Below are 1073009 nucleotides of genomic sequence, written 5' to 3' on the forward strand. Positions count from 1 at the left end.
TGAAGGTCTGAGTTGGCTGCCTGTCTAGATTTCTTTTTTTTTTAAAAAGAGGCATCTTGTTCACTTGTTCATCAATTAATGCTCTTGATGAATCATAATTTTTATTTCGATGTCTATTTCATAAGAAATCTATTCACTGAACATTAAAACAGAAGGCTGTATTAACAAAAAAGGCAACAGACTGAGTGAAAAAAATACCCTTCCAAACAGATTTCACGTGTCAATCTCCATCAGAGAAACATTTCCCATCTTAACGGCTCCCTTTAGAAGTAAATAATAATAATTTGAGATAAACTACACTTCTTCCACACCCAGATATACAGGTTTTTAATGCTCAAAAAAATTGTGTATTTTTCATGAGAATTTCTCTAACTCTGAATTTTGTAAATAAACCAGTTTAAACATCATTAGTTTATCGATCCTCTATATGTTACCTCATCTAGATATATACAAAAATTTGGAATGGATAAATGTTGGTTGATAAAAATATTACATAGCTGCTAATGGGATTTTTTAAGTACAGCAAATTAATACTTAAAAGTGTAGTTCTGCTTATGGCAAGTTTTGTGTTTAAAATAATTAAGTATATATACATCTTCACATCCAGGCCAAAGAGGTCAGAAGAATATTTACAAAATAAATATGTAGGGAATTTTAGAATTTCATTGATTCAGATGAAGTGATGATTCCTTAATTAGCATAAAGCTTTAAATTGTGTCAACTACTGTATACTGTGTAAATTACTCTGATCAGCATAATTTTTTACTGGTTTGAGTAAGAAATTTTAACCACTAAAAGACAGTTGGGGTTTTGATGAATTGCTATATACTACTTATTAAAATAAAGTTAGTTATGGGTATAGGCCTTAACTACAATTTATTCAACAATATATAAACTAAAAATGTCTTCTCCATTTCCTCAAAAAATTCTTTTATTCAAATTTTGAAACTTAAGTTATTACTACAGCAAACTTCTAATTAAAAGTCCTTGTCATTTTAGTTTTCCAATACTTTCAAAGAAACTTGGTATAATACTCCTCTTGGTTAAGTTTCTTACTCAACTTTGTGTTGCAAGAATACTATAAAATTTTAATTAACTACAGTAGAATAAAATACCAGTGCATATAACATCTGTTGCATTTATAATACTTCAATGTAATGTGCAGACAATGAAGTTAAGGTTTGCTAAAGATCCATTGTTCTGTGGGGCTTAATTCCTTTTCCAAAATTATAATCTATATATGTGGTTCAAGGTAAAGTAGTTGAAAACTTCACAATTATTAAATATTTCTGATTAAAAGTAGAATGTGACTGTGAATATCTGAAATCAATAAAAGAAATGTTAACTATTTTAGAATGCCAAAATTAATATTTAAAAACAAACTAAGAATAAAGGGAACACCGAGACTTGTCTTAAAGAAGCTGTTTGTCATTCTTTTTTTTTTTTAGATTACAACACACGTACAGTAAGTGAATTTTATCAAAATACAGCACATTTCTTATACTATATCCATAAAAATCAATTCCTATGTAAATAGTACTGAAAATCAACTAAAATGAGTTAAAATTTACAAAGAGTTGTTAAAGGGTTTCAATCAAAATTATTAAAACTATACAGTACAATAACCAATTGATAACATCTTGAAAGAAGTGCAATATTTGAGTTCACATATTTTTAAAAGTGCTGCCTACTTTGACTAGCAAGAATGGAAAGTGAGTGCAACCCACTTTTGCAAATATAATGTGGCTTGGTGTTTTAAGCTAGTCTTATAAAAGTCTTAATTAAAATCAAGGTTGATAAACAAAGCATAACAGATTAAAAATTCCCAAATTGCATTTCTTAGTAAATAAAAATGAAGTGCAATAACCAAATATTGCTCTAATGAAAAGTTCCAGACTAGCCTCAACTAAACAGTTATTGGTCTTCTATGGCACTTTTTTCTGGTCCAAATAACCATGCATTAATCCTTACCATTACTTGTTACTCAAATTTTATTTGATTACATACAACAAAAACAAATAAAATTAATAGTCTGGATAAACAAAATTAATAAATCTCTATCATCACATATTTGTTACAGTAACTAGGAACAAAGAAAGGCAGTTGGTGGTAAAACACTATTACATTGATACACATAGAAACCCTTTAAAGACTCTGAAGTGTTGAGTTCACATTTAATGTTAACCTGTAGAAACAGCCCTTTATTTGAACACCTTTACACAATGGCAGGCCTCAAGGACCCATCCCTTTGCTCTACAACTCTCCACAGCAATTCTCCATCACTGTGCCAGTTTCACAAACTTGCTTTGGTTTCCTAGCTCCATGCGTACTGTTTCCTTTTACTTTACCAAGGCAATGCAAGGCCAAACAAAAATCAAGAGGCTTTCCTAAACCTTCTTACATTTTGTGTTACAGGCAACACAATCTTAAAACTGGCCATTTTTGTTTCATTTGCTGCTTAAAATAAAAATTATAAATTAGATTTAAATGGAGCGCTAATTATAAAACAGATTGCAAGTACCACCATTTGCAAAAAAAAAAAAAAAAAAAAAAAAAAAATCGGGATTTCCATAACACAGAGAATGCATGGACATGCAACCACAGTAGAGTTAAAAATTTCCTGTGACTAAAAAATTAAAAACTGAATCACCAGTAGCAAATGTATAGTCAATGGCTATGACAAGAACAGATCCTGCCGAGCTCATAAAATGCAATTATTGTCTTTTTTGCTTTATAAAAAAGACATTACCTATTTTATTGCATTATTCTCTTAATAAAAACATACTACCACATAGTACCCCCCATCCCCATTCTTTGCTTCCAGATTTTTATAGAAAATAACTGTTTTAATCTGGCCTTGGAAAGTGAACCCACCAGCACCACCTTCACCTACTCACTCTTCAATTCAATATGCACATAGCAAAAGCCAACACTTCAAATCTCTTACCCACATCAAAAAAAAGTAGTTTCAGGAGAAAAACATTAATACCAGTTGAATAAAAATAAGGGCATAAAAGCTATGAGAGAGATAGCTCTGCCATCTGTCTCTGGGCTAAAATCAAGGCTAACTATTGCCTTGCACACAGTTCAGTCATGTATATGAAATCCAAAAATAAACCTACAATCTATACAAAAACAACACAGGTTTGTTTTTGTAGCCTTGATTGCTATGTTTAAAAACCTAACAAGTTTTATATGGTATGAATTCAACAGTCTCCTTTATATTCTGTACAGTGGTTCTTTCCCTCTAACCACAAGTTCCATTACTTCATTAATGTACAAATTTGAACATAATTTTTTGAGTTCTTCTTTATATATAAAAATAGTCAAAATATTAATTTCCCCTGCAAGTATCTTCCAATAAATCTTGCTGTCTTCCCCCCTTTTTTTGTCCACAGTGCTTATGAGGAAACTTCTCGTACAATGATGAGTTCAACTGTATTCTGGAAAGTTTTTAGCAAGGACACTGCTTGTCCATGTTCAATATTTATAAAACTGTAGCCATTAGCCTGGAAGAAAGAGGAAAAATGCTTTTAGGAAAAACATTTTATAGTAATTTATTTGCATTTCTGCCAAGTAGTTCACAAACCTGTAAGAAAATAACTATCACTTTGGCAACTTAGAATAACATATAGATTCACAGGCCCTACCCAAACCAAGGAATAAAGTCTCTGAAGATGGGGTCTAGAAATGTGTGTTTTGTCCAACTTTTCAGACAATTCTCATGTAGCAGTTCAATGTTAGGAATCACTAAGAAATAATGTCAGACATGGTGCTGTATAATGCTAACGTGCGTCTGAGGTGACCAAACTGTAGCACAGCAAGGGGCAAGGGCTAGCCTTCCGATTGTCTTGAAGCCATCACATCAAGACCACCATATTTCTTACAATTAAGGTTAATATTTACTGAGGTTCTACTGTGTACCAAATACACAATTCTAAGTGTGTAATATGAATTAGATCCTTTGAGTCTCATAATGCTCAAAAAAGATTCTTTCACCATCTTATTTTAGAGAAGAGAAAGCCCAGGCATGGAGAGGTAAAGTAACTTGCTCGGTCACAAATTGAAACTACAGATTCCCAAATGGTTCAGGAAAATAAACGCGTATAACTATATGAGTGTATGAGTAAGTGTGACTCTCTGTGTGTGTGTGTGTGTGTGTGTGTATAGACGGAGGGAGAAAAGCAGAAGAAAGAGGAGAATAAACGCTAAAGACAATGTAGCAAATTATGAACAACTGGTGACCAAATGATGTAATACTGGTGTTTATTGTACTATTTTTGTGGCTTTCCTCTAAGCTTGAAATTATTTAAATTTTTTTTTAATTAATTTTATTTTTAAAAAGTGTTGGAACCAGAATTTAAACTCAGGAAGTCTGGTTTTCAGAATCTGTACTTTCAGCTACTAGATATTAATGTCTCTCTCTTTTTTTTTTTCTTGGTTTGAGGGTTATTTTTTAGTTCTTTAGTTCTCAACTAAGAACAGTGATGGTAGGGGTAGAAAATGAGAGCTAGACTTGTGTCCTAGGCTTGTCTTCTTCTAAGACTGCAAGTGTTTACGTAAAATGAGTAGCTGAAAGAACAAAGAAAAGGAAGGGACAGGAAAAAATGAGTTTCTCAGATTTAAAAATTTTCTTCTCCATTTCTGAAAGGCCAATAGCCCACATTCAAGAAGTAGTACTCTAATCCCCCTCAAATTAGTAAAAATTAACATTCCTGAGCTTAAACAAAATCCTATGATGTATCAAACTTTTTTTTTTTGAGACTGAGTCTCGCTCTGTCGCCCAGGTTGGAGTGCAGTGGCGTGATCTCAGGTCACTGCAAGCTCCGCCTCCCGGGTTCATGCCATTCTCCTGCCTCAGCCTCCCACGATTTTCAAAGTTGAAGTGAAAACATTTTAAACTATGAAAACATTAGAGTGTTATAAAGTGAAAAACAAATAAAGATTTATTTTAATTACCTGAATAATTTTATCACCTGGCTGCAGTAATTTTGATGCTGGTCCTTCAGGCTGTACCCTTGTTACAAATATACCCTTTAATAACAAAAAAAAATTGTTTATTTAACTAAAAACAGTATGTATAAATAACAGAGTACCAAGGAGCAACTTCTCCTCCACACCATGCAAATATTTCAATCATGGTACAAGTTTTCTCTCTGACTTCTCTGAGTAATACTGTAACAAACTAGCTATTTTTACCTCTAGTAATTCTGACTTCAGTGATTTCTCTTGAGAGTAATAAAATTGCTTTTATAGATGTGTGAAAAAGCAATAAGAAAATTAAAGATCACTTGATAATATCACAAACATTCATAGTTTTTGGTTAAATTGTTTTAACTTGAACTGATCAAATTACAAAACAAAAAGGTAAGCAATAGAGTGGGGAATCAAGGTGATGTCTACCTAGGTTTACATAAACATCTACTAGATTTTCACTTACATATAAGTATTGAATCAGCAAATAAAACTTTATAGGTGTTTCAAGAATATACAAAGAAAACTTACATCATCATCAGGTCTGAATGGGTTTCCTCTACCCCCGACACCACCTGATATGCTAAATCCAAGTTCTGGATCCTTTTCAACCCTCACTCGAATCTGAGTTAATATGAAAATAAAGGAAACTTACTATTTCAGAAAAAGTTATAATGCCACAACATCTATATTTAAATACTGATGGGTTAAGTCCAAGCAAACATAAACATAAGAATTCATCAAAAATAAACATTTGGTCAGATGAAGTGAAATACAACATAGAATATTATGTTAATGAGTTAGTGAGTTAAAGGCAGAGCTGAGATTATATAAAGCATAGCTCCTAATTTTATTGCTTGCCTTATAAGGATAGGAATCAATTAAAATTGACCCTGTTTTACTTTTTAGACATCATAGATTTTAATGCCATAGTATATAAACACAAAACATGTATATTATTATCAGTTTCCACTTGTGGGACATCTAAATTACACAGTATCTCTGTTTAGTGGCTTGTTTCATAAGATATCTAAATGATCCACTGGTGGTTTTGTGATACTAACTCTTCATTTACTGAATCTGTTTAAAGGCTTCAAAAGAGGTAGGATTTTAAAATATGACCCATTGATAGTTTTTATAACCAAGCTATAGAAAAAGATGCAAGAATTAAAACTTGTGTTATAAAACACTCCCTTTCACCAGAGACACAACCAAAATGAATAAAGCATTTGTTCTCTACCTTTCTAATATTATTGATCATTTTATTAATAACTATCAAGACATAAGAAATGTGTAGCTTGCTGACTTTTTAAGTAATTTTTAAGATTAAATACTCAAAGTAGTTTGAAGTCTGTAGTCAAATTTCAAAATCTAAGGAGTTAAGATTTTAAGTGTCACAGAACAATTTCAGCTTAATGGTCTCCTATTTATATTCTTAAGGAATGTCTGACTACTGGAGTATCAACCAGTTGTGGAAAAGCAACTGTACTAGAATAAATAAATCATGCCCCAAATACTAAATCCTATGTTGTATGATCACAAAGTCAAATAAAAATCACCAAGTTTAATACCTTATAAACATAACATAAAAATAAAACTTTAAATGGTAACAACTATGTTAACATTCTATATGGATTTACTGCTAATAATTAAGTAACCTATAAAAATACATAAAAAGCTTATTCCCATATTTCAAATAGTCTTGATTATTCTTACCTCTTGTTTTGCCAGTTCATGGCCTTGTCTAGGAGAACAATGGGGCTGTGTATATGGAGGCTGGTGGGCCACTTTCAGCATCAAGTAATCAATTAGTTGTTCTCTAGAGGGATGCCTTGCCACAGATGCCTGAGGGGGGTGATGTATTTGACTATAATTTGCCTGAGGCCTGAGAGGCTGGCCCATCTGTCCATTACTCAAAGGCATCTAAGAAAAACATGAAGTATCTTAAAATGACCAATAATAATGTCTTATTTCAAATATTTGGATTTCTTCTTGGAGCATTACAAAAGCACTAGAGTTTCACATTCCAATTAAGTCAAACAATACCATGCCACTTACTATTTTTCTATTAATTTTAAACCTTAAAAGAAATAAGCTATTAATGTCTTAATTCTAAAGTTTCCCAAGTGCTTGTTACATTCACTTTTTTAAGCTTTCAAATGGAAGTACATCATATCTATATTTTAAATTACTTGCTTTTTTGGGAGCTATATTTGTATTTTCTTAGATGTATCTATATTATAGTAACCAAATGTTAAAATGGCACATAGTATACCAAAATTTTAAAATTTAAGCGTCTACGAGATGCGTATCTTTTCCCATACTAAATCAAACACACATACACAAAAGGTACATTTGCTGATGTTTTTCTTCAGAAAAAAACTAATTTTGTGGTAAAATTCTTTCCAAATTTAAATATATTTTTCTACTTTTATTCCTTCTTTCCCAGAATTAACAAGTCAATTCAGCTATCTATGTAGAAAACTGATTTATTCCTTGTGTGTATGTTAGCAACTTTTACAATCTCTTAATATTAATTTCAGACTGTTAGCCACAAAAATTAAATGTTGACATTCTACCCTATTCATAAAGCAAAAAGCAAAAAAAAAAAAAAAAAAAAAAAACAAAAAAATAGAAATTATTAGTTTGTTGTTGTTAGAGAACTATCTTTGTTTTAATGTCTCTCATTTTTAGAGAATAAACCTGACTTAAAATCACCTTTGTAGAAATGTGGCTAATAGCTTATTCTGTTAGCATGAGTAATCTATCTTAAAAGTAAGAGGCGGGGTGCAGTAGCTCATGCCTATAATCCCAGCACTTTGGGAGGCCTACACAGGAGGACTGCTTCAGGCCAGGAGTTCAAGATCAGCCTGGGAAAACAGCAAGACCCTATCTCTTAAAAAAAAAAAAAATTGGCTGGGCATGGTGGTGCACACCTGTAGTCCCAGCTTCTTGGGAGGCTCAAGTAGGAGGATCATTTGAGCCCAGTAGTTTAAGGCTGCAGTGAGCTATGATTATGCCCCTGCACCCCAGCCTGGGTGACAGAGCAAGACTCCATCTCTATACACAAAAAAAAGAGGTTACAGTCATATTACAAATATTTGCATATAAAAAGATTTTTGTGTAGAAAAATATGGTTAAGCTATTAACTTATAATTTTCTTGTTGGTTAGTAACACAAAGAAAATCTCATCGACAAGAAAATTACGGGAAAACTCTGAGGGAAATAGTTGAGGTCCAGTTCCCTAAATTATCCCAAAGTAGAAAAGTTTGGAGAAAGATATGGCAACAGTTTCAAAACTACATGCTTTTCTTGGTGAACCTTGCTGAAAGATATAAAGTAGTTTAGCTTTGGTAAAGATTTGTACTTTTTAAAAAAGGCATTCTATTTCACTGTTAAACTGCGTTGTACTTGAGAACTCAGTTAAATTCTGAAGTCTGGGAACACACATGGGTATTCTGTGACAGGACACAAGGATGTTACTGACAAATCTTATACTGGTTGGAGAGAAGGAAAATGAAGTGCTATATTAGCCCAACATTTTTAGGGAAAAAAACTTGATCACTATAGATTTAATGCAACTGATTTGCCCATGAGTAATTAACTGGTTCTGCTGTTGCTTTATTACTCACATACGATTCTGCAGATAGCCCATGATTTTCTATACGTTTATACCATTTATTCCTACATGTAAATTCAGTATCTTTCTCCTGGGTAAAATCCAGGTGGTAATTACTACTGACCTTAAGACTCCCTGACACCAGATATTTGGTCTTGCCTACATCAGTGTTAAACATACACATGGAATGTATTAAGCTACAATTAGCAGATGGCTCAGGAAATTAAAAAGTATTAAAACAAACTCAGTAACCCTAAACCACAAAATATATGTAATGAGAAAAAACTGGGTGACAAAGCTCAGTTAAAAGAAAAGAGGGTTAGAAACTTATGAACTTATATATTAGATGAACTTAAGTATTAGATGACTGGGTAGCTACTACTCTGAAGGGCAACATAAAAGTTTTATGTCACAAATAACTATGCTTCGTAATTATATCTGGTCATACTAGAGGGATGGAATCAGTTAAGAAAATATGGAAAAATAGCTGAGGGAGGATAGTAAAAAATTATCTGTCTGGCACTGGCCATACGTAGATAATTGCAACAAAAGTACTAAAAACTCAACCATCATCTATTCTATCATATACAAAAATCTTTCAAGATGATTTCTAATTACATTTGAGGTAATTACATTTGACTTTGGTAATAGTAAAAGATCCTAGAATGAAGAATTTAACACAAGTTCATCTTCAATTCTCCAAATAGTTTTACTATCAGGGATACCAAAAAGGCCCTGATTCAAATGATAAAACAAATAGGTGTTACTATATAAGAGAAATCTAAATGCAAAAATAAAACAATTTCTCCAGGGTGGAAAATTCATGGAATGAATTGAGAAATAGTAGACAGGGTCAAATTCTATTTTGTATTTCTGATTATTTTAAAAATCCTTACTAATAAAGGGGGGAAAGCCCTCAAAAAAGTATTTTCATCTAAAGCAAATATAATATCTAGTCCAAAAGCTGCAAAATATAGAAAGCTCACAGATACTACATTTTGTTTTCCCAAGCACCCACTTTCATCAAGCTGTCTGGAGGAACATCTTTGTGACTAAGTGTGGCTGATGAGTAGCTCTGCTGTCCTGAAATCAATATACCATCTTGACAAGAATCTCCTGAACTGGATGTTTGGGTATGCTTCAAATGAGAAGGAAATAAAAAGTAAACAAATAATGTTCTTTAAGATGTGAAACCAAGGGGATGACACTTGAGAGACGATTAGGAAAAAGTATTGCCAAATAGTGCACAGATGAAGACCCAAATCAAACACTGCCATCATTATTGCCATCAATTAGTATCTTTCACGTCTTCCAAAGATACACAGCAAGATGTTTTTGTATGTATGAAAAGCTTATATGAAAATATAATCTATTTATGTACAATACACACATGTAGAAGATGAATTCTCCATGTTATTTTCCTTTTAGTTTTACTTACAGCAATACCTAGCTTTTAAGACCTTTGAACAAATATAATTATTAAAGTTCAGAGTCTCAAATTTTAAGACCAACTAAAACACACTCATGTTGAGCACTATAAAAAGATTTTTGGTAAAAATAAATAAATAACTGCTGTTCTTCTAATAGAACAGTCCCCATGGGATTTTTTTTCCCCCTAAATTTTAATAAGCAGAACCAATACACTTATAGTCTTATAAAACTTACTTTATTGGGATAAGACTGGGGTGTGAAATGAATATAAAATTTGCTGTAGCTTAATTCTGCCACACTGAGTTCAACAGTTTCAAAAGTACTGATTTGGAGAAATGCTATTAAACCCAATTAACTGGTTAATATTATTCCTGTATTATAGTTTACCAAGCCGATAGCTTTAGGGGAAAAATAGACTCAATCTCATTATCCCTGAATATATATATACACACACGTATCTCTCTATATATATACATATATATATATACACACACACATCTCTCTATCTCTCTCTTTTTGGAGATAGAGTCTCACTTTGCCACCCAGGCTGTACTGTAGTAGTGTGATCATGGCTCACTACAGGGGGGTGGGGCAGGGCAGAGACAGGGTCTCCCTACATTGCCCTGGCTGGTGTCAAATTCCTGGGCTCAAGTGATCCTCTAGCCTCAGTATCCCAAAGTGCTGGGATTACAGGTGTGAGCCACTGCACAGAGCCCCTGAATATTTCTTATTATAAATATGCCAGGAAGCAAGACACATATGTTTTTCACTTCAATTTTAGTTCTAAGCACATCCCTATATATGTTTTAGAAAACAAAACAGATAGCGATAAATAGCACTATTGTTACGTTCAAAACAGCTTATGGCTAGCAACATAGAAATGCAGACTACATCATCATATTGAAAAATTAATCTAAAATCTACTTTGTTATGACATACTACAGCACACATGTAAAGTTAAGGATTTCGAATTTAATCTTAGAAATTATATCTGCAACAGATCTATCATGTGCAGTTAGTTCAAACCATGGCTTAGAATTTTTAGACATGATCTAATTTTGTGTATTTACGCAATGAATACTTTATTTTCCTTCTCCCTTTCTGAGATGTGCTTTTAGAATACATAATAATGAATTTAGCTCTCAGCTTGAAATTTTAACTGAGGTGTGAATGTATAACTATGTTTACCTTTTAAAAGAACAAGGATACCATGAATGTAAAAGTCAATGGATTCAAAGGCTCCAAATTGAAAAAAAAACAAGCACAAAATGTTACTATAAAAGAATCTGGAAAATACAATTGCTCCAGGTGACTATAAATGGCAAAGATTACCCCTGAGTTAATAAAAGCCACCGATCTTTACCCCCATGGACTCTTGGAATGAGAGACTGATAGTTATCACTCTTCTCTCTTATCATTTAAACTGAGAGGTTCCTGGCTGGGCACAGTGGATCACGGCTGTAATCCCAGCACTTTGTGAGGCCGAGGCAGGCAGCTCATCTGAGGTAAGGAGTTCAAGACCCCTGGCCAACATAGTGAAACCCCGTCTCTGATAAAAATGCAAAAATTAGCCAGGTGTGGTGGCGGGCACCTGTAATCCCAGCTACTTGGAAGGATGAGGCAGGAGACTCGCTTGAACTCAGGAGGCGGAGGTTGCAGTGAGCTGAGATCACGCCATTGCACTTCAGCCTGGGCGACAAGAACAAAACTCCGCCTCAAAATAAATAAATAAATATGTAGGTAAGTAAGTAAACAAACTTGGGAGGTTTCAACATGACTACTGCCACTCAACAGCATAGGAATCACATGGTGGCAGGTGACAGAGGACAGTGTTTAAGTCTAGGTCAGGTACAGCCAGAGCCAAGAGAATCCAGGAGATTGCTCCTAATCTGTAACACCAGAGGAGAGTCAGGGATATATTAAAATAGGGGATACCATCGCTCAGGTAGAAGTAAAGGACCCAGAAGTAAGCAAATACTTCACATGGAAACAATGGGGAGGGGATAAAATAGGGTTATTAGAGAGAAAACAGTCTTTTCAGGATTGAAGGAGAGGGGCAGAAGGAAATATTTTAGAGGCCAAGCTACTACTTCAAGTTGTTATGCGAAAAAAATCTTAAAACAGGGCCACCCAGAGTTCTTCCTTCTCTTTCTCTGTGTTTTTATCCCCCACACTTAATTTTGGTTAAAATGATAAACCTTTCTTCTTCACTACTAAGGAAATGTTTAGTAAAATGTGAGTAAGAAAGGATTTGTATTTTGTCTTTTCACTGATACTTATCACAATTTCTCCAGTCTCACAGCTAATCATGCTCAGTGAATTATGATTAACTTTAGTTCAGGGTAGTGCTTTCTCTCAGTCAATTCTCAATCACTGGAGTTAAAATTATTCTTCCCTGTAACAGGTCTATGGATTACATATAGCATAGCCTTAAAATCTTTAGTTAGGAACAGAAAAGTTTAATATTAAGAGAAAAAAATACTATAAAGAATAGTTTTTAAAAACTCTCAGTTATTCCTATTGTACACTGCTTTTTGCTTTTGCTGACTACATCATTAGTTTATGACCAAAGAAACTCAAGAGATAACGACTGTATCAGCTTTGAAGAGAGGTTTAGAACTAAGCCATGGAAGAACTCAGAGGAAATCAAGGCTTCTAGCCCAGAGTAAACATTTTTTTCCTGGAAACATTAAAACACTTAAAATTTGGGGTTTTCTCTTCTACAAGCTAAAAGTATTGGTCTAGTGTAGGTACTCACTCGAAAAATGTGCCCACCAGAACCTCTTCCATCTGCAACACTCAAGGCAAGACTGCCTTGGCTGCTACGCAAATCCCTAGAGCTGCCATAGTGAAAACTGCTTACAGCAGTAAAATTGGAATTAAAGGACCTTGACAGCATGCTCTGAATAAAGAGGGGATAGATTTAACAGAGATTAGTGTAGCATGCAAAATCCACGAGACATGTTATATATGCAGACTTATTTTCAAGTAACCCCAAAACCAGAGAAGTATCATGCAACACTAATTTTCAGAGTCACTGAAAGAAATTGGAACCATTTACCATGTATTTACATGACAACATATACATATACACAAATTACATGTAAATACAACCATTCGCATGTTTAAGCAAAGGAAGTACAGACATATAACTGCTTTTAGAATGCTATTTCCTTTACTCCTAACACATCTTTTATGTCAGAAAATAGGAACTGACGCCATATGCAGATGTATGTGTATCTAAAGTCATACACAGAACAGAAATTAATTTATCTATATAAATTTTACCAACACCCAATAATTCTAAGTCAAATGAATTTTTAGAGATCTACTTCATTTTATGCAAATTCTAATGTATTAAATAAACAGTGTTTAAATATACATAACACAAAATATATTTGCAAAAATACCATTTCAATTTTTTTTTTTTTTTTTAAGAGGTAGACTCCCAGTCTGGAGTACCATAGCATGCTCCTGGCTCATGGCAGCCTCAAACTCCTGGGCTCAAATGATATTGCCTCCTGAGCAGACAGAACTACAGGTCCTCAACACCACACCTGACTAGTTGTTGTTATTATTTTTTTTGTAGAGACAAGGTCTCACAACATTTGACCAGGGTGGTCTCAAACTCCTTCCTTCAAACAATCCTTTTGCCTCAGCCTCCTAAACCGCTGGGATTACAGGTGTGAGCCACTGTGCCCAACCACATTTCAATTTCTAAATGTTTAGATGTTTAGAAAAATATCTTGCATTACAGAACAGTTTTAACATACACAAACTTATGATATACCCTTTTTATTTTTTAAAGAGACAAGAGTCTTGCTATGTTACCCAGGCTGGCTTCAAATTCCTGGGCTCAAGCCATCCTCCTGCCTCAGGCTCCTGAGTAGCTGGGACCACAGGTGTGCACCACCGTGCCTGGCTAATTTTTTTTTATTTTTAATGGAGACAGGGTCTCACCATATTGCCCAGGCTGGCAAATATAACTTTTAAAATGCTCCTGCTGCTCTAAAATTACAACAAGAAGAAAACGAGAAAATGTGTGGCAAATTTTCCCCATTCAAATAAACTCGTATTGAAGATCACTGTATTTTAGGAGTTAGTGGTGGCCTTTGCTGCCTAAATTTAAAGAGCCATTGATGGAATCCTCTCACAAACTGAGTTCATACGAATACCTAATTGCTAATCCCAGAATTGCCTGAAGATGTACCCTCAATAAACACACTGCCTGATTCCCACTGTTCCACTTGTTTATGAACTGCCGTTCTTTCATGTGAGTACCTTTAGTCATGTCCCTGATGAGGGCTTAACAGTCTAACTGGGGAAACCACATTTTGAGCATGGCTTATTATTAATACAGAAATATCATAACAAGCATTTCTGTATTACTCTTAGCAAATATATTCCTTCTCAAAATTTGAAGTTGACATCTGATGCCAAGAAACAATACAAGATTCCAGAAAGAAAAGGATCCATAAAATTACCATGTACACTTCCAGTTATTCTGTGAATTCTAACATAAAAGCTAAACTTATAGCCCAGACCTGCATCTTCCCAAACCATTTCACCAAGGATAATATTTAGCAGAAGCAATTCGGAGGTTTCATAAACATTTGACTGGAATAAAAAAATAAATCATTCATACATACATAAATAACAGACACACACACATTGGCTGTGCAGAGAGCTTTAATGTGTTATTGACTCAAGTGGCCTGATTAACCCTTTACACAGATCTTGCAGCAAAGCCTTCTCTGTCATCTCTAAACACATGAGCTTACTGTAAATATTTTACTGACGAATAAAGCTGAAGCTCAAAACAGGTCTGGTTTTAAATTCAGGTTTGTGCAGACATCCACATAAAACCGCTTCCTGTCACAACACATTGTGCAGTGCTCAATTAAATGCTAGGCATAATGTCCCAGGCAATGTTGTTCATTACATACTGATAGTTGTATAATAACAAGTGAACTTAACACTTACCATGCTGTGTTAATCATATTATGGTTTGGAATGCTTAATATCTGAGTTCTCATAAGGAATGTTAGTAAATGCTGATAGTAACCATTCACCTTTGAAATATAAAGTTCTTATTCCTTTTCAAATTTTGCTTATTAGTTTAATTAAGTAAATTTTGAAATTTTTAAGGTGACATCTACTACTTTACATCTTTGGATTCGAGGTAGGTTTTTTTGTTTGTTTTGTTTTTGTTTTTGTTTTTGGCAGTGGGAGGTAAGAGGGGTGACTATTAAAAGGTTTAAAAACTAATTAAGTTTCAATAGATTATCTGTTATTACTAACTCTCAGCTGAGTAAAGTAGCAAATTTTAATTTGGGAACTGACCTCATGAGGTAGGCCAGACATTGTGAAAGCCACTAGGGAAACATTTTTACATGTCTACTTTGCCATTAGAATTAAGATGGTGGGTGTAGGGGAGTGAATGGAGATCCTCCATCATCTTCTACCACTTTGAATCAATGCTTTGATGTCTGGAGTCTAAATCCTGCTGCTATTAAAGTAGTTAATTAGTAATATATTTATGTAGCACTTTCAATCTGCTTCTAATGCCCATACATTCTGATTACACCATCTAATGAATAAGAGCATGAATGTAGCATAAAGTAGTTTCTATAAATAAAACAGGGATAAATTATAAATTTATCTTATAAATTTTCAAAATTATAAGATTTTAGAATGTTTTGAACATATGAAAAGAAAGCATCCCCACACTGAGACTTGCAGAGTATTGAGTAATTTGCCAGTGAAAATTAACTCTTTATTTCTGCAAGTCTCACAACTACTTTGTGATTTCAGTACTTTAGGTTATATAATGTTAGATATGGTTCTTTCGAGTTGTCTGAGAGTGGTTTAACGTGATTCTACCACCATTCTCCTAAAAATAATTTTATTCAGTAAAATAATCCTAAAGTACTATATCTGCTCAGGAAGTAACAGTGGCTTCACCTTATTTATTGTGTCAACTTGAAATGTTTCTGACCAGCTTTTAAAGTTGTTCCCCCTCCTTCACATAACATATATATCATCCTGGGAAAATTAATTAATCTGCACCTAAATTTCCTTACTGAAAAATGGGATAATGAATAAATGGATGCCGGTTCACATACAAAGCAAAACACACACACACACACACAGAGGTCAAAATTAATCTGAAAATCTCTGAAATCACTCAGAATGTACAGTTTTATTTATAGACCCTATATAGTTAAGTTGAAAACCACTTACCTAGGTTAAAGGAAGAACAAAGGTAAAATCTAGGTACAAACGTTTGGTTATTCAAATTCAGTATCTTCAAAACCAACTAAGTTATTTTTTTGCCAAACTTTTATATTATACCACAATGCTTTAAAGACTTCATTTCCCTAACTACCAGAACGTTAAAAAAAAAAAAAACTGATTTGGCAGGGCATGGTGGCTCACATCTGTAATCCCAGCACTTCGAGAGGCTGAAGTGAGAGGACTGCTTATCTGAGAGGCTGAAGCAAGAGGATTGCTTGAGGTCTGGAGTTTGAGACCAGCCTGGGCAACACAGCGAGACCCTGTCTCTATTTTTTAAAATTAATTAATTAATTAATTAAGGTTGATAACCAAATATCCCAAATCAGAAACCCTGGCCACCTCTTCAATCTTTTTTCTCAATTCCTAAAACTAAGTAATTTTGACCCAAGTGTTTTTCAGAGTCATCACCACGAGAGCCAAAATCCCAGATCAACTATCTCTCATTTGGCTGTTTAATTATTGAAACTGTTTCCTAAGCTACTTCTTATCAATTCTTCCTGAACACTTTTGCCTAAGATGTCCTAAAGTACTCTATCTACTCAGGAAATAACAGTGGCTCTCTCTTGTTTATTGTGTCAACTTGAAATTCTTCTGATGGGCTTTTAAAGTTGTTTCTCTCCACTACGTAACACATACCATCCTGGGAAAATTACCTAACTATTCTGTGCCTAAATTTCCTTATGGTAAAATGAGATAATAAAAATATCACAAAAGACTCATGTGAAAATTGAGAAACATTTGTACAGCAAGGTAACTGTACAGTGATAGTAGTTTCTGGCACTTTGTAAGTACTAAATAAACTTTATATATTATGACTTTCTAATATCCATACTTTATATCAAATGTTCTCAAAATAAATCCTTAATTCAACCAGGTTGAACTCCTTGTCTCTCTCTGCTTTCAGAATTCCTTCTTCATATATAATTTTTACCTTAATCTATTAAACTTAATCCTATTTATCAAAATTGTAAGTTTTTCAAAAAGCACTGTTTCTTGAATAATCCCATCTTCTGCGATTACTCTTGCATTTATCATTACCATTTTATCTTTCAAAATGAAAACATTTTAGAAATGTATCAAAAAGTCCCCAAATCTCACTGACAGATAATTACTAGCAGTACATTAACACATTTCATCTTTTGAACCAGTTATTTCCTAAACAATGAAATAATCTTCTGAACTATATTTTCTGAAGAAGAGATGACTAATAATGAAATCATGAAGGAAATACCAAATTTCTATTGAAATTTCTATTTTTGTTAGTTTTATGTATGTATGTACGTATGTAAGTGTGTGAATGAATACAAATGTCTCTACTGACATTTTATTGGTATTGTTTCTGACAGGTAAGTATATATAACAGAAATATTATTCAAGATCATCATCCTTGATAAATAGGTATTTAAAACAAATTTTTGCAAGCTAAACATACAGAGACTATCTTCACTTTCTAAAAAGGCCTTAATCTTTGATATAATAAATCTGTTTATATTTTAAAATTACGAACTACATTTAAATTTTTAAGAAAAATAATTTTACCATCATAAAATAACCTATTGCACAATATTTTGTTGTTTTAAAAAATAACTTTAATCAGCTGATAATTTCTTTATCTTTAAAAGATGGTGATGATGAGGATGAAGATAATAGCAATAAACACTTATTTAGCACTTAGTTATATATGCCAGGTACCATTCTAAGTGCTTTGCATGTATTCACCCATTTAATTTTTAAGCAATCCTAGTAGTTCCTTTTATTGCACCTAATATACACATCAACCAAGGTAAGGAAAGTCAAAGTGACTTGTCCAAGTAGCTAACTGAGCAGCAGAGCTAGGATTCTGAACTATTAAGACTAAAATGTCTCTCTAAATGCTTTAAAAAAATTTTTTAAAGTAATTCTTTAAAAATTTAAATTCTTTTAAAAATGTGGTTTATCAAACATGAATCCATTTAAGATAAAACTTTCACATATGTTAGATAAAAACAGTCTCACGTGTGAATACTTTTTAAGAACTGAAACAGGCAAACACAGCATACATTTAAGAAAGACATGGAGTCAGGCATGGTGGCTCATGCCTGTAATCCCAGCACTTTGGGAGGCCAAGGCGAGCGGATCAACTGAGGTCAGGAGTTCGAGACCAGCCTGACCAACATGGAGAAACCCTGTCTCTACTAAAAATACAAAATTAGCTGGGCGTGGTGGCACATGACTGTAATCCCAGCTACTAGGGAGGCTGAGGCAGGAGATTCACTTGAACCTTGCAGTGAGCCGAGATGGTGCCACTGCACTCCAGCCTGGGCAACAAGAGCAAAACTCCGTCAAGGAAAGGAAAGGAAAGGGAAAGGGAAAGGGAATGGGAAAGGGAAAGGGAGACATGGAGAATAAAATACCCTAAAAGAAATGCAGTACAGCTATGGTAATGGCAGGATATGTACTTTGGTATTTGCTAGAAATGCTTCCCAACTGATGAGCTAGAAGATACTACAGTGTAGTCAACCAGTGGTCCGAAAGGCAGGAGTCTGGGCAAGCATATGATGAGAGAAGCACCCCATGTAACTTCAAAGTATGATATCCTTGAAAATGGGAGTCATCAGCTGCAGATTTGTGTTCACAGTTTGCCCTGTTTCTTTTCTTACAAGGCTTCTCTTTAGTTTCAATCAACTAATTCACACCTCTAAATAACTAGTGGAAACAACTAGGAAACTAGTGTCATATACTCTTCAAGAACCTGTACCGTGAATTTCAAAATATGTAAATATTTTAGGCAATTAAAAAAAAGCAGAGTGGCACACTGAACAATGAGATAGTTACTACTTGCTTCTTATGTACTAAAATCCAGGTATATCTCTGTCAGACAGGAGTAGGAGAACAGCCATATAAGATGTAAACTACACAGAACAGAAAAACCAAACTCATCTCATCTTCCAAATCTCCCAATCCTCCTCTGTGTCCAGTAATAGCTAAAGACATTGCCAACAACCAGTTATTCAAGGCACAATCTCAAGCTTTATCCCTTTTCCTTTCTGATTGATTATAGGAATATTCAATCAGAAGTAAACTTGTTAAAAGTCTATTTCAGAACTCTCTCTTGAACTCGTTTGTCTTAACTGCACTGATAACACTTCACATTTCATTTCTTATCTAGATTACTAAATGGCATCACAACTCAATCTCTTTGACTACAGCCTCTTCCCCTAAAATCTAGTTTCACAACGTCACCAGAAATTTATTTATAAAACACACCTACGTTACTCTTCTGCTTAAGACATTTCCAAGTGCCTTAGAAAAAGCACAAAAGTTCAAATAGCCTCAACAGTGTGTACAGGGTTACTAGATGAAATAAAATGGATAGATGAGAATGAAGTAGCCTAATGCTTGTGGATGTTTACCTATTTAAAGTTTATATAAAGTTGAGGACTGCACTAAAAAGAACAATTATAGGCTGAGATTTCATGTAAACTGATAAGAGGTACTAATCATATATTTTAGGCATTTCTGAAAATTTTACTTAAGGAATTTTAAAAAATGGCTAATTGAAGTTGTATGTTCACCTGTTTTTAAGAACACATTTATATTTAATAAAGAAAGAAAGATAATGCTTGCGTAAAATCTAGTGAGTAAACATAAAGTCAAATCTTAAAGAAAGATCATGTCTTGTACACTTGGGCCACATGACTATGGTACTCATATTGGTTTTACAAGGATATATATTTACATTTTTAACTCCTTTCAAAAGACGAACATCTACACATAAAATTATAAATTGAACATGAGCATCAGTTATTTAAGCAACTACTGCTAAGCCACACTAGAGCCACAGAAACACTTAACTGAGTTTAAGTAGGTCAGAAATGCAGAAATTCAGAAAAGTTAAGAATAAACGCCATGCCAGAAGCCATCTGTGTCAGTGACAATGTTAGTTCATATACTGTGGACTGGGGAAAAAATATTAGATGAAATATTTACATATGCAATACATTTTTTGTTACTCTGTTAACTATATAGTAAACTTTTTTATATTTAGATAATCAACAATTATTAATAGCAAAGTTCAGAAAATGCTAAACAGAGATACATGTATTATTTTTAGTATATGTGCACAATCTCAAAGAGACAGACACATAAACATATAAAATTAATATTTTTGTTAGAAATAGTGGGGAGTAAAGGAGAGGATAGAAACACACATTATCATCCCAATTGTCCTGGCTGAGTTTAAATTTGGAACTCTATTCCCAGTACCAGAGAAAAACACCTAGAATATAAAGAGATAATCAGTAATTCAGAGACTCGTGTTTCATCTTGTTTAGAAAACAAAGAGTGCCAATTAAGGAAAATAATTAAGTTCATAAAGAAAAGAATGAAAAACTCACGTTCAATTACCTTTTCTAACTTTTTGGCTTCAATATGTCGAAGTACTTGTTCTCTCCAGTCATGAGGAACTTTACTTTTTCCTGGAGGATCTAATAAAGAATGCTCAGAACCAACCCTTGCATTTGGTCTTTTTGAAGGACTAGTCCGTGAATAATTGAAATCACTAACTGACATAGTTCTCTCTGGTATTTCATTAACAGAGGGTCGAGCACTCTGAGGTCTTGATGCATTTGGACCATCTATGCTGTATGTTCGTGCAGAAAGAGGTCTCTGTGATCCTGGCATCATTTGAGGAGTTCTTCCCACTGAGTGGAACTCTCTGTATGATAAATAATCTCCTTCAGGAATCTGGGCCCGCCTGGTAGAACCTGGATCACCAAGATTTACAGAGGCTGTGGAGGACACACTACTTTGTCGCTGAATTGTACTTCGAGTTACTGCAGGAATAAGTCGGTCGTTTGGTGAGATGGCCCACATTTCCCCATGTCTCGCTGGGCCAAGTCTCTGATGTAAATGGTATGCAGTATTAGCTCGAACATTGTTATGATTAGAGAAATTCAGATTGGCAGAATGTTTAGCATAACTTTGATTTTCTGTGCTCTCTGATCTAGGAAGGCGCTGAGGAGGAAAACTGGCATGATCTATTTGGGGATTTTGTTTGGAGTGCCACAAGGTGTCTTTGACTGCAGCATTGCTACTGTATTGGATATTATACTGTGGAGGACCATATATTTGAGGTGTAGATTGTGGGCCACTTGTGGGACCTCTTATTATATTTGGTTCTTCGGGATTATGATTTGAATCGAACTTGAAAATTGCCTTTGTTCCTGATATTAAATCAGAAGATGAAGAAGAACCAGTAAATACCTGCAATGGTTGATCATACAACAGTGTGGCAGACTTGCTCCTGACTATATTTTTTCCATCGACAGTAGATGTGATTTTAACGGTTGTACTTGGTTGCTGAGGTCCATTACCACTAAGAATATCATAGATTTTTAGCCCTCCAATCTCCATATTAGTTATGCTATGAGATTTCACAACAGATCCAACTGGACCACTTTTCTGAGGGGAGAGATCTTCAGTGCTTTTGGAAATACCTAAGTCAACAGAACAATCACTGTCATGTGGTTCAGTCCTATTAGGAGACTGTGAAGTTTCCTCAGAATGTCCATTTACCTTATTTACAGATTCCAAATTAGGATACTTGTTTCCATTTTCCAAGTGCTCAGTTTCCTCTTTAGAATTAATGCTTAAAAAGCTTGTTCCAAGCATGATATCCTGTGGTTTTGATCTTTCCATCTCTGGTTGAAACGTATCATTAGTTATAAGCTTATTAAGATTCATATTGATGTGATCTAATTTGTGAGTGTCATCAGCTGTGGCTGTTGAGTCAACACTTTTCTCAATTAGAACTAATCGCTCTTCGATATTCAAATCATATTCAGGTAAGTTAAAATCTTTTTTATCATGAGCTTTGAACTTTTCCTCCGTTGAATTGTTTAAAATATCTCCATTTTGTAAAAGGCTGTTAAAATTTTCATCTTCTTGCCTAAAATAAAGATAATTTTATGAAAAACATAATAAAGCCAAACTTTCTTAGTAACAGGGAACATTAATAAATAAATTGCGTAGGTAGACAAGTTAAAAAACTTAATAAATTAAGTCAAAGACAAAAGGCATTTATTATCAAGTATGTAATTTAAAAATATTATCTTAAAAGAGCTTTATATTCAGTTGCAGACAAGTAATACAATTAAGTTATAGATAAAACCAAGATTAATTTTCATCAATATGCTCAATCTAATTTGTCACAAAATTCAAAGGGCTGAACTATGAATAAAATTAGAATTTTTAATCTGCTGCATCTTTTCATGAATATGCTAAAAAAACAAAATGCTTGAAGGAGGGCAAATATATGGAAAGAAAACTAGTAACATGAATAGTGGAGTAAAGTGCACAGGACATTTTTACAGTTAATTTTGAAGCCTTACATTATTAACCAAATTAACCACAGTTAACGAAGTACACAGTTGTTATTACATTCAAATATACAGGTAAGAGAACTGTACAAAGCAAAGAACTGAATAATTGTCCAAAGTATTATATCAAATATGTAAAAGGCATAAAAAGATACATGAAGTCTAATCACTCTTCTAAGTAGCTAGCTGTATTTGGCAAATACTTTTAAAAGTGTCACTCCAAAATTATAGAAAATATTTTATTTTTACCTGGTGGTATAAAGTATTTGTGTCCTCTTGAATACATATTCAAGTTATGTTTCCACAAAAATTCCCTAATACTGGGTCTTCCCATTACAAAAAAGAAAACTTTCATTACTAGAAACACAGCACAAAAAGGTGTTGCTGTATTCCTTGCTTAGGCTTTATTCATTATATTAAAAGCAGGATTTAGAAAATATACCACTTTCCCAACAATAAAAAAAATTTTATTATTCAACAAATTAATACGATAATATCTAGGAGGTTATAAAAATTAGTATTTTAAACAGTAGCTCATAGCCTCAAATTCAAAGAATAGAAATAAATGATTGATTGTAATTACACAATACCTTAACTCATTTTCAGGCATAAAATTCACATCCCTTTTCCAACAATACACGTTAATATACAAATTTTACTTAAATACGCCTGAAATTTAAGAACAACTCTAAATGACTGTTAAAAATATCCATACATTAAGCTTTTGGTTTAGTAGTAACCCCAAGTAACCCCATTTTTTTTTTTTTTTTTGAGACAGGGTCTCAATTCTGTCACCCATGCTGGAGTGCAGTAGCCTGATCATGACTTGCTGCAGCCTAAACCTCCCAGGCTACAGAACCTCCCACCTTGGCCTCCTGAGTAGCTGGGACTACAGGCATGTGCCAACATACCTGGCTAATTTTTTTGTAGAGACATGGTTTCACCATGTTGCCCAAGCTGGTCTTGAACTCCTGGACTCAAGCAATCTATAGTCTTAGTCTCAAAAATTGCTGGGATTACAGGTATTCTACCACATCCAGCCAACCCCAATCTCTCTTTTTTTTTTGAGACACGGTCTAGCTCTGTCACCCAAGCTGGAGTGTGGTGGTGTGATCGCAGCTCACTGCAACTTCCGCCTCCTAGGCTCAAGTGATCCTCCCAACTCAGCCTCCCAGGTACCTGGGACTACAGGCACATGCCACCACACATGGCCAACTTTTGTACTTTTTTTGGTAGAGATGGGGTTTCACCATGTTGCCCAGGCTGGTCTTGAACTCCTGGACTCAAGCTATCCACCTGCTTCAGCCTCCCGAAGTGTACAGGTTTAAGCCACCACATCCAGCCCATCTTTCTAACAAACAGAGTTTAGCTGATAGAATAACACTATGGTAGAATGGCAGGGCCTTACTCTGATAACCAAATTTTTTTTTTCTTTTCAAACCCACTGCCAACATTATAGACAACCAATTTCTCAAGAGCCTAAATAATAAAATGTGTTTTAGACTTCAGCTAAATTCCAGGCTATACAAATTAACATTTATCTCTCTCAGTGAGTGTGTCCTACAAAATTAAGCCTAAGCCAAATATACACCACCAGTCAAGAGTATTTGAATGAATCCTTTAATGGCAGCCCCCAAAATGATTCTGCATTTCTAACTATAAAAATACTCCTTTCAATTTATATTACCTCAAATATGTTTATGTTGCCATATCTAAAAATATATAAATATTCAACTTTTTAACCAGGATATTGAGAATCTAGTCTATTCTTCCCCATTTGAAAATCTAATTTAAGATGGAAATGTATAAAAACTAAATAGAAAATCAGCAATAGAAATGGGGAAAGAAAACATATTGCTGGAACCACTTCTATAGTATTTATTAAACCCTATATGTTTATATATTCGTTATCTGCCTTACTACTTCTATTTATTGTATAAATGAAAAACTGTAAAAGATGTTCACACACCTGATTTTGGAATTAGTATCAATATGAGTTTGTTTCACTGGAGAGCAGAGTGAGGTGTCCTGACTACTATCAGTATTAAGAGAAACTGAATCAGACATCCGAGATGGAGAAGAACAATTGCTGTTATTCTGATTGCTATTGTGTGTAACTTCATCTGATAAAGAATCTGTTTCCTTTGTATCATCTGAAACAAAACAAATTTAATATCAATGATAAATTCCCCAAGAATTGTGTGAAATGTTTTTCAGTGATGACAAATGGCAATTATACCGTCCTGGTTCTTAAGAAAATCGGAAGCACCCCAAAAATTCAGTCCTAATACAAAGACTAAATTTTTAGATGGTGATATAATTTTTAAAAAAGTAACCAATGTTGGGGTTACTAAGAATTTGATTTAGTTACTGACAAGGTGATATTATTATGTACTGCTTTCTAAGGTCAGTTAATTTCAGTGAATATGCTTTTCACCCATTTACAATTGGAAAAACTGATGATGAAAATATAATTTACAACCTTTTTGAACTTATCTGGGCAAGAAATTATTTCATACATATATGGAATTTTTTCCCCGTCCACTCTAATAAAAATAAGCAATTCAGTCAATCTACAAACATATAATTACCAAACAAATCAAGGAATTTTCAAAGGTCAGCTCTTCCTTAATGTTTTTAAAATGTTTCATAGACTTGTTTATGAATGGTAAACTCTCAATATGTGAGGTGGTTGTGTGTGTAGCAATTATATGAACAGAAACAGACAAGTGTTCATATTCCATAATGGGTAGTATAAAAAGTAGTATTTTTTCAAAGTAGTCCTAAAAGGTTGTTTTTTTAACTAACTCAATTCTAGCCAAATCATGGAAATAGTGTATATAGACATATCCATAGAAGATTATATGAATTAAGGATATCTTTGATGTTCTGAGATCTTAGGAGCACAGCTCAAGTAGTCCGGATTGTATTTACAGTTAACAGTAGCAAATGGGACTCTAAGTTTGATCTCAGTGTATTTAGGTTTTGAGCTCTTAACCGTTAAAATAGATGGTTGTTAGGTTCTTTCTTAGATACATTCCACTTCCTCCTCATCATGGGGGCTATTGTGACAATTAGATAATAACACGTAAAATATTTAGCACAGTAACTAAGCAATTAGTGCTCAACAAATTTTAGGTATCACTACTACAAGTATTATGAACCCAAGCTATCCAAGGGCCACCTTGATAATAAGTATCATCGATGCCATAAAGACAAACGGCTAAACATTTGAGGAAGATGATGTAAAGATACTCAGGTGCTGGAGGGGAGGGGTGAGGGAAGGGATAGATACCCTTCAAGATCTCTAAGAGTCTAAGATTGTCTTATATGAAAGAATGGCTGGCAGAGGTTGGACAGCGTGTAAAAAATGTTTTGCGATAGAATGAATAAAAATAAGGTACTGTGCTGAAAGATATATTATCTAGCCTATTTGATGCAAAATTGTTCATTAGCCTCATTGTATGTCAAATCAGATATGTACACATGGATAAAATTAACTCAAGGCTCACACAGCAGATAAGTGGCAGATATGAAATTACAATCCAGGCTTATGTGTCGGTAAAGTCCATCCTTTATAAGTAAATTTGCATGAGGAGAAAGAAAAGACTATCAAGGCCTTTCACTAAAAATGAGAGAGAGAGAAAGAGAACCTTTCAGAAAGCCAAGCTTAAAAATTTGTTTCTAAAATGTTTCAAATAACATAATATTGAATGAAATTTATTCCAAAAAAATTTATAAATTTATTGAGGCAATTTCTACTCTTAGTACTTTCCTTCAACATCTAACCTTTTTTGTTATTACTAAGTGCTACAACTTTTGGCTGGTTAATAGAGGTTTCAATTAACGGTGGTCGCATCTCCGCCATTTTCATCTCTTCATCAGAAGAAAGTTCTTCAGATTCCTAGTAAAAAGTGGGGAGGGGGATAAAAATTAAATTTTTGTTTCTTCAAATAAATATTAAGTCATAAGACTTTAAAGGGAAAACAAATATTATAAACATATATTAAACCTTTTCAAGATATTGCAATAAAACACAACTAGTCCTTCCAAGCCTGTTTGTACAATTTGCACCTCTATCCTTTTCATGGCATCATTATCCTAATCAAACATTAGGATACTGCTCCCTCTATTCCCTTTTTTATACTGAGATATTCACGTGCTGCATCTGCTATAATATTCTCACAACTATAATAACTTTCAACCATATATAGCTCTATGAATTAGAGTAACACTCTATTAAAAGCCTTTAGTGGCTCCTCAAGACAACAGAACATTAAGTCCAGACTTCTTAGCTTGGCTTTTCAGAGCCCTGTAATCAGGGCCCTATCTACTCTACCGATCTTATTTCATAATATTGCCTCTGACTCATTCAGTAACGTAAAATGTTATTTTCCACGTGTTCCAAATGCCATTCTTTTGCTCTCATAATTCCTTCCCCTTTCATTCCATTCTCCTGTATCTGTGAATTAAAATCTTCCAAAACACAGGTGAAATGCCCCCTTCTCCTTAAGGCAGCCATAAATCTTCCTTCTAAATTTTTGCAACACTTAGTACTTTTTTAACACACTTAGCACAGTGTATCCTTAATTATATGTGCTTGCATTCATTTAAATCCCTATATCCACTTATCCATTCTGCCACCTTACCTCCAAACACAGTGCCTTACACATAAAAATTACACTAAATGAGTCATAAGTTCACTGTAACAAACCTAATAATTTTTTCACAGCCTATGTTACATTAGCTTCAGTACATACCATAGTGTATTGAGTGATATTAACCATCTTTTTAAAAAAAAAAAAATTATTCCTGTTGTAAATGACAGCTCACGGATAACCAGGAAAAGAGATGGTGTGCTTGAATGCACTTTGAAATTTTAGGGATGAAGATGTCTTAACTTAAATAGCCACTTGTAGCTAGTATACACTGCAGTGAACAATGCAGCTATAAATCAGAAACACTTCAGATATTCATATTAAAAAGTTACAGCTTCACTATTTTACATTACCATTAGCAGCGTATGAAGGGAATATAAAATGGTGCAATCATTTTTTATTCATGAAAATATATATCCACACAAAAACCTGTACACAAAAATTCACTGCAGACTTACTCATTACACAGCCAAGAAGTGGAAATAATTCAAATGTCCATTAATTGAAGAATGGATAAACAAAGGGTGGATATACACAATGTAATATTATTCAGTCATAAAAATGGATGCTGTGTTGATATATGCTATAACATAGATAAACAAACACATTATGCTAAGTGAAACAAACCAGGCACAAAAGACCACATATTGTGTGATTCCACTTAAATGAAATGTCAAGAATAGGCAAATTTATAGCAGCATATAAAGTAGATTTTTGGTTGCCTAGCGCTGAAGGGGATAAAGAGTGAGGAGTAACAGGTAAGGAGTAGGGGATTTCTTTCTGGGGTGAGAAACATGTTCTAAAAGTGATTGTAGTAATGGCTGCACAATTTGGTAAATATACTAAAAGCCACTGAATTGAATACTTTAAATGAGTGATTTGTATGGTATGTGAGTTGTATCTCACATAAAGCTGTTTAAAAAAAAAAAGTTCCAGGTCTTATTGATCCACTAGAAGAAACTCCACATCTAAAACTGTCTCAGACATTCAACCAAAAAACCTTTCACATTCAAGGATAAATGCATAAATAAGTTAAATAACTGGGTATGCTTATAGTAGTCTTTTCATTTTTAAGCTACAGAAATAAAAGCAATTATGTATTTTACAGTAGCCTCGACTACCTATAATCTAATTCACATAAACATCTGAATACAAAGGGCATAATAATTTGTAAGTTTAAAGTGACAAATGAGTGATATTTTTGCAGATATGAAATTTCTCAATGATGAATGCATTAATATACTTTCTACAATCAATATCAGGTCTTTAGCAACAATAAAATATTAAATTGAAAGTTCTTATGATTGCTCCAAAATAATCATAAAATCATACCTCAAAAACATCATCATGGTTAACAATATGCTTCAAGTCCTCAGAGGCTTTCATATTTGCAGTCACTGGTAAACTCCCAGGACTAATCTCAGCTTCAGGTTCATTGATCTTCTGTATAGAGTTTCCTATCATATATTTTTCTCTTTCATCAACTTTGCTTTTTACTGTAGTAGTACTTTCTGAGGTCTAAGTAAAAGAAAATATAAAGAGCTCATATTCTTTAAAGTTTTATATGTATTTTAAAGGTTCAGATAAAAATTTGTAAGCAATTTGCCAACTTCCAATTCTGGGACTAATCTCAAACACGAAAACTTTAAACATAGAAATCTGTGACACTCACAGATAAAATGCTCATTTTAGGATCACGTGGCCCCCAAAGATCCATGAGCCACATTAAAATTTAAAAGTGAGCCAAGGTTACTTTCCTCTTAGAAACTGCAAGGCTTGTAAGTGTGGACAACTGAGTCACTTAGCTCAGCATACTCAACTCCGGATGGTTAAAATTGTTTTCCGCTCATTGTGGACTGAATAGTAACTCTAATGACATGTAAAACTTTTGTTTCTGTGATACAATAATGTGTATGTGGCAAAGTCCTAAAGGAATATACCATTTAGGAATTTGTGAAAGTTTCTGAAACATCCCAAGGAAATGAATGCCAACTGTCTGTCATTGCAATTACATTTAAAATGAGAATGGGGCAAAATGGATCAATATTACTGGGGGAAAAAAATTTCCATCATAATAATTTTTCTGGCATTCATTATGTTCTCTGTTCAGACAATGATTTTTTTAAAGGTTACGCTGACGCTACACTGCCAATTGGACATTCTATAGCCAGAGAGTGGTAACGACAGTAATTATGGACTTCACTGATTATTACAGTTTCCCAGTTCAGGTAGCTAAGAACAAAACCTTAAACTGGCAAGTGCAGTCATGTGGCACTTTACAACAGTGATATGTTTGGAGAAATTTGTTAGGTGATTTTTTTTACTCTGTGAACATCATAGAGTGTACTTACACAAACCTAGATGGTATAGCTTACTACACAAATAGGTTATATGTTATATAGCCTATGGCCCCGAGGCTACAAACCTGTATAACATGTTACTGTACTGAACACTATAGGCAATTCTGACACAATAGAAAGTATGTGCGTATGCAAACATATCTGAATATAGAAAAGTTGTGTTATGATGTCATTAGGCAATAGGAGTGTTTCAGCTCCATTGTATGTTTTTTCTTTTTTTGAGACAGTGTCTCGCTCTGTCACCCATGCTGGAGTGCTGTGGCATGATCACAGCTCACTGCAGCCCTGAATTCCTAGGCTCAAGGGATCCTCTCACCTCAAGTCTCCCAAGTAGCTAGGACTACAGGAGCATGCCACCATGCCCAGTTAATTTTTAAATTTTTTGTAGAGACAGGTTGTCTTGCTATGTTGCCCACGCTGGTCTTGAACTCCTGGCCTCCAGTGATCCTCCTGCCTAAGCCTCCCAAATAGCTAGGACAACAGGCACACATCACCAAGCACAGCATTTTTTTTTTAACTTTCTGTAGAAACAGTCTCACCATGTTCATCAGGCTGGTCTCAAACTCCTGGGTGTAAGCAACCATCCCACCTCAAGTCTCCCAAAGTGCTGGGATTACAGGGGTGAGCCCCCATGGCCAGCCATCTCCCTTATATTCTTATTTTTTGTTTTTGAGACAGAGTGTTGCTCTGTTACTCAGACTGGAGCACAGTGGTGCGATCTCAGCTCACTGCAACCCCTGCCTCATGATTCAAGCGATTCTCCTGCCTCAGCCTCCTAAGTAGCTGGGATTACAGGTGCCCACCACCACGTCCAGCTAATTTTTGTACTTTTAGTTGAGATGGGGTTTTACCATGTTGGCCAGGCTGGTCTCAAACTCCTGACCTCAAGTGATCTGCCTGCCTTGGCGTCCCAAAGTGCTGGGATTACAGGCGTGAGCCACTGCGTCCGGCCCCTTATACTCTTACAGGACCACCATCGTACGTATGTGAGCATGTTGACTGAAATATCATTCTGTGGTGCCTAACTGAACATTTAGAGTACGTGAAAAGGGTCACTATATCAACTGCCATTTAAAAATAAGAACTTGAAATAGGCTTTGGTTAATCCTTTTGAATTTTCTAACCTTCACACCCACATCTTTATTTGTATCTTGTTGGTCTTCATGTGGTTTCAGATCTCTTCCAGAGTCTTCATTGGTCTCTTCATCTTTTAATCTATGTACAATGGTTTGAACGGTTTTGACCATATTCTTAAGCTCATCTGGATATGGTGTTGGATATCTTTTTAAATTTCCCTCCTAGAGAAATAAAATAAGTGAAATATGAAGTACAAATATTTCTAATGTCAATCTCAAACAAAATTTAACCTACAATCCATCTGAATTACATTAGATATTAAGCTCATAGAGATAACTGTGAAGACAGATGATAGACTTTGAAGGTATTTTAGGCTTAATAAAAATATGGTTTTATAACAAAATAGTAAGACTTCACAGTAAATTTCAATGTTTTAAAAATTTTATCAGACTCAAATATTTCCATTTAGAGACATACAGTATGAATATTGCCAAAAATTGTGCCACTTAGCTTTGAAACAGATACACATTTTTCAGCTAGATATTCATCTACGTATATATAAAATTCAGATATTCATATATTTATGTCTCACATACCAAGAGCCATATTTTTCCAAGGTCAGCCTGTCATTTTCTGAGATTCAGCTAAGTTTGTATAAGGGGCAAATAATTACATTCATAAGTAACTCAAAAATATGTATTTACTACTCCTATCACTGTGATATGTTTTCAATTCCATAAAGAAACAAAATGTTCATAACAAAGAGTTCTTTATCTCTAAGATGTATAAAAATAAATCATTAAAGAAAGGGAAAGCGGAGAAAATCATCATTACAAATATGGTGGGGGGAAGTCAGCTAAACTGAAGTTAAACATAAAGGGCACTAATTTGAAATAAAGTGTTAGTCCACTTCTCTAGCCTATAATAACGTTTTCCTCTTATAGTTATATATACTATGAAATTTAGTTTTAAATCACACAGTTTTATATTGTTCCCACATTCTTTCATGTCTGAATATTTGGAATCAATAACACTTCAAGTAACTTGAGGACAAGGAATAAATCAAATACTTTTTTATATCCCCAAACATCATAGTATATATAGTACCAACTTAAATATCAGCAGACTTGTTTCAAATTTTAAAGAATAAAGAACAGACTCACCCTGGGAGGTGCCTCCCTTTCATCTTTGTCTTCATCACATTCAAATGCAACTTGAGCCCGCTGTTTCCTCTGTTCCTCCCACAAGGAAGGGTTAAAACTTTCATTATCTGATATAAACATAACTAGAGAAAAGTAAGAAACAAATAAAAACCTACTATATTTTACTGTAATTATGGAAAACTATCACTTGCTCATAATTTCTGTACGAGTTATGTTCATTACAATAAGTCTAAAATAAGTTAAGAATGGTCAATGCAAGAAATTAGAAATCCTAATGCATAGGCTGATTCTGGATAATGTCAATGTAAGATTTCTTTATAATGTCAATCACATATCCTTTCTTCCCTGAAGCTGATTCGTCTTGTTTTTTTACCAGAAGGGTTCCTGAAGAGAATCTACCAATGAAAACACCACAGATATATGGTTTTGGGCAGTGCTCTAAAAGGTGCTATGGTAGAAATGCAATTTCAACACTGTATTAAACATTATACATAACATGGATTATATACTAAGTTCTTACAATATATTTTCTATATCAAAATGTAAAAAAATGGAAATTTTAAGGTAAACCCAACACTTATATATTCTATCAGATATATAGGGTGAACATCCCTAATCCAAAAAATCCAAGATGCAAAAAACTCTAATGAGCATTTCCTTTGAGCATTGTGTCAGCACTCCAAAACGTTTGGATTTTGGCACAGTTTGAATTTTGGGTTAGAGAGGTTCAACTGATATGAATTCTGCAAATATTCCAAAGTCAAAAAAAAATCAAAACCTGAAACACTTCTGGTCTCAAGCATTTTGGATAAGAGATACTCAACCTGTAACATCAAAAGCAAAGATTTAACAACTCTCAGTTTTTTGTTATTATTAGGCATCTAAAAAATACATAAGGCTTAAAAATTAATTCATTCAGCTATTATATATCATTCCATAGAAGTTGTGCAATACAAAATAAAATCGCAATTTTTTTGCCCATTAAAAGAAAATGATTATCCCCTACTCAAAACAGAGATTACGAGTATCCAAAATGAGCTTTAAAGAACCCCAGAAACTCCTGGAATACCCAAATATAGTCAATTAGAATATTTCCACAAAAATAACATAATACAAAAACTTCTAATTATCATTTTTATTAAGCCTTTATTTGGGGCTTGCTTAACCTTTTAAAATCTCATATCCAAACTAAGGATGTCATGAAACCAAGTCTTACCAATGGGAATGAAATTCTTTAATTTAGCCTCTTCTTTGTTTTCATTACTCCATTCAAGATTTTTTTTTTCCTTATAATTGCTTTTTTTAATTGCTTAACACATACTCAATGAAGTAATGTATTTGTTTTCGTTCAAAACAAATGTGGAATGTGATTCAAATTCCTATTGACATACTTTTGTGGTATCACTGGAAAGGCAAGGACAGCCCAGCAGTTTCCAACAAAGTCTATTTTTTAACTCATATAATTCCCTCTCCCTTGTAATTTCAATCACCAGCTTGGCCCAGAGATTCCAATTAGTGTGTCTAAAGCAATTTTACACCAGAACTTATTCAGAAGCCCAAGGTAAGTTAACTTTTACCATGCTTCTCATTCTTGTCAAATTCTGGTCACTCACACTTTCTACTCTTTTTTATAAATCTCACATCTTTGAAGATTCAGGACATCAGATAGTATCACTTTCTATCCATTCTAGAGGCTACTCAAACTGATCACCCAGGTATAGACTTACTGAGGACTCTAGTATTTTGGCTACAGATTTTTCTCTCCACCTAAGACCTGCTAATATCCTGAATGATGTCAATACGGGATGATAAGCCCACCACCTCAACACTACAACTTTATATTCCTTGATGTCCTCAATCCCAATGTCCCTATGCATATCAGCTAAATGATTCACAACCACAGTCATATTCAGGACTTTTCCACCTCTTTGACCACGACGCCTGTTCTTCCAAATCACTCAATTCCTTATTACTGCTGGTAAACTTTCAGTTCCTTAACTACCTTTCTTTTGCTCCTTGTAAAATCACTCTAGGTTTTACTTCCTTCTCTATTAAGCTTAGATTTTATGATACATTAATTACTACGACTTCCCTGAAATGCCCTTACCCCAACTTCCAGAGGCAACTTCCACTTCATTGTAAAAAGAAATGCGGCCGGGCGCGGTGGCTCAAGCCTGTAATCCCAGCACTTTGGGAGGCCGAGATGGGCGGATCACAAGGTCAGGAGATCGAGACCATCCTGGCTAACACGGTGAAACCCCGTCTCTACTCAAAAAAAATACAAAAAACTAGCCAGGCGATGTGGTGGGCGCCTGTAGTCCCAGCTACTTGGGAGGCTAAGGCAGGAGAATGGCGTAAACCCCGGAGGCGGAGCTTGCAGTGAGCTGAGATCCGGCCATTGCACTCCAGCCTGGGCAACAGAGCCAGACTCCGTCTCAAAAAAAAAAAAAAAAAACAAATGCAATAAAAACCCTCAGACTCATATTTCCACTAATATCCTGCTTTCTTAGCTACAAATGTATTGTTACAAGAAGGCATACTTCCTTTTCTCTCTGATTAAGACTGATTCCTCTACCTAGGCCCAAGATCTCACCCCTACTCTTGCACATTTATTCATCACTATCTACCTTTAGAATCTTTCTTTTTTCCTTCTTCTTTTTTTAAATCTTCCCACCTTCAGAATCTTGAAGGCAAGAATTTTTGCCTTTACTTAGCTCTAGCACAATACCTGTCACAAAGGTGGGATGAAAAACAGAATTAATTGTGAACAGTGTCTACTTCTCTCAAATTGGTATAAAACCCAAACACAAATACGTAATATTTTTTGACTCATCTATTTCTTGGAGGCACTAGGATAAAGACAAAAGCCTTTCTTATAGTTGAAAGGAAATTCATTCACCTTGTTTAGTACTCTGTGTATAATATCCATGAGACACTTTAGGTGACAAATGAACTCTAAGAGGACCCAGAATATCATAATTGATACTGTATTTCAAACTTTTCTATTAGAAACTCTTCAAACAAATCTCAAAATCAAAAATTAGTAGTGGCAAGATTTTGCTACTTCTATTCTTCCTATCAGAAATAAATGTTTTACCTGAATTGTGATCTCTTTTCAAATTAAACAGGAAGGGAATAAATTACAATGATAGAATAGAAAAAGAAGGCAAGGTAGATTTGAATCATTAAAGTAGAAATCAGTATGAGAAGAAATCAAGGCACGAATATACCTATGATTCTGACAGTTTAGAGCAGAATGAGTAAACTTTTTCTATAAAGGGTCAGATAAATATTTTAAGCTTTGGGAGAGGCAACTAATGATAACAGCATCTATTTTGGAAGATTGTAAAGATGAGAAGTTATGGATATATAAAGTGCTTAGCATCGTGTCTGACTCAAATTGGCTATTATTTTTACATTGCTATAGCAGCTTTAGCTTTGAATTACTGAAATGGAATAAAAACTTATTTAACTTATATTCCAGAACTAGTGCTAAACTATTAGAAAACTCTTTACTTTCTATAGGATAATTATTTCTTGCTCTCTGCCAGAAGCAATAAAAGACTTGCTTTGATAAGTTATTATTTCATGGGTATAATCTGATGACTTGTATTTATATGTAGCAAAACCTGTTCAGCTTTCTAATCCAATTAGAAGATTTGTGAGATAACTAACGTAAAGAGCTTCATTCACTGGAGGTTCTACAGTTAAAGCTTTGAGAATAGGTTTACAAAGAATCTCTCTTCCATGTATTTAAATTCACCCATAATCTCCAAATTTAGCAATACAATAAAATATGGAAGTATGTTTCCATAACAAAATATAGTATACTTAATATTAAGCTGTCAATAGTGATCACTGTTTTATGTGAACAATAATTTCATGAATTAGAAATTAAGTTAAAAATAGAAATGCAAACTCTGCTTATGCTGTAAGCAGTGCCATGTGGGGAATTACAATAAATACTCGAATGCATCAGTAGCTAAGTTTTTTTGTTTTATTCACTAAAACTTATGTCTCAATTTCCTACTTTTCTTTGTCTCTGAAGATGATTTCTGGAAAATAGGAAGTAAGGGTAAGCATCCTCTAAATAATGTTATAATCAGCTATGCAATATACTAGATAATTGTTCTTTTACATGAGAGGACAGAATACTAGCATAAGTATCCCTTATCTGAAATGCTTGGTTCCAGAGTGTTTTGTAGTGAACGAATGTGGATGTGCTCCAAAAGAACTATTATCATCATTTCAAGATAAGGAAACTGAAGTTCAATAATCTATTTAACTTGCCTGTGGTATAGTTTATAAATTAAGACTGATGATTGAAATGACTGATTTACATTTTTTCTTCAGTGTTTCTATGTATTAAGAATTAATTTATAAATAATTTCAAACGACAGGTATTTTCACTGGTGTCAGAAAGAAGATACATAAAAATTATAGTTACTTTAAGTGTAATATAATAAACACACACACACACACGCAGAGAGTAAAACATATACTAGAAACAATTTGCTCGTTAGTCTAAAAGGTTGTCGCACCATAATCTATAAAAAACATCTGTGCCCAGTAGTAAAAGGTATATTCCCCCTTGTCAGGCAAAATAAAAGAATTTAAGAGTAGCATTTATAGTCAGAGTTCAATAGATTATGCTGATCCAGTGTAGATCCAAGTGTAATATTAAGTTCACGAGTGAAGAAAATATTTCCTGGTTTAATAATTCTTATCACATAACACTTAACATTTATTCCTAGCATACAGCTAAATGTTTTTAAGTTACCAATTTTAACACTGTGGTTTAATTTAAAGGAATCATTTAAGGAAGCATATGCTACAATTATACCTCTAAATTCAACCCCTGAAATCGTGCCCTATTTTTCCATTATTTTGAAATGAACTTTTTTGGTCAATTCTCTAAAGTCCCATCAAACTAGTAAAAGTCTTCGAGACTTAAAGTTCACTTCCCACCTTTTAAATTAGTATGTGTTTTTAACAAGAAAATAGATTATGAAATTCCTACCATCCTCAGTCCTTGGCTGTTGAGGGAACATGTAGTTGGTAAGCACCATTTTCTGGGTCTCTGAATCAGTTTCTTTTTGAAGAGGTATCAGGGGTTTGGACTAGAGAAGGAAAATAAATGCTTAATTTTCAATAACCCTAATGCAAATACATATTCAGCAATTCCTCTGCATAAGTACATACCACTTTTTCTATAAAATATCAATGTGTAGGTTACAAACAAATCTAACTATATACAATAATACTTTAGGCATTGATTTGAAACCATATTAAAATCCAACAAATAAAATTTAGTTTTTAGTATAAAGTAAGTAAATCAAGTTAATGAAATATCAAGTTTTAAAAGATTTCATATACTAAGTTTACCCACAGTCCATTACTTATTAACACAGTGATATATTTAATAAAGTTATAAAATAAGCCTTTCCATTATATATTATTTTGCCCTCTCTAGTATTCCCCTTCACTAAAATGCTTTTGGAAAAAATTACTTGGAAGGGTTAGTCTGGTTATCTAAATGTTTATTCTAGTTAGCAGCTGAAAAGAGAAAGATGAAAACAATTCATCACTGAGGAAAAGAGAATGATGATTCTCTTCATGAAAACAATGATGAAAAGAGAATGATGAAAAAAAGCTTCTCTTTCTTCCTCTTGTGCACTCGTGTATCCCATCTACAGTAATGACACCAGTAAGTCACTCAGTGGTGGAGCCCCCCAGGAAATTTGGACCTTCTTTTTTCTTATGATTTTTTCCTTAACTAGTTAACAAATGTTATCCATCTATTTTTTAATATAATTAATTCTTTTTGCTATTCACCTAAAATCCTACCAATAAAAGCCTTGGCTGACTCCAGACGGACAGAGAACTACGCAATTCTCCCCTCACATGCGACCCTATTACTTAATTCTTTGCACCTACTCCTGTGAAAACCTTCCAGCTAGTTAATTCCATCCTGTAATCTTACTCCCATTCAAACATTCCCCTCTGTTCCTCAGCAAACAAAAACTGCCCTACATTTCAAATTCCTGAAAAATTTCCTTGACCCTCAGATAATGGAAATGGTAGCTCTACTCCCTTCTCAAAGACAGTGCTTCCCTCAGGCCTCAAATATAGGGGTTAATTTATTCTCTCCTACCTCATCCGCCCCAAGTCAGGAGGTGAGGGTAGTACTTACAATGCTGTGACATCATTCCTCCCCTATCCTCAGATTTAAATTCCTGTTCCTTTGAGGCATTTATAACCCGTACCTTCCATAGTCAATCTCCTGTCCTATTATGTACTGGCCTCTTGGTGGTACTCATCTATTCTTGGCTCTTTTACACCAAATTTTTCCAAAGTCATGGGTAATTCAACATATACAAAACACAGATGACATTTCCATACTTTTGGCTTCTCAGCAGATGAACAATGTGTGAGAAGAAAAAATAAGTGCCCTTAGATGAGCATTTAAAAATTATCTGGAAGGCTTTTAAAAACTTATCGCCCTGAAAATCTTCTAAAACTGTTATAATTGTTGCGTAACTCTGTGACTATACTAAAAATCACTGAATTGTATCCTTTAAAAGGGGTTCATTGTATGGTACATGAATTACATGTCAACAAAGATGTAATAAGAAACCTAGTCACCTGTTATTTATGAGGCACAGAGACAGAAAAAGGAATTGAGAACAGTGTATCTGGCCTCTCAGTTCCCTGAACACCCAACTTCAGAGATCTTTAATCCGATTTCATTTCAGATATTCTATTCCTATGCCACAATTCCTAAAATATCACCTGTAAATATTCTTCTCTGAAATATAAAAATGACTCATTCAATGAATATTTACTAAGAGCCTTTTATATTGCAAAGCACTATGACAGGCTCTGTGTACAGAGTGGTGAGCAAAGCATGTTATCTTTACTGACTTTGTAGAGTTTATGAGAGGAAGAATACAGGTAACAAAATAGGCAACTGCAATTGTAATTTCAAGTGTAATTACAGAGTAGACAGGGTACAGTATGCAGGGAGAACATATAGGAGGAGAAATTCACTTCCCATTATCTTGAATGATTAGCAAAGCATTCCTGAAAGAAAGTCTAAGGTGAGGATAAGACGGTAAGAAGCCAGGTAAGAAAGAGAAGGAAGAATGTTCCAAGAAAGCAGGACTGATTTGGAGAAATGAGAATGAATGTGTATGGGATAGAGACAAAGCCACAAGGCGAGCAGGCTCTTGAGGCATATAATATAAAGAAAAAAGAAACAATGAAAAGGTTTTTAAGTAGGTTAGTGCTGGGATCAGATTAAAGAATCACTCAAATTACAATGTGGTTCAGAATGGGTAATAAGGGATTGGAACTGGGAGCAACACTGGAGGCATAGACCTATTAGGAAGTTAGCTCAACACTGTCAGCACTGTTTGAAAAGAACTGTAAGATAAGACAAAAATGAGAACCACAGATTATTTATAATTTTCTTTTTCTTTTCCTTTTTTTTTTTTAAAGAGAATCTTGCTCTGTCACCCAGGCTGGAGTGCAGTGGCATGATCATAGCTCATTGTAACCTAGAACTTCTGGGCTGAAGCAATCTTCCTGCCTCAGCCTCCCAAGCAGCTGGTACTACAGGTATGTGCCACCATGACTGGCTATATATATATATCTTTTAAGAGATGGGGTCTTGTTACGTCACCCAGGCAGGTCTCAAACTCCTGGCCTCAAGTAAGCCTCCTGCCTTGACTTCTCAAAGTGCTAGGATTACAGGTGTGAGCCACCATACCCAGTCTGATCACTTTAGAATCCTTTAGTAGCCACACATTTTAAAATGGCAAAAAAAGATGAAATTTTGATAATGCATTTAACTTTACATATTCAAAATATCATTTTAACATATAATCAAAAAAATTATGAACATGACCATATATATTCTCTGTTAATACTAAGGCTACAGACACCAGTGTGTATCTTACACTCACACCAAATCTCAATTTGGACCAGTCCCTTGACACTAGTGGCTATGGTACTGGACAGTGCAAGTCTTAAGTGAAAGATGATGGTGAACAGTATTTAAGGGAGTGGCAGTAGGGATAAAGCAAAATACACAAACACTTGAAGATGTTTAAGATTCAATAGGGCTTGTCTATGAACTGGACTGAAGTACAGGGAAAAACAGTAGTTAAGGGTTGTATTTCTAGGCCTCTGCCTCCATCAAGTATTATTTACCAAGCTAAAGAAGCTGGGGGGTGTGGGAGAAATATATTTGGGGCAGAAGATGGGGCAGAAGATGGTATACTCAATTTTGGGCTTATTGAATTTGAGACATTTAGGTGGCAATGTTAAGCAGGAATTGAGCTATATGAATGTGAAGCTCTGGCACAAGAACTGGGCTGCAGATATTGTTAGGAATAATGAGGATACAGATAGCAATTTCAAGACAAAGTATGGAGAAATTAAAGCAGAGCCTAGGGTAACCATGAGGAGCACAAACATGTAAGGCACAGGCAGAACAAATATGTCTGAAAAGGAGACTGAGGAGCAGTCAGGCAAAAGGACAACCAGCAGAGTATGGTAACACAGACATCATGCAGCTCTCCCACTCCACTGCTCTCACAGTACTTGCTGATCACCCTCAGCAAGACTACTAATACCCTGACCTTTTAACATTCTTCCCACCCTTTACTCCCTCTTTGACTACCCTTTTGTACCACACTGTATCTTAAACCACTTTCTTGCCACAAACCAAGACCTCCTCACTGCATTATTCTTTTCTTGCACCTGTCTTGGCAAAACTACAGCCCAAAATCCTTCCAGTTGTGTGCTTTCTCTATATTACATTGCTGAGCAAATTAGTATCACCACAAACTTGTGGAGTGATTATTAATTTGTACTCATATTAGTGTACTGATACTAATAATACTTCAACCAGGCTCTACATGCTACCTGAAAATCCTTCTATGTTTCCTAAATTGTACTCTGAAAATATCTTCCCTAAAAAACAAACAAACAAACAAAAAACAAGGATTCAAGAACAGCTACGAGGTTGTGCGGGGTGGCTAACGCCTGTAATCTCAGCACTTTGGGAGGCCGAGGTGGGTGGATCACGTGAAATCAGGAGTTTGAGAACAGCCTGGCCAACATGGTGAAACCCCGTCTCTACTAAAAATACAAAAAGCTAGGTGTGGTGGCAGGCCTGTAGTCCCAACTACTCAAGAGGCTGAGGCAGGAGAATTGCCTGGACCCAGGAGGAGGAGGTTGCAGTGAGCCAAGATGGAGCCACTGCACCCCAGCCTGGGAGACAGAGTGAGATACTGTCTCAAAAAAAAAAAAAAAAAAAAAAAAAAAAAAAGGACAGCTCTGAGTATGGAAAATTCTATATTCTAAGAGTATTATAACGTACACTATTTCCTCTCCTCCCTTTCACAAACGTCACACCCAACTCCCTCCAACAGGCTGAGAATTCCTGTCATAGCTTTTCTATCATTTTCTACCCATTATCCAACTGCTTCTCTTTTTTTTTTTTTTTTTTTTTTTTGAGACAGAGTCTTGCTCTGTCACCCAGGCTGGAGTGTGGAGTGCAGTGGAGTGATCTCGGCTCACTGCAACGTCCACCTCCCGGGTTCAATCAATTCTCCTGTCTCAGCCTCCTGAGTAGTTGAGACTACAGGCACATGCCACCATGCCCAGCTAATTTTTGTATTTTTAGTAGAGACGGGGTTTCACCATATGGGTCAGGCTGGTCTTGAACTCCTGATCTCAGGTGATCCAACCGCCTAGGCCTCCCAAAGTATTGGGATTACAGGCATGAGCCACCGCACTTGGCCCTCATATTCTTAATCTTACTCGTCACACAGCTTCTTTCCAACAACCTGTAAACATGCTCTCCAATATTAAAGGATCCCTGCACTTTTCCTGCTGCTAGCTATCAATTTCTTTACGTTCCATTCCATTTTCTTCTCATCCAACCTTCTTAAAGAGTAATCGGAACTGGGTGGAGCTCACAGCAGCTCAAGGAGTCCTGCCTGTCTCTGTAGACTTCACCTCTGGGGACAGGGCACAGCTAAACAACAACAACAACAACAACAACAACAACAAAGCAGCTGAAACCTCTGCAGACGCAAACGACTCTGTCTAACAGCTTTGAAGAGAGCAGTGGATCTCCCAACACGGAGGCTGAGATCTGAGAACGAACAGACTGCCTGCTCAAGTGGGTCCCTGACCCCTGAGTAGCCTAACTGGGAGACATCCCCCACTAGGGGCAGACCGACACCCCACACCTCACATGGTGGAGTACACCCCTGAGAGGAAGCTTCCAAAGCAAGAATCAGACAGGTACACTCGCTGTTCAGAAATATTCTATCTTCTGCAGCCTCTGCTGCTGATACCCAGGCAGACAGGGTCTGGAGTGGACCTCAAGCAATCTCCAACAGACCTATAGCTGAGGGTCCTGACTGTTAGAAGGAAAACTAACAAACAGGAAGGACACCCACACCAAAACCCCATCAGTACGTCACCATCATCAAAGACCAGAGGCAGATAAAACCACAAAGATGGGGAAAAAGCAGGGCAGAAAGGCTGGAAATTCAAAAAATAAGAGCACATCGCCCCCTGCAAAGGAACGCAGCTCATCGCCAGCAATGGATCAAAGCTGGACGGAGAATGACTTTGACCAGATGAGAGAAGGCGGCTCCAATCCATCAAACTTCTCAAGAGCTAAAGGAGAAATTACGTACGCAGTGCAAAGAAACTAAAAATCTTGAAAAAAGAGTGGAAGAATTGATAACTAGAATAATTAATGCAGAGAAGGCCATAAACGAACTGACAGAGATGAAAGCCATGACACGAGAAATACGTGACAAATGCACAAGCTTCAGTAACCGACTCGATCAACTGGAAGAAAGAGTATCAGCGATTGAGGATCAAATGAATGAAATGAAGCGAGAAGAGAAATCTAAAGAAAAAAGAAGAAAAAGAAATTAACACAGCCTGCAAGAAGTATGGGATTATGTAAAAAGACCAAATCTACGTCTGATTGGGGTGCCTGAAAGTGAGGAAGAAAATGGAACCAAGTTGGAAAACACTCTTCAGGATATCATCCAGAACTTCCCCAACCTAGTAGGGCAGGCCAACATTCAAATTCAGGAAATACAGAGAACACCACAAAGATACTCCTCTAGAAGAGCAACTCCAAGACACATAATTGCCAGATTCACCAAAGTTGAAATGCAGGAAAAAATCTTAAGGGCAGCCAGAGAGAAAGGTTGGGTTACCCACAAAGGGAAGCCCATCAGACTAATAGCAGATCTCTCGGAAGAAACTCTACAAGCCAGAAGAGAGTGGGGGCCAATATTCAACATTCTGAAAGAAAAGAATTTTAAACCCAGAATTTCATATCCAGCCAAACTAAGTTTCATCAGTGAAGGAGAAATAAAATCCTTTACAGATAAGTAAATGCTTAGAGATTTTGTCACCACCAGGCCTGACTTACAAGAGACCCTAAAGGAAGCACTAAACATGGAAAGGAACAACCGGTACCAGCCATTGCAAAAACATGCCAAAATGTAAAGATCATTGAGGCGAGGAAGAAACTGCATCAACTAACGAGCAAAATAACCAGTTAATATCATAATGGCAGGATCAAGTTCACACATAACAATATTAACTTTAAATGTAAATGGACTAAATGCTCCAATTAAAAGACACAGACTGGCAAAATGGATAAAGAGTCAAGACCCATCAATTTCCTGTATTCAGGAGACCCAACTCACATGCAGAGACATACATAGGCTCAAAATAAAGGAATGGAGGAAGATCTACCAAGCAAATGGAGAACAAAAAAAAGCAGGGGTTGCACTACTAGTCTCTGATAAAACAGACTTTAAACCAGCAAAGATCAAAAGAGACAAAGAAGGCCATTACATAATGGTAAAGGGATCAATTCAACAGGAAGAGCTAACTATCCTAAATATATATGCACCCAATACAGGAGCACCCAGATTCATAAAGCAAGTCCTTAGAGACTTACAAAGAGACTTAGACTCCCATACAATAATAATGGGAGACTTCAACACCCCACTGTCAACATTAGACAGATCAACGAGACAGAAAGTTAACAAGGATATCCAGCAATTGAACTCCTCTCTGCAGCAAGCAGACCTAATAGACATCTACAGAACTCTCCACCCCAAATCAACAGAATATACATTCTTCTCAGCACCACATCACACTTATTCCAAAATTGACCATAATTGGAAGTAAAACACTCCTCAGCAAATGTACAAGAACAGAAATTATAACAAACTGTCTCTCAGACCACAGTGCAATCAAACTAGAACTCAGGACTAAGAAACTCAATCAAAACCGCTCAACTACATGGAAACTGAATAACCTGCTCCTGAATGACTACTGGGTACATAATGAAATGAAGGCAGAAATAAAGATGTTCTTTGAAACCAATGAGAACAGAGATACAACATACCAAAATCTCTGGGACACATTTAAAGCAGTGTGTAGCGGGAAATTTATAGCACTAAATGCACACAAGAGAAAGCAGGAAAGATCTAAAATTGACACTCTAACATCACAATTAAAAGAACTAGAGAAGCAAGAACAAACACATTCAAAAGCTAGCAGAAGGCAAGAAATAACTAAGATCAGAGCAGAACTGAAGGAGATAGAGACACAAAAAAACCCTCCAAAAAATCAATGAATCCAGGAGTTGGTTTTTTGAAAAGATCAACAAAATTGATAGACCGCTAGCAAGACTAATAAAGAAGAAAAGAGAGAAGAATCAAATAGACACAATAAAAAATGATAAAGGGGATATCACCACCGACCCCACAGAAATACAAACTACCATCAGAGAATACTATAAACACCTCTACGCAAATAAATTAGAAAATCTAGAAGAAATGGATAATTTCCTGGACACTTACACTCTCCCAAGACTAAACTAGGAAGAAGCTGAATTCCTGAATAGACCAATAACAGGCTCTGAAATTGAGGCAATAATAAATAGCCTACTACCCAAAAAAAGTCCAGGACCAGATGGATTCACAGCTGAATTCTACCAGAGGTACAAGGAGGAGCTGGTACCATTCCTTCTGAAACTATTCCAATCAATAGAAAAAGAGGGAATCCTCCCTAACTCATTTTATGAGGCCAACATCATCCTGATACCAAAGCCTGGTGGAGACACAACAAAAAAAGAGAATTTTAGACCAATATCCCTGATGAACATTGATGCAAAAATCCTGAATAAAATACTGGCAAACCGGATTCAACAGCACATCAAAAAGCTTATCCACCATGATCAAGTGGGCTTCATCCCTGGGATGCAAGCCTGGTTCAACATACGCAAATCAATAAACATAATCCAGCATATAAACAGAACCAAAGACAAGAACCACATGATTATCTCAATAGATGCAGAAAATGCTTTTGACAAAATTCAACAGCCCTTCATGCTAAAAACGCTCAATAAATTCGGTATTGATGGAACGTATCTCAAAATAATAAGAGCTATTTATAACAAACCCACAGCCAATATCATACTGAATGAGCAAAAACTGGAAAAATTCCCTTTGAAAACTGGCACAAGACAGGGATGCCCTCTCTCACCACTCCTATTCAACATAGTGTTGGAAGTTCTGGCTAGGGCAATCAGGCAAGAGAAAGAAATCAAGGGTATTCAGTTAGGAAAAGAAGAAGTCAAATTGTCCCTGTTTGCAGATGACATGATTGTATATTTAGAAAACCCCACTGTCTCAGCCCAAAATCTCCTTAAGCTGATAAGCAACTTCAGCAAAGTCTCAGGATACAAAATCAATGTGCAAAAATCACAAGCATTCTTATACACCAGTAACAGACAAACAGAGAGCCAAATCAGGAATAAACTTCCATTCACAATTGCTTCAAAGAGAATAACATACCTAGGAATCCAACTTACAAGGGATGAAAGGACCTCTTCAAGGAGAACTACAAACCACTGCTCAGTGAAATAAAAGAAGACACAAACAAATGGAAGAACATACCATGCTCATGGATAGGAAGAATCAATATCGTGAAAATGGCCATACTGCCCAAGGTAATTTATAGATTCAATGCCATCCCCATCAAGCTACCAATGAGTTTCTTCACAGAATTGGAAAAAACTGCTTTAAAGTTCATATGGAACCAAAAAAGAGCCCACATTGCCAAGACAATCCTAAGTCAAAGGAACACAGCTGGAGGCATCACGCTACATGACAAAAAAGAAAAAAAAAAAAAGGGGGGGGGGGGGAGGGGGGGGGGGGGAGGGGGGGGGGGGGGGGGGGGGGGGGGGGGGGGGGGGGGGGGGGGTTCAAACTATACTACAAGGCTACAGTAACCAAAACAGCATGGTACTGGTACCAAAACAGAGATATAGACCAACGGAACAGAACAGAGTCCTCAGAAATAATACCACACATCTACAGCCATCTGATCTTTGACAAACCTGACAAAAGTAAGAAATGGGGAAAGGATTCCCTATTTAATAAATGGTGCTGGTAAAATTGGCTAGCCATAAGTAGAAAGCTGAAACTGGATCCTTTCCTTACTCCTTATACAAAAATTAATTCAAGATGGATTAGAGACTTAAATGTTAGACCTAATACCATAAAAACCCTAGAAGAAAACCTAGGTAATACCATTCAGGACATAGGCATGGGCAAGGACTTCACGTCTAAAACACCAAAAGCAACGGCAGCAAAAGCCAAAATTGACAAATGCGATCTAATTAAACTAAAGAGCTTCTGCACAGCAAAAGAAACTACCATCAGAGTGAACAGGCCACCTATCGAATGGGAGAAAATTTTTGCAATCTACTCATCTGACAAAGGGCTAATATCCAGAACCTACAAAGAACTCAAACATTTACAAGAAAAAAACAAACAACCTCATCAAAAAGTGGGCAAAGGATATGAACAGACATTTCTCAAAAGAAGACATTCATACAGCCAACAGACACATGAAAAAATGCTCGTCATTACTGGCCATCAGAGAAATGCAAATTAAAACCACAATGAGATAGCATCTCACACCAGTTAGAATGGCAATCATTAAAAAGTCAGGAAACAACTGGTGCTGGAGAGGATGTGGAGAAATAGGAACACTTTTACACTGTTGGTGGGACTGTAAACTAGTTCAACCATTATGGAAAACAGTATGGCGATTCCTCAAGGATCTAGAACTAGATGTACCATATGACCCAGCCATCCCATTACTGGGTATATACCCAAAGGATTATAAATCATGCTGCTATAAAGACACATGCACACGTATGTTTACTGCGGCACTATTCACAATAGCAAAGACTTGGAATCAACCCAAATGTCCATCAGTGACAGACTGGATTAAGAAAATGTGGCACATATACACCATGGAATACTATGCAGCCATAAAAAAGGATGAGTTTGTGTCCTTTGTAGGGACATGGATGCAGCTGGAAACCATCATTCTCAGCAAACTATCACAAGAACAGAAAACCAAATAGGTGGGAACTGAGCAATGAGATCACTTGGACTCGGGAAGCGGAACATCACACACTGGGGCCTATCATGGGGAGGAGGGAGGGGTGAGGGACTGCACTGGATACCTGATGTAAATGACGAGTTGATGGGTGCTGATGAGTTGATGGGTGCAGCACACCAACATGGCACAAGTATACATATGTAACAAACCTGCTCGTTATGCACATGTACCCTAGAACTGAAAGTATAATAATAATAAAATCTAAAAAAAAAAAGAGTAATCAACATTATGTGATTCCATTTCATCATCTATATATTCCTTAAACTTCTTCAATCTGGGTTTTGACATATACCTCTATAATTACTTTAGCTAATTGCCACATATAATGGATATTTTTCAGATTTAATTTGAACTGACTTCTCAACAGCATTTATCTTATTAACAATAACTTATTAACTTCTTTCTTCAGGCCAGTTTCTTCACTCTTAATTGAGACCATCATCATTCAGTTCTCCTTCTACTTCTATGGCTACTCTCTTTAAGCCTCTTAGTCTACTGCCATTCAAATGTTGGTGTTCCTCAGGATTCATCCATCACTAACATTTTAAAAGTTTTTTTAATATAATTTTATATAATTCCTTTTGAGAAACAACAAAAGCTATGAAACCATTCCCTAGAAAAAGTTAATTAAGATCATAGGCTGAACACCAATGTGTATTTCTTCTTGTGCCACAAATCTTTTTAAATAAAGTGAATACATTTTTACAAATAAGCACAAAGAATAAACCTATAATAGTACTGAAAAAAGAAAATGAGGACTTCAGGAGCAATTTTGAGAAATTTCTGAACGTTAGAAATTTTTAAATAGAGAAACCAAGAGCACAGAAAGCATACAGAAGAAAATGAAGTTAGGTTCATGGTCACCAGCGTGTTCTATACATAGCTACTTGGATATACAAAAGGTACTTCTAAATCAACATGTTTAACTAGAACTTAACATCGTCCCATAAACGTATTTCTTCATTTGTGGTTAGTTTTCCTGGGTGTGGCAACATTATCCACCTAGTCACTGAAGCCAAATCTCTGACCCTCATCTTTGCTTTTACTCTCTTTTCACATACATGCATTCTTCATGCTCTATTGATGCAATCTTTTAAATTATTCCTCAAAAATACCTGCTCTTCCCTCAGCTCTGTTTCATTACTTTAGTTCAAGGCAACATATTCTGTTGCCCAGAGTATGACAATGTCCTCCAACTCAGTCTCCCCTGCCTTCATGCTTGGCACTAACCCCTGATGAATCCATCTTCCACCATGCAGCCAAAAAGGCCTTTCTAAAATATCAATGAGATCAGACTATTTGCCTGTTCAACATTACACTGGTTCCCGTATTATCCTATATGTGTCATAAAAATCACTTCTTTTATACTGATGGCAGATATGAATAATTGATCATGACTAGAACGATCGAATGTCCATTTGGCCTGAGACAGACACAATTTACACATGTTGTTCTCATGTATTTATCAATGGAGCCCCTTTCACTCCCCCAAAAGTGTCCTATTAGGGACAATAAATTACACAGCCACCCAAATCACAGCAATTTTCCACTAGCTTGAATTTAAGTCAGAATCTGCAACACAATTTTTCAGGAAGCCACTCATAATTGATAAGAGAACAAGATTTTTAAAAATCTTATTTGCCATCCTTGAGATATAATACAAGTTTCTCTGCATGGCATACAAGATCCTCCACCAACTGATCTCTATCTGCCTTTGTAGCCTCGTTTTCTACCTTTTCCTTCTCACTGTTATACTCTTGTCACAATGACCTGCTTGTAGAGTTATGGAATATACTACGCTGCTTTGCACCTAAATGCTTATGCTCATGATATTCTTCCAAACCAGAACACTGTTCTCTTTTTTTTCTTTAAATCCTACACCTAGTTGGTCATGGTGGTGCAGGTCTATAATCCCAGATACTCAGAAGGCTGGGGTGGGAAGATCACTTGAGCCTGGAAGTTTGAGATCAGACTCGGCAACACATGAAAACCCAATCTTAAGGGGGAAAAAATAGACAAAAAATCCTATTCCTCTTTTTTATTTGAAAAAACTTTATCTTACAGATAGAATCTTGCTCTGTTGCCCATGCTGGAGTACAGTGGCAGGCTCACAGCTCACTGTAACCTTGAACTCCTGGGCTCAAAGGATCCTCCAGCCTCAGCCTCCTGAGTAGCTTGGACTTGTACAGGCATGTGCTACTCCACCTGGCTAATGTTTTAATTTTTTTGCAGAGATGGGATGTTGCTATGTTGCCCAGGTTGGTCTCAAACTCCTGGCTTCAAAAGATTCTCCCACCTCAGCCTCCCAAAGCTCTGGGATTAGAGGTGTGAATCACCATACCCAGCCCCATTCCTCTTTTGAGAGATAATTCAGGCATTGCAGGCATTTCCTCCTCTTCAGAAATTCGCCTTTACATCCCTCGGTTATCTTCCCCATCTTTGATCCTAAAGCTTAGTCCTATTAAGTCTCTTAACCACATTTTATTAAAGTAACTTTCTAAATATTGTTCTTCCCACCTTAAACTGCCTGGCACAAAGCAGTTGTTCAATAAATGGTTCTTGAGAATCACAAAATGGATGAGGGAATTAATAAATAATTGTTCTGCTCACGCCTTCAGCAACTCATGAAAATTATATTACTGCATGTACTGTTCTACATGCCAGAGCAATTTATTTTCATAAACGTTAAATAGTAGAACAGTTTATTTTTATAATTCACAATCAAACCTCTGTATACCTTCTCCTCTACATGTCATTCTTTCAAAGCAAAATTATTGCTTCATATGGTAAGGGTAAGGGAAATTTTCTAGCCATACCTGATTTGTTTTACTCAATATTCTGTCAAACTTTGAAGAACAAAGACTCCTACATATAATTTTTGTTTTAAATCAATTGGAGAAGTGTAAATAGAATGAAAGAACACTGTAAATATGAAGAAACTGTAGCAGATACTTGGTTAATTTCATTAAAATGAATCATCTGGTATAATTTGCTGGCATTAATTTGTCCACAAAAGTGCTACTGCAGGCCAGGCACGGTGGTTAACACCTGCAGTCCCAGCACTGTGGGAGGCTGAGGCAGGGGGATGGCTTGAGTCCAGGAGTTCGAGACTAGTCTGGGCAATATCATGAGATCTTATCACTACTAAAAACGTTTAAAAAAAAAAATTTAGCTGGGCGTGGTGATACGCACTTGTGGTCCCCCAGCTACTTGGGATGCTGAGTCGGGAGGACTGCTTGACCCCAGGAGTTGAAGATTCCACTGAATCTTAATTATACCAGTGTACTCCAGCCTAGATGGCAGAGCAAGACCCCGCCTCAAAAAAAAAAAAAAAAGTGCTACTCTACTAATAGAATTAGTCTAAGAGTTCCTCAAGATCAGGAGGTACATCTCATTCATTGTGAAGTTAGTAAATGGCATAAGATGGGGTCCAGCAAATGTTTTCTGAATCTAGTCGCAAAATTTCAAAACAAGTTTAAACATATACTATTCAATTAAGAGAAATCAGTTCCACATATAACAGACACAGTAATTGCCTGTGTTAAAAAGCTCCAATAAGGCCGGGCATGGTGGCTCACACCTGTAATCCCAGCACTTTGGGAGGCTGAGGTGGGCGGATTACCTGAGGTCAGGAGTTTGAGACCAGCCTGGCCAACATGGTGAAACCCCGTCTCTACTAAAAAAATACAAAAATTAGCCAGGCATGGTGGCACACGCCTGTAATCCCAGCTACTCTGGAGGCTGAGGCAGGAGAATTGCTTGAGCCCGGGTGACAGAGGTTGCAGTGAGCCAACATCATGCCACTGCACTCCAGCCTGGGTGACAGAGCAAGACTGTCAAAAAACAAAAACAAACAAAAACCTCTAATAACGGCAATGTATCATCATTTTAATATTCTCTCTAAATTTGCAAAGCAGGTAAATAATACAGTCTTATTCATAACCATAGATTAACATAAATTTAAGGCTTTTGGGATAACAGTAAGGGCTAGGTAAGAAACGGGCCCCAAGGCACGGTGTGGTGGCTCACGCCTGTAATCCCAGCACTTTTGGGAGGCTGAGGCGGGCGGATCATGAGGTCAAGAGATTGAGACCATCCTGGCCAACATGGTGAAACCCCATCTCTACTAAAAATACAAAAATTAGCTGGGAGTGGTGGCGCATGCCTGTAGTCCCAGCTACTCAGGAGGCCGAGGCAGGAGAATTGCTTGAACCCGGGAGGTGGAGGGTGCAGTGAGCTGAGATCACGCCACTGCACTCCAGCCTGGCAGCAGAGAGAGACTCTGTCTCAAAAAAAAAAAAAAAAAGAAAAAGAAAGAAAAGTACAGCATGGAACAAGACAGAACAGAACAGAGAAGGATACCCAGTTAAAAAGTTATGAAGAATCCTTGTGGGTTTCTTTACTGCATTAACACCTCAGGGCTGTTAATATAATCCAGAATTAGAATACAATACAGTTTCCCAAGAAAATTTGGCTGCAGAGTTCATAAGTATCATATGAGACCAGTGTATCCAACACTGGGAAAATAGAGCTTTAAATAAATTATTATAAAGTATTGCTCAACATTAAATAACAAGCATTAATTTTTTAATTAAGAAGATCAGTAAATTGTATATTCTATTTTGTTATAACAACTTACAAGGAATCCTTACACACTGTTGGTGGGAATATATTATGGAGGTTCCTCAAAATATTAAAAATGGAACTATCATACAATCCAGCAATCTCATTACTGGATATATATTCAAAAGAAATAAAATCAGTATGTTGAAGAGATGTCTGCACTCCCATGTTCACTGCAGCAGAATTTACAATAGCAAATCAGCCTAAGTGCCCATGAATGGATGAATGAATAAAGAAAATGTAGTGTGTGTACACAAATACACATACAATCACAATGGAATACTATTCAGGAAATCCTGTCACTTGCAACAACATGGATGAACCTAGAGGACATTATGTTAAGTGAAATAAGCAGGAACAAGAAGATAAATGTCACACACTTTCACTTATATGAGGAATCTAAAAAAGATAAACTCAAAGAAACTAAGAGTAAAATGGTGGGTTTCGGAGCTGGCAGGGGTGGGCTGGAGCATGGATTGGGATATACTGGTCAAAGGGTACAAAAGTCAAGTTAGGAGGAATAAGTTCAAGAGCTCTACTGTACAACGTGGTGACTACAGTTAATAACACTGTTATAGTCTTGAAATTACCAAGTAGACTTTAAGTGTTCTCACTATAAAATATGACAAGTGTATGAGATAATGATATTAAAGTCAGAGTTTGAGTCTGACTTCCTAATCTCTCAATATTTTCACAGATTTAGGAGAAATCAGGCAAGTCCAACAGAATTCATTACTTATAAATCGATACCTATTTTATAAAAAGTTATGTCCTTCTAAATAGTTCGAGATTTTTCTTATATAAAAGATACATTTACACGTGTACCACTGTATAGCTGCTCTTAAATGACCCTATGTAAATCACAGTGCAAAATTATATAACACAAATAGGAACTCCATTAACTTATAAAATCAGAATGCCCACCTGATTATCTGAGAGCCACATAGCTGTCAATTGCTGTAGCTTTGTAAAGCTAAAGGGCAAATTCTTTAATCTGTAGGAAAAAATACAAACAAAAATTAAACTTTAAAATTTGAGAAGATTTAAAATGAATGAGGGCTCAAAGGTTTTCTGAAAAATGCTGTATAGTTGCACATGAAAATAGGAGAAAAAAATCTAGAAAAGTCCCATATAATTATTTGTACAGGATATAAGACAAAATATCTAGTTTTACAAGAATTCGTTTCAAAAATACTAATTCTTCAACTGAATCAATTCACCTGGCAAGAAAATGGACAACAGAATAACCTTTAAAAATAACAGTTAATTGTCCCTGCCTTAGAGAAAAGAACACATTAAGGAATGTCTCATAAAACTGCTTTGGTTTATTTGTACTCAGAACAAACTGTTATAGGAAGCACTCTTAGTGATAGTTTGATATAAAAACTGCACTGCTCTCTATTTGTGAGCCAGCAGTTATGTAATCTAGAAGACTATCCTAAGATGATAATGAGTAAAAACAAAGTGCAGTCATTCATCAGTATCTGTGGAAGACTGGTTCCAGGATCTCCCTCAGACACCAAAATCTGCAGATGCTCAATCCCTTATATAAAATTGTATAGTATTTGCATATAACCTATGTAAATCCCCCCCATATATTTTAAATCATTTCTAGAGTACTTATAATACCTATTAGAATACAAATGCTATGTAAACAGTTGGTATACCGTACTGTTTAGGGAATAACAATGGGAATGTTGGTACACGTTCAGTACTGACACAATTTTCTTCCAAATATTTTCGATCTGAAGTTGTTTGAATCCACACTTGCAGAACCCACAAATACAGAGGGTCAACTATAAATGCTCATTAGAATACTAAATGAAAATACCCTATTTAAGAGGGAATTATCCAATTCAGCCTTGCTATCTTATGCCTAACTAGTCTTCCATGGCTTTCTTTCAAGGTAATTTGCACAACCTACTGTGAGTTGTAGGAATTAAAGGGTCAAACACTGACTTAAGAAAGCAGTGGTTCTTTTAAATAAAACAGAAGTTAGAATAACATAATTAGTAAAAAAATTGAGTTTAAATTAAAGCTCTACCTTATAAGCTATGTGAGTCACCTTAAATCTGAGTCTTAAAACCCTCCTACATAAAATGGGAATACTATTATACTATTTCATAGAGCTGTTTTGAAGACTTCACAAGACACTATGAAAGCAAAAAGTGAAAACACTCTACAAATGCAGTTGAATCATCATTAGTATGTTTACCTCAGGAAAAAGTATGGACATTCTGTTTTTAACTTAAACGTTGTTCCAATTTACAACCCTAGTGATCAATTTGCTCTGCATCTTGGCTTTGCTGAAACCAGATTTCTGTCCAGAAAAATATTAGCAACAGACTAGATACATTCCAAAATTGTTTTGTTAAATAGCAATATTAAGGTGAAGATGTGACTTTAGGAATAAAAGGTAACTGTAAGGAGAGAATAAGGAATATATAGCTAAGTCAACCCACAATGAACAGTAACAACCACCGTATGATAAATTAACATCAGAAAAATTAGACCACTCCTTGTATTTAAAGAAAAAACAAAAATACACACTTAAGACCTCATTTAATGTTACTGATAAGTTCCTGGAAACCACAGCTTTTGCAAAACTGTGTATGGCAGGTCCTCAAATAATGTCATTTTCTTAAAACACTGATGAACGAAAGAAGTGATTTCATTATATGTTGTTTCACTGAAAGTCACACTTTCCAAGAGCCTATCAGTAACATTGAGGACTTACTATGTATATTTAAAGAGAAACAAGCACTAGTTATTCTATTATATATCATATGAAACTTAATTTCATCTAACCAACATCTCCTATAAACCAACTGATGAATATAATATCACAAACCTATTGTCACTTAAATTAATGACTTTTAATTTTTGCATATCACCCATTTCCTCTGGAAGTGTCTCAAGTTTATTGGAATGGAGAAACAGCACAGTTACATTTTTCCAGCTTCCAATCTGAAAGAGAAATATAAACTGAGGATCAAAAAATTTGGCCTACAGGTTGATCAACACATAAAAACATCATTTTTGAAAGTTATGAAATATACTCCATATTTATAAAAAAAATAATGATTAGACTGTCTAATTATTAACTTTTATGTACATAAAGCATTTAGGAACCTCTTCTAAATTAACATAGCTAATTATTATTCAAAAAATAAATAACTTGATAAACTATTTTAGAAAGAAAATAAATGAAGCCACACTAAATAGCTATAATGAAGATAATCAGAAAAAAATGAAAAGACAAAAATCTAGATAAATCTAAAATACATTACCTCTGGGGGCAACTGTTGTAAGTAATTATGATCAGCAGCAAAAGTTCTTATGTTAGTAAGCTGCCCAATAGATGAAGGCAAAGCTTCAACTTCATTGAAACTACAATCCAGTTCTTCTACTGATATTAACCTTTAATTTAAAAAAGGAAATATATATTATTTTTTAAAGGTTTCCTATATATAATCCAAAATTTCAGAACATATAAACATTTGAACTCAACTTTGAAAACCTAGTGAAACCATTTCACAAAGCTAAACTTCACCAATAATAAGCAGGTCTGACTATCAAACACACACTCAACCTGTATACTAATTACTTAAATGTTTACAAAATCTTTAGGTCATTTATGCAAATATCTGAAAATATGTATGGCATGCTGAACTGAAAGTAAAATCTTTGAGGGTGTATACATTCACAAAAAACTTACCCTCCTATAGAGTCTGGCAGATATATTAACTGGTTTTCATCTATTTTAAGAGTTGTTATATTCTTCAACGAACCTGAGGGAAGAAACAACATACAATTTTTCAGCTTAAAAAAGAAGCAAGTCCACCAACAGTCATTGTGAGACATATTACATCTGACAAGAATTAGAAACAACTTTCCTAATAAACTTATCTAAAAGAGATACCACTCCCAATCCGAACATTCTATTCCCTTATCCTGTACTTTCAATCTTCATCCACATCACTATTTAACACAGTGTACATCTGTTTATTAACTCCCACTAAAATATAAGCTTTACTGATAGTAGCAACTTTTTCTCTTCCTTGTTCACTGTTGTAGATATGCTTCTAAAAACAATGTCATGGCACAGAAAAAACAGACAATACAAACTTGTTGAATTAACAGACTAAAGAAATGGTAGTATGAAGGTAGTTCATAACAGGTGTATAACAAACTATTCCATATATCCTAATACTAAAACAGTAAAATATTTTTTAAGTTTAAGAAGTGTTGACTAAATAACAGTAGAATCGTAACGAACTTACAAAAATGTAGTTTTAGCTAAAACCACCATGTGATTTAACTGAGAAAGATACAAAAATATTTTTGGTTTTTATATTAAAACATCAAAAAGATGTCAAGATTGAAGTTTTGGGTCCTTTCATCAAAATAATTCAATTCCATTGACATATCATTGAACAAGCAACAACACAGACTCAATTATAGATCTCTCATAATCTGTTCAACTGATCTGTTTTCTTGTCTGAGTGTCTATAATGAAACAGGAATGAAAAAAGTTACCAAAATAAAAGCTATGACAATAAAAGCTAACAGTTAAGCCAAATTTGGATAAATTAACTTATTTCAAAGAATTTAAATATATTAGAAATAAAAATGAGGTTTCCTTAGAGTAAATAAAAAACAGTAATATCAACAAAGGAGCAAACTGTACGACTGATCATACCAGGAAAAATTCAAATAAAATCTGTTCCTGTGGTAATGCAGTATAATTACCTCATAACGAGTGAAACTGGAGATTATGTGGAAGCCTTGAATTTATTTTGATAAAAATTGCATGAATTTGAAAGCAATACAAACCTATAGTCTCAGGCAGCTGCTGAAGTGAATTGCTTGATAATAGGAGGTCTTGAAGGTTTTCACATGCTGAAATTCCTTCTTCAACCATTTCAATATTATTTTTAGAAACATCCAAATATGTGAGCTGTTTCAAACTACCAATAAACTGTAAGTAAAAAAAGAAAATCTAATGACTCTATTAAGATTAGTAATTTGTAAAAAGTTTTAAGCAATGAACTTGACAACAAGTTTTAATTCAAAATTAAATGTTAATACAAGAAAGAAGACTCTCAGGTAGTTTTTAAAATGCCATTAGAAATGTATTCAGTAATAAAGCTAAGACGTTCTACTAATCGTAGCATAGCAGAAGTGACAAAGGACATATTCTTTGGGAAGTCAGTTGTCGATTACCTCCTAAGGAGATAGCCTATATGGGGATTCTTGTGGTTTTTTCATGGGAGTAAACAATTTGTCAGTTGTTAAAACAGAAAGCTCAGGAAAATATCCGAGTTTACCAATTCCTTGGGTAAAGCAAATAGGGACATAAGTTCAAGTGATACCACTGGAAAGGACACACTCAACAGTATTAAAAGGAGACTTACAAATGTTTATTATGAGAATTCTTAGATTATAATCAAGAACGTGCTCATGGAAAAAAATGTAATTTGCTTCTGTTTAATAAAGAATAATCCAATTTCTTTTTATTAATTAAAAGTAATTATAAAAGATATAATTCACAAAACTGCAAAGGAGAGCCAGAAATAAGTGATGCCATTTAAATTTTCATATACATACCCCTGGAATAAAAGTCAGTCTATTAGCATCCATCCAAAACTCTTTCAATCCACTTAGTTGCTCAAGTACTTCAGGCTGTTGGGATTAGGGTAGGGGATAGCAGTAATTCAATTAATTTATATGAATGTCTTTATCTGGCAAAAGAAGCCCTGGGAATTTCTAATAACCTTTAGTTTCAAATCATTAAATAAAAGGAGCCAGGAGAAGGAAAAAAAAAAAAGAAGAGCCAGGATGTGAGCCTTTCTACTGCATTATACTGACTACAGTAAAATTATTAATGGAGAAATAGAAGAGACAGTCCATAGAAGTAGATTACAAAAAACGCATTTAAGCTTTGGATTACACAATAGGGTCAAGTTTTTATATAATTAGTAAAGAAATAAAAAATAGGACTCACTGCTTAGAAGTATAAAATAACAACATGCACTCATTCATTATCAGTAAGAAGATACAGCCTTTTAGAAAACAGAAAAATTACAAATGTTCCCTGGTGACATTCATTAAGAGGGAGATAAAAGACAACATGCATCCTAAATGTCCACAGTCAGGGAAAGGTACATAGACAAAGTCATAACCACATGATACAAATATACTGTAATTTAAACCTCTAGTAAAAACTTCTAATTACATGGTGGAAAATTCTTTATAATATGGTGTTGAGGACATCAAAATTAATCCAAGTGTTGTGGCAGACCTTCATATCCATGCAAAATTTGCTCCTAGGCATTGTCCCTTCAAAGCTGCCCTCTTCAAAGTTATTTCTATCACCTCACAAAGCCACGTGCAATCAACGATCATGTGATGGCACAGAGTACCATCATATCTAATAACCATAGTTAACAGTCATACATAAAAGCCATGTCAACCAGATTTACTGTTAACCTATAAATATACATAAGAATCCCAGATGTAACTTGGATTAAAAGAAATTTCCTTTTGTGCATTCTTGTAATAACTCTACTGTAAGTTTTAAAAAGTGTATAATGTTAGAAGACCAAAATGGTACAAAAACTAATGATGATTTTGAAAGCCTGTTGGATTCTTAAACTGAACAAATGAGAATTTTGAAATAGTCAATATACAAACAGATTAATTCATACAGAACAAATACTGAGAAAGGACATAATAGATAAATAATCTGGGAAGCACAGCATGTATTTTAGAGAATGAGGTACTCCAAACTACCATGTTCCTCCTCAAACCTCAGCTGAAATTTATAATATTAATACAATAGCCACAGGGCAATACTATAGCAAACAGTTTTAAGAAATTCCTATGCTTAAAACCATCATTTGTGAGCTACCACAATTTTAAACAACAAACTTGTAAACTAATTTAAAAGCAATAATGATACCCAGCTGGATATGTTCCTCTTCAAAAAAAAAAAATCTAGCTTATTTTCTGAGTTCTTTTGGAAAACTCACTAGAGACAAAAGCTACTTAAACACTACTCCTTTCCTTTTGGATTCAGCATCATAGTGCACTTGGCATACAAAGTACAAACAAAAAGGTTCTCATTACTACTTCAAAAATAACAGTTGTTTCACTCAATGATTTTCCCCTTAGCTATTAAGTAACATAGAGAAGTATCTTATTACTGAATAAATTCACAAGCCATACCCCATGGAGCTATCTCTGATTCAGAACTACTTTTACCTGCTGCATTCCAGACTGATGTTTCTCACTTATAATCACTCAAATTTTCTGCTTCCTATGCTAAAAATTGTTTAGGTATCTCTTCCATGGACTTCTCATTGCTTTTACATTTTATGCTCATCTGTCTGGTTAATTTTTCTATCTGTCTGGAAAGTTCTGGCTAAGAACTTCCGTATCTTATATAAAAAAAAAAAAAAAAAAAAAAAAAGGCAAACCTTTATCCAATTTTTAAAAGAAATACATTACTTTTCACATTTTGTTCTTCATCAAATATAAGAACTTAGGGAAAGTGAGACTGATGAGAACTTACCACTTCCGTGAATTCGTTACTTCCCAAATCCAGTCTTTCCAGCTGGGTCAGTCTGTTCATGGTTCTGTTCATAATGGAGTAATGAAAAATTAACTACAAAAATATCAATTACATGGAAGCTTTCAAAACATAGTCTAAAACATTCTTATGGAATATGTAATTATTTATGGGCTTTCCATGTTGACAAAAGAAAAATATTAATTTTCTAAAAAATTTTAGAAGTTAGATTTCTAGATAAAATAGATGATCAGTTATTATCTTACTTTGTCTTCTCATTGGTCTTTTCATTTCTATTTTTAAGAAGCAACTGCAACAAATTTAAACCCACAAGCCAGAATACGAATAATGAGTTTCTATTTTTTCACATAATAAATTTTCATATAGTACAAGTCAGCTAATAAATTTTGGCAGATGCCTGGTAATTACTACCATAAATACAAAAATTCTTTTTCAAAACTGCTCATATATTTGTAAGACTTTAAGATAACTGTAACTCTGAAAAGTAATATTCAAAATGCTAACAGTACATGTATTATTACTCCCCACATGTTCAAATTAAATCTAATACAATTCAAAATAAAGTTATATTATATGAATCACAAATTAGTAGTTGACATTTATTTTAAATAAAAGCAATAATATACCATTCTTAACTTCCAACTTAACATCAACACTTCACTGAAACTACAGGAACTTGAAAGATGTACAAACCAGTTTTGTAACGAAATAAACTATGTTGCACTTTTATCTTTTATCTCTCCTTTTACAAAGGTACCTTTTGAAACTAATTCAAACAAATATTTATGCTCTTAAGTTGCTATTTTTGTATAACCTCTATTATTTAATATAGAGATGCTACCAGTTACCCAGATAAGAAATTCTGTATTAAGGATTTTGTAGGATATGACAAAATGAGAGCAAAATATAGTTATAATCACAATATCAGTATATTACATTAATGTTAATACTTTAAAAATGAGTATCATTTAAAATCCACAGGCGCTTCAAATTATGGCACAAAAAACAAACTATTCCTATCTTTTCTGGAATTTTAACAAAAATAAGTGGTAAGTAAAATAAAACCCAGTTGCAACATTTCTCCATCTTTTTAGTTAAAAAATATAAGAGCAAACACCATCATTGTAATGAAACTGTCATTGGTCTACATTAGAAGCGAATTTTCCCTTTACATTTTAAATATGCCATTCTGTCATCAACCCCTCAATTCATCTCATAATGCCAATTTTTATAAAACTGCTTTCACTTAGATTTACTAAGTGCCTATTCTCAGGTACTATAATTCTACTTCCTTACTCGTATCTTTCCCCAGAAAACCTGTAAGTTCTAGCTTCCTTCATAACAAGCGAAAGGTTGTTTCCAGGATCTTTCTCCAGATGTATGAAGTCACATGCTATGATAGTAATTTCCTATATTCAAATAACTATACCAGGTGGAGATTTGCAAAAAGTAAAGAGGATTGTGAGGAGAAAGAGAAGACTGAAAGAACAAAACATAATCTTACATTTCTTGCTTCAGTATTGTTATGACAAGATAACAGAAAATTCACATGCAACTATTGAGCACATAATGTCAATGGCGTTAGAATAGGGTACAAAAATGAAAAGCAGTGCATTGGAAAAATTCAATTACAGATGATGGCCTGGAAAAGTTAAATTTTAAAACAATTTTAGGAAAATGTGAATGATACAGATATGTAATAGAAAAGAAAATATATTGTCATGTCAAAAAGTGTCTCAATCTCAACTCTCTGTAGTTAATAATGACAACTGTGGCTATACTCAAACACTTTAGAAATCTCAGAAGTACAACTGCATCCTAGATTAAGATCTAGCCGCCTATCTCAAGGAGAAAACATAAACAATATTCCTCAGATTTTCTCCCATCTGTTTCTAAAACTCATCTGTATTGAACTCATTTTACTTTCTCCTCTCCTCAAAGGAAAAGTAAAACATCTTTTGTGTTCTTGGTACTAGTTCTCTCCAATATTCTTTAGGTAGCATTAAATTTCACTTAACTATATATCTAAAACAACAGCTCTTTCCATTGCTCTCATCTTTGATATAGTCATATAACCTAAATGCACATTACTTTGTAATATTTACAACTATATCCTCTTGTTTGTGAGGTCTCAAAAGTTATAATCACGCAAAAACAATTAGGAAAGACAAAGAAAGAGCATCCAAATTGGAAAATAAGAAGTCAAAATTAGCCTTGTTCACAGACAACATGATCTTATACCTAGAAAAATCTAATGACTCCATCAAAAAACTGTTAGAACTGATAAAACAAATTAAGTAAAGTTGAAGGATACAAAATCAACATGTGAAAATCAGGAGGATTTACATATGCCAACAGCAAACAATCTGAAAAATCAAGAAAGCATTCCCATTTATAGTAGTTACAAAAAATATAAAATACCAGCCAGGTGCAGTGGCTCACGCCTGTAATCCCAGCACTTTGGGAGGCCTAGGCAGGCGCATCACGAGGTCAGGAGATAGAGACCATTCTGGCTAACATGGTGAAACCCTGTCTCTACTAAAAACACAAAAATTAGCCGGGTGTGGTGATGGGCGCCTGTAGCCCCAACTACTCAGGAGACTGAGGCAGGAGAATGGCGTGAATTCGGGAGATAGAGCTTGCACTGAGCCAAGATTATGCCACTGCACTCCAGCCTGGGCGACAGAGCAAGATTCCATCTCAAAAATATATTTATATATATGTGTGTGTGTGTGTGTGTGTATATATGTATGTGTATATAGTTATATATGTGTATGTGTATATATATATACACACCTAAGAATCAGTCTAAAGACATGAAAGATCTATACAAGAAAAACTATAAAACTCTGACGTAAGAAATTAAAGAGGACACAAAAAAATGGAAAGATACTCCATGCTCATGGATTAGGGTAGTTAAAACGACAATACTACCCAAAGCAATGTACAGATTCAATGTCATCCCCATCAAAACACTGACATTCTTAACAGAAATATTTTTAAAATCCTAAAATGTATACAGAACCACAACAAAAGACTCCAAATAACCACAGTGATGCTGAGCAAAAAGAACAAAGTTGAAGGTATCACACTACTAGACTTCAAAATGTACTACAAAGCCATAGTAATCAAAACAGCATAGTACATAGGCACATAGACCAACGGAAAGGAATTGAGAACCGAGATATAAATCCATGCATTTACAGCCAACTCATCCTAGGAAAAGGTGCCAAGAAGATAAAATGGGGAAAAGACAGTTTCTTCAATAATTGATGCTGGGAAACTGGGTAACTATATGCAGAAAAATAAAACTAGACCTCTATCTCTCACCATACACACAAAGTAACTCACAATGGGTCAAAGACTTAAATCTGAGACCTGTAACTATGAAACTACCAGAAGAAAACACTGGAGAATGTTAATTCCCAATATCAGTATCAAGGATACTGGTTTGGGCAACGATTTTTTTGTGTAAGACCTCAAAAGCACAGGCAATCAAAGCAACAAAAATAGACAAATGGGATTACAGCAAGCTAAAAAACCGCACAGCAAAGGAAACTATCAACAAAATGAACAAACTACAGAATGGGAGAAATATTTGCAAAGTATCCATCTGACAGGAATTAATAATTAGAATACATAAGAAGCTTCAACAAATCAATAGCAAAAAAAAAAAAAAAAAAAAAAAAATTATATTGTAAAATACACCAAAGATCTGAATAGACATTTCTCAAAAGAAGACATACAAATGACAAACAGGTATATGAAAAAATGATCATCACTAATCAGAGAAAACTACAATGAGATATCATCTTGCCCTACTTAAAATGGTTTACATTAAAAAGATAGGCAATAACAGACGCTAGCAGGGATGTGGACAAAGAGGAATCTCTGAACACTGTTGGTGGGAATATAAATTAACATAGCCACTATGGAGAACAGTACAGAAGTTCCTAAAAAAAAAATTAAAAATGGAACTATCCCACAATCCAGCAATTCCACTATTGGGTATATATACAAAAGAAACGAAATCAGTATACTGAAGGGTTATCTGAACTGCTATGTCTATGGCAGCACTATTTGCAATAGCCAAAATATGGAATCAATTTAAGTAACCATCAACAGATGAATGGATAAAGAAAATATGGTACATGTACAAGATGGAATATTATTCAGCCATAAAAGAGGCTGCCTACAGTAACATGGGTTGATCAGGAGGCCATTACATTAAGTGAAATAAGCCAAGCATGTACTCACTCATATGTGCGAGCTAAAAAAAGTAGATCCCAGGCCGGGTGTGGGGGCTCACGCCTGTAATCCCAGCACTGTGGGAAGCTGAAGAGGGCAGGTCATTTGAGGCCAGGAGTTCAAGACAAGTCTGACCAACATAGCAAAACCCCATCTCTACTAAAAATACAAAAAATTAGCCAGATGTGGTAGTACATGCTTGTAGTCCCAGCCACTCTGGAGGCTGAGGAACAAGAATCACTTTAACTCGGGAGGCGGAGGGTGCAGTGAACTGAGATCATACCACTGCACTCAAGCCTGGTCGACAGAGACTGACTCCATCTCAAAAAAAACAAAACAAAAAATGAAAAACAGATCTCATGAAGATAAGAGTAGAATGGTGATTACCAGAGGCTGAGGAGCGCAGTGGGGAGGAAGGAATGAAGGGGAAAGAATATAAATGTATTTATTACCACTGAATTGTACACATAAAAATGGTAAAGATAGTAAATTTTAAACATATTTTACCTCAGTAAAAATGTATTTATAAGGCTACAATCATATCTTAAAAGGAGAAAAGAATATCTGCAAATTCACTGAGAGTCTAATTTGAATCTCTAAAAGGTGTTAAAATCAGTTAATTACCTATGATATCACATAGTAATTGCAGGCTTAGCTATTACAGTAGACAATTTACATCTTGTTATTCAAATCTCTTAGAAACCAGTCACGTTTTTAGCTAAGGAATTATCAATGAGAGTATCAAATCTGCAATATATATATATTTTTTTGAATTTTAATATGGATTATAATTTGACTTTAACTTATACTCACAATCATCACTATAAACATTCATCCCTGCATAAAACAATTACTCAAAACATTGTCTTTTGGAATAAAAAATAAGACACAGTCTCTGTCCTCGCAGATAATCATGGGAAACCAAGGGGAAAGATATACATGCACATACATGCATGTTATATGCTGGTCAGGGAAGAAGAGAGTGACATACAATAAAAATAGATCAAGCAAATACTGTTAACAGATATAAATATGTTAACATTATCCAGCAAATACTGTAACAGATATAAATATGTCATAGAAGCTGAGTAAACAGAACATCTCCTGGGGTAACTGGAGATGTTTTCCTTCTCAAGAGGTGAGAAGTTTGTTTTGAGACAGGGTCTCACTCTGTTCTTATGCAGTGGTGCAATCGTTGCACACTACAAGTGCAAATTCCTAGACTCAAGAGATCCTCACTCCTCAGCCTCCAGAGTAGCTGGGACTATAGTTACATGCTACTGTGCCCAGCTAATTTTTTAATTTTCTGTAGAGATGGGGGTCTTGCTTTGTGGCCCAGGCTGGGTGGGCAAATCTTGATGATCCAATTTCAACAGGAGTTGACAGATTTTTTTCCGTAAAGGGCCAGAGAGTAAATATTTTAGGTCCTGTACACCTAAAAAAGTTTAGAGCCTACAGTGATAGAGCAGTGACAACCACTCTAACACCAACAACAGATGCATACAGTAGTGACAACTACTTTATCACTGTAAAGCAAAAGCAGTCACAGACAATACGTACATGAATGCATGTGGTTGTGTTCCAATGAAACTTTTGTTTACAAAACCTGACAGTGGACTAGATTTAATCACAGACTGTAGCTTGCCAACCCTTAAAATGTAACACTATAGCAATGCATTCATAGTGTTTTAAGATATTTGGTCAACGAATGGCCACAGACTACAGTGCATTTTGAGTTTGTAGACCTGTTTCTTTTATAATTAAATCTTTTTATTTGCTCCTGGATTGCCATTTCTTGTTGTTAGCTTACCATTAGGGAACCAATCATCCCATTTCTAATTTACAACACACTAGAAAGCCAGACAATCAAGTTCTACTGTTACCAGGCTTCACGTGAAGATCCTATGGATCTTTCTAATGAGCAATATGTGTATGAACTTTAGTAGACAAATCTGGGATTTCTACTCAGTATTGAGGTGGGCTTTACATACTTATTATTTTGACTTTTACGTCACACACAAGACTGCATTTCAGAGAGCTATAAATCATTACCAACACAGTACCACATTAAACACCAACAACAGACACATACATTTCAATATTTTAACACCACTAATTAAAATATGATGACCACACAGTCAAGATTTACAAATAATTTGCACCACATTTTAGGTAATAAAAATTTACATTTTTAAAGACTTAATCATTAAAAATTATAAATTAAGTTTTTTAAAGAACAGCACCTTTACTTACTTAGGCAACATTTTTAACTGGTTTTCTCTAAGCTCTAATATTTGGAGTTTAGTTAATCTGCAATACAAAAAACAAATCACGTATCTAGGACAAAGACAATGAATTTAATAAATTAATGTTATATTCTAATGTTTTAAAGGAAGCAATATAATTGTGTAATTACTATATGCAAAGTAATATATTAGAAATTACAGAATACAACATAAAATACAAAGGAAGAAAAGACTATTTTTGCTCCTCAAAATTATGGTCAGAGGAGAAGGGTTAGCACTTCTACACATTTTCAAAGTGACAAAGTGATTATCCCCAAGAATCAATCCTCCGGAATTTCATACCTTTTACCAAAAATGCTCACAAAAATTGTTAACTCTTGGTAGATTCAAAAACAATAATGCAACTTTAAAGTGCTGCCCTGAGAAGAAATAAAGAAACAAAACGAGGAGGAGAAATCCTCTGGCACTTCATTGATGTACATTCCACTAAAACTAGAGAGAAAATGAACAGACTAAGTGATGCAAATGCCAGATACAGAAGAGGAATCTGACAAGAACATCAATGATTTTTACATAAAAGATGGCTACAAAATTAACATTTAGTTGACTAGCATTTTCTCTAGTAGTTAAACTCAGTAATAACTTCATATCTATTATTCATTCATCTGTTTAAAAAATTACTCAGAGATTTGAGGGTGGCAGGGAGATGATGAGGTCACCCCCAGAAACAGATTCCCTTTTCTCAAGAATTTTGATTACAGCAGGGAAGACAGATAAATCAATTATTAGATCATTTTAGAATGCTAAGAATACAGCTTTCAGTATCTCAAGCATACAGAAATTACCCCCATTGAAACGTTGTTTTGGCCACCTAAAAAAACATTTTCTTTTTCCTTCAAACTCTCACTGATTATTGTTTACTAGGAAAAATTAATTCAAAGCCACCAAAGAGACTATAAAAGTCACAATGCTTGGGAATAATTTAAAAAGAGCCTATGAAACTGTAATTAGTAGTACTACCAAAGCAGCTTATAGTTTTGTAAACTTTATAAGAGCTAATAATAAAAGGTTTTAGAAGAAACCATAATTTACCTGCCAAAATTAGCTGGCAAGAACTCAAGAAAAGCATCATTCAAATACAACTGGGTTAGGTTTAACAGCTGAGAAAATCCATCAGGAAGCCTACATAAAATACCAGAATTTAAATTAAGTTCATGTAAGAAATTCAGTCTTTTACTAAAATCTAAGACTCTCATATTTTTCCAACAGACAGAAAACAGTCACTTCTTTACTTTTATAAGAGCCCCTTCAAAGATTTGCCTTTTATAATAACCTACTTGTTTCAATGTATCTTCATCACATTGTAAACAGAAAATGAGGCAATATTTGTTTTAATAATGTAAAATCTGAACAAAACACTCATCTATGAACGAGCCACAATACATAAAAATGTATTTAGGGTACAACTCTGAAATCAGCAGGCACTCTTGAAATCTGTCTTATCTACTCTCAATCAAAAGGACTATCAAAAGGACTAGATAAGAATTTCTAAACCTTGGCAGAGAAATTTTGGGCTGAATTTTGTTGTACCTAGGCTGTCCTGTGCACTGTAGAATGTTTAGCTACAACACTGATCTCTACAAACTAGATGCCAATAGTGTGCATGCACGCACACACATACCCCACTATGAAAACCAAAAATGTGTCCAGAAACTGCCAAAAGTCTCCTGGGGCACGATAGCCCCCAGCTGAGAACCACTGGTTGAGATTACTTTCAATTTCAATATTTGGCTCCTGAACAATTTTAAGACTATATGATTTTATAATAAGCAAACGAAAAGAAATAACATTTAAAGCTAAATGACGTTAGGGCCATGTAACAATCTACATGTGTTAGCTTTACTTCTATTTTTTGTTGATTATGAAACAAGTAAAGATCTAGAATTTGATGCTAGAGCAATATTTTCAAATGAAGAGACTATGCATAATCTTTACATGTTGGTTCTGGATTGCTATGCTTCTTTCATCTTTTGCTTCACCGTTCCATTTTTGCAAAATTTAACAGCCTTGGTGCCAGGAAAACTTTCTGTTTACAGTCATCACTGTCATAAGTGGACATTCACAATCTCTGATACACTGCAACCAATCATATATTGTCGTTGTTGTTGTTATTGTTTTATTTATGTTTCCTGTTGTTTTGCCTTCTATTAAAATTGTGAAGAAACTTTTGGTTTCCTTTACTGTTTTCAAAAGTTTGAAGGTACCACACACCTGATTTGAAGGCAAAGACACTCTTCTAGGGTGTAAATAACACAGAGTGAGGGAATGTGGATTCTACTCTCATTTCTGACATTATCTGTGAGACTTGGAGCAAAACACTCTCACTATCTCTTTGGGATCACGATTTTACATTAGTAGTATATGGGGTTAGAGAGATTATTTAAAAGATTCCTTTTAAACTCTAAAATTGAAATTTTTTGTATAGACTTAAGACTGATAAAAAATTTTTGTTAAAATATGTACAATAATATCTACTACTGTTTCATAATTGTTTTATTCACAAAAGTAATTTATAATTCACCTAAGAACTTACTTGGAAATAGGGTTTACACTGGCCTCCACAACTGTCAAAACTTTACAATTTTTTATATTTTCTGGAAACTCCTGTATGCCTAGAAAACAAACAAAGATCAAATTAAAAGATTACAAAGGCCAAAAATAACACTAACAATAATACATACCTTCCAGATTCTAAAGTAATATACCAATTAACAAGTAGATGAACTGACAACATCAATGTGAACTAAACAATGACCTCCACAACAATTTCTTTATCTTTCCTCCTCATTTTATTTGCCTCTTTATAACTGCTAATTACATACTGCTAAAAAACTGATTTTTACCTTTCTTTCTTTCTTCTGAAAATTAGTGCCTTCTCCATGTGATGTTAAGGACCTAAACTGTAGAACATTTAACATTCTTTCTGTTTCTCTCATTTTTTTTAAAAAAGGACTCTTTTTTATTATTTTTATTTGTTTTTAAGAGGGAGTCTTTATCTGCTGCCCAGGCTGGAGTGCAGTGGGGCGAACTAGGCTCAGTGCAACTTCTGCCTCCTGGGTTCAAGCAATTCTCCTGCCTCAGTCTCCTGAATAGCTGAGATTACAGGCACCCGCCACCATGCCCAGCTAATTTTTGTATTTTAGTAGAGACGGAGTTTCACCATGTTGGTCAGACCAGTCTCGAACTCTTGACCTCAGGTGACCCACAAACCTCGATCTCCCCAAGTGCTGGGATTACAGGCATGAGCCACCCCACAGGCCAAGAATTGTTTTTTAAATGCTGGGCTCTTGATTGAGCTGGTTCCTAACATACATAAGCAAAACTGAAAATAAAGCTGCAGATAGAAGAGGAAGACAATCTACATCAGATATGCCAGTGGATATATTGCCTGAAGGCAGCACTGTCCACCCTAAGATAATGAAACACTTTCTCTTTCCTGCACCTATCCTATTTTTCCTAACTATATTTATATTCCCCTTTTCTCAACCTTTTCCCTTCGCATAACCCAGTGTCATGCCAAAAATATTAACTGCTTTAAAATGCAGTGATTTCTTAATACTATGATAGATATATTCAATAGATCTATTAGACATTTCAGCTTTGGAGTATCCTAGACGAGTGCTTTTCAAGCCAAAAGAGGTAAAGGATCATGGTTTTTAAATTTTCCAATCTGTTGTGGACCAATACATTTACAAAACACTGTACAACTGGAATAATATCAAACTGCAGTGAAAGATTCTGAGCATTTCCTCATTCCCTGACATTATCACAGCCAAAATAAAGTAATAAATAATTTGTGGACTACCATTGGCCCACAGATCAACTTTAAAAGGCACTGTTCTAATCTAAATTAAAGGAATGCTAATTAATAACATTTAAGACATTCCAAAAATGAATTTTACATAGTCTGTGTTTGTAAGATCCATTGCTCCATTAACATATGATTAACAGGATTGTCATTAGAGAACCATTTCAGACCCTTTCAACTTCATCACTACATGATTTTAAGTAAACAAGTTTACCACAATATCATATATAGAATGTCAGGTGATGAAAAATGAATGATGCAAAACCACCAAATAGGAAATGACACAGTAGTAACTGTTTCAGTCAAAACTCATCAATGGATGCTAAAAATTGTGGGTAAAAGTATGATGAAAAACAGGGTATTAATAGAGACTCAAAAGATTATTTCCACACGACACTTAGCAATTAAAACGGAAAATTCACTTCACAGTAGAGAAATCTGACAAGCACCACCTTAAACTTCAAAATTGCTTGAAAGTTGGCATTATCAGTTAACATCATCATAATGTGGCAACTAATCTGAGATGTACTGAGAAACAGTATCATATCACTTTGGACATATACTTGCCAAAAACACACAACCTGAATTTAATCATAAGCAAGCACCAAACGAATCCAAATTAAGTAAATTCTGTCAAATAAATGGCCAATAACTTTCAAAACTATCAAGGTCAAAAAAAGACAAAGGAAGACTAAGGACCCATGAGACCTAACAAATAAATGTAATATATGAAAGTAGCAAGTGTTTGTGAGGATGTCAAGAAACTGGGAACTACACACATTGCTGGTAAGAATGCAAACTGATATACCCACTATGGAAAACAGTTTGGTAGTTGCTCGAAATGCTAAACACAGAATTTTTAACTGGCACTTTTTTTGACTACTAATTCAATTTAATGTTGCATTCCCTGGCCTTTTCAGTTTTCTACTTCTTACACTGATTTTGGTAATTTATTTTTCACTTAATCTAAGTTTTAAAATTTAGTAGCTTTGTATCATTCATTCTTCCCCTGTTGAGTAGAAAAAAAGTCATTTTTAATAAAAAGATGATAAAATAGGAATGTGGGAGATTTTTTTTTGGAGATGGGAGACAGGGAAATTTTCTTACTGGTAAAACAAACTTGGCAATCCTATTCCAAGCCTCCAAATTAATACTCATTTACAAGACATTCTTTTTACTTAGAATGCTCTTCCTCCCAGCAAAACCAGTAGGATCTTCTGAAAGCCTATCCTGATCTCTAAACTCAATGAAATTTAACTCTCCAAAAAGTTCAATTATGCATTTTATGGCATTTTTACAATTGTTTACTTTGTATTAGTTGTGTATTCTTTGTATTACTGCTAGGTTTTATTTCGATTGACTCAATTCTCCACTTTAAGTACATGTTACTATTTAGTACATTGTATCTTTGTACAACAAATGCTTGCTGAATTTCACTTACCTACCATCTTTTCTCTCATTCATTTACATACAAAATACTTAACATTATTGCGTTTTTCCTTAGGAGTGAAATCTTTATTAGTTCTTCGACGAACAATTGTCTTTAAGTGATCACTCCACTGAGGATGCATTAAAATGATGCTCCTAATATACTACGAGAGCATCCCTTTGCTGAACTGACTAAATATTTTTTAAATGAAAGGGCAGTGTCTGCTGCTGCAGAGCCTAAGGAGAGCATGTAGCGGTGCCTGGTGGCAGTGGGGCTAGAATTCTAGGGTACGTGTGGTGCTCAGGGGCCAATGTGGAGTTACAGAGGAAGCAGAGGCAGTTTTGAATTACTATGAAAAAGTTGCAGTGAAAATTTCTGTATTTTTTTAAAGTCATTCTGTGGAAATGTTTGCATTTCTCTTAGGTAAATATCTAAGACTGGAACTGCTGAGTTAATTATGTGTCTACTGATGTGGTGGATTACACTGATTTCCAAGTAATGATCCAACCTTGAATACATGGAATGGATTTGGTTGTGGTGCACAATTCTTAATATTTTTTAAAAGTAAAACATTCCATGTTTGGGTGGAGCAAGAAAACATTCTATAAAGTTCTCACTGGCATTCAAACTCATTTTAAAATTTAGCTAAATAACTCAACTTTATTGGTTGTTATTAAAATCTATAAAGTATTTTGAAATAACCAAGTAAAAGATATTATTTCTAGGAGTTATAGTATTTTTAGTACATGACAAAGTCTATCTAAAGAGAAAAAGACCTAAGACTATATAATACGTTCTACTGATCTAAAATATCATATGGAGAATAATTTCAAGTTTTAAATTATAAATATTGTGTTTAATTCCTATAAAAATGTATTTATTAGTTTAATATTATTTAGTGGAAATTAATACTTGGATCATCTCCCACAAATACAAATGAATACTTCATATTTATTTATTCATTTATTTGAGATGGAGTCTCACACTGTTGCCCAGGCTGGAGTGCAGTAGCACAATCTCAGCTCACTGCAAGCTCTGCCTCCTGTGTTCACACCTGCCTCCTGCCTTAGCCTCCCAAGAAGCTGGGACTACAGGCATCCGCCACCATGTCCAGCTAATTTTTTGTATTTTTTAGTAGAGACAGGGTTTTACCATGTTAGCCAGGATGTTCTCAATCTCCTGACCTTGTGATCCACCCGCCTTGGCCTCCCAAAGTGTTGGGATTACAGGCGTGAGCCACCATGACCAGCCCTGAATACTTCATACTTTTTATATTTTAAAGTACTTTATTCCATAGCATGTGGTTTATAAAAAGTACTCCACAAATGCCTGTGAAATTACAAATTCTAAATTATTATTGGCTTTCAGATACATAGTAGTAATTTTGCCCTAAGCAAATAGTTTTGAAACACCGGTTTTCTACTTTTGAAAATTGCTAGCAATGTGTTTAGTCTGACTTCAATTCCTACAATATACATTTGTAGGTTCTAAATCTGTATCTCCAGTTCCCACCTCCCTCCTTAGCCGCTGCTAAGAATTTTCAAATGCCCATTAGATTTTGTTCACAAGCCTCAAACTCAACCTATCCCAAGCTGAAATTACCTATCTTCAAAGTTATTCAGCAAATGTTAGTATCAGACACTATGCTATATACCAGACATTTAAGGCATAGTCCTTTTTCATGAGAAGCTAAAATGCAGTAAGGAAAAGAAACATTTTCACTTGACTAGCTTCTCCCCCCTACATTAGTAGTGCTCCTTCTCAGTAGCTTTTGTATCTTCTCTTCCGCCAGATCTGTTAAATGTTGGGGTCCAACCAGGGCTCATTCTTTAGCCGCCTTTTTATTGACAGTCATGCCCTTGGCAAATGCATCTAATCTCAGGCTTTAAATATCCATATGGTGACAACTCCCAAATATTTATCTCTAGCACAGTTTTTCTCTTGACTAAACTCCAGACCCCTATGAACAACTAGAACTCAAAAAAACTGAGCTCCTGATTTGTTCTATTAAAAATTACAACTCTCACATATTTCCACATCTCAGCTGATGGCAACTGTCCTTCCAAGGGCATGACCAAAATCACTGACGGCATCCTTGACTCTTCTCTCACATCCCACATCCCATCCATCATGAAGTGCTGTCAATTCCATCTTCAAGCATATCCAGGGGCTGTCCTCATCTCACTATGTCCATCACTATCACCTCAGATGACTGAAACAGCATTTGAACTGGTTGTTTGTCACCCATATGCTCACAGTCCCTGTCTATATATATAGCCAGATTAAACTTACACACAAGTCATATCATGCTCTGAATTATCTATTCAAAACTTTCTAAGCGACTCTATTTTACTGACAGTAAATGTCAAAGTGCGTACAAATGCCTCCGAGGCCCTTCATTAGCAGCTCCTCCAAATCGCCACCTCCCTGGTTTCTATTCCTATTGCACTCCCATCTTGCTCACACTGTTTTAGTTACCCAGGGAACAGTCCTCACACATGCTGTAGACACTCGCACCTTACAAAATAGCTTCTCATACATCCTTACCTTAGTTATTCACATGGCTTCTTCAAGTTCTTGCTCAAGGCCTACCCTCAACAACTGTGTTACCTACTCTCCAAAGATGGCTTATTTTATCCTTTCAGATAAAATATACAGGGACAGGGCACAGTGGCTCATGCATGTAATACCAGCACTTTGGAAGGCTGAGGTGGGCAGATCATTTGAGATCAGGATTTTGAGGCCAGCCTGGCCAACATGGAGAAAACCCGTGCAAATTAAAAATACCAAAACAAATTAAGCCAGATGTGGTGGCCTGCACCTGTAGTTTCAGCTACTCAGGAGGCTGAGGCACAAGAATCGCTTGAACCTGGGAAGTGGAGACTGCAGTGCGCTGAGATTGCACCACTGTACTCCAGCCTGGGCATTGGAGATTCTGTCTCAACTCACACATACATACATACACACGCACACACACACGACTGAATTTTATCACAATTTACTTCTTAATTCTCTAACAGCGCCAACTATCTGTTCTTTTCTAATTACCGTGACTTCAATAAATAATGCTGCTTCTTTGACGTACACTTTTTTAGTAAGAAAATTCTGCTGGCCAGGCATGGTGGCTCACACCTGCATTCCCACCACTTTGGGAGGCCAAGGTATTGGGAGTATTGTCTGAGGCCAAAGAGTTCAAGACCAGCCTGGGCAACATGGCAAAACCCCATCTCCACAACAACAACAACAAAAAAATTAAAAATAGCCAAGCATGGTGATGCACACCTGCGGTCCCTGCTACTCAAGACGATGAGGGGGAAGGCTCCCTTGAGCCCAGGAGTTCGGGATGCGGTGAGCTATGATCATGCCACTGTACTCCAGCCTGGGCAACAAACAGAGTAAGATGCTGCCTCTTAAAAAAAAAAAAAAAGACTGCTGCTCAAATGTAAAATGAAGCTCTAGATTAGATATCATAAAACACAACTGTCTTCTCCAAATCACTCTCACTTAGTTACAGAGGAACTCTCTCTCTTAACTTCCGAGAATGAGAAAATCCCTCCTGACGCCTAGGAGCTGGCCTGGTACTATCACTAGTCCTTGGTCTTAATACAAACAAGCCCTGGCATTCAGATGGAGGCCTCAGTGTTCTCCTGCTGAATAAAACTATTTCACAGAACATCAATATCACATCAAGTCATTCTGTAACCATGATATATCAAGACAAAAACAAATTTATAATCATGTCTGAAAAAAGACAAAACATGATATTGTCCAAGCCAAAATATACCATACAGCACCTTTTCCCAGATAGTGACTGATTACAGCTTTAGTTGTACTCTAATCAACTTCCCTATAGAAAACATTAAGACACCCAATTGAAGACTGCGAAGAAGGCATCAAGCCCAGGTGGTGGTGGAAAGGGTGGAGGACACACCTAAACATGTGGAATCCCAATGCCAGGCGGCCAGGGCCAAATCCATATACCCCCAACATCAGGTGCCCTGGAGGTTCCAATCCTGCCCACCCACCAACTATTAACCCACTCTTTCCCCCAGGCCCTGTCCTCCTCCCCCAGGAGCACCCCAGAGCAATCCAGCTTTCCCCCCAGGCGACAAGCATTCCTCCTCCTCTTCCAGCAGTGATTCTGACTGAATACAGGCCCTGGACCCTTCCCTTAAGTCTCACTAGTTCTGCTCTCCCATCAAACTTCAGATGCCATGTTGTACTGGGGAAAAGTAGCCCTTGTGCTCCCCACCCCCTACCTCCACCTGAGCCTCACCCTGCTGTTAGAGGAAATGGGAAGAGGATTGCCATGGCCTGGCCATCTTGTTTCTGCTTGGATAGATCACATAGCTAATGAATTAGGCAGGGGAGCTATTTTTTGAAGATGATGAACTAAATGATGAAGACAAGTTTGAGATCTGTAAAATGTAATTTTTTACTTCCTGTGATTGGGGAGGTTTGTGTAAATTTAATTATGATGAAAAACCTCTATCTTTTTTGTAATGTTGGCATAGTTGGGGAATTTAGTGGCAAATACATTCCCCAGCAGGCCTTTTGTTGGTTGCACTAACTGCAAGGTTGCTGGGAAGTAGAGTCTGCTTGGTCGATGAGCTTTGACTGCTGTTTTGGAACATTACCTCTCCTCCTTAGCCCAATATGCTGTCTCAGGTCCTATTCAAATAAAGTTATTTCTCCTAGTAAAAAATTAAAAAATAAATAAATAAAAAATACCCAATCATAGAATTACCCCACTTCTTGGCAGCATCCCATCCAGGGCAAACCATTATTTTCTGAAACCTTCCCAAGATCACCAAACAAAAGCCCAAATCTTGTATTTTTTTTTACACCTTCTGCAACCCTCATGAATCCCAATAATATGAGTTTTTGCTCACTATGAAGTAATAAACCCAAACTGTTCAACTGCAAGTGAGTCCCTGGTGGTCTGTGACACGCAGATGTCAACATCCCACTGTCCCAACTTTAAATTAAAGTTGTTTAATTTAAGTCAATAGGAGTCCCTTACTGTTCCTGCACTCTAAAGGCAATGATTACCATACTACAGAATAAAACACTCGAGTTCTGGTCAAAACTAACCGGAAATTGCAAACTCAAATGATAGTTTCCAGAGGATAACAGATGTATGATTTGGACCAGATATAACACAATGAATAATAATGCCTATGCTATGGTAGGCCACAAATGAGTGCACACTCTAGTTAACAGTCTCCATTTATCAAAAGTCTTGGCAGTGGCCAGAAATCACCAGTCTAAACATGGACAATGTAAAACATGATTTTCTTTCTTTCATTATCTTAAATAAAGTGATTTATTAAAACAGCTGAGCTCAAGCATCAACTACAAGGCAGAATGGCAATTTTGGAAATTTAAAACACAAGAGCAAAATACCGTAACTTCCCCATCAATCTGTAATATTCTCTTAATTTAACTTCTTTTAGCTTAATGTGAAAAGGCTTTTCCACTAATTTGTCCCCAATCATCGGATTTTCTCAAGTTAAAAGAACTGCTTTCTGCTTTGACCACAAACTTTCAATTCACTCTTCCTGGGCTTTTTAATTCAACTAAAGAGAAATTCCTTGGTTAACCTTGCTAGTATTGCCATATTAGACAGAAAGATCTGAGCTACTCTTTCTGGTTTCTCTGCCTTATAATCCCTGGCATTTTATTCAGCATGTTCATACAAGACAATTAATAGCTACACGTTTTTCTTTTATCTCCCCTCCCCACCAGCTTTCCCCATCCACCACTTTGACAGAATGTTTTAACCACATCATCCCAGTCTTCCCTACAAGAAAAGTCATTTGAATGCAACAGCAGATCATTTCTCTAATACTGGTTGCTATTTGCAACGGCTGGGATAGCACCTGAGAGAACTTTTTATAACTTTAAAAAGTGTACACGCACATGTATGTTTACTGCAGCACTATTTACAATAGCAAAAACTTAGAACCTACTCAAATGCCCATCAATGACAGACTGGATAAAGAAAATGTGGCACATAATACATCACAGAATACTATGCAGCCATAAAAAAGAAGGAGTTCATGTCCTTTGCCAGGACATGGATAAAGCTGGAAACCATCATCCTCACCAAACTAACACAGGAACAGAAAATCAAACACCGCATGTTCTTGCTCCTAAGTGGGAGGTGAACAATGAGAACACATGGACGCAGGGAGGTGAACGTCACACACTGGGGCCTGATGCGGAGTGAAGGGAAAGCAGAGGGATAGCATTAGGACAAATACCTAATGCATGTGAAGCTTAAAACCTAGATGACAGGTTGATAGGCGCAGCAAACCACCATCGCACGTGTATGTCTATGTAACCTGCACGTTCAGCACATGTATCCCAGAACTTAAAGTAAAATTAAATTAAATTAAAAGCATACAGTAAACACAACTCGAGAAAAGAAAGAGCAAATTAAGACTCAGAACAAATTAACATTCCAGTTTTATCACAGACTGTAAAAGAAAAAACTGAATTTGTTGATAAATACAAATATTAAATCCCTTAAAATTACGTATTTCCTAGACTGATCCATTTCATGTGTTTAACAAGCTTACAGATGAACTAACAAATTTAGATTAAGTCCCCAGTGTAACAACCAGATCAATAAACAGAGAAGCAAAGAACAGGGGCCATTTCTTTTTATTCCTAAACCACGCTAACTTAACAAATGAAAAACACTGATAAGAACTACATAAAAAATCAGAAACTGGTCGGGCGTGGTGGCTCACGCCTGTAATCCCAGCACTTTGGGAGGCTGAGGTGGGCGGATCACGAGGTCAGGAGATCGAGACCATTCTAACACAGTGAAACCTTGTCTCTAATAAAAATACAAAAAATTAGCCGCACATGGTGGTGGGCATCTGTAAGTCCCAGCTACTGGGGAGGCTGAAGCAGGAGAATGGCGTGAACCTGGGAGGCGGGGCTTGCAGTGAGCCAAGATTGCACCACTGCACTCCAGCCTGTGCGACAGAGCGAGATTCTGTCTCAAAAAAAAAAAAAAAAAAAAAAAAATCAGAAACTATGACAGCCTGAAAGTCAAAATCCTAAAAGCAAGTGCTTTTAAAGAAATACAGTTTGATGATAGGATGAATAACAAAGTATGCCACAAGTTTCCTGCCTCCTTCCAAACAGTGCACAACAGCTAATGAATCTGAAAACTGTACCTAGCATATTATGATAAACTTAAATATTAGACTGAAATGACATAAAAACCTTAAAGGGGAAAACACTAGAGCTTAAATATAAGTAAAACAGTAATAGCTTAAATTGTATTATTACATTTTAATAATTTCAAAATGTTACATTTGCTTAAATGTACTAACCTTTCTTTTAGGCAGTCTATTACCAAATCAAAAATGCAACAAAATTTGTATTTCTCACATCCAGCCACATCAACCTAATATTCATGCTAATATGCAACCTAATATTTGTGCTTTATTAATTTTCTTTTCAACACAATAGAGCTATACAAAAGCATACATATTAGGGTTGAATACTACAGGCTGATTAATATTAGCTCTCTAAAAGTAAAATGGGTTAAACATACCACTTACGACGAATATAAGATAAGGAATTAAAATAACTAGAATTTTTACTTGGCAAGGTAATTTCTGACACTATGATAGTCTCTTGTCTCCTTTCAGCTAGCCTTGTTATGAACAATGAAGTGAAGTTTCACTTAGACATCAAGACTAAAAGGAGAGAAAATACAAGTAACAAGTAAAATGTAAGGGCCGGGCACAGTGGCTCAAGCCTGTAATCCCAGCACTTTGGGAGGCTGAGACCGGCAGATCACAAGGTCAGGAGATCGAGACCATCCTGGCTAACATAGTGAAACACCATCTCTACTAAAAACACAAAAAAATTCACCAAGGGTGGTGGCACATGCCTGTAATACCAGCTACTTGGGAGGCTGAGGCAGGAGAATGGCGTGAACCCGGTAGACAGAGCTTGCAGTGAGCTGAGATCCGGCCACTGCACTCCAGCCTAGGCAACAGAGCGAGACTCTGTCTCAAAAAAAAAAAAAAAAAGTAAAATGCAAAAAACTGATTCTGCAAGTTAAATAATAGATGTGGCCCTTTCTATGTGAGGAATCATATAAAAATAACAGACCAATTTAATTTTTAGTCAAATAAACTAAGTCTTATTGGCAACAATAAGTAATAAGTAATGTCATTCCTCCTCGAGGTAGAACACTTAAGTACTTATCCTAAATCTTTTGATCACATAAAGATTATCTCCAATGCCTCAAAAACACTCACAGGTTGAAATAATTGTTTAAAAGTTTTCAGTATAGTAGAAGCAACAACAAAATGCTAAACTAGAAAGGTAAAAGAGCAGTTTAGCAGTCTAATAGGTTGCCATAACTCTACGACATGTAATTCTTTAAACAGTTATACAAAAGCCTAGGATATTAATTTAATGATGCTGTAGGGTTAGAACATAGCCATAATTCCACTATTCTCATTTTAGAGTAATAAACATGAGGTTAATCCATTTTCATGAAGCACATATGCAAGTATTTTCATTACTGAGCCAAGCAATATTTCTATACCATAAAGAATGTTAGCAAAGTTTACCCAATACATACAATTCCAAATGCGTAAGATTTTAAATCAATACCCAAATTATCGAGTCCCTTTCCTTATACCTTAACAACTCCCATTTAAAAAGACCAGAAAGATACTCCTTTATGATGAAAAGGTAGATGTGATGACTTCTAAAGTGACAATAATTCTAGAATTCTGTAATACTCTGGATTAATTTATCTGTCAACATATGTAGAGATACTCCTTTAGGATGAAAAGGTAGACATGATGACAACTAAAGTGACAATAATCCTAGAATTCTATAATACTCTGGATTATCTGTCAACATCCGTAGAGATCTGATGGTAATCCAGTTCATTTACTTTGGAATGTATCAGGCACCACCAGGCACTATACTAAGTACTAGGGATGGAAACACAAATTTCACACTGCCCTCAAGGAAAAGTCTGAAATGGCAGACATTTAGCCTGAATAAAATAATGAGGGGAAAAGTCACACAAATCAAAAGCCAACTGATCTAAACTCTTCAAAAATGGAAACTTTCATGAAAATCATCAGCAAACTGTTCCTGATTTAAAAGCACCAGAGACACAACAACTATAGGCTTTACATGATCTTTAACTTGAGAGGAGGGATATGGAGAAGGGGCCTAAAGAGTTTAAAAGAGCATTATTAGACAACAGGGGAAATATGATGTTAAATTTCTCGAGAGTGATAATGATGATGTGGTTATTCTGATTCCCCTGTTCTTAGGGGATGTATATTCAAACATTTAGGAGTGAAGACAAGATGCCTCCAACTTAAATTTAAATAAGCTTAGCAAAAAGACTTTTGCTGTTTTTATTTATTTATTTATTTATTTATTGAGACAGAGTCTCATTCTTGTCCCCCAGGCTGGAGTGCAATGGCAAGATCTCGGCTCATTGCCACCTTTGCCTCCCAAGCTCAAGCAATTCTCCTGCCTCAGACTCCCGAGTAGCTGGGATCATAGATGTCTGCCACCACGCCTGGCTAATTTTTTGCATTTTTAGTAGAGACGGGGTTTCACCACATTCACCAGGCTAGTCACAAACTTTTGACCTCAGGTGATCTGCTCACCTTGGCCTCCCAAAATGCCGAGATTACAGGGGTGAGCCACTGCGCACAGCCAAAAAGACATTTTTTTTTTTTTTTTTTTTTTGAGACGGAGTCTCGCTCTGTAGCCCAGGCTGGAGTGCAGTGGCCGGATCTCAGCTCACTGCAAGCTCCGCCTGCCGGGTTCACGCCATTCTCCGGCCTCAGCCTCCAGAGTAGCTGGGACTACAGGCGCCCGCCACCTCGCCCGGCTAGTTTTTTGTATTTCTTTAGTAGAGACGGGGTTTCACCGTGTTCGCCAGGATGGTCTCGATCTCCTGACCTCGTGATCCGCCCGTCTCGGCCTCCCAAAGTGCTGGGATTACAGGCTTGAGCCACCGCGCCCGGCGACATTTTTTATAAGCAATGATACGCATATATCTTTTTCCTGAACATATTTAAATTCATATACATGAAAAAGAGAAGTAAGACAAAAGTAACAAAATGCTAACAACTGGTGAAGCCATGCACGTTCTTTTAGCTTTTACATAGGTTTCTTATTTGAGCACAATTTTTTTTTTTTTTTTTTTTTTTTTTTTGAGACAGGGTCTTGCTCTATTTTCCAGGCTGGAGTGCCATGGCATGATTACGGCTTACCACAGTCTTGACTTCCCAGGCTCAAGCAATCCTCCCACAACAGCCTGAAGTAGTCGGAACCACAGACACATGCCACCATGCGCAGCTAAGTTGATGATTTTTGGTAGAAACAAGGTTTTGCTATGTTGCCCAGGCTGGTCTCAAACTCCTGAGCTCAAGAGATCCTTCCACCTTGACCTACCAAAGTGCTGGGATTACAGATGTGAGCCACTGGGCCTGGCCAAAAATTTTTAAGATAGCTAGATAAAAGGCAGGACACCACTATGAATGAATCCAATCTAAATAAAAATTAAACAATAAATTTATTAAAAATACAAATAGCCCTAAAGTTAAACAGCTCAATAACAAAAGGTAAAATAAAATACAGTACTATCTTTAAAGGTAAAGCTTATTAGTTATTGTGAACTGAAGGTCAGTACAGCACTAACCGCTATAACCTTCACTTTAACCTAGAATGAATATAATAAATAAATCCTTAAAACAGATTTTATTCCTTAAAACAGAAGTCCTGATTTTATCATAATCCTATAAAACATACATTTTGATGACCTGCAACTAAAATAAATAGAATTTAATAAGTGGAGACATATATATATATATATATATATATTTTTTTTTTTTTTTTTGAGAGTCTTGCTGTGTCGCCCAAGCTAGAGTACAGTAGCACAATCTTGGCTCACTGTAACCTCCGCCTCCTGGGGTTCAAGTGATTCTCATGCCTCAGTCTCCCAACTAGCTAGGACTACAGGCACACACCACCACAACTGGCTAATTTTTGCATTTTTGGTAGAGACAGGGTTTCACCATGTTGGCCAGGCTGGTCTTGAACTCCTGACCTCAAGTGATCTGCCCGCCTCAGCCTCCCAAAGCGCTGAGATTACAAGTGTGAGCCAACATAACTTTGTGTGTGTGTGTGTGTGTGTGTGTGTGTGTGTGTGCAGACAGACCCCTGGTTAATTAGCTTGCCAAAGTTAACTGTTAATTATGAAAACAGGATGACTTCTAATAAGCCCTAAATGCTTCATAGTAAGTCCTAAAATTTAGGAAAACTTATAGGAGAAGGATTACTTCTGGATACTCATATCATTAGGACAAAGCTAAAAGCTGTGGAATATGATTACTACAAAACTGCTGGCACTGTTGCACTAACTTGGTGGGACTTGTTTATAAACTTTATTTCCCCAATTCTTATTAAGAAGTATTATATGACAGTATTTAGTGTTTGTGAAAGTCCTGTATCTGGTCAGACCATTTAAAATTTATCCTCGTGTGATTCTTTTTTGTAATTATAAAAGAAACACACGCTCATTCTAAAAATTTCAAGGGCTGATTTTTCTCTCCTTCTGAGGTAATAAGGACTTAACATTTTAGAATATATCTTCCATACTTAGTATCAAACTAAACATAGTAAATAAGATACTTGGCCTTGTTAATAATTTCAACATATATATAAATGTGATATATCATATTAACAAAATGAAGGAAAAAAAGCTCTCAAAGGATGCAGAAAAAGCATTTGACAAAATTCAATGTCCTTTCATAATAAACTCTCAACAAATCAGGTATAGACGGAAAGCACCTCAACACAATAAAGGCCATATGTGACAAATCCACAGCTCACATCATACTTAACATCGAAAAGTTAAAAGCTTTTCCTCTAAGATCTGGGACAAGGTAAGGATGCCTATTCCTGCCACTTCTTTTCAACGTTGTACTTAAGTCCTAACCAGAGAAAGAAATAAAAGGATTCCAAATTAGAATAGGAGAAACTGAAATGTCCCTATCTGCAGACAACATAACCTTATATATAGAAAACCCTAAAGACTCCAACCAAAATACTGGTAGAATTCAGTAAACTTGCAGGATACAAAAATCAACATACAAAAATCAGCAGCATTTTTATATACTAACAAACTATATGAAAAGGTTATTAAGAAAACAATCCCATTTATAATAGCTACCAAAAAAATAAAATACTTAGGAATAAATTTAACAAAATAGGTAAATGACATACACACTGAAAACTACAGAACATTCGATGAAAAAAATTGAAGCAGCACAATAAATGGAAAGAAATCTTGTGTTCAATGGACTTGAAAATTAATATTGTTAAAATGTCCATACTACCCAAAGTGGTCTACAGATTCAACCCAATCCCTACCAAAATTCCAATGACATTTTTCATAGACAAAGAAAAAAACAATCCTGCGATTCATATGGAGCCACAAAAGACTGAATACCCAAAGCAACAGTGAACAAAAAAAACTAAACTGCAGGCATCACACCTGACTTCAAAATATGCTACAAAGCAACCATAATCAAAGCAGCATGGTAATGACATGAATACAGACAGACCAATGGAATGAAATAGACAGTCCAAAAATAAATCCATGTATTTTGTCAATTATTTTTTGACAAGGGTGCCAAGAACACATACATAATGGGTAAAGGACAGTCTCTTCAATAAATAAAGGACAGTGTTGGGACAACTGGACATCCACATGCAGAATGAAATTAAACTCTTATCTTACACCATATAAAAAATCAACTCAAAATGGATTAAAGACTTAACTGTAACACCTGAAAGTATTAAAAAAAAACCACTAGAAAAAAATATAGGAGAAAAGCTCCATGACATTCTAGAGCCTGGCAATGGGTTAAACAATGATTTTTTTTTAATATCACCCCAAAAGCACAGGCATAAAAAGCAAAAACAGACAAATGGGATCACACCACACAGAACAGCTCCTGTACAGCCAAAGAAACAACAGAGTGAAAAAACAGCCTATGGAGTGGGAGAAAATGTTTGCAAGCTATACATCTGAGAAGGGGTTAGTATTTAAAATATGTAAGAAACTGAAAAACCTCAATAACAAGAAAACAAGTAATCTGACTTAAAAATCAGCAAATGACCTGAATAGATGGTTTTCAACAAAAGACATACAAATGACCAACAGGTAAATGAAAAATGTTCAACATCATTAATCACCAGGGAAATGCAGATTAAATCTACAGTGAGATACGACCTCACACTTGTTAGAATGAGTAAAAAGACCAAAGATAAGTGCTGATGAGGAAGTTGAGAAAAGGGAATGCTTGCACACTGTTGGTGGGGATGTAAATTAGTATAGCCACTATGGAAAACAGTATGGAGGGTCCTCAAAATATTAGAACTACCACAAGATCCAGCAATCCCACTACTGGATATGTATCAAAGTGAATGAAATCAGTATGCTGAAGAAATATTTAAACTCCTATGTTCATTACAGCCCTATTCACAATAGCCAGGACAGGGAATCAACCTAAGTGTCCATCAATGGATGAATGAATAAAGAAAATATGATATACACAATGGAATACTATTCAGCCTTTAAAAAGAAGAAAATCCTGTTAATTTGCAGTAACATGGATAAACCTGGAGGACATTATGTTAAGTAAAACAAGCCAGGAACAGAAAAAAAAAAAAAAATACCACATAAGCTCACTTACATATGGCATCTTGCAGAGGCAGAGGCAGAGTAGCATGGTGGTTACCAGGGGCTGGGGATGGGGAAGCAGGGATGGAGGATTGGAATATGTTGTTCAAAGGATATAAAATTTCAGTTTGACAGGAGAAATAAGTACAAGAGATCTATCCTGCAACATGATGACCACAATTAAAAATGTAAAAACAAACCAAAAAAACCCCTTACATTTATTCTCCACGTGCTTTAAGCTATGACAGATTTTATGTACACATATTAAACAAATTCTAAGCCAAGGCTATAACATTTAATTTTACTGTATTTGATACAAAACAGGTGGCAAAACTTGTAAAGTGGGGCAACTATCTTTACATGAAATTTTCTTAGATGAAGTTCATATTAATATATTAGATTTAACTTATTTTTATATTCTTATTTTTGAAAACTCAATAGAAATCTTAGTAATGAAACATGTTCCCAAGTGCAAAAAATTATGGGCAAAAAAACCCCTTACCATTCTTGCTGACATCCAGTTCCCTGAGATTAATAAGGTTTGCAATGGATGCTGGTAACGTTGTTAAATCATTGTCTGGCAAACTCAGTTTGTGTAAAGACTGACAGTTAAAAAGTTGCTATTGAAAAAAGGGAGGAAAGAATGTCAATTATATATATCTCTATTTCATGAACTTTTATACATATAAATAATATCAGCCATATTAAAACTGAATGAGTTTTAACTTATACTAATACCAGGAAAGATGTCTCATTGTTCTCGTTACGCTATTATAGATATGAATACAACTGAACCATTCATATTAATTTATATCTTCATACTTCTACCTTAAGCAAAATGCACTTAGTGAGAGTAAGTATATAGCTGTATTCTCTGTTGAGTTAGTACAAAAAATAAGTGGCTATTAAATGTGATCAACTCTGGAGCTTGTCTTTCAAGCAATCTTATTCCAAAATGAAAGTCCTATTTAAGAAGAATATTCTTCTAAAAATGTAAAAGTGTTAGGTATGATAAGATATAAATGATTCAGTTATTTTCACTGTTGTAACAAGACTTTCCCTTTCCAACAAAACCCCTAAACCAAGACTCTACTGGTGGTGATCAGAGGAGGAGACAAATTTTGGTCTGCCATATTCTCTAGAACTGGCTACGGAAGATAAACTGCCTGCTGAAGAACAACATATAAAGAAGAACAGTGAATTACCCTACCACAACCTAGGTTTCTAGTTCATAAATATGTGACCAACAACCTTTAATTTTTATCCATAGCCATATAAAGATTTCTCTGTAAGATAACCCCTAGGATAGCAGTGGCTTTCAAAATGTTCTTACTGACCACCAGAAAAAAACCTGTTGTGTACCATCATCCAGTATGTATATACACACAAATCTAAAATATTTTCATGAAACAATGGCTATATACAACACACTCTATTTTCTATTTTTTATAATTAAGGCTGCAAGAGTAGATATGAGATGTTCATTAAATTTGAATTTCAGATAAACAAATAATTTTTTAGCACAAGTATATCCCACAATTACATGGAACACACTTACACTAACAAATTATTCCTTGTTTATTTGAAAATTCTAATTTAATTGTCCTATATTTCCTAATTCTCACAGTCCAAATTTATGGTTCTTTTTTCAAAATGCTACCCACACATACGAAATTGATTTTATGAGCTACCAATGGGTCTCTACACAGTTTTAAAAACACTGCTGTTTGGGTGGCAAAATTATAGCAATTTAATTGGTATAGGATAATAAGAGGAGAAATTGATATAGGATAATAAGAGACTGGGATTTAAGAAGAAAAAGTACACTGAAAAAAGTTTGGTGAAAAAAAAACAAGGTGATAACTTGAGAAGGTGTTTCATGACAACAAACTAACTTTCTCCTTTTAGTTGTTACTAGACTTCAGAAATTTAAGTCCTCCAAAACCTTTTCAAACAAATTATAAATGGAGGAAAACAATAACTGTATGAACTCAAAAAAAGCTATTTAACAATAAAATTATGATATGGTAAAAGGACAATTACCCTCAATTATAACAATGCACATTAACGTCTTATGAAAAGTCGAAAAAGACAGCATTAATTTCAATTATTGGTCTAGTCAAATCTACTGACTCCAGAAATTATTTAGTCTCATTATTTACCTTAATGGCTACAATGCAACTAAAATTAAATACAAAATTTTACGTTATCTGCACAAGTATAAAAGCAATTAACTTGAAGAAATACAAGTTTAAAAATCGACTTTTAAAAATGTGAATTGTGCGGCATACTCTAAGATACAATTAAACCAAAAAATTCAAACACCACACACACATATTGGCAACTTTATAGCAATATTAGGAATATCATATTTCTAGGTATAAAATAAGATACAATTAAACCAAAAAATTCAAACGCCACACAAACATATTGGCAACTTTATAGCAATATTAGGAATATCATATTTCTAGGTATAAAAATAACCAAACGTAATTCTTGAAAGAAAGTATTAGCATACCTTTGGAAGCTCTTCAATCTGATTAGCATCTAAATAGAGCTCCTCCAAGGTTTTTTCAAAAGTAAAAATCTCTTTCGGAACTTGTTCTAAGCTGCAGTGAGAATAATCAAGAGTAGTGACAGTCTCCTCTTCCCCTCGTAGACAGCGACATGGTACCAACCGCACAAACAAACTTCGTTTTGTAGTCATTTTTAGACACTGCAATATTCGAATAAAAAGAAATTAAAAACATACATATTACAATGGTTTTTCAGAACAAATCATTCCCATTTATCGCAATTCATATGTCACAGATAAACACTTCTCCCGCCACTATACAAGCACAATGGAACCCATTTAACATTGCTTTAATACCCACATTTATAGCTACTGGATTTCAAATTAAACTCAAGCTCTATAGTACTTCACAAAACAATCCATGAAGTAGCCATTTACATGCTTCTTCAAAAACTGTGCTTTGAGGCCGGGCGCAGTGGCTCACGCCTGTAATCCCAGCACCTGGGAAAGCTGAGGCAGGCAGAACACAGCTCAGAAGATCGAGACCATCCCGGCTAACATGGTGAAACCCCATCTCTACTAAAAATACAAAAAATTAGCTGGGCAAGGTGGTGGGCGCCTGTAGTCCCAGCTACTCGGGAGGCTGAGGCAGGAGAATGGCGTGAACCCAGGAGGCGGACCTTGTAGTAAGCTGAGATCATGCTACTGCACTCCAGCCTGGGCAACAGAGCAAGACTCCGTCTCAAAAAAACAAACAAAACTGTGCTTTGAGTCTGCTTCTTAGTTCTCAACAAAAAAAACTCTAATAAGACAAAGATTTTTTATTTAATTTTACTTAATTTCTGACTCTAAGAGTTCTACGTGTCTTCATTAAGGACTTGATTAAGTGCAGTTTTGAGTAGGGAGTGGGAATGCAAAGATATTTTCAGGTCTTCTTAAACAGCCATCAGGGATCAATCACCCTATAACCTTCCCATGAAAAGTCAAAGTTTCCACATGAAAATTCCCACCTACTCCAAGTATATTTTGTTTAAATTAAATATGGGCCCTATAGTTTTTCTAAAGAACTTACATGTCTGAAATGTGTTTAAGGTTACACACTGGTGCAAAACTTGCTTAAATAAATAACAGATTTCAAATTAATTGAGGGAAAAGGCCAATTCTGAATTAGTGAACATTCTCAGGGCCAACTTTATTAAGTACACAATGTATATACATAGGTTAATTCTAACTACGCTAAGATTATATTAGCAAAGTAAGATTATATTTGCACAAGTAATAAAGCAATTAACTTGAAGAAATAAAAGTTTAAAAATCAACTTTTAAAAATTTGAATTGTGCGGCATACTCTAAGATAAAATTAAACCAAAAAATTCAAACACCACACAAATACACTGGCAACTTTATAGCAATATTAGGAGTAAATAAAATAAATAAAAATGATAATTAGTGTTATCAATTCTTTCTATGTAAAACAATCTATTCTTGCTGTAGTCAGAAGATTCCATTAGAGTATTAGACTACCTCTAACCAGGACCAAGACTAGGTTAAGGCCAGTGAGGCCTCAGGCACAAAATATAAGGAGGTATCAAAAAATTCAGTATTCAAGATAAATACAATATCTTAATATAACGTTTTAAAAATACAGATTACTGAAAAAGAATCCATGTATAAACAAAATGTCCAATGTTAAAACAAAAACGGGATCTGGTATTAGCGATTTTTCCTTTTGCCTCAAGCTGTAACAGGGATCTGCAAGGCACTGCTTCTAATTCTTCTACTTCATATTATACGGTATTTTAAAAGTGACAAAGAGTAAGATATGTATTTCCCTTGCAATCTTTTTAAAAAATTGGCTATTCTAGGCCGGGCGCAGTGGCTCACACGTGTAATCCTAACACTTTGGGAGACCAAGGCAGGCGGATCACTTGAGGTCAGGAGCTTGAAACCAGCCTGGCCAACATGGCGAAACCCCATCTTTACACAAAAAAATTAGCCGGGCGTGGTGGCACATGCCTGTAATCCCAGCTAGGGAGGCTGCGGCAGGATAACTGCTTGAACCCGGGAGGCGGAGGCTGCAGTGAGCAGAGATGGTGCCACTGCACTCCAGCGCAAGCAACACAAGACTCCGCCGCAAAAAAAAAAAAAAAAAAAAAAAAAATTTTAACTATACTTAATCACTCTATACCAGGCACTGTGCTAAGTTCTTTAGATAAACTATATGCAGACTCTCATTTCATTGTCACTACAACTTTCTTTTTTTTTTTTTTTTTTTTTTTTTTTTGAGACGGAGTCTCGCTTTGTCGCCCAGGCTGGAGTGCAGTGGCCGGATCTCGGCTCACTACAAGCTCCGCCTCCCGAGTTCACGTCATTCTCCTGCCTCAGCCTCCTGAGTAGCTGGGATTACAGGAGCCTGCCACCACGCCCGGCTAATTTTTTTGTATTTTTAGTAGACGGGGTTTCACCGCGTTAGCCAGGATAGTCTCAATCTCCTGACCTCGTGATCCGCCCGTCTTGGCCTCCCAAAGTGCTGGGATTATAAGCGTGAGCCACCGCGCCCAGCCTACTTACTCAATCACTCCATACCAGGCACTGTGCTAAGTTCTTTAAATAAACTATATGCAGACTCTCATTTCATCGTCACTACAACTTTCTAAGATATGTACTGTTATCTGCATTTTTCCATGAAAAAATTGAGTCTGTGCTCTTCCATACCATAATAATACATACTTGAAAGAAGGTTCTTTTTTTTTTTTTTTTTGAGACGGAGTCTCACTCTGTCGCCCAGGCTGGAGTGCAGTAGCCGGATCTCAGCTCACTGCAAGCTCCCAAGTATCAGTAAATCTTCGCTACATACTCCTCCTTCAGAATTTAAAAAAAGAAACTAAGATGTCAAACATTAAATGTTTCCATCTAAAATCTTTGTCAACAAATAAATATCCATAAAAGTTTACTACTTAGTAACAATCTGTTTATATTAAGGCATATTTTATCAATAAGAATAAACAGTTCATCTAATAAGAAGATTTTAATTGCCAGAAGAGAATTTAGATTTTTACCTATGTACTTGAGATCATTTAAAAAATTCCAAAAATGAATACAAAATTTCTTGTTCTAAACATTTTAATACAACTGATACTGAGTTAGGAGGACACTTAAGAATGGGAAAGAATTCTATCTGCTAGGTCCAGTATGGTAGCCACTAGACACATGTGGCTATTTAAACTTATTATTAAAAGCTAAATCAAATAAAATTTAAAATTCAGTTTATTAGTCACACGTTTAAATGCTTAATGGCCACTGGACCATACTGGGTCCAAATATATAAAGATAACATATAAAGATGTAGGGCACTTGAGGTATAAGGCAATTTATAGGGTCAAGTAATTGTTAATGGAGATACAACAATTTCCAAGTTTTTTTCTGTAGAGCTAATCATGTTGCAGACAGACAAACAGAAATTGTAGAACTTCTCTGAAAGGAGAACTAACTCAGAAAAGGAGGATTAGATGTTGGGGTCTAGGAAGCTAAATAGAGCTTACGTCTCAAAGGAAAACTTTCTGTGAATAGAGACTACAAAGAGAGCAATTTAGACCTCAGATCAAATTCAGTGGGCCTGGTGCCAATATAAAAATGAGCGCCAAATCTAGATAGGCCTGCAAGTGCAAGTGGTATAGACTAAGAACTGCTGACTGATAAGAAAGGTTGAAAACCTTAATTCTTGAGGGCAGAGGAGGAAAGTAACCTATGAAAGAGAAGTAAATGAGTAACAGTACCCAGAGACTGATTCTCCTTTACAGAGTAACACAAGGAAGTAATCCAAAAGGAAGAAAGCCTAGCCTGATCGGAACTGAATTGATCAACATGGGAACTGCTAATTAGAATTTCAGGTATGTCATAAGGAAGAGCCACTTTATAAATCAGAAGTAATACTGTAGATATAAGAATCTTCTAATCACAATGGAGAAGAAAGTGTCGACCCAGAATAATAAGCTTTTTTTTCTTTTTGGCAACAGGGTCACACTCTGTCACCCAGACTGGAGTGCAGTGGTGTGATCTTGGCTCACTGCAGCCTCGATCTCCCAGGCTCAAGCGATCCTCCCACCTCAGCCTCCCAAGGGTACTACCATGCCACCAGCCACCACACCCAGCTAATTTTTGTAATTTCTACAGAGATGGGGGTTTCGCCATGTTGCCCAGGCTGGTCTCAAACTCCTGCACTGACCTCCCAAAAGTGCTGAGATTAGAGGCGTGTGTCACTGTAACTGGCTGCTGAAAACTTTCTACTAAAAGAAATTGAAGTTACTTACCACCGGGTTGAATTTATCTCCCTGATGTTTCTTAATTGAGCCAACATTCTATGGAAAGCAAAAAAAAAAAAAATTAACAATAAAAACGGATCCTTATGACTTTAAGGAACATCTCTTTTAATACCTCATTTATATAAAAGTTAAATTAAACTTCTCAAAAATTAACCTCTGTAAACTGAAAATAGTTAAGACCAAATAGTCACACCAAAATATTAGCCTCTTAAAAACACACACACAAGTGTATGCACACACATACACATATTTACTAGCTTCTAAATAAATGACTAGCTTTTTTTTTTAAGAGACTGGGTCTCACTCTGTCACCTAGGCTGGAGCCCAGTGACACAAACATGGCTCACTGCAGCTTCAAACTCCTGGGCTCAATCAATCCTCCCACCTCAGCCTCCTGAGTAGCTAGGACTACAGGTATACACCACCATACCCAGCTAATTTTAAAATTATTTTTAGAGACAGAGTCTCACTATGTTGACCATGCTGGTCTTGAACTCCTGGCCTTAAGCGATTCTTCCACCTCAGTCTCCCAAAGTGCTGGGATTACAAACGTGAGACACTGCACCCAGCCAAATGGCTATCTTTACAGTGGATAGTCTTCATACATTTATAAACTATTGAGAGGCCTCATTATATAAATAAATACTCTTTCACCTACCACTAAAATGCCATTAATTTGAACTTACTGGGAAATAATTTTCCAAGCAAATAAACTCGGCCAATTATATCTTAGTAATTTTTCATAGTTCTATGTGGCAGGCACTGTTAACTGTTCATGGATTTATTTCCCCTTCTAATACTTTTTTTTTTTTTTTTTTGAGACGTATCACTCTGTTGCCCCGGATGGAGTACAGTGGTGCAATCTCAGCTCACTGCAACATCTGCTTCCTGGGTTCAAGCAACTCTCCTGCCTCAGCCTGCCGAGTAGCTGGGATTACAGGTGTGCGCCACAGCTGGCTAACTCTTTTTTTAGTATAGACGGGGTTTTGCCACGTTGGCCAGGCTGGTCTCAAACTCCTGACCTCAAGTGATCCACCTGCCTTGGCCTCCCAAAGTGGTGGGGTTACAGGCGTGAGCCACCATGCCTGGACTTTCTTTTTTTTTTGAGACAGGATCTTGTTCTGTCACCCAGGCTAGAATGCAGTGGCACAATCATGGCTCACTTCAGTGTCAACCTCCTGGGCTCAAAGGATCCTCCTGCCTTAGCCTCTTGAGTGGGTGGGACTACAAGCACCCACCACCACAGCCAGGTACCCTTTTTTTCTTTTCTTTTTTTCTTTTGTGTGTGTGTGTGTGTAGAGACAGAGTCTAACTATGTTGCCCAGGCTGGTCTCAAACTCCTGGCTCAAGCAATCCTTCCACCCACCTCAGCCTCCCAAAGTGCTGGGTTTACAGGTGTGATCTGGCCTTCCTTTCAAGACTCTAGATTATTCAGGGCAGTAAGGGGCCCAGCTCAATTACCTCTTTTGAGCTTTCCATGCCTGGAGGGGTCACCAAGAAATGGGTAACACAGTGAAAATCAAAGGCTTATATTCTGAAGTCTGCTTTGGTGGTGAAATGTGGGTTCATTCTGGAAAAACATCTGCTTTCCTGATAAATCGGAGCAAATATGTCTGATACCACCACTCTCCCATTTTTCTAGCCTTGTATGTGTTCACAGTATCTAGTGCTGTAACAACCATCCTATTACCATAAGTCAACAAGCATGAGGATTAATAAATAACCAGCCAATAAATAAGACTGACAGAGGAAAAAAACAAAACAAGCTGGAGTTTCAAATAGCACTGCTGAGCAGCTGAATTAATGCTAACTATTCTCTATTTCTGGATTTCTTGGTATGTGGGAAAACTAATTCCCTTATTTGCTTAAATTATTGCTATGTTTTCTGTACTTGCAGCCAACACATTCCAAAGTGAGACAGCTTAATAAATAATAATCTTAATAAAAAGTGCATACATCATAAATCATCTTTTTCTTAAAAACTCAAGAGTGATATCCATTTATGTGTTTCAGAATTTCAGAATTGCCCTAAATACATCAAACTATTTGTCGCTATGCCAAATGGTATAGGACTAACGTGTTTAACGTGTGTGTTTAACGTTCTCTAAGAATTCTACATATACTGCATACCACAAAAAATAACAACAGCGACGAAGCTGTGTGTACAGCAAGCAAAGTTTGCCACCAAGTCTTCTGTCACTCATACATACTCCCACAGATATGACAGTCTGGTGGAATGGAGCTGCCAGTAAACTGAAATGGAATAAGACCATGGTAGGAGCAGGGCAGAGAGAAGAGAGATGCTTGTATTCAAAAACTTTAGTTTGAAATACTTGAAAGATATCTGAGTAGGACATTGAGTAAGCAGCTAGATACAGGCATTCAGAGATGTGGGAAGAGATCCAAGCTGTGGATATAAATTTGAAAGTCGTCTGCTTATAGATGATATTTAAAGCAATGAAATTAGATGAGATCATCAAGGGCATGAGGGCAGACAGAAAAGAGAATAGGTTCAATGGTTGAGCCCCAAAACATTATAGACCAGCAAAGGACACTGAAGAGAAGCAGTCAAGTGAAGCAAAAGAGACACTCTACTCCGACAGAAAAAGTGTGATATTCTAAAAGCCAGGTGGAAAAAAAAAATGTTTCAAGGAGGAAGATGTTATCACCTCTGTTAATAAGGACTTAGAATGGCCATTGTGTATTAATGTGAAAGTCATCGATTATCTTGACAAAATCACCTCTAGTTGGTGGGGCAAAACACTACTTGGAAGGGATTCAAGAAAGAGCAGAAGAACTAGAACAGACAACTCAGGTAGTTTTGCTATATAAAACATTAGAAAAATAAAGTAGTCACCAGACCCGAATATGAATGAAGAGCTACAACAGTAGATTTGTAGGCAGATAGATAGAAATAATCTAGTAGAGAAAAAGAGGAGCTCATTGATAATTTTCATAAGCAGGATTTGGGCAACCATTCATAGACTGCCCTAGTAAACTCTGCCACCAATTTAAAAAGCTGCTCATGAGGAAGAAAAACAAATCTTGGCTGTAACTGCAACTAGCTACTTAATATTCACTCATTGTTTTTGAAAAATACAGATACTATACCCTCTCCCTAGAGATTCTGATTTACTAAATTAGGTACAGTATAAAACTCAAAATTCTTTGTCTTAAACACAATGTCGGGCCGGGTGTGGTGGCTCATGCCTGTAATCCCAGCACTTCGGGAAGCTGAGGCAGGTGGATCACGAAGTCAGGAGATTGAAACCAGCCTGGCCAACATGGTGAAACCCCATCTCTACTAAAAATACAAAAATTAACTGGGCGTGGTGGTACACACCTGTAATCCCAGCTACTCAGGAAGCTGAGGCGAGAGAATTGCTTGAACCCGGGAGGCGGAGGCTGGAATGAGCCAAGGTCGCGCCACTGTACTACAGCCTGGGCGACAGAGACTCCATCTCAAAACAACAACAACAACAAAATGTCATGTGATTCCTTTTTCCAACACAGTTTCAACAATAATCAATGCATGGTCAATCTTATTTCATTTATACCATAGCCACTATCATTTAGCCTTCCCCATCCTCTGCTTGAGATTATTTTGACAAAAGTCTCAGTTTGAGAATTACTATAAAAATTGAAAAGTAAAATCACTATAAAGATTTTTTTTTTTAATACAGCACATTTTCTATTTACCTAAAGAGATCACAAGATATACCTGGCTATGTATTTTTTTTTTTTTCGGTGAGCAATAAAGTTTAATTAACCAGTACTGCGAGGTCACCTTCATGAATTAGCATCCTGCTCTGGGCTGAAGGACTGAACAAGCAGAAGCAGAGGCCAAACCCATCCCTCCATGCTCCCCATTGTGCAGATGGACTCACTGAGGCTCCAGCACACACTGCTTGCTCAGCACTTCATCTATTTCAGGCCAAAGTGTCAGCAGAACTGATACCCACAGGGCATCCAAGTCCACATCCAGACCCAGTTCCGTCTGTGGCCATCTCTTAAACCAAGCCACTGACTGCTGATGGTGAGTTTCCAATCATGGGCTGCACTGAGGGTGCCAGAGGCCTGGCTGGGTATGCAGCCTAGTGGGTATGGAGTGAAGGAGATTTGGGAGTGGCATCTAGAATATCAGCATGAGGGGCAGAGAGGAGAAAGAGAACCCATGGCTTGTAGCCAGCAGGGGAAACGGGCCCAGTGCACAGACGGGGCCCCTAGTGAAGCCCATCCAGGCCAAGCGCCCTCAGTACAGATCTGAGTGGAACAGGACAAGACTGATAAGTAAAGAAAATGAGAGAAGCTGAGCAGGCAGGGGCCCCACTGCCTCCTGCCTGCAAGGAGGCCATGCTGGATGTGCAAATGGAATAGCAGGTACACAAAGATCCTCACTGAGGCGGCCCGAAGAGACATGAGGCCAGAGGAGTCAGGGCAAGCAGGGCCAGCCACTCCCAATGTCAGTCATTCCTTGCTGGCCAATATGTTAGGACCAGCTGCTCCATGGAAACGATCTGGTCCACTATTTCCCAGAAACTGGAATTTGCTGCTTGGTACCTCCTCCTGGGGTAGAGCTGCCACACGGGGAGCAGCTGGGAGAAGAGCAGCTGGCTGGGGGACAGTGGCTCCGGGGTGTGCACTGGCATCAGCCGCATGTGCACCGTGATGCTGGGTTCATATGTGCTGCCCTGGGAGCTCAAGCCCCCGGGCCATTCTCTGTTCAGGGGACTGAGTCGCATAACCACGGTCACCCAGGTCCTCCCCTCGTCATCCTCATAGATGCCAGGCCTCCAGATCCACAGAGAGTTAGGGGGGCGCCCTGAGATGCGGAGAAGCTTCGGAGGCCATGGCAAGGCTGCACTCCGGGGTCGCCTCGAGGCGCACGTGTATACTCAACTGGATTTAAGAGCAATCTTATGTGGTGCAATATTTCGTTTAGTAAAAATGTAAAACAAAGCCTCCTCAGGCATTCCCACACCTATCAGATGATATTTAGTGGTTGTGTAAGATCATTTAGTTTAATCGTAGTTATCACAATGTTGCTAATCTGTATTTGGTATATTTGTGCTTAGTTCCAAGGCATTTTATGAACATTACTAACCCCTTACTGATAAGTACATAAATAATTAAAATAATAATATGAAAAAGAATAAAGATAGAAGGTAGAAGAGTAAAAAAAAGTTTTTAAACTACTTAAGTAATGAAAAAATTATAAACGCTGTGTAAGAGTAATTCTGAAGGACAACAGTCAAAAACTATATATAAAATGTGATACGCCTATAACATATACAAGAAACAAAGAAAAGATGCTGATGGCTAGATCATACTTATAACTAGAAGATCAACATCAGTGTCTGGTCCCATTAGCCTAATTCTAATCAAGAAGAAAGCTGGGTGTTTTTTCAATATGAACAGTGTTAAAATTTAACAGTGTTAAAATCAAACTATGGTTAACCTAAACATGTCTAAAAATGTATTACTGTGCAATTAAGTGGTAGACATACACACTGAATTACCAGGGAATCCTTACATTTGCAAAATTTTCCATTTTTATATTTTTAGACACAATTTACACAATGAACACATTCTAAGAGTATAGATGGTAGAGAGATACAATCATATAACCAGCAGGAATCAAGACATGTTAACATTTCCATCACTCTAAAAGGTTCACACTTGCCCCTTCCCAGTCAACACCTGACCAAGGCAGCCTGTCCTGAATAAAAGTACATTTGTGTACAAGTGTTAATAAGAACACAGGCTTCTGTTCTCATGGGTAAAGATATGCGAATGAAACTGCTGGGTCATAGTCTGTAAGCAATTTAATTCTATTCAAAACTATTGTCTTACAAAGTGGTTTTATTATTTAACACTCCCAGAAAAGAGAATTACAATTACATTCTCACCAACACTTGGTATTTTCAGTCTTCCTTAATTTTGCATTTTTCTAATTACAAATGGCATTGAGAAGCCTTATCTGTATCTAGATCTCATTTTGATGAGACAGATCAACAAGTCTCATACTTTAATGGAATAATGCTTTCGGAGAAGAGAGATCAAATTTTGTATATGAGAGGAAGGCACATTATTGTGATCGAGAGTACACTGTGTTGAAAGAAAATTCTCCATAAACATTTCACATTCCTGCATGTTCTCGGTCCTCTGAGTAATGTTATTTACATAAGGTGTTTGTATAGAGACATTCTAGGATAGTAACACTAAGCAAGATTCAGAGAGTCCACCTTCCCCTCTCCAGAAAAGACTTGCTTACACTCCAGAGGAGAGGATGGACAGGTTACCAGTGGTCCTAAATAAGATCAGGTTTTCTATTTTGGGGTTCTTCTCCTATAACGTACACTACTGCATGAGCAGGTACTATAGGACTCTCAGTATGTCACCCTGTGAAGAACTGACACAAGACATTGCTCTAGTTACTGCTTTTGTGGTAATAATCTCTCTGTCTCTAATCTGAAGGTATTCTGTTTTCTGGCAGGCTTAACTTTTTAGCTTATAAATAGGGTAAAATCTCAGACTTCACTATTTCTGACTTAACCACTGTAGACTGAAAAACACGGCCAGAATGTTTTACACCACCTAAAATAATGAGATAGAATCTATTTCCCCAACCCCATGAATTTGGGCAGGCCTTGTGACTTGTTTACATCAACTCAATGCAGCATAAGTTTTGTTAGGCAAGTGACAGTCCCTATGCCTCATGATTTGCAAAGTCCACCTTTACCTTCTTTGAATGTTGCCCTGAGAATACAATGCCACAAAGAAGCCTGGGATAAAAGACCACATGCTGATTCACATAATTCAGAGAAACAGTCAACTGCTGTTGTTTTAAGCCACCAAGTGGTGGAGAGATTCTTAACACAGAAACAGATACCTAAAACAATTGGTTTTTGTTGTTTAAAAATAACAAACAAAAGTTTTAAATAGTTATTTCCTTTTTATCCTAACAGCTATAGAATCTGTACCATAAGCACCCCTCCATTTTCTATATCAGTAATCTGCGGATTTTTTTATTCCCCTCAGTCAATCTTGCTACAGGTTTATCTACTGGATTATCTTTTCAAAGAGGAAATGTTATATTTTGTTCATTTTCTTAGAGTATGCTTTCTATTTCATTGATTTCTGCTTTCTTCTCTATATTTTCTGCCTTTCACTTATTCTGAATTTCTTTTTCTGTCCTTAGAATAAAACTTTCTAATCCTTATTTCTTCATTAAACTTTAAAGATACAAATTATCCGAGTACTACTTTAATAATTTAAGCACACATTTAATAATTCTGATGTTGTCTTTTGCTGAATATATTTAATGTCCTTGCTAATTTTCCATCTGATTTATTATTTTACTGATGGGTTATTCAAAACTGACTTCCTTAATTTCAAAATATTTGGTAATCTACCAAACCTCACTTTGTTACTGATTTCTATGTAATTCCAATGCAGTCAACAGAACAGTACTATCATTTCAAGTCTTTGAAATATGTTGAGACTTTCGACGGTCCCACATAATTCTTAGTGAGAGGTTCCATGTGTACATGAATGTCACATACTACATCTCTTGGGTATAATGTTCTAAAATATCAATTAGATAAAATTGGTTGACAGTTGTGTTCAAATCTTCTATAGCCTTACCAATTTATGGCTTTCTTTTTCTGTAAGTTATCGAAAAGTATAGGCATCTCTTAACTACAGTTGTAAATTTGTCTATTCTTTTATTTTTATTTCATGTATGTTGGAGGTCCACTATACCGTGAATAGATATTTAGGGCTCATACCTCCTTGGTGAATGGATCCTTCTAACATTATGAGGTTTTTTTCCCTGTTAGTAATCCTTGTCTTTTAATATTTTGCCTGATGTCACGACAGTCCTATAGGAGCTTTCTCTTGATTAGTGTTAATGTGGTATATATTTTCCATCCATTACTTTTAACTAAACGTCTTTACATTTCAAGTACCCATTTGTAGGAAGCATAATGTTGGGTCTTTTTAGAAATCAAATTTGACAATTTCTATGTTTTAATGGTGGGCTTAGATCTTTCATATTTTATGTAATTATTGCCACGAGAGAACTTAAAACTATCACATTATGATTTCTTTTTTTTTTTTTTTGAGATGGAGTCTTGCTCTGTCACCCAGGCTGGAGTGCAGTGGCACGATCTCAGCTCACTGTAACCTCCACCTCCCAGGTTCACGCGATTCTTCTGCCTCAGCCTCCCGAGTAGCTTGGACTACAGGCGCCTGACACCACGCCCGACACCAGGTAGTTTTTGTACTTTTAGTAGAGACAGGGTTTCCCCATGTTGGCCAGGCTGGTCTCAAACTCCTGACCTCAAGTGATCCCCACCGCCTCGGCCTCCCAAAGCACTGGGATTACAGGTGTGAGCCACCACACCCAGCCTCATATTTATTTTCTATTCATTCTTTGTTCATCTTTTCTTACCTTCTAATAAAGTTTTCCTTTTATTTCATTTTATCTCCTTTTATGGACTTTTAGCTATCCTACATTTTTGGTTGCTCTAGAAATTACAATATGCATTCTTCATTCAATATAGCCCATTTTCAAACGATATACCATTTCACATATAATCTAAGTACTATAAAAGAGTATGCATATATTTACTTCCATCTTTTGTGCTGTCTTATATTTTACTGACACATACTATAAATTCTACAATACATTGTTATTTTTGGCTTTGTGCTATCCACTGTCATTTATATAAATTTAAAAACTAGAAAATAAACTTTCGTATTTATTCACATTTACCATTTCCTTCCGTCTTTATTTCTTATCATAGATCTGCTATTAAGGCTATTTGATCAATTTTTTAAATTTAAGATATTCTATTTTTCAGTTCCAGAATATGCATTTGGTTTTTTGGCATTTCCATTACTCACCTGAAATACTCAATCCCCCATATATTATCCTGCCAATTGCCTTAATGTTCTTTTCTCCTAATTCCAATAACTGGGTCATCTATAAGCCTATACAATCACCCTTTTCCATGTCTTTGTATATTTCATATATTTTATAATATTCTAGACACTATAAGGTAATAGTCAGAAATTCAGTATAATTTTATTCATTTGGTTTTGGGGCTTTTTTTCAGACAGGGTCTCAGTCACCCAGGCTGGAGTGCACTGGCACAATCTCAGCTCACTGTAGCCTCAACCTCCCAGGTTCAAGTAATCCCCAATCTCAGTCTCCCAAATAGCTGGGACTATAGGCATGTACCACCACCACAGTCAGCAATTTTTTATTTTTTGTGGAGACAGGGTCCCACTATGTTGCCCAGGCTGGTATTGAACTCCTGGGCTAAAGCAATCCTCCTGCTTCCACCTCTCAAAGTGCTAGGGTTACAGGCATAAGCCACTACGCCCCACTATAATATTGTTTTAAGTGTTATTTCCCAGGGAGTGTAAGGTCCTTCTACTTCTCCCAGGATAAAGGTTGGAAATTCAGATTTCTAGTAGAGTCCATTTGAGCTGGGACTGGCAGCAGCTTTAATTAGACTGAATTCATCTGTAATAAGCCCAAATCCCAACCTCCCCATCACTGACCCAAAGTCACCTTTTTGATCTTGTCAAATCTGAGGTAGTAGAAGTTTGGGTTGCAGTTCCAAATATTTTTTCTTTCAGTTTACCTTTAGATTCAAGTCCAACAGGGCCCCAAATTCCAAGCACTCTTTGAATTTGCAGGACTACATGATTTCTCTATGCTTTCAATCCTCTCCTATCCTGCGACTTCTTGGCAAAATGTAACGGGAAGACAGAACCAAAGTATCATGCTTAATTATTTGATTTTTGTCTTTGAGGCTCTGTCAGAGTCCCACATCTTCCCTAAAGCCCCCACTGTCATTCAAGGATCCTAATTCTCGAATGCCTTTATCCTATAACTTCAATGTCTCTCCATATTATCCACCTATACTGATACCAGACACTTGCCCCCAGGCAGGCAAACCGCCACATTCACCTACACAGAACTCTTGTTAACTCTGAAATTCAGATCACTAAGGCTTCTTTGAGTCCACCAATTTTTGTTAGCCCTATTTTATAAGTGTAGGTCAAGGTAGAAGAATCTGTGGAATTCTCTTCCATCTCAGTGTAGCAGGACTGACATAACTTAGGAAACAAGAAAGCCTCAATTTTTTTCCAACAGAAAAACTTGCTCATTCCACAATTAGACATATGACTACAAATGCAAACATCTCAGACAGAATTAACTATGAAAAGCTGACATAAGACCATTCTATAATCTGAAGGAAGAGGTGGGAGAGAACAAGGAAAGAAAACAGCTCAATATGGCTCATAACAATACTTGGAAAAGGTGAAACTGCATAAAATAAAGACTGGAAGTCTGTGGGTAAATTTCACCTGTTCCTAGCATAGAGTTGACTTGGCTATTTTCAACAATAAGTCAACAAAAGGTGTGCAAAAAGACATTTGTGACAATACGGATTACAAATATGTATATTCACAAAGCTGTTGCTTAATATGACAGGGAAATTAAATCATGGCATTGTTTCAAACCTAGAAATAGCTTTCTTGTCTAATCTTTCTTTTTTTGTGTGAGACAGTCTCATTCTGTCACCCAGGCTGGAATACAGTGGCGCGATCTCAGCTCACTGCAACCTCTGCCTCCCGGGTTCAAGCAATTATCATGCTTCAGCCTCCACAGTAGCTGGGATTACAAGTGTACGCCACTACACATAGTTAATTTTTGTAATTTTAGTAGAGATGGGGTTTCACCATGTTGGCCAGGATGGTCTCAAACTCCTGGCCTCAAGTGATTCAAGCACCTCAGCTTCCCAAAGTGCTGGGATTATAGGTGTGAGCCACTGTGCCCAGCCTCTCATACAGTCTTGACTGGATTCTAAACTCTTCCCCATAAGATGCAATCCTGTAGCAGGATTAATTTCCCCACATGTATTCCATCACTTCTCTTCACTTCCTCATGTTTATGTCTATGCCAGAGTAATTCCCAATCACCTTTGTTTCTCCTAGTAATTTGTAATAACTTCTTTTCCTCCATGAATTCATTATGCATGACTTAGGGAGCCCTAAATGGAAACAGAAAAAGGCAGTCAAATTCACTAGAAAGAACCCTAATTATGATGGGGAATATTAAGTCTATCCTTACAAAGAGAAACAGTCTAAAATACTCTAAACTGATTGTGACCACACACAGCAATATGCTATACCAAGCAGGTGTAATTTTTCTCTCATCTTAAAAAGAATCTCTCCTGAAACCACATCTCTCTCTACAGCTACCAACCCATTACTCTGCTGTCTTTTACAGAAACATTCCTCAAACAAGTTGTCCACATGCAGTGACTTCAATTATTCTATCAAGTGTTCCTATATCCACTCCAATCACACTTTTGTCCCTATCGTTTCAAGAAAAACTGTTCTTAAAACATCTAAAGTCAATAGACAATCTGGCCAGGCACAGTGGCTCACACCTGTAATCCCAGCACTTTGGGAGGCGCCACAGCAGGCGGATCACTTGAAGCCAGGAGTTCGCGACCAGCCTGGCCAACATGGTGAAAGCCCATTTCTACTAAAAATGCAAAAATTAGCCAGGCGTGGTGCAGGGCACCTGTAATTCCAGCTATTCAGGAGGCTGAGGCAAGAGAACCGCTTGAATCTGGGAGGCAGAGGTTGCAGTGAGCTGAGATTGTGCCACTGCACTACAGCCTGGGTGACAGAGTGAGACTCCGTTGCGAAAAATAAAAAAATAAAAAAATACGGCTGGATGTGGTGGCTCACGCCTGTAATCCCAGCACTTTGGAAGGTCGAGGCAGGCAGATCACTTGAGGTCAGGAGTTCGAGACCAGCCTGGCCAACATAGTGAAATCCTGTCTCTACTACTAATAACACAAAAATCAGCTGGGCATCGTGGCACATGCCTGCAATCCCAGCTACTCGAGAGGCTGAGGCAGAAGAATCACTTGAACCCAGGAAGCAAAGGTTGCAGTGGGCCAAGATCCCGCCACTGCAATCCAGCCTGGGCGACAGAGCGAGACTCTGCCTCAAAAATAAACAAACAAATAAATAAATAAAATAAATTCAATAGACAATCTAAATTCATTTCTCCCCCTTGCTTTCTTAGCAGCATCGCTTCCCCTTACTTTCCAAGTTTTCTTCATTTAGCTTCCAACACACCACACATTCTCCTAGTTTTGTTTCTATACCACTGGTCAAACCTCAGTTTCCTTTGCTAGTTGCTCCTCTTTATGCCAACCTCCTAACTCATTCCTAACGATACAAAGAACACAGATCTTGGCCTTCTTTTCTATATATACTCACACATTTGGTGCTCATCCAGTCTCAATTCCTGAACTCTTATCTACCTTTTAAATACTAAGTACTCTAATGATTGCTATCTTAGTTTGGGTTCTCCCAAAGGCAATGACTGAGGTAAGAACCTGAGTAAAAGTAGTTTGTCTAGAGAATGACCTACGGGAACAGGAAGAGTAAGACAGGGATGGAAGAAAAGCCAATATAAGGAATAGTATACTATCAATGTCATCCCTAAAGATAACAGGGGATCAATCTACTTAAACCTCCCAAGAAGCATATAGATGGTCTCTCAAAATTCTCTCCAGATAGAATGAGACGTGACCTTTTATCCATCCAGTATGATACAGGAACAGCACTGCCTCTATAGGCATTACCTCTGCCTCACTACCAATCTATGCTTACTTTCTAATCTTTTTGGCCTCCCACAGAAAAGAAATCACTGGGGCCAAAAAATGAAGAGTGTGTTTGCAGCAGGAAGCTCAGCCTGAGGAGAGTCTAAGCTTTCATAGTATTATTTCCTGCAGGAGGGGTTAAAAATCAGAGGTGAGCCAAGAGAACTGTGATGCAGGACACCAGAAATGCCTGCTTTACTGAAGCCTGGACCACTCTCCTAAACCTCAGACTTGTATATCCAACTCCCCATCCAATGTCTCCATTCAGTGAAGGGATTTAAAGAAAAAAGCAGGAATTAATTATTTAGAAAAGAGAAACAGTAAAAATGACTAAATCCATCAGCTAGTTCTGTTTTTGGTAGAAGCAGAGAAACATAAAGAACAGACAATTTCCCAGCAGATCTAAAGAAATAAAACATACGAGTAGGAATCAGAATGGTAATTTAACAATACAGATAAGTATTTTTAGGCAAGGTGCAGGTGGGAGGATCATTTGGGGCCCATAGTTAAGAGACCCGCCTGCACAACATAGTGAGCCCTTGTCTCTACAAAAAAATTACAAAATTAGCTGGGCATGGTGACACATGCCTATAGCCCCAGCTGCTCAGGAGGATAGCGTGAGTCCAGGATTTTGAGGCTATCAGGCTACAGTAAGCTATGATTATGCCACTGCACTCCAGCCTGGGTGACAGGGCGAGGCCCTGCCTCAAAAACAAACAAACAAAAAAGTATTTTAAAAAATAAAAAATCACTAAGCTCAAATAGTGACGTGCTTTACAATACATGACTTTATATAAAAATATAAATTATAAGAATTTTCTCAAGAAATAGAAAATCACAGATGAAATCAAGGGTGAAATTTGTCAAAATTACTACTGTAAAGGACAACATGAACCCAGTGCTTGCTTGCAAACTTTCAGGAGGTGAAATTTGCAAGGTTCAGGGTTCACAACAAAGAAGGAAGATTCAATATAACTGTGATACCAACACCTCTCAAAGTCAGTATAAAGCAACCATTTAGTTGCTTCTGTATAATTTAGGATTTTCTGAAGTATTCTTGAATCTAACATTTAGATCTAACATTAGAATTTAACATTCAGATTCAAGAACAAAAATGTTATATTTAGATTAAAGAATACTTCAAAAAATCCTAAATTATACGAAAGCAACTCAAATGCAACAGTAATAGTAAAACATGACTAAGGAGAATTGATTCTAGGAATGCCAAGACGATTTTTCTCTACGTGAGAACAATCTACTGACAATACCTCATCATACAATGAGACAAAAGGGGGAATACCAAAAGGTAATAAATCTAAATAAAAGTCAACATCTATTCTTGACAAAATTCTTAGTATATTAGAAACAGTGTATTTCCTCAATAGGAAACTAACCATCAGTGTCCAGAATAAAACACTAGAGATATTCCTATTAAAATAAAAAATATGAGTATTACCAATAAAGTACAAAGACAAACCACAGAATGGGAGAAAATATCTGTAAATCATATATCTGATAATGAACTTTTAGCTAGAATAGATAAAGAACTCTTAAAACTAAACAAAAAGACAAAAAACAAAACTTTAAAAAGGGCAAAGGATTTGAACAGGCATTTCTCCTAAAGATAAAACAAATGCCACAAAAAGCCCATAAAGATGCTAATATTACTAGTCATTTGGGCAATACAAATCAAAACCACAATGATATTACCATTTTATACTCACTAGGATGGCTGTAATCGAGACAGGCAATAACATACTGGGAGGATGTGGAGAAACTGGAATTTCAAAGACAGCTGATGGGAATACAAAATGGTGTGGTCACTTTGAAAAATAGGCTGGCAGTCCCTCCGAAAAGTTAAACACAATTATCATATGATACAACAATTTCACTCCTAGGTATCCAAAAGAACTGAAAACACATGTTCTTGGAAAAATTTGTAACTAATGTTCATAACAGCGTTATTCAGTGACCAAAAAGTAAAAACAACTCAAATGTCCATCAGCCAATGAATAAACAAAATGTCATCTATCCCTACAGTGGAGTATTATTCAGCTATAAAAAGGATGAAGTACTGATACATGATATAACATGTATGAACTCTGGAAACATTATGCTATGTTAAACCAGACACAAAAGGCCACATGTTGTATGATTTGATTTTTATCAAATATCAGGAATACTCAAGTCGACAGAGGCAAAGCAGATTAGTGGTTGCCATGATCTGGGGACAGACAAGAATGAGGAGTGAGTGCCAAGGAGTATGGGTTTTGTTTTGGTTTGGTTTGAAGCCCCGATGAAATGTTTTGGAATTAGATAGTGATAATGGGTACACAACTTGTAAAAATACTAAAAACTATTGAACTGTATACTTTAAAAGGGTAAATTGTATGTGAATTATACCTCAATTTAAAAATATATTTAAAAGAAAAATATTAGGACATCAGTTAATGTCACTTTTATGCATTTTCTTTTCTTTGAGACACTGCCTCTCTCCTCTGTCACCTAAGCTGAGGGGCAATGGCACAATCAACCTCCTAGGCTCAAAGCAATCCTCCCACCTTGGCCTCTCAAGTAGCTGGGACTACATGTGTGCACCACCACATCTGGGTAATTTTTTTAGTTTTTATTTGGTAGAGACGGAGTGTCGCTATGTTGCCCAGGCTGTTCTCAAACTCCTTGGCCTCAAGCAATCCCCCAGCCTTACCCTCCCAAAATGCTGGAATTACAGGCATGAGTCACCATGCCTGGCCTCAGCCCACTTTTATGTATTAGCACCATAGATTCCAAACTGATTTCCTAATTCTATTTAGTCAGCACCTATTTTTTTTCCTTAAAATCATTTATTTTACTATATCCCTTTCCGCTTTAAAAACCTAAAATACATTACTTAATCCCCAAACCTCCTTAATCTACTCCCAATTTGCCTTTATACAACTTTACTACTGAATCAAATCCTTTGCTCAGGTGAGGCCTTTTGCCTTACTACTGACTCCTCATTCCACCTACCCAATTCAATATACTAATTACTTCTTTGGTTCTTCAAGTGGTATTTTAAGAGAAACTCCCTATAAATAAAATGTTTTTATGCAGTGTGTCTACTGCCCTAGAAACTAAACCAGACCTGTTGAAAAGCATGACCTGATTTGAGAATCTTAGATGTGAGTGCCACAGTGCATGAAATTCCACCATTAGTTATTTCTTCTGGTCCCTCCTCATACATCCTCTAGTAAAATGCAAACAAATCTGGAAGAGACAAGTTCCTAATATCTTAAGGTGAATTTCTTTGTAAGTTTATTCTTTCCCCTAAACTGAACAGAAATAAAAGAACCAAAAAGAAACAGAAAAAAAGGTAGGAATTGGCAAAACAATGAGAGGTCAGGTTGAAGTTCTCATTTTCCTTGGGGTTAATTTAGGCTGAGAATGATTAGGAACATCAAAAACCTTCCAAAGAAAGCTAGATCACTCTCAACACCTTATTACAGCAGGATTTTCAAAGGTTAATTATTACCACTTATAAGCAAAGCTTTAAAATACCACCACTTGATGAAAATCTTATCTTTAAAAAGTTTCACTTTCAGTAGCATTCAGATTTATTTTAGGAATAAAATCCATAATCCTGTAAAACTATCCCAAACATCCCTTAGGGCTGAAGATTTATTTTGTAAGTGAAATAGTACAACAGATATGGAGAGGAAAAGAAGAAAAACAAAAATTTAAGCTTCTACTTAACCAAACATAATTTTAAGTAACAAATATTCTTTAAATTTTTCTGTAGAAACTATGGGGTGCTTAGTGCCAAGTTCATTCACATACATGGCACTCCAAAACCCTCTAAAGTATTTTATGCATGTTGAAATATAATCAAAGGTCACAGGACAAATAAGAAGTCTTAGATGCGAAGTTCAATAGCATTTGCATAACATCAGTGGTTCTCAATGAGTGTAAGGACACCTCAGCAGGTCCACAAATGTCAAAGCCCCACATTATAGTAAGTCCACTGTCAATATTCCTATTGAGAAAACACATATACACACAGATTTTTGTTTTTGCTGCAATAAAACTCCATGGCCCAAGGGTGAGAGCCAATCTAATAATTCAGTGCTAAGAGTTTGGCAATACTAAGATGGACAATAAATACCCACAAAAAATGACATAGCAGACCCCCTTGGAATAGCCCCCCAATTCACAATGACTCCTCCTTTCTCTGAGAAAAGGTTACCACAAATCCATAAAGCACCTTTGTACAAATTTTAAAACTGCAGCCCTTATAGGTATACAGCTTGGCAAGCAGCATGTGGAATAAACAACCTGCACTATAATATAGAAGCCCTGGTGTGAGGGCTATTCTCCCATTTGAAAGGGGTGGCCCTCTAACATCTATTTTGGTACCAGGTAACACTGCCCTCCTAGATGGAGCAGACTGGAAAGGGGACGGGCACCTGACTCAAGCCAGTCAATCATTTCTCTCTCCCCAGGATATGTAAGTGGGACGGAAAGACAGCAAGTCTATCTCTGCATTTAACGGAACTGTAACATCTGAAGCCATAATCTATGGAGCTGCTGCCTTCTACCATATGGACACAGAAACAGAATGCTCATCTGAAGAGAGAAAAATATAAAAGAGTGATGGTTCTGGATTCCTGATGGCCTTCCAGTTACTTGTTCTAATTCCTTTCTGAGACTAACTGCATTCTAGCCCTTGAGTATCCATAAGAAACTATTACATCCTTATTATCTTATTTTTACTGGTTTCGGTTACTTTCATGCAATGGGTCTTATTAATATACTTTACTTATACCAAAGCTTTTGAGTTGAAATCTGAAAGTTCAAGTAAGTGAAAATTCAAATATAAATATGATCCTCAATTATTTTGCAAATCAGTCTGTCTCTGTCTTTCTACCCACACTCAAGGACTCAATACCCATTCTTCTAAAAACGAAACTTTGTGTTCCAAAGTTAGGAAATCTAAACCTGAAAACCTGATGTAACACAGGCTTTGAACACTGAAAAAAAAAAATAGCATGCACAAACAAGATAAATCTGCAACTGTCACAGCCACTTCTAGACAACTGACTGCCTTTTTCATTACACCTCAACCAATTTAGATTTATCATCAAAAAGACTAGACTTCATGGGCACAAAAAGGTGAAACCTAAACACTTTGGTAGCAATTCTGGACTAAAATAACAAATGGAATCAGTAAAATTAATGCTGAATGACCATATTTGGCTTTCTGATGCTAAATACAACAAATACAAATATGACAAATACGTCAGAAAGAAAACAAACATTTGCTGAGTTACTACTAGGCGCTGAACACTGAAGATACAAAGATAAATGGTCCCGGCCTCAAGGAGTTTCCAATTTTAGATAAAACATGATAGCCACCCAGCCCAGTGGCTCACACCTGTAATCCCAGCTGAGGCAGGAGTTGAGACCAGTAGTTCAAGACCAGCCTGGGCAACACAACACCACCCTGTCTCTAAAAATAAAAATAAAATTAGCCAGGCATGGTGGTGTATGTCTGTAGCCCCAGCTACTTAGGAAGCTGAGGCAGGAGAATTGCTTGACAAGCCCAGGAGTTGAAGGCCACGATGAGCTATGATTGCACGACTGTACTCAACTCTGAGCAAAAGAGCAAGAACACGTCTTAAAAAGAATATTAAAAAGTTACAAATGTGGGGGAAAGGAGACCAAATAGTCTGGTGGTAAGGGAAACAGACTAATAGGACAGAATAAAATAGAATATATAAACCAAAGTGTAGAATATCTGTACATACAGAAAAAAAGTAGTTAGTGTTGCCAGCGGACAAACTTAGGTAGGATAGACTTTGAAATATATAGGAATGACATTAGTCAGCAGGGGGCCAGAACTTAAAAGCTTTAAATACCATACTAAGTAATATAAACTTTGACAGGTAAGCAGCAGTTTTTAAGACTTAAGGCAAAGGAGGGACATAGTCTAATTTAAGATTTAGATAGATCACTCGGTTAGCAATGCAGAACTAAAAACAATCCTGATACTATTTAGCCAATAATATAACTTACAAAATATGAGGTGAATGTCCCTATCCCATCTCTTTCACTGTTTGGTTTAATAAATAAAAGTCATTAATACTTTAACAGTGTAGTCTTCATACTTCACCAGATTATGTAATTTGATGTAGACAATTAAAATGTCATATTCTTCTGTTGCTGATTCAATTACTTGGGGGCAAGGTAAGAAAAGTGAAACCACTCAATATATGAGAACCCGGTCTTTAAAAACAAGAACATTTGAAGTTTATCATGCTTAATATTTAAAAACAATTAATAGTAATTCCCTAAACAAAAATGGCAAAACAACTATATGTGATTATTGAAAAATAACAATATATGGCCACCTTGGAACAAACAGAACTGAAAAGCTAGGATATTTGAACAATTTAAGAGGCAGTATCTGAAACTACTGTTCCTAGAAAGCTATGTTTATATGTGGTTTTTGTTTTAGTGACACAAAATCAAGCTGTGTCAATGCAACTAGTTAAAACCTGCATATTTCAACACTTGACAATATAATTTTAATAGAAGGAATTCCCAGATAACAAAAAGCCTACCAATAAATCACTGAAAATTCAAGAAACAATATAGCTGAACATAAAAGTAGCTGGCTTTGGAAAAATACTGTTTTACATTTGAGTCCAGATTCCACCATTTACCATTCTGTAATCCTGAACACATTAACTCTTCAATCTCAGATTCTTTATGTCAAAAAACAAAGGGCATAAAAACTACATTTTCGTTAGCTGTTCTAAGAAATCCAAATGTCCAACACAAAGCCATATTGAGTGGCTTTTCTTGTGCTACGTTTCCCAAAAGTAACTGAATCAGCAACAGAAAACATAATTATACTTAAGTTGAATAAATAATAGTTTTTCCTTTCTATTGAGGATACATAAGAGTAATTTGTTTCTTTGAAAATATTTTATTTATACTATTCATCCTCACAGGTACTTTTTGTGTTTGCCTCTTTACCTATTTTATTGGGTGTGGGGTGACCATGGCTGGCTGGCATGCTTGTTCGCACATAAGCATTTTTTTCTTTTTGCTTTATCCTCCAAAAGTTGCCACATTAGCATTTTTTAATTGACATATATCACAGTAGCTTAAGGTCGATACTAACTCTCATTCACTTATATGCCCTTAAACACTGTACTGCATTATTTTTACTATAAGAAGGGAAGAGACCACTCAATCATATTTCCCTTCTCATTTGAAACAAATATTTAGGAAAAGAAAGTAGTTGCATCATTCATATATTTATTTATGAATTGAGCTATATAATTTCTCCAAACTAAATTTTAAAATAAAAGTAATAGGCCGGGCGCAGTGGCTCATGCCTGTAATCCCAACACTTTGGGAGGTCGAGGCAGGTGGATCACCTGAGGTCAGGATTTTTGAGACCAGCCTTACCAACACAGGGAACCCTGTCTCTACTAAAAATACAAAAATTAGTAGGGCATGATGGCAGGCGCCTGTAGTCCCAGCTACTCAGGAGGCTGAGACAGGAGAACTGCTTGAACCCGGGAGGCAGAGGTTGCAGTGAGCTGAGATTGGGCCACTGCACTCCAGCCTGGGCAATGAAGCGGGAGATCGTCTCAAATAAATAAATAAATAAAATTAAAATTAAATTAAATAAAAGTAATAATGCAAGTAATTCTGCCTATCTTCTTTACTCAATAAATGTAGGTCTTGTAACGAGTTTGACAGTGATGTCAATTTTCTTTTCCACAGAGCTTCTCAAAGTCTGATAACTGCACTTTGCTAAATGTTACTCTAGTACTTAATTATACTTTCCATACAAGAGAGGCACTGAACACAAGCCAAATATATCCTATTTGATATTCAGTGGAAGAAACAGTGACTTTTTCTTGAACCTATAGAAAATCCTCACCATGCCGGACAAAGATGTATAACGGTCTCCCCATCATGATACCTTCCATTTACACTGACTTTAGAACTTAATCCCTAACCAACAAGATGCCACTATTTTGCAGAATGAGGTCTGTGGTAGGTATAACATTTTCCACAAATTCTTTTACACTTCTCCCCTCAAGAGGTGAAATCTTCTTCCCCAACACTGGAATAAGAGCTGGTCTTAGTGACGTGCTTCTTAAAAACAAAATACAACAGAAGTGATGCTACACGACATCCAAGGCTAGGATAAAAAGGCTAATACAGTTGCCACTTAGGCTTTTGCCCTTTTCCTTTCATCCACTTGCCCTCTGAAACCAGCCACTTGCTGTAAGGAAACTCAAGTGTTACTGAGAAGCCACACGCAGGTGCTCTGGCTCATGGCCCCTGGCAACCATCTAACTGCAACCACATAAGAACTTGAGCAAGAACCAACTAGCTAAGCCAAGATAAGCCCTAGACCCATGATAGGTAATAATGATGACTCTTCTCGGTTTATAATATCACTAAGTTTCAGATGGTTTATTTCACAATAAATAATCGGCATAAGGTCTGATTAACCAAAAGCACCTTTGTTGGAAGAAACAATCATGCACTGCTTGACAGAATATGTTCTAAGAAATGCACTGTTTGGCAATTTCATCATTGTACAAACACCACAGAGTCTACTTACGGAAACCCAGATGGTATAACCTACTACACATCTAGGCTATATGGTGTAGCCTATTGCCACTAGACTAAGAACACGTACCACATGCTGATGTAGTGAATACAGCAGGCAACTATGACACAATGGTAAGTATTTGTGTATTTAAACGTACCTAAACATAGAAAAAGTACAGCAAAAATATGGTATAAAAGATTACAAAAAAAAAAAAACTAGTACACCTATCATAAATGGAGCTTGCAGGGCTGGAAACTGCTCTGGGTCAGTAGTGAGTGAATGTGAAAGTCTAGGACATTAATGTACACTACTGCAGACTTTATAAACACTTAAACTACGTAAATTTATTTAAAAATTTTTTTCTTTAATAATAAACCTTAGATTATAACTTTATAAACTTTTTCTTTTTAAAAAAATCTTAACTTTTGTAATAACACAGTGTAAAACACAAACACACTGTACAGCTAACCAGAATATTTTTTCTTTTTCTTAAGAGATGGGATCTCACTATGTTATCCAGGCTGGACTCAAACTCCTGGGCTCAAGCCTCCTAAGTAGTTGGGACTACCAGGCACACACTACCACACCCAGCTCCTATATCCTTATAAGTTTTTTTCTTTCTACTAAAAAAAAAAATTTTTTAACTTTTTAAACTTTCTTGTTAAAAACGAAAACACAAACACACACATTAGCCTAGGCCTACCCAGGGTCAGGATCATTACTATCCGTCTTCCACCTCCAAAGGTCTTCAGGGACAACAACACAACTGGAACTGTCATCTCCTATGATAACAATGCCTTCTTCTGGAATACTTCCTGAAGGACCTGTCATGGGATGATTTATAGTTACCTTTTTTTTTTTTTTTGACACAGAGTTTCACTCTTGCTGCCCAGGCTAGAGTGCAATGGTGCGATCTTGGCTCACCGCAGCCTCTGCTTCCCGGGTTCAAGCAATTCTCCTGCCTTAGTCTCCCGAATAGCTCGGATTACAGGCATGCGCCACCATGTCCAGTTAATTTAGTATTTTTAGTAGAGATGGTGTTTCTGCATGTTGGTCAGGCTGGTCTCGATCTCCCGACCTCAGGTGATCCGCCCGCCTCGGCCTCCCAAAGTGCTAGGATTATAGGCGTGAGCTACCATGGCTGGCCTACCTTTTTATATGGAGGAGCACACTCTAAGATAATAAAAGGTATCATACAGTAAATACATAAACCAGTAACAGCTGTTTACTGTCATTGTGAAGTACTGTGTACTGCACATAACTGTACTATACTTTTATACAACTGGCAGTGCAGAAAGTTTGTTTACACAAACATCAACACAAACCCATGAGTCATGTAATATACTATAAAATAAGTATATACCAGCTATATCACTAAGGAATATTTTTCAGCTCCACTATAATGTTATGAAACCAATATTGTTTATATAGTCTATTACTGACCAAAATGTCATTATGTGGCACATGACTATATATTAAACAATTTTACAGAAAATGTTCAACTCGAACGTAATTTCACATGAGAACATATACAGAAAAAGCCTAACATACCTTGTTATAGTAGAGGTTAACTGCATCGTCATTTTATTTGCATGTGATGATGCTTCAAGGGACACTATTTGATCCCATGGATTTATCAAGAGGATACAAGCATGAATATATACAAGATATATGGGCTTAATGAGCTTACATTCCAAGAAGGAAAAAACAATAGTAAATGATAAGAAAAATTCAGACTGTGTTAAGTGCCATGAACTAAAAACATATTAAGGGGAGAGGAATCAGAGGAAGAACAATTTCAGACAGAGTGAACAAGAGAAATCTCACTGAAGGTTAAATCTGATAAGAACTGGGCCAGGTGCAGTGGTTCACACCTGTAATCCCAGCACTTCATTCAGGAGGCTGAGATGGGCAAATCACTTGAACTTAGAAGTTCAAGACTAGCCTGGCCAACATGGTGAAACCCACCTCTACTAAAAGCACAAAACTTAGCCAGGCATGGTGGCACATGCCTGTAGTCCCAGCTACTTGAGAGGCTGAGGCAGAAGAATCGCTTGAACCCAGGAGGCAAAGGGTGCAGTGAGCCAAGATTGCCCACTGTACTCCAGCTTGGGCAAAAGAGTGAGACTCCATCTCAAAAAAAAACAAATCTGGTAAGAACAGCCTGTCACAGATCGGGAGAAAAGCAATCCAACCAAAGGAGAAGGTATAAATGCCTGGACGTGGGAACAAACACCAGCGTGACCACAGCATAATGAACACAGAAAGAATCATGTAAGATGACATCACAGAACCCAACCAGACCAAGTACCCACCTTATAAATCATAATAAGCAGTTTACATTTTATTGTAATCACAATGAGAATTCATTAGAGGGTTTTAAACAAGAAGAGTAATATCTAATTTAAGTTTTTAAAAGATTGTTCTGGCCAGGCACAGGGGCTCACGCCTGTAATCCCAGCATTTTGGGAGGCCAAGGCGGAAGGATCACTCAAGGTCAAGAGTTCAAAACCAGACTGGCCAACATAGTGAAACCCCATCTCTACTAAAAAAAAAAAAAAAAAAAAAAAAAAAAAACTATATACACACACACACACACACACACACACACACACACACACACAAAATTAGCTGGGCGTGGTGGCCTGCACCTGTAGTCCCAGCTACTTGGGAAGCTGAGGCAGAATTGCTTGAACCTGGAAGGCAGAGGTTGCAGTCAGTGGAGACTGTACCACTGCACTCTAGTCTGGGTGACAGGGTGAGACTCCATCTCAAAAAAAAAAAAAAGATTGCTCTGGCTGCTATATTGAGAAAGTGCTATAGAGAGGCAATATTAGTGCAAATGTCTACAGTACCTGAAAATCAATGCTTCTGCATAGGATAAGTGCCCTACAAACCTTGGCTATCATTATTATTGCTGTCATCATACACAACCCACGTTGTTGCACGTATATAGTTTTCCTTCCTCTGACAAAGTATATATTCCTTGAGGATAGAACTTCAGTAATCTTATATAAATGAGTATATCAGAATTAGAGATTTTACCAAACTACACTGTGTGTCCTCCAACCAGCAGGATTCTGCTCCAAAAGGCCTGGGACATAGTCAAGGCATGTACATGTTATGGGCTCCCCAGGGGATTCCAATATTGTGCCTTAAAACCACTAGTCAGCGCCATTCCTCTTCTACATCATCCTCTGATACAACGCAAAATCAATGTTTAACAGATTTCTAGAATTAATGACACACATGTTCAATTACGAAGTCGCTGCTTTGAAGCAAATGTAGTAAGAGGTTCACTACTGCTTAATTAGTTATATTGCAGGCCTCAAACAACCAGAGGTATTAACCTTCACCGAAATCCATCTAATATTAGAGTTTCATGGAACTCGACTTTCAACTTGAAAGAAAATACTCACACTGGCCAGGCGCAGTGGCTCACACCTGTAATCCCAACACTATGGGAGGCCGAGGCAGGCGGATCACAAGGTCAGGAGACTGAGACCATCCTGGCTAACACAGTGAAACCAAGTCTCTACTAAAAATACAAAAAATTAGACAGGCGTGGTGGCAGGCACCTGTAGTCCCAGCTACTTAGGAGGCTGAGGCAGGAGAATGGCTTTTATATTTAATACTCCGTGAGGCAGAGCTTGCAGTGAGCTGAGATCCCACCACTGCACTCCAGCCTGGGCCACAGAGCGAGACTCCATCTCAAAAAAAAAAAAAAGAGAAAATAGTCACACCAAAAATGCAAATCACTTATAAAAAAATAAAATTTGTCTATATTAAAATTTCACTACCAAATACAACTTAGCAGTGGTAAAGTAACATGGTAAAGTGGTAAAGTATACAACTTAGCATTGGTAAAGTAACGGCACATTCTCATTTATTTTCCGTAAGAATTTCATGTAAAGTAGTTTTTTTTGTTTGTTTTTGAGATCGAGTTTCCCTCTTGTCACCCAGGCTGGAGTGCAATGGCACCATCTCGGCTCACTGCAACCTCCACCTCCCGGGTTCAAGCGATTCTCCTGCCTCAGTCTCCCGAGTAGCTGGGATTACAGGTGCATGCCACCATGCCCAGCTAATTTTTTCGTATTTTTAGTAGAGACGGGGTTTCACCGTGTTGGCCGGGCTGTCATGTAAAGTTTTTAAAGCTCAAAAGCAAACTCTAGATATAGCTGAGAGTGATAACTTGAGAATTCCATTTGTTTGGTTGTATCCTACTCAAAGTTGCCAATTTAATATTATTCAGTTAATAGTTTCCAAATAATAACAACCAACGCATACAGGAAACTACTTTAGAAAGGAACAAAAGAATAAAAAACTAATTTATTCACCTTTATTTGGATGGATCTATGAGAATTATTGCTATGCAATAAAAAGCAATTCTAAAGTAGTTATCTTAACTAATTCCATCAAAAATTTATCTTTTAAAAAGTAATCAATCACATGATGAAACTTCTATGAATAATGGAATTATGACCTGATACTCAAATGAGACAAATGTATATTTTGTTGTTTTAAAAAATTAATCTCGGGACAGACAGATCATCTGGAAAACAAAAAAACCTTTAACTGGAAAAGATAATATCCTATGAACAACCACTGTAAGAATTACAAATCAGACGCATTAGACTAAATTAAACAATCCTAATTTCCAAAGTTTTAAATTTTAGAACCATTCTTAATTAGTATTACTAAACCAAACTGTTCATTGATTAACAATATCAGATTTAAAGGCTTTAATTAGAAGTGCATAGTTACACAGAGAATATTACAGTCATGGAAAAATAATTTTGCCAGTTCGAGTATTACTTGTTTACCTTTCTAACCTCACGATGAACCATATGTTTGAATAAAATTGTGGGCCCTGATGAAAATTACTAAAAAAGGGGGAAAATAATTTAAGATACTTAACTCCTCAGTATTAAATATAAAAGCAGGAATATGAAACACCTTCATTTATGAAATGTCTAAATATAAATATACCATCATTTAACACAATATATTACAGTAAAAAGCTATGGAGGTTTAGGCAGAACCATAGTGTACAAATTCATTGTTTCTTCTCTCACATTGCATAAGTCCTATTATTTGGTTTTAGTTATTCCACACCCAAATTACACACACACACACACACACACATATCTATAAACCTGTATTTTAAACTATGAAGCCTTACGGATAGATTCTGACATTTTTCTAGTAGCTCAATAGCCAATTTCTCCAATTTTCCAATAAAATTTCATAGTGGCAATTTAAGAAGAAAACAAGAAATGCTGAATCAAACACATTTTATATACATTTTGAGACACAAGTCAGGAAGGAAATCACTGACCTACAGAACTTTTGCATTCAAATGTAGAAACACTCTTGATTCTCTTTATTCAGATATCATCTTTAATATACATTATACATTTACAAACAATTGCTCTTCCATCCACATAGCTTTAAAAAATGTGACATACTCAAGCACTTTAGTAATTACTCTAACAGGCATTTCTTTCAGATATTAACTTAAAATATATACAACTTATAAGAAATCTTACTTGGTTTTACAACTCTCTGGTAAAACGTCAGACAACTAGCTTTCTGCAGCACCAAAAAGACACAGCACTATGTAAGGCACCTCATTAGTGACTCATCTGTATGCTCCCATGATACCAGCACAGGAATCATCTCAGTCAAATTGACCACTTACTCTCAAAACCAAAAAGTACCCTCCCCACCAAAGATACCTAAAATTCATCATCACACATTCTCTACCTCAAATGCAAAAGAAGTAGACTACAGAATAAGAGAACTGACCAAAAAAAGTTATCAATAGTCACACTTAATATTATAAAATAAAGCTGGAATGTCCTAATGGAAATAAGCCTGGATGGTCTTTATTAGACTCCCAAGCCCCTCAAAAACAGCATTTTCACTAACTTTAACTGCTAGCTAATGTTAACTTACAAGTCCATGGATCAACCCCAAATTAAAAACTCCTGCTCTTACTAATTATAATTAATATATTTACATTGGCAATAGAGATCTACAGTCCCTTATTCAAACTCTTCAGGCCAGTAGATGTGCTTCAGAACTGAGAATTTGGAAAATACTGCTGCAGAGAAGTATAATTTATAAATATTAGCTCTCATGGGAAAATGATATAAATAAACACCAATATTAGCCTCACATCGCAGTTCAGTGTAAGTCATATTTTATCAACCAAATGAATTAGGGAAAAAAGTTCATGCCCAGGGGTGAGGCTACAGTATCAGAACACTTGCTTGTGCATAACTAAGGCGACCTGCCCTCTTCAAGCAGCCCTTTTAATCGGGAGCAAAGCGAAGACAGCAAAAAAAGAGAAAAGTTCAATTTTCAGGAATTTCTGAATTTCAGAATTGCACAGAAGGAATTGTGGACCTAAAATTGGGATGTTTTAAGAAGGTTTTTATCAAATGTTTAAAATGTTTCCCTATTAATGGAAATTAAACACATATGGATGGGAAGGTTTAGGTAATTGAGACTGTCAGTAGTTGTCAAAAGAGTCGTTTTGAAAATACATGAGAACATTTTCATTGTCACAATGAATGGACTTGCCAAAGGCCAGTGATGGTTAATATCCTGTACCAACTTTTAAATGTCCTCCAGCCCTGAAGCTGAAAAAAATTTTACAATTATCTAAGCCTAGAACCTAACTGTACACATATAAAGACAAAGGGATGGAGTTTTTTTACACAGTAGTTTAATAGACTGTAAATTAAGGGAAGATTAAACTTGTTTGAAATTTTCCCAAGTGTTGTCTCTCCACTTGAAAAAATCTTGTCAAGGATAAGCAATATCTTTTTTTTTTTTTTCCACAAGGATGTAAATATTTTTCTGTTTTCTTCTCATCACAAAGATACACACTTTGGCCTATACATGAGTTGATCAGAAATTTTGTGGACTAGCCTGGAAATCTAAACACTACTTACAACATTGTTTCTATCAATTATTTAAAAAACTAAGTTGATGTCTTCTGAAATCAGGTTTATGGATAATGAACCACGGAAAATTGCTGACAATAATAGCTAGCACTACTTCAATATAAACTTAATTTACTCACATTTATAAACACTAATATTACAATTCTTAAAAATTAAAAATTGAAGACTACATGGAATCAATTTTTTTCACATAATATACTGTCTGTAAAATTCAACATTAATGTGTTCGTATTACTTTCATACCTAATCAATTGGGCATCAAGAGACTTTACCAATTATCTCTGTCAATTCTACCATTGCTAGTAATTCTTAATACTCAAGTTGGAATTTTGGGCCAATCTATTAAAACCTTGTTAGCATTTTTGTTTTCTCAAGCAAACATGTTTTTACCTACCCACACCTCTCAGTGCTAGAGAGCAACTTTTAGAAGCACTAGCAAACCACCACCAGTGGAATCGGATAAACGCCGGTGATTCAGATAACTCCAGGAAAGATTTACCCTCCTGTGATTTTCCTAAATATCAGGGAAAGAAAACACATATATCCTATACTACTAATGTTATTTGAATGCTTGGTTTACATAGCACACTAATTTCTCTTTTCCACTAGTTTCCATAAATACTAAAGTATCAAAAAGTACTACTTTTGGCTAAAAGTTTTCAAAATGACCATTATATTTTCACACTATTTAATTAAAAAAAGAAACCAAGCTACCAAACTTATATTCAGGCAAAAAAAAAAGAGTTTTTCTTTCCCCAATAAAATGTAGAAATATTTTAATTTACATATTACAATGAATCAATAAGGAGTCAAAATCCAGTTACACATTCATAAAAATTCCATATATCATCCTCAGAATAATCAGTTTCTGTACAAAGATTTACGGGTGTCCAAGTATGTAGTTTTTCCTCAGTGTGCTACAGAATTTAAAGGCTCTGCTCGAATATTCCCCAAATCAAGCACAGAATCTGTTTCTTCATCAATTTCTCCAATGACTGCAACGTTGTCACCTCTTACAATGTATAATCCCAGTACCACTTGCTTTACCCCCTGTGAAGAGCTGAATACTCGCTCATGGCTTTCATTCAAAATCAAATTAATGGTCTGGTCAAAACCTTTCAGTGTTCCCACAATCATTCTCCCATCAGATGTAATAACGGCAACAGTTCGGTTGACGTAGTTCTCCAAGGCGGGGGTCATGCTGCTCCGCCCGGCAGTTCGGGGTAACGCAGGGGGCAGGCGACAAGTAGAACTGAAAGGGCGCGCCAGAACCCGGCAGCGGTTCGCGCCTGCGGGCCGCAGCAAATATCGTGAGAGTTACTGCTTACAGCAATGCCTCTCTTAATTATAATTTGGTTGCCAATCTGCATGAGTAGCAGTTGCATTCATGATGAGCCTACATCCAAGGACAAAAGCATCATTCTCAACTCTGGCTGCACATGAGAACTATCTATGCCCAGGCCAACACCCTTAACCAATTAAATTAGAATCTCTAGAAGGCAGGACATAGGCATCAGTATTTTTGCTCTGTTTCATTGTTTGTTTTTGAGGTAAAGTTTATGTATAGTGAAATGCCGAGGTCTTAAGTCTACAACTCTATTGGAGTAACAAACACCCCAATCAAGATACAGGACATTTCCCCTACTCAGAAAGTACCCTCCTGCCCTACATCCAGTCAGTGCCCCCACTTTCCATAAGCAATCACTCCTCATATTTCTAATGCTATAGCCTCATTTCTGAACTTCATATAAACATAATCCATCACATAGTGTGTACTCTTCTGTACCTGACTTCTTTCACTAAACACAGTGTTTCAGAGATTCATTCATATTCATTTCATCAAGAAAAAAGTAGTTCATTCTTTTTGACTGCAGAGTAGTATTCCAGTGTATGAACACACTGCAATTTGTTTATCTGTTCTTTCTGTTGACCAACAGCGGAGTTGTTTTAATTTGTGGACTATTAAAGCTGTTATAAATCTCCCTATACATTTTGGGGACATGTTTTCACCTCTCTCGAGCAAATACCTAGGAGTGGAACTGGTACAGCTGTATGTTTAATTTTAAAAGAAACAGGCATCAACTTTTTTTTACGGTTCCAGGTAACTCCAATGCAAAAAGCCTTTATGTTTTCTAATGTGGTCATGGCAAAGTATTCTAACATTTTTGTCTGTCCCATGTTTTCTGTTCCAGTCAAGAAAAAATTATGTTGCATTTTCTTTTTAAATCCTTTGTATGGGTTGGAAGATTATACTACCTATGAATTTCACTTGAAACAGAAAAAAGGGGCATTTAAATATATACGCTGTATAAAAGGGGGCACAGAGTCATAAGAGTCATATGATTTGAGAACCAGATGAATTTGACTGAATCTGTCACCAGAAAAATAAAAATTTATGTATAATTCCAATGTCGTATTCCATTTGTATTTGAGAACTATGAAGTCCATCCTCAGAATACTTACAAGTCCACAGACCAACCCCAAATTAAAATCTCCTGCTCTTACATTAAATTCTATGAATCTTGACTTCACTGTGTGTAAGATGACCAAAGATAGAAATCATAAAATATATTAAACTACATAAAACATATGACAAAGGACACTATCAATTGTGTTATTAAAAGTTATGAAATTAAAGAATCTAAATATTAAGACTTCTTCTAAATCAATAAGAAAAAGATGGCCTCCACAGAAAAACGAAAAAAAGGGCAATAAACACATGACTCCTAAAATGAAATAAAACCAGCCAGAATATTTAAGATGCTCACCTCATTAGATGAATTTTTAAGTGATCAAATTACCATTATTTCCATCAGATTGACAATTTAAAAAAAAAAAAAAAAACTCGTAACACCACGTGTTAGCTAGCATTATATAGACACATCTATTATCACACTCTTAGTGGAGGCATACAATAGTATAAATGTCCTTGATGACAATTTGACAACATGTATACATAAAGTTAATGTATACATGTATACGCAATGTCTACTTTTAAAAATTTCTCCTTAGAAAGTACAGATGCTCCTTGACTTATGATGGGAGTTACATACCGATAAAATAATTTCAACTTATAATAGGTTTAAGTAAAAAATGCATTTAATACACGTAACCTACCAAACATCATAGCTTACTCTAGCCTACTTTAAGCACACTCAGAACACTTACATTAGCTGCAGTTGGGCAGAATCACTAAACACAAAGTCTATTTTATAAGAAAGTGTTGAACATATCATGTACTCTACTGAATACTGTATTGAAAATGAAAAACTGAATGGTTGTATTGGTACTCAAAGTAGGATTTCCATTGAACATGTATTGCTTCACACCACCATAAAGTCAAAAAATCCTAAATTGAACCATCCAAAATTGGGGACAATCTGTACTAAAAAATCAACTAGACATATGTACCAGAGTTTCACAAAAAGGGTTAAATTATAATAGCAAAAAATAATGGGAGAGGGTGCTAAATAAATATACCTTAGTAGTGGTTGGTTAAATATAGTCTGACTCATCCAAGCAACTACATTCTAAGCTGCTTGTAATATTATTACCATACACAAAGAGCAGCACGGTTATACTACCTTGAAGAAGGCCAGGCATGATGGCTCACACTTGTAATCCCAGCACTTTTCAAAATCCCCGTTTTAGGTGTATTGTGAAGATCACTGGTGATGTGACAATGTCATTTCCAAGTGGAATTATTAAAGTCTTCACCAGAAATTCAACTCCAGCTATGTTGTGCTTCAGGGTGAAAAAATATCAGCAGACTAGAGCAGATTCTTCCAAATGCACAACTTGTGTTCAGGTTTATACACCTTTTGTTTTGAAGGTTGAAATTTCTTTTTAAGAAATTTTTTCCTGCCAGGGGCAGTGGCTCACCCCTGTAATCTCAACAATTTGGGAGTCTGAGGCAGGTGGATCACTGGAGCCTAGGAATTCGAAACCAGCTAGGCAACATGGCAAAACACCACCTGTACCAAAAAAAAAAAAAAAAAAAAAAGTACAAAAATTAGCTGGGCGTGGTGGCGCGTGTCTGTAGCCCCAGGCTGAGGTGGGAGAATCGCTTGAGCCTGGGAGGCAAAGGTTGCAGTGAGCTGAGATTGCGCCACCACTGCACTCCAGCTTGGTGACAGAGCGAGACTCCATCTCAAAAAAAAAAAAAATCTTAAATGCTGTATGATTATTAATCACCCCAGTTCAGTGAAAAGATAAGTAAATGAATGCATGCATGCATGCTATATGGGCATTTAAAAAACATCACCACTACCACCACACACACACACACACACCCCCAAAGGACCTTCATTTCTGATCCCCAACTACCACAGGATTCAATAATGTAGTAGACACTCTACCACAGAGAGCACTCCTAATATCTAACAACAGCCACATTCTAACATAACATTAGACAAATGTGAACTCTTCTTGCTATACAGTGGTCTCCCCTTGTTAGGGGGTGACTACATTCCAGATCCCTCAGAATACACCTGAAACCACAGATAGTGTCGAACTCTATATATACCATGTATTGTTGCTCTAATAACTGAAACAGCTACTACTAAGTGACTAATGGGCGGGTATCATATATGGATATGCTAAACAAAGGGATAATTCACATCTTGCCCTGGATGGTGCAAGATGGCACAAGATTTCATCACTCTAGTCAGAACAGCATGCAATTTCAAACTTATGAATTATTTCTGGAATTTTCCATTTAATATTTTTGGACTGTAGTTGACTGCGGGTAACTGAAATTGCAGAAGGCAGAGCGTCATGTAAGGGAAAACCATTGTAGTTCCCTCCACACATCATTATTACCCAACTGTCAGTGAGCAAACTAAACCCAACTTGCAGCTACTGTGTTCTTTGGTCACCACAGTTTTAAAAGGAGTAGCTGGTAGGGAAGTAAAGAGTGTAGGGAAACCAACATTCTGAATTCTAACAACTTACTGACCTGAAGTTACCTCTTGTCCGATAGCCAAAATCACCTGGGATATGAGAAAATTTTCTCAAAGAAACACATATATCAATCTATATTCTGATGTTTTTTTTTTTTTTTTCTCGGTTTTGTTTTGTTTTTTTTGAGATGGAGTCTGTCGCCCAGGCTGGAGTGCAATGGCACAATCTTGGCTCACTACAACCTCTGCCTCCCAGATTCAAGTGATTCTCCTGCCTCGGCCTCCCAAGTGGCTGGGATTATAGGCATCCACCACTGCGCCCAGTTAATTTTTCTATTTTTAGTAAAAATGGGGTTTCACCATGTTGGCCAGGCTGATCTTGAACTCCTGACCTCAAGTGATCCACCCACCTCGGCCTCCCAAAGGGCTGGGATTACAGGTATGAGCCACCATCCCCGGTCCCCCAGAGTTGATTTTCTTTTCAAGAAGCAGATTACAACAATTGAGAAGCAATGCCAAAAGCTAAAAAAATTCAATGTTGCTAATTCAGCACATACTTTGTAGACACAAAAATTCCTAAATATTCTCAGTGGCCCCCATATTTGCTACACAATTGGTTGGCATTTTTTTTAAATCCGAACCATTTTAAAACATTTTTTAACATAAAAGTCCTAAGAATCTATGGTGCACTTTTTGTTTTGTTTTGTTTTTATAAGATGGAATCTCACTCTGTTACCCAAGCTATAGTGCAAGAGGGGCAATTTCAGCTCACTGCAACCTCTGCCTCCCGAGTTCAAGCGATTTTCCTGCCTCAGCCTCCTGAGTAGCTGGGATTACAGGCGCCCACCACCATGCCTGGCTAATTATTGTATTTTTAGTAGAGAAGGGGTTTCACCATGTTGCCCAGGCTGGTCTCAAACTCCTGACCTCAAGTGATCCCCCCACCTCAGCCTCCCAAAGTGCTGAGATTACAGGTGTTAGCCACTGCACCTGGCCCACAATGCGTATTTTTTTTTTTCAGTTCTGAAAAACCTCATTCTTTGAGCAAAGATATTCCTGCTAAAACTGTTTCACATTCAATTATTAAACTTTTTTGGGACATGCCAACCTCAATAAATAATCACATTTGTAGTATATTTATCAAGTGCTATATATTCATAAAAGCAAATTAACACAAAAAAGAAACAGTATGAAGTAGTATTTACAGGACTATGAAAAAAATCAAACTAAAATGTTACAATGTTTATCATTTTCATTAAATTGAATCCTCAAATGTGATGTACTCAGGTCCATATGTAACCAAAACTGGACTGGCAAGATTAAGTCTGACATGTAACAAAGGGCTCCCTCACTTTCTAATACAGTATAGTACTCTCATCTGTTACTCTCATCTCTTGTACAACATACTTTCCCAAGAGTCAATGCACAGACTAAAATGACTAATTTTCACCAATTCCTACATGTTTTTCAAGCACAGGACACAACCTCTGCAACAGGAGTTGCAGCTCAGCTTTTCTTCCTTCTCCTCTCCCCCACAGATTATTTTCAAAATTTATTGAAAATAATCGAGAACAATCTGAGGTGAGAGTAGAACAATCTGGGGGCGGGAGGGTAGATTACATGCACTTTTAATATATCATCTCAATCAAAGACAAGTTGATTCCCTCCACACATCATTATTACCCAACTGTCAGTGAGCAAACTAAACCCAACTTGCAGCTACTGTGTTCTTTGGTCACCACAGTTTTAAAAGGAGTAGCTGGTAGGGAAGTAAAGAGTGTAGGGAAACCAACATTCTGAAATCAGTAAGTTTTACATTTTAAAAAAGAATCCAGGTCTATAATGTCTGGAGGAGGGGGGGTCTAATTTCATGTACAGGCACAAAAGAATGTCGAATTAATGTTCTACAATCCCCCACAGCCTAAACATTCCTAGCTTATATGCAATATGAGACGTGTTGGCTTTTGAATGTGCCACCTCTGCTTTATAGCTAAGGACAGACAACCAAAAACTATTCCCAGATAATCCATGTCTTAATATCAGTAAGCTTCTAGTTTCAAAACAACTGGAAAGAAAAAGTTCACTTGGGTGGCTGAGTAAAGTTGAACTATCAAGAAAAGCTTAGGAAATAACTGAAATCAAATCTCCCCACAATGTTTGCATTATATATTTTTTAAAAGCATAATAAATCCCAGTTGAATTTTCCCAAGGTAGAGTATTGTGACTTAGATGACCATTGTAGTTTTCAAGAAACAGAAACGTAGCAACATGAATCCCTTAGACCTAAACAACAGTGGCTCCAGCCCTGGATTCCTTGAGTTACGGGGTACCACTCCAGCTATACAACCCTCCCCATGAAGCAAGGAGTCTACTGCGCCAAGAGGACTTGTCTAACTGGAGCACATGTTTCATCCCCTAACGCTACATCATTCTGTGGGTATGCAGGAACCTAAAATATCTGCCCAGACAGCCCTCAACAAGCTTCCAAAGCCTCTTTCACCAGATCAGTCCTCCAGAAAGAAAACTATACCAACTAGACTCTTGTATCCTTAGGCTTGAAGGCTACCAAGAGGCAACTGTATGCAGAGGGTGTGAACAGAGTTGAACATGTTGCTTGGGATGTCTATATAGGTCTGCCGAAATACTCAATTGTGGTAACAAGCAGTGAAGAAGGGAGAAGCAGAGAGGGCTGTGGACCAGAAGCCAGACAGTAACTTTCTACCACCACAGTTTGACACGAGAAACTCCAAAGAGTTTGAAAACACTAAATTCTAACCTGGCCTCCCAGGGTCTTATTATGGTATACTTATGAAGGAAGGAGGACGAAACTTTTTTTTTTTTTTTTTGGCAAGTTCTTTCTTAAGATTGATTTATAACTTTTAAATCAGACGTACAGTATATGAGACTTCATTTGTACTCTTGTTCCTAGACCCACAAAAGCTAAGGGCAAGCATGTCTGAAAGGCTTATTTCTCTGAATCACCTCAATCTAAATAAAGCACTTAGATAAGATCCTTTAAGCTAATAGTATTCACTAAACTGTAAACCACAAGTTCTATGAGTTTCAAATTAAGACAAATTAATATACAAGGTATCTGTAAAGTCAAGAAGCATAAAAAATTTTAAAGTATGCTAGCTACATATTCATATAACATGCTCATTATGTTTTTCTTCTATTTCCATATACCTTTTCAGGGAAAGTATCTCTAAGTTTAAATTGTTAATCCAACAATTTAAAGTAAGTCCAATTGTTAATCTAGGGAAAAAAAAAAGTAAAACAAATACACAAGCCAGGAGCAGTGGCACCAACCCATGGTCTCATTATAGTCCCAGCTACTTGGCAGGCTGAGGTGGTAAGATTACTTAGGGCCAGGAGTTTGAAGCTGCAATGCACCATGATCATGCCTATGAATAGCCACTGAACTTGTGCCTGGGAAACACAGTGAGAGCCCCTCTCTTTGAAAACTAAAAATAAAAAGTACAATACAGTATTTAACCTGTTATTCCAGGCTTTGTGGACTCTCTGTAGTGTATCTATTGTGCTTCCCCCCGCCCAGATTAATAGAATATACTGCTTCAAATTCAGCACCAGTGAAGGGGTCTGGAAGTGGGGGGGAAAAAAAAGCTAATGATTCTTTATGTGAAAATATAACAGATATAAAAACAAGAGTATCGTGTGTTTTCTGACTTTTCAGGTATATTGTACAACTACACTTAGGGCCATCTGTCTGGGAGTCATCCCACAGAACATGAGTCCTAACGTCTGAAATGTATTTACATCCTATTGGGAAAATCACACAAGTAGAAAATCTATAAATGCAGATTCAAACTTGCAAAGGTAAATCCATGATGACATGTAGTCCAAAACTTGCGACAGTTCCAAGAGAAAGACAGGAAAATTAACATCATAAGGCACTTAACAGCATACATGTGTCAAACACAAATGAATCAGTCTTGATACAACCTCCAATTAAATTTCAGCAAAACATCACTTTTTATATGAATTTGGTATTAATGAAAATTTAAATGTTATAGTTTATATATAATTAACTTGTGCTGTTATAATTGTACACAGTCTAAAAACAAGGATTTTATACATAGCTTTATGAATGGAGATATTTAAGTACCATTATTTTGAAAATTCAACATTGAGGTGGTATTCCTTGATTTTTTGTTTTTCATTTAATTAAGGTCAAAAGTTTACAAAAGTTATAAAAGTTTAGGGAAAATTAAAATAGTTATGGTGACTAAGCCTACTGAATTACCACTCATTGCAAGGGTCTCTGCAGAGGACCTAAAAATACACAATATTTCTAACTTCAAAATTACAGAAGTTATTTAACTGAACGTATCAAGGCCTCACGCCAGATTTATCATTCAACTGAAATTCTTTATCTTAATATTATTTTTTCATTCACATAACAAATACTTATTGAGCACTTATTATGTGCCAGATACTGCTCAAGGTTGTGAGGTAGAGAACAAAGCTAAAATTCCTACCCTCATGAAACTTATTTCTAATGCAAGAGAGAGATACGCAATAGTCTAACTAGTCTAAATAACTACATAAGGTAAACTGCCGGAGAGGGAAAAAGATGTGAAAAATACTTAAGAGGCCAGCAGTCTTTAGAATTAGCATATCCCTCATCATACCAATTTTATGTTCACTTGAAAAATTCACTAATGGGGTTAAACTGAGGGCTTCCACTGGCGTGTCACCAGCATTTAGTCTCTATATAAAATCCAGCTACAGTCAAGCACACACTTGATTGGTAATCAGTACCTTCACAAAATCTACCTTCTAATGTAACAGCACAGCAAGAATCGGGATCCAGAACCATCTTATAGATCAAATGAATTTCAAAAGTGTAAAGTGACTGTATTTCATTGCCCCTTTTTACTATTCTTTAATGGCTTAAGTTTTTACATGAACTAGATATAAGCCCTCTTACTATGCCATATTCTCTTTCATATGTCAATGACATACTCCTTAAAAGACAACTGATCCTACAGGAAAAAAAATTACATATGAATGCTAAAATTACTAGTCAAACCTTTAGGGAGAAATAGTATTAAAATATCTCCCCGAAAATATCTATGTGGTGGTTTAAACATGCCTGCAAATTATTTGGTACTTCTCTCTCAGGAAGGCAGAGTTTAGTTCCCCTCACCCTAAGGGTGAGCTGGGCTTCTAACAGATACATTACGGAAAGGTAAAAATAGTAGCAGTGGAGAAACCTGGCAGAAACCACCTTACCCAAGTGACCAAAGTTCAAATCACCAGTAATAAATAATGTTAATATCATATACTCTTCTTGATATGGTAAGAAGAGCACTTCCCTTGTGTGATATTCTTCCTAAAAATCCACAATCTAGTATAATCAAGAAAAAATCAGAAAAACCCAAACTTAGGAACATTCTACAAAATATCCAACCAGTACTCTTCAAAAATCAAAGTCATGAAAAACAAGGAAACACTAAGAAATTGTCAGATTGGAGGAAACTGAAGACCTGAGGCCGGGCGTGGCGGCTCACGCCTGTAATCCCAGCACTTTGGGAGGCCAAGGTGGGCGGATCACGAGGTCAGGAGATCAAGACCATCCTGGCTAACACAGTGAAACCCTGTCTCTACTAAACATACAAAAAATTAGCCGGGCGTGGTGGCAAACGCCTGTAGTCCCAGCTACTCGAGAGGTTGAGGCAGGAGAATAGCTTGAATCTGGAAGGTAGAGGGTGCAGTGAGCTGAGATCGCGCCACTGCACTCCAGCCTGGGTGACAGAACAAAACTCCATCTCAGGGGAGGGGGGAAACACCTGAAAACTGGGCTGGGCAGACATTTTAAGTTCCTGCATATTTTAGTGGCTCATGCCTGTAATCCCAACACCTTGGGAGACCTAGGCAGGAGGATCATTTGAGGCCAGGAGTTTGAGACCAGCCTGAGCAAGATGGCAAAACCCTGTCTCCACAAAAACGAAAATTAAAAAAATAAAAAACATAAAACTAAATACAACATGGTCTCTTACACTGGATCCCAAAATAGCAAGAGGACATTTGTGGAAAACTTGATGAAATTCAATAAAACTCTGTAGTTTAATTAATAGTATTTTATCAAGGTTAATTTCTTAGTTTTGATAAATGTACCATGTCTATATAAGATGTTGATACATAAGAATCCTCCGGACTATTTAGCAGTTCTTCTAGAAATATATAATCACTTCAAAATAAACTTTTTCTAAAGGACAACTAATCCAGGTATTTAACTTATTGTGAAAAAGGAATGGCTGAACATTAGCTAGAGGAATTATGTCTGACAGCAGCACTCATATCCCAACATTCAACCATTTGGTGTCAAACAACACTTCACCTCCTTCAATGACCAGAAAGTGGGGTTTTCTGCTTGTTTTTTAGCTAGTACAGTCAAACAAAGTGAGACACTACTCTGCTCGACATTAAATATTTCCTGGAACTAGGACTGAGACTCAGTATTTTTTTTACAGCACAGATGTGATTGGTAACTATTAGAAAGCCTGAAAATCTCCTCATATTCTTTGGTGTTTCAGGGGTCTTCAAAGCACTTGCATTAAGTGCCAGGAGTAGATCTATACCTGACTCCTGAATAAACTATAAACTTCATAATAATAGCAAGTAGCCCTTGTGGAGAAGAAAGGGACTTCTACATAAATATATATTATTTCTCAACTTTCTTAATATGATACTAAACATACCATTTCCTCAACTGATTTTGCATCAAGAAGCAAAACATGGCCAGGCACGGTGGCTCACACCTGTAATCCTAGAGCTCTGGGAGGTCAAGGCAGATGGATCACCTGAGGTCAGGAGTTCGAGACCAGCCTTGCCAACATGGTGAAACCCCGTCTCTACCAAAAATACAAAAATTAACCTGGCATGGTGGAAAATCCCTCTAATCACAGCTACTTGAGAGGCTGAGGCAGGAGAATTGCTTGAACCTGGGAGGTGGAGGTCGCAGTGAGCTGAAATGGGGCCAGTGAACTCCAGCCTAAGTGACAGAACAAGACTCCGTCTCAAAAAAAAAAAGCAAAAACAGAATTCCAGTATTGATCCTCTCAGTAGGAAGTAAAGTCCTGAAATTGTCTGTTACTCAGGTAGCAAAAATCAAAATTAGAATGATGATGTTTAGAGGGGTAAGCAATACTGTTTCCATAAATGGCTATGTCTATGTTATCTTTAGGTCAAGTTAGAAACAAAAAAATCTACCCTTGTAAACTTCATTAGCCTATCTTCACATATAATTTATCTTCTCTGAGTGTTTTGTATATTTTACCCTTCTCTTTTTATTTAAATAGAAAAAAAATCAGCTGGACGCAGTTGCTCACACCTTTAAAGTCCAGCACTTTGGGACGCTGAGGCAGGAGAATCATTTGAACTCAGGAGTTCGAGACCTGCCTGGGCAACATAGTGAGACCTTGTCTCCACTTAAAAAAAAAAATTAGCCAGTCATTGTAGCCCGCACTTGTAGTCCCAGCTACTCGGGAGGCTGAGGCAGGAAGATTGCTTGAGCCTGGGATACCCAGGCTGCAGTGATCAACCCACTGCATTCCAGCCTCGGACACAGAGCAACATCCTGTCTTAAAAAAAAAAAAAAAAAAAAAAAAAAAAAAAACTCACGAAAAAGACCTTGACAGCTATAGAATATGTGCTGTAAAATCGTTCTCAACAACACTGCCCATTCATTACTCAATAGCTCTTACATAAACAATGCGCACTTTAGAAATTATTTAAGTTTTTTTTTTTTTTGAGATGGAGTTTCGCTCTTGTTGCCCAGGCTGGAGTGGAATGGCGTGATCATGGTTCACTGCAACCTTCACCTCCGAGGTTCAAGTGATTCTTCTGCCTCAGCCTCCTGAGTAGCTGGGATTATAGGCGCCTGCCACCATGCCTGGCTAATTTTTGTATTTTTAGTAGAGACGAGGTTTTGCCATGTTGGCCAGGTTGGTTTCAAACTCCTGACCTCACATGATCCACCCGCCTCGGCCTCCCAAAATGCTGGAATTACAGGCGTGAGCCACCACACCCAGTTTATTTAAGATTTAATGCAAGAAAAATATTTGTCTTTTCTGGAGAATTTGTGACATATTTCTTCATTTAGGGTAATGAAAACTCTGGCTCCCAGGAAGCTTAGCTAAATTTGATGTTTTATCACAGCAACTTAATTACTTAAAAGTGATACATTTCTTCACTTCTTTCCTTGGATCTGATTTTCTACTTCTATTAACTATGTGTTTACATCCTATTAAGTGTCACCTCAAATCTCATCTGTAAGGAGAAATGTTAAAAATAATAATGAAATTGAACATACAGGGATCCTATTTTAAATGATTCTACTGAAAATACAAAAATTATCCAGGCATGTGGTGGCATGTGCCTGTAGTCCCAGCTACTCAGGAGTCGGAGGCAGGAGAATCGCTTGAACCAGGAAGGTGGAGGTTGCAGTGAGCCAAGATGGCGCCACTGCACTCCAGCCTGGATGACAGAGACTCCATCTCAAAAAATATGGATCACAGACGGAAATGCAAAACTATAAAACTTTCAGAAAAATGCACAAGGGAAACTTTTCAGGATACAAAAATAGCCAAAAAGTTCTGGACTTCACAACAGAAGCACAATCCATAAAAGAATAATAAATGGGATTTCATCAAAATTTAAAAACTTTTGTTCTGCAAAAGATGCTGTCAGAATTAAAAGACAAGGTATGGAATGGGAGAAAATACCTGCAAACTATATATCCAACAAAGGATCCATATAAAGAACTCTCAAAATTCAGCACTTACAAACAAAAAAAAAAAATCCAGTTAGAAAATGGGCAAAAGATACGAAGAGAATATACAGATGTTGAATAGCACAGGAAAAGATGTTCAACATATTAGCCATTAGGAAAAGGCTACCATGAAATACCATATATTTCTTCTCTATAAGAATAGTTTTTAAAACAGTCAAAACAGAACAAAAAAACAACCAATTGCTGGCTAGGATGTGGAAAAACTAGATCCCTCATACACTGCTGGTGGAAATGCAAAACAGTACAGCCACTGTGGAAAACACTCTGGCAGTTTGTATCCCATACAACGCAGCAATCATACTCATACTTTTATCCCAGTGAAAACTGGGATGTTCACAGAAAAACCTCTACATGAATATTCACAGCAGCTTTGTTTCTAATAGACAAAAATTGACAACAATCCAGATGACCTTCAACATGAAATTATTCAACAAATTGGTAGTACACGGATGCCATGGAGTACTACTCAATAAAAATGAACAAATTATAGCTATAAGCAACAACTCTGGAATCTTCCAAGTAAAAAGCCAGTCCCAAAAGTCACACACTATATGACTCCATTCACTCCTTCATTTATTCATTCATTTATGAAACTGAGTCTTGCTCTGTCACCCAGGCTGGAGTGCAGTGGTGTAATCTCAGCTCACTGCAGCCTCGACTTCCTGGGATCAAGCAATATCCCCATCTTAGCCTCCTGAGTAGCTGAGACTGCGGGCACACACCACCACACCCACCTGATTTTTGTATTTTTGTAGAGACAATGTTTCACCATGTTGCCCAGGCTGGTCTTGAACTCTTGAGCTCAAGTGATCTGCCCGTCTCAGCCTCCCAAAGTGCTGGGATTACAGGCATGAGCTACCATGCCCAGCCTGATTCAATTTATATGACATTTTTGAAAAGACAAAATGCAAGGGGTAAAGGGAATATAGGAGGGAGATGGGTGTAGTAGCAAAAACAAACAAACAAACAAAAAAAACAGGTGATCCTTGGGATGAGGGAACTATTCTGTGTCTGACTACCAAAATTCCAATATCCTGGTTGTGAAATTATACTATAATTCTGCAAGATATTACCACTTGGGGTAACTGGATAAAAGAGACACAAGACCTCACTGTAGTAGTTCTTAAAACTGTATGTGAATTTATAGTTATCTCAAAATAAAAACTTAATTTCAATGAGAAATCTGAAGTGAAACATATTTATAAACTGGTAGTAGAGAGATCTGAATTTTAACTTTATTTTTATTTTAAAACGAAAATTAGCTAAGGCAACTAAAATATCCAATAACAATTAGAAAACTACATAAAACAGTTTCTATATTTAAGTTTTAAACTGAATGGCTAAGCAGTTTTTAAATTATAAATCCAAAGACACTTTTTGAGAGAGGAGAAAAAGGGTGCAGTGTTTGAAATATGGCAGGCAACATGGACCCAAAACAAATTATCAGCACCATAAAGGACCTCCTAGATCTCCATCAGGCTCATCCTGGATGAAGAAATTTATGTGAAAATGAGAAATGACCAAGAACTTAAAAGCAGATTACAGGCATGTGATCAACATTTAAATGACGTTGGAAGAAACTGTGACTACTATAGAAACTGATGAAGAAACAGATAAAGAGATATATAAATCAATGAATATTCCAACATTCTTTGTCCATGGAGATGGTGTTATAGTAGTTGCCTTCCACTGACAGCCGGCTGAAACAAGGAATTTATCCTGTATAAAAAATACAAGACTTGGTACAATGGCCTATTTAAATGTGTAAGACATTCAAAAGAGAAACCTGCATACATTTTGAAATAAATGATTCCAGGATTCTTCCACTCCTGAACTGAGAAGATCTGCAGATAACTCACAACTTCCTAAGCTAAGAGGTATTTTTATTTTTCTCCAACTATTCCAATAAATGTGACCAAGATACCGAATTTTTTCAGTTCATTTGCTCCACTGTTCTTACAATTTCTTTTTTTCTTTAAATTTGATGTTTGCTTTTTGATTTAAAAAAAAAAAAAAACTATCAAGAGAGTAAAAATAAAACCCATAGAATGGGAGAAAATATTTGCAAATCATGTATCTAATAACAGACTAGTATTGAAAATATATAACTACTACAATTCAACAACTAAAAAACAACCCAATTCAAAAACAATGAAAGAATTTGAATAGTCATTTCTCCAAAGATATACAAATAGCCAACAAGGACATATGAAGATACTCAACATCTCTAATCATCAAGGAAATGCTAATCAAAACCATAATGAGGCCAGGTGCAGTGGATCACACCTGTAATCCCAAGACTCTGGGAGGCCAAGGTGGATCACATGAGCCCAAGAGTTCGAGACCAGCCTGGCAAACACGGTGAAACTCCATCTCTACTAAAAATACAAAAATTAGCATGGTGGCACATGCCTATAGTCCCAGCTACTTGGGAGGCTGAGGTGGGTGGATTGCTTGAGCGTGGGAGGAAGAGGAGATTGCAGTGAGCCGAGACTGCACCACTGCACTCCGGCCTGGGTGATAGAGCAAACTCTGCCTCAAAAAAAAAAAAGCAAAAACCAACAACCACCATGATGAGATACCACCTCACACCCATTAGGACTGTTATTATCCAGGAAACAAAATAGCAAATGTTGGTGAGGATGTAGAGAAACTGGAACTCTTGTATACTTCTGGTGGAAATATATAATAGTATAGCCACTGTGGAAAACAATATGGTGGTTCCTAAAAAAATACATATATATATATACACACACATACATATACACTAAACATAGAATTACCATATGAGCCAGCAATTCCGCTTCTGTGTATATATCCAAAAGAAGTGAAAGCTGGGTCTCAAGGAGATATTTATCGACCCATGTTCATACAGCATTATTCACAATGGCTAAAATGTGGCATCCACCCAAGTGTCTACCCACAGATGAATGGATAAGCAAAATGTGGTATATACATACAATGGAGTATTATTTGATCTTAGGAAGGAAATTCTGACATATGCTAAAACACAGATGAACCTTGAGGACATTATGCTAAGTGATTTACGAGGTACTTAGAGTAGTCAAAATAATAGACACAGAAAGTTAAATGGTAGCTGCCAGGGGCTAGGAGGCTTTGGGAGTTATTATTTAATGTGTATAGAGTTAAAGTTTTGCAAAATGAAAAGAGTTCTGGAGATGAATAGTGGTGAAGGGTATACAATATGAATGTACTTAATACCAGTGAAAAATTCACTTAAAAATGGTTAAGATACCTTATTTATATTGTATCGCAATAAAAAAGCTCAGAAGAAAAATATATAAATCCAAAAAAGGGAAATTTTAAACACTGCGGGGAAGCTTTAGTGGAAATAATGGTACTTAAGTTGGACTTGATGGATGAATAGGATGTATAGAAAGAGGCCAACTAAGAGCTGTAGAACAATGACTTTAAAAAAGTAATGATGGGAGACCTTCTACTTTCATTTAAATCATTTCTCAGAATAAAAACACACCTACATTCAAATTTCAGTTTTCCAGAAATTGTGAACATGGATTACCAAATGTTGATAAACATTTTTAAAGAAGTGGTAACTTTAAAAATCTGCTTCCAAAAATTCAATATGGGTAATTTCAACAACAGTAATACATTATTCCCACATATGTTGTCAGTAAAAAAGTAATCTGATCTCAGGTAATGCAAGTGCCTGATTAGAGTATTCCCAATTCCTCCTTCTCATCCCTTCTAACATTCCTGTCATTCATTTCACTCATCCATAAGCTATAATCACTGAACAGATTGTTGCCATTATCAGCAACAATCATGTATACATTTATCAAAACCCACAGAATGTACAACACAAAGAGTGAAGCCTAATATAAACAATGGACTTTAGCTAATAATAATGTATCACTACTGGCTCATCAATTCTAACAAATATACTGCATGAATGCAAGATGTTAGTAATAGGGGAAATGGAGAAGGAGGAGGGTATGGGAATTTTTTACACTTCTTAATTTTTCTGTAAACCTGAAACTACTCAAAAAACGTAAAGTCTATTTTTTTTTTTTTTTTTTTTTGAGACAGAGTCTCGCTCTGTCACCCAGGCTGGAGTGCAGTCGCGTGACCTCAGCTCGCTGAAGCCTCCGCCTCCTGAGTTCAAGCCTCCCGAGTAGGCAGGATTACAGGCATGCACAATCACACCCGGCTAGATTTTTGCATTTTTAGTAGACACAGGGTTTCACCACGTTGGCCAAGCTGGTCTCGAACTCCTGACCTCAAGTGATTCGCCTGCCTCAGCCTCCCAAAGTGCTGGCATTACAGGCATGAGCCACCACACCCAGCCTTAAGTCTATTTTTTAAAAACTTGAGATCAGGAAGAATTACACACTACTCTAAGGATAAATCTTTCTCTGCAACTTCTTGGCTCAAATATTGATGTAAACTTTTTTTGTAAATTAAGCTGTATCCAGTTATTTCTAAACTAAAAAATAATTATCTATAACAAACTGGTGTCCCCCAAAAAGAGGGTGGAAAAACAGGTCTATCAACCCAGAATTTCCTCACTTACATGAGCCCAAAATTCTTTTTCTCTAACACCTATTAAAAATCTTTGGGAAATAGTATTACTCTAAAGAAACTGTATTCTTCAGAACATACCTAGGAAAATGCTGGTATAACAAAAAAAAAAAAAAAAAAAAACCCAACAGAGTCAGGAAATTTGGATTTGTTTTTCTAATCTGAGTTATGTCATTAATAAGCTAAATTACCTCCATATTTCACTTCTCCAACTGGTCTAATAGCTTCCTATTGTACTAATTAAAAAGAAAAAAAAAAGAGAGGGTACTCCAGTCTAGTCATAATGCAGTGATACAGTGAGTATGAGGAAAACATCAGTATTCTGGGGAGGACACCTATCATTTACACAAAATTATCTGTTAAATATATTACAAGAAAGAGGGCCGGATGTGGTGGCTCACGCCTATAATCCCAGCACTTTGGGAGGCCCAGGCGGACGCATCACGAGGTCAGGAGATCAAGACCATCCTGGCTAACACAGTGAAACCCCATCTCTACTAAAAATACGAAAAATCAGCCGGACGTGGCAGCGGGCGCCTGCGCCCCAGCTACTCGGGAGGCTGAGGCAGGAGAATGGCTTGAACCCAGGAGGCGGAGCTTGCAGTGAGCAGAGATCGTGCCACTGCACTCCAGCCTGGGCAACAGAGAGACACTCTGTCTCAAAAAATATATCTTACAAGAAAGGGTAAGGTTAAGGTCAATGAAACACATGGGACAAAAATAAACCTTTGGGTATAAGTAGTGACAAAGATCCTTTTCCTTGTCACACATTTACATGTTTATCATACATGTAAATTATATAGAGGTTACTATAATAATCAAATAAAGGCCCAAAATAACTGTCATTTAATGATATACATAATTACAGTCATCCCTCAGTATCTATGGGGGATTAGTTTCAGAACCCTCACATATACCAAAATCTGAGGATGCTCCAAGTATCCCTCACATAAAATGGCGTTGTATTTGTATATAACCTATGCACATATATACCTTAAATCATTTCTCCCATATACCTTAAATCATCTCTAAATTACTTATAATGCCTGAAACAATATAAATGCTATATAAATAATTGCTATATTGTTGTTTATTTGTATTATTCTTTATTGGTTTTTGTTTGTTTGTTTTGGAGATGGAGTCTCACCTTGTTGCCCAGGGTGGAGTGCTGTGATGCAGTCTCAGTTCACTGCAACCTCTGCCCCCCAGGTTCAAGTGATTCTTCTGCCTCAGCCTCCCAAGTAGCTAGGGACTACTATTAGCCACCACACCCGGCTAATTTTTGTATTTTTAGTAGAGATGGGGATTCACCATATTGGCCAGGCCGGTCTGGAGCACCTGACCTCGTGATCTACCCGCCTCAGCCTCTCCAAATGCCAGGATTACAGGCGTGAGCCACCATGCCCAGCTATTGTATTTTTTTAATTGATTTTCTTCTCAAATTATTTTCAATTCATGATTGGTTGAATTCATGAGTACAAAATCCATACATATGTAACCTATGGATAAAGTGGGCCAGCTATATTACTGTACATCACACTAAATACTAAGCAGTTCAAAGAAAATGTTTATAATTAGTATTAATTTCTTAGAGATAAATAAACTAGTTCAGGAACAACAAGGTTCAAAAGGCCGTTCTCATATGACTGATGACACCTTCAAGGGGCAGAAGAAGAGTAAAAGGGAGCAATTTCCACTTAAAGAATCAGTTCTGGGCGGGCGCGGAGGCTCAGGCCTGTAATCCCAGCACTTTGGGAGGCCGAGGCGGGAGGATTACAAGGTCAGGAGTTCGACATCAGCCTGGCCAATATGGTGAAACTCCGTCTCTACTAAAAATACAAAAACTAGCCAGGCATGATGGTGTGCACCTATAGTACCAGCTACTTGGGAGGCTGAGGCAGAAGAATCGCTTGAACCCAGGAGGCGGAGGTTGCAATAAGCCCAGATCGCACCACTGCACTCTAGCCTGGGCAACAAAGCAAGACTCCGTCTCAAAAAAAAAAAAAAAAAAAAAAAACAGAATCAGTCCTAGCCAGGGCAACAGTGAGAACACATCCTGTGATCGCACCACTGACTCCAGCCTGAGTGACAGAGCAAGACCTGTCTCAAACAAACAAACAAACAACAAAAAAAAAAAATGTATTCCTGCTCATGAATCTATCACTATACACCCAGAAAATACAAGCATATCAACTAAAATACTAAAAGCAATTTTTCAAAAGTCATCACTAGAGTACAGTAGATAATAAATATGAAACTCAACTGCTTCCTTTAAATAACCAGATAATACAATTGATGAAATAGCCTCATAAAAACAGAAGCTCTTTCCCTCCCTCCAAAATGTTTTTAGAAATAAATATAACAAAAATATAAGTTTCTTAAAAATAACAAATATGCATATCAACAAGAAACACAGATATGACAAGATGAAAATCATAAATGCCACTAAAGGGCATCAAACATCAAATAAATGGGAAATCTATCTTCCTAGAAAGAGATATGCTATTGCAAAGTTATCAATTATCTTCTAAATTAGTCTACAAATGCACTCAACATACCACCAAGAATTATTTTTAGAAGTTGACAAAAATGATTCATGTCCACTTGGAAAATTCCTTTAGAAGTAGAGTAACAAAGCAGCACTTCCAGGTATTAAATATACAATGCAGGGGAGGGAGGTCAAAATAGCATAGTATCATAAAAAACACAACAAATAAAAAAAGAAAATCCTGACATAGTATAAATATATTTGGGGATTTACTACTGATAAAGGCAGTTTTTTAGAGGTAAAATGATTATATATGAAAACCACAGCTGGGCGCAGCGGCTCACACCTGTAATCCTAGTACTTTGGGAGATTCGAGGTGGAAGGATCACTCAAGCCCAGGAGCTGGAGACCAATCCTGGCAACATAGTAAGACCTCTATTTCTATAAAAAATAGAAAAATTAGCTGGGCGTGGTGGCATATGCCTGTACTCTTAGCTACTCAGGAGGCTGACGTGAAAGGATTGACTGAGGCCAGGAGCTCAAAGCTGCAGTGCAGTGATCATGCCACTGCACTGCATGGGCTGTGACAGAGCGAGACCCTTCTCCAAAAAAGAATAAAAAAGAAAAACACAACTGCGTCAAAATCACTGCACTCATACTGAAATTGAGCAATTATCTCCACAAATAACTTGTCCAATGTAAATAATAAAAATACTGGATTTCTTCCATCCCCCTTTCACAGTTGCCTCAAGAATTACTAAGGAATGAAACATTTCACCTAAATGTACTTTATCACGGAATTAAAACTTGCCCTTTTACAGTTTGGAATTTTATCCCTTTAGAAATACTTCAGAAATTAATTGAACTGCAGAGACTTCTGGCTCAAAATGTTTGAACAAATGTTTACCTTAACTTCCTCACATACATAACATATGGAAACAAAACTAGTTCTCACTGTTAGAGATAAGTTACAAGTATGGAAAGGAAGGGGAATAAAAAAACAACTTAAGAGTGAACCTTGTGGTGCTGGATTAGAATTGCATAATAGAAATATGCAGATGCTCCTCGATTTACAATGGATATACATTTGGACAAACCCATTATTTAAGTCAAAAGTATCATAGGCTGAAAATGCACTTAGTACCCCAATAAAACTCCTGGTAAAGTCAAAGTAGTATAAATCAGGGACCATTGTATATATTTATAGATATACAAATAAAAATAGATGTAAATATGTGTAAGTACATAAAAATATTTCCTAGCTTTACATATGAAGAGGGCCTGAGAGTAGCAATACCCGAAGAGCAACAATGAACACAAGCCCCCAGATCTTGGCTTCTAAGTACCATTTTCCACTAAAAACAATCAGGAAAAGTAGAAGATATGTTAGAACATCTAACTGTGCTAAAAGAAAAAAAAAAAAAAAAAGCAGTGCTCAAAAAAGGAAGAGATATCAAAAACAAAAAAGAAAATAAGCCAGGGGATTCTCATTGGCCAATCAAGAACAATTTGAGCACCAAAATAAATAATAATGGATTGTGTCCCTGTGAAGATAAACCTAGGTACATGCAAATAAGTGAATTCAAAATATGACAAAACAAAATATTTACATAGTTTCAAAGCACCTACCACAAAATATTAATTAATTACAAACAGGGAATGAATACCTTAAAAAGGGCAAGTCTGGCAGCCACAACTTTAATCACATAAAGTGAATACCATAACAGGACAAACTGAAATTGCCTGCCACCTGATAAGATGTAATAAGAAGAATGCAGCATCACTTTTATGATAGCCCTGCCGAAGATCTAATCATAAAAATCTAATCAAAGATCTAATCATGAAAAATATCGCACAAATGAAAATTGAGGGGTATTCTACAGAATAACTAGACCTGTTATCTTCAGATCTTCAAAAGTGCCAAGGCCTTGAAAGAAAAGAGAAAGAAATTATTCCAGATTGAAGGAGAATGAAGAGATGACAACAAAATGTAACACATGATTCTAAATTGGAATAGTTTGCTGTAAAAAACATTATTGGGATAATTAATGAGGTTCAGATGTTAGTAATATATTCATGTTAACTTTCTGATTTTGATGGTAATTATGTCATTATATGCAAGAGGATGTCCTTGTTTGTAAGAAATAAACATTAAAATATTTAGGGGTGACAGGCTGGGTGCGGTGGCTCACACCTGTGATCCCAGCACTTTGGGAGGCTGAGGCAGGGGGATCATGAGGTCAAGAGATCAAGACCATCCCAGCTAACACAGTGAAACCCCGTTTCTACTAAAAATACAAAAAATCAGCCAGGCATGGTGGCAGGCGCCTATAGTCCCAGCTACTCGGGAGGCTGAGGCAGAAGAATGGCGTGAACCTAGGAGGCGGAGCTTGCAGTGAGCCAAGATGGCACCACTGCACTCCAGTCTGGGTGAGAGAGTAAGACTCTGTGTCAAAAAAAAAAAAAAAAAAATGTAGGGGTGATGACAGGGCATCGTGTTAGCAACTTAGTCAAATGGTTCAGGGGGAAAAAAAGTTCAAACTTTTCCATATGTTGGTCATTGTTTCAGAAATTAAAATTTAATTTAAAAATATCTATAGCAGTGCTGAAAACGTGGGAAGGGTATACCTACAGATAAGAACAGAAAGGAATTTATAAAGAATACAAAGTAGATTGGGGTCGGGGAAATAACAAAATGCAATATACTTGAGGAACCAGATACCCAAAACAAGAAAGTGGCATCTCCAAAAAAGATGAGTTTTCTTAGCAAGAAGGATTAAGACAAGTATATACTAAGCAGTCAGCCAGAGAGTAAAACCATAGTAGAACACTGTGTAGCTAAAACCTCTAGTACAGCTCTATGTACGTAGGAGGTATGACACTTGGACAGCCTGAGTATGAAAAAAGAAGACTGCCTCCTGAGGAACAGTACGCACCTGTACCAAAAAGTCAAGCTATCCACATACCTTCAAAGAGAAACTCATTAAATATTTCTCCCTTTCCTCTTCTAAGCAATCACCAAAGCCAGAAGAAGGATTCATTGGGCTGGGAACATACATTTAAATAACCAATACAGTGGAGACTAGGTCATCAAATAAAACTTTGACTACCATGAAAATCTAGTATTGGAAGAAAACACAAAAAGCATGACAGATACACCAAAAGCACAGTAAGACCAAATTTTCTGTACTATTAGTAGAATAAACAAAAGACAATGTTAAAAGAACATCTCAGAGATTAAAGGTTACATGTAGACCAAAAATAAAGCTAAAAAAACAAAATTGGGCCAGGTGCAGTGGTTCATGCCTATAATCCCAGCACTTTGGGAGACCAAGGAGGGAGGACTGATTGAGACCAGGAGTTCAAGACCAGCCTGAGCAACAAAGCAAGAACTCATCTCCACAATAAAATAAAAACATTAGCTGGACATAGTGGTGCATGCCTGTAGTCTCGGCTGAAGGTGAGGTGACAGGACAGCTTGAGCCCAGGAGTTCAAGGCTGCAGTGAGTCGTGAGTATGCCACTGCACTCCACCCTGGGCAACACAGTGAGATCCTGTCTCAAAAAAATAAAAATAAAAATCAACTTCTATGAATAACAAGAATTCTTAGAAACTCTATTCCAAAAACAAGTAACAAAATAACTGAAAACAAATGAAAATCAAGTAAGTGGGCTAAAAGATCAAGCTTCAACACTCTCCCAGAATCCAATACGAACAGACAAGAAAAAAATTAATTAATGAAAGTTCCATAAATCCCAACTTCCACCTAAGTTCTTGAAGTGCAGTTAGTTCGTAGGCCCTGGAAGTCCACAGTCTCTAAAAGTCCCTGAGACACTTTCAAGGAATCTTCCAGGTCAAAACTGTGTTTATAATAATATTGAGATGACATTTTTCCCTTTTCCATTATATTTACATTTTACAGTGATGTTGCAAAACCAATGGTGGATAAAACAGCTAACACCTTTACAAGAATAAAGGCAATGCCTTCAAGCTGCACTAGCACCACTACATATTCCCAGGTTTATTTTTTATTTATTTATTTTTTTTTTTTTTGAGACACAGTCTTGGCTCTGCCGCCAGGCTGGAGTGCAGAGGCGCGATCTCAGCTCACTGCAACCTCTGCCTCCCGAGCTGAAGCAGTTCTCCTGCCCCCGCCTCCTGAGTAGCTGAGATTACAGGCGCCTGCCACCATGCCCGGCTAATTTTTTGTATTTTAGTAGAGACGGGGTTTCACCATGTTGTCCATGGTCTCGATCTCTTAACCTCATAATCTGCCCACCTCCCCCTCCCAATGTGCTGGGATTACAGGCGTAAGCTACCGTGCCCGGCCATTCCCAGGTTTATTTCTAAATGCCACTTATATCTTTAATAAAGATATTTTGTTTCTGTATGCTACTGTATAATGAAATATGTCAACATTTCTTAAATATGTTTAACTCAATGAACCCATATTTTCCAAATGATCAAATGCACGCTGTTACAAAATCATGAATGGGTAAAAGATTTATCCAAAGTACAAGATAAACTAATGGATTTTAAGGTAACAACAAGAAATAAATAATTCACCAACATGGTCTCAGATTCAACACTGCCACAAACCTTTAAAAAAGTTACTGGTTACCAAATTTTGACATAACTACTTGTCAAATTTTGGTCTCAAAGAGTATCTACAATTATCTAAAAAGAGTATGAAAATATTCCTCCCTTAGGCTGGGGAGGCCGAGGCGGGCAGATCACCTGAGGTCAGGAGTTCAAGACCAGTCTGACCAATACGGAGAAACCGCATCTCTACCAAAAACACAAAATTAGCCGGGTGTGGTGGACCATGCCTGTAATCCCAGCTACTCAGGAGGCGGAGGCAAGAGAATCGCTTGAACCCGGGAGGTGGAGGCTGCGGTGAGCGGAGATTGCACCACTGCACTCCAGCCTGGGTAACAACAGCAAACTCCATCTCAAAAAAAAAAAAAGAGAAAATCTTCCTCCCTTTTCCAACCAAATACCTGTATAAGACTGGATTTTGTTCATACACTTCAACCAAAAGAACATATTGTAACAGATGGAGTGAAGAAGCAGATTTGAGAATCGAGCTGTTTTCTATTAAGCCAAACATAAGAGACTTGCAAAAATATAAAACATTGCCACTCTTTTTGCTAAATATTTTAGGGAACAATTATATTTTTATTAAAACAATGTTACATTAACGTGCAATAGCTTAGTATTTTCAAATAAATTAATTTTTTTAAATTTCTGTTTTGAGTCAAACCAAAAAGTTTGAGAACAGCTGCCTTAGGGCTATTACTATTTCTTGTAATTATGCCATATTACAACAGAGTGAACCCTCCTACAGACAAATGAAATGTACAAGGCACTCAGCCTCAAAGTAAGTTGTCCCAGATTACTTTCTAAGTTATTCAGTCGTCTTTCCATTTTTCTATTGCTTCACTGTAACATCACAGGTCATAACTTCACAATGCTGTAAATGTACCTTTCTCACCCCTTCTGGGACACCAAAGAACCAAAAACAGCTCATTATGTACATAAGTAAATGGGCTCTGAATAATAATGGCCCTAAAAGTGAAGTCCCCAGACTCTGTTATACCTGTTTTGATTAAGGAGATAAGTTTTTACTTTCTAGTTTTTCTACTACATTCAATATGCTTTTAAAGCTATAATAACCTCCAGATAAGTAGAGTCTTATTAAGTGAATTTTTATATATTCTTCTTTTCTATTGTCTTCCACACTATCACTGAAAACCTGAGAAGGACTTCATTCGATGGTATCTGAAACAAAATTTGAAGTGACAAAAATAGAGTGATAGAGTACCACTGTGCTTATTTCATGAAATCAAAGAAAGATAATTTCAAATTTTTAGGGATTCTGCGACAGAAAAGACATCTAACTTGAAAGGTAGGACAGAGAGGAAAGTACAGAAAAGAAGGAACAGAGAAATAAATCTGTGTGTTTTAAGAGGACAAAAGTATAATAAAACAAGAAGATAGAGAGGATTACAAAGTCTTAATACATAAGAAGAAATAACAACCTGGTATTATCTTAACAGTTAATTTTGAGAACACTAAAGAGAAAATGGAAAACTGAGAAAACAAAGTATAAAACAAAGCAATGGCCAGGCGGGGTGGCTCATGCCTGTAATTCCAGCACTTTGGGAGGCCGAGACGGGCGGATCACCAGGTCAGGAGCTCGAGACCATCCTGGCTAACACGGTGAAACTCCGTCTCTACTAAAAATATAAAAAATTAGCTGGGCATGGTGGTGGGCGCCTGTAGTCACAGCTACTCGGGAGGCTGAGGCAGGAGAATGGCGTGAACACGGGGAAGGCGGAGCTTGCAGTGAGCCAAAAACTTGCCACTGCACTCCAGCCTGGGCAAAAGAGCAAGAGTATGTCTCAAAAAAACAAAACAAAACAAACGCACGCACGCAATATACTGATGAATATAAAGTTAAAATACTGGCATGTACACTTAGTTGAAATGCAAGGGGGATATTCAGAATTAAATGGGCTGTTAAAATAAGATCCCATAAATTTTTTCTACTGTATGTTTTGAACAGTTTTTTGAGGTGATAAACATAGACTAACACAGTTTGAAAAAGAGGGAAATGGCAAAATATAATTAAGAACGACCAGTTGAACACAGAAAAAATAGGCTAGGTAAATGAAGCTAACTATAAATATAGGAAGCTAAGGAATCAGAAGAGAAAGCTGAATAGTAGCTAGGTTTCTTTTTTACAATTAGGAAACCTAAGAAGAGGCAGCTAAAAGGTGAATCTGAAAAATGGGAGTTATCCATAAACCGGGCTCAGTGGCTCACGCCTCTAATCCCAGCACTTCAGGAGGCCGAGGTGGGCGGATCACCTGAGGTCGGGAGTTTGAGACCAGCCTGGCCAACATGACAAAACCTGTCTCTACTAAAAATACAAAAATCAGCTAGGCGCAATGGCGCACACCTGTAATACCAGCTACTCGAGAGGCAGAGGCAGGAGAATCCCTGGAACCTGGGAGGTGGAGGTTGTGGAGAGTCAAGATTGTGCCACTGCACTCCAGCCTGGGTGGCAGAGCGAGACTCTCGAAGAAAAAAAAAAAAAAAAAGGAAAGGAAAAGACAAAGACATCTTTAGAGGTTTACAATAGAGATGTATTCCCAGAAAAAGAAAACGCAAGCAAGCATGTAACAGATTCGAGAAATGAATGAGCAAGGCAAAGTGTCAAAATGCAGGCAGTCAAGTAGGGTTTATAAGGAGAATCTGGATAAGCAGCAATTACGAAAAAAAAAAAAAAAGAAATTGCTAGCCAGCATCACTAAAATTCTGCATAATCCCAAATACTCTGTAAGTACTGCCATAATCTATTTCCAAAACAAAAGCAGCTTAAAGTCTAAATCATATTATCCATAAGCAATTATTTCAAATAAGTAATTTTGAAATACCTATTTTCTGAAACTTTTAAGCGTATTTCTTAGAGGGTACTATTTACTACTAATAGTTCAATACCAACAATGTCTAAAATAATCAGTTTTAGAGATTTACCAACGATATATGTGAAATGTATCCATAGTTATCACTTCATTAAGAGCATACAACAAAAATTTGGTTTCCATGTTTGTACCTCTATAAGTTTTTTATACATAAAGTTTACAAGACTTTGATCTCAAATGGCAAGGAGACTTCACAACAGTACTACTTGAATCAGTCGAAGTCCTGAAAATTCATGATTACCTTCAATAAACACAGCCTTTAAGTGTGCATTTTGTGCAACATACACTTTGGAAGTACTCTCTATTTGCCAATTTAATCTTAGAAAATCCACACCATACTAAGAATAATATCCAAATTTTGAAGCCATTTAAAAATATTTTAACTGATGACTGTTCTTTTAACCTCTTTTCAAACTTTTGTCACAGTTTAAACAAGGCTTCGAAAATACTTACAGTTTGACAGTAGTATAAAACCTAAAATTTAAGTTAATTCAGTGATAAACTAACAGAATTCCAAGAAAACTACAAGTACATTATGCCTTGTTGAAGAGAAAAAAAGAAACACAAAGGTCAACACCTCACTTTATAAAATGTGTTGTCTGCAACGAAAAAAAAATCAAGGACTAAATCTAAAATTAGAGGTTTAAAGTCATTTTCAAGTGCTACAATACTGTTTTTATACAAAATTTACTAATAAATAACCATCTTCATAAAGCGATAATTCTCTATAAAGGACTTGCTCTATTAAGGTTTTGTTGCTTTTAAAGCCAAGTATAAGCCATATAAGGAAACTGAAGTTCAATGCCATTTATTTTGTTCAGTTCTTTCAGATGCCCAAGAATAAACTCTTTTGCAGCCTAATGATACGTTCCAAAATCATAAAGTATACGAGTTATGCACTTTAAATTCTTTGATAAAGCTAGTTTGACTTAACAGGAATTACTCGATGGTTCATAAATCTTAACAACAATGAAAAAAAAAAATCTCCTGAGACCATGCCCTGGGGAGGAAAAAAAAAATCAAAACTACTGTAATTAATAAAAGACTGCCTTTGGAGATGTACTTAATGAAGCTGAAGTAGCAAAGAACAAATTGTGAAATAATTTGATCCTGATCTTTAAAACCTATTTTTTCTCTTTGAACTAAAGAAAATCAACTCTCTCTTCGGGTTTCCGGTCATTACGTGAGACAGTACAGGCGATCTAAACATCAATATATATTCAGGATATACCTACCAACAGGTTACCAAATTTATTCAATATATATTCAGAACTACAGTATTGTATTTCACCTCCCTGCACCAAAAAGCTAAACAGAAAAAGACTAAAACACCACTGAAAAAAGCTTTGGGTTTGCTGCTATCAAAACTAGTCCCCATTGGTTCAGAAGTGTTCATAGCTCTGACTGGTGGAATGTCTGCCATGCTTCATGAATCCTGCCCCCACAGATGTAGGCAGAACCTACCACTATTTATGCAGAACCGACCAAAAACATTTGGGCCAACACAAAAATGTAAATACCATACTACTCAAAAAGCATAGCTTTTTATCACAATCACTGTGATTCCCTTGAAAATCGTTTCAAGCGTTTTACTTCCCTTCCCATATAGTCTGTTCTGAACTGCACAGAAGTCCTATCAAACGTCTTACAGGTTGTTGTTATTGTTGTTTAATTATGTCTCTCTCTTTATTATTAGTCCTTACTCCTTTTTTCTTCGTAATGGATCAGTTACAAGAAAAGTCTAGTCGATACTTGCTTTCAATTAAACAAGTTATACAGCGCTAAACGTCTGAAAAAAAACAATTACACACAACTAAAGAAATATATTACCCTGAAAAACAACTAAGAATGGCAAGATTTTTTGGTTTCTAAAATCTAACTAAATATACTGATCAGTGTTGGAAATAAAACAATAAAAACCTCTATATACGATTAACGCAAGCGCCAATATAATCGGTAGGAGTATAAACAAACGCGGCAGCCATCTCAATAACAGCAAATCACTCGCTGCAGCGACCAAACTTTCTTCTCAAACAGAAGGTACCAGGCTGAGCAACTTAATATACACTCTATACGTTCCAGAAAGCCAAAACTTCTGGCCCCTGTGAACAAAGGCACTCCTTCTTCGGATTGCTGAAAACTTTTTGTCCCACCGCATTCTTACAACCTCTTCCAAAAAATCCAAAGTCCAGATGGTGGGGCGGGGAGGGGGGAGAGGGGAGACAGGGGGGTTGCAGTTCGATTATTTAGCCTCAATTATTATCCGCTTCGATATGAAAAGAGGAAGATTTAGGGTAACTTGGAGAAAAGTGAAAAACACTAAAAGATCATCTCTTTTCCAAGTCACAAAGTACCATGAACTTTGTGACTCAGAGACACTTTTCGTGAAAATTACCTTTCGGCGCGACAGCGTCTCAGGGCAGCTTTTTCAAGGCTTCGCTTGACATGATTTCCTTGCCTTCATTAGTCACTTTGGATCCAGCTGAATTTCTCTCTCGGGTGAGAGCGGATGTGGACTCGCCTCCCGCAGAAGAGTAGGTGGCTTTGGTGGGGGTTGGGGTACGGGCTGGCTTCCTGGTCTCTAGTTTTGCAGGAGTTTCCCAGCCCCAACTAGGATCTCCGCCGAAAAAAAAAAAAAACTTTTCACTCGTGACACTGCCCGGAATTGCAGTGCGAAACTCACTTCCTGCCTTGGCGAGAAGCAGAATCCAGCTCCGTCCAGGGGAACCCGGAAAACCAGCTCAACGCGCACCGGGGAGGGGGAGGGGAAGGGACAGCCGCCGGGAGCCTCGGGCTCCGGGCAACCGGCGCGCCCCGCACACCGGACGGCAACGGCACCCGGCCGGCGGGGGCGAGGACGCTGCCCGGGCGCTCGGCGAGCCTCGGCTGCGCTAGGCCGCCACCGCTTCCTCTCTGCCGCCCCCAGAGCCGGGCGGCAGGGTTATTGTCTCGATAGAGCTTGCCGCGCCCTTCGTCCGCGACGCCGCTGCCGCCGCCACCCGAAGCCGGAGCCGAGGAGTCGGGCAGGCTCAATGGCGGCCCCCTGCCCGGGCCGTCCGTCGGGCCGTCCGTCCTTCCGTCCGTCCCTCCCCGCTTTCCCTACTCGCCCTCGAACCCTCTGCTCCCTCTCCCGTTTTCCCGCCGCCGTCCCTCCGCTGCCCTGCTCGTTCTCCTTCCCCAGCGGCGGTGGCTCCCCGAGACGCGCAGGGGGCGGGAGCAGGCGGCAGCTCTGTCTCCTCACGAGCTTGCGGGGCCGCGGCAGGGGCCGAGGCTGCGTCCCGCGCCGCCGCGCCACATTCACTCGGGCGAGAGACCGCGAGGGGAGGGAGGACGGAGGGAGCGGAGAGAAAGGAGGAGGAATGGGGCAGGGGCGGAGGGGAGTTACTGCCTCACAAGCTGCGGCGGCAACAGCGCCACCGCCCCGGCCGCGACGGGTGAAGAGGCTGCGCGCCGCGGCTCCGCGGCGGGGGCGGGGGCGGGGCGGTCTCCCGCCGGCTTCGCCCCAACCGCCAACAGCCGGGCAGGAGGCCGGCGCGGGCCAGTCAGCGCGCGGGGGCGGTGCGGGCCGACGTCGGCGGCGGGGGGCGGTGGGCCGGGGGCTGTGGGAGGGGCAGCCGGCGGCAGTGGGTTCCCGTGAAAGGCGAGCCGTGAGGCCCGCTCCGGCCCAGGCTACCCGAGGCCTGTCTCCCGCCCGCTCCCCGACCCCGCACTCCCCCACTTCTGAGCCCCCCAAGGTGGGGAACGCTGGCGACGCCGACCCTGCTGTCTGCTAGCGGCCCCGCGCCCAGCCAGGGAGATAGCCCACAGGCCTCCGCCGCCCCGGCCGATGGAGTTTCTTTGTACGACAGTAATCGGTGCACAGGGGTTGTTGGAGTCCAGCCCTGATTTGAAGGCAGCAGGTATCTCTTGCAGCTGCAACACTCCACCTTCCTCTAATGGCACGCTCAGGTCGCAGGAAACCACAGCGGCAGCGCGGCGCAGCTTCCCACGCCCGCCCTTCGAGCTTGTTCCCCAACGGCGCAGCTCAGCCTCCTCCAAGTCCCAGCCTGACACCGGCGGGGAGACAAAGCTGGCGCTGAGAGGGGAAAAAGGGCCCGCGAAATGGCCTCAAGATCGTGCCTTTGTTAGAGGAAACATGGGTACGCTCCGATGCGACGCAGGCTTCCAACCCCAGCGGTTCGGTGGTGGTGCAGTCGTTGAATTGCGCTGGCCCTAATAATTCAGCCTGGCAGGGTTTGCGTTTATTGCGGAGAGAGACTCTTAAGCATTCTGTCAACACATATGGCAAATAGAAAGCCTCAACCATAACATTGTACAGTTTTTGCAGTTCTTGCTTTAAATATGTTCACAGAAAAGACGGCCTTGTTTTACCCAGAGAAGGAGCGTATTGCGGAGCAAACCATTCGCCACCCCCATTCTCTGCTGTACTTAACTGTGTACAGTGATGATAATTAGCCTGTGGGTCCCTGAAGTCCCTGGTTCAGTTCTTCCGTCTGTATTCCAGAGATAATTATTTATTACCAAGTTTGAATAAAGAGCTATATCCCCTACAGACCTTTTTTTTTTTTTTTTTTTTTTTTTTTTTTTGGCTTGCCAATGGAAAGAGTTCGTAAATTCCACCAAGTAATTATTTATCAAAATGAGTTGACATTAGATACAAACACTTGAAATAACGCCGAAGATATTCAAGTTATTTTATTCAGATTGGGAGCATTTTTAACTACTTGAAGAACTGCTGGAATTAATACAGGTATTAGGTTATTTAGCATAGAGCAGAAGTTGAAGATTTACAGGTAGTACTGAAGTGTTCAGATATATTCAGTGCTGAATTAGAGGTAAGAGTATTCGCTGGAAGCTAGGAAATGACAGCAGCTATGCCAGTGTTACCAAGCTGGATATCTATTTTATGTGAAAATGAATCTTAACCATTGCATAAAAAGCTAAAGTTAACATATTGTACAAGCTATTTGTAATCATCGCTAGGAAGATTTCTTGCTCCATTTTGAAAAACCGCTTTGTGTCTGATCAGAACTCAGTGGCATAGCTCTGAACTGAAAGGGTCACTCTCCTAAGACATCCCAGGATGGAATATCTCCCATACTAGTGGAAAACCAGCTAGATTCTGGGATTCCAGTGTTGCCTCTAATTTCAGGTTGATTCAAGACCGCTTTAAATGTGATGCCATAGATTCCAGTAAACCTAACCCTCCTCTCAAAACTTAAACAACTGATCAGGCCACTGCTTTAGGCTAAGACTTACCCTGGTCCTAACGTTTTTAAAATTTAAACTCATACTCAGGACCAAGCTGGCAGACTACCATCCACGCTAGAAAAGTACCTATAACTAAAAACCTTCCAACTCACCTGAAATTCTGCCATTAGAGTTTTATCCCTTTAAGCAGTTTTTTTCTCTAGCACAAAACCATAATCCTGGGAAAAGTAATATTTTAAGCCTTGTTAGTCATTTACACCTAATTCATCAGATTTTTTCCCCAAAACAGCTTTTGCTGGAAGGGAAAAATAGAGATAACATGTGCTGAGGCTGAGTTGATAGGAGAGGGAAATGTGGTTTCATTCCTTGGAGCGATATATAGAGAATAGAGGATTACAGGCAATAAATGGACCCTTTTGATGGCTAAATAAGTCCTGCTTACTCATACTGTGAGAATGAGCCCCCTAATACACTGGCCTTAAGAAGATGGAATCTGGCTGGTTGCAGTGGCTCACACCTGTAATCCCAGCACTTTGGAGGCTGAGGCGGGAGGATTGCTTGAGCCGGGAGGTTCAAGATCAGCCTGGACAACATGGCGAGACCTTGTCTCTACAAAAAAAAAAAAAAAAAAAGGAAGGAATCCAGGATACACTTGTCGATATGGTTGACCTTTGAATAATATGGAATTTAGGGGCACCGGCCAACTATGTGAGCATATAACATTTGACTCTTCCAAAACTGAACAACTGCTAATAAGCCCACTACTGACCAGAAGCCTAACTGATAACATAAAACAGTTGATAAACACATTTCTTGTATCTTATATGTATTATTTACTGTCTTCTTACTGTAAGTAGAGAAATAAATGTTATTAAGAAAATCATAAGGAAGAGAAACTACATTCACAGTAATGTCAATACCATAAGTTTACATTGTCTCTTTACAAGATGAATTGTCTGAAATAGCAGACCTCAGTCTATGGTACATACTTTTTCTTATACTGTCATGACTTTGCTTCATGGGAACACTTCCAGCATCACCAGTGGCACTTCGTATGGAAGCCATAGTGTTATTAAAGTTTTGCAGTATTGCACTAAACATGATGGAAAATATGTGAGAACCATGAGAGATAACTTTTTACTGCAATATGCAATTTACTGGAGAGATGAACTGCTCACTCAGAGATGATTAGCATTACACAGCTTAAAGCAAATACTGGCAACACTTAAGTTTGCTACAATAGCACCAAGAGGTGGCTACGAAATTATTATAGCAGTACAGTTTGTATGACAGTTAATATTATGCAGTTATGATTTAATACTGTATCTTTACATTTGTTTACATTTCTCCCCGCTACAAATAGCACCATGTTTGGTCTGTAAGTGTGTGCCTACATTTTGATAAATTTTAACTTTTTATGATAGGTTTGTTTATATTTTATGGTAGTAAATGATAAAAATAGACTAGTGTCTACACATATTTATGCATTCGTGACATACATAACTTTAAAAAAATTCAGTGTTTCTAGGCTACACAGTTTGCAAGTTTTCCAAATTGTTGCAAATCTTCAAAAAAAAGTCCAATATATTTATTTTAAAAATTTGCGTTGAACCATGCAGTCAACCCTGTGAGGTCAAAGGTCAACTGTAGTAATTTATTTTGTCAAATATTTCTTTGATAATCTATACAGTATTTTCTCTGGAATTTTGCATCTGTGCGCATATGGAAGGGTGAAATGGCAGGTATATAATCAGAGTATTCAGCAATCACAAACAACAATTCATCTTTGTTATTAATCACTGAGTACTTTTGTTTCATATAAGCAGCACACACAGATAGAGTCAAATCTTCCATTTATTCTAGAAGGTACTCTCTAAGGCCGGGCGCGGTGGCTCAAGCCTGTAATCCCAGCACTTTGGGAGGCCGAGGCGGGCGGATCACAAGGTCAGGAGATCGAGACCACAGTGAAACCCCGTCTCTACTAAAAAAAAAATACAAAAAATTAGCCGGGCGCGGTGGCGGGCGCCTGTAGTCCCAGCTACTCAGGAGGCTGAGGCAGGAGAATGGCGGGAACCCGGGAGGCGGAGCTTGCAGTGAGCCGAGATCGCGCCACTGCACTCCAGCCTGGGCAACAGCATGAGACTCCGTCTCAAAAAAAAAAAAAAAAAGAAGGTACTCTCATTCCACGCTTTACATATTAGTTTTCTTTGAAAATCCTCCCGCAGGACGTTACACTAAGATGGACTTAACTTTTCAGTTATGATTAAAGAAAAAATAAAACCCCACCTTAAACAAGGCTGCCTGTGATTCTGCAACAATTAACTGAATTCCAAGACCACCTTAGAGAGTAAGTTAACTAATGTTTATTGATAGTATAGCTTCAAGTTCCCTGTTGTGATTCTCTGAATGATTCTCTGTGAAAGGCAGAAAATCTTTTCTTTGGGATTCCCCTTCCCAATGGCTGGGCTCAGAAAAGGAATTACTGTCTGCTAGAGATAAGCCATTTCAACTGAAGGAAAGCCTTAAGGCCTTAAGCATTCCAGGGAATGTACATAGCATTCATAGGGGGAAAAAGCTGCTTTAAGAGAGAGCCCATCCACTGTTTTAAAAAGGATACTCCATCACTTCCCCATACCAGCCAAGTACCTGCATAAGAGCATTGAGGAGACAAAAATAGAGGACAAGGACAAATTTGGGATGATAATTCTTCTTTTCTCCTTTACCAGACCCCTAGTAAAGAACTGGTTACCTTAAACAGTTTTTAGTAGAGTAGTGTTTGAGAAAAGTGAATCTTCAGGCTAGAATAGGGTTAGATTTTAATGAAGTCTAGAAGCATTGGATCAGTTACGTCAAAATGCACTATAACGTGTATTTTTAATAGGCATTTGACTTCTCCCTTTTTACTTCCACCTTAGTGTCTTGATAGAGAGGCCAGGAGGTTAGGGTGGCAAGTCTGCAGGAAAGAAGTTCTTTGGCTCAAAAGAGGCTGTACATGCAAGAACCAATATTATGGATTCTGTAATACTTTGAGAATGGAATCACCTCTCCCATAACGTGTTTCGACATTTCAAGCATATTTTTTAAAAATATTTTATGCATTGCATGGAAAATCTGCCTTTATTTGTGAAAAGCTTTTGGAAAACTTTTGATGTTTTTTTCCCTCTTGTATATGCTTAATAATCTTTTTTTCTATGCTATGTATTTTGTAAATTATCAAAGTTGAATTTCTTTCAGATGTATTATGAAGTTTTTTAATGTGGGGAGAGAAATAAATAATGCATTGTGATGATTTGGGTGGCTTCTGAAACAAGACTGCTTGAATTAGAAACTTGGCTACTTGAGTGACCTTGGGCAAGTTCCTGAATATCTATAAACATAAACTTGAGCTTCCTCTTCTCTAGAAAGGGGATTATAATGCTACCTTACAGATTATTAGGAAAACTAAATGGGACAATGCTCATAAAGTATTTAACGCAGTATCACAGTGCTTGGCAGATTCAAAAGTATTAGCTATCACTAGTACTACACTGTTTTTTTAGAGACAAAGGTTTCACTATGTTGCCCCAAGCTGAACTGCAGTGGCTCTTCACAGGCACAGTCATAGCACACTGTGGCCTAGAACCCCTGGGCTCCAGCGGTTGTCCCACCTCAGCTTCCTGAGTTACTGAGACTAGTAACTACTGGGCCAATCCTGGCCTAGTAATGTACTTTTAAAGGCACCAATAATATGTACTATGCTTCCATTATTTCTAAGGTGACCATATAGTCTGTCATCCAAACTAGGACACTTTGAGAGTGAACGAAGACATTATTAATAATTACACAGGGGTGGGGCTTAGTGACTCATGCCTATAATCCCAGCTCTTTTGGAGGCCAAGGTGAGCAGATCGCTTGAATCCAGGAGTTCGAGACCAGCCTGCGCAACATAGTGAAACCCCATATCTTCAGAAAATACAAAAATTAGCTGGATATAGGGTGGGTGCCTATAGTCCCAGCTACTTGGTAGGCTGAGGTGGGAGGATTTGAGCCCAGAAGTCAGAGGTTGCAATGAACTGAGATTGTGCCACTGTACTCCAGTCTGGGTGACAGAGTGAGATCCTGTCTCAAAATAATAATAACAATAAAAAATAATTACACAGGCACAACAAATGTAAAACCAAGACTGTCCTGGATCAACTGAGGCAAATGATCAAACTAATAATTTTCAACTTTGTGCCTTCTTCTGATTTACTTCTCCTCTCCAGTCCTCCCTAGTATGAATCATAATCTATTTCTATCATATTACAATATGCATACGTCTTTCCAAATCAGAGCAGTATTAAATCAACAAAAGAAGTTTATTTAGACTTCTACTTAAGCTTCTGTTAGACTGCTTATCACCCTTCAACACAGGTTTCCACTTAATATTATCTTTCTTTGGGTAATGAAATTGCTCTTTTCCTGACTTATTCCCACATTTAATAAATTTAAATTTTTCTATAGTATTTTATTTTAGAAAACTGTTTAGCATCAAAAATGCCATGAAAATAACCAGTAAATTGGTATTGAATATAATTCGAGGTGTAGTAAGATGCTTAACTGCCGTGTTCAAAAATGCCAACTATGTTACATAAAAACTGTATTTACTAGTTAAGCATCACATCATTCCTATTTTAAAGTCAGAGTAGGCCAGGCGCGGGTGGCTCACACCTGTAATCCCAACATTAGGGAGGCTGAGGCGGGTGGATCACGGGGTCAAGAGATCGAGGCCATCCTGTCCAATATGGTGAAACCCCGTCTCTACTAAAAATACATAAATTAGCTGGGTGTGGTGGCACGCGCCTGTAGTCCTAGTTACTCAGGAGACTGAGGCAGGAGAATCTCTTGAACCCGGGAGGCGGAGGCTGCAGTGAGCCGAGATCACGCCACTGCACTCCAGCCTGGTGACAGAGCGAGACTTTGTCTGAAATAAATAAATAAATAGTAAGAGTAAATTCCCTCTGTATTGTCGAAAACTACTGTATCATAAGCAGACTATTCGACAAATCTCACCTACATCTGATTTAATCAGTATTGGAAAATGGTATTTTTCCATTGAATTTTCTAAAATAATTCTGAATATACTTTGGCACACATACTTTATTCCCTTGGGATGAAATTTATTTTTCTTGGAAGTGACTATAAATGCTGTCAATTTCCTTCAAAAATGCTGATCTAAATTATAACATATTTTTAAATATTTCCTCTCCCTTCTGTTTTTCTCTAGCTTCAGATCTATTATTTTAGTTTTCTTAGCATTTTTCCCAGGCTAGAGTGTAGTGTCATGATCATAGCTCACTGTACTCTCACACTCCTGGACTCAAGTGATTCTCCCACCTTAGCCTCCCAAAGTGCTGGGATTACAGGTGTGAGCCACCATGCCTGGCTCTCATTTCCTTAGTTTTTAATTACTTTCAATCCTCTTGTTCTTTTAGTTTTACTCTAAGATGAATGGTTCTCTAAGATGGATGGTTTTTCCATTCTAATTTACTTTCAATTCTTTTGTTCTTCTAGTTTTTCTCTAAGATGGATGGTTCTTTCTACCTCTTGAAATTCCCTGAGGCTTTTTGTTTTCTTATACAAAACTGTATATAGTATATCTGTCATATTTCCTGGTATGTAGCATACCAAGCTATTAATAGAAATAGTTTTTATTCTTGATATTTTATTTCATTTACCTATATCTGACCACTCTACCTTGTAGATAACTGATATTTCTATTTTGTCTTCTGTAGTAATTAAACCTAACCAATACATTTTTTCTCATCAATATTATCATCTTTAAGAAAAGCATGGGTGGCTGGGCACGATGGCTCATGCCTGTAATCCTAGCACTTTGGAAGGCCAAAGGCGGGTGAATCACCTCGAGGTTGGGAGTTCAAGACCAGCCTGACCAACATGGAGAAACCCCATCTCTACTAAAAATACAAAATTAGCTGGGAGTGGTGGCGGGCACCTGTAATCCCAGCTACTCAGGAGGCTGAGGCAGGAGAATTGCTTGAACCCGGGAGACGGAGATTGTGGTGAGCCGAGATTGCACCATTGCACTCCAGTCTGAGCAACAAGATTGAAATTCTGTCTCAAAAAAAGGAAGGAATGAAGGAAGGAAAGAGGGAAGGAAGGAGGGAGGGAGGGAGGGGAGAAGGAAAGAAAGAGAGAAAAGTATGGGCACTGACATTAGCATTTACTGGCTGGTGACTTTGGATAAATCATTTAATCTCTTTGTGTAATGCTTCATGATTTATAAAATAGAATAAGTCCTCTAATCTTTATCATAGGATTATTGTGGGCACCAAACGAGATGATGAACATGAAAGCACACTATCAACACTACACAAATAAAAGCTATCCTTTTTTTCTTGTATCAAGAGGACTACAATTCATTATCATCAATAAAATATAATAAGCCATATTACATGTCCATTGACTTAGTTGCTCCATAATATACATGTTTTAGATTACATATTAAATGCAGTATCTATTCTCTATAAAGCCTATGCTATAACCTGTAAGAGAAAACAAGCATAAACTCACCAAATTTTATACAAAAATTTATTATTAATCCAGATGCCAAAAATTCAGAAATTTTGATAATTCTGACACTAGCTAGATTTTACACTATGAAAATGTCAGTAGCCAAATGAGAAATGTTCGTTTCAGGGAGAATGATTGAACTACTTAAAGAAAATAAGCTTTTAAAACTCTAGAATCTGAGAATGTTCAGTAGTGGATGAATAAGCAGGAAGAAACCTCAGAGGTCATCTTGTTTCTACTTCAAGTGCATTTTATAGCTGAGCGAACACAGGTTTGAAGACTTGCCCAAAGTCACTCTACTGGTTAGTGGCAAAACCATAATTAGAACTCCGTTCTCTCTCACCTCAGTATATGTTCAACCATGCCACATTGTTACCACATAGCAATCCAAACATAGAGCAACCCAGAAGCCACCAAAGAAAAAGTTTGACAGAACTATGTTTAAAACTTCTGTTGGCAAAAGACACCAAACAAAGTTAAAACATTAGAAACAATATAAGAAACAATTTAATATCCATATATACAAAGAGCTCTTGTAAGTCTGGAAGAAAATAACAATCCAGTTGAACTATTTACAAAATCCAATTAAACTATTTACAAAAGACATTTTGAAAGTTTACAAAAAACATACATAAAGAGCCAATCAATATTTGAAAACGTATAGGGGCTTTAAAAACCTAGGTGAGGAATAACCCCATTTGAAATGAAATGATAATGAAACTCTAGCCAGCTTCAGCTGTTATTATTGTATTTGGGGTGGTGATTGTTTTTCAGTTCTCTCAAGCAAAAAGAACTCCACTGGACTATAATTAAAGGGTGCTCCCATGACCTGAACAGAAAGGGAAGTGAACTAATCTGATGATCGTGGGCTGGAATTAAACCGGTTTAAACATGGTCCCTGAAACTAGACAAGAGTCTTTCTGGTGCCACTCTCCATGAAGGTCAGTAGGGAAGTTCATGGAACTTTTTGAGGAAGCACCATCTCAAAAGGGTCAGACCTGGGCATATCCTAGTGAACCCCTCCTTGAGCATATTCCTCTAGGCAGACCACCAGTCTTCTGGGTGTGTATCTGCCATAGTTTGCCCAAATTCCAATAATTATATACTTTCCCCAATTCCAATAATTGTATACTTTGGAAACCATGAATTTTTAAATAAGGACTGAACAGTGTGAGATGGCAGCAAATTGTTCTGGCAAATCAAAAGTGCTGTTTGTGTAATGGATTTAAGGCCGTGAAGGGAATTAACTCTCAAATTCTCCCAGGTTAAGTGGATTAAGGTTCTATTTGGACTAAAGAATACTGTGGAAGGATCTAAGGAGGCTAGTACAGGAATAGCTGCAGGAGTCAGGGAGAGAGAGAGGAAGAAAATCTTCTCTTTCTGCCTCCATTTATAATATGGACTTTATCCACTCTTCACACTTCCTTGAATTTCTTCCTGTCAGCTATTATAAAGACAAGTAATAGAGAAAAAATACGGGCTCAGGTAGAAGAAGGGAAAAAATTAGGCTCAACATAATCTTTTTTTTTTTTTTTTTTTTTTTTTTTTCTAGGTGGAGACCCACTCTGTCGCCCAGGCTGGACTGTAGTGGCCCAGTCGCAGCTTACTGCAACCTCCAACTCCCAGGTTACAGTGATTCTCTTGACTCAGCCTCCCAAGCAGCTGGGATTACAGGTGCCCGCCCCACCATGCCCAGCTAATTTTTTTGTATTTTTATTACAGACAGGGTTTCGCAATGTTGGCCAGGCTGGTCTCAAACTCCTGACCTCAGGTTATGTGCTCACCTCAGCTTCCCAAAGTGCTGGGATTACAGGCGTGAGCCACCACATCCAGCAACATAAATTTTTAAAAGACTAAAACAGGCTGGGCAAGGTGGCCCAGGCCTGTAATCCCAGCACTCTGGGAGGCCGAGATAGGTGGATCATTGAAGGTCAGGAGTTCAAGACCAGCATGATCAACATGGTGAAAGCCCGTCACTAGTTAAAATATAAAAATTAGCTGATGTGTTAGCCTAGCATGGTGGCAGGCACCTGTAATCTCAGCTACTTGGGAGGCTGAGGCAGGAGAATCACTTGAACCTGGGAGGCAGAGATTGCAGTGAGCAGAGATCATGCCACTGCACTCCAGCCTGGGCAACAGAACAAAACTCCATCTCAAAAAATAAATCAATAAAAATTTTTTAAAAAAAAGGATTAAAACAGACCTAAAACTAGGAATTGAAATAACATCTTTTTAAAAGATTGAAATGTTTGTAGAAAACAAGATGAGAGAGAGATGTGAGAGTTAAAATTGTGAAAAAGAGCAAGTAGAGGAAAAAAAGATTTAGGGTTAAATTTTCATAAAAGCCAGAACATAAAATGGATTTCAATATAATGTATACGTAAGAAAAATTTTAGATAAATATTTTTAAATGAATGGCATTAACATTAAAAGATGTATGGATTCAAAACTTTTAAATCTGTAACATAAAAAATAATAAAACGGTAACAAGTTCTGAATTAGTTAAAAAGAAAGAAAACTGCTAGAGGCCATTCAGTTCCTGAGTGAGTCTGATTTCCCCTGGAAAGAGGATCCTGCAGCACCAGGAGCCTCCTGGGTAGAGAATTAATGAAACAGAAGGCCATTCTGAAGCTGCCCTGGGACCCTGAAGCTCATGGTTCCCAAGTGTCCTTCTCAGCTACCTGTGCAAGCAAGCATCTGATGCCTGAGAGCCCAAGCCTCTACAGCTGATCCAACCAACACAGCTCAGCGTCTGTAAACTTCTCCCAAGCCTTCCATTCCCTCCTCCTCTTCAATACATTCCTATCAGAATAATAAATTAGGATGCTGGTTAATAGATAACCTGCCTGTACAAGACTATGTAGCTAGGAAGTTGCAGAGCTGGAATATGAACCCGGCAACCTGAAAGACCAGAGCATAAACACCAACCATAAACTATATGTAAACCTGTAACTATGTTTAATGCCTGAAACAGCAGATTTCTCACACCATGTATAAGCCAATATTTTCACTTTTAATCACTGGGGTTTGCTTTTTTTAAAAATCCACAATCTTCTGTCAAATAAAAACAAAAAGTTTTAATTTCAACTTGAAATACTTTCTGTTTTTTCATCTTCCTCTTCTTCTGCTCCTTTCAAACAAAAGCTGATACCTTTCTTTTATTATTTCCTCTCCATAAGGGCAATATGTATGTGCTATAGAAAAAAAAAAAGCATTTACAAAGTATACAAAGGAGGGCAAATAATTCCACTGAATACCAACAGCTAAAAATAAGACCCTGATTATGTTGTTATTGAAGTGCCTGAGTATAACTATATAGACTGGGTGATTTCAAGGCCTTTGCTCCAGAACATAATACTCATTTTTGGGTAGCAGCAATACGTGATTATGCTAAATCCATAACTAGAGTCACGTCTTTTTTTGTGAGATTGAGTGGAAAATGAGCCACTCTAGTTTGGTTCTGCAGTATCTTACCTTGTGGTAAAAACATGTGTTTTTTGTTAACTTTATTTATAATCATACCATCTTATTTTACCAAAAAACAATTGTATTGGGATCTTGCTGGTAACCATTCTTTATATGTGTGTAATGGAATATAACAAAAACAGAGTGAACATAGCTCACTCAGCGCTGATTTTCAATACTGATATACTAAGTGGTCTCTAAGATCTTGGTATTCTTCCCTTTTCCTTTAATGTAAATAGGACTTATTGATGCTTCTCAGGCACGAGTGGAGAAGATAGTATAAAAATCATTCCCAACAGAAGTTTCCATTCACAGATTCTACCTTTTACTTTCTCACACCACCTCATTTCAAGTCTTTTGTGTTTAAAAGTATGTAATAGCCCTAAAAGAAAGTATTATGTGTTTCATCTGTTGCCCCAGAAGAAGTGAAAAACCAGACTATTAACCTGCTGTGTAATCCCAGCACGGACCACAACGCCTTTCAGTGGGAAGTCAGGCTCTGCCAAGAGCAGGGAGGATTGCAGTTTAAACATTGCAGGGTCAAGTTCAACATTTGTTCGATTCGCAGAACTCCCACTGACATCAATGGGAGTTTTGTGCAGAGTAGAACTTCTTCCTCAGTTAAGTGATTTCTGTAATGCCTTCTATTTTTCCAGAACATATTCCACAAAGAATGTAATAAAGTATATGTAGCACTTCTCTTTTTTTCAGGCCTATTATTAATTTTCATAAAATTCCATTTAAAAAAGCAATTTTCTTATAGAACATGATTTAGAAGGTCATTTTGCAGAGAATGTGAAGAGACTTTCATATAGTTCTAGAGTCATCTGTTTGCAATTTTTGAGATTTTTTTGGTATGTGTGATATGAAAAGCACAGTTGAATTCAGTCAACAGCCTTTGAACCTCTGAAATTTTGTGCCCTATGATACATGATAATTGACTGATTGGGTACACAGAGTTCTTGAGCTTCTTAGATCAAGATACGTGGAGCTAGATATCAATTCCACAAATATTCTGAGGTAAATAAAAGTCACTAAATAGGAAAAGTAAAAGCACTGAAATTTATGTAATTGTTGGCAACGCGTATTAGTGAAGAGTTAGAACACTATGTTGTAATTTTATTAGGTAATGTAGTAGCATCAATTACAATTGATGAGTATTTTAATAAATAAACACACATAATTTATAATTACCCATTGTTTGTGTGACTTGTAATTTTAAGGGAACTTCTACTTTAGTATAATATTAGATTTTCTTTCTTTGAATAGCTATAGGTATTATCTAACATTTCTGTCAGTTTGGGAAATTACACACTAATTTACATTACAAAATGAATTACTGTGTCTAACACCATAACTTAAAGTCATTTTTGACATTTCAGACTTAACAGAAAATCTGAGGTTACTTATAAGCCAAAGGAATACCCTAGATTCAAAAATCTGGTGTACGTTTTGCTTAATCTTCAGAAATATTTTTAAACAGACTGGATTCTAACCATCATTAGTATTCTTTGAAAAGCTTTGGCATGACACATTGATACTTCACATAAGGGAGATGCTCCTTTTTTTCTGTTGCTCAGGAGAGTTTTTCAAAAGGCAATCTGTGGCAAAAGAAAGCTGATAGAAAGTAAAAATAGAGGCTGAGGAAGGAGGATCGCTTGAGGGCAGGAGTTCAACACCAGCATAGTCAACATAGCAAGATCCTATCTCTACAAAAAATTTTTTAAAAATTAGCCAGGTATGGCAGCATGCACCTGTAATCTCAGTTACTCTGGAGCCTGAGGTGGGAAGATTGCTTTAGCCCAGGAGTTCAAGGTTCAAGTAAGCCATGATTGCACCACTGCACTTCCATTTGAGTGACAGAGTAAGACCCTATCTCAGAAAAATTAAAAAAAAAAAAAACAGAGAAAAATGGCACTTTTCTAGTCTACCCACTCTCTGTTATCACTAAACATCAGCCAACTGCAACATTTTATACTGAATTTTAGTTTTCTAGAGGTCCATTCTTCTTTCAAACTGTAACTCCGTCAAGTCTTTCAGAAAATCATGAGATCACACAAACTACTATTTATTAATAGCGTGCTCAATCAGTAAAAACTTCTGAGGAATTTAAACAAGTGTCAGCTATCATCAATATTTACAGAGTGTCTATTATGGACCAAGTACTAGGCTGGGCGTTTCACATGTGATAAGTCATAAAGTAACTTAAAAGATATCAAGTTATGATGTTTTAGATAAATCCATGCGGTATATGCAATTCTAAGAGGAATTGTTTGTTCCATGGGCCTGGGAATCAGAAAAGTCCCTACTTGTAAGTAACCATGATATGTAGACTGTCCATTCTTTTGTGGCCTTTTGAGTTGGGTACTGTTGTGAGGTTTTTAAGGATGCTATGGCTGGCAGTTTAAAAATCTGTCCACAAATTCTTTGACATTACTTTCACCGAGAGGTGCAATCTGTGAACCCTCTCCTTGAAAATGGGCTGGTTTTTTATTCTGTTTCAACCAATAGAGTACAGAGGAAATAATATTGTGTGACTTCCCAGGTGAGGGCATAAAACGCAATACAGCCTCCACCTTGTTCACTGGAATACTTGCTCTCAAAGACATCAGCTGCTAAGTGAGCATTCTGACTGCCCTGAGGGTGCCATGTATGGGAAAGGCCAAACTAGCCTACATGGAAAGACCACTTGGAGAGGCCCTGTGATTACATACAGGAATTGAGAGACAAAGAGAGAGAGCTGCCTGGCCAGCCTCCAGCCGCCCCACCCTCCCTTCCCCCCAATTGTTCAGATCCAGCCATAAGATGTATATTATATAGTTTGGCCATATAAATCACATAAATGTTTTATATGTAAAATACAATTTTATTTATTTACTTATTTAGAAACAGGATTTCCCTCTGTTGCCGAGGCTGGAGTCCAGTGATGTGATCATGGCTTACTGCAGTCTCCACCATCTTATAATATATCTCTGACTACATAGATATATATGTAATATGATATATGTATGTAATTACATATATATGTAATATGTATATAATATATACAACTATATAATAACATAAATAATAATTAGATAATAAAATCTCATTTCATTCCTTCTTCCACTATCCTGTTCCCTCCCTTTAGGGAGTCATTTCTATTAGTTTTGTTTTGTGTTATATTTTTTAAAGATTTTCATTTGTTTATGTTCGAGACACCATGAAGGATGACAATTAGGCTTTAGGCCAAATTGCTACAGTAATTTTTAGGAACATGACAGTTGTAGATTGAGGAAGAATTAGTCTTCCGATGAAATGGTCTTCATGAAAACAGGTCATTTGGGTTTTTATCCCCTCACTGCTTCCTCATCAAAGTCTTTTTAAAATGGAGAAGTAGTTCTCTGCCTCTCTTCCTCATGGTTATTTACCTACCACATCTACTAAAATGTGCTTATCTAGTTAAAAGATTTTTTAAATGGTTAGAAAGTAGAATCATGATAGGATTTCATTTTACATATATAGATGTTTGCAAGAGGAAAACTAGTGACAGCTATATCACAAAAATTTTTTTCCAGGGCACTGGGATAGTTTATTCAAGTCAGTATTTCATATCAATGTAGGTTTGTGAGGTTGACAAGCTTTCCCTGAGTTGGTCAAGGCCTAATAAATTTGGTATGATATCTCTGGTTTCAGGTCCACACCTCCAATCTCATTCTTTTTTTTTTTTTTCCACAAGACTTTATTTATTTTTATTTCCATAGGTTTTGGGGAAACAGGTGGTGTTTGGTTACATGAATAAGTTTTTTAATAGTGATTTCTGAGATTTTCGTGCACCCATCACTGGAGCAGTATACACTGTCCCCTATTGTAGTCTTTTATCCTTCCCTCTCCTCTCACCCTTTCCCCCTAGTCCCCAATGTCTGTTGTATCATTCTTATGCCTTTGCATCTCATAGCTTAGCTCCCACATATCACAAAATATTGAAGCTACTTATTTGTGGAGAGTGAAATTTAAAGTGATTTCACTTTCATTTGTTTTTATCTCTATTTTCTCGTTTTCTATGTGATAATATACTCAAATAATGCTACAAAGGTAGTTTTCTTTCCTTTACATAAAAAGATAAAATATTATTTTAAAATGACCACTCAAATGTGGAATTGCTGTTTCATGGGTGTAGTTTCTGTTCGAGATGATGAAAAAGTTCTAGAAATGCATAGTGATTGTTTCACAACCTTGTCAATGTACTTAATGCCACTGAATTGTACAACTTATAATAGTTAAAATAATGTGTTTTATGCATATTATACCACAATTTAAAAACTACATAAAGGAGTTAAAAATATTACTACAGATGAGCTGGGCATGGTGGCTCACGCCTATAATCCCAGCACTTTGGGAGGCCAAGGCGGGTGGATCACTAGGTCAGGAGATCAAGACCATCCTAGCTAACACGGTGAAACCCCATCTCTACTAAAAATACAAAAAATTAGCCGGGCGGGCGTGGTGGTGGGCACCGGTAATCCCAGCTACTTGGGAGGCTGAGGCAGGAGAATGGCGTGAACCCGGGAGGCGGATCTTGCAGTGAGCCGAGATTGCGCCACTGAACTCCAGTCTGGGCGACAGAGCGAAACTTCATCTTAAAAAAAAAATATATATATATATATATATTTATATTTATATATATATTTATATTTATATTTTTATATATTTATATTTTTATATATATATATATTTATATATCTACAGATGATCCCTAGAATTAAATGAAACTTCTTGTGGACCATGATCTTGCCATACTTCACTTATGTTCTTTAGACTAGTATCCAAAACATTATTACTTGCTTGGTGTATAACAGTAAAAAATATAAATTAATATTTATTGAAAGGCTGAGTTTTTCTTTTTTCTTTTTTCTCCCACAAGCCTACGAAGTTGATGCTTTTCTTTTCTTTTTTCTTTTTATTTCTTTTTGTTTGAGACAGGTTCTCACTTTGTTTCCCAGGCTGCAGTGCAGTGGTATGATCTCTGCCCACTGCAACCTCCGCCTCCTGAGTTCAAGCAATTCTCCTGCCTCAGCCTCCCAAGTAGCTAAGACTACAAGCAGCCCCACCAGGCCCGGCTAATTTTTGTATTTTTTCTAGAGATGGAGTTTCGCCATGTTGCTCAGGCTGTTCTCATACTCTTGGGCTCAAGTGACCCTCCTGCCTTGGCCTCCCAAAGTGCTGGGATTATAAGCGTGTGCTACCATCCCTGGCCTCATTTTTTTAAATATATGTATTTTTTTCACATAGAGGGGCTGAGTTTTTAAACATAAAATGTGTATACATTTTACACACAATAAGTCATTTAATAGTCCCCAAAGTCTATGAGATAAATACCATTATTATCTCCATTTTGAATATGAAGAAACTGAGGCTAAGAAAGTTTAAGGCCCCTCAGCTGTGAAGTGTCAAAACCAGGGTCTGATTCAAGGTCTATTTGACATCAAATCACTGCTCTTCACCTCCTTGTCACAGCAATTTGACTACACCAGCTCTATACAGTGTTGTCATATAGAAACTTGTTACACAGCATCCCCATGGTTATAAAAAATTCTTTCCTAACTTTCCAGCTATGAGTTTACTTAAGAAGTCTGCCATGTTTACTTTTAAACTTTTGTGTTTCCACTGTATTTTAAAAACTGATTAGGCCAGGCACAGTGGCTTACACCTGTAATCCCTGCACTTTGGGAGCCCAAGGCGGGCAGATCACGAGGTCAAGAGATTGAGACCATCCTGGCCAACATACTGAAACCTCGTCTCTACTAAAAATATGTAAATTAGCTAGGTGTGGTGGTGCACGCCTGTAATCCCAGCTACTCAGGTGGCTGAGGTAGGAGAATCACTTGAACCCGGGAGGTGGAGGTTGCAGTGAGTCGAGATCGTGCCACTGCACTCCAACCTGGCAACAGAGTGAGACTCCATCAAAAACAAACAAACAAAAAAACCAAAAAAACCTGATTAACAGAGTTTTCACGGAAATCATTCACATGATTATTATTCTTATTAACTTTATCATCATGCTAAAAATGATCATTATGGTACATTTACTTTCGTTAGAGACAAAGTCAACAAGAAGATGCAATTTAACATGCGTTTTGAACACATTTTTCTGAAGCAAGGTTAGCAGCTTTTTGGAAATGATGTAGAAAAGAATCACCCAATTACCTTTCTAAATCCATCAATTCAGAGTCCATAGGGTCCAAGGAGAGGACCAAAGTTTGGTTCTGAGTTTAGAAAACAGAATCGGCTCACACATTCTTTTTCCAATTTGGAAGCTTAAATTTTATCCTTTGCTACCATACTGGAAGGGCAGCACATTAATAAGTTCTACAACCCACCCCTTACTTCTTCCTCATACTCCAAAGTTCTTAGGAGTGAGTGCTGGTTAAGGGTTGGTGGAATTTATACCCACTAGGATCTTCTGGCATGGCTCAGAGTTCCTGCAAGGAACCTAGAATGAGTTCACTCCCTTAGATGCTATTATGAGTTTCAATTTTGAACCAGACCTGTGACTCACTCTTAGATGAGCAATTAATAGGAACACGTTTCTTTGAGACCCTTGGACTGATCCTTTGGATACTGAAGGCTCAAGTTTGGGATGCAGTAAGCTATGTAGAGTTTGAAGTTCAGATGAGCAATGAAATGAAACAGTGTACAGGAAGCCTGCTGATAACTTTGCACTGCATTGACTTAATTTCCCCAAATAAAATATAATAATGAATTCATTTAAAATAAGGAAGCTATTTTGAGAGCTGTCAACACAAATGGAAATTTGGGAGCTTTGCAAACTCACTACTGAAAGAAATATGAAAAACAATTAAAATTATCAATATTAACCATACTTTTAGTGTGAGGATGAAAAAGTAAACTTCATGCCAAGAATTTGTTCAGCCATGCAGAACTGAAGTCTGAGCATGCAAGTGACTCAATCAGAATCAAAGGAGGATAATGAAATAGGCCTTTGAAACATATAAAGAACATACAAAAATTGGATAAACATGCAGAAATTTAAAAAAAAAAAAACCCACAGGCTTGACCCTCATAGAGTCCAAAATATTTGACACTGAGAATATCTTCCAGAATCCTTGTTAAGCCCCTATAAGAAGTTCTTTACATGAATTTCTACTGCCCATAAATGTGCCCCAGCCATTGAACAAATGATCAGCATTAAACTTTCTTATTTGGAGTCAGGCACGGTGGCTCATACCCATAATCTCATCACTTTGTGAGGCTGAGGCAGGAGGATTGCTGGAGTCCAAGGGTTCGAGTCTACAGTGAGCTATGATGGTGCCACTGCATTCCAGCCTGAATGAGACCCTGTCTCTTAAAAATAAATAAATAAATAAAAAATAAAAAAGTCTTTTGAAAAGAAGACATTTTTACACCCTAATTCAAAGGCTACAAAGTTAAATAACCATTGAAAGGCATGCACAAGAAATAACAAATATGTATTCAATGTCCATTACCCTTGTTCATGAGGGAAGCTGTGAAATAGAGAATCCAAAACAAAGGTTAACCTCCAAATCACTCGTACTTCAATTTGAAGTGTATTTGTTAATTGTAAATTGTTTCCCTATTTTATCTTTACTTAGGTGAAGGCTTCTCAACTTCAACACTATTGACATTTTAGACTGGATAAGTCTTTGCTGTAGGGGCTGTTTTGTGCATTGTAGGATGTTACTAGCATCCCTGGCTTCTACCAATAGATACCAAAAGCACCCCATATTTGTGGCAACCAAACATGTTTACAGACATTGCCAAGTGTCCTCTTTGGAGCCAAAATAACTCCCAGTTGGAAACCACTGATTTACACCGATATAAAGATTAGTTCACCTTTTCTGCTGGGCACACACCAGCTGGACAATAGGGAAAGTGATCTAGGAGAGAATAAGATGAAGCCGGCCCAGGACAAAGAAAATTTATTGAAGATAACCTGCAGTGTGGATAATCAACAAGTAATTCATGGGAATTAAATATATGGTTGGGAGCATCTTATTAGAGTCAATTGGTAGACAGTGAATGATTGAGGTTGATATAAATACCGGACATAGTTATAATCACCTTCCGGCTGCCCGACTCTGGCTGCTGAAGATCAAATCAAGTATTCCTTTTATAGAACTGCATGACTTGATACACATTGTGCAATTGAGAGCTTGCTTGTTTTTCAGTCATTGACAGCTGGTCTAGCAGAAAGGCTGCCAGACACTTGGGTCATGCAACCAATCTCAAAATGCATATTGGGCCTGAGAAGATATGGAGGTGATGACTAAGGATTTTAAGAAAGAAGAAGTAATCATTTCTAACTTAAATGTAAATTTGACGGTGTTTCTGCCATTTAGGGAAAATGTGTTTTAGCCCCCTTTATGCATTTGTGTATATTTTATGGACAAAAATTTTATTTTTATGAGAAAGTCTGAAGTTATGACAACAGGATGGTTCATGAATTGGTACTCCGAAGACCACTACTGCAAAATAAAGGCTAAATCTCATGCCCCCTTCCAGTCACTACCTCCCCCTTCCCCGCTAGACCAACTTCTAACAGTAAAAACTTTTGCCTGTTTTTGTACTTTATATAAGTGGAATACTATGTGTATTTTTATGTCTGTCTTCTTTCACTTGACATTGTTTTGTGAGATTCATCCAGATTGTTGTGATTTGCTGCTTTTCATTGCTAGCTGTTATTCCAATGAGTTCATATACCACAATTAATGTCTCTACTGTTGGGTTGTTTTCAGTTTTAGATAATAAAAATTGTTATTTTCTGAAAAAAATAGGCTAAAAAGTTACATTCATCAGGAAAACATGTATGTCGACTGTGTTTTTTTTGTGTGTGTGTGTGTTTCTATTAATCATACTGACTGGGTCCTGAGCTGTTTTGTTTTCCCAATGTGAGACATTTAATAAAAAAAGGTATACAGATGTGCCCATGGACTGGAAAATAGTTTACTCGGTTGTATTTATTTATTTATTTATTTTTATTTTGAGACAGAGTCTCACTCCCTCGCCCAGGCTGGAGTGAAGTGGAGTGATCTTGGCTCACCACAACCTCTGCCTCCCGGGTTCAAGCGATTCTCCTGCTTCAGCCTCCCTTATTCTCCTGAGTGCCTGGGATTACAGGCATGTGCCACCATGCCTGACTAATTTTTGTACTTTTAAGTAGAGACAGGATTCCATCACATTGGCCAGGCTGGTCTCAAACTCCTGACCTCAAGTGATCCACCCGCCTCGGCCTCCCAGAGTGCTGGGGTTACAGGCATGAGCCACCATGCCCGGCCTACTCAGTTGTATTTATATCAGGTTCAACAATCATACTCTCTGCATTTCGTGTGTGTGTGTGTGTGTGTGTGTGTGTGTGTGTGTGTGTAGGTGGAGTTTCATTCTTGTTGCCCAGGCTAGAGTGCAGTGGCGTGATCTTGGCTCACTGCAACCTCCATCTCCTAGGTTCAAGCGATTCTCATGGCTCAGCCTCCCAAGTAGCTGGGATTACAGGCACCTGCCACCACGCCCAGCTAATTTTTGTATTTTTAGTAGAGACAAGCTTTCACCATGTTGGCCAGACTGGTCTTGAACTTCTGACCTCAGGTGATCTGACCTCCTCAGCCTCCCAAAGTGCTGGGATTACAGGCATGAGCCACCATGCCCGGCCTCTGCATTTTCATTAATAGATTTCTATCTACTCACTCACTTAGAGAAAAAGCTACAGTTAAGAGATGTGTCCAGGGGCTGATCCTTGAATTCTGTTTGTAAAACAATTTTATTAGTGAACTTAAGACCCCAGAGAAGGCATTTACTGCATATCTAACACACTGCCTGGCACTTAGAAGGCATGTATTTGTTGAATGAATGAGTAAATAAGTTGATAGATGGAAAAATGACTATTGGGGCAAAATCAATACGATTAATTTTTTTTTAATGTTATTTAAGCAAATAATGTTAAAAGGAGTTTCCCAAATGCAGACAGCCAAAAGATGAATGAGCTGAGTTATAATCTCAGACTAACTCCAAAGCGTTTAACCTCTAAACTAGGTGGAATACTCAGAAAAGAAACGCTAATGGGTAAATGTAAATTCCTGCCCTAAAGAGGCAAAAATAAGTTTCACAAGTGCAGAATTGTGTATTGTTAATGGCCTCTGCTCATATAAAAGAGACCTCATGGCTTTGGTTGACCACAATGTCAGCTGAGCCCACAGTGTGATACACCATTAAAAAAATTATTCTGTCTGAAGCTACATTAATCAACATATTAAAGCAGTAAAAGTCTTGTTCAACCCAGCTCAGCACCTTTTACTTTTATCTCCTTGACCAATGTCTGGGACAGGATGTTGTAAAAATATTCAGTTCCTTGTCCTTGTGTCCTTGTGTTTTACTATCACCGGAAATATGCAGGTTTCACTTTGTACAGAAAAGTAACCAAGAACAGATGAAGATTTTCCCTTTTTTTTTTTTTGAGATAGAGTCTCACTCTGCTGCCCAGGCTGGAGTGCAGTGGCGCAATCTCAGCTCACTGCGACCTCCACCTTCTGGGTTCAAGAGATTGTCATGCCTCACACCTGAGTAACTGGGATTACAGATGTGCATCACCACACCTGGCTAATGTTTATATTTTTAGTGCAGACAGGGTCTTGCCATGTTGGCCAGGCTGGTCTTAAACTCCTGGCCTCATATGCTCTGCCTTGGCCTCCCAAATTTCTGGGATTACATGTGTCGGTCACCGCACCCGGCCAAGACTTTCCAATTGTAATCATTCTTGATTACCAATTCTTTGTTTCAGGTACGATTCCTGCCCTCTGTTCCCCTTATTTGGCATTTTGGATTGTCCCTTACTTCTGACCTATCCTTACTTGGTGTGTTAGTCAGGGTTCTCCAGAGAGACTGAAGAAATAGGATAGATAGATAGATAGATAGATAGATAGATAGATAGATAGATAGAAAGAAAGATAGATAGATAATAGATAGACAGATAAATAGACAGACAGATAGACAGATGATAGAGAATTTACTAGGGTAATGGTTCACACAATTATAGAGGCCAAGAAGTCCCACAAGCCATCTGCAAACTGGAGACCATGGGATGCTGCTAGAATGGCTCTGTCCTAGTCCGAAAGCCTCAGAATCAGGGAAGCCAAGCTCTAAGAACCTGGGGGGCTCAGGGGAAGTGGTGCTTGTGTAAGTTTTGAAGTCCAAAGGCTGGGAAGTCTGGAGTTCTGATGTCCAAGGGCAAGAGAGGAAGAGTGTATCCCAGCTCTCACAGATAGATCAATACATTCGCCTTTTCACTGTTTCTGTGCTCTCAGGGGCCCCCGCTAATTCAGTGGTACCCACCCACATTGAGGGCAGATGTTCCTCACTTCCTCCACTCAGACTCACATGCTGATCTTCTCTGGAAACACCCTCACAGACACACCCAAAAATGATGCTTTACCAAGTTTCCAGGTATTCCTGAATTCAGTCAAATTGACACCTAAAATTAACTATCACACTTGGGAAATGGCTACCGTCATTGCTTTGTGCTCAAGAGACCCAAGCCAGCAATGTCCACTCAATCTTAGTTTACTCTATGATAGAACATTTTATTTGGTTATGGGAATCTTATTGAGACAGACATTGTTAAGCTAAGGGCAGCCAAAACGAAGAAATACCTAGAAATTGTACCATATGTACACATTTGATCTTAGCTAAAAGACTGAGAAAGACTATGTTATACAAGGAAAAGCTGGTGAAACTACAGGAGTTTAACCTGGACAAGAAAAGGCAATGATGTGTAGTTGGTACAACTGTATTCTGTATGTGAACAGCTGTTCTGCAGAAGAGGTAATAGTCTTAATCTCATTTTATAAGTAGGAAATGTAAATGAGTGAAAGCTTTAGGGGGCCTTTTTGGGTCTGGTGGGAGGGAGAACCTAGGGATGCCGAGACGGGTGGGTCACGAGGTCAGGAGATCGAGACCATCCTGGCGAACACCGTGAAACCCCGTCTCTACTAAAAAATACAAAAAACTAGCCGGGCGAGGTGGCGGGCGCCTGTAGTCCCAGCTGCTCGGGAGGCTGAGGCAGGAGAATGGCGTAAACCTGGGAGGCGGAGCTTGCAGTGAGCTGAGATCCGGCCACTACACTCCAGCCCGGGCTACAGAGCGAGACTCCGTCTCAAAAAAAAAAAAAAAAAAAAGTATCTGTATTAGCAATGTTGCAACTCAATTCAAACCAGTTTACAGATTGAAGAGAATGTATTGTCTTTTGAAACTGAAAGATTCAAAGGGATGATTGGCTTCAGATTTGGAGGAAAAATGGGGTAATATACAGCAAGGATAAGGAATTCATAACATTCTCGAGTTATCCCAAATTATCTCCGAAGGTTGGAGAGTTTTAGGGTTAATCTCTTAGGAGAGGTTGGTTTTTAAAATATTTTGAGGAATAGAATGGACATGATTTTCAGGGAAACAATAAAAAATTGTTCTAGGCCATACAGCTGGGAGTGAGAAAAGAGAATAATGGGCATAGTAAGAGGTTATCTGTTTAACTAGACTAGAACAAGAAATATGCAGACGAATGAATCAGAAATTTGAGATAATGGCAGAACCATTGATGACTGAGTCTCATTCAGGCTCTTATGGTATTTACAAAACACGTTAGGTCATGTACTCCTATAAGTTCTTAAATGTTTACTTAAATTTAAAATGAGATCTGCTTATCTGGAAAAGAATTATTACATTATTTATAAAAATGAATTGACATGGTATTAGAATATCGCATATCTTTGGATAATTTACTGTCTATGACAATAGTTATAAACTTGACATTTGTAAAGAAAATATCAAAGTAGGATATGAAGTATAAAGATACAATACTTTAACATATGATTCTGTATTCACGATATATCTTTGGAAGAAGACACAAGAAATTGGTATTAATTGCCTCTAGGAAGGAGACCTAAATGGCAGGAGTTGGGATGTAACATGGTTTGGATCTATGTTCCCACCCAAATTTCATATTCAGTTGTAATTCTCAGTGTTGGAGGTGGGGCCTGGTAGGGGGTGATTTGATCATGGGGGCAGTTTTCTCATGAATAGTTTAGCACCATCCACTTGGTGCTGTTCCTGTGATAGTTCTCAAAAGATACTGGTTGTTTAAAAGTGTGTAGCACCTCCCCACTGTGTCTTCCTTCTGCTCTAGCCATGTGACGTGCTTTGCACCCCCTTTGCCTTCTGCCATGATTGGAAGCTTCCTGAGGCCTCCCCAGAAGCAGAAGCCACAATGCTTCCTGTACAGCCTGCAGAACTGTAAGCCAATTAAACCTCTTTTCTTTAAAAATTACCCAGGCTCAGGTATTTCTTTATAGCAGTGCAAGAACAGACTTATACTGGATATGAGGGAGAATTTTCATTTCAAACCTCTTGGTACTGTTTGGGATTTTATATCATATGTATTTTGTATTCAGCATTAGCTAAATAATTAATAAAAATATTAAGCTTGTATTCCTGTTTGAGTCAATATCAAAGTTTGAAAGACTCTGTGCCTTTTTCCATTGATCTGACTGTTGCTTTAATTCCTCTCATTTTCTACATAATTTGGATCTTTTTTTAACATCATTGACCAAAATAGCTAATTGATCTACTGTGTTGTTTGAAGACAAGATCTTAAGCCAGATATGTCTTCTTTTCCTTGCTATTGGTGATTGTGGCACCTTGATAGGAAAATTCCTGAGGCAGAAATGGTGAGAAGTAATTTAAATGATAACCTCTCCAATATGTTCGATTTTCTCCATTCCCGCTGCTACTAATTTGACCTGGGACATTAATATGCTGTCTCCTGGCTACCTTCACAGCCTCCTTAATGACCTCTCTCTTTAGTCCTATTTCCCTTTAATTCTTTCTCCACATTGTGGCCGGCAATCTAATCATGTCTCTCCCACTTAAAACCTTTGGATGGTTCTTCACTGGACTCAGGGAAAAGCCTAGACTCCTTTATACACTTGCAAGTCCTTTCAGGATGTGGCTCCTGCCTCCTCATCTTCTTTTGCCACCCTCTCCTTCTGTGCTCCAGTTTTTCCATTCTTGGAACTCACCAGGCCGTCTCTTGCTCCTGGAACAGTCTGCTACCCCAGTTTTGCCTGGCTAACACCTATTCATCCTTGAATTCACTTAGATATCATATTCCCTGGAAATCCCTGCAGTCTTCAAAATCTGAGTTTTAAAAACCCTCTTCTGTGCTTCCAAAGGACCCTGTGCTTCCTTTCATTGTCTGCTACTTCTCTGCACTATACTTTACTTCCCTGATTCCTACACAAGACTCTCAGCTCCATGAAGACAGGGACCTTATCTATGTGCTCAGTTGTATCACCAGAACTTAGCACTGGCTCTGGAATGGGTAACCACTTAAATCAATTAGAGATATACTCTGGAAAAAGAACTATGCTTTCTTTTGTGGTGAAAAATAGGATTGTCACATTGGGTAATGGCGGAACCATGGAAAACAAGAATCTTATCAGCTTAATTTATTAAATTGTGTTAATATAGTTTTGTTCGTGAATATTGTTCTTTACTGAATTCTTGGAAGGAAGGCATTAGAATGTTTCCTTTGGGTTGAGAGTATATTTATGTCCAGGACACACATTAAAAGGGCTTGCTCTGATGTTAGAATATTTCATAGCATATAAGTATACCTGGACATCTAATGTCATCGGATGAGGCCTTTAACTTTTCTTGAAAGTCATCTTTTACTCGCCACCGCTCTTTCTCTTTCTTATAGTTCCTACCTCTGCAGAAAATACTTCTAAATAACCTCTTTCCAGCTTGTAATATTTTATCCTAATATAAACACATTGCTTTACCTCTGAATAAAATGATAAGAACTTTAATTTTTAGAAAATTATACATTGTAGTTCCACAATTCTCAGATGCCATTTTTTTCCTTTTCAGGGAAAAAACAAATATGAAACTAAATGTGTCAGTGCAGTGGCTCACACCTGTCATCTCAGCACTTTGGGAGGCTGAGGCTGGTGGATCATATGAGGTCAGGAGTTCGAGACCAGCCTGGCCAGCATGGCGAAACCCTGTCTCTACTAAAAATACAAAAATTAGCCGGGCGTGGAGGTGCATGCCTGTAATCCCAGCTACTCAAGAGACTGAGGCAGGAGAATCAAGGGGGCAGAGGTTGCAGTGAGCTGAGATGGGACCACTGCACTCCAGCCTGGGCAACAGAGTGAAACTCTGTCTCAAAAAAAGAAAAAGAAATTAAATGTGTCAAGACCCCAAATTAGTTAACAACAGAAGAAGAAGAAGAGAAGAAGAAGAAGAAGAAGAAGAAGAAGAAGAAGAAGAAGAAGAAGAAGAAGAAGAAGAAGAAGAAGAAGAAGAAGGAGGAGGAGGAGGAAGAGGAGGAGGAGGAGGAGGAGGAGGAAGAAGAAGAAGGAGGAGGAGGAGGAGGAGGAAAAGAAAAGAAGCCAACAATTGTAAGGCTCAGTGCAATTTCCAATACATTATAATATGAAAGAATGTGTGTCTTAAATACACACATATGCACACACTTATATTTGGAGAACAAATGTCAAGAAATACAGCGAAATGTTAAGGTTTGTGTGATGTGGGATTATGATTAATTTTTCCTTTATTCTTCATATTTTCTATAATGTTTCTTCAAGGAGAGGATCTGTATTTTGGCATCATCAAGAAAAATTACTAAACTCTAAAAATAGGCATGACATATTTAATATGTATTTTGCTTCTCTTCCATATTCTTGAGGTCCCTGAGTTCTCAGTTTATGAAATGAGTTAACACACTCTTGGCTTAACTTGGGGCTACATGCCCTATTCATTTGATCCAAGTATTAATGGCTTCACTTCTTTTTTTTTTTTTTCCCCCACAGAAATGCTGTTCTTCCTTCTGGATGCAATTCCATAGAAAGCTTTTGCAGTCCTCAGCTCATTATTCCTTGTGTGGCTGCGAATTTCGGTCTTCATTGACACTTGCATGCTTTAGGATGTTCAGAAAATGAGTTAGGGCCTCTGACATCCCAATAAATACGGGACATTACAGAAATCAGTTTCCGAGAGTTGCAGACAATATTAGATTTTGTGACTATTGGATTAAGTTAGTTACTGATGGATAAAGTGCATACCAGGTGTTCCGTAAAGACTCCTTCTCGTCCTCATGATCCCTGAGAAAAGAACAAAGCAGTTCAAGAACTTTTTTAAAAAATTTTTTTCCTTTCTTCTGCTTGCAGCTTTTCTTTTTTCTTTTCTTTTCTTTTCTTCTCTTCTCTTCGCTTCTCTTTTCTTTTCTTCTCTTCTCTTCTTATTTCTTGACATGGAGTCTTGTTCTGTTGCCTAGGCCGGAACGCAGTCATGCAATCTCACTGCAACCTCCTCCTCCTAGGTTCAAGTGATCCTCCCACCTCAGCCTCCCATGTAGCTGGGACCACAAGTGCCCACCACCATGCCTGGCTAATTTTTGTATCTTTTTGTAGAAACAGGGTTTCACCACATTGCCCAGGCTGGTCTTGAACTCCTAGGCTTAAGCAATCCATATGACTTGGCCTCCCAAAGTGCTAGGATTACAGGCGTGAGCCACCACATCTGACTGCCTGTAGCATTTCTTTCTTTCTTTCTTTCTTTTTTTTTTTTTTTTTTTTGAGACAAGAGTTTCATTCTGTTGCCCAGGCTGGAGTGCAGTGGTGCCATCTCAGCTCACCACAACTTCTGCCCACCTGATTCTCCTGCCTCAGCCTCCTGAGTAGCTGGGATTACAGGCATGTGCTGCCACGCCTGGCTGATTTTTGTATTTTTAGTAGAGACGGGGTTTTACATGTTGGCCAGGGTGATCTCGACCTCCTGACCTCAGGTGATCCACCTACCTCAGCCTCCAAAAGTGCTGGGATTATAGGCGTGAACAACCACACCCAGCCTGCCTATAGCATTTCCTATCCAAACAAAAAGTTTTGGTCTTTTGTGAATCCTCTTCCTTTGTAAAAATTTAAAGGAGTGTAGCTTGGAAAATGGCACTTCCCATGCTATAAAGCTAATTTCATGTCTTGACAGTTAGCCTGAAAGCTGCTACACTGGTTCACAGGGACAGGACAGAGGCATTACCTTGGAGAAATAACCAGTACAATCAGCAATTATGCATCTCAAAGCACTTTTTAGAAAGCTCTTTAGGTAGAAGAATCATGGGAAAAAACATGAGCTCCCTCAAGTAGTGGTGTAGCCCCACACCACCCTGCCAAAAATGTTCTTAGCTACCCATACCTTGTTCATTCAAACTTTTGAGCCCTCTTGGGGACTCTGAATTCTGATAGCAATAATGATATATGGCTTCAGTGCTGTCCTTTGTCTCTTTGACAGCATATTTCTAGTCTACTTTTGCTATTCTTATTGAAGAAATCAATTCCTTTTTTAAAAAAAAAAAAATGAATTGATTGTTTTTTCCAACATGCTGCATGTCAGTTGTATCCACTCCCACAGCTCCAGTTATCATTTCTATGCCAGTGGCTCCCAGTTTTACATCTTTTGCCCAATCCCCTGTTCTGAACCTTAGATGAACAACTGTAAGCTAAATATCTCAATTTGGATGTACAGAAGCATCTCATGTGCTACATATTCAAAACTTACTTTCCCCCCATATTCTCCTCTCAATTTCCTAGCTAGAGGAAGGCCTCACTGTCTACCTACTTTCCCAAGCCAACAACCTGTCATCTTTGGACCTATCCCCGTTCATCATCCCCTCCATCCAAATGCCAAGTCTTATTGATTATACTTCCTAAACATATTTCAAATCCTCTCTCTCTATCACCACTGCTACTAACAGTCCAGGTCACTATCATTTCTTGCCTCAATTACTCCAAAAGGCTTCTTAATCACCTCCTTGACTTCAGTCTTTGTCCTTGGAGATCCAAGCTACAGATTGCAGTTGGAGTGATTATTCTAAATCACCAACTTAATCATGTCACTCTGCTACTACCAAATTTTCAGGATTAAGTCCAAATTTCTCAACATGGTTTTATAAGACTTTCATGATTTGGTCCCTACTTGTTTTAACTCCCTTTCTCTCCCCCTTCCCCAAACCTTGCTATAGCCACAGTGAGCTGCTTTCTGTGTGTTCTAGTGTTTCACAGTCTTTGCATATACTAGACACCACTTGGAACACTCTGGCTTCTCTGCATCACCTGATACTGCTTATCAACTACACTCAGTTTCAGATCTCAGTGTAAATGCCACATGCCCTGGAAAGCTTCTCAGCATGAGTCCTGCCCTTGGCTGAGTAAGGCACCCCCTCTACACTCCCATAGCACCCCCTACTTACTCTTGTCAGAGTATATTGCACACTGTTTTCTAATTTTTTATTTACCTGTATGTCCCCCCTTACTAGATTGTTAACTCCCTAAGGACATACAATGTCTCATTTACTTTTAACTCTCATGTAAAATGACCCTGTAAAGGTCTTGTAATGATCCTAGTAAAGTCTTGGAATCAGTAAGCTCTCAATGACCATTGGTTGAACTAATGAATGAAGTTGTAGAAGTGATAGGTTCCCTGGCTGCCAGAACACTTACAAATGAAGCTCAAGTTACTCTAATTGTTTGGATTAGCAAGTAAATCTTCAGGTCTAGGCCAGATTGGTGGAAATCAGGACTCCTACTTTTGATGGAGGGCCTGGCCTGGACAGTAGACTCCACAGCCAGCTATTTCCTTACGAGTGTGAGTCATGTAAATTGTAAAAAGCCCTTAATTCCTATTTTTTTTTTTTTTTTTTTTTGAGATGAAGTCTAGCTCTGTCACCCAGGCTGGAGTGCAGTGGCACAATCTTGGCTCACCGCAACCTCTGCCTCCTGGGTTCAGACGATTCTCATTCCTCAGGCTTCCCAAGTAGCTGGGACTACAGACATGTGCCACCGCACCTGGATAATTTTTGTACTTTTAGTAGAGATGAGATTTCACCATTTTGGCCAGGGTGGTCTCAAACTCCTGACCTTAGGTGATCCCCCTGCCTTGGCCTCCCAAAGTGCTAGGATTACAGGCGTGAGGCATTGCGCCCAACCCCTAATCCCTAATTCTAATAGAAGTAACTTCATCTTCCAAGTTGAGTTATATATTAGACAAAGTGAATTTTCTATCTTTTCTTCCTTTATGCATTCATCTAGGGATTAGATGATCTCAACCTTAGATCCCAGAAAAATAGATAGGCACAAGAAGATAGATCAGTGCTAGAGAGTAATACAGGGACAGAGCTTTCGAATGAATGGGTTGCATAGTTGGAATACTTTTATGGTAATATACAGAAACAAAGGTGAACATGAGACAATGCCTCTGCTGTGTAGAAGGGAAGCATCAGACAACAAGCAAGCAAATAAATCAACAAGATAAAATCAGAAGGTAATAAATACTATGATGTCAAAACAAGGTGATGTGATAGAGGGTGGGGGTGGGGAAGTAGCTGCTTATCATAGGGGGTCAGGGAAGGTCTCTTTGAAGATTTGAGCTGAGATCTGAATGGGGAAAAGGAGACAGGCATGTGAAGAAATGTTAAAAAAAAAAAAAAAAAAAGCCAGGAATGGTAGCTTACACATGTAATCTCAGCACTTTGGGAGGCCGAGGCAGGCGGATCACTTAAGACCAGCCTGGACAACATGATGAAACCCCATCTCTACAATCAATACAAAAAGATTAGCAAGGTATGGTGGGGCGTGCCTGTAGTCTCAGCCACCCGGGGGCCTGAGGCAGGAGAATCTCTTGAGCCCCAGAGGTCAAGGCTGTAGCCAGCCATGATCGCACCACTGCATTCCAGCCTGGCGACAGAGCAAGACCCTGTCTCCAAAAATAATTAAATAAATAAGAAAGAGAGAAAGAATAATCCCACTGGAAGGGAAGAATAGCAAGCGCAAAGAAAAAATTTACAAGTTTGAAGAACAGCAAAAAGAGTGGTGCGAACAAGGGGAGCGTAGTTGCATGTTATGGAGAAAGGGAGGGGTGCCTACATGTTTACACTCTGGGGAGTTGGGGCTTAACAATCAGTGCACTGGGAAGCCTTTGGAGGGTTCTGAGCAAGTAATTGACTTTATCTAAATATCCTTGAATTTATAGACTGAGCAGGTAGAGGGTAAAGTGGGGAAAAGAGAATTTTTTTAACCTTTCCTACTTAAACTAAAACTGCATATTTGTGCTTTCCAGCATTTTTGTACTCAGAATAAATTGCTGACCTGTTAAAACACATTGATTATACATTTTATTTCCTAATAAATTGTAGTTCTTCCTAAATTGAAGAACTTAGAAATATCACTGCCATTCGTGGTTCTAGGTAAAGAACGAACACTTCTTGCACATTGTAATTTTTTTAGTGTCCCTACCCAATAGGAGATTAGAAAGTAATTTTGTTTAAGATCTAAAATTAAAGCAGTCACTAATTTTAACCTATTCTGCTCCCATGTGGTTATCAATTAAAATCAGAACTTCTAACAGTCGCATCCAACCAGAAGTCAGTTTTAAACCTTTCATTCTAGACCTTTAAGTGAATAGCTGAAATCTTGCATGTCTTCTCTGTTTAATTGCAATTCACACAGCCTTTCTAGTGAAACTGTGAGGTTTAAAGGTGAATTGAATCTGAGTGTAATTAAAAAATTATTTGGACAGTGTTCCTTGCTGGAAATACTATCTATGTAGATATTACACTATGTAGTGTTTGTTAATTATTATAAAGCTGGGTTTATTATCTATAATTTAGAAACTTTATGTGGTTCTCTGTCAAAATAAAAATGTAATATACTGTAGTACTGAAAAAATATTGCTTTTCCTGAGGAGGTCAAAGCATTTCACTGATGTTTTCTCTTTAGTCCTCACCATTTCCCCAAGGTAAGTAGATGGAAAGTGTTATGCACATTTAATAGTTGGGGAACAAGGCCAAGAGAAATGAATGAACATGCCCAAGGACATATAATACGTCAGTGGCAGGGAAGGGATGAATCTCAGGTCTTCTCATTCTCAGAGATCTGGCATTTTATAATGTTGGGCAGGTACCAAACCAGTTCTTGTTTGGCTTGGTACCTTTGAGTCTTCATGTAAACAGTTACAATGAACTAATAAGACATCTGTTCAAGGTCATATCTCTGTTTGCTGTTTACATTGGCAATGATTCTTAACTATTATTTTTAAATGAAGGTGTTTGAGGGGTTTAAACAGTGCAGTGAGATTAAAACATTTCATCTCATGTATTGCATGTGGTTGCCTGTCTAGGAACTTCTACATCAATAGAAACTTTATTATTTTGCTAAAGATTAGATTTACTGCCTGCTGTTTAAGAAATTAGAACCATAGGCTTGGAACAGTGGCTTATGCCTGTAATCCCAGCACTTTGACATGCTGAAATGAGGAGGATCACTTGAGGCCAAGAGTTCAAGACCAGCATGGGCAACATGGTGAGACTGTTTCTACAAAAACAATTTTTTTAATTAGTCAGGTGTGGCGGCATGCACCTGTGGTCCAGCTACTTGTGAGGCTGAGGCAGGAGGATAGCTTGAGCCCAGGATGCCAACGCTGCAGTGAGCCATAGTCATCCCACTATACTCCACCGTGGGTGACAGAGCAAGAGCCTGTCTCAAAAAAGAAAACCCAGGAATTAGAAACAGGCTGGGCACAGTGGCTCACACCTGTAATCCCAGCACTTTGGCAGGCCAGATTTTACCAAACACATTTCATATGCAGGCAGGAGGATCACTTGAGGCCAGGAGTTTGAGACCAACCTGGGCAACATAGCAAGACTCCATCTCTACAAAAAATACAAAATTTAACCAGGCATGATGGCATTCACCTATAGACCCAGCTACTTGGGAGGCTGAGGTGAAAGGATCCCTTAAGCTAGGAGGTGGAGGTTGCAGTGAGCTGTGATTACACCACTGTACTCCAGCCTGAGTGACAGGGTGAGACTCTGTCTCAAAAAAAAAAAAAAAAAAAAGGAAAAAAATACACACAGACACACACACACACACACACACACACACACACACACACACACACACTTCATTGTATCATTTTCCTATTGAATGCTTTTTCTTCATAATAGGATATTTGAAACCTGTACGCTCCTGTAAAAAGTTATAGTTGTTTAAGCTTTGGTTCTTGGGTTGTAGAGTGCTTAATGTCCTACCATATTAGTATATGTTCTTGCTTTTTTGCCTTCTCTTCTCACTCTTATGCCTGAATCTTTATTGTAAACAATTCCAAACACACGCAGGCATACCAAGAATGTTCCAATAAACCTCTATATACCTATCACCCTGATGGTAATTACATGCAATTATAATTACATAATTATGAAGATTTTACAAAACATGTTTCATTTGTCCCTCTTTTTGCATTTGCCAAACTTTAAAAAAAAAAAAAATCCTGGACATCAGGTAATCTCATCTTGTATACTTGACCTATGTATGAGTCTATAAAAATAAGAACTTTTAACTCATAGTCATAATGCCATTATCCCCCGCCCCAAAATTTAACAATGTCTTTATATCATCTAAAATTCACGCCTGGCTGGGTACAGTGGCTCACGCTTGTAATCCCAGCACTTTGGGAGGCTGAGGCAGGAGAATTGCTTGAGGCCAGGATTTCAAGACCAGCCTGGGCAACATGACAAGACCCCATTTCTACAAAAAAAAAAAAAAAAATTCATTTTAATTTGCCAGGCATTGGCGTGCCTATAATCCTAGCTAGTGGGAGACTGAGGCAGGAGGGTTCCTTGAGCCCAGGTGTTGGAGATTATAGTGAACTATGATCCCATCACTGCAATCCAGCCTGGGTGGCAGAGTGAGACCCTTTCTCTAAAAAATAAAATGAAAACAAAATCCATTCCTTAATAAAATTCCTCAGATCGTTTTTAGAAAAACAGTATTTTCATAGTTGGGGTATTCAAATAGGAAACCAAAGGTGGCATTTGGTTACCATGTCACTCTGGCACTCTGGCACAGTTCTCTCCGTTTTTCATCTCATACCCTGCTGTTGACTAGTTGTAGAAACCAGGTAAGTTGCCCTGAAGAATGTCCCAGATTTTGAAATTATCTGTTTGCTTCTTTTTTTTTTTTTTTTTTTTTTTTTTTTTGAGACTGAGTCTGGCTCTGTCGCCCAGGCTGGAGTGCAGTGGCCGGATCTCAGCTCACTGCAAGCTCCGCCTCCCGGGTTTACGCCATTCTCCTGCCTCAGCCTCCGGAGTAGCTGGGACCACAGGCGCCCGCCACCTCACCCGGCTAGTTTTTTGTATTTTTTAGTAGAGACGGGGTTTCACCGTGTTAGCCAGGATGGTCTGGATCTCCTGACCTTGTGATCCGCCCGTCTCAGCCTCCCAAAGTGCTGGGATTACAGGCTTGAGCCACCGCGCCCGGCTTGTTTGCTTCTTTACGGTATCACTTGTTTCTTTAAGAGACTTGATTAGGTTCAAGTTAAACCATTTTTTAAATTGTTATTGCAAGAACACTTCACAGGAGGTGCTTGTGAGCTTCCTGTTACCTCATATGTAAAGGCCCAGAGTGTCTGGTTTTCCACTCTTAGTGATGCTAACATTGATCAGAGAGTTAGTGTAGTGACAGCTTGATCCCTCCATTGTAATGTTTCCCACCAGACTTTCAACTAAGGGTATCGGTCATTCATTATCTTTTCTTGAATCACTTATTTCAGAGGTCTCAAATCATTATTTTCTAATCTTTTTATTCCTTCTGCATTTATTAGCTGGAATGCTTCTGTGAAGAGAAACTTTCCTTATCAACTAAGCCTAGTTGGTTTAAGAGAGAATAAATGCCTAATTATTTCTTTTTATTTGACAAGGAATTGATATCCTAGTTACACCCGTGGTATCAAATGAAGAAGGTTTCAATCAATTGCATTCATGATTCTTCTTGAGACTCAAATTCCTGCTGACTTCTTTCTTCTATCAATGATATGTAATGCAAGAATCTAACACAGGTTGAGTACTTGCTACACATTGGTTTTTGAGGAAAGCACACGGTCTCTTCTCTCTTGTATCTCCTCATCTGAACTGAATCTTTTCTTCTGTTTCCTTTAGCTTTACTCCTTAGTGGATATGAACAAGATATAGAACCAAAGAGATGGAAAAAGAGAATAAAAGGCCATGTGGTTCATTGTCTGAAACCAAGCATTGTGGGAGAAAAAAAATTAAACACTTATTTCAAAGGAACCAAAAAATACTTCTACATTATCCCCAGCCTTGAAGACAAGGAACAAACCACAAAAAGTTCCTATGTCTTTGTTCACGGCATATAACACTGAGCTTTTTCAGACTTTTACCTTAATAATTCTATAATTAATTGGTGAGGGTAGCAAAAATGGGGATGAGTTAATGACCAGGACTTCTTGCCAAATCTTTCATGTTTCACATCAGAACAAGATCACTAAGGAGAAATATTCTTATAAACCCAAATGCCAAGGTGGCTTATGCTTTTGGAAACCCTATGAGCTCACAAGGTGTATAGGATCCTAACATTAACAGGGAGCATGGTCCTGCTAATGCAGCCACCACAGGCCTAATTGGTTGGATAACTTCTAATAACAACCCTTTATTTAACAACAATATATTTTTATTGTAGTTGTCAGAAATAATTTCATTCTTTACTCATGCACAAAATGAGTTTGGGATATCGGCTTTCAGCAATAAAATGTGTAGCAACATTTTAATATTTCTTAATGTTATAGAGAATACAAGCATCATTACTACAAAATGAGAGCGGTTTTCCAAAGTCTTGTTTCCTTTGTGGAAAGTAAAAAAGGTAAAGTTAATCTACAATTTTAAAAAAATTGGCATGTTGCCCAGGCTGGTCTCAAACTTCTGGGCTCAAGTGATCCTCCCACCTTGGCCTCCCAAAGTGCTGGGATTACAAGCATTAGCCACCATGCCTGACCTATAATATTTTTTGAATGGTCCAAAAATTCATGTGGAAAATAATAGCTCAGAATAAGAAGGTTTTGCCTCCCATTGACCTTCCTGTAATGGATACTGACCCCTCAAGGTGTAAATTTTTCTCTGCCCTGCCAAGTTACACATTCTAAAAATAAAGTTTTACAATACAGCCTGATATTCTTCGGAGACAAACAATAATAGGGATAGAGGTTTTAGAATATTTGAAGACAAAATGGAAGTAATAAATTACTAACATTTTATAGAGAACAGGTTTAAATGGTGTCTTTTTCTAAAAACAAATGAAAAGAATCTTAACACTCAATTCTGCTACCAAGTTAGTGGTGGTCTTTGTGAGGAAAAGTCACCCAAAAGTTACACTGGGAAACTCAGAATAATGAGTACCCAGAGACTAAGGTGGAATAATTGGTGTTGGGTGTCTTGACAGTATTTCTCATTGAGTAGCATATGTATTTGTGTATGGATATATGGAAGTGGGCATGAAGTATGAAGATCTTTGTATCACACAGTAATACCCACCAGAGACAATCGACCATGAAAGAGGTACTAAAAAGCCAAATAAACAAAAATGACTTGGCTGGCTGATGTCAATCAGACTATGTTATTGGCCACCCAGTGCTGGCATGATGGTCACATGAACAGAGCCTTGTGGAAAGATGGAGTCTGTGCATTAGCCTGGTTACATGGGCTACCACTTACCAAATCTGCCCTATCTAGTGCCGTTGCCAGATGTCCAACATGGCAGTAACAGAAACCAATGTTTCGCCACCACTGCAACACCATCCCCAAGAGACCAAACAGCTACTTGATAAGAAGTTGAATAGAGTGGGCCTCTTCCACTCAATTTTTTCGGACAGTAATAGATAAATATTTTGGTTATATGTTAGCTTTTCCTGCTTACAGAGCCTCTGCCAGCACTACCATCAAGAGCTTATGGAGCATTTGATCCTCAACTGAATTACACATAATATCCATCTGACGAGAAGACCCTTTTTTTTTTCTTGAGACGGAGTCTTGGTCTGTCGCCCATGCTGGAGTACAGTGGTGTGATCTCCGCTCACTGCAACCCCTACCTCCCAGATTCAAGCAATTCTCCTGCCTCAGCCTCCTGAGTAGCTGAGATTACAGGTGCTGCCACCACACCCAGCTAATTTTTTTGGATTTTTAGTAGAGGCGGGGTTTCACCATGTTGGTCAGGCTGGTCTTGAGCTCCTGACCTCGTGATCCACCCACCTCAGCCTCCCAAAGTGCTGGGATTACAGGCGTGAGCCACCGCGCCCGGCCCAGAACACATCCCCTTTTTACAGCAAAGGAGATGTGACAGTGGGCCCAAGACCTTGGAATTTCCCTGGTCTTTATCACATACCGAACCAACCCAAAGCTACTAGCCAGATAGATAATTGGAATGGTTTGCTGAAAACATGCTTAAGCACCAGTTCAAAGCCAATACTTTGTAAGGATGGGGCATTATCCTCCAGGGTGCAGTGTCCCAGTAGGAAGAATCATGAGACTGAGAACCAAGGGGCAGAAGCAGGAATGATCCTACTTACTATCACTCCCAATGAACCATCTGGGGACTTTGTGCTGCTCATCTGCATTGCATTAGGCTCTGCAGGGTTAGAGATTCTGATCCCCACAGGAAGAACACTGCCTTCAGGAAACACAGTAAGAGTCCTGTTGAACCATAAGCAGGTTGTCCTTGAGCACATCGAGCTCCTTGCTTTGAGGGACCAGCAGACGAGAGAGGAGTCACTCTCTAGGCAAAGATAATTGACTGATTATCAGAAAGGGGCTGGGCTGCTAGTACACAATAGGACATGGAGGACTATGTTGTGCAACTGAGGTAATCTACTTGGGCATCCTTGTTACATCCTTGCCAAAAGGTGATGGAAATAGACAAAGGAAGTGTCCCTTGCCTGAGAAGGACATGGAGACCATGGGCCCATTCCCTCTAGGAATGAGAATCTGGGTCATGCCACCAGGTAAGCCACCAAAACCAGTAGAGATGTTAGCTGAGGGCCCAAGGATTTTAGAATGGTTAAGAGAAGAGATAAAGTGAGTACCAGTTGCAGCCCCAAGACCAATCACAGCAGCATGTGTAGTTTGTTCCACCAACCTTCCCCTTCTAGGGAAGAGAGCCCCGTTCATACATGAAGCAATGAATCCAAGTGCCACATAGGGTAGTCTATGCTGAACATGGAGATGATCTGCCTAGAACCCCCTGTGAGGAAAGATTTGCTGTCTCAGCTGCTGGGAATGCAACTGACAGACGGTCTTCAACTGTCAGTTCTTGTAGAAATTGCCTCAGCTGCAGAAATCCCCCCTACCAAGGTTACATCCCTCTGGAAGTAGTCCTTATCCAATGACTGGAGTGAGAGTACAAAGGTCTGGCTATTTTGGCTCACTGTGGGATAACCCTGAGGAGGCATTTCAGCTCCAGAGCTCCCCTTAGAACTGGTTGAAGCTGCCAGGCTGGCATTACAGCTTGACTTCTCCCTCTGCCTGATTCTTCCTTCTCTTCTTTCCTAATAAATATCCCAAACACTAAGCTGTGTTTTGGAGTCTGCCTCCCAGGGCACCCAAAGCGCAAGTAGAGAATCCTGTTTCCCAGAGTTTCCCTCATCTGCCAATTTCTTTGGTTAATGACATCCATGTGAGGTCTATAGGTTCCGTTGTGCAGAGCTGGCGCCTCACCCGTCTGAGCCACCACAACCCTGCATTTATTCCTTTCATTACAGCACTCACCACATCACATTGAATTGTCATCTATGTTATTGTTAGTCTTTTCCTCTGAATAATTTGTCTCATTCAGGAAACCAGGGACCCTTTCCTCACCAACCTTTGTGTTCCCAGCACCTACTGCCTATTCAGTGCTTAAACAATATTGTTGAATAGTAATGAGTGATGGGAGAAGCCTTAGACTTAAACGAGGCTTTTTATTTGACTTATTGAAGTTCTAAGCCTTTGTATAAAAAAGTGAAGATCTTTATTAGATTATTTGCTAAATTTGGCTCTGCATCAAAAACAGTCATACTGATCACATCAGAATTTATTTTCCCTTTGTGTTTGGGTATGAATCAAGTGGTAAGTGGCTACCAGCAGCAAAGGATTTTCCAAGCAGGAGTGAAGGGTGAATATCCTGGAAGTCAGTGCCTTCCTGGTGACATAGCAGTTGTCATTTACTAAGAAGTTGCTGTGCTCCAGGCATAATGCTCAGCCCATGAGTCAGAGAGAGAGAGAGAGAGAGAGAGAAGACCATCCTACCCTAGGAAGGCTAATCTAATGAGGAAGACAGGTAAGTAATAACTTGCATGTAGATGAACCATGTTCTTCCTCAAACATCTGTGACGGCATCAGTACCCGGATGAGAGTGAAATGTGAAGCAGCAAGGATTCTTTGAAATGAGATAATAAAAGCCAACAATAACCTGACTTTCACTGGACACACACACACACACACACACACACACACACACACATATTATGTAGGCCAAGTGCATTGGCCAGTTTACCCCTGAGTTCCCCTTCCTCAGGCAGTGTAGGAAGGAGCAATCTTGCGTTTCCCCTAGTGGTAAGGGTGCCACGAATGTAGCGGCACAGAACATAGTCCCAGGCCAGAGTGCTGGGTACATGGGTGGAACTTTATTTCCTGAAATTTGGGAGTGGAGTGGGCAAGTCTGGAGCCCTAAAGGAAAGGAGGAATTACAGGGGTAAGATTAGGGACTGACAAGACTTGCCACGCCAAAGCGACACACCACATGGGAGGCCTGGGTTCCAGGCCTGTTAAAAAAAAAAAAAAAAAAAAAAAAAAAGGCCAGCAATGGTAGCTCATGCCTGTAATTTTAGCATTTTGGGAAGCTGAGGCCAGTGGATCACTTGAGGTCAGGAGTCCAAGACCAGCCTGGTCAACAGGGTAAAACCCTGTCTCTGCTAAAAATACAAAAATTTTTTAGCCAGGCATGGTCATGTGCACCTGTAATCCCAGCTACTCAGGAGGCTGAGACATGAGAATAGCTTGAACCCAAGAAGGCGGAAGTTGCAGTGAGCTGAGATTGTGCCACTGCACTCCAGTCTGGGTGACAAAGCAAGACTCCATCTCAAAAAAAAAAAAGAGAAAGAAAGAAAGACTTGGCCACAAAAGCAAAGCCAGAGTCCTTTCCTGCCTGGAAGGACCAGAAGCAGCAATGATTTTGCTGAACACCATGGAGCTAATAGCCCTGGATCTGTGACTCTTCTGGTCTAAGAATGAGCTCTGTGCTGGGATTCAACTACAGGTAAGGATTGTTGTGTGACCCTGTTTTATAAAAGGAGCCAGAGCAATCCATTAGAACTACCACCTGAGGCCATAGAAACCAAGGGAAACCAGCTGTCATCAAGGAAGTAGCCCGAAGCCTTAAACTAGTTTTCATTGTATTTTTTTTTTTTTAGTTTTTAAATTGAAACATAATAATTTTACATATTTGTGGGGTATACGTGGTATTTTGATACATACATATGATGTGTAATGATCAAATCAAGGTAGGTAGTATATTTATCACTTCAAACATTTGTCATTTCTTTGTGTTGGGAACATTTCAAATCTTCTCTTCTAGCTATTTTGGAATATACGATATACTGTTGTTAACTATAGTCACTCCACTGTGCTATCAAATACTTACTCCTTTTATCTAACTATATTTTTGCACCCATTAACTAACTTTTCTTCATCTCCTACCACCTGCCCCACCCTTTCCAGTCTCTAGTAACCATCATTCTACTCTCTACCACCATGAGATCAGCTTCTTACTTCCACATATAAGTGAGTACATATTTGTCTTCCTGCGCCTGGCTTACTTCACTTAACATAATGATCTCCAGTTCCATTCAGGTACATTTGCATCATATTTCAATCTAATGTTCCACAAAGAGGTAAGAGGCACTAAAAACAAATCTAATACTGAATCTTCTCAGGATATAAGACCTTGTCTATTACCTGCATGACTTCCAACTTTGGGATAAATATAACATGTCACTGGCATAGTGACACATAATGGAATGGCAGGATGGAGTCTCTCATGGCAATCAGTAGATTCATGAATATAAGCATGGCTTGTCTAAGATCAGACATAGATGCTATTGTAATCAGAAAGACAGAGTGGCTCTCCATGCAGTCATTTAAGGATAACATTAATCATTTTATCATGCAAAGACAACAATACAGTCATAAACAACAGCTGCATCTGAGAATACATTGTAGTCATCAGAGACCAGCATCAAACTGGGCAATCAAATGGAAGTCCAGTAATTAATTAAGTTTGGAGGATCTTTCCAAGCTAGCTACTGGTCCTATTCGCCAATGCCATTTATTAGAAGTATTTTGTTTTTCAGTCAGGACTAAAGCATATATTGATCAAGGTGAAAATGCTACTCCCAGGGACAGGAAGGACGCTGGATTCACCTTCCAGAAACACCTCTTCTAGTATGCTCCTCCTCTGCTTGAAACCATTCGTGGTTATTCTCTCTGATGTAGCAAATGTGCATCACTTTAATTGGCTTTCAAGGCAATCCATTATCTGGCCTCATTCTATGTAGTAAAAATTCTGTCTGACTACTTGCATGGATCCTACTCTGGCCACTCTAGAAAGCTTTTACTGTGCTGTTCCACTTACCTATATCGCCCTCTCAGATTCCTTCCCACCTCTTCAAACTCCAGAGCCCATTCTAGACTCCCTGTTCACAGATATGCAACTGTCCTTGATCCAATCAACCTTCGGTGAGCTCATGCTCAGTCCCTCACTACTTAGCTTCCCCAGACAATTTTCTCATTTTATAGGAATGCTCTTCTCTTTTTTTTGTTGCTGTTTGAAGTTTTTAGTCTTTTCTAGTACCTTCGAAGCCCCAATATCTCTCCATCCTGATGACATCCTCATCCCTCCACCCAAGAAGAACTGCCACTATGAATTTGGTGTGAGAGTTTCTCTAGATTGTATACCCAAGAGTGGAAATTTACATTGTAAGCTATATGCATCTTCAACTTTTTTTTTTTTTAAGAGATGGGGTCTCGCTACATTGCCCAAGCTGGACTCAACTCCTGGGTTCAGGTAGTCCTCCCACTTCAGCTCGTTGGTGCATGCCACCTTGCCTGGCTTATATTTTAAACTTTACCAGGCAATTCCAAACTATTTTATAATGTGCTTATATCAATTTATATTCCTACCAGCAGGAGATGTGTTGCAAGGAGCACTCCCCCGGGGAAGTAGACTCTGAGACAGAGATTAGCATACAGAAGGTTTATTAGGGAGTGCTCTTGGGGTCAACAGTTGTGAAGGGACAGGGAATGAAGCAGGACTGGGCTGTGAGACAAGTTGGACTGTGATGCAATCTCAAGGAAAGCCTCAGCTCACCCCACAAAGAGCTCTGAAGCTGAGATAGCCCTCTATAGTTGTCCCTATTTAGGATGAAGAGGAGGCTAGGTCCCATGTGACCAGTCATTGGATGCAGGCTGCTCCCAGGGAGGGTGCATACTTCGGGCAAGACAATTCTCTTCAGCTGATTCCATAATGTTTCTAGGCTTTTCAGTCTGTTCCACTGGTCTATTTGTTTATCCTTCTACCAATAACACACTATCATATACCTTTGCTGTAGCTACGGATCAATTTTTTGAGAATTGGTATTTATAAAATATTGAGTCTACCTATCTATGAAGATGGTTTATCTCTCTAGATATTGAAGTCTCCTTTAACGTCATTCAATAAAGTTTATAATAATCTCCATACACGTCTTGCACATGTTTTATTAGATTTATTCCCAGGTACTTTACACTTCATGTTGCTGTTATAACTGGTATTTTCCAACAGCTTGTTGCAAATTTTAGAAATACAATGAATCTTTATTTTTAATCCAACCATCTTACTAAATTCTTACATTAATTCTAATTTTTTTAATAAATTATTTTCAGTTTGCCAATGATCATAGTATCTATTTCATATTAACAAATGGACAACAACGTGCTTGTATAATGATTCACTACAATACAAAGATGTCTAAAAACAAAACTATTTTCTTCCTCCCCATCACATTCCAGATTCCATGTCTTCACATTTACTTCATGTTTGCTATTATTAACAGCCTTCCACACTTTTCTCCTTGTTCATTTAGTATATATATAAATATGCAAAGTGTTGGTTTGTTGCTTTACCAGAACAAGACTAGACTAAACACATGATTCTGCAACCTGCTTTTTTTACTTGCTTATTATCATGACGTTCCCTAACTCTATCTTTTCTCTAGTATCTTTATATGTTTTACATAAATGAACTGATATCATACATGCTGGTTAGTTTTTTTGGTTGGTCAGTTTGAGTGCCTCACTCTTAAAAAAGAGACAAACAAAACAAAAACCAAAAAGGCCAGGCATGGTGGCTCACACTTGTAATCCCAGCACTTTGGGAGGCTGAGGTGGGAGGATCACTTGAGGCTAAGAGTTCAAGACCAGCCTGATCAACATAGTGAGACCCTATCTCTACTTAAAAACAACAACAACTGGATAACCAGGAGACTAAAGATGAAGGCTTTGACCCTCCTTCAAAAGATTGCTGAGTTACTTACATTTATAAGTTTAAATAAAATAGGTAAGGTATCTATTATCTTTTCTTAATGATTCACACTTTGACATTTTTGACTAAAGAACAAGGTGTTGACCCTACTGAAGACAGTTAAAGTTAGACACACAGTGCTGAGGAACCAAGTCTGTTAACCTATAAAGTAGTATATGGACACACAAACCAAAAAAGAAGAAGCTATGCTCAGCAAAATATTTGTTAGGCCTCCAAAGATAAAATAACAATCTGACTTTCTTTATCCTAGAGTAATGTACTGTATCAGGTAACTCCAGTTGTTTCAATGGCACTGTGCCAGCACACACAGATCATGTCTGTCCGGTGGGATTAAGTGAGAACAGAAACTGTTTCAATCAGCCTGCCAATAACGTTACTGAGATTTTAAAACTGAAATCTAGTGGTGATTTTAAACTAGAAAAACGTGAGGAACTAAACATATCGAGACTTGGTCATTCTTGCTATGATTGTTGCAGTAGAGCACTCTATTTCTATGGCTGCATATAAAGTCCCATATGTCAAAACTCTAGAACACATGGAGTCTTCTACTGAAGTATGGTATGTTATCTGCCAAAAATATATTAAATAAACCAAACTCATCTGGTGTTTTCTGTAAATACTTCACTATACTTGTCCAGCATCTTGTAAGTGTCAACTGTGTTTATGAAAATAGAATTCTGAAAATGACTTATCCTATATTCTGTAATTTCACCAAAGAAAGAGCATATTGTTTTATTTGAATATTTTAGGGCAGCAATGTTTTAGTATTATAATTTCCTGTTGATACAGGCATACCTTGGAGATATTGCAGGTTCAGTTTCAGACCACTGCAATAAAGCAAATATCACAAAAAAAGTAAGTCACATGAATTTTTTTGCTTCTCAGCCCATATCAAAGTTGTGTTTACATTATAATCTTTATTTATTTATTTATTTATTTGGGATGAAGTCTCATTCTGTTGCTCAGGCTGGAGTACAGTGGTGCAGTCTCAGCCCACTGCAAACTCTGCCTCCTGGGCTCAAGTGATTCTCCTGCCTCAGCCTCCCGAGTAGCTGGGATTACAGGTGCCTGCCACCATGCCTGGCTAATTTTTGTGTTTTTAGTAGAGATGGGGTTTCACGAAGTTAGCCAGGCTGGTCTCGAACTCCTGACCTCAAATAATCTGTTCACCTCAGCCTTCCAAAGTATTGGGATTACAGGCATGAGCCACCACACCTAGCCTAGACTGTAATCTATTAAGTGTTCAATAGCATTATGTCTAAAATAACTGTACAGGCCGGGCACGGTGGCTCAAGCCTGTAATCCCAGCACTTTGGGAGGCCGAGATGGGCGGATCACGAGGTCAGGAGATCGAGACCATCCTGGCTAACACGGTGAAACCCCGTCTCTACTAAAAAATACAAAAAACTAGCCGGGCGCGGTGGCGGGTGCCTGTAGTCCCAACTACTCGGGAGGCTGAGGCAGGAGAATGGCGTGAACCCGGGAGGCGGAGCTTGCAGTGAGCTGAGATCCGGCCACTGCACTCCAGCCTGGGCGGCAGAGCAAGACTCCGTCTCAAAAAAAAAAATAAATAAATAAAATAAAATAAAATAAAATAAAATAACTGTACGTACCTTAACTAAATAATACCTTCTTGCTTAAAAATGACAGCAATCATCTGTGCCTTCAGTGAGTCATAATCTTTGTGCTGGTAGAGTGTCATGACTCACTGTTGATGGCTGCTAACTGATCAGAGTGATTGGTGGTTGCTAAATACTGGGATGGCTGTGAAAAATTCTTGAAATAAGACAACAATGAAGTCTGCTGCATTGATGGATTCTTTCTTTCACAAAAGATTTCTCTGTAGCATACAATATTGTTTGATAGCATTTTACCAACAGTAGACCTTTTTTTCAAAATTGGAGTCAATCTATTCAAAGCCTACCACTGCTTTATAACTAAGTTTATATAATATTCTAAATTTCTTTGTGGTCATTTCCACCATGTTCACAGCATCTTCACCAGGAGTGGATTTTATCTCAAGAAGCAACTTTCAGGCTGGGCGCCATGGCTCACGCCTGTAATCCTAGCACTTTGGGAAGCCGAGGCAGGTGGGAAGCCAAGGCAGGTGGATCACGAGGTCAGGAGATCAAGACCATCCTGGCTAATACCGTGAAACCCCATCTCTACTAAAAATACAAAAAAATAAAAAAATTAGAAGGGCGTGGTGGCACGCTCCTGTAGTCCCATCTACTTGGGAGGCTGAGGCAGGAGAATTGCTCGAACCTGGGAGGCAGAGGTTACAGTGAGCCGAGATTGCGCCACTGCATTCCAGCCTGGGTGACAGAGCGAGACTCTGTCTCAAAAAAAAGCCACTTTCTTTGCTTATCCATAAGAAGCAACTCCTCATCTCTTCAAATGTTATTAAGATTGCTGCAATTCAGTCACATCTTCAGGCTCCACTTCTAATTCTAGTTCTCACCATGAGAACTAGAATTACTGGACTTGGTGGCTCAATTCCAGCACTTTGGGAGGCCAAGGTGGGTGGATCACCTGAGGTTAGGAGTTCAAGACTAGCCTAGCCAACATGTAGTAGAGACAGTTAGGGGAAACACTGTCTCTACTAAAAATACAAAAAATTAGCCAGATCTGGTGGTGTGTGCCTGTAATCTCAGCTACTCGGGAGGCTGAGGCAAGAGAATTGCTTGAACCGGGGGTAGAGGTTACAGTGAGCCAAGATTGTGCCACTGCACTCTGGCCTGGGTGACAGAGTGAGACTCTGTCTCAAAAAAATAAAAATAAAAAAAATAATAATTCCAGTTATCTTGCTGTTTCTACCATATCTGCAATTATTTCTTCCACTGAAATCTTGAACCCCTCAAAATCATCCATGAGGGTTGGAATCAACTTTTTCCAAACTCCGGTTAATGTCGATATTTTGATCTTCTCCCATGAATCATGCATGTTCTTAGTGGCATTTGGAATGGTGAATCTTTTCCAGAAGATTTTCAATGTACTTTGCCCAGATGCATCAGAGAAATTACTATCTTTGGCAACTATATCCTTATAAAATGTATTTCTTATATAATAAGACTTGAAAGTTGAAATTACTCCTTGATCCACAGGCTGCAGAATGACTGTTGTGTTAGCAGGCACGAAAACAACATTAATCCCCTTGAACATCTCCATCAGAGCTCTTGGGTGTCCAGTGCATTGTGAAGGAGCAGTAATATTTGAAAAAAGTCTTTTTTTTTTTTTTTTTTGTAGCAGTAGGTCTCAACAATTCAGGCTTAAACAATTCAGTAAACCATGCTGAAAACAAATGGCTGTCATCCAGTCTTTGTTGTTCCATTTACACAGCATAGAGCAGATTTACCATAATTCTTAAGGGCCCTAGAATTTTCAGAATGGTAAATGAACATTGGCTTCAACTTCAAGTCACCAGCTGCATTAGGCCCTAACAGGGGAGTCAGCCTGTCATGTGAAACTTTGAATCCAGGCATTGACTTCTCTGTAGTTTTGAAAGTTTTGAATGGTATCTTCTTCCAATGGAAGGTTGTTTCATCTACATGGAAAACCTGTCATTTAGTGTGGCCACCTTCATAGATGAGTTTAGTTAGGTCTTCTGGATAACTTATTGTAGCTTCTATATTAGCATTTGCTGTTTCACCTTGTACTTTTATGTTATGGAGACAGTTCCTTTCCTTAAATCTCATGAACCAACCTCTGCTGGCTTCCAACTTTTCTTCTACAGCTTTCTCACCTCTCTCAGCCTTCATAGTAAGAGAGTTAGGGTCTTGCCCTGGATTAGGCTTTGGCTTCAGGGAATGTTGTGGCTGGTTTCATCTTCTTTCCAGGCCACTAAAACTTTCTCCGTATCAATAACAAGCCTACTTTGCTTTCTTATTATTTGTGTATTCACTGGAATAGTACTTTTAAAATCCTTTAACAGCTTTTCCTTTGCATTCACAACTTGGCTAACTGTATGCTACAAGAGGCCTAGCTTTAGGCCTAATGCAGCTTTTGGCATGCCTTCCTCATGAAGCTTAATCATTTTTAGCTTTTGATATAAAGTGAGACACACACAACTTTTCCTTTCACCTGAACACTTAGAGGCCATGGTAGGTGGTTATTAGTGACCTTATTTCCATACTGTTGTTTCTCAGTGAATAGGAGGCCTAAGGAAAGGTGAGAGATGGAGGAAAGCCAGTTGGTAAAGCAGTAAGAACACACAAAACATTTAGTGATTAAGTTCACCATCTTATACGGGTGCAGTTCATGGCACACAAAAACAATTACAATAGTAGCATTAAAGATAACTGATCACATAATCCTAGTGCTTTAGGAGGCCAAGGTGCGATGATTGCTTGAGGGCAGGAGTTCAACACCAGTGTGGCAACACAGCAAGGCCTCATCTCTACAAAAAAAGAACAGGAAGAAGAAGAAGGAGAAGGAGAAGAAAAGGAAGAAGGCGGTGGTGGCTGGGTGTGATGGTTGAACCTGTGGTCCATCCCAGCACTTTGCAAGGCTGAGGCAGGAAGATCATTTGAGCCCAGGAGTTCAAGACCAGCCTGACTCTATCTCTATAAAAAATTTAAAAATAGCCAGGCATGGTGGTGCACCTGTGATCCTAGCTACCTGGGATGGTCAAGTGGGAGGATCACTTGATCCCAGAATATCGAGGCTGCGGTGAGCTGTGCTTGTGCCACTGCATTCCAACCTGGGTGACAGAGTGAGACCCTACCTCTATTTAAAAAAAAAAAATCATTTATCACAGATCATCATTACAGATACAGCAATAATGAAAATGTTTGAAATGTTGTGAGAATTACAAAACTATGACAGAGACAGGAAGTGAGCACATGCCATTGGAAAAATGGTGCCAATAGTCTTGCTTGAAGTCGGGTTGCCACATTCAACTTGTAAAAAATGCAGTATCTGCACAAGTGTAATAAAGTGAAGCACAATAAAATGAGGTATGCCTGTATTTTATTCTTGGCACTGTGAAGTTATAATATTGTCCAAACTAAGTGATTTGTTATTTTTTAAAGTTAGTATTGGCTAGGTGCAGTGGCTCACGCCTGTAATCTCAGCACTTTGGGAGGCCAAGGTGGATCACTTGAGGTCAGGAGTTCGAGACCAGCCTGGTCAACATGGTGAAACCCGGTCTCTACTAAAAATACAAATTTAGCGGGTCGTGGTGGTGCACGCCTGTAGTCCCAGTTACTTGGGAGGGTGAGGCAGGAGAATCGCTTGAACCCAGGAGGTAGAGGCTGCAGTGAGCCTGCAGAGAACCGAGATAGGACCAGTTGTACTCCAATCTGGGCAACACAGGAAGACTCCATCTCAAAAAATTAAATTAAATTAAATTAAGTTACTAGTATATAGATTTAATAACCTTCGTTACCATCAGCAACAAATATTAGTGTGTATCACATAGAAGGTTCTACTGCACCGAGTTTGAAGAAGGATACTAGAGTACATGGCATGCAGTTTCTGGTATCCAGAGATTGAGTGTCTATGGAGATAAGATGTGAATGATTTAAAAAACATAATGGTAATACTAGTTTTTTTTGAACCATGAATTACCATATTCTGGTATTGTCCTAAGTGCTTTTCATAGTTATCTCATTAAATCCTCACAATAACCTAATGTGATAGGTAGTATGTCCCCATTTCCTAAATGAGAAAACTAAACAGGACCTTGAACTTCACTGTGAGGATTCATTCCTCTGTTTGATAATATTCATTTCTTGAGTATCAGATATTATGTAATACAGTAATTCAAGGGAGGGAGAGCTCTACTTGATAGCACTCATTCTGAGCCTTCCTAGCTTGGTTGGATTTTAGCGAATGGGGAGGAAGAGTGAGGGCATTTCAGGCAAAGGAAAGGATGCTCCCAAAGATCAAACATGAAGGCAAATTTGGTAGGAACAGTTGGGCTCAAGTGAGTATAAATAGGAGAGATGAAAGTGAAATTCAATTCTACCAACAAGCATGTCTAAATGACTGGCAAAAAGTAGTTAAGGGACAAATCGTTGAGCACTTTAAATATAAAGCTAAGAAATTTAGACTTTATTCTCTAGAAAGTGGTGGGTAAAAAATAATTTAACACGTTTGCATTGTGTAAATTATAACAGTAACACATGTACATTTAAAAAATTCAAATAATACGTAAGTGTAGAAAGAATGAGGCAAAGCTTTCCCCTCCTATCATGGTATAATTTTACTCCTCAGATGCAATCAGTTAATAGTTTGGGTACAATTTTCCAACCTTTTTTTTTTTTTTTGAGATGGGTGTCTCACTTTGTCACCCAAGCTGGAATGCAAGTGGCTCATTGCAGCCTCACTGCAGCCTCTGCCTCCAGGCTCCAGCAATCCTCCCACCTCAGCCTCCTGAGTAGCTGGGACCACAGGTGTGCACCCACACCAGGCTAATTTTTTGTATTTTTGGTAGAAATGGGGTTTCACCATGTTGGCCAGGCTGGTCTCAAACTGCTGAGCTCAAGCGATCCTCCTGCCTTGGTCTCCCAAAGTGCTGGAATTATAGGCATGAGCCACCATACCTAGCCCCAGACTTTCAAAATTTGTAAAAATATAGATCTTCTTTTTTAAAAAACATAAGTGGAATTATACTAAGCATGCTTTTTGGTAACCTGTATTTTTCTTTAATTCAGTAATGGGTTGTGAACACTTTTGCATGTCAATACATACTATTAAGACTTTTGAACAAGCCTCAAGCATTTCAAAAACTTGGATGCACTGAAATGAAAAAAAACCTAGAAAATATATATTACTAATAACATAACCAAAGTTGCTATCAATATCTTCGTATGAATACCTTTGCACACTTGCCAATTACTTCTTTAGACTAAATTCTTGAAGGTAGAATTGCTGGATATATATGTATTAAAATTTGAGATATGCTTTCAATTTGCTCTCTGGAAAATTGCATCAATTTATGCTCTTAAAGAAGGTATTCAAATGCTTTCTGCTCTGTATTTTCACCAATATCAGATCTGATTAACAAAGAAGTTTTTTGAGCAAGGATGTAACAAGATCATAGCTTTGGTACATCAGGTAGCTGGCCTATTCTAGATCATTGTTTTTAATGCATGATTCATTGTCTATTTAAAGTCTTAAAGCCAACAACTGGGCAATCAGACACTAAGGAAATGAAGATTTCTAATATATTAGGAAGAGTGACTAAACACAGAATAAATCTCACCTGGCAGGAAACCAAGTTTCTTGCTCTAAGTCAGTGGCTCTCAAACCTTGGCACACATTGAAAATAAATAAATAGCAAAGATAAAAAACAAACAAAAAAAACCTTGGTGCACATTGAAATTGTCTAGGGAGCTTTAAAAACTATCAATGCCTGGGTCTCACCCACAAAATTCTCATTTAGTTGGTCTGTGGTGTGTCCTAAGTATTGAGATTTTTTTAAGCCCCTTAGATGATTCTAATATGAACCACAATTGAGAATTTCTGCTTTAGATGTTAATTTTTAAATGTCCTGAACTTCATGCTCACCTGTCTCATAAAGATGCCTGATGTAGTTTCTTTTTCCTAAGGTCTTAAAAGAAGAATGAGAGTTGAAAGTGTGTATGGATTCCACATTTGTTGGGGGAGATTTCACTAGATTCAAATCAGGCACTGTATAGTTATACTCTGAAGGAATAGATATTTCTTTTTTTGGCAAAGACCCTGGATTGTTTTCCAGGATTTTAGTCCATTTCTATACCATGAGCCCAAAGACTAAGGAACACAAATATTCACAGGCTTGAGTTAGATGTTATGTTAGGCCTTAGGTGAATTAAATAAAGTCCTGGTAAATCCGCAGAAGACAAACAAAATAAACAAACATGGTTCTTGGTACATTCGCTGGAAGATGAAATGTACAAGTTAGAACAATTCTGGCCTGGCTGACATACAGAGAAGGCAAGATTTACACAGGGCAACATTGGTAGAATAATGAATTACCTAGTTGAATGGAGAACTGTTCTTCACGTATTTTGACTGCATGAGGTCTAGTTTCTCCCATCTTGTTAGTGTACAATCCTCAAACATATTCATTGTGATTAATGACATTGGAAGGAAAATCCCATCATGTTTTGAGGGATGAATTTCCCCTACTCTGCTGATTGGGAAAATGACCTTAGACCTCATTTCCCACAGTCCTTAGAATATTTTGGTACTCCCTGTCAACCTATCATTGCCAAACAACAGCTGACACTTCAAAGTGAACTTCTGACCTTCAGAGATGAAAATTACTCTCTTGCCATTGGTATTTGGAGTTTCACCTTTGCCTGGGTTGGTAACCAAGGCTGTGAGGGCTGCCATTTTCTAAGTATGATGAGGAGCAGGTTGCTGATCATTGGCAACAGAGCATCAGGTCTGGGGTTCATTCTCTGATACTTCATTGGAAACAGGACGGCTCTACTCAGTTGTGTACTGGTGAACAGGCTCTCAGGGCAGATTGGGTGGGTGGATGGGTGGGGGATACATGGAGGAAGGAAGGGGAAATGGAGGGCCTGATTTGCAACATTTGCCATTTTCTAAGGTATAAATACCCCCATCATGCCTGATTTCAAGTTACCAAGGTTTAACATTAGCACATATAATTCTCATAAAAATTCTCTCTCTTGATAGATAGATACATAGATACATAGATACATAGATCACAGTGATATATACATCACTATAACTTCAAATTCCTGGGCTCAAGGCATCCTCCCACCTCAGCCTCTAGAATAGCTAAGACTACAGACTACAGGCACATGCCATCAGACCAGACTAATTAAAAAATTTATACACACACACACACACACACACACACACACACACACACACACACACATAGAGAGAGAGAGAGAGAGAGAGAGAGGTGGGGTCTTACTATATTGCCCAGGCTGGTATTGTCTTCCTGGCCTCAAGCAATCCTCCTGCCTCAGCCTTCAAAAATGTTGGGATTAAAATTTTTTTAATGTTTAGTAATCAATTCTCCACAGCATGTAGGAGCTGGCTCCATCAAACTACTGGGTTTGTCTCATTAAGAATCAACAATCTTGGTTTTCTGGTGGGCAATTATAAATTGATAGCCAAGATATTCTATAATGATATAAAAGTTGAGGTCATTTTGTGTCTCAAAATTAAGCCTAAACAAGCAGCAGCGCTCTTCTTACCCCTAGACCACAAGTTTCTTAGTACCTACTTTCAAAGACTCTAAGGGTCTAATAATGGAAAAACTCAGCTTTTAGTGCTTCAAAGAGGTTTATTTATAAAAATCTACGGTTTAAAATTAAGCAAAATAATTATTTTGGACCAGGACTCACAACGTTTGGATGTGTCCCCACCCAAATCTCATCTTGAATTGTAGCTCTCATAATTCCCACATGTGAGAGGGGCCTGGTGGGAGATCATTGAATCATGGGGGCGATTTCCCCCATACTGTTCTCGTGGTAGTGAATAAGTCTCACAAGATCTGATGATTTTATAAGGAGATTTCCCCTTTTGCTTGGCTCTCATTCTCTCTTGTCCGCTGCCATGAAAGACGTGCCTTTCAGGCCAGGCGCGGTGGCTCACGCCTATAATCCCAGCACTTTGGGAGGCCAAGGTGGGTGGATCACGAGGTCAGGAGATTGAGACCATCCTGGCTAACACGGTGAAACCCTATCTCTTAAAAAAAAAAAATACAAAAATTGGCCTGTGCGACCGAGCAAGACTCCGTCTAAAAAAAAAAAAAAAAATGTGCCTTTCGCCTTCTGCCATGATTGTGAGGCCTCCCCAGCCACGTGGAATGGTGAGTCCTTTAAACCTCTTTTTCTTTACAAATTGCCCAGTCTTGGGTATGTCTTTATCAGCAGCATGAAAATGGACTAATACAAGGACCATGGAATACATTGAAATTTAAAAGATGTTTACTTAATCTGATAGCCAAATCAACTTATCCCCAGAAATGGTTGCCTACTTGATGGTGCTCCTCTTTTCTCATAAAGTTCAAATATTCTTTTAGGAGTGAGCAGCTATTTCAGGTCTTATTTTATTTGAAGCAAATGTGAGTTGTAATCTTTTTGAAAGAAAGGGCTTCTGCTTTCTCTGCAAGATTTTATGTCCATCAAGTGTACGGCTCCTAGAAGAGAAGGGAACACTGGCTAGCCTGGCTCCTACTTCAAAAAGGAACAAGATCCACCTCTCCCTAGAAAATTAAACACATATTTCGAGGAGTAGTCATTTTTATTTAGCACTGTTCCCTTAAAAATATCAGAAATGTGTGAGTAAAACACGTTAGTAAATTACTATTTGAGCTGGATGAGGTGGCTCCTGACTGTAATTGCAGCACTTTGGGAGGCAGAGGTGGGTGGATCACCTGAGGTCAGGAGTTCTAAACCAGCCTGATGGACATGGAAATCCTCATCTCTATTGAAAATATGAAAATTAGGCTGGGTGTAGTGGCTCATGCCTGTAACCCCAGCACTTTGGGAGGCTGAGGCGGGCAGATCATGAGGTCAGGAGATCAAGACCACCCTGGCCAACATGGTGAAAACTCTTCTCTATTAAAATACAAAAAAAAAAAAATTAGCCAGGTGTGGTGGCTCGTGCCCATAGTCCCAGCTACTCAGGAGGCTGAGGCAGGAGAATCGCTTGAACCCAGGAGGCGAAGGTTGCAGTAAGCCAGGATCGCACCACTGCACTCCAGTCTGGTGACAGAGTGAGACTCCCTCTCAAAACAAAAACAAAAACAAAAATTAGCTGGGCGTGGTGGTGCACACCTGCAGTCCCAGCTACTTGGGAGGCTGAAGCACAAGGATTGCTTGAACCCAGGAGGCAGAGGTTGCAGTGAGCCAAGATTGCACCACTGCACTCCAGCCTGGGTGACAGTGAGACTCTGTCTCATAAAAAAACAAAAAAAAATTACTATTTGAAATAATCACCTCTATGGGCTTCCCATACCAAAATGTCATTAAGAAAACTGCTTATTATAAAAAAAAATAATAACTTGCATTTTTATAGTAGAAAGGTTAAGAGTAATCTGGAGTTTGAATAGATGTTTATTTGCACATTTAATGTGCAATGTGACTTTAAGCAAGTTATGTAACATCTCTAAGACTTAGGATCTTCATTTGTAAAATGGACATAAAAATAGCAACTGCTTAATGGAGCTGTTGTGAGAATTAAATGAGGCAATATAAATATAGCACTTAGCATAGGCTTAGCATTTAGTTGGTACATGACAGGTAAATAAATTATTGTTAGATTGGTTTTTTTTTTTTAATTTTTTGAGATGGAGTTTCACTCTCGTTGCCCAGGCTGGAGTACAATGGTGCAACTTCGGCTCACCACAACCTCCACCTTCCAGGTTCAAGCGATTCCCCTGCCTCAGCCTCCCGAGTAGCTGGGACTACAGGCATGCACCACCACACCCAGCTAATTTTGTATTTTTAGTAGAGATGGGGTTTCTCCATGTTGGTCAGGCTGGTCTCGAACTCCCAACCTCAGGTGATCGGCCCGCCTTGGCATCCCAAAGTGCTGGGATCACAGGCGTGAGCCACTGTGCCCGGCCAGATTGTTATTCTTTTGACCCTTTACAAAGTTCTTTAATCAACTCAACCTCACATAATATTTTATTATTATGATGAGAAGTACACAAGATAAATATTATTATATATTATAGCCCTTTTAAAGATAAGGAAATTTTCAACCTCACATAATATTTTATTATTATGATGGGAAGTACACAAGATAAGTATTATAATAGCCCTTTTAAAGATAAGCCACCATGCCTGGCTAATTTTGTGTTTTTAGTAGAGATGGGGTTTCTCGATGTTGGTCAGGCTGGTCTTGAACTCCTGACCTCAGGTGATCCGCCCGCCTTGGCCTCCCAAAGTGCTGAGAGTACAGGCATGAGCCACTGTGCTGGCCTGTTAAACACTTTGTATCCCTTTCCATCCTCAGAATCACTCTCTGAGGTAGGCATTATATTCTGTTTATGGATAGTAATATAGTCATAGCTAATATTTATGGTCATTTTGTTTGCATCAAACATTGTGCCATGTATTTTACATGCATTATCTCATTTTAATCAGTTCAACAACCTTCTGAGATAGGGAGCCACTATTATTATCCCAGTTTGCTGATGGAGAGAATATATAGGCAAATTTGCCATTAGAATTGAAGAACAGGAAACTTTTTATTATACCTTGTTTTATTCTGCTTAATTATGTAATTTAAAGGTCCTGTGAGGATTATTTTGTCAGAGCCAGTCCTATTAAAAATAATCATTGAAGTCGAGATTGGGGAAAAAAGAGTCGTCAGGGCAAAACTATGCTTAAAGTATGTGTGCACATTCTTTTTTTTTTTTTTCCAGACAGGGTCTTACTCTGTCACCCAGGCTGGAGTGCAGTGGTGCAATCAAGGCTCACTGCAACCTCTGTCCTCCAGGCTCAAGCCATCCTCCCACCACAGGCATGTGCCACCATGCCTGGCTAATTTTTGTATTTTTTGTAAGGACCAGTGTGCTTGGTTAATACCGTCAACTTCATTGGACTGAAGGATATGAAATTGATTCTGGATTTGTCTGTGAGGGTATTGCCAGAAGAGATTAACGTTTGAGTCAGTGGGCTGGGGAAGGCAGACCCACCCTTAATCCGGGGGGCACAATCTAATCAGCTGCCAGCGAATATAAAGCAGGCAGAAAAACGTGAAAAAGAGAAATGGAGCTAGCCTCCGAGCCTGTATCTTTCCCCTGTGCTGGATGCTTCCTGCCCTTGAACATCAGACTCCAAGTTCTTCAGTTTTAGGACTTGTACTGGCTCTCCTTGCTCCTCAGCTTGCAGACAGCCTATTGTGGGACCTTGTGATCATGTAAGTTAATACTTAATAAACTCATATATATAATATATTAATTATATATTATATATAATTATAATAAATATGTAATAAACTCATATATATATATAATATTACATATATCCTATTAGTTCTGTCCCTCTAAGAGAACCCTGACTAATACAATCGGGTTTCTCCATGTTGCCCAGGCTGTTCTTGAACGCCTGAGCTCAACTGATCTGCTTGCCTTGGGCTTCCAAAGTGCTGGTATTACAGGCGTGAGCCATGGCACAGGCCTGTTTGCACATTCCTTTGATCTCACACACTCACTCAGCTTGTAGAATAAGAAGACATGCCGTGAAAAACTTGATTTTGGGGGAGTCATTGTATTAGCCAGGTACTGTCCAGTTTGACTAAAAATAAATTCGGTTTGGCAACTGCACAGTAAAGAATAAACTATTCTTAACACTTAGTGACACATCATAGGTTTTCCAAAGATAAAAACGGTGATAGGGTCAAAGAAGTATGTTGTTTCAGAACATATGTTGCTATTAATAAAACATTCTCTCTGCAGGAAGTATACACAGACAGCTCACAAAAACAGGAAAGTCACTCAGGAACCTGGTTTAAAACTCCTGGTCTGAACTCATGAAATTGCCCTGAAGTCATGGGGAGTAAATACCACAAATTAGAAGTCAAAGGAAGAGCATAGTTTTTTTCATACGTTAACTGGTGCAATTCTGTACTTTCAATCCTGTGAAGACAGATCTAGAGAGACTTATTAATAGAACTTTTTACACCAATCCCTTCATTTTGCGGATAAAGGAACCAAGAGCAAAGTTGGATAACATCTAGTGTTTTTGCCTGCTCAAATGCATTTCTCCTTCTGGTAACAACCCATCCCATGGAATTTTGGGGGGTGGACTCTTTCCTGACTCATCGTCTTTATAGTGTAGAGAGGGGTGATCTCACCTCCAGCTTCAGGGGTGGGCATGGATCAGGCATGGACAAACAGGGTCACGTTAACACACTCACTGACAGGTATGCAGGAGATCTGAATTGATTTAGTACAGAAGGAAAAGTAAATCCAAGACCACACAGTTAATGTCAAAGCTAGGACTATAGCCTGAGTCTCCCACCTCTAAGCCCAGTGATTTTTTCATGCTACCATGCCACAAAACATACATAAGTTAAAAAAAATGTTCTTAGTAATTTAAAAGGTAGCTGTATTTCAGTGCTACTAAACCATACTGTCTCAGGTCTGCAGGACTTCCTGTTTGTATGTTAGGTACCTGGAACATAAACCCACATTTCCTTCTATGTCCTTAAAGAGAGTAATGATTTCTAGCAGGGTAGAGAGCACAATGATCATTTACTTTATATTCAATGTTCCTCTAAGTCCAGTTACAAAAATTATCTTATGCCACCAGGATGCCACTATTCATTTTAGACAATTAATGATTACACTATGACTTGTAACCATTTCAAAAGGAGGCTGGGAAAAAGTGGGAAAGAGTATAGTATTCCATAATGCTCAGAGTGGTACTACTGGAGTGACTGGATTATAGGTAATTTCCTCTCATTCCTTTAGTTTCCTGGTTTTGGGATAATATAATACTTCAAAAGTAAATAAGCTGATACTTTTGTAGCAATCTGATTATTCAAAGACCAATTAACTATGCTTCAAATTATTCAACCCCTTTACTACTCCCTCATAACTCCCTCCTGTTTCTGTTTTGGCTGTTCATTGTCCCCTTAATTCTGTCTAGGAGAAAAAGTTGCGAGACTCAAACCAGACGATATTCTGTCTATTACAGGGCTTAATTTTCATAAGAGTACCTGTGAGAAGGTGTGGCTGGATCAGGGCCAGTGACCAGGGTGCCCAGGAAGACTGCGAACACCCAGGAAAGTAGTCAGCAATAAAGAGGGACAGTTTAAGAATTACCCATATCGATTTTTAATTAACTGTAGTAACATGCCCTTTTATGACTTCAGGAAGTGGGAGTTGGCAGTACTGTACTTAAAATTATATTTGGGTGTCACACCAGACCTCAAACACAAAATGTCTAAACTGAATCCTGTATCTTTCCCTTCCTGAAACAATTACACACTCCATCCCCATCTCTATGCATGACTTCCATCATCCACTCAGCCAGAAATGTGGAACCTGTCCCCAACTCTTCCTCACTGGCTATACTTAAAAATCTTCAAGTCCCTCTTCTGTCTTCTTCCCCATTCTCATGGTTGCTACCCCATCAATTGCTGTCTGGACTAATGTAATTAATAGTTTCTCAGTCACCAGCCCCCTCCTTCCTTCAGTCCTTCACAATGATCTTTCAGATAATTGGCAAATCCATTTTCAGAGTGAAGGAGAGAAGGGACTCAAGGATCACTCCAAGGTTTCTGAACAAAGCAGCTGAGTGACTAATGATGCCATTATCTGTGATATGGAACAATGGAAAAAGAGGTCCTAGAAGAAGACAACAAACTCAGTTTTGGACACGTTGAGTTTGAAGTGCATGTAGTGTACACATCTATCCTATAATAAAACTTACCAAATGATAAAGTAATGATCATTTGATTTGGGAGTCTCTTTCTGTTCTTAGATTGTAAGTGTTTTAAAGGTACAAATCAATCTCGATTATATATTCAGCACTTTTCACAGTGCCTGGCACAATAAATGTTTGTTAAGTTGCAATCCTTTCTAAATTAATACATGTGGGAGCTTAAATTGGTATGTATTATATGATTTTCAGGCTGGGGGTGGTGGCTTATGCCTGTAATCCCAGCACTTTGGGAGGCTGAGCTGGGAGGATTGCTTGAGCCCAGAAGTTCAAGACCAGACTGGGCAACATAGCAAGACTCCATCTCTAAAAAAAGAAAAAATTAACCCCGTGTGGTGGTGTGCACCTGTAGTCCTAGCAACACAGGAGGCTGAGGTGGGAGGATCTCTTGAACTCGGGAGGTCCAGGCTGCAATGAACCATGATTGTGCCACAGGACTCCAGCCTAGGCAACAGAGTGAGACTCTGTCTCAAAAATAAAATGAAATAATTTTCGTGAAAAAAATCGTAACTCATATCACAGACCAAGGGCTAATTCCCTTAATATATAAATAATTATTATAAAATAAGAAAAAATAATCAAAGAAAAATACACAAACAATATAAACAGTTTACAGGTCAGGAAATAAAAATAAATCTTTACATATGGAAAGACCTTCCTTATATTAAGGGAGATTTAAGATTTAAGGGTACAATGAGATACCATTTTCCACCTAAGACTAGCAAGAATTAAAATGTCTACAAACTCATTGTGTTGGTGAAAGTGGGGGAAAACAGGCATTCTTATATAATTAAGGCAAATTTTTAAATGCCCAAAGCTGTTTTCATCCTAGAGATATATTCTTAGATGTGCAAGTTATCATACTATGCAGTCATTTAATGCAGGGGTCCCCAACCTCTGGGCCATGACTGGTACAGGTCCATGGCCTGTTAGGAACCAGGCTCCACAGCAGGAGGTGAGTAGCAGGTGAGCCAGCATTACTGCCTGAACTCCAAATTCTGTCAGATGAGAGGCAGCAATAAATTCTCATAGGAGCATGGACCCCTTTGTGAACTGCACATGTGAGGAATTGAGGTTGTGTATTCCTTATGAGAATCTAATGCCTGATGATCTGAGGTAGAACAGTTTCATCCCAAAACCATCCCACCAGCCCCCAACCTCTGTGGAAAAACTGTCTTTCACAAAACCAGTGCCTTGTGCCAAAAAGTTTGGGGGCCACTGCTTTAATGGAATGAAGCAGTTCACTGTTACTAATATAGACTAATCTCAAAGATAAATTGTTGAGCAAGATGGCCAAATAGGAACAGCTCCAGCCTCCAGCTCCCAGCACGAGTGACACAGAAGATGGTTGATTTCTGCATTTTCAACTGAGGTACCGGATTCATCTCACTGGGGAGTGCCGGACAATCGGTGATGGTCAGCTGGTGCAGCCCGACCAACAAGAGCTGAAGCAGGGCAAGGCATCGCCTCACCTGGGAAGCACAAGGGGGAAGGGAATCCCTTTTCCTAGCCAAGGGAAACTGAGACACACAACACCTGGAAAATTGGGTAACTCCTACCCTAATACTGCACTTTACCAAGGGTCTTAGCAAATGGCACACCAGGAGATTATATCCCACACCTGGCCCGGAGGGTCCCATGCCCACAGAGCCTCCCTCATTGCTAGCACAGCAGTCTAAGATCTAACTACAAGGCGGCAGTGAGGCTGGGGGAGTGGCACCTGCCATTGCTGAGGCTTAAGTAGGTAAACAAAGCCACCTGGAAGCTCAAACTGGGTGGAGCCCACCTCAACTCAAAGAGGCCTGCCTGCCTCTGTAGACTCCACCTCTGGGGACAGGGTATAGCTAAACAAAAAACAGCAGAAACCTCTGCAGATGAAAATGACCCTGTCTGACAGCTTTGAAGAGACCAGTGGGTCTCCCAGCATGGAGGCTGAGATCTGAGAGTGGACAGACTGCATGCTCAAGTGGGTCCCTGACCCTTGAGTAACCTAACTGGGAGACATACCCCATAGGTGCAGACTGACATCTCACACCTCACATGGCTAGGCACACCTCTGAAACGAAGTTTCCAGAGCAAGAATCAGACAGCAACACTTGCTGTTCAGCAATATTCTATCTTCTGCAGCCTCTGCTGCTGATACCCAGGCAAACAGGGTCTGGAGTGGACCTCAAGCAAACTCCAACAGACCTGCAGCTGAGGGTCCTGACTGTTAGAAGGAAAACTAACAAACAGAAAGGACACCCACACCAAAACCCCATCAGTACATCACCATCATCAAAGACCAAAGGCAGATAAAACCACAAAGATGGGGAAAAAGCAGGGCAGAAAAGCCGGAAATTCAAAAAAATCAGAGCGCATCTCCCCCTCCAAAGGAATGCAGCTCATCGCCAGCAACGAATCAGAGCTGGATGGAGAATGACTTTGACGAGTTGAGAGAAGAAGGCTTCGGTCAATCAAACTTCTCAGATCTAAAGGAGGAACTACATACCCAGTGCAAAGAAACTAAAAATCTTGAAAAAAAATGGAAGAATGGACAACTAGAATAATCAATGCAGAGAAGGCCATAAATGAACTGGCAGAGATAAAAACCATAACACGAGAATTATGGGACAATTGCACAAGCTTCAGTAACCAACTCGATCAACTGGAAGAAAGAGTATCAATGATTGAAGAGCAAATTAATGAAATGAAACAAGAAGAGAAGTCTAGAGAAAAAAGAGGAAAAAGAAATGAACAAAGCCTCCAAAAAATATGGGATTATGTGAAAAGACCAAATCTACGTCTGATTGGTGTGTCTGAAAGTAAGGGGGAAAATGGAACCAAGTTAGAACACACTCTTCAAAATATCATCCAGGAGAACTTCCCCAACCTAGTAGGGCAGGCCAACATTCAAATTCAGGAAATACAGAGAACGCCACAAAGATACTCCTCGAGAAGAGCAACTCCAAGACACATAAATTGTCAGATTCACCAAAGTTGAAATGAAGGAAAAAATGTTAAGGGCAGCCAGAGAGAAAGGTCGGGTTGCCCACAAAGGGAAGCCCATCAGACTAACAGCAGATCTCTCGGCAGAAACTCTACAAGCCAGAAGAGAGCGGGGCCAATATTCAACATTCTTAAAGAAAAGAATTTTCAACCCAGAATTTCATATCCAGCCAAACTAAGTTTCATCAGTGAAGGAGAAATAAAATCCTTTACAGACAAGCAAATGCTGAGAGATTTTGTCACCATCAGGCCTGCCCTACAAGAGACCCTGAAGGAAGCACTAAACAAGGAAAGGAATAATCGGTACCAGCCATTACAAAAACATGCCAAAATGTAAAGACCATCAATGCTAGGAAGAAACTGCATCAACTAACGAGCAAAATAACCAGCTAATATCATAATGACAGGATCAAGTTCACACATAACAATATTAACCTTAAATGTAAATGGACTAAATGGTCCATTTAAAAGATACAGACTGGCAAATTGGATAAAGAGTCAAGACCCATCAGTTTGCTGTATTCAGGAGACCCATCTCACATGCAGAGTCACACATAGGCTCAAAATAAAGGGATGGAGGAAGATCTACCAAGCAAATGGAAAACAAAAAAAGCAGAGGTTGCAATACTAGTCTCTGATTAAACAGACTTTAAACCATCAAAGATCAGAAGAGACAAAGAAGGCCATTACATAATGGTAAAGAGATCAATTCAACAGGAAGCGCTAACTATCCTAAATATATATGTACCCAATATAGGAGCACCCAGATTCATAAAGCAAGTCCTTAGAGAATTACAAAGAGACTTAGACTCCCACTCCCATACAATAATAATGGGAGACTTCAACATCCCACTGTCAACATTAGACAGATCAACGAGACAGGAAGTTAACAAGGCTATCCAGGAATTGAACTCAACTCTGCACCAAGTGGACCTAATAGACATCCACAGAACTCTCCACCCCAAATCAACAGAATATACATTCTTCTCAGCACCACATCGCACTTATTCCAAAATTGACCACATAGTTGGAAGTAAAGCACTCCTCAGCAAATGTACAAGAACAGAAATTATAACAAACTGTCTCTCAGACCACAGTGCAATCAAACTAGAACTCAGGACTAAGAAACTCAATCAAAACCACTCAACTACATGGAAACTGAACAACCTGCTCCTGAATGACTACTGGGTACATAACGAAATGAAGGCAGAAATAAAGATGTTCTTTGAAACCAATGAGAACAGAGATACAACATACTAGAATCTTTGGGACACATTTAAAGCAGTGTGTAGAGGGAAATTTATAGCACTAAATGCCCACGAGAAAAAGCAGGAAAGACCTAAAATTGATACCCTAACATCACTATTAAAAGAACTAGAGAAGCAAGAGCAAGCACATTCAAAAGCCAGCAGAAGGCAAGAAATAACTAAGATCAGAGCAGAACTGAAGGACATAGACACAAAAAACCCTACAAAAAAATCAATGAATCCAGGAGCTGGTTTTTTGAAAAGATCAACAAAATTGATAGATTGCTAGCAAGACTAATAAAGAAGAAAAGAGAGAAGAATCAAATAGATGCAATAAAAAGTGATAAAGGGGATATCACCACCGACCCCACAAAAATACAAACTACCATCAGAGAATACTATAAACACTTCTACGCAAATAAACTAGAAAACCTAGAAGAAATGGATAATTTCCTGGAAACTTACACTCTCCCAAGACTAAACCAGGAAGAAGTTGAATCCCTGAATAGACTAATAGCAGGCTCTGAAATTGAGGCAATAATTAATAGCCTACCAACCAAAAAAAGCCTAGAACCAGATGGATTCACAGCTGAATTCTACCAGAGGTACAAGGAGGAGCTGGTACCATTCCTTCTGAAACTATTCCAATCAATAGAAAAAGAGGGAATCCTCCCTAACTCATTTTATGAGGCCAACATCATCCTGATACCAAAGCCTGGCAGAGACACAACAAAAAAAGAGAATTTTAGACCAGTATCCCTGATGAATATCGATGCAAAAATCCTCAATAAAATACTGGCAAACCGGATCCAGCAGCACATCAAAAAGCTTATCCACCATGATCTAGTGGGCTTCATCCCTGTGATGCAAGGCTGGTTCAACATATGCAAATCAATAAACGTAATCCAGCATATAAACAGAACCAAAGACAAAAACCACATGATTATCTCAATAGATGCAGAAAAGGCCTTTGACAAAATTCAACAGCCCTTCATGCTAAAAACTCTCAATAAATTCGGTATTGATGGAACGTACCTCAAAATAATAAGAGCTATTTATGACAAATCCACAGCCAATATCATACTGAATGGGCAAAAACTGGAAGCATTCCCTTTGAAAACTGGCACAAGACAGGGATGCCCTCTCTCACCACTTCTATTCAACATAGTGTTGGAAGTTCTGGCTAGGGCAATCAGGCAAGAGAAAGAAATCAAGGGTATTCAGTTAGGAAAAGAAGAAGTCAAATTGTCCCTGTTTGCAGATGACATGATTGTATATTTAGAAAACTCCACTGTCTCAGCCCAAAATCTCCTTAAACTGATAAGCAACTTCAGCAAAGTCTCAGGATACAAAATCAATGTGCAAAAATCACAAGCATTCTTATACACCAGTAACAGACAAACAGAGAGCCAAATCATGAATGAACTCCCATTCACAATAGCTTCAAAGAGAATAAAATACCTAGGAATCCAACTTACAAGGGATGTAAAGGACCTCTTCAAGGAGAACTACAAACCACTGCTCAGTGAAATAAAAGAAGACACAAACAAATGGAAGAAAATACCATGCTCATGGATGGGAAGAATCAATATTGTGAAAATGGCCATACTGCCCAAGGTAATTTATAGATTCAATGCCATCCCCATTAAGCTACCAATGACTTTCTTCACAGAATTGGAAAAAACTGCTTTAAAGTTCATATGGAACCAAAAAAGAGCCCGCATTGCCAAGACAATCCTAAGTCAAAAGAACAAAGCTGGAGGCATCACGCTACCTGACTTCAAACTATACTACAAGGCTACAGTAACCAAAACAGCATAGTACTGGTACCAAAACAGAGATATAGACCAATGGAACCGAACAGAGCCCTCAGAAATAATACCACACATCTACAGCCATCTGATCTTTGACAAACCTGAGAAAAACAAGAAATGGGGAAAGATTCCCTATTTAATAAATGGTGCTGGGAAAATTGCCTAGCCATAAGTAGAAAGCTGAAACTGGATCCTTTCTTTACTCCTTATACGAAAATTAATTCAAGATGGATTAGAGATTTAAATGTTAGACCTAATACCATAAAAACCCTAGAAGAAAATCTAGGTAATGCCATCCAGGACATAGGCATGGGCAAGGACTTCACGTCTAAAGCACCAAAAGCAACAGCAACAAAAGCCAAAATTGACAAATGCGATCTAATTAAACTAAAGAGCTTCTGCACAGCAAAAGAAACTACCATCAGAGTGAACAGGCAACCTACAGAATGGGAGAAAATGTTTGCAATCTACTCATCTGACAAAGGGCTAATATCCAGAACCTACAAAGAACTCAAGCAAATTTACAAGAAAAAAACAAACAACCCCATCAAAAAGTGGGCAAAGGATATGAACAGACATTTCTCAAAAGAAGACATGCATACAGCCAACAGACACATGAAAAAATGCTCATCATCACTCGCCATCAGATAAATGCAAATCAAAACCACAATGAGATACCATTTCACACCAGTTAGAATGGCAATCATTAAAAAGTCAGGAAACAACAGGTGCAGGAGAGGATGTGGAGAAATAGGAACACTTTTACACTGTTGGTGGGATTGTCAACTAGTTCAACCATTGTGGAAAACAGTATGGCAATTCCTCAAGGATCTAGAACTAGAAATACCATATGACCCAGCCATCCCATTACTGGGTATATACCCAAAGGATTATAAATCATGCTGCCATAAAGACACATGCACACGTGTGTTTATTGTGGCACTATTCACAATAGCAAAGACTTGGAATCAACCCAAATGTCCATCAGTGACAGACTGAATTAAGAAAATGTGGCACATATACACCATGGAATACTATGCAGCCATAAAAAAGGATGAGTTTGTGTCCTTTGTAGGGACATGGATGCAGTGGAAACCATCATTCTCAGCAAACTATTGCAAGAACAGAAAACCAAACACTGCATGTTCTCACTCATATGTGGGAATTGAACATTGAGATCACTTGGACACCGGAAGGGGAATATCACACACCGGGGCCTATTGTGGGGAGGGGGAACAGGGGAGAGATGGCATTGGGACTTATACCTGATGTAAATGACGAGTTGATGGGTGCTGACGAGTTGATGGGTGCAGCACACCAACATGGCACATGTATACATATGTAACAAACCTGCACGTTGTGCACATGTACCCTAGAACTTAAAGTATAATAAAAATAAATACATAAATAAATAAAGTAAAATAAAATTTAAAAAAAGATAAATTGTTTAGTGAAAGAAGTAAGGTGCAAAGGAGTTTGGATTGTGTAGTAGCTTTGGTGTAAAACACAAGACTATACATACATATACTTCTATATACAAAGTAGGTTTCTGTAAGAAACTGGTAATATGGTTTCCTCTGGAGAAGAGAACTGTAGAACTGGAATGTAGATAAGAGAGAGACTTTTCACTGTACACTCTTTTGTGCCTTCTGAATTTTGTGCCATGCAAATATGTTAAGAATTTTACCAAAAGTAAAAGTATGTCTATTCTATGACCCAGCAATTCCACCCCTTGGTATATACCCATGAGAAATGAGTGCATATGTCCACCAACGGACATGTACGAGAATGGCTGTAACAACTTTTCTGATCATACTAAAAAACTGAAAAGCCCCTAAATGTCCATCCACAGGAGAATAGATATATAAATTGAAGTATATTTATTTAATGGAATACCATACAGTAATAAAAAAGAAAAAAATGATGACACAACTGAACAGGAAAAGAATGTTGAGTTACAGAAGCCAAAACAAAAGAGTAAATACTGGGTGGTTCTATTTATTTCAAGTTTAAAAACAGGCAAAACTTAAAAATGGTGATAGAAGTCAGAATAGTGGTAACTATTCTGGCAAGAGTAGGCTAGAAGTGTGGGGCAGGAGGATATTGACTGGGAAGGGATAAGAGAAATTGTGGGATTGCTGGGAGTGTTCTGTGTCTTGAGCTGGTGGTGGTTGAATGGGGATATACCTATGTTAAAAAACTGAGCTGTACACTATAGCTCACTAAATACAGTAAATGTATTTTACTATATGTTATACTTCAATAAAGACATTTTTAAGGCATGAAAAGTACATCTTACCAATTTGAAAAAGTAGATAAAATACTATTAAAAAATTTACCTAAATATCAAGTGACTTCTCCCTTTACATTGATAAAAGTCAATGTGGCTGGGTGTGGTGACTCACACCTGTAATCCCAGCATTTTAGGAGGCTGAGGCAGGTGGATCACTTTAGGTTCAGAGTTTGAGACCAACGTGACCAACATGGTGAAATGCTGTCTCTACTAAAACTACAAAAAATTAGCCGGGCATGGTGGCAGGCACCTGTAATCCCAGCTACTTGGGAGGCTGAGGCAGGAGAATCGTTTGAACCCGGCAGGCCCAGGTTGCAGTGAGCCAAGATCACACCACTGCACTCAAGCAACAACAGCAAACCTCAAAAAAAAAAAAAAAAAAAAAAAAAAAGGTCAAGTCAACTTTCATACTAAGAACCAATAAGAAAAAACAATAGGGAAACTACTAGGGATTTCTTTAAAATAAAGAGAGAGAAAAGTAAAGCAACTATTGATTGTAACAATAAAATTCTGATTAAACCAATTATAAAAAACAAAAGAAAAGAATTATCTATCATAACCTTAAGTTCTCAAAGACTGTAACATAATGCTTCAGCGCACCAGGGGCTAAAAGCGTTCTTTCATAAATTCGTTAAACAGCTTTTAGAAATGTAAGCGTATAAGAGAAAGCTTTGACTGACATTTTTTCAGGGGATGCCATAGTAACCGAGAGAGAGTTCAGTTTGTTGAAAAGTGGCAGTTAGACTTGGATGGGACAAGGGCAATGTGGAGTAATAGGGTTTATCTGGTCCGCAGAGGAGAACAATCGTGATCTTTGTAGAGAAAAGGTCAGAAGAACCAGGTAGTCAGGAAGAAGAGAGAGACTCAAGAAAGAGACAAAGCTGTAGACACCCAGAATGTTTATAAGTGAACAAAAAAAGATATGTGAGACTATAAAATAAATTGCTTTAGGATACATCAGGAAAGCTCAAGAATGAGAGGAGGGAGGGGGACAGTTACCCAAAGTGAAAGCAACAGGTTCTGCTTTTTAGACTTTTCAGTTCAGGAAGATGCCAAAGGCAGGTATTGGGGTCAGCCCTCTAAACTGAAGGATTTCAACTTCTAGTTTATTAGGAGTTTTTTTTCCCCCTTAGTAAGTTACTTTTTCTGATTAAAAAGTAATTGAAGCTTATTGTAGAACATTTGGAAAATGAAGAAGAATTTTAAGGAGAAATAAAATCACTCAGAGATGAACACTGTAACATTTTGGAACAGTACAATTTATTGTTTCCTTCCTTCTTTCTTTTTTTTTTTTTGGCAGAGTCTTGCTTTGTCACCCAGGCTGGAGTGCAGTGGCATGATCTCAGCTCACTGCAATCTCAACCTCCTGGGCTCAAGTGATCCTCCCACCTCAGCCTCCCGAATAGCTGGGACCACAGGCATGCGCCACCACGCCTGGCTCATTTTTGTAGTTTTTGTAGAGTTGGGGTTTCGTCATGTTGCCCAGGCTGGTATAGGGCAATTTCCAATAAACAGAGAGCAGCAAAACGTCAAGTCAGTCAAAGGCTCCCTTGCCTTGGGAACCCAAATATTTATTCTTGGAGATTCGTCATTTTATTTTATCACTGCATTTTTCTACTAGAAGTTCCATGAAGGCAGAACATTTTGTCTGTGTTGTTCATTGCTCTATCCCCAGTGACTAGCACATAAGTGGCATTCCAGGAATGTTTGTTAAATTACCTTTTTTTTTCACATTTACTTAGGAAGATTAGCTGCTATTTTTTATTTTTTCCCTTCCATAATTAAAACATTTTAAATCATTTTCACCATCCATTTCATGACTTTTCTTACTTACCAGATCAATCTCATCATTAAGATAGATAGATAGTAGACCTATCTATTGAAGTTGGGAAAATGTCAAATGTAAACTAAAGCTTTGTGGTTTATATGTGTCCCCATTGTATTTCTTCTATGAGGCCTTTTCATGCATTATCCCTGAAAACTCACAAAAACAATTCCTTCCATTCTTTATGTTAATCTATTGCTCATATAATTTATCAAAAACAACTCAAGGCCTGATGTGGTGGCTCATGCCTGTAATCTCAGTGCTTTGGGAGGCTGAGGCAGGAGGATCATTTGAGACCAGGTGTTTCCAAACCAGCCTGGGCAACATAGTCAGATCCTTATCTCTGCCAGATAAAAAACAAAGCAAACAAACAAAAAGCTTAGCTGGGCATGGTGGCATGCACCTGTAGTCCTAGCTACTGAGGGAGGATCTCTTGAGCCCAAGAGTTTGAGGCTGCAGTGAGCTGTGATTATACTTCTGCAATCAATCTAGCCTGGGGACAGCATGAGATCCCATCTCTATTAAAAATAGTAATAACTTGAAAATCAATTTAACATCTAGGGCATTAAAACTCATTTTTTAAAGGAAAAATAGGATTTCTTTTTAAAATTTATGTTGGGATACTATATTTTTTCTCTCCAAATCAGGAGTGAGACCTCTGGGCTCACTGCAGCCTCCACCTCCTGGGATCAAGCAATCATCCCACCTCAGCCTCCTGAGTAGCTGGGACTACAGACACATGCCACCACACCCAGCTAATTTTTTTTTTTTTTTTTAGATGGAATCTCACTCTGTCACCCAAGATGGAATGCAGTGGCACAATCTCGGCTCATTGCAAGCTCTGCCTTCCAGGTTTACGCCATTCTCCTGCCTCAGCCCCCCCAGTAGCTGGGACTACAGGCGCGCACCACCACGCCCGACTAATTTTTTGTATTTTTAGTAGAGACGGGGTTTCACCGTGTTAGCCAGGATGGTCTCGATCTCCTGACCTCCTGATCCACCCATCTTGGTCTCCCAAAGTGCTGGGATTACAGGCATGAGTCACTGCGCCCGGCCAACACCCAGCTAATTTTTAAACTTTTTATAGAGACAGGCTCTCCCTGTGTTGCCTGGGCTGGTCTAAAACTCCTGGGCTCAAGGGATTCACCTGCCTTGGCCTCCCAAAGTTTTGGGATTACAGGTGTGAGCTACTGCATCCAGCCAGGACTTGCCTTTGAATAGTGAAACATGATCAAGGAGATTCCATGATGTTTAGAAGTCTATGAAGGAAGTTAAGAATATTAAATATCTTGCAGTAAAAATTTTCAAGGAGAGCAGATGAAATTACTCAAGCTTGAAATAGAGCCAGAACTCTGCAGTCAACAGTTTCACTGCTGGAACTAAAATAGGACCCTTGAAATCCTTCAGAATCAGAGGTAGCCAGGATCCTTCAAACACCCCAAGCCAACAAGGCCTCAGGACACATAGTTATTTGTGGTGTGGGGGGTAACAAAAGAATCACACAACTAAGCAAAGAGGGGTTTTATTTGTTCACATAACTGGGAAGTCTGGAGGTAGACCTAAGCTAGGCATGGCTGGGTTCATATCAGGGTTCTCTCCCAACATCTACACGATCAAATCTCAGGAGAGACTGATTGGTACTGCTTGGAGCATCTACCTATTTGCTGGAGCAATAATACTAATCAGAGAATAAGTGATTTGAATTGACAAGGCCTGGGCCACATGTCCATCCATATGAGTAGAAAGTGGGATCAGCCTCACTCAAAATAAGTGAGGTGGATTTTCCATGAGAAAGAGGGGTTCTGTCAGCCCCTGGAATGAGAAAGGGTATAGTGACAATGTCAAGCCCTGTGCCCCTGGAAAACAGCAAGGATCAGGACACCACCTCCCTCCAACTTTTTTGTTTTGTTTTGTTTTGAGACAGAGTCTTTCTCTGTTGCCCAGGCTGGAGTGCAGTGATGTGATCTCAGCTCACTGCAACCGCCATCTCCCAGGTTCAAGGGATTCTCCTCCCTCAGCCTCCCAAGTAGCTAGGACTACAGGTGCGCACCATCACACTGGCTAATTTCTGTATTTTTAGTAGAGATGGGGTTTCACCATGTTGTCCAGGCTGGTTTCAAACTTCTGACCTCAAGTGATCCTCCTGCCTCTCCCTCCCAGAGTGCTGGGATTACAGGCATGAGCCACCGCGCCCAGCCTCCCTCCAACCTTTGTGTTTCAGGAAATGACTTACAGCAAAGAATTGCCCTTCCCCGTATGACTTAGAGACTTGTGGTGACCCCCTTGTCTAACTGTGACAAAGCCATATAGAGATCCTCTAATTTCCCATTCTTTGCCTCATAAATATTAGCTGACCTGTTTGTTTCCACAGGCCAATCTGGACAAAATGCCTGCTAACTGGGCTAAACTTTAGTCAGGCCTCTATCATTCTTCCAAGTCCCTGAACTTGGCCCACCCTTAAACATTAGAGCTAGGAACAAGCCCTCCTTAATGGCCCCTACTGAGACTAGCATACCCGGCAGGGGGAACTGTTCCCTGACGCACTGCAGGAGAACCTGCTCATCCCGGTAGCCCTCACCTGCTTCCTTCCAGCCTGCTTTCCTCCTCCCTGTAAAAGAAAAGCCCTTTTCTGCCTGTCCTTGGAGATGCTTGCAGATTTTACAGTTGGCCATCAGAGCATTCTCTCTATTATAATAGTCCTCTTCCTCTTACTGCAATAACCTTTTTGAGAAAAGTCTCACTTTACCTCTGTCCAGATTTGCTATTTGACCCTGGCCAGAGAAAACGATAGATGTCTACCACAACACACTATTATCCAGTTGGATAGGGCTTGAGGGGATGAAAATTAATGACACCCTCCCTCTCGCTCTCAGTTTTGAGTCAGTTGAGACATAGAAGCAGGGAATCTGGGAGTTCAAAATATCAGCCTTAAAAAGGAAGGAAGTTCTGACACCATGCTACAACATGGATGAGCCTTGAAGACATCATGCTAAGTGAAATGAGCCAGTCACAAAAAGGGCAAACTCTGCATGGTTCCACTTCTAGGAGGTATCTAGAGTAGTGAAAATCATAGACACAGAAAATAGAATGGTGGTTGCCAAGGGCTGGATGGAGGAGAAAATGATGAATTGTTGATTAATGGATATGGAGTTTCAGTTTTGCAAGAGGAAAAAGTTTTGGAGATTGGTAGAGATTGGTTAATGCGACTATAATTAACACTACTGAATTGTACACTTAAAATGGTAAGATGATAAATTTTATGTCATCTATTTTTTTAAAACCACAATAAAAAAATTATTTATTTATTTATTTATTTATTTTATTTATTTATTTTTTTTTTTTTGAGACAGAGTCTCGCTCTACCGCCCAGGCTGGAGTGCAGTGGCGTGATCTTGGCTCACTGCAAGCTCCGCCTCCCGGGTTCACGCCATTCTCCTGCCTCAGCCTCCCGAGTAGCTGGGACTACAGGCGCCCGCCACCTCGCCCGGCTAGTTTTTTTGTATTTTTTAGTAGAGACGGGGTTTCACTGTGTCAGCCAGGATGGTCTCGATCTCCTGACCTCGTGATCCGCCCGTCTCGGCCTCCCAAAGTGCTGGGATTACAGGCTTAAGCCACCGCGCCCGGCCAATAAAAAATTATTTTAAAAGAAATTAGTTCACAGCTAATAAAGCTGGTTGGAGAATGTGGCATAGTCTGTGGCCAACTGGGCTTACTAATACTCACTTCCCTGAATTAAAATAAACCTTTTCAAACTTCAGTCCTTTTTGCAGGGCAGGGCTTACTCTAGGAAGCTTATCGCCTGGTAAGTCCTTAAGGTCCGGCCACTCAGAGAGAAAGAGGGGCTGAGTCACACATTTAGCAGTTCTTTCCCTCAATCTTGCCAAAGAAGGTGCTTTTTCCTGAGGAGAGAGTGAGACAAGGGAAGAAGCCCGAGCATCCCAAGCTGTCACTCGTGGGGAGCAGACAGAGAGCTGAAGGGATAAGCATTCACCTCTAACCAGTACGTAGAAAGAAAAGCAGGTGCCTGTAATCCCAGCACTTTGAGAGGTTCAGGCAGGTGGATTGCTCAAGCCTAGCAGTTTGAGACCAGCCTGGCCAACATGGGGAAACCCTGTCTCTACTGAAAATACAAAAATTAGCCAGGCATGGTGGTGAGTGCCTCTAATCCCAGCTACTCCGGAGGCTGAGGCACCAGAATTGCTTGAACCTGGGAAGTGGAAGTTGCAGTGAGCCAAGATTGCGCCACTGCAATGCAGCCTGGGCAACAGAGCAAGATTCTGTCTCAAAAGAAAGAAAAAGAAAAGAGGAAGGAAGGAAGGAAGGAAGGAAGGAAGGAAGGAAGGAAGGAAGGAAGGAAGGAAGGAAGGAAGGAAGGAAGGAAGGAAGGAAGGAAGGAAGGAAAGAAGGAAGGGAAGAAGGAAGGCAGGAAGGAAGGCAGGCAGGCAGGAAGGCAGGCAGGCAGGAAGGCAGGCAGGCAGGCAGGCAGGCAGGCAGGCACATTAGGGCTAGGTGCTCATGCCTGTGATCCCAGTGCTTTGGGAGGCCAAGGCAGGGGGACTTGAGGCCAGGAATCCCAGACCAGCCTGGACAACATAGTGAGAATTCATCTCTACCCAAACAAAACAAAACAAAATTAGCCAGGTGTGGTGGTGAGAGCCTGTAGTACTAGCTACTAGGGAGGCTGAGGCAGGAGGATGGCTTGAGCCCAGGAGGTCAAGGCTACAGTGAGCTACGATAGTGCCACTGCACTCTGGCCAGATGGGTGAAAGAGCAAGACCCTGTCTCTAAATAAATAAATAAAAAGAAAGAAGATATTAAAATATAAATTTGAAAGGAATTTTATTCACAGTATCACTAGGATAATAGGATGTAAAGTGATCTTTTTTCTAAATTAAACAAATATTGTTTTATTTCGTTTTTAAGCAAATTAAACAATTAAACAATTAAAATTGTTTAATTATTGTTATGCCTTTTAAACATATAATTTTGCTAACATTGGAAGTACCACATTTATAATAATTTGATACATATAATTTATTAAGTGGCTAAAAGGGAAAAATAAAGAGAATTATTAATGTACAGTTAATATTTTCTAATTATGCTAATTATTTTCTGGCTTTTTCTCATGTAAGGTTCATTAATATCATCAGTGAAGCTGAACAGTTTCAAAATGCTTTTAATTGATATTAATGCCAAAACAAAAGGATAATTTTCCATCATAAACATTTATCTGATCAACATGTTTTCATTTGAAAAAGAAATACATTCCCCTCAAGCACAAAAACTGTAAGATCAGATACAAGTAGATTAGCTATATTTGACTGGATGCACATTTTTTAAAAAATATATAATTTAACTCACTATAGTGCTAAGGACCTCCCTAGAGATGATGGATGTGCTTCCAACATCTCTATGGAGAAGGTAGTGTAGATTTCATTTTGCTAGTTTATCAGATGAGAATAAAAGAAGTGTATTTGCTAAATTATGTGCTTCAGACCATACAACTAAGGAGTGAAATAGCTGAATATAAAGCTCCAGTCTCTTTTCTCTGTGCTTTTCAAAGAGCGTGTGTTTAATTATATGCTTTTCTGCTGGGCACGAAGGCTCACACCTGTAATCCCAGCCCTTTGGGAGGCGGAGGCAGGCGCATCAGCTGAGGTCAGGGGTTTGAGATCAGCCTGGCCAACATGGTGAAACGCTGTCACTACTAAAAATACAAAAATTAGTTGAGCGTGGTGACATACCCCTGTAATCCCAGCTGCCTGGGAGGCTGAGACAGGAGGATGGCTTGAACCCAGGAGAGGGAGGTTGCAGTGAGCCGAGATCACACCATTGCACTCCAGCCTGGGCAACAGAGTGAGACTCTGTCTCGAGAAAAAAAAAGAAAACCTTTTCTCTCTCATTTAATGTAATGAAACGTTATCTTTGAAGGTTGCAGTTATTCACAAACAGATTTTAAAGAGAAAAATTTACTCATATTGTGTGTAGATTATACTTCAATTAAAATTTTTTTTTCAATATAAAACAAAGTTGGAGAAAATTTTCTCTGTGAGAACTTCAGGCAAATGAATGAGTACATTCAGAGCAGGCTGCAGTATGACACTTTGGACAGCACAGGGTAAGAAGATACTTTGCATCTTTAAAAAAGGGGTCACATGGATACTGCTATGTCAAAATTGTATATCCTCTAGCAGCCGAAAGCACATTTGGCTTGAATAATTTCTACATCCTCAGAGACATTCATTCTCTAAGGAATCAATCCATTTAGGAAATTATGTCCTAGAACTCGTACTAAAAAATGAAGAGGGCTTATCTATCACAGTTGTTCTGAGAGGAAAATGGTGTGCTTTAGATAAAACATTACAGTGACCAAAATACCTCCCATCTGTCAACTTTATATTCCTCTCATTCAGTTTCACATCATGCACTTGGGTAGGACTCATCGGAGAAAAGCAGACAAGAACCTATTTTTACTGTTGTTGAAAGCATGCCAATTTGGCAAGGGTGTGGAGCAGTGGGCACTCTCATGCACAGTAGGGGTATAAATTGGTTCAGTCTTTCTGGAAGGTAATTTGGCAATAGACAGGATGTCAAAATTTTAAATATGCATATCCTTTGGCCCAGAAATTAAATTTCTGGGAATTCATCCCAGTGAACAAATTGGACAAACATGCAAAGATATACATAAAAGGCTTTCATGAAGTATTGTTTCCAATAATGATAAATTCAAAATCACCTAAATCTCTATCACTAGGGACTGATTAAATACATGATGGTAGATCTGTTCAGTGGAGTATTTTGCAGTGCATTACAACTATCATGTGGCCGGGCGTGGTGGCTCAGGCCTGTAATCCCAGCACTTTGAGACGCTGAGGCAGGCAGATCACCTGAGGTCAGGAGTTCGAGACCAGTCTGGCCAACATGGAGAAACCCCGTCTCTACTAAAAATACAAAATTAGCCGGGCATGGTGGTGCATGCCTGTAATCCCAGCTACTCAGGAGGCTGAGGCAGGAGAATTGCTTGAACCCGGGAGGCGGAGGTTGTGGTGAGCCGAGGTCACGCCATTGCACTCCAGCCTGGGCAACAAGAGCAAAACTCTGTCTCAAAAAAACCAAACAAACCAAAACAAAACCATCATGTACACTTGTGTTTATTGCTAAGAAAAGGTTACAAAATAGCATCTGGATTGTGAAAAGTTTTCTACATGCATAGGAAGAAGCCTGGAAGGATACATAACACAACATGATCATCTCCGGGTTGCAGGGTTTCAAATGATTTTTACTTCCTTATTCCTTTCATGTTTGTTAAAACTGTCCCATCAGCATGTCTATGCTATCCCTAGTTTAATCATAAAATATATGTCATAGTAGTCAGCTTGGGCTACCATAACAAAATACCACAGATTGGGTGGCTTAAGCAACAGAAATGTATTTCTCCCATTCCTGGAGGCTGAAAAGTCCAAGCTCAAGTCCAATCAGCTGGTTTTGTTCGTGGTGAGGACCTTCTTCCTGGCTTGCAGATGGCCTCTTTTTCACTGTGTCCTTACATGTTAGAGACAGAGAGAGAGACACACACAGAGAGAGAGAGAGAGAGAGAGCGCCTTGTATCTCTGCCTGTTCTGCTTTTTTTTTTTTTTTAGACAGGGTCTCACTCTGTTGCCCAGGCTGGAGTACAGTGGTGCGATCGTAGCTCACCACAACCTCCATCTCCTGGGTTCAAGTGAGCCTCCAGTTTCAGCCTCCTGAGTAGCTGCCACTATAGGCACACACCACGACACCAGGCTAAATTTTATTTTTTATAGAGACAGGATCTCACTTTGTGGCCCAGGCTGGTCTTGAACTCCTGGCCTCAAGTGATCCTCTCACCTTGGCCTCTGAAAGTGTTGGGATTACATGTGTGAGCTGCTGTACCCAGGCTCTGCCTTTTCTTCTTCTTCTTTTTTTTTTTTTTTTTTTTAAGATAGTCTTGCTCTGTTGCCCAGGCTGGAGTGCAGTGGTGTGATCTTGGCTCACTGCAACCTTCACCTCCTGGTTCAAGCAATTCTCCTGCCTCAGGCTCCCGAGTAGCTGGGACTACAGATGCCCACCACCACACCTGGCTAGTTTTTGTATTTTTTAAATAGAGGCAGAGTTTCACCATGTTGGCCAGGCAGGTCTCAAACTCCTGACCTCAAGTGATGTGCCCACCTTGGCCTCCCAAAGTGCTGGGATTACAGGTGTGAGCCACTGTGCCCGGCCACTCTACCTCTTCTCTTTTTTTTTTTTTTTTTTTTTGAGATGGAGTCTTGCTCTGTCGCCCAGGCTGGGGTGCAGTGGCCGGATCTCAGCTCACTGCAAGCTCCACCTCCCGGGTTTACGCCATTCTCCTGCCTCAGCCTCCTGAGTAGCTGGGACTACAGGCGCCCGCCACCTCGCCCGGCTAGTTTTTTGTATTTTTTAGTAGAGATGGGGTTTCACCGTGTTAGCCAGGATGGTCTCGATCTCCTGACCTCGTGATCCACCCGTCTCGGCCTCCCAAAGTGCTGGGATTACAGGCTTGAGCCACCGCGCCCGGCCCACTCTACCTCTTCTTATAAGGGCATCAGTTCTATAGGATTAGGGCCTAACCCTTATGATGTCATTTAACCTTTATCACCTTCTCACAGGCTCTATGTCCAAATATAGTCACACTGGGCATTAAGTCTTGAACATATGAATTTTGTCGATGACATGTCTTCTGGCTTGAAAAACAACTAAGACGTGTGTTAGGCCCTTCTTCCATTGCTATAGGGAAATAGAGCATGGTGACTCTCTGCTGTAATCGCAGGACTTTACAGGGCCAGGATTGCTTGAGGCCAGGCATTTGAGAACAACCTGGGCAACATAGCAAAAACCCATCTCTACAAAAAGTTTAAAAATTATCTGGGCATGGTGGCTTACAACTGGTAGCTCACACCTACCCAGATAGTCCCAGCTACTTGGGAGGCCGAAGCAAGAAGATTGCTTGAGCCCAGGAAATCAAGTCTGCAGTGAGCTATGATCAAGCCATTACACTCCAGCCTGGGTAGCAGAGTGAAGAGCTTATCTCGAAAGAAAGAAAAGGAAATAAAAGAAAGAGAAAGAGAGAAAGAGAAAGAAGAAAGAAAAAGAGAAGGAAAGAAAGAGAGAGAGAAAGAAAGAGAGAGAAGGAGGGAAGGAAGGAAGGAAGGAAGGAAGGAAGGAAGGAAGGAAGGAAGGAAGGAAGGAAGGAAAGAAGGGAGGGAGGGAGGGAGGGAGGGAGGGAAAGAGAAAGACCTGAGACTGTACAATTTATAGAGAAAAGATATTTAATTGGCTCATAATTCTGCAGGCTGTACAGGAAGCATAGCAGCATCTGCTTCTTGAGAGGTCTCGGGAAGCTTCCAATCATGGTAGAAGACAAAGAGCAAGCAGGCACATGACATGGCGGGAATAGGAGTAAGCACAAGAGTAGGGGCCATGCCACACACTTTTAACCAACCAGATCTCAGAGCAAGAGATCATTTATCACCAAAGAGGATGGCCCAAGTCATTCATGAGATATCTGCCCCCATGATCCAAATACCTCCCACCAGGCCCCACCTCCAACATTGGGGGTTATCATTCAGCATGAGATTTGGTGGGAATATACATTCAAGCTATATCAACATGCCAACTTGAACAATTGTTTTTAGGAGAAAATATTTGCAAATCATATATCTGATAAGAGATTAGCATCTAGAATATAGAAAGAACTCCTATAACTCAACCACCAAAGAAACCAAACAATCCAATTTAAAAATTGGTGATTTAGGGTGGCTTCCAAGGTGGCCGAATAGGAATAACTCTGGTCTACAGCTCCCAGCGAGATGAATACAGAAGACAGATGATTTCTGCATTTCCAACTGAGGTACCTGGTTCGTTTCATTGGGACTGGTTGGATAGTGGGTGCAGCCCACGGAGGGTGAGCCAAAGCAGGGCGGGGCATCACCTCACCCAAGGAGTGCAAGGGGTCAGGGGATTTCCCTTTCCTAGCCAAGGGAAACTGTGAGTGACTGTGCCTGGAGGAATGGTATACTCCAGCCCAAATACTGTGCTTTTCCCATGGTCTTTGCAACTGGCAGTCCAGGAGATTCCCTCCTGTGCCTGGCTCGGCGGGTCCCATGCCCATGGAGCCTTGCTCACTGCTAGTGCAGCAGTCTGAGATCGACCTGGGACATTGGAGCTTGGTAGGGGGGTGGGGAGGTCTGCCACTGCTGAGGCTTGAGTAGGTGGTTCTATGCTCACAGTGTAAACAAAGTGGTGGGGAAGCTTGAACTGGGCAGAGCCACCACAGCTCAGCAAGGCCTACTGCCTGTCTAGATTCCACCTCTGGGGACAGGGCATATCTGAACAAAAGGCAGCAGACAGCTTCTGCAGACTTAAACAGCCCTGCCTGACAGCTCTGAAGAGGGCAGCGGTTCTCCCAGCACAACGTTTGAGCTCTGATAACAGACAGCCTCCTCAAGTGGGTCCCTGACCCCCATATAGCCTGACTGGGAGACACCTCCTAGTAGGGGCTGATAGACACCTGATAGAGGCAGGGGCCCCTCTGGGATGAAGCTTCCAGAGGAAGGATCAGGCAGCAATATTTGCTGTTCTGCAGCCTCTGCTGGTGATACCCAGACAAACAGGGTCTGTAGTGGACCTCCAGCAAACTCCAACAGACCTGCAGCTGGGGGGCCTGTCTGTTAGAAGGAAAACTAAGAAACAGAAAGGAATAGCATCAACATCAACAAAAAAGACATCCACACCAAAACTCTTAGGTCAACATAGATAAAACTACAAAGATGGGGAGAAACCAGACTAGAAAGGCTGAAAATTCCAAAAACCAGAATCCTCTTCTCCTCCAAAGGAACACAACTCCTTGCCAGCAAGGGAACAAAACTCGACAGAGAATAACTTTGATTAGTCGACAGAAGTAGGCTTCCGAAGGTCAGTAATAACAAACTTCTCTGAGCTGAAGGAATGTGTTCTAACCCATCGCAAGGAAGCTAAAAACCTTGAAAAAAGGTTAGATGAATGGCTAACTAGAATAACCAGTGTAGAGAAGAGGTTAAATGACCTGATGGAGCTAAAAATCACAGTACGAGAACTTCGTGAAGCATGCACAAGCTTCAGTAGCCGAACTGATCAAGCGGAAAAAAGGATATGAGTGACTGAAGAACAAATTAATGAAATAAAGCAGGAAGACAAGATCAGAGAAAAAAGAGTGAAAAGAAATGAACAAAGCCTCCAAAAAATATGGGACTATGTGAAAAGACCAAATCTACATTTGATTGGTGTACCTGAAAGTGACGGGGAGAATGGAACCAAGCTAGAAAACACTCTTCAGGATATTATCCAGGAGAACTTCCCCAACCTACCAAGGCAGGCCAACATTCAAATTCAGGAAATACAGAGAACACCACAGAGATACTCCTTGAGAAGAGCAACCCCAAGACACATAATTGCCAGATTCACCAAAGTTGAAATGAAGGAAAAAATGTTAAGGGCAGCCAGAGAGAAAGGTTGGGTTACCCACAAAGGGAAGCCCATCAGACTAACAGCAGATCTCTCGGCAGAAACTCTGCAAGCCAGAAGAGAGTGGGGGCCAATATTCAACATTCTGAAAGAAAAGAATTTTCAACCCAGAATTTCATATCTAGCCAAAAGAAGCTTCACAAGTGGTGAAGAAATAAAATCCTTTACAGACAAGCAAATGCTGAGAGATTTTGTCACCACCAGGCCTGCCTTACAAGAGGTCCTGAAGGAAGCACTAAACATGGGAAAGAACAACCAGTACCAGCCACTGCAAAAACATGCCAAATTGTAAAAATTATCGATGCTATGAAGAAACTGCATCAATTAACAGGCAAAATAACCAGCTAGCATCATAATGACAGGATTAAATTCACACATAACAATATTAATCTTAAATGTAAATGGGCTAAATGCCCCAATTAAGAGATACAGACTGGCAAATTGGATAAAGAGTCAAGACCCATCAGTTTGCTGTATTCAGGAGACCCATCTCACATGCAGAGACACACATAGGCTCAAAATAAAGAAAAGAGAGAAGAATCAAATAGATGCAATAAAAAATGATAAAGGGGATATCACCACTGACCCCACAGAAATACAAACTACCATCAGAGAATACTATAAACACCTCTATGCAAATAAACTAGAAAATCTAGAAGAAATGGATAAATGTCCACTGGTGGATGGATAAAGAAAATATGGTGACCAGGAGCAGTGGTTCACGCCTGTAATCCTAACACTTTGGGAGGCTGAGGTGGAAGGATCACCTGAGGTCAGGAGTTCGAGACCAGCCTGACCAACATGGAGAAACCCTGTCTCTACTAAAAATACAAAATTAGCCGGGTGTGGAGGCACATGCCTGTAATCCCAGCTACTCGGGAGGCTGAGGCAGAAGAATTGCTCGAACCCAGGAGCGGGAGGTTGTGGTGAGCAAAGATTGCGCCATTGCACTCTAGGCTGGGCAACAAGAGTGAAACTCTGCCTCAAAAACAAAAGAAAGAAAATGTGATGTGTGTGTGTGTGTGTGTGTGTGTGTGTGTGTGTGTGGAATATTACTCAGCCTTAAAAAGGAAGGGAATTCTTAACACATGCTATAACACAGATGAACCTTGAGGCTAAGTAAATTAAGCTAGACACAAAGCACACATGCTGTATGATTCCACGTACATAACATATCTAGGGTAGTCAAATTGATAGTTACAGAAAGTAGAATTGTGGTTGCCACAGGCTGGGTGGGAGGGCAAAATGAGTTGTTGTGTAATAGGTACAGAGTTTCAGTTTTGCAAGAAGAGTTCTGGAGATAGATAGTGGTGATGATTGCACAACAATGTGAATGTGTTTAATGCATGGAACTGTGTTTAAAAGTGCTTAAAGTGACAAATTTTATGTTATGTTATTATCTTATCTCAATTTACAAAAACAACTGTTAGGCTGGGCATGGTGGCTGTAATCCCAGCACTTTGGGAGGCCAAGGAAGGAGGATTACTTGAGTCCAGGAGTTCAAGACCAGCCTGGGCAACATGGCAAAACCCTGTCTCTAAAAAATACAAAAATTAGCCAGTTAGCTGGGTGTGGTGGCATGTGCCTGTAGTCCCAGCTACTCAGGAGGCAGGGAGGATCACTTGAGCCCAGGAGGCCGAGATTGCAGTGAGCTGAGATTGCGCCATCGCACGCAAGCCTGGGCGACAGAGTGAGACCCTGTTTCCATAAAAATAAAAATAAAATAAAAAACAATTGTTTTCTGTATAGAGGTATTTATTCATTTTGTTTTGTTTTGTTTTTAAGAGACAATCTGTCTCCCAGGCTGAAGTGCAGTGGCAGAATCATAGCTCACCATGTCCGGCTAATTTTTTTTTTTTTTTTTGAGAGACAGAGTCTTGCTGTCTTGCCCAGACTAGTCTCAAACTCCTGGGCTCAAGCAATCCTCTCACTTTAGCCTCCCAAAACACTGGGATTGTCAGAGGTGTTTGAACCAGAGCAACTCCATCTTGAAAAGGGGCTGGGTAAAATGAGGCTGAGACCCATTGGGCTGCATTTGCAGACAGTTAAGGCACTCTAAGCCACAGGATGAGATAGGAGGTTGGCACAAAATACAGGTCATAAAGACCTTGCTGATAAAACAAGTTGCAGTAAAGAATCTAGCCAAAACCCACCGAAACCAAGATGGTGATGGCAGTGGCCTCTGGTTGTTCTCACTGCTACACTCCTGCCAGCACCATAACAGTTTACAAATGCCATGGCAACATCAGGAAGATACCTATGTGGTCTAAAAGGGGAGGCATGAATAATCCACCCCTTGTTTAGCATATCATCAAAAAATAACCATAAAAATGGGCAACCAGCAGCCCTCAGGGCTGCTCTGTCTATGGAGTAGCCGTTCTTTATTCCTTTACTTTCCTAATAAACTTGCTTTCACTTTACTCTATGGACTGGCCCCAAATTCTTTCTTGTGTAAGACCCAAGAACCCTCTCTTGGGGTCTGGATCGGAACCCCTTTCAATAACAGGATTACAGGCATGAGCCACCATGCCTGGCCCTATTTCTATTATGACTAAGGAAGGTCTAACTTGTCAGAAAACTATCTAAAGCCTTTAAAAGACAGAAAACTTAGATTCATTTCAATTTGTATTCTCTTGCCCCTGGTCTGGCCTACATTGGGAGGTATTAGTGGCATCAATCCAAATTTATAGGAATTAATTTCTATCCTCTCAGTTCCCTTCAATCCAATTAGGTTTATTTACATATGACCCTTATTTCTCCAGATTGCACCAGATCCTTATAGACATGGAGAGATTTATCTTCATCAGGTACTGGGCTAGAGGAGGGTCACTATTCCTGTGACTCTAGTCTGCACCACTCTCTCAGGCATGCTCAATAACTTCAGCTCATGGTCACAAAAGGAACATGTCCCCTTCTCTTCAATCTGACGGTAAGTTTCTGTCCTTTTTGGGTACTCTCTCCTCAGAGTTGGAGCAGCTTTCATCTCTCCTAATGGGAGAACTTTATTCTCAGTCCCCAAATCCCTTTTGCTGTTTGCAGTGACAAGGCAAAACTAAGGTGGACAGATGGTGCTGGGGTGAGCATGAAGTGGTACTGACAAGAGTGCCAGGTCACAACAGACCTGGGCAGGATGGGCTTCTGCCTGGGCTCCGTTAGACCCAGGCATCTCAGCAGCTGCCTGATTCTCTGACTCTGACAGCATCCAGAACTTAGAAGTCTGCCCTATATCATCGTCCCTTCCACCACCATTAGAAAAATAAAACAACATGAAATGCTGTTCCAGTTCCTTTTCACTATTCAAAGCCTAATTCTGCTTAAACTTACTTTCAACTGGGCATGGTGGCTCACGCCTGTAATCCCAGCACTTCGAGAGGCCAAGATGGGAAGATTGCTGCAGCTCAGGAGTTCAGGATCAGTCTGGGAAACATGAGATGCTGTCTGTACAAAACTTGGAAGATTAAAAAAACCAGGTGTCATGGTGTTGTGGTCCATGCCTGTGGTCCCAACTACTTGGGGGGCTGAGGTGGGAGGATCACTTGGGACTGGGAGGTGGAGACTACAGTGAGCCAATTACACCACTGCACTCCAGCTTGTGCAACAGAGCAAGACCTGTTTCAAAAAAAAAAAAAAACATTTCTGGAAAGAGAAAATGAGTGAGCTCTTCCTGCCATTATATGCAGTGGGCCTTCATGTTGTACTGGCCATATTTTTACCGATTAGCCCACTGCCACTGCCTATGGAGCTTAGGAGAACCTCATGCAAACAGGACTTCTGATTGCCTGCCCTTATCTCCTCCTTCCTTGGGTGAATGGGCATCTCAACAGTACTTTGATTCTCAAGGCTCATGGGACTTCAGTGGCAAAAGGGACTTTGAAAAAACAGTCCAGTTCCTTCCAGTTTTGGATGAAGTTCAAGGATGTTAAGTGATCTGGCCAAGAATACAACCATTGCCTGTAGAAATCTCCACCATTAAGTCTAGGAATAATGAGGATTTCTCCCTTTTTGTAGTTGACTTTCAATCAGTGCCTTAGGTATTTTCATCAGGGGAGAAGTGAGGAGATAAAAGGAATCCCCGATTGGTCATTCTTGGTAATTGTTCACAACTTGGATCTAAGTTTTTGTGGTGAAGGAAGTTGAATTCATGACTAAAATAAATAATTTTTTAAAAACTCTATCTGCTCAACAGTCTCCTATTCTCATGGATATGTAAGAGTACACAGGGCCGGTTGCGGTGGCTCACACCTGTAATCCCAGCACTTTGGGAGGCCGAGGTGGGCGGATCACGAGATCAGGAGATGGAGACCATCCTGGCTAACACGGTGAAACCCCGTCTCTACTAAAAATACAAAAAATTAGCCGGGCAAGGTGGCGGGCGTCTGTAGTCCCAGCTACTCAGGAGGCTGAGGCAGGAGAACGGCGTAAACTCGGGAGGCGGAGCTTGCAGTGAGCCGAGATGGCGCCACTGCACTCCAGCCTGGGCGACAGAGCGAGACTCCGTCTAAGAAAAAAAAGAGTAGACAGAATTTAGCATATACTGCAATTGCCTGCAGAGACAGAATCATTAAGAACTATAGATAACATAGCAACACAGCTAGTTGAAAGTGAATTTGATTTCTGAAACTTCAGTCACAAAGTTAGGAATGTACAACAAAAAATGCGGAATATTTTTCACGCTCAGCTTTGGAAAACTGAGTTCTACTCGTTTTTGGAAAAGGCCATATGTTCCGTGGCTGGGTCACTCATGGTTAGTTGGAATAGATGGTTCTAGCAATCCTCCATGGCTTATGCAATGATTAGGAAGCAGGATGCTCTGTTGGTAGGTGCATGGAATTGGTGAGATGGGAATGGCTTAAGAGCTGCCCATCAAGGTTGGACAGTAAGATGGACCTGGCTGCCAAGGACGACTCCAGAAGCCTCATCAACTGGGACAGGCAGAGCCACCCTTGAAGTGTCTAAATGACACACATTTCAATTCCAGAAATGGTAACCACTGGGTTTCCAATAAATTAGGCTGGGCACAGTAGTAGGAAAGTCAGATGGTACTTATCACTCAGGACTCAGGCTAAAGGGTGAAATATGAGGCGAGTGTTGGAGAGATAGGGCTGGGCTTAAGTCTGGCATAAGTTGGGTGTAGAGATCAATACAAAGCCCACTCCATCAGAGGCAGGGAGAGGGAAGAGAAGGTAACATATCCAGGGCTCCAGGGTTTGTCCCTGCAGACACTCTACCCAGTTAACAATGTGAATACTTGGGGACTAATTAGCCCCAGGGGTTATCATCAAGACACTAATAGTTGGAAGAAGTCATGTTTGTTCAGCACTCCTGGGTGCTTTTCATATCACACACAGAAACATACACACGCACACGCACACACACACAGAGAGAGAGAGAGAGAGAAAGAGAGAGAGAAAGAGAGAGGAAAGAGCTTTATTGTGAGGAACTGGTTTCTGTGATTATGGTGGCAAGGTAGGCAAGTCTGATGTGTGCAGGGCAGGCCATCAGAACGGCAGGCTAGAAACTCTCAGGCAGAGGCAGACACTTCGGTCCACAGACATAATTTCTTTTTTCCTTAGGGAAACCTCAATTCTACTCTTACAGACTTTCAATGAACTGGATTTATCCTACCCAGATTATCCAGGATAATCTCCTTTCCTTAAAGTTAGCTGGCTGTAGATATTTATCACATCTGCAAAATACCTTCACAATAACATCTTTGGTTGTAACACAGTGTTTGGTTGAATGGCTAGGTACCATATAGCCTAGACAAGTTGACAAATAGAACTCTCAATCACATTATCATCGAGTATCAGTTAAGCATATGATTTCAGATTTGGAATCCAAGCCTCAGAGAGGTAATAACTCTTGTCCTAGGAAACACACAGGGTTTATTTGCCTTGTACTTTGAAAATGGGAGAAAGACATAGCCAAAAATGTATTGCCTGTCCCAGAGATGTATAAATCTGAGAATAATCTGAAAATAGTGAGACTGAGTCCTCTGGTGAAGAACTCAGTGGGGCCAGTTGTGGAAACGAGGGAGGGCAGAGGTTAGGGGAGGGAGCATAACCTCATACAAAGATGACAGGTTTAGGAATCAGACACACCTGGGTTTGAATTATAACTTTGCCACTTTGCAAATGCTGGGACCTCAGACAAATTGCTGAAGTGTTAAAAAAAAAATCTTTATTGAGCAATGACTTACATGCAATATAATGCATTCATTTAAGTGTATATGTCGGCCGGGCGCGGTGGCTCAAGCCTGTAATCCCAGCACTTTGGGAGGCCGAGACGGGCGGATCACTAGGTCAGGAGATCGAGACCATCCTGGCTAACACGGTGAAACCCCGTCTCTACTAAAAAATACAAAAAACTAGCCGGGCGAGGTGGCGGGCGCCTGTAGTCCCAGCTACTCAGGAGGCTGAGACAGGAGAATGGCCCGAACCCGGGAGGCGGAGCTTGCAGTGAGCTGAGATCCGGCCACTGCACTCCAGCCTGGGCGACAGAGCAAGACTCCGTCTCAAAAAAAAAAAAAAAAAAAAAAAAAAGTGTATATGTCAATGTATTTTAACAACTTCATATGCTTGTGTAATTATACACACAATAAAGATACAAACAAGTTCCTTGTAGCCCTTCCCAGTCAATTCTTCCCCCTTATTAGCCCAAGGCAATCACTGGCTGGCTTTCCATCACTATATATTAATTTATTCATTTTAAATTAATATTCTTTGGGCCCTTACCATGTGTCAGGCACAGTTCTGTATACTGGGATACAGCAGTGAATAAAACAGACAAAAATACCTGCCATTATGTACCAGGAAACAGAAAAGAAATGTATATAAGTGAAATATGTGGTAGGTCAAATGATGATAAGTTTGATAACAAAAATAGTGGGAAGTGATTGGGGAGAATCAGACAGGCGGTGGGGCACCTGTTGCTGTTTTGAATAGAATAGTTAGAGATCACCTCACTGGTGAGGTGCTATTTGAGCAAGGGCCTCATGGAAGTTGGGGGTGTGAGCAATGTAATATTAGTGAAACAATGTTCCAGATAGAGAAAACAGCAGGTACAATAAACCCATGATGGGTGCTGCTGGAATGCTGGAAACCCTGCAAATAATCCAGTGTGGCTGGAGTGAAGAAACAGAGATGGAAAGAAGAAAAAGATAAGAGAGGCAAAGGGTCCAGATAGGACTAAAGCCTTATAGTCCACTGGAAAACTCTGACTTTTAATCCAAGCATAATAGGGAGTCATTGAGGCAATTTGAGAAGAATAGCGATATCATTTGACATGTTTAAAAAGATCTCTCTGGCTGCTGTGTTGGGAATTGACTGTGGGGGCCAAGTGTAGAATTAACATAAAGTGCCTACTGCATAATAAATTTTTAATAAATTTCAGTTATTTGGAGGCTGATAGAGTTTGAATATATGTCCCTACCAAATCTCCTGTTAATTCAACATGAGATTGTAATTCATAATCTCCAATGTTGGAGGTAGTGCATGGTGGGAGGTGTTTGGGTCACGGGAGCAGATTCCTCATGGCTTGGTGCTGTCTTTGTAATATTAATTTCTCACAAGAATTGGTTAAGTCTGTGGCATCTCCCTGCACCCCACTCTCTCTCTTGCTCCTGCTCCTGCCATGTGAGATGCCCGCTCCCTATTCTCCTTCTACTATGATTGTAAGCTTCTTGAGGCCTCCCCCAAAGCAGATGCTGGTGCTATGCTTCCCGTACATTCTGCAAAACTGTGAGCCAATTAAATCTCCTTTCTTTATAAATTACCCGGCCTCAGATATATCTTTATAGCAATGCAAGAATGGCCTAATACAGAAAGTTGGTACAGAGGGGTGGATCATTACTATAAAGATACCTGAAAAATGAGGAAGCAGCTTTGGAACTCAGTCATGGGCACAGGTTGGAAGAGCTCAGGTGGAGAGCTCAGAAGAAGACAGGAAGATGAGGAAAAGTTTGGAACTTCTTTGAGACTGGCTAAATGGTTGTGACCAAAATGCTGATAGAGATATGGATAGTGAAGGCCAGGCTAACAAGGTCTCAGATGGAAATGAGGATCTTATTGGGAACTGGAGGAAAGGTCACCCTTGTTATGCCTTAGCAATGAACTTGGCTGTATTGTTCCATGCCCTTAAGATCTGTGGAAGTTTGAACTTGAAAGTGATGACCTAGCCTATATGGCAGAATAAATTTCTAAGCAGCAAAGCATTCAAGATATGGCCTGGTTGTTTCTAACAACCTATGCTCAGGTGCAGGAGCAAAGAAATGACTTAAACTTGGAATTTAAATAGGAAGCAGAGCATAAAAGCTTGGAAAATTTGCAGCCTAGCCATGTGGCAAAGAAAGAAAAAGCTTTTTTAGGAGAAGAATTCAAGTAGGCTGTGCAGCAACCACTTACTAGAGATAGTTGCATAACTGAAAAGAAGCCAAGTGCTGCTAGGCAAGAGAATGGGGAAAAGGCCTCAAAGGCATTTGAAAGATTTCTGAGGCAGCCCCTCCCATCACAGGCCCTGAAACCTAGAGGACTGAATGGTTTGTGAGTCAGGCCCAGGGCCCTGCTGCCCTGTGCAGCCTCAGAACATTACTCCCACATTGCAGCTGTTCTGGCTCCAGCCTTGGCTCAAAGGGCCTCCGATAAAGGGCCTCCGATACAGCTTGAGCCACTGCTTCAGAGGGTGCAAGTCATAAACTTTGGCAACTTCCACTTGGTGGTAAGACTGCAGGTGCACAGAGTGCAAGAGTGAAGGAGACTTGGCAGCCTCCACCTAGATTTCTGAGGATGTAGAAAAAGCCTGGGTGCCCAGGTGGAAGCCTGCTGCATGGGTGGGGACCTCACAGAGAACCTCTAGTAGAGCAGTGTGGGGGGGAAAATGTGGGGTTGGAGGCTCCACATAGAATTGCCACTGGGGCACTGCTAATGGAACTGTGGGCAGGGGGCCACCATCCTCCAGATCCCAGAATGGTAGATCCACAGGAAGCTTGTACCCTGAACCTGGAAAAGCTGCAGACATTCAACTCCAACCTGTGAGATCAGCCACAGCAGTTGAATTGGGCAAAGCCACAGGGGTGGATCTGCCCAAAGCCTTGGGAGACCACTCCTTGCACCAGTGTGTCCTGGAGAGACAGGTAGTCAAAGGAGATTATTTTGAAACTTTAAGATTTATTGACTGCCCTACTGGGTTTCAGATTTGCATGGGGCCTGTAGCCTCTTTCTTTTGGCCAATTTTTCCCTTTTGGAATGGAAACATTTACCCAATACCTATACTCCCATTGTATCCTGGAAGTAAATAACTTGTTTTTGATTTTACAGCTTCATAGGTGGAAGGGACTTGCCTTGTCTCAGATGAGACTTTTTAGACTTTGGATTTTTTGGTTAACACTGGAATGATTTAAGACCTTTGGAGACTGTTGGGAAGGCATGATTGTATTTTGCAATGTGAGAGGTAAATGAGATTTGAGGGGATAAGGATAGAATGATATAGTTGGAATATGTGTCCCTCTTAAATCTCATGTTGAATTGTAATCCCCAATGTTGGAGGAAAGACCTGTTGGGAGGTTATTAGATCATGGGAGTGGATTTCTCATGAATGGCTTAGCACCATCCCCATGGTGCAGTCTTTGTGATCGTGAGTAAGCTCTCCCAAGATCTGGTCATTTAAAAGTGTGTGGCACCTCCCCCTGACTCTCTTTCTTGCTCCTGCTTTTACCATGTGATGTCCCTGCTCCCTCTTCAACTTCCACCATGAGTAAAAGCTTCCTGAGCTTCCCCAGAAGCTGAGCAGATGCTGGCACCACGCTTGTAAGCCTGCAGAACCATAAGCCAATTAAACTCCTTTTCTTTATAAATTACTCAGCCTCAGGTGTTTCTTTATAGCAATGGCAAGAATGGCCTAAGACAGTGGGTATTGATTCCTTAGTACAAATGAGGCTGTGTGACTTTCCTCTTGTTTCATTTGTTTGTGTATAGCTCAAATACAGATTCATTCATCACTTAACAAGTATTTATGGAGCATGACTATACTAGGTGCTGGAGAATATAAGCTGACTTATAAAATATATGACTGCTGCAAATTCATAGAAACAGGAAGTAGAATGATGGTTACCAGGGCCTGGAGGGAGGAGGGAAAGGGGATTGTTTGGTCAGTATACAGTTTCAGTTTTGCAAGATGAAAAAGTTCTATTAATCTACTGAGTAACTATGTGAATATACTTAGCACTACTGAACTACACACTAAAAAATTATTAAGATGGTCAATTTTGTTATGAGTTTTTACCACGATCAGAAACTTTTAAAAAGAGGCTGGGTGTGTGGCTTATGTCTGTAATCCCAGCACTCTCAGAGGCCAAGGCAGGAGGATCTTTTGAGCCCAGGAGTTCGAGACCAGCCTAGGCAGAGACTCTCTCTCTCAATCTCTCTCTCTCTTCTTTTTACCCTTTTTTTTTTTTTTTTTTTTTTTGAGACGAAGTCTCACTCTGTCACCCAGACTGGAGTGCAATGGCATGATCTTGGCTTACTACAACCTCCATCTCCCAGGTTCAAGGGATTCTCCAGCCTCAGCCTCCTGAGTAGCTGGGATTAAAGGGGCCCACCACCACGTCCAGCTAATTTTTGTATTTTTTTTATTTTTAGTAGAGATGGGGTTTTACCATGTTGGCCAGGCTGGTCTCAAACTCCTGACCTCAGGTGATCCGCCAGCCTCAACCTCCCAAAGTGCTGGGATTACAGGCATGAGCCACCATGCCTGGCCCTTTTTTACTTTTATTTTAGGTTCAGGGGTATATGTGTAGGTTCGTTATATAGGTAAACTGAGTGTCATGGGGTTTGGTGTACAGACAATTTTGTCACCTGGGTAATAGGCATAGTACTGATAGGTATTTTTTCTGATCCTTTCCCTCCTCCCAGCCTCCATCCTCAAGTAGGCCCCAGTGTCTGTTGTTCCCCTCCTAGTAACCCTATGTTCTCATTGTTTAGCTCCCAGTTGTAAGTGAGAACATGCAGTATTTGGTTTTCTGTTCTTGTGTTGGTTTGCTTAGGATAATGTCCTCCAGCTCCATCTATGTTGCTGCAAAGGGCACAATTGTGTCCTTTTATATGGCTGCATAGTATTTCATGGTGTATATGTACCACATTTTCTTTATCCAGTTTACTGTTGATGGACATTTAGGTTGATTCCATGGGAGAACCTGTCTGTACAAAATAAGAAAAAATTAGCCAGGCATGGTGGTGCATGCATATAATCCCAGCTACTCAGGAGGCTGTGAGGATCACTTGAGCCCAGGAGTTTGAGATTGTAGTGAGCCATGATCACATCACTGCATTTTAGCCTGGGGATGGAGTGAGACCTTGTCTCAAAAAAAAATTTTTTTTTTTTTTAAAGAAAAAAGGCAGCTGTTAGGGAGAAAAATAAACAAGAGAAATTGGGTAGAGTAAGTAACTATGATATAAAAAATCATAGCAATGTGTTACGTGACTAAAGGGCTACTTTAAATTAAAAAAAATTAAGAGCATTTAAAAAGATACTATGATGTTATAAGTAAATATGTATTTAAGTATCTGCTGCCTAACTAGACCCTACCCACTTACAAGCAATATAACAAACAATAATGAAAAATCTGGCTTCTTTTATCCCCTAGGATGTGGAATCAACTATAATTTTAAAAATAATGCCAGTTTTTCCTTTAGTCCGACTAAAAATAGACATGTATATAGTACATATGGAAATAACTTATGTATGCATAAGTGTGTGTATATATATACACACACATATACACCATAAGTGCACATATATACTTGTGTGTATATGTGTGTGTACATATGTGTACCTGCCTTATTAAACAGAAAGGCCTGGTTGCTTCTCCAGCATACATATAATAAAGGGGTGACTTTCATTTCATCTTCATACTTTTCTGTGTTTGAACTTTTTAAATAATAAAAATGTGTTTACGGCCATAATACCTTGAGCATACCCAATCTTGTCTAAATAATAAAAATGTGACATTTTTCCTTAAGCAATAAAGCTATTTTAAAAATAAAAAATGCAATAGAACAAGAATACAGTTCTGCAGCACCAGTTGATAAGTGTGAAGTTCTTAGAACATCCCTGAAACATAGTCAGTGCTAGGTTGAACTGTTATTATTCTGCTGGTAACTATGTTGCAGGTCCTGCTGTGAGTACCTCACATGTACTGTCTCCCTTAATTTTTATGACAACCCTCTTTACAAATGTAGACACTGACACAGAGGATATTCTAAAGATCAGTTTTTAGGTAAGAAGACCCTTTTTTGTGGACATTTTTTAACCCCTTTAACATAATGGCTATTCAAAAGGCCTTAGGGCCCTTATATAAAAAATAATTGCTGAAAATAGCCTCAACAGATACTATAAATATATAACTGCTTTATATGATTTAAAATAATGATCTACAAGTGCTCATAAGGTCACTGGAAGTATCAATTTAAAATAAATGAGTTAAATACATTCTAAGACATACAATTTATATAGTAAATTAAAATTTGTATCTGGCAGGCACAATGGCTCATGCCTGTAATCCCAGCACTTTGTAAGGCCGAGGCAGGATTGCTTGAGCTTAGGAGTTCAAGGCTGTGGTCAACCTTTACTTTGTCACTGTACTCCAGCCTGGGCAACAGAGCAAGACCCTGTCTCAGCCAGGAGTGGTGGCTGATGCCTGTAATCCCAGCACTTTCAGAGGCCAAGGTGGGCGGATCACCTGAGGTCAGGAGTTCGAGACCAGCCTGGTCAACATGGTGAAACCCCATCTCCACTAAAAATACAAAAATTAGCCGTGCGTGGTGGCAGGCCCCTGTAATCCTAGCTACACAGAAAGCTGAGGCAGGAGAATCGCTTGAACCCAGGAGGTGGAGGTTGCAGTGAGCTGAGATCGTGCCATCGCATTCCAGCCTGCGAGACAAGAGCGAGACTTCGTCTCAAAACAAAACAAAGCAAAACAACAACAACAAAAAAAACAAACAAAAAAACCCAGAGCAAGACCCTGTCTCTAAAAAAATAAAAATGAAAAAGAAAGACATAAAATTGGTACCTAAGACTTAGTAGCAAAATTATTACTAATAGTAACAGCTTGTCCTTGAATAGCAATTTATAGTTTACAAAGCACATTCAAATGCATTGAATCATTTTGCTTTCCAAAACCACTGAGGGAACTAGCAAGGCAGAAATTAATATCCCTGCCGACAACTGCAGAAGCTGAATCATGTATGCGTGTATCAGTTAGAATGTCTTTGGCCACAGGCAACAAAAATCTATCTTAACTGGTTTAAACAATACAGAAAGATATTGGCTCACTTGTGTGAACCTTCAGAGGTGAGGTGGTCTTCAGGGTTGACATACCTAGCTGCGCTGACTGTTTCTCTGCAATTCTCTTGGCTCTACCCTTCATCAAGGGTTGGCTTAGTCTTCAGCCTTGTAGTTAAATGGCTGCTGCAATTCTGGGTCTCAAATCTGTACACAATAATGCCAGAGGAAGGGACTGTTTCTTTCTGTAGCTTTTTCGTGAAAACTAGGAAACTTTCCTCAAAAGTCCTTAGCAAACTTCTCCTCACCTATCACTGGCCTCGATTAATTCACATACCTATTCCTGAATCAATTATTGGCAAGAGGCATGAAATTATCCTTAGATGACTCAGGATGCTTAATGAAAATAAAGGCTCTTGACCAGGCGTGGTGGCTCATGTCTATAATCCCAGCATTTTGGGAGGCCAAGGCGAGTGGATCACTTGAGGTCAGTAGTTTGAGATCAGCCTGGCCAACATGGTGAAGCCACATCTCTATCAAAAAATACAAAAATTAGCCAGGCATGGTTCCAGCTGCTGCAGTTCCAGCTGCTCAGGAGACGAGGCAGGAGAATCGCTTGAACCTGGGAGGCGGAGGTTGTAGTGAGCGGAGATTGTGCCACTGCACTCCAGCCTGGGTAACAGAGCGAGATTCTGTCTCAAAAAAAAAAAAAAAAAAGAAAAGAAAAGAAAAGAAAAGAAAAAAAATTTTTAAAAAAAAAAGAAAGAAAATTAAGGCTCTGTTAGGAAGGAGGAAAAAGGGAATGATAATGAATGGTAATGAATGCTAATTGAGCACTACAACCTGGGAAGGAGCAGTCAGAGTCTAACCCAACTCTTGAGGCTAAGCCCAGGGATCTCCCTCTGCTCCAAGCACTGATGTCCAAAGCAAGGAAAGGTGGTTCAGAATAACCAAGATGGCAGGAGGCAGGCCACCTAACTTCTATGCTTCTTGTATAATGACTTCAATTATTTTAGATTTTCAGCAGATCAGGATGCTCATTTTTGGGTTTTATGGGGGGCATCCAAGGGGTGATCTTTAGAAACAACTCTATGTGGGAATCTCATATGCCTGGATTTTGCATGATAGAAGTTAGATGGATTTCTGGTTAAAAAAAAAATGTGCTTCGAAAGACACGTTCTGACAAATCACTCAGAAGCATTTTTAAAGAAATGATTAAAGAGATCAATAAAAAAAAACTTACAGAAATCTTTAACATACCGACTTTTTTGTTTTGTTTTGTTTTGTTTTGTTTTTGTTTTGTTTTTGGATGAAGTATTGCTGTGTTACCCAGGCTGGAGTGTGGTGGTGCAATTTAGACTCACTGCAACCTCTGCCTTCTAGGTTCCAGCTATTCTTGTGCTCAGCCTCGAATAGCTGGGATTACAGGCACCCACTACCACACGTGGCTAAGTTTTGGACTTTTAGTAGACATGGGGTTTCACCATGTTGGCCAGGCTGGTCTAGAACTCCTGACCTCAAGTGTTCTGCCTGCCTCGGCCTCCCAAAACTGCTGGGATTACAGGCCTGAGCCACTGCACCTGGCCTTGCATTGGGTTTTTAAATAAAAACATTTATTGTAGTTGTAGTTTCAGTTCCCTGTATATCTCTTCTGAATCCTATTCTCCTTTCTCCCTCATCAGAGGAAGCCTTGAATTTATTATCCATTTTCATGTGGATGTTTTTATACTAGCATGTATAGCTCCACCAAAGATACATCATTATTTTGAATATATATTACATATATATTTTTTAACTTATATATAGGGTAATCTGAATGAACCCTTCTGCAATGGCATTGTAACACTGCTCTTGAGTTGTATCTACATTGACACATGGAGCTCTAGTTCCCTCATCCTAATTACAATGCAGCCCATTGTTCAAATAAACATTATCCACTCTTCTGCTGATAGATGCTTTGGTGGTTTTCAATGCTTTGCCATTGTAAACAAAGCTACTGTGAACATTGTAGTAGATCCCTCATGGTGTCCATGTAGAAGTTTGTTTGGCGGTCCATATCTTGGAGTGGAACTACTGGGTGTACTCATCTTCAGCCTTAGTAGCTAGATTGCTGCCAGTCACATGGGTGTGAAGCAGAACCACATTGCTGGCTTCAGAAATATTATAATTTCTTTTATCTCTTTTTATTTCCTTTTCCTATGCATTTGAAACTCTCTAGTCTGTTGAGCTTATCCCATTTTAGTGTATTGAAATTTTTTTTTTCTTTCTTTTATCATTGAAAATCATAGTGGCTATAATGAATCTCTTCATCTTGGTATGTTAGCCTGTTTTTTAAAAAGTTTATTATGTTTTGGACATAAAGAAAAGACAAGATAAAAGGAAATAAATACATATATACAGATACTGGTCATTTTCTCTCCAATTTGTTATTTGAGACAAGGTAATTTTTTTCTTGGTAATTTCTTGCTGATTTGAGAGTATATAATAGAATTTATGCATTTCATATGGGGAAGGGAAGGCATCCCCTTTTCTTCTCATTGTAGAAACCCCAGGATCATAATATTTAAGAACAGCATTGATAACCAATTAGTGTAATTAGTATTTGGCAACCCTGTTTAGTAGAATCCTTGGGCTTGCACCTGGAGTGCAGAGATGGCACTACTGAATGATGCCACTTTTGCATCTTAAAGTGCTACTCTATTTTTATAGAATGTCTACCTGTGAGATTCAGCTGCACTTGGATATGCTTACAGCAAGCTCCCTGAAGAATTTCTCTGTGTTTGGGGATAGAAGCTACATCAGTAAATCAAAATTTGCCCCTATTGACCTAGGAAATACAAAGACAACACAATAAACAAACGTGATCATATTTCCATTTCGGTTGAGGACTAGAGGAACATTTAATCCCAAGCAGAGAGAGAGAGCGGCAGGAGGAAATAAAATGCATACTGACTGAGTTTGTACTGTTTTCTCTTGCGGTTTGCTTTGTAAAATCCAGATGGGAAAGGAATAAGCATTTCTTTCTTTTGCTTTCCCCGGTGTTATCTTTTAAGTGTCTTAGCATCAAAAGAAACGCTTAGTTTGAAAGTGTATTTTCTTTGCTTAAGAATGTGGTGTGAGAATGTGTATAAAAGGATGGAGGAAGAGAGTGAGAATTGTGAAAACAAATATTCAAGATAAAAATGATAAAAATAATGATAAAAATGATTATTTCCAAGATTTAAGCCAGAACCAATTCACTGGGGAGAGTTACTTATATTGTATGGTTTCTAGAGGGTTGAGCCAAACAATTTGTCCTTCTGTGGTTTTTGTTTTGTCCTTTTGTTTTTGAGACAGGATCTCACTCACTCGCTAAGCCTGGAGAGCAGTGGTGCCATCATTACTCCCTGCAGCCTCTACCTCCCAGGCTCAAGTGGCTGGGACTACAGGCATGCACCACCATGCCCAGCTAATTTGTGTATATTATGCAGAGACAGGGGTTTCACCATGTTGCCCAGGCTGGTCTCAAACTCCTGAGCTCAAGCGATTGGCCCACTTCAGCCTATGAAAGTGCTGGGATGACAGGCGTGAGTCGCCAAGCCCTGCCTGTCCTTTTGATTATTGATTGGGCTGTTTAGAAATGTTAGAAACTGTTGTCAAGTCTGTCAAACAGCTCCTATTACTTCTTCCTTTAGGAACTCAAGATAACAGCCAGATTTTTCTGACAGGCACAATAAAGGTCAACTTTGGTAATGTTGCATTAAAACATGACTACAAAAGTTTTTATACATACGAGGTAATAAGGTAGTTTTAAGGAGTTTTCTTTGAACTGATGCCTTTTATTTTATTTTATTTTTTTGAGACAGGGTCTCACTGTCATTGCTCAGGCTGGAGTGCAGTGGTACAATCTTGCCTTATTGCAGCCTTGACCTCCAAAGCCCAGGTGATCCTCCCAACTCAGCCTCCCAAGTAGCTGGGACTACAGGCACGTGGCGCCACACTTGGCTAATTCTCGTATTTTTAGTAGAGCCGAGGTTTCACCATATTGCCTAGGCTGGTCTTGAACTCCTGGGCAGAAGTGATCCACCTGCCTCAGCCTCCCAAAGAGCTAGGATTACAGGTGTGAGCTGCCACACCTGGCCATGAACTCATATCTTTTATTATTCATGGTTAACAAGTCCTGAAAATCCTTTGGAGGAGGTTAGACAGTCTCTTACAGTACTTTTGAAAAGTAAAACTCCTAGTCACCTTGAATTACAAAACAATTGTTTGCTAATCAAGCCCTGAAACTGGACACCTTCTTCTCTTGAATATTAGCACCCCTCTTAGATTCCAGCAATTGCCCTTGTTCAAGCCAGCACTTGCCAGCCATCAAGTTCTTGGCTCTCTGTCGTAACACTTCTTCCCTCTCAGTGTTCACCTTCTGATAGACACATCTGCACTTCAGCCACCACACCAACCTGTCATTGCCATCTCAAATATCATAAAACCTCAATGTTCCTTAAGTGGCTCTTCTGTCTCACCCTCTTCTGGCTACTAGCACTGCATCTGCCACCAGATCATTGACTTTAACCTGGGAAAGAGTCACTGGGTTCAGGATGAGAGAAAGTGTATCCTGGGCACATGATCCACTTTCTAATGTAATGACTTCATTTCTATTATCCCAGAGGAATGCAGCAGGCGTTCTGACATTTTGTCTACTGGCACCAGAGAAAACAGTGTGTTGCTGTACTAATGCTCCAGCTGAATTCTGATAGGGTATTAAGAAACTTACTAGGTAGAGAGAGGAATTAATCAGGTTTTTGTATGCACAAATACGCACCACCCTTATAAAACAAGTTCACTTTAACTGGCTTTTCCCCCACCTCCCCAATAACTTGAACTTCAGAAGATAAAAGTCAACTGGATAGCAGTTTGGCTTTCCTGGAACAAGTTCATAATTATACTTATAATTTAGTCAATGAGTTTTGAAAGATGCCAAATCTTCCGTAGAGCTCTTCTGGATTCTGCAGACATTCATTCATTCATTCATTCATTCATTCATTTTTTGAGACAAGGCTTCACTCTGTCACCCAGGCTGGAGCGCAGTGGTGCAATTACTCACAGCTCACTGCAGGCTTGACTTCCCAGGCTCAAAGTATCCTCCCACCTTAGCCTCCTGAGTAGCTGGAACCACAGGTGTATGCCACCACAGCAGGCTAATTTTAAAAATTTTTTTGCAGGGAAGGGGTCTCACTATGTTGCCCAGGCTGGTCTCAAACTCCTGGGCTCAAGCCATCCCCTCACCTCAGCCTCCCAATTTGCTGGGATTACAGACTTGAGCCACCATTCCTGGCCCCCACTTTTTTTTTTTTTTTTTTAAAGAGACAGTGTCTCACTCTGTCACCCAGGCTGGAGTGCAGTGGTACAATCATAGCTCATTACAGCCTCTGATTCCTGGGATCAAGCTATCCCCCTGCCGCAGCCTTCTGAAGAGCTAGGACTATAGGAATGTACCACCATGCCTAGCTTGCACAGCCATTTTAAAAAGGCATTTACTCTTCCTGCAATATTTATCTTAGAAAAAAATTAAAAGGCATTTACTTGTAGAAGTGGTTGTATATAGTCTACTCTTACCCTAATCCTTCCAAACCTCTCATTTAGCCTGCAGGCATTAGGACACTGACTGTAATTTAAAAGTAGGGTGTTTCACAGAAAAGCCTCCAATCCCTCATTCCCAAATTAAAAAGCACCTAGATTTGTTGTCCATGGCCTCACTAACTATGTTTTTTGCCTCAGACTTCTGTTGTGTTCCTGCTGGGATTTGGAGAGATTTGCCCAGAATCTTCAATGTATTTAATTGGACTTTGGGGAGAAAGGAAGGGTGGGCAGGAGAGGAAGAGATGCTTCACATGGCTGGGTAGACCATGGGATGTAGCTTATCTACTAAAAAATTAGTGACATGAAAATAACGAAACAGGAGGATGGAGCTCTGTGAATTTACAGTTTCTTAAGCTATTATTTCCTTGCCTTCTTCTAAGGTGGAATTAGGAAGGCAAATGCAATGTTAGGACACCTTCCCAAATGACTTCAGAAAAACTTCCCTATCAGGACCCCCCAATGGAGGAAATATACTGGGGTCTATAAGGGCTTGATAGATGAAGTGTGAGAAATTGTTCTCCTGCCACCTGATCTCAGTTGGAAATTCACTGGCTATCTCGCTGACTGAACAAAACAGAGGATAATAGCCTCTGGCTGAAGATTTTATAATTGAAGCTGAGACAGAGTGGGCCATGTGCATGTTTAGAACAGTGATTGCATTGTGAATTACAACAGAAGTCCCACTTGTCAGTCACACAAATGTTGAAGACCATAGAAAGGCATCTGATTTGGAACAGGGAGGACAAAATGGATCTTTCGGTTTTCCCCACTTTGCCCCAAATACAAAGGGACTGATGACTGCTTTGTTCCGGAATAAAGTCTTACATTCCTTTTAAGACCTATCCATCCAATCATTAAAAGAGAAAGAAAATTCCTGTCTGGAATCACTGCTACCACTTTCTCTCATCAAATGTATTATCTCATCAAAAATTTAGATAATTACATGAATAAGTAAAATACAAGAAAATAAAATATGTAGGTCTGATAGACAAAAACAGGGATTTCTGAGAAGCAGATGATTATTTAAAGAAACAGAAGGAAATGGAGTGTAAGTTTAAAGTCCAGCCCCAGTCTTTGTTTGAACCTTGGAGCCCTGGGGTTTCTTTAGTCTTTCATTGATATGTTTAATCAGTTTCTATCCCTACATAAAGAAGTCATAGATAATAGGCAGTAAGAGGTTGAAGTGCTAGGGTGCTTTTCTTCGGCTCTTACTGGTGGTAATGGAAATTATTAACACTGATGGGGCCGTGCACAGTGGCTCACACCAGTAATCCCAGCACTTTGGGAGGCTGAGGTGGGAGAATCCCTTGAGCCCGGGAATTCCAGATCAGCCTGGGCAACATGGGAAGATCTCATCTCAAAAAAAGTTGCTGGGAACAGAAAGTAAGAAATCTTGACTAATTCTGGACCATCTCTAAACAACTCAGTGATTATTTTAACAATCTGTTTTCTAGATTTATAGGATGTACCAATGCCTCTTGGCTATCTAATAAGTATCAGCTCAAAAGGGGTCCCATATCATTCTTCTAATGGCTATCAATTTACAACCACTTGCACAAAAATGGCAAAAGTGAACATTTTCATCTCTTGTTTATAAGCCCTTTAACCACCAGCTCTAAGAAACTCCTGGATGTACCAGATACAGAACACCATTTAGTCCCACTCCTGAAATGCTGAAAAGAGAAAAGCAATCATTTTGTTAAAAATAGAAGCCTGTGGGCCGGGCGCGGTGGCTCACGCCTGTAATCCCAGCAGTTTGGGAGGCCGAGGCGGGCGGATCACGAGGTCAGGAAAGCGAGACCATCCTGGCTAACACGATGAAACTCCGTCTCTACTAAAAATACAAAAAAATAGCTGGGCGGCTGTAGGCCCAGCTACTCGGGAGGCTGAGGCAGGAGAATGGCGTGAACCCGGGAGGCGGAGCTTGCAGTGAGCCGAGATCGCGCCACTGCACTCCAGCTTGGGTGACCGAGCGAGACTCTGTCTCAAAAGAAAACAAAAAACAAAAAACAAAAAACAAAAAAAACAAAGAACAAAGAACAAAAACCAAAAAAGATAGAAGCCTGTGGTGGCAGGTGGCGTGGTAACTATGTAAAATTTTGTGGCACAACAGTCAAATTGTATAGTGGAGTCAATCAGGGTTGAGGGGAAGACACAGAAAAGCTTTGGATACATGCTTTTCTATTATAGTTTATCCCAATAAATTATGAACTTCTTTGCCTTCTCTACTCCACTGTGAGCAGCTCCGGTTCTGGGGTGGCTTTTTGTATCCTCATTGCCAAGCACAGTGCTTGACACATAATGGGCAGGTTAGAGTCTTTGAAATGAATTCAAAAACAAACGTCTGAAAGCATATTTTTAGAGACAGTTCTTAATTTGTTCTGATTAAAGCTAAGGACTCTATCCGTAGAAAAATGCATGTATCCATGCACACGAACATATCTCATATAATTTCAGGGCAATCATGGGACATCTGCTTGCTCTGCCCTTTTCATAGACCCCCCAAGAAAACCAGAGATTCCAGATTAACAAATTCCTAGGTTTCAATACATAATCATAGGGAGAAGCTGAGAAAGCTTTAGAAACGTTCTCCATTGCCAATTTTTTTTTCCCAAAAAACATGTTTCTTTCATCTACCTCATGCAGAAACTCTCAGCACACTAAGGAAAAGGACTCTCATGTAGAAATCTGCCCCCCGCAGGTGTAGAAATAACTTATCCGTATAGTTTAGGTTTATTTACAAATTAGGCATTTTGCAGTTATCATAGAAAAAGGCATCTTTGTAACAAAAGATAATTTTAAAGAAGGTATATTTATTTAACACACATGTATGAACTATTCATTAGCAATCCAGGACTGTGGAGGAGAGGGGACAGAAACAAGCCTCGAAGAGATCACAATATGCTGGAGTGCATGCATGACACCCTGGGTATCTGAATCAGATGTTTGCCTCTGTGTGTGTGATGAAGACAGTAGTGAGTGGAATGGACAGAAAGTAAATGTAAATTCTGTAAGGGAAGAAAATGAACTTTTACTCATTCTATAACAGTCTTTTGCTTTATTATGGTCATATACAACTGTTAGTCTCCCATCCTCAGTTCCCAGATACCCACCAGAAAACTGGTAATTAACCTCTGGATAAACTTTCAGTGATTACAGATGAGGAGCGAGGCAACCTTAAGCCATAAACAATATTCCTGCAGTATGGGGGAGCCACAATCATCTGAATGCCAGTTTTCAGAGCCAGCCGGTGAACATTTCATCTGAGGGATGTTTTCCCGACGATCATCTTATCATTATCACATCTTAAAAGCTGGAGAAGCCCTCAAAGCCGATTTGGCACAAATGTCAACTCAAGGGAGGAATGCCCTCTGTAACACTCCTGGCAGCTACAGGCTTTTCACAGCAGCAGAATGTATTTTTAGCCAACAAAAATTATTAGAAACAGCTCCCTCATGCTGAACTAAATCCTCCTCCTATTTTCCAACCATTTCTCTAATGGAATTTAATTGTTTCCATTTGATTTCTGAAGCAGTACAGAATTAGCCTATTCTCTCTCCCATTTCCTTCAAGAATTTGAAAACAATTATCATCTGTATTTCTGAATTATCTCCAGACTGAACTTCCCTAATTCTTTTTTATATTTCTTTTGAGAAGTATTTTCAAATTTATCATCATCTTGTTCCTGCTCTGCAAACACTGTAATACTTGGCCGAAGTCTGCTTAAAATGTGATACCTAGAAAGGAACACAATATTCTAACAGTGATTGATCTTACACTGGAGTTCAGGGGGATTATTCTTTTGATCTGGGCACATACTTCTATCAACACACTCTTAAAAAGCCTTAGTTCTCACCTCCTGTCCCCCTCCCCAGGTGTGCTGTCCTATGAGCTGACATCGGAATTTGGCCAAATCAAACTGCCAACTCTTTTTTCCTGAATACTATCAAGTCAGTCTTCCCCTTCTTTTACCTGGGTAATGGAATGTGTCTAATTTCATTTTGAGCTTGTCTCTACATTGAAATAATTTTAAATATTATTTTTTTTTTACTTTTGAGACAGAGTTTCACTTTGTTGCCCAGGCTGGAGTGAAGTGGCACAATGTCAGCTCACTGCAACCTCCAACTCCTGGGTTCAAGCGATTCTTCTGCCTCAGCCTCCCGAGTAGCTGGGACTACAGACATGCACCACAACACCTGGCTAATTTTTGTATTTTTTAGTAGAGATGGGGTTTTGCCATGTTGGCCAAGCTGGTCTTGAACTCCTGACCTCAGGTGATCCACCCACCTTGGCCTCCCAAAGTGCTGGGATTACAGGCGTGAGCCACCTCGCCCGGCCAAAATAGTTTTAAATATTAATAACATCATCATACTTAATAATTCCAGCCCTATTATCTGTAAATTTGATAGTTTTATGGTTTTTTTCATTTTTAGCCAAATGACTTGAAATTACCCCCAGTTTAACATTAATCATTATGCACTATCTCAGACTGTTTCAATAGCTAGGAATCCATCTGGATAACTATTATCCGGTCACATTCTCCATCTTAGCCACAAAGATATCAACAGCAATGTGTGTCTTGCTGGACTCAATGAACAAACTATTTCTAGCCAGTTTCTCTCATAACAAATGCTAGAGACATTTTATCACGGGAGTACAATTGAGGCAAGCCTCTGGGGTCTATGAAGTATGCAGCTAGTACAGGTTCCAGCTCATGTGAGCCGAACAAGGGAGCCTATTTCCTGTTCACCCCTTCCCCTTGTATGTACATCATGGACTAGATGTGTTGAACCTGTATTTTCCCGGGAGAGGGAACTACAAGGTGAATTCAACCAAATAAAAACTCAAGAATCACTCATGGTGTGGTGTGGGGGTGTGTGCATGGTTGTGAACATTACCTCAATTTTTCAAATTTTGTTTTGTTACAGACTTATAGCATTATTGTTTGTTGAAAAAGGCTATTTTGGTCTAATATTTACATCTTGTAACCTTTACCTTTTGCCTTGATACAGTTGATACTAGATAATCACTTAGGTGGATCTGTTTCCAGTAGGAAATTTCTCTATTAAAGGTGACTCAAAAAATAAACTTTTTGGACGTTGACTGTTTTTCAAAGAACTGAAGGTGTATCTGTCTTTTCTTTTCTTGTATTTTACTTTTTTTTAAGACAGGGTCTCTGTCACCCAGGCTGGAGTGCAGTGACGTGATTATGGCTCATGGCTGCCTTGACCGTCTTGGGCTCAAGCAATCCTCCCACCTCAGCCTTCCAAGTAGCTGGGACTACAGGCATGTGCCACCATCCCTAGCTAATTTTTTTAGTTTTTGTAGAGACAGGGTCTATGTTGCTCAGCCTGGTCTCAAACTCTTGAGCGCAAAGGATCCTCCTGCCTCAACCTTCCAAAGTGTTAGGATTACAGGTGTGAGCCCCCACATTCGTTGCTTTCTTGCTTTTATTCTCACCACACATTTATAAGAGAAGGCATGTTCAATTTCAATGGGCTATCCAATTTCAGATGGGAGACATCTAACTGTAATGTGTTGATTTGAGGGAAGCAGCTTTGGTCACTGTATCTATTCAAATAAAATGGATTTTCTCTTTTAACATTCTTTGGGTGTTCAGTTAACTATGTTTAAACCCTATTTGAGGACTCGGTATTCGTTATGGACTGAATGTTTGTGCCCCATTCCCTACATTGAAGCCCTAACAGCCAATGTGATGGGGTTAGGGGGTGGGGCCTTTGTGGGGGGTGACTGGGTTTAGATAAAGTCATGAGGATGGAACTCTCATGATGGGATTCCTGCTCTTGTAAAACAAAGACACTCTAGGGCTTGCTCCCTGCCACTGCTGCCTGCAGAAGTTTCTGAACCTTTATGTTCCACATCCGCCTCCTCTCTTCCCATGGCTCTCTACAGAGCCATTTGTAACATGTCGACCTGACACTTTTGGGGATGTGGTCAGTAAAAGAGGAAGAGGGGCCTCACCGCGAACCAAATTTACCAGCATGTGGATTGTGGGACTTCCCAGCTTCCAGAACTGTAAGAAATGTCTGCTTTTGAAGCCACCCAATCTATATTTTGTTATAGCAACCTGAAGTAAGATGGTATTTTAATGTAAATTTTAATGCAATTTCCTTGGCGCATGGAAAGTTCCACCTGTGTATGATAGAAAATGAATAAATGGTAAATGCAAACAAACTGGCCTAGTAGGGAGGCAGGATCTCCACAGACCTATAATTCATACATAAAGGCTAAAGGTAAAATGGTAAAGTAGAAAAGTGAGTCACTGCCTGTTACTTAAGGCATTTACAAGTTAGTACAATGATCATATCAGTAATTTTTCTTTGAAGAGCTATTTCCTCAATTTTGGTGTCTTCCACAATGCAATTTTCATCCGAAGAGCTACAGATATCCACCTCTCACCTTATTAGCTTTAGAAAGGCAAGACCTTGGCATAAGTAGCTCAGGTGATAACTCTTCAAGGCAATTTTTAGTTGTTTAGGTAACATGCAACATTTATACTAGAGGGGGACAAAGTCTAGATCACGTGGCATAACGTCAAGACATTTTTCTTCTCTGCAGCATCGTAAAACTAAACCTTTAGGATCATGCCTACTATCCATTAGCATAAGATGTTTAAGATTTTATCCTTCACAACACAACAGTGCCTGTAAAAAAAAAAAAAAAAAAACCGAAAGAGGCCTAAATCTCCTGGATCAATTACCTGGAGAGACCTTATTATATGTGGCTCAGTCCATAAATCTAAAGTGTACATTTGTCCAATTACAATTTCCATAGTTATCCACCATTTCAAGTATGTCAGTGATATTCTCTGCTCTGAGCTGGAAAAAAAGAACAACTAGACGGATGGCCACATTAAAAAAAACAAAGTCCTTTCTTTTGAATCACACTAGAGAATTTTTTAGAAGTAAGTCCTTTCTTTTGAATTATGCTTGAGAATTTTTTGAGTATTAATTTTTCTGAGACTTAATCTGGCTCTGTTGTCCAGGCTGGAGTACAATGGCATGATCTCAGCTCGCTACAACCTCTGCCTCCCGGGTTCAAGCTATTTTCCTGCCTCAGCCTCGCGAGTAGCTGGGACTACAGGCACCAGACGTCATACCCAGCTTTTTGTATTTTTGTGGAGACAGGGTTTCACCATGTTGGCCAGGCTGGTCTTGAACTTCTGACCTCAGGTGATCCGCCTGCCTTGGCCTCCCAAGGTGCTGGGATTACAGGTGTGAGCCACCGCGCCCGGGCTGAGTTTTAATTTTGTGACTGTTCTTCAGTAGATTTTAAATATTAGAGGTAGGCCCTAAATAAAAAGAACACTATGGTGCTTTTGCTCTCATGTATTTCAGTTTTAATGTTAAAGTATGAAAGAAATATGAATTCATTCTCATGGATAATAATATAACTTTATTGTGTGCAGCCTTTCCACACCAATTTAGTTTTTCTGTGTGAAATAAGATTTCAAATGGTAAAGTTGCTGTTAAGGAGACACACTGGAAAAAGCGGAAGAGTTTTTTTTGTCTGAAACTGGAAAACAGAAAAGTCTTGGGGTGGGGGGAAAGATGTGAGAAAACTACTATAGGCTGCAAAGACCACAAAAACAGTTTTGGGGACTAGACGGGGGTGACACTGAGTGAGTGTGGGGAAGAGAAGGGCTGGTCAAATTATCTCAGAATAGAGGGTAGTAGGATTTCAGGTGGATGTTTAAGGTATTTGCTTGGCAGATATAATCTAGGAATCTCCTAGCTCTTGCATCTCCTGCTGTCTGTAATTTTGTTATGTAGTATAATAATTTTTTATTTAGCACAAAGTTCACTTGGACTAGAGAATCGAAAGGTGCTAATTTTGTCTCTGGCTAGCAAAGTCATACCGGAGGTATGCACTGGAAAACAAGTGGAAGACCTAGGCAGGGTACATTCAAAGTTTTTTTTTTTTTAATTTTATTATCCTGTCTTGGTTTCCTTTATTGAATAGATTCCTACAGGAAAAATACTGTGAGTTTACTGTCTGCTGCAGAATTGGAATTTAGACTCACAATAAAGAGAGTTAAAGATAGATCCAAAGGTTCACTTAAAATAAAAATCACCTGACGGAACAGGCTACTGAAGAGTCTCTTCCCTGTGGTTAAGTTTCATCATACACATAAGGCTTTGGAGCAGCTGTCCTAAAATGCTTCTGTCCAAAACCCATTCCTGTTCTGGAGGTTCTGAACCCTTTATGTTCCACATCCACCTCCTCTCTCTTCCCATGGCTCTCTACAGAGCCATTTGTGACATGTCTACCTGACACTTTTGGGGATGTAGTAAGCAAAAGAGGCAAAGTCCCTAACACTTATCAGAAACACGAAAAGAGAAAAATGTGCTTGGACTTGCTTTAGTATTCTAATTGGCACACATGCCAAAAGACTAATGATCTTGTATGCTGAAGTGGAAATGAGCCTCTCATACAAGCTACGAAATCCTCTAATACAAGATACAAAAACTTATACATTAGACCAGTCTAATTGAAACATAAGTTTTTGATACTCTTGACTGCACTTCGGACGGAAAAGACAAAACTCAAATGGAGGAACGTAATTTAAGTATGGCAGAAAGTTGGGAATCTCGCGGCCTGATATACAAAAAATGCATCACTGAGGCATATTCCCCTGGCCTTGAGGTATGCAGGCAAAGGAGAGGTCACACCTTCTTGGGAGACAAAGGATCAAAGTTGACACAGAGCTCCAAGAAAATATTTACCAGAAGAATGTGATGATTCATTTATCAGTCCAGAAATCCCAAGTACAAAACTTCAAGATACAAGAAAGATCAAATTATATCATGTATATGATTCAATTTTAAAATTCTTAGCCCTCTTATATCATATTATCTAGATTATAATAGTAAAAAATCAAGTTACATTCATATGAAACTTTCATAAAAAGAAATCAAATCCAGTTTTATGAAATTTTATAGTACAATTACTTTCTAGTGGGTCTTTTCTTAGGTCACAGTATTTATAATTCCATTTACATCTTTATAATTTTTAAAATTAGAAAACAAAAGGATGTCAATAGAAATCTAAATTTTCACTTGTAAAACTCCCTTCAGTTTCCAGGCCAGTAACACACGGTGATGTTGACTTGTTCTCCAGACATGGACGGCTACCAAGGATCCCCAGTTCATGAAGCATGCAGGCCTCGACTCATTAGGAACGCTTTTTGGTTTGGCTCACGTTTCAAGAAATTGTGGAGCATGTCCATGCCGTCCAGAGATCCCCCAGGTTTCAGGATTAGGTTTCTGTATTTCATTCCAACCTAATAAAACAAAACATCATACCTAATAATTCATGGTTATAGCAATTTTCCAAATCTCTAGATGTAAAAGAGGAAAGGGTAGGGGTGAAGGAAAAAGGACTTTAGCCTTACTGTCTAGATGTTTTCTCTTGCTCACAAACAGCTCTGTAGTATTTATTTATTTTGGTAGCTAAGAGATTTGGAGCTTAAAACTTCAGGTCTTCTACACTGTCCTTTATTATGGTCTTGTCTCCTTAGATTCTAGGCAGTGAGCTGACAACATGAACAAACAAACAAAATATAGCCAAATGGAATATACGGCAGGTTCCTATTTGCTGTGCTATCTCTTGTAAATTCAAAAGGGTTAGAAAGCAAGTGTTCAAGAAGGCTACAAACAACCTTCTGGGTACCCAGAAACAGGAGCATGGCTACTGTCACATGGTTTCTGCTGCTTTTATGATGGGCTCATTCAAAACAACAACAGAACCGTCCTCCTTATGGATGAGAGAAGGAGGGCCGCACATGTCCCGCAGGAGGGCCAGACGTTTTGGTGGGTGTGATGCTGGCAATGAGGACCTTTAGAAAGCTTTCTTTGGGGATGGAGGTCTGGAATTTTAAAACGTCACAGTTCCTCTACTTTTATTTACATAAACACAGGAGCAGATAGAGTGAAAGAAAATAGTTGTTATTCAGTATCAGCATTGTTCAGTATTTTCACTTCCCTTTCAGTGTCCTTTTAAGGAAGCAAGGCAAGACAATTCAATGAAGCATAATTCCAAATATACACATAACAAACAATTCACAGAGCAACACTTACATTTATATCCATTATATCACTTGATCAACAGGACTTAGTACAAGAAGAGCTAGAGAATTTCCAGCTCTGTCTTATAACAAGATTTTGATTGGTACAACCATCAGAGGTAAATTTAGTCAAACTGTTAAGGAATATAAAACATGGATGAAATCTACCAAGTTAGACACAAAACGATTTATGTCCTAGGGCCATAAGAATACAAACTTTTGGGGTTACATTTGGCTGTAAATAGATAATTAATAAGCTGTCATTTGCAGCTTATTAATCATCTACAGGCTAACATGTAACTTCACAGTCTGGGCTCTAATCAGGAGTAAATAACTAGTCAAAGTTACCTTCTCAGAAACTCTAGGGCTGCACTGTCCAACAGAAACATAATATGAAGCACATATGTAACTTTAAACTTTCTACTAACCACATTTTTTTAAGTTAAAGAAACAAATAGGTAAAATTAATGTTACTATTTTACTTAAACCACTATATCCACAATAGTATCATTTCAACATGTGTCAATATCCACATTATGGAGACCTGTTGCTGTTGTTGTAAGGGCTCAAAATCCAGGGTGTTTTCTACACTTATGGTGCGTCTCAATTCAGTTCTTCGGTTGTACTTAACCTCATTTCAAGTGCTCAACAGCCACACGTGGCTACCACACTGGACAGGTCTAGTGCCCAGAGCATAAAATAGTCTTTAGGGGGGCTTGTTACACAGTGTTCTAGTTTGATATTAAAAAGGTACACAGCAGTCTTGTTGCCTTATTTCCAAGTTTTAAAGCCATTTTCTTAGGAGAAGGCATTCAGTCACTGATATCGAACTTCCCAAAACTGATGACCAGGGCTTGAAGCTAGATTCAATTAGCTCCTTTCCCTTTCCGCCCCCGGGGCCCTGGCCCCTGCCACTGCCTCTGCCTCTGCCTCTGCCTCTGCCTTTTCTTTTCTTTTTTTTTTTGAGACAGAGTCTCATTCTGTTGTCCAGGCTGGAGTGCAGTGGCACAGTTTCGGGTTACTGCAACATCTGCCTCCCAGGGTCAAGCGATTCTTATGCTTCAGCCTCCCGAGTAACTGAGATTACAGGAGTGCACCACCATACCCGGCTAATTTTTTTGTATTTTTAGTAAATATGGGGTTTTGCGATGTTGGCCAGGCTGGTCTCTAACTTCTGGCCTCAAGTGACCTGCCTGCCTCGGCCTCCCGAAGTGCTGGGATTATAGGTGTGAGCCACTGCACCCAGCCTTCAATCAGCTTTCGGGAAAACAAACAAAAACACGTCATGTCTTGCCTGTTCTGCAGCAAGTCATTACTGCTACAGCAGCAATCTCGAATCTAAAATGTGAGTGATGGCTGTGCTTGTCATGGCCGTTAACTGAGCTAAGAAGGAGCATATCATGGCTCGTGAGCCCAACCACGATTTACCTCCCTTCCCTTCCTTTCTTTGCTCACCACGCCTAAATCTGACTAGTGTTAACTGAGTGGCTGGAGCTGGAAAGACTGTGCGCCCTGGGTAGAGCAGCACAGGAAGAACGCAGACAATGGGAGTTAAATTTTTCTGCAGAATTACAAAAATATTTTAAACATTTTATTATGAAAAACTTAAAATACATACTAATAGTAGAGACAACAGTATAATGAGCTCTCATGAACCTATCACCCAATCTCAATCATCAGTATTTCATCTGCAGAAATTCTTCAAGCTCAAGATCTATGTATCATGTGTCTTTCATTTCTTAAAAAGACATATGCATTTGACAAGTATAGAAACATTAAGGAAAATCGAAATGAAAGTTTTAAAAAATCACTCCAAATGTGAACATCTGACAAAGTATTTTCATTTTGTGCAGAGAACTGTAATTTTAGGTAGTAAAGGAGGCATTTGAGGAGTTCCATGGTGTTGTAAAGAGACAGCTCATGAATGGTAAAATCATTTCAGAGCAGGGCACTGTTTTGTCTCACAATATGTGGCTCAGTACAGCTCAAATCTTCCTCTGCCTATGGCTCCAAACAAGTTGATTCAATTTCCTGAATTACAGAGCAATGGTCTTTTAATAGTTTCATTTCCTTTGCAATGAAGTTTTGAGAAGAGTTTAAGAGTCATTTTGGTAACAGGATCTTCCTTTACTTAAGAAAAAAAACAGTTAAGTGAATTTGTGTGTTTTTGGGGGTACCAGGCTCTTTGTGTGAGAGAACATGGTCTGGGAGACATATGCCACAGGTGGAGGGAGTCTTTGCCCTGAGTTGTTCTGTTAATACTTTGTTTATAAAGAAACTGTGACTGTGAGGAAATCAAGAAGAGAAGCTCTAAGACAACTGCTAAAATTTTTCATGTTAGAAACATCCTTCAGGAAGATCTGCATACAGTAAAAACTAGAGTTTCCTATGAAGGAAAACCAGTGTCATCCACCTCTGTGGTTTTTTTAATCCTAGAAGATTAGCATGTATCTTTTGGCAACTATGCAAGTCTTCTCTAACAGTGATGATTTCTGAAGCAAGATCAGGAACTCCAGAGTCAGGCCCAGGTTTGAATCTTGGCTCAATCTTTAGCTATGTGACCTGGGGCCTTGATTTCCTCATCTGTCAAATGGGAATATGCCTATCTCACTCAGTTTCTGGGCAGTTAGAGGAGGTGATTTCAGTATTCTGTTTGCTCCCTGGCATAATATCTGGCATATAGCGGTAATCAATAAACCTCTCCTCCTCCCATCTCCTTTCCTCATTCCCTCTCCTCTCTTTCCTTTCCCACTGACCCAGCTCAGTGATGTATATACAGTTCAGGGAAACAAATGCATTCCTGGTGTGGCGTTTCCTCAAAATTAGTTCTGTCACCTAATAAAGCTAAAGAAAGGCATAAGGAACTTCATTTCCACTATTAATAAGAAATAGAATGCCTAATTCAGTAGAAATATTAAGTGGGAGAGATAAGGCACTCAGGCACTCATTTTATCCAATAACATGCACCCTTTCAGGTAATATCTTAATAGCAATAATAATTACCTAAATGAAGGATGTCCATCATTTATCAGCAATGAGAATATATAAATGGGAAACAGATGGGGTCACCTGCTATCTTGGGCATCTCTGCAGCAGCACATGCAGGCTCTCACTAACTTTCCACCCCTCCTCCATCCTTCCCAGCATGGATGACTCTGGGGAGTGCAGTCAGAGCTGTCTCCTTACTACACTGAGTGACAGTCATCAGGGCAGAGAGTGACCAGCCAAGGACGGGTGATGACGATCAGGCACCTGACAAGCTCACCAGCCTGCTTTAAAGCTGGACTTTGAACCTTCTCCTTTATAGCCCGTAACTCCCTCCCAAGAGCACACAGTTTGTTTTCTGTGAGGGTGGGGAGATCTTGAATGGACAAAAATTAAAAAAGGAACTGCTTTGACAACAACAAAGGAGGGAGAGAACAAAACTGGTGCTGATAGAGAGAGAGACAAGAATAGTAGTAGGAATTGCTGTCTGATTAGAAGAGGCCTTCTGGAAACCTTACTGATTGGTGAGGACAGAAAGGTAAACCTTTACAGGGAGGGAGCAGATCCAAAGGAAAAACACCCTGGGTAGGAGTATGTATGGGGGGTAGAGAAGTGGAAGCGGATGGGGAAAACCATCAGTCAGGTCCAAAGAGGCACAAATATGTAAAACAGTAATTAAATTAAAATAAATAGTTGTGAAGCAGAGAAGGGAACCCAATGCTGAATAAAATAGTTCCTTTTACAAGAGTCTTCTGATCTATCAGAGAAGATAAAGAAATAGACAATTAACCAGGCAGATTATTGGGATGCTAAGAGCAAACAAAGAAGGGCTGTAAGAGCACAAAGGAAGAAAAACTGCTTCCAGCTGCTTGGGATTCAAGATTTAGAAGGCCTGGCCTTGTAAATATTCAAGAAGTAGGTTGGAAATCAATTCGAATTCCTTCCTTTGTCCCTCAAGTCAGGCAAAACCTGAGGCTACTAGAAAAGGTTCAGTTATAAGAAAAATCAGCTGTTGGGTGGTACATCAGGAGAGCTGAGACAGAGAAAAGAATTAAAGCCATTTGTAAAAACCTTCTGGAGAGGACACTCTCTTTTCATATTCTCTTTTAGCAACATGTTACAGGAAGAATTGGGCCTAGGATTCTGTTTCAAGCACTGGGATCCTTAGCTTTGTATTATAGATTCTCTATCAAGTGATTCTTTGTCATGTTTAACCAAGACTCTTCATGTTTCTGTGGCTATTATTGTATGTAAGATGTAGCTCCTTCTTTATGGCATTACAGACTGAAATAGTTACACTTACTCTCTTGACTTTCTCAGTATTTCTTTCAGAAGTGATACTTGTTCGTATTTCTCCTCCTCTGATGGAAGAAACGAAGCTTAGCAATTTCTCCAAATGCAAAAGAGGAGGAAGATAATAGTAGCTTAACAATATAATTGCCTTTGAATTCACAATGTCTATTACCTCTTAGAAAATTTTCCCACAGTGAAGTTGCCTTATAAAAAGAAATGGCCTTAGTCAAAATGCCCCCATTCTTTCAACCTATGATTAGCTGCTGGATTCTGAATTCACATTTGGTGACCTTAAAGACCTTCGAGAGAGCTTCCTGGAAAAGCGTTAATCCCAAGCAGTTCCACTCCATAATTATTTAAGAGAACAGTCAGAAAAGTGAAAAGTATGTCTGACAATGAGACAACTTCATGTTCACTGAGAAAAAAGTACTTTAGGTAATATATAACAAAGCAATTAAACAGTTAAGATGTGATGTCTATTTACTATGAAGAATAACATTTTAAAAACTATAGATAAAACCAGAGGTAGCAAAGTTTTAGGCTATTATAGGTAAGCACTCAGTTATTATACTTTGATAGAGGCCCTCAAAACAGAATGAAAACTACACCCTAATATATTCTACTGCTACTTTCTATAGTTCTGCTTGCCAAGATCTGAAATGGCCCCCAGAGCAGACCCTGGAGTTTGCAGGATGGCAGCAGGTTACAGAGAGAAGGCCTGGACACAGTCCTCTCTATTGCATAACCAATAACGTCAACAACATGTGGTTTCTCAGCTCCCAGCCTCTCTAGTGCCTGGGGACTAACAATAGCAGGCACTGATGCTTTGAAGGGCCATCCTGCTATCTTCTCAAAGTGACCCACACACACATTAGGCAGGGTGAGACAACAAAGTCTGCAGGATATATTTTGATTGCTCTGATTCCCATGACTTCAGATCAATGAAGTATTCCTTTATACCATTAAAAATTCATATTTTTATCCTGTTTGTGTGTCTGAAGCAACCACTCACTGACATGTGAAACTAAAGCAAATGCACAGAGTCTGGAACGACTCCAGGTAATGCCATCTTTCTCAGTGTTGCCTAATAACACTCTGTGGTTATGGCACAAAATAAGTAATGTATGGTGTACTGGTCTGAAGAAGTATTTTTCTGTTTCTTTTTTTAACTTTTAAGTTCAGGGGTATGAGTGCAGGTTTGTTACACAGGTAAACTTGTGTCATGGGGGTTTGTTGTACAGGTTATTTCATTATCCAGGTATTAAAGCTACTACCAATTAGTTATTTTTCCTGATCTTCTCCTTCCTCCCATCCTTCACCCTCCAAAAGGCCACAGTGTGTGCTGTTCTCCTCTACATGTCTATGTGTTCACATCATTTAGCTCCCACTTGTAAGTGAGAACATGCGGTATGCGGTTTTTGATTCCTGTGTTAGTTTGCTAAGGGTAATGGCCTCCAGCTCCATCCATGTCCCTATAAAGGACATGATCTTGTTCTTTTTTTTTTTTTTTTTTTTAGATGGAGTTTCGCTGTTGTTGTGCAGGCTGGAGTGCAATGGTGCAATCTCGGCTCACTGCAACCTCTACCTTCTGGCTTCAGATCTTGTTCTTTTTCATGGCTGCAAGGTATTCCGTGATGTATATTGCTTTTGTGGGGGGAGTTCTTCTTCCTCTTTTCTTTTTAAAACAAATATTTGCTCTAAAATAACACTCGCCTTACAAAATACAAGTACTCAGTTACTAAAAATTAATGCTTTGGGATAACAAAAGAATTTCTTCTTGTCTTCATCACACATAGCTATAATAACGATCTGTTTTTTGTAGACTAGGATTGTTGTCCCAAAGCATTAATTTTTAATAATTGGGTAGCTGTGTTTTGTAAGGCAAGTGTTATTTTAGAGCAAATATTTGTGTCTTTTTTTTTTAAAGAACACCCCCCCCACCAACAAAAAACCCCAAATAGTACATTGTATGAGGGAATAAAATGGCTGCTTAAGAACCATCTTTCAGTATCTGCAAAGGGTGTGAAGGTGAGGGCCAAGGGATTCTTCTTGGTTTTTGGAGCCAGGTCCATTCTTGCTGTGACAGCAGAGGAGCAGGAAGTGCCATGATACTCAGAGCATTTGAAAGGAAAGGAAAAAGTGTAAAGGAAGGAATTAACACCAGCCTTATGGCTTAAGACATCTAATAACACACAGCACTGCTGAATCCAGAATTTTAGTAACACTGAAAATTGTTTTTCACATCACAAGTTTTAACTCCAAGTTGTTGGGATGATGCTTTCTCTAAGTTCAACCCAGCACCTTTGTCTAAATAAGAGTAGTATGGCTGTCTGCCAAACTGTGAAGCTTGAGAATAAGAGGAAGTACAGAGAAGCATAATGGCAGGAACTGCTTCTATTACACTTGCAAGTTCCTTGGAACCACAGGGATCAGTAATCTGGCTGCTACCTTGACAACCGGAAGAGAAAAGGTAATGATAGAGGGTTCTGGGTATGTGGTCACATGAGGGCAAGCACAGAGGAGGTGATGGCGAAGGCCTAGCTGGGAGAGGCAGTGTACACTTAACACCAGGAATCCTCACCAATGACTGCCAGTAAGATGTCATAACTGTACCTTTACCTAGTTAGAATTTTTCTCTTTGAAACATTGTTTCTGGCTTCTAAAACAATCTACATATATGTAAAAATAGTGAAAAGCTCCAGGAAAGTACAGAAAAAAATAATAATTACTCATAAACTATCCACAAAGATAATCATCAACATTTTGATGTGCTTTTTTTTTTTTTTAAACACACTTTAAAATCAACATTTGTATTCTATGGTATAAAATATTTTATAATATGATGTTTTTTCACTTGGTAATAGTCACATTAAATAATCCAGACATAATAAAAGCTTACTGAAGCCCTTCTTCCATGCCCAAGACCACTTTTTTTTTGTCTTTTGTTTTTCTTTAAAAACTAGTCTATTTTTCATTTTTTATTTTTATTTTTTGATTTTTAATTTTTATTTGTTTTAGGGGACAGTTCTCCAAAAAAGAGAAGAGAAAAGGTAATGGGAGAAGGGACTAGGTATGTGGTCACATAGTGGCAGCCCCGAGGAGGTGACGGGGAAGGCTTAGTCCACTCCTCCAAGTCCACTTGTATGTTCAAAGGATGGAAAGATCACTTTTGGTTTTTGGTAATCTCAAAGACTTCTTGAACATGTGGTCACATGAGTGAGACCTTTAAGAGTGCTGGAATTTTTGAGATGTACACATGAAGGAGGCATATATTTTAGGTTAACAAAAAAGAACCAATACATTTGTGAAGGTGGAGAGACCTAAGGGAACACATAAACTTGTCAACACACAGGGAGTACTGGGAAGTAACAAAGGGTTTGATTGTCGCGCTGAGGGCTGTGAAGAGAGAGAGGAATAACAAGAAGCAGGAAGTAAAGAAGAAGGACGAGGGCCTTTGGAGTTGGTAACTGGGTCATCAGTGGTAACTATGGAGGAAGGGTAACTTTCCAATTCTGTTGGTGGGGGCAAAAGCAAGGAAAGAGAGGTTTGCAAAGACTTCTTATACCAAGAAATTAGGCTATGAAAAGAACAGAGCAGTAGCACTGACTGGGGTTATCAGAGTCAGTAGCAAGTTTTTTTTCCAAGACAGCAAACCAGGAACTCTTGGAGCTAGACACATCTCCTCTGAGACAGGAGAAAATAAGACAAGTATTGAAGTACAGAGAAAGAAAGATGAAGGTACTCATTCTCAATGATTTTTTTCTTGAGACAGGGTCTCACTCTGTCATTCAGGCTGGAGTGCAGTGGCATGATCTCGGCTTACTGCAGCTTCCATCCCTCCTGGGCTCAAGCAATTCTCCCATCTTAGCCTCCAGAGTAACTGGGGCTATAGGCTTCTACCACCACACCTGGCTAATTTTGTTTATTTTTTTGTAGAGACGAGGTCTTGCTATATCGAATAAGTTGGTCTCAAATTCCTGGACTCGAGTGATCCTCCCACCTCAGCCTCCCAAAGTTCTGGGATTACAGGTGTGAGCCACTGCAGCCAGCTTCAATGATCTTAATTTTCTTAATAAAGAGGAGAGATCATCTGCTGACAGAGTAGAGAGGTGGTAGGGACTTGGAGGGAAATCAATAAGGGGAATGGACTTGGACCACAGAGAGCACTGGGGTCCAGTTCAGTCTAGAGAGCATGACTTTGCAGTTGGGCAGGTCAATGGAGTCATACAATCTTCCCCAGAACACTTTGAGTCCTAAGGGCACCATCTCTATGGTGGAGGCATTAAGGGATGGGTCCTGGTTGAAGGTCATGCAAGAGTAGGTATGTCTGTGAGAACAATAGTCAGTAGTTGACCTTTGTAAATGGGTTGGCCAGGTAATGGGAAAAGAATTGCAAGGACTTAACAGATTGGGTGGGGTGGGATGGGAGATGAAATGCTTCAAAATAATGAAGTATGGGTACCTTAGAGGTATTATTTCAGGAGGAAGATGGGGAGGGAATGGTGATCTAAATCACATCAATGTATTTCAATACATATGTGTAAGGTACTATGCAATCTAGAAAAAACATTTGGAGAACAAATCAACTGGTTGAAATAAGCACAGAGAGCCTGATTTTGATAATTTGTTCTTCTAATTTCTGAATCAAACAATTTAAAAACATACACTGGAAAATGCATCAGCCTTGGAAATAATCTGACGGATGAGACTTCAGTGAGAATGGAGATTGGGGGCTGTAAATCAGGAAGATTTGTCTGGCAGCTACCTGGCAGTCAATTCACTGCACACGGAAAGTAATGGCTCAGGTTAATCAAGCAACTTTGTGACAAAGGTCACAAACTATGTAGTGGGTGGGGCATGCCAGCCACAGAAAAAGGGCGTCTCCCACAGAGAGTGCACAAAGTGTGTAGAGGATATCAAAACACAGGGAAACCATTTACATCAGGAAGGAGTTTACCTTTCTGTCCCAACCTCCTATAAAACAAAAACATTGTACGGTACATGTCAAAACTAGCAGCTATAGATTCTCAGAACCATAAACAAAGCTTTGAATTTTTAATTATGTAATATATTGGAATGTTAACAAGCAAGAAAATATGCTACTTTTTCTTTTTAAGCTGTAGAATTAATCACTTATATACTGCAACTTAATGATGTACGATGATTTGAAAGATGCAAGGCCTCAGAGGTAAAAGCTGTTACCAAGCCTCTTACAGTAAAATCTAGGTATGATCAACATTTTACACTAGGAGTTAAAGGGGAAGGAGCAATCACAAAATTAATATAAGGAGAAAAATAATACTATACCTCTGGATTCATTATCCCTTCTTTTTTAAAACAGCTGTAAAACATGTCTATGGAAAATACTTCACTCCAAAGATATCCATAATATTGGCCATCGTATCCCCCTGCCAAATGTCCAAAAGTAGCTGGCATATTTGTGCCTTTAAAAAAAGATACATTTCACTCAATGTGATTGCAAACGTTAATGATCAGGTTAACAGCTAGCTAAGGTTTCCCTTTGGGGAGCCCAGCTGTGGGAGGAGAGAATGAATGATATCATCTCACCTCTAGTACTCCTTGGGCTTATGTGTCCTCTTGGCCAAGATGTTTATAAACATCTCTCAATGGCTCAGCCTCAGAGCTGGTTTCGGCTCCAAGCTCTGGAATGCCTAACGACAGTTTCAGCGGCTTTGTCCACACCCATCAGATAGCTCAGTGTTTTAGAACTGAAATCAGTCCTTTCTTATCCCTTAAACACGTATGTCTTGAAAAATAATATTAACCCTACTCTTTGCCACACCTCTTTATATCTAAAATGTCTCAGAGTTGCACTTATTTTAGGTTGATAATTACTGAAAAAGAACTTTTTTTTTTTTGAGACAGTCTCGCTCTGTCGCCCAAGCTGGAGTACAGTGGTGAGATCTTGGCTCAATGCAACCTCAGCATCCCAGGTTTAAGGGATTCTCCTGCCTCAGCCTCCCGAGTAGCTGGGGTTACAGGTACATGCCAGCACGCTGGCTAATTTTTGTATTTTTAGTGGAGACAGGGTTTCACCACTTTGGTCAGGCTGGTCTCGAAATTCTGACCTCAAGTGATCTGCCCACCCTGGCCTCCCAAAGTGTTGGGATTACAGGCTTGAGCCACCGTGCCTAGCCTGAAAAAGAACTCTTCACCAATTCGATCTACCTGTAGGGCTACTTTATATAGGATTTTATCAAAAATCCTGAGCTCAAGTGATCTTCCCGCCTCGGCCTCCCGAAGTGCTGGGATTACAGGCGTGAGCCACCATGCCAGGCCTAAAAATGCCCCTTCTTGAGAGCATAACAGGATGACTAATAGTCAATAATAGTTTAATTGTACATTTAAAAACGTACTTGCTACACAAAGGCTTGTGACACAAAGATGCGCTATGGTTTACTATGTGGGGAGCCTAGAATGACTCAACTGACCATTCTTATCTTTATTTTCTCTGTAAATGTGGCTGCCTCATTTTAATAACAATTTCCTTAGTGAAAAAAAATTCACCTTACCAACTACACATAAAAGCACAACTATATATTGGCTTAAAACATATACATACAAATATCAACACGCCCATGCATGAGTCCCATAAATCTCAGGTTACAAACTGCTAGTCAAATGCTTTAACTGACCTCAGTATCAGAAACAAGGTGAAGTTCATACTTCTCCTGCAAAATACCCTTTATTTTTTTTTGAGACAGGGTCTCACTGTGTCACCCAGGCTGGAGTGCAGTGGTGCGATCATGGCTCGCTGCAGGCTTAACCTCCCCAGGCTCAGGTGATCCTCTCAACTCGGCCTCCCGGGTAGCTAGGACTATAGGCATACACCACCACACCTGGCTAATTTTTGTATTTTTTGTAGAGACGGGTTTTGCCTTTATTGCCTAGGCTGGTCTCGAACTCCTGAGCTCAAGTGATCTTCCCGCCTCAGCCTCCCCAAGTGCGGGATTACAGGCATGAGCCACCATGCTAGGCCTAAAAATGTCCCTTCTTGATAGCGTAACAGGATGACTACAGTCAATAATTTAATTGTACATTTAAAAATAACTAAAAGAGTTTAAGTGGATTGTATGTAACACAAAGGATAAATGCTTGAGGGGATGGAAAAAATAAACAAAATACTATATGCAAAGAAAAAAAAATTAAAAAACTTCCCCTTCTGCCAATTTCTTCCTGAAAATCACAGGGAAGTCATGATGCATACAGGGAGGGAGGAGCTGACAGTGTGCTGCCAACATGAACGGCTCTCCCAGCTCTGGGGCGGAGGCCAACTGCTCACGCCTGATTACACTAAAATGCTCCAGATCTGGAGCCACCTTTCCTTCAAGCGCATTTGGATGGGATAACTCATAAGGACATAGTATGCTTATCTGAAAGTCATGGCCTGATTACAGAAATCAGAAACAATTAGGTAATCTGTCTGACAAACTCCATCTCCCCTGCCGTGTGAGGAGAATGCCCTGTGCTTCACAGGGAAATGAACTCAATTCGTAGTAGTTACATACCTGGAGTAGCTGCAACTCCTAATATTTCTGAGCAGTATTTGGCGTATTCACTTGCAGCATCCAGTGATGTGTTGGTATGAAGAGACTGATCAACTTTGCTCAAAACAATCTGGCGCAGGGTCAGAAGACCTAATAACATAAGAATGTTTGGGCATGTTTTGGAGAAGACAGAACTGTGTGTTCTATTATCACAAGACTGTAGATTCCAAAAACAGATTCCAGTAGTACTCACAAAATGGGAGCAGGACATCTCATTCTACTTAAGATTTAAAAGGAGATGTGGTTTTTTGCCTTAGACAAAATTCCAGGGTTTCCAACTCCAATATATTTAATGTTCGTCACTCCCTATACTAGCAGTTGGGATACCATTCAAAATGAAAATAAGTTCTACAGAAGGAGGTGACAGCAATTCTGCATTAAGAGATTCTAATTTATTTTCCTTTTTAAAATTATAAGTCATACCTGTGTTGACCAGTCTAGAAGCAACAAGTTTTTCAAGCAGATCATCTGAAATAGGGCTTCCGTCTTTATAATGTTTTGATAATCTTCGGAGGGAATCGATGTCCCACACCCAATTTTCAAGCATTTGCGATGGCACCTCTACAAAGTCAGTTTCTACATTTGTTCCGCTAAATCGTGCAAAATCAGTCTAGAAAGCAAACAGAGAATTTTTTAAAAGAACTGAATGAAAAGTACATATGCAATGAATAATTATTAAGAGTCATGAAAACTTAAGGCAGGATTAGACTCAACTGTCCCTTTGAATGAGGGGTTAGAATAACCTCATAGTCAAGTGAAAATAAAATACAGCAGCTGAGCAGTGTGAAAAATAACCCCCAAATACTCTATATTACAGTAATAATTTCATTCCTTTGAACTGTAGACAAAGTTGGAACAATCATCAGAAAATCATAACTGAAAAATACTATCAGTCTAAGCTAAAAACAAGCCTTAAGCTTTGAAAGCAAAAATATTTTTAAAGAATTTTCCATTAAAAATGAAGAGATCCGTTAAACAAGCAATTTCTCCCTAGCTCCTCCTTTCAATTGCTTACTTTTGTTTACTCAATCCATGCCTTTCTGGGCACTCATCACTCTGTTGCTTAACTACTTAGGTTTTAACCAAAATTAATTAAACAGTTAAATCACAGCACTATAGACTTTGAGTGTGCGATGCTTTGCATTTTAAACTTTAAACGAGTGGTTCTAAGATTACCATGTTGTAGAAACTCAGATTTCTACCTCTCAGATCAGGTAGACAATGTTACCTTAAAATAAGAAGCTGCTTTAGTAGGAGTTAGGTTTGTAAATTAATTGGCAAGTGGAGTGAGTTATATGCTATAGGAAAAGAGAAACAACGGATGTATTCAAAAGTTAGAGCACTCCTGGTAAAAATAAAGGACTTATTCTGAAGGCCTGAGCTAAGAGTTAAAAAAACAAGAGGTTTACAAAGAGTTTAATGAAACCAAGTTTAGTAAATTCTTGAGTCAGACGTCAGAAAAGCTCTCAAGCAGAAGAACGGAGATTCACTAAAACAGGCTAGTGTTTTTAACCTTCACACAGTCCTTCAAACACTCGTAAAACTGCCATTGGCAGAGAAGACTTAGCATTTATCCTACTGGGTCATCTGCAGAATGGGGCTCCTCATTCTGTTGTCTTTCCCTGAACCTCTGTCCTGTTTTTCTCCTCTGAAGCATTACATTCCAACCTTCTCTCCCTGACTTCATCATCCCTGGGGCTCCAAACAGAGGGGAAAGGGAAGAGGCATGTAACCACCAGAGAACGCAGCAGATGGGGTGCCAAATCAGCAGCAAATATCCACTCTGCTTTTTGGCCCAGGGCAGAGGCACAGATGTCAACGCCATCTCACATTCTGCCTTCCTCTCTTTATGCAAAAAAATGTTTTGCTTGATTTCTCATTATAATTGTGCCAATTCTAGATATGAAGAGATGCAAATATTAAAGGGGCAAGGATAAGTAAATTCACTGGTTGTGGAATTAGGCCACCTCTATTGAGGATATCCCAATAAAAAACTTCTTGCAGGGAAAGAGGTAAGGGTCCCCAGAAATGGAATATTTTGTCTCATTATGGTATATGATATTCTAAGATTACATCCTATATCATAAATAAAACAATCTTATGCAATAATAATAGCTAACATCTGTTGAGACTTTCCTATGTCAGGCATTACAGGCATACCTTAGAGATACTGTGGATTTAGTTCCAGACCACTGCAATGAAGTGAATATCACAATAAAGTGAGTCACACAAACTTTTTGATTTCCCATTGCAGATAAAAGTCTATAAATGTACATTATACTCTAGTCTATTAACTGTTCAAAAGAATTGTCTAAAAAACAGTGTACATGGCTGGGTGCAGTGACTCATGCCTGTAATCCCAGCACTCTGAGAGGCCAAGGTGGGTGGATCATCTGAGGTCAGAAGTTCAAGCCAGCCTGGCCAACATGATGAAACCCTGTCTCTACTAAAAATACAAAAATTAGCCAGCCATGGTGGCGGGCACCTGTAATCCCAGCTACTCAGGAGGCTGAGGCAGGAGAGTTGCTTGAACCTGGGAGGTGGAGGTTGCAGTGAGCCAAGATAGTACCACTGCATTCCAGCCTGGGCGACAGAGTGAGACTCTGTTTCAAAAAAAGAAAAACAAACAAAAACAAAAACAACCCAAAATCAAAACCAAAAACACCCACAAAAACCATGTATATACCTTACATGTTAAAAAATGCCAATGGCCATCTGAGCCTTCGGCAAGCTGTAATCTTTTTGCCGGTGGAGGGTCTTGCCTCCATCAATGTTGATGGCTGCTGACTGATCACGGTGGTAGTTACAATCAGGGTGCCAACTGATCAGGGTGGTAGTTATGGAAGGTTGGCATGGCTGTGGCAATTTCTTTTTTCTTTTTTTTTTTTTTTTTGAGACAGGGTCTTGCTCTGTTGCCCAGGCTGGAGTGCAGTGGCACGATCTTGGCTCAGTGTAACGTCCACCTCCTGGGTTCAAGCGATCCTCCTGCCTTAGCCTCCCTAGTAGCTGGGACTACAGGTGGGTGCCACCATGTCCAGCTACTTTTTGTACTTTTAGTAGAGATGGAGTTTCACCATGTTGGCCCGACTGGTCTTGAACTCCTGACCTGAGGTGATCCGCCCGCCTCGGCCTCCCAAAGTGCTGCGATTACAGGCGTGAGGCACCGCACCCAGCCGCCATTTCTTAAAATAAGACAAAGATGCAGTTTGCCATATCAATGGACTCTTCCTTTCATGAAAGATTTCTTGGTAGCATGAGATGCTGTTAGATAGCATTTCACCCACAATAGAATGTCTTTCAAAACGAGTCAAGTATCTTAATACCTGCCACTGCTTTACCAACTAAGTTTATGTAATATTCTAAATCCTTTGTGGTCATTTCATTGACATTCATAGCATCTTCACCAGGAGTAGATGGCATATCAAGAAGTCACTTTCGTTGCTCATCCTTAAGAAGCAACTCCTCATCTCTTTAAGTTTTATCATGAGATGGCAGCAATTCAGTCACATCTTCAGGTTCCACTTCTAATTTTAGTTGTCCTGCTGCTTCTACCATATCTGCAGTTCCTTCCTCCACTGAGGACTTGAATCCCTTCCTCAAAGTCATCTATGAGGGTTGAAATCAATTTCTTCCAAATTTCTGTTAATGTTGAAATTTTGATCTCTTCCCATGAATCATGCACGTTCTTAACGGCATTTGGAATGGTGAATCCTTTCCAGAAGGTTGTCAATGTACTTTGCCCAGATCCCTCAGATAAATTACTATCTATGGCAGCTGTAGTCTTACGAAATGCATTTCTTGTATAATAAGACTTGAAAGTTGAAATTACTCCTTGATCCATGGGCAGCAGAATGGCTGTTCTGTTAGCAGGCATGAAAACAACATCATCTCCTTGAACGTCTCCATCCAAGCTCTTATGTAACCAGGTACTTTGTCAAGGAGCAGTAATATTTTGAAAGGAATCTTTTGTTTTTGAGCAGTAGATCTCAACAGTGGCTTAAAATAGTCAGTAAGCCATCCTGTAAACAGATGTGTTGTCATCCAGGCTTTGTGGTTTCATTTACAGGGCACAGGTAAAGCGGATTCAGCATAATTCTTAAGGACTCTAGAATTTTCAGAATGGTAAATAAGCATTGGCTTCAACTTCAAGTCACCAGTTGCATTAGCCCCTAAGAGGAGAGTCAGCCTGTCCTTTGAAGCCTTCAAGCCAGGCATTGACATCTCCTCTCTAGCATTCCTGAAAGTCCTAGACGGCATCTTCTTCCAATAGAAGGCTATTTCATCTACATGGAAAATCTGTCATTTAGTATAGCCACCTTCATCAATGATCTTAACTAGATCTTCTGGTTAACTTGCCACAGCTTCTAAATCAACAATTGCTGCTTCACCTTGCACTTTAATGCTATGGAAACAGCTTCTTTCTTTGAACCTCAGGAACCAACCTCTGCTACCTTCCACCTTTTCTTCTACAGTTTCGTCACTTCTCTCAGCCTTCATAGAATGGGAGTTAGGGTCTTGCTCTGGATTAGACTTTGGCTTAAGGGAATGTTGTAGCGGGTTACATCTTCTATCCAGACCACTGAAACTTTCTCCAATCAGCAACAAGTCTATTTTGCTTTCTTATTATTTGTGTGTTCACTGGAGTAGCACTTTTAATAACGTTCAAGAACTTTTCCTTTGTTTCATAACTTGACTGACTGGCACAAGAGGCCTATCTCATCTTTTGACATGCCTCCCTCATGAAGCTTGATCATTTCTAGCTTTTGATTTAAAGCAAAAGATTTATGACTCTTCCTTTCACTTGAACACTTATAGGTCATTGTAGGGTTATTGACTAATCTAATTTCAACATTGTTGAGTCTCAGAGAATAGGAGGCCAAAGGAGGGGGTGAGAAATGGCTTGGTGGAGCAGTCAGTACCCATATAACATTCATCAATTGAGTTCGCTGTCTTATAAGAGCATGATTTGTGGCACCTCAAAACAATTGCAATAGTAATATCAAAGATTGCTGGTCACAATAACAGATATAATAATAATGGAAAAGTCTGAAATACTGTGAGAATTTTTACAAAAATGTGACATAGAGACATGAAGTTGAGCACATTCTGTTGGAAAAATAGCACTGACAGACTTGCCTGGGCAACATGGCAAGACCCTGTCTCTATGTAATAAAAAAGGAAATCACTGATCACAGATCACCGTAACAGATATAATAACAACGAAAAAGTTGTCCAGGTGTGGTAGCTCACACCTGTAATCCCAGCACTTTGGGAGGCCGAGGTAGGCAGGTTAGGCAGATCATTTGAGGACAGGAGTTCAAGATCAGCTTGGTCCGCATGGTGAAACCCATGTCTACTAAAAACACACACACACAAAAAAATTAGCTGGGAGTGGTGGTATGCACCTGTAATCCCAGCTACTTAGGAGGCTGAGACAGCAGATCACTTGAACCCGGGAGGCAGAGGTTGCAGTGAGCTGAAACTGTACCACTGGACTCCAACCTGGGAAACAGGGTGTGACTCCTTCAAAAACAAAGAAAAAAGTCTGAAATATTGTGAGAATCCCAAAATGTGAACAGAGACATGAAGTAAGCACATGCTGTTGGAAAAACAGCACTAACACACTTGCTTAAAGCATGGTTGACATAAATCTTCAGTTTGTAAAAAACATAGTATCTGAAGTACAATAAAGTGAAGGACAATAAAATGAGGTGTGCTTATATCATGGGCTCTTTACATGGATTATCTGATTTAAATCCCAAAATAATTGTATGAACTAACTATTATCTCCTTTTTCAAGATAAGGAAACTAAGGCATACAGAGATTAATGATGTAACTTCAATTTGAAACCAGGCAGTCTGACTTCATAACCCACAATCTTAACCACAAATGCTAACTGTCTCCGTATCTTACAGTAAAATGAAAAAAAAAAAGGCTAAATGATGATATTACAAAATGACTAAATCCTTTTGGATGGGATCTAAAATACAAAAGTCTTATATCAAACCCTCCTTTATGTGAAGAGTTAAAGTGAGTTTTCAGTGTGCTTCCTTAGAAATTTGACTACTTCTTTATACTGGAAGATTTTTCAAAGATCAAACATGAAGCTGAAGTGTAAAGACCAGCCTTTGTAACATATGTCCTGAACCTGGGATTCTCCAATACTACTGATGTCAGTGGTGGCCCATCTTGGCTGCAGTAGGGGAAGCGTGGCTAGGGCTGTGTGCTCCATGCGGCTGGCAGGAGCCAGGAACAGGCAGAAGTCCTTCCCCCTTCTGAGTTGGCAGGGCAAGAGCCTCCCCTCCTGGGCGTAGCTGCTGACCCAAGTATGCCTGTGCTCTTGGGGTACAGGAGCAGGCAGGAGCCCTGCCCTCCTGGGCACAGCTGAAGTTGCCTAAGCCATGGATGCAGACCTGAGCATCCCTGTATTCTTAGGGGCTTGGAGGAGGCAGGAGCCCCACCCTCCTGGGTGTAGCTATAGCTACCCAGCCATGGCTGTGGACCCAAGCATCTCTGTACTCTCAGGGTCCCAGGAAGCTCCCCCCACCCATTAGCAGGACCTGATCTGATCTTGGAGCAAAGCTGAGGTCAAGCCCACGCACTGTCACAACCTGGCCAAGTGTGTGTATGCTCAGGACAGCACTGACATGCTAGCCCCCTGCTGCTTCAGCCCCTACTGAGCTTTGGGCACTGACAAGCATGGGAGGGAAGTTGAGGGGGGAACTGAGCACAGCTTGGCACTGGCCTGCAGGCACCCCTCTGCATGAACAGCGTGGGTACCATAAACAGTGGTAGCAGGCAGACAGGTTCCTGGGCAGAAAGGGGTGGGTCCCTGGTGAAGCCCTACCTTCAAGCCGGGGAAGGCCTGAAGGCTGGGGGCCAGGATGCCAGTCCTGCGGACCAGAGTGGGAACTTAAGGTGCTTTTTTCGGGCCCACCCATAGGCCAATCAGCCTGCACATTCTCCCCTCTGAAGCCCATAAAAACACTGGACTCAGCCAGACTTGAGCTGATGTCAGGACAACCAGCTGCAGAGAGGAGCTACCCACTCCAGGGTCTCCTCTCTGCTGACAGCTGAGCAGACATCAGGATGATCAGCTGTGGAAAGGAGCTACACATCCCAGGGTCTCCTCTGCTGACAGCTGAAAAGACAGTGGGACAAGCAGCTGCGGAGAGGAGCTACCCACCCCAGGGTCTCCTCTCTGCTGAAAGCTGAACCCTCTACAGACGTCCTGCCTGTGGAGAGGAGCTACCCACTACAGGGTCTACTCTGCTGATAGCTGAACACTCACATTGGGACACCCTGGTTGTGGACAGGAACTACCCATTGTGCATGTTCTCTGAGCTGTTATTTTGCTCAATAAAGCTCCTCTTTGCCTTGCTCACTCTCCACTTGTTTGTGTACCTCCTTCTTCCTGGGCACGGGACAGGAACTCGGGACCTGCCGAATGGTGGGGCCTAAAGGGCTGTAACACAAACAGGACTGAAACATGCCCCTTGCTCGCCATGCTGTGGGCAACAAGGAGAGAAGAGTTGTGGCCCTTCAGAGAACTCAGACCCAGGAGCTCCCTGAGCCAGGGCTATGATATCTTCTTTTGGGCTCTGTGGTTCCCAGCGTCTCTAAGCTTCTGGGTGCCACTGTGTTCCCTAGTGCCAGCTGTGAAAGCTGCTTGTGGTACACCTGGTCCAGCTGCAGCCTTGTAGGCAGCCTTGCCTTTAGCGCCTGTGCCAGCACCTGGAGCTGTTTGCACTGCCATAGCCAGCATGCCTGGCTGTGTACAGTGGTTGGACCCCAAGCTTGCTCACTCATGCACCCCTCGTCACTCCACTTGCCCTTGGCAGGCATGGGATCCAGGCCAGTAGTGCAAGCTGAGCACAGCCTGCTAGGCTGAGTTGGCCCAGTGGGCCCAAGCAAAACTTGGGCAAAGGCACCACTAGTCACAGAGGTTTCTGGCTGGTGATGTGACACCCCAAGGATCCTGTGACACTACTGCACAGTTTTCTCAAGGTGATGGTTTTTAAATAGATACTTACAGCAAATAAAGGCCAAATCACACCATCAGCCACTACCATACGATGTACTGACAAAAATATAGACTTTGTATATCCTGCTTGTATGAAGATTTTTCAGTCATTAGTTGCATATGAGGGAGGAAGTCAACTCCAAATGACAACAAAAATGTGTGTGTGTGTGTTTGTGTGTGTAGGGGAGTATTCAGTATCCAGAAAAAAACATAAACAAATGAATAATTCATGAGTTAGAGAAAAATTGAATAAAATAAAAACAGTTATGTCATGCAGAGTACAGAAGAGAGGGCTTATTCTATTCAAAAGCCATTTTGTAGCTGGGGAGAGAGCACAGCAAATGAATGAAAGATCAACAATGTCTTCTAAAGAACAAAAGAAATGTTTGTAAGGAGAAAAAGCTAAAAATAACCCTACTGCTTACTAATTTCCCGAAAGTTGGTCATGCTGTTTCTCTGTGAGCCCTTTGGACAACATCATTTAAATATTTTTCAAAAAAGGAGGACAAAGAACCTACGAAATTTGAAAACTCAATTTCCAGCAACTGAATTCTCAAGAGAAAGGAATGCACAGTCAGCCACTGTGTATGTCCACACAGAAACCATGGGTAAGACTTACAGTCTAGCAGCCTAATGGATCTTATACAAAACAGCATGGGTGCTGAACCATTACTCACTGTTGACCAGCCAACAAATACCATTCCCCAGTTTTTAAACTATAATCCAAAGAATCCTAAAAAAGTACTTCATATAGTTATCAATGCGAACAATTTGAAGGTGTTGATAATAGTTGCTTATGGGCCATGATAACTATTGATGCTAATGTATTTCCCAGATAAAGTGGTAAAAAACATACAAAATAATCTAATTAAGAAATATTTTTTGTAGCTGACACTTCAAAGAATTTTAGGGCATTTTTTGCTGCAGGAAATATTTAGATAATAAAAGCCTAGAAAACAATGTAAACTTAGACTCCTGTTTGGTCAGAAGTTCTTGAGAGGAAGATAGTCTTCTAAATACACGATTTTGGCCGGGCACGATGGCTCATGCCTGTAATTCCAGCACTTTGAGAGGCAGAGGCAGGAGAATTGCTTGAGCTCAGGGGTTCAAGATCAGCCTGGGCAACGTGGTGAATCCCCGTCTCTACAAAAACTACAAAAAAATTATCTGGGCATGGTGGCGCATTCCTGTAGTCTCAGCTACTCAGGAGTCTGAGATGGGAGGATCGCTTGAGCCTGGAAGGCAGAGGCTGAGGCTGCAGTGAGCCATGATCACGCCACTGCACTCCAGCCTGGGCAACAGAGTGAGACCCTGCCTCAAAATAAATAAATAAATAAATAAGTAAGAGAGCTTTCTTTATTATCTTTTTTTTTTTTTTCCTGAGACAGAGTCTCGCTCTGCTGCCCAGGCTGGAGTGCAGTGGCAGAATCTTGGCTCACTGCAAGCTCCGCCTCCCGGGTTCATGCCATTCTCCTGCCTCAGCCTCCTGAGTAGCCGGGACTACAGGCGCCCACCACCATGCCTGGCTAATTTTTTGTATTTTTAGTAGAGACGGGGTTTCGCCGTGTTAGCCAGGACGGTCTTGATCTCCTGACCTCATGATCCGCCTGCCTCTGCCTCCCAAAGTGCTGAGATTACCGGTGTGAGCCACCGTGCCCGGCCTTCTTTACTATCTTTTAAACGAACAATAGGATGTCTAAAATGTACTCTGTTTCAGATTTTTACAACAGATAACTTGATGCTATAGAGATTAACTTTGCAATTCCTACAGTGCAGTAACAGCAGGAGCAGAATCATATAAATTGAAGCTTCAGAAGTCCTATGAGCTTTTGCTGTATTTAAAGGCCAAAATCTTACATGTGCTTGTTCGAATTAAGAGACCAATTGCTTTTAATGGCTACAACTAAGTGTTATTTTCATGATAGCAAATCCCAACTCAAAGAAAAGGCAGTTGCTGAAATCAATAAGTGTATTGTGCTCATGAAAAAGGACAGGCCTCAGGAGACCTGACATTGGCTGTCTGAGGTGATCCAGTATTGATTTCTTAGCAGTCATTCCACATCCTGGCCTGTCTAATCTATCCCTAAATCCAGGGATGATGGAGAAGTTTATATAACAAGGCAAGGTATTTTGTTTTAAAAAAGTGAGCACTATCTACTAGACTGTGCCATAAATAGATGATTAAAAGGCCATAGTTTTAACTTCACACATACTGAGTCAACACCGGAAATGATAGTAGTAATAAAGAGAATGTGACGACATCCTTCTTTATCTTCACAACTTCCCTATAGTTCAACAGTTCAGTATCACCATCAACCTTTAAAGGACCCAGGAAATAACATAATTTGGAGAAGTTTTGAATACTCTGCATATTAAGTTCAGAGGCTGGCTCCCAAACTAGCTATACCTTCCTGATCAGGTACATCTTATGTAAACTGCTTCTTTTCAAGATGAAAACAAATAAAGGTACTATTCAAACTCAAATGCTAGAGAGTATGCTTTATTCACCACTGTATTTCCCAAATCCAGCACCGAAAGTAGAGGATGTCCAAAAAATACCTGTGAAATGGATGAAGCCCTGGGGAGAATGTTTCTGTAAGAAGATTCAAACTTAAACAACTCAAAGATATTTTCTCTTGTTATCATTCTTGACTTGACCTCAACTTCTCACTTCTCTACCTTTTTTCAATACTTAAAATTCTACTTTTATTATTTTACTTATTATGCTTTTAATTTTTTATTTTTTGCATTTCATGTCCTCAAGCTAAATTCGAAACATTCAATACACTCTAACTTTTCTTTCTTTTGAACTGCATCCTACCATACATATGACATGTCAGACACAATAGATAATCAATAATTCTGTTTCTTAAAATAACTATATAAGCTGGGCATGGTGGGTCACGTCTGTAATTCCAGCATTTTGGGAGCCTGACATGGGCAGATTGCTTGAGCCCAGGAATTCAAGACCAGCCTGGGCAACATGGTGAAACCCTATCTCTACAAAAAATACAAAAATTACCCAGGTACAGTGGTACACGCCTGTGGTCCCACCTACTTAGTAAGCTGAGGTGGTAGGATCAACTGAGCCTGGAGAGGTGGAGGCTACATTGAGCCATGATTGTGCCACTGCACTCCAGCCTGAGTGACAGAGTGAGACCCTGTCTCCAAAAACAAACAAACAAACAAAAAACTAAACATCTCTCTCTTTAGAGATGTTTAAAAAAATATTTTAAAAATATTTTTGATTTTTAAAAAATAATACATGTAGAAAATGCACTAAGCAAATGAAAGAAATAAGCACATTCCCAAATGAACATTACGCGTTAATACATTCATATTTTGGTTTATGACTTCATTTATTTTATTTTCACATGTATGTACTGTTTGTATATGTAAAAGCAAACAAATAAAATAACAAAAAGATCCTGAAAGAAATTACATCTAAAGTAAAAGTCATAAACTGTAACAGTGTGCAGGAGTTGGGGCTAGGGAGACAGGGTGACAGCAGAGGCCACAAGGTTGACGATAGGAAGTTCACTGCATTTTAGGACAGAAACCTCAATGGTCAACTCGCACAGACGGAAACCTAGAAATAAATAAATGCATCCATTCCACATTTGCATTCATTCTACATTAGCAGAGTCTCATTTAATAAACTTAGGAGAAGGAAGTCCATCCAACGGGACCACACATTTGGAAGACCAAATTCAGACCATGAAATAGTGTTGTCTCCAGTGCATGGAATGGGAGCACAACTAGGTAATAAAGTACAGTAGTTAGGTCATGACTATCAGACCCTGGGCAGGTCCTTCTATGTCTCAGATTTTTCACTTGGAAAATGGGCACAATAACAGTACCCATCTACTTCAGAGCGTAATGTGAAGATAAAAATGAATGAATGAATGTAAAGCCTATCTTCTTCTCAGCCTGTATATTCTGCCTGACTAGGTATGGTCTTGACGGGTCTAACCTGGTTTGTCTTTCACTTCCTGAGGGTTAATACTGAAGATAAATATACCCACACAGGTCTTTAGCTGATCCTCCATCACTTCCAATACTCCAAGCTGCTCTTTCTGTTACTGTTTCAGGAATAAAACTTCTAAGTAGGCAGCAATCATGAAAACAAAATAGAACCAAATACAAACGTGATGGTTTCCAATCACCTTCCACAGATCTTCACTCAAAACCCACTGAAGGTAAGCATTTGTGAATTCTTTTGAACCTTAAGTGGCAGTAAATTGTCTTACGGCAAATGGTCTTTTTCCCCCCGCTTTCTAGTTTTGAGTTGTATATTGATCTCAAAAGAGCTGAATTACACAAGCATAGTTTTCAGAATACTTCACATATGCATGGCACCTTATGCTTTTCCAAGTGCCTTTTCACATACTGCTTGGTTTAATTCTCCCAACCATCCAGGGAAGTACATAGAATTGCTGCTGTCCCCATTTTCTGAATAAGAAGAATGAGATGGTTCAAAGAGTTTAAATAACTTTCCCCAAGTCACACAGCCAGGCCCACAGATACACAGATGATGTTTGATCCAGTGCTCTTGCCATAAGACCAGGGTGCCTTTCTGACGAATACAGGGTACATTTATCTACAGCAGTATCTAATCTAAATATTTAGAGCAGACGAGCTGCTTTGTTTAGTAGTTTTCAACCAAATTAATGATTTCAAGTCACATAATTTGAAGTTCCTCTGCCCATCCCTTTCACATTTAATTAAGAAGGCTTTAGTGTAATTCTGATGTGTTTCCATAGAATAATGACATCTTTACAATTCAAAATTCATCACCGCTCTTAACGTACAACATAACACAGACATCACAATGGAGGCTAAGAGGCATTACTACTTTACATAAGTTCAAAGGCCAGTGATTACTGACAGCTCAAAGCACAATAAAGCCATGCAACAGAAACAGATACTAGAGATATCACCTCTTGATTGCTATCTTCAAAATTACCTACCTACCCTGTAAACGTAATACGAGTGAAACTCATGTCCTGAATGATGAGATAGTAGACATATTGATCTAGCACATCTACATGTTTGAAAACTAGATGTTCTTGCCAACATGTTTAAATATTACGATGACAAGCTCAAACAAGCTCTTCTAGTCATGAAACCTGCCAACTGCCACAGTGGAGAGCTCAAACACTGAGCTGCCATTTCTTAAAACCAATCTACTGAATATATGTGGCAAATTTTTAATTCACTATATATTTCTCAGGTAAACTAGAAGTATTACTGAACATAGAAGTTGTCATTCTCCATATTCACTATCATCTATTTTAGGTCAGTACAAAAGGCTTTCAAATTATAAATTTGCAAATATATGGACTGGTGCCTACGAAAAACAAAAGTGGTGATCACTGGTGATGACCTTAAAAGTTCTTAAAATATTACAGGCTATCTGAAAGGATTAATAGACAAGAAGATATTTTTCAAAGATAATCTCATGAAGATATGACCAAGCAAAGAATTGTACCAACACACTATTCATCAGTATGACACATTTTGTGCTCATGGATGAGGTTAGGCAAAACTTAAGAACTGAATATGTCTACTGTTTCAAGAGAGACACACTAAGCTGGTGAATGCAAAATATATATTAATAGTTCAGTCACGAGTCAGACAGCTCTAAAATGTCAGAGTACCAAAAAAGATTTTCCAGTACTAAATTGACTATCTCAAAAGATCATGATTAATGTAAGAAATAATGGGAACAATGGAATGAGTTGTGGAGAACTGACCAAATACATGGCAAGCATATGATAATAAGTTTATAAGATGACTGTGCCTGAAAAAAGAACATGCATCAACAGCATTGAAAAACCTATTTGAAGATCACTATTATCTTAATAAATGTGATTAAAAGACCAAAATGCTTCCTTATGAAATAACCAAGTAAGAAGGAAACTGCTATAACTCAGGAGTTCTTAACTTGAGATTCATTACGGTGAGGGCTTTGAGGTGTCTGTGAGCCCTTTGGAATTTTACACATATTTGTAGGTGTATTTTTCTACAAGAGGTACCCACAGCATAAATCAGATTTTCATAGGGTCCTCAGATCCAAAAATGTGATCATCTACTATTTTAAAAGTAGGTCATTATTAATCTATGTACAAATATATAACTGGATTTTGGATAAGTAATACACCATAAATTTAAAATTAAGAAAATATTTTTGACTTTTCTAAATTATAAAAATGTTTTTTAAATACAAACTGGAGTTATCCTAATTAAAGGAAATGTCAACCACAGTGTGGATATTGATAGAAGGTCCACATGATAAATATTTCAGGGATCCTAGTGCTATGACAAGAGACTGTATTTATTTATTTTGAGACAGAGTGTCACTCTGTCACCCTGGCTGGAGTGCAGTGGCACAATCTTGGTTCACTGCAGTTTCTGCCTTCTGGGTTCAAGCGATTCTCCTGCCTCAGCCTCCTGAGTAGCTGGGATTAAAGGTATGTGCCAGCATGCCCGGCTAATTTTTGTATTCTTAGTTGAGACGGGGTTTTGCCATGTTGGCCAGGCTGGTCTTGAACTCCTGACCTCAGATGACCCACCTGCCTGGGCCTCCCAAAGTGCTTGGATGACAGGTATGAGCCACCAAGCCTGGCCTATTTTATTTATTTTTTGAACAGGCTCTGGTTCTACCGCCCAGGCTGGAGTGCAATGGCACAACCTTGGCTCACTGCAACTTCCACCTCCCAGGCTCAAACCATCCTCCCACTTCAGCCTCCCAAGTAGCTGGGACTACTACAGCCTCCCAAAGTGCTGGGGTTGTGGGTATGAGCTGCCATGCCTAGCCTTGCGAAGCCTAGCCACACTAGCACACCCAGCTAATTTTTTTGTATTTTTAGTAGAGATGAGTTTTTGCCATGTTGCCCAGCCTGGTCTTGAACTCCTGGGGTCAAGCAATCCTCCTGCCTTGGCCTCCCAAAGTGCTGGGATTACAGGCATGAACCACCATGTCCAGTCAGTGCTATGATAATAGATTTTAAAATCAACTAAGAAAGAAAGGTTAGATTATTCTGAAAGATTTATTTTCCTTGGATTAAAGAGAGATTAAAAATGGTTATATCAGGACATTTCTCTGGACATATTCATATATTATTCCCCTCTGTTTTTTAAAACAAAAGATGGAAGCACCAGGATAAAAGATAAAATGTTGAAAGAACCAAACAGTTTTTAAACAAAGGTGACAGAAGCATTTTGGAAATGAATGGGTACATTTTGGGTTATTACAATGATTAGGGCTACTCTGGGATATAAGGATGCTGGATGCACAGGACTGATTCTGCGCATGTTGGGACAACACAAAGACTGTTCCATGTCCTGCTTGTCATTCATACTCCCTGCTGGACTATTCACATAAATGAAAAAAACTATCAGTAACTGAGCCGAGAAACTAACCCCACTGTACATATTTTTGCAAAGCATTTTTTTTTTTTTTTTGAGACAGGGTCTCACTTTTTCACCCAGGCTGGAGTGCAGTGAGCACAGCTCACCACAGCCTCGACCTCCTGGGCTCAGGCAATCCTCCTGCCTCAGCCTTCTGAGTAGCTGGGACTACATGTGTGTGCCATCATGCCTGGCTAATTTTTGTATTTTTTGTAGAGACTGGGTTTCACAATGTTGCTGGTCTTGAACTCCTGAGTTCAGGCGATCTGCCAGCCTCGACCTCCCAACATGCTAGGGTTGCGGGTGTGAGCTGCTATGCCTAACCTTGTGAAGCATTTTTTTACACAATTTTAATTTCTAAGACTACAAGTACTAGGATCTACTGTGTAAATCGAAGTGAGATTACTTGTTTTTGAAGTTTCCCAGGAAGTGTTCATCATTTTGGAAAATCATGCCACCATTGTCAGCACTGTTCTAGGACTTGAGCTGACAACATAAACTACTTCAATCAGTTTGCACTTGCTGACGCTCCATTCAGGATTACTTCCACACAGTGCAAACCTCCGGCATACTTCATTATGTCTTACTGCATAGTCATATCCAAGTATTATCACTTGAAAAACACAAAAATTTCTTCCATTTATATTCAGTGAGGACACTGTACTGATTTAAAAAGATTCTCTGTATAAAGACCATTAAGGAAAATCCAAATAAATTGTGGTGTTCAGTCAGGAGTACTGTATGAATGCTGGCTTCTTAGCTATGACAAATGTGCTACTGGAATGGAAGATGTTAGAAGTAGGGGTGACAGGGTGAGGGACAATACAGGCAATCCTTGTATTGTCTTTGCAAGTTTTCTGCGAATCTAAAAGTATCCTAATAAAAAGGTTTTTGTTTTTGTCACTGTTGTTTTATAAGTCTACCTTTAGAGACATATAAAGATTTCAAATTAGGAAAACTGTACCTTCATTTCTGTTACTATCAGTTTTTTGGGTGGTTTTCTTTTTTTTTTTTTTTTTTAAGTCAAGGTCTTGCTCTGTCACCTAGGCTGGAGTGCAGTGGCACAATCATGGCTCACTGGAATCTCAACCTCCTGGACTCAAGTGATCCTCCCACATCAGCCTCACAAGTAGCTGGGACCACAGGCATATACCACCATGCCTGGATAATTTTTGTATTTTTGTTTGTTTTCCCATGTTGCCCAGCTGTTCTCAAACTCCTAGACCCAGGCACTCCTTCCACCTTGGCCTCCCAAAGTGCTGGGATTACAGGCATGAGCCACCATGCCTGGCCAATAATAGTATATTTCAACTATTAGGTTGAATTGCTGAACTAGACATTTTCCCATGTTAATAATGGTTAAATGTTAGCAGGTTCATATGGTTCATGCCAGAATAGTCTGAGCCTAATTAAATGGATTGTATTACAAAGTTGAGAATAAATGTACTTTTTATTTTCAGAAATAAAAAATCAGTTTTAATCTACTGCACACATACACCTCCACTCTGCCAAATTCTTTGTATAGTTATATTATCTATGATTTTAATTTGAAGTTAGTAAAGCGAAATGTTACAAAATTATTATTTAAAAATGAGTAAAGAGTCTAAGAGGATTGAAAAATCACTAAAGTAAACAAAGCATTGATAAGCAGAAGACAGAGATTACAGCGCAGTGTTTCTGAGAAATTTATACCAAATTCCTATGGAAAAGGATTACAAGGAAAGAGCAAAGTATCTGTAACCTTTCCTTATAGATAGTCTTATTCTTTTTCCATAGGCCGTTATTCAAGAAACTTCTTTCACTGGTAGATGAACCTCCAAGTAAAAATATGTTGTGAAAGAGGACAGGATAAGGAAAATTTTGGTTTTGCAGGAGGCCTATAAAATTCTTGAACACATTCAGCTTCTGAAAAAAACATGTTAGGAGCAGAAACCTGACAGCAGTCAAAAAGTTTTCTTAAAAAACCAACTGGCAGGTTTACTGGGGAAAAAAAACTCACCTGTGCACAAATCTGATGCATCACGTGACCAAACTCATGGAAGTAAGTCCTCACCTCGTCGTGTCTCAGGAGAGAGGGACGACCTGCCACTGGCTGTGAGAAGTTCACCACGAGGGCAGCCACTGCCATCATCCGGCTTCCATCAGGCAGAAGGCAGCCAGGCTGGAGACCAAAGCAGGCCGCATGATTGTATTTTCCTTCCCTAGGAGCCAGAAACACGCATTGACAAGATAGGAAAATTCTCCTCTAGCAACTACATTGGCATGGCCTCTTCCGGTCATTAAGCCCTATCTGTTACCAGAGATGCTTTTAAACATTAATTTACCTTTTAGAAAGTAGGTTATTTTGCCAAAATGGAAAACCTAACACTAAACAAACAATAACTCCACTATCATTCTGTGTGAACTCCAAAGTTTCTTTTGTTGAAAAATCTCAAGGTAAGAATGAAGAACGCATGTGACACCGACAGCTGAATGTCCAATTTATTTTAATGACGTTCTACTTTTCTTTTTCAAAGATGGGATTATTAAACACTAAACAATGCTGAAACACAAATTTGAAATAAAAGATACAGCTTGACTCACTAGGCAGCCTTTTCATTAAAATCGGAATAAAAAACTGAATTTCAGACAATAAGGTTTCTCCTTTTATTTGAGGAGGAAAGAATCAGTAATCACAATTAAATAAGCTTCTTTTATAAACCAGACAGGCCTTTTTGAAACAGAATGCTTTTAGTTAGCCTGGGAAAATGCATAAATTATACTATCAATTAGTCTATCCTTACATAGTGTGGCATCCGTGATGGTCTTTCCAAAAGCTATTAGACTTCATTCTCCAAAAGCTATCAGACTTTCATTCTCCAAAAGCTATCAGACTACATTCTGGGAGTAGGTGTCCTTTCCCCCTTTTCTTTTGCTCAGAAGACTAATAGTACCTGTTTTTTTTTTTTTTTTTTTGAGACAGAGTCTTGCTCTGTCACCCAGGCTGGAGTGCAGTGGCGTGATCTCAGCTCACTGCAACCTTCGCCTCCCGGGTTCAAGCAATTCTCCTGCCTTTGCCTCCTGAGTAGCTGGTATTACAGGTATGTACCGCCATGCTGGTTAATTTTATTCTTGTTGTTTTGAGATGGAGTGTCGCTCTGTTGCATAGGCTGGGATGTGGTGGCAAGATCCTAGCTCACTATAAACTTCACCTTCTGGGTTCAAATGATTCTCCTGCCTCAGCCTCTAGAGTAGCTAGGACTACAAGTGCCTGCCACCACGCCCAGCTAATTTTTGTTTTTTTAGTAGAGATGGGGTTTTGCCATGATGGCCAAGCTGGTCTCAAACTCCTGACCTCAGGTGATCCGCCCTCCTTGGCCTCCCAAAGTGCTGAGACTACAGGTGTGAGTCACTGTGCCCAGCCTGATTTTTGTACTTTTAGTAGAGACAGGGTTTCACCATGTTGGCCAAGCTGGTCTTGAATTCCTGGCCTCAGGTGATCCACCTGCCTTGGCCTTCCAAAGTGCTGGGATTACAGCCACTGCACCCAGCCAGTACCTGGTCTTTTTAAAACCTATTCTGAATACCCTTTTTAAAAGTCAGTTAGACAAATAAAACAAGTTAATCCCTTTTACCTTCATGAAGAGAACATCTAAGATGACAGGAAGTAAACATTAACTTTAGGTCACTGCTTTCACAAAGATTACTCTGCCACCCATACCAGGGTGCTGGTAGCAATGACCAGATCTCTGAGTACAAAAGAAATTAATTATATCCTGGCAGGGAGACAGCAGAATGAGGTAGCAGGAATTGTTCTTTGACCCTGGAAAGAAAATCTGAGGACAGTTATAGCAGACTCCAATGTTAAAGGATTACTCCTGAAAGAGTTCTTGGGTTAAAACTATATCCTGACACTTTTTAGTTAAAAGTAAGACTCATCTATATTTGGCAGGGTTTTACTTTTAGGTCATAATATAAGTGAAAGTAAGTCTGTAAAGCACCAGGTGATACGGTTTGGCTGTGTCTCCACCCAAAGCTCATCTTGAGCTGTGGTTATCATAATCCTCACGAATCGTGGGAGGGACCTGGTGGGAAGTAATTGATTCACAGGGGCAGTTACTCCCATGCCAGTCTCATGATAGTGAGTGAGTTCTCACAAGATCTGATGGTTTTATAAGGGGCTTTCCTCCCTTTGCTTGGCACTTCCCCTTCCTGCTGCCACGTGAAGAAGGATGTGTTTGCTTCCCCTTCTGCCATGATTGTAAGTTTCCTGAGGCCTCCCCAGCCCTGCAGAACTGTAAGTCAATTAAACTTCTTTCCTTTATAAATTACCCAGTCTCTGTCAGTTCTTTACAGCATTGTGAGAACGGACTAATACACCGGGATAATCACTTAAAGACACTTCTGCCCACCAACTGGATGACACAGTTACTCAACCTACTTTTCAGCACTCAAAGTCAGTGGATTACAAACCTGTATGTATTACTGAATGAGGGGGATACTATCCTCTACTTTGATCTATTTAGTAAAATGATTAGTAATTATAAGAGGTTGACTTTGCTTTAGAAAGTAGCCTGGGGAGAAAGAGATCCAAATCCTTTTGTGTCTGATGAAACACTATGGAATCTATAGTTATTACATGCTACAGACACAATTATAACATTTTTTTGTAATTGTTACCACTGATATCTGGGCAAGATGATTTGCATATATAGTCTTTAATGAATAAAATAATCCTGTAAAAGGATTTCCAGTCCCATATTACAGAGGAAGAAACAGAATCTCAAAGAGGTTACGTCACTCAAGCATTCAAACTCAAATCTGACTGACTGCAAAGGTTTTGCTACTTCTACTAAACTGTGCTGCCTCTCAGCCAGACTGAAGGGAGTGGCCATAGATGAATAGCAGACAGATTACCTAATAAACATTCTGGTGCTCAATTTTATTTTATTTATTTATGTTTTTTGAGTTAAGAGTCTTGCTCTGTTGCCCAGGCTAGAGTGTATTGGCGTGATCTTGGTTCCAGGGTTCAAGCTATTCTCATACCTTGGCCTCCCGAGTAGCTGAGACTACAGATGCCTGTTTAATTTTTGTATTTTTAGTAGAGATGGGGTTTCACCATATTGGCCAGGCTGATCTCGAACTCCTGACCTCAAGTGATCTGCCCACCTCAGCCTTCCAAAATGCTGGGATTACAGGTGTGGGCCACCATGCCTGGGTGGTGGTCAATATTAAATTAAGTAAATGTAGTGCACAAACTAGATGATGATGACAATGACAATAGTAGCAGCTAACTTTGATTAAGCCTTCGCTATGTGCTGAGCAGTCTTCTAAATGCTTTGCATGTATTTAACCAATTTAATCCTTACAATGACCATACAAAGCAGCTACTATTAATATTCCCATTTTATAGGACCTATAATATAGGTAAGAAAACTGGGGCATAGAAAAATTAAGTAACTTACCTAGTAAATGATGACGCCAGACATTCTGGCTTCAGACCCACATTTTAAATCTCTATACTAAGAAGCCCACGTGAGAAATATGAAAGAGTAGTGTCTGTTTTTTAATTAATTTTTTTAGAGATAGGGTCTAGCTCTGTCACCTAGGCTAGAATGCAGCAGTATGATAATAGTTCACTGTAACCTTAAACTCCTGGACTCAAGTGACCCTCCTGCTTCAGCACAGCTAGGACTACAGGTGTGCACTACCACACCTGGCTAATTTTTAATTATTATTATTTTTTTGAGACAGGGTCTCACTCTGTCACAGAGGCTGGAGTGCAGTGTTGCAATCTTGGCTCACTGCAGCCTCCACCTCTGAGGCTCAAGTGATCCTCTCACCTCAGCCTCTCGAGTACCTGGGACTATAGGCATGTACCACCACACCTGCTAATTTTTGTATTTTTTGTAACAACAGAGTTTTGCCATGTTGCCTAGGCTAGTCTTGAAGTCCTAGACTCAAGCAATCCACCTGCCTCGGCCTCCCAAAGTGCTGGGACTACAGGCATGAGCCACCGCACTTGACCTAATTTTTAAATTTTTTGTAGAGACAGGGCCTCACTGTATTGCCCAGGCTGGTCTCAAACTCCCAGCCTTAAGCAATCCTCCCACCTTGGCCTCCCAAAGTGTTGGGATTACAGGCATGAGCCACTGTGCCTGGCCAAGAGTAGAGTCTTAAAGTAGGTAGCAGCTGAATCCCTAAGGTCCCTTCCAACAACGTGATCCTCAGTACCTTGGATAGAGGTCCAAATAGAACTGTCCCAATACTTCTCCTGTAGCTTTATCCTTCACAGTATAAAGTGTAACACTCTTGTTCCAAACATGGGCATCTGTCACTTGCTCAAATGAGAGTCCCAACAACTCCTGGTAGGTGTTCAGCAAGCCTTCGGTGACCACCTCAATTGGGAAGTATTCCTTGAGGAACTCTTGGTCTATGGAGTACTTGAGTTCCTCTGTCTGAGTCATGTAGTAATATAGATCCCAGGCATTGATTTTCCCATCATATTCAAAACCCCTGTCTTCACATTCCTTTTTCTTCAAATTCAAAATAAACTCTCGTTCTGCTTCACCCAAGGGTTTTAATTTCTGGCTTAAATCATCTGTGAAGGAAAAGGGAAAAGTTAGTGATCTACTTGCTTTTGGGAGCAAACATACTCATAAATACCACTTGTGTTTTAGCACGGTGCTTCCTCCTTTGCAGTATTCAATACAGAAAAATCAGGGGGAAAGAGGGAAAGGAGGAAAAAAGTGAGGGAGGAAAGCAGGCTCTATTATGGAAGCACACTTTGCTCTTCGGGGTTATTGATTTTATGGTCCTAGCTCCTCTTTTATTTTTTATTTTTTTGAGACGGAGTCTCGCTCTGTCGCCCAGGCTGGAGTGCAGTGGCCCAATCTCAGCTCACTGCAAGCTCTACTCCCGGGTTCACACCATTTTCCTGCCTTGGCCTCCAGAGTAGCTGGGACTACAGGTGCTTGCCACCACACCTGGCTAGTTTTTTGTATTTTTTTTTTTAGTAGAGATGGGGTTTCACTGTGTTAACCAGGATGGTCTCCATCTCCTGACCTCATGATCCACCCGCCTTGGCCTCCCAAAATGCTGGGATTACAGGCATGAGCCACCGTGCCCGGCCACCCCTTTTTCTTTTAACACCACCAGAACTGGGCCATGAGTTCCTCAATTCATCACCAAAGCTCAAGTTTATCTCAGAGAACACTGACTGAAGAATGTTATTCAGGAAGTAAAGCAACAGTGAAGCCAAAGTCATGTACATGATTATTCTTCGATGCAGTTAGTCGGACTCCTAAGAAAGCTAGGAAAAACACATCAGACGTGACCTGTGGTCAATGTTATCTAGAAATTCCTATCAATGGGTTTAGTTTCTCATTACCCCATTTCTATGAAGGTCTATCTGGACACAGCAATTCCAGTTTTCAGCTGGAGAAAGTTCTGAGAACCACAAATTATATTGCTGTGGTCAATTTTTCACTTTACTGCATTTGGCTAAATGAGTATGGTCTTATGTATTTATTTTTTACATTTCTGTTACATATGTTAAGATATAAACGTGCCTGGCTCGGCAGAGGACATGGCAGTTCAGAAGGCAACCCCACAAAGTGAGAGATGGAGGAGCAGCCCGAGGAATACTGTGAAATGAGGAAACTCATGGAGGATACAAAGATACAGTTTTCCATATATGTATGTGTGTGTGTGTGCATGTATGTATACACACGCACACGCGTGCACGCGCACGCACACACACACACATATATACAGAGAGAGAGCTAGCGAGCAAGTGAGAGAGCGAGAGAGTTTTGCTATGTTGCCCAGGCTGGACTCCAACTCCCAGATTCAAGGGATCCTCAAACCTTAGCCTCCCAAGAGGACACTTTGCATAGGAATATGCCAATCTCAAATTAGAAGGAAAACTCCTTTAAATAAATTAAGTTAGTCAGGTGGTTACTAAGGAACATTTTAGTGTATGCAATCACCACTGAAGGAAACATTCTCTACAAACCTGTTAACTCTCTTAGCCATTCTCTTTTATATCATGCATCAAACTGTAGAGTAATTACCTGTTCACACTTCTGTTGTTTCCAGTAAGTGACAAATCCATTGAGAAAAGGACCTTGTCTCTTTTTAAAAAATTATCTTTATTTTCAGAGACAGGGTCTTGCTCTGTCACCCAGGCTGGAGCACAGTGGCGTGATCATGGCTAACTGTAGCCTTGAACTACTGGGCTCAAGGGATCCTCCCACCTCAGCCTCCCAAGTAGCTAGAATTACACGGGCACGTCTCACTGTGCCTGGCTAATTTTTAAATTTTTCTGTAGACACAGGGTTGGGGTCTCTTTGTTTCCCACGCTGGTCTTGGACTCTATGCCTCAAGTAGTCCTTCCACCTTGGCCTCCCAAAGTGCTGGGATTACAGGCATGAGCTGCCATGCCCAGCAAAAAGGACCTTGTTTTATTCCTTTCTGTAATCCTACTATTTAGCATACTGCCTAAGACTGAATAGTTATTTCATAAATGTCTCATGAATGAATGAGTGAATTATACAATAACAAATACGTACCATTTATGGTGTTAAACCTTAATATAGTCATTAGATAATAGTTTTTATGTATATTATTTTATATTACAGTTATTAGATAATAGTTTTTATGTATATTATTTTATATTAGTTCTGTATATTAACAAGTGGTTTCTGGAATATTAAATGTTTTTTGTTTATATATGTTCTATTTTTATGTACATCATATTTGTCAGCTTATTTTATACAAATTCATAAGCAGCCATGCTATGACTACTAAATCCCTAGTGACAACAGTGAATAATGCCAGTAACTTTAGTAACTCTCTGTTAGAACCTACATGTCATATTAGGAATTAGTATAAAGAGCCTAAACAAGATATAAGATACAGTGAAGCCAGGCCTATACAGCAATATAAACAATGAGCAGTCCCTAAAACCAAGCATACTTCTAACACATAATAGGTGATCAATATACTTCTCTCGAATGAATGAAAAGTAGGATGTCCTCAAAGGCATATTATGTTCTGAGGCCTTCTGTCCCGTTGACATGGTACAGCAAAACAGTCATAGGAAAAAAAAAAAAAACTAACCTAGAAAGGCTGTTACGCGGCTTGTGCTCTTTGCAGTGTTCATTTCAAGGACGAAGTCAGCATGTGTGCTATAACCGAGTAGTTTGGCTACCTTGGCCCGCAGTGGGAGTAGCTGCTGCAAAATTATGGTGTTTTCCTAGTAATAAACAACAGCAACAAAACAAAGGCTAATCAATAATTTGATCCAAAGCACTAAAAGGAAGAATTATTGTATGTATTTTTAGGTTTGTAAAATTGTCAAATATTTTTAGAGCATTTAAACTTCTGTCCCATTTGGTGTTATAGGCTTTTTTTTCTTTCTTTTTGGATTCATGAAATAATTTATGACTTTTTAAACCTCAGGAGATAACTATGAGGTCTTAACAAAATTGTAGGCGCTATAAACTTAGAATGAAAATATAGTTTTCATGAATATAGCGAATCCGTATTTATTTTTACTGACAGAACTGCACCTAATATTGGTACTTTAAGTTCTTTTGGACATTTTTATTGTGGTAAAAGACACAAAACATAACATTTTAAATTTCATACCCATTCGTATGGCTACTATTTTTAAAAACACAGAAAATGTGCTGGTGAGGAAATGGAGAAATTGGAACCCTTGCGCATTGCTGATGAGAATGTAAAGTAGTTCAGCTGCTGTAGAAAATGGTATGGTGATTCCTAAAAAAATCAAACCATATGATCCAGCAATTCCACATCTCGGTAAATAACACAGAGAATTGAAAGCAGAGACTCGAAGAGAGATCGACACACCCGTGTTCACAGCAGCATGATTTATAACAGCCAAAAGATGGAAGCAACCCAAGTGTCCATGGACAGATACACAGGTAAACAAAATGTGGCATACATATACAATGGAATATAACTCTGCCTTCACAAGGAAGGAAATTCTGACACGCTACAACGTGGATGATCCTTTAAGGTATGCTAAGTGAAATAAGCCAGATACAAAAAGACAAATATTTTATTATTCCACTTATATGAAGTTCCTAGAGTAGTGAAATTCACAGAGACACAGAATAGAATAGTAACTGCCAGGGTCTGGGGAAAGGGGGTAGTGGGGAGTTAATGCTTAATGGGTACAGTTTCAGTTAAGGAAGACGAAAAATCTCTGCAGGTGGATGGAGGTGATGGCTGCAGAAAAATATAAACATATTCTCAATGTGAATATACTTAATGCCACATGCTATGATCTGAATGTCCCCCAAAATTCACGTGTTGAAACATAATCTCTTTTGTGGTAGCGTTAAAAGGCAGGGCCTTTTGGGAAGTGACTAATGAATTAGTTCCTTATAAAAGGGCTACAGCTAAAGAACTTGGGCCTTTTCTGCCTTCCCCCTTCTGCCATGTGAGGACACAGAAAAAAGGCCCTTTCTAGACACTGAATGCTGGTACCCCTTGATCTTGAATTTCACATCCTTCAGAACTGTGAAAAATGTGTATAGTGCATAAATTACTTCATCTGTGGTATTTTGTTATAGCAGCACAAATGAACTAAGGCACCATAAAATTCTGCTTTTAAAAATGTTTCAGGGATTTTTCCCAAGTTAACATTACAAATATCTTTTATATTTTATTTGTATTACAAATACAAAAATTGATATTATTTTATTATTTTCTTAACAATGAAATAAAAAATAATTCTCCTAGAGGAAGTAAATAAATGTTAAAGTAAAAGAAAAAAACTAACCCCAATAATCAAATCAGCAAATTATTTACAGACTGATTTCTAAGGAAAATCACACACGGCGGTCACACTACCTGCATTCAAAATTTGGTTCCACCGTTTACTAGTTACCTGATCTTGGGCAAATTCTGGAGATTTCTGAGCCTCAGTTTTCTCATTTGTAAGATGTGGAAAATAAAAATACCTACACTGGAGAGTAATCATGAAGATTCAAATGAGAATATATGTAAAGTACTTAGACAAATGCCTGGCACATAACCAAACACTATATAATTATCTGTTATAATTATTATTATTTTAAAACTAAAATGGAAACACAGAATAGAGAAACACACATAACGCAATTCTCCAAGTTCTAAAATTAAATAGTTTAATTAGATTTTCTTTCATTTTTTGGAGTTTCTCCAGATCTTCTCTCTAGACTGCCAATTTTCTCTCAGTATCTGTTCTCTTATTTTTTCTTTTAGTAATAGAACTCTGAATTTTTTTGTTTTTTGTTTTTTTAAGTTTTCACAGAGGTGAGGTCTTGCCATATTGCTCAGGCTGGTCTTGAACTCCTGGCCTCAAGCAGTCCTCTTGCCTTGGCCTCCCAAAGTGTTGGGATTACAAGTGTGAGCCACTGTGCCTGACTGAACTCTGAATGTTTGCTGGACACATGGTTACCTAATTATATTTCCCAGCTTTCCTCAAAGCCAGCTGTGGCCATGTGATACTCAATGGGACAATGGGATGTGAATGAAGTGATAAGTGAAATTTCTGGGTCATGTCTGATAGATCTTTGCCGCAGGCTGTGAACTGAAAATGACAACAATGACCCTGAAAGCCACATACTGAGGATGGTAGAGCTGTCTTCCACCTCTGGACCACTCACCTCTTGACTTACAGTTACAAGACAAATCTCTTTTTTTTCCAAAATAGTGGTGAAATCTGCCATTTTAGCCATGTGAAATTCAACGGCAATAATACTCATTCCGTTGTGCAACCACTACCATGATCTGTTTCTAAAACTCTTCCATTACCCCAAACAGAAACTCTGTAACCATTAACTCCCCAGTCTTCCCTCTCCCCATTCCCTGGTAACCTCTAATCTACTTTCTGGAAAGATAAAACTTTTATCTTATTTGAGTTACTGTGCTTTTGACTTCTGTCAAGTCCCTTAGCCTGGACCCTGACATATGTAGAGATGAATACCAGAAATCAGTTGCTACTAACAATAAAAATGAAAAATGTACAGGAATGGAAGGTAAGGACCCAGACACTGCAGGTTGGGAAGCAGGTTCTCATTATACCATGGGCATTTGTGAAAACTGTTGCTTGCCATAATTCAGAAGGCAGGCCACGTACCTACGGAGTCTTAGTCTAGAGAAATTGTTTGGGAAAACTAATACTGTTGGGAGGTGTTTTTTTTGGCATTTGTTGCCTTTTTTTTTTTTTTTTTTTTTTTTTTTGAGACGGAGTCTCGCTCTGCCGCGCAGGCTGTAGTGCAGTGGCCGGATCTCAGCTCACTGCAAGCTCCGCCTCCCGGGTTCACGCCATTCTCCGGCCTCAGCCTCCCAAGTAGCTGGGACTACAGGCGCTGCCACCTCGCCCGGCTATTTTTTGTATTTCTTAGTAGAGACGGGGTTTCACCGTGTTAGCCAGGATGGTCTCGATCTCCTGACCTCGTGATCCGCCCATCTCGGCCTCCCAAAGTGCTGGGATTACAGGCTTGAGCCACCGCGCCCGGCCGGCATTTGTTGCTTTTTGAAAGATTACATGGGAGAGATGAACTTGGGTGAGAATTGGCCAGTTTCTAAAGATGGAAGGAAAAGAATTCTGCTCAGGGAGGTTCTGCCTATGGCCTACAATCTTCAGATGGTTGGAAAAGCCAATTGCTCTGTATTCCTAGTGTCAGGAGAAAAGGTTGTCACTCAGAGTTACTGAACTGTAGACATGACTTTGAGAATGCTGCCTTCCTCCACAAGCTCACTATGTTCAGAGGGCCTGAAAACAGACTTCACTAAATGGATAATGATGGATAAATGGATAAATTCAGAAGCCAGTATATAAGATTTGGCAAGTTTAAGAACGATGACCAAAAGTGATATTTGGGTATAGTTATTTTGACATGCATCTGATTAGAGGCAAACAGACAAGAAACCTACGTTTTTGAGGAGGCTGTATTACCAAAGATATCGTAAGTCTGGCTTACAAAAGTTTGTGATTATTTGATCCCTAAAGCAACCCTTGGGATTCTACCTGACATTAGCAGGACCAGCAGTCCACTGCCAAGATATGGTCATCAAGGATAATGGACAAAAACAATTCCCTGTGGGCAAAACTGGGGGCCATAGAGTACAATTGATAAAGGAATTCTTGTGAGAAAGTAGATCCAAGTTTAGCCCAACAAGCTAACCAAGAAACTTCAACACAGTACAGAATCTTCACAATTCCTAAGGAGTTTGAAAGTTTTAGAAAATTGCTAAGAGCTCGCTATGTTTCCCAGCCTTTCTTTTGCCAAATGGGACTTTTTAGTGTGGTTATTCTTTTCCTATGCCATCACTGGGGGTGTTGGGGAGGGTGTGGGGGTGAGGAGCTGATAACTTGTCTTTCCTTTTATAGTTTGCTGGATTACGAGAAGCTACAACCAGGCAGGATTGTATCCACCCAGAGATCCTGGTCTTTGAGCTTCAGGCAGTAACTGGGAATTAACAAATGGTGAATGGGTCCTATGTAAGGAAAAAAGGGTCCTCATGGTTACTTGGATAGCTAGAGAGGCAGATCATGGTAGAACTGGCTAGATGACTGAGAATCCCTGTCTACTTCTTCCTTTTTTCTTTTTCATATTAAACCAGGACTTATCAGTGCTGGATTGCTGATTTAGGAGAGAAGCAACTTCTAATTTGTTTAACCCATTCTATTTTTATTAGAACAGCTTATCCTGTGACCACACCAAGCAGGTTGTCAATGAGCAATGAAAAAGCTAAAAGTCTTGTAAGTCTGAGGAATTAGAGATACAGTGCACACACACAGGAATAGCAGTCTCTGAGCTGACTTTGACATTGGTGAACAAAGTAAACCCTTTTCTTAAAATATTCCATTAAAACAAAAGAAAGACAAACATTTATAATACCTCTTTGCACCTTGTATTAAAAGCCACTTCCATCCTTCTTCTGGTTTCAGGGATACAACATTTCTTCATGACAGGGAAATAGTGTGGATATTTTAAGGTAATTTTATACTTGTCATCATCTGTCTTTTCTAAACTATCAATGAAATCATCAGGAAGAGCACCTGCAAAAAATCATTTTCTCATATATCAAATTTTCCACTCATTGCTGGTTTATTTAGCATTGGCATGGTGCCTTTTAGTAGCTCTAGGAATTTTGAGGAGTAACTGAAATTCAAGTAAAATAATGACAATCCTTTAAATATCATTTTGATGTTGCTGGAATGGTGGTAGCTGTTAGAAGCAAGGTGCCTTGGGAGATGGTAATTCAAAATATGAATAGGTTTCAGTAAACTTGTGCAAATGATGTTTCAGTGGAGAACAGGCAAAATTAAGTGAAGAAAGACCCAGGATGGCTGGGCACGGTGGCTCACGCCAGCACTTTTGGAGGCCGAGGTGGGTGGATCACCAGGTCAAGAGATTGAGACCATCCTGGCCAATGTGGTGAAACTCTGTCTCTACCAAAATTACAAAAATTAGTTGGGCGTGGTGGCACGTGCCTGTAGTCCCAGTTACTCGGGAGGCTCAGGCAAGAGAATCGCTTGAACCAGGGAGGCAGAGGTTGCAGTGAGCTGAGACTGCGCCACTGTACTCCAGCCTGGCGACAGACAGAGACCCCGTCTCAGGAAAAAAAAAAAAAAGACCCAGGACTGAATAAGAAGAGACTAGTTTAAGATACAATGCAGGAAACATTGCAAGTCAAAAAAAAAAAAAAAAAAAAAAAAAAAATTTAAGGCACTGAAGGCTGTTAAACACAAGTATAAACTACCAAGAAAAATTATGAAAAAAAAAAAGATTATTAAGTCCCTTCTGGACTGTCTCTAGAAATTGTATATACTCTCATTAGCCTAAAATCTAATTTTGGTTAGTTTGATTGTCTCTTCTGTAGAAGGGGTGGTGGGCTTAGGTACTGGATCATGTTTAAAATAATTATTTGAACGATGATTTAGAAATTTTGTATCTGGAAAGTAAAACAAACTGTGAGGTAACATTATTTGCCTAAATTATATGATTTAATCTAGAAAAATAATAAAACTTACCAAGTTCAGCCTTGGAAAATACAAGGAAGGTATCATCCTCATTGAGGTTTTTGTTAAAATCAATACATAGCTCACTCATTCTTTTCTTCATTGATTTGATTTCCTGAAAGGAAGATAAAAATACAGGACATTAGCAATAAAAAGAAACTCATTTTGTGCAGGGCACGGTGGCCCATGCCTGTAATCCCAGCAATTTGGGAGGCCAAGGCGGGTGGATCATTTGAGGTCAGGAGTTCGAAACCAGCCTGGCCAACATGGTGAAAGCCCATCTCTACTAAAAATACAAAAATTAGCTGGGTGTGGTGCTGTGTGACTATAATCCCAGCTACTTCGGAGGCTGAGGCAGGAGAATTGTTTGAAAAAAACAACTCATTTTTATCACCATCAATCGAGTTTCACTTTTATATGAGTATTGACTTCTGTGCCCAAACTCCAGGAAGTACTTCTGTAGATATGTGCTTGATAAAATAGGTTTCTGCAGTCCACTATGTCATGTCCACGTGTATCTGTGTGTAGCATTTACAGAAAGGCAAGCCTGGTGATGTCTTGGAAATTAGTTGTGAATTTGAAGAATACATTTAGGAGGTACAGTAAATGGCAATATACTGCACATAGTACATACACAATAAATAGTTTCTGAGTGAATGAATAAATCTAGCAGCACATTACCAATTAGCAAATTTCTAATCGTTTCCAATTCAAAATTTTAATTCAGCAATCAGCATGTGGTTATGAAGTAAACCAAGAGATAAGAGCTGAGTAATTCATTCTATTGTTGCTTCGGGGAAAAGGTGATGCTTTAGTTTTATAGAGCTTTTGTAAACAAAGATGATTTATAGACCCTAAGATTCGCATAAAAAGTACTAGGAGGGAGATCAAACGAAGCAATAAGAAGGAAACTACCAGAAAAAAAAAACAAAAAAATCATGATACAATTTTATTAATCTGTCCCATTCTTCTAACAATGTTACACAATGAAATTTACTGCTTCTCAAAGTGTGGCCCTGGCTAGGAGCATCACCATCACCTAAGTTGTTAGAAACGCAAATTCTTGAGACCCCAACACTAAACCTACCAAAGTGCCAACTCTTAAGAGTCGAGTCCTATAATCAGAGTTTTAATAAGCCCTCCGTGTAATTCTGATGCACACTAAATTTGACGCTACTGACCTAACACATTGTTCAGTGGTGTTTTCTGATACTCTCCTCAACCCCCTTTCTACCTCTGCCCCACTTTGCAGTGCCCATGTAGTTCAGATAGGACCTGATCCTATCTGCAACTCTAGGGGTGTGACTTCTGCACCAGTTGGGCCGTCATTCTAACCCCATTGCCCTCGAGACTGTTCAGATAACCCAGGCCTGGCATTCCATTGACTAAAAGGGAATTCAGGATTAACCACAGGATCCACTCTGGGCCATTAAGACATGAGGAGAAGTTTACTAGTGGCTTCTCTATGTCCTTCTGGATGGTGGAGTTTTTAGATTTATAGCCACTTTAGTAATGAAAGGAAGCCAGTCTTTAGATAAAACTAACACTGAGGAAGACAGAGTAGAGAAATAGAAAAATCAGATGGCCAATGACTCCACTGTGCATCAGGATCAAACCAACCCATGCAGCTCACCCCTTGATCTTCCAGTTATGCAAGGAAATAAATCTCATTTAAATAGGGTTTTGTTAGCTGCAACCAAGCATATCTTAACTAACACAGTGTTCATGCTCCAAACAGAATTAAGAATTGACCGGGAAAGCAAAGGGTCAGGTAAGTGAGATCAATCACATTTCTCCTCTAACTAGGTGAAGGAAGAGGATACAAGGTGATGAAAGGGCTTTAGGTGGGAGAAAGGTACCCATATCTCAGTGGTGCCTGTGGTCATAGCTAACATGCTGACAACACTTGATTTGGATTTCTTCCAAACTTATTCCCAGTCCTGCGGGCTAGAAGAATGACCTGGAAATAAATCATGGACTGTATTTCCTTTCCAAGAAGAAATTTCTGGAGCCTAATTTATTTTTGAACCTGGAAGACTTGACTGGCATCAGAGAAAAGAAAAACTTTGAGAGGCATCTTTCAGCAGCTAATCTCTTTTCTCTTAAGGGGCATGTATTAAACATAGGATACTCCATTCCAAAGTTTAAAAACTCTCCATCGGTAAGGATTTTATAATCAGTGCCCCATCTCTGTATGACCAAGGGAGTGAAAAGACAAACCAACTACTAGGACCTGAAATCAGCTCTTAAAGAATGTAAAACAGGGTAGGGAAAATAAGCTCACCCAACACACATGAAACAAATAAAACTTGTACAAGGTTAAAGAACAATTTTAAGTTATCAGTTGTTTGTCCGTCACCAAACAGACTCCTGAGGTTAACTCCTGAGGTTAATAGGAGTTGTAGAATGTAAAACCACTAAATACATTGTAGATGAATTTGTATTATGGGTTATTTTATTATAAGCCATCTGTTTCCCTATTTTCTGTTTTTTGTTGCACAAGTTGAATATCCCTTATCCGAAATGCTTGGGGCTTGAAACATTTCAGATTTTGGAGTTTTCTGGAGTTTGGAATATTCCCATTATTACCAGTAGAGCATACCTACCCATAAAACCTGAAATGCTCCAATGAGCATTTCCTCTGAGCATCATGTTGGCACCCAAAAGTTTCAGCCTGAGGAGCATTTTGGATTTCTGGATTAGGGACGTTCAACCAGTATTTTGTTTTATTTATTCATTTCTTTTTCTGGTAAGAAAAGGAAACTCACATTCTGTACTTGTTCAGGAAGATGGAGCCCATTTCTTTTCCCCATTTTAATGGACTTTTCCAAGTATCGTCTGGCCTCAGGTTTTATCTTCCCCAGATCACAGGTTTCCTGAAATTAAAGAGCATGAAAACCATTGCTGTTGAAACACTGCAGATGTAAATTATAAACTATGAGGCCACAGCAAATTTATTCATCATCTCTGTTGGGTTATGAAGCACATAGGTGATTACGAGGCAGGCCCTATTGAAGACCTAATTTCTTTTATGCTTTAGTGAGGTCCTGCTCATTTAAAACAGAAACATTAAATAAATAAAAAGCTAAATAGAATTTCCTTGCCTTGAATCAAAATCAGGAGTGCCTGTACCACTTGACAGTGTGATAACAGAAGCATTTGCATAATCTAATTCTGAGCATTCTTTATGACTGAGTGGTCTTTTTCACAAAACATATTTCTTATCACAAATCATCTGGATTTAATTTTCTATCATTTGCTAACCTGGTTCCAACTTGAAAGGCAGGAATAGAAATAATGGGTAAATTCTACATAAATGCACAGTGGGACTCTTTTGCCAATAAACCAAACAGGGAGAGCTGGATAAAGCCCCAGCAAAAGCCTTCTAACACTTCAAAAATGCCTTACTGTCATTTTCCAAGAGAGACCAAGGGACTACAGCAAGCTGCACAGAAACAAATATCTGGGGAAAATGAGTCAGCACTGCACAAAGAGGAGGAAATCTGGACAGTAAATTTGAATCTATATGCAGTAGCACAAACAACACTCACTCAAAAGAACAGAAGGCCATGGAGGGGAATGGAAAATTCCCCCAGCCACAGCAAGGTAATAAAGACACCAGATGTTTCTCTAAAGCAGGTGGCAGAAAACACATGGCACATCTGGATGGCCGGGTAGTTAGTGGTTCCTAAGAAGAAATGGACTCTGGACAGATTCGGCAGGTGTAATGGATTCAGTTTGGTTGAAAGCCAATGAGGGACTTCTGTTTCTAAAGCCTTATAGGCCTTCTATTGGTTAAACATTCTCTCCATGACAGACCCAGGCTGTTCAACCCTGAGCATCCCTAATTTCCCAACTAATTAAATCTGTAAAAAGATTATGTTTAGCTTAGAGACTGCATTTCAGATTGTTGGTGCTAGATCTGCGCTGCAGTACTTTTGCAATTGTATATCTTTTGTTGCAGCAGGTAACAGAGTTGTATTTTAACTTAATACTACTTAATACAGCAACTGTATCTCACTTTGCCTACTAAAAAGTTATTTTAGTTTACTTTTTTGGGGACAGTCTTGTTCTGTCACGCAGGCTGGAGTGCAGTGGTGTGGTATCAGCTCACTGCAACCTCTGCCTCCCAAGTTCAAGCAGTTCTCATGCCTTGGCCTCCCAAGTAGCTAGGATTACAGGCATGTGCCACCACGTCCAGCTAATTTTTGCATTTGTAGTAGAGACGGGGTTTTGCCATGTTGGCCAGGATGGTCTCAAACTCCTGGCCTCAAGTGATCCACCTGCCTCGGCTTCCCAAAGTGCTGGGATTACAGGTTTGAGTGACCATGCCTGGCCAACAAATAATTTTATGTCACAGTACTAAAGCATTTGTTGTGCATATATTTACTCTGAGGATATCCTCAGTGGAGGCAGAAAATAAGCTCCTTTTTCCACAGAAACCACCCTTTGTGTCCCTGGAGAATTTGTGCATGCTGGCATGACTGGAGTTGGAACCCTCCCTAGCTAGTATTAGTGCACAAAGGGATGCTAGCAGCAGGTGCCTGCAAAGGGAAGAAACCCACAATGGCCAGGAAGCTAACTAGGCTATGGGCTGGTTCCCTCAGGGTGGCCAGCAGCTCCAATCACAGTGTTTGTAAGGATGTGATTAACTTGGGTTGATCTAGGCTGGCTTTAGTAGTGCCAGGAAGTCTGTCCTGTAGTGTGAGGCACAGCAACAGGAATCTCTAGACAGTGTAATACTGCAAGCTGTAGAGCTAGGGAGAATCCAGGCTGTAGTTATGTGCAGGGGAGTTGGGAGGAATCCTTGGTGAGAAGGGCCTGGCAAGAGTTGGGTAAGTTGTTAAGGACCCAGGCGAGCAGGCTAAGGTCCAGAGCAGAAGGCCATCCCAGCAAGGAAAGGAGCCGGTGAGAAGCTAAGGATACAGGGGGACAGCTGTGTGTGTACTTGGGTTCCTGGGCCACATTTGGCCATAAGCTCAGGACACAGACTCATGACAAAGCCTCAACAGCTGAAGAATGCAGAATTCCTACCCTATGGCTATGCTTGATGAGGATGGGCTCTCATACTAGGTAGGCTGCAACCTGCCATATCAGCATGTAGCAGGGCTGCTATTTTAGAAAGCCTAAAATATATTCAGGATATGAACTCAAAACTCATAGTCTATGTTAAAGTTAAAACTACTTATTCCCAAAATAAAAGATACAGGTGCAAACAGGTAGAAGGATAGTCTGAGAAAAATCAGCCCTGAATTAGGTCTAATTAAAATATGACTAATTAGGCTGGGAGTGGTGGCTCATGCCTGTAATCTCAGCACTTTGGGAGGCCGAACTGGGTGGATTACTTGAGGTGAGGGGCTTGAGACCAGCATGGCCAACACAGCAAAACCCCATCTCTACTAAAAATACAAAAATCAGCCCGGTGTGGTGGCGTGTGCATGTAATTCCAGCTACTTGGGAGGCTGAGGCAGGAGAATCACTTGAACCCAGGAGGTGGAGGTTGTAGTAGGCTGAGATCGCGCCACTGCATTCTGGCCCAGGTCTCAAAAAAAAAAAAAAAAAAAAAAAAAAAAAAATATATATATATATATATATAAATTTATACATTGTATGACTGATTAACTGTAATGAAATCTTTAACTTACCACAAAAATGACACAACAGAAATCTGACTAATTATAACCAGACACTCCTTGCAACGCAGACACAGGTCTTGGGAAATCCCCAGAGTTCTCTGGTAGGAGTAAGGCACTTCTAAAATGTGCTTCTTAAGCACATTCCTCTCCCAGAGTTGATCATAGTAATATTCTCTTACAATCCCCAGGCAAGGTCAGAATTACTGCCCAAGGATTTTCTAAGAGGGAATCAGCCAACACTTCCAGACTGTCTTGCTGTAATTGCACCTTCCTTCCTAACAAAAATTTCTCCCCTTGAATCTCAGCCAGGCCATAGACCTCTTTAGGTGAAGTTTTTCTGCTTAAAGAGTAGAGGGCTAAAGTTTCAGAAGTGATTTTAAAATTTATATGATCTGACAGTATGGAACCTTATTTCAGTCTCTGTGGTGAAAAGATTTAATTTTCCCCTAACTTCCTCCTGTAACAAAGAGTTTTAATATGAATGTGTATTCTCTCTCTCTCTCTCTCTCTCTCTGCATCTCTCTCACAAGTATGATTATATATTCACATTACAGACAAGAAAACTGAGATTAAATGATTTTCTCAAGATCATGTATCTATCTAATGGTTCAAAATAGCAAAACAAACAAACAAAAAAAACAACACTACAAATTCTAGTTTAATGTTTTTCCCAATGTACCATACTACTTACTATAATACCATCCTTAATCATTCTTTAAAATTTTATCACAAAAAATTGAGTTTATTATTATTTTTGAGACAGGGTCTCACTCTGTCACCTAGGCTGGAGTACAGTGGTGTGATCATGGCTCACTGCAGCCTTGAACTCCTAGGCTCAATAGATCTTCACACCTCAGCCTCCCAAGTAGCTGGGATTACAGGCATATGCCACCACATCTGGCTAACTTTGGTATATTTTGTAGAGAAGGGGTTTAATCACGTTGCCTAGGCTGTTCTAAAACTCCTGAGCTCAAGTGATCCACCTGCCTCGTCTTCCCAACCTGCTGGAATTACAGACATGAGCCACCATGCCTGGCCAAATACTGAGTTTCTTAATTTCCCCCAAACCCTCCCCATCTTGTGTCTCATGACTTTGTCTTTTTCTTCACAAGAACTTCGTATTTTCTGTTTCTAAAATATGAAATAAAAAATTATTTCAGTGGGATTTTCTGTACCATACAAAGGAGAAATTACAAGGCCGTTAAAAGAACTATGAAGATTAAGATAATATATTTCTCTGAATATCATTTTAAAAATGAATTCAGGGCTGGGCAAGGAGGCTCATGCCTATAATCCCAACACTGTGGGAAGCTGAGGTGGGAGGATCAATTGAGCTCAGTTCACCAGCCTGGGAAACATGGTGAAACCCTGTCTCTACAACAACAAAAAAATACAAAAATTAGCTGGGCATGATGCTATGTGCTTGTAGTCTTAGCTACTTGGGGGGCTGAGGTGGGAGGACTGCTTGGGCCAGGAGGCAGAGGTTGCAGTGAGCCAAGATTGAGCCAATGCCCTCCAGCCTGGGCAACAGAGTGAGAACCTGTCTCAAAAAAAAAAAAAAAAAAAAAAACAAATAGAATTCAGGACTGGGCGTGGTGGCTTATGCCTGTAATCCTAGCAGTTTGGGAGGCCAAGGCGGGAGGATCACTTGAGCCCAGGTGGTTCAGGCTGCAGTGAGCCATGACTGCGCCACTGCACTCTGGCCTAGGTGACAGAGTGAGAACCCACCTCATTTAAAAAAAAAAAAAAAAAGAATTAGGAACTCTGAATTTGCTAAGAAATTCTAACAGGATAAGAGAGCCGGGTGTGGTGGCATGTGCCTGTAGTCCCAGCTACTTGGGAGGCTGAGGTGGGAGAATCACTTGAGCCTGGGAGGCGGAGGTTGAAGTCAGCTGAGATCGTGTTACTACAGTTCGGCCTGGGTGACAGAGCAAGACTTTGTTTGTAAAAAAAAAAAAAACCACACAAAACAAAAAAAACAAAACAAAAAACCCAGAAACAAAAAACAAAAACCCAAACCAAGAAAATTAAACTAAAATAGAGAAATAACTAATTGTATTATATTTGTAATTTAGTTCTTCTGCTCCCCCTTACCCCCAGCCCCAGTCCATGACATTTACTGTAAGGTTGCTATCTTACTACACTGTGAAGAGGACATTCTTAGGTAGTTGTCTATACTCCTGGGCTAGGGGGATATAGCCAACACCCCTTGCTGACTACTAATTCAATATGCCATCGCAAGATTCACTGCTTCTGTGAGCCACAGTGTGAGGCTGCTTAAGTGAGGTATCACACTGCATGAAGATACATTTTCACTGAGGCTAGTTCAGTTCAACATACATTTACTGAGCTCCTATTTATTCCTGGCACTAAGGAAACAAAAAGGAATATTCTTAAAGAGCCTGAAGTCACATGAAGGAAAAGAAAGACATATTAATAGATAACATCAATATCACACAGCACGTTTAAAAAATAGGTAAGTACTTGGAAAAAAGGGGGGCACAAAAGAAGGGTGCCTGGCCAATGGGGAAACTAAGCCAAGGTAGTTGATGCTTTATATCTGGATCCCTAGGCTTTTAAGACCCAACAAAATTATAAGTTTAGTAGTATTGATTATGATCAATGACTAGACTTACATATTTCAAAAATCAGGAAGATATGGAAAATAAAAGGAATTAAATTGCAAACGAATTTGGAATATCATTCTTTTTTTTTGGTTTTTGGTCACTGTTTTACGATACTGGTTCTTTTTTTTTTTTAACTTAATTTTAAAATTTTTGTTTGTTTACTTATTTATTTAGAGACCGGGTTATGAGACTGGCTAATTTCTGTATTTTTGGTAGAGACGAGGTTTCGCCATCTTGCCCAGGCTGGTTTGGAACTCCTGGGCTCAGGCCATCTGCTCACCTTGGCCTCCCAAAGTGCTGGGATTTCAGACATGAGCCACCATACCCGGCTGGTTCTGGTTCTTGTATTTGGAGCTGGGTCTCCATGGCTGGTCAAGTAGGAGAGATTACATAATGCTTAAAATCATATACTCAATCTCATGACCTATTCATCTGCACTGTAACATTAAAGTTTTCCTATTTAAATCACTAATTGGCTCAGATGAATTGGCAAGACCAAAGCTTGCCACTCTAAAAAAAAAAAAAAAAAAAAAAAAATTACAATAGATCACTGTACTCCTCAAATTTAGCTTGCATAATTCAGCCTCTATTTCATGAAAGAATTCCTCTTGTGCATTTATTCCTTAGCAGGCCACTGGAATAGAATATGCCTGATTGTTTTGACATGAAGACACTGTACATTTTTCTCACCAAAATGGCTGGAAAGAGCAGGTACGAAATCGTCTTTGATGTTTGTTGGCTTTTTAAAAGCCAACGATTGTGAAGCCCTTGTAAGAACTGGGAAATACTAATACCTGCAGTCATAACTGCAGGTTTGTGACCCTTGGCCTTTCTTTTAGCTTAAAAGGATGAGGAAGTCCTTGTTTTCACTGCTTTTTGTCTTTTTTTTTTCTTGGTGGAATTAAGGATACATTTAATATATGTTAAATTTTTATGTGAAACCTGATATCTGCAAATGAATATAACTATATATATGTAGTGAGTACAAATTAAATCCCCCCTGAACTTATAAAATAGGACATTAATAATACCATTGCATTTACTTATGCAACAGGTAAGCTGTGCAAAAAATAACTACTCTTTTGAATTTTGTGATAAACAATTTTTTCCAGTTTTACCACTTATATATTGTACAGTTTTGCTTCTTTTTGAGCTTTATAAAGTATCACATTGCATGCAGTATTCTGCAATTTCTTTCCTTTACTTTTACTAAGATAAAACTATAGTGTTCCATGTTGTTGTACTTATTTATTTTAATGCTATAAAATATTCCATTGCATAAATGTACCACAATTTATAGATCCATTTTCTTGCTGACGGGAATCTGGGTTGTTCAATATTATCTTGCACAAATGCAAGGGTATCTCTAGGTAAATACTGAGGTAGGAGTGGGAGGATGTGCTAGGTTGTGGAGAATGTAAGCTCCAACTTTCTAATACTAAGTTTTTCTCCAACTTGGTGATGAATCAGTTACACTCTTAGAAGCAGTGCACAAACATTCTTGTTGATCCATATCCACAAAGATAACTTGGCATTGTTGGTTTTCTTAATCTTTGCCAATCTTGTGAGCGAAGAATGGTAACTTATTATGGTCTTCATTTGCATTTCTCTGATTACTAATAAAGTTGAACATCTTTTCATACATTTAATTGCTATGTGTGTTTCTGTTGAAATATTTCTTCATATCATTTGCCCATTTTTCTACTGGGATGTTTCTTTGTTATTGATTGTAGTAGTTCTTTATCCTGAATGCATCACTAGTTTAATGTTTTATAAATTTATTTTCTCAGTATTTGAACTCTTTTTACCTTTCCTTATGAATAGAAGTTATTTTAACATAGTCAAGTTTATTAGCCTTATATTTCGTAGTTAGCACTTTTTGCATCTTAATAAATATATCCCTGCCCAGATGTCATAAAGATATCTTCCTGTACGGGATCTAGAAGCTTTAAGCTCCAGCCTTTTATGACTTTAATCCGTTAGGAATTGCTTTTCAGTTGGTTGCAAGGAAGACATTCAATTTTATTTTATTTTTTCAAATGGGTAACTTATGTCCCAGCAAGTACTGAAGGCCTATTTTCTGGATCTGCCACTAACTGCTTTCTCACTTTAGTTTGACGAACATTTACTGAACGATTGCTTTTCATCAGGCACTCTGCCAGAGGTGCAAAATAGAATCAAACATGATACCTCCCTCCCTTGAAGGGTTTAACAAACAGTCTACATGGTTTTTGGCAAGCACTTACCCACCAGTGATGTGGCTCTTGGAAAGTTATTGTTTCTGAGCTTCAGTTTCTCCACTTACATTATAAAAAAGCCTACCTCATTAGATTGGAATCAAGGTTATATGAGTCATATTGCTATACAAATGTAAGGCAGTCTTAGTAGTCATATACTGGGAGAGAGAAAAGAGGACCACAACACACTGGTTAGTCTTACCCTCTACTGTAATTTCTTCCATCCATTTAGTCAACAAATTATTTGTTTTGAAGGTTTTAAAAACTTTTTTGTGGGTATACGGTAGGTGTATACATTTATGGGGCACATGAAACGTTTTGAGACAGGCAATCAATATGTAATAATCACATCACAGAGAATGGGGTAACCCTTCCCTCAAGCATTTATGTTTTGTGTTACAAATAATCCAGTTGTACCTTGTTATTTCCAAATGTACAATTAAGTCATTATTGACCATAGTCACCCTGTTGTGCTATCAAGTAGCAGGTCTTATTCATTCTATTTTTTTTTTCTTTCGGTTCTCATTAACCATCCCCACCTCCTCCCCTATTTTGAAGGTTTTGAAACATGACTGCTAATTAAATGATACTCCCCAGACTGAGATGTGGTGTCCCTTGAATCTGGGCAGAATGCAGTGACTTGTCAACCAATATGGTATGGCAGAAGTGATGTCATGTGACTTCTGTGACAGGTCATAAGTGCAAAGTAGCTTCTATGTGGCTTGCTGGAACACTCGTGTCAGAGCAAAGTCTCATGAAAGAAGTCCTACCATCCTGATACCACCACGCTGTAAGAAAACCCAAATTAACCCACACAAATGGACCACATGGAGATGCTCTGTGCTATGGACTGAACTGTGTCCTTTCAAGTTCTTTTGTAGAAGCCCTATCCCCAGTGTGGCTGTATTTGTAAATAGGCTTTTGGCAGGTAATTAAGGTTAAATGAGGTCAGAAGGGCAGTTCTTAATCTGACAGGATTGTGGCCTTTCAGGAAGAGAAGAAGAGTTCTCCCTGTCTCTCTCTCCCCTCGACCTTCCTGTCCCCCACCTCCCAACCTGTACCATGTGCACACACTGAGGAACGGCCAGCAGGGAAGGGAAGCAGCCATCCGCAAGCCAGGAAGAGGGCTATCACCAGAGCCCAACCATGCTGGCACACTGATCTTGGACTTGCAGCCTCTACAACTGTGAAAAAGTTAATTTCTGTCATTTAAAGGATTCAGTCTATGGTATTTTGTTATGGTAGCCCAATCTAACTAAGACACTGATATCATTTGTCTGTGGCCCAACCAAATCTCATCTTGAATTGTAATCTGAATTTTAATCCCCATGTATTGAGGGAGGGACATGGTAGGAGGTGATTGGATTATGTGATCAGTTTCCCCCATGCTGTCACGATAGTGAGTGAGTTCTCACAAGACCTAGTTGTTTTATAAGTGTCTGATGCTTCCCCTGAGCTCACTCTCTCTCCTGCCTGGTGGAGCTCCACTAGGGCACTGCCTAGTGGAGCTGTGAGAAGAGGGCTACTGCCCCCCAGACTCCAGAATGGTAGATCCATGACAGCTTGCACCCTGCACCTGGAAAAGCTGCAGGCACTCAACACCAGCCTGTGAAAGCAGCCGCAGGGGTTGTAACCTGAGAACCAAGAGGCAGAGCCACCCAAGGCCATGGGAGCCCACTTCTTGGATCAGCGTGCCCTGTATGTGAGAAATGGAGTCATAGGAGATTTTGGAGTTTTAAGATTTATGACTGCCTGGCCAGATTTTACACTTGCATAGGGCCTGTGGCCCCTTCGTTTTGGCCAATTTCTCCCATTTGGAATGTGAACATTTACCCAATGCCTGTACCTGCATTGCATCTTAGAAGTAACTAACTTGTCTTTGATTTTACAGACTCATAGGCAGAAGGGACTTGCCTTGTCTCAGAGGAAACTTTGGACTTAGACTTTTGAGTTGTGCGGAAAAGAAAGAAAGATCAGACTGTTACTGTGTCTATATAGAAAGAAGTAGACATAAGAGACTCCATTTTGTTCTATATTTGAGATGCCACTAATCTGTGACCCTACCCCCAACCTTGTCCTTGCAAGAGACATGTGCTGTGGTGACTCAAGGTTTAAAGGATTTTGGGCTGTGCAGGGTGTGCTTTGTTAAACAAGTGCCTGAAGGCAGTATGCTGGTTAAAAGTCATCAATATTCTCTTAATCTCAAGTACCCAGGGACACATACACTGCCAAAGGTCGCAGGGACCTCTGCCTAGGAAAGCTAGGTATTGTCCAAGGTTTCTCCCCATGTGATAGTCTGAAATATGGCCTCGTGGAAAGGGAAAGACCTGATCGTCCCCCAGCCTGACACCCGTGGAGGGTCTGTGCTGAGGAGGACTAGTACAAGAGGAAAGGCGGCCTCTTGGTGGTTGTTGGCGTTTGAGATAGAGAAAAGCATCTGTCTCCTGCCCGTCCCTGGGCAATGGAACATCTCAGGGTAAAACCGATTGTATGCTCTGTTTCCTGAGAAAGGAGAAAACTGCCTTAGGGCGAAAGGTGGGACTTGCTAGCGCAATGCTGCTCTTTATGCACTAAAAAGGTTTATGAAGGTGTTTGCATATGCATATCAAGGCATAGCACTTTCCTTAAACTTATTCATGTCACAGAGATCTTTATTCATATGTCTTACTGCTGACCTTCTCCCTATGATGATCCTATTATCCTGCTACTTCCCTTTTTTCTAAGATGGTAAAGGTAATTATCGATAAATACTAAGGGAACTCAGAGACCGGTGCCGGCGTGGGTCCTCTGTATGCTGAGCGCCGGTCTCCTGGGCCCACTTTTTCTTTCTCTATACTTTGTCTCTGTGTCTCATTTCTTTTCTCAAGTGTCTCGTTCCACCTAACGAGAAACGCCCACAGGTGTGGAGGGGCAGGCCACCCCTTCATGAGTTCATGCTGGAATGAATTAAGACTATCGGGGACTGTTGGGGAGGCATGATTGGTTTTGAAATGTGAAAAGAACATGAGATTTGGGAGGGGACGGGGGCGCAATGATAGTTTGGCTGTGTCCCCACCCAAATCTCATCTCAAATTGTAATCCAAATTGTAATTCCCACATGTCAAGGGAGGGAGCTGGTGGGAAGTGAATGGATCATGGGGTGGTTTCCCCTATGCTGTTCTCGTGATGGTGAGTGAGTCCTTATGAAATCTGATTGCTTGATAAGTGCCTGGTGCTTCCCCTGCGCTCTCTCTCCAGATACCATGTAAGACATGCCTTGCTTCCCCTTCGCCTTCTGCCATTACTATAAGTTCCTAAGGCCTCCCAGCCAAGTGGAACTGTGAGTCAATTAAGCCTCTTTCTTTATAAATTACCCAGTCTCAGGTACTCTTTATAGCCGTGTGAAAATGGACAAATACAGATACCCCTGAGACTACATGAATAACGACAGATGCCTGATTAGTTCCTACCTGCTTCGACCCTAGTCACCACTGCCTGAAACCACACGTCAGACCCCAAGTCAGAACTGTCCAACTAATTCGTTTCTGAATTCTTGATCCACAGAAAGTGTGAGAGAAAAGAAAATGATTGTTGCTATTTCAGGTCACTAAATTTTGAGGTAATATGTTATGCATCAATAGGTAACTGGAGCCCTTATTGCATGAAGAATTATGAAAAGTAATTTCACTTTGCTATGTATTAATTTTAAGTGGAAAATAGAACTAAAATAACATTTTATCCAATTGGGATAATATATTTGATTATTATATACATTATTGGTATCTTGGGAATATTATTCAGAACATCCTAATTTTAGTAGAGCAGGCCTGAAATTGCTGACATCACATAAATTTAAGATCCTCTTTATCCAGCTTAATGAGGCCTTTATGTGTGGATTTTTTTTTTCTTTCTGAGACATGGTCTCACTCTGTGACTCAGGCTGGAGTACAGTGGCACAACCACTGCTCAGTGCAGTCTCAACCTCCTGGGCACAAACAATCCTCCCACCTCAGCCTCCCGAGTAGCTGGGACTACAGGCACTCACCACCATTCCCAGCTAATTTTTCTATTTTTAATTAATTAATTAATTTGTATTTTTTTTAGATGAAGTTTTGCTCTTGTTGCCTAGGCCGGAGCCCAATGGCATGGTCTCGGCTCACTGCAACCTCTGCCTCCTGGGTTCAAGTAATTGTACTGCCTCAGCCTCCCGAGTAGCTGGGAATACAGGTGCTTGCCACCACGCCCGGCTGATTTTCGTGTTTTTAGTAGAGACAGAGTTTCACCATGTTGGCCAGGCTGGTCTCAAATATATGAAATTTAAAAGTACTCTATGACAAAGAATCTAAAGTGACAAACCTTTCATACCTTGGTAACATTCATAAGATCACAGAATGTGGAATAAAAAACATCATTTCAAATGAGAACTTAGAAATCATGATGAAAATAGGATGAATCAAAGGAAACTAGAAATTCTAGGAAAAAATCCAAATTACATCAAAAAATACAGAACAAGAAAGAAAAGTAATTTGGGGATGAAATAAAATGGGGATACTAAAAAGGCCATGATTCAAATCACATAGAATAACTGCGGTCAAAAGGAGCAAGAAGAACAATTTAGCTAATTAAGAATAATCATAAAGTTATTTTCATAAGTTACTTTCATCAGTTATTATGAATTATACGATTATCAATTACAGGATGAAAAATGCACGTTTGACATGAGAAAATAAACAGGATATACACCTTACATGTCTAAATCTTGATTACACATTGTATAATGAGTTACAAATTAAAATGCCATTTAATTTAAAATATTTCAACTCTTGTCATGGTCTGCTAAAAAGGAAAAAAAGAATTGGGATTCTGCAGAAAGAAACATGCAAAATTAAACACACACACAAAAAATGCCTGGAATTTTAAAACTCTTTTTTTTCCAAACAAATTGCTGAAGTGTCATGAAAATAAACATTGAAAGCAAGGCATGATGAAACTGCTAGGAGGCAAATCAACACTGGTGAAAAGATCAAATACACTTGGGCAGACCCACCTAGAACATTTATCCATAATTTCCGCAAGTCTTCAAAAATGTAAGGATGACAGACAGGAATGACTGGCATACAGCATCAACAGTATGTCATCAATATTATGGTTCCCAAACCACAAGAGATTTAAGATAAACAACTTGATTCCATTTGCTTCTAATTGATTTGGTCTAAGATAACCCTTACATGCAACCATTAAGTTCATAATGTCGTTAAAAAGCCTTAACTTTACAGATGTTCCCTCTTCTACATTCGGTCTTTAATTGAATGGAATTAGCAGCTCAACATAATCTCAACGATACAATTAACATTATGTAATACTATATAATGCCCATTATGGTATTATAATCATTGGAAACAAAATCTAAGAAAATCCAATCAGTATGTTTTATTGATGATTGAAGGTTCTTTTTTGTTGTAGTTTTCCCCTCTTTAAAGGGATTTATAATACCACTTACCTGCAAACGAACAATTCTCTCAAATATATCTCCTCTCATGCTCATCTCAATATCAAAACGAGAAAGTCTTTTGTCTGCTTCTGTACTTGCTGCTCGTACTTCTTTGTCAGAGGATACATGCTGGGGAAAGTCTAGCATGGTCCTTTCCACTGCGGATGGAGACCAAAATATTACCACACAACAGGACTTGCCAAATCAGTATTAAGCCAAATACCTCATACCCAGTGAATTCTCATGCCAATAAAAGTTTTTTTTTAATTTTATTTTATACTTTCTATAAAGGCTCCTAAGGCTACCAAGAAAAAGCATCTAGTGCAGGACTTGGCTGTTCCAGCTGGCATCATTATGAACGGTAAGGATGTGAGCTGAGCACTTATCGAAGTACACTGGGGTATAATTTTTTTTTTTTTTTTTTTTTTTTGTGAGACAGGGTCTTGCTTTGTCGCCCAGGCTTTGTCGCCCAGCCTGGAGTGCAGTGGTGCAATCACAACTCACTACAGCCTTAACTTGCCAGGCTCAAGCAACCCTCCTGCCTCAGCACCCTCCTTCCCCAACACCACTGAGTGTCTGGGACCACAGACATTCAGTTAATTTTTGTATTTTTTGTAGAGATGGGGTTTTGCCATATTTCCCAGGCTGGTCTCCAACTCCTGGGCTAAAGTGATCCTCCCACCTCAGCCTCCTAAAGTATTAGGATTATAGGCGTGAACCACTGCATCTGGCCTGAGGGTATAATTTATCAACTGGGAATGTAGGAAGAGAAAGACACAGTTCCTATACTGAGGCATCTTAGGATCTGGGATGGGGAAAGGGTACATAAAAAGATAAAGACTCCATAGAAAATCTAATCAAAGCAATGGACCCTACCCCAAATGCACACATACATAAAAACATTCAAAATTCCAGATAATTTCAAAGGATTCCCAGAAATCTAAGTGGACACATCCAGTAAGTAGCTAGACATTGGAGACATTCCTGTTAAATAACAATGATAATTTCGTTTGGTTTGATCTTCACATATTAAAGTTGGTTCTTGGGTTTTTCATCAATTTCTATTTTGACTTTAATTGGGTAAAAATCTCTGATGTCAGTGAAATAACCAATACTATACAACAAAAATAAGTATGGGTTTATAGTGATGGTTGTGCTATGCTGTGAAAATAAGTGAATTTTTATTTGATTAACTTCAGTATTGTGAAGGTATTATAAACAGTAAAATTTCCATATGATCTCTAGGAGACCGTAGAGCTATCCTTTATACAGCAAGAAATTATACAGTTAAACAAACTGCCTCACTCATATCAGTCCTCTTAAAACATTGTTACAAATAAAGCTATTAGAAATACTTGCCACAAATACCAGAATAAATCCATAAGGTATATTTTTGAAATATCAAATTATGAAATTATACTTTTAGGATTTAATATATAATTTTATGTCTGTTGGTTAAGGAAAGAATGGAATAGAAAATTTTGAAATTTAATACAGCACTTATTTAAGTGATAATGGTTAACTACATGGTTGCAATATGTTTACTTTTAAAAATTAGTTATAAAATGGTGGCTCATGCCTATAATCCCAGCACTTTGGGAGGCTGAGGTAGGTGGATCACCTGGAGTCAGGAGTTTGAGACCAGCCTGGCCAACATGGTGAAACCCTGTCTCTACTAAAAGTACAAAATGAGCAGAGCGTGGTGGTGCATGCCTGTAATCCCAGCTACTAGGGAGGCTGAGGCAGGAGAATTGATTGAACCTGGGAGGTGGAGGTTGCAGTGAGCCAAGATTGTGCGACTGCATTCCAGCCTGGGCAACAGGAGTGAAACTCCGTCTCAAAAAATAAATAAATAAAATAAATAAAATAAAATAAAATAAATTAGCTATAAAATGTATTAAGAAGGAATAAAAATTGCTCAAAAACTTATATAAGCAACATCAAATGCAGGAGCCTACAATTAGAAACATATTCTTAAACAAAGATGCTGAAAGCCATTTCCTTCCTTACTTTGCCACAAAGACCTGGAACCAGATTTATGCTCTCACTGCCAAACTATAGACAATGCTGATGCCCAGTGCCTGAGACTAGACAAACAAGATTTCAACAGCTACTGTGAGAGGCATAAAGGACTCAGAGAATATGCCCAGATAAGAGAAAGTTAGTTTTTAAAAAATCTATTCCCAAACTCACAATTTTCAATAATTAACCCATAAAAATAAATTTATAGAGGAGCAAGAACAAATATCACATACTTGAAAGTATGCTGAAAAGATCTATTATTGAGCGAAAAACAATTTAAAGTAATTATTTTTAAAAGATTTTGTTTGAGCCAGTCATAGTGGCTCACATCTGTAAGCCCAGGGCTTTGGGGGCCAAGGCAGAAGGATCACCGGAGACAAGGAGTGGGCAACATACATGAGACAAGCCTGGACAACATAGTGAAACCCCATCTCCACACAAAATGTAAAAATTAGCTGGACATGGTGGAACAGGCCTGCAGTGTCAGCTACTCAGGAAGCTGAGGCAGGAGGATCTCTTGAGCCCAAGAGTTCGAGGCTGCAGTGAGCTAGGATTGTGCCATAGCACTCCAGCCTGGGTGACAGAGTGAGACTTTGTCTCTAATGCCTAAGTTATGGGTTGCTATACCATCTTGGCCACAAGTGACTGAAGAAGTGAGCACCTGAACCAAGGACAAACCACATCCATGATGGTACACGCACATGAAGTCGCCAGCTGGAAAAGCTCTGCTGAATAGGGACTAACTCTATCCCTTTGACTGTGACTAATGAAGACAATCAGAGCCTTTTATTCAGGAGTTTAAATTCAAGACGTGTAATAAGATTGAGAAGCCATTAATGAAAGTGAAGCAGTTGCTGGTAGGAGCAGAAACTGAAACAAATGCTGAGATAAGAGAAAACAGCCAAGTCCTTTTTACAGTGAAACATAGAGAATGAAGGGATAGTGGGGAAGGAGATGACCACGTCACTAGTGCTATGCTGGATTCTGACAATCTTTCAAATTACAAAATGCACACGAATGTTTACAATCACCAGTTCTGCAGCTATCTTATATTCTCTTATGAAACCTGGATATACAGCCAAGATTGTCTGTCATAATCATTCTACAAAATATGTCCAACCCTTAGAGGTAACCAAAGGGAATCTTCATTCCTTATAACGTGAAGGGTCTAATATGTTATAAAAATAATGTATGTCAGGGCAGAAAATAGAGAAATACATAAAGAGGAAAGTAAAAATTAGCTATAAACCCATCACCTGATACATTAAACATTCTGATGATTAATCTTATGTGTTAACTTGGAGGGTGTTTTTGATGAGATTAACATTAGAGTGATGAGCCTGAGTAAAGTAGACTGCCCTCTATAATGTGGTGGCCAATATCCAATCAGTTTAGGGCCTAAAAGACTCCCTGAACAAGGGAGAATCCTCCTGCAGTCCCCAGACTTCGGCACTACTGGCTCTTCTGGGCCTCTAGGCTACTGGCCTTTGGACTGGAGCTGGAACATCAGCTCTCTTGGGTCTCAAGCCTACCAGCCCACACTGAGATTCTGGACTTTCCAGACGCCTTAATCATGTAAGCCAATTCCCTATAATCAATCTATCAATCGATCTCTCTCTTCCCACACATACACATATTTACATATATATACTTACACACACACGCGCACACACACACACCCTATAGGTTCAATTTCTCTGGAGAATCCTAACAAAACCGTTGATAAAATTTGTTTATTTTCTTCCAGTTCTTCTGTGTCCTTTTCCCCGTGTCATTAAACACTGCCTGTAAACCATGATTTTAATGATTATACAGCATTCCAGAGGATGGATGTTTTATAATTTATTTATCTAATCTATTGGATGACACTTGGGAATTGTTTCTAAGCCTATGATATGACAAGAATACCTACTTATACATAAATTGATACATGAATTTTCCATATATATGATTATTTTCCTAGAATAAATGTCTAGGTATGGAATTAATGGGAAAGGGTATGAATATCTTAAAAGTTCTGACACGTTGCCAAAATGCTTTCCAGAAAGCAGTGTAATCAGTGTACATTTTATAGCACCTTTGCCAACATAAACAATTTTAAAATTTTACATAATTAACTTTTAAGCAATTATGTAAAAATCAATGCTTGTAAAACTGAAAACCTGAAAGAGAGAAAGCATGAAATGATTTAAGATGTCCACAAAGTGGAACACTGATAAGCTTCTGCATCTGACCTACCTATATACTTTACTTCTATATCTGCCAGTGCCTGCAGACAGTTCTCGTAAGTTACTTCCTCAATACCGAGCATTCCAACAGCATCATACACCTGTTTGGTCTGCACAATGAGCTCCTCAGTTCTTGTTTTAATTTGCTCTGGTGAAAGATCCCATCTTAAAACATTTCTGCCAGCCACAGTATAGGAAGACATTGCCTGAAGAGAAGACATCACTTCTCTTCCTAATGTCATTCTGAGTAAATTCCTGGAACCACCAACTCTAAAAAGAATCAGAAAAAGAATAAGAATTAGGGATTTCAGTTGGTTCAAAGTCAACATATGAATGTGCATTATAAAATTAAATTTTAAATTAAAAATAACTTTTTTTTTAAAAAAACAAGCAAATATTTTCAAGTGAACACATATGCACAAAACTAAGTAACTTGTATTTTCTATTTTTCTTGCATAATTACATAGTTTTAATGAAATTTGTATAATTCAAACACTGAATTGTTTGTGTAATTAAATCATATAGAAAAATAAAGTCAGGTGTTGAAGCTATAATAATTTTCCTTCATAAATTAAATCAGTAATCTTCCATGTCTTTTTTTTAAGACAGGGTCTCATTCTGTTGTCCACGATGGAGGGCAGTGACGTGATCATAGTTCACTGCAGCCTTGACTTCATCGGCTCAAGTGTTCCTCCAACCCCAACCTCCCAAATAGCTGAAACTACAGGGACACACCACCATACCCAGCTAATTTTTAAAAATTATTTGTAGAGATGAGGTCTCCCCGTATTGCCCAGGCTGGTTTTGAACTCCTGAGCTCAAGCAATCCTCCTGCCCCGGCCTCACAAAGTACTGGGATTACAGGTGTGAGCCACTGCACCTGGCCAGTATCTTTTTTATTTTAATATTTTTCCAGTGCTAACTTCCACCTACTATGTACATAGACTCAAAAAAACCTTGCAAGTTTAGCAAGGAAACATTAAAAATGTCTCTTCCTATACTGAACATCAATTTTTTTAACCAAAATTTCATGTAAATTAAGAATGACAATTTGAATTTAAGACTTGAAAAATAAACTCTGGGATAGCTATGGCATTATCCTAAAAGAAAAAAAGAAAAAAGAAATTGTTAAGAATAATGATATCAGTCTTTACTCCCTTAAGACATTCAAACTAGTAATACTGATGCCATGTTTCTCTATCTCTATACACATGCACATATATACATAAATGTAAGTATATATAATTTTAGGGCTTATAAATAAAAATGTTATATTTAGTAGCTAACATTTATTGTCTGTTCAGGCACGGTTCAAAATACTTCCCATGCAATAACTCACTCAGTCATCTAACAACCCTCTAAGTTATATACTGTGGTTAGTCTTGTTTTACTGAAGAGAAAACTAAAACACAGAGAAGTTAAGTAGCTTCCCTAAAGCCATGCAGCTAGTTGTAGGGTCACAGGTAGGATTAAAAGCCAGGCAGTATGGATCCAGAACCCATATTCTTAACCACTATGCTAAGCTTCATTTCTATTATCTTACAGGACCCCAAAACAACCTTATAAGGTAGGTAGGGCATTATTGTATTCTCTTCTAATGAAGCAACTGAAGCCTCAGAGAGACTAAGTGACTTATTTAAAGTCATTCATCCAGCTAATACTTATGAGCATGTACTGTATCCAGTTCATGACAGACGATGGGGATAAATGGCAAATTGTCTTAGACCCTGACATTCTAACATAGTAGAAAGGACAAATGGATAAACATGCAATTATACTACACTGAGATGAGTGTTATGACAAGGGTAAGCAGAGAGAACTCCAAAAGAAGGGAACTCCATTCTGGTCTTGGGGCAGGGCGAATGTGTCAAGAAAGATTTTCTAGAAAGAGCAACTAGCAAACCAACATTTGAACAATGTGTAGGAATTATCAAAGGTAATGCCATAAGGGGAAAGAAGGCTGAAAAGGTAAGTAGAGACATTTAGCAAATGAAGAGCCTTGGGAATCATCAGAACCTCTAACCTTGGCCAGGCATCGTGGCTCATGCCTATAATTCCAACATTTTGAGAGGCTGAGGCAGGCAGATTGCTTAAGGTCCAGGGTTCAAGACCAGCCTGGGCAAAATAGTGAAACATTGTCTACACGAAACATTAAAACAACATTAAAACAACAATGACAACAACAAAAAACTCCCCCAAACATCTAATCTTATTCTGAAGGCAATTCGAGAGCCATAGAAGGGTTTTAATCAGGTGAGAGATACCAGATTTGTGTTTTAGAGAAATCGCTCAAATTATAATGAGTTGAAAGGTTGGTAAAAGAGATCATTCAAGAGAGAAGTTGTTCTTGGGGCTGTAATTGGGGCTCATGATTAAAGTATACAAAACTAGGAAATAGGGGGAATTGGAATGATTTAAAATATATTCAGGAGTTGGACTCAATAGGACTTGGTACTGAATGGATGGAGGTGGTGGAGGTGAGAGAGTCAAGAGAGTCAAGGGAAAGGAGGCTTTTTGGGGGAAAAAAGAGAAACTCAATTTTGGACATGCCAAGTTTGAAGTGGCTACAGAACATGTAAGAGGAATTCATTAATATTAAGTGGTAATCGTATTTATAGGAGTACCCAAGGGAGTTGCAGAGAAGAGAAAAGTATTGGGGCCCTAACTCTAAATATGATCACTGAGGTAGAAGGAACATTAGGCCAAGATGGGTTCTAGGAAGTTGTGACAAGTAAGCAGTGAAAACAGCACCAAACATACAGATGTTGAGAAAAACTGAAAAGTCTTTGTTGAATACAGCAGCAGAATGCCATTCACGACTCTGGCTAAAGCAGTGTCAGGGGAGCAGCAGGGGTATAGGTCTGACTACTATGATGGAGGAATAAGGAAGAGGTGAAGAACTGGAGACAGTGTGCATCTAGGCAATTCTCTGTGGATTTGGCCACGGAAAGAAGAAGAGCTAATGCAGTGTAGCTGAAAGAGGTTGAGACACAGAATAGATACATTTTTCACATAGGAGAGACCTAAATACTGACCTCCTCATCTTTACTCTCCACAAGAACTCATGTCCACATACTAGTTGATGCTTACAACTTGAGGCTGCCAGGCTATTTCTAATACATTTTCACATTTCTTCTTCCACCAGTTGAGTTACATACTAACTAACGGTTAAGCCTGTTGTTCCAAAACCTGTTTATGCCTGTTATGCTTATTTTCATGTAATTTAAATATTTGACTGATTAAATGTATACGAAATTTAAAAACTTATTTCTGGGATACGTAAAAGGTTTCAGAAATACTTTAAAAAAGAGAGTTACAAAAAAATTCAACTCCCACAAAAAACTTGTCCTTATGAAAGATTGGGAAAGGAACTGTGACAATTCAGAAGGCTTCTGAATTCATACTACTTATATGTTTCTTATACTCATGTTCCACTTTCGAGAAGCTGAAACTGGAAATCAAAGATGATGCATTATAGGTGTAGTTTATACAAGGACAGTAAGAAATGCCAATCAAATCATTTATAGTCAACAAAAGGCCTTGGTTTTAGATCAAAAGATTTGGGAATAAATATGTTTTAAATTTGCACAAAATATTTAAGAAATTTATCATAGTTATGATACTACTTGAAACCACCTTTTTTTCCAATTACATTATTAAGGTATTTAGAGAGACTGAGCTCCCTACAGAGATAGGAAGAAATGGAATATAAAACATGATCAATGTTTTAGACAGAAAAACTATAGTCTCAGTAAAATCAATAAAACAGTAAAATGGGAGTAGTCAGGTTATAGTAAAAATGTGAGATATCTGAATTTAAGACCTCAAGGATTAAGCAGTTTCTCTGCAAGAGTGTAAAGAAACAAGAGTCTAGTTTGGATAAATTGCCTATGTGAACACTGGAGTTAGCAGACTGATGGTGGATCCTGGGAGGAGAAAGGAAGACTGAACCAGGAACCCGAGTACCTGAAGAAGGAACTCCCAGCTGACTGGGGGAGACAACATGAGCAGGATATAAAATGGGAAAACCAGATCATGAGCTTCAAAGGTGTTTTTACACAATGAAGAAGTGCTGGACATCACAGTGGTTGCAGGGGGGCCTCTGGGGGAAAAGATACTGATCTTTCCTCCTTACTTTGTGGTATGGGGTGTGGGAGGAAGAGGGATGCATGCGAAATATTTTTGTCAGGATTCAGTGGATTTTAGAAAAGGTCAGGAAGAGAAGCGAAGATCCAGGGAAGAGTATGAAAAAGTGGAGGAGTTGATTTACCATAGGACAAGGGTTCCAGAAATAACAATGGAGAAGTCAGTGCAGTAGATGGTTAGATACAAATTGGTTATCTAGCCATTAACCTCTTCCCCTACCTAATTATATGCACATCTTCCTCTCAACACTCATACACCCCCAACACAGTTCATGTTCTTTGAAGGTAGCTGTCCCTGCCCTCAGTACTCTTGCTTGGAATGCTGTGAGAGAAGGGGGTCTCATTCCCACTAAGTGTCAGTACACTTGTGTCCTTGATTGCAGCTGGCAGCCATCCTATGAGAATGAGCAGAATCTGATTTATGATAAAACAGACACTTTGAATGGCAGAATAAAGGAAGGAAACCAAATATTTAAAGACACCATAGAGCCCATAGATCAACTAATTGTAAAGCCTGACCGTTCCAGTCACGAGTCAGTAAGTTCCCTCTATGGTGAAATCAGTTAGAATGGGGTTTTATATTATTTGCCTCATACAGGATTCTACTGATAAAGGAGTAAGTATAGGGAGAAACCAACAGTATGGAGGTCAGAGTACAAGAAATGGCAGATGAGTAGAGGGTCTTACATACTTGGTGTTGGTGCAAAATAATAAAGATGTGAAGTTCAGGATTTATACAGTTGGCTGAAAATTTCCAAAATAATTATTTCTGCCAACAGACGCCACTAAGAAAGAGTCAGTCATGGCCATGACAGGCTGTACTGTCAAGGAAGTCCCAGCATAGGTAAAAAAGCTGGCCCTGAGATGACTGAGTTACAGGAATATTAAAGAGAAGAACGACGACGAAAACATAGGACGTATCCATCTTAATACCCTGTTCTTTTTTCACCACTCCTCTTAGTATAAACCAGTGACTACAGATAAATTTCTATTAATACTCAGGTTTCTTTTTTTTGGAGAGAGAGTCTCACTCTATCGCCCAGGCTGGAGTACAATGGCGTAATCTCAGCTCATTGCAACCTCCACCTCCCAGGTTAAAGCGATTCTCGTGCCTCAGCCTTCTGAGTAGCTGGAATTACAAGCTTGTGTTACCATGCCTGGCTAGTTTTTTGTATTTTTATTAGAGACGGGGTTTCACCATGTTGGCCAGGCTGGTCCTGAACTCCTAACCTGAAGTGATCCGCCCTCCTTGGCCTTCCAATGTGTTGAGATTATAGGCATGAGCCACCGTGCCTAGCCTATTACACAGTTTTAAAATAAAATTACTTCAAGTATTTCACTGATAAGATGACCTTCATTGGTTTTCATCTATTTCCTAACATTTACTGGAAGGTTGAGTGGTCATAGCATATCTGATTGTTAAGTTTTATTTTGTTTTTAATTGACACATAATAATTGTACATCTTTATGGGTACAGTGCAATGTTTCAATACATGTGTACATTGTGTAATGATCAAACCAGGTTAATTAGCATAACTATCACCTCAAACACTTGTCATTTATTTGTAGTGGGAAAGTTAAACTGATAAAGATGTCAATACCTCCACCTTGGCTGGACACATATACGTTTTAAAGTTTCCAAGGCAGCTAGTGAAAAGCTATTTCTCCCTTAATGTAATACTATTCCCTGAACCTGGAAGGGCTAAAAAGACAGAAACAAACGTTAGAAATCATGATGTCACGAGTCAACTAAATATATTAAAATTTTTATCTTAATACTTTTTTTCCTCACCTTCTGGGATTTTACCTTAATTCTTTTCAGGATTCATAATTCTTGTTACCAAAGAAAAGGAATGGTGACAGGGGAATGCCTTATACTTCTAACTAAAACATTTTGATCTACTGAGTACTTCATCTCTGCTTTTCCTCTCCCATCTTCATTTTGCGGAGCATCCCTCTTCTTCCCCTTTGTTACATTTTCAAGCTCACCCAATGCTTTAGATGCTGGTACATTGATCTCGTCTTCCCCTTCCGTGCCTCTACAGTACTGGAAAGAACTGCACCCGGGTGGGAAAACCAGTGCACCTGTAGTCATCCAGCAGCTGCGCTTGTATTCTTGAGAATCTGGTGAAGATTTTTCTCTGACTTTTTGCAGCTGAGAGCTATATAAGTCAAAAGCAGACAACCGGCATGAGCCCGTCTTTTCCTACAGCAGTTATTATGTCTAGTAATTTGAAAATGAAAAAGTAGGTCAAATCTGAGATTCCAGTTGTCTAATTAAACACTATATATTTTTTTACTACTACAAAATTCCAGGCTCTTTATTATTTCTGTTTCAATCATCATACCTTCTTCATCATCTCCTCTGTTTTCAAAGCACTTTTCAAAACATGACCTTTGTGAATTTTTTTTTTTTTTGAAACAGGGTCTCACTCTCTCACCCAGGCGAGAGTCCAGGTGACGTGATCATGGCTCACTGTAGCCTCAACCTTCCAGGGTCAGGTGATCCTCTTACCTGAGCCTTCCAAGTAGCTGGGACTATAGGTATGCATGACACCTAGCTAATTTTTTGTACTTTTTGTAGAGATGTGGTTTTGCCATGTTGCCCAGGCTGGTCTTGAACTCCTAAGCTCAAGCGATCCTTCCACCTCAGCTTCCCAAAGTGTGGGGATGACAAGCATGAGTCACTGCAACAGGCTAACCCTGTGAAATTTCTAACCAAGAAATAATACAGAATACCATACTAGAATTGACAGGAAGGTGCATTTGCTAGCACTGTAATCTCCTGTGTCCAAAATAATATAATAATAATAATAGTGTTTAGGCAAAGGAAGAAAGCTGGATAAATTTTGACAGAGATCATCAGGTTACAGAATTTCATTTGGACAAATGAGTATGCCATAGTTATTCTGAGTTAATTATTGCCTTGAGACTTTTGTAAAATATTTTATGGAATGTACTTTCAGAAATGTTGATTTATGGGGTTCATTTTCTTTTGAAGCATAGTTTGAAGTCCTCTACTTCCTCTCATCAAGGCTTTCACCATTCCAGTTCACCCAGATCTGAGCTTGTACCACCTTTCATCTGTGCCATTCATTTTAGACATTTAAATTACTGTCATCACCTATTCAATTAGTTTGTTTTATATTCTAAATGAAACTAGGACTTTCTCAAGCACAATGGCCATTGTACATTTCTTTCATCACAAACTCCCACCCCAATGCACTGCACACTGATGAGCAGACAGATGTTCATTATACACTTGAAACAAGATGGGACAAATATGGCAAAAACATTAAAGCAACACCATCTTCCCTAATCATCACAAGTAAACATTCACACAGGGAAACACGTTTTATTAGAGCCAGGGCTATGGTGAAACTATATTATGTAACATTTTACAACTTCTGCCTCCTACCAATTTACATTTTTTCCATCCCTTTCCCTGTCACCATGTCACTGTGTTGTACTACATGGTTGGCAGGACATTTCCAGAAATTTGTGCCAATTCTTTGAAACACTTGGCAAATATTCCTAGTATTTGCTTTGCAACTAATGTTTCTCTACAAACTGCTCTTGAGGTCTGCATTAAATCAATCCCCCCTCAAGACTAGAATTCCTGTATAAGTTTAATTATTTCTCTTGTGTAGCTATTACATCAGAAACACTCTAACCCTGATTTCTACTATTCACAAAGTTGTCTTTCTAGCCACTGTTTTGACTAAATCACCCCTCTCCTCACAACTTCTCAGGCCATAGCTCAAGTCCAGGGTCCTTTCATCAGAGCATATAGGACTCCTTTATTTCTGATTTCTGCAATGCCAAAGCCCAGCTACATACCTCACTGAGGCTTACCTGTTTCTCTTTTTCTTTCTCCTTCCTTCTTTTCTTTCTTCTTTCCTTGTTTCTCTTTTTTTTCTGTATTTCTCTCTCTCTTTCGCTTTACTTTTTTAAAAGACAAGGTCTCACTCTGTTGCCCAGGCTGGAGAGTAGTGGTGCAGTCATAGCTCACTGTAAACTAGACCTCCTGGACTCAAGCAATCCTCCTGCTTCAGCCTTCCAAGTAACTGGTACTACAGGCGTGTGCCACCACACCCAGCTAATTTTTAAATTTTTAATAGAGATGGAGTCTTGCTATGTTGCCCATAGTGAGCAACTCCTGGGCTCAAGCAATCCACCCGCTTTGGCTCCCAAAGTGCTGAAATTACAGGCATGAGCCAATGCTCCTGGCCAACTTATCTATTTCTTCAGGTATTTAGTCCATTTCTTTCATGAAGCCTTCAGCCAAGCAGCACATTATCCACCAGACCTGTGCAGTCCAACACAGCAGGCACATGTAGTTATTTAAATGAATTATGAGTAAATAAAATAAAAAATTCAGTTTCTCAGTTGTACCAGGCACATTTTAAATATCCAATAGCCACTTGTAGTAAGTGGGTACCACACTGGACAGCACAGATAATGTTTTCACCACTGCAGAAAGTTCGAATGGACAGCACCGACTGGACGATCTCATTCCTGAGATTCCACGTGACAGCACGTGTATGCCAAGCAGCCCTGCCTGTGCCCTTCCTCGGGTACCCTTTCTCCTTTCCACTCGCAAACCAGGTTCTAGGTGTCTTCTCTGGAAGGAAGAAAGGACAGAGAAACAGAGGAAGGGAGAACTCATTTACTGAGTAGCTCATGTGTGCAGGGAGTGTTAAAACACTCATCTAATTCTCACAACGTGGAGAAATAAGGAGTAAGCGCTACTTTCAAGAGCATAGTCTGCCAGAAAAGACTTTCAGTTCTTTCCATAGGGAGCAGGGCCAAGGGTATTGATAATATGATCAGAATATAAAAATGGTTTTTCCACAAGACTGTTTAAATTTCATGTCCTTATTATTTGACAAGTGAGAATTAATCTTATTCACTGACTGAGCTTACTAAGATAGAAGTCATAAAAGTTTACCTAAAGGTTTCTGATACAAGACCTTCAACACAGCAAATATTTGTGAACTTACTGCTTTCTCTCTGCTCTGTGTCCTTTCACAGCATACATTCTGCCACTGTCCCAAAGGATCGGCATCACCAGTTGGTGAAGCTCTCCCATCATGCCAGTCTCTTTCTCCGACACTCACCCCTCGCCCTACATCCTCAACCTTGTCACAGGGCACTGGCTTTTCCCCTTTGTCTTCACTGTAACCTGGATTCCTGGTGAATGCACTGCCTCTCCCATGCAGCACACTCACATTCTCTCAAGTTCCTCACACTAGGAGGCCTTGACACAGGGTAAGCCTCTCCTTGATCCTCAAAAGGGTGTCCAAATCATTACTGCACTATAATTCTAATCCTCTGAGGCTACTGGCTTCCTGCTACATCCCTTATTAACTCTCTTTGTTGCTATCATCAACTAAACTCTTTGCCATTTTCTCACATTCACCAAAGAATTAGCTCTACAGTCCCTGTATTAGTCTATTTTTATACTGCTATGAAGAAATACCCAAGACTGGATAATGTATAAGGAAAAAGAGGTATAATGGACTCACAGTTTCACATGCCTGGGGAGGCCTCACAATCATAGCAGAAGGTGAAGGAGGAGCAAAGTCACATCTTACACGGTGGCAGGCAAGAGAGCGTGTGCAGGGAGCTGCCTTTTATGAAACCATCAGATCTCATGAGACTTATTCACTATCACAAGAACAGCACAGGAAAAATCCACCCCCAGATTCGATTACCTCCCATTGGGTTCCTCCCATGACACATGAGGATTATGGGAGCTATAATTCAAGATGAGAGATTTGGGTAGGGACACAGTCAAACCATTATCAGTCCCTGTCTAAAGTTTTATAATCATCCCAGAGAGACTCTAAGGGTGGGTGGACAAGGCTTACCACTCCCTTAACTTCAGTTTCTTTTCTTTTTCTCTCTCTTTTCTTTTTGGGACAGGGTCTCATTCTGTTGCTGAGGCTGGAGTGCAGTGGCGTGATTATAACTCACTGCGGCCTCAACTTCCTGGGCTTAAGCACTTGATCCTCCCATTTCCCTAATAGCTGGGACTACACGCATGCACCATCATGCCTGGCTAATTTAATTTTTGTAGAGATGGGGTTTCGCTATGTTGCCCAGGCTGGTCTCAAATTCCTGGGGTCAACAATTCTCCCACCTTGGTCTCCCAAAGTGCTGCAATTACAGGCATGAGCCACCGTGCCCATCCAACGTCACTTCCTTAATCTATTTCACTCCAAGAACCTTTGTGTTTATTCTTCTTACCACCATTTGAAGATGCTCCTTGGAAATCATAAAGTCAACTATTCCACTGCAATCACAACCTTCTATCTTTTCAGCTTCCATTTATCTACCCCCATGGTTCTTAGTTTTCCATCTCCCTTAGAACTCCAGTCCTTTAATCCCTCTATTTTCTCACTCTAACAGACCTCTCCCACAGCTCCACCCTCAGACCTGGATGACTGCTGTACTTTGTTTTTGTTTTTGAGACAGAGTCTTGCTCTGTTGCCCAGGCTGGAGTGCAGTGGCGGGATCTTGGCTCACTGCAACCTCCACCTCCTAGGTTCAAACAATTCTCCTGCCTCAGCCTCCCAAGTAGCTAGGATTACAGGCATGTGCCACCACCCTTCTTGGGCTTTTGTGATAATGATTCCTCTTTTCATTTGATGTCACTGGCTGTTCCCTCATGATTTTTATCATCAGCTGTCTTTTTTTAAGTTTTGTTTTTGTTTTTTAGCCCCTTCTCAGGATTCCTTAGAGCTCTTCAGGATTCAGTTCTATGGCCTCTTTTCTTTTCTTTACATCTTGCACACCATGCCTGTTCCATTTGTATGGCTACACATGTCACCTATAGCTAAAGAATTATAGATCTGTACCTCCAGCACAAATCTCCTGAATTCTAGACCCATATGACCAACTGCCTGCTAGGTAGCTCCACTTGGATGTCAATGGTCATCTTAAATACAGTATGTCTAAAATTAAATTGCTCATCTTCCTTGCCCCCAGAACCAAATCTGTCCTCCTCTTTTATTCCTTATCTCAGGGATGATCACCAGTATATACTCAGTTGTCCGAATCAGAAACCCAGGAGGTTCTTCCTGGATGCCTTCTAATCTATTCTGCAGATTGCCTGCAGAGTAATCATCCTAAAATGTCAATCTGATCATGACACTCCCTTTCAATGGCATGGTTCCCCAGTGACTTCAGGATCAAGTTCAAGCTACCTACTTCTGAATCTGCCCTAACTACCATGTTGGCTTTGTCAGTGCCATCCTTTTGCTCTTGTATCTAAGCTACAGACATAATGAACTACTTTCACATCTCCCTCTGTTAAGCTCTCCTCAGGCCTTTACCAAGAGTTTACATGCATGTTCTTATTTAATCCTCCCAATAAGCACAGAGGAAGATATTAGCAATCCAATTTACTGGGTACAGAGAAGTAAAGTAGCTTGTTCAAGGTCACATAGCATTTGTGCAGCTGGGATTCAAACCCAAGCCTGACTCCAGAGCCCATACTCCTTTGTAGTTTTATTTATAAACTGAAAAGTATCCGAGGGCCCTTATTCTTTATTATCCTATACTGATGTTGCAACTCCCATCCCAGAAAAGGAAATCATCAAATTTTTCACCAATTGCACTTCTCTGATTTTGTACTTTGCTTTTAATGGGGAGAGAATAAGTGCATTAAAGCATAAATATTTATCTCACATGTCTGACTTGTTGTCTATACCACGCCCTGAGAGACTACTGCAGGGGCTGTGGAGGAGTGCCCCACTTTAGCTTTTATCCAGCTCTGAAAAACAGGTCACACAGACTTGGGCAGCTTTTCAGTCACCTGTTCTCAAAGAGTAAAACCACTCAAACCTGGATGACCTCGATGGCTGCCCTCTGCACCCAGGTCTCATTTTTTTCCAGAGCCCTTTAATGAACTGTTCATAGGTAATCAATTAAACCATTTGGAAACAGTGTACTCCCAGGAAACGGCAAATTCTTCCTTAAAGTACTCAAACAATCTACATCTTTTATTGATAAGGTTCAAGGTTCAACTGAGGCATTCTTTTCTTTCTTTTTTTTTTTTTTTTGAGACGAAGTCTTGCTCTCTCACCCAGACAGGAGTGCAATGGCATGATTTTGGCTCACTGTAACCTCTGCCTCCCAGGTTCAACTGATTCTCCCGCCTTGGCCCCCTGAGTAGCTGGAATAAAAATTTTTGTATTTTTAGTAGAGACAAGGTTTCATCATGTTGGCCAGGCTGGTCTTGAACTCCTGACCTCAGGTGATCCACCTGCCTTGGCCTCCCAAAGTGCTGGGATTACAGGCATGAGCCAATGTGCCCAGCCTCAGCTGAGGTATCCTAAGAAAGCACTCCATGCAATAAATGCTGGTTCTTTATTCCCTATTGATAGGATTTACTGACTTGTTACTATCATCTATCATCTGGAATTATGAATATAATTCAGACATCACCAAAAAAAAGGCAGGGGGAGAGAGAGGCTTATTATAAAAGGACTTCCCAAGAAATAGTTGATTCAGTGATTCCTTCAGCAAATATTTACTGAGGTTACAAAGATGAATAAGACAAAGTTATTACCTTTCAGTAGCTTACAGACTTGTGAGGAAGAAATACAGAAAGAGACATTAGAATATCAGGTAGCAGGCTGGGTGTGGTGGCTCATGCCTGTAATCCCAGCACTTTGGGAAGCCAAAGAGAAAGAATCACTTGAGCCCAGAAGTTCAAGACCAGCCCGGGAAACATGGTGAGATCTCATCTATAGTCCCAGCTACTTGGGAGGCTCACTTGATCCCAGGAAGTCAAGGCTACAGTGAGCCACTTTTGTGCCACTACACTCCAGCCTGGGTAACAGAGTAAGACCCTGTCTCTAAAAATAATAATGAAATAAAAGAATATCAGGTAACAAATTCTATATAAATAAAGCAATGGAGAATGAAGAGGACAGTGCGTGCGACTCTGCCTTGGGGAATCTAGGAAAGACTTCAATAAGGATGTAACTTCTAAACTGGCTGAGTCTTTCAAGATAGCTCTATGAAGTAAGGTGGGTACATGGGTTTAATGGGGTGTGGAGGCATGGGAGGTAAGGCTAAAATAGGTTAGATCAGACTGTGTGTCTTTTTAGTGACTTTCATAAATAAACCAATGAAGGAAACAGAAATGCTTTAATTGGGTTGGAAATTTGTGATGCACAATGTATTAAGATGACGGACAGGTTGGGGCTTAAAGACAGTTCTGAATATTGGTGGCTGTTAAGTCTTGCAAGAAATTTTGGGGCCATTCTTTTCTGTTTTCCATAACTATGAGTTTCTTCTCCATCTCTCATTCTGCACATACAGACATAACCTTAGAATTCAGTTCTCCTCTTTCATACTGTTTGTATAAAGTATTTTTTTATCATTATTGGCTATTAATAAACAGCTAATGGAATTGATCTAGAGTATCATACTTTTATTTTATTTCAACCAGGATTTGTGGAAAGTTTTCTAAGTATATTCCAGAAAATGTTACGCACAGTTACTTCTAACTGAAAGTTCCTTAAGTTCAATGCATCAGGATCTATATGTCGGTTAGTTATTTGTTCTATATAGTCTGTATTAAAAAGTTTAAAAATAAATGATACTTCTTTTGAAGATTGTTTTGGCCTTTTTTATCTGTAAGACAAAAAGCCTATGTTTATAAATTAATCCCCTATGTAGTCCCTGGTGCTTAGTAAATATTTGTTGATGGAATTAAAATCCATGTGAATACAGAGCTTTGTCACTCCCCAGTGCTAGCCATAGCAATACCAGCAACGCTGACTGATCTGCTTCCCCAAGTCAGGAGAGGAATTGAAGACATTTTTCCTTGTAATTCTACTAGAATGTAAGCTCTCTGGAAATGTGGTCCATGTCTTAGTCATTTTTGTATTTCTTGGCAAATGTGGAAGAATGTGTTCAGCACATAACATGTATGTTTTAACTGTTCAATCAATGAGTATAGAAATGTGACGAAAATCTAAATTAGTCTGTCCTAAAATGACCACTAAGTTCAGTCCCAGACACCAAGTAAATAAAGCAAATGATAAAGCCATCAAAAGAAGATGCTCAAACAACAACAGAGTTGTTGAAGAAAAGTAATTATGTGAGAGACATGTCATAAAGAGGCTTTGAGTCATGGATAGATAATCTACAATACATGCCAGTACACTTGAAAAGCAAAGTGCTATGATTTGACTGCTCTTGCCTCCACCTGCTGGTATAGGAAGGCAATTTTTTAGATTGGGCAGAAATTGTTTAGCAGCAATAGAAAAATGCTAGGAAAACAGTGGGTTTTCAAAGTTATCTTGCCAAGATAATATATAAACTTCCTATAAACAACCATTCACGAAAAATGTACACCATGAACTCAGCTACAAGAATTTTGAGTAAGAGAAGAATTACCCTAAATACGGAGATATTCTGACCTTTATTCTGAGTAGCCTCTAGCAGCTGGTAAAGTCAAAAGCATTATGAGTTTTCCTTCATTGTACAGTCTCTTTTTTGTATTGACAAAAACTGCATTTAAATTTGAGGACTAGAATGACCAACACAACTTCAGTGGTCTAATCTTGGTCTTACTTAGTATAAATAAACAATTTATTTTGGAAACAGTGCCACATACATCCTTAATGTGTACAACTTCCTCTAGCAGTAAGACTTAAAAGTAGAAATGGTTACACAAAGGCTCCCATAGGAATGAACAATGATTTATTTTCAACTCTTTTTACAAAATGTTCATGATCCATTTTTTTTAAAAAGGTAATTTTATTCTAGATTTTGTAATGTAGTAAGTTCTTGTTTCCAAATTTCATTGTAAATAAATGAAAAGGAACTCTTCAAAATTTTCTTTTTTAAGAGATATGTATAAAAATTTTAAAATGTTAGAAACGACTTAAGGGCATATGAAAAACTGTACGATGCTAGAAATATTTGTAATATTTCTGCCACTGACAAATACAGCTTTTAGGAAAGGTTCGTATTACAAAGTTGAACAAAAATCTAGGGTTCTAAAAAATAAGTAACAAAAGATAATTAATTTTCTTCTAATTTTGTATATGACACAGCTAGCTTAATGATTACAGGTTCTAAATAAATTGATTATACATGAACTTGAAGAGATTTCTTTTATTAAATCCTATCCCTGGCTTACGAAAAGCCACCTGAGACCACAGAGCATATACAATCAAAAGCTGCTTCACAAATAAAATAAAGTGTTCCTTGATTCATTACTATAGGGACTATCCACATACATGGAAAACCACAATTCAGATATTCCCCTTTTATTTTTCTCTAGAAACATGAATAAATTGCTTTTGGCACACTTAATTGGTATTTAGGGCATACTTTTCACAATTGAAGTCCTCAGTAAATTACTCAGGAGAGAGACTCTCTTCTTTCAGTACATTATTTAATACTTACGCTTGCGTGTGTGTGTCATTTACACATACAAATTTTGTGGTGTGAATGATGATGCCTAGATCCTCATCCAAGGCCTGGCTAATAGTTGGTTTGCTTCTTTTTAAGACTGGTTCAGTCAAAAATAAGTGTTTATTATTTTTATGTGTGACAATGGTATTATGATTATGTTTTTGAAAAAAAATTTCACAAAGTGATCTACAGATTGAATGCAATCCCTATCAAAATACCAATGACATTCTTCACAGAAATAGAAAACCAATCTCAAAACTTGTATGAAACCACAAAAGGCTCCAAATAACCAAAGCAATTTTGAGCAAAAAGAATAGTGTTGGAGTTATCATACTACCTGACTTCAAAATATATTACAAAGGTCTGACATGGTGGCTCACACCTGCAATCCCAGCATTTTGGAAGGCCAAGGTGGGTGGATCACTTGAGGTCAGGAGTTTGAGACCACCCTGGCCAACTGGTGAAACCCTGTACTAAAAATACAAAATAAGCTGGGTGTGCTGGTGCACATCTGTAATCCCAGTTACTTACTCAGGTGCCTGAAGCAGGAGAATCGCTTGAACCAGGGAGGCAGAGGTTGCAGTGAGCTGAGATTGCGTCACTGCACACCAGCCTAGGCAACAGAGCAAGACTCCTTTTCAGAAAAAAAAAAAAAAAAAAAAATTACATATATATATAACAAAGAAGCTATAGTAACCAAACAGCATGGTACTGGTATAAAAACAGGCACATAGCTGATGGAACAGCCTAGAAAGCCCAGAAATAAATCCACGCATTTATGGCCAACCGATTTTTGACGAAGATGCCAGGAACACACAATGAAGAAAAGACAGTCTCTTCACTGAATGGTGTTGGGAAAACTGGAGATCCACATGCAGTCGAATGAAATTAAACCCTCATGTCATCCCATATATAAAAATCAACTGAAAATGGATTAAAGACATAAATGTAAGATCCTCAACTGTGAAACTACTAGCAGAAAACTGTTATGGTTTGAATGCTTGTCCCCTTTGAAACTCATGTTGAAACTGAATCCTCAGGGTAACAGTATTAAGAGGTGGAGCTGTTAAGAGATGACTGGGTTGTGAGGGCTTTGCCTTCATGAGTGGATTAATCCATTTATGAATTAGCAGGTGAATTAACAGGGATTAACAGGAGTGGGTTAGTTATCAGAAGAGTGGATCTGTCATAGGAGCCAGTTTGGTTTTCGGTGTGCCCCACTCACCATGTGATGTCCTCCACCATGCTATGACACACTGAGAAGGCCCTCACCAGATGCAGCCCCTCCACCTTGCACTTCCCAGCTTCCACAACTGTAAGTAATAAATTTCTTTTCTTTATAAATTACCTAGCCTCAGGCATTTAATTACAGCAACAGAAAATGAACTAAGAAAATATATGGGAAAAGCTCCATAACATCAGTGTGGGCAATGATTTTTTGGATATGACCCCAAAAGCACAGTCAACAAAAGCAAAAGTAGACAAATGGGATTACATCAAACTAATAAGCACAGCAAAGGAAACAATAAACAGAATGAAGAGACAACCTATAGAATGGGAGAAAATATTTGCAAACTATACATCTCATAAGGGGTTAAAATCCAAAATATAAGTAACTCAATAAACTCAATAGCAAGAAAACAGCCCCATTAAAAAATGGGCAAAGGATTCAAATTGACATTTCTCAAAAGATAACATATAAATGGCAAACAGGTATATGAAAAAAATGCTCAACATCAACATTAGGGAAATGTAAAAAAACCACAATGAGACATCATCTCACACCTGTTAAAATAGCTATTATGGAAAAGACCAAAGATAGCAAGTCTTTGGTGGAGAAAAGGGAACCTTCACACACTGTTGTTAGAAATATGAATTCACACAGCCATTATGGAAAACAGTATGGAGGTTTCTCAAAATACTAAACATAGAACTACTACATAATCCAACAATCCCACTACTGGGAATATACCTTTAAAAAATGAGATCAGTATGGAAGAGATATCTGCACTCTCGTGCTTGCTATATATTATTCACAATAGACAAGATATAGAATCAACTTAAGTGTCCATCAGCCGACAAACGGATATAGAAAATGTGGTATACGTACACAATGAAATATTATTCAGTCATAAAATAGGAAATTCTGTCATTTGTGACAACATGGATGGACCTGGTAGACAGTGTTAACTGAAATAAGCTGCAACAGAAAGACACATACTGCATGATCTCACTCATATGTGAAATGTAAAAAAGTTGATCTCATTACTATATCTCAAGTACTATAGAAAATAGAATTGGTCAGGTGTGGTGGCTCATGTCTGTAATCCCAGCACTTTAGGAGGCAGAGGTGGACAGATCATCTGAGGTCAGGAGTTCGACACCAACCTGGTCAGCAAGGTGAAACCCCATCTCTACTAAAAATACAAGAATTAGCCAGGCGTGTTGGCAGGCACCTGTGATCCCAGCTACTCGGGAGGCTGAGGCAGGAGAATCACTTGAACCCGGGAGGCAGAGGTTGCAGTGAGCTGAGATCACATCACTGCACTCCTGCCTGGGCAAGAGAGCAAGTCTCTGTTGTATGAAGTATGGTGGTAAAAATTATGGTGGTTACCAGCAGCTGGGGTGATTGCAGGTGAAAGGAGGGAGTTGGAGAGATGCTGGTCAAAGGATACAAAATTTCAATTAGGAATCAAGTTCAAAAGATCTATTGTACTACATGATGGTTATAGTTAACAATATATTGTATTCTTTTTTCTTTGTTTTATTTTATTTATTTTTTTGAAACAGGATCTTGCTCTGTTGCCTAGGCTGAAGTGCAGTGGCGCAATCATGGCTCACTGGAACCTTTGCCTCCTGGGCTCAAGCGATCCTCTCACCTCAGCCTCCTGAGTAGTTTGGACCACTGAAGTGTGCCACTACATCTGGCTTTTTACATTTTTTGTAGAAACAGGGTCTCTGGTCTTGAACTCCTGGGCTCATGGAATCCTCCTGCATCAGCCTCCTAGAGTGCTGGGATTATGGCATGAGCCACCACGCCTGGCCTTTCCCCCTCCTTTTTATCCCGGAAATAATCTCTTTTCCCTGATCTTCCATAACAATCTCTCCATTCTGTGGTACTTATCACCTTCTGCCTTGTATTCTAATTATTTATTAATATGTGCCTTATCACTCTTACTACGTTGTATTGCCTTGTTTTTTTTGTTTTTTTTTTTTTCTTTTGTGAGACAAGGTCTAGTTCTGTCACCCAGGCTGGAGTGCCGTGGTGCGATCTTGGCTCACTGCAACCTCTGCCTCCCGAGGTTCAAGCGATCCTCCTACCTCAGTCTGTCGAGTAGCTGGGACTATAGGCACACACCACCACGCCCAGCTAATTTTTGCATTTTTGGTAGAGATGGGGATTCGCAGTGTGGCCCAGGCTGGTCTCGAACTCATAAGCTCAAGCCATCTATCCACCTCGGTCTCCCAAAGTGCTGGGAGCCACCATGCCGGCCTTTTAACAAATAATCAAAATAAGAAATAGCTCTATGAAGTCTACTTCTGCATTTACTACATAAGTAGTGTTCTTGAGGCTATGATTCATTGCATTACTCAATTTCCCCTATGCAGTGGATCCACATGATAAATTCATCTCACAAACAGTACCAGGAAAATCTTTCTTCATGACAATTCTTAATGATGTTTTTCCTTTGCCCTTACTGCCAAAAATCTCATAGTGAAGTTCCAGATCCAGTTAAAGCAACTAGACTGATCCTAAGGTTTCTTTGAATTTTTTGCCTGACATTCTTTGCTCTTTACATTATTTCATATATATGTGTATACATATATATGTACACACACACACACATATATATACACACACATATATATATTGTTTATGTAAGCAGTCACAAATTAATTTGGGTAAAAAAGGGAGTATAAATGTGAGCAAATAATACCAACCTAAGTGTCTTGCAAATAGAATCTAAGTTTTCTTTATATATCTATCCTCATAATATTTAGCACCGTTTCTTATATATAGTATTCAGTTATTATTTATGCCATGAGTGAATGATGATTTGAAGCTTATATATAAGCTGCTTACATGGTTTCAATCAGCTATATTCCACTACACACCATTTCTATAACTTTACAATTTTTCAGTTCACTAAAACCATTTTTGACGAGCAGTTATACACCTTACTGAGTATCTTTGGGCCCCTTCTGCCATTCTGAGAAAGTTTTTCATGTTTTTACTTCCCTTCAGTTACTTCTGTGCAGTTAGGAAAGCATAGAACTTATGGCACAGAGTGCTAGATTTACTATGGCAGGTATGAGATGCATTCCAGGATATGAATTTGCCGTCGTGGCTTCTTTGGGTTCTATGGGGTACTTTATCCAACAGGTAGGGCAAGCTGCATATCATTACTTTCTTGGTCTGACCAAGTATGTCTACTCCTCTAAGGATTATGTCCCTCCCAGTGACACTGTACTCCCCAGTCCCAAGTAACTCCCACGTCATCCATGTCCAGAGTCTTACTTTTGTGCCTGAGCTGATACCAGGTCCACCCATGGGAAGCTTGCCTTCTGTTCTTCCAGCTTGGCTGCTTCTGACCCAGTGTTTTGGAGATTAGCACCTCCTTCAATTTTTTCATATCCAGGCCAACATATTCAGAAGAGCTTTGCTCCCACGGTATTCATTAATAGGGGATTAATCTATAGACCTAACAAGTGATTGTCTGAATGCTCCCAGTCATGACAAGGAATCAAAGTCATGCCTTGTTTTTTTTTTTTCTTTTCTTTTTTAAAGACACGGTCTCACTGTGTTGCCCAGGCTGACCACAGGTGCATGCCAGCATGCCTGGCTAATTTTTTTGTTTGTTTTTTGGTAGAGATGGGGGTCTCACTTTGTTGCCCAGGCTGGTCTTGAACCCCTGGGCTCAAGGAATCCTCCTGTCTCAGCCTCCCAAAGTGTTGGGATTACAGGTGTGAGCCACCATGCTTGGCTTTTAATATATGCCTTTTAATACATGGCTTCTCCTCTGTCTCATATCGTAATACATACTCAACATTCTTGTGTATTTGCTGGTTAAGTATAGCCCCGACAGTTAGTTTGTATCGCATATTACACAACTCCATAACTCTGTTTTTTTTTTTTTTTTTTCTGAGACAGGGTCTTGCTCTGACAAACAGGCTGGAGTGCAGTGGTATGAACATGGCTCAGTGCAGGCTTGACCTCCCGGGCTCAAGCAATTTTCCCACCTCAGCTTTACAACTAGCTAGGACTACAGGTGCATGCTACCACGCCCTGCTAATTTTTGTAATTTTTGTAGAGATGGGGCTTTGCCATGTTGCCCAAGCTGGACTTGGGCTCCTGAGCTAAAGTGATCCGCCCACCTTAGCCTCCCAAAGTGCTGGGATTACAGGAGTGAACCACTGTGCACAGCCAGCTCTGTAATTTTTTGATAATACAACTAGGTCTACTTTTTTCTGTAAATAACTTTGGTATAAAACATCTAAATCTAAACTGGCTTACCAGCATAGGGTAGGCATAGGGTTTTTGCATGAAGAAATCTGCAACCAGCTACTTCATATAGGGCTTGAAATATCTACTTTTGGCCAGGCGCGGTGGCTCACACCTGTAATCCCAGCACTTTGGGAGGCTGAGGCGGGCAGATCACGAGGTCAAGAGATCGAGACCATCCTGGCCAACATGGTGAAACCCCGTCTGTACTAAAAATACAAAAAACTAGCCAGGCATGGTGGCAGGCGCCCGTAGTCCCAGCTACTCGGGAGGCTGAGGCAGGACAATGGCGTGAATCTGGGAGGCAGAGCTTGCAGTGAGCCGAGATCACGCCACTGCACTCCAGCCTGGGCGACAGAGCGAGCCTCCGTCTCAAAAAAAAAAAAGAAATATCTACTTTCTACTGAAAGTTATACCTGTAATTGTATCAAAATGCCAAACCTAGGCCTATACTCCCTAGATATCAATAGTGAATACTGAATTTTCAGTTATTATCACTAATGACATATTTTCATTCATCCATTCAATGAATATATTTATTTAGCATCCCTTATGTAATGACCATGTTAAGTAGTGGAGGTACAGAAATGAAAAACAAAAAAATAGGCTGCTGATTTCAGAAAACTTGTCAACGAGTGGTGAAGACAAACACCATTAATAATAACGTTTATACTATGGAAGTATTAATACAGGATTCAGAGGGAAAGGATTTAGTAGGGGTCTGGTAACTTCACCCTCAGAAAGTACAAAGCTAAGATGATGTTACTATTTAGAGATTTATAAGTTTAGAGATTTATTAGTTTACTTTTTAACCCCCTTTGAGTGAGGGGATAAACCCATGAGAGTGGGAGTAGTTTCTGTCTTATCCATAGCTGTGTTTCCAGAGTTTAGCTCAGTGGCTTGTACAGATTAAACACAGATTAAATACACATTTTTTTTGGAGACAGTCTCCCTCTGTCGCATAGGCTGGACAGAGTCTCCCTCCGTCGCATAGGCTGCAGTGCAGCAGCATGATCATGGCTCGCTGAAGCGTCGACCTCCCAGCCTCAAGCAATCCTCCAACTTCAGCCTTCCGAGTAGCTGGGACCACAGGTGAATGCCACTATGTCCAGCTATTTTTTTTTTTTTTTAATGTTTTATAGATACAGGGTGTTCCTGTATTGCCCAGGTTAGTGTCAAACTTCTGGGCTCAAGTAATGCTCTTGCCTCAGCCTCCCAAAGTGTTAAGATTACAGGTGTGAGACACCATGACTAGTCATATTTTTTGAATATTGGAAAACAAGTGAACAATATCTAGAATATATAAATATTGTAGAACGTAAATTCAGTATGAAAAGATAACTCAATAGGAAAATGGGCAAAAGACATTAACAGGCATAAAATACAAATGGCAAAGAAACATGAAAACATGTTCAAACTCATTAGTAACACAGCAATACGTATAAAAGCCAAGTAATGCCATTTTACAATCATGGGGTTGGCAAAAGGCCTGACAACACCAAGAGTTGCTAAGGACAGTGGATCAATGGCTATTCATGAATACTATATGGAGAGAAGGAAGTAAACTAGTATAACCACTTTGGAAAAAGAATTGGGCATTATTTGGTAAAAATGAGAATGTACATCCTACAACCTAGTAATTTTTCTCTTAAATTCATACTCACACATATGTATCAGGGACATTATAAGAATATTCATAGCAATATTGTTTATAATATCAAGAAAATGGAAGCCCAAATATTCATTGACAAAATAAACAGTAAATTTTTGGAATAGTCATACAATGAAATATCTTACAAGAGTAAAAATGAACCACATCCATGTGAAACCGGTTTCGTTATGCAAAATTAAATCATATGTTGTTTAGGGAAATACACATTTGTGGTAACATCTATAAAGAAAAGCAAGAGGACAGTGATTACAAAATTCAAGACTGTGGTTATCTCTGGTATGAGGAAAGGGATATGGTGGAGGGGGCACTCGAGGAACTTCAAAGGTACTAGAAATGTCATTTTATATATAGATACATTTTTCATACTAGAAACATTTTATATATGGACACATTTTTCATCCTTTTAATCACATTTATATACGTATATGTATTACATTTTTGTGTATATTTCATAACTCAAGATAAATGAATAAGTATTAGTCAGGTTCTGGAAATGGGAGGGAAAGAAAAGAATGTGCCAAATAAGGGATCAGCTTATGTCAATTTAAGGCCAGGAGATAAGGACTTAAACTCTCTGGCTGAAGCGTTGAGTTCACTAAGTGAGAGGGGAAGCTGGGAGAGCTACACAGGGGTCAGATTGTACAGGGATTTCTAAACCATATGAGAGTTTTGATTGTTTTATGAGTTAAAAAAAATTGTAAACTGAAGTATGACATGTCACATTTGTAGTTCTTAAAGATCTCTATTTTCATCAGGAAAATATATTAGTGGGAAGCAAAAATTGATGCTGGGACTCATGATGAGGATTTGGATTATGGTGGTGATACTGGGAACAAAGAAAGGAGAAAGAATGTGAAGACTATCCAGGACTTGGTGTTGGTGGAAAAAGTAAAGGAAATAGAGAAAAAAGCAAGGAATGGCTCCCCGGCTTTGGACTTGGATAAATGGTGACATTGAGCCAAAGAACCAGGGCAAAAAAGCAAGACAGGGGAATGCTGTCAATTTAGGAAAAGGTGATATTGAGATTCGACAACATAATAGGTGTTCAATAAGTATTTATTATATTAGTCTGTTCTCACGCTGCTATGAAGAAATGCCCAAGATTAGGTAACTTAAAAGGAAAGATATTTAATAGATTCACAGTTCAGCATAGCTGGGGTGGCCTCATGAAATTTCGAATCATGGCAGAAGGGGAAGCAAACACCTCCTTATTCACATGGCAGCAGGAAGGAGAAGTTCTGAGCAAAGAGGAAAAAGCCCCTTATAAAACCATCAGATTTTGTGAGAACTCACTGTATCATGAGAACAGCATGGGGATAACTGCCCCATGATTCAATTACCTCCCACCAGGTCCCTCCCATGACACGCGGGGAATATGGGAACTACAATTCAAGGTAAGATTTTGGTGGGGACACAGCCAAACCCTATCACTTATAAGATAAAAAAGTGGCTGACTGTGAGACCTCAGGAGCTGTCCAACTGGTAGTTGGAATCTAATATCATTCACCTACTTCTTTTTTAAATATATAATTTGTGGTTCCCTATTTTGTATCTTGGCAGAGAAGCTATGACACCTTAAAAAGAATTTCTATGAGAATAAAAATAATGTACAGATATATAAATCTCAGTGTTAGAGTGGTCAGATCTATGTAGCCCTGAGAGTATGGACATTATACATTGTAGCAAGCAGGCTTCATCAAGCTGTGATTATTTCAGTCACTACAACTCCACCTGAGATGTGAGGCAGAAGTAGAATTTTTCTTTTGGTGTTGACCACAAATGGGATTAAATATTAAAGATACCAGCAAAGTATGGCTGGGAAATATGAGGACTTCCTCCTGAATGCCAAACAGGAAGCACAGACAATCTCAGAGTCGGTAGAATGGGGCAGAGTCTTTCTAATGTAAGCTATGGTGAATGGGAAATCCAAATTTCATAAGCTGGACTTCCTTTTATACTTGCAGTTTCGGTGTTGATATCCTTTTTGTTTCACTCAATAATTTGAATAAGTCTTTTTAAAAAAGTCAGCCCTCATGATAGATAAAGGATTTAAGTGTGGAAAATGGAACATAAAAGTACTAGAAGAAAATGTAGATGCTGGGTGTGGTGGCTCATGCCTGTAATCCTAGCACTTTGGGAGGCTGAGGGGTAAGGATTGCTTGAGCCCAGGAGTTTGAGACCAGCCTGGGCAACATGGCAAAACCCTTTCTCTACAAAAAATACAAAAATTAGCCAGGTGTGACTCATACCCGTAGTCCCAGCTACTTGGAAGGCTGAGGTGGGAGGACTGCTTGAGACTGGGAGGCAGAGGTTACAGAGATGAGATTGTTCCACTGTACTCCAGCCTAGGTGACAGAGCTAGACTCTGTCTTAAAAAAAAAAAAAAAAAGAAAATGTAGGTGATTTTTTAAATGTATAATATTAGGGTAGAGAAGGACTTTCTAGGAATGAGACCAAAGGCAGAGGTCATAAAGGAAAAGACTGACATTTCTGATTATATAAAAATTTAAACTTCTGTAGAAAAAAAGCAAAAAAGCAAAAAGCAACAATAATCCACCCCAAAAGTTCAAAGAGCAAAAATAACTGAAACATCTATGAGGGGCTCTTACAAATTAATAATCCTAATTTTAAAACTCCCAAAATAAAACTAGGCAATTCAAAAAAGTAAAAACAGTAACTAATATTTCTCGAGATCTTATTATGTGCCAATACGGTAGACTGATGACTAAAATGGCCTCAATTTTCCACCTGCTATGTGTCTATGTCTCTTAACAATGTGAGTTTGCTTTTCTACCCATCAAGACATACAGTCTGTTTCCCTACTTCTCGAATCTGGGCTAGCCTTGTGACTTGCTTTGACCAGTAGAATGTGGCAGAGCTGATGAGGTTCCAGTTCCAACTGCCTTCCACTCTTTCATGGAACCCTGCCACTGCCATGAGAACGAGCCAGAGGTAGCTTCCTGGAGGACGAGAGGTCACAGGAAAGAGGGCCAAATAGCCCCAGCAGTGGTCATCCTACATCACCAAACATGTGGCAGAGGACAGCAAAGAGCTGCCTACACAACCCATGGCTGACCGAAGGAGCATGAATGAGTTAAGACCAGAAAAACCGCCCAGCCAAAATCTAGATTTCCCAGCAAAAATAAACATTGATCACTGTACTCCACTGAAATTCAGTTTGTTATACAGCATTTTTGTGGTAATAGGAACAGATATAACCAGGCAATGTTCAAAGTGTTCTATATTTATGTTTCAATCTTAAAAGGTGAGTACAGGCCAGGCACGGTGGCTCACACCTGTAATCCCAGCACTTTGGGAGGCAGAGGCAGGTGGGTCACTTGAGGTCAGGAGTTCAAGTCCAGCCTGGCCAACATGGTGAACCCGTTTCTACAAAAATACAAAAATTAGCTGGGCATGATGGTGGGTGCCTGTAATCCCAGCTACTCGGGAGGCTGAGGTGAGAGAATCGCTTGAACCCAGGAGGAGGACGTTGCAGTGAGCTGAGATTGCGTCATTGCACTCTAGCCCAAGCAACAGAGCGAGACTCTGTCTAAAAACAAAAACAAAAAAAAAAAAACAAAAAAAAAAAGAAAGAAAAGAAAAAAAGGGTGAGTACAATTTTTCCCTTTCATCTCATCTCATCTCCTACTTACTTGCCTGACATTTATTCCATGCTAGTCACAATGGTCTCTGCACTTTCTCAAAAACACCAGGCAGAGCCCTGCTTTCAGAGCCTTGGTATGTGCTGTTTCTCCTGCTTAGAACGACCTGCCTCAGGTATTCACATAGCACAACTACTCACTTCTCTTAGATCATTACTCAAGTATTAATATCACTTTCTTAGCCTTTCCTGTTGACTCTACAATTGCCTTCCTATTGGTATTGAGCATTCCCCTTTTGCTCTGAAACACATTTTCCCATCTAACTTACTATATATTTTCCTTAGTTGTATCTCCCACTGGAATGTAAGTTACATTAATGCAAAGATTTTTGTCTGCTTTGTTCATTGCTGTATCCCCAGACCTAGAATACTGTTTCGCATATAATAGACAATAAATATTTGGTGAATGAAGAAATCATCCAATCAATTCCCAATTTACTGAGAAGGAAACAGATACAGAGAACTTAAGCATTCTTGCCTAAGATCACAGTGCTAGTCAGTGGCAGAACCAGCATTCAAACTCAGGCAAGCTGTTTCTACATTTATATAGTTGACTCTATCATGCTACAAGCACTTTGTAATGCGCAGCTTGGCATTTACATATGCACTCAATACACATCAATTTCCTTGGTTCTTTATCTTTAATTTAGGTGGTTCTCCCCAAGGAAGTCCTGTGCTTTGTCTTAACCAAAGAGGTGATAATGTTTAACTTTGAGAAAGAACCAGGTTGTTTCTGACCAAAAAACCAGTTAAAGGACAACCAAAAAGGAAAGAAGTCAATCCTCGGCCGAGCGTGGTGGCTCACCCCTTTAATCCCAGCACTTGGGGAGGCTGAGGTGGGCAAATCATGAGATCAGGAGTTCGAGACTAGCCTGGCCAACATGGTAAAACCCCGTCTCTACTAAAAATACAAAAAATTAGCTGGGCGTGGTGGCAGGCACCTGTAATCCCAGCTACTTGGGAGGCTGAGGCAGAAGAATTGCTTGAACCTGGGAGGCGGAGGTTGCAGTGACCCGAGATCATGCCACTGCACTCCAGCCAGGGCGACAGTGTGAGACTCCGTCTCAAAAAAAAAAAAAAAAGAAAAAAGAAATCCTCTTTTATAACCAAATCCATTTGTACACATAATCTCAATCTATCTCTTGATACTTTAACTTAAAACCCTTTTTTTATCAGATTTTTTTTCTCAGTACTATTCTCTTAACATTTTGGAGATTATGCCTACTGGTTTTAGAGGAATAATCTCAATTTTATTTAATTACACTCAGACACGTAAATATTGTTAATTTTATTAATTTGTAATTTAGGCCGGGCCCAGTAGCTCATGCCTATAATCCCAGCACTCTGGAAGGTTGAGGCAGGCAGATCACTTGAGCCCAGGAATCAGAGACCAACTTGGGCAATATGGTGAAGCCCTGTCTCTACAAGAAATACAAAAATTAGCCGGGTGTGGTGGCACACACCTGTAGTCCCAGCTACTTGGGAGGCTGAAGTGGGAGGACTGCTTGAGCCCGGGAGGTTGAGGCTGCAGTGAGCCATGATCAAGCGACTGCACTCCAGCCTGGGCAACCAAGTGAGATCCTGTCTCAAACAAACAAAAACACCAAGAAAACTGTAATTGAATTTGTCTGACTTTCTAAGATTTTCCACATAAATAAATTTTCACATCAGAAAACAAATAACGATTTGGTTTCCAGATCACAAGTCCTGAATTTTTGTTTAGGAATTATACTCACTGAATAAACCTTCCAAAAATGTATGAAAATACAAATTATAATAAGAGAAATTTCCACTTATGAAACTGGTAAGGATAAAAAAACATTAAAATGCTCAGTGTTGTTAACAGTATAGGAAACTATCATTTACTTACTCACCTGGTAAGATTATAGTTTGGGAGAAAGTTTTTAAAACAGAATAAGATGATAAGTAGACCTGAAAGGTATGCATGCCCTTTGATCTACGAGTTCAATTCGTAAGAATTTATACTAAGAAAATAATTAAGGATTTGGAAAAGGACAGTAGGAATGTTTATCCAAGCACTATTACTCATTGCAAGAAGTTGGGAATAGTTGACATGCCTAAAGGTATGTATTAATCAAATTGCATATATCCCCAAAGGGAATATATTATAGCTATTTATATTTTAGAGGATGTTTGTATAATATTAAAAATTATAAAAGAATAACGACATCCTATTTGTAAAAAGAAAGTCTGTTCATAGAAGAAATGTTGAAGGCTGTTAAGAATTGGCTGTTCTAGATGGGTGGATTATGTACGTATTTAATGTTTTCTTTTGCTTGTCATTACTTGCTAAGTTTTCAATAATGAACATGCATTGCTGTCATCATTTATTTATTTATTTATTTTTGAGACAGAGTTTCACTGTTGTTGCCCAGGCTGGAGTGCAATGGCACGATCTCTGCTCACTGCAACCTCTGCCTCCTGGGTTCAAGCGATTCTCATGCCTCATCCCTCATATTCTATAATATACATTAGGTTTTGCTTGGGTAACATGCTGTGTAATCTGACTGAGGTAGGAGGAGGAATTCTCCTGGTTTGCTATGGCAATATAGAGTTTTTTTTTTTTTAAGCCTTAGATATTATTTAGTCAAGCCCTCTTCATTTTACAATATGAGGAACCTGGGTCAGGCATGATGGCACACACCTGTAATCCCAGCACTTTTAGAGGTTGAGATGGGAGGATCATTTGTGGCCAGGAATTCTAGACCAGCTTTGGCAACATAGTAAGATCCTATCTCTACAATTTTTTTAAATTAGCTGGGCATGGTGGTGAGCACCTGTAGTCCCAGCTACTCAGGAGGCTTGAGGCAGGGAGGATTGTTTGAAACTAGAGTTTGAGACTGCAGTGAGCCATGACCATGCCTCACTGCACTTCAGCCTGGATAGCAGTGAGACCTTGTCTCTAAAATACATACTATGTAACATACATACATACATCCATAATGTAACTTGAAAGAGGTCCAAGGGAGTGAGTGATTTCTTTAAGGCCGCAAAGTGAATTGAACAGCAACTATAATCCAAACTCCAGATTCTCAGCCCACTTATTCCCAAGAAATTGGCTGAACACCCCCATCAATGATCCTGGCTGCCCAGCTGGCCTTGGGAAGCGGGTATAGCAGCTCTGACAACAAGAAAACCCAAAGGAAACTATAAGTCAGTTAGGCAAAAGCCTAGTCACTCCATAACACTAAAATGAACTCCCAAGTGTCAGAGGAAACAGGAAAAACAGGAAAACACAGGGATCCTCCGTGTTGTCCAATATGAACTCTTTTGGAAGATACTGATTTTGAAACAGCCGATTCTGTGATAAAGCACAGAAGCCCTGGGTTAAGGACTACTGTATATAATGATTAACTGTGAGATATGCCCTTATATAACAAAATAGTTAATGTATTTATGGTAGCTTCTAACAAGGTAATAATTTTTTGGCTATTAGTTTATTTATTTTCTTCCATGCATAAACAAAGAATCTAATACGACATAGCAACAGCTCTCAAAATGTAGTCCACAAACCTTAAAGGTAGAGGTGTGGGGAGGGGTTCCTGACACCCTTTCAAGGAGTCTGTGAGGTTAAAAATCTTTTGTAACAATACTAAGACATTATTTCTCTTTTTTACTTTGTGAACATTTGCACTGATGGTGAAAAGCAATGGTGGATAACATTGTTGGTACTTCAGGACAAATTGAGTCCACAGCACTAAACTGTACAAGTAGCTGTATTTTTCATTGCTATGCACTCAGGCTAAAAATAATGTCAATTTCATTTTAGAATATCCTTAATGAAATGGTAAAAAGCATGAATTTGTATTAAATCTCTACCCTTGAGTTACATGTGACCAAGTACACACAAAGCATTTCTGCTGTGTACCTGAGTATAAGGGTTGTCCTGCGGATTTGGTTGCCCAAATCAAAAGCACTTTTGCAATTGGTTGAACTGTGAGCTGAAATAGCTTTTTTTCATGGAACACCATTTTTACCAGAAAAAAAAACTACTGACAGACAAACCAGGGTTATTCAGACTTAAGCATGTGGCAGAAATTCTGTCAAAAATGTAACAAAGTGAGACTGTCACTTCAAGTAAAACAACTGACAGTTTGTGTTGCCAATGATACAATTCTAGCTTTCAAGTGAAAACTAGCATTTTGGAAAATCCTATCTGCCACTGTGAGCTTGACAGCTTCCCAATACTTGAAGACTTTTCTGATGAAATGGGAAGACATTAAGGAAAGTGATTGTTTGATACTGTATAATGAAATATGTCAACATTAGGAAGAACTGTATAACACAGTGAACCACTAAAATTTCCGAAGGACTTATGCTTAATGTTTAAAATATCAGGCATCGATCCAACATCCATTCAAAGTGTAAGGTACACCAATGGATATTAATGTAACAGTGTAAAAAGAGGACATTGATATAGTTTCAGATTCCACTTTGTAACTAACCTTTAAAAAGCTACCATTTGTCAAACTTTGATGTGATATCAAAGAATATCCATGATTATCTTTAAAAAGCTATTAAAATATTCTTCTTTCCAACTTCATATGACTGTGAGGTGGGATTTTCTTCATCTTAAACCAAAATGAAACAGTGCAGCAGCTTAAATGCAGAGGCAGACATAAGAATCCAGTTACCTTCTATTATGTCACACATTGGTTTTGCAAAAATGCAAAACAATGCCACTCCTAGGATAACTGTTACCAAACCAGGAAATAAGTGCTGATGATGATGTGGAGAAATTGGAATCCTTGTGTACTGCCAATGGGAATGTAAAAATGGCACAGCCACTGAAGAAAAACAGTATGGTTTCAAAAACTAAACATAGTACTATCCTATGACTCAGCAATTTTCACTTCTAGGTACATACGGTATCCCAAAGAATTAAAAGCAGGGATTCAAACAGACATGTGCACATTAACGATCATAGTAGTAGTATTCACAGTAGCCAAAAGGTGGAAGCAACCCAAATGTCCAGACAAATGGATAAACAAAATGTGATATATACATACAATATTATTCAGTTTTAAAAAGGAAATCCTGACACATGCTTCAATATGAATAAACCTAAAAAACACTATACTAAATAAACCAGACTCAAAAGGACAAGTATTGTATAATTCCACTTATATAAGGGACCTGAAATAGTCAAATTCATAAAGAAAAAATAATGGTTAACCAGGGCTTTGGGGAGGAAGTAATGGGCAGTTATTATGTAATAGGTACAGGATTTCAGTTTGGGATGATGACAAAGTTCTGGAGATGGACAGTGGTGTTGGCTGTACCTCTCAATTGCACACTTTAAATTGTACCCTTAAAAATTATTAAAATGGTAAATTTTGTTATACCTTACCACAATTTTAAAAACAAAACCCCACAATGTTACTCTTCTCACTGATGGGGGGGGTGGTTTGGAAAATAGTTATTTTTCATTAAAATCATTATTTAGGCACGTAGCCTATTTATTACTGTTTTGTAAATTTACAAATACTTAAAATTTTTCCAGCTTTAATGTCTAATATGGTAAATATAAACATATATACCATACAAACAGAAGCTCTTAGGTCCACGGTAATTTTTGAAAGGTAAAGGGGCCCTGAGAATAAAAAGTTTGAGAATTGCTCTTATATGAAGATTTATTTCCTCTTCTCACACCTGCATTATGTGAAGATCTTCATTTCTTGGTATAACTTCATTTGACAGTTATATCGATTGCAGCCTGGAGACCAGCAAAAAACGACAGGCTGAAATATCACAGATCATCACATTAACTCTTTGTAATTACCACTGTCGCCTGCCTGCTCCCTAACTCTACGGACTGAGCAACAAAAAGCTCCATCCATTCAGAGGAGTGGCAATGTGCAAAAGGGAACTGTAGAAAGCTTAAATGCTGACATGTTACAAAGTAGTTTTGTTGATAGCTAGCAAGAAGCACACATTTTCTTTTTTCTGTTGAATCTTCATTTGGATTTACAGTCCTGGGCAGATTTGGAAACGGGGATGGTGGCGGCATTGTTTCCGAAAACCAGCGCATTCGTGCAAAGAATCTAATTCCCTCACCATCTTGCTACTGGTCTGTTGCAGTGGGGTGTGGTTAGAGGGCTAGGAAGCAATCCAAAACAGCAGCTCAGGCTGCCCAAGGCCGTGTACAAGCGATCATTTTCTCCATTTTGGGCCAGGTCAATTTGCACCAGCAAGAGGCAGAATGTTTGTTTCATGGGGAGGAGGAAAATAAAAAAGGAAGTTAGAGAGCATGGACGGAAATAAGCAACACCACCAAAGAGGTTTCATCTCAGGTGGATGTTAAACGATTGGAACGCTAATAATGGGCGCAAGGAGCAAACAAAATTGTTCTGAGTCCACAGCTGCGGCACTTTTAATGACAGGTGTGCAGTTCTGCATTGGGGTTGAAAGTGAAATGATTTTCTTATCCAAACTATTTGCATTCATTTTGGGCCGCGTCTGTGACCAGCCTCGCTGACTGCGGCTGAGGCAGTCCCAAACAAAGGGGAATGGACGTCCTCCCGAGGGAGCGGAGGCGGGAAAGGTGGCCCCAGGTGGCCGCGCCAGGTGTGCCCAGGGGTCCACTTTGCAAGCCGCGGGGAGGGTGCGTCCCAGGAGCGTAGGAGAGGCGCGGTCGGGAAGGGTTGGGTCCGGGCTCCAGGCACCACACGGCGAAAGACCCCGCCCTGCCCACGGCCAAGGTTAACCCGCGCGCTGGAGGTACCTGCGGAGGCTTCGCACAGCCAAAAGGCACCGGGCGATCATGGGAGCGCTGAGAGGCTGGCGGCGGTGGGCGCGTGGTCCTTCAGCGTGGCGCGACAAGGCGTGCGGCAGCGCCTGGGCGCCCGGGAGTCGCGAGCCGGCCTAGCCGCAGAGGCCACAGTGGCTGCCGGGCCAGCGCCCTCCCACGTGCGGCAGCTCCACGCCGGCGCCTACCAGCCCCGCCCCGCGCCGTGCCCCGCCCCAGCCCGCGCGTCCGGCCCCGCCCCAGGGGCGGTGCTGGCCAGACCCAGCCGCTGGAGCTAGAGCACAGCCGGGTGGGCTCTGGGGTTGGCGCCCTGGGGGCCGGGGAGGTTTGCGCCGCCGCGCCCAGTGCTGCGATCCCGAGCCAGGCTTCAGCCCCGAGGACTAGGGGTCGGGCGGGCCGGCCTACGGAACCCCGCGGGCCAGCAGCCGTCGTCTCGCGTCCTCCTGCTTGGTAAGGGGGCTTCTGTCTGGCGAGGGTGCGCCTCCCTCCGCCCCGGACCGAGGCCCGCACTGGCACTCGCTGCACACCGGGCAGGGCCGAGGCAAGGCCGGGTGCCGGAGGGAGGACGGGAGGGAGGGGGAGCTCGATGCGCTCTGGGGAGAGGAAGGGGGAGAAGCCTGGACGAGGCTGGGCATCTCTTTCCCTCTTTGCACCCCCTTTTCCCCCCTGTTTTTACCTTCTGCCCTGGGGCCTTATTTATTGCTTGTGACCCCGTGGCCTAGAGGCTGACATCGCCTTTAAAATAACTACACAAATAATAAACATTATAGCGGCGGGTACCACACCCTGGCTTTGAATTAGGGAACCTGGGGAACAGATGGATGATGCGATTTAGTGGAAATCAGCCATGAATGCCGGCTGGCCCTGCGCCACTGTTTGGATGCGATAGTATTCCATGTGAATGAACATGACCGGGAGCTTCCAGCTTGTCCACGAGAGCACAGCCTCTGCAGGGAGCGCCGGTCGACTTGTAGTATCCATCGACTTGGGCAGCGATTTCCTGACATGTCTGCTGATTAAATAGAAATGCCATTTTTATTAAGAACGACACTCACCAGTTGAACAACCTTTCGCGAATGTGTTTCCTCATCAAATAACTCTCAACCTACAAAAAGTAGGTAGTGTACATTATTAATACTTTTTTTAGGTCCCATGAAATAGAGGAAGATGCTTGGTTATAGATCAGCTTTTAGTCAGCAGTATGAAAGCCTCTCAACTTAGTACTGAGGCCTTTAGGGGATTTCGGTATGGTGAGATACTCAGTGACAGTCTAAGCTTATGCTGTACTTGTTTTGAAGACATTTTTACTTGTTCCAAGATTTAACATACTCTTATACCACTGGGTATTAATGAAAATATGTAATAAATTACCTTCACAATACTTTGTGCTCTCCTGACTCTTAAAAAAAAAAAAAAAAGATGAAAGGTCATACAGTTTTGTGTTTTGTTTTTACCTTTAATACAGTTTATAACCCGTATCATCTTTGTAATTTATGACTTTTCTGATTGATTCTTCAGAATAACTTAGTTCAGTGTTTTCATTTTTCTTATCAAGGAAAAGTGTTTAAGCTTCTAAAATGTCATCTATCAAGCACCTGGTTTATGCGGTTATTCGTTTCTTACGGGAACAAAGTCAGATGGACACTTACACCTCCGACGAACAAGAAAGTTTGGAAGGTATGCATCTGCTCTTTGTGTTCATTTATATCATAATTATAAACAAGGACTAAAATAGCTGTAAGCCCAGCTTGATGATCTATTGTAACAAAAATCAGAATTTTCTTTGATCTTTCAAGGAGAGGCCTGATTATAAGGTTATCGTATTTCCATTTTCTGAAGCTTGTTTTGTTTAACAACAAATTAAGAGGACTATTGTTTATTTATTGAACAAATACTATATGTAGAAAGTATGCTGTTCATATTATAGGCAATGTTTTCTTCACAGCAACTGTTATGTTAGTATTATCCCCATTTAACAAGTGAGAAAATGAAACCAGGGCCAGACTTGGTAGCTCATGCCTGTAATCCCAGCACTTTGGGAGGCTGAGGCTGGTGGATCATTTGAGGTCAGGAGTTCGAGACCAGGCTGGGCAACATGGCAAAACCCTGTCTCTACTAAAAATACAAAAAGTAGCCAGGTGTGGTGGCACTTGCCTGTAGTCCCAGCTACTCGGGAGACTGAGACAGGAGAATGGCTTGAACCCAGAAGGCGGAGGCTGCAGTAAGCTGAGATCCCATCACTGCACTCCAGCCTGGGCCATGAGGGAGATCCTGTCTCAAAAAAAAAAAAAAAAAAAAAGAAAATGAAACCAAATAGCATAACCAGATAACACAGCTGATATGTGATAAAGCCTGGTTAATACTCTGAAGATCTTGTCTGCATTTCCTAATAGGAAAGCATCCAGTTTAGAAATAATATATAAAAATACCTGAGTCATTTTAATAGCACTATGTAAAAGTCTAATAATTATACCACTCGTAAGATCTGACCAGTGCCTAATTTCGAACTTGAAATGAAAGCATTTCACCTGTGTTTTACATTAACTTTAATATTGGCTTCAGTAATCTGTAAAGTTGAACAGGACGTAGGTGATGGCATCGTGTGTTTCCTCGACACCATCTTTGTTCTTCATGTTTATGTGTTACAAAATTTAAATTCAGTACAACCATAACAAGGTAGAATTTGGAAGATGGGCTTGTGGAGGTTCAGTGAATCTGGTGTCCCTGTGGCCTAAAGTCTTTTATTTATTTATTTTTTTTTTGAGACAGGGTCTGTCTGGCTCTGTCACCCAGGCTGGAGTGTAGTGGCACGATCTCAGCTCACTGCAACCTCCACCTCCTGGGCTCAAATGATCCTCCCACCTCAGTCTCCCAAGTAGCTGGGACTTCAGGAGTACACTACCATGCCTGCCTAAGTTTTTTATTTTTTTTTGTAGTGACAGGGTTTCGCCATGTTGCCCAGGCTGGTCTCAACCTCCTGGGCTCAAGTGATCCACTCGCCTTGGCCTCCCAAAGTACTGGGATTACAGGCATGAGCCAGCCCTCCCAGCCCTAAAGTCTTAATTATTGCAGTAAGAGTGCATTTGGAAGAACTTAATAAATAACAGTATAGTTTAAATTTCCCATCTTAAAACTGCTTCTGTAATTTCAACAAGCACTTCCCTGTGAATATGCTTTTAGGAGGTGGAGATGAAAATTGGGCATTTGCTCTAAATCTGCTTGCAGTCTGGTTAGATGATGTCTTTCCAGGTGGCAGTGAGAGGAGCAGGTGATGCACAGTTGGAGAACATTGCCATCAGTCCATTTAATATTAAGGTCTTTTTGTTCTTGATGATTAGACTATGTGAAGATAAAGTTGATTGGTTATCTAAGGAGAATGTTAGTTATGATTGCTCTGTAGCAAACAGATAAATGCAGTCATTTAAGAAAAGATGTTTCTTTTCTAATCAAAGGCAGCATAAAAGTTTTAAGGGCCAGAAAGAAAATTGAGGGTTTTTTTTTTTTTTTTTAAACCAAGATGTTACGTCCTATTTTTAGGATGGTATTCAGCCAAAAATATGTGCCTTCAGCTGTTTGTTATATATGGCAGTCAGAAAGGGTGCCAATTGTTTTTGACTGACCCCTATTTTTGACTCTGTGAGTCTAATTTAATTGAACATGAAATCATGTGGAGGTGTCTGCCCACCTTCTAGACATTTTTAAAAGCCCTGGGAAAGAAGCCTCAGTTCTGATACCAGCTTTACCACTACTGTGAAGCTGATGTATCATCAGCTTTGTCTTGCCATCAGATTATGTCACCCACTCCTCAATTATTGTCATCTACTGACATTTGCTTCGTTCCTTGACTAATTGTGGTTCCTGTTCACTGTCACTCTCTCTAGCACTACTCCTATTTAGTTCTTGGCAATTGCAATATACTGATAGATCATTATTTTAGTTCCCTGGCTCTCAGTTCTTGACCTCGTCCAGTGATCTCAAATACTTGATCATATTCTAGATCAGTGGTTCTCAACTTGGGGGTGATTTTGCAGTATCTGGATACATTCTGATTGTCACAACTGGGTGAGGGGGGTGGCTGGTATCACTGGCATCTAGTGAGTAGGTAGAGGCCATGGATGCTGCTAATGCACAGGACAGCCCTTCACAAGAAGAAATTACGTGATCCAAAAGGTCAGTATGTAGAGATTGAGAAAGCCTTCCCTAGACTTAATCATTACCAGAATTGCATTCCTCCCCTAATCTCTGTCCCAAACATTTCACTTCCTGACCACTATTGCCTGTCCTTCCAAGCTTACTCCCTCTAGAATCCCTACTCCAGCTATTCTTTGACCCAACCAATACCTCCAGTCTGTTCATCCCTCACCTTTTCCCATACCTCGTTACTCATCTTAAATTCCATAGTTGATAATTACAATTATTCCCTCGTAACTCTTTCCCTTTCTTGCAAAGCCCAACTTTGTTTAAATCCAGCTCTCCACCTACTCTGTGCCCACCTACTCACACCCACTCATGTATATAGATGGAGCAAAACACACAACTTTGCTGACTAGTCCCACTTGAAATTCATGGCTCTGAACTTCAAGCAGCCTTTAATGCTTTAATGCTGTCAGGCAATCACGCCCTCTGTTCCAAGTTCATTTGTACATTTATTTTCCTAGATGACCATTTTAACACTTTCTCATATCTTCTGAAACCCTCAAACCTCTTTCACTGTCCTCACTTTTAGTTGGTTACTTTGCTTTCTACTCCACCAAGAAAACTGAAATAATAAGAAAATAGCTGGGTACGACAGCACTCACATACTCGGCCTGCCTGCCTGTTTGCCTAGCTATTACCATAGGTGGACTATTCGCGCCTAAATGGAACCCCTCTACTGGTATACTAGATCCCATCCTCTCTCACCTACTCCAGGATATCACTCTAGTTATTTTTTTTTATCTTATAAAATTTTCATACTCTACTGGATCATTTCCATCATAATATAAACTTACCATTATTCTCCCTTCTTCAAAAAAGCAAAAATAAACAGCAAATAATTATTTTACCATACTACCCCTAACCCATTACTGCTTAATTGTATGTCTCCCTTTGCAGCAAAACCATTTGAAAGAATTGTCTATGCTTGCTTTCTCCAAACCCTCTCCTTCTATTCTTCTTAAACCCATTCTGATTAAGCCTTTGCCTCTCTCTCTCAATCTATACCACTCTCATCAAGGTCATTAGTGATTTCTGTGTTGTTTAATTTAATGGTCAGTTCTCAGCTTTCATCTGAGTTATTAGCTGTCATTGATAATGTTGATGGTCATTTCCTCACTGCCCCCACCCCCACCCCCAGTATATTTTATTTAGTTTCCAGGATACCTCATGCTTTCTTGGCTTTCTTATCTCATTGTTTGCTTCTTTTCTGTCCCCTTTGCTGGTTCCTCTTCTTTTCCCTGACCTGGCGTACCCAGAGTCCGCTGCTTGATCCTCTTGTCTTCATTATCTATACCCATTTCTTTGGTGATATCATTCAGCTTCTTAGCCTTAAATACCCCGTATCTATATGCTATTTCCCAAATTTATGCCCTCAGCTCAGACCTTTCTCCTGAAGGTCTTCTTATATATCCAAGTACCAACTAGATATCTCCACTTGCATGTCTAATAGGCATCCCAAATTTAAATTGCCAAAACCGAACTTCTGATTCCCCCACCCAAAATCTGTTCTATGTGCAATTTCCCTATCTCTGTTTATGGCAGCTTCATCTTTTCTGTTGCTCAGGCCAGAAACTTGGGTATCATTCTGGACTCTTCTCTTTCTCAAATACTCTGTAACTAATCATTCAATAAATCCTGTCAGCTACACTTTCAAAATATGTCTAGAGTTTGGACATTTCTTATCATCTCCACTGATATCACCTCTGGATAGAACTAACTATTTCTTGGCTGTTTTAGTGTGGCAGCCTCTAACTGGTGTCTCTGCTTCTCTTCTTGCCCCTCCATTGGCTGTTGCAAACACAGGCATCAGGGATCTTTACGAACAGAGTATGTCAGTTTCTATGATTTATCTACTCAAAACGTGACTTAAGTAACATGACTTCTCATGTTACTTAGTCATTGTTTAAAGGATCTTTATAATTTGACTTCTGTGACATATTTTTCACCTCCTCCTCCCGTTTCTCATTTGGCTTCAGCCGTATTAGCTTTCTCTTTATAAATGTACCATATCCTCTTGCCTATGGGCTTTTGATCTGGCTGGTTCCTCTGCCTGGAATGGTCTTCACAGATAATGGTAACACTCCCATCTCCTTCAAGTCTTTTTCAAATCTCTTTTCTCAGTAAGGCCTACTCTGAACTCTCTGTTAAGCCTTCAGCTGTGGGCCAGGTGTGGTGGCTCACACCTGTAACCCCAGCACTTTGAGAGGCCAAGGTGGGCAGATCACCTGAGGTCGGGAGTTTGAGACCAGCCTGGCTAACATGGTGAAACTCCATCTCTACTGAAAATACAAAAGTTAGCCAGGCGTGGTGGCACACGTCTGTAATCCCAGCTACTCAGGAGGCTGAGGCAGGAGAATAGCTTGAACCCGGGAGGCACAAGTTACAGTGAGGCAAGATTGCGCCACTGCACTCCAGCCTGGGCAACAGAGCGAGACTCTGTCTCAAAAAAACAAACAACAGCAACAAAACCCTGCAGCTGCTTTTCTGCTCAACTGCCCACACTTTCCATCTTCCTTACCCTTTACTACCTGTTTATTGTTTATGGTCCACCTCTCCATCTCTTACTAGGAAGTAAACCCCAAGAGGTTAGAGGTCTTTTCTGTTTTATTCACTGATATGTTGAAAGTGTCTAGAAAAATGCTTGACACATGATAGGTGCTTAATAAATATTTGTTGAATTGAATCCAATGGTCTTGGGCATTTGCTTGGTTGGTTTGGATCTTAGTTTCTAAGTCTATTTGGTAGACATACTTGCCTCCTCGCAGCCAATATATTTGTGAAGAGAATCTGAATCAGTGAATGGCAGGTACATAGCATGTGAAAACTTTTGAATTAAGTGTTATACAGATGGGCTGTGGTATTACTGAATAGAATTCTTCACTCACCTTTCTCTATCAGTACCAGACTATTTTTGTTTGGTGTTACAGTGGAACAATAAGTATATATAGTATTTCTTTAGATTTTGTGACTTATTCCTGAATGTCTATTATTTTAAATAGGAATAAATTCTTCTAAAAGGAAGATCAAATGTCATAATCTCTGTTTGATAAATGAGAATCTTGAGGTAAATGTAAGTTAAATTGTTGTACCCAGGTTATTTAATTTTTTTTGGCCTGGATCAATAAGGATAATGAGACAGTCCTGGGTTCCAAGGCTGTGGTTAGCTTTGTTTACTAAATCATATGCCTTTCTAAATATGTGTTATTGTTGAACACTATACATTTTGGCAACTAGGTTTACTTATCAAAATAGAATTGCATTTAGAAAAAAAAAAAGGCCACCTCCTTTAGGGATACTTAATTGTATCTAGTATGTGCCAGATCTGTGATGTGAGGTTAGTGGCAGCAGAGATAAAGAAGGTGGACTGGACTGCCTTAAGAACATAGGGCATAAAATCCCTCAGAGTTATCACATGGACTTTTCACCTGTCAGTGTTTAGCTCTGAAGTTCCATAATTTAGTGTTTTGCTAAGGGCTTGGTTGGGTACTGTCCATCTTTTACAAGGCTGTAAATTAATTTTTTTTGGTGGGGAGGCAGATAAACGCTCTCTTCCACAGATTTGATTGTTTATTTCCTCCAAATTCAAATGTCACTTTCACTGCAAAAAAGGCAGTAGATTAAGTTGATTGAGCGTCTACCTTTGCCAGACCCTGTTAAAGTCAAAGACGAATAAGATGTAGGCCCCGCTAGGGATAAAAGACTTTAAGGAAAACAAGATGTAGACTGTTTAATATGGGAAGACAAACATTTAAGTGCATATAATACAGTGTGATAAGTACAATAATGGAAACGTGTACAAGCCACATGGCAAAGTATAGGAAATGACCAATCTGATCAAGAAGACAAGATGTTTATCAAGAATAAATATATACATATACATACTTTTTTTTTTTTTTGAGACGGAGTCTTGCTCTGTTGCCCAGGCTGGAGTGCAACGGCACGATCTCAGCTCACCACAACCTCTGCCGTCCAGGTTCAAGTGATTCTCCTGCCTCAGCCTCCAGAGTAGCTGGGATTACAGGCACCCGCCACCATGCCTGGCTAATTTTTTTTTGTATTTTTAGTAGAGACGGGGTTTCACCATGTTGGTCAGTCTGGTCTTGAGCTCCTGACCTCAGGTAATCCACCCTCCTTGGCCTCCCAAAGTGCTGGGATTAGAGACATGAGTCACTGTGCCTGGCCACATACATTATTATTATTATTACTACTGTTATTATTTTAAATAGCAGTCTTCGTGGCAATGAGAGCCTATTTTCTTGTGGCCCAGTGTTTTACGTGCAAGTACAACTGCTTGATAGGAATAGAAAGGGAGAGAATAGGGATGGGTAAATAGTAGTAGGGCTTGGTAGGAATAGAAAGGGAGGAGAATAGGGATGGGTGAACAGTAGATTATTTTGTATCTAAAAGACCCTTTGACTTTTTATCATTGGTAATTTAGTTTCTTATTAAATCCCTCTTTAAGGAGAATTGTTCTGTGATTACTGAAAGTAATAGTGTTTCTTTTATGACAGAGGTAATTTCCCCAGGACTGCAATTCATACATAATGTATCTTTTAAAAGTTACATACAAGTATAAGGGAATCTACTTCACACTGTCTGGAAATACACTGGGCGTTTTGGGTACATTCTCATCTCATTGAGCCAGGAGTGAATTCCTTTCCAAAGGTGAGCACTATCAGGATGAGAATCTGCTTCCCTTCCCCTCAAAGGGTAATTGTAGAGAGGACAGGATATATGCTATCCGCCATTAACTACCTGCTCCCATTTTCTCGAATCCCAAGTTTTCTCTCTAATTCATTCTCAATGTTCCTGCCAGACTTTTAGTTCTAAACATAATTTAGTTATGTTACTCTCCTTTACTAATTTATTTAATGGCTCTCCATTTGCTCATTTCTTGAAGTCTAAATCTTTTTAAAAATGCCATTTCAGGTGGCTTGTCATCTACACAGACTTCTTTTGTTTTTTGAAGACAGAGTCTCACTCTGTCGCCCAGGCTAGAGTGCAGTGGGGTGATCTCGGCTCACTGCAACCACTGCCTCCTGGGTTCAAGCAATTCCCATGCCTCAGCCTCCCGAGTAGCTGGGATTACAGGGGCATGCAACCACGTCCGACTAATTTTTATGTTTTTCGTGGAGATGGGGTTTCACCATGTTGGCCAGGCTGGTCATGAATTCCTGACCTCGGGTGATCTGCCTTCCTCAGCCTCCCAAAGTGCTGGGATTACAGACGTGAGCCACCGAACCTGGCCTCTAATGACACACTTCAAACATAATCCCTCACCATGTCTTTCCATCCACTGTATACCCTAGCCATACCAACCATTTATTTTGCATACAATAAAAATAGACAAGGCCCCATCACCATTTAACATGCTTTATATTTTGCTTATATATGTTGTCTTCCTTTATTAAAATATAAGCTTTATCATGTAGACAGTGATTTTTTTCTGTTAGGTTTATTACTGTTTCTCTACCACCTTAGACTAGTGCCTTACCCATAGTAGGCACTTGGCAAATTTGCATGGATGAATGAATTTTTAAAATCTATCTTCACATGAGTACACCAGGATTAATATTAAGTGCTTCTTCCTATGTGCTGGGGGCTATGTTCTGTTACTATTAGTGTTTTTAATTAATGGAGAATTTGGTTTCTCACATTTTTTTAAAAAAAGATAATATTTTAGGTTTGTAGCGAGAGTACTTTTTTTGATTTGTTTTTGTTTTTGTTTTTTTGAGATGGGGGTCTCAACCCAGGCTGGAGTGTAGTAGTGAGATCTTGGCTCACTGTAACCTCCTCTTCCCAGGCTCAAGCAATCCTCCTACCTCAGCCTCTCAAGTAGCTGGGACCATAGGTGCGCGCCACCATGCCTGGCCAATGTTTTGTATTTTTGGTAAAGATTTCTCCATGTTGCCCAGGCTGGCCTTGAATTCCTGAGTTCAGGCAATCAACTCTCATTGGCCTCCCAAAGTGCTGGGATTACAGGCGTAACCCACCACACTTGGCTAAGTTGTTGGTATTAATGACTTGCTCTTTCTTTCTGGTAGCCTTCAACAAGAATATGATGTAATACGTATATTGAGAAATTATATTCTAGACAACATTTTTCCTTAAGTGAGGAATAAGAAATCAAGTTGTTGCCAGGTGTGGTGGCTCATGCCTATAATCCCAGCACTTTGGGAGGCCGAGGTAGGATGATCACTTGAGCCCAGGAGTTTGAGACCAGCCTGGACAATGTGGCAAGACCCCGCCTCTGCAAAAAGATTTAAACAGTTAGCATGTGGCTCATGCCTATAGTCTCAATTACTAAGGGAGCTGAGGCGGGGGGATCCCTTGAGCCCAGGAAGTCAAGGTAACAGTGAGCTATAATTGTGCCACTGCATTCCAGCCTGGCCACAAAGCGAAAACTTGTCTCTAAAAAAAATTAGGGGCCGGGCGCGGTGGCTCAAGCCTGTAATCCCAGCACTTTGGGAGGCCGAGACGGGCGGATCACGAGGTCAGGAGATCGAGACCATCCTGGCTGACACAGTGAAACCCCGTCTCTACTAAAAAATACAAAAAAACTAGCCGGGCGTGGTGGCGGGCGCCTGTAGTCCCAGCTACTCGGGAGGCTGAGGCAGGAGAATGGCGTGAACCCGGGAGGCGGAGCTTGCAGTGAGCCAAGATCACGCCACTGCACTCCAGCCTGGGCGGCAGAGCGAGACTCTGTCTCAAAAAAAAAAAAAAAAATTAGGAAGAAAGAAAGAAAGGAAGGGAAGGTGAAGGGAGAGTGGGAGGGTGAGGAAGGAAGAAGGAAAATCAGTGTGTTTTCCTTCGATAGCTAGTCTATAAACAGAAATTTCTTTACAGCTGAACCAATGTTTTCCTTATGTTCTGTGATCAAAATACTGAATTTCCATACATTGTAGTTCTATCAGAAAAAAAAAAAAACTTGTTTTTTTTTTTAATTGCTGATTGTTTTTTACTATTAAAATTTATTTTAAGTTGCAATTCAGTGCTTGGAGACAGTTTTTAAGATCAGCCCAGAAGATACACACCTAGCAGTTTCACAGCCTTTGACGGAAATGTTTACCAATTCCTTCTGTAAGGTATGTTGTCATTATTTTTCTCATTATTAACTGATATAAATATGACTACAATTTTATGTTAATAGGTTGTTAATAGTTGAGGGGCCAGGTATATTAACTTCATCCTGTATATAAGGTAAATAGTCTGTCTATATGGATATAATTGGGTGTCTAAAATGTAACTCATTTAATGTGCTTTAGATTTTCATATTGATAACTATTTTCATCTTCTCACCTTTTGTATTTAATGATATGTATTAGTGGACTTTTAAGTTCTTTACAGTATCTGAGTATTTTTTTTTCTTGAATGTCATTTCAATGAATCTGAGTATTTTTCGATTTCCAGCATCTGAATTGATGTTTCCCTAAAACGTGGAATACAGCTTTAAAAAGTTTTAATGTCTAGGAAGCAGCCATGTGGAAATAGATTCATCTGGAATTGAATCATCATTTCTGAAGAGAAGTCATCAAATTTGCCCATTGATGGGGCTCTTTAAAACAGGAAAAGGTTAAGGGTCACTGGGCAAAACTAAGACTGAAATCCAAGTTTGCTGATCCCTGTTCCTGGGGACTATTTATACATGGTCTTGGGTTTCTGGCCTTTTCAGGAAACAGACCATGAGACTGAAAAATGCTAAGGTTAGTGAGTTTAGGGCTCCCACATGTGGGTTGAACTCTCACTTGTTTCTTTGTTTTTCTTTTTTTCTGAGGCAGGTCTCTCTCTGTCACCCAGCCTGGAGTCTAGTGGTGTGATCATGGCTCATTGCAGCCTCAACCACCTGGCCTCAAGCAGTCCTCAATTCTCACACCTTAGACTCGCGAGCAGCTGGGACTACAAGCACACACCACTACACCCAGTTAATTTTTGTTTGTTTGTTTTTGTTTTTTAGTAGCAACGGGGTCTTGCTTTGTTTGTTTTGTTGCCTAGGCTGGTCCTGAACTCCTGAGCTCAAGCCGTCATCCTGCCTTGGCCTCCAAAAAGTGCTCAGATTATAGCCGTGAGCCACCACACATGGCCCCACATATTTCTTTATGACATTTTGGTGCCTCATGGGCTCCTTTTGTTTTTCTAACTCCATACTTGAGCTTTAGTATATAATGAAGAATTCTGGAGTGAAGCTGAAACATATCTTGCACACTTCAGTGTGGAGTGGACATTGCTGACAATACCATACTTGACTGGATCCTCCAGGCTCTGTTTCTCGAACTCCTTGGAAAGAGGTTGTTAGAGTTGCAATGAAGATGGCAACTTGGCAGTAAATCATTCCCTTTTATTACACTTGGGAGAAAAATAATGCACTTATACATTAATTCATCAAACAGATGAATTCTTATTGTGTGACAAGATATAAGGAGATAGTAACGTTTATCTCTGTTCCTCATCAGGGAACTCCCTTTTTCTTCCCTTTGGTGATGGTGGGCTGTGGTTCTTTCCTTGATTGGGCCTGTGGCCCCCTCAGGGAACCCTGTTTCAGTGGCTAGATATGGTTATGGATAAAGCAGACCTTCTTTGCTGTCAGATATGTGAGGCCTGTGCTTGAGACAGTTTTAGATTTGCTCACTCTTTAGCTACTGTCACCATTGACTTAATACTGAAGATATTAGAACTTCTTTTTTTTTTTTTTCTTCTCAGGAAGCTCTAATTGACTTTTACCCTCTGTTTGAATAAAACTTTTTCTTTATTTTGCTGTATCTCCCTGATTGCATTTAATTATAAGAAGTTTGTTGGTCACTATTGTTAAAATACAGTTTACTGAAACTGGCTGCCGAAAATATCTACAGTTGTGTTATATGTGGTATCGTATTTCTTTTTTTTTCTTTTTTTTTTTTTTTTGAGATGGAGTCTTGCTCTGTCGCCCAGGCTGGAGTGCAGTGGCGCAATCTCAGCTCACTGCAACCTCTGCCTCCCAGGTTCAAGCGATTCTCCTGCCCCAGCCTCCTGAGTAGCTGGGACTGCAGGCGTGCGCCACCATGCCTGGCTAATTTTTTTTTTTTTTTTTTGAGAAGGAGACTTGCCCTGTTGCCCAGGCTAGAATGCAGTGGCATGATGTCAGCTGACTGCAACCTCCGCCTGCCGGGTTCAAGTGATTCTTCTGCCTCAGCCTCCTGAGTAGCTGGGATTACAGGCACCCGCCACTGTGCCCGGCCCTGGCTAATTTTCGTATTTTTAGTAGTGACGGAGTTTCACCATCTTGGCCAGGCTGGTGTCGAACTCCTGACCCAATGATCCGCCTGCCTCGGCCTCCCAAAGTGCTGGGATTATAGGCATTAGCCACCACGCCTGGTCTCATAATTCTTTAGTAGTCTTATTTTACAGCTATGGCTTCATTCCATATATGTTTGTTGACAGAGTATGGCAGAGAAAGTGTAAAATTCACCTGAAATAGCATCAAGATTGTTGTAATTAAAGAAATTATTTGTCTCACCAAGTGTACTTGATTGTTATATTGGTCATTTTATCTTTAGGATACTGCTTTTCTATTTTTTTCCCCCAGTTATGTTTATATACCAAGTGGATTCATTCCCTTCATTTAAAGTAGGTAGCTCTTGCTCCCCCATGGTGAACTGCTCAAATTTATGCAATGAATATGATAATTAGTTTTCAAACTATAAAACAGTGGCAATTTTGGCAAATAATTTAGAAGGTTTGGGAAGACAGAAGAGATTATAATCTATTTTTTAATATGCTATTTTTCTGACCCCCAAATCACTTTTTCCCATGTATAAAGTGCCTAGGTTTATTGGAAAATTTAAAATACAAGGAACCCTAAAGCCAAGTACTGTAGGATGGTAATGTGTCTTTGAATTCTGTTTAGATCCTGAGTAACTACAGTCAGTTTTAAGTAGTGACCTCTACTTAGGAAGGTTCTCATTTTGATTCTGTATTTTTATTCCAGTATTTTATGCTTAGGAAAACTGATTAGTAGATAATGATTTTTAAAAAAATAAGGACAAGACCCATATATTTGTCCGTGATTTTTTACTTGTGAATATTTATGTCTAATTTGCAAAATATATTTCTGATGTTAGAGCTATCAGTTTTGTGGAAACTCTAATCAAGACAAAGGTAATGATGAATATAGACTACAGTACATAGGGCTGGGCATGGTGGCTCATGCCTATAATCCCAACACTTTGGGAGGCCAACATGGGAGAACTGCTTAAGCTAGGAGTTTGAGACCAGCCTGAGCAACATAGGGAGACCCTATCTCTATAAAAAATTTAAAAGTTACTCAAGTGTAGTGTCACACACCTGTAGTCCTAGCTACTCTGGAGGCCGCGGTGGGAGGATCACTTGAGCCCGGGAGGTTGAGGTTGCAGTTAGCCATGGTCACACCACCATACTCCAGCCTGGGTGACAGAGTGAGACCCTGTCTCAAAAACAAACAAACAACAACAACAACTATATGTATGTATGTATATTACATAGGTCAATGGCTACAAATTATGCTTCTTTAAAAAAATGATAGACTGATTTATGAACTTCAGAGTCAAGTTTAAAAGCAATACAATTTTAAAAAGATCTTTCAAAAATGAAAAAACATACTGTGTTCCCCATGCCACTCAAGATTTTTCTAAATCTTAACATTTGGTTTTCATAAGCACCTGTAGTTTGAACCTTATTAATGGAAAGTTGGTGTTGGAATGATAGTAGGTACTAAAGACAGGGATTTTATAGTGTTTTCTTTTCTTTCTTTTTTTTTCTTTTTGAGAAGGAGTCTTGCTCTGTTGCCCAGGCTGGAGTGCAGTGGTGCCATCTCAGCTCACTGCAAGCTCCGCCTCCTGGGTTCACGCCATTCTCCTGCCTCAGCCTCCCAAGTAGCTGGGACTACAGGTGTCCGCCACCTTGCCTGGCTAATTTTTTTTTGTGTGTGTGTTTTTAGTAAAGACAGGGTTTCATTGTGTTAGTCAGGATGGTCTCGATCTCCTGACCTCATGATCCGCCTGCCTTGGCCTCCCAAAGTGCTGGGATTACAGGCGTGAGCCACTGCGCCTGGCAGTGTTTTCTTATCTTGTAGTAAAATTAATATATGTTCATTGTTTTTAAAAAGTTGGGGCCAGGTGTGGTGGCTCATGCCTGTAATCCCAGCACTTTGGGAGGCTGGGGCAGGCGGATCACGAGGTCATGAGATCTAGACCATCCTGGCCGATGTGGTGAAACCCTGTCTTTACTAAAAATACAAAAATTAGCAGGGCAAGGTGACACGCACCTGTAGTCCCAGCTACTTGGGAGGCAGAGGCAGGAGAATTGCTTGGACCTGGGAGGTGGAGGTTGCAGTGAGCCGAGATCATGCCACTGTACTCCAGCCTGGCAACACAGCAAGACTCCATCTCAAAAAGAAAAGAAAAAAAAAATTGGACAATATGGAAACATGGAAGTTAAAATTTTAATTCTGATACACATCTTTCCAGGCTGTTTTTAATGTTTGTGCTAACATATTTATATAACATATTATAAATGATTTTTTGTAGACTGATTTTGACTTTGTAAGGTATATCTTAGATAGGATATTAGACATTTTGTTCCAAAATTTTCACTAATATAAACAATCCCTTGATCATATTTCTATTCCTGTTCTTTACATACTAATTCCATTGTTTTGTTTATGAAGTAGGATTGCCGGGTATGGGAAATGCACATTTTTTAAAAGTTTGATTCACACATTCTTCATATTCTTTTCCTTTTTTTTTTTGAGACAAGATCTGGCTCTGTTGCCCAGGCTGGAGTACAGTGCCATGATCTCAGCTCACTGCAACCTCTGCCTCCTGGGCTCAAGCCATTCTCCTACCTTAGCCTCCCAAGTAGCTGGGACTACAGGCACATGCTACCACACCTGGTTAATTTTTGTGTTTTCTGTAGAGATGGGGTTTCACCATATTGCCCAGGCTGGTCTCGAACTCCTGAGCTCAAGCTGTCCATCCACCTCGACCTCCCAAAGTGCTGGGATTAAGGCATGAGCCACCGGGTCCAGTCACACATATTCATATTTCTAATAAAAAATATATGAGAGGACTTTTCCCCTATTTTTTGTTAATGCTATTATTTAGGAATTTGATTTCATGATGTGGAGTTACAGATGATTTAAAATGTGAGTAATTTATTATTATTTTATAGTATGCTAGAATGATTCTTTATGTAGCTAAAGGGAAGTGCATTGATTTTTATTTAATTTCAGAATGATGTTCTGCCCCTTTCAAACTCAGTGCCTGAAGATGTGGGAAAAGCTGACCAATTAAAAGATGAAGGTGAATATTTCATACAAAAATGACTTACTTAGTAAAGCTTTCTGAACCTGTGGAGGAAATTACTGTCAATTGATATAGTTCTGATTTACACCACCAAGACTAGATTGTCATGAGTGCACATGGCATTTACAAAACAGAAGTGAATGTGATGGGTGAGAAGCCTGCAAGTACAGAATGGCTTGTGGGCAATGCAGTTATAGCTTGCTTCAAGAGAAACAGATCTGTTGTGAGTAAAAGTTGCAGAACAAATAACTTGAGGGCGAATTGCTTCTGACTGTTTTTGCTACTTTTACTGTAGGATCTCAAATTCTTCTTTATACTTAAAAAGAGGAAAATAGTTTTCAGCATTATTTTAACTTTCGTATCTTTAGTGTTTTTGAGTTCTTTGAAATTTGTTAAGGTAGGCACGTGGTACTTGTTTATTAGCTAGCACTTTTGATTACTACATGATTAAATTTTATACTAGTTGGCTATTGAAGCATTCTTGGTTTTGATAAATAAGTCACTGTTGAGGATTTGTGTTCAATTTTTCCATTATGTCAACTATGTTAAGCTATAGACGAGAGTCGTGTCAGGCCTGCAAGATTTGTATTACAAAGCTGTAGGGTACAGTCCTTATCTTTAGCAGTGAGTGAGAGCCAATAAATTCTCTGTTCTGTATATAGACAGGGAGTTATTAGGGAATATGCTATGTTCAGAAACATTTTCTAGCCTTTTCTTTATTTCATAGCTTGAAGAAGGCAGTTGAGTTAAAAAAAATATATATCGTGGCCAGACATGGTGGCTCACAGTAATCCCAGCACTTTGGGAGGCTGAGGCAGGTGGATCATGAGGTCAGGAGATCAAGACCATCTGGCCAACACGGTGAAACCCCGTCTCTACTAAAAATACAAAAATTAGCTGGGCGTGGTGACGTGTGCCTATAATCCCAGCTACTCGGGAGGATGAGGCGGGAGAATTGCTTGAACCCGGCAGGCGGAGGTTGTAGTGAGCTGAGATCATGCCACTGCACTCCAGCCTGGCAACAGAGAGACTCCACCTCAAAAAAAAAAAAAGTGTATATATATTTATATATATTTATACACACACACACACACACACACACACACACTCACCTGGTATCTAAAAAGGTGGATATGAAACAATTATACTGTTCCTCTTCCTTGGGCATGGTCATTTCTCTAGGTCTGTAAATATATACCTGTATCACTGTGGTTTTTGTTTTTGTTTTTTTTTTTTTTGAGATAGAGTCTCTCTCTGCCACCTAGGCTGGAGTGCAGTGGCAGGATCTCGGCTCACTGCAACCTCTGCCTCCTGGGTTCATGCAATTCTCCTGCCTCAGCCTCCCAAGTAGCTGGTATTACAGGCACGTGCCACCACCCTTGGTGAATTTTTTTGTATTTTTAGTAGAGATGGTGTTTCACTATGTTGGACAGGCTGGTCTTGAAATCCTGACCTGATGTGATCCACCTGCCTTGGCCTCCCAAAGTGCTGGGATTACAGGCTTCAGTCACCATGCCTGGCCTATATCACTGTTTTTAATGGCTGTGTAGTGTTACATGACACTGAGCATGTCTTACTTACCTAGACAGATAATTTTGTAATCCTAAATAACACTGTCTTTGATATTTTTGTCAGTATTTCTTTTTGCTACTTAGTTTTTTTTTTTTTTTTTTGAGATGGAGTTTTGCTCTGTTGCTCAGGCTGGAGTGCAGTGGCGCGATCTTGGCTCTCTGCAACCTCTGCCTCCCAGGTTCCAGTGATTCTCCTACCTCAGCCTCCCGAGTAGCTGGGACTACAGGCATGTGGCACCACGCCCAGCTAATTTTTGTATTTTTCGTAAATACAAAAATTTCACTATGTTGAAATTTGAGTTTCACTATGTTGGCCAGGCTGGTCTCAAACTCCTGACCTCAGGTGATCCACCCACCTCGGCCTTCCAAAGTGACGGGATTACAGATGTGAGCCACTGCACCCAACCCTGAATTTTTATATGTTAAGTATTTTATATGTTAAATATTTTATATGTTAAATGTGTTAGGCCTTTTATCATTAACTTATAGTATACATGTGCATAATATTTGTGGTATGTATATATACATTACGGTATCTACAACTTTGAGGTGACACAGGAAAAGACATACAATACAGCTTTAATAATGTAATCATAAAATGCCATCAAGACAAACAGCTCAACAGCAACATCAAAGTCTCAATAACCCAGAAAATTAAAACATTTGACATGGAAATCAAACTGTCTTTGCTAATGCAAACTTTTTGTTTCTTCATAAAAAATGATGTTTTCCTCTCAGTTTTCTTAGAGGCTTTCTATTGATTTCTGTTTTGGGGAAGATCCAAATTAATTTTTTTAACTCTAAAAGATATTTGTTGCGATATAATTCATATATCATACAGTTTATTTCTTTAAAGGGTACAATGTGTTAGTTTCTAGTATATTCTTGGAGTTGTGTAGCCATTACCATAATCAATTATAGAAATTTTTTTTTTTTTCTTGAGACGGAGTCTCCCTCTTTCCACCAGGGTAGATGGAGTGCAGTGGTCTGACCACAGACCACTGCAGCCTCAACCTCCTGGGCTCAAGCAATCCTCCCACTTAAGCCTCCTGAGTAGCTGGGACTACAGGCACACACCACCACCCTGGCTAGTTTTTTTTTTTTTTGTAGAGATGGGGTTTCACCATGTTGCCCAGGCTAGTTTCTAATTCCTGGGCTCAAGCCATACGCCCGCCCTGCCCTTCCAAAGTGCTGCGATTACAAGGATGAGCCATCATACCCAGCCTACAGAACATTTTTATAACCCCCCCAAACAAAAACCATGTGCTCATTAGTAGTCACTCTTTATATTCATTTTTGACTCCTAATTTACTGTAACTTGAATATTCTGTTTGTGTTCCTTGCAAATTTATGCCCCACTCTTCCTGTTAAGCAGCTAATGATCTATTAAGAACAAGGCTAATGTGAGAGTTTCTGGTTTAAGAAAACTGGAAAGAATCACAGATGCCTTTGAGATGTAAATCCTTCCTCCTAATCTCCATTGTTTCTAATATTTTCTTTTTCTTTCTTTCTTTCTTTCTTTTTTTTTTTTTTTTGAGACGGAGTTTCACTCTGTTGCCTAGGCTGGAATGCAGTGGCGCGATCTCGGCTCACTGCAAGCTCCGCCTCCCGGGTTCACGCCATTCTCCTGCCTCAGTCTCCCGAGTAGCTGGGACTACAGGCGCCCGCCACCACGCCCGGCTAGTTTTTTGTATTTTTTTTAGTAGAGACGGGGTTTCACCGTGTTAGCCAGGATGGTCTCGATCTCCTGACCTCGTGATCCGCCCGTCTCAGCCTCCCAAAGTGCTGGGATTACAGGCTTGAGCCACCGCGCCCGGCCTCTTTTTCTTTTTTTTAAGACAGGGTTTCACTCTGTCACCTAGACTGGAATGCAGTGGCACAATCACGGCTCACTGCAGCTTCAGCCTCCTAAGTTCATGTGATATTCCTGCCTCAGCCTCCAAGTAGCTAGGACTACAGGCATGCACCACTGTGCCTGGCTAATTTTTTTAAATTATTCTTTTTGTTAAGATGGGGGTCCCACTATATTGCCCAGGCTGGTCTCGAATTCCTGGCATCAAGTGATCCTTCCACCTTCACTTCCCAAAGTGTTGGGATTACAGGCATGAGCCACCACGCCCAGACATATTTTGAACATTGATTCTTTTAAGTGCAGTGGACACTACTTTTTCATTTAATGGTATACAAAAAATAGCCATGGGAAATCTCTTATTTTGCGAAACAGTTATTAACTTAGCTAAATTACTGCCAGATGTATCTGCAGATGCCCTTCCTGAAAATCAGTACTTTGCAGGCTAACCATGGTATCTGAAATTCTCTTTCTAGAAATTAATCTCCTCAAATCCCCTTTTAAAAATAATCTAACTCTGGAGGGGATAGCACATAAAAATATTATCTGCCACTATCATGATAGCGTGATTAGTTTTATCAGCTTATCCTCAGCAGGGTTCTGAGAACTTGATTATCAGCAGATGTGTGTTTTAACAGGGAAAGAGTGGAAGACCAGGTCCAGATTGAGATGGTGATTAGGGAGGGTGTTGCATCTGGAACGGGCTGGGGCAGCTCTAAAAGGGAGGAGAGAGATGAAGATAAGGAAGGTGAGAAGAGATTCACTTTTGCCATGAGATAGTCATAATTGTTGCATTTACTCTTTTAAGTCTGGATTTTTAAGGTATATAAACATTAAGTTTTTAAAAGACTTTGCATTGTTAAAATGATTCAAACACACTGAAAGCTAAATAATATCAACTCTGTAGTACAATATAAAACTTACCTCCAGTGTGAATGAAAAATCATGAGGCGGACTTTCATATAATTATAGTTTCCATGATTAAAATGTATCTATCAGAGTTTATGTTTTTAATGTATATTATACTTACTGTACATACTGGTTACTTTATTTTAGGCAATAACCACATGAAAGAAGAAAATTATGCTGCTGCAGTGGATTGTTACACACAGGCAATAGAATTGGATTCCAATAATGCGGTTTACTATTGCAACAGGTAAACTAGCACTATTGTGGCAGGTTTACAATTCTTGAACATTTACATTAATAGCTTTGAAGGACAATGCAAATCTTATTTATTTAGAAAATTTTGGAAGTTCAGCAAAATATAAAGAAGGAAGAAAAATTAAACTTATAAACTTACCATTCAGAGGCAACCACTGTTATTAATCTGTTAGCATATTTTGTCTTACATAAATTTATTCATTTTTATTTTTAATTTTTATTTTTTTTGGGGACGTGGTCTCACTCAGTCACCCAGGCTGGAGTGCAATGGCATGATCTCGGCTCACTGCAACCTCTGCCTCCTGAGTTCAAGTGATTCTCCCACCTCAGTCTCTGCTGGGACACCAGGTGGACAGGTGCACACCACCTTTTTTTTTTTTTTTTTTTTTTTTTGGTAGAGATGGGGTTTCACTGTTCATGTTGGCCAGGCTGGTCCTGAACTCCTGACTTCAAGTGATCCACCTGCCTTGGCCTCCGAAAGTGCTGGAATTACAGGCATGAGCCACCACACTCGGCCAGTTTATTCATTTTTAGATTCACCTTTGTTCACTGGGCTTATCAAAAATATGTCCTTATTTTATTGCAATCTTTCATAAGCATTATTTAAATGGTTACAAATTAGTCTCTATTACTACTGCTTATTATTTTTTATATTTCCAGCACCTATTGTTGTGGCTAGCAAAGAAGTACTCAGCAAGGGTTATTTCTGAATAAGGAGATAGACATACCTTAGTTTACTTACCTATTGACCTACTGGTGGACATTGAAGTTGCTTCCATTTTTTTTCAATATTAACATATAAAGCTGCAATGAACATCTGTTGTTTCTAAAATATTTTTCATGCTTTAGATTTTCTGGACTTTGGATTTATCCCTGGAAATGCACTTAGTAGGTCTAGAAGTGCAAATTATTTTTAAAATTGTTGATGCAAATTACAAAATTGTCCCACCTTCTTTGAAAATATTTTGAAAAGTCTCCCTAGGAATGTATCTGTTTTGGCTACGCCCTTGATCAGCACTAAGTATGCAAATGATTAATTATTGCTAATTTAATCTTGTTTTCATATTAATTGTTCTAATTTATATTTAAGTACTGGTGAGGTTGGATCTTTTTCAAATGTTGGCCATTTTTGTTTGTTTTTTCCTAAATTTTCTATTTATATCTTCTATAGACTGAATGTTTCTATCCCCTCAAAATTCATATGCTAATGTGAATTTTAAGCCCAATCTCCAATGTCATGGTATTTGGAGGTGGGACCTTTGGAAGGTGATTTAGGTCATGAAAGGAGGATTAATACCTTTATGAAAGAGACTCTGGAGAGCTCCCCTGTCCCTCTTGCCATGTGAGGACACAGCAGGAGGAGTACCCATACCAGTTCTTAGCTTGTTTGACCCCAGACTTCTTTCTTCCTCTTTCTTGGCTCTGTCCTTTTTAACATGGGTCTGACCCCTATAGGCTGCATTTCCCAGGCTCCTTTACCATCTGGCTTTTGTATGGGTTCAGCCATGGAGGTTACTGGGCAGGAGACTGGAGGGCAGAAAGAAGAGAGAAGTCTAGGTATTTCTTTCTGCTTTTTTGTTTTATTTTATTTTTTAACATCATGGTGTATATTCAGCAGGGGCTACTTCTCATCCTTGTCTTCCTACTTCTACCCGACACACATACTGCGCTCCTGGTCTTTGCCAGGTGACCTTTGGTATTGGACTTTGTACTTCGTCCTTCAGTCTTATTTTTCATTTCATTTAAATTTTATCATCTCAAGTCTGTTTTGGTTACTGGCATTACTATTTTAACCCATTTGAAACTTGTTATGACGGCCTTATCACCTTTTATTTTATAGTAGGTTCTTAGGTTTGAAAGAGATCTTTAAGTTAACTCAGTCCAATGTTTCATAAACTCATTATTATCATATTTAGGGTAGTCACACCCTTCTGAGACAGCACTCTTCCCCTGCCTTTTGTGGTTATATTTGTTAGAAAGGTCTTCCTTATATTGACACTGAATTTGTTTTCCTGTAGCTCCTGTAGCTTCTGTCAGTTGGTTTTACTTAAGGTTAGTTCCAGAATAATTACGATTTTTTTTTTTTGAGACGGAGTCTTGCTCTAACGCCCAGGCTGGAGTGCAGTGGCAGGATCTTGGCTCACTGCAACCTCTGCCTCCCAGGTTCAAGTGATTCTCCGGTCTCAGCTTCCCGGGTAGCTGGGACTACAGACATGGGCCACCAGGCCCAGCTAATTTTTAATAGAGACAGGGTTTCACCATGTTGGGCAGGCTGGTGTTGAACTCCTGACCTCAAGTGATCTACCTGCCTCAGCCTCCCGAAGTGCTCGGATTACAAGTCTGAGCAACCACGCCTAGCCATAATTCTTCTTTTCCTTTTCTTTTTCTTTTTTTTTTTTTGTGAGACGGAGTCTCACTCTGTCGCCCAGGTTGGAGTGCAATGGCGCAATCTTGGCTCACTGCAAGCTCCGCCTCCCAGGTTCACGCCATTCTTCTGCCTCAGCCTCCCGAGTAACTGGGACTACAGGCGCCCGCCACCACGCCCGGCTAGTTTTTTGTATTTTTGTAGTAGAGACGGGGTTTCACCATGTTAGCCAGGATGGTCTCAATCTCCTGACCTCGTGATCCGCCCGCCTTGGCCTCCCAAAGTGCTGAGATTTCAGGCGTGAGCCACCGCCCCCCATCGCCGATTCTTCTTTTTCATGATAGTACCTTACATTTTAAAATGTGCTACCGTGTTCACTTTTGTTTTCTCCACATTCAATGTTTGAAGTTTCTTCTGTTATATTTCAGGTAGTACAGCTTTTAAGTCCTGTACCTTCTCTTGAAACTTGTTCCAGTTTACCTGTGTGTGTTAGATATAGTTCCCAGAAGATAACACAGTATACCTGGCATTAGCCTAACTAGACCAACAGTCTTGTAAGGCTCTAATTTAACCCACTTTCTAGATAACATGGCTGTATATCAGCTTATTCTAGCATTATTTGTTAAGTTCATATTTTGCTTTTGGTATATTACGGCCGTCTTTTTTCATAGATTCTATCGTATAACTCAATCGTATATATATTTGACAGGTTTTTACCAAATAGCTGCTATGCACTAATACTGCCACTGGAGAAACAATTGCTTGCTTATACTTAAATGCAGGCTCTTACGTTTTGCCCCTATCAAATTCTATCTTGTTATAAGCTCCTATTCATTTGTCTTTTAAAGCTTTTTTGATAAGTAATCTGTAAAGTAATTAATGAATTTGCTCTTACTTCTGTTTTCATGTCATCCACAAACTTGAGAAGAGTACCATATCTTGAGAGTACCATATCAATAACAAGTTGACTGGGTGCAGTGGCTCATGCCTGTAATCCAAGCACTTTGGAAGGCTGAGGCGGACGGATCACTTGAGGTCTGGAGTTCCTGGCCATTGTGGTGAAATCCTGTCTCTACTAAAAAGTAAACAAAAACCAAACAAACAAGTCAACTAGTGGAACTATAATAGAGAAGTGGTTAAGAGCAGGGATTCTGAACCCAGACTCTTTTAAAAATATATATATATATTTCAGTAGCTTTGGGGGTATATGTGGTTTTTGGTTATATGGTTGAATTGTATAGTGGTGAAGTCTGAGATTTTAGTGAAACCATCACCTGAGTAGTGTACATTGTACCCAACATGTAGTTTTTTTTATCTCATCTCCCTCCTATCCTTCCACTTCTGAGTCTTCAGAGTACATTATACCACTCTGTATGCCTTTGTGTACCAATAGCTTAGCTCCTACTTATAAGTGAGAACACACAGCATTTGGTTTTCCATTCCTGAGTTACTTCACTTACAGTTATGATCTCCAGCTCCATCCAAGTTGCTGCAAAAGATATCATCTTGTTCTTTTTCTGTGGCTGAGTAGTATTCCATAGTATATACATATATACCACATTTTCTTTATCCACTCATTGGCCAATGAGCCCTTAGTTGGTTCTACATCTTTGCAATTATGAATTGTCCTGCAATAAACATATGCGTGCAGGTGTCTTTTGGATATAATGACTTTTTTTCCTTTGAGTGGGATTCCTGGATCGAATGGTAGATCTACTTTTAATTCTTTAAGAAATCTCCACACTGTTTTCCATATAGGTTGTACTAATTTACATTTCCACTAGCAGTGTATAAGTATTCCCTCTTCACCACATCCATGCCAACATCTGTTGTTTTTTGACTTTCTAATAATGGCTATTCTTGCAAGAGTAAGGTGGTATCTCATTGTGGTTTCAATTTGCATTTCCCTGATAATTAGTGATTGAGCATTTTTTCATACGTTTGGCCATTTGTTTAACTTTGAGAAATGTCTATTCATGTTATTTGCCCACTTTTTGATGGGTTAATTTGTTTGTTTGTTTGTTTGTTTTTCTGATTTGTTTGAGTTTTTGTAGATTCTACTTATTAGTTCTTTGTTGGATGCACAGTTTGCAAATATTTTCTCCCATTCTGTGGGCTGTCAGTTTACTCTGATGATTATTTCTTTTGCTGTACAGAAGCCTTTCAGTTTAATTAGGTCTCACTTATTTATTTTTGATGGGTCCAGACTCTTTGGATTCTAATTTCTGGCTCTGTCACTTACTACCTGTGTGACCTTGAGCAAAGTTCCTAGTGCATCTATGCCTTGGTTTCCCTATCTGTAAAATGTGGGTAATAATAGTATTTACCTCATAAGGTTGTTATGGAGATCAAGCAGTATAGTACATTTGATGCATTTCAAGTCAACTTGCAGCCATCAATATACATCCTCCTTAAGTACTTAGCATGCATATCATTTTTTGGGGGTAAAGTTTACATACAAAAAACGCATAAATCTTAACTGTACTTTCACGGAGTTTTGACAAATACATACACCCGTGTAACCTAAAATTCTATCAAGATATTGAAAATTACCATCACTAGCAAGGCATGGTGGTGGGTGCCTGTAATCCCAGCTACCATCAGATGTCCAGGAAGTTCCTTAAACCCCTTCATAGTCTGTTGCCTACAATACTCACCAGAGGTAACCACTGTTTTGATAGATTAGATTCATTTCCTCTAGAGTTTCATATGAAAGAAGTCATACATATTTTTTGTGCAAAACTTTATTTGCTCAGCATAATGGTTTTGAGATTCAGCCATGTCGTGGCATGTATTAGTTCATTCTTTTTTATTGATCAATAATATTCTATGGTTTGAATATATCAGTTTGCTTAGCTATTTTCCTATCTATGGCCACTTGGGCTGCTTCTAGTTAAAACAATTTTTAAAAAATGTTGTCCAGATTTTATAGTTATTATTTGTGGGAGGTCGTATCCTTAAGAAGTTTAGTTGGCCTCACTAGAGAACTTCATTTTCTTCTTCACACACATAAAAATTCCTTTATTAATCATCAGTGTAGCTCTCCAAAATAGAAAATCCAAATAATTTGTAGAGAATGAATCCTCTTAGCTGTGGTTTGATGGTTAAGTTTTATTATGTATAATCAGATTAATTTATATAATGTTTTAATGTTTTAGCATATGCAGTCTTGAAATAAATACTTAAGAGTGTCATGAAATGTTGTAACCAGATACAAATATGATCACAAAATTTCTTATTTGTAGAGCACAATAAGCCATATACTTTTAGGTGTAAATATGGAAAATGTGAGCCTACAAAGTTTATTTTTGATGAGAATAGTCTTATATCCACCAGTGCTGTATTAGAAGAAATTCTTGGCAATACCTGTGCTTGCTTTTTATTTAATTTTTGTAAAACTGAAATCAATAATTATGCTTCTCCTTTGAACTTAAATCATGTCTTTTTCCCTGAAAAGTGCAGTAAAAGAGCATGCTATTTAATATTAAATAATCAGAAAAGTTTCTATATTTAATGTAAGTACTAAACAAAGCTTTAGGATCACTTTGGTTTTATTGAGACTCTAGTAACTATAAATATCCTGTAATCTTGCCAACTATCTCTGCCATTTTTCTTTGCCAACTGGCTGCAAATTGGAAGCTCAGAATAGCCAATCTAAATCTTCATTTTAAATTCATTTTCACAATTTTATTACCAATCAAAATATTTTTTACATACTCAACTCACTAGGATGAACTAATGTTTACTTTTTATAGAACTGACTTTTTAATATGTTAGAAAATGATCATCGGGCACATTTCTTAAGCATAACTCTTTCTTTTCTAGTACTTGTCTTCTATTTTGGCCTTTTAGGATCCTATGATGCTTTAGGCTCCACTGTGATAAAAGGAAAACCTGAATCCTTCCTTGTAAACATATCATGTAGTTTTGCTTTTTGAGTATACTTCTAGCACTTGACACAATGTGTAACATTTATGTAGGTTTGTCATATGTTTTATCATATGCTTATCATATTTTCTGCCTTATATGCATATTTGTTTTATTTCTTCAGGTGAACGGCGGAGATTGGCACTTGTATCTATTTGTATCCCCTATAGCACCTTATACTGTGCTTTGTAGGAGTTCAGCCAATTTTTGTACTATGAAGTGTATAAAAGATACTGAAGCAAGCAGCCATTCACATTAACCCTTGTATACATAAAACAACAAATGATTGAGTATAGGTCTAAAACACCACCAAACTCTCCATAATATGAAATGAACAACAGTTTTGGATGTCTTCTGTCTCTACACAAACACGACGTTCTCATTTCTTTTGTACTTCAGTGCTGAGTACTTTACCCATAGTAAGCTCATGCTTCAGGGGTGGATAGATGGTTGAATGGCTTAAGGCAATAAAAGACAGGAGAGAGAGAGAGAGCATGATGGAGGGAATTTGGAAGGCCTCTCAGGTGATGGAGAACTGGAGTCAGATTTGAAGGAGTGATAGAACTTGGATAGGCAGAGGAGAGGGGAAGGCATTTCAGATTGAAGAGCTTAGTATAAAAGGCACAATCAAGAAGCATCAGGCCATTGTAATAAGAAATGCTAGTGACAGCACGTAGCCATGTGAACCCTGAGAAAGATGGGAACAGAAGCCTCATTATTTCACATTTTGTTTCCTCCTCCTCTGTGAGCAGCATGTGGTCAGTCAATTCACTGGGATTTGAGCTTGTCGTTGAATCTCAGTTCTGCACTTACTAGCTACATGACCTTGGGCAGTCACTGTATCCTTTTAAGCCTCAGTTTCCTCACTTGTAAAATAAGGATATTATCCACTTCAAAGGGTAGTTGTGAGGAGTGATAATAGGTACAAAGTTCCCAGCATAGTCCTAGATTTGCAACATTTGTTTCTTTCAAAAACAAGATAAGGCTTCTTTAGTTGTAGGAATAGATTTTTTGCCATGATTTATTTATGCATGATGTGAGAAATGTGAAGTAGCTTGATTTTTTTCTGCCTTTCTATAAAAATAGAACATAAATCATATTCATGCTTTTGTTTCTAATAAGGCAAAGAAAGCAAGGGTGCCTGAAAACATGTGACTCTGACTGTACTATTCCACTGAAATTTCATTAGTTATGCCCTGATAACCAGACAACAGAGGCAGAGAGCACAGACCACATTGTTATTCAGTTCAGACATTGGCATGTTTCACTTCATCTTCCAGAAGATTCAAATATAGCCTGTCTTCTCTTTCTTTTCCTGGCCTCTGAGGCTCAGACGCCTCTCCTGTTCCTTTTGTGAGCTGCACAAATCTGCTTTCACCCTAACTTGCAGTTTGTGATCCAAAGCTGTTAAGATTGAAACACAGTCCCCCTCCTTCCTCACACCCACTCTTCTCTCTGAGTCTGATCCTCCCTGCTTATTTCTTATCTTATTGTCAGAATCTGAAGCCAGATTTCAGGGTGTCTTTCTGTTTCCATTTTCCATACACCTCCCAAATAGCTAATTTATTTCCTGCTCCCTTAGTCCAGGTTCTTAACTTTGGTTGAACTAGTGCAATAGGGACGTGAAAATGGCATTCCATTTCTACTTGCATTCCCCACTCCTGTCTTCTGCCAAAAGGTTTTTTTCTAAGATGTGAAATTGATCATCTAATGCTTGCTTTCTGTTCAGTAGTTCCAAAATACCTACAGGATCCAATTTAAGCTCCTCAACGTGACGCATAAGATCTTTTCTAATCTAGGCTCTTTCTTTTCTCTTAACTTTATTATCTTCACTTTTCCTCCTACCCTTTTCCTCTTCTCTCTACTACCTGTGCACATGTAATACGAAACTTACTGATTTCTTAAAAATACCATGTTGGGACATCTCTCCATGCTTTGTATGTGCTTCCCCCTGTGCCTAGAATATTTCCTACCTTATCTAATTGGTCAACTGCTAGTCATCCTTCAAAACCCATTAGGCTTTGGGAGGCTGAGGTGGGTGAATCACCTGAGGTCAGGAGTTCGAGGCCAGCCTGGCCAGCATGGTGAAACCCCCGTCTCCACTAAAAATACAAAAAATTAGCTGGGTGTGGTGGTGCCTGTTTGTAATCCCAGCTACTCTAGAGGCTGAGGTAGGAGAATTGCTTGAATCTGGGAGGTGGAGGTTGCAGTGAGCCAGTGGCGCCACTGCACTCCTGCCTGAGCCACAAGAGCGAAACTCCATCTCAGAAAACAAAAGACAAAAAAACCCTGTTAGGTGTTGCTTCTTTTGGGAAGACTTTCTTAATATCTTTTTTTTCCCTCTGTCACCCAGGCTGGAGTGCAGTAGCATGATCTCAACTCACTGCACCCTCTGCCTCCCAGGTTCAAGCAGTTTTCCTGCCTTAGCCTCCTGAGTAGCTGGGACTACAGGCGCCCACCACCACGCTCGACTAATTTTTTTGTATTTTTAGTAGAGACGGGGTTTCACTATGTTGGCCAGGCTGGTCTCAGACTCCTGACCTCAGGTGATCCACCCGCCTCGGTCTCCCAAAGTGCTGGGATTACAGGTGGGAGCCACTGCATCCGGGCTTCTTAGTATCTTTTCCTCCCAACCTCCTGACCATGCCCCTATGCCCTTCCCCTCCACGTCCAGTGGAGTGGTGCTGTCCAATATGGTAGCTCCCAACCACATGTGGTGATTTCAGTATAAATTAATTAAAATGTAATACAATTAAAAATTGTATTAGCAGTTCCTCAGTTGCATTAGCATATTTCAAATGCTCATTACTCACATGTGGCTAGGTGCTACTGTATTGGATAGTACAGAAACAGAACTTTTCTATTGCAGAAAGTTCTGTTAGACAGCTTGGCATAGGGTTAGCCACACCTTTCTCTGTGTTGCCTCTTCCTTTTATACTTCCAGTTTTGCATTTATTATAGTATTTGTTTATTTGCATATCTGTTTCCCTATTAGACTAGGAAAGGTTGAAGGGCAGGGAGATATTCTCTTCATCTCTGTATAGTGGTTTCGAGTTCAGTGTCTAGCATATTATAGGTATTCCACAAACATCAGCTGAGTTGGTTCAGTGAATTTTAGAAGGGAAAGTTGTCTCTACCTGATGACTTCTAATGATGAAACAGTGATATGGCAGTGTGTATGTGTGTCTATTTTCTCAAAAAAACAAATTTAAACCTATTAGTTATTGAGAGAGAATAGTATGATGAACATATCTCTCTATATGTATGTTCATCATAGAATCAATGGTAGTTAACATTTTGCCATGTTTACTTCCTCACTCTTTCCCTCCCTCCCTCCCTCCCTCCCTCCCTCCCTTCTTTCCATCCTTCCTTCCTTCCTTCCCTTTCTCCTTCCTTCCTTTCCTTCCTTCCTTTCTTCCTTCCTTCCTTCCCTCCCTCTCTCCTTCCTTCCTTCCTTTCTTCCTTCCTTCCTTCCCTCCCTCTCTCCTTCCTTCCTTCTTTCCTTCCTTCCTTCCTTCCTTCCTTCCTTCCTTCCTTCCTTCCTTCCTTCCTTCCTTCCTCCCTTCCTTCCCTTCCTTCCTTCCCTCCCTCCTTCCCTCCCTTTCTTTTTCTCCTTTCTTCCTTCCCTCCCTCCCTCCTTCCCTCCTCCTCCTTCCTCCCTCCCTCCCCTTCCTTCCTTCCTTCCTTCCTTCCTTCCTTCCTTCCTTCCTTCCTTCCTTCTCCCTCTCTCCTTCCTTCCTTCCTTCCTTCCTTTCCTTCCCTCTCTCCTTCCTTCCTTCCTTCCTTCCCTCCCTCTCTCCTTCCTTCCTTCCTTCCTTCCTTCCCTTCCTTCCTTCCCTCCCTCCTTCCCTCCCTTTCTTTTTCTCCTTTCTTCCTTCCCTCCCTCCCTCCTTCCCTCCTTCCTTCCTCCCTTCCTTCCTTCCTTCCTTCTTCCACCCTTCCCTTCCCTCCCCTCCCCTGCCTTCCCTTCTCTTTCTCTCCTTCCTTCCTTCCTTCCTTCCTTCCTTCCTTCCTTCCTTCCTTCCTTCCTTCCTTCCTTCCTTTCTTTCTTTTTTCTTTCTTTCTTTCTTTCTTTCTTTCTTTCTTTCTTTCTTTCTTTCTTTCTTTCTTTCTTTCTTTCTTTCTTTCTTTTCTTTCTCTCTTTCTGTCTTATCTTTCTCCTTCCTTCCTTCCTTTCTTCCTTCTCTCTCTCTCTTTCTCTCTCTCTTTTCCTTCCTTCCTTCCTTCCTTCCTTCCTTCCTTCCTTCCTTCCTTCCTTCCTTCCTTCATCCCTCCCTCCTTCCCTTCCTGTCCCATCCCATCCTTCTCTCACTCTCTCACCCAGCCTGTAGTGCAATGGCAGCTCACTGCAACCTCTGCCTCCCAGGTTCAAGCAAGTCTTTTTTTTTTTTTTTTTTTTTTTGAGACGGAGTCTCACGCTGTTGCCCAGGCTGGAGTGCAGTGGCGCGATCTCGGCTCACTGCAAGCTCCGCCTCCCGGGTTCCCGCCATTCTCCTGCCTCAGCCTCCTGAGTAGCTGGGACTACAGGCGCCCGCCACCGCGCCCGGCTAATTTTTTTGTATTTTTTTAGTAGAGACGGGGTTTCACTGTGGTCTCGATCTCCTGACCTTGTGATCCGCCCGCCTCGGCCTCCCAAAGTGCTGGGATTACAGGCTTGAGCCACCGCGCCCGGCCTCAAGCAAGTCTTGTGCGTCAGTCTCCTGAGTAGCGGGGACCACAGGACACCCAGCTAATTTTTGTATTTTTAGAGTTGACAGGATTTCACTATGTTGGCCAGGCTTTCTGAAACTCCTGGCCTCAAGTGATTCACCCACCTCGGCCTCCCAAAGTGTTGGGATTACAGGCATGAGCCACTGCACCTGGCCTCTCTTTGTCTTTCTTTTGGGGTATATGGAGGGGTGTGTATATGCCTATATACAAATATATAAAATTTTCTTTCTCATCCCAAATACTTCAACTATATCTCCCAAGAACAGGGATGTACTTCATATAATTATCATACCATTTACATGTAAGAAAATTAGTATTAATACTGAAATCTTTCCATTTGTCCCCAAAATATCTTTTATAGCTATGTTTTTAATCCAGAATCCAACCCAGTTTCTTGCATTGTATTTTGTTATGCCACTTTAGTCTCTTTTAATCTAAAAAGTATCCCTGACTTTTTTGATTGATTGTTTTTCATGACATAAACATTTTTGAAGAGTTCAGGCCAATTGTCTTATAGAATGAGCCATATTCTGGATTTATGTAGTGCTTCCTCATGATTTAAATTTAAGTTAAATTTTGTTATAAAGCCTACAAAAATAATTATGTGTACCACTTATTGCATTATGTTAGGAGGCACATATTTTCAGACTGTCCCATTACTGGTGACTCTTAAGTTTGATATCTTAAGGTGATGACCATCAGATCTATTATTCCTTTTGTAATTTATAAGTAATCTGTAGGGTTTGGTGATATGAATAAAAAATTATTTCCTAACAAACTTTTATTAAATGTTTTATCATCTATTCATGATCTTTCTCCTTATCATTAATACCATATCATTAATACGTTGATAGTTGCAAAATGATGATTTTCCTAATTTTATCATTTCCTTTACATATATTTCCTCACATATTTCTATAAAGAAGAGCTTTCCTCTCTTCCTTTTTCAGCTTTCTCCCTCTTCCTCACTGCAGCTTTTTTGACTGTCATTTGAATATTCATTTGGACTCATTAATTTTTTAAAAAGTCACTATTCAATATGTTATAATGAGTTATTTTTGATTCTTAAATTATCCCACGTTTGGCTAATGAGAGCACCTTTAAACTGGTCGATGTATCCTTTTATGTAACTTCATTTTTAAAAAACACTTTCTTAGCCAGGCACAGTGGCTCATCGCCTGTAATCCCAGCACTTTGAGAGGCTGAGGCCAGCGGATCACATGAGGTCAGGAGTTTGAGACCAGCCTGATCAACATGGTGAAACAACCGTCTCTACTAAAAATACAAAAAATAGCTGGGCGTGGCACTGCACTCCAGCCTGGGAGACAGAGCAAGACTATCTCAAAAACAAACAAACAAACAAACAAACAAAAACCAAAAACCAAAAAACCAACCACTTTCTTGCTTTCTGAGACAATAAGACATTCCAGATTTGCTTTGTACTTTCCCTGTTGTATCCCTGAGCTCAACTATTTCTCCAAGGAAGCTCTGACCTTTTCAGTGGAGGATGGTATTTAGAAACCAAGATGGAGTTGCAGGACATGATCATTGCTACTAAGGTCTTATTGCTTCTAGGTCTTTTCAGTGGACGGAGCTAGGAAACTGATTTTTTGAAAAGTTATCAGTTTATACAGATGCCTTCCATTCACATTCTAGCATCACAGAATTCTCCCTCATATTCCTCCATTTTATATTTTTATCTTCCTTCTCCCAGGGTGAAAACCCTTCTTCCACCACCACCAGTAGCTTTACTCATTTGCTGTATCTTTCAGTATCCTTCAGTTGGTCTTATAAGCTAATATTACACCACTAGCAGGCCTGGTATGTAAACTTCAGGATTTCTTTGCAGTTTTTCTTTTGTCTTTGAATGCATCTCAGTAATCATATATACTCAGAATACTGTGCTCAAAAATGATTTGAATTGTTTTTGATATGCAATTAGGATCAATTGTTTCTGTTTTATTTAGTTTGAAGGTTTGCTTTTTCATCTTTTTGAAGTCTTACTCCCATTTCTATCCCATCTACCCCATTCTCACCCATCCCCAATAGGATGAGAGGGAGACTTCTAATGTAGGTTTAACTTCTGAACCTTGTAAGTTTTTTACATAAAATTAAATTTGAAAGGGTGATTAGTAAAAATAATGCCTCTCTCTATCCTTAATGATCTGATTTGCCTTGTGTTTAATATTTAATATTAAATTAATATTGATATTTAATATTAATGTTCTACATCAGCTTTCTTTTTTGTTGTTTCAGTTCTCCTGTTTGTCTTTTTCTGTCCTTTTAACTTCAACCTGTGTATGATTATGTTTTAAGTGATATATTTTGTATCCAAGTTGAGAATCTGAGTTTTGTCTGATAAATTTGAATTGTTTTCTGCTACCTTTTTTTTTGTGGGGTGGGGAGGACAGACTCTTGCTTTGTCACTCAGGCTAAAGTACAATGGCATAAACATGGCTCACTGCAGCCTCAACCTCCTGGGCTCAAGTGATCCTCCTGTCTCAGTCTCCCGAGTAGCTGAGACTACAGGTGTACACTACTACAACTGGGTAATTTTTAAATTTTTCGTAGACACAGGGTCTGACTGTGTTGTCCAAGGTGGTCTCAAACTCCTGGACTCAGGTTATCCTCTTGGCCTTGGCCTCCCACAGTGTTGGGATGACAGGCATGAGCCACTGCACCCGGCTCTTTTTAAGCATTCTCTTTCTTGGCTGCTTCTTTCCTCCCCTACTTCCCTCCCTTCTATTGTTTTGATTTTTTTTCTTTCTTTCTAATTATTTGAAAGTTACACATCCTATAGCTCTTCTTCTAATGGTTATTCTTGTCCTGCTGTTACTTTGTAGTGAGTATTAAGTCGGAGAAACTCATACACTTTTTCACATGAACTACCAAAACTGGTTTGTTGAACTCTATACTTTCACGTCTTAATTTTTTAAAACTGAAGCAAAGGACTATGTGTTTATTTTTAAATAAATATTAACATTTTTATAATTAGTCTGAGAAGTAAGGGCCTCAGTCATGCTATATGAAGAAAGATTGACAGAAAACTAGACCTAGAAAACGAGCCCTAAAACCACATTTTCTCTGTAGTCTGCCAGACTTCTCCTCACCCTCCATGGCCCCACTAGAATCTAAGTGCTATTAAGGACAGGAATATTATTTTGCTTATTGCTGTATCCATTATTCTTAGAAAAGTGTGCATTCTCTGGCCTTCAATAGATATATTAGTTGAATGAATTAAGTAGAAATATTTAGAGAAGAACAAATGGAGTAGTGTAGCTTTACTCCCTCGCTGTATCTTTCAGTATCCTTCAGGGCAGGAGACATTATGGAAACTTTGAGTTGAAAGATTTGCATATCAAACAATAATCATACTTGTGTTATTGTTCCTGGTCATTTTAGAAGAGTTTTTTTGGTAGATATGATATAGCAAGTGTTAACAGATCACATAAATGGTCCTTGATTGCTCTGAGATTCTGTGCAAAGTAGATGGAATAGTTGTCATCCTTAATTTACAGTCAGATTTAGGTACACAGATAAGTGTTTTTACTTTAGATTTGCTAGATAATCTTAATATATGGTAATATGTGTACCTGTAGAATGACTAGTATTTTGGGAAGGCATGAATATGCATTTATTAAAGATAAATTTTAACTAAACAAAGAAATACAATTAAAAGGCTGGGCATGGTGGCTCACGCCTGTAATCCCAGCACTTTGGGAGGCCGAGGCAGGCGGATCACAAGGTCAGGAGATCGAAACCATCCTGGCTAACATGTTGGAACCCCACCTCTACTAAAAATACAAAAAACTAGCTGGGCATGGTGGTGGGCACCTGTAATCCTAGCTACTCGGGAGGCTGAGGCAGGAGAATGGTGTGAACCTGAGAGGCGGAGCTTGCAGTGAGCCGAGATTTCGCCACTGCACTCCAGCCTGGGCAACAGAGCAAGACTCCGCCTCAAAAAAAAAAAAGAAAAGAAAAGAAATACAATTAAAAATAGTTAACATTAAATCCTGAATCTAGCCATATATTAACCACTTAAAATACAATCCATATGGTATTATTGTTCTCTTTAAAAACTTTTGCTATGTAACATTACAGATGCTCAGAATATGCTAAGTCCTATGTATTATGTATAGAGGAGTCGTTTTCTGATTATATTTTAAAAATTGCTAATCAGATATCTAAAGGCAAGTATTGCCTTTCACTTTCCTGAAGGTGTTTAGCAAGTGTTTAGGAACAGATTTGTTGTTTTTTCAAAACCACGTAGTTCTTTCTCTGAATTCCCTTTTCAAAACTTTCTCTTTCCATCCTCCCATGAGCCCTTTTACCCTTCTTGCATGTTTCTGTGCATATGTGCAGACACATACACTGATTAGAAAGTGCGACTCTTGACAGAAAAGGATGAGATTGAGGCATTCTATAAAACCACCGTTCGCAGATGTCCAGAATCAGATATCAGTGATAGATCAAACACTAGGCCTGTGAATTTGCAGATAGTATTGCCTTGCCTATGGAGTTAGATATAAGACCTGGACTTAGTATGTATCTCATGCTCCGTTTCTGGACAAGTTTTCTTTCTTCCGGTGGCTCTGCTTATTATATATAATAAAATTATTTTTAAAATCTGTCTCAAAGCTTAGTCCGTTAACTCCTTTTCTCTCAATAAATGTTAATTCTTAGATGAAATTTGGTTTAGCCATTTTGTAATCCCAGATTCAACTTCCTGGCCTGGCACGGTGGCTCACGCCTGTAATCGCAGCATTTGGGGAGGCCGAGGTGCGCGGATCACTTGAGGTCAGGAGTTCAAGATCAGCCTGGCCAACAGGGCGAAACCCTGTCTCTACTAAAAATACAAAAATTAGCAGGGCATGGTGGCACACACCTGTAATCTCAGCTACTTGGGGGTTTGAGGTAGGAGAATCGCTTGAACCTGAGAGATAGAGGTTGCAGCGAGCCGAGATTGCGCCACTGCCCTCCAGCCTGGGCGACAAAGCAAGACTCTGTCTCAAAAAAACAAACACAACAACAATAATAAAAAACCTCCTGAGTTGGTAGGATTCCATTGTCATTCAGTTAATTGTTTGCATTACTTCACTCTCTGAAATGTTCTCCTTCAAGCAACCGGGCAGAATAGACAAGAACATTTGAGGCCTCTGAGGGACCTTCCTGGCTTTATGGATTAAAATCACGTGTGGACAAGAGCTTTCTATAGTGGTAGAGAAAGGAGCTTGCTCTGAGGCAATGTCTCATTCCTATTGTTACTGTGACACAAAGTTTTGTCTTGAAAGTACTGTGGCTTAGAAGGCCAAACTGGGCATAAATACGAGTTTTCTTGAAATCTCCTTTTTGGGAGTATGTATCTATGTGTCACCCATGGAAGTATATAAACTTTGCAAGGTTGGTCTCTTAACATTTTCTCTGAGTTAAGCTACTCTAAAAGAAAGATCTGTACTAGTCTGGAAGGTTGTGCTCCGTACACAGTGTAACTTTAATGAATGCGTATTGACCTGGAATCCTTACATTGGATGGGAAAAAGTCAGTGATCCATACTCACATGTTGTTAATCTGCTTTGTGGAAGCTAGGCTATGATGGGAATTTCTCAGCATTTCCTGTTAATCAGAACTAAACTCCTATTTTTTCTCCTTTTCTTCCCACTAAATGTGCTTAATTAGAACTAAACTTCTATTTCTTCTCCTTTTCTTCTCACTAAACGTGCTTAATTTTAGTGAAATTTTAGTAGGTTTATATTCCCAGGTTCAACTTCCAGAATTGGCAGTATTTTTTTTTAGCTTCTTCTATCCAGGGTTGGTTTTACATAACACATTCTGTTCGTCGATACCTAGCAAATAATTGATTTATTACTATGTACAGCTAGTATTTGTAGAGTATAATAATAAGCTAGATGTGATATAAAAGTAGTATTAGATAACCCTAATCTACAGTTTGATTGATAGGAGGAGATTAGAACATACTTAAGAATATTGAGGATCAGCAAGGATCCTCACTGATACTTGGAGATAGGTGGTGTTCTAATCAGCTTTATTGTTTTCATGTGTGCTTATTCGATTCCAGCTAGGTCCTTGAAAGATGTGACCTTTGACTAATTTCAAGGAAGAGAGATGGTTTACTGGGTGGTTAAACAAAAAGATTGTTTTTAAGGACAATTAAAACAACTAACATGGGCCCGGGTGCGGTGACTAACACCTGTAATCCTAGCTCTTAGGGAGGCAGAGGCGGGAGGATAGCTTGAGCCCAGGGGTTCAAGACCTGCCTGGGCAGGATAACAAGACTCTGTTCTCCACAAAAAGGAAAAAAACAAAACAAAACAAAAGAAAAAAACAAATATGGGTAAAGAAAGAAGAATAGAGGCAGCAAAAACAAGAGTAGTGCTTCTGACATTGCAATGGGAGAGGAACATGAGGTCAGAGACCTTGGGTTAGCATGAGACTTTTGTCTGTAGACTGAAGAACATGAAGGAGCCTCAGTTCATTTCTGGACTTGCAAGCAAAATTTTCAGAAAGTGCCTCTTTACCTTAATTAATAGAAAGGGTACCAGGTCTTGGAGTTACAGTGGTAGAGGCAGAGGTGCTGTGCAGCATAGCATTCTCCTTTGTAGTTGTGAGAAATTGAAGAAGTGGTCACCACACCTTGGCCCTCCTTGGTGCAAGAAACTTCTATTTCTTGGTTTCTGGCACCCCACTTTGACTTCTGAGCATCCATCTTAGTGCTTCTCTTCTCCTTTCCTGTTTCTCCTCTGAGCTGTTTCTTCCTATTTGGAAACGTTATTGAGGAGAGGTCACAATTGTAGGGATTTTGATCTAGGCAAGTGTTCTTTTTCCAAAGTTGGCTCTTCAACCTTTTGATGAGGGACAAGATCATGAGAACTTCTAGGAGACTGAAAGAAATAAAATCTAGTTGGCCTTAGAAATGAATGAATGAGAGAAAGTGCCAGGGGACTGGGATATCTCTTTTACTTGTACTTTAACCCTACTGTTAAAGTCATAATAGCACAACCCTCTGTGTAGCCATTCACAGCAATCACTCACTCTTTGTGCCTCCATAGTAGCCCAGATGTCCTAGCTTTTTCACTTTTCTGTTTGGACAAACTAGAAAGGGTATAAATGGGTAGACCAGTTGTATGACTTGCATATTTGTCCTTTCTATAGCAAAGCAAACAGTGAAAGGCAGCCTGCATACTTTTTTCTGCACAGAAGTTCCTGAGCTTTTTGTTTTGTTTTGTTTTCATTTTATTAAATAATTATCTTAGACAGTTTGACTTAGAAATTTAGTGGGAATGATCTACAAATTGGAGCAAGAAAAAGGTAGTGTTATTAGTACCTGAAAAATCTAAAATAGTGCCTTGGAAACTGCCTTTAATAAAATTCTCTTTTCTTTCTCTTAGGGCTGCTGCTCAGAGCAAATTAGGTCACTATACAGATGCGATAAAGGATTGTGAAAAAGCAATAGCAATTGATTCAAAGTACAGTAAGGCCTATGGGAGAATGGGGTAAGTTCTGGGAGAATGTTCCAAGTAGTACCATGTAGCATCAGTTATGCTGTCCTTAATGGCTTGGTTTTGAATTTCCTGCTTAATATTGTACCCTCTGAACTAAGAAGAAGATAAATAAAACATAAGGGAGGAAATGACTACAATTTCTGTGACTTGGAAGTGAGATGATTGATGACTGATTTGATTGTTGGAGAAAAATTATATAATCGTATTTAGTCGACTAATTTCATGTCCATGACCACAAATCTCAGATGAGCACTCAATATTGCAGACAATTCTATTCTATTTCCTTCTATAGTCACCTTTCCACTCTCTGATGTGACTCTTTCATACCTCTTCCTCTCCCTTCAAATTTCCACTACTCCCTCTATGATGACTCTCAACTGACACAATTGCCTTACACTTAATTGAGAAGAAAATGATTTGAAGAAAAACAACTCATTTTCCTCCTTGCAAATCCATCAGTCTACCTACATTTATATCTACACAGAATGCCTTTTTTTCATGTTAAAATGGAAGCATTCTGGCTGAGCATGGTGACTCATGCCTATAATCCCAGCACTTTGGAAGGCCAAGGCAGGCAGATCACCTGAGGTCAGGAGTTCAAGACCAGCCTGGCCAACATGGTGAAACCCCGTCTCTACTAAAAATGCAAAAATTAGCCAGGCATGGTGGTGAGCACCTGCAGTCCCAGCTATTGGGGAGGCTGAGGCAGGAGAATCGCTTGAACCTGGGAGGCAGAGGTTGCAGTGAGCTGAGATAGAGCCACTGCATTCCAGTCTGGGTGACAGATTGAGACTCTGTCTCAAAAAAAAAAAAAAAAAAAAAAGGCGCATTCTTACTTAAGACCATTGCCTCCACTCTTGCTTTAAGATCTCATCCCCTTGTACCTTCTCCACAACTTTGCAACTATTACAACCCCCTTCATTTTCTACAACATTAGTTCTTCCATCTCTAATAGATGATAATGCCTGGCATGTGATAAGTTCGTAAAAAATCATTCACTGAGCCAGGTGCGGTGGCTCACACCTGTAATCCCAGCACTTTGGGAGGCCAAGGTGGGAGAAATGCTTGAACCCCATCTCTATAAAATACAAAAATTATCCAGGAGTGGTGGTGTACACCTGTAGTCCCAGCTACTTGGGAGGCTGAGGTGGGAGGATTACTTGAGTCTGGGAAGTCGGGGCTGCAGTGAGCTGTGATCATGTCACTGCATTCCAGCCTGGGTGACAGAGTGAGACCCTGTCTCAAAAAAAAAAGAAAAAAAATCATTAGTTGGACCCATCCCTTTGCCCAGTGTTCCCCTCCAGCCACCATCCCACTTCTCAATTCCTCGTTCTATGACCCTGATGGTTATCTGTACTTGCTGTTTTATCTTTGTCATCTCTTATTCCCTCTCCAGCTCACTCCAGTAGGGCTTCTGTTCTCTGTCACTATGGTGCTTAATTTTATTTGTCAACTTGATTGGGCAAAGATGCCCAGATAGCTGGTAAAATATTATTTCTGGGTGTGTTTGTGAATGTGTTTCCAGAAGAGATTAGCATTTTTTTCTTTTTTTTTTTTGAAATGGAGTCTCACTCTGTCACCCAGGCTGGAGTACAGTGGTGCAGTCCTGGCTCACTGCAACCTCCACCTCCCGGGTTCAAGCGATTCTCCTACCTTCCGAGTAGCTGGGACTACAGGTGTGAGCCACCATGCCCCGCTAATTTTTGTATGAGATTAGCATTTGAATCGGTAGACTGAGTAAAGAAGATCACCTACACCAACATGGGTAAGCATCAGCCATTCCTTTGAGTGCCCAAATAGAACAAAAAAAATAGAGGAAGGGCAAATTTGCTGTCTCTGCTTGAGCTGGAGCATCCATCTTCTCCTGCTCTTGGACCTCAGCATTCCTCATTCTTAAGCCGTTGGACTTGGACCCGACTTACACTATCAGTTGTCCTGGTTCTGAAGTCTTTGGGTTTGGACTGGAATTATATCACTAATTTTACTGGGTCTCCAGCTTGCAGACAGCAGATGGTAGGACTTCCCAACCTCCATAATTGTGTGAGCCAGTCCATCACAAGAAATCTCTTCATATTTCTATGTGTGTGTATATATATATATATACACACACACACTATTGGTTCCCTTTCTCTTGAGAACCCTGAGTAATACAATCAGTCTACTGAGATAACTCTATTCAAGGTTGCCAGTTGTCTTTATTTTGCCTAGGCCAGTGTTCAGCTCTGTATCCTCACCATACACCGTCTTTTAGTATTTGGTGCAGTTAACTTATTCATTTATTTTTTCATAAGCCAACTTATTCATTTATTTATTGATTTATTTATTTAGAGATGGAGTTTCGCTCTTGTTGTCCAGGGTGGAGTGCAGTGGTGCAATCTTGGCTCACTGCAACCTCCTCCTCTTGGGTTCAAGTGATTCTTCTGCCTCAGCCTCCTGAATATCTGGGATTATAGGCGCCCACCACCACACCTGGCTAGTTTTTGTATTTTTAGTAGAGATGGGGTTTCACCATGTTGGCCAGGATGGTCACGAACTCCTGACCTCAGGTGATCCACCCACCTCTGCCTCCCAAAGTGCTGGGATTACAGGCGTGAGCCACCATGCCCGGCCGCTATTAACTTATTGTCAAAATACATTACTCTCTAGGATCCTGATGGCACACTTGCCCTGTTTCCCCTTCCACATTACTGGATGCTCTTTTCCAGCCTCCCTTGCTTGTTCTTCCTCTCTACCATCTCTAAACAATGCTGTATTTTAGGGTTGCATCCTCTGCTGCTGCTGTTTCTCTGTCTATTCTCTCTGCTCAGCTTATCCTGCTCCATGCTTTTAAAATTCATATACAGTTGATACTCATTATTTGCAGATTCTGTATTTATGAATTTGCCTACTTGCTAATTGATTTGTAATCTCCAAATCAATATTTACACTGCTTCTGTGGTCATTCATGGCATGCACAATTAGTGAAAATGTGTCTTCTGATGTTCCCGATCTCAGCTGAGGGTGAATAAGGTGCTGCTCTACCTTTTTGTTTCAACTCTCATGCTGAAATAGTCTATTTAGTGCTACGTTTTTGGTTTTTTTTTTGTGCCTTTTATTTGTGATTTAGCTGTTTACAGTGGCCCCCAAGTATAGCCTGAAGTGTTATCTAGTGTTCCTAAGTGCAAGAGGATTGTAATGTGCCTTATGGAGAAAATACGTTTATGAGACAAGCTTCATTCAGGCATGAGTTAGTGCCATTGGCTATGAGTTCAATGCTAATGAATAAAAAATATACATTAAATAAAGTTTCTTTAATCAGAAACACACATAAAAACAAGATTATATATTGATCAGTTGATGAAAATATGACTATTTACATATTTGCAGGAACCTAACTCTGTATTTTCCCTAGGAACAATTGTTCAGTTATTTGCTAATTCATTGTTCGTGGTGACTTTATAGAACAGGACTACTGTGAATAAGAATCAACTATATATATTATTGAATCTAAGTTATATTGTTTGAACTCCATACTCATATGTTCAACTACTTTTCAACTCTCTGATTGGATGCTTAATAGGTATTTTAAACTTAACATGTCCCAGACAGAACTCATGTTCCCTTCCAAAATCTTTCCAATCGCAATACATTGTACAATTATTTATCTCTCCCATGCACAAGTCAAAAGCCTGAGTCATCCTTCATTGTTATCACACCTGACATAAGTACTGATACTCTATCAGCAAGTCCTGTCAATTTTAGTTTCCATATATATCTTGAATCCAAGTGTTGATCACTATCTTGCATATAGCCCTAGTCCAAAGTACATCTCTTACCTAAGCTACTGCAATAGCTTCCTAACTGATCTCTCTGCCTCCTTTCTACACTTCTGCCCATGTAGATCCTCTACGTAGAAGCCAGAGTGAGCTTTCAAAAGCACAAATTATATCACGTGACTCCATTGCAACCAGAATAAAGTTCAAACTCCAAGCAATGGACCTGTATCATCTGGCACCCAACTGTTCTCTGACATCATCTCTCTGTGCTTTGTTTTCTGTGTTCCCTCCTCATCAGCCCTTGTCCTGTACCTTAAGAATACCAAGCTTGCATCTTTCTCAGGACCTTTCTGTTTACTGCTGTTTCCACTATAATGCTCCTCCCATATTTTCATGACTACTTTCTTTACATCCCTGAGATCTTTCCAATGTGGCTACTTTTTGAGCAGCTCTCCTATTCATTCTCTTCAATATTGCCCTTTTTATTTTCTTGCTTGTTGCCTGGTTGCCTGTCTTCCCCAGGTAGAATGAAATTTTCTTAAAGTCAGGAAACTTTATCTTTTTTTTTTTTTTTGAGATAGAGTTTCACTCTTGTTTTCCAGGCTGGAGTGCAATGGTGCAATCTTGGCTCAGAGCAACATCTACCTCCTGGGTTCAAGCAATTCTGCTGCCTCAGTCTCTCAAGAAGCTGGGATTACAGGCATGTGCCACCATGCCTGGCTAATTTTTTGTATTTAGTAGAGACAGGGTTTCACCATGTTTGTCAGGCCTGTCTCAAACTCCTGACCTTAAGTGATCCACCTGCCTCAGCTTCCCAAAGTGCTGGGATTATAGGCATGAGCCGCTATGCCTGGGCTAGGAATTTTATCTTTTTCATTGTGGAATCCTTGGTATCTTTAGACACTTTTTTTTTTTTTTTGAGACAGAGTCTCAGTCTGTCACCCAGGTTGGAGTGCAATGGCTCTAAATTGGCCCACTGCAACCTCCACCTCCTGGGTTCAAGCAATTCTCTTGCCTCAGCCTCCCTAGTAGCTGGGATTACAGGCATCTGCCACCATGCCTGGCTAATTTTTGTAGTTTTAGTAGAGACAGGGTTTCACCATATTGGCCAGGCTGGTCTCAAACTCCTGACCTCAAGTGATCCACCCACCTTGGCTTCCCAAAGTGCTGCTGGGATTAGAGACATGGGCCACTGCGCATAGCCAGGATCCTCTGTATCTTTAGATATTATTTTAATAATATTCTTATATATCATAGAGTTTCAATAAATAGTTACTGACTTTTGATTAACTGGGGACTCTGATAAAGTATCATACATGGTTGACTGGTAGAAAATGAATTAGGTTCCGATAAAGAGAAAAAGAGAAAAGAAAATAGTAATTTGTTTAAAACAAACCTAAAACAAACAGAAACCCCTAATACCATCTCACCATATATACAGTTATTGTTTAGTTCTGTAATAATTTTTCAATAAGTGAATTATAACTAGGTAAATATGAACATTAAAATTTAATAACTCTTTGACTTGTGCCTGGTATAATTTGTCATTTGAGTTGTAAAGGATGCTAATTTTACCTACCTCTTTTGATCAGGAATAGTTATCTGATAACTACAGCCCGTTTTCCTAATGGCAAATTGATATGTATTGTTGCTCTGTTAGGAAGAAGAAAGCATGTGGGCTATTTTGAAGCACAAATACAGTTTAGAGTCCTTAAAAATGGTGTTAGCATCATGGATTTTTGTGACCACAGGATTGTCAGCTCACATCTTTTGGAACTTACTCTAGGCATTTATAAAGCAAATTATTTTACATATTAGGCTTAAAAAATGGTAGAATAAGTAAGATAATCTCTAGCATTAAATTCATGATCTATAGGACAACCAGGTTGTCAGCAAGCAGAATGGCGAGAGTTCAAATGTATAGAATCTTAAGTTGGAGGGAATTTTACTCCTGTGAGCCATAGTACAGTGAATAAATTAAGTGTAATCTGGATTAGAATTGAATACCAAGAAAGACAGACGTTTGACGATGTTTGTGATATCCTGATGTTCTTTAATCATGTATCTCATATTCTTGTACTCTGTATTCCCTTCAGGCTGGCCCTCACTGCCATGAATAAATTTGAAGAAGCAGTTACAAGTTATCAAAAGGCATTAGATCTTGACCCTGAAAATGATTCCTATAAGTCAAATCTGAAAATAGCAGAACAGAAGTTAAGAGAGGTATCCAGTCCTGTAAGTTGTTAATGCCAAATGAGTGAAGTATTTTCTGTCACTCACAAGTTATTGTAATTGTAGTTGTTGGACTGATTCTCAGATATAATTGTTTTACAGACAGGAACTGGACTGAGCTTTGACATGGCTAGCTTGATAAACAATCCAGCCTTCATTAGTATGGTAAGTATACTTTCTTTTCTGCCTCTACTGGCCATGTTTTCCTTAGAGCTATGTAGCTATGCAATTTTTTTTTTAGAAACAAGTAAGTGAGATTTTGTGGTTGTAGTTGTAGTGGAGTGTTGATATAAGGCTATAGCAGGGTTTTTTTTTAAAATTTCCAACTTTTATTTCAAAGTGCAGGGGTACTTGTGTGGGATGTGCAAGTTTGTTACATAGGTAAAATGTGTGCCGTGGTAGTTTGCTGCACAGATCCTTCCATTACCCAGGTAGTAAGCCCAGCATCCATTAGCTATTCTTCCTGGTCCTTTCTCTCCTCCCATCCCCTGCCCTCCAACAGGCCCAGTGTGTGTTGTTCCCTTACGTGTGTCATTGTGTTCTCATCATTTGGCTCCCACTTGTAAGTGAGAACATGTGTTATTTGGTTTTCTTTTCCTGTGTTACTTTGTTAAGTAAAATGGTAAAATGGCCTCCAGCTCCATCCATGTCCCTGCGAGAGACGTGATCTTGTTTCTTGTTATGGCTGCATAGTATTCCATGGTGTGTATGTACCGCATTGCCTTTATCCAGTCTATCATTGATGGGCATTTGGGTTGATTCCATGTCTTTGCTATTGTGAATAGTGCTGCAGTGAACATACGTATGCATGTGTATTTGTTCTGTTAGAATGATTTCTGTTCCTTCGGGTGTATACCCAGTAATGCGATTGCTGGGTCGAATGGTATTTCTGCTTCTAGGTCTTTGAGGAATCACCACACTGTCTTCCACAATGGTTGAACTAATTTACATTTCCACCAACAGTATTAAAGCATTCCTTTTTCTCCACAACTTCACCAGCATCTGTTTTTGTTGTTGTTGTTGTTGTTGTTTGTTTTTTTTTGAGACGGAGTTTCACTCTCATCACCCAGTCTGGAGTACAATGGTGGGATCTTGGCTCACTGCAGCCTCCACCTCCTACGTTCAAGCAAATCTCCTGCCTCAGCCTCCTGAGTAGCTGGGATTATAGGTACCCACAACCACACCTGGCTAATTCTTGTATTTTCAGTAGAGATGGAGTTTCACCATGTTGACCAGGCTGGTCAAACTCCTGACCTCTGGTGATCCGCCCACCTCAGCCTCCCGAAGTGCTGGGATTACAGGCAGGAGCCACCACACCTGGCCTATTTTTGAGTTTTTAATAATAGTTGTTCTGACTTGTGTGGGATGGTATCTCATTGTGGTTTTGATTTGCATTTCTCTAATGATCAATGATGTTGAGCTGTTTTTTCATGTTTATTGGCCACATATATGTCTTATTTTGAGAAGTGTCTGTTCATTTCCTTTGCCCACTTTATAATGGGGTTGTTTGTTTTTTTCTTGTAAATTTGTTTGTTTATAGATACAGTATATTAGACCTTTGTCAGATAGATAGATTGCAAAAGTGTTCTCCCATTCTGTAGATTGTCTGTTTACTCTGTTGATTGTTTCTTTTGGTGTGGAAAAGAAACTCTTTAGTTTAATTAGATCCCATTTGTCAATTTTTTCTTTTGTTGCAATTGCTTTTGGCATCTTCATCATGAAATCTTTGCCTGTGCCTATGTCCTGAATGATATTGCCTAGGTTTATAGAGTTTTTATAATTTTTGGGTTGTACATTTAAGTCTTGAATCCATCTTGAGTTGATTTTTGTATATATATAGTATAGCAAAGGGGTCCAGTTTCAATTTTCTCCATTTGGCTAGCCAGTTCTCTCGGCACCACTTATTTAATAGGGAATCCTTTCCCCATTGCTTTTGCCAGGTTTGTCAAAGATCAGATGGTTGTGGGTGTGCAGTCTTATTTTTGGGTTCTCTGTTCTGTTCCACTGGTCTGTGTGTCTGTTCTTGTACCAGTACCACACTGTTTTGGTTATTGTAGCCCTGTAATATAGTTTGAAATTGGGTAGCGTGATGCCTCAGCTTTGTTCTTTTCGCTTAGGATTGCCTTGGCTCTTTGGGCTCTTTTTTGCTTCCATATGAATTTTAAAATAGTTTTTTCTAATTCTGTGAAGAATGTTAAGGGTAGTTTTATGGGAATAGCATTGAGTCTGTAAATTGCTTTGGGCAATATGGCCATTTTCATGATATTGATTCTTCTTATCCATGAGCATGGAATGTTTTTCCAGTTGTTTCTGTCCTCTCTTATTTCCTTGAGCAGCAGTTTGTAGTTCTCCTTGAAGAGTTCCTTCACTTCGCCTGTTAGCTGTATTCCTAGGTATTTTATTCTTTTTGTGGCAATTGTGAATGGGAGTTCATTTGTGATTTGACTTTTGACTTGCCTGTTGGTATGTAGGAATGCTAGCGATTTTTGCACATTAATTTTGTATCCTAAGACTGTGCTGAAGTTGCTTATCAGCTTAAGAAACTTCTCCACTGAGACAATAGGGTTTTCTAGATAAAGGATCATGTCATCTGCATATAGGGATAGTTTGCCTTCCTCTCTTCCTATTTGAATACCCTTTATTTCTTTATCATGCTTGATTTCCCTGCCCAAAACTTCCAATACTATTAATATGTTGAATAGGAATGGTGAGAGAGGATATTCTCGTCTTGTGCTGGTTTCCAAGGGGAATACTTTCAGCTTTTGCTCATTCAGTATGATATTGTCATATATGGCTTTTATTATTTTGAGGTGTGTTCCTTTGATATCTAGTTTATTGAGAATTTTTTACATGAAAGGATGTTGAATTTTATTGAAGGCCTTTTCTGCGTCTATTGAGATAATCATGGGGTTTTTGTCTTTAGTTCTGTTTATGAGATGAATCACATTTATTGATTTGCATATGTAGAAACAGCCTTGCATCTTGGGGATGAAGCCTCCTTGATTGTGGTGGATAAGCTTTTTGATATGCTGCTTGGATTTGTTTTGCCAGTATTTTGCTGAGGATTTTTGTATCAATGTTCATCAAGGATACTGGCCTGAAGTTTTCTTTTTTGTTGTTATATCTCTGCCAGGTTTTGGTATCAGGTTGATGTTGGCCTCATAGAATGAGTTAGGGAGGAGATCCTCCTTTTCAATTTTTTAGAATAGTTTCTGTAGGAATGGTACCAGCTCTTAAATTCTACCTCTGGTAGAATTTAGCTGTGAATTCATCTGGTCGTGGACTTTTTTTTTTTTTTTTTGGGTTGGTAGGCTATTTATTAGTGCCTTAATTTCAGAACTCATTATTGGTTTGTTCAGGGATTCAGTTTCTTCCTGGTTCAGTCTTGGGAGGGTGTATGTGTCCAGGAATTTATGAAGTTCTTCTAGAAATTGATTAGTAAAATTTCTAGTTTATGTGCATAGAACTGTTTATAGTATTCTTTGATGGTTGTTTGTGTTTCTGTGGGGTCAGTGGTAATATCCACCTTACCATTTTTTATTGTGTTTGTTTGAATCTTCTCTCTTTTCTTTTCATTTGTATAGCTAGCTATAGTTTATTAATTTTTTCAAAAAACTAGCTTCTGGATTCATTGATTTTTTTTTTTTGAAGGGTTTTTTGTGTTTCTCTCTCCTTCAGTTCAGCTCTGATCTTGGTTATTTCTTGTCTTCTGCTAGCTTTGGGGTTTGTTTGTTCTTGTTTCTCTAGTTCTTTTAGTTGTGATGTTAAGTTGTCAACTGGAGATCTTTCTAGCTTTTTGATTTGGGCATTTAGTGCTATAAATTTCTTTCTTAACACTGTTTTAGCTGTGTCTGAGATTCTGGTATATTGTTTCTTTGTTCTCATTAGTTTCAAAGAACTTCTTGATTTCTGCCTTAATTTCATTATTTACCCAAAGTCATTCAGGAGCAGGTTGTTCAATTTCCATGTAGTTGTGTGGTTTTGAGTGAATTGAGTGCTGTGTTGTGATAAGAAGAATGTGTATTCTGTTGTTTTTGGGTGGGTGGAGAGTTCTGTAGATATCAGGTCCACTTGATCCAGAGCTGAGTTCAGGTTTGAATATCTTTGTTAGTTTTCTGTCTTGATGATCTGTCTAATATTGTCAGCAGAGTGTTAAAGTCTCCCAGTATTATTGTGTGGGCGTCTAGTCTCTTTGAGGCTCTCGAAGTACTTGCTTTGTGAATCTGGGTGCTCCCATATTGGAGCATATATATTTAAGATAGTTAGCCCTTCTTGTTGAATTGAACCCTTTACCATTATGTAATGCCCTTCTTTGTCTTTTTTTTTTTTTCTTGAGACAGAGTTTTGCTCTGTCACCCAGGCTGGAGTACAGTGGCACGATCTCAGCTCACTACAACCTCTGCTTCCTTCTTTGTCTTTTTTGATCTTCTTTGGTTTAAAGTCTGTTTTGTCGGAAACTAGGATTGTAACCACTGCTTTTTTCTGTTTTCCATTTGCTTGGTAAATTTTCCTTCATCCCTGTATTTTGAGCTTATGTGTGTCTTTGTATGTATAGTGGGTCTCTTGAATACAGCTCACTGATGGATATTGTTTTTTTATCTGGCTTGCCATTCTATGTCTTTTGATTGGGGCATTTAGCCCATTTACATTTAAGGTTAGTATTGTTATGTGTAAATTTGATCCTATCATCATGATGCTAGCTGGTTATTTTGCAAACTTACATGGTTGCTTCACAGTGTCCCTAGTCTGTGTACTTCAGTGTGCTTTTGTAGTGGCTGGTAACAGTTTTTGCTTTCCATATTTAGTGCTTTCTTTAGGAACTCGTGTAAGGCAGGTCTGTTAGTAACGAGTTCCCTCAGCATTTGCTTGTCTGAAAAGGATCTTATTTCTCCTTTGCTTATGAAGCTTAGTGTGACCAGATATGAAATTCTGGGTTGGAAATTCTTTTAAGAACGTTGAATATTGGCCCCCAATCTCTTCTGGCTTATAGGGTTTCTGCTCAGAGACCCGCTGTTAGTCTGATGGGCTTCCTTTGTCGGTGGTCTGGCCTTTCTCTCTGGCTGAATGGCAGCGTTCTTAACTTGTCCATGTACCTCCTGTGGGAAAGCCATGGATGGACTTCAGGAAGCTCATGGATTTTCCCAAATTTGTACATAAAAATCTGTGTACATGTGTATAAGTGCGTTTTTCCAGGAGAGCATCTTATTTTTCGTGAGATTGGTACAGGAATCTCCCAATATATGAAAGGTTAAAAACTACTCTCTTACATAAAAGTGGTCCTAGGAAGATATCTAACATCTACAGTTTGAGTATTTGGCCATTGCGGTTCCCTAGGCTTGCCCCTCAGCATTGTCTGCCTTGTTTTTTATCTTTAGAGTTTGATATCTCATATGTATGTCCTCTATTCTTACAAACCAACAAAATAATGTCTGGGCCTTTTTGAGAACATACATGCTCTGGTTCAGTATGTGGTAACTTTCATTTAGTGGGTTTAGGATGTTCCCAGGGCATATCAAGTTCCTGGGGTGACTGTATACTTTGGATGAGAATTATTCTATCATATGATATGCCCTTGGAAGGCAGGAATCCGTTTTTATTCATCTTCTGTTTCCTTCAAAAAAATGTGTCTTGCATCCATTAAATCTTCTGTTGAACTGAAATGCACAGATGACTCATTCCCAGTGGGATAAGTCTTTTTAGCAATTGGTAGTTTTTATTTTTCCCTCATCAAATTTCAGCCTTCTTACCATGCTAGCAAATACATATTTTGTAGATCTTGTGACTTCATTTTTTTTTTTTTGAAGCATAGTTACCCATTCCAGGACTCAGGTTATAGTATTGTAACAGGATGTGAAAAATGGAATTCTTTTAGTTTCAGGTTTGGCTTAGGCTCCAAGCTGCTATGTACCAAAATAAGGTGTGAGACCACCATGTAGGAGTTGCAAAAGATGGGGATAAAAAACATGTTTTGTGACTCGTAAAAAAGGCAAAGTTGATGGAAATTAAACAAGATTTTTGGAGAGAGCTATTAGAGTTCTAGGGCTCCCTAGATGAAGGAATTAGGGAGGCTTGCTCTCATCTCAAGCCCTCGCTGAGAAAGGGCGTTTCTGGTACGGAGACTTTCTACCTGATGGTTCAGCTGGATAGCCAGTGGCAGAATTAGCTGTGTGGTTTGGGCAGTTACTATACTGATGAGAGTGGAGCAGAGGTGAGCACACACAGTTGTGAGAGAGGGTGTTTGAATATGTCCAAGAGGCTTTCCTGGAAGTGTGATAGGTTCCCAAGACAGAGAATCTCTGGAGGACTGCCAAGAACCTGAGACTGAAGGGAAAGTCATAGCATTCATCCAGAGGGTAAATTACCCTTTTCAAAGAATAGATAAAAAATCTCCAGGGGCCTAGGGAAAGCAGAAGTGTCTGAAGAACACCAGAAAGTACCCCATAAGAGAACCACATAGTTTTTGAATACCTTGCAAACTCAAAGAGCACCAATGCAAAACTAGTAAGATAATACCAGTCATCAAATAAGAACTTTGCTGCTCCTTTCACCTTTCCCTCCATTTAACCCTCACCCTGGAGGGCCACAACTCTTAATCAGCAAGCTGGGGGAAGAGGACTGGAAGCACTACAGGATAAAGAAGGACTATAGGCCTTGGTGTGGTGGCTCACACCTGTAATCCCAGCACTTTGGGAGGCTGAGATGGGCGGATCACTTGAGGTCAGGAGTTCCAGACCAGCCTGGCCAACCTGGTGAAACCCCGTCTCTACTGAAAATAGAAAAATTAGCTGGGCATGGTGGTGCACGCCTGTAATCCCAGCTACTTGGGAGGCTGAGGCAGGAGAATCACTTGACTCCGGGAAGGCAGAGGCTGCAGTGAGCTGAGGTCATGCCATTGCACTCCAGCCTGGGTGACAGAGTGAAACTCCATCTCCAAAAAAAAAGCACTGTAGGACAGCAGTCCCCAACCTTTTTGTAACAGGGACTGGTTTCATGGAAGACAATTTTTCCATGGACCATACCGGGGGTAGGGGGTAGAGGCAGGACAGGGAGAATTGTTAGATTCTCTTGAGGAGCACTCAACCTAGATCCCTCACGTGCGCAGTTCACAATAGGGTTCTTGCTCCTATGAGAATCTGATGCTGCAGCTGATCTGACAGGAGGTGGAGCTCAGGCAGTAGTGCTTGCTCGCCCACCGCTAACTTGCTGCTGTGCAGCCTGGTTCCCAACAGTCCGTGGCCCAGGGGTTGGGGACCCCTACTATAGGAAACAGAGCAGTCAATGGTCCCTCTTTTCTACTACAACTGGTCAATCTGTAGCAGGCCCATGCTAGGAAGGGAGAAGTTTTACCTATAAATGAAGCTTTATGTATTTCGTTGTTACACTGAGACATTAATTGCTGAACTGGAGGTCATTTTATAGAACTTAAAGTGACAGGAGGACTGCTTATTGAAAAGTGACCGGAAAAGCCATAGATCTGTTCTAAATTTCTTCTAGGTCCTAGATTCTGGGAGAAGGGGAAGAACTATTGTTGCAGAACTAGTTTAAAGGGATTGCAAAACCAGCGTTTCATGTTTATAGCTCATCCATCCCGCTTTTCCTGTGTAATGCCTTTAGCACTTATGGGTTGGCTCAGAGGCACCCATCCTGACTGGGACTTGAGGAAAGTTTTGAATTACTTACGAATCAGTCAGTGATCTTTCTGGTAATAGAAGCAAGTGGTGGCTTTTCCCAACACCTCATAGAGAGTCTGTGAATAAAATCTATTGTCTACAAAGATTTAGACTACATTCAAATTTTACATGAATATTGTTGACATTACCAATTTGAGGGGAAAAAAAAATTTGAAAGCATTACCATGCTTTCAAAATAGAATGTTTTAAAAGTGTGTGTGCACATAAATATAATCCCCTGTGCCACTGTAAGCATGGGAAGCATTGAAACTGCTGGGCCCCATGGAGCAAAGTCACATCTCTTAAGAGCTCGTTTGGAATGGACCTTCTCAAGTGTAGGAGACCCCTTAACTATAAGTTCCTATTTTTCCTTTTGGCTTAATTGGTCTGATCAGTAGTAGGAGGTAAACTGCTGTCAACATCCTCAGTTTACAGTGTTGTTTGTAATCTCTTTATCCTCACTGTGTCTTCTTAATGCCATTTTTTCTCATACCTTCTCTCTTTTTACATTCCCATTTACTTTGCATAGCACACTGAAACTCTACAAAATGTTAGTGCATACATGGTTTACCTTTCGTTCTTCTAAAAAAAAAATCTTTGTTAAAGATCCCTACATATTAACTGCCTTTAATGGGAGGTGCTATTTTTCAATTTCAGGCAGCAAGTTTAATGCAGAACCCTCAAGTTCAACAGCTGTAAGTATATAGAAAGAGCTTATTACACTTCCCCCACCTTCTACTTGCCAGGCTCCTAATTTGAGCACATTAGCTCAAAAATGATGAAACTGTTCTGAATGACAGTCAGTTGGAGCTTAAAGCCACATACATTTGGCTTAGCTACTGGTATAACATGGGTATATTTTATTAAGTTTTCCTCGTCCAGTTGTCCTATTTGTTAAGAATATATACCAATCCCAGTGATGTATTTCTTGTATACTCTAGAATGTCAGGAATGATGACAAATGCCATTGGGGGACCTGCTGCTGGAGTTGGGGGCCTAACTGACCTGTCAAGCCTCATCCAAGCGTAAGTATTATTTAAAACAGAAATAATGAAGATGTATTTTATGTTTTACAGCTTATCTCTATGGTGAGGGGTCAGGGCTTTCTTTTTATCTTTTACCGTTAGTAACTTTGGCCTCCTTACTGTTACTAAATCTGAAAGAAGTTCATGAATTAGAACCACTTTTTAGACTGCAGGGCAGGAATCCATACCTAGATAGTTTGGCCAGTCCTGTCTGTTGAGAAAAAGAATCATGTTTATTATGCCTTTTTTTCCCCCCCCCCATTCATTATGCTTTATTTTTTGGGACTTTCAGGTACCAGCAGAATCTCTTGCTTCTTTTTCTTTTTTGGTACCATCTCAATAAGGCAGGTGAGGGACAGATATTACAAAAGTAGATAATTTATATCCCTACCCAATGGCTAGAGAAACTGAGGTACAGGTTACTGACTTGCTAAGGAACCGATAGCACAGTCAATCTTTTTCATTTGCAGCCTAATTTTAATTTTACTTGATTGTATTGTCAGTGTGAAATTAGGGTCATTGGTTTTTAAGTGGGGGTATCAATACTATATCTTTGCTTACAGAAGGTCCCAAGGATTGGTGCCCCGGTACTTTGAGGGTATGGAGACAAACGGTAAAAATCGTATGTCCAAATAAATTGTGATCTCATATATATATAAAGCTACTAATCCCCCATTTTTTCCCAATGAAGGTCCAAGTTTTTCAGCAGACTTCAAACTACTCAGGGATGCAGATGAGGGTCAAATATCCCGTTAAAATATATATCAATTTAGGTACACATACATAGTTTAAAATCACATGTTACATACTTTAATGTTCAGGCAATTCAGGAAACTTCTATTCAAACTTTTTCAGTGCCTGTCAGCACTTAGAGGAACTACTTGCATCTTCTCGTTACTTGAGCATATTGCCTCCACTTGTATCAGATTGGTGAAGATAACTTTGCTTTTTGAATCTGTGTCTGATGCTCTCGCTGGACACTTTATATGAAGCCACAGTACCATTTGTTGTTTGTCAGCACAACCATGTATCCACTTAGAATATTGCGTTTTTAGAATGACCTTGAAATGGCGTATAATAATATCTAACACTGGCAATAGAGGGTCACACATTACAATTTGTGTTAAACTTCTTAGTGTTTTTAAAATTGTTAGGTGACCTCCAAAAGCATCCCAAACTGGGTGTTATATGAGACTATTGACTTGCGTATAAAAGCATTATATTTTAGCACATGCAATAAAAACATACACTTCTTAGCCCTTTGCTTCTTTGTCATTAGCACTAGAGAAGCAGATTTCACCCAATTGAGGTACTTATTTTTTTTAGCATGGGTGTTTTGTTTCTTATAAAGAACACTGCATTGTAATAATGCGATATGGAGGCATTGGTAAACTTGTAGATACTAAAGACGTGGCTCTAAAATTTTGTAGAAAAAAGCCCCCTTTAGGTAGCTCCCACATTTTCTGCAGTTCTTTTTGCATGGGTAAATGTGACTGGCAATTCCCTATTCAAACCACATTGCCTCTTTACTACAGGGGACAGCAGTTTGCTCAGCAGATACAGCAACAAAATCCTGAACTTATAGAGCAACTGAGAAATCACATCCGGAGCAGATCATTCAGCAGCAGCGCTGAAGAGCATTCCTGATTTGACCCGGGGCTCAAGCCCAAGATACAAATGGGTTATGGCTATGAATGAAGTATTTGTTGTAGATAGTCCCCTCCCTCGTTCAAAAAACCAAACAACGTATCTGATGTGTGAAAATAATGGAGGAAAACCTCTTATGTATATTCTTAAAGAATAAATCCGTTTAGACAATAGGTTTATCACAGACAAACTCAAAACATAACATGACTCCTTTGGAAGTGATCACTAGCCTTGTTGAGTGCCAATATAGCACTGGGATAAGGTTCCATTTTCAAACTTCTATCATATTTGTATATTAGACTTAATAGCAAAGTATATTTATTGAACTCTAGTAGGACTATTTGTTGGTAAGCTCTTTAGCTCCAATTTCCTTTAAGCAGTTTTTTGAGAGGGGAAATGACCCAAAGGAAAGGTTTCCTATGCTGGTTGAGAAGTGTACTTGCCACTGAGCAGTATGTCAGGAAAGAAGGAATATTATCTACATTTAGCTTTGATAAGTGCTATCAGTAATGAATATCTAACATGGGAACCAATATGATCTTTAATGTTGTTTGTTCTGGTGAACAGAGAATCTTAAGAGCTGTTAGAAAGTAGCACTTGATGCAAGGGATGTTTTGAAAAGAAAAAATTGGTAATGTGAATGTACAGAAAGTAAAGGTAGGATGCTCAGGTTTTCTGCATAGTTCTTAACTAATCTTGTCTGCAGTTTGGTATTGATAACATTAGCATGGCCACTTACGCTAAACACACAATAAGATACATTTAGAAATCCTTAATGTACTGGTTAGGTCAGTGATATAACTGTATGACTTAATTATCACAATTTCCCCAGTGGTAACCTTACCTTGGAAACTATCAAATATAAACATATTTTAACTAAGCCAGTGACCTGGTCCTAAGTTAAGGATGTTCTAAATGGTATTTAATTGTGTGCCCATAAACACTGATTTTTTTAAAAAAGAAAACTTAGTAATTATTTGATGGATAACAAAAAGCATCTATCACTAACATTGCTTGTTCATGTAAGCTTCTGTGATAATTTGGCTTGGCATGCCAGTCTTATAGTTAACATAATTTAAATTTGATGCAATTTAAATATAACAGGAGACTTAAAATATTTTATTATAAATGAGATGCCATATTAGTTAGTGGAGAAAAGGGGCATTAGGCATAAATAGCATGGGTCTAACTACATTGATGATGAGAGTTTAATTCCAACTAGAGTATATTTTTTATTAATCATGAAATTGGTGCTGACATGTAATGACTTCACAAGTTTTACAAGGGAAAACTGAAAAAGGAAGTAATATAAATTTTGTGAGGTTTTTTTTGAGATGGAGTCTTACTCTTTTGCCAGGCTTGAGTGCAGTGTTGCAATCTCAGCTCACTGCAACTTCCATCTCCTGGATTCAAGCGATTCTCGAGCCTCAACCTCCCAAGTAGCTGGGATTATAGGTGCCCACCGCCATGCCCAGCTAATTTTTCTTTCTTTTTTTTTTGAGATGGAGTCTCACTCTGTCGCCAGGCTGGAGTGCAGTGGCACAATCTTGACTCACTGCAACCTCTGCCTCCCGGGTTCAAGTGATTCTCCTGCCTCAACCTCCCAAGTAGCTGGGATTACAGGGACACGCCACCACGCCCAGCTAATTTTTGTATTTTTAGTAGAGACGGAGTTTCACTATGTTGGCCAGGATGGTCTCTATCTCTAGACCTTGTGATCCGCCTGCCTTGGCTTCCCCAATGTTGGGATTACGGGCGTGAGCCACTGTGCCTGGCCGCTAATTTTTGTTTTTAATGGAGACAGGGTTTCACTATATTGGCCAGGCTGGTCTCAAACTCCTGACCTCAAGTGATCTGCCCATTTTGGCCCCTCAAAGTGCTGGGATTAGAGGTGTGAGCCATTGTGCCTGGCCAGGAAGCAATATAAAATTAAATTAGTAATAATGCAGATGATTAGGCCTTATAGAACCGTTATCAAAAGACTAATCGGCTGGGCGCGGTAGCTTATGCATGTAATGGCAGCACTTTGGGAGGCTGAGGCGGGGGGGATCACCTGAGGTCAGGAGTTTGAGACCAGCCTGGCCAACATGGTGAAACCTCACCTCTACTGAAAATATAAAAGTTAGCCTGGCTTGGTGGCAGGTGCCTATAGTCCCAGCTACGTGGGAGGCGGAAACATGACAATCACTTGAACCCGAGAGGTGGAGGTTGCAGTGAGCCGAGATTGCGCCACTGCACTCCAGCCTAGGTGACAGAGTAAGACTCCATCTCAAAAAAAAAAAAAAAAAAAAAAGAGAGAGAGAGACTATTTTGTATCTTGAGGTTTAAAAACCAACTTTTCTCTTTCTACTTTGTGACGTCAGAATAGTAGTTCTATAACTTCATTGTAAGACTCACCTGGAGAATTCATTAAAGATGCAGATTCAGGGCCATGTTCAATTCTGTTATAGTAGGTCCTATAATAAGGCCTAGGAATGGCCATTTTAAACAGTACACTAGGTGGTTTTGATACAGATCCAGGGACTCTAACTTAGAGGAACACTAGGTTAGAGGTTCTCAATTAGACCTGCAAACACCTAAGCACCTGGCTAAAGCTACAGTGAAGATCTGTATGAAGATATATAGTTCTGCAGAATGTAAAAAAAAGCAGAATTCAAGTCTTCGGCCCTCAGAAGTTAAATTCGTATTCCATCTAAGCCAACTTTGTTTTTCACTAAGTTAGAATAATCTCCTAGTATTCCAGTATTACACAGAACGAAGTAGTACTACTAACACATAGAAGTCATTACTGTGATATAAAAAGCAAAATAGATTCTTAATTAAAAATTAGTCACCCATATTCAGTGTTGAATAAGAAGTCAAAGTTTCTAGCGTAACTATCTTGAGTGCATTTAAAATGCTTTTAGAGCAATAAGATAAGCTTCTAGCTCACTGCCTAGAAAAACAGAAGATACAAATTCACAGTGTCAGAAATGAAAGAGGGGATACACTACAGACACTATAGGTATTAAAAGGCTAACTAGAAAACACCATGACCAACTCAAGGATTGTATATTTAACAACTTAGATGAAACAGATTCCCTATAGGATACAAACTAGAAATCTCACTGAAGAAATAGAAAACCTAAACAGACCTGTATTTATTAAGGAAATTGAGTTTGTGGTTAAGTTAAAAACCTTCCAGGAAAAAAACTACAGGCCCTGATAACTTCAATGATGAATTTTACCAAACACTTAAGGGAGAAATAATAGCAATTCTTAACAATCTCTTCCAGGAAACAGAAGAGGAGAAAATACTTCCCAACTCATTTTATTTGACTAGTATTACCCAAAGATTCTATAAGAAAAAAAACTTTAGAACAATGTCTTCATGTGCTAACATCTGTAAATTAGCCATTCTTTTTATATGAAATAATGGGAAATTGGTATATTTCTTCCATTTCACTTTTCTATTTGTTTCTTTGCTAATATACCACCTGTAACAAATTCAATCCAGATGCTATCTGTCCACTTACCTACATTTCCATTCTATTCAAGCCATTTTTGCTCTTCAAGTACCTTGATCACTTTGGAATCACAGCATTGCAAGCTATTTCAAAAAAATTTTGCGTGGTTGGATTGTGCTAGCTACTTTTCAATTTATAAAAACTGCCCCATATATTTTCTTGCTTGTCTGGGAAATATAGTTGCTATCTAACTAGAAAAGTAAGAAGACATTATTAAACTAACTCTTTAAGCATCCTACTAAATGTTTGACTTCCATTTCTTGTAGTAGCTGTAGCTATTATGATACTATGTAAAACAGAATAGGTTCTATATATGCAAATGACATTTTCATTTAATGTACCAAATTGTGTATCTAACTTTTATAATATAGGTTAAACAGATCCTTTCTAAGATGGCATTATCTAATCTTTACTTAAAACTATGAAAAATATGTGTCCACGTTATTGTTTATAACAGAAGAGACTATAATTAAAGTACAGAGCAGATTCCAAGTGACCATGATATTACTTTTAAGATTTAAAACAGAATGAAACAGAAGATTCAGTCATAAGAAGATGCTTGAAAAACAATCCAAGTATCCAGTGCAGTGGCCATAAAGTATTATTTCATCATTTAATCAATCTTAATCATTTTGAAACAAAGACAGACTTCAATTTTACACTGCTTGCACTTTATTTTGTACGGACATTTCATTAATTATTACTCAATTTTGAGGTGCAAACCTTCTGAATATAGCTTTCATTTTGGACCAAACAATTTGTTATGGCAATAAATAATGATGCATTGAAAAACCAATTTTTGTATTTGATTTAATGCACTCTTACATTAAGAAATTATATATACATTCTTGAATTTCAACTTACCAAAATAGAATAGCTTTTATTTAACAGCCTAAGCTTTTGTTTTCCTGACAAAATACTTACTTTTTGTTACATTAATGCTGCAAAGTTGTTTATCACCTCAACTTTCTCACTGCTTTGCTCATAACTAAGTGTGATGACATGTAGAAAGTTTTATAACAGTAACACATGATTTAGAGTTTAAAATCATATCAGAAGATAGAAATTATTTAAATATACCATATAAAAATAAGTGGCTTAATCAATGAGAAAAAAACCCAGCAATTTTTGGCTTATAATAAGTATTATTCTTAGTTAATAGTTAATGAAAAAAATCAACAACCTAAAAAGTAAAACCAATTCTGATCTGTTCAGTAGCTGAAAGACATGTATGTTTGTAGGTATAATATACAAATACAGACACAAACCATTACAGTAATTTTGAAAACAATTAGAAAGCTTATACTGTGTTAACAAATACCAGGTTATAAGAGGACTACCCCCTTTGTTTTAAGCAAACTTTTTCTGCTGACTGAATAGCTAGGAAGAAAACTGGAGTTAACTGAAATATTTCTAAACAAAATGTTACAAAGTTCTAAGAAACAACTCTTTCTTCTAGATTGAGGTCAGCCAACTATACCCTGCAGGCCAAATCTGTCCAGCTGCCTCTTTTTTTTTTTTTTTTTTTTTTTTTTTTTTTTTTGAGACAGTCTTGCTCTGTTGCTTAGGCTAGAGTACAGTGGCATGATCTCAGCTTACTGCCACCTGCGCCTCCTGGGTTCAAGTGATTCTCCTGCCTCAGCTTCCTGAGTCCAGCTGCTGCTTTTTATGTACACCACTGTACTTTTTTTGCCTACTGGCTGCTCTTGCAGTACAATGGCAGAGTTCAGTATTTGTGACAGAAACCTTATGGCCTGCAAAGCCTAAAATATTTAGTGTCTTGTACCTTACATAAAAAGTTTGCTGACTTGTGTTCTAGATACTGGCTAGGGACAAATGGTCTCAGATACACAGCTTTTGGAGAACAAAGTCCAGTGGTCATCTAAAATGAAATGAAATTAAATAGGTGTAGAAAATCTACACATGTTCATTTCGAACATAACTTACAAGATAAAATCAGATCTCTTCAAAACAAATATTTAATATTTTAACTATTTTACAGGAAAGAAGTAACATATTTACTTCGCTGTTGACGTCATCATTTTACAAAGGTGACAAAAAGCAGTTCTGTGAAACTAAATGAAAAGCATAACGTTGGAAATTTCCTTCAGCTTTCCACTTTAATGGCAGAAGATACCACACAGACTTGTGCGATGTCATCATATTCATATGTTCTCTTTAAGAATGTGTCTGTTAGTCTTAAGCCAGAGATGCTCTATTGAGAGAGAGAGAGAGAAAGATGAGTCTAAGTTTTCATCCATTCAGAGGAAATATGAATATCACAAATGACTTTTGAAACAAAGACTTCAATTTTACACTGCTTGCACTTTATTTTGTACAGACATTTCATTAATTATTACTCAATTTTGAGGTGCAAACCTTCTGAATATAGCTTTCATTTTGGACCAAACAATTTGTTATGGCAATAAATAATGATGCATTGAAAAACCAATTTTTGTAAGTTAACAGCCCCCAAATATTGGAATTTTTGAAAAGACAGCATACTTGCAGTCCCTGTACTGAAGACAGCAGAGTAAGGGCAAGAGAGAGCGAAGAACTTGGATGCAGCTTTCCCAGCTGTCTTCCTGAAATTCCACACCAGTGGATGGAATTGGTATTGCACATTTCCAAAACCAGATCCATAGTCCTTTCACTGCTGGAGGAATCAGAATAATAGGAATAAATCTTGTTCATTTCACAAAGAGGTACTGCAATATTTCTACTATTGACAGTAAACTTGTTTTCTCCGTATCGAGGAGAATAAAAACCAGAAAGAGAAAAGCTATTACAACATTTATATGTCACCTAAGATAGAATCAGGAAGATGAAGTCACATCTTCTAGCACTTAAAACGGCCTCAGACTAGTCTGCCTGTCTGATGTTGGCCTTCTGGTTCTATTACTCAACACTGGCCTCCAGGTGCTGATCTGGTGCTGCCATTTTTCTGGGAGACTTCCACACATTTGTGACTAATCTTGTTGCCATATATTCTATTTCTGTTAGGTACTCTACAGGAAAAGAAGAAAACAACTGATTCTGGTCTTGTCCTTTTGATATTTAATCTATGTTACTTTACCATAACTTGGGAAACAACTGGCAGGATTCATAAGACGTAAATACTATTCAGGTTTGCTAACTGGATTATTTACCAAGAAAAGACTACTTCTGCTTATAACAGATATCACCGGTTCAGCTTAAATAAGTTAAAACAACTTTTAATGAAAGTATGCATATTGTTCTTTTTTAAATAACCAAAAGACTTATAACGAAAAATAGTCTCCTACCACCATTCATGGCTACTTATGGCTCTTTCAGCTATTTATTCTTATACTTGGCTCCAAATTTTAAATTGCTTATTTAAATTTTATTTTTTTTAGACATATTGACTTTATAATATTAACTTGTATATGTCTGTATCTCCCTAACAAATATTTGAGATGGCTACTATGTGCCAGAGACCAGGGTAGATGTACTACGTGAATATTGTTAATTTCACAAAAATTCAGTAAGACTTATATATGTTGTGTGCATGTGTCTGTGCATCTCTCTGGTGTGTAGGGGCAGGGAATGACATTTATATAGAGAGGAAATTAAAGATATAAGAGACATGTGCTTTTTAGAAAACTTATTTCAATCACCAAAAGTTAAAGTGAACACCAAAAGAAGTTAACTTTTGAAAAAAATAACACTTGTGAGCTGGTCAATAAACTGATTTGCTGAAAAAACTTAAAAAAAAAAAAAGAAAAATTTCCCAACACCCTGTAACACCCTACAAGCACAGGGTCTTTGCCCTGTATTGTTGTTTACTGAGCTCACGATGTGGCAGACACTAAGGGCCATGTCCTTTCTCTTGAATAATTCACAATCGAGCGAGAAAGAGACTAATACTTATAGCAATATATGAGTGTCACTAAATACACAATATATGAGTGTCACTAAAAAAACTAAGTAAATATTTTCTATGATAGAGAAGGCATGAATACCTGTGCTTTGGAAAGTCTGGGTAGCTTCATAGAGGAAGTGGGTATTTCTGTAATTTTGAAGGATAAATATTTCCTATCTTTCTAATACAAAAAAGTCAGAATAAATATGGAATTAAAAGGATTATGCATTCACACTAAGAGGGCTGAGATTCATCACTGCAATAATATCAAAATACCCCAAATAATAATACAAACCAAGTGGTAATACAAGTAGGAGCAGAGGGCATAGGACTGGAACTTAATTCTATTTTTTTTCTGGTTTCAAAGCCCTGTGCTCTTTGCTTCCTGACAGTTCAGATTATGCTCTCTCTTCACTGTCAAAACCCTGTTTTCGAATCAATGATTTCCCCTTACATTAAATCCATAAGCAATGTTTAGTTTCTTAATACTCAAGATATAGCTCAAGGACAAGTATGCCTCAAAAAATCTTACTACTTCAATTCATAATATATTAATACATAAGAACCTATTAGTTCATGTTTTGGTGAAGGAAGTATAAACAATGAATACCTACCTCATAGCGTGTGACACATGAACGAAACAAAATACAGAAGATGCATAATACAATAGGCCCTTAAAAATATGTAATTATACTGCTACCAGATGAAGAATTTTACAGTACTCAATATCAACATCAGAGAAGGCTATATGTTGAGGAAAACTTAAAAGGAGACAGTAACAAAAAGATTTTAAAATTCTATTCTAGGTAGGTGAGGTAGAAAGGACATTCATCCACAAACAGTGGCATTACCTGCAGTTTGTTATTTTACAGGTAATATGAAAAGGTTCTTCAAGGTTTACAGTATCTGGTATTGCCTCCAAAGACAACCTAACGTCTCCATAACCTGGAGCCTAAGAAAACAAGCAACACAGTTAATGTATTATCTATCACAAAACCTTTCCATTTTAATGAAGGCACCACAGCAGCACATTTACTCAACAGCTGTTGGGTTTCCAAGCTGATGTTCTAAGAAAATACTTCTGATTCACTTTATTCATCCCTCATTTTAAGTTCTTTGGCAGCTACTGCCTGTGGAATAGCACGGCAGACCTGGACTGTTTTTGTTATATAAATAATTATTCCATGTTCAGTAAAGATGAATCTCACAGGTAAGCAGTCAGTAAAGAAATTTCAGGGACTTGAAGGGACACTTTCCAGATGCTGTAGCTTCTATGTCTGTAACTCTAAATAGGCAGTTATTGTCTAAAGAAAGAGCGGGATGATGTTGAAAGGAGCCAGGAAGAAAATCATGACTTTTTACAAGATGCACAGAGGAGGATGGACTATAACAACAGGAAGGCTTGGAACAGGCCGTGGTAGAAAAATAACTAATGGCTATATTTAAGTGGGCCCAGGGATCATCATCATCATCATCATTTTTTAAAATTACTGCCTCAGTGAAAAGAAAAGTAAAATTTGGAATATATCAAAACAGGTAATATTCAGCATAAAGGGAGGAGAATCCTGTTATATATTCTTATAAGCATAAGAAAAAGAAGCCTGATAGCTATCCCTACTCTCAGAGAAGAAATTAGGTAAAATATGCAACCAATGCTTATAAGATAACTTTAGTAGAACTCACCTTTTTTAACATCTTAAAAATGGTATGAACCGAGTAGGTAAATGAAGTAAGTCCAAGAGTTTCAGGACATTGCAAAATAGAAAACCTTAATGTGTTTGGAAGTCAGAAGAAGAGTGGGCCTGTGTTACCAAAGGAGGGACACTTGATAAACAGTTATTTTAATTTCTGTTTGATAAAGAACACATGTATGAAGGATAAATTTAACATTTGACCATTTTTCATTCACGGCAACACCAGTTTTCTACCTATCTATCAGTGAAACTATTAATCTTTTCTTCTATAGTAGTATTAATGCCTTTTATAGTGCTCCAATTTTTTTACTGCTAGACGTAGAAAAAATTAAGTTGTTTTAACTGCCTGTCTCTCACACACCAAAACCCCAGTGAAGTTTTTTCCAAACTCACCATTCTTTGAAGTTGGCTGGTTTGTAACCTTCCCCTTTCACCTAGATTTGTTTTCCATACTATATCCAATTTTCCAATCACTGTTACTCCCTTAATGATGCCTGCTTTTTCTGCGAATTCCTTCTTTGGCTTTAGGCAGTATAAGTACTGGCGTGTATCCATTGGTTGCAAATATGCTCTTGACCCAAATGTAGACACACTGAGAGGGGTGGAGACAGAGATGGAGAAAATTCTCTAGCATCTTTTAAAAGAAAAACCATGGCTGTGATTGTTCCTTAGGATAGGAACTGGATGATGTACCCTCCAAAGATCAACAACAGAACATGTTAATGATTTCAACACAAATAAAAAGAATGTATACTGAAATGATTTATTTTTCCTTCATTTTTTTCAGTTGATATCGAAAATCTTGAGGTTCTTTATAGTAAATGGACCCTGAAAGGGGAGGTCCTTTTTTTTTTTTTTTTTTTTTTTTTTAAATAATTTTAAGAGACAGGGTCTTGCTCTGTCACCCAGGCTGGAGTACAGTGGTTACGATCATAGCTCACTGTAACTTCTAACTTCTGGGCTCAAGGAGGTTCTTTATAATAGAATGTAATATATTACTTATAAAATTGAACATGTATCAATTAACTGAAAAGTGCAACAGAAACCAGAACCTTAAGTATCCTGTCTCTTTTCTCTAAAATTATCAAAGATAATAGTTTAGAATAGTAAGAGACATGCCATTCTAAAGTAATTTTCAAAATGAACTAAAAGATCTAGAAAAGAATGGAAAATTGGTTTCCTCAGTGAGGATAAAGGAGGCTATGAACTTTTCTGTGTGTAACCAACCTAATAATATAAAAGCAAACTTTTCATTCCTAATTAAGAAATTCAGATGCTTTCCGAAGCTATTACCTTCTTCTTCTTCTAATTTTTTTTTTTGTTTAAAATACAGGGTCTCTCTCTGTCACCAGGCTGGAGTACAGTGGTGCAATCATGGCTCACTGCAGCCTTGAACTTGTGGACTCAAGCGATTTTCCTGCCTCACTCTCCTAAGGAGCTAGGAATGCAGGAGTGTACCACCATGCCCAGCTAAATAAAAAAAATGCTAAGTTGCCCAGGCTGGTCTAGAACTCCTGGCTTCAAGCAATTCTCTGGCCTCAGCCTCCCAAAGAGTTAGGATTACAGGCATGAGCCACCACACGCAGCCTATTACTTTCTTATCTGTATTATTGTCAACCCTACATTTATTCTTCCTCTTTTAAATTAGCTATGGAAAGGCATACGTATTTCCTTTTCACAAAATATTAAATCATCTATTGCTATGTTCTTTTGATGTTGAGAGAGTATTTCTTTTTTAAACCCACATTTACCCTTACTCTTTTTAACTTCTCCACCATTCCTTCACATTCCTTCGTTTTATCATTTGCAGGACAGCAATGATATCTATTACCTCACTGGATTTTTATGAGACTTAAAAGACCAAGTGCTTTGAATAGTAAAACATGAAATGCAAAGGGCTAGGATCTTTATTTTTATGTAATGGAGGGATGAAGATGGAGCACAGGAGATTTTTTGGAAAGTGAAACTATTTTGCATAATATAGTAATGGTGGATACATGTTATATATTTGTCAAAACCTACAGTGCTTGCCTATAGTCCCAGATACTTGGATCATTTGAGTCCAGAAATTTGACTTCAGCCTGGGCAACATTAATGAGACCTGTCTCTTAAAACAAACCAAAAACCAAAAACAATAAAACATACAACAAAACGTGTGAACTCTAATGTAAATTATAGACATTAGTAATAACTGTCAGTATCGGTTCATCAATTGTAGTAAATGTACCACATTAAAACAAGATGTAGGCCCGGCACAGTGGCTCACGCCTGTAAGGCCAGCACTTTGGGAGGACAAGGCGGGCAGATCGCTTGAGGTCAGGAGCTCAAGACCAGTCTGGCCAATATGGCGAAACCCCACCTCTACTAAAAATACAAAAATTAACCAAGGGTGGTGGCATGCACCTGTAATCCCAGCTGCTTAGGAGGCTAAGGCACCAGAATTGCTTGAACCCAGTGGTGGAGGTTACAGTGAGCCTAGGTCAAGCACTGCACTCCAGCCTGGGCCACAGAGCTGGACTCTGTCTCAAAATAAATAAATAAATAAATAAAAATAAAAATAAAATAAAAAACAAGATGTAAATAACAAGAGAAACTGTGAGGGGTGGAAGAGGGTATGTGGAAACTCTTCTTTCTGATGAAGTTTTCTATGAACCTCAAATTCTTTTAAAAAAAAGTCGATTAAAAAAAAAACCCACTCAAGAGGAACGGATGTTTAGAAAAGCATGTATCTTTCAAAACAAGGATAAAGACTTCTTAATTAATATTTACCATTCTCCAGCTTGGGTGACTGAATTTAATTCTGTTACATTGTACATAATAGATGGCTCCAATGAAACTTTCTCCATAAACATAGGTGAGGTTGTCATATTCTGAATCTGGGCTTCCAGAAATACTTCATCAGTCTGAGGATATGAAAAAAATATCCACCAAAGTGTGATGGCATTTAAAATATTTATCTCAACAAAAATATCTATCTATATGAAGAAAAAATATTAACCACAAATGTGATTAGTTCATGCCTGCAAATCAAAGTTACCACAATTAATGCAAGAAAAGAAATCTTCACCCTATCATAATTAACAGGGGCAAAGTCGAGTGTTAGTCAACTGATACCTTGTCAAACAATGGATGGAGGATAACTATGTTTTGTCTTAACATCCAAAAATACTTAACTAGAATTTCATTTACAAATACCCTAATTATTTTCATTAGGCATTAAAGTATTACAATGTGCTTTAGTATGATGAATATACCTATGCTCCTATAATTTCAGTATTACGTTAAGATGATTAAGTCTTCATTATAATACAGCAATACAACTTTGTCATATTGATGTCAATTTAGATAGTGTAATGACCACTAGTACTATGAATAATCTATTTTGTAATCTTGAAGGATTTAATTTTTTAAATTAAAGCAATTTGCGAGTGGTCATTAGTGATTGCTTAGTTCATTTTAAGTGTATATTGAGGGCTAAAAAAAGGATATGTGAATTATACTTCACCATCGTAGAGCTTTTAAATCAGGCAAGAGGTATTTTGTAGCTTCAGTGACAGATTTTAAAGCTGATGCTATTCAGCAACATTTGCCAGTAGGTAATTTAAATACTTAACTTTAGATAAATTAATTCCCCTAATTATGCTAAACATTATTTTATGCTATTTGGTTATTTTCCTTCATGTAATTGAAGGATAACAGACTAACTTGATTTATCTTTGAAACAAACCTACATAAAAAATGATACACTAAGGATATTCAAGAATTTTTTTCAAAATTTTCATAGTAATATGTGTACTACACATAAGTAACATAAAATCAACTATGACCAGAAAAATTTGCCACTTTAAGAGCTTTTTATTTTTTTGACATAGAGTCTCATTCTGTCACCCAGGCTGGAGCGTGGTGGCATGATCTTGGTACACTGCAACCTCCGCCTCCCAGGTTCAAGGGATTCTCCTGCCTCAGCCTCCCGAGTAGCTGGGATTATAGGTGCACAATATCATACTGAGCTAATTTTTGTATTTTTAGTAGAGACAGGGTTTCACCATGCTGGCCAGGCTGGTCTAGAACTCCTGACCTCAAGTGATCCACCCACCTCGGCCTCCCAAAGTGCTGGGATTACAGGCATGAGCCACCATGCCTGGCCTATGAGCTTTTATTTTATTTTCGAGACGGAGTCTTGCTCTGTTGCCCAGAGTGGAGTGCAGTGGCAAGATCTCAGCTCACTGCAACCTCTGCCTCCCAGGTTCAAGCGATTCTCCTGCTTCAGCCTCCCCAGTAGCTGGGACTACAGGCAGTGCCACCATGCCCTGCTAATTTTGTATTTTTATTTATTTATTTTGAGACAAAGTCTCACTCTGTCACCTAGGCTGGAGTGCAGTGGTGTGATCTCAGCTCATTGCAGCCTCTGCCTCCCGAGTTGAAGTGATTCTTCTGCCTCAGCCTCTCAAGTAACTAGGATTACAGGCAAGTGCCACCACGCCTGGCTAATTTTTGTATTTTTTATAGAGATGGTGTTTCACCATGTTGGCCAGGCTGGTCGTGGACTCCTGACCTCGTGATCTGCCCGCCTCGGCCTCCCAAAGTGCTGAGATTACAGGCATGAACCACCGTGCCTGGCTGAGCTTTTTAAACACTAACACCAAGAAAATGAAAATCATTTGCAAAAATATAATGATTAAGTTATAATACAATGTACTATTATCTAAAATAAAACAGATGCTTTAGTCTTTGGGACATGTGTTGAAATGAAAATAGAAATAAAATGTTTATCAGTTTAAAAAATGTATCATTTAGTGGCATTTTTTGGTTACTTGTTCTAAAAAAGTACATATATCCCATCAATCCATTGCTTTTAAAAAAAATAACCACAGACCCATATTTCAATTTAAAAACTGCAATTTTCTGCGTAAATTTAGGAAGAGCTTAGATAAAATGAAAGAAAAACAAGCAGCATAATGGAAAATCAAGTTAGTTTGAATAGTGTTAAGCAATTTGATATTTTAAAAATTAAGAATTCAGTGCTAAGGCAGTTGATGTTATTACATATGTAATGTGATATAAGCAAATGCTGCTTATTATAAATATAAGTTTGAAAATAAAATTTTAGCCAAGTTGGGAAAATTTGCTTTTCTTCTGTTTCATTTTGTCAAGCGGCCATCATTACCTGACCCACACTTAAAACTAAAACCACTGTGCATCTGAAAATGAATTTCGATTATACAGTCTACTCAAAGAACTGAAGGCTAGGATAATTGGGTATTTTATAGTAAGATGATGAAAATCACAAGGCCATTTTACACAAGGTAACATACTTCTTTAAAAAAAAAATCTAAAGAAGAAACACTGAAAATGAAAATTGTTTCAATATGACAATTTAACTTTTGAGCTAATTTTCCCCCACAGAGTAAGAAATTGATATAATAAAAAATACATAAAATTATATATAATCTTTCTGAAGTCACATAGGTGGTATTCACAACTAACTGTTTTTCCACTATGTTTTGTAAAGAGAGATTAATTAGGCAGAGTCAAAAAGTGGTGAGTAAGAAAAGTATAAAAATTTATAATAAAAAATCAAATTACCACAGAACTGAGGTCACTCTAATGGAAAAATAAAAAAGAATAATTAGAAAAATCAGAGTTAAATGTTAAAGAAAAAAGAATTACTTTAAAATAAAATGCATTTCTGCATTTTTTAAATTTACTAAACAAGACAGCATTAGTGAATAAGAAAGTAAACAGGAAGCAACATAAATATGACAAACCATTTTTCTAAAAAGGTGAAACTGCTAAGGTTAAATGACAATGGAATAGAGAAGAACACTATGGCTGAATACTCAAACAGTAGCAAACTGTTAAGGGCACATTTTGGAGCAAAGAGGTATATCCCATGACTTTCTAATTCTATAATTCTTTACCAACATTTTAATTCTTCATAGATAATTTAGGATGAATATATACTATCCTCCACATTCAGAATAGATATACACCGTATACTTTCTCTTAAATTTTATGTAATAATGGAATCCTTTTTTTAAGGAATATCTTGGGCAATTAGAGTTCCATTGATCACCTCAGGGAATGTGGGCTGAACCACTTCAAAAAATTAAGAATTTATTTTCTTCTTCTTAGCAGATTTCATAGTTAGCCTTTTTTTCCTTACATTATTTCTTCAACTGTTAATTAAGAGCAATCTCAAATGTCGCCTCCATCAAATGCATAGCTGGAAATCATTTTTCACCTCTCTAGGTACCCAGAATACATTACTTCACGATTTGGCTTATATGTGTGGGAGGGGCTTACATTATAGTTACGTCATATCAGTCTCCTCTACTGGAGGCAGGTCCCTTGAGGACTGGGAAGATGTTGTTTATAGTTCTCTTCAATACCTGGCAGGTGACCAAATGTTTGAATCCTGGCTTCTAGTCTCACCAATCTTCCTGCAAGGCTTTTCTATCTTAGAAAACTATGACAGTTTTTCATGAACTTGTTTTCCTTTAGGTGATTCACATATTACAGCATTATTAGAAACAGAATCAAAAATATATGTTTGAGACAGATGTGGGGCCAATAATATTAACTGTAAAAGGACTACAGCACAGAGCAATATGCATCACCTACTGATATTGCTGTGGTTTATTAACCCCTACAATCTACCTGAAATTCCTGGTTGGGGTCAACATAATCTGCCTCATGCTAGTGGCTGAACAGTATTTGTTTGTCTAATAGGTAATATTAAGTATCTTAGAGAGACCCAAAATGTTATTTGTTCACTCCTGATTTTTAAAGTGAGACCTATTTTCAAAAGTTCAGAATATTACTGAAATTATTTTGATTGAAGTTTGTTAGCAAGATTTAAAGATTATGTCAACATATAATGTTAACCGACAAAGGAAGTAAACAAAATTGTTGTGATTATAAAAATAGAATATTATATATAAGTGAATAAAGACTGCAAAAGAGTATGTATTAATGAAAAATCAATTGGTGTGGCGGAATTGTGAATTTTTATTTCTTTATGGACAGCGTGTCACTTCTATAATGTTTATAGAAAAACTAGCAATTTTAAAAATTATTCACAAATCACTCTAAATATTAGCGTTATAAAACTATTTGACAGGTATCTTAGTGTACTATCAAATTTTTAATGAAGAAAACCTAAAATAGCTGAATATGTGACTCCTAGGAGACAGTTACAGAAAAAAAACCCACCTATTGCCCTATTTTAAATGAATTTTCTAATAGAATAGTTAACATTTTCCCCTCATACTATAAATGAAATCTTTTCCAGCAAAATGGTAAATTAGACTATTTAAATCTCACCATGCTGACTAGCTATACTGTAATTAATCAACAGTATGCCATTAATAACAAAAAAGAGGGAATAAATACGTATTACTCCAACTCACCTATCCCCCACAAAAGAAACATCAACTTTGTAAACATCTAGTAATCTTTTTGATGATGCTTTTCCCTCTCGTCAAATATGTATACTCTTTCCTATGTACTTGATATTCCATGTCTATTTGTAACCCTGCTTGAATGCCTTTACTGCTTTGACACTTGTCTGTTTCCAACATGCATTCCTTTCAGACTCCAATCCAGCCTTTCTTCTCTTTCATAAAGCTTCTTTAAACTATTCCAAGATCACATTCCCGAGAGCTCTTGTAACACATTTTTTCATATCATTCTCACTATATTCCATTCTAGGTAGTTTTGTTATTATATGCATTTTTTCTTTTCTTCTAATAGGTCTTTGCTGCAGGTTAGGTTCCTTACTTTGACATCTTAGAAATCCTAGAGTATAAATTTTACTGAGTAAAAATTCAGATTGTGGATGGTAAAAATAAATGTCAAATTTGCCATGTGATTGAAAATGTCTGATTATTATCTGGTTTTAGAGTAGCAGAGATATAATCTTCATTTCAAAATACTGTATTTGGATATATTTGAGTTTATCACTGGTATGAAACACATGATTTTGGGGGATAAGAGGGCTATCAAGAGATCTGATTTTTCTGCAGCTCTAGAAGCCAAGATAAAACAAAATCTTAAAAAAGAAATCCAAGCAATAAATCCTTTCTCCTATGGCAAGTTCTATTTTATATCTTTTTTTTAGGGTAAAAGATAAAGTATCTTCTATTATAAAAGTTACTTCTATTTTTGCCAAACTTGTTTTTCCCAAGGAGCTTTTAAAGCCATTACACCAAACCCAGCAACCTAATTCTGGCTGGCAAACTGACTACCCTGGAAATAATTTAATGTGCTAAGCTTCACTTGTCAATATTTTTCCATGTGAATATTAAATCTTATTTTGCAGGGTTAGATCTACTAATTCAATTTTTGTAATATCCAGAACCACATGTAAATATTCAACAGATTGGTAGTGTAACAACCACCATTAAATGGAATGAGGGGGCAATCATTTAACAAAAGGAGATGAAAGCCTTATAAAATTAACAGTGAGAATAAAAATCAAGACACATTGATTCCATGTAAGTTGAAAAAGATTATAAGACCTACAATAAAATTATTCAATTTTAACTGAAATTTATGATTTTTTCAAATAATTTACAGTCACGTTGGCAATTTGCTTCAGTATTAGAAATGTATATAAGAGATTTTTAGTCAAATAAGATCTTAATGTTTAATATGAAATCCCATTAAGCACTCAACACTCACCTCTGCATTGTAAAATTTGGTTTTCACATCCAATGGTTTGAGAACCTGGTTAAATAAAGCATATCAATCAGGAAATTGTTATCATGTGACCATTTATTTTTATTTTTTTAAAATCACATAGCGTAAATTTGTCATTTTCCAATTTTAATCGTTAAAAGACTTATCTAATAGGTATGCAATATTCTTCCAAAAGAAAAAAAGGAAAAAAAAAAAAAAAGAATCCTAAATGCATGTTTTGAAAGGCTACCGTTATTTCTTTACTGGGTGATAGTTACATTACACGGGTTTTTGCTCCATAATATTTTGTTAAACAAAACACATATATTTTATGTATTTTTCTATAGGTATATTCATAAAAACTGTTTGCAAAAAAAGCAACTGAGCTGGGCGCAGTGGCTACTCTTGTAATCCCAGCACTTTCGGAGGCCAAAGCAGGCGATCACCTGAAGTCAGGAGTTCGAAACAAGCCTGGCCAACATGGCAAAACCCCGTCTCTACTAAAAATCCAAAAGTTAACTGGGCATGGTGGCGGGTGCCTGTAATCCCAGCTACTCAGGAGGCTGTGGCAGGAGAACCACTTGCACCAGGGAGGCGGAGGTTGCAGTGAGCTGAGATCGCATCATTTGCACTCCAGCCTGGGCAACGAGAGCAAAATTCCATCTCAAAAAAAAAAAAAAAATTGAATCACTTTCTATTTTCTTTCAAAAAGCATGCAAATGAATGATTCTGGAAAAGAATGGCAGATTTTTTTTTCCCTGTGAACAGTATTTTTTCTTCCACTTACAGAGGAATGAAAAAAAATCATATACAGCATCATATTAAGATCTATATTTATAATAGACATATGTGGTATTCACATTTCCTCACCCTCCTACATCAATGTGTTAAGCCAGTGGTTTTTAACTATTTTTGATGGACGCTGAAAACTGTGTATTAATACAAAACTCAAAAGTTCCCATGATTCCTGGAGTCCTTGAAGGAAGCTCAGTCTACTCACTCCAAGTCAATTGTCTCTCCTTTAAATTTCTTTAGAAATTTGATATTATTTATCCTCATTTTATCTGGACTTTACACTCATTTTATCCCTTGTCTACATTGTGTGTTTTGTCAGGCCATAAAAACAAGTTATTTACTTTTTAGAGACAGAGTCTTGCTCTGTTGACCAAGCTGGAGTGCAATGGCATGATCACAACTCACTGAAGACTTGAAACCTGGGTCAAGCGATCATTCCACCTCAGTCTCCCAAGTAGCTAGGATTACAGGCTTGTGTTACCTGTAGTCCTAGGTCATGCTGTCTGGGCTATCTTGAACTGGCCTCAAGTGATCTTCCCCACTTTGCTTCCCAAAGCACTGGGATTATAGGTGTGAGCCACTGTGCCAGACTCAGCTATTTTTTTCTTTTATTTTGAATAAACATCTTCAAGTTTCATTACAAAAACATATTGGCAATGATAATTCCTCTGCTTTTATTTACGTTAATTTAGTCTCAGTTTAGACTGCTAGTCATATGACAAATTCAAAAATATTGAGCTATTTGCTTTATTTGGATCTTGTTTTCCCTGCAGATAATCAGGAATAACTGTACACTACCAGGAAGAAAAAGGCATATAAAAACTATTTACCATTGTCATATTCAATACCTGAAATTTGAAGAATTTTCTAAAATACATTTTTTCTCCAGCCTGAGTTGTGTAACTCACAGCACACACCAAGCTGAAACAGAAAGATGTCTTAATGATTCTGAATCATTTTTAATTTTAATAGTAAATCAAACACACCTGAATTCTACTAAGAAATTAGGGAAACACATCTATGGTGTGGATGTGTGAGATTAGAGCAGGGGAAAATGTCAGAATAGATACAGACATAATTACACGAACAAGAAAGCTCTGATTAGTAAAATGAGATATAACATTTTTGGAGCACAAAATCAGAAACTTCTTGACTTTACCTGAAAGGTGAAATATATTCCAAAATAATTCTCAGAACAATCAAATATTTGAGTATATAAAACAAGTTCATGTAAACTAGAAAAAAAATATGGATTAAAAAATTTCCAGCTGGGCATGGTGGTTCATGCCTGTAATCCTAGCAGTTTGGGAGGCCAAGGCAGGCGAGTCACTTGAGGTCAGGAGTTCGAGACCAGCCTGGCAAACATGGTGAAACCCCATCTCCACTAAAATTACAAAAATTAGCCAGGCATGGTGGCGGGCGCCTGTAATCCCAGCTACTCGGGAGACTGACGCAGGAGAATCGCTTGAACCCGGGAGGTGGAGGTTGTGGCAAGCTCAGATTGCACCACTGCACTCCAGCCTGGGCAACAAGAGCAAAACTCCATCTCAAAAAAAAAAAAAAAAAAAAAAAAAAAAAAGGCGGGGTGCAGTGGCTCATGACTGTAATTCCAGCACTTTGGGAGGCTGAGGCAGGTGGATCACGAGGTCAGGAGACCAAGACCATCCTGGCTAACACGGTCAAACCCCGTCTCTACTAAAAAAATACAAAACATTAGCCGGGCATGGTTGGCGGGCGCCTGTAGTCCCAGCTACTCGGGAGGCTGAGGCAGGAGAATGGCGTGAACCCGGGAGGCAGAGCTTGCAGTGAGCTGAGATCACACCACTACACTCCAGCCTGGGCGACAGAGAGAGATTCCATCTCAAAAAAAAAAAAAAAAAAAAATTCCAGATAGATTTCTTAACATAAATGCAATGGGAAATACTGTTATGTAAAAAAAAAATTTTTTTTTTTTTTTTGAGACGGAGTCTCGCTCTGTCGCCCAGGCTGGAGTGCAGTGGTCCAATCTCAGCTCACTGCAAGCTCCGCCTCCCGGATTTACACCATTCTCCTGCCTCAGCCTCCCGAGTAGCTGGGACTACAGGCACCCGCCACCTCGCCCGGCTAGTTTTTTTGTATTTTTTAGTAGAGACGGGGTTTCACCGTGTTAGCCAGGATGGTCTCGATCTCCTGACCTCGTGATCCGCCCATCTCGGCCTCCCAAAGTGCTGTGATTACAGGCTTGAGCCACCGCCCCGGCCATAAAAAATTTTAAGTTGAATCAAAAACACTAAAACAATTACAAAGCAGAAACAAACTAGCATAAAATACTTGTAACAATACAAGAAAGTGGTTACGTTTTAATACTTAATATGACAAAGGGTTCTCATAAGTTAATAAGCAAAACACCAATATATCACTCAAAACTTGAGAAAAGGAAAGCACAGTTAAATCACAGTACCATAACTGGCTAACAAAAATGTGAAAATGTTCAGCCTTACAAGTATTCAGAGAAACACATTAAAATAATGAGGTAATATTTTTCTGTTTATCAAGATTTGGCAAAAATTCTTTATAAGTGATCTCAGAATTGGTGAGGGTTTAGAGAAACTGTCTTTCTACACTGCTAGTGGTTGGAAGAAATTTGGAAAACAATCTTTTAGTAAAAGAATCTTAAAAATGCTTATATGTTCTCATAGTAAAACCACTTCAAATATTCCACGAGGACACATTAAGGTGTTCATCTCTGTGTTACTTTTAACAGTGAAAAACTGAAAATAAATATCCAACATTACAGTAAACAGAAAACACTGTACAATTGTGTTAGATGGAGTCATGTAAAAAAAAAATTTTTTTTTTTTTTTTTTTTTTTTTTTTTTGAGGCAGGGTCCCACCATCACCCAGGCTGGAGAGCAGTAGCGTGATCATGGATCACTGCAGCCTTGATCTTCTGGGCTCAAGCGATCCTCCCACCTCAGTCTCCCAACTACCTGAGACTACAGGCATGCTCCACCACGTCCGGCTAATTTTTGTATTTTTTGTAAAGATGGGATTTCACCATGTTTTCCAGGCTGGTCTTGAGCTTCTGAGCTCAAGCGATTATAGGAGATTATAGGAGATTATAGGAGATTATTGGAGATTATAGGCGTGAGCCACCACATCCGGCCCAAAAACTGTGTTTTCAAAAAATACTGTCTGATACGTGTGAAAATGTTAATAGTGTATTTTAAAAAATAAAACTATGAACAATATGGCCAAAATTTTATAAAATATTAAATTATTTATACATAGTTATTTTACATACGTATGCAAAAAGACTAGAAAGAAATATAATAATATTTTAATAGCGGTTGGTTATATGGGGTGGTAACATTAGCAGGTAATTTAATTTCTTCTTTATACGTGTGCTGCCTGGTACTGACTAAGTAAGGCAGGGGCTAGGAAGAGGACCGATCGAAGCACAATACCTGCCTTCAAAGTGCTCACAGTAAGAATAGCATAGCAAGGTAGAGGATCTAAAACTAGGTTTGGATTTGAGTTTTATGTCTTCTAAACTAGCTGCTTAATTGTACAAGTCTCATTTTCTGTAAAATGGAGATTTTACACATTTATTATCATTTCAATAAATACTGACTTCTGTTCTCTGCTAGATCCTTGGACTATAGCAGATATCATGGATCTCATACTTTAATGGGAAAGGCAGGCACTCAATAAGTAATTATAAGTATGAAACATTTTTTAAAATGATAAATGGTGGATGCTATAGAAGATACAAAAAGTGGTATTTAATCCAGTCTAGGAGGTTAGGAAAACTTCTTGAGGAAGTAGTGCTGAATCTGAGATATGAAAGAGAAGTAGAAATAAACTACATAAAATGCCATAGTATTCCTTTGTAAGGGAAGAATGCATTTCAATCTGGAGTCTGGAGATAAAAGAAGTCCAATATGACTGCAGGGTGGAGAGGGAGGGATGGGTGGTGATGGTAAGAACTACTGTGGCTGGTAAGAATTAGGTTGCAGAGAGCTTTGTAAAACATTTGCAAAGTCAGAATTTCCTAAGGACAATGGGAGATCATAGAAGAATTAAGTGACTTATACAAGATCACATAACAAATGATGAAGTTGAAATTTGAATTCTAGGAAGTCTGACTCCAAAGCCCAAAGAATATACATGAAAAAGTCCCAACAACAGAGCTTGTCACCAAAATTAACTGATTAAATAATAGCTAATATTATATACTTTCATGGGCACAAAGAGAAGAGCAAAAGTGGTAAAGCAGAGATGAAGAAGAGACAAATGAGAGATATTCAGGAGAATTAATAGGATTTTGTGAACTGATTGGATGTAGGGTTTCTAAAGGAGATGAAGAAGTCTAAAATTACTTCAGATGGCTAAAATTTTCATATTGCCCCTCAGACTGAAAGAAAAGTAGAGCATTTACATTTAAATACATATACACGACAGGAATACAGAATTTGATTTTTTTTTCACAGTGTGCCTTATTTTGGTCCTATATTTCTGAGTTGTCAGGGTAGAGTGTATATACCTGGTTAAATACAAAACTGAAAAACTGAATTTAAAAATAAACACTATAACATCAGTTACTAGCATTTCAAAACACAATAAATATACTTTTAGAGTGCTATCTGGGTTTTAAACATTTTGCACAGCTTTTCATTTTTTAGAGATTGTAAATGTAAAAAAAATAAAACGAGATAAATGATGATAAATTGGATTTTTTCCCTACAAAACAAACATTTGGTTTAAACTTTATTTCTGGTAAACATGTAAACATAGAACATAAAATTCCTTTTGAAGTAGGTTCCTATGCTTCATGGTGAATGAAAAGAAAGCAAAAATTTCAAATAAAGGCATATATAAGTAAAAACCTTTGAGACCTAATAAAACTAATCCTTACATGTGTGTTCCAATTTCCTTGACTTCATGATGTATGACATCATCAATACAACAATCCGGTTTAAGTTCAGCCACTGCAGCATTGGAGGCTGAAAGATTTAAACGCTGAGAACTTGTCTGAAGATCAGCCTTGAAAGAAAGTTAAAAAAAAAAAAAGAATCCAAATGAGACTGGTTACCTACAGGGTGTGCATGGCTATGAGTGGAAAGAATAGGGGAATAAGAATAAGGAAAGAAGGATGAAAAGGGGAGCAACACTTTTCTGTGTAAACCTTTCTGTATAGCTCTGATGCTTAGAACCATGGCAATGGCACACTCCCGCACCAATAAATAAATAAATAAATAAATAAAATCAGGCAGGAATTAGGGAGAATCCAAAATGGAATACAAACAGCAACAAATGAACCTAACTGTATTACAAATGAAGAACACAATTGCGCTATGGCAGAGGGAAGGGTGGAACTAACCTAAGTAAGTTTGGAAAACAAAATCTTAACTGTAATATATGGCTAAAGACAAAAAGAATGGTACATAAATGTACTCTAGCTACAACACATGTGTTTTTTCACTATTTTATATGTATACTAGGACAAAACAAAATACTACATTGTGGATTACAAGAGACAGGTTTCTCAGCTTCAGAGAAAAAAAAACGGTACAAATAAGGAAAGCGGGGGAAGCTACAGTGAGTCTTTGGTGGTGGACTGGAATCTGAGGCACCAGTATGAACACATGGCTTTTAAATATATATTCAGATGGACTTCACTAAAACAAATACATATGCATGTATGTGCTAGTATATAACACTAAAAGATAAGTAATTGTCCAAAACAAAATCATATGTCAGAAACCAATTAGTTTATAAGATAACTAGAAAATGACATAAAAAGTCACCAACTAAGAAAGCACTACCTCGTCTAAAGCAGCACTTTCTATCCACCCGATGATGCTCCATTATATTTCTTTTTTCTCCTTTTGAACATTTATCACTCTGTCTTAAAACTACCCTCCCTCCCTTATCTCAACTACTTTCTATCACATTCAACTTTTGCTTCCTTTGTAACATTTATCACAATCTATAATTACCTTATTTATGACTTTGTTTACCTGTTTCTTTCTGTCTCCCCTACCAGAAAAGTCTATGGAGGCAGGAACCTCGTCTTCTCTTGCTCACCACTATAGCACGGTGCCTGGCACATAGTAGGCAATTAATCAATATTTGTTGAATAATGAATGGATGAATTTATGATAAAACTTCCAAGGCAAAAAAAATTGAGGGAAAGCAAAGATCACATTAGGTCATGGGAATTAGTGGAGGTTTTTACATGAGAGCTAGGATTCTTTTAAGTTTTTGTTTCTTTTAAAAAACAGTTTTGCAGTTAATTCTAACCCAACAATCTTATGTTAGTCACTTTGAAATGTGCTATTTATTAGTGCTGTGTATTTTGTTATACTCAGTTATAAAACAATAGTAGCTCACATTTATTTGGTACCTATTATGTGCAAGGCCCTGTTCTAAGCATATTACTCATTTAATCCCCATATCCTGGAGGAGATATTAGTATTATCCCCATTTCACAGGCAATGAAACCAAGGCACAGAAAAGTAACAACTTTCCCAAGGTTTTACAAATCATAAGTAACAAAGCTAAGATTCAAAATTCTTTTTTTTAAAAAAGAGTTTCACTCTTCTTGCCCAGGCTGGAGTGCAATGGCATGATCTCAGCTGACTGCAACCTCAGCCTCCCAGGTTCAAGCGATTCTCCTGCCTCAGCCTCCCAAGTAGCTGGGATTACAGGCACCCATCATCATGTCTAGCTAATTTTTTGTATTTTTAACAGAGACGGAGTTTCACCATGTTGGCCAGGCTGGTCTTGAACTCCTGGCCTTAGGTGATCTGCCTGCCTCAGCCTCCCAAAGTGCTGAGATTACAGGCATAAGCCACCGCTCCCAGACCTAAAAATTCTTAAACACTTTTTTTTTTTGAGACGGAGTCTCGCTCTGTCACCCAGGTTGGAGTGCAGTGGCACTGTCTTGGTTCACTGCAACCTCCACCTCCCAGGTTCAAGTGATTCTCCTGCCTCAGCCTCCCCAGTAGCTGGGATTACAGGCAAGTGTCACTAAGGCTGGCTAAATTTTGTATTTTTAGCAGAGACGGGGTTTCACCATCTTGGCTAGGCTGGTCTCAAACTTCTGGTCTCAAGTGATCTGCTGCCTCGGGCTCCCAAAGTGCTGGGAATACAGGCGTGAGCCACTGCACCCAGATATAAATTCTTAAACATTTTTGAAATTAGAAAAAAAAAGACATAATTGAATCCATTGGCTTTCTGTTAAATATGTTTTCCTATGTGTCTTATGTGTCATTTTAATCATAACTGCGGCTTTTGATAAGTAGGATTTGAAAAGGCAGAGGAAAGGGGTTAGGGGGAACTCTAAGTAAGTTGAACAGAGCTAGCAAAATACCACCAGTGTGAAAGCTCCAGATGTCTTCAGAGGACACCAAGAGTTTGGTATAATTGGCCAGACATGGTGGCATGTTCCTGTAATCCCAGCTACTTGTGAGGCTGAGGCAGGAGAATCACTTGAACACAGGAGGTGGAGGTTGCAGACCCACATTGAAAGGGTCTGCTTGGAATCAGGGAAATCACACCCAAAGACCAATTTTGAAACATACAGAAAAAAAATCACCAGGACCTCCAGGAAAAATCATGAAATAACTTACAAGGCAAGAAAATTAGACTGGCTTCAATCCTCTCAAAAACAACATACACAGCTGAGCAATAAAGTAGTAGCATTTTCAAAAAACGTAAGGAAATAAAAATGTAAAGAAAAGATTTTAAATCTAGCCAAACTGAACTTCAAATATTGAAAAACACCTTTGAACAAGGGCTCAGAGAATATTGTACCCACAAAATCTTCCTGAGCAATCTACTTGAATATTTTTAATATTAAAAGCCACAATTCACAATGACTAACAATAATTATAAATATGCATGAAACAGCATAGTCTTTTTTGTTTTGTTTTGTTTTGTTTTTTGAGATGGAATCTTGCTTTGTCACCCAGGCTGGAGTGCAGTAGGGTGATGTCAGCTCACTGCAAGCTCTGCCTCCCAGGTTCACATCTTTCTCCTGCCTCAGCCTCCCGAGTAGCTGGGACTACAGGTGCCCGCTACCATGCCCAGCTAATTTTTGTATTTTTAGTAAAGGTGGGGTTTCACCGTGTTAGCCAGGATGGTCTAGATCCCCTGACCTTGTGATCCGCCCACCTCAGCCTCCAAAAGTGCTGGGATTACAGGCGTGAGCCACCGCGCCCGGCCGAAACAGCATAGCCTTTATAAAGCAAAATATATGAGATTTTAGAAGATGTAAATAGAAATACACTAGTAATAAGAGACAAACATGCACTCTTAGTATAAGACAGATGAAGTTGACAATAAATAAAGATATAGAATCTAGCCCTAAATAACACAAATGATGAAACAGCTCTTATGAATATCTAAAGCATACACATTCTTCTCAAGTACACATAGAAAATTCATAAAAAATCAATATGGGGTCATAAGACATCATCAGTTAAGTTCCATAAGCTGAAATATTACAAGAACAACACTGATTGGAATGTAATAAAACTATAAATTACGAACAACAATTAAAATAGAAAAAAAAATAAACCTTTCCCCCTAAAAACCTTTTGCATTAAACAACCCTTGGGTAGAAGGTGAAATACAAATGAAATTACAGAATTCTTTAAAAAGTAATGACAAAAATATAAAAAAGGTTTTTAATTTGGGCAATTCTGCAAAGTATTTTCACACTTATTATCTCGTCTTAATGTAAGAATGGTGTTTGGGATGTTCAACACTGTTACTACCTCTTTTATCATTGTACAGTAGGCATCAGCTCTTCCTTCCACCATCAATTTTTAATTTTTAATTTATTTTTTAATTTGGTCTCACTACGTTGGGCAACAGAGTGAGATGCTGTCTCTAAAAAATAAAAAATAATTAGCCAGGTGTGGTGGTATGCAACTGCAGTTACAGCAACTCAGGAGGCTAAGATGGGAGGGTTGCTTGAGCCTTGGACGTGAAGGCTACAGTGAACTATGATTGCACCAGCCTGGGCAATAGAGTGAAACCTCACCTCTTAAAATCAAAAGTATTGAGAATAAAAATGCTATGCATTTGAATCTTCAGGATATAAAAAGCAGTGAATCACAGGAAAATTAACTTTTATCAATATAAATCAAAGAATCAAAATAAAATAATAAAATTCCTAGCTCAAAAATGGTAGAAAAATAAAGTAAATAAACAGAAGCATAATAAAAGAAATAAAAGCACAAATTAATAGTGAATTGGATACAATAATTTTTTAAGTCTTGGATTTTTTTTTTTTTGAAGTTAAAATACACAAACCAAGAGCTAGCTAACTTAATCAAGAAAAAATCAAACCTAAGAAATGACCAGGGGAAAATATTGCAACAGAAGAAATTTTTTTTTTGTTTTTTTTTAGATGGAGTCTCACTCTGTCGCCCAGGCTGGAGTACAGTGGTGTGATCTCGGCTCACCGCAATCTCCACCTCCTGAGTTCAAGCGATTCTAAGCTAGGATTACAGGCGCCTGTGACCACGCCCCGCTAATTTTTGTATTTTTAGTAGAGATGAGGTTTCACCATTTTGGCCAGGCTGGTCTCAAACTCCTGACCTCAGATGATCCACCTGCCTCGGCCTCCCAAAGTGCTGGGATTACAGGCATGAGCCACTGCACCCAGCCAACAGAAGACAATTTTAAGAGCCTACTTTACAGACTTCTATGCAGATAAATGTGAAAATCTATATGAAATGAAATGGATTATTTCCTAGAAAAAAACAGCTTAACAAAACTGACACCCTTAGAGGTGAACTGCTTAAACATACTAGTATCCATAGGGAAAAAAAAAAGAAAAAATGTTATCAGGGAGTTTCCCCATTTTAAAAAAGAAAAGAACTAGCTCATATGATTTTGCAGGGAATTCTATAAATCCTTCAAAGAATAGATAATCTAAATGATCCACAGTTCTCTGTATTTGTTTTGTTTTGTTTTGTTTTCTCAGACAGGGTATTGCCCTGTCATCCAGGCTAGAATGCAGTGGCATAATCATAGCTTACTGCAGCCTCAAATTCATGAGTTCAAGTGATCCTCCTGCCTCAGCCTCCCAAGTAGCTAGGAATACAAGTATGTGCCACGATGGCCAGAGAATTTTTAAATTTTTTTTTTTGTAGAGACTTTGATCATTATATTCCCCAGGTGAGTCCTGGGGAGCCTCCTGGATTCAAGGGCTCCTCCTGCCTTGGTCTCCCAAAGTGCTGGATTACAGCCATGAGCCACTAAGTTTAGCCTGATGCACATATTGTTGCAAAGCACCGAAAATATTGGAAAAATGTTCGAAATCTTTTATTAAGCAACCATAATTAAGCAACCATAATACTGACACCTAAAACCTGATCAAAAGACAACACTCACACAAATACAGGTCAATATCATTCTGTGCTTCACGACCTATATCCTCTTAAGTGATTCTGATGTCACAATTAGCTTATCTGGCCAGGTGCGGTAACTCACATGTGTAATCCCAGCACTTTGGGAGGCTGAGGCGGGAGGATTGCTTGAGTTCAGGAGTTCAAGACCTGCTTGAGCAACATAGCGAGACCTTGTCTCTAAAAACTATTAAAAAATTAGACAGGGATAGTGTCACAACCCTGCAGTCCCAGTTACTCAGAAGGCTAAGGCAGTAGGATCCCTTGAGCCCGTGAGTTTGAGGCTACAGTGAGCTATGATCATGCTACTGCACTCCAGCTTGGGTGACAGAACTAGATGAACTAGAGACTGTCTCAAAAAAAAGTAAAAAGAAAAATAGCGTTTTATATATCATGAGTCTGAATGTCTAGTTGAGCCTAAGAAGACCCCTGGTGAGTACTGCACAGTACTACTAATTATTATTATAAAAGTGAATAAAGGCATGAAATATAAAATCATGTTTTAGAACATGCATACTACTGTATTCTTTGATCTTTATAATAGTACTGACATCTTAAAGTATATGCCTTTGCTATTTTATTAATCTATCTTATAAAAATAAATTCAACATTTACTGAATTTACTGAATTGCCAGTATTTACTGAATTGCCAAGAAATTCAGTATTTACAACGTGGAAAGACAAAAGTTATGTTCTCAAACTTTTGAAAATCAGATCTTTTAACAATCGAATGCAGAGGTTGGCAAACTTTTTCTCTGAAGTCATTAGCAAATATTTTAGATTTCGGAGGCCATACAATCTATGTTTCAACTATACAACTGCTGTGGTAGCTGGAAATCAGCCACAGATAATACATAAACAAATGAGTATGGCTGTGTGTCAATAAAACTTTATTTATGAACACTAACATTTGAATTTCTTTTTTGTTGGTTTGTTTGCAGAGGCGGTGCCTTGCAATGCTGTGTAGGTTGGGCTCCAACTCTTAGCCTGAAGCAATCTTCCTGCCTTGGATCCCAAAGCACTGGGATTATAGGCATGAGCCACCACACCTGGCCTGAAATTTGAATTTCATGTAATTTTCACATGTCACAAAATATTATTTTCAATAATTTGAAAACGTGAAAACCATTCTTAGTTCAAAAGCCTTATAAAAACAGACAATGGATGAAATTCGGTCTTTAGGCTATAGTTTGTCAACCCCTAATTTAATGAAAGGCAGAGACTCCATCTATATATGATAAACATATGTACGTGTATGCACAAATTTGCATCCAGTTTCTGGAAGTTGAGTCTGTTCTCTAACATCCTTGTTAACTTTAAAACTCTATGATCATTTTCAAACTCATTCTAATTAGAGGTCCTTTCTGGCAATACTCCAATTACCTGAACTCATCACTCTAAGACAGGTTTTACAACTTCTTCCCCACATACTGTGAATTTTCACCTTCTTTTCGCACTTATTCTTTTGAAGAAATTTCAAGTTGTTAGCTGAGTTAGCATATTCTATCTTTTAATATCTACACTATTTCAAGGGTCTTCTAACTGTTCCATTTTCTACAAAGCATCCCATACAATGTGCTCATATCAGTCTTTCCAACACAAAGAGTGCTCAAAAGCTAACTGCCTGCTGTTTTTTATTTAATTTTTTTCAGAGACAGGGTCTTGTTCTGTAGTGCATGCTGGAGTGCCCAGGCAAAACTCACTGCAGCCTCAAACTCCTGGGTTTAAACAATCCTCCCGCTTCAGCTTCATAAGTAGCTGGGACCAATGATGTGTGCCAGCATGCTCAACTACTTTTTAAATTGTTTGTAGAGATGGGGGGTCTTGTTATGTTTCCCAGGCTGGTCTTGAACTCCTGGCCTCAAGCAATCCTTCTGCCAGAGCCTCCCAAATTGTTGGGATTCCAGGTATAAGCCACTGTGCTGGGCCTGGTTTTTTTACTTTAATTAATTAATTTTTTGTCTGTTTTAAAAAATAATTTTTCAAGAAAGGTTAAATAAAACCTTAGCCTGCTTTCAAGATGCTCTACTGTATGGCTACTGATATGGTTTGGCTCTGTGACCCCACCCAAATCTCATCTTGTAGCTCCTGTAATTCCCATGTATTGTGGGAGGGGCCTAGTGGGAGATAACTGAATCATGGGGGTGGGTCTTTCCTGTGCTATTCTCATGACAGTCAATAAGTCTCATGAGATCTGATGGTTTTATTTATTTTTATTTTTGGGGGGATGGAGTATTGCTCTGTCACCCAGTCAGCCAGGAGTGCAGTGGCACAGTCTTGGCTGACTGCAACCTCAGTCTCCCAGGTTCAAGTGATCCTACTGCCTCAGCTTCCCAGGTAGCTGGGATTACAGGCACACGCCAACCGTCCTGGCTAATTTTTGTATTTTTAGTAGAAATGGTGTTTCACCACATTGGGCAGGATGGTCTTGAACTCCTGACCTCAAGTGATCCGCCCACCTCAGCCTCCCAAAGTGCTGGGATTACAGGCATGAGTCACTACGACAGGCTGAGATCTGATGGTTTGAAAAATGGGAGTTTCCCCGCACAAGCTCTCTCTCTTTGCCCGCTGCCATCCACGTGAGACATGACTTGCTCCTCCTTGCCTTCCGCCATGATTGTCCCCAGTCACATGGAACTGTAAGTCCATTAAACCTCTTTCTTTGGTAAATTGCCCAGTCTTGGGTATGACTTTATCAGCAGCATGAAAATAGACTAATACAGCTACTATTCCTCTGTACCACCTTACCTCCTCTTACCAAGTGAAATATGGTCGCTGTTAAAAGAACACATGTGTATCGCTATGTCTCTGCCTCTGATTACCATGTCTCCCTTGCCTTGTTATCTGTATTCTTCCATTCTTTCAAGATCCTCTTCGCTTTCCCTCTCCCCTAAAAAACCTTCCTGATTGATATAATCTCCAGTGATCTTTCCTCCTCTATGTTTATGACATACATTAACAAATGCTAAACTGCTGTTTACCTTTGACTAGTACATTTTCTCACCCAAGCAATCACAAACCTTGTTGAATAGGAAAAATGGTTTCATGCCTAGCATAATACTTTATAACTTTAGGCATTCATTAGTGCTTGTTAATGACAATTAAAAATTATTGTATCAAACATGCATTTAATGAAGTGCCAACAACATAATAGATATAAAAAAACCTTTTTTCTTTTTCTTTCTTTTTTTTTTATTTGAGATGGAGTCTAACTCTGTCACCCAGGCTGGAGTGCAGTGGCATGATCTTGGCTCACTGCAACCTTCACCTCCTGGGTTCAAGCCTTAGCCTCTCCTGCCTTAGCCTGCCAAGTAGCTGGGACTGCAGGTGTGCACCACCACACCCAGCTCATTTTTGTATTTTTAGTAGAGATGGGGTTTCACCACGTTGGCCAGGCTGGTCTTGAACTTCTGACCTCAGGTGATCCACTTGCCTCAGCCTCCTAAACTGCTGGGATTACAGGTATGAGCCACCATGCCCGGCCTAAAAAAAACCTTTGTTAAACAGTAAAATACATCCCAAGTAAGAATGTTACTTACTTTTACCAATATGTCTTTTACAACTTGATTGCTATCATTATGAACGCTGATATAACTGGAAAAGGTCTCTCCCAAAAATATATTCCTGTAAAATAAAACAAGTATTTATTTAGGCAGAAATCCATTCACGTTTCTTTTTTTTTTTTTTTTGAGACTGAGTCTCGCTCTGTTGTCCAGGCTGGAGTGCAGTGGCGCGATCTTGGCTCACTGCAAGCTCCATCTCCCAGGTTCATCCCATTCTCCTGCCTCAGCCTCCCGAGTAGCTGAGACTACAGGTGCCTGCCACCATGCCCAGCTAATTTTTTGTATGTTTGGTAGAGATGGGGTTTCACCGTGTTAGTCATGATGGTCTCGATCTCCTGACTTTATGATCCGCTCGCCTCGGCCTCTCAGAGTGCTGGGATTACAGGCATGAGCCACCGCATCTGGCCCCATTCAGGTTTTACATTAGATATTCTGTGTGAGAATCACTAAGGACTTCAAATGGAGAAACATTTACTAAAGGATAGAAATCTGGTGAAATATTGTTTCAACATTCCTTTGTTCACACTAGGCCACTCATTCATTACCTAGTGCAAATCAAAATATGGATGTAATCTATAAAACATGATATATTTGGCCTTTACTGTACAAAATGCCAGCCTCACTAGAGATAATACTCACTGAAATTAGATCTATGCTAAAGTCAGGATTTGTATTTGAATAGGTTAGAGAAAGCCAAGTTTCTATTCTTGCAATAACTTATTCCCTGAATCTAGAAGAGCTCTAAGTTATTGATATTGGGGTATTTTTACCAATTTATTTTATTTCCTAAGTTATCTGAATAAAAATCACCAGTGGTTTTATCTTACATAGTTTTATATTTTTTACAGTTTTTCAAGATGCTAGTCAATGACCACATTCTGTAAAACTATAAAAACAATCTGTAAAATTTCCTTCTGTCTCAAATTCTGTCTGTTACAGAGTGGAACCAGAGGCTTCTACCTTATTATTAATCTAGAATAATAATACAGCTAAGAATAACAGAAGAAATAAATTTAGAGTTCCTAATTAGCTGACAAGTCTGATAACTCATTTTGGGAGAGGACTATGAGGCAAAAAACAGAGTGGCTTCTGAAAAAGACATTTACATTAGTAGTTAAAAGAGTATATGGCCATTAAAAATATAGTAAGATCTAAAGAAGAAAGTAAAAATTCTATTATCCTAGGAACCACTATTAACATTTTATTTTGGTATATATCTTTTTTTTAAAAAAACAGAAAGCCATAATCACATAGTATGATTTTTTAATAATCTTTTTGCCCCTCAAATGTATCATGTGCTAGGCGTGGTGGCTCACGCCTGTAATCCCAGCACTTTGGGAGGCTGAGGTGGGTGGATCACCTGAGATCAGGAGTTCAAGGTCAGCCTGGCTAACATAGCGAAACACGGTCTCTACTAAAAACACAAAAATTAGCCAGGGCAGTGTGTGCACCTGTAGTCCTAGCTACTGGGGAGGCTGAGGCAGGAGAATGGCTTGAACCCAGTGGGTGGAGGCTACACTAAGCAGAGATGGCACCACTGCACTCCAGCCTGGGCAACAGTGCGAGACTCCATCTCAGAAAAAAAAAAAAAAAAAAAAAAAAAAAAAGGAAATGTATCATGAGCGTTTCCCCATCCCATAGTTCTTTTTTGAAAACATAATTTGTAGGCTTTACAAGGTTTCTTATGTGAATATGTCATTCTTACCCAAAATTTTGTGGTAAAGTCAGCATTTCTCCCAACATTAAAACTTCTGCACCATTAACAGTTGACGGATCATCTCTCATCAGTTGGTTAAAGAGATCTCCTGAATGAAGAGAAAAACATAAAATTCTAACATCTACCTTTTAAATAACTTTTTCTTACATAAAGAACTAGGAGAGATATTTTAAAAAACAACCTCTTGACAAAAATGATATTTAAAAAGTCTAACTTCTAGATTTTAATACAACAAATCATGTCAAAAAAATTCTGATCTCACAGGGAATGGACACTTTAGAAACAAAGAAAAATGTACGTCATGAGATAGAAAATATACTAGAGAAAGCCCCAACAATTCTAAACAAAGGGAATGCTAATATATACATTGACGCAACACTTGAGGATGAAGGCAATTTTAATAGTATTATGAATATGAATGTATCTTAAACTGTAAGTCTCATATTGCCATATGATATCAACATAATTTGGACTTGCAGAGTATAAGTAAGACCTGTTACTCAGATGGCCACCTTTCACATGATACAAAAATAGGCAACAAAGAATCCAGCAAATGGTTAGCATAAAATTCACAGGGCTAGGCTTAGTCCAAGTTAATGTAGGCAATTCAGGTTTCAACTTTTCCCTAGGTGCAAATAGAGGAAAGCATGTGCCATACCAGGTAAGTCTTTCTCTTCACATGTTACTGGGATATTGGTGAATAAAGTAGGCTTAGTCAGCCGCATCACTGTGAAGTAAAAAAGTAAAAGAAAACAAAACATTAATACTGCTTAGGGTTAATATTCTCAAGTCTAGTGTATGATATTCATCCATTTTATACTAACATAAAATATAACCTAAATACTTCTTAAACATAATACTACATACTTCCTAAGGTTATCACGTATCAGTGATTTATTAAGAATTTTAATGTTACAAAAGAATCTTATATAAGAACCATTTACAACTTATGAATTATAAAAAGTAAATATAAATACAATATACATTCATTATAGAAAAACTGGAAAATAAAATTTTTAAAGCTTAAAGAATATTAGGAGCATAAGGCTTTAAAAAGTCTAAGTGACTTCGCTGTAAACAATATCAACAAAATATTAACATTGGAAGCTAAGTGTTTTTTTGTTTGTTGGTTTGTTTTGAGACAGAGCCTTACTCTGTCACCCAGGCTGGAGTGTAGTGGCACAATCTTGGCTCACTGCAACCTCTGCCTCCCAGGTTCAAGCAATTCTCCTGCCTCAGCCTCCCAAGTAGTTGGGATTACAGGAATGCACCACCATGCCTGGTTATTACTATTATTTTTTGTAGTTTTAATAGAGACGGGGTATCCCCATGTTGGCCAGGCTGGTCTCGAACTCCTGACCTCGAGTGATCTGCCTACCTTGGCCTCCCAAAGTGCTGGGATTACAGGCATGAGCCACCACGCCCACCCAAGTGTTTCTTTAAGTAATATTAATTCTGTGTAGAAATTATAAAAATGTCAGTTAACATATAGGTTTATATAATTCTAACCAAAACTAAGATTTATTTTTGCAACATGATAGAATGTGTCTAAAGTTTATCTAAAGAAACAAATAGATGAAAATAAGCTAAGGAAATTAACGGAGGAAAAAAAGAGGAAGAACTGAATTTACTATATATTATAACATATTTAAATCCATAATCAACTAATCGGCTTATTAAGACCATACCGATATATTAGTTTTTCGAAAAAAAGATAGGATATACTTATATAAAGAAACAGCTGGGAGTGGCTGGGCACGGTGGCTCACACCTGTAATCCCAGCACTTTTGGAGGCCGAGGTGGGCAGATCACGAGGTCAGGGAATCGAGACCATCCTGGCTAACACGGTGAAACCCCGTCTCTACTAAAAATACAAAAAATTAGATGGGTGTGGTGGCGGGCACTTGTAGTCCCAGCTACTCAGGAGGCTGAGGCAGGAGAATGGCGTGAACCCGGGAGGCAGAGGCTGCAGTGAGCTGAGATCGTGGCACTGCACTCCAGCCCAGGCGACAGAGCAAGACTCCATCTCAAAAAAAAAAAAAAAAAAAAAAAAAAAAAAAAGAAAAAGAAATAGTTGGGAGAGAGATTTTAAAAAAACAACGTCTTGACCAAAAAAAAAAAAAAAAAAAAAAAAATCAATTAAGGGATTAAAAGTTAAAAAATCAATTAGTAAAAGGATTTTTCATTATAAGGCACACAGACAAATGGTTATTAGCTATCTGGAAAAATAAAATTTAACTAAAAAATTCATTTTAAATATAAATTAAACAAACAAAAATTAAGCCACAGAAAAGTAAAAAAAATTGAAATAGAATATTAAATATAATCTAATGAGAGTAAACACTCTATAATTTTTTTAAAAATCTTTTTCAGTTTCTTCTAGAGTGTCATTTGACCACATCAAAATAAAAACAAAAACATAAAATTTAAAAATAATAAAAACTTGTAAAAATTTTCAGAAAATGAATCACAGAGGGCTAGTTCATTATCAAGTCTGGCCGGGCGCGGTGGCTCATGCCTATAATCCCAGCACTTTGGGAGTGCCAAGGCGGGTGGATCACGAGGTCAGGAGATCGAGATCATCCTGGCTAACATGGTGAAACTCTGTCTCTACTAAACAAAAATTAGCCGGGCGTGGTGGCGGGCGCCAGTAGTCCCAGCTACTCGGGAGGCTGAGGCAGGAGAATGGGGTGAATCCAGGAGGTAGAGCTTGCAGTGAGCCAAGATGGCACCAACTGCACTCTAGCCTGGGCAACAGAGCAAGACTCCATCTCAAAAAAAAATATATACATATATTCCTTCAAATCAAAGCCAAAATACTATAAAGACTATAGACCTACATGGTCAATTCAGAATATAAGTAGCGTTCTAGCATATGTAAAAATGCACCGCCCAACTATTAATTAACCAACTATGGTATTCATATCAAATTTAGTGGCTTTCTCATTCTGGTTTCAGCTTAAATGTCATCTTTTTGAGAAAAAAAGTTAACAGGTCATTCTGTTTCTCTCATGGTACCCTGACTCCTTTCCAAACTCCATGAAGTGTAGGCTCTTATGTACTACGTTCAGTTTTGTAGCATCCGTATTTGGTGTAGGTTCTGCTATTCAGATCTTCCCTGAATAAAATAATGAGCACTTCATGAAAGTCCCTAAATAACTGACATTATTTTGAAAGTGTAAGTTTCAGAAACTGAGGCCAATAATAACCTGCTATATTAAGCAGCTGGCTTTTGAAATACTCAACAAATGCTGCCCTTAAAATTTCTGAAGTTACTTTGTATAGCTAGCATTTACTGAGCATTTACTAGCGCCAGGCATTATGCTAAATATTTTACAAGCTGAACACATTTAATTCTCATGAGTACTCTCTAAGTTGGTATTACATTAATCCCAATATACAGATAGGGCATTGACAATGCCTGTAGAGGGTAATTTGCATACAAAGGACTATATTAGTAGATAAGTGGTAGAATCTAGATTTGAACCCTGGTGATTTCACTCTGTTAAAAAATAATTCTCTATAATAATTATTCATTATAAGCCTAGAGCCATAAACCTGGAATGTCATGCCTTACCAGAAATATCCCATGGTATTTCAAAGTAGGAATCTATTCCAAAAAGAGTATCAATCAGCTACAGATGAATATGGGGAGGTGTTTCCAACCTTCACTCTTATTTTTAACTAAGAAAACAGATTAAAAAGTGCCCTGAAAACAGATAAAAAGGTGCCCTTGAAAGTGATACAGAGGAGGCAGTTTCTCCCACAGCTAAAATCACTTATTTTTTTTGAGACAGGGTCTCACTTTGTTACCCAGGTTGGACTACAGTGGTATGATCATGGATGACTGCAGTCTTGACCTCCTGAGCTCAAGTGATCCTCCTGCCTCAGACGCACCCCTTCCCCCTGCCCACCAAGAGGCTGGGACTACTGTCACATGCTACCATGCCTGGTTAACTTCTGTATTTTTTGTAGAGATGGGGTTTTACTATGTTGCCCAGGCTGGTAAGTTCACTTTTAGTACTAGTTGGTGTTTTCTATTTCTTCCCCATTATTATTTTCATTTCATTAGAAAAGAAATCTGAATAAAGAGAAAATACAGTCTCAAGGGAATCCTAAAACGTATTATTATTTTTTTTTTTAGTGCCCTGGAGTTCACCCAAACGTGTAGCTAACATATTTGCTTATTATAGGTTCAAATTTCTATTATAAACAAAAGTCCTATAAAGCTTAGTTTTTCATGATTCCTGTAGTTTGCAGGTGATGAGATGGTGGGTAAAAAATGATCCTCCATTAAAAATAAAGCGATTCCAAACTGGTATTAAAAGCAACTTTTTTCTTCATATTTTCAGATTATGGCCTTTGCAGCAACACAGATGCAACTGCAGGCCATTATCCTAAGCCAATTTACGCAGGAACAGAAAACCAAATACCACGTATTCTCATAAGTGAGAGATAAACAATGAGTATACATGGACACAAAGAAGAGAACAATAGACACTGAGGCCTATTTGAGGGTGGAAGGTGACAGGGGGATGAGGACTAAAAAAATACCTATTGGGTATGATGCTGATTACCTGGGTGACAAAACTATTTGTACACCAAACCCCTGTGGCACACAATTTACCCATATCACAAATCTGCACATGTACCCCTTGAACCTAAAATAAAAGTTAGAAAGAAAAACAAAATCAGTGGACTTTCATTTTAAGCAACCTCAGCCATCTCAGGCTATGAAGAATCCCTCTGAAGGGAACATTTACCATGCATTACCAAGCTCCTACCATGACAGGCACTGTGCTTCAAGGTAAACATGTCTATATTCCTAGTAAGTGCACCCTTATTTTTCTTAGGGAGCTGGTGTGTTTAATAGTAGTAACGACATGTAAGCTGCATGAGGGCAAGGTCCATGTCTGTCTCCTTCCCTAATATATCCTAGCACCTAGTGCAAAGTAGGCATTTAAATATGTTAAACAAATATACGTGCTTGTACAAAACTTTTATTGTTTTAATCTCTTTGAGCATTTTTATGAGGTGATGTGTAAAACCAATTACAAGATTATGCTTATGGGGAACCTACAATGACTCTAATCATCAGCCAAGTAATAATTAGCACTAACTATCATATACTGAATTATCTGTATTAGAAGAAATAGACAATAGTTTGATCCCTTATTCAACATTTGATACTTTCCTTCAAAACAGTTTATAGTCTTAAAGATACATTATAGTTTTAGGCAAAGTATACATTTTGTATCTTTGTTTGAAAACAGCCTATCAATTATTATTACATATATTTGGAAACATCATAATGAATCTAGACTAGTCTCCCACTTTGAACTACATTCATGCCACATAAAGAGCATTCCAAAGAGAATTGTTTTGAGTTTTATTTCTTAAAAAATTACACTTGAGGTGAGTAAAGAAAAAACTACAGTAAAATTAGATTTTAGAGATTAACCAAAATCCAAACTATACAACTTAATTCATAAGACTAATTCAATCACAGTTTGTAACAAAACGAAAGGCACAGAACATTTTTACCTTCATATTCAGTGTAAACAATAATTTATCACATTTAAAAGAAGGCTGCTAATAAGTAGAACTCAGAAAGTTCTTGACTTAATTGACAAGCCTAGGAATTCTAAAAAGCCACTAAAAATTTAAAAATCTGTAAAAATTATTTCATCTATTTCAATCCATATTCATTTCATTCAGAATATTCTTTTTGACAATCAGTGGAATTTATTACATACTAAAAATAACACCATATTTATGCACAAATAAATTAATTTTTCCAGAAAGAGCTAATCTTCCTTTAAGAAGACTTCCCACATATTCACAATACATAATATCACAGAACACCCATATTTGGCCTAAATGCCTCTGAATTGTAGCATTACAAGATGGAAGTTCATTGTGCCTAATAATTTGATTGAGTTTTGTCCAAATGTCTTCCAGAGATTGGCTGTTACAAATAGTGTGTTCTATTGTCCACCTTGCTCTATAAAGTGAGTGTAAATTTAGTGCCTTTAAACTATCTTGCAATTTTTTAGACAAAGGAGAAACTTTTTCAGTACAATTATTGCTGGGAAGGGAAATACTCCAAGATCTCCTGTTGTGCTGTTTTCCCTTCTCTGATTGTTTACCCAGATTTCCAGAATTAGTCTGTTCCTTCAATGCGTGTGACGAGGTTAAATGCTGCTTTTTCAAACAAGGTTGAAACTCCAATAGATCTACTGTGCAATCATAATTGTGTGACTTAGCATCATGTTCTGAAATGGTTAAGTACTGTTTCACATCTTCAGCTGCCTCTCGAGAAATCACAGGTGGTGATCTTTTAGGTCTGAGTGGAAGCTTGGACCCATCATATGGAAACCAAGGTATAAATCTTGATAGCGGACGAGTAGGAAAGTCTTGAATTGCTTTTTCCACAATTTTTGGCAGTTGTGTGGGATCACTCTCATATGGTCGATAATGTAATATTACTTCTGTAGTCATTCTGCAGTAATCCAGTTACTCTTAGTGATGAGAAAAATTTCTTAGCTGAACTCCTCAGAGCTAGAATGTAAATTTATCATTGCAAGATTGTCTCTCTTGCCAAATCAGAGGGAAACAGGACCTAAAGTAGAAGTATTGCAAAGCATAAGATATAGTAGGGATATTCTGCCTACAAAAGTCCTTTTGGTAAATGTGAATGTAATCTACAAACCTGAAAATTCTTTCTCTTACCAAAATAAGGAATCTAAATTAGATGCCCTATAAAATCACTTCCAGCCTAAAAATGCTAGTAGTCAACATGTTTAACTCAACAGATATAAAGGACTTGGAAGTATCAATATTACTATATTAAGTAATAAGTCTTAAAACTTTAGCAGAAACAAAGAGTAAATGAATCTTAAAATATTGTTTTCATATGAAGAAAATTAACAAAAAATGTAATATTTAAAAATTTGAGGCAACTAAATTGAGGACCATAAAATCACTGTAAATTCTAATCCAACATGGTAAAAACCTGTCTCTACTCAAAATACAAAAAAAAAATTAGCGGAGTGTGGTGGTGCATGCCTGTAGTCCCAGCTACTAGAGAAGCTGAGGCAGGAGAATACCCTGAACCTGAGAGCCAGAGGTTGCAGTGAGCTGAGATCGTGCCACTCAGCCTGGGCGACAGAGCAAGACTTCATCTCATTAAAAAGAAAAAAAAGAAAAAAAAAAATTCTAATCTGTCTGGAAGAAAAGTAATCATTTTATACTTAAAATTATATAGATCTGCCAGGTGTGGTGGCTCACCTGTAATCCCAGCACTTTATGGGGGCCAAGGTGGGCAGATCACGAGGTCAGGAGTTTGAGACCAGCCTGGCCAACATGGTGAAACCCCATCTCTACTAAAAATACAAAAAACAGCCGGCCGCGGTGGCCTGTGCCTGTAATCCCAGCTACTCGGGAGGCTAAGGCAGGAGAATCACTTGAACCCGGGAGGTGGAGGTTTGCAGTGAACTGAGATCGCACCACTGCACTCCCATTGCACTCCAGCCTGGGTGACAGGGTAAGACTCTGTCTAAAAAAAAAAATTATATGGATTCCACCAAACAAATATATAGATAGAATATTTGATGATTTCATGTCATTCTCTACAGTAAAAACTAAAACCATGCATATGGTTTAACTTTGCTAATATGGTTTAACCAGGCTAAGAACCAGTTTTGTGACACTGTCTTCTCCTCATAACCCAGGCAATTAAACAGCATGGGGACCCTAATACCATGGCTTTTGAATTCCAATTTGGAGGAGAACAAGAAGTCTAGACTCCTATTTTTTTCTCTTAGAGCACAGAAGTCCTCAAGTTGCCCCAAATTAAGTCACTGATAATAAATTCCGATATATGGTACATAGGCTTAAGAATAGAGCCTTCCAATATCTGCAAGTTAGGCTTCCTAATCAGACCCAAAGCTGTAGGAGCCATAAAACAGGCTTTTTCACATCTTAACTGCAGAAAAAAATAAGTTGAATCACTTCTCCCCCAAAATCATTAGATAATTACTTGATGAGGGTTCTCCCACTGCTAGGATAACCATGAGTATGGACTCTTGTCATGATGTCACAATAGAATCACTGTCCGATTCTAGAGTCAGAAGAATAATTTCATGATTCTTTTTACCTACTGATACTGCCCACTAACAGATCTGACAACTCTCAAATTCATAAATAATTGTGATCTTTAACATCCATAATTTTAAATACGGATCTAAATGTTATCACATATTCTTTCAAGAATAATGCACTCATGTTTTTCTTCCCTGTTCCTTACACTTTCACATTGTAAAATATGGCATCGAGTAATTCTCTTGTCTAAAGTCAATCAGTGTTATACTCAAGAGACAATTTTTTTTTTTTTTGAGACAGATTCTCACTCTGTCACCCAGGCTGGAGTGCAGAGGTACGATCTTGGCTTACAGCAACCTTCGCCTCCAGAGTTCAAGTGATTCTTGTGCCTCAGCCTCCTGAGTAGCTGGGACCACTGGTGCACACCATCACGCCTGGCATTTTTGTATTTTCAGCAGAGATGGGGTTTCATAATATTGGCTAGGCTGGTCTCGAACTCTTGAACTCAAGTGATCAGCCACCTCACCCAACCAAGAATAACAAAATATTATCTTTAACATTTTACATATTAAAAGATAAAGTGAACCTAAATGACCACTTAAATTGATACATTTGGCATCCAGCATCAGTAAATTGAAATGCTGTGAAAACTGTTGATCAACTAGAACAATGGGTTAACTAGAAGATGGTACCAAAGAGGTTTAATAAAGTTGAAACTATCAATTTTAAAGCACTTACCAGTTTAGGCTGTTTATTCTTTTTTTTTTTTTTTTGAGACAGGGTCTCACTCTGTCACCCAGGCTGGAGTGCAATGGCACAATCTCAGCTTACTGCAGCTTCTGCCTCCTAGGTTAAAGCGATTCTCCTGCCTCAGTCTCCCGAGTAGCTGGAATTACAGATGTCCACCACCATACCTGGCTAATTTTTGTATTTTTAGTATAGACGGGTTTTCACCATGTTGGCCAGGCTGGTCTCAAACTACTGACCTCAAGTGATCTGCCAGCCTCGGCCTCCCAAAGTGCTATTACAGGCGTGAGCCACCACGCCTGGCTTAGGCTGCTGAAATATTCTTTCTTAGGTATCCTTTATTTTGGAAAACAAAGAATAACAGAAAACTAAAAATTCTCAGTGGCAGTCTCTGTATCACTGGAATTTAACTTTTTGTTTGTTTTATGAGACGGAGTCTCTGGCTCTGTCACCTAGGCTAGGGTGCAGTGGCGCGATCTCGGGTCACTGTAAGCTCCACCTCCCGGGTTCACCCCATTCTCCTGCCTCAGCCTCCCTAGTAGCTGGGACTACAGGCGCCTGTCACCAAGCCAGGCTAATTTTTTGTATTTTTAGTAGAGACGTGGTTTCACAGTGTTAGCCAGGATGGTCTCGATCTCCTGACCTCGTGATCACCCGCCTCAGCCTCCCAAAGTGCTGGGGTTACAGGCATGAGCCACCGCGCCCAGCTGGAATTCAACTGTTTTTAATAGCTTCTAATTTGTATAAATCACACGTAGCAGCTAATAGAACTGTTCCAAATTCCCATCAGAGTAGTTGGTAGAGGAATTATTTCTGAGAATGCCGTTTCATTCATTAGGAGGCAACATGAACTCTTGGAAAGAGAGAGGTAGGCCTTGCGTTGAAACACTGCCTCAATCACTTACTAGCTATGTGATCTTGGAAAAGTTGCTTAAACTCTGAGAATTAATATTTACTCCACATACTTGAAGTGAGATCGCGAGATAAAGAACATGACAATTAGTTGCTTTTCTTCTTTTCCCTCTTCTCCACGAGTAACAATCCATTTTAGTCTCCATTTTAGCCTAGATCATTTGCTCAGGTTAAGCTTAGAGGTCCCATCACTGTATAACTTAACATTACAAAGTTCCACAGTAAGAGACAATCTCGCTAACACAGGCATCATTATATGAGACTGATGAGCTTCTAGAATGTCTGATGACTACATCATAATGGGAAGGATGTGTTTCTCAAAATGGATGCCACAAGTAAAATAAGTGCAATTCAATTGAACCCAAATGTTTATTGAGCATTTCCTCAGCTCATTCAATAAGTCATTGTTAACCCCGTGTTAGAGCATCCAAGAAACAAAAAGTGCATTTGTTGTAGTAAAAAATAAAATAAAGCTGAAAATATTTCAAATAAAAAGATTTCCAGAAAATAGGCATTAAAAATAAAAAAAATAAAAATTGTCCTAAAAAAAAAAAGCCTGCTGTTTTTTCCTAAATAAAGATCTAATTAAATCACCAAACTTACTCAAAATGGCTGTGTACAAAAAATGAGAGTTGACATTAGATCTCGGACATATTTCCCACATACACAGTGCTTTGAAGTAAACTGCAGTTTGCTTTTAATAAATCTAAGTTATATGTTGTATTACTATATATTGCTAAATTCTTTGCACTACTGTTATGCAATACTAATTTTACAGGGGAAACTGAAGCCTGATAACTTCGTCAGTGCCACAGGAAGAAACGAGAGACAGAAGGAAAAAGCACTTTACATGCCCGCTGTAATTCATCTTAGTTCACAGAGATCTCCACGGTAGGAGCGGGACGTCAGCTTCTGCCGCTAAAATCTCGTGACTGAAGCAGCATAGATCAGAAAGAGTGATTTACCAGGTATCTATTTCATTCTAGAAAGGAGCCCGTAAACCTAAAAAGCATCCAGGCGAAATCGCTTCCTCCCGCCTGGCGCCAAAGGACAGAGCAGGAGGGCGAGCACTGACGGTGTTTAAGAAGGCTGAGGCCTACATGGCAAAGGCTTCGATAAATAGGGAAGGGAAGAAAACAGAAAACGGGTACTCAGGTTCGCAAAAGTTTACCTTTCAGCGCCAGCAGGTGCTCCTGTTTAGGGGGATTCACTTCCATTTTGACCAGCACTTTTGACCCACGGCCTACGGGGGCTGGACAGGTTCAACTTGGCCCGGAAGGAAACGGAAAACCTCGCGTTTGGCAAGACCAGAAGTCAAACGCACTTTCAACTTCTCTCCGGTGGTGGTACCTTAAATTTTCTTACTGTGTTCTTTACAGACTGGCTTCTTCTCACCAAGTCCATTTCTTTTATATTAGAAACGTATGCATAAAACACTTTGTTTTCCATCTGCTATCGCACATCGCGACTTCAGGAAAAGAAACCACCCCTCGGTTACAATACGCCGCCTCCCAAAGGCCAACTTTGCCGGAGTTTAAAAAAAATAAATAAATAAAAGAGAGAGTGGCATGCTGGGATTTGTAGTTTATACGAAAATCGCGTTGCATGCAGGGAGATGCCCGTATCCCTTCACCGCCCTCAGTTTACACCCTGGTTGGTTTGCGATTCGAGAGGAAAAATCATTAAAGGAGCTGGAGTTTCACCCCAAAACTTTAATTCTGTTTTATCCCTTCTTTTTTTTTTTTCCCTTGTCTTTCCTCCAGCAGTTGCAGACTACGTAATGAAAAATAACAAAAGTGCCCATGCGCGAGGCTGTGCAACGAAGTACCCCACGACTGCAGGGAGGAGGAGTAAGAGTCGGCTAAGCGGCGCCCTGTGTCCTACTGCGCCTGTGCGCCGGTGGCGTGCGCAGAGGCCTCTGGGTAGGTGGCTTAACCCCGCCTCTCAGTTGAGGACTCTGAAGGCTGCATCTGTGGCGCTACTCCTACGAGGATGGCTACTCTGGTTGTAAACAAGCTTGGAGCGGGAGTAGACAGTGGCCGGCAGGGCAGCCGGGGGACAGCTGTAGTGAAGGTGAGGGACCTTGCGTGCTCTGTTCTCCACCATTGGCCTCCCTTCGGTTCATCCTGGAGACCTGGCTGCATCGCCACGGCCCAGGCTTCGATGGGTGGGATGCGCGGCCTCTGGGCCCCTTTTGGCTTTACAAGTCTTGTCCTCTCCTCTGCATCCTTTCTCTCCTATGGCCTGAAGTTGCCTGGTCTTCTGCTCATGACATGTCATAATCGGAACATTTATGAAAAGGAGCTTGCGGTCCAGTGACCTAGACCGGTCTTTTCTCCAGGTCCTCTGCTTTTAATTAAACTCAACAGGCATTAGTTAGCTTAGTATTATAAATTGGCCCATCGTCATCGTAACTACGTACTACGTTAGGTGTTTTAGCTCGTTAATATCTACTTATGAAGTAGATGTTAATTCCCATTTTACAGGGAGGAAATCCAGGTTTAGGTAAACACAGTGTGTGGCAGAGCCCCGGGTTAACCGGCTTTAAAGCCTATGCTTTTCCCTATTGTACTGCGTCTGTAATGAGACATCTGTTACTGGCTGAGCTGCCCTCTCTCCTGTTAGTAGTACAGTCTATTAACACTTTTCAGAAGTCTGCAACATCGTCATAGCTGGGCGTTAACGATAGAGTTAATGAATTTCCTTATGCTTGAAGTTTGAGATTCTACCATGTATAAATGCTCCAGAATGAATTTGCTAAAAAATCATTTGAAATATGTGGCAGTCATTTTTCCCTTCCACACTTGTGCACGGAGAGATCTGGAGGGGATAACTGATCTCATTGGTTTTATAGAGTAACCTTCGGGAGCATCTCTAATCTAAGAGATTGAAAATTCTCATTCCTGGCTACATATTAGGATCACTGAAGATTTTTAGTACACTACTGATGCACTCCTCCTCCAGTTCTGATGAGGTTGACAACATCAGTAGATTTTAGGAATGCCCATAAGTTATTTTAATATGTAACCAGGGTTAAGAATTACCGAACAGGATAATATATGAAGTTCTTTTAACGTCTTGAAAAATAGACACCTACGATTATTCAGTTAATGTTGGTTTTGTATGACAGCAAGTGAGACATTTCTTCCCACAATTTAGTATCAGTCAGTATTGGTGGTCGTTGATTCAGATGACCTTTAGGTAGTAATGAAGTTATTCTACAGGTGCACAGCATATCTGATACGCAAAAGAGCCCTCGTTATTAGGCATGTTGTGTGATTGAGATTTTATTTATTGAATTGTGCTTTTGCTAAGTAGAGAATACTTGCAGAGTACTTTGTGAATTAACTTGAAGTTTAAGTTTTATTTCATAATTGGAAGGGGTATCATTGCAGTATCTATTTTGTTGTTACGCTGTTTGCCTTATAGTCTCAAAAGTGTACCAAAGCCTGATGTAACTCCAGTTTGTTACAGCACAGAATTTGATACATCAGAGGCTCACCTTGTTCATTTTCATCTTAACATGTAAAATGTTCCTGAACTGTGCAATAAAATAGTCCTTTCTGACAAAATCTTCATGCCATAATTTGTAGTAGCTATAGGGGTATAAACTGAAAAAAACCTTACTGTCATTTGTATAGATGAAAGCAATAAGTATTTATTGGAAGGTAAAAATTGAAGTATATAATGCTAATACTGTGTAAAATGGCCTTGTGCTTGTGAACAAGTTGATAATTACATGGTTTTTATCATTAGAGAAACCAGTAACATAAAAATCTGATATGGCTAGGCGCGGTGGCACACGTCTGTAAAGCACAAAGTGCCTGGGAAGCACTTTGGGAGGCCGAAGTGGGCTGATCACTTGAGGTCAGGAGTTCGAGACTAGCCTGGCCAGCATGGCCAAACCCTGTCTCTACTAATAATACAAAAAGTAGCCAGGCATTGTGGTGTGGGCCTGTTAATCCCAGTTACTCAGGAGGCTGATCAGGAGAATCACTTGAACCCAGGAGGGGGAGGTTGCAGTGAGCCGAGATTGTGCTACTGCATTCCAGCCTGGGTGACAGAGTGAGACTCCATCTGAAAAATAAAAAATAAAAAATCTGATATTTTGAAATAACTGACATGTAAAAATGTATCACAGTTTCTTTTGCTTAGTGAGTCTTCTTAGGCCTTTTAAAATTTAGTCTGAGGCTGGGCACAGTGGCTCACACCTTTAATCTCAGCACTTTGAGAGGCTAAGGTGGGAGGATTGCTTGAGCCCTGGAGTTTCTGACCAGCCTTGGCAACATAGTGAGACCCAACCTCTACAAATAATAATTAAAAAAATTAGCCAGGCATGGTGGCACATGCCTGTGGTACCAGCTACTTGGGAGTTTGAGGCAGGAGGATTGCTTGAGCTCGGGAGGTCGAGGCTGCAGTGAACCATGCTCAGGCCACTACATTCCAGCCTGGCTGACCCTTTTTTTTGAGAAAGAGTGAGACCCTTTCTCAAAAAAAAAAAAAAAATATATATATATATATATAATCTGATTGATTACAGTTTGATTTACATGTAATAAGTTTGAAGCTGTTTTGGCATTTTGTGAAATGTAAAATTAAGAGCTTTTTCCTATCTAGGGCTTTTTGCTGTTAACCACAATTCCTATTCATAGATACTGAGGAAATATTTTCTTGCTGTATTATTTACCAAGTTGATGCAAAATAGTCTAGTAACTTTATTTTCGGACCTGTGTTTGGTTTGCTAATCAATGGAATTTTATTAGTGCTTTTTGAAAAATACGGTAACAGCATAAGGAAATTCTTTTAAATCTTGTACAGTGGTGGGATCAGAGATACAGGATTGAAATGAACTAAACAAAATTTTAATATGGTTCTTTGGAGTTTATAAACAAATTTAATTTATTAGAGTTTTAATACAGCATTTATAAAATGTTGCATTTATTTTCTATCAAATTCTATTGTGATTTTTTTTTTTTTTGAGTCGGAGTCTTGCTCTGTCGCCTAGGCTGGAGTGCAGTGGCACAATCTCGGCTCACTGCAAGCTCCACCTCCCAGGTTCATGCCATTCTCCTGCCTCAGCCTCCCAAGTAGCTGGGACTATAGGCGCCCACCACCGTGCACGGCTAATTTTTTGTATTTTTAGTAGAGATGGGGTTTCACTGTGTTAGCCAGGATGGTCTCGATATCCTGACCTCGTGATCCACCCACCTCGGCCTCCCAAAGTGCTGGGATTACAGGCATAAGCCACCGCGCCTGGCCTGTGAATATTTTTTCTATATTTAATTGAAATTTTTTTTTTTGAGGCAGGTTCTCATTCTGTCACCCAGGTGGGAGTGCAATGGCACAATCATGGCTCATAGCAACCTCAACCTCCTGGGCTCAAGTGATCCTCCCACCTCAGTTTTTTATTTTTTTGTAGAGACAGGGTCTCACTGTGTTGCCCAGGCTGGTCTTGAACTCCTGACCTCTAGCAGTCCTCTTGCCTTGGTGTCCCAAAGTGCTGTGATTACAAGTGTGAGCCACGGTGCCTGACCTAAATGGATTTGATAACGTGAAACTTTCCCCTTTTTAAAAAATGTAGGATGAATTGAAGTATGTGTATATATGAATAATAGATAGAATTATACATGGGTAGCTGTTCCCTAGCTGTTTCTCTTTCTCATGGGGAACCGATGTTCCAGTGTTACTGGTGTCCTATGTATCCTTCCAGGAAGACAGTACGTTTATACAACAATATAAAAATTTGCTCTTTCCCCACCTTTATGCAAAAATGAGTATATTCTATTTATCATTTTTGTTTTAATCATATGAAATCATTCTGTGTGTACATGAAAAACGTCATCTTTCTCACTATCCTATATAGTTTTATAGTATTATGAATGTGCCATAATTTATTTTCCAAGCTGATATTGATGTGTATTTACTTTGTTTCCAATTTTTTGCTAATGCAAATGATGCTTTAAGGACTAACATACAGATTTTGTCACACATGTCTAATATGCTTGTAGGATAAATTCCTGCAACTAGAATTACTGAGTTACTTAAACTTGGTAAGTATTGACAGGTTGCCCTTCATAAAAGCTGTATTGCTCAATAAACATTTCATAGCAATTAGTAATGTATGACAGTGTCTGCTTTCCCACACCTTCACTAACAAAGTGTTACCAACATTTTTGATCTAATCTGAAAAAAAAAGTATTTTGATGTAGCTTTGATTTGCATTTTTTTGTTTCTTTATTTTTTTGAGACCGAGTCTCACTCTGTGATCTTGGCTCAGTGCAGCCTCCGCCTCCCAGGCTCAATCGATTATCCTGCCTCAGCCTCCTGAGTAAACTGGGATTACAGGCGCCCACCACCATGCCTGGCTAATTTTTTTGTATTTTTACTACAGAAGGAATTTCACCGTGTTGTCCAGGCTGGTCTCGAACTCCTGACCTCAGATGATCCACTTGCCTCGGCCTCCCAAAGTGTTGGAATTACAGGCATGAGCCACCGTGCCTAGCCTTAATTTGCATTTTTCTAGTTATGAGTTAGATTGAACATCTTTTCATGTAAAGAATTTTCATCGTCTTTTCTGTGAACAATTTTTTTTGTTTCTTATTTTTATTTATTTTTCTCTTCCCAAACCCTTATTTACATTGAAAGACTAAATTTAAATTTCTTTTGAACCATAATAATATACAAAGCAATTATGAATTATCACTTCATGGTGAAAGATATTTGTATCTCAAGCCCAAAGTCCAAGTTAATTACAGAGTTAGGTTTAAAATCGTAGTAGATTTAGTCTGATTTCTGCCTTGGGTTTTCTGTTTTTTACCTTGTGTTGTGTGTTTTATGATGTTGAGCTTAATTGTTTTTAAATTATTTTACTAGACTTTATGTAAGCACTAGGAACTTGGTATTTAAAATACCCTGTTCCTGAGGGTTTTTTGGTCCAACAGGGAAAGACAGACTAGAAAACCAAGGTATTAAAGCATTTTGGGTGTTATGGTAGACGCTTATACAGAGTACTTGGGGGCCCAAAGGACAAGTATAGTCCTTTCCTCAGTATTAGCATGAAGAAACATGAAACAGTTTCTCATGTTCTGAGAACTATAAGCTGTTGGATATAGTTGGAGCACAGGGTCAGAAGAGTGTGGCAGTGAAGCAGTAGAACAGGGACCAGATTGTAGTGGGTCTTGAATGACAGGAGTTTGAGGTATGATTGAATAGTACAGTGTGGGTATTTTAAAAAAATTAATGAAACACTACAAATATACTTAGAAATAAGTGCTGAAAATGCTTTATTGCTATAAATACAATTTGTTGACTATTTATAAAACATAAACATATGGACTTGAGAATCAGAATATGCTGATAAATAGCCTTTCTTTTGACTGACTGTGTAGCCTTGTGCAAGTCATGTGTCTGTAACTAGAATTAGATAGACAAACTAATTTCTGATTCAGAGCTATATTTATTGATAGAGCACAGGAATTGAAATTTAAGGTGATTGCTTTTTTAACTTTGTATTATTTAATGTACATTAGATACTAGAAACATGAAAGTTAGTTGTAGTCTTTTCTTAACAAGTTCTTTATCATTAAAGATAGGGGTAATTGTTAGCACATATTTTAGATTATTTTTGTTGAAATTAATGATAGTTTATTTGTGTTGAAATTAATGATGGGTTAGGTAGTTGCAGAGAAATTGCTTAACAACCCGCCTTCAGTAGAATTACATATTGTTTGTACAGATTCAGATGTAATGAGTGAAATCATAATTTTCAAAAGATAATGAAGATGTTAGTTTACAGCATCTTTGCCCCTAACACTACTATTAGTATTTCAAAGATATTTCGTTACGATATAATTTTGGCAGGGTCTGTCAGATGGAATGACTTAAAAGTGATTTAAGATTTTACAACTTACATAGTTCTTTTTCATGGAGGAATAAAGTAACAATGTTGATTCAATATATTAGGTGAATTTTCTTATATACCTAAAATATGTATGCTTTTAAAATGGTTTAAAGAGTACATCCTTCGTTTTCAAATATTAGGTGCTAGAGTGTGGAGTTTGTGAAGACGTCTTTTCTTTGCAAGGAGACAAAGTTCCTCGCCTTTTGCTTTGTGGCCATACAGTCTGTCATGACTGTCTCACTCGCCTACCTCTTCATGGAAGAGCAATCCGTTGCCCATTTGATCGACAAGTAACAGACCTAGGTAGGAAAAGTATTTGTATGGATTTAAGATTGAAAATTGTTCATGTAATGCAAATGTCATAGAAAACAATTTCCTTCCACTTGATTTTTAGAATGATAAAATTCCCAGAAAGTTTCAGAAAGCCTGAGTTTCTATTAAGGTGAATAATCTTCAAGCTATAAACTATCTCACTCTTAGTTACTAATTTTATTTTGTCTTCTGAGATGTTTATATTCAATACTTACCTGTAAAGAGCTTTAAGACACCTGAGAAAAACATGTTACCCTGATTCAAATAAATAAGAATATGCATCACAGAATGAATCATTTGCCTGAAGCCATTAACCCAATAAAACAATGTTTTCTTTACAAATAAATAAGCCAATAATGAAAATACAGATAAGTCATTGAGTCTCAGCATGTTTTTATTTACTAATATCAAGGACAGAAGTGTTTGTAGCTTGTGATAATTACTCTGTATTTTCTGTTAAAATGAGTTTGAAGGGTTTGTGGATTTTTTTTGGTTTTCTGTATACTTTTAACACTTGCTTTATATATTTCAAACTAAGTTATTTTCAGGTACCAGATTTGGAAATAATAGCATTTACTAACATTTGAACAATGATTTTACAAACATAAGTTTTGTAAGTTTACTCTTTTTGATAAGGGAGTTTTCTCCAAAAGAGTTTAAGGTTGCCATTTTTTTTTTTTCAGGTCAGTTGCACTATGTAAGACAATTTTAATATATTCATACTATTTTTCAAGTGGAACACATTAAAAATAATTTATCCACCAAAAAAGGAAGCAAGAGTACCTATAATTTTAGGCTGGAAGACTTTAAAATGCTAAGAAACATGGTTTTAAAATATTTTCTGGAGAAAGAAGGGTTTTTAAGGTTTTGGTGATCTTTGATGTATATAAATAGTCTATTTGCCTGACAACTAATATAGGACAATAACAACATTATAGATAGTGTTAACTTACTAGTAGCCAAGAAATAGTAGGGATTGGGAAAGTTTCTGTACTTTTATTTGGTCTTTTATTCTTTGAGATATGCATATATCATACTATTTCTTTATATAAAACTATACTTAGGCCAGGCAAGGTGGCTCACACCTGTAATCCAGAACTTTGCAAGGCCGAGGTGGGTGGATCACCTGAAATCAGGAGTTCAAGGCCAGCCTGGACAACATGGTGAGACCCCTTCTCTTCTAAAAATGTAAAAATTAGCTGGGCGTGATGGTGGACGCCTGTAATCCCAGCTACTCGGGAGGCTGAGGCAGGAGAATCACTTGAACCTGGGAGATGGAGGCTGCAGTGAGCCTAGATCGCGCCATTGCCCTCCAGCCTGGGCGACAAGAGCAAAACTCGTCTCAGACAAACAAACAAAAAAAAGTAAAAGAAATAGTAATGTTTTTCAAATAGAGGATAGAACCTTTCTTCTACTTTTTTTTTTTTTTTTTTTTTTTTTTAAAGCAGAGTGTTACTCCGTCACCCAGGCTGGAGTGCTGTGGTGCAATCTCAGCTCACTGCAGCCTCTACCTCCAGAGTTCAAGTGATTCTTCCGCCTCAGCCTCCTGAATAGCGGGGCTACAGGCACCTGCCACCACGCCTGACTAATCTGTGTATTTTTAGTAGAGATGGGGTTTCACTATGTTGGCCTGGCTGGTCTTGAACTCCTGACCTCAAGTGATCCACCCACCTCGGCCTCCCAAATTGCTGGGATTATAGGTGTGAGCCACCACGCCTGATTCTTCTACCTTTTTGAAGAGCACTTTACCTTCTCTACATTAATACCACAGTGTGAAGAGTTACTACCTCAATGTTTAACAAAACTAGAAATTTACGACACGGAACTAGACTGAATACATCCATCCTCCTCTCTGACTTCTCTGAATTCTGAATCAGAATTCCTCTCTAGTACAAGAAGAATATGAGTAGTTATTGATACTGTTCAGCAATATTGCTGATTTTCTTCTGCTCATATGGTGAAATTACACTTCCTTGCCCTCTTACACATCACTGTGTGATGTCCATTGATCAGTGAATTGTTTGCAGAAGTGAAGTGTTAGCATCCAGGTAGAAGTTGATAAGAGAAGGTTTATGATTTTCAAAGTAAATTCTTCTCCCTGCTACAGTGAGGTGGTCCAAATGATTGGAGGCTGGGTAGCCTGTGTTCCTGTTTGTGGTCAGTGGAGAACAGTCTCTCTTGTCTTCCCTAACCCCTGAGATGTTGCATGAGCAAAAAGTAAATCTCTGTTGTGTTAAGCCATTGAGATTATGGAGTTGTTTTGACACTTAGAGAATTCAGTGATAAATATTAGGCACTACCTAGTAATGCTAGAAGTTTTTTTGTATGCATTCATTATATAATGATTGGATATTTAGAAAATTGTCACAACTGTATTTTTAAATGATCACTTAGTGTACTTCTTAACCTTTATGTAAATAGAGAGAACTCAACTTGTTGTAGAATATGTGTTAAAAATTAAGGAGAAAGCCTTCTTGGGGCAAGGCTGAGGATAAATATGTTCAGTCTAGTTTTTTTGGGAGAACCACAACATGGAATGGCTTTTTTTTTTTTTTTTTTTTTTTTTTTTTTTTTTAAGAGCCAAGAGGAAGGGGAGCCCTGCAGTCAATGACTCCATCAACCTTTTATATATTTATTCATTTAATGAATATGTGTTAGGTGGGAGCTATATCAGATGGTATGTGGTATTTGTTGCATAGGAGTTTACCATAACAAATATTCCTTCTGCTAACAGATCTGAGTTTTATTCATAGGTTTAGGAAGAGTTTGTATGTTGTCCTGGGTTACAAAGTTATATGTATTTCTTAAGTTAGGTTGCTGCAAAAAGTATTTGAAAATGCTTGTTTTAGCATATATAGTAAAAGTCAGTGACAAAATAGGACTTGTAAAATTAACTGATAGAGAAATAGGCTGGGCACGGAGGCTAAGGCAGGCAGATCACTTTAGGCCAGGAGTTTGAGACCAGCCCGGCCAGCATGGCGAAACCCCGTCTCTACCAAAATATACAAAAAATCAGCTGAGCGTGGTGGCATGCACCTGTAGTCCCAGCCACTTGGGAGGCTGAGGCACGAGAATCGCTTGAACCCAGAAGGTGGAGATTGCAATGAGCTGAGATCGTGCTACTGCACACCAGCCTGGGTGACATAGCAAGACTCTGTCTCAAAAAAAAAAAGTAAAAGAGATTTAAATAACTTTTTTAAGCTGTGGCAAAATATATATATAGCATAAAATTTGCCATTTTAACTACTTCTAAGTTTAGTGGCATTAAGTTCATTCATATTGTTGTGCAGCCTTTACCACCTTAATTTTTTAAATGTGTATTTAGATTTTTTTTTTTTTATTTCTTTTTTGAGATAGAGTCTTGCTGTGTCACCCAGGTTGGAGTGTAGTGCTATGATCTTGGCTCACTGCAACCTCCACCTCCCGGGTTCAAGTGATTCTCGTCCCTCGGCCTCCTGAGTGGCTGGGTTTACAGGCGCCTGACGCCACACCTGGTTAATTTTCATATTTGTAGTAGAGACAGGATTTCACCATGTTGACCGGGCTGGTCTTGAACTCCTGGCCTTAAGTGATCTGTCCGTCTCAGCCTCCCAAACTGCTGGGATTACAGTCGTGAGCCAATGTGCCTGGCCAAAAAATAATAAATTTTAAAGTGTGTTTCTACTTGGAAGCCTGAGGGATTCTTCTGTTTTTTAAAAGAGAGTATTAACAAAGCAATTATTTTGGTATCAAATAATGGGGAAAATTTGAATTTTTCAAATTTAGACATTAACGACTGAACTATATGGATTAGAAATTACTTTTGAGGTATGGGTAAAACGATTAATAGTCCATTTTGTTAGATTTAGTTTTTGTTTTTATATTCTAGGAGATTCAGGTGTCTGGGGCTTGAAAAAAAATTTTGCTTTATTGGAGCTTTTGGAACGACTGCAGAATGGGCCTATTGGTCAATATGGAGCTGCAGAAGAATCCATTGGGATATCTGGAGAGGTATTGATCATACTTGGTGAAATATTTGTTACGAGCATGAATTTTTCTTTTAATATATGCCATTATTAGCACAATATTACCTCATTTAATTCAGCAGGTAAATTTCTAGAAACACAACTTTTCATTACATTACAGTTCTAAAGGCCAGCACTATTCCCAAGAGAAAAAAGTAGAACTAGAATTATTTGAAAATACTATGCCTAAACTATGCCTTATGTGTGAACTTTTTTTCCCTTATCATAATTGAGTTCTACCAAGGATAAAGTGAAAAGAGGAAGAAGATTATAGAATAGTAAGAAAGATAAGTAAGCAACAGTGGAGCAGAGGATGCAAAAGTAAATTAGTCAACAGAAAAACTCAATGAGAGAAAGCAAAACTCCATGTAAGAGGCCATTTAATATACAGGGAAAATTGCCTTAAAGATAGCAGTAGCTTCTGAGGGAATTGTTACTATTCTATCTTCAAGAAAAAGTTAAACTTTGTATAGATGTACTGTCTTTATCCATACAGGTAGATATCTGGTAAATATTAGAATCCATGAACACTGGATTTTTTAATAATGTAAAAGTATATTTTTAGCACTTACGTATTATTTGCATAGCTGCACATATGTACTATAGGACATGGCTTTCATAGGCTATTATGGATAGAAATATATTTGGAGTAAATATCAGTTAATGATTTTGGTGATCAACTTGCAAACCACATATTTGTATCAAGAAAAAAAATGTCGGATTGCTTTCTGCTTCTCTTTTATTAGATGATTTCTTTATACTGAAGTGAATCAGTGAAATTAATTTCAAACTGCAACACTCTGTTTTCTAAAATTTCTGCAGTTCTTTCATGTGCTAAATCTTTAATCTTTACTTCAAAAGACATTACTGTTAGCTAATGTTGACTTTATAATTTATAATTTATTTATTTGTCAGGTCTGGAAAACAGAAGACCTGAATTTTTATGGTACATATATACACTTCTTATAATTGCAAACAAAACTCTTCCACTTTGGATTCATTTTTTATTTAATGTGATAATGAATGACACCACTGATGTATTTAAACATTTTTATTTTTGAAAAAATTTATACTAAATTTCTCCCCTTCCACTTATGGCCTTTTAACGTTTAGTAAAAGTGTTCAAAGCATTCTTGATTATCTGACATGTAATATTTTATCTACTTGAAATAAAAATAATTATTTAGTAATTAATTATTTTTTGTAATTCCTGAAAACTAGAAATAATATTTAGATGCTTACATATAGGTTTTATTTGTTTATTAATTGTTATTTTTTAAGACAGAGTCTTGCTCTGTCACCCTTGCTGGAGTGCAGTGGCGTGATCTCAGTTACCTGCAGTCTCTGCCTCCTGGCTTCAAGTGATTCTTGTGCCTCAGCTACCTGAGTAGCTGGAATTACAGGTGTGCACCACCACACCTGACTAATTTTTGGATGTTTAGTAGAGATAGAGTTTCTCCATGTTGGCCAGACTGGTCTCTTACTCCTGGCCTCAAGTGATTACCTGCCTCAGCCTTCTTAAAGTGCTGGGATTACAGGTGTGAGCCACTGAGCCTGGCCTATTTTTTTTTTTTAAATTATTTGCTTAAATCAGTGGTTTTCTGCCATGATTGTGCAATAGACTCACCTGTGGAGCTATTAAAATATGTGGTGTATAATTAGAAAAATATATACAAGTCTAGGGTTCATCCACAACCTGTTGAAATAAGAATTTCTCAGATTAGCGTCCAGACAACTATGTTTTTAAAAGCTTACAGCTAATTCTGATGCATACTCCTACATTTTCTAAATAGTATTTGTGCTTCTGTCCTTCCTGTACATCATCATGACAACTAATACTTAAAGCTATGGGGTTATGTTTAGTATCAGATTTTTGTAGTTTTAAAAAAAGACTTTTGACTTCTCTATGGTTTAGTTTCTTTTGTGTAAAGTGAGGGGATTTGGTGGAAGAGATCTTTGCACCGAATATGAATCTACGAGAATAGTTTTATTTTTGGCTTCAAATTCATAACATATATTGGTCAGTTAATCTTGGAAATAGCTTCTTACCTGTAGAAATGAATGCTTCTCGGATGAGTATTGAATGACCTTTGTGCTTAATGACCAATATATTTTCATATGTAAATATTGGTCAGTAAAGCAAAAAAGATTATGGGATTCTATATTTAAAAATTTGTCATGTTATACTGATTGGGTTCAATTTTAAGGCATTAATTTTTTGTTTATCAGAGCATCATTCGTTGTGATGAAGATGAAGCTCACCTTGCATCTGTATATTGCACTGTGTGTGCAACTCATTTGTGCTCTGAGTGTTCTCAAGTTACTCATTCTACAAAGACATTAGCAAAGCACAGGCGAGTTCCTCTAGCTGATAAACCTCATGAGAAAACCATGTGCTCTCAGCACCAGGTGCATGCCATTGAGTTTGTTTGCTTAGAAGAAGGTTGTCAAACTAGCCCACTCATGTGCTGTGTCTGCAAAGAATATGGAAAACACCAAGGTCACAAGGTATGAATTTAATTATTAATCAATTGGATCACTGTAGCTACTTTACCAGCTCAGTATTCGTTTTCACTGACCTGGTTCTTTATTCTGAAAGTAGGCATTGAAGAAGAGTTAAGTGATGAATGATTGTGTTTGGTAGCATGAAAATAAATGAGAGATTTAATTTCTAAATGTTATTAAAAAAAGAAAAACTTCAAAGAGCGTCATTCTTCACAAAAAAATAGCCTTTGAGCAGGAAACAAACATTCTCTTTGTTTGCATGTTTTCATAATGCACCAGATTGTTTGACAATATTTATGTCTGTTAGCTCTTACTTAGGATATAATTTTAGAGATAGTCTCTTGGTTTCTTGTTTAGCAATAAATGGACTTCCAAATTTTAAATTACTTCTTTGCAGTACAGTTTTCTTATAAAGGAGTGAAAGTAAATTATAGTATTTTTCTGTGTTATAAAAGTCACTTGTGGCTGATGCTTTTTTGTATTAACAGGGATTTAAATATTTTTCTGTATTATTAGTCAATACTATGAGTTCTTTTCTCATGTTACATTTTATAGCATTCAGTATTGGAACCAGAAGCTAATCAGATCCGAGCATCAATTTTAGATATGGCTCACTGCATACGGACCTTCACAGAGGAAATCTCAGATTATTCCAGAAAATTAGTTGGAATTGTACAGCACATTGAAGGAGGAGAACAAATCGTGGAAGATGGAATTGGAATGGCTCACACAGAACATGTATGGTTTTTTTTTCTTCTTCCCCTTTCTCCTTGTTTTTTATTTTTCATATTTTCACCTTCTACTAAGTATTTAATGAGCAATTACAATTTGCTAGTATTGCACCAGTCATTGGAAAGTTTTTTAAAAGTCCCTGTGTTTAAGGAAGTCATTCATCACGGAACAGAGAGAGTTTTAAATGTGGTGACTATTTTATGGAGGAGAAGTACAGGGTGCTTTGGCATCACAAAATGGGCAATGATTTATGGAGGTCAGAGAAATCCTTAGAGAAGAAACAATGTTTAAACTGAGATTTGAAGAAATTCAGTCAAGGAAAAGAGCAGAATGGGGAATGAATTGTCCCAAGAAGGGAGCAATATGTTAAAATGTTTGAAAGTGAGAATTGGACATATTGTAGAGACTTAAAGAAGCTCACTAGTTAGAGCTTTGAATATTGAATGGGACATGACAAGAAAAGAGGATATGGAGAGTTCAAAGCCAAATCATGCAGGATCTCGTCAGCCATGTTAATAAAGAGTTCAGAACTTAGTTTAAGGACAGTGACGAGCCATTGAAGAATTGACATAGGAATGACATGATCAGATTTTCCTTAAGAAAGGCTGTTTTAAATGTAGAAAATGAATTGGAGGAGCAACAAAATTTGAAGTAGGTAGACCTATTAGGATGTTGTTAAAGTTTTCTAGTTAAAATTCTAGAGATGCTTATGGCCTATAATACACTAGGGTAGAGAGAGTGGATACAAGTTGATGGATTTAAGATTTTAAAGAAGTAGAATAGATAGGTCTTAGTGATTAATTGTTAATATTGATTGGATAGGTAACTTGGAGGTGATGAGGCATGATCAGATTCTGGATGTATTTTGGAATTTGCTGAGGGACTAATGGGCTATGAAAGAGAGGTGATCATCATGACTCCAATTTTGTTTGCTTTCATCCTGATGGATGGAGTTGCCATTTACCAAGACAGAGACAATTAGGTTTGGGAATAGGGGAGACTGGAGATTAGGCATTCCATTTTGCTTGAGATGTCATTTATAAACAGTTGAATTTCCAATGTCTGTGCATTAGGGGAAAGATCTAGCATGGAGATTTATATTTTGGAATTTAATATAGATGGTATTTAAACAACGTCTTGCTCGGTCACCCAGGCTGGCATGCAGTGATGTGATTACGACTCACTGCAGCCTTGACTTCTGGGGCTCAATCAGTCCTCCCACCTCAGCCTCCTGAGTAGCCGGGACTACAGGCACATGCCACCACGCCTGGCTAATGTTTTCTATTTTTCGTAGAGACAGGGTTTTGCCATGTTGCCTAGGCTGAAATTTTAAATATTTCACAGGTAAAATCTTTATTAACATTACAGTTGCTTAAAATTTATTTTCATTTTCTTAGGTACCAGGGACTGCAGAGAATGCCCGGTCATGTATTCGAGCATATTTTTATGATCTACATGAAACTCTGTGTCGTCAAGAAGAAATGGCTCTAAGTGTTGTTGATGCTCATGTTCGTGAAAAATTGATTTGGCTTAGGCAGCAACAAGAAGATATGACTATTTTGTTGTCAGAGGTTTCAGCAGCCTGCCTCCATTGTGAAAAGACTTTGCAGCAGGTAGGTAGTTTAAATGTGGTTAGGGTCTTAGTTGTAAGTTTAAGTAGATAATTACCAGAGGTATACATTAGTGTATTTTATTATTATTTTGTGTCTGCTGTATGCAGTAACTTTGTGCTGAGGACATAGTCTGCAACCTTGAATTATTTCACTAGTGTGGAATTATCAGTGCCCTCTCGTTCATGTGCCCTCCCCATCTTGAGCCATGGGTTCTTGAAGCCTTCTAACTTCTTGCCATTCTTCAGTTAATGCCAAATCCTTTTACTCTTCTTTGCCAAGCATATATGTACTGTTTTTTTTTTTCCTGCTTGGAGTGCATATATCTCTCTTTTCTTATAGTGGAAATCTTCCTTCTCCTTCAAGGTCCAGCTTAAATGTTTGCCTTTCTTTGAAGCTTTCTCTTTGTTGGTCTTTTTTTGAGTGCCCCTCTAGCATGTACTGCCTACCTCTGCTGTAATTCGATGGTTCTTCACTGTTAGAACAAACGTATGTTTTGTGCTGGTTGAGATACCATAAGCAATTTGTTACCCAGTTTGCAGATGACTTACTTTTTAAATAAGTGAGGCTCAAAGTTATTCTGACACAAATGTCAGCCTTACCCATTTGTGTTTTGGATCTGTTTTCCTAAGTGTGAGGTATAAGGATAACTATTGCCCTAGGAATTTCAGAAAAGCTGCAGTCTGTGTTATCTTCACTGATATATTGCTGATAATTGTGTTGATTTCAAATCATTGTAGGCTAAGCCTTTTACCATTGTAGAGCTTTTTCTCTTAAGTATCTGATTACACTTACATGAAAGTGGCCAGTCTATAGCCTCATCAGTCTTGGATTATCATTGAGTCCTTACTACACTGAATTGTAACAGTTGTTATGTATGCTATTTATTAAGTTGATTTTCAGCTCCAAACCTACTCTTCTATCCTCTGCTTTGTGATACTAGGGCTAGAACTCTATAGACCTCGTAATTGTGTTGCCAGCTGGACCCATGTTAGGTACTGTCAAGAGGGGGCATAGTTACTCATGTTAGGAGACCACCCTTCCTGGAGGTTTGAGTTTCAACTCCGTGAGCCCCTCCTGCAAGTTTCTAAGTTTTAATAATTCTAACCTCTTCCTTTTATTCCCTCAGCACTGGAAGTGGTAGCTATATTATTTCATACAATTGCTACCTCCATAATACCTCAGAGTTCCTTTTATCCTTTTAGCTACCTCGTTAATAACCACACCTAGTTAACAGTTTTTATTTTAAGTTCTTTCTATTCAAATAGTGGTGTGATTTGTGTCTTCTGATTTGACCTCGAATGACAATATGCCTGTGTGTTTTAGATGCTGACCTTGTTCATCTTTGATGCATCTTGATGCATCTTGTTCATCTTTGTGTCACTGAATTCTTTGCATCTAGATAGAAGAACTTAATAAATACATGTTTAACTCATGGCGGATAATGAAGCTACACAGCAAAATCAGAGTGGAATCGTGTCCTAAATCATACTAACTTGAATACTTAAAAGTATATTCATATTTATTTTATGAAAAAGTATGTTCATAGTTACTGAAATATTTAAGTGTTTTAGAGTTTCTGAAGTGTTGTGCCAAAATGACTGGTATATTAGTCCATTTTCACACCGCTCTACAGATACTACCCGAGACTGGGTAATTTATAAAGGAAAGGGGCTTAATTTACTCACAGGTTTGCATGGCTGGGGAGGCTTCAGGAAAGTTACATTCATGGTGGAAGGCAAAGGGGAAGCAAGCACCTTCTTCATAAGACAGCAGGAGAGAGAGAGAGAGAGAGTGAGCAAAGGGGAGATGTCACACTTTAAAACCATCAGATGTCATGAGAACTCACTATCATGAGAACAGCATGGGGGAAACTGTCCCCGTGATCCAATCACGTCCCTCCCCAGACATGGGGATTACAATTCAAGATGAGATTTGGGTGAGGACACGGAGCCAAGCCATATGAACTGGTAATTTTTAATAATACAATATTATCTATGTTAATGCAAAAAAATCAAGGTCTTGGATTCATTTTTCCTATGGACGTATTAGTTTTGTTCTATTTTATGACTACAGAATACTAACCAATGTTCTTTAAAGTTCCCACTACAGAGAAAATTGAACAGAGGAATAGATGGAACATCACAAATTGATCTTCACTTCTGAGAACATAATTTAATCATCCATCCACTCTAAACAAATTATGCATCATCTAAAGTTCTTGGCATGATACTGGATGCTGAATATTCATTTAACAAATATGTATTGAGCACCTAACATATGCCGTGTATTTAAAATATATCAGTGGACAAAATAAGTGAAAAGCCATAATCTTGTAGAATTAGCATTCTAGCAAGAAGACAGGCAATAAACCATAACCATATCTAAGTAAGTTAATTATACTATATGTTAGAAAGTGGTAAGAGCTAATCAAAAAAGAATTCTGCAACTGCATGTTTGTGTTTGTACAGCAGATTGCATTATTAAGTAGAGTAGTCAGAGTAAGCATTATTGAGGGAAGGTGAGATTTGAGCAAAGATTTAAGTAAAAAGTTGAAGGAATTCATTCAGGCCCTAACTGGGAGAAGAACATTCTAGTTGAGGAAATGTTTATAGCAAAAACCCTAGGGCAGCATGCCTGGTATGTTTGAGGAACAGGAAAATTGACCTCTTGATTGGAGTAGAATAAGCGAAGGACAGAGTAATAGGAGCTGAAATCAGAGATTAATAGAGAATTATATGTAAGGAAAACCCTGTGAGGCATTATAAGGACTTCAATTGTTTTTTTCTTTGGCCGGGGGCTGGGGAGAGTGGGGAAGTGGGACAGGGTCTTGCTCCAGGCTAGAGTGCAGTGATACAATCTGGTCTCACTATAGCTTCTGCCTTCTGGGCTCAAGTGATCCTCCTGCTTCGGCCTCCTGAGTAGCTGGGACTACAGGAGCAAGCCACCACATCCAGCTAATTTTTTTGTATTTTTCATAGAGACGGAGTTTCGCCATGTTGCCCAGACTTGTCTAAAACTCGTGGGCTCCCAAAGTGCTAGCGCTACAGGTGTGAGCCACCATGCCTGGGTGTACTTCAGCTTTTACTGATTGGGATAGGAGGACCATTGTAGAGTTTTGAGTAGAAATGTGACTTAATCTTATGTGTTAAAATGATTGTTCTGGCCTATGTGTCTAAAATAGATTGGAAGAAGGCAAAAATGGAAGGAAGGAATTCAACAGTTAAGCAACTGTTGTAGAATTCCAGGTGAGAGGTAATAGTAGCTTGGATAATGGGGATTAGAAGTGCCCAGATTCTGGATATTCAAAAGGATTTATTAACAGATTGTATGTAGGACATGTGGGAAAGAGAAAGCAATAATGGCTTCAGCGTTTGTCCTGAACAGCTGAAACAGTGGAATTGCTGTCAACTAACCTGAGTATCTAACAGTGAGCAAAAACAGATAACACTGTCATTCTCATGGAGCTTGCATATTATTGGGAGATCTCTTTCATATAAAGACTATATTGGTATATGTAGAGATAGTCTGTAATAATATTCAAGAAACTGGAAAGTTCTTGACTTTGAGGAGTGGATCTGGGGATCTAGAGGGAGGTTGACCTGTATTCTTTATTTTTTTAATGAATACATGTATATCTGAAATTATTTTTTAAACTTTTTATAGAAGTAGAACATAGATATAGAAATGTATGCATAAGTATTCAGTTGGCTGAATTTTCAGACTGATCATTAATGTCTACCTAGCACCTAGATCAAGTAACAGAACATTGTCAGTTCCCCAGTAGTCCCCTCATACTCACTTCTGTCCACTACCTGCCTTTCCCACCATGATAAATCACTATCTTGACTTCTAATGTATATCTTAATTTTAGTTGTTTTGGTAATTAAATGAAATCATACAGTATGAATTCTCCATGCCATGTCTTCTTACACTCCACATTGTGTTTGTGAAATTTCTATCATCGTGTGTAGCTGTGATTTATTCTCACTGTGATGTAGTGTTCCATTTATCAATATTCTACAATTTATCCATTCTTGTGTTGCTAGGTCCTCAAATTATATATTAATGCCCAATTATTATTCTTGTCAAATTTACATTTAACTTTGACTACTATAATGTTAAAACTGCTTTTATTGTGAGTTGGTAATATAAGTATCTTTTCCTTATTTCTTATAAAAAGTTTATAAGAAATATTGTTTTGCCTCTTATAGGATGATTGTAGAGTTGTCTTGGCAAAACAGGAAATTACAAGGTTACTGGAAACATTGCAGAAACAGCAGCAGCAGTTTACAGAAGTTGCAGATCACATTCAGTTGGATGCCAGCATCCCTGTCACTTTTACAAAGGTAATGTACTGTACTTTATTTTTAGGTATTTTTTTCTGACAAATCATAATTGATTTACATTTCATGATAATCACCTTAGAGAGACAACCATGAAATTCATGAATTAGGGGCTTTTTAAGAAAACTTTTATCAGTGGAAAATAGAAATGGTGTGCTCACTTCGGCAGCACATATACTAAAATTGGAATAAGAAGATTAGCATGGCCCCTGTGCAAGAATGGCACGCAAATTTGTGAAGTGCACCATATTTTTAAATTTAAAAAAGTAAAAATAAGAAAATATAAATAGTATATATATGGTATATATAATGAATCTTTCTATATCCATCACCCACTTGAGCAATTATAAACTTATTTCATCTTGCCTTTTACCTACTCCTTTTTCTACTTGCAATCTCCCAGTGTATTTTGAAGCAAATCCTAATATCATATAATTTCATCCCAACATCTTATTTCATCTATGAAATATTTTAGGGTGTATCTTCAAAAGATAAGGACTCTTTTTAAAAACATAATTGGGGCCAGGTGCAGTGGCTTACACCTGTAATCCCAGCACTTTGGGAGGCCGAGGCAGGTGGATCACCTGAGGTCAGGAGTTTGAGACCAGCCCGACCAACATGGAGAAACCCTGTCTCTACTAAAAATACAAAATTTTTTGCTTAGTGGTGCATGCCTGTAATCTCAGCTACTTGGGAGGCTGAGGCAGGAGAATCATTTGAAACCAGGGGGCAGAGGTTACAGTGAGGTGACATCACGCCACTGCACTCCAGCCTGGGTAACAAGAGCAATACTCCGCCTCAAAAACAAAAGAAAACAAACATAATTGGGCATGGTGGCATACCTTATAGTCCCAGTTACTCAGGAGGCTGAGGCAAGAGGATGGTTTGAGCCCAAGACTTCAAGACCAGCCTGGGCAATATAGTGAAATTCCCATCACTTAAAAAAAAAAGCCAAAATATCATTATTACACAAAAAAAGTTTAATAATGAATCTCTAATATTTTCACTAATATTATCAACTATGGTTAGTATTCCAATTTCCCAGATTGTTTTCAAAACAATTTTTTTAATGGTTGCTTTATTTTAGATACAATCCAAGCAAGTTTCATACTTGGGATTTGGTTGATATATTTAAGCTTCTTTTAAAGTGGGTTCTCCCTGATTGAAAAATGTTCATGTGTACCATTTTGCTTTCTATTTTTAGGGGCTGTTTTTAAAAAAAATTAATTATGTTTTCACAATTATGTGAAATGTTTATGTGATCCAGAGTCAAATGTCCAAAGCAAGGTTTATTCAGAGAAATCTAGCTTTTATTCCTGTTCCTTCTACCCTTTTTACTTCGTTCCCCATAGAAAATCATTTAGAATTTTTTCTTACTTTTAGTCATCATTTTAAAAAGTATAGAGAAATGTGTTTATATATTTGTATGTACACTACTTGGATTTAAAAGGTGGAATACCTTACACACTTTTTTTGTCCCTGCTCTTTTCACTTAACTGTACATCCTAAACGTTACTCTGTAGCAGTATAAAGTGACATTTTTTGTTCCTTTCTCCAGCTGCAAGGTAATTCATTGTGAGGATATACCACATTTATTTATTGTGGTAAAAAACACATAATAAAAAATTTGCTATCTATCTCAACCATTTAGAAGTGTACAGTTCAGTACTGTTAAGTATACATTGTTAAACACATCCAGAAACTTTTCATTTTGTAAAACTGAAACTATACCCTTTAAACAATTCCCCTCTGCCCCCTCTCATTGGTCCCTGGTAACCACTATTGTATTTTCCCTTATGAATTTGACTAGATACCTCATATAAGTGTAATCATACAGTATTTGCCTTTTTGTGGCTGGCTTATTCCACTTGGCCTATCATCAAAATTCATCCATATTGTAACATGTGAAAGGATTTTCTTCCATTTTAAGGCCGAGTAGTATTCCATTGCATGTGTGATATGGTTTGGCTGTGTCCCCACCCAAATCTCAACTTGAATTGTATCTCCTAGGATTCCCACATGTTGTGGGAAGGATCGAGGGGGAGGTAATTGAATAATGGAGGCCGGTCTTTCCCGTGCTATTCTTGTGATATTGAATAAATCTCATGAGATCTGATGTGCTTATTAGGGGGTTTCCGCTTTTGCTTCTTCCTCATTTTTCTCTTGTCACCACCATGTAAGAAGTGCCTTTTGCCCCCCTCATGATTCTGAGGCCTCCCCAGCCATGTGGAACTGTAAGTCCAATTAAACCTCTTTTTGTTCCCAGTTTCGGGTATGTCTTTATCGGCAGCATGAAAATGGACTAATATAGTAAATTGGTACCAGTAGAGTGGCGCATTGCTGAAAGGATACTCAAAAATGTGCAAATAACTTTGGGTAACAGGTAGAGGTTGGAACAGTTTGGAGGGCTAAGAAGAAGACAGGAAAATGTGGGAAAGTTTGGAACTTCCTAGAGACTCGTTGAATGACTTTGACAAAAGTACTGATAATGATGTGGACAATGAAATCCAGGCTGAGGTATTCTAAGAGGGAGACGAGGAATTTGTTGGGAACTGGAACAAAGGTGACTCTTGTTATGTTTTAGCAAAGAGACTGGTGGCATTTGCCTAGAGATTTGTGGAACTTTGAACTTGAGAGAGATGATTTAGGGTATCCGGTGGAAGAAGTTTCTAGGCAGCAAAAGCATTCAAGAGGTGACTTGGGTTCTGTTAAAGGTCTTCAGTTTTATAAGGGAAGTAGAGCGTAAGAGTTTGGAAAATTTGCAGCCTGATTGTGTGATAGAAAAGAAAAACCCATTTTCTGGGGAAAAATTCAAGCTGGCTGCAGAAGTTTATGTAAGTAGCAAGGAACCTAATGTTAATACCTAAGACCAAAGGGAAAATGTCTCCAGGCCATGTCAGAGATCTTCATGGCAGCACCTCCCATCACAGGCCTGGAGGCCCAGGAGGAAAAAGTAGTTTCGTGGGCTGGGCCCGGGGTTCCCATGCTGTGTGCAGCCTAGGGACTTGGTGCCCTGTGTCCCAGCCACTCTAGCTGTGGCTGAAAGGGGCCAACATAGAGCTCAGGCTGTGGCTTCAGAGGGTGGAATCCCCCAGCCTTGGCAGCTTCTGTGTGGTGTTGAGCCTGTGGGTGCACAGAAGTCAAGAATTGAGGTTTGGGAACCTCTGCTTAGATTTCAGAAGATGCGTTGAAACACCTAGATGCCTAGGCAGAAGTTTGCTGTAGGGGCAGGGTTTGGAGGGGCCAGGGGCAGAATGATATGCTTCAGCTGTGCCCCCACCCAAATCTCAACTTGAATTGTATCTCCCAGAATCCCCATGTTTTGTAGGAGGGACCCAGGGTGAGGTAATTGAATCATGGGAGCTGGTCTTTCCTCTGCTATTCTCGTGATAGTGATTAAGTCTCACGAGATCTCATGGGTTTATCAGGGGTTTCTGCTTTTGCTTCTTCCTCATTTTTCTCTTGCCCTTGCCATGTAAGAAGTGCTTTTTGCCTCCTGTCATGATTCTGAGGCCTCCCCAGCCATGTGGAACTATAAGTCTAATTAAACCTCTTTTTCTTCCCAGTCTCGGGTATGTCTTTATCAGCAGCATGAAAATGGACTAATACAATGTGTGTACCACATTTTGTTTGTTCATTCATCTGTTGATGGAAACTTGAGTTGCTTCTACCTCTTGGTTTACTGGGAATAGTGCTGCTGTGCACGTGAGTGTAAAAATATCTCCTCAAGACCCTGCTTTCATGGTCTTTTGGATATATATCCAGAAGTGAAGTTGGTAGATCATATAGTAGTTCTGTTTTTAATTTTTTGAGGAAACACCATACTGTTTTCCATAATGGTTGCACCATATTACAATTCCACCAGTGGTGCACAGGATGCAATTTCTCCACATTTTCACCAACATTTGTTATTTTCTGTTTTTGGATAGTAGCCATCCTGATTGGTTTGAAATGATACTTTATTTGTTTTGATATCCATATCTCTGATGACTAATGCCGTTGACCATCCTTTCATATAATTGTTGGCCATCTGTATATTGCCTTGAATATGTCTATTTTAATCCTTCACTCACTTTTTGATTGGGTTGACTGTTTTTGTTGTTTAATTGTAGGAGTTCTTTATATATTCAGGATATTAATTCCCTATCAGATCTGTGACTTTCAAATACTTTCTCCCATTTCATAGGTTGATTTTTCACTCTGTTAACTGCGTCATTTTATGCACAAAAATTTTAAATTCGATGTTGTCTCATTTGTTTTTGCTTTTTTTTTTTTAAACTGTGCTTTTGGTATATCCATGAAGTCATTCTCAAATGCAATGTCATGAGGCTTTTCCTCTGTTTTTTCTTCTAGGAGTTTTATGGTTTGGGGTCTTAAGTTTATGGCTTTAATCCATTTTGAGTTAATTTTTGTAGGTGACGTAAGATACACAGCATCCTTTTACATGTAGCTATCCAGTTTCCCCGCATCATTTATTGAAGAGACTGTCTTTTCATTGAGTGGTCCTGGTACCCTTGTTGAAGATCATGTGACGCTATTCCTGAGGGTTTATTTCTGGGCTCTCTCTTCTATTCTGTTGGTTTGTATGTCTCATCTTTATGCCAGTACCACATAGTTTTCATTATTGTAGCTGATATGGCTTAGATCTATGTTCCTGTCCAAATCTTATGTCCAGTTGTAATCCCCAATGTTGAAGTGGGGCCTGGTTGGAGGTGATTGGATCATGGGGGCAGTTTGTCACGAATGGTTTAGTATCATCCCCCTTGGTACTGTTTTTGCCATAATAGGTGAGTTCTCATGAGATCTGATCTTTTAAAACTGTGTGGCACCTCCCCCACCCTCTCTCTTGCTCCTGCTCCTGCCATGTGAAATGCGTCACTCCCTCTTTGCTTTCCACGATGATTGTGAGTTTCCTGAGGCTTCCCCTGAAGCCAGACTGATGCCAGCATCATGCTTCCTGTACAACCTATGGAACTGTGAGCCAATTAAACTTTTCCTTATAAATTACCCAGTCTTAAGTATTTCTTCAGAGCAGTGCAAAAACAGAACAAGCTTTGTGATATATTTCGAAGTAAGGAAGTATGAGTCCTCCAACTGTTTTCTTTTTCAAAATTGTTTTGGCTATTCAGGGTCACTTGAGCTTCCATATAAATTTTAGCTTAATTTTTTCTATCTCTGCAAAAAACATGATTGGGATTTTGATAGGGATTGCATTGAATCTGTATAAATTACCTGGGGTAGTATTCACTTCTTAATATTATGTCTTTCAATCCATGGACATGGAATGTCTATTTATGTCTTTATTTTAGTAATGTTTTGTAGTTTTTAGTGTACAAGTCTTTCACCCTCTTGGTTAGGTGTATGCCTACATATTACATTGGTGCAAAAGTAATTGTGGTTTTTGCCATTAAAAGTACTGGCAAAAGCCACAGTTACTTTTGCACCAACATAATATCCAAGTCTTTCACCATCTTGGTTGAGTTTATTCCTAAGTATCTTAAACTTTTTTTTCTCTACATGTTCAGAGAAACTTCTTTAGTCATGAACTATAAAAAGTATCCCCGAAAGTATAATTTTGATGCGATTGTAAGTAGAATTGTTTTATTAATTTCCTTTTGGGATTTTTATCATTAATGTATAGAAATGCAACTGATTTTCATGTTGATTTTATATCCTGAAACTTTGTTGACTTTATTTATTCTTTCTAATAGGTCTTTTTGTGTGGACTGTTCAGGGTTTTCTACATAAAAGATCATATCATCTGTGAAGAGATATAATTTTACATCTTCCTTTACAATTTGGATGACTTTTGTTATTTTTCTTGCCTAATTGCTCTGTGGGCATCTTCTTGTTCTTTATCTTAGAGAAAAAGCTTTCAGTTTTTTGAGTATGATGTTAACTGTGGGCATTTCATATATAATGTATGTTACACGGAGGCAGTTTCCTTCTATTCCTAGTTTGTCAAATGTTTTTATTGTGAAAGGGTATTGAATTTTGTCAAATGCTTTTTCTGCAACTATTGAGATGATTACGGGTTTTTTTTTACCTCTCATTCTGTATATTACGCTGATTGATGAGGAATAATTCTTGCCTTCCAGGTATAAAGCCCATTTAGTCATGGTGTACAATCCCTTTAATGTGTGTTTTTTTTGTTTTTTGGTTTTTTTTTGAGGCGGAGTTTTGCTCTTGTTGCCCAGGCTAGAGTGCAGTGGCACGATCTTGGCTCATTGCAACCTCTGCCTTCCGGGTTCAAGTGATTCTCCTGCCTCAGCCTCCCGAGTACCTGGGATTACAGACACGCGCCACCATGCCTGGGTAATTTTGTATTTTTAGTAGAGACAGGGTTTCTCCATGTTGGTCAGGCTGGTCTCGAACTCTCGACCTCAGGTGATCCACCCCCCCCCCTTGGCCTCCCAAAGTGCTGGGATTACAGGCGTGAGCCACCACACCTGGCCTAATGTGTTGTTGAATTCAGTTTGCTAGTATTTTGTAGTTTCCCCCTGGTTGCACCTCATCCTCATTATGTCAGATATGGGGAAGGGCAGGGATGAGTGCACAGAATGCCCCAAATTTTATTACCCCCTTCACTGGAATGCCTTCTTGGTTTTATGGCTTGGGTGCTGTAGCTTCTTAACTATTCTCTAGAGTTCTCACGGAAGTTCCATGTATTGTTTTATTTCTGAGGTGTATAACTGGACTTAAGTATAGATTTGGAGCCATCATATAGATGGTAATTAAAGCTCGTGAAGAGAGTGAAAATATGTAGAATGAGAAGGGGCCTCATACAGACCTTCAAGAATACCAACATTTAAGAGCTAGATAAAAGAAAAATTAGAAGGAGCATCCAAAAATGGGATAAAACCAAACCAGGAAAAGTTTGTATCATAAATGCCAAGCAAAGAGTGCTCAAAGGAGTAGGCAAAAATAACACATATATTTTGGGAACTGTTGTAAGAACTTTTGTATGTATTTAAAAAAATTAATCCTTTTAATAATCCTATGTAAATTTTGTACTATTTTAGTCCTTTTAAGAGATGAAAGAAGTGAAGCAGAGAAATCATGTAGCTAGTAATATATAAAAATGTTCAATATAGCATTATTTGTAATATCATAAAACCAGAAATTACCTAAAATCTATCAGTTGGGGGTTTAAATTATGGTTTATGAAATGTAAAGAAGCCATTAAAAGAAAAAGTTTGGTCCATATGTATTGAAAGGATTCCATAATATACTGTTGAGTGAAACACATTAGTTTCAATGTGTGGGTGATGCTTTTTTAAAAAAAAAAATTGTTTTGTTTGTGTATGTTGGCCAGTATGTGCATGGGAAAGTGTCTGTAGGGATATACATCAGATTCATAGTAGAGATTTCTGGGAATTGAGCAGCACTTTTCATTTTAATTAATTTAGCCCTATTGTGAGTTTTTTAGTATAGCATAAAAACATGTTTAAATAAGATTTAAAGAGGATTCATTTGAGTTAGAAAATCTGAGAAAATTAAGTGGGTGTGTTATATTCTGTTATACAAAGACAAAGTGGTCAGTTTTACTAAGGAAAGATTTAGCCATGGGGAAGGAGTTCATCTTCTTGAGATCATGGGATTTTGAGGAATACAATTCAGATTGCAATGGTTGAGGAATGAATAGGAGATGTAGAAATAATAAAGGTGCTAAATGCTATTACTTCCTAACTGCATGTCAAACATATTTAAAAATATTTAAATCATAGGATAATCGAGTTCACATTGGGCCAAAAATGGAAATTCGGGTCGTTACATTAGGATTGGATGGTGCTGGAAAAACTACTATCTTGTTTAAGTTAAAACAGGATGAATTCATGCAGCCCATTCCAACAATTGGTAAGTATGAATATTGGTTTTTACCTTAAAGAACAGTTAATAGACAAACCCTAGCTTACAGCCGAGTTCTTGGGGTCTTATTTGATACTGATCTGTCATGGTGGTGGGCTCTTTTCTGGCTTTAAGATATCAGCATCTCAGAGAAAAAAATGTAAGATTGTATGGCTATGGGATTGAAATGTGGATGGGGATAAAAAGAATCAGAGTATTGGTGGGACAGTTGGAAGGAATAGAGGATTGGTGATCCTGGCTGAGGGTGTGGGGTGGGGGGTGGTAGTGGAACAGAGCTTGAAGGTACATGGATCCCAAGGTCCTAAGGACCTTGGTGGAGGTTTAGAGGGCTAGGAGCTGTTACAGGTATACATTCTCCATGTAGGAGTAGGAATGGGGTTGATTAGGCTTCAGTAGATATTGCTGCATATAGATAATTGATAAGTCACAGTTATAAACTGGGGGGTTGTCTGTGTTTGATGTGTCATTCATTGTAAATATAAATATAAAAGTAACTTTTTTTAAAAACAGGTTTTAATGTGGAAACTGTAGAATATAAAAATCTGAAATTCACTATTTGGGATGTAGGTGGAAAACACAAATTAAGACCATTGTGGAAACATTATTACCTCAATACTCAAGGTGAGAGTTAAAAATGACATTTAATTTTTCACATTTTTAGGATGACAGTTTTCAGTGTACTGATTTAACTAGCAAAGCTGATACGTATAAGTCCTTGACTGTATACTTAAGTACCGGTGGCCAGTTTCTTATCTTGTAAAAAATGAAAATAGAAAGATTACGATATGTACTTTTAGTTTATTCCTGATAAACCATTATTACAGAATAAAAGCCATACGTACCTTAGATACATAGTTAAGAGTACTCTTGCTTCTCTTAACAGAGAATGTATATTATCAGTATTATATGGGTGTGATTGCTGGTAGTGTCGTGGTATAGAGTTGAATTTATATTGTATGATTCTGGTGAATTCAGTTAAACTCAACATTTATCCCATTATAATCTCACTATAGCCCCACTCCCACATTTCTTTCACAAATAGTTGTTACCTGCAGAAGAATTTACAGTGGCTTGCTTTTGACCAAACTGTATTATATCATATGTATACTCTACATAGGTTTTAGTCACATTTGGGTCTTATTCTACACTTTTGCCTCATAGACCACAACATAGAGCTTACGCTCATGCCACTTATTCTGTATGTTATCCTGCTTTCCACTAAGATGAGAGACTGAACAATTATTTTTACTTTGGGATTTTTGGTATTTAGTATGACCCATAATTAATAGAAAACATGTATTTTGTTTTTGAGACAGAATCTTGCTTTGTTGCCCAGGCAGGAGTACAGTGGCATGACTGCAGTTCACTGCCACATCTGTCTCCTGGGCTCAAGCAGTCTTCCCACCTTAGCCTCCCAAGTAGCTAGGACTACAGGGGTATGCCACCACATTCAGCTAATTTTTAAATTGTTTTTTTTGTAGAGACAAGGTCTCACTATATTGCCCAGGGGTCTCAAACTCCTGGGCTCAAGTGATCCTCTCACCTCAGCCTCCCAAAGTGCTGGGATTATAGTTGTGAGCCACTGTGCCCTACAAAAATGAAATTTTGAATATGAGGAATGGTTGAAAGTCTGGGGATAGTTAACTTAGACATAATACTTTAGAGAGATAAAAATGGTGATGGTTTTTGTCTTTTAGTCTTTTATTCAAAGACTAAATGTTATAAAAGTAGTATTCGAAGAACAAGTAGCATCAGTAGGTAGAGGATCATGAGGCCTATTTTGCAATTTGTTATGTAAAAAATGTTATTTGATATACAGACCAATTTGCATTTGATAGAGCAAGTGTTGTAAATCCTTTCATAGATGGGGAAACTAAACCTGAGAAGTTATGTAAACTACTTGAAATCATATCGTTAATTTTTTGTAGGTGCCCCTGCCATACTAGGCAGACTGTGTGTGAAAATAATGATGGTAGACAAACTCTAACCATAATAATGATGTCATTAAATATTTGGTTCATTTACTGAACTTTAGCAAGTGACTAATTAGTATTTTGGGTTTTTTATTTGTTTGTTTTTTGGGTAGCTGTTGTGTTTGTTGTAGATAGCAGTCATAGAGACAGAATTAGTGAAGCACACAGTGAACTTGCAAAGTTGTTAACAGAAAAAGAACTCCGAGATGCTCTGCTCCTGATTTTTGCTAACAAACAGGTAATGCATTTTTATATTGGAATATTTATTTTAGTAGTTTTGTGCATGTCATAAAGTAACTGGAAATATTTCAGAAGACAGTCAGTTCCATAGATATTTATAAAGTTTCTTCTGTGTATTTTGAGTACAATCTATGTGAAAATGCTGTGCTGGGTACCTGGGAGTATACAAAATAGAAATAAGGTAGTTAATGCTCACCAGAAACTCTTGTGTATGCATATGAACCCATAAATGAGATACGAATACAAAGAAAACTGATAAATAACTTCAGTAACACAGTGTTATGGGAATTAGGAGAGTAGTTCTAAATGTGGCATGTTGTAAGATTGTAAAATGTAGGATTTGAGTTGAAATTATGGATGAGGCTGAGTCAGTACGTGAAAGGAAGAACATCATAGAGAAGATAATAGCATGAATGTTTTTAGTTTAGGGAACATCAAGCAGATCATCATGTCAGGTCCAGGTAGAGGATGAAGAGAATTTAGAATAACAGACAAGGCCATGCTGTAAAGGTCTGACAGGGCTAGACTGAGAAATTTAGGTTTTATTCTGTGAGCAAAGAGGAGTCATCAAAATGTTGGATTAGTGGGTAATAAGATCATATCAGTGTTTTAATACTGTAATTCTGGGGGTAGAATGAATCAGGGCAAAGGACTGGAGACAGGGAGATGCAGTAAGTTGCTTAAATAATTCAAGTGAGCATTAACAAGAGTCTGAATTTGATGAATAGAAAGGCGGAGGCAGATGGAAAAGACTTTGAGGTAGAACTGGTGACCGAATGGGGAGGATGAAGGACTGGGAGTAGCTGAAGATTCCTAGGCCTTGAGCCTTTCTAGGAGGATGAGATGCTTTTAAGTAGAGATAGGAGAGTAGAAGTGGAGCAGAGGAGATGTCATGGGAGGGGAAGAGTAGGATGAAGAATAAAGAATTTTCCCCTTAATAAAAAAAAGCAAACTATTAAGAACTGGTATATTTAAGACATGCAAATAAGTCAGTGAAATACCATTTTGTGCTCATCAGATAAAGATGAAAGTGTTTTGTAATTCTCAGGCTTATATACACTATTACTATCATTATTATTATTATTATTGAGACTGAGTCTTGCTCTGTCACCAGGCTGGAGTGCGGTGGCACAACCTCTGCTCACTGCAGCCTCCCCTTCCTTGGTTCAAGTGATTCTCCTGCCTCAGCCTCCCAAGTAGTTGGGATTACAAGTGCTTGCTACCACGCCCGGCTAATTTTTGTATTTTTAGTAGATTCGGGGTTTCATCGTGGTGGTCAGGCTGGTCTCAAACTCCTGACCTCAAGTGATCTGCCCGCCTCATCCTCCCACTGTTGGTAGGTTATTAAACTGAGACATTTTCTTGGAGGACAATTTGGCAATACTCATCAAAGTCCTTTACTTTGCAATTCTACCTTTATGTATCTGGTAGACAAATATCCGGAGGTTATCCTACAGATAACTTTGCAAATATACATAAATGTATGTCAACTTATTTTTGTGTATGTATGCTTATGTATGTACGTGTGTGTATATATATATGGATTTATAATAGCACATAAGCACAAAACTTCAATCTGAACATTCAGTATAGGACTGATTAAATCATGTTGCAGCCACACAATGGAAGGGAATTCTGAGCAGACCATCTGTGCTGATAATGGAAAGATACTCATCTTCAACATGTTTACGTAAAAAACAACCCTGCAAGTTATAGAAAGTCTAAACTATGTTCCTGTTTGTGTCTATTTGCATGAGTGTGCATGGAAATTTTCTGGAAAAATATGTTGTTACTGGTGGTTGCTCCTGGGAAGTCGGGGCAGTGGGTGTTCAGAGTGGGAATGTAGTGAACTCTTCAATATATAACCCTATATATAAACCATTTATTAAGGTTTCCATGTGTTAATTTTTTTTTTTTTAAGTTGATGCCTTACATTTAGGCAGGCCAGGCGTGGTGGCTCATGCCTGTAATCCTTGCATTTTGGGAGGCTGAGGTTGGTGGATCACTTGAGGTCAGGAGTTCGAGACCAGCCTGGCTAACATGGTGAAACCCTGTCTCTACTAAAAATACAAAAAAATTAGCCAGGCTTGGTGGCACGTGCCTGTAATCCCAGCTACTTGGGATGCCAAAGCAGGAGAATCGCTTGAACCAGGAGGCAGAGGTTGCAGTGAGCCAAGATCATGTCACTGCACTCCAGCCTGGGTGACAGAGACTCCGTCTCATAAGGTAAAAAAATTACTTAGGCAGTATGTTTCCATTTAGGTTGCAAGGCCTTTATTGATTTCATTGTTAAGCTAGCCTTACAAAATATATACATACACACACATATAAATTAGTTAAACCAAACTATTTTTTTCTATTCTTATTAATCTCAGAATAATTACTGAAAGATGAGTCTAGGTTTTTTGTTTAAGCTTCTGTTAGAACAAATAATTTGGATGGACTGATAAAAAATATGTGTATATCTTTCAGGATGTTGCTGGAGCACTGTCAGTAGAAGAAATCACTGAACTACTCAGTCTCCATAAATTATGCTGTGGCCGTAGCTGGTATATTCAGGGCTGTGATGCTCGAAGTGGTATGGGACTGTATGAAGGGTTGGACTGGCTCTCACGGCAACTTGTGGCTGCTGGAGTACTGGATGTTGCTTGATTTTAAATGCAGCAGTTGTTTGAAGTTTTATGGTTAAGAGTAACTTTGCAACTAATATGTTTTAGGAAATTATACATCTCAAAAGATGGTAATTTAGGATATATATATATAAATATAAAGGAATCTTGGATTGGATTGGGAATTCAGCACACTGCTTTAAAAAAATTTTGTGGCAAAATTAAATTTCTAATTGAGCAGATTAGATTGAATTAAATAGAAATTTATTGAATATACATTCTTTTAAAAAGTATATTTGTTATTTAAGTTTTTCAGATAATGTGACCAATGTACTGGGAAAGAGGTAGTCACAGAGAAAGGGTAAGTGAAGGTTTATTCTTTCAGTGAAAAAAAAATAGCCAATTGAGTGCCTAATGAGACCTCTGTGTGAAGCAAGTGAAGTAGAGCTTCTTCTTTTAACCTGCCTTTTCACTGAATGTTGGCAGTATTTAGTAGTAGAAATGACAGTTGCTTAATGAAATAGAATCCAAACTACATCTTTGGATAATAGGATTACTTTATGTTTAAGTTCAGAGTTAACAGAACACCTTTAATGCTAAGAACTATAAGGTATAGAAAATTAATATTTTATATAGTGTTTTATTAACTTTCTCCTACAGCATTTTGTATAAAACACAGTGAGACAGAGTGAAGTGTTACCTAATTAGGCTTGTCAGATTAGTAATAAACTGAACAGTAATAAAACTGTGAAAGTAATTGGATCTTCATTTATGAAAGACCCATTTTCAGGACCGAACCTAGGTCAGAGTTCTAAATTGGTCCTTCTATTTTCAACATATTTAAAGTAATATTTCTTTCTAATATAATACTGCATTCTTTGTGGGAATGACTATAGGTAAAATGTAATAAGTTACACAGAACCAGGGTTGGCTTTATGTAAAAGCTAGTGACCTAAATTGAAAACGAACTTTAAGAGAAGTTGTTAGTACAGTGGGGAATGCTTATTACTTACTTCAAACTGTTTCCCAAAATAAGTGCATTTATTTTGACAATAAAACTTAAGGCTCTTCATGAAAAGGCCTTGAAAAGTTACTCTAGAGGAAGAATGTCTAAAGGAAAAAATTCAAAAAGTTTACATTAATTATTCAGTGTTGTGAGTAAATAAAAATGTGTGCTCTTTACTGTTTTTCATTTTTAAAGGATACTCTCTTATTATGGAAGCACGATTTATTTAAATAGGTACATTGAGATTTTGTGTGTGTTTTTTTTTAAATGTTCTGATACATTAGGATGAAGTTAAATCTTAAATCTCATTAGTTGAATTGTTATAAGGACAGTGATGTCTGGTAACAAGATGTGACTTTTTGGTAGCACTGTTTTGGTTCAGTCTTTTCAAATCTATTTTTGTTTGTTTAAAAACAATACAACTTTTAAAAAACAAAGCATTAAAAAAAAGCCTATCAGTGTTATGGGCAATATGTAAATAAGTAAATATAATATTTCATCCTTTATTTTTCAGGTAAAAGGTCATGCTGTTACAAGTGTAGTTTGTGTGCATAAATAATACTTCTGAATTAAATTATTTAATATTTGACTGATTTCAATAACTGTGAAAAATAAAAAAGGTGTTGTATTGCTTGTGAGAACTTGAACTGTACTAGTTAATTGAAGAAAAAAAAAGTGTAACACTAAGGTGAACTTGCTTCCCTTTTCACCAATTTTGCTGAACTTTGTAATGCATTGTTAGCATATAACTGAACACAATTTAAAAATTGTGCCTATACCTGATTATAATGTATGTATAACGGTAGGTGTTTGTGTGTGATTCCTTTTTAAAGAAATATTTTCCTCAAGCTCCTATTACTATTTGTGGTTGTGGTTGTATTATTTCACTAATCATTAGTTAAGACTGTGCTAGTCTCCCCTGGGAAACTAAGACAGCTGTTTTAAATACAGTATATTAGAAATTTTCCTAATAGCTCTGAATTTCTGTATTAGGTCTAAATATTACTGTATGGTTATATAAAGCAGATATGTCAAGTGTATAGCCCTAGTCTATAATTCAGGAATGCTTTATAACCATCAGAAGCCATTATTTGCACTACATATATGATAAGTATAGACAGCAATAAAATGTTAAGATCATTTTTAAGAAGTCCTATCATTCTTGAAAGTCTCTTGAACCATCTATCTAGTATTAGTAGTAGTAACCAATTTAAGAAGTCATTATTTGTGCTGTGGTTGAGAGAAAATAAAACAAAATGGGTATGGGTTGACATGCCTGTCAACTTTGAGATACAGTTTATTTGATACAGCAAAATTTTAGAAATAACGTTTGGAATTTGCAACATAGGCCACATTTACTTATGAGAACAGATACTACACTTGATCTTAGCCAAAAGGCCGAGAAGTGATGTGCAGGCCATATTTAAATAAGTAATATAACCATAGTGTTTTGAAGGCGGAGCTAAAGTTTTACATTAACAAAGTGAAACTTTGTTACTGCCTTTTAAATTTTAAATGTAAACTTGTTTCATAAGAAAACACAGCATTTTAAATGATCATTTTAGAAAATGGCTTGCAAAACTTAGCCATAGCTCATGAACTAATACTGCTAAGAGAAAGGCTTTTTATGTAACATTAGGATACTTCTCAACTGGCAAAGTTGGTAGCAGGGAAGAAGACAGCTGTATTCTTCCCTAAAAGAATAAAGGATGAAAAGGACTAATGAGTAAGAATGAAATTATATCCTGATAACTTAAAACATGCTTTTAAAAAGACATGGACAATGTATGTTTTTAGGTCTGCCACTTAAGTTTTTAGCATTAATGGAAAAATTCATTAGTCAAATATGGTTTTCACTCAAAGCAAAATAAATGTATTTGTTGGGGAATGAGGCATCATCACCACTTGGTGGCAATATTACCAAAAATTTAGATTAAATTTTTAGGAATGAATAGCTAGGTAGGTAAGTCTAAACAACTAAAATTAGAAAGAAACAGTAAATGTCACATTGAAAAGTCACTTTCATGTCCAACTTTAAGTTCTGCTTTTAAAAAGGAGCATACATTACAGGAGCACAATCTGGCATAATCTCCTATTTCACAAGTTTGTAGCACAAAATAAATAAAGGAAAGAATCCTGCTGATCAATAGAAGGAAAAGTTTAAGCAGATTTAAAACTTCAGAATATAAATTCCCTACACAGGTCTGTTGAGCATGTTCTTCCTGTAAGTTTCTGAAAGAGTCTTTCTGGAATCGAAGCAGTGGGTCTTAATAGTTACGAACTAAGTTATAAGCGTAAGTGAAGAAATCAATATAAGAATTTGTGCTTATATTATTTTACTGCTCCAATTTCTACTAATCTCTCCATTGTTAGATAGCAAAATTTTTATGTATACTTCTTAATGGTATATTTTCTAAAGATATAACTTGAGGACAGAAAAAACTGTTTACCTATGTTAGAAAAATAATCTGAAAGAATAATCAACCTGCATACAATAAACCAAGGACTCGGGTATTCACTTATTCTGAATCTTTCATTTGAAAGAATATTTCATAATTATTAAGGAATATAACACTTTAACCAAAGTAACTTCTTGTTTATTGAGGCTTTACCACTACTTACTAAACAATTATCAAAAGACTAAAATATTTGGCATTAAAACCTTGCAAAACAAAGGAAATGACATATAATATCAGATCCTAGTATTTTTTCTTGGAGGAGGGATCTGCACTCCTCTAAACATAAGGGCAGAGTATCTGGCATGTATTCAAAAAGTAAAGCACAGGTGTGTACCACTGTCGTCATTTAATAGGGTTGTCATTGCACAGGATACCTTCTAAGACCTCCAGTGGATGCTTGAAACTTCAGATGATACTAAACCCCATATATATTGTTTTTTCCTATATATATATCTATGATAAGGTTTAATTTATAAATTAGGCACAGTAAGAGATTAACAACAATAAAATAGAATAATTATAGCAGTATACTATAATAAAAGTTATGTGAATGTGGTCTTGATGTCTGAAAAGATCTCACTGTATTGTGCTCACCTATTTTTGGATTGTGGTTGACAGTGAAAAGAAAACCATGTGGAAAGGGGGTGGGGGAGAGTGTCATAATTATTTAATATTTAATTTGAGGCTCATTAGCAATTACCTATAATGAGTGCTGTTTGCCTGAGTTTAGTCCATTTCAATTTATCACCTCCCAGGATTAGAAATATTGCAAGAAAAGTCAAAGGTAATTTTTAAAAAATAGCCTTTAATAAAAAATACAAAAATATAATATTGTATCTTTGAAACATGATCTGTATATTCAGCAAGTCCTAAGCTCCCTAATGTAAAATAATCTGTTTAATATTGCATTTTTATTTGCAAGTACATTAAAACAAATCTTATTTTACTTGACAGTAATATTTATGATGCTGACATCCTCATAGGGCTTATCTGTTTTGGGATTGACTTTGACGTTGGAGATCCTCTGTACAACTTCCATTCCTTTAGTCACTCGTCCAAATACTGTGTGCTTATTATCAAGCCAAGGCTGTGTTGGAGGACAAATGGAAAATCTTGGTAAACCCCAAATTCTTTAAATTATATCCTCCAGTTGAGCAAATTAAAGAGAATTTAAGTGTGGGCTCCCCTTTAGCATATATTTAAAAAGAAGTACAATAATTTCTTAGCAATAAAAATGTAGCAGCTTTTAAAAGTTACTTCCAGTGTATTAAAAAAAAATAGAAGCATAGTATAATATTTAATTAAATATCTGCATCTTTCAGACCAAAGGGAAATGGAAGATCTTCCCTAAAAGTAAGTTACTTCACATGGCTTACAGAATTGTGGCTAAGAATTTAAAAGGTCTCTGGAGCACTCTTACCTGAACAGTTTATTCAGAAGCAGTTTGAAATAGTTTAAGCAGCACATACTTTGGCATTAGACAGATGGGAGTTCAAATGCTAGCTTGGCTACTTGACCTTTTGGCAAGTTAATCATGTCTGTTTCTTCATCTATTATTGAAAACTGGGGATACCGATACTAGAAGTACTGTGAATACTACATGAAACTATGTGCCTGGCAGATGGTAGTTATAAATATTTTTCCTTTCTTCATCACTTAGTGCTTCATTCTAAAACAAAAAGTAGGTAATTTTTATAATTTTGTGTTACTGCATAGCAATAGAGCGAGGTTACCTTAAACTGTATTTCATCAAATCTAAAATGTAATTGATTATGAGTTGTATTCTGATTTCAGAGATACTAAAATGTGGGGGAAATTGTCTCAAAATTGTGAATTCATATACTCTAATCCTTGTATTCTGAAGATGAGGAAATAGGCCCACAGAGGTGAAATAATTTATTTTAGGTTACATCATCAAGTAGAGGCAAAGTTGACATTGAAACTCAAGTATCTTGAATTGTAGTCCATTGTATTTCTTACTACAGTGGAAGTTTTGTTTTACCAAGTCTAAACTGATTAGTCACATAATTTTATATTTTCTTCTCAATCATTTTCATATTTGTATTCTGTAGATGATATAAATAATGCAGAAAATACAGAATAATGCAGCTCTTCTACTGAGTTCACTCTCTTACATCATAACCTATCAATCTCTAGTTTATAAACAATGATATTGTACTTACTGTTGGTACTACTGTTATGAAAAACTGGGATCCATTAGTATTTGATCCCGCGTTAGCCATGCTGAGTGTGTATGGTCTGTCATGTCGTAATGTTGAATGAAATTCATCTTCAAATTCTCCTCCCCATATGCTTTCTCCTCCCATACCAGTACCTGTTGGATCTCCTGTCTGAATCATGAAGCCCTTAACAGAAAGTACACAAAAACATTACACTGTCCTTTTCTATATACGTATACTTTGAAGTTTTATTTCTGCCAAGAGTGCTATGTATTCAGTGTAATATTAACTGTCACTATAAAGTGATTTGATTAAACCCTTACACTTAAATTTGGATGATGTACTTCCATTGCTCAACCACCACCTTGATTGAAAGGTCCTCTTCTCATTTATAGACATGTTCTCTCTTTCCCAATAACCTAAATAAAGCCAGTTAATACTATAAATTTTAGGATCTGTATGTTATTTTATGGTTTATATAATTGCCCTCCTCTTCTCCCTCTCCCTTTCCTGAAATACTCTGGATTTCCTGGAAAGTCTTTTCACTAATTCCTTTAGGACCCTGAGATCTGACTTTCCATCCTGCCATTTCTGACCTGCCAGAAACCAAGCACTGTATCACTGTCCCATCCACTTTATGGAAAGCTGCTCAACAAAATCCAGGGGCTGAGTTCTCTCTCCTCCTCTGGTATATTACAGGTTCTCACAGATCAGATGGCACTGTGGCTCCTCTATGATTGAAAAATCGTATCTTCTAGATCTAGACCCTATCTAGCCACTACAGACATGTTACCTAGGTTACTGATGTTATCTCAGCATGACCCTTTATTCATTATCTTACCCTTTACTTTAGCTGCTGACAAAATATTGCTTCAGTGTTTCTAAACAGGTAATCATGCCACTATTCCTGTTGATTCTAGATGTTGATATTTATGACCATCCACTCCTCCTTTGGCTTCCATAGTATATTTTTCCTGTTCCTTTCCACTAAACTGGTAAGCATGAGAGAAGAAGATTCCTTGCACTTAAATCTCTTGCTATGTAATAATATAGTATTTCTTAAATCACATGAAATTTGTGTAACTTACCTTAATTATACGGTGAAATGTATGCCCATTATAATAACCATTTCTGCTGTGAACACAGAAGTTTTCCACTGTCTTAGGGCACCTATTAAGACATATATTACCAATATGAAACCTATTCAGAGCATCTTAAAACAGTTTTCTTTGCAGTTCTGCTTCCTAATGATGTTCTATGTCTTCTGAATGTTTCAGAAGGACAGTTTTTTTTTTTTTTTTAAACCTCTAATCTTAGGACAAGCATGGAGGGGCATGTAAGTAGTATATTCTTATTGTTTAACTTAGTTATCTTTAGAACATGACTGCTTAACTAATATTTGAGTTTGACAGTACTAAGATTTCAAGGTCATTTAGCAGTTAAAAAAAAATACAGCTGGCCAGGTGCGGTGGCTTACGCCTGTAATCCCAGCACTTTGGGAGGCCGAGATGGGCGGATCATGAAGTCAGGAGATCCAGATCATCCTGACTAACACAGTGAAAACCCCATCTCTATTAAAAATACAAAAAATTAGCTGGGCATGGTGGTGGGCGCCTGTAGTCCCAGCTACTTGGGAGGCTGAGGCAGGAGAATGGCGTGAACCCAGGAAGCGGAGCTTGCAGTGAGCCGAGATCGCGCCACTGTACTCCAGCCTGGGCGACAAAGCGAGACTCCATCTCAAAAAAAAAAAAAAAAGAAAAGAAAAGAAAAAAAACAATACGGCCACAACACCTTAAAAAATATGTTTTTTTCTTAAGAGATAGGGTCTCACTATATTGCCTAGGCTGATCTTGACCTTCTGGGCTCAAGAGATCCTCCTGCCTCAGCCTCCTAAAGTGCTGGGATTACAGGCCTGAGTCACTGCACCTGGCCCAACATCTTAAGTTAGTTTACTCCATATAGTATTATAAGTCTGCATGTATAGTACAGGTTAAGTTCCTGGGAAAGGTCATTTTCTTACAACGACATATTCTTGGCCAAAACCTTAATCATAGAAATGACATCTAAATTTATTCAACTTTAAATGACAGTCTCACTCAGAGTATGAAGCTTTCTCAATAATATTAACTGATATTATGCAATTATTTCATATGGTCCATTACCATGTAATACTTCTAAGAGCTAGAAATGGATGAACCAAGAGAATCTTGTACCCAAGTACATCAGCAAACAAGGCCGAAGAGCACATGGGTTTTGAGCACTTAAACTGAGTGTCCAAGATTTGAGAACTGCCTAGTTATTTGTTGAGTACCAAGATATGGTACAAAACATTCATATTCAAAATATTAATAACTTTTAAGTAAAAGTGTTGTAAAAGATGTCATTTTTTGGGTCAAGAATGGCCCGAAATACTCTACTGTATTTGACATTGTATGTTAATTTTAAAATCTTTTAAACTGTCCAGAGAACCGTTCACCTTTTTTTCAATTGAAGTCCTTACGGTTTTGTTGTAATTTGTTTTTGTAGAAACAGAGTCTCACTCTGTTGCCCAGGTTGGAGTGCAGTGGTGTGACCATAGCTAATTGCAGCCTCAAACTCCTGGGCTCAAGACATCTTTTGACCTCAGCCTCTAGCAGAGTCAGGAATATAGGTGCGTGCCACCATGCCCAGCTAATAAAAAAAAATTTTTTTTAGGAGACAGGATCTTGCCATATTGCTTGGGCTAGTCTCAAACTGCTGGCCTCCACTGATCTTCCTGTCTCAACCTCCTGAATAGCTGGGATTACAAGTGCGTGCCACTGCACCCAGCTTATAGTTCACTTTTAAAACACAGAGCTATTGAAACTATAAAGAGATAGGTATCTAGCAACTGTTCGTAAGGAAACATAATTATCTTTCTCTTAAGGATTTGCTTTGAGAGGAAAGCAAAGCAATCCATAAAACCTAGAGTTTGTGCTGTTAGAGATGTGCTGTTAACACATTTGTATATCACTTTACAGTTTACACTCAGCACTTTCATAGCCAATATATTTTGTCTTCGTAATGAACCTATGAAGTATATATGTATAAAAATTTTTCATTTTCTACCATAACACTTATCAGAAAGCTCAGGAATAGATGTTTTTTATCAAACATTTCTTCAAAATTCCTTAAGTCAAAGTAACGAGAATTTTAAGTTGCATGGTTTCTCCAGATATACACATTTACATTCTTAATTACGTAAGCCAATACAAACAGTTATACATACTCAACAGGAAAGAGTTTGGTGTGAATGTCTCCCATGCTGGTGTGGATAATGGCACTATCCGAAACTCGTTTAGGTCCTTCAGCTTGAGTAGCTGCCATGACTTCTTCTTTAGAAGGTTTCTCATTAAAAACATCTCGATCAGAATCTGCACTTTTAGTATCTTCTGGTTCTCGTTTAGTAAACTTGAGGAGGAAAGTAAAAAGTGAGTGAACAAATTAAAGTTTTCATCTGGTAAAAATTTTATGAACAATAGAATTTCTAATTAAGTACTTAAGAAATGTAAGAATTCACATCAGAATCCTTATTTCAGGAATCATTTCCCATCACAGGATGTGTCAGGCAATTAAATTATTTTTACATTGTCTAATATGAAAATGATCCACATAACATACTGAACACATTGATTTCAAATGGAATTTAATTTCTTTTGGGTAGAAATTTTGTTGGGCAAACATTTAACAAGAGTAATTGTTTCATTTGTGGTAGCTCTCAACTTATGCCTTCTAGTAAGGCCTAACGTGCCACCTGTTTATTGCTCACTTCATTATTTAGATTGTTTGGATTTGAATTCCAATTCTGCAACTTTGGGGATGTGAATTCATTTCTTCCGTCATTCATATATGATGATAACAGTACCTACCTTGCAATGAAGGTAGTTGTGACAAATAGATATTAAGTCCTTGGAGAACAGTACCTAATACATAGAGGGTACTATATACATATTAACAGTTGTTATTACTACTATGAGCAGGACCTCATGCTAGGTAGAAAAAGGATTCACAAAAATGAATCAGTAATGGATCCTTAATTTTTTTTTTCCGCAGTCCCACCTGACCTATCTAAACCCTGAAGCATAGGAGAAAGAATGAAAATTTTCAGTGAAGTTGTAGACATCTCAGATCCTCGGGGTCTAGGAAGAATTGAGAAAAACCTTCCAGTTCAAACTCTGGACTTCTCAAGGCCTGTTTATTTTACTTTAAGTAGAAATGCTCTCTCCTGAGTAACCTCTATCTGATGTCAACTTAATTATGGGAACGTAAAGCTAGTGCCTCCATCTTTCCTAATGTCATTCCTTGATCCTTGGATAGATTCCAAATAAACAACCAAGTTAGGATGCTATCACCTTAACATCCTATTCTCTAGTTTTCAAAGGAATGGCAGGTCTGTTGTACTATTTGTTTATATGAATTTTTTTTAAGTTATGATTTAGCTCATATATGGATTTGTAAAATTATACTTTTATTTCATGATGTTGGATCTGAAAAATGGGACACAAAATTCATATATATGCATACCATTTCAGTTTTGCTTAAGAATATGTACTAGTAAGACTCAAAGAAAATTCATAACAATATTAGCTGTATAAAGCTACAGTGAATGACCATTTTGTTTCTCTATTTTTTCAAACTTTATAATGAATATATACACTTTAATCAACATACAAGTAAACTTGGAAAAGAAAAAATACAACAAAGTTTTTTGAATAAAGTGGATGGAAAATTAGTATATATGTTTTTCGTGTATATCAAGAAGTATCTTTTTTTGCCTCTTTTTGTTTAGCAATAGGGTCTTGCTCTGTCACCCAGGCTGAAGTGTAGTGGTGTGATCATAGCTCCCTGCAACCTCGAATTCCTCGGCTCAAGAGATCCTACCACCTCAGCTTCCAGCATAGCTGAGACCACATGTGCACACCACCGTGCCTGGTTAGCTTCTTAAATTTTTTGTAGAGATGAGATCTTGCTGTGTAGCCCAGGCAGCTTTTGGTCCTGGGCTCAAGTGATTTGCCTGCTTTGGCCTCCCAAAGTGCTGGATTTACAGGGTAAGTCACCATTCCTGGCCAAGAATTATCTTTTATGGGTAATTTTTACTTCATAACAAAGTTAAATTACAGGTAAAAATGATTAATTTTTTTCTTTCATATACTAATAAATTTTTAGTAACGATTTTGAAAGTTGTAAATGAAATTCTCATCTTAAAAGAATTTACCCATTTAGTTGGAAGGTTTGTTGAGGTAGAGAAACTGCTACTTCATACATTTATCAAATGCTGTTAACCTTAATAGCATTACAACAGTTTACAATATTTTGGAGGAATGAATGAATATATTATAATGTGTTAGTCATTTTCTTAACTTTCTGGATTTAACAGTGAAGAAGACATAGTGCCTGTATTTATGGATTTTATCTTCAGAAGAAGAGCACAGCGTCAGAGACAAAAGAAATAATCGATGTTCACACAAAAAGTGTGACACATCATATGACGGGGAAGCAAAGGAGAAACATAAGCAGGCACACCTAACTCAGACTTAATGTTAAAAAGGGCTTCTAGGCTGGGTACGGTGGCTCACGCCCGTAATTCCAGCACTTATGGAGGCTGAGTCAGGTGGATCACCAGAGGTCAAGAGTTCAAGAACAGCCTGGCCAACATGGTGAAACCCTGTCACTACTGAAAATACAAAAATTAGCTGGGTGTGGTGGCATGCACCTGTAATCCCAGCTACCCAGGAGGCTGAGGCAGGCGAATCGCTGGAACCCAGGAGGCAGAGGCTGCAGTGAGCCGAAGTCACGTCACTGCACTCCAGCCTGGGCAACAGAACAAGATACCATCTCCAAAACAAAAAAAAAAACAAAAAAAACGGGGGCTTCCAAACTGAGACTTGAAGAATGAGTTAGGAATTGGAGAGAAGTGTATGGCTGGCAGAATGAATAGCCTGTGCAAAGGCCCAGAGTTTAAAAAGCACACTCAACTACTGTGAATAAGTTCAGTATGGTTGCTGTAGCAAATGAATGAAAAATGAAGAAAGATAAAGCTACAGAAGTGAGGAGGGCCAGCCAGCATAGATAGCTGGGGCACCACTGAAGGGCATTAGGCAGAAAATAAGAGTCACGTTTGGGTTTTAAAAAGTTCTCTGATTGCAATGTGAAGGATAGAATGCAAGGGCAGAGATCTCTATACTTCTGACTTTCCTGCTTGGATGAACAAATAAAATTGTGCTATATGGCATAGTAGTTTGATTTTAACTATCTCAGTCTTAGTTAACATGCAAAGTATTTTTAGTTCTTCAGAGAAAAAAAAAATTCCACAGGAATATATAATTCCAAGGCAGCACCATTAAAATAAAAGTCAAAAGGTAAAAAAGGAAATACATTTGAAGGAAGCTGTGCTAATTTGGGGGAGATAAATTATATTCAAGAGTAAAGGCTAAAAAATAAAACTAAAAAGAAATTTTAAAATCCCACAGTAAAACTATTTTGGATGTAATTATGACTATAACCACTAACTTCCTACCATCTTAAACAACACAAACAGTTGTGGAAGCGAGGTTGAAAAATGTTCAAAACATGATGGAAAACAGTACAGAAATACTTAAAATCAACTCCTAGTTTAAAATTCTACAATATTAATATAAGATTGTATTCTAGTTGTTTAGGAAGTCTGCTGTTAGTGCCAACATTCTCTTCAGTTGAAGGTACAAACAAACAAAAGTCAAACCAAACTAGAAGGAACATTATGGTCTAATCTCCTAGTACTTATACATACCATATAAAATCTATTCTTTTTGAATGATGTACAGACTATTGTTGGGTCAGCTTGAATATTCTGAAGAACAGGATTTTCAGAAGCTTTCATCTCTATAGTAGTTGCAGCACGATGCTTTTTGGCTATCCCCTGGAACAAAGCCAATTGCATCACTCTAATATTTTCTTGTTTGCCTAAAATCCGCACACACCTAAAAATATAACAATGTTTTTTATACAACAAAATAACCGAAGTTAATTCCAATTATGACAACTTTACAGATAAAAGCTGGGAATCAACTATCTTATCTAAGTACAACATAACTTGTGGAAGTTTTTTAAAAGTGTTTCTCTACCCCCCAAAAGCTATCAATTTAAACTGGTAGGCAGCTATAATTTTCAGGTTAAAAAATAGAAATGAGGCCAGGCATGATGGCTCACACCTGTAATCCCAGCACTTTGGGAGGCCAAGGCAAGCAGATCACTTGAGGTCAGGAGTTTGAGACTAGCCTGGCCAACGTGGTGAAACCCCGTTTCCATTAAAAATACAAGAAATTGGCCAGACATGGTGTTAGGCACCTGTAATCCCAACTACTAGGGAGGCTGAGACACGAGAATCGCTTGAACTCAGGAGGCAGAGGTTGTAGTAAGCCGAGATCGTGCCACTGCACTCCAGCCTGGGTGACAGAACAAGACTCTGTCTCAATAAAAAACAACAACAACAAAACCAATCAAGGGAATGAAAAGTCACAGACTAGGAGAACAGCTCATAAAGGACTGTTATCCAAAATATATAAAGAACTCTTAAAAAAAAAATCTATACATACAAAGAACTCTTAAAACACATTAAGAACACAACCCAATTACAAAATGTCCCAAGGACCTTCACATATACTTCATCAAAGAGATATACAGATGGTAAATAAGCATATGAAAAGATATTCCACCTCATATGTTGCCAGGGAAATCCATACTAAAACAAGATACCACTACACATCTATTAAAATGGCCCAAATCTGGAACACTGACTACCAAATGGTGGCACAGATGTGGAGTGACAGGAACACTCATTCATTGCTGGTGGGAATGCAAAAGAGTACAGCCACTTCTAAAGGCAGTTTGGCTGTTTCTTACAAAACTAAACATTCCGTTATCATATGATCCAACAATTGTGCTCCTTGATATTTACCAAAAGGAGCTGAAATGACTACACAAACACTTGTATGCAGATGTTTATAGCAGCTTTTACACATATCTGCCAAAACTCGGAAGCAACCAAGATGTCTATAAGTAGGTGAATGGATAAACTGGGTACATCCAGACAGTGGAGTATTATTCAGTGCTAAAAAGAAATGAGCTATCAAGCTGTGGAAAGGCATGGAAGAACCTTAAATGCATATTACTGAAAGAAGCCAATCTGGACAGCCTACATACTATATGATTCTAGCTATGTCACATTCTGGAAGAGGCAAAACTATGGAGATGGTGAAAAGATCAGTGGTTGAACAGTCAGAGCAGAGGATTTTGAAGGCAGTAAAACTACTCTGTATGATAGTATAATGGTGGATACTTTTATATACATTTCTCCAAACCTATAGCATATACAACACCAAGGGTGAACCCTAATGTAAACTATGGACTCTGGGTGATAATGATGTGTCAACGTAGGTTCATCAATGGTAACAAATGTACCACTCTGGTGGGGGATGTTGATAACGGGGAGGCTATGTATGTGTTCGGGCAGAGGTACATGGGAAATCTCTGTATCTTCCTCTTAATTTTGCTGTGAACCTAAAACTGTTCAAAAAAGTAAGGTCTATTAAAAATAATCAGTCATTTGTTTATACAGTTTTAACCTATTCTTATTAAAATTCCATGTCTGTTAACTGTTCTGCAAAACTTCAAAGATTTTGTATTGCCAAGAACTACAATGTAAATATGTTTATACATGGAAATGTACAGCACATTTTTTTCTCCTTAAAATATTAAGTTCTGTTCATTTACATTCAGTGAGAGTATCTGATTGTAGCTATTCTGTACTAAGACCAAATGGACTGTTTTCACAAAAAAGGCTTACTGTGGTTTCATGCATTTTTAACTTTTGATTTTATGTCTAGCAGGATGTAGTGCTGAATTCTGTGGTTAAAATCTTTGGCAACATTTAACATGAACCAGGCTAATTTAAATCAATAAGCAAAAGACAGACAAACTTGTTAAAAAAAACACACAACAACTTGAAACTATGCATATCTTCTTTCCATTTCTTTTACAAACATGAGTGGAAACTTCTACATAAGAATATAAACAACCAACAGACCACAGAAAAATCCAGTCAAAACATTTGGTTAAGTTTAGATATTTGGGGCCATTCCACTTGTCTTGGAACAAACAATACTCCCACTGTTCCCATGATGGAGGAAATGGTCCCCCACAAACACATTTTTTAAAAAAATACCTCATATTAAAGCTTACCGGTTTGTCTCTACATTTATAACTTTAATGCCCAGCATTGTTCCATACAGCACGAAGTGTCCAGTTTCATCAAAAACTATATTAATTAATCTTACAGCATCAACCTTCTCCAACTCACGTTCTACAGCCATTCGTCGGCCAAATTCCATGTCTGGTAACTGCTGCCTCATCTGTTGCAGTTCAGTAAACATCTAAGAAATAAACCATTTAGTAACAAAATCTCTATATACCTATATCTGTATCAACCCATCTATCTATATATGCAATGAGAATTTAAATAGAAGCAGAATACATATTAAGAGCCACTAACCGTTTGTACTTCTTAAGAGGGATTCTAAACAGTATGAAATAGACATTAGTAAGTGCAATCACTAAAAAATAGTATTTCAGGCCGTGGTGGCTTATGCCTCTAATCCCAGCACTTTGGGAGGCCAAGGCAGGTGGATCACCTGAGGTCATTTCAAGAACAGCCTGGCCAACATGGTGAAACCCCATCTCTACTAAAAATGTAAAAACTTAAGCCAGGCATGGTGATGTGTGCCTGTAATCCCAGCTACTCGGGAGGCTGGAGCAAGAGAATCGCTTGAACCTAGGAGACGGACGCTGCAGTGATCCGAAATCACGCCACTGCACTCCGGCCTGGGTGACAGAGTGAAACTCCGTCTCAAAAAAAAAAAAAAAATCGTATTTCAAAATGGTAACTGGTTCTTCTAATTTAAAACAAAACCCAGTTGGTTAATATAACTACTGGTTTCTCTACAGAATACATCTGCTGCCTTTTAAAAGTCACAGAGTAGCACTTTCCAATGAAATATAATGCAAGCCATATATGTAATTTTAAAGTGTCTAGTAGTTACATTAAATAAAAGAAACCGATGAATTTCATTTTAATGTTTGATTAAACTTAAAATATCCAGAATATCATCTCAACATTAACAATATAAAAAATTGGGATAGATTACATTCTTTTAAAAAAATATTAAGTCTTTGAAATCTTGTATTTACACTTTCAGCATATCTCAGTTTGGACTAGCCATCTCTCAAGAGCTCAGTAGACACATGGCTAGTAACTATTTATACTGGATAATGCAGCTATAGACTATGAGGTCCTTGTGCAAGGTTATGTGCCTGACATATAACAAGCTCTCAATTTTTGCTGAATGAATTCATCTCACTAATTTATAACAAATTCATGATATTTCAGAAAATGTTTCAAGTTATTTTGACACAGGGCAGTGAGATTACCATTAGGTACATGTGGTTTAGTAGACATGACTATTTCTATGAGTGTCCTTTATAGTTTGGAAAATTGGTTTACTTTTGATATTACACAAATTTCAAGATAGGCATCACATCTCTAACTGTATGAACATATGAACCTTCCAAAAGAAGATAATGATCTTTATATTGTTTTCTATACAATCTGGGCATCAAACAGCAGCATTCAAAAATAGCTCTCCATTGTAGATGAAAATAAGCCAGACTTCTGTCCCATCTAATCCTATCCTTATTTCCTGCTTACATCAACCAAAATCTTGTGTTTTCTAGATAAGGTTAGAACAATATACAAAACTCAAAGAATCAAAAAGAGGTACGTGTGTTAGGGTATAAGCACAAGGTCAAGGTCTTACAGAACAGTTAGAAAGCCTAGTTGTTAGGTTTTTTTGTCTCTAGTCTCAAAGACAGAGAGACTGATACATATTACGCTGCTTATTTATGTGCCAAGAATAGCCTAGGATGCTGGACTACACATTTTGTAGGGAAGGGCCAATGATCATTTCTGCTGGAGAGAAGACTCAGTTTTTAAGGCATAAGGTCTGTAAGTGGTCATCTGTCCATATATAAGTATTCCATAAATGTTATCCAATCTGGTAAGTATCTGATCAGAATCTTTTTAGAGTGTTCTAGACTTCACAGCAGGGCTTATGTGATACGCCAACTGAACAGCCATATACAGTGACCCTGGTTAATAAATACTAAGAGATAACTCACACCATCCCATTCAATTGCTTTTCTGTTAAAGTAGGATTCTGATTGGTTAGAAACTACCCTCCTCCACTACCACCTCCTTGAGACTCCAGTCATTTACTAGTCACTAGCACTGTAAGTAATTTAACTGATGGTTGGCTTTTTTGGCAAGCTCTCATTCTGAATCTCCACTTCTGTCTTAAGTTCTACTACTGACTTCTTGTCACCTCAGGCCAATCATTTAAACAAATGTTGAAGACAACAATGAGCAAATAGAGTGAACTGAGCAGCTCAGAGTATGTGTGTTAAGAAACTTGTGTCCAGAGACTAGATTCTGAATATTCCTTTGCCTAAGGGATCTTGGACGAGCTGCAAGTTAATAGAGTTTTAAAATTTTATTTAAATTGCAAGTTATATTTAGTTATCTGCCACCATTAAAGAAAGTATACCAATAAATGTTTCTCCTTAAAAGCAGAGTGGAAAGCTCTCTTCTTCCAACAAGAAAATGTGTCATGAGGATAATTTGGCTGGCAAACAGATCTTCACATTTGTCTGGAATTATATTACTTCAGACAGACAGACAGACAACCAACTCATTTATTACCACGTGCTACCAACTCAAAAGGGCCACTAGGAAGAGTTGACAATTTATGAAGAACTTACAGCAGGGAATCCAATGCAAATTGGTCACTGCCAAGGACAAAAGAATTGACAATGTCATATAGTAAACATTGCAACAAAGGTTCAATCCGGATAGCCTCGGATTCAGAGAACCACTTGATAGCAATAGTTGCAATCACAGAAACCACTGAATTGCATGGATTAAAAACTCTTATTCCACAACTACATGCTGTAACAAATTCTTGTTAGCAGTCTAACAAGTGATGGCTAGAGTCACTCTTTCAAGATATTTGAATAACTCTGTGTGAGGTAATGTTTTTACTGTTGGAGTTAGAATCATGAGCTAAAACAGATCACACAGGGCTTAGTCTACTGGAGGTGATACACATTAATCAAATAATATGACCATATCAAATGCTCTAAAAGAAAGAGTGGTCTATAGTCACATTAAAAAAAAACTCTGCTGGCTTGGCACAGTGGCTCACGTCTGTAATCCCAGCACTTTGGGAAGCCAAGGCAGGCAGATCACTTGAGGCCAGGAGTTCAAGACCAGCCTGGCTAACATGGTGAAACCCATCTCTACTGAAAAAAAAAAAAAAAAATTAGCTGGGCGTGGTGGCATGTGCCTCTAGTCCCAGCTACTTGGGAAGCTAAGACAGAAGAATCGCTTGAACAGAGGGCGGAGGCTGCAATGAGCTGGATCATGCCACTGCACTTGAGTGCGACTCTTATCTCGGAAAATAATTAAGAAAAAGAAAACAAACCAAAAAACCCCAAACTATGCAAGACAGGATGAACAGTCAAAGCCTCCCAGGGGAAGTGAGTCTTCATTTGAAATTTGAAGTACCAGTTCAATAGGTAATGGAGGAATATGAGGAGGGAGGGAGGGCCTCACTCCATGTGGAGGAAACAAGTTATAAAAAGGTCCTGTGGTGGGAGGCATGTTCAAGAAATAAAAAGAAGGCCCAAATGGCAGAATAAGAGGCAGGGAGAACAGTGACTTATGGTTTCACAATATGGTAAGCCATGACTCTGGTCTTGATCCCAAGAACTGAAGGAATTAACTGAAAAGTCTAGGCAAAGGAATGACATAACCAGATATATGCTTTTAAAAGATGGCCCTGGGTGCAGAGTGGATATTAGGAAGAAGCCAGAATAAATACAGGTAGTAGGCCATGCAATAGATCAGGCAAAAGAGCATGAACTATGGTGACAGCTGTGCTGAAAAGAAATTGGTGTATTTATATTTAGAAAGCAAAATTGGCATAGAAGGGTAAAAGTGTTAAGGATAACTCTTAGATTTCTGGTTTGAGCAACTAGATGGATACTGGCACCATTTACGAAGACAGGAAAAGAAAGAAAGAGCACCAGGTTTGCTTGTAATAGAAGGCTAGAGAAGTAAATTTAGAAGTAGTCATATGGACAGGAGTGAATAGTGAGAAGGGGTCCTAGAATGAGTTTTGAGGATCTTAAGAGAATAGCTTGCAAACAAAATAAAATTGTAAAAAACAAAATAACCACAAAAATAAGACAATAACTGACTTGGAAAACGCATATCATAAACCCCTAGAGAAGAGAGTTTTAAAGAGCAACACTACAAGACAGAAACAGTTGAGTATCTTTAATGTGCTAAGAAAAAAAATAACTGTCTACCTAAATGTCCATGTGTAGAAAAAAGATCTTTCAAGAAAAGGCATAAAATAAAGCATTTTTAGAAAAGTATGGTTAAATTTAAATTACACTTACGCTTAGTGATTCATCAAAGACTCTCATGAGTTTTCCAGTTAAAAACCTGAAAATTCTAACTTTTCTATCAGAACCAATAGTAGCTATTTTCTTCCCATCCGGTGAAAAACATATGCTGGTTGGATAAGCCTTACACTTGGCAAATTCATATAAATCAGTGTCAGTTTTATATTCCCAGTTCACATTTTTGGGGAATTTATATTCATGAGGAGGCCCAGTCCAGTATTCAATCATCCCAGATTTGTCAGAAGACACTACTGCTTTGAAAACTGGGTTTAGCCGTATCTGAGTAAGAGGTGATGTATGGAGTTTGTCAAAAATATGAAGTGGCTGGTTATCTCCTCGGCCATCATAAATGAAAATTTTTCCCGTACTCTTTTCAGAAGCAGCAACTGAAGAAATTGCATCCCCTGGGCAATAGATCCACTCACACTGTCCAGGAAAATAGCTAAAATCGTAAAGAATTGAGAGGGGGGAAAAAAAAAGGTCAGCACAACAAGCAAGAATCCCTCCCTATCCCACTACCAAAATGTCTTGGCCAGTGATTTAGACAGTTTTGGATTCCCTGCTCAAAAGTAGCAGAGACACAGAATGGGGAGGAACAGCTAAGAATAGTTACTTTTTTTTGTCTTTCTGACCTCATCAATATAATGATAATTCTGAGAATCTGTCAAAACACAAGAAGAGAACTGCATATAGCAGCACATTTATTTCTCTTGGGCAGATAAGGAAACTTAATCACATCTGGACCCTAAGACCTTCTGGGACATTGCTTTTTGGATCTCTCTACAACAGTCTATGTATACTTACTTTAAAATAGGTTAGCATGTAATAGTATACTTTATAAATCCTTTCTTGAAATATTTAAAATCAAATATTTTATTATGGCAATACTTCAAATAAAAATACTGTCCTAAAACACTCTCATTACTAACTAAATCTTGATATCAAAACTCTAAGCTTTAAACATTCTACCTGATGAATAAGGCACAAAATAATTCAGACTGATTTAATCAATTGTACTAAAACACTCAAAAATGAATGTTGTTTCCTTCAAGGTAGTGATTCTGGGAAGCGAAACTATTATTCTTTTTTTTTTTTTTAAACCTTCCAGTATTTCTTTATTATACTTAAAAAATAAAATCTAATTTCTTTATCTTGGGTACAAAGTCCTGCAAGATCTGACTCCTGTCAACCTCACATATTCTTCTCCTCTTGCTTACTCTGCTCGACCCATATTGGCCTTCTTTCTGGTGTTTTTTTTTTTTTTTTTTTTTTTTTTAGTTTTGATAAGTATACTTTTTTTTTTTTAAATTTTTTTTAAAATTTAAGTTGTAGGGTACATGTGTACAACATGCAGGTTTGTTACATATGTATACATGGCAATGACACTATTATTCTAACCATGGTGCTGATGCTCAAAACCTTCTGGACCTCTTCTTTAAGAATTTCTATCAAAGTCTGAAATACACTCTTCCAAGTATTCTCAAAGGGCAAACGTTCAATATTTGTGAATGAAAAGCTTTGAGGAAACAAACCTGGGGAGTAAGACAGATGATCAAGACAGGTAACTATGTTTGTGCCATTCTAACCATAAATAATGAGACTGATTTCCTTCAGTGGCTCATAAAGTCATAAACTGATTTTGAAGGAAATTCTAAGATTTGAAATTATTTGAATTGTGGACATAATTCAGCCCACAGTTGGAATTCCATCAGTTGGAATTTCTAGAGACAGGGTCTTCAGGAGGTAATTAAGGTTAATGAGCTCATCTGATGGGCTTGTGGCCTTACAAGAAGAAAAAAAGATCTCCCTTTCCCTCTTTCCTCTTCCTTCCTTCTTCCTCCAGCCATGTGAGAACATAGGGAGAAGCAAGAAAGACAGCCCTCATCAGAAATCAAACCCTGATGGAACCTTGATCTTGGACTTTCGAGCCTCCAGAACTGTGAGAAAACAGATTTCTGTATTTAAGTCACCTAGTCTATGGTTTTTTTTTTTTGTTATGGCATCCAAGCAGACTAAGGCAAGTCCCAAAACTTTCTGACACTGTTATGACTTTCAAGCTGACATTTATTTAGATGTGTATAAATTCAATATGTTATCTTAAAAAAGACATGCTTAAAACAAAGTATCAGTCTTAATACTGTACAATCTAACCATAGTTTTAGTATCAATATATTCCAAAGTTTAACATCACCAATAAATAGCTTTAATTCCAAAAATGTAAATAAACCTTATAGGAACTCAATTCTATATTACTGAGATAAGTAAAGCAAGGAAGTTAACCGTAAGTACCAGTAATTAGATATGACGGAGCTCCAGTAATATTACTAAGTAATGTCAATTTGGATATAAGGAATCCTTGTTATGATGCTGTTTAGAAATTTCTGTGATTGATAACAAACCAGAGCAGATGCTTCCAAACATTATAAGGGTTCACTGCATCTAACTTTCCCAAGAAAAACCCAAAGGCACATTTTTTTTTTAAAGATCTGGTAATATACTATTTAGAAATAACCTATTAAATGATAAAGTCTGATTTACAAATTACTTCAATAAATTAAAATATATATACTTTTTAAAAGACTCACCCAAGTTTCAGCATGTTGATCATGTCAAAGTTCACTACATCAAACACCTTCATTGCTTTATCATCACCCACAGAACAGAACAATGCTCCCTCAGAGCTAACTGCAATACTCTCAATAACTCCTATTTCAATAAATGAAATTAAAACATTCTAGTAAATACCAATAAAATAAATGTGCATGATTCAAAGAAAAAATTTTAAAAAATTTAAACTTTAATTAGTACAGTTTAGAAAAGAGCTACAAGAAAATGAGGTGAAATTCTTACCCAGGTGACTACGAAAATGTTTAACAAATTCAATTCCCTCTTCTATTTTTTTCCAGAACTTGACATGTCCATCATGACTGGCAGTAATAATAAAATCTGTTCTGCATATATGAAATGTTAAAAGTTAATTTCTAAAACAGATCTATGAATCACTCAGTATTCCCAAAGCAATCATTCACTAAGAATCTGACTTTTGCATAATGGGTTTTTTAAAAAAAACCTTTCTTTAAGCAGACCACTATATTACAGAACACTGTAAATTTTGAAGCTCCTTTCTGGATATCAAAACAGTTACAGGTGCACTTAGTTTAATCTCAAGAGCTAGGATCAGAATTGAAATAAAATTTGAAATTAAAATAAAAATCTCACGAAGAATCACTATACTTTGGATTCCTTATTGCTAAAATTACCCTATAGACAGTCTTTTCACAAGAAAATAAACTATTTGTCAGTAGCTGATAAGTAAATCTAAACATACTACTTTCACATAAACAAAATTCAACAAAAGTTTGTTTTATATCCTATACAAAGTATTTTGGTTACTTAAGTATCAAAAAGATTTTGTACAGAAGGATCTCTCCTATTAGGTATGTAAAAATAGAAATCATTTATGGAAACCCAGTATATGTCAGGTACTTTGTACATATTACCTTAGTAATTTTACAGCAACTCTATATAATTTTTATCATCATTTTATAAGTAAGAAATAGTTTTAAAATGTTAAATGTACTTGCCTCAGGTCCATATAGCTAGAGTGGCTTTCAATCTACCTAACCAAAAAACATATATTCTCTGTATTACCTTCCATTGCCGTGGGTTAAAAAAACAAAACAAAAATATTTGAGAAGAGAGCGACAGCAATGCTAGTATCTATATGTTGTTCAACACACTGAGAACTTGAGACTAGAAAAGGTGCTAATATTTGGTCAGAATTACCCTATTTTTCTTTTTTTTTTTTTTTTTTTTTTTGAGACGGAGTCTTGCTCTTTTTTTTTTTTGAGACGGAGTCCACCCAGGCTGGAGTGCAGTGGCCGGATCTCAGCTCACTGCAAGCTCCTCCTCCCGGGTTCACGCCATTCTCCTGCCTCAGCCTCCCGAGTAGCTGGGACTACAGGCACCCGCCACTTCGCCTGGCTAGTTTTTTGTATTTTTTAGTAGAGACGGGGTTTCACCGTGTTAGCCAGGATGGTCTCAATCTCCTGACCTCATGATCCGCCCGTCTCGGCCTCCCAAAGTGCTGGGATTACAGGCTTGAGCCACCACGCCCGGCCGAATTATCCTATTTTTCATGAAATATATTTTATTTAGATTTATATATGAAATTAAATTTGTCTTCAAGCCATCAAGAATAGACTGATCTACAAAAGCATAAAGTAATCCACCTACTTCCCATAGTCACTGCTAGTATCATCCAAGCCACCATATCTCATCCAGATTTCTATACCAGCTTCCTAACTTCTCTCCCTGTATCCATTCTTGACCTGTTTGAATCCATTCATCTCACCACAGCCAGGGTGGTCCTTTAATAAAAATAAATCTGATGTTACTCTCCTGCTCACAGGTTCAAAACCCGTACAAGAAATAAAAAGTCTTCTAGGATTTAACCCTTGCCTTTTAAATAGCAGCCTAATATGCTATTTAACCTCTCTAAACTTCAGTTTCCTCATCTCTAAAATGAAGAGCATGTACTAACTCACAAGATTATTCTTATGATAAATAAAAAAATTTATGAAAAAGCCTTAACTTGACAGATAAAAAAAGAAAAAGCCTTAGCACAGTACCTGGGACATATTATGAGCTCAACAAATGGTATAATATTACTACAGTTTGAGTATCCCTTATCCAAAATGCATCAGACCAGAATTGTTTTGGAGTTTCAATTTTTCAGATTTTAGAATATTTACATTATACTTGCTGGTTGAACATCCCTAATCAGAAAACGCTCCAAAGAGCATTTCCTTTGAGCATCATGTCAGCACTCAAAAAGTATTGGATTTTGGAGCATTTTAGATTTTGGGTGCTCAACCTGTACTATTATTATCCTTTTCCAAGATCCTACTCATCTGTTTTGCAGGTCCTTTGCTATTCTTAGGGTATCTTAGCCCACATTTTCTCCACTAGTACCAAAGAGGCCAGGTACCAATTATTCGTATCTTAACTAATGTACCCTCTTCTTCAGGGAAGCTCAGACACTACCTGGTTCATTCCCCTCTTGGCATTTATCTCCAAAGACATACATATAAACTAAGGAGTTCTGTCTTAGAGAATTCATTATTTGTATGATATAGGAAAGAACATGTAGGACTTTATTTCAGAACTAATGAAATTAAACAAAAATCTATAAAATTTTAAAATTACCTCTATAAATCTACCTCAAAATTGAAGCTTTTTTTTTTCTTTTTTTTTTTTTAAATAAACTTCTCAGAACAAAGTAAAAAAATGTGATAGACTTACTTGGTGCATACCACATGGGTGATAACATCTCTATGCATGTAACTGCGCTCATACATGGATGCACTGGGGAGATTATCAAGATAGACTCTTTCAAACTCTAAGACTGAAGAAAAAAAAGTAAAGTATAAAATATATTTTTAACAAATAAACCAAATACTATCTTGTATTTTATTTAAAATTGTCTACACTCTACTTAGTATTTTCTCCTAGATTTTAATTTTTCTCAAATCACAATTAAAAAATCCAGTATTTTATGTCAGTTTTAACGTCTATTATTTCAGAGCACTGAATAGCACCATGATTTAGTGAGTTACAACAGGTTCCCAGGTATTATATACATGCTAACTGTCCCCAGGACTTAAGAAATGAGTGGTTCTGGCTTAATGCGAATGTTCTATTAAAAAGAAAAGGCCGGGCGCAGTGGCTGACGCCTGTAATCCCAGCACTTTGGGAGGCCGAGACGGGCAGATCATGAGGTCAGGAGATCGAGACCATCCTGGCCAACGCGGTGAAACCCCGTCGCTACTAAAAATACAAAAAAAAAAAAAAAAATTAGCCAGGCATGGTGGCGGGCGCCTATAGTCCCAGCTACATGGGAGGCTGAGGCAGGAGAATGGTGTGAACCCAGGGGGCGGAGCTTGCAGTGAGCTGAGATCCTGCCCCTGCACTCCAGCCTGGGCGACAGAGCGAGACTCCATCTCAGAAAAAAAAAAAGAAAGAAAAGAGAAAAAAAACTTAAAAAGTTTCATGAAAATATCACAACCATCTTCCTGACATTGTAGATATAATTTAGTGCTAACTTAAAAGAGTCCAGTGGCCATCTGTAATTTGTCTCAGTTAATATTTAAAGCACTGATTCTCTTTGAAGTTACTGACACCGTGTTTGAAACATTTAAACATGGTACAATTCTTAGATATTTACGCCTGAGAACATCCTAGGGGGTATCCAGTTGAATGTATCTCAAATTTTTTCCAAGGGCAAAACCTGGAAAAAATCCACCTGAAAGAGTAGTAATCTGAGGAATGTCAGGAAATACTGATTTACTATATGAGGTATGAACAATTTTACTAGCAAAAAAAAAAAAAGAAAAGAAAGGAAGGGACGGAGGGAATGAGGGAGGGAAGGAAGGAAGGAAAGAAGAAGGGAGGGAAAGAAAGAGGAAGGGAGGGAGGGAGAGAGGGAGGAAGAAAAGGAAGGGAAGGAAGCAGAGAAGGAGGGGAGGGGAGGGGAGAATTATATGTATCCCAAATAAAATAACCCAACGATGGCCAAACGTGCCTAAAAGCTGCTAAATTAAACATGATGAGCTGTTTCAGGCTTGTGTCTGATAAACTACTTTTCCCTTCATTTTTGGGAACAGAACCCCCATTTATATATGGGCATATTGATGTCCAGCTATAACATGACCTTTCTCACTTTCTCCTGGAGTGAGGTTTAACCATATGCTAATGAGTAAAAGTGGAAATGTTTTGTCACAGGAAGTCTTGAAAAAATGTGCCCTTCTTGCTTTCCTCAATCCTATACCTTGGAACTGCGATATGACTGCTGTAATCTTAATCATTCAGAGAAATAAAGATGAGGGCTGTACCTTCGTTATGTTAGGGCAGAAAGCTGGGGAGAGCCTAGGAACTTCTGGAGCCTCCACACCAATCCTGGACTGCCTGTCTTGGTACTTCTACACATAAAAGAAGTAAAGCACTATCTCTTCAACATCATTGTTATTTTGGGTTTTTCTGTAATATGTAGATAAAGTTAATCCTATCTGATTCAGATTCCTTTTTCTGCGTGATAGTTCATTTGTGGACAAATACTTATTAAGAACAAAATGTGTTCTAAGTCACATGGGCATAAAGAAGAGTAAAACACAGTTCCTGTCCTGAAGAGGCAGTTTAAAGTTCAGTGTCATATAATCATGTCTTTCTGAAAATATATACAACAGTCCAATGTCCAAAGAACATGTTAAAGGGGGTGACTCCATTTCTAGAAAGCTGAAATTGTTAAACACTTGTCCATTTAGACAAAATTTTAAATATTTTTGTCACATTCCATGTATGTTTTTTAGTTTCAATTTTTTTCTTCAAACTGAATACACTATTGGCAGTCTTTTTTTTTTTTGAGACGGAGTCTTGCTCTCCTGCCCATGCTGAAGTACAGTGGAGCAATCTCGGCTCACTGCAACCTCTGCCTCCCGGGTTCAAGCGATTCTCCTGCCTCAGCCTCCTGAATAGCTGGGATTATAGGCGTGTGCCACCACGCCCAGCTAATTTTTTTGTATTTTTAGAAGAGACGGGGTTTCACCATGTTGGTCAGGCTGGTCTCGAACTCCTGACCTGATGATCTGCCCGCCTTAGCCTCCCAAAGTGCTAGGACTACAGGCGTCAGCCACCGCACCCGGCCAACTATCGGCTGTCTTAAAACAATAAACAACTGATTAAAGATTTTCACACCTACTAATTTATATGTCTCAGTTATATTAAGTTTATAAGTCACTTGTCTGGTAACACTAATATCAGCATTTCGATATTTCTGGATTTTTACACTTCTCCTTACTCGTTTAATTAAAGGAGAACTTGCAAAAATATTCATATGCAACAAAATAGTTAAAAACCAGCATAAACGCTTTAATATTCATTCATTAAATAAATACTTAGGCAAAACACTGTACACCAAGCAATGAACAAAAAAGGCGGGATCCTGGTTACTTGCTTACAGTCCTAGCAGTGGAGAGAAACATTCATCAATCACATGAATAAATATGTAAGTAGAAAATGCGGCAAGTGCCATAAATGAAATGGTTAGCATGGAAACATTTAATAAGAGAACCAGGAAGTAAAAATGATAATTCACTGTAAGGGTGTTGATATACAAGGTTCAAAAAAACAGCTTCTTCAAAATTTGGATACATAAAATTTGAAGGCTACCTATAAATTCAGTGTTGATAGATAACTACCTCAGAATTATGATCAAAGTACTTTAGAAATCCAGTCCAGATTGGAGAAGTCACAGGCTTCCCAGAGAAGATGATAGCTAAGTGCTAAAGGTTGACCAAAAGTCAGTTCAGTGGAAGGGGTGAGGGAAATTATTCCCGGTAGAGACACCATATCTGGGTAGGAATCCAGAGGAAAAAGAGTACATGACCCATTCTCGAGTGATTTTAGAATGGCTGGAGTACAAAGTAAGGGGTTGGAAGAGGAGGATAATGGAAGATGCACTAAGAAGGTAAGGAGAGATCACATCATAAAGAGCTTTATATACCATGTGAGGGAGTTTGGGCTTTAATGAAAATAATGAGCCGGGCGCCGGTGGCCCACGCCTGTAATTCCAGCACTTCGAGAGGCCGAGGAGGGCAGATCAAGAGGTCAAGAGATCAAGACCGTCCTGGCCAGCATGGTGAAAACCCGTCTCTACTAAAAATACAAAAATTAGCTGGGGCGTAGGGGCGTGCGACTGTCGTCCCAGCTACTCGGGAGGCTGAGGCAGGAGAATCGCTTGAACCCGGGAGGCGGAGGTTGCGGTGAGCCGAGATAGCGTCACTGCACTCCAGCCTGGGCGACACAAAGACTCCATCTCAAAAAAAAAAAAAGGAGAAAATAATGAGAAATCATTGAAGAGTTTAAAGGGGAAGTGCTAAAGTACGATTTGAGCGTAGACCACATTTAAAATGTCCTAAATACTTAAGGAAAACATTTCACAGAAAAACAAGACAAGAAAACAAAGAAAACTTAATCTACTCCTTTTCCTACCCCTTTTATTTGATAATAATTTGTGATTATTCCTCGTTAGTGACAAAATGCTTCAGCCCATCGTACCAAGAGTATGATTTCAAAACCACAGACTTCGGGTTTTGGATGAAAACAAATCTGTGATCTAGGAAGCTTACGTGACTTTCCCCAGATACGAAAATTTATTAGTGGAAGTGTCAGAGTTGAAATTATCTTTACCTACCATGATTCGAAACAAGCACCGCCTTCCTCTCGCGCCCCAACATTAACGCATTAACACCACGCCTGAACTAAAGCCTTAAAGAGAACTAGTACCCTTTTCCATATCTAAATAAGAGTTCAAAATTCCAACTTCACGTGGCTGCTGTGGGGAGTAAATGAGAGAAGCCAAACACGTAAATATAGGAAAATGTTAGTTTTAGCATCTATCATAACAAATCAACACGTTGTACTACGCTTAAATCACTATTTCGTTAAGACATGCAAGTATGGAGTGGCTAGAAGTGAGAGGACGGCCCTCTGTTCTGAGGGCACAAAACTCCACACACCATCCCTCTTCGGATCTGGCTTGAACTCAACCCTCCCACTCGGCGAATGCAGCACTCCAATTCGTCCGGTACTATGTCTGCAGCTACCTTTCCTCTTCTTGGCCAGTGTTGCCTCCACAGGTAAAGGCCCAACCCAGCGCTCTTCGTTCTCCTCATCGTTCTCCTGGGACACCGCCACTGCTACTGCCAGCTCTCTTTCGCTGAGTTCTGTTTTTTCCGATTCCTCCGGGTCCCGACGCCTTCTCCGTCTCTGCTGAAAATCGCTACCACTTTCCGCCGCCATGTTGTTCGCGTCGCCAGAAAAAGCGCGACACACAACACGGCAACCAATCCCAAAGCAGCGGCGCAGTCTTCTGTTAGCGTCCGAGCGAGCTTCGGGATTGGCTGGGGTGGGAAAGAACAGCTCCAATGGGCATGCAGCGCGCGCAGACGTGCGGGGCTGGCAAGCGCTGCCTACGCAGCGCGGAGGCGACCTGGAGTTTGTGGCGCTGTGATGGTAAGAGCTGAGCTGGGTAGGGCGATATAACCGTTGAAGCTTGTGGAGCTCCAGTCGGAGGGTGCAACCCTTACCGCCGGCGAACTGCATACCTGACTTCCAAACCCGGCTTTGAGCCTCGTTTTTCTCGGCTTCCCGCCCGCCAGCGCCAGTTCCAGAACCTCGCCAGTATCTAGAGAAAGATGGAGGGGTGGGGACAGAAGGAAGTGGTTAACTCGCGGGTTTCCTTTCAAATGCACTAGACCTGTTTTGTCTCCTGACCTTTATTCTCTCACACACTCTCTGAAGAAGGTGGTGAGTGCTTGTTACCGTTTCTGGGGGTGGAGTGGAGAAGCAGCTACTTCAAGTAACCAAATGACCTAGGGCAGAACGGGTCACCCTTCTGTCTTCTCCCTGGTATAGGATTTCATCACCTGGCAGTCATCTGAACTCTTTCTCCTCCTTCTCATCTGTCTTCTTCATTTTTAAAAAATTAGGTAAAAAGCACATAACATAAAATTTATGATCTAAATCTCTTTTTAAAAAAATCAAATACAACTTGTCAAAAATGACCTCGGTAAAACACTTTTTTTCTCCGCAGTTACTTTTGCACCAACCCAATAAAATCCTCGTGGTAAATCTCTTCCCTACTTTTGCCTTGAGATAGGCACCACGTACAGGGAGGAACTGCCCCCCATAGTAGGCTCTTTATTTCAAAGGTTCCCATTGTTTGACCATTCTACCTAGCAAGTCTCATTTCTTCTCTGCCCTCTGCTCTCATCAGACTACTTTCTTTTGTGTCTCACAAATTTCCCTTGTTCGTTCATGCCTCCCAGTCTTATGTGTTTATGCTTGAAAGCATCTCCACAGCAATCTAGCCTTCATGTTTACAACTCATTTTTCAGAGACCATGGCAATAATGAGGATGAAGATGATAATGATAATAATAATAATGTAGCTAGTTAACATTTATGAAGCATTATTATGGACTGATTCCTTTATTCTGGGTTGGTTTCTCTAACCTTCACTATCTTGAATTCTGATAGTACTTGCAGGCAGTGGTATATACTTTACCATTTCATAGCACTTCTGACTACCTGAAAGCATATCATGTGTTTAGTTATCCATTCATTTATATTGTCTGCATGAGAATGGAAGCTCTATGAGTACAAAGACTTTTTCACCTACACAGTTAGTGTCTTACCAATGGCATATATTAACATATTTGTTGAATAAATGAATATATTTTAGAATTATGTGGGGTTTTTTTTGCTTATTTCATGTATATTAATCTTTTCCCAATTAATAGTGCAAGTTTCTTTAAGTATAGTATTATCCCTAAATAAAGAGATACTGTTTTTCTTCAATAAATGATTAAGTATTGTAGTCTTAACTGGGGACCTCAAAAGGTTGACTTGTTCCCTTTCCAGGAAGATAGGTTTAAGGATACGAAATATGGGAAGGGGAAAAGTTAAACTCTTAAGTGTGTGTGTTTTAATTAAACAACTGAAATTTATTTCTCACAGGTCTAGAGGCTGGAGATTCAAGATCTCGGCACCATCATTTTCTGGTTCTTTTGATGATCCTCTTCAAGGTTACATACAGCTCACATCTTGCATCCTCAAGTGGTAGAGAGCAAACTATTAAATGTTTCTATATGTTTTTATTCTAATGCCACATTAAATCGCCACGCCAGATAATTTGTTGACTATCCCTCACCCTCCACCCCCACCACATGTGCAGAGTTTTGCATTACTTTTGCATATTGATAATATATTTTAGTGGTCAGTAAAGAAATATTTATGTTTGACTTTTTCACTTAAAAATATTCTAAAATTGATGATGACTGATTTTGGCTTTGTAGACTTTAACTATGTCTTATGGGTATAGCAGATGAGATATTCAGCCTTTTACTAGTTGACATTCAAATTGTTAATAGCAAACACTGATAAAGCTCTTTATATGCTAGCTACATTGCTTTTATATATATATATATATACACACACACACACACACAATTGTCATAACCCTAGGGAATATTTAATGTTATCTTCATTTTATAGGAAAGGAAACTGATGCACAGGAAGTTTAAGTGACTTGCCCAAGTCTCATAGCTTTTAAGTTATCAAAACTGGGATTTAAACCTATATAGTCTGGTTGCAAAGTTCATACCTTTAAAGTTTTTTTTTTTCTTTAAGTAATGCGCCATAATTGTTTAGATTTACGCAGACATATCTATCTTTAGGATTATTCCTAGGAATAGAACGTCTGGGTCAAAAGAAATGCATGTGAAATTTTGATGGATATTATCATACAAAGTGGTTGTTCCACCAACAGTGCAAGCCTCTTATTTCACATGCTTACCAGTGTTATCTCTTACCAATTTTACATTATTGCCATTCTGAATGAAAATTAATGCTTGTTTAATTTGCATTTTCATAAATTATGTATGAGCTTATGAATGTACTTTTTCTGTATTTAAAAGGTATTTGTTTTTTCTTTGAGTTCCTCATTCGTGTCCTTTGCGGGTTTCTGTTGAACTGTTGTGTTGTTTACGTTTTTATTGTAAAAATGCAGACACAAACCCACACAAAATAAATGTAAAGTTTACTAATTATTATGCGGTGAACACCTTACCATCATGCTAGTCAAGAAATAAAACTTTGATAATTACCTCAGAAATCTCTCCATTTGGCCCATCCCAGCTACAACCCTTCTCTCCCTTCCACTCTTCCTCCAAAGTAATTGATATCCTGACTTTTTTGGTAATCTTTTTTTTTTAATTTTTTTTAATAGTGAGTTGTTTGGTTTCTTCTTATGAATTTGTAGGCACTTGTTATACATTCAGGAAATTAGGTCTTGGGTTGCCACATATATTACAAGTATTTCTCCTAAGTTTGGGGGTTTTAAATTTTAACTTTGTTGATGAGATGTTTGTCCATGCAGAATTAAAAAAAAAAAATTTATGTAAAGATTTTAGTTTTGCTTAGAAAGGTGTTTCCTAGTCTAAGATTTAAAACGTTTCTGTGTTTTCTTCCTATTTTTTATGATTTCTATTTTGGGTTTTTTGAGGGAGTGAGGAGTGACGTAAAGATTGAGGTATGAATTTAGACTTATTTTTTTCTCTGCAAGTACTAATCAGTTTGTTAAAAAAAAAAATAAAAGGGAAAGATTTATATGGACTAAAATATACAATTAAAAAACAGTATTATATATAAAATATATATCTATTTGGATTGTTTTTTTCTCCTTGATTTGCATTGTCATCTCTGTCATATGTCATGTGTCCATATGTATGTGAATCTAGAAAGTCAAGAAGGGCTTTGTATTGTGTTCGTTGCTTGATTTGCCTATTTTTGTGCCAATTCTACATTGCCATAATAGTGTAGGGTATGTCCTCCCATCTTATTTTTCATGAGGAGCTTAGGCTAGTTTTAACCCTTTGTACTTCCATGTAAGTTTTAGAATTTGCTTGTCAAGTCCCATAAAGAGAAACAAAAACTCAGGATTTTGGTTAAGATTCAGTAGCTCAACTTGGGGGAGAATTAATGTCTTTACAATGTGGATCTTTCAGTCCATGAATATGATGTATCTTTCCATTTATTTAGGTTTGCCTTAGAACTTCTTGTTAATAAGTTATTGATTAAGCAGTATAAAATGCCGAAGTTCCATATAAATAAAGATATTGAGGAGGCATATTCTGGTTTGCATTCGATGTGGGGTAGACATCCCCATTCTTTATTGCACTGTCTACCTTCTTAAAATTGCCCGGTTTTGAATCTTATGCCACCAGATTTGGTAACCCCCTTCTATTCTTTGCAGGAATCATCTAGCAAGATTGTTTTACTTGCCCTCATTCTTTGAAGATTTTTAGCTCCTGGCTCACTGTTGTCCTTTGCAGTACTACTATCATCATTCTTAGTGATTTTAATATCCTTATAGATGATCCAATAATTTGGCCTCTCTTTTTCTTGACCTTCTCTTCCCTAGTGATTATGTTCTCTCTCTTGTATTAGCTGCTTATTCCTATGACCATTCTTTCACTTTGTCCCTGTCTGTGCCTGTGGTGCTACACCATAGAAGAAAACATAACAACCATGCTCTGGTTTTACTTTAAACTCATGATACTAATCTCAGGTGAGCCTGTAATGCTACTGCTGAATAATCCTGTAACTTTATCCTCTCCCATCTTTTTATATATCTGTTTTATACATCTCTTTTTCCTGTGCCCTTAAACTTGCAATACTTTCTTCCCATCCTTACATAGTTGATGACTGTAGTTACCATTTACTGAGAAAAGAGAAACAATCCACATGGAATTTCTACAAGTTCCTAGCAGCACGTCTACTTACCTACCTACATCTACACTCTTGATATTCTGATGACCCTCCCATTAAAATGCATGAACTGCATGTCCATTTATCTTAAGCCAACCCCTCTACTTATGTACTAGATCCCATTCTTTCTTTTCCCCTTTCTCTCTTGTATTAGTAATATTTCTTTCTTGTATTGTGCCATATAAAGATACTATATTTTCTCCCATCTTTAAAAAAGAAAAAGTCTGTTTTAACCCTATATCTCCCTCCAGTTAGTAACCGTATTTCTCTCTTTTGCTTTAAAGAAAAAAAATTTGTGTGTGTGGTTTTTTGTTTTGTTTTGTTTTTGTTTTTGGTATGGTCTTACGGTCTTGCTTTGTCACCCAGGGTGGAGTGCAGTGGTGTGATCATGGCTCACTGCAGCCTCAGTCTCCTGGGTTCACTGGGCTCAAGGGATCTTCCCACTTCACCTCCTGAGTAGCTGGGATTACAGGCATGTGCTGCCATGCCTGGCTAGAGAAAAAACTCTTGAAAACATTTCATATACTTAATATTTTTAATTCCTTGCCTTCTATTCTTTCTTGAATCCACTCCAATCAGACTTTTATTCTTGCCATTCTTCTAAAACTACTCCTATAAAGGTTATCTGTGGCCTTCATTTTTGTATGTTTACTCCAATAAAATTGTTGTAATAAATTACCCCAGAATGTAGAGGTATAAAACAACTATTTATTATGCTCATGAGTTTTGTGCATTAGAAATGCAGACAGGACACAGCAGGGGCAGCTTCTCTGCTCTACAGTATCTGGAGCCTTGGCTAGAAGATCAAAGCCTAGGGGCTTAATTGTCAGAAATGATCATGTGTATGTCTGGCAGTTGATACTAGCTTTTGTCTGGGAACCTCAGTTCCTTTCCACATGGACTTCATGTGATCTCTTCCTTTTGTGCTACTTTGGGCTTTCTCATAACGTGGTGCCTGGGTTGCAAGGGTGAATGTTCCAAGAAAGAGAAAGCGAGAAGTTAGCTATATTGCCTTTTGTGACTTAGTCTTGAAAGTCATGTGGTGTCATTTTCATTGTATTCTGTTTATAAAGACAGCCACAAAGTCACACTCAGTTTCAAGGGGAGGGGAAAAAGACTCTGCCTCTTGATGGGGGAATACAACCTGAAATATTGCTGTGACTATTTTTAGAAAAAACATTTTGTTCCTCTTTATTACTAAATACATTGTCAGTTCTCTGTAACTTGACCCGTCTCCAGTGTTTGACAGTTATCATTCCTTCCTTGAATACATTCTTGGATTTCAGGGCATCATGTTCTTGATTTTCCTCTTAACTTACTGAGTGCTGCTTCTCAGACTATTCAGTTGGTTCTTACCTCAATAACTCCTGGCCTGAAGATCTCATTTCTAGCTGCACGCTCTTCCTTTTCTTATTTCACCCACCCTCACAACTGTAAGTACAGTCATGTATCACTTAACGGGGATATGTGCTGAGAAATGCATTGTTAGATGATTTCATCATGTGAGCACAAACCTAGATGGTATAACCTACTACACACCTAGGATGAATACTGTAGGTAATTGTAACAGAATGGTATTTTTGTATTTAAACCTTTCTAAACATGTAAAAGGTACAGTAAAAAATATGGTATGAAAGATAAAAAGTGGAACACCTGTCTAGGGCTTTTACCATGAGTGTAGCTTATAGGATTAGAAGTTGCTCTAGATGAGTCAGTGAGTAGTGAGAAGATGTGAAAGCCTAGGACATTACTGTACCTTACTGTAGACTGTAAATACTGTACACTTAGGCTATACTAAATTTATTTTTTAATTATTCAATAATAAATTAACCTTAGTTTGCTGTAAGTTTTTTGCTTTATCTTTTTAATTTTTTAACATTTCAACTCTTTCGTAATAACAGCTTAAAACATAAACATGTTGCATAACTGTGCAACAATATTTCCTTTCTTTTTTTATTTTCTAATTTAGAGACAGAGTTTGTCTCTGTCACCCAGGCTGAAATGCAGTGGTGTGATCATAGCTTACTATAACCTTGAACTCCTTGGCTCAAGTGATCTTCCTGCCCCTGTCTCCTGAGCAGCTAGGACTACAGGACTGTGCCACCTCACCCAGCTAATTTTTAAATTTTCTTTTAGAGAAGGGGGTCTCACTTTGTTGCCAGGCTGTTCTGTAACTCCTGGACTCAAGTGATCCTACCACCTCCTACCACCTTGGCCTCCCAAAGTGGTGTGATTACAGGTGTAAGTCACTGCACCTGGCATATTTTCTTTATGTCTTTTTTTTCTAGCCAATTTATATATTTTTATTTTTTACTTTTTAAGTTTCTTTGCCTAGGCCTAAGGCAGGGTGAGGATCGTCAAGACCTCAGTAGGCAATAGGAATTTTTCAGCTCCGTTGGAACCACTGTTGTATGTGCGGTCTGTGATTGACCAAAATGTCATTATGTAGTGTGTAACTCTTATCTGTGTTATGATGGCTGTCAAATTCATATTTATAGCTCAAAACTTTCCTTTCAACTGCAGACATGTATCTCTAATTGCTTAATCAGCAGCTCCAATAATTGACACCTCAAATGTAGCATATCCTAAACTGAGTTTTTAATCAGCACTCCTCCCATGTTTGCCGAATCTGTCTTTTACCATCTTTCTCACCTCAGTAACTGGCAACGTAATAATTTACTTCTCTCTTTGACAGTCCATATACGTGCTGTTAAGATATTCTGTTGGCTCCGTCTTGAAAATATATCCAGAATTGGACATTCAGTGCTGCTTCTATCAGTATTATCCTGGCCTACATCTTGCTTGGGTCATTGCAGTAACTTTCTAATTGGTTTTCTTGTTTCTGTCCTTACTGCCTATAGTTAACCAGAGTTGTACTGTTAAAATGTAATTCAAATGATTAATTCCTCTATTTGAAACTAATTGCTTATCATCTCAAAGTCCTTAAAATAGCCTACCAAGCCCACATGATCTCATCCCTATTGTCTCTCTGACCTCATATTCAACTCTGTCTTACTTAATCTGCTGTAATCACACCAGCTTCTTCATTACTGTGGAAACATGACAGTCATATTCCTGCCTCAAGGCCTTTGTACTTGCAGTTCCCTCTGCCTGGACCCTCTGCCCCTGTTCATCCCTGTACTTCGTTTCTTTATCTTCTTCATGTCTTCTTACTCAGTTGTCAATTTCTCAGTAACCTTATATCACCACCTTATTTAAAATTATATTGTCCTTGCCCTAGCATTCCCTGTGTTTCTTCCCTGTCTTTTCTCCATGGCACTTATAAATCATTTTATATACTACAGTATATATATGTTCTATTTTTTATTTTGTTGTCTGTTTTCCTTATTTAGAATAAGGTTCACGGTAGGAGGAATTTTTGTCTCTTTTGTTCGTTGCTGTATTCTTATCCCCTAGATGAGTGTCTGGCAGGTAATAAGTGTTCAACCAATACTGCTGAATGAATAAATATTTTTTGCTTTAGTTTTTCTTCTACAGCTAAAAAATCGCAAAGCACATATCAATGAATCAGCAAGATCTAGATCCAGATAGTACTACAGATGTGGGAGATGTTACAAATACTGAAGAAGAACTTATTAGAGAATGTGAAGAAATGTGGAAAGATATGGAAGAAGTAAGTATTAAGAAATAGAAGTGATAATTAATATAAGATGTAAATCAACTTCAATATTAGACTCAGGAAAGAAATGATTGTTGTGCTAGTTTCCAAAAGCCATTATGTATGATAAATATTTATATAGCTCTTAGACCTATAAGCATTCATTCAAGAAACTTTACACTAGATGAGCTATAGAAAGAAAAATTTTGGCAATCCATGCTCCCAAGGAGATTACCATCTTATGGAAACAACAGCCATTATATTATGTTGTAGTACAATATTAGATGTATTATAGAAGTACAAAGACTATGCTTAGGAGAAGTCCTAAACCCAGATGAAGGGGTCAAGGATAGCTTTTTAAAAGAGGTAATTACTGGGATAGGTGCGGTGGCTCACACCCGTAATCCCAGCACTTTGGGAGGCCAAGGCTGGGGGATCATGAGGTAAAGAGATCGAGACCATCCTGGCCAACATGGTGAAACCCTGTCTCTGCTAAAAATACACAAATTAGCTGGGCGTGGTGGTGCATGCCTGTAGTCTCAGCTACTCGGGTGGCTGAGATAGGAGAATTGCTTGAACCCGGGAGGCGGATGTTACAGTGAGCCAAGGTAATGCCACTGCACTCTAGCCTGGTGACAGTGGAGTGAGACTCTGTCCCAAAAAAAAAAAAAGAAAAAGTAATTACTGATTTCATTTCTAAAGAATAATTAGTAGTTAGCCTGTAAAAGTAGAAGTAGTATACAAAGCATGAAGAAGAAAATGTGTAAAAGCTGAGAGAGTTGACAGAACACTAAATAGAATATTATGTATAATGTACATTAGGAGAAGGACTTCTAGGGTAAGAATGGAGAAGTAATCAGGGGCAAGAACATAAAGGATTTTGTTGAGTGTGTACTAATGGGGAGCTACTAAAGGATTTTAAGTATGGAAGTGACATGATCAGATACGCAGTTTGGGAAAATTACTCTGGTGTTTTTGAAGAAAATCGAATGCAGAAGAGTAAGACTACAGATAGAAAGCATTTAGGAAGCTCAAGTAATAGTCCTGGTAAAAAGTAAGGAAGCCCTAAGTATTGTCATTGCAAATAGAAGAGTGGATTCGAGAGATAAGTAGGTAGGATTAGAAGTTAATTGATGTGCAATGGAAGGGATATATGGTTAGTTTTAGGTTCCTGGTTTGGGTCATTGGGTGGTTGATGGGATTATTTCCCCAAATAGAGAATATAGAAGTGGGAAGAACACGTAATTATGAGTGAAAACATAAATTAATTTAGAAAATGTTGTTTGAAATGTATGTACCTTTTCGAAGTTGGTGAGATAGAACTGCCTTTGGTACACTAGAATATGTTGGTGAAAATTTGTTCTACTTAAAGCAAGCTTGTCCAACGCGCGGCCCAGGATGGCTGCGAATGCAGCCCGACACAAACTTTCTGAAAGCATTATGGATTCCTTTTTTTTTTTTTTCGCTCATCAGCTATTGTAATGTATTTTGTGTGTGGCCCAAGACAATTCTTTTTCCAGTGTAGCCCAGGGAAGCCAAAAGATAGGGCACAGATATTTTCAGCATCTTATTCTTCCCAGTAAAGTTTCAGAATTGGGCAAATTAGTGAGGTTTTTCTCTTTTCTTACAATTATTTTTAATATAAATACTTGGTATTTTGTATTATTAATATATTTTCAGGATAATTTTTATAATCCTCCCACCTTTTATGTTTTGCTTCAGGTATTTTTTCAGTATAAAAATTTGGATTTTAAAATTACTTAAAATTTGTATAGAGAAATGCTGCACTACAAATGAGCAGAAATAGAATTTACTCATATTTTATCTCATATAATTATCATGAACAGTTTTGTACTTTTTTAACGGCACAGAAACAATGTCTCCTGAAGGCTTTATTTTCTTAGGATTTCTTAGGATCTTTACTATTTTCTTACTTGTTATTTTTCTATAGTGCTATCCCTCATATTTTTTAATCTCCCACTTCCAGTTATCTGACTTATAATTCATTCTAGCTATTAGTTTTTGTTTGTGTTTTTGTTTTTGTTTTTCTCTTCATTCTAGTGTCTCTTTTTACTTGTGATGTATTCACCTTGGGACTTGTTTGGCTGCCTTAATCGTCCTACTTACAAAGTGAAGAATTTCAACAAACTCTTCTCCATCAGATGTTTGTGGTTTAGAAGAGTGTTATATTGGCCTGGTACAAAAGAGGAGGGGAAGGGAATTTTCTGTGAGTTATCGTGTGTGACTTGCTTTTTTTTACTTTTTAAATCAAGTGTCAGAATAAATTATCACTTACTGGAACCGAAACACTCACTGATTCAAATGCTCAGGTATGAATCTCCTATTTCTTCCTAAAAAATACAAGGTAAGTGGAATTCATTGTATTTTGGAAAAGAAATATATCTGTCTATATTTTTCTCAAGTTTAATAGCTTTGTTAATACCTGTATGCTTAATCATTTGGAAAACTTCTCACTCTTCTTGCTTTAAGAGTTGGGAGAATATTCTAAAAACTTACTAGAACAAGCTATTATAAATAAGAGGTTTTTTTTTTATTATTTGTCTTTTAGCAGCTATACATATATTTAACAACTGAGTAAATTGCTTGTTGGTTGCTATTTTGCTACCTTATTAAAATTAGAAGAAAGACCAGTCCGGCCTACATGGCAAAACCCCGTCATTACCAAAATGCAAAAAAATTAGCTGGTCTTGGTGGTGTGGTCATATGATCCCAGCTACTCAGGAGGCTGAGGCACGAGAATCAGTTGAACCCAGGAGACTGAGGTTGCAGTGAGTTGAGATTGCGCCATTATACTCCAGCCTGGGTGAAAGAGCAAGACTGTCTCAAAAAACAAACAAAAAAATTAGAACAAAGACTGCTAACTTTGTGTTAGGTATAATAGTCACAGATATATTACTATATGTGTCGAATCTGAATTGATTTTACTCTTGGCCTACAAAAAGGACTAAGATATTCATTATAATAATCAGAATTATGGAATTGCTTTAGGAATAGATCAGTGGATCAGTGAAACAGATTAAAAATTAAAATTGCCTCGAGCAGCATGAGAGTTGGGAATGCCAACCCCTTGCAGAGTATTAAAGTATTAAGAATGTTTATATTTTCATCTATGTATAGCTATGAATAGTCCACAGAATATGACTTTGTTTTCTTCTTTTGTAGCTATCATTATTAATTATGCAGGTAAAATGTTTAACCGCTGAACTCAGTCAATGGCAGAAAAAAACACCTGAAAGTAAGATTCTTATTTTAAATTTGAATTTTTTGTAAGCCTATTAATGACAAATTAATTTAATAATTGTAAGAAAAATTACAAGATCCATTTGGCCTTTCCGACATCGCCCAAATTTCAGTGATACTGAGAAGCCACTTATTTTTTTTCTTTCTATAAATTATTTTGTGCTGCTTTTGTTGTTATTGATAAACATATCTTACATTAGATTATAATAAGCTTGATTATGGAGACGTTATTATATCCATTATGTTATCCTCATACACACTTAGACTGCCTTATGCTCACTAGAAATGGTAAATTTTTTTTTTCCCAGTAATCTGAGAGTATTGTTCTTTTTTTTTTTTTTTTTTTTAATTATACTTTAAGTTCTAGAGTACATGTGCACAACGTGCAGGTTTGTAACATATGTATACATGTGCCATGTTGGTGTGCTGCACCCGTTAACTCATCATTTACATTAGGTATATCTCCTAATACTATCCCTCCCTCCTCCCCCATCCCCACAATAGGTCCTGGTGTGTGATGTTCCCCTTCCTGTGTCCAAGTGATCTCACTGTTCAGTTCTCACCTATGAGAGAGAACATGCGATGTTTGGTTTTCTGTTCTTGCGATAGTTTGCTGAGAATGATGGTTTCCAGCTGCATCCATGTACTTACAAAGGACTCGAGCTCATCCTTTTTTATGGCTGCATAATATTCCATGATATATGTATGCCACATTTTCTTAATCCAGTCTGTCACTGATAGACATTTGGGCTGATTCCAAGTCTTTGCTATTGTGAATAGTGCTGCAATAAACATACGTGTGCATGTGTCTTTATAGCAGCATGATTTATAATCCTTTGGGTATATCCCCAGTAATGGGATAACTGGGTCAAATGGTATTTCTAGTTCTAAATCCTTGAGGAATCGCCACACTGTTTTCCACTGTGGTTGAACTAGTTTACAGTCCCACCAACAGTGTAAAAGTGTTCCTGTTTCTCCACATCCTTTCCAGCACCTGTTGGTTCCTGATTTTTTAAATGATTACCATTCTAACTGCTGTGAGATGTTATCTCATTGTGATTTCGACTTGCATTTCTCTGAGAGCGAGTGATAATGAGCATTCTTTCATGTGTCTGTTGGCTGTATGAATGTCTTCTTTTGAGAAGTGTCTGTTCATATCCTTTGCCCACTGTTTGATGGGGTTGTTTTTTTCTTTTAAATTTGTTTGAGTTCATTGTAGGTTCTGTCTATTAGCCCTTTGTCAGATGAGTAGATTGCAAAAATTTTCTCCCATTCTGTAGGTTGCCTGTTCACTCTGATGGTAGTTTCTTTTGCTGTGCAGAAGCTCTTTAGTTTAATGAGATCCCATTTGTCAATTTTGGCTTTTGTTGCCGTTGCTTTTGGTGTTTCAGACATGAAGTCCTTGCCCATGCCTATGTCCTGAATGGTACTACCTAGGTTTTCCTCTAGGATTTTTATGGTATTAGGTCTAACATTTAAGTCTGTAATTCATCTTGAATGAAATTTTGTATAAGGAGTAAGGAAAGGATCCAGTTTCAGCTTTCTACTTATGGCTAGCCAATTTTCCCAGCACCGTTTATTAAATAGGGAATGCTTTCCCCGTTTCTTGTTTTTGTCAGGTTTGTCAAAGATCAGATGGCTGTAGATGTGTGGTATTATTTCTGAGGGCTCTGTTCTGTTCCATTGGTCTATATCTCTGTTTTGGTACCAGTACCATGCTGTTTTGGTTACTGTAGCTTTGTAGTATAGTTTGAAGTCAGGTAGCGTGATGCCTCCAGCTTTGTTCTTTTGGCTTAGGATTGTCCTGGCCATGTGGGGTCTTTTTTGGTTCCATATGAACTTTAAAGCAGTTTTTTCCAATTCTGTGAAGAAAGTCATTGGTAGCTTAATGGGGATGGCATTGAATCTATAAATTACCTTGGGCAATATGGCCATTTTCACAATATTGATTCTTCCTATCCATGAGCATGGTATATTCTTCCATTTGTTTGTGTCCTCTTTTATTTCACTGAGCAGTGGTTTGTAGTTCTTGAAGAGGTCCTTTACATCCCTTGTAAGTTGGATTCCTAGGTATTTTATTCTCTTTGAAGCTATTGTGAATGGGAGTTCATTCATGATTTGGCTCTCTGTTTGTCTGTTACTGGTGTTTAAGAATGCTTGTGATTTTTGCACATTGATTTTGTATCCTGAGACTGCTGAAGTTGCTTAGCAGTTTAAGGAGATTTTGGGCTGAGACGATGGGGTTTTCTAAATATACAATCATGTCGTCTGCAAACAGGGACAATTTGACGACTTCTTTCCCTAACTGAATACCCTTGATTTCTTTCTCTTGCCTGATTGCCCTAGCCAGAACGTCCAACACTATGTTGAATAGGAGTGGTGAGAGAGGGCATCCCTGTCTTGTGCCAGTTTTCAAAGGGAATGCTTCCAGTTTTTCTCCATTCAGTATGATATTGGCTGTGGGTTTTCATAAATAGCTCTTATTATTTTGAGATACGTTCCATCAATACCGAATTTATTGAGAGTTTTTAGCATGAAGAGCTGTTGAATTTTGTCAAAGGCCTTTTCTGCATTTGTTGAGATAATCATGTGGTTTTTGTCTTTGGTTCTGTTTCTGTGCTGGATTATGTTTATTGATTTGCGTATGTTGAACCAGCCTTGCATCCCAGGGATGAAGCCCACTTGATCATAGTGGATAAGCTTTTTGATGTGCTGCTGGATTTGGTTTGCCAGTATTTTATTGAGGATTTTTGCATCAATGTTCATCAGGGATATTGGTCTAAAATTCTCTTTTTTTGTTGTGTCTCTGCCAGGCTTTGGTATCAGGATGATGTTGGCCTCATAAAATGAGTTAGGGAGGATTCCCTCTTTTTCTATTGATTGGAATAGTTTCAGAAGGAATGGTACCAGCTCCTCCTTTTCCCTCTGGTAGAATTCGGCTGTGAATCGGTGTGGTCCTGGACATTTTTTGGTTGGTAGACTATTAATTATTGCCTCAATTTCAGAGCCTGCTATTGGTCTATTCAGGGATTCAACTTCTTCCTGGTTTAGTCTTGGGAGAATGTGAGTGTCCAGGAAATTATCCATTTCTTCTAGATTTTCTAGTTTATTTGCGTAGAGGTGTTTATAGTATTCTCTGATGGTAGTTTGTATTTCTGTGGGGTCGGTGGTGATATCCCCTTTATGATTTTTTATTGCATCTATTTGATTCTTCTCTCTTTTCTTCTTTATTAGTCTTGCTAGCGGTCTATCAATTTATTGATCTTTTCCAAAAACCAGCTCCTGGATTCATTGCTTTTTTTGGAGGGTTTTTTATGTCTCTATCTCCTTCAGTTCTGCTCTGATCTTAGTTATTTCTTGTCTTCTGCTAACTTTTGAATGTGTTTGCTCTTGCTTCTCTAGTTCTTTTAATTGTGATGTTAGGGTGTCAATTTTAGATCTTTCCAGCTTTCTCTTGTGGGCATTTAGTGCTATAAATTTCCCTCTACACACTGTTTTAAATGTGTCCCAGAGATTCTGGTATGTTGTATCTTTGTTCTCATTGGTTTCAAAGAACATCTTTATTTCTGCCTTCATTTCGTTATGTACCCAGTAGTCATTCAGGAGCAGGTTGTTCAGTTTCCATGTAGTTGAGTGGTTTTGATTGAGTTTCTTAGTCCTGAGTTCTAGTTTGATTGCACTGTGGTCTGAGAGACAGTTTGTTATAATTTCTTTTCTTTCACATTTGCTAAGGAGTGCTTTACTTCCAACTATGTGGTCAATTTTAGAATAAGTGCCACGTGGTGCTGAGAAGAATGTATATTCTGTTGATTTTGGGTGGAGAGTTCTGTAGATGTCTATTAGGTCCTCTTGGTGCAGAGTTGAGTTCAATTCCTGGGTATCCTTGTTAACTTTCTGTCTCGTTGATCTGTCTAATGTTGACAGTGGGAAGTTAAAGTCTCCCATTATTATTGTATGGGAGTCTAAGTCTCTTTGTAATTCTCTAAGGACTTGCTTTATGAATCTGGGTGCTCCTGTATTGGGTGCATATATATTTAGGATAGTTAGCTCTTCCCGATGAATTGATCCCTTTACCATTATGTAATGGCCTTCTTTGTCTCTTTTGATCTTTGCTGGTTTAAAGTCTGTTTTATCAGGGACTAGGATTGCAACCCCTACTTTTGTTTGTTTTCCATTTGCTTGGTAGATTTTCCTCCATCCCTTTATTTTGAGTCTACGTGTGTCTCTGCATGTAAGATGGGTCTCCTGAATACAGGAAACTGATGGGTCTTGACTCTTTATCCAATTTGCCAGTCTGTATCTTTTAATTGGATCATTTAGTCCCTTTATATTTAAGGTTAATATTGTTATGTGTGAACTTGATCCTGTCATTATGATGTTAGCTGGTTATTTTGCTCATTAGTTGATGCAGTTGCTTCCTAGCATTGATGGTCTTTACATTTTGGCATGTTTTTGCAATGACTGGTACCTGTTGTTCCTTTCCATGTTTAGTGCTTCTTTCAGAGTCTCTTGTAGGGCAGGCCTGGTGGAGACAAAATCTCTAAGCATTTGCTTGTCTGTAAAGGATTTTTTTTCTCCTTCACTTATGAAGTTTAGTTTGGCTGGATATGAAATTCTGGGTTTAAAATTCTTTTCTTTAAGAATGTTGAATATTGGCCCCCACTCTCTTCTGGCTTGGAGAGTTTCTGCTGAGAGATCTGCTGTTAGTCTGATGGGCTTCCCTTTGTGTGTAACCCAACCTTTCTCTCTGGCTGCCCTTAACATTTTTTCCCTCATTTCAACTTTGGTGAATCTGACAATTATGTGTCTTGGAGTTGCTCTTCTCGAGGAGTATTTTTGTGGCATTCTCTGTATTTCCTGAATTTGAATGTTGGCCTGCCTTACTAGGTTGGGGAAGTTCTCCTGGATGATATCCTACAGAGTGTTTTCCAACTTGGTTCCGTTTTCCCCGTCACTTTCACACACACCAATCAGATGTAGATTTGGTCTTTTCACATTATCCCATGCGTCTTGGAGGCTTTGTTAATTTCTGGTACTTTTTTACTCTTTTTTTCTCTACACTTCTCTTCTCGCTTCATTTCATTCATTTGATGTTCAATCGCTGATACTCTTTCTTCCAGTTGATCGAGTCAGTTACTGAAGCTTGTGCATTTGTCACGTAGTTCTCGTGTCATGGTTTTTATCTCTATCAGTTCTTTAAGGTGTTCTCTGCATTGATTATTCTAGTTATCCATTCATCCATTCTTTTTTCAAGGCGTTTAGTTTCTTTGCGCTGGTTACGTAGTTCCTCCTTTAGCTCTGAGAAGGTTGATCAACCGAAGCCTTCTTCTCTCAACTCGTCAAAGTCATTCTCCGTCCAGCTTTGTTCCGTGGCTGGCAATGAGCTGCGTTCCTTTGGAGGGGGAGATGCGCTCTGATTTTTTGAATTTCCAGCTTTTCTGCCCTGCTTTTTCCCCATCTTTGTGGTTTTGTCTGCCTTTGGTCTTTGATGTTGGTGACGTACTGGTGGGGTTTTGATGTGGGTGTCCTTTCTGTTCGTTAGTTTTCCTTCTAACAGTCAGGACCCGCAGCTGCACATCTGTTGGAGTTTGCTTGAGGTCCACTCCAGACCCTGTTTGCCTGGGTATCAGCAGCAGAGGCTGCAGAAGATAAAATATTGCTAAACAGCAAGTGTTGCTGTCTGATTCTTGCTCTGGAAGCTTTGTCTCAGGGGTGTACTCAGCCGTGTGAGGTGTGAGGTGTCGGTCTGCACCTAGTGGGTGGTGTCTCCCAGTTAGGCTACTCAGGGGTTAGTGACCCACTTGAGCAGGCAGTCTGTCCGTTCTCAGATCTCAACCTCTGTGCTGGGAGAACCACTGTTCTCTTCAAAGCTGTCACACAGGGTCGTTTACATCTGCAGAGGTTTCTGCTGCCTTTTGTTTAGCTATGCCGTGTCCCCAGAGGTGGAGTCTACGGAGACAGGCAGGCTTCCTTGAGCTGGGGTGGGCTCCACCCAATTCGAGCTTCCCGGCAGCTTTGTTTACCTACTTAAGCCTCAGCCATGGCGGGCACCCCTCCCCCAGCCTCGCTGCCACCTTGCAGTTAGATCTCAGACTGCTGTGCTGGCAATGAGGGAGGCTCCGTGGGTGTGGGACCCTCTGGGCCAGGTGTGGGATCTAATCTCCTAGTGTGCTGTTTGCTAAGACCCTTGGTAAAGCACAGTATTAAGGTGGGAGTTACCCGATTTTCCAGGTGTTGTGTGTCTCAGTTTCCCTTGGCTAGGAAAAGGAATTCCCTTCCCCCTTGCACTTCCCAGGTGAGGGCATGCCTCGCCCTGCTTCAACTATCTCTGGTCGGGCTGCACCCGCTGACCAGCACCGACTGTCTGACATGCCCCACTGAGATGAACCCGGTACCTCAGTTGAAAATGCAGAAATCACCTGTCTTCTCTGTCGCTGACGGTGGGAGCTGGAGGCTGGAGCTGTTCCTATTCTGCCATCTTGTCTGCCCCCCTAGAAGAGGTTTTTTTTTTTTTTTTTTTTTTTAAAGACAGGGTCTCATCGTGTTGCTCAGGCTGGAGTGCAGTGGCACAAGCATGGCTCACTGTAGCCCCGATCTCCTGGGTTCAAGTGATCCTCCCACCTCAGCCTCCTGAGTAGCTAGGACTGCAAGTGTGCACCACCATGCCTGGTTAGTGGTTAATTTTCTTATTTTTTTGTAAAGATGGGGCTTTATCCTGTTACCCAGGCTGGTCTTGCACTCCTGGATTCAAGGGATCCTCCTTCCTTGGCTTACAGGCTTTGCCAGTAAATTGTTTCTGAATGAATGAGATTTACCTAGTGGAAGAGAAAAGCTATAAAGTTAGTTTATTTTAGATACTTACACAAAAGGGCCACATGGTTTATATGGTTTCTTGTGTCTTGTCCAACTGGTGCCAACTATATTTTTGTCTTCAGTTAGGGAATAGAAGACAGCATAAAAATTTATAATTGTGATACTCAACTAGTACATCTTTTTTTTTTTTATTACGAAAGCTTAAGTTTCTCTATGCAACATATTTCTATACAGGCACACCTCATTTTATTGCACCTCACTATTGCACTTTGGAGATACCGTATGTTTAAGAAATTCAGTTTGTGGTGAACTTGTGTCACGTTTTGGTAATCTCTCAATATTTCAGACTTTTAAGTTATTATTACATCTGTTAGAGGGAATCTGTGATCAGTGGTTTTTGATCTTACTATTTTAATGGTTTTGAGGAACCACAAGCTGCACCTGTATAAGACAGTAAATTTAATCAGTAAATGTTGTATGTATTCTGACTGCTCCACTAACCAGTTGTTCCCCCATCTCTCTCCTTCTCCTTGGCCCGCCCTTTTCCTTAAAACACCATAATATTGAAATTAGGCCAATTAATAACCCTCCAATTGTTTCTAAGTTTTTAAGTGAAAAGAAGAATTGCACATCGATAACTTTAAATTAAAAGCTAGAAATGATTAAGTTTCATGAGGAAGGCATGTCGGAAGCCAAGATAGGCCAGCAGCTAGGCTCTGGCGCCAGTTAGCCAAGTTGTGAATGGAAAGGAAAATTTTTTTTTTTTTTGAGATGGAGTCTCGCTCTGTTGCCAGGCCAGAGTGCATTGGTGTGATCTCAGCTCAGTGCAGTCTCTGCCTCCTGGGTTCAAGCGATTCTCCTGCATCAGCGTCCCAAGTAGCTGGGATTATATGCGCATGCTACCACACCCACCTAATTTTTGTACTTTTTTATTAGAGACAGGGTTTCACCATGTTGGCCAGGATGGTCTTGATCTCCCGTCCTCGTGGTCCACCTGCCTCGGCCTCCCGAAGTGCAGGAAAAAATTTTAAAGGAAATTGTAAGTGTTGCTCTAGTGAACACACAAATTATGAGAAAGCAGAACAGCCTTATTGCTGTTACAGAGAAAGTTTTAGTGGTCTACTTAAATGATATAACCAGCCATATCATTCCTTAAGCCAAAGCCTAATCCACAACAAAGCCCTCGCTCTTTTCAATTCTACAAAGGCTGAGAGAGATGAGGAAGCTGCACAAGAAAAGTGTGAAGTTAGCAGAGGTTGGTTCATGAGGTTTAAGGAAAGAAGCCATCTCCATAACATAAAAGTGCAAGGAGAAGCAGCAAGTACTGAGGCAGAAGCCCCAACAAGTTATCCAGAAGATCTGGCTAAGATACTTGAAGGCAGCTATGCTAAACAGCAAATTTTCAATGTAGACAGAACAGCCTTCTATTGGAAGAAAATGCCTTCTAGGACTCTCATAGGTAGAGAGGAGAAGTCGATGCCTGACTCCAAAGCTTCAAAAGGATAGGTTGACTCTCTTGATAAGGACTAGTGCAGCTGGTGACCCTGAGTTAAAACCAACACTCATTTATCATTCCAGTAATCCTAGGGCCCTTGAGAATTATACCAAATCTACTCTGCCTGTGCATTGTAAATGGAACAGTAAAGCCTGGATGACACTATACCTGTTTATAGCATGGTTTACTGAATAGTTTAAGCCCACTGTTGAGACCTACTGCTCAGGAAAAAAAAAAAGATTCCTTTCAAAATATTACTGCTCACCATCTCTTCACTCAAGAGCTGTGATAGTGATGTACAGGGAATTTAATGTTTTCATGTCTGTTGATGCAACATCTGTTCTGCAGCTCCGGGACCAAGAAGCCATCTCAACTGAAGACTTATTATTTAAGAAATACACTTTGTAAGGCTATAGCGGTCATAAGTCCTCTGATGGATCTGGGCCAAAGTACATTGAAACCTTCTGGAAAGTATTCACCATTCTAGATGCCATTAAGAACATGCGTGATTTATGGAAGGAGGTCAAAATAACAACATTAACAGGAGTGTGCAAGAGGTTGGTTCTAACCCTTATGGATGACTCTGAGGGGTTCAAGTAACTACAAATGTGGTAGAAGTATCCAACTAGAATTAGAAGTGGAGTCTGAAGATGTGACTGAATCACTGCAATCTCATGATAAAACTTGAACAGATGAGGAGTTGCTTCCCATGGATGAGCAAAAAAAGTGGTTTCTTGAGACGGAATCTGCTCCCATTGAAGATGCTTTGAACACGGTTGAAATAACAACAAAAGATTTATAATATTACATAAACTTTGTTGGTAAGGCAGTGTCAGGGTTTGAGAGGAGTGACTAATTTTGAAAGAAGTTCTGCTGTCCGTAAAATGCTATCAAACAGCATCTCATGCCACTGAGAAATCTTTTTGTGAAAGGAAGAGTCAATCAGTATGGCAAACTTCATTGTTATCCTATTTTAAGAAATGGCCACAGCCACCCCAACCTTCAGCAGCCACTAACCCGATCAGTCATCAGCCATGAACACTGAGATAAGACCTTCCACCAGCAAAAAATTACAACTCACCAAAGGCTCATATTAGGCATCTCAGTTAGCATTTTTTAGCAATAAGATGTTTTTAAAATAAGGTATGTACATTTTTAGAAATAATGCTAATGCATAATTTAATAGGCTACAGTATAATGTAAACAAAACTTTTGTATGTGCTGGGAAAACAAAAGATTTGTGTGACTCGTTTTGTTGTGATATTTGCTTTAGTGTTGGTGGTCTAGAACCAAACTTGTACTATCTCCAAAGTATCCCTGCATTTGGTATTCTATTCGGATTGTACCCTCTTTTTCTATATGTCTCCCTGCTTCTTTCTTCTCCCACTCTGTTTTCTTTCCTTTAACTGTCCTGCACCCCATGCTTCCCTTCTTAGTCTTCTTTGTAGGCTTATCATTCTCTTTCCCAATTAATTGAAATTCCGCTAGGAGCAGTCTTCAGCTGTTTTCTCCTCATTCTCTTCCTATACAATTTTATCCATATTCTTGCTTTAATGACTGTCTTCATGCCAATGTCAACCATTTTTCCACATCGGTACTACTACCTGTTAGTCATTAATTTGAGCATTTCTGATAGGTGTGTAGTATTAAACAATTGTGATTTTAATTTGCCTTCAACCGTATGTCTTACTGCCTTTTCAGTAGTAAGCATCTCAAAAACTGCTCATACTGAAATTTTTTTTTTTGTTTTTTTGGTTTTTTTTGTTTTTTTTTTTTTGAGACAGTCTTACTCTGTCACCCAGGCTGGAGTGCAGTGGTGCAACCTCAGCTCACTGCAACCTCTGCCTTCCAGGTTCAAGCAGTTCTTGTGCCTCAGCCTCCCAAGTAGCTGGGATTACAGGTGCCTGCCACCATGCCTGGCTAATTTTTACATTTGTAGTAGAGACGGGATTTTGCCATGTTGACCAGGCTGATCTCGAACTCCTGACCTCAGGTGATCCTCTTGCGTCAGCCTCCCAAAGTGTTGGGATTACAGGTGTGTGAGCCACCATGCCCAGCCTCAAATAGTAAAATGTTCAAGTTCTCCAGAGGACTCTATAAGCTATACCAGCATTATATCTTCTGCTCCTATTTTTATGTGTTATATCTATAATAATAACTGCTGAATGTTCATATTCTCCAGAGGACCCTATATGCTATACCAGCATTATATCTTCATCTCCTGCTTTTATGTGTTATATCTATAATAATAACTTCCATATTAGTATACTAGAGCTATCATAACAAACTATGGATTAGGTGGCTTAAACAACAGAAATTAATTTTCTCACAATTCTGGAAAATACAAGTTAAAGATCAAGGTGTCAATAGGTTGATTTCTTCTGAGGCCTCTCCCTTGGCTTGCAGATGTCCATCTTCCTGTGTCTTCACATGGTCTTCCTTCTGTGTCTTAATCTCCTCGTTTTATAAGGACCACCAGTCTTATTGGATTAGGGCCAACCCTAATAACCTAATTTTAACTTAATTACCTCTTGAAATACCCAATTTCAAATGCCATCATATTCAAAGCTATTGAGAATTAGGATGTCAACATAGGAATTTGGGGGTGGAAGCACATCAACCAATCACAACTTACAAATCTATATGTTTAAACCAGACTTCTCTGCAATATCAGACTCAAGTATCTTTGTACTCCTAGGCGTCTTTTCCAAAATATTTCATAGACACCTCAGATTCATAAACTGACCTTTTCTGTTTCCTCATTCATTGAATGGAGCATATTTGATCAGTTACCAATTTAAGAGTCCTCCTAGATTCTTCCTTTTTCATTTTGCACATATAGCACATTTGTTAAAATTAGAATAATTGGGCGTGGTGGCTCACGTCTGCAATCCCAGCACTTTGGGAGGCCAGGGCTGATGGATCACCCGAGGGGGAGAAAAAAAATTGAACAAAAACATCAGAACTGGAACATATAGCTAGTTACTAAGTATCAAGTCCTACTGTCACAGATTTTCTTTGGGTTTTCATCACCAGTCCATTAGATTATTATAACAGACTTTTTTATCTCTTGACCACAATGGGTTTCCCTCACCCTGGCAATGATAGAAGTTTTCAAACTTAAAGAAAAGTTAAAAAAAAAATATATAGTTAGCTGCAGTAAACTCAGAGACCAGATTCTACAGTTACCAACATTTCTCAATCTTGTTTTAGGCTTTTTTGGAGTGGCTTTATATAACATACATTTATTATCTCATAATTTCTGTAGGTCAGGGGTCTGAGGACATTTACTGTTTCACGGTTTCTGCCGGTAGGAGTCTGGACATAGCTTAACTGGATCCTCTGCTTAGGGATTTCATGGCTGCAATGATAGATTGTCCTCAAAGGCTTAAGGAGGGATCCATTTCCAAGCTTACTGAAGTTGTTGGCAGAATTTATTTCCTTGTGACTAGGATTTATGGTAGCTTTAGTCTATGTTTTTGTTCTTTCTATTGTTTGTTCTTTCTTCCTGATCTTCTGACATTCCTTTTATTATTTGTTTCAAGAACTTTCTTGAGCCGTTCTTTTAGAGTTGATCTGCTGACAACAAATATTCTTAGTTTTTCTTTATCGGAGAATTTCTTGATTTCTCCTTCATTCCTGAAGGATATTTTCACTGGATATACAATTCAGGGTTGTTTTCTTTAGGAACTTAAAAATGTTGTGCCACTTACCTCTGCCTCCCTTGGTACTGATGAGAAATGTGCTGTCATTTTGATGGGCTTTGCTTTATAGAGAAGGCTGTGTGTGTGTGTGTGTGTGTGTGTGTGTGTGTGTGTGTGTGTGTGTGTGTGTGGCTGCTTTGGGGACTTTTTCTTTGTCTTCAGCTTTTAGAAGAATAGTTATGTATCTTGGCCTGGCTTTCTTTGGCTTTATCTTACTTAGGAGTCACTCAGATTCTTGAATATGTAGATTTATGTCTTGCAGAATTTGAGAACTTTTTAGCTCTCATTTGGTGTATTTTTTTTAGCAACTCCTGCCACCTTCTTTCTCCTTTCCTGGAATTTCAGTAATATGAATGTTAGACCTTTTGTTACAGTTACCCAAGTCCCCAAGGTTTTCTTTAGTTTAAAGAAAATTTTTTAGTTGTGGTAAAATATAAACTTTACAGTTTTAACCATTTTTAAGTGTATAGTTCACAGTAGTGTTAAGTACATTCACATTTTTGTGCGGTGTATCTTCAGAACTTTTTCATCTTGCAAATTTGAAACTCTAAACACATTAAGCAGCAACTCTCCTTTTCCATCTTCCCCCAGCCCTGGCAACCTCAATTCTACTTTCTATTAATTTAATTAGTTTAGATACCTTATATAATGGAATCATATAGTATTTGTGTTTTTGTGGGTGGCTTATTTTACTTAGTGTAATGTCCTCAAAGGTCTTCCATGTTGTAGCACGTTAGAATTTCCTTCCTTTTTAAAGGCTGAGTAGTATTCCATTGCATGTATATACCACAGTTTGTTTATCTATTCATCTGTCAGCGGAAGCTTGGATTGCTTTCATCATTTCATTACTGTGAATGAACATGGTGCTGCTATGAACATGGATGTGCAGTTATCTCTTTGAGGCCCTGCTTTCAATTATTTTGGATGTCTACCAGAAATAAAATTAGTAGGTCATATGATAATTCTATTTTAAGTTTTTTGAGGAACCACCATACTATTTTCCATAATGGTTGCACCATATTACAATCTCACCAACAGTGCACATGGTTTCAATTTCTCAACATCCTTGTCAACACTTGTTACTTTCTGTTTTTTTGATAATAGCTGTCTGCTATGGCCTAAATATGTCCAGCGAAATTCATGTTAAAACTTAATCACCAGTATGATAGTGTTAAAAGGTGGGGTCTTTAGGATGTGATTAGTGAGCTTCTTATGGAGGTTGAAGGGGGTATCTAGTCTTTTTTTCCCCCTTTTGCCTTCCACTATGTGAGGACTCAGCAAGAAGACACCATCTTGGAAGCAGAGAGCAAGCCCTTCCCAGACACTGTAAATATTCTAATACAAACCTATCTATGAAGCACATGTAGAAAGTTCTTTCCTGTTAGAAGGCTTTCTAGAATAGCAGATATCTTTGAAAGTTTTCAGTAGCCTATCATTTGAGAAGTTTCAAATAGCACTTCATTAGGAAAGGAAAATTTCTAGTGTAAGGATTGAACACATTAAAATTTGCTATACAAAATTACACAATTTGTTTCTACTCATCAGGCTGGCAAAAATTTTAGAAGAGTTTTAATGTTTCTTGCTGTTTTTTCTTCATAGCTCATGGGAATGTCTTTAGAAAGGAAGCTGACATTCTCGACTCAGATTCAAAATACATATTTCATTCTCCGAAATTTCATTTCTGAGAATCTGTTCTTTAGAAATGAGAGCACCAGTACATAAAAACATATATAAAAGTCTGCTTACTGCATCCTTGTTTGTTATGGTTAGAGACTAGACACAAAGTTAGTCTAAAATCAAAGTGTTCAATCAATAGGGAAATCACTCAGTATATTATGGTATATTCATTTTGGAATATCATGCAGCCATTAAAAGTTATGAATTAGACCTATATAAGTCTAGGTTTTCCTGGGGGCTTTATTGAGTGAAAGTAAGATGAATATAATATGTATGATATGATCCCATTCTTATAAAACCAATGATGATAAAAATAACCCTTTTAAGTGTATGTATATGTATGTTACATATGTGTACATAGGATACTTGACTGCAGGGAAGGTATTTGAGGAACACAGTATAGATTATTAGCTTTGCTTTTGAGGGTTTGAAGAACAAAAGAAGAAAAAAGCACTAAATGGTACATAAATAGGATCAAATTTATCTAAAATTGTATGTAGTTGGCTATATGTGCAAAGATGTTAGACATAAATAAAATGAAAACTACACACATTTCATAAAAAGTTGTGTATTATCAAGGCAGGTGGATCACTCGAGGTCAGGAGTTCAAGACTGGCTTGGCCAACATGGTGAAACCTCATCTCTACTAAAAATGCAAAAATGAGCTGGGCATGTTAGTGGATGCCTATAATCCCAGCTACTCAAGAGGCTGAGGCACGAGAATTGCTTGAACCAGGAAAGTGGAGGTTGCAGTGAGCCAAATCGCGCCATTGCACTGCAGCCTGGGTGACAAGAGGGAAACTCTGTCTTGGGGGGAAAAGAGTTGTATATTATGTAAATGGAGATGGAAAGAATTATCTTAGAAAACTGCAAAATTAAATTCTTGATTTTTGAGAGTTAACGATGTGTGACTTTGTTTTGTTTTTGTAGTAATTCCTTTGACTGAAGATGTTCTCATAACATTAGGAAAAGAGGAGGTAAGCCGCTCAATGAATTTGTAGTGACCCCAAATAATTTCTAACTAGATCTATTTTAGATAAGTTCATAACATAAGAAATAGGATGAAACTACTCTAAAACCATATTAAATTTTCCGCTTTTATTTATGTTTTATTGAACATAATATTTGAATTTTGTTTTGTTATGTTATGTTATGTTATATTATGTTATGTTATGTTATGTTATTTTTGGGACGGAGTCTTGCTCTGTTGCCCAGGCTGGAATGCACTAGCACAATCCTGGCTCACTATAACCTGTACCTCCCAGGGTGAAGCGATTCTCCTACCTCTGCCTCCCAAGTAGCTAGGATTACAGGCACGTGCCACCATGCCTGGCTAATTTTTGTATTTTTAGTAGAGACGGGGTTTCACCATGTTGGCCAAGCTGATCTTGAACTCCTGACTTTGTGATCCGCCCGCCTCGGCCTCCCAAATGCTGGGATTACAGGCGTGAGCCACCACACCTGGCCTAAGGATTTGAATTTTGAACTCGATTTTTGCATCAGAACTATTACTGAAGTTAATGGTTATGTGTAAACGTTAATCTCATACCTAGTTTTTAGTTGATTAAACTTCATACTAAAAGCAAAATATTAAACATAGCTTAATGACCCCATACATGCATCTCTCCTTCTGCTGTGGACTAAATATTTATGTCTCCCCAAATCCATACGTTGAAATCTGTTCCCCAGTTGATGATATCAGGAGGTGAGACCTTTGGGAGGTGATTAGGTCCTGGGTGTAGGACCTTCGTAAATGAAATTAATGCCCTTATAAATGTCTGAAGAGACCAATGTCCTCCCCTTCCATCATGTGAGGACGCAACTAGAATGTACTGTCTATGAAGACGTGGGCCCTCAGTAGACATTGAATCTTGGACTTCCTAGCTGACAGAATTGTGAAAAATAAATTTCTAGTTTTTATAAGCTGCCCAGTCTGTGGTATTTTGTTATAGGAGACTGAATGGACTATGACAGAAAGTTGGTACTGAGAAGTAGAAGTGATACTATAACAAATACCAAAAAATATGGAAACATCTTTGAAACTGGGTAATCAGTAGTAGCTGGAAGAATTTCGGAATGTGTGCAAAGGCCTACATTGCTGTGAGCTGACCTTTAAAGGTGATTCTGGTGGGAACCGAGGTTATAAGAGAGCTGTAGAGAGAGCCTCAGTTTTCTTAGAGAATACTTGAATAGTCCTGAAAAGAATATTGGTAGAAATATGCACAGTAATGGCCATTTTGATAGGTCTCACCTGGAAAGAAAGAACATGTTTCCAAGGATAGAGAGGAAAAAAATCAAAATATTTTTCCTAGTCTCCCTTACCACTCAGTATAACATAGCACTTCTGTTACCAAAATGAGTGAGGAATTCTCCTCACCAGCAACCAATTTTTTGGCAGATTCTGCAGAAGATGATTCTCTCCTAAACACTAGTTGGGTGTCCTCTTAATTCACTTCAGTTCTGACACAATCTACTTGGAGGTAGCATCAGATCCCACAGGTTGGGCACTCAGTCCCACATGCTTAACCCTAGTTTCAGATACCAGTTGCCAGTAATAGATTGTAGCCTGTATTCTGACTGACTGTAAATCAGGGGTTTCCATGATCCCCTCCTCCTCAGGTTTGATTAATTTGCCAGAGCAGCTCACAGAACTCAGAGATAAACTTACTTTCATTTACTCATGTGTTGTAAGAGGTACTACAGAGGATACATGGCTGGGCATGGTGGCTCACAACTGTAATCCCAGCACTTTGGGAATCTGAAGAGGATGGGTCACTTGAGCCTAGGTGTTCAAGACCAGCCTGGGCAATATGGCAAAAGCCTGTCCCTACAAAAAAAAAAAAAACAACAGAAATCTTTTGTGTGTGGTGGTGTGTGCCTGTAGTCCCAGACACTTGGGAGTCTGAGGTGGGAGGATTGCTTGAGCCTGGGAGGTTGAGGCTGCAGTGAGCCATGGTTGCATCACTGCCTTCCAGCCTGGGCAACAGAGTGAGACCCTGTCTCAAAAAAAGAAAAAAAAAAAAAAGAAAAAAGAAAAAAGATACAGATGAACAACCAGATGGAAAAGATGTGTAGGGCAAGTCATGGTGGAAGGGACATGGAGCTTCCATGCCATCTCTGGACATGGTACTCTCCAGAAACTTGCCTGTGTTCAGCTATCTAGAAGCTCCCCATACCCAGTTCTTTTGGGGTTTTATGGAAGCTTCATTATGTAGGTACGATTGATTAAATCATTTGCCGTTGATGACCAGCTTAACTCTCAGTTCTTCTCCCCTCACCAGAGTTTTGCGGGGCGGTGCTGGAAGTCCTAACTCTCTAGTCAGGTTTTGGTCTTTTTTTATGACCCGCCCCCATCCTGATGTTACTGAGGGGCTACCAGCCATCACTCAACTCATGCATAAAAAGATACCACAATAGGGGTAAAGACCAAATATATGTTTTACAGTATCACAATGTTATTGCATAGTGGAGTAAATATCATTCTTGTTATAAAGAGGCAAAGAGCTTGGCTGAATTGCATTCCTGCCCTAGTGTTTTGTGAAAGATAGAACTTACAGGAATGAAGTTGAATCTTTGAGGAGATAGTTAAGAAAAGTGTTGAAGGTATGGCTTGACTTCTCTTACCTGTGTATAGTAAAATGTGGGAAGAGAAAAATGACTTAAATTGATAATAAAAAATGAAGCTGAATTTAAATGTTTGAAAAATTGTCAGCCTATCCATATTGTAAAGAATGAGAAAGGCTGTTTGGGAAAGAACTTAAAGGGTGTGGCCAAATGACCATCTGATAAGGAGATTAGTCAGCTATCTCAACTGAAGCCAGGAGCTGTTGTTCAAAACAATGGAAGAATGCAATGTAAGGGCTACTGGAGTCTGTGGGACCTTGAGCTGTACTGCCTAGCATGAACTCATGCTGTGGGCTCTGCTCCCTATACTTAAACTGTGTTCATCAGTTGCCCCAGGTGCAGCTTCCGTGTGTCTAGATGTGGCAGAGGCTGCAGAGGTCACCCTTCTGGAGGGTCATATCTCCTCCCTCCAGAGGGAGGAGAATGCAGAAGCCAGGGGTAATGGCTGGTTCCACCTGGGTTTTAAAGGAAGGAGCCTCCTGGCAGAGCCTTCAGCTTATGACATCAGCCCAGGAGAGCCATGGTGCCCAGGCACAGCGATACTGTGAGTGAAGCACAGACAGAGCTGCTGGAGGTCCATTTTGCCAAGCTGTGGGAACGAGGATGCTCAGAGCTGTGGAGCCCCAAATCCCTGCTCAGCAAAGCTGCAGGGGCAGAACCACCTTCACTAGTGGGCCTGGAAAACAGCATCGAACCAAAGATTATTCTTGGGCCTTAAGATTTAATGTTGTTTACCCTGTTGTGCTGGGAGTTAATTGGGACATGTTACCCCTTCTTTCCTATTTTGGAATAGAAATGTCTGTCCTATGTCCCTCCCACCATTGTATTTTTGAAGCACAAAACCTGTTTGATTTCACAAGTTCACAGCTGGAGATCAGTTTGCTTCAAAATCTATTGTACTGTGAATTTTACTCATTTAATTTAAATCATATTTAGATGAGATGTTAGACTTCAAACCTTTGAGTCGATGGTAGAATAAGTTAAGACTTTTGTGGCCATTGGGATGGAATGAATGTACTTTTGCATGTGAAGAAGACATGAATTTCTGAGTTTTAAATATGAATGTCCAGACAAGGGTCATAGAACTTTCTCAAACCTTAAATGTCAATAATGTCATGTTTTTAAAGTGTCAGTTCATAAGGTTAAAATATAGAAGAGAAGGTAGAAGCAAACAAAAATTTTTACAAGTTATAGAGCATGGAAAGAGGTAAGTATGTGCCTAGAGACAGAAATCGTGATGAAAAGAGTTTGTCTGCCCCCACAGAATTGAAGAAAGTCTTGGGATTTGAAGGAACCTGTTACTGCAAAACTCAGAGTTCAAGTGTGGAGCTAAAATCAAGGCTATTTCTTTAAAATAGGAATATAGATGGTTAAATTTTCTTAGCTTACTGTTGCTAACTTCTTACCCATATATTTGAAAACTGGAAGTATATGATAGGGAGACAGTAAACTAGTGAGGCTCTTGACTCAGGGATACCAGGTTGGGTGGTTAGTAGGGGTGGTGTGCAGGTCAAAAGTCAGAAAGATCAAGTTAACATTTTTATTTTGCATGGTATACTGCTAGTTCCCTCCATTGCTCTCTCTGTCTGCAGAGGTCCCTAGTGTTTTATGAAAGATAAAACTTACGAGGAATGAAGCTGAATCTTTTGCTGAGGAAATACTTAAATGAAATGTTGAAGGTATGGCTTGGCTTCTCTTGGACTGTATAGTAAAAGTGAGAAGAGAAAAATGACAAAGAAATTGCTAATCAGAAAGGAACATAGCCTTAGACGGGAGATAAAATATTTTCAAGAGAAAATATTTCTAAGTAATAATATATGGAGTCCCCAGTGAAAAAGCAGGGTGGGCACACATCATAAAGCCTTATTCATAAACATAGCATTCTTAATAAGTTTTTGAATTTTAAATATGAATGTCCAGACAAGGATCATAGACATCTGTGAAATGTCTCCAAGTTGAAAGACAGAAGTTCAAAACAACTGAACAAAGATGAGCCTCAAGGAGAGACAATTCAGGGAACCAACGAGAATTTAAAGAAATAATACCATCCACAGGATAAGAAAAAATTTTGATTCCACAAAATAACAATGCCAGTTTTTTAAAAAGGACCACTTTACACCATCTGGGATGGCTATAATCAAAGAACAGACAATAATCTGGGTTGGTGAAGAAGTACAAAAATTGGAATAGCAATACATTGCTAGCGGCAGTATAAAATGGTATACTATTTTAGAAAACAGTGTGGAAATTTCTCAAAAGGCAAAAGAGTTAGTATATGACGCAGCAGTTTCATTCCTAGATATATACCCAGGAAGAATGAAAACGTGTGTATCCACACAAAAAGTTACACATGAATGTTCATAGCATCATTTTTCTTACAGGCAAAAAGGGAAAACAACCTCAAATATCCATCAATTGATGAATGAATAAAATGCAATATATCCTAACAGTGGCACATTATTGGACAATAAAAAGAAATGAAGTACAGGTACATGCTAAAATATGGATGTACCTTGAAAACATGCTAAGTGAAACAAGCCAGTCACAAAGAACTGCTGTCTTAGTCTGTTTCCTTCTGCTATTACAGAGCATCACAGACTGGGTAATTTATTTTTAAAAAGTTTATTCACCAGTTGGGCATGGTGGCTCACACCTGTAATCCCAGCACTTTGGGAGGCCAAGGTGGGTGGATCACGAGGTCAGGAGATCGAGACCATCCTGGCTAGCATGATGAAACCCTGTCTCTACTAAAAATACAAAAAAATTAGCCGGGCATGGTGGTGGGCGCCTGTAGTCCCAGCTACCTGGGAGGCTGAGGCAGGAGAATGGAATGAACCCAGAAGGCGGAGCTTGCAGTGAGCTGAGATCGCTCCACTGGACTCTAGCCTGGGCAACAGAGCAAGACTCCATCTCAAAAAAAAAAAAAACAAAAAGTTTATTCTCCTATAGCTGAAAAAGTTTATTAAAAAGTTTGTTCATACACAGTTGCAGGGAGAATTAAGCACATCTATGCAACTCTACTGGGAAAGAACTCCTGTAAGCTTATCCCGTGTGCCTTTTTCTTTGTCTATATTAATGTTTCCTCTCACTTTAACTCCAACAAAACAAAGTTTCACTTTTTTTAACTGCAGAACTTTAAAAAGGTTGAGAATCTAAGAGCATGGTGTTGTTTCTGGTGAGGGAGGGCCATCTTACTGTATTAGAGCACAGCAAAAGGATAGAAGGTGGAAATGAATACAAGAGACAGGAAAAGGGGGGTTGAACTGCTATGATAACTAACCTCCTCTGGCAATTATGGCATTAGTCATTTCATGAGGGTGGAGCCCCCAATTGCTTCCCAAAGACCCTACCTCTTAAAACCACCACAGTGGCAACCAAGTTGCTGTAGTCATGGAAATGTAAAGAATGGGTCAGGAATGGGAAAAAAGGACAATTGGAATAATAGAAGAAATAAAGCTAAACTCGAATTACGAAATTTTACTATTAGAGGTTGGAGAATATTAAAAAATGGAAGGTAAGAAATAAATAATACATGGACATTTTCTCAGAATAAAAGGTAATTATTCTCCTAACCCCCACCCCTATATACATATATTTTTTTCTTTGAAACAGGTTATTACTCTGTTGCCCCGGTTGGAGTGTAGTAAGATTATAGTTGTCTCATCTCAAACTCCTGGGGTCAAATGATCTTCCTGCCTTAGCTTCCCAAGCAGCTAGGAGTACAGGTGTGTGCCACCGTGCCTGGCTAATTTTTATATTTTTTATGTTTGTTTTTTCATAGAGGTGGGGTCTTACTGTGTTGTTCAGGCTGGTGTCAAATTCCTGGTCTCAAGCAGTCCTCCCACCTTGGCCTCCCAAAGTGCTGAGATTACACGCGTGAGCCGCTGTGCTTGGCTTAGATAATGATTCTTTATATTGAAAAAGATCCACCAAATTTCCAACACAATTTAGAATGACCCATGGTAGATGATCCAGCAAAATTTTTCCCTTTCGAGCAACTCTTAGCAACCCCAAACTAGCAACTATAGCTTAGAGTGGCCAAAATCCAAACTTGATGCAGTGCCAGCATCCTTCCCAAAAACTTTCATTTTAGCTATTTTTCATTACAGTTAAAAATAACAAGGGGATTGTATATTTAGCTTGCTTCTCATTTTACATTTTGTTGTATATTCAGTGAGCCAGCTCTACAGGAACTGGTTCTATGATTGTATATTTTACTAGTAACTTCTACCTACAGTAACTTACCACAGTGCAGCTGTTGTTTTATACCATCGGTGACTTAGTAACCACCTGGCATCAGAGTTTACCCACCCTGTAATCCTTCCTTTTCTTAAACAGTGCTTTCCTCATGTTTCAGCTAGCAGGAGTTATTATAGCAAATCTCATTTGTAATGCTAGTTGGGTCAGAGTTTTCTCTAAGACTACCCTCAGGTGCAATGATTTGTGGGATAGACTCACTGGACTCGGAAGAACTGCTGTTCTCTTGGTTGCAGCTTATTAAAGTGAGAGAGAACATTACAATGAACAAAGGAAAAGGCACATGGGATAAGCTTACAGGAATTCTTTCCCAGTAGAATTGCATGGATGCACTTAATTCTCCCCGCAACTATGTGTGACATCTCATGTGGTGAGTTGGCAACCAGGGAATCTCACTTGAGCCTTGTTTAGGGTTTTTATTGGGGGTCAGTCGGGTATGCATGCAGTGCTTGTGTGACTGACCTTAACTATGTATACTCCATCCACCTAGAGTAAAAATGCATTCAACACAAATCACATAGTTATCATAAACTCTCTAATCAAACTGGTGCCATGTGACCCAAGGCTCTAGACATAGAAAAATGCTCATCAAGCAGAATATTCCAAGGGCTCAGAGCTTATTTTCAGGGAACTGACCAAGGGCAGTTCTGAAGACAGGCTTTAGTAATGTCAAGGTTTTTGCAATCTAGGCCTGCTGAGTTAACTCTTTACTGCACAATTGTCTTTTCACCTCCCTCCCTCCCTCTCTTCCTCTCTTCCTCTCTTCCTTCCGTCCTTGGCAGGGTTTTGCTCTGTCACTCAGGCTGCATTGCAGTGGCATCATCTCAGCTCATTGTAGCCTTGACCTCAGGCTCAAGGGATTCTCCTACCTCAGCCTCCTGAGTACCTGGGACTATGGGTGTGCACCACCACATCTGGCTAAGTTTTGTATTTTTTTGTAGAGATGGGATTTGCCATGTTTCCCAGGCTTGTGTGCACTCCTGGGCTCAAGTAATCTGCCTGCTTCAGCCTCCCAAAGCGCTGGAACTACAGGCATGAGCCACGGTGCCCGACTCCTTTTCACTTTCTCTGTGGTGTTTTGGAGAACTTAAGTTCCTAATTTGATTAACTCCAAACTCAAGTTTTCTCTTAAGGTCTGAGCTCAAAATCTAAGAACTGTTTGCCCCATTCAGGGTCACAAAGATTTTCTCCTATGTTTTCTGTTTAAAAGTTTTTAAGTTTTAGGTTTCAGTATTTAGGTTTATGATCCATTTTGAGTTAATGTTTATGTATATATAGTATGAGTTAGTGATATAGGGTCTTTTTTTTTTCATTTGGATACTGACTGTTTCAGCGGTATTTGTTGAAGAAACTCTTTTCTTTTTTGAATTTCCTTTACGGTTTTGTTGAAAATTAGTGACTATGTATGTGTGTATCTATTTCTGAACTCTATTTTTCTCTATTCTGTGCTTTGGATATTTCTGTTTTTTTGTTCTGTGTTTCTGTCTTTAAGCCAATACCACATTATCTTTTTTACTGAAGCTTCAAAATAAGTCTTGAAATTAAGTATTATGAATTATCTAACTTTGTTGTTCTTTTCAAAATTGTTTCATACTTCCATTAACTTTTAGAATTGGTTTGTCATTTTGCCCCATAAAAAGCTGGAACTTTTCATTGAAATTTCCCTGAATCTATAGGTTAATTTGTGGAAGATTGCTGTCTTTAACATACTTAGTCTGAATGCAGATCCATTAGCACTGTATCATCTTTGTGTTTATTTAGGTCCCCATTTATTTGGTATTTAAAAATTTTGTCTCACTGGTATTTTGCAGTTTTCAGCATACAAGTCTAGCACATCTTTCGTCAAATTCATCCTTTTAGTATTTCATAATTTTGACTATTAAAATGGTATTCTTTTAAATTTCAATTTTTGTTGTTGTTGAGACGGAGTCTCACTTTGTCACCCAGGCTGGAGTGCAGTGGTGCAATCTCGGCTCACTGCAAGCTCCACCTTCTGGGTTCACGCCATTCTCCTGCCTCAGCCTCCCGAGCAGCTGGGACTACAGGTGCCCGCCACCACGCCCAGCTAATTTTCTTTTGTATTTTTAGTAGAGACGGGGTTTCACCACGTTGGCCAGGATGGTCTTGATCTCCTGACCTTGTGATCTGCCCGCCTCGGCCTACCAAAGTGCTGGGATTACAGATGTGAGCCACCGTGCCTGGCCTTAAATTTCAATTTTTATTTATTACTAATAAATACAAATATAATTAATATTTATATATTTATTTTATATCCTTGAGAAACTTTTATTCTATATATTTATTATCTGAGATCAAACACAATTTTACATATTTTTTCCCTTCTGTATGATTTTTATGTCTTTTTGGGGGGTTATTTTGCTGTCCTAGAACTTGTACTTCAGTAAAATATTGAATAGAAATAGTAAGAATGGACATCTTTTCCTTATTCCTGAGGTTATCAGAAAACATTTGCCCTTTCACCATTAAGTGTGATGTTAGCAGTAGGTTTTTCATAGATACTTTTAATCAGATTGCAGAAATTTTCTTCTGTTACAGTTTATGAAGTTTTATTTTATCCTCCTACCCTCCCTCCCTCCCTTCCTCCCTCCCTTCCTCCCTCCCTTCCTCCCTTCCTCCCTTCCTCCCTTCCTTCCTCCCTTCCTGCTGTCCTTCTGTCCTTCCGTCCTTCTGTCCCTCCGTCCTTCTGTCTTTCCTTCCGTCGTTCCCACTCTGTCGCCCAGGCTGGAGTGCAGTGGCACGATCTCAGTTCACTGCAATCTCTGCCTCCTGGGTTCAAGCAATTCTCCTGCCTCAGCCTCCCGAGTAGCTTGGATTACAGGCACCTGTCACCACTTTGGGCTAATTTATGTATTTTTAGTAGAGATGGGGTTTCATGTTGTTGGCCAGGCTGGTCTTGAACTCCTAACCTCGGTCCTCGGGCTCCCAAAGTGCTGGGATTATAGGCATGAGCCACCGCCCCTGGCCTAAGTCTTTTATTTTAAAATCACAAATTAATATTGAATTTGGTTACTTACTCTTCTTGAATTTATTGAGGTTATTAAATGTTTTTCTCCTTTTTAAAATCTGTTGATATGGTGAATTACATTGATTGATTTTTAAAATTGATTTTTTTTTTTTTTTTTTTGGAGATGGAGTTTCGCTCTTGTTGTCCAGGCTGGAGTGCAATGGCATGATCTTGTCTCACTGCAATCTCCACCTCCCGATTCAACCAATTCTCCTGCCTCAGCCTCCCAAGTAGCTGGGATTACAGGCATGCTCCACCACACCTGGCTAATTTTATATTTTTAGTAGAGACGGGGTTTCTCCATGGTGGTCAGGCTGATCTCAAACTCCCAACTTCAGGTGATCTGCCTGCCTCAGCCTCCGAAAGTTGTGGGATTACAGGCATGACCCACCGCCCCCGGCCTTAAAATTGATTTTATCTGCTTGCTTAACTGCATATTCCTGTGATAAACCCCACTTTGCCATAGTATATTAATCTTTCTTACTTATTGCTGAATGTAATTTGCTGAAATTTTATGAGATTTTTGCTTCTGTGTTCGTTCATGAGGTCTATTGGTCTGTGGTTTTCTTTTTTGTGATGTCTTTGTTAGGCTTTAATACCAGCCTCATGGAACAAATTAGGAAGTATTCTCTTCTCTTCTAAAGAGTTTGTATAGAATAGAAATTTTTTATTCCTGATGTGTTTGTTTGAATTCTCAGATAAAACCATCTGGGCCTAAAATTTTCTCATAAACTGAATAAAAATTTAGAGATGAATAAAAATTTTCATCTGTGAAAATTTTTAATTAGAAATTTTGTAATTTTTAATTACAAATTCTGTTTCTCTGGAGCCAGATTTCTTATTTGTCTAAATGAACTTTGGTAGCTTATGTCTCTCAAATAATTTATTTACCTGATTAGTGACAAGATTGTCCATAACGTTTCTCCATTATCATTTTAATGTTTGTAGCGATGTCACCTGTCTCATTTCTGATATTGGTGATTTATGTCCTCCTTCTCCCCACCCAGTAATTAATCTAATTTTATTGACCTCAAAAACCAATTTTCATTGCTTTTTCCTTATTTTTTATGTTGTACTGATTTAACTTCTTTGTTGTTATTATTTCCTCAACTTACTGTGGGTTTCATTTGCTCTTTTTTCATATTTCTTATGATAGAAGCTGAGGTTATTAATTTGTGAACTTTCTTTTCTTTTAAAATAGGCTTTTAGGCCAGGTGCAGTGGCTCACACCTGTAATCCCAGCACTTTGGGAGGCTGAGGTGGGCATATCACGAGGTCAGGAGATGGAGACCATCCTGGCCAATACAGGGAAACCATATCTCTACTAAAAATACAAAAATTAGCTGGGTGTGGTGGCACGCACCTGTAGTCCCAGCTACTTGGGAGGCTGAAGCCAGATAATCTCTTGAACCCGGGAGGCGGAGGTTGCAGTGAGCCAAGATAGTGCTGCTGCACTCCAGCCTGGCAACAGAGCGAGATTCTGTCTCAAAAAAATATAGATTTTTAGTGGTCTGAATTCTCATCTGAGTACTGCTTTTGCTTCATCCCAGAAATCTTGATGTTGCATGTCATTTGTTTGGGGGATGAAAAAATAAAAGACAAAATTTTGATGTTAATGTTTTTATTTCTACTCAGTTATAATAATTTCCTATTTTCCTATTGGTTGCTTCTTTGACCCATGGATTATTTAGAAGTATGTTTTTGGTATCCAAATGGTTGCAAAGTTTTCTAGATACCTTTCTATTATTTTTCAATTTAATGCCATTGTTAGACCATATTTAATATAATCAATATGGTTGCATTGAAAGATGTGTTATTGATTTATATTTTTGGGTGGGGAGGGAGGGTTGGGAGCAGAGGATCTTGCTCGATTGCCCAGGCTGGGTGCAGTGTTGATATCATAAATCACTGCAGCCTTGAACTCCTGGCCTCAAACAACCTTTTCACCTTAGCCTCCTAAAGTGATAGAATTACAGGAATGAGTTACCAGGCTTGGCCTTGATTTATCTTTCTTTTCATCCTACTGTTTTTCTGTTCCTGTTTTTTCCTTTTCCCACTTTCTTGGATTGTGTGTGGTGTTGTTGTTGATTGTGTGTGGTGGTGGTGGTGTTGTCGTCGTCGTCATCGTCGTCGTCGCCTTTGTTGAGGCAGGGTCTTGCTCTGTTAACCAGGCTGGCATGCAGTGGTATGATCTCAGCTCATTTCAGCCTGCACCTCCTGGCCTCATGTGATCCTCCCGCCTCAGCCTTCCAAGTAGCTGGGACTACAGGCTTGTGGCATCATGCCTGGCTAATTTTTGTATTTATTTATAGAGACAGGGTTTTGCCATGTTGCCCAGGCTGGTGTCTAATTATAAGTATTGGCTTATTAGTTATTTCTTTTCTTTTTTTTTTTCATAGTTACTTTAGGGTTTGTAATATACACGTTGAACTTACCTGATTTATGTTTAAAAAGAGCTAATGGAAACCCTTGTGATCAGGAGACTGGAACACTAGTGCTTATTGTAATTCTCTTTAGTCTTCTTTGTTGTTCCTGAAATCCCTCAAGCATACTTTTGCCTCCTGGCCTCAGTACTTAACTATTCCCTTTCCCTGGAACATTCTTTTGCTAGAGAATAACACGATGTTTTCCTTTGTCTTCTTTCTCTGTTTTTTTTTTTTTTTGAGTCAGAGTCTCACTCTGTCACCCAGGCTGGAGTATAGTGGTTCGATCTCGGCTCACTACAACCTCCGCCTCCCGGGTTGAAGCGATTTTCCTGCCTCAGCCTCACGAGTAGCTGGGACTACAGGCGCCCACCACCACTCCCGGCTGATTTTTGTATTTTTAGTAGAGACAGGGTTTCACCATCTTGGCCAGGCCAGTCTCGATTTCCTGACCTTGTGATCCACCCGCCTCGGCCTCTCAAAGTGCTGGGATTACAGGCTTGAGCCACTGCACCTGGCCTTTCTCTGTTACTTAAATGTTACCTGATCAGAGAAGTCTTCTCATATCATACTACCTAAAACGTCCATCTCTTGCTCTTCATGCCTTTACTTTTATTTTGATTTTTTTTTTCTTTATGACACTTGACCATTGCTGGAGTAAATGTCTGAATTCCTCTTTGTTCTGTTCACCTTTGCATCTCTCCCTCCTTCAGCAATGCCTAATAGTCAATGATTGATCACAAATCTGATTGAATGATTGATTGAATAAATATTGAATGAGTGAGTCATTTGTATCTGTTTTGTACAGTCTCCTTAGAAAAGGTACCTGGGGCTGGGCACGGTGGCTCACACCTGTAATCCCAGCACTTTGGGAGGCTAAGGCAGGTGGATCACAAGCTCAGGAGTTTGAGTCCAGCCTGGCCAATATGGTGAAACCTAGTCTGTACTAAAAATACAAAAATTAGCTGGGCGTGGTGTGGCGCGCCTGTAATCCCAGCTACTCGGGAGGTTGAGGCAGGAGAATCATTTGAACCCGGGAGGCAGAGGTTGGTTGCAGTGAGCCAAGTTCACACCACTGCACTCCAGCCTGGGCGACAAAGCAAGACTCCGTCTCAAAAAATAAAAATGAAAAAGAAAAGAAAAGGTACCTGGGCCAGGCGCGGTCGCTCACGTCTGTAATTCCAGCGCTTTGGGAGGCTGAGGCGGGCGGATCATGAGGTCAGGAGATAGAGACTATCCTGGCTAACATGGTGAAACCCCGTCTCTACTAAAAACACAAAAAATTAGCCTGGCATGGTGGCGGGCGCCTGTAGTCCCAGCTACTGGAGGAGGCTGAGGCAGGAGAATGGCGTGAACCTGGGAGGGGGAGCTTGCAGTGAGCTGAGATGGCACTACTGCACTCCAGCCTGGGTGACAGAGCGAGACTCCGTCTCAAAAACAACAAAAAAAGAGAAAGTACCTAATCTCTGATTACTGAAAACACACCATTATCTTGCCTTTCAATGTGAAATTAAAATTTACTGCTCAAAACCCCTTCTGATATTTTTGAATTTAACCATAGAATATTACCACAAATTTAGCACCTACTGTATATTTACCTTTTCAAATGCTTTCTGCTAGGCTTTTTTACTACTGATGTCTGACTGGAAGTATCCTGGACCACTATGTAAATTTGACTGTTGTTCAGAAATAAAACTGTAAGATTAAAGACTAAGCAATTAATTTGAATTATTTTATTCTAGTTCCAAAAGCTGAGACAAGATCTTGAAATGGTACTGTCCACTATGGAGTCAAAGAATGAAAAGTTAAAGGAAGACTTAGAAAGGTATGTTTATGTTATAATTACTATTAATCATTCATATGTATTAAGTGGCCTTTAAAGTTTTATTTAAATATTGCTTGTTTTGTTTTTCCATGTCAAAAGAGAACAACGGTGGTTGGATGAACAGCAACAGATAATGGAATCTCTTAATGTACTACACAGTGAATTGAAAAATAAGGTCGAAACATTTTCTGAATCAAGGTATTAATTTTACGTTCTAGGTTTTTAAAATAGGAAAAGTATTTTATTTTTTGCGTTACATGAAACATAGATGAAGTTAATTTTACCAGGAATCAGGAGTCTTGGCCTAACTTTTGTTAACTATTAGCTATTATATGATATTTTATGAGTGACTTGACTGTACCTTTGGTTTCTCTACTTGTTATATACACAATATTATTTTCAAAAAGGTAGTTATTTGGTTTGAGCAAATGAAGTTTTAACAAAGTTTTCGATCAACTTCATGAATAACTAGTTACATGTGCATATGTGTTTTATCAGTTAAATGTTTCTCTTAATTTTTTGAATCTATTAGAATCTTTAATGAGCTGAAAACTAAAATGCTTAATGTAAAAGAATATAAGGAGAAACTCTTGAGTACCTTGGGCAAGTTTCTAGAAGACCATTTTCCTCTGCCTGATAGAAGTGTTAAAAAGAAAAAGGTAAGTTTTAGAGAAGACATTTATATAAATTATCATATTTGAAATTATTTTTAGGTGGGTTTAGAAGCATATTTTCTTATTTAGTTCAAAGGTATGCACATGTATGGAAATATGCCATTATCACATTATATTTATTGAAACACTAGAAGCAACCTAATTATTCAATAAAATGGGATTAAGTATATGTGTAGTTTTTTGGAGGGGGCGGGGGGACAGAGTCTCTGTCACTCAGGCTGGAGTTCAGTGGTGTGATCTCAGCTCACTGCAACCTCTGCCTCCTGGGTTCAAGTGATTCTCGTGCCTTAGCTTTCAGAGTAGCTGGGACTACAGGTGTGCGCCACCACGCCCAGCTAATTTTTTGTATTTGTAGTAGAGAGGGGATTTCACCAAGTTGCCCAGGCTGGTCTTGAACTCCTGAGCTCAGGCAATCTGCCCACCTCGGCCTCCCAAGTGGGACAATTAGATGTTAGGATTACAGGTGTGAGCCACTGCACCCAGCCAGAGTATATTTTTTATATTATATCCGTATGATGGGAGTAAGTCAGCTTGTCATATAATGTATTGAACACCTTCAGAGAAGTTAATGAAATACAACTAATTGTTGAACAAATAAAACCCTGATGATTAAATTGTTTGAATCTAATTTATGTTTTAAAAATTGATAGTGCTTATGTCTGAGAGCTAGGATTGTAGGTGGTTTTTTTGCTTTTCACAATTTTTTCAATTTTCTGTGATGAGTATGTACAACTTTTTAAATCAAAAGAATGATGTTTAAAATTTGTTACAGATTATTATAAGTTATTGACTATTTTAATAGTAGCTATAATGAAATAAACCTTTTCTGAAAAAGCGAATAAATATTTGAGTGGCAGAAGATTGTGAACAGTTCTTATATATATATACATATGGTGTTAAGACTTTTTTGAAATTGGAGTAATCATTGAATAATAATATGTTTAGTTTAATCATTTTCAGTATAAAATCTTTCATGTCTTCTTAGGGAATGAAGTCTGTAAACTTCTTAGAAATCTCTTCATTAGGATTTATACTATGGACTTCTGTCTCCTCAGCCTCATTTCCCAACATTCATCCATCTCTTACGTGAATCCATTCAGCTGTGTCACCAGTTGACCTCTCACTTTTTTGTGGCTTACACATTGTTTTTTCTGCCTAGGTTAAAACCCTTCCAATCTGTTGAGGGTGGCAAATTCCTACTTAAGACAGTTCAAACATCTTTTGAGTGAAACATATGAAATTTAGGTGTTCTTTTATTTATTTTTAATTTTTATTTATTTTTATTTTTGGGGACCGAGTCTTGCTCTGTCACCCAGGCTGGAGTGCAATGGCATGATCTCTGCTCACTGCAACCTCTGTCTCCCAGGTTCAGGCGATCAATTCTCCTATCCTAGCCTCCCGAGTAGCTGGGACTACAATTACATGCCACCACACCCAGCTAATTTTTTTTGTATTTTTAGTAGAGACAGGGTTTCACCGTGTTGTCAAGGCTGGTCTCAAACTCCTGACCTCAGTTGATCCTCCCGCCTCAGCCTCCCAAAGTGCTAGGATTACAGGCATGAGCCACCACACCTGACCTATTGATTGATTTTTTTAGAGACGAGGTCTTGCTATGTTGCCCAGGTTAGACTTGAACTCCTGGGTTGAAACTATCCTCCCGCCTCAGCCTCCACACAACAGGTACTGCAGATGTGAGCTACTGAACCTGGCTCTAGGTGTCCTATCCCGGCCCGCGGGATAGTCAGAGCAGGCCCTGGAGGAGGGGGTGGGAATTTGGGGAACAAGAGACACGAGAAATGGAGACAAGACAGTGCTCTGATCAAGTCTCGTTTAATGGCGGTAATGCACTGCCTTATATACACTTGGAAGGGAAGGGGTTGGGCTAAGGCGGAAATGATCTCATTGCCGAGGGCGTGGCCAGGTTAGTTTCGGTTTCTCCGGTGGGACGTCATGTTGCGCTTGCGCTATTAAGTAACAATTTTCCCGGGCGCGGGAAAAGTGAGTGAAGAGGAAGCAGGAAGAGCGCCATCTTTAATGAGGTATTAGTACAGGGGAAAAAAGGCAAAGATAGGGAGAAGGTGTGGGGTGGAAATGAATATAGCTCAGGCGTTTAATCTTCAATTATTATTCGCTATGGCCGGGGCGTGCAGCTCCGGACAGTGTCCTTTTATTAACACTTTTCAAATGATTTTGTTAGTGTTATTTATGTTTATCTCTCCCTTCACCCCCATGCCCTGTGAGCTACTTGATGTGTTCAGTTCATCTTTGTATCTCTTCTATCTTGCATATCTTTTATATAGAGCCTTCTCAGTTCATATTTATTGAATGGATGTGACTATAATAAGAAAAGGAGAAAAAGTTCTGTTTGTTTTTGTTTTTACTATCTGGGTTCTTTTTACTCTTCCCTTTCTTATAATTGTCTATAGGCTTTACATTTGTTATGGACTGTGTCTTCCATTCTATTATTGTTTTTTACCTCTTATTTATTTGTAAAAGTATGACAGCCTTCTTTTGACCATTTCATTAAAGTCATGATTCCTTGCCTCTTTATGACCTTAATCTTGCAACAACTCACTGATGTATTTTCTGGTCCCAGTCTCCTCCATTTTTTTCAACTTTTTTTGGTTGCTTTTGCTCCACTAATAGAACCGGAGGTTTGAGGCATCCTTAAAAGGAAGCTTGATTACCATGAGCCATTTTGGGGTCATTACGTCAGATTTGATAACCTCACTTCTTTTTTCCAAGATAATACTAATCCTAATCAGAAAGTTTTGAATTAGGATTAGTATTATCTTGGAACTTTCTAGCAGCTTCCTTTAGAGTCTGTCCTGTTGAACATTTTTAACAATAACTTAGGTAAAGAGATAGAATATATGGCTATCAAAGTTTACAAATGACGTGAAAGTAAGAGGGCTAGATAGTAAATATGTTGGATGACGGAATAAAGACTTTATTTCTTAGCTAGTTAGGAACTAAGGCAAATAAAATAGGATGATGTTTAAGTAGAAATACAGAGGATATCTATGTTTAAAACATTATAGAATAAGGAAGACATTTTTAGCTAGATATATGAAAAATACTTTGGCATTTTAGATGATAGTATTCTCAGAAGTCCACAAGGAAAAAAAATAGACGTCTAAAAGCTAATACCATCTTAAATTTAATGTATAGAATTCTGGTCTCCGTAATTATGAAAGTGGGTGTTCTTTTTTTGTCTTCGGTAGTCAAATCACACCTAGATCATTGTGGGAGACTAGATGAAGGAAAACAAAAGACAAATTAGAGCCCATTCAGAGAATAATCATGGTATTGAGAAGCCTCAAATTTGTGCCATACGAAAAATATTGAGGTGGGGTGTGGTGGCTCACACCTGTATTCCCAGCACTTTAGGAAACTAAGGTGGGAGGATTACTTGAAGCCAAAAATTTGAGACCAGTTTGGACAACGTAGCAAGACCCTGCCTCTACAAAACAAATTTAAACGAAAACATTACTGTGTCATGTGCTTGTAGTTCCAGCTACTCGGAAGGCTGAGGTGGGAAGATAGCTTGAGCCCAGGAAGTCAAGGCTGCAGTGAGCTATGATGGCACCACTACACTCCAGCCTGGGTGACAGAGTGAGACCCCATCTCCAAAAAAAAGAAAAAAATAATTGAAGAAACAAATGGTGATTAATGTGAAAAAGAGAAGACTTGGGCCTTATAATAGCAGTCTTCAAATATTTGAGGAACTCTTGGATAGAATTGGAGTGAGATTTGTTCTCTGTCATTCCAAGGAAGAAACAACTAATGAGTTAACATGACAAACTGTCAAGAGCTATAGAAAGATGATTAAGTCTCTCATAAGAGCAAGTTTCCTGTACTGAAACTGCATAAATGTACTCTAGAATGTCATTTGGGGAGGTTTTATTGGGGGATTTAAATACTAAATTTTTTATATGATTATATATAATGTGTATATCTATTATATGTTTATGGATAGTTTTAATTGTATCTTCCAGTTACTGTAAAAGTTTTCACTGTCTTAGAAGATATTTCCACTGCATTTTTATGAATCTGACTTAAATACAATAACATTTACTTTCAGAATTTTTTGTCACTTAATTATGAATATTTGATTTTAGTTACTTTATACCATTACAACTAAAAAATACTAATTTTAAAACTCTTGGCCAAGCATGGTGGCTCATGCCTGTAATCACAGCATTTTGGGAGGCCAATGTGGGCAGATCACCTGAGGTCAGGAGCTCCAGACCAGCCTGGCCAAGATGGTGAAACCTCGTATCTACTAAAAATACAAAAATTAGCCAGGCGTGGTGGTGGGAGCGCCTGTAATCCTACCTACTCGGGAGGCTGAGGCAAGAGAATCACTGGAACCCGGGAGGCGGAGGTTGCAGTGAACCGAGATTGGCCATTGCACTCCAGCCTGGGCGCCAAGAGTGAAACTCTCTCAAAAATAAAATAAAAGTCTTGTAAAAACAGTCCAATATTTCACCATTGGCAGAACTGAAGTGGTAATTGTTTGTTATTCACATTTCTCTTGAAGAAAAACATTCAAGAATCAACTGTACAGCTGATAACACTGCATGAAATGTTAGAGGTAAGTGTTTTGTGTACTTTGTCTTGTCTTGAAGCTGTCTCTTAATTAGTTATTTGTGAACAATTATACTCAGACTTGAAAAACAAGAAATAATTCTTAAAGTATTCATCATTCTTTATTAAATATATTTGTAATAATATATCTTTGGTATAAAATTAGTTTCTGTTCCCTGTATAGTACTGAGAGGAATATTGTTATTTTTAAAATAATGTTAATTTAAGGTCTATCTCTTAATCATATTCCCAAGATTTATTACAGGTAAAGTTTTTATCTAGGTATGAGCTGACAGGGTGAAAAAAAATTTTTAATGATGTCATCTAATACTTACATAGTAAAATTCTATGCTGTTACATTGACTCTTTAATTGGTAGCTCTGTACTCTGTATAAAATACATAATGAACTTAAAGATTCCTTCCACAAAGTTGTAGGAATTGTACAATTTAAAAAAAAATAACATCAGTCTCTTTTCTTTTAATGTAAGTACTGAGTTTTCCAACTTTCTCTGACTTGACATATACCTTGTTTTATAAATATCTTCGACCTTTTCAAAAATGTTTTTGAACCTCAACCATATTATCAATTATTTTAAATACTTTGGAAGATCTTGATATGACAATTCATGACAAATTGGGCAGAAAGGAAAATGAAATAGTGTATGAAGAACAGGGTATTTACCAATTAGTGTACCCCCTTTTAAAATCATTGGTAAATTTTGAAGAAAGAGTGATTTCAGAAAATGTGTTTCATTTAACTTAATGAACTAGGTGTTAAAGTCTCTTTTTGCCCAGCTGACAAGTTTTGGTTCCTCAGGATTTAATACAGAATATTATTGCTTTGAAAAGCAAAATACAAATATATATTAGATTTGTAATTAGAATATTTTAACATATTTCTAGCTACTCTAGTTTATGCTGAAACTAAATTGTCTATAGTTTCTCATGGATGACTTAACTTTTTTTTTTTTTAATGAAAATTGTCAGTCATGGAAATACTGAAAGGTGTTACATGTATAATTTTTTAGTAGTGTACATAGTATGTACCATATGTGTTAGGCCATTCTTGTATTGCTGTGAAGAAATACCTGAGACTGTGTAATTTATAAAGAAAAGGAGTTTAATTGGCTCATGGTTTGCAGGCTGTACAAACATGACACTGGCATCTGCTCAGCTTCTAGGGAGGCCTAAGGGAGCTTTTACTCATAGCAGAAGGTGAAGCAGGAGCAGACAGTTTACATGGCCAGAGTGGGAGCAAGAGGGAGGGGGAAAGGTACCACACACACTTTTAAGGAACCAGATCTTGCAAGAACTCACTGTCATGAGGACAGCACCAAGGGGATATGCTAAAGCATTCACGAGAAATTCACCCTGATGATCCAATCACCTCCCACCAGGCCCCACCTCCAACACTGGGGATTACATTTCAATATGAGATTTGGCAGGGGATACACCTAAACTATATCAGCATATAAAACTTAGCATTAGAATCCTAAGTTTGTCTCCAAGGCTCATATTGTCAGTGATAAAGGAACTAATATTAAAACTGCAGTTAGGTTAAAAATAATATTATTAAAATTAGAAATGCAAAATAGGAAAGATTTGTACTAAAATAAGCCATTTGTACTAAAATAAGCCATTGCTCTAAAATACAATTAATATTTAGTTCTATATCATGGTACTCAAAAGAAATGAGGCCAAAGCTTTTTTCCTCCCATGGGATGTGGGACATGAAATAATTAATGATAGTTGAAAATTTTATTTCAAGAAATAAGGTATTACAAAATTTTATTGAGATTAGAGCTTGATGGATTAATTTGATTTATTTCTATGGCACTTTGTAATTGTATAAATTATGCCTTTTCTTTTCCATGTTCCTTAAAATAATAGCATCTTTCAGTTAAAAATTTGGCCTGACAAATTTTTGAGATGTGGAGGTAATTTTGAGATATGGAGTCTAATCCAAGATCCACCACTGATTATGTGCCCTGAGGAATCCCTTAACTCTTCTGAGTTCTAGTTTTGTAATTTGTGAAGGCACTGGAAGATAGCTGAGGAGGCAACATAATAATTGATCTACATTTAGCGTTTTTCACTGTATTTCATAACATTAGTATTCAAACAATTGTAAATACTTCTTTCTTCAGAAGACTTTTATAATAGCAGTGGATTTGGGAAAGACAGCTGATTCTCACTTCACATTAGCAAGCTTTCCCAAGCTTGTTTGATCACAGAACTCTGTTTTTCAGGAACTAAGAACATCTTCAGGGAGACTAATTCTATGGAATGCAGTTTGGAAAATGCTAGCCTATATAATTTAATACAAATAATAAAAATTCAATTTGTGGTTGTAATTCCACAATATCCTTAATGAAAATCAGGGATACTCAGGATGAAGCTGAAGGAAGCGATGATGATAACATTGAATCTTGTAAATATTTATCGGAAGAATAGGTGTTTTGTGGAGGACAGGACCAGTGATTTTTCCCTCAAATATTAAGACACACTTGCTCACTTTCTTTTTAACTTTTTTGTGTTTTTTGTGAAATATTAATTTTTTAAGATTTTTGTCTTTATCCTAAAGAAGATATTAATCCCAAGAGAAGTGGGAGAATTGTAAATTCTTTCTTACCAATTTTTAGGAAATGTTTTTCTAAATTAAAGATGCAAAACTTCACTTTAAAGTTTTTTTCATTAGCTAATACCCGTAGTCCTTTCAAAAAGGAAATTCAAATTTGTAGATTAAAAGTATTAAACAGTTGTTGAAAAAGAAAAGAGGTCAGTATTCTTTGACAAAACCTTTATTATAGCTGTATTGACTTTTTCCCAAGTAAAGTATATTTTGAATGATATTTTCTCCTAGATTCTTATAAATAGATTATTTGATGTTCCACATGATCCATATGTCAAAATTAGTGATTCCTTTTGGCCACCTTATGTTGAGCTGCTGCTGCGTAATGGAATTGCCTTGAGACATCCAGAAGATCCAACTCGAATAAGATTAGAAGCTTTCCATCAGTAAAAGGATGTTTTCTTTTTTCACACAGTAAAAAAATCTTATCATTCAAGGATATTGGAACCACAGGACTATTTGGATAAAAAACATTATTTGCAAATTAATGCACATAGTCCATCTTCCTTTTATCGCTAAATGGCATGTGCTGCCATCTATTATTCATTTTTAAATGATCCTTTCTTCAGTCAGTGCTTTGGTGTTTTAAACTATATGGAGAAGAATGCAGGTAGATAATATTCTAGGCATAAAACATTTAATATACCTTACCTCATGCAATATTCTTTGGAAAATTCTTTGTTGATTTATTATATTGCTAATATAATGTTTTCTTAAAATGTGTAACAATATCTTTCATGCATTTTGACTTCCAATTGGTGCTTCTTTATATTTAGAAATTATAATGGGAAGGTCATTTAATTTGCGGATGGTTTTAAAATTGAGGTAATATCTGATGTAGAAGCTGGCATAATTTAAAAGTATTTAGCAAATTGTTTCATATGTACTGCCTTATTTCTAGCTTTGTTTAAAATTGGAATATGAAAAACTGATGGATAAAGCTAGCATAAAATTGATATTTTAGTTTGTATTATTCATATACCATGTAACCTTATATATTAATCTACTCTTGATTCTGCTAATTATTACCAACAAAATTGTATTCATGACATTTTATTAATCCTCTATGAATTTTCTTTAAATAAAATTATTTCTAAAAATCTCTAGCAATTGGTGATGTGGGATATTTTTATAAGTAGCAAATACTTTTTAAAGCTGGATAAATTAAGATATAGAACTCATATAGTATTGCATACAAGCTAAACTAGAGAATCCTAAATCCATTTAATATCATTAGTTTTCTAATTTGTTACTTTTTTTGTTACTAAATTTGTTACTTTTTTACTTGAAAGTGCTTCCTACTGTATATTATCCAAGTTCCTTGCTTACCTTAATTGCTTCATATTTTCTAAAGTAAACAAATAATATTTGAAGTATACCAATCCCTCTGTAGAAAATACAAATACTATTATATTTTAGGGAATGTAACTCTTTTAGGGGAAGATGATACATAAAGTACCTGGTAGAATACTCGAGTTGGATATTGAAGGGGTGAGCAACTTTTTACTCTTTGAAGTAACTGGAGAGGGAAGAAATGGCAGTGTAGGTCTGACAAGAATTCTTCAGAGCAGGTGGTACTGTTGTCCATGAATTACTAGCAAAACACTTTTGGTGTTTGCTAATGAAAACATTAAAAATATGTAAATCGAGCCAGACATGGTGGCTCACGCCTGTAATGCTAGCACTTTCGGAGGCCGAGGTGGGTGGATCACTTGAGGTCAGGAGTTCGAAACCAGCCAGGCCAACATGGTGAAACCCTGTCTTTACTAAAAATACCAAAAATTAGCTGGGTGTGGTGGTGGTGCACACCTGTAATTCCAGCTACTTGAAGGCTGAGGCAGGAGAATCGCTTGAACCTGGGAGGCAGAGGTTGCAGTGAGCCAAGATTGCGCCACTGCACTCCAGCCTAGGTGACAAGAGCAAAACTCCGTCTCAAAAGAAAAAAAAAAAAAGTAATCCTTATGCTTGCAGTGTCCACCAATAGACCGCATTTTTCTAAAAGTTTATACGAGGTATGTCAATAGCCTACCAACTGCTAAATGTAGTGGTATCAAATACTTTATTGCATTTTATGACATGCTGACTCAAAAATTAGTAAGTGAAAAGTTGCTAATGGCTTATTTTTAATATTCTTAATACTTTTCCTAGATTATTGTTTATCCAACTTTGTTTTGATGGAATCTTGCCTTTTTTTTTTTTAGCTTGTAGAGATGTAAAATTTTTAATTTATTTTTTATTATACAAGAAATAAATGCAGATATTACAGATAAAAGTGAAATGTCCTTTGGTATTTCCTATCTAGGTCGTCCTCTCTGCCTTGGGGTAACCACTATTTGATACATGCTGTTATTTTTCATGTTACATAATTATTCTCTTCTATCATTTGACTGTGTCCAGAAGTTCATCCATTTTAATCTTATTTTGCAACAGTCAGAGAGCCAGTTCACATGATGGTAGATTGTTACATATCTGTTTAATCCTGGTAAGAGAGCAGAGACAATGGAATTGTACAGGATGCTAGATTAAACTTAGAGAAGACAGAAAAGTGGAAGATTAGAACAAAAGAAGAGCAATTAATAGAAAACATTAACAGATATAGTAATTTATATCAATCAGTTTAAATGTGAGTTGTCTAAATACACAAATACACAGATACTGTCACAGAAGATTAAAAAACAAGACTAAACAAGAAATCCACTTTAAATACAAAGATGGAGAAAGATACATCCCGTGTTAATGGACTGAATGTTCGTGTTCCCCCTGTTCCCCAAATTTGTATGTTGAAGCCCTAACCCCCAGTGTGATAGTATTTGCAGATAGGGATCTTGGAAGATAATTAAGGTTAGGTGGCACCATGACTAACATAAGGTTAGTGTCCTTATAAGAAGGGACACAGAGAGCTTGCTCTCTTTGCCATGTGAAGATACGACTAGAAGGTAGCTGTCTACAAATGAGAAAGCCTTCCCCAGAAATTGTGATGACACCCTGATCCCAGACTTCCAGTCTTCAGAAATTTGAGAAAAAGAAAATTTATGTTGTTTAAGTCACCTAGTGTATGGTATTTTGTTAGGGTAGCCTAGATAGACTAACATATCAAACTACACTCATGAAAAGAAAGCTGGAGTAGCTATATTAATTTCATACAAAGCTGACTTCAGAACAAGGAAAATGATCAAGCAACATATGGTGATAAAGGGGTAATTAACTTTTAATAAAAGACACCATAGAATGTATGTCTTTAACTACAAAGGAATTAAATTAGAAAATACCTGGAAAATCCCAAAATACTTGTAGATTAAGGAGCACACTTTTAAACACATAGGTCAAAGAAGTCTCAAGAGAAAATATATTTTGAAATAAATGAAAATACAAATTATCAAAATTTCTGAGATGCGACTGGGCGCGGTGGATCATGCCTGTAATCCCAGCACTTTGGGAGGCCGAGGCGGGTGGATCATGAGGTCAGGAGATTGAGACCATCCTGGCTAACACGATGAAACTTCATGTCTACTAAAAATACAAAAAATTAGCTGGGCATGGTGGCGGGCACCTGTAGTCCCAGCTACTTGGGAGGCAGAGGCAGGAGAATGGCATGAACCTGGGATGCGGAGCATCCAGTGAGCGGAGATGGCACCACTGCACTCCAGCTTGGGGAACAGAGTGAGACTTTGTCTCAAAAAAAAAAAAAAAAAATTGTGAGATGCAGCAAAAGCAGTAGCTAGAGGGAAATTTATAGTATTGAATGCATATATTGGAAAACGTTAAAGATCTAAAATCAATTACTACTTTAGGAAATTAGAAAAAGAGCAAATTAAATGCAAAGTAAGCAGAAGAAATAGAGTAGAAATCAATAAAATTGAAACAAAAACAATAGAGATATTCAGTGAAACAAATGAAATTCAATGAAAAGTTAAAATTTATAAAACTTCCTGCCATAACAAAAGAAAAAACAAAAATTACTAAAATCTGAAATGAAAAGAGGTGCCATTATTATTACTCTTCTTCTGAACATTAGGACATTAGAAGGATAATAAAGGAATGTTATGAGCAATTCTGAGTGCACAAATTTGATAACAGATGAAATGGACCAATTTTGTGAAAGACACAACCTACCAAAACTCACACAAGGAGAAATAACTGCCTTGCATAAACTTATAAAATAAATTGAATCAATTATGAGCTTCCAAAACAAAGCACTGGTCTCAGATGGCTTCACTCATGAATTCTACCATTCAAGGAGAAAGTGATGCCAGTTTTATACAGTCTATTCTAGAAAATAGAAGCAGAGGAAATGTTTTAACACATTCTGTGAGACCACGTGTGGTGACTCATGCCTGTAATCCCAGCATTTTGGGAGGCTGAGGCGGGTGGATCACGATGCCAGGAGTTTGAGACCAGCCTGACCAATACGGTGAAACCCCATCTCTACTAAAAATACAAAAAAAAAAAAATCAGCCAGGCATTGTGGCGCGTGCCTGTAATCCCAGCTACTCGAGAGACTTAGGCAAAAGAATCACTTGAACCTGGGAGGGGGAGGATGCAGTGAGCTGAGATTGCGCCACTGCACTTCAATTCAGCCTGCGTGACAAAGTAAAACTTCGTCTCAAAACAACAACAACAACAAAAGCATGTGAGGCCAGAATTACCCTGATAACAAAATTAGGTAAAGTTGTTACAAAAAAGGACTACAGACCAGTATCTCTCATGAACATAGCTGTAAAAATTCTCAACAGAATATTAGCAGATCTGCCGGGCATGGTGGCTCATGCCTGTAATCCCAGCACTTTGGGAGGCCAAGGTGGGTAGATCACCTGAGGTCAGGAGTTTGAGACCAGCCTGACCAACGTGGAGAAACCTTGTCTCTACTAAAAACACAAAATCTGCTGGGCATGGTGGAACATGCTGAGGCTGGAGGCTGAGGCAGGAGAATCGCTTGAACGTGGGAGGAGGATGTTGCATTGAGCCGAGATCACACCATTGCACTTCAGCCTGGGCAACAAGAGCGACAAACAAAGAATATTAGCAAATCTAACACAACAATATATAACAAAAAACTATACACCACAGTCAAGTGGCATTTATTTCAGGTATGCAAGGCTGATTCAACAAATCAGTTTATACAATCCATTACATTATCACACTAAAGGAGAAAAGTCATGATCATATCAACAGAGGCAGAAAAGCCATTTGACAAAAAAGCCAACACCTATCTGTGATAAAAAGAAAGCTCTCAGCCAACTAGGAATATAAGAAAACCCTTAACTTCATAAAGAATATCTACAAAAAACCTACAGCTAGCATACTTAATGGTGGGACATCAGATGCTTTCCCTTGAAGAACGGAAACAAGGCAAGTAGATTACATCATTCCTATTTAATGTTGCTCTGGAAGTTCTTGCTAATGCAATAAGACAAAATTCCTATGTCTCAACGAAAAATAATTTGGAACTAAAACCTGAATATAGCAAGTTTACAGAGAATGTATGGTTCATACACATTCAGTTACTTTCTTGTATATACCAGGGATGAACATTTGGAATTAGAAATTTAAAACATTTACATTAGCACCAAAAGAGAGTAGAGAGAGAAGAAAGGAAGGAAGGAAACGAAATTAACTTTGTACAAGATCTATATGGAAAACTACAAAAGTCTCATGAAACAAATTGAAGATAGAAATAAATAGAAGAATATTCCATGTTCATGTGTAGGAAGACTAAATATTGTTAAGGTGTTATGCCTTCCTGACTTTACAGATTCAATGAAATCTCAATAAAAATCCTAGCAAGGTACTTGTGGATGTTGACAAAATTTTAAAGTTAATGAGGGAAAGACACAGAGTAGCTGCCAAGATACTTAAAAAGAACAAAGTTGGAGGACTGACACTGACTTTGGCGATGACTTTTTAGCTACAACACCAAAAGCATGATTCATGAAAGAAAAAAATTAGTTGGACTTTATTAAAATTAAAAACTGCTCTGTGAAGGACACTGTTAAAATGAAAAGATATGCCACAACCTGGGATAAAAATTTTGCAAAATATATATGATAAAGGATTTGTATCCAAAATATACAATGAACTCTTTAAAAATCAACAATGAGGAAAACCAATTAAAAAGTAGGTAAAAGACCATTTGGCGAGGAGTGCCCAAGATGGCTGAATAGGAACAGGTCCAGCCTCCAGCTCCCAGCATAAGTGACACAGAAGACGAGTGATTTCTGCATTTTCAACTGAGGTATTGGATTCATCTCACTATGGCATGTCAGACAGTCCATGCTGGTCTGTGGGTGCAGCCCAGCCAGTGAGAGCTGAAGCAGGATGAGGCATTGCTTTACCTGGGAAGCGCAAGGGGGAAGGGAATTCCTTTTCCTAGCCAGGGAAACTGAGACACTCAACACCTGGAAAATCGGGTAACTCCCACCTTAATACTGTGCTTTACCAAGGGTCTTAGCAAACAGCACACCAGGAGATTAGATCCCACACCTGGCCCAGAGGGTCCCACACCCACAGAGCCTCCCTCATTGCCAGCACAGCAGTCTGAGATCTAACTGCAAGGTGGCAGCAAGGCTGGGGGAGGGGCGCCCGCCATTGCTAAGGCTTAAGTAGATAAACAAAGCTGCCGGGAAGCTCGAATTGGTTGGAGCCTACCCCAGCTCAAGGAGGCCTGCCTGCCTGCCTCTGTAGACTCCACCTCTGGGGACAGGGCATAGCTAAACAAAAAGCAGCAGAAACCTCTGCAGATGTAAAAGTCTCTGTCTGACAACTTTGAAGAGAGCAGTGGTTCTCCCAGCACGGAGGTTGAGATCTGAGAACGGACAGACTACCTGCTCAGGTGGGTGCCTGACCCCTGAGTAGCCTAACTGGGAGACACCACCCACTAGGTGCTGATCGACACCTCACACCTCACACAGCTGAGTACACCCCTGAGATGAAGCTTCCAGAGCAAGGATCAGACAGCAACACTCGCTGTTCAGCAATATTCTATCTTCTGCAGCCTCCGCTGCTGATACCCAGGCAAACAGGGTCTGGAGTGGACCTCAGGCAAACTCCAACAGATGTGCAGCTGCGGGTCCTGACTGTTAGAAGGAAAACTAACAAACAGAAAGGACACCCACACCAAAACCCCGTCAGTACGTCACCATTATCAAAGACCAAAGGCAGATAAAACCACAAAGATGGGGAAAAAGCAGTGCAGAAAAGCTGGAAATTCAAAAATCAGAGCGCATCTCCCCCTCCAAAGGAATGCTGCTCATTGCCAGCCATGGAACAAACCTGGACAGAGAATGACGTTGACGAGAGAAGAAGGCTTCAGTCGATCAAACTTCTCAGAGCTAAAGGAGGAACTATGTAACCAGCGCAAAGAAACTAAACGCCTTGAAAAAAGAATGAATGAATGGATAACTAGAATAATCAATGCAGAGAAGACCTTAAAAGAACTGATAGAGATGAAAACCATGACACGAGAACTACATGACAAATACACAAACTTCGGTAACCGACTCGATCAATTGAAAGAAAGAGTATCAGCGATGGAAGATCAAATGAATGAAATGAAGCGAGAAGAGAAGTGTAGAGAAAAAAGAGTAAAAAGAAATGAACAAAGCCTCCAAGAAATATGGGATAATGTGAAAAGACCGAATCTACATCTGATTGTTGTGTGTGAAAGTGACGGGGAAAATGGAACCAAGTTGGAAAACACTCTGCAGGATATCATCCAGGAGAACTTCCCCAACCTAGTAAGGCAGGCCAACATTCAAATTCAGGAAATACAGAGAATGCCACAAAGATACTTCTCGAGAAGAGCAACTCCAAGACACATAATTGTCAGATTCACCAAAGTTGAAATGAGGGAAAAAATGTTAAGGGCAGCCAGAGAGAAAGGTCGGGTTACCCACAAAGGGAAGCCCATCAAACTAACAGCAGATCTCTCAGCAGAAACTCTCCAAGCCAGAAGAGAGTGGGGGCAAATATTCAACATTCTTAAAAGAATTTTAAACCCAGAATTTCATATCCAGCCAAACTAAGCTTCTTTAGTGAAGGAGAAATAAAATCCTTTACAGACAAACAAATGCTTAGAGATTTTGTCACCATCAGGCCTGCCCTACGAGAGATCCTGAAGGAAGCACTAAATATGGAAAGGAACAACATGTACCAGTCATTGCAAAAACATGCCAAAATGTAAAGACCATCAATGCTAGGAAGCAACTGCATCAACTAATGAGCAAAATAACCAGCTAACATCATAATGACAGGATCAAGTTCACACATAACAATATTAACCTTAAATGTAAAGGGACTCAATGGTCCAATTAAAAGACACAGACTGGCAAATTGGATAAAGAGTCAAGACCCATCTGTTTGCTGTATTCAGGAGACCCATCCTACATGCAGAGACACACATAGACTCAAAATAAAGGGATGGAGGAAGATCTACCAAGCAAATGGAAAACAAACAAAAGTAGGGGTTGCAATCCTAGTCTCTGATAAAACAGACTTTAAACCAGCAAAGATCAAAAGAGACAAAGAAGGCCATTACATAATGGTAAAAGGATCAATTCATCAGAAAGAGCTGACTATCCTAAATATATATGCACCCAATACAGGAGCACCCAGATTCATAAAGCAAGTCCTTAGAGACTTACAAAGAGACTTAGACTCCCATACAATAATAATGGGAGACTTTAACATCCCACTGTCAACATAGACAGATCAACGAGACAGAAAGTTAACAAGGATATCCAGGAATTGAACTCAACTCCACCAAGAGGACCTAATAGACATCTACAGAACTCTCCACCCAAAATCAACAGAATGTACATTCTTCTCAGCACCACGTCGCACTTATTCTAAAATTGACCACATAGTTGGAAGTAAAGCACTCCTTAGCAAATGTGAAAGAAAAGAAATTAAAACAAACTGTCTCTCTGACCACAGTGCAATCAAACTAGAACTCAGGACTAAGAAACTCAATCAAAACCACTCAACTACATGGAAACTGAACAACCTGCTCCTGAATGACTACTGGGTACATAACGAAATGAAGGCAGAAATAAAGATGTTCTTTGAAACCAATGAGAACAAAGACACAACATAGCAGAATCTCTGGGACACATTTAAAGCAGTGTGTAGAGGGAAATTTATAGCACTGAATGCCCACAAGAGAAAGCAGGAAAGATCTAAAATTGACACCCTAACATCACAATTAAAAGAACTAGAGAAGCAAGAGCAAACACATTCGAAAGCTAGCAGAAGGCAAGAAATAACTAAGATCAGAGCAAAACTGAAGGAGATTGAGACACAAAAAACCCTCCAAAAAATCAATGAATCCAGGAGCTGGTTTTTGGAAAAGTTCAACGAAATTGATAGACCACTAGCAAGACTAATATTAAAGAAGAAAAGAGAGAAGAATCAAATCGATGCAATAAAAAATGATAAAGGGGATATCACCACCGACCCCACAGAAATACAAACTACCGTCAGAGAATACTATAAACACCTCTACGCAAATAAACTAGAAAACCTAGAAGAAATGGATAATTTCCTGAATGCTTACATTCTCCCAAGACTAAACCAGGAAGAAATTGAATCTTTCAGTAGACCAATAACAGGCTCTGAAATTGAGGCAATATTTAATAGCCTACCAACCAGAAAAAGTCCAGGACCAGACCGATTCACAGTCAAATTCTACCAGAGGGAAAAGGAGGAGCTGGTACCATTCCTTCTGAAACTATTCCAATCAATAGAAAAAGAGGGAATCCTCCCTAACTCATTTTATGAGGCCAACATCATCCTGATACCAAAGCCTGGCAGAGACACAACAAAAAAAGAATTTTAGACCAATATCCCTGATGAACATCGATGCAAAAATCCTCAATAAAATACTGGCAAACCAAATCCAGCAGCACATCAAAAAGCCTATCCACCATGATCAAGTGGGCTTCATCCCTGGGATGAAAGGCTGCTTCAACATACGCAAATCAATAAACGTAATCCAGCATATAAACAGAACCGAAGACAAAAACCAGATGATTATCTCAACAGATGCAGAAAAGGCCTTTGACAAAATTCAGCAGCCCTTCATGCTAAAAACTCTCAATAAATTCGGTATTGATGGAATGTATCTCAAAATAGTAAGAGCTATTTATGACAAACCCACAGCCAATATCATAGTGAATGGGCCAAAACTGGAAGCATTCCCTTTGAAAACTGGCACAAGACAGGGATGCCCTCTGTCACCACTCCTATTCAACATAGTGTTGGAAGTTCTGGCTAGGGCAATCAGGCAAGAGAAAGAAATCAACGGTATTCAGTTAGGAAAAGAAGAAGTCAAATTGTCCCTGTTTGCAGATGACATGATTGTATATTTAGAAAACCCCATTGTCTCAGCCCAAAATCTCCTTAAGCTGATAAGCAACTTCAGCACTGTCTCAGGATGCAAAATCAATGTGCAAAAATCACAAGCATTCTTAAACACCAGTAACAGACAGAGATCCAAATCATGAATGAACTCCCATTCACAATAGCTTCAAAGAGAATAAAATACCTAGGAATCAAACTGACAAGTGATGTAAAGAACCTCTTCAAGGAGAACTACAAACCACTGCTCAGTGAAATAAAAGAGGACACAAACAAATGGAAGAACATACCATGCTCATGGATAGGAAGAAGAAATATTGTGAAATGGCCATACTGCCCAAGGTAATTTATAGATTCAGTGCCATCCCCATTAAGCTACCAATGACTTTCTTCACAGAATTGGAAAAAACTGCTTTAAAGTTCATATGGAACCAAAAAAGACCCCGCATTGCCAAGAGAATCCTAAGCCAAAAGAACAAAGCTGGAGGCATCACGCTACCTGACTTCAAAATATACCGCAAGGCTACAGTAACCAAAACAGCATGGTACTGGTACCAAAACAGAGATATAGACCAATGGAACAGAACAGAGCCCTCAGAAATAATACCACACATCTACAGCCATCTGATCTTTGACAAACCTGACAAAAACAAGAAACGGGGAAAGCATTCCCTATTTAATAAATGGTGCTGGGAAAATTGGCTAGCCATAAGTAGAAAGCTGAAACTGGATCCTTTCCTTACTCCTTATACAAAAGTTTATTCACGATGAATTACAGACTTAAATGTTAGACCTAAAACCATAAAAACCCTAGAAGAAAACCTAGGTAATACCATTCAGGACATAGGCATGGGCAAGGGCTTAATGTCTAAAACACCAAAAGCAACGGCAACAAAAGCCAAAATTGACAAATGCGATCTAATTAAACTAAAGAGCTTCTGCACAGTAAAAGAAACTACCATCAGAGTGAACAGGCAACCTACAGAATGGGAGAAAATTTTTGCAATCTACTCATCTGACAAAGGGCTATTAGAAGCTACAAAGAACTGAAACAAATTTAAAAGAAAAAAACAAACAACCCCATCAAAAAGTGGGCAAAGGATATGAACAGACACTTCTCAAAAGAAGACATTCATACAGCCAACAGACCCATGAAAAAATGCTTATCATCACTGGCCATCAGAAAAATGCAAATTAAAACCATGATGAGATACCATCTCACAGCAGTTAGAATGGCAATCATTAAAAAATCAGGAAACAACAGGTGCTGGAGAGGATGTGGCAAAATAGGAACACTTTTACAGTGTTGGTGGGACTGTAAACTTGTTCAGCCATTGTGGAAAACAGTGTGGCGATTCCTCAAGGATCTAGAACTAGAAATACCATTTGACCCAGCCATCCCATTACTAGGGATATACCCAAAGGATTATAAATCATGCTGCTATAAAGACACATGCACACGTATGTTTACTGCAGCACTATTGACAATAGCAAAGACTTGGAATCAGCCCAAATGTCCATCAGTGACAGACTGGATTAAGAAAATGTGGCACACATACACCGTGGAATACTATGCAGCCATAAAAAAGGATGAGTTTGTGTCCTTTGTAGGGACATGGATGCAGCTGGAAACCATCATTCTCAGCAAACTATCACCAGAGCAGGAAACCAAACACCACTCTTCTCACTCATAGGTGGGAATTGAATAATGAGATCACTTGGACACAGTAAGGGGATCATCACACACCGGGTCCTATTGTGGGGAAGGGGGGGGTAGGGATAGCATTAGGAGATATACCTAATGTAAATGACGAGTTAATGGGTGCAGCACACCAACATGGCACATGTATACACATGTCACAAACCTGCACATTGTGTACATGTACCCTAGAGCTTAACGTATTATAATAATAATAAAAAAGTTAGGTACAAGATCTGAGCAGGCATCTCACAAAAGAAGATATATAGATAGCAAATAAGCATGAAAAAGTTCATTATCATTTGTCATTAGATTATTTCAAGTTTAAATGAAGAGATATCACTATGTGTCTACCACAATGGCTGAAATTAAAATATAATACCAAAAGCTGATGAGGACGTGGAGCAACAGGAACATATAGCCGCTTTGTGTTACAGTTTGACAGCTTTTTGCAAAGCTAAATATAGCCCTACTACAGGCATACCTTGAGGATACTGTGGGTTTGGTTCCAGACAACTGCAATAAAACAAATATCCCAAGTGAGTCACAGAAATTTTTTGATTTCCCAGTACATGTAAAAGTTTTGTTTACACTATAGTAACTATATAGCATTAATTCTAAAAATGTACATACCTTATTTAAAACAAACCTTATTACTAAAAAATGCTGAGATGCCTAATCTGAGCCGTCAGCAATTTGTAATTTTTTGCTGGTGGAAGGTCTTGTCAGTGTTAATGACTGCTGACTGATCGGGGTAGTGATTGTTCGAGGTTCTTGCGGCTGTGGCCATTTCTTAAAATAAGACAGTGAAGTTTGCCACATCGATTGACTCTTACTTTCACCAGTCGATTTCTCAGTAGCATGGTAAGATGCTGTTTGATAGCTTTCTACCCACAGTAGAACTTCTTTCAAAATAGGAGTTACTGCTCTCAAACCCTGCCACTGCTATGTCAAAAATGTTTATGTAATATTCTCAATCTTTTCATTTCAACCATGTTCACTGCATCTTCACTGGAAGAAGATTCCATCTCAAGAAACCATTTTTTTCTCATCCATGGGAAGTAACTCCTCATCTGTTCAAGTTGTATCATGAGATTGTATCGATTCAGTCACATGTTCAGGCTTCACCCCTAGTTCTCTTGATATTTCTACCACCTGTGTGGTTACTTGAACCCCCCCTCAGAGTCATCCAAGAGGTTTAGAACCAAATCCTTGCACACTCCTGTTAATGTTGATATTTTGACCTCCTCCCATGAATCACACATGTTCTTAATGGCATCTAGAGTGGTGAATAATTTCCAGAAGGTTTTCAATGTACTTGAAATCCCAAATCCGTCAGAGCAGCCATCTCTGATCTTTTTGTCACCAGGGACCAGTTTTGTGGAAGATAATTTTTCCATCGACCCACGCCATGGCTAGGGGGATGGTTTTGGGATGAAACTGTCCTACCTCAGATCATCAGGCATTAGCTTCTCATAAGGAGCATGAAACCTAGATCCCTCCCATGTGCAGTTCACAAAAATGTTTGTGCTCCTGTGAGAATCTAATGCTGCTGATCTGACAGGAGGCAGAGCTCGGGCCGTAATGCTCACTGGCCTGCTGTTCACCTCCTGTGGTGTGACCCACTTCCTAACAGGCCATGGACTGGTACCAGAGCACAGGCAGAGCAGATTTTAGTATGATAAGGACCCTAGGATTGCTGGAATGGTAAATGAGCACGGGTTTTAACTTAAGGTCACCAGCTGCATTAGCCCTTAACAAGACAGTCTTTCTGTCCTTTGAAGCATTGAAGCCAGGCATTGACTTCTCTAGCTATGAAAGTCCCTAGATGGCCTTTCTTCCAATAGAAGGCTGTTTTGTCTACATTGAAAATTTGCTGTTTAGCATTGTCACCTTTATCAATATCTTAGCTAGATCTGGATAACTTGTTGCAGCTTCTGCCTCAGCACTTATTGCTTCCCCTTGCACTTTTATGTTATGGAGATAACTTCTTTCCTTAAACCTCATGAACCAACCTCTGCTAGCTTCACACTTTTCTTTTGCAGCTTCCTCACCTCTGTCAGCGTTCATAGAATTGAAAAGAGTTAAAGCCTTGGGGATTAGCCTTTGGCTTAGAGGAATGTTGTGGTTGTGTCTTAGTCCATTTTCCGTTCTTATAACAGAATAACTAAAACTCTGTAATTTATAAAGAAGACGAATATCTTTCTACAGTTATTGAGCCAGGTATTCCAAGATTGAGAAGCTGCATCTTGTGAGGGCCCTCTTGCTGCTGGTGACTCTGAAGAATTCCAAAGTGTCACAGGCCATCACATGGTGAAGGGTCTGAGAGGAAGATCTCTCTTCCTCTTATAAATTCACCAGTCCCATTCCAATGATAACCCAATACTCCATTAATTAATGAATGGAGTAAGCCATTTTTCTTTCCTTTTTTTTTTTTTTTTTTTTTTTTTAAGATGGAGTTTCACTCTTGTTGTCCAAGCTGGAGTGCAGTGGCACAATCTTGGCTCACTGCAACCTCCACCTCCTGGGTTCAAGCGATTCTCCCACCTCAGCCTCCCGAGTAGCTGGGATTACAGGTGTGCGCCACCATGCCTGCCTAATTGTTTGTATTTTTAGTAGACACGGGGTTTCACCATGTTAGCCCAGCTGGTCTTTAACTCCTGACCTCATGTGATCTCCCCATCTCGGCCTCCCAAAGTGCTAGGATTACAGGCGTGAGCCACCACGCCCAGACGCCATTTTTCATTCATTAGAGCACAGTCCTCGTGACCCAATCATCTCTTAAAATCCTTGCCTCTCAATACTGCCATGTTTTGTGGATTGAGTTTCAACATGGATTTTGGAGGACACTCATTCAAACCATAGCAGGCTGGTTTGATCTTCTCACCAGAAAACTAAAACTTTCTCCATTGATCAGCAATAAGGCTGTTTCCCTTTCTTACCATTTATATGTTTGCTAGAGCAGCATTTTCAATTTTTTTCAAGATTTTTCTTTGTATTCATTATTTGGGTAACTATTGGTGCCAGACTCCCAACTTTTGTCCTATTTTGACTTTTGACATGACTTTTTTCACGAAATTTAATTCTTTCTCAGCTTTTGATTTAAAGTGAGAAATATGTGATTCTTCTTTCATCTGAACACTTAGAGGTCATCGTAGGGTTAGTAGTTGGCCTATTTCAATATTGTTGTGTGTCGGACTAGGGAGGCTTAAGAAGAGGGAGACAAGGGAATAGCTGGTTGGTGGAGCAGTCAGAATACACAAAACATGTATTACTTAAGTTTGCTGTTTTATATGGATGTAGTTCTTGATTCCTCTAAACAATTAGACTGATCGCTGATTACACATCAACATAACAGACATAATAATGAAAAGTTTTGAAATGTGAAAATTATCAAAATGTGATTTAGGGACACAAAGTGAGCATGAGCTGTTGGAGAAATTGTAGTGGTAGACTTGCTCAACACAAAGTTACCAAAAACCTTCCATTTGTACAACAGACAATATCTATAAAACACGATAAAGGGAAACTCATTAAAATAAAGCATGCTTTTATATGATCTAGCATTACACTCCTAGGTATTGGCCCAAATGTGTTGAAAATATGTCTATACAAAATCCTGCATATGAATGCTTATAGCAGCATTATGTATAATTGCCCAAAATTGGAAGCAACACAGATATTCTTCAGTAAATAAATGGATAAACAAAATGAGGTACATTCGTACAATGGAATAATATTTTGCAAAAATATTTGGAGCGATGAAGCTATGAAAAGACATGGAAGAACCATAATGCCAGTTACTCAGTTGGAGAAGCCAGTCTGAAAATGCTATATGCTATATGATTCTAACTATATGAATTCGGGAAAAGGCAAAACTACGGAGGTGGTAAAAATATCAGTGGTTGCCAGAGGTTGAGACTGAGAAGGGAGAATGGAAGCAATGCATAGGTTGCCCAATGAGGACTGACTTTCTTAACATAGAGGTGAGACCAAGCATATTGTTTATAACTGAGAATCTGCCCAACTCACAAAGCAAAACCCAAATGCACTATACAGGAGATACACCAATACAAGATGATTCAGAAAGGGTAAACATAAAGGGATGGGAAAAAGTGTATTAAATGGAATTCTTTTGCCCATGTTTAGAGTGGGTGGTCTTATTAAGTTTTAAGAGTTTTTGTATGTTCTGAATACAAGTCCTTTCTTAAACGTATGTTTACAAATAGTTTCAGTCTATGGCTTGTCTGTTTTTATTTTCTTAATGGCATCTTAAAGCACAAAAATTTGAAATTTTAATGGCATTCTATTTATTAACGATTTCTTTCATGGATTGTGTTTTTGATGCCATATCTAAAAACTCTTTGCCAAACCAAAGCACAAAAAATTTTCTTCTAGAAGTTTCACAGTTTTAACTTTTTTTTTTGTTGTTGTTGTTTTGAGATGGAGCCTCGCTCTGTCACACCCAGGCTGGAGTGCAGTGGTGTGATCTCCGCTCACTGCAACCTCTGCCTGTTGGGTTCAAGCGATTCTCCCACCTCAGTCTCCCAAGTAGCTGGGATTACAGGCGCCTGCCACCATGCCTGGCTAATTTTTTTGTATTTTTAGTAGAGATGAGGTTTCGCTATATTGGCCAGGCTGGTCTCGAACTCCCGACCTCAGGTGATCCACCCGCCTTGTCCTCCCAAAGTGCTGGGATTACAGGCGTGGACCACCACACCTGGCTCATAGTTTTAGCTTTTATGTTTATGTATGTGAACTATTTTGAGTTAAATTTTGTGTAGAATATGATATAAGGAGATAGTTTTGATTTTAATATGCAGAATAAAATAAATATCCAAATCCATAGTGATATAAAATTACAATCAACTAAATGTGAGAGAATGGATAATTCTTCCTTATGGAAGTATTACAACTAATAAATGTAGAAGACAAGTTGTCTTTAGGCAAATACCCTAGTAATAATTTTGTAGACACACAGTAATAATTTAGCATCTTCTGAAGGATGCTAAAATTAGTGGGTGAAAATTCAGAATGAAATAGGATCTTTGCATCATCTAAAATTATATTTTGTATTTATTACTTACACAGGGAAATACAGTAACTTTATAGTGGAGAAACCCAGCAGACACCACCTTATTCATGTGGTCAAGGTTAATATCACAGGTAATCAGATAAAAGGTCTCAATAATGAAAATCTCTTTATATGATATAATTAGAAAGACACAACATTGTTTCTGTAGTAGTATTGCCAAAAATGCATAACCTCATTCTAATCATGAGAAAATGTAAATGAAGTTTATCCGATGAAATAACTTGTCAGTACTTTTCAAATGTGTCAAGGTTATGAAATACAAGGAAAGTCCGAGAAACTCAAATTGGAGGAAACTAAAAAGAAATAATAACTACTTGTAAGGTGGGATCCTACATAAGTTCCTTTAACTGAAAAAGAACAATACTGGAAAAATTGGTGAAATTTGAATAGGGTATACAGTTTAGTTAATGCCATTATATCAATGTTAGTTTACTGGTTTCAATAATTTTAATATGATTATTATAAAATGTTACACATAATGGTATCATGATAACTGACTCGGAGCTTGTAGATGAGGCAGACTGAAACAATTTAAAACCTTTAGGTGGGGAGGGGCGAAAACAGAGTGGGAGTAAGAGAATAAAAATGACAAACCGTAAACATAACACTTTTCTAGTAATATGACTGTGCAAATCAAAATGAAGGAATCTAATGCAAAGATAGCCAAGGCAAGCAGATTTTGTTTTTTGGCTCTCCCCTTCTTGCTTTCTAACAGAATTGATTTTTGTTTTGGTAATCCACTCTTGGCTACACAGCCATGCATTTAGCTAAACCAAACATGCTTATCTGAATCCTCTTTAGTGATTTATTAAATAATATATTTGATGCCGTATTTACTTATTATGTATCTTCTGAGGAACTTTGGGGAAATGTTTTTTTCACTGATTAAAAAAATGCCAGGAAGAAGTGGCTTCTCTTGTTCTGGTGGATATTACTTGGTCTGCATGGGACATCTGGAACTGCTTAGCCATTTTGTAACCATAAGGAGAGCTTGCCACGGACAAATCTGGGATGTTTAATATGGCAGAAACACAAAAGAAAAAGAGCAAATTCTGATAATGTTATTGAGCAAGTGAATTAATTTATTCTAGAGCTTTCCTACTTGGGAACATAATATGTAAGATAGTAAATTTTCCTTCTGGTTTAAGCTGATTGAGACAGGTTTTATGTTGCTTGAAACTGAAAGCATCCTAGCTGGTTAGCAACACCTAACAAAATCATGAAGTGGAACATTTATTTAGTCTTGATCAAATTAGTTTTATAGAATAGTGTGACAGAGGCTTTTGTAGGGACATGGATGCAGCTGGAAACCATCATTCTCAGCAAACTATCACAAGAACAGAAAACCAAATACCACATGTTCTCACTCATAGGTGGGAATTGAACAATGAGATCACTTGGACACAATAAGGGGATCATCACACACCGGGTCCTATTGTGGGGAATGGGGGTAGGGATAGCGTTAGGAGATATACCTAATGTAAATGACGAGTTAATGGGTGCAGCACACCAACATGGCACATGTATACATATGTAACAAACCTGCACGTTGTGCACATGTACCCTAGAACTTAAAGTATAATAAAAAAATAAAATAAAATAAAATAAAATGGGTATTTTGAAGATGTTTGAAAAAACAAATTTCTTTTAAAAGACTTTTTATTTGTTTGTGTTTTGAAACCAAGTGTCGCTCTGTTGCCCAGGTTGGAGTACGGTGGCGTGATCTTGGCTCACTGCAATCTGCTCTTCCCGGATTCAAGAGATTCTGTTGCCTTAGCCTCCTGAGCAGCTGGGATTACAGACACCCACCAACACACCTGGCTACTTTTTGTATTTTTAGTAGAGACGGGTTTTTGCCATGTTGGCCAGTCTGGTCTTGAACTCCTGACCTCAAGTGATCCACCTGCTTTGGCCTCCCAAAGTGCTGGGATTACAGGTGTGAGCCACCATGCCTTACCAATTTTTGTGTTTTTAGTAGAGACCATGTTTCACCATGTTGTCCAGCCTGGCCCTGAACTCCTGGGCTCAAGCAATCCATAAGCCTCAGCCTCCCAAAGTGCTGGGATTACAGGAGACAACCACCTCACCCAGCCTTTTTTTTTTTTTTTTTTTTTGAGATAAGGTCTCACTTTTGCAAAGGCTGGAGTTCAATGGCTTTGAACTCCTGGGCTTAAGCCATCTTTCTGTCTCACGAATAGCTAGGACTACAGGTGCCTGCCACCATGCCGACTAATTTTTTTTTTTTTTTTTTTTTAAGAAATGGAATTTTGCTATGTTGTCCAGGCTGGTCTTGAAGTCTTGGTCTCAAGACATTCTCCTGCCTGGGCCTCCCAAAGCACTGGGATTACAGGTGTGGGCCACCATGCCTGGTTAAAAAGAGCAAGGACCTTTAAAACAAAAATAGGAACAAATGAACCAACATTTGGTTATGAAATTGAATTAATTACAGATTCCATATAGGATTAAATATAATAATTTCAACACAATTTCTACAAGTAGGATAAGTTTTGACTGGCAACAGTCAGAGAGAATGAACTGAAAGACAGTTGAAAAATTTACCCAGAAAGATTAAGAGGTAAAAATAATGAAGCATGGATAAGAAATGTAGAGGAGAGATTGAAGGACCCTACCATATGTCACATAGAAGTTTGTGATAAAAAGAATGAAGGAATGTAAAGTAATATCTGAATAGATTATAGCTGAAAAATCTCCAGAATGGAGAAAAACAGAAGTCTTTGGAAAAGCATGTACACTAAATGCTGTGCAGGATAAAAAAGCTAAATGTGCTAAATCCACAACATGACATAAGTTTTTGATTTGTTTTGTTTTTGAGATGAGCTCTCATTCTGTCACCCAGGCTGGAGTGCAGTGGCAGAGTCATGGCTCACTGTAGCCTCAACTTCTTGAGCTCAAGTAATCTTTCCACCTCAGCCTCCCAAGTAGCTTGGACTACAGGTGTGCACCACCATGCCCAGCTAATGTATTTTTTATTTTTATTTTTGTAGAAACAAGGTATTACCATGTTGTCCAGGCTGCTCTCAGACTCCTGGCCTCAAGCAATCCTCTTGCCTTGGCCTCCAAAAATCCTAGGATTACAGGCATAAGCCACTATGCTCAGCATATATAGTTTAGTGAAACTACAACACATTAAAGAGAAAATATTCAAAGATACCAAGAGAAAGGATAGTAACCTAAGGACAGTAATTATATATATCATCAGAAACAGTAGACATTGGTGCTGAGGGGTAAAAGGGATCATCAATCTTGAATGACATAACCAGCTAAAGTATTACTCAAGAATGAGGACAAAATAAATGTTGTAGCCTGGGCAGCAAAGTGAGAACCCATCTCTACAAAAATAAAAATTAAAAAAAAAACTAGCTGAGTATGGTGGGACATGCCTGTAGTACCAGCGACTTGAGAGGCTAAGGCAGAGGATTGCTTATACCTGGAGTTCAAGGTTGCAGCTAACTATTCACTATATTCAATCAAGCCTGGGTGACAGTGAGTGACCATCTTTAAATAAATAAACTTTCTGACATATAAAAACTAAAAATCTTTCCCACTTACACACTTTCCCTAAAATAAGAGTTAACAGATATAACTTCAACCAGAAGAAAAGTTAATCCAGGGGAGGATGGGGTTAAGGAATCAGCCATGAGCACATAAATTTATTTAAAATCAGTTGTGGAAAGAAGAATGTAAAGACATTTAGAAAGAAAAAGTGTTTCTTGAAGAGATGTCACAGGGGTGTCATACTTCAGAACAACTGGCTATTCAATTAAAAAATGCAATATATGTTTAAAGGAAAATTACCTGCAAGGTTACAAAGTTTGTATTAGCCTATTGATAGTGGGGACAAAAAAGCAATTTTTTCACATTGATATCATGCACAAAAGTGCATATGTTCAGACAGTTGTATTACATAAGTAAGTAATAGACATTTTGTAGAAAGTTAACTTTTGAGAAATACTCTTTTTTTTGTTGTTTGTTTTTTGAGACAGAAATTTGCTCTTCTTTCCCAGGCTTAAGTGCAATGGCACGATCTTGGCTCACTATAATCTCCGCATCCCAGTTTCAAGTGATTCTCCCACCTAGGCCTTCTGTGTATCTGGGATTACAGGCATGTGCCACCACATCCTGTCTCAGGTAGATTACCTCAGGTAATCTACCCACCTTGGCCTCCCAAAGTGCTGAGATTACAGGCATGATCCACTGCACTGGGCCAGGTTTTTTTTTTTTTTTTTTTTTTTTTAATTTTTTAAATATAAGACAAGATTTCCCTTATTTTTAGCTTATATCTGGGTCAAAGTGTTTTCTGGTTGGTTTGTTCTTTGACTGTGGAACATGATATTCATACTTAGTATAATGATAGCAAAGGGTTGTGTTTGCTTCAGGACAGTTGCATATTACAAAGAAGCCAATGTTTTTTGCTTTTCCAAAAAAAAAAAAAGTTTAGCAGGCCAGGCATGGTGGCTCACGCCTGTAATCCCAGCACTTTGGGAGGCCAAGGCAGTCAGATCACAAGGTCAGGAGTTCTAGACCAGCCTGGCCAATATGGTGAAACCCCATCTCTACTAAAAAATACAAAAATTAGCCGGGTGTGGTGGCACGTGCCTGTAGTCCCACCTACTCTGGAGGGTGAGGTAGAGAATTGCTTGAACCCAGGAGGCGAAGGTTGCAGTGAGCTGAGATCAAGCTACTGCACTCCAGCCTGGGTGACAGAGTGAGACTCCATCTCAAAAAAAAAAAAAAAAAAAGAGGTTTAGCAAGTAGACAAAAACAAAAAGTATCTTAAAGATAATAGAAAGAGTTCTAAATATTTTTTAATTTTAAATGTGCCAATTTAAATTATAAATTTCTGTCTATAGAAAAAGAAGACATCTTTAGACAGAGTCTATTAGAAGGCAACCCATAGAGTGGGAGAAACTATTTATGGTAACTATCCAACAAAGAATTCACATCTCAAATGCATAAAGAGCTCTCCTTAAATCAACAATTAGAAGACATTCATCCTAATTTAAAATTATAGACCGGGCGCAGTGGCTCATGCCTGTAATACCAGCACTCTGGGAGGCTGAGGCAGGCAGATCACCTGAGGTCAGGATTTCGAGACTAGCCTGGCCAACATGGCGAAATCCCGCCTCTACTGAAAATACAAAAATTAGCTGGGCATGGCGGTGTGTGCCTCTAATCCCAGCTACTCGGGCAGCTGAGGCAGAATCGCTTAAACCCAGGAGGCAGACTTTGCAGTGAGCCGAGATCGAGCCATTGCATACACCCTGGGAGACAGAGTGAGACTCCATCTCAAAAAAAAAAGAAAAAAAAAAAATTACATTGGTGGGCAGGCGCTGTGGCTCGCACCTGTAATCCCAGCACTTTGGGAGGCTGAGACGGGTGGATCAGTTGAGGTCAGGAGTTTAAGACCAACCTGGCCAATATGGTGAAACCCTGTCTGTCCTAAAAATACAAAAATTAGCCAGGCGTGGTGCCTGTAGCTCCAGCTACTTGGGAGGCTGAAGCAGGAGAATCACTTGAACCTGGGAGGTGAAGGTTGCTGTGAGCCGAGCTTGCACCACTGCACTCCAGCCTGGGTGACAGAGCAAGACTCTGTCTCAAAAAATAATATATAAATAAATAAATAAATAAATATTTAAAAATTATATTGGTTAGAAGACTTCAGAACCCAGGCGCAGTGGGTGATGCCTGTAATCCCAGTGATGTGGGAGGATTGTTAGAGCCCAATAATTTGAGGCTGCAGTGATCCCACCACTGCACTCTAGCCTGGGTGACAGAGTGAGACCCTATTTCTTAAAAAATCAAACCAAACAAACAAAAAAAAGAAGGCTCTTCATGTTAGAGAATAAATATCTTGAAAATGTTTTAAATATCTCTTCATATTAGAGAATAAATATCTTGAAAATGTTTTAAAGGAAGGAGAGAACTTCTAGTTGCAGACTAAGAATAGACATACTTCTCTCTATTCCTTCTGTTAATTGTAGCTCAAAACTTTGCACATTATATGTGATACACGTGTTAGGAAATGTCTGAAAAGTGGAGCGAAGGCAGCAGACTGCCTAGGGACTTTGGGACGCAAAGAGGGACACAGCAGTTTTCTTTTTGCCTTGTATATACCAGACTGGATGCTAGAGAAGCTTGTAACCTTGAAAACACCAATGGAAGGCAAGTCTCCCAAAACTTGGCTCTATCAAAAGGATGAGGAAAGAGGCAACACTGTAAGACAGAAAACTTTTCAACTATAACCACCCTACTGCACCTTAACACAATGGAAAAAGTACCACCCTACCACTACTGCTGTCCAAAAAGGCCAAAAGTGGTAGACCTCAGGTTCTACCCTTGTTGAGCTATAACATGGTGTCCTGCCCCTGGGGTGATCAGAGAAGACTGAGTTGGGAGTCAGGACTTTCTTCCCTGCCAGCAGTAAGAAGGCCATGTGGTGGCTCTGAACTTACATACCCACCCAGTGGTAAAGAGGCAACCCTGTTCATTAGAGGAAGCCACGTCAGAACTTTCACCACCATCCAGGGGTAAGGAGGCCTCCTACTCTTGACTGTAGAATCAGTGGAGGCCACCTGGCAATCAGTAACAAGGTGCTCCTTCCTTTCTTAGCCAGACTGATGTCAGTGGAGGCCTTTGAAGAGGCTGAAATTCCCCAGCTGCCCAGATGTCACAAAGCACTTCTGGTTCCCTACCCCTGGGTGTCAAAAAGGCTGAGCAGGAAATGTGGACTTTCACCACTACCTGTGGTAGTAATGAGACTGTGCCCCATTTTCCTTCCATCAGAATGGTGTCCAAGGTGGCCTGCTAAAACAGAAGATTTGAGTAAGATCTAGAGTGTTATAATAACCAAAATGTCTGGGGTACAATACATGCCCCACCAAGAACTAGAAAAATCTGAACTTTAATGAAAAAAGACAACACACAGCAACATCAAGATAAAACAGGGCCAGGAGCAGTGGCTCATGCCTATAATCCCAGCATCTTAGGAGGCCAAAGCAGGTGGATCATATGAGGTCAAGAGTTCGAGACCAGCCTGGCTAACATGGTGAAACCCCATCTCTACTAAAAATACAAAAATTAGCTGGGGGTGGTGGCAGGTGCCTGTAATCCCAGCTACTAGGGAGGCAGAGGTAGGAGAATCGCTGGAACAAGAGCGCCAAATGTGGCAGTGAGCAAGATTGTGCCATTGCACTCCGCCTGGGTGACAAGCAAGACAATGTTTAACTCAGCAATTGCAAACATGCCTAAAACAAATGAAAATAGTCTCAGCAAAGAAATAGAAAATATAAAGAAGAATCATATTGAAAAGTTTAAAATAAGAAGCACAATAACCAGATTCAAGATTCAGTGATGGGCTCAATAGCAAAATGAAGAGGGCAGAGGAAAGAATCAGCGAACTTGCAGATAGAACAATAGATACGGCCAGGCACAGTGGTTCACGCCTGTAATCCCAGCACTTTGGGAGGCTGAGGTGGATGGATCATGAGGTCAAGAGATCGAGAACATCCTGGCCAACATGGTGAAACCCTGTCTCTACTAAAAATACAAAAAATACAAAAATTAGCTGGGCATGGTGGTGTGCACCTGTAGTCTCAGCTACTCGGGAAGCTGAGGCAGGAGAATCGCTTGAACACAGGAGGCGGAAGTTGCAGTGAGCCAAGATTGTGCCATTGCACTCTAGCCTGGAGACAGAGTGAGACTCAGTCTCAAAAAAAAAAAAAAAAAAAAAAAAGACCAAACAAAAACCAGAAAAACAAAGAACAATAGATATTCCCTAATCTGATTAACAGAGACAAAATATGATGAAATCAAATGAACAGAGCCTCAAAGACCTATGGTTCTGTAATAAAAGATCTATATTTGTGTCATCAAAGTCCCAGAAAGAGAGGAGAAAGAGGGTGGGTTTTAAAATAGTGGCTGAACATTTCCCAAATTTGGTAAAAAGCATAAACCTACAGGTTCGAGAAGCTGAGAGAACCCCAGCTCGGGAAAGGATACACTTAAATAAGCCTACACCAAGACACACTGTAAGTAAACTGAAAACAGAAGGCAAAGAAAAAGTCTTAAAAGCATTGTGAGAGAAAGGATACCTTACCTACGGGAAAAAACAGTTGGGAGGACAGTAGATTTTTATGAAGTATCAAGGAGGCCGGAAGGAAGTAGCTCAACATTTTTCAGTTGCTCAACGAACTGTCAGCCCTGTCAGATACCATTTATCTGGTAAAATTACCCCTTAGGAACGAGGGGGAAATAAATACATACTAGATGAAGGAAAACTAAGAGAGTTTGTTGCTAGCAGACCTACCCTAAAAGAAGGCTAAAGAAAGTTCCTGGCTGGGTGCAGTCTCACTCCTGTAATCCCAACACTTTGGGAGACTGAGGCCTGCCAAGCTGAGGCCAGGAGGACAGCTTGAAACCTGGAGTTCAAGATAAGCCTGGGCAATAAAGTGAGGCCACATTCTCTATTTAAAAAAAGAAAGTCCTGAAACGTAAAGGGAATCATAAAAGAAGGAATCTTGGAACATTACGAAAGAAGGACAACAGGAAAGAGCAAAAATGTGACCAAATACAAGACTGGGTATGTTGACTCACACCCGTAATCCCAACACTTAAGGAGGTTGAGGTGAGAGGACTGCTTGAAGCCAGGAGTTTGAGACCAGTCTGGGCAACATGGCGAGACCCTGTCTCTACAAAAAATAAATTAGCCAGGCGTGGTGTCATGCGCCTGTAGTCCTAGTTACTAAGGAGCCTAAGGCAGGAAGACTGCTTGACCCAGGAATTTGAGGTTATGGTGAGCCATGATCAATGCCACTGCACTCCACCCGGGGTGGAGTGAGACCCTGTCTCAAAAAAGAGACAGAATCAGACCCTGTCTTTAAAAAAAAAAGAAAAGAAAAGAAAGAAAAGGAAGATATGTGACCAAATACAATAGTTTCCTTCTTGAATTTTCTAAGTTATGTGTCCATGATTGAAGCAAAACGTATAACGATGTATGATTTGATTCTCAGTGATGCAGAGGAAATATTTAAGACAATTATAAATGGGAAAAGGTAAAGATATTTAAAGGAAGGTAGGGTTTTACTTCATTCAAACTGATAAAATGTTAATACCAGTAGACTGGTAAGTTATGTAAGTGTTATGTAAATGTAATAAAGCAATCACATACAAAAAACGTATATAAAGAGATATGCCGTCAATCCCTAGATGTATTCCTTGAAGGTTGGGAATATATCTATATTTGTATATTGATAAACATTTACGTAACATTAGAGATATATAATATATAAAAATGTTTCAGAAAACATTAAAGATATTTTAAAAGTAAATTCTTTCTAGGCTAGGGTAGCAAATGATAATGTAAGGAAATTGTAGCCTAGTCTTATGAACATAGATGCAAAATCCAACAGAAAATACTAGAAAAACAATTCATACCACTTATACATATAGTATAAGAAATTTACAATACTGAAATTCAATTTCTTCCCTCTTGGCATTTGTGTTATTGTCAGGTCTTTTATTTTGACAAATGTTACAAACTCCACACTATATTGTTTTTATTCTAACTTAAATAGACTTTTGAATATATATATGTGTATATTTTATTTATTTGTTTGTTTGTTTGTTTGAAATAGGGTCTTGCTCTGTTGCCCAGGCTGCAGTGCAACGGCACAGTCATAGCTCATTGCAGCCTTGAACTCCTGGTCTCAAGTGATCCTCCCACCTCACCCTCAAAAAGTGCTGGAATTACAGGCATGAGCCACCGGCCTGCCTTTTTATTGGAACATTTAGTTCATTTGTGTTTACAGTAGACAGACTTCTAAAACCCTGTTCAATAATTTTCACCTCCTGGTATCCCTGGCTTTGTGTTATCCCCTTCCCATTAGGTGTGGACCAGGGAACTTATGACTTGTTTGTAATGAATCAGTAGAACAAAGGGACATGACTTCTGAGACTAGGTTACAAAAGACTGTGACTCCTATCTTGCTGTCATTCTGTTGCTCTTTCTCCTTTGCTTACTTTGACGAGGTCAACTGCTATGTTGTGATTGTCCATATTGTAGTTTCTTATCACTAAGGGTGACTGCTTCTAACAGCCCGTGAGGAACTAAATTATTATTATTGTTTTTTGAGATGGAGTCCCAGTCTGTCACCCAGAGTGGAGTGCAGTGGGCCAGTCTTGGCTCACTGCAACCTCCACCTCCCGGGTTCAAGCGATTCTCCTGTCTTAGCCTCCCGAGTAGCTTGGATTACAAGCATGTGCCACCATGCCTGGCTAATTTTTGTATTTTTAGTAGACATGGGGTTTCACCATGTTTGCCAGGCTGGTCTTGAACTCCTGACCTCAGGTAGTCCGCCTGCCTTGGCCTCCCAAAGTGCTGGGATTACAGGCTTGAGCCACCGCACTTGGCCACTTTTTAAATTTTATTTTTATTTTTTGGAGACAGAGTCTCGCTGTGGTCGCCCAGGCTGGAGTGCAGTGGCACGATCTCAGCTCACCGCAACCTCCGCCTCCTGGGATCAGTCAGTTCTCTACCTCAGCCTCCCGAGTACCCGGGATTACAGGCGCCTGCCACCGTGCCCGGCTATTTTTTTTTTTTTTTGTAGAGATGGGGTTTCACTATCTTGGCCAGGCTGGTCTTGAACTCCTGACCTTGTGATCTACCTGCCTCAGCCTCCCAAAGTGCTGGGATTACAGGCGTGAGCCATCGCACCCGGCCTTTTTATTTTTATAGTAAAAATATAAGTACTTAGAAAAAAAAAAAGGAAAGTATTAAAATGAAAATTTAAAACCCCACCACCCAGAGATAACCACTTGTAACCTTTTTTGTATTACTTAACCTTGATCCTAACTCTATGACATGTGCTAGAAAATATGAAATTATGATCCTAATTTTATGAAGTGTTTATACATTTTACATATATGCTTATAATGTTCTTTATGATTATACTATATAATGAGCTCTGCTTGTTTTACTCTTCGTTGTATTTTTCTCATAACTAGGTAATATTAGAAAAAACATTTTCAAGGCTACTGGACTATTAACAAAGTAGGAGTACCATCATTTATTTAACAATTTTTCTGTTATTGGCTATTGAGGTTGTTTCCAGTCTTTCACTCTTAAAAACAGCACCATGATCAATGTCTTTATATAAATTCCTAGAAATAGAGACACTAGGTCAAAGAGTGTAAGTGTTTTGTTTTGTTTTGTTTTGTTTTGTTTGAGATTTTAGCCCAGGCTGAAATGCAGTGGTGAAATTATGGCTCACTGCAGCCTCAACCTCCCTGGCTCAAGTGATCCTCCCACCTTAACCTCCTAAGTAGCTGAGACTACAGGTGTGCCCTACCACGCCTGGTTAAGTTTTTGTATTTTTTTGTAGAGACGGGGTTTTGTCCTGTTGCCCAGACTGGTCTAAAACTTCTGGGCTCAAGCAAATCCACTCACCTTGACCTCCCAGAGTGCTGGAATTACAGATGTGAGCCACCTTGCCTGGCCACTAAGGCTCTTGATTCATATTGCCAAATGCCTTTCCAGAAAGGTTGAAGCAATTTCTACCCCCACCAGCAGTGTATGAGAGTGCCCATTTTATGGAACCCTTGCCAACAATGAGCATTTTTAAAAATTTTGTCTATTTGATAAAAAATTCTTGTTTTAATTTATATTTCTAGGATTATAAGTGAAATGGAACTTTTTTTTATAGATTACTGGCTGTTTGTATTTCTTATTTTGTGATTTTTCTCTTTGTTTCCTTGATCATTATTCTAGAACAATACTGAATAGGCACCTAATGCGAACTATGTATGTAATTTTATAATAAATTTTCTTATGGCCTCGTTAAACAAGTAAAAAGAAACAGGTGAAATAAATTTTAATGATAAAATTATTTTAGTAATAGCAATCTTAATAATAAAATTTATTTAACTAAATACACCCCAACTATTATCATTTCAACATTGGCACTGGCTACATTTCAAGTGCTCTTGTGAGCAGTGGCTACCATATTAGACAGTGCAGATTCAGAACATTTCTGAATGTTCTGGAAAGTTCAACTGGACAGCACTAGCATGGAGCTACAGCTTTTGATTTTTTTTTTTATAAGGAAACTTTATATATTTAGTTTTTTGTCTATCTTATTTGTTGTAGTTTTTTCCAGTATGCCATTAACCTTTTAATTTTGTTTATTCTTTTTATTTACTTATATTCAAACAATATAGGTGGATCTGTCATTCCCTTTGTTGTCTCTTCCATTGTTTTAGGTTTACCTATTCCCAGATAGTTAATTCTTCACCTATATTTTCTCCCCTCGCCTCCCTTGTTTTTACAGACAGGGCCTCACTATGTTGCTCAGGCTGGAGTGCAGTAGCTATTCGCAGGCATGATCATAGCACACTACAGCCTCAAACTCCTGGCCACAAGTGATCCTTCTGCCTTGACCTCCCAAGAAGCTAGGACTACAGGGACACCCTACTGAACCAGGCTACCCTAGATTTTTTAATGGCTTCATTTGTAATGCAATTATTTAATCCTGAAATTTATCACATTATTTTAAAAGTGTACCTGGTTTATCAAGAAGCTTACTATGGTTGCATGTCTATCAATTTCTCCGTGGAGTTTCTAAGAGTTTCTATCTCAAGTATTTTGATGCTGTGTTATTTAGTACATAACAGTTTGGGATTGTTGATCATTGTAAACGACTATGATTCTCCTGGTCCTTTGTAGCAGTTTTTGTTTTTACTCTACTTTATTTGAAATTCATTGTCACCCCTGGTTTGGGTGGCAGCATTTTCCTAAGAAATCATTGCCCAAGCTTTAATTTTTAATCTTCCAATTTTATTTTGCATATACTTTTGGAATTATTATTATTATTATTATTATTTTGAGACAGAGTCTCACTCTCTCTCCCAGGCTGGAGTGCCAGTGGCGTTATCTTGGCTCATTGTAACCTCCACCTCCCAAGTTCAAGTGATTCTCCTGTCTCATCCTCCCGAGGTAGCTGGGATTACAGACATCTACTACCATGCCAAGCTAAGTTTTACAATTTTAGTAGAGATGGAGTTTTACCATGTTGGCCAGGCTGGTGTTGAATTCCTGGCCTCAAGTGATTCACCCACCTCAGCCTCCCAAAGTGCTGGGATTACAGGTGTAAGCCACTGCACCCATCCTTTTGTAATTATTTTTGTAACTGTGATTTAATCTTAACTCTGTTAAATTGATTTTTTTCTTATTGCTGGTCCTTTTATATGTCAGTTTCTCCCATTTTTGAGTTGTTATTTTTTATATCACTTAGACTACTGATATATGCCTTCGGTAATTATTTTCAAAAACATAACTTATAGTCAGTACTCAATAAATATTTCCTGAATAAAATAATAAATGAAGGAAGGAAGGAAAGAAGGAAGGATGTTAAGCCTTTACACATCATAGAATGTCTTTGTTCTGTGGTAAAAAGCATATGTCTTTTTTATGATAAATCTACTTTTTACTCTTGAATGATGGTCTCATGTCTCTCTCTTTTTTTTCAACAAACTTAATTTTTTAGCTTTTATTTTCTTTTAAACATTTAAACATTTTGCCAGAATATGTCTAGGTTTTGGTTTCTTTACATTGATTTTACCTGGAAAAGAATGAGACTTTTAATCTTCCAATTTAAGTCATTCTTAAATTCAGGAAAGTTTTCTTCTGATATGTATTTGTCTGTTTTTGTACAGTTGTTCTGAATCCATTTTCAGGAATATGACTAATTTTGAGATTGGATCCCCAGGTTCTAGCCCTCATATCAATAATTAATTTTCATCTGTTTGCTCATTTTATGTATATTTAGAAGGATTTTTGGCAAATGACATAAGGTGAGGAATTAAGTCTTTTTTTTCTAACTAGCTTGCCTCCTCAAAACTGAAAAAAAAAATGTTTATTTTCTATATCTTTCATTCTGTTTTTATTTTTTAATTAATTTTTTATTTTTTATTTTTATGGGCACATAGTAGGTGTATATATTTATAGGGCACATGAGACATTCTGATACTGGCATGCAATGTGTAATAATCACATCAGGGTAAATGTGATATCCATCACTTCCAGCATTTCTCTTTTGTTTCACAAACAATCTAATTATACTTTTTTAGTTATTTTAAAATGTACCATTAAATTGTATTTGACTGTAGTCACCCTGTTGAACTAGCAAATACTAGGTCTTATGCATTCTTTTTAAAAATTTTTATTTTAAATTATTTTTTGTAGACACAGGGTCCCCATATGTTGCCCAGGCTGGTCTTGAACTCCTGGGCTTAAGCAGTCCTCTACCTTGGGCTCCCAAAGTGCTGGGATTATAGCCACTATGCCCAGCCATGCATTTCTTTATTATTTTGTACCCATTAACCATCCCCACTTCTCTTCAACGCCCTGCCCCCCACTATCCTTCCCAGCCTCTGATAACCATATTTCTACTCTCTGTCTCCATGAGTTCAATTGTTTTAATTTTTACCTTCCACAAATAAGTGAGAATGTTTGAAGTTTGTCTTTCTGTGCCTGGCTTATTTCACTTGACATAATGACCTCCTGTTCCATTTATGTTGGTGCCAGTGATAGGATCTCATTCTTTTTTATGGCTGAAGAGTAACTTCATTGTAGAGTATTCCATTGCATACCACATAGTTATGATTGCTAGTGAGGTTGAACACTTCGTTATTTATTTATTGGTCTTAGCTTGTTTTCTCCCTTGACTTGCCTATTTAAGGCATTTTCCAGTTTTTTTGGTCTGCCTCTCATAGATTTGTGAGAGTTATTTAATGAGAGATATTTATTCTGTTTCAATTATATGTATTGCAAATCCTCCCAATCTCTGGTTTATATTTTTCACTTTTTAATGATCTTTTAATTTTCATTTAATAAAGTAAAACTCATCAGTCTTTTCCTTTATGCTTTGAGTCTTTGCACTTAAGAAATTCTACAATAATTAGAAAATATTTATTTTTACTATATGAGATTCAAATCCCATCGTATTGAAGGAGTAAAATGTATCATATTGAAAGTATATGCAATTTGGCCAGGTGTGGTGGCTCACGCCTGTAATCCTAGCACTTTGGGAGGCAGAGGGAGGTGGATCACCTGAGGTCAGGAGTATGAGACCAAACTGGCCAACATGGTAAAACCCCATCTCTACTAGAAATACAAAAATTAGCCGGGCATGGTGGCATGAGCCTGTAATCCCAGTTACTTGGGAGGCTGAGGCCCAAGAATTGCTTGAACCTGGGAGGCAGAGATTGCAGTGAGCTGAGATCACACCCTGGGCGACAGAGTGCGACTCTGTCTCAAAAAAAAAGAAAGTATATGGAATTTGGTTTTAACATTTTTTTTTTTTTTAGAAACAAGTTCTTGCTCTGTCACCTAGGCTAGAGTATAGTGGCAGCATCATAACTCATTGTAACCTCAAACTCCTGGGCTCAGGCAATCCTCCTATCTCAACCTCTCAAGTAGCTAGGACTACAGGTGTGCACCACTATACCCAGCTAATTTTTAAAAAAAATTTTTGTAGAGTCAGTGTCTTGCTATGTTGCCCACTCTCGTCTCAAATTCCTGGCCTCAAGCCAGGAATTCCCATTTCAGCTTCCCAAAGCAAGAGATTTCAGGTATGAGTCACCATGAGAGTTTGGTTTTAATGTGTTACATCTAGTTTTAATATCTCAGAAGTTGAATTAATAATTCATCATCTTTAGAGAGAGTCACCTGCTTCAATGCAGCAATTAATTCCCAGCAAGTATACAATCAGAATTCTTCATGTCATTTTTCTGAAAACACAAGCAGTCTAATTTTAAGAAATGACGTGGTTTTCAACTTAAACATTTAAGTTTAATTTATAGGTTAATGTATTAAAATTTTTAAGGGTTTGTTCTTACCTCTATAAATTCCTCAATCCCTGTTCTTTGGCTGTCAAATTCTTCTGCCTTTGCTTCTAGTTTTCAGTTTCTGAAATATATAACTATATATAAACAAATTTCTTCCTCTCCCCAATTTCCATTTATTCCATCTTTGGTTTCCTGAACAGGGTTCACTTAAATTTATTAGTTTTCTAAAGACTCCTCTAACTTTTTTGGGAGGGTGTGACTAGGGAGTTTGCTGTCAACTCTGTTCTGCCCATAATCTTCATTTCTTAATTAAATGAAGAAAGAAAAGCTGGAGGGAATGAATGATGGGAAACCTGGGTCCCCTGAGGAAGGACCCCACTATACTACCGACAATTTATGCTGTTAATCTTTCTCCCATCTTTCCCCAAGGAGACCTCTGGCCTTTTACCAGAGTAACTGCACTGGGGAAAGGGGAATGATCAGACTTTTCAGGGACTTACTGGATACTGGCTCTGAGCTGACATTGATTCCAGGGGACCCAAAACATCATTGTGGTCCTCCAGTTAAAGTAGGGGCTTATGGAGGTCAGGTACTTAATGGAGTTTTAGCTCAAGTCCCCAGGAGTCCAGTGGGTCCCTGTACTCATCCTATGGTCATTTCCCCAGTGTCAGAATGCATAATTGGCATAGACATACTTAGCAGCTGGCAGAATCCCCACATTGGCTCCCTGACCAGTAGGATGAAGGCTATTATGGTGGGAAAGGCCAAATGGAAGCCATTAGAGCTGCCTCTACCTAGAAAAATAGTACATCAAAAACAATATTGTAAAAACAAACAAAAACAACAACAAAAACGAGTATCACATCCCTGAAGGGAGTGCAGAGATTAGTGCCACCATCAAGGACTTGAAAGATGCAGGGGTGGTGATTCCCACCACATCTCCATTCAGCTCTCCTATTTGACCTGTACAGAAGAGAGATGAATCTTGGAGAATGACAGTGTATTATCATAAGCTTAACCAAGTCGTGACTACAATTGCAGCTGCTGTGCCAGAGGTGGTTTCATTGCTTCAACAAATTAATACATCTCCTGGTACCTAGTGTGCAGCCATTGATTTGGCAAGTGGCTTTTCCTCCATTCCTGTTTGTAAGACCCATCAGAAGCAATTTGCCTTCAGCTGGCAAGACCAGCAATATACCTTCACTGTCGTACCTCAGGGGTATATCAGCTCTCCGGCTTTGTGTCATAATCTTGTTTGCAGAGATCTTGATCACTTTTCCCTTCCGCAGGACATCACACCGGTTCATTACATTGATGACAGTATGTGACTGGATCTAGTGAGCAAGAAGTAGCCAACACACTGGACTTATTGGAGATACATTTGCATGCCAGGGGATGGGAAATAAATCTAACTAAAATTCAGGGATCTTCTACCTCAGTAAAATTTCTAGTGGTCCAGTGGTGTGGGGCCTCTCGAGATATTCCTTCTAAGGTGAAGGATAAGTTGCTGCATTTCCCCCATCCTACAACCAAGAAAGAGGGACAACACCTAGTGGGTCTATTTGGATTTTGGAGGCAACACATTCCTCATTTTGGTGTATTACTCCAGCCCATTTATCGAGTGACCCAAAAGGCTGCCAGTTTTGAGTAGGGTCCAGAACAGGAGAAGGCTCTGCAACAGGTCTAGGCTGTTGTGAAAGCTGCTCTGCCACTTGGGCCATATGACCTAGCAGATCCAATGGTGCTTGAGATGTCAGTGGCAGATAGGGATGCTATTTGGAGCCTTTACCAGGCCCCCATAGGTGAATCACAGCAGAGGCCTCTAGGATTTTGGAGCAAGGACCTGTCATCCTCTGCAGATAAGTACTCTCCTTTTGAGAGACAGTTCTTGGCTGGTAGAAACTAAATGTTTGACTGTGGGTCATCAAGTCACCACGCAACCTAAACTGTCATAAACTCGTGCTTTCTGATCCATCTAACCATAAAGTGGGGGCATGCACAGCAGCATTCCATCATCAAATGGAAGTGTATATATGTGATCAGGCTTGAGCAGGTCCTGAGGGCACAAGTAAGTTATGTGAGAAAGTGGCTCAAATGCCAATGGTCCCTGCTCTTGCCACCTAGCTCTCTTTCCCCCAGCCTGCACCAATGGCCTCATGGGGAGCTCTCTTTGAACAGTTGAAAGAGGAAGAGAAGACAACGGTCTGGTTTACAGATGGTTCTGCACGATATGCAAGCACCACCCAAAAGTGGACAGCTGCAGCACTACAGCTGCTTTCTAGAACATCACTGACAGTGGTGAAGGGAAATTTTCCCAGTGGGCAGAACTTTGAGCAGTGCACCTGCTTGTGCAGTTTGCATGGAATGAGAAATGGCCAGATGTGTGATTATATACTGATTCATGGGCTGTAGCAAATGGTTTGGCTGGATGGTCAGGGACTTGGAAGAAGCATGATTGGAAAATTAGTGATGAAGAAATTTGGGGAAGACGTATGTGGATGGACCTCTCTGAGTGGTCAAAAACTATATTTGTATCTCTTGTGAGTGCTCATCAAAGGTGACCTCAGCAAAGGAGGATTTTAATAAGTGGATAGGATGACTTATTCTCTGGGCATCACTCAGCCCCTTTCCCCAGCCACCCCTGTCATCACCCAATGGGCCCATGAACAAAGTGCCCATGGTGGCAGGGATGGAGGTTACGCATGGGCTTGGGAACATGGACTTCCACTCACCAAGGCTGACCTGGCTATGACCACTGCTGAGTGCCTGATTTGCCAGCAGCAGAGACCAACACTGAGCCCTTGATATGGCACCATTCCTTGGGGTGATCAGCCAGCTACTTGGTGGCAGGTTGATTATATTAGACCTCTTCCATCATGGAAAGGGCAGCAGTTTGTCCTTAGCAGAATAGACACTTACTCCAAATATGGGTTTGCCTATCCTGCATGGAATGCCTTGTCCACCATCATGGTATTCTGTATAGCATTGCCTCTGACCAAGGCACATACTTTACGGCTAAAGTGCGGCAGTATGTTCATGCTCTTGGAATTCACTGGTCTTCTCCTTATCATTTTGAAGCAGCTGAATTGATAGAACAGTGGAATGGCCTTTTGAAGTCACAATTACACCACCAACTAGGTGACAGTACTTCGCAGGGCTGGTGCAGAGTTCTCCAGAAGGCTGTGTATGCTCTGAATCAGTGTCCAATATAAGGTACAGTTTCTCCCATAGCCAGGATTCACGGGTGCAGGAATCAAGGAAGTGGGAGCGGCACCACTCACCATCACCCCTAGGGGCCCATTAGAAAAATTTTTGCTTCCTATTCCCGCGACATTACATTTTGCTGGCCTAAAGGTCTTAGGTCCAGAGTGGAGGGTGCTGCCACCAGGAGACACAACAATGATTCCATTAAACTGGAAGTTAATATTACCAACCAGACACTTTGGGCTCCTCCTACCTTTAAGTCAACAGGCTAAGAAGGGAGTTACAGTGTTGCCTGGGGTGATTGACCCAGACTATCAAGATGAAATCAGTCTACTACTCATCTTGAAATCAGTCTACTCTTCCTTACCTAATGGAGGTAAGGAAGAGTATGTGTGGAATACAGGAGATCCCTTAGGACCTCTCTTAGTATTACCATGCCCTGTGATTAAGGTCAATGGGAAACTACAACAACCCAATCTAAGCAGGACTAAAAATGACCCAGACCCTTCCAGAATGAAGGTGTGGGTTACTCTACCAGGAAGAAAACCACAACCTACTGAGGTGCTTGCTGAAGGCACACGGAATACAGAATGAGTAGTAGAAGAAGGTTGTCATCAGTACCAGCTATGACCACCGTTACCAGTTGCAGAAACAAGGACTATAGTTCTCATGAGTATTTCCTCCTTATTTTATTAAGAACATGTTTATACATGTATACAGTTGTACTAAGAAAATATCTTCATTTTCCTTTTTCCTTTATCGTGTGGCATAAAATTTATTGACTTCATATCAGCATTTAAGTGGCAACTTTATGTAATAGCAGTTAAAGGATTAGTGTGCTTCCGGTTTTACAAAGGATAGAGATAGCTGTATTATGTTAGGCATAATTATGACCTTATTATTATTGTCTTTATTTGAAGATTATGTATGATTTCAGGAGATGTGTATGAGTTCAAGTTGGCAAAAGGTAGACTTCTGATGGTTAATGTTGAGTGTCAACTTGATTGGATTGAAGGATGCAAAGTATTGTTCCTGGATGTGTCTGTGAGGGTGTTGCCAAAGGAGATTAACATTTGAGTCAGCGGACTGGGAGAGGAGGACCCACCCTCAAGCTGGGTGGGCACAATCTAATCAGCTGCCAGCATGGCTAGAATAAAAGCAGGCAAAAGAACGTGGAAGTACTAGACTGACTGAGTCTTCCAGCCTCATCTTTCTCCCGTGCTGGATGCTTCCTGCCCTCAAACATCGGACTCCAAGTTCTTCAGCTTTTGGACTCTTGGACCTATACCAGTAGTTTGCCAGGGGCCCTTGGGCCTTTGGTCATAGACTGAAGACTACACTGTCAGCTTCTCTATTTTTGAGGTTTTGGGACTTGGACTGGTGTCCTTGCTTCTCAGCTCGCAGATGGCCTATTGTGGAACTTCACCTTATGATCGTGTGAGTCAATACTCCTTAATAAACTCCCCTTCATATATACATCTATCCTATTAGTTCTGTCCCTCTAGAGAAACCTGACTAATACAGCTTCTGTTTTTTGGTTTTTGAAATATATACATATAAACAAATTTCTTCCCTCCCCAGTTTCCATTTATTTCATCTCTGGTTTCCTGAATGGGGTTCACTTAAGTATATTAGTTTTCTAAAGACTGCTAGCTTTTTTTTTTTTTTAAGATGTGACTAAGGAGTTTCCTGTCAACTCTATTCTGCCCATAATCTTCATTTCTTTCTTCTTCTTTTTTTTTTTTTGAGAGGGAGTCTCGCTGTGTCACCCAGACTGGAGTGCAGTGGCGCAATCTTGGCTCACTGCAAGCTCCACCTCCCAGGTTCACGCCATTCTCCTGCCTCAGCCTCCCGAGTAGCTGGGACTTCAGGCGCCTGCCACCACGCCCGGCTAAGTTTTTGTATTTTTAGTAGAGATGGGGTTTCACCGTGGTCTCGATCTCCTGACCTCATGATCCGCCCGCCTCGGCCTCCCAAAGTGCTGGGATTACAGGCGTGAGCCACCGCACCCGGCCCAATCTTCATTTCTTAATTAAACGAAGAAGGAAAAGAAAAGCTGGAGGGAAAAGTTTTGAAAGAGAAAAAAATTGGTCTCTATAATAATTTTCAAGAATTTTTATTGCAACTAAAATTCTTTCAGTGTTTAGTTTATGAAGAAAAAAATGGATGGGTATAGTACATACATTTCCATGGTAACAGAAGTGTTAAATACAAGACATTTGTATTTAAATATCTTGTATTTAAATATCTTATTAATTTAAATATCTTGTATTAAAATGGTAAGATATACCTGTAATCCCAGCACTTTGGGAGGCCCAGACAGGCGGATCACGAGGTCAGGAGATTGAGACCATCCCGGCTAACACAGTGAAACCCTGTCTCTACTAAAAATACAAAAAATTAGCCGGGCGTGGTGGCAGGCGCCTGTAGTCCCAGCTACTCTGGAGGCTGAGGCGGGAGAACGGGGTCAACCCGGGAGGCAGAGCTTGTAGTGAGCCGAGATCATGCCACTGCACTCCAGCCTGGGCGACAGAGCGAGACTCCGTCTCAAAACAACAACAACAACAAAAAAAACTTAGCTGGGGATGGTGGTTCATGCCTGTAGTCTCAGCTAATATATATATATATTTATTAGTCAATTTAAGTAAGTAAATAGATAATAAAAATTTAAAAGAGACTTAAGAGAATGGCGGTTACACGGGACAGTTCACTTGTGAAAATTCATTAGACTGAACACTTGTCATCAAACTATATAATTATTTATGCATTTTTCTGCATGAATATTTTACTTCAATTAAAAGTTTATTTAAAAAGAGATCAAGCCATTGCAATGTATGGATCTTGATTTTAATAAAAGAGGCATTTTTTAAAGCCCTTTTTGCAATTGGGACAGCTGAGTACAATATTTGATGACATGAAAGAGTAACTGATGTTTTAAGAAAAGAGTTACTGATGTTTTAAGAATAATAGTGGTGTGTATTTATTTTTTAGTCCTTTTATTTTAGAAATACAGGGAAATACTTAATGGATGCAATGAAATGATATCCGAGGTTGACTTCATACAGTAGGGTTGATGGAACAACTAATGGGAATACATAATAGATGAAACAAAGTTGGTCACACTTGAACACTTGAAACTGGATGATGGCTGCATGAGTGTTCATTATACTGTTGTTGTTTTTTTTTGGTATATGTTTGAAATTTTCTGCAATGCAGTTAAAATATTTACACAAACACATATATATATATACACATATATAAAGTTAAACTGACAATTCGCCATTTCCCACCCTAATCGATTTTCACCAGTTTTTCACAGTATTCTTGACCCAATCACTTGGAGACAGAATCTGCTGGAAAAGTTTCATTACTCTGTTTAGACACAGGATGGCACTCTTTGAATAAGTAATTAGCCAAAGTCCACTCCCACTAAGTAAGCTCCTCTACAAGCTGCTACTTTGTAGGGCAGTTTATCTTAGTTGAGGGTAAAATCTTTTCAGAGAGCATATATAGATGTTTACTGCTCATACCTTTATTTTTTGTGTGTGTACTGGCTGTCCCTATTTACTGCCAGTACTGGAAAAATTAAGGAAGGTTAAGGTTCAAAACTATTTAAATAGTCATTTGATGCCTACTTTTCTTATTTTTGGTGTTTACAATTCTTGCTATATTTTGCTACCTCATGTATTTCACATATATGTACACACATATGTACACATACAAATACACACACATACATACATACATATGAATCATCTTTATTTAAAACTCAAGGCCAACTATTGAACAGATTTCTGCATTTTAAATGGCATTTAGCCAAATACTACTGATTAACGTCAGGATGAGGACTATTGACTGTGGACAGATGCTTTCCGGACACTTTCAACCCTTGAAGAAGAATTGAAATAACTGTATTCTTGGACGTTCTCGGTCTGATTCATGCCTCCTTTTAGCCAACTATTCATAGATTCACCAGAAGAATTACACCTACTACCTCCGGCGTAGGAAGAAAAAAAAAAAAAATCAAATGGGCAATAATGTTAGCAGAAGCTTGAAATTTAAGAGCCGGTGTTCGGAAAGATCATCCTACTCCCTTCCCCCTGGTCCAATTCTCCTTTCTGGTTCTGGCCATCGGAAATCGACTTGGCATTAACTAAGGACTGGAATTTCAAGGCGTCAATTTTCCCCTGCCCCCAACCTCGGAAACTCTTAAACAGCTCCCTATTCTACACTCAATGGTAGAGACAGATAAATGATGCAGCAGATTACACCGTTGAAAGGCAACATTTGTCCTGAGCTATTTTCACATTTTTTCCTGTTTCCGATGTATGTGCCAGACTTTGTTTGCTTGCTTAGGACATGGAAAACATTGGGCATTTTCTCCCCAGTGGCAGGTTTCTCTCAGCAAATGAAAGTGAAAGTGCTACATTGTAGCGGTATTTTATCCTTAAAAGTCTGGACTGGCAGCTGGTGTGTAGCGGGGAGGGAGGGTGGGCTTGGGAAGCTTGAAGAACCAGTTTTGAGGTTTTGTTTGTTTATCTTGAGATCGCAGCAGGGTTCCTGTTCCCCCCTCCCTTTTTTTTTTGGTGGGGGGGGTGGTGGGAGGGAGGTCCTATTTCGGATTTATTTTCATTTGGGCATCATTGAAGTTTCATTCAATGGACTGACTTTAAAAAAATACACTCCACTTGTGGTTTTTCCCGGTTGCACTTTAAAACACCATCCAGTCTCACCCTCATCTGGAAATAATGCAAGCTTCTCTCTTCCCCCGCTCCCTCCTCCCCTACTTTTTTTTTTTTTTTTTTTTTAAAGCTCCACATAACCTGAAGTCGATAATCAGATGGAAAATGTGCTGGTATTAGTTTACTTTAGTTTACTTTTCCTTTTGGTGCTAACCTTACTTGCTGAAGTATGTATAAAACACAGGCATTTTGTACACTTGTAGCTACTGAGGCTTGATGCCTGCCTGCTCCACGAATCTAAGCTTTAAGTTTCCTCACAGGCACTGTTTACGTGCAAGTTTTAACATTTTGATTGTGTGGAGTTCAAAAATAAAATTACACAGAGAATGACACCAGAGATCTTAACAGTGACATTAGTCCATCTAAAGTCATTCATCCTTCTCCCTCCCCCTTCCTTTTTCCAAGAAACAACTAATAGCAAACCAGGCTAGAATTTCTAAGAGTTTAGAGGAGGAGGAGGAAAAGAGGCGGAGTGAGATAGGAGAGAGGTTAGAGAGGCCAGAATTTCTCTCATTCACAGTGTGGAAAAGTTGACATTGTCTAAGCCCTTCTGAATGGCTGGTAGTTGGTTACCCCGATTGTACCTCTACCTCCCCTCCCCCTCCACGTGACGACCCAGGACACATGCGCACCCGACGCAGCCCAGGCACATCTGCAGACTGACGTCAGTGTGCTCTGCCTCCGAGGAAAAGCTGCCAAAATTTTCTCCTGCTGCAATTCAAGTTGGCTGGGGGCCGGTAGTGAGATCTAGGGCTACTTCAACAAAACTTTGCTGCCCTTCCTGCTCCTCTTGTCTTCTTTTCTCCTGATACCTTTTGATGCTCTGCACATGTTATTTGCATAGCAAAGGCACTAAGCTTTCCAGGAAGAGAGGGCACCACTTCCACCCCCAATAAGTCTTTTTTCCCGTCTTTTCTTTCTTTTCCTTTCCTTTTTTGGGGGGTGGGGAGGGAGAGAAAGGGGGTTTGCAAAGGCAGCATCTCAGAGTGATAGCCTAGATGTATTGAAGGCATCTCTTATTCTGCCAAATCGGAAAGTCAGTTCTCTAAAGCCCGGGTTAGCCAGACCATAGGGTTTTATTCTGGCTGCAGAATAACTGGCTGGTGTGGCTTTGCAAAGGGGGGCAAAAAATTAAAAAAAAAAAAAATTAAAAAAAGTTAGAGAAGAGAGGGAGTACGTGAGTCGTCCAGTGCAATCTCTATTGTCTGAAACTTACTTTTTATCAGAATTTGAAGATGAAAACGGTAAGGAAGACTTAACAATATTCAATGAAGCTTTTTTTTTTTTTTTTTTTTTTTTTTTTTCCTTTTTAAACCAACAACTTGTGCTTTGCTTGTCTTCCGAATAACGCTTAGAAAACTTTTTTTCTGTGTGTGTGTTTTGGGTTTTTTTTTTTTTCTTTTTCTTTTTTTTTTTAAATGGCAATGAGTGAGCTTGACTGAACTCATTTTACAAATAGATATCTTTTTAACTCCAGACTTGTCGGGGGTTGTAGAATTCTGGGACTTGCAATTATTTTATGATGCAAAAAATACGTTTATTTTATGAATATACAATACATGTTTTGTGAAGTGGACTTGATTATGATTATTGTAATCTTTTAACTGATCACCAAATAGTAATCCGGAAGGTAATAATGATGTGTGTGTTTTAAATTGATTTCCAGTTTTCTTAAAGAAAAGTCTTCTGCATTTTGTAGTTTCATGTCAGTGTCGTAAGTCTTCAGACAAGTGCATATTTTATGCTTGGACTCAGAGGGTAGCATTAATGTGCTAGCTGTATCCCCGATGCTCTAGGACATGTTAAGCTCTTAATAGGCTAATCAAAGAGATGGAAGCGTGTGTTTTTGATTTACTTTTGGCCACTTGGGACGTGCTAGACTCATAACCCTCCGGAGCCTTGTTTATCGGGGTATGTCTGTATATATGGTGTATGGGACCAAAGTTCAGGGATTGAGGAGGGAGAGCGAGAGTGCGAGAATGGGGTATTGGAAAGCCTCTTTCTGATAATATGTGCTGCAATTCCTGTCTTTGATGCTTTCTTTCCTTGTACTAGAGGAAAAGTGAGCGAGAGATTGAGAAAGCGCACTGAGAGGGAACAAGAGAGTGAGTTTCTTACTCTTGTTTTTATTTGAGCTGCCGGTGCAACGCGTTTGGGCCAGATGCCAACTGTCTGGGTCACACGCGTTTTATCCAAATAGATTTAGCGCTGCTGTCTGGAAATGGGCTGCTGAATGTTAACTTTAGGATCAACTCAACCAGGGCAGCTCAGACTGTTACCCTCTGTCTGGGCGAAGTGGAATGGTGGAGACGGGGGGAGGTGAGGGTGTGCAGAGCAGAGAGAAAAAGGGAAACTGAACCATTGCTTGCAACTTTAAAAAAGACACTTGAGTGTGATTTTCAACATATTCTTTTTATGTTCAGATGTCGTGGACTAATTTTCTGTTCTTTTTTCTTTCTTTTTTAGTTTTTGTTAATTAGACTGTTTAGATGTGGGAATGACAGTTTTCAGAATTCATGACAGGAAAAGAAATGTAACACAAACTTGGTGTAGTTGAAAGAAATTAAGAAAATTAATTTTGGAGATAATTGTTTTCCTGTGTTGCAGCAAAGTGGTAGCTGCAGTCTAGTTTATGTTAATTTTGTGCTTAAATGTGATCATTAGTGTTTTGAATTTTTGAAGAATAGCATTTAGAGGCAAATACGTTGATTTCAAACAAGTCAAATTCATTCATTTGCCACAACATTTGCCACAAATGGCTGCAAATGAAATCTGTGTAGTGGTCTTAATATTTTTGTGATTCCCAAGAAGAAAATCTTCTAGCCTCAAGACTTAAAATACTGTAATATTCCTCATGTCTGATTCCAATACCTGTAAGATTAATTCCTACTCTGGTCTACTCTTAGCACTTCCTTTTTCTTTCCTTAGTAACCACTAGTAGTTACTAGGATGGGTCTTTATGCCAAATCTTATCAAGTTTGTGACTTTAGTGATTGAATGAAGGGAGTTACCATATTGAGAGTTAGTTAACAACATATTTGGAATATGTGTTGGGGGTAGTGGGGAGAAAAAGAGGACAAGAGGTGGATAGCTCTCTTGCTTCTGCCAAAAAACATGGTTGATTATCAAGCTAACCTCAAGAGAAAAAACTTCTAATACAGATAATGTGTATTTACTTGCTATCTGGAAAAAAGTGTGAGACTACATGTAATTTAGGGCTTGAGTTTTATAAATCATGGATTGTGTTTTTGCTTTTAGCTCGTTTGCTTTTCTTGATAGATATGTTTTGGGTAATTTATGTGTTTAGTTTCATCTTTCCTTGGAAACCAATCTCACAAATTTTATAAATGACCTAGAAACCTTTATACTTAGAGCCTAATTGTGTCCTTAGCATACAGTAGGTGATAATAAATATTTGTTGAGAGAATAAATGGAAAATGAAAGAAGTTAATTTTCATATATAAAAATTAAATACCTGAAATGAGCATGGTATTGTTGTTTCTTCCATGGAGATCAAATCAGCCTTAAATAAATAACCAGAGTTAAGATGGATGAAAGAAGTTGAGAAGAACGTTATACATGTTCTTTAGCTTCATAATAATAGTTCACAAGAGGAAATTATTACCTTGGCTACTCCCAGATCACTTGAGTGGGAAGTAAAGATGATAGAGGAAAAAAGACAAGTAATACCCTCCAACCAGGGCAGACTACTGAGGAAATCACTATAGTGCAAGTTGTGTGATCTTTTTTCTTCTTAGGTAGTGTAGCTTTGATCCATGGAAGCAGGTAAATGATCACTTTACTGCCTGGTGCATTTGTGTTAGGGAAAAAAGCATACGTGAAATCAAAGTGAAATGGATGTTTTGGTTCTGTTTTCAAATTTAAAGTAGTTATAAGTATCATTATCAAGACCGAAGTTCTTTATTCCTTGCTGTAAAAGACGATGTAACTAGTTGATTGACTCCATCATCATATCTAACTTATTTCACATTTATGAGGGAAAGAGGAACATGAAACTGTTTTTGAAGGAAGGCCTTTGAAAAGTGATGTTAGATAATGAAGGAGGGCTAATATTATTTAGCTTAAAGTGAAGTACAGAGACACTTTATATCATATGTAATCTAATCTCTTAACAAGTCTTTGTGAGATAGACATCAGTATCATGGTTTTATAGATGAGAAAGCAGATACAGAGAGGTTAAGTAACTAGGGGTCAGGCCAGGACTCAAAGCCTTTGTGCTTTCCACAACATAATGATGTTTCTGCTATACAATTTAAAAGGTCAATGCATTGTAATTTTTGGACAACTCTTTAGTATTTTAATGTTAGTTTGAACTTTGTAAACTATATCTGGAAAAGTCACAGGCTCTACATATTTATGGTGTCCAGATTAACCTCCCCACCAGGTGTCAGAAAGTGGGTTAACTCATTCACTTTTATTTTGTAGGGGACTAAGAGTCATTAGATTTGTTAGTTGTGTTGATTTTAGTTAAATTCTTTTTTTTTTGTTTTTTGTTTTTGAGACCGAGCCTCACTCTGTCACCCAGGCTGGAGTGCAGTGGTGCAATCTTGGCTCACTGCAGCCTCCACCTCCCATGATCAGGTGATTCTCTTGCCTCAGCCCCCTGAGTAGCTGGGATTACAGGTACGCACCACCACGCCTGGCTAATTTTGTATTTTTAGTATATTCAAGGTTTTGAAATGTGGGCCAGGCTGGTCTCAAACTCCTGACCATGGGTGATCTGCCTGTCTCAGCCTCCCAAAGTGCTGGGATTATAGGTATGAGCCACCATGCCTGGCCAATTCTAGTTGAATTCTATCTAGACTAATTTACTTAATGTTAAGTTTCTTCACTGAGCACTGGAGGCCAAAAAAAAAAAAAAAAAAAAAAAAAAAGAGGGAGCAAGGGAGCGATAAAGGAAAAAGAAACTCACATGCCAGCTATTGTAACTAGTGTTGGAACCAAGACTATAACTGGTTTGTTTAACTTCAAAGCTCCTGCTTTTTCAACTATGCACCAATGCCTTTTTTACTGCAAATCTTTAAATCATACAGTAGTCTACTTCTGGCCAAATAGGTATTACTTTTTTTTCTCAATGCTACTGGCTTAGTTAACTTGGGCATTTACAGGAGAATAAGTAAGAGTGAAGGTTATGAAACTGTAACAATTTACAAAAAGAGCAGGACATTTCTCAAGAGGGAAAAATAGTTACTCCCTAAATCCAGTCAACTGTATTGTAAGTTTCTCAGTAGTTTCAAAACCCGGAAAAATAGGGATGAATGATTCAATCAAATCTATCTCCATTGCTAGAAAATTAACTCAAATGTGTTAAGTATATGTTCTTTAAAGGAAGATTATAACCTAAACTATATGAGGGACTCATTTAATGTCAGATTTTATTACTCAGAACACTCCAGTGATTTAAAAAAATTAAAACAATGAGAATGAATGTTGTTCATGAGGCAACAATTATAATTTTAAAATTACATGGGAAGGTTTAGAGTATGGAAACTGTATTTAAGTAGGTTGGAAACCAAGATAATGGAATTCTTTTTATTGCTGTTATTGAATAATGGTGTAACTTAATCTCTCTAAAAATTTTTACCTGAGAAAGGATATATAGTACCTGGTATCTTGCCTAAATTAGTGTAGAAGTGATTTCGAGAAGAAACAATGACTGTATGTGAAGTTGTTAAAAACTATTCACATTAACTAAACAATACCATTTATAAATATCTTGGCCGGGCGCAATGGCTCATGCCTGTAATCCCAGCACTTTGGGAGGCCAAGGCGGGCGGATCAGGAGGTCAGGAGATCAAGACCATCCTGGCTAACACGGTGAATCCCCGCCTCTACTAAAAAAAAAAAATACAAAAAATCAGCTGGGCATGGTGGCACGCACCTATAATCCTAGCTACTCAGGAGGCTGAGGCAGGAGAATCACTTGAACCTGGGAGGCGGAGGTTGCAGTGAGCCAAGATCGTGCCACTACACTCTAGCCTGGGCAACAAGAGTGAGACTCCATCTCGAATAATAAAAAAAAATCTTATTTGACATTGGTTGTTATTAACTGCTATTGACTGTTTAAATTTGAGTGCCTTAAACTGAAAGTGTGATGTAATACAAAGAATTTAGACTTTAGAATCAGACAGCCTTGTGTGAATCTGGGCTCTACTGTTTTATACCTATCTGACCAGTGAGCTTCAGTTTATTTGTGAATTGGTGGCTGTATTAGTAATCAATTGCTGTGTAACAAATTACCACAAACTTAGTGAGTTAAAACAATACACATTTATTATCACACAGTTTCTCTGGGTCAGGAATCTAGGGGTTGTGTCCTCAGCTTTAGTGTATCTCACGAGGCTACAAAGTGTTGCCAAGGACTAGGGTCTTTACAGAAGGCTTGACTGGGGAAGAACCTGTTTCTAAGCTCACTTATTACTGAATAGGATTTAGTTTCTTGCATACTGTTGGACTGAGGGCCTTAGTTCCTTGTTAGTGATATCAGAGGCTGCTCTCAGTTTCTTCAATGTAGGCCTCACCAAATGACAGCTTGCTTCATCTAAACCAATTAGGGAAAGATGTGGCTGGCAGGATGGAAGTCAGAATCTTTTGTATGTAATAATGAAGTGATATCCCCTCAAAGTTGAGATATTCTATTGGTTAGAATCAAATTAAGAGGAGGGGAACAAGGGAATGGATATGAGGAAGCCAGATTATTATTATGGGCTCATCAGAGTCTACTCTACCACAGGGGCAGAGTATATTTACTTCACAAGATTGTTTTGGAGATTAAAAGAAGCAATATATATTTAAAGTTTTTTATTTTTGGTCTGATCTTAAACTACCTTTCTGGTTATTACCTGTTATTTTTTTTTTCCACAGGAACAAAATTTGCTATTGCTATTATTACTAATATTGTTTACTATTTCCCATTTTTTTTTTCTGGTTATCTAGACTTTGTGGAATGCATTTCTTCTATTTGTAATGATTACCTTCAGCAATTTGATTTGTAAAATTATATTCGTCTTCCAGGATCTGTCTGAAATGCTGCTTTTTCCATAAACATTCCTTGATCAATTCTTCTCTGACCCAGAAGTCATCTCCCTCATCTGATCTCCCACAACAACTTTGCACAACCTTGTCATGGCATTTGTCAGTCTGCCTTACACTTTTCCTTGTTGTTTAGATTATGAGCTCCCCAAGGGCAAGGATTGAATCTTAATCTTTTCTGTTTCCCTTAATCCTTTTCTGTATTCTGATGTTGTTATAACATCATCTTTTTAACATAGTAGGACAATATTTATTGATTAATGAATTAGCTTTTCCAAGGCTTAGCAGTTTAATAACTTGTAGAGACAGATGTAAGGAATTTTAAATGGCTGTTGTTGTTTTATATGTTGTATGTACCAATATTTCTAGCACCGCAGGGAATGAAGTGTTTCACATAAGTTAATTTTACAGGTAACTACAAATACTTTTTATATGCCTAAAGTGATTTTATTTTAACCACTATTCATTTATTCATTCTTTTACTCATCCATTTTTTTCAACCAACAAATAATTAAGTATTTAGTATGTGAAAATTTTATATATTAGGGATTTGGAATGAAAATCTTTCTAATATCTTTTGTGTACTTTCCTAACTTATTAACAGTAACGTATCTTATTAAAAGCATTTATCTTCTTATTTTGGACTCAGGCATAGTATTATGAATGTCAGATATTGAACTATATAACACAGTTATACATACAATAGGAACTGTTAAACTATATAAGACCCATTTGCCTCTACCCCAAACTATATTACTTTGGGGTTCTTAAACTACATTTTAGTTTTTTATCCTTTTTTTGGGTCACAGTTTTGCTGTTTATGGCTAGTTTTTAGTCTCTTAGTTATTTTCTTCTTCTGATCTGCTGTATCTTGGGAAATCAGGCAGCCAAATATGCTATTCTGTATCAAGTGTGAATGAAGACTCTGAGTGAGGTTGTTAGTTGAAAGTAAAGTACATGAGATAGGACTTGAAATCTGTTGTAATACTTGAAATGAAGTTTTTAAAATTTCTATTACGTTACATTCCAGAGAGTTGAAATTGACTCATGAGTTGCCTTGTAAGTCACATAAGACTTCCAAGTAAAGTCAAGGGTTATGGTACATATAGTTCAACTTTTTAGAAGTTTAGTTTCTGATACTGTCTTAGTGTTCACAGATGGCTGCTAAATGTCACTGTATTTGTAGATCTACTTTGTCAGAAAAAAAATGATAGGTGCCTTATAAAGCAACACAATATCTGGATATGAGTGTGTTTAAAAGGCATGTTATGGAATGGGATCACATATTGTTTGTCACTTACATATAATGAACTGAGGTAGTGAAGTCAGCTGACTTTATTTTATCAAAAGGAAGTTAACTCACTGCCCATCATTGTTATCTTTAAAGTTTTTAAAAAAGAATTATGATTTCTCTTTAGATTCCTTATTTGATTATTAAGTAGCTCTGGCATTATGCTGATAACCATTGAGGTCTCTAATTCTGTGTCTAATCTTGTGAATGTTTATTTAGACTACAAAGAGTAACAATGGTCTAATTTAACTATATTATTTTGTAGTTACGTCTTTTGGCAAGGATTCAGTACTATATAGGACTTGGATTTTTCCATTCTGGATATTTTTCAGTTAACTTAAATTTTTTTTTTTCTAGGTTAAAAAATGGCCATACTTTAGTAACTAATCAGCCTAATGCTTTGCTTATGAAAACTTTTACCATCATTATTTTTTCATTTTGGATTGAGAAAATGAATCCAGATATAGAAGAAAGTGCAGGATGTTGGATAAAAGTGCCTCTTAAACAGTGGAACATCCAATAACTAATTTACAAGAAGTTTTAAAGAAATAAAATTGTTATGCTTCGATTTTGGTATGGTATTGACTCTTTAGCACATAGGTAGCCCTCAAAAAAATCATCCAGTTTTCTAAATTATGGAAATTTTGTGGAAGACGTTGACCTGGATTTTGAGCCTCATCATGGCTTCATCGGAATTTCATAGTGACCACAGGCTTTCATACAGTTCTCAAGGTAGGATTCTTGCTTTTGAAACTGACACAAAATATTGCTATTAATTGGACAAGAAAAGATTCTGCATATTTAGTTTGGGTGGATAGTTTTTTTTGGGATATGTAGTGATAGGAATAGATTCCCACTGTGTCAATTCGGTGCTCGTTTCATAAATGTTAAGGGCTATGCGTCGTTTAACTTGTCCTACTAGTATTTAACATCCAGTAGATTTTAGAGTTGACTGGTCTTTCTTGGAAAATGATAGACCCCAGGCCTTGTTCTTCTGAGACTTAAACTTTAATAAGCTTGTTCATGACTAGAGTTTTTGGGCAAGGACATGTTCAAAAAAATCCAAACATTTATACTGTGGAAGAAGAAACCAGATAAATTATGATACAGGACCCTTTTAATATGGACCCTTTGTGAAAAAATACTTTTCCAAACCTAAGAATTCTGATCTAAAGACTAGAATCTGAGTATAAGAGTGAGAACTGTAAGAAGTGCAGCTCTTCATGTTCTAATCTTTATAATTTTAATCTATAGAATTGAGCCTTATATCATAGAAATGATCTTAATAAAGCAGGCCCAGGAGTAAATGTCATTTTGCTTTCCATGGACCAGTCCAGTCTGTATAGAATTATTGAAAGGCATACCTTTTGGATTTCCCTCCCATGAATACATAGTAACAGATAATTTTTTGGTGCCGATGAGCCAGATTTTCAAGACTATTACAGATTGATGTATGTGTCTAGAAGTCCGTGTTAAAAAGTGTGGCTTTCAGAGTAAATCAATGAAGCCGTGACATTTAGTATGAACTCTATTTATAAGAAGTGAAATAAACACTGTCTTTTAATTTATTTACCATTTGGTTATGGTTTTATGGGAGTTTATATTAGTGGGTAAACTCCATGTGTAGATACTGAGGCAAATAAGCAGACATTTGGTTTCCCTTAGTGGTAAATCTAGCTGAAAGAAGGTATGGCTAAGAAGGTAGGTGGATAATATTTAGTACATCTAAATGAGGAAAATATGTCTAAAAGTTATCTGAAATTTTAGTCAAGCTGTTTTTAAAATAGCTTTATTGAGATATTACTACACGTACCATGTAATTCACCCATTTAAGGTATATAAATTCAGTGGTTTTTAGTATTTTCAGCATTGTACAGCCATCACAATAACCTATTTTATTTTATTTTATTTTATCTTATTTTATTTTTTGGCACTAGTGTCATCGCCAACATAATCAATTTTAGAACATTTTCATCACTCCAAAAAGAAGCCTATACTTCTTAGTGGTCACTCCCAAATTCTCTCCAAACCAGCTTTCACCCCCAGCTGTAGGCAACCTCTAAGCCTTCTGTCTGTAGAGATTTTCCTATTCTGGATATTTCATATAAATGTAATGATATGTGGCATTTTGTGACTTGCTGTTTTACTTAGCATAATGTTTTAAATGTTAGATAATGAAGACATAAAATGTTTGATTATGAAGACAGTTGTTATGAAGGTTCATTCATGTCATAGCATGTACCAGTACTGCATTCCCTTTTATTGTAAAATAATATTCCATTGTGTGTATATACTACATTTTGTTTATTCATCAGTTGATGGAAATTTGGTTTAATTCCCCTTTTTGAGTATGATGAATAATGCTGGTAAGAGCATTCACATCTAAATTTTTATATGAATATGCATTTTCATTTCTATTGTGTACATACCTGATAGGAGAATTGCTGGATCATATGATTACCTCCATGTTTAAAATTTTGAGGAATTGTCAGGCTGTTTTTCAAAGTGGCTACAGCATTTTACATTCCTATTGACGATTTTTTTTTTTTTTTTTGAGACGGAGTCTCGCTCTGTCGTCCAGGCTGGAGTGCAGTGGCGCAATCTCGGCTCACTGCAACCTCTGCCTCTCAGGTTCAGGCGATTCTCCTGCCTCAGCCTCCAGAGTAGCTGGGACTACAGGCGTGTGCCATAACGCCCAGATAATTTTTTGTATTTTTAGTAGAGACGGGGTTTCACCGTGTGATGATTTCTTAAAAAATAATAATTTCTACAAGGCTATAGAGATTCTTTTTTGGATAACTTTCAAAAACAGATTCTATCTGAGCTAAACTCTTTTCTTTTACATATGTGTGCTTTTCATTATTTTTTATTTCAATGTAAAATTTTCATATTTCTTACAGAATTTAGCTCTTAGGATCCATGTTTTAAAAATTAAAAAAGTAAAATAGTCTTTCACAAGTAATACTAAAATAATTGCAACTTAACCTTCAGATTTTAAATTTTTCTTTCATTTTTGTTTAATATAACTTTTTTTGTACATACCTCACATATAACGATTCATAGTTTTAACTGACATGGTTGTTGTTTGTATTGCTGCTTCTTTGTTCTGTTAAATTTTCTTTTCTTCCATGTGTTTTTTTTCTGGATTCTCTGGCTTGTGATTACAAAGAGGAATTCCTGACTTACCTTGAACACTACCAGCTAACTATTCCAATAAGGGTTGATCAAAATGGAGCATTTCTCAGCTTTACTGTGAAAAATGATAAACACTCAAGGAGAAGACGGAGTATGGACCCTATTGATCCACAGCAGGCAGTATCTAAGTTATTTTTTAAACTTTCAGCCTATGGCAAGCACTTTCATCTAAACTTGACTCTCAATACAGATTTTGTGTCCAAACATTTTACAGTAGAATATTGGGGGAAAGATGGACCCCAGTGGAAACATGATTTTTTAGACAACTGTCATTACACAGGATATTTGCAAGATCAACGTAGTACAACTAAAGTGGCTTTAAGCAACTGTGTTGGGTTGGTAAGTAGATGCTATAATTTTAAACTTCTGATGGGAAAATAAGTTCGCAATATAAATGTCTTTCCTCAGATTAAAAATATATATATTATATATATGTGTAGTTTAAGTAGGAAGGTAATAGTTTACATTTTTTTTGCTATTTCTGCTGCCTTTGATTTTGATTTTCTTTTTAATAATGTATTGACTTTTCAAATGGCAGCTTTTAAAACTCTATTATTAGAAGAGGAATGAACAAAACTTCAAGTTTCCCTTTGACTTAAGTTTTTCTGTTCAGATAAGGTATCTTTTATGCATAAACAAAACTCAATCATTTTTGAAGAATTTTAGGGTATGTTTGTATGTATGTGTGTATTATGGCAGGAAGCCATGACGCTGACATTCTTTTTATAATCTTTTTCTTTGGTAGGTAACATATCTTAAAATTACTTATGACCTACTTATAGTTACGAGTTCTCGAAGTAGAATCTTTTATACCAGTGTCTATGAGATAATTTTTTATGTATTTATATGAAGATTGATGTAAATCTTACTTTACTTAGAAACTGGGTTCTAGGCTGCGTGAGGTGGCTCATGTCTGTAATTCCAGTGTTTTAGGAGGCCGTGATGGGCGGATTACTTGAGGCTGGGAGATCAAGACCAGCCTGGGCAACATGGCGAGACCCCCATTTCTAAAAATATATTTTAAAGAAAGAATAGAAAAAAGAAAAGAAAATGGGTTCAAGACTACAGAGTTTATCCTGGGCATTTGAATCCATTCTAGTCTAATGGTAAATACACAGTTCAAAGTTGCACATAGTAATAATTGCAAAACAAAGCAAATTTCCATACTTTCTCTTCTGTGTTTACCCTGTTCAGGCTAATGTAGATGTTCCATTAAAGCTGTGTCTGTGAAAAGGGTACAAACATTTTGATGCTCAAGGAATATTTTCAGAAACTGTTTTTCTTTTTTATTGTAACATACCCATATTCTTTGTTTCAATATAAAATAACTATAATTCGAGTTGGGTTTAAATAAGTTTTAAATTTGAAAGAACTATCAAGAACTACATAATGGAGAAAACATTTCACTGTAGATGTATATAGGAATGTGCTCCAATTGTCTGCTTTCTGTCACTGTTAAGTAAAAATGAGCCAAAATGTTTACTTAGCTTATAAGATTTAGGTTTAATTTCTATAGACAAATTGAGTACACTCATTACTAGTTTCTGTATAAGCAGTGTTAGGACCTTATCTATAAAACAGACTTATCTTTTTGAATAAGATTATCCAAAATGTATTCTAAAACTTCTCATATGTTAAAATGACACACTATTAATTATCATAGAAAAATGCTATTTCTAGTCATTGACTAAGTTATTTACATTTGGCATTAACATTAATTATGCCATTGCTAGTTTTAACAGGGTGATGAAATGAGCAAATTCAAGATTTAGAAAAAAGCAAAACAAAACTAATTCCATTGTGGGATTTGAGAGAAGAGTGATTGTAGATATGAAGATAATTTAGAACATGTAGGAGACAATAAGGGCCTATTCAAAGACTATGGCATTGAGAATAAAGAAGATAGAATGAATTTGAACCACATTTTAGGACAAAATTTAAAATATTTGCATCCTATTTTTTCTTTCCTGACATATAATAAGACAGAGAATAGTAGGTAGTTAATAATATTTTTAAAATTGAAATAGAATTGAACTTGTTGTGAGAAACAGGAGAGAAAGCAATTGAAGATGGCTGAAATATCTCTTTTGGATGAAAGTATATATGAATGTTATGAGTTGAGAACGAATGTCAGAGGAGAGCTGGATTGGAGAGTAATTTGAAGAGAATGCCTTTGATATAGCAAATATGAGGAATCTGAATAAATAAAGGTTAAAGATGTCTAATGGTATTTGAGAAATATAGCTCTGAAGTTTAGAAAAGAATTCAATTCTGGAAACAAGTAACTTCAGAGCAAGTAACTTCATATAGGTGACTTTATGAAATTGTGAAACATGCTCTTTGATGACTCAAAAGTGAGAATAAAGTTGAAAATGGAACCTTTTCTACAATGAAGGAGATGACAAAATGTCACCTATTCATCCTTATTGAGACTTTGTCTCTTGTTCTTTCCCTCTGTTAACACCTTTCTATTTTACTTCATCCCTTATTGACACTGTATGGTCCATGTTAACTAAGTTTGCTTATTTGATTAAGGGGTGATCTGCCAGGTTTGTCCTCTGAAGTTACTATTTTTTCCCTTGATAGTTCCTAAGGAATTTGTGAGCAGATATTTCACACTTTTACACACCAGTTTTAGTAAACTTTACCTTCATTCTTATTCTGTATAATGTTACTTTTTTTTTTTTTTTTTTTTTTTTTTTTGAGACAGGGTCTTACTAACTCTTGCCCAGGCTGGAGTGCAGTAGCGTGATCTTGGCTCGCTGCAACCTCCACCTCCTATGGATGTTACATTTTTAATCAAATGGAATATGTAAACAAGTGTTTTTTTTTTTTAATTCTACTTTTCAAAGGCCACCACTTTTAATAAATTCTGTGTTTTTAATCATTCTATATAAAATAGTTGTTAATGTAGAGATCATTAGTGTTTTCTACTCCTATCTCCTCACCCATAGTTTTAGTGCTGGGACTCTTGCACCATTCAAAGGACAAAATTCCTAACATTATAGTCTGTCAGTTTCATATCATGTCATATTTTAATTTGCTTTGTATTTGGACCATGGTTTCTTACTCAGGTTTTATTTTTTTCTGGAGTTTCTATTTACTTTTACTTTTTCTTATTGAGAAAAAAGCATAGTTTCTTTATCAAGTGATATAATATTTTCCAGTTCCTTAGTCCTTGTATCTATTGCTTGAAATACATTCCATTCTTCTTTGGAGGCATTTTTCATGGAGCCATTTAATTAATTTCTTGGGCTAATTTCTTGATGTTAGTTTCTGTAACATCTCTCATTTTGGGGCTTCTTCTTTCCTAAATTAGTTCCACATCTTTCTCTTTCTGAGTTTACATCCTGGTTTTGTTGGAGAATATCTTCAAATAATTACCTCAGAACAGGCAACTGGGAAGTAAAGTTTCTGAGTCTGTGTCTGTTTGAAAGGGACCTTGTGGAGCCCTCATGTTTGATTGATAATTTAGCTGAATGTGAAATTCTGGGTTCAAATAATCATCTTCCTTAATGATGATGGATGGTAGTACTGGGAAAGGGAATATATAGGGCATAAAATTTATTTATATGGTTTTATAGCTTTAAAAAAGGAAAAATACTTAAAGGTCTTAAGAGTTAGCATTGATTCACAGGTAGATGTCTGCTGCTAGTCAGATTCTTGTCCTTTTTTCTTTAAAAAATTTTTTTAGTTAAAAAAAAATTTCCCTCAGTGAAAGCATGTTCCTTTTATCCTTCCTGTTTCAGGAATTTATAACACATCTAACTATGGGTTTTCTTTCCTAATTTCTGCTTAGTATTTGATGGGTGCTTTTAATAAAAACCCTCCTTCAGCTTAGAGAAATTAAAAAAATTATTTTCTTAATAATTTTATCTTCTTATTTTTTTCTTCCTCCATGTTCTCTCTTTCTGAAATTGGTTCTCTGCTTCTCTTATCGTTTTCTCTTTTTCCATTGTTTTCTTTTTTGTTCTAAGTTCTATGAGATTTCCCTGATTTCATCTTCTTTTCCTTCGGTTGATTAAAAAATTATAGCAGTCATATTTCTAATTTTCAAAAGTTCTTTCTCTTTTTTCTTGGATTTTCTTACATTCTGTTATTTCATGAAAACTGATTATCTTCAGTCCCTCTGAAGATTATAAAGACTATATAGCTAGTTAGAAAAGCTCAATGACCCCATTAGACTTTCTGTTCATTTAGTCATGTCCACAGTTGTCATTCTCCCCTTTTCATTATTCATTCATTTCACTAATACTTATAAGTACCTTCCATATAATGAGCACTGTTCTAGGTGCTGGGATTACAATAGTCAAAAATAAAAATCTCTATTATCATATAGCTTGCATTCTAGTAGGGCATACACACAATAAGATAAATAAATAAAAACTGTAATATATTGGGTAGTGATAAATGCTCAGGAGGAAAAAGTATTGAGCAGAGACCCTAAGGGAAAGGAGGAAGGAAGTGCTGGCATCTGAGGGATAAGATTTTCAGGTAGAAATTTTCAAGTACAAAGATATGATCTGAGAGTGTTTGAGGAACAGCATGGAGGCCACATGGCTGTAGCCAAGAGAAAGTGAGGGAGAGTAATGGAAGTTGAGGTCAGAAAGGAAAGTGGGAGCCAGACGTAAAGACTTTAGGGGATGCAGAATAAAATCAATGATAACTACAAGTTCGAGGCCTGAGCAAGTAACATAATCTAACAGCCATCAATTAAGGTGAGAAAGACTCAGGAATCAACTGAGATGAAAAAGCTGTTTGAAGAGTAGGTAGGGGGATGTATATCATGAATTCAGTTGGAGGTATTAAACGTGAGATGTTGTATAGGATATTGGATATGTCAGTCTGGAGTTCAGAGGAGAGATATGAATTAGAAAGTTATAAATTTGGGAGTCATCAATGTATAGATGCCATTTAAAGCCAAGAGATTATATGAAATTGCTTTGAAGGGAGCATAGGTTGAATAGAGAAGAGGTCTAAGGACTGAGCCCTTGGGCATTCCGAGAGGTCAGGGAGGTCAGAGAGACATAGAAGAAACAACAGAGAACAGAGTAATAAAGTTGAAGGAATATCAGGAAAATGTTCTGGCAGCCAGAAGGAAATATTTCAAGAGGAAAATGCTGCTGATGAGTCCAAATAAGAGTAGCACTGCAAATTGCATTGAATTTATCATTGAGGAAGTTATTGGTGACCTTGACAAAAGCAGTTTCAGTGAAGAAGAGTTTGGAGAAGAGGCAATGACATGATTAGAGTAGGTTTAAAATGGAGTGGGAGGAGAGAAAAAGAGTATATAGACTGTTATTTCAGGACTTCTGGAAAACCAAAAAAATTTTTAGTAGCAGGCAGAAGTATGGTCACAGGAGGTTTTGTTTTGTTTGAAGATGGGAATGATTAGGTAGAGTGAGAGGTGCTGGAATGAAGTTCTTGATAGGTGAGAAATGATAGAATTTTTCACACAAATAGAATAATTATCTTTAGCTAGGGGAATAGATAGTTCATCCATTATAATAGGGAAAAATAGATTTTATGGACATAAGATGCAGGTAGGTGAGTATTTGTGATTGTAGGAATTTGTAGGAGGTTTTGCGATGTCTATTGGAGGGGAATATGAAGGTTTTAGAGGATTAAGTAGAGATGAGAAAACATGAAAGAGTTATCCAGGAGAATGGATTACTGAATGAACTTGATAAATATACAATTTCTGTGAAGCATTACAGTTACAGTTAAAATTATTAATGAATTTAAAGTGAGACCAGTCAGCATTCTGGTATATTTTCCTCTGGCCAAATGCAGCTGCAAAGGTGCAAGCTCAGCAAAGTTGAATCTTATCAAGGTTGTGGTTTAGCCAGCTGGATTCCATGAAGTGAGAAAGAGGTGAGGGAATTGAAGGTGGAATTGAAGCTGGGTTATGAGGGAAGTGAGGACATGAGGTGGGTAAAGGACAGTGAAAATGTGGTAGGATCAATGGATTATGGGACCTCATGGGGATAAAAGGACTATCCCTTGGAGTTGGTATATTAGAGGGACAGTTTTAGAAAGATAGAAGAATGGGATACTTGAAATCAAGATTATAGAAGGCTCCAAATATTGATAATGCTCAAAGTCTAGGGTTTGACCATGGGCATAGTGTAAAAGGTAAGGTGAAGGACAAGATATTTGAGGGAGAGGAGGTCAAGAAATTGAGAGGACAGGGAATGAAGAGACCATCTATGTCATTAGTTTTTAAACTAGGTCCATGGATGGGATTATATGGTAACCATATGGGATGATAGCAGTACATGTGACTTTGCCTCCAATAGAAACCACAGATATTTTCATATCGTTACAGTTTTTGCATTCTTTTCAAAATATTTTTATTCATCACTGTTGTGAAATTGTGGAAGTTATTTGAGCCACTGAAGATCTTATTTAAAGTGTTATGCAAGTTATATGTATTCTTTTTAAAAAATATTTTGATAACTGTATTTTACTAAATTGGTTTTATTTAGTAAATATATATATTTCCTATATATTTTTTCTGCATTTAAAATATTCTGAGGAGGAGTCCTTAGGTTTCACCCTTAGACTTCCAAAGGGATTCAGAGTATATGCATATGCACATACATGTTTTTTAAGAATCTGTGATATAAGAAGATATTGAAATCAACTATTTCAGGAATGATGTTGCAGAGAATGACAGTAATCCAGAATCTGTTATTTTTAAGGAATGAGGGGACTGACTTGGGATCAATAGATAAATGCAACTGGGAAAGGAGAGAGAAGATCGTGGCACGAGGTTCAATGCTGGTGTTTGTTTGTTGAGGAGGGAGAAAGAATTGTTTGGAAATGGCAGTGAGTTGCAAGAACATCTGACGCTACCTTCAGGTCCAATAGGAGGCATGTAGAAGAGAAAGCAGCCACTGTTCCAGAGGACTACAGGAAAAGAGTATCATTTAGGGAGCTTCAGGTTTTTGTTAGAGCAAGATGAAGTGAATATTCACAGATGAAGCTGGGGATAGAGGAGATTTTTTTGATGATTGACCTTGAGTTTGCGAGAACACAGTGGAAGTGTTTCAAATAATAGGGAGGGGTAGGAGATGGGATCAGAAAACATGATGTACGTAATCATATGAGAATTAGAATCCAGGGGGTGAGGTTTGGGCTTCTCATAGGAATTTATACTGCCAGGAAAGAGGACGCATGGTGAGATTAACCCTGATGGTCCTGAGGCAGATAGTGTAAAGGTGAATGGGGATACTGAGGTAAGTGAGAGCAGGGCTCTTGCCAGGCATGCATAGGTTTCTGGTACTCCCACTAACTTCAGGCCCTCCATCATCTGGTTTTCAGACCCTTTTTAATCTCATAATCACTGTTCCCTTCCCTCCCTTCAGTCACTGTAGCTCCTGATTGTTTCTGAAATACTGTAAGCATGCTCCTACCTCATTGCCTTTGCATTTGCTGTTGCCAGTATCTGGTCTGCCCTTTCCCAAGATAAATGTTTAGCTTGCTCCCTCATTTTATTCAGGTTTCTGCTTAAATACCACCTTATTAGGGAGGATGGTTGCAACTATCCAATATAGTTTCTATAATTCTCTCACCTCTAATTATTCTCTGTCCTTTTTGATTGCTTTTATCTCTCCTCTTAATGTTTATCACTACCTGCTTCATCATTTATTTGTTTAATCAATTAGCTTTTTAAAAAATTTTTATTTTATTTTATTTTTTTAGACAGAGTCTTGCTCTGTTGCCCAGGCTCTGGAGTGCAGTGGCGTGATCTCAGCTTACTGCAACCTCTGCCTCCTGGGTTCAAGCGATTCTCCTTCCTCAGCCTCCCGAGTAGCTGGGATTACAGGCATGCGCCACCACGCCCGGCTAATTTTTGTATTTTTAGTAGAGGCAGGGTTTCACCACGTTGGTCAGGCTAGTCTCAAACTCCTGACCTCGTGATTGACCTGCCTCAGCCTCCCAAAGTGCTGGGATTACAGGTATGAGCCACCGCACCAGCATAATTAGCTTTTTCTAGCTCCTCCCACCAAAATGTAAGTACCATGATAGAGCTGGAACTTTGGTTCACTGTTGTATCCCCACCACGTAGCATAGTATCTGCCTTGTGATAGGCACTTGTGAAAGCATATTTTGTGAAAAAATAAATAAATACAGAAACAGCCCTTAGAGGATAAGAGAATTATAGTATAGTGGTTAAGAGTTCTGGCTCCAAAGTCAGTCACAGGAGTTCATTGTTTAACTTTGCTGCATCTCAGTTTCTCATCTACAAAGTGGAACAGATAGTGGTACGTCGAAGAGTTATTAAGAGGAGATAATGTTATAAACATTTTACAAAGTACCTAACATATAAAATCTCTGGATTGTCCTTCCAGAGTCTTTTCATTCTTGAAATTAGAGATTATGTTTACTTACCAGGCTTCTGACTTCATTTTTCCCCAGCAAATCAAATTTCTTGTCTGGTAACTTTCAATTTTCTTGTGCCCACAGACCAGCATGATTTTAGTCTCTAGCCTTTCTGGACTGTAGCCTAGACCCTGCTTCCTACATATCCCTCTTATCAAAACTTATACTTGCCTGCTATTCTGCAGGAACTGTGTTCATTTTTTAGCACATTGTTGATCTACCTGGTAAAGTACTTCATACTGAGGTATTAGAATATGTTAATGGCATATTATGTTATTTTTGCTAGTATTTGCATTTAATATAGGGACTATTTTCCTTAAATTAAAGCAAACAATGGTGAAAATTATATGAAGTGACTCAGGGCTGCTTTTTTTGTTTGCATTTCTCAGCTCATTTCATGTAGGTGACTGCCAACTTAATCTATAAATTAGAGCAACTCTGATTATGTCTTATCATTCCTTCCAAGCATGAGGTACTTAACATGAATTTCCCTAAACAGAATCATAGAGGTTTAGAATTCAAAGGGACCTTAGAGATTATCTGGACTAGAGGTTTTCAACTTTCTTTTTAAAGCAGCAAAACTCCTTTTTCAAATGAAATGTTATGTGGAAACTTAATATATAGATTAATAAAAGCACAACTGATTCCTAAACCGAGGAATCCAAGCCATGTAGGTCTCCCTTTGTTGTCTGGGGCAATCCCCTGAGGGCACTTCCATGGAACCCTTAGGGCTCCCCAGAGTGCTGTTTTAAAACCACTAATTTAGACCAACTCTTTCATTTTTCCAGCTGAGGAAATACACCCAGAGAGTTTTTATTTTATCTGGTGTTACAGGGTAAATTAGTTGGATTAAGAGCAGTCCTCACATGTGCCATACTTAGGAAAACATTATTAGACAAGGGTGGAAATTCTTATTTCAGATAACTTTTACCATCTCATTCTTTTTCATCAACAAAGTTTTATTTATACCTATTACATGTGGGACACTTTCTATGGTTGTAACTGATACAAAGAAATATGAGACATAACCCTTTGCCTTAAAAAGCAAATAATCTAATTGGGAAGCTAAAATATGAAGTTGAAAACTTATACCAACTCTAAATAAGACTTCAAGACTTGAGATGTAACAAAGCAGTGTGGAATTAATTGAAAATAAGTGATACTGAGAATTAGCTCTATTGAAGCTCAGTGGAGGGTGAAGCTACTCCATTTGGACTAGGGACTAGAGAAAGTTTTTTTTTTTTTTTTTTGAGACGGAGTCTTGCTCTGTCGCCCAGGCTGGAGTGCTGTGGCCGGATCTCAGCTCACTGCAAGCTCCGCCTCCCGGGTTCACGCCATTCTCCTGCCTCAGCCTCCCGAGTAGCTGGGACGACAGGCGCCCACCACCTCGCCCGGCTAGTTTTTTTTTTTTTTTGTATTTTTTAGTAGAGACGGGGTTTCACCGTGTTAGCCAGGATGATCTCAATCTCCTGACCTCGTGATCCGCCCGTCTTGGCCTCCCAAAGTGCTGGGATTACAGGCTTGAGCCACGGCGCCCGGCCGAGAAGGTTTTTAAAGAGGAGAGATAACTAAACTGAGTAGCATTTGGCTAAGTAGATAGGGATAAGGTGATAAAATACTGTAAGTAAGGGCAGAACTTTGAATTCCAGTACCTTCACTTACCTCTGTATAATATTGGGCAAGTCTTCTGAGCCTGTTACTTCATCTGCAGAATGGGGATGTATGGGATGTGTGTTAATTAACAACTTATTAATTGATGCAACATAAACCTCAAAATGTCAGTGATTTATCACAGTAGAAGTTTATTTCTTGTGTGTGTCTGTGTCTACATCAGACAGCTTTCTAAGAGGTCACGCAGGGACCCAGGTTCCTTCTTTTTTGGTTTCTACCTACCCTAGGTATTTGGAGTTGTCTTCATTCAGTGAGGAAAGAGAGTAGAAGATTCCACTGCAGAGGTATTCAGAGGTCGGGCTGAAAGTGTTATATAACCCTCTGCCCATATTTTTATTGTCCAAAACTCAATCACAAAGCTATATCTAAACACAGAGGATATAGTTACATGCATAATGTGGAACTGAAATAAGTTTTAGTGTTCACATAAAACCTCTGTTACCTCACAGAGTCATTGTGAAATTGGAGGAAATCATGTATGTGACATGCTGAGTACAGTGCATAGCATATGGAGGTATTTAAATATTCTTTTTAAAGAATAGGAACATTTATATAATGTTTTACTGAGTACAAATAATTCGCTAATTTTTTTTTTATTAACGTGTTTTAACCCTGTCTTTAGAGAAGTGTCTATTTATTTTTAGCTCTTGTTAATAATGATAACTAATATTTAAAATTATTCTCCTTGGTAAGTTCTTTGTTTATTTTTCTTTTAGCATGGTGTTATTGCTACAGAAGATGAAGAATATTTTATTGAACCTTTAAAGAATACCACAGAGGATTCCAAGCATTTTAGTTATGAAAATGGCCACCCTCATGTTATTTACAAAAAGTCTGCCCTTCAACAACGACATCTGTATGATCACTCTCATTGTGGGGTTTCGGGTGAGTGAGTGTGCAGCTTTTAGAAAGCATATTGTATTGGATTGCTGCTTTTTCTTTCTTATGGCAAGTGTAGTAAGGTTAGCAATAAAAGTAAGTAGGAATTTGACTAGGATTATAATGTCCAGAGCCCTTTTAATGGATGTCACCTACCAGTAGTTTTTTTTTTTTTAAAACATTTTTTCTCTCGGCTTCTTAGGTTGGGTTTCTTTTTTTTTTTTTTTTTAATTTTTTTTTTTTTTTATTATACTTTAAGTTCTAGGGTACATGTGCACAACGTGAAGGTTTGTTACATATGTATACATGTGCCATGTTGGTGTGCTGCACCCATCAACTAGTCAGCACCCATCAACTTGTCATTTACATCAGGTGTAATTCCCAATGCCACCTACCAGTAGTATTAAATCCATCTGGGAGCTCTTTGAGAAGTCTTTAAATTTGTATAAAATTCATTTTCTTTTTTTTGGTTGAAGGGAAAAAAATAACCATCTTATTTTAGGTAATAGCTATAGCTTTTTTGCACAGGTACTGTAGTACTCTATTTGTGCAAATAGAGTATTTGTTTAGCCTGATATTTTTATGCTAGTGGCAGGAATCTAGACACTTTAAGACTTGAAGAATCTTAAGGTAGTATTCAAAAGTAGTGTTAGCACTGAGTGAGGATACTATAAAAATATGTAGTACAGACAACAAACCTAGACTTCAGTGGTCAAGGAGAGCTTCATGGAAGAAGTGACTTCTAAGCTGAGGCCTGGGGGAAAAGTAAAAGTAGCTGTGTAGAAGTGGAGAAAGCAGTGGCTATAGTGTTTCACATAGAGAAAACAGCGTTTATGAAGCTCCTAAACCAAAAGGGAGAATGTCATGTTATATAAATTGACAGACAGTTCATGTAACTGGATATTAGAATGTGGGCTGGAGGGATAAAGGTGAGGTTCATAGTGGTTGGGGGAAGTGGCTGTGAGAGATGAAACTGGAAAGATTAGCAGAGGCCACATCATGAAGAGCTTATAAACCATGTTAAGGGGTTTGTTTATCCTAAGTACACTAGAAACCCACGGACAGGATTTAAACAGGAAGAATAACATAATCAGATTTGTGTTTTACAAAGACTACTCTGGTAGCAATATGGAGATGGAATTAGAGAAGAGCAAGACTAGAGCTAAGGAGTTAGGAGGATGTTAGTCTAAAGGTGAGAAAATGTAGAGAAACAGTGGATATAACATAGCATAGCAAAAAGAACATGCGCTTTGGTATAGCATAGGACCAATTAATTACCCAACCTCTCTGAGTGCTCATCTCAGCACATACTAGTTACCCAATCAAACTGTAGCTATCATTAAAATGACTGTTTCTAGTACACTAAAGTGTTATTATATTAAATTTTTTTTTAAAGATTTGTTCTATATAGTTCCAGTAGCTAGAACCAGGGGCAGAATGTTTCAGAGAGAGATTTCAGCTTAATGCAAAGGTAAAGTCACCAACGAATGCATTTAGTAAAAAATAGAAAGGGTTAGCCAGACGTGGTGGCTCATGCCTGTAATCCCAGCACTTTGGGAGGCCGAGGCAGGCAGATCATAAGGTCAGGATTTCGAGACCAGCCTGGCCAATATGGTGAAACCCCGTCTCTATTAAATAAGCCAGGCGTGGTGGCGCTTGCCTGTAGTCCCAGCCACTTGGGAGGCTGAGGCAGAAGAATCGCTTAAACCCGGGAGGCGGAGGTTGCAGTGAGCCCAGATCATGCCACTGCACTCCAGCCAGGGTAACAGAGCGAGACTCCATCTCAAAAAAAAAAAAAAAAAAGAAAGAAAGGATTGCCTTGTGAGTTAGTGTATGATATGCATCATCCTTTTGTTTCTTCTCCATATTCTTCATGGGCTTGTTTTCTTCTTAAGTATTGAGTCTTCTTTTCTTAACCTACTGTTCTCATTCTGCACACTTTCTTGTTGAGTAATCTCTGAGGCTGTTAATTAGGTCCTTGTTGGTACCAGAAAAAGACAACTTACAGTGAATCTACTTAAAACTTGAAATAAAATTCCATAGTTAATAATGAAAACAGAAGATTTGTTGGGTCTTTGTATTGAGTAATGAAATGAAACATTATGGAAATAAGTTTATCTTATATTTAACAACATTTAGACTGTAAGTATAACTATATGTAAATTCTTTAAAAACTAGAATTCAGTCTGGGCACAGTGGCTCACGCCTATAATCCCAGCACTTTGGGAAGCCAAGGCAGGCGGATCACGAGGTCAGGAGATCGAGACCATCCTGGCCAACGTGGTGAAACCCCGTCTCTACTAAAGATACAAAAATGAGCCGGGCATTGTGGCACGCTCCTGTAGTCCCAGCTACTCAGGCTGAGGCAGGAGAATTGCTTGAACCTTGGAGGCAGCGGTTGCAGTGAGCCAAGATCACTCCGAGTGCGAAACTCCTTCTCAAAAAAAAAGAAAGAAAAAAACCTAGGATTTAAATATTCAGTTGTTTATTATAATGTAATTATTCTATCATTTTTCCATAATATGCCAACCTTCACTGTATGATGGTAAAGAAGATCACCTTTTGTAAAAATCTTTAAAGATTTTATCATATTCTGAAAAGCCTATCTCTTAATCCTTTCATATTTAAATTATCCTTTTTTGAAGTACGTATCACATTATTTTAAGAAAGGCAGATCCTTATTTTTTAATGGTTTACGCATTAGTGAAACACTTCTCCAAATCCATTCTTATGGCTGTCATAAAATTCTGTCCTTTTGGGGAAAGATTCTTCTACCATCTCTCATTTGGATTACTGTGAGAATTTCCTAAACAGTGTTCCATTTCAATGTTTTCAATTCACTTGCCATTTCTACTACCCCGAACTCTAGTCTGTTTGTTTTAGACCCTCATTATCTCTTGACGAGACCACTATACTGACTTTCTAATTATGCTTTCTGCCTCCAGGTTTGTGTTTTTGTTTTCAGTAAAATCTGTCCCCTAAATCTGGCTGTATCACACACCTTGAAAAACTTCACTGGCTTCCTATTACTGGGAATATAAAATAGTATTTCCCTATGTTCTGGGCAAGTGTTACTAGACTTAATTGGAAAAAAAAAATGTTTTGTGTTTAGTAGTAAATTTGGGAAATGTCTGGCTAACATCTTAATGGTAATACTGTTTCAACAGCATAGGTCAAGTGAGAGATGTGAATTTATAGGCATACACTGCCAGTTAGCCTATTACCTGGAATTCAAGTTTATGTCAAAATATAAGATATGAAAACCCCCTTGACACTGGATATATTTATCTTACATTCAGATACTAATTTTTTCCATTCTAATTAGATTCAAACTCTGAATTTTTAAAAATTTTATAGAAGTAATAAATGTTCTTTTTAGAAAATACAGGACAAAAAGGAAAAAAAGAAACTGAAAATTACTTATTCCAACACCCAGAGATAACTAAGTATTCTTCTAGTCCATTGAAATAGATGTTATTACGTCTCTATATCTTCATTATCTACTTATATATTCACTAAGTAAATATTCATTTAGTTCCTGTATGCAAGGCTATTCTAGGTGCTGGGGATGCAGCGATAAATAAAGCAGAAAAAGTCCCTGCTCTCATGGAGTTTATATTCTAGTGAGGAAAGACAGTTAACTAAATAAGCAAACAACCAAACAAACAAATATATGGCCAACTGTCCAGAAGTAGTAAGTACTATGTAAATACTAAAATAAAGCAGGTTAATGAAATAATAGTGAATGGCTGTATATATTCAAACACTTTGATATTGATCAAAAAGTTAAAATCTTATTTCAAATGGCAATGAAATCCATATATTGATTTTGGGAAAAAGTTACCGTGTTGTATGTGTTTATGAGCAATATTTTCCTAACATGCTATAATCTAATCAAAATTAAATTAAGCAAAGCATCTGTAACAGGTATCATTTGAAGAACTACTATCTTTATTTTGAAACAAAGCAAGTTAATCTCGTTTTCTATTTTAGACTAAGAAAGATAGTACTTACAGATCACTAAGCTTAACATTAAGAAGTCAATTGGCAATTATAGAATGCATAGTTTTATAATGAGCTAATTATGCTGGATTAATTTAATTTTTAAAGTGAAACTAAAGATGTTCTCTCTTGATTTTATTCATTCAGTATATGTGTATATGTATAAAATATTGAATATATAATTATATATGCTATATATAAAATACCTTTGATGGACATTCATAAATAAAAATATATAGTTTTAATGTTCAAATAATTTGTAGTTTGTTAGAGTGATAGCCAAGCCAACTAAAAATTTTAAAAACTAAAATGTTGAAAATTAGGACAATAACAAAGATGATGATAACACCAATTACCTTACACTGAATACATTTTTAGTTTTATTATCATTATTTTTGAGATGGAGTTTTGCTCTTGTTGCCCAGACTGGAGTGCAGAGGTGCCATCTCAGCTCACTGCAACCTCCGCCTCCCAGGTTCAAGCAATTGTCCTGCCTCAGCCTTCTGAGTAGCTGGGATTACAGGCGCCCTCCCCACATCTGGCTAATATCTGTATTTTTAGTACAGATGGGGTTTCACCATGTTGGCCAGGCTGGCCTCAAGGTCTGACCTCAGGTGATCCACCCACCTCAGCCTCCCAAAGTGTTGGGATTATAGGCGTGAGCCATCACACCCGACCTGAATACATTTTAAGTGAGAACTACCATTGCTTTGTGTTTATTGCACAATAATGTCTAATTGTTTTCACAATATTTTAAATAAAAATAAGGAGAAATTGAATGGGTCAGAGAAGGGGAAATGATCAAAAGAATGAAAATAAAATCCTATATTTGGACATTTAAGCTGTTTAGCCAGAGTAAGAGACTAGTCATGACTTGAATACATGAGTGGTTTTATGATCACAGAGGACTGAGCAGGAGAAATTGGAGTTATATTGATGTGGAAAAGCTTTCAGCTGTTTTGTAATAATATTAGCCAATAAAACCTAGTGGCTTACTCAGTATACTTTTAGTATTTCACAGTTTCTGTTGGTCAGGAGTCTGTGCATGGATGGGTCATCTGCTTAGCCTCAGCTAGGGCTGAATTCTCATCTGGAATCTTGACTGGGGAAGAATCCACTTCTCTACTCCCATAGTTGTTGGCAGCATTCAGTTCTTTGTGGTTACAGATAGCTTTAGTTTTTGGATGATTGTCTTCAGATGCCAGCGTCAGTTCACCAATGTGATTGCTTGCTTTCTCTAAGTCAGCAAGGGAGAGACTCTAGGTAAATGCTACAATATTATGTAACATAATCATGTACTAATATACTCAAAATCACATGCATCTCATCATCTTTGCTGTATTCTGTTAGTTAGAAGCAAGTCACAGGTCCTACCCATATTCAAAAGGAGGAAATCACAAAAGGATGTGAACATCAGGAGACAGAGGTCATGGAGACCATCTGGAGAGTCTGTCTGCCACAAATGGATATAGAGAAACACTTACTATCTGGAGGATATACTATTGAAATAAGAAGTGGTGTTTATGTCTTTGCTTCTCTTGACTTTAGGAGTTTCAGGAGTATTTAACTGATGGGTCTTATGATCATTTCCGCCTTATTTCCTAAAATTTATTCATCCTACTGTCTTAGCACGTTTCCTGCTGCTGTAACAGAATACCTGAGACTGGATAATTTAAGAACAGTAAAAGTTTACTAAGCATATGGTTCTGGATGCTGGGAAGTCCAAGAGCATGGCTCCAGCATCTGGTGAGGGTCATCTAATGGAGGAAGGCAAGAGGAGGAAGTGAGTGCACACAACAGAGAGAGGAAATTGGGCTGAACTCATTATTTTTTATCAGGAACCCACTCCCACAATAACCAACCCACTCCTACAATAACGCTTTTAATTCCTTCATGAGGGTGGAGCCCTCAAGTTCTAATCATCTCTTAGAGGCCCCAGCTGTTAATACTGTTTCAATGGCAATTAAGTTTCAACATGAGTTTTGGAGGAGATATTCAAACCATAGCACCTACCAATGCAATTTTTTAAAGAGAAAGGCTAAAGAAGTTGGAGAAATGAGAATAGTTACACTTTCTGTCAAGTGTATCATATATATTAATCTAATTATTCCTCACTAAATTTTTCAATAGTGGGGATGAGAAAGATTTCCTATTCAATATAAGGATGTGGAAGATATACAGAGGCCCTCTACATGCTCAAGTTTATTTAATGAAGATGATAATCAGTGAGGCAGGTGTTTACAAATGCCGTAGCACTAAAAGGCTGCTTCTATACTGAAGAACCAAATGTGTAGAAAACAAAGGATACATTGCAATCCGTGCTAAATGTGGTTCAAAGCAAATTATGCTGGAATCGTGATCTTTCAACTCTAATTGAATGTCTTACTTCTAGGCTTTGGAAAAGAAGTATTTTGAGTACTCTGTCAGAATAAATAGTTGTAGACTGCCGACCTAAGTGAAAAAAGTAATTCATTGCCTTTTAGAATTGAGATTTCTAGAGCAGTAGAATTGATTCTAATTAAAATAGCTTAATGGAAGCATCTCGTTTTAAAATGAATGCTCAAAGTATCTTTGAAATAGATTTTTGCAAAATCAGGGTTCTCTATCAGAGCTGTCTTAGACTGATTCAAAAGTTCGTACTCTAGATGCTTTTTAAATAACTTTAAATGATTCTTTAAAGTATATATCCTAAATTTAAATGTATCAAGATATAATTACTGGAATAATATGAAATGATTATTTGAAAATTATTTTTTATTAATTCATTTATTAGTTTTTTTTGTTTTCATGAGCAGTTGAATGTTTTTTTTCAGATAACATTATTTTCAAAAATTTACAGACTTATTTCTCACTACTGCATTTTCTCATTCTCTTCCCTTTGAAAAATCTTAATATATTAGATAATTTATAAGAAGCATGTCTACATGAAAGATTTATAAATAAATATGTTTAATTAGTGAACTTACCTGAATTGGTTGCTTTTATTGTAGATTTCACAAGAAGTGGCAAACCTTGGTGGCTGAATGATACATCCACTTTTTCTTATTCACTACCAATTAACAACACACATAACCACCACAGACAGAAGAGATCAGTGAGCATTGAACGGTTTGTGGAGACATTGGTAGTGGCAGATAAAATGATGGTGGGCTACCATGGCCGCAAAGACATTGAACATTACATTTTGAGTGTGATGAATATTGTAAGTTTGATCCCTCTATATAATATTTTATTTCATATTTGTTGTGTTTTTGACTAAGATCACAAATTTTTGCCGTGAAGTTAATAATGATAAGAATTTACCTGTCTAAAATGGTAAAAGATTGGTCTAGTATTGTTTCAGTTCCATAGAAATACATTTAAAGATGACCTTATCATTCATTTTTAGATAATACGACAGTTTTAGTGGATCGTTAAATCTTGTTTGAGGGTTTTGTTTTTCTTTTTTAACTTGAAACATCAGCTCACCCTCTAATTTCCATGCTGTAGTTCATGTCTAGGAGAAAATATTTATTGAGGTAGACTGGTATAAAAACCTTTTACCAAGGCACCTTGAGGGTAGAGTTCTAAGTGATACAGAGTAATGTATACAGTGGTTAAATTTATAAAAACTTGTTTTAGCACTTAAAAAAATCAAATCAAACTATCACCCTATGATTTTTGTCTGACTTTGTGTCTTTTCTTATTTTCTGGAGGTCAGGTTGCCAAACTTTACCGTGATTCCAGCCTAGGAAACGTTGTGAATATTATAGTGGCCCGCTTAATTGTTCTCACAGAAGATCAGGTAAGAATGTGTTAGTTTATAAGTCTAAGATTCTTAACAGACAGGCTATAGAGCTATAGAATTACTTATTATTAAATAATATGTTTTATTATTGCTCCTATTAGGAAGTTCTAGTTGGATATGAGTTTTAGCTCTACACATTTAATATCTTAAGCAAATTTTAAATACATTACAAGAATATGCCTTTTATGTTAAAGCTATATAGATTAGCTATGTTTCAGTATAAGGGTGAGCATTTGCATGGCATATCTTATAATAATGGTTTTCTTTAGTTTTTATGTTGATAATCTCACATATGTTCACGTTATCATTACAGCTGGAACTGGAAAAAAATATCTGTTCAATAATATACCAAATGAGCTCTAGGTCAGATATTACAGAAATAAAAATTGGCAAGAGATTATTCCTAGAAACCACTGCTTCTAATTATACTCCCACTTTAGTCTTCAAAAGTTTTAACAACTGACCTTAGTAATTTGTTTGGAACATTTCTGGTATGCATGTTGTATTGCAGCCAAACTTGGAGATAAACCACCATGCAGACAAGTCCCTCGATAGCTTCTGTAAATGGCAGAAGTCCATTCTCTCCCACCAAAGTGATGGAAACACCATTCCAGAAAATGGGATTGCCCACCACGATAATGCAGTTCTTATTACTAGGTATGGTTTGTTGCAAGTATTTTTCCATTGATTATTGTGTTTATTCACTATTGTAATAAATTTGGTTCTATCTAAAGCCTCATTCAGATAATGAGTATAGAGAAAGCAAAATGGTAATTTATTTTTCACTACTGGGAAAGAATGTATTACACTATTATTGTGTTTGCATCAAATGAACCAAATAAGAAAAAAGAAAATATTAAAATTTGACTTAGAAATTTAATAAATGACTTTCCTTCTACTGATAAGTTCTATTCATAATGTTTAATAGAAAGCATGTAGATGATTTGTTAACTGAACAAAATACACACTAAAACAAGATTAAAACATATGAGAAAATATATATCATAAAAATAAAGTGACCATTATTGGTTATAAAATATATTAACTATTTTTACCTTCCAGTTGTGTTAAAGTTTATTGAAAGAGAGGAGGACACTGGCAGTTATACAACTTACTTGAATGTCTATCTAATTTAAAATACTTTAATTAAGATATATAAACATAAAGAAGCAGATTGATTACACTATGTGTTGAACAGCTTGTCTCTCAAGCAAAATTATTTTTTGATGATAACCCATTGAATTTTTATATTGCTTTCCAATTTTACAAAACTGTTTTCAGATCCATTTTATTCTTTACTCTCCAGCAACAATTCTGTAGAGAGTGTTATTATGTTAGGAATGAGGGAACTGGTAGGTAAGTTTCTCAAGATTACTCAGCTAATAAGTGAAAGAATACGGCTCAGATCCTGGTGATTCTGTCTTTGATTATATGATGCTATCTGTTTTAGTTTTTAATACTCTTAATTATAATTGGTTAGAAATATTATACTTAAATTATTTTAAGATAAGTGTGCCTTTTGACTTCTTATCAATATTTTAAAATAAAAAGTAACAATAAACAATAAGCAAAATAGAAGCATTATAGTCTTTGGTATGATGATTATTTCAATTTGCAAGACAGTATTTAACATACGCTTCATCTGTGGTATGTTCATTGACCCTACATTAGGTTCTAGGGAGGGAATACAAAGTATATGAGTTAGAATCTTGAGATCCTGTAAGATAATGTAAACTTTAGAAAAATTTCTTGAGTAACTGAGTCGTACAGTGAAATTTCTGAATTTTTTTTATAGTTATAGTCACTTTAATTGACTTTATCTACCTGGCATCATAAGTGAGAAAATTTGGTTTATGACATGCCTGCTGAATAAAAACATCATATAGTTCTATATAAATACACGTTGACATTTTAGTCTGATAAAATTTGCAACCCCTTAGAGTCTTGTGGTCTGGAATATTCTTAAATATACTTAAGGAATTAAAAATATACTGGGAATTGTGCAAATGTAGAAACCTTTCTGTTAAAAAATATGGACGTTGATTAGTGTCAATGAAATTACTAGAAGAAAATGTTGTTGTATATAGCTTACAAAATGATCATAAATATTTACATGACTTTTGTATTTATATTTGTAAAGCTCTTTCACTCTTCCCAAATGTGACACACAGTGGGCTCCCAATACTTCACATTTGCATTATTCTATCTCCATTGGATTTTTACCTTTTGCCTCAAATGACAGAAGTTACACCAAGCACGTATATAGGTATTCAAGTAGTAGAGTACATCTGGGCAGTTAGCCCACCTTTCTTTGCACTGGCTACAACATTCAGCTGTCCAACTTTTTACTCTGAATTCGCTTGGATATTTTCCTGATTCTCTGCAGGGCTCTTGTTTGCTTTTGTAAGCTACTTCAAGTACCTTTTTGAAGTTTGAGATTTAAACGTAAAATTTTATTTTTTATTTTATTTTATTTATTTTATTTTATTTTATTTTTTTGAGATGAGTCCCGCTCTGTCGTCCAGGCTGGAGTGCAGTGGTGCGATCTCGGCACTGCAACCTCTACATCCTAGGTTCAAGTGATTCTCCTGCCTCAGCCTCCTGAGTAGCTGGGATTACAGGTGCGTGCCACCATGCACAGCTAATTTTTTGTGTTTTTAGTAGAGACGAGGTTTCACCGTGTTAGCCAGGATGGTCTCAATCTCCTGACCTCGTGATCCTCCCACCTTGGCCTCCCAAAGTACTGGGGATTACAGGCATGAGCCACCGTGCCTGGCCGAAAATTTTCTTTTTAAACTTGTCTCCTAATGATCAGACTAGTACTAGAAATGATCTCAGGATTTAATAGAGTAGTAGTTCAAAGAGTTCATATCATATTATTTTAGATTGGCTAATGTAACAGAGGTTAGAAAAATGCTTTTTGGAGCAGTGTATAATTCTTTTTTGAATTCTTATTAAAGTTTCAAAGTAACTTCTAGCCTATTAAAAAGTCTATAATTATTTTTGGATTGCTAGGGCCACAGAGTGACTTATCAAAATGAGAGGAGTATCATCTTTAATATTTAAAAATGGTTAGTTTTTGAGGATCAGAAGAGAGGTACCAGTGTTGGACTCTCTTGTATATTTTTTATTTTGAAATCCAACATGTGTTTAAATCATACTGCTAATTTTTGTAAAAATATTTTTTAAAATGGTTAGTTTTTGAGGATCAGAAGAGAGGTACCAGTGTTGGACTCTCTTATATATTTCTTATTTTGAAATCCAACATGTGTTTAAATCATACTACTAATTTTTGTAAAAATATTTTTGAGAATTCCACAGATGATTTTATATTACTGTTGAAAATTGGTTGATATAACTCACTTATTAACATGTTCAGGGGTTTGACCCGACTGTTTATGAGTGAGATCATGTTGTATGTTTGCTTGAAATGTCAACTCACTAGGGAGAATGTATAATGTGTGTATCAAGAATGCCAGGGCTGGGCACGGTGGCTAATGCCTGTAATCCCAGCACTTTGGGAGGCTGAGGAAGGCAGATCACAAGGTCAGGAGATCAAGAACATCTGGCTAACATGGTGAAACCCTGTTTCTACTAAAATACAAAAAAATTAGCCAGACGTGGTGGTGGGCACCTGTAGTCCCAGCTACTTGAGAGGCTGAGGCAGGAGAATGGCGTGAACCTGCAAGGTGGAGCTTGCAGTGAGCCAAGATTGCGCCACTGTACTCTAGCCTGGGTGACAGAGTGAGCAAAAAAAAAAAAAAAAAAAAAAAAAGAATGCCAGAGGAAAAATGATTGATACGTTTATTTCCACTGGGCCAAATTTTGTCCCAGGGACTCAAAGGTTTTATTCAAAAGCCATTTGAGATTGCAATCACTTAAGTAACAGTAGTTACTTTTAAAAACTCAAAATGTTATCCCTTTCTTTAAAAATTGTATCTTATTGTTTTATTTTGTTGATTTACATTTAAAATGTACTGTGCTGTGCAAAGCTATCAGATCACTCTGACTAGAGAGAAAGAAAATAAAGGACTTTTGCATGTTGTTTTTTCTGATATCAATAATATTGAATGAACACCAAAGAACATATTAAAATTATTTATATGTATTATATATGTGTATTTTATATGTACATATGTGTGCATATACTATGTTCTATATAATTGTGCATAATAAATAATATATAATATAATGAATACCTGTTATCACTACCTAGATTTATCAAATCTTAACTTTATGCTATACCAAAGAGCAGCTTTAAGCCACTTCCTAAAATGATGATTACCTCTCTATGTTGTATTAAGTACCTGACATCTTAGCTCTGAATACCAAAGTTAGGGCTAAAATGTATACATTTGTAGAAATATGGCAATATTTCTATAGTTTATTATATTTCATATATTATAAATATGCATTAATAGCATAATAAAACTGATCTTTCATTTTTGTGATCTATATTTTTAGTTAAAATATCAGTATTAGTAACTGGTATTGATTGCTTTCATAGACTAAGATCTATTAGAATTATTTGATGATGATTAATATTCACCTAAATTAGTGAATGAAATTCACAATACATCAGTGGTGAAATATAACATTATAAACCTAGGTCAAGAAATGATTAATATTCCTTGCTTGAAACTCTAGAAGCAGAATTTTTGAAGGCAAAATAAGACTGTACACACATAGTTAAAAAGCTAACTTGCTATAAAACTTGCAAATTATCTTTATTAAGCTTTGTATTTTGTTGTTTTAAAATTATTAAATTGACAAAAATTGTGTGTCTTTATGGTATTCAAATGATATTTAGATATATCTAAACATTGTAAAATGGCTAAATCTAGCAGTGGCTTGATATGTGTTGCCTCCCATACTTTATTAAGGTTTTTATTGATAACCCAAATTAATAGCTACTTAGGAATAAAAACCTGCAAGTTGACAGGTTATTTAATTTAATTAAATTTTCAAATGAAGTCAGGAAATATCCACCACAAGTTTAAAGTCAAGCCAATATCTAAATCTATTTTGTGGTAAAATACTCAAGAAATCTATTTGTTGTCTGAAATTCAGTAGGAATTCAAAGACGTGGAGTATATTTGCATCAATGTTTAGCAATTAGCATGAACAGACTAATGCATACATTTCTTGGCTTTCTCTGGTATAAAGTATTGGAATCAGGTTTTTCCATTTTTAAGATAATAATACATAACAGTTTATATTTAGGGTAGGAATTATAGCCTAAATTCTTTTTATGGTAACAGCTTTATTGAGATATAATTCACAGACCATACAATTTATCCATTTAAAGTATACAGTTCATTGGTTTTTAGTATATTCACAGAGTTGTGCAATCGTCATTATCATCAATTTTAGAACATTCCATCACTCCCAAAGGAAGTCATCCTCCATTCCCCCATTCCCCTCAGTCCCCACTCCTACCCTAGTCATAGGCAACTGCTAATGTACTTTTTGTCTGTATAGATTTACCTCTAGACCATACATATAAATGAAATAATACAATATGTGGTCTTTTGTAACTTGCCTCTTTTACTTAGCACAGTGTTTTCAAGGTTCATCTATAATGTGGCATGTATCAATACTTCATTCCTCTTATTAGCCTAAATTCTTGAGAATTCAAGACACCTTTTAAGACTGCCTCTGTAGGCTATTTGTCAATTATTATACTTTTACAGTTTTTCATTAATGAAAAGCACAGGATTTATAAATACGTCTCAAAATACAGATGCAAAAATTGCACACCAAGTCAAATAATTTAGTCTTTAATTAAAATGGGCATATTTATCCTCTTAAGGGGTCATGACTGTTTGCTTTGGTGCTGCTGGATTATAAAGGAATTAGAATTTCCAAAGTCACCTAATGTTTTCAGTTGGGAGTACAAAAATAGCTATAAAAGTGGTTTATTGTTAAAATTTGGCCTGCAGTCTATGCATTTAAACAAGTTTTCTTATTTTTTAAATAATGTGTTTATCAGGATTATATATTGGTTTCATGGTAATGTATTAGAACAGATAGAGGAAAGGGAAGTTAAATGTGATACATTAACATTTATTTGGTATTCATTTATGGATTTTTAAAAATCTTTAAAGAAATGCCAGTTACCTGTTTTATAAACAGTTAAATATTTTATTTCATTAAGCTTTTAAAGAATATATTAGGTTTATAGGAAGTGTGAATTCAGATTGTGGGTGAATTAATTTTGTTATGTGGGCATTTTGAAGCATTTATTTTTCTCTTACCATGCTGCTTTTTCTGAATTGTTTGAGACGATCATATAGTTCATCTTTCTAAAAGTGTATTAACACAGTGAATTGCAATGATTGATTTAGAATATTAAACCAACCTTTTGTTCTTTTTTTTCTTGAGACAGGGTCTCACTCTATTGCCCACTATATCTACCCACCCCCATTGCCCATATTCCTCCTCTTCAGTTTCCCTTCCTTTTGTCCATGCCTTGTTGGTTTCTTACTCAAAAGTCTTTATCTAGATTCAGTTTCCATTTCAGTCTAGGACTGTGACAAACTGGAGTGACTCTAATTTCTTGTGTACACTGGGACACTTTTAAGAGTGAAAGAGGGGGGCTGTATGCAATGGGTCATGCCTGTAATGCCAGCACTTTTGGAGGCTGAGGTGGGAGGAATACTTGAGGTCAGGAGTTCAAGACCAGCCTGGCCAACATGGTGAAACTTGTCTCTACTAAAAATACACAAAAACATTAGTCAGGCATGGTGACATGCACCTGTAATCCCAGATACTCAGGAGACTGAGGTAGGAGAATCTCTTGAACCCGAGAGGCAGAGATTACAGTGAACTGAGATTGCACCACTGCACTCTAGCCTGGGCAATAGAGTGAGACTCCATCTTAAAAAACAAAAAACAAACCACAAAAAAAACTGAAAGAGCGTACCATTGACAGTTATGTCTGGAAAATAGGTACAAATTAGGACCTGGTGAAACAGGATTATGGTTATCTCAGGCATTACCTGTGTGTGTTTGTTGAAGTTCAAATAAAAATGAAAACAAGAAGATACTTTTTCCTCAGTACCCAAATTTAATCAGTTATCTTTATGCACACCTTGAATAAATACTGTACCTTATTTGTAGTAGGCACCATTAAATAGTTAAAGAAGGATGTATTGTTCTAAGCTCTAAGGAATAGTAACTTAAGTATTTATATTGGTTTTATGGATGTATTGATGTATGTATATAACCAAGTACCAGATACTTAAGTGCTTTACAGACACTTAATCATTTAAACCTTAAATAACTGCATGAGATAGGTACTGCTGTTTTCTCCATATTGCAGAAGAGAGAGCTGAAGCACAGGAAAGTTAACTGATTGGCAAGGTCACACAGCATCTTAGAAGTCTGTGGTAGGCAGGCTTCTAAGATGGCCCTCAGTGATCTCTGTCTCCTGGTATTCATGACTTTATGTAATCTCCTCTGGAGTGTGGTCTAGCAAATTGCCATCTTAACAATATGGAGTCTTCCAACTCATGAACAAAGTCTGTCTCTCCATTTATTTAGGTTTTCATTACTTTGTCTCAGCAGTGTTTTGTGGTTTTCAGTGTTTTTATACATTTGGTCATATGTTTTGATATTATTGTCCATGATACTCTTTTTAAAATTTCATTTTCCATATTAATAGTTTTTCACTGGTATGTAAAAATGCAATAGATATGTATGTGGATTTTGTATCCTGTAATCTTGCTAAGTTCATTTATTGGTTTTAATAGCTTTTCTTGTGTGTGTCAGAGTCTCTCTTATCTCCCAGTCTGGAGAGCAATGGCACGATCTCGGCTTTGTGATTCTCCTACCTCTGCCTCCCAGATAGCTGGGAATACAGGTGCCCGCCACCATGCCCAACTAATTTTTGTATTTTTAGTAGAGATGGGGTTTCATCATGTTAGCCAGGCTGGTCTCAAACTCCTGACCTCAGGTGTTCCGCCTGCCTCGGCCTCCCAAAGTGCTGGGATTAGAGGCATGAGCCACTGAGCCTGGCCTGGTTTTAATAGCTTTTTAAAAGATTCCATATATAAAGATGATCGCATTGTCTGAGATGAAAGACATTATGCTTCTTCCTTTTAATAATGAATGACTTTTATTTATTTATTTATTGCCTTATTGGAATGTCTAGAACTTCTAATACAGTGCGTAATAAAGGTGGTAAGAGCAGAGATCCTTGTTTTGTTCCTGACCTCAGTGAGGAAAGAATTCCATCTTTCACCATTAAATATGGTGTTAGCTATAGGTTTCTTTGTTGATTCCCTTTGTCTGGTTGAGAAAGTTTCCTTCTGTTCATAGTTTGCTGAGAGTTTTTTTTTTTTTTTAATCAGTAATGGGTGTTGGAATATTACCAAATGCCTTTTCTGAATTGTTTGAGATAATTATATAGTTTATCTTTTTAAAAGTGGATTAATACAGTGAATTGCAATGATTGATTTACAACGTTAAACCAACTTTTTTTTTTTTTGAGACAGGGTCTCACTCTGTTGCCTAGGCTGGAGTGCAGTGTTGTGATCTTAGCTCACTGCAACCTCTGCCTCCCAGGCTCAAGCAGTCCTCCCACCTCAGCCTCCTGAGTAGCTGGTACTACAGGCGTGCACCACGATGCCCAGCTAATTTTTTGTATATTTTATAGAGATGGGGTTTCACTGTGTTGCTTAAGCTGGTCTTAAACTCTTGGGCTCAAGTGATCCTCCCACCTTGGTCTCCCAAAGTGCTGGGATTACAGGCATGAGCCACACTGTGCCCGGCCAAACCAGCTTTTCATTCTTAAGATGAACTCAATTTGGTCATCAATGTATTATTCTTTTAATATAGTTAGATATCTAATTTACATTCCCACCAACAGTGTAAAAGTGTTTCTATTTCAACCATTGTGGAAGACGGCGTGGCCTAGTTATCCCAAAGGAATATAAACCATTCTATTCTAAAGATACGTGTACATGTATGTTCAATGCAGCACTATTCACAATAGCAAAGACATAGAATCAACCCAAATGTTCATCAATGATAGACTGGATAAAGAAAATGTGGTACTTATATACCATGGAATACTATGCAGCCATAAAAAGGAATGAGATCATGTCTTTTGCAGGGACATGGATGAAGCTGGAAGCCATCATCCTTAGCAGACTAACACAGGAACAGAAAACCAGACACTGCATGTTCTCACTCAAAAGTGGGAGTTGAAAAATGAGAACACATGGACACACAGAGGGGAACAACACACACTGGGGCCTGTTGAGGGTAGAGGAAGAGGAAGGAGAGCATTTGGGGAAAGAGCTGATGCATGCCGGGCTTATTACCTAGCTGATGGATTGATAGGTGCAACAAACCACCAAGGCAAATATCTACCTGTGGAACAAATCTGCACATCCTGCACATGTACCCTGGAACTTATTTAAAAAAAAAAATACATATATATAGTTAGATATCATTTTCTATATAATTAGATATTATTTTCTAAAATTATGGTTTTTTTTTTAGATTTATATTTATGAGGGATGTTGTTCTGTAGTTTTTTCTTAGACTGTCTTTGCCTGATTTTGGTATTAGGGTAATGTTGCCCTCACAGAATGCGTTACGAGATAGTTCCTCCTTTTCAATTTTCTGGAACAGTTTGTCTAGAATTGGTATTATTTTCTCCTCAGATGTTTTGTAGAATTCACAAGAAGCCATCTGCACTGGGAGTTTTCTTTGTGGAGTGATTTTTTTAGAATTCACAAGAAGCCATCTGCCCTGGGAGTTTTCTTTGTGGAGTGATTTTTTTAAAACTACCAGTTAGAATTGTTTAATAATATAGGGCTAATTAGGTTATCTTATTCAGTGAGCTTTGGTAGTTTGAGTATTTCAAGGAGTATGTTTATTTTTTCCAAGTGGTGAAATGTATTGGCATAATTGTTCATAATATCTTGTTATCCTTTTAATATCTATAGAATATATAGTAAAATCACCTCTCTTTATGGTATTGGTAGTTTTTGTCTTTTGTCTTTTATGTCTTTTTCTTGTCTTTTGTCTTTTTCTAATCACTCTGGCCAGACATTTTAATCATCTTCTCAAATTTGGTTTCAGTTATTTTTTTTCATTTTTCTGTTTTCTGTTTCATTGATTTCTTTCCATTCGTCTACTTGCTTCAGGTTTATTCTTCTGTTTGTGGTTCCTTATGGCAGAAGTTGTGGTCATTAATTTGAGACCTTTCTGCTTTTCTAATATATGTGTTTAATGTTAGAAAACCCCCCCTCTGTATAGCTTTATCGCATCTCACAAATTTGGATATGCTGAGTTTCAGTTCCATTCAGTTCAAAATACTAATGTTCCTTTAGAGTATTTCTTTCTTTCTTTCTTTCTTTTTTTTTTTTTTTTTTTGACCCATGGCTTATTTAGAATTGTGTTATTTAGTTCCAAATCCCCCCCCCACCACTGCAGAAATTCTTCTGTTATTAATTCGTAATTTATTTCCACTATGGTCAGATAATATAGTTTGCATGACTTGAATGCATTTCAATTTATTGAGACTTGCTTTATGGCCCAGAATATTGTCTTTCTTGGTAAATGTTCCAGGTGGTTGCACTTGAAAAGAATGGGCATTCTGCTATTGTTGGATGGAAACGTCTATATATTATCAATTAGGTTAATTTGGGTGGTCATGGTGTTTAATTATTCTTTACCCTTACTGAGTTGAACAATTTGATTACGAAATGTTTTGGAGTAGTTTTCATGTTTGGGGTCATTGAGCTTCTTAGATCTAATTTAATCAAATTTTGATGATTTTGGCCAATATTTTCTCAATATTTTTTTTGGTTTTGCCCTTCTTGCCTTGCTTTGGTGACTTTAATTCCAGATATATTTGGTTACTTGAAGACAACTCACATATGGTCTGTTTATTATTTTAAATTCTCTCTTCTCTGTGTATTCAATTTTGGGTAGTTTCTATTGCTGTGTCTTCAAGTTGACTTTTTTCTACAATTACTAATCCCACAGTCTGATCTACTATGTATTTTCATCTTATGTAGTATAATTTTTTTCATTTCTAGTGGTTTAATTTGTTTTTTTTAACTACTGTACTTTAAGTTCTAGGGTACATGTGCACATCATGCAGGTTTGTTACATATGTATACATGTGCCATGTTGTTGTGCTGCATCCATTAACTTGCCATTTACATTAGGTATATCATGTAATGCTATCCCTCCACCTTCCCCCCAACCCGACGACAGGCCCTGGTGTGTAATGTTCCCCTTCCTGTGTCCAAGTGTTCTCATTGTTCAGTTCCCATCTGTGAGTGAAAACATGCAGTGTTTGGTATTCTTTTCTTGCGATAGTTTGCTCAGAATGATGGTTTCCAGCTTCATCCATGTCCCTACAAAGGACATGAACTCATCCTTTTTTATGGCTGCATAGTATTCTATGGTGGATATGTGCCATGTTTTCTTAAATCCAGTCTGTCATTGATGGACATTTGGGTTGGTTCCAAGTCTTTGCTATTGTGAATAGTGCTGCAATAAACATATATGTGCATGTGTCTTTATAGCAGCATGATTTATAATCCTTTGAGTATATACCCAGTAATGGGATCAGTGGGTCAAATGGAATTTCTAGTTCCACATCCTTGAGGAATTGCCACACTGTCTTCTATAATGGTTGAACTACTTTACAGTCCCACCAACAGTGTAAAAGTGTTCCTATTTCTCTACATCATCTCCAGCACCTGTTGTTTCCTGACTTTTTAATGATCGTCATTCTAACTGGTGTGAGATGGTATCTCATTGTGGTTTCGATTTGCATTTTCTGATGGCCAGTGATGTGCATTTTTCATGTGTCTGTTGGCTGCATAAATATCTTCTTTTGAGAAGTGTCTGTTCATATCTTTTACCCACTTTTTGATGGGGTTGTTTGATTTTTTCTTGTAAATTTGTTTGAGTTCTTTGTAAATTCTGGATATTAGCCCTTTGTCAGATGAGCAGATTGTAAAAATTTTCTCCCATTCTGTAGGTTGCCTGTTCACTCTGATGGTAGTTTCTTTTGCTGTGCAGAAGCTCTTTAGTTTAATTAGATCCCATTTGTCAATTTTGGCTTTTGTTGCCATTGCTTTTGGTGTTTTAGGCATGAAGTCCTTGCCCATGCCTATGTCCTGAATGGTATTACCTAGGTTTTCTTCTAGGGTTTTTATGGTTTTAGGTCTAACATTTAAGTCTTTAATCCATCGTGAATTAATTTTTGTATAAGGTGTAAGGAAGGGATCCAGTTTCAGCTTTCTACATATGGCTAGCCAGTTTTCCCAGCAACATTTATTAAATAGGGAACCTTCTCCCAATTGCATGTTTTTGTCAGGTTTGTCAAAGACCAGATGGTCGTAGATATGTGGTATTATTTCTAAGGGCTCTGTTCTGTTCCATTGGTCTATATCTCTGTTTTGTTACCAGTACCATGCTGTTTTGGTTACTATAGCCTTGTAGAATAGTTTGAAGTCAGGTAGCGTGATGCCTCCAGCGTTGTTCTTTTGGCTTAGGATTGACTTGGCAATGTGGGCTCTTTTTTGGTTCCATATGAACTTTAAAGTAGTTTTTTTCCAATTCTGTGAAGAAAGTCATTGGTAGCTCGATGGGGATGGCATTGAATCTATAAATTATCTTGGGCAGTATGACCATTTTCACGATATTGATTCTTCCTATCCATGAGCATGGAATGTTCTTCCATTTGTTTGTGTCCTCTTTTATTTTGCTGAGGAGTGGTTTGTAGTTCTCCTTGAAGAGGTCCTTCACATCCCTTGTAAGTTGGATTCCTAGGTATTTTATTCTCTTTGAAGCAATTGTGAATGGGAGTTCACTCATGATTTGGCTCTCTGTTTGTCTGCTATTGGTGTATAAAAATGTCTGTGATTTTGGTGCATTGATTTTGTATCCTGAGACTTTGCTGAAGTTGCTTATCCAGTTAAGGAGATTTTGGGCTGAGACGACGGGGTTTTCTAAATATACAATCATGTCATCTGCAAACAGGTACGATTTGACTCCCTCTTTTTCTAATTGAATACCCTTTATTTCTTTCTCCCACCTGATTGCCCTGGCCAGAACTTCCAACGCTATATTGAATAGGAGTGGTGAGAGAGGGCATCGCTGTCTTGTGCCAGTTTTCAAAGGGAATGCTTCCAGGTTTTACCCATTCAGTATGATATTGGCTGTGGGTTTGTTATAAATAGCTCTTCTTATTTTGAGATACGATCCATTTAATACCTAGTTTATTGAGAGTTTTTAGTATGAACGGCTGTTGTATTTTGTCAAAGGCCTTTTCTGCATCTGTTGAGATAATCATATGGTTTTTGTCTTTTGTTCTTTTTATATGCTGGATTATGTTTATTGATTTGCGTATGTTGAACCAGCCTTGCATCCCAGGGATGAAGCCCACTTGATCATGGTGGATAAGCTTTTTGATGTGCTGCTGGATTCGGGTTGCCAGTATTTTATTGAGGACTTCTGCATCGCTGTTCATCAGGGATATTGGTCTAACATTCTCTTTTTTTGTTGTGTCTCTGCCAGGCTTTGGTATCAGGATGATGTTGGCCTCATAAAATGAGTTAGGGAGGATTCCCTCTTTTTCTATTGATTAGAATAGTTTCAGAAGGAATGGTACCAGCTCCTCCTTGTGCCTCTGGTAGAATTCAGCTGTGAATCTGTATGGTCGTGGAGTTTTTTTGGTTTGTAGGCTATTAATTATTGCCTCAATTTCAGAGCCTGCTATTGGTCTACTCAGGGATTCAACTTCTTCCTGGTTTAGTCTTGGTAGGGTATATGTGTCCAGGAATTTGTCCATTTCTTCTAGATTTTGTAGTTTATTTTCATAGAAGTGTTTATAGTATTCTCTGATGGTAGTTTGTATTTCTGTGGGATCAATGGTGATATCCCCTTTATCATTTTTTATTGCATCTATTTGATTCTTCTCTCTTTTCTTCTTTATTAGTCTTGTTAGTGGTCTATCAATTTTGTTGATCTTTTCAAAAGAGCAGCTCCTGAATTCATTGATTTTTTGAAGGGTTTTATGTGTCTCTATCTCCTTCAGTTCTGCTCTGATCTTAGCTATTTCTTGCCTTCTGCTAGCTTTTGAATGTGTTTGCTCTTGCTTCTCTAGTTCTTTTAATTGTGATGTTAGAGTGTCAATTTTAGATCTTTCCTGCTTTCTCTTGTGGGCATTCAGTGCTATAAATTTCCCTGTACACACTGCTTTAAATGTGTCCCAGAGATTCTGGTATGTTGTGTCTGTTCTCATTGGTTTCAAAGAACATCTTTATTTCTGCCTTCATTTCTATATGTACCCAGTAGTCATTCAGGAGCAGGTTGTTCAGTTTCCATGTAGTTGAGTGGTTTTGAGTGAGTCTCTTAATCCTGAGTTCTAGTTTGATTGCAGTGTGGTCCGAGAGACAGTTTGTTATAATCTGTGATCTTTTACGTTTGCTAAGAATTGCTTTACTTCGAACTGTGTGGTCAATTTTGGGATAAGTGTGATGTGGTGCTGAGAAGAATGTATATTCTGTTGATTTGGGGTGGAGAGTTCTGTAGATATCTATTACGTCCGCTTGATGCAGAGCTGAGTTCATATTCCTGGATATCCTTGTTAACTTTCTGACTTGTTGATCTGTCTAATCAACAGATTAGTGGGGTGTTGAAGTCTCCCATTATTATTGTGTGGGACTCTAAGTCTCTTTGTAGGTCTCTAAGGACTTGCTTTATGAATCTGGGTGCCCCTGTATTGGGTGCGTATATATTTAGGATAGTTAACTCTTCTTGTTGAATTGATCCCTTTAGCATTATGTGATGGCCTTCTTTGTCTCTTTTGATCTTCGTTGATTTAAAGTCTTTTTTATCAGAGATTAGGATTGCAACCCCTGCTTTTTTTTTGTTTTCCATTTGCTTGGTAGATCTTCCTTCATCCCTTTATTTTGAGCCTGTGTGTGTCTCTGCACGTGAATTGGGTCTCCTGAATATAGCACACTGATGGGTCTTGATTCTTTATCCAATTTGGCAGTCTGTGTCTTTTAATTGGAGCATTTAGCCCATTTACATTTAAGGTTAATATTGTTATGTGTGAAATTTGATCCTGTCATTATGATGTTAGCTGGTTATTTTGCTTGTTAGTTGATGCAGTTTCTTCCTAGCATCAATGATCTTTACTATTTGTCATGTTTTTGCAGTGACTGGCACTGGTTGCTCCTTTCCATGTTTAGTGCTTCCTTCAGCAGCTCTTGTAAGGCAGGCCTGGTGGTTAGAAAATCTCTCAGCATTTGCTTGTCTGTAAAGGATTTTATTTCTCCTTCACTTATGAAGCTTAGTTTGGCTGGATATGAGATTCTGGGTTGAAAATTATTTTCTTTTAGAATGTTGAATATTGGACCCCACTCTCTTCTTGCTTGTAGAGTTTCTGCTGAGAGATCTGCTGTTAGTCTCATGGGCTTCCTTTTGTGGGTAACCTGACCTTTCTCTCTGACTGCCCTTAGCATTTTTTCCTTCATTTCAACTTTGGTGAATCTGACAATTATGTGTCTTGGAGTTGCTCCTCTCAAGGAGTATCTTTGTGGTGTTCTTTGTATTTCCTGAATTTGAATGTTGGCCTGCCTTGCTAGGTTGGGGAGGTTCTCCTGGTTAATATCCTGAAGAGTGTTTTCCAACTTGGTTCCATTCTCCCTGTCACTTTCAGGTACACCAATCAGATGTAGATTTGGTCTTTTCATAAGTCCCATATTTCTTGGAGGGTTTGTTCATTTCTTTTTACTCTTTTTTCTCTAAACTTCTCTTCTCGCTTCATTTCATTCATTTGAACTTCAATCACTGACACCCTTTCTTCCAGTTGATTGAATTGGCTATTGAAGTTTGTGCATTTGTCACATAGTTCTCGTGTCATGGTTTTCAGCTCCATCAGGTCATTTTAAGGACTTCTCTACACTGGTTATTCTAGTTAGCCATTTGTGTAATGTTTTTTCAAGGTTTTTAGCTTCTTTGCGATGGGTTCGAACTTCATCCTTTAGCTCGGAGATGTTTGTTATTAGCGATCGTCTGAAGCCTTCTTTTCTCAACTCATTAAAGTCATTCTCCATCCAGCTTTGTTCTGTTGCTGGCGAGGAGCTGTGTTCCTGTGGAGGGGGAGAGGCGCTCTGATTTTTAGAATCAGCTTTTCTGCTCTGTTTTTTCACCATCTTTGTGGTTTTATTTACCTTTGGTCTTTGATCATGATGATATATAGATGGGATTTTGGTGTGGATGTCCTTTCTGTTTGTTAGTTTTCCTTCTAACAGTCAGGACCCTCAGCTCCAGGTTTGCTGGAGTTTGCTGGAGTTCCACTCCAGACACTGTTTGCCTGGGTATCAGCTGCGGAGGCTGCAGAACAGCGAATATTGCTGAACAGCAAATGTTGCTGCCCAATCGTTCCTCTGGACGCTTCGTCTCAGAGGGGTACCTGGCAGTGTGAGGTATCAGTCTACCCCTACTGGGGGGTGCCTCCCAGTTAGGCTACTTGGGGATCAGGGACCCACTTGAGGAGGCAGTCTGTCCGTTCTCAGATCTCAAACTCTGTGCTGGGAGAACCATTACTCTCTTCAAAGCTGTCAGACTGGGACATTTAAGTGTGCAGAGGTTTCTGCTGCCTTTTGTTTGGCTATGCCCTGCCCCCAGAGGTGGAGTCAACAGAGGCAGGCAGGCCTCCTTGAACTGTGGTGGGCTCCACCCAGTTTGGGCTTCCTGGTCTCTTTGTTTACCCAATCAAGCCTCAGCAATGGCAGACGCCCCTCCCCCAGCCTCACTGCCACCTTGCAGTTCGATCTCAGACTGCCGTCCTAGCAATGACTGAGGCTCCATGTGCTTGGGACCCTCCAAGCCAGGTGTGGGATATAATCTCCTGGTGTGCTGTTTGCTAAGACCATTGGAAAAGTGCAGTATTAGGGTGGGAGTGACCCAATTTTCCAGGTGCCATCTGTCACAGCTTCCCTTGGCTAGGAAAGGGAATTCCCTGACCCCTTGCTCTTCCCAGGTGAGGTGATACCTCGCCCTGCTTCGGCTCTCACTCGGTGGGCTGCACCCACTGTCCTGCACCCAGTGTCTGACAAGCCCCAGTTAGATGAGCCAGCTACCTCAATTGGAAAAGCAGAAATCACCCATCTTCTGCGTTGCCCACGCTGCGAGCTGTAGAATGGAGCTGTTCCTATTCAGCCATCTTGGAATCGCCCCCTAATTTGGGTCTTTTAAAAAAATTTTCAGATCTCTATGCTTTAGAAAACACAAAAACTGTTTTAAAGATTTTCTCTACTAATTTTATTATATGTGTCAGTTTTGGATTGGTTTCAATTGACTATTTCTTTATTATGTACTGTATTTTATTGCTTTTTTGCATATTTGGTGATCTTTGATTGGGTGCCTGACATTGTGTTATTTACCTTGTTGGGTGCCAGATATTTTTGTATTTCTGTAATTACTCTTGAACTTTTCCTTGGGGTGCAGTTAAGTTCCTTGGAAACTGATTCTTGCTTTTAAAATTTGTTTTGTTGAACCAATTCAGTGTTCAGTCTAGCGCTAATTATTCCCCAGTACTGAGGCAAGTCCCTTCTGGGTACTCTACCCAATTGCCCTGTGAATCTTGTGGTTTTCCAGTTTGTCTTGGTGGATAGATGCCCTATATTTAATGTTGTGGTAAGTGCTAGGCATTATTACCTCTAATCCTTTTGGGTGATTCTTTGCCTGGCCTTAAGTGCTTCTCTTATGTCATATGAGCCAGATTCACACTCAGTTGAATAGTTAAGGGGAATCCTTTGCAAATCTCCACAATTATCTCTTTGTGTAGCTGCCTCTGCTGCTGTACTTAGTCCTGTAAATTTTAGCTGTCTTCATCTCCTGTATTTTCTATTCTGTCTCTTCAACTCAGAGAGTCCATTGGGCTCTGCTTTGTTTTCCCTACTCTGTTTCATGGCATCCAATTTCTCAAGGTAGTAAGCTGGGGGCAATCTTAAGACTCACTTTGTTTACTTTCCCATTTCTCAGGGATCACTGTCCTTTTCTTCCTGATGTCTAGTGTATTGCAAATTGATATTCCATATAATTTGTTCATTTTAAAAATTGTATGAGAAATCAGGATAAATTTGATCTCTATTAATTCATTTTGTCTGGAAGCAGAAGTCCCAGGCAAACATTTTAATATTTCTGTACTACTTTCGAGAGTAATTGTAGACATCATTCTTCTTTACCCCTAAATACTTCAGTTTGTGCTTTCTAAGAACAAAAACATTCTCAGCTGGGCATGGTGGCTCACGCCTGTGATCCCAGCACTTTGGGATGCCGAGGCGGGTGGATCACTTGAGGTCAGGAGTTCAATACCACCCTGGGCAACATGGCAAAACCCTATCTCTACTACTAAAAATACAAAAATTAGCTGAGTATGGTGGCGCATGCCTGTAGTTCCAGCTACTTGTAGGCTGAGGCACAAGAATTGCTTGAACACGGGAGGTGGAGGTTGCAGTGAGCTGAGATCATGCCCACTACACTGCTGCCTGAGTGACAAAGCGAGACATTGTTTCAAAAAAATGAACGTAGACATTCTCTTATATAATCCCAGTATAGTTGTCAAAATCAAGATATTTAGTGTTGATACAGTACTATTATTTAATCTTCAGTTCATATTCAAATTTTATCAGTTGTCTTAATAATATTCTTTATAGCTATTTCCCCCTCATGCCACTAGCTAACCTAGGATCACATGTTTTATTTACTTGTCTTGTTCAAGAGTCTCTTTTGATTTGGAACAGTTCCTCAGCCTTTTTTTAGCTTGACTTTGACATTTTAAAAGAGTACATAGCAATTTTTTATTTTAAGCATGTCTTCATTTGGGTTTTCTGATGTTTCCTCAGGATTAAATTTGGATTATTCATTATGTCCTTTTAAATGCTTTGTATCATAAGACATTTGATACTGGTTTTTCCAAATATTGGAAAAGTTGATTTTGATCACTTGGGTCATCTAATGTCCACCATGTTTCTCTTTTGTAATTTTTCCCATTTTAATTAATAAGTATTTTTGGCAAGTTACCTCAAGACTGTAAATATCTACTTTTTATGAAAATTTTACCCTCCAATTTTGGCATCCAGTGATGATAGTCTAACTCTCGTTATTGCTTCGATATTAGGTAGTTGGCATTCTCCATAAATCAAATATTTTTTTCTTTCTTTCTTTAAATATGGACTCACACTTTTAAAAAAATACAGATTTGGAGGTTTCCTTTCTAGGGCTCCCTAGTTTTTGGGATTTCCCCCCACTTTCCAGCAACCCTCCCATTTCTGTAGCTTTCTGTCCTTTGACTCCTCATATCAGAAGACTGCCATCTTCTGCTTTATATTTTACCACCCTGCCAGTAAATAGCTTCAATAAACTGAGGATAGGGAAGAGAGGAGGGAGCTAAATGAAACAGATTGTCTTCTCTTAAACTTTCTTGTACAGAAATTCTAGAGTTCGCACCTTGTGTTTTTGTTTGTTTGATAGTTTATTTCTGCCAAATCTTTGTGACCTTTGGTCTAATAAATAGTTATAAAATCTTTTCAAATATATTTTTATGTTCTGAATAAAAAATGTATTAAATGAAGGGAAGTAGTAACGTGAAGGCAAATTAAGTGAACCCCAAAGTACATACTATATCTGCAGCACTGTCCAAGGGAGAAGATGGCCAATAGCAAAGACAAGTATTCCAAGATATAATGGCAAATATTTTCTTGTGTCAGAGATGGATTCAACTATAGTTTTCTGACACTGCCTGTTAAAATATATAGGTATGATGTGGGAATCTGTTTTTTATTTTATTTTATTTTATTTTATTTATTTATTTATTTATTTATTTATTTATTTATTTATTTATTTGACAGAGTCTCACTCTGTTACCCAGGTGGAGTGCGGTGGTGTGATCTTGGCTCACTGCACACTCCGCCTCCTGGTTCAAGCAATTCTCATGCTTCAGCCTCCCAAGTAGCTGGGATTACAGGCACCTGACACCATGCCTGGCTAATTTTTTGTGTTTTTAGTAGAGATGGGTTTTGCCATGTTGGCCAGGCTGGTCTCAAACTCCTGACCTCAAATGATCCACCTGCCTTGGCCTCCCAAAGTGCTGGGATTATAGGCATGAGCCACTGTGCCCGGCTGGAATCCTTTTTTTTATACTGGGCATTGGTGAAGCCTCTAGTAAAATATTATATTCCATTTTGAAAGTCAGTTTGAGGTGAACAGCAAAATGAATAAAACTTTGGAAATAGGTTTTGTGTTGAGAGGCTAATCCATCTAGGCTTACTTACCTTTGGAGGTGACAAAACCAATTTAGTTCTGAATAGTCTTCAAATTGTCAAGGAACTATTTTTGAAAATTCAGTAAATATTCTTGCCCTTTAATAACATCACTCTCTCAAAGGGGTAACATTTAAATTATAGTAAGAAAGCACTCACTTGAATATTAAAAATACTTTTTTGACTGAGAGGTTTGAAATACAGTTGGCCCTTTAGATTTGCAGGTTCCATATTTGCAGATTCAACCAATCATGGATTGAAAATATTCCATGGAAAAACCCCCAATAAAAAATAACAATACAACAATAAAAATATAACAACTATTTTCGTAACATTTACACTATACTAGGTATTATAGGTAATTTAGAGATGATTTAGTGTATACAAGAAGATGTGCAAATACTATACTATTTGGTCATATGCAAATACTACTCTATTTTGTATCAGACTGGAACATCTTTGGATTTTAGTATGTGCAGGAGTCCTGGAACCAATCTTGAGAGGATACCAAAGGATGACTATACCTTGTGATATGGTTTGGCTGTGTCCCCACCCAAACGTCATCTTGAATTGTAACTCCAAAATTCCCACCTTTTGTGGGAGGGGGCTGGTGGGAGGTAATTGAATCATGGGGGTGGGTCTTTCCCTTGCAATTCTTGTGATAGTGAACACATCTCATGATATCTGATGGTTTTAAAATGGGAGTTTCCCTGCACAAGCTTTCTCTTCTCTTGTCTGCCGCCATGTGAGACGTGCCTCTCACCTTTTGCTATGGATTGTGAGGCCTCCCCGGCCATGTGGAACTGTAAGTTGATTAAACTTCTTTCTTTTGTAAATTGCCCAGTCTCAAGCATGTCTATATCAGCAGCGTGAAAATTGACTAATACATCTTGTTAATAAAGATAGTGGTATTTACATTTTGAAAGTTTTTTTTTTTTTTTGAGACGGAGTCTTACACTGTCGCCAAGGCTGGAGTGCAGTGTCACTGTGTTGGCTCACTGCAATCTCCATCTCCTGGGTTCAAGCAATTCTCCTGCCTCAGCCTCCTGAGTAGCTGGGATTACAGGCGCCCACCACCAAACACGGCTAGTTTTTTTCTTTTCTTTTTCTTTTTTTTTTTTTAAGTAATATTTTTAGTAGAGACAGGTTTCACCATGTTGGCCAGGCTGGTCTCGAACTCCTGACCTCAGGTGATCCACCCATCTTGGCCTCCCAAAGTGTTGGGATTACAGGCATGAGCCACTGTGCCCGGCCAAGATTTTTTTTTTTAAATAAAGGGATGCAGCTTGTAGCTGTTTTTCTTAAATGATTTGAATGAAGCCTGGCCTTGAGGTGGGCGCAATGACTAATTTTCAAGGTTCTTTTAATCTTATGATTCCATTCTAAGATAAAGTATGTCTTAAAATAATGCCACAATTTGTTGAAGAAGAAGCAAATTTGATAAGAAATAAATCGGTGGCCTTCAATCCTTTAATTGGGCTTTTTGTTGTTTTGAGACAAGGTCTCACTCTGTCACCCAGGCGGGAGTGCAGTCATGCCACTATGCTGGCTTTGTGAGTGTGTGCATACGTGTGTGTGTGTAGAGAGATGGAGGTGTTTGTTGTTTAGGTTATGTTGCTTAGGTTGGTCTCGAGCTCTTCAGCTCAAGCAATTCTTCGGCCTCTCCCCAAGTGCTGGGATTATAGGTGTGAGCTGCAGTGCCCGGTCCCCTAATTAAGCTTTAGAAAAAGTTTGTCAAAGTGTTTTAAATTATAATGGTTTTTAGGAATACTAGACAATAAGGATTACCACCACCATTTATTTGACCTCTAAAGTGCATTTTATTTTTTTAAATATTTATTATTTTTATTTAAAAAAATTTAAGGCCGGGTGCATTGGCTCACACCTGTAATCCCAGCACTTTGGGAGGCTGAGGTGGGTGGATCACTTGAGGTTAGGAGTTCAAGACCAGCTTGGCCAATACAGTGAAACCCAGTCTCTACTAAAAATACAAAAATTAGTGTATGGTGATGACACGTGCCTGTAATCCCAGCTACTTGCGAGGCTGAGGCAGGAGAATCACCTGAACCCAGAAGGCGGAGGTTGCAGTGAGCTGGTTTGACACCAGTGTACTCCAGCCTGAGTAATGGAGCAAGACTCTGTCTCAAAAAAAAAAAAAAAAAAAAAAAAAAAAAATTAAAATATAATTTTTAACTTATTTTAGAATTACAAAAAAAAGTGCAGAGTTCTCTTATGATCCTCACCTTGCCTCTCCTAATGTTAACATCTTGTGTAACAGTAATGCAGTTATCAGGAACAGGAAATTAACATTCATATAGTATTATTAACTAACTTAAAACGTTCCAAACTGAAAGAAAATACAGAGAAAATATAAGAAACCCATGTAGTTTAGCAGAAGTAAACATTTTTCTATTTGCTTTGAATTATTTGAAAAAATAAAAAATTACTCATATAGTTGAAAGCTTTCCTGCACTCAACTTTTTTCCCCTAATTCCTTGCTCTGAGATAATCTCTATCCTGAATTTGTATGTATCCTCTATATCCACGTTTGTATTCTTTTGCTCTATCAGCATATATACCCAAAGCTTAAAGAATAACAATACATAGAATATGTTTTTATTTTGTATTTTATTTTTAAAATTAACTTTGTGTTTAATTTTGTCTTTTACACTATCTAAAAAACTGCAGTTATGCTTTCTAATTTGATTTTTTAAATTCATCTTTATTTTCAAGATTTATCTATCTGATGGACATAGGTCTATTTAACTAGTTGCTGTGTAATATGGATATATATTCAGACTTTTACTGATGAACATTTAGATTATCATTTTTCCATTATTATAAACAATTTTAAATGATGCTGCAATCTGCATCTTTGTATCTGTCTCCTTAGGAGTTCTCTAGGGCAAATACCTAGAAGTAGAGCTGATGGGTCATAAGGGATAATCATTTTATCTCTACTAAGCACTGACTAAATGCTCTACAATGTGATATTACCAATTCACATACCCCAAAGCAGTGTAGGAGAGTTCCAGTTTGTCCCAGCTTGTTTTGTAGTGCTTAATACCTTGTAAATAGTCAATAAGTAGTAATTAGTTGTTTTATTATTATGGGACCCAAGTTGATGTTATTTTACTATCTGAAAAATTTTACTAGTAAACAATAAGGGAAGACTTAGAGAAGTAATTTGTGTATTTATCTGTTATGAACTTAGTTTGTCATTGTCTTCTAGCTTTACTGTCTTACTGTAATGTACTTTTCCCTCCTTATGTCGTAGATGAATAAAATCAAGGGTAGTTCCAGTTATATTTATTTCTTTCTTCTATAACAGCTTTACACACCATACAATTTACACACCATACAATTCACCCATACAATTCATACCCTACAATTTACACACCATACAATTCACTCATGTAGCCTGAGTGAATTGTGTAACTCACAAATTTTCATTTATTCAATGGTTTTTAGTTGAATATAATTAAACTGTTTTTAGTTTATTCGCAGACTTGGGCAACCATCACCACAATTAATTTTAGAACATTTTCCTCACCCCAAAATGAAACTTTATACTCATTAGTTGTCATTCTCCATTTCCCCAGTTCTAGGAAACCACAAACCTATTTTCTGTCTGTATAGATTTGCCTATTCTGGACATTTCATATAAATGGAATCATAAAATATGAGATCTTTTGTAACTGGCTTCTCTTGTTTTCAAAGTTCATCCATGTTATAGCATATATCAGTATTTCGTTACTTTTTATGGCCAAATAATATTCTATTATGTGGATATACATTTTATTTGTTCTTTCATCAGTTGATGGACTGGGCTGTTTCTCCTTTTCAACTATTGTGAAAAATGCTATGGTGGACATTCATGTGTGAGTTTTTGTGTGGATGCGTGTTTTCATTTCTCTTGGGTATATACCTAGGGGTAGAATTGCTGGCCCATATGGTAACCCTGTGTTAACCTTTGAGAAACTGCCAGGCTGTTTTCCAAAGTGGCTTCACTAGTTTACATTACCACCAGCAATTTCTCCACATCATGGCCACCAGCAATTTCTCTGTGTCATGGCCAACAATTTTTATTGTCTGTCTTGTTAGTTATCGTCTTTCTAGTGGGTGTAATGTGATATCTAACTGTGGTTTTGACTTGCAGCTCATTGATAGCTAGTTATATTGAGCATTTTAAAATTTACTCATTGTCTATTTGTGTATCATTTTTGGAGAAATATGTAAGTTACTTTTACTTGATTAGATTGTATTTCTTGTATTACATTTATATAAAAAGTTATATAAAATGAACACAACTTTATGAAAAATCAAATAGTCACTTGGACTATATTAATTATTCAAAGATTTATTCAATAGATATGCTGCATAATGGAAAAGAAGTGGATTTGGTAGTCACGCAAACCTTGAATCCTGCTCTTGCCATCTGTTTGTTGGTATTTGAAGCTGAACACCAAAACTCTTTGAGTTTGTTGAATGGTTATAATGTTACGACATCATGTGTGAGGTTTTTGGTACAGTGCTTAGCACCTAGTAAGGAGGCATATTAATAATTTGGAGCTATTATTAACTGTATGTTAGTCACATACCAGGTTTTGAGAAGAAAAAATATGGTGGAATCATAGAAGCAGCACCCAATTTTGCATGGAGAAGCATCCAAGCATAACTTCATTAGGGTGTGATGTTTTATCAAGGATCTGAAAGTTGAATAGGGATTTGGATAAATGACAGATGCCTGCTCAAGAAGAAGGCAGTGCATGTATAATGATATGGAAAAGGTGAGAAAAAAAATGGCCTCATTTGGGGAACTAAATGGTTAGTATTTTTAGAGGGGAAAGAGTGGGTAAGGAATTATAGGATATATGATTGGACAGTAGAAATTGATTCATTCATTCAGCCCATATTTATTGTACTGATAATATGTCATGGTGCTGTTATCTTCTAGGTACCAGTATGAAGTAAGTTAAAGAATGAGCTTAGTGGGTTTGAGGAAAACAAGTGACATGTAGTGAACAAAGAGGAGGATGATATGCAATAATGTTAGAGAGGTTGCAGAGGCCAGTACGTGACATAATATAAAGTAAAACAAGCAAACAAAGTTATAGAATAAATCATACAACATTTCTTTTATGTTAAAACAAACTCAACAAAACTAATAAGAAAAGAAATTTAGCTTCTAATTAGTTTACATAATGGATGGCATTGGATAAATTTAAGCAGAAAAGTGACATGATCAGATTCGAAAAATGTTCCTGGCAGGGGTGTGGAGAATAGATTTTGTGTGTGTGTGATTAAGTGCTAATGTATGCAAAGCAGTGAAAAATGGGTGGAAAAAATTGAATGGCTCTTTTCTTTCTAGTTCAGAAAGGCTTTTAAGAGCCATTTGAATTAACATTTCACTTTCTTTTTTCTTTTATCCCAAAGAATTGGATGCCAGGCAAAAATTGTTGAGTTCTGATGTTGGGAGATGGGGAGTTTTTGATGAGTGAAGTAGAACGGTAAAGGAGAGAGAGAGGAGATTTGGGGAATAAAGAGAGTAAAAACTCCATTTAGAAACTTATTTATTAGAAGTTCTTCCTCTTTTTTGGTTAAAATTTCATGCTGGATTATTTTGAGATGATATCTACTAAATCAGCTATCTTTCCTACCCTACCCCACTACAAATTTATCAAAAACTAGCATCTTTACAAATTTTATTCTTATTTCATAAGTTCTCTACACCTTAATAATAGGCCAATGTTAAAGCAATGCTGACAGAAGTAATTCTAAAAAGTCTTTCTAGACTAAGAAAAAACAATGTTTGAGTATTTTACCCGCCTCTCTCAAAATCTCTTCTCAACTTTCATTCCGTTTTAGTGATCTCATTCATTTTCATGGTTTTAAGTACCATCTATAGTTAAGTATATGCAGCTTTAAGAATTATCTAAGGCCGGGCGCGGTGGCTCAAGCCTGTAATCCCAGCACTTTGGGAGGCCGAGACGGGCGGATCACAAGGTCAGGAGATCGAGACCATCCTGGCTAACATGGTGAAACCCCGTCTCTACTAAAAATACAAAAAAACTAGCTGGGCGAGGTGGCGGGCGCCTGTAGTCCTAGCTACTCGGGAGGCTGAGGCAGGAGAATGGCGTAAACCCGGGAGGCGGAGCTTGCAGTGAGCTGAGATCCGGCCACTGCACTCCAGCCTGGGCGACAGAGCGAGACTCCGTCTCAAAAAAAAAAAAAAAAAAAAAATTATCTATATCCAAATATACATCTCTTGCCCTGACACCTCCCCTAAATTCTCTATTTGTATATCCATTTGCTTAATTGACATCTCCATGCATCTCAACCTTAATATGTCCAAAACGAAATTCCCAATTTTTCCCTCTAACCTGCTCTTTCTGCAGTTTTTCTCATTTCAGGTTTTCTCTATGTGGCAATTATGTTTGCCTGTTATAGAAAATGCAAAAATGGTTTCAATTTAAAAACTAATATCAGGAAGTTGACACTGGGAAATTAATGTATATAAGGTTGAGCTCTCACAGAATATTTAATCATTTCCTCTGTTACCTTGTTTTACATTGGTATTTTTTGTTTGCTTTTGTCTCGTATCTTTGGTCCTGTCTTATGGTTAGTTTACACATATCATGGGCTAAATTAGCAAAACACACATACTTAAAAGTACAATTAAAATGGAAGAAGACGAATTATAGTTTTTGAAAAGGCATATGAAATGAAGTATTAGGGGATTCTGTCTACCAGCGTATTTCTCTGGAGTTATCAATTTAAGTCTCCATATAGGTTTGGAGAGCCTTAAAGACATACTTAAAATGACACAATATGGTGTCAAAAGTTCCCTTGAAAAACTAACATGTATTCCTTCATTTTACCAATTATAAAGGCTATTGAGAAACCAAAGGCTATGAGACATACAATGTTTATATGGCTGCAGTGGAAAGACTGGAAAAAGTAATAGGGAAATTATTAAAAAATAATTTTGAGGCCATAGAAATAGTTATCGCCTCCAAGAAATACCTTAAAACTTCATTTATTGATTCACTGAGACACTCAACGAACATTTACTGAGTGCTTTCTACTTGTAAGTTGTTGGGATTATACAACCGTGAATAAGACTGATAAAAATCTCACCTCTTAACTTTCACTGAAGAGAAACTTGATTATGAATAAGTAAACAACAAATAAGTACACAATTTTAATGTGTGATATGTATCTAGGAGTAGAGAGAAACAGTAATTACATCAAGTAGTAGAAAAGTCTGTTGAGATAACTTTTTAAAACATTCTGAAGAATGAGGAGTCAACAAAGAATAACAATGGCATGTGTTCTAAGCAAAGAAAAAAGCATGTGTAAATGAGATGGGACAGAGCTTGGCTTATTTGAGAATAGTTGCTACAAGAGTCTGAGAACATGCTCTTTTTTGCCCCTGTTTATTTTGGCTGTCTTATTCTTTGAATCCCCTTGCCTGTCTGTTCATTTTGGAAAAACTGCTAACTGGGAGCTTTATTTACTTGGGTAAGATTGGTTATGGAGGACTTCCATTAGAGTGATTGGATATTGGTTTACTTTTTTCCTGAGGGAGCAAAAAAGTTTATAGGTCTTGTCTGTGAGACCATTCAGTTTCTCCAAGGAATAATCCAGTAGTGTCCTGCTTGGTTTTAAGTGTTCTGAAAGTAAGATGGGAAAGGAGTGTGCGAGTGTTCCAAGTAGGCACATTGTCGTTGTTTTCAGCCTTGGGCTTCACCTTTGCCTTATACTGGGTTAGGTGTCCTTGAAACTCAGCCTCTCTAATTCTGTTTTTCCAGAGAATAAAACTGGGGTCAGGGCTGGGAGAGAGAACAGTTGTCTAGGTTTGTAGGGGTACCAAGTCTTTTGTATATAGTCCTTGAACCAATCTCTGTTTTCAGTCTTATATCTCAGTCCCTTCAAAGGTGGTTAGTTCTTGAATTTCTGTCTTTTTTTAAATAACAAAGATAATTTTATTAAGTTATTTAAATTAACTTTACCTTCATTCAGAAATAGAAAACTAATGTTGATAATAATAGTTGCAATTATCAGCTATTATAATAACTGAAGTTATCTGCTGAAATGATAATAGTTATTATTTTATAATTTTATTAAATTTTATTTTATTAGACAAAATTTTATTAAATTTAAGACAGATTAGTAAATATAATTTTAACAACTTCATGGAATATACCCTGGTAACACCTTAATTGTTAAGTGACAGTTGTTAGAATGCCTACTTTCTTAAAATACTACCTATAAAACAGAAAAGATAGAGGTACATAGTATGTAATAGTTTCTAATTTTGTTTATGAACTCTTGATTATTCAAATATAACTATTATGCATATTTTCTATGTCAGGTATGTTACTAGCTCTGTATTTTATTGACTTTCTTTTAAAACTTCTCCAATTTAAGTATTTAATTTTAATGCTGTACTGTTATTTAGTACTGGCTGCTTCTGATTAAATTGTTCAGTAGTATGATGGTAAACAATATCGTATACAAAGCATAGGGGAGAAAGGATTTGTTTTCTCACCCGTCTAAGGGTTCATGGCTGACACCCCTAATAACAAAAGACTGATTAACAAAAGAAAGCATACAAATTTAATATATTTTTAAAAATTTTATTTATTTTTTATTTTCATAGGTACACAGTAGGTATATATATTTATGGGGTACATGAGATGTTTTGATACAGCCAGGCAATGCATATTAATCACATCATTAATGTAAGTTTTATGCAACACTGGACCCATTAGAAATGATGACCCAAAGCAACAGGAAAACTGTACATTTTATGTTAAGCTTGATGAAGAAGTGGATAGTTGTGGAGAAACATGATTGGACAAAAGGGGAGTGATCCAATGGTAATAAACTGGGGGGAACTCAGCAAGGCCTGTTTATCCGGATTCTTCTTTGTGTCTGTCTTCATAGATAAGGACATTCCTTTACTCTGAGTATAAGGAGAACCCTCTGGAAGGAGGATCTGATAGCTGATTTTCAGGGGAAGGTCAGTCAGGTTTTATGACCCTTGCTTTGGTAGAGAAGGGGCAAGGGAAATTCTTTCTAGTTTCTATGGACTGGTTTAGGAGAGAGGAGGTCAGAGAGATCTTCCTGTTTCTGCAGTTTTCTCAGTTTCTTTCAAGTATAAATACTCAGTGTGCCTAGGTACTGTATTTTGGGATAGCATGTCCGGAACCCCATCAATGTAAATTTATTTTCAGTTTCATGTTTGATTATTTTTTCCTGTTGATCCTTTTTCTCCCAATGGCAGTTCCTCATTTCCTCAACTTTTTTCTGTAGTTTTTTTGTGTGGTCCTTAATTAAGTCTAGTCAGAAAGCAAGCCTTGATTTCCATACAAGGGTTGAGTTAATACAGACTGAACATGCCCTTTGGTCTTCTCCCAGATAAATGCTCCAGAAAGTCATTATCATTGCCAGACAGCAAGGTACTTTGTTGTGTATCAGGGTCTCCAGGAAAATTCAAATATGTAAAATAAGTTCTTAAATGGTTTGCAGAGAAAAGTAAGCAACTTGAGTGTAGCATGTAAATTGAGGAGCCATTTTGGTGATTGGCAGTTAAGTACTTCTTGAAGTTCCCCCTGTTTTTTCCTTGAAGTCTTTTAAATCCGATCCTTTGGCATGTAAGTACTTTTACTTTTCAATAGAGTTGTAGAAGAATAATGATTATATTCATGAGTTTGAATGTTTATTAAATAAAAAAAAAAAAAGACTAAAAATGGCAACACTTTCTTAGTGAACCTTTTTTGTTGGAAACAGGCAACAATTGAATCCATGCTGAAATAATGGTTTTTGAGCTTTTAAATTGAACCTGTTGTATTACTTCTCCTGTTTCACAAATGATTTCTTAAAACAAGGAAAATGTAATAAAACTTTCTTTAACTTTTTTTTTTTAGAGGGAGTCTCACTTTGTCACCCAGGCTGGAGTGCAATGGTACGATCTTGGCTCACTGCAACTGCTGCCCCCCAAGTTCGAGTGATTCTCCTGCCTCAGCCTCTTGAGTAGCTGAGACTATAGGCACACACCACCACATCTGGCTAATTTTTGTATTTTTAGTAGAGACAGGCTTTCACCATGTTGGCCAGGTTGGTCTCAAACTGTTGACCTCAGGTGATCCACCTGTCTTGGCCTCCGAAAGTGCTGGGATTACAGGCGTGAGCCATGCCTGGCCTTCTTTATTGAGTTAATCATGATTAGACTTCTGATTATGTTTTTTTATTTTCCAAACTTACCTTTTTTTCGTACAAGTTTGGCTTTAAATTAAATAATTTTTTTTTTTTTTTCAAATACTGTTTTGAGTCACCCTGGCATTTTGACTCATACTTGCATTTAGCTGAATTTGTTTATCTACCTTTATTCTAAATTTGAGTTTATATGTATACCAAATAATATATTTGTAATCCTAGCCATTTGGGGGGCTGAGGTGGGAGGATCCCTTGAGGCCAGGAGTTTGAGGGTGCAATGAGTAATGATCATGCCTTGGCACTCCAGCCTGGGTGACAGAGTGAGACCCAGTCTCTAAAAAATAAAATAAAATAAAATAATTGATTCAACTTCCTAATTTGATGTGAAATGATAGAATAAAAATATAGAAAAATAGAAAATTTATTAAATTATGTTGCTATTCAGTACATTTATATAACCACAAGAAGTTGCTAATATTTTGAAGTGGCATTTTTATACTTCAAGTTTCTTTTAGGTAGTGTTGGTATTTTTTCTATCGTTTTACTTCTAACCCTTTTCTATTATTTATTGCAGGTGTGCCTCTATTAAATAGCCATCACTAGGAGGCTTATTTCTTCATCCTTTTTGACAGCCTCAGTCTTTTAGCTGCAAAGTTTGTTCTGTTTCCATTTAGTGTGATTTTTGATGTATTTGAGTAGGCTTCTGTAATCGTGTGTAGAGCTGTTTATCCTGTTTAATATATAATGTGCCTTCTTTATCTGTGGGCTCATATGTTTCATCAATACTGATTGTTTTGCAGCATTAGATTTACAAATATAGCTTCTTAGTTGTTTGTGTTTTCTCCTGGATCTCTTTTGACATATGTTTGACCTTCTCATTTATCCTCCAGGTCTCTTAAATTTTTGTTTTGTTTTTAATAAACTTCACTTACTTGTCACTCTATGCAGCAGTCTGGGTAATTTTTTCATATCTACAAGTTCTTAAGTATCTCTTTAGCTGTGATTAATCTGCCACTTAACTCCACTAAATTTTTGTTTTAAAATTATACATTTTTTGAAAGTATTGTTTTTATCTTCCTATCCATTTTTAACAATCTTTTTTTGTTTTGTTTTTAAAATATTTCATGTATTTATACATTTTTTATATTTTGCCTTTTTTCGTTTTTTTCCCAAGTGTCCAGTTCCCCTATGTAAAATAAAAAGAAGATAAATCTAAACTTGATTTTAGCCAAAAGGCTGAGAAGTGATTAAAGTAGGTTAATTTAGACGCACTACTTAGGCCAGACACAATGGCTCACACCTGTAATCCCAGCACTTTGGGAGGCCAAGGTGGGTGGGTCACCTGAGGTCAGGAGTTTGAGACCAGCCTGGCCAACATGGTGAAACCCAGTCTCTACTAAAAATTAAAGAAAAAAAAAATTAACCAGGCATGTTGGCAGGTGCCTGTAATCCTAGCTACTAGGGAGGCTGAGGCCAGAGAATCCCTTGAACTTGGGAGGCGGAGGTTGCAGTGAGCCAAGATTGCGCAATTGCTCTCTAGCCTGGGAGACAAGAGCAAAACTCAGTCTCAAAAAAAAAAAAGAAGCACTACTTGAACTCATGCAATACATTTGTCTTTCTTCTTTTATGTTTAGTTTATTTGTTCTTAATAATAAGATAATAATGTCCTAGGAAGGTATAACTAATAATGGGTAAATTGCACTAAGGACAGAAAGATCAGTTAGGAAGTATCTATATGACATAAATACCATACTTCTGAGAGTGGGAAATTTACCTTAAGCAGGAACATCACAAAGACAAGTCTGGACTATTCTATGTGAAAGCCAAGAGGGAGCAGTCAAAAATAACACTGAGCTTCAACTTGTTGGATGAGAATGATCTTTTGCATTTACAGGTATGGAAAAGATGAGGTTATTGGCTTCAGAATATGAGAGTGATGGTAGGATGTTAGGATAGAAAAATCCATTAGGTAGGAAAAAATGCAGGTCTATCATTCAAAAAGTAAAACTTTATATATTGGCTGGGCGCGGTGGCTCACGCCTGTAATCCGAGCAGTTTGGGAGGCTGAGATGGGCGGATCACCTGAAGTCAGGAGTTCAAGACCAGCCTTGCCAACGTAGCAAAACCCCATCTCTAAATACACTAAAATACAAAATTTTTAAATACACTGAAAATACAAAAATTATCTGTGCGTTGTGCCGTGTGCCTGTATTCCCAGCTGCTTGGAAGGTTGAAGCAGGAGAATCACTTGAACTTGGGAGGTAGAGGTTGGAGCGAGCTGAGATTGCACCATTGCACTCCAGCCTGGGCGACAAGAGTGAAAATCCATCTCAGAAAAAAAAAAAAAATCTGTGTGTATCACTAGGAGAAGGAGAGTTGAAACCAAGGGAGTAAAAAATTATTTAGAGGAATTAAATTCAAAAAGGAAAAGACAATCTGAGGCTGTAAGACTGAGATATAATCAAAATTAGGTCCTAGAAATTGATGTAGAGTCCACTGATGAAGGCAAACAGTATAATTAAAAAGGCAGGATAAATAAGATCAGTGAAACAATGGCTAAATTTATTGAAATGGTAAGTTTTATTATTTTTAAAATAGAATTAACGAGGTTTTTGTCTGTGTGTGCTTTTTTTTTCTAAGCAGACCATTTTTGCCTTATAGATGCAACTTTAATGCTTCTTTGATCCATTACTATGTTTCAGAATATACTGTCATAGGATCATTAGTGAGATGTTCTCAGAGCTTTAATCTGAAATGCAGCAGTAATGGAAATGACCCCCCTGCCGCCCCACAACTGTGCTCATTTAGCCTTTAAAGGTACAATCCATTTACTTCCAAGAGTCTTGATGTAGTAAGATCAAGAGACTTTGTTAACTTTGTGCACTCGTTTTCCAATGTCCATTGACAATACAATAAAACCGTTTTTTAAAGTCCCAATTTACCAACAGTACATTTGGTTCATAGGTGGATGAGGTTGAGCACACTTAATCTTTATGTATAAATTTGATTTTCTAACTAAAACTGCCCATTTAATTGCCTACTTCATGAGTTCTGTAGTAGAACTCTTTTGGGGAACAGAGGGTTTCAGAAAAGCTTTGATTTATTCTCTTTTCATGATCTGTACTTCAAAGTGGAATTTTTCTTGCTTGATTACACTTAGAGGAAGAGGGGTGGTGAGGAAGGGGTAAAATCAAAGTAAGCTATGCTTTAAGAAAAAAAGAAAAGAAAAAGTAGTCGCAGCCTAGAGAATAAATTTGACCTCTTTAGTTTTATATTGTTTCAGCTAAAACCTGTGATGAGGTCATTCCTAGTGAACTACTTATAACTACTTATTTCTTCTAAATGCTGCCAATATTTTTTTTTAATCGTGGTATTTAGGAAAGAAAAAAATCAAGATAACTAGTGAATACATGTTGATGAGTTATATGAATTTGTTTATTCTTGGTATTGCTTCTTAATTGTAAAATGTGAAATGGTTCCAAAGAATGGGCTTTTAGCTCTGTTTTTTGAAGTAGCAGCTATTTGTGCAAAATGTGCAAAATGCATAGTAGGCAAAATGGTGTTGATAGTTTACATCCTGTATTTTGTGATTAAAATTAGACAGCAATCCAAAAAGATATATAACTTCAAGTACATTCATGTCATACTTTTGCTTATTCTTTAATGTTTTTCATCCTAGTATGAATTTGAGATTAGTTTTACTGGCATTAAAAAAAAGAAGAAGAAAATATTTTATCTTACACAATAGCTTTTACACAGGCTTTTGCTTTTAATTGCTATTGATTATCAGCTGATGGTATTGAAGATTTAGATCTAAAATGCTAAATTATAGGTATTAAAGGGGAATAGAATAATTTTGTTAACATTAAGTAAGTTACCATCCACTACATTAGTTGGGTTTTATCCAAATTATGTTACATTATTACTATAAATGAAAATTGGGGAACTAAGCTGAACTTTATTCTTAGTCCAGTAAGTCACTCAATTTATTTTATACTTAAAGGAATTTTTAAAGTGTATATATACCTTTTATTTCAATAGCTTTTGAAGTACAAGTGGTTTTTGGTTACATGGATGAATTGTATAGTGATGATGTCTGAGATTTTAGTGCACCCACCACCTGAAGAGTATATATTCTACCCAATACGTCCTTCTTTATTCTTCACCCTCCTCCTATCCTTCCCCCTTCTGAATCTCCAGTGTCCATTATACCTCTTTGTATGCCTTTGCATATCCATTGCTTAGCTCCCATTTATAAGTGAGAATATACAGTATTTGGTTTTCCATTCCTGAGTTACTTAACGTAGAACAGTGGCCTCCAGCTCCAACCAGGTTGATGCAAAAGACATTATTTTGTTCTTTGTTATGGCTGAATAGTATTCCAACGTGTATGTATATATACATATATATATATCACATTTTCTTAATCCATTCATCAGTTGATGGAAACTTAGGCTTGTTCCATATCTTTGCAATTCTGAATTGTGCTGTAATAAGCATATGAATGCAGGTGTATTTTCGATATCATGACTTATTTTCCTTTGGGTAGATACCCAGTAGTATGATTGCTGGATCAAATAATAGATCTATTTTTAGTTATTTGAGAAATCTCCATACTGCTTTCCATAGGGTTTGTAGTAATTTACATTCTCACCAGCAGTGTATAAGTGTTCCCTTTTCTTGTTCTTTTTTTTTTTTTTTTTCCTGGAGACATAGTCTCACTCTGTTGCCAGGCTGGAGTGCAGTGGCACAATCTCAGCTCACTGCAGCCTCTGCCTCCTGGATTCAAGCGATTCTCCTGCCTTAGCCTCCTGAGTAGCTGGGATTATGGGCATGTGCCACAACACCCAACTAATTTTTGTATTTTTAGTAGCGACAGGGTTTCACCATGTTGGCCAGTATGGTCTCCATCTCCTGACCTCGTGATCCACCCACTTTGGCCTCCCAAAGTGCTGGGATTACAGGCGTGAGCCACCGAGCCTGGCGAAGTGTTCCCTTTTTATCATGCCCACACCAACATCTATTGTTTCTTGACTCTTTAATAATGACCATTCTGGCTGGGGTAAGGTGTTATCTCATTGTTATTTTAATTGGCTGATCTTTAATTTCCTGATGATTAGTGATGTTGAGCACTTTTTAATATATTTATGTTGGCCATTTGTTTATCTTTTTTTGAGAACTACCTGTTCATGTCATTTGCCCACTTTTTATGGGATTACTTTTTTCTTGCTTTTTTGTTTGAGTTCCTTGTAGATTCTGGATATTAGTTCTTTATGGAATGCGTAGTTTGCAAATACTTTCTCCCATTTTGTGGGTTGTCTGTTTGCTCTAATAATTGCTTCTTTTGCTGTGCAGAAGCTTTTTAACAAGGCCCCATTTATTTAGTTTTGTTTTTGTTGCATTAGCTTTTGTGGTCTTCTTCATAAATTATTTGCCTACACCAATTTTCAGAAGAGTTTTTCCTAAGTTTTTTTCTAGAAATTTTACAGTTTCAAGTCTTAGATTTAAGTCTTTTATCTCTTGATTTGATCTTTTTATGTAGTGAGCAATATGGATCCAGTTTCATTCTTCTACATGTGGCTATCCAGTTTTCTAAGCACCAGTTATTGAACAGGATGTTCTTTCCTCAATTTGTGTTATCATATGCTTTGTTGAAGAGCAGTTGGTTTTAAGTATTTGGCTTTATTTCTGGGTTCTCTATTCTGTTCCGTTGGTCTACATATCTACTTTTATATCAATACCATCCTGTTTTTCTTACAGTAGCCTTGTAGTATAATTTGAAGCTGGGTAATATGATGCTTCCAGATTTGTTTATTGAAGAGCCTTTATTCAGGCTATCTTAAGTAAATGTGAAGGAAAAAATTCTAAGAGCAGTGAGACCAAAGCATCAAGGTAAACTATAAAGGAAAACCTATCAGATTAACAGCAGACTTTTCAGCAGAAACCTTACAACCCAGAAGGGATTACGGTCCTATCTTTAGCCTCATTAAATAGAATAACTGTCAGCCACGCATTTTGTATCCAGCAAAACTAAGTTTCATAAATGAAGGAGAAATAAACTCTCAGACAAGCAAATGCTGAGGGAATTTGTCACTATCAGATCAGACCTATAAGAAATACTAAAAGGAGTTCTAAATCTTGAAGCAAAAGGTTGATATGCAAGAGAATGGAACCTCTTGAAAGCATAAAACTCACAGAGACTATAAAACAATAACACAATAAATAAAAAAATACCAGAGTATCTTGATAACAGTCAACGTGATGACTAATACAGTACCTCATATCTCAATATTAACATTGAATGTAAATGGTCTAAAGGCTCCACTTAAAAGATACACAGATTGGCAGAATGAATTAAAAATCACAAAGCAAACATCTGCTTTTTTCACAGACTCATCTAAGACATAAGAATTCTTACAGACTCAAGGTAAAGGGGTAGAAAAAGTTTTTTTTTCTTTAAATGGCCTATTGATTGTTTTCTTCCTATAATTATCCATCTTCCTTACTATTATTGTCAGTATGCTCTTTTGTCCTTTAAATAATGTTCAAACTTTAGACTAGAATTCAAAAAAACTTTACCATTTGACCCTAAGTCTACCTTTCTAGCTTTTTTTCCAGCTACATCTAATACTTTATATTGTCTTCAAAAGGCATTCCTTTTTCTTTATTTTCCGTTTTAAGAAATTCAGAAGCTGGGTGCAGTGGCTCACGCCTGCAATCCCTGCACTTTGGGAGGCCAAGGTGGGTGGATCACCTGAGGTTGGGAGTTTGAGACCAGCCTGACCAACATGGAGAAACCCTGTCTCTACTAAAAATACAAAATCAGCCTAGTGTGGTGATGCATGCCTGTAACCCAGGCTACTCAAGAGGCTGAGGCAGGAGAATCACTTGAACCCAGGAGATGGAGGTTGTGGTGATCTGAGATCGTGCTATTGTACTCCAGCCTGGGCAACAAGAGCAAAACTCCACATTGAAAAAAAAATTCAGATCTAATTTATATACCATAAAATTCACCTTTCAAAAGTGTACAGCTCAGTGGTTTTAGTATTGATATGGTTAGGCTCTGTGTCCCCACCCAAGTGTCATCTTAAATTGTAATCCCTATAATCCCCATGTGTCAAGGGAGAGACTAGATGGAGGTAATTGAATCATGGGAATGGTTTCCCCCATACTGTTCTCATGATAGTGAGTTCTCACAAGATCTGCTGGTTTTATTACATATAAGGGACTTTTCACCCTATGCTTGTCACTTCTTCCTGCTGCCTTGAGAAAAAGGTACCTTGCTTCCCCTTCACCTTCTGTCATAATTGTAAGTTTCCTGAGGCCTCCCCAACCATTCTGAACTCTGAGTCAATTAAACCTCTTTCTGTTATAAATTACCCAGTATTGGGTATTTCCTTATATCAATGTGAGACTGGACTAGTATAAGTATATTCACAAAGATGTACAACCATCACCACTATCTAAATTTCGGAACATTTCCATTACCCCAAAAAGAAACCTTGTGCCCATTTGTTGTCATTCCCCATTCTCTCCAGCCCTAGGTAACCACTAATTTACATTACTTCTCTATCGATTTGCATATTGTAGACATTTCCTTTAAATGGAACCACACAATATGTGACCTTTTGTGTTTGACATCTTGTAGCATAATGTTTTCAAGGTTCATCCATATGGTAGTATAAATCAGTACTTCATCCCTTTTTATAGCTGAATAATATCCCATTGTATGGATATACCACATTTTATTTTATTTTATTCATTGATTTATTCATTCATTCAAAAATATTTTTCTTTTTAAAAATTTTTTCTACGTTTATTTTAGATTCAGGAGTTACGTGTGCAGATTTGTTGCCCAAGTATATTGTGTGATGCTGAGGTTTGGGGTACAAATGATTCTGTCACCCAAGTAGTGAGCATAGTATCCAATAGTTAAGTTTTTCTACCCTTTTCCCCCTCCTTCCTTCTGCCCTGTAGTGGTTCTCAGTTTCTATTGTTGCCATCTTTATGTCTATAAATACCCAATATTTAGCTCCCACCTATGAGTGAGAACATGTGGTATTTAGTTTTGTGTTCCTGCATTAATTTGCTTAGGATACTGACCTCTAGTTGCATTCATGTTGCTGCAAAGGACATGATTTTATTCTTTTGTTATGGCGGTGTAGTATCCTGTAGTGTATATTTATCACATTTTCTTTATCCAGTCCCCCATTGATGGGCACCTAGTTGATAACATGTCTTTGCTATTGTGAATAGCACGGTGATGAACAGGAGATTGCGTGTGTCTTTTTGGAAAAAAGGTTTGTTTTCTTTTGGATATATACCTATAAGTGGGATTGCTGGGTCAAATGGTAGTTTGGTTTCAAGTTCTTTGAGAAATCTCCAAACTGCTTTCCACACTGGCTGAACAAATTCACATTCTCACCATCAGAGTAGAAGTATTCTCATTTCTCCACAGTGTGCCAGCATTTGTTGTTTTGGTTTTTTAAAATAATAGCCATTCTGACTAGTGTGAGATGGTATTTCATTGTGGTTTTGATTTGCATTTTTCTGATGATTAGTGACATTTAGCATTTTTTCGTATTGTTTGTTGGCCACTTATATGCCCTCTTTTGAGAAGTGTCTGTTCGTGGTTTTGCCCATATTTAAATGCTGTTACTTGTTTTTTTTTCTTGTTGAATTGTTTAAGTTCTTGATAGATTGTGGATGTTAGACCTGTCTTGGATGCATAGTTTGCAAATATTTTCTCCCATTCTCTCATTTTTTGAAGTTATTAAATTGTTTATTGTACTGCATTTACAAAAAAACCTAGACAATTATTGAGCTCAGTAAATGTATATGGGGTAATTGGAAGATCAAGTTCTACAGCTGCCTATTTCCACATCTTTTAATTCATGTGACTCTGTAAACAATAGGGGAAAAGCCCCTATTTGGCAGAGGAGTGTTTTAAATCTGTTGATAGTTTCTTTTGCTGTGTGAAAGCTCTTTAGTTTAACTAGGTCCTAACTGACAATTTTTGTTTTTGTTGCAATTGCTTCTGAGGACTTAATCATAAGTTATTTCCCAAGGCCAATGTCCAGAATGATGTTTCCCAGGTTTTCTACTAGGATTCTTATAATTTGAGGTCTTTCATTTAAAATTTTAATCCATCTTGAGTTAATTTTTATTTATGGTAAAAGCTAGGTGTCCAGTTTCATTTTTATATAGCTAGCCAGCTGTCCTAGCACCATTTATGGAATAGAGAGTCCTTTTCCCGTTGCTTATTTTCATTGATTTTGTTGATGATCCGGTGGTTGTAGGTGTGCAGCTTTATTTCTAGGTTCTCTATTCTATTCCGTTGGTCTAGGTGTTTCTGTACCAGTACCATACTGTTTGGTTACTGTAGCCTTATAGTATAGTTTGAAGTTAGGTAATGTGATGACTCTGGCTTTGTTCTTTTTGCTTAGGATTGCTTTGGCTATTTGGGCCCTTTTTTGGATCCATATGAATTTTAGAATAGTTTTTTCTGGTTCTGTGAAAAATGGCATTGGTAGTTTGATAGGAATAGCATTGAATCCGTAGATTGCTTTGGGCAGTATGGCCATTTTAACAATATTGATTCTTCCAATTTATGATTATAGAATATTTCCCATTTGTGTCATCTATGATTTATTTAATGGTGTTTTATAGTTGTCCTTGTAAAGGTCTTTTACCTCCTTGTTTAGATGTATTCCTAGGTATTTTATTTTTGTGCGTGTGGCTGTTGTAAGTGGGAACGCATTCTTGATTTGGCTCTCAGCTTGATTGTTACTGTTGTCTAAAAATGCTATGGGTTTTTGTATATTGATTTTGTATCCTGAAACTTTACTGAAGTTGTTTATAGGTTCCAGAAACCTTTTGGCAGTCTTCAGAGTTTTCTAGGTATAGGATTATATCATCCTCTGCACAGAGATAGTTTGCCTGATTCTTTTGCTATTTGGATGCCTTTTATTTATTTTTCTTGCCTGATTGCTCTGGCTAGCTCTTCCAATACTATGTTGAATAGGAATGGTGAGAGTGGCCATCCTTGTCTTATTCCAGTTCTCAAGGGGAATGCTTCCAGTTTTTGCCCATTCAGTATGATATTGGCTGTGGGTTTGTCATAGATGGCTCTTACTATTTTGAGATTTGTTCCTTCAGTGCCTGGTTTTTTGAAGGTTTTTGTCATAAAGGGTTGTTGGATTTTATAGAAAGCTTTTTCTGTGTCTATTGATATAATCATATGGTTTTTGTTTTTAATTCTGTTTATGTGGTGAATCATGTTTATTGATTTGTGTATGTTGAGCCAACCTTGCATCCTAAGAACAAAACCTCCTTTATCATGGTGAATTAACTTTTTGTTACACTGTTGAGTTCAGTTTTCTAGTATTTTGTTGAGGATTTTTGCTCCTGTGTTAATCAGGGATATTGATCTGTAGTTTTCTTTTTTGTTGTATCTTTACCAGGTTTTGGTATTACAGTGATGCTGGCTTTGTACAGTTAGGGAGGGGTTCCTCCTTCTTGAGTTTTTGGAATAATTTCAGTAGAAATGGGATATACTACATTTTATTTTATTTTATTTATTTGGTTTTGTTGTTGTTTTGTTTTGTTTTTTGAAATTGAGTCTTGCTCTGTTGCCCAGTGCAGTGGTGTGATCTTGGCTCACTGCAACCTCTTCCTGGGCTCAAGTGATTCTCCTGCCACAGCCTCCCAACAGGCTGAGATTACAGGTGTCCGCCACCATGCCTGGCTAATTTTGGGGGATATAGCACATGTTAGTTATTCCTTCATCTCTTGACAGATTTTTGGATCAATGCCTCCTTTGGGCCATTATGAATAATGCTGCTATTAATAGTCATACAAGTTTTTGTGTGAACGTATATTTTCAATTTTCATGAATATATACTTAGGAATGGAATTGCTGAGTCATATCATAATTCTATGTTTAATTTTTTTTTTTTTTTTTTTTTTGAGACAGAGTTTCGCTGTCTTGCCCAGGCTGGAGTGCAGTGGCGCGATCTCGGCTCACTGTAAGCTCTGTCTCCTGGGTTCACGCCATTCTCCTGCCTCGGCCTCCCAAGTGGCTGGGACCACAGGCGCGTGCCACCACACCTGGCTAATTTTTTGTATTTTTAGTAGAGAGGGGGTTTCACCGTGTTAGTGAGGATGGTCTCAATCTCCTGACATTGTGATCTGCCCACCTCAGCCCCCAAAAGTGCTGGTATTATAGGCATGAGCCACTGCGCCTGGCCTATGTTTAATCTTTTGAAGAACTTAAAAGTTATTTTCCAAAGTGATTGCATTATTTTACATTTCCATCTTCAGTGTTTAAGTGTTCCAGTTTTTTCACATTATCACCAACATTTGTTATTGTGTCTTAAAAACAAAAAAAAAACAGGCTTGATTCTCTTTATTTTTCTTGTATAAAACCCTATCTTGTACCCACAGCTGGAGACTGGGTCTTCTGCGTGGAGACTCTGGTGTGGGTCTTGATGGGGTGGTCAGTGAATTCCTGATAGGGAGACTTGGTGAGTACAATCTCCTTCCAGAGGTCAGGGGTCAGGTAGCTATAGGTCTTAGAGATGGCATTGAAGGTGGCCTTGGTGAAATTGCCCAGGGCGTCCATGCAGCCCCTGGCTGAAATGTAGCAGTCATTGATACCAGCCGTCATCAGCAGCTTCTTGGGCATGGGGGCTGAGATGATCCCAGTGCCCCTGGGCACAGGGATGAGGTCACCAGCACAGAGCTGCAGTGGCCTGTCACCTTGCAAGGGACCATGTGGGGCTTGCCGATCTTGTTCTCCCAGTAGCCTGTGCACACGGGGACAAGGGAGAGCTTGGCCAGGATGATGGCCTCGTGGATGGCAGTGTCCACCTTCTTGAAGTGCTTATTACACAGACCTACCTGGCCATTGTAGTCCCTGATGGCAACAAATGCCTTAAACTTGGTGTGCTGGCCAGCATAGGTCTGCTTCTGCACTGACATAATCTTCAAAACCTCATCCTTGAGAGAGCCCCCAGAAAAAAGTCAATGATCTCAGACTCCTTGATGGGCAGGAAGAAGAGATGGATCTCCTCTAGGGACTTCATCTTCATGTCCTTGACCGGGTGGCCCAGCTTGGTGATGGGCATCCACTCCTAGTCCAAGGCCTTGCCTCTGTGAGCTTCGCGACTTGGGCTGTGGCCCCGACCATGGCCACAACCCTGGCACCAGATGCCACTGCCGAAGCCTCCATGGAAGCCACTGTGGTTTCCCATCCTTGGACCCCTGGGATACACCCTTGCACCGGCATCATCCGCCATTTGGTGTTTTCTCAGAGAAGGTTATTGTACCTTTTTTATTGTAGGCATCCTAGTGGGTTTGAAGTGGTATTTTACTGTGGATTTTATTTGATTTTCCCAAATGACTAATGATGTTGACCATCTTTTTATGTGTTTATTGGCCATGTATATATCTTCTTTGGAGAAATGTCTATTAAGAGCCATTACTCATTTCTTGATTGAGTTATTTGCCTTTTTATTGTTCATTTGTAATAGTTTTTAAAATAAATTTGAATATTAGACTTATCACATATATGATTTGCACATATTTTTCCTCATACTCTATATTGACTTTTTACTCTGTTGATAATGTGTTTTGAAGCATGAAAGGTTTTATTTTCAACGAATTCCAATTTACCTATTTTTTTCTTTCGTTACTTGTGCCTTTGGTGTCATATCTAAGAAATCATTGCTTAATACAAGGTCATAAAGATTTACTCCTATGTTTTCTTCTAAGATTTTTGTAGTTTTAGCTCTTGCATTTAGGTCTTTGTGTTCATTTTGAATTAATGTTTGCATATGATGTGAGATAGAGACAAAGAGTACTTCTTGTCCTTTCTGTACACAAAACATGTTTTCACAATTTGTCCTGTTACTTAAAAGTTTCCTGCACTTCAGCTAGTCTTCCCCTATTCTAAATCATCACCAAATTCTATTTTTTTATATTGTAGCTCAAATACCCAGAAATTCTTTTAAAACTTCTTTCCTTTACTGCCAAGAAACCAAGAATAATCTTACCTCTCATATGGCTTTATCTATATCCTTCTTACAACACTTTTGTCACTTTCCGTCTAATATTATAGTTGTTTATGTCAATATATTAGCATTTTTTCCTAAGGTAAAGTTAATAGTTTTATTTGTTTTCATCATTTAGTGTAGGGGAGGAAAATCTTTCCCTTGACCTTCTTAGAGTCCCCAGCTGAGTCTGAAAATTAAATGGAATAATAAGACATGTTAACAAGTGAAAAGCACACAAATTTTATAAGGTTTTTTTTTTTTTTTTCCCGAGACAGAGTCTCGCTCTGTCACCCAGACTAAAGTGCAGTGGCCCGATCTCGGCTCACTGCAAGCTCTACCTCCCAGATTCATGCCATTCTCCTGCCTCAACCTCCTGAGTAGCTGGGACTACAGGCGCCCGCCACTGCACCCGGCTAATGTTTTGTATTTTTAGTAGAGACAGGGTTTCACCGTGTTAGCCAGGATGGTCTTGATCTCCTGACCTCGTGATCCACCTGCCTCAGCCTCCCAAAGTGCTGTGATTACAGGTGTGAGCCACCGCGCCCAGCCAAATTTTATAAGTTTTATGTGACACAGGAGTCTTCATAAGGAAATGAAGACACAAAGAAATAACAAAAGTAAATAAAAAATAGACGAATGAAAATAATAAAAAATAATTTAAAAAGCCTGAGTGTTTTTATACTAGGTTTGATGAAGAATGGAAAGTTGTAGAAAAATGTGATAGACAAAGGGATATGAGCTAAGAGTAGTAAACTGGGGAAAACTTAGCAAGGCCTATTCATTCAGACTCCTCGTGGATTCCCTCCCTCTTTCTTCAGAGATAAGGAGGCTTTTTCCCTCTGGATATAGGGAGGGCACTTTGTACATGAGAGTTTTATGACTTCCTTCCTAGGAAAAGGGAGTGGTCAGAGAGTACTTCATGCACCTGCTGTTTCTCAGATTCCTTCAGTTTAACATATTCAGTATGCCAAAGGATCATATTTTGGAGCAATGTGTCCTGAACCCCATCATTAGCAGTTAGTATATGTCTGTTGATTTAATTATGTTAATAGATTTCTGGTGTAGTGAAGGCAAAAGGAAATTATAATTGTTTAGAGACAGAGTAAGTTTAGTCTAAAACACCAGTAGAATAGCAATCTTCAGTGACCACTGTGAATATATAACATGTATATTTTATTTTATTAATGTACATTATATTTTATTAATTTAATTGCTCTAAACCTGTAAGAACAGGATATATATTTTTATTGTAAAATGATGTTAACATTATGGCATCAGGTTACAAATGCAATTTTTGATGGGATTTGAAGTGGCAGACATTAGATAAAAGCATTCTTTAGGGATAGAGAGGAATTCTGCGTTATATAATTTAATTGGCCAATTGGGAGTAATTAATAATATTTCTTACATTTTAAGTCATATTTTAAATATTGAATCTTTTTTTTTTTTTTTTTGAGACGGAGTCTTGCTCAGTCGCCCAGGCTGGAGTGTAGTGGAGTGATCTCGGCTCACTGCAAGCTCTGCCTTCTGGGTTCACGCCATTCTCCTGCCTCAGCCTCCCAAGTAGCTGGGACTACAGGCGCCCGCCACCATGCCCAGCTAATTTTTTGCATTTTTAGTAGAGACGGGGTTTCACCGTGTTAGCCAGGAGGGTCTCGATCTGCTGACCTCGTGATCCACCCGCCTCGGCCTCCCAAAGTGCTGGGATTACAGGCGTGAGCCACCGCGCCTGGCCTAAATATTGAATCTTTTTACAATTAGATGTTTATAATATTATTAAAAGAATTTTACTTAAAAAAATCCCTGCCATGTTTGTTATGAGAAATGTTTTTTGAAAATGTGAGTATTACATTGTCCTACTGAAGAAAATTGCCTGGGAAAACTGTTATTGACAGCTTATGGTAAGGTTTGCAATCTTGCATAGGTATCATGCCAAGTTTTCATTTATTCACTTTCTTGAAAGTGGAAAGAAATTTAGAAAAACATAGGCTTACCACAGAGTTCCTTTACAGAAACTATTTTCATGTGAGAAGACGCCCCGCTGAGCCTGTTTTAGTCTGTGATTCTTTAAGATATGGAGGCCTATTGCTAGGTCTTATAAGGCCATTCTGAGAGGCTAGACATTGATCAAAAAGACAAGTTCTTCCTTTGGTGTTACAGATAAGTAAATGCAGTTTCATGAACTTTGATTTTTAATATGTAGGTTAGAGCTGTTTGTTAGCAAACTATTAAGCAAGCTATAGAGGGTTGCTAAATCTTGATATTCATAAGATTAAATAGTATCACAAAGAGTAATGAAGTGCATATAATTAGAGAATTGTAAACTAATATTAACATTTTCAACTACAAATAGTTGGATTAAAAAACTCTTTGTATCAGTATTATTTGAATTATGGTTTTCAATTATTTCAACTGCTAATTTTCAATTATATTATTACTTTTAATTTAGCTTCATCATTTATTTTGGTTTTAGTGGTTATTTGATCAAATATATATTTTGCATAAGCATTTTTTTTGTTTTTGACCAAAATTTTCTAATAACCAGATTGTCATATATTATATTTCCTATATGGATCATTTTATTGCTAATGCAGATGTATACAAAATGCCCTCTTCTCCAAATTTATTTATGTAATGACATATTATCGGTGATGTGTGCCTATGAATGTGAAAATAGCTTATAATACACTGTCAAGGTAAGAGTAATAAGATTACGGATTTAGAAATACTTAAAGGGCATTGTTTTGATATCAAATCGTGTGTTTTTGGTTATCAGTATTGTGTGTGCATGTATGTGTGTGTGTGTGCGCCTGTGTGCATGTGTGTATGTGTGTATGTGTTTTCACTAAAAAATTACTTCTATATAACTCTGTAATCCTAATCTCTTCTGAGGACTAACTATCAACAGGTGAGACTTTGCATTAGTGTGTCATTCCACTATTACAATTTAATTTCTTGGTTTTTAAAGGCTTTTAGTATTTAGCATTCCCATTTTCATTTTAAAAATGTATATTCTTCCAGAATACATCACATATTAAGCATTTATAGCATTAAAGATCTTTTCTTGCATTTTGCGACTTTACTGTGTGATCTTGAGGCAAGTTACTTTACTTTGTGCTTAAATTTCTTTACCCATAAAATGGACAGTATAATAATAACCTACCTTATAGGATGGTTGTGAAGATGAAATGATTCATGTAAATGTCTTAGAATGGTGCCTGGTTTAAATTAGCACTCAATAAATGATAGCTATTATTAACATTAGTACCGTAGTGGGACTAATTGACTTGGTAGAAGACTTAATGGGATACATAGTATGGCATTTCTAATTCCCTACTTCTTTATACTTAAGGATATAGTAAAGGGAACTAAAGAGCACTCTAGAAGTTTAGTTTGTGCCAGCATAATTTTTCAAAGACTTATATTTAAATGTTACTACATAATATTATTTAATATAAATGTTTTCGGTGACTAAATTGTTTTTCTCTCTTCCTCCTTCCCTTTATACACTTATCTTTGAATAAAGTTTTATCAGCAAGAAGATGCAGCATGTTTTAACTTATGTTTTTCCCTACCTGTGACAACCTCTCAAACTCCCTAGGTCACTCATACTCCGGTTTGAGACATACAGGTACCAGATAGACTATGGGGAAGGACTGACACAAAAGATGGAAGACAGCTGGAGTAGGAAGAAAATGCTGATGAAGGAGATAATAGGATTCCATTAGATTACAGTCATTTATAGAAATTTGGCTCTTAAACTTTTCCATTTCTAAATAAAGACTTTTTATTCAAAAATTATTAAGAGAAACAAAGCTGTATAGGCACTATGGAAAACAGTGTGAAGGTTCCTCAAATAATAAAAAATAGAACTGTCATAGGCTTCAGCAATCCCACTGCTAAGTATATATTCAAAGGATATGAAATCAGTATGTTGAAGAGAGATCTGCACTCCCATCCCATGTTCTTTGCAGCATAGCGAATCAAACTCACTGTTCACTGATGGATAAATAGATTTTTAAAATATGATATATACACGTAATAGAACACTATTTACCCTTAAAAAAGAAGCAGGCCACGCTCAGTGGCTCACACCTGTAATTTCAGCACTTTGGGAAGCTGAGGTGGGAGGATCATTTGAGCCCATGAGTTCAAGACCAGCTTGGGATAGATGGAAAGACCCCCTTTCTACAAAAAATGCAAAAAATTAGCTGGGCATAGTGGTGTGTGGCTATGGTCCCAGCTACTCAGGAGCCTGAAGCAGGAGGATTGCTTGACTTCAAGAGCTCAAGACTGCAGTGCGCTATGATTGCACCACTGCCCTCTAGCCTGGGTGACAGAATGAGATCCTAAAAGAAAAGGAAATCCTGTCATTTGTGATGGCATGAATGAACCTGGAGGATATTATAGTAAGTCAGCCAGGCAGAGAAAGACAAATACTGTATGATCTCACTTCTATGTGGAGTATATAAAAAAAGTCAGAGTCATAGAAACAGAGTTCAATGGTGGTTGCCAGAAGTTGTGGGGGTTAGGAGATGTTGATCATAGGGCACAAAATTTCAATTAGGAGGAATAAGTTCATGAGATCTATTGTATATCATGGTGACTATAGTTAATGATAATATTAATATGCTGCATTCTTGAAAACTGCAATGGTATAGGAAAGAGTAGATATTAAATGTTCTCTCCATAGGAAAATAAATATTTGAGGTAATGCATATATTATTTTGATTTAGCTGTTCCATAATGTATACATATATCAAAACATCAAACTGTATGTTATAAATATATACAATTTTTACTTGCCAATTAAAGAAAGAATGTTAACTCTTGTTGGCTGTAACTTTTACCCATAATTTATTCAACTGATTGAGTTATGAGTAGCTCAATGTAAACTGTTAAGTATAACATGATTTAATTTATATCTAACAATAATTTATATATGAAGAAATGTTATTTTTCATAATATATTCACTTTTGTTGTATAGTTGGTTATCTGCAAGTTCTGGGACTTGAGCATTTATGACATGAGTTAAGTTTGTCATTGGAAGTCCCAACTTCTCCTTTTGATGCCTTTTCCCACTTTTTCTCTGCTCTCAGTATTGCCCGTCTTCTTTTCTCTCAAGCACAAGTGTTTTTAGGAAACAATATGATGAATTCAATGAAATGAAGTTGGAAATAATTTTATGAAGTTACAAATACTGTGTTTTTTCTTTCTAGAGTAGGTGACTTTAATAGCGGTCAAACCTTTTAAGTAACTTATATTGCATATGATAAAAAACTAAGTCTGCATCTATTGAGATAATCATGTGGTTTTTGTCTTTGGTTCTGTTTATATGATGGATTACGTTTATTGATTTGCATAGCTGAACCAGCCTTGCATGCCACGGATGAAGCCAACTTGATTGTGGTGGATAAGTTTTTTGATGTGCTGCTGGATTCGGTTTCCCAGTATTTCATTGAGGATTTCTGCATCGATGTTCATCAGGGATATTTGTCTAACATTCTCTTTTTTTGTTGTGTCTCTACCAGGCTTTGGTATCAGGATGATGCTGGCATCATAAAATGAGTTAGGGAGGATTCACTATTTTTCTACTGATTGGAATAGTTTTAGAAGGAATGGTACCAGCTCCTCTTTGTGCCTCTGGTAGAATTCAGCTGTGAATCTGTCTGGTGCTGGACTTGTTTTCCTTGGTAGACTATTAATTATTGCCTCAATATCAGAGCCTGTTATTGGTCTATTCAGGGATTCAACTTCTTCCTGATTTAGTCTTGGGAGGGTGTATGTGTCCAGGAATTTATCAATTTATTCTAGATTTTCTAGTTTATTTGCATAGAGGTGTTTATAGTATTCTCTGATGGCAGTTTGTATTTCTGTAGGATCGGTGCTGATATTCCCTTTATGATTTTTTATTGCGTCTATTTGATGCTTCTGTCTTTTCTGCTTTATTAGTCTTGCCAGCGGTCTATCAATTTTGTTGATGTTTTCAAAAAAGCAGCTCCTGAGTTCACTGATTTTTTTGAAAGGTTTTTTGTGTCTCCATATCCTTCAGTTCTGCTCTGATCTTAGTTATTTCTTGCCTTCTGCTAGCTTTTGAATGTTTTTGCTCTTGCTTCTCTAGTTCTTTTAATTGTGATGTTAGGGTGTCAATTTTAGATCTTTCCTGCTTTCTCTTGTGGGCATTTAGTGCTATAAATTTCCCTCTACACACTGCTTTAAATGTGTCCCAGAGATTCTGGTATGTTGTGTCTTTGTTCTCATTGGTTTCAAAGAACATCTTTATTTCCACCTTCATTTCGTTATGTACCCAGTAGTCATTCAGGAGCAGGTTGTTCAGTTTCCATGTAGTTGAGTGGTTTTGAGTGAGTTTCTTAATCCTGAGTTCTAGTTTGATTGCACTGTGGTATGTGAGACAGTTTGTTATAATGTGTGTTCTTTTCTATTTGCTGAGGAGTGCTTTACTTCCACCTATGTGGTCAATTTTGGAGTAAGTGTGATGTGGTGCTGAGAAGAATGTATATTCTGTTGGTTTGGGGTAGAGAGTTCTGTTAATATCTGTTAGGTCTGCTTGGTCCAGAGCTGAGTTCAAATCCTTGATATCCTTGTTAAAACTTTCTGTCTCGTTGATCTGTCTAATGATGACAATGGGGTGTTAAAGTCTCCCACTATTATTGTGTGGGAGTTTAAGTCTCTTTGTAGGTCTCTAAGGACTTGCTTTATGCATCTGGGTGCCCCTGTATTAGGTGCATATATATTTAGGATAGTTAGCTCTTCTTGTTGAATTGATCCGTTTACCATTATGTAATGGCCTTCTTTGTCTCTTTTGATCTTTGCTGGTTTAAAGTCTGTTTATTCAGAGACTAAGATTTTGCAACCCCTGCCTTTTTTTGTTTTCCATTTGCTTCGTAGATCTTCCTCCATCCCTTCATTTTGAGCCTGTGTGTGTCTCTGCACGTGAGATGGGTCTCCTGAATACAGCACACTGATGGATTTTGACTCTTTATCCAATTTGGCAGTATGTGTCTTTTAATTAGAACATTTAGCCCACTTACATTTAAGGTTAATATTGTTATGTGTGAATTTGATCCTGTCATTAGGATGTTAGCTGGTTATTTTGCTCGTTAGTTGATGCAGTTTCTTCCTAGCTTCGATGGTCTTTACAATTTGTCATGTTTTTGCAGTGACTGGTACCGGTTGTTCCTTTCCATGTTTAGTGCTTCCTTCAGGAGCTCTTGTAAGGCAGGCCTGGTGGTGACAAAATCTCTCAGCATTTGCTTGTCTGTAAAGGATTTTATTTCTCCTTCACTTATGAAGCTTAGTTTGGTTGGATATGGAATTCTGGGTTGAAAATTATTTTCTTTTAGAATGTTGAATATTGGCCCCTACTCTCTTCTGGCTTCTGGAGTTTCTGCAGAGAAATCCACTGTTAGTCTGATGGGCTTCCCTTTGTGGGTAACCCGACCATTATCTCTGGCTGCCCTTAACATTTTTTCCTTCATTTCAACTTTGGTGAGTCTGACAATTATGTGTCTTGGAGTTCCTCTTCTTGAGAAGTATCTTTGTGGCATTCTCTGTATTTCCCGAATTTGAATATTGGCCTGCCTTGCTAGGTTGGGGAAGTTCTCCTGGATAATATCCTGAAGAGTGTTTTCCAACTTGGTTCCACTCTCCCCGTCACTTTCAGGTCCATCAATCAGATGTAGATTTGGTCTTTTCACATAATCCCATATTTCTTGGAGGCTTTGTTTGTTTCTTTTTACTCTTTTTTCTCTAAACTTCTCACTTCATTTCATTCATTTGATCTTCAATAGATGCAGAAAAGGCCTTTGACAAAATTCAACAACACTTCATGCTAAAAACTCTCAATAAACTAGTTATTGATGGGATATATCTCAAAATAATAAGAGCTATTTATGACAGACCCACAGCCAATATCATACTGAATGGGCAAAAACTGGAAGCATTCCCTTTGAAAACTGGCACAAGACAGCGATGACCTCTCTCACCACTCCTATTCAACATAGTGTTTGAAGTTCTGGCCAGGGCAATCAGGCAGGAGAAAGAAAGAAAGGGTATTCAATTAGGAAAAGAGGAAATCAAATTGTCCCTGTTTGCAGATGACATGATTGTATATTTAGAAAACCCCATTGTATCAGCCCAACATCTCCTTAAGCTGATAAGCATCTTCAGCAAAGTCTCAGGATACAAAATCAATGTGCAAAAATCACAAGCATTCCTATACAGCAATGACAGAGAAACAGAGAGCCAAATCATGGGTGATCTCCCTTTCACCATTGCTTCAAAGAGAATAAAATACTTAGGAATCCAACTTACAAGGGATGTAAAGGACCTCTTCAAGGGGAACTACAAACCACTGCTCAACAAAATAAAAGAGGACACAAACAAATGGAAGAACATTCCATGCTCATGGATAGGAAGAATCAATATCGTGAAAATGGCGATACTACCCCAGGTAATTTATAGATTCAATGCCATCCCCATTAAGCTACCAATGACTTTCTTCACAGAATTGGAAAAAACTACTTTAAAGTTCATACGGACCAAAAAAGACCCCGCATTGTGAAGACAATCCTAAGCAAGATGAACAAAGCTGGAGGCATCACGCTACTTGACTTCAAACTATACTACAAGGCTACAATGACAAACAGCATAGTACTGATATCAAAATAGAGATATAGACCAATGGAACAGAAAAGAGCCCTCAGAAATAATACCACATATCTACACCCATCTGATCTTTGACAAACCTGACAAAAAAAAGAAATGGGGAAAGGATTCCCTATTTGATAAATGGTGCTGGGAAAACTGGCTAGCCGTATGTAGAAAGCTGAATCTGGATCCCTTCCTTACACCTTATACAAAAATTAAATCAAGATGGATTAAAGACTTAAATGTTAGACCTAAAGCCATAAAAACCCTAGAAGAAAACCTAGGCAATACCATTCAGGCCATGGGCATGGGCAAGGACTTCATGACTTAAACACCAAAAACAATGGCAACAAATGCCGAAATTGACAAATGGGATCTACTTAAACTAAAGAGCTTCTGCACAGCAAAATAAACTACCATCAGAGTGAACAGGCAACCTACAGAATGGGAGAAAATTTTTACAATCTACCCATCTGACAATGGGCTAATATCCAGAATCTATGAAAAACTTAAACAAATTTACAAGAAAAAATCAAACAACCCCATCAAAAAGTGGGCAAAGGATATGAACAGACACTTCTCAAATGAAGACATTTATGCAGCCAACAGACACATGAAAAAATGCTCATCATCACTAGCCATCAGAGAAATAAAAATCAAAACCACAATGAGGTACCATCTTACACCAGTTAGAATGGCAATCATTAAAAAGTCAGGAAACAGCAGGTGCTGGAGATGATGTAGAGAAATAGGAACGCTTTTACACTATTGGTGGGACTGTAAACTAGTTCAGCCATTGTGGCAGACAGTGTGGCGATTCCTCAAGGATCTAGAACTAGAAATACCATTTCACCCAGCCATCCCATTACTGGGGATATACCCAAAGGATCATAAATCATGCTGCTATAAAGACACATGCACATGTATGTTTATTGCGGCACTATTCACAATATCAAAGACTTGGAACCAACCCAAATGTCCATCAGTGACAGACTGGATTAAGAAAATGTGGCATGGCTGGGCGCGGTGGCTCAAGCCTGTAATCCCAGCACTTTGGGAGGCCGAGACGGGCGAATCACGAGGTCAGGAGATCGAGACCATCCTGGCTAACACGGTGAAACCCCATCTCTACTAAAAAATACAAAAAACTAGCCGGGCGAGGTGGCGGGCGCCTGTAGTCCCAGCTACTCGGGAGGCTGAGGCAGGAGAATGGCGTAAACCCGGGAGGCGGAGCTTGCAGTGAGCTGAGATCCCGCCACTGCACTCCAGCCTGGACGACAGAGCCAGACTCCGTCTCAAAAAAAAAAAAAAAAAAAAAAAAGAAAATGTGGCACATATACACCATGGAATACTATGTAGCCATAAAAAAGTATGAGTTCATGTCCTTTGTAGGGACATGGATGCAGCTGGAAACCATCATTCTCAGCAAACTATTGCAAGGACAGAAAACCAAACATCGCATGTTCTCACTCATATGTGGGAATTGAACAATGAGAATACTTGGACACATGATGGGGAACATCACACACTGGGGCCTGTCGTGGGGTGGGGAGAGTGAGGAGGGATAACATTAGCAGAAATATCTAATGTAAATGACAAGTTAATGGGTGCAGCACACCAACATGGCACATGTGTACATATGTACCAAACCTACATGTTGTGCACATGTACGCTAGAACTTAAAGTACAAAAAAAAGCAACAAAAAACTGTCAATTATGTGTTCTTAATTCATTAATGAATTAGTGATATACAATACTAAAATTTTATAAGGTTTATTGGAATTTTTTCAGGATTTGGTATATAATCTCTGGATTTAGTTGACAACTTGGGCAAAGATTCTTAAGCAGCGATTTTATATTGGGAGAAAGTATAATGTTCATGAAGTTACTCATTTTTATCAGGCACTTATTTTTTTTTCTGTGCATTCTGTGCACTGAAATACAGGAGTGAACATATAAGTTTCTTGTTCTCTTTTGAAGAGCTTACATTTTACTAGGGACACAGGTGAAGAGCTTACATTTTACTAGGGGATGCTGGTGAAAAGAAATATAAAGAAATATGGAATAAGTAGTGATAAATCCATGAAGATAATGGAGTCTAGAGAGTTATATTATGTGTGTGGGAATTGCTATTTTACATGTAACTTTTTTACATGGTAACTTGTCTCATTCTAAATATACACTTGGAAGAGAGTTCCAACAGATTTTTGAAAATTTATTGAATAGAAGTATGAGAGAAAGAGGAATAAATGAAAATGTGAAAATTTTAGACTCGCAAATTATTTGATTGGAATTGCTTCTTACAAGATAGCGGTAAACATGCTGGAGGAACAGGTTGATACAGAAAGATCAAGAATTCTTGATCATGATCTTGCTAATTTTAAGATGTTTGTTGGCCGGGCGTGGTGGCTCGGGCCTGTAATTCCAGCACTTTGGGAGGCCGAGATGGGTGGATCACGAGGTCAGGAGATGGAGACCATCCTGGCTAACACGGTGAAACCCCGTCTCTACTAAAATACAAAAAAAAATTAGCCGGGCGTGCTGGCGGGCGCCTGTAGTTCCAGCTACTCGGGAGGCTGAGGCAGGAGAATAGCATGAACCTGGGAGGCGGAGCTTGTAGTGAGCCGAGATCGCGCCACTGCACTCCAGCCTGGGCGACAGAGCGAGATTCCGTCTCAAGAAAAAAAAAAAAAAAAAAAAAAAAAAAAAAAAAGATGCTTGTTGATAAGCCTGGATTTCAGAAGGGAAGATGGAAACGGAGTTAAAATTTTGGAAGACATAAATATATAGATAGTATTAAAAGCCATTAGACTAGATGAAATCATACAGGAAGTGTATGTTCAGAAAAGAAGTGTTTCAAAGATGGATTACTTCTGTGTGTAAAGTCTGGATTACTTCAGTGTGTAAAGATTAGAGAGAAGAGGGAAAATCAAGAAAGGAGACAGAAAAAGCAGCTAGTTAGATAGAAAGAGAACCACGAGAAAGTGTTGTTCTGAAAGACAAGAGAAAAAAGTGTTTCAAGGAGGAAAGCATCATCATCTGTATCAGATGAGTGTGATAGTTTGAGTAAAATGAGGCCTTAAAATTCATTATTGTAAAAGGGTTGGAGCTATTGATGAGTTTGAAAAGTTATTTTAATGGAGGGGTAAGTGGAAAGATAGATTGGAATGGATTTATGAAAAAAAAGGAAGAAAAGGAAGTAGAGACACTGCGTATACACAACTTATTCAATGAGTTTTGTTATAAAGCAGACCATAGAAATCTGACTGAAGAGTCCTTGGAGTTCATGGAGGTTTTTCATTTCATCTTATTTTGCTTTTTAGGATCATATATTGTATGATAGTGAGAATAATTAAAGATAGGCCAAAAGTGATGATGTAGGGAAGATGGGGGAAAGCAGTAGTAACAGTGTGCTTGAGAAGACTTAAAGGGAAGAGATCCAGTGCCAAATATGGGAGGGGTGTCCTTAGATAGGAGCCTGGACATTTATTCATTGTGATACCATGGAGGGCAGAGTATGTACATCAAAATGTAATTGGTAAGATTTGGTGTGTGAGCATCTGGAAGTTTCCTTCTGGTTCTTTCTGTTTTCTCAGTGAAATAGAAAGCAGTCATTAGCTGAGAATAAATAATAAGAAGGTGATGTTAGAGATTTGAGGAGAGAGAAGTATGAAGTAATCATTGATGAAAGTAGGAGAAAGTCCCTAGTGAAAGGTAGTAGCATTGTTGGGTATTGCTAAGGTCTTATTTGAGGTCACTTGTTGAATTTAAAGTGAAATCAGTCAGCATGGTTGTATTTTGTCTTCAGTCACATTCATCTTGTTGGGTAGAAGTGAAGGATAGGTAGAGATTTGGATTTCTCTAAGATATGTGTTTTTGCAAGTGAATTCATTGGAGAGAGAGAAGGGAAAGAGACATAAGAGTAGATGCAAGAAGGTGGTGAGAATGACTAACCATGGAGTGTAAGCCAGGTAAAGAGAGAAAAAAATTATGTGAAGACAGTGAGGAACAGTGAAAAGTGGTAAGCTGGGAAGATCAGCAATGGTAGAGAGTGCAAAGCTTGAAATTAGTAATGACAAAGTCTTGGATATGATGACAGAAGTAGATAGCTGAGGCAGAAGGAGGAAACAACCACTGGAAATAACAATGTTAAATAAATGAGAGGCCAGTGTATTAGGATGATTTAAGTTGGAATTGAAATCATTGAGAGTTATGACATGTGATAGTGGAGACAGAGAAAGGGAGGGAAAGAAAGGGAGAGACTGAAGAAGGAGAAAGTGAAAAACTCAAAGAATTTCAGTTTCTACCAGTAAGGAGCTTTGAAGCTGCCACTCTATCCTAACAGTACACGAAAATCTGAACAACTGAAAAATCAATAACTCTTCTTAGATCTGTAAGAGAAGTGAGGTCACAGGGCAAACAGCGTCTCCCAAAATTGGAGTGACAGACAAATACAGAGAATCACAGCATATCAGAGCAGAAACCTCCATGGAAATCAGTGCTGGGATAGGAAAACCTGACCTGTAATTGACAAATTGCTGGAGGCTCTATGTGGACAAGTCTAAGAGTTAAAAACTCTAGGAGGACCTAGTTTTAGATGGACCCCCACACTTGAGAATTGTACCTGTAGGAGCTCGACTAGGTTCTCACAGTAAATATTGGAGAAAAACTCCCTTGTGTTCCAGCAGCAGAAGGGGAAAGGAATCTATCTGGGAATTTGCTAGAGCACTCTGTTCTTTTTAATAAGATCTGATCTCAGGAGAAACTAGCTAACAAGAGCCTAATCTGTGGGGTTTGATCAGAGCTAACTGTTCTGGGGGAATGGAAATACTCAACTCTAGTCATCCTGTCCCACGTAAAAGGGGAGAAAAAAGGCTACAAAATACTTTTTCAAGAGTTCAGAGGCATAGGCGCACTGAAAGGCTGAGACCTAATTGTAGGACTATAGAATGTTTCCCCTTTCCCCACACCTTATCACCACATTATTAAAGGCCTATTTACAGTAATTGCTTTTACCCAGTATATCATGTCTGGCTGTCAAGAAAAAATACAAGGCATACTGAGAGGCAAAAAACACAGTTTGAAGACAGAGCAAGCATCAGAAGCAGACATGGCTGAGATGGTGGAATTATCAGATGGAATTTACTACTATGATTAATATGCTAAAAGCATTAATGGAGAATGTAAACAGCATGCAAGCACAGATGAGAACTGTAAGCAGAAAGATGGAAATTCTAAGACAGCCAAAAAGAAAGTGCTAGAGATCAAAAACACTGTAATGGAAATGAAGAATGCCTTGATGGGCTTCTTAGTAGACTGGACATGACTGAGGACAGAATTTCTGAACCAGAAGATATATTAATAGAAGACTCTAAATTTCAAAAACTAAAAGAACAAAGACTGAAAAAAAAAAAAGAACATCCAAGAGCTGTGGGAAAACTATAAAAGATGTAATAAATGTGCAATGAGAGTACCAGAAAGTAAAAAGAGAAAGGAATAGAAATATTTGAAACAATAATGACCGATAATTTATCTAAATTAATGTCAGACACCAAACCACAGAATGCCTATTCCTAGGCATATCACTTTTAAATTACAGAAAAGCACAGAATAAGAAAAAACCTAGCTGGCTGCAGTGGATCATGCCTATAATTCCAACAGTTTTGAGAGGCCAATGCAAGAGGCTTGCTTGAAACAAGGAGTTAGAGAACAGCCTGGGCAACAAAGCAACACCCTGGTTTCTACAACAACAACACAAAAAACGAAAAAGCCATATGCAGTGGTGTGTACCTATAATCCCAGCTACTCGGGAGGCAAAGGTGGGAGGATTGCTTGAGCTCATGAGCTCAGGAATTTGAGGCTACAGTGAGTTGTGATCACGACACTGCACTCCAGCCGGAACCACAGAGTGAGACCCTATCTCTAATAAAATAAAATGTACATTTAAAAATTAAAAAGAAGAAAAAATCCTGAAAGAGGACAGAGAAAATAAACATCTTACCTATAGAGAAACAAGGGTAGGAATTACATCTGACTACTCATCAGAAACTATGCAAGCAAGAAGTGAGAGGAGTGAAATATTTAAAGCGTTGAGGAAAAGAACACCAACTTAGAATTCTGTACACTGTGAAATTATCCTTCAAAAGTGAAGGGGAAATGAAGACTTTCTCAGATGAACAAAAACTGAGGAATTTTATTGGCAATAGATCTGCCTTGCAAGAAATGTTAAAAGATAGAGAGAAGAAAAATAATATAGATGAGAAACTTGGATCTATGTAAACAATGGAAAGCATCATTGAAGGAATTAGTGATTGATCTATCAGATAACAGTTTGTTAAAAATGATATTAGCTGGCCGGGCGCGGTGGCTCAAGCCTGTAATCCCAGCACTTTGGGAGGCCGAGACGGGCGGATCACGAGGTCAGGAGATCGAAACCATCCTGGCTAACACGGTGAAACCCCGTCTCTATTAAGAAATACAAAAAACTAGCCGGGCGAGGTGGCGGGCGCCTGTAGTCCCAGCTACTCGGGAGGCTGAGGCCGGAGAATGGCGTGAACCCGGGAGGCGGAGCTTGCAGTGAGCTGAGATCCGGCCACTGCACTCCAGCCTGGGCGGCAGAGCGAGACTCCGTCTCAAAAAAAAAAAATAAATAAATAAAAAATAAAAATGATATTAGCAACAATTTGATTATGTGTGCTTATGTATCTATCATATGTATATCTGTATCTGTATATGCTCATATAGAAATGAAATAAATGACAGTAATATCACAAGGGAAAGGAGGAAGGAATTAGGATTATTTCATTTTTATAAGTTACACTACCTATGAAACAGTATGGTTTTATTTGAAAATGAACGTGCATTAGTTGTAACTGTATATTGCAAACTCTAGGGTAATCACTTAAAAAGGTAAAAAAAAAAGAAGCATAATTGATACACTAAAATAGGAGAGAAAGTGGAGTCATACACAATGCTCTATTAAAAACCACAAAAGGCAGACAGAGTGGAAAACAAAAATAAGAACAAAGAACAAGGGCAACAAATACGGTAGATATTAATCCAGCTATATTAATAAACATTGTGAATATCAGTGCTCCAAATGCACCAGTTGGAAGACAGAGATTGTTAAAATGGATAAGAAAAATAAGACCCAATGAAACTATATGTTGTCTACAAGAAATCCACTGTTTTTTGAGACAGAGTCTCTGTGGCTCAGACTGGAGTGCAGTGGTGCGATCTCGGCTCACTGCAACCTCTGCCTCCCAAGTTCAGGCGATTCTCCTGCCTCAGCCTCCCAAGTAGATGGGTTTACAGGGGCCCACCACCACGCCCAGCTAATTTTTGTATTTTTATTGGAGACGGGGTTTCACCATGTTGGCCAGGCTGGTCTTGAACTCCTGACCTCAGGCGATCCATCCGCCTCGGTCTCCCAAAGTGCTGGTATTACAGGCATGAGCCACTGCACCTGGCCAAGAAATCCACTTTAAGTATAAAGACACATATAGATTAAAAGTAATTGGATGGAGAAAGATTTACCATGCCAATCCTAAGCAAAAGAAAGCAGAATTAGCTTTCTTGCTTGCTTGCTTGCTTGCTTGCTTTCTCTCTCTCTCTCTCTCTCTCTCTTTCTTTCTTAGACAGAATCTCACTCTGTCATTCAGACTGGAGGGCAGTGGTGCAATCTCAGCTCACTGCAACCTCTGCCTCCCGGGTTCAGGAGATTCTCCTGCCTTAGCCTCCTGAGTAGCTGGGACTACAGGCACATGCTGCCATGCCTAACTAGTTTTTGTATTTTTAGTAGAGATGAGGTTTTGCCATGTTGGCCAGGCTGGTCTCAAACTCCTGACCTCAAGTGATCTGCCTGCTGTGGCCTCCCAAAGTATTGGGGTTACACGCGTGAGCCACCGCACCCAGCCAGCTATATTAATTTCTGTTAGAGCAGAATGTAGAGCAAGGAAAGTTGTTAGGGATAAAGAAGAGTATTACGTAATGATAAAGGAGTCAGTTCTGCAAGAGACATAACAATCCTTAATGTGTATTTGCCTAACAACAGATCAATAAAATACATGAGACAGAAACTGAAAGAACTGTTGGGAGAAATAAATTAATCTACTATTATAGTTGAAGACTTCAGCACCGTTCTATCAGAAATGGATAAATTCAGCAACTGGAAAGTCAGTAAGGACACAGTTTAACTCAACAACACCATCAATCAGCTGGATATGATTGATATCTATAGACTACTTTATCCAATAACAGCAGAATATAAGGGAATTCTTCTCAAGCTCACATGGAACAGTCACCAAGACAGACCACATTCTGGGCCATTAAACCCATCTTAACAAATTTAAAAGAATAGATACCATACAATATCTATTCTCAGACCACATGGAATTAATCTAGAAATTAGTCACAGCAAGGTAACTGGAAAGCCCCAAACAATATATGGAGATTAAACAACATACTTTTTTTTTTTTTTTAAGACAGGGTCTCACTCTGTCACCGAGGCTGGAGTGTAGTGGCAAAATCATAGCTCATTGCATCTTCTGCTTCCTGGGCTCAAGCAATCCTCCCACCTCAGCCTCCTAAGTAGCTGGGACTACAAGCATGTGCCACCACACTTGGCTGATTTTTCTATTTTTTGTAGAATCAGGGTTTCTCCATGTTGCCCAGGCTGGCTTTGAACTCCTGAGCTCAAGCAATTTGGTCTCCTGGGCCTCCCAAAATCTTGGGATTACAGGTGTGAGCCACCACGCCTGGCCGTAAACAACATACTTCTAAATAACACGTGGTTCAAAAGAGAAATTAAAAATGCTTTGAACTAAATGAAATGAAAACATAACTTACCAAATTTGTGAAAGGCAGCAAAAGCAGTGCATAGAGGGAAATTTATAGCATTGGGTGCATATATTAGAAAGGGAAATAGACTTATAAAACCTAAGCGCCATTTTAGGTAACTAGATAAAGGAGGGCAAATTAAACTCAAAGTAAGCAGAAGAAATTGAATAATATAAACTAGAGCAAAAATCAATACATTCGAAAACAGGAAATCAGTAAAGAAAATCAACAAAACCAAAATTTGATAAGATAAATAAAATTGATAAGCCTTTACCCAACCTAAGAAAAAAAACAGAGGACACAGATTACTAATACTAGAAATGAAAGAGGGAACATCCACAGATCCTGTGGACATTAAAAATGTTAAAATGGAATGCTATGAACAACTGTATGCTCTCACATTTGATAACAGAGAAGAAATGTACTAATTCCTTGAAAGACACAATCTGCTAAAACTCGCACAAGAAGAGATGGACAATCTGAATAGGCCTTTTAGCTATTAACGAAATGGAACCAACAGTTAATAATCTTCCCAAACAGAAAGCACTAGGCCCAGATAGAGTCACTGGTGAATTCTACAAAATATTTACAAAAGATATTATACTGATTCTCTACAGTCTCTCAGAAGATAGAAGCAGACAGAATGCTTTTGAACCCATCTTATGATGCCAGCATCTGCCTCATACCTAAACTGACAGAGACATTATAAGAAAACCACAGACCAGTATCTCTTATGAGCATAGATGCAAAAATTCTTTTTTTTTTTTTTTTTTTTTTTTTTGACAGAGTCTCGCTCTGTCGCCCAGGCTGGAGTGCTGTGGCCGGATCTCAGCTCACTGCAAGCTCCGCCTCCCGGGTTCCCGCCATTCTCCTGCCTCAGCCTCCCGAGTAGCTGGGACTACAGGCGCCCACCACCTCGCCCGGCTAGTTTTTTGTATTTTTTAGTAGAGACGGGGTTTCACCGTGTTAGCCAGGATGGTCTCGATCTCCTGACCTCCTGATCCGCCCGTCTCAGCCTCCCAAAGTGCTGGGATTACAGGCTTGAGCCACCGCGCCCGGCCAGATGCAAAAATTCTTAACAAAATATTAGCAAATAGAATCCAGCAGCGTATAAAAAGAATGACATATCATGACCATGTGGGAAAAATCCTGAATACTCCACCGTTTTAGCCTTCTGTTCTAACTGTAACAGCATCCTAGCCATTAGGAGACGTATTTAGTGTTTTCTAAAGGCAGAATCAGTGAAGACTGAATTTTCTGAGTACTTATCCGATGGGCAATAAGATGCTTTCTGCTTTTAAATCTCTAGTGGCTGGAGAGGTTGCCGGAGGGTTGGAGTGGGAAAGAGGTGACGGTTTGGCAGCACAGATGAGATGGGTTAGATTAAGAGTAACCAGGAGAGAAACTGGGTGGCCACTGACAGAAAATGTCTGTGTGTTTCAATCAGATAGTAGTGTTGTTTTCTTTCTTATCGCATAATCAAGACATTTTAAATCCTATAAACTTTATTTTTAAAGTTTCTTTCTGAATTTAGATGAAGACTGTTACAGCATTCTAATTCTTTGGCAAGAATTATTAAAAGGGTTGTATGCATGCATAAAAACAGGAGTAGAAATTAGAAATGATATCCTTTGGACTATTTATTCACTTTCTACCCAAAAGGAAGGTTGTACAAAATGTATGTAGAGTTCTAGTTTGCTTTTTTTTGAGGTAATTAACTAGTTTATTTCATTTTTTAAATTTCTGTAAATTTCCTATGATGAAATAAATAATCAGGTTAAACTCTATTGTTATATTACCTTAATTTTATTTATTTATTTTTTAAGAACTGAAGTGCCATGTTAGTGATTAAGCAAGTGTATTGTGACTTATGCTGGGCTAATGTGACAAGTATGTGGCTTGAAGCCAGTTAAATGTTGGTATGTTCCCAACCCTACTTAGTGTTCTCAGATATATAGCTGTCATAGTTACTGCGCCTGTTATACTGTTAGGATTGAGTCTATTGTTAATGGTACAAGTTATTGTTGAATGTCAGAATTTAAGTTATATGGTTTCTTTGTATCATTGGCCAGGAAGATTTTTTGGTATATCTTTTCAATGTTGCAAATGGGACTGGGGATTTACAGTAGAACTACAGAAGCTTTAAAATATTAACAGCCCATTAAGTACAGGATATGGTTCATGAGGTTTAATGGGAAGTTGTTAAAAGGAGATGGAACTATTCCAATGGTTGGGGAGGCATGGTTAGTGGCAAAGAACAGGGCAGAGAATTTTTAAAAGCTTGTTTTTTGTATAAATAATATTCAATGTTTGGGCACACTGAACAACAGCAACAACAAGAAACCTCCTCTGTCTGACAAGCAGTATCTTGGAACTCAATGAGAATTCCATTTGGTGCATGTGTTAACTTTCCTTTTCAGAAGATACCCAACAGTGTTTTGTTAAAAAAAAAATGTCCTGTGGATTTGAGATGCTTGGCGTTCATTAAATCAAACCTTAAAGGACTTTGAAATAGCACCTACTTTGTTTAACATTAAAAAAATTACAAGGCTCCTGAGACTAGTCCTTGGAATAGTCTTTAGTGATTATCCAGAGTATAATAAAAATGCAAGATTTTCAGAAGAGGGTATTTAAAAAGCAAAATAGTGTAACACTTAGGAGCATAATGTTTAATATACACCTGAATCTTGGTTCCTTAGAGAGTGGCACACACAGACTCTGGGTCACATGGTCAGTGATTAGAGTATAATGTATCATGTACATTCCATACACATACTTAGATCTTGGCTCCCAGATCAGGGTAGCAGGTCTAGTCTTCTACTTGCTTGAATTAAATACTTTTTCCCTTCGTTCCTTAATCCTGAGCAATTTTTGTAACTTTTCTGAGACTCAGTTTTTTTCTCTATCAGGCTCTGCTATTTCATAGGATTATTTATAAGATCACATGAAATCAGGTACATGAAAGCACTTTGGAAATTATCAAGTGTTAAACTTACTATATATAATATTATTATTAGATTATAATAAATAAGACAGAAGCTAAGACTCTGTAACTTTGGAGGCCCAAATATTGGAAACATAGCTCTACTTAATGCTGCTGCTAACTCTTTTTAGTAGACCTAAGTTAACTTTACCACATATGCATCATGAATTTGTTGCTTTGGATTTTATATTGGATCCATATCACTGAATAGAATTTGAAGAAAACTGAGAGTCCTGTGGAAACTTGAATGAAAATTAAGGGAACATTCAGCATGACTTCCATACCTTAATTCCCTACTTGAGCAATCCTCCTCAACCTAATCCATGTTATTATTCAGTATTCACTGTCTGGAATGCTGACATGTCCAGTTTTCTATTGCTGCATGATAAGTTGCCCCAAAACTTGGTGGCTTAAAACAACAGCAATCATTTTTATTATTGCTCTTGGTTTCTCTGGGTCAGGAGTTTGGGAAGTGCTCAGCTGGTCAGTTCTGGCTAGGTCTCTAATGCAGTTGCAGTTAGACTGTGGCTGGAGGTGAGACAGCAGGGGACTGAAGCACCTGGGGGATGGCCGGGCATCTTTATCTTTTAATGTGGTTTTTCCATGTGGACTAGTTTGGGCTTTTGTCCAGCATGCTGGCTTCAGGGCAACCAACCTGCTTACTTGGAGGCTCCAAAGGCCAGTGTTGCAAGAGAAACAAGAGAACTGAACTGTGATGTAAGACTTAGCCTCTGACACTACAAGCCTGCCAAGAATCAAGGGAAAGAAACATAGATCCTGCCTCTTGTGGAGAATGTCAAAGTCACATTATATGTGGATGGGAGATGCTATTGTGACCATCTTTGAAAAAACAATTTGCCACATGAATGATTAACTTTGTCACTTCATATATAGCTTTTGCTCCCTATTAACCTGACCTCTGTAGGGCCACTGTATGGAATAATTTATTCTTCCTTTTATTTTGCAGCTACACAGTTTTCCTGTCACAAATGAACAAGAAAGAAATAAAAGCTAACTAAAAGTAACAGAACTACTCTTTTTATGTCCTCTTAAACCTAAAATCAACGTTATTTTGGAAAGATTTTTGACACATATAATGAAAAAGAAAAAGTCTCAATCTTTCTTGACATCTTACTTTCTTAAGAAAAGATATGCTCCTAAATATTGTTTTGGAAAGCTCATATTAAATAGAAAAAAAGCATTGCTACTGACTGGCATTAAAACTCCAGAAATTCATGCTCAGAGAATCATTTGTGCTCTGACAGGCATTGAGGATGTTTAATTTTATCTCCCAAGGCACTGATTTTTTATAGGCTGAGTCTTTGTGTAAGAAAAAATTCAAAAATTGTAGAGATCTGCTTACATATGAAATATCCTAATACACCTCAAGGAATTACAAGTTTTCAGATGATAATTCAGTCATTTGGAGAAACGATGAGAGCTAGGTCATAGTGTTATAATTATGGATATAAAAATTACCTTTTGCATAATAAGTATGGATACAAACCTGCATTAATATAATTAAATTGGTATATGTTCATGGAAGGATTATGTTAAAGTAATATGATTGGAATAAAACAGTTTTAGGGATACACATTTTTAAAAGGAGTTTGAAATGACATTTTTCCTACACACTTTTTTTAGCAATTGTTCAACTGGCCAACTTTCCATATGTTCTATACATGTAATATTTTAAGCCTAGAGAGTAATAAAGAAGACATTCTTTTTAGCTTCCTACCTTTGTGTTCTATGGAGAAAGGATAGTTTTGGTAAATAATGTTTTTGGCTTTAATATTTGAACTAATTGTCAAGGTTGGCTTGCAATGAATGACTATAAATGAGATCTACTGAGCATATTTTGAAAATCTGTTTTTAACGGAAAAATAAAAGCATTGCTAACTTCAAATGTTGAGAAAATTTGGTAGAGTTGACAAGGAGTACTTAGAGTATACTACTCATATCCTGAGATTCTAGGTAAGCTAGAAAGACATATAAAATATAATATTTTAATATTTTATGATTATCATGTCTTAGATGGCTGTAAGATTGCCAGATAATTAAGACTTTTAAACTCTTAAACAATCGAAGAGATTTTTTATTTTAAACACCAGGCAGTTTTATAATGTTGGTTTTTCCAAAGTGTTAGAACCTTCTGAAAGTGACTTTTAAATTCTAATATTTAAAGATAATTTAACTTTGCAAAGAAAAGGAGGCTTCTCAGAGAAATGGCTGATTTCAGGAGTATAGGTTAGGGTCAGTGCTAAATAAAACAATGGGGTCACATAACAAGGACACAGGGATCCTATTGGAGGCATTCTCACTGGCCAATTTGGGACCAATAGAGCACAAAAATATAAAGTATGGTAATAGTTTATAAATCACTGAAAAACTAGGAATTGATAGGTCTATAAATAGATGAGAAAGAGAGGTTCCTCTTTATAGTAAAATACTGAGGGCTGACTAGTATTAATATATATAGAGACCTGGAGTTGAAAAATCATCATGATATTTAGGCAAGGATCATGTATGGATGCTAAATCTAGGGGAGGATTTTGATGAGAAACAGGGTATTTGATTAACTTCAAGTGTTAGACTGCTTATTAAATTGCTATAAAGAAAAAAAGTCTACTATTTATGTAGTGGAGAAATAGGTAACATCTTGACCAGATGATAAAAGTTTATGCAATGAATGAAGGATAGATAGATCTGGTATTTCTCCAGATGTGATTTTCTGCTCAAGAATGTATAACTTCAAATTAATCACATCAGACAAATACAAAATGAGGAATGTTTTTATTAAAAGAAAGGAAGGAAGATGGTGTCCTTTAAAAAATGTTAATGTCAGCTTGGGCGCCGTGGTTCATGCCTATAATCTCAGCACTTTGGGAGGCCGAGACGGGTGGATCACTTGAGGTCAGGAGTTTGAGACCAGCCTGGCCAACGTGGCAAAATCCTATCTCTGCTAAAAATACAAAAATTAGCTGGGTGTGGTGGTGGGCACCTGTAATCTCAGCTGCTTGGGAGGCTGAGGCACGAGAATTGCTTGAACCCGGGAGGCAGACATTGCAGTGAGCCAAGATCATGCCACTGCACTCCAGCTGGGTGACACAGTAAGACTCTGTCTCAAAAAAAAAAAAAAAGTTAATGTCGCAAAGACAAAGAGGCTGTTGAAATATTCCATGTTAAAAGAGACTAAAGAGATATGACAACTAAATATAATTCCTGACCCTAAACTGGGTCCTGTACTAGAGGAGAAAACATAAATACTATAAAAGACTGATAAAATTGGAATATGGATGGTAGAATAGGTAAAAGTGTTGTAATGTAAATTTATGCATTAAGGTATGCATTAAGTGGATTTCTTAGGATTTACATACTGAAATACTTAGGGGTAAAGGGCCATGATTTCAAATGGTTGAGGAAAAAAATGTGTGTGTGTGTGTGTGTGTGTGTGTGTGTGTAGAGAGAGACAGAGAACATGGCTGCAAATAATAAAGTAAATGTTAGCAGTATCGCTAGATAAGTCTGGGTAAAAGGAACATGGGTATTCCTTGTGCTATTTTCATTTTTGCAATTTTATTTTAATTTGAATTATTTTCAATAAGAAGTTTTTTTAAGGAACCTGAAAACACCTACCTCATTTTGAAATTAAACAAACAAGGCCAGGCTCCGTGACTCACGCCTGTAATCCTGGCACAAGTTGGGCAGATTGCTTGAGCCCAGGAGTTCGAGACGAGACTGGCCTACATGACGAGACCCTTTCTCTACAAAAAATGCAAAACTTAGCTGGCTGTGTGCCTATAGTCCCAACTAGTTGGGGGGCTGAGGTCAGCGAACAGAGATCATGCTACTGCACTCTAGTCTGGGTGGCAAAGCGAGAACTTTTAAAAAATAAAAAAAACCCTCAAAAACAAACAAAACCAACTTCCCAAGGCACAATTTCATAATTTAATAAACTGTAGAAGATCCATTACTTGGAGACATTTGAAAGTATATCATGTGAAGACATGTAGGAGATTCTTTATGAGCACCAAAGTGAACAATATGATGTAATTAGCTCTGGTGTCTATAATTATTTCTCTCTGTGACTGTTTCAACTGATGTAACCAAAGATGTGAGAAAAGAAAGGTAAAGATGAAACAAAATAGTAGTGAGTTTATTGATAATATCTTAATTTATTGTGTCTGTTATTTTGGACTATTCATGTGTACAGTAAGAAAAAAGGACCTAAACTATTGTCTTTCCTTTTAGAACATATGCAGAATTAGAGAAGAAATAACATACATTACTTTCAATGGCCTGAATGACTGAATTTATACTGTTACTCATGAAAATAGTTGCCTGACCTCTGCTGATATATTAACCATTCTGTTGTATCTTGCTTTGAAAGCTCTCTTCTGTCCTGAAGCTTTGTAATTAGATTCATTAGTCCTCTAATCTACTCTAATTTTACCAGCTCACAGAAATCTCTGGCAGCCTACTCTATCAATGCCTTTTTTACTTATTTTTTTCTCTCATCTTTGATTGGATGATAAAGTTCCTCTTATGAACTGTTTAGTCAGGAGGAATCTTGACACATTCAGACAATTTAAAATGCTCGACTAAGCAAGTCACAACACCAGGTGAAATCTCTTACTATAGTGGACCTGGTCTATACTAAAATTTGTCATATTTTATGACTTTATTAATATTAATATGCTTGTATCAAATTGTGAAAAGCGACAGGCCATGTATAAATGAATAAAACTAAATAGTTTTTTTTCAATGACTTGTTTATACTTTCAGAATTGTTCCAGAGTGTTAGAATTACTATATAATCTTTTAAGCCCTAATTACTTATGCTTCTAAGACACCATGATTTCGGGCTTTGAGAGTTCTCTTGAACACTCTACAACTTGTTCTCTTCATTAAATCAAAGAAAAACATTACTAATGGCAAAATTCCAAAAATGGCCATTAAAGGTTTCTCTTTATTGTCACTCAAATGACACTGCATAAGCAGTGATTGCTAAATTGGTCTATCTTTATGCCCATTGATTAATTTTGTCATATAAAGCCTGAAAACTGAAATCAAATTATGCCCATTAGACCTCCCAATTATTACCAGGAACTGGAAAAAAAAAACAAATAAGCCCAGCCAAATGCCAGATAGCTATGTGATAATAAATGTATATGGGGAAAAAAGGATGGGTACTAAATTTTACTAAAAGCTGTCTTGGGCTAGGCACTATGTAACTAGTATCACGGTTTCAAAAGAGAAATGTACAGATTCCTTTGTAAAGAAAAAAATATACTCTCATATCTTTGTTTTGTTTATATATGTACAAATATAAAATAAAATGTTTTTATACTTACAGCTCTTACAGAATTATAAACTCATAATAAGTTATAATTTTAATAATGAGAAAAGTATAAAACCAAAAGGAGTTACACCTTACTAGGAAGTTCTTCCTTACTAGGAAGGCAGAAATCATTACTGAAACTAAATTGCTTTCTCAAAGTGAGTATGACACAGGTTTCTTTGAGGCTTAGTATCCCTGTAAACCACTGTGTGATAATTATTCTACCATCATTTTTCCTTATTCCAACTATTGGAAACCTTCATTTCTATAGCATTGTGACTTTGTTGAGCCTTCACTTGACACAAAAACATTCTTTATGTAAGTATTTCCCTGTTTCTCATTTGGCTATGACAATTAAAGTAGTAATATTTGGGGACAGGGTCACTCAGAACACAAATGCCAAAGCAGACACTGACACTACATAGCAGTATTTTGTTGTAACATGTTCACATTATATGTTTGTTTTTATCAGAATATATTCATGTTCATTTTTTGAAAGATTGTCATCAAGATTTAAATCTATATGAAATAAGAAATTATCAAAAGGAGGATTTGATAGACTTCTAGGATGAATGACACTGTATTATCAGATCTAATCTTGCAGATGAGGGGATTGAGGTCTAGAAAATTTAGTAACTTGCATCAGGTCACGCAGTGAGAAAGCACCTTTAATCCCATGCTTTTCTGGCTCCAAACATCATGCTCTTTCTGTTAAAACAACTTGCCTAAGCTAAAAGTTTAGGAGCTCAACTGAGTGTAGGCTGAGGGTTTCAGTGTTATAACTTCATCCCCTGCACCTCATCAGAACCTTCAGAGGCAGTGGACTACAGAAGGATAGTAGTTGTAGGAATGGTAACAGTCAGGTTGCATGATATATTTAGTGTGACAATCTGAAAACATTTATTGTACAAATTATTTATTTATTTATTTATTTATTTATTTATTTATTTATTTATTTATTTTGAGATGGAGTCTCACTCTGTAGCCCAGGCTGGAATGCAATGGCGCGATCTTGGCTCACCGCAACCTCCGCCTCCCGGGTTCAAGCGATTCTTCTGTCTCATCCTCCCAAGTAGCTGGGATTACAGGCGCCTGCCACAACGCCCGGCTAATTTTTGTGTTTGTAGTAGAGACAGGGTGTTGCCACGTTGGCCAGGCTGGTCTCGATCTCCTGACCTCAGGTGATCTGCCCGCCTTGGCCTCCCAAAGTGCTGGGATTACAGGTGTGAGCCACCGTGCTCGGTCTATTGTACAAATTATATTATTTGTTTATTTATTTACTTTAATCTCCTATGTTATATAGGTATTCTAAGGCATAATAATGCTATGGTATTTAAGTTCACTGTTGTTTCAATTCATTGAGTAGTCTTTCATTTGTGGTAGTATATAGTAATCTCCCCCCACTTGCTTTTTCTTTTTTTTGGCCAGAAGATTAACCAACACATGCCACTCTGAAAATTTTCAGAGTGACCCATGAAAATCCACATGAGGTGCACATCAAAGGAGTTATTGATGCTCTCCTTCTTTACCACCCTCTGAGACCAAAAATGTCACCGGTATAAAACTGCTGATTATTACCTACTCGGAGAGTAAGAAACTCATTCATGCAATCGGTGTCTTGTTGTATCCTTTAGACATCAGGCTCATTTGACCCAACCATGAATCTGAAGTTAACAACGACCTTACTGTCAACCTGTCAGACATTTTAAACTTGTAATTTAAAAGGCACATTGTAAGTATATATAAGATGTGAAGTCCTAGTCCTGTGCTAGATATGGAATTATAAAATTTTTAAAATGTGACATTAATCACTTAGCTACAATAGTTTGATGCTTGAAGAATAAAGGAATAATTAGTCTATGAAGTACATTTTATTTCTTATTTTGAATATGTTTTAAATGAAGTGAATATTTGCACTCATGGGTAATTGTATATATAATGTTAGTTTTCTAGCTTTCAAATTAAACTTCAGACAAATAGTGTAGGTTTTGTTTCTTAGCACTTACGCTGATATCAGTAAATGTTGATTATTATAATTCTGCCTTATATTTTGAACCAAAGAATGACTCTCTACTCATGGAATTTCAGGTACCACAGAAGACCAACATGAGATAATTTTAAAATTGTGTAATTTCCAAATGACTAAAATATAAATTGGCTTGCATTATTGTTCTTCTTTCCATAGCAAATACAGTGAAGTCATCTTTGTTTTCCAATAATCATTTTGTGCTTATCTTTGGCAAAAAATAAACAGTCAATGCTTGTTAAGATGTTGATTAAAGAAGTTAATACTCGACTGGGTGCGGTGGCTCATGCCTGTATTCCCAGGATTTTGGGAGGCCAAGGCGAGTGGATCACTTGAGATCAGGAGTTTGAGACCAACCTGGCCAATATGGTGAAACCCCATCTCTACTAAAAATACAAAAATTAGTTGGATGTGGTGGCAGGCACCTATAATTCCAGCTACTCGGGAGGCTGAGGCAGGAGAATTGCTTGGACCTGGGAGGCAGAGGTTACAGTGAGTCAAGGTCAGGCCACTGCACTCTGGCCTGGGTGTCAGAGTGAGACTCCATCTCAAAAACAACCAACCAACCAAAAAAGAAGTTAATAGTTAAGGTATTGTATCATAGGTCCTCATATCTCCTGTGCTTGGTAGTATAAATTAGCATAATATTTCTGCATTTGTTGTTAATGTAAATCAACAGTGTTAAACATTTTTCATACTTACCTTTGATCTGTCAGGTACACTTCTAGAAATTCCTTATAAGGGCACAAACAAATGTATCATCAAAGATTTGTGTACAAGGATATTGCCATACTATTTATTATAGATAAAAATCAGGTGCCACTTAAATACCTGATAATACCTGATAAAGGGGAATGTTTCAATATACATTTTGAAATATATGAAAAATAAGACAGATGTACTCATCACCCAACTTTAAAAGGAACATTTTTTAAAAAAAGAAAAATGTGAGATATTATCAATGTTAGACATGACATAATAATATATAGCCTGGAATTCAATTAGAAGAAAAACATATTTAAGATGTTGTTGAGAAATCATTGGTATTCTTTGTAGAGGACTCATAATTCTGGTAGAATTATAGCTTATTTAGTAAATTACATAGTCCATATTGTTAAAATGTTCAATAATAGGCTGGAGGGATTCTGATAAAATTTAGTTGCCATAAACAGCTTATCTTTTCTCTAACCATAGAAGACATCACTGCTTCTTAATTCTTAGTCCCTTCTCCAGTGCTCAGCCAAAATAAGCAGTGGTAAATTGTAATGACCACATTGAACCTTACATTTGGTCAGTGCTTTTACTTTATGAGATACTTCACATAATGTATTTCTCATGTTAATTTAAAATTCCTACAATTGCTTCATCTCATGTATTATAAAATTGGCTGTATTTGCCCCTTTATTTGTAAAATACTCTATAATCTAAGATAAGATCATGCCACAGCAAAGGAATTACAAGCATCTTTCTATCCTCATGCTTTAAAAATTTATTGGGAATCAGAATTAATTGATCTTCATATAGAGAGACTCAAAATGTAAATAATTTAAAAAATTAAAATAGAAATAATAAATAAAATTAAAAATGATAATAATTTTTACTAAGTGGTACTATGAATCGGTCCTCTGCTAAGCCCTTTACACATAACAATTGATTTCATACTAATATAATCTCACTTCACAGTGGAGAGAACTGAAGTTCAAAGGAGATTACCCAAGATCACAATCACCCAGTTAAAATATTGCAAAGCTGAAGTCCAAACTTGGGTCTCTCTGAGTTTAGTTTGCAGTCATTGTTGTCCAAGTATTTGTTAGTGTTTATTTTATGCTACTGTGCAATGAAGTGATTCTACATTTGTGAATAAAAATTTCATACAGTCTGTACTACTGGAATTTCTATTCTAAAGGGGAAAGATAGGCAATAAACAAGTAAACAAATACATATTTGCTAATTGTGATAAATTCTGTACAGGAGAAATCAAGATACAATGTGCTATGATCTGAATGTATGTCCCTTCCTGCCTCTGAAATTCATATCTTGAAACCCAGTCTCCAAGGTGATGGTATTAAGAGGTGGGGACTTGAGGAAGTGAATAGTGAGGGCAGAGCCTTCATGAATGGGATGAGTGACCTTATAAAATACGCCTGAGGGAGGTTGTTAGCCCCTTTTGCCCTTCTACCATGTGAAGATGCAGCAAGAAGGTATCATCTATGATGCAGAAAACCGTTATCAGACACCACATCTGGTGCTCCCTTGATCTTCTTCCCTGCCTCTAGAACGGTGAGCAATAAATTCCTGATGCTTATAAATTACCCAGGCTAAGGTATTTTGTTGTAGCAAGCTTAATGGACTGAAACAGACAATGGTATCAAGAAGTGGGGTGTTGCCATATAACAAATACTTAAAAATGTGGAAGCAACTTTGGAACTTAGTTATGGGTAGAGGTTGGAAGTTTTGTAGTACACAGCTGTGAAAGGAGGCTTAAGGACAATTCTGTCAAGTGCTCAGGAGAAGAGGAGAGATGTAGAAAAAGCCTAAGTCTTCTTAGAGATTACTTAAGTGGTTATGAGCAGAATATTGGTACAAATATGGATAAAGTAGGTCATCTTAATGAGGTCTCCCATAGAAATGAGGAATATGTTATTGGAAACTAGAGGAAAGATGATCTTTGTTATAAATTGACAAAGAACTTGGCTGAATTGTGTTTGTGTTCTACTGCTTTGTGGAAGATGGAACTTCTGAGTGATGAAATAGGATATTGGGCAGAATGGAAGATGGAACTTCTGAGTGATGAAATAGGATATTGGGCAGAAGAAATATCCAAGAAAAGTGTTGAGGATGTGGCATGGTTTCTCTTGTGGCATGGTTTCTCTTGACTGCGTATAGTAAAATGTGTGAGAGAGAAATGAATTAATGGTGGAATTTATAATTAAAAAGGAAGCAGAATTTGAAGACTTGGAAAATGCTCAGCCTGGCTATATGGTAAAGAATGGAAAATGTTTGGGGAGAACACTAAGGGTGTGGCCAATCAAACGTTTGATAAGGAGATTAGTATGGATAGAAGGAAGTCAGATGCTATTCATCAAGACAATGAAAGAATGACCCTAAAGGCATTTCAGTAATCTTTGGGGTTGCCCCACCCATCACAGGGTCAGAATGCCAGAGCCTTGGAGGTGGAACGTTTCAAGGCTCTACTCCCTGAGTTCTGATGCAGTGCTCCTTCACAGATTTAGTTGTGGCTCAGGCTGCCTCTCCAAAATGCATGGGTGGTAGATCATGCTGGTGTTCATGCAGTACCATCTTCATGACTGTAGAGAGCATAAACTGTGGTGGCATGGGTACCTCCAACTAGATTTCTAAGGATGCCCCAGAGAGTCTTGGATCTCAGGCAGAGAATTGTTATGAGGGCCCCCACTACAACAATGCCTAGTGGAGCTTTGGAGAGAGTCTCCACTAGGGCAATGACCAGTGGAGCTGTGAGGGTGGGAATGCCCCCAACACCCCAGAGCAGTAGAGGAACCAAAGTGCAGTTCCAGCATGGGAGAGCCACAGGCACATGACTACATTTGGTGAGAGCTGCAGTGTGGACTTCACCAAGCAAAACCATGAGCGTAGGATTGCCTGGAGCCGTGGGGGCCCAATCCCTATCACAGTATGTCTGGAAGGTGAGTCATGGAGTAAAAGATGGTTCTCCAGTCTTAAGATTCAATGTTGTTTGCCCTGTTGGATTTTGAACTTGGGACCAGCTACACCTTTCTTCCTTCTCATTTCTCTCTTTTGATTTGGGAACACCTATCCTGTGCCTGTCCCACCATTGTGTTTTGGAAGTTTATAACTTGTTTTATTTCACAACTGGAGAGCAGTTTGCCTCAGGATGAGTCAAACCTTGAGACTCACCAATATTTGATGACTTTAGACTTTCGAGTTGATATTGGGGTGAGTTAAGACTTTTGGGACTATTGGGATGGAATGTATGTATTTTGTATGTGAGAAGGATGTGAATTTTGTGGGGTCAGAGCCAAAAGTGTATGTTCTGGATATATGTGTCCTCCCAAAATTTATATGTTAAAACCTAACCCTCAAGGTGATGATATTAAGATGTTGAGCCTTTGGGAGGTGACTAGGTCCTGAGGGCTTAGTCTTCATGAATGGAAGTAGTGTCCTTATAAAACAGATCCAAAAGAGCTTATTTTCTTCTTTCAACCATATGAGAACACAGCAAACAAGTGCCATTTAGGAAGTGGACTCTCACCAGACATAGAATCTGCTAGTGCCTTGACCATGGACTTCCCAGCCTCCAGAACTGTGAGAAATAAATTTCTGTTATTTATAAATTACCCTGTCTAAGGTATTTTGTTATAGCAGACTGAATGGACTAAGATACATGAAAGAGAACATACTTAGATATGGTGGTCAGGAATAGAGGGAATACTTAGATATGGTGGTCAGGAAAGACCTCTTTTAGGAGTGACACTTAAGCAAATATCTGAAAGACGAGGTATCACCTGTGAAGGGCAATGAGAAGACTACTCCAGGCCTGGAAATAGCATATGCCCTGTGGCAGGAGGAGGGAATCCCTTTTGGGGAGGCAAAAATGAAGTATGGAGTGGGGTTGAAGATCAAGAAAGTACCAGGTCCCCATTCTTAGAAACACTCTGTGTTTTGTGCAATGCTGTCTTGTCATCATCTTGAAATTCTTAATTTTTGTACAAAGGGACCCAGAATTTTCATTTTACCTAGTGGTCCTTGCAAATTGTATAGGGAGTCTCTTTGTGAGTCATGGGAAACTGGATTTTATTATAAGTATAATGGAATGTCTCCAAAGTGTTTTATGCAGGGATACAACCTGATGGCTCAACATCAATACGTAGAAATTAAAATTGAGTTTGACAATCATGACCCAAAATATAAGTATCCAATTTCAAATGAGTACATTTGGAGTTCAACTGGTTCAATTACTTGTATTTCAGGACAGTCTGGGGCTCAAATCAGATATTTCACAGGAGTAATATTGAGACTTCTTATATGGCCAAGTCAGGTAATGATTAATACCTTATCTAAACATTTGTTAGAAATCTTTATCAGTGAATCCAAAGTTGATCTTTGAGGAAAATCTTAGCTTTGCCTGCAGATATGCCTTACTTTCTGTTGAGGTGACAATACTGTTTTGGCTTTTTATTATATTGGAAAATCCAAGAGTTATGGAGTTTCCTTCATTTAGAACTCCTGTGCTCCCGACTTTTTCTAAACACTTCAACCTCAAATTGTGTGTTCCAAAAAGCAAAAGTCTAGCTGAAATAATTTTTAAGAAAAACAGTCCGAGGGAGCTGCTAGCTATCTCCTCTTCTAGATATACAGAAGTCTGTTTTTAGCATTATGATATACTACCATGCTTGAATTATATTAATGTGATTCATTTTCCACATTCCATAAATGCTAATTTGAAAATAACATTAATTCCTCACAGAATGGCATTTATCAAGTGAGCTTTTACTCTGTATCTATAAAACTATTGTTAAAGATATCATGTGTTACCTGAATTTTCTATAACTTTTCTTTAGTTTCTTTTTTTTAAACTTCATGAAGAATTTCTATACGAAAAGTCTGTGTCTTTCAAAGGATTGCTATGTTTTCTTTTATCAGCAACAAAAATGGTATAATCTGGAGGCCAGGCATAGTCGCTCACACTTGTAATCCCAGCACTTTGGGAGGCCACAGTGGGTGGATCACCTGAGGTCAGAGTTCAAGACCAGTCTGACCAACATGGTGAAACCCTGTCTCTACCAAAATTACAAAAAAAAAAAAAAAAAAAAAAAAAAAAAAAAAAAAATTAGTCAGGCACAGTGATGCATGCCTGTAATCCCAGCACTCGGGAGGCTGAGACAGGAGAATCGCTTCAACCTGGGAGGTGGAGGTTGCATTGAGCCAAGATGGTGCCATTGCACTCCAGCCTAGGCAACAGAGCGAAACTCCATCTCAAAAAAAAAAAAAAAAAAAAAGATATAATCCTTCATAGTTTCCATTTTGCTTTGGTTACCTAGAAGCTTATAGCCAAATTTAATGTTTAATACAATGTTTGCCTTTTTAACTCTCACAATAAAGCTAGCACATTTGCTTTTTTCTGTACTTGACCATTTAAAAATTTTCATTTTGCTGACCTTTTTGTGAGGAAGAGAAAACAAAAAAGAGAGAGAAACAGAGAGAATCATTTAGTATATGCCTCATTAGATTGTTTTTGAAAAGAAAGAAAATTAATATTTGTAAAGTACATGAGTTATCTCAAGTGCAATTACTGTATTTATAAAGTTACAATTATGTTTATCATTTAGATAATAATTTTCTAAGAATTCTGTATTTTTGCTTAGTTTACGTTGAGCTTTCCTCAATCAGTAGCCAGCATTTCCACAATTTCAAATCAGAATACTTACAGAACTGTTACTGCATATAGAATTTTATATGTCATAAATCATTATTAGAAAAATTATAAGACAAATGGCCAAAATGTAAAAATGTTTATATCATATGTATTGGACAAGTGTTTAATATCTTTAATAGTAAAAAACTCTTACAAACCAAGAAAAAGCTATACATTCCAGAAGCAAAATGGAAGACATGAGTAGATAATTTAACACACAAAAAAATCTGTGGCCAATACAGTTATGAAAAAAATGTTATATCTCACCATCAAACAAAGAAATGCCTAAATAAATTTTAAAAATTTTATCCATCAATTTAGGGGCATTTCAGAAGTGATGAGTCATATTCCCAATATGTTTTTGTTTTTTGAGACAGAGTCTCACTTTTATACCCAGGTTGGAGTGCAGTGGCGTGATCTTGGCTCACTGCAACCTCCGCCTTTCAAGTTCAAGCAATTCTCCTGCCTCAGCCTCCCAAGTAGCTGGGATTATGGGTGCCTGCCACCACACCCTGCTAATTTTTGTATTTTTTTTAGTAGAGATGGTATTTTGCCATGTTATCTAGGCTGGCCTCAAAATACTGACCTTGAGTCATCTGCCTGCCTTGGCCTCCCAAAGTGCTGGGATTACAGGCATGAGCCACTACTCCCAGCCTCCAGTATATTTTTAAAGGTAGTGTAGTATAAAGTGCTAGTTGTTAATTCCGTATGTACTGATATGCATAATCTGTAAGATATATAACTAAATTTAAAAAGCAAGGTGCAGAACCTATACAGCATTGTCAGTGGTATGCTGGTGAAATGGCTGTCTGGAGAAAAAAAAGTTCTGATTTATAGTATTTTCGTATTTTCTTGGTGTAACTAATTCTACCATGGCCTATTTTATTACTGACATGCTGTCACTGAAAGTGGAGATGGAAAGAGACATATAAGCAATCGTCATGAGTAAGAACTGACTCCAGCACACTGTTAAATAGTATAATGTATATATATTAGGAATTCAAGAAACAAATATAAAAGTTACTCTTGATTTAACCTTAAAAGGCAAATGTATGTATCAAATATTTTGTGTATATATATAATATTTATATAATTATATAAACACGCATGCATACGTGTGATCCCAATTTTGTTTCAAAGTTATGTACATGTGTGTGCATGTGTTTAGGAGGGGCGGGAGGAGAAAGCAGGGGCATTGTTTGCCAGGTATTGAAGACATGAAAGTTATGTACGTGTGTGCGCATGTGTTTAGGAGGGGCGGGAGGAGAAAGCAGGAACACTGTTTGCCAGGTATTGAGGACATGAAAGTTATATACATGTGTGTGCGTGTGTTTAGCAGGGGCGGGAGGAGAAACCGGAGGCATTGTTTGCCAGGTATTGAGTACATGAAAGTTATGTACGTGTTTGTGCATGTGAGTAGGAGGTGTGGGAGGAGAAAGCAGGGGCATTGTTTGCCAGGTATTGACATGCAAGCTGTGTACATGTGCGTGTGTGTGTTTAGGAGGAGTGGGAGGAGAAAGCAGGGGCATTGTTTGCCAGGTGTTGAGGACATAAAAGTTATGTACATGTGTGTGCATGTGAGTAGGAGGGGCGGGAGGAGAAAGGGGGGGCATTGTTTGCCAGGTATTGAGGACATGAAAGTTATGTACATGTGTGTGCGTGTGTTTAGGAGGGGCAGGAGGAGAAAGCGGAGGCATTGTTTGCCAGGTGTTGAGGAAATGAAAGTGCTACCAACAGAGTCTTCTCCGTGACAATGTAGAAAAGAAAGAAAACCAGTTTATTGTTAAGTAAGTATAACAGAATATGCACACATACAGCCTGCTAGAGACTACAAAGTTAGGATGAAATATCACACAATTTATATGGCAAAGCAGAGAAAAGAACAATAATTTTTATCACCTTGTGACAGTCTGTACATCTCATGAGAGCCCTGGGCTAATTCTGGATGTGTTTACATATGTAGAAGTTATTTGGTCTTACAAACTTTCATGTATCTCTTTACTATAAAAATGGAGCAAAGATGGGGTTCAGTCCTTACAGACATTTATCAATATTCCAAAGGTTAAAGACTTGGATTCACTGTAAGGGAAAATAATTTGTCTTTACTCTTGCACAGCTGTAAATGAGGACTAAAACAAAGGATTAAATGAGGATTAAAACAATTTTTTAAAGTGGTTGTTTGATGACTGGTTTTATTTTTAAATGATTACCTGTGTTTTCCAGATATTTCTAATGAACACATATATCTTATAATTAGGAAAAAATGTTATTAAAAACAGATTTTGAAGACTTGATTTTACAGTAAGATCATGACTTTTTTTTATTCTCTTGAGATTCCTTTTTAAAATCTCCAATTGTTTTATTGTTAATGTATGCAGAAGTTTGTTACTATGTTCTCTTTTCTGTTCTGGAGAATACAGAAAGAAGCACAGAGAATGACCTTGACTTCAAGAGTTTATAATATATTCAGCATTAGAAGCTTAATTTGTATGGAATAGCAGTGAATGATACAAGCAAATGATATATATCCAGGGATTACAGTGTGTAGTATGGTGCTGTAGTAGTTAAACAGAGGAAGAAATCAGGGTATTCTTAAGTTCAAGAAAGGTTAGTTAGAAGAAGTAGTTTGGGGTTAGCTTTGGATGTTGCTTCTTTAAGTGGGTGAAAATCCCTTTAGATGAGTGTAACATCATAAGACAAGACAGGGAGGCAAAAGTGAAACTGGAGGAGTTTTTAAGGGAATTATATAATTTCACGCATATTGAGAGGAGTGAAGAAAGCAGTGTATATAGAATGGATTCCTTTGATGGGGAGAGCCTGGAAGTAGAGAGGCCAATTCAGAGACTTTTGAGAACAAATGAAACTCAAAGGACTAAACTGAATTAGTACCATGAGAATAAAGAGAAATATTGATAGGCATTGATGGTTGAGTGGATATTGGGAGAAGATAGAGAAGGATAAGTTAAGATTATTCCAAGAGGTATGGGAGAAGAATGAAAGGAAAGAAAAATCTGTAGGATAAAATAATGCTTTTTATATTTGAAGCAACAGTTCTGCATCTGATTTGAAATGTCCATTTGTCAGATGCTGTATGGGTTGGATTGTATCCGCCCCAAAAGATATGGTGAAGTCCTAACTCCCAGTCCCTCAGAATGTGACCTTATGTGGAAATAGGGTCCTTGCAGATGTAAGTAGTTAAGATTACTGCAGTATGGTAGACCTTTACTCTGATGTGGCTGGTGTCCTTATAAGAAGAAAAGAGATACAGAGACAGAGACATACATGGAAAATATGGCCACATGATGGTAGAATCAGATATTGGAATGATGCATGTCAAGGAATACCAATGATTGCCCGCAAAAAACAGTAGCCAGAAAAGGCAAGGAAGGATTCTCCCCTTCAGGTTTCAGAGAGAATATGGCCTTGCTGATACCTTCGTTTCAAACTTCTACCCTCCAGAAATTGTGACATGATAAATTTGTGTTATTTTAAGCTAGCCAATTTTTGGTACTTTGTTAATGGCTGCCATGAGAAGCTACAGATGCTGGTACTATTCTTTCATTCTTCTTTCTTGCCATCCCTCCCACCCACTGAAACTTTCTCCCTGGAAAAAATTTATAAACACAAAATAAAGCAAAAAACTATACAAAACACAAATGAGGTACACAGAATCAAAATTAGAGTGAACAATGTGTTAACATTTTTTAATATTTTGTATCTACTGGTATTTTATTCTCTTTATCATTCTTAAATGGGATTTTAAAAGGGGCTAAATCATCTCTCTGGATTGTGCAGGGATAGCTCACTGGAGTGTGTGCTCTGCATCTCCTTTTAGGGGGTATTTAAAGATAGTAATGTCTCTCCAGCTTGTTTGGCAATCTAGAATTCCATTGCTTAACTTTTTATTCAAGAATATCAGATGTCAGAATGAAGCGACAACTTAGCCATGTGGAAATGGGAAGAATATGGGGATCACAAAGTAAGCAAGGCAATATGGTCATAGAGCATGTGGGCAAAGGCATATGCTCGAATGCCTTGAGGACCCACTGTAGTAAGAGGAAATGTAAAAAAGGAGAGAGAAGGAAGTGCTTGTCTCTGTCACTCCCACCAAAAATTTCTCACCTGAGCATTTGTATTAATGTTGTCTTTACTGATTTTTTAAAATTTTTAATGATTGAAATGAGATCAGAGTCATATTCCATTCCAGACACTGTTCCCTTTTGTCTTAATCTGCTTTTCTTATTGGGTATATTTATATTTATATATGTCTTCCATGAAGTAGGGGGGATGCTCTCACCCCTTTTTCGACTGTTAAATCAACAACTTTTAGAGATTGGTCAATTAGGTTACCAAATATTTTACATGACTTGGAAACCAAATATTTTACATAATTTGGAAAGTAAAGCTGTTTTGTTAAATTTTTTTTTAGCTTTTTAATTTTTTTGAGACAGGCTCCCACTCTGTATTCTGGGCTTGAGTGCAGTGCTGTGGTGGTTTAGGGCTCACTGCAGCCTCTACCTCCCAGGCTCAAGTAATCCTCCCACATCAGCCTCCTGAGTAGCTGAGGCCACATACACATGTCACCATGCCTGGCTAATTTTTGTATTTTTTGTGGATACAGGGTTTTGTCACATTGCTCAGAATGGTCTTGAATTCCTGAGGCCAATTGATCCACCTGCCTTGGCCTCCCAAATTTTGGGGATTACAGGTGTGAGCCACCTCAGGCTTCTGCCTGAGAGTATTTCCATTAACTATTTTAGCTTTATGTCTCTTTAGTAGAGGAAGGCACAGAAAAAAGCATTGAAAAGCAAAGTGAGGGACACTTTGAAGCAACAAATGGTAAGCCATTCAATACCAATAAATTGTCAGGCCAATTGAGTTGGTTTTGCATTTTAAAGGCAAGTATGCTTTGAATAGCATCAGGATCCAAAAGAAATGCTGTTGCTGGTGAAATAATTTAAATAAGCAAAAGGAGTTTCTGTTCTTAAATGTAGAGAGACAGATTGATTTCTGATAACCATCTTGCTACAGGGAAATGTGAAATTAGAATAAGAGGGCAAAACAGACATACTAGGACCAACTCATAAAAGTTAAGTAACCTTTAGTCTTATCTTTATTAAATCTTTCCTTTCAAAATATAGCCCTGTAAATCTTCTGAGTTTTGTGACCTCAGTGACAGTAGACTTTTAGCCTTCGATTACTTTGTGAAATAAAATAATTAATTAAAAAAGATAATTTTTTTGTAGTAAGATATGACATGGTACAATCACAAATAGAATTTTATACGATTGGTCATATATATGTGTGTGTGTGTGTGTGTATGTAGTACTGTTTGGTTTATGTCCAACAGTTGCCGGTTTGTTCCCCAGGAAACAAGATTAATATGCGGTAACTTTGTAAGTGGGAACTCTTGAGATTTGCACCTGTAGAGGAAGGGATGGAAGCAAGATTGGACAAAAGGAGAAGTTGGATGCAGTCAGAAGAAAGGCCTCAACCAACTGCATTGGAAGGCTGTTTGGAGTTGTTCCAGGTTGGAGTAAGGAGGCTGAGCCTTTGTACCCCAGTATTGACCAGTCATTTGATGCAAATTGCCCCTAGGAGATAGTGTGATCCTGGGCAAGGTAATCTGTACAGTTGAGGGTAATTCCCAGAGAGGACTAGATAGCTGAGGGCTGACAGCAGTTGAGAAATAAATTCTCCAAACTTAATTGTATCTTGGGAAAATCAGATTTAACTTACAAATTTTAGTTTTGCATCTTACTTTTTAGGAATATTACCCATGGTAAGTGCAATATTGTACCCATATGTGTTCTCAAGGCTCTGGGGTTGGAGTATTAAAGATGATTTATTCAAGCTCAGGATAAAGAATGCTCTTTTAAGATTAATATGGAAGCTCCACTTGAGACTCCTCCCACGTCCAAAAATATTAAGTTAATTCTGTTTAAGTCACTTATTTGTAACGGCATCCTGTGTATGCCGAATACTAAAGAGGAATAGTGTGTTGTTATTCTGTTTTTTAGTTTTTAATTCAATTTGATCATGGGAATATTCATTTCAATACAGCTCCATGATTATCTCTGTAATATTTTGAAGGATTCTGATGTAATGCATAATTCTTGATTCCCTTGTCCTGTCTCATAAAATAACTGGCTTTTATTTAAAAAGTCTCCCGGCTCCCCCAACCATTCTTTTTCTTGGAATGAGAGCTCAGAAAGCACAGAGTCTGTCTTGGTTGTTATCCATGCATCCTTGCCTCTTGGATAGACTGTTAAAATTTATTTTCTTTTGGCCTTTCCCTGAAAGTCATCCAGAAGCAACAGTATTTATAGAACAGGGCAGCTCTGCTACTGAACATGGCAGGGGATGGGGGTGGGAGGGTATCCTCTGGAGCGTGTATTTACTGCAAGAACAGCAGTCAGATGGATTGAATTTAGATTTTACTGATTTAATACTTAGAATAATCTGAACTTTAAATCTATGAACAGTTAGTAAGAATCTGGGGTCAGCAAGATCTATCATCTTTAGGAACATTGATTTCTATGAAACTAGATTATAATGAACACACTAATTATGTGATGGTCCCACACATCTTGTGTAGCAGAATTAGAATTTTTGGAGTGAAAATCTACTAGGCTGAGAAAATCAGTAATAGTTTAAGCACCATTTTACTCAGCTACCAGGGGCATTGTGACTAACTTCTTGGTTCAAGTGTTTCTGGTCTTGATTGGATTCAAATATCATTGGTAGATTTTGGTAGAATTCTGTATTAAATATTTTCTTCTCCTTCCCATTGTCCTTTTTCTTTGACTATTTTAAGACACAATCAGAATGAAAGTGTTATAGATAGTACTTTTATAAGACCTGCCAACATTTTTTTACCATCACCATTAGTACATAACTTAAAATATTTGATATAGGATTCTCTGAGCCATAATTTTTACTTCTACCTTTATCTAAAACTAAAGTTATTGCATTCCTTTGTCCCTTAGGAGGTTGCATTTATCAGGTTAGGCGTGTTTTCTTCAGGTTAGTTTTAGAAACAAGTTTCTGTGAGATCTGATGCAATGATTGGTTTTAAACCCAGAACAAATGGATTTTTGTTTTCGGAGTTTTATTCAATGACTTTGTGCCTATGGTACCAAAAGAGATGTGTTTTGTTTTATTTAATGATTATAAAGTTCAAAAACAGAACAAGAAACTTATCTCTTAGCATTTGATTATATAGAATTGCTCATTTCCTGGAACTATAGATGTATTAAATCTGTAAAGTGCTAAAAAGCATGTACTCAAGTGAAACAATTAGCAGGCAAAGACACATTTTACTTTGTAAAATAAGAGCTTATATAGGATGTTTTATAGTTTGTATTCGAGCTAATTTTACATAAAAATATGACCATCTATAATAAAAGCTATCCTAAATAGGGTCCTTATAACAGGGTTCTTAGTCCCTTAAAAATTCTGTTCCAAATAATTTATTTAATATTGCTTTATTCAGTTAATTTTTTTTTTTTTTTTTTTGAGACCGAGTCTCGCTCTGTTGCCCAGGCTGGAGTGCAATGGTGTGATCTCGGCTCACTGCAACCTCTGCCTCCCAGGTTCAAGTGATTCTCTTGCCTCAGCCTCCCGAGTAGCTGAGATTACAGGCATGTGCCACCAGGCCTGGCTAATTTTTTGTATTTTTAGTAGAGATGGGGTTTCACCATGTTGGACAAGCTGATCTCAAACTCCTTACCTCAGGTGATCTGCCTGCCTTGGCCTCCCAAAGTGCTTGGATTACAGGTGTGAGCCATTGCGCCCAGTCTGTTCAGTTAATATTGAGAAGAATTTTCTAAGTTTGCCCACTTGCAAAATCATATGTGAATACTATGCTTCAGCTTATGAACACTTTGGTTTTTTTGTTACTTGATTAGCATAATTCTATGGAATTATTAAGACATATTATTGTCCCTAATCTTGGTATTGTCCCTATATTCCAGATAAGTGATCTGGAGTATATAATTAACAAATGGTAGATCTCCTGATTCCAGTGGTCTTTCTGCCACATCATACTATTTACTGTGGATGATCAGTTGTTTTGGTTTCAGTACAAGTTAAGTAGTTCCTCTCTGCCTCAGCCTTGAGCAAGCAAAATCTCTTTTAAAAGGATAGAAATAGGTGGTGTTAGGTTATGAATGATGCAGATCTTCATCAGGCTGGCAAGATCTATAACCTCGTAAGTTTATTTGATTTGAGCATCATATCTACGATAAGTAGCCTGTAAGAAATTAAATCAGGCAGGCCTGGCGTGGTGACTCACGCCTGTAATCCCAGCACTTTGAGGGGCCGAGGTCGGATCATGAGGTCAGGATATTGAGACCAGCCTGGCTAACACGGTGAAACCCCGTCTCTACTAAAAATACAAAAAAATTAGCCGGGTGCCATGGTGGGCGCCTGTAATCCCAGCTACTTGGGAGGCTGAGGCAGGAGAATGGTGTGAACCTGGGAGGCGGAGCTTGCAGTGAGCCGAGATCGCGGCACTGCACTCCAGCCTGGACGACAGAGCAAGACTCCGTCTCAAAAAAAAAAAAAAGAAATTCAATCAGGATTCCATAGTCAATAACTTAACAAAAGGCAGCAGGAAAGCTTTAGTGATGATGATGTTACCAGCGCTGTCTGAGTTTCAAAACTCCAGGGGGCATACTCATATTTTATTCTCTATGTTATCCTCTGGAGTTGTGCAACATGATGATACTCCATGATATTTTAAGAATATTGAAAGAGAGTAGTTGTTTAATGAAGAGCTCTGAAGATTGAGATATTTTATTCTGGCTAACTCTGATAATCAGTAAGTCATTTTCCCAGACAGAATCTTTTCGTCTTAGAAGGCTGAGGTCAACTGTCACAGCTGCAGTTTCTCCAGGGAAAAATAGTCCTTGTACTTAGCCAAAAGCCTTTCAATCAATATTGGAAGAGAGAGCCATATCCTGCAGTCAAATTGAGGGTAGTTATGCCCCCTTCAAACATAGAGTGATTGACTTTTTAGATGGATGTTTGGCCAGGTGACAGGAGTTCAGGACACTAGAGTCCTTATCAAATCTTCATGTGATTTTTGTGCTTCAGTTTTTCTAAATTCAAAATAGATTGTGAAGATCGTTCTCAGTTGGCTCTGAGAATTTTAAGTTATGGCTTAGATCAAGTTAAATATCCTGGGATTATCTTTAAATGATTTATAGTTAGGCACAAGCTTTTCACAACATTAACAACATTTCTATTTGATACAGAAAATCATTCTTTTTGAATAGTTGGTGATTTATTTTTATTTGAAATTCTAAATCCCAAAGATAATTTTCTTACCGTGAACATTGTGTTGTTTGGCTGGTAGTTTTCCCTAAAGATTATTTAAAAGTCTCTTATTCTTAATTGAATATGTTACACAGCATAGAAGTCCACTAAGTGATGCTTCCAAAAATTATTTGCATTTAGTGGATTATGCATAACCCCATTTTAGAGCTGATGAAAGGAGTAAGCTTAAATGCATTTTCAAGATGTTGAAACACTCATTGCCAAAGAGAAGATTAAATATTGGTCTGAAATGAATTAAAAGTAAACGTTTTATTTGATACCAGAAAGTACCATTTTGGGATGAAAAGGTAAAGATTTTTCAAATTTATGTTAATGATAAAATTTTCTTTTACTTTTCTAATGCTAATTTTAAAATTTGTCAAGATAGCATTATTTTCAGTCTATGCATAAGGGATGTGTAATTTTTGTAGCACAAAAGGAGTGTGAAGCTATTGTTACAACCTTGCTGGTCGTAGATTAAACCATTTTAGTATGTTGTCATATGAACCTAAAAATAGAAAAATAGAAATAACCATATTTGAAGCAGCTTACATTGAAATTGTATCGGTAACATACTATGGTATTTTCAGAGTATTCCCCCCAAAAGGTTGAGTATTAACTATTTTATTTACATGAGAATTATATCTTATCCATGGATTAGTATGATTTCCAGAACTATAGTACAATAATATTTAATACAAACACTACTTAGAATATAATTTAATATACAATGAATGTGAAACCCTGACAAGCTTCTGCTGTATCTTGGGGTACATCTTTATGAATTTTAGATATTATGTGGCACCTTGGAAAAATGCTGATTTTTCTCATTTTACCTTTTGGATTTTGGATAAACTGGGGTTTGTTATATATTCCTGCTATATTTTTTGATGCAGAAATTTAAGAAGCAAATTATTTTTATTCAGTGATATTCAAGTTTGCTTTTTAAAAAAATTTCTTGACAGAAATAGGATAACTCCATTTGATTGCATTTATGAATGATTCCTCTACTGGAGTGAAAATTGTAGACTAAGCTCTATTTGTCTCTCACACCACTGAAGGCAGAAATCTCTTCTGAAGTCAATAAAAGGTTAACAAGGGAGAAGAAAAATATGTGATGGAAAGAATTGAGCCCAGAAATTCTTGCCATTATGGTACTACATCTGAAACATGTAGAGTACTCTTCAAGCTCTACTTCCCATTGTTAAATTAATATAGAAATATTTATAGAATATGATTATGAGCAGTGTTTACTTTTCTAGATTTATAATTTGATTTTTAAGGAAACAGTCTCAGAGAAGTACTTAACCTTGGATAATTTTTTGGAGGAAAAATGACAACAATGAAATGAAATGATGTTTGATTAGTTTGTTTAATAAGTTTAAGTACTTTTCTGTCATGTAGAAGATTTCACCTGCCTTCCTAGCAATGCTGTGAAGTTGAGAGAGCCGATATGGGAAAATTACAGCACAATGAGATGCTTGCCAGATGGTATATATAGCTAGTTACCACTGACTGGGTATCACCAGGACTAGTATTCACATCGCCTGACAGGCTAACTTCATGTTCCCTTCAGCCAACCACAGCCTCATTTTATAATCTGTTGATCACTATGAGGGAAAATTTTTAATGTTATAGAGATTAGCCCTTTCAAAAATCTACAAGAATGATTCCTTCAGGCACACTACCACTACTTAATACCAAGCAGTTTTCTTGAGTGATAAATTAAAAATTACCATGGTAGGCCGTGTGCAGTGGCTCACGCCTGTAATCCCAGCACTTTGGGAGGCCAAGGTGGGCAGATTGCTTGAGCCGAGGAGTTTGAGACCAGCCTGGGCAGCGTGGCTGGTTTTCTCTACAAAAAATACAAAAATTAGCCTGGCATGATGGCCCATGCCTGTTGTCCCAGCTACTAATGGAGGCTGAAGTGGAAGGATGGCCTGAGCCTGTGAGGTCAAGGCTGCAGTGAGCTGTGATCATGCAACTGCACTCCAGCCTGGGTGACAGAGTGAGACCCTGTTTCAAAAAAAAAGAAAAAAAAATTACCATGGTAAAAATAACTTTCACTCAAAAAGGTAGAGACTAAATAAGGTGATGCATTGAGTTACTATTTCCTCACCCAGCTAAGGTACCATTTGTAACCCAACTGATTTAGATCTTTATCCTGGCTTGAATTTGGTGGCACCTCCTAGTCTCTCATGGACTTTTTTTCCACATCAGACGAAACCACTGAATGGTTTTGTGTAGTCTGGCAGGATTGTTAGTTGCAGTGGTGTAGAAGCGGAAACAATTTGGGAGTTGTAGGTTGAAACTGAGGTGCCTGCTTCTATGAAGTGGTATTGGTACTGAACTTTGAGTACCAGATTTATGTATATATTTAAAACATTTTTTTAAAGGTGGATAGTAGTGGTGGCTATTTGAGTGTCTTTGGAATACTGAGACATTCAGCATAATTGTACATCTTATAAAGTGGAATTTTGGAGCAGGATGGGTTGTAAATTCACTGTAAATTTAGAATCCAAACAAAACTCATTTCATGTTTGTCTAAACTATTTTAAACCATTTTGATCTTACTAAAATTTCTTTCTGTAGTCTGTATTTTTGTGTTTAAGGCTAGCTTTTTCTTTTTCACTATGGGATTCATATTCAGTTGGCCTGCTAAATCACTTCCATACTGGTCCTAAGAGAGGTTCATGCTACTCTGTTACATTAAATCCATTACAATCCTTATTTACAAATAATATTGAGGATCCACAGGATTCACCAAGTTCTTAGGAGACCTGACATGACAAAGAGAAGGTATGATCAATGCCTGCCAAAAGCCCATGTTATAGGGCATTAGACCAGCATGGTAAACTATTTTTAAAAATCAGTAAAAAGTTTTATCAGATACACAGCAGTAAGCAACTTACATGAGGTAGATAAGTTTGGAGTTGTTTTAAGAACATATTTGGGTTCTTTTGAACTCTTATAATATTCACTCTTTTTCTTAGGTGTCTGATTAAAGAATCAGATCACATTGCTTTGTAGTGGTCAGTTCCCAATGTGTGAATGAAGTAAGAAAAATGATCTTGAATTTTGGATTACAAATACAATTTGCCTTCAATCTACAATTTCATTAATTTTTTACACAGTTACATGCATTTTCTACTTTTTTTTTTTAACAAGGAATTATAACACGTTGACTTGTTTCTTGTTTTTTACTCAGCTCTATTAAGGTATAATCAACAAATAAAAATAGTATATATGTACTGTGTACAATACAATGTATTGCTATATATGTACATTGTGACATGATCACATCAAGCTATTTAACATATGCTTTACCTCACATACTGATATGGTTTGGATCTGTATTCCCGCCCAAATCTCATGTTCAGTTGTTGGAGGAAGGGGCAGCTGGTGGGTGATTGGATCTTGGGGGTGATTTCTTATGGTTTAACACAAATCTCCTAGTGCTGTTCTCTTGATAGAGTTCTCAGGAGATCTAGTTGTTTAAAAGTGTGTAGCACCTCCTACTTCCCTCTCTTCCTCCTGCTCTGGCCATCTGAAGTGACTCACTCTCCCTTTGCCTTCTGCGATGATTGTATGTTGCCTGAGGCCTCCTCAGAAGCCGAACAGATGGCCAGCATCATGTTCCTGTACAGCCTGTGGAACATAAGCCAATTCAACCTCTTTTCTTTATAAATTACCCAGTCTCAGGTATTTCTTTATAGTAGTGCAAGAGCAGACTGATATACATGCATACAGTTATTGGTGGTAGAGAACACTGAAAATATACTCTCTCAGCAATTTTTAAGTATACATTATTATCAACTATAGTCACCATGCTGTAAAATAGATCTCGAAAATGTATTTATCCTAACTGAAACTTTACATCCTTTAATCAACAACTTCCCCCTTCACCTCTCCCTACCCTGTGATAACCAGTATTCAACTCTACTATGAGTTTCACTTTTTTTTTTTAGATTCTACATGAATCAGTATTTGTCTCTCTGTGCCTGGCTTATTTCACTCAATATAATGTCCTCCAGGTTCATCTGTGTTGTCTTAAATCACAGGATTTCCTTCTGTTTTGAGGCTGAATAGTATTTCATTATGTCTATGTAGAATGTTTTCATTATCCATTAATCATAGATAGACAATTAGGCTGATTTCATATTTTCACTACTGTGAATAATGCCACAGTGAATTGACTTTGGATATATACCTATAAGTGGGATTGCTGGATCCTATGGTAGTTACAATTTTAAAATTTGGAGGGCCCTCCACATTGTTTTCCATAATACTAATTTATATTCTCACTAACTGTGTAGCAGGGCTCCCTTTCTCTGCATCCTCTGTACCACTTATTATCTTTTGCCTATTTGATGATAGCCATTCTAACAAGTATGATATGATTTCTCATTGTGGTTTTAATTTGCGTGTCCCTAATGATTAGTGATGTTGAATATTCCTTCATATGTTTGTTGGCCATTGTGTGCTTTGTTTTGAGAAATGTCATTCATATCATTTGCCCACTTTTTGTTCTATGGATCAGGAGATTCTTTGTACATTTTTAATTGGCTGATTGGTTTTCTTGCTATTGAATTGTTGGAGTTGCTTATATATTTTGGCCATTAACCCCAATGAAATGTATGGTTTACAAATATTTTCTCATATTCTGTAAGTTGTCTATTCACTCTGCTAATTGTTTCCTTTGCTATGCAGAAGCTTTTCCTTTCTTTCTTTCTTTATTTTTTTTTTTTTTGAGATAGAGTTTTGCTTTTGTTGCCCAGGCTGGAGTGCAATGGCTTGATCTCGGCTCACCACAACCTCTGCCTCCTGGGTTCAAGCGATTCTCCTGCCTCCGAGTGATTCTCCTGCCTCAGCCTCCCGAGTAGCTAGGATTACAAGCATGAGCCACCATGCTCGGGTAATTCTTTTTGTATTTTTAGTAGGGACGGGGTTTCTCTATGTTGGTCAGGCTGGTCTCGAACTCCCGTCCTGAGGTGATCCGCCCGCCTTGGCCTCCCAAGGTTCTGGGATTACAGGTGTGAGCCACCGCGCCCAGCTGCAGAAACTTTTTCATTTAATACTGTCCCATGGCCTGTTTTTGCTTTTTAAATCTGTGCTTTTGAAGTCATATCCAGAAAATCATTGCTCAGACCAATGTTGTGGAGTTTTTCTCCTATGTATTTTTCTAGTAGTCTTACGGTTGCAGGTCTTATGTTTAAGCCTTTAATCCATTTTGAGTTGATTTTTGTATATGGTGTGAGTTAAGGGTCCAATTTCATTCTTCTGCATGTGGCTGTCCATTTTTCCCAGTACCATTTATTGAAGAAACTGTGTTTTCTCCATTACTTGTCTTTGGCAACTTTGTCAAAGATGAATTGAGTGCAAAAGCATGAATTTATTTTTGAGCTGTCTGCTCTGTTCCATTGGGCTATGTATCTGTTTTTGTGTCAGTACCATGGTGTTTTGATTATTATAGCTTTATAGTATATTTTGAATGAGGTAGTGTGATGCCTTCAGCTTTTTTCTTTTTGTTCAAGGTTGCTGTGGCTATTTGAGGTCTTTTGTGGTTCCATATGAATTTTAGGAATTGTTTTTTATATATCTGTGAAAAATGTCATGGGAAGTTTGGTAAGGATTCTGTAGAATCTGTATATTGCTTTGAGGAGCACAGAAATTTTGACAATATGGATTGGACATTTTGGTCTTGTTCCTCATCTTAGAGGAAAAACCTTCACCTTTTCCCCACTCAATATGATGTTACCTGTGGGCTTGCCATATAGGATCTTTATTGTGTTTAGGTACATTTCTTCTGTACCTAATTTGTTGAGAATTTTTACCCAGAAAGGTTGTTGATTTTGTCAAATGCTTTTTATGCACTCATTCAGATGATCATTTGATTTTAGTTCCTTATGCTGTTAATATGATGTATCACATTTATTGTTGAACCATCCTGCATCCCCAGGATGAATCCCATTTGCTGATGGTGAATGATCCTTTTAATATGCTGTTGAATTTGCTTTGGTAGTATTTTATTGAGAAATTTTACGTTAGCATTTATCAGTGATATTTGTCTACAATTTTCTTTTCTTGTGGTGTCCTTCCTTGGCTTTGGTGCCATAATACTGACCTTGTTAATTTAGTTTGGAAGTATTTCCTCTTTTTCAGTCTTTTGGAAACTTTGAGAAGGATTGATGTAAAGCCTTTAGATATTTAGTATAATTCACTAGTGAAGCCATTAGTCTGGAGTTTTTATTGCTGGCAGTTTTTTTGATTACTGATTTGATCTCCATATACATTATGTGTCTATTAGAGTTTATATTTCATTATGATTCAGTCATGATAGGTCGTGTATCTCTAAGAATTTATCTATTTTTTTACCTTATTCAATTTGCTGGCATATAATTTTTCATAGTAATCTTTTAGGATTTTTTATAGTTCTGCGGTATCAATTGTAATGTCGTCTCTTTCATTTATGATTTTTTTTGAACCTTTCTTATTTTTTAGTCTAGCTAAGGATTTATTCATTTTGTTTTTCTTTTCAAAAGACCAACTCCTAATTTCATTCATCTTTTTTATTGTTTTTTTTAGTCTCTATTTCATGTATTTTGCTTTGATCTTCTTCCTTCTCCCGACTCTGGGCTTAATTTGTTCTTTTTTTTCTAGTTCCTTGGGGTGCAAAATTGGGTATTTTATTGACATTTTTCTTTATTCTTAATGAAAGTACCTATTGCTATATACTTTCCTCTTACAAATGCTTTTTGTGCATCCCATAAATTTTGGTGTGTTGTGTTTTCATTTTCATTTGTCTCAGGATATTTTTTGATTTTTCTTTCTATTTCTTTTTTGACCCATTGGTTGTTCAGGGGTGTGTTGTTTAATTTCCACATATTTGTGAATTTTCCAATTTTTTTCTATTATTTATTTCTAGTTTCATACCATTGATACACATGAAGTAGTTTTATACAGTTTTTGAGTCCAGTAAATTCTATTATTTATGCTTTTATTATTTGTTTGACACTCCTCTCCTCCTTTGTCTTCACCCCATTATACCTCACAGCAAACTCTTTACCAAACCCAGTTAGTATTTCCCTGTCTGCACTAGAGGATATTTTGTTAATAATATTATTGCCCCTGAAACATACATATCTTCATTTACAATAAGAAGCTAAATAAAACAGAATTGAGGTATAGAAGGAAAGTAGAGGTAGAAAGCTAAACACCTTCAATGCTTATTCTTTGAAACACACAATTTTAAGACATCCTAAAACTTCAGAGAGCAGCTGCATCAATATTTAATTGGAACTGAAAATCCCCACTAGAGTCCACCTTCCCAGCGAGATAGAGGTTGAACAAAGTGATAAATGTTAGTATGGTATTATTGGCTTGAATTAATTTGAAGAGACATACACAGAGGGGATCCTTGGCAGTAATGATAATTCATATAAACAAAAGATGCTAAACAAGAAAAACTGCAAAATATTTTCCAAGAAAATAACTGAAAAGCATGGCTCTTTGGAGCTGGACAGCTGCTCTCTGGTCCTGTTGTTTGGCTGTTCCTGTTATATTACATGCCTTCCATTCTTATGAAATATGCTTTTGAATAAACAAGAGGGAAAGAATGGCAGTTGTCATTTGACGTAATTGTGGAGAGGTTCAATGATACACCACAACCAGAACCAGAATGGAGTTCTCCTGTTTGCCAAGATTAGGGATCTTTCTATTGATGACAGGTAGTTTTCAAGAGACCTACAAAAATGTTTTATTTTTAAGATAATGAATTTGCACCTGAGATTATTTTAGTGGATTATTACATCTGTCTGTCTTCATCTAACATTTTTTATGATTGTTTACATTTTTCTGGCTCTCAAGCTTGCAAACTAAATACCATATTGATGAATTAAATGTATGAAATACATTGAAAAAATTCGAAATGGAGAACTATTTTTAATCATTTAAATGTAGTCTAACAATATGTCTACTAAATGCAGGAGCCCTGATACTAAAAAAGGAAAAAAAAAGTCTGAACATGAATTGTTTCTTAGCATTACTTTACTGTATAAATGTGTGTGCTTGTATTGGAACTAGGAGTGCAGGAATGAAACAATAAAATTAGGGGATAACAGGAAACAATTTTAAAAATAAAGAAACAATTAGAGTAGATAAACCAATCTTATGACAGTGATTATAATTCCAGAACATATTTTCTGAAATAATATTATGCCTGAAAAGTGTGTATTATTAGTTTTATAAAAATTCCTAGTCCAATTATAATATACAAACTCTAATAAATTAATTAAAATGAAGCTGTTAATATTAATATAATTAAAATAGTTTTGGCTGTAGATTAGACTTCTTGGTCATGCTTTAGATAAGATGCTTTAGTTCCCTTGTTTATTATTTCCCATAGATAGAGTAAATTCTATTTATCCAAATTGGCTTTGTGTTTTATCTCTCAAGCAGTCATTGTTTTGAAATCTAAGCGGCTAAGTGCCATGACAGGCTAAAGATGGATTTAGAGAAGGCATGTGATTTGAGTGAGAGAAAGGTTATCTTTACTTTGGTCAAATGTTTCTCTCTTGTTTCAGTAATGCCAGATGTGGGTGTCACAGTTCAATTTCCCTTTTGCCATAATGATTCTTTGGTGAGAGAGTCATGTCCTATATAGCATAGGAATTGAGTAAGTTGATGATGGAAGTTGAAACCTCAGGTGAAGATAAATTTTTCAACTAATTTGTTTTTTGGAGGATCATTCTGAACTCTTGAATCTTGCCTTTCTTGTCTAAAAAAGTCACCACCTTGGAAAACTCCTTATGGTACAGTTTTAACATACCATTATCCACATCTTTTAACTATTTTATCAGAAAAATGTTTAGGATTGGAAGCAGCATCAGTGTTAAGGAACTAGAGGAAGAAATTAGAAGATATACTAGATTTGGCCAACAAACAACAACAGTGCTTCAGGGATTTCAAATTTGATTTGTAACTTCTTTAAAAATGAAAGTTAACTATTTTTACAGGACTCACGAGGCTAAAAGAATACTAACTTTTTGAAAGAAAGGTTGAGGAATATTTGAATTGGCAAATAAAGAAAACTTACAAACCAACTATGCCTTCATAGTTGCCACAATACCTTTCCCGACACTTGATTTATCTTAACTATATTAGGGCTAATAAGTTTTTAGGTTGGCAACCTCCAAGGAAAACCTTGTTGAAGATTCAGAATAAAATACAAGGCTTGATATTAGTTACATTATAATACCACAAATACCATCTTTCAGTGTCTATTTTTTTAATTCAATTAAGTGAGAATCTATAGAAATTAGAATATTGTTAGCTGCTTCGTAATATTTAGTAAAAGAGGTATTATTCCTAAATTAAAAGCAGTTTACTGAGTGAAATTTGAAATTTGTAATTAGGTTTTAGTAAAGAAACAGAAGAATAAAGTTAGTAGTAGTATCAAATATCAAATCAAAATAACAATTTTATTAATGACTGAATTAGGCTAATCTAATAAATTGGCTTACAAACATTTACTCATATTAACAAAAGCAACAATAATTAAAATGTCAAAAATATTTGTTAAGCCTTATTACATGAATGCACAGTTTATATACATTATCTAAGGAAGACTTAGATAATGTATATATACATTATTTGCATTATTTGTAGAAATCATAAGGAGCCATAGTAACCATTATTTTCCCCATTTTATAGATAAGAAAACTGAAGTTACATAAGTAGGTGAGGGATGAGATAATTCTGAAACTAGAATCCATTTTAGAACCCTATTATGGAGGACACGGAAGCAGTAGAAATAATTGCCTCTGCTCTTGTTGTGGTTGCAAATTAGTTGGAGAGAGAAAATTAAATGAAAAATGCAAAGCAATAAAGAATTAATTGCATAATTTAAGAGCAGCTGGAGCTCAAAGGAGAGATCAACAGAAGAGTAGGCATAAAATGCTTCATGGATGAGGTGAATCTTGGATATCTCATATTTACATAGAAAGATGGTAGACGAGGAAGGGGGAAAGAAAATAACACGTATGGAAGAAGCCATGAACATTACACTTGATACCAGTCCAAAAAGAACAATGAACTAATATGTCAGTCATTACTACTGCAATAATTTAATAATCTATTTGAAGAAAAGGCTTAAATAGTCTTCCAGAGAGAAGCTTTGGGTTTTTTGCATATATTTTTGTTATAGTGTCAATATTCACTGACGTTTCCATTGCCTAAACATGTTGGAAGAGACTAACTCCCTTTAGATGAGCCAAAGAAAGAAAGCTTGTGTGTCTTGTTAACTGCTGTATTCACAAAATCTAGAACAGTGCCTCCCCACACATGTTATGTTCACATTAATTATCTGTTGAATAAATGAATTAATATATAAATATATACAATTTGTGAGTAACATCACAGTTTTTAAATCTGAGAACATTTAAGCTTTTTCCAAATGTTAGTCATTGATAAATATCACAGTAATTTTATTTAACTAGAAACTAAAGAATAGTGAGAGTTAATGTTTACCCAGCATTCCGTAATGATTCAATATTAGGGACAAGAATCTTCACATTTCCTCTCTTCCAAAAGTAAAAGTTTTCATTATGTTACCTTCAACAAATGATAAGAACACTAGACTGTTTTCAAACTTACTGAGTTTGAATCCCACCAAGTTTCACTATTTCCTAGCCCTATGCTGTTGGGTAAGTTACTTAACTTCTGTAAATCTCAGTTTGCTCATCATGGATTGAAATTGAAATTGAAATGAAGATAGCCTTTTTGCTTCCTATACCACAGAGGTTATTGTGAGATCCAAATGAGATAGTTTCTATGGGAACCATTAATATACTGTAGAAATGTTACATGTTTTGAATCATTTCTTTAATATTAACAGTGTTTCTGGCCAAGACGCACCTCATAGATAACAGCATAATGTTAAGTCTGTTATTATTATAGCATTAATTATGGTATGTACATATATACCTAAAGGGTAAGATTCATTCATTCATATAAAGATCTAAGGAGGAATCCTCAGGTAGAAAGAAGTTATTCATATTTAGGGAAGAATGTAAGCCATTGTGGTCAATAGTGAATGAGAAGGAACATAGTGCTGGAGGGTCTTATATGTCGTTTAGGGTCTTAGATCATTTATGTATCATTTAGGGTCTTATAGGCCATGATAAGTAGTGTGGATTTATTGGTAAATATATATATATCATATTTATTTGAAATATAGTACTTTTCAACTGAGGATGGCAGTGTTATCTTACTTTTTAATTGGAAGAGAAATCAAGATAAGAGAACTTATATGTATATACACAACTGGATTATGAGAGATGAGCAGTTATATATATGCTGTATGGTATCATGCACATTTATAAGGTTAACTAAAAACAGTAATGGTTATGATATTACTCTGTCTTACCTTAAATGTATTTTAGAGTTATCTGATCTATTCTAAATTTCGTTTGACCATGAATTATATTTTGATTAGTCTTGTGTAGGACAGAATTTTTCTTCGTTAAAAATTTTTTTTTTACCAAAATATTATAGTATATAATTGTGATAAGCAACCGTTTCTTGCCCCATTCTTTCCCACTCATAGTTGAACAGCTTAGCCAAAAACCACTATTAATTTTTTAAACCATTACTTCTGGAAATTGGTGCCATACTTCTAAATAATACGATTTTTACCACAAGTTTTTGATTTGTCAATTTGAGATATTCTTTTTATTTGTTTCTCTATGGGTAAGAATTTCACTGATTTAAAGAAAGGACTCTATGCCTATCTTCCTGATATATTTAATCATTTTAAATTCCTCTTTTGGTTATCATTTTAACTTTAAGCAACAAATTCACCTTTTTTCTTATTTTATCACTTACAAAACATCTTTGCATCTAAGCTTTGTAGAGGGCAGTATCAGTACCTACTAGATATTTTGACAAGTTGGCTAGAACAGCTTTGTTCAGATGGAGCATAGAACATCAAGATTACTTTGCTTCACCATGGCAATTGAGTACTGATCTTTGTCTTCCATCTCTTAAGTACAATTACTTCTGAACTCTGTATGCTATATAATTCAGATCTGTGATAGTAGCGGGTGACTTGATAGATTTTGTCTGGCTATGTGTACTTCCATGTTAGCAAGCCATTTATATGTCAAAGTTTCTACCCAGTGGGAATTAGGTCAGTTTAATTTTGTTGTTGTTGATGTTTTTTCCTTCTTTCTTTTTTTTTTTTTTAAGAAGATGGGTTCTGTCTGTGTTGCCCGGGCTGGAGTGCAGTGGCTATTCAAAGGTGTGATTATAGCACACAGGAACTTCAAATTCCTGGCCTCAAGCCATCCTTCCACCTCAGCTTCCTGAGTTGCTAGGACTACAGGCTCACACCACTGTGCCTGGCTAATTTTCTTAGTATTTTATCTGGCATAGCTCCACATATAATAAGGTCATTATAAAAATTCTTTTTTGGATATTTATCCATAAACATTCAGATTTATTCAATTAATGACAGAATCAAATGCCTAGTAGACCAAGGTAACCCAAAGAGTTATAACATATTGTGATTCTCCAAGATTTTCATTGTTTTCTGCAAAAGAAATGTCAGTATTTTGGGAAATTTTAAACTTAATTCGTTGAGACTTTGTGAAGTTTTAAAAACATTTTGGTTTTTTGTACTTTATGCTCTATAGCCCTTGAGACAGTCAATGTCACTTGAGACAGTCACTTGAAAGAGATGGAGCAAATTTAATAAGTCTTTCATAATTATATATTTTCCAGAGGACTGTGAATTCTGGCACTCAGTCTTGTAGAACACTTAAACACCTCTTACAGATATGTGATGGTTAGATTTCTAATATTAAATTACTGGCAACTGGAGTTGGAAAGAAATATGGTGCCATCAAAGCTTTATATCATAAAAGAGATTAGTGTTAGACTAAAATAATTTTGCAAATTGGAGTATTGATTTGAAATTAGAATTATGAAATATAGTAGGAGAGGAACATAAAGCATTATGGTTAGAGAGGGAAAATAGCATAAAGTCCAGAGGATGAGTAACTATATATAAAGTTAGAGGCCGGGTGCAGTGGCTCATGCTTGTAATCCCAGCACTTTGGGAAGCCAAGGCGGGTGGATCATTTGAGGTCAGGAGTTTGAGACCAGCTTGGCCAACATGGTGAGACCCTGTCTCTCCTAAAAATACAAAAACTAGCTGGGCCTGGTGGTGTACACCTATAATCGCACCTACTCAGGAGGCTGAGGTAGGAGAATTGCTTGAACCCGGAAGGTGGAGGTTGCAGTAAGCTGAGATCGCACCACTGCACTCCAGCCCGGGTGACAGAGTGAGACACCCTCCCCAACCCCCAACCGCCCCTAAAAAGTTAGGAACTCCCTGAGTAGTAGAGTATTAGCATTAGCTCACAATATAATGTTGTGATTAAAGCAAACACAATGCATTGTGACATAAATATGAATAAAAAATGTAGGAAACTTGGGATTATTTTCCCATTGTTCTTGTCACTTGGTCAGACGCCTGCATGAGCTTTGTTTCTAGTTCTCTGTGCTACCGCTAAGGAAGGACTTGGAAAAGTTGGAGAAAGTTCAGAGGAAGACCACAAAGATAATTAAAGGGTTGGAAAAGAAACCTAAAAGAAAAAAAGTTAAAGTAGCAGGGATTATTATTCCAGAGAAAAGAAGACTTAGAGGTATTTAACTTATGCCTAAAGGATGGAGGCCAGATGTTCTCAATCTTCACTGAAGGTCAGACAAAAAAGAAATCCACTTCACCTTCAGCATGAAGGATTTAAGTTAAATATGAGGAAAATTTTACACTGATAATGTTAGAATAGGCCGCTATGGAACACATGACATCCTTTACAACACTATAGATACTTACTGACAACATCAAAGAGCTCAGAGGGCATTCATTTGATGCACTTATCATTCTGGTAGCTCATTAGTAAACATGTATTTTAGCATTTTTGAATTCTGAGTAAGGAAAAGTAACAGCTGATCTGGAAATTCTGACTTATGATCAGTTCCATGGAAAATGTGGTTGATTTCATAGAAGTAATGTAATTAAAGTTACAATCAATTCTGTTTATAAGACACTGTAGTGTGCTGCTCCATTAAATCAGGATAGACAATCTGACCTCTGAAAGTCTTTTTTTTTTTTTTTTTGGAGACAGAGCCTCACTCTGTTGCATAGCTGGAGTGCATTGGCACGATCTCGGCTCACTGCAACCTCCGCCTTCTGGGTTCAAGCGATACGCTTGCCTCAGCCTCCCAAGTAGCTGGGATTACAGATGCCCACCATCATTTCTAGCTAATGTTGGTATTTTTAGTGGAGATGCGATTTCACCATGTTGGCCAGGCTGGTCTCGAACTCCTGACCTCAGCTGATCCACCTGACTCAGCCTCCCAAAGTACTGGGATTACAGGTGTGAGCCACTGTGCCTGGCCTCAAAGTCCTTTTTAAGCCCATTTTAACTACACAATGCTTTAAAAGGCAAAGGACAGCTGTTACTTATCAGTTGGTTTGATGATAAATACCAGTAAAAATGAGAAATGATTATGTTGAAATTTAAATATATTTTAATTCTAGATTTTAATTTTTATATACATATTTAAAAATTTTAAAGTGCTATGGTGATTTTTTTTAAAGGGTGCTCTATTTTTTTATGAAGTCCAGTTTTCAAAATCAGTGTTGTTGAATAATTTGCCAGACTGTAAATAAAAATTCTTTATCTTTGCAAACCAACTTCCAAGGTATGCCTAACAGAGTTAGACTATTGGCTGCTTGAAACTAGATTTAAAAGACCCTACTAATAATAGAAAAATTTTTCTTTTTATTGAGCAATGTGTAACATGTATATTATGCTTTTTCTTCCTTGACTTAAATAGCTTCTTCGGTTTTGAGGTTTTTGAGGAAGAAGACAAAATAAGCTGTGTACTTTATTTTAAGGCAAAGAGCTGTTGTGGTCTACCATGTTCTGTAAAACTAAAATGATGCTGTAGTAAAAATTTGGAAAGAAAAAATTTTAGATGTAGTACAGTGTATAAACTGTCTTTATGTTACAAGTAACATTAAATGGACTGACCAATTTTTTTATTGTTCATAAAGCATTTTCATTATATGTTGGTATCAAGTATAGTTTTTAATTCCTTTTTAAATTTTTTTTGTATTTTAAAAATTTATTGTTTTGTTGTATATTGACAAGTTACAAAATTTTTTTAATGGGCAGTAATTGTGTATATTTATGGGGTACAATGTTATGTTCTGATATATGTATATATTCATTTGGAATGATTAAATTAAGCTAATTAATATAATTATCACCTCACATACTTTTTTTGTGGTACAAACATTTAAAAATCTACTTTCTTAGTAATTTTTACGTATACATTACATTCTTAACTATAGTCTCTTTGCTGTGCAATAGATCTCAAAAACTTATTCCTCGTAAGTGAAACCTTGTATCCTGTAACCAATATCTCCCCATTCCCTTCTCTCCCATCCCTAGCCTGTGGTAACTACCGTTCAACTCTCTACTTCTATGAATAGAGATTTTTTGGATCCCCTATGTAAGTGAGATCATACAGTATTTGTCCCTCTGTGCCTGGCTTATTTCACTTAACATAATGTCCTCCAGGTTCATCTATGTTGTCTTAAATGACAGGATTTCCTTCTGCTTTAAGGCTGAATAGTATTTCATTGTATATATATAACACATTTTCATTGTCCATTCATTTGTAGATAGACAGAGGTTGATTTCATGTCTTAGCTACTGTGAATTATACTACAATGAACATGGGAGTGCAGATAGCTCCTTGACATACTGACTTTGGGTATATACTCATAAATGGGATTGCTGGATCCTATGGTAGTTATAATTTTAAAACTTGGAGGGCCCTCCACACTGTTTTCCATAATACTAATTTATATTCTCACTAACGGTGTAGCAGGGCTCCCTTTCTCTACATCCTCTGTAACACTTGTTATCTTTTGTCTTTTTGATGATAGTCATTCTAACAAGTATGCGATGATTTCTCATTGTGGTTTTAATTTGCATTTCCCTGTTGATTAGTGATGTTGAACATTCTTTCATATGTTTCTTGGCCATTTGTATGCCTTCTTTTGAGAAATGTCTGTTCATGTCATTTGCCCACTTTTTGTTCTACAGATCAGAAGATTCTTTACGTTTTTAATAGGGTGATTGATTTTCTTGCCATTGAGTTGTTTACATATTTTGGACATTAACCCCGATGAGATGTATGGTTTAAAATATTTTCTCCTACTCTATAGGTTGTCTTATCACTGTGTTAATTGTTCCTTTGCTGTGCAGAAGCTTTTTCATTTGATATGATCCCATTTGTCTTTTTTTGCTTTTTTAATCTGTGCTTTTGAAGTCATATCCAGAAAATCATTGCCCAGACCAATGTTGTGGAGCTTTTCTCCTATGTTTTTTTCTAGTAGTCTTATGGTTGCAGGTCTTATGTTTAAGCTTTTAACCCGTTTTGAGTTGATTTTTGTATGTGGTGTGAGTTAAGGGTCCAATCTCATTCTTCTGCACGTGGCTGTCCACTTTTCCCAGCACTGTTTCCTGAAGAAACTGTGTTTTCTCCATTACTTCTTCTTGGCACCTTTATCAAAGATCAATTGAGCATAAAGCATGGATTTATTTCTGGGCTCTCTGTTCTGTTCCATTGGGCTATGTATCCGTTTTTTGAAATGAGATAGTGTGATGCCTCCAGCTTTGTTTTTTTTTTTGTTCAAGGTTGTTGTGCTTTTGTGAGGTCTTTTGTGGTTTCATATGACTTTTAGAAATTGTTTTTTCTATTTCTGTGAAAAACGTCATTGGAAATTTGATAGGGATTATATAGAATCTGTAGATTACTTTGGAAAGAGTGGACACTGCCAATATTGATATTTCTGATCCATGAACATGGGCTATCTTTCCATGTTCATGGGCTGTCTTCTTTAATTTTTTTAATCAATGTCGTATAGTTTTCAGTGTACAGATCTTTCACATTTTTGGCTAAATATATTCCTAAGGTTTTTTTTTTTTTTTTTTTTTTTTTTTGCTATTGTAAATGGGATTATTTTCTTGATTTCTCTTTTGGGTAGTTCATTGTTAGTGTGTAGAAATGCTACTAGTCTTTTTTTTTTTTTTTTTTTTTTTTTTGAGACAGTCTCGCTCTGTCACCCAGGCTGGAGTGCAGTGGCGTGATCTTGGCTCACTGCAAGCTCTTCCTCCCAGGTTCACGCCATTCTCCTGCCTCAGCCTCCTGAGTAGCTGGGACTACAGGTGCCCGCCACCATGCCCATCTAATTTTTTTGTATTTTTTAGTGGAGACGGGGTTTCACTGTGTTAACCAGAGTGGTCTCGATCTCCTGACCTCGTGATCTGCCCACCTCGGTCTCCCAAAGACCTCTCCCAAAAAAATCTTGCTGAGATTACAGGCATGAGCCACCGTGCCCGGCCGCTATTAGTCTTTTTACGTTGATTTGGTATTCTGTATTTACTGAATTTATGTTATTAGTTCTAACAGTTTTTTAGTACAGTCTATTTCTGTATTTACTGAATTTATGTATTAGTTCTAACAGTTTTTCAGAGTTTTCTATATGTTAGATCATATTATCAGAAAGCAGAGACAATTTTGTCTTTCTTTCAAATTTTTGTGTCTTTTATTTTTTTCTTCTTCTTTCTTTCTTTCTTTCCTTCCTTCCTTCCTTCCCTCCCTCCCTCCCTCCTTCCCTCCTTCCTTCCCTCCCTCCCTCCCTCCTTCCTTCCTTCCTTCTTTCTTTCTTTCTTTCTTTCTTTCTTTCTTCTTTCTTTTTTGCCTAATTGCTCTGCCTAGGACTTCCAGTACTATGTTGACTAGAAGTGGTAAGAGTGGGCATCATTGTCTTGTTCTAAGAGACAAAAACTTTCACCTTTTTTGTATTCAGTATGTTGTTAGCTGTGGGTTTGTCATATAGGATCTTTACTATGTTGAGATACATTTTTTCTATATCTAATTTATTGAGAATTTTTACATGAAAGATTATTAAATTTTATCAAATGTTTTATCTTTACCCATTGAGATGATCACAGGGTTTTTGTCCTTCATTTTGTTAATGTGATGTCTCACATTTATTGATACATATGTTGAACCATCCTACATCTCCAGAATGAATCCCATTTGATCATGAAGAATGATTCTTTTAATGTGCTGTTGAATTTGGTTTTCTGTTGAGGAATTTTACATCTATAGCAATGAGTGTTATTTGCCTGCAATTTTCTTTCCTTGTAATGTTCTTGTCTGGCTTTATTACCATGATAATGCTAGCTTCATAAAAAGAATTTGGAAGTAGTCCCTCTTCTTCAGTCTTTTGGAAAACTTTGAGAAGGATTGGTATAAATTCTTTTTTAGATAAGTCAAAATTGCGTGCAGCAGAAGATATGTTTAGGAAGAAATAAAAGACAATTTTGTAAAGGTAAATTTAAGCTAGATTATTAGGGGTTTTGAACTTCAGGCTAACGTGTTTAGATTTGGGGGACAATTGAGTTTTTGAGTGCCAGAATGGCATGAGCACAACTGTGCTTTCTTTAGGAATAATAAGCTATGTACTGTATAAGATAGATTTTAATAAAAGATGTTTGCATTGATTGTAACACAATTAAAGGTATAAATTAGGGATTTTTAAATAGGGTCAGAACTGAAAGGACAAATACTGCTACGTTGCGGGAAGATTTTTCATTCGTGTGAAAGAAGAAAGGAAAGGGAAGACTAAAAAGCGACTTCAAAGTGACCAAAGTTCAGGCTAATAAATTGTACTCCAGTGGTGTAAAAAAAATGAAAACCCTTTCTTTTTCTGGTAATGTATAATCAAACCTTTCCTGATTATAGAAAAGTTTCTAAATTTTCTAAGTTGAGAGATTATGTCAGTCTTGTGTGTTTTTTCCTTTCCCTGATACGTGGTAAGCTCTAGTATTTATTGAAAAAGTGGTTCAATTTTTTTTTGATTCACTAATACGAAAGAATGTCTTATTAGGTGAATTTTTATGTGAATCAAATGTATTTCATTATCTATTTACCAAGGCAATACTATATTAAATATACCTTTTAAAATTGTTTTGATTCCCTTACAAATGTACAGCAACTTCATGATCTGTATTTTGATACTTCAAAAATAATTTTTTTTTTTATGAATTGGGAAATAGAAATAGAGAGTGGAAATTGGAAGATTATTAAATTACTGGAAATTAAGGATATTGAGAATGGATTTGTGGAATCATAAGCTGATGTAACCTTTGTAGAGGGCTTTAACTCTATAAATATTATAAACACTTACTATGCTCCAGGAATTTTTTTTAGATGCTGGGATACAATAGACAGCAACAGAGACCACTCCCTAATTTCAGAGAATTTGAGTCTAGTGTGAAAGACACATACATAAAAATTACCAGTTTGATGAGAGATATGTAAGAAAAATTTAAGGAGCTACATTTTATTAGGGGAATCTCAATTAGTTAGAAAACATTTCCTTCAGGAAATCCGTTGAAAAGAATCTGAAGGATTAGTAGGAATAAACTAGCAGAAGAAAGTGTAGTCAGTAGAAAAGTGAGCCAGATAGCATGAATAGCATAGTCAGAGGACATAAAATAGAAGAAAGCATTTTTGTTTAGGAAACGAAAATACAACAAATATGTCTTGAGACTGAAAAGAGAGGACAGAGTGGACATAAGGCAACAGAATTGGATAGGAGCCAGATCATGACAATATAAATGATAATCCTTAAATATGTTTCACTCCTTGGAATTTATCATGGAAGAATCAGACAAATATATAAAAATATAGTGATGTTCATTATGATTAATTTTGTATCAGTGAAAACTTGGAAACAAAATTTTCAACAATAGGGAATTCTTCAATTACACTTTCCTACATCCAGAGGGTAAAATATGATAAAGTCATTAAAATGATATCCGTATGTTTTTCCTGACATAGAAAGATTTTCAAAATATGTTGGTAACTAAAAATCAGGATGCAAATGATGTAATATCCCATTTTTGTGGATGTATAGAAGTATAGTAATAATTTATTACTATATTAATATTTATTGCAAATAAATATATAACATAATTTAGTAACAAAACAATCAAAGAGAAAGTTATTTTGTTATCCAGGAGAAGGAAAAGGGTTGGAATAGTAGTGAAGAAAGGCCCAGAGGACAGATGTTATAATCTGTTGAATTGTGGTTACTGATGATGGCAAAGAAGTGAAAGCCCTCTATTTGTAGGCTTTTGTAACTGAGCTCTTGTTAAACAAATCAATATTTTAAAACACTGTGGGGACAGTTTTGCCAGGGAAAAAGACGTTTCTGGCTGTCTCTATGCTTTCCAATAAAAAATACCCTGCATTAGAATGAATGTAAAACTCAAATTATGATGTGACTAGCCAGGAAAATATTTTACAAATAGCAAATCTTTAATTGAGGCTATCAGCAAAAGCATGATGATTAGTGATGTTGAGCATTTTAAAAATATAAGTGTTGGCCATTCGAATGTCTTTTTTTTTTTTTGAGACGGAGTCGCGCTGTGTCGCCCAGGCTGGAGTGCAGTGGTGTGATCTCGGCTCACTGCAAGCTCCGCCTCCCGGGTTCATGCCATTCTCCTGCCTCAGCCTCCGAGTAGCTGGGACTACAGGCGCCCGCCACCACGCCTGGCTAGTTTTTTTTGTATTTTTAGTAGAGACGGGGTTTCACCATGTTAGCCAGGATGGTCTCGATCTCCTAACCTCGTGATCCACCCGCCTCGGCCTCCCAAAGTGCTGGGATTACAGGCTTGAGCCACCGCGCCCTGCCTCGAATGTCTTTTTTTGAGAAATGTCTGTTCAGATTATTTGCCCATTCCTTAATTGGATTGTTTGTACTTTTGCTGTTGAGATATTTGAATTTCTTATATATTGTAGGTATGGTATTAATCTCCTGTCAGATGAGTAGTCTCCAAATATTTTCTCCCATTGTGTAGGTGGGTGTTTTATTCTATTGATTGCTTCTTTTGCTCTGCAGAAGCTTTTTAGTTTGGTATAATTTCATTTGTTTATTTTTGCTTTTGTGGCCTGTGCTTTTCGGGTTTTATTTATAAAAATTCTTTTCTCAGACCAGTGTCCTGAAGCATTTCCCTTATGTTTTCTTCTAGAAGTTTTAATGTTTCAGATATTACATTTAGGTCTTTGATCAATTTTGAGTTGATTTTTATGTAGAGTGAAATCAACTCTATATAAAAGGGGGGTCTGGTTTCATTCTTTTGCATATGGTTATCTGGTTTTCCCAGCACCATTTATTTATTTATCTTATTTTATTTTATTTATTTATTTTTTAAATTATACTTTAAGTTCTAGGGTACATGTGCACAACGTGCAGGTTTGTTACATATGTATACACGTGCCATATTGGTGTGCTGCACCCATTAACTTGTCATTTACATTAGGTATATCTCCTAATGCTATCCACCCCCCCCCCCTCCCCACAATAGGACCCAGTGTGTGATGTTCCCCTTCCTGTGTCCAAGTGATCTCATTGTTCGATTCCCACCTATGAGTGAGAACACGCAGTATTTGGTTTTCTGTTCTTGTGATAGTTTGCTCAGAATGATGGTTTCCAGCTGCATCCATGTCCCTACAAAGGACACGAACTCATCCCTTTTTATGGCTGCGTAGTATTCCATGGTGTATATGTGCCACATTTTCTTAATCCAGTCTGTCACTGATGGACATGTGGGTTGATTCCAAGTCTTTGCTATTGTGAGTAGTACCGCAATAAACGTACGCCCAGCACCATTTATTGAAGATACTGTCCTTTGCCCAGTGAATGTTCTTGGCACCTTTGTCAAAAATCAATTGGCTGTATACATGTGGATTAATTTTTGTGTTCTCCGTTCTGTTCCATTGGTCTATACGTCTGTTTTTAATGTCAGTACCATGTTGTTTTGGTTATTGCAACTTTGTAATGTATTTTGAGGTCTGGTAGTATGATGCCTCCATCTTTGTTCTTTTTGCTTATGATTGTTGTGTCTGTTCAGGGTCTTTTGTGGTTTCTTACATATTTTAGGGTTTTTGTTTTCTGTGAAGAATGTTGGTGTTTTCAAAGGAATTACATTGAATCTGTAGATTGATTTGGGTAGTGTGGTCATTTTAGCAGTATTAATTCTTCTGATTCATGACCACAGAGTATCTTTCCATTGGTTTGTATCCTCTTCAGTTTCTTTCATCAGTGTTTTGTAGTTGTCCTTGTAGAGGTTTTTTGCCTCCTTGGTTACATTTATTCCTAAGTATTTTACTTTATTTGTAGCTATTGTAAATGGGATTGTCTTCTGGATTTTTTTTCAACTAGTTCATTTATGTATAGAAATGCTACTGATTTTTGTATATTAATTTTGTATTCTGTAACTTTACTGAATTTGTATATCAGATCTAAGAGGTTTTTTTGGTAGCGTCTTTAAGTTTTCTATATATAATATTATTTTGGAGGGTGGCACCAAGATGGCCAAATAGGAACAGCTCCAGTCTGCAGCTCCCAGCATGAACGACGCAGAAGAAGGGTGATTTCTGCATTTCCAACTGAGGTACTGGGTTCATCTCACTGGGGCTTGCCTAACAAGTGGGTGCAGCCCACAGAGCAGGGCGGGGCATTACCTCACCAGTGAAGCGCAAGGGATCCGGGAATTCCCTTTCCTAGCAAAGGGAAGCCATGACAGACTGCACCTGGAAAATCAGGACACTCCCACCCTAATACTGCACTTTTCCAACAGCCTTAGCAAACGGCACACCAGGAGATTATCTCCCACGCCTGGCTTGGAAGGTCACAAGCCCAAAGAGCCTTGCTCACTTGCTAGCACAGCAGTCTGAGATCCAACTGCAACGCAGCAGCCAGGCTAGGGGAGGGGCGTCTGCCATTGCTGAGGCTTGAGTAGGTAAACAAAACAGCCCAGAAGCTCAAACTGGGTGGAGCCCACCACAGCTCAAGGAGCCCTGCCTGCCTCAGTAGACTCCACCTTTAGGGGCAGAGCGTAGCTGGAAAAAAGGCAGCAGAAACTTCTGCAGACTTAAATATTGCTGTCTGACAGCTTTGAAGAGAGTAGTGGTTCTCCCAGCATGGAGTTTGAGATCTGAGAACGGACAGACTGCTTCCTCAAGTGGGTCTCTGACCCCCAATTAGCCTAACTGGGAGACACCTCCCAGTAGTGGGGGCAAATGACACCTCATAAGACCAGGTGCCCCTCTGAGATGAAGCTTCCAGAGTAAGGATTAGACAGCAACATTTGCTGTTCTGCAGCCTCTACTGGGGGTACCTAGGCAAACAGAGTCTGGAGTGGACCTCCAGCAAACTCCAACAGACCTGCAGCTGAAAGTCCTGACTGTTAGAAGGAAAACTAACAAACAGAAAGGACATCCACACCAAAACCCTATCTGTACGTCACCGTCATCAAAGACCAAAGGTAGATAAAACCACAAAGATGGGGAGAAAACAGAGCAGAAAAGCTGAAAATTCTAAAAATCCCAGTCCCTCTTCTCCTCCAAAGGAATGCAGCTCCTCGCCAGCAATGGAACAAAGCTGGACAGAGAATGACTTTGACAAGTTGAGAGAAGAAGGCTTCAGACGATCGGTAATAACAAACTTCTCCGAGGTAAAGGAGGATGTTTGAAACCATTGCAAAGAAGCTAAAAACCTTGAAAAAAGATTGGACGAATGGCTAACTAGAATAAACAGTGTAGAGAAGTCCTTAAATAACCTGATGAAGCTGAAAACCAATGCATAGGAACTACATGATACATGCACAAGCTTCAGTAGCCGCTTTGATCAAATGGAAGAAAGGGTATCAGTGATTGAAGATCAAGTGAATGAAATGAAACAAGAAGAGAAGTTTAGAGAAAAAAGAGTAAAAAGACATGAACAAAGCCTCTAAGAAATATGGGACTATGTGAAAAGACCAAATCTACATCTGATTGATGTACCTGAAAGTGACGGGGTGAATGGAACCAAGTTGGAAAATACTCTTCAGGATATCATCCAGGAGAACTTCCCCAACCTAGTGAGGCAGGCCAACATTCAAATTCAAGAAATACAGAGAATGCCACAAAGATACTCCTTGAGAAGAGCAACTGCAGACACATATTGTCTGACACATAATTGTCAGATTCATCAAAGTTGAAGTGAAGGCAATAATGTTAAGGGCAGCCAGAGAGAAAGGTCGGGTTACCCACAAAGGGAAGCCCATCAGACTAACAGCAGATCTCTTGGTAGAAACTCTACAAGCCAGAAGAGAGGGGGGGCCAATATTCAACATCCTTAAAGAAAAGAATTTTCAACCCAGAATTTCATATCCAGCAAAACTAAGCTTCATAAGTGATGGAGAAATAAAATCCTTTACAGACAGGTAAATGCTGAGAGATTTTGTCACCACCAGGCCTGTCTTATAAGAGCTCCATAAGGAGGCACTAAGCATGGAAAGGAACAACTGGTACCAGCCACTGCAAAAACATGCGAACTTGTAAAGACCATTGATACTAGAAAGAAACTGCATCAAATAATGAGCAAAATAAGCAGCTAACATCCTAATGACAGGATCAAATTCACACCTAACAATATTAACCTTAAATGTAAATGGGCTAAATGCTCCAATTAAAAGACACAGACTGCCAAATTGGATAAAGAGTCAAGACCCATCAGTGTGCTGTATTCAGGAGACCCATCTCACATGCAGAGATACACATAGGCTCAAAATAAAGGGATGGAGGAAAATCTACCAAGCAAATGGAAAACAAAAAAAGGCAGGGGTTGCAATCCTAGTCTCTGATAAAACAGACTTTAAACCATCAAAGATCAAAAGAGACAAAGAAGGCCATTACATAATCCTAAAGGGATCAATTCAACAGGAAGAGCTAACTATCCTAAATATATATGCATCCAATACAGGAGCACCCAGATTCATAGAACAAGTCCTTAGAGACCTAAAAAGAGACTTACTCCCACACAATAATAACAGGAGACTTCAATACCCCGCTATCAATATTAGACAGATGAATGAGATAGAAAATTAACAAGGATATCCAGGAACTGAACTCAGCTCTGCACCAAGTGGACTTAATAGACAGCTACAGAACTCTCCAACCCAAATCAACAGAACATACATTCTTCTCAGCACCACATTGTACTTATTCCAAAATCGGCCACATAGTTGGAAGTAAGCACTCCTCAGCAAATGTAAAAGAAGAGAAGGATTTAAGAAACTCAGTCAAACACTAAACTCCGTGGAAACTGAACAACCTGCAAAAGAAACTACCATCAGAGTGAACAGGCAACCTACAGAATGGCAGAAAATTTTTACAATCTACCAATCTGACAAAGGGCTAATATCCAGAATCAAAAAGAACTTAAACAAATTTACAAGAAAAAATCAAACAACCCCATCAAAAAGTGGGTGAAGGATATGAACAGACACTTCTCAAAAGAAGACATTTATGCAGCCAACAGACACATGACAAAATGCTCATCATCGCTAGCCATCAGATTACTGCAAATCAAAACCACAAGGAGATACCCTCTCACACCAGTTAGAATGGCAATCATTAAAAAGTCAGGAAACAACAGGTGCTGGAGAGGATGTGGAGAAATAGGAATGGTTTTACACTGTTGGTAGGACCGTAAACTAGTTCAACCATTGTGGAAGACAGTGTGGCGATTCCTCAGGGATGTTTAACTAGAAATTCCATTTGACCCAGCCATCCCATTACTGGGCATATACCCAAAGGATTATAAATCATGCTGCTATAAAGACACATGCACACGTGTATTTAGTGCAGCACTATTCACAATAGCAAAGACTTGGAACGAACTCAAATGTCCATCAATGATAGACTGGATTAAGAAAATGTGGCACATATCCACCATGGAATACTATGCAGCCATAAAAAAGGATGAGTTCATGTCCTTTGTAGGGACATGGATGCAGCTGGAAACCATCATTCTGAGCAAACTATCACAAGAAAAGAAAACCAAACACTGCATGATCTCACTTATAGGTGGGAATTGAACAATGAGGACACATGGACACTGGCTGGGGAACATCACACACTGGGGCCTGCTGGGGCATCAGGGGCAGGGGGAGGGATAGTATTAGGAGATATACCTAATGTAAATGATGAGTTAACAGGTGTAGCACACCAACATGGCACATGTATACATATGTAACAAACCTGCACGTTGTGCACATGTACCCTAGAACTTAAAGTAAAATAATTTAAAGGGGAAAAAAGATTATGTCATCCACAAACAGGGGCAATTTGACATCCTCTTTCCAATTTGGATGCTCTTCATTTCCCTTTCTTGCTTTATTGTTCTGGCTAGGACTTCTAGTACTATGTTGAGCAAGAGTGGTGAGAATAGGCATGCTTGTCTTGTTTCAGATTTTAGAGGAAAAGCCTTCTTCTTTTCTCTGTTAAATATGATTTTGGCTGTGGGTTTGTCACATATGGCCTTTATTATGTTGAGGTACTTTCCTTCTCATATGATTTAGCTGTGTCCCCACCCAAATCTCATCTTGAATTTTAGCCCCCACAATTCCCACATGTTATGGGAGGGACCCGGTGGGAGGTAAGTGAATCATGGGGGCAAGTCTTTCCCATGCTATTCTCGTGATAGTGAGTAAGTCTCATGAAATCTAATGGTTTCATAAAGGGGAGTTTCTGCACACAAGCCCTCTTCTCTTGTCTGCCACCATGTGAGACACGCCTTTCACCTTCCACCATGATTGTGAGGCCTTCCCAGCCATATGGAACTATGAGTCCATTATACCTCTTTCTTTGGTAAATTGCCCAGTCTTGGGTATGTCTGTGTCAGTAGTGTGAAAATGAACTAATACACCTTCTATATCTAATTTATTATGAGGTTTTATCATTAGGCAATGTTGAATTTTATCAAATGCTTTTTCTGCATCTATTGAGATGATGATATGGGTTTTTTCCTTCATTCTATTCATGTTATATATGACATTTATTGATTTGCATATGTTGAACCATCCTTGCATTCCTGTGATATTTCTCACTCGATCGTGATGTATTATCTTTTTGATGTGCTGTTGTATTTGGTTTACCAGTATTTTATTGAGGATTTTTCTGTCTATATTTATCAGGGATATTGGCCTGGAGTTTCCTTTTCTTGTTGTCTCCTTGTCTGGTAGTATCAGAGTTATGGTGGCCTCTTAGAATGAGTTAGAAAAGATTTCCCTCTGCTTCAATTTTTTGGAGTAGTTTGAGAAGAATTGGTACTTATCTTTCTTAGAAGATTTGTTAGAAATCAGTGGTGAAGTCGTCTCGTCTAGGAGTTTTCTTTCTTGGAAGACTTTTTATTATTGATTCAATCTCTTTGCTTATAATTGGTCTGTTCAGGTTTTCTGTTTCTTTTTGGTCAACCTTGGAAAGTTGCATGTGTCCAGGAGTTTATCCATTTCTTCTAGGTTTTCACACTTATTGGAATATAGTTGTTCACAGTAGTCTCTAATGACCCTTTATTTTTCTGTGGTATCTGTTGTGACATCACTTTTTAAAATTTCTGAGATATTATTTATTTGGGTCTTCTCTCTTTTCTTCTTAGTCTAGCAAATGGTTTGTCAGTTTTCGTTATCTTTTCAAAAAACCACCTTTTTGTTTTATCGATCTCATATTTTTTAGTTTCATTTTCATTTATTGTTGCTCTGATTACATTATTTCTTCTACTAATTTGGGGTTTGGGTTTTTCTTATTTTTCTAGTTTCTTGAGATTAATTGTTAAGTTGTTTATTTGAAATCATTCTAGTTTTTTGATTTATGCATTTATTGCTATAAGCTTTCCTCTTATATTGCTTTTGCTATGTCCTATAGGTTTTGGTATGTTGTGTTTCTATTTTTATTTGTTTCAAGGAATTTTTAAATTTTATTCTTAATTTCTTCCTTCACCCATTGGTCATTCAGGAGCATGTTGTTTAATTTCATACATTTGTATAGTTTTGGATGTTCTTCTTGAACATCTGATGTTTCCTTGTTGATTTTCTGTCTAGATGATCTGTCCAATGCTGAGAGTGACATATTATTGCAGCCTATCTCTCTCTTTAGATCTGATAATATTTGCTTTATATATCTGGGTGTTCCTGTGTAGGGTGCATATATATTTATGATTGTTATATTCCCTTGCTGAATTGATCCCTTTATTATTTATTAAATATTATTTTGTCTATTTTTACAGCTTTTAATTTCAAGTTTGTTTTATCTGATATAAATAAAGGTATACCTGCTCTCTTTTGGTTTCTGTTTGCATGGAATGCCTGTTTTTATCCCTTTACTTTCAGTCTCTATGCATCTTTACAGGTGAGATGCATTTCTTGCAGATAAATTATATTGGGTCCTTTTTAAAAAAAAAAAAAGAAAAAATCTTATTTAGTCAATTTATATCTTTTCAATGGGGAATTTAATCCATTTACATTCTAGGTTACTATTAAGAGATAAGAATTTATTCCTGTCATTTTATTGATCTTTTTCCAGTTATTTTGTTTATCATTTCCTCCTTCCTTCCTCTCTTATTGTTTACTTTTGCCATTGGGTGGTTTTCTGTAGTGCTGAGGTTTGATTCCTTTCTCTTTATTCTTTGTGTATTTACTTGACCAGTGAGTTTTATAATTCTACATGTTTTCATGATGGTGGTTATTATTTTTTGATTTCCAGATGTGAGACTTCCCTGAGCATGTCTTGTAAGGCCAGGCTAGTGTTACAAAAGTTCCTTAGTTTTTGCTTGTCTGTGAAATAATTTTTTTTTTTTTTTATTTCTGAAGAATAGCTTTGCTGGGTATAATATTCTTTGGTGGAATAGTTTTTTTTTTCTTTCAGTATTTTAAATACACCTTCTTATTCTCTCCTGGTCTATAAGGTTTCTGCAGAGAAATTAGCTGTTAGTCTAATGGTGATTTGTTTATATATGACTTGACACTTTTCTCTTGTTGCTTTTAAAATTCTTTGCTTTGACTTTTGACAATTTGACTATATGTGCCTTGGAAAGGATTTGTTTGGAGTAAATCCATTTAGAGTTATTCGAGCTTTCTGCACTCTCTCCTAAGACTTTGGAAGTCCATCTCTTTCCCAAGTCTTTGGGAGTTTTCTGTTATTCTTTCATAAAATATGGTTTCCTCACTTTTTTCCTTCTTTTCTCCTTCTGAAAGCTCATAATACAACTTTTGTTAACTCATTGGTGTTTCATAAATTCTATAGGCTTTCTTCATTCTTTTTTATTCTTTTTTCTTTCTTTACTTTTTCTGCCTGTGTTATTTCAAAATACCTGTCTTTTTGTTTGGAAGATCTTTCTTCTGCTTGATCTAGTCTGTTGCTGAACTCTTGATTGTATTTATTTCCTTCATTTAATTCTTCTGTTCTAGTATTTCTCTTTTCTTCTATTTTTTATTTGATATTTATCTCTATTGAACTTCTCATTCAAATCATTAATTGTTCTGATTTCATTAAATTGTCTATATTGTATCTCACTTTCCTTAAGATTATTTTTTTGAATTCTTTTTCTGGCATGTCATATATTTCCTTATGATTTGGTTTCTGTTACTGAAGAATTATTGTTTTTCTTTGTGGGTTACCTTTTTTTTCCCTTTTTTTATGATTGACATGTTCCCATATTTCTTTCTGTGCAACTGGTAGAAAAGCTACCTCTTCTAATTTTATGGAGTAGGTTTCATAGGGAAAGATTAATCCATATAAGTAGATCTTGGGGTGTCAGTTTGGTAGGGTCTGTTGGCCTTGGTTCTAGATAGACACAGTAGTATTGTCTGTGTGTAGTTTCTTCAGCTGTAATTCACATTAGTGGTATTTGTGAATTTCTCAGTGACCTAGGCTGAGAGAATTTGCTTTGATGGTGGCATAGCTTTGCCAGGGGTGGGCTTGCTGGGCTATTTCTTAGGTCAGAAATGTGTTCACATGGTGGGTTGGCTAGCTTGCGGTCTGACTCACTAGGTTTAGGGCCATCGTGCTATTACTCTGATTGGAAACACAGGCATGCAGTTACTTAGACAGCCTGGGGGCGTGCCTGCCAAGAGTCGCTTGGAGGGCTATTTCTCAGGTCCAGGACATGAGTGCACAGCTGCTTGGCTGGCATGGGGATGTGTCTGCCAGGGTTGGCCCACAGGGCTATTTCTCAGGCCTGTGACGCAGGCATAAGGATGTTCAGCTGGCCTGGTAGCATGTCTGCTGGGAGCAGACTACAGGCTGTTTATCTTGAGTAGGACACAGCTGCATAGCTCCTTGGTTAGCTTAGGGGCATGTTTCCCAGGGGTGGCCCACATGGCTGTTTCTTAGGCCTGGGATGTGGTCACATGACTTCTTGGCTGGCCTGGGTGGGTGTCTGCTGCAGGTGGCCCATGGGGCTGTAGTCCTGGCTCTGGGCCCAGGCACACAGCTGCTTGGCTGGCTGGGAGGGCGTGTCTTTCAGGGGCAGTCCATGGGGCTGCTTTTTAGGCTTAGGATTCAGGCAAAGGGCTGCTTGGCTGCCCTGGAAGCATGTCTGCTGGTGGTGGAAGGTAATGCTATATTTTGGAGATCTTAAAATGCAACTTAATCATGTGTTTTGGTCAGTTTCTCTGATAGTCATGCCTAGGCAAAAGTTACCAGAAAATTAAAGAGTTGAAAGTATCCATACCCGAAAAGTATCCTATGTTATAGTCTCAACCAAATTCTCTAGTTTTGATCTTGCTCAATTGTCCAACCTCATTATGAATTTAGGATAAAAGAATGGCAACATATGCATTCATCTGCTTACTCAAAAGTGGAACCCTAATTTCCCTAAAGTACTGGGCTTTATGTAGATTCCCTATGACCATCTTTCTTAATTCTTTTTCATCTGACCTGAAGCTTTTATTACACTTTCACGAAAAGAAAACCAAAAAAGTACCATAGGGATAAGGTGCTATTTTTCTATCCTAATTCAGAATAATGGACATTTTCCAATTTTATTTCAGCTTTTCTTTTACTTCTTAGCATTCCAGTGTACTTCTTAGCCTAGTCTGAAGACAGGATCACAGGCCCAAGTTTGGGGGCTCCTGCCACCTGTGGGTTGGTAAGGATTTAGTAGTGACTGATTTTTGTAAAGGGTGTTGAGAGTAAGCAATCAGAATTCCTTTTCCTCAATCTTCTCTTTTTCAATTTGTACTGCTGCAGTAAAAGTCCTAAAAGTATACCAATTATATATTTGGGATAAAGCCAGACTCCTTGCATTATTTTTCTTTGTAATTTTTCTGAAGTGGTTCAGATCTGGAGGAAAATAAGGCAAACCTACAGTATGGCAGAGAGTTGATGGGATGTAGAGTGAATGTGATGCAAAGTAAACATGAGAAAGGTAAAAGAAAGAAAGAGGGTGTGAAGTTAGTGAAGATTATTATTATGGCATAAAATTTAAAAATGCTATTTAAAGATAAGATGGGAGACAACTGAGAGTTATATCGAGGAACTGAAATAAGCTGGCTCATATTTGGCCTACTTTAAGAGACAATGACTTAAGTGTAGTACAGCTTGAATTAAGTGATTTCTCAAGATTTTTTACATTTGTAAGCAATATGGGGCTGACAGCACAGAAAATAGTTTCTGGGAAAGGAATCAGGAATTTATACATGAAGAAGGAAAATAGGGATAAGAGAATGAATAGAATAAGAAATATCCCACAAAAAAGAAATTGAAAAAGGTAAAATATGAGATAATAGTAAGTTTATAAAATATGTAAATAATAGACTAAAAGTAATTTTGAGTTTTAAAAAATGTCTCAAATGATTACCTTACACTTCTGCTGAACATTTTGTTATGTGTAGGTAACATGATATTGAGCAAGTATACACAAAGTGTGAAAAAATATTTGTATTCATCAATTCTGTATTTGAATAGAAATTCAATATAGTTGAATAAGATTACCTTCAGTAGAAACTTTAATGTTTCAGATTTATTATTCCCAATTTATAATATAAATACAACTTGATTCTATGTAATTCATGGATAAGATGGTGTAATTTTAAAATCCATGACTGAAGTCTTTTTCTGCCCACAGTCTGTTTCTACTATTCCATGGTACACATTAAGGAAAGGCAATTATAGGAATGGCCTAAAGAAGATAAATCTATTAGAAGTAGGTATCATGGTAGATAAAGCCACATATAAATTTTTTTTTTATTACCTTGTCATGTCTTCCATTTATCAATCTGGAATTTTTATTGTTGCAAACTGTCCTAAGCTATGTTCAGGCAAAACCTTAGGATTTGGTGGATAAAGGTTATCAGTTATAATGAAGGGAAGTTTTAGATCAAATTCCATTATAAATATAAATATTCATAAAATAAGCAAGAAGGCACAAATATTTCATATTCCTTATTTTATAAGCTTGACAACATTCCAACTCTGTTATTTAGGTGCTCTGACAATACTTTGCATGAAGAGTGCACTCAATATGTATATGAAAGTATTTGGCGGACAGAATTTATTACCCTTATATTTGTCATCAGGTACCCTAATACTCCAAACCATTGAGTGAACATACAGGACAAATCTCAGATGTGTTACCTAAGTGTACATCCTGCAATGCTTGCTGGGTTTTTGTATGGGTTCATGCAAAGTGGGGCAATGTTTCTGAAATATTTTGGCCAATCTACAGATCTGGAACACCATTAATTTTTTCCTTCAGTGCAATGAAAAACACATTTTTAACATTCATTAGACATTCATTGGCTAATTATCAAGTTTCTCTTTTGTTTATCATCAGAGACAGGCCTAGCTGAAAGACTTACTGATTAAAGTTGGTTGTACAGAAATTTATATATGTATGTATATTCTCCATACTCTCTCACCTCTCCCTTAGATACCCACTGTTATCCTTCCAGATTTATATGTATATATAAGCAATCTGTATAATAGTCATACTTTGAAAAAATTCTTTTCTACTATACAAACTATTTTCTAAGTTGCTTTTGTCTATAAGAAAAACAAATCTGGTTTAACATTCAATATTTCAGCCTCTCTGAAATTCTCATAGTTCTTCAGTATGCAATACTCTTTCTAGACTTTGTTCCTTTGAATACTCTATTCTCTACTTGGAATGCTTTTACTTTTCTTTATTTTAATCTGGCTTAAACTTTAAGATAATTTCAGATGCATGTCCTATATGAAGCTGTTTCCTAGTTTTCTATGTGTATTCACTGTTTTGTCTGTATTTCTATATTTTGTATTTAAGTAGGTTATGGCAGTAATCATCATGATAGTCGTTAACAAATACTGGTTGCATAGTGTAAATCTAACTATTTTTACATTTATTTTATTTAATCTTTTTTCCAGATTTCTCTGTAATTTATCACTTGTCTTTTGTTTTCCAAAATAGACCAAAAGTAACTTATTTATCTTTCTATTCCCAGTATATGGCACTATACCTGGGCATATGATAAGTGTTCAGCAAACTGGTAGACCAGTTTTAGGAAGGGCACTGTGGAACTTGGAGATTTAGAAATAGATTCTATTGAAACATCTGTATCTGCATTACCATGAAAAGTCTTCCTTTACGTTTTCTTGAAGACAGCTAGAAAGGGTTGTGGCTATTTAACAATAGGCATAACACACTATGATCGCAAGATAAATTGACTGTGACACCACGAATATACTTTATGGTGCTTTGGTGAGTACATTAGTACCCTCTCTATATCTTACATTCAAGGGTGTTCCAAGCATTGCAGTCCCATGGCTTGCCAATTGCAAAAGAAGAAACAGAGAGGATGAATGTGTGAATGGTCAGAAGAGAAGTTTATGCAAGAGGAAAAGAAAATCCCTTTGCTCAAATGTAAAATGAGCAGGATGAAGAGTTTGAAATTCTAAAGATAGACACAGGGTATCTCCAGAATTTTTAATGAGTTCAACAACCCAGTGATATGGCTGGTTATAATATTTGTTCCATGAAAATACATTTTGGTCTGGTGATTGATAAGTAAAAATGGGATTATTTACTAACCCTCTACCCTACTAATATTGACTAATCGTTATATACAATAAAAGAGAACTTTTACAACTTGGATTTCACTGTAGTTTGTGAAACTTTACTTTTTAACTGAAAAGCTTTCCGCTTCCAGCATAAAACAGAAGCAAATAAAAATTTTTAGCCTTTTACATTTATTTTTTACTCTCACTTTAGAAACTTTAAATACTTTTGGTTTTAAAAATGTTTACAAGGATATACCAAAAGTGCTTAAAATAAATGTTTATATCAATATTGACAGGATTCTAAATGTAATATTTTTAAAATATGCAACATTATGGACTCAATCTTTTGTATTGAGTTATAATGCAGCATGGTATAGAATAAATCTGACCAACATTAGGAAAGCTTTCTATTGAGAGATTCATTTAGCCTTTTGTAAAATCATCTAAAAATATTTGTATTTTAGCCATGCTAATTTGCTGGTATACAATTTGGAGAAATATGTAATATCAATTTTATTCCCACTGTTGTATTACATGATCTTTTCTTCTTTAACAAGAACCTGTGTTAAAGCAACTCCAAATAGTGCCTATAGCTCAGAAGTATAAAATACAGTCTGTGTCTGTAACAAAACCCTATTCCCACAGGTTCAAAGGAGATTGGAAATAAGAAGCTACCTATTTGCACTTTGCAGAAGTAGCAGCAATCTGCAGACAACCCACTCTAGCTTCAAAACAGTATGGTAGATGGTTTTATGGAACTTGCAATTACAAAAATCCGCTTTAACCTTTCTTTCTTACTGGCAGGTGTTCTATTGGCTTGCAGCCAGAGGCTGTGAGTGTAGTGCTGCCTGTGGTGTTCCTCAGCACTGTAGAGTGCTGAAAATGCCGACACTCCAGTTGATTGCTCATAATTGCATTAATTGTGATCTGACAACTTCAGGAGAGAAGTATGATGACTATAGAAAAATATTTTACAAATTTGATCAGAGTACAAATTTCATCTCTTTTTTCTCCATAGATATGATATCTGCACTTATAAAAATAAGCCTTGTGGAACACTGGGTAAGTTTTTTTTTTTTTTAATTTTAATAAAGATAGAATGGTTCAGATTGTCTTTCTGGACCAACGACTTTAATCTTTATTATTAATTTGCTCATTTTCCTTTCTGTACATCTGAAATCCCTAAAATCTGTTACACCCAGCCTTTGCAGATATGTCATTTACTAGGAAACAAATATTTATTACTATCATAAATATTATATAAATTTCACTGGCTTTTTTGACAACTGGAATGATTATTAAAATTAACTTAGAATATGATTCAAAATCATTAAAGAATTATAAATTGAGGTTATCACTCATGTTCATATAATCCATCTCTGTAATGTATTTTCTAAAAATACCAAGATTGTGAGAGCAAATGAAAGCAGTCAACATCTTGAAATTTCAGGCTAGAAAAGGAATGGGAAAAAAAAAAAAAAGAACTAAGGATACTTAATGAGGAGGCACCAAGAACAATACTTCTTTTGGTACAATTTTGTGGAAAGAGTATAGCCCCATAAGTTAAGATAGTATTGGAAATTTTATACTACCCAAAAAACAACAACAAAAAATAATCTTATAAAATATTATAGCCACAGGTGAAGAAGGGGGACAGGATTATCTTTCTTGTGCTCCCAAAGGGTCATTTGTCTTTTTAAAAGCATTTCTGTAGTATTCTAGAATTTTAAAAATTACACATTGTTACAGAGCATAATTTCATAGTTAACTGCAAATACAAATGGGCAAAAAAGGTAGCTCTCCAGTAGTCTAACATATTAAGCAACTAGAGTTATTTTAAAGGACAGAGGCTCTTTTTCTCTGATAAATTTTTTAAGGTCATAGAGACTTTTTACAGACTCAGAAGGTAAACAACTGAAGATGAATTCTCTAGTTTCTCTATGACAAGTCTCAGTTTTCTTAATTGTAAAAGAATAGTTATGAAATTGATTCCTATGCACCTCATAAGCATTTTGGGAAGATCAAATTAAAGTAGATGTAGGAGGAAAAGTGTAACCCAACTTCCTGGGAAGTTCAGTGAAATATCTCTTCAGAAACTAAAATTTCTCTTGATAATTTTACCCGACTTCCCAGGCTTCTCCTACCCATTTCCCTCAGGATTTATGGCTGAAGAAGAAATCCCAAATAGCCAGTGCTGAGTATTAACTATGGAGAAGCTTGCTAGTTAAAAAGCATAATGGAGACAGAGCTCTCTTTGCTGAGCGAGCTCACATCAAAAAGATTTACTTTGTAGTGTTTTAAGCTAACAAGACCAACATAATCCAACAGAGGGGACTCTGAACTGGGAACTAACAACTGGCTTTGACAGTTTCAGTACATTAACTTTTACAGTGTATTTAAGCTCTTTGTTCCCCAATTTTCTTATCTATGATGTAGGAGTAATATCTGCCCTTATGCTACATGGACATTGTTAAAGTCATTTAAGGAAAAAAAATGTAGATATATTTAGTAAAGAGGTAGTATAAAAATGAACTGGTATTATTTAATGTAGAAATTGCCTATAGTTTTAAACTTTAGATATAATAGACAGTAGACCTCAAATCAGGTGCACATATCAGCCAGAGCTAGTATTTTTCTAGTATATCTATATTTGAAGAAATGTGTATATATACACATAAACACATTTATACATATACACACATATTCTCTCTCTCTATATATATATACCCTCACTCTCCCTATGTATATATCTCTCTCTATATATAGATATATCTATATATATACCCTCACTGTATGTATATCTATATATACACCTCACTATATATATATCTATATATATAACCTCACTCTCCCTATATATATATATACCCTCACTCTCCCTATATATATATATATATTCTGCTTTTTGAAGGTAGATTATTTACATCGAGATATGCTCTTCGTTGTATTAGATTGGTGCAATTTACTTCGCACCAACCTAATCACATTAGTAAGACACACACACAGTGATTTTTACTTTTGAGATATAAAGTATTTTGGTACTGCCTAGTACTTTGTCATTATTGGCAAAGATTTGAGGTGTTTTCCTATTCTACTTCTTATTTTATTTTTCTGAAAATAATGTGTTCTAACTTTGATAGTTTATTAATTTATAGAATCAGTACATTAATAGGTATGTATCAATGCACTTTTCAAGCTCAATATAAGTTATTTTTCAAATTATAAACTTGTATATTGTTTTTATACTACTTCTTGTGAAAATGGAATGAGCTGTATATATATTTATATATATTACACACACACGTTTTAACTTCATCTATGGAAAATGTATTATCAGTAGAGAATTGAGCAGATTACTTTTTGACTTGTATTCTAGTCACTTTCATATTGGCTTTTATACTGATTTTTCAATAGTATCTTGCTTAATAATTCTGATGACCAATTGTAACATGGCTAAGTAGGCTTAAGGGTGCAAACTGTGGCCATCAAGCTGAGGAAACCTAAATGACCCAAATAGTAATCAAATCGCCATTAATACAATCACACATAAGAATTTTGACAGTCTGAATTTTATAGGTATACAGAACATTGTGGGGGGTTGTGAAAATACATTTGCATTTAAAATACTTCCATTTTAGTTAAGATTTAGCTTTATATTTCAATGAGTAGGAATTTTCCAAGTATATTCTTTCTGAAGTTGTTGTTTTAGCGGAGATAACAATTTTATATAAGATGGCAGAAGTAAACCTGTGCTTGTAAATACACCTTGAGGAGTCACTGAAAATTCTCAATTGAAAATACAGCCACATGGCACGTACCAAAAAACGACGCAACAACAACAAAACCCAAAAGCTAACCCATGGAATAATAGATTTTGGGAAATGTAAGAAACTTTAATTTAACAATAATTATTCTTAATAATTCTGCTTTTCTTTTGAAAAAACATACATTTCATAAAGCTCAAAACAGAAACAGTATTCAGAGTGGCTTTGTTCTTTCCATATAATAGGCCATATTGAACCAAATAACTTAAAGCCAGATAATATAATGCAATTTTTAAAAAGATTTCGGGTACTTTCCTATTCTACTTCTCATTTTATTTTTCTCAAAATAAAAGTAAAATTCACTATGTGTGTCTCTCTCTTTCTCTCAGTGGAGATTGGAAATGACATTCATTAAAATATTTTAAATATTTAAACAAATATTAAATATTAACCAAAAATTAAATGAAAAAAAATAAGTTATCCTGCTCCACTTTTTACATTCTCTGTTTTAGGTCCCAATACCTCTAATGAATGGAAGGGCAGCCCAGGGGTATCACCAGTATTTATAACTCTGTGAGGCAGAAATCACCTCCCTCCCCAACTCCTGCCTCTCTCACATAAAACAGTAGGAAAGGCAAACAATCTATTAGCAAATCCAGCATTAATCTCATCTCTGTTCCAATGTAGCTGTTGATACATATATTAGAAAATACAGAGAAACACAACTTCTAGAGCTTTCTTGTCAGTAAAATTATGGATTATATATCATTTATTGTTTCTAATTAGTACAGCTGGGAAATTATACCTAGCACAGAACATTGCTTATTGCATTCAATAAATATTCATTGAATTGAATTGAAATCACTTTTGGTGGGAAAGTAATTATTAATGTTTGGGTGACGATAGTAGACTACTGACCATAAAAAATGTTTTTCCTACTTCTCCTTCAACTTCTTTGAAATAACTTTTTGTTTCTATGTGCATGAAGTATGATTTGGCATCTGTTTCCTTATAAGAGATGACATTTCTGCTTTTGCACAAAAATTCTTTTTTTGAGCACTGTGTTAAAGTTCTGTAGTATTTCACACAGCATGATATTCATTTGAAAGTAAATATTAAAACTTTTACATACTAAAATCCCCAAGGGGAGAATACCTTGAGTAACATAACATTTCACTGGAATCAGCGAATTAACACCATAGTATTTGCTTTATTAGTAAAACTCTAATGCACTGAAGTAGGGAATAGGAGAGAGGAAAAGTGACACTGAATGTGTGAATGACTTTCCTCCCATTAATATACTAAAAGAAATTGTTGCATCACTGTCAGGATTAATTTAAGATGATTAAAAAAATATGCAAAAACCTCCCATCTTTAATGGCTCTCCTTTCCATCTTTTGAGTCATTCATTTTATTTTTAATAAAAATATCGCTTAAAAAATCATTTGGGATTCCCCCTTTTTTTGGTAACTAGAAAGTTACTTGTATATTTTTATGAACCCACTAAACTTAAACAGATCTCTTTAGAAAAATAATGTGGATATATTTTGCTTTCTACAGCCTGAAGAATGTTAAAATAGAAATGCTTTCTTGAATTCCCTCTTCTGGCTCAAGTTACTAGGTGGTCCCAAGTTACCAGAAGTAAAATTTATAAATCTAACCCCTAGTCTAGACATTTTCCAGCACTGACTGCAGTTCAAAAAATATTAATGTCTAGCCGGCAAAGTGAAATTCCCCCCAGTGATTTTGCAAATGACTAGAAAGTTAACCTTTTGCCAACGGCTCCTTCTGTGCATGGAGGTTATTAAAAAGAATCCAGGCATTTATAAGTATGGGCTTTTAAAGACTGAAACACCTTGGCTTGACCCTTTGTGTCTCTTTCTGTTTATTCAGGCTTGGCCTCTGTGGCTGGAATGTGTGAGCCTGAAAGGAGCTGCAGCATTAATGAAGACATTGGCCTGGGTTCAGCTTTTACCATTGCACATGAGATTGGTCACAAGTGAGTGAGTTTAAGAAAATCAAAATAAATTTTAGAACTCCGCTCTTGAGCAACTTGTAACTACTGTGTGGAAAGGCTGTGCTGAACCTTATTTTACTGCCTTTTTGTCTGATTCCAATAGAGGATGTTATTATTTTGGGTATTGGGATAAATCATCTTAAGAACTGGAGACTTGTTAGATCATCTTTGTTATTCAATGAGTAGTGTCCTCAGTGGTGAATGCACCACGTTTAAGTTTTTGTTCAGTCTCCTCGATACCTGTTTCCTTATAAAGTCCAGTTGTTTAAATGATCTTTCTTTTCCTCAAGTGACAATGCATATATATTTTAAAATCATTGACACCACTACCATAAAATGTAGTTTTAGTTTTCACTCTTCATAGAGCTGTCAGCATCCCTTTTCCATGCATAAAGTTTGTGCAGACATTGCTATGTAACTTGTATTTTCAGGTGCGTTTGTATGTCATTGAAAAAAATAACTGCAAGAAGTACACGATACCATCCTCCTTTCTTCCTAGGAGAACCTGAAGGTTTTAATGTTTGTTTTAAGTGAACCTGTGCCAAAGGAAAAACTATCTTATGCACCCTGCCCCCGACCCATGGCAAAAAATACCATTTAAAATTTTAAACAACAGGCAGTAGTAATATGAAAGCCTGTTCATGTGGAAGGAGAGAAGCTTGATAATACTTTTTTAAAAAATTTCAACATTTGTGTTGAAATTTGACTGAAAGATGACTTGCCTCAATTAGTCAATTTCTAAGCTGATTCTGATGCTCTTATAAAGGTAAAAACTAAACAAAGGAGCTTCCAATTTACTAACAGGATTTTTTTTTAAGCAGGGAAGCTCTTCTAAAACAGAAACAGTTAACATTTAGCAAATGACTAATTATATCTGCTTTAAAAAATGAGAGAAAACTTTAAAATGTTAGTCCAGCATTTTTAGCTAAAACAAGCAACTTACTTGCAAGAACTCCTGACATATTTATAATTTAAGTTTTATAATCTACTTTTTTGGTGGCGACGTAGCTAGGGGAAAAAGAACAAATAAAAATCAATGTTTTTAACCAACATTCAAGACCCATCTAAAATGCCAATTCTTCCATTAAACTTTTAAAAATTCTTAAAAAAAAAATCAATCTTTATTATATAATTGCCTCACAGGTAATTCCTGAGGTAAATCTGTAGTTCAGCTTTTTTTTGTTGTTGTTGGAGAGTAAAATTGGGTCAGTTGGCTGCATTATTTCAAAATTGCAATCAAATTTTATCAAATTGATATTGATTTAGTGTAAATTTAAATAAACAGCAAGTTTCAAACCTGGCTTGATTCAGACCAGGAAAAGTCAATATTATACTCTTAATGAAGACTGAAAAATATTGATGTTCTACTTTCCATTGTAATAAACATCAGGTGAATAAAAGGAAAAAGCCCTCTTAACCAAGCAGTTTATCTTTAATTCACTTAAAAATCTGGCTAATTAATGACTGTCATACTCCTATGCAATCAAACTGAATTTAATAGGTTCTGTTAGATTCAGTTAAATTGGAAGGTTAGGAAAAGTAACATACAGTGGGTGAACACTTGTGTATGTGAAAACACTATTATCTTATGTAGTCACAAGTTAGTCAATGTCAACACACACATTTCACATTCCTTTCTTGTATGTACATACTTAAATAGTTGAGGTGAGGGTTTATCTTTCTTTGTATCTTTTATAAAGATTCTAATTGGGCAACTTCCCAGGCTTCCTAGATTTTGTTGTTGTTGTTGTTGACCTTATAGATAAATCTTTTCAATTCTTCCTACAATGAATGGCTTGTACCTTATGTAGAAAAACTGTGAAACAGAAATAGAATATACCTCTGAAGTTTTATGTATCTTGGAGTAACTTTGTTTCATAGTTAACTCTTGTTTGAAAGTATGAGTGTTAAAAATGGCAAAAAAAATCCACAAAATCCTTGGATTGAGAGCCAGAAAAATGCTTCCATTTAAAAATCTTGTTTGACAGACAAAAAAAAAAATAGCTTTTTCCCTATGTCCAGTTTATCACCATGTTACTGTCCCCCTTCCCCAGACAACTGGGCAGATGTGTTTAGCATATATTGTCTGTTTTGTGTTGCTCTAAAGGAATACCTAAGCCTGAATAACTCATTTAAAAAAGCAGTTTATTTGACTCACAGTTCTGCAGGCTGTATGAGAAGCATAATGCCAGCATCTACTTCTAGTGAGGGACTCAGGAAGCTTCCACTCATGGTGGAAGGCAAAGCAAGAGCCAGTGCACCACATGGCAAGAGAGGCAGCAAGGGAGATGCTGTGCTCTTTTAAACAACCAGCTGTCATGTGAACTCATAGAGCAAGAATTCATTCATTCCCCCCAGGAAGGCACCAAGCCAATTATGAGGGATCTGCCCCCATGACCCAAATACATCCCACCAGGCCCCACCTCCAGTATTTGGGATCACATTTCAATATGATATTTAGAGGGAACAAACATCCAAACTATATCAACATACTATTTTTTTCAATTAATATGTCAAATTATTATTTGGTCAGTTAGGGAAAATCTGTTTCATATGTGAAGATCCCTTTACTTGCTTTTAAGATCTTAGGGTTTAGCCTTCAGGAACTTAGCAGGTCAACTCTGGCACAATTCATGTTATCATTAAAATACAGTGATCTCTATTTTTCCTGAACCAAAGCAGTAGCCATAGTAAATATATCAAATATATTTTCAGATGAAGTATACTGATTTTTTGTGACTCGTATCCTTTACGAGAATGGATGTTAAGTGATGTGATGATATCGGCAGATTCATTACAGTGAAGAATATTTGACCATAAATTACTGAGAAGAGCCCCCTACTGAGTAACTAGACTGTGTGACTATTTTCTCCCTTTCTTTAAATTGTGTAGAATATGGTTTTGCACACAGTGTATACTTGTGCAGGGATATAATATCTATTTAAAATAGCTGTGAGATAACATTTTCTTTGGCTAAGCCTTAGTGACCACTTTTATTTCTCTCCATCCTCTCCATCCTTTTGTGAAAACAAGAAATTAGTTTCGTTGTCAAATGAAAAATTGTGGTTTTTTTACTATATTTAAATGACATGTCTAGGTTTAATATAGGCTATAAGCCAAAGGCACTTAATGAAATCTTATAGGAAAGAATGTTCTTTGAAAGATTTAAAAATTAATTATGTAGTTGCCATGAATTTTATAAGTTGAAAAGATTATGATGTCAAAGAGGGGTGGCAAAAATGCAGCCAGACATCTGGTATATTGAGAAAGCTATCTAGTGTATCTAAACTGTACAAAAACAAATAATCTTAATAAGGGATCTTAAAAATACCCATTTTTTGGTTATGAATGCATACTGAAGTATGTGAGACTGAAGTGACATGATGTACAGGATTTTCTTTTAAAAGAAAGGAAAAAAAGAGAAAACAAGAATAGCAATATCTTGAATTTTATTATCTTGATGATGTGTTTATGGAAGTTCATTATGCCACAGTTTCTACTATTGTATATGTCTGATTTTTTCCACAAAATGAGTTCTAAGATCATACATTGTTCAGGTGTGGCTTAACTCATTTCTTAATCATGACTGAGTGAACTTTAATATTGAGAGAATTTTTAAAGTATTACAATTTGTAGTCAGACACCGTGGCTCATGCCTGTAATCCCAGCACTTTGAGAGGCCAAGGTGGAGGATTGCTTGAACCCAGGCATTGGAGACCAGCCTGGGCAACATGGCCAAACCCTGTCCCTACAAAAAATACAAAAATCAGCCAGGTGTGGTGGCATGCACCTGTAGTCCCAGCTACTCGAGAGGCTGAGGTGGGAGGATAGATAAGCCCAGAAGATCAAGGCTGAAGTGAACCGTGATCATGATCATGCCACCACACTCCATTCTGGGTGACAGGCCAAGACCCTGTTAAAAAAAAAAAAAAAGAAAGAATGAAAAAAGAAAAAGAAACCTGTATTGAAAGCTGTAGGGATATATTGGTCTTGCTTTAGGAAGTAAATATCAGTATTTTGTCTTAACCATAGGAATTCTCCCTGTAGATTAGTTAGGAGATGGGTTTTAATGTTAGTTTTATAAAATGAATTAGGAAATATTTTCTAGAATAGTTTGCTTTCCCATAAGTACATTTTAAAACATTATTTAGGTATAATTTACATACATTAAAAATGCACCCATTCTGTTTATGATTCATTGAGCTTTGGCAAAGTTGTATAACCATGTCCCACCACCACAGTCAAGATATGAACATTTCTATTATCTGAAAAAGTCCCCTTTACAGTTAATTTCTACCCTCTTCCCCACTCCTTCATCCCCAGACAACCGTGGATCTCCTTTTTATCACTATAGATTAGGCTCACTTTTCTATAGTTTCATATAAGTGGAATTACTCAATGGGTACTCTTTTGTGTCTAGGTTTTTCCCCTGAGCATAAGGTTTTAGGAGAGCCATCCATGTTGTTGTGTATATCAGTAGTTCACTTTTTTTCTGAATAGTAATCCATATCACATCACTTTTCTGGTTGTTTTTAGTTTTGTGCTATTATGTATAGAATTATAATGCAGATCTGTTCATAACTATTTGTACTGATGTAAGCTTTCATTTCTCTTGGGTGATACTGTTGGTAGCATGGTGTTAGTTTAATGATGTTAGTGATGGTGAGCAATTTTCATGTGCTTCATATACATCACTCATATATCTTTGAAGTGTCTGTTCAAATCCTTTTCCCACTTTAAAAAAATGGGTCGTTTTCTTCTTATTGAGCTGTATTATGGATAAAAGTCTTCATCCTATTTATGTGTGTATTATGTGTATACATATACACACATAAATAGGATGAAGACTTTTATCTAAAATATATAATATATATAACATATAACATAGATTCATCCATAATATATAACATAAAACATGTATAGTTTATATTTGTGTGTATATCATCATTTTCTCCTCATCTGTTGCTTCCTGTTTACTTTTTAAATTGTGTCACCTTATGAAAAGCAGAAATTTAAAATTTTGATGAAGTCTAACTTAAAATTTTTCTTCTGTGGTTTGTGCTTTTTGTGTCCCAAGAAAGCTTTGTGTATTTCAAGATTGTGAGGATATTTTCCTGTAGAAGATTTATACTTCTAGCTTTTATATTTAGATCTATAATCCATTTTGAGTTAATTTTTATGTATAGTAGGAGGTACAGGTTGAGGTTCATCTTTTTTCCATATGAATATCCAGTAACTTCAGCACAATTTGCTTTAAAAAGTTGGTTGGTTTGTAGTTTTATTTTAATGCCTTTGTCTAGTTTTGGTATCAGAATAAAGTTTGTCTTATAAAATGGGTTAAGTCACAGCCAACGTTATACTGAATGGGCTAAAGCTAGAAGCATTCCCCGTGAAAACTGGCATAACACATAGGTGCCCTCTCTCACCACTCGGGCTCAGCATAGTATTGGAAGTTCTGGCCAGGGCAATCAGGCAAGAGAAAGAAAGAAAGGGCATTCGAATAGGAAGAGAGGAAGTCAAACTATTCCCTGTTTGCAGATGACATGATGCTATATCTAGAAAACCCCATCATCTCAGCCCAAACGTTTCTTAAGCTGATAAACAACTTCAGCAAACTCAGGATACAAAATCAGTGTGTAAAAATCACTAGCATTCCTATAGACCAACAATAGTTAAGCCAAGAGCCAAATCAGGAATGAACTTTCATTCACAATTGCCCCAAAATGAATAAAATACCTAGGAATACAGCTAACTAGGGAGGTGAAAGATCTCTACAAAAAAAAAAAAAAAAAAAAAAAAAAAAAAAAAAAAAAAGCTAATGGGACTAATGGGATTTAATTAAACTAAAGAACTTCTGTACAGCAAAAGAAACTACCAACAGAGCAAACAGACTGTGTACAGAATGGAAGAAAATTTTTTCAGACTATGCATCTGACAAAGCTCTAATATACAGCATATATAAGGAACTTAAACAAATTTACAAGAAAAAAACCATTAAAAAGTGGGCAAAGGACATGAACACACACTTCAAACAAGGCATACATACATACATATATGAAAAAAAGCGCTCAAGATCACTGATAATTAGAGAAATCCAAATCAAAGCCACAATGAGATACCATCTCAAACCAGTCAGAATGGCTGTTGTTAAAAAGTCAAAATTAACAGATGCTGGTGAAGTTGTGGAGAAAAAGGAATGCTTATGTACTGTTGGTGAGAGTGTAAATTAGTTCGACCATTGTGTAAGACAGTGTGGCGATTCCTCAAAGATCTAAAGACAGAAATACCATTCAACCCAGCGTTCCCATTACTAGGTATATACCCAAAGGAATATAAATCACTCCATTTCAAAGACAAATGCACATGTATGTTCATTGCAACCCTATGCACAATAGCAAAGACGTGAAGTCAACCTAAGTGGCCATCAATAACAGACTGGATAAAGAAAATGTGGTACATGTACACCATGGAATACTATGCAGCCATAAAAAAAGAATGAGATCATGTCCTTTGTAGGGACTTGGATGGACCTGGAGGCCATTATTCTCAGCAAATTAACATAGGAACAGAAAACCAAATACCGCATGTTCTCATTTATAAGTGGGAGCTAAATTATGAGAACACATGGACACATAAAGGGGGACAACAGACACTGGGGCCTTTTGGAGGGTAGAGGGTGGGAAGACAACTAATGTGTACTAGGCTTAATACCTGGATGTATTAGTCAGGGAAATAACCTATACAGTAGACCCCCATGACACAAATTTACCTATGTAACAAACCTGCCCTTGCACCCCAGAACTTAAAATAAAAGTAAAAAAAGAGAGAGAGAGAATAAAATAAAATGGTTTAAGTTTTCTATTTTTTGGAATAGTTTGTATATTTAATGTTATTTTTTCTTTAAATGCTTTTAGAATTCATCAATGATGTCATCAGAGCTTAGAATTTTTATTGTGGGAAGATTTTTAATTAAAAATTTCATTTCCTTGTTAGATATAGGATAACATTTTCTAGATCTTCTGAGTCCTTATTTTGTAATTATGTCTTTCCAGTATTACTCAATTTCAGCTGAATTGCCAAATTAACATTTGTGATATGCTTTTACTGTTTTTTAATGCCTGTAAGTATATTCCCTCATTTATTCCTGATATGTACAATTTGTGTTTTTTCCCCTTTTTCTTGATCAGTCTACCTATAGGTTTATTGATTTTATTGTTCTCTTTTTAAAAAACATCTTTTGGTGGCCAGGCACAATGGCTTACACCTGTAATCCCTGCACTTTTGGAGACTGAGGTGGGTGGATCACCTGAGGTCGGGAGTTCGAGACCAGCCTGACCAACATGGAGAAACCCCATCTCTACTGAAAGTACAAAATAAGCCAGGTGTGGTGGCACATGCCTGTAATCCCAGCTACTCGGGAGGCTGAGGCAGAAGAATCACTTGAACCGGGAGACAGAGGTTGCAGTGAGCCGAGATTGTAACATTGCACTCCATCCTGGGCAACGAGAGTGAAACTCCTTCTCAAAAAACAAATAAACAAAAAAACCTTTTGGTTTCATTGATATTCTCTATCGTTTGCTCCCTTCCTTCCTTCCTTCCTTCCTTCCTTCCTTCCTTCCTTCCTTCCTTCCTTCCTTCCCTCTCTTCCTTCCCTCCTTCCTTCCTTCCTTGCTTCCTTCCTTCCTTCCTTTTTTTTTCATTTTTGAGACAGAGTCTTGTTCTGTCACCCAGACTGGAGTGCAGTGGCACAATCTTGGCTCACTGCAGCCTCATGCCACCAAACCCACCTAAGTTTTGTTTCCTTGTATTCTTGCATATATATATATATATATATATATATATATATATAAATTATTATTATTATTATTAGGTAGATGTGAGGTTTCACCATGGTGCCCAGGCTGGTCTCCAACCCCGAGCTTAAGCAGTCCTTCCACGTCAGCCTCCCAAAGTGCTGGGATTACAGGCCCGAGCCACCACACCTGGCCTGTTTGCTAATTTTCTGTTTCATTGTCTACTCCTTATTATTTTCTTCCTAGTTCTTACTTTGGGTTTAATTTGTCCTTTATTTAAAAACATTTTTAAGATAGAAGTTTGAATAATTGATTTTGGACCTCTCTTCTTTCATAAAATTAGCACTTAACAGCTATAAATTTCTTTATAGGCTCTCCTTTACCAGCATTTCACAAATTTTATTATACTGTATTTTTATTTTCATTCAGTTAAAAATTGTGTGTTATTTCTTCTTGGATTGTGATTAGATAATATACTCTTATTTTAATCTTTCTAATATTGAAAGATTAAATGGTGTTAAAAGATTTACAAGCCTGGTGGCTTGTAGATTAAAAGCCTCATGGTCAGGCCGGGCGCGGTGGCTCAAGCCTGTAATTCTAGCATTTTGGGAGGCCGAGGCGGGCGGATCACGAGGTCAGGAGATCGAGACCATCCTGGCTAACCCGGTGAAACCCCGTCTCTACTAAAAAATACAAAAAGCTAGCCTGGCGAGGTGGCGGACGCCTGTAGTCCCAGCTACTCGGGAGGCTGAGGCAGGAGAATGGCGTAAACCCGGGAGGCGGAGCTTGCAGTGAGCTGAGATCCGGCCACTGCACTCCAGCCTGGGCGACAGAGCGAGACTCCATCTCAAAAAAAAAAAAAACAATCCTCATGGTCTATCATATGTTCTATCTTGGTGAATGTGTCTCACATTCCTTTTTTTTTTTTTTTTTTTTTTTTTTTTTGAGATGGAGTCTCGCTCTGTCACCCAGGCTGGAGTGCAGTGGCCGGATCTCAGCTCACTGCAAGCTCCGCCTCCCGTGTTTACGCCATTCTCCTGCTTCAGCCTCCGGAGTAGCTGGGACTACAGGCGCCCGCCACCTCGCCCGGCTAGTTTTTTGTATTTTTTTAGTAGAGACGGGGTTTCACCATGTTAGCCAGGATGGTCTCGATCTCCTGACCTTGTGATCCGCCCGCCTCGGCCTCCCAAAGTGCTGGGATTACAGGCTTGAGCCACCGCGCCCGGCCTCACATTCTTATTTTTAATTTTTAATTTTTGTGTTTACATAGTTGATACATATATTTATGCGATATATGAGATGTTTTGATGCAGGTGTGCAATGCATAATAATCACATCATAGAGAATTTTGGCATCCAACTCCTCAAGCATTTATCCTTTGTGTTACAAATAATCCAATTATTTTAGTTATTTTTAAATGTACAATTAAATTATTATTCATTATAGCCACCCTGCCGTGCTATCAGGTAGTATGTTTTGTTCATTCTATTTTTTTGGTATCCATTAACCAGCCTACCCCCATTCCCCACCCTCCCCAACTACCTTACCAGCCTCTGGCAGCCATCCTACTCTCTATGTCCATAAGTTCAGTTATGTTGAGTTTTAGCTCCCGCAAATAATTGAAAACATGCAAAGTTTGTCTCTCTGTGCCTGACTTATTTCACTTAACATAATGATCTCGAGTTCCATCCACGTTGTTGCAAATGGCAGGATCTCATTCTTCTTATGGCTGAATAGTACTCCATTATGTGTATGTACCAGATTTTCTTTATTTATTCTTCTGTTGATGGACACTTAGGTTGCTTCCAAACTGGCTACTGTGGATAGTACTGCAATAAACATGGGAGTGCAGCTATTTCTTCCATAACATGATTTCTTTTATTTTGGGTATATACCTAGCAGAGGGATTGCTGGATCATATGGTAGTTCTATTTTTAGGTTTTTGAGGAACTTCTAAACTGTTCTTCATAGTAGCTGTACTAATTTACATTCCCACCAACAGTGTATAAGGATTCCCTTTTCTACACATCCTTGCCAGCGTTTGTTACTGTCGTAATAATAAACGCCATTTTAACTGGGGTGAGATGATATCTCATTGTAGTTTCGATTTGCATTTCTCTGATGATCAGGGATATTGAACACCTTTTTATATGCCTGTTTGCCATTTGTATATCTTCTTTTTTTTTTTTTTTTTTTTTTTTTTGAGACAGAGTCTTGCTCTGTTGCCCAAGCTGGAGTCCAGTGGCACGATCTTGGCTCACTGCAAGCTCCGCCTCCCAGGTTCATGCCATTCTCCTGCCTCAGCCTCCTGAGTAGCTGGGACTACAGGCACCCTCCACCACGCCTGGCTAATTTTTTGTATTTTTAGTGGAGACGGGGTTTCACCACGTTGGCCAGGCTGGTCTCGAACTCCTGACCTCAAGTGATCTACCCGCCTTGGCCTCCCAAAGTCCTGATATTACAGGTGTGAGCCACTGCACCTGGCTGACATAAAAATCTTAAATGTGAATGCACTTAATTTAAAAACTTAAAATACATGAAGCAAAAATTGACAGAGTGAAAAGGAGAAGTAGACAAATCTACATACGCATTTGGAGTTGTCAACACTCCTCCCTTAGTAATTGATTGATCAACTATAAAGAAAAGATATAACACCAAACACTTGAACAACATTATCAACAAAAGGGAACTAATTGACAATGCTAGAACACCAGGCCCAACAAGGGCAGATATACTTTTCAAGGATGCAAGATACACCCTATCTCTCACCATATACAAAAATCAAATTAAAATGGATTTAACACTTAATTAAACCTAAGACCTCAAACTATGAAATTATTACAAGAAAACATTAGGGAAAATCTCATGGTCTGGGCAAAAATTTATTGAGCAATAAATTTTTATGTTCAGACATTCTTCATTTCAGATATGTAGCATTAAAAAGATTTTTTCTTAGAGTTTTCATCACTCTGCATACATTAAAATCAGGAGGCTGAGGCAGGAGAATTGCTTGAACCCGAGAGCTGGAGGTCGCAGTGTGAGCTGAGATCACGCTACTGCACTCCAGCCTGAGCGACAAACAAGTCTCCATCTCCAAAAAGAAAAAAAAAGTTTCTAACTATCATAGTGGATTTGTGTATTTCACTTTGCAGTTCTATAAGTTTTTGACTCACTTTTTTTTTACACTTGGTTGTTAGGTGCATACACACTAAGACTTTTTTTTCTTCTTAGAGAATTGATGCTTTTATTGTTATGTAATGTCATTCTTATCCATGAGAATTTTCCTTTATCTGAAGCATGCTGTGTCTCACATTAATATAGCTACCCCAGTTTTCTTTAGATTAGTGTTAGGATGGTATATCTTTTTCCATCCCTTACTTTAACCCAGCTGAGTCTTTATATTTATAGCAGGTCTCTATGGTATTCAACATGTAGTTGGGTCTTATATTTTTCGCCTCTCTGACAATCTTGGGCTTTTAATTGGTATATTTAAAACTTTCATATTTAAAGTGATCATCAAGATAATTGAATTAATATCTGTCATGTGTGTAACTTTTCTATTTATTGTATTTTGTTTCTTTTTATCTTTTTTCTGCCTTGTTTTAACGGAGCACTTTATGATTCTATTTTATCTCTTCTCTTAGCATATCAATTATACTTCTTTTAAAACATTTTAGTTGCTGCTCTTGAGTTTGCAATATAACAATTTTATATATAAATTATATTTAATGTGTACATATATATCAATTTGTAGCTAATCTAAGTCTGCCTTTAAATAACACTAAATTGCCTCATGTGTAATGCAGGCTCATTTAAAGAATGTATGTCCAATTCTTCATTCCTGTTCCTTATGACATTGCTGTCCTTCATTTTATTTATCCATTTACTGTAATAACTAATACATTGTTACTATTATTACTTTAAATAGTTATCTTTTATATCAATTAAGGATAAGAAAAATATATTTTATTTTAGCATTAGTCTTTTTTAATTTTTAGTTTTTATAGATACATAATAGTTGTATGCATTTATGGGGTATGTGTGATATTTTGATCCAAGGATACAAGGTGTATGATCAAATCTGGGTGATTGGGATATTCTTTTTTTGATGTCCTTCCTTTCTTTATATAGACCTAAGTTCCTGACCTATGTCATTTCCTTTTTCCTGAAGAGCTTTAAAAAATATATTTCTTGGAGTGCGGGTCCGCCAATAAACTGAATTCTCTTAGTTTAGGTTTGTCTTAGAAACTCTGTTTCTCTTTAATCTTTGAAAGATAATTTCATTGGATACAGAATTTACATGGTTTCTGATAGAAATAGCTGAAATTTCTATCCTTGTTTCTCCACGAGTAAGGTGTATTTTTTTCACTGTATTCTTTCAAGATTTTCTCTCTGTCTTTTATTTTCTGCCATTTGAATATGATATGCATACATCCAGATTTTTTGGTATCTACCTATTTAGTATTTCTGAACTTCCTGGATCTGTAGTTGGGTATCTGTCATTGATGTTGAAAAGTTCTTAGCCATTATTACTTCAAATACTTTTCTGCTCCCTTCTCTTTTTCTTCGCCTTCTAGTATGTCAATTACATGGAAGTCACACTTTCAGATATTGTCTCAGAATTCTTAGATGGTCTATTCTGGGGTGTGCGTGTGCATGTGTGCATGTGTGCATGTATGTGTGTATGTGTGTGATTCTTTTTTCTCTCTGTATTTCAGTTTGGGAAGTTTCTATTGACCCTATTATCAAGTTCACTGGTTCTTTCCTTAGCAAGTTCAATCCTTAGCATGTTCAGACATTCTTCATTTCAGATATGTAGCATTAAAAAGATTTTTTCTTAGAGTTTTCATCACTCTGCATACATTAATTATCTATCTCTTCTTGCATGTTGTCTACTTTTTCCTTTAAAGCTGTTAACATATTAATTATAGTTATTTTAAATTCTCTGTTTATTCCAAAATCTGTGTCATATTTAATCTAGTTCTGATGGTTGATTTATCTTCTTTGCCCATGTTTCAGTATATCTTATATATTTTTTTTTACTGAAAGCCAGACATGATGTATTGGGTAATGGGAACTGAGGTAAACAGTCTTTTAATGTGTAGTAGTAGGTATTCTGTCAATAATTGCTAAAGAATGATGCATGTTTGCATTGTAAAGTGTAACTCTAAAATGAAACTTGTGGCTCCTTTAAGTCTTTATACTCTTTGGAAGAACCAAATGGACTCAGTTTTTTCTGGTATGGAAACATTTTCAGTTAATGGAGCATGACTGAAGCATTTTACTCTGTCAGTTGATTAAGTTTCAAAGCTATATAGTGTCATCGTTTTTTTATCCAAACTTGTAAAATCATGCTTAATAATATTATTTTCTTATGTCTCTGCATTTACATTATATGTTTTAATCACTATAAAATTTTTATATTTTTCAAATTGGAATATACTGCTATTATTATTAAAGTAGCACTCCATATTGTCTTTTAATAAATATTAAATTTTGGTCAGGGCCAGTAAGATGCCAAAATTATGCTATCTATGTATCCACACACATAAATAAATGCACATACATATACACACGTATATATTATATATACAATATATATAAACGTTCATCTGTAGACACTCACATATGTAGACATATTCACGTAGTAGCTAAAACAATAATGTAAAGACATTCTTTAGAAAAGTTATTAAAATAAAGTCTAACAATTAAATTATTTCAATAATTAGGCTTTTGCCATAGTGTGGACTAATGCCAAAAAATAGGTAAGTCAGTCTGCTGATTACTGCATTAAGTATCTGGAATTTCAGAATAAACTCTGTGTGTGTGTGTGTGTGTGTGTGTGTGTGTGTGTGTGTATGCTGCAAAAATAATAAAACTACTGAAATAGATTTTGTCACTATCAAATTTTGGAACTTTGATGGGAGATTTTCTTCATTTTGCTGGAAAAATAAAGTTAATTTGTAGGCAGACACCATTGTCCGAATTGACTGGTAAGAATTTTAGCTATCATTAACTAATTCAGCAACATTTTTCTCATAGTACTAAGGAAGACTACAATGGCCAAAGTTTCCTTGTTCCAGCTACCTTCCCTATCTTTGCAATGACTATTATATACCCACACATACACATACATATACCCCAACATGTTAGTATAGCTCTAATAGCTAGCTTCCTCTGGTAACTGGCATCTTTACAGTGACATGAAAAGAAAAATGTGTAAAATACTAGAAAAATGTATTTCTAGTAGTAGAAAATATATAAATATGTTATGATACTTTCTTTGACTGTTGGAAATTTAACCTTCAACTCAGAAATGCTTATACCAAATGTGATCATTATTATGTATGATGTGGGGACAGTCTAGGTCCTGGATTCTGCTAGGCACCACCCTTATTAAATATTTTCTTACCTAAGTTCAGTATCTTGAATTCACTTTTTAAAGTAGATTGTATATAAAGTTCAAAAGTAGAATTAACGTTCAAGCTCTGTTTTAGAAAACACATGAGCAAATTGTAATAATTATCCTATTGGGTAAATACTAAATCTAAAAATGTTTGCCAGATGTGGGTATAGAAGGTTCTGACCGAGTACATCACTTAAATTCTGTCTTTTCTTTACTGTAACAAGTGATTCGTAGCCAAGCTCAGTTATGTATTAGAACAGTTCTCTAATGGAAAATCATTCTAAATTTAGAATGTCATTTTATTCCCCTTTTTTTTTTTTTTGCAATGGGAAAGCTTAACTTTGAGATTTTTACAGTTGGCACAATTTAGACTATCATTATCTCATCATTTAAAAAAGTTGCTTCTTAAAGAAAAAATCAATCATGTTAAAAAGCATTAGGAAACTGTTCTTTAATCTGGTAATCGTATGTGTGTTATCTCTTTGAAGAACTGACTGATCATCTATTTATTTTTTCCTTTGGAGGCAGACTTTAGAAGTACATGTTCTATATACTAGTGATTGTTTAACAAAATGCTTGACAGAGTTTAAAGTACCATGATTATCTAACAAAAACAATGATGTTGATATATTAGCAACATGATTATCTTCAGTTTAAAAATTAAGATTGCTTAGATAGAAAAATTTAACGAGGCATTTTAAGATTTTCCTTCGCTATATAGATCTTCTGTTTGGTTTGAAAACATCTGTTATGATTTTTAAAAGAATCTCCAGACTAAATGCAAATTAAATTTATACTCAGTACGCTATGTTTGCTCTCTCCATTCTTACAAGTCTCCCAACAGAACCAATAAGAATTATGTACCTAAATCAAGAGTAAGCTATTATTTTTGTGGTACAAAATGCATTATATTATTTTCACACTGTTAAGGGGAGGTCATATAATGTAGGAGGAAATGACACAAAATATAATCACAAATGGGCTGCCTCATATATCTTAAAAAATGAAAAGACATGATAAATTCTGTCATTTATAATAGTATGCTTTTACCCTATATAAGGAAATTTTGTTTTGTTAAATGACATTTCAAAGAAAAATATCATTTGCATGGAAAATGATCTGCTTTAATATTTAAAATATTTCAGAAAAGCATGTATGTCAAAGGACTGATAGATGCTGAGTTACAGAAGCTTAATTTAATGAATAACCTTTATGGCACAATTTCTGTCAGTCTCTGTATAGTAACCACTTTGTCTCTGACTGAGATGCCACTTGTTTTGACCAAAAACTCACCCCTTTTACCCTTTTATTACTTATTATATAGTATTATATATTTTATTACATTATCCACCATTAAGGGAGGTATGTACACATATGATGCTTCCAACATTCTGCCTCTCATGGTTTACAGTTAGTCAGCAGATAGTCTCTAATCGATGCACAATTTATTTGGATTTAGAGAGTTACTGAGCACCTAATTCCAGAGATTTACTGAGATGGTTACAATGGATACTGTGCATTGTGGGTATAGTGATGATGAAAACAAAAGTCTTATCCTGGAAGGATATCTTTTTTTTTCACTTTTCTCTTTTTCTTTCTCCAACTCTTGATCAGTTACTTCGAGAGCATCTTCCTCTAACCCACTTGCATTCATGAGCCAAAGCGTAAAATTACTAGGCTAGGGATGTGTAGTGTTATGAAGAAAAATAACAATACACAATTTTAAATTTGAACCTAAAATAGAATCAGAGTCATTTACCTGTAGAACTTTTTGGAATACTTTAAAGTCCCCTTTAGAACTTCTTCAGTTATTTTCATGTACCTTTTCCTTGTTAAATCTGTTTTTCTTTAAATACCACTAGTTCTATAGAAAACTTTAAATATATTTCATTCTGCTAAATTGCTAATGCCAACAGTATTGTAATGTACTATTCCTCATTTCACAGACACTGATTTAGTCTGCAAAATATGTTAAATAGGCTTATTTGAGCCATTCTCAGACATATAATAACAATTTATACCATTATTTTAATTCAGTTTAATTTAATTTTTTTTGAGACAGGGTTCATTCTATCACTCAGGCTAGAGTGCAGTGGCATGAACACAGCTCACTGCAGCCTCAACCTCCTTGGCTCAGGTGATCCTTCTGCCTCAACCTCCCATGTAGGTGGGACCATAGGCATGTGCTACCACACCTGGCTGACTTTTTTATTTTTTGTAGAGACAGGGTCTCACTTTGTTGCTGTGTTCATCCACTCTTGCATTGCTGTAAAGAAATACTTAAGACTGGGTAATTTCTAAATGAAAGAAACTTAATTGGCTCACGGTTCTTCAGGCTGTGCAGAAAGCATGATGCTGGCATCTGCTTGGCTTCTGGGGAGGCCTCCGGGAACTTACAATCATGGAGGAAGGCAAAGGGGGAGTGAGGTATCTCACATGGCTGAGCAGGAGCAAGAGAGAGAGGGAGGAGGTGCCACACACTTTTAAAAGACCAGACCTCACAAGAATTCACTCACTGTTGCAAAGACAGTACCAAGGGGGTTGGTGCCAAACCACCTCCATGATCCAATCACCTCCCACCATGTCCCACCTCCAACACTGGGGATTACAATTTGATATGAAATCTGGGCAGGGACACAGATCCAAACCATACCAGTTGCCCAGGCTGGTCTGGAATTCCTGGGCTCAAGTGATCCTCTCACTCAGCCTCCCAGAGTGCTGGGATTACAGGCATGAGTCACAGCGCCCAGCTATACCATTATATTTAGAGTAAATTTTTTCAGGTTTCCAAGAATGAGCTTCAAAACTTGAGAACAAAATCAATTTACAAAGCCGAGTCTGCTGTCTTGTGTAGTTAATCTGAGAGAAGAAATCAATTGCCAAATTGTAGAACAAAGTATTCTGTGTATATTCAGGTATGTATATTTAACTATATAGAAACTTTATTTTAAAATATTCTCTGTGTGTGTGTGTGTGTGTGTGTGTATTATAACAGGGGTCCCCAACTGTGGCCTGTTAGGAACCGGGCCACACAGCAGGAAGTCAGCTGTGGGTAAGCAAGGGAAGCTTCATTTGTATTTACAGCCGCCCCCCGCCCCCCCTGCCACCCCACATTGCCCACATTACTGCCTGAGCTCCACCTCCTGTCAGATCAACAAGGATTACATTCTTACAGGAGCGAGAACCCTTTTGTGAACTTCTTATGTGAGGGTTCTTGATTGCCAGCTCTTTTGGAGAATCTAATGCCTGATGATCTGTCACTGTCTCCCATCACCCCCAGATGGGACTGTCTAAATGCAGGAAGACAAGCTCAGAGCTCCTACTGATTCTACATTGTGGTGAGTTGTGTAATTATTTAGTTATATATTACAAAGTAATAACAATAGAAATAAAGTGCACAATAAATGCAATGAATCACCCTGAAACCACCACCACCCCCAACCCCACCCTGGTCTGTGGAAAAGTTGTCTTCCCATGAAACTGGTCCCTGGTGCCAAATATGATGGGGACAACTGTTTTATCACACATTCATGTGTCCACCATTCACATTTAACAAATATTAATATTGTCTCATTGCTGTTTTAGGGCTTTTATTGCTGTTCCTTTAAAAGGCTGCCAATATCATATTGCTTTAATTACCATAGTTTTATAATAGGTATTGAAGCTCTCCCCTCCTTCTTCAAAATTAGTTTGGCCTTTTCTGACTCTTTACTTTCCTATATTAATTTTAGAATCTTAGTGTCAGTTTCTATTTTAAAAACTAATAGAATTTTAGTTAAGCTGCTTATTCATTCAGCCTTGATGATGGGTTTGCAGGAAATTTACATGATTCCTAAGTGTTTTCTCATGCACTGAATGAAGACCCGTTCTTATGGGAGGTAATGTAAGAACCTAAGTAGGGCCATCCAGGGAGAGTTATGCTCCAGAGAAGAGAGAAACATTTGGATAGGACAGGTGATGAGATAAGGCCTAATGAATAGAATGTCTTTTTTTTCCCCTATAGTGCAATAACTGCAATTCTTAAGATCCTATGTTATTTAAAATTATGTTTAAAAGTATTACTTGCATATGAAAAAAATTGATTACCACCCAGAGTTTCCAGTTCACAATTTTATAGTTAGTTTTCCTGCAGAAATTAAACAATTAAAGGCTTCGATCAAACCTAACAAAACACATATAATTGCATCAGTTTTTCCTTTTAAGCCACGCTCCACTAACACTGTCTTCTCTATTCCTTTCGCCTTGACCTGGCGTTTTTACATGGAGCACAATGCATAGGCACCAGCAGTTCTTAACAGAAGCACACATAACTAAATAACACTCCAATGAAGTACCTAGACTGAAGCAACCATGTGTTCCTATGCTACAGACACAGGCTTTTTATTTTTTTCTTCGAAGTTGGTCTAGTTCCCAATACCCCCTGCTGTATAATCAACATGGGTCTAGTTAAAGCAAATTATGTTAACTAATGAATTAAGCACATTATATCCAATTCACATTATGAGAACTTTACTAGTTTAGTCTGGCATCAGAGCTTAGATACAGATTCAGTCAGGAAATTGTCAACATCATGGAAGTCCTGTGGATTGCTGTTAGTGTATGTCCCAGAGGTTGGAGAACAAGGGAGACTGTGACTTTAATACCCCAAAGCCAGATGGGATCCTTGCTTAAAGAGAAATGAAGTACTGGCCAGGATCTCAGAGTCTCAGGAGCAGGGGAACTAGACAAGTGATTTAGTTTCTCAGACTGGGGTATAAAATAGTGTCTTGTTCACAAGAAACAGGACCAGAGCCTAACTACTAGAATTCACTGGAAAACTAGAATAGAACTGGACCAACAATATGCCATATTTTAATGCTGCTCTACAAAGCTAATGGCCTCCATCTCTTTAAATTCTCTCTAACAATGAATGCAATTGGTCCCTGATCCCATGAGCAGAGTGGAGCCTTGCTGTATATGTGAATTGCATAACTCCAGTGTGGTAATTGCAGGAACAAATGGGCAGAAAAAAGGGCAAAATTCATCATAGTGAAAATGGAACTCATGGCAGATCCTCTGGATCCCACGTTTTACAAGAGACTGTTTATTAGGTCTGCATTTTAACCTCATGAGTCTCCTCAGTTTATCCAAATGAAATATCGACCTCCACTGAGATTCAGTTCACTTCACTAAACCTCTAAGCCTTTATCACCAATTGTTAGACTGTTTATATGCTAGGTACAGTGAATAAAATGAAATATAAACCATACTTTTTGCTCAGTGGGATAACTAGTAAAAATGGAATTCAGTGTCAAGCTATACACATAGGCTTAAAAATTTATTATTAACAGCCACTTTGGAAGACACTTTGGCAGTTTCTTACAAAACTAAGCATACTTTTAACATAGGATCCAGCAATACTTAAATGTGGAAATCAAACTATTAATGATTTCAGAAGATAATATGGAAGTAAATCCCTGTGACCTTAGGGTAAAGAAGGATTTTTTTAAACAAGATTTAAGAACATGAAACGTGTGATTAACCAGTTCAACCACATTAAAATTAAGAGTTTAATCAAAAGATACCATAAAACAAACGGTACAGTGGAGGAAAAGGTGTTTGCTACTGTGTTACAGTTAAACACATTTAACTGATACAGTCCAGTTTCAAGAATATATGAAGAACTACAAATTAATAAAATCAAATACCCCAATAGAAAATATGCAAAGTACCTGAACACTTTACAAAAGAAGGCATCCAAGGAGTCAATAAGCATATAAAAAAGATGTTCAACCTAATTAATATTCAGAGAAAGGCAAATTATACCTACCATGTTTGGCACAAATTAAGAAATCTGAAAATACTAAATATTGGTGAAGATATGGTGCAACTAGGATTATTACACACTGCAGGTGAGAATGTAAATTGGTGCAATCACTTTGAAAAGCTGTTTGGCATTGTCTAGTAAATTTGAAATTTTATGCAATTTATGACCCAACAGTTTATTTTGCACATCTATACTAGAGCAGTGATCCCTGGGATCTCTGAGGCATTTTCAGATCAAAACTAGTTTAACAATATTAAGACTTCATTTGCCTAAAAAAAAAACAACAAAAACCATATTGATATTTGCACTGATTGTGTAAAAGCAATTGTGGGAATAAATGCTGACACCTTAGCCTGAATCAAGACAGCCATACTAGTATTCAGTGTGTTTGTAACTCCTATGCACTCACAATAAAACCCACGCCATTTTCACTTGAGTGTCCTTGATGAAGCAGCAAAAGTATTAGTTTTATTAAGTCACAATCCTTGAGTTCATGTCTTCTTAATATTCTATGTTACCCATTACTGCTACATGAATGCTGGCTACATGATATTTCTGGGTCAGAGGCAAAAGATGTTATTACAGTACAGCAAGCATCATAGGCATCAATATATTTACATTGGTTCCCCTTGGCCCCAAATTCCACAAGGGTGACACCATATGGCCCATATAAATGCTGCACACGCAGTGAGTTTGCATTGCAACTGAGAAACATGGAGCTTAAGGAATCTACCACTTTTATAGCAAGTATTAAGTTAACCTGTTCTTTGTCCAAGAGGAGAGATGTTACCTCATCTCTCAAAATTACCCTGACAAATGGCCTGAGTAAAAGAACAAGTGATCAGGCACATGCAGCAAGATGTGGAGGATCACAGAAGGCCCAAGGATGACTGTCTCTCCCAACATGTATCTGTCTCTGTGTGTGCATATGTGTGCGTGTGTGTGTGTCCCTGTGACTCTTTTTCTCTATCTGTGTGTGTGTGTTCCTAAAACCCTCCACAAATGAGAATCATTAACTCAATGTAATCTGAAATGTTTACTAAACACATAAAACTGGCAATGGAGATATTCCCTTGTTACCACTATTCATCCATTGGGGTGGGCCCAAGGTTTGCCAAACACTTCTTTGTTCTTGTTTTTGTTCTTCTTTTTTTAAATTATTATTTTTGAAACTCAACAGCAGAGAGTTGAGTTAGTTTTTCTTCTATCTATTATTTATCTATACTTAGTTCAAGGCATAGCATCATTATCTGTATCAGTATAAGCAGGGACCCTTCTTGTTTAATGCCTGTATTAGTTTTTATATTTCTATAGTCCCACTTATCTCCTCTCGTAGACAGTTACTCAGATAAATTTGATATGTATATTTGAATCCCTATGTATCCTCATAAAATATTGCAGATTGTTTTGTTGTGTGTTTACTTTTTACTTTTTAAGTCTGAAATGATTTCATATTTACAGAAATATTACTATAGTAGAAAGATTTACCATGTGTTTGTCACCCAGATTCAAAAATAGTAAAGATTTTACAACACTTGTTTTATCTTTCTCTATTTATATGTCCATAAATATTTTTCTGATCTCTTTGAGAGTAAGCTGTAGACATTATATCCTTTTTTCCTAAACATTTTAGCATGTATTTCCTAAGAACAAAGGATAGTCTCTATATAGCTGTCATACAATGGTCAAATTAGAAAGTTTGATATTGATACACTACTATTATCTAGTATACAGTTCATACTCCAATTTCATTTATTGTCACCAGCAATGTTTGTTTTCTGTAGCATTTTTTTTTCTCCCTAATCCAGTTTCCACTGCATTTACTTGTTATCTTTTGAGTATTTAATCTGGAATAATTCTTCAGACTTTTTTGTTATTCAAGATTGTATATGTAACTTTTGTTTACTTATATGGTGTAGTGCCACAGATCTTGCTCCCTTTCTTAACTATATATTTTTTACTCTTTTTAAGATCCACTCATATAGGCCAGATGTGAGGGCTCATGCCTACAATTCCAGCACTTTGGGAGGCCAAGATGGGAGGATCACTTGAGCCCAGAGTTTGAGATCAGCCTTGGTAACATAGTGAGACCCCTTTTTTTTTTTTTTTTTTTTTTTTTTTTTTTTTTTTTTTTGAGACAGAGTCTCGCTTAGTCGCCCAGGCTGGAGTGCAATGGTGCGATCTCGGCTCACTACAAGCTCCGCCTCCCGGATTTACGCCATTCTCCTGCCTCAGCCTCCCGAGTAGCTGGGACTAAGGCGCCCGCCGCCTCGCCCGGCTAATTTTTTGCATTTTTAGTAGAGACGGGGTTTCACCGTGTTAGCCAGGATGGTCTCGATCTCCTGACCTCGTGATCCGCCCGCCTCGGCCTCCCAAAGTGCTGGGATTACAGGCGTGAGCCACCGCGCCCGGCCGAGACCCCATTTTTATGAAAAATTTAAAAATTTGCCAGGTTTGGTGTTGCACACCTGTGGTCCCAGCGACTTGGGAGAATGAAGTGGGAGGATTGCTTGAGCACAGGAGGTCAAGGCTGCAGTGAGCCGTGATTGTGCCACTGCACTCCAGCCCGGGTGACAGAGCCAGACCCGGCCCCATTGCCCCAAAAAAGATCCACTCATATTAATGTGTAGACATCTATCTTGTTTGTTACTTCTAACTTCTGCTTAGTATTCCACAATATACATCTGCCAAAAAAGAAATATATTTTATACTACAGCCTGAACATCCTATTAAAGGGATCTTTTGAAGCTGATGTCATGAATGTCAGTTGTAAACTTACATTGTACTTTGTGTCACTGTAAGTGAACTATTTGACATTGCCAGATCATTTCTGGGATTTCTTATGTTTGAAATATAGGTTACAGAAGTATATATTCTCTTAAATGACTAAAACCTAAATCCTTGAGACAACTATCCACAGCTGACAGCTAAACTATAAAGATTATTAGTAGAAATAAAACTCAGGATTTTCTCCTTCAGTACTTGAGTTCATTGGTTTTAAAATCTGTTGGCTTACATACATCTGAAAGGATTTTTTAAAATCATGTACCTTATTGTGTATTTTTCAGTTGATGTCTAAAATTTTTCCTTTTATGTCTAAGTAATTGCAAAGGATAGAATTTCCAGTGTTGCAAATATTGTTATTTAAAAATAGAATTGATATATCCCTCTCTTAATTATATGCAGTTTAATCTAAATGCCATAGCAATTAGGTAACTATCATTATGCATTTAAAAAATACATCAACAGGTTCTGTAGTCAAAATTTACATCATTTTCCCCTCTTTTAATTCAATGTGCTCATTCCCCTTTAGAACTTTATCTTAATGTATATTTTAATATATCCTAATATATTTTAAAATATATTTTATGCTTGAGTATTTTAAAATTATACACTGTATTATATATCTCTACAGCAAAAACATGTATATTAACATTTATTAATTTGTTTCTATGATCAGAAAGAAAATAAAAATTTTCTTCCAGATTTGATGTTCATTACATTACAATAATTATTAGTTTCAGTGATTGTTTGGAAGAACATATACATATTACAAATTTTGATAAATAATTAAATATAAGTAAAGTTTTTATTAGAAGATGTTGTTAATTAGATGTATTTTTTCAATTATTGCATTTATGTATGTAGTGCTATAACGAGGCAGGATTTCAGCATCAATTCAATTTCTATAGATGTGAATGCTGAGAAAATTTGCCCACATAAGAAGTAGACAGGGATAAAAGGAGTTTATTATAGAAATATCACTCAACTCTTTGAACTCCTTTTGAATTATTTGTCAAAATATAACCATGGGAATCTATCATCAAAGAATAGTTTTAACCATTGATCAGCTGGTTATTTGATTATGTGCTCCTGCAAACCTGATAAAAGTGAGGAATTGGAAACTCCCTGATATGGTTTAATTAAAATCAATCATCAAAAGTTATTCTCTTAACATTGACACAAATGTTCAGTTGCCTCTTTTCTTGGCATCATGTTTTTATACTCCAAGGCAATGCACTATTATAAAATTATAGATAGGTGAAAGATATGCCTTTCTTTGTAAGACAGGAGATAGAATTTTGAAAGTAGGAGCTTGATTTGTTTTTAGAAAAGAGTGCATAAGGAGTCAAGAATCTCGAAATTGATGCTCTTAAAGCCATCTGAGCCTGTCTACAGACCTATGTTAACATGAAACAGGGATACGTATAAAATTGCCGCTAAAAGGAAATAGTATTTTTAAAGCTATCATTACTTGAAAAGAATCATAGTGTTATTAACACAGTAGCGTCAACGTTTCAGAGAAATAAGGAATATTACCCATTTACACTACTGAGGTCTTTATGTAAATCCATAGTTGATTATTTTGACAGAATGTACGTCTGATTCAACACACTTGACACTTCACCTGCATATTCCTTGAAGACCATTCACAGAGACTTACTCCACTGTGTTGAGGTCGGCCTAGAATACTAAATATTGGTGTTCTTGGAAGGTTATTTGATGTTTTAATTTAGGGCTCTGGATACTGTCATACACTTCTCTTTCTTTGCTTATTTTTGTTCTTCCACCTGAATTACTAGCTCTTCCTAATATGTGTGTATGCACATATATGGGGCTGGGAGGAAAAAATATATATAATACTATATATATATATATATATATATATATTTCTTTTTTTTTTTTTTTTTTTGAGACAGAGCCTTGCTCTGTCACCCTGGCTATGGTATAGTGGTACGATCTCAGCTCACTGCAACCTCTGCCTTCTGGGTTCAAGTGATTCTCAGGTCTCAGCCTCCTGGGTAGCTGGAACTACAGGTGTGCACCACCACCTCCGGCTAATTTTTTCTGTATCTTTAGTAGAGGGTTTCACCATGTTGGCTAGCCTGGTCTCGAGCTCCTGACCTCAGATGATCCTCCCGCCTCAGCCCCACAAAGTGCTGGGATTACAGGTGTGAGCCACTGGGCCCGGCCTATGCGGACATATTATATGTCTTTATTATAACTCTTTTAATGTTGTACTTATGAAAGTCAATTAATTCTGCTTCCTAAGCATGTCTCAAACCTAATTCTACCTGTTTATCCAGCACCCTTGTTCAGATCAACATCAGTTCTCAGTTGGTAATGATCTTCTGACTACTCCCCTGGCTCCATTCTCTTCCTACTTCAGTATCTCCACCATGGAGTTACTATAATTACTTGTCTAATAGACAGATCAATTCCATATTCCCTGACTCAGAAATCTTCAGTTGCTCTTACTTACAAATCTTCCCTGTTTCTATGCTGCCAAGAGGACTGATATTAATATTTACTTTTATTAATTATCTTGTACTTAACTATTCCCAACTACCTTTCCAGATTTTTTCTCCAGCAACTATCCTCATCTATTTTATACTCTAGTGACATTTTCTTGGACACATATCATGGTGCACTTACTAGAATATATGTCATAACAGACACATAAATTTATTTTCTTAGTAATATTCAACCTAAACTTCTGGTTACTTGTGAAGAAAGGTTAAAACATATATGTAATCTGTATTACACATACATTGTATAAACACACACACACATATAGGGTATGTAGTGGGTATATCCTTTTCAGGAAAACATTTTTATTGTAAAAATGTGTTTTTAGATCACATTGTTAGCACTAAGCGTGGCTATATAACACAGGAAAAAAATGACAAAATATTTTTTAAATGAAGGAGGCCACAATAAAGAAAAACCATAATCCTTAACTATATCTATGGTTTTCAAAAAGGCGTTTTGAAACACACATACGACTACAAATTACATGTGTGTTAAATTATCTTTTATTAATATTAATAAGGAAAAGGACTTCTGTATTTGGCCTATAACCTAAAACTCAACTGATCATAGCTATCTTCTTATAATTCTCTTTTGGATTCAGCATAGTGAGGTAGGAACACTAACATATTAAAAGGTAGGTTCTGCTAACAGTTCCAACACTGACAAACTGTGTGATCTTTAGCAGGTTGTTTATCTTTGCTAAATCTGTTTTATAATTTATAAAGTAAGAATTGATATGTAATATATTCGGCTCAAGGAGAAATTGAAACGTGTGATAACAGGTGAAAGTATGTGACTACATTTAAAGAGATTTAGACATGTGTTGTATCACTGAAGTATTCTTTATTCCTTAGTCTCTTTAATTTTAATCCTAAATTTCTTTAGAGGATATGGCCTATCCTGATGGAAGGCATATGTTGATAAGGCTAATAAATGGCCAAACAAGGAAATAAGGGATGTGTTGGGTTTTTTTTTTTTAATTTATTTTTTCTATGTTTCTTCCTCATTAAAACAGTTTTGGTATGAACCATGATGGAATTGGAAATTCTTGTGGGACGAAAGGTCATGAAGCAGCAAAACTTATGGCAGCTCACATTACTGCGAATACCAATCCTTTTTCCTGGTCTGCGTGCAGTCGAGACTACATCACCAGCTTTCTAGAGTAAGTAATCTCTGGAGAGTGATGATAAATTGCTCCAGAAGTAAGCCACTGGTAGAAGCCTAATATGTAGTGCTTTCAACTTTGCATAATGAGTAACTTTTATAGGGCCTACTGATATATCAACTGTTTCTTAAATACTTTAATATATCATTGTGGCAATTTTTTTTCTTCATATAGAATTTATAGAATAGAGGAAGTGGAGCAAGGATATAAGTGGGACTGATGGTGTGAGTGTTACAATTGTTTAATAAATGGGACACAATTTCAGAAAGCATTCAGATTTGTATGATTTAATAGTACATAGGCCAAACTTATGTTCAGTGATTACATATTTTATTTTGTCGGTGAAAAAACTGAGTTCTATAGGAGAGCCAAAGTATCTAATAGTAACAAACAACAACAAAAAATAACCAAACACCAAGGAAATGAACACTTTGAGAAAAATATTTGTTTTTGAAAATGTATTAAGCGATCCATTTTTCTGCAGTTTGAGAACTTTTTGGTCCTTTAATGTATATTCCAAGAGTCTGGTTATTTAAATGTGAAGAATACAAATTAGCTCAGGTATAAGCATGTTAAGGAAATCAGATGTTCTTCTACATCTCACTTGCATAGGGCTTGAGGATTGTACTTTGGAAACTGATAGACTTGGGTCTCACTTCTAAGTGTGTGTTCCTTAACTTTTCTAATCTTCAGGGTCCTAAGTTGTTAAATGAAGTTAAGTCATACTGTTTATGTCATCAGGTGTTATATATGTAATTATGTGTCATGCTATAATGTGTATAAAATATATAACAGACATTCTTTAAATGGTAAATATTATTTTAAATAATATCAAGATTTCAGTGCTTTATTGCTTTACCATGATTTTTAACTGTTTTGTGCCATTTTTTTTTCCTTGTGGAAGAGAAATTAAATACTCTGTGAAAAAGTAAGGTATACATAAAGTACAGACCAGCAATGGAAATTCTTCTTAAAAATTGGCTCTGTTCAAAGTTTATATTAAAACAATTATATTGTAAAATTTTAAAAATTCAAACAGGTTACATACGGTAACATTATTTATTAAAATTTCCTTCATATCTACTAATAGCCAGAGCATATATTTTGAAAACTATGATTAGATATTTTTAAAAGGTCACAAACAAGAGACTTTAAATTACCTAGCACAATGCTTTATTAAAAAACAAATCAAAAGATAAATGTTTAAAATGAGCTCTTTTAAATTAATGTAATAATAAAGTTGAAGGAATTTGAAATTTATTTGAGAAGGTGGTTCTTCTGATAACCATATTATAACCTAATAACTTTTAATCTTAGTAACAGAAGAGTATAAGATTATACTTGCCTATAGTGAAAACTGATTGAAGTGCTATAAAGGTAGACCACAGAGCATTTGTAAGATATCTTTTGGTTGTTCTTAATACAAAGCACTAGCAATATCACATTCTAAGATGTTTTTAATGAGATCGTTTACCTAAAACATTTTTGAAGATCTGCTCTCCTTAGACATCAAGTCAGATCTGGAATTTCTCCCTTGACTTGGCTTATGTTTTTATAATGGAGTATTAATGTCCATCACCAGAAAGACAAACTGTGTAACATGCTCAGGATTCTTGTGCATTTCTGATGGTTGCTCTTATCTTGTTGTTTTCGTTGTTGTTGCTGTTGTTGTTATTGCTTTTGTACCGTTTTCTTTTCTCCTTTATCTTGTTTCTGTCCCATTGGCTATATTGCACAGCTCATTTGCTAGTACCATCTCTGTATACTAAATACAAGGACCAGTTGTGATCTCCTGTCAGATCTTGTCTACTTGAAACCATATTGAGGCTAAGACACTCCAAAAGGGAATCCTTAAATTGCTGGTAAAATACAGTTTAAAAATCACCACTGGTTTGGTGAGGGACATAAAAGTATTACTAGTTTCAATAAAGTGTTCCATTGAATTAATTAAAAGAATTGATCCAAAAAGCATTATTTAAGCCTTATTGCCTCTTTGCATTTTGTATGTGTAAGCATGATTAGTGTTGACAGGGTTCTAATGGGCTTATTTATCCTGTATTTTATAAAAATATTTCCATGTACATTCTCATGGGAATGCTCACAAAGTTAAAACTATTAATGAAAGATAGATGTGAAGCACAATGGGTAGAGACTTGGGGAAAACTTGGCTTTCCCTCCTCTTTAATAATAAAACTAAACAAATCTGATTATAATCTGACCAAGCAATAAAGGGTTTTTAAACACAAGGCTCTTTAAAAAGGTCAGTTCACCAGAGCACAAAGACATAACAGTAACTTTCTTGAATTTCTTTGTTCCTTTTTATTAATGCAGTGAACTTAATTGCTTTAACAGCTATGCGTGATATTTTTTAAAATCCAGTGCTATTTTGATCAGGGATTGAGGTTACATTTATGTTTTATAGTTGGCTCAAAAAGGCTCATAACATTTTATTTTAGCTTCTCTTCTCAAGAAAAAGAATCTTGAAAGATGAATTGTTTAGGAACTGCAGCCCAGCCAACAAAACGCATACCTTTCTCTACTTAGTAGCTGTATAGGCCAAAGATGATGGTGGATTTTAACAATGAGCTTTCTATGATTTATAGAGATTCACTATTCACTATGTTCAACTGAAAACGATTCCATGGCCAATAGAATACAAAGTCTCTCGTGTCATTCTAAAACACTAGGTGCTACTGATCAATCAGGAGTTTACCAACTCCCAATATTTTTTTTCAGATTTCTTAAACTCGGTGATTCAATAAGTGGTTCATGAATCGCCCAGAAGCCGTCCTGATTAAATAATAAAGAACCCATTTCCGTTAAAATGGACGTGTTATGCCAGCTTCTGATGTTTTCCGGCGACGGCTTTGCAGGTAGTGTCTTTCCTATCTGCCTGCGGGACTGATTTATTTATTTATTTAGAATATAGAGAAAGGTGAACCTGGTATTATGGCTCACACTCATTGATGACTATGGGCTAATTTACCAGGCAGTGGTAGACAGCCAGAAGTAATTTAAGCCAGTTTTTCGTACATTTTCCACCACTTAGCAATAGTACAGAATAATTTCATATAGTTTTCAAAAATTATGGGGGCTCTGTGAATCAACTCTTGCTCTATTAAAATTAAAGCCTGTTAACTTGTTTGAACTGTCAAAGATCCATAGCAAAATTTCCTACAGTTCCAAATTAAATACAGAGTAGACATTTTCACAGAAAGGATGGAAGCTGAACGTATTAAAAGAAGCAATGTTACGGTCAGAGTTGACCTAGGAGGAAAGGTGACTGTGGAGCTACAAGAGAAGTGATATAAGATGAGCAAGATGACCAAAGCACTCACATTTCCTCTCTAGCAATGACCTTCGAAAGTCAACATCAGGCTGTTATATAAAAAACAATCTTTATAGATGAAACCTTTTTAAATAAATGTAGAATCTAAGAGCTTGGCAAAACAGGTTTCTCCTCCTTCTGTTTATCTGATACATTTGGGGAACCTTGCTCTAATCATAATAACTTTGATAAGTCGTAATTATATATAGGGGGAAAAGGGTAAACCACTCTCAATACAGTATTTGTGTCTTGAAAGCTTCAAGCTCAGTTATATTAAGGGTGAGAGAGAAAGATTTGCCTTAGAAGGCAGTACGTTGTTAGCTTCAGTGAGAAGACTGACAAAGCAGTTTATGAGAATATAGTATGTAAGATGGTTGACTTACTATAGATGATATCAACCCAATTCTGTTTTGCTTAATTTATGAATCAGCACAACTTAGTGGAATAAAAATAGGAGGTGGCATTAAGTGTTAACTTTTTGTTGTTGTTGTTGTTAAGAGACTGTTAAGATATGTGCAGGGTTATAGAGAAAGATTTATTTTTTAGATTGACCCACTGTATTATGGACTAAAAGTTTCTATTTTATGGTATAACTGTTTTAGTGAAAATACATCTAAAATCACAATTAGGAGTATATCCTAATGTGTTCTGGAAACAAAGCCATGAATGCATATTTTACATAGGAATCTAAATTTTTGCTGAAGACCGAACTCTAACTCATATTCCTATATTCAAGGCTAATTTTTGGACTATGCAAATAAGACCTCTCTAAATTAGAAGTAGAATTCATAAAATATGACTTTCTCATCATGCTGCAAACATTTTGGGAAATGTAAATATACTTTGATTTACTATGAATTTCATAATCAAGGGAGAAGTATATTCTGAAACTAATGCATTTTTTTGCTTGGTCTTAGAAGCATAAACAAAAATAGAGGCTAGGAATTCAATAATTATCTGTGTTGCTGTAGATATTAACTAGGGTTTGGCTTTTTAGTTGTGATTATATGCTGCTGGGAAAATAATCACAGGTCTACTCTTTATATGTACAATTTTGCTCTGACAAGTACATGTTTAATTATGTTGTAACTACATATCATAGATGGAGACTATTCTACATTTGATAATGAGTGAGGTTCATGTTTTATGACTGGAAACATTTGCATATTACACCTACATACAAACCATCTATGTTTAAAACTATTATTTCATGAGAAGATTTGTATATAGTATCACTACAGTACTATTATAATTTTGATAGTAGCATAAATAACACTGGACATTGTAAGAATTGTATAGTTATATCTCCATTAGCTAGAACCCTAGATTAAATAAAAATTTCCCATAAATTTCAATTTTTTAAAAAAACGAGATAATTACAAAATATAAGACAACAACTTATATCTAATATTTTATGAAAGGAGATATTAGGTTGGCACAAAAGTAATTGTGGTTTTTGCCATTAAAGTAATTGCAAAGCCACAATTACTTTTGCACCAACCTAATAGATTTACACATTTATACCAGGAAACATACAAAAAGTGTTCATATCAGCATAATTTGCAATTCTTAGAAATTGGAAATAATCCAGATATTTATTAGTAGAGGAATTATAAATAATTGTGACATACTTATAAATGGAATATTAAAGAACAATAAAAATGAACTGGCTACAATTACATTTACACACATCAACATAAAAGTATCTCATATTCACGATATTGAGCAAAAGAATTAAGTCACAAAAGACTACCTACAGTATGACTACTTTTATATAGAGTCTCAAAACAGGCAGATGAATAATAATTAGACAGTAAAATTATTAAGCAAAGCAAGGAAATTATTATTATAAAAAGTCAGAATAGTAGTTACCTTTGGGGGTGGGGGGAAATGAGGGCTATTACTGGAATAAAGCACTTGAGAATTTTCTTTTTTTTTTTTTTTGAGACGGAGTCTCGCTCTGTCGCCCAGGCTGGAGTGCAGTGGCCGGATCTCAGCTCACTGCAAGCTCCGCCTTCCAGGTTCACACCATTCTCCTGCCTCAGCCTCCCGAGTAGCTGGGACTACAGGCGCCCGCCACCGCGCCCGGCTAGTTTTTTGTATTTTTTAGTAGAGACGGGGTTTCACCGTGTTAGCTAGGCTGGTCTCAAACTCCTGACCTGGTGATCCGCCCGTCTCGGCCTCCCAAAGTGCTGGGATTACAGGCTTGAGCCACCGCGCCCGGCGAGAATTTTCATAGGAAAAAAAAATAAGGAAAAGCACTCCCAGGGTTAAATATACATTGCTCGCATCTATGTCTTCCACCTCTGTACCTGTATCTGTAATATTTCATAATGGTAATTGATGACTCAGAGGCATGAAAATATCCAGAATTATTTTAAGAATTAATTAGTAACTAATAATTATTGTCTATAGACTTTAGTTACTTGAACATAGCAGGAAAGTAGCAGACAAATTTTGGTTAACATAGTGCAAAAAGCATTTTTCTTGCTTAACCCTTAGTTAAGAATTCAAATATAGGCCGGATGCAGTGGTTCATGCCTATAATCCCGGCACTTTGGGAGGCTAAGGCAGGAGGATCTCTTGAGACCAGGAGTTCTAGACCAGCCTGGGCAAGATGGTGAGACTCACTATCTACAAAAGATACAAAAATTAGCCAGGCATGGTGGCACGTGCCTCTGGTCCTAGCTCCTCGGGAGGCTGAGGTGGGAGGATCACTTGAGCCCAGTAGTTCAAGGCTGAAGTTAGGTGTGATCATGTCACTTCACTCCAGCCTGGGTGACACAGCGAGACCCCATCTTAAAACAAAATAAAAGAATTAAAACAGGAAAACGATCCCATCCCTCAAATATTTAAATCAAGGTTTTACTGTATATACCAGATATGGTTACTAGAAGGAAAATGTACTACACATGTAGTAAACATGCATTGAAATGTACAGACAATTTAAATCCACCTTGCAGATATATCCCCACATTTGCTTTACTGGCAGACACTTGACTTGTAAGCCTTGCTAATTTGTACAAATATAACCAAATCCATTTCAAAAGTCCTTTGTTTATTCCGTTTTTCTAAATACTGGTTCATTTTTAAAGATCCATATGGTTTTCCTTTATGTTTTATTTCATATGGTGTTTTATTCTTCTGTAAAAATATACTGGAAAAGGAGAACAAGACTTGTCTAGACTACATTAATACAAAGCAATAGGTGCTTCCAAAGAACTAAAACAAAAACACACGTTTGGGATAAACTTTCTTAGAAGAGTTTTGACCACAGGTGTGTGCAGTTCATGGCATTCTTGGTGGTGTGAAGGCCATTGCAGTTGTCCTCTGGTTTGGTAGTTTTTAAAGAACATGAACCATGATTAGAAGCCCACTAATATTAATATATTGAAACAATAATTTTAGATGAAGCAATTATTCTTGCTTCCTGCTGGGTTAAGTGAGTTTCCAATTTGCCATCAGAAAAGAATTTTTTCCTCAGGATATCTATTCTTAAACTCTTCTTTGGAGTCCACACAGTTCTTTCTCTGATTCTGGGTTAATTTTATGTATTACTAAAAGTAATTATTTTAAAATTTAAATAAGTTGGTGTCACCAAAAGCTGGTGTCACTTAGGTGAATATATCCTACACCTTTTTGATTATGTCATTGTAAATATTTTTTGCCTCTTGGATACCTACTCCAGTACACAATTTAAAATAAATATTTTCTATAAAAAATATTTATAGTAGTGCTTGTTATTTTATTTTTATTACATATTTAATTCCTTTCATAAAGATGTTTATAATTTTACTGTCAATAGAAATGAAACAGATATTTTAGAAGAAAGTTGGGGAATTAAACTACTAATTCAGTTATCTCACCAATATCCATATTATCAAAATGGTTCTTTTCCCATTATACTATTCAAATATGACCTCTTTGTCATTAACCTTAATATATAATTTAAAATTTACTAGTAGCATTACATTTGCCTAAAGTTTGCATATCCATATAGATTAAAGATATATTACTTAATAAAACCAAAAAAGCATTCTATTTAAAAAATTCATCTAGAGGTAATTTTTCTTGCTGAGGTACATGTTAATTTCTAAAAGTATAATAAAAAGGAAATAAAAAAGTGTTCTGTTATGAAAACTGGATAGCTGGGTGAAAAAAGATTGTTCTTTTTTAGTTAGATACCTTGAGCAGTGACAAACGAAATGATTGTAGTAGCCAATGGTAAAATCCATCTGTATTAGTACCATACTTAATATTCCATCTAAATATTTCTTATTGATTAAAAAATTAGGAGGGCATGAAAGAAAGGAGAAGGATATAAAGAAGACAGTAGTCTGTCTCTTTCATCTTTAACTCTATATCACCTTAGGAATAGTATGGTTCAGTTTTTAAAAGGTATTAATTTGCTGCTGTGTGTGAACATACCTTTTTATATAACAAATTGACTTTGACATGTTAAGAATATAAGAAACTTTTAAGTGAATAGGAAAGTGATTGTTATGCATAGTTCTTTCTTAGTTATCTATAAATGAAAAATTGTACTGTCCTAAATAACAGTTGAGGAACTTCTACTTGTGAAATTATTTTCCTTTGGCAAAGTGGATGGAAAAGATTTGGGAAAAAAAAAAAAAACACACAAGTGCTGGCACAATGGACAGGAATGTTGGAAAAAATTTTTAAATGTTGGCATAGGAATTCTTTAAAAATTCTAACTTACTCACATGTGAAATGAAAGTAAAAAAGCATCTGTCCTATTTTATGCACACTGACTAAATAAAAATGAGCAATTATATTTAGCAAAGTTTAAAGCTTTTTAAACTAAGGTATTCTGTCTGGGTTTTGGCGACCTTTATGTTATTTGTTCCACTGAATTAAAATATTATGTTTGAGTGCAGGCGTAGCTTGAAACGTAGAAATTATACAAAGAAGAGAACATTCTCTTTTCCAATTTTGATGATCCTAGATGAAATATGAAATTTTTGAGAGACTAAACACTTCTAATATATTTGAGAGGAAAACTTTGGTCCTTGGCCTCATCTGTCATTCAACCCATTTATTAGTGAAATATTTCAAGAACCTATGGACATGCCTTAACACAACATCTATTGTTCTGCTCAAGGTGGAACTATATAAATTAGGTCTTTAAGGATTATAACCATAATTATTTTTTAAAAATTTTCTGCATTTCATGTTTTTAATTCTACTACCAGATGTGGTTATATTTTGAATGAAAACAAACAAGAAGCTTAGAGCAATATGAAATTCTGTTTTGATTCCTTGAGAAATTAGTTTAAATCAAGGCCAACATGACATTTTCAGATTGTTGTCTGAAATGATTTTATTGTGTCTTGGTGCTGAAATGAATTATTTGGAGCTCTTATTCAGGTTTCAGTAAAGCTATTCTGTTCTGTCATGTGATTATTTATTGGGAGAATGTATTGTTTTTCATGCATCAAGTTATTAAAACAAAGCTCAACACATGGTTTCATAATTGTGCCTGAAATAGTCCATAGAGTACCTAATTTCCTTTGATCCTTTATGTTGAACAGTTCAGGCCGTGGTACTTGCCTTGATAATGAGCCTCCCAAGCGTGACTTTCTTTATCCAGCTGTGGCCCCAGGTCAGGTGTATGATGCTGATGAGCAATGTCGTTTCCAGTATGGAGCAACCTCCCGCCAATGTAAATATGGGGTAAGAAGTCTTCATCCTTATGTTTCGTCATTTATATGTGTTCTTCCATGACACAGATGTTAAGATAGAATTATGATGAATGTCATTTCCCTCTACCAATATCTTTCATTTAAATATAGCTTTTGACACTGCAGTTTTTCTGATATCATATTTATAATATTTTTTCTAAATGTTTCAATAATCCTAAGTTAAGCACATTACAGATTTCTTGTGAGGGATGCAGGTAGAATTTAGTAATTCTTAATGTGTTTTTTCTTTAAATCTTAAATTTATGATGCCGACTTTATTTCGTCTTTTGAAATATTATGGCTTTAAAATCCCTCTACATGCCACTTTTCTGATACTCTTATAATTGAGCAAAAGGAAATTTTTACATTAGCTAGACGGCTTTGCTTTTATTCATACTTGATAGTACTAAGTCACTTCATGTTGCTTCATCCACTGCCCACATTCCAACACCACAACCAAGCAGGAACAAGATGACATTAGCTCAAGTAGTGAAACAAGGAAAATTGCTATGGAAGAAAAAAATGTAGGCATCATAATTTACTCTGCATGTCTGCCTTAAAAAGAAGTCACAGTGTCTACATCAGAAAATGAATACAAATTCTTTTTAAGTTTCACAGAGCAAGATTTTAGTGGACATGTTCATATTAAGAACATAATATAAGCATAGTGAATGAAAAAATTGGTTGTTAATATGTCAAATTGCTTACCAAAAAAATTCAGATTTAAAAAATAAGTTGAAAGCTTGATTTCTTTTTCTTTTTCTTTTTCCTTTTTTTTTTTTTTTTTTTTTTTGAGACAGAGTCTTGCTCTGTCACCCAGGCTGAAATTCAGGGGTGCAGTCTTGGCTCACTGCAACCTCTGTCTCCTGGGTTCAAGCAATTCTCCTGCCTCAGCCTCCTGAGTAGCTGGGAATACAGGTGTGCACCATCATGCCTAGCTAATTTTTGTATTTTTAGTGGAGACGGGATTTTGCCATTTTGGCCAGGCTGATCTCAAAATCCTGGCCTCAAGTGATCCACCCACCTTGGCCTCCAAAAGAGCTAGGATTATAGGCGTGAGCCACCATGCCCCACCTGATTTCTATTTTTATGCAAATAGTCTTTTAAATCCTGTTTTAGAAATAATAATAATTAAGTATTAGGGTGGTATCGTACTGTATCATTGTACTGTATGTATCCTCTTTGGGTACAGAATAAAGGGAAGTGTTTTAAATATCTCTTGGGTGACAAGTGTATTATTATTCTTGTTAGGCTTTAGCAGCATATTTCTGCACTAGATTTAAAGATTGTGTGTGATTATATGGATATGTAGAACCTTGTGTAAAACTTTGGCTTATCCTTAATCTTATTTTGTATGGTTCTAGTTTCTTTTGTTCTTAGGTTGTTTGTTTCAATAAAAGTCAGTCAAACTTTAACCATAGTCTTTCTATATATACTTACGGATTAATACATTGAAATTCATGATCAAATGAACTTAGAAAATTTCTGTTAGATTATTCATATCCATGTCTCTCATTTCTTTGTTAGCAAGTGAAATAATCTATATTTTTGTTTTCTATTGGAAACTGGATTTTAACTCCACCTGCAAATTTCTACATTAGATAATTTATATTATCAGTTTTGTAGAATCTATGGCTACAGGATACAGTCTTTTTCTCTCTCAAATAAATTAATAAAAATTTGACTTAATTCTTCTTGCTATATCTATATATCTAATTCAGTTCAGACTAATTGATTTGAAATGAGATGAACAATACAAAATTACATATTTTTACTTTATGTTCCTGATATTCTGCTTTTACATTCTTTTTATTTGAGATGGAGTTTTGCTCTGTCACCCAAGCTGGAGTGCAGTGGCACAATTTTGGCTCACTACAACCTCCACCTCTTGGGTTCAAGAGAGTCTCTCACCTCAGCCTCTGAGTAGCTGGGATTACAGGCATGTGCCACCACACCTGGCTGTTTTGTATTTTTAGTAGAGATGGGGTTTCACCATGTTGGCCAGGCTGATCTTGAACTCCTGACCTCAAGTGATCAGCCTGCTTCGGCCTCCCAAAGTGTTGGGATTACTGGCGTGAGCTACTGTGTCTTAATATGTTTTGTTTATAAATACTTCTGTAATAGGTACAAAATAAAATTGGAAAACTGAGAAAGACATTAGCATCTTACAAACCTATACAGTTTTAAGTATTTTATCATGAATCCTTTTCACTTTGATTTGTAGCAAAATAATGGTTTCCCTAGATTCATATGAAAATGCTTGTGTTATTTTTTTAAGTGCTATATGTTACTAACAAAGTATATTGAGTCATAACTGATTCTTTACAATCACTCCCACCTCTGAACTTGTGTCAGTTTACACAAACCTACATTGGTTTATATCTGGTGAATCCCTAAAGTTTTAAACAATTCTAAATACTACTTTGGAAAACAATAGTGGTTTCAAAGTTCAGAGTCCAGTGGGTAAGCAAATCATATTTCAGATGGTAGCTGAAGGGAAAAACAAACCAGCCCTGATTTAGGTAGCTGTCTGAGTATAGCATGCTGAAATGAACACTAAATACAGTTGCTGTAGACTTAGGAGAACACTTTAGAATTTTTGAGAGGGGATACATCTGGTATTGAAAAATCATGAAATGATTCCTCTTTCAACTAGCAGATCTCTCATGATGTCAGGAAAGATTTTAAAGAACTACAGAATGGGCTGGGCGTGGTGGCTCACCCTGTAATCCCAGCACTTTGGGAGGCCGAGGTGGGTGGATCACGAGGTCAGGAAATCAAGACCGTCCTGGCTAACATGGTGAAACCTCATCTCTACTAAAAGTACAAAAATTAGCCGGTGTGTTGACGCGCGCCTTCCAGCTACTCAGGAGGCTGAGGCAGGGGAATCACTTGAACCTGGGAAGCGGAGGTTGCAGTGAGCCGAGATTGTGCCACTGCACTCCAATCCAGCCAGGGCTACAGCGGGACACTTCGTCTAAAAGGAAAAAAAAAAAAAAAAAAAGAAGAACTACCGAAGGATCTATACTGCAGAAGTGATCAGCTTTCCATCTCTTCCACTTGGCCATGAAGTAGTCATTGCTGGGTTACCAGTGATTACATCTGTAGTTAAGAAAAATCTTGCCTGAATTCTTAGTGAGTAGGTTCATTAATATACATGTTAGTTATGTTTGGAAATTTACATGAAAATTTTTCTGTTTTATTTTACTCATGGCAACATTTTTCATATTATTCTTGCATATCATCTATTCTTACTTTTCAGGTGTTATTAAAATTCCAATAGAAGTTGTGAGGAGGTTGTAATGGCTATGAATACAAAGAGCAAAACTGTACATACAGTACAATATACAGAGTAATATAGTTGTATAATGCAGTAATCTATAAATGATGTATAGTTTCTGGTATTTATGTAGTGACTTTTTTCTGAACTACTTCAGACTGAGTTGATAAAAATCGTAATTATTGGCCAGGCACGTTGGCTCATACCTGTAATCCCAGTACTTTGGGAGCCCGAAGCAGGTGGATCACCTGAGGTTGGGAGTTTGAGACCAGCCTGACCAATGTGGAGAACCCTGTCTCTACTAAAAATACAAAATTAGCCAGGCGTGGTGGCACATGCCTATAATCCCAGTTATTCGGGAGGCTGAGGCTGGAGAATTGCTTGAACCCGAGAGGCGAGGGTTGCAATGAGCTGAGATCGTGCCACTGCACTCCAGCCTGGGCAACAAGAGTGAAACTCCATCTCAAAAAACAAACAAACAAATCATAATTATTATATAATATTTTATAGGTGAGGAAACTAAAAATACAGAATGTGATATACCTACTCCAAAGTAAAATAAATAAAGTCCTAATTGATGTCAGTTCTCTTTTCTATTAGGAGTAGTAATTATGTTAATGAAGCAAAGGTAGCAGATGTATTTTGTTTCACAAGACACTTGTTATTAAATTTTTATCAGGTAATGTCTGTTACTAAAAATCTTCTCGAAAGTCCCTATCTTGTCCCAGTCTTTTTTGGGAGAGAGCTGGTCAGGAGATCTTCTCTAAAGTCATTTTTTAGGGTCATAAGTTATCAGATGTCTGAAACTCTGAGTCCTGGATTTGAGTGAATTTCTTTTCTTTCACCTTATATAAAAAAATAGGATGTCTTCAAGGTAAAATACAAGTACAGACAAGTAGCCTGAAAAGCTAGATTCTTACTAGATCATCTAAAAATATCTGCTAGCTCTGTTGTAGGTTTCTAAGGGGACTTGGATAATTCCTGGATGAAAATACATTGCAAATAAAACAGCAGTATCAGTATGTCCAAGAAATGTTTCTTTCCCTTTTTAGAGTAACAAGCTCTTTCCTGTAAAACTCTGGAGAATCTGTTGTCTCACTTTTCTTCCATTTTCCATTAATCTCCTCTTTTATTAGAAAAGAATACAAAAACTGAATTAACAAAAAGCATATTGCAGTAATAACAATAAGTTTAAACTTAGGAGGAAGTCACTAATGAACCTATATAATGTAGGGGCCGTAGGTGATCTTTTGACTGCTTCCCAGAAGGCATAGATTAATTTAAGGCTCAGCCTCAGCTTTAGCTCTTTATTTCTTTATTCTGTCACTGAAATCATATCTCAAATATTGTTTTCCAGTACACTTAATGGTTCAGTATAGGTTAATAATATCCAGTACATAATTTACTATTGATTATTAAGAGCTGATTGTTCATCTACAGGTAGATTTAAGGCCACAAAATCAAAGAAATTTTATAGACATCATAGATTGGTTTATTTATGGGAAATTTTTATTGTCTATGAAGTTTGTCACTGTTTACATAGACTTAAGAGTTAGCACATAAATGCATAATAGTGTGTTGTACATGTTACTGCTTATTTTAAATGTAGAACTGAAGAATCAGTAGATCATATATCCTGAACCATAAATGGGATGATCTAGTACATGGTGTCATGATGGATGGAACAGCATATTTTTATCAGAATATTTTAAATAAAAAAAATCTGTTCACCATAAACTATTACCTATGACCTAGAATTGACCATTAATAGATTTTACTCAGTCTTGGGCACTTTTTTTCAGTGAACAGCAGCCAGGTTGTTCTTGTAAACTTCAGATAGCAAGAGGGTATGACAAGCATGCAAATTGTCTTTTATTTACCTGGCACATGACATTCAATAAATGTTTTCATTTCCTCTATGAACCTCTGTAATCTATGATAACATTTCTGTATAGATGATAATGCTGGTACTGCTTTAGGAGAATCTGAACCTTTTGTATTTTGGGGAGCATGTTAAGATACTCCAAGGCACACATACTGACTCAATTTCACTCTTCAGTCTCAGCTCAAATGCCAGTTTTTCTTCAGACAGGCCTTCTGTCTGATCATTCCCTATTAAAAAGGCTTTCCCCAGTTACTCTGTTTCACATTATACTGTTTATTTCTTTCATAGCACTTTTAAAATCCATAATCATGTTGCTTATTTGGTTACTTATTAAATGTGATCATGTAAATGAGGCCTTTTCTAACAACATTACTTAATATTGTACATCCACATGCACACACACACAGACTTTCTATCATTTTCCTTGCCTTATATTTCTCCTTAATATTTATAAATTTCTGACACACTATCTATTTTACATGTTTATCTTGCTTATTACTGTTTTTCCCACTGGAAAGTATTTTTCTTGGGGGTAGATATTTTGTCTGTTTCATTCACAGCTATATCCCCAGTGACTAGAACAGTGCCTGGCCCATGGTAGGTGCTCAGTTAATACTTGTTGAATGAATAAGCTGATAATTATCATGGGAGTGTAATTGCCATGAGGGGAAGGATTCCACCTGACTTGTTTATGGCTATTTGTATAGTGACTAGCTCAATGCCTGGCTCATATGGGAACTCAATAAATATTTGATAAATAAATGAGTGAGAAGAGTTATCTGGTGAAGAGAGTGGGGAGAGGACCGTTGTGAAGACCCTGAGCCTGTGTATTTGAAGAGCTGAGAGAAAGCCACTGTGCCCAGTGCTCTCAAATAAACACTACACAGAAGAAACAGGAGAAAAAGGTAGAAGCCAAGTGTAACTGCACCTTATAGGCTACGTTAAGTTTTTATCTTAAAAGCAGCAAGAAACTATTGAAGTATTTTTAATGGATGAAACCAAGAGATGCACAGAAAATAACAGAATTTCTAAGGCATATTATGTCTTAAGAAACAAATTTAATTCTGTAATCTGGAAAACCCAAGTTAGAAAATTAAAGGCTTTTGTAAAGTGATCTATGATGTCCTCTTTTCCCTTTTCTCTTGCCCTCCAAACACACCCTACGCAGAGTACTAAAACAGCTCTGCCACTAATGATTCTCCAGTGTAGCAATGTCCGTACTTTTCTAGGTAAATATAAATTTATTCTTTTTATACTAGAGGGTGCTCATAACTCTGAAATTAGATGAATGGAGGTGTTTATGTGTAAAGGTGTGTGGGCTCCATAATTTTGATTTAAGATTGAAGAATCCCAGTGTGTTGTAGTGGAAACATAAAAGAACTTGTAAAAAGAGATTATGACATAACTTTAAGACTTCTCATTAATTTTGACTGTATTTGTGGCCATTGTTATATTTTACTTACAGATCACCAAACTTGAAAGTTTTCTCTTCTACTTACCTCAATTAGATGATTAATGATAGAATAATCTACAAGTGGTTGAGTACCGTATTTGTCCCAAATTTTAAGTGATAAGAGACTTTTAGGATTTATTATTAGAAATGAAGATCAAAAGAGTAAATATAGATATAAATTCGGATTAATTTATAGTAAGAAATCTAGCCACATAGTTTATAGTCATTCAATTCTATGGAAATCTGCATACTTTCTCACCGAAACAAACCTACCTGGTAGGCCAATTTATTACTGAAAACTTATTCGGTAAGCATTGAATAAAAATATGGGGTACTACATAGATTATTTCCTTAACATATTAATTAACAACTATAATAATAATGCCATCAAGCTATGCCTACCTGAATGTAGCTCTTTGACGTCAGGGTAACTGCTAGAGACAAGATAGTTGAGTTCTCTGATCAGGGTATCCTTCCCCTGGAGAGTATTTAATAAAAAACAACATACTTTGTCTCTCAGACTCATGCTTACTCCCTTTTGTTTATTATTTTATCACCACCAATTAAATAAGATTCAGTCATTGCATTATTATTGAGAATAATTCTTTCATATAATTGTATGTTAGTTGTATGAGTCTTGGGGGTATCATTGGCCACCTATGCAACTTTTTTAAGGGATACAGACAACTTGGGAGAGGATAGCAAGGAAATACTGAGAAGTACGTATAAGGGAACGAGAAAATGAGTTTGAGTAGCCTGTAAAAAAGAAAGCTAAATGTTGGCCTCGAAACCATTTTCTGGTTTTGGAACGCTTATTACAGTTTGATTGCTAGTAACAAATTGTTCTGCTTCCCTACCAAGAGCATAAAATATCCCACAGTTGTCTTAATTTTTACAGCTGGAAGGTTGTAGATTAGGTATTAGGAAGAATTTCAAGTTATTAAATATTGGAATGTTAAACTGAGAAAGATTATAGAATCACACTTTCTTTGAAGATTTTAAGGTGGTATAAATATTCTACAGTGTCGTTTGATACGGGCTTAGGGAATAAAAGGTATGTAATTATTTTAGCACCTCAATATTCTTTTGAAATCCAAACATATATTTATCAGGCATACACTTGACAAGAAGTTTATTTGATTTTTTTCTTAAATTCTAAGCTAAAATCATAAGTCCATGATCACTTGTATCTTTAAAGATTACTAGTTTTTACCCAGCATTTGCTTCTTAGAGGTTTTTTCTTTCTTTTCTTTTCTTTCCTTTTTTTTTTTTTTTTTTTTGACCATTTAGTCAGTTTTGAATACTTTTAAGTTGGTGATTAGTTATATAAACAGGATTTGTGAATTAAGGGGTTTTTTTTAGTTTAATTTTTGTTTTTTTGCCTTTCTAAGATCTGTTGCACTTAAATTTCTTATTACCCGTAACATAGCAGGATTAAACTATTTAAGGCAAAAATAAGGGTACATTATCCTCTTTCTTCAGTTCGCTACTAAACACCTGGAACTAGGCCATAAGGTCACCATATGTTGGTTTTCAATTTTCCTTTGTGTGATCAAATGATAAGTAACCTTTCTAAGCACTGATGCTCCTTCCTGACCTTTAGGGCTTTGCTTTCCCTCTTTACCTTCAGGATCCTTTATTACAAGCAGCTGTTGAGAGGTGTTACTGATAGGCTAATGTGGACAAAGAGGATGTTTCATATTTAGAATCAAGGACCCAACATGCGTAGAATTTAGAGTTCTCCAAGGGCCGAAAGTGTGCGCATGTCTCTTTTTTATTCTTTAAAGTTTATTTTTAAAAAAATTTTAAAGCCAGCCAGCAACTGTAAACCAACAATAAAATCCTAAGCTCCTCAACCAGCTGATATACCCCTGCCTTCCTTCTTGGCCAAGGTTATTCCAAAGTAAACCTGAAAATCTAGTTGAGGCCACGATGGGAAGGTGGGGTCAGACATACCTCATTATACCGTCCTCTCTTTGGAAGGCACAACTGACCAACATTATCATTAAAACAGAGATCTTAAGATTGATGAAACAGACTCTCTGTAGCAATAAGATACCAAATTCCAACCTGACTCTCGTATAGCATCACATGACGGATAGCAGGCCCTGAAAAAAATGGAAGAATTTTACCCTAAAATCTATTTATTTGGCATATGTTGAAGTGGCCCTGTAGAGCTGTCTCGTGTGGGGAGAATCCACATTCTGCAGAGAATCCCCTTCCCTTTCCAGGTATCTTCCCTGATCCAGCAGAGAATTAACCTTTTTAAGTCTAATAAGAAACATTTACAAACTATTCTTTCTTGGAAGCCTGCTTACCTGGAGGCTTCATCTGCATAATACGAACCTTGGTTTTCACAATTCCTTATCCTAACCCAGACATTCTCTTCTATTGATTCCAGGTCTTTAGATAATAACTCTTTGAACCAATTGCCAATCAGAAAATCTTTTGCTCCACCTATGACCTGGAATTCCCCACCCCTTTAAACATATAAAACCAAGCTGTAGCCTGACCACCTTGGGCATATGTTCTTAGGATTTCCTGGGGCCCTGTCATGGGCCGTTGATGACTCATATTTGACCTAGAATAAATCTTGTCAAATATTTTACGGAGTTTGACTCTTTTTTGCAGACACAATAAAGACACCATTTTCTCTTCACATACTGCTTTCCTTAATGACATAATAATTATAAAATGATTTTGTACTTTTATGATGTCACCTCCTCCCCTTGTGTAAGCTGCTAATTTTAATTTTCCTCGGTAAATAGAAGACCTTCTCTTCCCATTTTTTAGTCTGCTTTAACATATATAGTTTCTTAAAAATAATGAAAACATTAGAAAAGATAATTCTAACTTTTTTAGAAATTATAGTCTTTGTGAAATAATCATTGTATTATCAAAAAAGCCCTGGTTTAGTTCTTTACAAGGTTATTTTCTGCATATCAGGTAAGTTATTTTACATTAGATGATTACTATAAAACTCTGTTTTCTAAATATACTTTTATTATCCACTTATATTTGTTAATATTTTAAATTATTATTAATACTTGCAAATAGTGTTGTTCATTTCAAAACTCAAGTAAACCGAAAATCTGTATGAATTGATACTAAAATATTAAATAAGTAGGAATATTTTTAAATGTCTTGTTTCTTGGAAGACCATGAAACACTTTTGTGAAATATGTTAACAGTATCTTTTTAAAATCCACACAGAAGTGTTGATATTACATTTAGAAGTCCCAGTAGTAATGCATAAGTTGACTCCTAAACTCATATACTGAGTGAATATGTTATAAATTAGTACATAATAGTTATAATTTGGAGATATTGGACGTTAAAATCAAAGTAAAAAATAGGAGGGTATTAAGTTTAGTGAGGTTTTATATTTTATTGGAATACAAAAGCAAACCATTACTAATCAGCCTTAATTGGCCAGTGCCATTATTCAGTTCTATTACATTTAAGAGAAATGGGAAAGCAGCTTAGGTGTGTGGTGATTATCTTGGACACTGATTATCGAGCAGAGCTGATTCAAATCTATAACTAGTTAGAATTGAAACAAATTGCTAAATTTTTCTGAACCTAAAGTTTCTCACATTTTCTAAAGAGATTACCATGATGAATAAATGAGACACAAATATGAATATGCCTGGCATACTAGTTGATAGTATACCCTGAAAAAAAACATTAGTTCCTTTCTTTTTTTTTTTTTTTTTTTTTGAGATGGAGTCTCGCTGTGTCGCCCGGGCTGGAGTGCAGTGGCCGGATCTCAGCTCACTGCAAGCTCCGCCTCCGGGGTTTACGCCATTCTCCTGCCTCATCCTCCCGAGTAGCTGGGACTACAGGCGCCCGCCATCTCACCCGGCTAGTTTTTTGTATTTTTTAGTAGAGACGGGGTTTCACCGTGTTAGCCAGGATGGTCTCGATCTCCTGACCTCGTGATCCACCCGTCTCGGCCTCCCAAAGTGCTGGGATTACAGGCTTGAGCCACCGCGCCCGGCCAGTTCCTTTCTTTTATTCCTGCCTACAACATCCCTGCTAAGTGATCATGAAATATGTGCTGAAGTAGCTACAGTGATAGGGATTCAGTTTTGTAGTTCGTCATGGTTCACTCTGACTTTTGGAAGATTATTCTATATATAGAACTGAAATCTGCTGCCTCTAGCTTTTACGCATTGATTGAACTGACTTCTTTTCTAGGTTGACCTGCACATTTTTTTCCCCAGTCATTTATAAAATTGACTTTCTAAACTGCAGGAAAATAGTTCCAGTTTCAACAACAGGACAAACAGTAAACACAATCATTCCTTCAGGTATGAAAACAAAAATGCTAGATAAAATAAAACTAATAAACTCTACTAAATTTAGTTCATTTAGCTACAACATGTGATAAGAAGGGACATAGGAACAACTGAGGAATGATGCCAGTATAATGCATGAGCCTTGTTTTTTTCATGTGTGATTGTTTCCTAGAATATTAATGATTTGAAGTTATCAGGCAAGCTTTCTCATATTTAAAGAAATAGTCGATAGCATTAAAGACTCTTAGGCCTACAGAAAGGTCTTTTTTTAATTGGACATGTTGGTTTACTTACTGGCTTTATTTCCAAAACACTAAGCTTTCTATTGCAGCCGTGAGGGCAGATGAAGAAACTGTGAAGATACACATCGTTTGTATCATTTGTGTTATAGTTTAAAAGATGATTGATAAAGCTAAAGTCTGGATCCAATTCTTAATTTTTATGAAAGTGGTCTCTATTGGAGGCAAAGGTCCTCCAAAGCCAATGTCTCTAAGAAGGAAGCATTAAAAACCACAGAGGTTAAGGCTGCAAAGGATTGGGATGCTGGGAACAAATGCCAGCAGAGATTTAACTGTGCAAATGCTTTAATGAGGCAAAAAATGGCACCCATAAGAAACTGAAGCCCCAGGGTTGTGCCTCACATAAGAAGAAAGTAAAACCGTATAAAGCCTACATGGTGCTGATCAAATAAATCAACATGACAAATTGATTCAGTGAAAACCTTGGGATGTGTGATAGAAATAAATGAAGATGCACTTCTGCAATTCAAGAGGCACAGAATACACAAAGAAAAAGTAATGTTCACGGAAGATAAGCTTGAATACAAAAATACAACACAAGGAAACAATCCACCATGAAGTTGACAGGTTAGGAAAATTAATGACCCAAGACAAAAAGATACGGAAATATCGAAGACAGGTTAAGAAATAGGTGATTGAAGTGAGAAGGTCTAATGCAAGTTGAATAGGAGCTTTAGAAGAAAAAATAGGAAAGATACACATTAAAAGAGATAACTAATAGTTTTTTAGAATCAAAGAAAGACATAGAAATTAGAGCATGAATCTCAAGTAGATAAATAAAAAGAACACTTAGATACAGTAATGAAGCCCAGGCAGAGTGACTCACGCCTGTAATCCTAGTACTTTGGGAGGCCAAGGCAGGTGGATCACTTGAGGTCAGGAGCTCAAGACCAGCTTGGTCAACATGGTGAAACCCCGTCTCTACTAAAAATACAAAAATTAGCCAGGCGTGGTGGCAGGTGCCTATAATCCCAGCTACTCAGGAGGCTGAGGCAGGAGAATCACTTGAACCCAGGAGGCAGGGGTTGCAGTGAGACAAGATGGCACCACTGCACTCCAGCCTGTGCAACAGAACGAGACTTTGTCTCAAAAAAAAAAAAAAAAAAATACGGTGATGAAATTGTCCTAAAGCAGACAGAAAAAATATTGAAAGCAACAAGAGAGACTATAAAGATCCGGTGTGGTGGCTCATGCCTGTTATCCCAGTGTTTTGAGAGACTGAGGCAGGAGGATTCCTTGAGCACAAGAGTTCAAGACCAGCTTGAGCAACATAGCAAAGCTCTGTGTCTACCAAAAAATACAAAAATTAGCTGAGCGTGTTGGCATGTGCTTGTAGTCGCAGCTACTTTGGGGGAATGAGGTGGAAGAATCACTTGAGCCTGGGAAGTCAAGGCTGCAGTGAGCGGTGTTCACACTACTACACTTCAGCCTGGGCTACAGAGTGAGACCCTGCCTCAAAAAAAAAAAAGACTATAAAGAAGAAACAGCAGTTAGACCGACAAGTGACTTTTCATCAGCCTCCACAGAAGTCAAATGGCAATGAATTTTAACACCTTCAAATGCTAAGGTAAGATAAATGTCAGCCTACTATATTCAATTTAAATATCATTAAAAATGAGGATACAATTAAGATGTTCAGAAAAATAAGAAACAGTGTCACTTACTAAATTAACTGCTAATGGATGTATGTCAAAAAGAAAGAAATTGGATTCAGAAGATAGTGGCAAGATATAAGAAGAAATTGGCATTAAAAGCATTGATAAACAAAACACACAGATACAACTAAACGAACATTGATTATCAAGTGTTGGGCAATGGAAAAAATGCTCAACATCACTAATCATCAGGGAAATGCAAATTAAAACCACAGTGAGACACCACCTTACTCCTGCAAGAATTGCCATTATTAAAAAGTCAAAAAACAACAGATGTTGGCATGGATGTGAGGTGAAGGGAACACTTACACATTGCTGATGGAAATGTAAATTAGTACCTCAATGGAAAACATAAAGGAGATTCCTTAAAGAGTTAAAAGTAGGTCTGCCATTCGATCTAGCAATCCCACTACTGGGTATCTACCCAAAGGAAAATACGTCATTATATGGAAAAGACTCTTGGACACGTATATTTATAGCAGCATAATTCACAATTGCAAAGATGTGGAACCAACCTAAGTGCCCATTGACTAATGAGTAGATAAAGAAACTGTGGTATATACATCTTGTGGAATACTACTTAGCCATTAAAAGATCAAAGTATATCTTTTGCGGCACCTTGGATGGAGCTGGAGGCCATTATTCTAAGTGAAGTAACACAGGAGTGGAAAACCAAACATTGTATGTTCTCACTTATAAGTGGGAGCTAAGCTATGAATATACAGAGGCATACAGAGTGATATAATGGACTTTAGAGACTCAAGGGGGAGGGTGGGAGGGGTCTAGAGATAAACTACACATTAGGTACAGTGTACACTGCTCAGGTGAGAGGTGCACTAAAATCTCAAAATTTACCACAATATAATTCATCCATGTAACAAAAAACCACTTGTACCCCAAGCGTTACTGAAATAAAAAAATTTTTAAAAAGTCTTGGGCAGCGGGTCATTCAGAAACTTTTAGACTTTTGTAGGCAAGGAAAATTTCCCTCTAAAAACTAGCAGACAAGGATAGAGATGCCAATTCTTAATTTTGCCAGGAAGGAACATTTTGCAAAGCCTGCCATAAGCATACAGACCCTGCCCTTGGGAATTTTACAGTCTACTGTAACACCAATAAAATAAAAAGATTACAACTTAACAAATAAGGACAGTCCATTAAAATAAAAAAAAAAAGTTTTGTGGAAAAAAAAAAACTGTCCAGGCTTGGTATGGTGGCTAACACCTGTAATCCCAACACTTTGGAAAGCCAAAGCAGGAGGATCTCTTGAGCCCAGGAGTTCGAGGTTGCAGTGAGACCTCAAAACTAAAAAAGCACCTGTTCACATTGACATCATCCTTCTACTTTTGTCAAAGAATATTAAAAACTTTATCATAGAGCAATACCAATCCGTGCCATTTGGGCTACATGTCTGACTATAACCTACCTTTTCCTCTGAAGTGCCTGTGAATTCTAAGTGATTATTATTTTTTTATAAAACCAATATAACACCTGGTGCATAGCAGATTCTTGATAAATATTCTTGAATGCGTTGGGAAAATGCTATTACTTTTGTATTGCCAGGCATTCCTTCTAACTGATTAGAAGTTGACCCCATAACGTTAGAGATTCCAATTCAGATTTCCAGTGTCATATAACGGAAATGTCCTTTAGTGGTGACTGTGGGTAACTTCTCTCTCCTTCCTTAAACTCAAGAGCAAGCACAAAGACCCGAATTTCCCCTACAGAGTCTTCCCAAAACAAAATTTAGGATTATCAAGGGGATTCTAACACGCAGGTGCTGATTTGTTAATTCACAGAGGTTATGAAACTAATCTTAATAAATCTTAACTTCTATCAGGATTCATGAGTATGTGAAAAGAACTAGAGCTAAGCTGGTGGATAGTAAAAAAAAAAAAAGAGAGAGAAAATCATTCTTTCTCACTATACTTCAACACCTCCTATATTTTATTTAGGGAAATCTGCCTGCTATGATGGTTGCCATGCAAATTCCCCAAGAGGCAAACAATTTCAGCATGCATTTAACTTCATTAGAGCCTGGAACCTATGTTAGGCTGCTTATTCAGCAACTAATGTGCATGTGCAAATGAAACTGACATACCTATGCAAATATATCATCCATGTTCTAGGATTTAGCAGTATAGAGAAAGAAGTGTATTTCTGAAAGTGTGAAATTGATCTCAAGTTCATTCAGGAACTGTACTTCTTGTTTACTTTGTATGAAATGAAATTTTCTTTTTATCTTTCAAGAGAGTATCCTTTAAAAAAAAAAAAAAGTAAAAAATCTTGGGAAACATTCCTAAATTGGCCATCAGTATCTTTCTTATTCAAGTTGAGATTCCAATTTCTAGAGCTATCTGAAAACTCTTCAGAGCCTTCTTCATGACTAGTTCTACATTTTGGGAGTATTCCTCAACATAGAATTCCACTCCCATAATTAAAACAGTGATTTCTGAGAAGTTAATGCGTTAATGAAATTTGAATCCCCAGGAGTCCACCAAGGTAACAAAATGCATTAGAAGTGGGGATCTAGTTTTCAAAATGCATCATTCTCTAAAAGTTAAGAGGGCTCTATTGTGAATCTTGAGATTAAGGTTTTGAAAAAAGTATCTTAAGCACCTGCTACTTTGGGTAGAGATTTTCAAGGCACTTTTGGAAAATAAAGTTTCTGTAACCTGACTAAATAGTGTGTTTTCCTGATAGATACGATAAGTATTGTCCTTTTCAATACTGGAACTTTCATTGCTAAGTTTTGTCTGAAGTAAACTTCAGGCTTCTTTTACCTTTGTCTAAAGTAAGAATGCAACCTAATAAAGATCACAAAAGATCAGGAGTATCATCCAGGACTATGGATGAAATTTTGTTGTTGTTGAGGCGGAGTCTCGCTCTGTCGTCCAGGCTGGAGTGCAGTGGCGATCTCGGCTCACTGCAAGTTCCGCCTCCCGGGTTCACGCCATTCTCCGGCCTCAGCCTCCCAAGTAGCTGGGGCTACAGGCGCCTGCCACTACGCCTGGCTAATTTTTTGCATTTTTAGTAGAGACGGGGTTTCACTGTTAGCCAGGATGGTCTCGATCTCCTGACCTCGTGATCCGCCCACCTCCGCCTCCCAAAGTGCTGGGATTACAGGCGTGAGCCACGGCGCCCGGCCTGAAATTTTTTCATAATCTATATTAATCTCTATTAATGCTTCTCTATTTTTACGGACACATTTTTCCTTGAATTTGGATAGATTTTTGATACATGGAGCAATATTTCAAAGCCCTTAAATGTTACTCCTACTGCTTTATAAATATTAAACTACAAGAAAATATTAATAAATATAAACTAAAAAACCATATTCTTCTTATTGTTTATTTTATTTTTATTCTTTTTCCTTTTCTTTTTCTTTTTTCTTTTTTTTTTTTTTTTTTGACACAGAGCCTCATTCTGTCATCCAGGCTGGAGTGCAATGGTGCAATCACAGTTCACTGCAACCTCTAACTCCCACCTCGACCTCCTAAATTCTGGGAATACAGACATGAGCCACTGCGCCTGGCCCATGATCTTCTTTTCTAATGTTTTCTCTCTCTCTAGGCCACTAGTTCTCCAAATGGAGTTTAAACATTTTTAGGTATTAAAAAGCCTAATAGGACCAGGCTCGGTGGCTCACGCCTGTAATCCCAGCACTTTGGGAGGCCAAGGGGGGGCAGATCACGAGGTCAGGAGTTCAAGACCAGCCTGGCCAACATAGTGAAACCCCGTCTGTACTAAAAATACACAAATTAGCTGGGCATGGTGGCGGGCACCTGTAGTCCCAGCTACTTGGGAGGCCAAGGCAAGAGAATTGCTTGAACCCAGGAGACAGAGGTTGCAGTGACACTGCACTCTAGCCTGGGTGACGCAGCGAGTCTGTCTCAAAAAACAAAAACAAAAAAAACCCTTAATAGATGCTATATGTCTCCTCTCTGCCTGGTAGGAGGCACCCTAAAGAGGAACCCAAAGAGATCCCCTCAATTCGTTATACTCTGTGGGGCACTTCCATTTGTAGGACCAGTTAACTAGTGACATTGATATTTCATTGCCTTAATTCTGATTGGGTTTGTAACATGAGTTCTTGTTTTGAGAGTTAAAAGATCAGTTGAGGAATAAAAGCAAAAGGATTAAATGTCATGTTAGTTTACTTTTGCATTTCAGATAATCATATTTTTATTATAAATAAATATTATACTAGGTTGTTTTAGCTTAAATTAAAAACTTGTAACATTGGTAATGATGCTAGTTGGTGATTACATATTTAAAAAACTGAAAATTTGAGTACTTTCTTCAAAAGTAAGCTTTTTAGGGGCTGTTGAAATGCTTTATATAGGAATAATATTGGACAGCTTGTTTTAAAATCTGATACGTTAATACGGTATTAACAAAAAAGTATTTTATATTGTCAATATTAGAACAAGTGTTGTAATTTTCCTATGCTGAGGTAGCATAATGGAAAATCATAAGAAAGGAAACAAGACAACTCCACACAGCATACCCAAAACATTCTATAAATAGCAGCGTTTGTTCAAAACCAAGTTTCTTTTTCATGGAGGTAGGCTATATTGATGTACTGAAAATAATGTTGCTAGATTGTACTTAAGCATATATGAATGTTAAAAATTACTCCAAAATATACTTCAAAATTTAAAAAATTCCTACGTTAAATTCCTATCCATTCCATGGCCTATTTTCCTGTTTTAAAATTGTCTTCATTTGAATATTATGGTAGATCTAAAAAGTCATTTTCCTGGAATCTCTTTATTAGTAATTGGTAAGTTTGTATTATTATATATTTTTGAGTGTAATAAACACATATTTCCTTTCTACATAGTCATTGTTTTCTCCCTACTCATCTATATTAATGAAATTTCTATACACTATTGTAGAAAGATCCTAACTAATATTAAAAGCTAAGATATACTTTATCTGCTAAAATAAGAATTATAAAGACAAATATTTAAATGATACTGCAAGATGTTTCATAAAAACCTCCTCCAAAATCCTCATCTCTGATGCTTCAGCAGCAAAAGGTACCTAGGGTCTCTTTTGAAAGTAATGCAGAGTGACTTTAAGTGTATTTTATGGAAGAACTGGACATGACTCTATTTCTGATCAACTTGCTTTTGCCTTCTTTCCTAGGAAGTGTGTAGAGAGCTCTGGTGCCTCAGCAAAAGCAACCGCTGTGTCACCAACAGTATTCCAGCAGCTGAGGGGACACTGTGTCAAACTGGGAATATTGAAAAAGGGGTAAGCTCAATGATTTACTACCTGTTTGACATGTATACAAAAGTGATAAATTGCTGGTGCTGATATTCAACCACTAGGAAGTCTTATATGTTCATTTAAAATCTACTTAAAAATAATTAATTCCTAGAACAATAGGTTAATTGTCATACCTTGGTAGCTGAAATATGCATTATTTAGGAAATTACAGTTGGTAACTATCTTTTACGTCAGTTTCATGTTTCTGTTGGTATATGTATGTTACATTTGTACCAAAAGTAATGCAACAGCAATCTTTTTGTTATGTAATATAGTCTGTTTACTTATATGACATAGTCTAGTTTTTCTGGTAAATAATTCCCCGGAAAATTATGCGACCCAGAAGTAGACTTTATAACTATAGTATTACTAAAGTCACTTTTTTTTTTTTTTTTTTTGAGACAGAGTCTCATTTGGTTGCTCAGGCTGTTGTGCAGTGGTGTGATCTCAGCTCATTGCAACTTCCACCTCTGGGGCTCAAGCGATCCTCCCACCTCAGCCTCCTAAGTAGCTGGGACTACAGGTACACACCACCATGCCCAGCTAACTTTTGTATTTTTGGGTAGAGACGGAGTTTTGCCATGTTGCCCAGGCTGTTCTCAAACTCCTGGGCTCAAGCGATCTGCCCACCTCAGCCTCCCAAAGTGCTGGTACTATAGGCATGAGCCACCACACCCCGTTTAAAGTCACTTTTAGATTGCAGTATGAGAGAAGGGACTAGTAGAAAAATAATAATTAATTAATTAATTGACCATAGAAATTAGAGCAAATAATTTGTTTCATCAATCTAGTTTTCAAAAATATAATTATTAAGACTTGTTTAAACATGCTTGGCACAGTGGCCCACCCCTGCAGTCCCCGCTAAGTGGGAAGCTCGGGTGGGAGGATCACCCAAGCCTAGAAGTTCGAGTCCATCCTATGCAACAAAGTGAGAGACCCTGTCTCTAAAAAAGAAACAACAACAACAATTGTTGAAACAGATAGTAGCAGTTTGTGTACTACTCTTAAAATTTTCTAGGAATTGCTCTCTATGTAAATTTAAATTCTAGAGTTTATTTCTATAGACTGAATTTGTAATAACTATCACTGTCATCTGTTCTCAGTTCTGACTTCTTCCATGTTAGCTGGGTTAGTTTCAACAAGGATTACACTGAGTTTCAGCTTGCAATCTGATGTTTAAATAAAAAAGAATGAAAGCTTTTGGGCAGCTGTCACAGTTTATTAATCCTTGCTGACGGCTTCATTCAGGACCCATCACCTAGTGCCATGTTGATGGCTTTTCCATGCTAAGTTTGGAAATGTTGGTAAATTATGCTAAATATATAAATTGATAGGGTAATTTAAAAAGGATTTAAAATCTTTTTTTAGATATTGTAAGTAGCCAATAAAAATATGAAGAAATTCATGCACTACCAAAAATTCCTTCTACTTTTTTTCACTGAAGTAATAGAAAATATTAGGAATTGCATTCTTGAAACAACAATCTATATTTATTTTGGAACCAATAATTCTTGTCAATTTACCTCAATCTCTGCTTAGAAGAAATACACAACCATAAAGAGGGAGAGTCATAGGGAGAATCTATTTCTTTATTTACCATGTTATTATTATTCTCGTGATCAAGTTCATGGTCCACAGTAAACCACTAGTAGTGGCTATCTGAGAACAAATAGCTCAGCTCCACCAATAAATTATACTGTAAATACATATTTAATACCGATCCTTTGTGCTTAATAGCAGGGCCCTCAAATGTCATATCTTATAGCATATATGTGCATATATATGGTAGAGATGATATATTTCTTGGAAATTACAATTTGAAGGATAACTAGAAATACTCTCAGACAATTTTAAAGCTAACAGTATTGAATTTAAATTGAATTTAAATTTCAATAAGCAAATAGAGGGGAAATGTAATACTTCTTTTTTTTTTTAAAACAGAGTCTAGCTCTGTCACCAGGCTGGAGAGCAATGGCACAATTTTGGCTCACTGCAACCTTCACCTCCCGGGTTTAAGCAATTCTCCTGTCTGAGTAGCTGGGATTACAGGCACACACCACCATGCCCAGCTAATTTTTGTATTTTTAGTAGAGATGAGGTTTCACCACGTTGGCCAGGCTGGTCTCGATCTCCTGACCTCATAATCTGCCCACCTCGGCCTCCCAAAGTGCAGGGATTACAGGTGTGAGCCACTGCGCCTGGCCAAATATAATTACTTCTAAGCACAAATAAGAATGATCACAAACAAGAGAAAGTGAATAAAATGGGGCAAAATATATTTGATTTCTAAAGATTCAAATTCTTAATCTAGGTTAGTCATCAACTTTTTGATCCATAAAGAAGTCTATAGAATTCTAATATATATACATTTGAAAAAATGGAAATGCTGTGGTTTAAAAGCCCCTTGCCTGCCCTTTACCCTGTCTTTGGACCTTTGTCAGCTTCTGACATACCTCCAAAGAACCCATGGCCTCCATGAAAAACTATTTAAAAACCTTATAAGTATGGCAAAATTTATATGTCAAGGGGTCATTTATATTCATAATGTAAGAGTGTACTATCACAAGGCCAATATAGTGGATATCACTATCTAAAACTAATCTACAAAACAAATCTTTGTTGTTTTTCCAGAGACCTGGAAGATAGGTAAAGTTTTAGGAATAACACTAATAAGTCTTAAAAAGAATGAATAAATGAATGAAAAAATACAAATGCAGACTCCCAGAAAGGAAAAGGATAGAGTAGTAGATGGCCCTCAGAATAACCTTATCATTAACTTTGAACTTATGAAGAAGCTTTCAGAAAACTAAATCAGCCTGCATTTTTAAGAAAAAACAAACAAAAAACAACTAGACATGTGATCCGAACACTTCTTTATTTTTTATCTTTTACTAACTGTATTGACCATGTTATCTCTTGTATGAATTTTTGTTGTTAATTTTTGTTATTTTTTTCTCCTTAAGAAGGAAGCATATTTACTGTTGCCAAATGGAGATTTTGCCCTTAGGGCTATAATATTTGGAAAGTAAACCAGACTTCAGAATTTTGACCCAAAGCAAAACAGCCCTGCAAAGAGCTAGTGACAAAATTAGAGTGGAATTTTCAATTAATCTGGTCAACTTTCTGTGGTTAGTTTGTATACGTGCCATCTAAAAATAATTGACATCCCAGTAACAATAATGACAAAGATGATGAATATTTAAGAAGTACTTACGGCCGGGCGTGGTGGCTTACGCCTACAATCCCAGCACTTTGGGAGGTTTAGGCGGACGGATCACTTCAGTCAGGAGTTTGAGACTAGCCTGGCCAACATGGTGAAACCCTGTCTCTACTGAAAATACAAAAATTAGCCGGGCGTGGTGGCAGGCACCTGTAGTCTCAGCTACTCAGGACACTGAGACAGGAGAATCACTTGAACCCAGGAGGCAGAAGTTGCAGTGAGCCAAGATTGCACTCCATTGTACTCTAGCCTGGGCAACAGAGCAAGATTCCGTCTCAAAAAAAAAAAAATGTACTTACACTATGCCTGGCACATATTGCTAAGTGCTTTACAATCATTCTTCTGTTTAATATTAAGAAAAAACCTATGAGGTAGGTACAGTTTTAACTCCATTTTACAGAAGAGAAAAATAAGACTTACTAGCTCCAAATTTCACAGTAATTTAATGGCATAGCTGACGCTTCAGCCCAGGTCTTTCTAATTTCAGAGTTGAAATCTTTGCCTCTCTATACTGACTCTAATTTTACTTTATCTTCACATGAGAAACTTTGCAAAGTGAAAAAGCAGTTTTTCATTGTCACAGGAATCAAGTGGGTCACTAAGCCTAATCTAGGTGGTGACAATGTATTTCACCCTTTAATACTAAATAGATTTTTCATTTTCTACCTGTAAATGGTATCTTGTTTTAGGAATCACAATAAGAAAACAATGTCAGTAGAACATTGAGCTAAGCATATATGATTGTGTGACAATTGGTAAAATAATGAATCTCTAAAATGAGAGACAACCAATTTCTATGTATTTCATAGAGATATTATGAGGATAGAATTAGATAATATTTCAGTGAGCTTTTTGCGGGCCTCCTCAGAGGGAAGGTGCTAACATATTACTAATGAGTATCATCAATACTTTTCGTTATTATTTGCCAACCTTAGATGATGGTGAGCAGAAAATTCTTTGGCAGACTGCCTTAGCTGGCAGTAGAGAGTGTAAGCATGAGTTTGTGTGTCTCTGAGAAATGGATGAAATATTCACAACCTCTGATCTTAACTCTGAGTTTCAAAACTACTCTCACCAGAAGGAATAAGAAAGAACCTATACACAGTCTAGCCAGGAGAATAAAACCAAAGCTGCTCCTAGTTTTCTGAATAAATCTATTTTAAAAAGGGAAGGGGTAGAAATACTGCTCAAGTGATAGCATAGACATATCCAAAGGATTGAATCCATGATGATCTCGTCAAACTCTGGCTGCAAAAGATATGGGATCCCTGCCCAGGGGCGCAGTTCCACAAATGTTCCATGTAAGTATGGGAACTGTTCCATGCACATTTAACAGATGGAGTAAGAAATATGGCCAAAAAATTAAAAACTGATCTTTGCGTGAGTCCTGGGGGGTCTGACATCGCTATTACAGCCATTGGATGTTCGCCTGAATAAGCCATTCAAGGATTGAATAAGAACCATATGGTCTGAATGGATGTGCTCAGGGACAGTAGCATTAACCAAAGGAGGAAATTTGATGAGCCCAGACGGTGTGCTGGTACTGCGTGTCCATGGGTCAGTCTCCTACAAATCAATTAATACAACTTTTAGCCAGAGAACTTTCCTTGGATACAGCATCAGCAATAGCCCTTTGGACAGGAATCAGACTGATGCCATAATTGGTGAAATAGTAAATAAGGATTTAGATTGTAAAAACTTTGATAGTAGTGTTGGCATTGTTACTGAACAGAATATTAAGGATAATCAAAACCCAATCCTTGTAATCCCTGTTGGTGACCACAAAGAAGGCTTCAAATACTGGCTTATGGCCAATAGATTGATTTAATGATTCTGCAAGCCCCAGTTAGAGATATAGCCCAGCATTTGGGTTTACATGTAAGTGACATTGATTCCTAGTATCTTTGCATAGGAAACATACGGCTGGATTAGAATAGGATTATTAAATGCCCTTCTAAAGCACTGGATATATAATAGGACATTTGCAGCCTTAGATCTTAATTTACTTAGGGTAGAATACAGTATGTTTTGACTGGGTCCCATACTATAAACACAGGAAGTGAAGAAAGAATAGTTCTTCCAATTGCTGTAGAAATTTAAATAGTATGGGATGGCAAATTCTGATTTAGAATTTGGGCTGAAATGTAGCTTTAGCATTCCTGCACCTGCACAGTAGAAAGATAAGGCTTTTAATAATGCTGTGCTCCAACACTCAGCTCTTCTGACTTGGGAAGAATGTTCTATACTGAATCACTAATATTACTTCCTGCAAAATCTTAGAATTTCCTTAGAGGTCTCTTATTTCAGATGCTGCCTGGACCCAGTACTGGCTATTACAAGATATACCATAATCACATCTAAAAAAAAAAAAAATTTAAATACTGCATATACTTATCTTGAAGTTTTCCTTTGTGGAAATGTGACAAATTTTCAAAGTTAAATTGTTTGATTTAAAATGTATCTTTCTTAAATGAAGTCCCCTGATGTAGATCATAGTATTTAGTAGTATAATAGCAAGATATGTTGTTTAATAATAAGTAGTATTTCTAAAGAAGGCTCCTACAGCCTGACTAGAATATGCCATCTTTCGAGATTGTGTTGAAAACATTTATTTAATTTAGAAGGAATGGGAAAAGCAATAATGAACAATATAAGATTTTATTCTTGGAAAAAAAATATGATGGCTTAACTTTTCATCTTTATGAATGTGGTTAAACATACCCCGATTAGCAAGAAGAAGGCCAAATTTATCCAATTTATGTGGATAATTTAGGCTAAAGTAACACGACTGTTATTTGGAATAATCCAACATCACTAGATTGGATCACCTTTGAAAATAAAGATTAGAAACTTGTTTGCATCTACATATTTAACTTTTCTAGTTTAAAATGTAAAATAAAATTCTGTGTCTCTGTAAATAGAGCTTTTACATGTTTGGTAACTTCAGGTAAAAGAAAGAATAAAAACAGATGGCACAACACTCAGAATCTTATTATTATGTGCTTATAAGATTTATATACTCCAAGTTGCTTTATTTGGTATAATCCAATTATTTTACTCATGATTTACACACATTAAACTCTTAATTTATATTGATTAATGCAATCAGCTAGAAGAGTCGTTCAAATCACTTGATCCACATGAAGTTTCCATGGGCTTCTTAAAGCCATTTTGTTAAGTTAAATAAATTTCCTCTCTTAAAATCATATACTGCATTGATGTTTACTACTACCAAAGGAGAAAAGTAGCCGTAATTATAAAGAGATCCTTTTTTATAAATAACAAAGGAGGAAAACAAAACACAAACGAACACTTCTGCAGAGATAAAAATCAAACAAGTTGTTAGGTAGGTCTTTAACTTTTTTGAAGGTATGTATGCATTGAACTAATTTTAAAAGTTTTCCTAATCTAAACCATAGTGGAATCTAAAGAACTAAAATTAGTTTCCATTTTATAGTTAAGGAAACAAAAGAGAAGAAAGAAAAGTGACTTGCTTTGGACCAAAGATATTGCTAGAGCTGAAGTTTGTAACATGAAGTCCTACACAGACCAAAGTTGTTAACTTGTTAGCTAGTTAACTAAGTTGTTAACTAGTTTTAAATTAGAGACTAAACTTGTCAACCGCTAGGTGACTGATACTTATATTATATTATATATTATGATTTATTTACCCATTAATCTTTGTTACTTAACTTTCTGATAAAATTTCCTATTATGATATAACTCCATGGAATAGATATAACCAAAGCATGAATTTGTGCAATATAAGGCCTTTTAGCAAACGATTTATGAAATACTACTGCTGTGTAGACTGTAGTGATGAACACTGAGCAACATTTTACAAAGTGAATATTGTATTTATCTTTTACCTGAAGAATGACTTTAGTTCATGTGACTTTTCTTCCTGCCCTACATTTTGTGAGCATTCTAGAAATGTGTAATAATATTAATATACTTTGGAAACTACATCTTTAAGTATTCTTGTAGCTCTCACAATTCTACAATGCTTTTATCACCTGACAAATGAAAAAACCTGAATATTTTTTCTCTACAAATCATAGGTATATACAAAGAGGTCTGAAATAACATGCGTATCTACAGCTGTGTTTAAAAAAAAAAAATCTCTAGTATTATTTTGTATTTTATGTAGTTATAAAAATCCAGCATATTATTCTTTAGTGTCTTCAAATACATAATCATAGACCTCCAATGGATTTTTTTTTTAACCACTAATTTTTTGTGTGTATTTTAGACAGATAATCCCTTTTCTACTAGTATGCGATCTTGGGCAATTCAACTCCTTTAGGTTCTGGTTTCCTCATCTGAAAAAATGAAGTGCTTAGGCCTTATGAATTCTAAAGTTCCTTTGAGCTTTAGATTCAACTCTGTGATTGTATAAAATAAATGTAAAATCGAACTTTAATCTTATTTGAAATCAATAATGCTAAGTTTCCAATTTGAAAAAATAGGCATATTTTCAGATTTGAAGTTTCTGAAAGTGTCAGTTCTCATTAATTGCAGACAGGGGGAAAAAGAGCAGTTAATTGCTGGCCAGGACTATACTGCTCAGTTGTTTGCATAGGAAAACTGGGTGCAGACATAAATATTTTCACACACAGTTACTTGTAGTAACAGAACCATAAAACTGGAGATTATTTGGCCAGATGCTGTGACTTTTGTATAGGTACAGATCTGATACAATTAACATATCACTATAAAAATTATTGTTCTTCAAGACCAACTAGGTAAGTCATAAGTTTTCAAGTGGAACATTTTCTCCTTCTCAAGTATACATTATCAGTAACCCTGATCACAGGGTTGATACTATATTATTGGTTTAGCCAACTGCCTCTTCTTCATCATTTTGGACAGATGATCTTTTTTTCTTCATGATAATTTTTACTGCTCAAAACTCAATAATCTTTCTTAATATCCTGTTTTAATATTTATCAGACTTAGGGTCAGATATTCTTCCCTACAGCCAAGGAAATGTTAACTTCCTCTTGCCTAATTTTTTTATAGACACATAATTGCTCAGCACACCTCTAAAAAGTCCATTATGATTGTCAATTGAGTACCACCTACTAGGAAACAAATATGAATTTGGTTTCTTTACCTTCCATATCTCCAGTTCCTTCCTGACATGTGATAACCAAAATAGGACACAATTCCTTAATTTATTTGCTAATTAATCTAATAAATTTTTGTTGCATATATACTATGTGCCAATTAATTAATTTAATAAATTTTTGTTGCATACACAATACATGCCAAGTACTATTCTAGGCATTCATTGTTTACAATAAAATATTTTGTGGTGATGCAGATATTCTGCATCTGCTCTGTCCAACACAGTAGCCACTAGCTACCTGTGGCTAGTGGGTATGAGGAACTGAATTCTTTAATTAATTTAAATTCAAATAGCCACAAGTGACTCTTGAGGCTTTTACATTCAAAGGAGGAGAGACAAACAAAGAAATAATCTAATAAGTAAACAGGGCAATTTAAAGTAGCGTTAAGTGGTAAGAGGGAACTAAAGCAGTGGGACAGAATCACTATTACATGGGGCGAGGGATGCCGGGGCGCGATCTGGGAGCAGGAAAGGGTATTGAGGTATCATTTTAGAATAAGGATGGTCAAGGAAAGATCTCTCTGTTGAAATGACACTTGACCTGAGACTGAAAGATGAGAAGACAGCAGTAGAAGGAATTGGGAACAAAGCATTACTAGAAGGACCAGTAAATTTAGATGCTCTAAGGAGGAACAAGCTTAGTGTATGAAGGTGGAAATCCAATGTGTCTGAAGTAATCTGTGTAAGAGAGAGAATGGGGCTGAGGAAGGAGGCAGGGGCTAGATCACTAAATCTACTGTTTATCGGTGTTATGGAAGTAGGAAACCACTGAGGTTTTTTAAGCAAAAAAGTGACATAATGTGATAACATGTTTTTAAAAGATCTTTCTAAATGCTCTCTGGAAAATAGATTCTAGGAGAAAAAAGTAAAAGCACAATCATCAGGTAAGAAGCCACTCCATTTGCCAGTTTGATCTAGAGTATAGCGATGAAGGTGAAAAGTGAAAGAATTCCAGGGATATTCTGGAGATAAAACCAACAAAGCTTGGTGATAGAATTAGTATAATAAACTGATCACTTTCTAAGTACCATGTCATGATCCCTTTTCATTTTAATATAAGGTTGAATTTTTATTAAACAACCTAACATGGATGACATTTGTTCAACTTTGCTTATAACCATGTTCCTTACTGTTATTCATATAAACAAATGACTTTCATAGTATCATTATTTTGATTTGTCAAAGTTTGATAATTTGAAAAATGCATCAATAAAATTCTACAAATGCTTAGTTTAAAAAAGACTTTCATTTTGCCATATTCTGCAAATAAGATTTATCATGCTAGAGTTATGAGTTGATTTTGTGATATCTGTGTCTCGTTAAATTATTCCTGACTTTCTACTTAGGTGCAGTATGTGTGGTTTATTGCAGAGAGTAGAGCTGAGCAGAATTCCAATACATATGTTCATGTGGGGGCCATACACATTGCTAGTCGGTGTATAAAGGGTTTTTTGTACCCAGTCCCTAATGTCTTGGCATTACTTTTATTATGTCTGCAGTGCTCATGTAGATGAAATGCCACAACACATTCTTTTACTATTGTAGCCTCAACCAATCTTTTTTTTTTTTTTAAGAAAGAGCAATTGCCATCATAAAAATTCCTTACTGGGGAACTTTCCATATTGCGTTATCATTCCATGCGTCCAATAATAGTGGAATATAAAGAAAAATTTTAAAGAAAATACTAAAATATCTAAAAAAGACTTTGAGGTCTATAGCTAGCTCTATAATGAGAAACACTAAAAGTCTAGAGGAATAGAAACAAGGGAAAAGAAGCAATGTGACTTTTTTTTAAGAACTCTCAATACATGTTAGAGGCTTATAAATCATGGCCTAGCTAAGATCATTTGCAAGTCACATGAACCTTCACCAATGTCTGAACACAGTTAGAGAACAATCTGTCTGTTATCTATTGGGAGAATGCTAATGCCTATAATTGGTCAGTACCTGACCCTTATGTATTTCTGTCCTGATAGCTCTATCTGCCTAACAGCTAATTCTGTGTTTTCTGTGAAATCTTGCAGTGGTGTTATCAGGGAGATTGTGTTCCTTTTGGCACTTGGCCCCAGAGCATAGATGGGGGCTGGGGTCCCTGGTCACTATGGGGAGAGTGCAGCAGGACCTGCGGGGGAGGCGTCTCCTCATCCCTAAGACACTGTGACAGTCCAGCGTAAGTAGCTAAAGTAAGCCGGAGCCAACAAAAAGACACAGTTGGAAATGATTCAAAGCTGTGGTTTCACATGTTATCTGTAAAAACGTTTCACTAGTGAGCCAAGTACTTGTCTTCAGAACAAGCCATAGGCACAGGAAGGTGGAGGAGCTTTGTTAAACAGACTTTCTTTTTCTTCCTTTCCCCTTATTGTGTAACTAAAAATAAAATGTAAAAAATAGAAAGTATTGTATATCTGTCCCAGATAAGCCAGACTTTTAATCTAATAATAATCAGATAGATTTCCTCCTCCAAAAACTACTGAATTATGGATGAATCCAAATCTGGTCTTAGCTACATTACTATTATTCCCAGGAAACCTAAGGTCTTTTCACATGTCACATAAAATTATTACTGCTACATTAGTATTAAAAGGACCAATGAGAGCACTTCAAGGGTTGAAATGCCTTGATTCGCATCACAAATCACAATGAAAAGAATACTGCCCATGTGTTAAAATAGTTTCCATTCATATGCCCCCATTAATCATCTTCCGGAGCTGCCACCACTTTTCTCCCCATGACTGTTTTATGCAGGTCAGACTGCTCCTCTCCCACCACTCTTTTCTCCAGCCCGAGTCCCCCTGGCGCAAGACCAGCACCATCAGTATTCTTTGCTAGCTCTGTTGCTTCTCCCTCCTACCAGTGCTTCATGCCCATTACAGGTGGATGGTTCCTCTAGTTGTATTTTCTTGTCCTCCCTAAGACTAAACCGTTCTTTGGCTGCCACATGTCAAGTGCCCATTTTTGTCTAGAACACTGGTTGAGGACCTTCTTTCCCAGCTAGTATTCGAAGGAGAATAATGTTATGATAATGCTTTTCCTTTTTTTTCTCCTTCTGAGATAAAAGATGGTCTATTTTTATTTTTTGTTTTTCTCCATTTTTAACTCAGGATCCCTCTCTTTGGTTCCTATCTCCAACTGTCTTTTCTTTTACTCTTTTAACTTGTTTTGCTTTATATTAGTTCTGTGTTTCCATTCTGCCACTTCCTATCAGTTATTCCCCTCTTGCTAAACAGAGCTTCCTGTTACCCATTCATAAACAAGTCATGCTACCACCATCCCCACTATCTTGTTTTTATCTGACCAACCCATTTCTCCAAAGCTGGTTCAAGCTGAGCCATTTCCCTTCCTTACTTAGAGTCAGCATTCACTGGCATTCAAAATATATTCAAAAGGTAGCTTTAATGATCCCATTGATACCAGTGAGCCAAAATTATGATTTAGACTTGATCATTTTTTTAAAATTACAGAATAACTAACCTAAGTTCAACTGAAAGCTGCTATAAATTAATAAAAGTATAAAAAACCCTGTGATAAATAATATACGCAGATACTTAAGGAAAAAAACTGGACCTCTTTTAAAAGAAGAAATTAGTTGTTTTTATCACTCAATGGTAGTATGCCCAAATAATAGCAATGGCTTTCCCTAATGTTAAATCCTTTAAAGATAACTTATATGGTCAAATATGTGATGTCTTACTGTTTCATTAATTTTGGTGAAATATAAAATATTTAGTATTTATATAATGCAATGCCATCTGATTTTTAGATTTAAATTTTTAAACTTCATGGACTATTTTGAAATGAGATGGAAATTTGTTTTTGCATTATTCACTTTGAATGAAAGCTATTTCCAGGGAGTTATTTCATGTTTCCTTGCTTCCTGTCTGGAGTAAAAACAAACTTTCCATTTCCTAGTTGGTAAACATGTAGCATCAGATTATGGATTTTGTTGAATATGATTTAAATATCTTTTCATTATAAATAAGTTATTTTTACTATGATAATTAGAAAGTATATTGACTGAATTGATTTTCTTGAGAATATAAATCATGACAATTAAAAACCTTATAAATTACTAGTAAATTAATACAAAATTAATAGTACTATTAATACAAATTAATAATAAATTGCCTTAATTTTTATGTTCAACAACCATAATTATTGCTAACAATCACCAGCATGATTAATAATTAAAACATGTCAAATGATACAGTTTTTGAAAGTAAACTTTAGTATGTTTTCATCAAGTAATATATATACTCTGTATGGATAGATGTATTATATTCACATTTTAAACAAAATGTTTTTTCAGACCTTCAGGAGGTGGAAAATATTGCCTTGGGGAAAGGAAACGGTATCGCTCCTGTAACACAGATGTAAGTAAACCAAACTCTTCTATGAAAAATTAGCTTACTCTTTCCCTAGAGTAGGGAAATTTTTTAAATTTTAAACTATTTGATAAGAAATTCATGTGTGTGAAGGTCACATTAATTTTCTAAATTGTTAATAATGAATGGAGCTGGCCTCAGCTCCATCAATTCCATTAATAAGGGTCAAGGGGGAGCTCCAGCACTGGGAACAAGTATATTCTTCCCCCAAGAGATATCAAGAGAGGCCCACACACTCTGAACTGCCCTGTCCCACACACTCACAACTTCAACACCACTATCTTTCTTGACTCCACAGAATTAATCTTATTATGCCCTTTATTCAATTTTATGTTTGCCACTGCAAGAAGTCCCAGACTCCTACATCATCCCTCATCCAATAGACAAGATGCTGTATATTTCCTCTTCTGTTCTGTTTTCTATCCCTGCCCAATTACTGAAACTTCTCCTGTACCTTCAGGAATTCAAAACCCCTAATAATCACTTCTCTGAATTTTCCTTCCTTTTACCTTCTTACTTTAATGGAAACTAGCTCTTCCTCTGAAGATAATGCTTCTCCTATAGTCTTCAAACTGGTAGGCTTTTGTTTTCTCTCTTAGCCATTGAATGACGGAGCCTGAAAGTGGATTGACAGTGTTTATATCTCATTACTCCTCCAGATCACTCTTCCTTCCCCTATCTAAAAACCATACCTTTTAATTAATGTCATTAGACTGTTAACATTTTCATGCTCTCCACCTCTACTTCTGTCTTAATTCTTGGTGATTTTATAAATATGCAGATGATTGTCCTAACATCTTCTCTTCTGAATTTTTTCATAAACACACAAACATGCTCCTATCTGTAAACAAACAAACCAAAAAACCATGCTAGTTATTTTCCTATTGCTTTGTTTCCCATTGAAACAAAATTTCTCAAAAGATTTGTCTATACTTACTGAATCCATTTCCTCTCTTCACATTTTTTTTTTTTCTAAAATGGCTCCTATCAGGTTTTTGCCTTGATCATTCTATGGAAATGCTCTTGTTAAGTCACAGATGATTTCTATGCTGTTAAATCTAATAGTCAATTCTGAGTCTTCAGCTTACTACTTCACTTTCAATAGGCTTCCAGGAAACTACATTGCAGTTGTTATTTTACATTAATGCTTACTCCTTTTCCTCCTTCACTGGTTCCTACTCTTTATTTTATTTTTATTTTTTTGAGACAAGAGTCTTACTCTGTCGGCCAGGCTGGAGTGCGGTGGCACCATCTTGGCTCACTGTAACCTCTGTCTCCCGGACTCAAGCAATTCTCCTGCCTCAGCCTCCCGAGTAGCTGGGATTACAGGCATGTGCCACCACGCCTGGCATATAGTTGACAGCATATATATATACTTTTTAGTAGAGACTGGGTTTTTCACCATGTTGGCCAGGCGGGTCTCGAACTCCTGACCTCAGGTGATCCACCCGCTTCGGCCTCCCAAAGTGCTGAGATTACAGGCATGAGCCATCGCGCCGGGCCGGTTCCTACTCTTTACTCTGACCTCAATGTTAGAGTACCCAGGAGTTAGTCGGTGGCCTGTGACTCTGCTCTCACCAGTACTCCTTTCTTTGGTGACCTTATCTGGTTCCATTGCTTTTGTACCATTTATTTGCCATTTGACCCAAAAATTTATATCTTCAGCCTGTACTTCTTTAATGAATTTCAGGTTCATATCTTACTATTTGAGTAGACTTTTAATGGACATTTAATGTTTCACACGTCCAACTGTTATCCCCAAAACATTTTCTCCACTCGTTCTTCCAGCAGGTTTTCCCATCTCAGATGTCAACTCCATTTGGCTTACACCAAAAATCCTGGAGTCTTTCTTGACACTTTTTTCTGTCTCATAGCTTATATCCAATTCCTCAGGAAATCCCATTAGTTTTGCCTTCAAAGTATATGGTAGGTGCTTCTTAACTTCACTACTGCTGCTGTGGTCTAAGTTACTGTTATCTTTCACAGGATTACTCTAATAGCCTTTTATGAGGATTCCCCTTTACTATCCAGTCCTCAATATAGGAGGCAGAGTGAGTCAGATTATCTTTTACTCAAAACCTCACAATGGCTCCCCATTTTACTTAAATCCAAAGTCGTTACAACAACCTGCAAGGTCTACACAATCTGGCTTTCATTACTTCTCTGAACTCATCTCTTACTATTTTCTTTATCATTGTCTCTACTCCAGCAACATAGGCCTCCTTCCTTGAACGTGCCTGACATGCTTCTACCTTCGGGCTTTTGCAGTAACTGTTCCCTTTGCCTTGTGTACTCTTCTCCCAAAATATCTATGTGGTTAACTCTCTCACCTCATCACCTTTACTCAACTGTCACATTTTCAATGAGACCATTCTGAATACTGAATTTCAAATTGCAGCCCTCTCCACTCCATACAACTCCAGGACTCCTAATCTTCCTTACCCTACTCTATTTTCTGCCCTTCTATCACCTATATAATTGATTTGTCATATTTAATTCTATTAAAATTGTATTTTGGAGTATTTTGGAATAATTACATGTAACTTCAATTATGATGCTCTTTTAGAGTTACCAGTGTTATTTATTCATTTGTTTAAAAAATAATTGAATGCCTGTTGTATATTAGACCCTGCTTGGGTGGAAAAGACAATCTCTGCCCCCAAAGAGCTTATAAATTTATTGGGAAATCACTTAGGTACAGAAAATTATAATACAGAGTGATAAGTGATATGATGGGATTAGTATGGGATGCTATAAAAGTGCATAGAATGGCACCTAACCTAATTAGGGACTTAAGGACTTTGTCCCACAGGAAGCTAGAGACATGAAGGGCAAATCTAAGGTGACCAGAAAAAAGTGACAATGAGAGCATCTTAGACAGAAGGAAAATTAAGTGTAAGGCCTGAGGGTTAAGAAGTGTGATCTTTATCTTGGGACATTAAGAAACCATTGAAAGAGCCTCAGATTGATGCTTTAGATGAGAATGGATTTGTGAAAGACAAGATTACAACAGAACAATAAATCAAGAAAAATGTAGGGATATTGGTAAGAATGATTGAAGTGCTGAGCCATGGGCTCCGTGCCAGGAGTAACAGTGGAGTCCAAAGAGGGCTAACGGAATAAATTAAGGACCTAACTTAAAAAGCCATAAAATCAAAGAACCAGAGTAGTAGGAAATACAGGGTGAGAGAGATAGAAGGTAAGGAGATCAGAGAATGACATGTATTTCAATTAAAGATATGACAAGTGAGAATATTCTCAATGATGACAAACTGACAAATCTGGAGTGTGGCCATGGGAGTGTGTGCCTAACCTGACTGGAGGTAAAGGAGTTCAAAAACCTTAAGTCTTGAGGAGGAGGACCTTTAACATAGGGATGCGAAAGTCACTTAGGATGCTACTGAAACTTAGAATTTAGTTCGTACTATGAACAGGCTATCAGACTCCTTAATAAATGAGAGAGAGAGGCACAGTGGCTCAGGCCTATAATTCCAGCACTTTGGGAGGCTGAGGCAGGCAGATCTCTTGAGTCCAGGAGTTCAAGACCAGCCTGGGCAACATGGTGAAAACTTGTCTTAAGCAAAAAAAGAGAGAGAGAGAGAGAGAGAGCGAAAGTGACCCTTATTAATTAAGCCAGATAGGAGTGAAGCCAGATAGTGATTTGGATGATATGAATCTCGGAAGAATGGAAGTTTTATATAAGGTTAGAAGAACTGAATATCTATCTACAGTATGTCACACTTTTAGGTAGGAGTGAGAAAATCAAACCTCCTCTCAATTCCCAACTCATTCCATTATTGTATAATCGCAGGGTTGGGGCATACAGGCCCCAATAATGTATGTATTATATACTGTAATGTGAATAATGGTAACAGGAAAAAAGTGCCAAACATCTCAGCTTGTTGCATTTTATTCATGAGTTACGTGTTAGATGTTCAGATTGTAGAACTTACTATTGGTGGGTTGAGATTTCTATTACTATCTTTGTCTTCTGTTTCATCTTTCAGCAAATTATAAGGAGATACAGTAAACATAACTATATTATGGATACATAAATATTTATGTTTTCTTCATTAATATTGACTCTACTAGCTCAGAACTTGAGGCAATTCTGCTGTCATACTAAAATATATTTTCGTGCTATCCAAGTTAATAAAGTTGTCTGAATGCAATTTTGTTTAAGCTGGGGCTTGCTTTAATGTAATCTAATATATAAAAATTTCCCAAATACCTCATCTACACTAGCACTGTCCGATAGAACTTTCTTCAATGATGAAAATATTCTTTGTGTGCACTGTCCAGACCAATAGCCACTAGCCAAATTAGCTATTAAGGACTTGAAATGTTGCTAGTGCAGCTGAAGAACAGAAATTCTGAGTTTAATTAATCTTAATTTGAACAGCCCCATGTGGCTGGTGGCAACCATATAGGACAGTACAGAGCTCGACAGTCTAGCTATGCAACAGAAAAATTCTTGTTACAAAGAAGATTGTACGTTTTATGCGTAAAATTCTCCAAACAAATCACTCTTAGCTCATAAAGAGTTCACGCCTATAATACCAACTACTCAGGAGGTTGAGGTCAGAGTATCACTTGAGCCCAGGAGTTTGAGGCTGCAGTGAGCTATGATCATACCACCACACTACAGCCTGGGTGACAGTGAGACCCTGACTCAAAATAAATAAATTTTAAAAATTAAATTAAAAATAAATAAAAACATAAATAAATGTAGAGAGACTTCCATTTTTGGTCGTGACAGACTAGGTTATTCTGACAAAATTTTTTTTTTAATTAGTAAGATTTTTTTATCATTTAAAAATTAGCAAGGCACTGACAAGATAGCAAAGGGGATGTCAGGAGGTCAAATTCTGTGAGAAAGGGGAACATAAAAAGATAAGTAGAGCATCCAAGCACCTAAAGTACTTCTGCCCTGACGATATTGAGAGGAAGAGAAAAGATAAACTGCTCCACTGTCGTTTTCTTAAGTATTACGAAAGTTGTTCCCAGATCTCCTTCCCTGCTCCTCAGCAAATTTTTTTCAGGTTTTCAAACATCATATGCTCTCAGTCATAAGTGGGAGCTAAGCTATGAGGATGAAAAGGCATAAGAATGATGCAATGGACTTTGGGGGCTCAGGGGAAAGGATAGGAAGGGAATGAGGGATAAAATACTACACATTGGGTGCAGCGTCCACTGTAGAATCTCAGAAATCATCACTAAAGAACTTACGCATGTAACCAAACACCACCTGTTCCCCAAACATCGATAGAAATAAAAAAATTAAAATTAAAAAAAAATTTCCTCAGGTTTTATTTGCCAGGAGGTCATTGTGGACACCCTTAAAGCAGCCATTGACAAAAGGAATGAGATTACCAGAATTGGTTTAGATTAATAGTGATTTGCCCCTAAAATGGGGTTAGGGTCACCTTTCCTGAAAGACAGATTCCTAAGCAAAATATTGAACTTCTATTAGCAAGAAAGCAGAGAGTAACGGATATTGGGTAAGCCACAGGTGTCTATCTTAGAGCTATTTTAATTTCTATCTTTACTAGTAAAAGTAGTAGCCACAGAAGTAGTGATAGTAGTAGGAGCAACTGCTGCTGACATTTACTGAGCACTACTATGTACCAAACATATTATTGTAATCATATTCTCTTCCCATACTGAGAGAAGTTCTCCTTCTTGTCAGTAGTGAGTTGGTTTGGTGGAGTATTTTACATTTCCATTCTTTCAACATAAATCTAGAAAAACTATAATATAAAGTTTTGGTATAGTTTGCTCTGTTACAAGCTTGCTTCTGCAATACAAATTATCTTATATTTGATTGTTATTTTGTGATATTAAATAATATAGCAGCGAGAGTCAAACAACATCAGCATAGCTGAGGGACAAAGGAAAATTGTACTGCACATGATGACTATTCACCCCACATTCTTCTTTTTGCTCAAAACGTTTGGCCACATGCAGCATCATAGGAGCCTTATTGTGTGTTTCTGCCTGTTCTTCCTACACTGGCCTCCTGTTTCTCTAACTCAGCAGTCTCAACTGATAAGCCTTCCTTACTTTTTCAAGTTTTTAAAAAGATAATATCTTACATTTACTCCAGTATTTCTTTGCTAGGAATTTGCCATGTGTTTAAAATATTGTGCTAGTATTTTATTAGAATTTTTTCTTTTTGTTTTAATGCCCTGTCTTTGAATCGTCTGCTTCTAACCCAATTTTTCCCATATGCCTGCTATTTTTAGTGTGCAATTTTACAGAAAGAGATTTTTCATGAAGGCGTGTGTCATATTAGAGCAGAAGTGTCTACATTTTAAAAATCTAAGAGCTTCTATTATATAACCTATAGAATTTAATAATAAAGTATAAAAGGTGAGGTGATCGGAGTTAAGACTGAATAATGTGGTTGGGTGTGGTGGCTGGCTCCTGTAATCCCAGCACTTTGGGAGGGAAGGTGAGCGGATCACTTGAGGTCAGGAGTTTGAGACCAGCCTGGGCAACATGGCGAAATCCCTTTTCTACAAAAAATACAAAAATTAGCTGGGCATGTTGCTGTATGTTTTCTAAAGTATGCTCAAAGCTACTTGGGAGACTGACATAGGAGGATCGCTTGAGCCCAGGAGGTGGAGGTTACAGTGAGCCGAGATTGCATCACTGCACCCCGGGCTGGAAATAGAGCGAGATCCGGTCTCAAAAAAAAAAAAAAAAGATTGAGTAATGTAAGCAAAAGTTTAGTGTTTTCCAGTTAACAAAGAATAGGTGTTACTCTTGAAGCAGTATGGTATTATGTCTGTGTTCTTTAAGTTAACTTTGATGCTTTTTCTAAATGTATAATAGTTTAAATGTTCTTTTTTCCAATGATGCCCAGGTGTCTGTTATGTGTGAGCCACCCCAATTTAAAGGATTTAAAAGAATATACCTTTCTTTTGTCAAACCAGCTTCCTGCCTTAGTACCTATTTTACATAATTTAATACTACACATATCACGTTGAATGGTCTTATAAATAAGATTTGAAAGTAAACTTTCCAATTAGTTAAAATTAATTTGACAGTCAAGGACTAGATAACAATACATAAGCGTTTTTGGCTTGGTCATTTGCAATTCCAAAACTTTTCTTGAAACTTAATTAGAAGTAATACAAAGAGTAAGTTAAAATGATCCTGGAAGAATTTTCTAATCAGTGCTCAAAAAAATAAGATAACGTCAGATAGTCAAACAACTGGAGAACCAGAGTTTTTTATTTATTGCCATGAATCTTTGAGACTTGCTGTATGTTTTCTAAAGTATGCTCAAAGTGTAAGTTAAAAGAGAAAATAGAAAATTGGCTGGGTGCCATGGCTCACGCCTGTAATCAATTCCAGCACTTTGGGAGGCAGGGGCAGGTGGATTGCTTGAGCCCAGGAATTTGAGACCAGCCTGGGCAACATGGCAAGAGCCCATCTCTACAAAAAATACAGAAATTAGCTGGGCATGATGGTGCATGCCTGTAGTCCCAGCTACTTGAGAGGCTGAAGTGAGAGGATCACCTGAGCCCGGGAGGTTGAGGCTACAGTAAGCTGAGATGCTCACTACCCTCCAGCCTGGGTGACAGAGACCCTGTCTCAACAAATAAAAAAATAGAAAAAAAGAAACAGAAAAGAAAATAGAAAATCCAGACTATTAGGCTGGTTCAACTGTGTTTGATAGATTTTACCTGAATTCCTTTTAGGACCTTGCAACCCATTCTACATAGCCCATGTAATATAGTAGTCTTGATCCTCTCGTTTCTGTGGTTGAGTAGTTGGTACTATGGTTTACTGCATGGTTCTCATGGTTTTACATATAATAATAATAATTGTTATTAGTTGTAACTCTCTGATTAGAGTTGTTAGCTTATAGCACTGCATTAAAATCAAAACTAAAAAATATAATACATTAGAAGATCAGAGGAAAAGGAAAATAATATAAATATGTATAATTTAAAATACGTATAAAATTGGCCGGGCACAATGGCTCATGCTTGTAATCCCAGCATTTGGGAAGCCAAGGAGGGTGGATCACGAGGTCAGGAGTTCAAGTCTAGCCTGGCCAAGATGGTGAGACCCCGTCTCTACTAAAAATACAAAAAATTAGCCGGGCGTGGTGGCAGGCGCCTGTAATCCCAGCTACTCGGGAGACTGAGGCAGGAGAATGGCGTGAACCCAAGAGGCGGAGGTTGCAGTGACCCGAGATCGCGCCACTGCACTCCAGCCTGGGCGACAACGAAACTCCATCTCAAAAAAAAAAAAAAAAGATGGGTCACAAATTTTGCTCCGAGCTTCCTAGTAACCCAAGTAAAGAGACAAACATTATCAGTTCTAAGATTCATAATGTCTTGTGGTCATGACAAAAGGACATACATCCACAACCAAAAAGGAATACTTTATTATTTTGAAGCTTTGATATTCCTCCTGTGTGGAGCCCTACACTGGTGAATCAGATTGAAACATACAAGGTTCATAGGACTCTCTTTGCTTAGGTTAGAGGAGAAATTAGAACCTAGAGTCAACGTAGGGCAAGTAGTCTAAAAAAGTAGCAAGCTCAAAAACAGTATATCTGCAGTTTCTTTTTTTTCTTTTTTTTTTTTTTTTTTTGGAGTCCCGCTCTGTCGCCCAGGCTGGAGTGCAATGGCGCGATCTCGGCTCACTACAAGCTCCGCCTCCCGGGTTCACGCCATTCTCCTGCCTCAGTCTCCCGAGCAGCTGGGATTACAGGCGCCCACCACCACGCCCGGCTAATTTTTTGTGTTTTTAGTAGAGATGGGGTTTCACCGTGTTAGCCAGGATGGTCTCGATCTCCTGACCTCCTGATCCACCCGCCTCGGCCTCCCAAAGTGCTGGGATTACAGGCGTGATCCACCGCGCCCGGCCTCTGCAGTTTCTTTCTAATGCTGATTTAATTTCTACCCCAAACATTTAAAAGGTATACAAATGGTAAGAAGAGAAGAGAGCTCTTTGGTGGAAAGGGAACTGTGTTCTTATTAACTCCTATCCCTCTTAACCTGATTTCAAAGAAAAGATCCACAGAGATAGAAGAAGCAAACTTATGAAGACAAAACTTTCATTCTAAGAATTTAAGAATAGAACAGAAAAGGATGTCAAGCTGTAAAATTGGCCTGCCCACTCTCAACAACGACATAACCAGCCTAGATGCCAAAGGTATTCAGTTTACTAGACTCTGAGGCTGATTAGTTGCATCAGGATGTGTTGGATGGGCAGTTTGTTTCCTGTATCACCGTTTGTCGCCCTAGAAAGTCTTCAAAAGCAGCTACACAAGGACCCTTTCTTTGATATACAAATAATGGTCTCCAGGCTGGAATAACAGGTAAAGACAATAGCTGCAGCAGGAACAAATTAATATACTTTTCATCTTGAAGCTGCTGAGAAACCAGGAACATTTATTAAAGACATATAGGAGAAATGGATAAAATTTGATCTTTCTGTTAAGCCAGGAACTACAATAGAGTTTTTGGCATCATGAGCTAATCTAATAGACATGGCCTTGTGGAACCTGGGTTTGGAGGGCAGAATTTTATAGAAGTCATAATGCTTGAGAGTTCATTGGTTGAGGACACAGTTCTCGTTTTTGCACATAGAGATAAATGGTTGATTAGGTCCTGACAGATTTTATAAATATGCAAAGGTAGAAACTAACATGATTTTCTGGCAGAGCCGTTATGAAAAGTGAAGACCCAAGGTCTGTGCTCAATCTTCTGAAAAATGTTTGCTTAGGAGCTGCTCAAAAGTAGACTTTTGATTATTATGTATATGGAATCTTATTTTTACTGGCATAAAGAACACTGACTACTAATCAGGCATTTCTGTTTTTCTGAACAATTTTTCATTCAAATGACTTGAAACTATCATGCAGAATGTTCTAAGAGGATAAAAATTGATGTACATATTATAACTATTTTAAGTAGCAGAATTTAAAGGTTAGTGTTGTGAATACTAGAAAACTTAATTTTAGTAAAGAGCAAAAATATGACTATATAAAGGTTATAAACCAAATTTTATATCAAAGCCTAAAGAAGAAATATTAGCTACTATGAAAAGGATTTTCCCAAATTTCTGAAAAGAGTTTTCTGGTGCTTAGTTGTTTTCCAAAACCAAAATTATCTTTGTATTTTTCTTACTCCATATTATTTGTGATTTGGTGTTTACTTGATAATACGATTATGATAGAACTTCTTGTGAACCACATAAGCTCCGCTTTGGCTGGGATGGAAAGGCACGTTATTCTTGCATCTTAAACATTTGGTTTCCCTTCTTTATGTGTAAAAGCTGTAAAAAATGTATGGAGGAAAAGGGTTTTCCAGGTCATCTGTGGTCTGTTCTAAGATTTAAGTATAGGTTATGTAGTACTTGGGTGTGTTCTCAGTCAGCTCTGCTAGAGGAGTATATTATTCAGCAATTTTTTTCCTTTTCAATGCATTGCTGAAGATCATTAAATAGTGTTTTTGCTTTGGTTGTGGCAGACAGGAAAATTATATATTTGGAAGTAGGATTGTGGTGAAAATAAAAGCATGCAGTTGGAAGTTAAATTGATTGACTTGAGTGTGAATGTCACACATGTTGCTATTTGACCTTGGCAAATCACCTAACCTCTCTAAATTTCAGTTGACTCCTATATAAATAGGCTCTATGAAACTTACAGAGTTGTTTGACAATTAAAAGAAGTAACATACATAAAACATCTGGTGCTATTTCTAGTACCTAATTGGTATTCAGTACCTCATCAAATCTTCAAATCTTTAGTCTTTGGAAAGACCAGTATTTTTAAAAAGAGGAAACTAAAGCTTAGCAACTGGCTAGCGCTGTGAAAGAGATCCAGTAAAGTGTGGAATTTCTAATTTAGTGCTCTTAAAAGAGATGAAGCCCTTGGGAGGTGGGTGTGGCAAGGTAAGCTTCTCTGAAAGAACTGGGTCACCTTAGACATTGTCTTCCAGTCTAACCTCACTAGATAGCTGAGAACCAGATAGCTGAGAACATTCTGAAACTACACATCTTGCCCTCAGGGAGAGTTGCAGGGTAAGTGAAGACAGGGTACAGAGTTGATCCATTGACAAACAGTGTTATAATCATGTCTTAAACTATAATTAGAAAACAAGTATGTGTCAACCATTTTATTCTTATAAACATACTTTATATATTTTACTGGTAGAAGGTAGCCGAGTTACCAGTGGCAAATCACTACAGGTCTGCAGCAACCTCAATTCTTGCCTGTTCAGAAGAAAGAATACAACTGAGGGGCGTAAGGCAGAAAAAGAAAACGAGGCAAGTTTCAGAGCTGGAGTAGAAGTTTATTTAAAAGGTTTTAGAACAGGAAAGAAAGGAAAGGAAAGGATGCTTGGAAGAGACTCAAGTGGGCACCGAAGTCAAGTGCAGTGTTTAACTTTCATCCTAGAACTTAATAGCCTGGCCCTTTCTCATGATTCTTCCCTTAGGGTGGGCTGCCCACATATGCGGTACCCTCCTGCCCTTGGGAGGTGAGCATTCCCAGTGTGTTTAGGAAGTTGTACGCATGCCCATCTGAAGCTTTTCTTCCCTTTTCTGGCGGAGTGACCCTGGAAGGTCATACTCCACCATTTTGTCTCTTAATGTGCATGCCCAGGAAGTTGCTTCTCCCTGGCACTTGCATTCAATTAACACTTTAGTGCAACAGGTGTGGACTATCAGGAAATGGCCTCTCCCTGGCGCCAGCTGCCAATTTATCACTTTTAGAGAGGCAATATGATAATTGCCAAACTGTCACCTGACATTCCTAGTGGGTCGGGGAGAGCCCTTTCCTGCCCTGTTCTTGCCTATCTAACTACCTGTAACATACACACACACACACACACACACACAAAAAAAAAAAAAACACACACACACAGCAAAAAATAACAGGAACAATATCTTGGTAATCTTTCTTAAGTTAATATGAATTTTATAGTGTGTATTATGTTTTGAGAAATAAGGACTAAGTTTTAAGCACAAAGTAGAGCTTGTTTGTTTATTTTGTGCTTTAAAATACTTTTAAAAATTACAAAGTAAAAGTTTGTTTCTTAACCTTTTTTTGGAGACAGGGTCAGGCTCTGTTGCCCAGGCTGGAGTGCAACGGTATGATCTGGACTCACTGCAAGCTCTGCTACCCAGGCTCAAGCAATCCTCCCACCTCAGCCTCCCAAGTAGCTGGGACTACAGGCATGCACCACCACACCCAACTAATTTTTGTATTTTTTGTAGAGATGAGTTTTGCCATGTTGCCCAGTCTGTTCTCAAACTCCTGAACTTGAGTGATCCACCCTGCCTCGGCTTCTCAAAGTGCTGGGATTACAGGAATGAGCCATTATGCCTGACCTGTTATTTAATGTGTTTATAAGCTCAGGGAAAGAGTTTTGCCATAGGTAGATGGCGTTTTAATTAAATTCAGACTATTGAAGGCATACACAAGTAACTTTAATTTTTAAAACCTGCAATAAAAGATTATGGTATCAAGCATGACACTGGATTCAAGTTTGTCTGGACAATGTGGGTTATCTGCCTTTTGTTTTCTTTTGCTTTAAAAGTAAATGTATAGTGAAAAAAAATCAGAAACTATTTGGGAGAAAAAAGAGAAGAAAGTTGAATAAAAACTGAGGTTGAGATGCTTCACTACAGGCATTGACCACTAAATTCAACTTTATTTGAATGCCCTAGAATGAATTACTTTATCAGTGGTATATGATAACTAGGGAATCAGGAAATTTGTTTGCAACATTTAAAAGAGGGTATAGAAGCAAGGCTTTTGTTAGCGTGTATGGTACCTTTGTGTAATTTCCAAAAAGATGCCCATCTGGGTGAACACATAAAAATGTATCCCTTCACAGGCCCTTGTCAAGTACATGACTTGCTAAGTAGGGCAGGGGTTGGATTTTAAACTCCCTCAATAAACAGGGTGCAATCTGCTAAGACCTTAATATGTTGTTTTCCTGTAGAGGAAAAAGAAAATGAAATTTTGGAAGTGTTGAAGGTTGATGTAGTGTAATAGGGATGATGTAAGAGTGAATTTGATATGAAAGCAAAAAGGAAGAAGCAGAAGGTGGGAAAGGAGTAGAGAAAGGAAGCAGAAGAACAGAAGGTCAGTTTTGCTTAGTTTGCAATTTTCCCTGAGGCCATAGGAGTCATTTTATCTTTCCAACCTGCATATCTTCCTTTAGAAGAGGAGAGGAAAGGAAAGGGAAAGGGACAAAGGCATTTTCATTCTTGGCTCTTTTTTCATGTTACCAGTAAGAAATTATACATCGTTTTTAGAATTTTCCTCATTTGCAAGATATTTTGATGTGTATTTCTCTTGAAGGTAAGAGTTTTGGGAGTATATTTTGCAAATGAAAAAAAGGAGGCTCAAAAAGGATTGGGGACTTGCCAATGTCACCCTATTCTTTGGGACAAAACCAGGATTAGAACCCCAGTAATAGAAATGCCACTGAAAAGTTTGTAAGCAGAAGCTAGATTTCTTTCTGTAGCAACTTTTAGGCCTCAATGAATTATTCTTTTTTTTTAAGATTTATCTACCAATACAAAGTATTAAGTTTACTCAGAAGGAGAAACTTCTAAACAAAATAGTTGGAAGACTGTTGTTAACTTATACAGATCTCTGGAGAAGAGAGTAGTGATAAAGATGCTAATATTAATTTATTTCTTTGAAAATACTAAGATCTAAAGATGCTGAGACCTGCGGCTTTGCTATCCAGATTTATGTAGGGCCCTACTAGTTTGTTTTTTAAAGGAGAAGATGCTTGATGAGTGTTAGCACTAGAAGGCTGAAAATCTGTCAGGCTTTTACTTTAATTATCTGTTGCTTATGCTTTTTTAATTACTGCTTTCTGTTATGGTTTCTGCATAGTGTCAGCATTTATTATCCTTAAGTAATTTCAATACCATTATTCTTTAAACTCTCTACTATTCCTAAACAAAACAAAAATGTATTTTACGTAATTTTTCCTTAAGGAAATCCTCTTTCGCTCTCATTTTTTCAAACCAGCATATATAATTGCAACTGAGCCTATTTTTAATCAACGCAAATTCAGAGCATTCCCTGATGGAATGAAATCAGGAAAGCAGAATGCTGGCTGATGTATTCTAGAAACAATGGCATGGAATCAAGTCCCCAAGTCTACTTCAATTCCCTGAAACCTTTCCATTCTCTATACTATTCTGTGAACACCCTGAATACACTCCTGCCTCAGGGCCTTTGGATTTACTGTGTTCTGGAAGATTCTTTTCACGGATATGTACATAAATCATTCCTTCAGTTTCTTTTCACTCTCCCTTGAACGCCACCTTATCAGAGAGGATTTCTCTGATCATAGTATTTAAAACAACTTCCCTCCCACCTCACTGTCAATTTCCTTATCTTGCTTTATTTTTCTTCTTTCTCGTCTCCAACTAGAGTAAACTCTATGAAACCAGAACTCTAATCTGTTTGGGTTTTGTTTTTCTGTAACCCTGCAGCCTAGATTGTATCTGCCACATATTAAGCATTTTATAAATACTTGCTAAAATGTACAGAAAGATACTTAAGGCCCAGTCTTGCTGCCTTGTTTTAAGAGGACTAACGATAAGCTATGATGTGCCCCTAGGAAAGCCATCAAGGTCCAGATACCTTTCACTTGAGGGTAAGATTTGTTCAGTGTGGATCCAGAAGAAAGGAGAAAGATAATTGGGTTATAGGAAGGCAGGTTTTGACTGAAAGTAAGGAAGAACCTGCTAATAATTGCAGCTGTTTGAAAAGTGTTTGATCTTTTTTTCTGTAGATGTTTATATAGATTGTATGACCACTTTGGGGATAATTATAGAGGAAATCCAAGCATCTTATGCAAATTAGATTATATCACTTCTAACATTAGTTCTTACAAGGTATGGTTCTATATTGACTGAGAAATTAATAGTTGAGTTGAGTTATTCCGTGAAATGCTGGCAAACAGATATATCTATGTTATGTTAACACCCTACACCAGGAGTTGACAAATTGTACCTCTCAGGCCAAATTGTATTGGTTAACTCTTTTTTAAGTATTTTTATTGGAACATAGCCATGGCCATTTGTTTACATATTGTCTATGGCTTCTCTCACACTATAATGCACAGTTGAGTAGTTGCAACAGAGACACATGGCCTGCAAAGCCTAAAATATTCGCTGTGTGGACCTTTACAGTAAAAGTTTGACAACTTCTGCCCTAAAGTGAAAAAATATTGTGTGGAAACTTATCTTATTCAGTTTTCCAAGTCGTTCATCATGATGATGATGATGATGATGATGATGATGATGATAACTGTTTTATCAATTAAGATTTAACTATAACATAATAGACCAGTCTGAATATTAAAATAGAGGGAATTTAATGCAGGAAATTGATTACATGGATGATGAGAGTCTGACTAGTTTCTTCCAGAAAGATACGTAGGAGGTAGTTTTGTCAGAGCCCAGAGGTTAGAATCACACAGCAGAAGCTGGAATCATAGGATAGAAGGGTAGGGAGGATGGAACTGTTACCTGAAGGTGGAGCTACAAAAAAGATTCTCCTTATGCTGAGATGCTGCCCAAGGCACAGAGGAAAGGAGAAAAATACTCTAGCTTCTCCAACTAGTGCCTCCCATTACCTGAACCCAACCATAAGTCAGCTGACAAAAAAGCCTAGGAAATGGAGCTTTCAGGGTTTGTTCCCCTAAAATACAGAGCAGAGCAGAAGGGTAAGGAATGAGTGTAAGGACCCCTTCATAGCTGCTAATGATTATTAAGTGCTACCTTAGGCCAGGTACAGAGCTAAACAGTTTGCGTGAATATGTTGACTAGGAGGTAAATACTAGTATACCCCCAGATTGTAGATGAGGCTTAAACAAGTAAATTGCTCAAGGCCATGAATTAAATAAATGACTAAGTTAGAAATAATCCAGTTCTGCCTTACTCCAAAACTCTTGCTTTTATCCCTCTTATTTTACAAATGAGAAAAAAAAGTAATATGGAAAGATAAGAAACTTGCATCTGGTTAATGACAGGGCCAAGTCTAGAACCCAAATTGTTCCTATTAGGTTTTTGTACATTTTAAGGAAGCTATAACCTGTAATGCTATTATTGTAGCATTTGGAGAGTGTCCAGAGGAGATTCCCACACTTATGGTGAAAGTATCCTTATACGCTGAAACTATTACTGAGCAACCTTTCTGTACCCCAGTTTACTTCGTTGTAAAATGGGATTATTAATTATAACTACCTCAAAAGAGTGTTGAGAAGGAGTATATAGATAATATATCTAAAGATCCCGGAACAGTGTGCCACATAATAAGTACTTAGTAAATACTAGCTTGCTCTTGTTATTGTTAATCTTTTTATTATGCTCACCCTGAGAGTGGTTATCACAGGAAAAAAGTAGATCAAAAATGTCATGAAACATTATCAAGTGCTTCATTAAATAGTAATATCCTCATATTGGACATTTTACTTTTCTTCTATTTAGGAGAATTGTTAGAAGATACGAAAATATTGCATTTTTGTTTTGTTTGCCTTTAAGCGAACGGCCCTCATGATGTCTTAGTTTCTTAATTCAAGGTCTTTTTAATGTACCAGTGCTTATACATGTGAAACATCATTTCCTCTTATGCTTCTATATAGTTCATCTCTTTCATCTAGGTTGGCCTTTTTCCAACCATTCCCAATATGTGACCTTTTCCTTCCTATTCCCATGGCTTTTCTTGGCTTCATTCTTAATAGTCTCCTGCTCCCTGACAAGTCCTTTTTCTTTCTTAACTAGAACAATTTCTGTAATACTTCGGTACATGCTCAAGATTTTTTTCTTAACTGATATATCCCTAGCTAATCATAGGACACATTTATATTTCACTTGTATCCAGCACATATAGACAATCTGTAACATGCTGTCATATACTATATGTATTGCTCAAGATGGTTCTTTTTCCATGGTCGTTTTTCCATTTGTGTCTTGTTTCTCCAACAAAGTTGAAAGTCATGCTTGGATGAACTTTAGGTGATTGGTGCTTTACAAATACTTAAGTGCTGCATGAAAACTTATAGCTAGAGTTCAAATTGTTTGTTTTTGAAATCGTTATTTGCTTTTAAAAGTAGTCTTGCTGCATGACAAAACCCACTAACAACTTTAGTCCTTGTGTGGGATTCACTAAAAATCGCTTGAAAAGTAAAGGATTCCTTTAACCGTGAGCACTCTGAAGATGCAAAGATTAGCTGACCAGGAAACAAAAGACCCTGAAACCATATCCTTCCAGCCTGATACACCTTTTAGCCTATGGTAAATATTTTTCTTTTTTTTTTTTTTTTAAAGGCAAGCAAGAAGGTAATTTGACAATATTAATCACTAGATTTGGCATTGGAACGTCATATTTTAATGTGCTGAAAACACTCTGCTGCCACTATTTTCAGAATCAGAGGCTTTGGACTTGATGTGGTGAAAATTGAACTGTAGTATATAGGAAGCAATGATGACCATGCAAATATTTGCACATTGTGGTCTGTTATTACTGCATATGCTTCAGAGTGACCATTTGCAATGTACTGTCCTCAGAAAACTATATAAAGCAAACACAGAGATCTAAGGGAGGATAGTAAAAAGTCCTCAAAACAATCTCTGAGTGTGACTGTAACACACTTGTCATTTATTCCCAATTCAGAATTTTCTCTAGTGACATATTCTTTTCTTCCGTATTTAAGGAGAATGTTTTCTCAGTCTTTCAAAATCAATATTTTTTAGTTTTTAAGTACTACAGCTGTTGAACTTTAAAAGATAAGTCAAATTAAGTCATATCACTCAAACACGATGAGCTTTATAATTCTTTGTGAACTTAAAGGTTGAGTTTAGGATGACCCTGTGGTATATAGAATCTAGAGCTAGTTGGATTGGCAAGATTTTTCTCTTTAAAAAACTTCAGAAGCGTTTCTGAATAGAAGGAACATTTCCAGCTTTTAAAACAGATAATCCTTTTTTCACCCTCTTAACATCCTTCTCCATACCTCATACAAATGTACATGTTTTGGGCCATTTTGTATTTTATTTTCTGGGATGTTAATAAATTAAATGTAAATCTTAATAAGTCCAAATCCCTTGAATTTCAAGATGTTTATAGTTGAGGTCTAGTATTTTGCCTACTTTATTCCTCATTTAAAATATGGTTTTTGTCAAGGCTAAACAGTAAATTGCTATAGTAGTAGGAGTCCAAACCACAATTAATAGGGCTGAATGTCATGTTACAAGCCTGCTTCTTGATTTTTTAAAATAAAGATCAGGGAGTAGCTATGGCAACTGGACCTCAAATACTGTTACCCCAAAGGATTTTGTGTTTTAATTTCTTCATCTAGGTTTTCTGTGTGTTTATAAGGAGACACCTGATGGACTACAAAGAGGATTATGACATGTATCCAACCGTAAATTTATAGGGAAACAGCATACCACTTTGTTTAAATTACCTAAGTTATATCTTCTATAGCTAAGATTTCAGCTCACACATTTCACTCTGAATACTGATTGTAATACAGAAAAGCAAATGCCAGAGTTATAGCCACAGAATAAGGTAGTGAGTTAATTTGATGGAGTTCATTTTAGGGACATTGTCCCTTGCTTTTGGTATTTTCCAACAATGGTACCATTTATGATTTTATTTTATTTTAGCCATGCCCTTTGGGTTCCCGAGATTTTCGAGAGAAACAGTGTGCAGACTTTGACAATATGCCTTTCCGAGGAAAGTATTATAACTGGAAACCCTATACTGGAGGTAATGTATAACCTGACAGAGCATTCATGCTTGAGCACTTTGCAAATATCAAAGAATATACAAATACATAAAAACAAAAACATGCATACATTCATGTACATACTAGTTAAAATTAGTGTCTGCCAATAAAAGCAGGGAAATGCTTATAGTACTATAAAGGTCTCATGGTTTATTTGCCCTGTAATAAGGTTTATATATTAGTACAAATGATCAGAAATCATTTTTTAAAACCTAATTATGTTTAACAGGTATAAAATTCCTAGAAAGGATATCTGGATATCAAAACCATGTAGTATTTTTTGAGTTCTGCTTGAGGCTTCCTTGGGGTATATGTAAGTTACGTTATAATCTTTAAATGTTTGCAATTATCACCCTAAAACAAGTTATAAGAATATAAATCAGGAAACTGTGTCCTTGCTTAGTCAAAGGCCAAGATTATTGTTATTCTTTTTCAGAGTTAGGAAACATTTTTGCTCTTTAATTTGGGCATGTATCAAGCACTGATTGTTCAATAAGCAGATGTATTTTACACTCCCAAAATATAAATTACATTTTGTTGAAAATTTCTCTTGGAGGCCAGGCATATGGCTCATGCCTGTAATCCCAGCACTTTGGGAGGCCGAGGCAGGTGGATCACCTGAGGTCAGGAGTTCAAGACTAGCCTGGGCAACATGGCAAAACACCATCTCTACTAAAAATACAAAAAGTAGCTAGGTGTGGTGGCGTGCACCTGTAGACCCAGCTATTTGGGAAGCTAAGGCAGGAGAATCACTTGAACCCAGGAGGCGGAGGTTGCAGAGAGCCAAGATCACGCCACTGTACTCCAACCTAGGCGACAGAGTGAGACTCCATCTCAAAATTTAAAAAACAGGAAATATACTCTTAAGATAAGTTTACTGTTTGCTTGCTTTTCCAGTATCTTACATTAAAAGAATTTTACAGTGACAACTTTATATTTACCACCAAGATTCTACCATTAACATTTTACTATACTTTCTTCATACATGTCTATTCTTCTATCCATTTATTAATCCATCTTATTTTTTGATGTATTTCAATTTAAATAGCAGTCATTAATGTACTTTCCTCTAAGTACTTCAGCATGGTAACATTATCGACAGTTCAGTTATTTGTTTACTTTTTTCTCTTAAGGCAAGATTATATACAGTGACATGCAAAATTTTAACTATGCTTTCTCTGGTTTTTGACCAATACACACACTTTAAAAATCCTATTGCAATATGGAACATTGACTTTACCTCCAAAATTCTTCTAGTCTTTGCCTTAGTCAATTTGGACTGTGATTACAAGTTGCTATAGACTGGAGATCTTAAAATATAAAATTATTTCTCAGTACTGGAGGCTGGAAATCTGAGATCGAGGTGTCAGCAAGGTTAGAGTCTGGTGAGGGCCCTCTTCTGGGTTGTGAACTGTTGTTTTCTCATTGTATCCTCACATGGCAGAAAAAGTGGGGAAAAGAGCTGTCTGGGATCCTTCTTATAAGGCTACTACTGCCATTCAGAGGGCTCCACTGTCATGACCTAGTTACCTTCCAAAGGCCTCATCTTCAAATTGGGGATTAGGATTTCAACATATGGGTTTTGGGGGGACACAAACATTCGGTCCGTAAAAGTCCTTATAGTCCTTTGCAGTCAATAGTTGCCTCTCTCTACTTCTCCTAAGAGACAAGCATCATTCTGATTTTTTTTCTCACCGTAGATTAGTTTTGCCTGTTCCAGAACCTATTGTATAGAATACTGTGTTGTAAATCTTCTTTAAACCTAATGTTTTTGAGATCTATCTACATTGTTGTACATAGAAGTGGCTCACTCTAGCCAAGCGCAGTGGCGGATACCTGTAAGCCCAGCTACTTGCGAGGCTGAGGCAGGAGAATCACTTGGGTCTAGGAGTTCTCTTAAAAAAAAAAAAAGGAGTTTATTCTTTTTTACTGCTGAGCAGTATTCCATAATAATAACCAGTTTTTCCATTCTGCTGTGATGGACATCTGGGTTGTTTCTAGTTTTTAGCTATTATGAGTAAACTGCTATGAACATTTGTGTACTGTCATTTTGTGGGCATATGTTTTCATTTTACTTGGGTAAATACTTAGGAGTAGAATTGCTGGGCAATACATTAGATGTGAATTTAGTTTAGTTTTTAAAGAAACTGCCAGATGTTTTTCCAAAGTGATTGTAGCATATTTAACTCCCACTGACAATGTCTGAGGGTTCTATTTGCTGCACATCTCTGTCAATATTTGGTCTTTTCAGTCTTCTTCTGGAGGGAGTAGAGTGGTATTTCAGTGAAATTTCCATTTCCATTTTCTAATGATAATGTTAAGCATGTTTTCATATATTTATTGGCCATTATATATCTCCTTTTGTACTGTCTATTCAAATCTTTTGCCTATTTTTAATTGAGTTGTTTACCTTTTCAAGTGGTAGTCATTTATAAGTTTTACAAATGTTTTGTCACATTCTGTGGCTTTCCCATTGCTTTTTAAATGGTGGTTTTATGCATATAAGCTTTTAATTTTTCTGTTTTTAATTCCAATTTTTAAAAAATTTTTCTTTCTGGTCATTGTGTTCTGTGTCCTAAGAACTCTTTGCGCCTACCTCAATTTAAGAAAATATTTTTTTATGTTTTCTTCCAAAAGCCTTATTGTTTAGTCCTTACATTTACATCTATGATCTATCTCAAAATAATTTTTGGTATGATTTGTATCTGTAGTGTATTTATGGATTTTCTGTTTTGTTTTGTTGATCTGTCAATCCTGTGCCAGTACCATACTGACTTGATTACTGTAACTGTATAGTCATGAACACATTTGATGTTTTTTATAAGAGTTCTTCCAATATGCTAACTTACTTACTTTTTCATGTAAATTTTTGCCTCAATTGTTAATCTCCACAGAGAAACCTGCTGGACTTACGAATGGTGTTATGTTGAATCTATAGATCAATTGAGGGATAACTGAATATTAAACCATATTGAATTTTACAATTTTTGAACATGGTATATCCCTCAATTTATTTATGTCTTTAATTTCTCCCAGCTATGTCTTGTACTTTTAAGTTTAAGGTCCTGCATGTACTTTACTAAATTGATTCCTGAGTAATTTATGGTTTTGACACTATTGTTAATTAAACTTTTGAAAATTCCATTGATATTTGTATATTAACTTTGTATTCTGTGACCTTTCTAAATACTCATATTTTTTTCTTTCTTTTTTTTTTTTTTTTGAGACAGAGTCTGGTTCTGTCGTCCAGGCTGGAGAGCAGTGGCTCAATGTTGGCTCACTGAAACCTCCACCTCCTGGGCTCAAGCGATCCTTCCACCTCAGCACCCTGAATAGCTGAGACTACAGGTGCACACTCTCATGTCTAGCTAGTTGTATTTTTTGTAGACACAGAGTTTTGCCATGTTGCCCAGGTTGGTCTCCAACTCCTGGGCTCAAGTGATCCACATGCCACAACCTCCCAAAGTGCTGGAATTACACACCCAGCCTAAATTCCCATATTCTAATTGTTTTACAGATGCTCAGGATTTTTTTGATAAACAGTCATGTTGTCCTGAAATAGAGACAATCTATTCGAATCTTTATGCCTTTTATTTCATTTTCTTGCCTTAATGCACTGGATTGGGCCTAGAGTATAATTTTTACATGTACTGATTATATTTTTTATTCTTTATCCTATTAATATGCTGAGTGACCTGATAGATTTGACAATCTCAAACCAAGATTTTTTTTTTTTTTTTTTTTTTTTTTTTTTGAGACAGGGTCTTGCTCTGTTGCCAAGGCTGGAGTGCAGTGGTGTGATCACGGCACACTGCAGCCTCAACCTCCTGGGCTCAAGCATCCTCCCACCTCAGCCTCCTGAGTAGCTGGGACTGCAGGTGTGTGCCACCATGCCTGGATAATTTTTGTATTTTTTGTACAGATGGGGTTTTGTCATGTTGCCCAGGCTGGTCTCCAATGCCTGGGCTCAAGCAATCCACCCATCTCAGCCTCCCAAAGTGCTGGGATTACAGGCATGAGCCAATGGGCCCAGCCTCAAACCAAGCTTATATTCCTAGGATAAACTGCATGTAATCATGATGTATTATTTTTTATTTATTATTGTATTTAACTTAATTGATAATGTTTTATTATGGATATTTGCATCTGTGTTTACATTTGTAAATATTTTTCTTGTAATTTGTAAATATTTTTCTTGTGACGTCTTTGATAAGTTTTGGTATCAGATGCATTCTGGTTTCCTGAAATAGAATATTTATTTTCAAAAGAATTTTAGGATTGGTATTATTTATTCCTTAGAATAGATTTCACTAGTAAAACCAGCCAGGCTTGATATTTTCTTTGTGAAAACCTGTTATTAAAAATTTAACTCCCTTAAGAGAAAAGGGCTATTTAGGTTTGTTGTGTGCTTTTTAAAAAAATTTCTTGTGGGGTTTTTTTGCTTGCTTTTTTTTTTTCTTTTTTGAAACAAGGTCTCCCTCTGTCACCCAGGTTGCAGTGCAGTGGCCCAATCATATCTCACTGCAGGCTCGATCTCCCGAGCTCAAGAGATCCTTCTTCCTCAGCCTCCTGAGTAGCTGGCCACCACACCGGACTAATTAATACTTAATTTTTATTTTTAGTAGAGACTACATCTTGCTATATTGTCTAGGCTGGTCTCAAACTCCTAAGCTCAAGGGATTCTTCAATCTCAGCCTGCCAAAGTACTGGGATTATAGTGTGAGCCACCATGCCTGGCCTTCTTTCAGTTTTTGATTTTGTGTCTTTAAGAAATTTATGTTATACCCATGTGGTCCAGTTTATTGATATAAAATTGATCATAACATTCTCTTGTTATGCCATTTAATATTAATATTTATAAAATCTGTAGTGATGTATGCTTTCACTTCTGATATTGATAATTTGTGTTTTCACTGTTTTTCTTGGTCAGTCTTGTTTGGGATTTAACAATTTTATTTCTCTTTTCAAAGAACCACATTTTTGCTTTGGTACTCTTTCCTGTAATTTGTCTTTTTTTCTAACTTATTTATTTTTGTTCTTACAGTTATTATTTTCTTATTTATTTTCAGTTTCTTTTGCTCTTTTACATTTCCAAAATTTGATGTTATATTTTTATAGCTTTTAGTTCAAACTATTTTATTTACATTGTGAGTTCTTTGACCTCTGGGCTACTTAGAACCATTTTGTTTTAATTTCCAAATATTTGAAATTTTCTAGAATTTTTTGTTGTTCATATATAATTTAATTTCATTAAGATTAGAGAATAGGCCAGGTGTGGTGGATCATGCCTGTAATCTCAGCACTTTGGGAGGCCAAGGTGGGAGGATTTCCTTAGCCCAGGAGTTGGAGACCATCCTGGGCAACATAGTGAGACCTTGTCCATACAAAAAGTAAAAAATTAGTTGGGTGTAGTGGTACATGCCTGTAGTCTCAGCTACTCAGGAGGTTGAGGTGGGAGAATCACTTGAGCTCAAGAGGTGGAGGCTACAGTGAGCTATGATCACACCACTGTAGAGTGAGAACCTGTCTTAGAAAAAAGAAAGAAAAAAGATTAGAGAATACTCTTTTCTTGGTGAATGTTCTATGTATACTTGGAAAGTAATGTTTTCTTCTGTTATTGGCTATATAGTGTTCTATAGATATCTATGAGATCAACTTGGTTGAGAATGTTGTTCAATCTTTTATATTCTTTCTGATTTTTTTCTACCCTTATTGTATCAATTATTGAGAGTGGTGTGTTAAAATCTCCAACTATGATATGGCTTTGCTTTCATTTTTAAGAAGATTTTGCTTCATGTATTTGAATCTTTTTTATTAGGTGCATATACCTTTGAGATTGTTTTGCCATAGTATAGGAGAAGTGTCTGAAATAATTTACAGACTTAATAATTACCATCTACATAATTTCATGCATATTGAATTAATCCTAAATTCATACTAAGCATTAAGGTAATTGGTTAATATGACCTTTCATTTAGAAAATCATTTTAATTCCTTTCTGGAATTAACAACTCTATTAGTCAGGGTTCTCTTTTTTTTTTTTTTTTTTTTTTTTTTTGACATGGAGCCTCACTCTGTGGCCCAGGCTGGAGTGCAGTGGCCGGATCTCAGCTCACTGCAAGCTCCGCCTCCCAGGTTTAGGCCATTCTCCTGCCTGAGCCTCCTGAGTAGCTGGGACTACAGGCGCCCGCCACCTCGCCCGGCTAGTTTGTTTTTGTTTTTTTGTTTTTTGTTTTTTTTAGTAGAGACGGGGTTTCATTGGGTTAGCCAGGATGATCTCGATCTCCTGACCTTGTGATCCGCCCGTCTCGGCCTCCCAAAGTGCTGGGATTACAGGCTTGAGCCACCGCGCCCGGCCTTAGGGTTCTCTAGAGGGACAGAACTGATGGAATATATATAAAGGGGAGTTCATTAAGTATTAGCTCACACAATCACAGGGTCCCACAATAGGCCATCTATAGGCTGAGGAGCAAAGAGAGCCAGTCTGAGTTTCAAAATTGAAGAGCTTGGAGTCAAATGTTCGAGGGCAGGAAGCATCCAGCATGGGAGAAAGATGTAGTCTGGGATGCTAGGCCAGTCTCTCTTTTCACATTTTTCTGCCTGCTTATATTCTAGCCTAGCTAGCAGCTGAGTAGATTGTGCCCACCCAGATTAAGGGTAGGTCTGCCTTTCCCAGCCCACTGACTCAGATGTTAATCTCCTCTGGCAATACCCTCACAGACACACCCAGGATCTGTACTTTGTATCCTTCAATCCAATCAAGTTGACACTCAGTATTAACCATCACAACAGCCTTACTTTTTTTCCCTAGTTTCCCTGACATATAATTGACAAATAAAAATTGTATACAGTTAAGGTGTATAATGTAATGTTTTGATATACATATATACTGTGAAATGATTACCATAATCAAGCTAATGTATCCATCACCTCACGTAGTTACCTTTTTTCTGTGTATGATGAGAATACCTAAGATCTACTCTCAACAAATTTAAAATATACTATACATTATTCTTAACTATACTATATTAGATCTCTAGAACTGATCCCTCTTATAACTGAAAGCTTGTACCCTGTGAACAACATCTATTTCCACCTAATCCCTGATAAGCACCCTTCTCTCTATGAGTTTGACTTTTTTAGATTCCACATATAAGTGAGATCATACAGTATTTGTATCTGACTTATTTCTCTCAGCATGATGTGCCCCAGCATTTCTGTATTTCTTTCTCATTTAAGATGGAATGATATTTCATTCTATATATCTGTATAAAACAATTTTCTTATCCATTCATCTGTTGACAGACACTTGGGTTGTTTCCATATCTTGACTAATGTGAATAATGCTTCAGTGAACATGGGAGTGTAGGTATCTCTTCAAGATAGTGATTTCATTTCCTTTGGATATATACCCAGAAGTGGGATTGCTGGATCATATGGTTATTCTATTTTTAATTTTTGGAGAAGCCTGCATACTATTTTCCATAATGGCACTGCTAGTTTACATTCCCACCAATAATGTATATAAGAGTTTTCTTTTCTCCACATCCTTACCTATACTTATTATCTTGTGACTTTTTTGTACTAGCCATCCTAACATGTGTGAGGTAATATCTCATGGTGGTTTTTATTTGCATTTCCCTTATGATTAGTGATTTTGTACACCTTTTCATATACCTGTTGGCCATTTGTATCTCTTCTTTGGGGAAAAAAAGGTCTGTTCACATTCTTTGCCTATTTTTTAATTAGTTGTTTTTTTTAAACTAGTGAGTTGTATGAGTTCCTTATATGTTTTGGGTATTTTCTCCTATTCTGTGGATTGCCTTTTCATTATATTGATCGGTTCCTTTGCTGTGCAGAAACTTTTTAGTTTGACATAGCCCTGCTTGTTTATTTTGGCATTTGTTGTTTGTGCTTTTGGTGTCATATCCAAGAAATCATTGCCAAGACCATCGTGCTGGAGCTTTGCCCTTACGTTTTCTTCTAGTAGTCTTATGTTTAATTCTTTAATCCCATTTCAGTTGATTTTTGTGTATGGTATAAACATCCAATTTCTTTTTCTTTCTTTCTTTTTTTTTTTTTTCCTTTTTTGCATGTGAACATCTATTTTCCCCAACAGCACTTATTGAAGAGACTATCCTCTCCTCACTCTATTTTCTTGGCACCTTTGTCAAAGATTAGTTGACTATATATGCATGGGCTTATTTTCAGGCTTAATATTTGTTCCATTGCTCTACTTATCTGTTTTAATAAAATACTATACTGTTCTGATTGCTACAGGTTAGTAATATAGTTCAAAATCAGGAATTGTGATGCCTCTAGCTTTGTTGTTCTTGCTTAAGATTGCTGTGGCTATCTGGAGTCTTTTTAGTTTCATATGAATTTTAGGATTTTTTTTTCTATTTTTATGAAAAATATCATTGGAATTTTGATAGAGATTGCATTGAATCCATAGATCACTTTGGGAAGTATGGACATTTTGACAATATTGATCTTTCCAATCCGTGAACACATGACATCTTTCCATTATTTGTGTGTTCTTCAATTTTTTTCATCAGTGTTATACCTATTTTTGATGCTATTATAAATAAGATTGTTTTCTTAATTTCTGTCTTATGTAATTCATTGTTGGCCTATAGAAATGGACTGATTTTTGTTTGTTGATTTTAGTGTCTGTATTTACTGAATTTTGGTATTAGTTCTAACAGCTTTTGGTGGAGCCTTTAGGGTTTTCTATGTATAAGAATACATTGTCAGCAAACAGAGACAATTTTTCTTCTTCCATTCCGTCTTGCATGCCTTTTGTTTCTTTTTCTTGCTTACTTGCTCAGACTAGGACTTCAGTACTATATTGAATGGAAATAGTGAGAATGGGCATCGTTACCTTGTTCCTGATCTTAGAGGAAAAAATGTCAGCCTTTCATCACTGAGTACGATGTTAGCTGTGGGCTTGTCATATAGGACATTTATTGTGTTGAGGTATATTCTTTCTATCCTTAATTTTTATAATGAAAAAATATTGAATTTTGTCAGATGCTATTTTTGCATCTATTGTAACGATCATTTGGATTTTCTCCTTCATTTTGTTAACATGGTGTATTACAGTGCCTGATTTGTGTATGTTGAATCATCCTTGCATCATCATGATAAACCCTACTTGATCATGTTGAATGATCCTTTTAATTTGCTATTTAATTTAATTTGCTAGTATTTTGTCGAAAACTTTTACATCCATGTTCATCAGGGATATTGGCCTATAATTTTCTTTTCTGTTAGTATCATTGTCCGGCTTGTTATCAGGGTAATGCTGCCCTCATAAAATGCATTTGGAGTATTTCCTTCTCTGCAATGTTTTTGAAAGAGTGTAAGAAAAATTGGTCTTAATTCTTCTTTGAATGTTTGGTATAATTCACTGGTGAAGTATAATATTGCACTTTTATTTGATGAGAGGTTTTTTGTTTTTTTTTTTTTAGTGTTTCAGCCTCTCTTCTTATTATTGTTCTGTTCAGATTTTCTATTCAGACTTCATGATTCAGTCTTTGTTGTATGTCTCTAGAACTTTATTCATTTCTTCTAGTTTAAATTGTTGACATATAAGTGTCCATAGTAGTCTCATGGTCCTTTGCATTTCTGTGGTGTCCGTTGTAATGTCTCCTCTTTCATTTCTGATTTTTATTTGAGGCTTTTCTCTTTCTCTCCTAGTGTAGCTAAAGATATGTCAATTTTGTTTATCTTCAAAAAAACCAACTCAGTTTTGTTTATCTTTTCAATTCGTTTTCTTTTCTCTATTTATTTCTGCCCTGAGCTTTGTTATTTTGTTCCTTCTTCTAACTTTGGGGTTAGTTTATTCTTCCTTTTCTAGTTCCTTGAGATGTAAAGTTAAGTTGTTCGTTTGAAATCTTTCTCCTTTTTTCATGTTAGACATTTATTGCTATAAGCTTTTCTCCTTGTAGTGCGTTTGCAGCATCTCATAAGTTTTGGAATGTTGTGTTTCTGTTTTTACTTGTCATAATGTTTTTTGTTTGTTTGTTTTGGTTTTGTTTTTTTGTTGTTTGTTTGTTTTTGAGACAGAATCTCATTTAGTCATCCAGGCTGGAGGGCAGTGGTGCAATCTTGGCTGACTGCAACCTCTGCTTCCCAGGGTCACGTGATTCTCCTGCCTCAGCCTCCCGAGTACCTGGGATTACAGATGTGTAGCACCATAACTGGCTAACTTTTTGTAGTTTTAGTAGAGACTAGGTTTCAACGTGTTGACCTGGCTGATCTCAAACTTCTGACCTCAAGTGATCCGCCTACCTTGGCCTCCCAAAGTGCTGGGATTACAGGTGTGAGCCACCACACCTAGCTGCTTGTCATAAGATACTTTTAAATTTACTTTTTTATTTCTTCTTTGGCCCATTGATTGTTCAGGAGCACATTCTTTAATTTCCACATATTTGTGAATTTTCCCATTTTCTTTTTGTAACTGATTTCTAGTTTTATACCATTGTGGTCAGAAAAATGCTTGATATGATTTCAATCTTAAATTTGTTAAGACTTGTTTTGTGGCCTAACATATATGTATCCTGGAAAATTTTCTGTGTGGGCTTGAAAAGATAGTATATTTTGATGCTTCTGGGTGGAATTTTTTGTATGTCTGTTCATTCTGTTTGCTCTAAAGTATAATTCAAGTGCATCTTTTTCTTATTGGGATCCTGTCTGGATGATCTATCCATTGTTGAAAGTAGACTACTGAAGTATCTTCCTATTGAATTGTTGTCTATTTCTCTCATTGTATTTTAATATTGCATTATATATTTAGGTACTCCAATGTTGGGTGCATATTTACAATGGTAAATTGTACTGAATTCATGAATTGACTCCTTTATCATTATATACTGACTTTGTCTCTTGTTACAGTTTTTGACTAATAGCCTACTTTGCCTGAGAGAAGTATAGCTCTCCCAGCTATGTTTTGGTTTCTGTTTCCATGGAATATATTTTCCCATCACTTCACTTTTAGTCTATGTGTGTTATTAATCTGAAGTGAGTGACTTGTAGACAATATAGAGTTGTCTTGTTTTTTTAAAAAAAATTCATTTTGTTTTTCATTGTAGAATTTAATCCATTTACATTTATAGTAATTATGTTTCAATAATTACTACTTATATCTTGTCAATTGTTTCTGGCAGTTTTATAGACTTTTCGTTTCTTTATTTTTCTCTGGCTGTCTTCCTTTGTAATTTGATGATTTTCTGTAGTAGTATGCTTTGATTTCATATATATATATATAGCAGATATATATATATATCTGCTATAGGTATTTTCCTTTGTGATTACCATGAAGCTAATATAAAAATCTATAGTTATAATAGTCTGTTTTAAGCTGTTAACAACTTACCTTCAATCATATACAAAAATTTGACACTTTTACTCTTCTATTTTATATTTTTGATGTTATAGTCTTATCTTTTTATATTGTAGTCCATTCACAAATTAGTGTAGCTATCAGCCTCTTCTGGCCTGCAGGGATTCTGCTGAGAAATCTGCTGATAGACCTATGGAGTTCCCTTGTATGTTATGAATCTTTTTTCTCTTGCCTTCAAAATTCTTTGTCCTTGATTTTTGACAGTTTAATTATAATGTGTGTGAAGTCTTCATTGGGTTGAGCCTTATTAGAGATCTTTGAGCTTCATGTATTTGAATGTCCATATTGCTCTCTAGATTTGGGAAGTTTTCAGCCATTATTTCTTTAAATAAGCCTATTCCACTTTCTTTTCCATGTAATATTCCTATAATGTGAAAATGTAGTTATCTTGGTGATGTCCCATAAATCCTTTTTATTCTTTTTCCTCTGACTGCAGATTTTTAAATGACCCCTCTTCAAGTTCATAGATTCTTTCCTCTGCTAGATCAAGTCTACTGTTGATGCTCTCTATTGCATTTTTTCATTTTATTCATTGTTTTCTTCACCTCCAGAATCTGTTTTGATTAATGATTTCTGTCTCTTTATTGAACTTCTCACTTTGTTCATGTATTGTTTTTCTGATTTCATTAAGTTGTCTGTGTTCTCTTATAGTTCCCTCCCCTTCCTTGAAACAATTATTTTGAATTGTTTTTCATGCCATTCATTGATCTCCATGTCTTTGGGGTTGGTTATTGGAATATTACTATGTTTCTTCAGTGGTATCATGTTTTCTTGATTTTTATTCTGGTTCCTTGAAGTATTGTGTTGCTGTCTTTGCATTTGGAGAATGCAGTCTTTACTGATTTGCTTCCAGAGAAAAATATCTTCACCATACAGCCCAGTTAAAGATTCTGAGGCTCTCTCAGACCTTTTCTATGGATGTGCCTACTCCACACCTCTTATTCTGTCTTGGGGAGGAATTCTTAAGAATGTACCCCTCTCTGGATTCCACAAAGCTGAACCAGGTGCTAAGAGCCTCCTGTTTGTTTTTTCTAGGGTGGTTTCCTAAATGCTCAAGTCGTGACTTCTCCCAATCCTACAAAGTTGTGGTGGCTGTCTGCATAAAATGCTTACACTTTCATCTATGGGAGCATGCTTGGGCAGCTGGCATATAGCAGTTTGGGGAGGATGGGGCATGCAGAGTTTTTGACGCAACTGTTGGCTAGTTGTGAGGTGGCCCATAGGCAAAACATCTTAAATGGCTCATGAGTTGGCTTCCCAACAGAGTCCGTGGAGTGGTTACTTGGGCCTATGGCCTCTCGCCTCTACTCCCAGGCTCTTCCAACCACTTAGCCATGCTGATCACCTCAGTATTCTGGATGAAGCAAGGAAACAGTAGGACTCTTAGGCAGTGTCCCACACAGCTAGGGGAGCTTGGTGCTTACTCTTTGTACTCTCACTTTCCCCTGTGGGAGAATCACAGGCTGGGGAGGGTGGCAGGGAGTCTCTCTTTTCACTGAGCTGTGCTTCCTTGAGGGAGGTGTGATACAGGTGAAGTGAAACTGGTCTTAAACCTCTTCAATTTATCTGTTTGGGGATTTTTTTTTTCTCCAATGGCATGCTGGAACTTTTCTGCTGGAGTCCCATGAAAGTACACTTGTCTATAAGTAGCTGTCAGAATTGATCTTTCTGCAGGAAGATGACAATAGAAAGCTCCTCTTCCACCATCTTGCTGATGTCACTCTAGTACCTTTTCTGAAAGCTCATTATATCAGAAGAAGCTGAACACATCTTCAGCAGTAAACAAGAAACTTATTCCCATTTTCATCACATAATATAGTGGGCTAAGGATTATAACCGTAGTATTTATATGTCCTGCCTATCAAATATTACCTTACATAATTAATGTTAAAATGGAATAAACAGAAGACTCAGCTTCTCTTTTAAAAGCCTAATGCATAAAATGCTATATTAAATTCCAAAGCATTACGATAAAAAATAAGAGAAGAACTGTATTAGGTAATAATGAAGAAATTTCTGTTAAGATTCATGGACAATTAGGGTAATTTAGTTCATGAGAATCATATAAAAATAAATATAAGTAGTTTTGTTATCAGTTTGGGAAGAAATTATTTTATTTATTACTTGTTATTTCTATGCTCAGTATGGCAAAATTAATCATTAATCATTAACCTAAGGCTAAAAATCACATTATAAGTTAGATAGAAGCTCTATAGCCTAGAAACATTGAAAATGGAAGAAAATATAGACTCAGGCCAGAGGTTGTAAGTTGGCAATTTAGCGACCAGTTTTTATCTGCATACATATTTTAGCCTCCTACAGTATATATATATATTTTTTTTTTTACAAAACTTTGGATCAGTTGTTACATTTAAAAACAAGAAGAGTTTAGATGGGAAAAAAAACTTGTTTTCATCTCTTCTTGAAAAAACAGACTGACAATATTGGACTATCTTCTTGCATAACAACATTCAACTGTACAGTTGAACAACATTCAACTGTACAGTTGAACAACATTCAACTGTACAGTTGAACAACATTCAACTGTAGCAGTGATCTCCTTTATTGGAATATGCTCTCTCTAATTTATCATTGACTTACCACCCAGTCTATTTTTTTTTTCTTTACTTACCGTCAACCTGCAGAAACATGATTTCTAAAAACTTCACTGAGATGCAGGCACGTCATTTCATCTTTCTGCTTTATTTCCTTTATTAAAAGTAGTCTTTATTTCAAAGAGAAATTTTAGCAGCATAATTAGATATGGTCAAAGTGATGAAATAGAGGTACAAAAGAAAATATTTTAAGTCATGATTTAGTCAATAATTACATTTTTATAAATAGTAGCTTTATCATGTGCTGCTTTTAATACAGTAACTCCACATTTATTGCTATTTTTCCAATATCCTGTAGTTATGATATGTACTCTGTTTTTTTAAAATTTCTATTAGTTAAGCCTATTTTTAACTTCAGCCTTAACACAAATTTCAATGACAAAATGAAAATGTTCAAATTACTATATGTATTTATTCACAAAGAAAATTAGTGTTTTAATTATTCAAATGTAATACTATATTTTATATTTATCTTTGATTAATTTGATGAGAATTATTCAAATTTAAAGTTATAGTTAATTTTAGTTTTGATTTGCTAATCATAAAAATTTATATCCTTGCTAAATCCAGGTTCATAGACTATGATATGTTTAAGGCAGGTACAAATTTAGTTTTATTTTATTTTATAACTACCACATCCTTGCTTGATGTAGCAGAGTTTTTGTATCAGCTTCAGTAACATATGTAGCAGAAACTTCTATTTGTTAGACAAGGTTCTTTTTGCAAGCATCCTTAAAGTTTATTTTCTTAGGTTTTTTAAAAAAATTGTTTTTCTTGGCCGGTGCAGTGGCTCACACCTGTATAATTCCAGCACTTTGGGAGGCTGAAGCAGGTGGATCACCTGAGGTTAGGAGTTCAAGGCCAGCCTGACTAACATGGTGAAACCCTGTCTCTACTAAAAATACAAAAATTAGATGGGCATAGTGGCAGGCGCCTGTAATCCCAGCTACTCAGGAAGCTGAGGCAGGGGAATCTCTTGAATTCAGGAGGCAGAGGTTGCAGTGAGCCGAGATGGCGCCATTGCACTCCAGGCTGGGCGACAGAGTGAGACTCCATCTCAAAAAAAAATTGTTTTTCTTTCATTTTTTTTTTTTTAAAACATTCAATTACCTTCACTATGATCCTGTTTTACCTAAATTATAAATATATAATGGAACAAGAAATATAAAATACATTCTAAATATATATTACAAATATATAATGGAAATACCTGAAACTTTTAAACCTGAAAACTGCTGATTAAGTCCCCCTTTAAGTTGCACAACCAATTAAAATAAAGGTGAAATTTTAGAAAAGGAGGAAAGAAACCTACACAATCAGGCATGTAAGCAGGGAATTATGTCTACGTGAATTATAAATTTGCTATGGATAATACTGAATCACTCTTCATTAGGACAACCACTCCACTTATTTATCTTCTACTGTATTTGTCCAGGTGGGGTAAAACCTTGTGCATTAAACTGCTTGGCTGAAGGTTATAATTTCTACACTGAACGTGCTCCTGCGGTGATCGATGGGACCCAGTGCAATGCGGATTCACTGGATATCTGCATCAATGGAGAATGCAAGGTTGCTCAGATTTTACTCCTTTCTGTTGGGGTTTTTGAGACTTTTGTCTTTTTCTCATTAACTCCTATTTAACACTATGTTTAATTTTGTTAAAAAAAGAGGGCCATATTTTAGAGAAATTCAATTCCCATTAAGAATAATAAAATATATAAAGGTAAAATGACCCATTCATATTCAAGCACCATACAAATGTGCTTTATTCTGGTATTCTAGTTATTTTTACAGTAATTGCCAGAAATATGAAAATATTTTGGATTTTAATTTCCGTTATTCTTCTGTTCTGTTTACAAACAAACTGATAGAAAAAGAGAGAGAATGAGGATTCAGCTCTTATTCATATGCCTACCATATGTTCTTTTGGAAGATTATTTGATAAATTTCATAGCATAAATTTTCCTCAAAGTGTGAAACAGTAATGCTCCTCCTACTTTATCTCCTTTTGAAGCATTTACAATGGTTTTCATTGTGGAGTTAGTCTTTATCTTATTAAAGCATTTGCTTTAGGGAATTAGTCAGACTAGTTGGGAATTGTAGGAGCAAATCCATGCTATTTTCCTAGATCTGTGTATGATTGTGTCATAATAAGAAAAGCCACAAAAACCACTATTTTCATAAATTTTTTTACTTGTCTGGTTTTGTTTTGCTTTAAAGAGAAGCACAAATTAAGTGCTTCAAACTGAGAAAGATGAGATAAAAAGCACCATTTTACTTAGTCTCATAATTTCTTGGAAAACTTTCTATCCTTCTGGCTACTTGTCTACAAATATATCTGATAATGATTCAGTTTGTGTATGATATTTGTGTGTGTTTATGTATCTGTGGGCAAGGGGTACTTTATTTTCTTGAAGAAAAAGTCATTTTTATGGCAGTATCCAAGTTTTTCAAATAACAAAGACCCAAGTATGGTTTTTATTCATGGATTACCTTATTTTTATTTTCTTTACTGGAAAAACAAGCAAATAAATAAGTTATATGTATTTGATTGGTTATGATTCCAATAATTTCTCTCTTGACACACTGAATATTCCTCTGTGTTTTCAGCACGTAGGTTGTGATAATATTTTGGGATCTGACGCTAGGGAAGATAGATGTCGAGTCTGTGGAGGGGACGGAAGCACATGTGATGCCATTGAAGGGTTCTTCAATGATTCACTGCCCAGGGGAGGTGAGTATGTAGAGACAACTCTTCCTCACACCTCTGGTGTACTGGGAGGAGCCAAAACCCTTGGTTTCCTCTACCCCCTTTTTTCAGATTTCTTTATTTAGGGAGACAATATTTTCTTCCCCAAATTGCTTTCAGTCATTTTAGTGTCAAACGTGGCTTCATGTAAGATATTTTAAGGAAATATTCTCCCTGCTTAACTTCATTTAGCCATGTTTCTTTAAGGTGTACATTCTCACAGAGCATTGATATGAGGGGCATGTGCTGAGGAAGAAAAGGAACCATTATTATACGTGTTGAGGCTTTTAAAATATCTTGAGATGATTTTAGAGAAAAAGACTGTTAAATACTGTTTCTCTAAAATGTGTTCATGAACCCAAAGGGTAATTTGCCCATATTTCATAACTCATAAAATGCAAAGTCAAAGAAAGAATGGAATAATAAGGAAACTATTAGTATTGAATGGTTACCAAATTCTCATTTCCTGACCAAGGCTGCTTAATACTGGCTGTCTTCTGTGTTCCAGGCTACATGGAAGTGGTGCAGATACCAAGAGGCTCTGTTCACATTGAAGTCAGAGAAGTTGCCATGTCAAAGAACTATATTGGTATGTTAGACTGGTATGTTAGTTTGCTAGGTTTTAGTTGATGAGGAAAAATAGCACCATACCATGAAGGAAAATGCATGCTGCTTTGAGGTAGATCACTTTCATGCTAAAAATGAAGTAAGCTCCAAGTTTTATAGGACCACATGTACAATGCTGAAGAGAAAAATTATAATTTATAGCTTATTCTTCACTGGGTTATTTTATATGTAAAAAAAAAAATCGGGCCAGGCGTGGTGGCTCATGCCTGTAATCCCAGCACTTTGGGAGGCCAAGGTGGGCGGATCACGAGGTCAGGAGATCGAGACCATCCTGGCTAACACAGTGAAACCCCATCTCTACTAAAAATACAAAAAAATTAGCTGGGCGTGGTGGCGGGCATCTGCAGTCCCAGCTACTCGGGGGGCTGAGGTAGGAGAATGGCGTGAACGCGGAGACACAGCTTGCAGTGAGCCGAGATCGCGCCACTGCACTCCAGCCTGGGCGACTGACCGAGACTCCGTCTCAAAAAAATAAGTAAAATAAAATAAACCACTATCTCAAAGAGATATCCACACTCACATGATCATTACAGTATTATTCGCAATAGCTAAGATATGGAAGCAACATAAATATCTGTCAACAGATGAATGGATACGAAAACTTGTTTTATCCGTATGCAATAGAATATTATTCAGCCTTAAAAAAACAAGGAAACTTTTCATTTGCAACAATATGGATGAACCTGGAGGACATCATGCTAAGCTAAATAAGTCAGACACAGAAAGGCAAATACTGCATGATCTCACTTACATGTGGATTCTAAAAAAGTCAAACAGAGAGTGTAAGGGTATTTACGAGGGGGCAGGGAGAAGGTGGAATGGGAAGATATTGGTCAAAGAGTACAAACTTTCAGTTATAAGAGGAATAAGTTCTGCATATCTAATATACTTAATATACTTAAAAGTTAATAAAACGTATTGTATACTTGAAATTTGTTAAGAGAATAGAGCTTATTGTCACCACATACAAAAAAGGCAACTGTAGGAAGTTATGGATATGTAAATTAGCTTGATTGTGGTATTCATTTCACAATGTTTATGTATATCAAATCATCACATTGCACACCTTAAACTTACAATATTTTATTTGTGAGTTATACCTCAATAAAGCTGGAAAAAAGAAAGTATGAAAATGTTTCCCAAAATGGATGTATTATTTTATATTTCTTCAGTAATACAGAAGAGTTCCACTGCTCTACATCCTTGTCAGTACTTGGTATTGTCAGTCTTTTTAATTTTACCCATATGGATTTTTTTAGTGAAGTGTCTACACAAATATTTTACCCATTTAAACATTTTTTCCTTTTTTTGAGTTATGAGTTCTTTATATATTCTGGATAGAAGTCTTTGTCAGATATATTTTATGGATATTTTCTCCTGGTTTCTGCTTGCTTCTTCATTTTTTGAAGTGTCTTTTAATTTTGATGAAATTCAATTTATTAATTTTTTAATAGTTTGTGCTTTCATGTCCTATCTTAGAAATTTTGCCTGCTCCAAGATTGAAAAGATAGTTTTCAATATTTAAGAAGCTATAGTTTTTATTTTTATGTTTAAATATATGGTCTACAAAATATAAAATATATTCATTAAATGTAAAATAAAATTCAAAATACAGTCATTAAAGACGTGTATTGTGCATACTACGACTGATACCTACGAGGGGGAGAGACAACCAGGCAAATCTATTTGGGGAAGAACAATTATTTATTTACTTGAGTAACACCCTGTCCTTTGATTTAACACTTACAGTAATGAACTTAAGACTTGAAACTATGATAAGAAATGTAAGATGCATGAAATTCAAAAATAAAATTGAAAAACAAACACATGTAGTCATTTTAAGTTAATTTTTATATAAGGTATAAAGTAAGGGTTGATGTTCCATTTTTTCATATGAATATTCAATTGCTGTAACACTGTTTGTTGAAAAGACTATCACTTCTTCCATTGAATTACCCTGACACATTTGTGAGAGATCAATTAAGCATACATGGATGGATGTAAGCATACATACATACATTCTCTTCTCACCCATTGATCTAGGTTTCTGTTCTTAAACCAACACCACACTGTATTGAGTAATCAAACTTCCCAGTGGGTCTCAAAATCCAGAAGCGTTAGTCCTTGAATGTGCTCTTTCTCAAAATTATTTTTGCTTTTCTAGGTCTTTGTATTTCTATATACATATTAGCATGAACTTGTCAATTGAGACAAGTCTTTTTATACAAAAAGAGAGTATATGGAATCTATAGATTAAATTGTGGAGAATTAACATCTTAAAAATATTGAGTTTTCTAATACGTGAAAAGATTTACCTCTACATTTATTTAGGTCTTTTTAAAATTTTTTCACCAATGTTTCATTTTTAGTATATAGGTCTTGCACACATGTTCTGTTAAATCTAATCATGCTTTTTGATGCTATTGTAAATACTACTGTATTTTAATTTAATTTCCAGTTTTTTGTTGTTATGTAATAATATAGTTGATTTCTTTTTATATTGCCCTCATGTCCTGAAACCTGGTTCACTCACATATTACTTCTAACAGTTATTTTGTAAATTCATTTGGATTTTCTCTATATATTATCATGTCATCCTCGAACAAAGGCACTTTTACATCTATCTTTCCAATCTTTATGCCCTTTGTTTTTTCTTACCTTATAGTAGTGTTCATGACCTTTAGTACAATGTTGAATAAATAAGGAGACTAGGTAGCCTTTTGTTTTCAACCAATCTTAAAGGCAAATCATTCCTTGTTGTTTTTAACCATTAAATATAACATTAGCTAGAAGATTTATGTAATGACTCTTTGTCAGTTTGAGGATGTTCCCTTTTATTTCTAGTTTTCTAAGGATTTTAGTCATGAATAGGTATTGAAGATGTCTGAATCTATTGACATGATTAGGTTGGGTTTTACCCTCCCTTTTTCTGTTAATACAGTAAATGCATTGATTGATTTTCAAATATAAAATCCATCTAATATTCTTGGGCTATAAACCACTTTTTCATGATCTATTATTACTCTTATATATTGCTGGAATTAATTTTGCTAATATTTTATTAAGAATATTTGGACCTATGTTCATGAGAGATATTTTTCTAGAGTCTTTTTCTTGTGATTTCTTTGCTGGTTTTTGTATTAGGTTAAGCCTGGCTTCATGAAATGGCTTGAGAAGTGTTCCTTTCTCCTCTATTTTCTGGAAGAGTCTGGAGAGAATTGTTATTATTTTTTAATGCTTGATAGAATTCAACTGTGAAGCCATCTAGAATGGAGTTGTCTTTGTGGGAAGTTTTTAATGTGGGAATTTTTATAGCAAAGTTTTCAAATTTATTGGCATAAAATTATGCATAATATTTTCTTATTATCCTTTTAATATCTGTAGGATCTGTAACAATGGCTCTTCTTTTCATTTTCCATATTGAAAATTTGTGTCTTCTTTCTTTACCTTGGTAATCCTAACAAGGGCTTTATTAATTGTATTGATCTTTTTAAAGAACAAGCTTATGGTTTAAATGATTTTCTCTATTGTTTGTCTATTTTGCATTACATTGATTCACACTCTTCTGTTTGTTTCTTTTTTCTATTCACTTTAATTTGTTCTTATTTGTTCTAGCTTCTCAAGATACAAACTTAAATTACTGATTAAAAATCTTTTTTCTACTATAAAACAAGCATTTTTTTACTATAAATTTCATCAGACATTTGATACATTGTATTTTCCTTATGAAGTTTTAAATATTTCCTTATTTATCTTGTGACTCATGGCTTAGAAAGTATTATTTAATTTCCAGATATTTTGGTGTCTCACAAATACTTTTCTGATACTGATTTCTAGTTTAATTCTATTATGGACAGAAAACACACCTTATATGATTTTAGTTTTTTTGTTAAGGTTTTTTTATAGTCTAGCACATGTGCACTTGAGAAGAATGCATATTCTGCTATTTTTGGGTTAGTATACCATTATTTGCTGCCTTCTTGTTGAAGAATTACGGAAAGAATTATGTTGATATCTCCCATTAGAATTGTGGATTTGTTTACTCTTCTTATTAATGGCAAAAGCTGCGATTACTTTTGCACCAACCCAATAGTTTGTAAGATTTTTGCTTCATTTATTTTGAAACTATGTTTTAGGTGTGTAGACATTTGTGATTGTTACATCTTCTTGATATATTGAGCATTTTATCATTTTCAAATGTTTCTGTATATTCCTGATAATATTCTATGACCAGTCTGGCATGGTGGCACATGCCTGTAATTCCAACCACTCGGGAGGCAGAGGCAAGAGAATCATTGAGCTCAGGAGTTTGAGATCAGCCTGGGCAACATAGTGAGATACCCATCTCTTAAAAGTATTCTTTGACCCAAAGTCTGTTTTATCTGATACCAATCTAGCTGCCGCAGTTGTCTTCTGATCAGTGTTTGCATGGTAAATCTTTTTCTGTCTATTCACTTTTCATATGTAGGTACGTCTGTCTTTAAAATCTGTTTCTTTTAGGACACATGTAGTTTGATCTTTGTTTTTTATTATGTCTAACAATCATTGCATTTTTAAATTATAGTCTTTAGTTTGGTGGGGGGTTGGGGTCGGCAACTATTTCTGTTAAGGGTCAGACAGTAAATCTTATCGTCTCTGTTACAACTATTCACTTCTACCATTGCCCTGTGTAGGCAGACATAGGTAATAAATAAATGGGTGTGACTGTGTTCCAATAGAACTTTATCTACAAAAACAGGAGGTGGGTCGTAAGTTTGGTGACTTCTTGTTTAGATCATTTATATTTAATGTAATTATCAATATCGTTGGGTTTAAGCCTACTATCTTGCTGTTTTTCTGTTTGTCCTGGGTGTTTTTTTCCCTTTTATTCTCCCTTCATGTCTTCTTTTAGATTAACCATGGGTTTTATTGTATTCCATTTAATCTCTACTAAATAGCTTATTAGCTATACTTCTTTGCTCTGTTTAATTAGTGGTTGCTTTAGGATTTACAAAATGCATTTTTAATTTATCATAATACATTTCCAAATAATATTGCACCATTTTGTAAGGTCATAGAATATTATCAGGAATATAGAGAAACGTTTGAAAATGATAAAATGCTCAATATATCAAGAAGATGTAACAATCATAAATGCCTACACACCTAAAACATAGTTTCAAAATAAATGAAGCAAAAATCTTACAAACTATTGGGTTGGTGCAAAAGTAATCGCGGCTTTTGCCATTAATAAGAACAGTAAACAAATCCACAATTCTAATGGGAGATATCAACATAATTCTTTCCGTAATTCTTCAACAAGAAGGCAGCAAGTAAGAATATAAAAAACATGAAAAAACTATCCAACCAAAGGATAGTTACATCCTTTAATTTAATGAACATTAATGGTATACTAACCCAAAAATAGCAGAATATGCATTCTTCTCAAGTGCACATTTCCAAATAATATTGCACCATATAGTGTAAGGCCCTTGCAACAATTTACTTCCATTGTCCCATTCCATTCTCTGTGCTGTTTTTTTTTAATACTTTTTACTTCTTTATATGTTATAAATCCCACAATATATGGTTATTATTTTTGTTTCAAAGAGCCAATTATCTTTAAAAACAATTTTTAAACAAGCAAAATTATTTTGCATTTACCCACATATTTACCATTATTCCTTTCTTTGTATAGATCTCAGTTGCCATCTGTTACAAATATGTGTGTATATACATGTGATGTCATCATGTTTCTTCTCATTATATTTATGTTTTCATTTAAAGTTCTTGAATATAATAGCTACTTGAAAATTATTTTCTGCTAATTCCATAATTTTTGTTATTTCTGGGTCTGTTTCTTTGGCTTTGCCTTCTTCCTGTTTGAATCACATTCTCCTCCTTTTCCACATTGGTAGTAATTTCTCATTGGATGTTGTACATTGTGAATGTTTCTTTGTTCAGAGCCTGGATTTTGATTTATTTCTTTAAAGGGTATTAAGTAACTTGTAGATAGGCTTGATCCTTTTGATGCTTGCTTTTGAGCTTTGTTTGGGTAAATCCAGAATATTCTTTATTCTAGACCTTGCTCAGCTCTGCTACAAAAGTATGATTCTTCTTGGGTGTCTATTGAATGGCCTGGTGATTGAAATGCAGTAGTTCTGCTTACTGCTCCACAGTAGTTTTTTTGCCTGACTTTATGTAATTTTATCCTATGCATATGCAGATCAATATTCAGCCACAGATTTTCTCCCTCCGCTCTTGTTCTCTGGTCCTGCATATTCCAGCTATGTCAGCCTTCCCAGTTTCTGACCTCTCTTCACGTGGTGAGATCACCATGTTCTGCTTGGGTTCTCCACCTAAAGAAAGTGTCTCCAAGCAGAAAGTTGTGGAGATCATGGTCTCTGCACAGTCCTGTTCAATGCGTGAGAACAGCTGATTCACATATTTTGTGAGTTTTCTGATTATTTACAATGGGAGGGCAAGTCTAATACCAGTTATTTCAACATGAAAGTGAGTAGAAGTTCTATTTATTTGATGTTTAATCCTTTGAGATGGTTTTAGTCTCTCCAGAAACCCTTAGTGAGACCTAAATGAGTTTTTATTTTAGTTAAAATACCATTCCCTTTCTCTGAAAGCTTTTAAAAATAAGGGTACATCCAGAGTGTGTCTTGAGACAGAACACCAGTATCATCAGCCTCTTCTTTTATTTAAGAAGACTCCTTTATTTTTACACCATAATTCTGAATTATTTTCTGCATCAATAATACTCAAAAGAAAAAGATTTCTAGCCTCAGCTTTTGCCCTCTCTGGTAATTCTCTTTTCATAATGCCACATCATCTTCCTTTAGTCATTCTTACTTAATGCCTCTTAAATGGTTGGCATTTTTCTGAGCTACATTATGGCACCATTAGTTATATATTCCTAACAGCCAAGAGGTGTTAGAATTCCTTCATTTAGTAGTTGTATTAAAAAAACAAAAAAAAACAAAAAACAAAAAACCAAAAAAAACCAAGGAAGTGAGAGCTCAACCTGAAGGAGAATTCAAACGTGCTTAGTTGTTTTTATCTTTATTTTTACTATTTCATATATGACAGTCTCAGATGTCCTTATAAAACCAAATGTTTTAAACTAGACAGAAAACCACTGCAAGTGAGAGTTGAAAATAAAAATTTTTAAGTTCGGGAAAAGTTCAAGGCCAGGTAGTTCTTCTATTTGCTTGTTCCTGTCTCAAAAGGTTAATTAGATTTATTTTTTGGCAGTTAAATGAATCTTGAAAACATATCTGAAGTTAAGAAACTACAAATATTTTTGCCAGGCAAATGGGGGTTGGGAGATGACAATGGTCTGTAGTATGAAGGACAAGAGCTGGAGGTCTAGAGAGTCAGAGACTCTGCACCATGACCCTTTAGTCCTTTTGGCCTACTTGTTTATCTGGACTGATGAATCACAGTTTTTGCAATCAGCTAGCATACTAACAAAATATTAAACTGACATGTTTATTTATTTCTTGTTTGTTTATAGGAGTTTTTGTATGTTAGTACTAAAAATACTTTTTCAGCCACATGTACTTTTAAACTGTGTGTGTGTGTGTGTGTGTGTGTGTATTGTTCTTTTAAGAGATTTTTTTTTAAAGTATGCATGTTTATCTATTAACATTTTTTCTGAGTTTTTTGTCATGCTTAGAAAAACTTTTCATACCCTAATATTATGAGAAAAAAAAGTTCTATATTTTCTCCTGACATTTTAAGATTTAAGTATTTTTATATTTAAATATTTACCCATCTGGCATTTATCCTTTCTCTCTTTTTTTAACTTTGTTTTTATTGAGGTGAAATTAACATTACATAAAATTAACCATTTGAAGTGAACAATTAAGTGGCGTTTAGAACATTCCAAAACATTTACATCACCCCAGAAAAAAAACCATATCCATTAAGCAGATTACTCCCCATCCTCCCCATTCTCCCCATTCCCCATCCCCTGGCAACTGCCCATCTGCATTCTGTCTCTGTGGCTTTTTACCTACTCTGGATATTTTATATAAATGAAAGCATACTATATGTGATCTTTTCTGTCTGGTCTCTTCCACTTAATGTTTTTGAGGTTCATCACATTACAGCTTGTTATCAATACTTCATTACTTGTTATGGCTGAATAACATTCTATTACATTATAATACCACTGTTTGTTTGTTTATTCATCCATTGATGAACATTTGGGTTGTTTTGATTTGGGGCTATTGGAAATAGTACTACTACGAATATGTGTGTCCAAGTATTTGAGTACCTGTTTTCAATTCTTCTGGATGTGTGCCTAGGAGTTGAATTGTGGCATTTATTCTTATATAAAGAATGAAATATAAATTCAGCATTTTTTTTTTGCCAAAAGAATAGTCTTTTGCCTTACCGCCATTTCTTGTTATCTTTCCTTTACTAATTTAAGATACGTCCTTTATCATAAACAAAATTCCAAATGTACTTGGGTATATTTCTTAAATCTGTTTGATTTGTGTTCTGTTGATCAGTCTGTGTCCAGGTGCAACAGGTCATCCCCACCCCATATCCATTTAATTACTATTTCAATATTTGGAAAGGAAAGCCTGCTCCCCACCCTCATGTTAACTCTCATCTCTAGTTATTCCTTTTCTCATAATTTTCCTTGCTAATTCCACATGTTTATTCCTCCAGGTTAACCTTTCATTGCTTTCTATTAATGACATTATAAATACTTAAGTAATATCTTCTTACCATTCACATGAAAAATCACCATTTTAATTTGTACTTAAGAATATGGTCAAGAGTCATATCTCTAAGTGGAAATCGACATTCATTGTATACTTTATTGCAGTAATTAATCAGTGACACTTTGGTAAATGAAGTTTCACATTTTTAGGTGAATTGTGGTTTGTTTTCTAGCTTTAAAATCTGAAGGAGATGATTACTATATTAATGGTGCCTGGACTATTGACTGGCCTAGGAAATTTGATGTCGCTGGAACAGCTTTTCACTACAAGAGACCAACTGATGAACCAGAATCCTTGGAAGCTCTAGGTCCTACCTCAGAAAATCTCATCATCATGGTAAATGCGTCTTTGCCATTGTATTTCTTCTGTTTGTAATTCCTCCTTGTGAGGTAGGAAGGGGCAGGTTTTACTATCTCTGTTTTACAGGTGATGAAATTAAGGTAAATAAAGGTAAAATGATTTACCGAAGGGTGTTAGAACTGTACAAAGTTAAGGCCATCGTGCTCTTGCTTGAATAGAATTTTTATAACCAAACAAGACAGATGAAAGCAATGGCTCCAAAATACCCATGAAAATGGGAAGCGAAAATTTGATATAAATGCATGTGTTTTATATTATCTTAAATTTCCTATAAGACTTGTTTTGAAATTTTCTTCTTCAAAAGGAATAATAAATATCTGAATGAAGGCTCATTGTATTTTAATTGTCTTCACCAGTTGTTTTCAATGGCAGGTTCTGCTTCAAGAACAGAATTTGGGAATTAGGTATAAGTTCAATGTTCCCATCACTCGAACTGGCAGTGGAGATAATGAAGTTGGCTTTACATGGAATCATCAGCCTTGGTCAGAATGCTCAGCTACTTGTGCTGGAGGTAAGATGCCCACTAGGCAGCCCACCCAGAGGGCAAGATGGAGAACAAAACACATTCGGAGCTATGCTTTGTGTTTGTTAAAAAAGCTAATTGGAAACATTTCTTGCAGGTTTGCTTCAAGCTGTAATTTAGCAAAAGAAACTTTGCTTTAATTATATTATATTATATTTGTTTTCAACCTCATGTAATTTGTGCAGATTTGTTGGTAAAATACATCTTGGCACAATGAGTGTCTCTGCTGGTGCTTCTCCCAAGACTGTCTTGAAGGTGGGCTGTTTGCCTTTCGTGAACACATTCTTGGTAAAGAACATCAAAAGTTTTAAAAAAGAAAATGAGCAAGAATCAGACATCACAGATGCAACTTCTTGTAATGGGAGATGAGAATGTACGGCTATGTGCTTGTTGTGTGTGTTTGCGTGCCTGTGTGTTTGCCACAATCCTATTCAAACTCCCTTCTCCTGCCATCAAAGTTAAGGGACTGTATACTGGGATACTACAATAATTACTGGTATCTGGGTTCTGGGTTAATGGTGTATACTGACCCCATTACAGTCCCTCAGAGGTAGCTGCTAGGCGGTGGTTGGTGATGTGTTGGTTGTCCCATGTGCGTTTTTCATGGGTGCCTTTTCCCTACAATTTACTCTATTCCTAATCCTCCTCCCTCTAGTGGCCACCAATGCAATTCTTTACCTCTGGCTGGGAGAGCAGGACAGTTGGCTTCCTTCAAAGCCAACACCCTTGGTGCTGCATGGACTGGTGAGTAGAAGTGCTGTGCAAGCAGCATCTTCCTTCTCTCTGGAGACTAAATGCATCGCCTCCACCGTACACCTTGATCCTGATAGGCAAGGAAACAAACCTGTCCTTCAGGCCTAGGCTGGACTATATCACCTCACCATTCCAGAAGCAAATATTAAATTTTAAATAGTGATATTTAGAATGGGCAAAATTAAAATAAAGTAAATCACTCAATATATTACCTATACTCCTTTTTTAAACTATGCAGAAATATATGCTTTTTATGTAGACTTCATCCTGTCTTATATTTGCATCTTCTGATTTTCAAGTCTTAAATTGGAGAGGTTATTTTTAGAGAAATAATTATCATACAATCTAGTCAGTATTTTTATTTTATTACTTATTACTATTTTTTTTTTTTTTTTTGAGATAGATTTTTGCTCTGTTGCCCAAGCTGGAGTGCAGTGGCACAATCATGGTTCACTGCAACCTCAACCTCCGGGGCTCAAGTGATCCTCCCACCTCAGCCTTCTGAGTAGCTAGGACCACCGGAGCACGCCACCACGACCTGGCTAATTTTTAAAATTTTTGTAAAGATAGGATCTCACTGTGTTGCCTAGGCTTCTCTTGAACTTCTGGCCTCAAGCATTCCTCCTGCCTCAGTGTCCCAAAATGCTGGGATTACAGGCATGGGCCATCACTCCCAGCCTAATTCAGTATTTTTAATCTCATACAGAATTAAAGCAATGATTAACTACAACTCCAATTTCAATATAAAGTCTATACAACATGAAAAAAACAAAAAAGATGAATAATATATTGATGTTCTCTACTGTGTAAAGTATCATGAAACATGGTTATGTATAATTTGTGACATATTTTAAAAGATCTCTAGTTCCCATCCATTTTATGTGTAAAATGGCTGGTGATTTGTAATGTAAAGTTTTTAAAGCCATAGGGCATTACCACTTTTAAATAAATAAATATGTGCAACTAATTGATCAAGTATATGCCATTGCATTATTTTTTAGTGGCATTTATACGTGTATCTTTCTTTTATCCAGTTCAATTCTTTTTATTCTATAAATTAACTTTTCCCTTTGCATATTCCAACAAAAAGTCTTCTAGAACAGTACGTACATAATTCAGGCCCTGAGGCAAGGTGGAATGAACTTATTAAAGAAGAATTAAAATAATTTAAAGTTTAGGAAATCTAATAAGGATAGTCTAAAGTTGAGGTGGATTAGCTTGTAGAAAAGAAAGCTAAGGGGATGCGTATTAGTATGCGACAGAAGGTTGAATGGAAATTCTTAGAGCCGGTTCGTCTTTGTACTGAAATTGCTATATTTGGGGATGGTTTAGACACAGTCTTGTCTGAGACCAAGAAGGGATTAAATGAATTCTCAATGTTCCTTCAATCCTACGATTTTATTTGTTCAGAAAGGAGATAGTCCAACAAAAAAACAAAGAAGGAGAAGAGGAAAAAGGCCATGAGAACTGAATTTGGAAGAAAAAAATATAATTTTGTTGAAGTAGGAAAGTAAAAAGTCTAGATGAGTGTCATTTTTTCCCATAACACTTGTATTGAGAAATAGAAGTGATTTCTTGTGGTAGGGGGTTAAAAAAAAAAAAGACAGGGAGAGAGAAAAGCCTCTGGAAGGGAGAGCTTTCTCTTCCTTGTTATTTATCCTTCTTTCCGTGATCTGGAACTACTGGTCTTAGATACTGGAGGTGGTTCTGGGAACTCACATTAGGCTTGGTTGTGGGTGATTATGAGCATTCTTGAGGCTCTTGCCTTCTTCAGATGAAGGGCATGGTGTGAAGAGCTGCCATTTGTTTTGGTAAGTGGTTCTTAAAGTCTGCCCCCCATCCCCAGCAGCATCAATATCATTTAGAAACTTGTTAGAAATGCTAATTTGAGTGCCCCATTTCAGACCTACTGAACAGAAACTCTTCAAGTGGAGCCGATTAATCTGTGTTTTAACAAGCCCTGCAGGTGATTTGGATGCTCGCTCAAATTTGTGTACCACTGGTCTTGGCTGACAGAGAAACCAAATCCAGTGTTCTAGACACATGGAATCCATGTCCTCATCACTGAAGTCTGTGCATCTTTGTAGACTCATTTTGCCCCTAGAACAATATCCAAAACATAGTAGGTACCCAATAAATGCACTTTATTGAGCACCTTACTGAGGCCAACGGTGGCCTCCCAAAGTGCTAGATGAGTGAATGAGTAAAAGGAATTAATTTTGGCAATTATATATTTGTGTTTGTCCTTTCTAATGTGGGAGATGAAAGTTTAGAGTTGCTACTTTTCTTATAGAGTGGGGCAAAGCTTTGCCAAGGAGAAAACAGTATGATTTTAATTAGCATAGGTAAGTAAAACCCAGCTCCTCTCTTTTTTACTTTGTTTTTTGTTTTGTTTTGAGTTTTTTTGTTTTTTGAGACAGTCTCACTCTGTCGCCCAGGCTGGAGCGCAGTGGTGCGATCTTGGCTCACTGCAACCTCTGCCTCCCGGGTTTAAGCGACTATCCCACCTCAGCCTCCCAAGTAGCTCGGACTACAGGTGCACACCACCACGCCTGGCTAATTTTTGTATTTTTGGTAGAGACGGAGTTTCACCATGTTGGCCAGGTGGTCTTGAACTCCTGACCTCAAGTGATCCACCTGCGTCAGCCTCCCAAAGTGCTAGGATTACAGGCGTGAGTCACCACACCTAGCCATCTTGCTTACTTTGAATAGGTGGAAAATATTTCCTAGGATATAGAGTGCAGGAATCAATTATTGAAGTTGCTCTTCTTACACATACCCTCACTTTTAACCCCAGGTTCTTTAAATATAGGAAGCTTATGATTGAGGGAAGTGAAGTCCCTTTAGGGTTTAGGAACTTTGACCCAAGAAAAAGCCAGAGTCATCTTCTCCTTAATGAAATTTCATTTTATAGTTAAGAAACCTTTCAAGAAGAAGTCATTTCTACCTAGCTTTCACTCAGAAACTAAGGATTAATTCTAAAGTCAGTTTTTTTGTTTTTTATTTTTTGTTTGTTTGTTTGTTTGTTTGTTGCTGTCAATAAGTCTATTGTCTATATAAGGGACATTTTGGGATGGTTCCACCTCATCCTTTTAACTTCTTTCTTGGGCTTCTTCTCATAGACTGGATTCTCTCCTATGGCAGCATGAGCTTTCTTACACATCTTCCCCATCATGTCTGGAGTTATGCTGTTCTTTATGTATTGAGAGAACTGTTTCTTGTAAGCATCTTCATCTTCCTCCATTAAGTAGCACATGTAATCTGAAATAGTCTGGCCCATGATGTGCTTCTGGTGTATTTCTACATTAAATTATTTGCTTCCAGAATCATAACCAGGGAATTGTTTGGTACTGTGAGGGATAGAGAAGCCTCCGTCCACAGCTCCCTTCAGGGTACCAAAAACTTTATTGCCAGTGGTAGTTCTGGCAAGGCCTGCATCCAAATAGCAGATAAAGGCACCCTTTTGAACATCAGTGCTTTCCACATTATACATTCATCTTCAATCACCTCAGCTTAGCCTTCATAGATCTTATCCATGCCAAACCTATTGAAAAGCCTGAGCCCGCAGCAGGCCAATATAATACACTGCAGCATCATTTGTCAGGCCAATCTTCACACCATATTTTGGCAGTTCATGTGCATATGCTGTGCAAACTATCACATCCCCTTCTATATGGGGATAAGCAATCTGACAAATGGTATCTCTGTTTGTTACATGAACTATCAACCTATATTTGGGTGTGTGTGTGTTTTATTTATTTATTGTCCACCGTTTAACAGAGACCTGCAGGCGCAGCAGTGCTAGATGGGGAAAAGGGATAAAGTCAGTTCTTAACTGGGATACTCCATGTTCATCTCTCCAAGGAGGTGCTGCGTGTCTTGAGGCTGTCAAAATTCTTTTAAGTGGCAAAGAGAAAACAAGAAATATCTCAAGGAACTTTTGGTGGCAGTCTCACAAGATCTTTCAGTGTTCTCACTTGTTATTGTCCTGCATGTGTTTTATTAATATCCAGACCTTTGGGCTTTAATTGAGTTTGAGAGCAATAATGATAGCTTGATCTTATGAGATCTTTTTTTTTTTTTTTTTTTGAGACGGAGTCTTGCTCTGTCGCCGAGACTGGAGTGCAGTGGCCGGATCTCGGCTCACTGCAAGCTCCGCCTCCCGGGTTTACGCCATTCTCCTGCCTCAGCCTCCCGAGTAGCTGGGACTACAGGCACCCGCCACCTCGCCCGGCTATTTTTTTGTATTTTTTACTAGAGACGGGGTTTCACCGGGTTAGCCAGGATGGTCTCGATCTCCTGACCTCGTGATCCGCCCGTCTCGGCCTCCCAAAGTGCTGGGATTACAGGCTTGAGCCACCGCGCCCGGCCGATCTTATGAGATCTTTTAAGATAAGGAGCTTGAAACTTTCTGTTGCTTAGCAGATCCAGTGACAAATCTAATGCTACAGGAAACATTGGTGATTCAGTCCAAGTAATGGTCTTTTCTCTGAGTCAGTGATGAAACACTTCCTTTGCCTCAAAAGGAACATTGAGATGCTATGGGGTGTTGTCTTCAGGATACGTGTGATTTTTGAGATACAGCTGCAACTCTTCCTCAGAGAGAAATCCAAGCCCAAAATCATGACTATTTCCAGAACCATTGCTACTAGAATTTGTTTCTGTATTCCTTACCCAAACTTATTTTGTACTTTGTAATGTACTGACTCCCAAATTTATATGCTACCATTGGATTAGTGATTATAATCAGGTGCTAATTAAAAAATCTTGGCTGTGTAAGGAAAGTTGTATTGTTTTGAAATACAAAGCTGTAGCAGATTTTTAAAAGTAGTAATTTATGCCAGTATACTTATGCACTGTGACTTCTAAAGTTTCAAATAACAAATATTGTATATTCATCCTTTGATTTTATTCATACGTATTCTGTTTTTACTGATGTTTGGCTAGATGTGTGGTTCTCAAATTTAAGCACACATCAGAGTTACCTGAAGGACTTGTTAGGACACAGATTGCTATGTTCTACCAACAATTTCTGATTCAGTAGTCTAGGGGAAGCTTTAAGAATTTACATTTCTAAGTTTCCACGTGTTGCTGGTGCCACTGGCTCAGGAACTATACTTTGAGGCTCCAGGGTAGACACTTAGATTTCCTAAAGTAAATGCCCACTAAACAGACTGACAAGTCTTTTAGGTAATAATCCATATTTTAGTTGTAACCACAGTATCACTAATCTTTTTTGGTGACAGGTGGTTCTACTGCTCAGCTATGTAATAATAAAATTGTAAAGTTTAAAACATTTTCTGGTACTGTATTTCATTTGATCATCCTCAGTAGCTACATAAGATAGGCATTGAAATTATTAGTCATAATTTATAGATAGAATTCAAGTAATTTGCTGAAATCAAGACCTAGCAATTTAGTCTCTAGTGACCTTTTTAATTTAGTAATGCAGTATTCTCTTGTAATAAAAAGAGCTTTTTCACCAGTTGGCCACCTCAGTAGGGAAACATGATATATCCCCACCCATAAAGATCTCCTTCACTAGCTTGAAATTTCATTTTTTTCAAATGCTTTCCCTAGAGCAATGATTCTTAACTTTGGCTGCACAGTGGAATACCCAAGGAGAACTTTAAAGAATGATGATAGTTTGTCCCCACCCCCAGAGAGTCTTCTTTAATTGGCTGGGGGTATGGCCTGGGCATCACATTTTGAAAAGTTCCATAGGTAATTCTAATGTACAGCCAAGGTTGAGAAATACTGCTTTTGAAACTGATTAAAAGTTTTACTGCTTTTGAAACTGATTAAAAGTTTTAGTCTTCAAAAAATTAACATTCAGATGCAAATACCTCTGGGAGCATTACTAACACATATCTCTGTTTTTAAGTGGCTACTAGTTGAATTCTAAGGTTATGAGACTTAGGAATGGGTATCTGGGATGGGAAAGTAGAGAGGAGCATCAGAGAAGGGAATGAAAGAAGGGATAGCAGCATGCTACTTAATTTCATAATTTTGTTTAATATGGCCATTGGCCTTGGGCATGCCTATATATTTACAGTCTTCCTTCACTTGATGGATCATATAAACATCCAATTAATGTAATAAATGCTTTTAAAACTGACTGAAATTGTGCTAAACAAATTTCTGTTTATTAGAATAAACAGAAATTTATTCTAATTTCAAGTTTATCTGATACTTAACAGAGCTAAAATGAGTAGATGGTTGGGTATTCAACCAACTTTAATTTAGATGCACAAGTCAGAATAGAAGAGGCATATGGCCCCTGTTTGAACTCAGTTATTATGAACACTGATACAATTTGTTTTCTTTTAAATTACAGTTCTAATCAGAGAAGGCCTTCTATTTTTTAGGAAATTACTTTCTTTAAGGGAATGAATCTTTGCGGAATGCAGCAATATTCATGATAATTTTCTACCCTACTTTTCTGGGTGTGTTCTCATTTCCTTCTGTTCATACCATTCTCATTTCACTCCCATCCCCTCTTCTTACTTAATATTATACAATGCTTAGGCTTTAAAGTGAAATCTTCCAAAGCCCATTAACCGATAATTGATGCTGTAGTGTTGTATTTAACTTTGTACCTGTTCTGTTAGAAAATAAACCTTAAGAATACTTTATTTTCAGTACAAATAAATATCAGAAATACATATGATATTTTATATTTATTACAATTTTATATTTATGCTCTAAATATACAGTCTTTGTCCTGCATTGGCTCTATTGACACTCCTGATTACTTTCTCCAAATATTTTTCTAGATTTTTCTTTCTTCTTCTTTGTATAGAAGTATGAAAATTGCATACCAAAGAACTTAATTTGGTCAAGTTTCTGCTAATACACAAAAGCATCTCTCTGCTAAACATTGCTTTGCAGCTCTTTGGAGGAAGAGATAACGCTATGCTTAGATTAATGAGGAGTTAGGAAGGAGACAGGTTTACTGTTAGAGATATTTTTTATTTTGTTTGAAGATCAAAGAGCACAGATTTTATTTTACATATACTATATGGTTATACAGGAATGTTTCTGATCAGTCATCATTGACTATTTAAAATGCTATTATTACTTTTTCTTTTACATTTACATAGTCTAATTTTATTTGTGTGTTTGATGCGTCTTTTATTATACTTTTTCTTCCCTGAATGTCATTTTGAGCCTAATTTATGAGTCTGTGTGTGTGTATATTTGTATGTGCGTGTGTGTGTGTGTGAGAGAGAGAGAGAGAGAGAGAGAGAACAGCATATAAACATAGAAGATATTTACGTCTTTCTTTTTTTGAGCTAGGACAAATTCTTTTTATTTTACTTTTTGAATCTGTGCCTGATTCTTTTTTTTTTTTTTTTTTTTTTTTTTTTTTGAGACGAAGTCTGGCTCTGTTGCCCAGGCTGGAGTGCAGTGGCACGATCATGGCTCACTGCAACCTCCACCTTCCTGGTTCAAGCAATTCCCCTGCCTCAGCCTCCCGAGTAGCTGGAATTACAGGCACATGCCACCATGCCTGGCTGATTTTTTTGTATTTTTAGTAGAGACGGGGTTTCACATGTTGGCCAGACTGGTCTCAAACTCCTGACCTCAGGCAATCCACCCGCCTCAGCCTCCCCAAGTCATCTGGATTCTTATACATGTTGTGGCTGGTTTCGACTCTTTGAGATTTTTAAGATGATTTATATGATTTCCAACTACTATTTTGAATTTTCCTGATGTGGGACCGTGTTTTTCAAAGTGTACGAAGGTGCCCAAGGGCACTGCAGAACATTGTACATTTTCAGGGGAAACATAGCTATATTGATCTTACAGCATACAAATCATTATAAATAAGTTATTTGGAACTAACTACTAAGTAAGACTCTTAGTCATTTTTTTCTGTCTTGGGGATGTTATTTTAAAAATTGGAGATACTAAGGATACTGTGAACTGAAAAAGTTTGAGAACCCCTAATTTAGGGTAAAATGAGTATTATTAAATTTGGATTAAAAATGTCACCTAACTTCCTTTCATTAGATGTTGAATTTCATTTCAGAAGAGAAAATAAATGCATATAAGCTGCTCATTATTCAGGACCCTGGTGATGTTTGGAATTTAAAACTGGAGACTCTTCTGTACTTCTAGCTAAGAGACTAGAGGTTTTGCATAATATGTAAATTTCTCTCTCATATCTATATTCCTTCTGATGTGTCCTCCTGAATATGTTTCCTTTCTCCATCTCTGTTAGTTTGGGGTAAGAATGGTGGGTGATTAAAGCAAAGGAAAAAAAAGAAAGGAAGGAAAGAAGGAACTATATATTTAAAGGAGAAATTGTTAGCAACTTCTTTCCTGACAGCTAACAATTTTATGTGATAACCTATACTATTGCATTTATTAATAACACAATTTTGAGATTACTTTTAACAAATCTATCATGCCTTGGCCCCTTTAAAAAGTTGGATATTTCTACATTGTTTCTTGGAAACGTTTGTTCCTATTATATATTTTATTGTTTTCAGGAATGATACAACACAAGCATAATGTAGACTTAAAAGTATAGTAAGTCCATTCTAAAATGACAGTTTTTAAATTATTTTAAAAAATAATTATTAGAAAATATGTAGTACAGTCTTTAGGACAGTACTAATAGCTGACTAAAAGAGAACAGCTCTCAAAATACCAGATAAAACAGAGACAAATGCTTTACATTTTCACAGATGTCCTTTTAATTTTTTGTCAATTCTAAGATGTCTAACACATTTAATATCACTAAGAGGTTAATTCACATTATTATTGAACTAACAGAATGTGCTTCAAACAAACAAGGGTTTTGAGACTTACGTTTTACAGACATAATAACAAAAATAATGACTAACACTTGTATTGCAGCTTATAAAGGACACATTCACTGTACCTTTCACAGAAACTCAAAGCAGAGGAGCCCCAAATGGAGCATAGGAAAACAAAGTCCAGTTGTTTTTTTTCAAGATTCAAAATAGACTTGGTTGAAATTAAGTGTGAAAGACATAAAAAGGTTGAATCCTATAACAAATGTGCTTATCTTTGACTTAGGAGTTACCAATCCAGAAGTTATTTTCAGAGTTAAATAAAAGATTACAGAGGGAAACTTTAGTATGAATAGTTAAAAGCACTTTATTCAATGCCATTCATTTCCCTCTGAAGAAACATAGTTGTACAGTTAGTTTTAAAGAAAAATTCCCTGTGAAAGATAGTTTCTGTGTGGGGTTGTACAATGTACTATTATTTTTTGAAATCATGAAGGTCTTTTTACATTTGAGTCCTGTATATATCAAACTGAGATATATAAACCTATCACTGAGATTTTTAAAATAATACAAATCCCCTAAAAAAAAATGACTTGAGTTTAGAAAGAATAAAGGTTTGCATTCAGCTTTGTTCATCATTATTCCCTAGTTTTCACTTTCGTCTTTGAAAAATAATACATTTATCGGACTAGACAATGGTCTGTCACTGCATTAACTATGACATCCCCCTATTCAATCTCTCCCACAATTCCCTCCTCTCAGTTCACTTTCAATGTTGTGAAGGAAGAGTGTCCTTTAATCTGGAATTAACTATACCTGACATCATAACAGGGCACCTGTGAACATCACAGCCCCCAAGATCCTAGACTCTGTCATCATTAACCTTGTTGAGTTAGTTCTAGTATAACTTGACTCTTGAGATTGCAGAGTAACTCTTCTCTACAAACTCATGTTTGTGGTTGGTTCACACTTCTGGAAGCTAATATGTGTATTCATTTATTTATCTATAATAATTTTCATTTATCTTTTTTCCTTAAGCATATGATTTCCCCTATATAACTACTTTTACAAAAGTTCCTTGAATTCTCCTGTATATTTTCAATATAACTTAAGCTTAAAGTCTTACATATGAAGGATTATTTTGATAGTCTTGACATGTTTTACTGTTTACCTCTGCATGTTGTTGGTTGCATTTTCTCTAATGTGATGATTTGTAACTGAAAGCAAGAAATCTCTAAGCCAAAATATTCTCCAAGTGCTGTTTCATCATTTCATCAGTCCTCTTTCATCATTTCTATTGCTTTAGTAATTATATTCTTCCCTAACATGAGCAGGGTTTGGATACATATTCACTCACTGAAAAACTTGGGTGAGTGTGAAACCAAAGTTTGAGTGCATTCCTGTTGTATTAATGATGTATATATCACAGGTCATGTTTCACTTCACAAAAATTCTTTCCAAAATAGTATTTTTAACAGTCATAACATTATTCATCTTTACAAGGTTGAATGTATAAAATACTTTTGGAAAAAATAAAGCCTTTTAAAAATAAAGCATTTTATTATGGTAAGCATGATCATCCTGATTTTGTGGGAACTTATGATATTACTATTTCCATTTTTACTTGAAGAAAATGACGATTTTAGTTTAAAAGCTATACAGTTAGTATATGATTATATCCTTATTTTAACTCAAATTTGAAATATTTCAAGATTTGGTGCCAAGAAAGGGATTTTATATATGTTTAAAAGAAAAGCCTGTCTATTGATGATAAATACATCACACTGTGTGGAAGAAGCTCAAGGCCTTTGTACTCTCAACAATATTCCTCTAAAATTTAAATAAAATACCAATAACAAGCTCTTACTTAAGGTCATGGAGATTACTTTCTAGTATAATATAACTAATCCTTTTTTTTCCTAGAGACAGGGTCTTGCTATGTTGCCCAGGCTGGAGTGCAGTTGCACAGTAATAGCTCACTGCAGCCTAGAGCTCCTGGCCTCAAGTGATCCTCCTGCTTCAGCCTCCCGAGTTGCTGAGATTACAGGCGTGAGCATGGACACCCATGCTGGGTATACCAGCATGATTTAATTCTTCATATTAGGAAACTTACCTTTCACAATTTCCTATTTCTAGTTACTATTCTGCCTCTTGACATGTGTAACCCTTTTCACATGTACCTTACACTGGTACAAACTTAGGCACTGAAACAAGACTACAAAACCAAATGAAAAGAAACATGCCTGTGTTCTAGACTTACTCTGTAGAATACAGAAGAAAAGCAGACACATAAGAGAGAGAGAATTGGTGGAAAAAAATGTTGAACAATTGAAATGTGGAGGGAGAGAAGAGAAGGCAACTTTTATAGAATTTTGGATCTGGAAGAAACATTCTAAATTATCTCTATGTATTTGATTATCTGATTTTACAAAGAAGAATGAAAACTTGCCTTAGGTCATTTATCTAAACCACTTAGAAGTCAAAAAGAGGTAACCAAACATGGCAGAATTTGGGATGAGGAAAAACAAAGGAACAAGATAAAGTGAAAAGTAATGATATAGTAATTTGGCTATGAAAAGAGTCCTTCAGATCAGTGAGGATCAGGAAAAGAGAAATGAGACAGTAATAAGACAACATAGGGAAACTATAAACTAAAAATATTAGACCTGAAAATGTACTATTTTATTAGATATCTTTCATCATGTAATATAATTATAATGGTACTTGCCCTATTCCACCCCATCCCCATTTTAATGTAATCCCATTGAGGTCAAGACTGTCTTACTCAGTAACTTTCTCCCTTATAGTACTAAAAAAGTATACATTAGACATAGTAGAAACTAAATTAGTTAAAAAGTTAGATACTTTATATGGAAAAGATTACTCTTAATAGCTAAGGAGTAATAGGAATTCTCTCCAGGGATAAGCTCAGTATATGTATGTTCCACCCTACCTTACCATTACTAAGCACAGTTGTTCTAGAAAAATACAATATTTTAGAGCTACATTTTGCTTTTGATCATCCTGTTTCCTGAGGACATCCAGTTTTGCTTAGGACAGAAGGAAAGACACTGAAAAGGACAGAAGGTAAGGCACTGAAAAGAGAAGGGAAGCCTTTGAAAGATAAAAACTAGCAGGAGGCTCTTCGGAAGAAGGAACCATATGGGTGGAGTTGATTGGTACCCTGGGTTCCAGCTGTTAGATCCAAGGCAGATGGGCTTTGCTCTGCCCTGCAAATGCTTGTGTCTGGCCAACAATCACACGGCACAACAGCCAGATTCCAGCAGTGAAAGGCAGAGCAGAGAGACATTTTTTTCCTGGCACTTGTCACTCTTTGGATGCTATCTGCATTAAAGATTTAAATTAAATTAATATTGCTGGCCATATGCTCTGTATACTGTAGTTATATAGTGTTGTCTTGGTTGCTAGCTACTATGGATGCTGTGGTTAAGCAAATTGTTGCCTTAGCCAGCAGACACATTTTTAGTACAAACTCTGACTTTTTAATGTTCCCCCCTTCTCTTCAGAAAACTGTTTCTTGGGTAGATATGATGTGCTATGCCACTAAGTTAAATTGTTTAGATGTTGGTTAGCCCATCAGTTCCAAGAATACATTTATACTTCTTTCTTTTTATTATTGACTCACAGGTAGTTATAGAATGCCCATTTATCCATTACATGGTCTATCACTGAAATGATGGGACTGATGAGTAGAGTTGAGAAGACTTAGAAGGTCTTTCTCCTGCCCTTCACCACCCCCGACCCATCCTTCTCGGTTTAACACATATCATCCTTGCAAGTTAAATTCAAGTTGTAATTTCTGTGCATTGAGTGCCTTCTTTCTACTTTTAAGATGGTAAATTGCCCTGAGAAAAGCAATATATTGCCAAATACTGTGTTACAAATGAGTTTACAAAATTATTTCATTCTCTGAAAGAAGAGAGAGATAGGAACACATTGGGCAGCTGATAAGAGGAGTAGAGGCATTGGAATGGAGGCAAGAAATGAAGAGGAGCGATGGTCTCTGAAATCTTTGCTCAGACTGGGACTCACTTGAACCATCACCACCCCCTAGAGTAAGAACAGCAGATGGTTTCCATCCAGGACTCACTTGCCCTTTGGTGGGCTTCTTGCACATTTTCCTTTGGTATATACTGTATAAAAATACTATTAAAGCCATTTCTTGATGTGTAGCTAGAGCAGTGATTCAAGTGGAGTATGCCTTCTTCCCATTGTATAAAAGAACCTTTGATGGGAAAACAGATCTTTAACTTTTAACTATTGGCAGAAAATTAAATATAGGATCTGATATTTAAACTTATGGACAAAAAGTGAGGGTTACATTTCCATGTTAAGGACCATCATATATGAATCTTTAGTATCAAAGAATGAAAAGATAAGCAAATTAAAAGTCTTTAAACAGAATATACCTTTTGTAGAGGGTTTTAAGTAAATGTATATTGGCAATATCATCTTTTATAATTAACTTTTGTAATATGAATCCATTACTTTTTTTAAGCATGGAAGAAGGATTGCATTAAAAAACATATACATACAGTTTGCATGCCAGTAACTTTAGGTGTTTAAGAATAAAATATAATTAGTGCATTTTTATTAAATTCTGCGGAACATCTGCTTATCTCCAGGAGATCTGGACACTAAGCCACTAGAATTTTGTTTTTGATTAGGTACACACTGACTGGTCATGTGGACATTTTATGTTTTTGTTATAAACTATAAGTCTTTAGATTTGAAAGCATCGTGGTTTCGTGTAACTGGATGTAATTATTCCCAACCGGGTTTAAAATCAACATCTTAGCAATGTTTTACAGACTACTTTAAAAGAAGTTATGTACAAGATGCTTGATCATATAAAAAGAATCTAAACTCAATCATTTCTCTTGTGGACTTAGTTTAGATTATTTCCAGTTGATCTGTATTTTCTACTTTCTAAAGTTAAAAGCTGCATTTTCTGTAATTCAAAAGTATGTGTTTAAGAATCCATTCATTTAGATGCATTGGTTTATAGAGTTATCCTGTTGCTACTGACTTAAAAAGAAAAAAAAGTCTATAAATCTGCCAAGTGTGGGAGTAATAGTTGGAAGGAGCTCTGTATGCTGTTGGAGGAAGATAGTACAGTGTTGTAGGAAGATTTGGAATAGATTACTGGTATAGTCAACCCTTGAGTGTGAAATACCACACTGTCTAATATAACATTCTAGAAGAAAATTAATAAAAGACGAACGCAAGGAAAAAAATGCATCTTCATAAAATATAGAGCTGTTTCAGCTGTCTATTCAAGGACTTTAATTTTTACTTCATAAAAAAATAGCATTCTGAAATTATGAAGCTAAAACGAACCCCCAAGTACTCTTGATTCCCAGTTTTTAAGAAGTATGGAAGGAAGGCCTAATCAAAATTAAGTCAATTCATAATTCTTAGCACTTAGCCCAGTATCTCATACAACATACTGTGTTTATATCTCATAAACACAACGCTTTGGTTTAGTAACTATCTCTGTTGAATGAATGAATGAGTAAATGAATGAATGACCTGCCAACTGCATTTAGCTGACAGTTTTAGTTTGGGTATATATGTAATTTTTAAACTAATTATTGGATCCCACTAAAGAGCAAAATAGCCCTGAAAGTTAAGGGTCTGAAACAAAATATTGGACTATGGGTCAGTTTTATTTTCTTCCTTGTGGTTTTGTGTAATTTTCCAAATTTTTGATAACAAGTATTATGTACCAAATTTTTTTCAAGATACATACATTGTTAGAATTTACCTTAAAATGAAATATAAATCTCAGTTCTACTAACTCATATCTCATCTATGATTCAAATTGTAGAGTCCCTGATTTTGCAATAAAGGCTACTTTTGAAAACAAATGTAATTATAGCCAAACAACATTTCTAGGGTTAAGTTAAAGAAAGAAGAATTTTATCTTGACTTAATTCAGTTTCTACAAGTCAAGATAAATTTCTCCTTTCTTTAACTTAACCCTAGGAACCTGAATTAATGTTTCTGCCACTGAAACAAAACCAGATCAGTTGTATTTTGTAGTGTTGAGAATGTTTATTCTTTCCTGAGAAATAACCAAGATATATTATTGAGTGCCAATGTTCTTGCTTCAAGTACAGTCAGGTTTGAATGACTTAAAAAAAAAAAAAATCACACAAACTGATAAAAAAAAGTCCCCTGCTCACCCTGATAGAGGCAAAATATTGAATCAGGGTGGATGGATAATCTGAGCCACAGTTGCAGTTGGTAGTTGACTCCTATGACTAATGGTAGAGGTATCTGTCTAGGTGGACCACATGGACCTAGTTATCTGCCCACTGGAATGACACAATGGGGAGATATCCGATGAATATCATGGAACATCTGTGAATGGATCACAACTATGCCTGATGTGAATCATTCTTCCCTCAAAAAATCTAAAGTTTAATAGTTAAAAAATTCCAAACTGTTGTCGTCACATAAACTTAGTCGTTTGGCTTATTTTAGGGGTTGGGAGGGAAGGAATACAATACATACTCTAGGACATTTTGCCAGTAAGTTGTTTGACTATGTTTAAGACCCCTAAGTTTAGGAAAACATAAAAAATGACTGCAGAAGGTGATCAGCAAGAGCCCGGGGTCACTGCAAGCAATAAAAAAAGACTTTCTATAACTGCTCACCACTGTCATGGAGCTACAGGATTTAAGTCTCATGAGCTTGGTGGATTTAATAGTTTGCCCTGTGAGTCTTTAAATTAAAGGGCTTAGTTAAAGGTGTGCATAACATGATAACGGAGGCACTCCCACCTGCAGAATTGCCATGATTTAGGGGAACTTGGGGGAAGCATTTGGTGTGTAGCTCTTTAGGTGACAGTTTCTTTCACTGAATGATCCTGTTTCACATATATTTCCCTAATTTGTGATCACACTGTTTTTTTAGGGCATTATTACTTAAAACAACTGGGGGGGAGGGAAGAAAAACAACTGAAGGATTGTGTGGGATTAGCTAGGTGTGAAGCTGTGGTTTCCTGGATACTGCTAATGCTGCTTTTACAACTCTTTCTGGGTAATTTAGCCTACCTGTTTATAGAGATGGGGTGGGTGAGTGGGGGAATAGTTTAGTTTGTGCTCTTATTTCTGTTGCCAGGAATAACCTGTTACCGCTATATGATCTGAAACAGTTAGCATTGTCTTGTAGTTTGACTTGTTTCTCTTTGATATCTTGATATACCTATCTGCTTCTTTTGATTCCTTGACTAAAGAGAAAATGAGTATACATAAAATCTGTTCACCAGGAACATTTACAAATACGAGTGTGTGTTTGTGTGTGTCTTTGTATTTTGTGAAATGTGAGCAAGTTATGGTGAATATCTTTGCCAATAATTGATTGACATATATTTAATATTTTATAAACTGTATGAGAATATTTTTAGCTGTGGTAAACAGATCACATAGACTAATTTTTAAAAATGAGATAAGTTAATATTTGAATGAACTATGTATTTATTTGACAATGGTATAATCAACAGGGGGTCAACTCTGTTGGAATAAACAGACTAGTTGGCTATAGTCCAAAAGAGGCCCACTGCAATCTCTAATTTCTGAACAATGAATGGGCTTTTAGAGAGATAAATACATAAATGGAAGAAAAAATGAAATGTGTGGATGTGATGTATTCCTAACAAAAACTAAATAGATGGGATTTGTTCTACAAAATATCAAAAAGTAAATTTGTCCCTATTGTTCTATTTTTAAATAAATATACAATCATTGTTTTGCATTGAAATGTATATTTGTACATTTTATCTGATAATATTATATTGGGAAATTGTAATCTGTTGTTTTGTTTTTTAAGGGAAGCACGAAGAAGAATTTACAATTGTGAATAAAATTGTTTAAGATTACCAATAGTTTCTTTTCTGAAATAGTTATATTTCTAAATATGAGAAAAATAACTTTGCCTAAAATTTCAGTATAATGACCAGGTCTTCTCTCCATTTTAGAGAAGCAGTCCAATGTGGAACAGATAAGACGGCAGCAATCCACTGAGGTCAATTCCCCACAGAGGAAAGCTATGCATACCTAACTTAATGGAAGGTAAACTTCTCTTCAATTAATGATGTCCTCCTTTTCTCAAGGTGTCCAAAGACAAGAGGTGGTCTGTAAAAGGTTGGATGACAACTCCATTGTCCAGAACAATTACTGTGACCCTGACAGTAAGCCACCTGAAAATCAAAGAGCCTGCAACACTGAGCCCTGCCCACCTGAGTAAGTAAGGGAAAGAAGTGAGAATTATTTTCTTCAGGTGCAAAGAGGAAACCATTATGTATTCATGTCTGGAAATATATTTATATGATGAGAATAAATTAGACTGAAAAAAGGTAGAAAACATCCTGAGATGGAGGAATTTTGATGTCTCTTTTACTGAGCAAGGTTCCTATTTATCCACAGATTTCAGTTATTAACTTCTTTAAAGCAGGAACTTCAGTGAATTTTGTTCTGATACAATGCTGGAAATGATCATATTTCATCAATTCTAAAGCACACATCTTTTCACATTTTAACATCTCTGAAATTAGGATTCAACGTGCAGCGAATGGTGTCTCATGATAATAATTGACATTTTCCCCCTTTCTTAATGGTACATAAAAGAACATGTCTTAGATGTGATAAAATATAGTGATTTATTTACACTCCTGTCTTTTCTAGATATTTGTCCTAAAGCCCTAAGGATTTTTAAAATGGTTTAGAAATACTCTGGAATAGAGTATCATGGCTTTAATTTGCTAACCCAGTTTTAAGTTCTGTTGTTGTAAGGCATCCTATCTTCTGAGTGTTGGGTACAGGCATAGAGGTATACTTCAGTCTCTTTCTGTTGATTAATGCAGCAATTACAACTCACTGTAAAGGGATTAACAAGGAGAGAGCCCATTCATTTTAATGATGGTTTGAAATGAGACCTGCTCTCAATGAGCCACACATTATAATCTGTAAGAACAGAAGGGTTTCTTGATTGAGCAAAAGGCAATGATTATGTGAAAAAAGATAATGGATGTTGAGTTGATCATGATGAAAGTAATCTTTGTAGAGATTTTGCCTGACTGACAACTGCAGGAGAAAACGTGTGAATGGCATTTCATTCTTGTTTGAGAAATTGGATGAACTGTTACCTGCCTGGTTAGTTAATTATCCCAACATGAAACTGATAAGGCAAAAGAGAATAAGCAAATTAATTTGTATGTACCAAACTCTCTACAACTGGAGAGAAAAACTTTATAATGAAGCTTTTATAAAAATGACTAGAGTGGAGCTACAAAAACATGGAACTTACAATACATGAATAATCCATGTACCAAATAACGTTTAAACCAAGGTGCATTTCTTGTTCAAGGTGCGTTTCTTGTTCCAAAGCAATCATGCCTTATGAACTTCCATTATCTAAAGTCAGTGTCTGCCTGGACATTTGAATCTTGAAGGTGATACTCACTACTAGTCCCTTGAAGAGGTGTAGGGTATTGGCAACCAAATAGGAAGCACAAGGAATCTAGAGTGATAGTTTTTGTTCTAAGACTTTTGTAATTTTACTTTGAGTTCTTTTCAAAATGTTATCACCATATAACTAATCTCTTAAAACCCAGACATGGGAAAGTATGGAAATGTGACCTGTCATATGTATTACAAAGACAAGTTATTAAATTTTTTTCACATTCCTTTTTTCTGCCAATTATTTTTATAAATTTATCTCAAGAGAAACTGAAAAACTGTAAAGCAACGGGATGCTCAAAATCCATGGGTCAGTTTTGTCCCTTTCCATGTTTCCAGTAACTTCAGCATATTTTCATGTCATTGTGAGTCTCAGCCTGTTACGTTAATTCTCTGACACTCAGGATCTTAAGTAGTACGTTTGGCATTTGATCAGCCTTTGAAGGCATCTGAGTGAGCCTGGTCACACCCTATTCCATTTTGGCCTAAGCTTTTTCATTTGTTTAAGCTTAAAAGCTTAAATGTCCAATGTCCTTAGAGATTTCAGTTGTTGGTCATTTCATACCATATGTTGTGTGTTTGAGTATTACACTGGAGGTTTGTTTTTTATAACAGTTTAAGGATAATTGACATATTGATGTACAATATTAAAATTAAGCTTTCTGTCTCCTTTCCTTATGTAGTTCTGAAGTGAAGTTACTTATTTAAGTTTGGAGATGGATAATGGAATTCGAAAGAAAAGATGCCGAGAATATGGGGAGAATAGAAAGTTTAGTCTGCTGGGTTTTTTTTTTTTTTTTTTTTGAAAGACCTAAATGTAGATATTTAAAATATTACTCATTATTAGCTTACTTCTCTTAGTTGCTTTTTAATTTCTTCTTTAGTCTTTTGAATTCAGACTATGAAAAAGGAAATTTTAATTCTTCAAAATGGTTATCGTATATTCTTGACTTGCAGTGGGATTGCATCCTGATAAACATTGTAAGTTGAAATGCATTTACTTCACCTAACCTGCTGAACGTGATAGCATAGCCCAGTGCACCGTAAATGTGCTCAGAACACTACCATTGGGCAAAATCATCTGGCAACACAGTACGCTGTAGAGTATTGGACGTTTACCCTCGTGATAGCGTAGCTGACTGGGAGCTGCAGATTGCTGCTGCTGCCCAACATCTAGAGAGACTATTGTACTGCATATTGCTAGGGTAGGAAAAGGTTAAAATTCAAAAATTCAAGTAGTTTCTACTAAATGTGTATTGCTTTCATACTATTGTAAAGTTGAAAAATCATTGGGTCAAAGCATCAAATATCAGGGATCATCTGAGATTCCCAGATGACATTGGTATTATAGAGATAGAAATCATAGAAAGGCCACTGAATTCAATAAAACTTTACATGAGTGTGAAGAAAGCAGATAGATTTTTTTTAGATGATCATGTGATAGGCAGATAAGCAAAAAGAAGAAAACAAAAAAACCTATAAACCACTGTTAATACTTTGATGTATATATTTCCAGTATTTTTTCTATGTATACAGAGGCATGTATATATAATAAAATTGTACTATACTATTTATGACACTTTATAGTCAGTTCTCAACATTTTGAACATTTGAAGTCTTTGACAACATTTAGGAGATATGTGATTGTTTATTTAAATTGGTATTCCACTGTTGAACAATTTTGGCTGTATTTTTTATTTTGATCCCCTGGCAATAATGCAGCATTAACCATTTATGCTTCTGAAACTGTTCTTTATAATTATATATGCTAAATAAAGAAGAAAATAATTTATAGTTCAAATGGAAGCACATGTTAGTCTTTGAGATCACATTGTCCAGTGACTTTCCAGAAAGATTGTATGAATCTATTTTCCCATTAACAGTCTATGAGAATGCCATTTCGTGGAAGTGAACAACAATGGGTATTATTATTTTAAAAATAATCTTTCATTATTTTATAGGGGGAAAAGCCCTGATATCTAATTGCTGTTTTATTTTGCATATATTGGACTGCTGATGGGGCTGAACATTTAAAAATTATATTTAGTGGCCATTTGTACTACTTCTCTTTTGCCTTTTATCATCATGGCCTGTCCTATTGAACTACTTTATCAATACTTCTATTGAAGTATTTATTATTTTGTTACACATGGCCTGTCCTATTGAACTACTTTATCAATACTTCTATTGAAGTATTTATTATTTTGTTATTGATTTGCATGAACTCTTAATGTATTAAGGATATGAACTCTTTTATCTGTGTTCTGAATACTTTTTCCTAGTTTGTCCTCTATTTTCCATGTCATTTATAGTGTTTTGATGTATTTTTACTTATAAAATTTAGAAAATCTTATTTAAGAAAGCTGTCAGACCTTTATTTCTTCATTGGTATACTGTTTAGAAAGGTCTTCCCCACTCTTATACTTTCAAAGTTTCTTTTTTTATTTTTAATGTAGACATTGATCTATCTGAAATGTTTTGCCTGATTTGAGGAAGGGATCTATACTTATTTTCAATGACAATTGTTTTCCCTATACCATTAGTTTAAAGTTCTAAATGGTATTTTTTATCAGAAAGTATTTTTTCAAATAATGAAATATTTCAAATGTCTTTAATTATATTGAGATAATTTATAAGTACAGTGTACAAAAAGGGAGAACAGTAAGATTTGTCCTTATAGAGAAAATGACGGAGGACTAGGAAGAATAGACAAAAGACGAATTGATAGAGAAATAATAATATGTTTATTTGGAAGACTTTGAAGACCCAGAGGAGGCCTTGCTGAGGAAAGTTAGCGTGGTCATAGCAGCAACTCTTTTATGAGAAAGAGTATAGTAGTCAAGGTAGTAAAGTGACTATGAATGAAAGTAGTGGGATCTATGATATAGCCTTAAATAACTGGAACGGGAAAGGAAAGGAATTAAAGGATATGATGGGTAAGAAGCTAGTCCCCAACCATAAGAAAAAAAAAAATAAGTTGGAGTTCAAAGAGAAAGGCTGAGTTCAGTTTTTACCATGCCGTGTTTTAATAGCAAGAGTGTTTCTGCATATGACTTCATGTGAAGAATCTTTGAGTGATAAATATTATTCCTGTATGATATCGTGTTTTTAAAACTGTGAAAATCAGAGAGGTGAAAACAAGAGAACTATTCATTTTAATAACATTGTGACAAAGAATTTAAAAACATTCATTAATTAACTGCAAGTTGGAAGACACTGTACTTTGGGGAGAAATGGTTCCCTTTCCTGAGGGTAATCTAATTGGGCAAATATATATAAAAATAACTATAGTACAAGACAAAATCTATTAAGTATGATAAGAGAGTTATAAGCCAAAGTGCTGAAGGAAACTTAGGGTGGGAAGAGATTAATTTTTATCCAGTGGCTAGGTTTTATTTAACTGGTATATTTTAAAGTATAATGTTTAATAACCATTATTTTGAGTCATTGGACCTCACCCATGGACAACTATCATCTCTTATTTTAAGTTTAGAAAAAGATTCATCAGAGTCATCTATAAAACTCCAAAATTTAAGACCTAGGAGGAATCATGGAAATTATTTAGGTCAACTCCCATCATTTCACAGACTGAGGTATACTAATATCCATGATGTTTTTCCCATTATATCAGACATCTCCAGCTTTGTAAGGTACAAATCAAATGTCTGGTGGCACTTTAATACATCTAATTTTGCTTGCTTCATTGACGCATTCTCAGTTGCTACAACTTCAGAGATGTTTATCACGTTGATTTTTAAAAATTTACAAAAACCTTGACTGTATAATGTTTAGGGCATAGAGCATTCTGCTTAATATTAGTTTCACTTTCCAATTAGCTGAGAAATGAAAAAAAATTTTTTATATTTTTACCAACTTTTTGTTGTGAAATTTTTTTTAAGTTCTTTTAAAACATAGGAAAGTTATTTATCTTTGTAAGTAGACAGTAGGTTATATAACTGAATCTCTCTTTGAGTAAAGATATTATTGTCAAGTTCTGAAGATTTTTACAATTTTCCTATGTTGTGTTTATAAAAACGTTGATGATTAGACCCCTGACTCCGGGACAAAGCCTAGGAACTCTCTCTCTTAATCCAAATATTTAATATCACTTTATTTTCATATGCTCTGCCATTTTCCTTTAAATTAAAAAGCAAATATAATATTCTGGTTTATGATGATTATTTCTTCAAAAATATTCTGGTTTACCCTGGTTGGGGCAATTTTTTTATACTATCTCTCTTATTCCCTTCTCCAAATTATACTATTGTTTGTAATAATAAAAGATTGGGACTGTAGGTCAGATTACACAGGCTGCAGCAAGCCACTCTTATTTCAGACACTCGAACATGAATCCCACTAATTGGTAAAGTCTAATGGCTATGATGGACTTGTGAAGATGAAGACAATTTGATCACTGAGTATTGGGAAAAGCTCAGAAAGAAATAGCCCCAGAATTGTTCCACCTATAATGATTCAGCAATTTATATTCCCAGAGATAATTTCTGTATTCATGTTTTTACCACCAAATCTAGAGGAGGGAAAGAAGACAGAGAAAGAAAATGCCATCAAAGGGTCATGCAGAAGGAAGACAAGGGAAGCAGTATGTCTTAAACTATGTGGCAGAGTGGAGAAACTGAGACAAGCAGATGCAGTGGTAGAATTGCAAAACTATTTAAATAACTCGAGTGTGATTTAATCCTTCAGAGAGACATGGGACGGGATGGTATGATGAGCAATAAAGATGCAACAGGGACTGAGTGTGAAGCCTGAAATCAGAGTTAAAGTCAGAAAGGAAATTGGGAGGGTGATTAATACTTTTAATTTCATATATTCCAAGTTAAAGGCTAGAGTGATACATCTAGGTTAAGTTTCTGAGGAGAGATGGAATGGAAGAGGGGACAAAGAATAAAAAGACAGAGGTGTCCCTGACCCTTTGCAACACTTCTGAATCATTGTGGTTACTCGGGGCACCTGTGTTTAATTTGAAGGCCTCCATCCCTCTTACATTATGAGAACTAATGAGATCATGGCTGGAGGTGGTGTGACTGAACTGTTTGTGACTGTAATACACATTTCTGTTTTATCCCCTAATCTTGGTGATGAAATCACTGTTGCAAAGTTGAATCAGAGTTTCACTACGGTTGGCATGCACGTTATTATTTTCAGTACACATTTTCTTCCTTACCAAAAATGGTGCTAACAACTGGGGATCATGTTCATCTGTGGAAAACAGAAAGGAAAGAATACGAAAATTACTTTAAATCTCCCTTGGAAAATGACTTAGAAAAAATGTTTGTGTCAGATTTTTAAAATTCAAAATTAAATCATCATTCTTTAAATGAATTTTAGGCTGAAAATTTGTAGATGTTGATAAAATGCAATTTAAATTTGAAAAACTGGCTAACTATATTTCTAAATGCTGGTTTTCTTTATAAGTAAAGACAATATGAATAATAATGGACAAAGGCCAGTGTTGCTTCATTGGCTTAATGCAGGCTCAAATTTAGGATACTAGTACTCTGACTTCACTAAAGTATTATCTTCCATATACAAAACTGGCACAATGGTGCTATGCTCACAGAAATAGTGAGAAATTTGTTGTTAAGCTTTCCATATTCTTCTCTCTCAGGAGTCTGCCACCCAAAAGCATGAGCATGTCCATTGAGAATAACTGCATGATTTATAATTATGGATTGAAGAAAGTGCCTTGTGACCCCATGCTTGTAACCTATATTTTACTATTCAGTAATGTTAAAATGAATTTTGATTGAAATAGCAGTCGATGGGGAATCTAGTCCTGGTTCCATCATTGCTCTTTTCATGATTTTGGAGAACTGTTTTCCTAACATTGGATCTTACTTTCTTCTATAAAACAAAGCACAATGCCTTGAACAGAGTAGACATTCAGCAAATATTTAATAAATGAAATACAATATGTCAGTCAAGACCCTTGTTACAGATAACAAAACTTCAACTTGAGCTGGCTTCAGCACATAAGATTTATGTAACAAAGCTGAGGGAAGTGTAAGGGGGACCTAGCTTGAGAAATGGCTGGAATCAAGGACTCACACACCATCCAGACATTCTAGCTCCTCTGCATTCTTTGAAATCAGCTAATTCCACTTGACAGGGAACCCAGCCACTGCAGCTCTGGACTCATCTTCTTATGCACCTTTGTGACCAGAAAGGAAAGGGTCCCTTTTGCTCTAGTTGAGATATAAAAATTCTAAACCAGAATTCTCATTGATCTGATTTAGATCATGAGTTACATCCCTTAGACTAATTAATGTGTCCAGAAGAGTGAGTCCTACAGAAGTGTTGCAAAAAAACAAAACAAACCACAAACCCCCTGAAATTATATATGTGAAAGTTTATGACTTTAGGGTAAAGGTGTAGTGTACCTACAAATGTGAGACATGTTATTTTTTCTAAGACATTTGCATTTCTTTCCACATTAGCTGTGTAGAAGCTGTTTTTAGGAGTCAAAAGGTTGAAACAAGAGATCTGCATGTTTTCATAGAGCTAGCTCAGAGCTCTGATCTTGCTGAAGGTGTTTTAAGACTCCCATGTCCTCAGGATGGATACCGGCCTTCTCTGTCCCTGTAAGGACATTCAAGTCGTATCTTCATAGAGGTTTATTTCTGGAAATTGAAAAACAAATCCCCAATTTCCTTACAGTGGTTTTAGCATAAAATTTTTAATTATGGGGGAACCTGCCTCAATGTCATAATAATAAAAATAGCTACTATTTCTTGTTTGTTACATGACAGACACTATGTTAGAAGCATTCAGTGGTGTGCTGGAGCTAGCTAGTATTGATTCATAGGACCCTATTATTAGCATATCTTCTCCTGTTCACCTTTAGTATATCAAGCTGGTAGCTTGAAATTGGCCATAGTGAGGTTTTTACGCTACAAAAATTGGCAAATGCCACAAATCAGAACTCCCCCACCCCGCTGCCATGGGGAGCCAGTGGTTAAACATTTACTAGCACACCACTGGGAGCTTTATATATATGACCTTATTTAACCCTCATGACAATTTTATGAGATTGATCATTGTTATCCTCATTTTAGAATGTAATTAAAAAGGAGAAAAATAAAAGAGGTTTAAAGACATAGTGCACTTGTTTGAATCTGGGTTCTGCCTGCTCCAAAGCCCACACACTACACTTTAGAAAGCAAATGACAGTAAAGGTTTTTCCTTAGCAGCTTTTTCATTTGCTATTTGTCATATCAACCAACATTGAAATGTCAGCTCATAGTCCATCAGTGAACGTGCCTTCACTTAGCTAAAAATCTCTGGATGCACTGAGGAAGTGCTTTTCTGTGTTTCTTCCACATATTGCTGCAGGTGGTTCATTGGAGATTGGTTGGAGTGCAGCAAGACTTGTGATGGTGGCATGCGCACAAGGGCAGTGCTCTGCATCAGGAAGATTGGCCCTTCTGAGGAGGAGACACTGGACTACAGTGGTTGTTTAACACACCGGCCTGTTGAAAAAGAGCCCTGCAACAACCAGTCATGTCCACCACAGTGGGTGGCTTTGGACTGGTCTGAGGTAAGGAAATCTGAGGCCACATGTATATGTTTTGAAGTCTTAACTATCTATCTCAAATCAGTTAATATTAAGGACACCTGAGCATCTTAGAACTCAACAAGTAAGGGCTGCGTAATAGTGAATTTGACCATGTTATATTTTATTGCTGCTTGTCAGGAAGTAAAGGGTTTTTTTGGGTAGGTAAGGGAAATCAGCGAGAAACTTGTCATCAGTTTGGTTAAAAATAAGTCTAAAGTAAATTTGAAATAACATTATAGTGGGTACTCTTTATACATGGTTTTTCTCCTTCTTACTATTGAGCACATCACAAGTTTAGAATTTGTGATATGTGATTAAAAATTGAAGTTCAAAAGGAGAGTCAAGAACCTTTCTTACCCTAAAACTTATTGAAGATCTAGAATGACCTTTTCTAGGATCTCATTTGGAAAGCACAATTTTTAAAATATCTTTTTTCAAGTAATGTAGCAGCATAATTACATAACTCTTAGGTATGAATTGTTATCAATTCATTATCACTTATGACATATCTATATCTATATATTTTATGTCTTCTATTTCAACTGTGGAAGAAATATGGAGCTGAAGGTTATAACATAGGAAAACGTCAAATTTGAAATTGATCATTCCCTTCACTTACATGAGGAAGACCTGACCAAGATAATGTTTTCTTGGCATAGATGTATACAAAATAGCCTAATAAAATCCAGAGCAACTCATAAAAATTACCTTATGAAAAATGAGGTAAGAGGTAGTTAATTTTTGACTCCTCAGTATCCATAAGATATATACATTTGCATACTATATCATTTTCCACATCTCCCGAAGAAGAGCTGAAACCTTCTATAGTGTGTGTTAAGTGTTAAGAATGAGTACCTTGCTATATAACCAGAGACATTTCTTTCAAGTTAGCAAAACAGGATGCATCTCAGACTCTATTCTAATATATCCTGCCAGAAACATTGTGGTACTTGCTTTGGGTATTTCCTGTAGACCTCATACATTTGTCAAAATACAAACAAAAAGATTAAACATTGTTCTTTAGGAACCTTTGGATGTAACTATTCCCCTGTGAATCTTACTGCTTGAGTGGCCTTATTTTGCTGGAGCAGACGACCAAAAGAAGCACTGTGTTTAAGATGGTACATGGAAGTAGAGATTCTGTCCAGTTGTGGTTATCCATGGAATCTTTGACAGGAATTGGGAGTGTTCTTCCAAGTTTCCTGGCCATAGTCCAGCTTCAATAATTACATTCTGCCTACCTAAGTTAGATTTTTTAGTTATATATTTCAGTCATATGTAGAGATATCCTTGGTATTATTCTGTCAGTGTTTATGGAAAACAGTATGGACTCTTCTATTCCCTAATGGGATGCATTAACTCCTAAACTGATTTGAAAGATAAAATCCATTGATAAAGAATAGACATTCTGGAGAGTTGTATACATGTTAGTGCCCAGGATCCTTATAGAAATCCATAAATATTCATTGGTATGAGAAATTTATGGGAAAATCATAGTAGGAGACCTGATGATTGGCTGCCACAGTTTGAGGGCTTCAGGTCAAGTCAGTAAGTTTGAGTGATTACTAAACATACTGGGATAGGCACCATGGGTAATATGAAAGAATCTTGTAAGCATGGGCAAATGAAAAATACCCATGAAACAACTAGAGAATACTACATATAAGGTAGTGTGTAATAAAACAGTGGATTGTGAGGTATAAATGTATAAATTCATATAGAAATTCAGAGCTGAGAAGGGCAGAATAGCCTGGAGTACGATCAGAAGGCTTTTTAGTTGATGGGAGTTAAGCTGAATATTCAGGGGTATAGAGTTGGGAGTAGGGAAGAGAACAGGGAAGTTAGAGAAAGGATGCCTGAAAAGAGAAATGACTGCACAGAAACACAGAGTGGGTGATGAAAGCAGTGTGAGAGAAAAGGGTTTGTTTTTAAGAGTAAATGAAAGACTGATAGTGATAGGTACTAGGAAGGTTGGAATACAGAACTCTATACTATATCATCCTTCATAAGCAGAAAGAATGCCTTCTGAGAAATTTCTAGAAGAAATTGCTGCCAACCACTAAAATATCAAAACTTCATGTAAGCCTCATTTCAACTGATCTTCTGACCTACACTCTTCTGTATCATTATATGTTTTTAAATAAAACAACCAGATATAATCACCTTGAGGGATAGCTTGTATATATTAACTGATATGCTTCCATTCCAAATGCTATTTTAAAGTTTCCTTCAGAATTCAACTTCATATAGGTTGCTCTTATCCCTCTCTTAGAATTTTGATTCTTATCTATCCACTCTTTGAAGTGACTCACTCAAATGGCTCTAAGAGGCTCTTAGGCATTTTTGGAGGCTGCCTGAAGATGTACATCTAAGCTGAGGACACTTTTAATCACATTTCTGCAATACTCTTTAACATGGCTGAGTCAAAGCTTAGGGGCAAGAAATGGTGCTGAGGGACTGGAGTACACATGTGGGGACTACCACCTCAGATAAAGCATTCTCCAAGGAAGCTGCTGTTGTCTTTCCCCAGACAGGAAACAATTCTGGGGTAAGCACAGGTTGAAAACTGCTGCTGTCACTGTCTCAAAAATTCTAATTGTGCACCATCTTTGTCACTGTCGTCATCCTTTATTCAAGAGGAAAGATGATTTTTGCCCCATACTGTTTCTCCTATTTATTTCCCCAAGCGGAGTATGTGGGGTGTCTTTACTCTCACACTTGTATTCCCTTAGTTTGCCAGACAGCCCACCTCTTCCCTTCCCTAGATGGGTTAACAATAAGTAAGAATAAATAACGTTAAATGAAATAGATGTCTGAGTAGCTATTGTGAACAAAATGAGAACAAGGAGCCTGTTCTTCCCAAAGGAATGGAACACCTCCCACTAATGAAAAGAGAACGTCCCAGCAGAAGAGCAGGCGGTATTCAGTCTCTTTCAGTTAACCTTTGGCAAATATTTCACACAATTTTTTTTGACACACCCATGAAAACCTCCCCTTTCTGCCCCCTCCCCACTTCCAGCGCTCAGCTGTCTGAACTCTGCTAATCACAAGGGTGAGGTTCAACTGGTGAAAACATATTGCAGCAAGAGGAATTTACCCTTTGACCCTTTCCTTTTCTAGTATAAAATTTCCATTGTTGTAAAGCCAGCGTCAGTGAAACCCACCCAGTACTTATGGCAAAAGGAAGAAAAAAAAGTTATATTACCTTGGTGGAAAATGGCTCATCAGCAGCCTTTTCCAGAACTAATGAAGCCACAGCTTTCACATGTCCTATAATCTATGCTTGGGATCACCTGGGCTATTTGGACTTTAAATAGTTTTCTGTTTTTGCCCTCACTTGGTAAGTAGCTCTTGAAAGCACTGCTGCATACCGTGGATGGGGTCCAGCAGCCCTAACCCATCCTTTTGATGTATCAAAATGGTTGATTTGACTCCTACAGAATAATGCCTATTGAAAAAGATACATTTCTTATACTTACTCTTGGACAAGTGGGTAACTGGCATCTTTCTCAACTGACTTTATAGTACTTATGTTTAGATAGCATTACTTAAGAAAGATGGGGAAAATCTACATACAAGGGACTGTGTTTCGTTTGATGAGACAATTGTGTCAGTACCTCGTATACTCCTAGGTTCTACTCTAGTCCTTTGACTAAGTAATTTAAACCCATCTCTCCAGGGAGAACTCAGTGTAACCCCGAAATGTTAATGTTTCTGTCCTTTACAGGTGAGGGCCAAATTTTTTTCCCTGGTTAGTTTCAAATACTTTTTCTGCAAAATATATTTTTGCTTCTTAAGCTGAAGCAAATGCATCTCTCATAAAAGTCACCTCTTATAGTCCACTGAGATGAAAACAAAAAACAGAAGGTCTGGTCGGATTTTAAATGATCATGAGATTCTAATTATATGAATAAAGAGGAAAAAATAGGCATTTACCCACATAAGGAGAAATAATGAGAAACAATTTTACTAAAGAATAGACCACTAGTCTTCTAAATTTTATAATATCTTCTACCCTGCTACCTAAAGGTTTATTATGAGAAAGAATGAATTTTGATGTTTATAACTATTCTTTGATCTGAAAAATATAGTATTGAACTAAGTATCCCAATTTCTAATTATTACTAATAGATTTTACTGCACACTCAAAAGTTATGCAAAAACATACTCTTTGTGTGGGTATAGGCCAATGATTATCTCTGGAGAATGCTCCGAAGCATTCATAATTAAGTTAATGTCTATATATTACATAACACACATGTCTATACATGCATAACCATGGCTCATCTTGCTTTTCTAGAAATTTTTATTTTTTTATTTTATTTTTTAATTATTTTATTTTTATTTTTTACATAGCTAAATAAAACAGAGGACTTCAAATGGACAAACACATTGATAGTAGTCCCCCCTTATCCACAGGGGACATGTTCCAAGACCCCCAGTGGATACCTGAAACTGCAGATAGTACTGAACCTTATATATATTATATACTTTTTTCCTATCTATACAAACCTATAATAAAGTTTAATTTATAAATTTATAAATTAGGCACAGTAAGAGATTAACAATAATAATAAAATTACAATACTATAACAGCATACTGTAATAAGAGTTCTGTGAATGTAACATCTCTTTCTAAACATCTTACTGTACTGTACTCATCTATTTTCAGACTTCAGTTGATCACTGGCAACTGAAACTGTGGAAAATGAAACTGCGGATTAGGAAGGGATACTGTATTTATCAGTAGGGTAAAGAGGGAAAAATGAGGCCTTTTAGGCCTCAAGAAAGCAGAAGGAATAAGTAAATATAAAAACAAACTGAGGACTTCTCTGCTTGAACATCTCTGACATAAGGTCAGAAGGACTTGCTAGGTTCTACTTAAATGAACCAGGTTTAAGTGGCATTCCTGTGCCTTTACTATTTTTACAAGCAATTTTTCAACATTTAATTTTATAATCACCTGTAAGAAGTACAATATTTGCAGAGACCAGAATTGAGACTCTGGCTGTAGACATGTAATATTTGTGGCTGGATCTGTAGGGTTCAGGCCTGGTGTATTCACTGAGTAACAAATTTGACAGCAATGTAGTTTTCAGTCATTCACTGTCTTGAAAATCTGGTTAATTTTCAGTCATTCACTCTCTTGAAAATATTGTATAAAATCTCTGTACCTCTGTTACTATAAGATAAAATATCCTTGGCTAAAATAGTGAATTTTGAGGTGTAATTTTTCTAAAATGATTTCTTGCCTAAGTAAATGTCATTATGTGTTTACCTTTACACATAACTGCACATTGTTCTACAGAAGGTTAGTCTTTTTGCATGTATCTTTCAGAGCTTTCTTTTTAGTAGGAAACTGCCATCAGGATTTGTGTGTACCTCTTAGCACTTAAGTTTCCTCACCTATAAAATGGATTTGTAACAGTACTCAATTCATGGAGTTTCTATGAGGATTAGGTAATTACATGCCAAGGATTTAGAACACTACTTGACACAATAAATATTAGTGCTGCTTTGTCTTCTTATCCTCCTTTTTTTCCCTTTTTTTTGGAAATGGAGTCTCGCTCTGTCACCCAGGCTGGAGTGTAGTGGCACAGTCTCAGCTCACTGCAGCCTCTGCCTCCTGGGTTCAAGCAGTTCTCTTCCTCCCAAATAGCTAGGACTACACGCACGTGCCACCACACCTGGCTAATTTTTTTTTTTTTTTTTTTTTTTTTTTTTTTTTGGTATTTTTAGTACAGACAGGGTTTCACTATGTTGGCCAGGCTGGTCTCAAACTCCTGACCTCATGATCCGCCCACCTTGGCCTCCCAAAGTGCTGGGATTCACAGGCGTAAGGCACTGCGCCCAGCCTTATCCTTCTTATTATCAATCATATCTGGTTTGGTTTTGGTTTGAGTTTCCTTGGGACTTCTCAGACGGAGGTGAATGAATTGTGTGTCTTCGCATTCTTTGTCTCCCCTAATTGTAAGTACGACCTGGCATATGATTTTAGGAAAGGCAGCTAGATTTTACTACATTCTTAATAACAGAAGCTTCTTGCCACTGGAAAAAGTTATTAGAATAAACAAGAGATGTATGTCCCAGAATTTAATATACATACACATGATTTTAAAATGTGAAGGAGTCAGAGGAGTGGCACAAGTGCATTTTTCAATGAATGCTCCCATTAGAAAACTAATCATAGCCTCGAAATACAAAAACTGAGTTCCCTATACATCCTGTATGTTTTTGCATAACATATGGATGAAGTGGCCTTGTATCCTCTTATACCTCACCTCAACTTATTCTTATAATAATTTGTATTTACTATGTATTGTCATGAGTTTGTTTCTGCCAACACTAAGAGCAGCCTGTGAATACAATAATAACAGAGAAATGGATAACAAGTAGGCCCTAAAGTACAGGTCACAAGGCCTACGATTTCGTTCCAGCTTTACCATTTGCTGTTTACCCTTAATGAAGTTCTTCATCTATAATAATTCCTAAACATTTGTTTAATAATGTTTAATATTATATTGAAAGCAGTATAGTAGTGTTACTGTTACCAGTGATAATATTAAGCTTTAAGAGAGTGGCAGAAATCCTCTAAGTCTTCAGTTTGAACAGTGGAGGAGACTTGGCATGAAGTGAAGAGGATTAAAACAAGTGGAACAAGTTCAAGAGATAGAAATGGACTCGACACAAGTGAGGCAAACTCAAAGACTTGGATTAGGGCTTTATTTATTCTACAGAAATTATTGCATGCCTTGGTTTCTTGAAATATAAGTGATTGTTGTATTAAATTAGACAATACATACAAAGTACATAGTACAGTGTCTGACATCCAGAAAACACTTAGTAAGAATTAGTATTAGAATGGCTCCACCATTTAATATATGTATGACTTTTTACCAGTCACTCTAAGTTTGCTTTCTCATTTTAAAAACAAAATAATAGGGCCGGGCGCGGTGGCTCAAGTCTGTAATCCCAGCACTTTGGGAGGCCGAGGCGGGCGGATCACGAGGTCAAGAGATCGAGACCATCCTGGCTAACGCGGTGAAACCCTGTCTCTACTAAAAAATACAAAAAACTAGCCGGGCGAGGTGGCAGGCGCCTGTAGTCCCAGCTACTCGGGAGGCTAAGGCAGGAGAATGGCGTGAACCCGGGAGGCGGAGCTTGCAGTGAGCTGAGATCCGGCCACTGCACTCCAGCCTGGGCGACAGAGCGAGACTCCACCTTAAAAAAAAAAAAAAAAAAAAGAATAATAATTGCCACCTCATAGGAGACTTGTAAGCACTATATAAATTATAGCATTTAGCACACTTGGTATATACAGTATTTATTAAATGATAGATGCTATTAGCAGCAGTAGTAGTAGTAGTTACTGTAGCTGCAAAAGCAACACTATTCGCTTTGTGCCTGACACTGGGCTAGTACTGGAGAATATTGGAAATTATTTTATATGACTGACATATAGAGAGATGAACTTCAAGAGGTAAGTAGAGCCTTACTACTGTGGTGTACTAAGCATATATAGAGTTTGAATTTTTATCTTGAAGGCAATAGTAAGCCATTAAGGGATTTTTTTTCAATCAAAATGCAGTATAACTGGATTTGTGTTTTAGAAAGATCCCTCTGACTAAAGTTTAGGGAGTGGATTTGAGTGAAGCAAGAGGTAGAAACAGGAGACCTACTAGAAAGCCATTACAAAATTTTATATGGGAAATGATGTTTGTCTGAAGTAAGATTAGTGGCAGTAGAGATGGAGAGAAATCAACAGGTGTGAGAGAGATTTCGGAATTGGATTAATAAGACCTAGTGATGGATTGTAAGGGTAGAGTGAGGCAGCACCAGGTTATGAGGATATTGATTAGGCTGTGAAGAGGAATAAAAGGGATCAGCAATTTCTCTCTTGATCTTCCCTCCCTAACTAAAGCCTCTTCTCGAGCTACACTGGAAAAAATTGTGTTATCCTCCTTCAAAATGCATCTTAATGAAACCTTTTCTAAGTTGGAGGAAATGCATTCTGTGATTATATTCATTGTAATAAAGTTTGCATTGAATCATTGATTTTCATCTGAAAAAATTATTAATATTTTTCTCTCTTTCTATGACATATTCCAGGCTCAAAGATTGCCCCTAACAAAATCCATGTGTGTACATGTGTACGGTGTTCACCTAGATCTCCCCATCCACAACTAGTACATCTTGATTTACCTAATGATAAATCAGAACTGTCACCTTTCCAGATAAAGAAGAGCATATATTTATCAAGCGTTTACTTAGAGCCCTCAGCTGGCTCCTGGGGTGTGTGTGTATGTGTGTGTGCACACGCATGTGTGTGTTTTCATGCACACAAGCATGCAAAGATGAAACAAATGGAGTAATTTTAAGGAGCTTATAGTCTAGTAGAGATGAAAAGACATGTAAATACATAATTATAAAGCAGGCTGATGGTGTTAGGGGCACGATAATTTATGTGTTCTACATCCACTTATATGATGCTTTTAACATTAACTTGTGTTTCCATGTCTGTCTCCTAAATAAGACTCTGAGCTCCTTTAGGGTAGAGACTATTTAATTCATTTTTTTTCTGAAGATGGAGAGGATTCGTTTTCTTTTTTATGCAAGTAGCCTAAATGACACAAGACCAGTATCCACATTCATTTCCACACAGTCCTAATTCATGACAAATGTACTTGTTTTCTGCCGTATAGCCTCTTTCCTAATTAAGAGAACCACATCCTATTCCTAACTTATTACTATTAATGACAGCACAGGCATCAAACTTCAAGGTGACTTGTTTGGGCACCCCTTTTTCGTTTGTTTTGGCTGACATTTTACTCGTATCGTTTATGAGCCCCCACTAGTCCTCAGTCCTTAATCTTATTTCAAAAACTGTGGTCATGGGAGGCTCAGATGGGTCATAACACACATCAGGTTGGTCATTTCCTGGGCTACATACCTTGTATAGAATAGCATTATACAAATAAGTTCTTTTTAGAATCCCAGTACACTTATAATAACCATAAAATAATAGGACTATAGCAACTTTTTGTCCTACCTCAGTGACTTGATGTATACACTGGGAACAGCCGTCAGTCTGAGAAAGGTCAGTTGTAGTCCTTACCCTACAAGTCCAAATTTTAAGGAACATGAGTTCCACGATGAGTTTCCTCATGCTTCGGCCGTGCGTGGACCAGTCAGCTTCCGGGTGTGACTGTAGCAGGGCTTGTCATCTTTTTCAGAGTCACTTTGCAGGGGTTGGCAAAGTGCTCCCGTCCACGTACAGCTCACAGTCTGTGATGTTCAAGGATGGTCTCAGAGGTTGGGCCTGCTAGAATAAACTGAGTTCAACACCTCTACACAGTTATGTTCAACTGGGCTTTCTGATACTGGGAGCAAGGTGGTGGGGTTTAGGGTGTTGCAAACTTCAGTGGTTATGTGGAGATTTTCACATAGCAAGCTTTGGTACTTGGTTAATCTAGCATTTGTTAACCAATGATGTCCTTTGGTAGTCATTAAAGTTACCACAGTATGGGGGGCCTTTGTTTTCAGGTTTTGCTCAAAGGTTCGTTTATCTGCTTCTTACTTGTGCTAACAGGGACCTTGCTGCCAGGGCCCTTAGACATGGGGGCCAGCCTTTGGAAACCCCGTCTAGTTGTTCTGAGAGATAGGCCGCTGGCCTTCGCCAGGGCCCCACAGTCTGGGTTAAAACTCCAACTGCCATTTTTTTCTCTTTCCGACACATAGGGTGTAAAGGGTTTTGTCAGGTCAGGTAGCCCCAGGGCTGGGGCCAACATGAGTTTTTCTTTTAACTCATGAAAAGCTTGTTGCTGTTGGTTGTAATAGATGTAGTTTATCCAATCTACATTTTTATTAACTGTCACCCACCAAAATATTGACTCAAATCCTGCCTCTATTTGATTTCAAGCTTTAAATTAATCTGATGTTCCCCATGGGACTCCATAGACGTGAGAGTTGAAAGACCCATAAGAGGCTTCTCTCGCTTTACAATGTCTTATTTTTCCTCCCTCTGGTTGATGAAATGCCAGGGTGAAAGGGATAGCCAACTGGACTAAAGTACAAGTGCCACTCCAGTTATTCAGCAGAGCACCCAGTAAAGGTCCACCACAATACCACCACACATCTGCTCGAGGATGAACAAGGGCTGACTGATTGATAAGCTCTTGAAAATTCTTAAGCTCACTGCATTCCTTCAGGTCTCCAAGGAACACTAAGTTTCCTCCCTGTCGTGAGAGACATGAAGTGAACTTAGTGTTGGGAGATGGAGGCTGGATGACCCTCGAGGGCTGACCCGCAGGGTGCCGGACTTTGGGATATAGCAGAGAGAGCTTGGCACGACTTATTACTCCAGGCTGTAGAATCCTGGAAGAGAGCTACCATGCAGCCCACGCCTGGTCTACTGAAGGACCACCTTAGTGGAAAGGGGACAATCTGGGCCTCTGGCCTGCTATGTGCACAAGCATAACAATTGCTTTTGTTTAACATGCAGATGGAATATTTGATCCATTCCAACCAGGCATTTGCATCTTGGTATCCTGTTTTCATTGCCAAAATTTGTTTTAAGTCTTTAACTTTTATGATCCTCTAGTAAAACGAATGTATGATTTTAGGAAATTACAAAAACTGGTTGGGGTAGTCCATCCTTGCTCTTTAGTGGTCCACAGAACGTTGGACCAACTATGGCATGAAAGCTCTACATTGGGGGGCAAGACTCCTGGTTGACACTGGAGTCTTTATCGAAATTTACCCAGATTAAATGGTCCTAATTTACTAATGCCCAGTCTGAGGAGAGGCAGGAGGGACAGAGGTACTTTTCTGAAGTCGAGCGCTGTCTTTGACTTGGCAAGTCCCCACAGGGTATAACAAGGCAAGTGTTAAATGCAATAGTTTGAGGCAAAATTGACTTGGTTATGTTAATAACTAAATGGTTAGCAATAGAGCGAGGGTAGAAGAAAGAGTAATAGAATAGATGAAAGCGTTAAATTTTTCTTAGCTTTAATTTGGTAGGATTTTCCCCTGGGACTGTGGCCCATGACTCTGTAGGGGGTGGCACTTTGTCTCAGGTGTGATGAGTCCATCCCTTTTCTGCTCTATGAATGGCAGTCTCGGTGGTTAGCAGCACAAGGTAGCGTCCTTCCTAGGCTGGCTTGAGTTTTTCTTCTTTCCACCCTTTGATGAGAAGGTGATCTTCAGGCTGGTGCTGGTTTACTGGAAATTCTAGGGGTGGTACCTATTCTAAAAGACTTTTAGTTTTGAGGGAAAGGAAAGTGGAAGATAAACCAAGTATATAATTTCTAAGAAACTGACCTTTGTTTTACATGTGGGGACATCAGCAGTGGACTTTATAGTCCTTGGTGCCTTTCTACTGAGAAATTTCCTTTAGCATCTATTTTTATTAGTTTTTACACAAAAGAAGCCAAACACCATTTTATATTTGACAATGCTTCCTGTATGATTTTTATACCAGATAATCTAAATTTTACCTTTATATTAGTGTGCTATTAATGTTAAACTTAGTTTTAATAAAACTTTGTAGACATTTATTCAATTTTTAATGTTGGGCCATAAGGTAAGATTTTTATAGACTCTTTTTAACCTTTTATAACTTTTATTAAAGAGCAGGTTAGTGCTTTAAGAAAAACTCATGTTTTTACTTTAATGTCCAATTCACAGAAAAACTGGTTGATACCCGTTTAACTTTAGCCAGTATGTTTACACACAGATTTTTATTTACAATTAATGTTTTAAAAATTGATTAAACCTTCAAAACAATATATATTTTTAACCTTTTAATGTAGGTAAAAATTTACATTCTTATGCCTCCTTATAATCCTTTTGCCAAAGGTATATTTTACTTTCCTTATACACCTTGCACATAAACTGTCTTTTTTCAATAGTTTTACATTCAGGAGGCCTAGTTACTTTTAAATTATATGACATTTCTTGCATAAATTCTATTTTTTAATAACTTTTTTTCTTTCACGACTTTCGCAGACAATTGTTTGATATGCCTCAACTTTCTGACTTATTACAAACATTTCTTTCTTTAAACAACCAGTTAATTTATTTCAGGACAAGAATTTACCATATAACACTCTTTTTACATAAATTCTGCCCCCCTTTTTTTTTCAAAGATGATAACCATTCTTTTCCAAAGTGAACTTCTTTTATGTCTGTGGACTAGATTGTCTAAGGCCACAAGATTAGAAGCTACTATAATACATGTTACACTGTTAACTTTTGGCAAACTTTACTTTTGTTGAAAACCTTATAAGTTTGGGATTTTGATTATCCTTTGCTATTAATAAGACCTTGTTTAATCCAAATTAACTTAGAATTGGGATAGATGGCTTTTTTTTTCTCCTTCAATTACCTGGGAGGAACCATCCATCCTCCTGTCCTGAAGGGAGTTCCTCCTAGGTCTGGTCGGACCTTTGTATGGTAATTAAGATTTAGATCCCCTCTTAGGAAACCTGCTGAGTTAAGGGAATTTTCAGTGGTTAATATTAAATCATCCTTTTTTTTTTTCCTTAGGATACTTCTGAACTGGTGAGGTGTGCTCACAATGAGGTTTCCTCTAAAAGTTTTTTTTTTTTTTACTTTCTTCTGTTAGCAAAGTAGTTGCTGCCAGAGATTGAATGCATCTGGGCTATCCACAGGTTACTGGGTTAAGGATTTTTTATAGGAAGGCCTCAGTGCTTTCGGGATAAGCCCTTGTTTACACTGAAAACAAAGTGGTATTAGAGTGTTACAGGGTTACAGAGAATACCTTTAATTATCAATTGTAGGTTTTAAATTTACCTTGGCTTTTAAAGGAATAGGGTACACTGGGTTTTTTTTTCTTAACTACTTGTATATTTCTCTCTTTCTCTCTTTGACTTTCTGTCTTTCTCTCTTTGACTTTGCATTTGCCTTTGTCTCTTCCTCTCTCTCTGCCTGTCTCTCTCTCTCTCTCTCTTCTTGAATCCCTGTTTGTCTCTCCATCTCTTCCTCTCTGTCTTTTCCTCTCTCTCTCTTTGCCCCTTTTTCTCTCTCTTTCCTCTCTGTCTCTCTGCTGGTCTTTCCTTGCCTCTGCCAGCCGCTTATGCTGCTGTTCTCTCAACCACTGGTTGGGGGGCAGGGGGTGGGATCTAAAACCAGCTGTAACCAAGGGTTTATGTACGGGAACTGGTCTGGGTGCCCTGGCTTACAGGTTACCTTGTGCCATACCTTGAAACAAGGGACCTGTCCAGGCTTCCTTCTGATGGCCAACCCACCTCTAATGCTGGCCAGTGTATTTCACACAAAGTTCTAAGTTTTCCTGGTGTCATAGTAACACCATAATCTCCCTTAAATCCTTTCTTGAAATTTTTCAACATAGTTCCTAGTGGGGTGGGCTTACTTTGTGCGTGACCCATGCTTCTTCGAGACAAAACACCACGCTAACACCACACGCACACCATGAAACAAAGAACAGATAAAAAGGGCACACACATACTTTTATAGTTCACACAAAACCAGAATCAAAACCAAAATCAGAGTATCCAGAAATCCAAGCCAGGTCAAAACCAAAGTATCAAGCAATCAAAGTCAACTCAAAAACAAAAACCAAAGTGCCAGTACAGGCACACTGTGGGTGATCAGGCCACGCTTCCCCTCAAATGGAGTGGCCAAGTTCCAAAGACTAGTCTTACCAAGTTTCAGATGTCCAGACTCCAAGTGCCAGTTCCTTCCTGGTGTTCAGCCACTGCGTTGATCCTCCATGGGGGCCTGCCACACACTGCTCTGGTGAGGCGTTCCACTCGGGCAATTGCCTACCCAGGAGCATGCTCAGGATCCGCATCACTCAAGCTGGCCAGAGTCCCCCATAGGGATGCTCCACATGGCAGGCCTAAGCTGCTTAAGGGGCTGCCTCAACCGTCTGACCATCTGTTAATCACCTCACTTCCTGGTCAGGGAACCAAGACATGTAGCAGAACAAGCTGCAGACAAAACCCCTCAGACACGGAGTTAAAGAAGGAAGGACTTTATTCGGGTGGGACCTTTGGCAAGACTCACGTCTCCAACCAAGCGCCTGTTTCATTCATTTTTGTATCTCCCCAGTCTAGTGTAGTTCCTGTAGGAGATCTGGAAATGTTTTTTGCATGAAAGGTATATATACAGTGCTTCCAAATGTTGTGGGGAAGGTCCTCCCTTGATTGAGGGGAAGTATAGATTTTTTTTTTTTTTTTTTTTTTTGAGACAGAGTCTTGCTCTGTTTGCAGGCTAGAGTGCAGTGACGCAATCTTGGCTCACTGCAACCTCCACCTCCTGGTTCAAGTGCTTCTCCTGCCTCAGCCCCCCAAGTAGCTGGGGCTACAGACACGCACCACCACACCCAGCTAATTTTTGTATTTTTAGTAGAGACAGGGTTTCACCATGTTGGCCAGGATGGTCTTGATCTCTTGACCTCGTGATCTGCCCACCTCAGCCTCCCAAAGTGCTGGGATTACAGGCTTGAGCCACCATGCCTGGCCTGAAGTACAGATTTTTAAGGAAGGGTCCAGATATACAGGGGAGAAAGCTGGAAGAGTCAAGTCAGCTACTATGTTAAATAGGTGACTTCTAGAAACACCTGGAGATGAGGTACATAAGATTTGTGACATAGGGAAAAACATCCTTCCCTCAGTATGAAGAACAAACAGAACCAATTCTAAAGAACAACTTACTTAGATTTGTAACTGATGTATGGGGAAAAGTTAAGAGATTTTCTGTGCAAGAAACCTTCACCTGTGACCAAGTATTCTTAGCGACTCGGCATAAGAATAGTTCATCGAAATCAACCCTGAACTTGCTTTACAGAGACAAGTTCTTGTGGTCTACTAATAACATACACATTCCTTTTAGAAGACCACACCCACCAAGTAGGAAACCAAGGATTCCACATTCCAAAAATTAGCAGAATCTTATCACAGCTGATGAGGCCAAGGATAGAGAGGAATAGAGGAATCAACCTATCCCCAACAGAGCAAGAAAATGAGTTAGCCAAGAAAAGCAAATGTTGGATTTAGCTCTTCAAACCCTTAAGACAAAGATAAAAGTACCTCTGCTTAAAAACCTTTAAGGAACTTTGTATCTGAGAGACTGCCTAGAACTTAGTATATGTGTATATTCTATACTAAAACACACATTTACTTGAAGAAAGACTTTCCTCAAATTTTCCTCTGTCTTTAAACTGTCGTGATTCAATACTATTTTATTTCCAGTGTACTCCAAAATGTGGTCCAGGATTCAAGCATCGGATTGTTCTGTGCAAGAGCAGTGACCTGTCTAAGACATTCCCAGCTGCACAATGTCCAGAGGAAAGCAAACCTCCTGTCCGCATCCGCTGCAGTTTGGGCCGCTGCCCTCCTCCTCGCTGGGTCACAGGAGACTGGGGCCAGGTAAGGCGTTTGTACTGTGGACTCCTGCTGAAATAGCACCTTGAGACACAAACCTGAGGTTCCTTGTGTGATCATTGTAAGGGCTTGAGAGATGAGTAAGAATTAACACGTAGAAGTCTAGGTATGAGGCATGAGTGTGAAACTGCACAAACCACAGCCGCCACATGTGGACACATACAGTGTGCCAGTGATTCTCCCACACCCACACACTTCAACTTCAGATTCTATTCTTCAGATCCATTGTAGATTAAAATTAAAAGAGAAATAGAATAACCAGTAGAGATTTGAACAAGCTACCGAAACTTTGGATTCTAGTCCCGGCTCTCTCAGCTGTTAAAGGAATAAATCAGTTAACACCAGTGTCTTCATTTTCCCACTTGCAAAATAGAGATAATTACTCTTAAACTCACAAAAAAGTTGTGGAGTTTTTAATTAGTTTGATACTGTGATTGACAATCCTTGAAATATTATTAATACTTATTCATTAATTGATTTGTTTTTATCTGATGGATGCTATGAATTGGGAAAAAAGTATATAGGAATTTTGGTATGTATTTTTATATTAGACTCATTTCCACCTTAAGTTCCAATTCTTATTTTTTTCTGTCTTATCTGCTTTTAAATTGTGTTATCTTTCTGTACGCCACCTTAAATTCTATAAAAACAAGTCGGTTCTCAGCACAATATTAAAATTTTGTGAAGTAATATGTTAATTAGCTAGATTTAGTCACTCCACAGTGGTTATATACTTCAAAATATCATGTCATACATGATAAACAGACATAATTTTTTTTGCCAAATAAAAAAATTCTTAATAAAAAAGACCAAGTTGGTATATTTAGATAGAAGGAAAATTAAGTATTGTTCTTCTAAATGTCAAAGAGGAAATCTATTAGGTTACATTTTTAAAAATGCCCCAGAAAGTACATATCTAACCAATCAATGCCCTTACCCTGTAGTTTCATAACTGACCTTGTAGCAAGTCATTTTCTAATATTTGAGACTCAAATAAATCATAATGACATATTGTGATTTATGCCAATATGATTTTGTTTGTGCTCTGGGTCTGCCTTTACTTATTAAAAATGGCATTTCATATAAGTAGCTGCCAAAACTCTGGCCAAAATTCAATATTGCCAGAGTACAGTAACATCTAGACACCTCTTTCGTTTCATTTGGGAGAGGGCAAAGATTTTCAGTACCCATGAAGGTAATTAAGTATACTTGCTCTATGCTCAGCACTTTGAGGAGACAAAAGAAATATAATCATAAAATTAGTAATGCTTGGCATCTCTATAGCAGTATTTAGTTTAATTTACAAAATGCTCAAGTAGAATACACATGACAGTGTTAAGCACTGTATGCAGTTAAGTGTCAAATTATGTTTCACTATAGAAGTGTGACAGCTTCACAACACATCATTGATATGATGCTATTAAAGAATCAGAGCAGACCTGCTACATGATTTTTATTTTAAATCAGGCAGGCATTTCCTTCTCTATATATTCTTTGTTGCAATCTACTGTATAAAAGTCAGTTGGAAGTTTTTGTGTTTTAGTAATTTTGCCAAATTTACCACTGTCAATTTGAGATTATTCTTTTAAATGTTGTCAAGTCCTTTTCTTCCCATTTACAATTTCAATTCAGTTTCCTAAAATTCAAAATAACCAGTGAAAATACATTTTCAAAGATGCTTTAATATATTAGAGTACATTTATTTCTCATTCTGTATGAAAACTGTTTTTTTTTTTTTTGAGATGGAGTCTCACTCTGTCGCCCAGGCTGGAGTGCAGTGGCACGATCTCAGCTCACTGCAAGCTCCACCTCCCAGGTTCACGCCATTCTCCTGCCTCAGCCTCCCAAGAAGCTGGGACTGCAGGCGCCCGCCACCTCGCCCGGCTAATTTTTTGTATTTTTAGTAGAGACGGGTTTTCACTGTGTTAGCCAGGATGGTCTCGATATCCTGACCTCGTGATCCGCCCGCCTCAGCCTCCCAAAGTGCTGGGATTACAGGTGTGAGCATCCACACCTGTCCGAAAACATTTTTTTAAGGCTCTTCATGAATATCCTTACAAGTCCTGTGGGTACTTTCAGAGTTTTTGCAAACAAATCCAACAGGGCTTCAATTTTTTGACCCTGTAAACATCACCATCCCCTGTGTTGGCACCAGTTACTTCCTCATGCCTTTGATCCCACATTTCATAGGCTTTCTGGTATTCTCGATGGCAGGCCCATAGACTAACCCAGCTTCATTCTTCAGCCTCAGCAGCTGATCAGTCCCAAATGAAACTAAGCCCCTCGGACAGTAACTTCAGTCCTGAAGAGACTGAATCCCAGAGTAGATGCAAAAGGAGAGGGAGACACGCTCATTTGAGAACACAAGACTGCTTCTCAGGTTTGTGTGGCTTGCAATCCCTTAGAAAACCTGAGGGACTTATTTAAGCTGTTTTTTTTGTTTTTTTGTTTTTGTTTTTTTTTTTTAATGACCCCCATCACCAGGCTCCACAGCTGTCACTGCTATTACATTGAACTAATAGTTTGATCACATACAGGACACTCCAATAAGCCACCAGGTTATTTACCTGCACACCTATAATAAATAGGGAGCAATAGTGATTTCCTAGCCCTACAATCTCTCATTATTCTACTTCATTATAAGGATTTTCTCATGACACTCCTGCTAGAGGTCACCAGCCTTGCTGGGAATTGTTGCAGTGATAGCAAGAAATCTCTATGTATTATCTTCTGGGAAGTATATTGAGTCTATTTGCTAGGGTAATAACATGATGTTTGACTTTCCAAACCAGTTTGATAGTAGAATGACCTAATCATACACCTCTCAAAAATGAACCACATGTGGGCTTTAAAAGTTAGTATTGTGGCTGGGTGTGGTAGCTCAAGCCTGTACTCCCAGCACTTTGGGAGGCTGAGGCAGGAGGATTGCTTCAGCCAGGAGGCCAGGAGTTTGAGACCAGCCTGGCCAATATAGCAAGACCCTGTGTCTCAAAAAAAAAAGTTCATATTGTGTTGTATTTGAAATGACATAGTATATTTTTTACCTCCTGAAAATTGTTGAGATTAATATTTTGTTTCTTTGTGTCTTTGGATTTAGTGTTCTGCTCAGTGTGGCCTTGGACAGCAGATGAGAACTGTGCAGTGTCTCTCCTACACTGGACAGGCATCTAGTGACTGTCCAGAAACTGTTCGGCCTCCATCAATGCAGCAGTGTGAAAGCAAATGTGACAGTACCCCCATTTCTAATACTGAAGGTGAGTTTTTCCATGGAGGAGGGGCCTGTGGTTGCTAATGACCCACCTTTACTGTACTGTTCCCAGGGTTTGAAGAGCACAATAAACCCACTACTGTAGTGTAGTTTGAGTAGAGCATTTGTGAAAGCTGCTTATGCAGACAGCAATCAGGAAACCAAAGTTTTTTCCTGACTTTTTAACTAACTTTATGACCTTGTTAAGTCACTGAACCTCTCTGGAGCTGAGTTTATCTATGAAATAAGAAATTGGAGTAGATAATCTCTAAGATCACATCCAGCCTCATATTCTATGTTTGATTTATATTAAGACTTTAGAGATGTTTCCTAATGAACTACTCTTGAAGTGCAAACTTCTGTTTCTTTTTGGATATGACAGTGGATCTCTATCATGCTGAAGATTTAAATTCATTATTGTTGTACATATAATGAAAGCATATGTTTGAAACTACTTGCATTTTAAATGCTAATTTTCTTATCGTAGAAAAGTAGAAAAATAATTATGTAGCTGTTTATAAAGGAGAACAAAGGTCTTTGTGCTCTGGAATTTCTCTTTCTGTTTTTTATACATTGGGAAATCCCTTTATTAACAGCAGATGCCCCACCCCCCCACCACAATTCTGACTTTTAAAAATCTGTTGTTTAAATGAAAGTAATTTCTTTATTCATTTAGGCATTCATTAGGAATTTCTCGAATACTACTATGTGCGAGTCACTGTGACAGAAATTATTAAGAATGTGAAGACAAACATGGCATAGTCCAGAAGTTTAGACTGCCTTCTCACATGAAAATACAGGCAGGATCAAATATATGCACATGAACAACATCTAAAGCCACAAATTTAAATTATAAGGCCCTGAAAAAAACCTATCATGAATATATAGTCAAATAATTTGTTAATATTTTTCAAGTGAAAACTGTATGTTTATAAACATCTTCAAGAGAGATCGCTTTATTTTGATCAACTCTGTCTAATTCAAAGGATTCTTAAAAATTATATTCACAATTTAAAAGTGTTTTCTTGGGAATTTTGTTTTAAGAAAGTGATCTTGTATGGCAAGATCCAGACACCTTGCATCTTTGCAGATGGTCTGTTTTGTATACTTAAGCCTCAACACAGTGCACTTATTATACACATAATTACTCTTTCAAAATGTATAACCCTATGCTACATCAATTCAAAATCACAACTTTTAATTTTGCAAAATCTCTGGCTTTACTGCTACTTCTTTTTTGTCCCTTTGGATTCTGGAAATCTACCTTTCCCTCTCTTGAGAAGGGCTCAAAATCTATAACAAATGAAGTGTTTTTCTTGGAAAAAAGTTATCTTTTAAATTATCTTCAAAAAAAAAATCTCTTAGCCGGCTGCAGTGGCTCACATCTGTAATCTCAGCACTTTGGGAGGGTTGAGGTGGGAGGATCACTTGAGCCCAGGAGTTCAAGACCATGCTGGGAAACATAGTGAGAACCTGTCTCTACAAAAAAATTAAAAAGTTAGCTAGGCATGGTGGTGGGTACCTGTAGTCGTAGTTCCTTGGGAGGCTGAGGCAGGAGGATCACCTGAGCCCAGGAAGTTGAGGCTGCAGTGAGCCCTGATCATGCCACTGCACTCCAGCCAGGGCAACAGACTGAGACTCTGTCTCAGAAAAACCTCCCCAAACCAAAACAGAACAAAATCTCTCTTCTGTAAGACTCCAGCAATAATTTCTTTTATCCATTGTAAGTTAGCAAAAGATCACATGAATTCGGGGTTCTCTTTTTCTTTCAGAATTGGAAGATACAAGGTTAAGGTAGGAGAGAGGATATAACTGTCATATTAAATTAGTCTATGTTGGGTATTATGTTAGGCCCTTTATATAGTCTGTCTTATATATCTCATATACACAAATAGATCTCTCTCTGCAAGTCTGTGTGTGTGTGTGTGCATGCGTGTGTGTGTGTATATAATCTTATATAATCCTGACAACAAGCTTCTAAGAGTTGGTATTACTAATGAGGAAAGTGAGGCACATGGGAAGATAGTGATTTGCCCAATTTAAAGACTAGGAAGTAGTAGAGTCAGGATCTGAACCCACATTTGGTAGGGTCCAAGTACCTGTCAATTTCAACTATATTTGCAGGCTATTCTTAATTTAGTCTTTAAAGTAGGGTTTTTTGACATAAAAGCAAGAGTTTCTGATTTTGAAGCAAAACATTTCTGGCATGACTGTCAGCCTAATTCAATAGATTAAGCCTAAGTCATTGCTGAAAGAACTGCCTTTTGACATGCCTAAAACAATGTATCTGTTGGAGTTATGCTCATAGCTTCATTTTAGACAATTTTAATAATTTCTCTAAAATCTTCTCCATCATGCATAATCATTATAGATAAACTTTGCAGTTTATATATAATAAGTTTCAAAACTATTTTCAGAATAGGCAGAATATCATTTGTACCTGTGCTAATTTCTGCCTTAAGGGAATTGTCTTAAAATGAATAGGTGTTAATTTGAGGTTTCTTGGGTTATTTGGAGAAACACCTCATGGTTATTTCATCTATCTGGCTAATTGCTTTTTATTAATATTATTCTAAAGTAAGCAGTAAAAACAATATATTTAGACTTCTCAGTAAAGGAGGAAATTTTTAGGAAATTATTAATCCTGCTAAGTATGATTCATGTTAGAATCATTATTATCTAAAGATGTCAGCTCATTTAAAAGAAAGAAGATAACTCTCTTTACAAAATTAGATTTAAAGTACAAATGATATGTCTGTCATAACGTGTTTTGTGTTCTCTTTAATTTCCCAATAGCATATATGGAATGCATTTAAATATCTGAAACTATTTGTTCATTTAATCAGCAGCTAATTATTGAATGCTTTCTATGGCCAGCCTCTGCTATTTATTAGGGAAAATTCAAATATATTTATAAGTTCATAGTCTTTCAGAGCAAATACTTAAATGAAAATTTTTTTAATTCAAAAAAATTTGAGAAAAGAAGGTGGAATGTGTTATGTGGAGCAGTTTACACAAGTGCTCAAATGAAGGACCAATGACTTCACATTTTCCATCAAGTCTGGCTTCATAGACTAAGGAATCAGTAAGCCATCTATATAACACATAGTTGGAAAAACCCAGTGTGTACCTTGGGAAAAGTGAGTAAAACATTATGAACCGAATTATAAGTTTTCATCCATAGAGATATGGAATGGACAGATAACATAGATTTCAAAAGAGACAAGGAGGCCGGGCACAGTGGCTCACGCCTGCAATCTCAACATTTTGGGAGGCCAAGGGGAGAGGATTGCTTGAGCCCAGGAGTTTGATACCAGCCTGGACAACATAGGGAGACCCCTTCTCTACAAAAAAGTTTAAAAACTAGCTGGGTATGGTGGCACGCATCTGTAGTCCAGCTACTTGGGAGGCTTAGGTAGGAAGATCACTTGAGTTTGGGAGGTCAAGGTTGCAGTGAGCCATGATCACACCATTGCACTCCAGCCTGGATGACAGAGTAGAGACTCTGTCTCAAAAAAAAATTAGAGAGAGAGAAGAGGTTCTAGTGTGAAAATAATGCAAAAGGGGTCTGTTATGGTTTGTAGGAGGCAAATCATGGAAGAAAAGAGGCTGGGCGTAGTGGCTCACTCCTGTAATCCCAGTAGTTTGGGAGGCTGAGGCAGGCAGATCACCTGAGATCAGGAGTTCGAGACCAGCCTGACCAACATGGAGAAACCCTGTCTCTACTAAAAATACAAAATTATCTGGGCCTGTATGTAATGCCTGTAATCCCAGCTACTTGGGAGGCTGAGGCAGGAGAATCGCTTGAACCTGGGAGGTGGAGGTTGTGGTGAGCCGAGATCACGCCATTGCACTCCAGCCTGGGCAACAAGAACAAAACTCTGTCTCAAATAATAATGGAGAAAAGAAATGCCTTTTAGCAAGGACAAGTTAAGAAGAAAGTTGGAGAAGGAGCAGTTTCTGGTTAATGCAGGAGAGTGGAAGAGGCGGAAGAGGATCCCCTTTCCTCCAGTACAGTCAAATTGCCATGACTCATAGTACGAGGCTACTGAAAAATCACTTCAGCTCTACCCCAAGACAGGGCAGGATCTGGGGAGATGTATTGGGATCTAAAATAGAGTTTTTCAGTTGAATCTCTATGAATGAAATGGGCCACAGATAGAATGTTGAGAATTGTTTTGACTATCAAGGTTTAGGTAATGGTCTCCCTCCTGTCAGTATTTCATTATGAAAAAAATTAGAATTTTCAAACATACAGCAAAGTGGAAAGAATTTTACAATGAACATCCACCATCTAGATTATATTACTTTTAATGGCAAAAACTACAATTACTTTTGCAGCAAACCATAGTGTTATCATTTACTGAACATGCTTTTTCATATATGTGCATATATCCATCCATCCATTATGATTTTTTCAATAACATCCTACATTCATCCAATCATTTATTTATTTACTTAGCAAACATACTTACCATGTACTAGGCACCAAGACTATGAATGCAATACAACAGGTTCCCTGTTCTCAAAGGTTTAGTAGGGTTGGCAACATACAATTAATTTTGACAATATGAGCAGTACTGTTCCAGGGGTGGGAAGAAGTGACCATGAGTGCACAGAGGAGCAGGTAATCAGCAGAAGCATCACAGAGAAGGAAAGCTGAGCTGAACATGGAAGATAGGAAACAGTTTACCCAGAAGACATTGAGATGCGGGGCATTCCTGACAGAGGACAAGTGTGTACAGTCACAAGGGCATGGAGGCAGTTCACTATCGCTGCGGTGGGTTGGCAGATGAGCGGGCAGTGCACATGAGGCTACAGAGAGAGAAGCAGGGACTTGGTTTTGGAAACTCCACATGTAGTGGAAGGAAGCTAGGACTCTATCTTTGGGTTTTAGGGAACAAGTGAAAAAAAAAAAACTGGGGCTTGACATGCTCAGGATGACAGAAGGGTAAAGGAGCAGAGGGAGGGCAGCCTTGTGTGGGAGTAGAATGAGAAAGATTTGTTCTAAGAGTCCAGGCAAGAGAGGATGGAGGCATGAACTAAGGCAGATATTGTAGGGATTAAAAGGAGAGTGATGAACTGGGGGAAAAATAATAAAATGAAAGGAGAATAAAAAGAGCCTGATGAACAGTTAGACAAGGAGATGAGAGATATGGAGGTATTCAGGATGACTCCTACATTTCAGATTTAGGTAACTGTGTACCATCATTAATCATGAAGGAATTCAGGCATCTGTAGGGAAATTAAACACATTAGTCCCCTGAAGCTTTAATAAGAAATGGAATTTGAATAAGATTTAAAAATAAAATAAATGGAGAGAGATTGAAGAAATGGAGGGAGGTCAAGCAACAAATGATAGTAAGGGAATCAGAAGCAGGGTTTCAAAAAATTAAAATAGCAAGAGGGAAATGGGAGGAAGAAGAAGGGAGATACAATTTGCTGTGTTCAACATCTGCTTTAGTTTTTTTGTTTCTGAAAGCCTTTGGCAAAGGGTTAAAGGATTAAAGGCATGATCTTGACAGACTGCCACTGATGAGGGTAACACCATGTTGCTGCTAAAAGTGAATTATAGACACCCTGGGTATCAGTAAATTTGAAATGCTACTCAGAGTAATTTTTTAAAAAGTACATATGTCAGTTGGGACTAACCTACTCAAGCTCACCTGAAATTCTATGCAAAATGCCATTTTATTCATCTTTCATGCAGTTTTAAGTTCCCTTGTAGTTTATATAGTGAGTCTTTTCAGCTTCTCAATAGCACAAGGCACTCTGTCACAGAGTATTTATTGCTGCCAGGTAATGATTCATGGTGTGCCAGGGGCTGGTAACCAATCCAGGAAAGGTGTGGTTAGTGTACAATGGTTTACCAGCCCAGGATGTCTAATGGTGGCTTTGGTGGCTCTCAGACTCCCTCATGTAAATAGCTCTGGGAAAGCTTAGGCAGCTCCAGAAATCTCGAACCAAGAATTTTGGTCAAACTAGCTACCGCATTTGGGTTTTAATGTGGCACCTGATGTATGAAAATCAGTAAAGGAACGATAAAGGTCATTTGAAGACTTTGGTTTCAAAGAGGTGAGGACGGCCAGTTTTTTTCCTTACCACTTCAAAGAGTTCATAAGTCACTTAGCATGCGGGTTCACATTCCTGGCTGTCTGGTCTAGAGGGAACCCTGGATTGGGTTGAGATTATACCACCTCCAGGTTGAATGTGGGTGGCATCTAGGGAATAAGACTAAATAAAAAGAAACAGAAAGCAAAGAGAGAAAGGAATGGTCTAGTCTGTGGGAAATTGAAATCAGTATAAAGTTCAATAGCTGATACCATCTTGCTTCAAGGATAAAAATAAGCTGGTGGACTGTTCTATTACAATGAATAATGTTAGGTTCCCAAGCAAAAGTTGCCATTTCATCCTTTTCTAGCCTGAATATCTAAACTGTCAAGGGCTCAAGTACACTTTATTAGGAGAAGTATACTGAGTTAACATTCCCCAACCCAACTTCTGTGCCACGCATGCGCAGCCTTTGCTATCTCACTTCTCACCAGGTCCTGCATTTCCATGGGCAGTTTGTCAGAAGTACAGCTGTTTGTACTTTTTAAATCCAAAAGATAGACCTTTAGGTGCCTAAGTCATAATTCTTCACTTACTGTGTTCTTCTGAACCATGTAAGGAGTTTACAGGAACAGAGGGCATGCATTCTCCAAAGAGCAATGCTGATGGTCCAACCTGGTCATGAAGGATATCTCCCAACTCCAGTGAGACAAGTAGGCAAGCTTTGCAACATTCAATGAAATAAATGCAAAAGCCCTGCTTTGAGGACTTGGTCTTGTATTTCTTGGACCAAATCAAGCCTTCAAAGTAACAATTAATTTGAACCTAATTGCATTCTAAATTCATAAACCTCTGTTCAGTGTATTTTGAAAGCATGTCTTTTAGGTCAGAGTTTTGAAAGATTAATGTAAAGCACCTGGGGGAAAACCCATTGGCACATCAATGATAAGTAGGTTCATGTGTTACCTATGAAACAGGGTGTCTAATTTTATCATTCAACTCTACCAAAACCCAGATTACCAATGAGAGCCACTCCAGCATGCCTGGCAAATTACTTCAGATTCTAATAATGGATCCAGTTCACATTGCAGGGCCTAGGGGCTGGCTTTCAGCCCTTGATTTATTCCCAAGTCTCCCTGAGAAGAATTTGAGGATTCTCCGTAAAGCCATTCTCACCAGAAGTCTCTAGTCTGGGTAAAGTGTAACTTTTCTTTCAAGGGTGGTGTGGGGTGTAAAAAGAGGGGAGAATAATTGGGTTTACAAAATGTTAACTAGAAACCACATGATGAGGACCTCTTACCTTTCCAGTATCCTCACAGAAAAGGGTAGAAAGAGTGTCTTGTCATTCTTCTCCTAGGAGAGTACTTAACTGGTACATGATGATAGTTGAAGAGAAAATAAGGCTCCTTCATTTGAAAATCCTTGACCCACTGGCTCAGATTCCACTACTTAGAAAGCAGTAGATAGATGTAAGTGTGTTTGCATGAAGAAAATACAACAGTAAAGCTCAAACCTTCAAAACAAATTAACTACAGAGTGATTATAATACCAAAAAACTCAAACTAAGTAATTCTTTTTAATGGATCTCTTGGTATTATTTATTTGCACACTGTGCACTAATTGGGTACAGAGGAATTTTTAATTTTTAAACATTTTAAGTGTCAGCTAGAAAGCAATGCCAACTGTAAATCATTCAGAAATTAAAACAGAACATTTATTATTATTTTAATTTCAATGGGATATGTGATTTAATTTATGTACAACTTTTCCAGAATATTTTTGTTGTTGTTGTTGGGTTTTTTTGGTGTTTTTTGTTGTTGTTTTTTGTTTGTTTGTTTTGTTTTTGTTTTTGTTTTTGTTTTACAAAAGTAAGTTGTACTGCTCAAGGGTAGAAGAGAAAAGGCTTTCATAATTTCACTGGGCTTTAAGGATGAGGCAGACTAATGAAATAAGTTTTATAATTAAGGCCTGTCAATGACATCAGCATAATTTCAGTAAGCACAACAAATCAGTCCTCTCTGGCTAAGCTAAAAGTGGTAGATGGGTTGAATGCCCCAATATAATTTAAAACTGGTTCTAATATTTTGAAGATTACATTCAGCTTTCTCTAATAATGGGGCTTTAAAACTTCTTGATGTGTCTAAAATCACCTTTTCACTTGTGTACTTTTACAAAATTTGAGGAGGAATATATAGTGACAAAAAGTATGAATGGATAATTCAGTCTATTCTAAATAATTCAGATGTTATTCTGGAAATCTCCTTTTAAAAAACATATTTCCCCTTCTTTAAGAGTACAGCAAACTCTTAAAGAAACAAAACCTGACCAAGATGCTCCAAGTTGATTTATCAGTGGTGTCAGCCAAGAATACAGAATCAGAGACAGGTAGAAACTTCTTGCATTTAGATGCTAAGAATATTGCTGAAATATGAGTGGCTCTGGAGTCAGATAAACCTGTTCTTAGACCAACTAGCCGTGTGACCCAGCATGAGTTTCATAATCTTTTTGAGCTTATGTTTTACTGTCTATATAAAGCTGACATTTTATATACGGTCACTGTATAATATACAAAGGTGGTCCCACAAGATTATAATATTATATTTTTACTGGATCTTTTCTATGTTCAGATATATTTAGATACACAAATACTTACCAGTATACACAAATACTTGTGTTCCAACTGCCTACAATATTCAGTACAGTAACATGCTGTACAGGTTTGTAGCCCGGAAGCAATAGGCTATACCATGTGGCCTAGGTGTACAATAGGCTATACCATCTAGGTTTGTGAAAGTACACTCTGTGATGTTTGCACATTGACAAAATCACCGAACAATGCATTTCTCAGAGAATATCCCCATCATTGAACAACACATGACCGAACTTACAAGGATTGAAAAATATATATATTTATAATATATATGTTTATGTTGTGCCTTACACAAATGATGTGCTTGATAAATTATAATTTTTAATGCTGTCACTACTAAATTAAGCTCTTGTGGAGTTAAAAGACAGAGAATAAAAGATGAGTCGTGAATAGATTTTCATCAAATCTAAAGATGTAATGAACTGATTCTTCTAGTCAGGCCAGTTCCTAGAAGGCAAAACCAAGAAGTAGGAACTGGATCTTCCATACAGCCTAGGTATCTCCATATTAATGTCTGATTCCTGGAAGTCTCCAGATCTCCCACAGGTCTTTCCCCACTCCTGCCCTCATCATAATTTTCTTGCTTTCTGTTTAATAGCTTTCTTTTATTTTGCTTAAATGTGTAAATGTGTAACCCTTCCTGATACTATATTTATTTTGACAGGGATCCCAGAGAAATAATACATGATGGTTGTTCTCAGAGGCAGGTGTTTTGCTGTTAATAATGAGAACTAATTAACAGTGCTTACTCTGAGCTAGGTGCCATGGCACATGTATTATCTGCATTACCTCATGCAAACCTCACAACGTCCTATGAGTAGACCTTATCATAGTCTTTATTTTGGAGATGAAGTGAGATTTAGAGAGGTGAAGTAACTTGGCAGAGGACAATCAACTCCTAGAAGAGGCAGAACCAGAATTCACCCCCAGGCCCACCTGAATCCATATCTCCTGCCCCTAACTACTGGGTTGTGTTGCCGCTGAAGGCAACTCAGGGGACACTCCTAATCCCTACATCCCTAAGCTCGATCCTGTTCCCAGGACCTACTGACTTCCTGCTTTCAATCAAGTTAGTTGGGAACTAACTTAACAAGGGTATTGGGAAGTTCAGAAAGGAACATCCTGATAGCCGGCCACCAGCCTGCCCACAGGCTAGATGCTGCCTCTGAACAAAAGGCTGTGTTCTGGGCCTCTGCATGTAGAGAAGAGTCTTATTTCTAGCACTCATCTAAGGAACAGAATCCCTGACTGTTCATATTTGGGTTTTTTGTTTGTTTGTTTTTTGAGACAGAGTCTAGCTCTGTGGCCCGGGCTGGAGTGAAGTGGCACAATCTTAGCTCACTGCAACCTCCCGGATTCAAGTGATTCTCGTACCTCAGACTCCTGAGTAGCTGTGACTACAGGCGCATGCCACCACACCTGGCTAATTTTTGTATTTTTAGTAGATATGGGGTTTCACCATGTTGGCCAGGCTGGTCTTGAACTCCTGACCTCACGTGATCCACCCACCTCAGCCTCCCAAAGTGCTGGGATTACAAACATGAGCCACTGTGCCCAGCCAACTATTTATATTTGTAATAGCCTTAATTGGTGAGTGGATAGGCGGGTGAAGGGAGAAGCAATTATGAATATTCTATTTCATTTCTTATGTATTATAATTTAGTCAGATTATAAAGTTTAAATCTAAAAGGGAAATTGGTGAATTTGCTTATAATTTGCTGAACCCAGAGTTTTCTTGGTCCAGCTACTCTTCCAAAAATGGAGTAGTAAATCTAATGAAGTTGTGCCCCAGGAAATACTCTGGTTTGTTTTGTCTTCAAACTGACTCGTATCTTTAGGGCAGTATTTTCTCAGTAGTAATTCAAATATTGCATCCTCATTGAGATATTTGGAGTGTAGCTCCTTGCTTCCTTTCTGTCAGGCAATAAAGATACTAATAACTAATAATTGTAATAATAATAGCAATTCAGTATCCTACACTTATCCCATACTTCCTGTGTTCCAGGCACTGCTCTAGTTGACATTCATAAGGATACACATGTTACATGTTAAATGTTACATGTGAGTGTGGGTTCTCTAATCATTTCTATTTTACAGATGAGAAAACTTAAGCACAAAGAGGTTAAGTGATTTGTCCCTTCTACCTTCTTCCAGCTAAAACTTAAATTTACTGAGGATCCTAGCGTGAAAAGTTTTAATTCAGATTTCTAGCTATTAATCTCTTTGTAAGTCAAATGTTGAGTAAGGGAGTTAGATGGTGGCAGAGGTTATGTTTTCAGAGGATTTGGGAGTTCCAGTTTCAAATTTTAAGACTTTCACCAAAGGAGCATTTAAAAAGTGAGGTCAATAAGATTGTTATCTTAATCGTCAATAATGAGAACTGGGAATTTTTCCATTTCTTTGCATTTAATTTTCCATGTTTATCATATGGCCCATATGATAAACTACAATGTATGTGATCTCTTAGAACTTCAGTGGGTTTTTGAAGCCAGGAAAAAACAAGCAAACAACAAAAACTGTTCTGTAACATGAACTTTACCCACTGCCCAGCCTGATTCCTAATTACCTTCAACAATTTACCCAGATGCTTCAGTATAACTACCTGGAAAAATGAGGGTGGAACTTTGGTTCTAGCAGGCATGTGAAAATTTCGTTGCTAGGTTTACAGAGTATCCTAAATCTCCAAATAAAAGTGACAAGTATACTGGAAAAGAGTATTATTACTAGCAGTGGGGTTGTATGGGGCCAGGGGGAGTTCTGAGAATCAAAGGCCCGTGTCCCTTTCTCTACACTGGACCCTCATCCCACCTTCTGCAACCAGCCGCAAGGGGAGATGGAGAAAGAATCATTTATTCACCTTCTGGCTGCAAGAACTGCAGACTGCAACTGTGGCAGTTCTAGCACTGAGGAGAAAATACACATAGGAAAAAAGAAGACCATGTCTCACTTCCAAATTAAAAAAAGACATTTCTACATGTTTCCATAACCCACAGACTGCTGCCATTTGAGGCCAACCCCTCAAAGCTTTCTTCTTTGTCTAGTGTAGTTGCTGAATCTAGGCCACTCTCAGCAATCCTTTTCATTCACCCAGGCCCATCCCCACGCCTCACAGATGCAGAGATTCTCTGGAGACATGTGTACTTTGGTATCAAACAGTGCAACTCATGTTTGATTTTGGATAACCTTGCACTGTTGAATAAAATAACCCTTGAGAAAGAAGCAATAAAAGCGCTGTAAGAAAAATGACTCATGTTTCCAAGCTGTCTAAAGTGATCACTTATCCCAGCAAATGGTAATTCTTTCAAGACACAGTGGGCATACACCATACTTACAAAAATCTGGAAGGAAAGCCTTGCAAACATTTTTTTTAAATTGTGTTAAAATATATCAAAAGAATGTTTCTAGTAGACTGTACCAGGCAGGGTATGCTTAAAAACAAAAACAAAAACCACATGGAGGTCGAAGCCAAGGTGGATTGACCCAAAGGGGGTCCTTGCTGAACATGCAGGCCGCATCGGCTTGTTTATGTACTTGTTTATGTGCCTCTAATTGTTTTCCATTTTCTGCCCCCATTCGTTAGAGTGCAAAGATGTGAATAAAGTGGCTTATTGCCCACTGGTGCTGAAGTTCAAATTCTGCAGTCGAGCATACTTCAGACAGATGTGTTGTAAGACCTGCCAAGGACACTGACCCACAGAAAGCCAGAGAGAGTGCCTTGTCATTTCATCATGGAAATGCGTCCATCAAAGAGAGACACCCAGAGGAAGAGGATTGATGTCCTTGCAAATGCATTACCCTGTGGAAAACGTAACCACTGGTCAGCCCTAGCTGACAAGATTTCAATATTATTTTAACTTCTGTGAAGTGGGATTTATTGATCCAAAGTGCTGGACACAGTATTAGGAGGGAATGCCAGATTGGAGAGATCCAAACAACACAGGGAGACTTGCTTACTGTGGAGCGTTTGTGTTCTTTCGAGTAAATCCAATAGCCTGTTTACCTCCTTGGACCATTAAGATAATTTTTATTATGGACTTAGCAATGACACTGAATCCATTTGTATTTAAAACTGTTTAAAATGTAGCTGTTACGACTTGGTCAACTATGGAAGTGAAGAAGGTTCAGAATTCTTAAGTCATAGCTTAAAAATATTTACTGTACTTTATCTCACTACAACAGCACCACGATTTAAATTATAAAACGGGCTTTGGACTATAATTTAAGGAGCAATTATAAATCAAAAGTAATGAAAGTTTGTATTATTTTTCTTCATTCCACTTAATTTCCTTAGGAATAATCCCCCGGTTCTGAACACTGCTGTGAGCCATATATAAAACTATATTAAACTGAACAATAATGAGGGGCATAGTTTAAAGCAGTGCATCAGTTACTGCAGCTGTGCAAGTCTATAAACTCAGTGCTGAAAGACTGTGGCCAACTTGCCATTGTGCAAGTAAAGCTGAGATTTCCATTAAAACTTTAAGAGAAAAACATTTCAATTTCATGCAGAAACCAGACCTGGGGTATGGTAGAGACTAAAGGACCAGGCCCTTTACTGCCACCACACAGGATGCCTTAGTTCTTATTTGAGTCCCCCCAACTCACTTGTGTTTACATCCACTCCAGCCACAGCATGGCTTCTGCCCTTTGGATTGCTGCACGCATGTTGAGCTTACTGAGATGATACCATGCAAAAGATAGACTGGCTCGGTAACAACCAGGCAGACCCTTTTGCAATTTGCTGACAATTACGATGGGTTCCAGATGTCCCTTCTTTGATATGGTAGAAGGGCATTTATTTATATGACAGCAAATGTGTGTGTGTGTGCGGGCGCTTTTAAGTGTGTGGATAGATGAGTGTGCTTGCACATAATGTGCTATTTCTGTGAGTTTTAAAGTAGGCAAGGGATAATAACCAAAGAAGAAAATTTCATGAAGACTAGACATCATAAAGCATAATATTAATAGTCACTCAACCAAGTATTTTGTATTTTTTATGGATTCTCTGAATGGCAATTAAATGTGAAACCCAGTTTCTTGGGCAAGTCAAATTCTAGAATCACATCCACCTAAATTAAAATGACTAGCTCGTATTTTCCCTATCTTCAAGTTTCACATCCTGCTCATCAAAAGACTTGACAGCAAGACTTAGAATGAAAAAGGGTACTTGTTTTATATTAATATTTTTTACTTGAACACGTGTAGCTTGCAGCAGGTTCTTGATGAATGTGCTTTGTGTCCAAAATGCCTCCCCATTGTACACAGGTGTACACCATGCATGCATCAACACCTAAAAGTCAAAACTAAATGACTATTTTGTAAGGTTAACACTTTCAGTTAAAGAGCATGTTTGACTTCATTCCATCATGGTGCTCTTAAATTACATATCAGTGTGTCACATATATCATGATCTAATGCAGATGACTAGGTTTTTTCCAAAAGAAAGACAGACCCTCAGACACCAAAAGCCAATCTAAACTCCCAGATTTGCTGTGGACAATCAGCATGGAATGTTTTCTGCACTCTCAGTCATGACCACCTGTATCTTGTTACCTGCTTTCTCTCTCAACACCACAGTTCTCAACCCTGAGCCTTCCAGGGAGAGCTATTGATGATACAAGAGGAATCACCAGGGCCCGGGTCTAAGATGCCATTAGAAGACCTGCCCAAGTGCCGTCTTAGCCATTCAGTGAAAGGCAAGCAGCCCACGGGCAGCATGACCCGAGCACTGAATTCCCTTGGGCCTTTTCAAAGACCAGTTAACTTGGTGCTAATGTGCCCTAGTGAAATAAAACAAAGAAATAAAAGGTGGGTGGTTTCTGTGGCATTTTAGGCATAGGTTTGCAATCCAGATCTGATTTTCTCCAACATAAATATCAGCTCATGTTTTTATTTCAAAAAGATTTCTTATTACCGAATAAAAGCTATTTTTTACCTCACCTGGAAACTACCATTGTGAGGGCCATCCCCCAGGCACTCCACAGCACCTTGGCTGATGCTGGAAGAGGAGGGCAGCCAGTGTCACTTCCGGGATGTGAGAACAAAATGCAGGCACACCTTAGGGGCAGAATCAGAGTGCCTTTCTAGAGGGAGCCACGCACAGAATGTAACAGGATGAAACAGTTTCAGGTAGGCCTTGAATTTAAACCTGAGTAGGTTAAAACAATTCTATTTCATAGCACATCACAATACTGCTGCTACTCTGTAGCCACCCCCATGGCTACATGATGCCCTATTCCTAAATAATAACAATACGATTGTCAGTGGAGGCTGGGCCACCATGGCAGACCTTCAAAAGTAGTGAGCTACGTAGACTACTTAGGGAACCCCAGGGAAACTGGTACCCTACACCTAGGAGCAGTATCTGCCACTGGGATAAAGGCCTACTAAAAAAGGAAAGGTAAATGTACCCTAATGATTAACCCCATGAGATTCATATGATTTCCAAACAGTCCATTTCATTAGGAACTTTTTTATTTGAATGAATGTCACATAGTATCCTCAGTAACACAGAACGAAATTACCTTTGTATTATTGTGATTAGTTGTTGCTTATTATTTTATACTCAGTAATAATGTGGTACACTGTTAATTTTTTTGCTTTTGTAAATTATATTCTAATTTATTGCCATGTTTCCTAACACTTGTCCTACATTCATTCTCCTGCTTGTAATGAAAATGAAAAAATCATTGTAACACTTGATGGAGTGAAATTCCACGCCAGGCACAGAATTTTTTTGACATAGATAATTTAGTAAAATAAAAGTTCAGCTTATAATAATGATACAGATTGAAGTTGTCTGTTCCCTGAAAAGCCTGTGTTAAACTTGCAGTACTGAGAATGAATTCCCTTGGGATACCACACTTACATTATCCAAATTATCCAAGTATAATCTAGGATTGGGATGATTTGCTGTATCCTTATTACCCTCCTCAGAGATTGCATCTATTTCTATGTGTTTTAGTCCTGTCTAAATGCAAGAGTGTCAGGTATTACTGGTGGGGCTACATCCCCAGCCACCATCAGCCACTCCTCTGAGGCCCCAAAGAAGTCCAGACTGGTGACTGCCACACCCCCTCAATTGCTAGTGCCCAACTCTTTTGCTCTCCTTTTCTTTTTTCTTTTCTTTCTTTTTTTTTTTTTTTTTGAGACAGAGTCTCGCTCTGTCGCCCAGGCTGGAGTGCCGTGGCGCGATCTTGGCTCACTGCAAGCTCCACCGCCCGTGTTCACGCCATTCTACTGCCTCAGCCTCCCAAGTAGCTGGGACTACGGGCACCTGTCATCACGCCCAGCTAATATTTTGTGTTTTTAGTAGAGACGGGGTTTCACCATGTTAGCCAGGATGGTCTCGATCTCCTGACCTCATGATCCACCTGCCTTGGCCTCCCAAAGTGCTGGGATTACAGGTGTGAGCCACCGCACCCGACCCTGCTCTCCTTTTCTTGCCTTCCATGTAAATTATTTAATATAGCAAGATAATTCACTGTGCCAAGGGCACTAAAGCAAATGAATTCATACTTGAGGGATTTTTCTAGTCAGGGCAAAGAAACATGATGAGCTCACTTTCTAGCTTTAGCATTTCCTTTTGGGCTGAAGATGAACTAATGACTCAGTCTTTGCTGAGTTGAGGAATACGATGATATGCAAAGGAACTCAGAAAAAAATTTTGAATATGAAGGTGACCCTCTTGCATGCTTAGCTATTTGAGTACTTTTTTTCTTTTTCTTTTTTGTTGTTGTTGAGATGGAGTCTCACTCTGTTGCCAGGCTGGAGTACAATGGTGCAATCTTGGCTCACTGCAACCTCTGCCTCCCAGGTTCAAGCGATTCTCCTGCCTCAGCCTCCTGAGTAGCTGGGATTACAGGCGCACGCTACCATGCCCAGCTAGTTTTTGTATTTTTAGTAGAGATGGGGTTTCACCATGTTGGCCAGGATGGTCTCGATCTCTTGGCCTCATGGTCTGCCCACCTCGGCATCACAATGTGCTGGGATTACAGGCGTGAGCCACCACTCCCAGCCAGCTATTGGAGTACTTTCATAATGACAACTTCAATTACATAAGAAAAGTGGAACTGGCTGGGTGCAGTGGCTTATTCCTGTAATCTCAACACTGTAGGAGGCCAAGACAGGTGGATCACCTGAGGCCAGGAGTTGGAGACCAGCCTGGGCAACATTGTGAGACATCATCTCCACCAAAAATAAAAGATGTGAAATGTTCAGACTTGATGGTGCTTTATTCTACCCACTCCGATGTCTCATACACACCATACCCTGTTGTTTCTTCATTAGAAGAAATCCGGTTGCATCACGTGAGACAATTAGATAGTCTTAGAAGAGTGTTTCTCCAAGGTTACCATAGCAACCAAAAGCTGCTGAACTATGAATACTCAGTTCATGAGAAGACTGTGGATGATACCAACCATTTTAACCTCCCACTGCAGTTGCAAAGGATAATTCTGCTGGGGTTGGGGAGGGAGGAATACCAAGAAACAAGATTTACTTTAGCTTAGATTCTTAAGTATCAAGTCTAGTATCTTTTCAGCTACAGTTGTTTTCAAGTTTCCAATTAAATGCCTTTTTTCCCTTTGACATATCAAAAGGACACTATCCTGCTTAGGGTACTGACTCCAAGGACAGTCTGCCTTCCATGGAGACTCGGCCACTCCTCAGGGAGCATGGGGATCATCCTTAAGCCTTTATGCTCCAAAAGGCCCGATGTTTTTCCAAGCAAATTCAGGAAAAAGTTAGGTCTTGGAACAAAAACATGTGAATTTGCATGGCTAATATAAGACTCATTACTTTTTAAAGAAGGAAAAAGAAATCTTGTTCAGGTAGAAAAAGAAGTCACAGCCCAAGAGAACTGAAAAATTCTAATTAAGTGGTCACAGGAAAGTTGCTGCATTTAAAAGTGACAGATAAGTGGCCGGGCGCAGTGGCTCACACCTATAATCCCAGCACTTTGGGAGGCCAAGGTGGGCGGATCACAAGGTCAGGAGATAGAGACCATCCTGGCTAACATGGTGAAACCCTGTCTCTACTAAAAATACAAAAAAAAAAAAAAAAAAACCAAAAACATTAGCCAGGCGTGGTGGTGGGCGCTTGTAGTCCCAGCTACTCGGGAGGCTGAGGCAGGAGAATGGCGTGAACCTGGGAGACAGAGCTTGCAGTGAGCCAAGATCACCTCACTGCACTCCAGCCTGGGCAACAGAGCAAGACTCTATCTCAAAAAATAAAAAAGTCACAGATAATTTTTGTTTGGAATTCTCTCTCATTCATACCATCAGAATGTGTGGAATAAACTAACATACATTTTTAAAAAGAACAGCTGTTCACAATGGTTTTGTGCCTGAGTTCAAAACCTCAAACTTGAACTTAAAAAGAAAATGGTCTTTTCTCCCATCTTTTTCTCAGAGGGCTATTTCTAGCATTCATTGTCCCCCATTTCATCCACAGATGATATGAGGCCTGAAATGGAACTGTGGTTTAAAAGCTGGCTCCACTTTGTGGGGAAACCAAGGTTATGCCTGTGTTGTCTTTTGATAAATGACTCCCCTTGCCCATTGAAAGCCTTGAGCTGCATAGGTGATGAAGTGAATTTCCACAGCTATGTCCTGTCTTCACCAGAATGACACCGTGTGGTTTGCACAAGGGCCCAATACTACATGATGTCCCTGACACCAGGGACTGGGAAGCCTGAATATTACCGTTCACCTCGGGGCACACGACATCATGCCTAACCAATCGGATTTCATTGCCCAGACCTTAGAGCTTGTGAAAATCAGGAGGTTTCTTCTTGGCTTGGATACCCTACATTGCAGAAAGTTTGCATGTAAGAGGGACAAGTTATTCACCAACTTCAGGCCTCCCAGAAGTCAGAGTGCCTTCCTCAGGTCGATGGTTCAACACTAGGTGGCTTCTACTAGCTCCAGGCTGATAGGATTCTGGGAGGAGTCTAGTCTGTGCCCCCCAGCAAGGGGAGTTAGGGGTGGCAAGTCCCCTTATAGGCCCACAGAACTATGCTCACTTTGAAATTCCTGCTGGCAGAGCAATAATTGTGAGATGAGGCCCCTGAAATTCCAAGCAAAGGTGGCAGCAGGAAGTCCCCGTCCAGGGCCACTCCAGGCCAGGTGTGAGCCTCTGTGTATGGAGAGGGGCATCAACCATGGTCATTCATTCATACAGCTAATATTTGCTGAGCATCTGCTGCACCCAGGTCCTGTGCTAAGCACTTAACATATGCTGTCTCATTGAGTGTTTTACAACAAAACTAGGAGGACAGTACTATCAGTCCCCATTGACAAGTGCCAAAACTGAGGCACAGAGAGGTTAAGTTGCCAGGGGTCACAGGACCAATGCGAGAAGTATCACCTCTTCAGCACACAGAGGGGCAGCTGCCAGATCTGCATCTGGGGCAGGGAAGTTGAGAAGGGTGCTCATTGGCTGGAGAGATACCCATTCACCAAACCACAGGAAATAACGTCCTATTTCCTGAGGAACAATGGTCCTGAGGCCTTGGGAGGGGCCTCAGGAGTCAGGGAACAGGGAACTTTGGGCTCCCGTCTCGGTAGGTGGTGGTATTGACTACAGGAATCTCAACGATAACAGAATTACAAGTGGGGACCTAAAGTGGTTTCTAGGAGTTAATGGCAAGAGGTAGAAAAGGAAGGTCAGAAACATTCTAGGATGGAAGATGTCTCAATGGCAGTTAGCAGCCAAACACAGCGTAGGGGGCTCTCATCTCCCCTGAAATACCTTGTCGTAACTCATGGAGCCTATACCTGCCTGACAGTCTACTGCACCATTTCCAGACGTGCCAGACGTCTAGGAAATAGGCCTAGCTGACCTATTTCAACATAACTGGAACGGATGATTTCCATGTTGGCTCTAGGATACATTATACGGAATAAAGGTGGGTTTCTTTCTGTTTCAATCACAGCAAGACCATCAGGGCTTGATAAGTTGGGCCATCAGGTTGCCGCGAGCAAGCACATTCTTTGACCTTCTGTGGTGGGTCCACAGAGTGGAACCAGGTGTTCTTTCAGCCCATGCCAGAATGTATTGGCCGCCCAACTGGCCGCCTGCCTCCACCCCACCAACAGGGCTTTGGCTGGCCCTCTACCAAACAGCTGTTTGGGGAGACACAGGTGGCCACCCACGCTCGTGCCCAGGCCAGCAGCTGTGTTGGCCTGATTCAGCCTGGCAAGATAGACCCTCCTGTGCTTCTGCCCCTGTGCCCCAACTTCTCCCTGAGCCAGGTCACTCAGGGATTAGGGAGTAGGAAAGCCAAAGGGTAGATACACTGTGTATTAAATGCATTCATAAACTTGTTTCGTGACCCAAAGGCAATAAACAAGAGACTACTTCTTCAATATCATCAATTTTGGTATTTTATTTTTAATAATTCAAATTAATGTTATGTAAATGAATAGAACTTTAGTTCCCATCTCTTGTTTGTATTATTGTTAGAATAAAAATCTCCTGTTGCTATGTATCTATAATAAATATGAAGGTAAAAAAGGATTACATCCCAACTTCAGCAAAATGCTATCTGGGAGACCATGCTAGGTGCCCAGATAATAATTATCACAGGAGCACGATTGGATATACTGAAAAAGCACCCACAGGAGTGGCTAAAATATAATATGAGCTGAATGAAAGAGGGTAGCAACATCCATGTTATCACAGCCAAGCTAATTGCAATAAGAAATAGTTCTATTCATGAAGTTTAGAATAGGAAAAAAGCAAAATTGAGAAATTAAATATTTTATTTTGAGATTTAAAAAAGAGACTCTATGTTGAAACTACGAAATAAGATAATAAGCTGCAGGCACATCTAGCTTTGAGGAGTATCTCAACGTAGGTAGGGCCAGGACCCCACCTGATGCACTTAGGGTCCAGGTCCCCACCAATGTCGAAAGCTCCTACTAGAGGGAAGTAGTAGGGGGACCCACTGTTTCATTTTATCTCACATTTAAACCCAATTACAGAAATAATTGTGCAAACCATCCCATACCAGCCTCTAAAATCAACACATTAGTACTTCACTATCCAAATGAATGTTGTCTCCTTCCATGTAGCAATTGGAGATCACTCCATACTTATTATAAGAGTAAAATCATCATTCAAGAAAGTTTTAAAATTGCTTCTTTAGACTGTCTCTCAGGGAAAGATAAATTTGATTTTCATAGAAGCCCAAACTCATTCAAAATAAAATCTGGTAAGTAATTTGCATATAACCATTTTGGCCCCAAATATGTCTTACAAATTGACCCAAGGTGATACCATGAAAGGTATTCCAAATATGCTTTGAATAAGTGACCACTTTAAAGGATTTTGTTCATTTGGATTAAAAAAAAATGCTGGTGTTTTTTTCTAAAAATTATTGGGATGTCTTCATTATTCTACTTAAAATTCATGTAATACATTTCACTAAATGTACTGTTACTTCCAATTCTAAAATTAGCCGGAACCTGAACCACCTAAATGGCATTATCTGTCTGTCAGGGTAAAGAAAGATCTCTGACATCTTTGAGGACTGAGTAACCCTTAAAACCAGGAAAACAAACCACTTCTCCAGAAACAGGAAATGGGCAAACAGCTGTCCTTACAGGATTCTCTTTCTCAGAGTCCCTAGAGTACAAAGTCTCCTTCCCAAGGGACTAATTAAGGGAAGTCTGTCAGCAACGTTAATGAAGACCCTGTGGAGCATGCAAGCCCCAGAGTTCTGCTTCCTGACTACAGAGTCAGGGAGATGGGACCATACAGATGTGCCCTTTTCACACTACTATATGTTTGCTCAATTTCCGTAGCTCAAATCATTTCCCATTTACTTATATGAGAATTCCAAAATGAGCCTGTCTTTTGACTGATAACCTTAATTGACTGTGTGCACCAATTGACATTCCAGCATTGAGTGTCTTCTCCCTCAGCCTGCTTTCCTTCCAGAGTTTTCAAGGAAGTTGTTAATGATATGTAAACAAATACTTAAACCTATGGGGAGAACACTATTATTTTAAGAAATTCCAAGAGTGAATCTTTCGGAGAGGATAATTACTCCTATGTTTAACTTTGAAGTTTGAGTTCTCATCATGAGTTTTTTAAAAAATAAAATACATATATATATCCCAAGACACAAACATTTTTTCCTAACATTTCTGCAGAAACTTGCCTTTAAGTCCACAATCTTTACATCTTTTTCTCCCTGAAAGAACCTTTTTAATACACAGCCTCTCTAAACAGCTTTTGAAGGCTCCATGGGTGGCCAGGAGTTCCTATTTGCCAAATTTAGCAATGACAGCTATGGTTATGGACACTGTTGGAGTAGAATGTCCCTAATCAAGATGAAAACTTAACCTTAAAAGTAATGTTTAAATTTCTCACCCTCAGAGAAAATATTTGCAAACTATGCATCTGACAAAGGTCTAATATCCAGAATCCATAAGGAACTTAAACAATTCAACAAGCAAAAAACAATAGCCCCATTAGAAAGTGGGCAAAGAACATGAACAGATACTTTTCAAAATAAGGCAGACAAATGGCAGATGAGCATATGAAAACAAGATCAACATCACTGATTATTACAGAAATGCAAATCAGAATCACAATGAGATACCATCTCATAGCAGTCAGAATGGCTGTTCTTAAAAAATAAACAAAAATAGCAAGTGTTTGTGAGGCCGCAGAGAAAAGGGAATTATTATACACTGCTGGTGGGAATGTAAATTAGTTCAGCCACTGTGGAAAGCAATTTGGAGATTGTCAAGGAACTAAAAATAGAACTACCGTTCAACTCAGCAATCCCATAACAGGGTATGTACCCAAAGGAAAATAAATCGTTCTGCCAAAGACATACGCACTCATATGTTCATTGCAGTACTATTCACAATAGCAAAGACTTGTAATCAACCCAGGTGCCCATCAATGGTGGACTGGAAAAAGAAAATGTGGTATTAATACATAGTAACTGGGGAGGTGAAAAATCTCTAGAATGAGAAGTACAAAATACTGCTCACAGAAATCAGAGATGACACAAACAAATGGAAAAACACTTCATGCTCATGTATACAAAGAATATCATTAAAATGGACATGTTGCCCAAAGCAATGTATAGATTCAATGCTATTCCTATCAAACTACCCATGATATTCTTCACAGAACTAGAAAAAACTATTTTAAAATGTGTATGTTTAAAATAGTTTTTAAAAAAACTATTTTAAAATTCAAAAAAGACCCCAATAGGCAAGGCAATCCCAAGCAAAAAGAACAAAACTGGAGGCATCACACTACCCAACTTCAAACAATGCTACAAGGCTACGGTAACCAAAACAGCATGGTACTGGTACAAAAACAGACACAAAGACCAATGGAACAGAATAAAAAGCCCAAAAATAAGGCTGCACACCTACACCCATCTGATCTTCAACAAAGCTGACAAAAACAAACAATGGAGAAATGATTCCCCATTCAACAAATGGTGCTGGGAGAACTGGCTAACCACATGCAGAAGATTGAAACTGGACCCCTTCCTTACACCATACACAAAAATCAACTCAAGATGGATTAAAGACTTAAATGTAAAACCCACAACTATAAAACCCTAGAAGACAATCTAGGCAATGCCATTATGAACATAGCAATGGGCAGATGCCAAAAGCAATTGCAATTAAAGCAAAAATTGACAAATGGGATCTAATTAAACTAAAGAGCTTCTACACAGCAACAGAAACTATCAACAGAGTAAATAAACTATAGAATGGGAGAAAATATTTGCAAAATTTGCATCTGACAAAGGTCTAATATCCAGCATCTATAAGGAACTTAAACAAATTTACAAGAAAAAAACAAATAACGCAATTAAAAAGTAGGCAAAAGACATGATCAGACACTTTTCAAAAAAAGACATACATGCAGTCAACAAGCATATGAAAAAAAGCTAAATGTCACTGACTATTAGAGAAATGCAAATCCAAACCACAATGAGATACCATCTCACACCAGTCAGAAGAGCTATTATTTAAAAATCAAAACATAAGAGATGCTGGCAAGGTTGTGAAGAAAAAGGAATGCTTATACACTGTTGGTGACAGTGTAACTTAGTTCAATCATTGTGGAAAGCAGTGTGGCAATTCCTCAAGGACCTAAAAACAGAAATGCCATTTGACCCAGCAGTCCCATTACCACATGTTCTCACTCATAAGTGGGAGCTAAATGATGAGAACACATGGACACATAGAGTGAGGAACAACATACAGTGGGGCCTACTGAAGGGTGGAGGAAGGGAGGAAGGAGAGGATCAGGAAAAATAACTAATGGGTACTAGGCTTAATCTGGGTGATGAAATAATCTATACAACAAATCCCCATGACACAAGTTTACCTATGTAACAAAACTGCACATGTACCCGTGAACTTAAAAGTTAAAAAAGAAAGAAAGAAAGAAAGAAAATGTGGTAGATATATTCCATGGAATACTACCCAGCCACAACAAAGAATGAAATCATGTCTTTTGTAGCAACATGATTGCAGCTAGAAGCCATTATCCTAAAAGAGTTAACACAGAAACAGAAAACCAAATACAAAACCAGAATACCAAATACATGTCCTGTCTCATAAGTGGGAGCCAATCACTGGGTATACATGGCCATAGAGATGGGACAATAGACACTGGGGACTACTGGAGAGGGGAGAGTAAGAATGGAAAAACTATATATTGGGTATTATGCTCACTACTTGGATGATGGGATCAATCATACCCCAAACCTCAGCATCATGCAATATACCCATGGAACACATGTGCACATGTGCCCCGGGAATCTAAATGAAAGTTGGGCCAGGCACAGTGCCTCATGCCTGTAATCCCAGCACTTTGAGAGGCCAAGGCAGGTGGATCACTTGAGGTCAGGAGTTCAAGACCAGCCTGGTCAACATACTGAAATCCTGTCTCTTTTAGAAATGCAAAATTTAGCTGGGTGTGGTGGCAGGTGCCTATAATCCTAGCTTCTCAGGAGGCTGAGGCAGGAGAATCACTTGAACCTGGGAGGTAGAAGTTGCGGTGACCCGAGATTGCACCATTGCCCTCCAGCCTGGATGAAAAGAGCAAAACTCTGGCTCAAATAAATAAACAAATAAATAAATATAAAATAAAATAAAATGAAAGTTAAAATTTTTTTAAACAAATTCCACATCAAAATTTTCTAACCAGATCAATTTTTTTATTTTATTATACTTTATGTTCTAGGGTACATGTACACAACATGCAGGTTTGTTACATATGTATACATGTGCCATGTTGGTGTGCTGCACCCATTAACTCGTCATTTACATTAGGTATATCTCCTAATGCTATCCCTCCCCACTCCCCCCACCCCACGACAGGCCCCAGCGTGTGATGTTCCCCTTCCTGTGTCCAAGTGTTCTCATTGTTCAATTCCCACCTATGAGTGAGAATATGCAGTGTTTGGTTTTTTGTTCTTGCGATAGTTTGCTGAGAATGATGGTTTCCAGATTCATCTATGTCCCTACAAAGGACATGAACTCATCCTTTTTTATGACTGCATAGTATTCCATGGTGGATATGTGCCACATTTCCTTAATCCAATCTGTCACTGATGGCCATTTGGGTTGGTTCCAAGTCTTTGCTATTGTGAATAGTGCCGCAATAAACATACATGTGCATGTGTCTTTATAGCAGCATGATTTATAATCCTTTGGGTTTATACCCAGTAATGGGATGGCTGGGTCATATGGTATTTCTAGTTCTAGATCCTTGAGGAATCACCATATTGTCTTCTACAATGGTTGAACTAGTTTACAGTCCCACCAACAGTGCAAAAGTGTTCCTGTTTCTCCACATCCTCTCCAGCACCTGTTCTTTCCTGACTTTTTAATGATCTCCATTCTAACTGGTGTGAGATGGTATCTCATTGTGGTTTTGATTTGCATTTCTCTGATGGCTAGTGATGATGACCATTTTTTCATGTGTCTGTTGGCTGCATAAATGTCTTCTTTTGAGAAGTGTCTGTTCATATCCTTTGCCCACTTTTTGATGGGGTTGTTTGTATTTTTCTTGTAAATGTGTTTGAGTTCTTTGTAGGTTCTGGATATTAGCCCTTTGTCAGATGAGTAGATTGCAAAACTTTTCTCCCATTCTCTAGGTTGCCTGTTCACTCTGATGGTAGTTTCTTTTGCTGTGCAGAAGCTCTTTAGTTTAATTAGATCCCATTTGTCAATTTTGGCTTTTGTTGCCATTGCTTTTAGTGTTTTAGACATGAAATCTTTGCCCATGCCTATGTCCTGAATGGTATTGCCTAGGCTTTCTTCTAGGGTTTTTATGGTTGTAGGTCTAACATTTAAGTCTCTAATCCATCATGAATTTTTTGTATAAGGTGTAAGGAAGGGATCCAGTTTCAGCTTTCTACTTATGGCTAGCCAGTTTTCCCAGCACCATTTATTAAATAGGGAATCCTTTCTCCATTGTCAGGTTTGTCAAAGATCAGATGGCTGTAGATGTGTGGTATTATTTCTGAGGACTCTGTTCTGTTCCATTGGTCTATATCTCTGTTTTGGTACCAGTACCATGCTGTTTTGGTTACTGTAGCCTTGTAGTATAGTTTGAAGTCAGGTAGCATGATGCCTCCAGCTTTGTTCTTTTGGCTTAGGATTGTCTTGGCAATGCGGGGTCTTTTTTGGTTCCATATGAACTTTAAAGTAGTTTTTTCCAATTCTGTGAAGAAAGTCATTGGTAGCTTAATGGGGATGGCATTGAATCTATAAACTACCTTGGGCAGTATGGTCATTTTCATGATATTGATTCTTCCTATCCATGAGCATGGAATGTTCTTCCATTTGTTTGTGTCCTCTTTTATTTCACTGAGCAGTGGTTTGTAGTTCTCCTTGAAGAGGTCCTTCACATTCCTTGTAATTTGGATTCCTAGGTATTTTATTCTCTTTGAAGCAAATGTGAATGGGAGTTCACTCATGATTTGGCTCTCTGTTTGTCTGTTATTGGTGTATAAGAATGCTTGTGGCCGGGCGCGGTGGCTCAAGCCTGTAATCCCAGCACTTTGGGAGGCTGAGGCGGGCGGATCACGAGGTCAGGAGATTGAGACCATCCTGGCTAACACAGTGAAACCCCGTCTCTACTAAAAAATACAAAAAACTAGCCAGGCGCGGTGGTGGGTGCCTGTAGTCCCAGCTACTCAGGAGGCTGAGGCAGGAGAATGGCGTGAACCTGGGAGGCAGAGCTTGCAGTGAGCTGAGATCCAGCCACTGCACTCCAGCCTGGGCGACAGAGCAAGACTCCGTCTCAAAAAAAAAAAAAAAAAAAAAAAAAAAGAATGCTTGTGTTTTTTGCACATTGATTTTGTATCCTGAGACTTTGCTGAAGTTGCTTATCAGTTTAAGGAGATTTGGGGCTGAGACAATGGGGTTTTCTAAATATACAATCATGCCATCTGCAAACAGGAACAATTTGACTTCCTCTTTTCCTAATTGAATACCCTTTATTTCTTTCTCTTGCTTGATTGCCCTGGCCAGAACTTCCAACACTAGTTGAATAGGAGTGGTGAGAGAGGGCATCCCTGTCTTATGCCAGTCGTCAAGGGGAATGCTTCTAGTTTTTGCCCATTCAGTATGATATTGGCTGTGAGTTTGTCATAAACAGCTCTTATTATTTTGAGATATGTTCCATCAATACCGAATTTATTGAGAGTTTTTAGCATGAAGGGCTGTTGAATTTTGTCAAAGGCCTTTTCTGCATCTATTGAGATAATCATGTGGTTTTTGTCATTGGTTCCGTTTATGTGATGGATTATGTTTATTGATTTGCATATGTCGAACCAGCCTTGCATCCCAGGGATAAAGCCAACATGATCGTGGTGGATAAGCTTTTCGATGTGCTGCTGGATTCGGTTTGCCAGTATTTTATTGAGGATTTTGCATTGATGTTCATCAGGGATATTGGTCTAAAATTCTCTTTTTTGTTGTGTCTCTGCCAGGCTTTGGTATCAGGATGATGCTGGCCTCATAAAATGAGTTAGGAGGGATTCCCTCTTTTTCTGTTGATTGGAATAAATTCAGATGGAACGGTACCAGCTCCTCCTTGTACCTCTGTGAATCTGTCTGGTCCTGGACTTTTTTTGGTTTGTAGGCTATTAATTATTGCCTCAATTTCAGAGCCTGCTATTGGTCTATTCAGGGATTCAACTTCTTCCTGGTTTAGCCTTGGGAGAGTGTATGTGTCCAGGAATTTATCCATTTCTTCTAGGTTTTCTAGTTTATTTGCGTAGAGGTGTTTATAGTATTCTCTGATGGTAGTTTATATTTCTGTGGGGTCAGTGGTGATATCCCCTTTATCATTTTTTATTGTGTCTATTTGATTCTTCTCTCTTTTCTTCTTTATTAGTCTTGCTAGCAGTCTATCAATTTTGTTGATCTTTTCAAAAAACCAGCTCCTGGATTCCCTGCTTTTTTGAAGGGTTTTTTGTGTCTCTCTCTCTTTCAATTCTGCTCTGATCTTAGTCATTTCTTGCCTTCTGCTAACTTTTGAATGTGTTTGCTCTTGCTTCTCTAGTTCTTTTAATTGTGATGTTAGGGTGTCAATTTTAGATCTTTCCTGCTTTCCCTTGTGGGCATTTAGTGCTATAAAATTCCCTGTACACACTGCTTTAAATGTGTCCCAGAGATTCTGGTATGTCGTATCTTTCTTCTCATTGGTTTCAAAGAACATCTTTATTTCCGCCTTCATTTCGTTATGTACCCAGTAGTCATTCAGGAGCCAGTTGTTCGGTTTCCATGTAGTTGAGTGGTTTTGAGTGAGTTTCTTAATCCTGAGTTCTAGTTTGATTGCACTGTGGTCTGAGAGACAGTTTGTTATAATTTCTGTTCTTTTACATTTGCTGAGGAGTGCTTTACTTCCAACTATGTGGTCAATTTTGAATAAGTATGATGTGGTGCTGAAAAGAATGTATATTCTGTTGATTTGGGGTGGAGAGTTCTGTAGATGTCTATTAGGTTTGCTTGGTGCAGAGTTGAGTTCAATTTCTGGATATCCTTGTTAAAACTTTCTGTCTCGTTGATCTGTCTGATGTTGACAGTGGGGTGTTAAAGTCTCCCATTATTATTGTGTGGGAATCTAAGTCTCTTTGTAAGTCTCTAAGGACTTGCTTTATGAATCTGAGTGCTCCTGTATTGGGTGCATACATATTTAGGATAGTTAGCTCTTCTTGTTGAATTGATCCCTTTACCATTATGTAATGGCCTTCTTTGTGTCTTTTGATCTTTGTTCATTTATAGTCTGTTTTATCAGAGACTAGGATTGCAACCCCTGCCTTTTTTTGTTTTCCATTTGCTGGTGGATCTTCCTCCATCCCTTTATTTTGAGCCTATGTGTGTCTCTGCACATGAGATGGGTCTCCTGAATACAGCAAACTGATGAGTCTTGACTCTATCCAATTTGGCAATCTTTTGGTGTCTTTTAATTGGAGCATTTAGCCCATATACTTTTAAGGTTAATATTGTTATGTGTGAACTTGATCCTGTCATTATGATGTTAGCTGGTTATTTTGCTCATTAGTTGATGCAATTTATTCCTAGCACCGATGGTCTTTACATTTTGGCATGTTTTTGCAGTGGCTAGTACCGGTTGTTCCTTTCCATGTTTAGTGCTTCCTTCAGGAGCTCTTGCAGGGCAGGCCTGGTGGTGACAAAATCTCTCAGTATTTGCTTGTCTGTAAAGGATTTTACTTCTCCTTCACTTACGAAGCTTAGTTTGGCTGGATATGAAATTCTGGGTTGAAAATTCTTTTCTTTAAGAATGTTGAATATTGGCCCCACTCTCCTCTCGCTTGGAGAGTTTCTGCCGAGAGATCTGCTGTTAATAGTCTGATGGGCTTCCCTTTGTGGGTAACCTGACCTTTCTCTCTGGCTGCCCTTAACATTTTTTCCTTCATTTCAACTTTGGTGAATCTGACAATTTTGTGTCTTGGAGTTGCTCTTCTCAAGGAATATCTTTGTGTATTTCCTGAATTTGAATGTTGGCCTGCCTTGCTAGGTTGGGGAAGTTCTCCTGGATAATATCCTGCAGAGTGTTTTCCAACTTGGGTCCATTCTCCCCGTCACTTTCAGGTACACCAATCAAATGTAGATTTAGTCTTTTCACATAGTCCCATATTTCTTGGAGGCTTTGTTCATTTCTTTTTATTCTTTTTTCTCTAAACTTCTCTTCTCGCTTTATTTCATTCATTTGATCTTCAATCATTGATACCCTTTCTTCCAGTTGATCGAGTCAGTTACTGGCAAGGAGCTGCATTCCTTTGGAGAGGGAGAGGCGCTCTGATTTTTAGAATTTTCAGCTTTTCTGCACTGCTTTTTCCCCACCTTTGTGGTTTTATCTATCTCTGGTCTTTGATGATGGTGACATACAGATGGGGTTTTGGTGTGGATGTCCTTTCTGTTTGTTAGTTTTCCTTCTAACAGTCAGGACGCTCAGCTGCAGGTCTGTTGGAGTTTGCTCGAGGTCCATTCCAGATGCTGTGTCCTGGGTATCAGCAGTGGAGGCTGCAGAAGAGTGAATATTATTGAACAGCAAATGTTGCTGTCTGATCGTTCTTCTGGAAGCATCATCTCAGAGGCATACCCAGCTGTGTGAAGTGTGAGGTGTCAGTCTGCCCCTAACGAGGGATGACTCCCAGTTAGGCTACTCGGGGGTCAGGAACCCACTTGAACAGGCAGTCTGTCTGTTCTCAGATCTCAAACTCTGTGCTAGGAGAACCACTACTCTCTTCAAAGCTGTCAGACAGGGACATTTACATCCGCAGAGGTTTCTGCTGCCTTTTGTTTGGCTGTGCCCTGTCCCCAGAGGTGGAGTCCACAGAGGCAGGCAGGCCTCCTTGAGCTGCAGTGGGCTCCATCCAGTTTGAGCTCCCCAGCTGCTTTGTTTACGTATTTAAGCCTCAGCAATGGCGGGCGCCCCTCCCCCAGCCTCGCTGCCACCTTGCAGTTCGATCTCAGACTGCTGTGCTAGCAATGAGGGAGTCTCCGTGGGCGTGGGACCCTCCGAGCCAGGTGCGGGATATAATCTCCTGGTGTGCCATTTGCTAAGACCCTTGGTAAAGCGCAGTATTAGGGTGGGAGTGACCCGATTTTCCAGGTGTTGTGTGTCATGGTTTCCCTTGGCTAGGAAAGGAAATTCCCTTCCCGCTGTCGCTTCCCAGGTGCTTTGGCTGTCGCTCATTGGACTGCACCCACTGTCCTGCACCCACTGTCTGACATGCTCCAGTAAGATGAACCTGGTACCTCAGCTGGAAATGCAGAAATCACCCATCTTCTGTGTCACTCACACTGGGAGCTGGAGGCTGGAGCTGTTCCTATTCGGCCATCTTGGCACCACCTCCCAGATCAATCTTTTCCATCAATTTCATAATAATTCAATTGCCAATAACTGATTAAGAGAAGAGCCCTATGAGACAGACAGATGGGGTCCCTTCAAGGAGTTCTAATGCAGGAAAGAGTGAGAGGGTATGTATTTAATTAAAGCAATATCCTTTATGAGGGAATGGGATGCTAACAAATGGTGTTTCCTACACCACCAAAAATATTTAATTTGGTGTTCTTTGCTTTGGGCAAGAACTTATCAACTATTGCTTGTTTATTTTTGTTTTGTTTTATTTATTTTGGGAATTATCAAACATATGCAAAAATAGAGGGAATCATTTAATGACTACTCCTCCTCCACCCAGTGTCTGCAATCAACACGTGACCAATCTTGTTTCCAACCATACTGCCTTACCCTGGACTATTTAGGCCATCATTATATCATTTCATCATGAAATACTTTGTAATGTGTTCCTGCAAGCTAAGGATTCTTTTTTTTGTTTTTGAGATGGAGTCTTGCTCTGTCGCCCAGGCTTGGTGCAGTGGCCGGATCTCAGCTCACTGCAAGTTCTGCCTCCCAGGTTCACTCCTTTCTCCTGCCTCAGCCTCCCGAGTAGCTGGGACTACAGGCGCCCACCACTTTGCCTAGCTAGTTTTTTGTATTTTTTAGTGGAGACAAGGTTTCACCATGTTAGCCAGGATGGTCTTAATCTCCTGACCTCGTGATCCGCCCATCTTGGCCTCCCAAAGAAGCTAAGGATTCTTAAACTACACTACTGTTAATTCATATTTTTTTGTAGAATTGAGTTTGCTCTTTTTTAAACTACTGTCACCAAACTTAGGGAAAGTAATAGTAGTTGTATATACCACCTAATGAGCACCTGGTATATACTATATTCCAGGCAGAATAGTAGGTGCTTTTTGTCCATTATCTTATCATCATCATCATTATTTATTTTATAGAAGAGGAAACTGAGGCTAAGAGATTGAGGCACTCATCCACTGGCAAGTCCCAGCTCAGCAGGACTGCAGAGGATCAAGACTTTCAAGAAAACCTTTCTACCACCAGTGTCTGTCTTGTTTTTCCAGCACAAATTATACTCAGGAAGACAAACATCCAACATCATCCTCTGCTTCTTGGGTCCAGAAGAGTGTTATAAAAATAAGTAGCTCATGAAGAAAACAAATCTTCCTTCCTTGGCCTTTTGGGTCATGGCTGGATGGAGCCTTAGCTACATAAGACAGTGTTGCCTTGGTGCAACTGCTTTGTTGATGCAGATGCCCTCAGCTCTATTTTTCCTTACAGTCAGCAAGTTGGAAAGTGTGTGCATGTCTATGTGTCTGTGTGTATCGAGAGAGTGTAAGAGTGTGTGAGGGCACACAAGGGTTTATTGGTATCTCAGTCAAAAAAGTTAAAGCTCAGTGAACGACTCTTTCCTCTTTTTTTCCTTCTTTCTAAGCAGGAAACCGAATGAAGGGCAGGAGTCAGAATCACAAGCTTTTCATGTAAAAGAGTGGCCAGACAGGAGAGCTGCTGGGCTACAAACCAATCTGAGTCCTAGTCCAAGAATGAGTTTTTCTTGAGTTAGAGCAGTGGTTCCCAGACTTTCAGATTTCATGGATCAGTAAAATTTCAAAAATACTTTGGAGACTAACGTAGGGTTGCTAACGTTTTGCTCCGCCAAGTAAGGGCATTTAAGATAAAATCTTTCGTTTATTATTACCACAAAAGTTACATTTCTAAAAGAAAGTACCTTATAATAACATCACAAAGTATATACACTTTTGTTTTAGTAGAAGCTACTACAATGCCCTTATTTTTCTATTTAATGTCTTTTTCAAATAAGGATTTCAGCTGCAAAAGTAGAAGACTGAACAAGTGACCTAGACACTAAAACAGGTCCCTGTTCTGCAAGGTGCCAAGTGCTCCTCTTCCATCTCCCCCACTGACCCCCATGTGTGGTTTCCATCATCTGCACTGGCTCCCATCCTCTGCACAATGGCAGCAGCAATGCCAGGGACACATGCAGAAGAGGCTGTGGCTAGTAAAGAGGAGAGGCTGTTTCTGCATGTGTGTCACTTTCTATCCAGGACAAATAGTGTTTCCAGAAACCCCAGTAAATTTACCCTCAGGACACAGTGTCCAGGGCCAAGCCACATGCCTGTACCCTAGCATGAGGGAGGCTCAGAAGATCTGCAGTATTTTTGCCTCTGTACTGGAAGCTGCCTCTGCAAAGAGAAGCCAGGAATGGCTGTTAGTAGAGACCAAGAGATCACATCAGGTCTGGAAAAGGCTCATCTGGGGCTAGCAAGCCCAATATTTAGGAGTGAATCAATTAGAACTTCCCATGCGGAGGCCTGCAGTGCCTGCTGAGCATCTATCCACAACATAAGACGTGTTTTATTTAGCCTTATCCAAGTTTAGAGCAAAGATTTGTAAAAATAACTATCAGTTTTCCTGCATTTCAAGGGAGCCTGAAGAAGCCTAGCCAGATGATATCACAGCTCTGTTGAGAAAAGCTTGAAAATTTTGCTATCATTTCATCCCCAATTGCATATTAACAATTATTTTCTTTATTAAGTGTTTTATTGAATATTCATGAAAACAAAGATATTCAAACCCTCAGTATCAGCCTTCCTTTGCTACATAAAAGAAATTATAACAGTTCCTAGTTAGAATTATTGGTGTAATTAAAAGGAACTTTTTAGTATCTTGAAGAGCTGCGGAAAGTGCCATAACCCACAGTGACTTTATAATGGCATTTTAGCCTGCAGTAGCTGTCTCTTTCATGACATGCACCATCACTGAAATTGGATAGAAGATACATTATAATATTAAGCAAAAACTGAAGAAACAGATTTCCCGGATAAGATGACAGAATGAAACAATAATATAGAATTTATCTTCCCCACAACTTAAGAAAATATAACAAACAAACAAAAAGAATAAAAAGACATCCCCCCACCCCAAATCACCAGCAGTAAACAATCAAGAGACACAGAATAGCCTTCTGCTGTCAGTATTAAAAAATGGCACTTAGGAAAGATGAATCAACAGATTCCTGAACATTCTCATTAATGCACTCAAATGGGGGAAGAAGCAGACCGAGGGACTGCATAGGTGGCTCTGGCAAAAACAAGAAAAAATTATCACAAGCAGAAGTCCCTGCCTGCTGTGCTTCAGAGACAAGAAAAGCCACAATCTACGACAAACAGTAAGGGCCTTTCTCATGAAAAATTAAACACAGAATTACCATGTGATCCAGTAATCCCACTTCTGTGTATATACCCAAGAGAATTGAAAGCAGAGGCCTGAAAAGATATCTACATGTTCGTGTTCACAGCATTATTCACAAGGGCAAAAGGTGGGGCAGCCCGTGTCTATCAACAGATAAATGGATAAACATAATGTTGTATATATAATATATATGTGATATATAACAGAATTATATATATAATATGCATATATATATAAAACATATATAATGGAATGTTATTCAGTCTTTAAAAGGAAAGAAATGCTAACACATACATGAGCTATCTAGAGCAGTCAAATTCATACAGCCAGAAAGTAGAATGGTGTCTGCCAGGGACTAGGGGGCAGGGGGAATGGGACATGAGTGCTTAATGGGTATACAGTTTGAAAGGATAAAAAAGTTCTGGTGTTGGATGGTGATGATGGTTGTACAACAGTGTGAATGTATTTAATGTTACTGAACTCCATGTTTAAAAATGGTTAAAATGACCAGTCATGGTGGCTCACACCTGTAATCCCAGCACTTTGGAAGGCTAAGGTGGGTGGGTCACTTGAGGTCAGGAGTTCAAGACCAGCCTGGCCAACATGGCATGAAACCCCATCTCTATTAAAAATACAAAAGTTAGCTGGGCGTGGTGGTGCACGCCTGTAATCTCAGCTTCTCGGGAGACTGAGGCAGGAGAATCGCTTGAAAAGGGGTGGAGGTTAGCCACTGCCCTCCAGACTGGGTGACAGAATGAGACTCTGTCTCAAAATTTTAAAAAATGGTTAAAAGGGTAAATTTTATGTTATGTATGTGGTACCACACACAAAAAAGACAGAAAGACAAGCCACAAGGACTTGCCATCTCCAAAGGCACTGTGCAGATTGGGAAAAAGCTTCCATGTCCACAGAAAAGGGATCTCCCAGCTGCATATGTGCATGGAGTCATGATACAGGCCTGCGGTGGGATACATGGTTGCTCCCAGCTGCTCCCTGCCTTCCTCATCCTTGCCCATTGCCATGTGCTTTACAGCGGCTCCTGCTATGGAAGAGTCTATTTCCCTGCCCCACTGACTTTGGCCTGGCCATCCTACTTGTGTTCAGTCAGTGGAATGTGAGCAAATGTGATATACTCTGTATCCTGGCCATTGGTGGTTGACTCTTTCTTTTTTCCCTCTGCCATGAGATCAGCTTCTCCCAAATAGGCACCGCTTAGATGATTTCCATTTTGGATGTTCATTTTAGTGCATCCCCTGCCTTCTCTTCTGTCCATAACCCTCAGCCTCACTTTGCTCCGTAGGAGGAATGGTTCCGGAAAGCATTTGCCCTAAATAGAGTGTTCTTTTCCATCACATGCCTGGCTTCCCTAATTTGTGAATAAGGTCCTAGCTGAGGGTGGCTATTCTGAGATTCTGTGGTGAAATCTTCTTCTTCCAAATTTGTGTAGAGAAATGAAAAATGTCCATCCCCATAATCTATGGGAAAATCCTGGAACTCTTGCCAGAGCATCAGAAGGGACAGGCCATTGCTCCGGATAGGGGAGGGTGCCCAGACTCAGAGTGGAGAGGAATACTCTTTGACCATAGGCTGGTCCCTGAACTTTTGTCTTTAGCTCGTGTGAATACATTCTCCATTATTCTTAGTTTTCTTTTCTATTCCAATCTTCAGAATTTTTCTCCTCGTCTCACTTGAGATGTGTAAGTTGCTAAATGTGGGGCAGATCCCTTCTTCCCCTGTGTAACTCTATAGGAATTCTTGCCTGTTCCCTCAGTGTCTGACCAAAATAGGTACAGTCATGAGAGCCGCTGTAACCCACAAAATGCAGGCTGCTGTCCCCTGGGCTATGGAACAGACAGAGGAATGAGAGTGGGTTTTTCCTAGGACAGCCTGTGGCAGAGACCAGGATGCACACACTTGCTAGACAGAAAACAGTCCAACATGATGATCTCAACTTATTTTTGATTGCTCATTTCTAGTTACTGTGCCGAACACAGAGTAAGAAACAATCTGTGCTGGGGGAGTTTTTAGTCTAAGCTGCCAATGGTGTGCCCCGTGCACCAGGCTGGTCAATAAATATCACTGGAGACCTGGCAGGCTGTTGGGAGGGAAGGACACACTGGATTTCAATAGTTCAGACACTTGGTCCAAGAGGAGAGAAATGGGATTCAGCCAGCAGTCCAAGTCTGGCCTGGTTGAGAAACCTGGTAACCAAATGATAAGTAATCATGCTTGTTTATGATCAGAGAGCTTTTTATCCCACAGGCCAAGGTACTCTTGAACACAGTTCCTGAATGTGTCCAGTGGCCTCAGAAAGTTCCGACTGACCACATCATCCCCATCTTTGAGGAGGAGAGATTGAGTTATGGAGGTGTAAGTCAGCTTTTCCATGGTTGTAGGGTGCAAATAGCCCCAGAACTAGGTTTCCTGCCTTGCAACCAAGGGACACATGTTTCAGGCCTATTGCCTCTTCCACGGGATTCTTCTGATACAAATGTCACCTGCCAAACATCCAAAAAATTCAAAGTCCCAACATGGCTTTGGCTTGGAACTTAAGTTGGCAAATGATTGGCAATGTGAAATGGAGACCTTTCCAAAAAGGGGCAGGGAAACAGCCAAGCAGGAGGCGAGTGTGGCTCCCCTCGCCCAGTGTCCTCTGCTGGAGGGAGCAGATAGACACTAGACACATCTGCTGTCCCCAGTGGGCCCCACAGACAATGCCGAGCCTGCCAATGGGAGAGACTCACCCCTCAGTGCTCTGTTGGCCATTTGAGGCACTGGCTAACACAGATGTGAACAACAGGTTCCACACTTGGCTGGCTCGGCCCAGCCCAATCTCTGAAAATAAGCGCATGGCTCAGAATCCCTGGAAGTGCCCACAGGGGCTGCTAGTCTGGGACAGTTTGAAACGCCTAGTCCAACTTAACCAGAAAACTAAATGGCTTCTCTACAAGCATGGTTGCCAAGGAGATCATCAGTAAAAGGAAAAATCGATACATTGAATTTTTTTTTTTTTTTTTTTTTTTTTTTGTGAGACGGAGTCTTGCTCTGTCGACCGGGCTGGAGTGCAGTGGCCGAATCTCAGCTCACTGCAAGCTCCGCCTCCCAGGTTTACACCATTCTCCTGCCTCAGCCTCCCGAGTAGCTGGGACTACAGGCGCCCGCCACCTCGCCCGGCTAGTTTTTTGTATTTTTTAGTAGAGACGGGGTTTCACCGTGTTAGCCAGGATGGTCTCGATCTCCTGACCTAATGATCCGCCCGTCTCGGCCTCCCAAAGTGCTGGGATTACAGGCTTGAGCCACCGCGCCCGGCTGAATTATTTTTTTAAAAAATGAAATGGAAGCCAACTAGTTTAACCAAAGAGGCAAAATACTCAGTTTTTTAAAAACTCACTAGAAGCCAGCAAAGAGGATAAAATACAAAGCCAGGAGGAGTTGCCAGTCCTTAGAGACATGGCATGTTGAATGTGGCACACCAGCTGGCCAAAATGACAAGATTGTTGTTGATGGGGACAGTCCTCCAGGGAGATGGGTTTGGATGGTATTGCTCTGGGATGATCACAGTTGTTTACATCTGTTCCTTGGAATATTACACAAGAATATATTCCAAGCCCTGTGCCTCAGAAACCTGGCTGCAGTCCCCTCGGAAGCACAATGGCCCTGTCTTAAGAAGAATCTTCCAAGCACGGTTAACCAGAAGGCCAAGGTGAAACTGGCAGAAAGAGCACTGGATGAGGGATCGTAAGAGCTGAGTCCCACCCCTGCTTCTGCAACCTGTCTGTACATCACTGGCTTCAGTTCCCTCTAGGTAAAGTGGAGTTCATACTTCCCTACCCTGTGTGTTGACTTGAGGCTCGAATGACATTCTATGTGTCAGATGTAAGGTTGTGGGTGCCCCAGGGTTATTCCACCATTACCCTGGCTTGTTGTAGATCTCAAGGTGGTCCTGTCCCACCATCCTAGTCAATGTAGGGGCTTGGCCTTCCACTCCACCCATAGCTGATCGCGTGGAACCTTGGTGTAGATGAGCCAGTGAAATTTCCCTGGAAATGTGGAATTGGGATTCAAGGATGCAGCTCATCTATGTGTATGGCTGCACCTGCAGGACACATACACTTGTGCTCTGTGGGGTGGACATCTGCCATGTGTGTGGAGGCACAGAGAATGCTGATCTAAATATAGAGGAGGCCAGATGCAGTGGCTCATGCCTGTAATCCCAGCACTTTGGAAGGCCAAGAGGGGAGGATCACTTGAGTCCAGGAGCTCAAGACCAGCCTAGGCAACAAAGCAAGACCCTGTCTCTACAAAAAAAAAAAAAAAAAAAAATTAGCAGGGTGTGATGGTGCGTGCCTGTGGTTCCAGCTACGTGGGAGGCTGAGGTGGGAGGATCATTTGAGCCTGGGAGGGCAAGGCTGCACTGAGGCATGATCACACCACTGCACTCCAGCCTCAGCAACACAGCGAGACCCTGTCTCAAAAAAAATTAATAAAAAAATAAACAGGAAGAAAGCAGCCACAGAGAGACAGCCAAAGAAGAGAGGCTTTCTGACCCCACAGAGAGAGTGGCTGCCTTTGTTGCAGACAGCATCAGAGTCTGAGTCCAGTCCCTTGTGAATCGTGGCTCTTTCACTGCTATTCCATGAGACCCTCCTAAATTCTTATCCCACGTTCTCTTTTTTAAACTCACACTAGATTTGAGTTCACTTCTATTTGCAATTCTAATAACCTTAGCTAACCATCAAGAACCTTGCATGTCAGATGAAAAATCTTAGCCCTCATTTCATAAGCAGTGGGGACAGTTCACAGCCAGTAAAGCAGAAGCTCCTCAAACTATCACTTAAAGACAACACTGAAATGTGTTTGACACAATATCTTGCACACAGTGGTCACTCAGTATATGGTCCTTGAATTAAAACATCAAGATAGGGCCAGGCGCAGTGGCTCAAGCCTGTAATCCCAGCACTTTGGGAGGCCAAGACGGGCGGATCACGAGGTCAGGAGATCGAGACCATCCTGGCTAACACGGTGAAACCCCGTCTCTGCTAAAAAAAAAAATACAAAAAAACTAGCCGGGTGAGGTGGCGGGCGCCTGTAGTCCCAGCTACTCGAGAGGCTGAGGCAGGAGAATGGCGTGGAACCCGGGAGGCGGAGCTTGCAGTGAACTGAGATCCGGCCACTGCACTCCAGCCTGGGGGACAGAGCGAGACTCTGTCTCAAAAAAAAAAAAAAAAAAAATCAAGATAGGTCATAAGTCATGTGCAGGACAAATACTGTAGTTTAGTAAAGGAGAGCAAAACAATGAAAACAAACTGCTGAGACCTCTCACTAATCTTACTGACAATTAAATAATCTATTTATTCAGGAAATGGTGGGGGCTCCATCTCTCCTACGTAGTATATTTTTCAGAATATGTGTATATATTCTGTCATAAAATAGTGTTTATTGCACAAGAAAGGCAAAGTTAATGAGGTCTTCTTTTTCTGTATGGTAATTACAGACAGATGGACGTACATTTCAAAATACTTCCAGGAATGGGTATTTTCCAAATACATATAAATATTAGAAAAATGCTAAGAGAGGAAACCTAGACATTTCCTTTCCAGCAATGCAGTACCTCTCGACTCTTCACTCATGCTAGATTTGATTTTGCTTGTTTGTTTTGAAACAGGGTCTTGCTCTGTCAGCCAGGCTGGAGTGCAATGGCATGATCATAGCTCACGGTAGCCTTGATCTCCCAGGTTCAATCAATCCTGCAATCTCAGTCTCCTGAGGAGCTGGGAATACAGGTGCGTACCACCATGCTTGGTTAATTTGTTTTTTAGTTTTTAATAGAGACAAGGTCTTGTAATTGTTGCCCAGGCTGGTTTCGAACTCCTGAGCTCAAGTAACCTGCCCACCTTGGCCTCCCAAAGTGCTGGGATTATAGGTGTGAGCCACCAGGCCCAGCCTTGTGCTATATTTGGAGACTGTGTTTGAAACTCCAGAGTGATGGACACAGATAAACTAGAGAATGAACACATAAAAATACCATGGTAAGGAGACAACATTCAAGAATAAGGTCTTGGATCAGAGAATATTTGGCATGAAGATGTCTTTGCTGCAGTCTGAATGCTCATGGATCCACGGCTCCGGCCCCTGTGTTGAGACCTAATCCTCAATGTGATGGTATTAAGAGGTGGAGCCTTTGAGAGGCGATTAGGTCCACTCTCATGGATGGGATTCATGCTCTTTTAAAAAATGCCTGAAGCAGTTTATTTGCCCTCTTTCACCTTGTGAGGACACAGAAAGGATTGCCATCTAGCAAGAGGGCCCTCGCCAGAATCTGTTGGTGCCTTGATGATCTTGGACTTCCCAGCCTCCAGAACTGTGAGAAATACATTTATGTTGCTTTAAAGACACCAAGTTTATGGTATTTTTTTATAGCAGTCCTAAGACAACTTCTTAATCTTTATACCTGTCTTTAAGTATCTTAAAGATTTTCAAGTTAGAGAGAAATTAAGCTTGTCATATATTATTCCAGAGGGATAAACCACAGGGACACATTTTTCATCTGAAACAAACTACATTGTTTTTGCCCAACATTACATAGTTCTTATGGGTTTTCTACCTCTTCTAGTAGCAGTGCCACACGGTGGGCCTATGACCCAGGAGGCCGGGCCTCTCAGGGAATGTATACCTTATCCCTTTCTATTGTTTGCTGCATGACCTGTGAATTTCATTTTTCTGGCAAAGCCAACTTGGATCCATGTTGCAAGCAACTGAAAGAGTCCTGCCCAGGATTTATAAGAGTGCTGTGACAAGAAGCAGGCAGTTTCTAAGCAGCGAGTTCCCACCATGGGGCATGATCACAGAGGGCCAAGAAGTAGCTTCATGAGGTCGCTTCAGAGATTGAAAAACTGGCTGGGGCAGTGGCTCATGCCTGTAATTCCCAAACTTTGGGAGGCCAAGGAGGCAGATCATTTGAGGTCAGGAGTTTGAGACCAGCCTGGCCAACGTAGTGAAACCCCATCTCTACAAAAAAAAAAAAAAAAAAAATAGCCAGGTATGGTGGTGCACGGCTGTTGTCCCAGCTAATTGGGAGGCTGAGGCAGGAGAATCGCTTGAACCCGGGAGGTGGAGCTTGCAGTGAGCTGAGTGGAGTGCCACTGCACTCCAGCCTGGGCAAGAGAGCAAGACTCCATCTCAAAAAAAAAAAAAAAAAAAAAAAAGAAGAGAGTGAAAAACCAAGAAGATGTCATCTGCACTAACTGTGCCCCCCCACCCCGCCATCACCTCCTGATTACTGCATAATAGTGACATTCTCCCTGCAGTTTATTCACTGGGGAACTGAAAACAATGCATTGGACCTGTCATATGAAAAATAAAAAGCCAGTAAATCATGTAAATAAATTAATGCTATACTCAATTACAATGGGAATTTATTACTCAGCTTATCTTTATTTAATAGCTATCTCCTCTGTGTCAACACCTGGCACAAACATTTCTTAATAAATTAGAATATAGGTGGACTGTTTTCATTTTAATAATTTGCAGCATTTAAAGGAAATTACTTACCTGAATTCAGAGATTTATCTAAAATCCAAGTATACTCATTAGGACAAGAAACTATCCCTAGACTCACCCTAGGTGCACTCCTCCCTGGAGGAGACAGCCCTGTGTCCCAGATTTAATTCTAATTTCCCATTCGCTTAGGGCAGTGGAGGGAGGCCTGCCCTCTGTGGGTGTCTGCAGCAGGTTGTTTCATGTCCCAGGATGAGACTGGCCCTTCTGGCAGGTTGGCCCCTAGCGGTGGGATTATATTAGTGTCAGATTTCTTACCTTACCCTTCAACCCCAATAGACACAGAAGCTGCCCTCCAAAAGTCACCAGGGGAAAATCAGCCCGAACAGACAGAAAGCCCTGTGACTCTGCAAGCTGAACCTCTGCAGGCTGGCCTAGAGGGGCAGAAGCTGCTGGAATGTTTAAGCGAAATTCCTTGTGGCTCTGGCCCCTTGGCAGCCATTATTGCTGTTCTCTGGCCCCGGCTGCTTATCCTCAAGGCCTCTCAGATCGCCACAGGCAGTGGCCTCAGATCTCCCTTCCATAAACACTTGTCACAGTCACCCAATAGCACTCATCGGATGCTGGAATTACTGAACGTATGAAAGCAGTGGGGAAATTCAAGGGTTTGCCATCTTTTTTCCAATAGAGTAAGGGCCTTTATAGGGTGAGGGTGATCAGACAAAACTGAGATCTCTATTTCCGGAGAGAAAGAAAACTTAAAAATCATTTAATTATGACATTTGGGCTTAATATTAACAAGCTCAACATTTTCCAACACCCTTCAACAAAGCCTCACAGCCTCCAAATGACTTCAGTTTGCTTCGAGACAATCCACTCTGTGTCTGGGGCATCAGTTTGATTTACAGAGCATTTCAAAATATTTATATATTTTTTAGGGTTTCCATCACAGCTTCAGCCAGTAACCTGCTGTGTTTGAAAATGTCTAGGCAGTAATTGTCATTGTTTGCAACAGCTATTTTGGACTGTAGTGAGAGCTGTGGCATTTTGTAGAATGTAGGAATGCAATTACCAAGGTTGTATACATAATCCAAGTGACCTCCTGGCTTCAGAAGCTCAACCCCTAGGAAAAAAAAGGATAACAACAGCAAAACTTTTGTTTAATTTTTCTTCTGTAGTTGGTCAGTGGTAGGTGGATTATATTATGGCCAATTTGGCAAAAAAATGATTAGTATAACAATTCCTTATAAGTACAAAACAATGTTGGTTTAAACATTCAAGAAGGAATATGCCTGGGATGATGGGCACTTCTGACCCACTTTCGTACCTCAGTGTTTCTGGAGGAAACTGGACACTGAGTGGATGTCTGGGTCCTGGAGTGTGACTCATCCTCATGATGGTTGCTTTTTACCAATTAGAAAAGGGCACTCTAATGTCATTTAAAAATACATTGCTAACAGCTAAGGGGGTTAGGTTTTAAAAGAAACAGTACAAAAACCAATTCAGTAAGAATGAGACCATTTTGGAGTCAGTAAATGAATGTACAAGTTGCTCTGCATGTCATTTGGGACTGAGGTTTCTTGGATCTTATCTGTTTCCGAGAGGCTCAGATTACTCCCAAATTATTTTCTCTCCCCCTGCTCCCTTTTTTTTTTTTTTTAAATTTCAGATACTCTCTGGAAGCTGCACTGCTAAAGCCCGCCCATAGTGTGAAACAGAGTTGTCAGACCTAAGTACGGATCCATAAACAGAATCTCTTGATTTCCAAGCAAATCAGTGGTTCAGATCACTCTGTTGCTAGAAATAAGATATTGTCCCGAATGATTTCAAATCTTTTAAAAAGAAAAACACAACAAAGTGTCAAATAGAAACATCCATTATCATTATCATTTCCTTGGTACCTTCCAGGCATAATACATCAGCTCCCACCTTATCTCTGTCTGCCCCTGTGTAAAAGTGCCTGTAGCTCTGAGACCCGGTAGCTGGAGCTTCTGGCTGTAGCTTTCCTTCAGGCTGACCTCTGGATGGATGGTGGGGCTCTGTTTGCTGCTCAGGGCCTTTTCTTGATGGTGGTCTTTGCTTTCCAGCTGGCTCGTAGACTGTCAAAGGGCCACTGGGAAACTGCAGTGAAGCTGACCCTAGCGGGTCCTCTGAAGGCCTGTGAGGGTGTGAACAGTGAGAGCAGTGAGAGAGCCCCAGACACTCTTACTGCTTGGGATTCATCTTTATCCCACTTCTTTCCCAACCTCCTCACTCTACCTACTGTTTTCTCACCCCTGCATGGAATTATACTAAGTATAGACAACCCCCAACCCCCTCCCATCCCCCCAGCTCCCAAAAAACCACACATCTGTTCTGAAGCGCTGCTGTAAACTGCTGGCCTGGATGGTTCTGGCCAAGCTCCCCAGACATCTACGAGAACAGCAAATGCCACGCCAGGAGCATACGCGGGCTGTCTCCAAAGGAAAGCACTGCCAGCGTGTCTCAGTGGGGGAAGAGCTTCGTCAGGATGGGCTAATCATTCCCAGTCAAGCTGGATGCTGCAAGACTGCATGGAGACAGCTGTCAGACCCATTGTTCAGGAGGTGGCAGCAAGCCCGAGGGGCTAGGGAGGGGGTCCTGAACCCAGACTCCAGTGGCGCTCCGATTGTGGTCATGATGATTACATCTAAAGTGTCCACCACCTAAAGAGGTGGCCACATGTGCAGTCTCATGAGAAATCCTCCAGAAAGCTCCAGCAGGAAGTTCTTCTCAAGGAGAATCTCAAGTTTTTTCTTTTCAGATTGGGCACATGACCAAGATAAAATGTGTTAGTGGCTACTGTTTACATAAATTGTATGGCTCTGAAATGGCAATTTCGTATCCAGACAGGCATATCTGTCAGCCAAAGGAGCTTTTATAATGTAAGCTTTACTAGGTACTTCCTTTCTCTTTCATGTATACTCAGTTACCCTGGTTTGTCTTTTATTACTGTAAGCATGGCTTTTGATCAAAAGAAATGAAAGCATTGACATTTTGGTCCATTCATTCATTCATTTTAAAAGGAGGCTGATGCTTTTGTGATGCAAAGATGTTCCATGGGAAGCAATGACAGCCTTTGCCGGAAGAGCGGATTTAACAACAAATACATTATTCTTGCAGAATTTTTCCTTGTGCCAGGAAAGCAAAGGGCTCTGAGCTTCATGGGGGAAAGAAAGCCACTGTGTCCATGTGAACACAAGGCAGGGGAAAGGGCTGTGGACCTTCCCAGGCTCACTCCAACCATAGGCTAAAATGCCTTACACCACAAGCTAGCAAATTATATCCTCAGTATGTCTTTAACTCTTTAAAATTTAGCTACCAGGGGACTGGGGAGGCTACAAATTTATCATCTGTTATTTATGCCTGAGTCTGAATAAAAGATTTGAGAGCAGATTTTGATAGAAGAAAATCATAGAATGTTAGAGTGGAAACAGTTTACAGAAAGAATATCAAATCTAGGCCAGGTGCGGTGGCTCATGTCTAGCACTTTGGGAGGCTGAGGGAGGCAGATGGCTTGAGCCCAGGAGCTCAAGACCAGCCTGAGAAACATGGCAAAATTCTGTCTCTACAAAAAATAAATAAATAAATAAATAAGAGAAATTAGCCGGATGTGGTAGTGTGCACCTACAGTTCCAGCTACACAGGAGGATGAGGTGGGAGGACTGCTGGAGCCCAGGAAGTCAAGGCTGCAGTGAGCCAAGATTGCACGACTGCACTCCAGCCTGGGCGACACAGCAAGACTCTGTGGAAGGAAGGAAGGAAGGAAGGAAGGAAGGAAGGAAGGAAGGAAGGAAGGAAGGAAGGAAGGAAGGAAGGAAGGAAGGAAGGAAGGAAGGAAGGAAGGAGGGAAGGAGGGAGGGAGGGAGGGAGGGAGGGAGGGAGGGAAGGAAGGAAGGAAGGAAGGAAGGAAGGAAGGAAGGAAGGAAGGAAGGAAGGAAGGAAGGAATCAAATTCAATGTCCTACTCCTACATTATACCTTTCTAAGTGGCCTGTGAACAATACCAGTCTATGGGACAGTTCTGTGGCAGGGTTGTTCTTTGGAATTTGTAGGGGAGGAAAAGCAATATATTTTCCTGCCCATCACAAGGTTCATGGCTGATACCCCTTTAACAAAAGACAGATTAAAAAATGAAAAACATGAGAGCCTTTGGAAACGAAGACCCAAAGACCTTAAGAAAATAATGAATTTTTATGTTTAGGTTTGGCAAGGAAGGGACAGTCATGTGGAGGTATGACTGGAAAAAAAGGGGGTCTGACCTAATGGTAATAAACTGGGGGGATCTTAGCCAGGTCTGTTTGTTCAGATGCTTCTCAGCCTCTCTGTATAACATGCCTTCCCTTTGTGCATAGGGCAGGACACTGGTCATATGAGGGTCTTTGAAAGAGAGGGAGTGGGATAAATTCAGAGAGACCTTTCTGCTTCTGAGCTTTTTACAGTTTCCTCCAGCTTTAAATAGTATGCAAAGGGGCCATATTTTGGGGTTATGTGACTGTACTCCATCACACTTTATCACCAAGCGATATTGTTCCTAATTCTATCATTTGGAGCAAAATACAAGTTACTCTCTTTTCTACCTAAAGGCCTCCAAATATTCAAGGATAACCACCCTGTTTCCCTTGGTTCTGTATTCTCTAGGTTCTGGTCCCTGTTCCTTCCACCTCTCTTTAAATGGTGTGATTTCCAGGTTCCCTCATGTCCTACCTGCCATCTACCAAACCTACTCCAGTCGATCAGTGTTCTTAAAATGGAGTGTCAAAACTCAGCACAAGATTCCAGGTGTTCTGTGGCACACAGAGGGACCTCTGGAGGGGGGTCCCCAGTGGCATGCCATGAATATTAGGCATTGCTCATATCTTATTCAATATTAGCCATGATTTTTGATAAATATGTATGGAAGACCTGTTTGTCACATTCGAGAATAACACAAAACTAAGTAGAATAGCAAACGCAAAAGATGGCACAAACAAGAGACTGAAGCATCAAGGAGGAATTTCCTATGGATAAATATACATTTTTTTTTATTAAAAATAAGTACAGGATGGGGTTACATGTCTTGATACCAGTTCATAGAAAGAAAATTGGCCTCAAGCTCAACATGAGAGCAGACTCTGTGAAGATAACTGTATTGTTTGGAGTACAGAACATGGGGTCCCTTGTGCTCCACACAAGAGCTGGAATATTGTGCACAGTTCTAGGCACCAAAATTTATTTTATTTCATTATTATTATTTTTTGAGATGGAGTATTGCTCTGTTGCCCAGGCTGGAGTGCAGTGGTGCGATCTTGGCTCACTGCAAGCTCTGCCTCCCGGGTTCACGCCATTCTCCTGCCTCAGCCTCCTGAGTAGCTGGGACTACAGGTGCCTGCCACCATGCCCGGCTAATTTTATTATTATTATTTTTTTTGGTATTTTTGTATTTTTAGTAGAGAAAGTGTTTTACCGTGTTAGCCAGGATGGTCTCAATCTCCTGACCTTGTGATCCACCCGCCTCGGCCTCCCAAAGTGCTGGGATTACAGGCGTGAGCCACCACACCCAGCCTATTTTATTTTTTAAATCTGGTCAAATGCAGTAGTGAGAAGGGGGAAAGGATAGAACAAGGAGTTCAATCTGTAACTGTACAATTCATTGAGATCATTCGCTACCTTCAGATCAACCTCTAGGCACATTTTAAAAACACTGAGCCACTGGGCAACTCCTGCTTTCGTCCTTTGATTCCCAGACCCGTGTATTCTTTCTCTCGGGGAATACATACATATAAAAGACTTTGATCAAAGTAAACATCGCATCACAGAGGATGGGCCTCATCTTCTTAAAGTGCCTGAGCTGGGACTCCAATTCAGTATTAAATAGGTAGTTTCTATGTTCTATCAGGCTGGGAGCTTCTGTAGTAGGTGATATGACCAGTGGATCCCATGATTAAGAAACCCATTCTCTCATCTCCTTTGCTATAAAGTGGGCCCCTGCTCTAATGTGATGTTATGTGGATTTTATGCCAGCAGATCAAATGCCCCAAAAGCTCTCAGGTCATGGGGCTGAGTAAGGGTCTTAGGATATGGGATGCAAATCTATATGCAGACTATGTGTCTATCTATTCCTTTCAGAATGAATCACTAGCCCTTCCTAAGTGGAAGGGACTCAATGTAGTCAATTTGTCACCAAGTAGATGGTTGGTCTCCTTGATGGACAGGACCATATCAATGACTGAATATTGATCCCTGGTGCAGTCAGATTGGACATTCAGTAGCAGCAGGCACAGTTAAATCAGTCTTGGTAAGTGGTTGCCCACAGTATTGCATCCATTTACAGTGTCCATCTCTGCCACTAAGACCACTTTGTTCATTTACTCATTGGCATGTATCTGACTGTTTTTAATGTTTCTACTGTAGAAGATGCTCTCTGGTGAGAATAAACATGCTGTATTAAAGATCTTCACCCTTTGCACCCACTTCGATATATTTATCCATATGCTTCTATCCCAGAATACCTGTCCCTACATTCTAATATTTCTTCTGATAAGCTTCCGACAAGCTGGCCAGGGCATTCACCACTGCCTGTGAGTCAGATTATATTCTAACTTGAGGCCACTTCTCTATCTACACAAAGTAGATGATCAGGTACATCACTAAAATCCCTGCCTATTGGAAGCATTTTCTTTCACCATTCTCTTTCTAGACCACTTGTGAGTCAGGTTGTAGTACAGTTGCATCTGTGTTCAGCTTTCACTCACATACCAAACAGATCTACCTGTGAACGAAGCCTGGGTTTTCTCCTCCTCTGAGAGCTGGTTTTAAGGACTATCTCATGCAGCAATAGGTATGTGGGAGGGGAGCTGATGCAACAGCAGTGGATGACACATGGGTGTGCACGTGCATTCTGGTCCTAATTGTGCTCAACCCTGGGTAGATTGCTGCTGGGTCCTCTCGACCATATGACTGGGTGAGTCACATAACCAAGCTGATGATGAGCAGTTCTGGACACATGGGGTCCCACGGTCAGACACTTGATCAGGGCCCAGCAGCATGCCAGGAATTTCTCCCATCATCTCGGGATTCAATATTGACTTCGATTCACTATTTGGGGGGAAGTTTCAGACATTTGTACTTCACTGTCCCCATTATGATATTCCTTATCCCACAGGCTAATCTGGGGTCACACTAATCACCAGCATATCTTTCCTAATTATGCATTCAGGAACAGGGGAAATGTCCATGGCCTCAGTGGACCCACTGTGAGTGGGACCATGGCCCATTACATTCTATTTGCTATTTCACTTATTGCTATGGTTGGAAAGTTTGTGTCCCCCCAGAATTCAAGTTTTGAAACTATGTCCCCAAAATGATGGTATTCAGAGGTGGGGCCTTTGGGAGGTGATGAGATCATGAGGGCAGACCCCTCATGAATGAAATTAGTGCCCTTACCAAAGAAGCCCACAGAAGCTTGCTTGCTCCTTCTGCCAAGTAAGGACCCAGCAAGAAGACACCATCAATGAATCAGAATGTGGGCCTTCAACAGACACCAAAATCTGCCTCCAACTTGATCTTGGACTTCTCAGCCTCCAGAACTCTAAGAAATAAATTTCTGTTGTTTATAAGCCACCCAGTCTATGGTATTTTGTTACAGCAGCATGAATGGTCTAAGACACCTAAATACGCCTACACTAATAGGGGGTCATGATGATGTTTTTGGTCTCTGGCTTGATGTCATCGATGAGGTAAATCAATGTCAGCTCAGACCTTCTGTCCAACAATCTCAAAATATTGGGCATTCCCCTTTCCCCAGTGTTCAGTCAACCAATTAAGTGTCTGTAGATCCCTTTGAGGGAGTATTTGCGGAATCATTACCATGTACATCTGTTAGGGTGTTTTAGGATCCTTCTATTTTTCCTTTTAGTGGTTTCAGGCCTAAAAACTGGCTCAGGTCTGGAAATTGGATAAGGTAATGGCTTCTTACTGGGGCACCTTCCTCCAGCTTCCTGATCATTCATCCATCCTTGGTTCTTCTGATAGTACAAGGAGAACACTACTCTTGTGGGCTGCTCATCTATTCTGCCCCACTATGATGGTTAATTTTATGTTTTAATTTGGCTGGACCAAAGTGCTCAAATATTTGGTCAAATATTATTCCGGATTTTTCTATGAAGGTGTCTTTTTGGATGAGATTAACATTTGAATCAGTGGACTTTGAGTAAAGCAGATTAACCTTCGTAATGTGGTTAGGCTTCATTTAATACCTTGGCAAGGACCCCAGAAGGTGATGTTGGCAAGGACCCCAGGGGTGATGATGATGTACGTTCACCTCCTGGGGTCCTTGCCAAGGTATTACATTCTGGATTTAATTGATAAGCTCTCTTTTCTCAGTCAATAAACTCCCCCTTATCTAACTGTATATTCTAGTCTCCTTAATCAAGTACCTTCAGAATTCAGGGGAGGTGTACTACCCTGGCTCCTGCTGGGGAAGGCCTTAACAGAACAAAGCTAACCTCCTCAGAGCAGGAAGAAATTCTTCCTGCAGAGTTCTTTGAACTCAAACTGCAACTCTTCCCTGGGTCTCCAGCCTGCTAGTCTACCCTGCAGATTTCTGACCAAGCCTCCACAATGATGTAAACCAACTCCCTAAAATAAACAGATTTTTCTTTATATGTACTCATGCTGTTGGTTCTGTTTCTCTGGGGAACCCTGACTAATATACCCATGTTTTATTATCTATCTCCATAACTCTGAGAGTCAGGCCCGCTTGGCTGCCACTCCCATCTTATCACATTAAAATAATTGAATCTATAATTACTGTTTGGCTTCTGACTCAGCCCTATTCTATTGTCTCAACTGTCTCAACTCTATTGTTTCCAGGTTGTAGCATCCTCATTGCTATCAGGGAATCTGGTTCTGTAATGGCCACTATCAAATGTCTATTAATGATGTTGCTACGTCCTCACTAGTGCACCCCTGCTGGTCTCGCCAATAATGATTATTGTGTTAGTCCGTTTTGCATTATTATAAAGGAAAAGCCAAGGCTGGGTAATTTATAGAGAAAGGAGATTGATTTGGCTGTGGGTTCTGCAGGCTGTACAAAAAGCGCAGTGCCACCATCTGCTTCTGGTGAAGCCTCAGGAAGTTTTTGTCATGGCAGAAGGGAAGGGGAGCCAGCGTGTCACATGGCAAGTGAGGGGGCAATCAAGAGGGAAGGAAGGAGGTGGCAGGCTCTTCAAACAATGAGCTCTTGCCTGAACTAAGAGAGAAGTCACTCATTACCATGGGGAGGACACCAAGCCATTAATGAAGGATCTGCCCCCATGACCCAAATACCTCCCACCAGGCTCCACCTTCAACATGGGTATCATATTTCAACACGAGATTTGGAGAGGAAAAACATTCAAATGATAGCAATTGTCTAAATCCATTTGGGCTGCTATAACAAAATACCATAAACTGGGTTGCTTATGAACAACCCAAATTCGTTTCTCACAGTTCTGGAAGCTGGAAATTCCAAGATTAAGGCTCTGACAGATTCTGTGCCAGGCATTTCTAGACAACAGTCTTTTTGCTGTGTTCTCACATGATGCAAGAGGGGAACAAGCTCCCTCAAACCTTTTTTACAAGGATATTAATTCCATTCATGAGGGCAAAGCACCCATAACCTAGTCACCTCCCAAAGGCCCCAGCCCCTAATACTATGATCTTGGGGATAAGGATTTCAACTAATGAATTTCAGGGGGGATGCAAACATTCCAACCATAACAATGATGAATTCTCTGGACCTTCCCATGAAACATAATCATTGGTAAGTTTTTCAGCCTCACATAGTATATCTACTTCAGCATGCCCACCTCTCCAAGTCTTTTAATCCCTCCTCCACCAACTGCTACAGCAATTCTGGCATCTCAACCTCACTTAGCATAACCATCACTTTTTTCATGCTACTAGGAGCTATCCTAGCAGTGAACTTATCAATTAAGTTCAGGACCCCTCAAATGAAGTCTGTCCACTGACAGCACTCCAAGAAGCTGGACAATTTCTTTCTTGTCACCATAGAAGTTAATATCAAGATTTTGCAATTATGTAAAAGTCTTTTTTAAAATTTTACTTTAAAACATTTCTTTTTTAGAGATGGGGTCTTGCTATGTTGCCCAGACTGTTCTTGAACACCAGCCTCAAGTGATCCTCCCATCTTGGCCTTCCAAAGTGCTGGAATTATAGGCATGAGCCACTGTGCCTGGCCTTTTTGATTGTGTATTTAATTTTCAATAACCTCTCATACTTTTTAAGTTATACACAGGCTTCTTTGGACTTAACTATGAAATCTTGCCTGTATTTCCTCTGACATTTTTGAAATCTTCTTTCCTTAACTTTAGGCAATATGGCAGATTGAGTTGACATAAATTAGACCCCTTCCACTATAAAAAGAAATATGAACTATAAGATGATAACCAAAAATTGATGTAGTATCATAGCAGTAATTAAAAGTTGCTGTGTTGGCAGCCAACAAAGGGTAGCACTAAGGGCCCTTTGGGGTAAGAGTCTAGGGTTTTAATGAGGTTCTAATGACCCTAGACACTCACCCCAAAGGCCCTCAGTGCTACACTCTATTGGCTTTGGAAGGAAATATGGCCTTGGTCATGTCAGAATTGATCCTCTTCCATAAAGATCAAAGCTTAAGAGACATTTCAGTTGATCAAGAAACAGGAGAATTTAATGATACACTTCTTAACTCATTTTATAATACTAGATCATACAAAGATATTACTAGAAAAGCAAACTAAAGACCAATATTTCTCAGGAACATAGAAAGAGAAATAATGAAGAAAAAAATGTAGCAAATCCAATCTAACTATATATATAAAGGATAAAACATTATTATGATGAAGTGAAGTTTATCCCAGGATTGCAAGATTGGTTTAATATTTGAAAGCCAATCAGCGTAATTCACTATATTAGTAAACTTAAAAAAGAAAACCCAGATGATCACATGATCATTTCAATAGATGCAGAAAAAGCATCTGACAAAATTCTATACCCATCCACGATTGAAGAAAACAAAACAAAACACAACAACCAAAGAAAATCCCTCAGCAAACAAGGAATAAAAAGGAATTTCCTCAATCTGATAAAGTCAATAGAGAAAAAACTTTACACTTAACATCATATTTAATGGTGAAAGATTGAATGCTTTTCCCTTAATATCAACAACAAGACAAGAGTGTCCATTTTTCCTAATCTTATTCAACATAGAAATAGAGGTCCTAACCTGTACAATAAGGCAAGAAAAAGAAATAAAAGTTATATAGGTTGAAAAGGAGTAAACTGTTTATTTGTAGATGACATGACTGCCTACAAAGAAAATACTAAGAAATAAGCAAAAGAGCTAATGGAATAAAAAAATACATTTAGCAAGGTTTCCAGATATAAGGTCTATGAACACAAATTATTTGTATTTTTACATTTAACAAAAACAATAGAAAATTGAAACAACATTTTTAAAAACCCAATAGCATTTACAATGGCATCAAAAATAAAACAGCTAGGGATACATTTTTAAAAATATGTGTGCAATTTATTTAATTAAAACTATAAAAGATTGCTGAGATAAACTAAAACTCTAAATACATGGAGAGATATATCACATGTATAAATCTACACACTCAATATGTTGAGCTGTCAATTCTCCCAAAATTGATCCAGAGATTCAACATAATCCCAATCAAAATTCCAGTAGACTCTTTTGTAGAAGTTGACAAGTCTCAATAATGTCCATTTAAAATTTGAAGGTAAGCACTAAAAAAGTAATAAAGGCATCATCACTTTGAAACCAGTAAAAGGAATAAACAAAAAAATTAAAACCAAACAAATCTGGATCAATCTAAAAGAAAGGAAAAGAGAAGTCACAAAGGAAAGAAACAGCATTTTGAAAATATGAAACAAAATCATATGGTAAAAATAAGTTCAAATATATTGGTAATCTAAGACTAAGTAGCTTAAATTTAATTGTTGAAAGATAGCAATTCTCAGATTGTATTATTATAACAAAATCCAGCTATTTGATGTTTTCAAGAGACTGATTAAAACATAAGTACACAGAAAGTTTCAAAATAAAAGAATGGAAAAACTATGTACCAGGCAAATTTTAAATTTAAGAAAGATAGTATGGCAAGAATTCTATCTGAAAAAAATAGATTTTAAGGAAAAAAGTATTATATGAACAAAATAATATAAACTTTCAAATAATATAATTTACTTCTATATAATATGGAAAAGCTACTTAATTAGAATATAAATAATTTACTTGCTTTAAGAAAATATAAAAATTTTACTCAATAATACTATGAGTAATATAGTGCTATGGGCAATATAACAATCCTGAACCTATATACATACCTAACAGCACCACATACAAGCAAAACATGACAAACATTCAAGGAGAAATTGGGAAGATATTAATCTCATCACTTAGAAACTGATAAGATCAAACAGACTAAAAATAGTAGGATAGAGAAGATTTGAACCACACACTTAACCACACAATATATGTCAATGGACATAGATCAAATCCTGCATGCAAAAGATAGAGATACACTCTTCTTAGACAAAAAGGGAATACTTAAAACTGAGCCCCAATATAAACATCAACAAATGCCAAATAATTGACATAACATTGATCCCATCCTCTCACCACACTCCAATAGAATTAGAAATCAATAATAAATTTAAATTTGATTTCCTAAAGTCTAAAAGAAACATTTAACTATACTCAGTATTATCACCTCACAGATGACTTTATGACTTTCTTTTAAGGTTTTTATACTTTATTTCCCCACCGTCAACAAAATTCTTCTTGACCAAAATGAAGTCCAGACTAGCAGCTTCCCTGTTGTTTATTCATTCTTTCAAGAGATGAAATTGTAGGTAGGAAAGGCCAAAATGTTATCAAATATTCTGCTTTTGGTTGAATAATACTTCTAACACACATCTACATGGTTAAAACATTTTATTGCTATTACATCAGTTTAATAACCTGCATTAAGAAAATATTATTTAAAACTAAAGTATTTCTCACATGCTCAGTCTGGCCAGGCTGTCTGCAATATGCTCCTGTGACATTATCATATCCATTTCTGAATACTTTTATTTTTCATCCAGATGTTCTTTGCCTTGCTTCTGCCCTCAGGTTTATGGATTCCCATACAAGTACATAGTTTCATTACTCAAATCCTATTTCCCTAACCCTTATTCTATCTGAAGCTTCTCTTTCAAATCTTCTTAGTTCAGTATAGTATTCCATTTATTCATATAAAGCCACTGTACTTTCAGTAAATCTGTATAAGCTTACATTTCTAAAATTTTTAGTTAGTATTTTACTGGTTTGTCTCTACCTGCAGTCCATTAGTACACTAATAACAAAGTCAAAAGTTGTTTCTCAGCCTCCTTTCATTTTTCTCTTCAACAGGGAATCTTTTGGTACTTTCTTCACTGTTTCTTCTTCCTCGGGCACCTTGGTATTCCTCACATACTTTCACAATTTTTTATTTAGATACTTGTTTTTTTGAGACAGAGTCTCACTCTGCTACCCAGGCTGGAGTGCAGTGGTGCGATCTTGGCTCACTGCAACCTCCACCTCCCGGGTTCAAGTGATTCTCCTGCCTCAGCCTCCCGAGTAGCTGGGATTACAGATGTGCGCCACCACGCCAGCTAATTTTTGTAGAAAGGGGGTTTCACCACGTTGGCCAGGCTGGTCTCGAACTTCCAACCTTAGGTGATCTACCCGCCTCAGCCTCCCAAAGTCCTAGGATTACAGGCGTGAGGCACCATGCCTGGCCTAGATCCTTTTAAAGTCCATTTTCACCCTGATTCTACTTCTTAAGAGCTTTGCTTTCTTGAGCAAGTACTTTACCTTTCTGTGCTTCAGTTTCCTCATCTATAAAATAAGGATAATAGTACCTATATGATAAAGTTGTAAAAATTAAATGAGTGAATACATCTAAAATGTTGAGGTCAGTGTACATAGAGCTTAATACAAATTAGCTTTTATTAAAATGATTTGCCCTTGAAATTCAATTTATAACCCTTTTGATTTCTTTGGTGAGTCTTCTGTCAAATACATTCTTGCAAGACTTCTTGTGGCATATTCTGTCCCATGATCTCTGGCTCACAGCCAGGAAACTCAACAACTTCTTGACATCACTGACAAAGCTGTTTGTTTACTTTTCAAAGTCAGAATCATAAAATAGCAGAAAAGTTTTTTTAAAAAAAATCTATTCCTGGCCGGGCGTGGTGGCTCACGCCTGTAATCCCAGCACTTTGGGAGGCTGAGGCAGGCGGATCACGAGGTCAGGAGATCGAGACCATCCTGGCTAACACGGTGAAACCCCGTCTCTACTAAAAATACAAAAAAATTAGCAGGGCGTGGTGGTGGGCATCTGTAGTCCCAGCTACTCGGGAGGCTGAGGCAGGAGAATGGAGTGAACCCGGGAGGCGGAGCTTGCAGTGAGCCAAGATCTCGCCACCACACTCCAGCCTGGGTGAGGAGCAAGACCCCGTCTCAAAAAACAAACAAACAAACAAACAAAAATCTATTCCTGGCCGGGCACGATGGCTCATGCCTGTAATCCCAGCACTTTGGGAGGCCAAGGTGGGTGGATCATGAAGTCAGGAGTTCAAGACCAGCCTGGCCAAGATGGTGAAACCCGGTCTCTACTAAAAATACAAAAATTAGCCGGGCGTGGTAGCAGGTGCCTGTAATCCCAACTACTTGGGAGGCTGAGGCAGGAGAATTGCTTGAACTCGGGGAGTGGAGGTTGCAGTGAGCCAAGATCACGCCACTGCACTCTAGCCTGGGTGACAGAGTGAGACTGTCTCAAAAAAAAAAAAAAAAAAAAAAAATCGATTCCTAAATCATTCCATCTTCTACCCACCGTCTCTGTCATTACAAATACATTCCACACTTTTTGTGACTCTATCTAGTTCTATACATGTGAATCAGTAGACATGAACAGGCTCAAGTACAAGTTCCAGAGCTTACAGCTAAGGTTGATTCCACAATCTTTAGAGTGGGAGTCATCAGCCAGTATTACCCCTGTGCTCTTCCCAAACAAATGCCAGGAGCTTTCTGATGTGATGATATGTGGGAAGCCTTAGTATTCCAGGCTTCAAAATCAAACTGAAGCAAAGGTTATTTTTAGTTGACTAGCCACTAGTAACTACGAAAGCACAGTTTCTTTTCCTTATGGTTTTCTACAAGATCATATTATTTAATTCATTCCTTTACATTGTTTCTTATATGTCTTTTTCATCTTTTTTTAAAATTTTTATTTTTATTTATTTATTTATTTATTTATTTTTTGACTTTCTAGATTTCTTCCATTCTGCAAGAAAATCATCATCCTCTCTAGTATGCTGGAGAACAGGCCCATGCCTCTTGAGCCTTTTGGCTTCCATCAGCAGAGAGACCAGCCTGCATCTGTAGTGAACACACGTAGGGACTATGCTAAGTAGGAATCAGAGTCCTTAAATGTAAGATCCCTAGAGCAGTTTCCTCAATATAAGCAAGCAATCCTTAGCTCACCCTTCTTCACGCAGTTCCTGGTAACTTCCACAGAACTTTTCCTTGTAAACCTTCTAGGGTCACCCGTTATGTAGCCATTACCTTACTGCCCTACAGTAGATTGTTAACAATTAAGCCATTATTATTATTATTTTATTTTTATTTTTTAGACGGAGTGTTCCTCTGTCGCCAGGCTGCAGTGCAGTGGCGCGATCTCAGCTCAGTGCAACCTCCGCCTCTTGGGTTCAAGCGATTCTCTTGCCTCAGCCTCCCGAGTAGCTGGACTACAGGCACGCGCTACCACGCCCAGCTAATTTTTTGGTATTTTAGTAGAGACCCGGTTTCACCATGTTGGCCAGGATGGTCTCAATCTCCTGACCTTGTGATCTGCCCGCCTCGGCCTCCCAAAGTGCTGGGATTACAGGCTTGAACAACTGTGCCCAGCCCAATTAAGCTGTTATTAACCACTCCTTAGGCACTCTCAAAGAGAACTTGGTAAACTCTTTCCTTTTCCCCTTTGAAATGCACTTAATTTGTTGCAGTCACATCATTCTGAATGTAATTCCCATGAATTCAGCTATCAAAAGACTAGATAAGAGAGTGACATCAATGAAAATGGTGGAGTAGAGAAAGTCAAAGTTTTGTTCCTTCCTAAAAGCAGCAAATAAACTAGCAAAAACTGTCAGAATCAACTTTACTGGAACTCTGGAAATGAATCAAAATTTTACAGCAAGCAGTTGAATGCTAAGAAAAAAAATCCCAGCTGAATTTTTTTTTTTTTTTTTTTTTGAGACGGAGTTTCGCTCTGTTTCCCAGGCTGGAGTGCAGTGGCATGATCTTGGCTCACTGCAACCTCCGCCTCCCGGGTTCAAGCGATTCTCCTGTCTCCGCCTCCTGAGTAGCTGGGACTACAGGAGCACCCCTCCACGCCAGGCTAATTTTTGTATTTTTAGTAGAGACGGGGTTTCGACATGTTGACCAGACTGTTCACGAACTCCTGACCTCTTGATCCGCCTGCCTCCGCCTTCCAAAGTGCTGGGGTTACAGGCGTGAGCCACTGTGCCCCGCCCTGAATCTCGATAAGAGAGCTTTGTGGCATTTTATCTTAACCTTGACACCACACCTCAGCTTGTTGGCAAAATTGAAGACAACAGCCCACATTTCTGGTATAGGTTTCTAATACTGAAGGAAGCAGAACAGATCTTATTCTCAAAGATTTGTGGTTGTTTTGACCTCTCTCAGGGTTCTCTGAAGGACCAGTTCAAAGGATTTATCTTTATGTAACCTAATCTGGAACTCTCCCAGGACTAGGAACTCTCCCAGGACTGAGGTGGCTACCCAGGGGGCATTTGCTGAAAATACTGAAAGGCAAATGTATTAACCATTGCCAGCTGGAGCAAGTCTTTGACTAGTAAGTCCAATGCTTGGGCTTCCTTGGGAACAGTTTCCATTAATTTTTTCCCTGTGTATGGGCCATAATTTCTTGTTTCTTTTCCTGACTTATAATTTTTTTTGTTGAAGATGGGACAAATAACTGGAGCCAAAAACAAAAACCAAATTCCCAGTCTTTGTAAATAGGCTGTGCGTGTATATTGGGGCATGCCTTCAACACTCAGCCAGGCAGTTTACAACACTGTCTTAGCCTTCACTTCCTGTTTGTAACAAAGCCTGAAGGTTAATCAGAGGTGAGAGCTTAGGAGTTTCTCAGGTCTTTTCTGCACGATCGCCAAGCCCTGGCAATATACATGGCATTCTGGATATCTAGGAATATGTGGGAGCTTTGCAAAGCCCTTATTCCTCAAAGCATCTCACTCCCAGCCTTTCCTCTTAAGTGTTTTGGTTTGCCTATTGTTTGCCATCAACTCCTTGCTCTATTGATTCTTCAAGTATTTGTTCTGTTGAATAGGAGTCCCAGAAAGAGACAGAGAAAAAGGAAGAGATAGTGTCCACAAGTCTCAGGCTCTGATAATTTTTTTCTTTAATTCTTTCTTTTCTACTGCTTCTTGAGTTGGGTCATCTCAAATGACCTGTCTTCAAGTTCAATGTCTTTCTCTTGCCTGCTCAATTCTGCTGTTAAACCTCTCTAATCAATTTTTTTTAAATTTTGGTTATTATAAATTTCAACACTACAATTTCTGTTTTCTATAATTTATAAGTCTATCTATTGATATTCTTTATTTGGTGAGACATCATTCTGATACTTTCCTTTAGTTCTGTGTACACGGCTTTCTTTAGCACATTGACTATACTGAAAATGTTGATTTGAAGACATAATGGCTGAAAACTTCCCAAACTTGATAGGAGAATCCTGAAAGCAGTGTGAGAGAAGTGACTTATCATGGACAAGGGATTCTCAACAAGATAAACAGCTTTCTAGTCAGAAATCAGTGAAGCTAAAGGGTCTTGGGACAACATACCCAAAGTACCAAAAGAAAAAAGAAAACAAACTGTCAATAAGAATTCTATAGTTGGCAAAACTATGCTTCACAAATAAGGGAAAAATCAAGACTTTCCCAAATTAACAAAAACTGTGATAGTTTATCACTGGTAGACCTGCCCTACAAGAAATCCTTCAGGCTGAAATGAAAGGACACCAGAAAGAAACTCTATTCCACACAAAGAAATCAAAGATACCAGTGAAGGTAACTACATAGGTGAAGACTCAGTTTTAAATTACTTTTGGCTCATAACTTTCTTTTTCTCTATATAATTTAAAAAACAGCACCCATTCTACCAATCTCTGCATCTTAATTGGAGAGTTTAATCCATCTACATCTAATGTAGTTATTTATAAGGAGTTACTTCTGCTGCTTTTCTATTTGTTTTCTGTGTCTTATAACTTTGTTTTGTTTCTCAGTTCCTCTACTGCTGTCTTCTTTGTGTTAGATTTTTTCTAGTGTACCATTTTGATTTCTTTCTCATTTCTTTTACTATATATTTCTTAAATATTTTCTTAGTAGTTGCCCTGAAGATTACAATTAACATCTTAATTTATAAAAATCTACTTTGAATGAATATCAACAGCACATAAAAACTTTGCTCCTATAGAGTTCCACTCCTCTCTCACCTTGCTTATGCTGTTATTATCACAAATTACATCTCCCTATATTTTATGCCCATCAACATTGATTTCTAATTATCCCAGGATGCAGAAGTATTTCAACATATGAAAATCAATGTACTATGCCATATTAAGGGGGAAAACCCACATGATTACCTTAATTGATGTAGAAAAAGCATTTCACAAAATGTAACACACTTTTATGATAAAAACAGTTTAAAAACTAGGAATAAAGGAAAACTTCCTTAACAAGATAAAAGCCACATATGGAAAAAACCCACAGCTAACATCATACTTAATGGCAAAAGAAGACATTTATGCAGCCAACAGACACATGAAAAAATGCTCATTATCACTGGCCATCAGAGAAATGCAAATCAAAACCACAATGAGATACCATCTCACACCAGTTAGAATGGCGATCATTAAAAAGTCAGGAAACAACAGGTGCTGGAGAGGATGTGGAGAAATAGGAACACTTTTACACTGTTAGTGGGACTGTAAACTAGTTCAACCATTGTGGAAGACAGTGTGGTGATTCCTCAAGGATCTAGAACTAGAAATACCATATGACCCAGCCATCCCATTACTGATATGCAATTACATATCTGATAAGAGTCTAGTATTTAGAATATATAAACACTTACAACTCAACAACAAAAAGATAAGTGATCCAATTAAAGAACTGGCAAAGATTTAATAGATATTTCTCCAAAGAAAATATAGAAATGATCAATAAGCACATGAAAAGATGCTCAACATTCTTAGTCATTAGGGAAATGAAACACACACACACAAAATGAGACACCACTTCACACTTACTAAGATGGCAATAATAACAAAATGGAAATTGAGTGTTGATGAAGATGTGGAAAAGTTGGAATCCTCATACATCACTGGTGGGAATGCAAAATGATACAGCTGCTATGGAAAATAGTTTGGCAGTTCCTCAAAAAGTTAAACATGGAATTATATGACCCAGCAATTCCACTCCTAGGTACATACCTAAGATAATTAAAAACAGGTGTTGAAACAAAAACTTGTGCATGCTTGTTTATAACAGCATTACTCGTGATAGCCACAAAGTGGAAACTACCTTAGTGTTCATCAACAAATGAATGAATACCCAAAATGTAGTATATCCATACAATGGAATATTGTTCAGCCAAACAAAAGAATAAAATATGGATGAAACTTGAAAATATTATGCTAAGTGAAAGAAGCCAGACACAAGGGCCACATATTGTATGATTCCATTTATATGAAATGTTCAGCATAGGCAAAGCAATAGAGACAGAAAGCAGATTAGTGGTTGCCAGGCTGGAAGGAGGGTAGAATGGGGAGTGACTGATTAATAGGTACAGAGTTTCTTTTGTGGGTGATGAAAATTCCGGAATTAGATCATGATGATAGTTACAAAATCTTGTGAATGTACTAAAAGTCACTGAATTGCACTCTTTTAAATGGTTAAAATGGTGATTTTTTTTGGGGGGGGGGAGGGGAAGCTAAAATCCAGATTCAGAAAGGAAATTAAAAGATAAGAATGATATTTTTAACCTCAATGCCTATTGTTATACATTATAAAATTGACCTTGCAAACTTAAAGGAAGATTTTACTGCAAATCAAATTAGGGTGACTTACACAGGTATAGAAACTGTGTATTCCAAAATTATTGAAACAATCTGATTTTACTTAATTGTATTATTTTCAATAAAGGTGATTCATTATATGGTAAACAAAAAAAGGCTAGACAAATAGTATACTTAAAATTACAACAGTTGGTTATTCCACCTGACTTTCTATTCATTAAAAGTGTGTCCCAGAATGAAGGTAAATTGGGAAAAAGACATAGATGATTAGGCTGGGTGTGGTGGCTCACGCCTGTAATCCCAGCACTTTGGGAGACCGAGGCGGGCAGATCACCTGAGGTCGGGAGTTCGAGACAAGCCTGACCAACATGGAGAAACCCTGTTTCTACTAAAAATACAAAATTAGTTGGGCGTGGCAGTGCATGCCTGAAATCCCAGCTACTCAGGAGGCTGAGGCAGGAGAATCGCTTGAACCCAGGAGGCAGAGGTTGCGGTGAGCCAAGATCGCACCATTGGGCGATGAGACCTAGGTTTGATTCCTGACACTGGAAAGGGATTAACCATGAAGACTTCAGGAAGTCACTTAACCTCTCTTCAGCTCAATTCCTAATTTCTTTATTGAGATGCCAATCTACCTAGACTAATAATTAGCCTCAGAGGGACTAGCATGTAGTATACATGTAATACATTATTATAATTTCTATAGATTAGCTAGTATGGGAAAATAAGAGAAAGCTACCTTAAACCTCCTAAAGGAAGTTATGGCAAATTTCCCAGATCTCAATTGTCTTAAGCTGGCTAGGCTGACAAGGGAAAAAGAACGTTCTGTGCAAAAGGAATTACATATGCAAAGAGACAAAAATATGGAAGATAATGACACAATATTTTATCAGGAACACAACACTGAGGTAACTTGGGCAGCACAGGTCCAGAAGGGGCAGAAGGTGAGCTGGAAAATGTTAGTTGGGGCCAGGTCATTACAGAGTACTCCATCTTGAGTATATCATTTAAGAACTTTAAGAAGAGGAATGCAGTCAGCTTTGCATTTCTAGAAAGATAACTGGCTGAATGGGCAGAATGGAATGCAGTGAGAGGCAGTTCATCAAGGTAAACAGTTGGGAGGCCAGTTCTTCTATACCAGCAGGATTGGCATAGATGAAGACTAGAAGTGATAATCCACAAATGTTGACTGAATGGGTATTGGAGGACAGGAGGCATCAAAAAGTAACTCTAGGGCTGGGCGTGGTGGCTCACACCTCTAATCCTAGCACTTTGGGAGGCTGAGGCAGGAGGATCATTTGAGGTCAGAAGTTTGAGACCAGCCTGTCCAACATGGGGAAGCCCCGTCTCTAATAAAAATACAAAAATTAGCTGGGTGTGGTGGCACACACCTGTAATCCCAGCTACTCAGGAGGCTGAGGCAGGAGAATTGCTTGAACCCAGAAGGCGGAGATTGCAGTGAGCTGAGATGGCACCACTGCACTTCAGCCTGGGCAACAGAACAAGACTGTCTAAAAAAAGTGACTCTAGGCTTCTAGACTGTCCTTCTTGGAGGATAAGGACCACAGAAAGAGGAGCAGTTTGGGATACAGTCAGAAATATAATCAGCTCTCTGTATCCATAGGTTCCACATCCCTGGATTCAACAACCATAGGTTGAAAATATTAGAAAAAAATTGCATCTGTACTGAACATGTATAGACTTTTTTCCTTGTCATTATTCCCTAAACAATATAGTATAACGACTACTTACATAGCATTTAGATTGTATTAGGTATTATAAGTAATCTAGAGATGATTCAAAGTGTATGGGAGTATGTACGTGGGTTATATTCAAATGGTATACCATTTTACATTAGAAACTTGAGCATTTACAGATTTTGATATCCACAGGAGGTCCTGGAACCAATCCCCCACAGATACAGAAGGACACCTGTATATATTTGGAACCCAATGGGGAGATACACATTTGAGAATAGGTGGTAGCTGGTATCATTAATTCATTATGTCCAGCAAGGTATTAAGTTCTGTGATGCTGTGACATGGACTTGCTCTTAGGAGTTTATAGACTAGTGGGGATAGGTAAGATATTTCACAAGTAGATACATTAAGAGGTGTGAAAAGCAGTGTTGTAATCAATGAAATACAGAATAGCTCACCCAGATTAGGAGTCAGAGGAAGCCTCTCTGACAATGTAACATTTCCACTTGGACTTTAAGGGCAAGTTGCAATTAGCTGGAGAAGAGAAACTAGGCAGAATGAACACTATGTACAAAGGCCTAAAGAAAAGAGAGCACTGCCCACTGAGGACATGAAGGACATTCAGGAATACTAGAGCAGGGAATGCAAGAGATGGGGAAAAGCAACAAGCAGGAGTGAGGGTGTGAGGGGCCTCATAAGCCTTGGAAATAAATCTGGGTGTTTGGGTTGGGAGTATCTTGATAAGACTGAGTTCTAGAAAGGTCATGGTGCCACACCAGAGAATGACAGAGAAGGCTGTGAGGTTGTTTGCAGAAATCAGTTAGAAGGCTTTCAGTGGCCTAGATGAGACTGATGGCAGCCCATACAGAAGGAATGAAGAAAATAGCAGATTTGATTAATTAATCAGAATTGTTTCAAAGAGACAGAAACCACCTCAAAAAGTTCAATTAAAAGTGAGGAACTTCTTGGCTTCAGTAACCGAATCACAGAAAGGCAAGGCAGCTGCTGGCCAGCAAGGGATGGATGGGGGAATGGAGTGCTGCCAGGACACCTTTTCTACTTTTGCACTCATCTCTGCTCATCTTGGAAAGTTTGCTGTTCATCTTTCAGGCCTGGTAGGGTACATGGCCTGTTGGTGGTTCTGAGATCACATCTCTACAGCTTCTAACTAAAGGAGACCTTTTCTCCCGATTCAGAATAGATTCAGACTATAAGGTCCCAGGAAAAGCTGGGATTGGCTGGGCTCAGATCATGTGCTAATGTCTGGACTCAATTCTGTGGCCAAAGTACCTCTCCCCTTGGAGAGGTAAGAGCATTATCTAAGGGACATGGTCACCCCAATGGTCAAGGAAGTAAGGTCTGATACCAGGAAGGCTGTGAAGATGCCGGCAATCAGGCTGAGATTGCCGGCATCTTCACAGCCAGACACAAAAGCAATCCAGATATTCAGGTGATAGAATTGACACAAAAGCACTTCAGATATTCTGGTGGTAGAATCAACCGAATTTGGTGACTGATTGTTGGGGAAGGGCAGCAATGAGCCAAGGATGACACTTAGATTTCTAGCCTCGGGCAAATGGGAGGATGTAGGACCCATTCTCTGAAACAGGAAACACAAGAATAGAAAGCAATAGTTTGAAAGAGAAAATGAGTTCAGACTTGTACCCTGGGAATGCTGAAGAGCAGATGGGACGGCCAATTTGAGATGCCCAATAAAGGCCTGATGCACAGAAGAAACAGCCAAGCTGGACAGAGATTTGGGGATCATCAGCACTGGAAGGGTCACTGCAGCCCCGAGATTGGATGTGATCTTCCAGGAAGAATGGAGAAAAGAGGAGGAACTCTGGGGGCACCAACATCTAAAGGAGGAACAGAGAAAACTACGAAACAGCAAGACAGAGGAAGAAACCAGGAAAGAATCCCATTATTGTGTGAATGATGGTTCATAATGGTTATGAGAACTGGCACGGAGAATTAAAAAGTGGTGGGAAGTGGGACACTACATGCCCTCTAGTTTCTAAGAAGCTCACAATCTGTAAAACCAGATCAGATCAGAATATATCAGCTAACAATGCAAGTAATGTATGACAGGTACCAACATGAGTTCTAGGAGGAGGAAGAGAGCAGGAGCATTATGGATTGGGGTAGCCAGGGGAAGTAGGATATAAGTAGACCCTTAAAAGTGGGTAAGACTTGAATAGCTGGACACCGGGATTGGAGAGAGGAATTTCAGGTTAGAGGAATTTCAAGTTGGAGCAATTTCATGCACAAAGGAGGAACTACACTAGTTCCTCCACCAGGAACACTCAGGAGATGTGCTGATGTTGGGGATTGATGACAGATTATTTTAGGAGGGTAAGCTGGGCCAGATGGAGAGGGCCTTGAATGCCAAGCAGAAACACCTGGTAATAAACTTTAGTTAGTAGGAAGCCTTCAAAGGTTTCAGATACTCCCTAAAAGAAACTTCAAAGCATCCCTGTCAGACCAGTCCCTGTTATCTAAACTTATTTCTCTCCTATCATGTCGTGTCTTCCTTTGTTGACTTTATTTTAAAAAATATTAGGTGTGACTCTGACACTTTGGGTATCTGGGACTATTCAGAAGCTTTCTCTAACAGGTAGTTAAGTTTTCTTTTCTTCTATCCTATTACTTCCAGTTCCATCCCTCAGGGAGCATGAGAAACAATTCCACTTCTCCTTATGTTTATATTCGGAGGATGCTTATAGAGTTTCCACATTCCCTGTGCTTTGAGCTCAGCCAAGGTATATATACTTAATTCTTTTAATCTCTCCCCCTAAGTCACTCCCTCTGGCCCCTTAAGCATCCTAATTGCTCTTCTCTGAACGGCAGCCAGCTCATTATGTGCATCTTCCTTGGGAGGCAATGAGGAACATAGTATTCCCCGTGTGGTCTCACTAGACTCATATATTACCTCCCAGTTGCATCCCACGACTGGACATGTGGAGCCGCACCCCTTCTGCTCCCCGCTCCCCACAGTGCGCCCTGGCCTCGGTAAATCCCTTATCTCAACAGGTTATCTCCCATTTCCAGTTGGCCTGCTCCAAAACTTGGAACCTGTGTTCACCACACGTTCAACCCCCAGCTCCCGTCTCCGGAGGTCTCTTACTGGGGAAGGTGGCCCGGAACCAGGACGAGTATCTGTGGAAAATTGCAGCTAAGATTGCGTAAGTAAACCTTGGAAGAGGAGAGGCTGCGGAATGCCCAGAATTAAGAGATGCCGCTGCCTGCCATGAGCTCCCCGGCCTGCCCGGCTGTGACAGCATTCAAGAAGGTGCAACTTGGAGGCTTAGCCTCTGTTTCCAATTATCCCTTTTATCTCTGCTGTAGCCCCTCTCCTTACCTAAGTGTTTTCATAGCTCTCAGCCATTACTGTTTAGCTTTGTGAGGATAAACGCGAAACCAAATTATACATATCCTGTCTCAAGATGTGTTATCACCTTCTGACTAGAAACCCCCAGAAGCCTGCGGCTTTTGAAAGCTCTACGTTTGTTTTTTTTTAAGCTTTGAAAAAAAAAATGGTGGCAGAGGTTAAACTGCCTTTGAGAACGCCAAATGTTTGGATTTCAGTGAAGGTTGACATGGAAACCCACCTGAGGCTTCCTCGGGTGTCTCGGGAGGAAATAAAACCCGAGCTGGATGCTGCTGCTACTGGGGGAGGAACAGCTCCCAGGGCGGCAGGTGGGGCCCGCGCGGCCTGAGGAAGCTGCCCGGGGCCGCACAAAAGGGAAGTCGAGGAGCGGAAGCCAAAAGTCAGAAAGGGCACGACGGCGGCGTAGGTGCGTGTGTCCGAGGAGACCTCGGCCGTCCCAGAACTTTCCAGGGCCCCGGGACGTGCGCCGCCCCGACTGGAAAGTTGGTATTTTTACTCGAAGCCCTGTCTGTGGGCAGTTTAATAACAAACAGCGGCCGCGGCAATGGCGTCCGCGCCGGCAGCGTCCGGGCGCCCGGAGGCGGGGCGCGGCGGGGCGGGACTCTCCTCCGGCTCAGGCCCGGGGCAACCCACGCACCCGACAGCCGCTCCCGCCGGGCGCCGAGGCGAGGGGCGGCAGAGCAGGGTCGGGAGCGCTGAGGCTCCGGGGTTGCCGGAGGCGCGGGCACCCAAGTTAATGCAGCTTGGGGTTGACGCTCGACTGCTGAGCTGCAAATGCACCGGAAGCTTTGCCCACCGCTTGTCCCGTAGGTTCATCGCTTTATTCTCATCGACACCCAGGCACAGGAGAACTAGTGAAGAGAGTTATCTTATGTTGGTTTCTTGGGGAGGAGGCGTGTGGAGAGGAGCGAGCGAGCCCTCCGAGAGAGACGAGAGAGAAAGGCAGAGGGAACCCATAGGGAGAGGAAGCAGGACGCCAGTGCTGCTTCCTTCCACCTTCTCTTTGTCTCCGTTCAACACGGATTCCTCCCCATGGTGGGCCAGCCTTAGAGGTTCGTCTTTGCCCCCCAAGCCACCACAGACTCTGTGTTTCTACTCTGAGTACTAGAGGATGCCCAAGAAAAGAAATCTTGAGGACCTCTCTCTTCGAGACTTTGAGGGCCTCCACCTTCCAGCCACTGTTTCGTCCAAGTCTGGGTTATCCATTCACTAAAGGCTTGCCAGATAAAATACAGCACACTTGGTTCCATATGAATATCAGATAGACAACGACAAATTTTGAGCATAAGTATGTCCCACACAAAAATTCGCGTGCGTTCGTTTGTTTTATTAACTCTAGCAATCCTAATTCAGTATGTATTTCTGGTTCTTCTTCAATTCCCGTCCAGACAGCAACCCTCTGAGACAGGAAGGGAGTGTGCTCTCACCAGGCACCATTTCCTGCCTCTCCCTCGGTCCCCTCTAAAGCTGGTACACATTCAGCTGCAGGCTAAACCTTCAGGTGTTTTCTGGGGAAGTCCCAACAGAAGTGGAGAGAATAAAGATGGGAGTAGAGATCAGGGGTGAAGTAGTTTAAGGTCACTTAACCAAAAATTGGAAATTTCAAATGCAAGAGCTGAATTCTCCTTTATTGGAGGAATTAACAAGACGTGCTGTGAACATAAGAGTTAAATAGTAGTCGCCTTTTGTAAGCAACTCAAACTGAGGTTTACTTTTGGGATTAATAGTAAACTCCCCAGGCCTTACTGACAGAAGAATGTAGTTGCCCAAATAAACAATCTTTTGATCGGGACTCGGGACCAACCCTCCGAGCACTCAACCTCTTCCTAGCAGGAGCATTTCTCAACTCTGAAGTAATTTGTAATGTGCTGGGAAAACATTTTCAAAAAATGGATATCTAAGATACCGTAAAAGGGAAAACAGTTCTCTCTTTTGAAGTAAGAAATACCATTTGCAGTAAAATTTCTTCTGTTTGCATTTCTGAATTATGTTTCGATAAAGCTAGGCTTATAGTGCCTGAGTGCTGCCTATGACCAAGTGAGGAAGAGTCTAGTGGAACAGTGTGGGTCTGGGGTTTACTGTCCTCTAAATATTACACTGTCTTCTTGGTACACAAAACTAAGAATACCTCCCACTGATGGGATTACTGTAACTGGCCTTTACTTCCCACTGTAGGCTTCCTGGAACTGGCCTTTCAGACTGAGTGGAAGACCCCTCAGACAGCACAATTCTGTCACACTGTCTCTCAGCGGCCACTGTTCCTTCAGGGGTAGAAAAAGTTAACATTTCCCAATAGCACTTTGACTAGAAACATGAATGTGCTGAGAAGCACAGAAAACATATTGTTTTACTGGGAGGTCTCAAATGGCTCCGGGAGGACTCCCTTGAAAAGGCCCTGGCTCCAGGTCAAACTCCAAAAGTGCTGCTCACTCTGCCCCCTGGTGCAAGTCGGTGTGCGGCTCATCCAGAAAGGAATTCCTCCCGCTTTCCAGGTGGTGTTGTGGACAGCTTTGGAGGACCCTGCTTCCCAGGGGACCAGTGACTGTTTCTCTGTGTGTCATGAGCCTGAGGAATCTGAAGATTTGTATTCTCCTCCAATTCACTTCTTCAACAAGTATTTGTTGATTACCTGCTATGTCCATACCACTCTTCACCAGGCTATCAAGAGAGGCAGGCTTGTGGGTGAAGGGGGAATTCCGAGTCATCGTGGGGAGTGATGAGGATAGGGAAGGGCAAGGAGAGAGGACGGACACACAGGAGCAGTAAAGCTGCCGTATGCCCATGTCTAGCGCTGTGGCTGGCACAAGGCAGATGCTCAGGAAATGAAGCATTCTACTGCAAATGGTGTTTCTTCCTTCAAAAGGAGATAGAGGTGGGTGTCCTCAGGAAATACTTGTTAAATCTCTTTAAGGATGAAATATTCTGGGTGACTTTATGTTATCCCTAAGCCAACTTTTTTTCCCCAACTTATTATCTTTTATCGATACTGTTAGATAAACAGGTGCATAGGAGAGCCAGGGTGACACCATTTTAAAATCAACTCCATCTGAAATCTAACAAGGCACAGTCATGACCATGGTCCTAAGATGTTTACAGCTAAGGAAGCAGCTTAATAATACCTGCAAGAACAAAATCCTATGACGACAAAATGCCCAGATGCACCAATATCACAGGATAATATATACTTTTAAGATGATTATAGCCATGCTTTGATGTGCCCACACACTAAAATGCCAAGGATAACTTTCATTATATCAACAAAGTGATACATTTTGTCACATTGTCAGCCCACCCACACATAGATATAACTTAGCTTACCCTTTACATAGATAAGACCCCTCTAGAAGAATTTACAACAAAGATGATGTATTCCTCCTCTTGCTTTCTGAGGATGCCCTACTTTGAATCTGAGTAGCTTTCAATAAACTATCTCTTCTCACTGTACTCTGCAACTTGCCTTGAATTCTTTCCTGTGTGAGATTCAAGAACCCTCTCTTGGGGCCTGGATCAGGATACATTCTTCTGGCAACAATACTACTTTAGTAATGTTGTGTACTAAACAAAGCTGTTTTTTTGTTTGGTTTGGTTTGGTTTTTGTTTTTTTGAGATGGAGTCTTGCTCTGTCACCTAGGCTGGAGTGCAGTTTCATAATCTTGGCTCACTGCAAGCTCCGCCTCCCAGGTTCATGCCATTCTCCTGCCTCAGCCTCCCGAGTAGCTGGGACTACAGGCAGCGCTTGTGCCCACGCCCGGCTAATTTTTTGTATTTTTAGTAGAGATGGTGTTTCACTGTGTTAGCCAGGATGGTCTCCATCTCCTGACCTCGTGATCCGCCCACCTCAGCCTCCCAGGGATTACAGGCTTGAGCCACCATGCCCGGTCACAAAGCTGTTTTTTGGTTTATCTTATTTTTCTTCTTGGATGGTTATAAATGTCACAGCATGTCAGACTCAACATTCCGATCTTGGATTGCAACTGACCGGTAGTGAGTCCTGCAGCCAGAGGTTGTAGGAGATGAGAGTGAGTGTGCATTGACCCAAAGGCAGGCTTGGCATTTCTCGTGAAATCTCTTATAAAAGTTTCCTTGTGGAGATCCTTATTCCTTATGGAATCCTTAAGGAATCCATAAGGAATAAGGGAAATCCTTAAGGATTTTGTCAGACATGCCTTATCTAAGGTTCCTTACAGAGATGCTCTATCTCACTGAAATCTAGCAAGTGATGTTTGGGCTTAGGATGGGAAGGCAAGGAAAGCAGTTAGCTAGAAAATTGGTATTCATCGGGAGCCTACTAAGGAATGCAGTGTGGATATACAGCTCAGGACAACACGCACGTTGTTTAAGTTTGCTTGAATAAAGTAGACCGGCCTCTCCTCTGTCTTTGGCTGGCAAATAAGAACATATCTGGGAGACCCCCATCAAATCCACATGGTTGGCTGCTCACTCCGTAAGATAATTTATGGAAAAGTTTGTCCAGGAGTTGGCATAAGAAATAATGCTACTGATTATTCAAACAATTAGATATTTATTGATTCCAGACAGAACATTCCATAGCACTCGATGTGGTGGTAGATGGAGAAGGAGGAGAAGGCACTGTCTCTTCCTGTTGGAAACTTGTTGAATAGTTGAGGATTTGAAGCTGATACACGCAAAACAACCAAGTGCCAAGTACAAGGAAGGTCTAGGTCTGAGGGGTTGGAGTGCAAGGAGGGACCTGAGGTAGTAGTGATAATATGGCAGGCCAGGCACTGTGTGTGCCAAATGGACTGAGTAGATCATTTCTGTTCATCTTCACACCAGCTCTATGATATTTGTACCATTGTTTCCCCCATTTCCATATAAGGAAACTGAGCCTTAAAAAAGTTAAGGAGCTTGCCCGAGGTCACCCTGCAAGAAAATGGCAGAACTGAGCCAAAAACATTTGTATAGGAGAAAGTAAGAGAAAGGGTGGGTGGAAAATTGTTTAGTGGAACAAACACTGTTTCCTTGCCTTCCTCTGTCTTTGAAGTGTGGATAATAATCTCCACCTTTCAGGATTGTTAGTCAGGATAAATGAGAGTGTCTGTGAACATTTCCATTGAGCCACTGCCTGGTGCTCAGTGGGAAGTTAGACGGCACCACATTCGGGAAAGGAGGTGAGGACAGATATCCCATAGAGGAACTGGGACATGACTGATGTGGAGCAGTGGGAAGTAAGTTTGGAAGGGAAAAGGGACCCAGTTTATACAGGACCTGAAACCCAAGAGAGAAGGTGAGCATTGATGTGGCATTAAATACTTTAACAAAATTATTAATACTTTTCTGATTTTTATACTAAAAATATACTCATAAGAACTTTGGGGGAAAAAAGCCCAGAAAAGTATAAAGGTGAAAATTAAAAATCCCACCCCCCAGAGATAACCACTCATAACCTTTTTTGTATTACTTAACCTTGATCCTAACTCTATGACATGTGCTAGAAAATATGAAATTATGATCCTAATTTTATAAAATAAAGTGTTTATATATGCATTATATATGCTTACAATATTCTGTATGATTATACTGTATAATAAGCTCTGGTTTTTTCACTCTTTGTTGTGAACATTTTCCTCATACCTAGGTAATATTAGAAAAAAACTTTTTAAGGCTATGGACTATTAACAAAGTAGAAGTACCGTAATTTAACAATTTCTCTATTACTGGCTTTTGAGGTTGTTTCCAAACTTTCACTATTAGAAATAGCACTGTGATGAATGTCTTTATATATATATAAAACTTTAACCGCATTAAAAAATTATTTCTTTAGGCTGAATTCCTAGAAATAGAGACACTAGGTCAAAGAATATAAGAGTTTTTAAGGCTCTTGATTCATATTGCCAAATGCCTTTCCAGAAAGGTTGAAGCAATTTCTACCCCCACCAGCAGTGTATGAGAATGCCCATTTTGTGGAAACCTTGCCAACAATGAGTGTTTTTTTTTAACTTTGTCTATTTGATAGAGAAAATATAGTATCTTGTTTTAATTTGTATTTCTTGGGTTATAAGCGAGGTGGAACTTTTTTTCATAGTTTATTGGCTGTTTGTATTTCTTCTTTTGTGAATTTTCTCTTTGTTTCGTTGATCATTATTCCAGAACAGTACTGCATAGATACCTAATGCAAACCATGTATGTAATTTCAAATTTTCTTGTGGCCACGTTAAACAAGTAAAAAAAACAGGTAAAATAAAATTTAATAATAAAACTATTTTAGTAATAACAATCTTAATAATAAAATATATTTAACTAAATACACCCCAAATATTATCATTTCAACATTGGCACTAGCTACATTTCAAGTGCTTTTGTGAGCAGTGGCTACCATATTAGTGCAGACTCAGAACATTTCCATCATAGTGGAAAGTTCAACTGGACAGCATGAGCATGGAGCTAGAGCTTTTGATTTTTTTTATAAGGAAACTTTATATATTTAGCTTTTTGTCTATCCTATTTGTTGTAGTTTTTCCAGTATGCCATTAACCTTTTAATTTTGTTTATTCTTTTTATTTACTTATATTCAAACAATGTAGGTCATTCTTTCCCTTTCTTGTCTATTCCATTGTTTTAGGTCTACCTATTCCCAGATAGTTAATTCTTCACCTATATTTTCTCCCCTCGCCTCCCTTGTTTTTACAGACAGGGCCTCACTATGTTGCTCAGGCTGGAGTGCAGTGGCTATTCACAGGCATGATCACAGCACACTTCAGCCTCAAACTCCTGGCCACAAGTGATCCTCTTGCCTCAGCCTCCCAAGAAGCTGGGACAGTAGGCATATACTACTGAATCTGACTCTCCTAGATTTTTTTTAATGATTTAATTTGTAATGCAGTTATTTAATCCTGAAATTTATCACATTATTTTAAAAGTGTACCTGATTTATCAAAAAGCTTACCATTGTTGTATGTCTATTAATTTCTCCTCAGAGTTTTAAAGAGTTTCTATCTTAAGTATTTCAATGCTGTGTTATTTAGCACGTAACAGTTGAGGATTGTTGATACTTGTAAAAGAGTATGATTCTCCTGGTTCATTGTAGTGTTTTTTGTTTTGACTCTACTGTGTTTGAAATTAATATTGTCACCCCTGGTTTTGGTGGCTGAATTTACTGAAGATCATTGTCCCAGCTTTAATTTTTTTTAACCATTTCAATTTCATTTTACATATAGTTTTGTATTCATTTTTGTAACTGTGATTTAATCTTAACTCTGCTAAATTGATCTTTGTTCTCATCACTGATCCTTTCATATGTCACTTTCTCCTGTTTTTGAGTTCTTTATTTTTTATATCACTCAGATAACTGATACATGCCCTCAAGTAATTATTTTCAAAAAAGTATCTTATAGTCAATACGTGTTTTCTGAATAAATGCATGAATGAAGAATTTAAGCCTTTGCGCATCATAGAATGTCCTTCTGTTCTGTGATAAAAGCACGACTTTTTTTTCTGTGATAAATGTACTTTTTACTCCTGAATAATGGTCTTGGGTCTCTCTCTTTTTCCAACAAACTTAATTATTTAGTCTTTTTTTTACATTTAAACATTTTGCCAGGATACGTCTATGTTTTGGTTTCTTTATATTGGTTTTACCTGGAAAAAAAAATGAGACATTCTTAATCTACAAATTTAAGTCACTCTTAAATTCAGGAAAGTTTTTTTCTGATATATATTTGTCTGTTTTGTACAGTTGTTCTGGATCCATTTTCAGAAACATGACTAGTTTTGAGATTGGATCCCAGGTTCTTCCTTTATATTAATCATTAATTTTTATCAGTTTGCCCCTTTAATTTTTTTTTTTTTTTTTTTTTTTTTTTTGAAACAGAGTTTCACTCTTATTGCCCAGGCTGGAGTGCAATGGTGCAATGGTGCGATCTTGGCTCACCGCAACCTCCACCTCCCAGGTTCAAGCAATTCTGCCTCAGCCTCCCAAGTAGCTGGGATTACAGGCATGCGCCACCATGCCTGACCTAATGTATATTTAGAAGGAGTTTTAGCAAATGGCATAAGGTGAGGAATTAACAAATTTTTTCTAGTTAGTTTGCCTTCTCAAAACTGAAAAAAATTACAACTTTATCTTCTATATCTCATTCTGTTTTCTTGTTTTTATTTTTTAAATTAATTTTTTATTTTTAATTTTTGTGGAAACATACTAGGTGCATATATTTATGGGTTACATGAGATATTTTGATACAGGCATGCAATGTGTAATAATCACATTAGGGTAAATGGGGTATCCATCACCTCCAACATTTCTCCTTTATGTTACACACAATCCAATTATACTCTTTCAGTTATTTTTAAGTGTACAATTAAATTATTTTTGACTGTAGTCACCCTATTGTGCTAGCAAATACTTATTTATTTTTTCTACTTTTTGTACCCATTAACCATCCTCAGTTCCCTCCAATCCCCGACTATCCTTCCCAGCCTCTGGTAAACATCCTTCTAGTCTCTTATCTCCGTGAGTTCAATTATTTTAATTTTTAGCTCCCACAAATAACTGAGAACGTGAAGATTTCCTTTCTGTGCCTGGCTTATTTCACTTAACATAATGACCTCCAATTCCATCCAGGCTGTTGCAAATGATGGGATCTCATTCTTTTTTATAGCTGAATAGTACTCCATTGTGTATATATACCTCATTTTATCTATTCATCTGTTGGTAGACACTTAGGTTGCTTCCAAACTAGCTATTGTGCAGTAAACATGGGAGTGCAGCTATCTCTTCAATAACATGATTTCTTTTCTTTTGGGTATAAACCTAGCAGAAAGATTGCTGGATAATATGGTAGCTCTTTTTTTAGTTTTCAGTTCTCCATAGTGGTTGTACTAATTTAAATTCCCACCAACAGTGTATAAAGATTTCCTTTTCTCTGAAAGGTCACATATTTCAGTTTCTCCAAGATTGGCCCCTGGTTCCTTATTTAGTTCATTTGGTAAGGTCATGTTTTCCTGGATGGTGTTGATGCTTGTTGATGTTCACTGGTGCCTGAGCATTGAAGAGTTAGGTATTTATTGTAGTCTTCGCAGTCTGGGCTTGTTTGTACCTGTCCTCCTTGGAAAGGCTTTCCAGGTATTTGAAAGGAATTGGGCATTGTGGTCTAAGCCATAACTACATTAGGAGGCACCCCATGACCAGTAATGCTCTGGTTCTTGCAGACTCAGAGGTACTGTCTTGGTGGTCTTGGATAAGATCTGGAAGAGTTCTCTGGATTACCAGGCAGAGTCTTGTTCTTTTCCCTTACTTTCTTCCAAGCAAATGGAGTCTTTTTCTTTGTGCTGAGCTGCTTCGGACAGGGGTTGGGGTGACACAAGCACCCTGTGGCCTCCACTGGGACTGTGTTGGATCAGACATGAAGCCAGCGCAGCACTGAGTCTTGCCCAAGGTCTGCTGTAACCAATACCTGGCTATTGCCTATGTTTGTTCAAGGCCCTGGGGCTCTACAATCAGCAGATATTGAAGCCAGCCAGACTTGTGTCCTTCCCTTCAGGGTGTCAAGTTCCCCCAGGTCCCAGGCAGGTCCAGTGATGCTATCCAGGAGCTAGAAACTGGGGTTAAAAACCTTAGTGACTGAGCTGGCCCTCAAACCACTAGACACAGTCCTTCTCACTCTTCCCTCCCCGTTGCACAGGCAGAGGAGCCTCACCCCGTGGCCACTACCACCACAGGCCCACTGAGAGTAATGCCAGGTAACCACTGATGCTCCCTTAAGGCCCAAGGACTCTTCAGGCAGCTTGTGGTAAATGCTGCCAGGCCTGGGACTCACCCTTCAGTGCAGTGGGCTGCCTTTTGGCTCAGGGAAGGTCTAGAAATGCCATCCAGTAGCCAAGTCTTGGGATCAGGGGCCCCAAAAGCCTGCCTGGTTCTCTACCCCACTGTGGCTGAGCTGGTGCCTGAAGATAGCACATCTCAGAGCCTCACCTAAGGCCTATGTCATACTACTTAGTATTGCTGCTTGTTATTCAGGCCCAAGGGCTTTTTAGTCAGTAGGTAATGGATCCTGCTAAAACTTGGTCCTTCCCTTCAAGGCAACAGTTTCCCTTCTGGTTTAGGGTGTATCTAGACATGCTGTCCAGGAGCTAGGGCCTGGAATAGGGGCCTCAGGATTCTGACTGTTGCCCTATCCTAGTGTAGCTGAGCTGGTATCCAAGACATAAGTCAAAAGTCCTCTTTACTCTTCCCTCTCCTCTCCTCAGGTGGAAGCAATGCGTCTCTTTTGGAGCTGCTAGCTATGTTGCCCGGGGTTGGATGAGGAGTGGTGCAAGTACTCCCTTAGCTTCTCTAGCTGGTGTCTCAGTAAGTCTCATGCCTCCCAACTCCACTGGCTCTCAACCCAGCTCAGCACCAGGACTTACAGTCCTTGTGACCTAGAGTGCCTTTCAAATTTACTTAGGGCCCCTGGGCACTGCAGCCTACAGTGGCAGGGCTTGCCAGAACTGAAGTTGTGACCACTGGAATGGGCAATTCTCCTCTGACTTAGGCTGGTCTGAGTACTTCCTCCATGAGCAGGTATTAGCTGAGTTAAGCCCAGTTTTGCTTTCCACCGTAATAGGGCAGCACTGAGTTCAGTGCAAAGCCTCACAATCCACTGTACTTCCCTCTCCCAAGTGCAGAGCCTCTCTCCATGCAACGCTGCCACTGTTGGGGTAGGGGGTGGGGAGGGGTGATGTTGGTGATTGAAGACTCTCTTTCCTACCCTCTTCAGTGCCTCTTACAGTGATATGAAGTTAAAACCAAGTACTGTGAGTGCTCACCTGATTTTTGGTTCTAATGAAGGTGCTTTTTTTGTGTGTAAACAGTTGTTGAATTTGATGTTCCTGCAGGGGAGATGATCACTGGGGGTCTCCTATTCTGCCAACTTGCTCTGCCACCACTCTGTTATCAGGAATGTCAATTGTACACTTTTGGGGCTGTGATGCATATGTCACGTCTACTATTATGTTTTTTATTTTAAAATGTTTTAAAATCTCAAGCAACTTTCTTTTCATCCCAGCCTGATTGCTACTCATAGTTTTCTGGTCTTGTTTCATAAAGTACATATCCTCTTATGCCTTATTGATGATGCCAAATAGCTTTATCAAATATTCATTGTTTTCAGGTGTCTGTTTCAACGAAAAATTTTCTCTCATTCTTTCTCTTATTTTATATTTATTTTTATAAATGTTGTGTTGCTTAATAACTTACATATATAAAACTATATAACATATAAATGGACTGCTCCATGAATTTTCTCAAAATATAACTACCACTCAAATCATGAAAGAGCACAGTATGAGCATGAGAGAAACACAGCTCACACACCCTGCCAGTTACCACTCCTAAAGTAATCACTATATCCTGACTGCTGTCACCATCTATTAGTTTTGCCTGATTTCATTTTATTTATTTTACCTTTTCAGTTATTCTGAAATAGGAAGAGATAGATCCAGATCCAGTATTGGCCAACAGACTGGGTGGTGATTGCCTTGTCCCTTTCACTATCTTCTTCAGCAGATGGATTCCAGTAGGAGAATAGTCTGTTCTCATACTGCTATAAAGAAATACCTCAGACTGGAAAATTTATAAAGGAAAGAGGTTTAATTGACTCACAGGTCTGTATGGCTGGAAGGCCTCAGGAAACTTACAATTATGGCACGTCTTACATGGCAGCAGGCAAGAGAGAGCATGTGAAGGAGGAACTGTCAGACACTTATAAAACCATCAGTTCTGGTGAGAACTCACTCATTATCAAGAGAAGAGCATGGGGGGAAACCACCCCCATGATCCAATCACCTCCCACTAGGTCCCTTCCTCAACACATGGGGATTATGGGGATTACAATTAGAGATGAGGTTTGGGTGGGGACACAGAGCCGAACCATATCAGTATACTTTGTAGTCCAGTTTTCTAGAATGTTGAAATGTTACACTCTTATCTCCTCTCTGATTCCTTGATTCTGAGAACATATGATACATGAAAAATATAATTCCCAGCACATACTATGAATTAATTAGGATTTGGTTCAATGCATGAAATAAAGAAAAAAATCACAGCAACTTACAAAAGAGACATTTCTTTCTTTCTCAAAAAAGAGTCCAAAGACATCCAAGGTTAGGATGACAGCTCTGTTCCCCAAAGTCCTTGGAACCCAGGCTCTCCCCAGCCTTCTGCTCCACATCCCTAGGGTGTGGCACTCATTATCAGAATCCAAAGTAACCATTAGAATGCTAGGCAGTAGAATGGAAAAGGGGGTGAAGAAAAGGGAGCAAAAGGAAAGTGCTAGTTGTTTCAAAAAGAGATTCGTGCATCTTCCATGTATATGCCACAGATCACAGCTATTACTCTAGTGTATCTTTATCTGTGACCTCTGCCTCTTTCCTGGGGTTCCAATTCACATTTCCTATCTCTTACTAGGGATTCATCTTCTCTGTCCCTCAGGAACCCTAAATGAATATATCTCAAATCAAATTTATTATCTTCTCCAACAATCCTACTTCCTATATATTCTATTTCCATTCCCATTTCACAGTCTAAACTTGAAACTTGGGGGTGGTCCTCACTCCCCCTTTCTTCTCTCTCTTTCATGTTAAATTGGTTGAAACTCTTTTTGTTTTTACTTTCTACATACCTCCTGTGTTGATTGTCTCCTCTCTCACTCCCCTTCACTGTCAGAGGTCCTAATTATTGTTCATGTTGATCAGCTTTCTAACCAATATCCTTGCTTTTCCTTTCATTCCCCTCAGATCCATCGCCAACATATTTTTAGAGTGATCATCGTAAAATAACAATCTGATCATTCTACATCTCTGTTTTAAAATGTGTAACCATTTGCTGTTACCCAAAACAACGGTTCATTGTTTTTTTTCACGTCAAGAAACATTGTGGATGCCCACATATCTATTAATTGAGAAATTATGCAAACCAAAAGCTACTCTGAATCCAGCAACAATTTAAAATTTTTTTGTGATTAGTAAGCATGGAATTTACATACATTGAATCAATAGTGACATATATTTGGAAAGATAACATGTATTCAATATGGAGACAATGATTGGTGGATTGGTGAATGCCTTGCAATGACTACTCACCACCAATTGAGACCCATGGCTTTAGAGATGACATCAAATTAATTAGTGGGCTATGAAAGATGCTTTAAACTCTTGAAACCAATGTTTCACTTTTCTCTCCTCACCTTCTGGTCACTTTGCTCTCCTCACCTTCTCACTCAACGGCAGCCACACAAGCTGCCCCTCTTTCTGCTGTTCCTCACTCATCACTTTTCCCAGGAAGGCCCTTTCTTCCTTTTCTCTGCCTAGAACACCCTGACCTTATTCCTTAAGACCTGACAAAAATGTCAGGAGAAACCTTTTCAGATCCCTCTTAGAGTTGGTTGCACTCTCATGCAACTCATAGCATCTCACACATCATCTCAAGCAGAGCTCTTACTGGGATGGGTTTTACATGTGTCTCCCTTGCCAGATTCTGGGATCCTAGGTGGCAGAGACTGGGTCTTATTCATCTTTATATCCTGGACTCCTGAAATAGTGCCTGGTACATAGTAGGTGCTCCTGTAAATAGAGGTTGATGGATTCACAGTGACTGCTAGGATATTTTTGGCAATCTTAGAAAGAGCAGTTTCCTGGCAGAGGAAAACAGTAAGATAGTCCTGCCCTTGATGTCCAGGTTCTTTTCTCATAATTACCACTCCATAACAGAACAAATAATAATCAATCATATATTTAGCCATTAAAAGTATAGAAAGTCACAACTGGAGGGAACTGTGGCTGTCATCCAATACGACTCCTTCATATTGCAGATCAAGAAACAACATTGAGCCTTTTCTTTTCTAGATGCAGTAACACAGTTTTCAACTTCCTCCACATTCTGGTTCTTGATTAATTGTCTTTGAATCCTGACTGCAACATTCCTCCTAGGTTGTAGGAATAAGTTGCTCATTTACAAAAAGTGTAACTTTTTGTAGTCACTAACACAAATGCCTGCAATCCATAGATGACATATTTTTTAATGATTGAGACATTTCAGCATTCTTCATGGTCAACTCCTTTACCAGGCATTATCTAAGAAGAACCAAGATTGGCAGATCTGAATTTTAACTTCACTTAGTTCTCTTGCATAGGCTCTGGTGAAGGTGTGAATGGGTAATGAAGGGCCAGGAGGCAAGTGGCCAAAGGAAGAGTGGCAACCTGGACATTTGACTCCTAGAAAATGGAAAACTCACTGGAGTCTACTGTCATCTAGGAGAGGAGCACCTGCCTGGTTTTGTAACTTCTGAGTGTTGAGTGTGCATTGCTAGGTGTCCAATGTGAGATGAGTATTTTTGTGGCAACATGGATGAATTTGCGTGGGGGGATGATGTGTATGGAGCTGGTTGTAAGTAACTTGAGGGGAATATGAGGAATATTTGGTTTTGGCAAGATACAATGATGCTAAATATATTTAGGGCACTATGTATTACAAGGAAAAAAATTAAACTTTCTTATGTTGCATCCAACTAACTACCTTGTCACTTCGAGGACAACAAAGTGGTAGTTATTGTTGAAGATGTGTAGAAGAAAATTTAACAAAAGTTAGTTACAACCTAGGAGTTCTGAAAAGCCTGCCCAAGAACTAAACTTTATTATTGCCTTTCCATGGAGGGAAAGCCTGGGTATCTCTCCAAATTTAAATGAAAATATTACTGCTAGTGATTAAATGTGAAAACTGGGCTGGGTGCAGTGGCTCATGTCTGTAATCCCAGCACTTTAGGAGGTCAAAGAGGTAGGACCACTTGAGCCCAGGAGTTCAAGACCAGCCTGAGCAGCATAGATAGACCCTATCTCTATGAAAAAAAAAAAAAAAAATAGCTGTATGTGATGGTACAGGCCTCTAGCCCCAGCTACTCAGGAGGCTGAGGTGGGAGGATCATTTGAGCCCAGGAATTTGAGGCTGCAGTGAGCCATGATGCACCACTGCACTCCAGCCTAGGTGACAGAGCGGGACCCTGTCCCAAAAAAAAAAAAAAAAAAAAAAAAAAAAAGGAAAGAAAGTGAAAATCCTTTTACATTCAGTACCCTATAGATGTGCAAGCATCTTTACCAATCTGTGTTCCATCTTTGGACAAGTAAATGTGACCTGAACTCATCTGTCTATACTTTATTCAAAATTTCTAGCTCCATAAAGGGATACAAATGGCCAGGCTCTCAAATTCAAGTCTAGAGAAGTTAAAATCCTGATTGTTTACAAAACTTGTCCATCAAATAGAGCTGGTGTAATTAACTCTGGCACCCCAAATTCATTTTGCATATTCAGTGGTTGCTACGAAAAGCTAGATCCGAAATAACAAATGCACAGACAGCACCATTAGCAGGGTGCAGGCATCACACGTTTTTCCTTGGGTTGCTTCTGTTACCAAACTTGCAGACATGAGACTAGAGCACTTCTGACAGTTAAGTCCCACAAAAAGATGCTGTTCATTTATTTTGGCAGTGGGTTGTACTATTCTAAGAAGGCAGCTGTGCATGGCAGAACCCAACATTATAACTCAAAATCTGTCACGTCTTAGCATTTGCAGGACATTGGGTTGTGGCATTTTAGAAGGAGATGAAACAGATAGGATGATGTCTTAAGAAACAGCAGTTAAAATGCTATGACTTGTAAAATCCCTTATATGCACTACAATGTTTTGAGTTATTAAAGTACATATAATTTAAAGGGCAATTTACTTTACATTATTTGTACTGCTGTATATTCCTACCATATTGGTCAATTATATTTCTTTGTAGACAGTTTTAAACTTGTGCAGTTCAATAGTAGCTCATGTGTATGTTTAAATCTTAAGCCAACATGAGATTTACATTGATATTGTAGAAATTCTAGTGAGAATTTTTTAAGTTATATAAAATTTCCTACAAGTGCTCTACTTAAATAGAATATTCTGCACATAAAATAAGCCAGCAATACAATAGCTGAGAAGTGGGCTTTTATTTTTCACCTTACACCTTTCTGGAAAACACAGTTGCAAACTCACTCTGTGTGGATTTCAAGGCACACAGGGAAACATCCATGTATATAGCCAGGGAACAACTTTATCTGCTAGGAAGACAATGACTTTCTTCTGGACTCACGTGACAAAAAACTCACACTTGAATGATAGACACATCTTTTTCTTTCTGTTTGTTGGCAGGTTGTCCACTATAAACCCATAGGAGTTTGCATGCTAAGTAGAATTGGAGGGTAAGAAGGAAACGAGAAGATAACAAAGTGCCTAAACAATTTTTCTTCTTTCCCCCAGCATGAGGAGTACACATCAGAAGTTTATTTCCCCTATAGTCAGTACCTAACTATCTTTATGTAGATGTTAATCAACTTCTTTAATGATGCTGCTGGAATAAAATACTACCACTGTTCGGGGTCACAGACACACATCATATATTTTTGTTTTTGCATATATGTTAGAGCTAATTCATTCCATTGTGTCTATGTATATCATTGTATATGGTATTTATCTATATCATTGTACATAGTTGTCTGCATTTTATGATGTTGGAATAGAGATTTGATTTTGCAATTGAGATACACCTATATTGAGTTGTTTGTTAGTTTGTTTTTAAAAAATTCTTTCTCGCCGGGCGCAGTGGCTCAAGCCTGTAATCCCAGCACTTTGGGAGGCCGAAACGGCGGATCACGAGGTCAGGAGATCGAGACCATCCTGGCTAACACTGTGAAACCCCGTCTCTACTAAGAAATACAAAAAAATAGCCGGACGAGGTGGCGGGCGCCTGTAGTCCCAGCTACTCGGGTGGCTGAGGCAGGAGAATGGCGTAAACCCGGGAGGCGGAGCTTGCAGTGAGCTGAGATCCGGCCACTGCACTCCAGCCTGGGCGACAGAGCAAGACTCCACCTCAAAAAAAAAAAAAAAATTCTTTCTCAGATTATTTCCTTTTTTCTAGTCTGCTTTAGGGCAGACACCCCGAAAGGGTCTGTATGTGGAACAGACTGGGCATTGTTGGTGGTATGTACTTCAGTTCCATGGAAACCATGTCTATGAGTCAGAAAGCAAACACCAGGTCTGTTGTATTGATACCAGGAGGTGTGTTACTAATATAACACCTGACATGTGTGAACTGGCCAGACATCTCCCCAAGAGATGCTGTACAGGATGCCATGAGGGTTGGAGCTAATTGGAAGTATAATCCATGACTGGGGAAGGCAAAATCATACCATCCTAGAAGCAGGCCCATTCCTTTGGCTTCTCAGTGGGGAGCTTGTTTTCTTATTAGTGCTGATGGTTTTATTGCAGTCAGTGGAAGACAAGAGGCCGTTTGCTTCTTGCACATCAATCAATCACTTCTGGTCCTGAGGCCTCAGGATATGTTCAGCAGAAGGCAGGCCACACAGCCTCACTCCTGAATTCTTGGAGAGCATTCAAACAAGACAGCTAACTACAAGACTCCAGTGAATCAGACTTTATGGTCGGAAGAGGTGTGAAGAAAAACCCAAATGTCGGCTTTGCAGACGCTGCCACCGAGGAAAGTCCTGTACTACTAGCCATGGTCAACCCTACCGTGTTCTTCGACATTGCTGTCGATGGCGAGCCCTTGGGCTGCGTCTCCTTTGAGCTGTTTGCAGACAAGGTTCCAAAGACAGCAGAAAATTTTCGTGCTCTGAGCACTGGAGAGAAAGGGTTTGGTTATAAGGGTTCCTGCTTTCACAGAATTATTCCAGGGTTTATGTGTCAGGGTGGTGACTTCACACGCCATAATGACACTGGTGGCAAGTCCATCTATGGGGAGAAATTTGAAGATGAGAACTTCCTCCTAAAGCATACAGGTCCTGGCATCTTGTCCATGGCAAATGCTGGACCCAAGACAAATGGTTCCCAGTTTTTCATCTGCACTGCCAAGACTGAGTGGTTGGATGGCAAGCATGTGGTCTTTGGCAAAGTGAAAGAAGGCATGAATATTGTGGAGGCCATGGAGCGCTTTGGGTCCAGGAATGGCAAGACCAGCAAGAAGATCACCATTGCTGACTGTGGACAACTCGAATAAGTTTGACTTGTGTTTTATCTTAACCACCAGACCATTCCTTCTGTAGCTCAGGAGAGCACCCCTCCACCCCATTTGCTCGCAGTATCCTAGAATCTTTGTGCTCTCGCTGCAGTTCCCTTTGGGTTCCATGTTTTCCTTGTTCTCTCCCATGCCTAGCTGGATTGCAGAGTTAAGTTTATGATTATGAAATAAAAACTAAGTAACAATTGTCAAAAAAAAAAAAAAGAAAAACCCAATGTCTCCAAATGATTAAGTAAAACAGGTCGCTTATCTATTGTTTTCTAGGCATCATGAGCCTGCTCTAAGCCAAGGTTTGCTAATGAAGGCCTTTAGCCTGTTTTTGTATGGCCCACAAACTAAAAATGTTTTTAAAGCATTGTTTTTAAAAAAAAAAAAAATCCCCAAAGCAGAGAATATGGGACAGAGACTGTATGTGGACCACGAACCCTGAAGTATTTACTATCTGATCTTTCATGTAAAAATGTCTAAGCAATAGGGTGCAATAATGAAGATATGTTTCTCATTTCTAGCTGCCATACCACTTCTCTGTCTTCCTCAGAGTCCACCTGAATTGTCAGTGGACCCAGTTGAGGACTTTGACTTTGACTTAAGGGACTCCATGAGAACCACGTGTAGTTTTGGGGTTTCCTGCACCACTTTCAGGTAGGCCTTAATATAACGTAACACTGCTTTATGTTTGTGTTCAGCAGGTGATTAGATGGAGAACCAAGGGCTTACAGAAATTACACTGAACATGAATTAGAAAGATCCCCTCTAATTCCCCAGACCATAACAGGGCTTCCAGTACAGCCAGCCTTTCAGCAAGTACATATGTTCATCAGATCTTTGGAGTCATTTAATACTTTGGTGTTTTTCCTCTAATACTCTTCTTTAAGAGCTGGCTCCCCTCCAAAGTTTTGGAAAGATAAGATTCTAAATTAATTCCTAAATTCTCTAGTTAGATAGAGACTGCCTTTCAGTCCAGGTTCTTCTTTGTTCTTTGATCTGGATCCCAGGAGAGTCATGAATGTTTCTGCTGCTGCAGCTTTGTCTAAATATTGCTGGTATCTTGAAGGAAAATCTTCAGTCTGCTGATGTACCCCTAGGCTGACTACAGAGGGCTGAGAGTCGGGGAGATGGAGCAGGGAGCATCCTTTGTCTTGCTTTCTTTTTGGGCCAACACAAATTCCAGGGCTTATGTGGGTAGGGTAATCCCTGCCCCCTGAGGCTAAGCACCCCCCACACCTGCGGACTGGGTGACAACCTGGGATTTAAACAAACTCCAGGGCTGACATACAGTACCATTTCTTTCAATCATTTCCTCTACTCTTCTTTGATGTTACCCCAACTCAGGCCCTCATCATCAATCACTGAGACCAGAGGGGTGACCTCTTCAGAGATGACTCTAATCCCCAAAGTAAACTCAGTCTACCCTACACCCTATTTCCAGGAAACTGAAAACCTAGCCATATCACCAAAAGTTAGAACCTTTCTTTTGGTTCCCCATTGCCTATAAAATAAAAGTTCAACCCTGCCGCAGTATTTTAAGATCGGCCTACTTCCCTAATAGATCTGCCTCCTTCCTTACCCCACCTCTTGTCCTTCAGCCATGGTTACTGAGAGGCAGGCAGTTTCTTAAGCAGACTGCTTCACTCCTGCCTTTACTCATCATGCTGGTCCCACCACCTCCTAAAATGCCATCCTTTGCTTTTTCCCCAGTTTGCTTTACTAATCATCTTTCCTTTTTTCTTTCTTTTTTTTTTTTTTTTGAGAGAGAAATCTCACTCTTATCCCCCAGGTTTGAGTGCAATGGCTTCATCTTGGCTCATTGCAACCTCTGCCTTCCGGGTTCAAATGATTCTCCTGCCTCTGCCTCCCAAGTAGCTGGGATTTAATCACCTGCCACCACGCCCAGCTAATTTTTGTATATTTTAGTAGAGACAGGGTTTCACCATATTGTCCAGGCTGGTCTCGAACTCTTGACCTCAGGTGATCAGCCTGCCTCGGCCTCCCAACATGCTGGGATTATAGGCATGAGCCACGGCACCCGGCCTACTAATCATCTTTCAAGTTGAGATCATGGGTCATGTTAAGGGTTGAAATATATCTCCCTGAAATATGTTCAAGTTCTAAACCCCAGTACCTGTGAATGTAACCTTATTTGGAAATAGGGTGTTTGCAGATGATCAAGTCAAGAATGGGGTCATTAAAATAGGCCCTAATCCAAAATGACTGTTGTCCTTACGTAAAGGGGAAATTTGGACACAGAGACAGACATGCATAGAAGGAAGAAAATAAGACATAGGGAGAAGATGGCCATCCATAAGCCAAGAAATGACTCAGACCACCAGAAGCTGGGAAAGAATCATCGAGCTGATTCTCTCTCCTAGCCTTCAAAGGGAACCAACACTGCCAACACCTGGATTTGAGACTTCCTGCCTCCAGAACTGTGAGACAATAACATTCTATTGTTTGAGCCAGCAAGTTGGTAATATTTTCTTACAGCAGCTCTAGCAAACTAATACATGTAACTTTTGGTGTACAACCTTTCTTGAGCCACATAACATCAAAATGAATAGCCTACTGTTGAACCCTAGCTTGTCCCAAGAATATCTCCCAATCCCAACAGGTGTAATATGATAAAGCTGTGGTTTTCAAATATGCACATTAATTACCTGGTAATCTTGTTACAATGCAGATTCTGATTCATTAGGCCTGAGTTGGGACATGAGGTTCTGAATTTCTAGCAAGCTACCAGGTGATGCTGATACTGCTGGTCCAAAGGTCACACTTTGAGTGCCAAGACTTTAGAGCACTTGTCTGCCTACAAGGCTATAATATGCCTGGGGTCAAAGACTATGCCTTTGAATACCCAGTGCTTGCAGCAGTGCTGGGAACATGACAGGCACATAACAAATGTTGGTTGAATGGTTGATGAATGAGGAATGAATGAATCTATGCTCTTAGGATTATGGCTTTGGTATTGAACGGTTCATAATCATTCCCAAGATATATCGGGCATACAGTAATTGCACTGTGAAGGGCCTCTTAGCTTTCCCATGCTTCATCATTTTTATGCATTTAAAATTCTTCTTGGAAAGGAAAAGAAACTCCACATCATGCATTTGAAGAAAGACATTCTGGAACATCACAGTGATGGTAGGAAGCTGAATGGGCTAATCTTTCTATGTTAAGTGTATTTGAACCAATTCTTTAACACTGCCTTGCAAAAGCCACCTCTTTCCTCTGACTCTTCTCCACTTCTACTCTCTGTGTAAGTGCCCAGAAGCTGGTCACTGAGAGCAAAACAACAGGAAAGATATGTACAAGATTAAGCTCAGAATTGGACTCTGGCACTGTACATGTAAAACAGCTCCATGAGTAGGTAACATAATCCCTAATTGCAGATAGAAATTTGAGGTTTAAAGTAGTTTGTCCAATGTTATCAAACTATTGAGTGGCAGAACCAGCAGTCAAACAGATTGAACGTCAATGCCTGTGCCCTTTCCATCACACAGAGAATGTTGAAAAAGAGAGACTAATGGTCTAACTGGCCACACAGTTGAGATACCTGTGCTGCTTTCCTCTTTCCTCCCAGTAGAAAATTCGAAAGCAGTAGAGATTATAGGTCAGAGGCAATTACCCAGCTGCTCTCTAAAATATTCCAAATCTGACAGTCACAGAGATGCCTCATTTTTCTGGCATTTTCAAGAAACATTATCTTTAATATAAACATTTTCCAGATAACTATGATTCTTGCCTTTAAATTTTAAAAATTATTATAATAATTCTGGATAGAATTCTAAAATATAGTGTACTTACTTTGCTACCTTAAATTAGTTCTATCTTTTCTTGATGATTCAGGGCCACTGTCATGGATTGTCAATTCCAGAATGATGGTGAAATTCATTCAATTTGTCAGGTATTATTGAAATATTGAACTGTGTGTTCCTACATTAAATGGTCTCAGATTTTTTGAGAAAATATTTCTGCTCTTACAGTTCTTTTTCAATTCCTCCTTTAATCTAAAGACTATCAGTTCTTCCTTTTTGCTGCTGTCAATGAATGCTTCTAACATTGTGTTACGTCTAATGTGTTAATTTCATTCTCAAGGGGGGGGAACTGATAGGGAAGCTTGTTAGAAATATATGCAAAGTGAAAATGAGTAGGATATGAGTTGAGCATCTAAGAGATCTTTTTCAGAGTTAAGGTATGAGATTTTGTGCTTTTTAATAGTTGTTTTTGACTGCTCAGAGACTTATGCTCATGTCCTGGCTCTGAACATTATATTCTGAAGTTGAGATCATCTGGAAAATGACCCCTATAAAAGTGTAATGTTGCTATATAGTATATTAGCTTTTTTCCTGGAGGTCAGTACAAGGCACATAGTTACCTCCTCTAAAGGGTTCCTGTTGCCTACAGAACAGCTAATTACAGCAAAACCTCACTAACATGAAACAACTCAAAAAAGAAGATATTCTGAATTAATTTTTTAAAATCTCATTTACAGTCATTTTTGCCTGGCATGGTGGTTCATGCCTATAATCCTAGCACTTAGGGAGGCCAAGGCAGGAGGATTGCTTGAGGCCAGGAATTTGAGACCAACTGGGCCTTGGGATTCTTACTTTCAAAATAAAAAAAAGTGACTCCAATTATCTGCTAAGAAAATGTACTAAGACTTCTTGTTGGATGTATTCTGTCTAATAGATAACAATATCTTTTGGCTCTAAACATATATTCAAATACTTTGTCTTAAGTAATTTAAACTTAGTTCTATAATCATATGTATAGTATTGCTTCCCTGTTAAGTCATTTCTAAATAGTAAAAAAACTTATCTTTAGTCTTCACCAGGTTGAATTATCCCTAATTAGTAAAGTCTAATTTTCATACATATATTTCAAATATATATAATTTTCATATAAAATATTTAACTGCTAAAGAGTCATCTCCATGACCCTTTGACATTTCACAATTTAAACAATTTCAGAAAAATTTAAGATTTTTCTCTACCTTTGGAAGTAGTTTAAACTCGAAGAGTAATTTTATCCATACTTTTAAAATTATATACTACAGTTTCTCATTTTGGAAAAATGAGAAAGGGAAAAAGGAAGAACAAGCAAAGATGAAAAGGAAAAAAGTAAATCAAAATTCAAAGTGATGCCATAAGGCAGGCTGGAGGCCAGAGAACAGGTCCTGCAGGGAAGGCCTGGTAATGAATGGAATGCATAGCCTGGAGGCAGCCTCTTCCTTATTATTACTCACAAATGACTCTTTTGTTCATCTAAAAAAAAAACCCAGAATTTGAAAGAGATCAATATCCACAAATTAGTTATTTCAAACATGCAAACAAACCAAAAAGATTATTTTCTAGACCCTGCCTTTCATTCCCAGTAGCTTAGAATAGAGAGATTCACTACAAACTATTGTACTTTCACTACATTGAAAGTAATGGCAGGTGTTGTGGCTCACACCTCTAATCCCATCACTTTGGGAGGCTAAGATGAGAGAATCACCTGAGATCAGGAGTTCAAGACCAGCCTGGCCAACATGGTGAAACCCCGTCTCTAATAAAAATACAAAATTAGCCATGGTGGCGCATATCTGTAAGCCCAGCTACTCGGAAGGCTGAGGCAGGAGAATTGCCTGAGCCTGGGAGGCCGAGGTTGCGGTAAGCCGAGACTGCACTACTGCAGTCCAGCCTGCGTGACACAGTGAGACTCCGTCTCAAAACAAACAAACAAACAACAACAACAAAAAACGTAATTAATGGCAAAAACTGTGAATACTTTTGCACCGACCTAATAAAAGTACATTGACCTCAGATAATCCAACAAATTTCTCAGTTCTAGTAGGCTTTCCTGGTTTAACAGAAGCTTCTCATTACAAAATAATCATCATTAGTAAAAACAAGAAAACTGTGCTTCAAACATATCTTTCCTTTAATATTTCTTTTCCTACCTTTTATCTTTTCTTACCTTTTATTCTCTTGCAATAGTGCAATTTTTTTCTTGTTTCAAAAAGTTTTTATAAGTAATGAAATAGGCTTATATGTTGCAGTTAGAGCTAAACACACAAAGCAGAATATGTGTTTAAAGATATCTACAGCTTACCAGCCAGAACCACATGTATTAGGCAAAAGCCTTCATAAAATATTATGAATGTAAAATAGTTAGCTTTGGTTTATCATGTAGAAAAATTATAGGCCATTCCTTTGGCAACAATAGTACTAACAGAAAGAAAAGAGAAGGAAGGAAGAAAGGAAGGGAGGGAGGGTAGGAGGAAGAGAAAGAAAGAAAAAAGAAAGGAAGAAGGAAAGAAAGGAAGGAAGTATGTTTTTGTAAGACGTATGCTCACACAATCTAAGCAAATTCTTAAAGAAACATGACTACCTAGGTGCAAATTAAGTGCTTTCTTAAACTTCAGTCATTTTTAACCACTGTTTTACCAACCTTATTTTTTGTATTTTGATTTAAAGAAAATGCTATTTCCCCACAGTGCTTCAAAGAGCAGGAAATTCTCTCACAATAATCTCCTTTAAACTTGCTGCTCGTACACATCAAAAGGGTTTAACTATCTATTTGTGCCCCAAAAGGATCTAGATTGCTTCCAAGCTGTGGGAGAGAAACCTACATTCTCCTAGAGAAAATGTAACTTATATTTGCCTATACTGTATGTTTCCTTTCCAAATTGGAAGTTTCTAAATAAGAAAACAAGGGGGAAAAGCGGGATGATCAAGATGTCAATGAGACTTTCCATAGCCTGTAAAAACTCCATGATGGTTTCTTTCTAACTAGAAAATATTTCGCAGAAGAAAGCACTCTTTTTGTAAACTCCCTCCTCTTTCTACAGCATTGAAGCCCAATTTTGTATAAAAATTAATTTGTATTGAATTTCTAAGCTCCTAGTTGTTTTTAAAACTGCTTCTCAAAGAAGCTTAGATCTTTTCCTGAGTGTTTAAAAATAGATTTGAACAGAAGTTTTAATAAAAAGCCAGTGTGGAGAAAAGCCAGTATTATTACAGAGCCCACTTTTGCAGGTGAACGTGAGAGTATGTCAGAGTCAAGAATTACCAGTGGTTCTAAAATCCAACTACAAGCATGCTCTTATCTAATTACACATGCCACTCATGTCACTGGTTTTGACCTACCGCCATCTCCGATCCCAGACAATTGATATACAAGTTCATTGATGTTTCACGCTTTGGTTACCTTTTTTTCCAAGCATTTTCAAAAACAAACATTCCATATATGTGCTGAACTCTTCCTCAGTCTTGTGTTTTATCAGCAAAATAAACTTTAAATGCTTTTTGGCCAAGATAAAATATGTTTGGTTCGATTTTGTGCCAGACATTTTTTTCTTAAGTTTGTAAGATCTTAGTGGACTTCTACTTCTGGAATGTAGTGTCTTGGAGGGTGTGTGTGTGTGTGCGCACATGTGTGCGTGTGTGTGTTGTTTAAGTAAACATTGAAACATGTAAGTGTTATTTTAAGTAGATGTTTAAGAAAATTTCCCTCTCACAAATGTAGGTATGGGTGAGAATTTCATGGTCTTAGTGCTTCAATGATCCAAGTTTCCAAGCGCTCAAGGATTGCACCCCCGGGAAGCCCCAAAATCTTCCCTTAAGAGAGGCTGCCCCAGAGACTTCTAATGTCCTCACTGATCTTCCTTTAACAGTGAATCAACAAGTGTTTCATGTGGTATCAAAGGGGACCATCTCTTTCTCCTCCATACTCAAGTACCTCACCCATGTGAACAACAGAAAAGAATGTTGTCTCTCTGTGAGAATACTGTTCATTTGAATTGGGTGTTCTGTTAGCTTTTTGTGGTAAGAGAAAAGCATTTCAACAATTCCCTATGCTTATGCTGGAAAATGCATCTCATCCCTGGTCTGTTATCTTCTTTTTGCATAGAGTGAGGTAAAGAAATGATTTATCTTCTCAACTGTATGCTCTGCATTGTCTCGGTAACTTCCCTTCCAGGCTCTCCATGGGATTTGAAAATTTATATTTCCTTGCTTTTGTTTGCTGATTGTATAAAGGATTCTTATCTTCCTGTTTCAAGTTAAGTCTCACAAGCTAGGATTTCCTTTCTTTAGTAACACTTTGTCTCCTAAATGTTTTTTCGCTTTTCCTTGCATTTGTTGACACTCCATTTTACTTATTTTGTTTCTTCCTTTTTTCACATGTATTTTAAGAAGGCATGGCTTTTCAGCTCTATCCACTGCCTTTTTTTCTTTTTCTATTTCCTTGGAATAGCAAACTATTGTTTCTCTCCCTTTCTCTTTCTGTCTCTCCCCTGTCTTTCTTTCACTGCTATTTAAAATGACCCAAAAGGTGAAGTCCAATACTCATCCCAAGGGCCCCGAATTTTTTGTTTCTAAAAGCACTACCAATCAGAATTTACATTCGTACTGAATAGCTATTCTCAAATTAGAATCTTCTCTTGTCACCCACCTAGCTCAATTGTCCTTTGGGGTGTAAGCTTAGCTCTGTCCAGATGAAATAGAATATATGCCAGGGAGAACAAAAGAACAAAGATTCCCTCATTCTCTGGGTTCCCACCTATGTAATCATTAGCAAACAAGGACTCAGCACAACACCCCAGGTCTAGGACTCAAGTGTTTCACACCAAGATGCGTGTGTGCGTGTGTGTGTGTGTGTATAGATAATTTCTGTAAGAACAAAGAAAAATTGATGAATGTCATGGACAAAAGAAATAACTTTGCAAGTTAAATTCAATTTTAATAAAACACAGCAGAAGTTATATTTGCAAGAGATTTTCCAAGTTGTAGTTTATGGCTCATATTTTTAAAACAGTATTTAATATAAGAAAATTCCAAGTCAAAAGAGGAATTGGAATAGTGCTTTGGAATTTGTAAAATTAACTAAGTACAAATTTGGTTTGTAGTTAGTTAATTCAGTTGATGTTTTAAAGTTTTTCCCTTAAATAATACCTTAAAAAAATTCAACTGATGCAAACATTACCCTACTAGAGAATCAGCAGCAGTAGAAGAAAAATGTGTTGCCCTGAAACGTCTGGGACATTGTCTTACAAGATTATTTGTAGTATACAATAATGAGAAAAGGTCAAAAAAGGGCTACCTAAAAAAGAGAGTTTTTAAAGTATAGCAAAGGTTTACCTGATTTCCCCTCGTTTCAGAATTTCTAGCTTTCATGATTTTGTTGGATGTTTTCTTTTTTTTTTTTTTTTTTTGAGACGGAGTCTCGCTCTGTCACCCAGGCTGGAGTGCGGTGGCCGGATCTCAGCTCACTGCAAGCTCCGCCTCCCGGGTTCACGCCATTCTCCTGCCTCAGCCTCCCAAGTAGCTGGGACTATAGGCGCCCGCCACCTCGCCCGGCTAGTTTTTTGTATTTTTTTAGTAAAGACGGGGTTTCACCGTGTTAGCCAGGATGGTCTCGATCTCCTGACCTCGTGATCCGCCCGTCTCGGCCTCCCAAAGTGCTGGGATTACAGGCGTGAGCCACCGCGCCCGGCCTTGTTGGATGTTTTCTATGCAAACACTGTTAAGGCCTCATACCACAATCCAAACGTACCTTCAAAAGACAACGGGCACACCAGATGACCTCTCCCCACCCCAGAACCCTCCCTGTAGGCACTTCAGTTCAGCTTCTCAAATGCTTCAAAGTGACAGAGAAAGTACCCAAGTGGCCTCCAGACATGTCCTATCTAACGTGGCCATGGAATTCATCAAAGAATTCAGGCTAGTCTTTAGGATCATGTTAACATCTATCTCAGTATAATTCCAAGGAGATGTCTTTACCATTTATTTAGTCATGTCTTACCAGTGTTTGATTTTTTTATTTTTTATTTTTATTTTTGCAGCATATAAAGTAAACCATTCTTTCTCAAAGTACAGCCTGCAGACCACTAGCATGGGTATTACCTGGGAGTATGCTAGAAATGCAGAGTTGTAAGCCCCACCCCAGACCTACTGAATCTGTCTTTAAGATCTGCAAGTGATGCACATCAAAGTTTGAGAAGCAATGAGAGTCTCCTTACAACTTACACTGCTGTGAACATCTTCATGCACATGTATTTCGCCAGCTTGGGGATGGTTTCGTTGTATTCCATTCCCAGAAGTGAGATTATGAGTTCTGAGAATTTGCAGATTTGTATGCTTGCCAGAATTTCAGGAGGGTACTTCAAGAGCCAGAGGGGTGGGTGTGGCCAAAGGCTATATAACCTGAGGATTGGTCCAGTTAGTGCCCCCTGTAGAGAGGGAATTATAATTGATCTATTGGGGCCCTCTGCCTTTAAACGTCTTGTAATTTGAAGAGCAAGCCTCATCTGGAGGCACGGACAGAGAGGAAAATAACTTTCTGTTCCGTCTCCCTGCCCTGTAGACTCACAGAGCTTCTCGCAGTGCCCATCAGATTGCAAAGCTGACAACTCCTAAATATTCCAGATACAGGCCAGAAACCTCCTTAAATTACATGTCTAGGGAATTCATTCCTGACTTTCTCTGAGTCATGAAGAAAAAGAAATGCTTCTTTCGGGGGCCTTTAGATTCACCTTCCAAGCCACAGTAATTCTAGCTTTGTTCTGGCAATTATAACCCAAAGGATCACTGTGCTGCTTCCTTGATGGTTCCCTAAGTCTCCTTTCCTCCCTAGGAGCTGCAGATATTTTCTTTCACAGATAATCTCTGCCCTGTAGGGGTCTGTGATTCCAGCGCTTATGCCGTTCTCCTTGGGTTCCAACATGTCCAGACTTTTCTCTGCTCCCCGCTGCTTTCACAGCTGACCTGCTCTTCTCCTCCAGCATCTCCAGTTTTTCAGCTGGCTTCTCAGTTGCTGTTTTTTTTTTCGGTGGGGGACAATGCCACATTCTGAAGTTTATGATATGCTTTCTTGATAGTGATGTTGTCCAGATCCTCAGTTTGTTTCTTAGTGTTTCTTAAGCCTGCCTGTCAAAGCTGCTGCATGTCAGGCCTGCTTATCTGTGTGGATGTCTGGAAGAGAGTCTGGCAACTTCATCCCTTTGGTTTTACCTTCATTCAGGGATGATTGCAAATGGCATCTGGTTGTCTTAAAATTGGTGGAATATCAGTATCCATCCTGACAGACTTGACCAGATTACCTACATGCCTTTACAATTTTTTCTGAACAGATATTCTCCAATTAAGTTGCCCTCTCCTTTCCATCAGTGACAGAGTTTAATGTTATCTCATGTAGAAATGGAAGTGTGCTTTCTCTCCCCTATTATTCCATATGGGATTCAACCTGTAAGTCGCCCTTTATGTTTAGGTAGACAAGTTTTGTATTTGAGCATGGTACTATAATAAGCACCATTTGGAACAGTTTGTGTAAGAGTGTGTGTGTGTGTGTGTGTGTGTGAGACAGGGAAAGAGAGCGAGACAGAGCGACACAGAGACAGAGAGAGAGAGAGAGAGAGAGAGAGAGAGAGACACTAGCTGACCTTTACCTATAGTTCATTTTGCTCTGAGATAGGTAAAGTAGAGTAGCTTGTCTCCAAAATGGCAGCCATCGAGTCCTTCCCTTATTGTATTCCTTCTCCCATCGAGGGTAGAATTTATGCCTCCACTTCTTTGAGTCTGGGCTGGTCTGTGAATACCATGATAAATAGAATATAGAAGCTTGTAGCTTCTTCATGGCTCTCTTGGAATTCTGACTCCAGGAAAATCCAGCCACAATAAAAGAAATCAGACTTCCCTGAGACTACCATGCTGTGAAGAAGCCCAACATGGTCACATGGATAAGCCACATGAACAGAAACATGACCAACAAGCCCTCGGCCATCCCAGCCCACATGCCAGACATACAAGGGAAGAAACCTTTAAAGACTCCAGCCTCTGCTTCCATCCAACTGCAATTACATGAGGGAGTTCAGAAAAGAACCACCCAGCTGAGCCCCTAAGCCCCCAGAACCATGAAATATAATTTTTTTTTTTTTTTTTTTTTTTTTTTTTGAGACGGAGTCTCGCTCTGTCACCCAGGCTGGAGTGCAGTGGCGCAATCTCGGCTCACTACAACCTCCACCTCCCAGATTCAAGCAATTCTCCTGACTCAGCCACCCGTGTAACTGGGACTACAGGTGCCGGCCACCATGCATGACTAATTTTTGTATTTTTAGTAGAAACAGGGTTTCACCATGTTGGTCAGGCTGGTCTCAAACTCCTGACCTTAGGTGATCTGCCCGCCTCAGCCTCCCAAAGTGCTGGGATTACAGGCATGAGTCACCTCACCCAGCTGAAATATAATAGTAAATTATTGCTGTAAATCATTTACTTTTGGGTATGGTTTGGTGTACAGCAATAGATAACTGGAATACCAAATACCTATTTTTTGTAAGAAAACCTTTCAGATCCAAGGTAGTAAAGCAATGGCATCTGTGGCTCTGCCACAGGGTTTGAAGTTCTGTTTCTACTTGACTTTAATAGATATGGCATGCTAAATTACTCTGGAAAGGGTAAAGTAGCTACTTTAATTTGCTATCCAGATGTGGCTTGGAGGTGCTATTCTCCAGAGGTGGGTGATGGTGGACACCAATTCATTGCTGATAGATTAGCTATGTTCTAGTAATTTATTCTTGGAGAGTCTGACATTATTAACACTAACTGGGTATGAAAATAGGCAACAGTCATAGCAAGTTAGAGGAGGAAGGGATCTCGTAGAGGAAATCACCAAGTCCAGCTACCTATACATATTTTTTAGATAGGCAGAAGTGCCCAGAGGTAAGTGTCTTGCCCAGATCATAGTGCTGTTTGGTGATAATGCCAGGAAAGAAATGCAGGTCTCCTGGACTAGGTGCAGCTCCTTCCCGTGCCACTCTGCCTCTTGGACACTAAGGAAACCCTGAGGAAATTCGTATGCAATCTGGTTTTATTCTCCCTTTCATTTATTGTGTGTGTCCTATATACTATTGATCTGTACAATGGGACAAATACCTACCTCTTATGGTTACTAGGAGCATTAAAGGAGATAGTTTATGGAAATATTTGGCACTTGCTATGTACTCAATAAATGGTAAGTACCTTCTTTAAGAGCCTAGTAAAAAAAATTCTTTGGATAACCATCTCAAGGGCCTTTAAATTGAAAGAATTTCCCTACAAACAATACCCTAGGTATGAGAAATTCATCACTGGGGAGGACTACAGAGGGGAATTCAACATCCATCCAAGTTCTAACCCAGACAAATAGACATTTAAACGACCTGTGAGAAAAGAAAGGAGCGGGTTGTGGATAATTAGCACGAGCGCATGGAATAACTCACCATCCTGCAAAGGGAAACAGACAGGGCTGAGTCAGCTCTGGACATGAGAATTAGAAGACAGCAGGCCTGGATGTCTGGAGTTCCTTCTGTCAACTTTTTATAAAAATAAGTACCTCTAGCTGTCTGTCTGTCTGCTGAGGAGACGATCCATCACCCAGTCTGTGAAAGTAGCTTTCCTTGAGCCCATCTCTCCAGACTTCTGTTGTGGTTACACGTCTCACTGTGGTTATCCCCATGTCTGCTTCTCTGTCTCCCTTGTATCATATGTGCTGTGTGTGTAAAACTCTTTATGTGGAGTCTGGGAATGGTTTTTAATGCATTCAGAGTAATAAGCCATAACCTCCACCTTTAATACCTGCTTCTGCCGTTTCTCATCACCGGGGCTGCAAGCACATGTGGGAAGCATCCGCCCGTGACGGCTCGGGGCCCCGCCGTGCATGCAGAAGCAGATGGGGAGAAAAGGGAGCTATTGTACTGAACACCTGTCCAGCCACCAGGACCGAAAAACTGAAGTGTTCTAGAGGCCATGTGGTACAACGGACAGAGTCCTGGTTGTGGACATGCTAAACAAGAGACACCACAGGTGTAACTGTCATGATGATTTTAGGTGATGGGCAGAAAAATCATTTTCACTAGTCTTCTGCTCACCAAATGGTAAGGTGAAGTTGTTTCAGGGCTGTTGGGAGACGCCCTTGGAGTTAGATTGATAGGTTCAAACTCCAGGTCTGCTGCTGGTTGACTTCATGATTTGTGGTAAACTATTTAACACTGAGCTACACTTTCCTCATGTGGAAAATGAGGGTGATAATAATGCCTGCTTTACAGGCAAGTTATAGAGAAGTTGACAGGGGAACGGTGCAAGTAAAGTGCCTATCACCACCCGTGAGTATTGCAGATGCTCCCTTAATTATAGCCATTATTATGTTGACAATGACTTTCAAACTAAAAAAGAAAATGCTGTGGAATAAATAAAAGTAGTTTTCTCATTTGGATTAATTCTTCAGTCTCCCCACACCTATTAAATGAGGATTGCTTTGTCTGACCCACTCTCAGATCTTGTGAATCTTAACATTCGCTGTAGCTGAGCTCCCTTTTCCCTGTGACATCAAGATGTCTCACTCCAGAAGATGTGAGGGACTTCAGGATTTTAGTCTGACGGTCAGGATTGGTCTGAATCTGTTTATAAGACAAATGCAGGGCTTTTTGTACTTGGTGGAAAATTGTTTGAGCTCTTCCTCAAAGGGGTACATTATAAACAGCTGCTACTATTGTTTGTCCTTTAAAAATGTTATTGTTCTGTATAAAGAATAAAAAGGAACTTCTAGTCCTGTGTGCTTTGCTAACAGTTTTGTAATCAGTATAATAGTGAATTGTGTTTATAGACTTGACTAATAATAAAAAAAAGAGAAACAACTGTTTAAGTGCCTGCTATGTGCCAGACCCTTCACAATCCTCCTCTGAGGTAGGTGTGGCCATTTCCATGGTGCAGAGGAGAAATCTGAGGCAGGAGGTTAGGTATCTCACAGAAATCCCAGCTGGTGATTGGTGGAGTTGGGGTTTGAATGCACATCTGTCTGAGGCCAAAGTGCTTGCTCTGCCCAGTCTACTTGACTTCCACCAGGCTCAGCTCCATTTGTTTGACTTTAATGAGGACCCAGTAGAAACTCAGCCTCACAGTTTTCTCAGGCTGCTTAGGTCCTAGAAACTGTCCGTGCTCTCTCTCATCTTCTGAGTGACCCTGCTGCTTCCACCCTGGGTCCAGATGATAGAAGCTCTGTGTGCATATGTCAGTTATTACAAGATGCTGTGTGTGAAACTTTTAATCAAGTATTTCAATGCCACATCTGGAAGCAATAATCCAGATGTTATAAACCACTCTGGCCAGCAGTTGCCAGACTGCTGTCCAGGTGATGAGTACAGAACACGCCCCCCTCCACATGTGGAAGATGATCTGGAGGGACTGAGAGCTGGGAAATTTTTAACTACTGTGCTGCATCCCTCCCTGAAAAAGACATTAGGGATCTGAATCACACAGCTCCCAGACCAAGGGTGTCCTGATCACTCAGAAGATTGTCCAAGCTGAAGAATAATTGGCCTATTTTCTTCACAATCCCTAGAGTTGCACCAGAAACAGTGGTCGGGGGTGGACTGTGCACCTGCAACGCTATGGGCACTGCCCCCGACAGCCTGAATTCGGAGTTTGTTTATAGGTTGCTTTCTTCCCCCCTCCCAAGCCTCTTTGGAGAAAGCTGAATCCCAGAGCAGCTGGAATTGAACAAAGGAATGCCATGCAAAATAAAGGGATGGGGCAGGGCTTCTGCCATGAGGTCCAGATTTTGTGAGAATTATGACACCATCCAGAAGTGGTAGGGCTCCTGTGAGCCACACAACTCCATTATAAGACAAAAATGACACAGGTAACTGATTTCTAATCAAATTTATGGTTTGATCCATATCACCCGGCCTTTTGGGTTTGAGCCCAGTGTTCACTGTCACTATTAATTGCCAGTGGAGGCCAGCCTACTAATAGAGAAGCAACATGGCATCATGTAAAAAGGCTTAAAAGGTATGGATGTGCAAGTTAAGCTATCTGCATTCAAATCCATTTCCTTCAACCTGTGTGACCTGGGAGAAGTTAACCTTAGTGGAGAATAAGCTTTCCCCCTTAAAAAAAAATAGAAGTAATGAAAATATCGGCCAGGCATGGTGGCTCAGGCCTGCAATCCCAGCATTTTGGGAGGCTGAGGCAGGTGGATCACTTGAAGTCCGGAGTTCGAGACCAGCCTGGCCAACACAGTGAAACCCTGTCTCTACTAAAAATACAAAAATTAGCTGGGCGTGGTGGCAGGTGACTCTAATCCCAGTTACTTGGGAGGCTGAGGCATGAGAATCGCGTGAACCCAGGATGCGGAGGTTGTGGTGAGCTGAGATTGTGCCACTGCACTCCAGCCTGGGCAACAGAGCAAGACTCCATCTCTAAATAAATAAATAAAATATCAAACTTCACAGGAGGATTGTGAGGCTCTAAAGAGATGACAGATGTAATACACTCAGCACAGTGTAAATGCTCAATGAACATCATTGTGGTGGTGGTAGCTGCTGATAAAAATTGTTTTAAGAAAGCCTGATGTGTTCCTGTTAGCTAGAAGACCACTTCTCCACTTGGGAAGAGAAGGTGCTAGGGATCACTGAACTGTTGGGGATTTGCACCAGAGAAGGGAAAGACCAACTGGGAAGGGCTGAGAGCTGTCTGATGCTATTCACATGCACTCTAGCAGACTCCACTTGTAATCTGGCCCAACCAGCTTGATTCAAAAAGCCAGCCTCTCCACAGGAATTTCACACATGCAAATGAGAATTTTGATGGTCCTTGTAAAATAACCTCTCGTTTAGTCTGAACAGTCCCTGCCATTTGAGAGCCAAAGTCCCCAAGATGGGCCAAATTCACTGCACAATTGCTCTAGTCTGAACCCAGCCTCAGAGACCACAGAGGTAACAGTTTTCAATCTTCTAGTCCCAAGGATGCTCCCAGCATTGCTGCTGAATAAGCCAGCCCTTTGGTTACTTCGGTGCAGAGTGAGCCAGAAAAACCTTAGTCCTAGGAAACAAAAGTCAACCCACATTAGCACCCACCTTTTAATACTGTATTTTGAAGCAAAAATATCAATGTAACCTTTAAGAATGAGAATTTTTTGGTTTATAAAGCAAGTAGGACCCTTCTAAGGTATACTCATTTGTAAATTTTTCTTGATACTTTCAAGATTTTGGCTCTCTTTTACATGCCTGTAATTATTTACTTACCTCCTTGAAAAGGATTTTTTTAAGGTTTTCAGGAGAGTGAAATAGTTGAGCTCTTGGAAATATTTAAGTATAGTTCTGCTTTGTTTTATCCAGTACATCTGGATTATTTTAGCCCTAGGCAAAGATCCATTAGCATCACACAAAACTATGTTGTCTTCAAACTATATTTTTGACTAAAATTTTCACCTTAAAGCAAATGATGTTTATACTGTTTGATACAGAAAAGACTCATTCATACTCTGACTTCTTGGAATCTCTTTGTATTTTCTTTCTTTCTTCCTCTCCCTCAAATGTGGGCCTGTCCCAAAGGTCTATGCTTGGTCTTCTTCCCCAGTCTCTCCTCACTGCAAAGATTTTAGTCATCCATATTGTTTGACCTGTCACTTCTATTTAGGTGCTGTCTAAAGAGTAATGCTCAGAAAAAGAAGTGAATGATCCCTACTTCAAAAGCATTGAGCTTGGGGAGCCCACAGGATGTCCAAATAGAAAAGTCCAACAGAAACATTTCCCCCAGTGCACACAAAGACACTGTTAAGTAAAAGCTTTATTCAGGTTTCTCTTGCCTGTAATCATGCCTTGAGAAAGCTCCTATTTTAATAAATCATGGGCCATATCTGTTTGACAGAGAAGCTGATGAAGCAGGTCTATTTTTCTTACGTTGTTTCTTTCTTTCTTTCTTTCTTTTTTTGCCCGTGGGGTCTCTCATTTCTTGCTTCTGTTTATCCAAGTTTTATTTACAGTATCCTAATAAATCTCTATGTTGCAGGATCGTACGGACATGTAGACAGTTTCAGGGGTTAACCAGGAGTATTGTAATATTAGGAAGCATATGGCAATGCCTTACTGTTGAGGACTCAGGGACCTCACTGCATGATACTGAAGTCAAGTTTCTCTCACCTGACTTAAGGAGATTCAAATGGAGGACAAGACGGAGTCTTATACAGACCCTGTCCAAACCACCCCTGGGCTAGGAGCAGCAAAAAATGTTAATGCTATCCCTTCCTCAGCTGGGTGATAACACATAGAAAGCTACTTACTTCCATAATAAACGTGCATGTAAAAATTATAATATTCAAATGCCCCTAAGTATCACCTGCCTACAATTGTCAATGAGGTCACATCAGTATCAGTTCCTTAGCCCCTTCTCAAAGCCTACCTATATTATTTCCAGGTGTCCCCAAGACTGTCCAGCCTGGGTTAATATTTTGATGTCATTCCATATGAACATACATTTGATGCATATCGCTTTGTCATCTTCTTTTTCACTTGTAGTTTACTATGAACTTTCTCCAATGAGTTAGATATTTTTTCCATAACATGATTGTTTATGTTTATATCACATGGATAATTTGTTTAAACAGTCCTCTATTGTTGTACATTTATTTCCAATAAAAAATAACCTTGTAATGAAAGTCTTTGCTTATACATCTTTGCATATATCTCAAATTATTGGCCTGAAATAAATCCTTGGGCATGAAATTGCTTGGCCATAGGTTATGCTAATTACAAGAAGTAAATGCTATTATTATAAATAAATAATGATAAGGATATCAAGTACTACTAAATATGGGTTAATGGGTGGCAGTTCCTCTGGAGAGAGCTTTTAAAAACAAAAAGATACTTACAGCTTTTTTTAAAAATGCATCTTAAGGAACAAAAACCACACCAAATTTATCAATACGATGGAGCAATTTTGAATTTCGAAACCGCTCTATAATCTGACATTTTTGCTTCCTAAAATTTAAAGTAGGTATAGTATTCATATGTAGGAATTGTAAGCATCTATTTAAAGGACATTAATATATAAATTATTAGTGATATTCATCATCATTAAATCATGCAAGTATGAACAGGCATTCTGCACTTTATTTGAAAGCTCAGTACTTGAAGTTTCTTCATTCTCTACTAGAGAGATTTTTAAGTTCCAGTGGTCTATAAAGGATTAAGTGGAATGTATGACTTGTATCTTTCTCTAGATTTTAAGAGAAAGGACTTGTCACCAATATATTTTGACCAAATGCCTTATTAAAGACACCACCAAGAATGGAGCTTGGAAGCAAGGGTAGCCCAGACGCCTCTGGCAGCTCCATCACTCTGTACTTTAATAACTCATTGGCAACATTATGAAGTAGTTTATGTTCCAGACTTTGCCTCCTGGTATCTAGATTTTTATAGGTGTTTTGACTGAGGTGTAGAGGAGGCATTTTTTTGGCCGCTGATTTCTATTCCAGATTGTGGGATGTGAATAATTTGGTAAATTAATATCAATGGGTTAGACTGTTCTTTGTTACCAAAGGCCCCTGGGCTGCCTGTTCCACTGGATGGTCACATTAATTTGCAACCACAGGAGGATGGCTGCTGGGCACATATGCCCAAGTTAAATTTCCTTTTGCAGGTTTTCTCCCTATTTTGGATATTCAGGTAGCCACTAAAGTCTGAGGCAGCTCTCTCTTGTGCATTCATAATTCTGGCTAAACCTAGGGCTTCCAAAACTAATATCAGGGAGGAAAGATCCAAACCTTAGTGCTTTTGTGGCTTTTTTTTTTTTTTCCTGGGGCCAGTTTTCGGCTATGTTTCCAATGATCAGTCTGTACTCCTAGTTATATACTAAATACATAAACTGTGTGTGCTACAAATGATGTTTTTCTAGCCTGTCCGTATAGCCTATTAAACCAGAGTTGGCAGTTTTCCATCCCTTAGGAGAAGCATTTGGCATAAATAATATTGTCATTTGGGAAGGCTAGACATGGTTTGAAGAAGTGACCTTGTATAAATATTGTCTGAGGTATGACTGAGGCTAAATTATATGACAGGGAGCTAGTATAGTCTGGGCTCTGGGCCCTCCTGGTAATGAAGTTGCTTCTTGTAGTAATGGAACCATCTGAATTGAAAATGTAATCAAATACATCAGAGGCTGTTAAAAGCACAAGAACCAGCTTATTTATGAGCCCCCAAGGTCCAGAGGATGAGAAAACAGTGCTGGAATTTCTTTGTTGTTCAAATGGCTTTGTCTTTTTAAAAGACAAGATGTCCTAGAAAGTGCCTTTTGTCCTTGCCACAGAACTTCCTTCAGTGTTGAGACTGCTGGTCAGGCCAAGAGTTTGTTGATTTCCCTGCCCACATGTGGGGTAAGCAACTGGCACAGAGCAGAGTCTTGGGTATTGCTGGGCTATTTGTGGTTGACCTGGTAATATCAGTAGCACAATACAGTCTCCCCAAAGACAGTTACTTTCCATTCCCTCTCTTAACACCCTAGTTTAGGATTTCATGTCCTCTTTTTTGGCCTGTGTTGTTCTACTGGCCTCCTAATTATTCAGAATTCCTTCCCTTCACTTTCTCTTCCTTCTATTGATTTGCTAGATTTGTCTTTCAAAAGCATGATTTTCATCAATCCATTTATGTATCCATTTGTTCAACAAATATTTGTTGAATGCCAACTGTGTATCAAGCACTTTGCTCTCTGCTGTAATAAATAAAATTTACAGTCTAGTGAGGAAACAGATGTTTGACAAATAATCATACTACTGGACATACAATTATAAGAAATTATAATCTTGCTTCCTGCCTACAGAAGACTCTTTTTCAATAACTCACCTCCTTCCTCAACACCTTTTTCAACCCCTTCTTCAGCAACCTCCTTCTCAGCCAACTCTGCTGAGGGGGAAGGGGAAAGTATTAAAGGTTCTATCACATCAGAGTTCCAGAGGGTGTTACAGACCAGTTGAAGCTAGTAACTGGGAAGTGCTAATTATAAAATTATATATTTGGTATTAGCATTGGGGAAATTGTAAAGGAATTTACAAAGAAGACAGAGGAGTTCCCTGAAGCTGGGGAGTCTATGCCCTTGCCCAGAGAAGGGGCGAATTATTGCAAAAGAGTGTACTGTAGGAAAGAAGCAAGATTCTTTGGTAGTGTGAAACAAAGGAATCTCATCTAGACTGAGGAGTCAGGGGAGGTTCCACCAAGGCAATGATAACTAAGTTGCAGTGTGAAGATGCACAGGTCTCAACTTGGCAAAAAAGGGGCTGGGGAGGAGAGACAGGGTTGGGTGGGTAGAGTGCTTTCCAATCAGGGGAAAGGCCACAGCTGGGAGAAGTATGATGCCATTCGAGGAATGAAGAGACTGTTGGCGTGGCTGGAAGTACAGACAGCGAGGGCCACAGTGGGAAGGTTATGTAGCTCATGTTAAGAATTGAGGACTATATTCTCAATTCACTATTAAAATGAGCCATTAAAGAGTGCTTAAGTAGGGCTGTGATTTGATCAGATTTGCATTTTGAAAAGACAACTTGTGCTGCAGTGGAGAGGACCAATTAGCAGGGGCCAAAGAGATCAGATAGGAGGATAATGGCGAACCTGAGTGTCAGCAGTGGAAATGAGAAGTAGACAAGTTTGAGCACTGTTTATGTCGGGGAAAAAACCACAAGGTTTGATGATGGGATTGAACAAGAGGAATAGGGCAGAGGGAATCATCAAGGAGAATTGCAAGACTCCAATTTGTGCAACTGGATTGTTTGCACATTTAATGAGCAAGGGAATACTGAAAAAAGGAACTAAATTTTGGGAGAAAATAATGAGCAAAGCCTTGAAGCAGAAGCATGCTTGATGTTTTCAAGGAAGAGCAAGGGGAGCATAGTAGGTGTTAAAGTCACAAAGGCATGATTGGAGAGGGAGGCAGAGTCTGTCCTGTAGGACCTTGCAGGTCACTATAAAAGGGTTTTAGTTTTTAACTTAGTGACATGGGGAGCTATTGGAAGATTTTCAGTAGAAGAATTACATGATCTGATTTACATTTTTTGAAGATTACTGTGGTTGCTCTATGAAGAAAAGACTCTAGGAGGACAAGTCCAAAATCAACAAGACCAGTTGGGTTACAATTACCATAATCCAGGTAGAAAACGGTGGTGGCGGCTTAGATGAAGGTGGTGGCTGAGAAGGTGGTGAGAAGTGGCTAGGTCCTGGATAGATTCTGAATATAGAACTGGCAGCATGTTCTGATGAATTTGTTGTAGTGAGAATGAAAGAGAGGAATAGGATGACACCAAGACTTTTGGTTTGAGCTACTGGAAAGATGGGTTGCCATTTACTATACTGTAGAAGACTCCTGGAAATTCAGTGGTTTTATTTTTTTATTTTAATTTTATTTATTTATTTATTTATTTGAGACAGAATCTCTCTCTGCTGCCCAGGATGGAGTGCAGTGGTGCGATTTCAGCTCACAGCAACCTCTGCCTCCTGGGTTCAAGCTACTCTCATGCCTCAGCCTCCCAAGTAGCTGGGATTACAGGCATGCACCACCACACCCAGCTAAGTTTTGTATTTTTAGTAGAGACAGTGTTTTTCCATGTTGGTCAGGCTGGTCTTGAACTCCTGACCTCAGGTGATCCACCACCTTGGCCTCCCAAAGTGCTGGGATTACAGGAGTGAGCCACCGTACCCAGCCATGGGTTTGATTTTGAATTAGGCTTGAGGCCCCTATTTGATAAACAAGTGGAAAGATTGAGTAGGCTGTTGGATATATGGACTAAAGTTCAGAGGAGAGATCCAGAAAAAACATATAAATTTGGGTATCTGTGGAGATTAGATAGAAGATACTACAACCCATGAGAAAGGATGAGTTCACCAAGGGAGTAAGGATAATTAGAGAAGAGGAACAAATGTTTAGGAGCTGAGCATAAAGAATATTATTCTAATCAATAATGTTCAAGGTTATTATCACTAGTAATAAGACCTATCAACAGCATTCACCCCGATATGATGCATTGAGAAGGACACACCGTTATGTCTGTGGTAATTTTGCTAAAAAATACCATATAATCTCCATTTAACCATGAGAAAATATCAGACAAGCCCAAATGTAGGCGTGTTATACAAAATAACTGACGAGTACTCTTTAAAAGAGTCAAGGTCTGCTGGGCCTGGTGGCTCATGCCAGTAATCCCAGCACTTTGGGAGGCCGAGGGGGGCAGATCACTTGAGGTCAGGAGTTTGTGACCAGCCTGACCAACATGGTGAAACCCTATCTCTACTAAAAATACAAAAATTAGGCGGGCGTGGTGGCACATGCCTGTAATCCCAGATACTCAGGAGGCTAAGGCAGGAGAATCGCTTGAACCCAGGAGGTGGAGGTTGCAGTGAGCAGGGATCACGCCACTGCACTCTAGCCTGGGTGACAGAGAGAGACTCCGTCTCAAAAAAAAAAAAATGTTAAGGTCATGAACAATAATTAATGACTAAGAAATGATTACAGATTGAAGGAAATTAAAAAGCTATGATAATTAAATGCAACATGGGAACCCAGATTGGATACTATTAAAACAGAAAAAAGATATTAGTGAAAAAACTGCTGAAATTTGAATAAAGACTGTAGTGTAGTTAATAGTATTGTACCAATGTTATTTTCCTGGTTTTGATCACTGTACTATGGTTACATAAGATGTTAACAAGGGAAGATAGTTTAAGGAAATAGAGGAATGGTCTGTTTTATTTTTCCAACTTGTCTGTAAGTCTTAAACTATTCCAACAGAAAAAGTTAAAGAAAATTAAGTTTATGGCTTTTCAGCCTGCGCCCCAAGGATGTGGCTGCCCTCACGTCTGGTCTTTCTAGGTAAGCACAGAAATGCTGGAGAAGGAGATAGGGCCACCCTATAGGGTCTAACTGTGCGAAAGGCTTTGAACTTTCCTCTAAGATCCAGTGAAGGGGTAGGCAGGGTATGTGGGGGAAGATGAGAAACCAGACATGTTTGTTTTCGGCAAAAAGAGACAAAAAAACAGAATAAATACTGGGTTAGGCCTGGATTCAGGCAAACACCCAGTTACTTTCAATTATTCATCCTGTTCTCCAAACAGAATTGACCATGAGTGACTTCATGACTCACAAGGGTGTTAGCATATTGTAACGTCTGGCTAGGAAGATTGCTCAAATCCCAAAGGATTTGCCTTGAGGAGCCTTGCAGCATTCTGCTTTTTTCTGCCACGCCTACAGCTCAGGCACAGTTGTAGAGGGGATTTCAAGTTTATATGCCTGAAACGTAGGTTGTATGTGCATTATATCTGACCTTCCTTGTCTGGAATGATTCCAGAACAAAGAATGCATCTGGATTGAGATACCAACCTGCAGTGAGTGAGGATATGCCTGGAATAGACCTAATAAGAATGAGAAGAGAGACTCCCGCAGCCAACAATGCAGAGGGAGGACAGGGGAGCATTACAGGTTCCATCACATTGAAGTTCCAGAGGGTGTTGTAGACCAGTTGGAGATGGTGACCAGGAAGTGCTAATTATAAAATTATGTATTAAGTATTAGCACTGGGGAAATTGTAAAAGAGGTTTCTAAAGAAGACAGAGGAGCCCCTGAAGCTAGGGAATCTATTGCCCTTGCCCAGAGAAGAGGTGAATTACTGAAAAAGACACACCCTTTAACCTCCCTACTGCCTCATGGGGAACAGGTCAATAGTCAGGGACAGGCTCTTAATCCCTGGAGGCCAGGGTATGATCACCTCCCTGCCACTAACCTACTTCATTGTCTGACCTAGCAGGAAACTGTGCATGTCCACCCTCTGCTCTCAGAAACTGAAATCTTGCAGTCCAATACCCTAAGGTTCTAATGCTACAATATGCTACTATTAATGGTAGCTGTCAGTTTCTAAATGCTTACCTCATACTAGGCTCTTTATATAACTGTTTCTAATTCATTCAACAACTCTTCAAAGTAGTCATTATTATCCTCATGTTTTACAGAAGATTTTATTGATAAGGAAATAAACGTTTAGCTTTTCTGAGATCACACAACTAGTGAATAGCTAAGCCAGGATTTGAACCCAGATCTGACTTCCTACAGAGTCACAGAACTTTCCAATGAACCTGCTGCCTCTCCTATCTCCAATGAACCCCAGGGGCCAGGAGAAAGTATGCCTTGGGGAAACATTAGCCACTCTGGGAAGGCTGTGACCGGTACTGACCATCACTCCTGGAAGGCTGCTCTGCATGCACGGCGAATGTGAAGGATTTCAAGAAATTTCACTGGGGATGGAAAATCAGCAGCCTGTGTCTCCTCAGGTCGGATTCGGTGGCCTGGTGCTGCTGCAGGCAGTCAACAGTAACTGAGGTCTGTGGAGTGTGAGGGGGAAGGGCATGAAGTCACGAGCGGAACACCTGGGCTCCTGATGGTGGAAAATCACAAGGATGTTTTGTCGCGTTTGCCTGCAGCTACATTTCTGGCTGAAATTTTGGGTGGCTTTACCAAACCTCAAAGGCAGAAAGAAAAAATCATGTTGAGAGAGACAGGCGCTTTGACAGGAAACAAGGTCTGGGTGCTAGCTGGCTTTTTGCCATGAACTTAACACATGAAGAGGAGCAGAGAAGCTTCCTTGTTACCATCAGACTGTCATCAAATTGCCTTGGGCGTCCTGCAGAGAGAAAGGTAGCCAGGCCTCCACCCTGAACAAACCCTTAGATGCAGCATTACAGAGGAGTCCAGGACCACAAAAGACTGTGTAACGACCTACCACATTGATAAAATAGATCCACTATGAACTATTTTCCTAATGAGGCAAGAGCATTTTGTGTGTTGGAGACATTTTTAAAAGCCAGCATTTCCTAGAAAAAGTGAGTGAGAAAAAAAAGAAAAGTCAACTTCACACTGTGTTGAGAAGAGGGAGTAAAGTCTGAACTCCAAAGCACCATTTATAAGATCAGCCCCTGCCTTTTCCTTGTTCTATCTCCCACTGTTCTCCTCTGCAGCCTTCGTTCCAACCACACTGTTCTCCTGCTGCTCTGCCCTTGCATATCTGTCCCCTCTCCCAGCACAGCCCCTGCTTCATTCCTCTCCCTGCTCCCATCAGCTGAGGAGCTCCTCCTTGTCTTTCACAACTGAGGTCAGTACCTCTCCCCTGGAAGGTCTTCCCTGCCAACCTGAGCTTAGGCAGGAGCCATCCCATGTGCACCTGGTGCACCCTTACCATTCTGCTTATTTCGCTCCTCAAAAGCAGGGACTGAATTTTTTTTATCATCATTCTCTAGCTCTTAATGTCCTAAGCTTCAGGGATACTCGGTGAACAAGAAAGTGAGGACATATGGCTGTGAACTAGACATCTCTACATGGATGTTTCACTGGCTCCTCATACTAAATTAACTGTGCCTTTACCTGGCATCTTTATCATTCAACCCTATCAACCATCTTTGACTCTTTTCTCTCTCCCCTGCCTCCTTTATTTAATGATCCACTGAATCCTGTGTATTTAAATAACAATAAGACTCAGAACTTAATATGCTTTAGGCATTATGAAAAGTACTATATGGTACATGTTAACTCATTTCAGCCTGACAACAACCCAAAAGGTGGAGTCTCTCATAGTATACAGATGAGGAAATTGAAGCAAAAGAGGGTGAGTAATTTGCCTGAAATCACACAGCTAAAAAGTGATGGAGCTGGGATTGGAACCCAGGCAGTCTGGATTCAAAGCCCTATCTCCTAAATATTTTTCAGTCCCCACAGGCCACCATTACCTCATTTCCTCCTGCAATCCATTCCCCATAATGTAGCCAGAGCAATTTTTCCAAATAAACTCTCCTTAAAAACTTCCAGTGCTCCCTAATATACTCTAAACAGAATTGCAATATCTTTAGACACTGATAAGCGCTTTTCCTGTCTGCTCTTGCCCACCTTCCAGCCTTGTCTCTTGTGACCCTTCCTCTCAAAACCTGGGCTATTCTGCAGGTGGTTTCTGTGTGTGAAACATTGTAGACTCATTCTCCCTGCCAGCCTTTGGCCTCATCTTAGACATGACTTACGTCAGGAAACCCTCTGTATGAGTCTGTTCTCACACTGCTACAAAGAACTACCTGAGACTGGGTAATTTATGAAGAGAGAGGTTTAATTGACTCACAGTTCCACAGGCTGTACAGGAAGCATCGTGAAAGGCCTCAGGAAACATACAATCATGGCAGAGCTCAAGTGTCTAGAATGCAGTAAGGCTGTGCGGGGCAACATGGCCATGGGCCTGGCCCATGAAACCATTCAGTCCTACTAGGCCTCTGGGTCTATGATGGGAGGGGCTGCCACACAAAGATCTCTGAAATGCCTTGGAGGCCTCTTCTCGATTGTCTTGGCTATCAGCACTTGGCTCCTTTTCATTTATGCAAATTTCTGCAGCCTGCTTGAATTCCTTTCCTGAAAATAGGCTTTTCTTTTCTACCACATGGCCAGCTGCAAATTTCCCGAAGTTTTATGCTTTACTTTCCCTTTGAATATAAGTTCTGGGCTGAGCGTGGTGGTTCATGCCTGTTATCCCAGCACTTTGGGAGGCTGAGGCGAGTATATCACTTGAGATCAGGAGTTTGGGTTGGTCAGCCTGACCAACATGGTGAAACCCCATCTCTACTAAAAATACAAAAATTAGCCAGGTGTGATGGCAGGCACCTGTAATCCCAGCTACTCAGGAGGCTGAGACAGGAGAATCACTTGAACCTGGAAGATGGAGGTTGCAATGAGCAGAGATTGTTCCAATGCACTGCAGTCTGGGCAAGAGTGAGACTCTTTCTCAAAAAAAAAAAAAAAATATATATATATATATATATATATATAAATATAAGCTCCAACTTTAGGTCATTTTTTTGCTCATGTATATGACTATGTTGAAAAGTATGTTATTAGTAGCAGCGAGGCTACATCTTGACTGCTTTACTGCTTAGAAATTTCTTCTACCAGATATCTTAAATCATCATGTTCAAGTTCAAAGTTCCACAGATCCCTAAGGCAAGGGCACAATGCAGCCAAGTTCTTTGCTAGGACATAACAGAAGTGACTTTTGCTCCAGTTCCCAATAAATTTCTCATTTCCACCTGAGACCTTCTCAGCCTGGACTTCACTCTTTACGTTTCTATCAGCATTTTGGTCACAAACATTTAGCAAGTTTCTAGGCTGTTCCAAACATTTTCATCCTCCTGTCTTCTTCTAAGCATTTTACAGTCTTCCAACCTCTGTTACCTAATCTCAAAGCTGCTTCCACATTTTCAGGTATCTTTATAGCTCTACCCCAGTTGTGAGACAAAATCTCTGTTTTAGTCAGTTCTTGCACTGCTATAAAGAAATACCTGAGACTGGATAATTTATAAAGAGAAGAGGTTTAATTGACTCACAGTTCCACAGGCTATAGAGGAAGCATGACTCTGACATTTGCTTGGCTTCTGAGGAGGCCTCAGGAAACTTACAATCATGGTGGAATGCAAAGGGAAGTGAGGCATCTCACATGGTGGGACTGGGAGCAAGAGAGAAGGGGGAGGTGCTACACACACTTTCAAACAACCAGATCTCATGAGAATTCACTCACTATCATGAGAACAGCAGCAAGGAAATGGTGCTAAACCATTCATGTAAAACCACCACGTGATCCAGTCATCCCCCAAGTAGGTCCCACCTCCAACACTGGGGATTACAATTGAACATGAGATTTTGCGGGGACACAGATCCAAACTGTATCAGCCATTCTTCAGACCCCATTGGTGGCAACAGTGGACGGAGTATGCTTATCTTTGTGTTCTAGGGTGGTATATGCTGGTGTATGTTGGTAGGTCAATTTTTGGGCCTCCAGGTAGCTTTCATGGATGCTGGTAGTGACCACAGTGGGCTGGGAAGGTGAAAAGGTTCTTGAATCCCTCCACCATCATGAAAACACATGAAAATACAAAACTTACTGGTAAAGCAATCACACAAAACAGGAAGGGAAAGGGCTCAAATGGTATCAGTACCAAAATTCACCAAACCACAAAAACAATCAATAAAATAAATGGAAAGGAACAAAGAATATATAAAACAACCAGAAAACAATGAACAATATTACAGAAACATGAATTAAAATTTCTACTGAAAACATGTCAAATGAATGAGATCATGTCCCTTATAGGAACATGGATGGAGCTAGAGGCCATTATCCTTAGGAAACTAGCACAGGAACAGAAAACCAAATACTGTATGTTTTCACTTGTAAGTGCGAGCTAAATGATGAGAACACATGGACACATAGAGGGGAACAATAAACACTGCAGCCTACTGGAGGAGGTAGGGTGGAAGGAGGGAGAGGATCAGGAAAAATAACTAATGGGAACTAGACTTAATACCTGGGTGATGAAATAATCTGTACAACAAACACCTGTGACATGAATTTACCTATATAACAAACATGCACACGTAGTCCTTAAATTGAAAGTTATAAAACACAGCAAAACAAAAACATGTAGAATAGCTAAATGAAATTAAAAAAAAAAAAAAAAACCCACATGATCTAATTATATGCTGCTTACAAGTAACTCACCTTACTAGCAAACACACAATTAGAGTGAAAGTAAAAAAATGAAAAAAAAAAAAAAAATCCATGTAAACAGAAACCAAAAGGGAGCAGGAATAGCTACACTTATATCAGATAAACAGACTTTATATCAATAACAGTAAAAAAAAAAAAAAAAAAAAAGAAGAAGATCATTATATCATGACAAAGGTATCAATCCAGCAAGAGGATACAATTCTAAATGTATATGCACCCAACACCAGAGCACCCAGATTCATAAAGCAAATATTGCTAGATCTAAATAGGGAGACTGACTGCAATGCAATAATAGTGGGGAACTTCTATAGTATATTGCACTCTCAGCATTAGATTGATCATAGACAGAAAATCAACAAAGAAACATTGGATTTAAACTGCATTTTAGACCAAAATGAACCTAACAGACATTTACAGAAATTTCTATCCAACAACTGCAGAATATACATTCTTTTCATCAGCCCATAGATCATTCTCCAAGATACACCATATGTTAGGCCACGAAACAAGCCTCAACAATTTTTTAAATGTCAAAATCATATCAAATATCTCCTCAGATCATAATGGAGTAGAACTAGAAATCGATACCAAGAGGAGCTTTGGAAACTATGCAAATACACGGAAATTAAACAACGTACTACCGAATGACCACTGAGTCAACAAATAAATTAAGATGAAAATCAAAAAAGGTCTTAAAATGACTGAAAATGGAAACAGAACACGCAAAAACCTGTGGGTTACAAAAACAGTGCTAACAGGGAAGTTTATAGCAATAAATGCTTATATCAGAAAAGGAGAAAGATTACAAATAAACAGTCTAACAATGCACCTCAAGCAGCCAGAAAAACAAGAACAAACCCAATCCCAAATTAGCAGAAGAAAAGAAATAACAAAGATCAGAGCAGAGCTAAATGAAATAGGGACTAATAAAACAATACAAAAGATCAATGAAACAAAAATTGGTTCTTTGAAAATATAAGCAAAATTGATACACCATAGCTAGATAACCAAGAAAGCAAAAGACATAAACAAAATCAGAAATGAAAAAGGAAACATTACAACTGATATCACAGAAACACGAAAGATCATCAGAAACTGTTAGGCACAACTACAAGCTGACAAACTAGAAAACCTAGCAGAAATGCATAAATACAACCTACCAAGGTTGAGTCAGGAAGGAATAGAAAACTGGAGCAAACCAGTAACTAGTAGCAAGTTTGAAGTGATAATAAAAAGTCTCCCAGAAAGAAAAGTCCAGGACTGGATGGATTCACAGATGAATTCTATCAAATATACAAAGAAGTACTAATACTTATCCTCCTGGAACCATTCCAGAGGAGGGAATGTTCCCTAACTCATTCTATGCAGCCAACACCAGCCTAATACCAAAACCAGACAAGGACAAAACAAAAAAGAAAACCACAGGCCAACATCCACAATGAACACAAAGACAAAAATCCTTAACGAAATACTAACAAACCAAATGCAGCAGAACATCAAAAAGGTAATACAGTACAATCGAGTGAGATTTATAATAGGGATGCAAGGGATGGTTCAACATATGCAAATCAACAAACATGATACATCACATCAACAGAATGAAGAAAAAACACTGTGTGATCATAGAAGTAGATAAATCCTTTGATAAAATTCAATAGAAGCAGAAAAGTTATTTGATAGAGTTCAACATTTCTTCATAATGAAAACTCTGAACAAACTAGAAATAGAAGAAACATACTCAAAATAATAAAGGACATATAGACAAACACACAGCTAATGTCTTTATGAATGGGGAAGAGGTGAAAACCTTTCCTTTAAGAACTGCGGCTGGGCACGGTGGCTCGTGCCTGTAATCCCAGCACTTTGGGAGGCTAAGGAGGGTAGATCACAAGGTCAGGAGTTCGAGACCAGCATGACCAACATGATGAAATCCCATCTCTACTAAAAATACAAAATTATCTGAGTGTGGTGGTGCATGCCTATAATCCCAGCTACTCAGGAGGGTAAGGCAGGAGAATTGCTTGAACCCGGGAGGTGGGGGTTGCAGTGAGCCAAGATTGCGCCATTGCACTCCAGCTTGGGCAACAAGAGCAAAAACTCCGTCTCAAAAAAAAAAAAAAAAAAAAAGAACTGAACTGAAACAAGACAAAGATGCCCACTTTCACCATTCCTATTCAACAGTGTACTGGAAGTTCTGCCAGAACAATAAGGCAAGAGAAAGAAATAACAGGCATTCAAATTGGAAAAGAGAAAGTCAAATTGTTCCTCTTTGTGATATGATCTTCTACCTAAAAAAACAAACAAACAATAAAAACTACTAGGTAGATCTTCTACCTAAAAAAAAAAACAAGAAACAAAAAACAAAACAAAACAAAACCTCTATCAAAAAACTATTAGCTTTCATTAATGAATTCAGTAAAGTTACAGGGTACAAAATCAATGTATAAAACCCAGTAGTATTTCTATACACCAGTAATTATCTAGCTGACAAAAAAATCAAGAAGGCAATACCATTTACAATAGGCACAAAAAGTAAAGTACTTAGTAACAAATTTAACCAAGAAGGTGAAAGATCTCTATAAGGAAAACTGTAAGATGCTGATGAAAGAAATTAAAGAAGACACCAACAAATGGAAAACATTCCATGCTCATGGATTGAAAGAATAAATAGCATTAAAATGATCATATCACCAAAAGCAATCTACAGAGTCAGTGCAATCCCTATCAAAATATCAATGTCATTCTTCACAAAATCAGAAAAAAATCCTAAAATTCATATGAAACCAACAAAGGACCAAAATAGCCAAAGCAATCCTAAGCAAAAAGAACAAAGTTGGATACATTACATTACCTGACTTCAAAATATATTACAAGGCACCAGGTGTGATGGCTCACACCTATAATCTCAGCACTTTGTGAGGCCAAGGCAGGAGGATTGCTTGAGCTCAGGAGTTTAAGACCAGCCTGGGCAACATAGTGATACCTTGTCTCTACTAGAAAAAAAAAAAGCAGCTGGGTGTGGTGGCACATGCCTGTAGTCCCAACTACTTGGGAGGCTGAGGTGGGAGGAACACTTGAGCCCAAAAGATTGAGACTAAACTCCAGCCTGGATGACAGAGTGAGACCTTGTCTCAAAAAAAAAAAAAAAAAAAAAAAAAAAAAAAAAACAAATACAAGACTATAGTATTATAGTGCTAGTATAAAAAATATATACACCAATGGAACAGAATTGAGAATCCAGAAATAAAGCCACAGGCAACAGAACAAAAATAGACAAATGGAACTTAATTAAACAAAAAACCTTCTGCACGGTAAATAAATAATCAACAGAGAAAAGATAACCTGTTGAATGGGAGAAAATATTTACAAATTATTCATTTATCAGGGGACTAATATCCAGAATTTACAAGAACTCTAGCAATTCAACAGGAAAAACAACAACAAAAAATAATCTCCTTAAAAATAGGCAAAGGATATAAGTAGACATTTCTCGAAAGAAAACATACAGACGGCCAACAGGTGTATGAAAAAATGCTCACCATCACTAATAATCAGAGAAATGAAAATTAATACCACAATGAGATATTACCTTACCTTAATGGCTATGATTAAATAAAAAATAACAGATGTTTGGTGAGGATACAGAGAAAAGGGAATTCTTACACACTGTTGGTGGGAATATAAGCTAGTATAGCCACTATAGAAAACAGTATAGAATTTTCTCAGAAAACCAAAATAGAATTACCATTTGACCCAGCAATCCCACTCTTGGAATCTACCCAAAGGAAAAGAAGTCACTATATCTAAGGGATACCTGCACTTGCATGTTAATTGCAGCACTCTTCACAATAGTAAAACTGTAGAATTAGTTTGAGTCCATCAAAAGATGAATTAGTGTATATATATATATATGTTTATGTGTGTGTGTATATATATGTTTATGTATATACAATGGAATATTGTTTAGCCATAATAAAGAATGAAATCATGTCATGTGCAGCAGGATAGATGGAACTGGAGGTTATTATGTTAAGTGAAATAAGCCAGGCACAGAAAGACAGACAAGACATTTTTTCACTCCTATGTAGGAGTTAAAAAATTTGATCACATGGAGGTAGGGAGTGAAAATATAGATAACAGAGACCAGGAAGAATGATTTGGCAGGGGGATGAAGAGAAATGGGTTAAAAGGTACAAACATACAGTAAAGTAGAAGGAATAAATTCAGTGGTTGATAGCACAGCAGGATGACTACAGCTAACAAAAATATATTGCACTTGGGTGATGGACACCCTTAATATTCTGACTTGATCAGTATGCATTATAGACATGTAACAAAATTTCACATGTATCTCATAAGTTTGTGTCAAGAAAAACAGTGGATTGCCACTGTATTAATAGACCAGCATAGAAAGAAAGAAATAGTGTTGGGACAATTGGTTACCCACGTAGAGAAACCTAAAATTAGGTCTCTCGTTACACCATACACAAACACATGTCTAAGTGGAGTTAAGACTTAAATATGAAAGGCAAAGATATAATACTTTTAGAAGATAAATTAGGACAATATATTTATGATATTCTAATGTAAAGAAGGAATTCTTTAAGCAAGATATAAAAACCTAAACCATAAAATAAAAATGGGAAAATCTAATTCTGTTAGATGTCCGCTATTGAAAGACATTATCTAGAGAATAAAAAGAGAAATCACAAAGATGAAGACAATATTTCAACAGATATACAAACAACTAGTATCCAGAGTATATTAAAAATTCCTACAATTCTGTAAGAAAAAAACACAGATTGTAATAGAAAAATGATCAAAAACAGACATTTAATGAAAGAGCATTCAACTTCATTAGTGCTCATCTTTTTTAGTAATCAGGGAAATATATAATAAAATTACAATTTCATGCCCACTGAATAGGCAAAAATTTAATTATGATAAATCCAAATGTTAGCAAGGATGTGGAGTAATGAGATCTCTAACTCATTGTTAGCAGGAATATAATCTGGTGTAAGCATTTTCAAAAACACTTTGGCATGACCTAATAAAGTTAATACATGCATATCTGAAATCCATCCCTTATCCCTCTAAGTACGTAGCTTAAAGAAATTGCATATGTGTGTTAAAAATCATGTATAAGAATGCTCTAGCAGTATTATGCATAACAGCTATGATTGGTAACTCTTCAAATGTCCATAAAAAGTAGAATAGACAAATTTGGTATATTTATATAATGGAATACTACACAGCAGAAAAAAATGTACAAATGACTATAACATGTATCAACATGGACGAATCTCAAAAACATGGATGAATGATGATCAACAGAAATAAACTACTAAAACTCAGGCAGTATGGTTTCATTTATATTAAGAACAAAAACTAGCCAAACTGAGTATTAAATTCTAAGAGATACAGGCATACTTGGTAAACTATAAAGAAAAGCAGGGGTATGATTAATACAAAATTCAGATGCTGTTTTTCTTGCAGGGAGGAGAGGGCACTATAATCTGAGAGAGGTACACAGAAGTCTTTAAGATACTGGTAATGTTCTGTTTCTTATCCTGGGTAATGGCTGCACATTTCATTTTTTGAAAACTCTTCAGATAATATTTATTCATTTTTATATATGATATATTCTCCAATATAATGAAAAGTCAGCTTTGTAATATTGTGGCCAAGACTGAATGACACAAGACACATAAAGTGTCAAGCATCTAGGAAGTGCTCAATATGATGTGTCTAAATTTAAAAAACAGAATAAAATAATGCTTCCCTCAGGCCAGTACTAGGGTTGGGACAGGAGGGCACAGAGGGGTAGGCTGGAGACAGCAGGGCATATTCTCATGGGGCCCCACGTGGGATGCAGAGACTCAGACATTGGCTGGCGTTCATCCAATCCTTGAGGAATCTGCCAAGCGAGGCAAGCAGACGCATTCCAGAGGATGGCATGTTTACAACCTCTTGGCCGGACACCGCTGCCATAAAGGCAGCCAACCCAAATCCTTTTCTTCTTATGTACTAATGAGCCCCAGGACATTATATTCTTCATGGAAGAAAATACTGTTTTTTTAAAAGAAGATGAACTGTTTCACTGTGTCCCCTCCCTACCTACCAGCCCTGCAGAAACTTAGCAGGAAGTGATGAGGCCACCAGATAATGCTTATCCACCTCGCCCCTGCCCATGGGTCTCAAACACACTGGCTGAAAGCCATGCCTCACTGGTGGCTCTCAAGGTCTCTCAACAAACCTTAACTGAGCACCTGATAAGTGCAGGACATTTTGCTAGACACACGATGTTATGGGTTGAATTGTGTCCCCCCAAAACTTATTGAAGTCCTAACCCCCAGTACCTGTGAATGTGACCGTATTTGGAAAGATCTTTGCAGATGATCACAGTAGGATGAGGTCATTAGGGTGAGCCCTAATATAAATGGTGTCCCTATAAAAATGGGAAGTTTGGACACAGAGACAAGCACACAGGGAGAACGCTATAGGAAGATTAGAGGTACGGTGCCACAAGTCAAAGAACTTCCAGAAGGTAAGAGACAGCCTGCTACAGACTGAATGTTTGTATCCCCACAAAACACATATGCTGAAATCCTAACTCCCAATGTCCTGGTATTAGGAGGTGGGGCCTTTGGGAGGTATTAGATCACGAGGGCAAAGCCATCACAAATGGGATCTGAGCCCTTATAAAAGGGATCCCAGAGAGCTGCCTCACCCCTTTTGCCATGTAAGGACACAGCAAGAAAATGGCCATCTGTGAACCAGAAAGTGAGCCCTCACTGGACACCAAATCTATGAACACCTTGGGCTCAGACTTCCCTGCCTCCAGAACCATGAGAAACACATTTCTGCTGCTCATTAGCCACCCAACCTATAGCATTTTGTTATAGCAGCCTGAGTGGAGGACTAAGACAGAGACCTGAGACAGATCCTCCCCTCATACCTTCAGAGGGAGTATGGCCCTGCTCACGCCTTGGTCTGTGACTTCCTGAACTGAGAGACAATACATTTCTGTTGCTTAAGACACTCAGTTTGTGGCACTTTATTTTGGCAACCCTCAGAAACTAATATAAATAGGCAAAGACAGAGAAAAAATATGACTTTCTGCCCTCAAGGAGCTTACTGTTTCCTAAGGCCTGGAAAGAAACAGTTGTATTTTAAGCAGAATGAAATAAGTAAAATAACAAAAAGTAAAGGAAGCACTCTGGCTGTGCAGGCTAGAGAATTCATAATTCTCACTATAGAATACAATATGACACTTTATAATTATTGATTTTTCTTTCAAATATTTATTCACAGGGGACTATAGAATGTATTGGTTAACTGGTTAAGAATACATTGGCTTTGAAGTCAAATAAACCCAAGTTCAAATTTTAGCTCAGTTGGTTTCTAGTCATGTGATACCAGGAATGTTAAATATTTTCATCAGGGCTCTTTTTCTCCATTTATAAGATGAGGATAATCATTCTTATCTTGCAGAATCATTATATGGATTAAGTAACACAATGTGTTGGAATACATAGTCATATATATACATATATAGCTTAATACAGTTCCTAACACATAGTAAGTATTCCATAAATGGAGCTGCTGCTGCCAGGAGCAGCAGCATCACTATTCATCCACACAAGTTTATTGTGTCTGCCTTTGAGCCAGATGCCATGCTCAGGATACAAAAACAAGGCAATGGGCCAGGTGCAATGGCTCATGTCGGTAATCCCAGCACTTTGGGAGGCCGAGGTGGGCAGATCACTTGAGGTCAGGAGCTGGAGACCAGCTTGGGCAACATGGCAAAACCTGTCTCTACTAAGAGTGTAAAATATTAGCTGGGCATGGTGGCGTACGCCTGTAATCCCAGCTACTCGGGAGGCTGAGGGAGGAGAATCTCTTGAACCCGGGAGGTGGAGGTTGTAGTGAGCTGAGATCATGCCACTGCACTCCAGGCTGGGTGACAGAGTGAGACTCCATCTCAAAACAAAAACAAAAGCAAACAAACAATCAAAAAAACAAGGCAATGGTTTTTGCCTCCATGGAGCTTACGGTCTAGTTCCTTCCTGTACTGAAGACAGATGTGGAAGTTAACAACTATTTTAAAAATAGAATAAATACTGAGAGAAGTGTCAACCTAGTTGGGGGTTTCACGTCTTGAATGAAGGATTAGGGTAGATGCAGAGAGGAGGTAATGCTTGAGATGAGTTTTGAAGGCTAAGAGTTTGTTGAGGAAAGGGTCATTCCAAGGAGCAGGAAGGAGTATGAACAAGGGAACGGAAGCCAGAGACTATGAGCAACACTTGGAGAGGGCAAATAATTTAGTGCAGTGGAAGCACAGAGAGATCCTGAGAGGGGAGAGGATCCTGGAAAGATGGGCCAGGGCCACATTGTAAGAAGCTTTATGTGCCAATTTGAGTAAGTTTGACATCATCTATTGGCAATGAAGAGCTTTTAAGGGACTTTTGTTTTACAATAATGTGTGGCAAGGAAAGGAGTGACATGGTAAGATTTGCTTTTAGACATACTGCTCTAGCGGGTATGGAGGGGAGAAAAGAGGCAGAGGAACCGATACGAGGTGGTCACCACATTAGTCAAGACTACAAACTATAAAGACTAGAACTGAGTCAGTGGTGGGGGCATGGGTGGACTTGGTAAAAAGAAGATAGTGTTAGTTGACATCTGTGATGCTTCGTAACTGCCAGGCATTTCCTGAACACCCTTCCTATGATTAGGGAATTTCCCAATTACAGTCCGTCCTCCTCAAGGAAGAAGTGAGAAACTCCTTTTCTCACCTCTGGCAGGAGGATTCAAGCGTGTGACCTGAGCTCTGCCCATCAGATGCCATCAGGACTTTGATCTGGAAGAGAAAGATGTGAAGAAGATATTGCATGGAATTCATTCTGAACAAGGATGGTAGTGAGACACTACCATGCTTGTGAGTGTGAGTTTTGAGGCACAATAGTCTTAGCAGTCACTTTTCACCCCAGAGTTCACATGCAGTCTGTGGCAGCAGCAGGATTTCTACTGGATAGCCAGGCAGGGTGACTGCGGCATTGTTTCTCTCTGCAAAGTATCCAAGTCAGGCCCTTGGACTTTCCTGAAGATTCTACATGCTACCTAATAAATTAATACATTTCTTTTTTTTTCTTAAGCTAGCTAGAATGACTTTTGTTTTCTGCAACTTAGAACATGATCTGATACAAGTAGAAATGATGGCATTTGGTGATAAACTGGGAGTGAGGAAGAGGCTGAAATTTAGAACATCCATATCTCTCTCAGGTACCTAGGTGCATGATAGTGCTGCTAAATAAGCTTGGGAATGAGTGGGAAAGAGCAGCTTAGGGGAGAGTGTGTGAGCAGCTTAGGGGAGAGAGTGGGAAAACTCAGTTTTCAAAATACTGAGTTTGAATTTCATTAGGAACATATGGGTCAAAGGTGGTGAAAAATGTGAACCTTGATATCAGCAAGGAGGGCTAAAATCAGATTTTGGACTTGTCAGAATATATTTACCTATTAATTAACATTAATTGAGTACTTACAGTGGTCCAGACACTGAGGAAACAACAGTAAGACAAGATCCTTGCTTACACAAAACTTATGAATAAGTAAACAAGTCAATTAAAAAAAATGATCTCGAGAGTGATAAGTACCAAATAAACAAGCAGAGCAGAATAAAGAGATTAAGGGTGATGGTTAAAACAGCTGTTTTAGAAAGAGTGTCCATGGGAATCCCTCTCTGAGGAGGTGACATTTAAACAGAATTAGGGAGTGAGCCCTGCCAAGTTTTGAGGACATGGGAAAACATTCTAAGCAAAGGGAACAGCAAATGCAAAGAGAAAAATAAGCTAAGGGTGTTTAAGGAAGAGCAAGAAGGCTAATGTGGCCAGAGTGAAGTGAGTAAGAGGATAGTGGTGGAAGATAATCTTGGAGAAGTGGGCAGGGACCGGATGACATAGAGTCTATATAGTTGATCAGGATGAGAAATTTTCATTTCATTCTAAGTTTGTAAGAAGCCATGAGGGGGCTCTGAGCAGGAACAGAAATGAGGTGACTTATTCTTTTAACTCTGACAGTTGCCTTGTGGTGTCTTTGGGGGTGGCAAGAGTGGAAGAAGGTAGATCAGTTGGGAAGCTAGTACCTTAACCTAGGCAGAAGATAATGGTGGCTTCGACTAAGAAGGTGATGAAAATAGTGGTGTGGTGAGAAATCGTTGAATGCCAAATATCTTTTAAAGGTGCAACCAACAGGACTGCCAATGGAATTACTGTGAGTATCAGAGAGAGAGAAATCTAGGATGACTCTCATGTTTTTGGCCTAAGGACTAGGTGATCAGTGGCGTGATTTAATGAGTTGGGTGAGGGCAGGATTGGGGCTTGGTAGTGGAAATCAAATATTTTGGCTTGAATACTAATTGAAAATGACTATTAGACACCAAAATTGAAAAGCTAGGGCTGGAGTTATCCATTTGGAAATCATTAACTCAGAAACAGTATTCAGACACAGAACCAGGTGAGGTCACTGGAGAACAGGATGGGAACACCCATCCACAGGACTGGATGAAGTCTCCAGACAGTAAATGTGGATAGAGAAGAAGACTTAGGACTGAGCCTTTTGGCTACGCCTATGGGTAGCATTTGAACAGATGAGAAGGAACTAATTTCTATTAATGAATAAAAGAATACCAAGTCTCCTGGTATTGTTTTACTCATTGATAAAAACTAGCTCCTCTGTGGAGACTGTGGTGTTTCACGAGTCAAACAAAAAGAGTAGTTTCAAAACAGAGGGAGTAACCAACCTTTTTTATTTTTTTATTTTTTATTTTTGAGACAGAGTCTCACTCTGTCACCCAGACTGGAGTGCAATGGCGCGATCTTGGCTCACTGCAACCTCCGCCCTCCAAGTTCAAGCGATTCTCCTGCCTCAGTCTCCCAAGTAGCTGGGATTACAGGTGTCTGCCACCTCGCCCGGCTAATTTTTTGTATTTTTAGTAGAGATGGGGTTTCACCATCTTGGACAGGCTGGTCTTGAACTCCTGACCTCGTGATCCACCCACCTCAGCCTCCCAAAGTGCTGGGATTACAGGTGTGAGCCACCGCATCCAGCCAGGAGTAACAAATCATTTCTTATTTTGCTAAGAGATTGAGCAAAGAAAGATCCTAAGAACTGACCACTGGAACGTGGAGGTTGCTGCTGGGACCTCGGCAAGTGCAGTTTAAATGGCCTGGTAGGGATGACAGACTAATTAGAGTGGGATCAGGAGTGAGTGGAACCGGGCGCGGTGGCTCGCGCCTGTAACCCTAGCACTTTGGGAGGCTGAGGCGGGTGGGTCATGAGGTCAGGAGTTCAAGACCAGCCTGGCCAACATGGTGAAACCCCATCTCTACTCAAAATACAAAAATTAGCTGGGCATGGTGGTGGGCACCTGTAACACCAGTTACTTGGGAGGCTGAGCCAGGAGAATGGCTTGAACCCAGGAAGTGGAGGTTGCAGTGAGCTGAGATCATGCAACTGCACTCCAGTCTGGGGAACAGAGCAAGACTCCATCTCAAAAAAAAAAAAAAAAAAAAAAAAAAATAGTGAGTGGAAAGTGTAAAAGCGGGGTCGGTGAGAACAGAGCTCTAACAAGAGGCAGTTCAATGGGTGGAGACAAATGGTTAAGGCAGTAGCTGAAATGGGATGCACAGCTGAGATTGCCCAGAGAAAATGTGTAGATTGCAATGAGAAGACAGTTGGAGATAGAACCTTAGGAAACATCAAGAAATAGAGACAATTTCCTCAGAAGATAGATTGAGAGAGGAGAAGCAGGAAAGTACCGTGGCCCAGAAACCAAGAGAGGAGAGGTTGTAAGGAGGAGGTGGTCAGCAAAGTCATATGTTGCAGGTAGACCAGATAAAAAGGACTTCTGGAGTTGGCTGTGAAGAACTTCGTGGTGATCTTAACAGGGGTAATTTCAATGGTGGTGAAGGTAGAGGCCAGGGTGTGTCCTACTGGGAAGGAACAGAGGGGAGGAATGGGAAGAATAAATCAGGCCACTCTTTGAGAAGGAAGGAGAGAAAACTGCTATAAAGAGCCACAGCTGAGGGAAATGTTTATTTTTCAGGAAGAGGGATTTCAGCATAAACATACGCAGAGAGGAAGGAGCAGATGGAAGTGCAGGAATAAAGGTGATGGTGGATGGAGGAGGGAGGAGATGGGGTTTAGAGCACAGGGTGGAGGACTCACCCTGAAGGAGGGACAACTCTTTCAAGGTAAGAGGAAGGAGGCAAAGATGGAAAGAGGTGCACATAATGGTCCAAGAGGCAGGAAGTTCTTACTTGATGGCCTCTATGTTCTCCCTGAAGTAGGAGGCAAGATTCAGTGATGGTGGTGGGGGCTGGGGGGCGGTGGGGGGCGGTGCTGGGGTGGGGGATGGTAGGGGGGATGGGGTGGGGATAATAAGAAGAATGTGGAAAAGAGAGCTTCAAGGGTGCTACCTCAGAGTGTTCACAAATACCATTATCTACCTAACGTTTTGGTGTCTGTCTCTCTGTCCCAGCAAACCTCCCAACTCGGTCTCCCTCCCTTTTCCATCCCCCGTAAATCCCTTCTCAAATCCCACCTGCAGCTGTGGGGAAGCTTCCCGTCATGGGTGAGTTATGGAAGAAACCTTTATCTTTCCTCTCTGGCGCAAGTTTTTCCCCAGGAGGCCTGTACTGAGCCCACCACAAGCAAAACTTAGAAAATAGAAAAAACAGAAAACCAAGGCAAGAAATTTTAAAGACAAGTACCTTGCAGTGAATTATAAATTTAAAAATTATAAGTTGAATGGTTGCTGGGCATTGTGGCACACGCCTGTAATCCCAGCTATTCAGGAGGCTGAGGCACAAGAATCGCTCGAACCGGGGAGGTGAGGGTTGCAGTCAGCCGAGATCGTGCCACTGCACTCCAGCCTGGGCAACAGAGCGAGACTCTGTCTCAAAAATAAAATAAAATAAAATAAGAATCATAAGTTGAATGAGTACTTAATAGATAGGTGCTACCTATTTTGGGATTGAAACCTCTGTAAGGCAGCAGTTGTTTTCGTTTTGCGTCTCCTTAGAAGGTAGTTTAGAGAAATGACCTTGGAACTCCACTTCTTGGGCCCAGATTAGAAATAAGTAATCTTGGGCTAGCTACTAAATCTCTCAGTGCCTTAGTATCCTCATCTGTAAAATGGGAATTGTAACAGCACTGCCCTCTTAGGTCTATTGTGGAGATTAAATGACTGAATGTGTGTAAAGCCCTTAGAATGGTGCTTGTGTTGAAAGCAGTCAATAACCGATAGCTGTTAGTGTTATAAGTTCTGTAAGAGTACAGGCACATTTTGGACCCCGTGAAGGAAATGCTCAAGAAGAGACTAAAATACTCCTTTAAAATGTTGTAGGGGCAGTAGAATATTGCATTATGGTGAAAGTGGGGAGATGGATCTAGCACCTAATCTTGGATTCTTTTTTTATTCTATGAAAAAATCCCTCTGCTGCGTGGGAGTGCAACGTGTTGACCTAAGCACAAAGTGTGAGGCTGGTAAACAGGGAACTTCTCAGTCCCCATTCAGTGCCATCTCCTTTCTTTTTTTTTTTTTTTTTTTGTTATTTAAATATTATTTAGCTTTCTTTATTATTATACTTTAAGCTCTCGGGTACATGTGATGAATGTGCAGTTTTGTTACATAGGTATACATGTGCCATAGTGGTTTGCTGCACCCATCAACCCATCACTTATATTAGTTATTTCTCCTAATGCTATCCCTCCATTAGCCCCTCACCCCCCAACAGGCCCCAGTATGTGATGTTCCCCTCTCTGTGTCCATGTGTTCTCTTTGTTCAACTCCCACCTATGAGTGAGAACATGTGGTGCTTGATTTTCTGTTTCTGTGTTAGTTTGCTGAGAATGATGGTTTCCAGCTTCACCTGTATCCCTGCAAAGGACATGAACTCATTCTTTTTTATGACTGCATAGTATTCCATGGTGTATATGTGCCACATTTTCTTTACCAAGTCTATCATTGATGGACATTTGGGTTGGTTCCAAGTCTTTGATATTGTGACCAGTGCCCCAATAAACATATATGTGCATGTGTCTTTATAGTAGAATGATTTAAAATCCTTTGGGCATATACTCAATAATGGGATTGCTGGGTCAAATGGTATTTCTAGTTCTAGATCCTTGAGGAATTGCCATACTGTCTTCCACAATGGTTGAACTAATTTACACACCCACCAACAGTGTAAAAGCGTTCCTATTTCTTCACATCCTCTTCAGCATCTGTTGTTTCTTGACTTTTTAATAATCGCCATTCCAACTTGCGTGAAGATGATATCTCATTGTGGTTTTGATTTGCATTTCTCTAATGAACAGTGATGATGAGCATATTTTCATGTTTGTTGGCTGCATAAATGTCTTCTTTCGAGAAGGGTCTGTTCATATTCTTTGCCCACTTTTTGATGGGGTTATTTCTCCTTGTAAATTTGTTTAAGTTCTTTGTAGTTTCTGAATATTAGACCTTTTTCAGATGGATAGATTGCAAAATTTTTCTCCCATTCTGTAGCTTGCCTGTTCATGTTGATGATAGTTTCTTTTGCTGTGAAGAAGCACTTTAGTTTAATTAGATTCCATTAGTCTATTTTGGATTTTGTTGCCATTGCTTTTGGTGTTTTATTTTTTTTTTTAATTTATTTATTATTATTATACTTTAAGTTGTAGGGTACATGTGCATAACGTGCAGGTTTGTTACATATGTATACTTGTGCCATGTTGGTGTGCTGCACCCATCAACTCGTCATTTACATCAGGTATAACTCCCAATGCAATCCCTCCCCCCTCCCCCCTCCCCATGATAGGCCCCTGTGTGTGATGTTCCCCTTCCTGAGTCCAAGTGATCTCATTGTTCAGTTCCCACCTATGAGTGAGAACATGCGGTGTTTGGTTTTCTGTTCTTGTGATAGTTTGCTAAGAATGATGGTTTCCAGCTGCATCCATGTCCCTACAAAGGACACAAACTCATCCTTTTTGATGGCTGCATAGTATTCCATGGTGTATATGTGCCACATTTTCTTAATCCAATCTGTCACTGATGGACATTTCTTGAGAGGTTTATTCTTGTTGCAGATGCCCAGTGATCTGCTGTGCTTCCTGCTATCTGCCCCTCCACTCCTATGTGGAGAAGTCCTTATGCCACATAATACACCCCTCCCCATCAACTTGAAAAATAGCCTATCCTGATTCCCAACTCTTCAGGTGAGAGTCTCATCAGCTAGCTGGTCTAATCTAGCATACTTCCTTCCAGGCAACACAGGCGATATTTGCTTTTAACAGAGGCCACTATGAAGAGGTAGCAGGGCTCAGTGGTTATGGGCACACTGAGCGAGAGGGGATTGCCGCCCACACTGTAGAGAGCAGTGGGATTTGGACGGTTACAGGTCCCCATGGCCCATCCTGCTTGGAGTCCTTTGGAGGGTTCTTCTAGAAGGGATTATGTCTATCTAGACTCTAAACCCTAGAAAATAGGAAATGACATTTGTCCACCTCACGGGAGTGCATCATGCTTATTGATAGCATTGGACTCTAATTTCTCTGGAGAGACGGGATCAACTCTTCAAGTCTGGGAATAAGAATAGCAAAACATCTTTGAAGCTATTTTTGAATGTTGTGCTGTTATTCTGAGGTAGGTCTCATATCCTTGGTGGTCAATGTGCATGATTTGCACAAAAAAACATACCACAGAGCCCAGCCATCATAGAGCCTTTCAGCACTTCACAGTGTCATCTCCAGGTGCTTCCTTCCACTCTCTCTCTGCCCCTCATTTACTGAGACTGTGAGGAAGGTAGTCCTTTTCTAAGTATAACTAGGAGGAGGGGGGTTTCACAAGGGGAAATCTCCACACTTTTCCTGGGTCTTTGTATAAGTAAGAGAGCAGCCAATAAAAAGTTCACATCCTCTGCCTAAAGAGATGTGATAGCCAAATACAACACACCATTCCCGCCTGGATCTTGAATAGGGAGGGAAGAAAATAATTGTAGAAGATATTTTGAGACAACTGAAGAAAGTTGAATATGAATTGTAGATTAGATCAGTGCTACTTGGAGTGTGGGTTGTGGCCCAGCAGTAGTGGCAGTGTCACCTGGGAGCTTGTTGGAAGTGAATAATTCCAGCCCCATCCAAGTGATTTATGTGCACATCGAAGGTTGAGAAGTATTATATCAGACAGCATTACTGTGCTGATGTTACATATCTGGTATGTGAGAATGGTATGGCAGGAGAATGTCCTTGTGTGATGAATGGGGTGTGTGTGTGTGTGTGTGTGTATACACATACGCCTTCCAAGTGGGAGAATTCAGTCTGCAATCCACACCACCCTGAAGGTGAGGCCTTTAAGGGAACTGGATCCAAGACTCTTGGGTGGCACCATGGATTGTCCTGTGAAAACCATTAGAATCTTCTAGGATGATACTTCTAGATCCTATACCAGGATGGAGATGTGTACTACGTTAGGAAGAAGAAGAATGCTGGAGGTAGACAAACCCCCAAGGGATGAGGCCCTTGAGTCCTGAAGGTACCTAAGGATTCATTCCCACTATGTGACAGCAAGTCAACAGGTTAGAAGTTCGGGTGTGTTCCCTAAATTCAGTGGGGATGTTTTTCCCCCTCGTTGGATGACACAGTTTAAAATTCCTTTCTTCATATGCTGTAATTCCCTTTGGTTCTCTCCAGCCCTTTATCAAGGTCAGACACACCCCTACAACTTTGTGTGTTGTTGACAAGAGAAAAGTGAGACCTACCCTGTGTTCACAGCCCTCTGTGGAGCCCTTTGCAGGGGTAGCAGCATCACTCCAAGGGGTGGAGGTCACTGGGCTACAGGCTGCATTTGCCAGGAATTGAGTTATTGCCAGCTCCTGGTCTCCTTTAAGGTCTCTGTCTCCTGGGCAGATATGAGCACTGTATTCAGAATTACTAATGTTTTCTGGGACCTTTTCTCTAAATTCCAAATCACATAAGGGGAAGTGGTGAGGATGAACCTTCCCCAAATCCCACATTTCTGTAGCTCTGGAGGATACTGACTCATGGTGGAGCATTTATTTCAAATAAAAAACAGCACAAACCAAAAAGACTTGAGGAAGTACCTCCTCCCACTCTTGTTTCCAAATTCCATTCAGGTTTGGAACTTTTTGAACAATTTTTATTTTGAAACATGAAAAGGTGGAAGAATCCAGCCTCTTTCTGCTAAGAGTAGACATAAAGATAAGCATCTCTCCACAAAGGTACAGGATTATGTTACCCTTCTGGAATCCTGGTAGCCAATTCAAGTTGTTTTTGAAGCACAATGCTACCCATGAGGCCCAAACCAAAAGAACCAGACATTCCAGATTGACTCAAATAATTCCATTTTTTAAATGTAATGTTCTGGCACCTCTGTGATATCCATATTTGTTCCAGTTTTCATCACACCCTGTGATATTGAATGGCAAGAACAAGAACAAAATGCTTCTTTGAATAACTCGGCTGCCTTCCTACCTTGAGGCTGTCAGGTATGGGATGTAGTTTGTTGGGAATTAAAGGAAAACAAAATTTCCACTCAAGAATTGAATTCTTTCAACAAATATGAAGAGAGGAAAAACTGTTTTGTGGTTTATTGTGGGGAACAGAACTCTTAGAAAAAACAAAAGAAGGAAATTCTCAATGGAAACTATGGATCTTTGATGAACTTTTCATTTCCTCATGATTAGAGAATTATTAAAAGCCAAAATAAAACCTATTTTCTTCTTGCTGTGTCTTATCCAAGTATTTAGCAGGGAGAAAAATGACATTAGTGACTATTGAGCCATTTGACTCTCAAACACATAGTAACTTGGCTTTGAAGGCAAGTCACAACGCTTCTAGGAAACTCCAAGATGGGAAGATTAAATTCTTTTCATTCTCTTTGAACTATTTGGAAACATTCACAGCTTGGAGCTGGAATGTCCATTCTATTGTCCATGGAGTTAGCTGTGTTGTCTCTGACTCCACAAAACACGAGTTTCTAACTGAGAGCTCTCCTGTACTGTGTCTAGTCTGTGTAGGCCAGACTTTATCAGTTTTTGGTACTCTGTGATAATTCCCCTTGCCAAACACACTTGTCAGAATTATTCCCTAAAACACACTTGATAAATGGGCTTATCAATACCATTATATCTTGAATAACTCATATTTGTCCCAGATGACTATCTTTTCAGTTAAAAAATGAATTTAAACAAAATGTAAATGTAAACATATTTCCAACTCAGAGTTCCATTTCAACTACTGAAGCACGTCCTAGCACTAAGTCCTTTATTATTTTTGACGTTTATGACTTTTGTGTTTGTTGGAAACAAATAAGTTCTCATGTGGCTGTATCTGTTTTTTATATTTATGACTCTTTTTACTTATTGGAAATAAACAAGTTCTCAATCTTCTATCTGTAAAATAAAACAAGAACTGCTTCACAAGAATCTTAGGATAATTAAATAAGATAACAGACATAAAGTAGTGGTCATATAGTAAGTGTTCTATAAATATTATGACTTAATTCCTTTAGCTCTATTGTAGACATACAGAGATTTGGGGAAATAATTTAAGTACATTAATTTTTATCTTTTTTTTTTTTTTTTTTCAGATAGAGGTTTCACTCTTGTTGCCCAGGTTGGAGGGCAGTGGTGCGATCTCGGCTCACTGCAACCTCTGCCTCCCAGATTCAAGCGATTCTCTTGCCTCAGTCTCCCTAGTAGCTGGGATTACAGGCATGCGCCACCACACCCAACTAGTTTTTTTGTATTTTTAGTAGAGACAGGGTTTCACCATGTTGGCCAGGCTGGTCTCAAACTCCTGATCTCTGGTGATCCACCTGCCTCAGCCTCCCAAAGTGCTGGGATTACAGGCGTGAGCCACCATGCCCGGCCTCTGTTTTGTAATTAATATATTTACTTTTCATTGTAAAACAATGGATTTCTACAGCAATTCAGAGCTTAATTTTTGTCTGTTAGCTAACTTACAAAATTTAAGCCTTTCGCGATTTACTTTCAAGGCCTTCTGCTCTTCGGGTCCTATTGCACACAACCCTTTTCATGCTCCCAATTCATCAGTCCCTGTCCTGTCCTTTCACACATTCCACAGTTTCTTGTATCATGTTTCCCCTGTCTAAAAAACTTATTTTCCATTTCCGTTTATTATAATCTCATTCTTCCTTTAAGGTCCAGTTCAATCATTCTTTTCTTCTACAAAGTCACTTCTGATTTCCTTGGTCCAAAAATAATGTCTCCCTCATAGTCATTCTCATGAAATTGAGTATTTTTTAAACAATTTCAAAGTTAGAAGAGGGCTACATTTACAGAAAACTTGCAAAGATTGCACAGAGATTTCCCACGTACTCCTTATCAAGTTTCCCCCAATGTTCACATCTTATATTACTGTGGTCCATTTGTCCCAACTAAGAATCTAATACTGGTATACACACTGAACACTTGTAACTTACATTGTAGCTGACTATTAACTGTGAAATCCTTGAAATCAGGCTGTGTGGCCCTTAGTTCACTCATTTCTATAATACATACGAAGTCTTTGCTTACCATTGAGCACCAAGCGGGAACTAAAACAATGTTTGTTGAATGAAAGAACAATTGCTCTCATTGCCTTAATGGTCTACCTCAACAAAATCTCTGTTTTAGTGTTTTGTATAAGTGGAACATAAATACAGAAAAATGTGATTATAAATGTAGAGTTCAGTGATTTTTCACAATCTGAACATACTCATGTAATTGTCACCTGGATTTCAAATAGAACATTTCCTGCATCACAGAAGCCCCTCCATGTGCTCCTTTCAGTAACAATTGCCCTTCATCTTGACTTCTTATGTTGCCTTTAGTTTTATTTCAGTAATGGGACACAGTGTCATGGTTCACGCTTATAATGTGACCCAGTTTTATACTGTTATCATGCCCGTGCAAAGTGGCTTGAATCTATCTATTAAAAAATTCACTGCTTGATTAAAGGAAGTACAGCGCAGTAGATTTTCCAATAGCCAAACAATGTCCATTGTCTTTGTAGTTTATATAGTTTCTGCATTAAAGCCTAGCTTACGGTTGGGTGTACCCACTTTGGACCGAGGGACAATTCCATTTCTGACAACATCATTGAGCCCGGTGTAGGAAGTAGGACATAAACCATTTTCATTTCTGTTCCCTTAGAAACACATGGAACAAAATAAAGTTTGCCAAATGGAAATATACAAAACCACTGGGGAAATAAATGTTATTTTTAACCTTCTAAGAGACTATCACAAATAACTGGGAGGAGAGTGGAAAGAATTCAAAAAGCAGATGACCTTTTAACAGGCAGAACATAGCAGGGTCAGCAAGTGTCTAGAGAATGTTGTGACTCGGAGAAGCGATGATGGGAGCCCAAGCCTTGAGGAACTGACCTCACCGGCTATGATGAGAATGGAGCTAGCTTCCTCTCAATCCTATGTGACCTGGATAGCTAGAAGGGAACCTTTCTCCAGTAATGGAAACAGTGAGAATCCCTGGGTACTAAACAAAGGAATAGATTTGGAGATCTAGGAGCTAGTGGGTTTGTGGCTGGCAGCCAGGTCTGGAGTGTTGCCCTCACGAAGCCAGGTTTTCTCTACTCTTTGAGAAAATCTCACCCTATGGAGACACAGTCACCTGCATTCTAGGTGGAGACCACAGAGGTGAGGAAGTGGGTTAGAGGGAGGATGACAGCCGTACTGTCAGTAGAGGGAGCTGTTCTGGGAAGGAGACAGGGAGACAGCCACCTCTTCCGCGTTCAGAGGGAAAAGAAAGCCACCACAGCCAGTCTCTCCCTTTTGAAGTTAAATCACTGCTTCACTGCCAGTTCTCAGGTGGCTCAAGAATGGACAGCTACTTTGCAAAGTACGTGCCAATTACACAAAATTGCCTACTCTGTCATGCGAATTTAAACCAAGGCAGATAATGCCTCTCGATCAATCTGGCTTTTCTTACAGATACTCGGCATAGAGAAAACCGGCTTGGTTGGAGACAGAGTTTGTGTCACACTTTTTCTCATAAAGGAAAAGTTGCTCCAGACCAAGCAACAAGGGAGATGTTAAAAGCTGGTTGTTTCAGCTTCTCCCTTGAGTTACAGATAGTCATACAACTCTGAGCACAGGAAGGATCTACAGTGTTCTTAGAAGTAGTAGAGTTCCATGCCTTTACTAACCAGGCTAACCAATGGAAGAGTGTGTAAGACCTTCTAGGCAAAAGGCCCTGGGAGGCTGAGTTTATTCTCAAACCACCAACCTTTCTCCCACCATCACCTTCGGTTACCAAAACATACTTACTTTTTTTTTTTTTTCCTGTAACCTCATTTTAGAAGTGAACAGCTTTCAGTTAAGGTGATTTGCAGGAGATAAATAGACATAGGTTCATGCCAGATCTCACAGAGAAGTTCTAGATGTGCCAAGCATGGTGGCTCATGCCTGTAATCCCAGCACTTTTGGAGGCTGAGGCAGGCAGATTGCCTGGGGTCAGCAGGAGTTCAAGACCAGCCTGGGCAACATGGTGAAACCCCATCTCTACAAGAAGTATAAAAATTAGCCAGGCGTGGTGGTGTGTGCCTGTAGTCCAAGCTACTTGGGAGCTGAGGCGGGAGGGTTTCTTGAGCATAGGAGGTCAAGGCTGCAGTGAGCCCAGATCGCCACTGCATTCCAGCCTGGGCAACAGAGCAAGACCCCATCTTAAAAAAGAGAGAATGAGAAGATCTGGGTGGTTTATGTCCTCTGCTTATCCTAGATATCTAGAATCTTACAGAAACCTTATATTACTCTTTCATGAAGTGGGAAAAGGACTTTGGAGAAGGGGGACAGATCAGAAGGCAGAAAATGCACTCAATAGTGTGACTCTCTCTTCACTTAGGCCTAGTTCTTTCTCCTGTGCTTCTCTAGTCTTTTACTAAAAGAAACAAGGAGATTGGAGCTTGGACTAACAGAATTAAAATGGCATGTTCAACATCAGTGTTCCAAAAATCATCAGCCATTTATCTTCATGGGGAGTTTTTCCTTTATGCACCAGCTGACTGTCTTTTCTTTGGCCCATCTTTCTCATTCTGCCTTCTGCCACCAGCCTCCATCTCCACTGCAAAACTCTCCACCTCCCATTCAGGTCAGGGCCTTCCTTCCCACGCATAAAAGCTCATCCTGCAAATAATCAGTTTCTGCCCAGGTTCTCTACCATTAGCAATATGGAAAAAAGCAAAAGCTTTCAAGTTTTGCTCACAATTTGACATATATTTGATCAAATTTTTAGTTTGGGCTAGTATGTTCCACCAACCATCAAACCCTGGTAAACGTAATAAGGGTGAAGGGATGACCTACCTCATATACTAGTAAAAACTGGGAACATCTTAGATGCTTATAAGCAGAAATAATATTTAAGTACTTGATGATACCTCCACTAAAGAACTCTTTATGACCTTTAAAGCAGTATTTGAAAAAAGCACAAAAAAGTTTCTGCCACAATATTAAGTGAAAAAGGTAGGCTACAAAATGATAGAACATGGCTAAAGGATGTTGAAAACCTGAAGAGCTGCTGCAAAGAAAAGGGGTTGGGGGGGAGACAGGAAGGAAATGCATCAACATTAACAGAGGTTGAGTCTAGAGGGTGGGGCTTTGGGTGATTACTTTTTTCTTTGTAATTTTCCACCCTTTAAAAGAGCATGTCCTACTTTTGTAATTACGGAAAAAAGAAAGAAAACCTTGAGCTTCTGCATTTAATCAGTCCACAAAAGCAATAAACAAGACGCGCTGTGGCCAGGGAACCCAGCGTTCGAGGGGCCGGCAGAGCGATCTGGCTGTCGCCTGTGGGAGGGGCGGGGTCCCCGGGACAGCCTCCAGGACCCAGGCCCCCAGGCGGCCCGCAGCCCTCAAAGAAGAGCCTGTTTTATCTCTGAGCAGAGATGACGTCACCCTAAGGAAACCAGAAAGTGCTGATTAATCATGAAGTCAGAACTAATCCCTGAAAAGAAGTCGTGTCGGGGCGAGGCGCGAGAGAGCCCCAGACGAGATTGCAATCTCAGACGCCGCCCAGGCTGGGGTCTGGCCCGTCACGCCCAGCCAGGTCGCCGGTGCGCCCCGCCCCCAATGTCTGGCCCACCCCGCCCCGCCCCCACCTTACGTCTCCCCGCTTCCCGCTTCCCCCGCGCACACCCGCCTCCCGCCTACCCGAGGTTTCTCCGGCTGGCGGCCTGGGTGGCGCATGCGCAGCGGCGGGCTGGCCGGGCCCGCTCCAGACCCTGGCGGCCCACAAGCTCCGGGTCGCCTGCCGTGGTCCCTCCCCCGGCAGGTTCTTATTGTACCGCGCAATGGTCGCGCACCGAGTAGGTGTGCTTTTAAAGATGATTATCACCATGGCGATGAGACAGTAATTTGGCCGAGACCTGTTCCAGTACCCGAGCCAAAAAGGGTGAATTAGATCCAAAAAGGGTGAATTAGATCCTGGACCGTCACTGGAAGCCGCTTCGAGAGGGAGGCCATGCTTCTTAAAGTATGGGTTTCACAGCCGCCAGTTTTATGGAGATCTATACTATAATCACATGTTATTCACAATCTTATTTTTATTACAGTCGGTTAAAGGATTTCATCCATTGCTAGAATACTACAATCCGCAGCTTTAGGGGTAACAGGGAGGCTCTCTGCGACCGCTGCTGGGGGTGGCGGGACCCCGCGTCCGGAGCCAGGCTGGAGGCGAGCGCGCCCCACCGCCGCTGTGATGAGAGACAGCAGGGAAAACTGTGGGCGTCTGGCAGCCCTGTGGAAGAACAGGTTGCTCATCCCTGGGAAGCCCTCTCAGGGATAAAGGACCTTGGATGCGATCAGTCTTTCTTTGCGGAGAGCCCTCACACCTGTCCTGAGAGATAACTTGCATAAAAGCTGTTTGTGCCCTGGAGGAGAAAAGAAAGTGATTAAAAGAAGGTGGGGAGAGGGGTGGTCTGAGATGTCAGTAAGGATATTGGGCTGTGAAATACGTTGGTCTTATAAGTGGCTCTGCAGTATCTTGTAAGAAGAATCCTCTGTGAGGCCAGCCTCTTGTTTTCAGGCTGGTCAAGCAGAAAAGAAGAATGGAGAAGCCCATTCACTGAGAAACCACTCGGCCCCGAGGGACACCTCCATCTTGCCTTCACAGCATTTGCTCTTGCAACAGGTTCTTAGATTAATTTGGCCTGGTGGTCGGTCTTGAAGCACCTCCCACATGTGCCCTGGCAGCTCAGCGCCGAGCTGTCCCGTCCTGTGTTTGTCTAGTTGATTAGGCAAGTGTTAACCAGTGAACCACAGAGGCCCATGGTCCAGTGGGCAGGGTGTAAGAAAGTACCTGGAACAGAGAGATGGATGGAGATAGAGCGGGAGTTTGGGCCAGGTGGGCAGCACGGGCACCTCTCAACAATACCTACAAACATATTGCTCTGCTCATTTGTTTTAATCACATAAAGGCTTGTCACAATCTTTCTGTTTTCTTTTCCCTTACAAAACAAAGGTCTCACTAGGGTTGCTTCATGAAGTTCACCAGTACAGTAAGTGCTACAGCATGTTGGATTGCCTTGGCAGGGAGAAGGCCCTTTTATCTGCTTTTGATCACTGTTGGAGTCTCAGGCCTTTAAATCTTTTGAACTCACATCCATTGTTCCACACTAGCTGCTACTGATTCTACAACCCCTGTTCTCGGTTGATTATATTTCTTTGGATGAAATATGATATCTTTAATGTTTTTTGGGCTCAAGGGTCTGAGTGTGGGGAGAAGAGGCTCCTAAGCCGTAGTCAGCAGCTTGATTCCCTATCACCTGTTTGGAGCTCATGGTAACCAGAGTCAACAACTAACCAGATTGAGGAGAAACAGCAGCAGGTTTATGTAGCTCAGAAAGATAGTGCAGTTCCAAGACATGGGAGGAATAGATAGGGATGTTTGGTAGCTGCTCAAATCAGAGCTTCTCAAACTGGCGTTTATCATCAGAATTACCCAGGAAACTAAAAAATATCGAGTCCCAGAGTTGGGAGTGGGACAGACATCTGTGTTTTTTGAAGTTTTGGAGTGATTCTAACATCAGCCAGAGCAGGGCCTCTGGCTTATGGCTTGGGCCACCTCAAATCAGCAGCAGCACCCAGCTTGGGTGACACAGCGTACATGGGGTTGGGGCTGCTTTTAGAACTGTAGAAGACTGATCCCTGGGGAGCCCTCTGAGGTGTCAAGCTAAGAGCTTCCCAGGTTTCAGAGATACGTTTGGCCCAGTCTTCTAAAATTCTAGCCCTGTTATTGGAGATGGCCTTAAGACCTAGGACTCAGAGCAGAAGGGATCTGGAAAGAGGACAGAAGCATCTAACGTCCTGGGTAACCAGTAGGAAAACACTTAGCAGGTACCTAAAACACAGAGAGAGGGTTTTGGCTCTGGTCCAAGAACCACCAGTGGTGAGATTAACAGGAGGATCCAAGATGACTGCACAGCTCTTCTGAGCATCTATCCATTTGGTTCCCTGCTCAGCCAGCAAAGAAGAGATGTAAGGTAAAGCTTATAGGAGTCTGGAACCCAATATTAGACAAGGATTCTATACTACTCAAGCTTTGACTGAAGGAGGAAATAATATCAGTAATAGACATTACTAAACTAATGCTGTTGTGGTTAGCATTTATTGATCATTGTGCTAACCACTTTATACTTTAAACTCAGAATGTTTAAGTACATCCTCTAAGGACTCCCAGCTAGTTGGTGGCAGGGACAGAACTTAAACAAAAGGTTAGAGTATGAGCTCTTTTGATGTCTGATTTCCATTTCACAGGCCTGTTTACTTCCAGAAGGGAGTTGAACACAAGTTGAAGAGTTGGAGTGGTGGCAGTGAGAGCAGCTCAGGGAGTAAATTATAGTAATGCTAAAAAATGCAAAGTGCAATTAATTTTACAACTCACATCTTACATATTTACATTGTTGTTTCAATTTAGTTGCTCATAGTCTGAGATCTTAGTAGGTCCATGCCATCTTAATGTCAACCTGAGGATTGGGTAGGAACACAGTAAACAAGGCAGTGGACCTAGCGGATGATTAGGTTCTAAATCATATTTTAATAAACAGCTATTCATACTTTTCCACAATCATTTAAAGGGAAACCAGAGTAATTTTGTTGGTACAACCCTCACATTTTAAGAGTGTCCTTAAAGTGCTCACCAACTCAGTTTGAGGAGATTGGCAATGACTTGGAAATCATGTCATGTTTGTAATACAGACTTGAGAGTCCAGTGAGGAAAGAGTGAAGGAAATGACAAAGCACCCTTTGGAGGACGATGACAGAAATGTACGCATGAAAATAATCACACCTCAGGGATCTCGGAGGTCCTGCACGCACTACCGATTACTCACCCGTTGTAAGGTCTCCCAGCATTAATCCATCTTGGCAGTAGGAAGAACATTACCAAATGACTACATTGCCTGCTGGCTTCTTCCAATCTCCTGGCTGGAAAAGCAAATGAGTGAATATTCACTCTGGAAGATGCAATTGTTTCCTGTATAGATACTACTTCATGGAGGTTCTTCAGGCAAGTAAACCAGGATGTGAAATATTTTTTGTGCACCACATTCCAACAACTTCTGGAGCATCTAAATCCTGTCTTGGAAGCAGTTTCCTTAGGGTTTAACCAGGCATTAAACCAAGGTCAATGACAACCAAGACCATTTTCTAGTTCTACAGTAATTCTAGGGAAAAAACTACTTGGTTTTTGAAGGTGCTTTAATGTTTTTAGTTCAATATTTACTTCGCTTCCTGCATATAAGGTGGTTGGAGAAAAAGTGTATTCATAAAAAAACAAAATAAAACCAAACCCCCCTCCCCTCCCCATTGGTGGGATAAGTTTTACTTACCAACAGTAAGAAAAATAGAGGATTAAAGACAAAGAGAGCTGGCATTCATATGTTGGAAGGCTTTTTTGAGTGTCACAGATTTTTAAATAGCTGTCTTTTTTTTAAGTAGTTCTTGATGGAATTGTCAGGAGGGGGAAAAAGGTCCTATTATTAAATAAGCCTCAGGAGACATCAAGTGTTTTGGATAGTTAAAGGGAGTAGGGGGAGAGCTACCATGCGCAAGAGAGGTGAGTGTACCATTCCAGCACACTACTAATCCTTGTTAGCATAGAGATTTTCTTTGGGGAGAGACACTAAATACATTATCCACATTATGCATATGGAGAGGGTTTACCCAGGAGCTTGAGGCAGGTCATGGACCATATTAGAATGTTATCCAGGAACCCAATGATGCCACAACCTAGTAGGTCATGAAGACCTCATTCTACAACCTGGAACCATCACCAACCTGTAGAAGAGACACTAGCTACTTGTCTAGCTCACAGGGCTGGGAAGAATGTCAGTTCCTCATTTTACTGGGTGGCTGTTGGATTGCAGGATTGGTAAAGAACCATCTTCCCCAGAGTGTTTCAGAAAGTTGGGAGCCAGAAGCAAAGGGCTGTAGTTCAGTGATTGTGTTACCAGGGGGTTCTTCCTCCCAGAGCTCCCAAGATGGTGGCAGGTCGCTTCCAAAATGGCCACCGGCTGTTTCCAAGATGGTGGCAAGCCTTGTGTTCTTTGACCTGGGGTTCTTGGCCTCACAGATTCCAAGGAATGGAATCTTGGGCCATGTGGTAAGTGTTATAGCTCTATTAGAAGCCGTGGGTCACGGAAGAGAACTGTGGAACCCAGTGACGAGTGTTCAGCTCGATTAGGACGAACCCAGGCACTTAGCTGTGCAGGAACAGTTACAAGCCTTTAGCCCAATCAGGAGCAGCAGTGGGCGCCTACTGGATCAGGAGCACAGCGGACACCCTGTGGGATCTGGAGGGATGGAAGTCAGTGGCGGGTCTGCCAGAGCCGCAGACAGCAGTGGTGGACGATGAGCAAAAGCTCAGCTCGAGCCGTAACAAACACAGACCAGAAGAGAGTGCAGTTGCAAGATTTAATAGTGAAAACAGAGCTCCCATACAAAGGGAGGGCGACCCAAAGAGGGTAACTGTTGCTGGCTCGAATGCCTGGGTTTATATCTTGATCATTGTCCTTCCCGCTGTGCTCTCAGGCGATAGATGATTGGCTATTTCTTTACCTCCTGTTTTTGCCTAATTGACTTTTTAGTGAGCTCTCTTTACTACCTGATTGGTGGGGTGTGAGCTAAGTTACAAGCCCCGTGTTTAAAGGTGGATGTGGTCACCTTCCCAGCTAGGCTTAGGAATTCTTAGTCGGCCTAGAAAATCCAGCTAGCCCTGTCTCTCAATTGTACTAAAGACTCTTTAGTTCCTATGAAGTCTGACTTCTAGGTCTTTTTTATGAGCAAGCCATGGGCCTCTGCAGACGACATGGAACAACATATGGCTCAAGTCACAGATTATGTCACTAAGTCTGGAAGTTTGCGCCCTAAGTTTTTACACGAAGACAAGTATTTGACTGGAATCTTCACTGTGGGAAACATTGAAGTGTACAGGTTAAGTCATGTGGAAAAGACAGCATCTGAAGCTTCCACTATGCTAAACCCGTTAGCTCTGAGGATCATTTTATCTCAGGGAGGACTGACCAGATTCCTCAGAACTGAAGTCTAAGAATGGAGTCCACAGAAAACAGGTGCAGGACAAGAATTGCTGATAGGACAGGGAGGAAGAGAATCAGGATTAAGAGAAGGCAAAGAATTCCAAGAAGGTAGACTTGGATTTGGCAGGAAGAACAGCATGAGTGAGTTTTGTGAGAGCTGTTTAACAGAATTTCAGTAGGAGTCTAAGGAGCATTTGGGCTGGCTAGCAAATGCAGAAGACTGACAGTGAAGAGGGAGGGAGGAAGAGCTGTACAGGTAAGCACTGCGTAAGGGTGCCACGTCTAAAAGAACATAATTCACATCACAAACAACATAGCTTTGATATTTAGTATGACAATTTTTTTTCTTGCAGATTTCGTAGTGTTTCTTTTTAATAAAGTAAGTATATTATCACAGTTTTCTGACATATGGAAATAAAATGCCTTGGGGACCGGGTACCTTTTTCCAATTCATACAAAGACAGCCTATGGGCTAGCAATACTCCTGAGGCAAAAGAGCTCAAAAGCCTCAAAAGCCATTCCATGATTCTACTAAAGTAGTAGAATCAATGAAATTTGCAAAAGAGGAATCTTCTGTTTATTTCTTACCCTATTAATATTATGGTTCAGATGGAGATATTGAAGGTTAATATTTTTATGTGGGGGATAAGAGTGAGATTAATGGAAGTGAATCTTTCTCTCTGTTTTAACCTGTATCAGAACACAGGTACTGATGTTTTATGTGTTCTGAAAATTCCTAAGAGTTTTCTTTTGCAATCTTTTCTGGTCCTAACTCCCTCCCGCTAGGCATGAGACCATTTCCTGTGGTTGCTAGATGTGACTTGAAGGCAGCAGGAGAATGGATAAGTGGAAAAGAATTACTACTCAAGTCAAAACCACTTGGCTTACATATAAAATCCTTGATGTGTTTCAAAAGCATCATTCAAAGTAGTTAATAAATTAGACTTTTAATTGTGATGTCGTAGGTAATGAAGAATCTCTAGTAAAATTTTCCAAATTTCTTATTTTCTTTCCTATATCTTTGGGAAAAAGAAGTTTAGGAAAATGAGTCAAGTTTAAGGCAAATGGAACCATAGTACCGGAAAAAAATCCATTAATCTTTCTTGTAGGTATAGTTTGTGCTGCCAAAAAAGAGGCAGTTAGATGATTATAGGTAGAGAACAAATACTCTAATCTTGATGCTTTGATAGGGGACATTTCACTGATTAGCTTTTCAAGTAACTAGTTGCTGTCTACTAAGTTTGAGGTCTTTCTTATAAAATAATTGCTATTGCAAGGCTATATTTAAATACCTGGATAAATCACTCATTATTTCAGATAACCCAGCTGTTTTTTTTTTTTTTTTTTCTGTCTTATAAATAAGTGACTGACTTAACCTTGGAGCGCTAGAAAGACTTACCAAGATCATTAATTGCATTTTCCCGTCATGTAAACATTGTGTTCAGGAAGGGGTGTAGTAGGCAGTTCTGGGAATTGGGAATAGACAAGTTGTCCTACTTGTCTTCTTGGCTTCTCTGATTGTATAGGCGTATTTAATGTTATGAAGTTTCTGTGAAAAATTTTGCATATCAAAGAATATGGTAAATTTACTAGGAACTCATTATATAAAGAAATACCTAAGGGAATGTGAGTCTTTGATTTAAAAAAAAAAAAAAAAAACCTATTTTGCCATTTAAGATTCTCATGTCCATTCGATGTTTTTCATTCTTTTAGCTTTCTGCTCTAGGGTAGTGTCTAATTTCTGATTTTCAGAAAATAGGCATCAGAATTAGTTGAGTAAGCTTATTCAAAAAGACACAAATGCAACAGATTCCTGGACCCCTACCCAGATCAACGGACTTGTCATTTCTGAGGCCTGGGAAACTGATTTTGACAAGATTCCTGCCCCTCCACTTCCTGCAGGGTGATTCTGAAGCACATTAATACATTTACGATTTCACATTCTGTGTTGCCGGGAGCAGGATGGAGATAGATTCTCAATGCAATACCAATCCATGAACAAAGAGAGATTAGTCTCTATTGAAGATTCTTTCTCTGTTGAAATAAACAAAGGAGTAGTTTGAGAAAACCTGGGTGTATTTATAAAGGGCACAAAACTGGCTGTGTAGGCTGATAGGCCTGGGGCTAAAAATATTTGAAACTGCAAATTTGCAAAACCATCAAGTGTATGGATATTGAGAATTCTAAAAAATAAGATGGAGTATACTTTATTATATAACTATCACAGTTTAAATCCTAATAAAGTGGAATTTGTGACTACAGATAAACTTGATTCTTATCAAATAAGATATTTGGAATTTTAAAAAGTTCTGTGAAATATCTGAACCAAGACTTGTACCTTCTAAAGTTTCACAAATTAGAGATTTAAAAAGGATCATAAATTCTTGAATTCAACCTTTTATTCCTGCCTGTTAATAGGCTTCTCTAATGCTAATCTGTCAGGTAACATAGGTGGTGTGCAATTTCTCATAATCTCATTTATCTAATTTACTTGTCTATATAGCTTAGTTTTTTAAGAATTTTCACTGAAATTGTTTCTACCTGATAATCCTAATCTAGCATTCTTGATCACTTCATGAAACTGGGCTTAAAGGGAAATCAATTTAGGTAGCATTAAAATAATTAAGGAACCTGAATATGAGGATTGTGTTGTGTGTTGTGGTCTCTGAGTTCCCTCTGCCTGTAGGCCTGGCTATAGCCCTTGGATGGGAGGCTGTGGGGAGGGGTCCCTTGGTTCATTACTGTGGTGAGGCTGACAGCGGCTGCTTTCCCAGGCCTCAGAGTTTCCAGCCTTGGGATGATGTGCAGTTTCACTCCCTTGTCTAGCCCATCATGACTTCCTGTTCTTTTTCGGTAATGTTTTTCAGATCTGCTTCTTCCTGTTGCCTTCCCAGGCCTGGGTCTGGTCCAGGCTCTAATTACCTCACACACACCTACACTTTTCTAATATCCTTTTTCCTGTCTACAACTTTTCCTTTCAGCATTTTTTCCCCTCTTCACACAGAATTCTCTTCCTTAAGCATCATTTCCATCACCCTCCTCTTCCAGCAGCTACCAATTTCATCAAATCCAATCTCCAAGTCCTCTCCTCCAAATCCCGCCTCTCTGCTTGGGCCTTCTATCTCCTCTACAGCTGGACTCTGCTTCAGCCAAGCAAATGGCCTGACACTATGTCTATACAATGCTATAACATCTGGTTAATCCAGTCAACTCTGTCAAATCTTCAGTTAATCATCTGGATGTTTTGTCTACAAGATGCCAAACATCTGGATTGACTGAAGAAATTCACTGCATTGATGGAGGTTTTGTGTTTTTTTTTTTTTTTTTTTTAAACTGAGTTGACCAGATGTTTTGGCATCATGTAGACACATTGCTGTCTCCGACATTTGTCTTAATAGCTTGTCTGCACAACCTTCTCCCCACCTGGAACATGACCTGTCTCCTCAATGCCATGTTTTCCCTTTCTTTCAAATTATGGTCAGAATTCCGTCTGCCACAAAACAGTTCTAGATTAATCCTGCTAAACCCATCTCTTGCTTCATTCTGGCATTCACTTAGTTTCTACATGTATAATTCTTTTCAACTGAAATCACTGTGTTTTGTCTTTTTATTTTTGGGCATTGTCCTCCTCCTCAACCCCATTAGATCCTAAACTCCAGAGGTGAATCCAAGGTAGATAATGAAAACACCTGGGCTTGTGTAGTGAGAGGCTCAGCAGTCTAGTGACAAAGGGCAGAAACTCTGGAAGTCAGTCTTGTTTTGTACTCCAGCTCCTCTGCTTACCAGGTGACTTGGACAGGTTATTTAACTTCTGTAAGCCTCAAGTCTCTTCCTCATTTGTGATATGGAAACAGTAACAGAGCCTACTTCATAGAGTTGTTTATAGGGATTAAATGAGTTAATACAGATAAAGTGCTTAGACAAGAGTCTGGCATCAAGTAAATATCCATTAAACGTTAGCACTTACCACTACAGGGGCTTTACCTTTGTAAAAACTTGGTTTTCTTGTCTATTCTTTCTTTTGACTGTTACAACACCTTGACAGGTAAGTAAGGCAGCTGTGACTATTCCCATCTGAGACAGGAGGAAACAGATATCAAGAGGTTGTATCATTTGCCTATTAAATCAGTTGCAGGTCTGAAGCCTTACAGCCTTGCTTTCTATATATCACATGCTGGCCCTCAATTCTTCATAGTCTCAGGACTTACAGCCCATCTGTGACAAAGTGTCTTATGTTAAATGAGAAAAAGACTGTGGTGATAGTTCCCTAAAGTTACATTTGTTCAATTATTAGAGCAGTCCCTGAAGTGAGGTTGTATCCTTCTTTCATTTTTAATGTAAACGTGTCCTATCTTTATGAAATGATGGTGACATTAAACTACAATATATGTAATAACCCTACACTGGATCCCGAGGGGTTTAGTCATTAATCCAACAAATATTTATTAAGTGTCTATTATTTGTTAGGCAGCGTTCTAGGCACTGGAACAACAGTGAACAAAACTGACAGAAATCCTTTCCTTCATGGAGGGCATTCTAGGGTGGGAGAGGGATGATAAAGAATAAATTAACCTTTTTAGGGCTCAGTTTCCTTATCTGTACAATTGATAGCAAGAGTCTCTATTTCATAGGGTTGTTTGTAAGAATTAAATAAGCGAATAAGGCAAAGTACATGGGAGTTAAAAGTGCTATTGAATACAACTGAACAAGGAGATTAAGAGACTGAGCATGTGGGAGGGGTGGCTGGAATTTTAAAGTAGA

General features: G+C 38.1%; 11 protein-coding genes, 1 non-coding gene and 4 pseudogenes across 42 annotated transcripts; 7 read left to right on the forward strand and 9 right to left on the reverse strand.

The window, feature by feature from the left end:
- Window positions 1-1412: 1412 nt before the first annotated feature.
- ERBIN (erbb2 interacting protein) lies at window positions 1413-151438 on the reverse strand. 9 transcript variants are annotated; one of them, XM_050793716.1, is made up of 26 exons: window positions 151042-151438; window positions 92077-92124; window positions 87770-87967; window positions 85754-85871; window positions 68783-68861; window positions 67282-67371; window positions 66197-66253; window positions 59678-59741; window positions 57712-57786; window positions 56938-57082; window positions 55820-55892; window positions 55392-55521; window positions 54953-55068; window positions 53026-53095; window positions 36959-37058; window positions 31939-32060; window positions 30835-30996; window positions 28671-28856; window positions 26470-26584; window positions 24650-24833; window positions 20708-22250; window positions 12783-12926; window positions 6691-6897; window positions 5506-5598; window positions 4960-5034; window positions 1413-3509 (listed from the first exon to the last, which is right to left on the reverse strand). In XM_050793716.1, exons 3-26 carry the CDS (start codon window positions 87956-87958, stop codon window positions 3402-3404), a joined length of 4245 nt encoding a protein of 1414 aa, XP_050649673.1. In that variant the 5' UTR covers window positions 87959-87967; window positions 92077-92124; window positions 151042-151438; the 3' UTR covers window positions 1413-3401. The 9 variants fall into 9 exon arrangements, with proteins under 9 accessions (XP_050649673.1, XP_050649670.1, XP_050649671.1 ...); XM_050793713.1 differs by having other exon boundaries at window positions 30823-30996; XM_050793714.1 differs by lacking the exon at window positions 151042-151438 and adding an exon at window positions 114119-114138 and having other exon boundaries at window positions 30823-30996.
- On the reverse strand, window positions 92137-111280 carry LOC126956664 (T-cell leukemia/lymphoma protein 1B-like; annotated as a pseudogene). Its single transcript, XR_007726442.1, has one exon. The product of XR_007726442.1 is annotated as a T-cell leukemia/lymphoma protein 1B-like (transcript).
- On the forward strand, window positions 119617-119751 carry LOC126957791 (small nucleolar RNA SNORA76). The gene has a single exon (XR_007726956.1). It is a non-coding gene; the product is annotated as a small nucleolar RNA SNORA76 (small nucleolar RNA).
- Window positions 121146-125183, reverse strand: LOC126956666 (U6 snRNA-associated Sm-like protein LSm8). The gene has a single exon (XM_050793796.1). It carries the CDS (start codon window positions 121587-121589, stop codon window positions 121299-121301), a length of 291 nt encoding a protein of 96 aa, XP_050649753.1. The 5' UTR covers window positions 121590-125183; the 3' UTR covers window positions 121146-121298.
- A 103715-nt stretch (window positions 151439-255153) lies between the features above and the next one.
- NLN (neurolysin) lies at window positions 255154-358368 on the reverse strand. 4 transcript variants are annotated; one of them, XM_050793743.1, is made up of 14 exons: window positions 357860-357887; window positions 331320-331329; window positions 324989-325248; window positions 320738-320886; window positions 307527-307634; window positions 304771-304873; window positions 303635-303795; window positions 298833-298968; window positions 295944-296310; window positions 291730-291931; window positions 274717-274903; window positions 274255-274383; window positions 272033-272169; window positions 255154-261664 (listed from the first exon to the last, which is right to left on the reverse strand). In XM_050793743.1, the coding sequence occupies exons 1-14, from the start codon at window positions 357870-357872 to the stop codon at window positions 261530-261532; spliced, it is 2097 nt and encodes a 698-aa protein (XP_050649700.1). In that variant the 5' UTR covers window positions 357873-357887; the 3' UTR covers window positions 255154-261529. The 4 variants fall into 4 exon arrangements, with proteins under 4 accessions (XP_050649700.1, XP_050649699.1, XP_050649696.1 ...); XM_050793742.1 differs by lacking the exons at window positions 331320-331329; window positions 357860-357887 and adding exons at window positions 331113-331285; window positions 332979-337504; XM_050793739.1 differs by lacking the exons at window positions 331320-331329; window positions 357860-357887 and adding an exon at window positions 358150-358368.
- A 41-nt stretch (window positions 358369-358409) lies between these two features.
- Window positions 358410-418179, forward strand: SGTB (small glutamine rich tetratricopeptide repeat co-chaperone beta). 4 transcript variants are annotated; one of them, XM_050793777.1, is made up of 11 exons: window positions 358410-358623; window positions 359729-359850; window positions 369352-369455; window positions 374612-374681; window positions 379161-379260; window positions 397677-397781; window positions 403642-403780; window positions 403880-403942; window positions 412105-412142; window positions 412389-412472; window positions 414008-418179. In XM_050793777.1, the coding sequence occupies exons 2-11, from the start codon at window positions 359751-359753 to the stop codon at window positions 414117-414119; spliced, it is 915 nt and encodes a 304-aa protein (XP_050649734.1). In that variant the 5' UTR covers window positions 358410-358623; window positions 359729-359750; the 3' UTR covers window positions 414120-418179. The 4 variants fall into 4 exon arrangements, with proteins under 4 accessions (XP_050649734.1, XP_050649737.1, XP_050649736.1 ...); XM_050793780.1 differs by having other exon boundaries at window positions 358423-358623; window positions 403642-403768; XM_050793779.1 differs by lacking the exon at window positions 358410-358623 and adding an exon at window positions 358861-359291.
- A 1409-nt stretch (window positions 418180-419588) lies between these two features.
- On the reverse strand, window positions 419589-459683 carry TRAPPC13 (trafficking protein particle complex subunit 13). Of its 6 annotated transcripts, none has more exons than XM_050793769.1 (13): window positions 459300-459683; window positions 449024-449092; window positions 448354-448453; window positions 446625-446709; window positions 437577-437704; window positions 433528-433600; window positions 431888-431932; window positions 428789-428806; window positions 425972-426105; window positions 423596-423794; window positions 422360-422460; window positions 420131-420278; window positions 419589-419840 (listed from the first exon to the last, which is right to left on the reverse strand). In XM_050793769.1, the coding sequence occupies exons 1-13, from the start codon at window positions 459343-459345 to the stop codon at window positions 419733-419735; spliced, it is 1254 nt and encodes a 417-aa protein (XP_050649726.1). In that variant the 5' UTR covers window positions 459346-459683; the 3' UTR covers window positions 419589-419732. The 6 variants fall into 6 exon arrangements, with proteins under 6 accessions (XP_050649726.1, XP_050649725.1, XP_050649729.1 ...); XM_050793768.1 differs by having other exon boundaries at window positions 420131-420281; XM_050793772.1 differs by lacking the exon at window positions 459300-459683 and adding an exon at window positions 458182-458272 and having other exon boundaries at window positions 420131-420281.
- On the reverse strand, window positions 453347-458279 carry SHLD3 (shieldin complex subunit 3). The gene is made up of 2 exons (XM_050793788.1): window positions 458182-458279; window positions 453347-454988 (listed from the first exon to the last, which is right to left on the reverse strand). Exon 2 carries the CDS (start codon window positions 454865-454867, stop codon window positions 454115-454117), a length of 753 nt encoding a protein of 250 aa, XP_050649745.1. The 5' UTR covers window positions 454868-454988; window positions 458182-458279; the 3' UTR covers window positions 453347-454114.
- Window positions 459684-459689: 6 nt separating the features above from the next.
- TRIM23 (tripartite motif containing 23) lies at window positions 459690-494089 on the forward strand. 2 transcript variants are annotated; one of them, XM_050793761.1, is made up of 11 exons: window positions 459690-460201; window positions 466169-466331; window positions 470209-470330; window positions 472574-472852; window positions 473405-473587; window positions 474979-475194; window positions 479406-479540; window positions 487265-487394; window positions 487917-488027; window positions 489493-489617; window positions 492092-494089. In XM_050793761.1, exons 1-11 carry the CDS (start codon window positions 460121-460123, stop codon window positions 492269-492271), a joined length of 1725 nt encoding a protein of 574 aa, XP_050649718.1. In that variant the 5' UTR covers window positions 459690-460120; the 3' UTR covers window positions 492272-494089. The 2 variants fall into 2 exon arrangements, with proteins under 2 accessions (XP_050649718.1, XP_050649719.1); XM_050793762.1 differs by lacking the exon at window positions 492092-494089 and adding an exon at window positions 491235-492048.
- LOC126957690 (uncharacterized) lies at window positions 479691-479791 on the forward strand (annotated as a pseudogene).
- A 444-nt stretch (window positions 494090-494533) lies between the features above and the next one.
- On the reverse strand, window positions 494534-494644 carry LOC126957830 (uncharacterized; annotated as a pseudogene).
- A 1834-nt stretch (window positions 494645-496478) lies between these two features.
- PPWD1 (peptidylprolyl isomerase domain and WD repeat containing 1) lies at window positions 496479-521376 on the reverse strand. 5 transcript variants are annotated; one of them, XM_050793733.1, is made up of 12 exons: window positions 521114-521321; window positions 520794-520842; window positions 516756-516858; window positions 514302-514402; window positions 514037-514157; window positions 511446-511893; window positions 507111-507301; window positions 504661-504850; window positions 501121-501302; window positions 498962-499043; window positions 497877-498059; window positions 496479-496780 (listed from the first exon to the last, which is right to left on the reverse strand). In XM_050793733.1, exons 1-12 carry the CDS (start codon window positions 521180-521182, stop codon window positions 496637-496639), a joined length of 1863 nt encoding a protein of 620 aa, XP_050649690.1. In that variant the 5' UTR covers window positions 521183-521321; the 3' UTR covers window positions 496479-496636. The 5 variants fall into 5 exon arrangements, with proteins under 5 accessions (XP_050649690.1, XP_050649687.1, XP_050649686.1 ...); XM_050793730.1 differs by lacking the exon at window positions 520794-520842 and adding an exon at window positions 518345-518431 and having other exon boundaries at window positions 521114-521184; XM_050793729.1 differs by lacking the exon at window positions 520794-520842 and having other exon boundaries at window positions 521114-521376.
- Window positions 521377-521451: 75 nt separating this feature from the next.
- On the forward strand, window positions 521452-619195 carry CENPK (centromere protein K). Of its 6 annotated transcripts, XR_007726440.1 has the most exons (12): window positions 521462-521522; window positions 523028-523129; window positions 529323-529472; window positions 531731-531787; window positions 532641-532713; window positions 547338-547384; window positions 561479-561561; window positions 561661-561759; window positions 562094-562220; window positions 566779-566832; window positions 586602-586676; window positions 619114-619195. XR_007726440.1 is itself a non-coding variant. In XM_050793783.1 (11 exons), the coding sequence occupies exons 3-11, from the start codon at window positions 529362-529364 to the stop codon at window positions 569846-569848; spliced, it is 810 nt and encodes a 269-aa protein (XP_050649740.1). In that variant the 5' UTR covers window positions 521452-521522; window positions 523028-523129; window positions 529323-529361; the 3' UTR covers window positions 569849-570564. The 6 variants fall into 6 exon arrangements, 5 of the variants coding, with proteins under 5 accessions (XP_050649740.1, XP_050649739.1, XP_050649738.1 ...); XM_050793783.1 differs by lacking the exons at window positions 586602-586676; window positions 619114-619195 and adding an exon at window positions 569690-570564 and having other exon boundaries at window positions 521452-521522; XM_050793782.1 differs by lacking the exons at window positions 586602-586676; window positions 619114-619195 and adding an exon at window positions 569690-570564 and having other exon boundaries at window positions 521452-521522; window positions 523028-523095.
- Window positions 619196-619391: 196 nt separating this feature from the next.
- On the forward strand, window positions 619392-940603 carry ADAMTS6 (ADAM metallopeptidase with thrombospondin type 1 motif 6). The gene is made up of 24 exons (XM_050793724.1): window positions 619392-619488; window positions 621926-622290; window positions 632727-632895; window positions 639882-640093; window positions 640592-640675; window positions 641190-641335; window positions 762903-762946; window positions 767542-767647; window positions 793999-794145; window positions 803029-803170; window positions 821206-821313; window positions 831704-831849; window positions 833986-834049; window positions 852737-852839; window positions 868316-868449; window positions 869491-869614; window positions 870138-870218; window positions 879155-879318; window positions 879715-879853; window positions 897524-897653; window positions 906222-906426; window positions 921681-921857; window positions 924970-925126; window positions 937401-940603. The coding sequence occupies exons 1-24, from the start codon at window positions 619392-619394 to the stop codon at window positions 937508-937510; spliced, it is 3354 nt and encodes a 1117-aa protein (XP_050649681.1). The 3' UTR covers window positions 937511-940603.
- Window positions 682330-683779, reverse strand: LOC126956659 (40S ribosomal protein S2-like; annotated as a pseudogene).
- Window positions 940604-1009664: 69061 nt separating the features above from the next.
- On the forward strand, window positions 1009665-1010464 carry LOC126956662 (peptidyl-prolyl cis-trans isomerase A-like). Its single transcript, XM_050793790.1, has one exon. It carries the CDS (start codon window positions 1009680-1009682, stop codon window positions 1010256-1010258), a length of 579 nt encoding a protein of 192 aa, XP_050649747.1. The 5' UTR covers window positions 1009665-1009679; the 3' UTR covers window positions 1010259-1010464.
- Window positions 1010465-1073009: the final 62545 nt, after the last annotated feature.

Source organism: Macaca thibetana, chromosome 6, assembly GCF_024542745.1.
Source record: "Macaca thibetana thibetana isolate TM-01 chromosome 6, ASM2454274v1, whole genome shotgun sequence".
Classification (NCBI taxonomy): Eukaryota; Metazoa; Chordata; class Mammalia; order Primates; family Cercopithecidae; genus Macaca; species Macaca thibetana.

Excerpts from the sequence above, each read along its gene's own strand:
- TRIM23 (XM_050793761.1), top strand. The coding sequence starts at position 460,121 with ATGGCTACTCTGGTTGTAAACAAGCTTGGAGCGGGAGTAGACAGTGGC. Across the intron at positions 460,202-466,168 it reads GGGGGACAGCTGTAGTGAAG|GTGCTAGAGTGTGGAGTTTG; the intron begins GTGAGGGACCTT and ends TTCAAATATTAG. Across the intron at positions 487,395-487,916 it reads GCAGCCCATTCCAACAATTG|GTTTTAATGTGGAAACTGTA; the intron begins GTAAGTATGAAT and ends TTTTAAAAACAG.
- LOC126956666 (XM_050793796.1), bottom strand. The coding sequence starts at position 121,589 with ATGACCCCCGCCTTGGAGAACTACGTCAACCGAACTGTTGCCGTTATT.
- PPWD1 (XM_050793729.1), bottom strand. The coding sequence starts at position 521,309 with ATGGCGGCGGAAAGTGGTAGCGATTTTCAGCAGAGACGGAGAAGGCGT. Across the intron at positions 516,859-521,113 it reads ACTGGCCAAGAAGAGGAAAG|TCTTAGAGTTTGAAAGAGTC; the intron begins GTAGCTGCAGAC and ends TTTTTTCTTCAG. Across the intron at positions 496,781-497,876 it reads TCATAACAGTAGTACCAACA|CCTTGGCTTGATAATAAGCA; the intron begins GTAAGTACAATA and ends CCTCCAACACAG.
- SHLD3 (XM_050793788.1), bottom strand. The coding sequence starts at position 454,867 with ATGACTACAGAAGTAATATTACATTATCGACCATATGAGAGTGATCCC.
- NLN (XM_050793739.1), bottom strand. The coding sequence starts at position 358,190 with ATGATCGCCCGGTGCCTTTTGGCTGTGCGAAGCCTCCGCAG. Across the intron at positions 307,635-320,737 it reads AGAGAATTGTTCGTTTGCAG|GAAACCTGTGATCTGGGGAA; the intron begins GTAAGTGGTATT and ends CTTTAATTTCAG. Across the intron at positions 274,384-274,716 it reads TTCTAGACTGGTCAACACAG|GTCTTCTGACCCTGCGCCAG; the intron begins GTATGACTTATA and ends TTATGTTATTAG.
- ADAMTS6 (XM_050793724.1), top strand. The coding sequence starts at position 619,392 with ATGGAAATTTTGTGGAAGACGTTGACCTGGATTTTGAGCCTCATCATG. Across the intron at positions 762,947-767,541 it reads TAAGCCTTGTGGAACACTGG|GCTTGGCCTCTGTGGCTGGA; the intron begins GTAAGTTTTTTT and ends CTGTTTATTCAG. Across the intron at positions 925,127-937,400 it reads CCCCATTTCTAATACTGAAG|AGTGCAAAGATGTGAATAAA; the intron begins GTGAGTTTTTCC and ends CCCATTCGTTAG.
- SGTB (XM_050793777.1), top strand. The coding sequence starts at position 359,751 with ATGTCATCTATCAAGCACCTGGTTTATGCGGTTATTCGTTTCTTACGG. Across the intron at positions 403,781-403,879 it reads TAAGAGAGGTATCCAGTCCT|ACAGGAACTGGACTGAGCTT; the intron begins GTAAGTTGTTAA and ends ATTGTTTTACAG. Across the intron at positions 412,473-414,007 it reads CTGTCAAGCCTCATCCAAGC|GGGACAGCAGTTTGCTCAGC; the intron begins GTAAGTATTATT and ends TCTTTACTACAG.
- CENPK (XM_050793783.1), top strand. The coding sequence starts at position 529,362 with ATGAATCAGCAAGATCTAGATCCAGATAGTACTACAGATGTGGGAGAT. Across the intron at positions 529,473-531,730 it reads TGTGGAAAGATATGGAAGAA|TGTCAGAATAAATTATCACT; the intron begins GTAAGTATTAAG and ends TTTTAAATCAAG. Across the intron at positions 561,562-561,660 it reads TTAAAGGAAGACTTAGAAAG|AGAACAACGGTGGTTGGATG; the intron begins GTATGTTTATGT and ends CCATGTCAAAAG.
- LOC126956662 (XM_050793790.1), top strand. The coding sequence starts at position 1,009,680 with ATGGTCGGAAGAGGTGTGAAGAAAAACCCAAATGTCGGCTTTGCAGAC.
- ERBIN (XM_050793715.1), bottom strand. The coding sequence starts at position 87,958 with ATGACTACAAAACGAAGTTTGTTTGTGCGGTTGGTACCATGTCGCTGT. Across the intron at positions 68,862-85,753 it reads ACTGGATGTCAGCAAGAATG|GCATACAGGAGTTTCCAGAA; the intron begins GTAAGGGGTTTT and ends TTTGTTTTCTAG. Across the intron at positions 24,834-26,469 it reads ACTTAGTAATAACAAAAAAG|ATGATACAAAGGAAACAGAT; the intron begins GTTAGATGTTGA and ends GTTTTGTTTCAG.
- TRAPPC13 (XM_050793768.1), bottom strand. The coding sequence starts at position 459,345 with ATGGAAGTGAATCCCCCTAAACAGGAGCACCTGCTGGCGCTGAAAG. Across the intron at positions 449,093-459,299 it reads GCACCTGCTGGCGCTGAAAG|TGATGCGGCTGACTAAGCCT; the intron begins GTAAACTTTTGC and ends TTTACTTCACAG. Across the intron at positions 419,841-420,130 it reads CTTCAGTACAGGGACTGCAA|AGCATCTCTGGCTTAAGACT; the intron begins GTATGCTGTCTT and ends CTCTCTCAATAG.